We start from the raw sequence: 1079023 nt of genomic DNA, 5'->3' as shown, positions 1-1079023 counted from the left end.
TTCGCCAACCCTGCAATGTCGGGAACATGGTGCTCATCAGAACATGCGGGGCTGGCAAAATCTCGTAGGGCCACCAGCCCCTGCGCTTCTGCTTGGTCTCTTTCACAAAGGCAGGAGAGAACGGGTTATGCTCAAAAGCTGGCGACGGAAGCATGAGTAGGGGCTCATTGGGGCCACTTGGAGATAACACCATGGGTGACTCGGAGTAGTGAGGAAATGGGGACGTGGCGGGTGACGATTGCTCGCTGCCTGATGGGCTGGGTGCAGGGATGCGAAGCTGTAGGTTTTGCGGCCTGGCTCGAGGCGACACAGTCTCTACAGCATGCTCCTGGACAGCGAGATGGCCAGTGGAGTCTGTCTGAGGGGGTGCTAGCTTGCCTCCAACAGTCCGTACAGAAGGGCTTCGTGCATGATCCAGCTTCTTCGCGGGCTTGGGAGGGGCTTGGGTAAGGTCTTCGTCCAAGGAAGACGGGATTGCCCCCGATGAATGCGAGCGCGCCCTCGTCGTCGTCGTCGTCGTGGCGTCTGCGGGTGACAAGCCTTGCAGTGTGTGTGCGCTCCTGTCGGCCCTGGCCAGATCGTCACGACTCTCGGTGCGACGATGGACCGCCCAGTCCGTCGAATGGCTCCGAGTATACATGGAAGGGCGTACACTTTCACCCTCCTCAAAATTCGACAGGGCTGACCTGAACTCGAGGGCACCGATGAGACTTGGTCTGATCGGCGTGATGGTAGTGGTGGTTCGTCTGCCGCGGGGTCGCGAGACGCGCATTTCTGCCGCCATCTCGGCAGCGATATGCTGGGGGTCGTCGCTGCCCTCATCTTCATCAGGACTGTCGAAATCAACTCGGAGCCCGGCTTCCAATACGGCACCGTCGACACCAGCAGGCTTGTTGGCGGGATCCAGGTTGGCAGGGTCGTCGCGATAGGACTCCAGAATCCGGCTGCCGTGGCCAGTGCCAGTGCCGGCTCCGTCAAGCAAGAGGCCCTGGGAAGAGCCTGAACGTGACCTTCTTGCCGCTTTTCTTTTCGATACCGTATGCCAACTCACAACGACAATAACATAGAATATGTAATAGCCTATCATCGTGCAGCATTCCCACAGATGCAGGTGCCCGTCACGCAGGAAGCCGACGGAAAAGCTGACGGCAACAATGAAGAAGCATATGTCGCGGATGAAGGTCTTCTTGCTGACCTTGAACTCGCGGACCAGGGCCATGGAGCCGGCCACCACGGCCGTGATGAAGCCGGCTGCGCCGATGAGCTCGCCGACCGCCATGCTGCCGCTATTGGAGCTCATAGCCGCGAAGGTGCTGAAGACGTCTGGAGAGCCATTGCCGAATGCGAGGAAAGTGACGCCAGCTAGACTTTCGCTCAGACCCAGCACGGTAGCAATGGTGCTCAGATTGACACTGAAAAAGTCGCTGGCAGCGATGCCGATGGTGGTGAAGAGCAGGCCCAGCCAAGCGACCAGGACAACAAAGGCGACTGGCTGGACACGGCCCAGCGTGCAATAGTAGAGGGAGAGATACGAGATCAGACCAGCCTCGTCGTCCATGCAGTTGCGGAGGACGAAGGCACACTGGTCGGCAGCATGGTGGACGAGGCGGCAGTCCTCGCCGGCGCGTTTGACCAAGCTCGAGGGATGCTGGTGCGGAGGGGATGGAACGGGACCGCGCACAAAGAGGCTGTAGACAGCAAGAAGGGTGAGGATAAGAACGGTGGCATAGAAGGGGCGAGAAGTCGGCCGGGCAAACCTGGCCAGCCTGGAGCCGTTGCCCGACCAGAGTCTGGATCTACGCATTGCGGTATGCGAAGACATATCTAGCAAGGTTGGTGGCGCGCCATAGGTGAGGCGAAAGGAGCAGGATTGCTTAGGCCAATTGGGCTGGTGTTATCGGGGTTAAGATTATGGTTGTGCTTATTTATTGTATAGCGGGCATGACATCAGAGCGACAGCATGGATCGGTCATCAGAAGATTGGGAGAAGATTCGAAGCTGAGAGATGAGATGGCGAGGAAAGTCTATTCAAGGACCAAGCTGCAGGAACGTTATATTTGAGCTGAAGAAGAGAACAAACAGTCCGAATCAAGAGGGAATCGGAAGAGACGCGTTCCCGTAGCAAGTGATGGCACGAATGATTCAGCTCCCAGCCAAAGCAGATCGACGTGACGACGTCTTCAAGTAAGTAGCTACGGAAGTTAGGGATGGGAACCTTGGCATGGGCGACCTCCCGTTGAAACGGGTTTCAACCGGTTTCCCTCCTTTCCACTTTAAGCCAGGCTTCCCATAGGCCGTCCTCCAGTCGGTAATCTGATGGCGGTTTGAGGGATTCAGGAATTTGCGTACGCTAAGGTAGGCTGGCCGAGCTGCCACTGGGAGGCGGTCGATTAGGCGGTATGTCACCGTATGTTAGGCTCAGACGGCAAGTCAATCAAGTCAGGCTCTCGGCTGGTACCGGGAGTCGTCTGACTGTCGCTTCTGACTCGACGAGTCGGGACCAAGCCATAGCCGGCAAAAGACAAGGCGGGGGGGAGGGAGGGGGAAGGGAAAGGTAAAGCACGGCAAAGGCAAATTGGGATTGCCTGCGATGCAATTAATTGCGCTAGGCCAATCTCTGCGCCGCTGTCCAATGGATCGATGGGTCGTTTGGATCGACGGGAGGCACGGGAACGAAGGAAAACGAGCAAACGAAGGAACAAACAGACGGACGGACGGGCGACAGCCACACACGGACTACACGGACTGTTCACAGACTACGAGTACACGTGTCAGTGATGTGGCGTACGTCTAGACGTGCAGGCGTGCAGGCGTGTGTCCAGGCAGCCAGGCAATCAGCCCAACCTGTCGAACCCTGTCCAACCAGTTTGCGATAGGCAGCCCACTATCCTTAGGTTAGGCTACTGTAGGCAGGTACATAATGTAAAGTAAGTACGCTCTGGTAGGTATGGAACATTGATGCAAACCAGGAACGAGGGGGAGCGAGGGGTTGTTTGGTTGTTTGGTTGTGGCCGCGGTCGCCGGGTGGCCCCTACAGGCTACAGCCCGTACCGGTTTGTTTACTCTCGCCCAAAGCAAGCACCCGCAAACAACAAATGGGGGGAGGGGGGAGGAGTAACTGCTGCTGCATTTGGAATTTGGAACGCCGGACGGGGCTCCTGCTTTACCACACCCGCGCGCAACCCACACCGCACACATACACATCAGTAGAGACTTTGGTTTTTGGGCATAGATTGGCAATCGGTATTTTTTTTTTTTTCGATTTTTTTTCTCTCTTGCGCTTGCTGACCAGGGCAGCTGTGCATTTCAGTCATCGCCAATATGCCTCGCGTTGCTCAAGTGCCACGAGCAAACGCTGGTAGTAGGAATGCCTCTGGCTCCATCCAAACATCGCCTTTCAAGCAATCCCCCATCAAGCCTGCCGGCATCAAGTAAGTCTGCATGCACGCCCTCGATTTAGCTGCGCCAATTCCTCTGCGCCACGGCACCAAGCTTACCAGCATTGCGCGCCCTCCTCAGGATCCCCCTCAACGACGACAAACAGGAGAAGAGAGGCCGCCTGCACTCGCGACGGGACCTGCACGAGCGACAAATAAACGAAATAAAAGCCGCCGCGTCGACCCCGGCGCGAAAGGGAAGCCGCAGACTGGAGGACCCCGAGAATGCCTCGCCGGCGTCCGATCCCCGGACGCCTCGGCGCGGCCAGGTCGAAGACGATGAGGTCCTTTACGTCGGCGGCACCGGCGTCACCCCCATGAAGCGCGTCCCCATCCTCGCCAACTTTGAGGAGTGGATGAAAATGGCCACCGACAACAAGATTAACGCCACCAATTCCTGGAACTTCGCCCTCATCGACTACTTCCATGACATGTCCCTCCTCAAGGAGGGCGACGGCGTCAACTTCCAGCGCGCCAGTTGCACCCTCGACGGATGTGTCAAGATCTACACCAGCAGAGTCGACAGCGTCGCCACCGAGACTGGCAAATTACTCAGTGGCCTGGCCGACAGCAACAGCAAGAAGAAGGACAGAGACGAAGGAGATGGCGAGGAAAGCGAGGAAGAAGTGGACGAGGACGGCAATGTCATCAAGAAGAAGAAACAGAAGCGGGTAAGCGCATTACTAACCCACGCTCGCTTTCTTGCCAAAGACTGACTCGGGCGCGCCAGCAACGATCTTCCGAGGCCACACTCGCGCCCTCTTTCGCCTCCTTGCAGCTGAAGAAGTTCGAGCTCGAATTCGCGGTGGACCCTCTTTTCAAGAAGGCCTCGGCCGACTTTGACGAGGGTGGTGCCAAGGGTCTCCTGCTCAACCATCTGATGATAGATGGACAGGGCCGAATTGTTTTCGACAGTAGCGATGATGCCAACGACGCATCGAAAGATGGCCTGAAGCCCCGACGGAGAGAGGATGTCTCGGCTGAGGAGGAGGAGCTGGAAGAGGGAAACGAGCCTACCACCCTCACCGAGCACGAGCCCGAAGCAGAAGAAGAGGATGTCGAAATCGACATTGGCGCCCTGGGTGCCAAGTTCTTCCCGGACCTGGGGATCCTGGATGCCCAAGACGTGTGCCCGTCACTCAAGAACTTTGATCTCGGCGACCCCTCTGGTTCGCTGGACATCCCATTTCTGCGTGCCGCCGAAGACTGGAAAGACCAGGAAAACGACGACGACGACGAACTAGAAGGTGCCGGCAACAAATCTGGCATGTTCATTGACGACGACAACCCGATGGGCTTCGACGACATGACAGCCATGGGCGGCTTTGACGTTGCCTTTGGTGAGGGTGGCGAGGCGTGGGCTCGAGAAGCCGCGCTGGATCCCCAAATGCGCCCCTACAGCGTGCCGCTTGAGGACGGTATGGAAGGCGGAGACGGCGTCGACGGCATAGACAATGAAAATGGCGAGTACGTCATCTCCATGAACCATAGCAAGACTGGCGAAAAGGTACACGAGGATCTCCTCAGCTATTTCGACCAGGCTCTGCAGAAGAATTGGGCGGGCCCCGAGCATTGGAGAATCCGAAAGATCAAGGACGCCAGCAAGCCGGAAGCCTCCACGCGCCAGCGCAAAGAAAAGGAGCCATTCGAGATCGACTTCGCTTCGCCTCTTGATCCCAAACTAGGGAGCAGATTTACAACGCGGCCACTACTAACGCAGCTATATGCATGCCCAAGAAGGATTGGAAATCCAAGACCCGGAATCTTCTTCCTGACGACAAACATTTCAACTCGAAGCAGCTACTGAGCCTGTTCCTGAAGCCAAAGGCACGTCTGAGGGGTAACCGCCGCTTCGGAAGCAAGATCGGGATGTTTGGCAATGCTGGCCAGCAGGATAACGTGCCTGACGGTGACATGGATGAAGCATTCTGGGCTAATAAGGAGCCGCTCCCCACTGCTGGAGGGGATGAGACAGCTCTGCCGCAAGGAGATTACGATGCAAACTTCTTTGATGACGAGATGCCGCTGCCCGGCGGCGGCCTTCTTGATGACGATGATGACCTTGAGTTTGCGGACGCGAGAGACCACTTCTCGCCTGGTGCTGAAGCCCCCATGACAGAGAACCCAGGCTTCACCGCCATGCTGGATGGCGGTATGACCATGGGCGGATTCGGGACACAACTTGTCACTTCGACTCGCAGACTGCGGCCAGACTATGTACAGTACGCCAGAGTTGCCAAAAAGGTTGACGTGCGGCGACTCAAGGAGGAACTCTGGACGGGCATGTCTCTTGAAGGACTAGAGGTGAGCTTCCCCGCCCCCCACATGACTCGGGGGTGTCTTCGGAACTGCAATGGCATCAGCTGACACGAGTGGCACCAGGACCCGGACACCCGGACACCGACACCGCCAACGGACGGCGATGCAAGCGCAAGCGCGCCCAAGCCTGAGCCGACGTTGAAATTTACTAGTGTCATGAACAATCTCCAGGCGGTCTACCCCAAGCCGGTCATGGACGACATCTCCACAAGTTTCTGCTTCATCTGTCTGCTGCACTTGGCCAACGAGAAGGGCCTTATGATTGAGAATACGCCGGAACTGATGGAGCTGGATATTCGAAGAGATCCCAATGCTGAGATCACGGGCGAGGCCTAATCGTCCCTCAAGATTATACATGTATACCCCCAATTAGTGGAACTCCGTATTGGGAGATGATGTGCATACGATTGAACGACGGAAAATATACCTGCAGGATAGGTAGCGATAGTGCCGCCCCTGTGTCGGCGAGGCTGATTGGGTGGGTGCTCGCGGAGTCTGGGGGTTCATTCTTGTCCGTCTTCAATTCTACGACTTGATGAGTTCTGCAATATACAGCCACCTTGAATGACTGATTACGTGTTGAAATTCTTCTTTCTGTGGCCCCGTGAAGAAAATCAGTAATCGATCGTTAGGCGTCATCATCCCTTTTTGTATCCCAGATGCTTCCTTGGTCCAATTTCCGGGACCTAGGTGTCATGAGGCTGATTCTTCCTGCCGAAACGCCCAAGAGGAGAATGGAGTTAATTATTTGGTTGCTTTTATTTTCACTGGGCTCGGTATAGAAGGTAGCAGATACTTCAGGCACTGCTCTACACACACGTACACACACACATACGTTCTCCGGTGTGTCCAAGAGCTTGCATAATCCCATATCGCCTTTCCAACCCCAATGCCGACCAACCATGCGCCGTCAAAAAGGTAGGCGTTCCTGGAAAACTGGGAAATAGCGTCCCCCATAAGAAACCAGGTCGACCACGTGCGGGACGCAACTAAGTATGGCAGATCTTATATAAATAAAGTCCCCATGCATATCCCTTGTGGATGGAGAAGATGGCGGTTCTTCCAGGACCAAGATGACATGCAAGTTGCTCAATTCAGGAGCAACGCCGCGACAAACATGAGGATGGAAAAGAAAAAAGAAAAAGAAAAAGATACGCCTAGGGTAAAGGCCCCGAATGTGATTTTTGGTCCGCAAGGAGGCACGCCAATAAGATACCAGAAGAACGCCAGCCGTTTCCCCAAGTATAATAATACGCCCCCGAACTCCGATTCCACGCTGCTAGTAACGGTGGTATTTGCTGCACAAATCTGATAGTTTGTCATGCTCGCCGGGCGCGAGTGGTATTAAAACAGTAAAATGGTAAAAACTCTGTGACACTCGACGATTCGCTAGCCAATGCATAAGAGATTTGCAGGCTTATACAAGAGAAAGCAAACGGTTTCAGACATGGGCGCTAAGCTTCCGAGCGTCTGGCTGACGTATTCTTGCGCCGCAGAGCAACATGATGGAAACCGCGTGATAGATTCATCCAGCGTAGTTATAAGTTGCCTCGCCCCACAATGTCGCTTGCTCGCAGCAAAGCACTCATGCCATCAAGTCCAGCGTCGGCAGCAACGGATGGATTTGATGCCATGGGAGCCGATTGGGTCGTGGAGAGTCCCAGTGGTTGCTGGGATGTCATCATAGGAGGGAGATGGTTGAGTGGGCTAATGGGATAAGGTGCCATTGGTGGTTCGGCCTGATTTGGTGACATGCTGTTGGTATATGATCGCCCCGCAATGGGTGGCGGAGGCGGCGGCTGCGGTTGAAATTTAAGGTGAGGCTGCTGTTGCTGTTGCTGTTGCTGTTGCTGTTGCTGTTGCTGTTGCTGTTGCTGTTGCTGTTGCTGTTGCTGTTGCTGTTGCTGTTGCTGTTGCTGTTGCTGTTGCTGTTGCTGTTGCTGTTGCTGTTGATGTTGTTGAGGGGTTGGCAGTTGCTGGCCAGGGGGCGACCTGGGTGTTGTTGCATACTCGCTGATGGCCTGGCAGGTATCGAACTCTCGTATGGAAGAGAAGCCGGAAGTTGAGTGCTTGAGGGCATTTCGGGTTTGGAGGACAGCAGTGCATGGATAGGTAGAGATGCCTCACTTGGCGTCCGAGGTGTCGAGTAGGACGCAAGTGACGATATACTCCCCGAGGATGACTGATCCTTCCTCAACGACGGTGGCCGGGACCAATAACCCGGGCCACCAGAGCTATTGGAATGAGGAAGACTCGGCATGGAGAGGGGGGCGTTGGATTCAGGAGAGTGTGCGGCAGATGATGGTACCGCCTCCGAAAGGGGTGGCAATGTCGACGACGTTGGTGAGCTTTCGGGGATCTGTTGGCTTTCCGGTATTGTCGACTGTCGGCGCGGCGGCTTGACAGGCGCCTCGCGAAGACCCGGGCTGGAGATACCGCGTGGTCTGATACCGCCCAGCATATCATCTGCCGGTAGACCAAGAGGTGAATTTGATACATGGTCGGGCGAATGCTGCAGAGAATGCGTGTTTAGAACAGGAGACATACGGACTTCAGACTGAGATGCGATCGAGCTCATCCGCTGCTTGCGCGTCGGTGGTGGCTCGCTCCCAGGCTGACTCTCTGAACCACTCCCACCGGTTATGCCGTTGGATCCCATCGATATACTGGAGCTACTCCCGTGATAACCACTGTCCGCTTCCGTCTTAATCCTTTTCGAAGCGTCTTTATCTACGATAGGCGTTAGCAGTGGCGTATTAAGCAGCGACGCCATTATTAGACGAACCATGAGCTGCCTGCCGTTTGCGAAATTCCTGTAGGTAATCGCAATACGCCCTATACTCGGGCGTCTTCTTATACTCGGCCATCTCTCGATTGTAGCGCTCTTTTGCCTCTTGAGCTTGCGTTTCATACGGCTCTTTCTCATTCCGATCCAGATTTTGCCAATTTTCACCAACAAGCTTCGCAATTTCGGTGAACGTCAGGTTCTGGCCCTTCAGATCGTCGCGCATTTCTATATTCTCGGGTCAGCACTGTCACCAGTATGCCATATCGGGTCGGCCCAGCGCCGAGTTGGAATTACGTACTATTTGAGAACAGAACGTAAGCGGAAGGTGGTCGCTCAGGAGCATGCTCATCAGTCTATGGGCAACATTAGCAATCTGCTGAGGCGCGTGGCATAACTTTTGTTTTAGTAACGAACCTTGGGGTGCCGACGGTATTTGCGTTTTGTCGAGGTTGTGACATCTTTTGTCTCGGGCTGGGCTGGCTTGTTGCCGTTGGATGACGTATCTTCTATACTGGTGCGCGTCGGGGACACAAGCGTTGTAACCGGTACTTGCTGCCCGCGGTAGTTGGCAATCCGTCGCTGCAATTTCTTCTCGGAATGTCAGTATTGCATATTCATACGGGTAGGAGTGAACGGTATCATACCCTCCGGTGGCCCAACTTCACACCGAGTGCATCCCTTGTATCAGTTAGCCATGAGCCCTGGTCGCCATCCAAAATCGAGCGCCCAACACTTACAAATCCGATTCGGTTATGTCCAGGATGGTCTCCCACGTGTCGAACCCCTGATCAAGAAAAGTCTCGAGGTAGTGAGAGATACCCAGCTCGCCAAAGATTTGCTCGAGTTGATTCATATAGACGGCTTCAGCCTTGTAGGCCAGATGTGAGGGTGATAGCCCCAAGGTCCATGAACCTCGACCAAGATAGGATTGGCCTGTGGACGCGTCTCGGTAAACCCTGGTCTGTATTTGCCGAACAGGCAGGTTCGCAGGTTTGTCGGCGCTCCAATGTCTCCCCCCTGTGCTGTTAATCCAAGCGCGGCTCTTTCTCCTTCGATTGCTTGCTTGTCGTTTTCACTTGATCCTCCCTGCTTCAACGGGTCTAATAACCAGTTGGCTGTTGTTCGTGATCGTCGCAACGGGGACGTACGTAAAAGACTGTCGAGACGAAGGGCTGGAGTCGAAGGGCCAAGAACGAAGGACCGGTAGGTTCGTTGGCGGAGTTGTTTGCGAAAGTGTCCCAGTGGTCTGCTTGGGCAGGCCGAAGAAAGAGGTGGTTCCGGAGCACAGGCGGCTCGGCGTGGGTGACGGAGCAGGAGAATCGAGCCCTGGGCGGGTGCGGCGCCTTGGATATTCGGTGGTACAGCTGTTGGGATTGGTCGTCCGTGTTGGAGGATGGATGGGGAGGTGGCAGACTGGACGTGGCATAAAGCAAACGAAATGGGAAAGTGAAGAGGCCGAGGGAGGTCAATGGCAATGTTTAAGGGCAATCTGAAGAATTAGCATCATGGATGCAGAGCTGGCTCGAGGAACATTAAGTCATGGCGATCCCGACAGAAAATTCAGATCTCGATGCGAGGGAACACCAGGTGAGAATCGAAATACAGCAGGTCAAACGGAATTCGACTTCTGGATTACGGCAAGGCAGGCCTGCGACTGCGACTACTTGCCAGTACATGGCCCAAAGCAGGGCTAAAAGCGACGGCTCGCGAAGTACCAGACGGTAACAGGAGCGCTAATGGCCCTATCCACTGGGAGGAGAGCCTGAGAGGGGACTACTACTAGGCAGACACTAGCAAGGCTTGGGTGTGCCTGGGAACGCTCAATTGCAGCCGACGCTAGTGATTTAAATACTTACTTGCTCACTACTTACTTGAAGTGCGTGTGTGAGCAAGCGAGCAAGGGGAACCATCCCACGATCCATCAAATCAATTGATCAATTGATGGGTTGGCGGTACTTGGTGGTGTTGGCAGGTAGGTAGGTGGGGAGGCAGGTAGGTACGCAGCAGGCGGGCCCCAGGTCCCAAGTTATGTATGTAGTAGTAGTAGCCTGGAACACAGGACAACCCGCTTCTTCCTGCTCCTGTGCCCTCCAGATGACAACAAACCCAACGACCAACGAGACTGAGTAATGGGCCCTGCAGAGAGCGAGAGAGCGAGACAGAGACAGCGACTACTACGGGCATCCAACATTGAACCCGGTATCTCGCCCTGTTTCATTGGGAGTTCGATCACCCAGCCTGCCAGGAGAGACACGTATGTACTTGCATGCTTCGATGGAGAGGAACAGTGGAGGAATTGGTGCGCAGCCGCGGTCCTGCTTCGTTACTCGGCCATTCATTGTTGACTTGACGGGATGACCAGGAAGAAGACAGCCGAAACGGTAGCCTTGCGTCGAATACCGTCCAGCGACCCCCAGCCTATGAGGTCAGAGACGGCGCTCCAGCTTGTTGACGGCTTTGTGGCCCACCAATAGAGTGAAACCTGCTAGGCCGGTACCCTTCTGCACGCAGCTCGCATACATGGCCTGGGCCTGTCTGGCCGGAATACCTCCAGAAAAAACGTCGACAGAAACCACTACTAATTACTTATCGCCCATATCGATCGATTGGATTCCATCCAAATATGTATTTACTGATCATTTCCCTCCTCCCTGCCGTCCTGCGGAATGGGTACTTACTGGTAATGCATCTTTTTACGGTGGATGGGGGATCCAGTCGGACCAGTCCATCCAGGGCACCGGTAGCGCTCTGGATACCCAGGCCGGGCAGTCTGCCGGAATCCCAGGGCAGCGATCCGTTCTTTCGCATCGCGTTTCTGCTTTCGCATCGACGTCGAAGCCAGTCGTATGATGTAGTGGAAGGGAAAGGCGATGGGCATTGTACGCAGTCGGTCGAGGCAGACAGGCATTTTCCAATAACCTTTCTGCCCAGGAGCCGGATCATACGACGTGGGTGTGGTAGCGGATCGAGATCGCCGAGTGAACCTTGTACACACTTGTGTTGGGTTGGGGAAGAGGTGCAGCCTCTTTCTCCTTTTTCATCATCATCCGCGTCGCGTCTCCAGGCTGACCCAGCCGATGGGCGACCTGGCAGCTTATCAGGTGCTGGCATCGGATTGCCGATGTGGTTCTGTGCTTCGCACATTTATAAGGATGAGCTACCTGCCTGGCAGACAGTGTACTGGAATATGTAGGTGCATCGAGATGGTGCTCGAGTTCTCGCCTCCGACCATCTCGCACACGCACAGCCAACCGGCTAGTTTGGAAAGGTAGCTCGGCTCAGTCCTAGCGTTCTCGGTGACAGCCGTCAAGCACTCTCAGATCCTCGAGCTTTGGGGGATGACGCCGCGCTGCGTGGTTGCGCGCGCGGCTGCTGCCATGTTTGTTGTGCTTTACTATATGTTCCCTCCCCGTTCCATTGCCCGGGTCAGGTCTGACTTGCCAGGCTGCCTGCTCGAGAGTCGAGACGGTGCTTGATTGGCCGGGAGAGGGAGAAGGGAGCACTTCGATTGGCTCGGCCGGAGGTGGGTGGCCAGGCGTGCAGGTCGGAGCAGATCGACTATTGCTATGTGCGATCGATACTGCCACTGGTTTTCTTGCTTATTTATGTATTGTATATGCCCCAAAACCGTTTTGATCCCCACCCCGGGAGCAAAAGTCGCAGATGTACCCAGCCTGGCCTGCCTGCCAGGCCCGACAGTTGAGCACCACCTTTTCACGGTCCTGACACCGTAAATAGAGTGCCATCGTGATTCCAAATTTATGCATCGAGATGCTACCTAAGGCTACACAATGTCTCTGTGAGTTGTGTGTCATGCAAGCCACACCTACAGTCGCCCACCTGCCCAGCACGGTACCTCGTGTACAGTATTGGAAAGACTACCACAAAGAGGGTGCCGTACCGTTAGCGCCGCCGCCAGTAACGGAGCGACTTACGGAAAGGCCCAAACGCGAGGCCGTCAGCCAGTTTGCGGGATGCGGCAAATCTCCCTCTCTGTCTTAGCTGGACGAGAGGCATTTCTGTACAAGTATTTCGTGCCAAACTCTGATCGTCATCTCCTCGGTATGTGGCTGCAACCTGAATCAAAGATGGCCTGGTGCCAACAAGCACGTGCTCTCCCCCCCTGCGCCTGAGGGACACTGTGGGCGACCCATTGTTTGGATGAGGCCTTATCAACTGATGTTGGCAGTTAGGTGCTGAATGACTTCGTGTAGGCAGGGCTTTCTGCTGGTGGGTTCAACTCCACGCCGGCTAATAAGGCAGATAAAGGTCTGACCGAGTCAAGCCAGCGTCATGGGATGGGGAGTATAGGCGAGACGCGCCAGTTGGACGGCTGTCGCTCGTGTGTTGTGGAGTGGCATTGCCTGCTGAGTCGACTTATAGTGGTTACCTTTATAATTATAAGAGAGTTAGGCTTAAATTTTAATTATAGTTACACTTATATTAGCATTTAAAGGGGCACACGTGACCGTAGGTAAGTTTATTAAAATTATTTAGAATTATTATTAATTTAATGAATTAATTTTACTTTTATTTAATTTAATTTAAATTTAACGTAACGTGGTTTACTATTAAGTGGCCCGTATTATTAAGTGGTTCACCCTTACTACTTTTCGACCTTAATTAAACTTTAACGCGTAATAACTTTATAATTATAATGCTTAATTTAAATTAAAAAAAACCGGATCGGTTTAATTATTTAAGCGATACGAAAGCATTTAAATCTATTAAGTAAAAAAGATGCTGTAAAAATATACGACGTTTTTAAAACTATTTTACGTTACCGAATCTACGACCGAACTTTACAACGCGATATTCGATATTTACGGCATAAATTAAATACGAATAAAAAAGAGGTACTTTGTAAATATATAATTAATTTAAATACCCGCGGGATATTTCTTAAAATCGCTAGTGTAGAAAATATAATTAATCTTTTTACCGCGTTACGCGACGGCGAGTACGTTAATAAACACTAAATTAAACGCTTTATTAACCGGAACCCGGACTTTAAAACCCGAATAAACCGTCGGTACGATTATTAAAGGGCTTTTTATAAAAATTTAAACGTTATTTCCGGTTAATTTAAACTAGTCGCGAATATTAAGGCTAAATACGGCATCGTTAATAAAAATATATAGAATTTCGACGAAACCGGCTTTATAATAAATATAATCGGGTTAACCTTCGTCGTAATACGCGCCGATCGGCGTAAAAAGGTAAAATTAATTCAGCCTAGTAATTAAGAATAGTCGACGGCGATTAAATATATTAATTCGTAAAGTTAATATATCCCGTCGTTTTTAATCGTTTAAGGCTAATATTACTTAGCGAACTAGGCTACCGAATACGATTTACCGGGCGATTAAGTGATTAAACCGATTTTTAATAGATAAACCGATAATAAAACAAGTTTAAATTAAATTAAGCACTTTAATAAACATATTAAATCGTAAATAAAGGGTTACTACCGCCTTTTAATTCTCGACGGCCACGAGAGCTATATTTCGGCCGAATTCGAGGTATATTACTAAAATAACGATATTATTATAATTAATATACTTCCTTATTTATTATATTTATTTTAACTTTTCGATATAATACTTTATTCGTCTTTAAAGCGTATTTATTTGAAAGAAATCGAGTTATTTATTAAGGCCTTAATAAACTATATTACGAAGCTCGAGTTTTTTATCGCGTTTAAAGCTATATATTTCGCTATTTTTACGGAAACTAATATTAAATTTAAATTTAGCGTATCCGGCTTAATATTTTATAACCCGAACGAAGTAATTAATAAACTAAATATACGTTTCTGAACGCTTATACTTAGCCTATCCTGTCCGGGGACGGCTAATACTTACGATTTTTAAACGCCGTTTAACCTTTAATAAATAATTAAGCACTTTATTTATATTAAAAAGAGGGTGTTTACTTATTAAAGAAGCTTTTCGACGCCGATTTTAAATACGGTAAACTAAATAACGAAAGGTATAATTAAAATAGCTTATAAAATAACCTTTATATATAATCGGATACGTATTTTAAAAGAGGCTAATTTAGCCTTTTTAAAGCGCCGGAAAGCTAAAAAGTCGCGAGTTTAGCTTAAAGGAGCCCTTATAATTAAAGAATTTTAAAAGCTATAGGACAAAAAAGTAAAAAAGAAGCGGCCAGCGACTAATAAAGGCGAAAATAGTAGTTTATTAAAAAGGCGCGCGACGGGCGGCAGGCGCTGTAGGATTTACGGCGAAACAAGCTATAATACGCGAACATGTAAAAAATATATAAAATCGAGTAGCGAATTAAATAGCGAGTAAATTTAATTAATTTAAAGCGTCGTAATTAAAATAACTTTTATAAAAGTATCGAGAAATGGTAAAGGTGAACCATTTAATGATACGGGCCACTTAATAGTAAACCACGTTAATTTATTATTAAGTAGGCCGTATTATTAAAAAGCTTAATATTTCTATTTACCTCCTTTATTAAACTTTAATATATAATAATTTTATTAATATTATACCGATTTTATCTTAAGAAGATCGAATCGTTTTAACGATTTAAATAACACGTAAAAGCCGAAACTAAATTAATTAAAAACGCGCTATCGTTATATATAATATTCTATATAAAACGTTACGTAATCGAATTAATAGCCGAACCTTATAACGCGAAATCCGATACTTACGATATAAATTAAATATAATTAAAAAAGAGGTAACGTGGTTTACCACTACGCGACGTATATCACTTAGCGACGCACCTTAATTTAATTTTAATATAATTAAACTTTAACGCGTACTACCTTTATAATTATAATGCCTAATTAATTTTAAAAAGATCGGATAGTTTTAATAATTTAAGCGATACGAAACGGACCGAATTAAATAAGTTAAAAAGCAGTAGTAAAAGTTTATAATATACCCGAATTAATTTTACGTTATTAAATTTACGGCCGAATTTTAAAACGCGAAATCCGATCGAAACGATATAAAATAAATTTAATTAAAAAAGAGGCATTTCGTAAATATATAATTAATTTAAATATTCGAGGGATACCTCCCGATTTCGCTAATGTAAAAAATATAGCTAATTTTTTTACCGCGTTACGCGACGGCGACCGCGTCGGTAAATACTGGGTTAAGCGCTTTATTAACCGTAACCCGGATTTAAAGATTAAAATAAATTGTCGGTACGATTATTAAAGGGTTTTTTACGAAAATTTTAAAGTTATTTCTATTTAGTTTACGTTAATCGCGAATATAAAAGCGAAATACGGGATCGTTAACGAAAATATTTAGAATTTCGACGAGACCGGCTTTATAATAAATATAATTAGGTTAATACTCGTCGTAATACGCGCCGAGCGGCGTAAAAAAGCGAAGTTAATTTAGTTTAATAATCGGGAATAAATAACGGCGATTAAATATATTAATTCGTAGGGCTAATATATTCCGCCGTTTTTAATCGTTTAAAGTTAATATTACCTCGCGAATTAATCCCGCGAAACCGATTTACCGGGCGACTAGGTAATTAAGCCGATTTTTAATAGTTAAATTAATAACGAAATAAGTTTAAATTAGATTAAATATTTCGATAAATATACTAAATCGTAAACGAAAGGTTACTACCGTCTTTTAATTCTCGATAACTACGAGAGCTATATTTCGGCCGAATTCGAAGTATATTATTAAGATAACGATATTATTATTATTAATATACCTCCTTATTTATCGTACTTATTTTAACTTTTCGATATAGTACTTTATTCGCTTTTAAAACATACTTATTCGAAAAAATCGAGTTATTTATTAAGGCTTTTATAAATTATATTATTAAGCTCGAGTTCTTTATCGCTTTTAAAGCCGCGTATTTTACTGTTTTTACGGAAATTAATATTAAATTTAAATTTAACGTATTTAGTTTAATACCTTATAACCTTAACGAGGTAATTAATAAACTAAATATACGTTTCTAAACGTTTATACTTAACCTATTTTATTTAAGGATAGCTAATACCTACGACCTTTAAACGTCGTTTAACCCTTAATAAATAACTAAGCACTTTATTTATATTAAAAAGAGGGTATTTATTTATTAAAAAAGCTCTCCGACGCCGATTTTAAATACGGTAGACTAAATAGCGAAAAGTATAATTAAAATAGCCTATAAAATAACCCTTATATATAATAGGATATATATATTAAAGAAGGCTAATTTAGCACTTTTTAAACGCTAAAGAGCTAAAAAGTTACGAGTTTAGCTTAAAAAAGCCCTTATTATTAAAAAATCTTAATAACTATAGGACGAAAAGGTAAAAAAAGCGTTTAACGCTTAATAAAAATAAAAATAAAGGTTCGTTAAAACGGAGGGCGATCAATAAAAAGCGTTATAATATTTACGGCGAAACAGGTTATAATACGCGAATATATAAAAAAGGATATAAAATTAAGCGAAAAATCGGATAGCGAATAGTTTTAATTAATTTCAAGCGTTATAATTAAATTAATTTATATAAAAGGGTCGAGAAGTGGAAAAGGTGCGTCGCTAAGTGATATGCGTCGCGTAGTGGTAAACCACGTTATTTCGTAATTATATAATCGATTTAAATACCCGAAAATTACCTCTTAATATCGGTAACGTGGTTTATTACTACGTGATGTATATTACTTAACGACGTACCTTTTTTACTTTTTAACCTTTTTATATAAATTAATTTAATTATAACGCTTAAAATTATTTATAATTACTCGTTATTTAATTCCTCGCTTAATTTTATACTTTTTTTATATATTCGTGTATTATAACCTGTCTCGCCGTAAATATTATAGCGTTTTTTACCGGTCGCCCTCCGTTTTAACGAACCTTTATTTTTATTTTTATTAGGCGTTAAACGCTTCCTTTTTACCTTTTCGTCTTATAATTATTAAGATTCTTTAATAATAAGGGCTCTTTTAAACTAGACTCGCGATTTTTTAACTCTTCGGCGCTTAAAAAATATTAAATTAACTTCTCTTAATATATATATTTTATTACGTATAAAAGTTATTTTATAGGCTATTTTAATTATATTTTTCGCTATTTAGTTTATCGTATTTAAAATCGGCGTCGGAGAGCTTTTTTAATAGGTAAATACCCTCTTTTTAATATAAATAAAGTGCTTAATTATTTATTAAAGGTTAAACGGCGTTTAAGGGTCGTAAATACTAGCCGTCCTTAAATAGGATAGGTTAAATATAAACGTCCGAAGACGCATATTTAGCTTATTAATTATTTTATTAAGGTTATAAAGTATTAAACTAAATACGCTAAATTTAAATTTAATATTAACTTCCGTAAAAATAATAAAATACGCGGCTTTAGAAATAATAAAGAACTCGAGCTTAATAATATAGTTTATAAAAGCTTTAATAAATAGCTCGATCTTTTCGAATAAATACGCTTTAAAAGCGAATAAAGTATTATATCGAAAAATTAGAGTAAATATAATAAATAAAGAAGTATATTAATAATAATAATATTATTATTCTAATAATATACTTTAAATTCGGCCGAAATATAGTTTTTATAACCGTCGAGAATTAAGAGGCGGTAATAATTTTTCGTTTACGATTTAATATATTTATTAAAATACTTAATTTAATTTAAGCTTATTTCGTTATTAGTTTAATTATTAAAAGTCGGCTTAATTACCTAGTCGCCTAGTAAATCGGTTTCGCGAGACTAGTTTACGAGGTAATATTAGCCTTAAACGATTAAAAATAATAAAATATATTAACCTTACGAATTAATATATTTAATCGCCGTTGTTTATTTTCGATTATTAAACTAAACCGACTTCGTTTTTTTACGCCGCTTAATGCGTATTATAACGAGTATTAACCCGATTATATTTATTATAAAACCGGTTTTATTAAAATTTTAAATATTTTCGTTAATAATCTCGTATTTCGCCTTTATATTCGCGATTAACGTAAATTAAATAAAAATAACTTTAAAAATTTTCGTAAAAAGCCTTTTAATAATTATATTAACGATTTATTTTAATTTTTAAGTTCGGGTTACGGTTAATAAAGCGTTTAATTTAATATTTAGTAACATAGTACGTTGGCCTGTGCGCTGGTTAGTGTGGAGACCCTACACTAGCCCCACCACCTTATTATTAAAACCGATCTGCCGTATCGGCCCTAGCTCGATTTTCTTTTTCCTTTTCTCTTCGTCGTAAATTCCATTTATTTTAGGACCTATTTATAGCCCCGCCTTATAAAAACCTGATTACGTAACTATTTATAACCGCCCTTTTTATCGTTTAATAATACGATATTTTACTTAACTATTCGAATTAATTAATATTACTCTCGCCGCCTTGCGATAAGGAATAGGTATTAATTAATTAACGCTAAACCTTTTAATACTCGACGACCCATTTTAATATAAACGCGTTATAACGCGTAACGAAAATAACCGCGCCTTTTAAGTAAAGGTTAAGCGATATATACATTTTAATTAAAGCGCCTTCGTAAAGCTTATTAACGGACTTAAGGAATCCGATAAAAAATTAACTCGCTTTTCCCGCCGATTTTTAAACCGATATAACTTATTAATTAACCTAAAAATCGAATAAATATAAACCGCTTAAAATAACCCCGATAACGTAAGAAACGGATAGGGTTTTTATACCCTCGCCGACTTCGAATAACTATAAAAAAAGGCCTAGTCTTTATAATATAATACTATAATTAACGATTTAAACGGCGACAACTTTTAAACTCGGTTAAACGCTTTATTTAACCGATACACCCGCGACGGTAATAAAACTGCCTTCCCTTTTACCTCGTAAATTAAAATCGAAAAAGCTAAATAGCTTTTTAAAAGCGAACTTATCGCCCTTAACGAGTTTAAAAAAATATATAATAACCTAAACGAGTTGTTTTAAAAAGTACGCCTTGTATTTTTATTAAATTATGCTCGTATAATATAAATATTCGACTTTTACGTTAAAGCCCGCCGGGTAAACTTTTAGTTAAAATTAACTGCTATTTAAATTAAATATTTAGCTTCGCTCCCTTTTTTTAATTATTACGATATTTATAAAGGCGAGAACTTAATAGAAGAGTAGCTTAAAATTAACGGATTAAACGGTGAACTCGATTCGTTAAAAATTATTTTAAAGAAGTTAACTAAGGTTTATAACGAGGCCGTTGCTACCCGGGAATAAGTAAAGGTAATTATGAACGACTTAATCACTAATTTTATAAAGGTTAATATTAAATTAGCGGACTAATTAAAGTAATTATATAACGCTTAAGCCGCCGTTACTTAACTAATTATAAATAAACGTAATAGTACTTCTTTTACGATTATTAACGATAAAGGTATTCGTTATAAAAAAAGTCGTAAGGTTAAGGTTAACGATTTTTATAGCGATAAAAATAAGGATAAAGTTTTTTCGAAATCTAGTTTTATTAAATTAAAGATATATAAACTAAGAATACCGACTATTTTTTTTTAATAATTAAATATTTAACGCTATTCGTAACCACGTAAAAAGCGATACTGCTTATGAGCTTTTATTTTTCCTCCGAGATTACTACTTTAATCGTATTATTATTATTAACGAGCTTTTCGATTACTTTTAAAAGCGATATTTCGATTATACCTTTCGCGAAGAGGTAAAAAAGGAGTATAATTAGCTGGAGATAATTTTTTTAGCCGGCTATTAAAAGTTCCTTTTCGATTTCGTTAGATTAGCCGGAGAGAAAAAACTCCCCCGTATTTTTTAGAAAGAGAGCTTTTACGATAAACTTATGCTTCGCGTTATAATTATTATCGTTACGATATATTTCGACGAAACTATCGATTTTAACGTTTACGTTAAGCATTATAAGTAAATAGTTTAAAACTTTATAAACGCGAACGAAAAGAAAAAGCGATCTAATAAGCCTTTTTTTCGTAAACGGGTAAAAATAATTCTTATAATGAGAACGATAAGGCTGGCACTTTTAAAACCCTTGCCTTTACTAAGCCTACCCCGTAGGCAGGCATTTCCTCGATTAAAACCTACCCTCCTTTTACTACCGTTAAGGAGACTTAAAAGCTAGTAAAAAAAGAACGATATTTTAATTATTATTAGACTAGTTATCGGAAAATTAATTACCCCTTAGAGTAATATAATGCCGGAGGACGTAAACCTGCCGATATTAACGAGATTTATTAGAAATATAAAGGAGTATCGCTTAATCTCTTTTTTAATAACTATAAACTTAATTAAGCCTTCGCCGAGCCGGAGGGATTAAAAAATTAATCCTAGGGAATAAGGACTCCCTTTTAAAATAAATATTAATTACCGTTAAAGATAACTTAATAACGATATTAATCGATTTTTTATAAAAACTAATTAAAGGACTTTTTTTAACCTTTAAATATATTATAGGTAGTAATAGATTATCTTTATTTATTATTATAACGTTTATTAATACGGGAATATCCGGTTAAAGATTAGTAAGATTATATTTTATTAAAGCTATTAATCCGTTAACTCGCTTAGTACGCTATTAATCGAAAATCTTCTTATTAAAACAGTTTTAAAAGAAATGTCCGGTTTTTTTATAATTAAAACATACTCTTTTAATTAAAAGCTCTTTTATTTTAGCGGTAGGGATACGACGGGAAATATCGGTCTATTTAAACGATCCGGTAGCGGAGCCACCGGCGGAACTAGTTTTAAGGGCAGTACTCCGTCTAGTATTTTTTTCCGGTAATTCTAGCGTTATCTTTATTTTTTACGCTGTTACGCTAAACGTAATTATAATTTTATTAATAGTCGTATCGAAGGATAATAAAGTAGAATTTATTAAATAAAATATCGTCGTTATAATAATCGATAACCACTTTCTCGTTTAATTAGGCGGGTAATTTATTATTAAGTTCTCGTTTATAGTTATTTTTTTAACGTGGGCGTATCCGGTTAGCTTAACGAATTCGAATCGGAAAATTTAAAAGCTATTACTAGGCTTTATAATTAAGTCTTAAAAGGCTTTACGGGCCTTTTCGTAAACGTTAAGGTTATAATATTATTCGTATAAATAATTTAAGAGGTTTTTAAAAGTTTTAATTAAAAAGTCGTCTTACTCGTTAATAACGAAAGGGTATAAGTTTTTAACGGCTTTACCGTTAACCCGGCTAATAATATAAGTATACTTATCCTTATTAATAGGGTAATAGTTAATATTCGTTTTTAACTTACCTTTTAAGGTTATAAATTAATAATCGAACTTAATTTTAAAGTTTTTTTTATTAGTAAACAAGGGGGGGTCGAATATTTTAATATTTCGCTTAAAGCCACTAAGCGACGTAACGCCGGTACGGGTCGTCCTTTTTATTTAAACCGAAACTCCTCGGTTTTAAATTAAGAGATTAACGATATATTAATTTAATTATTAAATTTCCTCGTCTCTTTTTACGATAACCAGCATAAAGTCTTTCTCTCTCTCGGTAAGCTTACCGTTCTTATTTAGTCCTCTATCTTAATTATTTTTTTAATTAACGTCGTTATTTAAGTCTTTTTCGCCGAGAACGGTAATCTATATATAGTTTTTTTTAAGCTAATATTAAAGTTTTTAGAAATTTTTATTAAATTAAAGGCTTAGTTTTTAAAGCTTATTATAAGAAAGGTTCGCAGTTTAAACTCCTTTTAAATAACGGTCGGGTTTTTTTTATATATTTTATCGAAATATTTTTTAACGATTAAGCTTTTACGTTTAAGTTATTAGGTTTTCGCGGTCTCGATAAAAACTACGAAAAGCATCGTAAAAATATTATAATAAAAACTATATATAGTAGTTAATCGTTTAATTTTTTTTTTCAATATTTTCGTCTATAATATTAAAAAAGTTATCGAAAAAAAAACCGCTCGCAGCTTAAGTTTAGCCTCGACTTAGTATAATTAATAAAATAATTCGAAAGCGGTAATTTTTTATTCCAGGTCGCCTTTAATATTAAACAGTAAATCCTCGCCCTTACGCCCGGCAATAACGCTTCAATTACTTACGTCTATCGGGCTTACGCTAAGGTAAACGAAAAATACGCGTTTAATTAATAAAAAGTTTCGCGCGGCACGCTTTTTTAAGCTCGCGAAAGAGCGGTTAATATCGTCGATATTAAAACGCACCGATTTATAAGCCTATTTTACGCGCGCATCGCGTTTTTCTAAGCCGGCGGTTATTTTAATTAATTACCTTATTTAATCGAAATTAATCTAGGTTCTAGTTTCTAAAAGGGTAGGATATTCGTAAGGCCTTCTTAGGCTTAATAAATTAAATCTTTTTCGGTAATATTATAGTTATAATAATTCGAGGGGTAAAGCTATAAGTTATTGCTTTATTATAAAAAACCGAAAAAAATAGGGAAAGAAAGAAAAGGTTTAGCCTTGCCGAGATAATTTCCTTATTTAAATAAGTAAGGAAAGTTAGGTGGCGCTTAGGCTATTTCTCGTATGCCTTTGCCCTATTTTAATTAGTAAGGCCACTAAAGGCTTATTTTAAGGTGCGCCGTAATAGATTAATTAACTTTATACGTTAATACTATAAGCCTTAAATTACGGTAAGTAATTTTTTATTATAAATAAAGTAATTAAGCTTTAAACCTTAAAAGGATTCCGAGAAGTACTTAACTAGATATTATTCCCTATTATCTTATTCTTAAGAAAGGATATTAATAATAATAAAATCGAAAGAGTTAATTTTAAGCTTTATTTTCTTTTTATAGTTAAAATATATAAGGATTAATACTCGTAGTAAGGCGTCTTTTAATTTATTAAAAGCAACTTATTATTTAAGTCCTTAAATTTACGGTTAATTAGCTTTCGTTAATATCGTTAATAGTTTAATAATCCCACTATAATCCTTAATAAACTTATAATAAAAGTTATAAAATCCGAGGAATAATTATACCGCCTTTATATTTATCGATAGAGATTAATTTTTTACCGTAAAGATTTTATTAGGGTTTATAGTAACGCTATTAGTCCTAATAATAAAGCCGAGATATTTAATTTCCGTTATATTAAACTCGCACTTTTTAAGGTCGGCTTAAAGGTTAGCTTTTAATAATTTCTAGAGAACCTTTTTTACGTGCTCCTCGTGTTAAAAAGGGTTTTTAAAATAAATAAGAATATCGTCGATATAAGCGTAATAGAAGTTATTAAGGTATTCCCGTAATAAGTCGTTAATAAACCTTTAGAAAGTAAATAATCTATTAATTAGCCCGAACGGGAAGACTCTATATTTATATACTTTATAACGGGTTCGGAAAGTCGTTAAATTTTCGTCTTCCTCCTTTAAGCGGACTTTATAAAAAGTTTATCGGATATTAATTTTAATATAGATTTTAACTTTAATTATTTTATCGAGGGTTTCTTCGATTAATAATAACGGATATCGGTTTTTTTACGTAATAGTATTTAATTTTTTAAAGTTTACGTAAAAGCGAAGCCCGCTATCGCCTTTAAAAGCTATAAATATAGGGGCCGTTTAAAGGGCGTCGCTTAATATAATAAAGCTTTTTTAAAAGTTTTTTAAGATATATTTTCGGGCCGCGGTAAGCTCTTTAAGAAATATTTTATAAAGTGAGCTATAGTTTAAATCGTCCGGTTTTATATTATTTATTAGTTCGATTTTATAATTTATCGATCCGCGGTATTTAATTAGTTTATCGGATTATACTTTATTAAATATATAGTGTAAGTTTTTATATACCTTAAGCACTATCTCTTTCACCTTTCGGCGTAATTTATCCCTATCCTTAAGTAGGGAGTTATTTCGAAAGGTTTCCTTTTTTAAATAAACTTATTAATTTAATAGAAGATTACTTTATAGATTTAGCACGAATTATTTTTTTTATACTTTAATAAAAGCTTAGGGCGTTTAAGATTACTATATCGAGTACCTTTTAACGGTATTAATTAATTATATTACGAGCGAGGCGATAAAGGCCGCGTTTAATCTTTTAATTATAGTAGGGCGCACATTTCGGCGTCTATTCGCGATTATCGCTTAGTTATTTTAGTTACCGTAATTTATTATTAAGATTACACTATATTTTAGCTAATCCTTTATTTAATCGATAAATCGTACGCGGAAGGATTTTTAATAAATTTTCCTTCGTAGCCGGGGAATTAAGAATATTAAATAATTACGCGCCTTCCCTTTTCGTAAGGCGGGCTCTTAATTAAGAAAGTCGGTCGTTTTATTCCTATTTATTTTTCTTAATTTAGGTTTTTTAAAGCTTAGTTTTAAATATCCGTATTTTTTTAATAGCTCGGATATTTTAATAATATACTTACCCCGTTTATTAATATATTCGTATTTTTAGTAAGGTTTTAATCGTTAAGATAATCGAAATAGTAAGTTTTTAAATAAATAACGACGTTATATTCCTTAAACTATTTCCGCTTAATAATAAAGTTATATTTTATATGAATTATTATAAAAGGGACTAGCCCGGTACTCCGGTAATAAATTTATAGGTTAACGAATATTATTACGTCGAGGAGTTAAAAAGGTTTACCGTCGAAACCCTTAATTTCGTAAAACCGAGAAGCGATTATTCACCTTATATTTAATTATTTAATTACTTTATTAACGAAATTTACGCTTATAAATAAATAACCGATTACTCCCGTATCGGCGAGCACTATAATAGTAAATAACGATAATTTATTATTACTTATAATATATTTAAAAATTAAAACGGATCTTTTAATTAATTTCTATAGAAAATTAAATAATATCGTTATTAAATTATCCTTAATAACAGCTAATATTTATTTTAAAAGGGAATCCTTATTCCTTGGGATTACTTTTTTAATCCCTCCGGCTCGGTAAAGGCTTAATTAAGCTTACGATTAGTAAAGGGGAGGCTAGGTAAAGATTCTTTATACTTTTAATAAATCTTATTAATATCGATAGGTTTACGTTCTCCGGTATTATACTACTCTAGGGGATAATTAATCTTTCGGTAGCTAATCTAGTAATAATTAAAGCAACGTCCTTTCTTTATTAACTTTTAAATCTCCTTAACGATAGTAGAAGGAGAGTAAATCTTAATTAAGGAGTTACTTATTAATAAAATAGATTTCGTAAAGATAACGGTCTTAAAACCGCCGGCTTTATTGTTTTTATTGCTAGAATTATTCTTAACGTTTAATAAAGAGGTAGGTTTATTAGACCGCTTTTTCTTTTTATTCGCGTTTATAAAGCTTTAAACTATTTACTTATAATACTTAACGTAAGTATTAAAGTTAATAGTTTCGTTAAAGTATATTGTAATAATAATAGTTATAACGTAAAGTATAAGTTTATTATAGAAGCTTTCTTTTTAAAAAGTACGGGGGAGTTTTTTTTTTTAGCTAATTAAACGAAATCGGATAAGAACTTTTAATATCCGGCTAAGGAAGTTATTTCTAATTAATCGTATTCCTTTTTAATCTTCTCGCGAGAGGTATAATCGAAATAACGCTCCTATAAATAATCGAGGAGTTTATTAATAATAATAATATAATTAAGGTAATAATTCTAAAGGAAAGATAATAATTTATAGGCGGCCTCTTTTTTTTATATAATTATAAATAACGCTAAACACTTAACTATTAAAGGTAAAATAATCGGCGTTCTCGGTTCGTATATCCTTAATTTAATAAAATTAAACTTCGAAAAGAACTTTATCCTTATCTTTATTATTATAAAAATCGTCGACTTTTATTTTATAACTTTTTTTATAACGGGTACCTTTATCGTTAATTATAATAAAGGGAGTGCTATTATATTTATTTATAATTAATCGGGTAATAGCGGTTTAAATATTATATAGCTACTTTAATCGGTTCGTCGATTCGATATTAGCTTTTATAAAGTTAATAGTTAAATCGTTTACGGTCGCCTTTACGGACTCCCGGGCGGTAATAGCTTTATTATAAGCCTTAATTAATTCCTTTAAAGTGGACTTTAACGAATCGAGTTCATTATTTAATTTATTAATTTTAAACTATTTTTCTATTAGGTTCTCGCCTTTATTAATATCGTAGTAGTTAAATAAAAGGAGAAAAGCTAGGTATTTAACTTAAATAGTAATTATATTTAGTTAAGAGTCCACTCGACGGGCTTTAATATAAAAGTCGAACATTTATGCCGTGCGAGCGTGATTTAGTAAGAAAGCGAGGTGTATTTTTTTAGAATAACTCGTTCGGATTATTATATATATTTTTAAACTTATTAATAATTATAAGTTTATTTTTAAAGGGCTATTTAATTTCTTTAACTTTAATTTACAAAGCGAAAGGGAAAGTAATTTTATTATTATCGCGTATATATTAATCGGATAGGGCATTTAATCGAGTTTATAAATCTTCGCTATTTAAATTACTGATAATAATGTCGTATTATAAGGACTAGGCCTCTTTTTTATAATCGTTCGAAATCGATAAGGGTGTAAAAGCTTTATCCGTTTTTTACGTTATCGGGGTTATTTTAGGTAGTTTATATTAACTCGGTCTCCGGGTTAATTAATAAGTTATATCGGTTAAAAGAGTGGCGGGAAAAGTAAGTTAACTTTTTATCGGATTCTTTAAGTTCGTTAACGAGCTTTACGAAAGCACTTTAATTAAATTATATATATCGTTTAACCTCGGCTTAAAAGGTACGATTATTTTCGTTATATATTATAGCGTATTTATTTCAGGGTAGATTATTAAACGCTAAAAGTTTTTAACGTTAATTAATTAAGGTTTACTTCTTTATCACGTAACGGTAAAAGTAATATTAATTAATTCGAATAAATAAATAAAATATTATATTATTAAATAATAAACAAGGCGGTCGTAAATAGTTACGCTATTAAGTCTTAATAAAATAAAGCTATAAGTAAGTTTTAAAATAAATAGAATTTACAATAAAGAAGGAAAGGAAAAGAAAATCAAGCTAAGGCTAATACAGTAGGTTAATTTTAATAATAAAGTGATAAGGTTAGTGTAAGGTCTCCACATTAACTAGTGTATAGGCTAATATATTATATTACTCGTCGCGTAATAATAAACCACGTTATATAATAATTAAAATATAAGTTTTAACCCTTAATTACACTTTTATTAATATACTTAAAACCTTTATTTTAAGCCTTTATAAGTGTAATTTTCCGTTTATTAATTACAGTTTATAATATTATAATAAGCTATTAAAAATCGGCTGGCTCGAGAAATCGTTACAGTTTCTAACACATTAGCACTTTCTACTACTTACAGTTACAGGGGTAACTACTATATTCGCACGAGAAGGACCGGATTCTACCAGCAGCACACGCATAAGGCAACGGCATCATACTATTTACTACGTGCACTGATGATGCCGACCAAATAGAGGAGGTGGCATGCAAATACTACATACTGCCTACCTGGGTTGCCGGGTTGAACCCCGTCTCGTTGCCTTGCTTCGATACTTGAGGTGTAGTAAGTAGAGGTAGGCAGGGCAGGTATCATGTTACCTGTATTGAGTATTCCATGATCATCATCAATACTTATTACACCCCTCTTAGCCTGCCGAGATCAGCCCGTGCCCGTCCAATACGGAGTGTTAATCGATCTAGAATCTGCTCAAGCAATTAACTAGAAAGTGACAAGTGACGAGACGAAGAACGGCTTCTCTTATCGCACGTGTGCCAGCTTATCGCCGGCGCCGCGGACAAAATCAGAACCTCAGAACCCCCACCTCGCTCGACCTCACTCCTCTAGGCATTGGCAATACAATACCTACATGTTTGATGCCAGCTGCTGAGTCCAGTAGGCCCCCCTAAAACAACCTTAGCACCGAGACAAGTTCACCTGTCGGGTCCAGTAGGTACTAGTCGGTACCTACAGCCCCCCCTAGATTGGTCGATGAAGAGGCTGGACCACGACCACGCATCCTCTGAAATTGTTAGCCTTGTGGCAAAAGGTGTGTGCTGTTTTTGATTATCGGAAAAGAAAGCGACGACTCCAGATTCCGGAGATATCTCCTTCGCAACCTACCACCCCCTGGTCGAGCTTCACTGTTACCTTGAGCCGGAGAGGAAGCCGTGTCCGTGTCGGACCGCATTTCGTCGTTTCTTAGCATTTTTTCCATGCGTGCATTGAGCCAGCCGAGATTGCATGACGCCGTAAGAGAAGAAACCTTGCCCCTCCCAAGATACCATCACGCCCACGCCGCTTCGCCCATCCCCAAGATCGCATCGCCATGTCCGGAAGCAAGGAGCGAGACAGCAACGAAAACGCCGGCTCCCCCGGCGGCTCCACGCCTATGGCGGCATCGTCGTCTCAGGCCGAAATGGCACAGGTGAGTGAGGGAGGGGAGTCTGGAACATATGAACTGCATACTTGCGCGCTCTTATCCCCGCATTTTCACCCAGCGAGCGGCTGACACGGCCCCATAACCGTTCTAGGCCTTCAAAGACCTCGCCAGGTACGTCTCGCGACTCTCTCTAGTCTGGCATGGGAAACATCCCTCTTCCGCCCTGTTCAATTCCGACTTTCCCATAGCACAAACACCTTTGGCAAGAATGCGCCTCCCGAACACCCATGCGCTCTCCTGCATCCATGCAATCTAATCCATGCATGCCTGCCTCGTGTGTGCTGCGTGGCGTGGTGTACTTAGTTAGGTACCAGGCAGTCAGTGTCCCAAGTGGCCCGCTGGCTTGAACCATCACAGCTTTGCTGTCCTCCACTCGTGCCACTCTCCCTGGTACCGGTCGGTCTAGATCGCCAGCGATGCGTATTCTCCTGAGCACCTTCTTCTCCATGGCCTGGATGGGAAACCCTTGTCTCACTCGGCCAGAATGCCGTCCAATACTTGATGGCATTCTGCAGGCCCCGTCTTGTCGGATAGCTCCCGAGAAGAAAGTTCAAACACTCCGCAAGTGCGGCCAGCGTACCGCGTCAGGCGGTGGTGTTGCCGCTGGTCATCATGGCATTATCGAATCCCCCATTCCCCTCGTGGGCCACGCAATTCATAGACGCCACTTGGGGGTAGCTGGCTAATTTCGAATCGGCACAGGGGTGAGCAGCAGGCTGCCGCGATGGAGGCAAACCTTACGAAGCTTGAAGCCAAGCTTGATGAACTCTTGGCCCAGTACGAGACAACCGCCGCATCTGGGTCACCTGACTTGGACAAGGCCGGCAGTAAGGGCAACGAAGGCAAAGAAGAGAAGAAAAAGGACGCCTGAAGATCAAGGACTGTGGACATGGTACGGTGTAGTTCGGGGGTTTTGTAGGTATGCTTTAGAGCCCAACCAAATGAAAGGATTGCATGCTTACCCGTTTCCTCTATTCAGCTTCACCATCATTCCGGTATCAGAAGAAGCAAGTTGCTTGAAGGTAGAAAGGGGTTAAGCCACACCTCTATGTAGGACTTGTATTCCCCATTGGATGAGTGACATGTTGAACAACATCATTGCAATGAAGCACCTGGTGGCCGTCTGATTGAAGCTATGCTTTTGATGCTTTTCGTGGCCATCCGCCAGTCTTTGTTAGCCCAGGCCATCCATCTCCTAGTTACCAACCATCTGATTGAGTATTGCAGGGTCGCTTCTTGACGTTACATCTAGCAGCAGGCTTGGCCATACTGTATCAACAGATATGGTCTTTGTCCACTTGGTTCAGTCGGTCAAAAACGTATTGCTGTAATATGCCAAACTTGGTTCGATGCGTCTTTAGCATTCCCATTCACTATGTTACTGCGACAGGGGACGGGACCAAGCGGCTTCGACACATCTCATCGCCGAATACCTCAGATAGGCCCGAGCCACGGTCCCGGGGCTGCAAAGCGAGCATGGCAAATTGACCAACCCAACGCCGGGCCCCGGGTTGGGCTCATTCCTTACTCCAAGCTATGGGGACGGGGACCTATTTCCCATACCACCGCTTCCCCTCCCCCTTTCGGCCGTCCGCGCAGCCTGGGAGCCTGGCAGTCGTAGAGGCCGTACCCGGGTCGGAGCGCAAAGGTGTTGGACAACCTTTGTTGCACTACTCCGTGTGGTATGCCGCAGCACGCTCTACGGCCAGCAGGCCGCGGCGGAAGACGACAGGGTAACCTGGGCAGTAGAATATATCGACATGCTTCTTAGCCAGCCCCGTCGTGCGGCCCTGATCATGAATTTGTCGGCGGAAATGGGGAACCCACGGCCGGCTTGGACCGACGAAAGCTTGCGGTGTCAAGTGAGGCGGACTAGTCACTATGTATCGGGCTTTGTTGTGGATTACAGACACGTGCCCGTCAAGTCGTGGGGGTGTGCATACAGAGCTTCGCTTGCAGAGATGTAATATGGTACTGATATTTGTATTGAATGGGCTGTATTGTCAGACCTTTGGCCACACTACAAAGGGGCATACCCCCTTTATCCTATGATCCCCGACCAGACGCCACAGCACCCCTCGTGTTGCTGATTTGCTGCGAACATCAAGACACATATTGGTTGTCACAGTCAGCAGCTATGTAGGTGGCTTCGTAGAAGAACGAGCTCATGTTTGATCGTACAGGCGGGTCACGAGCGCCACTCAGCATTCAATATATGATATAAATAAACTCCACCCCCCCTCCCCCCATATAAGGGTCATCGTCCGACAGGCCTGGCTTGAAGAGCTGATTTAGTCTCGAAAACCCCTCCCATGTATTGGTAGCCGCTGGTGACTACGTCCTCGCAAAGTACTCCAAACAACATGCAGCTAGAACTGCGCAAAGCAACATGTGATCCTACGCCTTTCCAGTTCAAGTCCTGGGCAAATGCAGCAACGGACTCCACCGTCCTGCCAATATCATAAGGATAGTCGACAGATCGAGGCCGCAAAAGTGAGATACCCGTCCCGAGTGAATAAACGCCAAAGAGAGTCTCAAACAAGTAACTGTGTTTGATCCTGTTCGCACCCATCCAGGTTGTACTTGATCTCGACAACCCCTATCATATACTAATGCATGGCCTCAATGGGCAACCGTGCTTCATAAAACCTTTCCATCCAAGAGTCCTGAAACGAGAGTAATAAAAAACATAAAAACAGGAATATTTCGTAACGCAGACCGTGATAGAAAAATTGCCGCAATGCAGGAGATGTGACGGACAGAGGGTATCAAGCTGACTGATGCTGAATACATGCGAGAAGGACAGATTGCTAACTCGGACAGCGGCGTAGTATAGCACTGCGTTTTCTTGTCCAAAACAAGCGGGCTTTGGTGACAGAAACATCAGTTGCTATGCGCCCGTAGGAGATGCTAAACAACCGCAATGCAACGTTAGTTGGTTGCTAAACAGGTTTCAGAAAGACTCGCATTACGTGCCCTTGCTAGTGGATCATCCTGATCTGCTGTCACCAGGGTTGGACTGGTGATGCTGCCCAGCGGCTCTGTCGAGGTAATAGCCCGAGGTTCCAAACTGGGCCGGGGCACGTTTGCTCCGTTTTGGAGGTGCTGGTTGCCCTGTTCTGTTGAACGTGCTAACTCACGTTCGCGGTTCTTCTCCAGCAGTGCCCCGCCGAGGGTAGCACACTTTAGGATCGTCTGGATAAGGTGGTTCTGCTGCAGTGGCTTGGAGAGGTACTCGTCCATCTGCGCTTGTATGCACTTTTCGCGGTCACCCATCATGGCGTGCGCCGTCAAGGCAATAATGGGTGTCCGTTGGGCGCCGAGACTCCGTTCGTATTCTCGGATCTTGCCCGTCGCCTCAAAACCGCCCTGAAAGTATACACGTCAGCTACGAGGGGATCCAGGGGTTGCACAGAGAAAAAAGGGGGGTCATACCATTATGGGCATCTGGACGTCCATCAGGATCACGTCGAACTTCTTCTCTTTCACCTTCTCCACGGCCTCGAGGCCGTTTCCGACTACCGTCACCACATGGTGATATTTCTCCAAGATTTTGACGGCTAACCTCTGGTTCACACGGTTGTCTTCAGCAAGGAGAATCTCGAAAGACCTCGTGTTATCTGCAAGGGAAGGCGTAGCACGATTCTCCAGTGCCGGAACCATACCGTTCCCGAGATCGATAGGCTTGCAAGGTGTTGTCATGTACGACGTGATACCCAGATCCAAGCACGATTTCAGACTGACGTGCACAACAGGGGCCAGCAGGACGATAGGGAGATATTTGAAATCATCGATAGCTCGTAGGCGTCGGGCTGTCTCGATAGAGTCGACAATAATGACGTCGTATGGCGGCTCATCAGAACCAAGGTCTCGGCTAGGACCTTCTTGGGTAACAACCACAGGGACCAGGCCAAGACTCTGAAGGATAGACACAATTTCCTTGCCGAAACGCGTCCGTCCCCTATCAACAAAGAGTACTTGGTGTTCCTTATACGGCTTCAATTGTTTTTCAATCATGGACAAGTCGCCGTTGGCGAGCTTGACGACGCACGTGAAATAGAACGAACTGCCCTTTCCGAACTCGCTCTGAACCCATACGTCACCACCCATCAGGCTGACTAGCCTCTTGGAAATTGAAAGCCCCAGACCAGTACCGCCAAACTTCCGCGTCATCGAGCCGTCTGCTTGCTGGAATGTATCGAAGATCAAATCCAGCTTATCCTGCGGGATTCCTATTCCCGTATCGGAGACGACAAACTCGAGCGCGTACTCGTTGGGGTGCTTGACCGTAGCGTTTTCGGCCTTGCTGATGGTGAGACTGACCTCGCCGTGTTCAGTGAACTTGATGGCGTTGCCTACAAGGTTGAGGATGATCTGGCGTAGACGGAAAGAGTCTCCCACCACGTAGTCTGGCACCGAGTGGTCCACGCGGTAGGTGAGATCCAAGAATTTCTCGTTGGCCTTGACGGCAAGCGTCTTGAGAGCATTGAACACAGTTCCTCGCAGAGTATACGGGATCTCCTCAATCACCATGCGCCTGGCCTCAATCTTGGACAAGTCCAGAATGTCATCAATGATGGTCAACAGACTGTTAGCCAAGTTGTTCACAATGTTCAGCATTTCTCTCTGATATTGCGTCAGGTCCGTGTCCAACGTCAACTGCGTCATGCCGATGATGCCGTTCATGGGTGTTCGAATCTCGTGCGACATGTTGGCCAGGAATTCAGACTTGGTCTTATTCGCCTGTTCAGCAGCTTCTCTCGCTTGCGTGTTTCGCTGGATACTGTCGCGGAGATTGTACACCATCTGGTTGATCTTTCGCTTCAGCTCATCCATCTCACCCGAGGCTTCGACGTCGACGAGTTTGGTGAAATTTCCATCGGTAGCAGCATTAGTGATATCGCCGAATGCTCTCACTTGGGTAGTCAAGTTGGTGGCCATGGTATTCACGTCGGTCGTGATTTCCTTCCACCTTCCCTTTAGACCGCCGACGTCTGCTTGACCGCCCATCTTGCCATCGACACCCACGTCCTTGGCGACTCGCTGGACTTCGTTGCAGAAAATAGAAAGTCTGTCAACCATGTTGTTTATGGTCTCTTTCAACACCGCAACCTCGCCCTTTGCTGGAACGCGGATCTTTTGGCTCATATCGCCGTCGGCGATGGCTTGTGTAACCATTGAAATACCCCGAACCTGAGTTGTGAGGTTCGAGGCCATTGTATTGACATTTTCGGTGAGGTCTTTCCACTTTCCTTCCACGTCGTCGACACGCGCCTGACCACCGAGTGTGCCGTCTGTGCCTACCTCCCTGGCCACTTTGCTGACTTCGAAAGCAAATGTACTCAAACGGTCCACCATGGAGTTGATAGTGTTTTTCAGATCCAAAATCTCGCCCCTGACTTCGACGCCAATCTTCTTAGTAAGGTCGCCTTTAGCCACGGCTGTGGTAACCTTGGAGATCTCTCGCACTTGGGTGGTCAAGTTCATGGCCATGCCGTTGACGTTGTCGGTCAGATCACGCCAGGTGCCTTGCACGTCATTAACGATAGCTTGGCCTCCCAGCCGTCCCTCTGTACCGACCTCCCGGGCAATTTTGGTGACCTCGGATGCAAACTGCTGGAGCTGGCCAACCATAGAGTTGATGGTCGACTTCAGCTCGAAGATTTCGCCCCTACACTCGGCTTGGACCTTCTGCGTCAGGTCACCTCTCGCGACTGCTGTTGTGACTTTGGCTATATCTCGGACTTGGGTGGTGAGGTTGTCGGCCATAGCATTGACGTTGACAGTCAGCTCGTTCCACATGCCTTGTACTCCCATTACATCCGCTTGTCCACCGAGCATGCCCTCGGTTCCGACATCGCGCGCCACACGACTGACCTCCGAAGCAAAAGTGCGCAGTTGATCGACCATGGTGTTGATAGTTTGTTGAAGTTGGAGAATTTCGCCCTTGGCAGGTCTTTCGATTTTCTTGGTCAAATCACCATGTGCGACCGCTGTCGTTACAGAAGCGATCTCGCGTACTTGGTCGGTGAGATTTTGAGCCATCACGTTCACTAGTAGACATTATTAGCACAACACGAACGACAACGAAATGAAGCAATGTGGACAACTACTCACCGTTGTCAGTCAACTCTTTCCAGGTACCGTCAACACCTTCAATCATGGCTTGGCCACCCAGCATGCCGTCCGTGCCGACCTCACGGGCAACCCGAGAGACTTCGCTGGAAAAGACCTGAAGTTGGTCCATCATGGTGTTTATCGTCCGCTTGAAAGTTGTGATCTCAGGGTCCATTTCCACCGAGTTCATCCGTACTCGTTTGCTCAAGTCACCATGAGCTACAGCGGTGGTAATCTCGCCAATCTCCCGCAAAGCCTTCTGGAAAGCCTCGTTGGCCTTTTGGTGTTTCCATAGCTCGCGTTCGAGGGTGGCGACACGCTCTTCTTCTAGGAGACGAAGCGCCTTCTCTTGCAGGGCCTTCTGCTCGATCAGCTGGGCATTGACGTTGGTCAACTCCTGGCGCTGATTGTCGAGGAGTTTGGACTGGTCGTCGATATGTTCACGTAATCCCTCCAGAGCTTCGTCAGTCAGCGACACATAGGCCTTTGGGGGCCGATCTTCAGTGCCAACATGGCGAATACTTGGGATCGGTGATAACTTAGATCGCATGAGAGACTTGCCGGTAATGGACCTGGGCGAGGATGTCTCTTCGCTGAAAAGAGGCTCGACCGTTGTTTCATTGGGTGTGGCCGGGAATACGGGCGCGTTAGACATGCTGGCCTTGGCCTCCAGGTGCTGGACCCTGGCAGCCAGCGCCGACAGCTCTCTTTCGAGAGCATCCTTGGCCGGGCTGGCTGGCCCCGGCAGTCTTGTCGACGAAGAGGGGGTTACGGCAATGGGCTCTTTGGGGTCACCGGCGGCTATCGTCTTGACTATGGCAGCAGCCGCTGCCAAAGCCGAATCGTCGGCCATGATTCTCATGACACAGATACTCGGCGGTGGGCGAGGTGATTCGATTTGGATTAGGTTTTGGGCAGTAGGTAAGGAGCGAATAATCAGGCCTAGCAAAGGCACAAATAATGTCGTGAATCACCAATTCATTGGCAACTGGATCTTGCGAGGTGTAAAGAAAAGCTCCCTTTCGTAAAGAAAACCAGGAGAGAATGATTTTTTTTGTGTTTGGCGTATCCTTATTCCGTGAGGTCGAATTTCATGCCCGGTCCCAGCGATGCGGTCGTTAAGCGGTCGGCGAACGGCTAGCACCAGCGGGTAGCCAACGTGGAGGGTGACTGGATAACGACAATGGGACTTCCCGTGAGGAGGTGTGTCGGGAGGGTCGTGGGTCAGAAACGCAGCCGCTCTTTGTTTTGTCCGATTCAGTCAAGCATGTATTAAGCGAGTTGCGATGACAGCAAAAAATGGATGAGTCGCAGCTGAGGTTGTCAAGCGGTTGGTTGTGTGATAGTTTTGATGGTTAAGGGATAGGATGGGAACTTGAAAGTGGAGGTGCTGAGATTCGGGTCGGGATCCCAGATAACTCGAGTTAGGAGCTTGTGTGCCGCAACTGTGGTAGTAGTGCGTGCGTGCGTGAGTGCGTGCGTGTGTGTCTCCCAGTCTCTCTCGCTTTCTCTCTCTCTGGTGTGTGTGTGCGTGTGTGCGCAGAGAGGTAGGTGTGTGTGTGTGTGTGTGTGTGTGTGTGTGTGTGTGTTTCTGTGGTCTGGTGGTTGTGCGTTGTGGAGGGAGAGCAAAGGAGTGAGAGAGCGAGAGTACAGTGTACTTCTGATATTGCCGTCAAATGCAAAAAGGTGGGTGGTTCACTGCAGTTATTAGGTGGCTGCACCCAAGGCCAAGCGAAGATAAGGCCTAAGAAAACAGGGGCAGGACGAGAAAGCGGAACAGCAGACAAAGCCAGGCAGGCTAAAGATGAAAATATGTACTGTCGGCCGCCAGCCCAGTACAAGAGAGGAGGGTGAGGAAAAGGGCATGGACATTGTAATGGCATGTCTTTCTGGTACCGCTTTTGCCATTGCCAAAGGGGGTTTGTGCTCCCCCAAATATGGACCCCGAACTACCTAGCCGCTATCCCAGGATCTTCGAATCTGGGATGGCCGGCCCTCGTCGGCCTGCCTCATGGAGTGTGTGTGACCCTGACTCTGCTGGCTCCTGTGCTCCCTGGGCTGCTTGGGTTCCCTGGGCACCCTGGGCACCCTGGCTTTTCCTGGGTTCCTGTGCCCGCTCAGCATGGGCGGTGCAGCAACGGCAGGCAGGCGGGCAGGCGGGCAGGCGGGCAGGCATACGCTACATAAACGGCGGGAAGTCAAAATCTCTGTCTGGGCTTGTCTTGTTCTGTCAGTTGGATTAAGTTAGATGGGTTATACTACAGACTTTGTCACAACCTAAAACGTCTGATGGCGGGCAGGTATGTAGCCGCTGCGTGCATGCATTGGATTGAGCTACCTGTACCTCCCTACATCAAATAGAGGTAGGTAGGCTGTAGGTAGCTGCATACATCAGCCAATATGCTTGGACATTAGAGTTATTACTCGGTAGGAGCTACCGTGACCAGTCAAACCTGGCCAGTCCCCGCCGGAAGTGCAATGACTGTACGAATACTACTTGCTGCTGCTGCTGCCGCCGGCTACCAACAAGAGCCTCCAATATTACATACATACATATATACATACATACATACATACAGGTGAACTTTGAAGCAAGTAGGTTGATTCCAAGATTTGTGTCGGTGCTATGCACGCTTGCCGCATGTATGGCATACCATGCCATGTCACGGCCAGCACGAGAACTGGTGAGTGAGTGGGTGTCACCTCGACCATGGCCCAGGCTAGGTCTAAGCTAGGTGCCTTGGAGGGTGGGCATTCCGATTTGTTGCTACTGTACCGACCTACATGGTACGCACCCGAGTCACTATGCACTGTCCATACTCGAGCTAGCCTCGAGCGATGTTTCTCTTTTTTCTTTTATTGATTGATGCTGATGTTGTCGCATCAATCAATGGCCCTGTCCTCCTGTCCTCCTGTCCTCCTGTCCTACTCACCATGTATGTACATAATATACTCCGTATGCCCAATTCCCCGATTGCACACCTATTTGCACATGTATAACATATTACCATCTTTCGCAATGTTGTCTACATACATAAGTATGTACTTAGGTAGATCAAATTGGCTTCACGGCATATCAGCTTCCCCCTATTCCCCAGACTAAACCCTTTTTTACCCAAAAGAAAAGACCATCTCAATCACCTGCTGGTGGCTTCGCTGCTGAGGTTGAGATCGGCGAGAGTCCGAAACGGCTCAGCCGCTAGGTTAGCACATCTTTCAATAATAACAATCCCATTACTATCCCATTTCCAAGTGTTCCACCGTCGGGAGCAGTGACTGTGCATGGGCTGTGTGATGGTGCCTTGCTGCTTCGAGGCGACGCATTTGCTTCTGCTTTACTTCTTCTTCTGCTGCTATCGCCAGCTGATGCTGCTGCTTCTTTTCCCTCTTCTTCTGGGGTTTCGCCCGCCCGCCACACATACGCACACGCACACATCATCGTCCAGGAAGGCCACCAAGATTGCTGTTTGAACGCAAAAAGCTGACCAGTCAGTGAGCCGCTTCGGAATCTTATGGCCGTTCTGTGGGTCGACGGTTCCAGTCACTGCACGAAGAAAGTTGCTGGCTCGTGGCATCTTTGGCTGTTCAATGTTGTGTTCCACTCAGCGCATCTCGGCAAAGTCTAGTTCGCTGTCAGCGACCCCATTTTCGATAGAATACCCCATAATTCCCATTGGAGTCGAGTGCCAGAATGTGCCTGGTGCGTGCATAAGTACTACATAGGTGTGGTGTGTGTGTGTGTGTGTGTGTGTGTCAATGTGTGCGTACCGGTTAGGCGAGCCATAGTGCTGTATTGTACATGAAATATATAGCTATAGTTTTTTCTACAACTACCAGGTGTATGGGGAGTGGTCAGCTGCGTCTCTGTGCTCGTATGAAGACGTTGCACAAGCCATGTGTCTGGCTTGGTGTGATGATTTGGCTCCTCTGCCGTCGCCCGGCCGATACGACGTCGTCGAGAGCCGGGTGTCTTGACGACAAATTTCATTCACTGGGCCTACTACAAGTATGCAAAAATCCGGCATCAACATAAAACGAGAAACAGCCTGAAAAGTTCTGCCCCCATGCCAGCTTCTCTGGTCATGGTTGGATATCACATTGGCAAGCCACCTCCACATGCCCAGGTCCGCTTGCTTCTTTTGGGCAAGCCGGACCCATCCACACGTTCCCTGCCATGTATACTTCACTTCCATTCCGCCCTGCCTTCAGAGAGCAGTTTCTTCTGGGAGACAGCTGGAATGTGTGTACTGCGCTGGTGTAGGTACTTAGCATATGGTCTTTTTCTTCTTTTCTTCTTCTTTCCCTTTCTCGGTTTGTTCGTGCTTGATGGCCAATGGATCATGTCCTGTCCACAGTGGCCTTTCTACATACATAGAACAATTACTTGCCTTCGCAGGTCAAGAAATAATCGGTCACATACACACTTTTTACCACATCATTGCCCTGTCTGGGATCGGAATAGCTACCCATGTACATTCAATGAATGTTCTTAGGTACCTACTTGTACGTAAGGTAAGGTACATCTATTTTTTTTTAACTGGCACTCTGCAGGTGTACATAATTGGCCCCTGGTCTAGGTCCGCGGGCTATCGTCCCGAGGCCTGTCTGTAGTCCAAACCCTTGGGTAAAAAGCACTGTGCAAAGTCAATGGGAAGAAGGATGGGAATGGCCAATGGCGGGGGTCTAAGACAATGGATGATACGAATCTGTTGTCTGTTCTGATCAAATGGCCAGTGGTGGTGACCGTCGCCGTTGAAGGCGTAGGAGGAGTAGTAGGCGTAGGCACGAATTCGCTCCATGCCGCTTAACCGGTTCGTGGTCGCCAGTGGACACGGGAGCCCAAAGCGAAAATTCGGTCTTGCTGAAGCCACCGCAACCTCGTTCCGGCCGCGAGCGTTGCTACGGGATCGCAGCAAGCTCTGGCTTTATAGTCGGGCAGTATAGCTAAGCACGTCGCTGCCCAAGAGACGAGCAGGAAGGCCGACGGGTGAATGCACATGCAGGGAGACAACATATCAATTGGACTGGTCTCGAAGGGAAGTGGGAAGGGGAGGGGGTCTCGTGTGGCAAAGGCCCCCTCCGCCCATCCATCGAGCCATCCAGCAATTTAGGCCGTTGATCGACAGGATTGCAAAAGACATTCCCAAACACGGACTCCTTTTTTTTCTTGTCTCTCCCAGCTGCCGATCTATCTGGCCCTGCAGCAGTTATCTGGCCAGCTTTTGGGCCATCGATTATATTACAACCTTCACAGTTGTTTCATCTCAATAGACAGATCTCTTCCCCTAGCCCTTCAATCTCACCACAATCGTGACCCCAAGACCCTGAATCTGGGACCCCTCCACATGACGTCATCGCGCATACCTAAGCCAAGTGGTCCCGTCTCTGGCACCGTCCCAGCAATAATCCCAATATAACCCGACGCCTAATAGCAAGCACAAGAGCTCTCTCTGTCAACAAACGGCTCCTCGAGATATTGCGATCCAGTGGCCCATGCCACGCCATGCTATGCCACGCTGCTCCGTCGGTAAGACCAGGGAGGCAAGGCTAGGCTGAGGGAGTGCGAGGTGGGCAGTGGGTGCGGTGCAGAGCCGAGCTTTTCACTTTTCACTTGCTGCTGCTTACCTCTGCCACTCGCTCGCTCGTATTGCCCGGCCTCTCTGCCTGCCTGCCTGCCTGCCTGCCTGACATACACACTTCAGTACTGACCTGTCGTATCCACGTGCCGGAGGCTGCGAGCACAGGTCAGGGTCCATAAAAGCCGGAAAACTTCGCTGAACTCATTCTGGAAGGACCCTTATGAAACATGGCACAAGGATGGCCAAATGTGAACCTTCCTGGGCGGGTCCTTTTCCTTCATAAGCCTGAGCCAGTCCTTGGCCTAAGAGCTAGCGGTCAGCTATTATTGCCCGCCAACCCACGACAACTCGGAATGGACCTCGCACCTCGGTCCGTCTCTGGAGACGCGAGCGCCTTGTTCTTTCGATCAAGCCAACCCTTGGTTTATTATCATCATCCTTCGTAGCGGTGTTTTGGTTCATGTCAAGTACCGCCAGCCGCAGCCGTTGGCGGCGGTAACGGGCGGGCTCTCTCTAAATCAACCGGAATAAAGGGGCAAGGCAGGCCAAGAGGTCCGGAAGCCCGGCCTTCTGGCATCCCCGGATTAGTGACTGGCAACCTGAACCTCGCCCAATTTCCGATAACAAACAATTCGCTGATCGAAACGGCCTCGTTCTTTTGCCCGGCAGAGCAGCCGCAGCACGCATCCACGAAGAGCGGTGATCTCTGATGCTTTGCACGATCTGAGCCAAGAGAATGCTATATCGTCTTTTCCCTCCATGAAATCTGACGGGTGTGGCCAAACTGTCGTCTCACCGGCCGCGCCGCTGGAGAAGCACGAGGCACAAGGCACGAGGCACGCACTACACACATACTACGTACTACATAGTTCAAGGGATCGCAGACCGCCAAATTGTGGTCTGGTCCAGCAGTAAAAGGCAGCCCAAGGCCCCCGCTTCTTCTGTTAGCAAGGAGCCCGCAGCTGGACCTGCCCGCCATGCCGCTCGGGGCGGGCTCAAAAGTGCATCACGTAGAAGTGGCTCGCTCGCAGGCGCCAGCCAGTACCCGTCGCGGCGGCTGCGGCCAAGGCACAGAAAAGCGGCAGCAGCAGCAACCTGCTCGAGTGCCGATCTGGGTATGCACACACATACACTCGCACATACCACTACAAACACATACACCGGCCAGTGTTTCAGGCCGTCAAGGAGTAAACCGTATATGGCGATTCATCGACGCCCTCTTCGCGTGGTGAAGATGGGAAAAGCCGTGATTCGACTGGCTTTTGCCGACACTTGGGCTGGCTAGCCTGGTAGCTGGGGGTCGCTGTTGTCCACAACCCCTGCAACTCATCCCATGTTTTTTTTTCCCTCTCCCCCCTCGAGCATTTTCTGGGTCTTTGTCGATTTCCCAATCTCGAGATTGGAGTCAAGAGCCAGTCGAGGCCCAACGGCCATGCTCGCGCATCCCTACCTGTAACGACTTGCCTGGCGGGATGCGACCGTATGATGGCCCCTCGTCCTTGGGGCTTCCTTTGGGGCTTCCTTGGAGGAGGGCAGCCCCTCGTGCCTGGTGGCACCCAAGTGGGAGTCCCGGGTCGTTTGCATATGCCCCCTCGGTCTTAGCCGGAGCTCGACATACAGATGTGAAGATTCGGAACGCAGGCATCTCCAGTCTATACACACAGGCCTGTCAAACAAATGCCTTGGAAGTTGAACTGGGGAAACCAGGGTGCGAGCTAACGTAATTCCATGTTCGTGACTGATAAGCCAGATACAACGCGAGTCGAGGTCTCACGTTGCTCAAACTATAGACAGTCTACACCGCACTGCGTACGGCTGCTTGCTCATCAAGTAGCACCCCTTCCTTGGCGACATATGTCGCTCGACTGCGTTATCCCGCACGCGCCCGCAATACAACATTCTAGCAGCATGAACTATGTGACTGGCTATCGGCACGTGGTCCAGACGTGCAATACAAAGGAAACCAGGCAAAACGTTCTATGTAGGGATACACAATGGGACACAAGATCAACGATCGATCCAGAGAGTGCCTGACTGCCGGGTCCCAATTTTGGATATCTGTTCGCCACAGTCCCTTTAATCAGCCACCTCATGGCAGTCCCTGGCAGCCTTGCTCACCGTCGCCTCCTCCCTGTGCGGAGTGAGCGAACCGCGATACTACCGAACATTATTCATGCATGAGCTTGTTCCGGCGCACAGGTCGTAAGGCGGAAGCTGTGTTTCTGTGTGGTCCAAGTTCACCGTCCCACTGTAATCTTTCCTCATCTGCATGACCATGCGACAAAATAGCCTTCCGCATGTCAGGACCCGAGCAATTCTGCGAGTGAGGCCATCGCAGGGAAGATGATTCAGCTTGACTTGGGCATATTCCGGCCCATGACTATACGTAATTACAGACAACGGCACAAATCGACCCGAGATGACCCAGCCTGATTTTCCCCTTGGGGAAGTTGGAGGGAGTCGTGCTACATACAGATGGCTCGAATTCGTGTTTATGTGTTGGATTAATTACTGGAAAGGCCCAAAGGAAATCGCAGTCAACCAAATGTCTTGCCATCATGAGGGTATAGAATAACGACAAAGATGATGATGACGACGCCCGAATGAACCAGCTAAAAATAGCCGCATGGGGAAAAGGAAACACTAACGCCGTTACGCTTCGCTCCTCCCACACACCTCGTCTCCCCGTAACCCCCGTGGTGAGCCACTATGTAAACATTCTGCGGCTCGGGAAGGGGCCGATGCTTGGATGCAAAGTCACAGCTCGACGCTTCCCATCACTAGTGCTCCTGTCACTTCCCATATGACATGATAAAACCATGTTCGAACAACGTGAATCGGCGTCATGCCTGCCGGGCCACACCCTCATTCACAGCAGAGCTGGCAAGCATGTCCCGGTCTGTCGCCAAGCACAGGAAGTTTGGATGACTGTCCCGAGTCATGCTCCCGCAATGTGCCGCCCCGTCTGGCACCCACCGCCCATACCAGCGGTACTACAGTGATAATGTATACACGCCGTAAAGGGTATGCTGCTCGTCACAATGCCCGTGGAAGGAGGTTTCATCTTCTCGGTACGCCGCCACGGCCGAATCCCCCACTGCCGCCGCCATTCCAACCTTGTGCGACGCTCTGCTTCCAGATCATCTGCGCTGCGTTCTGTGCAGCCAGGCGCTCCTTCTGACGGTGCCGATGTTTCAGGTAGTCCGCAGCTTCCGGGCGCATGCGAAGGATCCGGAGAATCATGTCGTCGCTGGGGTCAGCCTGCGCTTCTTTGCGCTTCTCCTCCTTGGCCCGGCGCATGGTGCCTAGGTTACGGCTCATCATGATACTCTTGCCACGACGAATTGTTCCCATCGAGGCAAAGGCCGGGCCTGCGCCCACGCCCATGCTGCCAAAGGACGCGGGAGCAGAGAGACGGTTCGGGTTCGAGGTGAGCTGCTGCTGCATCGCCTGCTGCTGGCGCTGGGCTGTGGCTGCAGCCATGCGCTCTGATGTGTGAATCAACTGGTCGGTCTGTTCAAAGTAGAAGAAGTTCAGCGAGGCGAGCTCGTGATACTTAGGCGACTTGAGGACTTCGGCAGGGACGCCGAGAACCTCGCCGTCTTCATCTCTTGCATTGAAGAACTCGAAGAGCAACCCGAGCCACTTATACACCACCTCGCATTCCCGCTCGGTCAGTGGCTTCTGGTTCGATGGCTTATCAGACAGGGGGGGCACAAGAAGCGACTCGATCGCCATAAGCACCTCTTTCCAAAGACGTGTCATGACAGCAACCATGGTGGCTTCTGTAAGCGTCTGCTTCATAATGGCGAAATTGTCGTTGAAGTAGGTGAAAAGCGACTGGAGCGCGTTCTCGATATCAGCACTGGTGATAGTCGGCACGCGAGATTGACGCTTGAAGAAGATCTGAGCGGACTGCATAATGTTTCTGCCGAGTAGGTTGCGAAGATTCTCGTGGGATAAAGTCGAATTGATATGTGCCGTAAGCTTGACATCATGTTAGCGCGCATTCCCATTGATGATGGGCGTGGGTTTCCATACCTTGTCGGTGATTCCTCGAACCATGTCTCGCTCCGCCCGTTTGAGAAGTCTGAAGGCCTTGCCAAAGTAGAACTGGATGTCGTCTCGCTCGCCTTCCATGCTGACACGAAGAAGTATGCGTCCTTGCGTATCGAGTTCGAGCCAGAACTCTCTCGGCAGGTAGTCACTGAAATGTATTGGATCAAGCTTCAGCGACGTTCGCCCAACAAAGTCATGGTCCCCGAAAGTATCGTAATCCCATATTGTTGCAACGACATTCAGGGGACCAGTGACGGTGATATCGACAGACTCGTCCCACCGGGGATTCAAGCTTCTCATGACCACTCTGGTCTTGGCCAGGCGCTTTTGGTACTCGTCGCCCAGAACCACATAGGGATCACTAGTGCCATTCGCGTCACAAGCTTTCAAGTCCTCGGCTTCGACGATCTTGATCGTAAACACATATTTGTTCGGCCGCTTGGCTTGCTTTCTAAGTCCATCGGCTTTCTCCAACACAACAGCACAAGCGTCAACATTCATGGACTTCTCTAGTTTGTCCAGCTCTTGCATGGCATACTCGACGTTGTTGAGTTTGACAAGCGACTATAAGAATATCAATAAGGGTTTCGTTTGTGTGGTCTGGCTTGCTCGACTCACCTGGGAATAGAATTGGAATGGCTCGAACTTGTCTTTCGTATTCCACGCATCCTTTGCGTACTTCATGAACTTGCCCTGAGTTGTTTGCGCGGCCTCGGCCTCGGCCTCTTCGTTTGTCCTCGGGGTATTCATTTCTCTGAAAAACTCCGTGTCTACAATCTCGCAGTACTTGCATACACCATTAGCAAAGATCCTTGACAGAGATGTCATGAACCGCGCATGGTGAACATCGTTGTCCCAACCAAGCTGGAATATCTGGTCTGCAGTCTGGTTGAAGCTTCTGAACATATCAATAATCGAATTACTGTGCCGTTCAGAATCTAAAGTTATGTGTCCCTCTCCTTGTGACCGTACTTGGAAGTTGTCCAGTTTGATGGCTTCAGTGACAATTTGATCTGTCAATTGTTCGGCATTTTCGATCCATCGCCAGACGAAGCCGACCAGGACTTCCTCGATGTCAAAGGAGAACGGTTTATCCGGCAAAGACGAGTGGTGGATTTGACGTATCTCACAAAGTTCCCGGTAAAGCGCGAAGCCATCGTCGGACCCAAACTCGATGCCTTGGGCTTGTGCAACTTCAATGATTTGGATGATACATGATTCGGCATCCTGTTCGAATGACGGGAACATTGTTTCCACGAGGATGGTCAGAGGGTTGACCCCCATGATCTCTGGCTTAGATCGATACCGTTTCTTGATCCTTTCACATAGTTTAACCACACTCTTGCCCAGTTGGACGACGTGGTTAAAGTCCCATTCTTCTTTCTGCACTGGAAGAACATCCTCGAGGAACCCGCGGTAAACCGCTGCAGCCTTGGCCTGAAGACCCTCTCGTAATGTGTTCGTGTAATTCTCGTCCTCCTCAGGCCGTGTGGAGAAGCTGGGGTCACACTTGATGTGATTGTCAAGTACGTGCAAGGCTGGGCCAACCGAAGGGGGTTTAGTATCGTAACAATTCATGAAGGTGTCGTACAACTCGCGGAGGAGGGCCTCGTGAAGGGAATTCAGAGTGTGTTGATAGACAGCAAAGTCGTGTAGTGTCCATTTGCTCCTGTCTATGGTTGCCAGGCTTTCATTGAATAAGTATATGTGAGGCGGCTTCTTGGGCTCAGGTGGTGCCTCTTTTACCAGTTCGAACGCATTGTCCAGGTCCGGTACGGTAAATTGTGTATCTAGGAATCTGCCGGCTGCCACCTCCAGGAAGACGACTAAGCGCGTGAACTGAGGAATCCGCCATTGCACACATAGCTCTGTCAAGAGGTCCATGGAAACGTCCGAGAACGGGCCAGTCTGCTCCGAATCTTCACCATGGACAGCGTCGAATTCCATGGTATACTTGGCTATGGTTTTGAAGAAGGCACGAGGTTCTGGCGGAATGAACGTGTAGTGTGCCTCATCAACGCTCCTGATACTGCTGCTATCATCCAAGGTCATGGACCCGAGGTTGAGCTGGTCAAGGCTATACTCAGAGCCAGGGCTCGACAAGACTCTTCCGATGTCTGAATAGGCTTGGTCTTCGGCGGAAGATGAGCCTGGGCTCGAAGGCAAGGGCTTCTCCACCGCCGCAAAATACGTCGAAGTTCTGTTCAGACGTGGATTGGCTGTGAGAATATCCATCATCATCTGGGACAGATGAGGGGCCTCTGCTTTCTTCCACTCTTGGTATGCCTCGTCAACATCAAAGTCTCTACTCTGCAACGCCCCGGCCATACCAGAGTTCATGCGGTGCTGATATGATTTGAGATCCTTCAGTGCAGCCTCTTCGGTCCAGTTGGGCCTTTGTGCATCAATATGCTCCTGTACGTCCGAGTTGGAGACACCGAAGATCCTGGCGACTGATTGTACCATTGGCATGTCTTTCACATCATAGCTCAGAGGAACCGTGACTTCGACCGTGGTTCCCCCGTTCTGTCCGGTGTCGATAAAGAGGTTCTGATCGTTCGTGAGGAGCTTGTTCTCCAGAGTCTTTAGGCGGCTCATGAGTTCAGGCTTGTCTCGATCGCTTCCCATATCTCTCAAGATGGTGCTCACGAGCCGCACGAACATGGCCAGGTGCCTGTCGACGAGAGTCTTCCAATGGTCGTCACCTGGCTTATCTGTCGGGGCAGCGCGGCATGCCTTGGTCGCAGAGGAGAAGAATATCAAGATGAGAGGCTCCAGTTTTCGTTCCTTGTCAATGCTCTTTCGAAAGCTTTGGTCGGTAAAAGCAGTGTAGGCTTCGCCAAATGTTCTCTTGAGGGCGGCGTCATTGTATCCCGGGGCTCGTTCGGTTCCCATCAGCACACCCGTCATTCGCTTCTCCAGTGGGCTACGGAAGCCGTGGGGCAGCTTCACGCTCCCTGAATTTCCAGGTATGAACTCCTTGACGAGGTCCGCGACATTGGCAACACTAGAGGCGTGGGATCGTGTTGTAGGTTTCGGTGCAGGCACAAACTGCTTTCGCTTCTGCTTTGGTTGGAGGAGGTAGTGCAGGTAGGCAACCCTCAGCGCATATGTGTAGGCGTCATCGTGGCTCACGGTGAGCTGTCGGGCACTCGAGCTGGTCCGGCTGCGTCTGTCGCCTCTCTCGCCTCTCTGTACGCTGTCGAGTCGACGATTGAGCAACTGGAACGACTTCCTCGATCCCTGGGACATGGCGACGAAGGGTCTACACGTCGGGCGATGTGTCTTGCTGCGTGCGCCGGTGGTCGGTCAACTATGGGATGATGGTGTAGACGGTCATCACAGACTGACCGACTTTAGACCAATCAATCGAGCCTCGACGTAGCTGGAAATGGCGGCAATGGTAAGAGTGAGGAAGGGAGAGAAAGAGAGAAGAATCGGAGCAGAAATGGCGACACGGGCTCAAAAGTCGATGGAGGATCTTGTTGACCTGGCCTGTATCTCGGGTGGGTTTTGAGTTCAAGCGCTGGGGCTCGGGAAAGGTTAGGTTTAGATTTGGGACAACGTCATTGCCCAAGGCGACGCATGATACGATGGGAGAAGAACGAGGGGCTGGATTGTCCCAGGAAAGGAAATGCCGCTGAAGCAAATTGAATGCCCCTGACGCTATCGCTGTGTGTACCGACAGTACACATGCCCGAAATAGACGGAATATTGCTGCGGCGGCTAGTCCCTACCTAAACGTTCGAGCCTGCACGCTAACCTGGGGAGGTAGTGAGTGCCAGGTTCGTACAAGTAGTAGCACGAGGTGCTAGGGACTTTGGGACCTGTTGGGGCGCCTGGTTCATTGATTGATTGATTGATATTAAAGTCGGTGAGCTGGGCACAAACGACATTGATGGAAGTACCCCCAGGTGCATGTCGTCAGGTAATAGCGCCCCGTACCGCAACTGGCAACAGAGCATTGGATCAATGATGATGAGCCTCCAATTCAGATTGATCGATACTCTCTCCCTCTCTCTCTACTCTCTCCCTTCTCTCTCTATTGCTCCAAAGCAATCTCCCAGGCCCCCGGCTTCAAAAACACGCTGGCCAAAGAACTGTGAGAGCATCCGGATCGCCAAGTCAACAAACAAACGCCGTCGCTGTCATTGCACAGGTGACCTTAGCAGCCATGTAAGTACATGTATGTAGTTGACCCCCCGCCCCCTAGGTAGCATCCATCAATGCTCATCAAATGTATTGCGACCCTCGCATTCGCCAGTCACGGTAGGGCGCTACAGGCGGACGTCGTAGGGCAGGGCTTTCAATATCCTTCACCATGCGTCGGGAAAAGACGACGAGGACGGGGGCGCGTGCAGTACTCGTTCCGTCCGACCATGGAAGAAGATCAGGCCGTGAAGCAGGGCAACCTAAGCGCACGCGAGAGGAGAAGTGGGATATCTGCGATTCGCTCCAAAATGCCCGAATCGTGAGTCTATTTGTAGTACACACGAGATAGACTACTCCACCGGCCCCGTTGACAAACATGCCTCCAGGTCGAAAACTAGTCGCCTAGCCGTGTTGTATGGCGCACATAATCTGGTATTGTTCTTCAGGCCATCCACTTAGGCACAAGCAAGTGAGCGTGTTTCTCGATGTTATAACTGGGGGCATTAGCCATTCGTTGGATGCTGCTGGAGTCGAGTAACGCCCTGCAGAATAGTGCGATCGACTTGGTGGTGAAGCGGGGCCTGCTCAGCCTGAATAGCTTCGCGAGTGCATGCACATGAGTACGAGTAGTCAGAAAAACGACCGCGTGGTATGCCAGTAGCGTATCTAGTATAAAGCGAGGGCATCAAAGCACCAGGGCGCCTATAGAAGGAGAAAAACGATGTTGCAACCGCCCACTACATACCTAGGTACCTGCCAGTTATGTAGGTAATGGGCCGAGGATACATATGTACCTTCTGACATTGGCGGCAATCATTACCCCTGGCTCATACCGTCCTCCTCTGTCCTCCTGCTTCTTCCATTGTAGCCTAGAATACGAATGCATGGCGTTTTCAACGAGGCTTGTTCCTACCCATTACGTACGCGTCCATGGTACTCGTGCATCCTCGCCACTCCTGGTCGGATTCACAAACGACAAGCAGACGAATGAACACAAAATCCGTAAGCACAGCTTGTATGGCACTGGCGTTGTATAGGTATAGGTAGAGATATGGGTATACTCCGTACGGAGGACATGTAGTCGGTTGTATGTATGTATATAGCAAGCTGCCAGGAGACAGTCATACGCCGTCGCATACGCACATGGTCATACACGGATACGATATCGCGGCGCATTCTTTTCCTCGAGGAAGGGGTCATGTGCTTGGCTGCTTGCTCGGTTGACACATTCCAATAAAGCCAGGCGATTCACAAAGCAAGTAAGTGACCGGACAGCCAACAGAGGACGAGTTTCGACCTTTGGTTACTTACTTAAGGTAAGTACGTAATTCCAGTGCTGCTTGCAGCGTCTTGCAAGGGCCACACATAACAACAGCCTTGGTGATATGTTACGAAGTATGAAGGCAGAGTAGGTAGAGTACAGGTAGGTGCATGGTGACAGGTTCGTGGCCACCCCTCAAAACTTTAATACCTATAGAGGCGATGAGGGGGGCCGCAGACATCTAGATGCATTTGATAGACCTGGTTGTCTTTTATCTTTTTATCTTTTTCTCCTTCGTCTTCTTTTCTGTCACTGCTGGGAGTTGTGGTGGATTCCAGCCAAATACGTCCTGCTATAGGTACGTGCCAAGTCCACCTTACATGGTTCATATTGATAGGTGCTAAGGTTGTCGTTAACTCCGTAGTTAGGTACCTGGCTCGGCATCATTTCTTTGATGAATCAGGCAAGTCACTTCAAGTTAGTTCTTCCCTCTTCCCTCTTCCCTCGTCCCTCGTGCCGGGATGCTGGCTACGGACGAGATAAGAGACTGCCCTACAGGAGCATGCATCCAGTGCATTAACAAATGGCTACTTACAAGTACCTAGGTCCAGGTTCGTTGCAGCGTGGTCTCGGCATCGGTCTCGTCCCCTTAGCCAATCCGCCTCCAGTCTTCATGTATCAATCAAGTGGCTCTTCCCAGCTCACAGTCATTAGAAACAACAACCCCGCCAGCCCCCGTCACATTCAAACCTAAGCTTTTTGGAGCACCAGATTGGCCGGCCGACGTCGTAGCCCCCCCTCTGTCGCATATCTCCCACTGCAGTATACTGGGCTGCTACTGCTGCTACTGCTGCTGCTGCTGCTGCTGCTGCTGTCGCTGCTACTGCTGCTACCACCCTTACATACATACATACTGACATACATCAGTACCTCATACTCCCAGTTCGGCCAAACACCAAGTACACTACATCCATTGATTGCACCGCCTACCTTACTGTATCGACGGCATGATTTGCTTACAACCTTCGATTCCCTCGACTTCCCCAGCATTGAATTGACTCGCCCTGGCCATTCAACTTCCGCCCTTGCATTTCTATTTGCATCCAGTCCCCGTCCCCGTCCCCAGACGACGAAAGAATATCAGTACCGTTTTCGCGCGCGCTTTCCGGACTGTGAACACCACGTCGTGACTCGCGGCCAACTTACTGGCTGCAGCCTTCTGCAAACATGGGCATTGTCAGTAGCCGACTCGACGATGGCGCCGCCATCTACCTCAGAGATCAGAATCGATGTGAGTGCGCAGACTGCATCGCGTTGCATTTATGCGCCAGGAGTGCTGACCCTCTTTCTGTAGTATCGATATCTTCTCTAGTCATATCAAACCCTCGAAGGCGCTCCGCCGTCACCGTCGTCCCCAATGCTTTCCCAGCGACGCGAGCCACAGCCACACGAGCGCCGGGCGATACTGGTTCTGTAGAGTTTGTGCAGGTTCGTTGCATATGCGGAAATGCTGTTCTTTGCAGCAAGTCTGACTGCGTTTAAACTAGGACAACGAACCTTCTGCGACCCCAAACTTCTTACTGAAGCTCAGCAACGAAGACGAGCTCGTCTTCAATTTCACATTCATCGTGCGGCAAGAAGCCGGCGCCAGCCCGACGAATACGAACATCAACGGCCTTACCTACGTCTATGCATCCACGGCAAGGGAGGTGGAGAACCTCGTCACCAGGGAGTTTCATGCAGACCCCAACTTACACAAGAACTCCAATGTCGAGCTAGTAGGGGACTTCAGTACCGGCGGCAGTTCCTCGGTAAGCTTTGAGTGGTCTTGGAAATGGAAGCCGCCACGGCCCATCGAGGACAGGGGAGGCGGTTGGAGGAATACTTGCAGCGTATGTGTCATCGACAGTGGGAGGGGGAGAGATGGACGCCAGTTGCTGACATGCCGGTAGTTCGTCGAGTACGACCCAAGAGCCCACAAGCTCGTTACACTTGCCAGCTTCTCGTTTTGGGTTGCAAGTAAGCATCTGCCTGGAGTCGCGATAGAATTGCTGCCTGCGAGTCCTAACGAACCAACAGATGCCGGATTCGCTCCCAGCCATCCAAGCTCACCATCTCCAGTCTTCCAGCTAGCCGTTCCTCCCAAGATTCGCGTTGCCTCGGCCCAGTCGGTCGACTCACGCATTAGTGAGCAAGATGAGCCCGGGTCGCCCCTGAACTTGCACTATGACCTCTCACCTGCTGTGCCCACCATCTCCCAGTCCACGTATCAATCCGTCAAGGTTGACGTGGCTTGCCCCAGGCCCGGCGACGACATGACTGCGGGTGACGACGGCCCGGTCTTTCGCGCCACAATGAAAGCGCTCGAGCAAAAGACGGGCAATATGCGGGCACAGATGAAGAAGGTGCTGAAGAAGGCGGACCATGCTTATGTGGCCCAGCTCGAAGCCAACGATGCATTCACGAGCTTCATCGACGCGCTGCGGGAAGCCGCCTCGACTAATGCCAATGCTGTTCAGCCCGCACTGAATCACTACTTTGACCATATCGCCAAAGAAATCGCATCGTACGAACGGCAGAACGCAATAAACTTACAAAAGATCATTGTGGAGCCCGTCAGCAGGCTGTACACTTTCGACATTAAACAAGCAGAAAGCAAGAAGCGCGACTTTGAAGAAGAAAGCAAAGATTACTACAGCTACGTGTCACGTTATCTAGGCCAACGACAAGATTCGGTCAAAACCAAGAAGTTAGCCGACAGCGACACAAAGTACCAGACAAAGCGGCGCAACTTCGAGCTGAAACGTTTCGATTACTCTTCTTTCATGCAGGATCTGCATGGTGGTCGCAAGGAACAGGAAGTACTGTCTCATCTCACAAGATATGCCGACGCTCAAGCAAGGGGTTTCCTGAACACGGCCAAGAAGATAGATAACCTGTTGCCCCAGCTGGAAGCTCTCTCGACCGAGGTCCAAGAAGCCGACAAGGAGTTCCAGTATCAACGGCGGGAGAGAGAGGAGAAACGTCGCGTCTTAGAGAAGAGTAATCTCCAGTATAACGAACCGGAGGGTCTCATCTCTGCCCCCGGCATTGGCGTTGTGGGCGCTCTATCCAATGGCGTAGTGTCAACCTCGGAGGGGGACCTTGGCCGCGCTGATAGTACAGGCTCGCAATTAAGGGCTGTGCCAACCAGCAATTCGGGCTCAGCCACCGTGGGAAGCGAAATCACACGCTCGCCCGGCAGTCTGCACCAGACAGCCGGGAGCCCCGCGCAAAATGCCAAGTTCAAAGGGATTCGCGATCTTGAGGAACGAGACCTCAGCATGGTGGCCATTGCTGAAAAGAACTCGGCCCAACGCAAGGAAGGTCTCCTCTGGGCCCTGAACCGGCCCGGAAGCCATGTTGACCCCAGGGCGTTGACAAAGCAGCAAGGATGGCACAAGTGAGTATGGCGGCACCCGGGATGTTGATCAGCTAAACTAACTTGATTAGATTTTGGGTGGTGCTGGATCAAGGCAAACTATCCGAGTACAGTAACTGGAAGCAGAAGCTCGACCTTCACATGGACCCCATCGACCTGCGCATGGCATCTGTTCGGGAAGCGAGGAATGCAGAACGAAGGTTTTGCTTCGAAGTGATCACTCCGCAATATAAGCGCGTTTACCAGGCTACCTCGGACGAGGACATGAACAGCTGGATCGTAGCCATCAACAATGCCTTGCAGAGTGCGGTAGAAGGTCATGGGCTCAGAGAAAAGCCGTCTACGGCGTCTTCAGCTAGTGACACCCCGAGCCTGAAACGAGACATTGGCTCGATACTTACAGGCAAAAGTATTAGCCTGAACCATGGGCACAGCCAGAACGTGAGTGGTTCGGCGGTGCCCCCTCGCCGCACGACGGTTGGGGCTCGGCCAGGTCTCAGCCATAGGCCCTCGAGCAGTACATATGACGAAAGCCCTGATAAGCTCTTGCAATCGCTTCGCGACAACGATCAAGGCAACTGCTGGTGTGCAGATTGCGGCAGTGGATCCAAGGTGGAATGGGTTTCCATCAACCTGGCCATTATCCTGTGTATCGAGTGCAGTGGCATCCACCGGTCTCTTGGAACCCACATCAGCAAAGTCAGGTCGTTGACTCTTGACATCACCTCGTTCACGCCCGACATCATCGAATTGTTAATGCTGGTAGGAAATCGAGTCTCCAATATGGTGTGGGAATCCAGATTGGAGCCGAACGTCAGACCGGGACCACAGGCGACTCGTGAACAGCGCCTGAGGTTCATCACGGCAAAGTATGTGGACAGAGCGTTTGTCGAGCCCATCTCTGCCACACTGTCGAGGTATCCGTCAGCCGACGAGACACTGCTTGCAGCAATTAAGCGAAGCGAGATCCAGCAGGTCATATACGCCTTGGCCCTGAAAGCGAACCCAAACGTGCTGGATAAATCGCGGGGCACGCATCCAGTCTTTCTCGCCCTCGCTGCTGCCGACCCAGCATCGCCTTCCCCGACGATGACGAGCGCGGAGGGACGCTCCGAGCCCAATATACGAACAGTGCCCTTCCCAATCGCTGAGATGCTGGTCCAGAACGGAGCTGAAATCCCGAGCACTATGCCTGCGATCCCTCTCAGCCGTAGCGCGCAGCTCTACATAGAGCAGAAGAGAGGTCGCGCGGCTGCCATCGAAGGAACGGGCTCGTCTACGGGCGCCTCGAGTCTTAGTCCTAGCCCCAGCGAGCGACTCCCGCAGCGGGATAAGGACCGTCTGCAGAAGCGTATCAGTGCGGGAGGCCGCCTTGCTAGATCTCCTATAGCCGAGCGATAGAGACAGCTATGGCCATATGCTACGGGCTCCAGCACACCATCGACCGTGTCACTGCCATCATCACCGTTGTCGCCGTTGTCGCCGCCACCAACAAGCAAGTGGCTGTTTCGCGCGAAATCCTTTACTGGGTCGCCTACGTCCACGAGTCCTTCGGAGCGGAGCAGACGACGGTCGCGCTTGTCTGCCCCCTCGCTACAGAATTCGTGTGCAGCGACGCTCAGTGCGCTCTGTTTTCGCGGCACACAATCTACAGCGCAGATTTCACATATCCCAATGTCTCCTTGCGCGGGCGACACACTCGAAAGCCCCCATGCACGATATGACGTGTAAATCTGACGGACCAACCAACGATGCAAGGCTATATTCTCCTGTCTGGTCTAAGCTGTCAAAGACGGATCATCAGGCGGGGGCTTCTGGGGGGGCTATTGCTACGGCTCTACCTGCCCAGGGCGACTATCCGGCACAATTTGCCTAACCTTTCTTACAAGGTATCGTATGAAACCACATATCACGAATCGACGCCAGAAGGAATTTTATTTTGGCTCATATTAGCTCGGTACCGTTCACGAAGAGCTGCTACTCGAATAGAGTCTTCTGGGTTTATCATTTGAGGGAAGGATGTCTTTTTAGGTATATACCAAGCAGGTTTACGAATGGAATCCGTAAGCAGTAGTGTGGGTACCGAACAGGTCGCGAACCCCCACCCCTTTTGTCCTTTTTCATTTCTTTCTTGTTCTTATTGACGACAAACCGATATCCATGGCGAGAACGACGACGAGAGGGTCGTGGTCTGCTCTGAAATTACATTGCGACGCAAAGCTTCACTCGAGGAAAAAAAAGGAGGAGAAGCCGAGTGTGGGAAAGGATTGGCTATACATTGCATTATACGGACACGGGGGGAATATGGGCAAGTGAGAAAGGCAAAGAAACCTCTCGTGGACTGAGCGTTGCGACTGTGGTTGGATTACAATATCCACATCTTGGTCAGCTAGACCATAGTCTTGTGTGTGTATGGATAGGATAGTAATGGTAATGCCCATGTGTATGATGCCAAGGACCAACGAATAAAAGAGATTCTAGTTTCGCATTGCGGCTAGCTACGTATGCTTTACCCACTCGCCTGTATCGTCGACAAGACTATGCTGGCCCAGCGCAGCGACTCCGTGTTGTATTTCTGGATCGGATGCCCTGGAGCATCATTCCCAACAACAACAACAACCCGACATGCACCAGGGGAACTGGATAGTACAGATTCGAATATTTCAATTAAATCGGCTAGGCTAGGATCATCCCTCTCCGGGACGCCTCGAGCTCTTCTTAACCAGTCTCCAGTCTGGTCTGGGATCAACTCTGGCTCCATGTGATCAAGACAGCAAATACATCTTACGAGTACATACATGCAGAGAGCATAGTTAACAAACTAGTTGCGCACCCCGGGCATTCGAGCCGAAACCATCATCTGAACCATGGCCACTCACTTTTGAAATCCATATAACGCCAGTCAGTCCTAAGCCGAATGTAAAGATGAGGTAACCGAAAGAGATATTTACACGAAGAGTTGTAGTGCTTGCAAGGCCCAATTAGATTGCGAGGCTCTGTAGAAGCCAGCCAGGGTAGGACAGGGCGAACGTAGAAGTCGCCAAGCTGCGGCGAGTTGAAATGATAGCATCTAAGAGGATATAGACGGATCATAAGGGGGTTCCTTATTTTCCGCCTGCTTTCGCTTTGCCTTTATCCTTGGCTTTGGCATCGTCTTTGGCATGGTCTTCGGCTTTGCCGTTGGCGGCGGCGGCGGCTTCTTCCTTGGTATAATAGCTCTCGCCATCGTGACCAAATAACTCCTGGTCGCCTTTGCCTCCCATCTCCATGAACTCGCGAGCGTCGCGTTTGTCTGCCGGTCGCGCTTCCATGGGAGTGACGTTCGTCGGGCTGTGGGAGTGCTTGTTTTTGGCATAGACCTTGAGGGCCTGATCCTTCTGTTGCTTGGGGCCAAGAGGTACCTCATGCGCTACCGTGACCGAGTTGATGGATGAAAGCAGTGTTCGCTCGCGGGCCATCCCGCGACGTTTGACATCGAGGCCACCGATGCCAGCCACCAGTCCATCGGTACTGTCATTCACACCGGGCATCTGCTGGGTGATCCATGGGTGGGACAGGCACTGGTCGACGGTGAAACGCTTCTCCGGCTCCACAACCAGCATCGAATCAATAAGATCAAGAGCTGGATCGCCCACCGAGTCCCAGTACGGAGAAGGGTAATCGAATCTGCCACTTCGGATCTGTTGCGACAGGGTATATGGGAACTCCCGCGAGTACAGCTCGTCGGAAAAGGGAGGGAATCCACACAAACAGATATACAGCACAACTCCCAACGACCAAACGTCGACAGCTTTCGTGTATTTCCTATTCTTGCCCTCGGCGAGGATTTCTGGTGCGACATAACTGGGGGTACCACAGAGAGTGGTCGTAAAAGACTCCTCGCCGATGATCTTGGCTAGGCCAAAATCTGCCAGTTTGACATGGATTTCCTTGTCCACGACCAGAATGTTTTCTGGCTTGATATCCCGATGGACAATGTTGCGGTCATGCTATTTCCTTGTCAGTATGATACTCACTGGTAGAAAGCCAGTTGGTTGAAGAGCTTACCAAATACTTGATGCCTTGGAACAGTTGGATAAAAAGCTTCCGGCACTCGTCTTCTGTCAACTTCTGCTTCATAACAATGTGGTTGAACAATTCTCCTTCTGGGGCCAGTTCCAGCACCAGATAGACAGCATTCCTCTCGTTGAAGGTGTCCTTCAGGCATAGGACATTGGGGTGGCTGACCCCCATAAGTACGGCAATTTCCTGCTGTAGACCATCTGTCTTGGACCGCTCTTCCATGCCGGGCTGCTTTGTAAAGATCTTGACGGCATACCTAGTGCCTGTCGATTTCTCAACACAAAGGAAGACCTCGGCAAAATGGCCCTTGCCGAGCCGCTCAAGCAGGGTGTATTGCTGGAGAAAACGGCTCGACATGCGGCTGCGTGGGTATTTGAAAATGAAGCGCGTCTTATCATTGACGGCGATCTCGTCCGAGTCGTGGAGCTCCCGCCGTTGGTTGCGGCCCACCAGATCTTCATTAACAAAGGTGCCATTGCTGGACAGATCTTCCAGGACGGCGATGGCGTCGCTGCCCTTATTTTCGGTGAAAATCAACGTGTGCCGGTTGGAGACTATGGGCTCGTTGACCACGACGTCGCATTCCTGATGACGGCCAATCAGATAACCGCCTGCCGGAACGCCCTTGGACTTTTCCTTCTCATACGACTCCTCCTGCTCCAGTGCCCGGGTTTCCTTCTTCTCCCTTGACCTTCGGGGCCGCGCTTACAGCATCGGGCATCGGGCAGGCAGCTCGCTTCCGCAGGACCACGCACCTCCCATACTGGGTATCCAGAGGGAAGAGGTAACCCCAGACCCCTTCCTTGACTTCGTCTTCGACTTGGTCAGACAGGGCAACCTGCTGGTCGATGAGTTGTGAAGCGAAAGCCTGGGTATCCTGCGGAGGGGAGGAGAAGCCCTGGTTTTGCGAGTAAGTCTCTTCCGGCGAGCGTTGTGCTATTTGGCTGGGCGGGCCACCCGGAGGCGGCGGCGTTGCGCTTCGGTCTTTGGTTGCATCGTTGGAACTGTTGTTGTCGCCAAGCGCGGTCACGGGAGAAGGGAGCTGCTGTTGGTTCTTGGTCACGGGCGTCTTGAGATGCTCGCCGTTGTGGGATATCCGTTCCGACCTGCGCGGCTTCTTGGAGTCGGAAGTTTCGACGGGAGAGTCCTGCGCCATGGCCGGGTTAGTCTGTGTCCTTGTCGGCCAGAGGCCAGATGCAGAGCATATGTGCTTACCCGAGCACGCTTCAGTTGGCTTTTCTCTCGCGGAGCCATGATGGCAGCTTGTTGGGGTGTGGGTGCGGCGGCAGAAGAGGGCCAAGATAGGATGCTGGTGCCTACGAGTACCAGACAGGGTAGACTTGAGTCAACCGGTGTCGGCTGGGCGTGCAATTGATTATATAGGACGGGGGTGGCCCGCCTCGAGAGGATGATTCAGAGTGTGCTGGGATCGAATGCAGCGAGGGCTCCGACACGGTTGGTTATGCTGGTGCGAGATAGGTTTTGTTCAGCAGGATGTGTCGGTCGATAGGTTGGCCTAGCTCAGCCTAGATGTCGAGGATGGAGTTTATCCTGCATGTGCATGTCCTCTGGGAAGTGCTAGGTAGGTATGTAGGTATGCAGGTATGCAGTACTAAACGAGACGGGCAGACGGGCAGACGGGGGAGTGATGGATCAAATGGCCGATCGAGGCAGCGAGCTTCAGTCGGCAGGACGGGTCATTTGTCACTTGTACGAGCGATACAGTATGATAGCTAGAAAGGCAGTGGATAGTGGATTACCTAGCCTAGCCAGTCATCCATCATCACTGATCAGGCTTGCGGCCAGGACGGGCATGGTCTGACCAGAGGACCAGACGCCAGAAAGCGACAGGGCTGATTCGACCGATGATCCGTGGTCACTGCTCCCGCTTCCCTGCAGGCGGTAGCAGCACAGCAGCAGCACAGCAGCAGCGCACAGTAGCCGCAGCCAAAACTGGATACCTAGGCAAGAGGTAACATGGGACGTCAACGATGGGCTTTCTCTTTCTCGTTGCTCGTCTCTTGCCCATCCCCTGATCAATCATCGCAATCCAAGATGGCCAGGCCTGCCAGAGGCGCATAACCATCAGATGACGTCGCTCGTGCTCGCTGCTTTGCAATCGGGCCACCGCACCCTTCCACTTTTTTTCTCCCCCTTCTACTCTTTTCTCAGCGAGTGTTGTTTGTCGGTATGTACATGTATGTAGGTGTAGTCAGAACTTGCGCCCCGCCCCGCAGTCGATTTCAGTCCCATCAATCAAATTGATCCAGGCCCAGCTGAGATGAACATGGGAGCAAATGGCTCCCTCCCTACTCCCCTGCTGGAGTGTCTTGCGGCGACGACTCATCACAAGCCCAGATTATTGGCTTTCTTCACTTGACTGTGTATTCCCAGATTTCTTATGGATGGAATGGTCGCGATTGCACATCGATTTCTTTTATTTATTTATTTTATTTATCTATTTATTTTATTTATTTTATTTATTTTATTTATTTTATTTATTTTATTTATTTTATTTATTTTATTTATTTTATTTATTTTATTTATTTTATTTATTTTATTTATTTTATTTATTTTATTTATTTTATTTATTTTATTTATTTTATTTATTTTATTTATTTTATTTATTTTATTTATTTTATTTATTTTATTTATTTTATTTATTTTATTTATTTTATTTATTTTATTTATTTTATTTATTTTATTTATTTTATTTATTTTATTTATTTTATTTATTTTATTTATTTTATTTATTTTATTTATTTTATTTATTTTATTTATTTTATTTATTTTATTTATTTTATTTATTTTATTTATTTTTTATGCAAAGCCGTCCATTCATCGTCTTTGGCTTTAGGCTCCCTCTTTTTGTTCCTCGCTTGTGTGGGAGGGCGAAAGCAGACAAGCTCAAATTGTCATGTCTTCTTTCGCCTTCCTACACAAGCAAGTGCCGTGTGTTGGCTGTCATGACTTACACATACCTACAGGTTAGTCCAAGCATCATCGAGCATCAAGCTGCTTCTACACAGCATCTGGCAGGTCTGCCAAATACAACAATACTTGGATTTTTGGTTTTGGTCGGCCTAAGGCTGTATGTATTCTTTGCTAATTTCGTTTGCGGCGTTGTGGAATGTGTTTATGCTTTCCAAGCCGCCTACCGTAAGCCAGGAGCCTCTCGAAGGAGCGATATACTATATAGCATTGTAAAACTAGTACTTTTAGATACCAGCCATGAGTCTGCATAGTAAATGACGATATCACAAGCGATAGTGTTTGCTTTGAGTATACCACTACTGTGCCGTCTGTATTTCCATTTCTTGTAGTATTCCCTTGGGGGACTGTGCAATGCCAGATAGAGCGCTATGTTTGATCGGCTTGGTCCCATCTCCGCGGCTCGCTCTCTTTCTGTGGCAATCTCCCTTTTGTCTGTATACAATGCTGCTTTTTAAACCTTTAGTTACGCCGGAAGCATGTGGAACATAGGCGAGTCTTTCGTCTTTGTCGGTTGCGAAGCACCACCGCCTCCGACGGCGCGCAAGGTATCGAGATGACCAGGGATATCATGTCGACATACTCTATCCCCCAACGCAGAAGTACCACTGCGGAGCACGCTGTCTTCTAGAGTGATATGGAACACCGATTTGGGGAGCCGCAACAGTCGGACGGAGACCCTGGTCCAGGCCAAAGGCAACAGAGCCAGCGTCCTCCTGGGGGGGCCCCTTCCACCGGGGGACGTTACCGATTATGTAACAAGGCCACTCCCCAGGATTCCTCCCCCAAGGCCGTCATCAGCTTCCTCCTCGGACTATGAGTCCGCCAGCATTAGCTCGCGGGACGTCTCGCCAGCTCCGTCGGGAGCAGGGACGGTACCCGATGTCGAGTACTCGAGGATGGTCGAAGAATGCGGCGGCACTCCAGAAGGTTTCGCACAGAAACACCGTCCAAATTCGGATCAGAAGACTGCGTCTACGAAAAAGGACTTACCCCTAACGATCAAGACAGAATACGCCGACTACAACGACTACGATGTTGTCAGCCCGGTCTCGCCCGCAACCCCGACACAGTCCTATAAGCTACACGTCGTGTCCCCTCACCACCTGCCCCGGACCCCCGGAGGAAGCGTCGACATGCCGGAGCTGATCGAATCCTACAATCATAGCCCGCGTCGGGGAAACTTTGACCACGCTGCTACCAATAGAGCCTACGGCGCCAACGACGACGCCAGGCGAACGCAGCCACCACATTCGTACCAGGTTCCGTCCAGCCTGCGGGTGCCCAGGCCGCCTCCAAACAACAAGCCAGCCCACAGGCGCAGTGACCCAGGAAGCCCGTCAATAAAGGAGCCGTCAATCTCGGGCGACGCCGCCCAAGGCACTTGGCAGCAAAACAGCCCTCTCCGCCCGGGGCAAATAGGGGCCCCAGTCCACCGAGCGCGAAGCCACGATGAACAAAGAGTCACGCACTACGGCTCCGAGGTACCGGCACCCCCTTCGAACCCCGGTAGCCAATCGAGACTTGTCGGCACGTACAGCCCGGAGCAGAGCAGACCGCCGACCACAAAGGGGAAGAAGATATCCTTTGCCGGGCCCAGGGTGAACAGCTACTTGAACCGAGCTAGGGTCAGCAAGCAAACGCCGACGCCGCCCCCGTTGAAGCTTGCCAGCAGCAGCAGCAGCAACGGAACAACGGAAGGGCACATCAAGACGCCGTTCCCAGCCAGCTCCTTCGACTCGGACGAGTCGGACGACGAGGGCGAAAAGAAAGGCCGGAAGTTCCCAAGTCTGTCGGCCTTTGTGGGCCAGAGCCATGGCCAGAGCAAATCCCAGGCAGAGGGGTGCCGAGGGCTAGGAGGGCTCGTGTCACGAGTAACCCACCGCTTCTCGACCGAAGATCCGAAGAGAGACAAAAGAGGCACTACTGCCGCGGAGCAGGACCGGTATTTGCAGGCCGCCCGAGCAGTCCGGCAGCCTCCTCCGGGCGATGAACATAACTGGATCTAAGCTGGTGGCGGCATGGCGTCGTTGTCGGATGGACACGATCACCCACAATAGGATATGCGTAGATCTAGATGTAGAATACCAGCGCGCAGTGCCTACCAACTGCCATGTTGCCTTGGAGCTATGTTCACGTATGCTAGGTTTGGTGGTGCAATGTCAGACTCCTCCAGCCAATGTCCGAAGCCACCTGCAGTCCGCGGACCGAGCTTCCCTGTGGAAATACCCCGCGGTCCTTTATTAAAGCCGTTTGCTGCTCCACGTTCCAGATTTGGACGTCGCATATCTCCAAATCTGATCTTCATACCGTCCATACCCGGCAAGGTCTCCCCCCAAACAAGGTTCATTACGTATGGTCCATGTCGGCTGAAGTTGCAAGCTTACTTGCCTGTGTACCTACCTATTGACCTTGACAAGCGGGCTTATTACATATCTCTCCGTCCTTTCAACCCTCCCTCCGTGTATCATGAACAACACCACCACCAGTCAAGGGCTGGATACTAGCAGAGACAACAAACTGAGCCGCCCACAGCCTGACGTTGACATCAACATCGACATCCAGCGGGCGCTTGACCTCGATCTCACTTCGTACGAGGCGGCGCATTACTGGGATGCGTCGACCATGGCACCGCTCAATGAAACCTCGGCGGTCAGTACAATCTAAACCACTTTTCCGCTTTCACACGCATATACTTTTCTTATCGCAATACCTCGTTGCTTGCCCCAATATTCGCGGTTTGATGGGTCGGGTGGTTGTGCGTCTCCCTCTAAGTCGCCCCTACGTCATCATCCTTGTTGGTGAAAGAGAGAAAGAAAAAGCGAATTACGGAGAAGGGAGAGTAGTGAGGAGAGCGCGAGCGACAGAAAGAAAGAAAGAAAGAAAGAGACAAGGGACAAAATGCTGAGGAGCTCCAAGGCCGCCATCGCGCGCTTACGCGCCTATCGACCACCTCCGTTCCCGACATGGGACCGGCTGCCCGTAAGCCGGCGGGCCGCGGTACTCATATTATTGTTCGCCGACCGGCGCGGGGACTTGCGGGTAGTCATCACAATGCGGGCGGCGAGCTTGCGCAACTTCTCGGGTACGACCCCCCACCAACCTCCTTTGGCCACCTGCGGCCTGCGACAGACCACGAGATCGTACAATTGACCGCCGGAATTTGATACAGGGCACGCCGCTTTCCCGGGAGGCAAGGCAGATTCTGTAGAAGAGACGCCCTGTAAGCGTCTCCTCTCCCCCACACCCCTTCTCCCGGCCCTCTGAGACACATGGCGAGAAAGGGCACGAGATGCTGACCGCGCACCGCAAATAACCCAACAGACCAAATAGCCCGCCGCGAAGCCTGGGAAGAGATCGGGCTTCCCCTCGACGACGCCAAGATCCCCAAACCCTTCCACATCGAGCCGCTGTGCCAGCTGCCCTGCAGCCTCGCCAAGACGGAGCTCGCGGTGCGCCCCTGCGTCGCCTTCCTGCACGCCGACAACGTCCCCGGCAAGCCGAGCCTCGTGGTCGACAAGAGCATGATCCCGCAGCTGAACGCCAAGGAGGTCGCCGCCGTCTTCTCGGGCCCCTTCCACAATTTCCTCAAGCAGCGCGACGAGCGCCGCCGCGGCGATGGTCCGGACGCTGACGAGGAGAAGGAGGAGCTCCCCTTCCCCGATGGCGACTGGTACGACGGCCGCTGGACCGAGTGGCACGCCGAGCCTTGGCGCATCCATAACTTCTACGTGCCCATCAACAACCAGCGGGTCACGAAGCCGCCAGCCCGGGACGGCGGCCAGGCGGCGCTCGCCGACGAGCTCGAGGAGGACGAGGTGCAGCGGTTCCTGGTCTGGGGTCTCACAGGCCGCATGCTTGTGGACGCGGCGAGGATCGCCTACGCGGAGGAGCCCGAGTTCGAGCACAACGATCACTACGGGGACGAGGACATCATCGCGCGACTAGAAGCTGGCGGGATGCTGCCCGAAAAGAAAAGGAGGGAGGTGGGGCTTGACGCAGTTAAGGATGACCCCAAGGATGCTAAGATGTAAAAGACGCCGTATCATAGGCCTCCGTTTGAAACTAACTGGCGCATTTCGAAGAGCACTTAGACAGCATCAAATTTAGACGTGGGTACTGGGGTTGGCCATTGTGCCCGGCGCCCCATTTCATATGCAGTATTCGAATAAACATGGACTTTAGGACCTTACAAGTCGGGAATGACCATTCATGGTCGGCCTGGCTCTTCCAGATAGAGCCAGGATGCCAAGTGAGTGTCACCCCCATGATTCCTGGATCATGTACCTTCCCCGATTCACATATTCTATACGCGTTTAATTCCTACACCACGCTTGCCGTCTCTACTACCCCGGGCGTGACTTTCACATTTCGTAAATGATTCTCTAGTGGCAGGCAGTCTCCTTGGTTGCGCTTGTCGATTTGCCGAACACGAGGTATCCCAGGAAAGCCCCGACGGCGACGGCTACCATGATCCAACCATTATAAGTCATGAAAAGCAACCTGAATACCGGGGTCAGTCGGCTACAACCGCCTTCTTGCCTCGCGGGCAGCGGCGTGGTAGTGAACTCACATTATCATAAAAGCGTAGAAGGTCTGAACGGCGTACAGTGCGGCTTTGACGACATGCGAGCGCTTCTCGACAGTGACCTGGCGGAGTCCTGTGGGCCAGAGGAACGGCGTTGACTCAGTAACTTGTTCTTGGGCTTGATTCCGTCAAGCAGCCATGATAAATTAGAATCCAGTTCTATCATCTTTGCCCACGGACAATTTTCCTTTTCTTATTGGGGTGAAGAAGAAAAGGGGTATGTGTGGACGGATCGTGCGCATGCAATGGGTGTGTCTCCCCCTTCTCTCTCTCCCGTACGAGGGGCAAGAGAGGTCGAAAGGGCAAAGCTGCAAGGACGTAACGCTCCGTGAAGTGGCAATTTCTAGGCTGGGAGAAAGGCAAGGGCGGCTGGGATATAGGAGGCTCGTCTAACACGGTAGCCGCCAAGCCTCCTATACTGCATGTATGTAGATGTAGTAAGGGTTGGGGAGAACTCACTCGGAAGCTCCTCTGCCCTCCTCGCGGCCGAGGCTTCATAACGCCGGATGAGATCGCGCAAAAATTCGTAGCCGGCGCAGATAAGGACGACGGCCAGAAAGGAGAATATGAGCGAGACGGGCCCGCGGACATGCCATTGCCGGAACACGATGCAGAGGTTCGTTGTGTCCCACGTAAACAGCATCTAACAAGAAGTCAATCCGCCGCTGGAGGGAGTCTGTAGGTCGCATCAGCAGCAACTCACATTCATGTTGCACATGTCGCTCATTCCGCCGCCGCCGCCGCCGCCGCCGCCGCCGTGTCCCATGTCGCCGTGATCCATGTGAGAGTGGTCCATGTTCATATCTTTGAAGGGCTGCAGCCGGGCTACTTCGGTCGATCGAGTGGTCCGTCGGAGATCAAAAGTACAGCGTCTGGTCTGTCGGGGGTGAGGCGTGTTGGTTTGTTGTCAAGAGCGGGAATGGGACGCTTCTTATAAAGCTGTATGCCTCGGGTCCCTCGTTCCGCGGTACACGTTGCTGCGTTGTGTCGGGAGGCAGGCGCATTAATAGCAGGTCGGGATGGTCTGGAATACGGGAATATGGGAATATGGTACGGAGCAGTATCCTACTGCAAGTATACGATACATGAGCAGGAGCCAAGGCCCAACCTTGCGCAGATTAGGGAAATGGCGGCCGGATACGTTTTAGCTTGCTTGCACGCACCAAAACCCGCGCAAATGTGCTCAATCGTGCGGCGGGCGTCGACCGTCCACCGTTGGCAAAGGTTACGTGGGCTCGGTCGCAGCGCGTGGCATGTTTCGGGTCAGTTTAATGCACGTCGCTTATCGGATCAGCCTACTCCATTTCAATTGATGGGATGGGCGTCACACGTCTCAAGCCAGGCTTCTCCAAACCACGCCTCCCAGCCTCCGTCCGTTCGAGCAACCTGTGTCTGAGAGGGCTGACTGACTTTCAATACTTGCTCACCATCCTGCAATACTGCTTCATCACGCCTTAGGTCTTAGGTAGGTAGATAATACCCAAGCATACTTACATTTGATGTATAGAGCCTGGCAAGAAGTGTGTACTAAACATGTGAGGGAATATGTGAAGTGTATTTGTAAGATGTAAGCTAGGTACTTTAGGTAGGTATAGGTATGTGACTGCCGCCTACTCCGTACTTGCTGTACAAACATCCTAACGTTACTGTAAGTTGAGTGGAAGGTGCAACTGCAGCATATGGTGGGGAAGTGGGGGAGAGTTTACAGTGGTGCGGCAACTCGCGGATAGCGTCGACAGAAGGCAGACGACTGCTTATTCACAACCTCCCATGCATCTGAAGTCTGAACGTCCTTCTTGCCTCGTATATGCCAGTGGACAACCGGCCAGACCTACTATCCTATCACGAGCTACACAACACCCACGAGCTTGAGAAAAAAAGTACTCAGGCTCGACAGCAACCGCCTGAAGCGCCGACTCCATGTAAGTGCCACCACTCTCCACACCTCACACGACCCCGAGTCCCTGACTCGTACTACCACTCCGCCTGTACTGACCAGACGGGAAGCAGACCCGTGACAGTGACTCAAAGGATAGCTATCAATGATGCTTCCCGTACCAGTAAATCTGCCCAAGTGGTGAGTACCGTGAGACCTTCTCCAGGTAGATGAATGGAGACCTACTCACGCTTCGCACAGGCTGGAGGAGAACTCCCATCTCCTAAAGCCCCCGGTAAACAACTACTGCGTGTACAGTGATGGCTTCACCACAATGGCAAGCAACCCCTCCCCCCCTTTCCTTGTATATCGAAAAAAAGAGAAAAAAAAGGGAGGTAAGTAAGACAAAAGAGGAACGCAATCTCATCTTTTCTCCCATAAACAGATCGTAGGCGGCCCCAACGCGCGGACCGACTACCACATCAACGAGACGCCCGAGTGGTTCTACCAGTACCGAGGCGCCATGCTGCTCAAGGTCGTGGACCCGGAGACAAACGCCTTCAAGGACGTCGTCATCCGCGAAGGCGACATGTTCCTGCTGCCGGCCAACACGCCCCACAACCCCGTGCGCTTTACCGACACCGTCGGCATCGTCTTGGAGCAGCGCAGGCCCGAGACCAGCCTCGACCGCATGCGCTGGTACTGCCAGGCCGACGCCGGTACTGGTGGCGGCGACTGTGGCGCCATCGTCCACGAAGCCGCCTTCCACTGCACCGACCTCGGCACCCAGATCAAGGCCGCCATCGAGGAGTTCATGGCCAACAAGGAGAAGCGCAAGTGTCCCAAGTGCGGCGCGCTGGCGGACTCGGTGCCCAAATCCGGCTCAATTCAGGATCCTAATCTGGCCTAGGTGGGAGGAAGGATCGGCTGTGTTGTGCACTAAAAGCTGCTTTGTGCCCGCGTTCCTCGAGGAAATGCGAGACGGGCAAAGTTCCGAACTAGGAGATATTTGCTTGCACCGTCGAAAGCAGCACTGGATGCATGGATACCGAGTGATTCTTGATGTTTCATTATATTATGGGTGTAAGTAGTATGTATGAGTGCCAATACCCAGCAACTCATGTAGACGAAGCTCTATCCAGGAATGAAGCCCTTTTCCTCTTCCCCTTCCCCTGCTTCTTTTTCAAGTCGCCCTAGAATATGAAAAACGCCTAAGCTATGCAAAATGACAAATGTTTTCGCCGATCGACGACGGTCAATCGAATGATACAAATGGAATCTCATTCTCCCTTGAATTAATATAGCTGTTCCTTGGTCCTCTGCGCAGACTTCTTCCCTTGCCAGTTGACCCATTCACACCTGCAGCCGCCCGTGCCGCCGTCCACGCCGCCGAGCGAGAGGTCGGGCTGCTTCGAGAGGTCGTTGACGAGCGCGCCACCAAAGCCCCGGTTGACGAGGATGAGCTTGCTGTCGGTCCGGTTGACGCGCGACTGCTGGTCCATGCCGTAGTAGAAGGTCGCCTTGCGGAACGGGTTGCCGCCGTGCAGGTCCTCGGCGATGGTCACGGGGTACGGCATGGTGCCCGGCCGAGCGTGCACCGTGGTCCCCTCCTTGCCGGGGGCGGTGCCGTTGCCGATCAGCCGCGAGCTGTTGCCCATGCGCGTCCACATCTGCACGACGAAGCGCACCTCGGTCCAGGTGACGAGGAAGCGCGCGTCGGCCAGGCGGGCGCCGCCGCCGCGGTCCGTGGGCGTCGTCTCGGCCGTGTTGAAGAGGTACACCGTCTTGTTGAAGTACGTGTAGAAACCGTAGTGCTCCGTCGGCAGGCCGCGGTCGTACAGGCGCAGTGGCTGCTGCGTCGCGAGCGGATACAGGCGCGCCTTGGCGCCCGTGCCATCCGAGTTCGTCTCGGGCGGCGGCAGGACGTTGGTCAAGTTCCAGCCCGAGGTGCCGTTGATGGGCGCCGTGTCGATGCCGGAGCCCAAGTCCCGGCGGCCGTTGTTGCCGGCCGAGTCGTCTTGCGTCATGTTGGGGCCCACGGTCGCTTCGAGGGACGGCAGCAGGCTGATGTAGAAAGGCGTCGGCTCGCCGGCCTTGTTGTCCGACTGGATCTCGTCGGTCGTGTTGCCCAGGAACGACATCTCCCGCAGCGACGGCGGGGCCGGGTTCGGGTTGAAGCCAAAGTCGTATTTGCCGACGTCTCGTCGACCTATCGTTCCCGATCCTAGGTCAGTCTTCGGGGGCGGGATGTTGGGGCTGGCTTGCTTGCTGATTGGAAAATCTCTTGGTTTCCTTGCTGGGGTCCTTGGTTGTTGTCGCTCTTCCACAGCTGACGGCTGCTGTTATCGTACTGGATCTGGAAGATGAACTCAGGGACCTCGGAAGGGTTGGGGTTCCGAGGGTCTTGCTGGTCCTTGGGCACCGCACAGCTCCACGCAGTCGACGCAGTCAATTCCACACAACCGTCAGTGACGACCGGTGTGTCGGCCCCTGCCACAGTCAAGACTCCAGTTGGCATGGGTGGGAAGTCGGTCAGGTTGAGCCAAATTGACTGCTCTGGGCCAGACGGTGACCGCTTGCGAGTCAGAACCACGACCAGGACGATAATGAGAATGATGACGGCGAGTATGCCGCCACATATGCCCAAGTAGACTCTGCGTCGCTGTCTGCCTTCACGTCCGGTACGGCTACGGCCAAAGCAACCCTCGGCTGGTATGCAGCCGCGCCCTCCAGAATCCGCCGACTCTCCTGGCGACGATATCTTCTTTTTCATGGCGCCTCCTATTACGCTCGGTCTTGTGTCGCGTCCCAGATGCGTTCTGGAACTGATGGCCAGGCACAAAAGTGCCCACAGGGCGGTCTGGCAGCACGGCCGCTGGGACCATGCGTGGTGTGACTGGGATCTCGGACATATTTATCGCCCCCTGTGAAGACATAGTACCCGGTATGCCGGGGGAAAGCGGGCCGGGGGAGGGAATGGGCTGCGGGCTGTAGAATCCTTGAGGTGGTAGTATCGGGCCGTATTTGACCTGCTTATTGGTATTCGGGGGCGGGGAGTATGGGGGCGGCTGATCCGACGCGACCTGGTTCTCTTCGAAAAGGATTCTTGCCTTTTCCGAATGGGTCTCTTGGCGGTTGGAAGGGCCGGCCTCTGTTGGAGTCCCCGACTGTTGTCTCTGCGCAGTATACACAGTTTGCGCAGTGTCTTGCGGCCTTAAGAAGGCTGGGTGCGAGGCTACATTGCTGGCAGCCCCCGTGGCCGTTGCCTGCTGTCTCTTTTCGTCGACTCCCTGCCACCACTCCTGAGGAGAACTCGCCAGCGGGCTCGGGCCGGTGGGTTGAGTCCTGAAGGGGTTCGACTGAGCGTAAGGGGTGCCGACGTGATCCCACCAGCCGCTCACCTGGGTGTCGGCGCTCTGGGGCGTTGCCGCTACAGCCCTGGGCTTAAAGGACTTGCGAACCCCCATCGGACTACCATCTTCCTCGAATAGTGTGCAAGGTGTTCCGGTGTCGTCATCTTCGGGGTTGGCAACTGCCTGTGGCTGGGTCTGATTAAATCGGAGAGTTGCTGGAATAGCGGGTACGGGGGTACATTGGCAGTGCTATCATTGGGGTTCAAGCCAAAGTGGGAATATTGTGAGTATACACTTGAAGCAGCGCGAGGGCCTGCTGAATAGGGCGACTCGCTACATTCGGTGTCGGGTGACCATACGGAACGTAACTGTTCTGGTGACATCATGCTCCCGTTTCCGTTGTTGGCCTTCTTCGATGCGGCCTGGTTGATATAGTTCCGCATGTCAATGGGTGTTTCCACGAGAGCCGTCTGGGGGCTGACTTCGTGTGACGACAGGTCGCCTTCAGGCACAGAAAGGCCTATCACGATGGGCCGTGCTACAGGCGAGAGATCGGTTTCGGTGCCGCGAGAGGTCGTGGTGGTGGTCTTCTTGGCGGATTTGCTGTTGTTGCTGTTGTTGTTGTTGCTCTTTTGGCTTGCGGGCTTGGGTTTGAGCCAGGCAAAGCTTCCGATGGAGGCGGAATTGGGTGAGCCCTCGAGTGCTCGGAGTGCGGCCGAGTCCTGAAATCTGGTTGTGTTTGTCTGTTTTTTGGATGTGGTGGTCCGGCGGAACTTGGACATGTCCGTAACCAAGGTAATGCCAGCTTCTGCGTTCTGGGCTTTCTGGCGACGTCTCGATTTTAATCTTTCGAGTTGCCTCTTGGTGCCTTTGAAACCATTGTCTCCCGAATTTGTCAAAGACTCTCCTTCTTTGTCCAGGTCAGTCACTGGCTCTTCATCTTCCCAGGCTTCCCAGTCTTCCCGGTCCGTATCGTGGCTGGGGGTAAGGCGCTTTGGCGGCGCCGTATTTGACTTGGATGTATCCATTCTGGTTTTGTGTGCTGTCCACGCCTTTCTTGGGCGGTCACGGGATATTCAACAGAGTAAAATAAAAGTAAGGATGTCCTCAGTGAACCGGCAATGAGGAAATATTTGTGGGATTATTAGAGGATCTGAACTGAAAACACAGAATGGGTGCTTTAATATGAACAGGGACAGACTCGAAGGGATATGGTCATGTGAGTGAGTGTGTGGGGTGATGAATGTGCAGAGTGTCGATGGTTCGGAAACAGAGCCATTCACGGATTGACTGGTCTTGATGGATGGATGGATGGAAGAATAAGGGAAACACGTTGGAACAATGGGATAGATGCAAGAGAAGATTTTGGAAAAGTCACAATGACATTGTGAATTCAAAAGATTCATTGGGCCTTGGGCTTGGGGCAGCAATAAAGAGTCTGGGGGCCATGAACAGGACCACAGCAGCAACAATCAATGAATGGTTACCACGAGTCTCCCGCGAGTCTCCCACGAGCCTCCCTCTCGAAACCCACCGTTACCCGAGCCAGGGTAGACTGCTCAGCGCGGGCGGCCATACCAGTCGAGGCGCTCTCATTTCGACCAAATGGTCGCTTAACTCACGACAACTCGCGCTCTGAGTGGTTCCTCGAGCGTCAAACCGGGGGGGGAGGACCAGGGAGAGTGGACCATGGACCATGCCGTGTTTGCTGTCTGCAGGCCCCGATCGCCAAACAGGGCAGGATCCCAAGAGCCTCATAGTCGCAGTTTGAGAGGCTCGCGCCGCTTCTTGGACTTGGACATGCAGAGGCTGAAACTCGGGCTCTGAGTGGTGTGTGGTTGTGCAGGCGCATGTGCGTCCGGTATGAAATAGCCGCCGTTGTCGTTGCTTTTGGGCCTCTCATTGGTGGACGTCGGCCAGTGCCAAGCGTCACCACGCATCTGATTGGATCTCCTTCTCTGCCACCGCGGCTGCAGGCCCCCGACCCGCCCTTTTTGGTATTTACTCGCCCGGGCTAAAATTCCTTCGTCTTCGTCTTCGTCTGCGTCTGCGCTACTTGTATGCGGCTGGACTGCTTCAGGCCAAGAGGCCATCCAGTGCTGTTGAATGGTGAACCATATGGACAGGGGGAGCTATACCCTCCCCTTCGTTCCTTCGTCCCTTCGTCTTCCCTCCTTCTCTCCTTCCCTCTACTGCAGGCCCGTCTTGGCGCCTGGGGCAGGTCGCATCCGGGGCCAACCGATCTGGACGGATTCCCTACTGCAAACCTGTATCGCTCGACAACAACATTCGAAAAGGCACGTGTTATCGTGTTGGCGTGTTGGTCTCCCGTCAATGAGGCCACGGATACATCCTCTCACACCATCCGGTCACAGTTTAGCCATATCATGTCACTGCTTTTTGCTTTTTTGTTTTCCGTGACACAGAGGCAGCCTGAATCTAGTGTAACATGTCTGATCACCTAGGGCCGCGTTGGGGGCTAAATATACATGTCCTGCACCCCTCCAACACCAAGGAAGAGTATAGCGTGACGAAGAACTTTGCCTTGGGTTGTGGTGCGAGTAGAGTAGAGCCTGTGTTTTGTCTTTGACGCAGTCATCTCCTAGCAGTCCGGCTGAATACCTGTAGTCGGGGTGGGCATAAGGAAAGGGGAGTCTTGACGCAGCTACACACCTATTGGACGCCAGTAGACCAGATTTCAAGCCCTGCAAGTCACCTCCCTCAAACGCATAAGAAACAAAATGTTTTACGTGCGCATTCAATTTAATACATTGTGGCATTGGGTATATCTATATAAAACGCCTAAGAAATACAAAACCCCGTGTGCTTTTTACAGCTCATTATGGGTGGGCGGCACCCTCCCTCCGCCGGGCTGCAACATCGAGTACAGCTCCTGAGCCCACGATTCTTGCGGCCTGTCCTTGATGATACGCCCCAGATAGAGAACCCAACAGCTGTCGTCGAATTCACGGCCTTCGGTGTCGCAAACGTACACCTGGGTCGAGAATCGAGGTGGCCAAACGCCCGTCTTGGCACCCACATTCTCGTCCAGGAAGTTGTCCATGACAATCCTGGCCACTTTGGCACGCGCTGGTTCCCACTCGGGCCCCTTGGTCATCAGGATGCGCAGGAAGTCCTCCATGCCCTTGTTGTCGAGGAACTCGCCGCGGATCTTGTCGGATTTCAGCAGTTTCCCAACCACAGCGAGCAGGGCACGCATCCAGGTCGCTTCGTTCGAAGCATCAGCGGAGCCCTGCTCTGCTCTAGGCTTGAGTTGACCGTAGAAGGCATCCTTGAGGGATTGCCCGCCTGAGCTGGTCTGCCCAGCCATCAGAGAGTCCCAGACCTTCTCGACATCCTTCAGCGCCGGGGGGTTGTTCTGCAAAGCCGAAGAGAGGGTGATGGCCGCCAAGAAGTCCCGACGATCGGCATACGAGCGCTTTGTCACTTCTTCGGCATCTCGCTTGGTGACGAGATTGAAGAGAGCCCTCAAGATATCCTCATCTCCCGCGATCTGCTGTCCGTAGTACATGTCGTGTGAGAAGTCTTCCAGCTCTGCAAGGGCATCCTCTAGGACAGACGACTCGGCCGAGAATGCTGCGTTTCTATGCAGCTTGACCGAGTCCATAGCCTGGAAGAAGCCAGGGTTCTTCTCCTTGGGCTCCTTGACAACGCCAACAGGCTCGTAGACAGGCGCACCCGATGGAATGTTGGGCTTCGCCTCTGTCAGGTCCGGGTCCACGACCATGGCTGCCTGGTCCACGGGGAGGCCTTCGAGCGATGCATCTTCTGCGCCTGGGGTGTTTATCTTCGCTTCCTTCTGACCGGTCCAAATGTTCATTCGGACATGGAGCCCGGATGGGAGGTCCTGGTCATCGTGTACAACTTGAAACTCATCGGTTGGCGAGAAGACCTTGGGATAGCACTCGGCTGAGTTGTCAGTATGACATATCAGTTCGCCTTCTGCCGATGGAGATGGCGAGGCCGACACTGGAGATGATACAGTGGCGATGGAGGAAACAACGAATGATAATAGGAGGAATGCGATGCTTAGTCGAATGATTGAACGCATCCTCGAGGAAGCCATTTTCATGTCCGAAGAGGGATAAGGGGTTGGGGCTTATAGCAAGTGCAAGTGTAGGTGCTTATTAGAGGTCAACTCATGCGCATAAGCTCCGATAGCCAGGGCTACTTTTGTAGTGGTTAGTGGCGACAGGACAGTTTGCAAAGTGGAACAGGCCACGAAAACCAGACACATAAACCCAAGGTAAATAAATCGGTACGCAATTGCTTGGATGACTCGGCAGACAAGACAGAACTTGATGCCTAGAATAAGTACAAGTAGGGGGTGATCTGTACTCAAATTGCTGGAACCACCGCTCTGGAGGCTTCGAATGGATTCTTTTCTTATACCCAGCCCAAATTGAAGCTGTATCCTGGCTTCCAACCTTAGCGACTTCAATGAGTTCATGTCGGGAACGGCAGCATACCTATCGAATGATGGGCATATCAAACACAAGATGCTAAGCACTTGAACCCCGTTCCTAGTATTGCTGTCCCTCCAAATGCAGATTGTAACTTTGAGATTGATCTATTGAAAGATGCATCAATCAATGGCTGAGCTACCATGTAAAGAATTATCCCCAATGCCCATAAGGTCAAGCAGTTCCAACTTCCAAGCTCCGACCCGAAAGCAACATCCCCACACCCGTCCTCTCCTTGCTTCTGATTGGCTGTCCGGCTTAGTGCCTCAATTCAACATCACTTGCGACATTGCCGAAGAAACAGTCGAGAGCTCTCCTCCTCGAAAGTCAAGAAACGCCAATTGACACCACCACCCCGACTCGACCACCATGCAGGCCCTCAGGCAAAGAGCGGCTTGCGCTGCTCGACAGACCCGCCCGACCTCGGCCATCCGGAACGCCCGTGGTTACGCCTCTGGCCACGACCACCACCATGCCGCGCCCGAAGTGAAGGAAGGCCTCGGCGTACGTCTTCCTCTCTCTCTCTGTCCATCTCCTCTCCCTTTGCTCGCTCGCTCGCCCGCCACGGGGAACTCTGTGGCCTCGAGTGATAAGTCGCGTCAACTGCGCCCGAAGGCAGACTGTTGTTACTTTGCGGGAGGAAACACGGGGGAAGCGGAACATTCAGCTAACGGCGGATAACAGCCTGCTTTCTACGTCTTCGCCGGCCTCCTCCCCACGGCTGCCGTCTTCTACCAAATCTCGCGGCCGGGCGCCGACGGCGAGCCGTCGACCATCTCGAAGTACTTGAACCAATTCGAGGCCCTCAACAAGGATCATGTGGTCCGTAACGCATTGCGCACCGACGCCCTCGAACAGGCCGCCCACGACAAGCACCTCTTCCTAAACGCAGGACCCAAGAGCCCGCATGTTGAGCTCAAGACGCCTGAGTAGGTCTTCCCCTTCTCCAAAACGAGGGCTACCCCCCCCCTGCGATACGGAAGTATACTATATGCCAAGCAGAGGCGGCTGGGTGCCGACTGTGCATACAGGCCCAGGAATAGGGGAGGGAACAGAAGGAGGGAGAAAGGCGAAGATATGAACACAGAGTCTTGATAGTGGTTGTGAGGGGTCAGAAAAGGCCCATCTCAATCTACTATCACACCTTGAAGATGCAAATTGGGGACAAATCAGATTAGCTAACCTAGTACACGATGACAGACTCCTGAACTCCGGCTCGCCATGGAACGTCCCCGCTGGTCACTACGCCAACCTTGACCATGTGACGGAGCACTACCGGAAGGCGCATATCGCGGACGAGGAGCGCAAGGCCAAGAAACTGGCCGAGAAGGCGGCGGCGGCCCAGGCAGCAGCCCAGGTAGCACCCCAAGCCGAGGCTTAGTATGGTCAAAGTCCAAAGGATAGAGAGACAGGGAAGAGAGGACGCTCGGTGAGCGAGCCTGCCTCTATGTGTGTATCATAAAATCGTACATAGAAATTGGGGTGGCAAATCCAACAGACTAACAACAGTTCCTTGGGAGACCAAAGACTCTACCTACCTCCTGTCTGTGTTTACCAGATTACGAGCATTCTGTGAACTTGGCATAGGGCATGCAGCTTTTCGCATCCTTGATCGTTCAGTGTGGTAAAGAATCAACGCTGGCACTCATCCATAGACCTACCACGGAGGCCCAAGTCGATGGGCGAACTGCCACCTCAGTGGATGTATCGGTAGAATTCCTGCTGTAATTACCAGGTCCCCGTACAGGGTAGCATAGTTATCTCGTGTGTTCGTAGCAGGGAAACCGCCCGAAGCGCCGTCTGTCGAAGAGTACGGTTTAGAGAAATTGCCCTCCAAGAGTACTGACAATTACTATGCTGGAGGTTTGTGTATATACGGCATATGTAAGGTACTAGCCAGCTATTCAAACACCAGGCAGATGAATGTCCCACGGAGAAAATAACACCGAAATATTAAGATCCCCTGGGCATACATTCGTGCGCTTACTCTACTAGCAATATGCCTGTGGATGATAAGGCATCCAAGCACCCGAGTCGGAAAAAAAAAGACGATTCTGACGCTCTCTTTGAGTAATCATATAGTTATTATGCCCAAGTACATGCCTTCGTGTCGTCAGGGCTAACCTCCATTTGAGCACACAGTAAATCCTGCGTAAACAAGACAAATACAAGACACAAGATCAAAAGGATGCAGGTGTTCCACACCCTTGACTTTTGAAGAGCGAAGTAAGATATCAGGGTAAGTAAGTCTGGACCATGCAGAGCACATGCATCCTGAATATAACCTGCCGGCCGCGTAGGACTCTCTCCGTCCCTCCCTCCCTCTCTGCCTTTCTATAATTGGTATGGACCCAGCATTTACGTAGTGTGAACTGTGGATACTAGTAGAAGCGGTTCGTATAGAACGATCACCACAAAGATCATTTCAAGCTCAGTAGTCATGATAAGCGGGAGACGAATGACATGCGGCACCTCGGCCTGTTCTATAAGCGACCGGTTGGTCGGCGACGGGGTCGAGGGACACGGTCAAGGAACGCTGGTTGATTTAATTCATTTTGCCATCATTTCATTCGAGTACGAGCTATTGTAGCGACACCCATTGAAGTGGCATATCAAACCACGTTGATGGACCCAGATCGGCAGTTTGTTTGCCAGAGAAAGCGTTCGATGATATTTTATCTCATCTATCATGACGCATATGACATCGTGTGTAGGCCGGATTTCCTTCCTAGCCACACTTCCAAGCAAGAACCAATCCATTCGCCTTTTCCATGAATGCAAGGACCCCCAGAATACCCGCAACAGCCTACTTGAGAGGAATGAAACGAGAAGAGTGGGTGGCACCAATACCGGGACGACCGTGCTTGACGGGGTGGCTAACGAGATTGTCAGTTATTTGAGCACACGTCCATCGCGTGTTGCGGGGAGTGGAGGGGAGGGGACATACTATGAGATAGAAAATTCACCCAGGTAGTGGCCGACCATCTCAGGTCGGATTTCGACCTGGTTGAACTCCTTACCGGAGTAGATACCGATAACGCTGCCAATCATCTCGGGGACGACAATCATGTCACGGAGATGCGTCTTGACGAGGTCGGGCTTCTCGTTAGGCTTGGCCTCCTGCTTCGCCTTGCGGAGCTTCTTGATCAGACCCATGGGCTTGCGCTTGAGACCGCGGTTGATTCGGCGGCGGGCACGAGCGTGGACGACATCACGGAGCTGTTCGGAATCGAGGTCCAGGAGACTGTGCGGACACCATGTTAGTACCCGTTTCGTTTCTTGTTCATGGTTTGCGCTGGCATCGGGCGACTGGACTGAGATCTCGAGGGGGGTTCACGTACGCATCAAGGTCGATGCCTCGGTAAGAGAACTTGCGGAACTGTCTCTTCTTCTTAAGCTCGGCGGCCTCCTCAGCGTTCTGTATTCGGAAAAAGCCTTGTCAGTCCATCATTGTCCATCAATTTGTAGATTTTTTTTTTTGGAATGGATTGCTGGCCATGCGCTCCCACCCCCCAAACGCTGCCGGGTGGCGCGCGCGGAGGGGGAAAGACAGGGCGAATATCTGTTGAAGCACGTACGTAATCGGGATCGTCAGCCATGTTTGCGGTGATTGAGTGTTGCAGGAGATTCGCTTGTCGATGGAGGTTGGTCGAGGAGCGAATTCAAGGGAGGTTGTTGGATTCTGGTGTCGAGGTCCTATCGATCAAAATTGATGGAGCGGATCGAGCTGCTACCACAAGAACACAGCCTAGACTGCAACGAGCCGTCAACAATTTTTCCCGTAGGGTTTTGTGCCCTTTTCCTTTTAGGCCGGGGGAGTCTGGTGCAGTGGGTGGCAGGTGGAAATGGGGGCTGGCCACGGGCCCACTTTAAGCGGGACAAAGCTGGCCAATGGGCGTGCGGATGAACTTCGGCCTGCTGACATAATGAATTTTCGGTGCTGCAGGTGGTGGCCATTCAATCCAAATCCTGGAGGCAAAGTCATCAATCACCACCACCAGTGCATTCTACGTTTCGATGCTCATCGAAATGCTTGGCTCTGCATTTACTTACGTACATAATGTACGTGCATAAACCAACTGCACAAAGCCAAGGGTCTATTTCTTTACCTCCTTTCTTTTGGCATCGCCAACGGATACTTCAAAGAGGTACCTCCATCCACCATCACCGAGTCACTCATTTGCATGCATGTGTACGGGCCAGTGACAATATTGGGAGCGAACGCGTAGAACCTCTTTTGTCCTGCCACGAGGGCAATCTATCTGCAGCCTATATAATACACAAGGCCAGCGCTGGTAACTGTTGTCATGAGAACTATGATATGGTGTAGTGTTTGTCCCCTACGCCGTCCAAAGCGCAGCCGAAATGTGACACCGTGAGCCAAGCGCAAACGGCTTGAAAATAACAGAGAACGAAAGACCAAGAGCAAAATGCGAACCCGCCCAGTTCAAAGGAAATCAACTTTTGGGGAATATAAGGGTGATCACATCACAACCACCGTAACCCCTGAACGCCTCCTCCGCAGTGTCCCGGCAACCAAACCATTCGATGGGAACACACGATGGTGAAGAATTAAACCCCGGCCCCCATCCGATGCACAATACAACTAGAAATTCCTCTAACACAACGACAAAAGACAGTCGTAACCCGTGTAAGACCTTCGTCATACTAGAAGCATGCTGCTGTGCTGCCAATTCAGGAAGCTCCTCGGTCAGATGACAGTTTCGGGTGCCGGTGCTTCCTCCTTCATCTCCAGCTGTTTCCTCAAAGATACTACCTCATCCATCAGGTGTCCAAAGTCTTCCTTGTGGGTTTTCTCCGATTGCTCCAGTATACTGACCCGGGCGTTGGTTTCTGTGAGTCTTTCCTCCAAGCTATGGATGTATGCCCAGATCCCTTGGTCGGTCGCAAAGATGTTGTTACTTGTGCTGTCACCACTGCCGCCATTCTGACTCGGCGCAGTAGATGATGCAGCTTGGGCACCAGCAGAGGCAGTACCAATGTTGGACTGCCCAGTGGCCGCAGAGGCAGCCTGGGCGGAGGAGATAGCGCCAGGGGCGCTAGCTTGGCCAGCTGCCGCGTAATGGCCATCGCCAGAAGGAAACCCGGAAACTGATACGAGTTGAGCAACTAGAGCTTCAGGGTAGGACGGTAGTGACGACGAACCTGATGAAGTCTGACGGTCTGCCTGTTGGCGGCCAAACTGCTGCTGCTGGAATTGTGTCGTGAGACTCGGAGAACGCTGACGCGCAACACTGCCATCATGTGGCTGAAGACCGGGGCTGAGCGGCTTCGGGCTTTCCGTCATGCCGCTTTGCGCATACATAGAGTTCGGGCCACTCGAATGCATCGAGGATATGCTTGCGTTCGCCGCGTGCGGCGCATTCGAACCGCGCTCCACGTTGGGCGGGTACAATCGCCCGGTAGAGGTACCTGGAGGGGAATATGTTCGTAAATGATGCAAAGGTTCATGGGGTACAGCTTCATTACCTTGAACGTGTGGGGCCTTCATCCCAGACATGCTCAAACGCCGACGTTCCTCTTCTGTCATATCGGCCTCATGGGGGTTTTCATAGACGACACCTGTCATGGTGGAATCGTCTACATCAAGATGACTGTAATCCTCTGTCTCAAAACCGAGGCTGCCCCGGCGACTAACACAACCACCAGGACCCTTACTATGTCGTGCCAAAGCATCGCCACGTGCAAACTTGCGGTCGCACTTGGGGCACACGTGCGGCTTCTCGCCCGTGTGCAGCTTACCGTGACGCTTCAGATCGTGTAAACGCCGGAAGCGCATCTGACAAGTTGGACAAACAAAAGGCTTTTCTTGGCTATGCGTCAATAAGTGGCTCTTAAGGTTATGATGACGGGTGAACTCGGTTTCGCAGTAGGGGCACTTGTGCTTCTTTGAATTTGGCGATTTGGGGCCACCTGGTTGATTGGGCGTCATAGGCATGCTCATCGTGCGTGGAGGGGCGGGCATCGCAGCTGATGGAGGGACCATGCCAGGATACGACAAGGACGTAGGATTTGACTTGTCCTCCATCTGGGCCTGAGGCTGGGGCGCATATCCTGCTCGGTCGCCTCGTCCATCAATGTCCATCGGCCCTGGACTAGCAGTGACATGAGCTGCGTTGTTGCTCAGAGCAGCCAAATTTGCGGCCTGCTCGGCGGCAACATCGCTCCTGTGCTCCATGTGCTCTACATGATCTACATGCTCTACATGCCCAGGGTGCTCCGCATGCTCTGCGTGTCCCATGTGTTCTGTAGGCTCCGTATGCATCATGTGTTCAGCGTGTTCAGCGTGCTCAGGTTGCTCAGCGTGCTCAACATGCTCGGTGTGCTCGGGATGCTCCATGTGCTCTGCATGGCCTGCGTGGTCTGCCTGATCTGTATGATCTACATGCTCCTCCGCGAGCTCTGTGTGCTCATTGTGTTCGGTGTGTTCCGGAAGCACCGGTTGCTCAACATGGTCTGGCTGTTCGGCCTGCTCCGGTTGATCCATGTCGCCTCCTGTCTGAGGTGGAATCGCATCGTCACCTTGGTGATCGATTATCTGTTCGTCCGGGTGTGCATCATTAGTCACAGGCGCGTCCTGTGGCCGGCTCATGGCAAGCGCGCTGGCAGACATGAGCTCCGAGTGCACCCTGTAGGCTGGGTTTTCGCTGGCACCCGAGACCTGCTGTCTGTATTCCTCCTCGCGTCTTCGTTTCTCGTCTTCGAGGGCGGCAGCGCCGGTCAAAGGGGCTGGAGAATGTCTCGAAGTCAGACCAATCAGCCTAGCAGCTTTGGAAGGCGACAGGTCGGAACCAAGGTGAGAGGTGAAAACAGACGAGGGCGACGTGGGCGTGGTTTCCCGGGCGCGCTTCAAAGAAGCTGTCGCGCGAGTCGCGTCAGCCTGCAGCGACTCAACAGAGAAAGGATCGTGTGGGATGGCGGGTTCGGAGATGGTAGAAGCAGGAAGCGGCGGTGCTTCGGTCGCGACTGGACCCTTCTCCGACGCCATAGGAGCTTGGAGGGGGTTTGAAAGGCAGACCAGAAAGAGGCGATTGAGATCCTACAATTAAATCGGCAGCGCCGACGTCACAAAGTCCAGTTCAATGGGCCGGCGCATCAACGAAGCATCGTCGAACCCGGATAAGACAAGGCTGGGAAGCGTGTGGCTGAAGACCGTGGCTTTGTAAATGAGGTTGATGGTGGACGGAATTGTGGTGTGCCACGTCCAAGGTAGAGAGAGTGGTGGGTAGTTTCAGGGAGAAAACGGGAGGAAAAGGAGGGCAATGAGCAGAGAAGGCCGTGGATGCAGTGGCGATCGGGTTAAGCACGTCCAAAGGACAGTCTAGAGTGAGGAAAACAACCAGTATCTAGTCGGTGTTGCCTTCAACGACCATGGGTGGTGAATGGCGAGAGTGACGGGAACTGAGCCGCAGAAGGAACAGAGTGTGGTTGAGCAGGAAAAAAGTGCTTGGGGTGGGAAAGACAGGTGTGGTGGTGCAACGCAAAGGCCAAGGGCCCTCTTTTTTCCCTTCTCGTTCCCTGTGCCTCCAAGCTGGGCGCTGGGCCTGGCGTCCGTCCTCTGCTTTGGGTCAGGTCGAGCAAGCAGCGTCAGACTGGCAGGACTAAGACTGGCGGGAGGGTCTGACGGGTCCCAGGATGTGAGATGGGGAACAGAACAGGAGCAGGTACTTCTCAGAGGTAGTGTATCCGATGTACCTACTTACTTACTTACCTCCTACTCGATTGATCCCAGCAAGGTTGAGGCGAAGGCCGGCCGCTTCGTGGCGTTCGCTTACTTTTGGCCTGTCCTGTCGCCTGTCGTCCTTGGTGCCAACTACGGTACATATGAAGTATGCTAACCAATACCTGGTGTGATGTACTCAGCCGCTGAGTTGATGTATCAGCATTCACGAGCGGCCCTCCGTTTGTGGTGTGTGTTGTGTGTTGATTCCCGTCACCAGTTCTGATCAATACATGTCCTTGGGAGTACGCAGCTGGCCATATCATTCAAATGCCGGCCTCCCTACATACCTCCTACCCATATCAAGTACAGTCAACTGGTTTAATCGATATATTACCGAGTAGTAGTACTTACCTACGCACATCATCCAGCATTGATGCTTGCTGCGACAAAAGTCCATCAATCAAATGTATGTACATACTTACATACCTACTTAAGGGAGGTAATGTAGGTATTCGATGTCGAGAGAGCGAGCGAGCGTTTGCCAAGTAAAATGATGTCCTGCCAAAAACTTTGGCAAAGTTAGTGGATTGATCGATTCAATAGCGTGTGGCTCCCCTCGTCGCTGCTGCGAAACAAAAGGTACTTCATTGCCCGTAACGCACCCCCGGATGGATGCAAGCAAGAATTTCATGGGCAGGGGTGGCTAAGGCAAGTACTTGCTTGCTTGCACTCTTACCACCCCTACACGGCTTCAGGCGTTTCAAGCACCTACTGTAACCTTGTGTCAAGGATGAGGCCCTCTCTTGCGCTCTCTGTTTGTAGGTCTGTATCGGTAGGGACGGCGGTCAAGAACTGTCATCATGGCCCGTAGTCGGTCGGTCAGTTTAGTTGGTTGGTGCGAGCGACAAATTACCTGCGCTTACTTGCAGATGGGCGACCTGTGCAGCAAGTAGCAGCAACCCAGCTGCCAGCCTCGACATGGTGAATGCGTTCAAGACAGGTCGGCCCCAAGCAGTTGGCTAGGTTGCTGATAATGTATATGCGTATGGATTCCATGGCCTCAAAAGGAAGGCGAGTTTACCAAGACAGCGTTGACGTAGCAAGGTTGAGTGAGGTGAGAAGATCGGCGGCCCCCTCGTACAGAAGCTAATCGCAACTGCCCAACATCACAGCAGCAGCAGCCAGTGGACGCGAACGAGAGGAGAGCTGAGGTGGTGGGACGTGGCTGTGTAATTTTGGCTGCCCATTGCATTTCCTCTCGGGACTTTTGTCAAGTGATGAAACCAAGCAGACATGCCAAGAATGATGTGATGTTCACCGTAGAAGTTGCATCGCGGTAGCCGAGCGGCCTCGTAGGAGCTGGAGAGGGAGGCCCGGCTCTGCTGTGGCTGATGCCCATCGCCAATGACATCTTCAAGGTCAACCGGCCGGCTCCTGGGCGGCCGCTCTGGGGCTTAAGCCATAGCTGGTAGCTGGTAGCTGGTAGCCTTGTGGCTTCATTGCAAACACATCAATACGTGCCGCTTTGCAGCTAACCTACGAACCCCCAATACGTATATACGTCAAGTATTGCTGACTGGGCCCACTTATGAGAGATGGCCAGACATTTCATCAATAGCACTTCTTGACTGTTGATCATCTCCCCGGACAGAAAATGCGCCTTAGCTTCGATCGATCGGATATTGTACCTAGGCATGCAAGGCAGAAGAAGTGGTCGATGATGCGCAAGAGCTTCGACCAGTGTTGACCGCACAACGCCCATCGTCAGTGTGCCAAATCGCACGCCTACTGTGGAACCGGGAGGAGCCTGGCTACAGCTGTTCCTCCTCTGCACCATTGCGGCAGCCCTATCGTTGTTGTTTCTGTTGCCCGACGAGGATTCCAAGAATTCCAACATCTGGATACGGGATACCCGATAGAGCTTGTCCGTCCCTGGCCGCATACATCTAGGCAATAAACTTTGGTGACATCCGGTTTTTGTGCCATGAGAAGAGCGCCGGACGATGGCTACATACAGTAGGTACTGTGCAAGCCACTCGTAAACACCCAAGCCAATCAGAAGCACCGTTAGATTGCCCGACACCCCTGCCCGGCCTTGAGAAGCCTCGTCGCTGGTTGCTCAATCGCATCAATACTATGTCTAGAGCAGAAGCGAGGTTTCCTAGCCCTCAACCCCCAATGGGATCGTACGCTCCCGACGAACACTGGTGCTCATGCTCGATGAGGTCGTCGGATGGTGGTGTGACATGCGTCATCCCGCGCCATCTCGATCTGTCCAGTCTGTTGTTGTTGTTTTTTTCTGTCCTTTCTCCCTCCTATGTAGGTACAGTAAAAATCTCGCGCCATGTGCCGGATGCAGGCCCCCAGGATCCAAATGCTTGGGTAGAGGGGGGGGACATGGCCGTTTAAGAGCTATAGCGCCGCCGGCGTCTCCTTTTAGTATTAGGGCTCGGAATAATATCTAGTCGGTGGCATTGTCGCCAAGTGCACTGCACTGCCGAGGAAGGTCGGCCTTGCATGCTAACTGCCAGGTGGGCGACATAGCCAGGCTGTATTGTATGAGTTCTCTACCCAGGTGCGCATATGAAATTCCAGCAGACGTCGCCGGCTGACTTGCGGATGGATGGGTCGTCTCGAGGCTTCAATTGCATGTTTACCGTATGTTCATTCGCTATGGATATGGCCCGGTTCAGCTCAAAAGAAAAGATACAAGAAGTACGTATGCCGGGTAGGTCTCATTGTGCCACACACACGGCCGGAGGCTCAGCTCCCCGCCCAATGCAGAGCCACACTGCCGCCGAGGTTAGTGCATCACATTTGCCGACAGATGGTTTTTATCTGGTCGGTCATTGCCGGAGTCAACAGTCAGCGCACACCCGCTACTAAGTTGGTCTGAAAACGCCTGGGATCATGGTCTTTGTCGGTCGAGCGTACAGTCCGACGTCATCTTTACCTTTGCTCTGTATACGGGATACGCGATGAGGGTGTTCGTTACCTGCCCAGCCAGGCAAGCACAGCCACGGATGGCTGCGCAACCAGCCTTGAGGCTGATAGGATGTCATGCCCACATACCTCGCGACAGGCTGGGACCGTTCCTTTGACTCCAAGACTGCTGCCGTAGAGTGGACACAGTATTTGGTAAACTTGGTGTACCTCGACGCACTTATACATGTGGCTTGAGAAATGCGTCGGCGATGCTACGCATTCTTGACTGCGGTAGTCTGACGGGTAGTGGCTTCAGTGAGTCGCATTTACACCTCTCATGTACTGGAATAGCCACCATAATTATACAAAATGGCGATGCTTGACATAGGACATGATGGTTCTCTTCTTTATCCCCAGGTGGTGTTGGCAGTGTATGGTCTTTTCTGCTCCTGGCAAAATACAAGAAACCATCGTACGCGCCACAACAGATGTGCAGAGTGGCCAGCAATGGCAGGTTCCCCTTGCACTTAATACCTAGTTAGCATGATTGCGGCATCCTGTTGATTTAATAAGGTCATAGGCATGATGATTTGGGGCCATACAAACATCTTTCGATACACTGGCTGGCTTGGCCGTTCGACCCAAGCATCATAGGCAGTACTTCCGGAAACATACAATGTCATAGACAGCAATCCAGGCTTTGAACTACTTTGAAATTGGATAGAATTCATGACTCCCACCTCCCATTGCGTATACAAGATTTACAGCGGTCGCGCTTCTCTCCTCCTGATAATGATGTTGAGTTGTCCAGGCCTTTCGATGTTCTACGGTTCAGTACAGCATATGAAAGAGCTCCATCACAAACCAAAGAGGACTGCTTGTAATCGATAGCCGTCTTATGCCTCAGGACCTGATACCAGCCTGTATGTGTCTATCTGCTCTCATACCTGGAGAGTAGGCAAGTTAGATGACAACGGGCGTTGCGGCACCGGGGACCCAGGTTCATATCAAAGTGGTCATGCGTCCTAGTTTAGACCAGATGACGTATGCTCTGGGCAGTATTCCAACTTCGCCTTTCAGGGGCTCACTGGGGACCATGGGCTTTGCCACCTTGGAGCTCGGGTTCCTGGTTATGAGTGGTATCATATTGATTGCTGTTTTGCTAATATACCATCGACTGTTCCCTTTGTAGCGAAAGAGCCCGGAGTCATATCTTCCCCGAGGGAGCTATTTGATGGCCGCTCTATACCCAAGGGCGACTGTCCATGTGTAAATGTCCTGGTCACTGAAAGACGGCTTTGTTATACTTACATCTGCAATCAGCTAAAGTGTGAAGCACACAAGCCACCCTGGGCACTACATTCAGAAGGACTCCTCGTTCCGGCAAGTGGTCGTGAGTTCTACCTGGCTTCTTCATATAACGACTATTCAAGTACCATTCCGTCAAAACCCCCGGGCCAGATTTAAAACAACATAAACGAGCTTGATGGTCAGAAGACACGTTTCGCCGCCAGAAAAATTATCCCAGTTTACAAGTACTCTATACGCATGTAGTCATCATCTTGGATGACTTTGGACCTATGAGTGCCCGAGGCCGATTTCTTTTGGGCAGTGATTCGGTCGAAGCCATAGTAAGCACGGACAGACTTAGATTCACATGGACATGGTCTGACATCGATACCAACCGCGTCAGCTGTTCGGACATACACTAGGCAACCCACGTGATCGAGCGAGTATCGAATCACCTTACCACCTGGGTCACGATAGGATCTCAACAAAGGCGTTTCATACGGCCTGCCCATCTTCATGAGACTCTGAGATATGCTGCCTCCGGTTGAGTGCCGGACGCCAAGAACCCGGAATAGCCTCGCCCTTATTAGGAGCTACAGCTTCCATGATGCCGATATAAGGCCATTGCTCCTTAGTACAATACAGACATCGGAAAACGTCCCATGCTAGTGGGCGTGCGGCTACCCACTGTTCGTGGAGATATATCTCGCCACATTTGGTATACTACCAGGCGACGGCATCATCCCACTCAGCCAGCAATACTGTGCTGTTGTTGTCCGCCCGACATAAGTTGCATTCAATGTCCCATGCCCCACTCTCATTACCTGTGAACGCATATTACACCAAATGATACTTCAGTGTCGTCGTATTTTGATATGTCCAAGTCCCTTCGCAGGCTAGTTGGAGCGAGCAACGAATATAGTCCTCCCTAATTTGTGCTTATAACTCGCTATCTCGCATCTCAATAATATCAGGCAAGGTAATGAAAGGAGAAAAGTGCCCAGACATGCGAACTCCACACAGGAAAAGCCTCCCCATCTTCTAATTACTGAAAGATCCTGACAGCCCCACGCAACAGATCAGTGGCTAGACAGCCCCTTGGAGGGCACGAAGTACTCGTAGACGTGGCTTGGCCTCCGGTGGCGCTGAGATGGAGGCGGGCCGTTCGATGGGTGGAATGCGAGCAGTACAAGCCTAGAAGCAAGAATGTAACAAGCAGAAGCCATGAATATCCATGAAAAGGACACCCATCCAAGGATATCAAGTAAACTATGGGGCACACTCACATGGTTATAGATGTTGCTGCCACGTCCAGACAAGAGTGAGTATTGTGCCTCTTCAGTGGTAGGTAGACTCGGGCTAGGACTATCGCGATAACCTCGGAAATACCATTGTTAGTAGAAGGGCCTACATATACATCATGAACCCAACACAAACCCAGGCCCACAAGCAATCATGGCCGAGGAACCAACCCTACAACTCAAGGTAGACAGACTGTTAATCGGACATTAAGTGCAGGTAATAGTGTCACCAAGGCCGAGGGATGATGTCGTTCGGACAATCACTCTAGCCTTGGAGGCATCTATACAGGGCGGACGGGGCGGCAGGGTCCAATTCATACACCAGGACCAGGGCCAGCCGGGCGTGCTTGCTGGGCGATTTCCGGCGTCCTAAAGTCTGGTTGCTGAGCAGGTCGAGCCGAATGAGATAGCCGACATACATGGCGTGCGCGCGAGTCGCGACGCTACCCCAGCAACGGCCGGCCCAGATCGAAGAGTGCCAACCTCTAATAAAAATACCTAGACAGCCATAGTCAGAACCCCAGGACTTTGAATGTGTGTGGTGGGTGGTGGAGACTGTAGCACGCCGGCACGTCTGTTTGGACAAACACGACATGGACTCTAATGCATCCATCTTGGATGTTGTGCGGTGTGGAACCTGCGAATCTGCCTCGATGGTGCATGAAGGTCGAGACGGGGCCCGAACCAAGTTTTGACCAGGAGTTCTCCGCAGAACCGTAACAGATAACGGCCGGCGATCAGCGATGGGCACCCAGAAAGCACGGGGCGGGAGAGTAGTATCCATATCCCCTTGAACGCCATAGCGCTGCCCTTCACCAAAAGCTACCGTACTGTACGGATCAGGGATAATTTAGTGTTATCGGTGGTTCGTTTTACACGTCCGACGCTCTGGGTACAACTTTCAATTGGTTGGGTTCACCTGGTTCCGTCTCGCACGGCCGCGTCGATCACTAAATGGAAGTATTGTACGGAGGGCAGCGTTATGGCGTTCAAGGGGATATGTAAGATGTAAGTATGTTTGCTTGCTTCCCTGCACAGAGCGCCTGGCTGCCTGGCCCTGCCTCCGAGGAGGCAACAATGCTGAACGGACGAGGATGGCGACAAAATGAAGCTGACGTTGCCTTACCTGGGCTGACGGAGGGCTGACTATACAATACGCACACGTCTCTGTTAGGGCCGTGTGGCTTCACTGTCACCCTCACTCTCACGACAATGGGATCATGCCAGCTGTGGGGAACAAATTTGAAACATTGTCGCTACCGGACGAACCAAGCAAGGCACACAAATCACGAAAGCGGGAGAGTGGGAGTATAAGTATTTACATGCCAGGCATGCCGCATGAGCATGCATGTCCCTGTGTCCCCTCGAGTCTTGACCGCCCACAGCCAGGCGGGAAGTCTCCGATCGGGCCATTTTCACACTTTCGCAGTCCAAACGGGATTTTCATGAGCCCGAAGTTCTGACACAGTCGGGTCATGCGGCACGGCTGGTGGTGCTACAGATCAGTCACAGTCAGTCTATTGCTTGAGGTACTTGACTATACAGCAGTAGTATCCTGTTTAACCGCCGTCTAGGGAGAGGCACACGCACCGCTGGAATACATGCATTTCTTATAGTTTCAATCAATCAGGGCGTCCATAGGCCGCTGGCGGCTGGAACGAGAGATAGATGATGCGATATCACGGCAGGAATGGGGTTAATGACCGACAATTCCAGCCGAGAAACAACCAATCCCAGTCCAATCGTTCTACTGCGAAATAAAAGGGGGCAAGTCGAGATGCACCGGAGGCCTGCCGTTACCTGGCTGCGGCCCAGCAGATCTGGATGTCGGATGCCAAGGCCCAAATCATGACAACTTCGGGGCGTTTGAACGGGACTCTTCTAAACTTGGAGTCGTCTCCCGTGCTATAGTTGGCATGATTGATAGTACGGGACCTAAGTTGCTTGGCTTGCCCGTAGGCAAGAGAGGTGAATGAGCTACCCATTAGCTAGAGCGCGCCAGAAGCGCCCACGACGATAGTTGTTGGCGACCGGCTTGGCCACAATCTCGTTTGATATGGGCGACAGAAAAATGTGAGCGAGCGCTCGGAAAGACGATGCCGGTTGGTTTTGCTTCGCGTTGTTTTGCGACCGTAGTTGCCGGCTGGCTTTTGCTTCTTCGATTGACGTTCTTCTGTGCCACCACGATCTCGCATCAGAGAAAAGAAAGGATTGCCGATCGCACGATGGAAGAGATGGAGAGTCGATAGAGGCATGGAGGTGGAGAGACCAGGGCCAGGATTGGCACAGAATTGACCCAGAATTGGACGGGGCTCAGTCCACTGAACAAGGTGATGGCCCTCTCCTCCTCTTCTCCTCTCCTCCTCTCCTCCTCTCTCCTCTCCCGCCTCTTGGCTCCGATCAGCGTGGATGGTTTCTGGATGGTGTGCGCGTGCGGGCAATTATTCGAATTGAAATGAGTAATTTCGCCAGTTTCCCCTTTGAACCAGACCGCGACCGACGGCTCCCCGTTTCTGGACGCCCAAGCCCCAATCTGCTGGCGTAATGAGGCCTGGGCAGAACCTGGGATGGAGGGATTTCGAGCTAAAGGCGGTTGCTGTTCCTGCAGTAGCGCGCCATGCCATGCATGCCGCCTGCTGCATGCCAGTGTTCAAATGTTACTAATATCGACAACCCCCAAACAACATGCGTTCCTGCTCGCCACCCCTTCAATGTGGTGATGTGCCCACCCTTGCCTAAAGTAGCCTCCCTTGAATGAATATGGGCATGGGCATGGACATGGATGGACATGGACGGCACGGCCTGCTGCTGCTGCTGCTGCTGCTGCTTCTGCTTAGCTACTACAGCTATGACAACCACTCCTGCCACCTGCCGCTGCCTTCAATGCAATGGCCAACCAATCTCCTGCGAGAGGGGAACCCGGTGTAACGCAAGAGTGATAACTAATAACAGCATAATCAAAACGGCGAATGTCCCCCCCTCCTACCTACCTCCTACAATCCAATACCTAGGCCCCTCGCGTACCTGAATCCGTAGCACTGCAACATGAGCCCACCTCCAATCCCCGGGGCCAGATGAGAGAGATGCGCGCCGCGCACTGGCGCAGGCAACCATCGGACGGGGCCTTCCACTATTAGTGGTCGCTGGGCACTATGTACATGGAAGCAGAACAGGCATCGGTTGGCCGAAGCAAGGGTTGGTCGCAGGCCCTGGCACTGCTCTCTTGTCTCCAGATGGGATAGCCAGGCACTAGTCAGAGCAAGGTACTACTGTAGCAGACTAGCTTGGCTGGGCTAACCTACCTGCATAGTACCTAGGTAGGAAGGTAGGAAGGTAGGAAGGTAGGAAGGTAGGAAGGTAGGAAGGTAGGAAAGTAGGAAAGTAGGAGAGTAGGTAACCTACTGAGTACTACTGAGAGTACTGACTGCCAATCCCCATCCCACCTCATCCATGTTAGTGACGGACTACTAGACTATGCTGCCATCCAACTTCCCGCATCCTCTCCCCCTCCGCTTCCCTTTCTCCTCCCTCACGCTCCTTTCGACCCTATTCGCAGTATCGCGCCGCGTCATTTTTTTGTCCAGCCAACTGAGAGTCTCTTGACCTCTACCACATTCTTTTGGAAACCCAACTTGCGAAGTCGCTCGTTCTACCGCTGAATAAGCACCCGAATCAACAAACAACTATTCTAAAGTCTAATCTTGCAAACCCAATCCGTCGCATCCACCCAGTCGGTATAGTCCAGGTGAGTTCATTGTGTGTGTGTCTGTGGGAGAGAGACAAAGTATAGAGGCATACATCCAGTTTCTTCCTGCCTTGCCTCGTATCGCGAACAACGACGCCCATTCTCACGAATGCTTTGTTCTTTATATTGGACTCCCTTCAAAGATCGACTATGCGACCCGCCACTATTGCTACGACGGATCAACTAACCGTCCCAGCAGGAACAAGCGGCTTACACTGTATTGCTATAAATCGTCTTCCCAACTGTACCGTCTCAGCTTTGTCATTCTCAAAGTCGCAAATAGAGTCGCTATGAAGACCACCATTTTGAACCTCGCCCTTGCGGCGACCCTGGCTTCTGCTCAGCCTCACAACCACGGCCACGGCCGCTTCCACCAAAAGAGAGTCGGCGCATCCCCCGTCGAGGATGTTGCGAAGCGCGGCGATGTCGTTACCACCGTCGTGGCTGCCACCGAGACCGCCTATGTCATGGGCGACAAGGTAGTCACCCCCGAGGAGGCCAAGGCCGGCATTGACAAGGGTCTCTTCATTGTTGTCGGGGAGAGCACCCCTACTTTCGTCCCTCCTCCCCCGCCCTCGCCCACACCGACGACCGAGAAGAAGATTATGGCCCAGTTCTTCCAGAAGCCCGAGGCCACAACCACTTCTACCCCCCACCCCCGAGCCTTCCCCGACTTCATCGACCCCGCCGCCGCCTGCCAAGTCTAGCAGCAGCGGCTCCTCAGGCTCAGGTGGCAGTGGTCTGCATGCTGACTTCCCTGACGGAGAGCTTCCTTGCGAATGGGAGTCTCTGGAAAAGTACGGCGCCGTGTCCGTTCCCTGGGCCGGAATCAAGGGATTCACTGCCGTTCAGAAGGTCCCGACTTTCAAGGCCGGCGTGAAGATCGCCAACATCATTACCGCGATCAAGGGCGAGGGCTGTGAGGACGATTCCTTCTGCTCGTACGCCTGCCCCGCTGGATACGTCAAGACACAATGGCCCGTGGAGCAGGGTCTGACTGGCCAATCTGTCGGCGGTCTTCACTGCCTCAACGGAAAGCTCTACATGACCCAACCCGAGAAGAAGACTCTGTGCGAGGAGAATGCTGGATCCGTCACGATCAAGAACAGCCTCAGCAAGGGAGTTGCCACATGCCGTACTGACTACCCGGGAACCGAGAACATGATCGTTCCTACTTGGGCTGATGGAGGCGCAACCGCCATGCTGGCCAACATCAAGTCCGCCGACTACTACACTTGGGAGGGCAAGGACACCACGCTGCAGTATTATATCAACCCCTCGGGTGTTGCTGTCGAGGATGCTTGCGTCTGGACCAGCCCCACCAACCCCGATTCCGCCGGCAACTGGGCGCCCACCAACCTTGGTGTCGGCCAGTCTCGTGATGGCAACACCTACTTGTCTATCTTCCCCAACGCACCGACCTCGTTTGCCAAGTTGGACTTCAACATCAGGATTACCGGAGACGTCACCGAGAAGTGCGTGCTTGAGAACGGTGTTTACTACACCAACGGCAAGGAGACCAAGGATGGCTGCACCGTAAGTACCGCCCTCTATATTGTGTTCTCAAACGGACACGTGCTAACGCAGAAGATAGACGGCCTACAAGGAGGGCGCCAACGTCGTGGTTGAATACTACTAGAGGGATCTGCAGGAGAGATCCCAGTGGAAAATATATGGACGCCTTTCGCGTTACCCTTTCGGTTCTATATCTGACTTCTAATCAATATCTATTGACGTCTACCGCACGCGTCGACGCCACGTTACGAACGCCGGCTATGAGAGGAACGGCACGGCATACCTGGTCACTAATGCGGAGTAATGTCTATAGAAGAGGGCGGGATGATGGCCCTCGATATTGTACAAGGAGTTTGACGACGATTACGGTGGCCTCGATACGATCTGGAAGCCGGGTGAGGAGAACACGAGTTTGACGACGAAGAGGGTTGGGTAGTGGCTACCAGACGTGGACGGGAGGAAGGTCAAAATGCACTGCAATCCGAGTCTGCTTTCTTTTGTCGGTCGCGCTGTGTGAGTGAGGGGCTGCGGTCGATCTACTTGTTGTGTTTCGCAGATCAGGGCCCTTTGAAGCTATTTGTTGTATGTCTGCTGTTGAATAAGTTGGATTTCACCCTGGACCTTTCCTTGTGTCCGTCTAAGAATGTGATCAAGTATGTACGAGTAACGACGATGGCTGGCACTGATGAAATATCCTTATTTGGTTGATGCGCGGGTAACACCGAGGAGGGTCATCCGTTGATTGCGCTGTATCACATCGCCCACGATGAACCTGCATGTACGGTTTGTGTCACTGACTGGTTACAATGGATGCAGATAGGTAAGATTGCAGCGGTGTCAGTATGCGCGTGCGACTGCGGCAGCATTGAAGGATTCCCAGCCAGCCAGCCAACCAGCCAACCTTGTATGAGTCCGACTTGTCATGTGGCTTGATGGAGTCGCAAAATGCAACACCCAATTTTTGCCTTAACCGTCTTGCCTTGTTGGGTTCCGTTCCCTGCTGCATTTGCATTGCATCACCATGGATCGTTTTTTTTTTCCCTTCTTTCTTTCACGCCTCCGTCCACCGTGGAGCTGCACCTCCGGCTCGGCAGTCAGCCAAGCGGACGATGGAGGAGAGCACAAGGAAAAGGAAGATCCAGCCCTTTTCTGGCCGGACTTGGCTGACCATGGGTTTGAGGAAGCCGCGGAGGGATTGTCTTTTGGAAGAAGACTTCTCTCCGGAATTGGAACCTTCAGGCCAGCCAAACCAACTGGATAAAATAAGGTTGCCTGTCCTTTCTGCCACTTACCTAACCTTTAGTAACTATGTACCTCAGTCAAAAAAAAAAAAAAAAACGAGGGCTTCTTAAGAAACACCATCATCTCCAGACCTCGACCCCACGTTGACTTGAACAGCTTCCTTCCCCGGCAGGCGCCACGCCACTTTGGGTTAGGCCTGCAGACCAGACGAACTACGGTGCCAAAAGCAACGTCTCTCCCGATCCCAAGCGCTGAAACCATACCCGACACGTGAGATCCTCACGTCACTGTCGAACTAATCATCTGTGCATTAGTCTACCCCGCCAGCGCTCTCCAGCGCTCTCTCCCGAGCTGGTCCCCTTGGCGGTGGTATAAGACACCACGGGGTCCGGAGAGGTTTGCCTGTTGGCAAGTGGCGCACACGAACAAGAAAACAAGCGCCGTTTGTCGGACTTTTTTTTTCTTTCTCTTCTTGTTGTTGTTGTTGTCGTCGTCGTCGTCGTCGTCATCGTCATCGTTGTCGTCCTCTTCTATTTTCCTCTACTTCTTCTAGACCAGCGCATCACGCGCATCGCTTTCGCTTTGCGGCCCCCTTGCATCTTTTGTATGTATTATATCTACGACTCTACTTGTTGCAATGTCTCTGAACCGAGTCGCATCCCTCGAGACCTTCCTCAGCGTTTCGGCCGACGATGAGAGGCCGGTGCGCCCCCCGACCCCGACGGGACTCCGCCTCCTCCTACGCGGCGTCGTTGCGGGCCAGGAAGCTCAGCTTCAACCCCCTGCCGGAGGCCTGGGGCCCGGCCTTCGTTCGCGACGATGGCGTACCGAACCCAGCCGTTGGCGCCTTCGAAGTGCCACAGTGGCGGCGCATATGTAAGCACCTTATATCAAAATCACCCTGTCCTGATGGTAGCACAAACATGCGGAGGACTGACGATACAGCGTCTCAGTGCAGGTGGTCGCAACAGTGATATACTGCCTCTTTTCGGCTGGTGTTGTTTTCGGGTACGCTGCTCTGAAGCCAGTCTTAAAGCGTGAAGGTGCGTACCATGGTGTATGCAACGGCATAGACACCTGCGTGGAAATCCGCCTAAACCTTATGTTTACCACGGCGGCCGTGGCCACCAACGTGGCTGCATTACCCGTTGGTGCTATCCTGGACCATTTCGGCCCCCGAGTAAGCGGCTGCCTCGGGGCCGTGTTCCTGGCGCTTGGCGCCGTCGTCATGTCTTTTGCGAAGAGATTGCCCTTCGATGGGTTCCTGCTAGGGTACCTCCTCCTTGCCCTGGGCGGTCCCTTCACCTATATATCTTCATTCCAGCTGTCCAATGCCTTCCCGCGCCACTCGGGCTTCATTCTCGCGCTCCTGACGGGTGCCTTTGATGCTTCCAGTGCTTTGTTTCTTGTATACCGGATCATCTTTGAGAAGACTGGCGGTTCGTTTGGCCATGGCAAGTTTTTCTTGGCCTACCTGGTTGTCCCTGTTGTGATTATCATTTTGCAGTTCACCATACTGCCTGCGCAGTCGTACAAGACCGTGGGTGAGATGATTGAGGACATCGAGGGCCCTGATCCCGAAGAACTATATGTCCCAGACGAGGTTGCCATAGACGATCAGGTAGACGAGGAGACGGCCCTTCTGCGCGAAGAGCACCGCGAGCACCGCGAGATCGTGGTCCACGAAATCGAAGAGCTCCTCGGCTCGACGCCCGAAACCGACAAACAAGCCCATCGCGAGGGCATCAAGAAGGAGCGCAGTGGCGTCTGGGGCGTCATGCACGGCGTCAGCGCCTGGGTCCAGATCTGGTCGCTCTGGTTCTGGCTCATCTGCCTGTTCACCGTCGTGCAGATGACGCGTATCAACTACTTTGTCGCGACGATCCGGCCGCAGTACGAGGCCATCTTCCACTCGCGCGAAAAGGCCGTCGAGATCAACAATTTCTTCGACTTCGCCCTGCCGCTCGGCGGCATCGTCTCCATCCCTTTTATCGGCGGCATCCTCGACCACACCCGCACCGTCACCGTCCTCGCCACGCTCGTCTCCGTCGCCACCACCATCGGCATTCTCGGCGTCCTGCCCTACGCCTGGGCCGCCTACGCCAACATCCTGCTCCTCGTCCTCTACCGCCCCTTTTACTACACCGCCGTCTCCGACTACAGCGCAAAGGTCTTCGGCTTCCGCACCTTCGGAACCGTCTACGGCACCATCATCTGCCTCTCGGGCCTCTTCAACTTTGTTCAGAGCGGCCTCGACTTCCTCTTCCACGAGACCTTCCACGGCGACCCCGTGCCCGTCAACGTTATGCTCCTGCTGCTGGGCCTCGTCATCGGGGCCGCCCTCGTCGGCTTCGTCGGGTGGAAGGCTCGGATGATGAGGAAGAAGGCCCTGGCGGTCGGGGAGAGACTGGGTAGGGATTGAACCGAACATGTTTATTCAGCGTATCGTTTATCGTTCAACAAAGTTTCGGTAGGGTAAAATTGACTACTAGTTTCGGGTTAACGTTGGGGTTGTTGCATAGCCACACGATGAATGACACATACAAAACATCTACCATATGATCTTCTCATCTACTTATTTTTGTTCCTTCATTTAGTGAGTTCCAGAGCTAGATAAATATAGGTCGTCTCGCCGATTTTCTGTGGATAGCATTGTTCTGGCATTCCTGAAGTGCCTCTCGCAATATCTTTCCCTCCCAAGACTAAGACTGACAACAGGCGCTGGTTTGTTGCAAATCCGACTCCCGAACGAAGTAGTTGAGAGCAGCCCAACCATGCAATAATTGCATATTCAAGGCCAGCGCTGATCGTCCTCTACCGTTTCGTCTTTTCCGATACGATGAATGCCAAGGCCCAGACCGCCATACATATTCCAACCGCTGAAAACTCTTGAATCTTGAGCCACCGAAGAAAATCAACACTAACGGCCGCGAGTTTGCTGCAGATTACAACTCCATGGGCACACCCATAGCCTCCTCCCGTAGTTTGCGCGCATTGTCGTCGTGGATCTCGGCCTCCTCCTTGAGGCGCTGCTCGACCTCGTCGCGGATGGGGCCGAGGTCGGGCGGAATGACCTGGTATTGGACCGAGGGTGCGTGGCTGACAAACCGGAGCTGCTCGGTGACGTGCTGGACGATGTCCCGGAGCTTCTTCTCGGGGTTGCGGTTCTGGCGCGGTTCGCCGAGGATCTGCTCGATGGTGGGCAGCAGGGTGTCCTGGCGGAAGCGCTCGCGCCAGGGCGTGTGCTCGGGGATCTTGTGCGGGATGTTCTTGTCCTGGCCGATGGCTACAGCCGTTTCGTAGGCCCAGGCGCGTGCCACGTTGCGCGGCGTGTAGCCGCCGCCGCCGAACATGATGAGTGGGATGCCGAGCTTCTTGCAATACTCGACGCACGACGAGTGGCCCTCCACTAGCAGGTTGAACTTGCCCAGGCGGTCACCTGCCAGCGAGTCGGCGCCGCACTGGAGAGCAATAGCGCTGGGTCGGAACTTCTCAACACACCTAGAGATGACGCTCTCGAACAGCGAGGAGTACTGCTCATCCGTGATGCCGTCGTTGAGAGGGATGTTGAGGGCATGGTGTGCTCCGGGATTGTGCTCGCTCCTGGGGCCGTTGTCGTCCAGGGCACCCGTACCGGGGAAAAACGTGTTTGGGTCGTACTTGTGAAAGGATACCGTCATGACCCTGTCGGTGGAAAGAAAAGCTTCTTCGACACCATCGCCATGATGGACGTCTATGTCGATGTATAGAACACGAGGGTACACGCGTAAGAGCTGCAGAATAGCCAGGACAATGTCGTTGATATAACAGAAGCCCGAGGCCTCGGACTTTTTGGCGTGATGAAGACCACCGCCCCAGGCAATGGCGATATCGGCTTGCTTGGAACATATCTTCCTCGCCGCATCCAGCGAGGAGCCGGCTGACATGGAGCAGTAGTCGTAGAGGCCCTCAAACAGCGGGCAATCACTGCCTCCCAGATTGAACTTGAGATCTGGGTGCATGTTGTCCACGTCGAGGGGTGTAGGCTGGGGGGGCTACGGTAGCAAGAAAGTCTACATAGTCATTGGTGTGAAAGTTGGTCAGCTCCTCGTAGGTGGCGGTACGTGCGGTGTAGTTATCCATGGCAAAGTTCATGCCATAGGATGTGACGAGACTCTTGGTCAATGTTAGACGCCAGGGCTTCATGGGATGTGTCTGGCCGAAGTGGTGCCTCTCCATGTTGGGGTTGTAGTGGAAGGTGACATTGTAGCCCTTTGGTTTTGTGATGCCATACTCATGTGCCATACGCTTCACCTTGCTGAAGTAGTGAGAATTTTCAAACTCGCCCGGACGGTCCAGGGGCCTGTTGAGAGTCTCGACGATGGGCTCATCGGCGTCAACATTGTGCGGCAGGTAGTTGGGCTTAGGCACGCGGAACCTGTATGGCGATGCGGGATCCGGCTCCATGGCGGGAGCTGTCCCACTCACTCAGACCGGGGATGGAAGTGAGAGAGAGAGCCAAGCGACGTGCTGACCGGCCTTGAACGTGAAAAGCAACAGGCCACTGAGTGACGTAGCTTGACAATGCCCCAAGCCGTACGGATGATGTACTAGGAAGATGCAGACGGGAAAATAATAATAATAATAATAACAACAAAAAAAAGCGATGACAGCGCCGCCACAGGAGCACGGGATCCGGAGGTGGTGGTTGGTACACTCTCGGCTGGGCGTACAAGGGACCGGTCTCCAAGGGTGCTTCAAAGTAAGATTAGCGACGTGTCTGGTGTACGTCCTGGTTGTAAGTATGAAATGCAGGTATATTCCTCGTGGCAGTAATTATGCGCATGGCTGGCTCTCTGTTCGGGTTTCTTGAACGGAGGGTGCAAGCCGGAAAGCCAATGTATGGACGGGCCAGGCCAGAGCAAATTGATCTGAATTACCTAAGACGCTCGCTCCCCAAGTCGCCCAGGTCCACCCCGGCCGCCCAGCCCAGCTAAATCGGAATTCCTAAACGCCTAAGGACGGCTGAACAGAGGTAACACTGTAACAATGAGCTAAAATCAATGGGTTTTTGCTATTTTTCACTCCAACCACACCCTTTACACACCGATTTATACGCCCCCAAAAAGTAACAATGTACCCTCGTCGCCAACCATCGTCCGAGCCAGCCTTCGAGCCAGCTTTTGAGCCAAAATCGACATGCGCAGCATTCGAGCCATCGTCACCAAACCAAGCCACCGTCACCAAGCCATCGTCGTGGAAATGTGTTGATTGTGTACGATTAATGCCAATTCCTTCCGATCGACGCGAAGTCTAGGTCGCTCGTCGATTTTGGCCGGCTCGTCGATTTTAGCTGGCTCAAAGGCTGGCTCGAAAGCTGGCTGCGACGAGGGTTAACGATGAGGGTACATTGATCTTATCGATAGGGTGAAAAGCAGCTAAAATTAACCGTTGGGGGGTAGATCTAACTGGTTTTTAGCTCATTGTTACAGTGTCACCTCTGTTCAGCCGTCCTAAGGCTAGTAGGACCACCTGCAGTGGCTGCCTGCAGGCAGCAAACAAACAAACAGGCAGTCTGTCAGTTCCAATCGATCAGTCAATTGATTGAGAGAGGGTCAAACAGTAGCTAACCTGGGGCGCATGGATGGGTTGAATCTTTTGCGGACGTCCAACTCAGCCATCTCGCTTCTTTTCTTGAACCCTTCCATTTCTTTCTTACTTGCCCAAGTTATGTACTTCACTACCCATCAATCAATCCAGCAAATCCAACTCCACTCTCGAATCGCATCTACGCCGCGCCCCATCCTTCACTGAGAGAGAGAGAGAGAGAGAAAAAAGGACGGCTGATTGAGCAGACCAAACATCACATCACACCACACCATTTTACTTACTCCTTCATCTTTTCCCCTGCTCTGCCCTTTTGTCACCTTGCCAGACCAGACCAGACCAGGCCTTCAGCCCCAACGCGGAACGACCCTTGCGGAAACCCATCAACCGTCTCTTTTCCATCTTCTCTCTTTTCGTCTCTCGCCTAGTCACTCTCGCGTCTCTTCGTCAATAAATTCCCGAGGGCCTGGAAGGTGAGCCATTACTGCTCATACGTTGTCGTCTCGTTCCTTGCCTTGCTGCCTTCGTTTGGTCCAGTGCCCGTCGTACCCGCTTGCCTCCTATGCTATGCTATACCATACGCCCATGTAGATGTTTATGTCTATGTGCATGCGCAGTACTCAGCCCGGCCATTGCACATTAACACTACATACACTACATTACATACATCATACATAAATACCTGCCTAGCTTCGGCGCAACCTCTCTCTCTCTCTCCCTCTCGCTCCCTGAACTACCAAGTCCTCTGTACTCGTGCCCTCCCATAATACTTCTCAGCTCGTCAGACGATAGAACACTATTTCTGGTGCGAGAAACAAGCCTGACTCGCTTCCCATGCTCTTTGTTCTTGCCGCCTACAAGCCTGTCCATTGCTTTCAGCGACCCTGCCGGATAGGTCCAGGTTAACAGCCATGCCTAGAGACGACCTCTCGATCGACTTCGTCCACAAGATGGCCCCTTCGGTCGAGGCCCAAGACCCGGCCGTCATCCTCGACGACTGGGTCCACCGCACCTCCAACCTTCACGAAGAAATCCGCTTCCTGCAGGACGAGATACAGGACAAGGACCGAGTCTACCACGAATGCGTCAAGAACATCGAGGAGAGCGACAACAAGATACAGAAATTCATCCGCTCCCATTCCAGCGCTCAGCCGAACCCGCGCGAGGACTTCCTGCGCAGCACCATCCGCGAGAATTATGTCAAGGCCGATAAGCTGGCAACCGAGAAGATCGCTTTGGCCAGCAAGCTGCAAAACTTGATGGACAAGCACCTTCGCCACCTCGACGGTCAAATCAAACTCTTATACGATCGCGGCGAGCCAGGCTTCACGGATCCCGATGAGGTGCCATCGCTCCTGCGTCCGAGTGCGGCGAACCACAGCATTCCCAACACCAGATTCCCGTCTACCGCTGCCGCACAGCCATTAAACCCGGGCACCAACGGCGGGACACAGTCGGGGTCACGCGCGCCGAATATGCAGGTGCGGACGACTCAGTTGCAAGCACACGGCTCAAGTTCGGCTCCGGCCACGCCTGCTGCAAGCATCATTCTTAATAGGAAAGAGCGTGAGATGTCAGCTGGTCCGGGAAGCGGTGTTCCTAAGAGGGGACCCAGGACGAATAGCAGTCTCGGCAGCGCTCCTTCGGCGTCGAGCGGGTTGGCACGGCACTCTTCGCTGGGGCCGGGGACACCGAAGGCTGGCACACCCGGTACATCGAGCAGAGCAGGCAGCATAGGACCAAAGGCGCACAAGGCGAGCATCCGGAAGGGGACGCCCAGCGGCGCGGCAGGGCGTAAGAAGCCCGCCAGCGCCAAATCGGGCCTCAACCGCGTCAAGCAGGCGGGGCGCTCTAAGGGATCGCCCACCTCAACGGCAGACAGCGAGCTGTCCGATGCCGACTCGGTGCAGAGCTCGCGCGGCGCAGCCTCCAGGGCAGGCAGCGGCACGCCGGCGCCCGCGTCAGCCACCACAGCGCATGCGCCTGGCAAGCGCTCAAAGCACGCGCCGCCGGAGGCAGACGGAGACGAAGAGATGGCAGACCACGAGAGCGGTGACGAAGAGGCCAGCGGCGGCTCGGACGACGACGAGGACGACGAGGGCAAGAAATACTGTCTTTGCCAGCACGTGTCGTACGGCGACATGGTGGCTTGCGACAACCCCGACTGCCCTTACGAATGGTTCCATTGGACCTGCGTCGGCCTCAAGAGCGAGCCCCAGGGACGCTGGTTCTGCCCGGAATGCACCGAGGCTTTGCGTAAGAAAGGAAAGTGACGTGCGATTTCAGCTTGGGCACAGGCACACTGGTAGCTAGGACTGACCCGTTGTGTATATACATCATGCATGAGTTACGAAAATCAAGATACCCTTAGCTGAGAATTACAATGCTTGCAAAATTGCATCAAAATCAACGATACCTGCAGCATTTGACAACTAAAGTGGACGTGCTGATCATTACCAATGGAGACTCGATCAATTCATATTACATTTCATCATATTGAGTTGGCGGGTTTGTCACGTGAGGTAAGCAGCAAGGGCTCGGGAATCATTTGTGTATATAGGATATAGCCTATTGCTATTACTACTCTTGGGTGGTTATCGCCTATCCCATCGAGAGCCACGCCGCATCAGCTATCAGTTCAGCTCCCCCAGGAGAGAATGACGCTGCCAACCTCTCTAAGCCGTGGTCCCTAGCTTGGAGCAACGGCTCATCCCTGGGCGCGGTGTGGTTGTATGACTATTATTAAAATGCCAGTAAGGTCAAGAACAGGTGAGAAACGCGAGGGCCCAAAATGCTAGCCATCGAGCGTTTAATGCTCGAGCAGACGCAAGCTACCCTGGACGACCACGTTCTCGAGAATGGATCCCGGAGGAATATCAATTGTCGAGCCTTCGGTCGCGACGATGATGACAGTACCCTTGAGAACGACACCACGGCCAAGGTTGACATTACCAGTAATGGTAAGATGGTCGAGCTCGACAATCTTGGGGATGGAGGCGATACGCTTCTGGAAGTCAGACACCTTCTTGAAATCACCACCAAGCTTGATCAGAGGAGCATCGCCGAATCGGCTGGCGCTCATTTGGAGCTGACCATGCTTCAGGGCGTACAGATCCGACTTCACGAGCATGAGATCGGAGCAGGTCTTGACGGGCAGGAAACGACGACGGGGAACGTTGACACCGTGAGCGTTTCGGAAATGGCGGATGGCAGCACCAACAGCGGTCTCGAGCTGGATAACCGAGATATCGGACTCGCCCTTCTTGTCGCCGGGGATGGTCTTGCCGTTGGGGATGATCTCCATCTCAAGCTCATCGTTCTCAACGACACGCTTAATGGCCTTGACGTTCATCCAGATGTTGTTGGTGTTGAAGTACTTGAACTTCTTAATCGACTTGAACTCGTTGACGTGCTCCTTGGGAACCTGAGCAATTTCGAGCAGGCGGACGGAGCCCTCGTAGTCGATGATGGTACCACCCTTGACATCGGCCTTGGTCTTGTTGGTCAACTCCATGACGTACTCGGACTCGGACTCGATCATGTGCTGCAGAATGCGCAGATCGACAACGGCTCCCAGGTTGTCAACGTTGGACAGGAAAATGATCTCGATGCCGCGCTCAATGAGCTTCTCAAGAACGCCTGAGTTGTAGAGAGACTCGAAGACGTCACCGTGGCCAGGGGGTACCAGTCAGATACAGCAGAGTCGAAGCTCTTGGGGGGCAGGCAGGAGCGAGTCCTTGAGGATTCTGGGGTACCGAGACTGGTTGAATGTCATGATATCGACATTGTGACCCTCATACTTCTTGATAATGGCAGCTGTGTCATCGTTGGTGTTGAAAGAGTTCATCAGAATGAAGGGAACGTTGGTGTCGTAGGTTCGGTTCAGGTACTCGACCTGGCGGACGGAGAGATCCAAGAAGGACATGCCATCACGGACCTCGATGACGGACTTGGGGCCGACACAGCCCATGGAGGTACCCAGACCACCATTGAGCTTCAGGACAGCGAGCTTGTTCAGGAAGTTAACCGACTCGGAGTTCGCAAGATCCTCGTAGTCAACGACCTGGCCTTGGGCAGGGGGGGCAATGCGGTCCCAGTCGCTAGTAAAGCAGGCACAAATTAGCAGCTGGCTCTCACTTGGGTGCGGGGGATGGCATTCAAAGAGGGGTGGGCACGGCAATTAATACATACACAGCGTTGCCCTTGGACTTCTCGTTCAAGTAGCGGCGGAAGAGCGAGAAGAAGTTGTCCATTTCGGTCTCAAACAGCTTCTTCTCCTCGGGGTCCTTGACGGTCTCGGCAAGCTCCGTCAGGGAGTTGCGCATTTGCGCGGCGGCGATGTTGGTCGAGGCATTCTCGAAAGCCTTGCAACCAGTGTCAGTGTCTCGGTGGGACATTTTCAGGAAATTGACAGTAAAGCTTGGTAGAAAGGCCACGAGGTGAAGGTGCGGTGTGGTTTGCGATGGGGGTAAAGGGTCTAGTGCTGTAACAAAACAGCAGCAGTACACAGTTGTGCCTGGGCTAAGTGTGGTTTTATGGGCAAGGTCGAAGGGGTGGATATGTATGCAGGTTAAGCTGGTTGATTTCTGAACAATGACGGGAATGGGCTCGATGGGCTGATGGCGAATACAAGGAATGGTATAGGGGTGCCTATTGTCCAGTGTGAAGCGGACTGTGAGCTGAGGCAGGGGAGAATCGATCGTGACAGGCTGCGAGCCAGAAGCAACAGGAGTTGCCCCCGTGTTGCCCTGGGCTACAAAGCGGCTGGGTCGTGCTGGCTGGATCGTCAAGCTGTCCACCTCGAGGCAGTTGCACCGTGGCTACGACAGGAAGGGAACGAGAGCTCCTAGTAGCAGGAGGCCTTGTGTAGAGAACCCTCCGAGGGAAAGAAGCTAATCAGCAATTGAACTGAACTGAACTTACCATGTGAGATCGAGTCTTGCCATGGTGACGGCCACCAGCTTCGTCGTTGGCGTTGCCGGGCTTCAGGTGCGAAGGCAGTGCACTTTTGATAGCCGAGGCCATTGTGATGATGTAGTGGTCGAAGGAGGTATATAGACACGAGCGATTCCCAGAGTGAAGACGATGGCCTCTATAGATTCGGAGTGAGCAAGGAGGAAGTCGGTCGACAGAGAGTGAGGAAGGTACGAACGGGTCCAGAGTCGAGCTGGCGCAAGTTTTTGGCTTTTTGTTGTACAGAGAAGACGACGTCGGTCAAGGCCAGACAGGCCAGACAGGCCAGACAAGCCAGGCAGGGATGCAGGAGATGGCGGGGTAGAAAAGAGGGCACTCCCAAGCTTTAGGATTAGGAGCAAGGAGCAAAGACTCAAGGAGCAGGGAGCAGGGAGCTGCCTTCCTGGCCGCGCTGTTCGTTCGTTTCGCGTCTTTTCTGGGTACCTAGATTGACTCCCCAGTACGTCGTCAGTGCTGCTGCTGCTACTGCTGCTGCTGCTGCTGCTGCTGCTGCTGCCGTTCCAGGGCTGCTATATTTTTCCTGAGACCTGGAGGGCGGGAGGGGACGCGGGTTCATCTGCTCTTCTTAGAACAGGTTGACGTAATTCTGCGGCAAACAACAAGCAAATCCCATGCAGGGAGGGCCGCGGAAACCACCAATCATCTCACAAGCCGCTTGCTCGTCTTGCCCGATGTCCTGTAGTGGTATCGTCCTGCTCTGTGTCCCCCCATCTGGTGTCTGTCTGGCTCTCAACAACCGCCGGGCGTGTACCACACACACACACACACAACGCTTAAGGAGGGGAAAGGAAACGGCACTTGCTCTTGCACTTGCAGCGATCACCCACCCACCACCACCATCACCACTCAGAATAAGAGGAGAAAGCATCCAATAGCTAGGCACTCACCTTGTAAATCGTTCGACCAGAAGCACCCAGCTACCAAGCGATGACGAAATGGCAAATTCGGCAATGCGGGATGATGGAAGGGAGGAAGCAGAATTCACAGCACTGGAATGGACAGACTCGATAGGTACGCCAGGAGCTTCACTCCGTGCTGGCCTGTCCTTAAGTACTTCATTCAGCCTCTACTTGCCTGCCTGCCCGCCTGCCTGCCTGCCTACATTGGACGGTAACAGCCCTCGATGCATACTACTGAACTTTACACGCCTCAAGGGCTATCGAAGTACGGCCCGGCACCTTTCGGCCACCTCGCGCAGCAATATGCCGTTGCTCCAGGAGACTACGTGTAGGTATTCTATTGACACCTCTGAGCCTCATCCTCCCACAGGTCAAATTAATGTCCACCAGGCCGTGGTACCTGACAACCTGATTAACAGCCTGACCTGGATAGGCTCGGGCCAAATTTCCGGCCCTTGGAGGAGTCCAGATGTCATGAGAAAAACGCCTTTTGGTGGAATGCGCCCGAGAAGCTGTACGTACACGTCCAAGTACAGCGCTGTGGAGGAGGTCCAGCTACTTAGTATCGCAACTTGTGGCGTGGCACTGGCAGGGGTCCCTAGACCGCCATCGGCAGACTGTGCGTTCTAGAGCCTGGGCCAAGTAAGTCTCGTCTCTGACCACTGGTTGGTTGGTGGGACGGATGGAGGTAGAGATATCAATAAAGGTCGGAAATCCTGTGTAGGATTGGCCAGGTGGAGGACCGGAGGAGATGGCTTGCATCCCGCCTGCTTTCTCTCCTGCTGCTAATAGCTGCAGGTGAGGTCTATATACATTGAAAGTATAGAGGGGTACGTACCCGGCAGGGTCTACCTACTTTTACAAGTATCCCCTTAATGGCCGTAATACTGCCCCCTCCCTGGTTTTACGTACTCTACGGAGAGCCACAGATCAGCAGGGCCGTGCAAAGCGGGACAGGGCTGTTTTAACCAATCAATCAACGCGCTGAGAAAGTGGAACGTTTAAAACGGCTCTCCGATTGTGCTAAACCATCCTTGGTCCGTACACTACTTTGAGCTTGGAGGGGGCAGTATTACGGCCATTAAGGGGATACCTGCTACATAGTACCCTCGACAATTGAAGTCCATGCCAAGCTACGGAAGATTGCATGCCGCCCATCATCGATGGTGAGGACCGTAGCGGCGGGCGCAGGCGATTGAATACTGAAGCTGCAACACACAACACACACTGCCTACGGTTCCTTTCAATGTTGTTCCGAGCTGATGTTCTGGAAGCACCCGTCTATCTCTGTCGGTACGATGAAGACGTGCTTTGTCAACACATCTCATAGAGAGATCGGCAAATTAAACCCCATGTCCTGTCGCATTTGGCTTTGCGGCATTCAAAATGCAGAAATGCTAACGTAGGAGAAAAAAAAGCCCGCCAGCGGGAACTTGCGAGGCTGGATGGTGCCTGTCACTTTGAGCTTCAACATGGATCGTGGTACATGATGTCTCCACCAAATAATACCACTTGGGTGGCTTCCAAGTTAATGAAGCATACGTGGGCATCGTGGGCGAGCCCACTCCAGTACAACAAGCCAGCCCCTGGCTAACCTAGATGAGATGGTCAGCAAGTCACCGCCGGATCGGTGAACATGAATTATAGATCCACGCTGAGGCTCAAGCTGGATGCTGAAGCTGAGCTCAACTCCATATGCGACAACGTCAGGCCGACCCCTATTTACAAGCGAACCGAATGTGATGCTGTGGCATGGCAGCCTAGCCGTGTCTTTTCTTCTTCTTCGTCTTTATCGGTTTCCTTGATAAATATCTCTGAATCCTTGGATTTCGATACTTCGGCCGCAGCAAATAAACAGCGAGAAACACTGCCACGTGCAGTCGGGATGGCGATGGCGTAGAACAGCAGGACTGGGTGGGCGAGACACGATCTGACTCGTAACCTCCATGCAAATCGGCATATGTACCTACCTACCTCTTTTGTGTCTTGCTGTCTATTACTATGGGGGTGCCGGGCCCGACTTACAAAGTGAAACTATCCTGAACATTCATTCATTCTTGCTATCGGATTGTCTTTATGGTCTGGAAAATCCAGACCGAGCTAACTCGTACTTATTATTAGCTACAGGTAGAGTATGTGTAGCCGTCGCCGTAGCCGGAGCTGTAGCTACCTGCCAAAGCCCGAGTGCTGCTTGTTCTCTTGCTGTCTGCAGACAGGCCACCCCTCCCCCGTAATGGACCCCCACAGGTCCTCCTCTTGTGGCTTGATGGCTGCGGCTAACTCGCCTATCAATCGGCAGCATTTAGCAAGTGATGAGCTGTACTGTAGATACCTTGAGGTCGCCCAACTGAGACAGACCGGGACCTCATTTATACCCCCCACGCATTACAGCCGTCGTTTGGCTCAGAATTTGAATCTGCCCCCCCCTGTCTTGATTGGATACCCGAAACGGAACGCGAGCCGATAACCTAAGAAAGCCGAGGAGGCAAGGTTATTCCGAGATATAAGCCTTCCCTATCAACCAACCTACCTTAGGCACGAAAGGGAAGGGGGAAATGGGGAGCACAGAAACCACCTCGGTGCCCTACTGGCACGTCAACATCCCGGAGTCGGAGCGCGAACGGGACTGCCCCGAGTTCCTGCGCGACCTGAGCGCCAAGGACCGGGGCATCATCGGCACGCCCGACGACCAGTACCGCGACCTGACCTGGCCCCAGGTGCGGCACATTGTCGCCACGAACCGGCTGGGCAGCTTCCAGCGCAAGCCCTCGGACCTGCGGCGCTACCTGGCCTACAACTGGCAACTGCGGCGCGAGCACGGCAGCGTCATGAACTTTGTCCTCAACGAGCGCCTGCGCTGGACGATGCCCATCATGCCCAAGGGCCGGCCCTTCGAGTGCCCCGAACAGGACATCAAGACGCTCTGGAACGACTGGCCCTACGGCCTCGACAAGCGCATCGTGCACCTTGTTGTCTGGACAAAGTTCGACCTCGAGGAGGATCCCCAGACCTTGGATCTCACCAATGCGGCGAGGAAAGAGATTAATGACTACGTAGACAGAGTGTTTGGGTCACGTCTGCCAAGGGAGAATGTAAGTTATTCAACTGTTTGTTTCCTCTTTGTCTTTCTTTATGCCTGCACTTTTGTGTCTAATATCTGCCGCTGACTGTGATGGAACAGTACATATGGTTCAAGAACTGGAGCTCCTTAAAGTCCGTCCATGCCGTTGAGCATTTCCATGTCATGCTCTTTGACCCTGACCCAGCCTTTATTGATGAGATAACGAACGGAGATGTTCCCTTGTGTCGAAAAGTTTAGAGACTTCCGGCCTCTCTTTGCTATGCTGGGTTACAGAATGGACTGGCAGACAGGCTTCTAGACTAGCTTGCAGTTGGTGTGGTTATAGAATCTGCGAAGCGCCCGTTAGACAACAAGTGACCCTGCTGAGATATTTACTTCATTCCTTTGCAATTGTACAAGCAAGTAGCAAGCGTAAATGCTCAAGGCAATGCACCTCCTGCTTTGATCTCCACCGCTGGGCAGTCGGCAAATGGTACTGCAATGGGCTTGACCAGACTGATCTTGACTTGCCAGCCTCGCTCGCGGGCAGACTTGGGCTCGTCAACAATCTTGAACTCGTTTAGTATCTTGTCGGCCAGCAGCGTTCCTAGTGCCTCCAATGTTTCGAAAGAAGAACCCTCCATGACCTGGTTTGTAGAAGTGGATCAGTTACAAGTGTTCTGTTTTATCTCTCTCCAGGACGAGCCAACACTTACCTCGAAAACCAACTTCTCCACCTCGGGATGTATGTCCTTTGTCGTATCGAGCCGGTCGATCTCCACATCGGCCACGACCATCTGCTTGGCCTTCCGCTCGTTGGCGTTGACGCCGATGAGCGTGGGAATGTGCAGGCCGTGGATGCGGAGCGAGCGGGCGTACGACTGCAAGGGGTTGGTCTTCTCCTCGCCGAGGCCCGTCTTGAAGCAGGCCGTGACGGCGAGCGTGACGCCGGTGCCCAGCAGCGACGCCTTGGGCAGCTCCACGGTCAGTGTCAGCGACCGCAGCTTGCCGGCGTCGAGGAAGGGGACCTGGTCCAGCGGCAGGGCGCGGCGGCTGCCGTCGACGACGCGGCCCGTCAGGGTGACCCAGAGCATCTCGAAGGCGTCGGCGGCGCTGGGGCCCTCGCCCGCGTCCGCCTTGCGCACGGCGTCCGGGTTCGTGGGGGGCTGCGCCGAGGCCGAGAGCTGGTCCAGGCCCTCGCGCAGGCGCTTGCTCAGGTTGCCGTAGTGCGCCGTGTCGCCCGAGGCGACGTTGTCGGCGGCGGCGGCGGCGTGGAAGGGCTGCTGGAATGAGACCTCGGTCGACAGCAGCGCCGGCTGCGCCTTGTTGGCCCGGCCCCAGGCATCGCGGCCCACGGGCAGCGTCCCCTGCAGGTTGCGCACTCGGACCACGGCGACGGGCTCACCCGCGCCGGCGGCGACTTGCCAGTTGGTCAGCAGCGGCGCCGGGGGGTCGGCACTTTGTTGTTGGAATTGAGAAGGCTCCATGGTGATCCAACTCTTGAGGGATGATAGCATTGGCGGGAAGGAGGAGAAGGAAACTCTATGGCTCGTTGAGTTTGGGACGTTTATCGAGTGTCTCGGGCGTCGTAAGGCAGATGACGTCAGTTGCTTCGTAAGATGAGATGCGAACGCCAGCTCAACAGTAAACGCCAACAAGCATATACACTCAGTGCTTGGGATGTCTCGAACTGCTGTATTGGTGGCAAGTCTTGATGATCGGAATTCGGTAGCGAGAAGTGGATGCTGGAAGAGGTAAGGCCCAAAGTATTGGATGCCGCTATTGTAAGATGTACTACTACAGTACATAGTAGGAGGCCGAAATAACGACCCCCTTGTCAAGTACCGAGCACGAGCCAGATCTTTAAATAACGCGCATTATTCTAACATAACGTAAGCATAACAACCCTGTCACTACACGGTGGATAAGCACTTATTTACCCATCATACTTAGTAGGTATTCATCCGTCCGCAGCTTGCCTCAGCCCCACTATGATCAACATACGTACATCGACTCAGTCGGAACCAAATACAGCCAGCCCGTCTGTCATGCATCTTCCAATACCATGTCGCCTACGAAGTACGTAATCAGGCCCCTTTGGGATACCACATCATATTCCAGATCCTGTGCATGTCCTTTGCGCCCCATTGGCTTAGATCAGTCTCCAACAAGTCGACGTCTTGGAATCCGTTCCTCAGGTACAAACCGTGGCCATCCGGAGAAGCCTCCAGATATACAGGCAAGCCTAATTCTTGAGCCTGCTCCAGGGCCCATTGGATTAGCGTCGTCCCTGCTCCTCGGCCTTGCTGCGTCGGATGTGTCTGTAGCATGTGCAGGTCTTGAGGTCGAACTAATGTCAGCATTTCTGTGATGCAATGCATTGTGCGCCATGATCTGTTTCCTGTTTACACACTCGTTGCACTGTGCCTCTACTGCTACTTCCCAGCACGAAAAGTCGAGGTCACTCACAGACATGCGGCTTAGCGCCCACGAGTCGGGTTCTTTGGGCCAAGATGCCTCCCCATAGCTTCTCGCAGGCCTCGACATTGCTGCCGGGACCAAACACTCGGGGGCTCAGCTCAGGCGGTTCCTTGTAGACGTGCACCTTGGCCCAAGCGACCATCTGCTCGTTCTCGTCGTCCTCGATCTCCGTGTCGATAACTTTGACGTGTCGCGCCGTCTGATCCTGCTCGAGTGCCTTGATGAAATACTCGGACCGCATCTTCTTGGACTCCTCAGGGAAAGGGCCGGGGAACAGGAACGGCGTGAACGGATTAGGTGCGTAGGCAAGCTTCTCGATCTCCAGCCCGCGTGGGAGATCAGCTAAAGTAAACACCCGAAGTTCTAGCGGCATCTTGTCGTCGTTGTCTTCGACTGTGTGCCGCGACTCGCCAACGGGCCACTTCTACCCATACTGCTGCCTGTCTTGCTGTTCGGTATATATAGACAAAATCTGCCAGCTTCAGTTTCAGGCGACACAAGCGTGATGAGCACTAGCCCTTCTGTCAGCAGACGGCACCCGGCTGTATGAGTCACCCCGAGCACCATGTTATCTTACAGGCAAGTTGGGCTAGGGCCATTACCGAATGAGGAAGGAAGATATATCTGGGGTAATTGGGGTACGCATTCCATCTAGATCTGCGTCCTTTGCCGCTTGTGATGTCGATCGATGGCGTATCGGAATCTGAGGCTTCGATCCGGTCGTTCGGTCCATGCTTCCCCCAGAAAACAGGCGGGGCACAAAACTGCACCTGCCCATCAGCTCATGGCCGTCGGGCAACTTTCATCAATGCTTGATCTACTGGCGCCTACAATTGATGAAAATCAAATCAAGTAACAGCCCGCGCGCCGTTACTTGAGGAACAAGAACATCGAGGCGTAACCCGAGGGCCCCAGGTTCTGCACATTCACCACCCCACGCTACCCCCACCATCTCCGATTAGCATGCCCACCATTCCTCGCACCCTAAACCTTCACGGCACGCCGTCCTCCCCCGGCGGCCGTCACCTCCGCGCCGCCCAGCCCTTCAAGCCGGGCGACGCGATCGCCTACTTCGCGGAGCCCTGCATAGCGATCCCCGACGCCCCCCACCCAAGCGCTGGTGTGCAACTCCTGTCTACTTCCCTCTCCCGGCGCGCAGCCCCGGCTCTGCACCGGCTGCAAAGCCATCGCCTACTGCAGCGTCGCCTGCCAGAAGGCCGACTGGGCCCGCGTGCACAAGGAGGAATGCAAAGTGTTCCGGCGCGCTCAGACCGCGGCGGCGGGCCGGCCGCTCCCGACGCCCGTACGCGCGTTGGCGCAGATGCTGCTCCTGACCGAGAAGATGGAGTCGTCGACGGGGCTGAGGCTGGAGAGCCACGTCCAAGATTTTCGCCGGCATATTAATGGTGGCGACGGGGAACCCGAGAGGCTCGAGGGCCCGTCGTGGCGGGACTTGGAACTACAGGCCATGGGGGCTGTGCATTATCTCGGGCGCGAGGCCAGCCCTCAGAATGTCGCGAATGCTCTGGAAGCGGCTTGCAAGGTACGTACGCTGTCGGGCTGTCGGGTTTCTAAGAGAGAGATCAACAAGAATCTGTCATTTTTCTCTTTCTTCTGGCTGACAGGGTCATGCCCGCTCCCAGCTGCAAGTCAACTCATTCAGCCGTCTCGACCCGGATGCTGGACAGACTGGCCTGTATATGCACCCGGGTCTGGCCATGGCCAACCACTCATGCACGCCAAGTGCATTTGTGCAGTTCATCGGACGCAAGGCCGTACTTCGAGCGTACCGATCCATTCAAAAGGGCGAAGAAGTCACAATCTCATATATTGGTAAGTTGTCTGGAGTCTTATATGTCTTCCTCCATTGCTTACGCTGACACGCGTGTTCCAGCCTGCGAACTGCACCGCAGCCATCGGAAAAGGTCACTGAATGAGCGCTACCACTTCCAGTGCAGCTGTCCACGGTGCAAGGATGATCTAGACGTTTATGAGGTCTGCCAGGTCTATCCTCACCTGGGCCTGAACCGCCTCAGTCTGACGCCTGACCTGAACATATTCAGCAACTCCCCGACTAGCGGATCCTTCAGGGCCAATGGAGCACTACAGCACGTAGTGGATGAGATATTCTTGGAATGCTCCCAACCCCTGGCAGACATGGACTTTGCTGAGCGCTCGAAGCTGTTGGGTAACCGGTGGAAGAAATGCGAGCCCCTCCGCAAGGACAAGCTCTACGCCGTCGAGCCGCTGCCCCGGGTCCTGTCCGAGGCCAGCATATACTTTACAGAGCTCGGGAAATTCTCGCACTCCCTGGCCATCTCCTGCTTTCTAGCTCTGAATTGTGACCCCTTCCAATATCCTATGCCGTTCCACCCGTTCCGGGTTAAGGGGATGCTTGCTGTAGGAAAACTAATCAGTAACACGGGCCAAGGATACGCAACGGGCACCGCCCAGGGCAGCATCAATGAGCCTATGGAGAGCAGACTCAAGCAAGTATTTGATGTCACCGACTCGATAACAGTGGCGCAGGCGGCCCTGATGATGGGTGCGTGGTGGGGACCCAAGGCACACTCGGAGGAATGGCAACCCTACCAGGAAGCCGTCGAGGTGCTGAAAGACGTGGAGACCATCCCTGGCCGCAGTGATGAGAAGAAAATGCTGAGCCTCTGGGCGGAGGGTGGGCAGGATCTCGAGGCCGAGCTGTTCTTCAAACACGCTGTACTGAAGCCAGTCCAGGAGCTTGCCAGTCTTGCTTTGGTTATCATGGACACAGAGTTTGGTGACCAGCGGTCTCTTGTGAGGAGGAATTAGTCCACTTTTTCCGACCTCAAGAAGACATGTTGGCAGATATGGCAAAATATGCCATGAGCATCAATTTGAGCTTTACTGGATTTCATGGACACATAGGCGCATTGCCTCTGCTCTTTAGCACTTCGTGAATCCTGACATGCGTGAGTCCCTGCTGCGCGCTTGGGAAGATCCCTAAAGCCACTTTCTTGAGAGTGCTCCGGACGCACCCTTAAAATCTACTGTTTCATCCAATCTGTCAAGTGGTTTCTCTTCATGTTGTTATATGGCCATCGTTCCTCAGCCATATGTATGATCATAGGCTGATTCTGGCAGCAGGGGTAGTGTTAGCCTCCAAGCGCTGCACTCTGCTCTCGAGAAGCTGCAATTCCATCTGTAGTGTTTCGATCTGATTGGCCTGATTGCTTCCGAACTTGGTAAGATTAATCGTGAGGATGTCCAGTTCCTCCCGAGGTGTTACGCAACAGGCGGAAATCCAAGGGCCCCGGGACGCTTACTCTTGGAAGACACGGTTCAAAGGTGTGTCTAGACACCTGAAGCCAAGAATCGCTCTGCATAGCTGACAGGCGACGTCTTGGAGATGGCTAGATACGTCGGCATCAGTTAAAATAGGTGCATTTGCTTCCATGGCAGCAGCTCATACCATTGATCAACCAGGGTTGCGGCTTCCCCAACTCGAATAGAACCAGCAGCAACAAATGCCAAGTCCCAGTTTGAGACGACAACAGGGCTGACGGACGTTTTGCCTACTTTTACCCATGCGTTTGTAGTTGTTCCAATGAGCGCTTCACATTCATTGCAGCTCAGAGTGACGAGGTCCATGATGCGAATTCTCGGGGGATGCGTTTTCCCTTCTCAATTGGCATGTGATCGAGGATGGAAGAATATGAATTATCATCGTCGAGAGTGAGGAACGTGTGTGGGTTGCCACAAGCTTCCCTAACGATTTAAATCATGCAGTGATCTGACCGGAAGTAATGTTTTGCGCAAGGTAATGCGGATCCCATCAATTGATGCCATTGACATGGCATGTGGAAGTTTCCCAACATGAGTATTGATGTACGTTCTTCCTCTCACTTATAGTATATATCCCACGGCACCATAAGCACGGTTATATTCGAACACAACCATGCACCCCGTTTTGTACCGGTACCCTAACAAGATATTCTTATTGGAATATGACAATAAACAGATACAATTACCCAGAGATTGTCATGGTCATTGATCGAGTCCCTACTGTAGGGTCTCGGGCGTGGACGGGAATGACTTCAAGTTCAATCCGATTGTTGATCCGAAGTAAGTGGAAGGTACCTAACCTAACCTTAGGTAGGTACATTAAGTAAGGAGCCCCACCGTGATCAGCAGAGAGCCGCGAGCCGCTGTAAGTTAGCGTGGGACAGCTGTTTTTAGCGCTGTCCCCCCCCAGTGTCCACTGCCCACGCTCTAGTTGTCTAGAATTGTATGCAATTGTCGGCTGCTAGGCGTGCTAGGCTCAACCTAGACAGGCACCTAGTCCCTCACGATAATCCCTGTTTTGCGATACGGTCCAATAATTCTTTGCCTGGACCGCAAAACTCCATCATCTTTTTTGTATGTCCTGACATACCCATTCCGACCATCGCATTCCTTGTCGCGCGTCCCTTTGCCGCCGACTTCCCTGCGGCACACGCTCCTCAGTGCCCAAAATGGACGCTACTACTGCGGCCGAGGATATTGCGAACGCCCTTGCCATCGTCCAGGAGGCCGTCGCAAACAATCCCGACGCCGCTGTCGTCAACGGCAGCGTCGCACGTGCCGACATCTCGTCCGCTACCTTGTCCGGATCCGTCGAGGCCGAGCTGAAGCTCCAGACCGCGACGGCCACCCCTACCCCCGAATCCAACGGCCTCAAGCGTGCGAAGCCACACGACGAAACCGCCGACGGCGACGACGGCGAAGGATGGCAGCTGGTCCAAAAGAAAAGCCGGCCTTCTAAGAAAGCAAAGAAGATCCCGAAAGCCGACTCTTCCAACTACCCGTCCATCAAGTTCAACTACAATGCCAAGCTGCAAGCCAAGGTTTCCCTCGAGCAGCTGCGCAACCTGATCCTCTACATCTTCGCCGACGGCGTGGCCCCCAATGGGTTTCAGTCTCACAGCGGCCCCAGTTTCGCAAGATAGTCACGCTCATGGTGCCTGGCCTCGAGGAAGCCATGTTCAGACGGAATGTGGATTTTGCTACGTATAACGACAAGGACGCCAATGGTTCCGGCGACAGGCCTCGTGCTATTACCTCTCCTGACGACTACTATCCGCGCTTGTTAAAGAAGGACGAGCTCCCAGAGATATTACAGCCTTTTGCCGACATGTTTGAGCACCTCTGGCCCTTGAAGACGCCTGGCAACGAGAAGTACGGCAACTTGCGCTCACCGCTGGGCACGATGCTCACTGCGCCGATGGAGAAATCCCCGGAGGAGAAGGCCAAGAAGGGTGTGCAACCTGCCAAGGAACCAAGCAACTGGAAAGATGACAGAACCAGAATCACCGAGTTTCTGGCTATGCCGGAGGACTTTGTGCCCAACGGCTACACCCTACACCCGGCACTCATCGATGACGAGGAGCGCCGGAAAGAGTACCTGGACCAGGAAGGCTGGGTTCATACCCGAGTTCAGGATCTGTCAGAAGGCGACGTTCCGGAGTCGGAAATCCAGCAGGGTTCTATCACTGCTGGTCGCGAGGTGATCGCTTTGGATTGCGAGATGTGCATGACCGGGGAGAAAGAGTTTTCCCTCACCAGAATAAGTCTTGTGGATTGGAGCGGAAACGTTGTTTTAGACGAGCTTGTCAAGCCTGCCAAGCCTATCGTCGACTATGTCACACGGTTCTCTGGTATCACCAAGGAGATGATTGACCCCGTCACCACAACACTGCAAGACATACAAAAGAAACTACTGGATATCCTCCATCCTCGGACGATCCTCGTGGGCCATTCTCTCGAGTCCGATCTCAAGGCCTTACAAATCACCCATCCCTTCATCGTGGATACATCACTCCTCTACCCCCACAACCGAGGCCCCCGTTGAAGAACAGTCTTAAGTTCCTGTGCCAACGATTCCTTAAGCGGGAAATCCAAAAGGCGGCGCGGCGGGCCACGACTCGATCGAGGATGCCAAAGCCTGCCTTGACCTGGTGAAGCAGAAGTGCGAGAAGGGCAAAGCTTGGGGCAACCACGATCACCAGGGCGAAAACTTGTTCCGCCGCCTCAACCGAACTGGCACTAACTACAAAGCCAATGGTGGTGCGAATGCCACGGGCGGCGTGAAATCGGGCAAGTCGTCAACCATGATCGACTGGGGTGACCCAATGAAGGGCGCGGGGGCTGCCGCCACGTACCGCATTGGGTGCAAGTCAGACGAAGAGGTCGTCGCCGGCGTCCTCCGCGCCGTCCAAGGAGATCCCGTGGCGGAAGAAATCCCCTTCGGCGGCTCCGAATTTGTGTTCGCCCGCTTCCGCGAACTAGAAGCACTCCAAGGCTGGTGGAATACGAACAGAACCTCCGCGGCCGACGGGACCGCGTCCAGCAATTTCCTTGCGCCGCCCACAACAGTGACTCCGTCAGATGACGAAGCAGCGTCCTTGGCCGACGCTCTACAACGCCTCACCGCTCGCATCAAGCAGATCTACGACAGTTTACCACCCTGCACCGCCTTCTTCGTCTTCAGTGGCAGCGGCGACCCCCGCGAGATGAGCCGGCTGCAGACCATGCACAGCCAGTTCAAGCGGGAGTACAACACCCCCGGCAGCAAATGGGACGAGCTTAGCGTTAAGTGGACCGACGTCGAGGAACAGGCGCTGAAGAAGGCCGTGGGCAATGCGCGAAATGGAATCGGCTTTATCGGAGTCAAATGAGGGGGGTCTTACCAATAAGTTTCTCCCATAGCATGATTCCTTCTCACCAACTACTTCCTTGCGATGTGACAGCATCGTCCCCAAGACCGATATCCCTCTCTGTTTTGGGGGAAATCACAAGCATCTAGCGGCAGGGTAGCTCAGAAGAAGACTGGCACTACAACCAATGGCTTTTCCTTTTTACGAGACACATGCTGGACCTTGCATGCACAAACAGTGTACGGAAGAAATAAGATGGCCTGGGTTGTTGGCGTCGAGGTATATTATGTATATACAGTCTACATTCTTGTCGCCGGAGTGGTGCAAGAGAAAAGCAGACTGAAAAGGGATTTTATGATACCCCCCGTGTTGTTGCTGTTGCTATGCCTGTCATCGTCGGATGACGGACAAGATGGGAGGGGAAGGAGTGAACGGTGGGGGAAATACATGTAGTAATAGTTCCAGCGGATGATTGACTGCAAGATCGATCATAATCAACAACATCAAGAAGGCATGTTCTATGCCATACGTGTGCACTGCCCAGATTTGTTGCCCAGATGATGCTTGCATTTCCTCTGTACGTGTGAGCCTCTTGTTGCAACGAACGACATGGCATCAGTGCTGTGTTCGCGATGTCACTCAGACCCTTTCCGTCTCCCAGTCAGGGAAAGTATCTCACACTCAGGGGTCGCTTATCGGACAACTTGTTAAACGCCATTAATGTCCTAAAGTGGGAGTGGCATGTTTCCAGGGATGCGAGATAATGAATACTCCAGTGAGTGAACGCCGGTTGATGCTGCACTTTGCTCAAGTTTGCCTCTCGCTCTCCCATCCTCCCCCTAGGGGTACCCCCTAAAACCTACCCGGCTAATAATGTGTTTTCGAAAAGTAAGCCCCTCATGCCCTCCATCAATCATATAAACGCATCATCTCATGGCAAATTTTCCCTTTCACAGATGCAATCCGTCAATTCATTCTGCCAGAAGCCAGGCCAGTTCCAGTCGGGCTCTCCTAAAAGTCGATATCCCCGCGGAAGACAGATGGATCCATACCGGCGACCACCTTCTCGGCCAAATCGCGGCGGTTCATCTGCGTAAAGACGCGGCGCAGAGTATCGTAGAGGTTGGTGGACCGGTTCTGGGTCGTCATGGCATCGAGCTGCGAGTCCGAGACGCCGCCTCCCAGAATCTCACGGGCTTTCTCGCGCCCTTCCTTCTCGACACTCTTGTGCATCTCCAGAGCGGCGAGCAAGTGGCCGGCAGCCTCCTCGTGGCAGCCCATGTTGATGCAGCTGACTCCTAGGTTGTAGCGGGCACGCACAAAGTTGGGCCGCAAGGTGAGCGCCTTTTCGTAGGCAGCAATGGCGTCCTCGCTCTTGCCCGAGTTCGCAAGCGTAGCACCAAGTCGGTTCCAGAGCAGATGGACCTGCGAGCGCTGGTTCGAAGCACCTTGCTCGGCCGAGGCGAGGGCAGCGCTGAAGCAGTCGACGGCTTTGGCGTATTCCTCAGCCCCATAGAACAGGACACCCAGTCCGACCTGAACATCAGGATCCATACGCTCGCCGCCAGGGCTCAGATTGGCCGCCCGAATGAACAGCTTGGTGATCTTGTCATGGAGAATTTGGCGATCCGTAAACCCGAGGTCGGTCGCCTGTGACAGGTCGGCTGGAGAGATGATGGAAGGGTATTTGACCGACAGCCAACGCTCGAGCGTTCGGTAAGCCGTACTGTCGAAGCCCTCGTTCGTGTACGAAACTGCCAAGGTCATGAGAGCCGCCAGGTTGTTCGGGTCAAGCTTCTTAGCTTGCTCGAGAGCACGGATAGCTGCCGTCTCCTTCTCGTTCTGCGCCTGTGCAGTGCCCAGCTGTACCCAGGCTTCAACGTGGGATGGGTTCTTCTGAGCGGCGGCCTCGAACGCCAAAGCGGCCAGAGACAGGTTACCACCCTCGTCTATTATGCGCATACCCTCGTCAAAGGGGTTCGCCATGTCCTTGAAGAGGTTGTCTTCCTCAAAGAGATAGTTCTCGATCTGCGGGTCACCCACGAGCCTGCTGCTGTCGCCCCAGCCGTTGGCGAAGTTCCTTTGCCAGTCCTCCTCGTTGAACTTGCTCACCCACTCGTCTTCATCGAGGTTCTCCTTAGCCTGGGCTTTCTCAGCCTGGATACCCCGCCATATGGACTCGAAGTCACCAAACTCGTTGGTCTCCGACTCTAATATGCGCTCGTCCATCTGGTTGAGCTCGGCCTCGATGCCCTTGTTTTGTTCCTCCTCCTCCCTCGCCCGCTGATCCTCGAGGGCGATCTGTGCAAACTGCTCCTCCCACTGGCTGTCGTCGAGCTCGACCAGCTTCCCCTTACCTTTCGCGTCCTGCATGGCATGCTGGGGTTGGGGCTGTTGGAACTGTGGCCCGTAGGCGCCTTGCATGCCGTATGATGTACCCATGCCGCCCATCATGCCCATGCCGCCCATGCCCATGCCCATGCCCATGCCCATACCCATGCCCATACCGCCCATGCCCGTGGGTCGCTGGTAGCCCCCCATGGACTGTGGCATGGGGCTCGATCTTGACGAGTTCGCTTGTTGCATCATGTGTTGGAACTTTGTGTAATCTTCGGGCCCGAACTTGGTGCCCTGCGGCACCTTGAAGGCGGACTCCATGGCAGCTTGGGGGTTTTGTTGAAACTCGTTGGCCCATGCCGGCGACGTGGAGTTGGCTCGCAGGTGGACGCCCTGGGACGGATGGTCCAGGCGGATCTGGTTCATGCCCTCGATGGGCATGGCGGGTAGTTGGCCGTTCTGCTGGAGAAAGCCGTTCATCATCTAGACATTTGTCAGCGAAACCATGGTCTCTCGCTCTGTGCCGTACGGAGCCGACCGAACCTCATCTTGGGGCGCATGATTGGGCGTGCTTCGGAAGCCGCCCATGCTCCCTTGAGGGCCGCCATTGACAAGCCGGTCGCGTTGCAAGCTCTTGTCGTCCTGGGTGTGCTTTGCGAATTGGCTGAGCGGGTTGCCCGCGGTCGAGCATTCGGCTCCGCCTCCAAGGAAGGACATGGTTGGCAGGTATGGGAAGATGGAACTAAAAGAAGGATGATGCTACGCAGTAGAATAAGGTCTTTTAGGTGAGGGGAAGCGTCGTCAAGTGCGGTGTTGGAGAGAGATGAAGAGGAAGAAGGAGAGATAAAACAGAAGATAGAAAGCAAAAAAGACACGACAAAGAACACCGAGTAGATGGAGAATCAGATGTTTGATTCCAGCTGTCGCCCGCACTCTGATTTGCCGACGCGATGCGATGACTGGAAGGCAAGGTTGGCTAATAAAGTACGGAAACTGCTGGACTTTTAGGTGGGGTTGGCCAGGGACCTGCCGAGGGACGATGTCGGCTACATACCTACCGACCGTACCTAAAGACCTCCAGATGATCATCATTCTTCCCCCGGCCTTTCGCGCCAACATACAGTAGTAAGTATAAGTAGTACACACATACGCAAATCATTCTGCTTCCAACAGCCACGCCACAAACCAAAACCAAAATCAAAGTCAATCGAAGCACGAATAGAGTCCAAGTACGGGAGCAGATAGAGAGAGGGGAGGACATGAGACATTTGATTCGTAGAGCACCGTTGCGGGCGCTCCTAGACTACCATCTATCGTATTGTACACACAGTTTGTTGTTGTTGTTGTTGTTGTTGTTACATATACAGGCTACATACGACCCAACCGGGTTCGCATCCTGAGCCAGTCCATCTTGAGGGGCCTTTCCTTACTCCTCCTTCCACGAGCACATAATGGCCCTGTACCGAGTTTCCCATCTTCGTCTAGCTTCGTAAAAACGAGATACAGGCTCCAAAGGGCCAAGTCTCAGTTGCAGTCATTGCTTGTCTCAAGAAACGTCCTCGCTCTCGAGCCTGTCGCGTCAACATCATCCCCGAAAGGCAGGAAATTTAATCTCTCTTGCGGCCCTGGCCCTCACGGACTTCGGAGAAGTCAACACGAAGAGATCGGCCACCCAGTTGCATCTGGGAGATCTTCTCGTGGGCCTTGGTGGCGCTCTCGACGTCGGCGAAGTCGGCATGGGCGAACCCACGCGGCCAGCCCGTATTACGGTCGACGGCGACGCGGACATCAACAACGTTGTCAAGATCGCGGAACAATTTGTTGAGGTCAGCATCCGAAGTCTCGTAGGGGATGTTGCCGATGTACAACGCCCGGGTAGGTTCCGTCCTGCGCGTGGGCCTGGGAGTGGACCTCGTGTTGCCGCCAGCCTCGTTGCTGGATTTCCGGATCTCGACCCGGATGCGGCGTCCATGCCAGAAGGACTGGTTGCACTCCTCAACGGCGTTCGAGGCAGCTTCGGCCGAGTCGAAGGTAACGAAGCCGAAACTGTAAGGAATTGTAGTTAGCAACACAGATCTACGCAAGCGCACAAGAAGCTAGTAGAACATACCCTCTGCTCCGTCCGGTCTGATCGCGGCTGATCATGATATCTTCGATGTTGCCGAATTTGCTGAAGGCTTCGCGCAGGTGGTTCTCGCCAGCATCCCAAGTCATGTTGCTGATGTAGACAGCGTTGTTCTTGCCGGCAGAGCCAGCGGGCTGGCTTTGCTCCTCGCTCGCCTGAGCAAGTTTGGTGGCTTCATCAACAATGACCTTCTCGTCCTCGGCCAGGCGCACAGACTGGGAGAAGAAACGGGTCATGGGTGTGACAGCGGGCCGGACAGAGGCCCTGCTGGCTTGCATGGCCAGAGAGCTGAGTTGCAGCCTCGAGGTGTTGGCTGCTACCAGCGAGGAAGAGCTGGCAGCTCTGAAAGCTGCGCGACGAACAGCATGCCTACGAGGGTTGACTGTTAGTTACCAATGAAGCGCATTTTGCAGGAACGGGGAGTATCTTACATCTTGAGAGAGTGGAAGAGGCGGTTTGGGGACAATGAGGGTTGATCGTGGGGAACACAGGCAGAAAAGTTGATGATGGGAATGGAGAGTGGTGCTGATTAGAAAAAAATTTAGCTGACAAGCAGTTAGCCCGAAACAATACCAGAATGAGATCTTTAACCGGGTTAGCTGCATACATATGCATGTATCTTTGTACTTAGCCCAAGACCCGACTCATTGCAGTTCAGAGTCCCATAATACCTTGTCCAGTCACATTCGTCGGGAAATCCAGGGAGCAGTTGTAGGCATACATATGCCGTGCAAAGAGGATTGCTTCGTTATTTAGAGGACGCCGCCCTGGGGCTATGTTTTCATGTCTTCTTAGGCATTTTTGTTGCTGGAGAATGGTCCAATGCCTCATAGCCCGGGATGATTATAATTTCTAGGTAACACCGCCCACCGCATGCAGCGTGTAGGCATCATAACCAGCCTTCTGCAGTGCTTCCTCCACCTTGGGTCTTCAAATTACCCCAAGTTCACGATCATGTAAGTAGACGCTGAGAGAGAGAGAGAGAGGCGGAGGGAGAAAGAGAGAGAGGCGGAGGGAGAAAGAGGTGAGTGTAAAAAGATGGCTTTGTCTTCATCCTTTTTGCACGCAATGTGCATCTGCAGTTATGATATACTGTAGGCTTTGCGTCGTCTTCCCATACCTAGGCCCGTCCTTTACTGACGACTTCCTAATGAGTATCAGCAACAATCCTACCATCTGGATTTTCCCACGCTCATACCGCAATTATGTACACGCCCCGAATGTATTTCCTCTGCTCCCGTTCTGCGAAATAGCAAACTAGGAAGGGCTTGTAGTAGCCATTGGGCTTTCGAATGACCTCGGCCCCAAACATGGTGAGTATATACACATAGATGCACGCAAATACACACACTGCCCGAAACGAGACACTTCACCGAGTCTTGGTTGCCCTTCCGAGACCAAGCCACATCATCCGCACACTGCCCAAAGCGTCATATGCTGGCAACAGTTCTTGCTTCATCAGATAACGATTAATTCGCAGCCCAGTGCTCGACATGGCCGAGCACTCGCGAGCAGTCCGGCCCTCACGGTGCGCCATCACGGCGCTGCCCAGATCCGATATGCAGTTTCCCCGACTCCTGTAAGGTTACAAAATTGTAACAAATCCCATCGCTCCGGATAGCCCACCTCCATTACCGCTAATCAAATCAAATCAACCACAAGCCCCTCCAGATCTGATTTGCGATTCTTCTATTTCAATTCTTTGAAATTCCGCCCCAGCCCTTTTTTATGATGTGTGCTGACTGCACCGATGGAGATGTAGGAAGAAAGCAAGCAACGCAGTGTTGTTACTTGAAGATTGGACCGATATGATCGCCGCAAGGTATCAAACCAAGTGAATAGAACAATGGGGGTAGACAGGACGCGACCCCTGGTCGTTTAGAAGTGAGCAGGCTCGGGTCGGAACCCGTTTGGTCGCTGTCCCTCGTACTGGACTCCAGTCATAGAGTCCGGTCCGTTGGGCATGGTCGTGGCGAGCGTGCGCAAGGGTGGTAATTCAGGCCGCGAAGCCGCATACTGTGCCTGCTGTGCGTAAGGGTCGGCAGGGGGCGGTTGTGACGATACAGCGTGACTTGCTGAAGCTGGCCCGCCCTGTCCATTCGCTGCCCGTAGCTGTCCATTTTCGTGTTGCAAACGTTCTACTTCCCTGCGTAATAACTCGGATTCTTGGGCGGAGTTCTGGTAATGGGCCGTCAATTGTTTCAAGTGGTCTTGTTGTCGCTGGTGCTCCGCGATTGCTGGACGCAGGTTAGCCCCCTGCAACGATACGGGATCCCGGAAACAAACACGTACCTTTGGTTAAGATTTCCCATTTGGAAGCTTTGGACCCACGCTCTTGGGGCATCAGGTCCCTGAGCTGTTCAAACAGCTCTTTCATCTCGGTGCGACGCTTACGCTCCGCGAGTTTGTGGCTGACACGCAACTCTGGTGTACGGCTGTACGGCTGAGCACCAGAATGCGGACTGGATTCCTCGCTCTGGAGGTCTGATAGCTGCTTGTGCTGGAGAGAGTGATGATGCACCGCGGGGAAATCGGTCGAGGCGGTCGACAATCGCTGCTGGAAGTCGTTGCCGAGTCCATCATCTAAGCGTCGCTGTCCAGGAGGTAGGCGTGATTCGGTAGTGAATTGGCTGCTAGCGATGGACTCTGCGATACTGCTGCGCCGGGAGTCGTGAAGGTTGGTTAATGAGGGCATCCGTTGGATCTCTTCCTCGGGGAAGGCCCAAGCCTGACCTTTGGTAGGCTCAGCCGCTCTTGCAATGTTGCTTGTCGCAGGCCCAGTAATGGCCGGTGCCGTCCGGATTTTGGGGTGAGCCTCGGGAGGATTGCGGTCGGCGCTCGGTTGGTAGCCGTTGGATATTCGGTGCATGGACAGGTTCTCTATGCCTGCGCGAGGGTTGCGCTGCTGTGCCAAGCTCCCTTGTATCGAGGTAGTTGACTGGTTGTGGCTAGCATAAGGCGAGTTGCCGAGCTTCATATCCCCAAATCCTTGGTTGATCCTACTGTCGACACTTTCTCGGCGCGAGTCGGGGGCCCCGTTCAAAAGAAGCGATGCGCCATTCGGATTCACTTCGAGCGAGTGAGGCCGGGCGAAGCTTGCGCTGCCTGGCGTCGTCGGCGAGACCATCGACGTAATGCTCATGCTGCCAACAGGCGAGTGCAATGGTTGGGGGAGCATGTTCGTGGTGGTCGGAGAGGGGGTCTTGTCGGTCGAGTGATAGCCCGTGGATGTTGATGAAGGACTTAGAACATTGATTCCAACACCCGAGGCAGTGGACGTGTCTAAATCTAGTGTAAGAAATACGGTTGCATACCATGCATGCGCCCCTCCATCACCCCAATGATTTGTACATACGCTTGCTCGAGGCATCCGTGCATGAGAAATATGCAGAGTCGCGGTTCTCCTCTGGATTCAGAACGCCTGCCAGCCCCGCGGGCAGCTTCTGAGACGCGGGCCTTTGCTGCTCGTTGGCCATGTCGTCGACAAGAAAGCTAATGATTCCGACACACACTCTCTCGGGATGGAAGTGCAGAGTAGATAGAAACCCGAACAGCCGGGTGCAGGATGCGGCAGAAATACTTCAGCGCCACGCAAAGTATGAATTGGTGGTAGTACGTGCTTACAGTCGGCGGCGCTTTCGCATGACCCGATCGAGACAGAGGGCGAAGAATTAGAGTGCGATGCTGCTTGACATTGGATGCGGTCTCCTCCCTGGTTGCATGCAGGCGCAACTATGTATGTAGATAGCAGTCTCGGCCGATGGATGGAGAAGGAACAGGAAGAATAAAAAGAAAAAGGGTATAGGTGGTGGCAGCAGCCGTCTTCTGTGACGACGGTCGCTCTTCAAGTCTGGCAGCTTATTATGGAACGGACTGGGTAGGACGAGACGGCGGGAGGGTACACAAACAGCAAGTTACACTCGGAAACCCAGTCGTCAAATGGGGACGGGGGGCAGCAACGTTAAAAGAGGTTGAGGATATGCCAATTCTGTGCGCCCCGGTTTACCTGGTACTTTGGGCAAGACTTTGAGGGAGCGGAAGGGTAGGGCGGGGGGATCCCAGATCAGATCAGAAAATGAGCGAGGGAGGGAGTGAGAAAGTGACGGGGTCTTTAGCAAGGAATCCGTCGTCCAAACCGAGGCGAGGATGACCTGGGAAAGGCAAGCTAGGCCTATGTTTGAGCACCCCCAGAAAAAGAGCGCGCGAATTGGGTGTGCTGAACGGATAGTCAGTCGTTGACAGGGTAGGCTGTACTTATGCAGGTATTGTTCCCGTGGAGGATGTATGGATACACATCCCAAAAGTGCCCTTTCCTCTGACTTCTATCTGGTCCTCAATACAGCAGCTTACTTGCCGGGGCAGAGGAGGGAGGGAGAGAGCGCGCGTGCAAGGCAGACTGGAGCATAGAAGAGCAGATCAATATTATGGCCAGTGTCAACCTCACAGGTACGGTTGTAGACGAGCAGCAGCGACAGCCAGCGGCCAACAGCAGCAGCAGCAGCAGCACTATTCCCTTCACTGAAGCAAGCCGTCGCATGGCTTCAGGGTCAATTTAAACAAATGGACCGAAAGCTACCTGGCTAGTGGATATGGTGTTCTGCCGGGCCAAGGATTGTCCTCTAGCGCAGTCTGATGCACCCAATCAACCTGGCGGTACGCGCAGGAAGTACGGGTACTTCAGGCATGCAGTGTTGCGGGTGAACATGGACGAGGTGCCCATCCCATGGTGCTTGTTCGTTTTTCCCTCGTGGCGGCGCGCAAAGTACATGGCTCTGTCGACTCACTTAGCCCGAGATTCCCACGAGCAGCCCCTGTCGGTTGACTTTGCGCACGCGTGTGCGGAGACCCGCCCTGCAAGTTGCAACCACCACTACACTACCTAATGTACCTACTCGAGAGTACTTGGACAAGCCACTCACTCTCCTCTCCAGCTGCATGTGCATACATAATTTACAGCCCCCCTTGCACAACTCCCTCTGTGCCGTACTGTATGTACTCTACTCTACATACATAGTTTGTTTCTTAGCCGCCCCTCCCCAGTAGCTAAGGTCGCTGGTGGGTGATGGTGGTGTGTACCACAAATAGTAGTGGGAAGGGCAGTGATCGGTTTTTTTTCCGTTATTGTTGTTGTTGCCGTATAAGTCGGGAGGGATGGTAGAAAATCTGGGAATACGATACAATGTGTGTGTGCTGGCGACTGCTGTCTGTAGGTATCCAGTTGCTATGCCAGTAGGCACACTTTAAACACAAATTACTTGACGTATCTAAGTCACAGTTCAAGGAGTGGGAAGCGTTCAAGCCTCGACCCGGGCAGCATCTGAAACCCCTTCGACAGAAAAAAAAAAAAAGAAACGAGAGAGCAAGAGGAAACATTGCTTTTTGGATGGCTGGCTGGCTGGCTGGCTGGTCATCCAGCCATATATCAATGGATAACTACAAGCTAGATACAACCCAGTCCCAGTCAGCTCGTGAATCTGTCTGTTCCAGCGGCCAGGTAGGTTATTAATTGCCTGGTGAGATTCAAGCCTGTCCACATGATCTAACGGATCTGGCGAGTGGCGCTTGTGTTCATAGCAAAATGTACATGTAGGTAGCCAAGTGTGCCGTTGTACGTGGTAGTGCACACGTGGGTGACGGCCATCGGAGTCTACTGCGCTGACGTGACATGACAGGCACATCGAATGAAGCAAGGACTCATGCCAGTGAACCAAAGGGTACTAATCAATACATGCCTACATTATGTACTTACTTACTTGCTGTATGCTGTAGAATATTACTGGATGTCCGTGGCTATAAGCTGCAGTGTAAATCTCTGGCAGGGCATCACATCACATCACGCACCAGTACCAGCTGGTTCGTGACTCTCTATCTACATGTAAAGATTAAAATGGGATAAAAAACCGAAGGGGAGCCCCAGGACTTGACGATTCGGGCATGGGCCATGTCATACAAAGCAAATAACCTTCCCTTCCCGATCTCTAGGCTTTTGCTGAGCCCCAAGGTCTCAGTCCTTGCATTTGATGGGGAGGTAGGAAGGCGTTCGTGAGGCAACAAGGAGGCAGGAGTCGCTACCCCCGAGCACAGCCCCCGGTGCGGCTGTCTAAGTACATGCAGGTGTGTAGTCTGGGGTTTATGGCTGGAAAGTCCCGCCACTCCTCAACTGCGATACAGCGAGTAGAAAATCCCGGTCCAACCTGTTTACCAGACGGAAGCACGTTCGTTCGTACATGTAGGAGGTAGGCAAGTAATATTTGTGTAATGACATGTTGTAGCAGTGCCTCGCACACATTCAAGCAAAGCAGGCAGGCAACAATAGTAAGTAATAAGCCGAGGATTTTGTACCTTGCTGCTAGGTACTCGACCCGACTCACCACTAAGGAATAGGGACTGCAGAGGGTGTGGGTCCTGTAGCCGACTCGTGTTCCCCGGCTCGGCGGGGGTTTTCTCTCTTTTGGTCTTGGGGGCAGACGACTCCAGATCTTAAGCGTGCATGAACAAAACCGCAAGCTCTAACGGGGCGGGCGAGTCTGTCTACTTGTTTTTCTGTTGGCCGATTATACATTAAAAAAAGAAGGTTTTGCTTATTCTCATTCTCTCTGACCTCAAACCCGCCAGCCCGCGTGCATTGACAGCCAGTCTTGGGCCTACTCCAGAACTACGGAGCGACCGCTCGGTAGGAAGGTTCGTCCAGAGCTTGCATCCTTCCGAGACCAAAAAAACCATGTGGTTGAAGCCGCGTATGTCATCATAGTAAGTGCAGCAGTAGTCGACTCTGGTCATGGGTGGCATGTCTTGTATGCTGACAGTATAGCAACGACGGGATCATTCCTGTGGGAACGCATTTGCATGTTGCTTAAAATGGCAGGCGGCTGACCCCCTCCCCGATTGCCATCGCCGAGTTGGTGGGAGACAGACAGTGTGTTGAAGTGGCTGGCCGACAAAAGAGATACTGTATGTGCAATTCCATGTACATAATGTAGGAACTGCCAACGCCAACCAGCCCAACTCGCAAAACGATTTGGCCCGGGGCCCAAGTGGGATCTTCCCGCGCCACGTGAGAATCGAGTGCTGCCATGTGCGACTTGGCTGTATTGTGTGTATCTGGGCCTGGAAGGTGTCTAGCGCTACGCTCGTTTGGCTACCGGGACTGCACGAGGCATCTTACCGTACATGGGCTTGCTGTCGCTCGGTGGAGCTGGTACGTAGTTTTATGGGCAGACGGTCTGGCTGCTCCAATGCAACCCGTCAACCAGACTTGCAAACTCGGCCGCTGGAGGGTACCATGGTACGGTTCTCAGAAAAATTAGTTCCAGTTCGGCATCCTTTTCCTTTAGGGCAAGCGAGAGTAACCGGGATAGGGATCTCGCCCGACCCCTAGTGGGAAACACCCGCGGCGATCTCTGCCTGGCCGGCCGCGGATTGTTTGCAGCAACAAAGCCTGTCTGCCTGCCTGCCTGTCTGGCCAGTTCAGTACATCGTGACGATGCTACGTTGTACGAGCGATCAGGCCTACACTTTTTTTCTTTCCTCGCCATGTTACCTTTCGTGGTGATTACTCGGACTGGAAGCAATCACTCCCTCGTCATTCCCTCACCCGAGACAGCGCATCAAATCACAAGCCCGTGCCCCAGCCTTCAGGTAACGGCTCGAGTCAGTGCGGTGGATCAAGCGATCCTGCCCAGTTGTTTATGAGCCCTGTCTGCTCCATCTTAAGGTACATTTAGTATTCTGGGCAGCAGTGGGGGAGCGACGGATGGGGTTTGCTGAGACCAGACTGTTCCACTCATCTTGACAACCGGCGGGTGTGTACATGATCCGCGGGCCTCTGCGCGCCCGACAATGCTACCTCCTCGGCGAAGGCAACCTTGCACTCGACAGCTTCATTACCGAAGCGTGGGCGGCTTCGACAGGCTCGGCAGGCTCGACAGGACAGGACATGAAAAGAGACGGCACACGACCGGCCATCCTGTGTCGGTGACCATGAGCACATGCTGTTACTTGTGGTGGGTGCTATCTCGTCCAATGGCCCGCGTGTACCTGCTTGGCGCCCACGCGGTTACTGACAGGCTCCACTGTGCCGTTGCTGATGTGATGCTGCGTCGCGTTTAACAGAGATTTGCTGTTGTCCTTGTCGCTGCAACGTCGGTCGATTGAGCCGGAAAGGTATACAGTGTCACAGCGTTACTGATTACTATGTACAAGTCCGGGGTTGGCCAAAGTACTAGGTCCGTTCATACTTTGCATATCTCCTTTACACTCCTTTACACACATCTTTGGCCGGGGCATATTTGGGGGTTTCTTCTCTCCCTGTTATATGTAAGGTGTATGTAAGGTGTGCATGTACTCTGCTTTAATCAACCAACCAACAACCTTCTTGGCGGTGCCCAGGCCGACTATAGTCGTCATTGACGGAATTACACCAGACTCCATGCATATATTCCCGGCAGTATTGATTTCCAGCGAATCTGGTATCAAGTTGGTGTCGTACAAGCATGGGCAACTGGTTAGTGTTGAAGATATAGAGTACGCCATCGGGGTATCGACAAGCACGTTTGCTCGGGCTCCAGGCCATGAAGCGATCGCCGGCGAGGATGCATGGCTATGTATGGTATGCATCCCGCCAAAGTTGTCTGCTGAGGCCATCAAATTACCAGAGGCGAAATCTGCATATAATACAGGCAACCTCAGCCGGAGTAGAACCGCAGACAGGCAGATCTGTTCTCGCTCAGCCTTCCCACCCTGATTTGCCGAAGCAGGCAAGTTCCGGGAGCAGGGTCAGAAAAGATGCTCAACTTGGAAATGATCTCAGCTTACCTGTCAGCGTCGTCAAAGTTTAGGGACCCAACAAAGAGAAGACCACGACAACGACAACAACGTCTGATGTTGCTCCGTCTTCTTCCCCCCCCACGCCTGTACGCCTGTACGTCTCTCCTACTTCTTTCCCAGCCAACAAGCACGGGTCCTGGGTGCGTGTATGTGCGAGGGAATTACTGCAAGTGTCGGGCATGCCCCATGCCATCTCCTTCCGTGTGAATGAATGAATGAATGCATGCATGCATGCATGCAGTGAGATTAGCTAGTCTGATCTGGTTGATTATTGAATGGGATGGGATGGGATTGGATGGGATTGCAGGTTGGTCGGACCAGAGGGTAGCTCCCGTCCCCGTGCCCGTCCCCTCCATTCCAGTTCACACTGCACTCCGTGTATAACAACATCGTCATGTTGGCCAGTGTTCGTTGCATATTACTGTGACCATGACTATTATCCCATTATATTACATACTGCAGACGCCTGGACGCGTTGCCTTGCGTCGCCTTGCCTTACATAGGTATACATATGTTATATAAAGTACCTATTGTGACAGGCATCGCACGGTCGAATCTAATCGAATCGAACATGCAACCTTGGAATGTCGGGCCCGAGTATGTGCTTGGGATATCATTATTTCCACCAGAACATGTGCTTCACACGTTCCGGGAGAACATCCTGGTCGGGCTCTCTCCAGTCTCCCTGTCTCTCGGGGGAACTCAGAAGCAGTCTGTGTGGTTCGTTCAGTGATTCAAGGTGTACACGTAGATATGTACGTAGGTAGAGGAAGACAATCTAGACAAACAATCAAGCGATCTGACATGGGAGCCCAGCCTTTCTTTTCGTTCTTTTGACATTCGCCTAGTTCTTGTTCCTTTTTTTTTTTTTTTTTTTTTTTTGCTTCTTTTTACATGTCAATGCTAATGCTCTCCTGCCAGTTCAGTGGTTCTAATTTCGTCCACAACGCTAGGTAGACTTTCTTGCTGTTATACATATGCCTAAGCTAGTAAGTGCATACGCATCTTAGTACCCCAAGTACTGTGACCGCATGGGGATCAACATAGCGAGCGCTAAACCGCCGCTTCTCGGCCAAATGCAAATCTTGGTATGGAGCTTGAGATCTCGCAGGCTTAGGGCGTTGGGGAGAAGGCTGCGCCAATACTTCCCAGAAAGAAAGAGAAGAAGAAAAAAAAACCGATGCATCGAGTAAGGTTAGTGTCGGAACGGAAGATTCTATAGGATTCACGCCTAATCTAGGAGTTGACAACGTCACGCTCCTTCGTTTGAGAAGCAATATGCAGCATGGTATGTCTAGTCAGTCAGTCGACCACCGACCGGTCGGCACAATGGGAAGGGTGTAATATGGAATATGGATATTGCGATACTCTTGGCGCAGGTTTGCTGGTGGCACAAGGGCCACTGCCGCACTGCCGTCTTGAATTGCATACATCCTTGATGTTGTATTCACGGGGAGGCGTTGTACATTGCTCCGTCAACAAGCCAACAAACGGTGAGCTTCCCCGCATCTTCTGGTGGTATGCCTGGGGTTTATCATTCGTGGAATGGTCATCTGCATATGCAAATACTATATACTCGACGGCCGCCTCCTCTATACAGCTCCGAGAAAGAGAGAGAGCGAGAGAAAAGAAAGAGAGAAGAAAAAAAAAGACCTGGGGATCTAAGACTTTGGGTCTCGGAACGTAGAGTGATAGCTGTCAGTCACTCCTGCGATCTGTCTTCCTGCGTCTTCGAGATTAGTGATCTGACTGGTGGTGACACAGGCAGGAAAGAAGCAAGCAGATGCAGCACGGCGCCACGGGGTCCACAGACGAGTCCCTTCCCGTGATGCTGCATAGGTCCCATCGATGGGCGCCCGGTGAGATGTGATAGTTGACACGTCTGATCTACCAGAGGTGAAGTACAGTTGGGATGAAAGGCAGAAGCACCAGCACCAGCACCAGCACCAGCACCACGGGAGGGTCGACAGCAACGCCCAGTCGTTTGGGTCGTCATCTGATCTGATATCGGTTCTTGGATGAACGGCCCAAACCTTATCTGGCGTCGCCCAATTCATCGAGTCGCGAGCGTAGAAGCAGAAGCACGGAAGCGCAACCGCGCACAACTAAGCCACGCATTCCTCATTGGCTTTCGCCCAGCGCTGTGGCTTCAGACCATTGTCGCCGGATAGCCGGGATCCCCTTGCTACGCGCCATGACCGATGGAGTAGCGGTAACAGTTTGAGATGTCACAAAAAGAAGAAGAAATCAAAATGGGTGGGAACTGCCGGGCTGACAGGTCCACTCGCTGCCCCGATCGCGCCGCTCAGGGCTGACTGGTAACCACCGATCTCGTGGGCTCTCGTTACGTTTGGCGGCGGCTGCTAGATCCGGAGGGCATGGTAGTAGCGGTAGTAGTATACGACCCCCCGCCGTAGCGGTCCCTGGGGTGAGGTCCCACAGCTCGTTGCCCCTGAAGCCTTGAATTTCAGCAGCCGCAACTGTTGTCAAGTATGTACCTATACTACAGCTGCTATGTACGATGGCGCAACCATGGACAACTATGCTTGCGCCAGAAACGAACAAGAGGCCCAGGAGGCCAAGAAACATCCACGGCGCCTAGCCAGGCAGGGGGCTCCCGGTTCGCGACTTGACATATTTGTGATCGATCGGACCTGCGGAGAGCAAGCACGGCTTATCTCCTTACTGATAGACCCGATTTGTCAGGTTTCATGCCTGGCAGGTTGGACGCCCGGGTGAACGTCGTACCTTGCTCGAGAAAAGGAAGAAACATGATCGCTTCCGCACGTGTGAGTTACGCACTTTTGAAAAAAATGCTAGCTTGACAGGTGTCGCCCACGGTGTTTCACCATTTCCCCTCTCGATAGCCAATCGCGCGGAAGGCGAATAAAGGGACCCTCACAGAACCGGTCATTCTCGTTGCTGTCCTCTCTTTTTCGCCGAGCAAGTAAGTAGTACCTGCGTTCTGACGCCTATGTAGTGCCTCGTGTTGTGTGCAAGCCCCAAGCAAGGGATGAAGGGGAGGGGGAAAGTCTCCAATCTCGGATCTTTCCCTGGTTTGTGGTAGTCATCGTGTCCCCTGCGTGCTACCGATCGTAGGATCCTGCTTGCTGCATGCTGCGGGTCGTCCTTGAAATGAAGCAAGGGGAGACAGATGGAGGAAAGGGGGTATCACCAAAGGAAGTTTTCACCTGCAATCGCCGAGCTCGTCCTACGTACATCCATCCAGCCATCTATCTAGGCCTGAGGCTTCCCGCAAAGGACGAGGGCAGCGATAAAGGCAACAACACTCGAGGCAGCCAGCCGAGTCCAAGTACATACCCCAGGAAGTCCCTCGTATGGGGGCCAGCTGCCTAGATCTAACCCTCTCCCAGACATCGATGAGATCAGGCCACACGGGAATGCTCCCGACCATGTCGTGGAATCCCATCTTTCGTCGCTCTCGTGCCGCACACCTTTTCCCCTGCCTGCCCAGTTCCAGGCCTAAGACATGGTCTTGGACGTCGTGCAGCCCGTCGTGGAAAGTGGCACGGCGACTACTTGCATTCGTCTGACGCTCATTTTCCCACGTTTCTGGGTTGCAAGCAAAGAACGAAGAAGTAGTAGTGAAAGAAGAAAAGAAAAGAAAAAGAATTGGCTCCAATGTGAGCGGCTTTGTATGCGTGTCTGAGGCGAAATGTCTCGGCTCTGGTGTCACACATCAGTAAGGATGGCTGCCTGAGCCCGCCGCAGGATGCCGCCGATGGGTGAAGAAGGTAAGTGATATCTCGCTCCCTTTTCGCACCATGGGGATCGTGATTCGCTTACTTCGGTTTATTGGGTGCGCCCCTGATCGAGTGTCTGGCCCCTGATGCCTCGATACCTTCGGTCAAGGCAGAAGGTATGAACACGACCAAGTAGGGGAGAGGCCGGGCTGCTGAATCGGTATATGCGTGTGTCGTGTATAAGATGGGAGTCGGTTGGTCCCGCGGTGGCCGTTGGACCCCACACCCTCCGCGTCCCTCTCCTCTGCCGGGGGTGTGATTCCGCCGCAGCTTTGCAAGTTTGCTGGGTCTTTGGGGGCCGTAAGCTTACATGGGCATTGCATCGGCGCCTTCGTCGGTGGGATGGGTTTCCGGGCCACTTGCCTGATGGCCATACGCCGAAAGAGTCCATTCTCTTTGAAATTGACTCTAGTTGGCTGGTACAACGAGTGACCGAAGATACCAAGACGAGCAAGGAATTCGCGTTGGCGTCGAGGACTCGTGACGTGCGCCCAAGGACATCGCATCTTCAGTTTCGGTCTGGGTTTGGGTTTGTAGACACTATACGACGTGAAATTACTGTACAAAGGCCGGAACATGCATGACTTGCCACCCCTTAGAGAAGCACGGAAGTCAGAGACCGGAACTCGTTGCAGGCCCCCGCGCTCCCTATTTGGCCTTATCGACTCGACTTTTCGCCTGATCGGACGGAGCCAGTCCCCCCCCCAACAATCTGCGACATCGTATTCGCCCATTGAGACGACCCATTAGGTAGATGATATATATACACAAGTGAAGCTAGCGAACACATGTGATTCATTCGCATTTCCGCAAGTCAGTCAATGCACCCGCCCCACCGTCGTCCTTTTGCCAAAATAAAGCTTCCTCCATTTCTATCGTTTTCAGTCCTCTGAGCAAGGGATTCGGCCCCCTAGCGCCTTGGCGACCGCCGCCCCGACGGGCATGGTCGCGGAGGCGTTGTGGGCCGACAGGGCGGTCGCGAGCCACGGGATGGACTGGCCCTCGTTCTCGTCGGCCTTGCCCGAGAGCTGGAACGTCAGGTCGCCGTCGGGCGACTCGCAGACGGGCTTCTTGCCCAGCGCGGTCAGGACCGGGCCCTGGGCGATGTCGGCCCAGATGAAGAAGTCGTTGGACCCCGGGTGCATGGCCAGGTTCTGGATGTACGCGGTCCCGACGTTGGCGCCGCCGTCGAGGTAGTTGTTCCATGTGGTGTTGCCCTTTTTTTTTGTTGCAAGATACGACGTTAGTTTATCATGTGTGTGTATAAATTACTGTTATCGATATAGATATATCTCGCACATGATCAGCGGATAGGGGGTTATGTGTAAATACTCACGAGCTCGAAAGTGAAGACGGTGGGGTTAGGGATGTGGACTGTGCCGTTGAAGTTGTTGGCAGTGGCCAGCGTGACGTTGATGTTCGACACGCTCAGCCCCGCGAATCCGTTGAAGGCCTTGAGCTCCACTTCCTTGCGGAAGGTGACGGGGTAGTCGCGCGCGATGCCGGCCACGCGGATCTGGGTGTCGCCCTCGACGCGGACGCGGACGGACTCCTTGGCGAGCAGGGCTTCGTTGAAGGCGACGAGCGAATCCACGTCTTCGACCGCCACCTTCTGGCTGACGTTGACCACGACCGACGCCGCCGACGCGACCTCGGGGAACTGGAACTTGGCGAAGGCCATGGGTGCGGCGCCGCCGTTGTTGTCGGGCAGCAGCGACATGGTGCCCTCGAACGCCCGGATGGTGGCATGGACACCGTTGTCGGCAAGGATGGTCGAGTTGATGGCCATGTGGAACGAGTCCTTTTCAGCCCGCGAGATGACGATGGAGTCGATGTCCAGGCTGGCATTGTCGAGCCTGGACTGGGCCATATTTGGGACGGCGACGAGGATTCTGAGTAACTGGTGATTTAGTGCAAGCTCTCTCCCCCCTTGGCTGTCTGCCCTCCTGTGTCTTCCCACTTACACGCATGGAACCACAATCACCACGGTGACTATCAGCAGTAAGACATATATCCACCAGGACTTCTTGCAGTGCCCTTTGGCCCCCTTTGACTTTGGCCCAACGATACCAGCTCCGGATACCGAGCCATTGGGAGTGTCGTGGTGAGATACCTCGACCTTCTCCGCCATGGTTGTGACTTATTCTCCCAGGAGTTGTACAAGATGCGCGGCCTCTGGTCTCGCTCAGTCGCAGGCCAGTCGATTTTATGCAGTACACAACAATATCGAACCGATGGCACGTACGTGCTGTGGACGGACCGGCGAGGAGACGAGGACAGTGAGAGGGGGGTGACAGGGTCGATGACGAAAGAGACGGGGACCACGACGACAGACATCAGATGGATGCGAGATGCTGCCTATTATTCTCCAACTTGGAGAGCGGCCTCGACCGGGAAACGGATGGCAGATCGGAAGCATGGCCCTTGCGCGTCCCTCAAGGCGCCTTCTCATCTTCTGAGTTGTAGTCACATCTTAGGAGCCATTCGCTTGGGGGGGGGCGAGCCTGTGTAGCGAGCCTAGCATATGCCCTATGTACGGTATGCCAACGAGAACGAAGATCGCTCTCTTGCCCCCCTGCTCTTGATGGGGGAGGATCCCGTCGCTGTGAACTTCCCGGAGAACTACGGTGGCTGTCCAATCGCAAGGAAGCCAGGGGAGATGGAATCAGAGATCCTCGCTGTCCAAGGGGGCTCGACGGACCAATATGTTGGCGCCGTCGGCTGGCGGTAGAGCACACGCGAATTTGAGTTTGATTGATGCTACGTCTTATTACCATCAGGGACCTGCATTAGATGCAAAACGGGCAGGTGGGCAGCACATATCAAATGAAAAGGCAAGAAAGTCAAAACTAAAGTATGTATAACACTATCCATCATAGCCGTATAAAACCATATTCCTTTCAAGATTCCGGGCAAGGCTACCAAAACGGACTGGACCAGAAGCAAATGCTCCTTTTCTTTCCCCGCGTAATCTTGACAAGCTTCCAGGCTGTGGAGGTGGAACCGGCCAGAACAGCGTCAATCGAGGACATGCATACCGGTATATCCGTCCTTCTCGAAACAGCACAAGGGCCATCCCTACTTGAGGATCTGCTACTCAAATGCAATCTAACTTTCCAGTTCAAATACAGGCAATGCCATTCGTTCCCCTGATACGGCGACGGCAAGCTATACCAAGCTCCTTCTAGACAAGCTTCTCGGCGGCTTACGGCTGATTCGAAAACCGAGGCCTCAAAGGCTTGTGGACATGCAAACCGAACTTTCCATCCCCCTTTTCTGTCACACGTCCTCTCAAAGGGAATCGGATAGATGTCCGTGGGTGAATCGACCCAGTCTAACAATCCAGTATCTTATCCAATGCGGCTGTCTATGTCTACAGCTTGGATTTCGTCCAAAGCCCCATCTTATCCAACCCTGCGGCGCCATCGTAAATATCTCTCTCCACCATTCTGGTATTAATCTGCGGTAGTTTATCGGGTTAGCAAGCGTTCATCTCCAATATAACTTGTGATTTGGAGCAGGCAGAGGAGCACTCACATGTTGGGGACCGAGCGCTGATATGTCCTTGGCTCCTAAGAGCCTCATGCAAGTCTCCGTTTCGGCCTTGAGAACTGTCATCGTTGCCTATGTGTCAGTAGACAGAACAAGGGTACAGAGACGGGGTCAGAACGATACCGCCCTTCTTGACTTACTCTCGAATACGCGCTCCACGCCAGCCTGACCGCCGGCGCCCAGCCCGAAGAGGGCAGCTCTCCCGATTCCCACGGCCTTGGCTCCGAGGCATAGCGCCTTCACAATGTCGGTCCCGCGCTTGATGCCCCCATCCACCCATACTTCAATCTTGCTGAGCACCTCTGGACAGTACTTGCGGATTTCGAGAAGCGTGTGGATGGCGGGTGGTGCCGTATCCAGAGCGCGGCCCCCGTGGTTCGAAAGAATGATGGCTTTCACCTGGGGAGCGTATTGGGCGGCCAAGTAGGCGTCTTCATGCGTCTGGATGCCCTTCAGCACAATCGGCAGGCCCGTATGCTTCGCCAGCCAGGGCAGCGTGATTTTCCACGTAAGGTCCGCGGCGGTGCCCCAGAATAGCTGCTGGCCAACCCCGCCACCGCCCGGTCGGCTCGGTTCGCCTCCCGTCTTGGCCGCGGCCGCTACCGGGGCGGTGTTGACGAAACTGGACTTCTCGTCCAGCTCGCGCTTCCCGGGAACCGGAGCGTCCAACGTCAAGCAGATGAGCTTGAACTTGTCCGACATCTTGTTGATCCGAGCCAGCATGGCCTCGCTCTTGGCCCGGACATTCTGGACATACAGCTGCCAGCCGAACATCTGACCTGGTTTGGCGTCGGAGACGATCTGTTCTGGGGTCATGGAGGCATTGTTCGAGATGATCTGCAGCGCGCCGAACTTGCTGGCGGCCCGCGCAATTCCCTGCTCGCCGTCAGGATGGCCCAGCCTTGCCATCGCAGCAGGGGCTACGAACAACGGCAGGCCCACCTTGGTGCCGAGTAAGGTAGTGGATGAGTCGCACGACGTACAGTCGACGAAAACCCTTGGCCTCAATAGAATGTTGCGGTAGACATGGTTGTTGTTGGATTTGGACCACGTGTCGTCGCTGGATGAGTAGTAGTAGGCCCAGGCCCTTTTCGACATTTTCTTCGTGGCCAGCTCTTCGATCTCATTTAGGTTCAGCAGACTCTCTAGCGGAGGCTCTGCCTCGTCCTTCTTCTTCTCCTTGGCTGCCGGCTTCGTCGGGTTGACCAAGGTCTGAGGATCAATCTTGCCCAACTTGGCCTCTGGCTTCAGATTCTCCTCCAACGTCCCAGGCGGGTGGATAGGGTCGTATTCCTCCGTCGCATCTCTACCAGCCAGTTGCAAGATGACCTTGGAGCCTCCCGGATGCGAGGCCAGGAAGTCTGTCACATCGTACACATGACCATACAAGACAACCCAGCAGCTGTCGGGTGAGGTGTGCTTTGCCACTAGTATTCGGTTAGACAGGCCATCGTGTAAGTCTTTTCCTCCAGCACCCGCCAGGAACCCTCGAGACTTACCTTCTTCTGCACTGAAAGTCTTCATCTTGGCTGGCGATTCTTGATGAGAATCAGAGGAGATGTCATTGGTGTACACGGTGCAGGCGGCGCCCTTTTGGAATGCTGAGTGGGCCCCGTGGGGCCCTCGGCTAGCATTAACCCGCAACAGCAGAAAACCGGGGTATCGTACTTACCCCATACCTTTGTTCGTTGCGGGCACTTCACCGAGCAGTTGATGCGAAGATAAGAAATGCATGGATGCCATATCACAGCAGTTGAATTACTAGGAAGTCCAATTAATACGTAGCGCATGTCCCCTTCTGATTTTGCCTGCCTATGTGCGCGTCGATGACACCCGATGCTTTACCCCGGCGGGGGGTCAACAAGTGCAAACCATTCCCTGGGATCTGTCATGCCGTCCATTCAAGAGGGCTTATGGGTGCTAGACAAGGGCAAGATGGGAGGTGGGATGGGGGTTGTGGATTTCCCAAGCCACTCGGTGCAGGACCGTCTTCTCTGCTTCTTCCCCGAATTTGTTGACGAGATAGCATCCTCCTTCTGGCCAGTGTCGTCCTGTCCTTCAGCATCTTCGGGCGACTCGGACCGCGGGGCATAGCTGGTGAAAGAGCGTGGTGCAACAGGTCCCGGAGCTACAACATATGCCCGCTCCTGGCCGAGTTCTGCTTCGGGGATTGTCGGCGCCGTGACGGGGACAGCCGTTGGTGCACCCACAGAAGCTCTGCGCTTAAGACGTAACCATTTGTCTTGGACGGTTTCTCCCGCAGAAGATGATGGCTTCGTCTTGACATCTTCGGCTGCCGTGGTCCCATGGGTTCGCTCGAGGTCCTAGAGATAGGACTGGGCTACTGAGCGCAGCGCCTGTAGGGACTTGGCATCTATTCCGAGTGACTTGCTTGGAATCGCATGCTGTCCAGCATTCTCTTTCATTAGACGCTCGTCCAACAACTTCATGTGCTTTCGGCACCGCTTCTCCCACCGCTTCTGCTTTCTCGAACCTCTACTGCCAGAAGGGAGAGTTCTTTCCAGGTTATGTCCTCTGCTGATCAGATCCTGTGTCGTTCGTTTCAGGTCTTCATAGTAAACACTTGAGTTGTCTGGGGATGCTTCGGCTTGCTCTTCGTCGTCGCCGCCGCCGCCGCTAGACGTTCCGTGCTTGGGTTTCTTCTTGGAACGCTCCTCTGCACTGGTTTTGGTCGATCGCTTGTTGGTCCCAGCTCCGTTCTAGGAAGCTGCGTGTCCCTCAGCAACCTTGGTATGGCCTCGCTTTCGTTTCCCCATCATGCCAAGGATGGCCCCCTCCAGTAATGAGGCAGGAAGGGGTTCTTTCCAGCTGAGCAAGTGATTCTGCCGAGAAACACAGGCAGTCGCTTGAAAAGAAAAGCGACTGAAAGAACGGCCCATAAACTGGCTCAATTTCAATAGTCCGAAACCGAGGAAGAATTGATCCCCCCCACCAACAATCAAGGAATATCAAGTAAATCATAGGTAACTGTATATTCCCTACCTACACTACCATATTGCTTTCACTCAGTATCAACTTACTGTTTGCCTTGGCAGTGTGTAATACTAGGTGCCATACATTTCATTTGGGCCAAAGTGCTTACTATATAGTTTATTTGAGATCGTCTCTTCTATTTCGTGTCATCAATGAAAATGCATTTGACATCTGAGTAATCTGGTACTGAGGAGTTGGAGATAGAATATCTTGTTCATCGGGCCGGAGATATTGACCGACAGCTGTGTAAAGGAATAGTGGGATCGGACATTACATTAGACATGTCGGGCACTAATCGCAGGATGCTACCTTAGCAAATCTCAGAAACAACATGTGGATGCTCCATCGTGAATGCAGCGTGCAGGACACACCGCCGCTGCCGCCATCACCAAGCTATTGCTAAAGATCGACGGAGCGGAGTGAGCAGCTTGAGCGGGCTTGGCGGGAAGGCTCGGCAGCAGCCGGCACGCGGTCCGAATTAGAGGCTTCACTGCCAGAGACAGATAGGCAGAAGGTGGAAAGAGCCGAAGTATGACGGAATAGTCCCGTTGTCGGGGTTTTCTGTTTTCTTCTGTTTCTTCGTTCTCTCCCACTCGCAGCAGTCAATCCTTGGCCCTTAGCAATCAATTCAAGGCATGTGAAATTCCTGGTTGGCGGACTCGGCCCACTAACGGTGTAATACTTTGATTATTTGTTTATTGGAGTTGTTTCCAGACGCGGGCATCATCCAAACCTCCTGAAAACTGTATTCGATTGGTTTCCATCGCCATCCTTTTTCACGCCCACAGAACGGCCAATGACGCGAACTCTGCGCTGCTCAACAGCTGGACCCTGCAGCTCGAAAGCTCCGAGTAATTCCTGCCCGCCCAGCAACAACAACCTGGAGGGGGTTGGTTGGGTGGGCTGCTGCCCCCACGCCTGCGTTTAATACCTACCTTACAGATGGACAGTACCTGGCTACAATATGTCACGGGTGTTGAGGTTCAGCAACCGTTTGAAGTGCTATGCAGCAGTCATTTGTCGCGCAAATTTCTGCCTACAACAAGATCATTTAGAGCCTCAAAGGCAATCTCTGCCCTCTGGATAAGCTCCCTAAGTGCGTAGGAGTTGGGTAATCAAGTAGAAAAACGTGGAGCAAGATCCGGCCAAGCAGTGCAACCGCACTGAAGCTTAGTACTGGCCACCTACTAGTAGTAGCCTACTACAACTAGTATGAGGTAATATGCCATTTTTAGCTTATGATCCCAATGTTTCAAGGTCGTACGAATGTGGGCAAAACAGTCCTTTTGGGCCAATTGTTACTCATCGAACCTGCTACAAACCATTGAACCGAACCTTTGCGCCTCGCCTCGCCTCGTTACTGTTGGCTGTTTCCGGAGGCATATGTACGTATCTTAAAGTATGTACTTAAAATCACAGGTTCAACGAGCCGAGAAACCGGACCAAGGTATGCAAAGATAGATCCAAAGTCCGCCTCGGTTTTTGCAACCCCTCCACCCACCCACCCACACACACACACACACTTGCCACGGTCCACTTCGGGACCCATCGCGACGCTACATCGCTCCCACGTTTTTGTTGATATACCTCGACCACCTTATCAGCACCGTCGTCATTCTGCTGGTTAGTCCTCGACCTCACCGATTGATTGACCTGGCTTGGCCGTCTTGTTACGGTGCTTCGGTTGCATTCGCGTGTAGCGTAACGGCGAGCCCCGGACGGCTTGCTTACATGGTACGTGCCGGTGCCATGCTGTGCTGACGGACATAACATACGTACGGTCCAGAGTCGGTCGGTAGGTAACACTTGATTCGATCTCTCAGTGCTATCGATGCGCTTCCAAGTCGCTGTAGCCCGCCGTTATCGATAATCGTCGTGGGTCTTGCCTCGCAGCGTCGCAAGGAAGATAGCTCCAAAATATTAACGCTCGTCAGTCACCCCACCATCGTCACCACCACCGCAAGGCAATATCTCCCCAGCTCAAACGGCCGATCGAGACTCCATCACTCTTCTGCCCATTCTCCTTGTCGCAGTCCGACACCCCAAACCCGACTTGTTCAAAGAGGTCCCACGATACTTGCAAAAAGTCAGCGCATACCTTCCTGCCCACTACTTGCATTGGTGGAGCTCCGAGTCCCTTAAAATTCCTGCAAGCCCACGAAAGACCTAAAGTAAAAAAAAAAAAAAAAAAAATCTACACCTACTCACCTTCTACTTGCTCACCGTCCAACCTGTCCAACGCCCATCACCGCTGCGCTCAACACACATACACCACCACCCACCACCCACAATGCCCGGTAAACAACCCAGCCTGTTCGCCTTTCCCGGCCTGGATGAGCTGGCACCGGCTCTGCGCTCGTATGTCATATCTTGCCAGAACGCCGGCTTGACTCGCCACGGTGCCTTCAAGGTTGGCGTCTCCGGCGGCTCCCTGCCCAAAGTGCTCGCCAAGGCCTTGCTAGCACCAGCCACCTCCGAGGAAGACAAAGTCCAATTCGACAAATGGGAGATCTTCTTCGCCGACGAGCGCGCCGTCCCGCTGGACCACGACGACAGCAACTATTGTTTGCTGAAAAAGGAGCTGCTGGACAAGATCCCCGCCAACTTGGGCCAGCCTACCGTCCACCCTATCGACACGCAACATCTTAACGACACACAGGAGTTGGCCGACCAGTACGAGCAACTGCTTGTCCGCTCCTTTGCAAGCCGCGACTCCGTCAAGCTGCCCATCTTCGACCTGCTGCTCCTGGGCAGCGGACCCGACGGCCACACATGCAGTCTGTTCCCCGGCCACCCTCTTCTACGCGAGACGAGCGCGTGGGTCGCGCCAATTGAGGACTCACCCAAGCCGCCGCCAAAGCGCATCACCCTGACGCTGCCGGTTGTCACACATTCGGTCAAGGTCGCATTTGTCGCCACAGGCGGTGGCAAGAAGGAAATCATGAAGGAGATCTTTGAGAAAGGCAACGGTCTGCCATGCGCATTGGTGAACGAGGCCACCGGAGAGCGCTGCAGCTGGTTCGTCGATAACCCAGCCGTGGAGGGAGTCAGCTACCCTCGACGCGGATTCCTGTGAATCCATCGGAGCGCTCTCTAGTTTGTGTTACAGAACACTCGCCGCGTCTTCGCAAATGTTGCTTCTCGTTGATGCATATCAAAATCACGACGGTTGTTTCATTCGATCGTTGACGAAATCCATCTTTTTGGGGGTAGTGCAGACAACCCATGTGACATCACGCGTCAGCACATCTGCATCGGAGCAAATCCTCACTGTTGGGGTTGCTCTGGGCTGGCTAGCTTGCGCTCCGTATCGTTGCTCGAGGTAGTCGGCTTTCACACCCCCGCTGCATGAATTCTAGACTCTCTTTTGGTTCTCTCCAGTTGAGGATCTCGGCGATGGCTTTGGGTTTTTTTACTTTAGACGGGAAATCAGGACTCACCCGGCAATGGTCTGACTGATTGGTTTTACTTCGCATCTACGGAGACGTTGGCATGGCCTTACGAAATTATGATAGAAATAAAAGAGATTTACCCCCATTCAAATAATTTGGAATTGAGATCACCGAGCGTGACGTTGCAATGCCTGATACAATCTGATTTCTCTATCTTGAGAATATGAAGTTGTAGGGAAGGACCTCCCCATTGGTTTGAGATACTCTAGTTGCTACTATGAAACACATGATGTCCATATACATTCCGTTAACGATATGCTGAAAGAACCTGAAATCGCTCTCTAACAAGCAACGCTTCGCGTCGATAGCAATATACGGCACATTGGTTCCCGCTGACCAAGACCGGCAGACGCATTTCACCTGTCCAGCTTCTTCTCGCGAATGAAGGCGGTGGAAAGGAGGCACAGGCCCGCCAGCAGCGCGATGGGCAGGAACGCCCACATGGTCGCCACCGCGTAGCAGTCGCGGACGGTGCCGGCGACGTGCGGCGGCAGGGTGCGGATGTAGTCGAGGCTCTGGCGCACGTGCTCCTCGATCTCGGCGGCGCGCCCGCCGTCCTGGAGCCGCGCCGCCAGTTCCGTGCGCAGGACCTGCTGCAGCACCGCCGTCGACAGGCTGATGCCGATGGTGGTGCCGAGCGACCGGAAGAGGTAGGAGCAGGCCACGGCGATGGCCATGTCTTCCGGAGCGCAGTTGGCGATGATGGCGATGAGTGTGGTGGTTATGGCTGTGGCACAGGGGTTGGGGGTGTTAATATGTATTGCCTTTTTCTTTCCTCTTTTACTCTTGGCAAGAAACGGGAGAGACCCCTTGGGAGAGGACGAGGCCGTAGTAAGAGTGGGCTGGTGGTGACTTACATATACTTGCCCCGAGTGCAAGAAACGCTACCCCGATAACGACGCCGACCACAGACTTGGTGAGGGCCCCCGTAAATAGCACTAAAGGTACGACACTGAAGAGAAGGATCGTGTATCCGGTGAGTGTGAGCCCGTAGTACTTGCCGGTCTTCCTCATAACGAGCCCGCCGCCAAGAGAGCCAGTCAGCCCCAGCAGGGTGCTGGGGACGAACATGAGGCCGGACTGGGTGGCCGTGAGCGCCATGGCGGCCTGGTAGAAGATGGCGATGAAGAAGAAGACGCCCATCTGGGCCGCGACGCCGAAGAAGTTGGCTCCGTACGCGGCCAGCAGCGGGGGGTCTAGGATCACGTGCCCGGGCGCGAACGGCTCGGTCGCGACCTTGACCTCGATGAGGATGAAGGCGGCGAACAGGACGGGCGTCAGCGCGAGCGGCACGACGGTTATGGGCCGGCTCCACCCCTCGTTGGCGCCGTTGTCGAGGCCGAAGAGCAGCACGAAGGCGGCGGCGGACAGGGCAAAGCCCCCCAGGAAGTCGATGCGGAGGAGCTTCTGCCTCCAGTGCTGCTGCTGCCGCCGCTGCTTTGCATCGTCGTCGTCGTCGTCGCCGGCCGCCTCGGGCGACGGCAGCATCGTGAACACGGCCAGTCAAGCCAGGATGGCGATGGGGAACTGGCCCGCGAAAGCCCAGCGCCAGCCGATGGTGTCGGCCAGGAGCCCGCCGATGGGCGCGCCGGAGGCGATGCCGGCTCCGAAGACGATGTTGATGTAGCCCTGCCACACGCCGCGGTCGCGCAAGGAGACGAGGTCTGTCACGAGAATGGCGACGACGGCGTTCATGCCGCCGCCACCCATACCAGCCACCCCTCGGGCGATGCACTTGCAACGATCAGTCAGCTCTTTGGTTCGTTCATTCATGCGTAGTAAGTAGATCGTAACGGTGTAGCGTTCAGCAAACGGAACTGCTGCGCCTAGAATCCGTGATACGCCCTCAAACCAACTTACCAGTTGAACAATGTCTTGAGCAAGACCGCAGCCCAGGCACCCAATGCCAAAGACGGAGTAGGCGAATAACAAACACTCCTAGACGATACGTTGATGAGCAAATACACTTCCACATTGTGGCTGATGAGATGCCGGGCTGATGATCACCTTTCGGCCAAATATGTCACTCAGCCGACCGTATAGGGGCTGGAAGGTAGTGAGAGTAAGGAAGTAACTATATCATGGGTCAGTTCTGTGAATATGTCTTTGCCGTCCCAGTACGGATCTTTGATGCCTGTACACTCACGAAGTTGCGATCCAGCTTGTGTTGTTCAAAGCGTTCAAGTCACTTCCCATCTTGCCATATGTAGCGATGGTCAATGTCTGATCCATAGCCACGAGGAATATCTGCCAGTATACGTCTCAGCTTGTATCGTTTTCTATGGAAGATGGCCTGCTTTGGTGCTATTCCAATGTGGTTCGGTTCAGTCGCCAACTTACGCCTACAGCCAGGGCCGGAAGTAGTTGAGCCATGTTCACTTTGGTTTTCGGCTCATGGCCATTGGCGCCAATGATATCGCCATTGCCGTTGGTCGGCTCCGGATCCGCTGTGTCACGGCTGAATGTGCCATGGGCGCTGATGCCGTTGAACTTGGAGACTTGCGGTGCTACCGTGTCACCCTGTCCAGAAGCGGCCGGGCCCAACAAAGGTGCAGTCTCGGACACTATGCCGGCGGCTCCTCCTGCGCGAGGGGCATGTTCTTTGGCGGCCATGTTTGCTTCTGTAACACCAGAGGGGAGGTGGTCCTAACAGCGCGCCGGCGGACTCAATGGCAGAAATTGGCTGGCTACTGACTGACCTCGGTACCAATTGGCAGAATCCAGAACCGGCCTGGGAGGAGTGGTTGAGCCATTTCGCACAGCTCCGACTCCGGGGGTGGCATTTGAAGAGCGATTTCCCCGCCAAAAGCACATCATTGATAACGGTCACGGACACATGGGCCAGCATCCGACGGGTGCCTTGCGGTCTCGATCCGTATTGCTTCCCCCAACCCCAAAGCAAGGACTAGATTGCATGTGGATTAACACCGGCGGTTGTCAAGTACTATGCTTCAATTTGATGTGAGGTTTGGGCAGATGGTGATGGCTTCATTCTTTGCTTACGCGGATGCATTCAGAAGCCCGACTGCACCTCATAGGCCCATCTCAGCAGTATTGTAAGCAATATTGGCATGGCCAGTCCTGCTCGAGTTGGCCGTCATCCCATCTTATCATTGATATATCCTCTTCCTGTCCCATCCAATGAGAGGTACATGAGGCAATAAGATGAGGAAAAGAAAAGAAAAAAGAATGGACGAACCAATTACGGTGCAACGTTCCCGCCCGTGAACTCTGCTGTGCATCCCTGCATTCGTCCACGTTCTATTTTGTGCATTAGATATGCTTTTGTGGGCCATCAATGATGAAAGCCTCACGATGCCATCGTCCAAATATGCCTTTCTTCATTTACTGATAGTTCAAGATGCCCGGCGCCCACTGTAATTGAGACGCTCGATCCGAGCCGGAGTCACATCAGTCGGATGCTGCCCTGGCTTCTCGTAAGTTTCACATGCTTGCAGGTTAGGAGGTACCTGGTAAATACATAGACGCACATGCATCATTGCCCACATGGTGATTTCCGATCGTGCCGGCTTTTCGCATTGGTAAGCCACGCAGCTCCGCACCTGGCGCCCCCTCAGCCGATTGCATGTGTAGTGTTACAAGTAGTATGTCCAGAAGAATAGGCAGGAGATCAATATCCAGATAGCAACAGGCAAGAGGCCGACAGACAGACAGTCGGAGAAAATAAAGAGTATAAACCCCTTCCAGAGGACTAGAACGCGTCTGAAGATTCTTCCCAGTCTTCCATATGCGTTCTTTAGGGAGAACGAAACGACGGCTTCGGCACTACCTGGTAGACTCGCGACTACATGCCTTACATACGTAGACCAGGTGGAGCGGAAAACGGGTTTCTGCGCATGATATAGTCCACAACTTTGCAGGTTTCGCATCTGGCCCGGTGGACTGGGGCTTACTATCGCAATGTCCAGCTCTCAGGAGTTCCCCAGGGCTTAGGATCGAGGCTGTACAAACCACAGACCGAACATCCATCCAGCCAGCACCTGAGAGCCAGGACAAAAATAGGCGGGGACAGGGTCTTGGTGGACGCGCACACCGACGAGTCGTGTCGAGCCGTGACAGTGGCTTGCAAAGCGGAAGCGTCGAGCCCTTGGCAGTTTGGCAGCGTGGGCCACTGGTAGGCTGGCAGGGTCTGATGATCCCCAGGATCCTCGCTCGGGGACCAAACCAGCCCGTCAAAAGTGACGATGCATCGTCACCACTGCCCCCTGCAAACGTGCAATCGCAATTCCGCCTCTTCTCTGTCTCGGCCTCACTCTACGCCAGCCAGCCAGCAGGCTAGGAAAGAGAGAAGATAAAAAAGAAGAAGAAAGGAGAGATAAAGAAAAAGAAAAAAGAAAACACCCTTTGTGGCTGGCGCCCCCTACCGATGATACCGGTGACCGTTATTGTTATTGTCTCATTCCGGTAGCCTGGGAAGACTAAGATCTTCCCGCGGCGGAGGGACAATCTATTCTCTTCGAGGTGAGACGATGATTAGTGAATTATAATCGGAAAACAACAATAACAGCACAATGTAATAATACTGTAGCCGCTTTTTACCTGACTCGGGCTTATAGACGTAGTTCTTGGCAGATACAAGAAATCAACAGCTCCCGCAGCGCTTGGGGAAAAAGAGTCGAGAGTGAGTGGCTGCTGACGCGAACCCCCCTGGCCAGGGTCAATTTAGTAGACTCTGCCATCGGTCGCGTCTCTCGGTATATTCTAGGCTGTTTCAGATGGTCTAGGGGGGAGGAGCTTGGACTGGGCCGGAATTGCTTATGATGACGGTTACAACCACCTGAACGACCCATTCGCATATCTCGCAGGGCTCAGCATCCTTGCACTCGGCCTGGCCTGCGTGAGCAAGATTCTCCACCTCGCCTCCCACTTCGGGCCAGTCGAGGGCATCCAGTTTCTGATCCAGTCGTCGGTACCTGCATTAGCCCGGGCTTGTGGAGGGAGCCCAGGCAAGCCCAGGCAAGCACAGCAAAGCACAGCAAAGCACAGCAAAGCAAAACCTGTTTGGCCTGCAAGCAGGGCAGGGCAGGGCAGAATACAGGGTCCTGGCCCGCCGCGGGTGTGTGAGAGAACATGAACATCCAACGCCGGCCTACTACTCTATTTATTCTTTACAGCGGGACTGTGCTACGCATCTTCCTTCCTGCGGAGACGACATTGCAGGATCGGCATGAACGTCCAAGGGCCGGACCACGCAACCAACTTCGCCTCCTTCATGCCCATCCGTCTACTGTACTTCAGACGAACCCTCTATAATGGATACGGCTTCGCTGCAGACCCCTACGACGGGGCGCTCTCGCTTCTCCAAAGCCCTGCCAGCCCCTCCGCCCGGTTTGCACGACGGTTTACATAAAGGTATACCAAACACGGCCTCGCCACCAGGCCACTTCAAAATACCTCGCAAGCTGCCGTCGCTACCCCAACTACCGCCAACGCCAGCAACGACAACAACGACAACAACAGCCGCCGCTTTCCCGCCCCGAAAGAGCAGTGTAGGTGCCCGCCTCAACCTGACGAACGTCATCCCTCCGTTGCCGGCGCTTCCGCCTCTGCAGAAGGAGCTCCCAACTACCCCCAAGAAGATGAACGCCATTCCTCGGAAGGCTGTTGGCCAGCAGCCAGCAGCGACAACACCAGCGTCAGCAGTACCAGAGCTTGCACCGCAGGGAAAGGAGGCTTCCACCCCCAGAAAGCTAAAACGCATGTCGTCCATCTCGAGTATACTGTCTGCATACTCCAGCGCATCCAACGTATCACAGGACTCTGCGCACAGGTCGTCCCAGGGCAGTGTTGCAACAAAGGACAGCGAGCCGTCTCTTTCACCTGAACGTGATGTTGCGGCCGACCCCAGAGCTAAGCTCTTTGACACTCTGGGCGACTACACAGGGAACCCGCACCAAGATGAACTCCCTGATCCCAACGATCAAATGGAAATTGGACGCATGGAGAATGGACAACAAAAGTCACTGCCACCTGTTCCGGCCACGGGCACAAGGCGAGGTGGTAGTCCGACGCTGGGGCTGCCGGCTAATCCGCGCGGTGGCCTACCGGCGACCCCTCGCTCCGCTAAAGCTGTCGGTGGGGAAGCTCCATCGTCAACCACACCGGCGCCCGCCAATTCACGGAACACCCCGTTAACAGCACCAGCCACTCCTCGAAAGACTCCTCCTTTGCCAAAACCCGACCGTTTGGAAACTACTTCATCAACTCCATACGCACCCACCAGCTTGCAGAATACCCCTTCATCAACAAAACCCTACAACTTAGAAGCTGCATCATCGTCTCCGTCTGCACCCGTCAACGATACACAACCATTGTGGCAACGCCGGGCATCCAAGTCCGATGCTAGCATCAAGGTCCCGGACCTCACACTGACTGTCAGCCACGGCTCAACCGGACCACCCGTGCCTCCTAAGAGTGAAGCTTCTAGCAGCACGCGGCCTTCGCCTTTACCCCCGCCATCATCTTCAACTCTACCCGGACGTAATATCCGTCCAGCTCCACCACCCCCAACCAGGATACTTGCATCTAATAAACCGGACGAAGACGGAGAGATGAAAAGGCTCGCGGCTTCAGTGAAGGCCGTCGCTAAGCGGGTAACTGGCTCCGATGCGCCCAAGGAGGAAGCGAGCAAGGCGTCCGCACCCAGCCTGATCGCCGGCCCAAGCCCGAGCAGTGCGCCTGCGCATGATGGAAGCCTGCAGAAAGGAGGTCTTGTAGAGAAGGGGAGCCAAGATTTTGTGTCACCTCTGTCGTCGCCCGAGGTTCGTCCTGCGTCCCAACGTGGCCAGCAAGGAACCTCCCAGACCGCCGGACGTCCGAGCACTGCGCAAAACTCTGAAAACCGAGACCAAGCGAGTCAGCCCCAAATGCCCCGCGATGGACACTCAATGCCACATCAACAACGTGACATGTCCCGCTCCAACGAGCAGCAGCCGGCATCTTCTCCTATGGGTTCTAATGTCAGCCACCAACGATCGCATGAGCAGCTCGACCAGCAGTCCAAAGCGCCCGCAAAGGAGAATGCCTCTACGACAGTGGATGAGCTCTCGGCCACCTCTACCGGCCAGACCCCTCGCCGCCAGCTTGCCCCCAATGGAGCACCCGCGCCTCGCACCCGCCCTTCTCTCAGCATGGTGGGCGAGGAGGTCTTGTTTACCGAGCCCAGGCCGCTCACGGACGGGCAGCAGTCGGAGCTGATGAGTGCCATCATGCTGTTCCGCCGCCATGACAAGCCCATCGCGGACGCGCACCTCGTCATCAACGCGGCGCCCCTGCGGCCTTGCCACCTGAAGTGTCTGAACGAGCACCAGGGGTTTATCCGGACCAAGAATGCGTCGCATTCCATCGCGTGCGCCACGTGCCACGTCGAGGACCGGGAACCGCGGTTCGTCTGCACCACCTGCTCGGTGCGGGTGTGCTCGCGCTGCCGGGACCTGCTGGAGAGGCACAGGGACACGCACACGGTGCTGAGCCTGCTCCAAGAGAGCCAGGCTGGGGTCGGGTCCGGGGCCAGGGAAGCCGTGGAGGCATAAAGGAATAAGGGGGAAATGTATTATGAACGACGGCGTGGTTTTTTTTTTTGTTTATGTTTTTCCAAAGGACCATGGATACCAATTGGCTTCTTTTTTTTTGTTTAAATTCTAATGGAAAGAACATGACCAGAACTAAATTAATTTCCCATGAAAGTGATTCTCGATTTACAACTATCCTGCCAAGAAGGTGCAAGGGTCAAATGCAAGACTGCGAAACACTACGTCTCATATATCGACGAGACTGAGGGCAGGAGAGCGAGACACAGGTACCGGTGTTCGGGATCGTCCAAGCCAACTCCAGTCAGTATATATGTATATATATATATACATGGCTCTGTGCCTTCGAGTGTAGGATTGGACCTGTTTGAAGGATTGCCAATGTGGCCGAGAAAGGAAGCATCGGGAGGGCTATAGGTCCCGCACTGGGCCACGGAGTGAACTTGTGTACATGTGTGTATGTAGGTATATATCAGACATATATCATCATGTACATCAACGAGCAATGGCTATTCTATGGACCCCCGAAATATTACGTCATCGCCAGTTATCATGGCCAATGATCGATGATCAATGATCAATGATCGCGGGCCCTGCTTTGCTTTCCCTCTAGATCCCATTCAGTGTGGGATTTCTGCTCGGATGGCCATGCCCCCTACTCCCCTACTCCGTGGATTTGACCGCTATGTTGGACCTAGCGTTCAGGGCGGGTGGTACCTGAAGTGTGCTGCTTTTAGTGATTGATTGCCTAGGCGTAAGTCAGTCCAGTCCCACCTAACCAACTAACCAACTAACCTGAAAACCAGCCCCTTCAGGCCCCGGCACTTCAGTGGGGTAACGCCCGCCTCCCGCGTAAAGCCAAGTACATGGCACCCAAGCTACAGCGGAGATCGACGAGGCAGCAAGGGCCCTGGGCATTCGATCAATCCATTGATTGATTAGGTAGCCGATAGATTGATTGATCTTGTTCGATTTCCCGCATTTGGCACTTCAGTACTCAAGGTACGGCTTCTTCTTATCTTATGTCCACCATCCCGGCCCTTTGCCGCTCACCATGTCGTCGAACTCGGGTCTGAGCCGCGCGCGGTCACTACGCAAGCCTGCCGCCATCAATGCCGGCAGTGCGAATCAGAAAGAAAACACCAAGTTAGCGCCCTCGTCCTCCAACGACCCCGGTGGGATAGGCTCGCCCAGCCGACTACCACAGGTCAAACCCTTGACTCGAGCTGCCACGACAACTGCCACGACTTCGACAAGCACCCGCGCTCGGACAACGAACCCGACGAGGACGTCAACAAAATCAGCAGCAGCACCACCGCCCTCGACAATAGGAAGTACCAGGCCACTATCCGGTGTCCTCGGCAGCAGAAATGGCCTAGCCACGACGAGACGGGCGAGCCCAACCACGGCCGAGAACACGGCGGCGGCGGCGGCGAGGCCTTTGGGAAGGACACCCTCTACACGCCCTGCACCTTCCGCCCCTTCTGCATCCGCAAACATAAGGAGTGCCAGCAGAGAATCTTCGGCCTCGACCCAACGGCCGTCGAGCTCTGGAGGCGCCTCGTCCACATCTACGTTGACAAGGTCGAAAACGCTGGGGCTGGGCCACGCGCGAGCCAAGTCTACAGCGACAGGTCTCACCGCCGCCACTACCCTCAAACCACCCAGCTCTCGTGTCTCGACCGCTGCCTCGTCGACAGTCTCTGCGAAACCGCAAACCCGCTCCCAGACATTGCAGGCACGTGGCGCAACCCACCGAGCCTCTGCCTCGACATCTTCTGCCACTGCCACTGCCACTGCTGCCACCGCTGCAGCACCGCCTGCTGGTTCCCAAAGCCGCCCGGCATTCAACACCAACCAACAGCACTACTCGCCGCTGAAGTCGCACGCGCCAAAGCCCCTCACTTCGACCTTCCTGGCGCCGCCCTCGCCCTCGAAGCTCCCCGCTAATGTCGCCATCACAGCCGAGACGGCGCGCCTGCAAACGGAGCTCCTGCAGCTGTCCCTCCTGCACCGCGATGCCGGAGCCACGGCGGCCGAGTGGCACGAAAGTGCGCAGCGGAAGCTGGGCGCCCGGTTCGGGGAGCTGGCCCGCGCCGAGCAGGCCCTGGGCTGCCGCGAGCGAGACGGCGTAGAAGCGCGCAATGCCGCCGTGCTCTTGCGGTGGGGCGCCGCCCGCGCCAGCACCGAGGTCGTCGGCGGGCTCGAGGAGAAGGTCCAGATGCTGGACCAGGTCGTCAACGGCGTCTGGCGGTTCGGCGAGCCCGGCGGTCGCTACGCCCGGGTCGTCGAGGAGTTCGAGCACTGGGCCGGCCGCCTGCAGGGCATTATGGAGGCGCGCCGAAAGGGGGACGTAAACTCGCTGCTGGGAAATGGTCTAGATGACACGGACGAGGTTCTCTTCATCGGCGATCTGGAGAACCGCTGGAGAGACGAGTGTCCGGGTCTCGTGCGGAAACTGGAGGAGTGGCGCCGGATGCTGCGACACCTCGGCCCGGTGCCCGATCGTAGTGGTGATGCTCCTGCTGCTACGTCGACGGAGGATGGGGAGGGCGGTGGTGGCGGCCAGAAGTCGAGTCTGGCCAGAATACTCGAGGGCTGCACGAGCATGGTGGACGACATGCTGGCCGAGTTGGCCCTGATGGAGCAGATGGTGCGCGAGGCGGTCCGGGCCGAGGATGACTGGATCGAGGTTATGAACAAGGAACTGAACCTCGGCAAGGAGACGGATTCCCAGGGCGACAGGTCGGCGCCGCTTTGGAAGATGGTTGTGTGAAACAATACCAGCCCGATAGAGCAAGAGTAGCTGTCACAGAGTTATACCCATGTTCTTCTTGCCTTGTGGTTTTTGTTTTAGAGGCCTTCGTTCTCGCAGGCGTCATTAATCGGTCAAGCAGTGTTTGGTGGTACTCGGAAATCATGGGGGTTCTGGCAAAAAGCGTGTCTTCTACTCTCCGGCTGGGGCTGTTCTTCAGTTACAAGTGAGCCATTTACTTTGCGAGCGAGTATTGCTTTTTATAGAAAGGGACATCCATGTATTCTGTAGTATATAGAGGAAGGTTGTTGAGATAGGGATGAAGCACCCCCTATGACAAACTTGAGGTAGCAGCAGTACTTTAGGTGAATAATACGCTTCATTTATTTCCATTACTTCCTCTACTCTGGGCCCTCGCCCGATTATTATACCCAATAGCTAGCCCATGCTCAGGTCACCTCCCCGTTTAGACAAACCGTGGGTACAGGAGGGAGGGAACCCCAAGATCTGTGAGTATATTTGGTGGCCCCGGAGTACTAGTACCATAGATAAAATTCATGGAGAGGATGAAGCGGAAGACGCCTTTAGCCAAGCAGGTGGTGCGTGGCATCCTATTGTCGACGATGGCAGGGGCTTGGGACGTGCGACCCAGTGGCCGTGTTCGTCCGCGGCGGCATGGCCCCGTTGGACGCGGGCATAGCGGGCATAGTCGTCCGGAAGGCCCAGGGCGTCGCTGAGCTCGTCATAGTCGCAGCTGAGCTTGCCGACGTCGTCCACCCAGATGCGATCCCCGACGAGGACCTCGGGCCACCATTTGGGGTCGGCTTCTGCGGCGGCAGAGATCCCATCCTTCACGGTCGGCGGACCTGGGGTTCCACATACGCAAAGATGCGGACGGTCTCTGGGTATGTGCGGAGGAAGATTGGGAAAACTTGGAAAAGTGTCCATGGTTGCGGCCGGTGTCGCCAGATTCGCCGGGGCGATTGGGACTTCTTCGGCTTTTGCTTCTGTGCTGCTTCGGGGCTTCTTGTTATCTGCGTCTAGTAGTTTATCGCAGTAGCCGCTCATCTGAGTGCCAATCGGCTGTGGCGTCTATAACGGCTAAGATCACATGCTCTGCCTTCCCAGGGCAGGGTGAGCTGTCGAATTCTTCTGGCCATCCAGGCCCAGCGATAATTTGTTCGTCTTGCGCGTTCGCTCGGTCAATCTGTATAGCAATGCGGTGTGCATCGGGTAACTGAAACTAGATCGTACTTCCTACTTGCCTTTTGACCAACCCATCATCGTGTAAGCGCTGCGGTGCGTATCGCGCACGACAAGGCAAGAAGAACATGCAATCACGATACGGCTACTGTAGCAGGAAATATGTAAACCACGTGACTGTCAAATATGGTTGAAAGGTGTACTATAGACTATTTACCCTTTCGTATTGGCTCCAAGCCGAATAAATCTTCCGAAAGCACGGCGTTGCCCTTGGCGTCTAATGGCACCTCGCCAAATAGGAATGCGGTCCTCTCTCTATTCGCATTGGCCGATGGACGCTTACGGTGATTCCCGGAGGGAGATGCGGTCGAGGACGAAGGCTTTGGCTTCTGCGACCCAAATACATCTGGTTTGGAGGATGCTGATTGGTCTGGCTCAAGCATCCAAGAGAATGAGGATTGGGCTAAGGATGAACGTGTAGGAATAGGTGCCGGCGGTCGCTGGAGCACGGTTGCCTGGGTAGGCGTTGCTGTTCTCGAGGTCGAAGACAGAGGGTCGGTGTCCATCACGTCTGAATGGCCGTTACTGGTCATGCTATCTTTCGCGGGAGACACCGAAGCCGTATCGGGGGTCTGGTTGGAGTGCTGGGGGTTTGGGGAATCAACTACCATGTCGGGCGTGCTGATAACCATTGCTGCGACCGCATCTGTAGGAGGATCTGGTGATGCTGGGTTGGCTTCAGGTCCGGATTGACTTTGCGCTGGAGGAAAATACTCGTCCTCAGGCAGCGCTATGGTCGAATCCTCCAGGTATATCTTAACAAACTGAACTTTGGCGGCAGCTATTTCCAAGGCTTCTGATTGCTTCTGTTTATCATCCCAGTTTGATGTTGCCAAAGCCTTCAACGTAGTGATGGTCTCATCCAACAGCGACGTTAGATGTTTATTCCTCTGGTCCATAGTGGCCACGGCTTGCATGGCTGTGTTGTTAGGTCCCGGCTCGGAGAAAATCTCGCGTCCTGCCTTCATACTTGTCTTGGCTTCGCTAACATTGCGACGTATCTCGCCAAGAGCATCTCGCACAGCTTGGTTGATGCCGAGCTTCTCGCCCCTCTCAAGGACGCCCTTAGCCGCACCCTGGAATAAGGCTTCTACGCCACCCTGTTGCTGAATGAACCGTTGAGGTGACAGAGGCGACCGCAGTCCTAGAGCGTTCTGTCTTATACCTAAGCCCAAGGACCTAGGTGTGCTGGGTTGCGAGAAACCCTTGGGCGAGTCTGGTGGTTTACCAGTATACTTCAGGATTAGAGATGAGCCTCCAGCAGGAGTAAGATGATTTCGAAGATAAACGGCGTCATCTATGAATGTATGCGGTCCATAAGGAGCCTCAGGTGGCGGATACTTCAATAGTAGCTGTAGAGCGACAGAATAGTCCGCCTCAATGACTATGCAGTATGAGTCAGTACATAGTGCGTGGTGTGGCGGTTTAGTAGACGGTGAACCTACGAGCCCATCGAATTCTGACCATCATGGCAGTACAAACGAGATCTATCAGTTGCAACGAAGGGTCAACGGCAAAGAGGGTATCCCAAAGCACGAGCATCTGATCAAACGGAAATTCGCGGCTGAAAAGAAGTCGAATCCAACGGCTGGAGAGACGTCAGGTGAGCGCACGTCGGGGACGGGTCGGCGTGGACTCACATGAGGAAGATCTGAGGTAGGATCTCAATAGCCTTCAGGTGATTGGATAGCTCAGGGTCTACTTTATACAATAAGACTTCGTGGATGTGCTGGCTCTTTTCGACGATGCTCGACTGCCCTCCTTGAGCATCGTCAGCGATCTCGTAGAATGCCTTTGCGTGGTCCATGACTTTAGAGAACAGGGCAAAGGAATCATGCTCGGCAAAGGACGCATCCAGCATCTCAATCATAGTCAAGTCAGCTTGGCCGCCGGACGCCGTCTCGGCTGGAATAATGGCATCTCGTTCGACGACCAACAGAATAGGTGCGAGGAGCTCATGCATTCCCTGGCGATAGCCGCCAACACCAGGATTCAGCTTGCAGTAAATAAAGAGCACATCCAGAATCATGGTTTGGACACGGGGCTCGTGGTAGAAGGGCTCATCAGGCAAGCGTTGGACGTCTTGCAAGATCTCGGCCCGCAGGACCTCATCTTGCCTCAATGTATTCCACGGTGACTAAGACAACATCAGGACCAATGCTTCATGTTCGTGAGATTGCGGATGCTGAGTGAAAGGCCGTCACATGACTTACATCGGGGTCGTCGGCCAGAGGATCGGTATTGACAGTGGCCAAATACTCGGGATGGTTGATATACTTTAGGAAATGGTCTCTCAAGAACGCGTAGGTGCTCCTTGACTCCAGGAGCGCATGGGTCCAGCTGGTGGTACTGGAGCCATGGCCGAGCAAGAAGCTTTTCCAGCATATGGATCTGCAGCCTGAGATGCAGGGGCTGCTGGGGCCATTAAACCTGACAGCGCGCTGTAAGTCGGCCAGGCTGGAATGCTTCGCGGTTTCTTGCCATCGTTCGCTGGGGAAGAGTTCACAAGTCAGCCAAAAGATCCGACTCTATGGCCGGCTAGTCACCATGGTCGGTCGTATGGGACAAAATCTCACGTCGACTCGGCCAGAGATCGCATCCTGATGCGACGAGGCCAATCTCCACCAGCGAAGTCCAAGTCCGGATGAGGCGAGCGATGGGGCCGGGTTGCTTGGGCTGAGTCGCAATCGTGCCCAGAGTGCCTGCAGATGACTTAGGATGTTGTTGCGCCGAAGTCTAATGCGGCTGTACAGATAAGGTATCTAATTGGTCTTGAGGCTGCCTGCACTTAGACCGATTGCGAGCTGAGGACGGCGGCGGCCGGCAAGTAGAGCAAAGCCAGCTGCGAACTAGTGGCAGCCAGGTGTCAGCGAGGTGGCCGGCACATGACGTAGGCATCAGGATGGCTGCAACCCGGTGAAAACAAGAACGCGGGCATGTTTCCGTTGCAGCAAGACCCCGGATTGATACCCGATCAATCAAGATACCCAAGATAGAGATAAGGAACAATGCTAAGCACCCGCGAGTGCGACCTTTTGGTGCCCAGTGCCTAGTGCCTCGGCAACTCATGTCCCATTGATCTACCCAAGTGCCTACATAGTCGATTTGTCATCACAAATAAACCCACCAGAAGAGAGATCCGTCCCAATACCGAGACCCCCGATTCTGGGACCCTTCGGAGTTATCGTGATGGTCCACCTCTGCAGTGCCGTCCCAGTCTAGTCCTCTGAGAAATGGGCGACATCCATAGTATTCACACCTACCCATAGCAGAACCTGTCTTGGTTGCTTAGAATTACAGGAACACTTACTTGTTGCAGCACATATCCTCGCCTTCGACTAAAAGAGTTTTTGCTGTATTTTTTTTGTCGCTTCATATTCGTCTGCCTTCGAAGACGTCATCGGTGATAACACAATGACAGCACCGACCCCGGACCTGCCGAACCTCGCCGCCGACGACTCGATGTTGTCGCGAAAGTTCGGCCGCGAGACGGCCAACTACTTCTCGGGCAGCCCCTTGAACCGGGTCTCGTTCCTGCGGTCCGAGCACGCCTTCTTGGCGTCGGCCTTCTCGCACCCCACGGCCTCGTTCCTGCTCATGAACAACCTGTCCCCCACGATAAAGGACGCGGCCAACCTCGGCTTCGTCACCAAGGCCGACGTCGAGCCCCTGACCGGGGCCGAGCCCTTCCGGCAAACCGAGGAGGAATGGGTCAAGAGCTTCAACTCCAACGTCATCTCGCCCGTCATCCTGTTCCTGGGTCTGGATGAGAAGAAGACGACGGGCTTTGAGTATAAGGATTTCAAGGGTGCCCCGTACTTCGCTATCGATGTGACCCCGAAGGAAGGCCTCGCCGACAAGGCGAACAGTGTCATCGAGGCGGTCAAGGCCAAGGGACTGGACTTCTCCAAGGCTGCCAGGATGATGTCGTTGACCGCACCAGAAGGTGAGTGAGCAGAGGGCAGTAGTGGAGGAGGGCGGGAGACTACGAGAGAAGATAGGGAAGGACAGCTGACATTTCCTCATAGCCTCCATTTACGCACAAGCTAAATCTCTACTGGACTGGAACGCGCGGAACCCGTTCTGCGCCGGCTGCGGCGGGCGCACACTCTCCGTGAACAGCGGGCACAAGCGAAGGTGCCCTCCGACGGACTATGCGGGGGTTCCCGAGGGGAGTCCTCCCAAGGAGCGAGGCGACTGCCCGACGCGGCACGGCGTCTCGAACCTTTGCTTCCCGAGGACCGACCCGACCATCATCGTGGCCGTCGTCTCCGCCGACGGCACCAAGCTCCTGCTCGGGCGCAACAAGCGGTTCCCGCCCGACTGGTACAGCACCCTGGCCGGCTTCCTGGAGCCCGGCGAGTCGATCGAGGAGGCGGTCCGCCGCGAGGTGTGGGAGGAGAGCGGCGTGAAAGCTGGGCGCGTGGTCCTCCACAGCTCGCAACCGTGGCCGTATCCGGCCAACCTGATGATTGGCGCCATCGCGCAGGCTACGCCCGACGGCGAGACGATCGACTTGGGTAACGACCCGGAGTTGGAAGACGCCAAGTGGTTCACCATGGAGGAGGTCAGGGACGCTCTGACGACGGGCGTCAGCGACTTGGGCGGACCGGCGCCCTCCACTTACAAGGAAGGAGGTCTGAGACTGCCTCCCCAAACGGCGATTGCGAACCGGTTGATTGATTCAGTCTGTGGCGGATACCTTGCCGCGGCATCCAAGATGTAAGACAACGGGTTTGCCTTAGACTAGACTGGCGTTGCCCGCTTGTGAAGAGGTTAGATTTTGCTTTGGATGGATGAGACGCATTGGAGGTGTTCAGATAAGATACCTACACACCCAATAGACACAGCTTTACGGGCTCAACACGGGCAAGGGGTAGATTTTGCCATCAAACGCTAAGCGGCTATGAAACCCAAGAACTGTCGGATCATGCGTCGACTCTATCACCATTTCAAACCAAGCCCTCTTTTTCTAGCCGTGCCAACAACTCCGCCTCCTTTTGCTTATCTTCAGCCGTTTGGATAGACGGGTTTCCATTGGCGGTCCACCAGCGGCCCTGTCCATCGGCAGTAGGTGCATTCATGCAGACTTCGACGTCCTTGCCAAAGTCGTATTCGACATAATCTTCAAATCCCAGGTTCGCAATCGACAGGTTAGCAAACACGACCCCGGCACCGTCCCAAGGTACGCGCACGCGGTTATAGTCATGAACGCCAGCCAAGTGAGTCTCGCACCCTCCCGAAGGGTTGTCTTCGAAGCTGCAGCTGCGCTGCGCCACGATGCAATTTTTTGCCCGCGAGCCCTTCTTCGCCGACCACGAGATCCAGGCCCGGCACGATTGCGTTCGCGCTTTCTAGGTTCCAAACCGCCTCGACGAACGTCTCAATGGCTGAGAGACTCGCGCCGGCCCATGCATTCGAGATGGGCGGGCGAAGGTCGGGGTCGGTGACGGGAGACTCACCAGGCCCTTTGCCATGGGCCAGGGCCTTGAGGTCTTCGGGACTATCTGATAGGACAAGCTTGAGGCTCGTGGGGTAAGGAAACGTGCGCAGGTGTACGCGGGCCCGGTTCATGGCTTTTGCGTCTGCGCTAGGTGCGGTGATGAAGAGGAGGCCTGACATTGTAAGATATGGGGTATCCTGGAACAGTCAAATAGGCAGTGGTGATGATTTTATGGCTGAGTATGAGATATTGTCATTATGTTCCAGGTTTCTACCAACCTAGATGCTCAGAGCTTTGTAGCTGATGCATCTGTTTCGCCTTACTTAGCAGCACTGCTGCCTGGTGGTGTGTAAGTTGGTTCTTGCAGATCCTTAGTTGTGATGCAATGGAGCCGTCCAAGATCCAGAATCGGGGCATTCCAAGTTCTGCTGCCTGCCATCAAAAAAATAACACTGTCATGATTTTAGTTGCCATCACTGCACAATGTGATGCATAGGTGATCATAAGCTGCCAGAGTTGCCCCGACCTGACTTCTTTCTACCTTGAGACCGCGTACTTACTTTAGGTACCTTAGGCATGTTTGTTGACGCTGACCCAGCCACTAAAAGGCCACAGCACAGCCTGTCGCCCACCGCAGCTGCAGGGCACTGGCGGCTGATGGCGGGCGCCCCACCCAGCCGCCTCTGGAGGAGAATAAATACTCGCCTTCCCTCCCTCTTCTCTGACTTCTCTTTTCCTTTCCTTCTTTATCATCAGTGGAGGTTAGACTAATTACCGTCATGTAATTAATTTAATTTTTCATTTGAGGCTCCGCTAATGCGGCTTGCTGAGGGTTGATTTTATTCTCTATAATTTTCCTTCCGTTCCCGGCCTCATCAAGTAAAGGAGACGCTCTTCCTAATCAGCCGCCGACTCCAGCTCTTCCTGGTTCGCGACTGTGGGGTGTCTGCGACATTTCGATATATAGAACACGATTCAATGCTAATAGGTGAGATCTGGGCGAGATCGTGGCTCTAGTCGCCGTTGATCGTGAAATGCCTCCGCCCGCAATCTCCGGTCGCGTAGTACGCGCTTGTGCGTTTTGCCGAGTTTCATCGCGATGCCCAATTTGGTTCATGTACAGGACAATTATCTGGGTATCGCATACGTACGTCCCTCCGCCTCAGATTGCTATGCTACGTGCTACAAATCCCAGAACCGTGGAAATGGTGAAAATTGCCTTCGACTTTTCGCCGTGGCAAGATTTGCAGCGTCTGCGAAAAAGTTTCCATGCGTGAACTTCCGTCAATACGAAAAGCTGCTCCAAATTCTGCACTTTCCACCTCGCGTGTTGCCCTTAAACTGCCACGACTGATGTGCTATCTACGCCGGGCGCAAAGCATTGAGTTTCCTTGCAAGCACTTTGCTAGAAGCATGCTGTCGGACAATACACAGAATCTGCAGATGATCATAATATTTTCAAGAAACTGGCAGTTATTTGTTTGGCAAGAAGGTTCGTGTTGTCATTGGCTATCTATCTCATCTAGAACTGAATCCGATCCGATAGACGTGCTGTTCATTATCAGCGTCTTGAATATGGCAATACACTACTTCCTCCTACGACCCAGTGACATGCTTAGTACAGGCGGCGGGGAGGAGACATGGAAGCCTTGATGACCAGGCTTCCAACGTTCTGCCAGCCCTTCTTCAGCAGAGAGACGAGGTAGTTGATGGCCAACATGATGTTGGAGATGAGCTCCTCGGTCTCCATGCCGACGTTGCCGACGGCGACACCCATGCAGAGAACCTTCTTCAGCTGGAACTTGACGGTGGACTTGACCTCGGTGATCTTGCCGCTCAGGTCATCGGCGTGCGAGACGGGAGTGGGGAACTTGCCAGCCTTGGACAGACCGGGACCCAAGAGACGGGGGATCTGCTTGATCAAGGCCTCGGAGGCGATGAAGGCATCGTACTTGCGGGCAAGCTTCTTGATGAGCTTCTTGTTCTTGTTGAGCTTCTTCAAGTCATCGGCGGACATGGCATCGACACCACCGTGCTTGGCACGATCGATCTATTCATTGCGTCCAGGGTCAGTCTCCACGTTGTCTTTTCCCCCGGTCATCATCGGGTTGTGTCCGGCTCGGGGGGGGGTTGCTTACATCGTGCTGGTCACCGAGAATGCAGATGGCCATGTTGGGGCGGGGAACGCTGGGCAGCTTGACGGTGCCAGAGAAACGCTTATCACGCTGGGGATCGTAGTTCTTGAGACCGATCTGGAGCTCGACGGTCTCCAAGAAGTTGCGCTTCTTCTCATTGTTGGAGTAATCAAGGAGCTCCTGAACGTGCGTACGCACTCCGGCTGGAAGCGACAGTCATGTTAGAAATCTGATACCGTAGTATTCGCCTTACGGAGATGATGGCTGCTTACCGACTGTGATCTTCGACATCTTGACAGTCTTCCAGTAGATTCAATCTAATGGTGAGGAATACTGCGTTCGCGATGGTTGATGGTTGTGGATTAACAACTTTCAGAGGGGGAAATCCAGTCGAACTTTTTGGGATTTGTTAAGTTCTGGCAATAATTTCGGGTGGCGCTTGTGGGCGGAAGTGGAGCTTCACGAGCCACGGCCCAGCGGGCTATGTGGCTTAGGCGCCTTTACGATAGCCACTGCTTGCTGACTGCACTGATAGATAGCGGGGCGATGGCCAACCCAGATCTTGAACCGCCAGCGCTCCGGACTTGGATGTGCCAAAGGCGACTGCATCTCTTGTTGGATGGTGGTCCAAAACATACCTGTCTGCGGCGGGGTATTGGAATCTTCCTAGCAAGCCTGCAGCATGCTCGTGGGAAGAGAGCATCATCCGCCAAACGGTGCACCGTACGGATCTGGTTGACCTATTCCCTACCCGCTGAACACAACATGCCCCCGTGTTAGTGCAAACCCGCGGGTTACATTGCGATATACATAATGTACGGTTGGCAGTAGTTTCCATGCACTCGGCAACCATTTGGAATATGTCAAGGCCTGTCACGATCTCATAGCGTCCGGAAGCCTCCCGAGGTATTGCTCCAGGCGGCATGGCCCACTGTTGAAGCCCCGCGATAAGTTTATGTTCCGACAGACCACCCCGCAGCCGTTTGAAACTGGAAGCCCCCGTACCGAAATGCCTTATTACAACCCAGTTGATGGACCAGTCGCAACTTGTCATTTTATGGGGGAGACTGTTCCCATTCCTGTTGATACCTACTTAGGAGTCGCTTCCGCCAAGCGGTCCGGTGATACCTCATGTAATAAGGAGCATCGTTATGAGGAAACGGATTTGGTGTCCACCCCGTATGCAAGTGCTACTGCCACTTTAGGTTCAATGGACGATTTATGCCATGTATGCCTCAATACTAGGTAGGTTAAAGATTGATAAATATTCCTAACCGGCGACTCTGTGGACGGACGACGTGCATTAGGAGGGGGTTCTGGAGAGGGATCGGGAATGACGCCATTGGAGACGGCAATTGCTCGTCTCCTATCCGCCATGTATAACTCGAACCACAACTTGAGAGCCCGAGAGTTCATCGTCAGAGTTCATCGCACAAACCTCGAGTACACGACATTCGTACAGTAAAATAAAACAGGAGCGAAGTAGCTGCTCGTCTGTCTCGTTGATCGCCATGTCCACCACCACCGTGACTGACACCACGCCGGCCGCACCTGCTCCATCCGGTCAGCCAGACATCGCGTATGCACCAGATTACCAGAAATGGCAAGCACGGGCAGCATGGCGCCTGGCTTCTGATACTCTTCCCACGACGGTCCCCCAGGGCTTCCCCGGCCAGCTCTCGGGAGACCTCGTGTGGGAGGGGGACAAGCTAGCCGAGACGTACAGTATGACTGGACTTACGTGCTGAACGAGGACCAACTGGCAGAGATCGACCGGGCCGTCCGGCACTTCAAATGTTTGATCTCCCCCCTTGCTCACATGAGATGAGATAGGCGCATTTTCAACTAACAAAGCACGCTTTAGCCCTGGGTCTGTCATTGGGCCACCTCGCGCCCGAGACCTTCCCCCTCCCCGCCCTCGACGCCGAGCTCCGGCGCCTGTCCCGAGAGCTGCACACCGGCCACGGCTTCTTCGTGCTGCGGGGCCTGCGCGTCGACGACTACTCGCGCGAGGAGAACGCCATCATCTACGCCGGGGTGTCGTCGCACATCGCGCCGCAGCGCGGCCGCCAGGACCACAAGTTGGACGGCCAGCCCGCCGACGTGGTCCTGACGCACATCAAGGACCTCCGGGGCGACAAGATCGCCGCGGGGGGCGCCATCGGCAGCCCGGCCTACACGACGGACAAGCAGGTCTTCCACACGGACTCGGGCGACATCGTCTCGCTGTTCGCGCTCGAGAAGGCAGATAAGCAGTGGACGGAGAGGCCGTTGATGTTCCACTCGGAAGCGACGGACTCCGGTCCCGAGCGCATCGCCCTCCAGTACGCCCGCCGTTACTTCGTCGGGTTCGGGGCGCTGCCGCGCAGCCCCGACATCCCGCCTATCAGCGAGGCGCAGGCTGATGCACTGGATACGCTGCACTTCCTCGGGGACAAGTTCTGCGTCAAGACGGATTTCCAGAAGGGCGACATGCAGTATGTCAACAACCTGGCCGTATTCCATGCCCGCAATGGGTTCACCGATAGCCCCGGGAAGAAGTGAGTAGTGATTCCCGCCACGAACCCCCTCACCCCTTTTTTACAAGTGTGAGACTTTGCGCTAACATATTCAGGCGCCACCTTCTCCGGCTCTGGCTGCGCGACCCGGAAAATGCGTGGGAGACCCCGGAGGTGTTGAGGCCCCGGTGGGCACAGCTGTATGATGGCATTACTCCAGAGAGCCAGGTATTTCCCCTCGAGCCCTATATCCGCAGTGCCGGTAATAGGGGGCGATGAAGAGATCCTACTATATTGGGCTCATGGTCCCAATATTCTTTCACTCCAGGAGGTGAAAACCCCCAGTGGCAGCAAAGTCTTTGTGAACGAGGAGCAAGCCGTGCCAAACCCATCTGCAAATTTAGCTTGTTATATATGTGCCATTCTTGTCTATCTGATACTCCTCGTAATTGAGCCAAGGGTGACTTGCTGGATGAGTGAGCATTGGCTGAGTACATTACATGGCCTAGAGGGTCACCTCGCTCTTAAGTGAAAGAACGTACTTTATTAAACCCTATACGGAACCCCGTTGGATCCAGATCCCTGCGAAATCAATCCGATGACCAACCTGATAGAATGAGGGTCCCGTGGCCAACAGTAGCAACCGAACCGAGCCGCCTACGAATCCTCGGGGATGCCGACCTTGCGGACGATCTCGCGCGCTTCGGGGCCAAAGTCGAAGGCCTGGCCGCCGGCGAGGGCGCGGGCCTTGGGGTCCGTGGCGTTCTCGAGGATGATCTTCTGGGCCATGAAGCCGCGGGTCCAGGCGTCGCTGATCATCTCCCTGGCCTGCTTCTCTGGCAGCCTGGGGAAGGGGACCTCCTTCTCGTTCTCGTCGTCGCCGCCGCCGCCGCCCTTCTTGTCCCACATGGTCTGGCTCTCCGGGTCGTACTCCCAGGTGAAGGCGTACGAGGGGTCGGCGTAGGCCCAGGGGTTGGCGAGGGCGCGGCAGCGGCGGGTGGCGCCCGGGGGCAGGAAGGGGAGCACGTGCTTGATGTACGTCTTCTCGACGAAGTCGGTGACGAAGAACAGGCCCGGGTGCGTGTCGGCGGCGGGCTTCATCATCTCGGCCGTCGGCGTCCCGTCGAAGCGATAGGCCGGGTTGCCGTAGAGGGCCCGGAGCAGGGCGGCGTAGTTGCTCCCTAGCTCAAAGGCCTCGGCCGGGGTGGGGTGGGTGATGGGCTTGGTGGAGGCGCGGCTACAGGAAAACTCGCTTGTCCCCATCCCGATTGAAGAACCGACTTAAACACGTGTCATCTCAAGGCACTTGGGTCTTATGGTCTTGTGGTTTAGTGGTATAATTCTCGCTTAGGGCACATCCTGAGCATCATGCGAGAGGTCCCGGGGTACGTGACAAAAATATCATACGACCCCATCTGAATGACGACTAACAAATACGCAGTTCGATCCCCGGCAAGACCCCAACTATCTTTTTTTTCTCTTTTTTCTCGCTTCTTTTCTCTCTTTTTCTTTTTCATCTACCCATCCTGATTCCTACCTAGCTTGGTGACGGAACTTTTGGTCAGACAGAGAGCCAGAGAGAAAGAAAGCAACATCAAGCCTCGGCCTGAAGAGGTCTGACTGCGCATGCATGCAGTAATTGCAGTCTTTGGGCGGTCTGCTGCACGTACTTGAATGGCATGCAAGGATAGTACGTCGTATGCTACGTAACCTTTTCATCTACGTCAGTCTTGGCTGTACAGATTCAAATATGTTCCGAGATGTGCCAAGGTTGATAGATACTTACTATACGGCAATGGCTTTTCTTCGCGGGGTCACCCCCTCATACCTCACTCGACCTCCTGTCATAATCCTTACGAGCAAGCTCTTTACGAAAAGCCCTCTGCCTATGAAAGCACCACATCTCACACCGACCTGGAGAGAGAGGGAGCGAACGACGTACGAGATGAACGTTACATAGATTCGGGCCATACGCAGGTTGAGGTGCATCTCGAGAGCTGCTACGTTGATAGAGCGAATGCACGATGCTATTTTGAGACCAAATATCGAGATGCATATGCTAGAGACGCGGCTGTAGGTGGTGTTGTGGGCCATCTGTATTAGCCAAAAAAATAAGCCACCACTCGGAACGAGCCGCCATCCGTGAACGAACCCCTCGATCAGCATGTAGCTGTGATAGCTCCCTGCAGTCTGAGCAGTGCTGGACACTCGCAAGTAAGAAGTAGTACCTGCCTGACCTAGTAAGCCCTACTTACTAGAGACTGCAGATCATGGCTATAGCTGCCCGAGTATAAGTTAGAGGGCAATCCTGTCTTATATCGCCCTGGAAGTGACGCATTCGATTCACAGTCAACACAGTCAGCGAATAGCAAGATCGTCAGGATTACTTTAAATCCCTTCAGCAACGAAAATATGCTTCTCCCGCTAGTATTGGCGCTCGCAGCATCCTGCTCGGCCTTGTCCGTCCCCAGGGCAGTGGGGTTGCAGAAACGAGACAAGCATTCCTCATCCCTTTCGTCTACAGCTTCTCGCCAAGTGGACGACCAGGCGCCGGCAATTCCCCATATTGCCGACTTACTTGTAAGAAAGCCCTATAGCGAGCACCCCTGTGCTCCCCCCTCCCTTCCCCTGTGCTCCCAAGGTCCATGAGCTGACCGTGGTACATCGACACCGAAAAGTCAACGTGACCGACGCCGCCACCGACGACGATACCCAATGCAAGACCGAGTACGGTCCATGTGCATGGAGCGGCGAGCGGCCGCCCGAAGTACCTAAGCCGGACGCGCCCAAGCCGGCGGCTTGCAAGAACGAAGAGTTCAAGTTCTGGTTCAGCAAGTTCGACTCGATGCGAAACTTTAGCGTGGAGATCAGCCACACCTATCATGACAAAGACACGGGATCGGATGTCGTACATACAGGCGATAGCGGGTGGATCAACTACGATCTCACCTGGGAGAGGGGGTATTCCTTCGTCTGTGGGGGCAGTGGTGTATGCAGCATGGAGTTCCTTAACAAGACGGATCCTCTCGTGGCCAGTTTCATATGAAAGGGTAAGGGGGTTTGTTGATAGGGCGTAGGCTAACATGACTGCTGGGTATATATTATCCAAGGATGCAAATAGTCAGGGTGTCCGCCTCGGGGACGGAGGCAGTGAGGGCTATAATAGTTTCATCGAAATCAGACTTGTGTGACACTCATCAAGATGTCTGCATCTGCTCCAATTCATTGATGCCCCCTGGGGCTGTCTCGGCCAAGAAAGCGAGTATATGAAGCTAAGCAGCTTGGCCGTATGAAGCTCAATGCTAAGAAGGCGCCACCCATACGACAGGATCGTGATAGCGGAGTGGGTTGTAAGGCTCCCTCCCGGATATATCCCCGGACCACATGGGGGGACGAGGGCCGATTACGAACGATTGGGCCCGTTCAGTGTCATATCGTGGCCCTTTGTGATCGGCTTTTGGCGGCGCCACTTGCAGCCCGGGTGGGGAGCGCGGGAGGCGGATGGCAAAGAGACCACGAGGCCTGGCAGACTGGCGACGACCGATGGAGAATTCGTCAGTCGTAGCGACCATGGCATGGCAAGGTGATCTTCAGTACAGTGTCCACTTGTGTTGGCACTCTCCTCAGTTTCCCGGATGCAACCTTTTGTTTCACGGCTCGGAACCTGCAGTTGCTGCTGGACGTGACCCCTCGGTTTGTGACGATTCATTGCACACAGGCACAGGCAGGCGGGGGGTTATGGCAGAGCGAGATCCCGGCTGTAGATCAATCCAAGATGGCGATAAAGACGGAGGTGCTATGACTATGACGTCCGGGGCGAATCCTACCTCGCTACCTGAATGCTACCCCACGGACACTCAGACGTCAGCTCACCTGACAGGAGTGTTCGATTGTCGGTGCCGTGCGAACTCGCCCGGCAGTGGTTCGAGACCGTCGTCACTACCCGCCTGTGGTGTGTTTCTCTGCTACCCAGCCCGGCTCCGAACACCTTGTAGATCATGTATGTAGTTTCAATCGATGCCGGGTGTCGTCGCTGATCGTTGGGAGAGCAGTCCTGGCCTGGGGTAGGGCCACCAATGCCAAGCAAGAGAAAGAAGTAGAAGAAGAAGAAGCGAATTAGATCATGGCACGAGAACCAATCCCCAGGTAAGTAGGGACGAGCGCTAGCTTGGCTTACCTTGGCTTTCCAACATGCGTGCGCCGCCACGGCTGATGGCCCAATAGGCGGAAAAGGGATGAAGAGGGAGATTTATTTGCATTTCGAGTGCCATCACCGCAGCAGGCTGATAAGATGGCTATTCTGACACTTGTTGCTGGCTCCTAGCGTGGTTGCGTATTGGTGGCCCAAAGTCAATGCCTGGAGGAGGTTGAAACATGCCCCGCCATGGCCTGCCATGGCTTGCCTGGGTTGGCCGCAGGGGCATGCCATTGCCCAGTAGCCAATCGCAACCAGCCAGGATCACACACCCAACATCGTTGATGGGAAAACATTATTCTCACCACATCGCTTTCTGGCCTGCCGGGCTGCCAAGGTACTCTCTAGGGGTTCTGGGCTCGCCGTATCCTCCACAGCCACGCGATCACCCGTCTCCGGCCAGAGCACCGATCAGAACGATCCCTACCTGCGCACCTAGTCCGTTACACAGAGCAACCCCGGTGTTGCAGCAATGGCTATATCAGATTGTTTTGAAACCTGTGAGGCGCCTGCCGGCCCACGGTGGGCGACGGACTATGACCATGACTGTGACTGTGATATACTTATATGGCAGCCTCTGCCCGACTGACGATCGACCGTGTTTGGTTTTGGTATCGCCACTTCTTGCCGATCTACGAGTCAAGCTCGCCCATCTCTTCAGCTCGCCAACAACTCACTCGCCACCAATCTGATCCAATATCTACCCATCTGCCCATCTAATACTTACCTACAGCCCCCCGTCAGTTGCAGGCTTCATACCCTCTTCCATGCGGCCACCTGCAGCTTGTCATCTGTCTGCCACATAGAGAAGTTTACTGTGGCTGCTGCTCCATGGGGCTCTCACCCACGTGAAGCCGACACTGCTTGCTCAGCATGATCATACCTCCCCCCTCCGTCATCGCAAGCTGGCCCAAACCCGACTATGCCAACCCAGAGTCACAAGGGCCTGCCGGTGTCGGCATCGGAAGCACCTTTGTAGCACTCGTCACCATCATACTGCTGCTGCGCCTATATACTCGCCGGTGGATTTCCAAGGGGTTCGGCCTTGACGATATCCTCATCGTCGGCGCCTATGTACGAAAGACTTACCATACATGTTCGAGTGCAGGTTGCTGACTTCTGGTCACCAGGTCCCTGCATTAGCATTCACAATCATCGGCATCGTTGGTGAGCGGAAGCTGGGATGGGGAAGGCATGTGTGGGATGTTCCTCCTGAGGACACCGCCGCATCCCTCAAGACCAGGTACGCACCGCGTTCTACGGGCATAACAGGTAACCCTGTGGGTACGTTTACTGACCTTGGCCAGTCTCGCGACGTTGATACTCTTTGACGCAGCGACCAGTCTGACGAAGCTGTCCATGCTGGCCATGCTGTACAAGCTGACCACCGCCTCGGCGGACAAGAAAATGAACCATGTCATCTTGGGACTGTCCGCCTTGATCAGCCTAAATGCTTTCATCTTTGTCATCGTGGAATTGTTTCAATGCAGGTAGGTTCAAAGTCTGCATGTCTGGTGTACGTCGTTCCATCAGAATACTAACCTCACTGGAGGCCGATATCAGACTACTGGACACCGTCGGCAGGCCGCCAGAATTGTATAGACGAGGCAACACACCTGGAGGCCGCCGGCATCATCAACACGATAAGCGACTTCATATTGGTGTTCCTGCCGATCCGGACGGTGCTGGGCCTGAAGCTCCCGTGGAAGCAGCGACTCATCGTCCTCGCTCTTTTCAGCGCCGGCTTCTTGGCTAGCATCGCGGGTATCGTCCGAGTCTACTTTACCTCAATCACAGCCAACGACCCCAACTTCGACCGAACTTGGAACTCGTGGGCAAATTGGATTGCGAGCACAGTCGAGCTCGGCCTAGGAATTGTGAGTAGCCCTGGGAACTCAAACGTGGCCCGTGGATCTCTTAGGAAAACATGGTACTGACCTTGAATTTACCCCGTTGAAGATCTGCGCATCCATCCCAGCCATCAAGCCCTTCTTTGCCTACTATCTGCCCGTCGTAATCGAAACCACTCGACGACATTCACGCAGACAGACTGCGTGGGTCATCAAAGATGAACCCGAGCCTCAGGGTTCCACCTCGCGATGGTCATATGATAAGTCGTCGCCATTGCCCGCCCGGCTACTCCCTGCTTTCATCAAGCAACATACGCGCGGTGCATCCCTTCAGGAAGTCAAGGTCGAGACCGAGGATGAGCTACACCTCCGTACAAAATTCAACAGCAGCAACAACAAGCAGCAGCACAAGCGCAGCACATCTCTCCAGGACACACCTTCATCCTCCACAGTCCAGCCGGTCTCGACATTTGTGCACAACCGCGGCACGTCTCTCCAAAGCCCCCTTTCTTCACCTTTTTCTTCAACAACACCTATTCGACCGCGGCCGGCGGTGATCGGGCATAAGCGCGGCGCATCCCTTCAAGACAATAACGCCCGGCGGCCAAGCCTTGGAGGCGAACCAAAGACGCCGGTGGACGTCAACAAGCCCCTGCCCAGTGTTCGACGCAGTCGACCACTCTCCGATAGGCATCTGGGTCATTCCACCACAAGCACAGGCATAGTTGGGTATGATCCGACGGAAGAAGCCGTTATGCCTGCCCCTCTCACGCTCCGGCGAACCGACTATGATGGTCCATATACCAAAATGGCGGCCAACGCCCCCCAGAATTCCGCGATGCCAGACACACCGTCTCAACAGCGGGACGGCGTCCGCTACAGTGGAGAGGAGACGCGTCTTAGTTCGGGGCCGCGCGATGACCGGACCACGGTGTTGATAATGTTTAAGGGGGACAAGGAGCCGCAGCAGCCACCACACGTTCCGCTCATCTGAGCCATTGTCCGTGGATAGACGAGACACACAGCGGCATTGGTTCTCTTCCCTTTCTCCAAATTTCAAATCATATACTATTTTCGTAGCGGCTTGTTTTGTCCTTCTCTTTGCCTGTTTATCTTGGCCAGGCCTACTTGTATTCAAGGTGGAGTTCTGCATGGTGGGAAGGTTGGGGATTGTCTGGAAAATGCAAGGGAGCCATTCTGCTAGAATTCTCAAAGCGTATAATGAATGATGACATCAAACAAGGTATAACTTGTACACCATAATGGTGAAACGATGCAAATCGGGGAACAGAGTGTGTTAAAAAACAGTAAAGTGTGCTCGGGTCAAATTTCGTGATACTCAAGTTGAAGCAGACGCTACCAACGGATGTTGTGTACTATGTGGTTCTTCCCGTGGGATCGACGTAATAAGGCTAACGATATTTCATAACAGTATACAAAGGAGACGGGTGGTGTCGAGGTTGTAGTCTTGCGAGCCGAGAGTAAGTCGGCCAAATAAGGATACGTTTGGCGAAATCGATTTCTTTTCTTTTTTTTCTTCAGATATTCTTTCCTATTGCTGCATTTCTCTCTCTCTCTCTCTCTCTCTCTCTCTCTTCATGTTTACTTCCTCCCATTTGGAGAGCTGTTCCCTGTTTCTTCCTCAAGTGATAAAAGAGCGTCGACAGTAGCGATGACGGAATCTCATAATCCAAATCAAGCGTATAATAAAAAATCCAAAAACAATTGCAATCTGAAATAACAGGCAGGAGAAAACGACTGGTACGCTCCTCTCCAACAACCTCAAAACAACATCGCAACTCGAGCACAGGTGCCAGCAGCGAGCCTCAAGCTCGTTCAGCTTGGCTAATCCCTTCCAAACCACGGGTGTGGTGTTCCGGTACATGTATCTTCCTCGCGAGGGTGCCTCGCTCAATCTACCCAACTGACACCAGCTTTTGTGAGCGCTGGTGTCCACGTCCTTGGCATGCCTTTCAGGCTCATCAGATCCTGGGGAAAATCCGTTCCTTGGCTCGGGTAATCCTGGCAGATGGCCTAATTCCATGGGTTCTATTCCAGTCGGCGTATCCTAACCTGGGCGGCAACATTGGCCTTTCCACTGTGGCTTACGCGCTATAGAGCATGCGGAAGGTTCGTGAGGCTCGGGAATGAATCCAGAGGGAAATATGCACTTGCAAGCCCATGAGTGTCGTTAAATGAAAAACTTAATATCCAAGCTGCTGCAACTGAGTGTGAGTTTTATGTATCAAAAGAGTTGGAGCATGATCGTCTACTTACGTTCTTCATTTAGCCAGAGTGGTGGTGGTATGCGCGTCGGTGGGACTCGCGAGACTTCTTCAGCTTGCGAGAGATCTTCTCCATGGAACTGAAGTGCTCTCCGGCCTCGCCAGTTTGGTCCAGCAACTCAAAGGCAACTGGGTTATCGTAACGCTGCAGGTACTCCTGGAGGGCAGAGCGGTGCTCATACCATTGCTCAATCAGAGGCTGCTCAGCTGCTCGGGCGGCAGCGGCGGCATCGTCAGCGGCGGAGGTCTTGGAGACGGGCTTCCGACCGTGGCTTGACAGCTCGGTGGAGTCCTTGCTCTTGCGCTTTCGGCCCTTAGTCGAGTGGGATGTTGATCCCCGACCAGAGACAGAAGATGGGGCCCCAGAGCTCAGTGATTGACCGTTATCGTTGTGAACCCGTCTCATGTGGTCCCTCAGGTTCCAGTTGCGAGGGAATCCGCAGCCAGGGACAGCACGGTCACATCCTTCATAGGTGCAGAGGTAGGGCTTGTCTCCGTGGCCATGCATGGCGTGGGCCTCACGCTCATGTCGAAGAAGACAGGCAGTAGAAGAGAAGCGGGCATTCTCGCACGAATCAACCTTGCATCGGTACGGCTTCAGGTGGGAGTCCACGAATTTGCTAAAATACGGGTTAAAGAGGCGAAACCAAAAAAGAGGCCAGGGAGAACTTACTCGTAGTTGCACTTGAGCTTCTCGGCCTTGTGGTTGCAGGAGGAGTTGCCCTCCCAGGGGCAGTGGAAAAGTCCGTCGGCTTTGGGCATAGCATTCTTGTATAGGGGGTGGTCCCGGGCAGAAGACTCACCGTCGCCACTGGAACGACGGGTGAATGAGGGGGCAAGAAAGAATTGTCCATGAGGTCAGTTCCATAGGAATCCTCGGAGCCAATAAGTCCACGGTGAAGGCTGGTGACCGAAAGTGTTAGAAAACCAACTATTGCTTGATGCATCCATTTCATAACATACCTTGGGGATTGTCCGTCCATGACAGGTGAAGATGTGCCAGCATGCGGCGATGTGCCAAGGGGTGCATTGGTCCATGAGTCATCGGGGATTGTAGGAGATGACATTCGCGACTCCTCGCCAGGGCTGAATGACGACGCCCACGAAGCAGAGGGAGAGTTACCCAGGCTCGCCTCGAAGTCCAATTGCATGTGTGTAGGGTCCATGTGTTGCTGAGGCATTCCTGTGGCAATCACCTCCGGGGAATAGGGCATTCCGTCACTGGTCATCCCAACGCCCATGGGCAGAGAAGGATAGTACATCTGAGAGGACACTGAGTGGGCATCGGAATCAAGCAGGTATGCTTCCATGTGCCCGTTACCTGAAATGTCATAGCTTGACATGTGTGATCCATGTGACACACCAGACAGGATAGTCGGGCGGTTCTTCTGTTGTGAAGCAGCCTTCAGCGTCCTGTGCTTGTGACTGTGGCTGCCGGCAGAGCTGCGCGAGCTGATGCGACGCATGGGCTCCGAAACAACCGCGGGGGCTTCCTCTGCGGCAATCCATTTACTTGAGATGTCATCCACATCAATGTGATCCTGTCCATTTCCTCTGGGAGTAATGTGGCCGAAAGAGAATGGGAAATCCTCAGCATCTCCGTGGAAGTTCTGTGTACCTTCTGCTGTTGTCGTGTCCCATACTGAACCGTTCAGGTCTGATGGTACTGTTTGAGAATAAAGAAAAGGTCCGCTGGCAAAGTTTCCATGGGAGAATGTGCTGTAGTCACTAGAGGGTTGGTTAGTGTGTGCTGTTTACCACTACCCATGGCAGAACTGTATACGCCAAACATAATACAAAAGAAAGAGCAGCAGCTGGTCCAACTTTGTTCCTGTGTTGACATGGAGGTTAGTATGTACACTTCTACGGACAAATGAGGGCAATGTTGCACAAACCAAGCTGTAATGTGGCATCGCTGATGGTTGGTATCATCAACGAAGCCTTGGTCCATAACGGACAGTCCTCGAGAATTTTCCATGTGGGAGCAGGCTGTCCCATTTCGAAAGCATAAACGAGAGAGGGAAAAGAAAAAAGAATCCGTAGTCCGGCAAATATATCCGTGGGCGAAGTGTCCAGTGAGGAAAGAGAAAAACAGGAAGCAAAGCAAGAAGCGTACGCAATGGCCGAAATGAAGTCGATTGTGTCCAGTCATGGGATGTTTGTTGCAAGAGACAATGTCGGCATCGTCAGGTATCGAAAACTCATCCAGGTGGTAGCAGCTGATCCACGTCAGGGCGACGTATGTGCCGGGCTTTAGTCAAAGAGTGCATCCAGAAAACGATCCAAGGCAGGTTTGGTCAGTCGTAATCCTAATGGAATCCTGTTGGTTCTCCGGTTCTTGGTGGTTCGAAAGAAATGTCCTCTCTGGTGGGCAAAAACAAAGGCCTGAAACATTGTCGGTTGTGTGAAGAAACGCGATGACCTCTGGGCAGCGAGGAGTCCTGATTGAAAATGAATCCGGTCACAAGTCCTGGTTCGAAGAGTATTTGGCAATTGCCATCCAGATGTAGAAAGTTCCCACGGGTCGCAGTCCAGGAAGTTTTGTCCTTGTCCTTTTGGGTCCATACAGAAAGAAAATCCATGGAAACGTCAAGCTTCTAAATTTCTTGTCACATAAAAACTGTCGTGGGCGATACTTACCGTAGAGACGACGAGGTCTCCCGTGTTTTGATTTTCTGTTTTTTTGATCCGCTGAGAAGACGAAGGCTTATCTTAACTCAGGTATTGATGATTCCAGGGACTAATACGGTCCTGATCCGGGGCGATCCTTTGTGTGGCTTCCATGGTATCCTTTCCGGGCAATTGTAGTAGTAATGTCCTCTGGGTTTGAACAGTCCTCGGGTGAAACCAAGCGCTTGCTGGCGGTCGATTGAAGAGAAAAAGAAAATACATGACTGTACGCGCAACATGACTTTGTGGTAAAACATATCATAGCCAACCCCGGTAATGAATAGAAAGCATTGCAATATACCTCGCGGGAGTGTGGACAGAGTCCATGTCTAGAGATGAGCCGTAACTGGGCATTCTCTCCTGGTGAGAAATAACAGTGGCAGTCATTTGAGGGCCTGGCAGCAGTCCTGTGGTATGTTCCTCGAGACTGGAATCCTTGTGGGATGCAGTAGAAACGGCTCTCCGACGAGAGAGGCCGTGATCCTTGGGTGGTAGAGCTGGTGTTGACTATGCGTCGCACAGTGACGATCCTGGGAAGATACACTCAAGTGGTGAGGTGAGATGGCTTGAGTGTAGGTAGTGGGAAGCTGTTGTGTAATTCTAGAAGAAGTGGCGACAGTTGGGAGTTGATAAGACAGGAGACGGTGAGTTGGGTCGGCTCGGGCAGAAATGATCTTCAGGCTGAAAGAAGAAGTGGGAAAATTGTGGTGAGAAAGAGGGAAGTTGGGCATTCATCAGGTAACTGGGCATCGGGCGGGTTATATGGCACAAGAAATTCATGGGCTGGGCAGAAACCGGGGGCCTGTCCTTGTTTGAGGTGATGAGAACCCCGCTTCATTTCCCTGGTCGCGATGGACTCATTCGCTGACGACGGCAGACCGCTGCTTGTCGACCAACACCTGCCAAGGCTCCTTCTCCTCACCATTGGCCCATCGTGTGGTCTTCAATTTGGCCGTCACACTGGGCGCATGCTTTAGAGCTCTGCGCTGGCCCTCGGTGCTGCACTTACGATAGGCTCGCATGGCGCGACTTGTCAGACGTTGCGTCCGACTGGCCGCCGGCCATGGTTGGCGAGAGGTGAGGAGGGTCTCATGAGGGCTGGGGTGGAGCTGGGCGACGAGGCCCCTAGCCTATCAAGCTCGGAGCACCGCGCTCGCAATGTGACAGAGGACGAGCGGCTGCAGATGGGCGATGCAGCGACAACGCACTGGCACCGACAGGCCAGGAAGACACGGAAGAAGACTGAAAACACCACCCCCTCCATCACATCATTCACCCATCCGTCCATCCCTCTGCTCGTTGACAGCGCAGCAGACGCGATGGCATCCCTCACGAGCGTTGGCAATGTGATAGATATGTTTTGTCCCTCGCTGAAGCCGGGCGGCCTTGGACCGGTAGGTTCGGCGTTGAGCCACGCTGCCCTGCTGCTTGCGTTCCGTTGCGTTGCGTTGCGTTGCGTTGCGGCGCGCGCGGTGAAGCAAAATTAATTGCTTCTGGAAACGAAGCGAGATGCGTGCAGGTGTAGTAATCCTAGGAAGTGGGTGGTGCCAAGTGGAGAAGCCAGGACGCAAGCGTCGGCAAGCGCAGACTCGTCGCGGTCAGACATTTTGCTTCCAAGGCCAAGGCACCACCAGCCTTCTGCACTTCTGCTGCACCAGCCAAAGCCCGCGTCTGTCATCGACACTGCCTTGTCCCAGTGTCCATCAAAATTTCACCACGAGATGAGAACCAGAGCGGTGAAAAAGTTAAAGTCGACTAGGGACAGTAGTCAGTCAATGCAGAATTTTCCGGTGGGTTTTTTTTACCCCTCACGAACGATTTACGAACCCGAAAGGCTGGAACATCTCCCAGGTATGCTGTAGTAGTCCCACATTCAGACGGCCAGACAGCGAGCTGAAGGGGCCAAGGACAAACTTCAGCCGCTCACGATACTTTGCTACCACATGCCACGGGTCAGGGTATTCGAAGACGAACCGTACATCATAAATATCCATCTTATAGATCTTCTTCACCCGTATACCTATCGGATGCTGCCGAGCAACTGGCTCTGGAGTTTATATGTAGGTAGGGGAACAATCCATAGTGGACGGGGTCACCTATCAAATCCATCTATCCCTGGTTCTCATGCTTGCCTATGAGAGGGGGGGTATTCTTACTGCTTTAGCGCCATGGATCCCGAAGAGCTGCAATATGATGTATATAGAAATCATATGATACATTGATGGCCATGATTACGAGTTTACAATTGGTTGTTCACCAACCGACAAGCTGGGGGTCGATCGGGCTAAAGCTCATTACATCCTTAACGCTGCCACAGGATATGCCCGACCGACTCCTGTCCGCCCTCCATGTCGCTTCCTGCCAGAGGGCCTTGATTTCTTCTTCGCCGTCGAAGTCGTTCTGCCAGGCGAACAGCCTCAGCACCGACTTGGCCCCTTCCCATGTATTGATTCCCAGCACCTGGTTTGCCAGAACAATCTTGGCCATATACACATCCTTTACCGCCTGCATCTGCTCACTTTCCAAGCTCGACACCACTCGGGCAACGGAGACGGCACATGCGCCAAACATGACAGTCCAGAACCATAGAGGCTGCGAATACTGTCCCTTCTGCATCATCGCCTCGGTGCGGCATACGTCGGCTATCAGCTGTTCAATGAACCAGTTTAGGACAAAGGAGTCAACCCGCTCCTCGCGAAGGATGATGTAGAGATAGAAGTAGCATGCGATGAAGCCGGACCTGCTACAGTCCACCGAGCGCAATGGTGCGATCGGGCCGTTGTCGTTTGATTCGGGATGAGGTGAACGCCGTCCTAGGATTTCAGACAGAGGCTCAGCAGTATCGTCTGCGCCACTCAGCGTAGCGATGCTGTATATAGGCCGCAGAGCGACTCGAAGTAGCGATATTATCATTGATTGGTGGATGTAGTCGGTCCTGCTGATATCAAGGATATCCCAAATCGGTCGGCTGGATACACACTGGGCAGCCCTGCGAGGTATTAGTCAAGCCGGCACAACAGGTGACGCTCCGTATGAGACGTACATCAGAATCATGCGCTGGAGAAGCCCCGTGGTTTGTGGCGCTCCAGATCGATCTCGTATCTCCTTTATCCTGGCGAGGCCTTGGAGATGTGATGCTACAGCGTCGACCGTGCCCAACGAGTTCTACGGACAGTCAGTCAGTACCGTACTCACAACAAGCTGTGGCCCGGGTGATATTTACCTCCACTAGAGCAAGACTTGCTACGGCAGCAACAGTCCCATCGTTCACAGCCATCTCTGGGTCCGCTAGCTGTTCTTTCACGAAACGCATAGCCTGGAGCTTATGATATAAGTAAGGTATCCTGAACTGTTCCCCGTCCCCCGTGGTCCAAGCCCACTGCAAGGTTGTCATGAGCAGGGCTCCATGGAGGAAGCCAGGATGTGAAAGTGCCCTATGGACACTGAAGTTGCATGTCAGTACAGTCGGAGATGTTGGTCCTTGATTCGAAGTGTGCTTACACGAATGAGTTCTGGTCTCTTTGTACGGGCGTGTTATAATAAAATTTAGTGTTCATGACTTGCAGCAACCCGTGGTTAGTTTCAGCCGAGCAGACGTTCCCTGGCGTGCTACTCACAAAGCTGGAATAGAGATCTCGACTTATACGGCATGTCGATGCCAGTGCCGACGAAAGGGTCCTTAGGGGTGGCATCGTGCAATCCAAGATAGGCCAACGTATCCTCGGGTTCTTGCGATCCATCATGGGAGCTGCCGCCGGTACAAGAAGACGTGGAGTTCGGATTCTCCGCATAGCCGCATTCACCACCGTGCCGTAGACAATATGTGCTGTGCCACTGTCAGTAGGAAGGTCGGTCAAGGGAGTAGGTCGATGGAGATTTAGGGTGCCATGCCATCGGAACCGAGCACCGATGGATCGGGCCCTAGATCTGCACCCATCGTATGCGTCTTTGCGTATACGTATAGATGCATCGCCAATCTCCGATGGACTGGAGTCACGTATATATTGGACAACCTACCACAACGGTTTTCTTTCGTCGCAACGGATATGCTTCTGTTTGCACACGAAACAGCCTACAATACGTGCGCGCGTTATGCCGGCCGCCACAACGGGCGCCTCGAGCAACGCGCGACTCCGTCAGCGCTCGTACCAGACGTGTTCGGCTGCAGACACTACTCACCATTCCGGGACCTCCTATGGAACTTGCGCTGCCTTTGCCGCTGCAAAGCCGTGGTCTGGTCGTGCATGGTGAGTGAGATATAGGGAATTGCTTTTGCTTTTGCTTTTGCTTTTGCTTTTGCTAATGGGCTTGCCTTTGCCTAGGAGACTGGGGGAAATATTCTACGTTGCTGGTGCATTCGCTTCGAACTCCCCGCTTCCATTATATCTCGAATTGCCCCCTCAAGGCACCCGCATTTCTCACGGACAAGGGAATGATATAAGATGCATCGAACAGGTGTGGCAGCACCTGGAATGGAACCCAGAATGGCCGGGTAAGACTAGTGATCCTTCCCGCACCAACGACTGAAGCATCGCCTCCTTCCCTAGGTCAGACTGGCGGACGCAGATAACGTGCGGGCCCTGGCATCAAAGTACCTCGCGTATAAAGTGGCCAATTGCCAGAGCCATATGGTCCGGGACTTGCTATAGAAGGGAGCCCGCATGGCAGTAAATTGCAACTCGAACCCGCCGCCCTTCTCCAGGGGTTGCAGATTGCCCAGTCTAGCCTCCGGTAGAGACACTGAGACCGCCGAGCACCAAGCTTTGGATTGGAGACGCGTGATTGGTCAGCTTTACGACAAAGATGCTGATAATCAGCCCTACAAACACAAACGCTTGGAGGGTTTCCCTCTAGGTAAGGCGGGCGAGAGGGGGGTGAAACCAGACTATGTGATTTTCCAATTATAGGCCCGGGAGCAGACATGAGCAGCGGGGAATAAATGGAGAGCTGACAGGCGAAATGAGGAATGAGTTCAGCCATGTTATTGTGATGATACAATTATTAGAAACAAGGTGGCTTGCTGGCCCTCCAGGCATCCGAATAGAATTGACGCTAGCCGCGCTTTCGCTGGCAGCCGAAATAGTGCACGAATTAGGGCAGAAGGGAGGCGGCTTAGCGGGTAGGAGGAATCTGACGGGGCGTTTTGGTGCATCCACGTGGGAAACGAGACTCGCTCGGGGGTCAGCCTCTGAATACACGCTTTAAGGTTACTAAGAATTCGATCGTGGGGAGACTTCCAACGTACGACAGACAGCCTTGAGCTTCTCGGGGGCCTTCTCCCATTCACGGCTGACTCAAATGCTGGAGAAACGCGAAACTGAAAGACCGCATCTGTGCATTACATGAAATGGACGGGGACGTTGTCAGAGCTGTATGCAGTATGGCTTCCAGTTATTTTCTAACGAAGCGGGCCCGCCGGGCTTCGGCGCTGTCGGCGGCTTACTGCTGAATCTGCAACCGAGGCACCGGCATCGAGCTAATCCACTCCCACTGGAATATTTTGGTGTCGGCTTATTAGATTACTTAAGCTACGACTGGAAACTTGAGCTAGAATCAGGACGCCCAATTCCTAATCCACCAGGCCGGAGGTCCATCGAAGTAATGCATGTGCATGTTATCTATGCTCGACTCTACCTACCGGAGTACCTGCATCAGTATCAGTCAGATATCAGATATGGCTCATATCTCCAGCCGAATTCACTTGTTCCGGTTTTTTTTAAAAAAAATTTAAAATTAAAATAAAAAATTATTAATCAAGAGAATATCAGTGAGCTGGCTTTCGTCTCCTCTTGTTCTTGTGTTCTTCTGTTTCCTCAACTCCTCGTTTCTGATGCATACATTGATCGCTACATTGTGTACTGGAGGGAGGAGGAGTGCCTGCCAGCCCACCACAGCGCGACCCGTACAGTACTCTACCTATCCTTCAAAGTATTACTGTAACAACAAGACGTCTGGCTTGAGATGAGACTCGTGCCATTTTTTGCTCTTCTCGACAGTCGGAAGATCATCGCACAAGGTTGCCTGCCATCTACATCAATCTCGCATCGTGCTCCCTCACTCACCAGGGGCAACCTAACAGTGCACGCACCTGTTAGCTTTAATATATTCCCTCCAATCTCCCCTCTTCCTTGGCCAATTCTACTGTCTTCTTCTTCCTCGTTCGATCCGCCCGGCTCCTGGGGTTGTTGTATGCGAGGAAGAAGACGTCGGTGGTGAGATTGGTCCAAGTTGGGCGTGTGTTCTTGTGCAACCCCCCCTTGTTTTTGTGCCCAACTGTTTTGCTTAGACACCGCTCATTCGCTGGCCAGGCTGACCCTGCTATTGCCGTGTCTAACCAACCCACTGGTGCATCGCGTCTTTTGGCCCAAACCCGGCTCGGAGCTGCCCAATCGCTGCCTTATCGTCTTCACAACTAGCTGATGGGTGACAACGGTCTCCGCAAACTCGGGATGGCATAGTCCCCAAGCAGCATAGTCCCAGACTGATGTTGCAGCATGTCCCGGGATACACCTGGTAACAATGCCAGCAGCACTTGGTGGTCTGCATAGGCTTCATGTTCCTTCTTTTCGGGCGCATGGCCCAGCGTAGATTCGCATCCATTCTAGGCGCGCTTCTGCTGCCATATGCCTGCCAGCACTGAATCTTCTAGTCGCGGAGACGCAAATCGGGCTGCACGTCACCTGGCCAGAAGTTCCATTGCGCTCCAGTTCCGGGCAACGATCATCCTAGCCTGCTCTGCTCGCTTGCTCTACTGCTGACTTGGATACGGCCAGTATCTGAGTGGCGAAATCATGGCATTCTCGCTGCATTGAATCCACGGTGCGGACAGAACATAAAGCGCCAGCGTCTCGAAGAAATTTCTTTATAATATAATCGACCCCAGACCGAGCTCTTCCACTGCCGAAAAGGACACTGCTGGATCCTGACTGTCGAGTAAAGTCTAGTGACGCTCAACATTCATCCTCTACAGCTCCCCCAAGGACAACTTTTCCCGGAGAGCGCTGGTGATAGTCCCAAGGATTGTTCATCCATCTGGAGTCACGATACCTCACCGCTATAGGATCTATACCAGTATATCCCGGATAAAGACACACTTCGACCGTGGATCCTTGGTCTTCTGGACGTTCTAGCACGGATTTTTTTCGCTGTTAATTTTTTTTCCTTCTTGTCAGAGGGAAGCTCCAGGACCTAGCTTCCCGTCCAAGAGGAGTACTTCTTCAGCCCATCTGTGGAAGCGGACTTTGATGCCAGTTTATCTCTCGGACTAGGTTCGAGGTGGCGCAATTTGATATTCCCGGATTCAATTAGAGGAATGGCCAAAGCAGACGTGCTGTACCAGACAATGTCGAACGGATTTCGAACAGATTTATGGAATTCCTCCCGCAGGTGCGACCAGAAAATATTGCCTATATTGGAGTATATGTCAAGACTAACCGGTTCAAGTGTTGTCTATGATGACCCTTATATGAACGGTGGCTACCACAGATCAAGGTAAGGCTCTCGGCAGAGACACCCTCCATCGCTCCTTGGACTGCAGGAAGTAACCGTGCATCTTGAAGTGTCTCCTATCCTCCTCCCGCAACAGGTTCTTCGTATGGCGTACCTGCAGCTGTCAGTACAGCTGGCCCAATCGGACGCATCGAGTCTGCATATTCATCGTCGCCAACCTACAACTCACGGCCGATATCTGCGACCTATAGTAACTCGACGGCCACTTTCGGATCGTATGGCGGCCCAAGTCCCTCAGGGTGGGAGGCCCGAGGCAGCTATTCGCCACACGACTCCCTTGACGACCTTGTGGTGTCCCCCAACGGCCTAAATGGCGAGCTGGGAAGTTCGACGGCCGGCTCCTCGGCAAGGAACAGCGGAAAGGGACGTCCCCAGAGGCGGCCTTCCAACCGGGACGAGTTCGACGGGCCGCACCAGTTCCTGAAGCGACCGCATCCCGAGTACATCGCATCGCAGGAGCGAGAGCTGCCCCATCTCCCCACGCACCTTCTTGTGCAGGAGCAAGATCATATTCTCACACAGGTCAACGACCGGTTGTCCCAGTGTGCTTTTGACTTTGTCGCAAAGTATCAGTTTCCTATCCCTTTGACACAGGACGTCCGGCCTGTGGAGAGACCCTCGGACCGTAAGTTATGGTTTTCGGCTTCATCCCATCATAGCCCCCATGCAGCCCGATGTTTTATTCTTTCGGACCAGTCTCTTCTCTTGTTCGACAAAGAAGCTAACAGTAGGCGGCATAGGCGAATGGACCGAATGGGTCTACCTCCTGAAAAGACTGGCAACCAAACGAAGAATACCCGCCAGGGTCCTATACAACGGGCAGATCAAGCAGTTTGTGACCATTTTGGAAAACTCCCTAGAGATGAGGCATGCCGCGAAGCATCAGTCGCGCCCTCTGAAGGACGACCGAAACATCTTGCAACTGATCAGCGCAGGCATCCAAGTCGCCAAGATCCTTAAAGACGCCGCGGCCATGGACTTTTTGGACCACCTTTACGTTTCTACCCAACGTCAGATTGACGAGCGCAGTGCCGCTGCTCACGCGCGGTTCCGCTAAACATTGGACACATGGGCACCCAGGATCGTGAGATGCGTCTCATGATGATACCACAACGTTATTCCAATTGACGGAAATGAAGAATTATGATATTTTTTCACGAATTTCACAGATGCACAGAACACACAGCCAACGAGGCGTGGCAAATTATGGATGTGCGCAATGCAACATCTGATGATCGGATGGATGAATGGATGGATGGACGGATAGGACTGGGCGTTTGGGATGAAGCTTCTACGACCGTCTTTCAATTATTGTTTCTCACACTCTCGTCGAGTGTATGTTTATGTTTGGTTGGTTGGAGCGCGTTTACCCTCAAGGACAGAAGAAGCCAGGATTCGGATGGAACAGACTATATGGAGACCAGCACATGGGGTTGCCCGGCGCAATTCAACGATTTGCTACATCGTGGAGTAGGGGTACAGCCAATCACCCTCTCTCTCCAAGTGTCTCTCTTGGCTATGTGAACTACCTGCATAGCCAGCTGGAATGAGATGTTTATCAGGTAGCAAATGTACAACAACTTGTTTGTGCCATTGGGCGCTCACCATTCCGGATTCTCGAGGCGCATTCTTTCAGGCGTCAATATGTGCACTGGTAGGGTATGTATTTATGATCAAGTACCTTCTTCGCCCGACGACATACGCCGAGCGCTGGAGGGCCTGTCATTGGACCGGAGAGAGCACGTGCTTCACTCGACGCCTGGTACAAGCGACGACGGCCTTGCTGACAGCTGGAGCCTACCGGCGGGAGAGGTGCCGCCCGATGGACATGGTTGATCTCTCAAATGGAACGATCGACCGAATCCCGACTGAGTTTAGCGTGTTCTGCCACCCGCAACGTCGGTGATCCCTTCGAGTAAGGCGCATCATGGCGGAGTCTGCATCTCAGGAAGCCTTAAAGGTGAGCAGGCCCTCGTTCCCAGCTGTTCTAACACAGCATTGCGCTCATGGTTCTCTCTGGAGACTAGGATAAAGATCCCGTTGCAACAATCTAAATCAACCTAGTATATGAACTTCCTGGCCTTTCTGAAGTCTGTTTCACATCCCGACGACTGCAGGCTGATGATATATTCCAATTCCGGTGAAGCCATCAATTGATTCGCCCCCATAGCGCAGCGACTCTCTCTATCTCTCTCAGCAACGAACACCAGCGTACTACTTGTGTACCTATATCTATCCCAAACCACCTGATTGAGCCCTGGTTCCCGCCAGTCGCTCCGATCCGAAGCTCCTCTCATCTGGTAAGAAACAGAAAGAGAGATAGGAAAACAGCGACTTGTATTTGGTTGGATTGATACCTCCGTCCGTGGAGCAGAGTTTCCTGTCCTCCACGCCAACCAGGCCAGCCAACCATGGCCTCGGTCGCATCTGCGTCGCCGTCGGGGGGCAGCTTCCAACACCCTGACTCGGCGGACGAATCAGAATCATGGCAGTATATTGAGTCGAACCCTGGATCCGTTGCTTTCTTCCCTAGCCCCGCCAGCGGTAGTCTGAACAGCTGGGGTCTGGTGGGCTTCCCGGACCAGCTCGAGAACTCCTCGCCTGGGCCCGCCGCCGTCTCGCCGCTCCAGCTGAATGACCACCACGGGCAGCAACCGCAGCAGCAGCAACAAGTATTCTCCGGCTCATATACTGACCAGGCCAATGCTTCAATGATAGCATCCGCAGGCATGGAGGGACAGTTCCTCGCGAGCCTGACGAGCGACCCTCAGCTGGCAGCAGCAGCAGGCCAGGACTTCATGTTCAATGACCAATACAATCCTGACTTTGACCTGGCGGCGCCCTTCTACAATGCCTTCCCGAACAACAGCGTGGGGGACATGGCGGATCTAGGGGCACTCGACGGGATGGGAGAAACCATGGATGCACCCCAGCAACCCGTCGACCTGGGCATACCCCAGCAATTCCGCAACACCACCGATGTGCCGCCATGGGATCCGACAAACCTGAAGAACGACGAGAACACATTTGCCATGACCGGGTTCCATGCTTCGCCTGGCGCCTCTAGCTGCTCTCCGCAGACCTCGCCAGCTCCAAGCAGCAGCTCGCAGCTATCGCTCAGCCCACGGTGGGTTGACGTCAAGCCGGAGTCGGCCGCCGGCAAAGCGCCGATTCGCAGGACCAAAGGCGCGGGTAAGATCGAAAAGAAGAAACCAGAGCCGGTGAACAAATTTGTCATCATGACCCCCAACCTCATTAGTGCCTCGGCCGGGAAGCCGAACCCCTACGAGTGTTTCGACGCAATGCGGACGACGGCAAGGGGGAGAAAGGGGCCTCTGGCAAATGACACGAAGGAGAGCGCCCTTCAAGTGAGGAGACTAGGCGCCTGCTTCTGTTGCCACAGTCGAAAAGTAAAGGTATAAGTCTTGCATTCTTTTATCGGGTCCCTCTGAAAGTTGACGCGCTGATCGATCCCTGCCATGTCCAGTGCGATAAGGAGCGGCCCTGCAAGAGCTGCAAGAAGCTCACGCACCAGCTACCCCAGATCGTATGCTGGCAATTTCAGGACTTCCTTCCTGTTCTGTTTCCCGACTTCATCCGTGGCCACTTCAAAAAGGATCAGATGGCCAAGTTCATCAGCGAAAACGTGGATGGCTTCACCGTAGGCGGCTCGGAAAAGACATGCACCGTCGAGCTCTTCTCCGGCCAGCGCTTTCAGTCGACCCTCACCCTTCGGGCTTCGTTCTTCACGGCGAAAAGCCCCGAAGTCCTCCAGCATTGGCACATGAACGGTGGCGTCAACTCGCTCGAGCTCGAGTCGAGGGGTGCTGTACCGATCGGCATCGATCTCGACAACACGACGGTTCGGGAGGATGTGAGGCGGAAAGCCAGAGACTACGTCCAGTCTCTAATCTTCGAACCCCAATACGCCGAGCAGGTCACCGACTCGGTCCGCCACACGGAGCTACCGAGAAAGATCCTCAGGGCCGTCCAGGTATATGGTCAGCGATCCGATGTAAGTGACTGCGAGTACACTGGTTATAGTTCTTCTGACTCTTAGATACTGATACATATGCTTTCTTGACTCGGACAGTCTCCTATGGTTAAGAAGGCCCTGTCCATCTACGCCATGCACTACGTCCTGACGCGGCACCTGTGCCTTACGCACGCCTCCATGGCGGAACTCCAAAGCACCAACCTCGTGCCCCGCAACATCCCCTGGGTGACGCCGCGGCTGCTCAACCGGCAGGTCAAGGCGATGCTGGACGAGCACCTGCTCAAGGAGGTCACGACGCTGTTCGAGGGCTTCTCCAAGTCGCTGAAGCCCAAGTCGCGCGCCGAGTGGGCGCCGTGCCTGGCGGCATTCCTGGTGCTCTGCCTCTTCATGGAGTCGGTCGAGGCGGCGGCCGACGTCTTCGTCGTGTCGCAGAACGAGGTCGACCTGCGCAATAACAGCCGCACCGCGACCGGGACGGCGTCGCCTCTGTCGTCGTACAACCGCGCCTTCGCCCGTGCCGTCTGCCGCGAGATCGAGAACATGCCGTTCAAGCAGTTCGCCTACCAGTTCCATCAGATCTACCAGACGCACTCGCGCGACGCGTCCACCAAGCCCTTCAACCCGCTGGTCGACGACAGCTTCGCCGAGCTGGGCGAGCTGGACGCCGCGTCGTTGGAGCTGGTGATGACGTTGAGGGAACTGCTTCAGGGTGATTCATGTGAGTACTTCTTCCTTTTTTCCCTTTGCCACTTTGCCTAGACGATGCATGCAGAAGCTGATCAATCCCCCCCGAACAACCACAGACTACGAGTTGGATTTTCTGGTGGCGGACCCCATCTTGCCAAACGAGGACAGTCATCCGTACCCGCGGGGTTTATCGCTCAGTTATACGGGTCGGCTGGTGTCAAGATTTCTGCTCTCGTTCCTGGATGAAAAGTATCTGTTTGACGGCCAGTACTAGCGGCCGTGCTGATGTTTTATGAGTGGTTATGCACGATCTAGCACTGAGATCGGTATGTTATGAGACATGACGATACGACCAGCTTTGGATCTAGCAACATACATACGGGGGACGAGGAACACGACGAATTGTATCCAATAGTTGCTAACGTTCTATGTATATATTGAGATGTATGTCCGTATTAGTCCCGTTACCGCACTAAGCAATCTACGGCAGCAGGGTGGAATGGACCGGCTGTCTAGGCCGTGGCGTTTTTCTTCCACATGAACGATAACCTGTAAAACAGAAGTTTTGACACTCCAGCGCACCGAGAGTCGCGGAGGTAGGCATTTTGTGGGTTTGGTTTGGTTTGGTTTGTGTATCATGCGCAATCTCTCGTATCCAGACAAGATACTACTAGACCAGAGCACACACAGAGCCATGATATGACAGTGATGGGACACAAGAAAATGTAGATACTTAACCTTGGTAAAACAAACAAGAGCCATCAACGAGGTCTCCTTCACCTGCACGCTCGACGTCGTAGAGGCATCGAGGAGGTTTCTTCTACCTGAGCTCTGGATGTTTTTTGCGTGATGAGAAAGATAGGTTGGAAGGAAGAGGCTTACGGCGGGAAAAAGTTCGTAGATAAAGAAAACCCGGCACTGGATAAGCCACGTGATTGGGAAAAAGTCCCGGCTGGCGGGGCTGGGGACGGACAAAGCTGGACAAAACTCTGTGGCATGGCCGCGATGCCTCTTTTTCTTTTCCCTTTCTTTTTTTCTTTACACTTTCCGCACGATTAATCAATCGGTTTCGAATCGCCCACTTGCTACCGGTCATATTTGCGTGCCAGACTAAATCTTCTCGTGACCGTTGCCAATTATTACTTTTGCGCGATGCCTCCTCCCCGAGGCGCTGCGCAATGGTGGCACCCGTACATCTTTTCGTCGTTTTGTCTCGTGTATCTGTGCCCATGAGGGTCTGCATATTGGCCCAACTAAGCGGCAAAGCTGAGCCAGCCGACTGAGGGTGCTGAAAGCGTGGCGGCCGACTCTACTTGATACGCTGTCGCGGCTGCTTTGAGACCATCTAGCACATATTTCCTGTCTGTGTTCATAGCCCACACGTACTGCGTTGAAGCCAACCGTTGCCGGGAATCTGGGCCATTCTTTGACAGTCCTGTGCGACTTCCCATCATCCCTCACCTTGGGGATCTGGTGAGATATGGCGGGCAGCCTGAAGATGGGCTCGATCCATGAGTTTAAGGGATGCACAAGCAATTAGTTAAGCCTGCGCATCAGCTTCCCCGATACCTGCCAGTCGTCCATCGGGTATTGGCTTTGCTTGGCCAAGGGAATCTTCCGCCCCGCCCCTGTGCCATATATTCCAAATACTTCAAGGGGGCAGTCGACTGGACTGCTCGGTCAAATCTGAACAAGGTTGATTTTTCATTGACTCGGGTCAGGGCAGGCTAGAGGTCGCATATCACTAGTTGGCCTCTAAACTCGTAGCTCATTAAACAACATCGAACGGTTGCAACGATAGCCGGCTTTGCACAGAGTAGGTATGTATGTACCTACATGAAAGTTGGACGATGCCTGACCATCTGTTGGAATATTTGTCATGACAGTCAGCACTTCAGCGCTGGCATCCCAAGCATGCCAGCAGCGAATAGCGAATACCATGTACACAGCCGGAGTGTGTGTGGCATGTACGCAGCTGTAGCATCATAACAAACAAGCATAACTAACTGCACAATGGTATAGGTATACCTTCATATATTGATATGTATGCCTTCGTCGAATGACATACGAATGGCTTTCTCGTCCGTCGCATCCAATCTCGGATGAGAGCGCGTCCGGACACTGCAACTGCACACTGATGGGCGCGAAAGAAGACCCTTGTCTCACTATGGCTGTGGTTTCCTCCCAGCTAACCTACCCTGTCACTAAACATTCCCCCCGCATTCGTGTGAGGTGTCTGTCTGCCCACCTTCCTGCTGGGGCGATTTGAATGTAACCGGGAGAGCTTCGTCCCACGAGCGAGTGGCAAGCGATTGCGTCGTCTCTATTGATCCTTTGTTGGCGTGTAGTATACGGGTACTCTTCTCTCCTCTTTTCACACTTTCCTAGGCAGCGTCTGCGTAATTACCTGGCCTTTCTTTGTCTGCCCTTCCACGCTGTCGATTGAGCGTTTTGACCTCGATCATTTAGACTCGCGACCTCCAAATCCCGACTCGCGCCCGCCCGTCACCACCAACATATAAACCGAACCATGGTCACCACCCGTTCTGGCGCCGCCGCTGCCACGCCTCAACGATCCACTTCCTCCTCCTCGACGACCATGGCCCCGACCTCGAATGCTGCCGCGAACAACCCCGCCGCGGCCGGCGTCCGCTGGCTGCACGCCCCGGACCGCACCACCCTGTTCTGGTTCGCCGTCTCGCTGCCGCTGGTGATCTGGGACAGCATCTACGTGCTGGGGCGCCCGCACACGATGGAGGGCGGCTGGCTGCACTGGCCGCTCTGGGCGCCCTACAAGCTCTACGGCGAGGTTGACCACGTCTACGGCTGGAAGTCGTACAACGCCCGCAACGGCTTCACTGCCGCCCAGGGCGCCCTCAACGTCGTCGAGACCGCCATGTACCTCGCCTACCTCTGGCTCTGGCTCACGCGCGCCCGCGAGGTCAACGTCGCCGCCCGCGGCGGGGCCACCAAGGTCTTGAGCGGCCGTCCGGCCGCGACGGCGGTTTTGCTGGCGTTCACGGCTGCTGTCATGACTGTCAGCAAGACGGTGCTTTACTGTACGTCTGCTCTTATGATTTTCATTAGTTGTTTTATTCTTTAAAAATAAAAATAAAAAATCTTGGTTGTGGTTGTTGTTCGTGGAGGGGCGGGAGTGAGAGATTGCATTTTACACACATGAACTATGGCTTCTTCGAGAAGTCGCCAAGAGGAACAAGAAACCCAGATCGCTGTGCGGTGCTCGACTAACTTGGGTGCATAGGGCTGAACGAGTATTATTCGGGCTTTGACAACATTGGCCACAATTCAATCCAAGATCTGATTCCCTTGTGGATCATTCCCAAGTGAGTTCATCACCACTTGCCTCCAACCCGTTTGTGTGCCGCGTCGCATTCTCGAGACTAACAATGCATTTCCCTCCTTTCCCAGTGGCGCATGGCTCATCTTCCCGTCGTACATGATCTATGTGATGGGCAATGAGATCATCGAGGGGCTGACGGCAGCTTCAAGCGGAGGTGCTGCGATTAAGTCTGAATGAGGATAACCTGTCAATTGTGTGCATGATCAGGGGGCCGAAAGGAAGCACAGATAAGCAAGCAGCGTGTGGTGGCATGACGTGGGTAATACCATTATGCATGCTATACAAGACGTTGATGTGCGTGATTCCTTACATTCATCACCGTAAGACAATCAAACGCCTCGGACGGTGTATATAACGAGAGTCCTTTGTCTAAGTCTATCCAATCATAATCAGGCCGCTTTTGGTATTTGTTGGTACAGTCTGAGAAAATAAGTGCCCGACGAGGTCATGCCCGTCAAAGTCTAATGCCAGAACGTCCGCCAAACGTGTGATCCCGTGCCCTCATTCGATGATAGCCCAGCACTTCCCAGCGTCGGCTCCTCTTGGCGGCCTCAGCTCCCTTGGATGCCCTGCCACAACGAGTGAAGAAAAAGAATAATAGATAGAAGAGGACACTCTGGATAAATTAGCTACTAAGTGAGTGAGGTTTGGGTATCAAGATGTAAATGTGTAATAAAAGTAATAGGTTCGAGGGCGAAGGGTGGAAGTGTGTGATATGGCCCGGCATACTCTTAATCCAACGGGCCTGCCTGTTTGGTCGTTTCCTTCCACCTGACGTGGAGTTTCTTTTTCTCTCTTTTTTCTTCTTTTTGTTTTCTTATTCTCAGAACCGGGAACGAGGGTTGCGGTTACGAGGGAGATCAATACGATATTGCTCGCCCAGCCATCATCAAGGTTTTGGCTCCGTAAGTCCACCGAGACCGTACATGTCCCATTCCGGGAGGATGTCATCCCCGGTGCCGCTCGGAAATCCAAGCCTCGAGGCACGCACTTCCATGAGTGCCTTGATGTCATCCCAAACCGTGGGGCTTGAGGGCATCGGCATTTGCAGCTCATCGTCATCGCCGGAAGCAGCAGCAGCAGAAGCAGCAGAAGCAGAAGCAGAAGCAACAGTATTCGTGTTAATGGTAGCATCCGACCCCCCTGGGTTTCCAGCAGAGGCCGCGGGCGCGAGGCCCTGAGGATCGCATCGGTCTCTTCTCTTGACGTCTTGCGGATCTGGAGCGGCGGCGGCTCCATTGACTTGCGGTAGTCGTGATTGTTAACGCTGAGCGATCGCTGTTTGAGCAGCCCTGGCCTCGGAGGCAGCTGCATGTGACGCCGCAGGCGGGGTGGCGATTTTGCACATACAGTCAAAGATCGCGGCGGTGGGCTGACACTGTCGATGTTATCGACCCTAGACCGAGCCGAAATGCAGATGCTGCTCCGTCGACTGGCCCAGGAGAAGTGGTTATGGTTCGCCGGAGGCAAAGTAGGGGTCATGGGAGTCGGGCTCTTCGCATATGAGGAATCTGCGATTGAAGTGCCCTTCGTCGAGGTTGTACCATGCTCGGAATTAGTCCCGTCATTCGATCCACCCGTGTCGGACGCCGTGGATGATGTTCCTGTGGTATACATGTCTGACGCAATCTCTGCTACAGACGATGGCTTTGACGTAAATTCGACATCGTTCGTACCGTTCCCGTAGCCGTGGACGACAATCTCGTGGTACTGCACCGACTTTCGGTTGGCTTGTGGTGATGTAGCCTCGACCTGGGACGCCATGAAGAGGCCCAATGAACGACGTTTCTCACGCAAGCTCTTTGTAATTGACGACCTCTTCGTCGGCGTCCTTGGGTTTCCGGTGGCAAGTTTGGTGTCTGAAGCGTTCCTTTGACGACTCAGTGCGAAGTAATCGATATCTGGCTTGATCTCTGCTTTCATCACATCTGGACTATGGGGTGTTAGAGGAGGCGTCTGATACCCCGAAAAAGCACTCCAGCGCAAGGTCGAAATAGACGGGTTGCGCGTAATCTCGGTCAGGTGTATCTGGAGGTTGGGATGCACCGGCAGTTCGTCCTTCCAAGGCGGGATGTTGGCAGTCGATATGCAGAGGTGATAGGGGGTTTTGGATGTTTCTTTGATTTCCGGTGGCGACTGCATCACCTGCCTAAGACACTGGTGAACGGTGTATACCAATATCCATCGAACTTTGCGGGCATCTACTGGACTCAGATTCTCCATTCGGTCGGCCTTCATCGGGTTGCATATCGTGTCCTCCTCGAACTTCCGATAAGCTCTCACCAGGTCGTTTTCGAGCAACTCCACCTTGTTCTGATTAGTGGCCTTGAGCAAGGCAACGTGGGTGTTCGCCTTTTGTTGCGCTCCAGGTTTGACATAGATGCCGAACCATGACGTCCTTTTGGATACAGTGGTCGGCTGAAGCTGGGGCAATAGGGGGAACGGTTTCGGCAGGGTTGTGAACCGGTAGCGTGCATCGAATGCCTGCACGCTTTGAAGGGTACATATTCCTCCCTGTGACACGATAGGGATACCCTGAGTAGAGCCTAAATCCTCATTGACGAGATAGTTATAAAGTGCTTCAAAGTCGCGATTCATGACGCGGAATACGTCAAGCTCAAAGACCGTGGTCCGGGGGTCAATCGAAGGCGGTGGGTAGTACCCAAACTTTGCGGCATATACCCCTTGGAGAAGCGTTCGGAAGCGTTCAAGATGTGCTCTTGCGCCCGGGTTCAGCCCAAGGTGAGCTTCGGAGAGCTCATCCTGGAGAAAAGTCTTCAGCATGCTTCCGATCTGCCCGAGCCTCAACTCCATTTCCACCTTGGCGCGTCTTATCAAACGCCGCGTGACGGATGACACAAGCTGTGGGATATGTTAGCTGGGCTGCTGGTTGGCAGGGTAACGTGAACTGATATTTACCTGATACTCCGGTCCAAGAAACAACTGATCACTCATTCCACAACAATGGGCGAAGGCATTGATGTATAGATCTCGGATTTGGAGGACCTCGGCAAGGTGTAGTATAGCCAGCGCGTGTGATGGCTGGCTCTTCAGGTACAGATAGCCTTCTTCGTCCATATAACTCATGAGGTCCGCGAGATTATCCACATCATGCGTGCGAAATAGGTGCATAGTCTCAGCGAGGGTGATTAGTGCGCTCCCCAGATGTTCTCCTACCAAGGAGCGCCTGAAGAGAAAAGCAAAGAAATTCCGCGTCGCCAGATGGAACCGATATGCCTGCTTCTTGCCCAAGTTAGGAGGAGCAGGAATGTAAAGCTCGGTCCGGCAATGCCTGCGCCGTACATTCCGTGTGTTGTACTCGCAGCCTGCTGGGGCAGACGTAGCTGGATCGGCCACATCTTGCCAGATGTACTTTTCAACAAGCGGGTAGCAGTCTGCCTTGAGCAAGGCGGAAAATGGGATCTTGAAGGCCGGTCCTCTCTGCGACTGGCCTCTTCCGTAGAGATGCACATAGCAGTCGCCCTCCCGGTACCACAGTTCCGGGTCCTGAGTCGTTTGTAAGCTTGCATTCCACGAGCACACGGGTAAGTAGGCAAGGAGGAAAGAGGCCAGCCGATCAACTACCTACCCTTCGAAGGCTGTCCCAGGATGAACTCGATCGCGCCGCACCATCCCACCTCATGACTGCTGGATTGGTAGACATATGGGCCCCGATGTTCTTATCCGATTTCTTCGACTTCCACCCCCGTAGACGTTGAGAGACTCCATTGTATAGCGCTGAATCTCGGTGCAACGACATGTCCTTGGATTGTTGCGATGTCAACAATGGTACAGGAAGAGCGAGGCAGGCGGCCGAGAGCATGTGGCTGGCAGTACTTGGGTGTTTATCTGACGGTATTGAGAAGCACCAAGGTTCAGTCCGAAAGCAGTTGACCGAAGGTAAACTCGCAAGGAATGTTGGCTGGCGATCATCCAATGGGCTCTTCCAACACAAGTCGACCGGGATCCTGTTCAGCGGCGAGGTTCACTGCATCTGCCGGCCACCGACTGGCTCAAACAAGTTAACGAGCTGGGAGCCTCATCGGATTTGAGTTCTCGAGAAGGAAAAGGGTGAGTCAAAAAAGATCAGGTAGACGTTAGGCCTTGTCTACCAAAACTCCACCCCAAACTCTGGACGAACCAGTACATGTTGTCAGGGAGGCTTCCCAAGATATAGCGAACCAGACGTCAGCAAGCCCAATAATAAATAACACGGGGACACTGATCCCCGTATCGCTCGCTTGGGGAATAGCAAAGCGCGGGCTGGGTGTTCTCGACTCCCCGACGGAAGGCCCATACCAGGCACGCCATAGTGTCAGGCAGACGCTAACACCCAGGAGAAGTCGAGAGGAAAAAGTCGACGGTAACACCGATATGACCCGGGTGTGCTGGACTGGACTGGGCTGGGCCAGGCGTGAGGTACTGGCAAGACGCCCTCAGGCGCCACGGACTCTAGCTGCAGGCGACGATCCCTGCAAGACCCTGTTGGGGTTTTCGAGATAGTTTCCCCTTGGGGCTCTAAGGGCCTAAGGTCCATGGATTGTCCAAGCTGCACGAGAATCGGACGCATTAGTCTTTAGCGTGGTCGATAGTCCGGGCGTGCGCTGAGATCGCAGCTGAAAGCCCTGAGCCATGGTGCGGTTGCCCAAACGAGCGTTCCAGGCCAGGAAACTCTAGGTTGTTATTCAAATCTTCAGATACGGACGAAGTGAGGGTCGCCCAGAAGGACCCTTGGCCCCGGAAGTCTGTTTGGAGGAGCCTCTGGCATGTAGGTTGCTTTTCTTCTGCTGCTCTCCCGTTCCGATGGCAGCCTGTATGGAGTGGCGGTGGATGGAGCACAGCAGCATATGCGGCAAGGTTATGCATGTAGTCACATACCTACTTCCTAGGCAGGCAGTTGTTGTTAATGTTATGATGAGTGCAAGCCAAGACGCAGCAAGGATGCGGGTATGCATACTTGCACTGCACAAATACTGCCTGCATTCGGGACGGTCCTAGACCCCTACCCACTCTTCGGTTCTCGGAGTGATCAACATTGCCTACCCTACCTACATTACAGTAATGTACATGACATATCGACTGATGCAGCCCTCGGCGGATCGAAAGCATGCTTGGCCAATCAGATGCAGGCTGATGCTCGAATTGAGCATCTTTGCAGGGCCAGCTGGGCACTTGCCCAGTAGCGAAATTTCCGGCTTCTTGCTAGCAACAGTGTTTGTCTACTTAGGTAGTTCACCAGCCTAAGTAGGTAGCCTGGCCTGACGATCTTTCCGTCACGTCACAACACAGCATTATAATGCCTTGCTGTGACTATTCCGTCCCATGCAAATGCATGTGGACATGTAAAGTACGTATGTAGACAGCCAAGTCGGCGACAACGTCGTTAGCTTGCGCCATGAGAAGAGGATGCGGCTTGGGATTGTTGCATGCTCGGGTACATAGCAGATGCGGTGGTGGGACAAAGCGCCTGTGTGACACGCAATGATACGCCAGCCACTGATCCCGTGCGGTCGTCAGCATGGACGACTGAAGGAAGGGGGGCAGCATCTCCCTAGATCTAGGTACGCATTTCATCTGTGAGGATTTCGGGGCAGCATCGTGGCTTGGACGGCTTATAAGAAACTCAGCCCACCCCGTACATGTATGTTGGTGGATCAAGTTGCCCCAGATTCAGTTGGCCCTGACATGCTTGAACATGTATCAGTTGGGGCCGGGGGGTCGGCGTCAACCCGTTATCTCGCTGGTATGTGCCATTGATTCAGCACGATCTCACCACACGCATTGCATTGTGGAGGGTCCGTTGGTGATCTCGTGACGGGATCGGCCGGTGTGTGACTGTCTCGGAACGGATATCCGGGTATTGGGCAGCCAAGAATAAGACGGCTCATGGCAGTATACTTCTCCTTCGATGGTAGGAGAGGAGATATAGGATATGCAATGCCTTTTTGTCCATGATGCTTTTGGCGTGTAACGTGATAAAACTGAAAAAAAAAAATTGTCTAGGTTCGTTCGCTGAGATGATGGACTATCTAATGTCCATTGGGACATATACCTTGCTATCTTATCGATGGAGGTACTCAGAAGTAAGCACAAATCGTTGACCACGTATACACATTACCCGAATCCATTTTTTCATGTCCCTACGATCGTGATAATTCTAGACACTGTGGAGGAGGGACAGCCGGAGAAAAAGAGAGAAAAGGAAAAAACCCGAACCAGTCTTGTACTGTTACAACTAGCGTACCAGCAACTCGGATCTGAACTGGTTATTGTTAGTGCCATCTCTCTCCGAGGTACGCCCATTGATAGATAGATTGATTCTACGATAGTGGGACATCTCAGCAGGTAAGTACATGTAGATACATACATACATGTAGGTAGTAGCTGTGCAGTAGTGCCTGCTTCGTGGAAGTTCCAGCTGTGAGGAACAATAGCGTCTGGTCTTGCGTGGCGTCGCTGGAGATCTGTATTTCCTTTTCTTCGCTACATGCTAGATCGCTTCTGGTCAAATCCACTAAACGTGAGATGAGGCTGAGGAAAGTTTATTCAAGGGCGAGCCCATCTCGGTATCGCCTCTGCATTCGGTAGGTCTAGTCAGTCTAGGGATTTACATACCTGATTCAGCACTTGCTCATTTCAGTGCGGTATCCCGCACCTAGTGGGGTGGGGGGGGGGTGTGCTTTTTCAGGTACTGACTGCCAACCGCCATAGCTTCTGACGGCAGTTCGCACGTGATTTTGCAGTGTAACCTGAGGTACTTAGGTTAGGTTGGCTCACCCGAAGGCCCCCGAAACGAAACCGAACATTCAAGCAAGGTGACTTCGTCCAATTGACGTTGTCATTTCTGAGATTCGATGAAATGTCGGAATCGTGCCTGATAAACTCTACCTATGTAGGTAGGCACAAGGTGCGCGTACTTGCATAGGTCCGCAAATGATATGGGCATCCTATCCTACATACCCGGCTCACAACATTAGGCACTTATCTCTTATTGAAAGAAGTAGGTAGCGGGAGCTGTGCCTGCACCTAAGCTTCCAAGTCCAGTCCTGCCCGTAGCGTACGTGATTATCAACCTTCACTCTGCATACCTACCTACCTACCTACCTACCTACCTACCCAGAATTGAATTCAGTCTGCAACCTTACGCCGTTCCCGCCTCGCTGCTATGCGGCATTAGCTCGCCAGTGCGACATCTGATCAGATCCAATGGCGTCCTTCACACCCTACACGTACATCCAATGTCCTTGCTTCGACTTGTCCAACCAGACGCGCCACTCCGACGGCTCACCCTCCCCCCACCTCGCAGGACCTGCCCGAGGATGATGACGAAGACCACGCCTTCGACCCGCGCTCCCCACGCTCCAACTACAGCCTCTACCCTCTCGAATACCTGCTATACTGTGTCGATTGCCACCAGATACGTTGCCCCCGCTGTGTCTCGGAGGAGCTGGTCACCATCTACTGCCCGAGCTGTCTATTCGAGGTCGGCAGCAGCAGCGTCAAGACCGAGGGCAACAGGTGAGTCTGCCAAAAGCCCGTTCTGCCCACTTGCATGGGCGCACTGCATTGCGCTGGAGCTCCCGGTGGCCAGAATACCCCTCTCCGTGCCGCTGTGGCGTGCCAATGCCTTAGATTGACGCGTTTCCGGTCTGCAGGTGTACGCGCAGTTGTTTCCAGTGCCCTATCTGCGTCGGCCCTCTTGCCGTCCAGTCTCTCGAATCCGCGCCCGAAGCCTCGCTTCTCTCAGCCGATAATGCTTCCGCATCTGGTCCTACGGGCCCGTGGGCGCTGACTTGCTCCTACTGCAACTGGAGTTCTTCGGAAGTTGGCGTCAAATTCGACAAACCGCAGGGCATCTTTGCCCAACTGTCCAAGCTTCGCAATGGCAGCAATACCAGCGCAGATGTCCCTTTGACATCGGCCGGTGACATTTCTCCTACGAAACGCGATGCCAACATGCCCGAACCAGAGTCTACGCGCGCGCGCTTCTCCGCCTTACGGTCCTTTTATCAGTCACAGCTCGCAAACTCGAACACGGGATCTTCTATGGCGGGAGGCATGGGGGACTATGGATTCAGTTCGCCAGCCGCCCTGACCCGTATCATGAGCATATATTCGGGTAGCACGTCGAAGCCTAAGAATAAAGCGACCGTCATGCGTGAGGCAGACGTCCCCAGTGAAGGCTTTCGAACGAGTAACCTCGACGAATCGGAGGCTATATCGAAGCTTAGGGCCGAAGGATATGATGGAACGGTCACAATGGAACAGGCTGTGTCGCAAGTAGAGGAAGGCGCCCATTTTGCAGACGAGCTATGGCCGGTGGCGTCCCTACTTCGCACGAAGCGAGCCAAGCGGTGCCCCGCGTGCCGGCATATTCTCAGCAAGCCCGAGGCGAAAGTGAGCAACACGAGATGGCGTATACGGCTGGTTGCCGGCAACCACATCCCTTCTGTCACCATCAAGCCTCTACCAAATCCCGGCGCACCGCCTCCCTCCGCCCTCGCCCCGCTAAAACCCGCGCAATACCTCCTGACGTTCAAGAACCCCATGTTCGACAGCATCAAAGTCACACTCGCCACGCCGGCTACGACGCCCGGTAGGTTTTCCTCCAAAGTGACCATTCTGTGTCCGCAATTCACCGTCGGGGCCAACTCGGACGACTACGACTTGAATGAGGTCCTTAAGGCCGAAGACCGGGACCAGCGCGACGGGCGCCGAGAGGACGACGGATCCCACCAGGTCGAGGCAGGCAAGGTCTTTGAGCGCGGCCGGAACTGGGTTAGCATCGTAGTCGAGGTGATTCCCGCCTCTCTCCAGATCCAACCCACACCATCCATTTTGCAGAAGGCAGGCGAACCCGAACCGGACTTGGCCCCGCTGAGAGAGGATGAGGACATCCTCGAGATACCCATGTTTGTCCGGCTCGAGTGGGAGAGCGAGCCCTCGCAGGACCAGGTCGGCATTGCGTCCAGCGGCAAAGAGAAGGACGCCAAGGAGAAGAGAGAGCTGGCTTACTGGAGTGTCCTTGGCATTGGTCGGATCAGTCAGGAGTAGGGCGGGGGAAGAAAAGCAATGTTATGAAGCCATTTTACGAGATACCCCATAAGAAAAGAACTTGGCCATAGATAACTACGTAGTCTGGATGTTGATCCAATAAAGCTTGCTGACGCTATATGTATCTATTCAAGTTCCAAGCTCCCAGAGTCGGGCAGCATAGACAGGTGGCATGGAAGCATTGGTTTCTAGCAGGTTGACCCCTGAATGCCAACTTGAGCAAGGTAAAGCATATCACATGTATACAATTGAGAGAACGAAGTAGTTGGTGTGTCATCAAAGAACCGAGCTTGTCATTAACCTCATGTGGAATGTATCAAGCTATCTAGACGCCATACCCTTTTTGTGTGATCCGAATGTGGCCTGCCAGGAGGGAATCCCAAACCTTTCCGTCCATGCTTCTACCGGGAAAGCAAATGCAGGAAATTTCAGAACGACCACATTATCGTAATCATTGCATCCCTTCAACGTTCAACCCCAACTCCGGTCCTGCGCTTAACCCTAGTACTCGGGGGCACCAGACTGGGGGAACTCGAAGGTGACACCACGGCCTGTGAGGCGGCGGTAGACCTCGGAGTAGGTGTCCAGGCGGTAGTCAACACCACCACGCTCCTTCTCGTCAAGGATGACCTTGAGGACCTTGCTGCCGTCCTCCTTGGTGCGGAGACGCTTGCCAACAATCTCGACGGGGTAGACAAGATCGGTCAGGATGGCGTCGTGGACAGCAGTCAGAGTTCGCGAACGGGGGCGCTTCTGGGTCTGGGTGTTGCGAGAGCGAGCAGAGCGCTTGGGGCGGGGCAAGATGCGGCGCGAGGCCAGGATCAGGACGTGGCGGTCGGAGAACTTCTTCTCGAGCTCACGGGTGAGGCTGAAGAACAGAATTAGTACACATGCCGGCCAAAGAGCCTCTGGCGGGAATGGGTTGACTTACCGCTGCTGGACGCGGTGGAAGCCCTGCAGAAGAGGAACGGGGACAAAGATGGCAATAGCCTTCTTGCCGTGGCCGACTTCGATCTAATTTGAGACCCAAAGTCAGCAGGCGAGCTCCAGGATATACACGTAGTGTGCTTCCTTGGACCGCTTCCCGTCCTATTCCCACTATTTTGTATACAGCTGCTGCATGTAGTGTACGTGCGGTCTACGAAGATTGCTTCGGCCAATCGTTCGGCTCGACTTTTCCTTCAATCAATCCGTCCATGATCGAGCGATGTCCAAGCGAGCCGAAAGCGACCAGAGTCGGCAAGAGCAGGAATTGTGCGCCCAGAGGCCGGCAACAAATCTTGCTCAGGCGTCGTCGCACATGTGTAGCAGGCAGTGTGTCGAGAAGGAATAGGTACAGATGGCGGTCTGGTAGAAGGATCATCGCAGGTCAATGGCAAATCTCACCTCACGGGCAGAGACGAACTGCAGAGGTCGGAGAGCGACCTTGAGGTCGGCAGTGTTTGTCTCGAGATCGTACAGAGCACCAGCAATGCTGGTCTCCAACTCGGAGGGGTTTTGCCGCGAAGGGCTGTTGGGGGCGATCTTGTTCAGAGAGGCAGACATGCTGGGCGACGTGGTGAAGGGGACTGTCGACAGGAATTCGGACTGTTTCTCGATGGGCGGCACGAAGTAGAGGAAAGTCCTGGACGGGGTCGCGAATTTTGGGGTACAAGCCTGCGACTGCAATTCCACAAATTTCTGGCAGGGCAAGCAAAAATTGCCAAAACGAAAGTGTGGGAGAGAGTTTGGGGGTGGAAGGGTTTTGCCGGGGTTGAGCCTTGGGCCAGAATGCCCCGCCCTTGTGCCCGCCTTCCCGATTCGGTTGCTATTGGTCGAACAAGCACCCAACCACCGCCTACTCGGGAGCATTACCTAACCAACTTTGGCTACTCACGAACATGGCATTGGAAAGCCTTTAATGGATTGAATCTACAGTAGTATATCGAATGGCTTACTTGTACCTCGAGACTCGTACCGGTAGGTGTATTATCGCTGCCTTTTTGTATAGGCATTTTGGTGTGGTGGTTTGGTCGGAGGTCTTGCTATGCAACAGCTCGTTGGGTGTGCCGTCTTTACTTCCAAACTGTACAACCACGCCGATGCATTGCAACTCTGTCTAGACGAGGCTCAATCTATGTTGGAGGCGTTTGCCCAACGATACACTCTTGATATGAGATACCTAGGGAATGTGGGTGGTGAATAGAGCAAACCATGCATGTTTATTTCACGTCCAGTACTGAAAATATCCCACTTCCTGATCGGCCGGTCGGGGTCTGTCAGTTGCTAACCAATGAAATCACCGCCAACATCTGAAGGACCCCCTGGCATTAAGGTGACAGACAGTAAGTTGGTTTTAACCAGCAAACATCGGATGGTATCAACGATACTGCGAAGTGCAACGACACAACACAAGCCATTCCGGTGACGCCGAGTCCTGTTTTCAGGGTCATCAAGTACTTGCTTAGCTCCCAACCATCCCTTGCGACCATCTCTACGCCATGGCGAGAACCAAGTCCACCGCGGCTTTTACTCTCCCACTCCCCTACCGGCTCTTCTTCCTGGTGGTCGAGCCCATCTCAGCGCTCGTGGGCGCCTACTACGCACACTTCCACCAAGCGGTCTACTTGACGCTGACGCACGCGCCCACCGCACCGCCGGGAGACGCCATCCCCGCGGGCACCTCGATCGTGCTGTCCCAGCTCGCCAACCTCTACCTGCTCTTCGCCCTGAACGAGGCCCTGGTCCTGCGCGCCACATCCGACCTGTTCGTCTGGAAGACAGTCCTCTTCGTCCTGCTGCTGGCCGACCTCGGCCACCTGTACTCGGTCTCCGCGCTGGGGCTCAGGGTCTACTGGGACGTGGCATCCTGGAACGCCATCGACTGGGGCAATGTCCCCTTCGTCTACCTCGGGGCGTCGATGCGCCTCGCCTTCTTGCTTGGCGTGGGCATTGGCGGTGGGCGCCCGGTAAAGACGGCCACAGCTGTGAAGAAAAGCGCTTGAGCTTGGGCGCCGCCTCGTGTCTGGATTCATGCGCCACTCAAAACGGTGGACCTGTGTGCGGCAAGGGGTCCATCGTCAGCTTTCAGGTCCCTGAGGCTTGCTTTGCGGAAGGCGCCTCTTGGAATCTGACGAAGTATCATGCATCAAACAATTTGTTTGCTACGCATCCGCGGAAGCTGGATAAGTGTGTTCTACACACAACTTATCGTAGATGGGCTGTAGCACTTTGAAATCTACAATATCGGATACACGTACAAACCGAGCAAAAGCTCTTCGATAAGTCTATACAGAGTGATATCTGGCACCGTCCCACCCACAAGGATGCCAGACCGATGTACTCCGTTTCCTTCTTCCATGTTTTCTGACTGCACAAATGATCCGGCGGACGCCAAGGCTTCATACAGACGGCACAAATGGAAGCGCTTGAGTGGTGGAATTATCGGCAGCATTTGTCCGACTCATCGTCTACCCACGCCCGCAACCAGCAGTTGGTTCATCTTACATGCGTGGAGACTGGGGAAGTGAGTATGGAGTCATCCCGCATTTGCTGGGATCTGTTCATCGGCCCAAGGCCATTGACGTTGCTCATTGGCCCTGCCGGCTGATATCGCAATGGGGAAGTTGGAGAAGCCCCCTCGTGCCCCTCGTTTACCCTGGGCAGCATCGCTGGAGGACAAACACATGATGGTGGGGCTACTGTAGCATCGCATAGCTCATATCTGACCGGACTTCCCAATATCGGCGTATCCTGTCTTTGCGTGATTTGTCCTCTACAGTCTTCACTCCCATACAGAAATAAGAATAAGCAGCAGCCTTGGGCAGCTTCCCATTACAACGATGGCCAAGTACGACAAGTATGTTGGCTTCCAGGTCAACTCACCTGACTCCTACAAGTCATTCCACAAACAGGAGTTCGATGTGAAGCCGTTTGGAGACAACGACGTCGAGATCAAGATCGAAGCGTGTGGTGTATGCAGTTCCGACGTTCATACCATCTCTGGTGGCTGGGGTGACCAAAAGTTCCCTCTGGCCGTCGGCCACGGTGAGCAACATGGCATTCTTGCTTCTCATCCGTAAAAGTCACTAACACCTGGTCTCCGTGGCAAAGAAATCGTCGGCCGAGTCCTTCGCGTTGGCCCCAAGGTGACGCTCGCCAAGGAGGGGATGCGCGTTGGCGTGGGCGCTCAGTCCTGGTCCTGCCTGGAATGTAGACAGTGCAAGAACGACAACGAGACATACTGCCCCAAGCAGATGGACACATACGGTGCCGTCTGGCCCGACACGGGCATCGTCACCCAAGGTGGCTATTCGTCTCATGTCCGCACACACGAGTACTGGTAGGCAGCCTGAATGAGTCTAGCTTCGCATAGGATAAGAAGATGCTTATACAGAAATTCGGCGACAGGACTTACCCTATCCCGGAGGCGATCCCGAGCGCAAGCGCCGCGCCCATGCTCTGCGCCGGCATCACGACCTACTCCCCGCTCGTGCGCAACGGCTGCGGCCCGGGCAAGAAGGTGGCCATCGTGGGCCTCGGCGGCCTGGGCCACTTCGGCGTGCTCTGGGCCAAGGCGCTGGGGGCCGAGACGTGGGTGGTCTCGCGCTCGCACAGCAAGGAGGCGGACGCGAAGAAGATGGGGGCGGACGGCTTCCTCGCGACGCAGGACCCGGGCTGGAACGAGGCGCACAAGATGACGTTCGACCTCGTCGTCAGCACGGCCAACAGCTTCGGCGAGGGCTTCGACATGGCCGCCTACCTGGCGCTGCTCGACGTCCACGGCAAGTGGATCTCGGTCGGCCTGCCCGAGGAGGCCACGCTGCAGATCAAACCCCAGGACTTCATGGCCAACGGCTGCCTCATCGGCGCCTCCCACCTCGGCAGCCGCCGCGAGATGCTCGACATGCTCAAGCTGGCCGCGGAGAAGAAGATCGACTCCTGGGTCGAGTCCGTCCCCATCAGCGCCGAGAATTTGGCCAAGACGATTGAGAGGCTCGAGAAGAACGACGTTCGATACCGGTTTACTATGGTTGACTACGACAAGGAATTTGGAGCTTAGGTTCGTCTCTGTATTCAGTGACAAGTTTGGTAGTAACTCTCCACACGTCAAGCACAAATAATATAGCGACCAGCTTTTATTGAGATAGGGGTGATATGCATTCTATGGAATGACACACCGTTTTGTTTATTGCCTGGTGTATACTGTATCTATGAAACTGCAAACAAGTCTTCAACAGCGTGTACAGCAAATTCAATATCAGCACTATCGCGCGCTGGCGTGACCGTACGCCGGTTGGGCTATCATCCAAGAAAGCCGCTGTTGGTGGCTGCTCTTCGAGTCATGACGGGTTCAGCGATGACTGAGGACTTATTACCTCTCGTCGATCTATCAGCCTCCGCTCATAGAACTTTCTCTCTACTGGTTGGGAGATCCATTGCTGGGGTTGGTTGGAGGCGGTTGCGTGTATTCGGCATCCGCAAAATCGGGGAAACGACCTGGGTGGCGTTGAAAGACCGGATAGCCGTTGCCTTGGTAGCCGGGGACAAGCAACGGTCCAAAAGGACTACCCTGACCTGCTTGCTGAGCGACAGGTGGCGGTGTCAGGAAAGGATACGGCGCTCTATCGGGCAGCGGACGCTGCCAGAATGATGGACAGCCCAGTGGAGGATTTACCCCCGTAGCAAAAGCCAAGTGGCTTGGATCCGCGATGTCCCTCATCATCATAGCCTTTACTATGTCATCACGATGATTGGTATTGTCCAGGGGCGGCGTAATCTCGTTGGTGTAGAACGAAGAGGAGTACGCTTTCCAGATGGATTCAAAGAGCCATTCGTGGCTTGGCCGAACCTGGACGATGTAAGTCCCAGGGAAGATGTGTTTAATCGACATGGTGCTTGGGGGTGTTAGGAATGTGTGATTGGTGTATGTGTGTGTGTGTGTGTGTGTGGTTTAGTGTGTAGATTCGAGGACAGTTGAGCCGTGGAATTATATGTGCTTATATGAAAGCTAAGCAATGAAAGTACGGGGTTACATTGCTGCTTGCCTAGTTCAAGTGTAAGAAGCGTAAGTTGACCATGTTGTCAGTCAGGGGCTTCCACGCTGCGTCAAGACAAAATGTAATGGGTATATAACAAAGAGAGCATGTCGCCATCACCAATCAAGGCACATGCCGCAAGACAGGCGTATGTGTGTTGTAATTGCCAGTGCTGGGCCTCATGCGAAAACCCTACAACTGATTGAGTTGTCTGCCCTAATGGCATCCAGGACCTAAATTGGCAATTTCGTCCGGATTTGTACCTCCAAGCACCGGTATTCGGGCTGATGAGTCGGCTCTCAGCCAGTTTGCAAGGACAAAGGTGCCGCACTATAGGGGCTTAACGAACTACCTAGCCGACAACACTTTACACGTCACATCATACTTAAACCAGTAGACCATCCAAATGCATCGAGAAGCCGATATTATCGAAAGTCATGTCTATTCATGGTTGCTGCGACAAGGACAGCCTAGGTACAACAACTGGAAAAGAAACCAACAAGAGAATGTGTGCGGGTGCTGACCAGGTAGCACCTGAAAAAGTCTCCCCAAAACCCTTATCGCCAAAATCTGGTTCTAATGAATGTAACGAAACCAAATGTAACTTGGTATAGCCAGGTAGTTTTCGCCCTGAATATCCAACTGCCGCCAAACCGAGATCATAGCAATTCACTCTTGCCTAACCATCCCATGGCCTTTTGCCATCACCACAACGCGAGCGAACACAAGTAACCGGTTGTAGCTCAAGGTCCAGGCTGTAACGGACTCCGAAACTCGACCGCGGCGGGCTCTTTCGCACGCACCCCCTGACGCTTACTTTAGACAGCGAAAGGGCGTGGAGTTACTTCCATAGCCATGTATCGTTCGCGCTTATTTGGCAACCCAGGTCGAGGGCGCGGGGCGTTGGGCCAAGGCATTGGCTTCGGTGGTGGCGGAGCCGGATACGGCGGATAAGGCCGGGGATGGCGAGGATAAGCAGCTACCTGCGCGTAGGTACGCATGTCACGATTCCGCTTATAAGCCTCTGCGTCAGCAAGGTCTTTGACCTCCTGGAGTCCAGGAAGCTTAGAAGACCGCCTTCTGTGACGTCTGCCCGGAGCGGACTTCTGCTGCAGCTTCAAAGGAGAAGCGATGGGGCAATCAGGGTGAGGAGGCAGATCCGTCAGGAACTGTGCGAGGGCTTCCAGCTTGGAATCGGAGGAGTCTGAATTCTCAGCCTTTTTGGAGCGTTTTTCATGATCGCCGTCCTCTTCGTTCTGGTCGAGCTTCTTGGTGGCGATGATATAGGTTGGAAGCTCCCGGCTAGACGACAATGGGGATGTCGACGACGATGGAATGTCATTGAACTGGGGGGCATAATGCTTCCAAACAGCTTCAAAGAACGGAGCACGAGAAGGCGTGACCTCAACAACATAGACGCCGGTAGTATTAAGCTTGGTCAACGACATGATGAGTGTGTTTGAATTTGTATCCTGGTATGAGATTGTACTGAGTATTGAGGCGAGCGAGATCTTGATGAGTAGAAGTGTGTTGCTGAGTTACTCGTTCATGGAGTCAGAGAGGGAGCTCTTCATCTATATACTGTACAGAGGCATCTTGGTTGACCGTAGAGTCTTTGTTACCCTGGACTGCAGCATGCTGAGTTGACTAAGGATGTCGCAGATTGCTTGCATGTTGTCTGCCAGAGATGCTAGAAGCAGAATATATGACAACTGCCAACACATGCCAGGGAACTACATGAATGAAGCATGCCTATAATCTAGGGCTTCTGGTCACATGTTATGGCCTGAAGTCGGACTTTCTGTCGCACGCTGTTGTGCTTCAGGAGGCAAGCCTCTTTGGGCCTCTTGAGACACTGGCAATACTAGCAATAGTGTGGAATAGGGGGTGAGCCCATCTTCATGTCGTGTTTCGTGATAGCATTATCCAGTTAAACCAAGAAGACAATTTCGTCTATTTCTCTACATAATCCAACCCAAGATCACGCACACACTCACACTACCTAATTACCCCAAAGTACGAAGCAACTTTGTCGTCAAAGGAAGAAAGAAAGAAAGACACATGTCACTGCTCGTACCAACCAGATATCTTGAAACGATCGCCACATACCACACACTCAGCAGCCGGCGGCTGCCCTGCCGCTTGCCCACCCTTCAGATCCACGCCTGGAGCGGAGGCTGCAGCATCCCATGTAGTCGTGGACGAGGATACGCCAGACGACGAGGACGGGACCGATTCGGTCTCGAACGCGACCTCCACGGAGGTAGAGGACTGGGGAGACGTGCTGCGAGGTGCGCGAGGAGGCTCCGACGCGTTGGCAGCAACGCTGCGGTCCTTGGGGATGCACGGATGGGGCCGGGGCGGTGGTGACTGAGAGCGGTTATCGGGCGCCTGCTCTTCGTCCTCCTTGGGCACCATGAGAATGAAATGGCCACTGGAGTCTCGGAGCCCAGGCCCGGGCGGTGGCATGCTCTTGGGCTGGACCGCAGGCATCATGACGATGGTGTGACCTTTGGGTGTGCAGGGGTCAGGTCTTGCGGGCATAGGCCTTCCTCGGGGAGGCCCTCCGGCCCGCTGGGCGAAGGCATAGGTAAGACAAAGACCCGTACACTGGGTCGGTTCATGAGGGTGAGGGTTGCGGGTGCCTGTACTCGCACCGGGGTACCCGGGGTGGCGATCATCGGGATCCGTAGACGACTCTTGGGCCAGGGCACCACCGACATGCCCGGCTGGAAGGTGTTTCCACGTTTCGGTGAAGTTTTCGCACATGTCTTCGAAACAATACTCCATGGATGGAGGAATAGTGGCGATGTAGAAGCCGGGGCCTATCTTGCGAAGCGACATCTTCTGGCGTATGGTGACGTGAAATTTGATCTCTTTGCCTGGACCTTGCCTGTACTGTGTTGCTATAATTTCGTCAGAGAGTGTGGGATGAAATGCTTTATGCTTCTTTACAATGATGGAAAGGAGGAGTTTGGTACTCCCTCGTCATAGGGAGTCATTGCCAGCAGAACGATTGCCTTTGACTGTACGTGACTTGCAAAATATTGAATTATTGCCAGTCCATGCAGTTTCATCTACCCGGGTGAACAAACCCAGAGACGACATTCGAATGTACTTTCCTCAAAATGAGGTACGATTCGACGTAGCGAATTCACCGAGGTGTTACTCATGAAGCTGGGAGGTTAACGTAACCTCCGACTTTCCTCGTTCACTGGACAGCTTCTGGGGGGAGGGGTTTAGGAATTGCACGTTATACATAGGAAACACGGCACCGTTTTCAGCTATACCCTAAGTCTGTAGAGAAAGTCTACGTGGATATGAAGTAAGTGTTCACCCAACGTCCGGCCCAAACAAATAGCCAGTAGTAACCACATTCTCTAAACGCCAAACTCCAGTCGTATTACCCATAAGAGCTCCCGAACGCTGTATTGCATTAAACCCCCTCACCTGAAGGACGCTGAACGGGACAAGAAGACGGCTCGAACTGGCCCATCACCAAGCCCACAAGACCTTATGATGTAACACCCTCGCGCCCAACCTCTCATGCTCGAACGGCGTGATCCAACTGTCATTTGCCGGTAGTTTAGCAAACACACTAGCGCCTTTCCAGGTGACGACCTGCTCGTCCATATCACGAGCGCTGCGGGAAACCAGGATTCGATCAAACAGGTCTGGGCGGCGGGCCTTCAGCTTGTCCTCGAGCGTTTGAGTGAAAGCAGGAGTCTTGGAGCCGCCGCCAATTACCATGATCGAGCCAAGGTAGTCACGAAGCTTCTTATCATCGCCCTTGGCGGCATTCTGAATTGATGTAAGGATAGCAATGTCAAGAGGTGCAACAGGCAGCACGGCATCACGCTCAATGGCCAACGTTTTGGCACTGCGAGCCGTCGAATCGACAAACATTCCCGGTGGCGGTGGGGCAGGCGATAGACCACTATGCGCACCATTGGCACCGTTCGCGCCTGTTGCGCCACTGGGTGCCGGTGATGCCGTACCGTTGCCGTTAGCAGAGAAGAGGAAAGGTGCCGGTGCAGGGGTGGAGGTGCCTTCCGGGCCAGGTGAGGGAGCATTGGAGCCCATGGGAGTGCCGTTCTCACGAGATAAGAAGTTGAAGGATTGTGGCTTCTCTTTCATGGGGGTAGCCAGGTTCGGGTCCGAGGCAGAGGGCTGGAATCCATTGGCACTGGAAGCAACCGATGGTTGAACCAGGGCCAGGATGGCGAGCTGAGCTGCTGATTGCGGGTCATCAGGCACATCAACATCGTAGGAGTTGTACGAGCGGTCCATCAGCTTCCGGCGGCCGCGCAGTTTTGTGCTGTTGTCGAAGATGTTGGGCTCATAGAAACCCATAGGGGCCAGAATCACCTCGTCGTAGGTCTTGAACTGGTATTTATGGGTCGGTTGGTTTGGCGCTCGCAAGTGGAACTGATAGAGCTGTACGGATATGTCTGCTTGCTGCATGGTGCAGTGCTTGATCTTGAGCTCCTCGGCCAGCAGGAAGTCGTACCGCCGGCGGAGATTGATGTCCTGATAGGGAAAGTTGTCGTAGAGCATCATCCTAATGAAGGTGTCGGTAACGTCAAAACCGCCGTACTTCATGTTGATCCTCGAGTCTTCTACCATGAGACCGTCTTCAACACAGGCAACGGATGTCTTTTGCGCACCCACATCCACTACGCAAGCCTGTGTGTAGCCAGCACCAAATGCGGCAGCCATGCTCTCTTGGATGAAGCAGACCCTGTTGAACTCAAACCAGGACATGCAGGATTTCAGCACTTGCTCCACATACCGCTTGTCGTATAGATCCGGGATGACGAAGACGCAGCTATAGTTCCTCCAGGAACTGCTCTTGGTCAGTCCAAGCTCCTGTCGAATTGCTTTATCAAGCAAGGTCTCGAAGTCATCGCAGAGATGCTCTGCAGTCGTGTATTCGTCTTCGTTAAGCCACCCGTAATGCATAGGCCACCAGACTTTGAACTTGGGGTTTGAGTCGTCAGGCACTCGCAATGCAGCCTGACCGATGAAGCAAGACGCGGCTGAGTTGGGGTCTTCGAGGTTCTCGAGATCAGTCCATTCGACCTGCAACGGATCATTGTGCGTGGGGATCTTCTCGGCCTCCGTCCGACGGTTGTAATTCACCACCAGCTCCTTGGAATTGGGTAGAACCTTGCGCTTGTTGGCGCGCATGTCGACCTTGAGCTCGTTGCACATCTTCTGGTATTTCTTGGACCACTCCTCCCCGTACTGCTCGTCGGGGGTCTTGCCCTCGAACTTGCGGCGCGGCAGGGCCTCGTACATCTCGGATTCCGTCTGGGGAACTTGGTAGCGAGGGCTGTCGGTATCGTCCTGGGCAGCGCATCGCTGGCAAAGCCTATGCGCAGGTTCTGGCTGCCTGGGTGTATGACGATGATCTTGGACGGATCCAACTGGCCGTCGGCGGTCGCGGTGGTATCCTCGGCCCCTTGGAGGTCGGGTATGGGCAAGGGCACCTCGGCATGGCCGTTACGGGCGAGGGCTCGGTCGCGGTCCTTGGCAGTCTGGACCAGACGGTCTCGTGTGGCTTCGGCCTGGGGACGCAGGGCGAGGACCTGGTCATCGCGCTTCATGTAATCGGTATAGTAGTTCTTCTGGTTAATGGCGGGCACATCAGGCCAGTTGGTCTGCTTCATGCCATTATCGGTTCTTTCGAGCCCTGGATAGGAGCAGTACGCGTAAGCAGCCATTGCGCAGAGGGGAGAGGGGCGAGGGGAGAAGGGAGAGGAGACGGCAGTCACCATCGCGTAGCGACAGCGAAAGTGGCGATGATGGGATTGATCAATGGGACTTACCTTCCCGAAGGAGGACGCGCTCGCTAACTTTGCCGACCATGGTTGCAGAAGAATTGGATTGTGCGACGTCCACGGAGAAAAAATGGCTACAACATTACCGCCGAAAGGGTTTGAGCGACCTGACCTTTATTTCCAGGTTGAGAGGCCAGCATTCCGCGCCTTGCCTTGCATTGTTCGAGCTTCGCTTCATCCGACAACGCCAATCCACTCGCATGCCCCCGGACCGGCCCAATCGATAAGCGTCCAGTAGCTGACAAGGTTGGGGAATCGTGAATAATGCACTGGCCTACAGCGCCCCCTGCAACTTGCAATTGCCATCAGTCCAATTGATTGGCTTTCTCTCCCAATTATCTATCGTATCATGACTCTCATCACACTTCTTTCAATCCGGTCAACGTCCAAGTGCACTCAGTGCACGTTGTCCGACGTACTGTGAAATTGCACTATGCCTACAAACTTACACCCTGCATCAAGGCCCGAGAAGCTTTTGGATATATATCAGGGGTATAATAAGTGCTTCCAGTATTCTATAGATTCCATTTACCAACTCGCTAAAACAATACGTCGTGGTTGGCATCTTGAAGACGGCTGGTACACGCTTATCTACTTATTCAACCCGGCTGGAAGCTCTATTGGCGAGCGCCGCGGCGGATCTGCCTGGAGCTCGCTAGGTGATACCCAGCTCCCCATCTGTTTATTTTCTGTCTCTGTCTCAGCCCATCGTGGCTCTGCCAGCGTGGCCACAGTTGAGGATGTTTGGATCAGGATCGAGGAGCTTGGTAGTTGTGTTGCTGGAGTGCCCAAACTCGCCCCGGATGTCACCGGAACTGTTTCTGATTTCGAAGTAGCTGAAGCAGTTGTGACGACGGCGGCTTTCGGCGACAGCATGTAGTGGGCGGTGTTAGCCTCGGGTCCGCAATGCAAGTATTCGTACGTTTGATCCTGCCCAGCGGTGAGCACCGCCATGGAACAGAACCGTGACTGGGGATCTGATGGTGTGCTACATCAACCTCATGTTAGTCCATTAGTATGACTGCAGTATATATTGCATGGCATCTTCAGTTCACAGTTGCAAGGGGGCATACCATGTCCACGTCGTTATACTTGGGTTATCACTCAGGCTGCCACAACCATTTGTGCACGAGTTCGTGTCGAAGCAGTGGCCTCCAAGGCCGCAGTCCGACACTGCATGGTCGGGGTGAAGGGCCAAATGCTACCATGACTGGATTGGTCGTTGTCAATCGATGACAGGGGCTCTGCGATGCAGGCGCCCTTCCCGAGCACACGGTACTATGATAATTAAGCGCTGGACCGACTGCCTTGCCATGAAGCAACCAACTGCTTTTTTTCTTTTCCCTCGAATGGAAGCGTACCTAAGGCGCTTTCAAGCGACTCATTGCTCTTTGAATACCTACAGTATTGGCAAGGCACATAGTTCATACTCATATCAGTGATGATTGCCGCGCGAAGGTCTGTGAACTTGGCCAGTTGCCTCGTCTTTCTGGCCCTTGTGCTATACATTCTGTATCATCGACAAGGCGACTTCTCGCCTTCTGCCCACGATGAGCTCTATACAGGAGTTGAGACTGGGGCAACCCCCGAACCAGAGGAGCCAAAGGTACTTTCGCAGGCCGAAGTCACAGCCTATGCCGCGTCTATTCTTGACCCGAAGGACAGACATCTTCCTAGATTACAGTGTCCCTCCCCAGATCTAAGGAGATACAAACACCTGAAGACCAGGCGCACTCGGAAACCGCCAGTTCAATACCACTTTGCTTTGAACCTACGGCAGTGCCTGAAACTGTTGCCTCAGCTGCTGGGAAGCGTGGTGGACGCCATCCAATTCCTCGGCCCGGAGCAATGCGCCTTGTCCATCATTGAGGAAACTCGGAAGACGGGACGGCGGAGGTCCTGGCAGCCCTGCAAAGGGAACTGGACAAGCTCATGGGAGACCGCGTGCGTATTGTCCTAGGCGACAAGATCGACCCTGTTTCTTTGGGTTCGCCAGGAGGGGCAAGATTCAGCCGGCTCGCTGAGCTGCGCAATATGGCCCTCCAGCCACTTGTCCAGCACCCTGAGCGGTATGCAGACGACGCCACGGTCATCTTCATCAACGACGTCGCCATCTGCACGGATGACGTTCTGGGGCCGGTGCACCAGCGCCGCGCTCTGCGTGCCGACATGACGTGCGCGATGGACTGGGCGGTGGGCGATGACGGACGCTCCCTCTTCTACGACTCGTATATCGCCCGCGCCGCGAACGGTGATCTCTTCTTCGACATCCCGCCCGAGACCGGGAGCTTCGGGCACGGGGTGGACGGTCTGTTCTGGAACGAGCCCGTCGCCCGGGCCCGGCTCGGGGCGCACCTGCCCTTCCAGGTCTTCTCGTGCTGGAACGGCGCCGTGTCGTTTGCGGCCAGGCCGATCCTGGAGCGCAAGCTGGCTTTCCGCACTGCGCGGGAGGATCTGGGAGAATGCTACGGCGGCGAGCCGCAGCTCTTCTGCAAGGACATGGAGTTCCAGGGCTATGGCAAGATCGCGGTGGTGCCCAGCGTCAACTTGGAATACTCAATAGAGAAGGGGAGACACTGAAGGGGCTCAAGGGATTTGTGTCCTCCTTAGTTGAAGACGACGGCACGAAGGACTCTATTACCTGGCAACCGCCGCCGGATCAGGTCAAATGTATGCCGACATTCAATAACCAGTACTGGAGGCCCTGGAATGACACCTTAGCATGATGCAAGTCTTCCCAGTGCAGCTTACCAATGGAAGATGAAACTCTTTTGAATAATTGCTTGTAGTGTGATTTTCGCTCTTTTTGAACCTCCCCCACAACCCCCTAGAGGCTTTGGCTGAGTGAAACCGAACGAGTAGAATCGCCAAGGACAACACTCTTCTTCATTTCTGGTGATAACCTACGTGTGAGAACTAATGATGTGTTCTGTCCTAGTTGGCTTCGAACTTTGAGTGACAAACCATATACAATACCATGGCGGTTAAAACGGCATGGTGAGCATCGTGCGTGCGCGTGGCGCGGAGGGATATGGCCGCTTTGCAGTTTAAGCTGGACTCTCACCCACACGACCTAGTTGGTTGGGGGAAACCGTCGTAAAGTAGCGGTCTCTAGAGCGGATGGGCCCCCACCCCTTGATGCGTGTTGTTTGGTGATGCGATGACAAATAGCCAAATATAAAGCAGGCAGGCTATACGCAGATAGGGTGACGATAGACACCACCCGAGGATGGTGACATTTCCCACGGCATTCTGCTGATGTAGTCAGTCCAAATGAAGACGGCTGGTATGCAATATCAAGCTGGGAGGAGCAGTCGAGGAGCTTGTGACGAGTTAAGCATCAATGTGTGTTGCCATTGGCTATATAATTATACATGTGCCTGCTGCAGGACTGCAAGACAGGGGTTGCTTGGACGTGCAGAGGGACAACTCGGTAGGCCTGCGATTGGGTGGCCAGTGGAGTTGGAGTAGTGGTGATGCAGCCACCCAGCCATTTGGATCCCTCGTCTGTCTCCTGGAGGGGCGCCCGAGTGCAGACCGGTAGTTCGATTTCCCTGCAGTGGGAATGCACCCGCCCGTATTGCGGTCGGAGTGGTTTATGTAAGGGGTGTCAAGAATGTCTTGCATGCAACCAACCCACGGCCCTAGGGAGCGAATACTTGTGTAGTACATCAAATACATTCATTCCTTGGAAGGACGGAAAACTTCCGGAAAGGACTTGGTGTCTGGGGGAAATTTCAGAGTTGGAGATCAGGGGTCCAGCCAGCTCCCGGCCGCCAGCCTTCTACCCTGCATACAGTCCAAGTTTGAGCTTCTAACCCTCCACGAGTCAGTGTAGCCAGGTAGCCTAGGTAACTGAAAGTACCTGTCAGTGTCTTGTGTTGGTCCGGCTTTTGTCTGGACCGGGAGATCTCTATTATTTATTAGGTTAGCGAATCCGTAGCTTCGGGGCCGGCGGCTCCCCCTAATGGCCCAACTTGTCTGTTAGAACGGGCCCCTGTTTATTCTCTCACTCACTCACACACACACTCTCTCTCTCTCTTTGATGCACAAGTGTGATTTTGATGTAAGACGAGCAGGCGTGAGGAATCTGCGGTGAGACGGGATATAAAAAGATATGTACGCACGGGGCAGAAGGCAGCTGACCGCAAAATGTTTGGGTCTACCTATCGGATCGGCAGGTCTTTGTTGTGTTGACTGCTGGGGATGCGCCGGGGACGAGGGAGTTAGGTATGAGATCATCGCCAGAGGTAGGGATTTGGGGGGCGGGCTGGCAGGCTGGCAGGGGTTTCTTGGGGGCAGAACAGGGGTCTCTTGTCTCTCTTTTGCTTCTTTTGCTTGCGAAAGGCAGGATTGCGCTTGCCTGCTTGCGGTCGGTCCAGAGTCGGTCGGCTGCCATCAACATCTGCTGGAAATGGGTTGTGTGCATCACTTTATTTTCTGGTCCGAGATCCTGGCCACCGGGAATGAATTTCATTGCATGGCAGCGCAACGTCTCATTTTTTTTTTTTCAATCTTTTTTCCCACCATACATACATACATCACTGTCCCGTGTCTCGCTTCGCTCCACCAGGATCTGAGCCGCCTGTCTCTTTCGTCTGCGATGATACATGCCTCCAATGGACGGTTGATTGATTGATTGATTGATTGATTGATTGACTGATTGACTCTTAGTTTCCCGTCCCCGTTCCGTTCATTCCACCCACTCATATTGCGCCCTGTCGCTTATCTGGAAGTTGCTTGTTTCCGTCAGATCGAAAAATATCATCACAAAGAACACACGCGTAAGAGGGCTCGGCCAATCCGCAGATTAATTACTCTTGCTTGTCCGTTCCACAGTCATGGCCGTGTCTTGACTCAAGATCCATCTTCCTGTATGCCCTTGAATCGCTCGTTTCTCGCTCCCTCCGTTACCAGATCTTTGGACTTTCCACTCTTCACCGCCTCCCAGGCCAATCATCCCCCTTTGTCCGCCTTCTTTACCTGCAATCCTCTCCCAGCTTCCAGGTTAGGCCTGCTTAGTGCAAGGAACCAACTCTACTAGACGCCATAGTCGAAACTCTGGCTTGGGTGGCCAGCGGCCTGACCAACCCTCTAGCCCTCTCGCTGTTGGTTGTCCCTTAACTTCCCTCTGCCTGGACCCTGAACCAGCGCCCAGAAGAGCCGAGTCGAGCGACGCTTCTGAGCCCAGTTCTTGTGGGTTAAGCCGCCGCCTTTGCGATTTCCTGTGGAACCGTGGGACGTGCTATATCCACCGCAGCACGATTGCATGTGTGAATCGTCCCCATTATACTATAATATATTTCCCCAGTCTCCAATTCTTTCCCTAGCCCGCCCCTGGGCTGCTTGGTCTTCTTGGTCTTCCTGGTCCTTCTGGGGTGTCTTTTGCCCCTTGCCCGCCTTGCTAGAAGCAGAAGGATTGCAGTGGTGCGTATCGGTATGTATCCGTCTTCGTATCAACCCGTACCAACGTTTGTCCCCCTCGGCCGCCCCAAGACGCCACCGGCGCAGTCGGGCTTGCCTTGTGGAGAAAAGAAAAGTGTTTCAATACACGACTCGCTCTGTCAGCGCCTGTCAAAAAGATTGTCTGCCGCTGGCGCTTGAAGAGAGCTCATAGCCGGTTGCGCAGATCCGCTCGTTTTTGGCGTTACCGGTTACTCGCCCTGAAATACTAGATCGTGCGTCGCTGACTAGTTAGCAACAGCCACTGTTACAGATTCCCGCGCCCTTTGATTGTATCGCTTTGTTTCGCAAAAAGGGGGTTTGGCCGTTTATAACCCTCTCCGTCTCCCGGGCTTTACTTTGCGTCCCAGCAACCACGAGAGACCGATTCACTTGACCGTGAACTGATCAAAACGCTACACCGAACACCTGCTATAGTCGATTTGCGGCCGAGCGCAAAAGCAAGCTTTCGTGGCCATTGCGCCTTGAACACGTCCAAACACACTGGCGTAATGCCGAGTACAGCAACAGCTTCGGGGCAGGCATGTCTCCCGCCAACAACAGCCGCCGTCTATATCCACGACGGCCCTTCTACATCAAACGCTAGCGCTTTCTCATACGACACTGGAGCCGACGGAATGGAGAAAGAAACAGCGGTGGACCACTGTAGACCAACCACGGCAGCCCTATCTCGGCGCAAGCAGAGCCTTAGCTCGGCTGTAACATGGCGTCGACGACCGAAATCGCTAATGTTGGGCTTCGAGGGCGAGGCGAACGGCAACGACGAAGACACAAACCCGAACGATGTGCGGTTTCAGGCAATTCAAGAGACTGGCCCAAGCATGGACTTCGAACCGGGGCAAAAGCCAGGCACTTCACTTAAAGGCAGAATACGTCGGGCCTCAATGAGCCTTGTCAAGGGTATCGTGCAGCGTCGTGACCGCCGTTCATCGGAACCCAGCAACGTCCTCGAGTACCAGGAAGACCAGCAACTCCGGCCGACAACATCTCACTCTGCGTGGTACAAGTTGCGCCACGCTGCCAGTTTCCGACATCCGAAGTTTGCAACCAACAGCCGGGGGAACCTGGAGACCATCTATTCGCCCTTGGAGTCCGACTTCTCGAGTGTTCCTTTTCCTGGCCGCGGTCTTGAGCCTCCTATTATCCCTCGTCACACCGGCGCTGCTGCTAAAGCCTCTGCTGCCCTTCAGAACGAGTACCTGGCCTTTGCGCGCCAGCACGAGGATTGTTGGGTTGAACAGTCACAAAATGACCGCGAAAGCGGCATTGGCATCAACATGGGCTCTTCCACTGAGCTTGGCCTCGGCCAATTCAATGCCGCCCAGGACTCTGCTATCAGCAGGGTTGACTTTATTTCCCAATTGCCTTCGGAACTCGCAATCCAGGTACTGTCATATTTGGGCGCAACGCACCTCGCTGCCGCGTCCAGAGTGTGCAAGGCTTGGGGCGTGGTTGTCAAAGACCAGCAAATTTGGCGCGATTCGTTCTTGAGGGAGAAGACCACCACGTTTGCAACCGGTGCACCAGTTCCGGTTGGAATGGGATTGGGAGTGCCTCGAATCCAGCCGGGTAATGACTGGCAGAAGATCTATCGGGCCAAGCATGAGTTGGAGAAGAAGTGGAAGGAGGGCAACAAAGCTCGCCCCGTCTATCTAAATGGCCACTTCGACAGCATTTACTGCTTGCAGTTCGATGAGTGAGTTATACAAAAGTACATCGCCGCGTTGCCTGGCTAACTTGTTTCTAGATCTAAGATCATCACTGGCTCCCGGGACAAGACGATTCGCATTTGGGACATGCGGACTTTCGAGTGTCGGCTTGTGATTGGGCCTCCGGAGGTGGTGAACGATACCTCGGTTCTATTTGATGCGAATGGCAGACCAACCCATTACACATCTGGACCTGATGCCGAAAGAGCACACGAGTCATTCCCAGCAACTGTGTCGTTTCCAATCCACCACAAAGCGTCCATCCTATGTATGCAGTACGATGATGGCATCTTGGTCACGGGCTCGTCTGATTCTACTTGCATTATTTATAACATCAAGTCCGGTTACCGCCCGGTCCGCCGCCTTGAGCATCACACAGCCGCCGTATTAGACTTGGCATTCGACGATAAGCACATCGTCACCTGCTCCAAGGATATCACCATATGTGTTTGGGATCGTAACACTGGTGCGCTCCTGAAGCAGCTGAAAGGTCACACTGGACCGGTCAACGCTGTGCAGTTGCGTGGCAACACCATAGTCTCGTGCTCTGGCGACTTTCGTGTCAAGATGTGGAACATTGACAGCGGCAAGGTGATCCGGGAGTTTTCTGGTCATACCAAAGGACTTGCATGCAGTCAGTTCTCTGAAGATGGGCGATACATTGCGTCGGCTGGCAGCGACAAGGTCATCCGTATCTGGGATGCCAACACGGGAGAATGCATTCGTGAGATGCAGGCGCACGAGAGCCTCGTCAGAAGCCTGCACATTGACAGTATCAGCGGTCGTCTCATTAGCGGCAGCTATGACACGGACATGAAGGTGTTCGACATGGAGACTGGCGACCAACTCCTGGACTTTCCCCGATGGCACGCGAGCTGGGTCCTGAGCGCCAAGAGTGACTATCGCCGCATCGTCAGCACGGGACAGGATCCCAAGATCCTCATCATGGACTTTGGCGCGGACGTGAAGAACGTGAATCTGTTGGAGAGCGTCACAATGGAGGATGTGGCAAAGGGAGCAGGCTTCATCTGAACAATGTCTCCTTCCGAACTTCCCCGTGCTTTGCGCTGCTGGAGAAGCTCTGCTCGTTATCTTCACTATGTTTTCCTCGTTTACATTTGACTCTGGCCGTCCTGTTCTCAGACGGACTGACAACCCTTTGCATTGCATAACATAGCGGGATCAGGGGGCATGAAAGTTGAGACTTCGTCATATATGTGAGAGAGGTGTTATTAGCGCCCCTTATTTCCGAAGACGCCTCGTGCATTTATTTTGTGGCCGGTCTGGTTATGGTCCATGGACAGCGGAGTTCGTTAGATGCTGGGGCGTTTTGATTCTTGGGGCATTGCGAAGCGTTTGGTTTTTTATCTAATGTAATATCGACTGCATATAGATATGTTGATGCATCATAGACTTCAAGTTTTCTGCAGCGCCAGAGTTGCAGCACCCATTGGATTGTTCATCATGCCTTAGGAGACCAAATCTGTGATACGGGGATGGGCGGTGTCATGGACTACATTTTGAATAGAACAATCAAGGGGCCTTCTCACGTGCAAGATCGAGAATCCGTTCAAAGGCCTACTTACTCGGCATTGCAGTAGGGCCAGCATTGATATCGTCAGAGCTGTAAACGTTGTTGTCTGCATCGTTCAAATGAAAAGGCTCATGATGTTTCCCACTGGGATAGAAGGGGCCCAGGCTGAAAGAGGCAGTCTATTTTCGCCGAATATACCACGCCACTCATCTGATCTTTCATCGGCCCAGCAGCCGTACTTGTTATTCCCGCCCGTGGCTTGGTAATTTTCGCAATCGATTTCGATCCCCAGAGTCCCGGGGGTGTGCCGCTGCCGAATTGGGTGGTCGTCCATCTCTGGTAGCTCTTCTCATCTCTTGCTGCTTTGATGCTATCGTGGGTACGGCTCCACATACCAAGTCTGTTCGAGGCCCGTACGCTTTCAAGATATTTTTAGGCCAAGAGATGTTCATCTGTAGTATTCCAGCTGTCAACAGGGCCAGATTCGGACGGAATCGCTTAAGTATGGCTAGGCCCAGGTTTCGTGCAAGCTTTCGAAGGCTCGAAATCGAAGGGCTCGAGGTTAGCAGCAAGTCATGGACGGGGCGTTTGGGACGTCATTGATGATCAAGGACCTGCGGACCGAGCATCTTAGGTCTCGATTCGACTTGGCTTAGTCTCTGCCTGTCATTCACTCAGTTGACACGTCTGATAAAGGAGGTTGGCAGTCTCGAGCCGCAGGCGCTCAGGCCCGACTAAATAATCTTCCGAGCTCTAGATCATTCGTCAGCATCCGCGTCAGAGGGAAGGCCTAGCCGCCCAGGCTTTTGAGTTGGAATGGCCTCTGATTGATGGGCGGCCCGGCGCCAGGACCAAGAGATAGGGCGAGGGCTCTGGCCATCTCATGATGGGACGAACGTGCCTGTCCAAGAAAGAGAGAGAGAATTTGGAGAAGCTTAGAAAAGCTTCGACTTACTCGCTCGACACCGTGGCCTGCATAATCGACCTTCTCTTTGTTCTCTTCCGCGCGGGACGGGCTCAGGGCCTCAGCGCAAAGCAACCATCGTGCGATGAACATTGCAAGAGAAGGACGGCGACTGAAGAATCAGTAAATGTGCAGGAATCGGGAATGGAACGCGTGTTGGCATTGGCGAAGCATCTACGATCCCACCCACCGTCTGCGAACATATAAACCCGCTGGGTTCCTCGACTTCGCACTCGGTTTTCTTGCCTTTCCTTCATCAGCAGCACATGAACACTATCAGTGCCATCATACCCTGTCGACAAATTCCTACCTGATCACAGAGCCATCTTCTCCTCTTAGGGACCTTCTATTGTTGATATACTTGCACATCCAGTAGCATATCACAAACGATACGCCCCTCTAAACCAACAAGATGCAGAGCATTCTTGCAGTCGTCCTGCTCGCCATTGCCGCCCTTGAGGGCGTCGTCGCCGCGCCTCTTGCCTCCGCCGCTGCAATTGACGTCCGCACCAATGAGGCCCCCCAGGCTTCTCCCGCCTTCGACGGTGCTGAGGACATCTATGGTGAGGTTGTTCCTCTGGCGCACCCCTCACCCCGACCCTTCTCCAGTGTTGTTCGACGAGTGTACATGCATACCCCCGAGGGATTCGAGTTGACTCCGTGTCATAGGACGAGATCTCGCCGAAGACGATGAGAAGCAGAACCGTAGGTCCCCAACTCAAGACTCTTTCCGACCTCCTCCTTGTACATTGGTATAGGCCATGGTGATATGCCTGGTATTAACCAAGAATGAGTAGTGAGCCCAAGACAAGGCCCACCGGCACCCGCCTTCAGGGCCCCAGGCGCTCCTGGGGGTGCAGGTTTTCCAGGTGAGTTGACACTAGCATGATTCCCCCCCTTTTTTTTTCTATCAATATGCGTGCGTACCACCGCGAACTCTCTGGGTTTCTGGGAAAGCGTGTGCTTGGCGCTACCTGCTCCGGCAAACAGCTGAACTCTCTCGTCATTTCAGATGCTGACGGCGGCATGGGTGCCCCCGCTCCCGTAGCCGACCCGACCCCTATGGACGCGGCTCCAGACCTGTCGGGGGAGCCAGCTGCGCTGCCACCGAGATCCGCCAACATCGAAGAGAGAGACCTCGCCAGTGACTACGATGACCAGTTGGAGGCCCGTGATATCGACACGGAGGATAGCGGTGGCCTCGAGAAGAGAGTAGGTTTACCTCTACTTCCAACTCCTTGCGGTGACGTTCTCTGACTTGAATCTGATATAGCAACGACGTGGCGGCCGGGGAGGTGGTGAGTTTGTGGCCTGAGGGGCGGTTTTGCTTCGCGATGGGAAACGACTAACGCTGGGGACTGTAGGCCGTAGGGGTGGCCGTCGTGGCGGCGGTGGTGAGTTCACAATCTTGCTCCAAGTTGCCGTACAGTTGAAGAATACTGACACCGAGTGCTCAAGGACGAAGGGGTGGCCGAGGAGGTATGTTCAGATTCCTAGAGCAGACTGCTTTGATACAAAGAGATGCTAATACCGAACGCCAACAGGTCGACGAGGAGGTGAGTCCGCGGTCCCGGGAGGAACTTCCCCATTCGAGGAATACTAACGTTGGGTAATATAGGACGCAGGGGTGGCCGCCGAGGTACGGATAGTTTCCTTCTTGCCCTTTGCCCCTTTCGCCCCTTCTATCCCATGCACTCCCAAGCAACTTATACTAATAATATGTAACCACAGGCCGCGGAAGAAACTAATCGCAACACAAGAAAAGGGGTGGCGGTCGTATCGGAGACGATTATCGAACTCCGGTGAGATATTATACCCCGATGCGGAAACTTGCGGAAGAATTCAAGCTGACTGAGCATCAAGCGCATCAAAGGTACGAAGGATGAGCTAGGATTCCTATGTGAGAGGAGTCGCCTGTGGGCAGAACGGAAAAGGGGGCTTGCGTCTGAGAGTGTGATGGGCAAAACATCGATGTTTCTGGTCACTCCTTCATGCATGATATTAGGAATGAGTTACCGTGTCTTTCATTTCGGTTCTTTCTCGTCCCTGAGGGGTACTTATCTCAATTCTATTACTGTCTCTTACTTCCCTCATTTGGAACGTTATCTTCGCCTTGTTCCAAGTAATTGATCTGCGTCAAAGTGACGGACATTAGTCATGCACGATTGGGATGCGCCCATTGCCAAATCAGCGTACATGAATCCTCGGCTACCAAGCCACCCATGCACGGCGTCGGCCCCCTGGACCGCCAGACCATTCTCTCCCCATACTACGTGCCAACCTTCCCCATCCCCCTCAAGCGCGGCCCCCAGCACCACAGCACGACGACCGAGGGGAACCCCAGCGCCACGAAGACGAACGCCAGCAGGCCGTTGCCCCAGCCGTAGCCCAGCGGCCCGCTGTACAGCTGCGGCGTGAAGAGGGGGAAGACGAAGGCGAGCAGGTTGCTCAGCATGCGCGCCGCGGCATTGGCCGAGGCGGACTCGCCCGCGCCGAACTCGTCGAACAGGTACGCGTAGAGGCCCTGGCTCAGCATGAAGGAGGCGCAGCAGAAGACGCCGATGCCGACGTCGATCACGGGCCACGACAACTGACGCTCCACGGCCCAGCCGTAACAGAACAGGCCCGCGGGCATGACGAGGGTGGGGGTGACCAGGAAAGGGACGCGGTACTCGGGCACGGCCTCGTCCTCTTCGTCGTGCTCGTCGCCCATTGCTGCTGCTGTTGTTGTTTCGGCGGCTTCTGGGTTCGAGGGTTGCCCGGTTGGCGCTGTCAGCTGCTGCCTGTGTTTATCTCTTTGGAGCCTCCATAGCCAATCCATCAGGGGGCCACCGGTTTGTGTGCCTATGACGGCTCCCGCGGCGATGGCAACATAATTTAGAGAGCTTTCGGTCGGCGTTTGGCCACGGTCAATCCACATCTGCGCAAACGTTGATAGTACGAGGAAGTAAATACTGAAGTTCAGGGCAATATTTAGTGAGAGGAAGGTTACAATGGGCCGGTGGCGGAGGAGCATGAGAGGACGGAGCAGGGCGATCTGGATGGGGCAAAGGACGTTTCGAAGATAGGCCATTGTAAAAGGCCTTGGCTTCACCTGTGGCGATGATAACGATGCTGGCTGAGATATACGTTGGAGGAGGATCGTGCCATTGGTTTCTCTGAGCAATAGGAAACCTAGAACGGCGATGACGGCGCTCGTTGCCGACATGATCCAAAAGAGCAGCTGCCAACGTAGATGCTGAGAGACCAGGCCACCGACGATGGGACCCAGGGCCGGACCGAGATATGGGAGTAATGAGGCGATAGCAAGGGATCTATGGATTCGGGGGTTAGTATTGCCCTTTCAGGGGAACCAGACCGCACGCCTTGGGAGGAGTTTCATTATAAGTGGATCCGCCATGGGCTGCATATTCCACATAAACATCTGAATAGGAAGGAATGAACTCCGGCAGTCGCATACTTGCCACGATCCTTTGGCCCATACATATCCGCCAGGATCGGTCCCGTGAGCTTGAAAGGAGACGGACGTCAGTTCATACGCACACAACCATCTGTTGCCCCCCGACATCACATAACGCGGGCTCTAGACACACACACACACACACATACCGAAATGCCCACAGACGAAGCCGAGCCGGCCAGCAACCGACCCAGTATCATCATGCCCTGATTGCTGCCGACGGGACATAGCGAGTTCCACAGCACATACCACACATTGCAGGCAACCCATACGGGCTTCCTGCCGTAGAGTTCTGACAGGGGACCGATGATGAAGGGGCCGAAGGCCAAGCCAAGCGTATACACGGAGAAGGCGACCTGCATGACCGACTCGGACATGCGGAGATCCTCTGCAATGCGTCCCAATGCAGGCGCCACGATGCTCACGGACATGATGCCCACCAGATGACCCAAAGTGATGACCAGAGCGATGGTGAGTTTGCGGGAGGTGGGCCAGTTATAAGGGTTTCTTGGATCGTCGGGTTGCCAGCCTGCTTCCGTGGCCGTCGCGGGCTGTCGTTGGCAAACGGTCAGTTGGTAAGCCGGAATAGAAAGTGAGGGGAAGACTTTACCTGCTGCTTCTCCGATTCATTGCCTACCGCGGCTGGGACTGGTGGTACTTCACCGAGAGGCTCGCCTGGTGCATCATGTCTCTTTTGTTCAGGGTCAGACATTATTCCAGAATTGCGTTACATACATGATCAAGAAAGCCATTCGAGGGGATCACCAACGTCTGCCTGGTGGCTTGCTGCCTCTTTATGCTACAACGGCACGCATCCTGACTCCGGCCTTGGGCTGACCTACTCTGCCGTGCCGCAGTCGGACAGATCAGATAAGCCAGAGCCCGGATCTGATAAACATGACCGACAAGGGGGTCGCACATCTCCATTGGTCACGACGGGCTCGGCTAATGGCGTGTTTGCATGGCCAGGTAATAGCGTACGCGGCAACGTCGCATAGATGACTCACTGTCGACGGTGAAGTCACGGGGCTGGACGCGGAGTGGGTGAGTGTCCAAAACGAAGGATCTGCGTAATATCCCATCCGACCCGAGCCACCGTGCCCCTTTACATCCGGGCCCATGATGCATCTTGACCTGTTTGCTTGCCACTCCATGCTCTAGACTCATCTGGTGCCAAAACCGAGGCGCCCCTACCAAAGAGCGGCCGAAGGGGGCCGTTTCCTCTAGTGCTTACCTATGCGTTGAACTAGGTACATGTAGATAACAACCCATGCTAGGGGTACTACTCTTAGTCCTCCTCATCAGCGAAACGAAGGTTCAGGCTTCTAATATGAAAATTAAGTAAGTGATCGGAGACAAAGGCTTTTACTCTGCCACAGACACCAAGCCAGCCACTCACTGGCTCCATAGCGAGACGGCTCTTCTTGCCGACTTCATCCCTTTTCCTTGTGCAGGGCCACGAGGACAACGGCCCCCGAAGATGCTTGCTATTAATTGGAAACACCAAAAGCAATGTTCCGTGTCTCTTTTGGGATGTCTCTACGGTGAGCACCAGGCGTGCCGGATGAGATACCAACGAGGTAGTACGGTGGCTTATACCGCTCAGCCCTATAAACTGCCCGTCTTTGAGTTTCGCCGGCATGCCGCTGCGTAGGCTTCGCCTCCGCCTAGCTTGACTGTACATCCAAATTGGCAATCGACCAAGCCTGGAACCGCTGGTCCATCAGGAGTACCGAGCCCGTTTGGACAGTTAGGAATCGGGGTCTAGATCCAGGCCACCAGAAGCCACTATTCTGGGTGCTCCAGTATATAGGATGCGTGACGGTCCTCTCCTTCAGCCGATGGTGGCACTCCAGTGTGTACCGTCGGCGCACTCTTGCATCTGCAGCGTCGCCGTCATTGCCATATCATGCCTACTGGATCTGGTCTTGACTATGCCGGTGAGCGCCTCCGGCTCATTGCTTCGCGGATAGAGGACCCCAGAAACCCTTCCAACCACGCAGCTGATCATGGTCATGACGACCACACGGCCCATACGGCTTCGATACCGGCTGCACCAAATATGGACGTGCCCGCATTCAAAAAGGTATGTAACACTCAGGAGTTGGGCTTTGGAGGAGATAGCAATGACTTACTAGCAATCGACAGAGCCATGCCGCGTCCAATTTTGAGGTATGCAGGAATCCTCTCCTCCTCTCCTCCTCCTCTCCTCCTACGACTGCCGCACCTTGTCTCCTGGCTCTAATTCGGCCTTAGCTATTCTACGACCTGTGGTTCGTCGCAAACCTCAATGTGTTTGCTGCTGTAAGCCGCACCGAGCCGCGCTCCCCCCTGAAACTATATATGCCACGATTTGAGACTCACTAGCCCAGATCCACGGTATCACAGACGGTGCAGCTTTACGGTCCTTCATAGGCTTTCTGCTGTAGGGCTTCCCCTCCCCCGTTGTCGTTGCCGTCATCGGCAGGTGCAGGGCTGATCTCTCTCCAACAGGATGCTTTGGACGACCTGGCTCGTAACCAGCATCTACGACGTCCGGTACACCTCGGAGAGCATCCTCGAGCGCTGCTGCCGAGGCGCCCACCTCGGCGTCATGACCGGCTTCGCCGTCATCGCGACCAAGTTCAGCCCCGACGACCAGAACCCGGCCGTCTACCAAGTCATGTCGCTCTTCCTCGCCGTCTCGCGCCTCGTGCTGGCGCTCCAGTACGCCATGTCGGCGTGGCAGGCCCGAAAGTTCATGCACGGGCGGCGCCCGCTGCTCGCCACCGCGGCCTTCCACCTGGTCGCCGCCGGGGCCTACACCGTCATCGCCTACCGCTACGTGGTGCGCGACAGCAGCCGGGGCTACATCGCGTGGTACGTCATCGGCGTGGTCGAGATGGCGCTGCACCTCATCTGCTCGCAGTTCTCGCCCGTCTTGACCTTCATCGGCTCCCACTTCGGCGAGCGGCTCAACCTGCTGACTCTCATCGTCATGGGCGAGGGCGTCATCATCTTGGCCAAGAACATCACCCTGGTCGTAAAGGATACCTACTTGAAGGATAACACCGTGAAGGTGTGGAGTAAGTTTAAACCCCTTTCCTTATGTACACACCCTTGAGATGAATATGAAAGCTGACGTGATTCTCCAAAAAGGCCCTGCCCTGATTGGCATTGTAACCGCCGCGACGGCCCTGATCTACATCATCTTCCAGCTGTACTTTGACTGGATGCACGGGGAGGACGAGTCCATGTCCACGAGACACCAAGTCTTGTGGGCGGTGGTGCACCTCCCCTTCCATATTGCCATGGTCCTGCTCGTCGAGGGCAGCAACCAGTTCATCAGCTGGTGGCGCATATACGAGTCCATCGACAAAGCATCCGACACTCTCCTGAGTGTCCGCAACATGACCTCGACGTCCGCGGCGGTCGCCAAGGAGCTGGACAAGCGGGTCATGAAATGGCTCTCCAAATACCCGCCCCCAGATATCATCAATTCGTATAACGGGGTCAATGCGACGCTGAAAGATATCAAGGGGTTGCCCGACAGCTTTTGGGGCAGCCAGAACATATCCGACAACGATCCCATCATGATTCAATGGTCAGATGACGTTACCAGACTATTCCTGACCATGGTCAGTGGCATCTTCAACAACTTCAAAATCGAAGCACCGGATAGCAAGAAAGGCGGCGATAAGACCGACGATAAGACCGCTGCTGCTGCTGCTGCTGCGCACGAGTCGTATGACGTGCTACCCCAATCAGACATGATAGACGGCATTACTATGAGGTTCAAGCTCGTGGTAAGTTCTCGGATCCGCGGCAGTTGCATTACTGTGTGGTTGTTTGCAGACAGTCAGGATTCTGACTACTGACCGACGCCACCCCTAGTTCATCTACACCTTTCTCTGTGCCGGCAGCGTGCTATTTTTCCTGACCGTCATGCACTGCATCTCGAAACAGCACGGCTGGACGCCCTTCAACATTGCCCGGACCGGCGTCTGCGTCGCCCTCGCCCTCGGCCTGGCCCTCACCGCGGCCGTGGCCACCAACGAGGACGCCGCCGACACCTTCATGGGCAGCCCCTGGATGCTGCCGACCATCACGCTCAGCTACTTCGCCGCCCTGGTGCTCACGCACCTGCCGCACCCGCGCAAGTTCGGGCTCGGCCGGTTCGGGCGGGGCACGTACACGGAGGTCGACCACGAGCGGCAGCAGCACGACGGCGAGAGCGTGCCGCTCAAGCAGGTGGTGACCAGCATCGTCATCACGCGTCCCAGCCAGGACTACGACCCGTACGGAAGCAGAACTGGGGTCTTCATGTCCGCGGAGGGCGGTATGCCGCCGAGTCCCGGCCACAATACCAATATTGATGCGCATGATCCATTGCAGACCCCGCCATATAGCGTTATGCCAAGATGCATTTAGGTTCGGTGAGCGTCATGGTTCGGCAGAAAAGGAAATGGTGGAAGGTCGCAAGGGAAAGGGGCGAGGAATGAAAGTTTTGAAAATGGGTTGGGAGTTTTGTAAAGTTCTGCACTGTTCACGTGAACCTGTAATATGGCAATGAGTATTGGGTTGGCGGAAAGAACAAACACCTGCCGCTTCCTTATCAACCTGCTGGACCAATGTACATTGTACAGCTTCTAGTGATTCTCGTTTACTGTATCGAGTGGCAGCCACGTATATCAAGACGGCAGGTACATGTGGCAAGAACAGAATATGCATGGCGAGCAGCCAGAAATGGCATAAACAGCTATCCCACTTGATGCTTGGAAGCATATGGGTTAGGTCATCTGAGGCTGGGATAAAGTTTGATCGGAGTGACGTGCAAAGTCAAAAAGACTTCCAGTCCACCGCTTGTTCCCACGCATGAGCGGCCTTGAGTATCGTAGCCTCATCCCAGAACTTCCCCACGATCTGCAGGCTACAAGGCACCATGACGCCCGGGTCCGCCTCCGACGGCACCAAGCCAACCGGCACGGCCAACGCCGGGTGTCCCGTCCCGTTGAAGCTCGCCGTGTTCTCCGTCATGCCGCGGCCCGCCTCCATGTGCGCGACGGGGCTCGCGTCGACGGGCGGCAGCGGGAACGCGGCGCGCAGCGTCGTCGGCAGGACCAGCACGTCGTACTGCCGCAGCGCCGCGTCGTAGCCGTCCCGCAGCCGCCGCATCAGGTTGACGGCCTTCCCGTACACGAGCGGGTACTCCGACCAGCCGAGCTCGCCCGCCAGCAGACCCTCGTGGCTGAAGGCGCTCATCTTGCCCAGGGCCTCCTGCGTGTACGGCAGGCCCTTGCGCTCGGCCAGATCCGTCAGCATCACCTGGCGCCGCCCCGTCGCCCGTCCCAGCATCCCCATGTGGTTGCCCATCTTACTCATGACCGAGTAGATGGCGCGCGACGATGCATGCATAGGCACCGACACCTCCTCGACCACCGCGGCGCCGAGCTTCTCTGTGAACACCTTCGCGGCCGCGAGGAACTTGGCCTTGACGGCGTCATTCAGCGCCGCGCCCTCGAGGCCCTCCTTCAGGATCCCTATGCGCAACCCCTTGGCCCCGTCCGCTCCGCTAACCCTCAGCTCGTCCGCGTAGCGAGGGACCTGTCCCGGAAAGGGGCACCCGGCACCCTGACGATCATCGAGCCCGTCGGCGCCGGCCAGGACCTCGAGAAGCGTCGCGCACTCGAGACAAGTGCGGGTCATGGGCCCCACGAAGTCGACGCTCGCCTCGTTGCTGGCGATTCCCGTATATGCAACCAGACCATACGTGGGCTTGAAGCCGTACAGCCCGCACATGGCGGCTGGGATGCGCACGCTGCCCCCCTGGTCGCAACCGACACCGAGATCAACCGCGCCCGAGGCCACGAGCGCGGCCGTGCCCGAGCTGCTGCCACCCGCTGAGTAGCCCCGGGCGAAGGGATTGTGGACCGGGCCCGTCGCCGCCGTCACGGACACGGCCCCCCGCGACAGGTTCTCGCACACGGCCTTGCCCGTGATCTGAGCCCCGGCCTCGAGCACGCGCGTCGCGACGGCGGCGTCCGTCTGCGGCGTCCAGCCGGTGAAAGACTCGGTGCCCAGCAGGCAGGGGACTTGGGCCAGCGCGATATTGTCCTTGAGACACACCGTCTTGCCCTTCAGCGTCGTTGATGACGGGCTAGTGTGCGCGCAACTGCAGCGCCAGGCCCAGGCATTCAAGGGGTTTTCTGCCTTTTCTGGGAAGTGGACGTCGAGCCTGGGCGTGAGGTTGAAATCAGGTGTTGGCTGATAATCTTTGGAGTGAGACGTCAGCGGTTCAGTCATCGAGTGGCAATATTCAGATCTGAAGAAGAAGAAAAGTAAAACGCCTAAAGGAGATGGTGGACCGTAATACCATCCATTGCTGAGACCGTCTCAAACGTCTGTCGTGCCTTTTCGAGCAACGTGATAAAGTCGTCTACATCGTGCTCGGGTATTTTATAATTGACTGCAGTCGCGATCCTTCGCAAGCCTTCCTTAGTTACCGGCATGTCGCTTTTTCTAGAGATAGAGGATGGAGATTTGGATTGAGAATATTGTAGTTCCAAGTCGAATAACAACCAATAGCAAATCAGTTGTTCAGACCAACAAACCAAGGGTTACCTTCCTTCGTGACGTTGGCGATAGTTGGGGTATCGTTAACAAATATGCCCGCGTTCGGCATGCCTATTATCGGACCTTCACCGGGTGCTCCCGACTATTTCGGCATACATCCGATGCTAGGCACCCAGAGCCGTATATGCGTTTCTCCATACATATATGGACCTTCTTTACCCTAACTGATAGTCAACTCTTGCAGCAATCAGTTAATTTACGGTGCCACTCTCGCTGCCATGTGTTAGTCAAGAGCTATCATCACTCTTGGCGAAAATATCACTTTTATACCAGATAATTAAGGGAGCGTTTTGTGCCGTATTGCAAATCTTCGCATTTTCTGACCCAGAGCAGAAGCCTCTAATTAGAGCCCCAGTACTGCATTTACAGCAATGTCTACCGTGTGTCTGCCCGAGTCGCGAGACAAAGGCCGCTCTTCTTCCCCCAGCCTCCCTTGACAGCCAAGGCAGTTTTCTCCCCTACATGTCTCTGCTTACTGTCCTGTTTCATTTTCGTCAAGTGAATAGTAAACGAAAATGCTCCATGGGTATCTCAACGAAATATGAAAAGGAAGCCAATAACGCTGGTTTGCTTCCCTGCGAAGCAAACGCCGAACCAATGCCAAGTAGAACCGAAAGCATCCTGTGCTGCATGACCTGACCATCTCTTCCACATGCCAACATCCACATGGAAACACAGAGTAAAGCCCCGGACATGTGAAATCGCCTCTGCCAGTGGGGCACGCAATCGCCAAAAGAAGTCGCGAGAAGGGAGTGTGGCATCACTGGAAGGGGTTTTTGGCGTTGCGTTTTCTAGGAGCCGAGGATGATCCGTCCCTCTGCGAACTGGTTACCGTTTTGGCCCATGGTGGCAGCCTGCTGCTGATTTGCCCAATGCCGGTTTGCCCACTCTTTTGTGCCCTGAACTCTTCAAGAGCGATCTGGTCATTTTGCCGATGATTGTTTGCAGGTTGGCGGCTAGAAGAAGAAGAAGACCGCCCCTGTCCAGGATTGACCTAGTGATCGTGTGAGGTTAGCAAGTGTCGAAAGGAGTCGCTGCCTTCAGACTTGTGTTGTAGACCCGTACTGCAGGCCCGATTATTGAGACGTAGAAGAAGCAAACGAAAAAGTTGAATGGGGCTGTCCTACTGTGGTGTCGGTCTTGTGACGGTGAGCGGAAATCTCGTGATCCCATGATGCTTGCGGCAGGCTGTCCCAAGTTTTTCGTTTCGCCGCAATCTCGCCAGCCTCCATCTGAGCGAGCTTGATCGGTGGCAACAAGCCAGCCACTACAGCGTCGACGAACCTAGACGAAGCTGAAGACGAGTCCATAACTGCCCACTTTGCCTCACGGATGCCCTGCAACTGTCTCTGGTTCTGCTGCTGTTCAAATGCTGCCGCCACTGTATGGGCTACCGCACGACATCTTGCCGCATCGCCGCCGCTTCCTTTCGAGGAGAAGACTCTACCAAGCTCGCCCTTAAAGGCCTGGATATTATCCCAATACACATTTGCCTGTCGTAGCTGCGTACTGGCACCGGGAACAGGCCCGATAGATCCTCCTCCCGATGCCTGTTGCACAGCCGGTGCAGGCAAACGGGGTGATGCCGACTGGTGCACCAATTGACTGTGGGCCGGTGAATGAGAGGTGCCATTTGCTACAACACTTCGGCTAAATTCGACGGGTGCAGGAGCGGTGCTCCGGATACCACCAGGAAGGGCCTGAAATGAGTTCACCATAGTAAGACCTGCTGGCTGAGCACCTGGAGCGGCGAACGTGGAGACGAGCTGCGGTTGCCCATTGGCGGCAGCTAGAGATTCTGCAAAGCCAGGACCAATGGGCAAAGACCGGCCTTGACGTGCATGGAACTCGTTGATCAATCTTTGTGCTTCCACCTCTTCTTCTTGCGCCAGGGTCTCTTCTTCAAGGGCTTCTTCCTCGAAAGTGTCCGTCATCACAATCGATTTAACGTGCGATCCCAGTCCCGACTCGAGTATACCGTCAAGTACAGCATCCTTGCCCAGATGCTCCATCACCTCTCCAGGCTCCGGGTCGCTTGGCATGTTGAACAGCTCTGCCAGACGCTGTGCTTTGGGGATCGGCTTCTTTTCGTCAACAACGCGCTGAGCCAGTTGCATCTTGAAGATCTGCCTATGATGCAACTTCACCTCAAGGGTCCCACCGCAGACGAGACGGTAAACGAAGACGGGCTTGGTCTGACCGATACGGAACGCTCGGCCTACTGCCTGTTGCTCTTGCTGCGGATTCCATTTCGAATCCATAATCACCACCCGATTCGCACTGGTGATGTTCAGTCCCAGGCCCCCTGCCGTTGTTGAGATCAAGAACACCTCGTAAGTCGACTCCACTGCGTTGAAATCTCGTACCATGCCCGGGCGTTTGCTGGCTTGCGTTTTCCCATCGAGCCTTAAATAGTGCCGGCGCCTGGACCGCAGGATCTTCTCCAGGTAGTCAAGCGTTTTCATGGACTGAGAGAAGATGAGAACCTTATCGCCCTTGGCTTTGCTCTCATCGAGGATTCTATCAAGGAGCAGCATCTTCGACGAATACGATGCTTCCTTGAGGTCTCCGGCAGACATCATCTGCAGCAATTCGCTGACCAGCACAGGGGGCAGGTTGATTCGTTCTGCTTCGTCAGGTCCATCTTTGGCGGAACCGTGGTCCTTTTGCTCTTTCAATAAAGCCCTGAATGCATCTGGGTGGTTGCAAAGGACGGTCAGGGTGGTGGCACTGGCAAGCAGTTTCATTGATCCTTTGTCATCTGTTTGGTTGAACTTGATGTAGGTCTCATAGAGAGCACGTTGCAATTTGGTAAGCGGAACACTGATAACGAATTCCATCTTCGGTGGGACGTCGTGATGCAGAACTGCGATAGTTCGTCGATGCACCTTTGGCGCAACCGTCTGCTTGAGGGCTCGCAGTTTCGTCAGTGCTTTTCTCTTTTGGGCACGGCTGCTGTCCACAGACAAGCCCTCCTCAATCGGTCTAGCATAGTCGTGGTCAAACTCTTTCTTGCTGGAAAGATAACCAGGACAGACCCAATTCAGCATCGAGTGATACTCCTTGACGTTGTTGGCTAGGGGAGAACCGGTCAAAGCGATTCGGGTCCTGGTTCTGAATCTCACGGCTGCGTTATGCAACTGGGAAGTCTCGTTCTTCAGCATGTGAGCCTCATCAGCCACCACGATATTGGCCTCGTCGAATAAGTGACCAGCCAGCAGGGTATTCTGTGCGCAGGTCTTGAAAAGAGTATAACCTATAACCAAAATTCCGCCGAAATTTGCCCAGTCGACAATCTGATCATGCCGATCAAGAAGCGAGGTATCCGCATCGATTTTGTATAGGTTCTCCGACTGCTTCCCGAGTATCGGATGCCCATCTGGTATCCAAATCAGGAGTTCGTCGGCCCAGTTGTTTATGAGCCCTGGCGGCGCAAGGATTAATGTTCTGGATTCTTTCAACTCGTCTGGAATCTGACCGGAAATCGATGGGTCGTCAGACGCGGCCGCATCTGCAATCGTGACTAACAGAGTAATGATCTGCATCGTCTTGCCTAGGCCCATGGTGTGTGCTAGAAGACAGCCTTGGCGACTCTGAGAGTCTGCAACTAACTGGTTCCACATGAAACGGACTCCTTCGACCTGATGCTTCTTGATACGGCTCGCAATATTATCAGGGACGTAAATGAAGCCCTGGTCATCTTCCTTACTTTCATTGATGAGAAGATGTGAGTTCTGGCTAGCCTCCGAGTGTCCTTGGGCAGCCAGTTTGGCACGAAGTAATTCCCGTCGTTTCGCTTGCTCCTTAACGCGAGCCCTGTCACTGTCTCGCAGATTCTGGGCAGCACGATCCCTTTGGATTGGTCTGCGCTTCTTGGTTGGAGACACGACAGGTTCCTCCTCAGTCTCATCATCATCAGTGTCTTCCGAGATGACTTCTGGCTCCCCCAGCTGTTTGGGATCAGGTGCTTTTGACTTCGTGCTTGCAGAACGGTCAACGGGGGTGGATGATGGGGTGTTGTTGCCAGACGATGATCGCCTGAGTTCTTTGACCAGCTTGCAGTAAAAGTCCATGAACTCTCTGAACTGACGTTTTCTGGAGCACAGGTTTCTTTTCATCTCGTCGCTTACCTGCCAGTATTTCCTCAAGGGGGGTGCCTCCCCTTCCGTGTATATGTCAAATAGCCGTGCCATGTAGCAGGACACATAATAGTGTCTTTCGCTTTTGTGTCGGTCGTCATCTTTCTTTTCGTCCTTCTGGTCGAATGGAAGACTGGTCCATTGATGACCAAGATGGGGAATAATGTAATATTCCCAAAGGTCGAGCCCATCTCCTAGTCCATCCATATAGAGTTTGCAGATGCCGAAAATGGCCTCTCGGTATTCAGGGGGAAGCTCTTTCAGGGTGTTCTTCACTTGCTGCTCATAGTGGCCTCGCAGGGTTGGCGAGGAACTGGGGGATTCTTTGATTAACGCTTTACGAGCTAGAGACGACACCTTAAGGGTTGAAACCGGTTGTGATGATTGGCTTTGTTTCTTTAAGCTCGGTGACTGCTTTTCTGGTGTGACAAGGTCCACGACACCCGGGGGATAGGAAGAACACCTCGGTGTCTCAGGGGGTCTCGATATACTTGGTCGCAAGGACGCAGGTGACTGAGTCGCCTGAGTAAGGTCTGTAATTTCGTCCAAACCATCAGCATGCTTGCCCAGCACATCGAAGATGGAGGGAGTCGAACGACTAGGGTTTTCCACCTCGCTGTTGCCTACGACATGTGCTGGTACGTTATCTTGAACTGCAAGCTCTTTGTCATCTGACGGGGTAGATGATCTTGCGTTGCCAGAGGCGACAGAGGCGACAGATTCGGCACCAGCAAACTCAGGCGTTGGGGCGCTTAGATCGTTGCCGATTGCCTCATGCTCAAAGTCAATTGCCATCTCATCTTGTGGTGAGACTTCTTCCGGGAGAGGCGCGTAATCCTGCCCATCGTCTTCAACAATGAAATCATCTTCGGAGTCGCTCATTAGTAGTTCCCCTTCATCGTCGTTGACTTGAGGGCGAGGCCGCTGTTCACGTTTCTTTGCAGGCCTCCGAGTTACGTTCGAAACCCTTTTCGGTTCCGACGTTGACTTGAGGACATTAAGCATCCATAGCGCTGCTTGCAAGTCTTGCACTGTAGGTTCAAGATTTCCCATGCTGGACTTGATGTCAGCCTTGTTGCGCCACTCCTGGTCGGTTATTCTTGTGCGCAGAGCACCGAGGCGAGTTTGCAGATAATTTATTTTTTTCCGAGCACTGTCGAGTGCCACTTTCAGATTAGACCGTCTGGCCTTGTTCCACTCGATGTTCGCACCACGCTGCAAGTTGGGCAGTTTTCGCTCAGTCCAGGCTGCGATATATTCATTGGTGCCTTCGTCAAGAGCCAAATTAACATCATTCGCTGACAGCGCAGTGTTCACTTTTGCCATGGCCTCGACGCGCTCTTTCTCCTCGGCCTCGATCTCCGCCCATGTATCTGAATCGTACTCGTCGCCGCTATCAGACTCGCCAAGAAGAGGAAGCACTTCGCCATGATCAGGGTCGTTCGCCCCAAAAACAGTGTCAGCTTTTGCAGGTGGGCGGTCAGGTCTGGAACTTGGTAAGGGGGTAAGGCCTTGACGGAGGCGTTCAAGCTGAGCTTGGCGTTGGGTTTGTCGTTGAATTTGACGTTTGTAAAGTCGACTGACCTGCCGGCGCCGGCCAACAGGAACCTGTTCCCGAAGCACAAACGTCATATCCGCATCGGTTAAGCGAGAAGAATCGAAATCAATCATGTCGACACGAGTAAGAGAATCTTTACCAAGATACCAAGACTCGTCGTTTGTGAATTGACCACTTGCAAGCATGGCGAGATCCATGATAGGTGCTTGAAGGAAAGGGTTTTCTTTGAGATGACCCTTGCGCTTCGACTGCTCGATAACATCGGCCTGATTAGGTATGACCTGACTGGCCCGCCCCAGAGGATGACCAAGAACTTGTGAAGGTTGGACCCTTCTCTTCTTGCGACTCGAGGCGTCGTTAGATGATGTGCCGTTAGCATGACTGTTTTCCTTGGGACCATCAGAATCCGGGATAATAGCCGATGTGGCCACTGCTGCAGCTGCCCTTTCCGCCACGCGTGCTGGGGCTCGGACAGGGTCCAGCGGTAAGACTACCTGGTCTTCTGAAGCTTGTGACATCCGCTCAGCCTGGAGCTTTCGTTTTCTGGTTTCAATATCCTCAACCTCGTCGTCATCATTGTCTGACATGGCCTCATCCTCAACCTCGTCTTCTTGTTTCCGCTCGACTAGGTACTTTTTGTATATGCGGCTGCGACGCCGAAATTGTGAAATGGCATCACGCAACGTGCTTTTGTGTTTGTTTGCCTTGACACCGATATCCTTGAAGAAGCACTCGTGGTCGGAGTCCTTGAGAAGACTTATACCATTGATAAAGTTGTCCCGTAGTGCATTTTCAAGGCGGGCAGGGTCTGGTAGGATCGGAGGGTCCTCGAACGGTTTCCATGACCGCTTGCTAGTGCATAGTTCTTTTACAACTCGATCGGTATCCCAATCCCAGGGATCATTCCCCTGGGCTGCTGACGGGGCCATTGCTCCGACCCAACAGTCTCAAGTTGACACCAGGTATTCGCGTCCAGCCTAAGATAACATCAGTTCAGTAAGCTCTGCAAAGATATCAAAAGTTGGTGCTGGGGTGCAGATTGACGACCAGCATGGAAAAATATGTAGCTGGAAAGTAGGGAAGGTGGGATAGATTCAAGATGAGAAGTTCGGTGATTGTGAAGGGCCAGAAAGCCTGGAATGCGCTCCTCGCAAGCAGTGAAGTGTGTCTCCCCCAGGCGCTAGGAGACGTTGCTGCCGACATACCTTCTTTTTTTCCTTCGGTGAACAAGTGCAACGGTCCAAAGCATCACCGACAGACCCTGGGGCTCGACTCCAAGATCGCGACAAGGTAGACGACACTGGAATGGATGCCAAGCGTGCAGTACTGCGAGTGCTCAGAGGATGGCGTAAGCAAATCCTGATCCGATTGGCCTTGCTCGAGTAGGGCAGTCGCAAGACCAAGCAAGAATGAGGATGTTGTCTTGTGAACTGGCAGTGGGGGTTGTTGGCCCGGATAGGATGTATGTTGTCTGAGAGCACACAGGTGTACAGATGATTGAATGGATGTATCCCAGGGAAAGTGACGAGTGTTTGCATTGAATCACCTGGTGAATATATGCATCAATCGCCGATTGTGAACCGTGAGTGTAGCCGGTCGGGTCGAATCGCCAGGTGCTTTCGAATCGTGGTTGGAACAACAGGCGGGATCGTGGGTTTATCTGATTGTGAATTTCGACAGGTTCATCGCGTACGAAGTCGGACAATGCATTGTAGGGCAGTGAATACGATTGTTTCTGTTTTCACTGTCCGATCGCAACACATCTTCACAGTGAGTGGCGGGGGAGGCTCTGAACAATCAGTTGGCAGGCCGAAATAGTTGGACCACGGCGTGGGGAGAGGTAGATAAAAGGTATGTAAAGATGTAGGTAGGTAGGTCGTTCAATCGGTTCACGAATCTCAACTGGAACCAACAATACACGCGCCTGCGAATAAGGTGAGGCGCGACTTCCTCGAGACCATCCAAGACATGGGACTTGGGGTCGAAAGGCGCTAAGGGTGCAATTTAGTGGGAAGAGCCTGACCAGGCAGCAGGGGTCTCAGCAGTAGGTAGGTTAGGGCCTGGGTGAGGTGGGGGTGGGGCAGAGCGGCTTCTGCATTCAATTTGATGAATTGATTGATCAATTCTCCCAGCTCGATTCCCATCCACAGGCTTCCATGTGAGACAGCATTGACTGAGGAACTGAGACATGTGGTAAACCGTTGCTACCGTATCTCCTTGATTGCGAGAGCGCAGCTTTTCGTATTGACGATACTCCCCTTGAATGGTCGACAAGCCTGTTTGTCCAATTAGAACCATTAGGTCTGTCCGGTGGGATAAACGTTTGGAAACGTCATTCCAATAGAGGAATTAAACTGTCCCTGGTGCGTGCAGTACGACGTTAGCTGGCAATAGCAGCGCTTTCAGCATCAAGGGGGAAAGTACGTCTTAAGACGTGATTGTTCTACTTCCACACATTGATATATCAAATTATACAATCCTTCAAGAGAGGATATCTCCTCCGGTCTGAACTTCCGCGACTACTTCATGTTCCGACCACCCAGGACTACCTGCCGTGAACCCCACATAGATTCCATCTAAAGGCACAACTAAAGTCGCATAGCAGACCATGCCGTGGAAACCTTCCGTCATCATAGGAGGCAGGCGGGGTTGCTAAATCAGATTCGCATCCATCTCGTGAGAAATCCATCCCATTAATAAGCCACTCCGAAAGCTCCCCGGCATTCTCTCCCGAAGCTAGAAAATTAAGGAGTGTAGATTCTTTACAACTGCACTTTGAATAGCAAAAGCTTCGAGTTTTTTTCTTCTTCTTCATTCTCAACGCTCATTAATGATAGTGCAAGGTGAACAAGTCCCTTGATACTTCCTCCCGGCCCTCCAAAAGGATATTGTAGCCAGCCCCGCGGTCTGTTATATCTGTACACCCAATCACGCCTTACAAAGTCTTGGCGACTCAAGCAAGATGCCTTCAACCCTGCCTGCAAACTACCCGCCTGATCTCACGGCTTCGGAGAGCGAACGGCTGGTTGAGGTGGTCAAGGACTGGGCGGCTGCTCACGGACTTTCTGTTCGGCCACCGGCCACCGTCGTATCGGCCGAGGCCGACCCGGCCGGTATCCTGTCGACTGCCGTGCCGGTGACCATCTTCCCCAGCCCCTTTCCGCAGATCTGCTACGACCAAGGCAAGGTGGCCCAAAAGGCCTACAATGAGCTGTATGCGGCTATTAGCCAGGATGAGGAATTTCTGGCTCAGATTGTCAAGGAGTGGGTATACCCATGCCAAAAGAGGTTGAGATGCAAATCGCTAATGCTGTGTAGTATCGGCGACAGCGATGAATTCATCACAGAGCTGTGGAAGGTTCACCTAAAAGTTAAAGAGGAGGGTTATGCCCAGGTAAGCAGCATGGCAGGCCTTACTGGCTCGAGCTATATGTACTGACCGATTTCAGCATTTGTCCCTTGGTCTATTCCGTTCGGATTACATGGTCCACCAAACCACACCCGAAGAAGATCCTCAGATCAAGCAAGTCGAATTCAACACTATAGCGTCGTCTTTCGGAGGCCTCTCATCCCAGACATCGGCGTTGCATAAGTAAGAGTTTGCGCTTGCTTCTCCCGATGAGCAGCTTCACTGACCAGACCACAGGTACTTGGCCATAAACGAGTATGCGTTGCTGGAGCAGCCCATCTCACAGGGGCAGCTGACCCTCCCGACCAACTTGAGCGCGCGAGGCCTTGCTGCTGGTATCAAGCAGGCCTTCATCGCTTACGGTCATCATGTCACCCCGCACCCCAAGTGCGTTATTTTCCTGGTCCAGGATGGCGAGCGCAACGTCTTTGACCAGCGCCACCTCGAGTATGAAGTCCAGGCGCCGCCGAGCACCATCCCAGTGTTCCGGCTGCCCTTCTCCCAGATCAAGCAGCAAACTCACCTTGCCGAGGGCGGCGGCCGACAGCTTTTGTTCAGCCCGCCCCAGCTCCCGAAGCACACCTTTGAGGTTGCTGTCGTGTACATGCGCAGCGGCTACGGCCCAGGTGACTATCCGGATGCCTCGGCCTGGGAGGCCCGCTACCACATCGAGAGATCCGCCGCCATCAAGTGCCCCAGCATCCTGACGCAAGTTGCCGGCACCAAGAAGGTCCAACAGGTTCTCGCGACACCCCCAAGCGATCCCATGTCAGAGCCTTCCATCCTTCGCCGCTTCATCGGCTCAGATGACTGCCGCAACCCTCGGCGCATCCATCATGCCGACGACACTATCGCCGCGCTCCAGCGTACCTTCACCAATATCTACCCGCTGGACAACAGCCCCGCAGGCCAGAAAGCCCGCGCCATCGCCCTCGATGAAGACAAGTGCCAGTCGTACGTGCTGAAGCCGCAGCGAGAGGGTGGCGGCAACAATATCTACCGTTCGGCCATTCCGGGCTTCCTCAAGTCCATCCCCGAAGCCCACTGGGGCGCCTACATCCTCATGGAGCTCATTACGCCGCCCCCTGTGCACAACACAATCCTGCGCCTGGGCAAGCTGGAGCACGGCGGTGTCATCTGCGAACTCGGCATCTACGGAACCTGTCTCTGGGATCAGCGCGAGAAGCAGGGTCACGGCATTGTCATGAACGAGCAGTCTGGTTATTTGCTAAGAACCAAGGGTGACAAGAGTGAGGAAGGCGGTGTTGCGGCAGGCTTCGGTTGTATGGATAGCTGCGCATTGGTGGGCGGAGGACATGCCAAGAATAGCGGCGAACGACATAGTTAAAAGACCATGCCCGAACACCGGCACCGCCTTGGCGGTTGATGCATTATAGATAGCGAGGACGTTGGGTGAGAAATAAGGCAAGATAGAAATTACCCACAGGTCTCCTTCACTGGTATTTGTTCAAAACCATGTTAAGAAAGTGTCTTAGTGACAATCGCATTTGAAAGTGATCTATCTTGTAAAATAGGTTGTCTATTCATTGAGTAATGCAGGCAAAACTTTGCCTGTCAAGTCTTTCGAGTTGGTATCCTCGCGACGCACGGAGATGAGCAGGCTGTCTATCTACGTTCTTCATGATCAGAATGCATCTTTCCCCTAAACCGCAAAAACGCCGCTTGGATGATCCAGTTCATGTCGAGGAATTCGAGAGGAAAAAGTAATGCGAAGATGACGAGGGATCATCTATCAACTCCTTTCGTTCTTCTCATGTCCCCTTTCCGACCTTCACCAGTCTGTTGAAACCTGAAACTCCCATTGCCCTCTCTACCAGACCGATGAAGATCCACGTGAAATGCCCAAAACCTTTGCACAGATGTACAGCATACCCAACAGCACGACCAAGACACTTACAAGCTCACGCGGGAGGAGAACAACTGCAGCAACAAGAACAACACCCCATCGACGAAGACGAGCAATGCGGTGGTCGAAATCAGCATCGTTAGACATCGTCTCGTCAGGTGCACCTTTATGCCCGTGTTTCCATGGACGATCACCTTCCCAGTCGTCAGACTGGCTTTCTTCGGCAGTATCGTCGTTTTCCTCAGGCTGGGGTTGTCAGCCAAATTGGAAGCCTCCAGGGAAGCCACCAGGTCGGCGACCACCACCACCAGCTGAGAAGCGAGCGCCTCCGAAGCCCTCTCCACCGCCAAAACCGCCACCGCCGTTCATCATGCTGAAGAGGATCTCGGGGTCAATGCCACCCATGCCTCCACCCATGCCGCCCATTCCACCGCCTCCCGAGAACATGTCGGAAGGATCAACCAGATCTTCGCCGCTATCATAGCGAGCACGTTTTCTAAGCAGACGAGTTAGTGCCCAATATATCATAATCTAATAGCTCTCAAACTTACTGAGGATCGCTCAAGGTTTCATAGGCTTCGCCTATATCCTTAAAGCGCTCGGCGGCGGCGTCATCTCCGGGGTTCTTGTCGGGATGGTGGACAATAGCCAACTTTCGGTAGGCCTTCTTGATCTGGGTATCATCGGCGCTCTTTTCGACATTGAGAATCTTGTAGTAGTCTTTTCGTTGACTCTTCTTCAGCTCAAGCTCCGCCTTGCGAACCTCCTTGGGAATGGTTCTATCCTCGGGGTCCATCTCTTGAATGGACTTCCACTCGCGGACAGCATCCTCCCATCGGTCGGCTTGACCCAGAGCATTGGCCTTTGTCTTGCGTGCCTTGATATATTGGGGGTCGAGACTGACAGCTCGGTCGCAATCAGCCACCGCCTCATTGTACTGCCTCAGCTTCAATCGGCAAAGCGCCCGGTTCTGCAAGAGCTTGGCGTTTGTACCACGATTCGTAGGGTCCACCTCCAAGGCGGACGAATATTTGTCAAAGGCAGCCTGCCACCGGCCAGCTTTGTAATCGCTGTTGCCTTCTTCCTTCATGCGATCAAGCTTCTGCACAGTTCGGAGCCACTTGACGGCATCCCGGAAGTCAGGGTCGCAACTGAGGGCCTTACGGAAATGTTGGATCGCCTTTTCGTTGTCTCCCTGGCAATACAAAGCACGCCCACGCAGTACTAACGCTTCGGGATCCTGGCTGTTGAACCTGAGGAGGGACATGGCTACGTTCTGAGCCTCACCGAGAGAGTTGACACCGCCAATCTTGAGGTGGGCTGCACCTCTCATCAGCTGCCACTTACGAGGCTTCATCGCCCCGAGGCCTAGGAGCTTTTCGGCTTGGTCCAACGCATGCAGCACCATGGAACCAGAAGTGCCGTTGTGCAGAGCATCGTGGGCGGCCCTGACGTGCGACGACATTTCCTTGGCTTGTGCCATATCCTTGGCCGAGGCAGGGGGCTGGATGCGGCTGAAGGTTGTCAGGGCTTCTTCGGGCCGACCTAAGCTGGTATAGATACGAGCAAGCCGAAGCAGAAACTTGGCGTTGGTCGGATCAAGATCAACAGCTCGGGTGCAATCCCCAAGAGCAGCTTCATATTGCCCGTGGGACATGTAAGCTGCTGCACGGTTGCTCAAGAAAGTTGCCGAGTTAGGAATTAATTCCACGGCTGCGAGAGGAAATGTCAGTCAGCATTCAGTATTTTCTAATGGGGACCAAACGAAAAAATTGGTAGAAACCAGCAATTTGAAGCATACCTCTGGAGTACTGTATGATGGCATTCCGGTAATCCCTCTCTTTGAAGAACTTATTTCCAGCAGCCTTGTACGACTCAGCCTCGTCTTCTGTAGTGGGCACTGGGCTGGAGGGGTTGGACCGGTGAGGTGGGGGAGCTGGCCCTTCGTCATTTGTGGGCTCCTTGGTCCCGTTGGTGTTGGGCGGGATGCTTATGGGCACCGTGACCTTCTTCTTTGCAGGAGGCTGAGGCTTCGCCGGGGGGAAGATGGAGGGGCGGCCGAGGCCTCTCGGTCGACGTCCATTTTGTCGAAGGAACTGCGGTCGCTCATGGCGGATAAGGCCGACAAGCGCTTGTACTCGTCGGGGTGTAGGTTGAGAGGATGTGTGTTGGGGTCTGACTTATTGCGCCGCGACGAGAATGAAGTGCTACCGAATGAACGGGTGCTGCGAGACCTTGCAGATTGAGGGGGTACAGGAGGCAGGTCCTTCTGCGTGTTCTGCGTACTATGCGTAGTCTGCGTACTATGCGTAGTCTGCGTAGTCTGCGTGCTCTGCGTGGGCGGCGATGCGGACCGAACGGGCTTTCTCCCTATCGGCCTTGCTTGAGGGGCAGTCTTAATAGGCGACGTAGAACCAGACCGAGATCGATTGGCGTGTGGACTGTGATTCTCGTCGTTTTCCCCGGTCGCGTGCTTCTTGGTGGGCGAGGGAGAAGCAGAGGGTTTCTTGGGCGAAAAGAGACCCTTCATTTGGAGGAGGGAATAGAAGATTCTATACGTTACTTTATTAAACCCGATTCCAAAAAAAGTTCCCACACCACCTCGAATGGCAGGGCCAGGGACTCGGTTCTGTCCGCCCTAAGCACCTCCCCAAACTTTTTCAGAAGCCTTTGCAGCTGATTGTATGTATCCTAAACTTTCCGCCAAAGGAAAAGCCCCGATTAGGAAAACGGCCTTGGAATGTGTGTGTGTGTGTGTGTGTATGTGTGTGTGTTGAAGCCAGCTCATGCAAGCCCGTCCTCTTTGAATTTTTTTTCCCTGGTTGGTAGCCCGGTTTTTAATTCTGTGTCGCGGGTGGATGCTGTCCAGTGTTCACCGCAATGCGCGCAGGTACAAACGGTCGGTCGCCTTCTGGAGCGCTTGACTCAGCTGCAGGTCTGACGTCTTCAGGGAGTTAGGCTGTTGGCTTGCTGGCAGCTGGAAGCTGGAAGCAACTATAACACGAGTCGATATTATCGCTGGTGTGCTCGTTTTAGCACGGAACGCAACGCGCCTAATGCGATTTTAGAGCCGACTCGAAAATAGACACAAGGCAGGAGGTGTTGCAGCGTAGTGCAGCACAGCGTAATGCAGCCGCAAGAAGCTATGGCCTGAGACCTTGTACTAAGGGGAGGAAAGCCACTACTAGGTCGCGCGTTTTGGTACGGGCCAGGTGCTGAAGATGTGTGGAAAGTTGAGACAGGAGGTGCGCAGAGACAATGTGATATTGAGCTTGGGGAGAAGACCAAGAGAATGAGAGGTTCGAGAGAGACCAGAGTGAACTTCAGAGAGGGACGAGCTTCCTCAAGATTGGTTTTAAAAATGCGACAGACCAACGAGCCGCCCGCCCATGACACTACCTATGTATTTCCATCCGGCCAGAGGGACCATTGATGAACTCGGTTTATCAGCCTAGCACCGCCAAACCCCCAGTCGGATTGCACAAATTCCGTGGTGGCATGCCACTTTGTTCTCTGGTTCCTGACGGGATAAAAAAATCCTCGTCGCCAATCCGTCTCCTCTCCCCAGCCCGTCGATTTTTTTTGTGAAATTGGAGAAGCGAGAGCCACCCAAGTGCAGAATACCTTTTCCTCTGGCTATACCCACGCGATAGGCAACGGTATAGGGTACTCCAGAATAGGCCCCCACACTCGCAACCGCCGCCCGACGTTACCACAGCGAAAAGAGTGGTTCATCCAATAGACACAGCCAGACTCGGCAGTGTTGACCTCCAGATGCCACCTCCAGCGCATAACCGTCGTCCCAGTGGCCAATGGTGCAAGTGCTTGCAGATAAAATGAAGAGGTTGACCTCGGGGGTCGCTCTTGCTCACTACATGTACCTACTTCTATGGGGGTCTTTGAAGGTTTGCTCGGATATGGGCCCCGGGGGCCACGAGATGTGCTCGCTCGCTTCTCCTGGCTGGCTGGGACGAACATCCTTGTGCGCCCGCTTTGAACATCAATAATTAAGTTTTCATAACGGTCCTTACCTTTATCCACCAGGGGGTGCAAAAAGGGGCCCCTGCCAAAAAGCTAGGCACGTCCCGGCTGACTGTCTGCGCCAACCCAGCTCATCCAAAACTCGCTGATTCTCGAAGGTTCTGTGGAGGCGGCAACCTCGAAGACGAGGGCAAGGCTGATGGAAGCCGCATTGCCGCAGTCGGAGGCTGGCAGGCTGGGACGGCTGTAACACATAATATGGATTCGACCAGACTGCATGGGGGTCATGTGTCCAGGTACACTACTTGGCATATACGTCATCGCTTCCCTGCATCGACACATGAACGCATTCATCGCGATATCGCGAGCTTTGCTCCAAACAACAGCCATAGTAAGGTCTGCAACAGATCATCATTGAGGGCCACATTGATTTGAACGGCATGCTGTCATTTGAATGCATATCAATCAAAAACGCATAACTCGAGGGATGTTCAATTTATGTACGCAATTACATACATACATTTGTATCTAATGCGTGCTTATTATCTAGGCTGATGCTGTTGTTGCCGCCCCTTGCTGTTGAGCGAAAACTTGATTGAGACACGCACTTCACCCACCCTGCCACCCATAGCATGTTTTTGTTTCTACAGGTAGAGACATAAGCAAAGAAGAGCTGCTGTGTGGAATACAAACATGTGCGCGGTTTCATAAAAACATTAACCATTTTGGGTCATAGTGTAGAGCCAGCCCATCCTACCTCACGCCTCTGTGCATCCCGTGAATTATTGACTTTCAGAGCCTTCTTGAGAAGCAGCTTCCGAGTTGTTATTCCCTCCCACAATAGAGGTGACAAACTCCTGGTATCGGAACACCTCGCCCCTTTTCCCTCCTAGTCCACCTGTCATATTCTTGCTGAACGCTCTCCGCCCACTGAAGCCAGCCATGATCTTCTCTACTTCTGTCGCGGAAAGTGCGCGCTCGCCTGGCTCTGGAGCTGTATGTAGCAAAGCATCCCGCAGTTCTGCTAAATCTACCTGTCCACTATCGTCATCATCGAATGCCGAAAACGCCGACATCAGCTCGGCACTTGGAGACATCGAGGATAGCCCAGTTGCAATACTATTTAGGAAAGCGGCGAGTGTCATCGTTTGGGGTCCGCCAGGTGGGAAGTATTGGGAGAGGTCGGATGATCCAGAGGGGAGGCCTGTGTAGGGGGTGTCAGCTCTAAGGACTTGGTTTGTATCCATAAGTCTTGTTGCTTACCTAGCTGATTCAACATATCGACTATGTCCTCTCTGTTGACAACCCCATCGCTGTCCCTATCCAGGATCTGGAAGCCGTCTCTGAGGGTTCGTACCTGCGCAGGTTGAAGTTGTGATAAGGCATTACCATGTGCAGCGCGTGATGCCGGTTGCACTCGGGACGACATTTGCACCGGTGAGCCGAGAGGGTTCAAAGATGTGTCGTTGGTCTGTGTGTGTGACAGCGACTTTCTTATTTCGGATAGATCTACTGCAGAGGACGAGCTCGCAAATCGCGACGGTGTGGGCATACTGCCGGCCTTGGTAGCAGAGCCGGGGGGTGTCGATTGTCGTAGAGTCGATGGCGATGAAGGTGACTCTGGTCTACGGAAGGGAGAGCCTCTATTCGTGCCGCCGAAGCTGAGAGGCGAGGGTTTATAGCCGGCCTGCATCGCCTAACGTCGTAGATGTCAGTTGGGAATGCTCTGTACAACCAGCTCCACTTGACGATTCAATGTTTACCATGGATTGTAAAATGGAGAAGGCTGGTGATGTATGCAACTAAAAGTCTTGACTTTTATGCAGAAGCAAAGTTCAAGTCACGCAGATGCTGATGCTGGTGCTGGCGCTGATGCCGGATGTATGTAGGCGTCAACGGATCCTCGTACCGGTTCGATGTCGCTTGATTGTTTACAAGGGAAAGCAAGGGGAATATGGGAATGGCGTGTACCGCCAAAGGACCCTCAAAAAAAGCTGGGGATGGATTTCAGATGAATTCAATTGGGTAGGAGCCGCCAGGAACAGAAGATTATAGCGATTGATAGATACAACATGGACAACAATCGGATTCCGTGGAAGTCGCTACATTCCCATTGCCCATTTGCAACCAGATTTGGATGGCCAGTGATGGTCAACAAGTCGGCTGATTTGACCGGGCAACCAGCTGGAAAGCAACCTAGGATCCTGGTCTGGCTCTCTGGCACCCAAGTTGCTAAGGTAGCACCACAGCCCAGCCTACAGGTAGCACCACAACATTAATAAGAACTGGCCAAATGATGTGCCCGCGCTAGCATCGAATTGCACAGGCCGCCCTCCGGCTCTAATTCCGGGGAGCAGTAGCCGTCGGTGGTACCTGACTTACACGGGGCTTACTGCTTACTGTACGGAGTACGCCTGCATCGATAGTACCTACCAGACCCAGGTCCCAAGGTAGAAGAAATTGTGGCTTGTTATTCTCTTTGGCTCACTATTGGTGAGGCTTGCAATCTTGCCATACAATGGGTGCCGATTTGCGACACCCAACCGCCCGGGTCCCATTACAGTTTCCAATTTCAGGGTCCTCTGTTCCACCAGATACCTATGTACACCAGCGGCCGGCTAGGGCTATCTCCATGGAGAGAGGGTCACTTGCCCGTCCATACATGCTTCGATGTTGTAGCGGGATTGAATCAGCACATGGCAAGATGCGCCAGTTATGTAGTCTCCCCTATCGTGCGTGACCTACAACACTTGGCATTTTGTGACGAATCAGATATGACAGAAGTATTGCAATGGATGTCCGTGGTGCTGTCGCTCTCCCTTATTCCGGGGGGCCTATGGGTGGTACTTGTGAGGGTTGTGTTAAAAGGTATCTTGACTACATCCTATTGCTTCACATCATGTAGACCAAGAAGACCCCACCGGCCACATATCACCAGATCCATCCGACATTGTAAGTAGCATTAGCATTGTAAGAGATAGGTATCAGCGCCAGCTCAAACACCAACTCCAGTAGCCAAACGCTAGGCCGGAGGAACTAGGCTCTACCTACCTACATACAGACTCTAAGTAGGTGGGCATCGGGTTTGAGGATGATTGTTTGATGTAATGGAATTCATCAATGTCGACTTTAAGTATGCGCCTACTTTAACAATGAAGCCCGCTCATCAGTCCCTGGTTGCCCGTAGGTAGAGCCATACTCGTCTTCTCCCACCGAACCATTCATTCCGAGATCTTCACCCCAGGGGAACCGATGGGCGAGTTGAATACCGCTCTTTAACAGCGTTCGGGTGTCTCAAAAGCCGCCAAACTGTTACTTCGGCTCCACGAATGGCAGGGGCTGTTTGTCGATCAATTTCCAAACCCCCTTTTATCGTGCCCGCCCCCATCCAATTCCGAGCGAGCTGGACCGACCGCCAGGCAAGGTGAAGGACGACGGGCATTTTGGGAGAGCGCATCAATCATATCATTCCTGTCACGCGAAGTACCTACCAGACACCTAGGCATTGGCTTTTGCGGCAGTCGATCAACTGAAGCCGAGAGAGTTCAGCAGAGGCAGGACTAGCCCAGAGCTTACAACAAGCCGCGCGCATTCCCACCTACAGCTCCAGCCAGACAGCGAGTGCTACGTTGTTAGGTGCTGCACCGACGCACGCACGACGCACGCCCGCACGAGCTCGCACTTCTCGGTCCCACCCACCAAGAATACAGGCAGCGAGGGGGGCTTGAAGGGGAATTGATTGGAGCGAACGAACATGACTTCAATCCATGGCTCCTTGCCTCAACACACGCGGATCACAACGACTCAGTCTCACTCGAATGGTCAGCCCGGCGCGGCGAACCCGCGCGCATCTTTGTCCTCTTTTCCCCCTTCGCGATCCGCCTCGCAGATGTCGCACAGCTCTCGACCAGCCCGGTCACCGCAGCCGCCTATCGCGGCCGATACCGACCGCACGTCCGATCCTAGCTCCAAGTCCATCAAGAGGTCGTCAGCCGGCAGTCATACCGGCGCATCCTCCCAGCACTCCTCGCTCTCGGCCCCGAAGCGCTACAACCCCGATGCCCAATCACCGAGGCGGCTCCGGTCGCAATACCCGCGCGGCTCAATCGACAACCATGTCGAATATATCCTTGTGGCGTCCTTTGACATTGACCGTGGCCCGGTGATGGAACACCAGTACCCTGTGGCCATCACCGGAGACGAGCACATGCTGGCCGAGCTCATGCTGCCGGACCAGGCGCACGTGCGTAATCAGGATTGGACCATCTTCTTTCTGCACAAAGACACGAGCCAGGAGGAAGACGAGGAAGATGCCAAGGCAAAGGCAGAAAGGCGGAGAAGGCGAAAGCGCAGGAAGGACCGGGCAGCTGGACTGATCCCCGATGATGACGACGAAGAACCCGACGAGGACAGCGAAGAGGACGATGATAATGACGAGGACGAATGGGACGACGAATCGACCGACAGCGAACCCGAAGGCGGAGAAGGGCCCCCCTTGATTTACGTCCTGAACTTGGTCAACACGAAGCAGGACAAGACGGTAAAGAGAGGTGCGGTAGTGAAGGCCATGGCTATATGTACACGGCATCCATTCCTGCACATCTACAAGGTATGGCCCTTCAGCTTGTCCATATCTGCTCCTGCTTTCTTCTACTAATCTAAAATAGCCTCTCCTGCTGCTTGCCCTCGAAGAATACTTCAAATCACCTGTCCCTGAAACTCTGGCGATGCTTTACGATGCTGTTAATGGCATGGATCTCTCACTGATGCCAAAATTGAGTTTACTTGAAAGGCACCTTCTGCTGGCAAGCGACAACAAAGACCTTTTCGTTGAGAAGTTTGCGCAAATGATTGAGATGCGCATGGCCGAGGACCAGAAGGAGCTGCTGAGTCAGCCAATTGACTCGGGTAAGGGTACGCCGAAGGCGCAAGAAATATCTCGAGCAGGGACCAGAGCACATCTACAGGGCTCGCCCGGGTACTCGATCCCACGAGACACTCATGAGTTCGAAAGCAAAGTGCTATACAAAGGGATACCAATTCCTGTAAAGGTGCCAACTGCGGTCATGCCCGAGACCGTGGGTGACTTCTCCCTCATCAAGTTGATCCAGACCTTCTCGGACCCTCACGCCAAATCTCCTCAGCCGTTTCCGGTTCATCCTCATCTGACAACAAATGGTCCACATACGCATCCCGTTATCGTATTGGCCAATGCGCTTCTCACACAGAAGCGAATCATCTTCCTCGGCCACAACATGCCATCGGGAGATGTGGCCGAAGCAGTGCTTGCCGCCTGTGCCTTGGCCTCCGGTGGCCTCTTGCGTGGTTTCACGAGGCACGCATTCCCCTATACGGACCTCACCAAGATCGATGACCTCTTGAAAGTCCCCGGATTCATTGCCGGCGTGACGAACCCGACCTTTGAGAACCACCCCGAATGGTGGGACCTCTTATGTGATATCCCAAGCGGGCGGATGAAGATTAGTAGCAAAATCGAGAACACGCCCATCACCGAGGGCTTGATATATTTCCAGCAACAGAATCCGTCATTTGCCAATCTTTTGGGCGGGGCTAGCACTGCGAATACCGATCTGACGGGAGATATGATTTTCATGGGTGATATCCTGAAAAGCATTGTGGCGAGGCGCGGTGAACGAGCCATCAGAGCAAAGTGGCGAGACTGGGTTCTCAAGTTCACACGTATTGCAGCGGCCTTTGAGGAGAATGTATATGGAGCCAGCGCGTTGTACATAGGCGGCGACGAGTTTGAACATGTGGCAGGAGCAGGAGGCCATGGCTACGTGTGGGCGGACGACGCAGCTAAACAAAAGGAACTGGCGGGCAATGTTTGTCGGATCGAGGGCTGGAGAAACACCCGGAGCTACTATAGCTATATCCAGGTGGGTACCGAAAGATACCCTTATTCGTTGAAAGCATCGGCTAACCACTGCTGTAGGATCTGGCCCAGGTATACACCATTAGGCCTCTAAAAGGTCTTGACTTACATCACATGCATGATCGCCTAAGGACGCAAAAGCTCAATCCGACGCAAAGCCGGGAGGTCTATTTAGCATTTGCAAAGTATGTTCACTCGTACGACGAGATCTGCCTGCTCCTTACGGTGGCGCCCGAATCGCACGCCGGTCTGTTCTACCTTGCGCTCGGTCTTTTCCACAAGGATAGGGACGTAAGGGTCAAGACTACGCACCTCCTAGAGCAGGTCAGCGACCACATGGCAGGTCAGCACTGGTGGCGCGGGCTCAGTCGGTTTGAGAAACTCGCGTACCATCGCATCAAGAAAGAAGCGGAAGCTGAGATGAAGCTCAAGCTTGAGAAAGAGGGGTTGGGCCCCGAAGTCGAGAAGAGAGCCAGTTAGACAAGCCATGCCGGGCCATGATATATTTTGTTGGGAACGGGAAACGTCGTTTGGTGGGACTATTATTAGACGTCCCTCCTCATGCTTTTACATCTAGTTTCTCAAAGCGTGGGTGCTGCGAACGAGCGAGCTATTTATTCATCCGCATCGCTCTTCCTGTCATCTACGATGAAGAAAAGAGCACACACTACCTAACATAAGTATATATACTCGAGAGCCAATTTCATATCAAGATACCCATTACCTGGGCCTGTCTGGAACACACAAAAATGGCAAAACGACCTACTCCGGGCTGAGCTACGTTCCGCGTCGTTCCGGCCACCCTGCCGAGTCTCCAGCACCAATTCGTAAACTGGGCCAATAGTCTCTAGGATGCTCAGCTTGGTTGCCTGTACGGGTATGCAGTTTCCCATTGGATGGATAGTAACGATGCAGTCCAAGCCCTGCGTCTAGTGCTTAGTTCAGCTGCACGTTGACGACAGGCTCATGTCCCAGATGCCCGGACCGCGCGAGAGTTTCTGGATCAAATGACCAACCTCAGGTCAGATTGATGCGGATCAGAACCAAAACACGATGTGTCTAAGTAGTCTGCATCCCCCCTATTACGTAGCTTCCTCGTTGCTCACACCATTATTGGTGCTCACTTACAGAAACATGCTTCAATGAGTGATGGGTTTGATGCAGCTGGGATCAGCCTTCTTTGCCCAGCAATCAGCACTAGGCAGTATACAGGCATATTGCAAGACCGGCCTAGGCAGATGAACACATCAAATGGAAGGGAAGGAGAAAGAGGCTGGAAACATCCGGGATGCCGTTTCCCATGCTTGAAGATGACATATTGTTTCTAGGATGCAGCTTCCCGATAAACGGGCACCCCTTGTTAACAAACATCCATCATCAATGATTCTTGCAACCCAAATTTGACACTTTGTGGGAAAGCTGTCATGCCCCTGCCAGCTGATTTCTTGAGCATTTATAATACTTCGGTTCTGCCCTGTACTCAGAAGCGTAGAGAAATTCCGCTTTGCCTCGTCTTACAGCCGTACTCAGCAGTTCAACTCATCCCGTCCAGCCAAGCAAGGCAAAAGTAGTAGCCATGCAGTTCCCCACGATACTCGCCGCTCTTGTCGCTGCCGCCTCTTTCTCGTCAGCGGCCCCGACACAGCAGCTTGCCAAGAGAGAACTTGGAGGTGTAAGTTGGTTGTCTTTCGTACTTTAATACGGACAGAATCTTCGTATTTCCCTTCACGTTTCTGCCTTGAAGGGACTTGTTTGCTAATCATTTGCAGGTCTTGATCTGCCAGGGAGTCAACGCAACGGGCCCATGCCACTACGAGGTCTACTCGATGCAGGACTGCCACGACCTGCCCGATAACTTGTCGGGCAATGCAGCCACCTTTGCGCCTGATGGCGACAACTTCTACTGCTATCCGCGCGTGTAAGCTCTTAGCTGTCCTTTCTAGCAGGAGTGGTTCGTGAATTTTCTCGAGCCGACTATATACTGATATCTGCGTCCACAGTGGTCGCTGCTCGGACATCTGCACCAGTCCGACTGGTTGCACGTTTGGTGCCGTCAGCTTCTCGTCGCCTGTCAAATACGACTTGATGTCGATACAGTGGAACACTCTCATTCAGGCATTCCACTGCTACGACAACTCAACTTCTACAGCAGCATCGTGACGGCCGACAAAATCACAAAGGAGAGAAGAAGGTGGAGACTGCAAGGGATTCACGAAGAGAGTTGAACTAACGATAACGAACCCTGCCTACGGGGACGAGTAATATTAGGGGGCGGTCAGTGCTGCAACAACTGCCGGGGCTGCGATTGGCACTGCCGCTGGCGTCGGGAGTGGTTCGGCGTTTCGGGCTCTATGACGATGACGCCAGTGCGGTGTTGGAGCCAGGTCGGAGCTTGGGACGAGGAACGCGGGGAGCTACGATATCACTGATACGGGGCCAAGATGTGCCTATGACATGGACATGCAGAAACATACCTAATACTTCCAATGGGAATGAATATAATGATTAATGCACGACTGCGACTCATGATGGGTCCTAAACGTATTTACTAATGGAAAGCAATGGTTCAATGAGCTTCCAAGGCCCAGAGGGGGGTATTGATATGGCTTGGGTACGACTGATACCTACTGGTAACTGGCAAGACTGGAGGCGTTCGGTCAATAAACATTGACCGGGTGGGGGGGTTAACGTCTCCAAAGACAGTCACTTTTAGCGGCCATGGCGGGGTTACCAACACTTATCTACGACACACTTGTGACTTGAGTAAACAGGATATGTAAGTTGGTATTTGCCGTCGGCAGAAGCTGAAAGTCGGGCTCTCTTTGGGGTAAACCAAGACCATTGAATATCACTACACGTGGAATCAACAGCGACCCGACCTCTCACCATCCACATCGTCTTCTCTCATTGCATGCCATTCAGCCGACTCTTCACTGCTGCTACCACCGTTACCAGAAGATCATTCTGCACGATGGCGTCGGCATTCGAGACCAAGGCGACCATCGCCACATTCGGCGGCAAGCTGCTCAAGCTCTCCCACAGGTCCAATGCGACCCAGACGCCCATGGACGTGAACCTCTACCTGCCCCCGGCCTCCAACGACCGCAAGGTGCCCGTCCTCATCTTCCTCTCGGGCCTGACCTGCACGCCCAACAACTGCTCCGAGAAGGGCTTCTTCCACGCCGCCGCCAGCAAGGCCGGCCTGGCCGTGCTGTACCCGGACACGTCGCCGCGGGGCGCCGACCTGCCGGGCGAGAAGGACAGCTGGGACTTTGGCGAGGGCGCGGGCTTCTACGTCAACGCCACGGCCGAGCCGTGGAAGAAGCACTACAACATGGAGACGTACGTCACCCAAGAGCTGCCCGAGGCCGTCTTTGGCGCCTACGGCGACAAGCTCGACCGCTCCCGCGTCTCCATCACGGGCCACAGCATGGGCGGCCACGGCGCCCTGACCCTCTTCCTCAAGAACCCGGGCATGTACCGCAGCGTCAGCGCGCTCGCGCCCATCTGCAACCCGAGCCAGTGCCCCTGGGGCGAGAAGGCGTTCGGCGGCTACTTTGGCCAGGACGGCGACGGCAAGGCCCTCTGGGCCGGCAGCGACGCCACCGAGCTCGTCCGCGCCAAGCTCAAGAGCGGCGACAAGCTGCCCTGCCTCATCGACGTCGGCACCGGCGACAACTTTTACAACCAGAAGCAGCTGCTCCCCGAGAACTTCGAAAAGGCCGTCAAGGAGACGGGCGTCGAGGGCGTCACCGTACGCTACCAGCCTGACTACGACCATTCGTACTTCTTCATCTCAAGCTTCGCCGAGGATCACGTCCAGCACGCCGCGAAATACTTGCTCTAGGGGATGTAGTTAGCCTACATAGTACACTAAAGAAAAAAAATCAACGAAAGTAATCTAGAAGACACGATAAAGCCGTCCAGATTTCTGGGTACTTTGATGATAGCAGTGCCCGACACCGTTCGACAAACACGGTGCCATGGCTGATTGATAGGCCAAGCCGCAACGCGAATGTGAACCCCTATTGGAACCTACATACAGGTCGGTCGGTGTCTTATGCCGACTCATATTAAGCCTTGCTTAAGGTAGCCTTTCTCGTATTCAAGTCAAGTGCAGACAAATCCGCATCACTTTCATCATCTTCGACGACCTTTTGAGTTTATATACTGCATGGCACAGTATGGGCAACTCTTTGTGGCCGCCCATTACAGCCGCTACTATTCATCACAGCGTCATATCCGCCATGTTGAGGCAATGCAGTCAGTGGACAAGGGGTGGGATCTGAATTGGTATATTCCTGGAAAGCAGCCAAACAACGCCTCGCTAAAACCCCATTTTTCTTGTTTTTCTCTCTTCTCTATTCCCTATGCCGCCGTAGAACGTTGGGCAGACCAAAGTGATCTAATTATAGCAATTTTTCGTAGAAGCTGAGCTGGAGCTCGTAGCTTGACTTAAAGCACTTTTACTGCAGTAGCTCTTCGCATGTCCAATCCTCGTAGCTATGATAAGAGAGTCAGCACTGAAGAACGAAATCGGAGATCCTGCAGTCCACAAGGAACCCATCAAGATAACAGGATGAGTGAAAAGGGGGAGGGACACGAAAGACGTACTATCCATCCGGCATATACCTGCGCACAATGAGGGGAATCTTCTTCTCACGCAGCTCTTTAATAGCGATCTGGAGAGGGTCGGTCTCGCCCTCAAGGTCGACGAGGACAGGCGCGTTCATGCTGATCTGCAGGGCGCGCGTGCCGAGGATGCGCGCCTTCTCGTACTTGGTCATGTAAGGGGTGGTGGTGCGTTCCTCGGTAGGGATCTTCTTGTCCTTGTGCGCGAGCCTGTTCTCGCCGCCCTTCTTCCTAGCCTGCGCCGCGGCCGCCGATGGGTCGCCGCCAATCACGACGTTCTCCTCCTCCTCGGCACCCCGGCGTCCGTAGTCCTCGTCCTCGGGCACCTCGGCATCGAACTCCTCGACAGGCTCCTCGTCATCATCGAACATGGGCTCATCACTATTGCGTGGGTGAAGCGGTCAGTCATTGATTGCGAAACAAGTAAACGAGATTCCAGCAGGCAACGCGATACGAGAAATCCTCTTCCCGCCTCTTGTGCGCGAAGGCGCAATCGGGCGGACTGGGTGGTGGCGGGATGGCATTTGACCAAGGAAGAAATCCAGCAAAGGCAGAGAGGCAGAGGCAGAAGCAAGGAAACTTACCCACGGACAGGATCGTCCCGGTCATCGTCGCCAAAGTCAGACATTGTGCTTCGGATCGAGGTCAAAAGAAAGCTTGCTGGTCTCTGTTGGATGTCGTGCAAACTCGAGGAACGGGAGACTTGAGAGCGTCCGTGTGGGTTGGCGCAGCGCAGAAATGCAAACTACTTTGAACTTTGAGATGCAAAATTTATGCTGCAAGGCTGAAGATCCGAATGGACGAAGAAAGTTCCCGCTGTCGCTTTGGCGCTTGGCTTTTTTTCTGCTTGCGTCGAGGTAGCGCGTCGGATTTCTTTGCAGAGGTCCATGTGGCTTGGCTTGAGCTTATTCGCTGCTGTGGCTGCAGGTGTGGCTGTTATCCTTAAGCCGTTGGCTTTTCTTTTGGTGGCTGGCCCTTCTCTTTGTCCTACTTCTTTAGGTCCATCATATCATATCATAATGAATATGGTTTCTTGGGATATTCACACATGCTGGCTGGTTCTCTGCTTCTTCCATTCGCGGCGGTTTGTTGCAAAGTGCATTTAATGATCATGGGCGGCATCCACACATGAGTGCAGCTACAACACAAACGCAGCTTCGGCTGGTCAATTATGAGTGACGTAGCATCGTGAATATGGTCTGGGCTATGAACGAATAACCTCAAGCCAATGGGTGCTAGGACCGGCTATCCGCAATCAAATACTCCGTGACGGCCAAGCGCAGGTCTTCGTCGATATCCAGCGTCTGGAGCTGCCCCAGTTTGTCGACCGTCGATACCCTCGTCGCTGACACGACATCCCATACGGCATCCTTCACCTCGTACTCGTTTTGGGCCTCTGTCAAGATCGGCTCGATCAGAGACATTGGGTCATTGATCGCCAGCTGAGGATTCGAGCCTAACTCCACCACGATCTGGGACGCGGCAGGCACGTCGGAAACGCTGATCGTATCTCCGTTGAACGACCGCGTGTAGTCTTCCGTTAGCGACGCAGATATCACCATCACCCGTAAAGACATGTCTTTTATCGCCTTGAGCCCAGGGAACCGGAAAGACCAGCCACGGGTTTCGTTCTTGGCTTTCGAGCCTCTGGCGTCCGATGTCGATGCTACATGGATTCTGCCAATAGACTGAGTAAAGTTGATGGATGTTCTGCTCCACTCCGGGTATTGGTTCAAGTTGCTATTCGCCGCAGCAGAATCATCATTGTCCTCGACGAGCTCGAAGTAGCCATCGGCGCCAACCGCTATGACGACCTCAAACGCATCGGGCTTTTCACCGCCGTTCTTCGGGATCTCGTTCTGGTCTAAAGGAACAATGGAGCCCTCCTTCAACAGCACTGGATATTGCTCCAGGGGGCGGCTAAGCCACAGCTCTCTGTCTCCGTCGTACACGACTTCGCTGAAAAAGTCAACGTAGCGCCCTGGTGGTAGCCATGCTTTTACTTTCCCCAATCCCAGGCTGCTATTCTGGGGCGTTGTAATAGGGGCAACAATCATCTGGCTTCCGAAGTAGTACTGGTTGGGTACGTTATACGCGGCATCCACGTAAGGATACTCCCAGTACATCGGCTGGATGAGCGGCTCGCCCTGCACTGCTGCTCTGACGTTCATAGTGTGGAGGTAAGGAATCATCCTGTGCCGCACACGCATGAATGCAGTCACGATCTCTCTGGAGACAGCGGGTAGCTTCCATGCCTCCTTGGTCACCCACAAGCCTTTGGTTGAATGGAGTCGCATTATCGGCGAGAAGACACCGTACTGAATCCAGCGAGTAAGGAGGTCATAGTTCTTTACACCGTTCACTTTTGTTCTCTCGTGTTAGCTCACGCTGCTCCAAACGAAGGGGGGCGACTTACTGTGACCGCCTATATCATGGCTCCACCAGCCATAACCAATATTGGATGCCCTATTGGTAAATTCGGGCTGGAAGTTCAGACTATCCCAGGATACCACCGAGTCGCCGGAGAAACCAATGGGATACCTGTGACTGCCAGGCCCGGCGTAGCGGGAGAAGATGACCGGGCGGCCCTCGTGCATCTTGGCGTTGTGCACGAAATGATAGTGGTTCAACACCCAGAGTGGATCAACGCCCATCAGCGAGAACTCACCCTGCTGCCAGTCCACCCAAATGAAATCGGTGCCGTCTTCCTCCAGGGACTTGATGATGATGTTCATGTACGCATCCAGATACTTGCGGTTCGTGATGTCGAACGGCACTGGGTCGTTGTTTGACGTGTCATGTCCCACAGCCTGTGCGAATTCTTTATACAAGTCCTCGTAACTATGGATACCATCCGCTGGGTGGTCATTCAAGGTGACCTTGAGGTTTCGCTTGTGCAGTTCATTCAGGAAAGCTGGCGGGTCAGGGAACAACTCCTTATTCCAGGTATACCCCGTCCAGCCTGTCATGCCTTCGTCGATGATACGTGGGTCGTCCACCAAGTGCCAGTCCATATCGATGACTGCTGTGGAGAGCGGGATCCCGTTGTCGTGGAACTGATCCATGAGGGCCAAGTACGAATTCGCCGTATATTCATAGTATCGCGACCACCAGTTTCCGAGTGCCCAGCGCGGCAGGATGGGTGGCGGTCCGGAGATGGCGTAAAGCCCCTTGACTGCTTCTCGATAGTCGTGACCGTACGCAAAGAGGTAGCCATCGACACGTCCCTGCCCAGGCCGCCGAGGGGCTATAAAGCCATCCTCTCCGAAGAGCATGGTCGTCGCGTCGTCGATGGTAGCAAACCCCTTCTGTGACACCACGCCACGTCCGATCTCCGTTCTGCCATCCACGCCATCGAGTGTTCGCGCCGTGCCGCCCTCGTTCTCCTCGTCCTTCCCGTACCGCCACGTGCTGCGAGTATGGTTGGCCACTATGGCGAACAGGCCGTGCGGGCTGAACTCTTGCTTGTTGTACGTAAGGTGGAAGCGCGCCGTGATGATTTCCAGTAGGTTCTCGCTTTCTTTGATTCGGTGATCCGGGATCGTGCTCGCGCTCGAGCTGCTGCCATTGCGCGCGGCGGCAAAGGCAGATGGCCTGTCCTCGAAGATGCCGTCCGGCGCCCACTCATACCGCAGGAGTCCGTCCGTCAGGAGCGTGAAGCGGTATCTCGCGCCATCCCGCCCACCGATTATACGCGAATCTGCCTCTAGTGACATGGTACTTGTAGCAAGCCCAGAATGAAAGTGGCAGACTCCTAGGCGACTGTACGCAAGCCCAATAGGTCAGCAGCTACCTGCTTATACTTTGAGCTTCGTTCCGCAAGCCGGTATATAGATGCCAATGGTCATTACTCTCTCGAACTTGGTCTCTCTTGTGCAAAAAAACAGCCACGCCAGGAACGCGACTTGCCTCTGTACCACATTGAACGGAAAGTCAATTACCCTACCTAGACCCTAGACCTGTGTTCCTTTATATCCAGCGTGGTACTCTTACTTAAGCTTTCCCCGCATCTCCCCGCAATCCTATTCTGGGCAGTATCGGGATCTGCTCACCAATAGGAACGAAGCAAATGTCGACGAGCATGGGGAATACTAATCCCTCTTTGCCCGGCCGCCACTAGTACTGCGTTCGAGAAGCCAACTTCCCTGCGAAGCTTACATCCCTGCATATAATCCCATTGGTGGCGATGGTGAGTGAGGTGTAGCAAAGTTTAACGGCAAGCCTGGCGCTGTTGTTGCATGCAACCAGTTGCTTACATACTTACCGGGGCAAAATGTGAACTAACGGCTATGAAGAGCACAATGATTTTTGCTCGGTGCTACCGGAAAACCATGGGATGGTCATACCAGAGGATGGGACTCTCCCCGGTTTGTACTGACATGTTTCTTACACCACTTGGTGACCCCTTTTTTTGTATGCCAGAACCTGAAGTGTGTACCGCGGCCTAGCGAGGGAATTCTAGTTGTACGCAAAACAACGGGCTAGATCAGACGTCATGGCGAATGAGTTGAAATCTTCGACAGAGCATCATGGGGGAAGTACGATAACTGTCGCACCGGCCGCTGGAGCGGTACGTCTGGACGACGAGGTGCTGACCAAGATGATTGCGGGTGTCAGCAATTTGGGCGACATAGCGCACGATGCGCACAAGGCCACTAACTACGAACACGACATGACGCTGCGAGAAGCGCTGAGGCTGTACCCCAAGGCCATCGCCTTCTCCATGATCCTGTCAATGTCGCTCGTCATGGAGGGCTACGACACGGCGCTGCTGGGAGGCTTCTTCGCGCTGCCCACGTTCCGCAAGAAATTCGGCGAGCCCGTCAACGACGGCTCCGGCTCGTACCAGCTCACGGCGTCGTGGCAGTCCGCGCTTGGGGCCATGGTCCAGGTCGGCGAGATCATCGGTCTGTATCTGGCCGGCATCCTGGCGGAGAGGTACGGCTACAAGAAAACACTGCTGGGTAGCTTGGTCTTCATCATCCTCGTCATCTTCGTCATGTTCTTCGCCGGCAACATTGGCATGCTGATGGCTGGCGAACTCCTGTGCGGATTGCCTTGGGGGCGTGGCAGACACTGACTACGACGTATGCCGCTGAGATAGCGCCGATGGCTCTCCGCCCCTTTTTGACTACCTTTGTCAATTTGTGTGTAAGTCCAGCCGCAGTGAGCACGAAGGTGGCGACCATCTCCGGAACTCGCAATGCTAACCTCTAGACAGTGGGCTATAGGCCAACTGATCTCCCAGGGCGTCCTGCGCGGCTTTTTGCACAGACAAGACGACTGGGGCTGGCGCATTCCGTACGCAATCCAGTGGGTGTGGCCCCTTCCAATTATCGTCGGAGTCCTGTTGGCACCCGAGGTAAGTCGAGAACGCTGTTAGACACTTGGATTGATCCCTCCCTCTGGTGAAACGATGTGCTTTATCTAACATTGCATTGCAGTCCCCGTGGTGGCTGGTGCGGAACGGTCGTATTGATGATGCTAAGAAGGTGCTCCAATCCCTGGTATCGGCAAAGGACAGCGACTATAGTGTTGATCGAAACGTGGCCATGATGATCTATACGGATGCACAAGAGCGAGCTGTGGCCCAGGGCACCTCCTATATAGACTGCTTTAAAGGGATAGACCGCCGTCGCACGGAGATTGCCTGCTGTACCTGGTTGATCCAAATCGGATGCGGCATCTGGTTTGGGGGCAGTGTCACCTACTTCCTCCAGCAACTGGGCTTCGACGACGACCAGTCTTTCAATTTCGGCCTTGGGCGCAGTGCCCTCAATGTAGTCGGGACGATCTGCTCCTGGTGGGTGATGCAGCACGTTGGCCGCCGCTCGCTGTACCTCTGGGGCATAGTCATCATGCTCGTCCTTCTCCTTGCCGTCGGCTTCCTGGGGATCCCCAGCCGTCAGACGCCATTGTATACGCGTCAGGGATTCTGCTCATGCTGTTCCAGCTGACCTTTGGCGTCACGGTCGGCCCTATATGCTACTGCCTCGTCGCGGAGATGCCATCAACTCGACTTCGGATCAAGACGGTGGCGATCGCCCGCAACCTCTACAATGTCATGACCATAGCTGCCAACTTCCTGAACAACCCTATCCTCAACCCGACGGCGTGGAACCTCCGCGGCAAGGGAGGCTTCGTCTGGTGCGGGTTTAGTATTATTTCCTACGTGTGGGCGTATTACAGGCTACCGGAGCCGAAAGGGTTGAGTGCCGGCGAGATGGAGGTGCTGTTCCAGTACAAGGTGCCAGCCCGTCAGTTCACCAAGGTCAAGGCTGACCCGTTCCGGTCAGCTCATTACCAGGTCGAAACAAGTTCGGCCCCTGACATTCCATCGCAAGTAAAGGGTGAGGGGAAGGCGGTGGTATGTAATGGTAATGGGTGTCCCTGAACCCAACACACCCAAGGACGGGACAGCTTTGGTGCCTCGGTGCTGCTCCATGGTTCCATCGTTGGTATTCCCAAGTAAATGTGTATATATCCATACTTAATAAGTACGTATGCAGTTAATCATGAAACCCCTCGTACTCGTCCCATTTCCAGAAGCTTGGCTTTCTTCACTATGACGCTTGAGTTGTAGGCACCGACCAGCAACCGGCCCCTGTTGGTCCTCAGACTTGTTATAAAGGGCAACAGGGAGTTGGCGACGACTGGATAAGCTCCTGTACGCTGGAAGTAGATCAATGCATTGATGCCAGGCCTTGATTGCCCAATTGTATTGATCAGTTCGACTTCAGGCGCAATCAATCCTGCCACGATATGGATGCATGCACCTACTTCCTTACCTAAGTAGGCCTACACACACACTCTCTGCCTTCAACTCTTTGCCCTTGGATCAAATATCCACGATGGAACATTGAAAGTTCTTTCTCGGCGTGCGAGGGCTGATTGGCCCATAGCGACGCACCTACTGTTAATCTACTCCATGCGATTAAGGAAACTGCAAGGAACCTCGGCGCACAATTGCGTAGCGCCTGCTTGGAAAAAAATCGAATCAAAATGGAAGGCGAACTTTTTTAACCCCCCCTGCCGCTGATAAGATCCCTGCCCCACCAAAAATTTGCTTATCCGAACTTTTTTTCTGCGCCGCCCGCTTTCCTCCCAATAAGTTTTAGAGGGACGAAGATCGGGAAAGCACTGGCTGGATGCGACCTGCCCTCAATTCTTCACTTGCCATTGACACAAACCTCCGTCGAAACTGCCTGTGCCATTGCCCCGTATCACTGCTTGCTGCCTCATGTCTGGCTGCCGACTGTCCCCGTCGACTTCACTACCGTCACCATGAAGAGACTCGCTGATGCCGCCGACCTCGATGAGGAGGACTACCAGCCATCCACCAAGAGGGGTCGCGTTACCACGCCCTCTACTGCCGGCACCGACCACCATGACGGTTCCATGTTCGATGGCGAGTCCGACTACATGGACGAAAACGGTTCCATCCATGCGGCCGCCACCCCCATGACGTCCTTCTCCGGCGCCTCGCCGCCCGCCCGCAAGTTTCCATCCGATTACAAGACCATCAAGTGCACCTGGCCCAACTGCACAAAGTCTTTCAATAGACCAGCCAGGCTCACGGCTCACATGCGGTCTCACAACAATGAACGCCCATTCGCCTGCCCGTACGAAGATTGCGACAAGGACTACATTGAAGAGAAACACCTGAAGCAGCATATCAAGGGAACCCATACCAAGGAGCGTGACTTCACTTGCACCGAACCGGAATGCGGCAAGAGCTTCACCACCTCGACTCGGCTCAAACGACACCAAGCCGTTCATTTGGGCCAAGAAAAGTTCCGCTGCCGAGACTTCCCGCCCTGTAATCTGTCATTCCGCAAGCGCGAGACTCTGGAGCGACACATCCGTTCTGACCACGAGAACAAGCCAGCCTTTGCCTGCACCGAGCTTCACGCCGAGACGGGCCTGCCGTGCGTCGCCGCTTTCGATACCTCCAATGCCCTTAAGAGACATACCGAGCGGGAACATGGCGAGCCGCGCTTCTGGTGCGAGGAGTGTGGTAATAAGGAGGGCGGCGTCAATATCGGCTTTCCCACGATGGACCTGCTGCAGAGGCATATGCAGACTTCCCACATAGGTTGCACTTTCTGTGATCGCGTCTTCACGTCGAGAGAGAACCTGGACGCCCATGTCGAATTAGATCATACCAAGCGCTCCAAGGGTGGCAGAAAGGGCCAGGGTTCTGTTCCCTGCCCGCACCCGGGTTGTGGAAAGACTTTCTCCAAGAAGTCGAATCTGACAACACACTACAACAGCATCCACTTGGGCAAGCGCTGGATCTGTGGCGAGGTTGATTTCCCAAAGGTCGAATGGGACAAATCGAATGCGTGTAAACAGGGGTTCGTGACAAAGGGTAACCTTCTTGAACACGTCACTCACGTACATCTTCGCGTTCCTCGGCCCCCAACCAAGAAGGCAGTCTCCAAGAAACCCAATGATATGGTAGGAATGTTGGCGGGACACTCGGCGACGACCCGATATACCATTCCTTGTACTGTGTTAGGCTGCAGCTTTAAGTTCGCATCGCAAGGTGATCTTCAAACGCATTTACACATAGAGCATGGCAAGTCAGGCATCCGCACACCTAGTGAAACCGACTCGGGTGCCTTCCCATTCACTGGATTCAGCGGTGCTTCCACGCCTGCTTTATCTGTCTCAGACGAGCAGTCGCTTGCTGGGCAGTTTCCCGTCACTACAACATCGCAGACCATCCAGAGCCTGCCCGCCCCAGCCGGACAACAACTCTCGCCTACACACCCCATCGCCACGGCGCCTCAGTTTGACGCTTCAATTCCTGCTGCAGGCGAGCACCACTTTGGCACCGAGTTCCCAGTTATTTCTGATTCCCAGTTCAGTCACCAGTCTATCAACTCCGAGCATTTGCCCCCTCATACGAACAATTATTGGCCTCATCCATCACCTCATACAAGCAACCACTTCGATACCCCAGTGTTCGCTGCGCAGCAACCAGACGACCAGTGGCAACACGACGAAGTGGAGATGCGACAGCTCATTGGGTACACTGAACTCGATGGCTTCATCGACCCGGCCCTGAGGTAGTTGCAGGAGGCAATAAGTAATAGTGGATATCATTGCTGATTGCAAAAAGCGAGAGTGTTGATATTTTTCTTGGCACGGAGAAGGATACGGCTATGGACACCGGCGCTGTGGAGCGGCGCAATGGGCAGGCAGGCGAGCGGACAGGCTTGAGAGTTCCATCTCGCCCGTGCAATGATCTCGAGTTAGGGGCGCAACCAGGATCAGGATGTTTTTGCGATGCGTTTTTACGACATTATGATACCCTTTGCTTTTTTTTTTCTTCATCCGAGCGAACATCTATAGACATGGCGAGAAACTCAGATAAATGACGAGAGGAGGTGGGCATAACATTCCCACAGAGTGCATGTTCACGGAGTTTGGGAATCGAGGAGATGTACACCTCTGAGCTGCAGCTACTCTTGATAGGTGAACATAGTCGAATTGATGCAAAACGGCTGATCTGCCAACTCTTGGCGGCCTGCTGTCAATATGATTGAAAATACACCAGAATACAGTAAATACAGCACAACATGAACCAGTTGACATTCGCATTTGGATGATAAATTATGCATATCTAATGCTATATACCTTTTCCATCCGTTGGCTATGCAGAAAAGTTTGCTTTTAGGTCCCCCAATCTCTGATGTTATTTCCGGTTTAATGGCGACGCGAAGAAAAAGCTACCGCTTAAGGGTAGTCACCAAAGCTCGTGCTCAAAGGACTGCCACTTAGTCCTCGGTGATATCGCCGTACTCCCACATACCCATTCTGTCCTGCTTGGCTTGGGTTTCGACCTCGCGAAGCCTCTTGAGGATTTCGACGCTGGACGGGCCCCTTTCCCAAGTCTTCAGCTTCTTGGGGATCATGGCGTGGCCATTGGCGACAACCTCCTTATTGACCGAGTCGGTAAATGTGCCCTTGCCGGATGACTTGGAGTCGAACAGGGTGATGTAGCTCAAGCCTTCCTTGGTGTCCACGAAGTCAAAGCTGGCCACAAGGGTCTTACCATCAGTGGCGTCGGCGATAAAGTCAATGGCATCGCGGAAGTAGTCAGGCGCGGTGGGCAGCTGGATGTACGACAGGATCGCGTCAACTGCCTGGGCCTTCAGCTTCTGCGTGCTGAACTGGGGCTGGTTGAGAGGACGCAAGTTTGACCAAGAGATCTTCTCGGAATTGCCGTAATCAATGTAGACAACCTCAGCAACCTTTGCCGTGCGGTCGTTGGATCGGATCTTGGCACGGTACCACTGGCCATCAACCGAGAACTTGGCGGACACGAAGTCGCCAGCCTTGGGTGGGTTTTCGAGCGGTTTGTTGTTCTTGGAGTCGAAGTGGAATTTGTTGAACTCGTTCATCATAATCTCAAGAGCCGATGTACCCTTGCCGATTTCCTGAATCTTCAGCTTGCCGTTGCCGTCGATGTTAGTCACGACAACCTCACGGTAGTCGGCGGGCTTCTTGTCAGTTGCCGGAGCTGACTTGGTAGCAGTCTCGACTTGGGCCTCTGCCTCTTCGTCCTCTTCTTGCGAAGGGTCCCAGTCGTGCCACATGCCACGCCTGGCTTCCTTGGCACGCTTCTCGGCAGCATTCAGCTCATTTGAGTTTCCAGCCTTCTCGGCAGAGTATTGATGGACCGATGCGAATCCTTCTTCGACGAGGACCTTTGCGAAGCTCTCTCGGTTGATGTACAGGTCTCCAATGAAACCACCGACCTTGTCAATGTCGTGGATATCAACCTCAACATCTCGCTGGTTGCATCGTCGGTTTGCCAGGTCGAGAGCCTCTTGGCCGAACGGCTCGCCCTTTTCTTGAGGCAGTCGAGGAGCTCTGGGCGCACGGACACCGGCAAGTACCATAGTAAGCTTCACGCCCTCTCGGGGGATAATAACAGTAAATCTTGACCCGGCTTTGCAGAAGTCGACAATGCCCGGGACCTTCTTTTGCCGTTGCAGGGTGGAGAGCTGGATCTTGGCCTTTTGGACCGACTCGGACGCGTCCATGTAGTTCTTGACCTTGGGTGACTTTCCAGACCACATTCCCTTCTTCTGCTCCTTTGCGGTCTCCTGTGCGGCAAGAAGCTCGTCGTAGTTTTGGGCTCTGTCGGTGTCATCTTTGCGGTGGCGAATGACAGAACAGTAACCTTCTTGTACCAGTTGGAGGTTGACGTTCTTTCCCTTCTCGGTGATCGTAGCAACATCCCGGGCTTCGAATCCTTCGCTAGCAGGTCTGTGGCCATCAATGCTGACCTTCACATGCTTGCCGATGATACGTTTTCGCAACCATTCCTTGGCTTCGTCCCTGAAAGGGCCTTCAGAAGGTTCCTTCGCACGAGGTCCGCGAACACTGCTCAAGCTGACCTGTTTTTCCTCGCCAGACTTGGTTCGTACTATTATCATGTCGGCACCGATGATCTTGGACACAATCATGTCGGAAGTGCTGCTCTCGGTCTCTTTCACAGTGCTGTTCTTATGCAATCGCAGCTTGCCGATCTGCGCCTTCTTCTCAGCGGCGCGGAGGGGTGCCATCTTCTCACCGAGCATCGTCGAGTGGAAATCGTTGCATCGTGCCAAGCCGTCAGCCAGCAAGAACTCTGCGATACTTCCACGGGGGTGCAGAACGTGACCGACCAACTGACCCTGCGGGCTGACTCCGACCATAACGATCTTGACATCGCGCTGTAGAAGTCTCGTCTCGACATACCCACGGGCCTCATTACCGTATTCCTCGGCGGCCTGGGTCATGCCTGTGGATGGTGTGACCCTCTCAGTTGCGGGGGGTACGAATGCCGGCAACCAGAGTCATGAGCTGGAGATGCTTCTTGTCGTTCAACATCAGGCGGCACAGAAGACGATCACCGCTCAGCACCCGCTCAACGATGGCGGGAACTGTCTTTCCCTTCCACTGGTTGAAGAAATCGGGGGTTCCGAGATCGTTTTGGACCTCAATGATTCCGCCGGTGCCGGCATGTAAACCCTTTCCGGCGTCCCTTGCCTGTGACTCCAGGTTGCGCAAGGTCTCCAGCCGGTCCAGAATCTCTTCCGATTCCTCCTTGCGGCCTGCGTCCTCTCTGACCTTGACCCAACCGGCCTTCACAAGCTCATCGGGCAGCTGTGTACCGTCTTGAAGCTCGACGGTGCCGTACTCGCGACCAGAAGGAACAGAGTAGAGAATAGTACACTTGGCGGGCTTTCCGAGAATAAGGGCACGGAGGTACTCTCGAGACTGGAAAGCAAAAGGCTCATCGCCCTCCTTTCTCAGGTGAGGAGCATTGACGTAAGCCAACGACATGGTACGCTCAAGGGTTGGGTTGTTTGTCGAAGTCAAGATCAATGTGTCGCCGCTGAGTAGCGACTTCACATGCGCCATGAAAGTCTTGGGAGCCGCCATGATGAAGCTTGCCGAGATGATGACGTTCCACTATGATAAGTAGAGGTAGTCCGCGTTTTTGGCTGGGCTCCTGCACGTATTAGTAACTGCCTGTAACATGGGTCAAAAAGAGTGTGCACTTCCACAAGTAACAACGTAGTTGGAGGTGGATTGGATTTAGGGGAGGAGATGATGAACAGGGCAAAGATGTAAGAAGGGATGTGTGTCAAGATGGAATGTATGGACCCCAAGACCGCCTCATGAGCCATCAGATTTGGGTCACACTACAGTGCTGAATAAAGGCTCAATCTTGTACCCAAGATTGTGCTCCAGTGCCGGGCCTGTGAGGCGTTGGCATGTGGCTTTGTGCTGGCTATGATTGGAGAGGGTAGGATGGCACAAGGGGGACAGGCTCATGTTGAACACCCATTCTGCAACCTACTGCACATGGTTCCAATGGCTCTGGGGTACTTTAGGCATGTAGGTAAGGTAAGTAGGCAAGGTCTGTAGTGGGCTAGGTCGAGTTCCAATCCCAAAGGAGCGGATATACCTGTTGGAGCTAAAGGTGAAGCTGGCGGTCACTGGCATGGACCATGGACCATGGCCCCGAGCTTCCCTCGATTCATTCAAGGATGGCAAGAACAGGAACCGGAAACAGGATGGATGAATTCACTTACAATTGCACACAGCTGTCTGGAAGAGGAGGTACAGCAGGTAAAGCTGGGGTCGTGTAGGGTGGGTGTTTTAGCAAAGAGAGCTCAGAAAAGCAAGAGTCTCATAGACAGAAAGGAATAGACATACGGTGAAGTCTCGATAGGTTGGGATGCTTGCTCAGTCTGCGGTGAGGTTGCTCGGAATTGATGTCGTGTGCTTTAGAGCTTTTGTGGGGCGATAATAATAAGGGTCTCTGGGCCGAAACAGGCAATGGCTTATGTAATGAGGGGTAGGAGGGAGGCGACAAGTAGCGTCACAGAGCTGCCATGGCCTATTGGAACCTGGGAACCTGGGAGCTGCTGGAGCGCTGGGAGTGCTGGAGCTGCTGCTGGTCTGGATCTTTGGGGTAAGGTGGTGTAGGGCGGGATGTCGCGGAAAAGAAAGTGCAGATGGAAGCAGAAGAACACGTTGCCAATTGGATTGGGGCCGGCTCTATGTACCGATACTGCTGGTGATGATGATGCAGTCGTTTACTCTCCGATTCCAACTGAACTGATTGAATGCGAATTCAGTGTAGTAAAATTGAATGCATTTCATACTTACCTACCAACTGTGGCGGCGGCCTCCCGACTCGGCCGCGGATCCTGCCCCGACCAGGAGCTCCGTCATCTTTGCCTACGCACATTTGCCGAGGTTGGTCACAGACAGACTTGTATACTACGGCACAGAGACTTGAAAACTGATCAATTGGTTTGCTTGATAAATGTTGTCATTTTGGGCCTATTTAAGCAAACTTTTGGTCCAGATCATGGCCAGTTTCCATCAGGTTAAGACGGAAGGGGCCAATGTCAAAAGACGACCGCAACACATATGCGAGGTCAACCAATCTGCCACTGTTGTTTCAAATCGCGATTGGTAGCGGCGTGCAAGCTGCTTAGAAGATGCCCTCCTGAGCGGACGCAATGCCAATGACACCTAGGTAGCGTTAGAATTTGCACTGTAGACAGACTATAGTTGGCCCAAGACTTACCGCAAGCCGGGCGGGGACCAGCGTTACCAGTCTTGAGGGACTCCTCGTTGCCACCCTTACCGAGGTCATCGGTGCCGCCGTGCACAACGACGGTGCGCTAGAATGTGTCAGCAACTCCTATGTGCCTGTGGTTTTATGAGGGGTTTCGGATTGATCTTACGCCAATGACGGAGTGAGGTCCGATAAGCTTGATCAGTTTGTCCTTGACAGTGCCCTTGGCGTTGCCGTTGCCATCGACAGTGATGTTGCCGAGGTCACCGACGTGGCGCTTCTCGTCGCTCGGGGCACCGTGGGTCTGGCCGTGGGGGTTGACTGTAGTCATCGAGTCAGAAGTGATCAAACCGAGAGTCGTCGGGTGTTCCTGTCAGAAGACATACAGTGGGGACCAGCAGAGGTGCAGCCGTTGGTGTTATCGCCGAAGGCGTGGATGTGCATGCCGCGCTGAGAGTCCGCATCTTGGCCGGTAATGTCCCAGGAGATCTCGGTCTCGGCGTCCTCGGACTTTTGGCGGAACCAGACGGTGCCGGCGACCTTTGCGTCACCGCGGACCTTTGCAACTGTAGGGGGCGATGCTCAGTTAGCTGCGGGTTCGTTACGCGATAGGCCACGAATAAACAGTAGCATCATGCAGCTGTTCCGAGGGCACAGAGATGCTACATCATGATGGACGAAACGGAGTCCCAAGATGGCTTTGGAAGGGACGGGCCGCCTTGTCCATCAAGGTGACTGCACGCTCTGGTAACAGTCCATCAAGGTCCTGGGTACGCGACAATTCGTTGCGCAATGTTACCCGTGGAGGCCCCGAAAACCCGGAAAGCGGGGAAGACGACGGGAGGAGCTGGAAGAAGAAGCATCAAGTACAAGGACTTACCTGCCCAAACGCCGTCAGAAGCCATTGTGATTTAGGAGGAAGATTGGTGGGTTTTCGGTTGGTTTATGAAGTTGACGAGTATACTCAGATTGGAGAGACTGGTTGGAAAGGAGGAGTAGAAAGGTTTGGAAGATGTGGAAGAGGGAGGGGTCCTTGCTTGGTCAGTCAAGTAAATACATGTAGCACGCAGCACATAACCGTGCCCAAAGGTAAGATCCATCCATCCCAAGCTATTTCCGCCTTCCTTCCTCGGGTCCCGATTTGTTGGCGGTGGACTGCTACAAGCGGCGGCACATCTAGCGATGGAGGGGTTAAGTGGCAGCCGAAACCCCCACTTTCGTCGCTTGCTGGCTGCGTGCTTTGGAATAGCGTCATAAGCCGCAACAGCTCTCTGTTCATGCATGTGGATTGTGGATTGGCTGACAAACGATGAACAATGAATGATTTCACTATACTACTTTACGTACCACCTAACCTATATGTACTCGTATCCTATTGACAAGATCTGACTGACATCCTGAGCAAGTGTCAGGTGGCGTGCAACACGCACCATACACACCACATCTATCAATGGCACATGCTCGTGCAAATGTGCCTACCTACATGTGCATATCTATGCTGTAGGTCCAAGTTGGGATGTAGATTGCTGCTCGACATTGACACGCGAGAGGTTACTAGACTTCAATCGTATTGAAGCTAAATGCGCGGCGCTCTCGAGCTTGAGATGGCGCTACTACTAGGGGCTCTCTTGCCGTCTGATTTGGTTGGACGCTTTTCGCCAGATGCCAAACTCTCGGGTTTGTGGTGACTGTAGCCGAGATGTTACCACCATGATGTTGATATGACAGAATCAAGGGCGCGATTCTGCTTGCTCCTTTGCCAATATTCTACTCTCGTAGACCGAACCTGAGCCGAGCCATCTGAGCCACAGTTAGTCCGGCTCAATGGCAAACGCCTGTCATCTCTTACGGATTGCACCGATGCTTGGTTTCTACGCAGCATTCGAGACTTTACTTCTAAATCCGAGCCGGCGATCCGGTTTGGTACCTAAAGGCATAATTCTAGGTACTAGTAGGCACCTTAGTGTGCTGCTAACTGTAGCTTAAAGCGGGCAGTGCAAGTATACAATCTATTTCGGGTTGCACTATGTACCCGACCTTCCACTCGCATGGGCTTCGAAACCCTTCAAAGCTTCCAACGTCGAAGCGATTCCTGTCCCGCTCTCGCGACACGTGTGTTATAAGCATGGAGTGGTCGTTGACGAGTTACATACATCGAAATTTGTAGGAGCAGCCCAGGGTTTTTTGCCAAGGTTGCAAGGCCGGATGCCAATGGTCACACCGTACTGGATGACGACTCACTTGCTTCCAAGAATACCCCTATGTTTCAGCTGCACTGGACTATAGACACCCTGATTTTGTGTTTTGCTTTTTGCGACCTCCTGATCAGCATGTATGGGCTCCTTGGCCTACTGAAGCCCCGGCGTTGCATATTTCCAAAGCCCAAGTTGAAGCCAAACTCTGGCTATAGAAAAGCGACCAGCCTCTGGGGCACAAGTCCGAAAGTGGTTTGCCTGAGAATCCCTCCGCGGAGGAAACTGCCAGGAGGGCCAGAGTGTGCATACCTTGGTCAGAAAGTGTCGTCTCGCACATGTTGTGGGCAAAGTTATGAGCAGGTTTTCATACCAAAGTGCAAACAATCGGATTTCAACAGTGACGAGATGGCGGAATATACCAAACGACCTGTCATGGAGCTAGTCAAGGTCAACCAACTGCCATGAGTCGTGTGAGATGCGAGAGCCTTCGGACATTTTCCATGCTATGTCGTATGCTAGGTTAGGAGGTGATCGCATCCCAGTTTGACAAGCTAACTCCTCTCCAGAATCCTTTCAGAGCTAGAACTGCCAGATTGCAGTGACAGCAGCCAAATCCTTTCCAGTGTATGCCATTTGCTTGCCTGATCTGCATCGTTACAGTCCCGAAACGGCTCAAATGAGTTACCAAACCAAGCAAATTAGGGGCTGGTGGTTGCAAAGCCAGTGAGATGAGTGCAAGGACATGGAAACCATTGCTGAGTTTAGGGATGTGCGTAGAACTTTTGACTCCTCGCCTTGGATTTCCCGATGTTTTGCTTCGAGCACCTGCAGAGCTGATGAGGGAGTCGGGTCTCTTCAAACATTATTTGTCAGAACAGCCGTTCAATACTTGAAGGCAGGTAGTAGTTGCTACCTATCACATATCCGATTGAGGAAGTTCTTAGGTAGGTTATGTAGATACCTTATGTACATGCATGTAGGTACATGATATCCATGACATAGTGTCGCATACAATCAAGAGAATATGTAACACATTGATTGCATGCATGTAAGTGAAGAACCATCGTCATCCAGCCTTGAGGTTTTCCGGGTTTCAATGCCGTCAGTCACTTGCAGTAGGTATGTACTATACATAACATGCACCGTCGACAGCCCAAACAGCCCCAGACAACCCCTCCCCTCCACAAGACCAATAGGTAATCTAGACCAGTAATTGATTGCCATTTGCGCTCGCACGAACCTGGTATGAACACTGGTGCTTGGCGGAGTGCGACACCGTTGAGATCTGCCGTGGTTTTCTTCTTCTCTTTTTGAGATGGGTGAGTGAGCTTTGCACTGCCTGTTTGTTTTGTTCGGCTAGCATCTTTCTGTCGGGACTCGGGATGGCTTAGGGCTGGTGCTAGGAGGCATCGCATCGCGGTGGGGCTTAGGGAATCCAGCATGTGTTTGTGGACTTAATACTTACCTACATAAGGGAAGCACGGCACGCAGATGGGAGCCCTCATGAATCTGCTGGAAGGCCAGGCCTGCCGGTAGGTACTTTTCGCATGACCCAAGGCAAACAAACATACAACGAAGTCCTGGATTCTACCTGCCTACACGCTACAGGCTCAACTGCGGTGGAACTCGGACTCAAACCAATCCTCTGCCGCGGAATCGGCCCAAACACACCCACACAGGACCCTTCAAAGTCGTGGCATCCGTTGGGGACCTGGGATATCCATGATCGTCGGGCCACTGTCGTGCCGTGCTAGCCACCCGTACTGTACCTCCCTACGGTTCGGTGGACGAGGTCAGTGTCAGGCCAGGACTGTCTACACACGCACCTCCCAGAAAGCAACCCAGTAAACCCCAGGTTGGCAGATGCTGTTACATGCAGGGCAGGGTAGCTGCTTAGAAAAAAAAGCTGGGCAGACAACAAGAACAGTCGTTCAGCCCAACATTGAACCCAATTAGCGACACACATCAAATTGATAACCTACACTACACACCTAGGAGGTACTCACCTACTTGATAACCTGTGCACGGGGGAAACGAGTTCCATCGATGTTGTTTCCTTCCTTGTTTTCCCATGGTGATAAGACATACCCTAATGGCCTACATTCGACCCAGGGACGTCTGAACGATTTCCAAGGCGACTCTGCGGCCGACCCGACACCTAAAGCGCAGTGCAACCATATTTGCAAGCGTTGGAAGATTCCATTTGATCACCTTATTAATCCACTTATCCCGCCTAATAGCATTCTTCGTCCCATGGAGCCTTAGACCAACCTTGTGACCGATCCATACCTCTGTTGTAGCCTCGATAGGCCCTCTCCGTCTATACCAGCCGGGCCCTTTGGACCCCACGACTCGACTCGACTTGCTGCAGTCATCACCACCAACTGCTCCCTCCCACCTGCTCAACCTGACGTCGCGTCCGATTCCAGATTTGACATTTGGCCACCGGCGACTTGCGCCGTCCAGTGCGACTATCGGTGACGCATAACTATCTGTATTCTTTTCGGCCAGCATCTGCATTGCCGCGCTGTGTTTTATGATCGCCAACAAGTCACCCAGTGCGGGGCGACAAGATTGTCAACGGTCGGGTCAGAGCCGACTGCGCTGCTGCCACAAAAACAAACAACTCGATACCTACATACCTACGTGGTGACTGGCTCTTCCCGAGGCTGCTTTATTGGCAAGCAACGAAACCCTACGATCCCAGATCAATGCGACACGGCCGACTGCCTTAGAATAGACTTGTTTACGAAACCCGGCACACTGCTCGAGTCGAACTTGACTATACGGAGGAAGTGAAAGGACAACCGCGACCAGGACCAGGCGCCGTGCATTATCTTGTCCATTGACGAAAGGGCCTTTCTTCCACCGACGCGCCGCTGCGCGGCTTATTGTCCTTGTCTTAGTTGTTGAGCCAAAGCATTCCAAAAAAAGTCTTGGCTGAAAGCAATGTCTTTCCGAGGAGAACGCCGGTACGGCCATGTGCCCCCGGTTCAGTATCCTGTCGCAAACCAGGCGACCTCAGACCAGCCGCTCCCACTTCGACGGCAGAGTTTCAACAGCGGAGACGACTCGGCTCCATTCGAGACGACGGCCATCTCACGCCAGAGCTACCTGCCTCCGGTGAACACGAGAGGACTGGATGCAGACAATGAGCTCTTCATAACAAGCCCGACAGGAGCGAGCCGACCTGAGTATGGCTCAGCAGCCAACGTTGCCATGTCCGGATATCAACACCAATATGCTGCTCAAACACCGCCAACTCCATCGACGTATAACCCGCAAGCTTTTGTGGGACGTTCGCAATCGCAGAGCCTTGCGTACCATCCTCCCCCAGCATCGGCAACGCAGTACAGACCTCAGAGTGCCGCGCCCTACAGCCCGACAATGACCACGCCAACATATACACCGCAACCGTACAACCCTGCTGCTTATACAAATGCTCCATCTGTCACGTCTCCTCCTCCGCCTCCTCCGCAGAGGCAATCCGCCTATGGTGGGTATGCGAATTACCCCAGCCAGAGCTATGGATCGCCCTCCTCGGCGGTGAGCCAGTCGCCGTACTGGCAGGCGCAACCGACCTATGCTGCACCGACGGCCTCTGCCCAAGGGGCTACCACACCGACCTACCAATCCATGTATAACACGGCACCTACCAATACCTACGATGCTTCATATTCGCAGTACCCGGCACAAGCCACTTATGCCAACAGTACCAGCCCGCCCGCAACGACGCCTTACGCTCCAGGCAGCCCCTCGCAAGCTCCTTACCCGACCCATTCGCAGATTCCCGTCGGACCTAATTACTCAGCTAGTGATCCTCACTCGTTCTTGAACCGCCCCTCGAGATCAAGCTCTCAAGCATCGCTCCTTCCCTCTCCGTCCATACAGCAAGGCCAGACATCACCCGGGCTGCAAAGACACCCGACGAATGCGCCTTTGCCCAGCCGACCCATTGATGAAGCGTCAGAGAGTACGTCGTGGGGCGCGAATGGCCATTACTCTCGTCATGATTCGTCGGACCGCATTACCCAGGAGGACATCATGCAAGATATCGAAGCCGAACTAAGGGGCAGCCCTTCATCAAGACACCGACCCAGCCCCGTTGATCAGCGCGACGGCGCACTTCTTGAAAACGACCTGCGAGAACTCCGCCGCTTGACGTCTACTGCGAGTTATCACTCGACAGCGACTACCGTCAATAGCACTGACGATGTTTCGGGTGTCAACCGTTATTCCTCAAACGCATCGACGCTGAACCGAAACCGTTCCCAGAACCCATATACTATTCAAGAAAGTGGCGATGATGATGGTGATGAGAGCGACCCAGAGGCTGCCGCAGGCCTGTTGGCTATGCAGCAAGCCGAGGAGGATGATCGTCGTCTAAGCTCAGGCGTGGCGTTTCCTTACTTTAGCCAGCCTGAAGTCGCACTCCCGCAACTCCCTAACCTTGCCGAAGAGCCAAGTAGCGATAGCGACTATGCGACTCAAGGCCAAGACATTGGACTCTATGGCGGTGGCTACGCAGGCCATCTGGCATATGATGACAATCCTCAAGATGCCGAACCTGGCTACCCGAACGGCCAGTCCCTACCGACGCCCCGAAGCAACCACGCTTCGCAAAGGAGCCACGAGAGCAACAGGTTTCCCGCTTTCGAACAAGCTGAAACAGACTACAGCGGCACTGGTGGACTGCAGGCCCCTGTTGCGCACCGCCTAAGCTTCGACGAGGGTGATGAACGTGTTTCCCTTCATTCTCGGCAAAGCGGCAGTGAGTCACCGTACAAAGAAGATTATCCAGATATGTTCTATCACCCGGGTCTCTCGAGTCGGCCACTGCCAGCTATTCCGGCAGGCTCGGATAGCAGCTCAATGCTATCGCTCCAGTCTCCAAACCGGACTAATCATCAACATGGGTACTCGCTCAGCGTTGATGCTCGTCCTTACTCCGGGACTGACGCGCAGTATGGTCAGAATGTTCAACAGTTGCAAGTCGAGCGGTCCATCTCGTTGTCGAGTCACAGCACGTCACCTCAGGTGCAACCGCCAGCTAGATCTAGAACGGACGCCGAAAACCACAACAGACGGTTGAACAATGTTCGACAGCAACAACTAGCTGCTCAGCAGGGGCTCCCGTATGAGGGGTATGACACTGCGACGCCAAGTTCTGTTAATTACGACGTCATTACGTTGCCGAGTGGCAGGCGGAAGAAGTTTGTCCCCGAAAAGTTGACGGTCCTAGATACACAAACTTGCACCGAACCATGGGCTCTTACTGGCATATCAAAATGGATTCGTGAAGTGGCTGAAGGCGAACCCGACTTGAAGAGAAAGACGGTCGAGGACGGGCTCGTACGGTTGTTCTGCCTGAAGGTCCCGACAATGAATGTCGCGAACGCCGAGACGCTCAGTGCCAGCGTCGTCGATCGGATGATGGAAGCGGGAATCCTTATCCCCGAAGAAGAGTGGCTCAAGTTTGGTCAGGGCACTCTCACGGGTGTCCTCTGGCAATTGACTGGCGCCGGCTGCTACACGCCTAAGCTCCACGAGTTCGACTCTGAGGAAGAGACACACATTGTAACTTCCCGTTGTTACTCGTATTACTGTGGTCGTACGTTGAAGAAGGCCAACTTGGACGACATCTTCTCCGAAGGTGTCAAAAAGGTTGACTGGGCAACATATTACGGAATGACTTCTAAGAACACCGAAGGCAAGCACAAGAAGGAGATTGAGCGTCAAAATGTTCTTCATGAGCTTGTCACGAGCGAGGAGGAATACATGGACCAACTCGATGTGCTTCGTATGCTGTACCGGGACCAGCTTGTCTCGTCACAGCCACGCATCATCGCGGAGGGAAGAATCGACAAATTTGTCAATGCTGTCTTTGGCAAAGTTGATGGCATCATGCAGGTCAACAAAGAATATCTCCTTGCTCAGCTAAAGTACCGACAGAAGGAACAAGGGCCCTGGATCGTGGGGTACAGCGATATCTTTCGGGAATGGATTCGAAAGGCCAGGGCGGCGTACGTCGAGTACGCGCTTGCTTACCCCTATGCCCAATACCTGATCAGGAAAGAATCAGACAGGAACTTCATGTTCAGGCAGTTCTTGGATGCGAACCGCCAGAATCCTCGCTCGCGAAGACTAGATTGGGTCACTTTCTTGAAAGCTCCGATTACGCGGCTGCAAAGATACAACCTTCTGCTCAGCACGAGTCTGAAGAATATGCTGGGCGAAAGCGAGGAGAAGAATAACGTCATTGTAGCCATGGCCGAAATCAAAGCAGTCGCTTTGGAAGCCGACGCAAAGGTTGACGAGATGCAGAAAAAGGTAACAATGATTGAGCTAAATGCCATGCTCGTGCTGCGTCCTGGGTTCCATGCCGATCTGAACCTCGACCATCTCGGCCGAGAATTGATTTTCCAGGGCGATGTCCAGCGCATGGGCTCCAAAGGAGTGCGCTGGGTCGACACGCACGCTCTGCTCTTCGACCATTACCTCATTCTCTCCAAGCGTGTAACGTCCAAGGATGGACGCGGTGACCAGAAGTATGACGTTTCCAAAGAAGTAAGTATTTCCCCATGCGTCTGTTGAAAGCCCACAATTGCTAATAGGATCCAGCCGATTCCAATGCCCCTGCTGTTCCTCGAAAGCAGTCACGATGAGCCTATTTCGAAGCAAAAGGGAATCGCAACCCCGCTGACCAGGTCGACGAATTCGTCATCGGATGTTAAACTTAACAAAGTAGCGTCGAATGGTGAACGTCCCGACCTCCATCATGCTGCAACTACTGCCTCCCTTGGTTCGGCGGCTGCGGATGACAAGACTCTCTATCCCTTCAGAGTCAAGCACTTGGGCCATGATGTTTACACATTGTATGTCACTTCTGCAAAGAGTCGCTCAGACTGGTGTGACAAAATCATCGAAGCGAAGACCCGACACGCAAAAGCCTTACACGCACAGAATGCCGAGCCATTCCGTTTGCGAGTCATGGCCGACCGCGCTTTTGCATACGACGCAGTCTCCGGCATCGGCAAGTATGCCGGCGGCGTTCACATACGGGGTACGCCTCTGGACCGGGCAATACGTGAACTCGAGTCAACATTTGGACCTGGCCGAGGACCCCCACCGATCTCGCGGGCCGCTGTTCATTGTGCCACGGGCTTTTGGGCATATGGCAGGAATATGGTAGCAATCGGCACCGATGTGGGCGTGTGCGTGACAGAGGCCGGGGACCCCAGGAGTTGGTCAAAGGTAAGTAAGACCCCAAGGACATGTGACTCGTTGGATATTGTGCTAATGCCTTCTCCACAGACGGCCTCGATATCAAGGGTCACGCAAATTGCCGTGCTAGAAGAGTTCTCCGTCGTGCTGGTCTTGGCTGACCGCAACCTGATATCATATCCTTTGGATGTGATAGCGCCGCCTTCTAACTTCCCAGCGCCAGCAAATGACAACACGCGGCGCTCACCGCAACGACTGGCCAAGGATGTCTCGTTCTTTGCAACGGCCCGTATGAAGGATCGAATGCTGGTATTCTACAAGAAGAAAGAGGGCCTACACAGCACGTTCAAGGTGCTTGAGCCCGTCTTCCAGAAGTCGAGCGAGAAGAAGTCGCGTTTGTTTGGCGGGCGGAAAGCTGGCGGCTCTACAGAAACGTTCCGTGACTACGACGATTTCTACCTTCCGGTAGAATGCTATTCACTCAACATCTTCAACAACTACATTGCCATCTCGACCGCCAAGGGGTTCGAGCTCATGACGCTGGACAAGAAGGTGCCCATGAGCATTCCCGACGTCAAACAGCCGGCCATTGCGAACATTGCGAGTCGCATTCGAGACCAGCGGCCTCTGGGCATGTTCCGGCTGAACGACCAGGAGTACATCCTGGCGTTTGAAGACTGTGCCGTGTACATTGACAAGCACGGTGACGTTAGCCGCAGTGTCATTATGGAATACAGTGGAAAACAGAAGCGGGCTAAGGGCGCCACCATGTTTGGCCAATATCTAGTCCTGTTCAACGAAGACTACATCGAGGTGCGGAATGCCGAGAACGGCCGGCTACGGCAGATCATTGCTGGCCGCGACGTACGGGTGCTCGACTACGGAGTGCGGGGTCCCACGGGGGCTTCTACCACACGGCAGCCAACGGATACACGCCGCAAGGCGCTCCAGACAACGGGGTGGAATCGAAGGGCACGGTCAAGATCTGCATGGCCCATCCCGAGGTACCGGGTCAGCAGATCATACTGGAAATGCTCCTCAACAACGGGCACGCAGAGAAATGAGCAACGATGTGACGACTTTTCATGCCGGGTTCGCTGGGGACGAGACTACGGCGGATAGAGCACGCCATCAGGTAGTGGTACGAGAGGTTGGGTTGTAGGGAACAAGCGTAGGAAGCGAGTGAATGGATTCTTCGAATGCCATGACTGCCGGGATGACCGGACAAGACGGCTTTTTCTTCTTTTCTTTTCTTCTTCTTTTTCTTTCCTAGTCGTCGTGGATATCCGGCCCTACTGGCCACAATTGGTTTCTGTTAGGCTGTTCCATGGTAGATGGTTTGGACGGGCTGTCGCCATGATGATATAGAGCTGTCACGCACAGCCAGAGTGTTTCCGGGTTGAAGGAGGAGAGGGAACTCTTTGCCGGGTGTATAGGGAGTTGTGACATGCCCCATCCGGCTTGTCGTATGGGAATGACTGCAATGAGGTTGTCTCTGCCTATTCGTACATTATTGTTTACCGAGTACTACCAGATGTTCTGTGTCAATAGGAGCGTTCGGTCTCTTGATATCAAACATCATGTCGATAGCAACCAAGATCAGTCGTATCAGAAGTAGCGATGCCTTGTCCGTATGTTACAACATACATATACTGCCATGTCAGAGACTGGATATTTGTCGAGAAGATACATGAGCGTTGTCTATGAGCTACCGGATTTATAGAGTATCGAGTACCTATGCTGCACTGCACATCTGTATATTGGTTACCCAAGTAGGTATATGTAGCCACACATGGTGCCGTTAACCCCACCCCCGCAGAGTGATCCACTCCGTGTTTACATTCCCCTAGGTACTTTACTCATTGAATCTCGGGGAACCTGCACAGGTCCTCAGAAAAGCCGTCTATCGATCCCGTATCTCCCGCCGAAAGCAGCAACAGGTTCAAACCAGCCATGGCGAGTCTCTGGTCTTCGCTGTTGCGAGTCCTCCCACTCGTGACCCCACTCGCTTCTTCACCCCCGGCTGTCTCCCCGTCGGATGCCGCGACCGCGATAACCCACCCCCTCTCCTGGCTTCCCCATGGCGATCAACACCTGGGGCGGCCCCTTTACCATCGCCACCGACGCTGCCTATAAGTCCCTGCTTACTTCTTCTGTGACCAGCGGCAGCAGTGGCCGTAAGCCTACCAATAAGACGACGGCGGCCACACGCGCCACACGCGCCGTCGCCGCCCTCGACGCCGTGCAGCGAAGGCTGCGCCGCCTGCGAGGCCGCGCAGTGCGACGGCAGCGTGGGCTTCGGGGGCTCGCCCGACGAGCGGTGCGAGACGACGCTGGACGCGCTGCTGATGGACGGCGCCACGCTCAAGACGGGCGCCGTGGCGGCGCTGCGGCGGGTCCGCGACGCCGTCGGCGTCGCCCGCGCCGTCCTCGACCACACGTCGCACAGCCTGCTGGCGGGCGACCAGGCCACGGCCTTTGCGGTCGAGAACGGCTTCGTCGAGGAGGAGGGCGGCCTCGGCACCGCCGACTCGGCGCGGGCCTGTCGCGAGTGGCGCGAGCGCGATCGGTGCCAGCCCAACTACCGACTGGATGTCTCGCCTGACCCGAAGACGGCGTGCGGGCCGTATTCGCCTGCCTCCGGAGCGTCTGATGGAGAAGAGACGAAGAAGAGCAGTTTGCACCGCGATCAAGAGAACGGAAAAGTAGACAGCGCAGGCCCAAAAAATGAGCGGTACCAGGCAAGCCACGACACCATCTCCATGATCGCCCTCGACGGCGCAGGCGGCATGGCGGCCGGGACCTCGACCAACGGGGCGTCGCACAAGGTCCCCGGCCGAGTCGGCGACGGGCCGATCGCGGGCAGCGGGTCGTACGTGGACGGCGAGGTGGGCGGGTGCGGCGCGACGGGCGACGGCGACATCATGATGCGGTTCCTCCCCTGCTACCAGGCCGTCGAGAGCATGCGGCGGGGCCTGACGCCGGGCGAGGCGGCCGAAGACGCGGTCCGCCGCATGACGCGCCGCTATCCGGGGGTGGCGACGGGGCTCGTCGTCGTCAACGCCAAGGGCGAACACGCCGGGGCTGCCTCGGGCTGGACCTTCACCTATGCGTTTCGGGGCGGTGGCATGGAAGAAACGCAGGTCGTCACGGTGCCGCCCATCGATGGTGCTGAGGATTCTGTTGTGGAGATCTAAGGTTCCAAGGAAGCATATAGACACGGAGGTACTCTGGGCAAGTCGGGATATATTCTCTTAGAAACGGTATTGTCTTCTAGCCAACCGGACGCTTCGGTCTTCACAGCATAGCAATGGCCACGTGTATCTCTGCCCAGTAAGGGAGCAGACGACAAGACACAAAATCAGGACAAAGGGATCGGCCAGATTCAAGATGCCTTCTTGACCAAACAAATATCATCATTGAACTATCCTTCATCTCAGTGTCAAAAAAAGAAGTCCGATTTCCCACCGCAGACTACGACCGAAAGAGTCGGTGTCGTCCGGAGCATGTTCGCCAGGAATCCCCATCTCCGTTGATGGACAGTGCGGCCCGTGGCTTATCGTGAACACCATATATGTGTATTGTACATTAGCTTTTATGAATTTCATGCCTCCAACCACGTCAGGCCCGTGAAGAGAATTGTATATGCACATGAAGAGAGAAAAGAAAAAAAGTAGAGTAAAATAGGAGAGAAAAAGAGGCCGCCCCGGAAACTCCACACAGAAAACACATAAACGAAGCCTTGTGCGGTCGTACGTTCACCTTCTTTGGGGGATATCTGCTCGAACCAAGTAGAGAATCTCGCTCGTACATACCGCATCGATCGATCCCCGTGACCAAAGAAGCAGAATGTTGTCGTAAAATGTTGTCGGAGAAAAACAAAGTCCTCGCCATCAAAAGAGAGGGCATCAAGTATCATCATGATTGCTGCAATGTACCAAACAGTATGCAGGTGTCGTGCATCGTGTACGTACAAGCTCGTCGTCTTGTACACATGGCATTGCATCGACTTGTACAAAAGTCAAATTGATATCGCCATCTCGAAATTTTCAAAAAGCAATGGGAAGCCTCCCCCAAAAATTCGTCCTCATTCAACGTGCGTGTTCATCTTAGGAAGCGTGGTTTGCGCTGTTTGCGCCTCCTTGCTCTTCGGTGTCAAGACGCTTACGCCAGTCAGCCAGGCTGGCGCTGAGGCCGAGGCCGACCTCGTCGCTTTTCTTGGCAGGTGTCGTTTCGAAATCAAATGCATTAGACAACCGATAATTCTCGTTGGTCGCCTCCCATTTGGACCGCAGCTGGTCAAGCTCATCGGCCAAGTTGTCAAGAGCTGCGCTGTTTCGGGCATCTCCGAGACCACCGTACAAGCTCTCGGCCTCTGAGCTTTCCTGTCGAGAATGACCCAGCCCGTTCAGGTTCGGTGTATCCATAGGTACCTGCCGGCTTCGTCGACGATAGTTGTCCACCGAGTTCTCGACCTGGTCGAGCAGCAAACCGACCTTGTGTTCAGCATCCAGTGCACGCTTCTCGAGCTGCGCATATTCCTGCTGCACCTGCTCGAGATCCTTCTCCTTAGTCGTCAATCGTTCGACACTCTCGTCGGCCGTCCTCTTGGCCCTGTCGCGTTCCTGTTTGGTGCCCTCCAGTTCCCTTCGCACCTCCATAAGTTGCTGCTCAAGCTGTGCCGAGGACTGCTTGACTTGGCCTTCGAGCTGTTGGATCTTGGCCTCCAAAGCCGCACGCTGCGATTCCCAGTCTCCTGAGCCTGACCCCGAGCCTGCAGTTGCGTGGCCTTCCAGCGCCCTTTCTTCAAGTTCGATATTCTCCGTCTTGAGACGAGCGTTCTCCGTTTTGAATTTCGAGAGCTCCTCCTTCATGCGCTTCAGCATCTTCTCAGTGCCCTTCACATAGTGAACAGCTGACTGATAATCGCTCTCCAGTTGCTGTACCCTCTCGCGGTATGCAGTTTCGGCTTGCTGTGACTGAACCTCGAAGTTCTGCTTTGTCTCCTCGTGAGCAGCCCTAGCATCAGCCAGTTGTTGTTCCAGGCCTCTACTCGTCGGTGAATTATTCCGCGAGCTGAAGTTCTGTGCTCGGGCTACACCGGTAGGGCTGAGGCCTCGTTCGGCCAGAATATCCTTGAGAGTGCTATATTGTACCGTCATTGCGTTTGTTTCGAGCTGTTGGTTGGCCAGCTGGTGCTTGAGATCGGAGTTGTGAGCCTGTAGGGACTGCGTGTCCCTCATAGCAGCTTGAAGCTGTCTTCGGATGGTGACGCCTTCCCTGCTAGATTGCTCCTGGTAAGCCTCTAGACCGGCAATGCGCTCCTCAGCAGTACGAAGCTTGTCGGATGCGGCGTTGGCTTCCTGCTGGTACTTCCGTACCAGGTTGTTAGCAGCATTGATCTGCCCTTGAAGGGCGACGATGCGATCCGAGTCCGCTTGTTTCGACTTTGCACCGTCCTGCGAAACCTTATCCAGGCCAAAGATAACAGCTTCGCGGTGAACCTTGGCCTCCGCCGCATGTCGCTCCGCAAGCTCTTCGGCGTCACGAAGACGCTGAGTGATGGACACGAGCTCGCCTGTGCGGGCTTCGTGCTCAGCTTTGAGAGTGGTAAGTTTCGTCTCGAGCGCTTCCCGGTTTGCACGCTCTTCTTCAAGCTTTTTCTCGAAGTGGTTCCTCATATCGGCGGACGCTGTAAGTGCCTCGCGTAACGAATCGAGTGTGGATCCGCCTTCTTTGTCGCCGCTGGGGGAATCTTCAAACTTGGACTGCAAATCACTATGTTCAACACGCAACATTTCCATGGCCGCGACAGCCTCCGCTGCCGCAGTGGCTTGTTCTCGTGCCTCGCGTTGAGCATTGTGCAGTTCAGCCCGAAGGCTTCCCACTTCAAGCGACGTTTGCTGCTTATACGCCTCGAGATCTGTCATGCGCTTTTGTGCTGCGCCCGCAGTCTCGTCCGCAAGCTGTCGGGCTCTCTTTTCAGCCTCAAGGTCTGTGTTGGCTCGTTCAAGTTTGTTTTGCAGTCCTTTCTGAAGGTCAAGGGCTGCCGCAAGCTTCCGGCTCATTTCGGCATTTCGGTCACGAGAATCCGCATCGCGATCCTGATCCAGCTGTGGCGTGCTGGCTGTGCTGCCTGTTTGAGCCGCCACTCGTGCCTTCGCATAGACTGCTTCTTGTATAGCGGCGTCGCGCTGTCGCTCGGCCTCGGCAATCTGCTTGGCAGCGAGGATGGCTTGTTTGTCGACCGAGTTTTGGACGTTGGCAAGTTCCTGCTTCATCGCCAGAAGAGCCTCTATAAGTGGCCGGTCCTCCTCATCAAAGGTCTCGGCGCCACGCTTTTCTAGAGTGGGACTCATAGGGGTATTTGGGACGTAGCCAGACTTTCGAGCAAGCTCAAGCTCGGAGGCATACCAGGCATTGCGATTTCTCGTAACGTCAAGCTCCTTGAGTAAGGCCACCGTTTGAGAATTCCGGCCTGACGACCCTCTCCTAGACAGAGGGTTGCTCGTTTGACGCGTCGGCGGCGGAGGTGACGATGGCCTGGGCGCGGGCGCGGGTGCAGGTGCGGGTGCAGGTGCCTGGGTATTCTTAATGGTGGGTTCAGTGCTACTGTCTACTGAGCCCTGACCACGAGTCTGGCGGGTACTACCTGACCTGTTTCTACCAGCCTCAGTGACCGCGGTGCCAGGTTTGGAGGCTTGGCGATTTGGCTGTTGGTTGGGAGTACGTCGGCCGTTGGAAGCGACGGGGCTCTCTTCTGGGATGACATCACGTGAAATCGGCGACCCCGTCTGGTTGTTCGGTGATCCGGCAGCAGCTCTGATTGCATCTCGCTCGATGCGCTCAATGGAAGCATTTCTCGCACGACCACCAGACGACGTGGTGTTGACCGTGGGTCGGGGAGGTTGCCCTTGGGGAGGAGGTCCTTGTGGAGGCCCTCGATCGGGAGGTCCTGCAGCCCTGGGCAGTTTAGATGCGGCATTGGCTGCTGCTGCTGCCGCCGCCCCAGGCCCCATCGGTTGACCTCCATTGAAGCCTCTAGATGTCGGACTTCCGGGACCGTTCTCACGTGTGCGTCTTTCAACAGAAACCTCGCGTGATGTCGGAATTCGCGCAACGGCTTGAGGTGTTTCGCTGCCGCTAGGTCGTCGTGCTTGTTGCATCTTCTGCGTGTTGGATTGAATCTGGGCGTCGTTCGGGTAGCGAATTTTGGTGGTATCGAGGACATAAATAAGACTGAGATCATTCACAGCCGTCATCGTCGAGCTTGGCTCGCCTCCGACGACAACGATGCCCTTGCCCACGGTTGTCATGCTATGGCCCGATCGAGGTGAAGGCGAAGGGCCCATGTTTTGAAATGTATACCATCTTCGTGACGCAATGCGGAAAGCCGCCAAGTCGCCCAAATCAGCACCTTCCTCAGTCCGACCTCCGAAAACATACATAACGTCGTCGACCAGAGCTGCTGCGTGACCTTCGCGGGGGACAGGGATGTATCCAATGCAGTCCAATTGAGACCACTGATTGATTGCGGGATCGTAGCACCAGACGTCGTTGAACCATTGGAAACCATTTGTACCACCAAACAGGTATAGCTTATCGCCGTAAGTCACCATCGAGTGATTCGTCCTGGCAGGCGGGACCTTGCCTTTGGAAGGTGCAGTATCTGTATTCTCAATGAGCACCTCCCAGCGGTTGTTGGGAGCCTGTAGTTGGTTCAGGTCGAAAGCAGCGAGGTCGTTCATGAAGTAGCCCTCAACCTGGCCACCGAAGATGTAGATTTTCGATCCAAGGATATTCAGTGAATGACCGTAACGACCAGTAGGCCTGGGCCCTGCCGGCAAAGCCCTTGACCATTGCCTCGTTGCTTTTATATATGGTTAGCCCGATTCTATCAAACCCTTATGGGTCAAGAATTTATGTAGCACATGGAAACCTACAGGTGTTGAGAAGATAGAGAGTCTCATCCAGCAAGTCCGTTTCATCGACCTTGGTGTCTCCGCCATACACGATGAAGGCATTTCCGACTAGGAGAGATGCGTGTCCCACTCGAGGGCCTGGGCCCTCTGCCGTTGTCGCCAAGGGGTAGCATGAAAGGCTGCCCCCAGCCTCTATCAGCCACAAGTCACCCTTGACTGTAGAGCTGTTGATCAGGCCGCCCATCACATAGATGTCGCCTTCCTTCGAGGAGACCGAATTGACAGCGGCGCCATATCGTGGGAAAGGACTCGGTATCGAAGAGGTGAAGTTCATCCGCCGTTGGGACCAGGGGTACAGCGATGCATTGTTGCTAGGCGACGAGGGCGAATTGCGGAACTGGAAGAATTAGTCTGCGATTCGCAGGTTAAAGGCGACATTGGGCAAGGGGGTTCTTACGGGCAAATCGCTAGATTGTTGCGACGAGGGCGGCGATTGCGGTTGTTGTTCGGCGGCAGCACGACGAGCAGCATACTTTTCGGGGTCCTGCAATGGGCTGTTGTCGTTGTCGATCGAGTTCAAACTGCCGGTTGGGGTGGATCGCGCGGCCTTCTCGTCTTTGGCTACACGGCCTGCGGCGCTTTGCAGCGAAGAGGCTGAAGGCGGCCCATCTCGACTTTGAAGGGCTCTGTCCTGACTCTTCTTGGACTTGAATAGAAACGCCATGGCGAGTCAGAGGCAGGGCCTCCCAAGGCAACCGCTGACCTAGTGTGATTGACAGATCGATAGACTGCCAGATGTTGGGGGAGTTGGGATAGTTGCGACAGGAGGCAGGTCGACAAGAGTTCGGGAGGCCTGAGTGGATGAGGTTGCGATGGTGGACGTTGGGATCGCGAAGCCTCAGACGGGTTCCCCAGAAAGAATCGAACGTCTCACGACTCAAGGCCAACTTGATGATGGGCGCAAGAAACAAAGAAAAGATGCGATGAGGAGGTTGAACTGTCGTCGCGAGGTGGGTCGGGTGTCGAGATGGCTGGGAATTTCATTGAGGTTGGCTCATCAGTCGACCCTGGCCCCCATAAAAAAGTGCTGGAGCAACAGGAGAGAAGGAGACGAGGGATGCTAGCAAGTTGGTGGTGCTTTTGGGGGGGGGTTTACTTGAAAAAGCAGGTAGTCAGGGTGGGTGGGTTGATGAAGATGGCGAGCAAGGCGTCCTCTAGCCGTTTGGGCGAAACAGTCAGCTCGCTACTCGCGAGCAAGCAATGATGGCGGTGGTTCTTCTACTTCTCGTTATTTTCTTTTTTACTGATGAACCTGTTCCCTTGGTATATCCGACCGACAGTATTCAGAATGAAAAAGATCAGACGAAAGCAAAAAGATGAAGAAAAAAAAGGATAACGGTTGGCTGCCGCTCCGCAAAGGCAAGGCAAGGGACAGGACAGACGGGACAGGACAGGACAGGACAGGACAGGACAGGAGACCGCTCGCACAGGTAAAAGTACATAGGTAGGTAGTAGAATTCAGTTGGAAACAAGCCTGCCCAGGCCAGCGGGTAGTAGGGGTGACGGTGACTTGGGTAGTGGATGATTTGCGATTGCGCTGCTGCAGCGGCAGTATGACCCGGGTCGAAACGGGGAGGTTTAGTGTCCTCCTCCCAATACAAGTATCCTCACTTCCTGCAATTCAGGTATGAACATGGACGTGCACGGTACTATGTGGGTAAATTGCCGACACCCCCCAATATCCAAAATGGATCATATACACCATCATGACCACCATGACCACCACGGCCACCACGGCCACCACCAACATCCTGGAACTAAAAGAATTACCTGGTCAAATTTCTTCTTTTTCTTCTTTTCTCTCGCAAGTGCGAATGGGCCCTCTGGCAATGATGATCTGCGGCTGCTTGGTGCAATCTTCTGGCCTTTCCAGAAGCACGGCGCCCAGACTGCGCAGCAGCAAGGGGAGAAAACCTCGTGCTGGAGAGTTTCCGGGATGTTGGCATGATGTAATTTCACCTACTCGTCGCTGTTGGCTGTATGTGGTAGTTGCTACTATTACATATGTACGTACGTAGGTATGTAAGTATGTAGGCTCTTCCCTTTTTTCTTCTCATCGGCGTAGTGTACCTCGCCTCCATGGACAAGCCCAGGAGAGAACTCTTTGGACGGTAGGTAAGCAGCCAGGCGGAAGTTAAGCAAATTGGTGGGTGAGGCTTGACACTTCGCGATCTTCATCTTCCAGTCAATCACCGTTGACATGAACGATGGGGAGATTTGGATGAGGAAGGTTCACCCTTAGACCTCCAGGGCAAGGCGCCAAGTGGCTTCCAGGGGTTCTTCCCTTAGCACGCATTAGCTCTGTAAGGCACCCTGGTCGGCTAATAGGAAGGGCCTTCAGGCCAGTGAGAGAGCGGAGTGGAGCAGAGAGCAAATGGGGCTGCAGCTCTGTGATGCACGACACTGCACAGTCTGCACTGCCGGCGGCCAGCCGACCAGCCAGCGCGTTGTGTGTGTGTGTGTGTTCCGTTCCTATTTACCCCCTTCATCAAATCCCACCGTCCATCCAGCTACTATTATGGGAAAGTGGAGTATCTGGTCGGCCTCTCTGGACACATATCTCCCAAACACCAACACTACCTGCTGTTCTCTGAATAGAATAAGGATTATGTAGGTCGATGTAAAAAGGGGGTACTGAACCAATTGATGGACAAATATGCTTCTGCCCAGAATATCCATAGATACACCATCAATGTTTTTATATAAAACATATTTACTTGCCATACATACCTATGTACTCATCGCAAAGTAGATGGTAGGGAGGCAAGTAAGTCTGTACATAAGTACTTAGTAGGTAGACAGACAGCGCACCAGATGCACATGTCTAGCTGTGCTCATTCAGTTACGCTGTTAGTGGAGACACGTATGGATAGGAGTGTATCTGCCGTCTGCTTGAGAGCGGACCTAGGCGACCTCATTTTGGGCCAGGTACATGCACGCCTGCTGCAGGTAACGGTAGGTAATTAATTGATGCAGCAGCATCAGCATCAGCAGCAGCAGCAGCAGCAGCAGCAGCAGCAGCTGGCAATGAGGCGGCGGCTCGTGGCAAATGGGGATTATCGAAAGGTCGCTTGCAGGCGAAGAATTGACTTCGACAGCCTGGGGAGAAGAAAGCCAATCTGGCAGTTGTGAAACTAGGTGTTTTCCAGAACACACTTGACATTAGCAAAATGGGACTGTGCAGCTTGCGAAACCCACCTACGCATGCTGCTTTGACATGTGGTGTCTCGTTTGCGAAGCAGGCAGAAAGACGATATGCGAAGCAGAACCTAATGCAGGTTGGGAGGTATCAACTGTTTCTGCCAGCTCATGTCTGGTCTGTATTAATTAGGCCGCCCAAAAAGCAAAGACGAAATCGTGCAAACCCCTGGGCACATCAATGTCAGTATGATTCAGAAGAGAACGTGGCCGCCCTCTCCCACGTATGCAGGAACACCACAAGCAACGGAGAGCTGTGTTTCGCATGGGACCCGAACATGGGATTGATTGCCCATGGCTTGGTGTTGGTGTACTGTGGTTATGTACGTTCCCGGTTAGGGGACTCGGCAGCCGGGGCGCCATGCACGAATCAGGACTCGATCGAGCTGGTCACCATGACTAGGGCTCTAGGAGAATTTGGCCGCCGTCCACGCGCCGCCAGCTAAAGCATCCATCGCCTGATGACGCCGTTTTGGTGAACCCGGGATGTTGTGTTGCGCCCATCGGCTCGTTTCAAAAAGTCTATCTCCGACTGCTTCCCCGCCAATCAACACCGGCTTAGAGGAATACAGCCTTGCTTTGGCCTTCTCGTATTGTCTTTCCTGTCATTACGGGCGGCGGGGCCTCTGCCTCAAGCCATATGCGATCGCTCTCCACTCGAGACTTATTGGCCCTTGGTAAGACTACTGTACCATATTACAGCTATAACAAAGATTGGGCAATTCCATCCAAGAGATCTGAGACCCAGCCCGTCAGACTTTTTCTGCGATGCACGCCGGCATTTGCGGGGGCCCCCAAGACAGCACGGCAATAGCCTAGCCTAACCTAGCATTGGCCGTCCGAGAATCATGGTTTCCCTCGGTCCGCGCTTATGTTATGGCACGGCGCCAGACTTTGACGAAGCCTCACCGGCGAACAATTCGACACTCTTCAAGATGCTTCTTCCATGCCCACGCCGAAATGCAAGCCAGAGCCTACTCTCGCTAGGTAGGTCTCTGGCCAAAATATGCTTGTTGACGATCAGCTATCCCAGATCCGGCAGGCCTGTAGGACCTGCAGGGCCTGTGTCATCCGATCGAAGCCAGCCTTCATCTTGCCATATCGGTCATGATCCAGATGCGCCCAGCCGTGGTGCCGGTACCGCTCCGCGGCAATGCCACTCTACTCTCTGCACGTTGCCCTCCAAGCTATCTGTAATGTACGGAGTCTTGTGTTCAGGGCCACCGAAGCAACAGTTGGTCAAGTTGATGCCTTCCGTCCCACTCACAATCCGGGCCTTGGGGATGCCGTTCGTGCCCACCACGAAGACGGATCCCAGACTCGGATGGCAAATGAACAAGTTGCCCTCTTCATCCAAGGCCAACCCATCGGGCCCAGCGTTGCCGAAAGACTGGAAGAAGACGCCTGCTTTCGTCGTCGTGCCATTTGCGTGAAGCGGCAGACGCCAAATCTGGTTCGACCTCGTCATGGCCACAAACAAGAATTTCTCGTCCGGAGATAGGACGAGGTCGTTGGGCGAGATGCCGTTGTCGACAAGTGTGTCGAGCCTTCCGTCGGGTGAAAGCCGATAAACCTTTCCTGTTTGGTCGGTCATGCCAGTCTGTCCCTGATCCGTGAAGTATAGGTTTCCCTTTGAACCTACAACTAGATCGTTTGGGCCCTTGAAGCGCTCGAGGTTCTTCCACGTAAGGTGTGGTTTAATCTCTCTTGTCGCTGGATCGAATGAGAGAATGCCCTGATCGTAGTCATCTCAGCTCTGCCCAAATACGCACGCATGAGTACTGTTCAGATTACCAATTACCTGCTTATAGTCGGCCACAAGAAGCTTTCCGTCTGCTGCGTCGACAAGGCCGTTCGGTTCACCGTCCCATTTGCACATGACAGCGACATTGTTGTCCGTGTCGATGCATAGGATTCTTCCATGGGGAATATCAACCACATACAAGTTCCCATTCGAGTCCGCCACAGGTCCTTCCAGGAAGATATGCTGGAACTTACGAGCAAAGCCGCCCCGCCACTCAGTCTTGGTCGACGCATCGTATATTGTCTGGTATTCGCAAGTACAGCTCAGCCGTGATGACAGGGGGCACAGGGTAAACATTCATGATGCCTATGAACTTTTGCCGGATTACCCTCAGTGTTGTTTCTTCTTTCTTTTCCGGATTTCTCTTGCATGGAATATATACTTCATAGTCTATTACCGCGGCCCGATGCCGCCCTGTCCTTGGTAGGAGTCCCGGCATTTCCCACGATACCCGAATCCCCCAGAATTACGGGAAGCTAGTCAGTGAAACAAAAACATCGGACGAAGTAGCATTGCGGGGTCCCCGTCTTTCGATCGGACCTTGGCCGACTTGCAATCGCAATACTCGAGTCCACCCATTAACGTTATACAGTTAATTGATGCCTAGATTCCCCACACAACGACAACTCGGGCGGGGTTCGATTACTGGACATTGTGCAGGATCCAACTGGACATATTTGTATTCTCAGCTGCTGGTCATGTCATGTGTGTTTGTGCTCGCAAATACTCCAATACATCCTCATACGTTGTTGTTGCAGCTGCGGTTTCGCTTCATGTTGCCCGTCAGCAACATGTGTAAGCGGCTCACAAGCTCAGGATGCCGGAGGAAGGCAGTGTACACGCCCTCCTGCCCGCGTGCCAGCGGTGCAAGCTGCGGAAGATCAAGTGCGACCGCCAGGCCCCGAAGTGTTCGGGCTGCACCAAGTCGAAAGCTGCCTGCATCGTTGTTGACCCGGTGATCTCGGAGCGGTACCCCCGGGATTTCATTCATCGACTTGAGGTGCGTACGCAAGAACTGCAGGCCAAGGTCGCTGCTGCTGCCGCAGTGACCACGGCGACGACGTCTATATCCGAAGGTAGCCATACTGCAGGGGGCGCCGGAGACTCCAATACAGAAGAGCCGGGCCCGGTAGCTGCCGCCGAGCGGACGCCCAGCAACCAGGCGTTAGATTCTCCAGCTGCGTCTCGCGGCTTCGTTGGCGACGGAAGTGGGTTGAGGTGAAATAAAGCGACCACAATGAGATACACGGTGAACTGACACTGCCCTCTACAGTTCCTTACGCTTCATCTTTCAGGATTCACGATGGCGCGTCTACGAGCCCCAGATAATGCAACTGTTGGCGGAGAGGCCCCAGATACCGGAACTGACGATCTCCTTGAACACACAGCCAACGCTTGACGAGGCTACCGCACTCCTGGATAACTAGTAAGTCTACCCTGCTTCGTTGCACTATTGTTGAGAGTTCGGGCAGATTTGACGTTTAGAGAAATCAAGCTTTGCGCGGTTTCATATTCACCATACTTTCCTTCTTCGCCAGGATGTGTTGGGCATTTTCAACCGCATCTACAATGGGACACCCCCGCAACCGCCGTCAGCCCAAGATGTCTTCCCACTCTTCACGGTCTTTTCAATCAGCGCTGTTACACGCTATCGAAGGGTAGGTATTCCTTCTTGCACTTGCACGCTATCCCCGGCTGCTCCCGAGGCAAGCATCGGACGACTTAATGTTCATTCAAGTTTCACTGGCCCCCAGTCCACAGTGATTTAGTCATCTTGATCATTGGCTAACAGCTGCACAGGGAGATAGCTCTGAGCATCCTTACGGCTACTACCTGGCTGCCCAGGAGTACGTTGGTAATATCCCGCTGATTGGCAGTGCGGACGCTATCCAGATCCTTCTTTTGGTATGCCGTTTCGGCATGTACCACCACATCGGCACATCCCTTTAGGAGATCTCCCAGTTCTGTATGCGGCAATGCGTCGAGCAGAATCTTCATGCCCGGCCCCGGCTTGGGTCCAACCTGCTCAAGGAGCAACACCAGCGCCGCAGTTTCTGGGAATACTACGTTTCCGATCGCTATTCCTCAGGCGTCCTCGGCAGACAATTTGCTATATCGGAGAAGGACATCAGCGTTGAGCTGCCTATAGATGCCGCGGACGAAACTATCACGGATGCCATGCTGACAGGGACTGCTTTGTCTGACGTACCCCTTAATGCGGATGGAAGACCGACGGAGCTCTCGGTCTTCGTGTTCTGCATACGCCTCCGGAGAATCACCTCACGGATCCACTCAGCGTTTTATAGCGGACGCGGCCTGAGTCCCATCGACGGTGACGCGATCCCCTCTTCTCAGGTCTCGTCGGGTCACGTCTACGTGTTGCTCTACCAGTTCCTGGGCGAACTCGAGACATGGCGGCGGGACGCACCCACATTTCCGGAGCTCCGGTCGCTCTACGAGCGGACCGAGTGGTACGACTTCTCCTTGAGAAGGACAAGTTGCTCCACGTGCGCGGCGCCATCCATACCGCGCCACGCCGCCACCATGACCTGCCACCCGATGACCTGCTAGTCATGTGCCTCGGGTGCGCGACGCGCATCATCGAGCTGTACGATGGGATGGCGCGCAGCCGCTACATCACCTGGACGCGCGGGTACTTCCAGGTCATCTTCGCCGCGGGGCTGTCCATTATCTATTGCGTCTCGTTGGGCCTGCACCACCGGGGCGATGACGCGGCGGCAACCAAGACGCGGCGGACCCTGCAGCTTTGCAACGACATCTTGGTCGCGTTCAAGAAAGAAATGCCAGTTGCCGGACGGTTCGCTGTCGTCTTCAGCATCCTCAAGGACCACTTCTTGCGGGACCCGGGGTCTTCATTGGTCGGACCGGCCTCTGGAGCGGTTGGTGGTCCATCGCACGCGATCAATAACCATACAAGTAACTTGCAGCAGTTTCTAGTTAGCGGTGACGGTCCTATGACCAAGAACCCCTCCGTAGCTATACATGCTGAATTGGGAGTCTGAACGGTTGCATCAAGTTGGCAGCAGTAGCAAGGGGGTGATGGGTGTTCGTTCATGATGCCAGCGGGCCATAATGCCTTTGATCCTGTACGAGCGGATAGCATGGCATATGGCGAAGGCATCGGGTCCGGGGCAGATCGTGACCTGCTTGGGGCATGGCCAATTCTGATGGACGAGATGATGGAGCATCTCGAGGCTGGCTTGGGGGAGTTCGCTTGGGGAACTCATGGGATGGATGGATTTGTTTGGGATAATCTGTACTGAGGTACAAATGATCTGCTTAGCGGCAGCTATCTAAGATGCCAAATCTGACGAACCTTGCACATACGACCATATCCTGCTGAATGCTAGGGATCCCGTCCGCTCTCCCATATATAAGCAGCAGAGAGACTTCTTGTCTGTGGGATAGCGGACGCGCCGCGTGTTGGCGGGGGGCCGCGTACGGGCCTCGAGCCACCGAGACGGTGCCCGAACGGTGCTTCCGGGCTTCCGGGCCCCACGCCTGTAGATTGGTTGGTCATGTTTTTTGCAGTCATCGGGTTGGTAGCAATCAGCAGTGAATTTCGCGATGGGATTGCAACGGGATCAAGGATAATGCCAAGTGGTATAGATATCAGACTATGCAACGTTTGGCAGGGGCGCAGAAACGATTGACAAGTACGGAGTATACTCTACTGAATATATATTCAGTCAGGAATGAATACCCGAAATTTTGCGTTCACATTCGTCCCGTCCTACGGGCTCTTTCTCTATCACGACCTGATCGCCCAATGTCGGATGGAAAGACTTCCGAAAGGGGCAGGAAAAGGCTTTGGTGACGCTCGGGCTCTAGAAAATTGTCTACGAGCCAAGAGAGGTCATCCCGCTCGCGACTCCGGCCACGCCATCTAAATACAGGCTTAATGGGCAGCCCGGGTATTCTCGGGGCCGGCCGAATTCTCGCGGAAGCCGAGGTATTCATTCCACAAGAACTTTCGCTACTAGCCCCTGTAGAGATACCATGCTTTCCGTATCGTACTGGTAGGGAACAAGCCCGCTCCCAGCGTTCTCTGATTGCGCCTGGAGGATGATCCGAATGGATATACTGCTCACGCGTCACCAGATCTGGATACTCCTCTTGAGGAGTGGCAGTAAACGCTTGCCACATCCAGTCATTCGGTGTTCGGCACGCTCCTAGCTGATGATAGGTGACAACCTCGATTTTGCACGGTTCACATTCCGGATCGCGGAGGTACGCGTAGCATTTCGTCATCTTAAACGTCCAATCGGTTAGACATATTGGGCAGTGCCCCTTAGAGGTATACCCAATCGGTCTGTGTCCCCGAAACCACTCGTTACTGAGGAACTGAAGCTCAGGGAACTGCTGGGGGTAGGCTCTGGGTCCATGGTTTGGACGTGATTCGAAGTGGCGGCAGAACCGGAGACACCCCAGATCTTGCCAGATTTTCTTGCAGTTCTCTTGCATTGTACCAGTGAGTAAAAGGTGGTAACGAACGGATAAGAAGCACTGGTTGTCCAGTACAGCCATGGCGGGCTGCGTTTGCCAGGCATCTTCCCTTCGGCTCGATAGGGGGGGGTATGAACATGGGTTGATGGATTCCTCGACCTGCTCCAAATAAATGTTCGTTCATGATAAGTTGGAAATGGTGGAATCCAAAGTACCAAACTCCGATCCTGTCAAGATCACATCGATTCTGACATGGCGGAAGCTGAACTTCGTATAAAAAGGATTCAAAGCGCCACTTCTTGTTGTAGAGATGGCATTTGCCACAAGTGAAACAGTAGTAACAGCGTTCGCTGATATCCTTTTCGGACGAATGGCGAATAGCCCTCAGGTCGTCATCAAAGAGGTTCCTAGGTTTGAAAATAGCAAGCGCCCTCTCGCAAGTCAAGGATAGTGCGGCGGCTGTTTCTGGGGGTAGATGGGCCGATATGGCCAACAAAATGTGCAATGGCTGATTCAAGAATAATGATTTGGTTTGAGGGTCGATCTCTTTCGCGGAGTTTCGTTTCGCGACAGCTCGAAATATTCGGACGACGGTTCTTTTAAGTGACTGAATTGTTCTCGTAACCGTAGACATCTTATTGGCTTTCTACCTTGGCGGACTCGCTTCATACGTGCTGTCGCCATGAACAATCTTGACAATGAAGCCAGAACAGACCACCAGCGCTGATAGGAATTGAACCTGTGCCCGAAGATACTCTGGCCGTTTCGAGCACGGTTCGGCACCAACGATGGCACCTGGGAGTAATGGGCTGAAGCCTGCCGCTAAGGCGGCCACAAACGCAGTACACTCGACATCCGCGCCACAAGTCGGCTCTGAACCAAGAACATTACCTACATGTAGTCACCTAGGTCGGGATTTTCGTGTTAGGAGAGCAGGCAAACTAAACGCTATCTGTCAATACCGAATACTCGCGCATTTTTACAGAGTAGAGCCAGAGGTCCAAGGCCGGTGGAAAATATGGAGGACGAGGTGAATGGGATGAGCAGGACGAATTAGATCAGCTTCACTGGCAAGGAGGAATGGTATTCTCGACTACTCTCGCTTTCTTCGTTACTGCTGGTCCATAAGGCGAAGTATGTAATCGAAGTGAGGAAAACACCACAGTCATCAAGGAGCTCCGGCCCCGGGGGTGAACCACAAACGAGTACCCCGACACCAGACTAACTGATGTGCAATCCGCATCCCAATCTAGAGGAGAAGGCAGTGGCGCCGGAGGCCATTTCAGAAATATTTGACTAACTGTATGTACTAGTAATGAAACTGGTGCCTAGACCTTGGGAAACCTAGGTCTTGCCGTGTGAAGTGCAGTGCTCACTTGACCGTCTGAATTTCCAGCCGCGGGTGACTACCTACACTGCTACATCGAGCACAACCTTCCACCCAGCGGTGGACTCTTGCCGCCTCTATCGACAATGACATGACACTCCCAGGCCCCCTTGTCCCAGAAGGTACGGTGGGTAAGGAAGGGACGCCAGTGCCTGTTCCCACCCGCGCGAAAGATACCTAAGTACCTACTTAGGTACGCAGTGTTTATATGCAATGCCTGAGGCAATTGATATGTAGGTACGTAATGAGTACCTGCATCGTGCACCTGGCTGCCAGTGATGGGATTTCCATTGATTGGTTTATTCACCAATTGATACGTATATTTATACTTACGAAATATCTATTGATGTATAATGAATGCTTGAGACATTTAATAGTGAGTACATGTCAGCCCTAAAGGCCGTTCTATAGATGTTTTCAGAAGTGTGCCGTGATGATTCGCCATGCTACATATCATTGAATTGTACTGAATGCCATCAAAAATGGATGGCACGGGCAAAGCTACTTCTGAACAGACACAAGACGAAGACCCCATCTCAAGGTATATAATAGCAGGCACAGTTTCCGTCATTGCAAATATATCAAGTAGTGACGGCAAGAAAGTGTACTGGCGTTCATTTGGACACAGGGGGACAGAAGGTGCCTCCGGTCCGCACTGCAGGATCAGGTCAACAACTACATGGCTCGAGGCTTGGAGTCATTACATCACATGAGTCTATAAGCTAGATCCTAATAGGTGCCTTCTTGGAAGGTTTTCAAGAACCGAGCGTTGCAGACCGTTCACGTCTCTGAAGGCTGCTTGCCACCGGGGCTTCAGCAACCGGGTGTCCTCCTGATTTCCCGGTCCCACGTGAACCCTTTGGGGCACTCCGTGGGAGTTCTAGTGAGCCCGCCAGGGGACGTAGGGGCGGGTACTCCTAGGACACCCCAGCGTCGGGACTACACCTTGGCCGCGGTGCTGGGGCCGAGTGACCACCAAGTGGCACTTCTAAGATAGTCCCTCGCCCGTAGAATATGAGAAAAAGGTAAGCACAGTATTGAACGACTCCTATGCTATATTGGAAACCTTTGCTAACCTGTCGTCGCCACCAACACCAACCCCAACCTTGTGATCCAGCTACTCGCCCGACCACCCTCGACTGAGCACATCCCTCGCATCGCATTTGATTGAACAAGGGTTGAAGAGATCGGTGCTGGTGCTGGTGCGGGCACCGGCCTCGATGAGGATGTTGGTGTGGATGTTGGTATCAATACGAGCGTCTGAGTTGAGTTTCTGTCTCCTTGAATTGGTTCTTTGGCTTTCTGGATTCTTTCCTTGTCTCAATCTTCATTGATAGATATTCAACTCTGATGCCAAGTACAAAAATACCGACAAGTTTTTGGCCCCCGCAAATCTGTCGACAACATGGGGAATACCAATGTCATCAAAGCCACCAAGGCGGCCATCAAAGAATGCCCCAGTGAGATATTCAACTTCTACTTGATAGCATGCGTCTGCATCTGGAGCTTCTCAGGGGTGGCCAAGGGCTTTGACGAGGGTGTGTTCTGAAGCCTCTGCCACCACTGATACTGTACCTTCAATACCTAAACCCAAGTTTCTTTATTAACTATCCATACGGATGGACAGGAAACACCGCCTCTATTGTTGTGATGCCGTCGTTCAAGAAGAGGTTCGGCCTGGACCACTTGAGTGAAAAAGGCCTACGCCAACACCAAGGGCTGGATAGTCGCCATTGCCACAGCTGGCGCCGTCTGGGGCTGCCTTGCTTGCATCTAAATGACTCAGCGTTTAGGGCGAAAATTCACCTTCCAGATTCTTACATTGTTCTACATTGCTGGTGTTCTGGGCCAGACTTTCTCAGGCGGCAACCTTGCGGCGCTCTATGCCTCTAGGGTCATCACCGGCATGGGCATTGGTGCGACGACGGCGATTCCTTCCGTCTACATTGCTGAGGTAAGCCAAGAGAGACCAAATCAATCTTTACAGGTAGCGTCAGCCTTGAACTCAATTCAGCTTTGCCAATATACTCTTTGCATAGATTGCCCCGCAGTCCATCAGAGGCCTCCTGACCGTCCAGTACGCCTGCTGTCAGCAACTAGGAGTGGTATTCGGCTTCTTCATCAACTATGGAGTGACAAAGAGCTTTGCCGGAACACAGAAGCAGTGGATGCTGCCTACCGCCCTACAGCTCGTCCCTGCAGTGACCTGGCTCGTCGGATGCACTTTGACCCCTGAAACCCCACGATTCCTCCTTGCCCAGAACAAACGCACGGAAGTCCTCTCGACTCTGGTCAAGTTCCGACGTCTGCCAGAGGACCACCCGTACGTGAGAACCGAGTTTACCAACATGGAACACCAGTTGAACCTTGAGCTCGAAGTCAGGTCTGGCAGTAGCTTCTTTGACCTGGTCAAGGAGACCTTTGGCAACGTGGAGAACCGTCGTCGCTCCTTCCTCATGTTTTTCTGTCACATCTTCGGCCAGTGGTCGGGCGCCAACGGCATCACCCAGTACAGTCCGACCATCCTTGGCTATCTTGGCATATCCAACACGGAGACAAGCTTCCTGGCGACTGGGATCTACGCGATTGTCAAGTTCGTTTCGGTCTTGCTCTTCTCGCTGTTCATGATCGACTTCATCGGGCGCCGGCGGTCGCTCATGACGGGAATTTCCCTGCAAATTTTCACTCTTGCCTACATTGGCACGTATCTGGGCGTGACCAACGGGTGGAGCGCCGAAAGGATCGAGAACACCCCCTCCGCCGTGGCCGCCAGCCGGATGGCCATCGTGGCCATCTACTTTCACGCCATCGCCTGGAGCATCAGCTGGTTCTCCATCCCGTACCTGGTCTCGGCCGAGATCTTCCCGCTGCGGATCCGGTCGCTCAACGTGGCCGTCGGCATGGCAGTGCACTGGGCCAACTACTTTGGCTGCTCGCGGGCCATGCAGTCGCTGCTCGTCGGCACCGACCGCTACGGCGCCTTTGTGCTTTTCTGTAGTGTTTGTGCTGTCTCGCTCGTCTACGTCTTCTTCGCCATGCCCGAGACGGCCGGCCGCTCGCTCGAGAGCATGGAAAAGCTGTTTGAGAAGCCGTGGTACAAGGTCTACGAGATTGCGTATCCCAAGGTGGAGGACCTGAAGCAGGAGCTTCGCACCGAGAAGGAGATCGAGCTGGACGAGGAGAAGGTAGAAGAGTCTGCTGCCGGACGTGCCAAACACGTGGAATGAGTGGAATTACACGGGAATGGATCATCATAAGATGTCCTAAAGACCCCGACGGTTGGATTTTGCTAAATAGGACTTGGATGGAAACGGGACGACACCCAAGCCAGCAACATCATGTTTTATCATCGATCCATTATGAGACTACAGCTTGTCACTTAAATCTGAACGGTTTGATCACCATACCTATGTCCTCAGTATCACCAGTCAGCTAGCTCACAGTTAAATACGTACGAGAAGGGATGGTTTCTTGGACGAGGCTTAACTACGATGATATTGCTGTTTTATGGACAACTTCACATCATCACGATCCACCCTGTTTCTCTCACCAAAGCTAGGGTTACCGTCCAAGTGGATCTGTCGAGAAACGCCAATCTCCAAATCCGGGGTTCGGGCGACGTCCGATGTGGAGATTTCAGGGGTACGTGTACTTGGGAAGAAATTCCAGGCTCAGCCCCGCTTCCCCGGACAGAATACTAAACGACAATCCACCTCCATCCAGACCAAAACCCCATGATCCATGGCCCAATCAGTAACTGGGTTGCTGGAGATGCTTCTATTTGATCAGTCGGAGTGCCATGTGGGGCGTATATTATATCACGACGACGGTGAGGGCGATGGACCGGCCCTTTCCAAAGACAAACAGGTGCCAAGCGTTTGTCATTGCATCAATGGTATTGTTTTAAGTTAGGCATCGAAGGGTTTAGCTGGATTCACGACGAAAATGCCATTCCATTCATCCTCCGACAGCCAAGACTTCAGCACTCGCAACTCCTCCGCCGTATTGACTGGCAACGGAGGTGACGGCGTTTCGCCCGTCTGAGTGCTGTCGACATGGGGCCAATCACTACCCCAAACAATACCTCCAGCACCGCTCGCCGCCAACTTTTCCACCACGTTCTGCATGCGACGGATATCGTCCGGGGCACGGCGGTGCAGGGCGCCGATCTTGACGCTGACCCTGCCCGCCGCCAAGAGGCCCAAGAACGTCTCGAACTCGGGCGACGACGCGTCTTCGGGGGTCGCGCTGCCGTTGTGGTCGGCAATGATTCGCACTTCACGCAGCTCCTCGTCGTGCAGCAGGAAGTCGGCCAGCGCCGCCCACATGCGCGGCGAGAGCTGGCCCGAGAGGCTCCAGCCGTAACGCGCGACGCCCTCCAGCCGCGCGGCCCTCCTCGAGATTGTCGAGGAGGTGCCACGGGCCGTCTTCGATGCTGGCTTGGAACATCGTGATGCAGTCCGCGTAGGTGCTCGCGACCAGTGCGCTCAGGGGGGCGGCTTCGGGCGTGTAGGAACGGCTCGGCTTGAAAGTGTGCTTGGTTGGGTTGAAGCAGTGGACGTGGGAATCCCACGAGTCTGGTGGGGTGATCCTCCCAGCCATCCTCGCGGCGAAAGTGGTATCCTCCGCAGGTTGTGTCAAGATAGATGCGGTTGTTGATGAACTATGCGATACCATAGTTATTATAACAAGACAGGCGGAGTAGAACATGGCCGGTGAAGGATACATCGCGTTTCCATACTAGCACCAAAACCGATTGTGATAGATTGGTATGGCCCTTGGGTAGTATATGAAACAGCGTTCAATGGTTTTCTTACAATCACCATACTCCCCTTTACTGATTTTCTTTTCTTTTTGCCTCCATCCATGCGCAGGGGGAGGGGGGTTGGGTCACCCACACCCATAATCCAGCTCGTGGGAATCTCTGGGGTGTGGATCATGTGGAAAGAAACGAGTTCGCGGGGGATGCCCGATGGCTTTCCGGCCAGAATATCTTCCCCGCAATCAGCCAGATGGTTGCCACAAGTTGCCTCGGTATACTTGAATCTCGATGGGATCGTCTTCGGTACCGCTCTACTGGACCGGAATGGGATCCGTGACCACTAGCAGGAAATAGGGTTCCGGAGGCTCTCCGAGGCCGCTTCCTGGGCCATCGGAGGAAGGCATTCGTCCTCGAACAACTGTCTGCATTTAACTCGGGCAATTCCATATTGGTAGTTGCCGATACGCAGCTTTTACATATCGAACTATTCAAGTTTTCTGATTATCCTCACGACGCACTGTTGTGAAGCGCCTATTCATCTGAGATCGATCATAATGGCACCCATGATAGATGAGCATGAAACAGGGGCGGTCACCAGTAACGACAAGCCGACGGTCTAGGTTATCGACACTTTCCACCCCAAAGCTGTTGAGCACGCCAAATCATTATACAATGTGATTCTGAATACAGACAAGGAATTGGAATTCACCGGCTGGCAAAGAAAGGCCAAATCCATTCTAATACGGAGTTCTTACCTGAGAGCAGATGACATCGCAAAGTGCCCAAACCTGATAGCCGTCGGCAAGCACGGCGTCGGCATCGGCAAGATCGGCAAGGAAGCCTGCGACGCCCGCGGCCAAGATCGTCGCCTTCGACCCCTACCTACCCGCCGGCGCCTGGTCCGACATCCCGCACACGCGCGTCCCCGCGTACCGGGACCTGCTGGCCGACGCGGACGTCCTGACGCTGCACGTGCCCCTGACGGACGAGGCGCGCGGCATGATCGGCTACGCGGAACTGTGCACGATGAAGCGCACCGCCATCGTCGACGAGGAAGACCTCCGGCGCGCTCTCGAGGGCCGCACCTGGGGCGCCGGGCTCGACGCCCACGACCAGGAGCCCCCGACTGCCGACCGCTACGGCGCGCTGTGGAAGCTGCCCAATGTCGTCAGCATGCCGAATATCGGCGCGGCCACCGACGACGCGCAGCTCATGTCGGCGTTGGGCGCAGTCAACAACACGTACAATTACCTGAAGAGTCTAGAACAGTAACGGCTGTATATACACCTTGTATACTTTCAATACAATGTGTCGTCAATCCGCAATGCTCTTTAGCCAATGTACATAATGAACAGACGTAGAAATGAGGCTGGGTGTGTTATTCCACGCCTAATACTTCGTTATTATGAGAGGAAGCCGTACTGCGAGTATTATCATGCAGCTCATGGAATAGATGTTGTGCCGTTTTGCAGTCCAGTCCAATCTAGAAGGAGCCGTAACCCGCATAACTACCATTTCTTTTTGCGAGCGGATGGCCTGCGATATGACAGGGAAGAGCTTCGGGCATTGTCCGATTCTTGTCCCTCCTGACCGCACTAGGGGCTTTCCATAGGCCTTTCTCCGCATCATCACTATCCATGCGGAGGACCTTGGGGTTGTAATACCAGGAAACGGGAATGTGGGGGAGATAATCAGGGGGTAATATTGCTTGTTTTTGTGATTCAGTATATCAAGAGGTCTTGGCCCCCGGGGCCAAGCAGTGCTTGAATATTACTTGGTAGTAGATCCATTCTTCCAGCATCCGTTTCCCATCCCTCTCGACCTGAAGAAGTTCACGGTTCAAGATACGTGATTTTACCTTCTGCTATTTCGTTGTCTTGTCTACCATTGCCTGCTATGTCGACACGGGCCCGCGACCTGTCTGACGAACTAGACGGCAAGATCAATGCAGGCCATGTTGAGAACGAGGTCGGCGCTGGCACCGCCGTACCTTTGAAGGACGCTGACCCCAAAAGTTTCACGGACACCTACAGGTCCTGCACGCCCGAGTTCGCCAGAGAGACCGAAAGGGGCTTGGTACGCAAGATCGACTCCCGTCTGATGCCCTTCGTCGTCATCATCTACCTGTTCAACTACCTCGACCGGAACTCCATCACCCAGGCTCGCCTCTACGGCCTGCAGGAGGACATTCATGTCAAGGGTGCCATGTACCAGACCGCCATCAGCATATTCTCCGCCGGGTATATCTTCATGAAGCTGCCCGGTACGATAATGATGAGCATATTTCACGTTGGGTACTTCATCATCCCTGATTATCCAGGGACCACGAAGTGGCTCAGCGAAGAAGAGAAAGTTGCCGCACAGGGTCGTCTAGCTGCAGACGCCGGCAACGAAGATGGCACTGGCGAGGACGAGGTGACCATCTGGCAGGGCATCGCATGGGCTTTGAAAGACCACCGGGTTTGGCTCTTTGCGTGCCTTCAGATGGCCACGACGGCGTCCATCTCCTACTCTCACTTCTTCCCAACTCTGATCCAGCAGATCGGCTTCAAGAACAGCACTACTGTCCTCCTGTTGACCGCGCCTCTCTACCTGTTTTCGTTCTTCTGGGCCATTGGGCTTTGCATTCGACGCGGACAAGCGGCAGAAGCGATCACCGCATGCAATCGTCTCTGGAGCCGTGGCCATGGCAGCGACAGTGTGCCTCATAGCACTGGGCGAGCAGAAATGGGCGCGATATGCGCTGACCTTCTTCGTCTGTGCCGGCACGTTCGGGGTCTACTCCACGACATACACATGGATGTCTTCGACCATCGTTCAGCCGCGGCCATTGGCATTGCCAACACATGCGCCAACGTCGCCTCGCTCTTCGCCAGCTACTTCTGGCTGGACAAGTACGAGCCCTACTTCCGCGAGTCGTGGGCTTGTCTCCTGGCCTTTCAGGCTCTTGGCATGGCCTGCATCCTGACGCTACGGTACACGATGAAGCGTCGCAACAGACGCTTTGAAATGTTGGCCACCCAGGTCGACCCGAGCGATGCGGCGGCCATGTGCCGCCTCACGGAGGAGGAACAGCGGGCTGTCGCGAATGGGTACCGTTACATTATATAGCTTACCTACTTAGGAGGCTTGGCTGACAAGCCGATTTCTTAAGCTCATTCAGGAAGCCTAAATTGCACTCCAAGAAAACATGTTTCGTTTCACTATTGCAACCAAAAGTTGAAGGTATTCAAGGTGATACTTTGTATCGGCTGTCTGTTCTGTACTCGCATTAGATAGATTGATGAATGATGCTCACCCGAGTCGATAAGCCCCGCCCGTCGCATACCTGATGCCCTTATTGTAGGATGACGACTGGCATGCCGTGGTGCAGCGGTGGCACGAACCGCTGGTTGCTTCTTCTCGTGGGCCGGGGGTGAGACAAGGTCTTTCGAAGTGTCTCGTTTCAGACTACGAACCCAATTCGCTGACGACTCAGATATGATGTTTGCGGCTGAGGATTTGCGCGCACCACTCATCATCACATGACTATTGCGGCTGGGCCAAAGCTGTTGCGAGGCAGTATGTCTAGAGGCCGAATGACCCAGTTACTTAGACTGGCCTCCACAGCACTGCGCAGCATGATTGACACCTGAACTGTCAGCGGCCGCTTGACCATCAGCGCTATTCGACTCAACTAAAGATGGCCTTTTTAGGTCTAACTGGTGGAGCTCGCCCCAGAACGTCAAAACCTTTGACGTTGCCCAATACTGAATGACTGCAGCCGTTCCTTGTGTTCAATGGTTGTTGAGCATGAAATACTAAGTAAGGATGCCATCCAGACCTGGTTTTGTACGAACTTGCTCATCCGATTCTTGCTCGCCTAAGGTGGTCTGCGGCATCTACCCTATTTCTTTCGTTGAGGTACATGTAGCTAGCTATCACAGCATCCTTATCGTTGTGGAGTGGAACTGGCGGATAACTCAGCATGTGTGATCGGCTTGTGGACTAGGAAAGGAGGACGATGAAATGAATGTTGTAAAGTTGAATTATCAACCTACTATAAGTGCAAATAGAAAATGCAACACTTTCTGCTCCTGAGGCACTTGAACATGCATGTAGATACATTATGTACGGTCAACGATGATGCTGCTGGTTCGACTGGCTGGGTGCGGGGCTTTCCAAACCCGCGTTGGAGCATAAGCTGCTTAGAGCTAATTGAATAAATATATCGGCCAGTGACATGTTCCACGCACGGCCCTTGCGAAGCATCAGCGCCCAGAAGAGCCCAGAGCCTAGAGCCCAGCGGCCATCTGCTCATCACCCAAGCAGCAATCTGCGACTGACTTCTCTACTTCGGTACCAGGCAAGAGAACTGCCGTCCGTAGGTACTTCTTTGCAGCATCGTCGATGCTGTGCCATGCGCATCGATATTCTTCATTGCAGTAATATGCATTATGTCTGCCGTCGCACATAATGGGAGGGGATTGAACCACCAACAGCACCAGCACCAGCACCAGCTACATCATCCACCACCAGCCACTTCGTCGAACCCGCAATCTTCTCCATCACAGCACAACCGACGCGTTTCCAACCCGGGCGCTTCAGTATCCCGAGCAGCACGCTTTGGGCCTACACCAGTCGCTCCCTCTGCCAGCCAAAGCAACTCCGCCGCCATGCCGTCGCATCCCGGGTCGAGTAGCAGCGCATTTGCGCAATACCAGCAGCAGCCGCCGCCGCCGTCGCGGGCGTCCGATGTTGCAAATGGGCAACCCAACGGCGTCTACGAGGACGACACGGACCAGGATGGCGAACGCCGACCTTCCAGCGCCCCCGGAAACAAACCCCGGGTTTCAATCGCTACATCGTTTGACGACTCAGACCGCGAACAGCCGAGGCGCCGGCCAAAACCCCCCTGCTGCGTTCCAAGAGCGAGCACTTTCCCCGGCATGAAGAGGCAGATCTGTCAGATGAAGAGGTGTACGAATGGAGCGCGCGCCATGGTTTTGAAGACCATTACCAGTCAGAGGATATCATCTCTCAGCTGGCAAATGTGAGTAGCTCTTCGCCTCTGCTGGTGAATCCCAGCACCACCCGTCGTTCAAGTCGAAGAAGGAGATGGATCCCTTTTGGTGTTAATAACCTTTCACCACGTTGAGTGTTGCGTGGTTCAAACCCACCGTCTTGTGAGAGCGTGGACCTTGCTCTACGCTTTGGCTGATTTGGCTTGGGCTTCGCCAGCGCAACGCTCATCACCTCCTTCTGTCTACTCGAGAGCACTTGGTAGCCTGATTGGAACTGGATATACTGACATTGTTTTGACAGAATTGGTACATGTACTACACCGACAAACGCCACGAAACTACTGGCCATCCCAAATCGCCAGGATACACCATCGAGGATTGGCGCATGCGAGATCGCCTGAAGACCGTCTCCGCTGCCCTTGCAGTTTGCCTTAATATCGGTGTTGAACCGCCTGACCAGTTAAGAACGAACCCTGGCGCGAAACTAGAGGCATGGACCGATCCTTACGGCCAGAAGGCGCTCGAGAACATCGGCAAGGCTCTACAGAACCAATACGAAAATATTTCGGTCCGTACGAGATACAAACAGTACCTGGATCCTTCAGTGGAAGAAACGAAAAAGTTCTGCATCTCATTGAGGAGAAACGCCAAGGATGAGCGAGTCCTTCTGCACTACAACGGACATGGCGTTCCAAAGCCAACCAGCTCTGGAGAGATCTGGGTGTTTAATAAGAACTATACCCAATACATCCCGGTATCTCTCTATGACCTACAACATTGGCTCCAAGCCCCCACCATCTTTGTATGGGATTGCTCTGAAGCTGGCAACATATTAACTAATTACCATCGTTTCGTTGAGAAACACGAGGAAGAGGAAGAAACGGCGGCCGCTGCTGATCCAAGCTACGAGAAGGTCAAGTTCCGCTCGTACTTGCATTTGGCAGCTTGTGCCGCCAAAGAGAACTTGCCGACAAATCCTAAACTACCTGCCGATCTATTTACAGCTTGCTTAACTACACCCATAGAGATGGCATTGTGGTATTTCGTTCTGCAAAACCCGTTAAAGACGAGTCTCACACCAGAAAGAGCCAAGAAGTTGCCTGGCCGCCTTCAAGAGAGACGGACACCGCTTGGCGAGCTCAATTGGATATTCACTGCCATCACCGACACGATAGCTTGGACTTCTTTGCCCCGGCATCTGTTCCGCAAGTTCTTCAGACAAGACCTTATGGTGGCAGCTTTATTTCGCAATTTCATCCTGGCACAGCGTATTATGATGGTATACGGATGCCACCCCCAGTCATATCCTGAACTGCCTGATACACATCAGCACCCTCTCTGGGAGAGCTGGGATCTGGCCGTCGACCTCGCATTGGCTCAACTGCCGATGCTTGAACGAAAAGAACATGAAGGAATCGAGTACGAATACCAGAGCTCGACCTTCTTCACTGAACAGCTCACTGCCTTCGAAGTATATATTGCCCGAGGCAATGCAAACGCACAAAACCCACCAGAGCAACTACCAGTGGTGCTCCAAGTCCTTCTGAGCCAACAGCATCGAGTACGAGCTCTTATCTTGTTGAGCAGATTCCTAGACTTGGGTCCTTGGGCTGTTCAGCTTGCACTCAGCATCGGAATCTTCCCGTATGTGCTGAAGTTGCTTCAGTCAGCCGCAAATGAGTTGAAGCCCGTGATGGTTTATATTTGGACTAGGATACTGGCTGTTGACATTTCGTGTCAACCTGATCTCATTAAAGATAGTGGCTACGGCTACTTCTCTGCGATTATGAGGCCGTCAGAAGGCCTTGTCGTCGCCAACGATGAGCACAAGGCGATGTGTGCCTTCATCTTGGCGATGCTCTGCAAGGGATACAGGCCAGGACAGGTGGTTTGCAACCAGAGCAACAATTCTGAAAAGCCTGAGATCATGTCGTCGTGCTTGGCGCACCTCAGAAACGAGGAAAATCCACTTCTGAGGCAGTGGGCTTGCCTCTGCGTCAGTCAATTGTGGCAAGACTTCCCGGAGGCAAAGTGGAGAGGCATCAGAGAGAATGCCCCCTGAAATTGTCTACTTTAACCAAGGATCCTTGTTGCGAGGTCCGAGCCTCTGTCGTTCATGCCTTGACGACCTTTTTGGGCATTCCCGACTTGACCGACGAGGTTGCTCGCATTGAGGAGTCCATTGCCTGGACCCTGCTGGATATGGCCAATGATGGGAGTCCTTTGGTCCGCAAAGAGTTGGTAGTGTTTCTCTCACACTTCGTACCGCGGTATGATAGTAAGTTTATTGTTGCTGCCTACGAGCAACTTATGGAAGAAAAGGAATACCTTGTCCATCCACCTCAGAATGAGGGTTTGGACTACAAGCTAGGTCTTCATTACGCAAGACAAGAGAACCGCAATGCGGACGGCACCATCAACCCGGCAGTACAAGGGTTCTCGCACAATACGGTTTTCGCCGCTTGCTGGAAGCACGTCCTGATACTGGCCGTGGATCCTCATCCAGAAGTTCAAAGGGATGCCACCATCATCGTGGACTACGTCCACCAGGCCCTACTTGACTCTCCTGTCAGTGTTCAAGCCAAGAATTTGATGGACGATATCCAAAGGCGGGTACGGAAGACGAGAGGCCAAGGCCACAGGAAGCAGGCGTCCACCTCAAGAAACAGCATGATGCATTCGAACCCCGCGGATATACCGGCCCCGGAGCCTTCGCCTGGTCTCCTCAAGCGTACAGCAAGTCTTCTGTTCTCAGGCATCTGGGGCGCTGAAGATAGGCCTTATCCGTCCCCACCCCTGGCCTCTCCTGGTCTGGTCCGCAGTGGCTCTCAGAAGTTTCGTAGTGCTGCCGAGTGGATAGCACCCCAGGAGCAAAATGACCCTTCCACAATAGCGAGCCACTATCATGTGACCGAGGAGCCTGTTTCTGGTGGGTTTGAGGAACGCAGCGCGGTAGAACTGCCAACCTTACCATTGAAGAGCACGCTCCTGGACTGGTCTATTGAGTATTTCCGCGAACCGCAGATGAAGCCGACTGAGGCAGAAGAACCCGGCAGTACCGAATACAACGAGCGCCTGTGGAGAAGATCTCGGAACGAGAACATCCTCCGAGAAACTCAACCACAGAAGCATTACGCTGGCACTCACAAGTGGAACAACCAGCTTGCGATCATGAACAATGGCGCCCAGCCAGCAAAGATGACATTCCACCAGTTCGAAGATCACCTCGCCGTCGCCGATGATGGTAATACCGTCAACATCTGGGACTGGAAGAAACAGCACCGAATTGGCCGCTTTTCCAATGGAAATCCCGAGGGTTCCAAGATCAGCGATATGAAGTTCATCAACGAAGATGACACGGCATTCCTGATGACTGGTTCTTCGGATGGTGTCATACGTATCTACCGCCACTATGACTCGGAGAAGACTGAGCTTGCGGCCTCCTGGAGAGCACTCACACACATGGTCCCCAGCAACGTCAACTCGGGCATGGTATTCGACTGGCAGCAAGTCACCGGCAAGGTACTAGTGGCTGGCGATGTCCGTGTCATTCGGGTATGGGCGGCAGCATATGAGACTTGCATTGCGGATATTCCAGCACGGTCGGGCTCATGCGTCACATCCATCACTTCGGACCAGATGACGGGTAACATTTTCGTCGCTGGGTTTGGCGACGGTGCTGTACGAGTCTTCGACACGCGCCTTAAGTCTCAGGAGTCCATGGTCAAGAAGTGGAAAGACGACTCGGATAGGCAGTGGATTAAGAGTGTCCACATGCAGCGTGGTGGCCAGCGGGAGCTGCTCACTGCCAGTCGCAATGGCAAGGTTAAGCTCTGGGATATTCGCATGGATGCGCCTCTCAAAGTTGTGCAAACCACCAGGGATACCCTCCGCACGGCAAGTACTCACGAGCATCTGCCTGTGTTCTCTGTGTAAGTTGACGATCCCCTCCCTAATAACTCGTAATGTTCTCACACTAATCAATCTTGTAGCGGTACTTCTGCACATTGCGTCAAGGTTTTCAACTTTGATGGCCATGAACTGTCTCGCATGGAGCCCTATTCCAGCTTCTTGCAACAGAGTCGTGGCGCACCAATCTCCACTACCGCTTTCCATCCTCATCGCATGATTCTGGGTTGCGCCGCACGAGGCGACCACCACATTAACTTGTTCACGTGCGCCCAGGAGACGCCCCAAGCGTATCTCAACTCCCTTTGATAGCATTTGATTCATTGGCGATCATCCAACTGAACGCGGGTTCGGACATATATTTGACCCTGGCTGCCGACGCAGTTTCATCGTTGAAGGGGGGGACAAGCGTTGGGCTCCGAGAATCCCCCACACTCCTGGCGTTTGAGCATTTCCCGGGGTAGTTTGTTGACATCATGATGGGCATATTGACGAAGTTTATATTGATCCGTTCGGAGTTCAGGATCCTTTCGTTCGTGTATTTGGTTGATCAATTTCACCAGAGCGGTCCCGTTGCCTCATGGGTGGGCCTCCTTTTCACTTTTTTTCCCCCGGTGTTCTCGCGGAGGCTTTTGGTTTCGCATCCCCGAGTATAAACCCGAGATTTCTAGAGCTGAAGACAAGAAATTCATATACCAGCGTAATACTCATAATAAAAACAAAATTCTAATAAGCGTCCATTGACGAAAACTTTGCTTTATTGTTTTTGATACCCCGTGCCAGGTTGAGGATAGAGTATACTGATCTGCGTACTAACCCTACCCCATTCCCTGGCAGCAGGTCAGAAGTACTTCGAAAACAGTCCTTTCACATCGTTTCTTGTAGATGAGGAATCAGAGTCGCCTTGGGTAAGTATTCGCCCGCCATACTCCTTGTCTTTTGAGTTTCTAGGCCGCATTGTTGTTTTAAAGGACAATCCAGGATTCGCAAAAGAATAAGGGGCGCAGGTGGCGCAGACCCCCTATGTTACTCGGGCTAGCTATCATATATGTTACCCAGAAGATGATGCCGTAATAAGGTTATCAATAAGATTAAGACCAAAGAGTTGAGGCGTGGTATAGCTAAGCATGGAGGTTTCAGCCGAATAAACACAAATATCTCCACGTCATACCAGTAATATTGATCGTTTGAATAAAGCATGCTCAAATATCGAAAGTACCGAGTTACAGGACGTTAAGTCAAAACTGATACCTTACTAGATTGGGGCAGTATCTAGAGCCTCTGGGTCAAACTATATAGAGACGTTGGATGGGCAACACACTTTAAATGGAAACGAGTATAGAAAATGAGAATAGTAACGCATCTTATTTCGGCTAATCTAATTCTATAGGTAGGCGCGTTGATATCTGTTTGGTGCGCTTCTTGGGGCTCAGGGAAAGCTTTCTCTCTCTTCAAGTTGATTATTGGCTCACAAAAGTACAAATATGGTCTTGGGTACTATATGTAAGCGAGTAGAGCACTAAATGCTCTTTTCGCCAGATATCGAAGGGGGTAGAGCCGACAGATGATCATGCCTCGCTTCCAGCCCCGAAATTCGGCAAGCTGCTTGCAGGCCAGCCATTTTCTGGGGTGTACTCGACCAAAGCCGTAGTTCCATGCAGTACTTCATATCTGGTCATGTTGCCAGTGGAGTTTGTTTGGTTGTTCACCATCTGCACTACCTTCTCCCCAACAGCACGGCCCTCAAACCAGGCACCTATCGATCATGGGTGTTAGTATTGTTATCCCAGGAAATCATATGCACGTCTCAGATGTTATTGGGGAGATATGCAACCAATAGCATACAAACCCCGGAGAAGTGGCAAATAGGAGGATAGGAAGAGAGGAGCATCCGAAACCACTGACCTTGCAAGAAGCCGTAATATTGCGCCGAGGTAGCCTCCCCAGCAAAATATAGCCTGTTAACATTGGCACGCAGGTTCTGATGCCTTTCCAGCGTCATGCCTACTGGCCAGTTGGAATAGGAGCCGAATGCCATCCTTGGAAACTTAACGTTAGCGTTGTAATCATCTGCACCTGGAAAGCCAAGGGCATCGACCTACTCTTCAAAACTCCAGCGTGGGTAGTAAAACGCCACCGGTTCTGGCACTCGTTTGCCCGGGAACATTGAACGCAAGACAGCGAGACCCTCATCTTTTGTCTTTTCGTCCGGTTGCTGCTCTACCCTGTAGGCTTCGTTTCCGACGACTGTGACAAAAATGATATTGGAACTCTCCAAAAACCCCGGCCCGGTAAGTGACTGCCATACTGGATAGTAACCTCGAACCTTTGGGTCAGCATATAGAAAATACTGTGTATTGGGATCCCAGAAGGCCTCGTTGAACTGGTAGAAGATCTTCGTATAGGTGCCCATTTGGAACTGATCGATGGCCTCCCGCTTCCAACGCGGCAACGGAGGATCGAACGTGACCGCATCGTTCTGCAACACCCCTACAGAGAAAGTTGCGATGGCATAATCTGCTTTGATGCAACCATCCTGGGTCTTGACCGTGACTCCCTGGTCTGAATAAGCCAAGGATTTGACGGTAGTGTTGAGCAGAAGACGCTTGTCGTTAGCACTCAGGAATGTCTGACTTTCGCCAATGACGAAAGCGTTGTAGCCTCTTTGGTCCCAGACGTAGTTGTTCTCTTCAGAGAATTGATAGAACGTTAGGTTGTACCCCGTAATCCTCGAGGTTTTTTGTTAGCTGGGACACAAGAGGATATGGGCAAACTGAAAACCTACCCATAGAGAAAACCACTTTCCTCGGGGGTTTGCGCAGTTTCCAGATCCCAAGCCCACCACTCGGCTGCCTGCATTCTCATGTCCTTCTTTGGCTTCCAGCCCGCCGTGCTTAGACCGGCTCTCATGCTCGTATCTTGCAGGTTGCCCGTGAGGATATATCCCGCATCTTGCTCTACAACGCCGTAGACCTTCTCGTAGGCGCCAAGTACATCAGTGTAGTCTTCGTAACCGTTCTGGTCATAGGTCAAGATAGAGCTTTCGTTGGAAAATGTATTGTTGAGTCCGTATCTCTTGGCCAAGGTCCAGATTGGATTCTCGGGTCCTCCTTTGGACCCCAGGCCTTGGACCCAATTGGCTCCCATTTCCACTGTATATGGCACCTTGGTCTTGGGATTAACGCCGAATTGGGTGTGGCGGACACGGCCTCCGATGTAATCATTTCTCTCAACGATGAGAAAGTCTGTCACAGAGGCATTGGACAATGCTTGTGCCGCTGTGATGCCAGCGACGCCCGCACCCAGGATGGCGATTTTGGTTTTTCGGCATTCATCATCGCGGGGAATGGCAGCAGATCCTGCCGGTCGGAAGCAGTGAAGCAGAGAGAAAAGAGCCGAGACATGGACGGCCCAACGCATCTTGACGAGACTGCAGAGCTGTGAGGAAGAACGAGGGGGCAGGCAGTGCGACGACAAACCAAGGCAACGTCAGAAGTGAACAACATGCAGCAGTCGCAGCAGTCTTCGGTCTTTGGTCTATGAGATTGATACCAGAACTCTCGATCGACTACACAAGGTGGGAGGAGATGGGCAGCCGCAGTCTATATGTTCCACGCCATTCGTCTTGGACAAGCCGAGAGCCCTCCTCGAGTCGGCCGACCGAGCTTTCCAAGTGCCAAGGCTGCATCGCGTCGTAGCTTCCATCCGTGGGAGTGCATTGCGTATTTTCTGGCTGCGGATTGGAGAAGTCGCCGTTGCAGCTGCCGTTGTAGCTGCAGGTCATTACCTGCCTGGGGAGTTGGGATGATAACCTGAGGTTGCACCGGAGATGAGATAAGATTGCAACAACCAATCGCTTGGGCTCAGGTTGCACCCGATGCAAAGGGCAGCGGTCGAACATGCAATATTTACCTAGGTAATACCAATGATGCAGGCTGGAAGATTCTGGTTGGATGTCTTGTCATCCGACGTGCATATTTCGGTAGGCAAATCTATTCTAGTCTGGTCACCCAAAGGCAAAAGATTCATTGCATTCATTGCCTCGGGAGATTGCAGGGGTATTCCGAGATCGCTCCAACGCGTCGAGTAAGTACATGGACGTAGCAGCAGCAGATCGATACCAAGACCCATAGCTATTGCTATGGAGATCAGGGTGGGCAAGGGTGCGATAAGAGCGAGCGATATGCAGGGACCATAAGCTTCAGCCAATCGATAAGGGCTTCTGGAGATCATGTGCCTGCCGTATACTCGCTAAGTAGATAGATACCCGTAGTGTTATGCTTATAAGCATGGCCTACCCAGTGTACGTCATAGCACGGTCAGGTGCGCCCCGTTCTTGGAGCTGCCTTAGCTCGAAGCTTGTGACATACTTGCGCCTGGACGTCCTCGGCTCTCCATGACTCCTTTCCCAAGTTGCACTGTCGAGTCTCGAACGGTGTGGTGAGGAAGAACCTAAAATCATCACCAAATGGTAAGGCGTTTTGAGTTTGTTGGAAGCACACTTCCTGTGCACTATACCATCTATCCCTCTCCCGTACTACTGGCACTCTTGTTTGAAGCCGTTGACGATGCCGTGATCAGACTGGTCGCACGCGAGCAGATGGGCTAACCCTTGCTTGTGCCACAGGCTTCAGCGACGACTCCCCTCCTGGCGGACGACCGCCGCAACTCGACTGCCAGCTCCGAAAACGACGCTTCATCGAACCGATCAGGACCACGATGGGTCTTCCGACTGCGCGAGGTCCTGCTCTTCGCATGGGCTCTCCTGGCGACAGCCGGCGTGCTCATCATGGCCGTCTGGATGTCCCATAAATCCCAGACCGATTCCTCAAAGCCACCCGGCAAGCGCAACCTGATCTTCATGGTATCAGACGGTATGGGACCTGCGTCTTTGTCTATGACCAGGTCATTCCGGCAATACACTGAAGGCTTGGAATACGGCGACACCTTGACTCTAGACAAGCACTTCTGGGGAAGCAGCCGAACGCGGAGCGCAAGCTCCTTGATCACAGATAGCGCGGCTGGCGCGACAGCATTCAGCTGTGCGAAGAAGAGCTACAACGGAGCCATCTCGATGTTGCCCGACCACACCCCATGCGGCACCGTTCTGGAAGCTGCCAAGAGGGCCGGTTACATGACCGGCCTTGTCGTCACCACCGATGTCACGGATGCTACTCCTGCATGTTTCAGCAGCCATGTGGACGTACGCTCGCAGAATGACGAGATCGCTTTGCAGCAGGTCGGAGATGGCGCACTCGAGAGGGTTGTGGATCTTATGTTTGGTGGCGGAAGATGCCATTTCTTGCCCAATACCACCCAGGGTAGCTGCAGAGCCGATGACATCGATGTCGTCAGCATCGCAAAAGAGAAGTTCGGCTGGACCTACACCGACAACCGCGCTGGCTTCGATGATCTCTGGGAGGGGCGTTCGGAGGTCCCCTTGCCCATGTTGGGACTGTTCGCTTCTACCGATGTGCCATTTGAGCTTGATCGCCGTAACATGAACAATGTTTATCCCAGCCTGAGCGAGATGGCAAAGACTGCTTTAAAGGCGCTCGAAAAGGCTACTGAAGATAGCGACCAAGGGTTCTTCCTCATGATTGAGGGGAGCAGAATCGACCACGCTGGCCACTACAACGACCCAGCAGCCCAAGTGCACGAGGTTGTCGAGTACGACAAGACTTTCCAGGCTGTTCTGGACTTCCTGGACGAGTCCAAGACGGAGGGCGTACTGGTCGCAACGAGTGATCACGAGACGGGTGGTTTGTCTGTTGCAAAGCGTATGTTTACCAACCCGATTTTTCGTTCCCTCCGTCCATGAAACGATCACGGCTGACGATGAATTAGAACTTAATTCTGACTACCCCGAATACTTGTGGTACCCTGGCGTCCTTGCCAATGCCTCATCGTCGTCTGAGTACCTTGCTATCAAGCTTCACCAGCATATTGCATCCAGTGCCAAGAACGGAACCTCAAAGAAGGGCCTTAAGGCATATATCAACGAGGAGCTCGTGAAGGCAGGCTTGGGTGTCCGTGATGCTACTGATGCGGAATTGGCGGAGATTGTCAGCAACCCCGAGAAGGCTCAAGACTTGATGGCGAAGATCATTAGCCGACGTGCTGAGATTGGCTGGAGCTCTCATGGCCATTCTGCTGTTGACGTGAACATTTACAGCTCAGGCGGTTCTGGAACAGATGCTATCCGTGGTAATGTCGAGAACACCGAAGTTGGCGATTTCCTCCGAAACTACATCAGTGTTGATGTGGAGGGTGTCACAGAAGAACTCAGAAAGAAATACCGGAGGAGGTCAAAGATGGCGGCTACGAAGCTCGCTGCCACTGTCGAGTCGAGCAGTAGAGAGGATCATTGGGCTGCCCATGAAGATTTGGCAATGGGGCAAATGGATGGAAGTTACTGAGTCATATTTCGGTGTCCTTGTTTCGCATGTCTGGTAGGTAGCATCACGGGTCAATTTGGACAGCATTGTTTTTCTCATAGAGTTGCTGGGTAGGTAGTTTGGCTTGTCACCCAAGCAACAAACAGTAGTACCCCCTTTTCATAGATTACCCAAGCGAAATAACAGTGCTTGTTTTAGGAATGGCAAGCAAATTGCACGTTGGCATGTCCCCATGAAGGGGTCCAGCAGCAAACATCGGCCAGCCTCAGTGTTTGACGGAGATCTCTGACGGCATCTGGTGTATGATGCAAAGTCGTGATACATCGGGGCGGGTATGGTAGGTCTGGTCTGATTGCTGTCCCCTTTCCAACCACAGCTCCGGGCGGCATCTTGGTAAAACAGAACAAGGTATTGACTCCGACACGTTGTCCATGACCCCAAAGAATACTCTATTCGCAGAGCCATGGTATTAACCGAACCCCCTGCACCTGCACAACAGAAGAAGACACAGCCATTGGAATGCCGATGCGCATCGTGGTATCCATGGGCAAATATACTCCCCAACTTTACAAAGAGGTTGATGAACTCATCATGAGTCTGCGATTTCTTGCATATATTTATTTGCAGACGCCTTCTCGTCCCCAAAGAGAAATGTGGAAGTGGATTATGTGACTGCGCTGGTTTGCAAACTTGCCATCCTCAAGGGTGAGCTATTCAGGAGGAGACAAGTCAAGACATACAAGTTTGTGTGTTCCAAACCGAACTCCCCATCCGTAGTTGGCCACAAGTTAATTTGTTTCTAGGCAAGCTACATGATACATATATCACCGTCAGGCAACTTGGATATCAGTACTGTCTCGAAGAAACGAGGTACGATGGTTTACAACCTCTGTCTCTTATAATACGCGATGTAGTCATTGCAGTTGTGGGCAATATCTTTGCTCAAGCATCCCTAGCGGGCATCGCCCCCTCTGAACCAATATCATACCCTCATCCTTTGGCTCCGCAGCCATCACTGCCGCAGTTCAATTAGACACGCACTCGAACCCCCTTTTCGGTAGCGTTCCGTTCTGTACTATCGTACTCAGTCATAGACTTGGTGACATCTTGACGCATGCAGCAGGAGAGCTTGAGAAAGGAAATCCCATAGATCTCTTTGATATTTGCATGCCTGGGAATCTATCTCAATACTGAAGCGGTCCGAGGGTTCGTCGGCGATAGGGGTACATACAGAACTTGTACCAGGTAAACCGAACCAACTCTTGCCTGCCGTGACCAACTGTTCAAGGCAGCTTAAAAATTGGATTATCACGATAATTTGTCTTCTCATAGTCATTTCCACATTCCTCCCACGCAAGCCTTTAGAAGCTGTGCTATTTTTTCCCCCGCTGCTTCTCCCCAACACGCAGCCATCACGATAATACATACCATCATTGTCTCCCTTCACACCCGGCCCAGGAAGTAAAAGAGTCACGAAAGACAAAAAAGCGAATAGCAATCCATTCGGCTTCCGTCAAGTGCTCACACATTGTTATTTTTACCACCGGAAGACAACACACCAGCGCACCGCTCGCCACCAGCATGTGCTACTACGTACTACAACTGACCTTGTGCGGCCACTGCGAGCCTCAGATGTTCGCCGGTCCGAGCTGCGAACAGTTCCTGCATGAGCTCGACCGAATCAATCACCCGGCTGCATGGAAGAGCGCCGAGGACCCCGGCGCCGAGAGCACCATCCCCTTCGGTTGGCCGTACAGCTGCGAGCCAAGCCCTTACAATACCGTGCAATGCTTGATCTGGTGCGGTTGGGAGTGCCGAAATACCCATGATCCTTGTAAGTTTACAGGCTTTCTTTCTTTTTTTCTCCTCCCCGATACCTCTCCGGTGCCCAATACTGGTTCGTGAGGACCGGCGCAAGGTAGAGGCTGTGCGGAACACTCGGAATATTTTAGACAGGCTCATCGATCGAGTTCATTGCAGCCCCGTGGCCCATACCGGCCAAATGTACCACCCGGGCTTATACTCGCGGACCCGAACCCGAACCCGAACCTTGACCCTGACCCTGACCCTGACCCTGACCCTGACCCTGAACGCAACCCCCCTTTTGTTCTTGGCATATAATCAGCAGTCACTGTAATTGGTACTAACATCGTCTGTTGCAGGGGGCCTACAAGAGTGCTATGCGTTCCCGAACGGCATCAAGCAGCCTCACGAGCAGAAGGAGCCCATGGGCGAGCCTGGTGCAACTTTCGGTGCGCCTCGTCTTGGTGTTGGCTGGAGAGAAGAGGCCTGAACAGAACCAAAGGGCCGTCGATATGAGACTCTGGATAAAAGTCGTGGCCTCACATCCCTTTGCTCTCGACCAGGAAAGCTTTCTACAACGGACCCCTATCCTGACGAGTATCATTGGAACCGCCGGTACATTCAGATGCCGCTCTTTGCAACCACCGATTGGGTTGAAATACAAAGAATACAATACTTCGAGAGGCATGTAGCCAAGGCTTGGCTTTAGAAAAGTCTGGTAATTAGGGCCTTGGCTGGCAGTGAACAATAAAGGGCTTTCATTGGTATTCCGTCCACCTCTGGTAGACTACCCCTTGTGATCTGAACTCGAGTATTAAAGGAATTTCTTACGAAGAAAGTACTTCCATCGCCGAGGTAACTCTTACCAAACGAAATTCCGTCTCCGAAGAAAAGGCCAAGAGCCGCCGAAGAAAACGTGAAAATTGTCGATGAACTGGGTGTTTTTAAATAAAGAAAAAGGAAAAGAGAAAGACTTGGGATGCTCAGCCTGGTAGACTGGTAAATGACACACGCACTCCACTGTCACAATGGGGCAGGAGGCAAGTCTCTCACCATCAGATGGGAAGCAGCGAGATTGCCCTGAGCTATGCATTCATCTAAATATATCCTGCTATACGTCTCATTCCCGAAACAATGCACCCTAGAACGGTAATAGACTAGTCTGGGGATATTATTTGCTGACAGCTTCTGAGTAGGGCACTGCCTCTAGCGATCCAATCAACAACAATGGAGTCACCGCGGCTAAAGACATATCACATCATAAGTACGCAACAAATGAAGCCGGCAGGGGTGAAAGACGGTCTGCCACGCCGGACCATGTTAGTGGCCAAACCCCCAAGATTTATATGCAGGTAATAAATATCATCACAGTCAGCAAACATAGGATCATTCATGCAGTAAGAATGGCCAAGAAATCGAGAGCCCAAGAGAGTTTGTATGCTACGATGGGGCCTTCCGCGGGCAAATAGGCAGACGGGCCTTGAAGCCGGGCCGTACCCCATTTCTGCGGTTCATAAGGGTACATATAGCCCCCGAAGTAACCGGGGAGCTTCCAAACGAACAAAGCACGAAGTCAACATCTGGAGCACATCTGATTTGTTGTCATTGCCCGAACTAGCATCTACGATGCAGATTCTGTACCATGCGTCCACTTGCCTCGCCTTGGCAACAGCAGCAGCCGCAGCTAGCTCTGGCTGTGGTGCCGCACCTCCTATTCCTCTAGGCCAGCGGCGAAACGCCACCTTGTCTTCGGCGGACCCGGCGATCGACAACCGCACCTTTATGTACTGGCTCCCACCGTCGTACAATCCCAACAAACCGAACCCACTGATCCTCTCCTTCCACGGCGGTGGCGTCAACAGCGACCGACAGGCCGACCAAGACTTCTTCGCCGACGCCGCCTTCAACCCGGACCATATCGTCGTCTACCCGCAGGCCCTGCTCCTCGACGCGTGCAACGTCGCGCCTCCCACCACTGTGTGGCAGGGCCTCCGCCTCATCCCGCGCTACTGGGACGACGTGGCGTTCGTGGTCGCGCTGCTCGACCACCTGGAGCGGGAGCTGCTGTGCGTCGACCCCACGCGCGTCTACGCCGCGGGCAAGTCCATGGGCGGCGGCCTCGCCGACATCCTGGCCTGCGATGAGCGCAGCTCCGGGCGCGTCGCCGCCCTCGCGCCCGTCGCCGGCTCCTTCTGGGCCAACGTGGACCCGCGGCTGTGCGCGGGCCCTGCGGCAGAGCGGGTGCCTGTCCCGGCGTGCCCCGGCAAACGCGCCTGCCCGGTCCCCGTCATCGCGTTCCACGGCCGCAATGACACGACTGCGCCGTTCGGCGGTGGCGCGATCAACGGCTTGGACTGCGTGCCGCCGGTGCAGCGCTGGGTCGAGGAGTGGGCGGTTCGGGACGGGCTGGATCCGGCGAGCCCGACGCTTGAGAAGCTGCCTAGCGGGGATAACGCTACGGTGTACCGATATGGGAAAGCTGGCGGCGGCGGGGAGAACGCGGAGAAGGAAGACGGGCTGGTCACGTTCGTCATGGCCGGGGATCACGTCAACCACGACTGGCCGACCACGGTCGACTACGGCGGCACGTCCAGGGTCCTCGAGCCGGGGCAGGGGCCGGCCAACTTCAACGGGACGAGCATGATGATGGATTTCTTCAGGAAGTATAAAACCCCGTACGTCAAGCTTCCTACACATTTGCGCTGCTGCTCAGAGTACTAACACATCACTAGAACAACTGGGCTCTGTGATATCTACAGAGATTAAATCTTGGAAAACGGATGATGTCGTTAGTCGACAATTGTCGCGGAGGCGAGGGCCTGGCGTAGCAAATATTGTTGGCCGGTCACATACCTAGTGTGACAAATATTGCAGTAAAGATTAGCATACTGCTCTGTCGCTAGCCGGCTGGCCATCCAAGCGGCATTCCTCGTCCTTTACGCTTGGTTATACAATACAGTCACTAGCGGAAGGACCTGGAAAGGAAAGACTTCGGCAGAAATCCTTTGTAATCACGCTGGATACCCCCAATCCATCCACTGAATCGCGCATATACATACCTACCCACACCCCCTTCTTTTCAACAACGAGCGTACAGAGATACAATGGTTCTTAGCGTGGAGTTTGACCCCGGAAATGAAGAAATGTCGGGCCCCTTATGCCCATGTACGATCACCTCAGAGGATCTTGCTATCGGAGGATGTAATCGCAGGCAGTTCATTCGTAAGGGCCGACCCTAAGAATAAGAATGGAAGGAAGGAAGGGATGGCATGGGTCACAATTTGCCGCTGTATACCTCTATCCGTGGGGCCCCTTTCGAGCGCCTCTTCTGACTCGAAAATAAAACAGAACGAATCCCGGGGCACGGCCACAAGGCCGGTGTTTTTGACAGGGGGCCTTGCAAACTCCTCGAGGATGGCTGTATCACCGTCAGCTAGGTAGGGACCGCCATTATGGCCGTGGAAGACTGGGCAGTGGCTATCTCGCCTTTCTTTATGCTTGGTGGTCTGCAGATGCTGCCCATACGCAAGAACCTGTCGATTCAGATGATTTTTGGCCTTGGTATCTTCCACAATCTCCCCGGGCTCCTTTGGTCACCACTTTATCGCTCCTTCGACGTGAAGCAGTACCCCGAGTAGACTTGCTAGACCACCAAGACATAAGTCGTCCCTTTCTCGCAACTGGAGGGCGGCTTGGGAACCATTGTTGCTCGTGGTCTTGAGCCCAGCGGAGTTAATGCGGAGATAGTGGATAGTGGATCGTGGATAATGGATAGTGGATAAATGGGGAGCTACAGTGGGTTTGGCGTGTCGCACGGCACGGGCCAGTGGGCGCCAACCCAGCGCGAATCCACCTGTCACGAACTCTTGGCCAAAATGAATCAATTGAAGGAAGACCCCTAATGGCACTGTTTCGCGACAAAGGGCCGAAACCTCGTATTCATTCGCCAATGCCCCTTATCATCTCAAGGCTGTAATAAGTAGGTGCTACTCGAGCATTGCCTGACCAATTCATCGTCCTCGAACCGCGCTCTTGGCTAAACTTGGCCGATCGGAATACAGCAACACTTGGAATATTGCCTAGACTCTTGGCGCCCCAATCAACATCCGAACCTTGTCGACCCGAAGCCACTCTGCCACAGTGACAGAGGGCGCGACGTAGCGCCATGTCGCATTCCTCGTCCGAGGAGACGGCCACCGAGCCCTTTCCTACCGTCTCGGATCTTCCCGCGCCATCTCCTGGCACAACCCGAACCACCACGAGCGCGCCCATTCCAACGAGACCTCCTCCGACCATCACCAAGACGTCGGCGTCCGCCTCCTCCGCGAGACCACGAGTGCACTATGACCTCAACATTGACACGAACCTGCCTCCCGCCTCATCCCATCTGTCGCCACCGCCAAATTCGTCTAGTGCTACTGGTCTAGCCCGGAGCGACTCCGAACTGTCGCGCATCGGCGTAAGAAGGAGATTTACTAGATCGAATACCTTTCGCACTGTCAAGGAGTTCGAGGAGGGATGGCACCCGGGCGCGGAACCCGGGCTCGATACGACCAAACCCGATGGCGGCCAAGGCTCCGTGCCGGAGTTGCACGCTGACTGCCAGATCACCATTGTGGACTTCTCGCCGGAAGAAATCATGATTCATGAGCTCGACAACCAACAGATGATCGATTTTATCGAGTTGCCGCAGCCGAGCTGGGTCAAGTGCCGCTGGATCAACGTCAATGGCATCAGCTGGGATGTCATCCAATCACTCGGCAACCATAAAGGCCTCCATAGACTGGCTATCGAGGATTTGATGAATCCTCACAACCGTACCAAGGCCGATTGGTATGCTACTCATGCCTTCATGATCATGACCTGCCAAAAGCTCGTCCGGGTCACCGACGACGACGACAGCAGTGACGACGAAGGAGACGATGGCCATGAGCTGCATAGCGTCAAGAGCAATTCGTCATGGAAGGATATGAAAAGAGGTCTGAGGGCTTGGTGGGAATCAGTGCGCCAAGACGATTACGACTCTGCTAATAACAACATCTCACTGGAGAAAGGCGGCCCAAGGCCCCTAGGAGATACGTCACGAAGTGTCCGCCAGACTACTGGGCTATCCGATGTCTTCAACCCAAACACTCTGTGCACTCTGCAACGCTACCACGCCTCCTCCAACGATGCACGTACGGACTACATGGAACGCCACAGCGCCCTGGTGGCGCGCGGGCTCGCCGTCATGGCAGAACAAGTATCCTTGTTCATCACCGCCGATAACACCGTTATTGCATTCTTCGAGCAGTCGGCCGACGATGTCGAGAAACCCATCCTGGCGCGTTTGTCCAGTCCCGACACCATTTTGCGACAGTCATGTGACGCATCGATGGTGGGGCAAGCTATCATCGATGCCATCATTGACATGGCTATTCCTGTGGCCGCCTGCTACGCTGACGTGGTGGGAGATCTTGAGTTGGACGTCTTGACCAAGCCCAGCATCAAACACACCCGGGATCTATACATAATAACATCTGAGATCAACAAGATGGCCAGCTTCGTGAACCCCATCGCATCACTTATCTCGGCATTGCGCGATCACAAAACCCTGCTTCCGGAAGAGGTTGCCATACGAGAACTCCAAAACCCCGGACGGGGTGTTATCATTACTCCGATGACGTACACCTACCTCGGCGACGTGTACGATCACTGCGTACTGATCACGGACAACCTAAACCAGATTCGCAAGTCTGCCGATGACATGATCGACCTGATTTTCAACACGATCTCGGCCAACCAAAACGAGTCTATGAAGCAGCTCACAGTGGTCTCCGTCATCTTCCTCCCCCTCACCTTCTTGAGCGGGTACTTTGGGCAAAACTTTGAGGACTTCCCCCGAGCTGAAACATAGCCCGCTCTTCTTCTGGCAGATCGCCATACCCGTGTGCGTCTTCATCATCATACTGCTCATGCGCGAGATGATTTGGCAGTGGCTCGTGCGCTTCACGCAACGGAGGCAGATCGTCAGTGTGAGGAAGAGGAAGCGGAGAAATAGAAGGCAAAGCAACGCTGAAAGGCACCGTTGACACTGTTGACTGGCAACGGCAGCCTGTACCAAGGGTTGAGTGCCCAACGGGACGCGCAGCCGTCAGCAGTTACGCCACACATCATGAAAGATATCGAAAGAGTGATTTTCAGCTGGTGGTAGACAGACAGCGTTGCAGATCCCGAGTGGTTGCTCGTCCCATATCAGTTCAGGTAAGTCTGCTTTGCCTGTTACCAGAACTGTGTCGCTACAAGGGGTCGTCTGAGCACAAGCAAGCCCGTACTTGGTCTGTTATATATAGGTGAGTCTTCGGAGTTCAAAAGATGAAAAGTTATATATATTAGAAAGCCTCCTCGCACATTGCTCGGGCATTGTGAAAATAGGATATATATACCAGTGGTCGGTGTACCGATAGTGATAATGAACGGCCGTAATATGGTTACGTCTTGATACCGGTATGATCACGTGTGCTAAGCATGCGTGTGTATCCTTCTGCAAGTAAAAATAGAGATATAAATATCATCAAAACCTGCTTCGATGTATTGATGAAGGTGCCAGCCACATCAAGCGCCTGAGGCCTTTGTATAAGAGTACATCTGGGAGCTCCGGTACCCAACCCGTCTGATGTGCGACGAGTGCAGTGAGAGGGACATTAACGGTCATTTTGTGGTAGCTAAGTATGGCCAGGGCATGCGTTGCAGGCGACAGTGTATCGAGATTTATCTCGTGCCACCTCTCAGCTTCCATGTTCAGGAGCGAGCTATCATGTTACCATCGTGGTTATCCATCACATTTATCTCATATCGAGTTACCTTGTCGCCATCTGTCCTATTGCTAACAGTTACTGGGCACCGAAACTGTATCCTGTACACACCATATGTCGCCTAGTCCATGGCGAAGTTAGTGTCGGATGGCTAATATTCCCATACTGCGTTCTGGGGCAAGTAGAAATGGATTGTCCATGAAATTGTCTTGGTTCTGGAAGTCTAGGCGTCCTGTTTCTTTTGCCTTTGACTTTATCTCGATGCCGAGTCGCCCCAGCAGGTCAGACTTTCTATACTCGACGCACGGTCGTCGTATATACTCGTTTCATGCGAGTCAAGGGCAAGTTTTGAAAATAAAGCATCAATTTAACGTAGTTGCCAGATTATTTTAATCCTTCTATTCTTCTCATTGCATCAGCCAATCCTGGACGGCTCCTGTCAAGATCGTGTAAAACGCTTCTCGGCAAGTACATCAAACTAGTTTGCTTTCTGCACCCGCCTGCTGTGAATGCAACACACCGTCAACGAGACATTTACAAAAACTTATTTGTTTCAAAGCCAACTACAAAAATCGGACCGGAACGCTCTAAAGACAGGCACACAAACAACTGATTCCCATCTCACGATCCGACTTACAGATTGCATATTTCCTCAACACGCCGTCTACCCATAACCTCACTGGTTAACTGCCACATCGCTGCCCCGGGAGAAACCCCCAATCACAAGCAAGCTCTGCCACAACCTTTTTGTGCTTCTTACACGCATCAAATCATCTCAGAAGCCCGACCGGCCACTTTTATTGTTCCAGCTTAGGCAAAAATATCAGCAGCCCCTTTCGGCGTCTACAAACCGATTCCTGCCGAAACGTTGCGTCCCGTCTGGACCATCCACCTCCGGCTAAAGTATCCAGATCCGTCCGAAGCACTCGATTCCACCCGGAGTACCTAATATCCCACTCTCAACATGCCATTAAAAGACCGCCTTGCTCCCGACCAGCAGCCCATGGGGATACGCGAATTTGAGGTCCTGGGATACGCTTTTCTGTGTGTCGATGGGGAGTTCCCTCCGGTAAGCAACTAACTCTTGTCTCTGCCCTCTTCCCATGACCCATGCAAGAGAACCAAATTGCACCTGTGAGATTCGTTTTTATTCCGGGAAGCCTTCGCAGCTCGAGCCACGAAGCCCTGCTGCAGGTGACTCGAAAATAGCAGTGTAGTTGCCATCAAAGCTTGCTCGATTATCAGTTTTCTTTTTTTTTTTTTTTTTTTTCTCTATCGCGGAACCTTTATCGAACATAATTGATTCGCCGAGTTCTTACCCCAACTAACTCTCGACTCTACTTACCGTTGGTTCTACTTACCTAGGTGTGTACTAACATGATTAAATACGCAGGTGGACTGTCGCCTACTTGCTGGCCTCATCGGTCTCCAGTCCCCCTACGAGGCCGTAAACGAATGGACCGCCCTCAAGAGAAAGGTCAAAGGATTCCGTACTAGATCGGAGCTTCGCGACATCACGTTCCGCGAGCTCCAAATCGCCGGCTACGCCTGGCAATGTATCCCCATCGATAAGCTCCCCGAGGTCAGTAGTCTATGGATGGCCTTTGGCCCCTAGTATTCCGCTTCGTACGGCCCTGGACTAATCTAAGTATCGTCAGGTCAAGCCGAAACGGCTGGTCAAGTTGGGTCTCTACGAGACCCGGCGAAAGGCGGCCAGGGCCTGGAATATCATCATGAAGAAGCTCGTCATGTTAGCTCAGAATGGCGAGTTCGAGCATGGAAGAGCGACCTCCGCTGCGTCCGCTCCGTCTGTTGGCCCTGTGGCCCGTTCAACCCCCAACAAGCGCAGTGCTGGCCAGGAAGGGGATGGTGAAGCTGAAGGTTCCGTTTCCAAGCGTTGCCGCATCAGCGGTCGTGCCGGTGATGGAAGAGGATCGGAAGAGTAGGCTGTTGTTGCGGTGGATGATAGAGAATAGCGTTTCCGTTTCGTTGGTCGCGGATGGATTTCGTTACGGACATGTGAATTTCGGCCTTGTCTCTTTTTTTTTTTCACTTAATGAACAAAATGCTGCCTGGTTGCTTTACTGATTGCGATGCGATTCCTACTAAAGAAGATCGAGATACGGTGGGCTGTTTATACAAGCGTCTGGGGCTAGCTGCCGAGGTGCCGTGGAACGGTTAACGATATAGACAGGCCACCCCTGAGCCAACCAAGAAGCCCCATTGGCTGAAGCCGTTTCTGAAGCCGTTAGTGCGCCGTTTTAATGCAGGTCCCAGGCCGGATTGGGTGCCGGACATTGCATGACAACAATTTTAACCTCCGCAAATGCAATGCTACCGTTTCCAACTTTTCCTTGATTCCAGTGCCCAGGTGTCTCGACTCTCTCTCAAGCGAGGCGAGTGAGCCAGTGAGCGAGCGGCCAGCTTAAAATGAGGGGCCGCCCGTTCTGCGATGGGTCGGTGAGAGAGAGACGATCGATCGATCTTTGCGTCGTTCATGTGCAATTCTTACAAAACACCACCGGCAATGGGTAGACGTTCGAACTGATTGATTTTACGTTGAAATGCATGTTCGTTGGATTGCTGTCGCAGCTGCGAGCTCGTTTGGAGCTGCGGCACCTCTAGAATGCTTAAAGGATGAATGCTTTCGTGGTAAGTCTAGCATTCTGAATTGCGTTCGTTCCTGCATCAAAGTCAACTAGGCAGCTAGGCTAACTCTAAAAAAAGCGGTCGATCAAGTCTCGTCACGCATCAGAGCCTCAGACTGCCGGAGCCTTTTCGAGGTCACAGTAACGCCAGCAACCAGGTACGTTTCTCGAAAGAGGACATCCCAGGACAATGTATTGACGCGCGCGATACAGCACGGTATTGCGGACTGTGGTGGTTCAGACCACTGGCACCAAGACAAAGACCATTCTGTCAACAAACAAAGTCGCAGCAGCCACCGCGCCTTCTAAGCGATGGCAGGATCAGCGAGACGTCGCCGGCGCTCTGCTGCGTCGGTCTGAGACTGAGATCTCAACGTCTCCGCCACAGAAAACGCCAGACTACGCCGCCCCTTGTGGTTCGGTCAACGCGATGTCGTCCGTCTGCTCGTGCATGGGCTACGAGCAAGCCACGATTACCGTCCCGGCACCGGAGACCACGAGGATGGTCACGCTGCATGAGCCAGAAACTGTCACGGCCTTCAAGACCGTGAAGACGGGTCAAAAGTTCCCTGCACCTCTCAACAGCACATCGAATGTCTTTCGCAACTCAACGGCGGCGCGGTTCGGCAATTCGACAGCGAAAGCCGGGAACTTCACGTTCTCGGGGAGCGCATCACGTTCCGCCTCTGCCCCAAGCTCAATCTCATTGACGAGCTTGAGTGACTCTGCCCAAGCCTTTGCTTCGTCGGCAATGCCGGGTCGGACTAAGGCGTCGGGCACATCGCGAGCAATGGCAGCATCGGCCATGAGTACAACGACCGGCAGTGTCACGGGCTCCAGCGGTCGACCATTGCCCGCATCTCCTTCCAGCTCCCAACTACCCATAAGTACTGGCTCAAAAGCAATACTCTCCAGCATCACCAACAAGGCTGCATCGATAAAGACTACTGCAACTTCGGCCCCGCTCTTTGCCAACAACACAATCACCAGGTCGAACACAACTATATCGAACACATCCGTCAGCCTCACAGGTACCGGTCGATTTGCAAACACCACAAAGCCAGCAGTCCCATTCGGCGCCTCAAGCACGGCGTCTTTCTCGGATTCGTCGACAAGCGTGTCGGTTTTCCATGCGACGAGCACGGCAGCAAAGTTCAACTCGACGTCAGCACCAGTTCTAAATGCCACTACGCCAGCTCCTTTCTTGAATACAACCATCTTGCCATTCGCCAGTACCACTCTGCCGCCATTTGTGAATTCCACCGCACCGGGGATGCTCGCAAACTCGACCAGCATGCAATCGTCCAATGCGACAAAGCCACCTTTTGCATTTGCCAACGCCACTACTTCGGCACCGTTCCTCAACTCCACAATCGTACCCTTCTCCAATAACACGCGATTACCTTTCGCCAATGCGACAACGTCAGCGCCGTTTCTCAACTCGACGAGCATTCCCCGGTTCAACACGACCCGGGCACCATATGCCAATGCTACCACCTTCCGGGCATTGAACGCTACATCTGTACGGTTCAGCAACACGAGCGCGCCCACAGCAACGCCGACTAGGTCGGCCATGACGTGTGGAGAGACGGCATCTCCCTTCATGCTCAAGGTCTCCCAGCCATCCGGACTCTTCGATGGCTGGTTCGCCAAAGTCCTTGCCAATACCATCATATTCACATCGTCGGCGAACCACTCCAGCAAGTTTAGTGTTGAGTCATCCGGTTACCTCTGTGCCCTCGGGTACAAGGGGGAGGACGGCAACCCCGCCATAGCCATCGTCGAGGACAAGAAAGACCTCACAGGCAGTGCGGTGTACTTGGTCGATCAGAAGCGCATGGAGGATCTCAGTAAACAGGGCTACGGCACTCTGGACTGTGCCATGAACGGGGATTTGGCATGCCAAGGAGGCCAGGACTACAAGAACTGGGTGGGGTGTGGGTTGGGTCTTGATATCAGCAGCGACGATGGAGAAAACGTGGTGGTGGACGGCTGGAACTGCACGTCAGTGGCCCTGTCGGCAGTCTACGAATAATGGACATGATAATTGACTTCTCAAATACCTTTTCGGCTCATATATATACCTTTCACTCAAGGATCTCAAAAGGCATGGACTCTTAGTGATTAGTCAGATACCCCACTGTCAAACCGCCGGCGCTTGACGCGTAACCGGTCTCGTCCGTACATCCGTGAGGCTTTGGGGTTCATGCGCGTCAAGTATCTGGCTGTCGAATACGCGCATGCCATCCGACGGCCATCATCTTTTGGACCGCCGTTTAGTTTTTGGAAATTTCCATATCAAGGAGCTACCTGCTCGCAACAAGACGAGTCACTCCAATTGCTTTGAAATACGAGGTGCCTGACGTCGCACCCGAAAGGTGATAGCGCCAACTTAGTTGTGTCCGGGATCTGGGGGCCTTGGAGGTTCAGACGGGGTGAAATGGAGACACACAACACCGCCGTCGCCGCCATCTCGGCCCGGGTCCGCACCTTCGCCGAGAAGCAAGAGCAGTTCCGCGTCTACCATGGCTCGACCAACAGCACGCGCAAGTCGGAGCGCCGCGCCGACAACACCGTCGACACCAGCGGGCTGAACCACGTGCTGGAGGTCGACGACGCGCGCAAGACGGCCCTCGTCGAGCCCAACGTGCCCATGGACGCCCTAGTCGCGGCCACGTTCGCGCCGCAGGAGAAGCAGGGGCGCCGCCTGCTGCCCCTCGTCGTCATGGAGTTCCCCAACATCACCGTCGGCGGCGGCTTCTCCGGCAGCTCCGGCGAGAGCAGCTCCTTCCGCTACGGGCCTTTCGACTCCACCGTCAACTGGGTCGAGATCGTGCTGCCGAGCGGCGACGTCGTCCGGGCCGCGCAGACTGGCGAGCATGCTGATCTGTTCTGGGGCGCTGCGTCGGGGTTCGGCACGCTTGGCGTCGTCACGTTGCTCGAGGTGCAGCTGCGCGACGCGGCTGACTGTGTCGAGCTGACGTATCAGCCGTTTGCCAGTCTGGTCGAGGCCTCGGCCTTTATGGAGAAGCAGGTGCGGGAGCCCGCGGTCGACTTCATTGATGCCATTGCGTTCTCGCCCAAGTCGACCATTGTCTGTCTGGGCCGTCTAGTAAATGAGATGCCAAAAACTACATCAAGCCGGCCGTCTAGGTTTACCCGACGCAGTGATCCTTGGTTCTATCTCCACGTCGAGCAGCGGACGCGGAACGCCCGGGAGCCGACGGTCGATTACATACCGTTGATCGACTACTTGTTCCGATACGACCGAGGAGGCTTCTGGGTAGCCAAGTACGCCTACCGCTACTTCTTCACCCCCTTCAACCGCATCACCCGCTTTATCCTCGATCGCTACATGCACACCAAGGTCATGTACCATGCGCTGCACCAGAGCCGGCTAGCCGACGACTACATCGTGCAGGATGTCGGCGTGCCCTTTGGCAAGGTGGGCGCGCTGCACCAGTGGCTCGACGGCGAGCTGCCGACGTACCCGCTGTGGCTCTGCCCGCTGCGCGTGCGCCGCGACGGCCCGCCCGAGGAGGCGCGGCACGGCCTGCACGCCGAGTTCGCCGACCCGAGCAAGCCCGAGTACCTGATGAACTTTGGCGTCTGGCGCCCCGGGTCCCTGGACCACGGCGCGTTCGTCGAGCAGAACCGCGGGCTCGAGCGCAAGGTGCAGGAGCTCAGCGGCAAGAAGTGGCTCTACGCCCACGCGTACTACACCGAGGACGAGTTCTGGCAGTCGTACGACCGGGCTGCCTACGACGCCCTCCGCGCCAAGTACGGGGCTACGTACCTGCCGAGCGTCTATGACAAGGTCAAGGTCGCGGATGCGAATGGGAAGGTAAAGGGGGAGCCCAAGCCGATGGGTGGCGTGCGGCCTTTCCAAGGGCTGTATGGTGTGTACAAGGCATGGAGGGGCGGCGAATACCTGATGCCCGCAAAGAAGCCCAGATCATAGATTGCCAGCATGCCGAGTTGGTTTTTGTAGCGCTGCCCATGTCTTCTCGTGTGCTTCAGGTCCAGTTGACCAGCGTGGAGGACATAAAAAAAATAGTCCATGCCTTAATACCCTGTTTTTTAGTTGATACATAGTTATTTTACGCATATACCCAGGGTTGCTTTTTTATCCGACAAGCACGTCATCTAGGCGCATCTGGATGCAAGACGCCGATGACTCAATCGCAAGCATGTCGTGCTATTGAGTAGCTACCTACTGCAAAATCGATGCATCGATCTGCGTGGATTCCCCGCAGGCGATAAAGTCGCTGGTTGGTAGGGGTTACACACAGCAGGATATATGCAGCACCTATTTGGTTACCGATTGTCCCCAACACTACCACAGATCACAAGTCAGCCCAAGAGTTAGAAGCTACCACACAACATGGCCGGACTCACTGAGCCCGGTACAGCAGCATCCCGTCTGCCATGCCCCGGCGACGGCGAGGGTGAGGGTGGTGACGATGCCCAGGCCCACCCCCCCCGCGCCTTAAGCTACGATCATCAACTCGGATATGATCCCGTTCCAGAAGAGAGGCATGTACCAAGCCCTTCAGAATGGCGTTACGGGTTTCGGCTATATCTGCGGCGCATCCCTTGGCGGCGCCATCGCCGACACCATCTGCTGGCGCTGGTGCTTCATCCTCCAGGTCCCCATCTCAGTGTTCGCGTTCGTCGTCGGCTAGCTAGCTGTCGAGGATCCCAAGGTGAACCTGGCCATAGGCTCAAAGACGCTCAAAGAGACGTGGCACGTCGTGGACTTTTCGGGCGCCCTGCTCCTGGTCGCGGCGGTATCGGTGCAGCTTGTCGGGTTGAGCTTGGGCGGCAACGAGCTGCCCTGGAGCAGCCCCTGGGTCATCGGCGCTCTATTGGGGAGCCTCGTATTGTTTGCCCTCTTCATCCAGGTGGAGAAGCGCACCAAGGCGATTCCCATGATGCCGCTTCGGATGCTCAATGCCAGGCTGCCCATTCTGATACAAATCTCCAACGTCTGCGCCGGCGCCTCGGCTTTCGCGGTAAGCGATTCCAACTGAGATCCGTTCTTTGAAGTGTAGTGACCGGAAGTATTGACGCGCGCACCAGCTTCTACTTGTTCTCCCGCTGTTCTTTCAAGTCGTATTGCTTGACTCGGCCACCCAGACCGGAGCGCGGCTCATTATACCCTCCCTGGCGGTTCCCATTGGCGGTCTGATTGCAGGCATCGTCATGTCCCGATGGGGAAAGCTCCTTACCCTGGTCCGCGTCGGCGCGATCCTGATGGCCCTGTGGAACGGCCTCGTGGCATCTTTACGATTCGAAGACTCGCACTGGAAGTATTTCGTGTACAACTTCCCCGCCAACCTCGGGCAAGGCGTCGTCCTCAGTTGTTTGTGACTGCTGAACCCTCTGGTATATTCTCTCTTGTTTGTAGGATAAAGAGTATGCAGGCAGCTGTAGGCTGCAGGATTAGGTAGCATTGCAGGTAGAGCCTATATTAGGTAGGCTCCTTCCACAGTGGAAGATGAATATACCAGGCTTCCTATCCATCTTCAACTTCTTCCCCGCGATCCTGTTTACGTCTCTAGCTACGTTCGAACACTCCGGTATGCCCCCCTCTTCATCCACTCTTTTCGCCTCGCGTCCGAACAGTGATCGAGCGAACAGCAAGACCCAAACGCGGATTTTCTGACGTTGCACACATACAGATCACGCCGTATCAGCCTCGACCGTCTACCTCATCCGGTCTCTAGGGACCGTGTGGGGCGTATCGATCACCTCCGCCATCATCCAGACGACGCTCAGCGTCAGGCTCGCCGAAGCCCTTGGCGACGTGCCCAACAAATGGACAGTACGACCCTTTCATTTTGCCTCTTATTAACCTACCAAATCCCCCTTCCCCGTAACTTTTGAATGATACGTGCCTGACCTAATGAACCAAACCAACACAGGTAATCGACGATGTGCGACACTCGGTTGACGCTCTCCTGCGACTGCCTCCAGACGTGCAGCTCAAGGCACGCCATGTTTATTACGCTGGTTTGCACTACTCCTTTGCCGCCTCGTCTGCATGCGCTGTGGTGGCGCTCTGTGCCGCATTAGCTGCGCGCGCGAAGGGTCTCCGGAGAACTAGTTCTTGAAGTTGGTGGCGAGTCAAATCTTCATTCAACTCACCTTTTCGTCATAAGTGAAGCGGAGTTAGGCGAGGGTACACATCATGTGTAAAAGTCGGACAAAACAAGTGATTCAATTTGTTCTGGTTATTTCTTTCTCGATTTGTATACTTGATGAAGTCTCAAGGGCATCGGCATGATGCCATACATCCGCAAGAGTCCAATTTCATCAACGATCTCCTGGGGCAGCCCAAGTAGACTGGCGTCGGCACTACTTTGTTTTGCATCAGGTTGAGAACGGCGAACCTCCAGCGTTCTGAAAGAGGGGGGAGACCTTGCCTTGGTGGATTCGAAGCAGCGATAGCGCTGTCTTCAAATTTGACAGGACGCCTGTCAGGCCGTCTGAGGAGCTCAATCAGAGTTGGGCCATGGATGTGTGGAGGGAACTTGTCTCTGGTAATTTGGCCGAGATCCTCGCGCCTGTCGATATCGACAAGCTTCCAGTACTGTCCCATGATGCGCGGGTAGAGCGTTGTTGTTGTATCCCGATATAGAACAAAGATGTCGATGAGGAGAGCTGAAAGTGTTTGCTTCGAGGATGTGAAGCCTGGGAGTGCAGGAACCGTGTAGAAAGTAGGTTGATACATCAAACACTTCTGGAATAACCCCCCTCCCCCCCCACCTGAGATGGTCGCACTTGCTTCTTTGTTTGCATCTACTTTTGTATCTTTGTACCGTGGTTGTCTAGTCCGACAAACTTTTTTCACGAAACGAGGTAGCGTTCTTGTACCCAAAGCAACATGACATATTATCATTTCTCAGCAGAATAGGTCCAATGTTACAATCTTGTACCCTCCTCTGTGAAGTTACTGTATGTATGTTACGGTTGCCTATTGCAAGCCGGCCACCCCTACCACCAGTTGATTCTTGATATAAGACGACCTCGCCCTCACAAAACAGATCCCCGGCTCTGGGTGAACCTTTCCCCTATCGTCAGAGTCCCCGGAGTCGGGCCGCCATGAGTGACTTACTAGCCCAGCCAACCGCTGGCAGCATCATTGTTCCCATTGTGTCCTCTAGGGCGGCAACGAAGCCAGGGACAGCAACAGTACCCTCGTAGAAGCTGTTGCCGTGAGAAAACCGTTGGACAGCTTCGAGAATAAATATGCTATACGGAAATTGCCGCAGACTTTGACTCAACAGGACTCATAGGATTACAATTGATTTCTACAACTTAAAGAACTCATTCTGACAGGACTGGCAATATCGACTAGCGATATCAACGCCACGGAGAATTCCCACATCTCCATTGCAGTCGAGGGTCTTGCCTAACTCATGGGTTTGTGTCCACTCTTTATCATTTCTTGCTGATTATCGTCATGCCACTGGAGACTTCACTGTTGCATGTGTCGTCTTTGTGGCAGATAGTCTGCACGTCTACTCAGGCGTGCCATATTATTAGAAGGGCAAGGAGACAGGAGAAGCCAAGAAACTGGCGCGGCTATTGATAGTATTCTACAGTGCCATATTCTACACATGACTCGACTTCGGATATTACGTCCCACAAGCTCACAGCCACCGGCCAGGACGTCATACCTCGGCGTCAAGAACAGGCATTGCACGATCCAGGTGGCTGTTCCATAGCACACGATGCTCCGTTGGTCGGGTTCTTGGTAATTGGATACGACATCACTCCGCTGTGGGGGGTTGGTGACTTCTGACCCCGGATCGTCGCCGTCGATAGGCGCGCATAACACCTTACCCCAATTTTCCCCCAGAACCGGGCACGGGGTAACTGGCCTGGGGGAAGCGGCACTGTTGACCCCTGCTTGCCGTGACGAGAGCTTCAAGCCACCTCGTTCGATTGATCATTGTGATTGGTGGACTTGTCAGTCAGCCAAGCGTAAGGTGAGGGGAGGTCGGGCTTGGGTTCTGAGAAAGAAAAAGAAAGTTCAGGCTTGTTCCGTTTTTGTAACGACACCGGATGTCGTGGGTAAGGGTATATAAAGGCTACCTATGGTGCCATGCTAGGTGCCTAACCTAGTTCCCATGCCACTGCAGACTCGGCATCTCCGTTCGGCAAGATGGTTCGCTCACTCTTCTGGCCCCTCGCGGCCTTCTCTCTCGCCTCGCCCTTCTTCGCCAGCGCGGCCCCCACGGAGCTCACCAACGTCACCCTGTTCACGCCCCCGTCCGACTACACCGACCCGCGCGTCCTGTACGCCCGCGCCGTGCAGCTGCCCAACAACGACCTGCTCGCGACTTGGGAGAGCTACAGCCCGGAGCCGCCGCCGGTGTACTTCCCCATCTACCGCTCGACCGACAGCGGCGCCACCTGGGCCGAAATCGCCCGGGTCCAGGACGCGGCGCTCGGCGTGGGTTTGCGCTACCAGCCGCAGCTGTACGTGCTGCCCGAGGCCGTCGGCGACTTCGCGGCGGGGACGCTGCTGCTCGCGGGCTCCGCCATCCCCACCGACCTCTCGAGCACCATGCTGGAGCTGTACGCGTCCACGGACTCGGGCCGGACCTGGGAGTTCGTGAGCCACGTCGCGGCGGGCGGGCGCGCCGTGCCGGACAACGGCCTCACGCCCGTCTGGGAGCCGTTCCTGCTGGCGCGCGAGGGCCGCCTGGTCTACTACTACTCGGACCAGCGCGAGAACGCGACGTACGGGCAGAAGCTGGTGCACCAGACCACGGCGGACCTCCGGGCCTGGGACGACGCGCCCGTGGTCAACGACGTGGCCTACCCGACCTACACGGACCGGCCCGGCATGCCGACGGTGGCGCTGCTGCCCAACGGGCAGTACATCTACGTCTACGAGTACGGCGGCGGGCCGAACCCGACCACGACGGACGGGTCCTACTCGTTCCCCGTCTTCTACCGCATGTCGGCCGATCCCGAGGCCTTCATGCAGGCGGAGCACCACCCCCTCGTGACGACGGGCGGCGACGTGCCCACGGGGTCGCCGTACGTGGTCTGGACCCCTGCCGGCGGCGAGGACGGGACCATCATCGTTTCGTCGGGCTGCTGCTCCGAGGTCTATATGAACCGGGCCCTGGGCGCCGAAGATGCTTGGGAAAAGGTGGCCACATCGGCCGGCAGCTCGTACACGCGGTCCCTGGTGGTATTCCAAGAGAACCCGAGCTATGTCTTGATTGCTGGGGCTGGGAAGCTGCCACCAAGCACGACCAACTCTGTGCAAATCAGCGTCATCAAGGTTTAGACAAAGATTCTGGGCAACCCATTGTCCACATGAAATACAAAATAAAGTCTACATTCTACTGCAGTAAAGCCCCAAAACGCCTTCGTAGTGGTGTTGTTGCCACCGCCGTATATCCCCTAACTCCTTGCAATGTTTAACAGCTTGATTGTGGTCATAAATCACGAGATCCACGTCCTGTTGTTGACCGCGTTCTTTTCCAAGTACGAATAAACTTCGCTGTAGTCTTTACAAACGTGTTTCTAGGGATTTCAAGTCAGTATAAGCATGTACCGGTCCAAATACTCCAGGGATACTCACCGCGTCCCAGCCGTCACTACCATCGAACCCTTCGGGAAAAGTCGTCTGGTCCCCTTCCAGTGCCACATCGCCGGAGCACATGATGCTCTGTCGCAGGTAGTCGAAGCAGTGGTTCATATGCCACGTCTCCATCAGAACTTGGGTGTTGTTCGAGGTTATGGCGGCATAGGTCTCCGCGATAGCGTACTGCCGTCTAGTTAGATCTCACCCATCGCAACCAGCGTGCCAGTGCCACTCACAAGACAGTGCAGCTGGTGTGTCATAGACGTCGTGACGACAAAGTTCTCGCCATAGCCGACCAGTGGCTTGGGTAAGTCGTCATACTTCTCGGAGTTGTTGATTTTGAGATAACCCAGTCCCGCTGTGAGTTAGTTAGTACTAGGAACACCCAGGGCATGAACAGTGAACACTTACGAGGTACCAGGTCAAGCCACTTCTGTTTGACCTCTTTGGTAAAGAACGCCGACGTGTTGTCGGGCATGTAAAGAGGATCAGGGCTGAACGTCTTGATCTGTTGGGTGACTGTTGTGTGTGTGTGTGTGCCGCAGTCAGTCTCCATCCCGGTTCATATACGAATCCGGGATCTTGTCCGGGGATGTGGGCGGGCGGGCGAGCGAGCGAGCGCCGTCAACTCCGTATACTTACATCGCGGTGCGAATCCTGTCAAGTCCCCTGTTCCTTCATAGCGATGGTCTGGGGACTGGCCGCTGCCGGCTCCGGCGGCGCCCCGGTGGTGTCGCTCCACCAGCAGACCAATGACGGCGAGGACCAGGACTATGTCGACCAACCAGCGGTATGGTTGCTGTTGCAGCGCCGCGAGGAGCCTTTCGCGCCGGGGCTTGGGCTGCGGGAGGTAGTCCTTCTCGAAGACGTCCAAGTCGGACAAGGCATCGTCGTTGTCGTCTGCACGCAGACTGTCGTATTGCTTGGATGCTCTCTGATCTTTGGCCATGTTGTAAAAGTTTCTGCTTGCCAATACTTTTCACTCAGCAAACCATACCAATCAGAACTGAAGATTGAATGCTCCCAGTTGCAGACTGTCGCTGCCAAAAAGACATCCGGGTCCAAGATTTGAGGGCGCTTGTAGGGGATCAGAGTGCTCTTGGTGGAGCCGCTGATCCTGGCTCTGACGCTTAAGCCGTTCCTGCGACGTTTCGAGTCAGGGGTCAACATCGTGAAACTCCGAAACACGAGACGCTTGGCGGAGCGACAACCGCCAGCGCCCAGGGAAAAGAAATATAACAGGTCGATATAGCCTTGTTCGCGGATCCAACCTCGACCCATTTCAGCACCACATGGGACGAGCCCTATTTCAGCAGATGGCTTGAATCTGGCCACAATCTGCGCTTTTGCTCGGCGTGCCAGCCATGGAAAGCGATGCTGACCGGTGACACATTTTTGACTTCCCAAACATTCTGGAGCACTAGTCAAAAATGCACTGTCTAATGCCCTGGGACAATGGTTCGGGTATGAGCCGAGATATGTGTTGTCTGTTTATCCCCCAGACTACCACTGTCATGCATGGTTTCAATGTGATTACAATAAACCTGCCTGACGGGCCTTTTTTGCTGATCACGATGACAACCGACTAGAGAACACCTAAAGAGGGTATCTAGCCCGGAGGGGAGGCCGAAGCATATGAAACGGATCCGGCTTTCCTCTCAAGCAGACACATCTCCAGGCCAGTCATTTGTGCCATCCATTTGCAATTTTTGATCGATTCTTACGTGTTGCGCTACCCATGTTATTCGTGTTGTATGTTCAGCCAAGGCTTGGTTTTTTTTGTAGCCAAGAACGTGGTTGTTCCGTACTATTTGTGTTCCACTTCCTTCCTTTAGTTCACTCATCCTCCGTAGATGCATCGTTCCCTATAGCCCAACAAATAGTCTGGGAGCTACAGGTCGGCTGATATCCTTCTGTATGGCTTGTTATTCGGGGAGGCGAGGACAGCAACAGTGTTATTATGAAGGTCTTGAGCGAGGCGGTGCTATGCTACATGCAAAGAAAGTAGAGTGGCATCTCTGCTTTAAATATTTCCTGTGTTCTTATATAATATAACAAATCACCGAGGAAACCAAAGGCTGGGAGTTTATAACAGCGTGCGCGGTCAAAAAAAAAAGAGGACGCCATGGAAACGTCACGCTGAGGATGTACCTGATCACCTGCGTAGAGTATTGAACTGACATAGACCAAGCAATCCAAGTGGAGCGACGGCCGTCGTTCCATGGGGATGTTCTATTGAACTGTAAATTAAAGCTAGACCGAAGTGTTACGGGCGATTTTACTTCCATACATGTTGGCCGGAATAACTGCGGTTCCATCTGCCCCTGAGATAGGGGAACATTCGACCTGCCAACTTTCGATCTGTGTAGGATAGCTCTGGGTCTATAGAATCGTTTCTGCAGCTCATCATGGGAAAATCCAATGAGAATAGAGGGGGCAAAGTAACTACTGGCACATCAGCTAAAGATTTAGTCAAAGCCATCGCGGACCAGAATAGTTACATCCTGGTTGTTCAGGATCGGTATATAACTCACATACCTTCTTATTCACGATGCTTTTGTGTATCCAATAGTGCCAGCAGATAGTACCGCTATATAGATACAATTGTAGTCACGATAAAGGAAGAAGACAAGTTATTCCTTTATGTGCGTGCTTATAAGACAGATGTTCCGGTCCTGAATATGCTCTTATTCCTCGGCAATTAAACACCCAACAGTGATGCTAAGCTAACCAAGAGGCCGTTGAATTATGTCGTTGCATTTGTCTTGAGTTGCTAATGATCCTCAAGTGGACTGAAGAGAGTTCCTTTGTGTCAGTTTCTGTAATTAACATATGGTATGCTGACAACCAACCCCCTATTCTCACACAAACCACACTCTGCATTATTTCGTACCAGTCAAACTTATGGACGCTAGGTATGCCCAGCATCACCAATCCGTGATGAAGTAGTGTCCCTGGAACATGATAGTTTGTAGTAGTGTTCGCTGTCTGGTAGTACTTGCTGTCATCGTCGTCCGCCTTACAGGAGGAGCCGCCCCAGTAGCTCTCGCCCTTTGGTAGTTCTACTCTGAGCAGCAGCTTCCTGTATTAAGACTCAGCCTGTCTGGCACCCGCCTTCGATTGTACTTGTTGTTCTAGCTAAGTCGTATAGTCGCCGAGGTTTCGATTGTCCAGGCACGGCGCCGGACAATTGTTACTCTTTTACGTTCACATACGCGCCTCTGGTATTGAATGGACAGGGCCAGACACATCGAAATAATCGAGACAACCGAGTAATGACTCTACATGATTTAGCGGTTCAGTCAGCAATGAGTGCAAGTTCCAGTCATCTTCCCCAATGTGTCATGTTCATTGCTTCACCATGACACCTTTCCCCCAACAACAGTTCCTACCGGTTTTTCCTATCACATAAAATGCAGTTCGCCCTTCTTTTCTCCACTTGGCAGGACCCTTGCTTTCTTGACACTTTCGCTGAAAGACACCACCAAATGACTTTCGTGACACTGTCTCGTTCCCCCATTGGAAGTCATAGTGGCACCAGCAGACGGCCATCAAGGACTCGATGTTGTCCCACTGGTAGATATACCGGTTATACGACCGTTATTCCAGTGGTTATTCCAGCTGTTACCTTACTGTTGATCCGATTGGTTACCCGAGTGGTTATTCAAGACAGGTTCGTACATCACTTGACGAGCACCAGCTATTCCACGTCGGCTTCCACTATGGTGTCATGCTAACTATTCGTCGCCGCCGCTGTACCAGAACATCGACGACCACCATGCCAACGAACAAGAAGACGTACAAGATCTCCGCCGAGGTCGTTACCCTGGGCATCGTCATGACTGCCGCCGGCGCCGTCTTCCTGGCTGCGACCTGGGCCCTCGTGACCGGGGCCAAGAGATGCCAGGACCCGAGCAGTGCGGCGCTCTCGCCATACGACGTGAACCTGATGGACTTGAGGGAGCTACGGGGGAGGGTGTTTGGTTAAAGAGAGGGAGAGGGGGTGCATGGATACCGTCGTAGGTCGACACGTGGAAGAGAAGACGGCTTGGATGGAGCGAGGGCACGCGTGGGAATAGTAGGATGGGCAAGATCGGAATGACTACAGTACCAAACTACTGGTATCTTATGGAAACACCGCCAGTTTACATCACGTCTTGCCAAAACGCTGCCTGCTGAAATTGCAATTTGTGAACGATGCCGCTTAACAAAGTCAGTTCCGTATGCAAACGGGTGTCATGTGAAGAGAGCCATTCGGGAATAGGCACCGCATGCCAGATGTATCAAAAGGTAGCAGTGGAGGTTGGTTATCCTACCCGTCCATTACCTGCCCAAGCATGCCCGCCTCAATTGAGGCTGTGAGAGAGAAGTGGCGGTTAAGATGTGTCGCGTACCAAGGGTCGGCTCCTGGGCAGAAGGCAAAGGCCTCGACCGACCTGTTGCCATGTTTTGGGCAATGCTAGCCGTCTCTCAACACTGCCCTGACCATAGCTGTGCTCCAGCAACTAGCTTGCAAGCCACTGAGTGAATGGTGCCGGTGGCCTCTTTCAAGACACTAGAGATAGGCCTCGGAGAGACCTAACTGACGGAGACATGGTCTCGAGCAAAAGAGCCGTAGCGCCAGCCACTATATCGAAATTGGACCAAACATTGGGTCTCGTTCGAGAGCCCACACAAGCGGGCGGGAAGCGAGTCTAGGTACATAACCTATGTCTGTGGTTGACGGACCACTGGACGGGGAAGGAGGGTTGTTGTCATGAGAGCTTTGATGCGGAGGGGACGAAGGTCGAAGGCTTAGGGCTGAGGACTAGTACCGCAGGAGGTACTGCAGGATGTACGACAACACATCCAAAGCTTGGAAAATAAGCCTCACATCATCTGCCATAGCCTAATTTTGAAGGTACGGGTCATTAGGGCGGCGCTTGGCCTGTGGATGACCGGAATGGCATGCCTTGTCCGTGAGTCAGCTATACTGTACACCGCTAATTGCTGTCCTTTCTGATAGTAAAGTCATAGTCGTGATCGTCAATGCCCTACATGAGGTAGCATTGGCATTCGATAGACGGACAGGCGTATGGTCATTATGACAGCCCCAGTCAGATTCCGGTATATGCGGCATGGTTGGGCACTGGCGCAGGGACCTGATCACGACGCGATTGAGTTGCGGTAGCTGCTTAGGGACTGATGTGGATAAACTAAACTAGCAGGACTGGATTGGACCCTGAGGTTGCTATTCTACGCGCGCCAAACAAAGCCCGTCTCCAATGCCATTTTTGCAAGAATGCCATCCTGCCATCCTGCCTGCCCTGGCCAGACGGACCCGAGGGGAAATGAGTTAATGAGGAAAATAAAATACGTGTCTTCGCTTCTAATGCTGATACTGACGCCCAGCCATGCTAATGCTTTCCCCCTTGACGGGATTCAAATTCTTGTGCACCTGGAATCAATAACACCTTCCCAATGCCTGGAAGCAGAAACACCAAGCAGCCCCACAAACGCTGTAAGCAACAAGAAAAAGATCAAAAAAAGGTATTGTGGCCGTAAAAATACAGAGAGGCCATGCTTGAAAGTCTGGGGCTATATGCATGTGCTGTACCTGTGCTGTGGTGGATATATGGCGGGCTAAATAGGAAGTTGTGAATACAAACAGCAATTGTGCTGTCATGAGTAGGGGGGGAGATTGAGGGTTGTAGGTGTGTGGTGTGGAACCCAACGTTTTGCTGGTTGGGGGATGCGGAATGCCATGTGGATAGCGCGGTATGGTGCGGGCACCACATCAGGCCAGGCCCAGGCTATGGAGACTCTCTCACATGCTGACCATGGCCTGCAGCAGCCCGTGTGCCGCTTGAAACGCGAAGAAGCGTTTTCCCCGGTCGCACAAGAGGGAGAGAGGAAAAATAAACCCTGAAGTAGACAACACAACGCGAGCGATGGGACGACTGCCATGCAATGCATCGTGCCAGGCTGTTCTGTTCTACCCGCCACGTCAAGTGCTCACAGGATGCTTGCCACCGAAAAGAACAGGGCAATGCGGTTGCGTCTGGTGCTGGTGGTTCCAGCTGATTCCGTTCCGCTCACCGAGAGGCCAACTGGGGACTGCTGGGTTCGTGCGAGTTCGGAATTCCGCGCAGTCCTGCCACGCTCGTGAAGGTCTTCTAGAATGCTGCGCATATCCACCTGTCCGGTTCAAGTTCGCCGGCAGAGTGGAGCAATCTGTAGGCAATCATAACTTTCTTTGTTATGGAGGCCACGATCTCGGGACTTGCCAGGGGCTGCCCCACGGCTGCGACGCTGTGACGAAGGGGCGGGTCGCACCCGTTCCTGCCGTTTTCGCTGTGCGCCTTGCTTTTGGTTGTGTAATGGAATGAATGTCTGGGACCCGTCGGTGCAGACTTTTCTTTTCGCTCCGTGCTTTGGCTCCCATGCCAGTTTCACCGACACAATATGCCAACCCCTGTTGAGGCCACAGTGGGCGGTTTGGCATACAGAGCCCTCCGAGTCTCTCTGCCCCGCAACAAAACCGAACCCTTAATTCTTTGGGCTATGCGGCGCAACAAGGTGCGTAGAGCGAAGGCGATCTCAGGCTCGGAGCAAGCCTCGGAAGCGCTGTAGTGGCAAGAATGTTGTAAAAACAAGTAGCCTTTGCTCGACTTCAAATGCTGTCCTGCGAAATCGAAACCCATCTAACGGGGACTCCGTCGGATCCAATCTCGTAGACCTTTGAATTGAGCTGGCGGGGTGGTAATAACCACCGAGCATGCCCCTCTCGCTGGTCATCCAACTTGCCACGCTTGCGCATCAAATGCTCCATAACCGCAATGCGAATGAAGTCGGAATTCTCGCGGATCTCTCGCTGCCGCGGCCCGGGAGGCGTTGTCGAGCTTGTTGAGGCCTTCGGTGACTCTGGTGGAGATGGGATGGCTCCACGGCTGGTCGATGGGGAGGGATTCCTCGAACGTTGCACTTTGTAAGTCTGCATCTGGATCGAAGCAGTGTAGCTGCGCGTAGACGTCGCGCCTCCTGTCCGGACCTCAAGCCGGGCGCTGCTGGTGGGATTGAGATAACGACGCATCGCCTCGCTGGGTTCATCCTCCAATACCGGTGGCCGTTTCTCGTCCGTGAATGGCACAGTAGGGTCGACCGTTAGAAGTGACCGCACCAGCAAATCTTCAGGCGGGATTGATGAAGATGTAAATTGAGAGAGAGATTTGGCGGCGGATCGCAAAACTCGAATAGAGGCCGTCAAATTTGACTTGAGAGCTGTCTTGAACGGCAGGAAGACAGTGTTTTGTTGTTTGTCTGAACGGGCCGGCAGAGGATCAAACACCCCGAACTCTACCTGATCAACGTCGGCAGTAAGCTTAGAAGACAGGGGATGGTCCGGCTCTTCACCTGGTGGAGAGGGGAGAGGCTCAAGGGACCTGCGTGGTTGTCGAAACCTTTTGCTTCTTGGCGTGACCGGACTGTCAAACGAAGGCATCGTGCCAGTGCCCATGGAGTCGCCTAACGACGGGAGGCTTTCGAACGAGCCTGGCCGTGATGATAAAGTAGATGTGAAAACACTGTCCGAAATCGACGCGTCCTCCTCGCCTAGTTCATCTGGGGGGCTCAGCAGCACGTCCAACGGACTCCGACTAAAGGGGGACAGGCTCGAAGGCGTGAAGCATAGTTCCTGGCTCAGGTCTTTTTCGGATACTTGGGATCGAGGAACGATGGAGTCGACGGTCATGCGCGCTTCTTTTCGTTGACGCTGCTTCATACTCCCACGCCTATTAGGTGGCGGTATGTTCGTCCCAGCCAGAAGCGCAGCGACACTGGGAGGTACAGCATCCGGCGACCGGAGTTCCCGCCCTCGAGACCCTGCGCTCGACGATCGCCGGCTTGATTGATCATGATACCGGGTCTTCATGTTGTGCTTGTTGGCGACCTCCATCTTCGACTTCACGGGTATCTGCACGGCGCTCGATGGCGTCATTGGGCGAGCTGCCGCGTTGGCTGTCGATGCTGATTTCGGAGAGTTGCGACTGGGCGAGGCAGCCAGGCTATCCGGCTCCTTGCGTTTAGTCATTTTCTCGGTCGTGTATCCAGATAGCGAAGGTTGGGGGGAGGGTTGGTTAGAGATGTCCTTTGTTGTTGCCGAAGCATCTCTCCGCTGCAGGAAAGCAAATCGTGGCTTGGACGGGGTTGTCGGCGCTGTTGTTGGGGTGGAAGGGGGAGGAAGTTGGGACTGGCGGGAGTAGAAGAAGGACTTTGGTGTCATCATCATCCTGGTCTCGGTGATTGGAAGGCGGGCTCAACGGCCGCCCTTCCCAGAAGCCTTATAAAAGCTGTCGGGTATCCGTAACCTGAGGGCTGGGACTCGCTCCTGCACAAGGGTTCTGCTGTGGAGCATACTAACGCCGCAAGGCACCGTCGAATACAAAGCCAATTCCAGCAGTCTCTCAAGAGTCCAGTAAAGAGGGCAGGCGGACAGGCGGGCAGGCGACCGGTTGTCGGTACAAGCGAGTACCAGTTTTGGGGACCAGTCAATTGAGTCGTGATCGTGTGCCGCAGGCACAGGGGTGGGTTTTCAGTACGTAATGGCGCCCGCGCTGAAATGCAGGACCCGTACAGCAATGGTGTCGGTCGGGTGTGTGTCGATCTGTAATGTAACCAGGCAGAAAAAAAAATAAAGTAGGCAATTTTGCAGGTCTCGCTAGATGGGGGCTCGTGATGATGGCCCAGAAAGAATAGATTTCGCTGAAAGAAAGCGAAAGGCTTTGTCCTGGTTGGGAGTGTTGAGTGTGTTTATGGGCGGCGCCGATTCATCAGCAGGAATCCTTATCTCTGCTGGACTCTGAGACGGCGAACTTCGGAGGAGATGGGACTAAAGGCAGTCTAGTCGTCTTCGCGCGGATGCAACCCTATCGGCGCATACCTTCCAGGGCCCTCTGCAAGATATGTATATACTTAATACGACTGTGAGACTATAGCTAAAGGCTCTATCAGGAGGGGGAAATAATCGGGAAGAAGAGCTGAAATGAATGGGAAGCAGGAGTATGTAAAGAGGTAGGCAAGTAGGTTAAAGGCAGGGGGGCCCAGGAAGAGGAGAGTCGAGTAAGCTGTAGTACATGTATCCGTATTGAGCATGCGCTGGGTTAGATAGTTCGAATAGCAGATCCCTGCACCCGTCGAACCCGTTGGCAGTGGTGTTTGGTCGCCCAAGGCTCTGTTTGGGCAGGTAACAAAACAGCCCTGGCTGGCTGGAGGGGGGCTTGGGCTGGCGGTGTCTGCGGTACAAGTCGCTTGTACATGCGCTGGGATATGCCCTCGGCCTGCCTGATCAGGAGGTGTGGGATTCATAAGGGTCCAGTTGAGGCCGTACTATACCTTGGTTCACTTGCATACCTTACCATGGTGTGGGGGGCAGGCAGGGCAGGCTCAATCGAAGTTGCTTGTTTTCCAATCTACATGCGCCTAAGGTTGGCACTTCGATACCTGTTATAACGTGTCACATAATGACATAGCACCCGACAGACAGCCTGGCAGTCTTCGGATACGGACAAATCCAGCCTAAAGACCGCCCGACCCGACCCTGTGTGCGCAATCAAGTGGTGACAGGTACATGTTATGTATCCAACAAACAGCTATTTTGATTGACATGGGCGGCAGTTGGTTAGGAGACTCCCAACTCCCCCAACCCCCCATTGCCCTCCCAGGCGCGCGGAGTCCAGCCCAAAGCCCAAAGCAAGATAAGGTAAACTTTCTAGGCACTACCCGCAAACTCTCGGATCTTCAGCTCAGTTGGCTAATAGTCCGGTCGGGCTGCCCTTCCCCACGGCCTGTTATCTCCCGCCTACGTTGTCAAAACAGTGCATGACAGAAGTGCAACGTATGATAAGTGATGTCCACCTTTCCTTTGGGGCTATTTGATGGATAAGGTAACTAGCTCACCAACCCTCTCAGCCATCAGCATCTCAAATAATATAGGATTGAATCCAATGCGCGCCTCGCTTTTCTTCGCTCTGAAACGACTGCAGCTGCACCTGCAGTCTTCGGCAGTAATGGGCTATTGCTTTTTCTTCAGGCTCTATTCGGATGTGCTGCATCCATTGTTATTTCTGGACCGGCGAACCCGGGCCACTCGCGAGAACCACATTCATTCAGTCAATCCGCCAACTCACCCTGCATTGGATTGGACGTCATCCCGTACATAGGTTTGGCACATTCAACAATCAAAAACCCCGGGACTTCTACAATGACACTGGTTTCTGTTGACTCATACAGCACCGGCTTGGCCCGATGGCCCAGTTTCTTCAGTCAGTGATTGATTACCAAGTACTTACTTACTGACTGTGACCTGCACACAGCAGGCGGCGGGCGCCATTCAGCGAAACCCGAGGGTTCTGCCAGCCCCGAAACTACAATCGGCCCATTGGACATTGAATGATGTATTCAACCTTGCCCAGCTTCCAGTCACGCCGGGTACACGAGGTGATCTTTATTCCAGAAGCAGCGGCCGGAAAGATGGATAGAAGCACAAGGCACCACCCAGCCACCCTCCCCAGTGCCGGGCGAGATGGTTTCCATCACCCGGCCCCATCCTGATTGTTGATTGACCGCAACGTTCAACCCGCAGAGCCGAAAACGATTGGACTGCACTCTGCGGTCATGGTGTATTGGCCTGAGTCCTCTTGCCTGAGAATCCCCATGGGATCAAGTAAGCTGCAACTCGTCTTGGGCGTTTGACCAGAGCCCTTAAGAACATGGGCACACGCGGCGTCCCACCACGGCATCACAACCGCACAGTCTTTTTTCGCTTTGTCTATTGTGAATTTGTTACGCCATGGTTGATCTTACTATATCGTGCGAGCTTGGGTTTGACGGTTAACCTTGAACTGGGGCTGCAACAGCAGACCTTGACGTATGTATGCGTAGCACCAGGTCCAAGAACGCCCATTTGATCAATCATGAAATGTTCAGTGAATATGTGGTTTCCAGGCTGTTTGTTGGCTTGGATCAATGACATGGTGTTTTCTCATCAGGGAGTTCGCTGTATTAGGCAAGAGTACTCACCCCAGGCCAGCAACAGCAAGTGACGCCAGTAACGCCAGTAACGCCAGTAACGCCAGTAACGCCAGTAATGCCAGTAATGCCAGTAACGCCCTCAACGCCCTCGCAGCTTCAGTTGACCCCACACTGCTACTACTACCAAGTGCTACTGGGCACGCCCATGGGTCAAGCCGTAAACGAGAAAGACTCCCTTATCGCCATCTCATTATTGGCTCCTCCTGCTCGGTTGCTTCCCCGCGAACTGTTTTAGCCCCGAGCTGCTGTGGAATAGGCAAGCAGTCACACACACCATCAACCGCCCACCATCACCACAACACGTGTGCCTTTTCCCAGGGCGGCTTTGAGTGATGACATCTATCTCCCACCCGCGCTTGCGACCAACGAACGACATGTGAACAAGACAACGGCCAAGCGGCTTCGTGACGGGTGGGCGTGAAAGGCACGCGGTATGGTGGGCAATGCGCGAGACTGGTCCGAGGTTCCTCTGCTGCATCCTTATCTTTCGTACGACAGATTCAAAACCGACAAGACACCTAAACCCAATCAGACTTTATGTATCCATCACCGGCCAGTCGATCTTCCCAAGGACCCCGACCCCAAGCAGCAGCACACCAACTTCCTCCACAACTTACATAGTAAGTCAACACCAATCCTCAGGATCCTGATGGGCCATTTTGCGGGGTAGTACGTCGTAAGGCGTGGAACAGAAATCAAGCCCGCTGCCCAACCACCAACATACTAGTAGCCTGCGCTAAGATTAGGGATCTCCCGTGTGCATTCCCACCTGCTACTACAGGTAGCCTCCGATGCAGGTAGAGAGAGAGAGGCAAGGTAGGTCGAAAGATGATGACACCGTTCGTCACTATGCCCTAGCGGACTGCTCGCACACTTCCGCGGAGCGGACCAGGAAGTAAAAAAGCGTGCAAGACCAGCCTCTAGAAATGTCTCCAGTTTTATCCTTTGCTCCAGCCAGATGCCATCTATCCCAAAGCACACAATGAAGGGTTTGGGTATGCGGCGGTAGAGAACCCCATCGCTGGGGATCTGACGGGAACAACCAAGGTGCGAAAAAAGACAGGGACCACATGCAAGATTGAAACTAACGAGTTACGTACCAAAAAGACCGGCAAACCACCTGGCGTTCTTTTTCATTCCAATTACTTTGGGTTATCGTCGACAGTCCAAGACTCGGCATCCTGACGATGCGCTGATGGAGAAGAACAGAAAAGAGCGGGAAGAAAGCTGGAGAGGGCATGGGTACTTTCTTGAAACTTGACATGTGTAACGAGTCAGGAACCAGCGACACCTGACATGCAACGCCCGGGGTCGGACTTGAAGAGATATCTGCCAAGAAACCACAAACCTGCTCTTACCCTCTCGGGCAATGAAGTCATATTGAAAGAGCTACTGACGAGGTCGTATAGTCATGAATGTACTACATGTAGACTTAGTGCAAGATCGCCAGTACATGCAGTCGGAACAGCGCCTTATCGCCGTTCGCAAGCTGGCTTTCTGATCGAGATGCCAGTCACTGCTAGAGGGGGGTTATCAAGTTGCGAAGCAAGTCATTCATCCCATGCGGTGTAGTAATCATAAGTCGTAGCAAGCCATCAAGCCAACGAAAAAAAGGAACCGACACTAAGAACACCGACGCGCCTCCCATATGATAAGCCCTTCGTACAACGATAGTAAAGAGAGAAAGAAGCATGTAGACCGCAGAAGGGGCATTTCGTTCTCACGCGCCAAAATCAAGTGACTGAACGACGGATGGTACCTCCCACGCCACCCCCCTAGGGCCACCGTGATCAGACCCAGGCCTCCTTTCTAGCGCCTTTCTCCAGCCCGATGTTGACCACTTCTTCCTTATCGTGACGAGCCCCACCCTCTCCAGCGTCATAGCCGTCCTCGCCGCCCGGCGTGGGGTGGTGAGGCGGGTGATACTGCGCCACGAAGTCGGTCCGCGCAACAACTTCGCGCGCCGGCAGGATGAGGCTCTCGTCGTCGTCGCTGCGCCGCGATGACGCCGCCGCGCTCCGCAGCCGCCCGATGCGCGCGGCCGCCCCCGCGCCGAGCACCATCTTGTCCATCGCCGCCGAGACCGCCGCCGTGTCGCGACGTCCGCCTCCGCCTGGTTTAGACGAGGAGGAAGAAGGGAACCATGCGCGTAGCACGGGCCGCAAGGCCGGCGCCGAGGCCGTGATGATGGAGAAGTTGGCCTCGATGGCGATGATGACGGACGGGATGTTGGATGTCGGGTCTGGCTGGTCCAGCAGCACGTAGAGGCCCCGGACCAGGAGGACGAGGCGGGATATGCCTACTAACGTCGTTCTGTCGGCAAAAAGTGAGCATGCGTGTAAGTGAGCATGGGACAGTTAAGATGGCAGCGCAGATAGACAGACAGACAGACAGATAGGTACAGGAAATAAGCATATGACACGAAAGATCCGAGACCGTGACTGACAGGAATCCTAATAAAAAGACGAATATCAAGGCGATCTTCGTCCTCTTGGGTATTCGTAGCCCGATGAAGATGTGCAGAGGCAGCCCCAGTATCAAAAGGTCCAGCGCGATGTTGATGGCGCTCGCGGCCACGAGCAATATCCGCCGGTCTACGCAGAACCCTTCCAATCGAGGCTTCCATGCCTTCTGGAGAGGGAAGCACTGAAACACGATGGCGAAGAATATCGAAGCCAAACTGGCCAGGTTGATGGTGTTGACCCAGATGATGAACCGCCGCACTCCGGGCTTCTGCCCGAATAGACGGAGGAGCAGCATGAGAAGGGACGATTTGACGAGAGCCAGAATGGGATTGTACAGTATCTGCACAACGTAGTTCCACGCAGCCCCTTCTGTCGGGTCGTGCAAGGGGATGTCTGCAGCGCTCATGCCAATATAGTTCGTGATGACAACTTCGGGCGCGGTCAGTTCCAGTACCCGATGATCGCGAAGTTTTTCAGGAGGTTTGGTGAGTCCTGCTTACACTCATAGCTTGCAACAGCCTCTGCGATTGCCAATACCTACGCTCGCTGGTAAGCAATTGAACAGACAGTACAGGGCCGAATGCATGGGCTTCATACCATTGCTGCACACACTAAGCCATCGTCTTCTCGAGAGTGTCAGCCTAGCTCCTATATCATCCCGAAGTTAGCCAAGGCAACTTACCTAGACTGAACAGCCGCGTCGAAAGCTTGCCAGCAACCCTCACGGAGACCACCATTAGGGCCAGCGCTGGAAACGTTATCACTACCACTATCGCGAGGTTCTGGTGTTCCACTCGAGGGCTCGCTGCAGGGTTCACTAGTGAGCCTGTGTTGGGATAGGTGACCAGTGAGTCGTCAACCGAGGACATCGCGGAGGAAATATGGATATTAATCAAACACCTGTGATTTTAACAGGGAATAGAGCACGGGGAGTATTATACGACATAAGGTAAGCCGTTCTTCAGTAAAGTAGTCTTGATCGATACCGACTTGTCAGGCGGGCGGGATCTGGCCGTTGATATGGACAACAAGACCTGGATGGGAATACTCCCGAGATTCTTCTCCAACATGATCTTGCTTCAGTCTTCCGCACAGCTCTACAGAGGCAGATGATTCTCATCGTAGGATGTTTTGCCACAGATCCCATGGCATTTCATATATGGCACCATATAATTCAGCCTCCTGTCCCGCGTGTGTCAATCCTGGACGATCGCCGCTGGGTTGAATATGCATCCGGCTTATAATATAGATGCAAGTGGGTATTGGACGAACCAACCATTGCAACCATCTCGCCTCAAGCTTCTGACAAGTGCAAGGGTTCTGGAAGAATGGCAACCAAGTTGGTAACATGCAAGGATCATGTTACCCGATATGTTGATCGATATCTCTCGCCGTTTGACCACTATCATGATACTCTTAACAACACTAACACTCCCTTTGGGGCATAACGAACGGGAGAAAAGCCCAGACTGCAAGGCCTGGAACCTGATAAAGTAGATCCATTGGATTCTGGGTGAAGGATGTACCAGTATAGGTCAGAGAATGTCTATTGCTCCAGGCAAGCCCAGGCCAGGCCACCGACGTCAGCCGTGGATATGTCCCCTCATCCCGGATTATCACGGTGGTTGGGACATAAGGTTTGACAGGTGGAAATGCCTAATCACGGTGGATCAAACAAGAGGGTACGGCAGGATCGAAGAATCTCATGCAATCTATGTCTATATTACCGATTGAAAACCCATTGGCCCAGTTAGCCGGTCGTGTGACTTGGTGGACGTTGCGCGACTTTGATGAAACGACATCTGTAGGCAAGAAAAGGCCCGGGAGCAGCGATGCTTTCCAGCGCTCCAGCGTATAAACACCGACAAACGTTCCGATGGAGCAATTGGGGTGTTCGTTACTTGAGGACGTCGATGGAATAATGCGGCTCAATCGGTCAATGTTTTGCACACCGTCTCCCGGCCCGGTGAAGGTGGTACGGCTACTGCATTGATGGAGGTCGATCATTCGTCTCAACTCCCGGGGGTTTACAAGTCACAGAATGTTCGACACCTTATGCTGTAGGCTTCGGGCGATTTAGCCTGTAATACTACTATTCCATTCCGACACGGTCAATTTTGCTGTTATTCACATGCATTCTGGTCTTGTGCAAGATGCTCGGGTGGTCAATCATGTCTAGGGGGTCTTCGAATACTTGGATTCGAGAATCAGGGTTAGATCCAGAGAGTGGGCGAGTTAGTGGTCTATGTACGGTATGCAAGTTTATGCTGCCGTGTTTATAGGATTGCTCTTAAGTTTGCTCGGCATCTTCGGCGTCTTGGGAATCCTCGTCGTCATCGGCGACTGACAAGATGTTGATGCCTGCAGCTCCACCGACCGAGGTACTTCCATCAGACCCCTTTGTGATTCCAAGGTTCCCGCCCACGTTCTTGGTGTTTCCGTTCTTGTCCACGATGATGCCCAGGTTGTCCTTGAATTGCTCCCCTTCCTTGACGGCAGTGACATCTTCAGCGCTACCACCTTTGCCTTTCGCAGAAGCGGCAGCTTCGCCCTTGGCCGGCTGTGCCTTGTCCGCGCCAGCGGCTGGTTTAGCTGTTTTGTCGCCACGAGAACCGCCGGAGAGGATGCCTCCTAGAGTTAGGCCAGTTCCGGCGTTTGCAGTACCGTTGGCTCTTTGGCGGGCTCCCTTGAGCGCAGCCAGGTCCTCGGCTGTCTGGTTTCTCGCTGCACCTCCTGTCTGGCCTTTACCCGCCCCTGTCGTCTTCTTCTTCTCTTTTCCGCCCGAACCGCCCAGTTGAAGGCCACCGGCGCCTCCGACTTGAATTCCACCGTTCTCAAATTTGATTTGACGCTTGGTGAGGGGAGGAGCTTTGTAGGCCTTGGCAAGAGCAGAAGACAGAACCATTATATTGGCATGAGCCGCAGGCGAACCCTAACCAGCATTTGTCAGTCGGATCATTCGAGAAATGCAAGGTAAGGGAATGAATGTATAGACTTACGGTGAAGGTAATCTTCTCGCATATCCCTACATGGAGGAAAGAGACAGCCGCAACGACGACAGCAAGAGTAAAACGCATTATGACCATTAAGAAGAGAAGCCTGCTTCTCTTTACTCTTAACAAGTGCGATTAGAAGTAATTACGTATAAAGAACGACGACGAAGAAGAAGAAGAAGAAGAAAAAGATGAGATGAATAACTGTATAACCAGAAGACGCTTCAAGCAGCGCTGGAAGAAAGACACGAATGGTAATGGAAAAGATCTACAACGTCAGGCATGCACATCGACGAGAGAGGGGGAGGCAGCACATTAGTCTACTCAGGAGGATAGAGAGGCCTCGGTAGGTATGCATTGCCAACCCTTGCCAGTATCGCGAACTTCCGTATACAAACCCGTCAACAGCAATAGCGCAGGCATGCCACCGGAAGCCGTGCAGACCGTACGGGGCAGCAGTAAGCGATGCTGAAAACAACGCCTAAGCCTTGGTGTTTGTCGTGTTTGGAAACGGTTCTCCGGGTGCTGAGTGGTCCTTCTCCAGGCCCACCGAGGCCTACGATCGCAGAGGAAACTCCTTGGCGTTACAGGTGGCTGATTGATCGGACCCGAGTCAAGACTGCGCAAAGCCTACGACTAGATCCCGGCGCTGGATTGATGCAAGTTTACCCTGAGGTCCTTCAGCATTAGACTTTCTGTATCTCTTCGTCTTCCCATAATAGACGCTGGGCCTTGCTTCAACGTAGCGGGAACGGCTTGAAGCCAAGCCCTTGGAAGCAGGATAATGCCCATTTCTACCGTCCCGTTGGCCTCGGAGCCAGAGGGGTGGTGAGCAGAAAAGCTGCTAGCTTGGGTTTCAAGAGCGAAGAGGAAGGAAACAATAAACAATCTGGGGGAAGAGAGAGTAGTTCCCTTATACCATGAGCAGGCATGTTATACTTGTAGATATCACGATCTCGCTATTAATAACCTGCTCTAGATAGAATCAGCGTCGATCTTGACCATTCTCGGCCGCCGTGTGGCCGGCATTTTGCTTGCACTGTCGAACCCTGCAAGGTACCCGCCTGCCCGCCAAATCAATCCGGCAACGTCACGTCAAACGCGCTGGGTGGCCCAAACTACTGGCCAAACCATCCCATGTTCTCCCCAACAACCCCATCCTGGCAATAGTACCGAACAGTTGGAAGCTCAACCGCAGCCCAATTTTCCTTTCACATGCTCCAGGGTTTCCACGCCGATCAGACGACAGGAAGGGATTCTCGATTGAGTTGTCTGCCGTCTTGTCAGTGTCTGCTACCGAATTCTTAGAGCTGAATCCTTTCCTTCCATCCATCTGGGTTTCTTCCGTCGGTTCTGCGACACAGAAAAATGGCACAAGACGCTGCTGCGACAGCTCCTAAGAGGGCATCCTCCTCCCCCATTAAGACCGGCTACCTCATCCTCTACAATGCCGTGTCCGCCATTCTCTGGGCCACCGTCCTCGGCCGCACCGTCGGCGCCAACCTGCTGAGGGGCCCGGCGTTCGTCTACATTTCGACCGGCGACTTTGTGCTGTGGACGCAGACCCTGATGATCTTGGATGTGCTGCACGGTCTCTTCGGTAAGTCGATCGCAAACCACTCCCACGCCCTCCCACTTGTCCTGCTAGCTTGTTGGCCAACTTGTGGCCCCTAACCCTGGCCAATGCTTCTTTCTGGCCAGAGCTCTCGCCCTCCATGGGTTATGCATACGTCACGGCCAGTCCAGACTAGCTAGCTAATCCTCTCTGTGTGCCCGCGCAATGTAGGCATCGTCCGAACCGACCCCGTCACGGCCGCCGCCCAAGTCGCCTCCCGCTACGTCGCCGTCTGGGGCGTGCAGTTCCCGTTCCCGGCGCTCTGCGCCTCGCCCGTCTACTCGACCATGCTCTTCGCCTGGTCGGTGACCGAGGTGATCCGCTACACGTACCTGGCGGTCAAGCTGGGCGGCTACGAGCCCGCCGCCTTCACCTGGGTCCGCTACAGCTCCTACCTCGTCCTGTACCCGCTCGGCATCACGAGCGAGATGGTCCAGATGTGGCGCGCCCTCGGCCCCGCCGGCCGCAAGTTCGGCCCCCTCTACCAGCTGTTCCTCGGCGTCTCCCTGTTCGTCATCTGGCCCATCGGCGCCTACGTCCTCATCGGCCACATGAACAGGCAGCGCCGCAAGGTCCTGGCCGTTCAGAAGTCGGAGAACCTGAAGGCTACGCAGTAGTATCGTCCGGCTTCGGGTCTCTCTATCGTATAATTGCTGTATAGAGCTCGGGCGGGATGCGAAAGTCGGCGAGAGTTCAAGGTTAGGGGTTGGCGCCTGGCATTATTGTCTATCAAGGGATACATATACTATGGCGTATGAGAAATGGTGGCTTCAAAACGGTGTTGGCAATGAAGGGACGCATGAGACATGACATTATTACAGGAAAGAGAGAATTGGGGGGACCCTGGCAGGGTGCCAGACAATGATAGAAATGGGAAAAGAGGTTAGAATAATGCGTGTGGTATATATAAAAGCAGTGCCCTATAGAAACACGGGCAATGCTAGTAGAATTTGTTATACAGGATTGCATGCAAGCTTCAACACCGTCCTCGGGGTATCATTAAATCGTTAGGACGACACTAACATCTCCTTCCCCTATTCCAGCTCCCTGCTACTAGTCTCGTACCATTCGTTCTTCACCCATTTGACAATTGTGTTCTTGGCGTCGTCCGAAAGCTGGTAGTAGCCTGGATTCTCCTTGGGCTCGAACATGCCTATCATGCATCATCAGTATCTGTCGAGCATGGGCAAAGGAGAGGTGAATGGAGAAAGACATTGGCCGTGTGAAAGATGTATGTAGTACTTACCCATATGCGCGGAAATCTCGTCTGTGGCCTTGTCGTTGATGGCCTCCCTCCAGTCGCCCGCCGCCTGTCGCGCTGGCAAGTTGCAGAACGTCCGGTCCTTGCCCACGACCAGGCCGACGGTGCTGACCTGCTTCGAGCCGGCCCCCTTTCCGAGCCGGGTGTACAGGTTGGCGAAGCCGAGGTTGAGCTCCTGGGTCAGCTGGACCATCTTCCGCACGCGCGTCTTCATCTCCTCGCCCTTGGCCAGGCAGCCCAAGAACTCCAAGTGGCTCCCGACCCAGCCCCAGCCCGACGAGATCTGTTCCCGTTTCACGTAGGCAGCGGCGCCGCCGGCCACCACGGCTCCCGCGGCACCGGCGTACATGGCCATCTTGCCCCAGTTGCCCCAACCGCCGCCGCCGCCGCCGCCGCCGCCCGTGTTGCCGCCTTGCTTTTTATCTTGCGACGGCGGGGCTTCGAGGGCTTTCTGCGCCGGCTTCTGCCGCGAGGCGTCCTCGGCGGCCTTGGTCCCGCCCCATAGCGACGTCAATCCACTTAGTTGTGTGAGCGCCGAAGCAGCAGTCTGGTAGTGGCTCTCGGCGCCATGTGCGACGACGCCCGGCGCTATGCCGAGGTAGGGCGTGTCGAAAGCGAGGACGCCCTGTACGTACGGGAACATCATGGCATTGAGGCCTCCGGACTGCGGCGACGACGGCGCCGCCGTGGTGTCGCCCGTTCCTTCTTCTTCTTCTTGGTCGTCTTTGTGACTGCCGCCGTCGTCTTTTGCCGCCGTCTCGTGGGGCACGGGCTTGTCGCTGGTCAGGGCAATGAGGGTCTCGGCGGCGACGATGCCGCCCATCGAGTGGCCTATGAGGACGGTGTGGACGCCCGGGTCGACGGTGGGGCTGGGGGTGCCGGCGGCGACCTCGAGGTCGATGACCTTGTTCAGCAGCCAGTCGCGGAAGCGGGCGACGCACTCGTGCAGATCGCCGCGCGTTTCGAACTTGGGGTAGACGAGGGTGCGGATCTCGACCCGGGGCAGCTCGGCGCTCAGCAGGGCGGCGAGGTGCTCGGTGAACTCGCCGCCGGTGCCGAAGGTGTCCTCGCCGCCCTGGAAGCCGTGGATGAAGCACAGCAGCAGCGTCTTCTTCATGTTTTTCTTCTTGTTCGTCGTCGTCGTGGTGTTCCGTCGTAAAGGGCCGCGTCTTCCCAAAGTCTAGCAGTAGTCTCCATTGGAAGGAAAAGAGAAATACATTATGTCCAGAAATGGTAGGTTTGGCAGAGAGAGAGAGAGAGAGTTGAAACATGAGTAACACTCTCCATCTTAAGGCCTGTGACGTCTGCTGGGGCCGCTGACAGGTGGGGTCGGAAGCGCTCCCCGCCGCTGTATTTAGTGGATGACCAGCTAAGCGTCCAGGGACTGATAGCGCTACTGTATCACTCTGCTTTGAACAACGGTGACTCGAGAGGAGGCAGCAGACACAACTACAGAGTAGTTGAGTAGGTAGGCACTGTGGTCACACGCTCACCGAATGCTCCATGTACAACATGTATCTCATCACATTCATACTGGACTGCCTCGCTAGATCTTTTCAATCTGCTCAAGCGATCATACACTTACGGCTGCCAAGGTTGAGAAAGTTCAATAGGTTGCGGCCAGTCTCTGAACCAAGTAATCGCCACTGCTAATTCCTGCATACTTCTTGTCCGTCTCCGTCGCAAAGGTCCCCGGTATGGCTTCGATGTAGCTCTTGAAGTTCGGGTTGCAAAAGTATCTGTCGGTTGACATTGAGCAAAAGTCCACTGTGCATGCATGCTGTTCTCGGGATAGGCAAACTTACGCTATGCTATACCGGGCCGGGTATACGTCCCCATCACCACTCGGAGGCTCCACGACCCGGTGGATCGTGCTCTTGATGGTGTCGTTGCTCCACCTAGCCAGAAGGTCGCCTGCGTTCACCACGCAGGTATCCTCGATGGGGGTAGCGTCCACGAACACGCCGGTCGGGCTCTTGACCTGCAGCCCGCCCCTCTGGTCCTGGAAGAGCAGAGTGATACTGCCGTAGTCGCTGTGCGCGCCGGCGCGGACCTGTCCCGGGTTGATCTTGAAGACGTCTTTCCGGACTTCGGGGTAGTGAAGCAGACGCAGCGTGTTGTCGCCCACGTCGGTAAAGCCGTCGAAGAACTTCTCGTCCAGGTCCATAGCCACGGCGATGGCCCTCATCACTTCGGTGTGCATCTCCTTGCACTTGTCGTGGAAGTCCAGCATGATGGACTTGAAGTCGACGAGCTCGCCCGTCTCCTCGGGCCAGTGGTTGGGGAGGTCCGGCTCGCCTTCGCGGCCAATCTCCAGCGACTCCTTGATGTCGGGGTTTCCCTCCCGCAGCTTCTTGACGTCGTTGATGTCCGTCAATTGGGTCGTCTTCTCCCGGCCTGGCGCGGAATAGCCCCGGTTTGCCGCCGGGGTGGTCCAGCAGTGCTTCATCTTCTCCTCCGTCGGCAGGCGGAAGTACTTGGCAGAGGTCGCAAAGACTTGTTTCCGAGTCTCCGGGCTGATAGGGAGACCCTTCAGGTAAATGAATCCCGCCGTCTGGAATCCATGGAGAATGGCCTTGGCCGTCTCCTTCCGCTGCTCGGGGTTGCCATTCAGGAAAGCCGAGAAGTCGATGAGCTGATGTGATGTTTAGAGATTGCACTGTATAAACGGACAAAATGACAAGAGGCAAGACATAGACTCACTGGGATGACAAGTCCCTCGCTTTTGACAGCTGCTGATTCCATTTTAATGTATTCTCTGGATACGAAGCCAAGGGCACCAGAACAGGATGAGTTCTCACGTCAAGTTCCTGTGCGTCGACCCTCGATTTATAAATATTCTCCTCCCCGGATGTTGCTCGGCCTTTGGAAGCGAGTAATGTTGGTTGAAGATGATCAGATCAAATCGGATGGACGGTCAGATAAGGCCGCGAAAGGGTTAGGGTGGGCATTCGGCTGTGTCCGACACTTGGATAGGCAAGTAAGTAGACACAAGACCTAGATCGTTCCGGACCCCTCTGCCTGGTTGGGATCTGTATCTTCGTACCACTGTAGATCACTGCATGGCATAGCTTCTAGTTGTTATTGTTATGCAGTTACACGCAGCAAGAATAACATATATCCCTTTAGAAAGACAGCGACACTCGAACATCGCCAAAGGGTTCGTCACTGTCTTCAACTGATAAGAAGGTACTTATTGAGTGCCTTGTTCCTCGCCCGAAACCTTATAAGCCGGGTAGTCAAACTCAGTAATGCTCTTGATGCTACGGATGCCGGCCGATAGTGTTCGCTGCACACGTGAAGCCTTCCCTTTCAACTTCCATGGCTAGATAAGTGCATATAAGCCACTTGCTGCAGTGTCAGGTAAGATAAAGCCGTTCTCCCCTCCTGCAGATAAGGTCGGGGTAGAGTCGAGTTGCGGGGCATACAGCCGGGTCGAATGTGGGGTCGACTATGCCGACGACGAGGTTGCCCAGGGTGCAGTCCCTCGATAACCGCCGGGCGTAGTAGTCATGACTGTGCGACTTCTGTCAACTATCTCGAAGTCTCAGATAATGGTGCATCGTTCCTGGTTCTGATTCTACTCGAATAGGAGACAGTCGGAGAGTCTCCACTCTCTATAGTTCAACTACTACATCTTATGAGGCAAGCTGCCTCAGCCTATACTACCTTACTTACCGTCCCCGTCCCTCGACCCAATCATCTTTCCAAGTCACCAAACTCTATACACAAGTGATACATCTTAACATTGGCTTAAGCTGCAATATTGTAACAGTCAAAGATACGACTAACACAGAGGATGGCCTCCTCCGGATCCCGCGTTGTGGACGTCCACACGCACATGTACCCGCCTGCCTACGTCCAGCTCCTAGAGTCGCGGCAAACCATCCCCCTGATCCGCCGGTTCGCCGGCGCCAAAGACCCGCGCTACATCATCTTGCCCGCCGAGGCGGAGTCGCTGGAGAAGATCAGCCAGGCCGGAGAAGCGGCCACCGCCACTACCCAGCTGCCGGGCCGGCCGGTGACTTCGCACTATTCGTCGCTGCAGCAGAAGATCCACTTCATGGACACGCACAAGATCGACATTTCGGTCATCTCGCTGGCGAACCCCTGGCTCGACTTCGTGGCCGAGGCCGAGGCCGCCGAGACGGCCCGGTCCGTCAACCGCGAGTTCGAGTCCATGTGCCTCGAGCACCCGGGCCGGCTCTTCTTCTTCGCCACCCTGCCGCTCGGCGTGCCGGCTGAGGAGCTCCTGGCGGCCATTGGCTTTGTCCGGGGGCTCAGGCACTGCCGGGGTGTGATTTTGGGCACGTCGGGTTTGGGCCAGGGGCTTGATGACAAGAGGTTGATACCGGTCTTCAAAGCGCTTGCGAAGAATGGACTCATGATATTCCTGCATCCGGTGAGTAGGGGCTTATACAAATACGGGCGTTTGACCATGCACCTATTACAGCTACCTTGAGATGGCCACGCTGAAATACCCCCCTTGATATTGGTTACATTTCCTGGGCATTGCTGACCGGTGCATCTAGCATTACGGTCTTCCAAGCGAAGTATGGGGACCTCGGGCGACGGAAGAGTACGGGCACGTGCTGTCCCTCGCGCTCGGGTTCCCTCTCGAGACGACAATTGCGGTCGCGCGCATGTATCTCGCCGGCGTCTTCGACGAGGTGCCCGACCTCAAGATGCTCCTGGCCCACAGCGGCGGCACCCTGCCGTTCCTGGCCGGGAGGATAGAGAGCTGCATCGTCCACGATGGCCACCTAGTGCGGGAGGGCAAAGTCGGCCCGAACCGCAGGACCGTGTGGCAGGTGCTGAAGGAGCAGATCTACCTCGACGCCGTCGTCTATTCCGAGGTCGGGCTCAAGGCGGCCATCGACGCGAGCGGCGTGGACAGGCTGATGTTCGGGACCGATCACCCGTTCTTCCCGCCCCTGACGAGTGACGAACAGGGCGAGTGGGAAAGCATGACGTGGAATAAGGCAGCAGTGGAAAAGGCGCTGGGGGAGGGTAGCCAAGGGACCCTCGCGGTCATGGGCGGCAATGCTATCGAAGTATTACGACTGAAGGAAGACGCCTAGATAGTCTAGCATGTCGATCAACTTGAACCATCTCGACCTATGAATTGATGATTGGAGAGCCCATCCTCGTAATATCTTGATCGCATACAGTTGCAGACACCGCTAGGACTTACAGTAAGCAAAAAAGCCATCAATAACCAACATGTACACTACGATTGCCAATACATGCAAAGGAAATGCATGTTTGGTCCCGGCAAAGAGGATTCCGAATTCTTAGAGGCTGCCAACACATGAGGTGCAAGCGCTTGCTGCCATGCCAGGGGGCGGGCAGTGCTGACAGGGCCAGCTCCAGCACGACCCGTAAGCGCAGTTGCATAGCCACGAAACGCTGCAAGGAACCGCAAAATCAGGCGCGCGTGTTTCTTTCGGCAACTGACGTTCCGGGAGGCTATATTCATCTGTTTCTTTGTTTCGAAACATCTGCCAGCTCAATTTAGTACGGATGTGAAGCTATTCCGAACGGCCAACGGCCTATTCTCGAGGCGGCGGGCGAGCCAACTATGAATGGCCTGGACACTTGGATTGGCCCTCGCTATTCTTTTAGGAGGAGGCCTTCGAAGGAGAGATGTAAAATACTTATGTATAAGAAGGCAGTCAAGTCGCGAGCTTAGAGTGTGAGTTGAGCATCTAGAAACAGCATCATAAGACACAAGCATACAACTTACTTTACTATCAACTATCTTCCTCGTCTCGTTCGAATGCTTCAAGGCTTTCAAGCGTATTACTACTCCAAGCAATCAATCACCATCATGTTCACCATCGTGCCCTTCACCGCGGCCCTCGCCCTCCTTGCCTCAGGAGCCTACTCCATGCCCACAGGCACAACCTGCGACAAACCCTCCCAAGTCACCGCTCCGCCTACCGGCGTCACGCACAAGGTTCGCGCGGGCGCCAACGGGCAGCTGCGCTTCGAGCCCGAAAGCGTCGTCGCCGCCGTCGGCGACATCGTCGAGTTCCAGTTCCACCCCAAGAACCACAGCGTGGCGCAGTCGTCCTTCGCAGAGCCTTGCGCGCCTCTAGCCATACCGGCTGCTCTACCTCCGCCCGCCAACGCCACCGGCTACTCCTCCAACTCCCCTTACCCCCGTCGCTCGCATGCGGGAAGAGGCAGTGCAGCAGCTGATGCCTACCCCTTCTTCGCGGGCTTCGACTTCGCGACTGTGGAGGGGCCCGCCAACCACGCGTTCCAGGTCCTTGTCAAGGATACGAAGCCTATCTGGTTCTACTGTCCGCAGCCCACGGGCGCGCACTGCACCAACGGCATGAGCGGTGTTATTAACGAGCCTCGTGGCGGCCGCAGGACCCTCGCAGCCTACAAGAAGGCGGCCAAGGCCATGATGACCGTTGTGCCACCCAAGGTGCAGGGAGGGGAATAAAGTCGCTATGGTGGAGAAGAAGCCGGTTGCTTGAATTTGATGCGGTTTGCTAGGAGATACGCTGCAGGGGTAAACATGGGCGTGGGCATCATTACAGGCGCAGGGCATCTTGCACCAAATCCAAAATATCAACATCGATTATACCCGTAGCCCATGAGAAGAAGTCCACCGCCACCCCCAACAAAACGCATTTCTACATACTATGGCCTCAACATAGTATGCGTCCCGTGACACATGAACATATGCTAGTAACTGAATACTTACTTCATTATAAAAGAAGTAACTAGCGACACAAGAGTTTCGATTTCGTAAGAAAGGATAAAACCGTGATTTAGTATTATCAAGTAACCACAAAAAGAAGCGTAGTATCCCATCCGTGAACATCCTGTTTGTGCCTCGTTTCACCGGAGTTCTGTTACCACCTGCCGCCATTCTAGTCCCATCGTACAACGAAGGTCAAGTATGACCTCACAAAACCCCATTCCGAAGAGAGAGAGTCGTGGCTAGTCCCGCTCGTCTAGGCCCAGCGAGAGGATGACAGGCCCTTCAAGTCCTTCTTCGCCATGTAGGCCTCCTGCTCCTCTCTGTACGTCTCGTCGAATTCGCCTTCGACGAGGGCTTACCGCCAAGGACGGTGTCCTTTTGGCGGGGAGAGGAGTCGAGAGAAGTCGAGACGTTGGCCTCATGGGGTCCGAAGGCCGTCTCGACCAGCACCTTCTCAGAGGTCTCTGGGGTGACTATCGACTTGAGAAGGGTGGTCGACGGAGGGGGGTCAGCCTGGTCCATGGGCTCTCTCTTCTGGACTGGTTCGAGCGTGGTCAGAGCTGTTGAACAAACTGATGTTAGCTCGAATTTTTTTGGAGACCGCCGCAAGCAAGTCGAGAGAGGGAGTATGGGAATGGTGCCGTAAACGTACACTTGACCTCGAACCATCGTGGGAAGCCCACCTCCAACCATTCCTTCAGCTCTTTGCCATCCTTGGCTACGTGATGGCGTCAGTAAGAGCCAGTAAGGGGATAGATATAGATACATACCCTCCATGTTGGGACGGCCTGCTGCCTCCCAAGCCTCGTACTCGATCCGATTCTTGTCTGCTGGGACGTCAGTACACGATAATGCCAGACGACTTTATGGGAGTAACTTGCCGTCGGCAGCGATCTTCAGCTGCTCGAGGCTTTCCGCCTCTTGTTGCAACTTGGCGACAAGCGCCTCGGCGGTGTTGTACTTGGAAGCAACAGAATCCATTGCAACGTCGATGGTTATGCCAATGGGGGCAAGGGTGTCTGGCCCGTTAGGTAAGTGGAATAGTAGTGGTTATTCAAGTGGATGCAGTGGCCACGGTTCAAGAGTGCGACGGTGTTTACTCCAGCGGTGACGTTGGTTCCAGTGTCTGGCGGCTGGGAAGTGTGGCGTTTGATGGGAGTGGAATAATGAAGGAGGGAGAGGAAGCAGAGGCCACATGCAGTGGTTTGTTATTCATACCAGTCGAGTAGCAGGAGAAGTGGTGATGGCAACGGTTATTCGAGCCGAGGAACCAGACGCCGAGGGTGATTCGAGAAGAGTGAACATGCTGGCCAATGCAGCAGTGGTGCAGTGGTCTGTTGGCCGACTGTATTCACTCACTGTTGTGAGCTCATTCAAGTCACGCGTACCCAGCGTTGACGAGAGCGTCACTGCTCGATCAGATGGTGATTATGGATAGTGAATAGAGTGATGAAGGAATAGTCGGCGACGAATCAATCATCTCGCTTAGATGAAGACGGTCTTAAATTCATGCACAGTTTGTGTGATACTGAAAGAAAGAAAGGTCGGTAGAAGGTATTTGAAAAGTTGGTGACAGCTTATCTCGAGCAAGAAGCCAGCCTACAGGCACGAGATACAAGTTCTTATCGGATAATCGGCACAGTAGTCTACGTGATATGGCCTTGGCTATCAGGCAAGAGTCCATGCAATGGCCCAGGGGACCATCGTCGATAGAGGCAGTACGATTATTCTCTGGCTGCTTGAGCTGAATCGCAGACAGTATGCTATCAAAACTCCAGCTGCACTCGATCCTTGTATTTCAGTGAGGAGAGAGGTCAGACTAAACAGAGTATCCGATGGTTGTAAGACTGTTTGACTATGTTGTGGATGAAGGAGGAGGCTGAAATGGTAGACATGATGTGTGTACTATGAATTATCGAGTCCATAGATAGACAGACAATCGCACTGGGAAGTGTGGTATTGTGCTAAAGTTTGGATTTGTGACTCGGCGATTATAAATGTAGAAAGATCAGACGGTTGAGTCTGGACTGAAAGGGCGACTGTTCATGACATTCACGTACAGCTAGAAGCGACATCGCCAGTTGTTAGGGAAGGCAAGGCGGTATACTGCGATTGCTCTGTCAATGGCCAAGACAGAAAGCTGCGCAGTGAGAAATGATAGTAAGCAAACAATAAGTGAGATGGAAGTTTCTACCTTCGGAAGAGCTGTCTTCCCGGACCATCAAGATACATAGATGATCATAGTGACTCTACTTCGAGGCGCAAGTCAAGATTCCGTCGGGACAGCAGAAGACTGACGGGTAATGCACAGAAGCACACTGAGCCATATTTTTGGGGCTAGTGTTATAGTCAGAGAGATATGTCTAGTAGTGATGTTGTATGATACATATATATAAATCTATTCTGAATCCAAAACTACTTCTTCCAGGCCCAAATCCCCAGCGCCCGCGTCAGCTTCACCACCGGCACGTCCACGCCGCGGCAGAACACGTCGGCTACACAGAAGAGCACGAACGTGTTGGCCAGCGTGCCCCAGATGGCCGAGTCCACATACGAGGACCAGGACCGGTACAGCACCGCGTCCGCCGCGTCGCTCAGACCGGCATCGCGTCGGTCGAGGGCGACGGCCTCGGCGCTCAACCACGCGTACCACGCAGGGTTCAGGAAGCGCGTGCCGACCGTGTGGTTCACGGTACCGTGGGCCAGGTAGAGCGCGTACGAGATCCTGCCGAGGTACTGCGCAAAGGCCGTGGTGAAGGGGCGCTGCAGCAGGGGTTGGGTTCGCTGACGTTTCTCGGGTCTTTCGGGGTCGATCGACACCAAAACGGCACCCGAGGGCTCCCTGACGGTCACGGGCAGGGTGGGAATGTGCGGTGTGTTAGCAGTATCCTTGTCGCTGCAGCTGCAGCGACGAGAAAGGGGTGGCGAGTACATGAGTGCCAGAATGAAAAGAACAGAGCCCACGGAGTTCCAAAACCACTGCATCTGGTCTTCGCGACCTCTGTAGAACACAGGTACAGAGAACGAGAGGGTTCGGAAGCCTGGAGACTTATAGCCACCAGTTTCTGGGTAGCTAAGGAGATGCAAAGCGACGAGGAACATAGACAACGTCGCGACGTGCATATATGCCTTCCGTGAACGTCTCGGTCTATCGCTGGTAGTAGAGACCAGATTATCGGTCTGGCCACTCTTGCCTCCCGGAGGCAAAACAACAGATATTTCTGCCAATAGCATCCCTGAGCAGAAAAGGGCCATGTCAAGATCACCGAGCTGGACTAGCCAGCATGTGAACCCAAGTGCCATAGCCATGTACAGCCAGCGCTTGGCCTTCATAAAGGCGAGGAGCAAAACGAACACCAGTAGTGATCCCTTGAACTCTATGGGTATCGTCCACAGATGCCCATCGTACGGCGGGCTGTACAAGTTGGCCCGACCATCGATACTGCGGAACGGATTGACCATGTGCACCGTATGAGCCCACCAATGCCAGAGCTGCCTGCGCAGGGTAGCACCGCGCGGCGGCGACCCGGCGCCCGTGGGGTCCATCAGGAAGACGCCGCCGCAGCGCACGAGCGCCAGGTTGATGAGTGTCGCCACGACGATGGGCAGGTACAGGCGGAGGGGCCGGCGGAAGAGCGAGCCGGCGAGCGCGTCGATGGCGCGGTCGGGCTGGCCCCGGTGGATCATGGTGAGCGTCTTGATGGCGACGACGTAGCCCGAGACGACAAAGAAGACGGTGACGCTGGCGCGGCCCGAGTGCAGGACCCGCACGATGGGCCGCTGGAGGAAGAGGTCTGTCTGCGACACGTCGGCGGTGCTGTGCCAGCCCTGGCGCAGGAACGGGAACCACAGGTAGCCCCAGTGGAACACGTACACGACGAGTGCGGCGACGCCGCGAACCCCGTCCAGGTAGGCCGTCGGGCTCAGAGGCCGCTTGGGGGCTGCTGCTCTGCCACCGGCCGGGGAGCGTCGACGGGTATTCCCACAGACAGCACGCACAAGCGAAGTAACGAAAGAAGGGGCGAGCAGGGCGAGTAGGGAGACGGTATGCAGCAAGATGAGTCGCAGCACGCTTTGAATCGCCAATGAGACGCCGGGTGACGAGAACCCCCAGAGTCGTGCATATCCGGCCCACGTCCTCGAGCCCCGGCGAGATTGCCTCTTCTCGGATAGCCGACTCGAGCTCAGTCCTTCCTCTGCATCATTTCCATCTGGCACGAAGTACTGAGGGTCTGCCAGGTGCCCCCGCGCTTCGACGTCGACATATTCGGGACGGGCCTCCGACATATTTTCATTTCAGTCCTGTGACATCTGAAGAGATTGGAAGAAGAAGAAGAAGAAGAAGAAGAAAAAAGGCATGTATGTGGTGCCCTTTGCCCTCTGTTTATCTGTCAGCCATTTAACCTAGCAGAGCTTTGAGGCCTACCCAGCCGAAAATGCCACGAAGTAGTTTCAGTCGAACCAGCCAAAAGAAAGGCACCAGCTCAGGGATGATGTTAGCCCACATTCTCAGGGGCCGGCCGATGACAGGGACTTGCGACGCGACCAAGACCGCATTCTTTGCCCTTGAAGATCGGCCAAGCCAAGCCAGGGCTGGTTGCCGATGACTCCCTTCCAGCAGCCTAGGGATACACAAAAACAGTACTTGACACGTTGACTCGAGCTCGCGATTAGCAAAACGACACGACTTCCCTGCCTCTTTCTGGAAGGTATCCTGTGCCTAATCGTGTACGAGGAAATGGTTCAATGGGTGGGGCAGATCGGAGTGGCCTGGTGCCTGGGTGGATTAGATCCCTCGCGTGTCGGCCTAGTTGAACACACAGAGAGGGCCGGTATTGTGAGATAGGCACTGACTGGCTGGCTGTATCAGAGCCGTAACAGGCGTAACACGCGGTCGATATGTTGTGGCGAAATGGATGATTCTCTGCACCTGCTCATTGTACTTGGCCAGTAACCGAAGTGTCCTTTCTCCTGGCGTCACACTCCACTGCCGCATTGGACTGAATATCTCGGTGGTCCTCTGTCACACACACACACACATATATATATGTACTTACGAGTCTTGGTCCAAGCAGATCCAACACACGTCTTGTAGTGCATGTAAGTTTCAGTTTCGAGATGGTATAAACAAACACCGAATACCCTATAGCCTATCTTCACCAGTTCCCCTACCCTGTCCCTGCTTGTGAAACGCCTGGAGCCTCTGCTTTACTTGAGAAGGCTCCCTCCCCCTTTCGCACCATAATACATAATAACTCCGACCACGCAACTGGTCCCCAATTTGCTTTCAGTAGGTTTCCCCCTCTCCGTCCGTCTTTACGCTGTTCATCGCAAAAACCCGAGTCTTGCAGGACTCATAATCGCAACGTTTACTGGGCTCAAGCCTATTCTTAAGCCTTCGCGTATCTGTATTATGTACAATCCAACTATCTCCAAGCCAATACACGCTACATGCTGTTTGCCATCACTGCTCAACTCACCACGAGTAGTGCACTGGACAGCGTTCCTCCATCCCATTATAATCGTGCGAAAATATATCCGGTGGAACCAAGTATAGTTTCCTGCCTTTATCCACTGGTATCGTGAATCAAGTACCTTTCGCCAATCGTGCCTCAACCTTCTCACGGTGGGACCGGTTTTTGAGGTGGACCAGGAAGTTCTCCGCAGACATGTCCGGACCTGGCGTATACAGCTTGCCAGGGCAGTCCAGGCATCGTATCCGTGGCAGGAAATAGAAGCGAAGGTTGGGGGGACGGCAGCTCCTGGCTGTGGCATGGGAGCAGGACTCTCCGTGGTGTTGTCCACAGCGCTGTAGCGCATGGTTCCTTCGAACGAGTCGTTGGCGTAGGTGTCTGTTTCTTTGAATTTTTGGAGCGCATCTGTGAGCCACGCTGGGGGTGGGGGCTAGGAGGATGTGTAAGTAACCAGTGGGAGTTAAAGATATAACGGAATTAGAGGGAAATGTTACAGGTGGACACATCACAAGTCATACGTGTTGGACCAATGGGAGAAAAAACGATGGTTGGCATGGGAAGGGGGCAGAGGCACAGGAGTAAAAGGGGCAAAAGGTCTTACTGGATGGGGTTGGGCACCACCGGGTGCTGGCGGGGGAGGAGCAGCAACACGACCAATCTGACCAGGTGGTGCACTTCCAGGGGTTTTCGCGACTGCAGTCGCAGTTGCAGCATGTGACGAGTTCGGCGTCGAGGGGGGCGGCATCGATGTCTGGTGGGATACACTTGGGGCCCTGGCGTGTGATTGTGACGGGGTTTGGGATCCTGCAAGGGAAGTCTGCCTCGTCTTCAAGTCTCGGAAGAACCTCTTGAGCTTATCCTTGCCAACTCTCAGAGTCACCCAGTAGTGTTGCGGCTCTTCAGTGCCCTCTCGCGTAAGTTCACGCCCAAATTTCCTGGATACACGGGTCTCGTGGTGATGTATAGTGGCCTCAGGTGTCTCCGAGCGACCAAGGTTTGCCATACGTTGCTGTGCAGCAGACGCAGCTCCACGCATACCACGGGTCCTGGCTGTGCCGGCCAATTGCGAAGCCGCAGGAGAGTCGGGTGAAGAATCCTCGCTCGAGTCAGAATCCGAAATCTCACCATCGCGCGCACCTGGCCGCTTGCGCCCAGTGCCAGGCGCACCAGCGACTTTCTTGTAGAGCCTGCTGTCCTCTACGTCTGTCACAGCCCCTGGTAATGTAGAGGAGACAACCAATGTGCGTATGGTCCTTTGCCTCTCCTTCAGGTCGGGCAAAGACGGACCGCCTCTGCGGTTCACCGATCTCTTCTGTCTTCGCTGTTCCCTTTGGAAGATGACCTCGTTCCGTTCGAGCTCTGCCTCGCTGAGCTCGTACAGATACGGCGCGAACTCCTTGGCTTGTTGCTGGGGTCTGAAGACAGTCGGGAGCGGCGACGGTAAAAAGGCATTGACCAGGTCGGCATCCTCTATAGGCCTGCCATCGAACGGATGGCCGATACTGTACAAGCTGCGCGTAAACAGCTGGCTCTGCTCCCGGATGCAATGCGCAATCGCCGTGGCGAACTCCCCACTAAGAGAAAGTTCCTTGGCCATGCTGGCGGCGAATTCTTCGGGAGAGTTCATGGGGTTATTGATTTCCCACTCGAACTGATCCATCAAGGTATGTGCGCCGATTGTGATGTTCAATTTGATCAATATCCTCATCTCGTCGTTCTTCCAAGCCGAGTACGGTAGCTCGGGGTCCAGCGCATCTTCGTCAGAGAACACGAAAGGGTAGAAGTCATTCAGTTGCTCGTGCATTTGTTGCAGAACCTGCTCGTAAACGGGTTGCGCCGCCGGAGGCTTGAGTCCCAGGTCTTCGACCAACTGCATGGCGAATAACTCGGGGGCGGCCAGCCTCTCGTGGAGGTTCCATGTGAAAGTGTCGCGCAGCCTGATCTTGTCCCAATCCACGTCCAAACGTACAGGTACGAGCTCTTCGTGCTGTTCTGCTTGCTGCTTCATGTCCTTCCTCTTCCATTTGAACGCTGGCGTAGTGCGAGTGCCTGGACGAGGTTTCTGCGAGGGATATAATACCCTGGAGGTGCTGCCAATCTCTGTTCTTCCATTGCCGTATCCACTGTAACCTTCACCATACAACCTGCTGGGAGTGAACCAGGCGCGATATGTGTCCCTCACGAGTTTGTAGTCGCCAATCATGTTCTTCACATGTTTGATGTGCTTAGTCTGCTTCTCGATATCAGTCACCATGGCTGCGGCGTGTACATGATCTTTTGTGATGATGTTTGATATGGTGTAGTCGTTAAACGAGTCTTTGTCGCGAACTGGCACCGTCGCGGTGTTTTCGGAGTCGGGCGCATCGGGTCTCTCTTTTGGCGTCGAGGCAGACGAATGCTCTGACTTGGCTGTCGATGCTGAGGATGGAGCTACTGTCGAACCTGCGGGCGCATTGAATGCGGTCCCGGAGTCTTGTTTGGTGGCCATGCTGTAGTCGGTGGATGGATGGGACTGCTACATATGTCTAGCCGCCTCCAAGACCCAACCGCGCCTCAGCTGCGTGGCACGACAGCAGGAGTTGATGCGGACTTGGGCTTGACGCGTGAGGGAAGCGGACGGAGATGCCTGAAAGCGTTGCGGGCGTGAGGGTTGGAAGCGCGATTTCGAGAAGTCCGCCTTTGCTCAGCGAGATCGATTTGTCGCGACTGGGAACGGGATTGGAGGCGGACGCTACTTGAACTTTTTGGGAGAGGTTTCGGCCTGGGCTGGCGCAAAGGAGTAGCGACAAATCAAACACTAGGCAGGTTAGAGCTGACCTCAGCCTGGCCTAGGGGGAAGGAACGCGACCGCGAAGAGACGAGAACGACTGTGACCGTCCTCAAGCTGGGTTAGGCTCAACAGTACTTTCTGTTTGGCGGTAAACATGCCCTTACTGAGAAGTACATGAAAGGGGCCCGTGCATCATCCAAGATGTAGGTACGCAGAACTGCTTGTCACGCCTACTCTACTCACTCACATTGAATACTTCACGTAGCTCGGACTCAACGCCAACTGACCAACTTATATCCTATGTGGATGGAAAAAAACCCAAGTACATACAATTACATAAGTATCATCCCATTACACCCTGGAAGAAAGGAACTCTTCTGAAGAGCTGAAACATTGTATCGAATGGGTACGCCAGTTGCGATAACCAGAGAGTCTACGACGCTGCTTGGCCCTGAGTGCCATGTTTTCAAAGTGAAGCTTCAATTCACATCACAACAGCCTCCCCACCCACGGAAGCTTATAAAAGCGATCTCGGACTGAGAATGGTCAAAGACTATGTCGATGAACGGTAGCTGCCCGCCCCCTGGCCATATTCAATGGATTTATTGTGTATGCATACTCATGCAGGTGGCTTCCGGGCCAGGTGTACCAGTTTTGTTTACGTCGAGGGCACAGCTAGCATTCAATACCAGTCCAGAAAGCATTCTACGGAGTGCACTAGCAACCTAAGAGCTTACGCTGAAGGGAAGAGGAAGTGCCGTTGAGCTTGACTACAGCCTAAGGCTATTATTGCTTGCTCAAAGCCTAGCATAGTGGTTGCGAGTAGCTGGGGACTGATAGACTCCCAGAGTGGGCATGAATGACGTCTGTGAGAGCGCATAGCAACTGGATTCACAATGCACAAAATTGCATGGGATTGAACAAGGTGTGACGAAGATCCTCGTTCTGGTCTCTGAGCATGTGTGCGAAACCAGTCACACGCATACCTAAGGTAGGTGTTGACGGAGGCAGGAGTAATGTTCAAGTAGCGCATCATTGGAGCTCAGGTGCTTGCTATCTGCTTTGAGGATGGTGCCCTTCGGAGCTCCCATGTTTGTCTCCTGCCTTGAGGTTTAGGTAATTACGAGACAATTGATTCATGCAGGAGTTATTCCGCATGTCGTCACCAGTAGGATCCCTCCAAGTAGTGTGCCTTTTTTCTTTTTCTTCTTTTTTTCTTTTTTTTTTGCAGAGCTGCACGGCGGAAGACAAGGCGAGCAAGGTACATTCAAAGTACCGCACAAAGATGGACCCCGCAGCTTAGGAAATGCAAGGAAAAAGATTGAAAACCCTCCTCTCTTCCAGGCAGGGCCATACAACGGCAAACATCACCTACTCTTTTCCTGTCCTAGAGATCCGATCCTCACTACAAACCTCACCACAAATCACAAATCAGGAACAATGGCCGACAACAAGGACAACAAGGAAGAAGTCGGTTCGTGCATCCCCCCCTCCTCCCATCATTCCCTTGTTTCCTCCCCCACTTTGCCCTGCTCGCTTGCCGTCCAAGTCCAAATTACTGGAAACGGCTGCAGCTGGTCGCGAACTACCCCGCCATAGGTACTCGTCCGGCCATTCCCATTCCCATTCCCCTTCCCCTTTCGCCTTGGACTACCTGCCTACCTAGGATGGACACGCATTGAGACTCGAAGCACACCGTGACGCGAGAGGACTAACCTCATCTCTCCCCAGACTACTCGTTGAACAACCCGGCTACGGTCGACAAGTACAAGACAGCTGGTGCTATCTCGGAGAAGGTCCTCGCTGAGGTCTCCAAGCTTTGCGTCGCTGGCGAAAAGATTGTTACTATCTGCGAGAAGGGTGACAAGCTCCTTGCCGAGGAAGTCGCAAAGGTCTACGCCAAGCTCAAGAACAAGGGTCAGTTGGGAATCACGCGCTCGCCTTCTGGTCAGAGCTACTTGGTGCTTGGGCTGGCTCTAACCCGTATTCGCAGGCTTCGCTCACCCCACTACCGTCTCGCCGAGTGCTTTCGTGACGCCGTATACACCTCTCACCTCCGACGAGGCCGAATCAAAGGTCGAGCTTAAGGAGGGCGAGCATGTCAAGATCCAGCTGGGTGCCCAGATCGATGGCTTTGGCACCATTGTCTGCGACACCATTGTGGTCGGCGCCAAGGAGACTGTAGAAGGTCGATCTGCCGACCTGGTTCTTGCTACTCATTACGCCAACGAGCTGCTCCTGCGCTTGATGCTGCCCCCTGGAGTTCTTGCGTCCGGCACTGACGAGGAGAAGGCCAAGGCCGCTGCCGCAAAGGCCCCGACACAGGCCCGCATCACGCAGCTGTTGGAGAAGATCGCCAAGGCCTACGAGTGCAACTTGGTAGAGAGCACCACTTCGTGGATCTTCGACCGCAATGATATCGAGGGCAAGAAGAAGATTGTCATTGCACCCGGCGAGGGCAGCAAGGGCGACGGCACCCCTGAGATTGGCGAGGTGTGGGGTGTCGAGATGGGCATGAGTCTGGGCAGTGGAAAGGTCAAGAACATGGAGCAGAGGCCGACACTGCACCGCCTTATCAACGAGAACGGTCAAGCGAAGCGCTCCACCTCCAAGAAGCTGCTTTACGACGTCAAGAAGTCCTACCACAACTTCCCCTTCAGCATGAGGCAGCTGGAGAGTGAGCGAGATGCCAAGCTCGGTGTCCTCGAGTGTGTCCGAAACGGCATGCTTCGCCAGTACGAGGTTGTTGGTGATAAGGAAGGTGCTGCCGTCTCGAGGCTTCTGACCACTATCCGTAAGTTTTCACACCTTCCACATTTTCGGCCAATTGCTAAATGATGCGACAGTCATCACGAAGAACGGCGTCACCAAGCTGAGCGCTGCCCCGGCCCTGGATGTGAGCAAGTTCAAGACGGATAAGAAGATTGAGGATGAGGAGATTTTCAAGATCCTGGAGCAACCCTTGGCCAGGAACAAGGGCAAGCCCAAGCCCAAGAAGAAGGCTGCCAAGAAGAGCGACGAGTAAATATGCTCAATCGATCTTCATTCATGAGAGATCATTCCGTCGTGAGCAACCGAGATCGGATGGCGACCTGGTGGGCTATCAATGAGCCAAGCATGTACATTGATGAAGCAAATAACTGGGGAAATGGTGAGGCAAACAGTCATTGTCAAGCTCTCTCCTTGTTTACGGGAGCCATTGCAGTCCCACAAGCTTCTTAGGTTGTCAGTGGATCCGAAAGGTTCAAGGTTGCTATGTGGCCTAGTTCCACTGCGAAAGCAAACTGTACTGGATTAAGCTACGAAAATGAAAGCCTTTTTATGCGCATTGGGAAAATCCAGATGCCCTACGGTGAACAAGGTCATTCGCACCTGTGGTGTTGGTGAAAGAGTATGTAGTTACACGAGAGGATTCCATCTCAGGGCGTGGAAGGAGCCAACGATGCGTTGGTGCTCGCGTAAAGTGCAAGAGTGATGAAATAATGCCCGTTTTCCCGGCTCAGGGGTCATGGACATTCCTTACCCCTCAAAAAAGCCCAAGGGAGCGCGGGAGCCCTCGTAGAAGCAAATAACCCCCAAAATCGGGTTGATAGCATCTGAAATGCGAAGGACATTCTGGTTAGCTCATTCTGGACAAATTGCCGGCATCAAATGGACTTGACGACGGGTGATGGCATGATCAGGTGCCATTGAGGGAGGTCGTTTAAGGCAGCCTCTGGAGTCACGCGTAGTTGCCCCGTCCTCCGTCCTCCGACTGAACACGCTGAGCAGGAGGGTTAAGGGGGGGCCTGCCAAAGACACGGTCGCTAGGCTGCCCGGAACCAAAAGCTGCCTGTAAGCGACCAAGATAGAATCAGTTGTAACGGGCATCCGATTGCATGGGAAAATTGATGTGCTTTGTGTGGTGAAATTGACGGCAAATGCGAGAAGGTTGTGAGAAGGGGGTCTTGCTGCTGCTGCTGGTGGCCACCACGGGAGCGCGCCCTGGCCTTTGCCGGGGGCTTCGGAGCATTTTTTGACAGAGCAGAGTGCATCCTCCTTCTTTTCCCCATCCCCCCCAATCAACCACCACGAACAATCGCGTCGCCGTTTCAAACAAGCACGCGCCCTTTTCGACCTCGACTGACGCACCGAAAGCTCTGCACTGTAAGTAGTCCCGGTCGATTGTCTCAAGAACGTGGACTGATTGTGCGTGCAGCCCCGATTATCCGAGAGCAGCCTGTCGCAAGGTCCTGGCCTGGGGCAATAGCAATAGGGGCGCCGAGCGGCTGCTCCTGAAAAGAAAATGGCACCTACCACTTCCACCACCAAGCCCAGTGCTCGCACTTCCACGCGATTTTCGAGCCCACTCCAACTCGCGAGCTCTCCTTCCGGCCACAATAAGGGCGTGTCGACCGAGGGTCAGAGAAGTTTCATGCGGCATTGGCTGGAACCTCCTGTGGAACAAAAACCTTCATTTGCACAACAAGGTCTGATGCGAGGCGGCGTTCTGGAAGGCATGGCTCCCTTGGGTACTCTCCCCAAGGCCGCCATGCTGAAGAAGCCATCCGTATCTGCCGAGGGCACGCCGGCCCCGACGGTCAAGCGGATTGTGTTGAAAAAATCAACCAAGGCGGCAACACCGGTGGAGGAGACCAGCGCGATGCCCCAGATGTCGGCTGCAATGGCTGCGCCGGATGCCGAAATGGCGCTGGACTCGCTGGAGCCTTCGCGCTCGTCACCTACTCAGCCAATTTTCCCAGCGACTGGCTTGGATGATTCTGATGATGGCGATTATCGTCCCAACGCGTCGCGCACCCGACGTTCTTCGATACATTCTCATCACAACAGAAAATTAACCAAACGCCATTCTCGACCTGGCCGAAAAAGCTCTGCACGTGCCGCCAGCCCTGCCCCATCTGTGCATCCTGAGCCTGACATTCCTGAGCCGACTCCTGCAGTCGTCGAATTTCAACCACCACCGGCACTTCTTGGCCGCCCGCCTATTGACAAGGCTTTTGCTGACAAGGTGGTCGAGGCCGCAGTGGACGAGGCACTCCATCACTATCGCTACCCGACCGCCTGGGCTTTACGCACGCTCTACGACGAGCTGGGAGACAAAGAGCCCTGCTTTGTTCACATGATCGAGGACATTTTTCACCAAAGGGCCGATATTGACACCATCAAGGAGTTCAACAAACTCGTGCGCGATAGCAAAACGCGTGGTAAGCGCGATAACGAGGCCTGCAATTACTTTATCCCGCCCGACAATCGCACCACACCTCACAAGCCCAAGCCAGCACCCTACCACGATCTTCTGCAAATGGACTTCACGCCTGTCAAGCAAACAAGCCAAGACATGGATGGCCACATCAATAAGAAGGCCAAGCTGGAGCTGGACGAGCCCTTGGCAGCTGGCAGGGTGCGTAGCAGCAGCAGTGGCAGTGGCAATGACAGTCATAATCGCCGTGGGAGTCACAGTGGCAGTCATAGTGGCAGTGCCAATGGCGGCAATGTTGGCAATGGCAGCAGCAGCCGAGGCCGAAGTGGCAGCAGCAGCAGGCCTGTCAGCAAGCTGAATCTGAATGGCGCTAGTGGATTGAATGGGGCTCCTGCTCCTGCTCGCGTTAATGGATTCACCACCATCAACCAAAACCAAAACCAAAACCCAAGCCAGAGCCAGAGCCAAAGCCAGAAGCAATCGCCCGCAAAGCGCTCCTCGTCCAAGCAGTCGCCCTCCAAGGGCAAAAAGCACCGTCGGTCCAGCTCCGTCAGCAGCGACTCGTCCTTGTCGGAAGTCCCTGACGACGAGCCGGAGGATTACGAGGAGTTCCAAAAGAGGCTGGAGGACGAGATTTCGCGGCCAAGTACCGCCGAGCCAAATCATGCGCCAAAACCGGGAGACCTGGACCAGCCAATCAGCGACGAGAAGACGAAACCCACGTCTAAAAAGGCGCCCAAACCTGATGGCTCCCGGAACACATCAACTCATCCTTTCCACCCACACGACTCGGACATGGCCGCTGCTGCTGTCATCACCAACGGCGCGTCCCATCAACATAGCCATCGTGCAAGCACCCCGCTCAAGTTCCCCAGCAAGTACGGCGACGTCGGCATTCAGGATCAGCTTACTCTGCGCAAGCACGAGGCCAAGGCCGACACTCGCGGCGTCACTGAGGACGTCGTCTTGCCCAGCTTCACCCGGAAGCCCCTGGATGAAGACCTGTCCGCTGTCGACAACGCGCTGGCGCAGGCTCCGACCGAGCAGCCTCGTGCTCTCAGGACGCCCGCTGCAAACCTGAGAGCCACCAGGGCCTCGAGGCGCAACAATGAGGATGCGGAGAGCTCTCCCATCGCGCCCGAGATGGATATCCCGTCCACCAGGGGCTCTCGAGCTGCGACCCCATCCAACAACTTGCGGTCGACCAAGAAGCAAAAGACAGGTTTGCGAGTCAAGACTTCGTGAGTATTTCCATTCTCATCCTATCCTATCCTATCCTATCCTTTGAGTTACACAGCCTGGTGCCTTGTCGGTACCAGTCAAAGAAGGCACGAGCTGTACCGACTGTGCCGACCTCCATTTGCTATCGGACCACCTTGTCATTCAGTGGCATCGTGGTACCACACTCTTGGCCCCAACTACGGCATTCCCATCATTTTCTGGGAGATGCATACTACTTTTATGGTCTATTTTACATTGTTTCCGACTACGTCTGCTAACCCTCGTGTCGCACAGGCCCATGAAACGTAAGGGAACTGCAGCAGGCGTGCCTAGAGAAGCTCCTGTGAACAGCGGGCCTTCCTTCAACGACAAGGTAAGAAATCCAGAACCAGCCCCCTTTTTCTGGACGACGACGTGTTGCTTTTTGTTATGGCCACAAAGGCCATTTCGAATCCTCTGGCGATGGCACGCGACACTTTAACGATGAAACTGGCTGTTTCGGCTTATATGGAACGGTCGTGTTTTTCGTGTTGTGCTACGTGTCAAGGTCCAGAGGCGCACGGTGGCGAAGGTGCCCGCGGGTGCCCACCCGCTTTTGCCGAAAAGCCTGAGCGATCCCCATGTCAACCAGCCCATGCTGACTAGTTTCTTCCACAGGATCGGACTTCAAGCAATGATGATACGTGCTATACCTGTGGTGGCAATGGAGAAGTCATCTGTTGCGATGGTATGTCAAACCCCCCTCCCCCTTCTTCGTATTATTCAAAGTATCGGTGCTGACTGTACACAAGGTTGCAACTACTCTTTCCAGTAAGTCAAGATACATCAGTGATGCTGCATGCTCTTGCGTCCTGCAAGAGTCGATGCTTGGTAAACCAACCCCCTTGGGACCGATAGCTGACATGATGCCAAACAGCCCCCTTTGCGTCGATCCTCCTCTGCACGAAGATGACATCCCTCACATAGAGGACTTCTATTGTCATGAGTGTCAGCACGTTTTCTTCCCATCCCAGTTCACGGGAAATAGAGGCACCTTTGGATCCTTACTGGATAACCTCGACAAGACAAACTCCCGTGCCTTCGGCTTGCCGCAGGACATCCGGGACTACTTCGAGAATGTCAGAACGGGACCAGATGGTGAATACGAAGAGCTTCCGGCCGGTAAACCCGTCAAGTATGCAAATCCACCCTGCTTTGTTTTTGCTGTTTCTTACTTGCTGACGTCTCTCCTACAGGGTCAACAAGAAGGGCTACGATGAGCCTTTTGACTTTTACAAAGTTCGAGACGCCGATGGCAGGCCTGTTCTATGTCACCAGTGCCTCAAGGGTGCTTCCGACAACAGAGCTATCATCCCTTGTTCAGCCCCCAACTGCGGCCTTCAGTTCCACCTGGAGTGCCTCGACCCCCTATGACTATTCCGCCGGTACTACGAACGTGGCAATGCCCTTGCCATGCGGATCGGCCCCCTCTTGCCAGCCTGGCGCCTGCCCATCGTTACCGCAAGGTAAAGTCGGCGCCCATTATTGAGCAGGCATATACCCGTGGTATGACGAACAACGGGTTTATCGAGATTGAGGAGGACGACGATGAGTCGGAGGATGGTTTCAAGAGCCGCTATGACTATGGCCGAGTCTACCGCTTGTCTGAGAAGGGCATCAAGCTGGATTTCATCTCGGCGTAAGTGGACCCCCTTACTTGTCCAATATTCATTCAGAAATGCTAACAATGCTACAGAGTCGGTAAGAAGCGATCTCAGACGCGTCGTGCTAAGGCCAAGGCGCCAACCGCAGCTACCCATCGGCATAGCGTGGAGGAACAACAGGCAGCACTGAATCTTTCGCAGCTGGCCCGAGGCACCGACGGTATTGGACAATTAATCAATGCCATGGTGAGCGAAGCCAGCCCTGATGCTGTGGCATTGATGGCCCAAGGCGATGCGACTCGCATTGCCAATGCCAACCTAAACAGCTTCGATGTTAAAGCGCTCGAGGTGATGCTTGCTCAGGTCGAGGCTTTAAAGAAAAACCTTGCCCAAACCCTCGAGTCCTCTCGAGGCGACAGCACCAGTTCGGATCCCAAGGTGCCCAAAGTTGCCCAGAGCAATGGCACGGAGGATTCGATGCAGTTGGACTAGGCGTGGCCTCGTCTCCCACTCACAATTATCCTTTTTCTCAAGGACAAGAAGTGTACAATAGCGTTCATCCTTTGAAGCGTTCAGCTTTCGGGTGAAGATAGGCACTCGTTGTCGAGTCGAAAGACCTAAGGAATAACGGATCTGGACGAAACATCATCCGTAGAAAGAGATGGTGTCCAAACCGCTTACGCAGTTTCTCCTTGATTGTATGATATCGGCAGTGAAAAAGAAAGGTGCGGCGCACACATAGGGAGAGCAAGCGAGCGAAAACGGATGGATTTTGCTTGGTTGATTCAGTTCAGAGCGTTCAGAGCATACCGAGGCCATATTCCGCCCTCGTTCCCAGTTTCCTATTCTGCCTAGAAATGGCTCATTCTCACGATATGCACCCCGACTCTCGACCCCTGCATTTGCGAAATCTGCTTCTGCGATCTACTTGCGAATGGGTTTCTGGAGCGCGTTGCTCTTTTGGGGGGAGAATGTCTTCCCATGCGTTTTCATCATCAACAACATATGGTATAATTTCCCCGTCGATCGTCGTCATCTCCACCCCCGCGATGGAGCTGGATAAGAGCGCATGAGCCATGTGTTACGAAGGTTAGCGTGTTGAGCCTGGACGAAACGAAAGTGAGCGAGCGTACAAAAGGAGATCGCAACTTGAGTGCGGCAGTACTGATGATTCATTTCATTCGCGGACCTTTTTGTCGCCTCGGGAGAACGCTCGTCTTTCTCTTGCAGCCCTTGTGGGCAGTGCGGCCACAGACTCACCCACCTACACATACAACGTCTGTGTGGATGACACACATGAGCATCAGACAAACGGGAGACAGTCATTGCGGAATTTCCCATCCGTCGTCGTCTCTCTGTTTCGTTGTCGTGGTGTGCGGTGGGTCAGGCTACTCACAAGAAGGAGAGGAACAGAATGGTGGACGAAAGGCCATCATCTGAGAGATACTCCCTTGCGAGCACATTAAGCGAGGTGCTGCGGGTGACGATATGTTCACACAATTAGGTAGATACGAAGCGAGAATAAATAGCATTCTTCTGAGCCTCTTGAAAACCCAACAACCATTGCCTGTGTAGTTATAGTACATATGCCGACCAGCGTAGAGACATGATATTTGAATAGAGACCAGCAACCGCTGTCTCGAAGTTGGTTACTAAAACCGTAGTGTTGCAATGCTTGTAGACAGTCCATACGGTAGAGAACACGAAGGGGTAGGAAACCTAACACAGTAGCAAGAAAAAAAAGGATTTTTGGTTTCTGGTCATAAAATTGATTCTCCCTAACTCAATTGCGCTCTAAATATACACATACAACTACTACTGTTTTGAAGTGTGTGCTCTGGGAGTTTGCCCACTCTCCAGAGGACCTGGTTTTTTTTCCCAGCGTCTCATGCCAATATTGCAGACAGGAGCAGCTGCATCCGCAGCCGTTCACTGCCTGCCTTGTCTCCCCTTGATTTGTGTCTTTTCGCTCCTTCGCCTCTACCAGAAACAGCCTTTCCTCTTTGCTAGCTTCGTTTTGAAAGTCTTCTTTGTTCCCATTTTCAGGAGAAACACTCTCGAGCATGTCCGAAAATGGGAAACCTCTAGATACAATAACGTTGAAATGTCATAAAACTTGGGCCCTCCCAGTGAAGCTCTACAAAAGCAACACGAAGTACCAGGCGCAGCAGAGGCTAGAATCCAGAAGAAACCAAGCAAGAAGAAAAGTTGTGCTTAGGTGGTCGCCTGCCCTCCACAGCATGATAGAAGAATCGTAATCGTGCATCAAACCATGATCCGTGAACCGATCAATCAAAAAGCCCCTTTTGCAAGCGACCATGCCACACCATCAACGCCGTATCCCCGTAGACGTTAAGCGAATCATATCACCTCTTGGATACCCAAGAAAACATACGCAGGATGGGACTCATCTCTGCAAGTTGGCGTCAGCATCCTTGGTTCAGGGCTGCGGAGATCTGCGCGCACGGGGTTGACCTACGCGTCCACGTCTCGTGTTGACTGGTTGTTCTTGCATGTAGGGCATGCCGCCGTAGCCGTAGCCACCCATGCCACCCATGGGTATGTTAAACCCAGGCGGTGCGAACCCGGCAGGGGCACCAGGGGGTTGGATCGGGCTCCCGTTGGGCATGGGTTGGTTGCGGTATTGATCAACCGCAGGCCCGGGTGTGTTATACCCCCCGAAGCCAGCCTGCATGGCAGGTGGGAAGAAGTTGTTCATAGGCTGCGAGCCACGTTGGAGCATGTTCTGTTGGTATTGCAGCTGCTGCAGGTTGGGTACCATCGACGGGTTGTTTGCGTTGTACATCGGTCCCTGCTGCCCATATTGCGGGAAGGGAGGCATTGGCGGCTCAACACTCTCACTCCTAGGGACAGCGAAGCCCATGTCGTAGTTACCAGCAGCGCTTGCCGGGTTCAAGGGGTTCAGGTACTGGCCCCCGTATTGGGCATTCTGTTGCGCAGCGGCAGCATTGGCTTGAGCGTGGGCTGCTGCTTGGGCCTGAGCCTGAGCCTGTGCTTGGGCCTGGGCCTGTCGTGACGCAGGTCGCTGACGCTCGCTCGAGGCATTATTGGCAGAGTGGTCCCGAGAGGAACTGCCACCGCCGTTGCGTGTCGACAGACCAACCTCGTCCATCAGGCGCTTATAGCCTTGGTTTGGCTGGGCCTTGATGCGTACTAGGACATTTTTGACGTTCTCCACAACCTGGCTCCTGATGCTCTCATCGAAGAAGGGGGTGGTCAAGACCTTGAATATCAGGGTTGCACCACAGGCGTGGTCGCTCAGGATGGCTTCGAGAACTTGGTCCTTGGGAGTGAAGAAAAGAGCCTTCAAGATGGTGTCACGCGCATCTGCTTCTGCCTTTTGGTTGATAACCTTGAGGACTGTGAGGTACGCAACCTTGTGCGTGCACAAATGGATCAAGTACGGGACAAGCTGCGGCGCAAGGACACTGCGTCGTTGAGGGAACGTGCAGGTATCGAGGAACCAGGTGAGAAGCAAAGCCCCGTTGGCATTGGTGGCGAGCTGTACACTGTGCAATGCGATAGCAGCCGCCAACATGCGCTGCTGGTCTTTGCTAGCGTGATGGCTCTCGAGACAGGCCCGCATAGCACGAGCACCGTAACGGCCCTGAGCAACTTCCCACATTCTGCTCAGCATTGTCTCGAAGATGAAATCGTTAAAAGGCGTGCCAAATTTCAGACACCCTTGCAGGACGTAGTTGCCGTACTGATCCAAAAACAGCGGGATGGTGTATGCTCGGATATTCTCGACAATCAACTTCATCTGGTGGGGTGTCTTGCAGACATCGATGATCTTCTGCGCAGCCCAGGTACCGTTCTTGTGCACGCCAATCTCGGCCATGTGAGGGGCGATCGAGGCCAGCATCGAGTCCCGAACCTCGTCCGAGCAGTGCTCAAACAGCTTCTGTACCACCGTGTTGCCAAGGTAGTCAGAGGCAAGCTCTGCGATTTCGGGCAACATGTCAAGGGCAATCGTCTCGATCTCTTGCTGCGAAAGACTTTGGTTGTCGATACGCTTGCGGATGTCCCTAAGCTTCGGGGCATCGTGAACCCGAGTGTGCGTTGGCTCTCGAACCGGGGGAATCTCGTCGACGAAGGTTGTAAACTGGATAGCAGAGTTCAGGGTATGCGAGATCCGGAAGGCATCCTCCTCGGTGGCTCCGAAGGATTTGACAATCTGCAGGATATCACCCGTCATCTCGTGCAGCGGAGGAATAGTGGGTGTCGTATTGGCGGGGGTTGCCGCCGAAGTGCCATCGGCCGCGGTGGCTGTGGCACCAGAAGCACCTGCCTCAGTGCCAGCGGCAAATGGATCCGGGCTCGGCGACGGGAAAACACCATCATGGCCAGGAGTGTTTGAAGCCGAGGGTGGCTTAGCGAAGTTGATACGGATAGGGCCAGCGCCAGGGAATATCTCTTTGCCATTCATGCTCGCTTTCGCGTTCATTGCGCTGTCCACCCGCTCAAAATTCACGAAACCGCAGTTCTTGTGGGTCAAAACACGGGCTGACAGGATGGGGCCGTACTGCTTGAACATCTCCGTCAAAGTGGACGTGGTAGTCGAGGTAGGGATGCTGCCCAGCCACAAAGCACTTGTGGGACCTTCGAGGCCAGCTTCTTCGGCCGCAAGTAGACCATTGTTGCGGCTGTTGGTTCTGCCCAGATTCATAGCCGCAACGGCTTGCGGGAGGTCATCAAACTCCTTCTCGTCGGGTAACCTGATCTCCGCCGACGTCATGGAGTTATCGAGTCGCGAGGGTGTCGGGAAGAAGTTGCGCATTCCTCCCCTGGAGCCAGCGCCAGCCAAGTCCAGAACACCAGCGGTGCGCGCTCGGGGGCGGGTGATTGTCTGCCTGGCAAATGCCTGTAGCCCCTGGACGGCGAGGTTGTGACTGTGGATGGCAGCGTTCGTGGCAGCGAGCTGGTCCTGGAGCAGGGCGGCATATTGACTTTCGGCACCAATCGCATCATCATAGTCATCCTCATCTTCATCTGCGTACTTGTCTTTGTTGTTCACCGAGTAAGAACGGAACCTACTGGGTTGCTTGGTGAAATCGGGAAGAGGGGGGAGGTAGGTAGGAGCAGCCAGTTGAGCCCGGGCCGGCTGGGGCGTCTCTGCTAGACCAAGATAGTCAAGGGTTCGCATATGAACATCGTTGTCTCCAGTTCCCTCTTTCGAAAACGCCGACTGCGCGGGGGAGCTCGGGCCATTAGAGCCAACACTCGCGATACTAGCAAGAGTGTTGCCTCGCTCGCGGCCTGTAGGGTTCCAACTGCTGAATATGGAAGGGCCGAATGGAGAGCTAGTCCCGGGAAGGGCCGGTGCGTACGGGCTGCGTTGGGGCATAGAGCCGGCGCGCAGCCTTGACAAAAGGTTTGAAGACCGGGAGGGATCAGCTGCCGGAGGCTCTGACAAACCTGGCGAGGGTGTTTTGTTGAAGGGGCTCTGGGAAGGCGTTGGGCGCGTAGACTGCGAGTTCAAAGTGGGAATGCTCAGCAGACCGTTCCCGATAGGTGCGCCTGGGAATCGGGAAGGCACAGTGCCGGCACGAGCCCGTCTACCCGTTGACGGCAGACTGTCTGGGGTAGGCAGCTGGGCAAAATCGGGAAAGCCGTCGGTGGGTGACTCGGGAATGTTTTCACGGAGGGGAGTCGAGTTTCCGCTGGTAGGTGGACCACCCCAGGGGTTGAGAGGCAAGCCCTCCTGCGCCTGGATCTCTCTTGCTCTCTTGGAGTACAGCCTGGACGAGCCAGAACCTTGCTGGTCGTGAAGTGGGGAGCCTGCCCCCGATCGCGTAGCACCTGCCATTTTGCTGGAGGGGTTCATAGATCCAGACATGCCGAAAGGGGATCGGACAGCCGGGGTGGTGTCAATAGGAGATTGTGAAGAGGTGTTGGTGGTCGTAGGAGATGTCGAACGGCCTTGACTGGTGGCGTTCAGAGGTGGGAAGCCAAGAGTCATATGTTCAGATCTAGCACTTGACATTATCGATTATTCATCCGACCCTTCGTTACAGACAAAAGCGGCCCGGTAATAGGTTGGCTGCTCTCTGCGTATGGGCAGTATTGGTTGAATATTAACCCAGTGTCGTAATACTAGTGACAGTCTGGGTCGAAGAGAAGGTCGTATCGACTGGTTGGGCCAATTGTCAAACTGGCTGACGACGACGGAATTCTGGTATATCTTGGAAAGGGCGCCGTGTAGACACGTCTGGCAGTACCGGCGGCGATTGGTGCGACTCGAGCGGACGCTTATTATGTCGTCACCCGTGATCTTCCTTTTTGGCAAGATATGTCCAAAGGAGTGAAGCTGTCGAAGGTAGCAAACCCCGGAATTCGAAGAGGAACAACTGAGTGTTCTGGTCTGGGTTGTATTACAATTGACGACTGATCAGGACGCTATCTAGAGGTCAACTGATCTAACCGTGGCCGTTTGGGCGATGCTGTCTTCGAAAAGGAGGAAGCAGCCGAAGGGGGCGATGGGGAAAAACCGAAGTACCGGTCGTCGAATGATGCAAAGAGCGTCGATGCCAGAGATTGGGCAGTGTATCGAATGCGTCGTGGTGCGGTGAGGGCAGAAGTGGTCGGATAGACGGAATTGCGATGGTAGAATCGAGGTCGATTTCTCGTTCGGGTCAAGTCCGGTATTGTGTTCTTGTCCGTATGTAATTCTGATCTTTTCCCCTCCTGGTCTCCTCTCACGATTTTCAATTCGAGTCTCGAGTTCGTTTTTTTTTTTCTCTGCAAGCAGGAAACTTGGTGCCAGTGCTCCGCCCCAAATTCGGTCGATCAACAGTCGTTCTGAAACTCAACCCAACTTAGACTCCCTAGACCTGATCCGAGCCTGTGCAAGCAAGCAGGCAAGCGGGACCGCAGGCAAAACTATTGGAAGCTGAAGAAAAGGATGGTAAAAGTGTTAAGAAAGAAAGGAAGTAAGAGTAGTAGTAGTAGTTGTTGTCGTCCAGACAGGTAGGTTAGGCGGAGCTAAGAAAGACCCAGGAACCGATCGATCAAATATACAGGCCACATTAGTTGATCTCTAGTCGTTTCGTGTGATGAAATCCCCAAAGGTATGTATCAGAAGGCACAAGAATAGAGCCCGGTGGGTGAAGGAGATTAAGAAGAGGGCAGGGGAAGGGGGAAAGGGGGGGGTGGTGTCGTTTTGTGGGATTGGGGACAAGTGGTGAAATCGAGCAGGAATCAAGTGAAAGGCTGGCAAGGAGCAGGAAGAAAAAAAATAGAGGGTTGATTAGATGGCTGGTTTAGGCTTGCTTTGCTTTGCGGGTGCAGCGCTGTGTGCTGTAAGGTGCCAGGAGGTAGGTCAAGTTGTGGATAGATTCGACCAAAATCCACATCACACACACACAAGCACACACAAGCACACCGGACCAGACAAGGACGGACCAGCGAGACCTGTCCTGTCCTGTCCAGTCCGGTCCTGGCCTGACCGGACCTGCACAACCTCGAACCTGCTTGCAGCAAGCAGCAGCAGCAAGCAACGCAACAACCGCGGGTGGCCAGCACTTGACTGGGCCGACCCGACAAATCAAGCGACGGCCCAGTAGCTTGAGTGGAGGGATGTATACGTACATCCCCTCTACATTTACTTCCGAGTACCACCTTACCCGGCTTTCCACCAAGAAAACAAGCAAGCAAGGCGAGAGATGATGGACTTTCTCACTCGCTCTCTCCCATTCCCCTTCGCGCTAGCGCTAGGCAGCTGGCTAGTCTGGATCAATTGCCTAGGCCGGCTTGATCTTGAAGAATAAAACGTTAAATGTCCTTTTCGCCCTTTTCCTCCCTGCCGGTACATCCCAGGATGTATCTAAATTCGGGGGTCAGCCCAGTCGATTCCGTGACTGGGTGAGGGGCCTGAGAACATGATGCGAGCAAGGAACAAGAGAGGGGACCTGAGAGAGAGAGAGAGAGCGAGCGAGAAGGGGAAAAAAAAGATAGGCTAGGGTGGGGTCCATAAGTCAGTGGCTATTAGACCACTTTGGGGCCCGGTTAGCCCAGTTTGGAGGGTTAGAAGTAACGGGCACTGGCGTTTGAGCCTGGTCCGATTCGGCTATGTATGAAACCTGACGGGATCAAGCAACGCGGCTTTAGGGGGCTCGCCAAACACCTCGACCTTCTCTGCACACATACGTAAGTAGTAGGGCAGATAAAGCTAAAGTAAAGGACCTAGAAGACCTAGGTAAGCGGCTCGCTATCACTTGCGGGCCCCCCGATCCTTTGTCATGGAGCTTCGAATGCTGCATATGTTGCGATCCAACTGATGTTTTTAGTCCTCCACTCCTCTTTCCCCTCTTCCGTCCTGGCGGTCAGGCACATCACATCCCACCAAGGGAGAAGATAAAAAAAAGTGTGGAGGTCGTGTGCAAAGCAAAATCTCTGATTCGAGGCGGATGGGTGAGAGTTAGCTACAGTAAGTATAGTAAGTAGGCAAGTCGGAGTTGCCCTGCGCCATAGGGAATCCCGGAGTGTAGGGTCGTAGGTACATACTTTAGTCAGGTTGGCATAGCATAGTGCATTGAATGGGGGTACTTAATGTGACTGAACCTTAGCTCAACTGCCTAAAGTAGATGCTCAAGACAGCGAAAGAGGTACGAGTTCCAGGGCGTCCAGGACGTTCAGGCGACCAGGGCGAGCCTACCGCTAACCTTACCATATTACCTTACATTAGGCAGTTGCAAGCCCTGCACGCTACATGCGCACCTTCGTCTTAGCTACAGGACGACATGGGATGGCACATGCAACTTGGAAATGAAGAAGAAAAAAATTGCCTGGCCTGCCCGGTCCCTACGGCAGCATGCAGGTACCGCCAGTTCCTTCGCATTGGTCTCTATAGTCCGAATCTGTCACGAGAGATCTGTGTCGATGTTCATTTATAGAATCACGATGCTCCGCTTGCCAGGCATAAGAACCCACTTCGTGAGGTCATTGCTCCCAATATCTTGTTTATCTGTGATCAACCCGCGAGGCTCCTCCCGCAAAAAAGATTGACAACTTGGCTTTTGCCCATCCAACCCATCTTAGAGTTTGGGCATAAGGGGCCAGCAGATGTCAGTTGCCTCGGCTCAAACTGTCAACGTTCGCTAGATGCAGACGACTTGTCGCCATGGTTTAGGCCCATAACCATAAACAGTTCATCTGCCACGGAAAGGTTGTTTGTTGTCCCCCAGTGTCTGCCACCGACACTACGCAGTGTAGGGAGAAGGGAGTAGGGAGTAGGGAGTAGGGAGTAGGTGTGAGAGAGAAGGTGTAGATAGTTGCCCGCCACCTAATCTGGCAGCGCGACGTCAAGCTGTCAGGGCGAGGCGAAGATAGAGTTGCTGGGTGCCGAAGCTTGATCATGGACGTAACCCCATATTGAAGCGATGGCATCCTCAAAAGAAGCATCCAAGCTTGCCAGCCAAAGCCCGAGACTTTGGTACATCGTTCCGCGGTGGTAGGTTGCATGCAATCACTCTGCAGAGAATGCTACACAGCCTACGACCAAACAATCTACAAGTCAAGTACCTATATACCATCGACAGCGGAGCAAACTTGACAAAAGCCGCTCGATACCGTTTCTTTCCTTGCCTACGCACACGCCATTCTCCATATCTCGGATCTCATTCCGTGGTTAAGCACAGAGCTGGCACGATGTGTAATCTTCAAGCCACGGATCACTGCAGCTGTGTGAGACATGGTCACCTCCCACCCTCCCCAGGGCCATGACATTGAAGCGCAGAAGGCGTGCTGTTCCATGACCGGGAGAGTCTGCTCTCATCAGTTCCTGACTCAGGATCCTGACAGGAAACGGCCTCAGGCGAACTACTGCTACCATGAGCCCTGGTGCAAGGCAAGTTGAGACTGTCTGTGGAGTGGGTGCACATTGTGATGCGATGCGGCCGACCTGTGTGCAGCCATTCTTCGTAGGGCCTGCTGACTACCTACAGAGCGGGCGCCGTCTACCTGTCCAAGCAACGGCACCCCTCGGAGTAAGACTCAGGGGTAGAAGGGGAGGGTGGTGACGGTGTTTTAGCTTCTTCTGATGATTTGCAATTGCTGCGGGTTCGAAGTGGGAACCATCCTTCTCGAAGACTGCCGAGAATCGACTAGCCAATCCGGTTGGGGAGGGGCCAGGGCGGTTTGTTATTTTTGCTCTCCGTGCTATGATGATGATCCATAGCCCGTCCTCGATCCATTTTGATATCCCCGCAACAGACTTGTATCAGGGGAGTCCGAACGCGTCCAACAGAGAAAATGACATGAAAATCCCCGGCGACAACGCCAGATATGTTGTTGAAGCATGGGTTCCCCTCCTCCCCTCCTCCCTCCATCCCAGAAGCCCTGTGTGGATGGGCGATTGGCGGGCGCGCGTTAGGTTAGCAAAACGCCAGCCAGGTGACGAGTCAAGCAGGAGATGGTCTGAGGCGGGAATTACGACTGCTGCCAGCTCAGCTCTTCCGGCACCCGAAATGTCGAACTTCGCGCTCGCCCGCCCAACTGTGGTCAATATCGAGGATTGCCTCGTTAGGATTAGACCCCTGTCCCGTCGACGCGTTAAGATGTGTACTATGATTAATGCGAGGATGGTCTCTCGGCTTGCCGCCGACCAATTGCGGATTAGAGAGTGCTTAGACTAAAATCTGAAACGTCGTCTCAACTTTCCTCTAAGGGGGAGGGGGCTTGGAGTTGGAGGATGTTGCAGGGCCGAGGAGGCGGCTGGGTGACGCAATGTGCCTAGGGTGTTGTTCTTTCTGTATGTCGAAAATAGCCCTGCTACTCAGTTCCCTCGGCCGCTTATCGTGGACATGGGCATGAATTGAGCATCCTCTTCCCGATAGCCAATAAGGCCAGCAAGCCGATTCGCGAAACGTAGGACACTACAGCATAAGACCTAGGTAAACGAACAGCCAGTCGGAGACTCTAGGCCCCCTTTCCCATTTCCCACCCAATTGCTTTTTTTCTTCGTCAGGCACACAGCCTCACCCGTCGCCCGTTCGTTTCAAAGTCGACCTGACCAGAGCGACCTGCAAGGATCCTCTTCCAGCGTGGCTTAACCCGACAGCAGGTTCATGCAGGGGTTGAGTGGTCAGCACCTGGTTCTGTCCTTGGACGGACAGACAGGCAAGTATGTAAATCAGGAGCGACAACATCATCAACCCAACAACATGACAGTGAGGCCGCAGCTGACCGATCCTACGGCCCCCGCGGGCGATGCTAAAAATAAACATATGCCATCAACAACAACAACACGCATGCGCCTGTTTACATACAGTATCTTCTGGGCCAAGCTTACCACATGAGGACACTACTACTACTACTACTACTACTACTACTACTACTACTACTACTACTACTACTACTACTACTACTACTACTACTACTACTACTACTACTACTACTACTATACGTGTAACGATCACGGTATATGCCATGCCATCTTATCGCCAAGTCGCCCAAGTGCCTCAAGTCGCACTCGAAGGCCGGGGGGCCGAGACACTTCCAGTCCATTCCACGTTGCGTGGGCCGGGCCCATCCTTGCGTCCTCTTGTCCAATCGCCTATAGCACGGCAGGAAATCCTTTGTCCGATTGAACTCCCAACGTGACGGCCCCTTGCTCCGTACTATACGTCAGCCGAACACGTGGATATATTCATACTACCTCAGTATATTATCGGGGTAGTATACATAGTTGCTTAGTATAGGTATCGGTACATGGCCCATTTCAGGGCCAGCTCTACATTCGGGCTACCCGGAGGGGTCCGGGTTATCTGCTTGAGACGAGATAGACTTAACTTCAGACCACTGCTGAGCAGATATCCCATGCCCATTTAATCCGACTTGGGATGAATTCGCTTTTCTTTTGCCAAATACCAAGAAGGAGAAGTATCATTGTTATTCCAAATGGACCAGACAATATAACAATGGGACTTCCTTTGCTGGCTTAGAATGCGGAATCTCGAGCCGCTGAACAGTCTAGACCGTCGCATGTTCGTTCGCCTCGTACTGATCCGTTGCTGACGCCCATGTGCGACGACGAACATTCGGGAAGACAAACAAACCACCCATACCAAACCGCAGGCCAGCTTCATCTTCATCACCGTCTTCTTCTTTTTCGAGTCAGGTTCTGACGATTCTTGTTGGACGGCTTGGCTTCAGAGTTCCGACCCGTTCGTTTCGCCATCCACCCATCATACATGGTTAGATTAGAAGTCTCACGTTTTGTGGTTTCTTTTTCTGTTCATGGTTTCTTCTATCTCTATGAGTATTCTTCGTTTTTACAAGCGCCAAATGCATGAAGCCGGGCCTGTAATCAAACCACCGCTCCGTTTCAATCCGTAAAGAAGGCGGCGCCAGTGATCATGCCGATCTCGGGGCAGTACTGGAGTACCTCGTCCCTCTTCTCCTTGTTGAAGCGCATGGGCTGGTGGTAGCCGAGCGGGCGCTTGCCGTAGATGGTCTCGACGGCGAAGCGGCGGGCGGTGTCGACGTCGGGCAGGTGGGCGGCCGGGGCGCCGTCCGCGCGGGTCGGGAGCTCCCGCAGCTTCTTGTAGAACCACTGGTCCTCGTAGGGCGGCACCATGTCGTCCCGGAAGCTGTGCCGGTCCAGCACGTCCAGCACCATGGCCCGGTTCCGGATCGAGAGCCCGCCGTTGTAGCCTGCGCCCCACTGCTCGCCGATGGGCGCCCCGACCAGGTCGAACTCGATGAAGTCGTCGGCCCGGGCCTCGGACGCGCTGCAGATGATGCTGTCGCTCTGGAACATCAGCACCTTGGCGTATGGCGCCAAGTCCTCCCAGAGCCACCGCTCCGTCAGGAAGAGCGACACGGAGTGGTGCGTCTCGAAGGTATACTCCGCTGGCAGATGCCGGATGGTGATGCGCCCCTCCGCCACCGCGCGGGAGAACGGCGCCGACCTGTTGAGGGCCTCTGACGTGGTGGGCACCGTGTAAAATATCATGGGCCACTCCGGCCCAAGTACCGAATGGAAATGCAGCATCGTCGGCACCAGGTTCTGCAGGGGCCGGTTCTCGACGATCACCGCTACCCTATCCGTGTACTTTTCCGTCACCTTTGCCGGTGCAGCCCCTGCTTTCGTTTCCCCCGTGACGTCGTCCCAGGTGATATTATGCGCTGTTTGGTTCGCCAAACGAACCACATCAGAGTCGTACGACTCATAAACCTGGAGCGCAATGAGGTGTTAGTCGATATCTTCATCCATGGCGCGAAGTGGCCTGAAAACCGCTAAGCGGTCCCAACATGCATGAGTAAGTCTTACATGTGAGCGCGATAGGCCGGCGATGATCCAACACACCAGCAATAAACAGGTAGACTTCAGCACTGCCGGCTTTGTAACGGCTAGGGATAGCCAAGGCAGCGACTGGTTGCCGTGGGCATGGTGAGAAAGGGGAAGAGGGGACTTCGGCGAAGTGTCCACGAACATATTATAGATGGAAATATAGTAGTCAGCCAGAAGGCAGCAGAGCTGTATGCCAAGACTGATCGAGTGTGGCTAAGGGAGGCGGCAATAGGAACAAGACAGTAAACAAGTCTATAACGAAGCCAGACAACAGTGTACGGGATATTCGATATCAGTACATGGAAAGCAGCGGGATAAGGAGACCAGACACACCATCTGAACAGGAACCATGAACCATAAACACTGATCTCATGCCGCCGCGGACGGGGAGGTACAGACGCGTAGAAGAGAAACGGGAAGGGGGCTCCTCTCAGGGTGGTTCTCCTTCTCGTTTTGGTATTATCCATCTCCCAAGAGTCCCATTTGTGACAGCTCCATCGTCAGATGCTCCATGGCATGGACACCTGCTCCATAGGTTTAATAGTGGGCAGCACAGAAAGGATCGTCTTGGCCGAAAAAGCAGATCTAGAAAGATAAGCTCAGATCCCCTACTGCACACAAGGAACCACACAGCCGGGCCGAGACGAGCTCCAATCCGTAGCTCGTGCTGCTCCAGTCCGCGTGGGAAATTTCGAAGTGCGTTGTTGCCTGCTTTTTGGCAACAACTTGTGCTCACGAGGGGGTAACCATTAAGATGAGGTCTGGAGAAACGAGAAATTGTAAGGACCCGTCGGGTCTAAGATACAGTCTTGGCCTCGACGTTTATTTTCCTTTTCCTCTCATCGTGTCCTTGTCAAGGTTCGTCAGACGGGCACGTTGCATCTCGACATGTCTCAAGTCAGTTACCTCCTCCGCTAATCAGCAGGGGTTCCAGAGATTCTGCGGCGGACAAACCCACAATTATGATTGGAGAGCGGTTTTCACCCTGTCGAATGCCGCATAGCGTGCCATACCGACACAGCTGCGCCTCCTGTAGCAGTATGTGGTAGGTATGTATGTAGTCCAGTATCATATGTACAGTACAGTTCAGTTGCGTATGAGTAAGTAAATAACCAACGAGACCCTTGATTCCCTTTCCCTGAGCCTCACAACGCCCACTCGTTTCTGTTATCGTTGGGACCAACGAAAGGCTCGTCAATCCGCTTGATGGCGTACTCACTACATAGAATGCTGAGATAATAGTTAGCACAGCCCTTGGTACACGGCGTCATATAGTCTTAGAAACCAGTCCACAACTTACCAGGCGGAGGCAACCAATGCATCCAGCTCTGTCACCATGGCATCCTTCTCGGCACCGTTGACGAGGCCTTTGCTGATCTTCACCTGGCACTCTCGGATGCGCTTGCTCTTACCGACGCCAGCCTGCTCCAGCACCTTCCTGCCCAGACAATCCGAGTGGAAGGCGTGCTGACACGGGAACACGAAGAACTGCCGGCTCAGAAGCGGCAGGCTGCAGACATAGCACTTCTCCCCAGGTTCAACGATAGCATACCGGTGATCGAGTGCCGCAATGTCGACCTTGATGTTTGCTGCCGTCTGTGAACTCTCGTCCATCTCCTTCTTGAGCCCGTCGATGTTACGACTGTAGTCCTCGAGTGCGTTGCAAATCTCTTCCTTGAAGTCGTCGATAACGACAAAATCCGGGAAGAACGGGATCAGGTCCTCGATTTTGAGTAGGTCACAACGCTTGAGGAACTCAATGGCCGTCTTCATGCCGCTGGATTGTGAGATGACCTTCTTGGCCACTGCAAGCCAAAGCTTTTTCCGCAACGCCGGATTCCACATGGGACGGTCAGCAATGTCCGACGCGTTATCGATATCGTCGTGTGACAGTGCCAGATCAACCGCTTGAACATACTGCCCCATATTGGTGTAAATATGAACACATGACAGAGTCCGCTTGTGCTGGATGCAAAGACGAAGGGCAAAGTCTGGGTCGAACCCGGGTTCGTCTCCTTGCGCTTTGAGGTACTCTAGCAATTTCGACTCATCCTTACTCGGGTGGGAGGCATAGATCGAGACCAAGGTATTGTGAACCGCGGCATCAGTCGAGTTAAGTTGGTTGATGACGTATAGTAGGTACCGGACGGCCTGATTATGTGTTAACGGCCCTGAGAAGTTCTGGTTGTAGTCCAGAAGCGCCGGGATGATCTTCCGGGTATGTAGGTCAGGATGTCTCATCAGGACCTCGACCAGGTCGTGGCCTACGTGGGCCATCAAGACGCTACTGTATCTGTAGAAGACTTCTGGATCCGTCTGCTTCTTAAGAACATCCAGGGCATCGGCCCAGCGCTCTCGCTGAACCCAGTACGACAGGACATAGTTATAGTCGTTGACCGCGTTCGCATAGAAAAGGAGTTCCTCCTCGCGAGCATGACTACTAATCATGTCATACACTGTCTTCCGATCTAGATCTGACTTGTGTCTGCTGACAAACTCGTGAAACTCGTCTCGCACAGAGGTTAGTTGCTCTCGAGACTGATCGGTGTTAAGATGCTCGACCAGCTCAGCCTCTGTTTTGATGGTATCTTCGAGTGTGTTCAGCTTGGCCATGAATATCTCGACAAGCCAAGTAGCAATCATTATTCTCTGCATGGTCGACGATTTCTTGTAAGTGTTAAGTTTAGTGATCAAGTACTTCCGCAGGGCGTCGCTCTGATTGTTGTCGATGAACGTCAGAGCAACCTCCTCGAACGGTTTGCTGCTCTTTCCGTAAACACCAGCCGCCTCCACGAACAGCCCTTTGCTGGCCAAGTAGTCACCCGAAGCCATGGCCACCGCATCTTTCTGCGCCAGGGTGCCGGCATGCTGCAAAGCAAGGTCGAAATTCTGTCTCTCCAACATGATTCGCCAAATATCTCTGGCCTCATCACGGACCACGACTTCGAAGATCTCTTGAGCGGTGAAAAGCCAGAATGTGTTCTTTTGCTGGTCAACATAAAGGCCTAATGCCTTTTGGCCCTGTTCGAGGATCGTTTGGTCGTAAACAGTAGAGCCCGTAAGCCGGTTGTTTGCCACGACACGCCGTCCAACTAGACTGACCATATGCCATTGCGTCAGTATGGCTGCTTCAATGTACTCTGCCGAGGCTCTCTTCGACGAGACGATTTGGGATCTAGGTAGCAGCTTCGAGTCGGCAAGAACCTTGTTGCCTAGCTCAGAAGCAGCCGGCACGGTCAAAAGCTTGCCGTGGTATATGCCGTGCGATGAGAGCCAGGCGAACGCCCGATCCGGCGCTACATCATCGTATGACTTGACATCCGGCGAGTCGGGCGTGACGGCCAGAGCCGAAGGAGCGGCCGTCGGGCTCCGGGACAGCTCGTGGATGATGGGCTGCTCCGCGTCAAACAGTTTGGTGTAGATGGAGCCGCTGCCCTCATGGTGGCCCCGGCCGACCCTGCCGACGAGGTGGAACAGGCGAGTCTGCGTACTGATGACGACCCTCCTGACGTCAGACTTGCCGCCCAGATTGTCCACCCATAACCCAGTGACCGGGCCGTCGGGCAGCTTTTGCAGAACCTTGAGGTATTTTTCTTCCTTGCGATAGAACTCATTCGTGCTCTCGATGAAGGTCTCGTAGATATTTCCGTCCGAAGCCCCCAGCAGAATCTCGCGGGTCGAGGCGGTCGGCAGCGAAGGATTCCAAGCAATCGACTCAATCGAGACGCCGCGCAGCCTGCCGAGGGGCCTAGGCTGGCGCGACTGGGAATGCAGGTAGTAGTTGTCACCTAGAGAGGTGCATATGAGCAGATGCGAGGCGGTCGGGTCGAGGAACATGCGGCGGATGACGCCCACCTCGGAGGGCTTCTTGGGTAGATCGATATCGTCGATGTCCTCGGGTCGGTTGAGGTCGATGCGCAGGATGCGGCCGTTGGACAGGGCCAGAACCAGGACATTGTTGGCGACCTGGGCAGCAACGAAGTCGGCGGCGATGGAAAATTGGAGTTGGACCCTCTCGACCTCGAAGATGGGCAGACCAGCCTCACCGGTCAAGTCGGACAGCATGCCCGCGCCGTCGGGGGCAGCGAAGCCATTTGATCCGTCCAGCGCCATTGCGGCTTCACCTGATCATGTTGCAAGCCGCAAGTAAGCCGAAGCAGCGCCGTGACTGCTGGGCAATCAAGGTACGAAGAGACACGATGGGGGGGTAGTCGATTTCGCGTTGCACTGGATTGTTGTTGTCCCGGGATCGCTTGCGGTCAATCGCAGCCTTGCAGCTTGTATGTCGGGGGGTGGAGCCAGAGGAGTGTCGGTGACGTGCGCTCAGCTCCCGCATTGAACTGAAGTACCTAAAGCAGTAAGTACCTGACCCCAGCTAGCCACTAAGCTTAGGCAGTAACTACAGCATCTACCCACCTACCTAAGCTACAGCACAGCTACAACTAGCGATGCTATCTATGCACGGCAACACTGCCATTGAAGTTGTATATTCAGACTGACCAATCTTTGACTGACTTGGTCATCTACACCTACACATGCATCAGGTGTATAGTAGGAGTGAAGGGGTAAAGTACGGTGCGTGTTCTGTAAACACCCGTCCGGTTGTTTTGCGAGGTCCTAATTACATGCAAGTATATAAATGGAATCTCAAAATGGCCATTCCCCCATGAGCTGAGGTCAACAGATAGCTTCCCCCTATATACAAAGCAGCTGCTGCATGGACATGGCCAGAAACCAGAGCAATAAGATATAAGAAGTATATGGAGGCCCCCCCCTTTAATTATGATTAAACGGTCGTATTGTTGGCAGCCTTCAAGTGCTGAAATCGGCCCAAATGCTCGTATGCCAACTCCGGTGATACGGGTTGCCGAGACCGTGTAATCCAGCATATACGACCGGAGCATGCCATCGTTGTTCATTGGTAAGCCCAGCGAGGAGTAATCGCACAATTGAGATACAAGGTAACCCTTGCGCAACCCAAGCGATCGTCGCATGTGTCTCCCGGCTATGCAGGCACCTGGCTTCGTCGCATGCCCGTGGCGACCTCATCAAGCTGCCGGCTTTTCGAAAGAGCACAGATTCTAGCCTGTCCTTGGGCAGGTCTTCATGTTAGTATATAGCCACGCAAGACACAAGGCCGTCAGGTATAGGCTATTAGGGCTCATTCTATCGGTTGAACCTCTTCGTCGACCTCCAACGTCTGCGAATCCGGGGCGGCGGCCCAAGGGCTAGGCCGCGGCGTAGTCTCGGGTTTCCGAGCCGTGATAACCCTGATCTTTATGATGAAACCCTTCGCTTTCTCGTAGTTGTAGATAATCGACAGCATCTCGCTCCTGATCGCTTCCGAAACCCTCCGGACTTCCTCGGGCGTCCACCCCATTTGCCTCGTGAGAAGCCTCATGCTGGTGGGCTCGATGCCTTCGGCCACGCTGTGCAGACACAGGTAGCCGGTGGACATCTCGCGGGGGCTAAGCGGCAGGGCATGGTCGGTGACTCGGATGTCGACGAAGCCGGCATCGTACAGCAGTCTCGGCTCCAAGTGCGAAACGTTCCGCGGCCGGCCGGAAAGAAGAGAGCCCTGGAGGACATCCCTGGCGGCCCTATGAATTACCGACGCCGGCTCGAAATTCGAGAAGAAGTTGCCGAACCCGTCATACTCGTTCAGATCGAGTACTTCGATCCACCCGCCTGGCTTGACGACCCGGAAAGCTTGTTCGTACACGGCAGACCAGTCCCTGAATGCCCCCATCATGTTACGGAAATGCACGAGGTCATAATGATCATTTGGTCGTTCCCCTGTCTACGTCAGTGACTAAACTCTAGTCTTTCATCTCGAGAAAAAAGAGATGTATGGGGAAGGGGGCAGAGATGAGATACTAACAGTGCATCTCGGCATCGTCTATTTCAAAGAATACGTTGGGGTGAACCGATTTCGGGAAGACGTTGGCTATGTCTGTGCCCGTCACCTCGCAGTCCTTGTACAGGTCGGCCATATCCTCGACCCATTCGCCGGTGCCGGCGCCAACATCCAAAATGTGCGTCGGGTCGTCGAGGGGCGCGCTCGTGAGCTCACCGTCGAACATGCCCATGTAGACGGTGTGCAGCAGCAGGAGTCTCTCCTGCTCGGCGGGGTCGTTGGGCATATAGTACTCCCCGCAATAGCGCCGCCCATTTTCCCAGACGTAGTCGATATCCGCGGAGGCTATGGACCGGGTAGAGTTTCTTGAACGACGGCGTTTCAGTGATGCGCTTGGGTGGGCGGGCCAGTTCAAAGTGTTTACTCACAATGTCGCGCCATCCTCGTTATCCCCGTCATCGTCGTGAAATGTCCGTCGCGCCCCGTGGTAAATGGAATAGGCAGGAAAAGCTGCTGGCGCATGAAGCGAGACCAGGTCCATTGGCAGTCCGTACTCGGATGTCTCTTCGGCATCATCGTCTTCTGCTAAACTTCGAACCAGCTCATGGGCTTGGGAGCTGGCCGCGCCGCTGCTCAAAAGGTCGCTCGACCCGTCCTCGGAAGTTACGCTGCCCCCTTCCAAGTCAGGCAGGTCGCCATGGTCGGTGGCGGCGGAGTCGTCGGTGTCGGTGACAAGGGAGTCGATGATTTCTACGTGCGGCGGAGCGGCATCTCCAAGCGTCCCTTGCGATTCCATGCCTAACACTGTTGCGCGCTCGTGGGCACTACCTGCTTCTTCTGTTCTTCGCCCTCTTCCCCATGACAATCGACAATAGCCTGGTTCGCGATCCCTTGGTTGCGCGTTGGGGCAGAGACGGTGGCTATAAGAGCAGCTCGCGCATGGCGTCTGGGCACAATCGACTTGGGCTGTCTGGGTCTTTTGGCGGCTCCGGTGCGCTTGGGGTCGGGATGGGTCCGGGGCCGAGTAGCGCGACGTGGACGAGATTATGCAGGCACAGAGAGGCGCAGAGAGATGGAGGATGGTCGTGTTGGGAGGTGTCTACGTGTAGGCCATTTCAAAGAAGAAGGACAAGGACAAGGACAGGCAGGTGTAGGGACATGCTGGAAACCGGAAACCGGAAATTCTGGCGATATTGGATGGCTGTCTTTGCACGGGAGAGGGAGCAACTAGAAGGGGATTTGCTCGGTGTCACCCGCCTGGCTGCTTGTTAGGTAGTTTGACTTGACCACTCTAGCCAGGAACGAATCTGGCTGGGAGCGGGACAAGCGTTCCATGTAGCCGGGCCCTTGCCTGCAGGCATTCTGTAGGGCATACGTACGGAGTACATACTCAAATACTCCACCACCAGACCCAAGTTGGGTCTCTGTACGGAGCAAGTATGCCAACTTTTTTTTTTATCTACATATCGTATATACTTACGTGATCGAGTACTCTGTGTTTGTTCATGCCTGTAGCAAACAGGAAGCTTGGTAATTGCTGACAATGCCCAGAAGTAATGCCAAATCGCTTCTCTGTCCAGGAATCCCCAAACAAACCAATCGGGTCCCAGAGCCCAAAGGTCGACATGAATCGCACGATGCTCCCCGGAAACCTTAAGTGCTGTGCCGCTCTTGACTATGGTGGCTGTCTGCGCCAATCTTGGATGGGATTGTCCCGATGAGTGATGAGCGGGGGAGCGATTCTGCACGCACGCACGCAATATGGGATTCTGTTTTTACTGGTAGCTGCTTTGCTTCTCTGATAGATCTGCTCCCAGAGCCCCGGCATGGGGGAAAGGATTCGAGTCAACCAATCGCTCCAGAACCAGGCCCCTGACTCATATCCCAGCAGGTGACATTTGCTCGTCCCCATACTGCATCGTAGAATGTCAATGAACCATGTGATTCTGCAACTACGACTATCTTCCCGTTCGACTATGGACGTGCAGTCAACAGACGGACATCATGTTGCTGACAAATGCAGCAGCCAAACATCCAATCAAACGCATGTAACCCTCCCCAGACTGGCATGCTGGTCCGCAGAATCGATACTGAGCAGATTCACACTCTAAGGAGAGGGTTTTTGTCCCTTCCCAGCCAACGAGAGTTGCGATTGCGATGGGTTGTGTTGGGGAGAATACTCGGTTTCTATTCTTCTTGTCGCAGGCTACGGAGCTGTCTGTAATCTCTACTTGAGTAGATACGGATGCTACCACCCGCAACATGGTGGGCGGCTAAGGCCCCTGGGCCTGCAAGGCTGCCCTCTTAACTCCTAGCTACATACCGCAAATGCAATGGCCTAATGGTACACGCCTGAATTTTCATCAAGGAATCATGAGGGAAAGTCTATGAAGCGGCCTCCTCGACTTTTCTCTTTTTCGCCGACTGAGGCTCGTCGCAGATCTCCTCCTTGTCGGACACCACCTCGGTCTCGACAACAATCGGGAACGGGCTCAGAACCTTGCTGATATCGCCCCACCATTGCTCGCCGAATCGCTTGTACCAATCCACCGTGATCTTGAGACCTTCGGCGAATGGCGTCTTTTGGTCCCAGCCGAGCTGGCGGAGCTTGGTGCCGTCAACTGCGTATCGGTGATCATTGAATGGGCGATCGTGTGTGTACTTGACCCATTTGTCAAACTCAGCCTTATCCTCCGAGGGAATGCCCAGCTCTTTCAGGAGCATTCCGCATAGCTGAATGTTGGATATCTCATCGTAGGAGCCAACGTTATAGATGTGGCCCAGCGTGCCCTTGTGAAGAATGGTGTCAAACGCATCTGCTGCATCTCCGGCGAAGAGGTACCTTCGCGTGGGAGAGCCATCGCCGTGCAGGACTGTGGGCCGCTTACGGTTCAGCAAGCAGGTGAACTTGGGGATAATCTCTGTCTCTTGTTTAGCAAAAGGTTGCTCTCCAGGCTGCGATGGACCATATTAACTTACTCTCTGGGAACTGGTGAGGTCCGTACACGTTGTTGCTCCGTACAATGATGACGGGAAGCTTGAAGCTCTTCATGTACGAATTGACAAGCATCTCGGCGGCAGCCTTGCTGGCCGCATAGGGGTTGGTCGGGGCCAGAATGCTGGTCTCCAAGAGATCGTCGTCGTCATCCTTCACCTCGCCATACACCTCATCGGTGGATATGTGGATGAATCTCTTGATGCCGATCTTCTTGGCACTCTCAAGCATGACGTGGGTACCGTACACGTTGGTGTGAGTGAAGCCATAGGAGTTGCCGAAGCTCAGATCAACATGAGACTGTGCAGCAAAGTGGAAGACGGTGTCGATGTTGTGGCGCTCCATGCAATCCAGCACCTCCGACGGGTTTGTGATGTCGCCATGGTAGAAGGTGAAGTTGCGCTTGTCATTGAGCATGCGGGTATTGTTCAGTGACGAGCAGTAGTCCAGCTTGTCGAATGAGACAATGTTGTATGCATGAGGGTACGTCAGAGTGAGGTGACGGACGAGCCAGCAAGCACTGTTTGCTCAGTCAATTCGGCTGCACTGAAGGGTGGCATGGACGATTAAGGGCCAGCAAAACCACTTACATAAAACCGGCGCCGCCGGTGATCATAATATTCTTGGTGTCTGGAAGTGGCTCGAACTTGGTGCTACCTGTAAGGACAGGCGCGTCCTTCCAGACACCATAGTCCTCAAAGAACTGCTTTGTCGTCGGATTGGCTGAGGCCACGCGGGTGGTCAGCGAGAGCGCGAAAGGGAACACCCCCCAAAAAGTTGCTGGAAAACTTACCAGTTTGCCCGTTTGTTTGGCTGCCCGTCATGTTGTGTTGTGAGCGGGTATCTGTAGCTGGGGAGACCGAGTCTTGGGGAGGGTGCTTTGCAAGAGTGAGAAGACGGCTTCAATAAGGCAATCAAGGCTTGGGGAAGGAGGAGGGTGGTATGAAGGAGTCGGTTGGCAAGGTGAAGAAGGAGAGGAAATGTGGCGGTTGAAAAGGGACCCTCAATTCTACCGCGGACAGATATCCCATTGAATTGAATGCCAAGCTACTGCTGATCAAGGGAGGGAGTGACTGCAAAACCTGGCGAGGGCTGTGTCATACAACACAGGAGGTGATGTCTAGTGATATTCACTGAATGGTACCCATCCCCCACAGCGAGTGCTGGGTGGCTGGAGTGCTGGCTTAGGTGTACATATGTGATATGAATTGTGGTGGCATGGTGGGAAGGAGTACGTGAGGCTGTCTTACCAGTGGGTTTGGCTGAGCCCTGCGAACAACAAGGGTCGCGACTGGGGAGGGACGTCTGGTACGAGCAATGTCAATGTCAGATTATCACGAGTTGCGGTGGGCAGGTCGGTATAGGTATTCTTAGTAAGAACATACGAATGCATGTGTGGTTTCCAGGTAGGGGAGAAAAAAAACAATGTCCAGCATGAACGGGTCTCTCTTTTGTCTCGACTTACCTCGCTGAAAAGTTCCTTCTTTTTTTTCTCTTCTCTTTTTTCCCCCTTAACCCCCTTCGATTCTGAATTTTGGGGTTGGCGGGCTGGGCTGGGTTTGCAGCAACTGCAATCAATTACGAAGCCGGGAGAGGGTAGGTTTGACGACGCTAGGGTGGACCCTGGATCAGGCTGTTTACCACTTGACAGGAAGAGGCAAGTCAGGTACTGGAGCAATAGGCGCACCTAGGCACGGAACTTTGAGATGGGTACATGTAGTTGTTTATAGTCTAGGTAGGCCAGACCTAAACATGGGAGATTGGGAGTTATGTGTTATGTTCACCTGCTGAGTCAGGGACAGCAACCAACCAGGACCCCGTACGAAAAGGAGCAACGTTGTACGAACACACAATGTCTCGAATAGGCAAAGGCACCACCGCCTTCTTTCAGCTGTTGCACTGGAGGCTCGATCTTGCAATCTTACTTGTCGATTCCAGAACACATTCCGCCGGTTCCTAAGGTCACTAAGGTGACCTGCCGCTTGTACTGTGGTTTCGGTGCTGAAGAGGCTCCCTGGGACCCCTCTGGACCGTCGGGGCCAGGTCCAGCCACCCCACACGGGCGAGCCAGGAGGCGCGTGGGTATGTAGATGGGCTGGCCAAAGAAACCCGTCTGGCCTGTTGCCGTTCCATAACGCTATTTTTCAAGACTGCAGTACTAGAGCGTGTATAAGTGCAGTCGGCAGTATCCATCCTGCCATCCGCAAGCACGGGAGAGACACTACTGGCGACTAGTATCACCGGTCGCGACCTAACCATCGGCTATCGATATGCTCCAAGATCCTGCATCCCTGATGCGAGTAGGCTAACCAACATAGGTACAGAAGATGTACATGCCTCGGCCAATCACTAAAGTACCGGCACGCTTTATTCAATGGCATGTCGATTCCCCAAGCCCCTTGTGTCCCTCTGTTGCATCACCCTGTATAGTGTAATACTGATGTTGATCGACTCTTGAAGCGAACAAAGGCATGTCGATGTCTTGGCTGCCGATGCAATATCCACCCATGATGTATGCTGACGAGCGATGAGCTTGGCAAGGGGGTTCAAGAACAGAGACATTAGACCATGCCAAGCCAGCCTGATGGTAGGTGATGCTACGTGGGGGGCCAGCGACTCGGACAAGCGGTGCCGACTTCTACGGGGCTCTTTGCCTTCTGCACTATACGTGTACGGGAAGTATGGCGCGAGAAGGATGATCTCCCCTTTGGAGCGGGTTGGAGCGTATAGCCTATCTGGGATCTGACCGAGGTGGGCGAGAAGGAAAAGAAGAGAAACGTGCATGGACTAACGCTGGGCCGAGGGGGGACGATCCCAGGAGCTCAGCTGCATACAAGGCTTGAAGGCTAACCTGCGAGTTATTGAACGCGCCGACAGCTTGACACGGTGCTTCCTCCAATGAGCCCGCTCCGACTCCCCAGAAACGCCATTAGACCGCGCCGGCGGCGGCGGCGTTTCTGGGCTCGTGTAATCCCCTTTTTTCAGCTCTGACGTGAGAGGCTAAGAACCAGCGCAGTACATATCACGAGGCCAGATGTAGGTATTACTGTTGAAGTACAACACATGCAGACTGTGGGCAGAGCATGGTTCGGTGCGGACGCAGCAATTGGCGAGAATCAATGGTGTAAGTGTGTATCGTATTACTACTGCTGCCGAGGTAGCCTCTGTCCTATGATCCATCGTCGCTCCCGACACGAGACTCGTGTTTGGGTAGTGAGTGTTGTTCTCCCAAATGAAAACAATCTGTGACTTTGGGGCATTCCACAAAATCCCAATCTCCACGATTGATGCTCGGATTGCTCGGATTATACGTACGATTGCAGGGTATGTGCAAACGCCCATGCTGCAACACACATACCCTTTGTGGAGATGATGTTGGACGTGGAAAATGCACCGCCCAGCGGGGGTAGCACCAGCACCAGTACGCACCACCACAAAACCTTGGCGCGAAGGCGTATGCGTGGTGTTCACATCAAATATACAGTAAACCTACAGCCAACAAGACTGGTAGTTGTTGGTGACACAGTGTGTTGACGAGTACAATAAGTAGGTAGGCAGGTGGTGGCATGTAAGCTGCGCCAAGGTTCTCGCCATTAAACTATTAATAAACAGGCAGGCAATCGAAAGGACTCAATTCAATATACCCCACGTTGTAGCACCACAGTCTTCTTGTTCAATCCTGCGCATGCGTAGGCCTGCGTAGGCCGGCCCTGGCCCAGAAGCGCTAAATGAACAAGATTGAGTCTACGCAAGGGGGGGTATGAATAACATTGAACGTCTGCTCAACTTGTATGGCAAATGAGCTGGTTGAGTATGGGATGTCCATACCAGGGCTCCGGCAGCTGGCCTTCAATGTTTCTCCTGGCCATCCGAAGGCCACATGCCACCACATGGCATATGTATGTACGCACTATGATGAGTACAGGACGCAGATATACTTAATTGATTGACTTGCCCTCCCTGCTACGGAGTCCTTTCCAGCATTGCCCCCCCTTGCCCCTTGCCCCTTGTCGCCTGTCCCTTGCCCACATTACTTAGCCAAGCAGTCCCTGGAAACGTTTCTTGACGCAGCTTACTTCGCAGCGTCGTTTTCGTTGTGCCGTTTAACCCGTTCGTTCCTCTGCCAAGTTCCTCCAGGCTGTGATTGCCATTCCGGCAGAACTGCTGCATCGCAGGTCGAATTCCCATCGGGGCACCATCCGGACGGAGACACTCTTCGATTCCTTCTTCAGCGCCTTCCTTGCCCACCTACTTTGGACTTCGTCGGTACTTCTGCTTAGAGCCGACCCCACTAGTTAAGGCCAGGCACCGACAGACAACCCGCGTGCAGACCCTGCAACGCCTCCCCCCAACCCGACGGCTCAGCTTGCGTTCCTTCGATTCGTAGTACAAGTAGACTGGACAGGCGCATCACGAACCAGTCACCAAGAGCCAACCAAGCCTGGATGCCATTCGGAAATTACCTACCTACTTATTCTACCTCTTTATTGCTCGTACTCGGGCCACCTTTCTTCCCATTCATCGCTTACCAGTCCCCCCGTCCCATCTTAGCTTTAGCAGCCCAACTGATCCTCGGAATATCTCCTGCCGGCTCAGCAAGCATTCTTTTTTAACTTCATTTCGGCTCCCTGTGCTCTTGCCCACCCTGTCGCCCGTAACGTCACCAGACTCCATATACCCATCACCGGCGCAATACTGCTGTAAGCCTAGTGCATTGCTCCGTCTGGGAAGCTCCTTGGGCCTTCAAGGTTCTAAATCCGTATCTCACACCAAACCCGACAAACTGGCACTCCAGCGCGCGGCCCGCCGAGTCAATAACTACATCTGAACGGCCATACCCTCCTTTTTTACCTGCTGTTCCAGGCCAGCTTGCAACAACACCAATAAACGACAACCCAAAATGGCTCCAGGCAACGCCGCGGGGGCGGCATCTGCTGCCTCTTTATCGACTGAAAGCGACAATGAGAAATATCGCAGCTTTGACGGCGGCGATCAGGATCGCATATCTCAGCACACGGCCGTGGACGATGCAGAAGCCCAAAACAGCCGAGAAAACGACGGCCTGCTGGGCAAGAACGAAGACGACGGCGAGCAAACGCACCCCCAGGCGCCGGAAGCGCCGCCCAAGAAGAGCGGCGGTATGACGACGGCAATAATATGGATGATCGTGAACACTCTGGCCACCATTGGTATCGTCTTCACCAACAAGGCCATCTTCTCGGACCCCTCCCTGAAGCTCGTGCAACTCAGCTTCGCGGCATTCCACTTCTTCATCACCTTTCTTACGCTCTTCATCCTGTCGCGGCCGCAGCTGGCCTTTTTCGCGCCGCGCAGGACCACCATCCGCGAGATTCTTCCCCTCTGCGTCGCCATGGCATTGAACGTCATTCTGCCAAACTTGTCCCTGGCATTCTCCAGTGTCACTTTCTACCAGGTCGCACGGATCATGCTGACCCCTACCGTCGCGCTGATGAACTTTGTGCTCTACAAGGCCACTCTGCCTCGGAACGCCTTGTTCGCCCTGATACCCGCGTGTCTGGGTGTGGGCATGGTCTCCTACTACGACTCTCTTCCGACAAGCGATACCAATGTGAAGACCACGTCTGGCTTGGGCGTCATCTTCGCGTTCTGTGGTATTTTCGCCTCGTCGTTGTACACGGTCTGGATCGCGAGCTACCACCGAAAGCTGCAAATGACAAGCATGCAGCTGCTTTTCAACCAGGCCCCCGTAGCTGCCTTCCTCTTGCTCTACGTTATTCCCTTCGTCGACACCTTTCCCACCTGGACCGAGCTGCCGGTTAGCCGGTGGGTCATGATATTGATGGTAAGGCCTCTTGCAAACCCGCACTGCTCCTATACGCTTGACTAACAGCTAATCTAGTCCGGTGCCTTCGCCTCCCTCATCAACATCTCCCAATTCTTCATCATTGCAAAGACTGGTCCGGTTTCAAGTACCGTTGTTGGCCATCTCAAGACGTGCACGATTGTCGCGCTCGGCTGGGCTACTTCTGGTCGCGGCGTTGGCGACAAGTCGGTCATTGGTGTCATGATTGCCGTAGGAGGCATCGTTGCGTAAGTATCTTCTCCACAACCATTCTGAGCTACCAAGCTAATATTGCCAAGATACTCGTTCGTAATGCTTCAGCATAATGCTAAGGGAGGTGGCAAAGCCTAGAGGAAGGGGAAAGGAGGGTTTGGTTTCCAGGCGTGATACGGAGTTTAAGGGATGGTTCGGAGCATAGCGACCTATACTGCATTTCGGGCATCGAGTTCCATACATGCATGTATGGCGTGCAGGGGTGTATAACAATCACTTGGGAGTTCGGGTACATTACAGCAAGAAAGTTATAGAGGTCCTTCATCGGGCGACGGAAGAAAACCGTTGGTCTATAAACTACAGGAGATCGCGCCAGCTCTTGACTTGCAAGTCTGGCGTGACGGGCGTTTGGTCGGTCCAACCAAAAGAAAGGGTTCGCCCCGAAAATTTCCCTATTCAAACATTTCCACAAATCGCGAACATCTCGAAACCCAGAGTTTCTGATCTCCCAACGATCACCAGGGCGGATGCTCGAACGTGACCCGCCAATGACGGAGCGGAGCTGGCATGGGAGGCGGCAAGGCTCTGACATAATGCGACAAGGCAGTTTTGCCTTGACTGCCACCCACAGTTCAGGAGTCATCCGAGCAGGACGGGTGTGAAAGGGCTATGTATCTCAGATCCGGGTCCGATATAGATGAGTTTCTTGGTGGTCAAAAGTCCAACCCTGACCCTTTTTTTATCTCTCTACATACACGGCCTCGAGCCACGGCAAATGCATCTGATTATCCCCTTCTGGCGCCCTTGCAGATGAAGGACGTTAGATATTCTATACTATAGGTTTGCCAAGTGAAGCGAAGGGGACCACATACCCGTCCAGTCTCTGTCATGGCGTGTGTGGGAGGACCCGACGACACATGGTGGGGAGGACGATCATGAGTTTTCGGATAATGTATTAATTATTGCTTCATTTGCAAACTGCTGCCAGGGGGAGGGACTGGATGTGAAGCCGGTACAGATCTCATCTTGCCACGTTGCTACCGATTCACTGGTGAAACACTCACAACTTCGCAGCGTGGAATGCCTTTATAGATTATGGTATCTCAGAGGTATCGTGATCATCACCAGTAATCCCATCACGAGCTACCCCTTCGCCAGCCCGCATCCGATCCGCTACTACTTTGTTGTTAGTCACCACGTGCCTGGTCGTCCCAGCCCTATAACCTTATAGATGGCGGCGAAATCGTTGCTTTCGTCGCCGCCCCGGCCGCTGCTGGCGAGGAATGCGACGAGATGCGGTCTCCTCTGCGCCGTCTGCGCGGTAACTCTAATCCTGATACCAGCGCTGACTCTATACGGCAGCGCGTACTACTCCACCATCGCGGCGGCGGCGACCCGGCCAGCGTCCTCCGCGGCGAAGATAATACCGGACCATCGGTGTCACGCGCGACCGCCTCAGCCTGCACCACTACGCCGTCAAGAGCCGGCAGGAGTACGAGGAGAAGATTTTGCGGAGTAACGCCATGAGCGCGCCCAAGGGCGAAGGGTTCTGGAACCGTACGTCTCTTCTTGTTCGGGGGGAAACACCCATTTCCCGCCTGGAGAAGCAAAACTAGCACAGAGTGAGAGTCGCGACTAACCACTTCTTTTTGCAGATGTCGAGCATGATCTACCTCACGTAGAATGCAATGATATGTTACGCTGGATACGATGATCCATGTTGTAATCGAAGCAGACCCTACGAGAGCGTAGAAGACCATAATAGACAGGGTATGATCAGTTGTATTAAACTATCCTTCTCCCAAGAAGGACGTACAGTACTATAACACATCAGTGTAATGCGCGTCTCTGGAAACGCCATATCCATAAGGGCGCTTTCCAGGGCTACGCTTTGGTCGTGCCAAAACAACCTGTCCATTGGTGACATCATGCGAGACCCTCCACATAATCACCATCAAGTCTCCTCGATCTTTTGAATCTCAGCCCTGGCTTCCTCCCAGGCCTCTTTGTTCTTTCGTGCCCACTCGATCTGGCTTTTTGCATACGCAAGCTGTATGGAACATGTTAGGAATATGCATGTCAGAATGTAGGAGAATGTCGGTTAAACTCACCATGTATCGTCTCAGGTCCTCTTCCTTCTCGCCTTGGAATCTCTTAAGATCTTTCAGAATGCTTCCACTAGCATCCTTCACGTCCTGGGCAGCAACAACCTGGGCTTGTTCGAGGTGCTCAATACTCTCGTGGGTCTTTCCCATCGTGTCCCGTCTCGTTCGCTCGGGGTCCACATCCACAACACCCTGAACAGCATGTCGAATAGGACCAAAGATCTTGTTAGTAATGGAGTTGCTGCTGGGCATTTTCTTGTGGGTAGGCGGTGACCGCTCAGGGGCTCCGACTCGTGCCGAAGGCGCCGAGGAGAAATCGCCGTGCGTAGGTGGGAAGTCTGAGTCAATAGAAGCCGTATCCTCGCCACTGCTCTCTCTATGATGCTGTGACGTGGAGTTCTCCTTCATACTCGAGGATCTTCGGGGTGGCTGGTGCTGTTGTTGCGCGCTGCCAATTTGCTGACTGCTGCTGAGGTACTGCTCAATTCTCCGAGCCTCGGCCTCGCTTCGTTCAAGTTGGTCGAGGAGCATGCGCTTTTTGATCAGTTCGTCATTGGTCATCTCCTGCTGTACCCTCTTCAGGGTTCTATAGCGAAGAACGTTACGAATGACACCAGCAAACTGGGCATTTTCGCGCATGGGCTCAGCAAAGCTGGCGCCCAATGAACCGGCCAGCTCTTCTGTCGCAATGTACGAAGAGTCGGCAGCCTGACCAACACGCTCAATAGCTGCAGCGAGTGAAGAGTCCTGTTCCGAGAGGGCGAAAGCGTTGTACTTGGCGCCTAAATCAGACATATCCCCAGACAGCGCCGTTAGGTGGCTCAGTGTTCGACGGTTGACCTTCTCCATCGAGCCCATCAGGAGGTGCTCCATGTCTTTGATCGAGGCCTCGAAGCTATTGAAGTAGGGGGTCCAGTTCCTGTTCGGATAGATTATGGGTATCAGGTGGAAATCGCTGGAGGATCTGCGGTCCGGTCGTAGAGCTAGGGCTGTCAAAGGTCGAAGGAGGGCCAGCTGCCGATGTGCCCTTCAACTTGGAGGAAGTGGCAGGGATCGGAAGGTGAGAATGGCCGTCGCTTGGGTTGGCGGTATCCAGAGGAGGTGCCTTGAGAATTGACTTCGGGATAGAAGCCACAGGATGGGTTTGGAGAACCTCGTTCCAGCTGACGTTAGGATCCAGGAACTTCCACCAGACACCATCGCTCAGTACGTCGTCCATCTTTCGGCAGCGGTTTAGGAACACCGCCAACATGCGCTTTCTCAAGTCGATTATTTGCTGATCTTGTTTGGCATTGGTAGGGTTTGCGGCGTAATCCGCCATGGTGTGTTTCTCGGGTATCGGAGGAATGATGAGCGTCGGATGAAGTCTGGTGAGTGCGTCGCGTAGCGAAGCGAACTCGGAGTATCGGCGGCGAACTTCCAGGTCACCAGTCCGGATCGTGTAGACGATGTAGCGACCACCACTTTCCGCGCTCTTGCCGGCATCCGTGATCATGATGGGAAGCTCGGGGTTCTCGTAGATGATCTGCTCGATGCGACTGCTGTACCCACCGGTCTTCCGCCGGGGAACCTGGGCGCGGGCCTGCGCAGCATACTTCTCGTCACTATCGGCATCGCTTACATCCTGGCCGTAGGATCGCGGAGGGGGTGGCGCCTCCTCACTGGTGGTGGAGGGCGTCTGCGGCTCGGCGAAGCGTGGGTTGTCTGCAAATATCCATTCGAGATCAGCTTCGTTCGGCGGGGAGGGAGGGTCGTCCAGAGGAATGTCATCCCACTGGGAATCCTCTCGGGGGCTGTTCGCGTTGCCGGGCATGGCAGGTAGAGGGGCGCATCAGGCAACGAACAAGGTGCAGCTTGTTTCCAAGCAATGCCACAAGCCGGGACTTACAGTCGCGAGAGCTCGGGGAGGCAGCATTTACAGAAGACGAGGTGACCGAATCCCGCCTGTCAAAGCTGGTCCCATATGGGTTGTTATCCTCCTCGTCGTTCCACATCTTGTTGCTGCGCGGCGTTCACAAACAATGCGATTAATGAGTCGACAATCAGGATCAATCCAAGGCGTGACTCGGTTATCTGATTGTGACGATCGAATGAATTGACACTTGTTGTAGTTGCTATGGGCAGGATGACCTTATGTTTGAGGGCGACGACGACGGCGACAATCCCAAGAACAACAACAATGATGCCGCGGGCGACAGAAGGTGGGGGAGGCGGGAGGCGGGAGGCGGGAGGAGAGGGACGAATGATTGTGTCGCCTAACACAGAGCTTCACGGATCTAGTGAACGATATGCCTTGTTGTCATTGTCTTCCTGGGCGACAACAGACTATCTCATAGAACGGTAACGGGTCGTATCAATGAGGGAAGAAAGATGATGTGCGACAACGAAGGTGTAGATGCTGCTCATGGGGGGGGGGATTCGCTGCTACACTATCCTACGTACGGAAACCGGGTGCCTTGAATTGGGCCAGCCTTAGGTCAAGTCAAGTTAAGCCGTGCTTGGATGGCAAAGGCACCTGCTTTCAAGCGCAATTGATCGAGAACCGATGACGAAGCACCGACAGGTCCGTGCTCTTGCTTTTTGCTTCCATGTTGGAGGAACTGGACTTTACTGGCCTAGCCTAACTAACCTAAACAAGTGCTGGCGGCGGACGCTGGAACCAAGATCTGCAGGCTTCAGGCTCCTCTGGCTCCTCTGGCTCCTCAACTCAAAGTGCGGGACAGACATTGGAAGATGGGGCTGGATGGAGGCTTGACTTACTTACATCTACGTACCTACCTCCTCAGGTGACATAGAGCACATTCATTCTCCCACCTGCAGTATATTCCTATCGTGTGGCAGTCAAGGGGAAATATATATGTCAACTCGTACACATAGTAGGTCGAAATGCTTTTGCTTCAGAGATAAGTAAGTACCTATACTCCGCAACACACTGGCCTGCAGTGTTTTGGAAGATGGCGAATCAACTTCGGCCGGCTTCTGTTCCGTCACACGTTACAATGCATCGCAACCACCACGATACGCACCAACTGGAAGCGCAGCATCATCTTCGAGCTGAATGCACTTCAAGTGAGAGAATGGACTGCGGCTGCATATAAGCCAGCAATGGACCTCCGCTTTCAATGAACACTTTAACGCTGTCTCAAGCAGGCAGTTGAGTTGCAATAATGAGGCTCTTGAACTGCCGCACCCGGACTCTGGAGTACTTCCTGGAGGACCCCCTCAGTATGCCATCCTTTCGCACATGTGGGAAACAGACGAAGTCACCTTTGAACTCTTACACGACAAAGGCTATCAGCATGAGACCAAGGCAGGTTGGTACAAGATCCAGAAGTCGTGCGACCAGGCCCTCAGGGACGGCTGGGACTACCTGTGGGCCGACACCCTCTGCATTGACAAGTCTTCTTCGTCTGAGCTGTCCGAGTCTATAAACTCCATGTTCAAATGGTACCGCGACTCGGCCGTCTGCTATGCCTATCTCAGCGACGTTCTCCCAGATGGGGGAGATTTTGAGAAGAGCCGTTGGTTTTCTCGCGGTTGGACCCGTAAGCAAGACATTTTGATTGATTGAGACCTTTTCTGGAAGCCATGACGGGTGATGAAGATAGGTTGATATTACCAACTGTCACTAAAACTCCAATCACCACAGTCCAGGAACTCATCGCACCGGGCGAGCTAAAATTCTATGGACGGCATTGGGACTTCATAGGCCTCAAGTCTGCAATGCTTGACCAGCTGCATAGCATCACGGCCATCGACCCCACAGGCCTCCAAGGCGGCAGCTTGCGTCTCCTCAGTGTGGCCCAGAAGATGTCCTGGGCGTCGAGGCGGCAGACGACGCGCCCCGAAGACATGGCCTACTGCCTGCTGGGTATCTTCAATACCTCAATGCCCATGCTATATGGTGAAGGGTCGCGAGCCTTCGTCCGGCTTCAGGAGCAGAACGTGCGAGACTATGATGACCAGACCCTTTTCGCCTGGGTAAGCAGCGGTCATAGGGAGGGCGACCAGCCCACCGGCGTCTTCGCCACCTCGCCGGCCGCCTTTGCCTGCTCGGCCAAATTCTACCCTTGCCAGCCTCGCTGGTCGAACGAGAAGCAGTTCGATCCCATAACGGTCAGTAACCGCGGTGTGCAGTTCATGGTGCCGGCGCGCAAGCTCGACCCGAGGGACGCCGAACGCCTCGGTGCCGGCCACGGCTACGAGGTCTTCCACATGCAGCTGGCCTGTAAAGAGGTAGGATTTGACATGAAACCCCGCCTGCGCGCGGGTATCTATCTGACCAAGCGCTTCGGCACGGGGAACACTTGGTCGCGGATCCGGCCCACCCAACTGCCACCCTTTGAATCCTGGGAAAAGTACAAAGTAAAAGCCTTCTTCGCGCTCAAGGAGCGTAGCCCGCTCCAAGATCTGGTACTGCGGGGAAGCAGCAGCGACAGCAGCGCCGCTTTCTGGGCCCGGACGATGCCCACGGGAGCCTGGCCATACCGTCTAGCCTTTACGTACCCACCTCATTGCTGGGATGAAAAGAACAACATGTTCCGGGGGCAACATTTGGGCAAGCAAGAGCCATTTGTTCTGGGTTTTCGCAAGTCAGTGGCGTATGACACTGCAGGCGAGACGCAGAACGAGAAGTCGCCATCGTCTTACTTCCTAGTATTCTTTGGCATGAAAGAGCCAGAGCAACCACAGGCTGGTGAGTGGTCAAAGCAACATACTTGGTGCCAAGTCAAATACGTTGAACAGGCGGTGCTCACGGCTGAGAACGTGGACCTGGTGATACAGGACCTAGATAAAGAGGCGGTTGTGGCTATGAGTGAGAGGGGAGGAGACAAGCAGTTTCTGTGCGAAGGCGACGGCTGGCTTCTGAAGTGTTACGTCCAATTGGAGGTGGTATGGGGTCAACACCTCTTCTGTGCTGATATGCATTTGCGGGAGACCTAGAAATGCACGGTGGCCATCAACTTGTCAATGTCATATGGATCAGCTGGAAGTCGACATGTCTCATAGTTGAAACTCTGTGAGCACTGCGTGATCTTTGGGGAATTCGTTATTTTATTTATTGTTCTCTATTTCTGCCTTCGTCAGCAAGCCTTCTTCAACTTTCTCTTTCGGCAGGAACAGGCTTCTCTACTGTAACAGAAGACGGTTTTTTCAACCCAACTGGTTGCCGTCCAGTCTCTAGATCATTTATCTCGTATACCTGATCCACGCTGTCCGAAGTTGGCAGGCTAGAATACCCGCCCCAAGGAGCAGCCAGCATTCTACGCAGCCAGCTTATCATCCCCGGCTCGGGGTCTGATTCGGCTTCGGATTTGAGAGGCTCGGAACTTCCGGCACTGCCCTTTACCCACGTCTTGCAGATCTCGAAGTGGGCGTTGGTGGTGTCGGGGCCCATCGAGTAGTAGAACATGCCGACGAGCGCAATGCTGTACCCGAAAACTTGCATCAACGTGACGGGAGCGCCCCAGATGAGCATCGATGCCACGACGAGCAGGATGGCCTTCAAGATGCCTGTCAGATTCATGGCCAGAGCCGATGTTCTCCCGATCTGTAGCAGTGCGTTAGTTCTGTATACGTAATAGGGTCGAGTTGGTACTTTAAAGAAAGAACGCTCTCAACTTACCAGGAAGACGCTCGCTACATTGAGCATGAAGGCTATGAGACAATTCAAGCCCAGCGTCGGTGCTCCCACCCTCTCCAGGTCCACCCAGTTGAACCGCGGCACCTCGGTGAACAGCGACACGACCCCGTTGAGCACGGCGCAGACGGGGGCGTAGTAGTAGAGCCCGACCAGCGGGTCCATGCGGGCGCCGTCGCCGGCCTCGCGCTTGAGCAGGACCTCGATGAGGAGGAGCCGCATGCTCTCGGCGAGGGTGCCGCCGAGGGCGAACACGAAGCCGAGCCAGTTGAACTGCGTCTCGGCGAGGGGAGCTGACGAGCACGCCGAAGACGATGACGAGCACGTTGTAGAAGACGGTCATCTGCGGGGTCGTGATGCCCACGCCCCACGAGATGAGCAGCGTCGTGGCCGGGGCGAAGGCTTTGAGCATCTGCAGGAACGAGACCGAGAGGAAGAGGTACGACAGGTTCGAGAAGACCAGGGACGCCGTGTACAGCATGCCGATCGGCAGGATGGCGCGCAGGTAGATCCGGCCTGTGAGGGGGACGGCGTGCCTGGAGTTGAGCAGCGGCGTGAAGCGGGCTAACAGTTGTGTCAAGACGGTTGCTGTTATGAGATGCAGCGTCGTAAGGATGATGGCTAGGAGTTGTCGTTAGTGATGGAGTCTATGGCATTGCCTTGAATACCGAATCTTCAGAGCGGTATACTTACGGTAGCCTAATACTTTAGTCAGTTGTGGTATTTATGAACAATGTATATGGAGGTAACTTACGAAATCCGGCTGTGTCGAGTAGCCATTTGTTGAAGATGATAGTGAGGTTACTGAACAATATCCAACTCCTAGATGCGATGTCAGCAGTGGTCTCCTGGTGGTTATCGGCTCCTGGCTATGACCGAGACAGCCTCCATGCAGAGACTAGACTAGTCATACTCGACATCTAATGGACGGAGACACTTACGCAACGTAAAAAGCCGGATGAAGCTGCATGATCGTGTTATCCCAAGTCGCGGGAGCTGGGAGGCTCCCATCCTGAGGAGACTGCATCTCCGAGTTGCTTCTGAACGTATGAACGCTGTGATATCTTTTTGACTATTATAAGCAAGTTAGCCATCCGAATGCTCTCGATAACGAAGTATAAGCGCCTTGCAAACCAGAAATCACGGCGAATTTCATCCTTGATACAGGTGCTCCCCATGGGGGATTCCCGAGCCCTCACACTTCATAAATCACTTCTATACGTACTTTTCCAGGAATTGTTTGTTTCGGTTGAAACCCCTCTCCAGCAAACAGCAGCAGATATACCCTTTTCGGCACAAGAGCCTTGGGCGTAGGAAGGCTTATATTCCGACGCAAACTTCCGGGCTCTGGGGCTGCCGTAGGTAATCAATGCAAGTCGTACCCATAAAACCCAAGACGCAATGGTTCCAATAGGAATTATTCCAGGAAGCAAGATTTGGGAAGGAATAAATGTGGCGGAGGAATAGGCTCGTGATGCCGATCGTCGAAGTGGTGGGTGTGGTGGTGAGATTGGTCCAGAAAGATATACTAATAACAAACGAGCAAAGGGCAGGCAACCATTAACGTCAGTTCCGTTCCCTTTCTTGCCCTCCGTTTTCTATCCTTTCAATCCAGACTGGAAACAGTTGGAGCCTGTTTCTTGAAATTGGGTGAAGGGATGATATATGTTCTTCCCTATCTAGAAAGAGAACGCAGAAGGAGAGACACGGGGGTTCACTTTTTCTTCTTCTTTTCCCCTACTCCTTGAGCGAGAGGGTCGGCCTTGAGAGGGTGGAAGGACAAGGTCATCCATCCCCTGTCGTTTGTTAGGCGCAGCCAGTGCGTTCGTTGTGCTGGAACCCCGTTGTAATAGTGCGATAGGACGGCGATAGGACCCTTATTAAAAACAACAGAAAAATAAAGTCTCCGTGCATCCCGGCCCCCCCTCCTGCCCACTGTCAGCCAGCAGCATAGATGCCCATCTCCACTTCCTTACTCTGTTCAAGACTCGGAACACGAGCGTGGGTATCTTCAATAAACGGAGATATGTGGCTCTATCGCAAGGAGCAAAGCCTACGCCATACAGAAGAGTGGAAGAGCATCTCGTATCAGACTGCTGTTGCTTGTTGCAGTACCTAGCAACCTAGCAACCTGGGTAGGCAGTTAGCGATAGCCACTACAACATTGGATCCCGACTCCCTCCCTCCAACCTCCCATCCTAGCCATCCCTCGACAGGCCAGCCCAAAGCCAGGCTAAAGTAAAGCATTCCAGGCTTCCAGCCATCTGAACTGGGCGCAATCACGCATCTGCACATGCCTAACCGGCCTTGGCCAAGTCCTGTTCCTAATCCATCGATCGTCGTGGCGGAGCGACAGCGAAATTGCATCGTCGGCGCGCATGCACTGATTGTCTGCCGGCTATCCGTAATTGATCCGGGGAAGCGGAGACAACGCTTGAGCGGGCGCAAAGGGGACGTCAACTATTGAGTCGATCATGATCTGTGAGGCATTGCATCTCTCAAGATAGAAACTGGCATCTACTAGTCTGGCCGCTCTATACGGATGCCAAGCTACAGGCTTGTTTGTCACTGCTCGCCCTACCGAACATGTCAATGCGCATATCCCTGTCATGTAAGTAGGCAAGCACGCACCATGAATTCACCAGGACGGGATCTATATAGAAGATCAAAAGGGGCTGGAAATGATTGACTGTTATATATTTAACTTTCCAACGTTTTTCTTTCTTTCTTTGTATCTATCTGCCACGGCAAGTAGTCCTCCCGCTTTCTCCCCGCATACGTCGCCGTGGGCAAAATAATGAACATTAGGCATAAATCGCCCGCCTTGATGGCCCCTCATTCAGGAGGAACCGGCGGCCATCGGTACTTGGTACCAGCTCTCATGCGAATATATAGGGCAGGTAATATTCCACACCAAAATTTCCGGAATTAGGGAGTGTCCTCGACCAACTCTTGCCCCGGAACCCAAAACCCGTGAACGCCATGCGATGCTTGTGTAGATATATTTGTAGAAACAACGGAAGGAGGGGAATCGACCAATCGAATATGCAACGACGACAGGGATTGCCCAAAATCTGCTAGCCTAATAAAATGCGATGGAATGCAAGTGCAATGGCTTCATTCTCTTTTTCTTGGAAGGATTGTGTGGGTGGTCTTCTCATGGCGTTTTTGTTGGTTTTATTGTTATAACAGACGCAGGGCACCCAGGCCGAGCGAGAACATCAAACAGAGCAGCGCCGCCGACGGCACCGAGGGGCCGGAAGCAGCGTTCTTCTCCCGACCCAGACTGCCGGCCGAGTTGGAGGCCGAGATGCCCGAGGTGGCGGCTACGGGGTTCTGCACCATGGTGGCGCCCGGCACCGAAGACGTGCCGGTTCCGATCTCCTGCACGTCGGACTGCGTCGCGTTGAAGTTGGTCGGGGCCAGCGAGATCTGGTTGTTGGCGAGGTCGTAGACAACGTACGCCGACCGCAGGAAAGTGTCGCCGAGCACGTTGGTGCCCGCACCGGCGGGGGCGATGCCGAACAGGCAGGCCGGTACGCCGTTGGAAAAGGTCGGGCGCTTGCCGCTCGTCGTGATGAGGTCCAGCACCAGCTCGTCCATGCCGACCCGGATCGTAGGCCCCGAGAACGTGAAGTCGACGCTACTCTTGTTGTTCGCCACGGCGCACGGCACGTAGGCCGCGCCCTCGCTGGGGTCGTATTGGGCGCCGACTGCCCGGTAGATGTCGTCCACCATGGGGTCCGGCAGGTAAGTGAGCGACGAGCCCGAATCCAGGAGGACCGCAAGGGCCTGGTTGTTGGCCACCATGCTCCCGCCCAAGCTGAGGCTGGTCAGGGTAATCAGGAACTCGGAGAAGACGCCAGCGTTGGCCTGGATCGGGAGGGTCTGCAGCTGGCCCTCGTACTTGGCCTTGTCGACGCCGCCGAAGAGGATGCCGCCGGTACTCGCGTCGAGGTCATTTAGCCACAGGCTGTAGGCGCTGGACTGGATCTGGCCTTCGGCCACCAGCTTGGCCGGGAGGTTGTCGTAGGGGTCCATATTCGCACGACCGACCTGCACTTCGTTGACGGGATAGCCGATGCCCAGGATACCCTGTGCGGAACTGCTCTTGTAGCCGATTCCGAACTGCAAACTGCCGACCGATGTCTGCCCAATGGTTACCGTATCCGAGACGTAGTCGCCAGAAGCTCCGGATCCATCGACATAGGAAATGTTGAAGTAGCTGCCGATATACTTGTAAGTGGATGACGAATTCGCATTATAGCTCCCGGCAAACGTGCATGGTTTCGACGATTGCAAGCAGAGACTCGAGCCCGGCGTGTTCACCCATAAATCGCTGCTCCCAGTGTCGACGTGAAACCGCAGAGTCTGCGGCGGTGTCCCTATTGTGCCGTTGGCGAAGTATAGCGTTTCCTTTAGATACCATGTTAGTATATGTAAGGAAGAGCAGTGTGGACACTAGCGTCATACCTCGTTATCCAAGGCCGCCCGTGTTGTCCCCCTTCTCCGTAACCGGTCCCGCTGCATCGGGTTCGAGACCTTTCTCCTCTGCATGTCCATGCCGACAACCTTGGGCTGATTTGATTTCCGCTGGGGCACCGAGAGTGCCTGTGTGGGCGCGCAGAGCAGGCCGGCCATCAGGCCGGCGGCGACGGATACCTTCATCCTGGTTAAAAGATAGTCGTCCCCCCTTTTCTTCTGTCTTCCAATAGCGACTCTTGATTCTTCTCCAGATATCAATCACTCTAAATCCTGGGTCCCGCCGGTGTGTTTCGAGACGAAATAGACGATAAGAAAAAGAAAGAAAATATAAAGAGTATTAAATCGGGGTTATCGAAATGGCAGCATCGATCCGGCTGGCCCGAAGACGATTCTTTTCCTTCTATAAGCGTGTAGAGATCAACGGCCAAGCCCCGGGGCGACACGTCAGTGAAGGGCGAGGAAGAGAATCGTAAAGTCGTGACGCGGCCTGCCGAGCTAAGGAAAAGAACGAAAAGAAGAGTGGCGGGAGCTTAAACCAGAGCCAAACAGAAACCAGCCGCCGGTTAGCCTTGTGATAATGCAGAGAAGGAATAGAAAAAGAGAGTAAGGAATCAAGAACTGGTATTGTGACGACCAGAAAGAGGCAAAAAGAGACTTTACCTGGTTTGCATGAGGTACGGGGGAGAATCGAGAGAGTTCAGTTAAACGTGCATCCATGATCCATCGATGGGGCGGCTCCAGTTACAGGACTGCGGCCCCAAAATAGCAGAAACAAACAGCATAGGACGCCAAGTAACTCTGGCGTATTGCGTAACAACAGACCTGCCAAGCTGCCCTGCCTGGCTGCTCGCGAGTCTTGCGCACCCCAGAGAGCAGAGCCCATGGTTACATGTGCTTGCCATGGTGAGAAGGGGACGGTCTAAGCTAACATTGGGGTACGGTCGTATTCTAGTTCTCTTGGCTGAAGCTCTGGGTCTTGGGTCTTGGAGGGCTTGTCGGCATACCGTAGGATTGTCCCCTGGCAGCGATGACCCCGGTTTCGAGACCCGAGGCCCAGAGCGAGGCCACTCAGCGAGCGATAGACGCCGCGCGTTCAGGATGGTCAATCCCGCACCAGAAAAGGCGCGTTGGTTGTCGACTTATGCAACGAGGCGATGATGCTTGGCCGCCTGGCTGGATTGGCGCATACCGAGACGCATGCGCAGGCAGCCCTAAATGAAAGACGACCCAGCAGCCAGCAGATCGTGGAGGCATTCGGCAATGTTTGAAGGGCAGTGCAGGCAGGCCTGACAGGAACGTCTTGGTTCCGAAAGAGGACAAACCCGTCTGAAACGTTTCGTGTCCGGGCTGCGGAGTCTGGCGCTTGGCGTTGTCCAGAAAGATCGGACGGGGGTCTTTCCAGCGACCAGTTCTGACCAGGGGAGAGCCCCCGAACCCACCTACAGACTTACAGTACCTGCTTGGTCCAAGGCCTGAACGGCTCGAACGGCCAGGAAGCGAATCAATGCATTGCAGGACGTTACATAAGAAGCAGATGGCGCCGTCATGTCATTTCCAGTGTAGGTTGCGACTAGGCGCTGTCATCCTGCCATCTTTATCTTTTGCTTGCACGTTCGTCAGCCACATACGAAGAAGCATCGCGGCAAAGTCGGATGCTCGGCGCCGGACGGTGGCTAACAGTTGGCCGAGACACGCGCTTTTTGGTCGTTCCTGGGTCTAATAATAGCGCTGATCGGCCATTCTCTTTCTGAGGGAACCCATGGTCTCGTGTGGTAGACAATGGTAGACAATGTACATGATAGCAGCGTTCGTTGCTCCCGACCAGCTGCTGCACACGCCGTGCCAGGGTAGGTGTGTATACAGTTAATTTGCCTTTTCTGCCCAGCCGTGTTCTTGGGCGAGTCGCGTCACGGCGGTGCCAATCTCCAGAGTGTGGCATGCAGGCATCTCAACGGCCATAGACAGGTCGGGGAGTGGATCTCGAACCCAAGAAATCGGGTCGAGGGCGATTTAGGCTTTTGTCATTTCAGACAGTGCTGGGAACATGGAATCATGTCGCTCGCTCGTACAGTTCGTAGGATTCATGCTTGTTCGACTATCCGTCTTCGCGACTACGTCAACCAACGATCCTTTCGGCAATCCCTGGTTCTTGCATCATGTTCACGTCGCACTGAAGCGCTGCAATCACCGGCAAGCCGGACCCGATGACAAGATATAAGTCCGCTGCGTCCCTCGTCCACAGCCGTCTCTGCAAGGACATAGCTTCGTCAACGGAGGACTGGGAGGCAGATTCTGTTCAGTCAGCCACCATATACTGACTGCGCCTTACTTCAATACCAAGTGTCTATGGTCATGCAGGCACCGTATATCACCACACAGCGGGTCTTGGCGTCCGGTTGAAAGCCAGTAGTATACGGTTTAATATGTCTGCCTTGTGCAAGCCGTCAGCATCGCAGATAATGTCCTTGTCGGATCGCACCGTATATAAGCGGTGCTATAGCGTTCACGTAATCTAGACAATAGCTTGCCCTGGTATTAATTAGTCCTCACAGATCCATCAGCGCACCGATTGATCCGGCATTGGGATACAGATCTTATATCACTACCATGGACAACTATAACCCTGATCGCTGGTGAGCATTCCACTCTATACAGGCACCTGGGGTTGAGCGCAACTAACTACGTAGGTTGTAGCCCTGTCTATGCCGTACGTGGAGTGATATGACAGCCTTCTAGCCCATAAACGACATGGAGAGAAAAACTAACGATGTGGCACGCCAGTCCTTCTTCGGAGGCATGGGATGCGCCGCAGCCATTGTATTCACCGTCTTCGGTGCGGCCTATGGGACAGCCAAGTCAAGCGGCGCCGTCTTCTCGTCGGGCATCCTCCGCCCCGAACGAGTGATGCAGAACAACGTCAGTCTTCCCATGCGGCTGTTTATGCGATCTGTTGGCAACTCGAAGTGTGTGGATCGGAAAGGAGAGGAGGTATATCCGCTGACAAATGCCCATAGTCTCTGCGCTATCATGGCCCAGATTCTGTCCATCTACGGCTTTGTCGTGAGTGTCATCATCTCGGGCGACCTGAAAGAGATGATGTCGCTGCATAAGGGCTTCATGCAGGTCGGCGCAGGTGTCAGTGTAGGCCTCGGTGGCCTGGCGGCGGGCTTCGCCATTGGGATCGTTGGGGATGCCGGCGGTGAGTCCATCCTCTAGCAAGAGTTTCTCCGGGTTTGATGGCGCGCACAAATGCTGACCATGAGAACCACGGTGGCTGTCGATAGTGCGGGCCAGTTCTCAGCAGCCGCGGCTCTACGTCGGCATGGTACTTATCTTGATCTTTGCCGAGGTCCTGGGACTTTACGGCGTCATTGTTTCCATCTTGATGCTCACCAGAGCTAAGCAGGGGGTTACCGAGTGCCTATACTGAGCAGTGGCTTTCGGCCTTTACTGGGCGACCCATCTTGTTAAAACACGGTATGGATGGGAGGGTTCGAAAGAGAGAAGGTATGAGCTAGACTGAGCTAGATGTGCGGGTGGTGGTGCTTCTAGCGCTTGCTGGACGCTAATGATTTTGAATGTTGACTCGCTAGGGGCACGTGGCTTGAGTACACAGTTCAACATTGGGTACCTAAAGATGCACGTTACATAAGCTCACCCACCTTTCGAGCAGATGTTTTGGAGATAAACACTTGCACTACCTACCATAGAATGCATACATCCCTAGGTATGTAGGTAAGCAGGTGTTCCAAATGCCAAACTTTGAGGTGGAACACAATCACGGGTGGGAGATACCTGGACCCCGAGTTTGGTGATCTCCCGTCTGCCCGCGTGAGACCAAAGTCTAGTTGGTATGTCACTTTGAGATCCCACCCCGACACCCCGCAGGTGGCTGGCTGGCTGGCTGGCTGCGACATGCCGAAGATTCGTATACCTGTAGGTCTCAGGGAGGGTAGGATGGGGTGAAGAATGACCTGCGGAATTACAGGCTTTGAAGTTGTCAAGTGATACTAGCCCACCGAGAGCATTACCCAACAGCTGCATGAAGGAAGATCATATGCTTTGCTGCAGCGAGTGCGCAGTGCAGAGCCAGTGCCCATCATTTGATGAGAGTCACATGCTGCAAAGGAAGCGGGTTTGGTAGTTACAATGCACACGGGCTAGGTATAAGCTGCGGTTAGGTGCTTGGGAGGATGTGGTGGTTGGTGATGATTCTGGCAGTGCCAAGGCTAGTCAAAAATTGAAGCACTTTTGGATTAACTCGTCCTGGCCTTTTAAACCTTTAGACTCCTCAACAAATCAAGTGCCGCCGCCCGCGGTGTCGGTGAGAGAGTATGGCAACATCCGACCGATGCCTGTCTACCACCTGTTAGCCCGGATTTGGCACGGCACCACCATTTGAATAGACAGGCTTCGTAGACTCATACCTAGTGGCCTTTCTCGCTCTCCCGCCCTCTTTTCTCTCCTCATGTGCATAAGGTATCCTTCGTCTTTTGTTTCTTTTTTGTGCTGTGTGGCTGGCTTGGATGGATGGCTGATTCCCCCCCCCCCAGTCTGGTTTTAATCCGACAACTTCCCTAGACCCAAGCCCCTCTCCGTCTCTACTTGTCACAATTGGGCCATCGCCAATCAGAGCACCGTAAATCTGCCTACCTGCTCAGCTGCCCGCGAGCCCAACAAACCTTCAGCAAGCCTCCCGACGGCTACGTAGGGGACAAGTTCCAGGTGCGCTAAAGTCGCCCACACTCGCGCCCTGCCGCAAAACGGTTCATCTGAAGAAAATATATCGAAAAAGAGTTTCCGCACCACAACCCTCGACATGTCTTTCCTACTATACTTTGCCTGCTTCATTGTAGGCCAGGTCGCCCTCACCCTGGTCCTCTACATGGCCTCCTTCGTCGTGCCCAAGGCGGCCTTCGCCGCCCGCTCCCTCGCCGCCTACATGGCCCTCGTCGTCACCGCGTCCTGCGGCGTCATCATCTCCATCGCGATGCGCCTGGCCGGCAGCGGGCAGAGCGCGCAGTGGGCCACCGGCCGCGTCTTCAAGTTCCTCATGGCCGCCGCCACCGGCATCACCTTCGAGATCGAAGACCCCGACAAACACCTCGACACCGTGCGACCGGCCGTCTTTGTCGGCAACCACCAGACCGAGCTGGACGTGCTCATGCTCGGCTGCATGTTCCCCCAAATACTGCGCCGTCACGGCCAAGAAGTCGCTGAAGAGCTGGCCCTTCTTGGGCTGGTTCATGGCCCTCAGCGGCACCGTCTTCATCGACCGCAAGAACTCGACCGATGCCCGGGCAGCCATGGCCAAGGCCGCCACCGAGATGAAGCAACTGAAGCAGAGCGTGTACATGTTCCCCGAGGGCACGCGCAGCTACTCCAAGGAGCCCACGCTCCTTCCCTTCAAGAAGGGCGCATTCCATCTGGCCGTCCAGGCTGGTGTACCCATCGTCCCGGTCGTTGTCGCCAACTATTCGCACGTGCTCTACGTCAAGAGCTTCATTTTCAACTCGGGCAAGGTCCCCGTCAAGGGTAAGTTGGCCAAGCGAAGACGTCCATGACCTATTCACTGACCAAATTGACTAGTTCTGGACCCTATTCCTACCACCGGCCTGACTGCTGCCGACGTTGACGAGTTGACCCGCTCAACCAGAGAGGTGATGTTGCAGGAGCTGGTCGCACTCTCTTCCAAGGCGCAGAAACGGCCCATGCCAGTCCCGTCGTCCAACGGTGGCAACGGGGTGGTAAAGGCCAGCGGTGCTGAAGCCACGATCTCATGATCTCCAGGAGACATGTTGCCTGGAAAAGATGAGCATTTTGGCCAAGTGAAAGACTTGGTTGGACAGAGCCCCATGATCTCGCAGCGGCAGTGTCGAGACACTTCCTTTTTTTGACTACAGTACTGCGCATGCATTTGATACCCGTAGACTATTTTCCTTGGGGAAGGGGGTGTTCAGGAGGGACAGACGGCCCTTTCTGTGGGCGCGGAAAGGGGTCCGGCTCCTTGGGTTAGGTTCTTGGCATTGCTTCGACCGCCCAAGGTTTATTTGCTGCATTGCATACACGATCGGAGCTGCGAGCGACTTGCGAGCGACTACGCGAGGCGAAGCATACCACGGCATAGAGTAGAAAAGACCCCTAAAATACTCTTAGAGAGGGGGAGTGCGTGACCATGCACACGACAGTTGAGACGCAACAAAACAACGCACCTCGGCACATCCGCCAATTATAAGATAATTATTGCGGCATACATACTTTGATCGCATCTGCTGTAGCATTGAGCCATGGTATATCGAGTATAAAATAAATTGCAATCAGTCTACAGATACCATCCATAGGTATGGCCCATGTGTCCAGCAGTGAAGACGCTGACTGGCTGAATCAGAGATCTGAAAGTATGCGTTGCCCCTCCTTTTGCGATCTGACCCCTGTGCGATCTAGACGCCTTGACGTAAGCGGGGTAGGACGCAGGCAGTCCAGGTATCACTCTCCCTTCACTTACGCAAGAGGGAGTTGACTCTTCTATGGGTGGCTTTGCTGTGCCATGCAACAGGGAACTTGTGATACGTAGTATTGCGGCAAGTCAGTATGTAAATACCTTGTAGAATACATGTACGCGGCAGGGATGCCACTTCTAGAACCCTTGGCCAAGGCCAGCATTGAGTGCTTGCTCATTACCTTAAGCTTTGGCTGATGAAGCTGGGGTACCAGGCTGCGAGGTAGGATGTTCCAACTGCGACGCATCGCGATCTTGGATGACGCCACAGGTTTGTCCGTCTTTCGGGCATTCTGGCTGCTCTTGGGAAGGCAGCCAGAGAGAGAGAAGGGATGTTTTACTACTGCCTCTCGTATTGAGTTTCTATCAAAACCGGTATATTGCTTGAGACAAGCAAGCAAGGTTGCCGCCATGATTTGCGTACTGCCTGCACGTGCGGGCATCCCCGTTAGACCAACTGGTCGAACCTTTACTGTGTACCACTAGTCGCTACCGGCGAGACGACATAGCATCGTTCGGCTGGGTATGGTACACCCTGCCGCTTGTCAAATATCAACGTGCCACCACCACTGCTCCATGCTTTCTGCATGTCCCGTTCAAACAGGGATCCAAGAGGCATGCCAGCTCAGAGCTAGTCTGTCAACTCGACAGGGGGAGAATCGTGCCATGACGAGATGCTCACCCGCTCAGCCCGCTCCTGTGCAAGCTGAAGCTCTGTACTTCTGCGTAAAGTATATTCTGATGGCATCCCTCGTCCTCCCCCCCATGTCTCAAAAGCTGTAGCAATGGGGACATCAGGACCAGGGGCGGTTGGCGTATGTAATCGAGGGGACTTGCGATGACGACAGCTACTACATCGGTGTTACGTCTTTCCTAGGTACGGGTCTGGGCCCCCTGGAATGAGAGACACGACGCGCAAACCCGGGGGTATTCGCGAATCCCGAAGCAGGACGAGGCCTCGTTTAGCCGTAGGGGGGAACGAGGGTATGTCGAGTGACGTCGTCCTCTCCCTTTCTGCGCTTTCCCCTCCATCATCTACGGGAGGGGGCTGTGCGGGAGGCAGCTTGCTGAAGCTTGCTGCTGCCGTGATATATAAACCAGTGCCCTCCTCAGGTGCTTCCCAACTGGAAGAAAGTACGCCATCAAACCCTGCATTTATACAGACTTATCTACAAGTGAACTGAAAGCCCTACCTACCTATATACCCTAAACAAACCTCCAAATTTCAGCCTTAACAACTTAATCATCATGTCTTACAACGACAACAACGATGTAAGTTCACATGATATTCTGTTCTAACTGAGCCCAGTTGCTAACCACCACCTCAGAGCAGCTATGGCAATGATAGCTATGTGAGTCACAATAACACCTTGTCCCGCAACTACCTATTCTCCGTATTAGTCACTGACAGCATACACAGGGCTCTCGCCGAGAAGGCGCGGACACATATGGCTCCTCGGGCCGCGACAATGACAACACCTATGGCTCCACCGCCACCGGTCGCCGGGACGAGGACAGCTCCTACGGGTCCGGCACCGCCCGCACGCAGGACCCTTACGGCTCATCCGCCGGAAACACTGGCTCAGACACATACGGGTCCGGCCGTCGCGGTAATGACGACACATACGGATCCTCCACAACCGGCTCCGGCCTCGGTGACACCCACGGTTCTAGCCGCCGCGACAACGAAAACACGTACGGCTCTTCCACCACCGGTTCTGGCATCGGCGGCCGCCGCGGCGACGACGACGGATACAGCAGCGGCAACACGTACGGCTCCTCTACCACCACTGGCGCCACCAGCGGCTACGGTTCGTCCCGCCGCAACGAGGGCGACGACACCTACGGCTCATCCACCACCACCACGACCTCGACAGGCGGCGGCGCCTACGGCTCGTCCGACACCAGCCGCCGCACCAACGAGTTCGGCGACAACAGCTACGGCGGCAACAGCACCACGACCACGACGGGCGCCAACGACTTCGGCGCCGGCAACGCCTACGGCTCCACCGGCCGCCGCGGCCACAACGACCGCGACAACGACGACTACTCCTCGTCCGACCGCAAAGGCGGCGACAGCGGCCTCGGCAAGGTCATGGAGAAGGTCGGCCAGACCCTGGGCATGGGCGGCGTCCAGCAGAAGGGGCGCGAGAAGCGCGAGGGCGCTGGGTTCGACGATAACAATGACTACTAAGCATGTGTCTGCTCCTATCTATTCGCTGGTGGTTTCATCGGGAGCTGGATTGGATTGGTGGCCATATCTGTATCTTCATTCCGGAACTGAGTGCAGTTAGATAAATACCTGCTTCGTTATTTGATTCTGTTCTTATTTAACTGGCAAGGGTCATTTGGTGCTGCATCAGTCTGGTTGTAGTGTACACTAACTATCAGTTTGGCCCTGGAGATCAATTTCCTCAACTCACAAGATCTATTAGGAATAGAAACCCTCGAGCTGATGTATTACACATATAAAGCGTCACGTAGGCGAGAGCATTTTCGAGCTGCAGAGCCCGATGTCGTTTCTATGAACTGAATATTTATTTATATTGTCATTGCGATGAATCAAGTCTATTTTGTCACATGCCAATATAGGCAGCCCTGTCAGGGGTCTTATAACCGTATCCTCCCATCATTACCACCCCCAAACCACCTCCTGACATCTAGATTATTACTATTACTGCCGCTGCCGGCGCCGCTACTGCTCCCGGCCTGCGTGCCCTCTTCGTCCCCACCCAGCCACTTGGGCTTCTTGATCCCGTCGCCAATCTCCTGGAACCATTTGGGCGTCTCGATGGTATCGATGGTATTCTTCATGCGGTGGCCCAGCGAGGTGAAGAAGTTGTCGTCCTCGGCGTCCCCGTCGCTGTTGGCGATCCGCGACCGCGACTGCGCCGCCGCCGCCCTGCTGCTCGGCGGCGCCACGTTGTCCCGGTACGACGAGGGCGAGGTGGCGAACGGGGTCGTGGGGGCGCCCTCGCGCCGCGCGGCGGGCACCGAGAGGATAGGGCTCGACCGTGCGGCCGAGCCGCCGATGATGGCTTCGCGGCGCGAGAGCGAGGTCCCGTTGAGCTCGCGCTCGATGAGGGCGCGGCCTTCGCGCCACGACCCCGTGCCGTAGCCCGTCTCGTTCTCCTCCTCGTCGACCAGATCCATGTCGAAGCCGACCATGCGCTTGACCTTGCCGTACAGCCCGAACAGGGTCGCACAGACAGGGATGAGGACAAGAATGGGGAACAGGTTATCGAACCAGTTGCCGAGGGGTGTAAAATCGATGAGCTGCCCCAGGAAGTCGTAGAACAGCGTCTTCTTGAACACCGTCGGCGAAAGGAAGGTCATGAAGTTGTAGGATAGGGGCACACTAAGCCTTGCGACATAGCTTGCGTACCAGAAGCCGGACTCGTAGGCGGTGTTGCGCCGCACCAAGGCGCGCCCTCTCCAGACCTTGACTTCGGTCATCGAGGTCAGGGCCGCCGCGCACATGTACATGATCCAGAGCGCAGCGATCACTTGGCCAGCAAAACCCACCTGCCCCTTTTCGCCAGTCCAGTGATGGACTACGCTGAGTCGGATGACCGACAAGCTGGGCAAGGCTGTTCTGACCATCTCGGACCATATAATGCAAGCAGATCCTAGGGCCAGAAAGCCCGCGAACAAGACTCGAAGTGCCGGTAGGACATGGACATGATACACATATCGTGAGTAGGGGTTCAGAATAGTCGTTCTTTCGAGGAGCGAAGAACCAGGCGTGGCGCTGCCAAAGTCGAGCTTCTTGGATGCTGCAGAATCCAGGATTGCCTGCGTCCTCGAGGCATCCAGCAGCAGGAGGTTCCATTCGTCGACATAGCGAGATCTGGCATGGCGTGCTCGGTCGAGTTGGCGCGTCAAGTCAGCCATGTATTTCTCGGTAATGACGGTAGGCAGAATGCGACTCTCGGTTCCGATGCGCGGCATGGAGCTGCCGGGTCGTGACTCGGGCACATTGCACATGTCGGCCAACTCCTCGATCCATTCCTGGAAATTCCGGGCGGTACCCGTCTTGCGCTTGCTCAACTCGGACACCTGGACCTCCAATTCTTCAAGGTTCATGATCGCATCTTCCATTCTTTCGTAGAGCTTGGGCGCATGCGACTGTAGTCTCCGCAACCTGCCACTGATGCTCGCATTTCGAAACAGTGTTCGCGGTATCGTAACGAGTCCGTGTCCCATCAGGTAGATGGCCAGAAACAGGCCCCAGCAGTAGGCCAACGCCATAACCACGCCCTTGAGGAAAACCAAGTGGAAGCCGTAGGTGATGAAGTAATAGACCAGACCGAGAATGCCGGAGCCCAGAACGAGGGCTTGATACTGAGCGTTTTGTCGCAAAGAGTACATGACGCGGTCTCGTGGTTCCCGGTATCCGGCGTCGGAGTATTCGGCAAGGATGGGCAGGATGAACCATGTGAGCGCAAACGTCAGCCAGTACGTTATCCTCCAAGAAACCAGCAGTAGGCGCGGCGGGAACCAGATGCCGCGGGCGGCTACATCGTCGGTGGCGGCGCTCGAGGCGAGATCGATGGGGACGAGCAGCACGATAAAGGCCGGCAGCCAGAGGGCGAAGAAGATGGGGACGAGAACGTAGGCGGGCGTCGAGCGGAGCGGTAGGTAGTATCGCAGGATGAGCAGGACGACGAAGGAGAGGACGAGAAGGGCGATGGCGGCGAAGACTTCGGAGCCCACCGCAGATGCGGCACTCAATGTAGAGGCCATTGCGAACAACAGTTGTTAGACGATACACGCGCCCCCGTGCAAGAAAAAGGCGTATTCAATAAGAAAAGTGTCGGTATCACGACAAGACGAAATGATTAGTAAAACATGGGAAGGTTGTTGTTGTTTGGTAGGTGCAATATCTGAAGAATGAACATTGAATAGAAACCGACAGAAACGGTCGAGTAAGTTAATGAAAGCCGCGACTTGACAGGGGCCGGACGATCATAACTTGTGATACTGGGTTATGTAGCGCAACGGACGGACCCCTGGCACTTCTTCATCTTGTAACCTAAACCTTGGGACTCTGACGTCCGCACTGGCACTCGCCGACTCGTTGACAGCCCACCAGCCCACCTGCAGTCCATACTTGCCTGATCACGGGCAAGCACTTGAGGAGTGAGGGCACTTATGCACCTATTTTACGGGGCGGATGGTGACACACGGCCGAGCCGCAGACTAAAGCCCCCCGACAGGATGTACTCCGTAGCCCGATCGTACCCATTACCATGCGCTACGAAACATGTCGGTACAGTAGGTAGGCATCTTCACCTACTTACTCAGTTGGCATGTCCAACTCCAACTCTTATGCTATGCTGGAAGTCTATCCCAGTTCGTGCATCTGCCGCTTTGTTAAGGTGTGCCTCACCAGTTCTCTCAAGGTTTCTGCCCAATTCTTTCGCGACTCATTTGTAGGTAGGCATGTACCCAACGAGAATACGAATTGGTAAGGAAGTTGATGACTGGAAAATAGCGGTGCACTTCCGCCTACCGCCTACCGCCTACCCCGGATGGCCTTTACCAGATGACTGAGTTTGCCCGTGATTGGTATGAAGTATGAAACCGGGGCCGTTTACTGTCTTATCTGTACGAAACGGGCGCATTTCCCGCTTGAATCGTTACTTGTATTGGGATAATCAGCGACACGATATCTGGCAACGGAACCCAGAGGTCATTTCCAACATGAAGTAAGTAGTTGCTGCTGTAGTTTCTAACTCAAGAGGCGCCCACGAAAAAAAAAAACCGCATTTATCAACATTACCGTATGTTCGGAGTTGCGCTGCAAGTAAAGAAATACCAACCGAACGAGCTGGCGGAGATGCTGCTTGAGCTACTGTACCACGTTTTTTGCCAACCGAGTGAGTGCATGGACACAGCTAATACACCAAAAATGGAGTACGGCTGTCTATGATCTGCTGCGAGTTGTCAATAATTTCCATTGATTGATGTGTTGTTTGGAAAATCAATGTCCAGTGTTCGCAGTAGCAGGGTGGATAAAACGGTAGGAGCCAGGCTGGTTGCCCGGTGAACCGGCGATGGGGGAGTCTCAGCTCCTCAAAAAAACAAAGTGGACTGCTCCAGTCCTAACAAAGTACTTCAAAAGATGCCTTGCCCCCTACCATCCATCTGCACCCTATTGTTTCCCCACGAAAAGCACACAGCAGACATTCGACCTTTTTACACCCACGGCTTTTGGTCATCGGGCTTCATCATCGAGTCTCTTGTTCCCATACACAGGCCAACAAGACCAGGACCAGGATCAGGATCATGGCAACCAAAGCTCTCGAGGCCCAATTCGGGCGCATGTCCGTCAACGACGAGAACAGCAACTCAGGCGAGGGCACCAAGCTGTACAAAACCAAGGTATGCACCATCATCATCATCATCGCCATCATCATCCATAATCGTCCTATCTATCACGCCGATTTAGATGTGGACAAATCAAGCTCACTGTCTCATTATAGGCTGCTCCGTCCTCATCTCAGTTAGCAAATAGCTCGAGCAGGCCAGGCCTCTACAAGGTCGCCTTGCAGTCCCAGAGCGGCAACACCGTCACCTCCGTCACTCTTCCCTCCCAGGCAGCACAAAGGAAAGGACCGCCACCTCCTTCGCCAACGCGCAAGGCCCTCCCCAGCACAGGCTCAAGGACGTCCGACGAGTCCCAAGCGGAGAGAAAGTCCGTTGTGCTCGTGGAGCAGCCCACCATTAAGCAGTTCCACCTGGGCATGTTCGAGATTGGCCGCCCCTTGGGCAAAGGAAAATTCGGCCGTGTCTATCTGGCACGTGAACGCTCCAACGGTTTCATCTGTGCCCTGAAGGTGTTGCACAAGAACGAGTTGCAACAGGGTCGAGTGGAGAAGCAGGTCCGCCGCGAGATTGAGATCCAGAGCAACCTGCGCCACCCCAACGTCCTCCAGCTGTACGGCCACTTCCACGACAGCAAGCGCGTCTTCCTGATCCTCGAGTTTGCCGGCAAAGGTGAGCTTTACAAGCACCTGCGCAAAGAGAACCGGTTTCCCGAGTGGAAGGCGGCCCAGTACGTCGCACAGATGGCCAGCGCTCTGCGGTATCTGCACCGCAAGCATGTCATCCACAGAGATATCAAGCCGGAGAACATCTTGGTGGGCATCCACGGCGAGCTCAAGCTCTCGGATTTCGGCTGGAGTGTGCACGCACCCAACAACAGACGCCAGACCATGTGCGGTACGCTGGACTACCTGCCGCCGGAGATGATCAAGCCTGGAGGCTCCGATAACTTCTACAACGAGAAGGTTGATCTATGGTCACTCGGTGTGCTGGCTTATGAGTTTTTGGTGGGAGAGGCGCCGTTCGAGGACACGCCTGTGATGACACAACGGAGGATTGCCAGGGCCGATATGACGATCCCCTCCTTTGTCAGTCCCGAGGCACGAGACATCATTAAGAAGGTAAGCTCATCACCTTTGCAACCCTGCGACGGACGTAATACTAATACGATACTACTTAGCTCCTGGTCCTTGACCCCGACAAGAGGATACCTCTTGACCAGGTTCAGCAGCATCCTTGGATTCTCAAGCACTGTGTGAAGGGCGAGCGAGCTGCGAACCGCGAGAAGTCCAAGTCTGGACCGAGTCAATGATCCATCCTAATGAAGTAATGAAACGCATTGATTGTAATATAAGCTTAGGAGTAGGCGTTCAGGGCAGGGAGGGATTCAATTTTGACCTTGGGAAATCTTGCATTAAGGAGAGGGAGTACTGGTATTCGCAAATTCCTGATTATATACATATCATACAATATCCATTGTATCCTTAACTCCAGGCTCCGTCATTGCTGTTGTACAAGTCGTCGTTCTAACCTATTACCTGTATACTTCATCGAACGGCCGGGTATCTGAAAAGCAGGAGTCCCAGACTTGATTTACGGCCTTCACGGCTTGCACGTCGTCCTTGCACCGCGGTCTTGCGAGGACGGAAATCACGGCTCTTTTGCGTACGCAATCTTGAAATTGCTGTGTCAACGTCCAGTTTCCTCTGGTAAGGGATTCCCTCGTCCACCTGCACTCGCCACTCAACATGGATGCTCGGATCTGAACAGAAAAGTATTGTTAGTAAATAAGGATAGAATTCCCAGTCTACGGGCCCAGTGAATAAGCCTACCTCTGTGCACGCTGCGTGCTTCAGGTCCTTGTCGCCGGTCCAGTCCATCTTCCAGCGCAGGTGGTCCCAGGCGTGCACCATCTCGTGCGCCAGGGTGTCCTCGAGGTGGGACCTGTCGCGGACCTCGTTGGCGCAGATGAGGATACCGTGGTCGGGGCTGAAGCCTCCGCTCTGGCGGTGGATCTCGCCGTCCTCGGTGAGGCGGGCGGGACAGCGGCGGCAGATGACGTTGTCCTTGTCGAGGCGGCCGTTGAGGGTCTCGACCTTCTCGCGCAGGAAGCGCACCGTCGGGGAGTGCTGCAGCGCAAAGTCCCGCCAGTCCTCGCAGCGCTTGCAGTCGGCCGCCTCGTTGGCCGTCGTCCGCGACTCCCGGTAGTGGAACTGGCCCTCGGGCGTCATCTGCCCCGTCAGGATCTTGAAGTAGTTCACCCACCACTTGGTCTGCGGGTCGAAGCCCGTACGCGCGGGGTCGTTCTTGACGATCGGGGGCAGGTCGGTCGTCGGCGCGGCGGGGGCAGTGCTGGTACTTGCTGTTGCGGCACTACTGCTGCTGGGCGAGGCCGCTTCGGACACAGCGCCCGGCGATTGTGGCGGCGCCATTGTGGATGGGAGGCAGGGCGCAATTGGACTCTGGTGCTTCGCTTGTTTGAAAGGCAAGGCTCCTGTTGCGGAACCAGACAGTCAGAGACGAGGCGGGGCGTGATGTGTTATACAGACAGGACGGGAGTGATGCAGATCGCCCTCAAGTCTGATCCGTCAATAAGTAGTCTATCGTCAAAAGCGATAAGATTATCTGAACTGGATCGTTTAAAGCTCAATTGACGGGGAATGGGCCTCGAGCAGCATGGGTATAGGTACATCAGTACTTGTTCTTCCGGGCGGTGAGGTTTTATGCAGCGCTTGGAGGCCGACCAAAAGTTATGCACGTTTCATTAAATCCACTCGCCCATCGACTTTTTGCCAATGATGCGCTGGGCAGGCTCGCTTTCTGACCGACTTCGGAAAAGTCGCATGGGAATGTCTGCCGCCGAGTGGGCATTTCTTAGCAAATCCTTGGAAGACATTACGCATCTTTCCTGACGGTGGACCTTTCATAACCCAAGCAGCTCAGCAAGCCTCGCCAAGTAACACACAATGGCCGGCCTGTCGGGCGACAATGCGCCCTGTGAGTCCTCCGGCATGCTCATACATAATGCACGAACTATTATTCTCTGGGGCCTTTTTCAGCGTTACAATCTTCCATTTCCTCCTCCTCTTGGCCAGTCTGACTAACTTCGATCTGCCAATATGAAAGCCGCCAAGCCACTCACGGTCGTGATTAAACTCGGTAAGTGAGGGTTCCTTACCGAGACCAGGCCGGACTGTCCTGGGTGCTCTCTTCCTTGTAACTGAACGATATAGTGGGGCATGCGATACGGGAACTCTTCTAACAACGAGTCGGTCTAACCTACATACAGGAACTAGCTCTATAGTCGACGAGAAGACTCATGAGCCCCTGCTCCCCATCTTGACCCTCATCGTTTCGACGGCCGTAAAACTTCGTAAGGATGGGCACAAGGTCGTCATCGTATCGTCCGGTGCCATCGGCGTTGGCCTGCAACGGATGGACCAGGACAAACGTCCGAAGCACCTACACGAGTTGCAGGCCATGGCGGCTATCGGCCAGTGTCGTCTGATGAGTTTGTGGGATAGCTTCTTTGGCCACTACCGGCAACCTATCGCCCAGATACTCTTGACCAGAAATGATATCGCCGACGTACGTTGACTTCAGAGAGGAGTGGGCCTTACACCAACTTGCTAATACTCCACGGGCAGCGGACGAGATATCTTAATGCGCAAAACACCATGGTGGGCCTTCTCGACATGGGCGTAATTCCCATTGTCAATGAGAACGACACACTGGCCGTTGCTGAGATCAAGTTCGGCGACAATGACACGCTTTCTGCCATCACCGCCGGCATGGTCCATGCCGACTTCCTCTTCCTAATGACGGATGTCGACTGTCTATACGACAAGAATCCCCGGACGAACCCAGACGCCAAGGCCATCGAGGTTGTCGAGGACATCAATAGTGTACAAGCAGACGGTATATTATCACCACCGACCAAAAGATCACTCGCACGCAGTTAGGTACTAACAGGCTTCCAGTTTCGAGCGCTGGGTCATCCCTTGGGACTGGCGGCATGGCAACGAAGATAATTGCGGCTAAGCTCGCCACTTCGGCTGGCGTCATGACTGTCATTACACGTTCCTCGTGCCCCGGCAACATTACCCAGATTGTCCGCCATGTGCAGGCCACAAGCAGATCTTCGCAGCAAACTGAGAATTCGCTGTCTGAACCCACTGGGCCTTTGCCAGCCGATGACAGCGTGAAAGCCCCATTGCACACTCGATTCCTCCCGTCCCCCCAGCCTATTCGAGATCGTTACTTCTGGCTCCTTCACGGTCTCGCACCCCACGGTACTATATACATCGATGCCGGTGCACATCGAGCTCTGGCCCACAAGGCAGGGCTCTTGCCCGTCGGCGTGCTGGATGTCGAGGGATCCTTCGCGTCACACGAAGCAGTACGGATCGTCGTCGTGGAACGCAACTCGGAGCCTGGACCTGACGGCAAATTATGGCACGGCACCCCCGTTGAAGTCGGCCGGGCGCTGGTCAATTATGCTGATATTGAGATCCAACGGATCAAGGGGCGCAGAAGCAAGGAGATACAGAGTATCCTCGGTTACGCGGATAGCGACTATGTGGCAGACAGGGACAACGTGAGCCTCTTCCAGCGCGAAAGCCGACCTGTGACGCCGACATAGTCGGTATTCTGGGGTATGTTGCAAGACCAAGTATAGAACAAAGCTCCAATCGGGTGTTTCGGGATTGATGGTGAACGGCCAAAAGGGGGTTGGATATTAATTTATGGATAGAACCACTCGATGTTATAATCTTAGCGACACTGGGCCATTTATATCATTCAAGTTATGGAGAGTCTACAAGCGTGACTCTACGTTGTAATCCCTTTTCACAAATGCAACATTATTTGTGTGAGAGGTTGACGAAGACTTGCTGAAATTCGGGTGCCTTTGAGCCTCCTCGTGCTAATTAAACGACTAAAGAAGACCAATGACGCAGGATATCGCAGCCATGACCAAACCATGGCTGATATGATTTTGCCTCCAAAACACCGTAACTCCGCTGATCGATGCAGATAAGTGCGAGAGCGCTTCCTCCTCCCCTCCCCCTTTCTTTTGTCTGATAGCCATCCATCGGCGCCGCCCGCCTTGCTAACCAGAAGAGAACAGAGAGTCCTCGTCACGCAGGTACTCGCCGGCATCTGCCTGTCGGAAGACCACCATGCCGGTGGGAGCTAAACGTCTCGCCTCGGCGGTGGAGCGGGCTGTCACGCCGAAACCCAGCGGCCGGTCGTCCATGCTGAAAACGACGATTCCTGTGTGCTCTGGCGTATCCTCGGTCCAGCGTCCCACGTGCGCTTTAACAATGTTACCGCCGTAAAGGAAGGGCATTTCACCTGAGGGCTGTAGTGATTCAGGGTGTCAGCTCTCTGAGGTAGCATAACCAGGGGCTCGGGGGCTCGGAACATACCTTGATCCAAATCTTGTATCGGGAGTGCTCCGCTGTCCAAGAAGAATATTTAGTAAACTACTCGGGGGTGTCATTTTCAGATTGGGGGAACCATACCCAAAATCGGCAACGCGGTGATGTGGAGCTTGAACTTGCCCGTCTTGGTCATCTTTCCCAGACAGGTTCCCAAGCTCAGCAGGTTGTCGCGAGACACAGTGGTCGCCAGATTGGCCATAGAGAGAAGGACATAGTAGACACCTGTTTGAAGAGCGATTCCGAGGACGTTAGTACTTGTCATTTGCAGAGAGCGCATCGGACTGGGCGGTAGTGCGCAAGGCCGCACCCCTCAAAAAAGCACGCGCGCCAGGGGTATCAAAAGGCAGCCAGACGGAAAATCATGGAGTCTTACGGTCTTTTGCACTCGGAAAACATATCGGTCGGCGGTGGGCGAGTTGTCAAGGGGCGCAATAAGGTTCTTCAAGCTGTTGCCGCATATCGACGCAAGCTTCGCGAAGACCGTTTTGGTCTGTCGGGTTCAATGAGAGGCATTGGTTAGCCAACTGCTGTACGGGGAGAATCGTGTAAGTGGGCAATGGGACGTTGGGCTTACCTCTTCTTCTGTAAGAGGGCGCATTTTGACAGAGAGTACAGAGCGAACGTTATATGACTTCCTATCACCTACGATCGCGGGGTGGGATTGTCGACGGGGGATTGTCTCGTATTGCACTTTGTAGCATCCTCCAGAACTTTTTCTTATCGAAGGTTGCGATAAGCCATCTTATCTGGTCTTGGCGCCGCTTGAGTGGCTGGACAGGGATTAGGCGAGTGGGGCGACAGCGGAAAAGAAGGACCCTGGACTCAATTCTCTGGAAATTTTATGTTCATCTCAGTCTGGCCTTGGGCAGCAACTTGCAGGAAAAAAGGCATATATCCCAACAAAGCAAATGTCGCAAATAAATATGGCCTCCAGGCCGGCGAAAAAGAGGAAGCTCACTCCTCCTCCGTCAGACGACGATGGCCGGTCAAGTGCCAAGGTGCAGAAGGCCTTCTTCAAGAATGCCGCCAGTTGGGACCTTGAGCAGGACTATGAGACGAAGGCCCGGAAAGCCCAGGCCAAGGTGAAGGAGAGCACACGACTACCAATCAAGCTTGCCGATGGCCGCTTGCAACATGTGCAGGCCACGCAAGATGATGCGGGCTCAGTCGTAAGCGACGAGGACTGGTTAGACGCCTCCGATGCAAGCGGCGTCGAGGAGGAAGAGGAGAAACCGGAGGCGCCGAAGATCCCCGTGGCCCAGCAGATCCGGGAAGCCAAGGAGGAGTTAGCAAAGATTGCGACCCTGGTCCAAGAAGACCCGGAGGACAACGCTGGTGCCTTCAAAGCCCTGGCCAAGATTGGACAGTCACGGATTCCCGCCATACAGAAGCTGGCAATGGCCACCCAGCTTTCTGTATACAAGGATGTCATTCCGGGTTACCGGATAAGACCGCAGACTGAGGACGGTCCGAAGGAGCTGGTGTCAAAGGGGGTCCGGACTCTTAGGGGCTACGAACAGGCACTGGTTTCGGGATACCAGGGCTTCATCAAGGAGCTCACCAAACAAGCGAAACTAGGCCGAGGCGAAGCACCAGGAAAGGGCCAGACCGTTGCGAACGTCGCCATCACCTGTGCATGTACCTTGCTGAACAGTGTGCCCCACTTCAACTTCCGAACCGACTTGATCAAGATCTTGGTGGGCAAGCTGAGCACAAGGAGGGTTGATAGTGATTTCGAGAAGTGCGCGAACAGTCTCATCAGTCTATTCGAAGACGACGAGGAAGGCCGTCCAGCCTTTGAGGCCGTAGGTCTGCTGTCCAAGATGATGAGGGCAAGAGACTACATGGTTGACGAAAGTGTCTTGAACTTATTCCTCCATCTGCGGCTTCTGTCCGAATTCAGTGGTAAGGCCTCGAAAGACCATGTTGAGCATGCCGATGGACCGAGACCCAAGAAGCTCAAGAACAAGAAGGATATTCGCAGCAAGAAGCAGAAAAAGTTGGACAAGGAGCAGAAGGCGCTACAGAAGGATATGGACCAAGCCGACGCCATCGTCAGCCACGAGGAAAGGGAGCGTATGCAAAGCGAAACACTCAAGCTCGTCTTTGCCTCGTACTTCCGCATCCTGAAGGCCGGAGTACCGCACTTGATGGGTGCCACCCTGGAGGGTTTGGCGAAGTATGCGCACTTGATTAACCAAGATTTCTTTGGCGATCTCTTAGAGGCACTGAAGGATTTGATCCGAGAAGCGGATGCGGCAGAGAACGGCGATGAGGAAGAGGAAGAGGAACGGTTTGAGACAAAACCGCGCAATACGGCCCGCGAGGCCCTCCTGTGCACCGTGACCGCCTTCGCGCTGCTCGCAGGCCAAGACGCACACGACGCCCGGGGGGACCTGCATCTCGACCTCTCCTTCTTCACCGCCCACCTCTACAAGGCTCTTCTCCAACTCTCAACACACCCCGACCTGGAGCTTGGTGCCAAGTCCCTGCATCTCCCGGACCCCGACGCCCCGGCCACGGCAGCGCCCAAGTCCCGCAACAAAATCAACCTCCAGACCACGACCGTCCTGCTCATCCGTTCCTTGACCGCCATCCTCCTCCCGCCCTGGAACATCCGCTCCGTGCCGCCCCTGCGCCTCGCCGCCTTCACCAAGCAGCTCATGTCGGCTTCCTTGCACATGCCCGAGAAGTCGGCCCAGGCCGTCCTAGCCCTCTTGGCCGACGTGGGTGGTACACACGGCCGCAAAGTGGCTGCGCTCTGGGACACAGAGGAGAGGAAGGGCGATGGCGTCTTCAACCCTCTCAGCGAGAGCGTCGAGAGCTCCAACCCTTTCGCCACTACAGTGTGGGAGGGTGAGATCCTGAGACGGCACTACTGCCCCAAGGTGCGCGAGGGTGTTAAGATAGTTGAGAAGGCTATGCTCAAGGAGCGATAATGATTAACGGAAGTGATGGGGGGTCGGTGGTGGCTTGGTATTGGGTGTAGTGATAAAGATATAAGGGGGTAATCCGATCTACGGTACCACAATCTAGACAGCGCAATGAATATCATACCAAGCGTGCGCTGATGCATGCTTTAACTGCAATATTTGACACCATGCAAGTGGCATACAGCCAGTAGCATAACCGTGGGACGAATATTGGGGTTTTCGTGTATCATCATTACTACCTACTTAAAGATCGAGGTACCTATCGATCTTAATCTTGGTGTCCTTCTTGGCCAAGCACAAACTATCCTCACTCTATAGAAACAGGCAAATAGGGCGACACTGCCTGCCATACCAGTTCGTTCATGTGTATGCAATTTTCTCATCCCCATGCGTCGGTCTTCAGAAACAATACCTCCTCTGAGATGCTGCCTGCCTGCCTTAGCACTCGTCGCCGACGCTAATGGCTGTTGCTGCTGCTGCATGTCGTTTCATAAACCAGTGCATAGCGATGCAAGGAGAGTCGGCGTGGAATCGTTCTGGTACCAACAAGGAAAATTGTGCTAAGACTCTTTCCACCATCAATATTCGGAGAGTGGGCTGCATACGAGCGACGCCGAACCGAACGATATAAAAGTACAGGGGTAATCAGACAAACCAATGCGACTGCAGGGAGTGCAACGGCAGACGCAAGACAGCGTAGGATGTTACCACACACAAGTACAGTTGACGAGAAGCCACAATCTCGGTTCAACCCCCAAGTTTGTGATGCTGCGTGGCCACATCTATGCATAGCGCGAAGCACCCAGTCCGCCATAATTGTTGGCACCATTGGCAGATTGGCGCGAATTAGGCTTAGGCGTTTGCTCTCGTGATCTAAGCTGTGAAGTTTCACCGGTTATTTCTGCAAATTCGCGTATAGAAGTTGGGTTCTTGTACTTGGCTAGTGACCACGTAGCACCGGTTCGCCAATACTGTGTATCCGGTCAGTACTATAATTTGGCTAGGGTCTTCTTTGGGACTCTATACTTACAGGATGATTCTCTGTCAGAGAAGGAGTTGCAGGGCCGCTAGCACCAGGAGCGGACTCGGAAGATGCCCATCGAAATTGGTCAATACCACCGCGATCGGGGACCCCCAGAGGCTTATTACCCTCCCCAATCTTTCCGCCGAGGTCAACCATTTCGACGTCCGAGGTATTGGATATGCCTCGAATGTGGCTCAAGGGATGGGATTTGGCACCAACATTAGAAAGTGGACCAACCCCAAATCCATTGGCAGAAGTCAACGGTGGCATCGAAGTGTGGTGACTACTAATCTGGGGCAGAGCTTGGGATGCATCAGGAGACTGCAAGCCCGGACTAGCAAGACCATTCGCATCAGTGGTAACACGGATATGAGAATTGCCGTTAGACTGAGAAGACGAAGGTACAGTAGAGGATTCCTTGCTGGTGTCGGCGTAGCGGCTGCTGGCGAGTCCACCATGCACCTTGGGACGAGGTTCGGCCACCGAGGGGGAGCTAGGAGGTAAGGGCTGGTGAGTGTAGCCGGCCACTGTGTTATGGCCAGTACGTGCTGCATTGGCGGCAGCTCCGTTGTAGTCGTTGCTACCATGCTGCACGTTCGGTCCGGAATCAGTGACGCTGTTCCAGGATGCAGTCGGAACAGGCTGCGGAGCACGTGGTGTGCTCGGACCTCCATATGAGCTATAGCTGGGGCCGTGAATGGACTGTGAGTTATTATTGCCAGATGAAGAAGACGTTCCAACACGCTGGTGGGAGGTGAAAGAAGACGCCATCGATCCAGATCCACGGGCTGGAGCGAAACTTCCCCGGGATCCAGCACTGCTTGCGGGGCCAGTTGTGTAAGAACTCGGAGTCGATCTGTATGCGTTCGAACCAGTGTTCAGGCCACGGCTCGGGGCATTGCTGAAACCACTATTCGGAACAGTATACGAATTACGCCTGTTCTTGTTCTTCCCGCCTTTGCGCTGAGAGGGCTGTGTGGGCCGGAAGGAAGCACGCAGCTGCCGAGCATTGTTGAGTTGTTCATCGGTGTATTCCATCTTCACTGGATATAGATGCCCATGGAAAGTGGGACAAGCGTCTACGCGATAGTGTCAGTTCATGATCTGCGAGTCGGTGCGAGAAAGAAAGTGAGATGCGGGGCCTCGATTTCCATATATCTTGACGAGTACTAGAAATGATGGAAGCAACCCACCCAGATCGCGTCTTCAAGACTTGGCCTGAGAAGGGAACGAGTAAGTAAACAGTACTTATGTTTCCTCGCATACCACAAATGTCTTTTGAAAAGACAGCTGCAGCAGCACCATACCAGGTATGATCCACGATCGTGCGGGCTTAGGCAGGGAACTCTGGGAACGGTAGGTAGACGGTCGGAACAGCTTACCTACTACAAGGTGAACTTGATGCAACGAATTCTGGATGCCAACGCAAGTGGACGGATGTTGCTTAGAATGGTCAGCGTTGGGGTGGGTTTGGATTCTTGCACGCGAAGGAACAGTCCTCTCTCAACCGCAAGTGTCGACAAGGATGAGAATGATGTGGAGCTCCAGGTACAAGTTGAGATCAAGCTTGTATGCGAGGTCGATCAAATTATGTGCATGTAGGTAGGATGGGGCACGTGCTGGGAGGAGCTGGCCACCTGAAGTACACCTGCCACGGGAAGGGACTTCAAACAGCACGTGTAAGGTGTAAGTAAGTACTGAAGCAAGTAAGAGGGAAAGAGCGAGACTGAACTCGTCGCCGAACAAATGGCAGTTGCAAAGCAGTGTTTTGCTAGGTACATGTAGATAGCGTAGGCTGCTTCCGTTCCCAGTCCACCACAACAATCGTACAGCCTATCGCTTCAGGAAATCGGGCTTCCTCAAGCTTAAAGCATTGATGGAGACGTATGAGTATGTACCTACTGAAGCAGGTAATCACCTCAGTGCATACCGTATATGTACATGCAGGCAGGTGGTAAAGGAGGTGTGTCAAGACCTTTCGTTCTCTTTGCATGTATTGTAGTGGCGAGCCCATATAGGGGTTGAACGACCCACCACAAACACGGCTCGATCAGAGCATCAGAGCATCTCCTTCTCAAAGAGAGAGTCGACAGTTCTCATCGCCGCTAGGTGTCCCTATAAAACCCTGAAGTGCAAGACTGACTCCGCATACAGATTTGGACAATATTGATGAACAGGAATCCGCAAATTTTGGCCAATTTTTCAGCCCTGCCCTCGATCTCGACATACACTAGGCTTCGGCTTCTTCCGATCGATCTTCTCAAAAGTGTTGATCTGCGTTTCCTTGTAATCACCGCTCACAGCTTCCCTCAGCCATGCAACATCGATGGGGGTACTCGCTTGTGGATGAAGTCAAAAAGTGCCTTGGAGTTTGGAGCATCTTCCATTACTCCGATGCAGGAGACGCGGGGAATCCCCAGGGCGGATGTCAGATGTTGCTCGCAAGATCTAGAAAACCCCACGAGTCTGATGGGTGATTGCGGAGGTTGCAAACCAGACGCAGCAGCTACCATCTGGGGCAGATGGCTGTTGATGCCACTTGGCTGGCCAGAACGGGCCACGAAGATGACAGAATAGCGACGACACGGTTCTGTAGTATCATGGGTTCTGATCGATGGTTCCTGCAGATACCGAGTGACGGTTGTTAGACCGATGTCCACGTGTCGGCTGATGGCAGGCACCGAAGGGGTGAGTAGGCCCATGTCAGTCGAATCTGCTACATGACGCTTTCGTTTCTTCATTCGTTTCCCTTTGGACGGTTGCGCATGTTGCTTCCGGAAGGTTCCCAGAGGTGAGAGGAAGCTGGATGTCGTAGTCAGTACCAAGACACGCCAACGCAAACCAGGTACATGAACAGGGGCTTGGAGGTTGTTGACCGCAGCAAGTTGACAGACCGTCCAGTTGCAGTTTCTTCAAGTGGGACATGATGGCTTACTTGCATAGGAGCTCCAGGATAGCATCTTGGTCATCGGTTGAGATATCTGGCCTGGAAAAGGAAGATGTTAGTCCTCGTATGCTGGACAGCGGTTGCCATCAGGACAACATACCACGTGGCCGCAGAATAAGGAGTATCGAGTTGATGCAGATACTTCTTCTTCTCCATCTTGCCAAGTCGGCATGCAAGCAGAAAGCATCTATCGTCCAGTGCTCCAACTCGATGGCCAGAGGGTCAGGGTCTACAGTCCACCTCCAAGAACACGTGCTGATGCTTGCAGCGTTACCTGCAGGAAGTAGCGATTCTCGAAGGCCTGGTACAAGCAGCCGCTGACCACTGTCGGTTGGCAAGATAGCAACGATTTTTTATGCTGTCTTTGGAAGGCGACCGTTTGCTTTGCTTTGCTTGCCCTCTCCTGTCCTGATCGCTGGTCCCTGGTCTTCCATGGATTTACTCACTGATGTTATGGAAGCAGAAGATCCCCGAAGCTCAGTCTTAAACACGTCAATCGGATGGTAAGCGATCCACCTGCAGATTCAACATCGAATATTCCTATAAGGTCCACTAAAGAGGCATCAAGTGTCTCTCTTCCTACATGTAGGGAGGTACAGATTATGAGGCACGTGCGTTTGGCTCGTGCATGTTCTTGGCACATTGCGCTTTGTCAGTAGCCGCGCTAGTCTGGCTATGGTTAGCGCCGTCGAGAATTAGTTCCTACTGCTGTGTGAGGCTCCTGGGAGATGTCGGGGGAATCCGTACATCAGGACTTTCGAGCAGCAAGCAGTATCACGGTATGCCTGGAGCTCCCGCTAACCTGGAGTCAAATCAGCACCATATCATACATGCTCAGATCCTCAAGGTACATGATCCATTCACTCTGGACTGGCTCCAGCATGCGTCCCGTCTTTGTCCCCAAAGGCCTACGTCAGTGAAAGGACTCTGCTATACATGCCGCAAGCGATATTGAATACCGGCGTTCCGATACCACCCCTTACATAAATCACCATGAAACTCTCTGTAAGAGAGCGTTAGTATACCAGCCTGACCAGCCAGCATCCTCGATCTCAGCCATCCAGAAGGGGGTAGCGCCCATGCACCTCGGTATACCAATTGACGTTCCTTGGTTCTCTACTCCGTACGTACACACATCTGGCCAAGGCAGCACCTGTGAACCTGTAAACCTTGAGATCTTCCAAAGCTTATGATGCTTGGATTGCAATGTTGTCCAGCTAGACCTGGTGTTAACATCATATGCATATGCTACATTGAACAGAGAGCTTGCAAGTATAAATAATGGCAAGCGGCATTGCAGCTAGCCTCGATGGAACCTTGATAATGGGCCGTTATGACACTGGCCCCCAGACGAGGCTGCTTGCGATCCGCGAACAGTCAAGAGGAGCTGCAATGACCGTGCGCATGATCTGTACTTACGTTCGATAAGTAAATATGCCTACCTCTTTATGTGCTGACTGTTTCTGACTGAATTGGCTTTATATAAGCTGTGGAAAGAAGTGGATTTCGGTCACCTTGAAGGTTCAGAGTACTTCAAATCCATGTGGCAGATGAGCTGACGCGCTCGTGTTGCAGATACGCGTAAGTAGTAGGTGGGGGGCTCTATCTACTAGTAGAGTTGATTACCTACCTGCCTAAGTGAGGTACCTTCGATACTTGAGATGTAGCCAGGTAAATAAATGTGTTTGATTTGATGCATGTGTAATGTGTAAAACGACCTGCAGCCTGGTATCAATCAATCGAAGCTCTTCAAGCTACCTGGTCCAAGAAGGTGCGTTTGTAAGGCCCCCAAAGGCAAGGGTGGACGGATGGACGGGTGGATCCCCCGCAGCTTGTCGTTCTCTCTCGCTCCCTCTCGCTCCCTCTCGCTCGGCTTCTGTCGCGTTGGGTGCACACCTCAAGCTTCTGTTGCAGCTGCCTGCCGATCCAACATGATGGACATCCATCAATCCATTGAATGATTGGCCATTGAACTAACTCACACCTCTGTGTGATTACCCAGTTACCTAAATCCACTCACCCACTCCCTCACACCTCTTCTGTCATCCACCATCGAGGACCACTTCCCTCTCTAACCTAGGCCCTGCCAGAGCCCTGCCTTGCCTTGGCTGGATTTCCCGCTGTTGAGCCACCCGTGCGTTGATCTACCAAAGGGAGCACTTTCAGCACTTCTATCTGGCAGATCTCTCCCAAGACGACTGCGATTGACCAACCTATTCTGCTTGATACTACGCTACCAAACTCAACTGAAGCTCGGAAATGACATCTCTTTTCCATCGCACGGCTCCCAGGTGTTTTTCGACGATACCATAAGGCTGCCGGCGCCTGCAGAAAAGTCTCAGTCCGCTCCTGCTAAGGGGGCATCTTGATCCCCCACGGCTCCTGTATTTTCCTACTTACATACGCACATATCCAGCCAGGCTGGACTGCTGTCACAGGTATGTGAACTGGCTCTTTTAACCACGACCGTCTTGATTCAGTACACCGGATCCACTGCCCATCTCGCATTCCTGCCCCTGCAGAGCCCTCCTTGTTGTTCACCACTGTCCCCCCCTTAAGAATTTCATTGTTGAGCGACGGGACAGTTCACGTCTACTTCACCAGGTACCTACATCATCTTGGTGGGCAGCAGCCGACAGAAGCTCTGGTGCTCGCTAAGAAGTTGGGTGCTTGCGACTCCCAGAACCCCCCCTCCCACCCACCCTACAGCCACTAAGCCCGCCCCTCCCCCGCTCCTAGCGTGACGTGAGCCAAATCCATCGCTGCCAAAAGTCGAGCTGTCCCTCGAAGTTACCAGCAGCGATATCCACCGATCATCAAGAGCTCCTACCCATGTCCATCCCAATGCTATCTGCTTTATCCGCCTGTGCTGCTGCTTCCCTGCACTAGTCTCCATGTAAGGCGTTCAACTGAGGATTCACATTCGAGGTTGACCTTGGGGGATAATCGAGCTTGCCAGTACCACATTCCTGCGAACCCTTCAGGTGTGGTCTGGGATTGAGCCAGTTCTTTTTTCTTCTTTCCTTCTCAGTCTGGCGTTGAGCTTGCCCTCTGTTATCCCATCCCACTTTATCCACGTCCCCTTGTCCAGCATTCTCCCCCACGCGTGCATTCCAATCCACATGCTGATACAGACGAAGCCTGCAAGCCGCCGAGCCATCTCGTGCGAACGCCCCGAGCTTGGAGAGACGTACCTGGAGCTCCTTCATTTGCGTTTGCACCAACCAAATGGACCTGGATTCGAGAGCCTCGGCCGACTCGACAGACCGTGCTGTCTCCTCTGAGCCTTGCTCGACACGCCCCAATCCCTTCGGCGACAGTGATATTGCTGCCCGGAAGCGTCGTCGAACCTCACGTACCGGATCACGCAGTAGATCTCTCGAGTCCTCACTTTCGCGTGTGGACATGCCCGACGAAGCCGCCATAATGCGAGTCGACACGCCCGAGCCTACCGCACCCAGCACACCACCCTCGCAGTCACGGGGTGTAATCAGCGAACCTCACTCTAGCAAGGTGACAATCAACTTGCGGAACACCGACGGCCATGTTCCCGCCCCTTCGTCGCCCGACTCCCCTTCGACTGCTCGAACCAGAAAAGATTGCATCAAGCCCAGCGTGGAAGCATGCGAAATGGACATGGGCCCTGCACCTCAAGCGACTACAAGCAACCTTGGAGATATTGATGAGGAGTCGGATGACTCTGAGGTGCAGATTGTCGCTGTCAAGAATGGCAGAAAGGATGTCCATGACGAGCTGAGTTTCACAAACATACGGCCACCTGCCTTCGTTGAAGCGCACAACGCCCTGGATATGGACATGCTCATGTTTCAATTTCCATACCACTCTGCGGATGAAAGCTGCTACGATACTGTCGTTAGGCTTGTTCAGTTCCTACAGCAACGTAGGTCGCCACAGTGTCGGCACACTGGCGTCCAGAGGCTGATTGATCTAGAAAACGTGCAATTCGACGAAATACTAGGCAATTTGAAAGGCTGGTTTGACCAGTACCTAGTTACTGCGAGAAGTACGCCTGCAGCCGTTGTCCAATCTTTCGGCGAGAACAAAGCGTTCTGGACAAGTTTGCCTGATCTGTTCTATATATTCCATAGTAGAAGGTATGGCAGCCGTCTTTTGTTATTTATATCAGCTCACATTCTCACAGGCTTGCTCATGTGAAAACTAGAGAGCTCAGAGAGCTCGCTCGAGCCGTCTTTTCACAGCTTGCACAGATGACGGCATTCTTCCTCGTCCAAGACTGCCGGGCTTTGGAGGCTGCTACCTACAACGACGAAGAAGGTGAGCCAGACATGTTGTCTGCTTACTACCTTCCTTGTCTTGCCGCTGCCGGTCGACCCGAAGAGCAGAAGGGAAACCGCGAAGATCCGCCGATGTCGGTGATACTTGACTTATTTCACAGATGTTCAGGTGGAGCAATGTCGAAACTCAATGAGTTAGCTAGTTTACATCTGAACTTGCTGTCTCGGTTTCCGAGAAGAACCATGGATAACCTCCTGAATATCGCCAACCTTGCAACCACCATTCTGCAAGATATCCCTTGCCGAATTGACTATGTACAAACCTCGCCAGAGGCGCGTTACTTGCGGGCTCGGTCAGATTCAGTTTTGGGCCACCAACTGTTCAAAACAATTTCCGATGCAGTACGTATCGTGATTGATAAATTCCTGAACCATTTCGCCCATGATACTGCTAGCGGGATCATTCCCCATCTCACCACAATTCTGCGACTCAGCCTACAAGGAGACCATAGCCAGGCTGTGGATCTTGTGCGGGAACATCGGAAGGACCATCCGGAAATTGCGCCAGGATTCACAATTGACACTATATGCCATGAATGGCGATACAGCGTTCTTGTGCAGCTCATACGGTCACGTCAAATGCAGTTGAGGGTGGCTGCTGTCACAATGCTGTCCCAGGACCTTGTCAACTCCTGGAAAAGAATCAACGATTCTTCCGAGGATGGGGGTCATGGTTCGGCTTACTTGCACTACTTTGCAGACTATTTGGTCGACGCTGGACTGATCGACTACATCTTAGGGCCCACTTGCCACCCCGAGATCACACAAGAGAGTTCTAACATAATAGGCTTCCTGATTGTCACTGCTACCTTCACAGCCGCACAAGCGAACCTCTTCTGGGATACAGTGACGTCTACTCAAGACCCTCGTGTGGCCGAAGCACTCATACGTATGTTGGCCAGGATTACAACGCTCATGGGGCCTGAGCAGCAAAGCATTATGTGGCAACACATGCAAAACCTACCCCTGGAAGCCATGACGCACTACATGAGAGACCTTTGCGATGCGATGATAAAGGCTCCTACGAACAAACAACAGCCGAGTCCGTCTTCGACCCCATTGACGAACTTGCATTTCAACTTTATACTCAGACTAATGCGCGAATCGTCTGTCCTGGATTCCCAAGGCTCAATAGCTTTCCCCGAGGTACAGCACTTTGCCGTGATGAAATTCAAGGAACTACTCCATCATGGTATTTCGGTGGAGGTTCGTCAGGTACTTCTCCTTGAATGCATTACCGACATAGCGGCCAAGTCGCCGACAACATCTGGTAGCCTTACGGCCTTATCACTACTGGTTCACAAAACGGTGATGCCAAATTTGTCGGTGCTTATTTCCGATCATGACTTCGCTCGTCTAATCATAGATGAGCTTGAAGCCACGATATCTCGCGCCCGCCACATTGGCAATGTCATGGTGTATGGAAACACGGTGGAAGGCAATAGCATCAACAACGCGCGTCGAGAGCTCATCTGCTCACTTATACTAAACCACGGGTCGTCAATCACTCCTGCTGATGGTCGACGGCTTTGGGACCTACTGGTAGGTACAGGAGCCGTATGCCATGAGGACAGACGAGTTGCCTGGCAGAGTCTGAATACCCTTCGGAAGCATCCCCGACAGGAGCAGAATCCTTACCTGAGCTCATGTCTCCATGAGTACCTACCCACACTTCCGCCAGCGTGTTATTGCGAAGGTACACTGGAGTTTGTTCGGTCTAGCCTTCTCGGCTTGGTGAATGACCCAAACAGCGCTGTTTTCGACGAAGAGGGCCGACTGGAGACGGACATCGTCGAGCTTGTCTGGCACATTATCCTGACCGCGCCGAACCAAAGCATCGAGAAAGATGCCATTCAAACGCTTGTGAATGACGTTTACGTGGACAGCAGGTTGATCCTCTCTTTCCCTCTTCATCGAGCTCGCAAAGTCCACTTTGGTCTGGTGAACAGGTGCCTAGATCAGCTGGCAGTGGCCGCACAAGCACTCCAGTCATCCAACAATGACCCATCCAGCGGAGATGATGAACCAATGATCATCGAGGGCCCAGATAATCAGCAAAAGGAACAAGAACTGAAATTCGTCAGGTCCCTTCTTGTGTTGCGCACCTTCCAGAGAACCCTGCAGAGTAAATCACATTTTGCTGCCCCGGATCTGAGATCTCTCATGCTCCAAGCGCCGGGCACCGTGGAAGGAGAGTCTGCGGGACTCAAATACCAATCCTTCGATGGGCATGTACATACAGAGGTCAAGCCCCTTAGTATAGGACGGCAAAATACTGCAGCATCCTTGCTTGCCAGTCTCAGAGAAGCGACAGGGTTTGACAACTATCGCATCTTCTATCGTGGTGCACCGCTTGCACCGACCGAAGAACAGATCTGCAAATCGCTGGAGGAGCTTGATATCCATGACGGCCTGATTCTTGTCAAGAAAGAGACAGGCACGGTACTATCTCCTGTAAAAATCAAACCTGGTGCATCGCCTTTGGAGATTGAAATCATGAGCCATTTCAAGCAGATGTGGGAATATCTGAGCATGGAGGAGAGACTGGCTCAGGAGGTAATGCGTTCGATTCGGTTGTGTGAGTCATAAGCTAACATGATCACTAGATATATGCGTTCCTCGTGAAGTTGCCGGCAGATGAATCATTTCTGCAAGCGTTTGAAGATGGTACAGCAACGTCTGAAGACATATTTCCGCTTGGCCAACCGTTCAAGTGCCTATATGCGATCCACGCCTTACGCGAGTATCTGAGCACACGCCGACTGAAGGCTCAGGTATCGCAGGTCAGCGAACCAGACACTGACGCCCATAAACGAGTGGTGCTAGACCAAAATGAGGCTCTCCTGAAGGCTGCTTCGTTGGTTGTCACCGCCATTTGTAATACGGAAGTCATCGGGCGATGTGAAAATGAGACTATTCGTATTCTGCTCACGTTGCACCTGGTTGACAACCTAGTTCAACTGCTAAAAGGTCAGTTGTATAATGATGGAGTGCTCCTCCGGCGATGCCCCGCTAACAATGCCATAGAATCTAGCGCCGCGCCTTCCATTATCGGTTATCTTACTCCGGATCTATTGGAGCGCCTGTTGGCAATCTTGCGTTCCGCTACTACTGCGCCATCTGCTCAGAACAGTATAGAGCTGATCAACCGGAGCTTGGAGGCTATACTTGAATGCTGTGTCCGAAGCAACGCTTTTTGGGATACATTCAAGGAGAATCATGCTGTGAAAGAAGCTTTACAGAAGCTTCTTGTCGACGATGACAGGCAGTATGTGAGGAAGGGGGTTGTCAAGCTAATGACCGCCAAAAGCATCTACGACCACAGCCCATCAGGCACACCTGCCCTGGCCTTTGCCGAGTTCTTTTGGCCGATCACCCTTGAGTTGCTATCGCGTGCTGTCAAGAATCCAGGAAAGAGTGAGGAAGTCTTCAACCTCGCTATTGTACTCATCAAGAAGTTGGGTGAGGCAGACTCACCCGTTCTGAAGATACAGGAATGCCTTTTCCAATGCGGCGATCTCCTACTTCAACACAGCAGCATCGAAGACATTTCTCATCCGAAGCGTGTCGATGTAGTTTCACATGGGCTGCTTTCTATCCTGCATCATGGAGGTCGACTTCTACGTGCCAGAAATGAGTCGCTACATCTACCTCCAAACTTTCTCAGGCTTGCTTTCCGACGGCATTTATTTCCCGAGGAGAACGAAGAAGGGCCACTCGTACCGGAAGTCTTGTTGAATTCTTCTTCCAGGAACATGCTGTGCGACATTCTCGGCACCTTGGCCCGTGAGACACCCGGTCAATTAAGGGTTCTCCTGCGATGTCTCGAAGGGCTGACGAAGTATCGCCTCGACTCCCCGGATGAACCATACAGATACGAATTGCCTCACCTTTTCGAACGAGCCAAAGCCATTCGGTCATCTAGCGGATACCCAGGACTGCGAAATCTCTCCAACACATGCTATCTGAACTCTTTGTTCACTCAACTGTTCATGAACACTGGGTTCCGCCGCTTCATACTCGAGAGGCCCATTAAGGACACAGAGACGCGCCAGCTTCTTAGTGAGACGCAGGTCCTATTCGCAAACCTGCAGGGAAGCATTCGCAGGTTTGTTGACCCCCAATCCTGCGTGTCGTCTATAATGACGTACGATGAAACACCCATCGATATCCATAACCAAATGGACGTCGACGAGTTCTACAATCTGCTATTTGACCGATGGGAGGCACAACTCCCGGCGGAAAGCGACAAGAAGATACTGAAATCCATTTACGGAGGCCAGCTAGTTCAGCAAGTCAAGTCGAAAGAATGCGAGCACGTCTCTGAACGTATGGAGCCTTTCTCGGCCATACAATGCGACATCAAAGGCAAGGCTGGACTCGAGGCGAGTCTCCAGGCATACGTCGATGGCGAGATCATGGAAGGTGACAACAAGTACAAATGCGAAACTTGTGACCGGCATGTGGACGCGGTTAAGCGAGCCTGTCTCAAGGACATTCCAGATAACCTCATTTTCCATCTAAAGAGGTTCGATTTCAACCTGAGAACTCTCCAGCGAAGCAAGATCAACGATTACTTTCCCTTTCCGAGCAAGATCGACATGCAGCCTTACACTATTGAGCACCTCAGCAATCCATCAGACAAGGCCGAGCCCGACACCTTTGAACTGGTCGGCGTCCTAGTTCACTCAGGCACTGCTGAGTCTGGCCATTACTACTCGTATATTCGCGAGCGGCCTAGTACGAATACCGCACCTTGGGTGGAGTTCAACGACGACTTGGTAGATACATGGGACCCTTCATTGATGGCAAGCGCTTGCTTTGGCGGCCAAGACTATCGCTCACACTTCGACAATGGACACGTGTATGAAAAGAACTACAGTGCATACATGCTCTTCTATCAGAGATCTTCTTCGCTCAAGCGCGAACAGGCCGAGCTGGTCGCTTCTGGGGTTCCAGGTCCTCTCAAATTTCCCCTGCCTTCTGATCTGGAGCTCGCGATCAAAGAAGAAAATTGGGCCATCATACACAGACACTGCACCAACGATGCCACCCACATCCCCTTCGTCGTCAAGGTCCTTGCAAATGCATGGGAGGGCGACTGTGCCGAAGACCATGTGATTCAGGATAGTGCAATTAGAGTTGCACTCGGTCACCTCGATCAAGTGGCCTCGCGTACTAAAGAGACACCGGATTTCGAAGCTCTTTACCATGTCCTGGTAACCGTCTGCAGAAAATGCCCTCGGTGTTGCTTTTCGGTTTTCAATTACTTTCAGCTTCGTCCCGATGCTCTCCGCAACTTGATACAGCGCAACGCAGACCCGGCAATAAGAAACCAGATGGGAACTGTGTTCATCTTTGTACTCAGTGCCATCAAAGCACACTTTCCCGCCCATTACGGTATCGCGGATACAGATGAACCTGGACCAGACCAATCCAAATTGGCTGGTCCTTCGATTATGTTGGCTGGTGGTTTGTTCTCCAGACTTTGGGATAGCTTTCAGAGTGCAATCCGCGCCTGGCCCGAGTTCTTTGGGGTCATGGAAGATTTTGCACAGATGGGAAGACCCGAGGCGGCCGTTCTCCTACAGTGGAACTTTCTTGAAAAGCTCATCATGACGATTGCTGCCGATGTCGATTTCGAGGGAATCCCGTTACAATACTCGCGCCTCGTTGCTGTGGTTAACAGGCGAATGGCCACCAAGCCTCCCAATTATGAAAATGCCATCTCTTTGATCGACACTCTCATGGGTGTGATGGACACCACCATCAATGATGCATCAGACCTGGTGGAGTACACCGACGAACGCTTGGCCATGTCGCTTCGAGAACAGACCATCCCATATACTGCTGGAGAGATCGGGTTGCTCCATAGGACCTGGCCCGGCCATTCAGCCGGAATTTTTGTTGATAAGCTAATACAGATTGATCAGAATGCGGTTGCCACCGATTCCATTATCGGCCGGCTTATGGAACTGAGCGAGGGAATGGACACCAACGTGTTGAACACGTTACGCTACCGCATCACTGGCCAAATGGTCTCGCACGCTGTGGCCCCGTATCTACGAATGGCAGTCCTATACGTTCAGACCAGCAAGAATCCGGATGGCGTCGATACCCTCATTAATCACGTGAACTCGCAGGCGATGGCGCTACAAAACGCTGCCGAGGGTCTAAACTTCCTTGACTTCTTCAAGGAGACGTTTGATAGTTCTCGGGTCTCGCAAACGAGCCTAGACGATGTGGAGATTCAAGGGCTACGCAATCTGTCCCGCTGGGCTCCCGGCCTTATTGGATCGGTCGACCGAGCCGTGAGCTACTCGACCGAATTGTTCCTCCACGACGTCGTGTTTTCCCATGGTGCATCTCCCAGCTTTGGCGAGGACGAAGGTGGTGCCATTCGTTCTCAAGCTGTTACCCGGGCGGGTGCCGAGATTGCGATCGAGTGCCTGGCGTACCTTCGAGAGACCTACGTGGCCCGAGGGGCTCAGGCACCCCGAGACCCGGTCGGACGTTTGGAGTCGATTATCAACCTCTGCGAAGGATACTTCAATGAGGACCTTGGCATTGATGGTTTGAGGGAGCAGTACCAGGAGCTTCGGCAAGGTAAGTTTGATGCATGATGGCAAGGTAGCACTGGTACCTTGAGCTAACCTTGTGTTCTTCTTAGAGGTGTTAGAGCCAGTGAGACGCCTCACGGTCGATGAGATCGAGGAGGATGGATCTGGTATGTGGAGCGATTCCTCTTCCTCGGCCACCCTAGACGAGTTGAGCTGATTGAATGAAGACTGGGACAACTCGATTGCTTCATCGGAACAAATGGACAGCCTGGCCGACCTCAGCATGCAGGCCATGGGCGAGCTTCAGGATGCAGAGATGCAATGATAATGTTCGACCTCGGGGGGGCTAGGACTACTAATGCCCCCCAACTACGAATGAGACAGAGGCATGATACCTGGATTTATGAATGATGACGGACACAGGCGTCGGCACGACCCCCCCCCTTCGTGTCTTTTTTTCCCTTCTATTTCTTTTCCCCCAGCAATTTGCCATAGCCCTGACTAGGGTGTCTGGATGGCTGGAATGCATAGCACAGGAGTGTCAGGCGTCTCAAGGAAGGGAAGGATGATTACGGCCTCATGAATCCACCATGGTTCATCAGGCAGGTTTTAGAATGCCAAGGGATGGCCTAGTTGTGTACGAATTATGTTGATTGCATAGAATGCCGGAAGGGCGTCAGACTCATTCTGAGCAGCCCAGGATGTGCACCAGAAGAAGAAAGAGGCAAAGAACAGACATTTAGCGTCTTGGTGGCGAGCTTAGAGAAAGTAGCTCCTACATGGCATACCCATTTTCTTTGCATTGAATGAGAAAAACAATTACCCCCCAGGAACTATTGTTAGATGTGAAGACTGAGCTCAATAGGCATATTCTCGGTCGGGGCGCTTAGATGAGGTTAAGATCAGCAATGTAATTAGGCATAGGTCACGCACATTAGCTTGTGCAGTGGAGGGAGAGAGGGAGGAGGAAGGGGGAGGAGGTGGGAAAAGGGAAAAGGGGGGGCCGGTGATGGAGACGAAGGGCCGGAGCCGATTGCGACGCAACAACCAAAGTGATGAAGGCCGGCAGGTGGTATCGCTACATATAGATGTAGATGTTTCCATTATACCCACGCAGATCTTGGTTGGCAGGGGTTGGCAGGGGTCGGCAGCTATTTTTGGGCGAACGCTGGAGGGGAAACCTGGTGTGAATCCGGATTTGGCGGCTTGGCAATGCGGTCGTGGGGAGTTGGGGAATTCGACGTTCTATTTTAAGTCGCCTAAGCGCTGGCCCAGCATGCTAAAGATACTCGCCTGCAGCTAACAAGTCACAGATCACGGCAAAACAGCAAAAAGGTAAGTAGCAGCAGTGCGGGGTTGACGAAGGAAAGTAAGTCAACAAGACGAACGCACCGATTGATTGGACTGGGAGCCATCACGCAGGACTACATTTGTTATGTGTGCATATGTCTATATCCAGCACAAAACACTTGCGGTCTAAAATAAAAAATAAAAACGTGACGAACGACCACATCTCCAGGCCCACCCCGGTCCCGGTCCATGCCTGCAGCTGCACCTGCATTTGCACCAGCATACCAACCACATGTAAGCAGGTATACGTAAATAATCTGAAACTTAGCGTCCATGGCCCACCCCGGCCCATCACTCGCATCATTCAGCATGGCATGGAAATCCATCCTATCACGGTGGCCGTTCCGTTTCGACATGGCCCAGGATAGAAGACTCGCAGAAGCCAACCGACGACTCGCCCCGCGAACCATGCAGATCCCTTGTCTGTTTCATCTTCTGGGGGCACGGGGGGAGACTGGCGGGCTAGATGCGTCTCCCAATCGGCCAATCTACTTGCTGCTTGTTTCATGTTTCCAACTCTGTTTCCCGTTCTCAGATACATCAACCAAATGCGAACTTTTACTTCGACGTCTATCTACATCATCTCCTCCCACCCCGACTCGAGCATCAATCTATATCAGTTGCGCTTGCTCCCCCAAGGCGATATCGAAACTAGAGAATCTCCTCTCTGAACCACTTCGCCTATTCACTTCTCTAATCCACCCTGTTGGCCTGGTGCCGTCATCTCAAATAGTCTAATTCCGAGTTGGCCTGTACTCCAGGCATTGCCACTACCCCCATCCATCCGTAATCAGTCAGACGACTGGCTTCTCTGCCACCATGTCGCTGCTCAAGAAACGCATCTCCTCGCCCCTTGAGGCAGGCACTTCCATTCTCGACTCTCAGGGCATCCCTCCTTACTTCACCGACGCCCTCGAGTACATCTCCAAGCGACTGGCCCGCAAAGCTCTGCACGTCACTCTGATCGTCGTCCGCAAAGAGTACCAGGTGCCGTCGTCCTGTGTAACTCCTACCTCGCCCTCGACCTCCAGCCCGACGTCTTTTGAGTTCACCATGCCTGGCTCGCCCTCGCGCTTTGCATCGCCAGTAGCCGCCGGCTTGCGCCAGTTGGTCCGGCGAGGCACCAACAGCTCCCAAGCGTCGGTCTCATCTGTCACATCCGTCGACTCGGGCTATGGCAGCACCGTCTCGTCCGGCTACTCACCTTCAATGCTACCCTTACAAACACCCCGGAGATGGCCAGCTACTCCCGGAAGCCCGCCCCTGTGCACACCCATGACGCCCCACACGCCCTCCTTGGTCACGACAGCAACGTCGACCACGTCAAATGCCTCGGCTGGCGGGCCCAACCACTTCGGTATCCGCCTCCTGCACGCTACGCCATTGTCCGCCAAGGACGAGAAGACACTGCGCGCCACCTTCTACAAGGCAGAGCGCAAGTATCGTGCCGGGTCGGGTTGGCTACCGCCCGCCACCACGGCGGCTGCGTGCGGGCTGAGCGGCGACCTGATACGGCAGTCACTCCTGCAGGATGAGGTACTCTTCTCTGCTGAGGGCCTGACTCTCTTGGGCCTGGACCGTTTATACACATTCAAGGCCGCACTGTCAGCTTATGCCCGAACAACGCTGCCGGCTTCGTCGCTGACCAAGCCGTTGCTGCTGCCCGCCGATCGTATGATGGAAGACGCCGTCGATGAGCTGCGGCGGCTAGTTCTGGCCAACGGTGGGCGCCCTGTGACCAAGGCCGATCTACACCGCCGCTATGACTGGGTTGGTGTCAGTGCCAGCGCCCTCAGCGACGTTGAGCACATGTACCGGCGAGCGTACGGTGGCTGTGACCGGGTCGGCGCGTTCGAGGTCATGGCTGAGGATGTTGGCAGAGTCTTACTGGACCTTGCCCCTCCTTCCCCTCCTCAGCATACCGTATACTTTCCACATGTCTCACAAAATGTACCCATTGTCAAGATCGGTACACCGCCGAGTCCGAAAGGGCCGGTACTCAAACTGCAGACCAAGTTTGACGACAACAAATCTACGCTGGCGCACAAGCGCCTGAGTAATGTTAAGCAGCCCGGCATTGTCCGGCCTCAGCCACGGAAACAGTCCCGCCAAGGAGACCGGGACTTCGAGGACTTTGAGATCACGCTGGACGGCCTGGAAATCGCCAATAACGACGCCGACGAGGAAGACGGCGACGGAGATGTGACCGCGCGCCCGTTCACGACTGGGAGACCTTTCTGGAACAGCGCCGCGGCTGAGCCGTCATCGTCGATTGACGAAATGATAATGATGAGATCTCAGACGCATCTCAGCCCCATAACGGCTGCAGATGATCACAGGATATCTCGGCTCTCTGTATCGTCAGCGTCGAGGCATGACGGACCCACGACACCAAACGGGTACGACGACATCTCGCCCATTACGCGAGGGGAATGGGGTTTCCTGTTTGCGGGCGATGGATGGAGTCGACCTCGTCAAGGGGCTGTGGAGACTTGTTAAAAAGAAGATTCGAAAGAACCGCAACGATATAGAAAAACAAGACACGAGAAAAGCTTTGCGAGAAGCTGCTATGTTCACATGATGTATGAAACGATTAGACATGAGGCGTTTGGGACCAGGGGGCAAGCCACGGGTAATGGGTATTTCTTCTTCATCTTCTTCTACTTCTTGTATCATAGCCTTTATCCGCTGCTCGATTGCGGCGGAGTAGATAGACACTGCTGGGTATCCCAGGGATTGTGTGTTGACGTTTATAGACATTCTTCTTCATGATACTCGTCGATTTTGCTTTCCGTGGCCTTTGCCTACGAACGCCGCTTGCTATGCAATGTGCACAATGACATACTGCTTTTTCACACCCTCTTGCTTAATACAAAAAAAAACTTCCGTGATCACTCACCATTCTAAAGGGGAGCCGTAGAGCGTATTAGGGCTGATTGACGGCCACTTACCTGCCAGTTCCACAGGAGTATAGGAAAGTAAACTCTCGCAGATACAAGCAAATTGCTACCTCCAGCCGTATCGCGACCCAGCCTCGCGCTGATTGCTCTTGCCCTTGGCGAAGCTCTCCTCGAGCGCGTCGCGCTGGTTGTGGACCTGGGTGACGAGCTGGCGCAGGCTGTGCTTGCCGGGCGCGATGGCGCGGACGGGGTTGAAGGTCTGCTGTTCGCCCGATGCGCGCAGCTCCTCGTTGTGCGCGTACTCCTTGTCCGTGTTGAAGTCGATGACGCGCGACGACGAGGCGGACGAGGCGTCCGGCGGCGCGCCGCTGCGCCCGAAGAGCTCGCGCCTCGCGGCTTTGGACAGATTCATGCCCGCGGCGAGGTGGTCGAGCGAGGCGGTCGATGAGGCCGCGGCTGCGTCTGGGTGGTGCGAGGCGCCGTGTTGGGCGTCGTAGGCTGCGAAGGCCGCGGCGGATTCGGCCTCGGCTGGCTCTTCGGGCGTGGTGAACATGGGTTCATATGCGCCGGTGCTTGCTGGGGCCGCGTCGGCGGGTTCGTCCTGCGCGACGGAGAATAGTGATATTTTCTTCTTTTTCTTGGGAGGCTCGGCTGATTCTGGTGCGGGCTGAGATTCGGTCTGTGAGGGTGTTTCTGTGGCTAAGCTGGCTTTCGCGGTCGTCGTTGTTGTCGTCGCCGTTTTCGCGACCATGCCACTGTTCTTCTTCTTTGCAGGTTTCCGCGATACCGATAGCGGTTTGAACATCATGGGCTTCCCAACCAATTTGACTTCGTCTGCCGGCTTCTGTCCAGCCGGTATGGTAGGTTGCGCCTGCTGCTGTGACGTAGACCCCTCGCCATCCTCGTGGTCGTTCTGGTCTGCATCCCTGCTGAAGCCGGGCGCGGCGCCCGTCTTCAGGTTGACGCCAGGGCGGCGCGGTGCGCTCTTTGCGGCGCTGCTCGCGACGGTGACCGCCGCTTTGCCGGCGTTCTTGGGCGGCGGTAGGAACGAGGCGAAACCGCTGAAGGCACCGCCGCCACCTGTTCTGGCTCGCTTTGCGGACGGCTCATCGCCGTTGTCTGCTGCGGATGGTTTCGATTCGTTTGGCGTCGAAGCGCCGGGCAGGCTGACGACGATCTTGCGTGGGTTGGAGCGATCGACAACTTTCTGTACAGGCTGCTTTGCGGTAGTCGGCTGGGGAGGAGGAGTCGGTTTGGTAGCTGTTTCGGGCTCCGAATCAGAGTCTGAGTAGTCGACTAGAGCCATGCTGAGTGTGTCGTTGCTTCGCGACGGGAGAATGAGGAGTTTGCCAGGGGAGAACGAAGCGATGATGATGATGATGTCGATGGGCGCAGAAAAGATTGTGCTTGGTGAGGCTCCAAGCTCTTAAGGTTGGAGTGCATATGATTGTGGGGAAGGTGCCATGCGATGATCCCTGAAGGCAGCACTAAAGTGCGCTAAACGGCGGGTGTCCAGGGGGTTTAGGTACGTAGCGCTGGCGCTGGCGAGTGCGGGACAACTCGAGAATCGCCAATCGAATCGTCCGAGATATTGCTGAAACTCCTCCAGCCGTCAGAATCACAACCCCCCCATATCATAAGGCTGGTTCTCTGGTTCTCTCGATCTCGAAAGCCTACACCAACAGTGCGACAGGCTCGTCACAGGCTACTACTCTGCTCGGACGCCATTTCCATGCTGCTGCTAACGCTCATTGTATAACTTCAAAAACCAGTGCCTTCCTTCATTTCAATTCTTGCAGCTTGGTCTAGAATGCGGTTGGGGCTTTAGGTTCAGGACCGAATCGCGCTCTCTACATGCTAACCTTCCAAAACCACTCTCCTGCACCACGCACCACCGACTCTTTTCGGCTCTTGGACATCGGAATCGGTCGATAACACTTATACCAAGATCGCCCTCGGCTGAAGTCAAGTTATCACGACCTCTGTGCGGCTAGATTGGCTTTGTTGAAGTTGGGACCGTTCGGGGGGCCGTGACGCTTCTCCAACAACGGAAGCGACAGCATCGCGCACCTTCTCTGCATCTGAGAGACTATCACTGGTGCTTCCCCAGCATGTCGCTCATTCAAATTGAGGAGTATGGCTTCCGTCCTGGCTGGAGAAGACCATGGTCACTAATTGTATCCCTGCTCTAGTTTGGTTTCCTACCAGCTGCGAACTAGCTACCTCAGCGAGGTGGCCGACGGCGTTGGAGAACGGCTCATTACCCTCAACGATGGTTTCCTGAACACCGCCCCTTTCAAAGCCGCCGGGTGGCGCTCGAATCCCGCCCACATCAAGCGCACTCATTCCCCCGATATCCCGACCGCGATCGCGTCCGAGTACTTCCAAGCCGCCCCGCGCGCCATAGGCCTGACCCTCGAAGATGAAGCCGAGGAGGGAGGCATGCTGACGGGGGTCGGCGGCGACACCCCTGGTCCCGGGGCCGCTACGCGACGGCGGCGAGAACGGCGGAGGGAGCAGATGGAGGAAGACGACAGCAGCGACCTCAGCGACGAGAGCGACGACGAGTCAGACCAGCGGGCCGCTCAGCAGATACGGTTTGCGAAGATGCCCGTCCGCAACCGGTCCGGCTCCTCTCCGATTCAGTCATCCAACTTGAGGCAGGCAACTACCATGTCATCCCCAAGAGCTGCCCCGGGCGCCCGGCGAGGGTCGCAGTCAGCACTGGAGACGGTTAAGGAGAGGCACCGACGGGACACCGTGACGAGCAGTGAGGTTTCCTCAGAAAATGAGTTCGACGCGTCGGGATTCCATAAGCAGAGGGAAGCATCAAGAGCTGCCGCTCGAGCTGTTAAACTGCAAGCCAAGATCTCGGCAGACCCTATCCAGCCCGCCAGGAGAGTAGAAAGCGATCTCCTCGCCGAGGAGGAGGATTCGGACATGTCCGATGGGTCTTCTGCGTTCGCCGAGAGCGTCGATTCGGCCTCCATCCTTGCCGATGTAGAGGATCCCGTAGTGAATACCTCCCCCGGGCAGCAGGTAGTGGGCACACCACCGAAGCAGCTCATGCGCCAGTCTACCGTGCGGAAGCCCCCTACCCAGTCGACACCAGGGTCTTTACAGGCTCTTCCGCCCCCTAGGCCACTTAGCATCATCAGGCCATTGAGCATGATGCAGCCGCGGAGTCTGCTCTCCGATGCCTTTAAGGCGAAGAAAACGAAGCCCGCCATGCCCTTCGAGCAGTTTGCTACTCTATCCGGCCAGGGCGATCCGGATCCATTCCACCTGCGCATTTATGTCCCGTCCTGCAAGACACCATCGAAGCCTTTCGAAGTACTCATCCGGAAAAGCATACTGGAGGAAGACGGTTCGTTTAGGCCCGTAACAGTAGCCGAGTTGATAGGTCTTAGTCTCTGGAGATATCACGAAGAGAAACTAGAGCCCCCTATTCCAAGCGACAAGATGAGTGTCAATTGGTGGACATTACGTATGGTTGATGGAGACGAAGTCGACGACGACTTCCCTCCCCTTGAAAGAAAGAAACTTCTCAATGCGTTTACGACGGCAAACAACCGGGCGGGCAGGTCCAGGTCTAATTCCAAAGTCCACGACGATTTCGGGCTGGTGCTGGCATCAGAAGAGGAGTTTGAAGAAAACCAGGAGATGACGCCACAATACGATCAACAGGAAACTGCCGAAGAGGCTGAGGAGGAAGAGCCCACCCCTAAGAGCACCCCTCAGGTCCAGGCCTCGGAGTTTGTGCCAGCTATGCCTCGGCCTAACCCAATTATCAACACGACTTATCGGCATGACTCGGCAGACAAGCCAACACCGCCTACTATGTCGGCTACCCCTGCTGTCAGGGGCGAGAAGAGATTCCTACGGGTACACATACTCTCCCAGGATGCCGCCCCCGGCCAGATGCTCACCTTGGAAGTGACGACAGAAAGATATCTAGCTGAAGTCCTAGACGAGGTCTGCCTGAAGAGACGTCTGGACAAGAACACGCACGTTTTGAAACTGCCTGGCTCAGGTGCTGTGGTTATGCTGGACCGCACGGTCTCGTCCATCGGGAATGTGATAGATTTGGAGCTACACCGGCGGCGGTTCGCTACGGATGGTCTCACCCTCACCGGGTCCCCCAGTGGCTCTTCCCCCAAGGTCCATGTGTGGGACAATGCTATCGCACCGCAGAAGAAAAAGAAGGACAAGGTTGCGACACCTCATCCCCTGGCACAGGAAAGCATGATGCTCGACGAGGCTGGCAGTGGTTCGGTCAATTACAAGAAGTACATTGTCTGGCGAAAGCAGGCCATGCGGTTCGTCGGTCTCAACGAGCGCATCTTGCGGATCGACGGGGAGTATGTCACCATCCAGCCTTCTTCTGGGGGCAAGGTGACCCGAGAAGGTGGCAAAACTACCACGGTGCATTTTAGCAACGTCGTTGGGTGCAGTGTGTCGCGCAGGCACCCGATGAATTTCAAGGTAAGCCGAAATTGCCGAACTTGTCTGGCTGTATTTTGATCGCTGGCTAACCCAGTTCCCCTTTTCGTTTGTACTTGTAGTTGCTCGTTTTCAAAGAAGACGTGAGCAAGCGGTATGACTTTGAGACGAAAAGCGTCGACGAAGCGGCGGAAATTGTTCGCGAGCTGAAAAGGGGCGTTGCTCCTTACAACAAAGATATTTAGAGAAGCCGGGCGGACAGGCGGGCGTACAAAGCAAGCTGGGAAGGCAATCTTTGTACATCGAGTACCTAGGTAGTGTGTTTCAAGACGCAGTTTGCGGCGTCCCACGAATGAGGTTTGGCGATGTGGATCGAGGCTACGCACAGCTTTGCGGTAGTAGATTCATATGGCACACGTACAAGGCAGATACAAGCTTGTGATCTGGACGAACGTGATAGGTCAACGAGGGGAGACGCGTCGATGGGCACGGTAGACATATCGCCCAGAAATAGCAACGATGCAAGTCAGAGTCACTCTAGAAATTGCGCAATGCAGGTTTGCAGATGATTCAGGCTGGGCTGGGCTAGAACTGCTATGTTGGCCCCGTCGTCATGTATCTGGCCGGGACCATGCAGCAACCCAAGATTAGAAGGGCAGACAGTTGAATCATCAGGTCTACCGATCGGGCGGTCCATTCCAGCATTTGGCCAGAAGCGAGGCAGACAGGGAGTAGATGTGTGTATGAACTCATAAGGGAGAGGGGAGAAAAGAGGAAGCCTAATCCTGCTGTGTTGGTGCCTTCACACAAGATGATTACGAACCAGGCTAGGCCAGAGAATGAAACAAAACGTCGTTACACGCGAGAAGCAAGCCACTGGAGTTGAATTACGTCGATGACATGTGCTACATATGCGGTACAAGGTAGCGAATACATTGATTGTAGCAAACGGAGGGCAGACACACGGGTGGTTGCAGCAGGCGAGAGGGCGGGCCTTGGGCAACTTGGATAGGGGGGCGGGCGAGCCACGGCAGTGAGCGAGTGAAGCGTTGGCGATGGCCATCTGCCTCTTCGAAAGGCTGCCTGGTGAAGGGCGAGTGAGCGAGAGGTGTGTTGGTATGGGACTTAGGTGATATAAGAAGATATCGCCCCAGGCAACTACGTCCGCCGTCGGGTGGACTGATCTGATCGATGTCGATATCAACCAAGTACATGAGGGACATCAACACAAGTACTGGAATAATCGAAGCTGTAGTCACTGTTATAGATTGTTTGATCGGGTGGTTACCCAATCTGATTAATCTATTTGTTGCTCCGGTGCCCAGTTTTTCTGTTAATTCCAGTTCGGGGCCGTCGCTTCCCTATATCCCAATTTCCAGTGAAGGTGAATACAAACGCGAAGCATTGAATCACCACCACCCACAACAAACCCTTTCAAAACCCTCCCGCCCAAACCAAACAACATCTTTTTTTCCTTCCTTTCGTACTACTGCTCCTCACACCAACGGAAAAACCAAAACATCTCACTCGCCCTCCCACACCTATTCCTACAAAGGCCACCAACTTCTTTTCGTTCTCGAAAGTTGCCTCTGCCGTCTCTACCTCCCTAGGACCTAGGACAGCATCTCTAACCTTCGACAACAACATCCCACAAACCAACGCGTAACATCGCAAACACTTCATTCCTACTACAACCGTCCATCTTCACACTCGTGTTCAAGATGCAGTTCTTCAAGGTCACCGTCATCGCCTGCGTGGCTGCTGTCGGCATGGTGAGTTCATCTCTCTCTCCCTCCTGCTCCCTATCAAACAATTGTTTGCACACAAAACCCCTCCATCCCTCCGGAGGGATTGGCGAGTTTGCTCCTTACATTTCAACACCGCGCCGCTTCTATTTTTGATGTCGGTTTTTCTCTTGTTGCGTTGTGTTTCCCACTGTTTATGCAAACCAGCTTCACCACGCTTGTAAGAATGGCAGTCACTGACCACTAGAATTACTCCAGGCTGCCGTCGGCAACATCGAGGAGGACTGCGGTTGCAGTGTTACCGTCACTCAGACTGTCACTGGCACTCCCCCCGGTCCCTATGGCCAGTCCAGCAGCTCCAGTGTCACCACGACTACCGTCACCCCTGGAGTCAGCCCGTCTACTCCTACCTATGGAGCCACCTCGCTGACTGGCACCGCTCAAACCCCTACGCCCACTTCTGTCACCGGTACCGAGACCAGCGGCACCACTGACACTGCTGCTACTACTGGTCCCGGCTCTACCGCTACCAGTGGCACCGACACCGGTACTGGTACCACTGAGACCTCTCCTCCGGCCTCGTCGAGCCCCCCGGCCCCTCCCTCTTCTGCTGCCGCTGCTCACTTCGCTGGCATCATGGGCATCGCCGCCGCTCTCGGTGCTGCCGTTCTCATCGCCAACCTCTAAGCGGTGGAGCGGTTTGGTACGACATACTTCGATTCTCACTTGATTGTCACTGCGTTGTGGATATCGAGAGGAGGGTGCGAGGAACTACCTAATGCGTTGGTTTCTCTGGTTACATGGCTATGGCACTGGAGAAACCATCATGAAGAGGCGAGGTTGGGGATCCGAAATGGCGTTGTTGCTATGCAGTTGCCACATCACGAATGATGCCATGGCGAACATTGCATGGCCGGTATGGATCACATTGGACTTGAGAGTTTCTTATAGGACGGAAACAAGCCTCAGGTAGTAGCCCTAATAATGCATCAATCGTCACTGGGTATTGTCTATGTGTACACCATTTGTTTTCACTGTGCGTGTTTGATAACGTTGCGTCTGGTGATAATCCAGCAGCTTCCTGGGTACTTTGGGCTGCGCCGGGGTGTCTTTGGCATTGGCTTCCTACTCATCTCCTTCCATATAACGAGGCATCTAATAACTCGACAAGGTAAATAATTATAAGAGCCTCGACCATGTTTCCAGCCTTTATTTAGTACAATAATGCATGTCCATTTTACAATTTGGCCTTTATCTTCCTTGCTGTCGGTGCCGCACTATTGATGCGAGTGCCCTCGTCGTCCTGCTCCGCTACCGTCAGATCCGGCAGTTGCTTTGGCATGATCCGCCGCGGCGACGTTCCCGGCACCAAGGCGTACTGTGAGAAATCAGTCACGCTACCGCCGAGCTCGGAGCGCAGAAAGTCTTCGTCGAGGGCCAGCATGCCGTTGACCGAGGCCGCAGGCGCGCGAAGGACGGCCAGGACGGCGTCGCTGAAGATGGTGGGCTTGCGCAGGTCCCGCGCCGTGGCGGGGTCGGTCTGCTGCAGTTTGTGGGTGGCGGCGGACTCGATGGCCTGGTTGTTATATTTGTTGGTAAGTATTACGTTTACGTTGAATTGGGACTTCGACCAAGGGGTCTGGTCATCATGGGGGCGGTGAAGACCGCGTCTTTCTTTGTTCATGTGGTATACAAGGGCGATTGAGCGAAGACGAAGGAGATGGGACTTACGACGGCGGGCCAGAGGCTGGTGATGGACATGTTCTTGAGTCCCTGGCGTTCAAAGTCCATGGCGAGACCTTTGGTCAGGACGCTCATGCCTACTTTTCCCTGCGCGGCAATGTCATGTTAGTTTGCTGGTAGCGAAACGTCATCTCTCCCTCTCTCTCTCTCACTCCGGGTGTCGTACGTACCATTGCATATCCCGTCTTGCCCCGGAAGAACCGGCTGTAGATGGGCGGGCTGACGACGACGATGCGTCCCCCCTCCCCCTCCGCGCTCTTCTTCTTGAGCGGCGGCAGGGCGGCCTGGACGGCGCCGTACAGGCCCTCGACGTTGACCTGCTGCAGGAGCCGGAACCGCTTCACGGGCGTGTCCTCGACCGACGCCCACCACACGGCGCCCGCGTTGTATACGAGCGCGTCGAGGCGGCCGTAGACTTGGAGGGTCCGGGCCACGAGCGCCTCGATCGAGGCCAGGTCGCGCACGTCTACGGGGACGGCCGTGGCCTCGCCGCCGGCTTCGCGGATTTCACGCGCTACGGTCGTGATGGTGGAGGCGGAGGAGTGGGGGTCTGGGGGAAAGGAGTGGGGGTTGAGGCTGAGGGGACGGCAGCTGCAGCGTTGTTCTTGCTGCTGCCGCTGCTGTCGTCTGTCGTGGACTTTGCTGCCACGACGACTACCCGTGCGTTGACCGTGTTAGTTGAGCCGGACCTTCTGCGCCCGCTTGGGAGGCCCTGCTTACCGGCATACCCGTTCTTGGCTAGGTCTATGGCGATCTGCCGGCCGATACCTCTCGAGGCTCCCTGCGACGTACGCTACGGGTCAGCAGAAGCGACTGTGCGAAACGAAGTTGCTGGGTAGGCTGGGACGACTTACAACCACAAGTGCCACTTTCTGCGTACCCATTGTTTCCTTGTTACCGTCGAACTTTCGTGTCGCGACTTGACAGAATAAAGAAGAACAAAAAGAACTGGCGGCGTCTGAATGGGTGTTGGTTGCTAAGAGAAAGTCACATCATATATCTATATACATTCGAATGTGCCGTGTTGTCCGTTCTGTCGTTGTGATCAGTAATCGAGCGTCAAGATGACGCTCGGAGGCCCGTCCGAGTAAAGTGGAAACGAGTCGAGGCAATGCGACCTTGCGACCGGCTAGTAAAATAGACACTCCAAACTCGCCCAATGTACTTCATTCAACTCTGTACAGAGCCTCACAACTCCAAATTGTGCTGGTTTTCCATGACAGCCGAGTAGCGGCATCAATTTCCACAACAAATGGGCTGGCGATCATCTATGCCGGGGGTATTTGTACAGTTACATGTGTGTCACTGGGGATAGCATACATGGGGCCATTCGACATCACAAAATCACATTTGACACAGTCTTGTTTGTGACTTGAATTTCGTTTCGTTACTAAAGGAGGCGGCGCACTTCCCAGCACCCTGTATGTGTTGCTCTAGCGACACAGCCTCTGGTCCTGTCGGAATTCCACCGAGCAGGATGCCGTCCTGGTCGTGACAGATTGTAAGGTAGTTTGAAATAATCCCTTGATGAGACATATTTTCCCCTTTGCCTAGATGGCATCAAATCGAACGCTTTTGAAACCCGCCCCCCAATTAAGTACTTTGGGCGCGATAAAAAAAAATCAGTCCTTGAGGAGCTTGACCAGCTCGGCAACAATGGCGTCACCCGTCTCTTTGGTACCAGCCGAGCCGCCGAGGTCCTTGGTCCGGATACCGCCATCCACGACATTCTTGACGGCCTGCTCGATGGCAGAAGCCTCCTGAGGCAAGCCAAGCGAGTACCGGCACATCATGGCAACGGACAAGATGGTGCCGATGGGGTTCACAATACCCTGACCCGAGATATCGGGGGCAGAGCCTGGAAGAATCAGACGGTTAGTTGACAAGACAAACACTGGGTAGCGATACAGCAAGGGATGGGGAGAAATTATTAAATGACGTAGGCCCAAAACTTACCGTGAATGGGCTCGTAGATGCCGTTGCACCGGCTCTTGCCATCGGGAATACCGCTCAGACTGGCACTGGGCGACAGGCCGATGCTGCCGGGGATCGCGCTGGCCTCGTCGCTGATGATGTCGCCAAACAGGTTGCTGGTGACGACGATGCCGTTGAGCGAGCGGGGGTTCTTGACCATGAGCAGGGCGGCGCTGTCGATGAGCTGGTGGTTGACGGTGAGCTGGGGGAACTCCTCGGCCATGACGTCGGTGACGGTCTTGCGCCAGAGGCGGCTCGTGGCCATGACGTTGGCCTTGTCGAGGGACCAGACGGGCGCCGGGGGTCGCGGGCGAGGGCGAGGTGGGCGGCGAGGCGGGTCACGCGCTCGACCTCGGCGCGCGAGTAGGGCTCCGTGTCCATGGCCTTGCCATCACCGTCGTCCTCCTTGCGGTCGCCAAAGTAGATGCCGCCCGTCAGCTCGCGCACAATGGTAAAGTCGGTGTCGCGGCAGACGTCGGCCTTGAGGGGCGAGTAGTCCACCAGCGCGTCGGACGCGAAGCTGCACGGCCGCAGGTTGCCGTACGTGCCCATCTCCTTGCGCAGGCGCAGGAGACCCTGCTCCGGACGCACTGCGCCGGTGCCCCATTTGGGACCACCGATGGCGCCCAGCAGGACGGCATCAGCGTTCTTGGCGGCGGTGAGAGCCTCATCGGTCAGAGGCGAGCCAGTTGCGTCAATAGAGCACTGGGGGCTCGGTTAGCATCGGCAAAAGTCGGCACAGGGATGGGGGCGCTATCATGTCATGCTGGGGGGGTTACTAAATGGGAAGGAAATAATACGTACACCTCCCAGAAGATGATCTTGCAAGTTGAACTTGCCAGCTGATGGGCTATGCGACTCGAGAGCCTTGAGGACCTGCGGGGAAGAGAGATATTAGGACTTGACCAAACGCACCGTGTCGGGCGTCGGGTTGTTTGCGTCTCTTACCTTGACAGCTTCGGCTACGACCTGGTTATTTGTTTGCTGTGTTAGTGTGGCCCGACCAGTGAAAATACAGCAGCGACAATGACGAGTGCGTTCTCGCTCACCTCTGGGCCGCAGTGGTCACCACCGAAGACTACAATGTTGTGCGTCGCCATGGTTTTGGGATTGACACCTTCGGAAGCCTCTTGAGCGTATTGGAATGACTTGAGCAGGTCTACCGAGTCGGAAAGTGCAGAGAAATAATAATATAGGTTTGGGACAGGAACCGTAGCTTGAAGCTTCCTGCTCAAGTTAAGCCGGAGCTGCTACCGAAATTCGGAGCACAAAATGTGCCCCACGATCGGTTTGGGGATGCGAATGAACCCCACGTTGCCGACTATCGGATGGGCAGTTCAACTGGTTTATTCAACTCAGCTCAATGGACACGTCACATCATGATGTCCTTGAAGCAAGTACCAGCCTCGTTGTTTGGTCTTGCGTGCCATTGATGGAACGCATTCATATATATGACTTCATGTTACTTTGTCGTAAGATTAAGACTTCTTGTTGGGTTGTCGTATTGCTTGCTATTGCGGGGTGGACGGATGACCGGCCATGGACGCTTTACACTCTTCCATGAAACGACAGCGGCAGAACGGAGGAGTAACAACAGAACTCGTGTCCATCTGTCGTTTCATGCTACTCGGGCAGTCAAGGCCGACATCCTGCATGCATGCATCGACATAAAACCTTACTTGCCATGCCTTTCCCTTAAGAATCAAACCTTCGTTTCAACTGCACTCTCCCTGGCTACGTGTGTGCAATGAGGTGATCACAAGATCCGGTGCCACTAACAAGCGTTTGACGCAATACGCAAAGATTGCCCAATGCAATAATCCAAGGTGCTTCGTATATCATTTCTCATTGACATGTATCATTATCAGTTAGCAGATTAGGTAGATGGGGTATCATGTGTTGGTCGCAGTGCCCTCTAGTCCCGTAGTTGCCCATCCAAAAAAACAAATCCGGGCTGTTTAAATGCGTCTACAAGCAGATACCATGCATGCTGAAAAACAGGCTTCGTGGCAGTTCCCCCCATCGTGAGCTTTCGTAAAGTGGTAATATTCGGGCCAACATCAACGTCGGCATCACCTGAACGACCTAAATGACTTGTGAGCCAGTGGCGACGTGAGCGAGACCCGGCCCGGCGCCCCAGTGCCTTGGTTGCCCGTCTCGCGCGCACGAGCAACACCCCGGGCATTAGGCGTGTTGGCACAAAACCCGCAGATATAGACACTAGGCATCGTTCTGCGGGATATGTTGATGCACTTTCCATGAAGCCACATGTCGCAAGACTCGCTGTATTCTGTTAGCCCTGTTGATCACCGAAGCGGTTGTTCACTGGGAAAGATTTGAGGACGTACCATTGCACCATGAAGCCGTCACTGTTGGGTAGGCTTTCGGTACTTTTGCAGAGGCATCGAACTGTGCGGCCACAGCCGGATGACGGCGTAGGGAGGCTGACCTCACTAAGTGAAGCCCGAGAAAACGAGGAAGAGGCACTGTGAGACTCACTCGACGAGACGCGCTGGCCCTTCTTCATCGAGGCACGCTTTTGTCGTGTTTCGAGGACTTTACGGAGCTCACTGGCAGCGTCACCTTGGCGGCTTTCAGGCTCGTTCAGCACCGTCTCTGCCTCACTTTCTCCGTCGTTCTGGGGTGGGGCGGGCTCGTTGTTGTATATACCCAGACTACTGGCACTCCTTTCGCTGAAGCGTCGCTGAGATGTGTGGAAGGGATGCACAGTCGAGGGCTTCTTCGGGTCTGGAAGGGCAAACGAAGTATTTCGGCTCGGGATGATAATCGGTTCGTCGTCAGTCGAGGAATCGCTGTCTTCAGATGATGCCCAGCTGTTACGACCAATCCTGGTAGGGTGATGCTGCTTCCTTATGGCTCGAGGCGTAATGTCCTCATTATCGTCGTTACCGTCGACTATCAATGTCGTCTCGGCGCGAGCACGGCCCCGAGAATCTATAGTAAACTTGACCGAAGTCCTGGTCTTAGAAACCGGGCTTTCGGGGATTGAGCATAGACTTGACAGTCTGTGGGGGTTCTTCAGCGGAGAGGCCCTCCCATTTGACCGCGAGTTTCTGGATTCGGGGCCGGCCTCCTGCTGAGGCACTGGGCGAATGGCAGGCGCCAGAACAGGAAGGGCTGCGCTTTTGCTGGCCGGCTTCTTTCCCCGGTTCTCACTAAAGCTCCGTGACAAACCAACTCGGGCCCCTGATTTACCTGCTGGCCTTATAGCCCGCTTCCCTGCTACGGATGCTTCTTTGGTGCTTGCGGACCGTCTTATACTTGCTTGAGGTTGCAATTCCGTCGGCGACTGCAGAGGCTGTGGTTGCATCGGCGGCTGAAGTAGCGGCATCTGGGACATCGGGTCGAATGTCGCAGGGCCTATACTGGAAGGCGGCGGCCCGGAGAATAGAAGACCAGGATCTACGCCGCCATTGTGACCTACAATGCCGAACGGATCATCCGCTGTCCCGGTGAAAGACGTACCAAGCATGTTGGTGTCTTGGTCGTTGGCAGTATGGCTTTGCGCCGAAGGCTTTGGCGCCAGAGCCCGTTCCTTCTTTTGCGGTTGACCGTTTGTTGGGTTCTGGGTCTGGGTCTGGGTCTGGGCCTGAGTCTGGGTGTGGTTCTGCGGTGGAGCAATTCCGGAATCCTGGAACATCTCGTTTGTCCGGCCCCAATCGTCCGAGTTCATAGGACGGTGCAGACTTGTTTGGAACATGTCGGCGCCGGATGCCGAGAGGTCGAAGTCCATGCCACTCATGCTCGGGTCCGCCTCCCAGAACAGACGGGAGTCTGTGTAGAGAGGGGCCGTGGCCGGCGCAGACAACGGGTACCCAAACATATCGGTCGGTGTGGTGGCGAAGTTGGGCATGTTGTTGTGGTGTGGTGTGCCGGCCACAAAGTCGTATCCATATCCTTGATCATTCTGCATCTTGTCCGCTTGCAACTTGGGAGCAAGCCTTCTTTCCCCCTTCCGCCTGGACGGCGGCGGGGTTGCTGTCTGAGCCTGTGTTTCTTGTAAGGCCCCACCCAGCCGAACCTTCTTATGCGAAGGCTCTTGGGGATCGGACGACTGCTCGTTGTCTATGCGGCCGTGTCCGATGGCCAGGGGCCCGGGGAGGATTGAAGCCGCCGGGCGGGGTCGACGGGCGGCAAAGAGAGGCTCGGGTTCGGAGAAAAGTGATTGACATGGGATGCTATTTCGACGGCGAGATCATCGGCAGAGAGCGGCCTCTTGTGGCCTGCAAGCTGGTGGTAGGGAGGAGTGGTGACCGAGAAGTCGATAAATGGAGCCTGTGCACCTCCTCTCAGACTGCCGGGCGTGGCATGGAAGACCGGGTAGTCTTGGGCGAAGAGAGGGGTCCAATTCGATGACGACGAAACTTCGAAGGAAGGCTGGCTGGTCTTGGGTGTTTCAAAGACGGGACTTGGGAAAATGACAGTCGTCGGCGTTTGTTTCGGACTGGGACTGGGAGGGTGAGCGTTTGGATTACCAAAGCTGTGTGTCCAAAAGTGTGTGTGTTAGCACTAACAACTACGTACTGAGGAGTAAGAAAAGAGAGGCTGGAAACGGAGCCAGGGAGTGTCTTGCCTGGGCCTGGACGGGTCTCCACTCATAGCAAGACTTATCAGATGACTCAACAAGAATATGCTGACAAGCTCATCGCACACACACCACGATTCGACGGAATTGGATTTCGCCCCCGTAATCTTCGGCTTCCCAGATTCCCCAAATACTTTGTTTGTCGCAGATTGCAAAGCCCTGAATGTGCGAAAGTGGCGGGTGGCAGGTGGGGTGGTTGGTGGTGGTGTGTGTGATAGACAGGCGGCGGGACAGTTGGCTAGACACAGTAGTAGGGATGGGAAAGACACCTGAAAGACAGGCTGGTGGGATGGTAGTCCAAGGCGGTATCCAAGAAAGGCCGGAGACAGTCGTTGTCCTTTACGATACGGGATTCTGCGATTCATACAAAGCCTGCCCGGCGCGCGAAAAAGAGAGGGGGAGAAGAAAAAAAGAGAGAGAGCGAGAGTGAGGGCTGTATATCTGTCCCGTATCTGTGTATATGGTCAATCAAATTCGTGAAGCGCCCGAAGAGAGAAAAAAACGAGGGACTGGTGGTGGGAGTTAATATTTGATCAGATACACTGGAATGGAACTCAAACATCAGTTAGCGGTTCCTGCCATCCAGCGGAGAGTACAATCAAGCCCTTACAGGAGGCGCAAATGCTAACCGGGCCAATTCAGAAAAAAGGAAGAATGATCAGATCACATTAGGTCCCTCACGTAATAGCTTGTTCTCCCCTAATCGCCGTTCTTTTTCCAACAAGAGCCGCTTCAAGCAGCAGCAGCCCTTGTGTCGTCAGAAGGCCGGCGCCCAGCAGCCAATGGCTGATAGTCGCGAGGGCAAGACAAACGTTAACGTCGGACGGTTGCGAGTGCTGAGGATGTCTTCCGGTAGCTCTTCCCTCTGGACCCGCCAATGCCCTCTGGATCCCCACGGAAAAGGTTGGGGTTTGCAGTGCAGAGCTGATCGGCTGCAGGGAAGGCGAAGAATCAATATGGACAAGGCGCTGCTGTGGTGCTTTTGCTTTTGCTTTTCTCGTTCGTCGCAGAGGAGGGGTAGGCGTACACAAAATTAGGAATTATTAGCTCGACGATGGCTGGGTTTGACATATACTTGCATCGGGAAGAGCAGAAGAAGAGGAGGAGGAAGGGAAATCAAGTCACGAGCTGCATAAGGCTGCAAGACAGAGACAGGCAGGACAGGCTCCTCAGATAGACGGGAGACACATGTCAACCGAAGCTGGACAGGCGGCGCGTAGAGGTGAGATCAATTCAATTGACAATTACCCCATGCAATGCAATGCAATTCGGTCTTCACTGCAGCAGCAGCATTGGGCAAAGATACAAGGCAGGTACGTACCCGTATCTGGTCTTTGGTATCTACCTACATACTTAATACTTACTTACACACATACATATAGCCAGCTTGATTACCTATACTGCCCCCAGCACGCAAGGGTGGGCAGGCACCCTAACGCCGAACCGGGCACGTGAGCCCCCTGCCAACAGCCTGTTTGCCCAACTTCCAAGGCAGCCGAGCTCATGAGAGAGAAGAAGAAGAAAAAATTGAAGTTGCTGTTAGCAACCAAAAGAGTTCTTCATCCTAGAGAATCCTCCGGCATCGCCAGCGCCGTTTCTCTTGGTGTGCCCATCATACAAGGTATACCGCCGGCACTGTGAAGTGCGGGCCTCGATGGTCAACTGCTAGCACGTTCAGCCGTTAACCTAGCAGCCAGCAGTGGGAACAGCTGCTGCTACGCTTCCATTCCGCTTGCAGAGAGGGTCTCGCTGTAGGAGAGAGGGGGTAGAACATGGCTGCAGCAGCAAATGAAAAGAGCCGATCAATCGGCAGGCAAGGGGCCTCTGGTTCTTCCGGTGGTGTGGTGGCATGATGACCGGCCTTGTCCACGCTAATCAGAGCTCTCGCCGGATCTGCCGCTGCATATATGTCACATTGTAACAAAGTGAGGAAAAGGCGAGATCACTCTCATATATCAGCGGTCTCAGGCGCGGAAACCCAATTCAATGACTCAAATCGACATACGATGATGGCCCACTGATCCAGGAACGAGGTGGACTAGAACTAGATGCTGCCAGCTAATGTAAGGTCGTCGCTCTAGTCTCCCTTTCAGCCCCTCTGGTATCCAGTGAGAGATCGTGGTTGGGTACAACGCCGCACCGAATCCCGAGAACCCGGGAACGACTAACATAGCGGATCAGGATATGTCTAGAGGGCTCTCTTTCCTGGCCGAGGGAAAAGTCGACCTTGGCCACGGAAAGAATTGGAGAGTGGGCAAGTGCGGAATAGTATTCTACCTTTTCTCGGTTATGTTATCTTTCTTTCAATGTTGTATCATTCAATAGGAATTTTTTTTCTTCTTCTAGTACACCCCAGTCGCCTATTCCAGACGCTATGCACTATGCTTGATCCTATAAACAACAGTTGCATGTACGTACCTAAAGACATGGATGCCTTCGATAGACAGCCCCTGTTGACGTACAACCACGATGATGTTAGGTTGAAGAGCGGTAATTCTACTGGCCCAGGCTGTCTTGAATCTTTGACGTTCTTTTCCAGCGAATCGGTGCTGCGTAAATCGCTAGTTGGCTGCACCACCCGATGGAGGCTATGCAGGAGCAGCTGTGTGGAAGAAGAACACTTCCAATCAAGTATCTGATCCAATCGAGTCGATGAACTGTACCTTGCCTCCAGCTGCAGCTACCTACATAAAGCTGGAGCTGATCCCTCACACTCGCTCGCTTGGGGCCGTCTTCGCGCCAGTCACTTAAGTCCTGCGTCCTGCGTCCTGCATGCATGCGGCGGTTTTTTCCTTTCTCTGTGTGTTTTTTTTCTGCCTCAACAAGCGCTGGTCTGCTGCGAGCGAGTGGCTCTCGTCCGCTTCCATGCGCTCAATCTTCTCCGGCAGACCCGACGAGGAGCCACTTTCTGACGATGCATGTAGCAAAGCAGTGCTTGCGTTACCTACTACTGCCTACTACTAACATACTGCTACTGCTGCTGCTATGGAACCCGCGATCTTCTACTTACTTACGCAATACGACATGACTCAACGCCCAGCTAGGCGGCATATCGCAATCTCCAAGATGGCTCAGAGTTACACCATTTCTCCCTCTTTAACTCTTTGTCTTGAGCAGTATGCTGCACGCACCATACGATAAACATGTATGTTATCAGACATACATGCATCGTGATCCCTCTAGACGCTGGCCGCTGACTAGATATACGAGGAGGCAAACGACGCCTTCGAATGCTCACCACCAACCTTGGTCCTGGGGTTGTGCAGGTTTGGACACACGCACCTTGGAAGCTTGATCGGGTCGTTCGTTCGCAATCAATCGCCGAATCTGACATTGGCAAACGCACGTAGTAGGTATGTACTTACATAAGGTATGTATGTAGACGCATGGAAAAACGTGCAAACTACAATATAAGTCGAGCTGCTGAAGCGCCGCATACATGCGATGCACTTTTACTGCCCCTAGTGCGGGCGGCTTTTCCGTTCTGTACCCCCCTCAAATGGCGACATTCAACGCATTGATGCAACGTCGTCGTCGGCGCCCCAGAGGGATGGTGACGTCGATTTAGATGGGCCCTCATGTTACTGTATGTATTTGCTTCTGGGGTACCTCTCCATGTCGGCCTGCAGCCGCCCCTGCAGCAGCGGTCTCTCAGCCGTGTGTGGTCTTTTGGTGCCTGACGGCTATTTGCATGCAATACAAGCGCATCCTGGGTCAATCTAATTTCGGATGTTCTTCCCCTGCAACTGGTAGCCCACCCAGGCTTGCTTGCACCGCCGTGCCTGGGGCGCACGAGATATTTTTTTTTTTTCAAAAATGGCCGCGCTGTCTTGGATCTTCGAACTGACCGCCTTTACTGACTGGTTGAAAGCCCGGGTGCATGCCAGAAGAAAGCAGTAACAGCAGCCGCTTCAGCTTGGGCTTCCATGTTCGAACAGGCGGCAGAAGAGGAGGGCCATGGATGACGAGTACATGGGCGTTCCAAAAAAGGGGGTGAGAAGGTATCAATTGATTGAGAATGGGGTTGACGGGTTGGATCGATTGGCTGTCGAATTCCCAATCGGCAGAGGTCATTGGCCACTGTAAAGCCGCAGCATGGGCATGGATGGATGCAACTGTGCTTACAGCATTACAGCATTGCAGTATTGGTCATCTTCTTTCCCCATCCGAGCTTGCCCATTGGTTCGGTCCGTGGCCAGGAAGCCACTTGCAACGTTCCCCAAGGGGTCCTATTAAACCTCCGCATTCCTCGCCACTCGCCGCCGTTTGGTTCCGAGGGGCGAAAATGGCCAGGTCTGCTAGCAACCTCTCTAGAAGACGCTGACGCTGCCACCTTGTGCTGTCAATTAGAGTGCCTAAGGTATATGCGAAGACAACGGAGTTCTAGATCAATCAACCATTGATCTCGATTGCTTCGGCTGCTCGCCCCCGGACTGCGAAACCGCCATGGCGTGCCGAAGGGGTTGTGGCATAAGGGGCCGCTGGAGCGAACTACGAACCAACCCCCAAAGCCACCCAAAACGGCCACGTATCCATCAAATGACACAAGACGATATGTGCAGCCATCGAGTTGTCTGGTCGCCGAATCGCCTTTGATCCGTCGACCACCAATCAATATCATCAAAGGGTGGTTGGCGAGCTGGCCAAGTATGCATCTTGAACTCTCATAAATATAGGAAATTGCATTACCGTATAAGGATGTGTCCGTCTGACGGTGCTGCTGTGATAACGAACTCTCCACATCGCGCCATCCAAGTCCACCATGGAATGGCTATGGCTTGAGAATCCGAATGGTAACCCGGGTAGGGAGTATAGTCATTTGCTACGTATCACACGCCACACATGGCCGCCATACGTTGTCATCAAGCTGCGGCCGTCCGAGGCCCGGCAGAGCCACCACATCGACTTACACGGGCTTCGATTATTTCTGGAACTGTACCAGCGTAACTTTACTATGTCCAGCCACAATGAAATGAAACTTTGACAGTAATTCGAAGTCGTCGAGCTGCCTTTTCACCCCTAAAATATGGGTTGGTATTGGTGGGTTTCAGTGAGCTTCCGAGTAAATAGAAATCCCTAGTCCATGCCCCTATCGGCTCTACATTAGTATATCATATAAATAAGATGCGGCTCGGCATGCAGAAGCCAGGTAGTTATCAAAAAGTCACGTCTCTCAAGCCAGAGTTTAAAATGGGCAAGGCAAAAGTGGGCAGGCAGATCAAGTGTGCAAGCCTATGTCGTGCCCAAAAAGGGGGCGCATGTGCCTGCATCGAGATAATGAAATATATGAAGAAATAAACTTGCTAAATTGTTAATAATTTAAAGGAACTACACTCTAGTATCTTGTACACACCGTCGTCACGCCGGCTGTCGACCTGACGGAGTCCGACTCGGACGAGTTTTTCTTGTCGCTGCTCTTTGACATGTCTATACTGCTGAACCCGGCTGACGTCGGCGTTGACGCCGAGGCGAACGACACATTTCCATGGTCTTTTAATTGCTTGCCTCCTTCGCTGTCGTCGACGCGCTCCGTCTTGATGGAGACCTCGTGCTGTTGGTAGATCTTGAGCGGGATGGGCACATCGAGGCCGTCGTCGTGGAAAATCTGCTCCTGACTTTCGGAGCGCGTGATGATGCGGCGCTCGGTGCTCGAGATATGGCTGCGGCCGTTGCCGTATCCCGACCGTGTGAACCGGGAGTTCGCGGCCTCGCTCGTGCGTGCGCCCGACGATTTGCCGTGGAAGGAGCGGAGGTTGAAGACGCGGCGGCACAGGGTCCACGTCGAAGGCAGGTTGGTGACGATGATGGCGGTCGACGATTCGCGTATGTACCAGAACGTCCACTCGGAGCCGAATGGTTGGTGGAAACTGTAGAACTTATTAAGAACTGCAGCAAGTATCTGTCGGTCGCGAATTGTTAGCATATGCGGACTGGGCGCCCCTGAGTGAGTCGGAGAGTATTGGTGCCTGATCACTCACTGTGAAAGTGCCTAGAGCAAAGACGCCGCAGAGTATCGCCTTCTTCTTGATAGGTAGCTGGGCTTGTAACAAGATGGGCATGGGGATCAGAATTATCATCAGATCCGAAGAGATGTTGAGGGCCGCGTTGGTGATCAAGTGGTTGGTGGCAGCCGAACATTGGACATTATCCGGGGGTACGGCCCAGTACTGCTGGAATGGGCGACACCAGACTCCGAAATAGAGGATCTCCATCAAGACGAAGCCCAAAGAAGTATATACAGCGGCAATTTTTACGGCGATGTTCTGCTTTAAACTCATCCTGTTCGCATACTTTGTTAGAAGGGGCATCTAATGGCGTCAAGGGCAAGGGGCTACTAACGTGAGGCGGCTGTACATGATTAAGAGGCATGCTTTCATCAGCCAAATGGTTACGATCTGCATCTGCTCCACGACGAGAACCCTTGAAAGTCAAAGTCAGTATTTACATCAGAAGACCCTTGGCGGTGGCGGATAGGACGCATCATCTGCCTGCAATTAAATGCCAGGGGGCGGAAGGGGCAGTCATACATTTTCGATCCATATTCTCTCTCGACAATGCTTGCGGGCGTGAGAGGCGCGGTGTCATTCGGGTCGATGAGATTACTGCTGGTGTTCGCAACGATATTCATGGCGGCTATAAGTACGGTATCCGTCGCCTGTCGACACATTAGTACAGGGCGAAGCTTCTCCTACGCGTGTACGCGGCCAACCCAGCTGGAGATAGGAGACTCCTTACCATAGCTAAAAGCATGAGGCCATCGTCAACCTGGAGTTTTCTGAACGAGCCGTGAAGGTCCCGCCTCGAGACACTTCAAATCCCGGAGGTCAGCCACCGAATTTCTCATCAAGGGGCGGATTGCACCCCACGTAGGTGCAAAGGTTGCAGCAAACTTACATTCGGATGATGACAATTAGCCAGGTAATGGCATACCAAGTCCACGATTCAGCCGCCAGTGCGGTCAACATGTTTGCTGCTGTGCGGCTGGGTGCCGGTGCCGGTGTTTGCGTGCCTGTCCGAATTCCAGTTCCTGTTCCTGATCCCTGGCGGTGCCTGTCAGCCAACCCGAGCGAGGCTGGAGAGGTGCAATCGATGGACGGAGATCATCAGTCTCATACAGCAAGATGGATCTGTGTGTGTCTTCAGGAACCGGGGGAGGGGACCGCGTCGCTATGTATAAGGTTGGACCTCCCAGGTCACTGGTCTCAGCGGCAGCGGAATGTAGAGTGATGTGCTCGATAAGCTTGTGGGCGAATGGAAACGTCAAGCAAGTCAGGGTCTAGGCCTAATACTACTTTCAGGTCTGTTGTAGTAGGTTGGAGGAGGTAGTGGCAGTATTGGGGATGGCTACCTTCGCAAACAATATACGTCAACCCGAGTTGACGCATGGTGCCTGAAGGTTTGTCCCGATGAGGATAACCCTCATCTCATGCTCATTTTCCGACCCAATGATTGCGCTCTGACTGGCCGACGGGACCGACTGACAAGAGAATGCGCCCGCATTAGCAGACTCGATGCCACGACCGACTATGCCCGGAATAGACAATAGGCAACGCTCCACCTTAGCAGCATCGCAACTGATGGGTGCTGGATACTGCTAAGCGAATTGTCTCTAACGGCAGCGAGGCTAGCGGTAGTTGAGCTGAGGTCTGCTGCTCGGGCCAGAGACCGGTAATGGAGAGAGAAGCGTGGGCATCGGGAGCGAGGGGAAGAAACCCCTAGCTGCACACTCTAGAAAAAGAAGAGGTCCACCACAAAGCCGGTTGGATCTTCAGGGGGGTTCCGTCCGACCTTGGAGTACTGTACGTGTACCTACATGTACGTCGTAGGCAGTAAGTAGACTGTATGTACTGTAGGTAGGTAGTGGGCGATGATGGTGGTTGGTGCTCGTGGCATGGGAGATTGGAGAAATTGGAAAGTACGGATGCTTGATCTTGGTCCAAAATAGAGTTTGCTGGGATCAGATTTGTTGCAAAATGGAAGTCTGAGCGGACGGCGATTGCATCCCCAGATTTGGTTCCGCATTTCAGTCTTAGGCATCCACACCTTCTCTACGAATCAGCTGCCAATGCTGGCCACCAGACAGTTGAAGAGCTCGTACAAAGTATATTAGGTATGCAAGCATCTCTATCATCTCATCTTCTCGTCTCCTCATGCATGTAAGGGTCTGTAACCATCTGCAGAGGCTGGGCAATTGGCCGCATGCGAGTCTCGGGTGCTGCATTGCAACGCTCTGGATAGCCGCCGTTCCCCGTATGACTGTTGCGCCAAGCCCTCCTTACTGTATCTTCGGTTCCGGACGACGATGGATGGACGATCCGCGCTGTCAGCTCCGAGATGATGCCGGAGCATTCGCGGTAGCGCATGCAAAAACTGGGCCGCTAACGTTGGAGGGCGCACAGCATTACTCGCTTGTTCTGTCTTCTGCGTAGTAGTCCACGCGTTTCACTGGCTGAGAAGCTCTCACTTCACTTGCCTAGGTTAAGATGAGGCCTACCCAAGCAGGGGAGAGCCCAGCTGCCCAGCTGCCCAGCTGCCCAGCTGCCCAGCTGCCCAGCACCGCCGTTGCTAGCAGTAAAATGCGCGGCAAGAAGCATGCGACGGCCATGTATGCGTGGCTGTACTTCTCCTATACCATCCCGGAAGGGGTGTTCACTGCAATAATGAAGCCATGGAAGCTTTTGGCTCTGGATCTCGGCCCCACGAGAACGTCGGGAAGACAGGGCCGACTCGATCTCGTCGTCGACCGCCCGCCCTCCCACCTCCCAGCACTCGTGTCAGTAAAGGCCACACGTCCTGGCCCGTCCTCCTGTCTCTGGAGTTCCAGTCTGGTTCCGATGCTCAGCCCCCGCGAGCTGTTCTGGGGTCTGGACTGACCAGGAGTGGATCTCGACCCACGGAGGCTAGACGCGCCCGAGTCAATGGGAGTGTCCACCACTCGTTGTCCGGCGAGACGGTAACGAGTAAGGAGGAGAAGAATGTTGAGCCGGACAGCCCATGACGACAGAAAGGGGAGAAAAAAGACCGGAAGGGCATCCGATCGATAGTCATGGGCAAGCCAAGGTGTTATCACTAGCCGACACAACGGTCCGAATACACAACTTCATCATAATGAGGGACACCGGGCCTCTTCGTCGTGACCCTCAGTCGCCCACACGCCCACACAAAACCTTTGGGGTCAGACGGGGCATATCTGGGGGAGCCAACATGAATCCACTCGGCGAATATGAGTCCACTCAGTAAGGCGATGGCCTTTATGGCTCCTCATCGCAACGTGCATATGTTTCCGTACGACAGGCACGGCGACGAGCATTCAATATACGCGATAGTCCAAAGACCCGGGCCATCTGAGATCGGTCGGAATCTTTCTTTGAGGCTCTGTCTCAATATCCTTTGAAGCGACCATCAGGGCAGGCGAATCTAAGAAGCTTCAGTCAGCCACCGTATGAATGTCCCCATATGGTACAGCGATCTCGGAGGACCATTGGTGCGCCGGCCACTCAGGCCCAAGACCGCGGACAGCAGTGTCGAATCTCTTTTACGCCAAGACGGGGGGAACTCGCCATGGTTTCCTGATATATCCTAGCTATTATCGAGGGCCGGGCAGCGCAACCGATGGGCTATTTACGGTTATCGATCCTAGTTTGGCCCGCGCCAGGGCTAGATAACCGAGCAGCTCTTTGACAATATGGCGCAATAGTACTAGGACTGCCCTCTGAAATACCTTTCCCTGACATGCGTAGGCTCTAAAAGACGGCTAATACAGCACTAAAACTAGGCCTTCCCAGAACTCATGGGCTCCTCGATTTGCTATCGGTTTATTAAAATTGAATGATTATGGTTCGATTGTTATCGTTCGCGCCAGCCATCGAAGCCATGGTGTTCTCGAACTCCTATAGCCTGTAAAAGGCGGTTAGGTCAGGCTCAAAATACATGGCGGTCGTTCCTACTCAACATCACAAAGCCGGCATATGTCTTTTCCTCGCTGGGTACCGAAGCACTGCCTGGGGGCTTCCTTTGCTGTACACGACGACGCCTGGCGTGAATACGGGCTTTACTCTGCAAAGGCCGCGGAGCGAGGAGTGAACTGCACGTTGGATAAGTTGCGTGCCTCAGATATGAAGGAAGCTCTCCTAGCTACCCTGGTTACGACCTTTCGTACTTTGCGACAGAAAGGTACATGGGGTGCTGCTTGAAGCACAACCCCCATGCCAATCATCTTCGGTTCCTCGTCTTGGAACACTCACGGTCGGGAGCATTGAGGCAACTTGTGTTCCTTCCTCTTATGGACAGCTACAGGACAGCTTCTGGAAATTGCAAATGGGATTGACATATGTCAAGGTCCTATCAATCATTATCCCGGTGAACCAAGATAACAAGTCCAAGATACACCCGAGCCTACTACCACTACGAGCCCTTCAGCTAGTGGTCAATAGCGTCAGGAGACAACTCGACCCAGGAGTATGGGCGAGCCCGTCGAAGTAACCCGCAGTAGCCAGAAAGGGGACCGAAAACCGGCGCCATTGCCTCCAACCAATGGTGGCGTTTCGGTGCTGAGCCGAAGATATGCATTGGGCAACCGTTCCCTTTTGCGTGGCATTACCGCTGGCCCCTATCCTGTCTTTTCTTTTCTGTTTGACGCCTACTACTCCTCATCAGTGGCTTGTCTAGGCCAGGTACCGTGCTTCGGTGCCAGGTTCAACAAGTAATAGACTGTTCAAGTAGCATTCCGCCAGGTCCCCCGTCGGTCCCTCGATTGAACAGTCCACTCAACGCTCACTTTCATCGACGATATCGAGTAGGGCATCAAACCTCGCCATGGAGGCGAAGGGCATGCCGGACATGCACCACAGGCCCTCCAGGTTCGGGGACTGATCCGACGAGCAGAACAAGAAACGAACACATTCGATCGATCCCTGGCATGGTCTTCGGGAGAGCCCGAGTCTTTCCGAACCAAGACCCAAGAAGAGAGCGTAGCAGTAGGCATACCCGGGACGATGCAGGCATGGCGCACCTGGTGATGTCGGTACAGCCACAGGATCTTGCAGGCGGTAGCTGTCACGCGCCGGCGCCCGGTACCCGATAGCCCCTGAACCGCATACCGATAATGGAGAAACAAAAAAGGAGAATATACTTGTTAGAGCGATGTAGTGCGGTACAATACAGTGTTGCACGCAAGGTAGAATTGCATTGCTTGAACTCGAGAGGCAAGAGTTGCCAACCATCACCCATCGGCCCATCCAATTTAACAGATGTGCTGAACAGGACTTATGCGCGTAACCGCCCGTTCATGCGGATCGCTTGTCACTCGGGACGAACCATCATTAGCACGGGCGATCGATACGGCACGTATATGTTGTTATTAGGGGGGATAGGTCCAGGATTCGCGGTGCCGCGGTGCGCGTTCGTCACACTATTTGAACCATCGTCACCCGGTTCATATATAGGGCTGCATAACAGGAACTGGGGCTACTTTTCGGGCCCGGCGGAAACAGGCGCAGCACTTTCGGCCGTTCATCCGAGCTCGCTGCTGCTTGCTCATACGAGGCTTACTTTGATAACCATCTGCATGATGCCGGCATGCTCATTTAAAGCAAGCGGGTTCGCTATCGGTGCTCAACACCCTTTGGGGCCATGGAGGGATGGAAATACCGGTATGATATTACAGGTACGTCTTGCCTCGACAAGCAAAGCATCGGGGTTACATTTGGGGAGGGTGGTATTAAGGTGGCATGTGCACAGGTACGCTGTTGCAAGTATGTTGTACAACACCACCTTCAACTTTTCTTCCTTGCTCCTTTTTCGGTTGAACAGTCAAAATCCTTTTTCTCCTCCCCAAAGTACCTTTTTCTATATATATCGTATGGCTAAGCCTCCAACGCCCTGTTGCAAGGTACCACATTAGAGTTGCATTGCACGGGCATGCGTTTCTTGTCTTTCATGCATTACATCAGATACGGCAGAAACAGCGAGCCAGAAAGAAAGAAAGAAAGAAAGAAAAAAGAAGTGGAATGGCGGAACATTTCAAAACGTCCCACCCCTCACCACCCCTCCTCCAAAACCCCTGAGGCGCAGTTGGAGACTTACTCGAACCTCTCTGGTGATCATCGGCCTCACACCATACGCTCTTTAAGTCATGTAATAGGGGAGGGGGTGGGTGCAGCAACAGTAGAAGAAGAGGGCAGTTATGATATGGAGATAGTGTGAAGTATGGTCGCGACAATACAGCGGCCACATAGAGCCCCATTCAAAGGGGGGGTAAAAGCTGACAGCTGCGGATCTCGGGAGTTTCTTGTTTCGGAGGGTTTGCTGGCGGTTTCTCCTTATCGTCGTGACTGCATGATCGGCGCGGGGGTTGGAGACCAAGAGTCTGGTCGGTAGGAAACCATCGGCTCCCTCTCTCGCACATGTCCCAGGAGTCCCGCACTATATGGACCCTGATGCTTAGAGGCATCGGTCGAGTTCCGCTCACACGACGTGAACGACGCGTTTGCGCAGCCCAGTCGCCCAGCAAAAGCAAGACCAAATAGCCGGGGGTTTTTACCATCAGAAGCAGGCAGGCACAGACAGTGTAGGAAGTGTGTTTAGAGAACTGATAATTCATTCATCGTGATCTAAGTCAGACCGAGCTGCTTGATACCGCGAATTTGCTTAAACCCGTCATTTGTCCCATTCCCATGCGAATCCGTCCCATTCAGTCCTCAGCAGACCCAGTCTGGGACTGTTTCATATCGACCTTTCTTCGTTCCATCGCCAGCGGTTTCGTGTGGCATGGCCGGCCGAGCCCTTCGTTGGTTTCCTCCTCTTCCTCTCCTCCTTTTTTCCCCGCCAGCTCCCCCAAATCATCAAAAGGGGTATCAGGTATTTAACTATCTACGATTAAGAGAGAGAAAAACATTTGCGCGCTGTGCGTATATGAACAAGCGAAGAAGAAACGATCCAGAGTATAAGGAAAGAGAAAACGTGTAGGAAAGGGGAAAGGCTAAAAAGCAATGGGTGTTGTGTGATTCATACGTTTGTTGAATTTTTTTCTTTTCGAGGGCGGCTCGGCCTGATAGTCATCATAGTGAAGCCGGCCACATATTAGACATTCCTCCTCTTCCTCTTTGTCCGTCGGCTCCAGTGCCGGCTCCAGCCCGCGACTTCTGTATTGAGAAGATCGCCATCCACCAGGGGGTTCGCAAACAGTTCGCCATGGTATCGTATCCAACCCGTCCCGGTTTCGTGTGTTCGTATATGTGCGAGAGATGAAATAAAATGGAGTATATGAGATGAAATAGGGTATGTCTTGCAGTGTTGAAAAATTGTTGCTTGGGAGAGGTGAGCACGACGAGAATGCCACCGAGGTGGTTCCGTACGGCCAACGCAGCCCTCGAAAATGCCAGTCTATAGGTTTCTTCCCAGGGTCATCACATCGTTGAAGTAACTTTAAGGAAAAGAACTTCGTGAAGCATCTAATTTGCGGTAACGTAAATAGAAAATAGAAGATCGTGCGAAGAAAGTGCGGTCGTCTGATCCGGCTCGATTAGATCATATTCGACATGTCATCGAGCGGAGTGGCGGGTTGCATCATCGGCGTCGAGTGCTGCATACTCATTGGCACTGAAGTGGGTGGCATTGGAGTCGGCGTCTCTACACCAGTCGCGTTGTTCGCAGGGGTATGCGGCGTCCTCGGTGTTTGAGGCTCTACCTTGGGCTTCGCCATGTGCGATGCCGCAAGCGCTCGCGAGTGGCTGCTCTCGCGCCTTCGCTTCGGAGCGTCTTTGATCTTTGGGTGAGTGTGGCACTGTTCCCTAGTTAGTGGCGATTTATTGACGAAAAGAGTCTCCGGTGCTTACCTTGTATGCATGACGGAACCACGTTGTGCCCTTCTTCTTGCTGCTAACCAATGCTATCCAGTCATTGCAGCTGCCGCAAAGGCCTTCCCAGACATCAGGGTTTCCATCCATCCGTCTGGTCTCATGAGGCTCCTGGAAGGGGCTGCCGGTTGCTGCGCTGATGCCGTGAGTGAAACTCTTGTCGTACCAGAATGCGGAATTCTTCAGCACCAGCCAGCGTCCGGGCTTGCAGATGCCACACCATCCTTCACGCTTGTTGCCGTGGCCACGAACCCATCTGGGCGTGTATAGGTCGCCTTCAAACCTGAGCTCTTGCTCGTGGGGAACCATGTCTGGGTCCTCGGGGTTCATATCCTCCGGGGGAGGAGGAATTTGCTCCTCGTTCAGAGAGGCATACAGATCCGGCGGGTCAGAGAGGTCAGTGTAGTGGCCATGGAGCGAGTGAGGGTCAGCGTTGCTCTGAAGCATCCTGAACAGACCATGAGAAAGCAACGGGGGCGGGTTCTCAAAGACGTGCGCATCGGGATGGAAATGCTGAGAAGGCAGCTGGGAGGGCAATTGAGAGGGCAGAAGCATGCTGTTGCGGTAGGCCGGAGGAGGGCCGTGAGACATCAAGAAAGGATGTTGCTGTACGGCTTGAAGGTTTCCGAAATTCAAAGGCAGCGGCGGGTTCGAAATGGTAGGGGACGAATGCCTGGAAGAGACGCGATGACCGAAAGGATCGTGGGTATGCTGGTAGACGAATGGCGACGGTCGGCGGTTTGGAGTCGTACCGTAGGAGCCAGTCGACCATCTCTTGTTTCGTGCACTGCTGTCAACGGTATACGGCGCAGATCGTACGGTGCCAGGGCGCGGCGAAGGCGAAGCGCCACGGCCTCGGCTCTGGGTTCGAACCAACTCAGAGCGACTCTGAGGAGTCATGCGTGGCGAGGCTACGGGAGAGAGTTGTGTTGACGACATGAGCGAGTTTCTGTTGGAGGTGGGCGGGTAGTCCGATGTGAAAGAGGGCGCCTCCGACATGGCGGCGGAGAACTCTTCGTAGGATGGCATGTCAGACATACCACCCGAAGTCGACATGGTGAAGGAAGAGCCGGACATGCGTCGCTGGCCAAAACCGTTTTCGAACCCCATGTTTTCGTTCTCCATTTGCTGCCCAGCGTACCGCAAGTCGAGGATCGGAATGGCATCATCGGAGGTATAAGCCTGGCCAATCATATCTGCGTCAAGGCTGTGAACGTCCATATTGTCCTCGCACGGCTTCATTCCCCAAGGGTTGTGCTCCATGGTTGCCATAGGGTAGAACTCTTGTTGATGCATCGAAACCGGGCGGGACATGGTCTCACTTGGAGTGCTCTGCATATCCAAGCCGGAAGGGTCCCAGGCCTGTATGGTGTTGAAGCCTTCTCCAGAGCAGTATGAGAATCCTTCATGAATTGTCGCGGGCCGAGGCTTCATGCCTTGTGATGTGGGTGTTGCCCAAGGGCCGGCCGGTGTGCCCATTCCCTCCGTCGTAGCTGGCATCTCGTTCCCGCTCATTGTCATGATCGGGGGTGGAGGAGGTACGTGGACTTCTCTCCTGTTAGGGGTGTATGTGAAAGCAGGTGTTTGTAACTGCTGGTGCTGCTGCTGCCTAGAGGGTTGTGAGTTTTATGAAATGGCAGTAGTATATTGTTCAGTCAGGACGGGCATACAGATGAGAATGACTGGAGTCCATGGTCAAGCCGGGCCAGGGAGGGCAGCGTGACTTAAGCTATTGCACAATGGACGCTGAGACAGGAGGGAGTTAGCATTGATCTGGCTGGATACCATGCCTAGAACCCTCCGATACCAGAATAAACAGGCGTGGATCCGCAAGGCCCACGTAGTCCAGACGAGTCATGGGCATAGTTGACTTACATGGTAATAATAGCATGAGCTATGATCCGAGTTTGAAAACCTTCGTTTAATTTCCGGTAGGGATATCTGGTATATCGCCAAAGCACGTTGCTGTGCGCGACGGAGTTGATGTAAAGAGCGCGGCGGGCAAATCTGGGCCTCGACGGTGTGATAGTATGTACAGCTGTATCCTTGGAGTTGGTGGACGGCAGAAGAGAGCGTGGGTATGGCTGTAAGTGAGAGTCGTGGGTCAGGGCGGCCTCAGTATCAAGCACGCGCTGATAGTATAAAAGAATGTAGTGAGTTGTCCGGGGGGGGAGAAACTCGTTTGGTCAAGAGGTCTTGCAAACAGGCAGTTTGGCGCGTCCAGGTGGGAAAGAGAACCAGCTCTCAGTGTTATAGACCGGAGGGGTTTAATAATGTCTGTTCCGTGGGAGATACAGGGAAGAAAGGAGCGACTAGCAACTTGGATAGTGTTGGTGGCATACGAGGGGTGGACAAGGCGAAAGGGGAGCAACAGGAAGGATACGTGAGGGGCAGTGCAGGACCCCCGGTGATATAAAAGAAAGTACAGAGCTCGAATAGGCATCATCCATGATCTAGTGTGATAACCCAGTACGGCATGCTGGGTCTTGTTCGGAACGTCGGTAGGAGCTAAGCCGGCGTCCTTGATACAAACTTGGCCCTGGCCAGCAGACTCCAGAGGGGAGTCTGGTGTGCGAGAACAGGCTTGGCCTGCTGAAAAGAGCCAGACTGGATAACATGGGCCAGGGGCATATGCAAGGATTTGCACTACAAGGGCCACTCGGTAGGCTACATCTCTCCGTCGATGATGTGTCGAAAGAACAAGATGGTATGGGGTAAGCCGTCAGGTACAGGGCATCGCGTAGTCCCGAAGTGGCTAGGGGGGCTAATATAATGGCCGGGCCTGCCCCAGTTAAGGAACGAACATGGGTCGATTTCTTCTTCGGGATAATCCATACATGGACCCTTCGGGGGCCCTAACCACTGGCGAAAACGGCCCTAGGAGAATAACATTATTTGAATAGGGCATCTCAGATATCGAAGCTGCTGAGAGCCCAGCACTGGCTAGCGCAACAGAAGCGAGAGGAGTAGGAAACGGATTCTCGCGAGAACCGCGAATGATCGGCCGACCCATCCCATCTCGAGGTTTTTCTCGGGTGGGGTTAGAGATCCGAGGAGGTGGCTTGTCTCATATGTTATCCAACTCGCGAGCTCGACGAGGGTGGCAGGACGGGACGAGCGAGCGAGCAGACCAAGAAGACGACCGCTTGGCCGGAGGGGAAAGCAACTCTATGACGGAAGCAGCGGGCTCGTGAGGTCTGAAAATAGCAAGTCTAGAGCAGAGTTTTTTTTTTTCTTTCTTTCTTTCTTTCTTTCGGCACACAGCCTCGAGGGCCACCAGGGTAAGTTGGTCGGTGTCGTATGACACGACCACGACACAAGACATGGACCGGATAGGTCGATCTGGAGAAGGGGACAAGTTTCTTGTGCGGGTAGCATGTAGCAACTCGACGGGGACCTAGCCTGAAGCAGCCTGGCTGAGCAGGGGCCGGGCTGGCAGATGAATGCCGTCGACGAGGTTACGGTGTCAACAGACTGCCCGTTACGTTAGTAGAGCCGCACAACGGAGGCGGCATGCTCGCTGGGCTGGGCTGGGCAAGGTGGTACTAGGGGGAAACCTCGCAAGCAAGAGGGACAGCCGCAGCAGTCCTGACGTAGGGGCGGTCATATCCGAGCCAGCTAAAAGGAAGTCCCGAGTGTGCTCGAGTATATTAAAAAATCAGGGCACGTTTCCTTGACGCAGGTTGGAATAAGTAAGTCCTTGGTAATCAACGGAGACAGCCGGGCGTGCCAGGGCAAATGAATCACAGGCGTTAGTGAGAGCAGATTCAGTCGGGCACCAGATGGATTGGAGCGTGGGAACTTGGAGGCGCCCTGCCATCTGAGGTCGTTATGTGGTCCGGCGCGATGGCCGGGCTGGGCTGAACGGGCTGGAATCAATCCAATGCCAATCCGACGCAATACCATTGGATTTGGCTGATGTGTTTTGTGCTTCTCCCTCCCATCCAGGCATCGGTCGTCAATGGAACAACGAGAAAAAGAAGCTCTCTGTGCAACGAAATTTCCTGAAGTTGTGGTTGACAGGTTGTCTAGCGGAATCGGGCCTAGCGTGGCAGAACCGGCAGGGATGCCCGAGTTTCAGGATCGGGCTCTGAGACACGCGGTGGAACCCCTGCGTCCATCTCCCAGCCAGTCAGCCCATTTGCATCGCGAACCCCACAACTCAACCTCAAACGCGTCGTCGTCGTCGTCGGCTTGTTCTTCTACTTCTTCTTCTTCTGCTTCTTCTCCTCGCTTCTGCACAATGGATAAAGACAAAGCAACTACGCCTGTAACTGGCACGGGCGCGCTCCGTTTCTTACTGCAGCATATATAGCACCCATACCTGGAACGCGATAGGGCCCGATGCTGTCCACTAATAGGCCGGCTGTTAGGTGCCATCCATCTGCTGCCTCCCTACCATTCAATCCTCCCACTGTGCGAAAAGTGCGCAGTGTGGTGTGCGCGCAGGAGGGGTCAAAGCCAACAAGGCTAAGAATAAATATCATCGCAACCCTTCTGATATACCCTCCTTATACACTTGCTATTCGTCAGCCGTCCCTGCCAATGAGATCGCGAAGCCTGGGTTCTGCTCTGCAATGTTTCTCTCGATCGAAAAGTCAAACCTACTATCATGGCAGGGTATGTAGATATTGCTGCGTGTTCGGACCCCGAAACCGCCATATAGGTTAGTGATGGTAGCAGGTAATGGATGTGCTGTAGTGTAGGCCTACCTGCTAGCCACTCCGCCCTTTGATCCTTCCTCGCTTATTCCCAGCTGCTTTCGAACGGTCGCCGAGCTGACAGGTACCTAACCTGACCTCACCTCAGGCTAGCCCCTGGAAAGAAAGGCCGCTTCTCGCACAAGCTATGGTGTGTGGGCTGCTTCAGTTGCGTCAGCGCCCGATGGCTACATGGTAATCTATCCTGGAGCCTCAGCTGAACCGGCTAAAACCCACCCCGCAACCGTGCTTTTGTGCGTCTCTGCTAGAGAAGAGACCAAGAAACCAAGTTTGCGATTGATAATGGATCGGATAAGGCTTCTGCATACTCTAAAGAGTAACCGGACTCTGGCCAGGCGTGCGATTGGTGCCTCCACACGGCAGTACGCAGTATCCGCGATGTTGCGCTGTCGACTGCTAGCGGTAGTGTGTGCGCACACCTCACACTCTAGTACGGTAGTAGACACTCAGGCGCAAGTCCACATAGCCGGTGCCCATAGATGCTACACTGTGTGCTCTGGGATAAAGTAGGTGAGGCAGGGATAAGGCCCAGAACGTTTGACCATCACCCTGGCTGACCTAGATATCTCCCAGACTGGGAGACTGGCACTGGGTGCTGGGCAGAGGGAAAAAGACGGCAGCCGCCAACAGTTACAGGGCCCATGTTGTCAGACATGGTTTGGCGCTAGACACAGCAATCCATGATCACCATCCCATCTGGCCCACTGGGTTCAACACAACAGATGGCTCTCGGGGTGACAACTGCCCAAGGCAGACGAACATCGTTTGATCTAGCTGCTAGCATTTGCCTTATTGCCCAGAAAATGTTCCCTTGGAGACAAAAAGTTATGGGACGTTTAGTTTGGTAATCCGGAAACCGGATCAAAACGCCGTTGGAGACTCCCTCGCGCTCAAGTTGTTGCACTGTGCTGCTGCCGCTGCTGCTTTTTCTGCTGTCTGCTGCTTCTGCGCCGATCGAGGCCCCCCGTGTTGTTCGTTTTAAGCTTCTTCTACTGTACAATGGCCGATACCACCGTGTCATCGAGCCTGTGAAAACTTGACAGCCGCATCTTACCACCTTGTTTCAGTCAGCAACGAAGCGAGGCCGTCCCGGCCCTCTGCTTGGTTGTCAGGACCCAATGGCGCAGCTAACGGGGTGACTGCGCATCTGCAGAGGACACTCCTGCGAAATCTCTGACGGCAGCCACCGTCTGTCTCTGCTCTGTCTTCCCAACGTGACTCAATTGGCACTCCGATGTTGTTGTTTCGTATCCGCAGTGCATGGCTGGACGGGGTGCGCTCCATCTGGCTGCGAGGATATCCTCTGCAAGCCGGAGCCAGCTGTCAGTCTTTGCCACTGATCTGGGTAGGTGGCCCTGGTCACGATCCGACTCCGACTATAAGTGACGGCTATTAAGAGGATAAAGCTCGAGGATGGTTAGCGGTACATGAGCCTATTCGCTATCGGCTGGCCTCTCTATCGATAATGGGCAAGCATCCGTGCTTTGATATATGATGTGATAAGATGCGCGAGATATTAACCTAATAGCAGGCCTTTTCTGTCTGATTCTGCCTGTGTGTTACCCATCTGCACAAGCTAGGAAAGAGTTCGGGCGAGGATGGATGGCTTCCTGCAGGCCGCCACAATCGATCATCCGATGTGCTGGTAAAGGGCCGGAATTGGACAGATATTACATGTAATGCACTCGTCGCCTCTGAAGGGATCTCTGCTCAACTGGGTATGCGAGTCGTGCGGTTGTTACTTCCGCCAACTCCCGCGTCGTAGCGCCCAGACCGTGACATTGACATATCGATCGCATTGAGTGTACCTGCAGCTGCAGTTTTGTCAGCCGCCCGAGGCCCCGAATCCGAATCCTTGCAGCCATCGTTCTCCTGGCTGGCCTACCATCTGATGCTGCAGCCTGCAGGACGCGCACTTTGCGCATGTATGTCCATCTCGGTAGAAGGCCACATCCCAGCTTCCAACCGCTTAAGCCACCCGAACGAGCAGCAAGGAGTGCGAGAATCCTGGTCACAGGTTGCAGGCAGTTGGCAGCAGTCACCAGCACCCCATCTGCCCATTTCCCCCTTCCAACAATCCTAGGCTACGGGTCCAGAAGTCAAATATAGTAAGCATGGTGTAGTATATTGGGATATAGGAGACTGCCGAGGGCCACCTGCCGCCTTAGGAAGTGCCGGACGCGTCGAGGCGTTTGCCCGTGGTCCACTGGGGGCAGTAGTTCCCAGTGGCTTCAGAGCCTGATTCGGGCTCAAGGTCTCAGATACATGCCCGATTTCTTCCCAACACGAAGGGCTGCACGAGTCACGAACAGCGCTTGTGGTGCTCAAAACAGAAAGGCTCGGCCGTGCAGTCGTCAACTCCGTTAGATCCTTTTAGGCGGCAGCGGCTTTGGTTAGTGCGACCGAGCCTTGGTGGGCATCCAGCTTTTTCTCTGCCTCCCTTCCTTTTTTACCACCTACTATCCTTTCGTTCGAAACTTCGATGAGTTGTTCTGTGGGGGCTGCTAGAGGGGACCAAGGCGCAACGGCCCCGGCTGATAGTGTTGCATCTGGGAACTGGATATCTCGGCCTAGTGGGTGGAGGACACGGCACAGCCCAGAGCCCAGGGCGACCCCCAGGGCGACCGCCTCTCCCTGCTCCCCGACAGGGCAGGCAGGGCGCGCATGAAGTTTGCTGACGTTTTGGGAAATTATCGCAATGCTGTCGTGCGTGACCGGCATCGTCCCCATCCTCTTAAGACGACATCTTATGGAGATCTCCGACCAATGACGACGCAATCCCAGCTGCCCAGCCCGTGCCCAGGGGTCCCCTCGGAAGATCCTATCATGCATCACTCGCCTTCCCTCCCCCGATACCACCTCCATTACTTTGCTGACTGCAGCGAAAAAAAGGAACAAGCACAACATATCAATTTAAATTCTGGAGACTCGATGAATGATAAAAAAGAAGAAAAGACAAAAACAGAATGCACTGCCATGTATCGTACGAATCAAGGAATGCCCCTCGGGGACAATGGACCAAAATGGAAGAAGAAAACAGGTCCTCTTGATAGTCCACCGTACTATATAGTATTAACTGGCCTTGTGTTATTATGCCTATGCGATGCTTGCAAACTGAACCCACCTGAAGTTCCAACGAGAGAGTACGCCTCCTGTTTGTCAGATCTAGGTGGAACATTCTTCGGGTCGTTTTATCTCGGATCGATCTGTTTGGTATTTAGCTGCATCGAAAATAGCCTCAAAGCCAGAATGCCCACGTCTCTGCCTGAGATGCCTCCCTGCAAGCTCGGTTTCGAGGTGCGGGACAGACGACAACTGCACTATAATAACTTCCGTTGCTGGCACTATAGTTGAAGGGCAAGCAGCCTTTTGGGATGAACCTGCCTCATTCCCATATTCAGCACATTCGGCCGAACTGGAGGTGTGGTCCCGCTGCGGCGAAGTCGCCAGGTCGACCACGGATGAACCACACCCTACGGGCTGGGAATGACATCGCAATTTGTGAACATAGCCGACTCCATAACAGACCACATCACCTCAGGGCCTATGCGTTTTCCCCCCATCGCTGCTCTTAGTCCTTGTTGATGCGCTTCCAGACCTCGCTCTCCGCGGCGGCCAGCTTTTCTCCTGCTCCTGCGGCCCATTTCTTCGCTGCACCCCATACGCCCTCTTCCTCCGTGCCATCCTGCTGCCGGCGATCGGCGGACTCGTTCCGGGCTATAGCCTGCCTCTGGTACTGGTATTGGTCCAGTCCCACAGCATTAACGTTCTGGTGGTATCCCGGCGGGTGGTCCAGACTGTTCTGGGCGCCGTCCTGGCCGACGATCCCGGTAGGCGCCTGAGCGTAGGCCGAAGAGGGTGCAGGGGCCGTGGCGGTTCCCAGTTGTTGGGCTGGGTATGCCATGGTGGGTGGCGGGATCGCCATCTGTTGTGGGTAAGGTGCTGACGCAGCCTGTGAAGTGGTAGGTGGTGGTGGCGGGACATATTTCTCGCCCGCCTTTGGAGGGGGTGGCAGATGCCTCGTCGTCCCCGCCAGGGTCGGGACTGCACCAGGCTGAGGAGCCGGAGGACCTTGGGTTCCCAGCGGCTGAGTGGGTGTAGCCTGCAGAGGTGGTGCTTGCGCTTGGGGTGTCTGGGTCTGGATTGGAAGAGACGAAGCTGCTCCCGGTTGTGCCTGGGGGTATGACGCTTGGGACGTCGTCGTGGCTGCCGGGATAGTCTCTTTTTGCTTCCAGATGCATCAGGTGCCGCAGTCTGGGGCGTGACGCCGTCAGGCTTCGTAGCAACTGGGCTGTTTGTGTAGACTGGGATTGGTGCCATATTTGTTTGATACAGCAGCTTTCGTAGTGAGGAAGTAAGCTTGGTGGTAGTGCTTTGAGTATAGATGTGTGGTTCCAAAAGAGGCCTGATAGAATTAAGAGCTGCTGTTACAATCAACTAGCAGCGGTCCTCAGATTGATTCCGCGGGGCCGTAGATATTGATTCGTGATGGTTGATGATGAGTAGATGAATGTCGTGGTCTTGTTGTTGTTGGCTTCGTTGTTGTCAGGTGGCTGGCTAATCGACGGAATGAAGTGGCGACGTCATCTGTGTCACCTGACAGAGAACATTAAATGCATCAGATCGTTAGATAGGCTGCATTCAATAGGAGGAAACCAGCACATTAAGCAGGTAAGTACCTATGCACTTATTGTACTAAAAAAGGCAGCTACTGGACTTAAGGTGTTAATTCAAGATCTAATGGACCATGTATTAACATAAAGTTAGATAATAATGAGACTTGGTCATCTCAGCGATCCGTTGATTCAAAATCACTGGATATCAACGTGATCTCAATTCAATATATCGACATATCATGCAAAATACATGTCGGTGTTATTGGTGCCCTTGGCCTCTGGGAATGACATGAACTTTATTAGTACATGCAGCCTATTTGCGTAGAATGCCAATACAGTTCGTTCCTTCGTCCTGGCCTCGACCCTTTCGCCAGCATACCTGACGAATCTGAACCGCGAATACAGTTCTAGTCTGAATCGCCCGTAAAGTCACTCTCATGCGCCTCGTCTGGGTCTCGATCATAATTGATGTTTATGACTCCTTCCAGAACCGTGTTGAAGTACTCAGACAGCCATACTTGCTGCTCCTCGCTCAGCTTGAGTCCGCCAGACTGCATCAGAATGTCAACCCGCACACCCCGATGCCGGTCTGGATGTGCACCGAGCTGCAAGGCGAACCCCTTCAGTCCTTCGTAGGTGAAGTAGGACGTAGCATTGATGTCAAGGTCTTTCAAGTAGGAAAGGCCGGCCAAAGTGTCAAGGATTGTATCGTCCATGTTTTCGCCTCCAAATTTGAGGTCAACGAGAGCAGGAAGTGCCTTGACAAACTGACGGATCTCGTGCTGCTGTACCGAAGACTAGATGCGTATCAGGTTAGTACTCAACCCAGACAAGGATCTTTCATGCCCTGGTCTAGCAAGGTGGGAGGGCATACCTGTATTAAGTTCAAGGTCTTCAACTCTCGTAGAGTGCAAATCACACCTGCCAAAGGCGTAGTATCGTCAATAACCAGTCCATCCATGGTGCCATCTTGACCCCCGAGCGTAAGCGTCTCCAATGAAGTCTGATGGCCAAGGGCTTCCCAGGTGCTAGAGTCTTCGGCTTTGCCCTGCGAAGCGAAATTCTGCAGTGAAAGAGAATTGAGCTTGACGTTGTCTGTAAGAAGCACGTCTTTTACTATGGGCAAAGAATCCCTGACGTTTGAAAATGTTAAGGAAGTAAGATTCTTGCAACTTTGAATCCAGTTGGTGATCTCTTTCAGGAGACCGTCGCTAAAGGTGCGCAAGTCGATCTGATCGTGCCGGAGGTTCTCAATGCTCAGACTCTCTAGATATCTGCACCCGGGCAGCATGTTTAAGCACTTCATAGCTTCCGCCGATAGACTGCCAAGGTTTAGGTATCGTAGTGTCTCGGCATGCGCATTCAGAGCGGTGATGGCCTTTTCGCCCAGGCCATTCATGCTAATGACTTCGAACCGTTTCAGGCTGTTGGGTTTGAGAGTCTGGAGAAAGACAGCCATATCCTCATCTGCAGTTGGTTTGCTAAAGGATAGGCAAGTGAGCTCGGAGAAGTTTGGGCAACATTCGTGGATCGCGCTAGCTGCCTCGACCCCAAGTGCAGAACCATCTTGGATTCTCAAGGATGCTAGAGTCCCGAGTCTTGCAACCCAACTCGGTAGCAGGTCAACTGGGATGTAGCTGCTTTCGACATGTGCCAAGGCAACAGCCTTCTCGACCTCGTCCGCGACGTCCTTGATATACTTGGTGATGGCATCTCCACATTTCAATATGGTCTTTTGGAAGTCAATGTTGCCAATCAGCTTCCTCCTGAGAAACTTCTTGGTTCGTTGACCTTCACGAAGGACCAGGAACTCGTCCATCCCGACCTCAGCATCGAACAACCACCGGAGGGCATCTTCATCTCTGTTATAGTTGATGTCTTCCAGCAGCTGCCCGTAGTTACTCAACGACAAGGCCCGAACGAAGGCGCAGTATGGGTAGGCTGTCCGCCCCAGGCTGGACCGAATCAGGGACCTCCACAGGACTGCCCATCTCCTTCTGTTCGAGTATTGGCCCGTAAACACGGGAGAGTATTCATAGATGCTGGATTGTAAACGTCAGTGGCCTCTCTTCGTCTTGGAAAGAGACAAACGCGTACCTGTATAACTGCTCCAACGCGACGCTTGCAGTCCTGCGGCTGACGAGCGAAACTTGGAGCAGGGTTGGAAGATCATGCCGATGAGCCAGCTCTTCACACAGCAGTAGAATGATATCTTGGGGAAGCGCTGAGTGGGCCATGTTACATTGAGCCCTGAGGTTCGGTCTCAGGGAGTCCTGGGCTAGAGCTGGATTACAAACCCGTTCAATGTTGTAGAAAGATGAAGAGCAGAGCAAACACAGCAGGCCCTACCTGTATACAGGTACACTGTCCCACGCGGCTGGGTGGTGTTGATTCCGAGCAAGTACATCCAGTTGATGTCATAGCTGCATCCATACTGTGTGGACGCCCTAAACGTCCGCCATTCTAGAGCTATTTTGAGTTTCGATAGGCAGAGGTACAGTGTCAGCACTGTACCCCGCGACGCGTCGTACCCTTGTAAAGCGCGTCCCTGCTTAATTGATTGTGCTAGGCAACCGTAGCAGTGAAAAGTGCAAGCACGTATGCGCTCACCATCAGCGGCACGTGGGATTTGGTACCCAACGATCAACCAAGGAGGATGTAGAAACAGAAGACGACGAAAAATCTCTCGTGCCAGTACTTACAGCATAGCGCAACGCCCTCGTGTGAAGCATTGGTTCTACCTGTTGTGGACCGACACTACGCTACGATGGTGTTGCTTCGGTTCACGTTGAGCGAGGAAGGCGTGAACGCTCTTCGTGATGCACTGGCCTGCCTGAACAAATTCAGCGATGAAGTCTCACTCGAGGCCAAGAGGGATAAGGTGGGGTTGATCCAGAGTCACGTAGTTCGGTTGAGCCTCAAAAAAGCTGACTCGGAGTTCGTTGTAGTTGGTTTTTACTGCGCTGAACTCATCCAAGTCTGCGTACGCCGCCTTTTCTTTCGCCTCGAACAGGTTCTTTTCGAAATACCACTATGAAGGTATAGCCCAGAACCGCGAGAAGTTCTTCTGCAAGCTCTACAATAGGGTAAGATAAAATTGATTCTCCGTCTCTCAGCCAGCACTCTTGCATGGGCTCGGTTCTAAAATCTGATCCAGGCCTTGCTGTCCCTATTCCGTGCTCGTAGCGGAGACTCCCTACACGACCCGGAGAAGGGTGGCTCTGCCATCGAGAGATGCGATGTCGCTATTGAAGATGAAGCAGGAAAGAAAAGCAGATTCATCGTCAAGATTGCTTGCAGAAATGGTGAGATTCATGGCGGTGACTCGTCATGAGCACTGGCTTACAGCGGTTTTAGGCATGACGACAAAGTACCGACTGCCGTTCGAAGTGAGCCCGCCTGTTCATGCCAAGTTTGATAGGAATGAAGCATTCAATTCGTGGACCATTTCGTCACGAACCTTGCGACAACTCATGGACCACTTCGGACCCGGCATAGAATATTTGGATATTCACTCCGAAGATGACTCAACGGTCAACTTTACCTGTTTTACTGAGAAGGTGGCCAGCGGCGATGGTGAGTCCCTTGGACGACGACACCCCGGTACATCTTACTTATACCCCTCACAGAAGTGCTAAAGAAGCCCCTGCACACGTCCATTGCCGTTGAGAAGGACGAGTTTGATACTTTCGATGTTTCCGAAGACAAACTGCATATCGTCGTCAGTGTCAAGGATTTCCGTGCCATCACGCAGCATGCGGCATTTCTGGGGAGCGAGGTATCCGCTCAGTATTCTATGCCGTCGCGTCCAATGCAAATTCGCTACGACGGCGATGGAGTGAAGTGCGAATTTCTTCTCATGACAGTTGGAGAGCGGGGAGCGCCGGGCCAGCGAGCGAAGAAGACTCGAGCGGGAGCGAAGCCTGCACCCCGAGCCCAGCAACTCGAGGCTGCTGCTAGTAGAGCAGCCTCCAATGCACCCACACCCGCTCCTCGGCCAACGCCCGCAACAAGACGTGAGCCAATGCCGTCACTGCGGCCAACGGCACCTCGTCAAAGCCAGAGACCCCCTCCGGCCACTCTTGATCATGAGTCTCTTTTCGTACCTCAGGATGATGACTACCAGTGGGAGCCCGTCAGGATGAACGAGGACGAGGATGAAGAAGAGGCAGATGCCAGACTTGAATGGGATGCTAGTGATCGACCCGTAAGTACCGACTACGCTTGCCTACCGTTGATCTGGTCACTGACAAACTCAGAATCCGTCTGCAGTAAAGATGAGTTCGGTAATTGCCAACCAAACTGCACAACGCAGCGGCCCTGGCCCCGATAACGGCATGGACCAAGACCAATCCTTGTCGTATCTCGAACCAACTCAGCGTCTTTCACAAGCTCGGCAATTTGGCCTATTTAATGATTGAGCCATCATGTTGTCATCTGGGTTTGTACATTCGGATATTGTCTTGGCATTTGGTCTTCCCGCATCCGAAGAGAATTGACCGCCGTGCCCGTTCCCCCGATCATCTGGTTGAACAACTGTGCAACTACCTACGAGCTCTTCATGGCCCCAGCGAATTTTCAAGGTGTTATTGAGGACGGCCCTTGAACCTAGAGGTGCAAGCCCTCTGCGTGTATGTAAACCCAGCTAGTTGCACATCCTGCCCCAATAGCTGTAATTTGAGAACCTGCAGGGAGAAAATCCCCTGACGCAATGACATTCCACCGTCCTTTGACAACCCCCGATGGGCCATCTGTCTGCGGTCCGCAGTTCCCGTGTTCTCCCCAACCCCAAGAGATAACCTCATTGCTATCAGTTACGGCTACGGAGTGCTCGCTACCCGCGACAAATTTTGTAATTTCAGGCAGGTTTGGCGGAGGTAGTTGGCCGTGCTCATCACGCCCCCATGCTGTGAGAGTACCGTCTTTCCCGAGGACGAAAATATCACCCCAGCCCCCATCTACCGTTACCCATCCAGGGGCTGCCGACGGTGCCTTGGATTTCAAGCCCCATTTGTCTGGTCCTAAGACTAGAACTCTTCCCTCCGTAGATTCCCCGAAGAGACAGGTAGTGTATTGTCCACACACGGCATTGACGACTTTGAAGTCCACACCACTGCTGCTTCCGATTTTGCAAGGAGCACAGTTGATTATTGGTGCCGGTGGTGCTCCGTCTTCAAGCGCGACTGCTTGACCTAGTTGACCTTTCCGGCCGTTGCCCCACCCATATACGTCTCCGTTATCCAGCACAGCAACGATATGCGCCATGCCGCTGGCAAGATGCGTGACCTCTGTACCTTCAGGAGGAAAGTCCGGTATAAGCTTGGGCTCTACGATTCCTCTGGCCTCGAATCCCAGCTGCCCCTGCTCGCCGGTCCCGCAGCTGTACACTTTGCGGGCCTTTCCCTGCTCGTCTCTCACGACGCACGTGGTGCTGTCCCAGGCGCAGGCGATATGTGCAATAGGCCCAAGAGTTTCCGACTCGGCCAGGATGAGCTCCTCGAACTGGGCATTGTCCGCAGTTGATATGGTGGTGATCCCGCAGGCTCCTTTGGACGAGTCGCCGCTCCAGTAGGCCTTGCCAGACTCTGTCAGGATGACCGTGTGGTTTCCACCTGCGGCAATCTTGGTGATGGGGTCCGATGGCGGCTCACAATGGAAGAGGACTGGCTTCGGCACCGATACGTCCTCTTTGTGCCCAATACCCAACTGTCCGGACCCATTGGAGCCGAGAGCAAACAAGCCTGCCATGCTGCTTCGGGTCGAGTTCAATGTGGAGATTGGTGTCAGCAATAAAATAGTAGGGTTGAAGGACGCCCGAGGGTCTAGTCCAGAAAAGCTCTTTACCAGATCACGCTGCAGTGTATCAACGATGTAAACCCGTCTGGCATGGGGAGGTCTGGTATGTAAGAGGTACTTGGATGATGTACCTGTCGCCTACTGAATAACGGAGCTGGATGCCGCAATTCTTCCGGTTATTCGAGCCCCACCCAACCGATGAGTCCCGCCCAAGCTAGAATTTTTGGCCTTCAAAAAGGCTTGGAATTTTCTTCCAATCCTTCGCCTTCACCTCTTCTTTTCTCATCCCTCCTTCTCAAACACTTCTGAAAAGTGCCCGCCTTTGATACACCAGTGAGGTCGCGGCGCTTTAAAAGAATGTGAGATTCGATGCTTTAATCAAGAACTTGATTCTGATATTGCTGCATACGCTACGGCGACCTTCTTCGCACACCAACCAACGACTTCCCTCGACATCGTCTGAGAATGGCGACCACAACAACCGAGGTCCCGTCCGAGATGGCGGGCTTCACTGTGGGAATAATCGGCATGGGCGACATGGGGAAGATGTATGCTCGGAGGCTCAGTGACGCTGGCTGGAGGTAACGCTCACCCTACCCGTTATGGTGGTGATTCTCTGTTTTTCGGCGCAGCGGAAGGACCTCCGAGAAGCAAATTGGTAAGTCGACACAAACAGACCCTCTACCAACTCCCCTCCCCCATTGCAATGATGACTTGAGTGCATTTGGCTCGAGCATTGTCGGCAGCTGGGCGGATCAGCCATTCTGGCCCCGTCTAAGTTGTTGGCTTTCTATGATGTAAATTCTCAGCTACCTTAATTTTTTCTTGTCTGATGCAAACCAACACCACAAACTTCTGCTAGGAATGCTTTTCTGGCCCTTTTGCTAACGCGCATTCTCCTGCAGGCTAATCATCATACACTACCAACCAGAATCGTTGCGTGCGATAGAGAAGAGTTCTACGAGACGTTGAAGGAGGAGTTTGCCAGCAGGGTACATCATATCCAAATAGTAATATTATCTCAGAATTATGCTGAGAGACTGTCCAGAACAATGTCCAAATCTTGCGTAATGGCCATCTCGTATCCAGAACCAGCGACTACATAATTTACAGCGTAGAGGCTGCTGCCATTGATCGTGTCGTCGCCCAGTACGGCCCATGTAAGACAGCACCTTGTACTGCTCGCTCTATCCCACGACCCGTCCTAATGAGTAATGCCATGGCTAGCAACGAAGCTCGGTGCCATCGTAGGCGGCCAGACCTCTTGTAAAGACCCCGAGATCAAGGCATTCGAGGCCCACCTGCCGGAAGACGTCGACATCGTGTCCTGTCACTCGCTGCATGGCCCACGTCTCGATCCTCGGGATCAACCGCTAGTATGACCCCTGTACACCGCGTCCGTTTGCGTAGCTAAGCGTCGGCATCTCAACAGGTCATCATCAAACATCGAAGCTCGGCCGCCTCTGCCCAAAAGGTCGAAACCATTCTTAGTTGCCTCAAGAGTAAGATCGTCTACCTGACTGCCCACGAGCATGACCGCATCACGGCCGACACGCAGGCCGTTACGCACGCTGCCTTCCTGTCCATGGGTAAGGCTTGGCATGCGTCGCAAGAGTTCCCCTGGGAGGGTGCTCGGTACGTGGGTGGCATCGAGAACGTCAAGATCAACCTCATGCTGCGCATCTACAGCCAGAAGTGGCACGTCTACGCCGGCCTCGCCATCCTCAACCCGGAGGCGCGCAAGCAGATTGCCCAGTACGCCGAGAGCACCACGGACCTGTACAAGCTGATGCTGGGGGGGCCACCTCAAAGAGCTGCGCGCGCGCGTCTACAACGCGCGCGACCGCGTGTTCGGGCGGGCCGGGGAGGTGCGCTGGGAGGCGGAGCCGCTGCTGCGCGACGAGGTACTGGACCAGTTCAGCCTGGGCAAGATGCCCGAGTCGCTGCTGCCCAACAACCACCTGTCGCTGCTGGCCATGGTGGACTGCTGGTCGGCGCTGGGCATCGTGCCCTACGACCACATGATCTGCTCGACGCCGCTCTTCCGCCTCTGGCTCGGCGTGACCGAGACCCTCTTCCGCAACGAGCAGCGCCTCGACGAGGCCATCCGCGTCGCCATCGACGACAACACCTTCCGCAGCGACGACCTCGAGTTCACCTTTGCCGCCCGCGGCTGGGCCGAGTGCGTCTCGCTCGGCCACTTCGAGACGTGGCGCGAGCGCTTCCAGGCCACGGCCGCCTTCTTCGAGCCCCGCATCGCCGAGGCCATGGAGGTCGGCAATGCCATGGTCAAGGCGGTGCTGGAGAGCACGAAGAAATAAGCGCGGACTGCTACGTTGTGTTTGCATAGGTACTCACAACGATAAACGATCGCAGGAGTGAAACGAGATGTTGGGATGATGGCGAAGGGAGGAACAGCACCAAAAACACGGTCGACAGGTCTATTCAAAGGGCAAAGAAAGGGCTTCCCGGCACCCGGGTCCATCTGTAAAAAGACGTCGGAGTCACGCGGTTTGTCTTCAATCGGATTTGGTCAACTGCGTAGAATACGAAAGGTCAGGAATTGTTATTTCACAATTTATCTACTCACTCCCATCTCAGATATAAAACATAGAGGGGAACAAGATAAAAAAAAGGGAAATGTTGTATCACACAGGGGGCGAACCAAAAGCGCGCAGACCAAAAAGGGGTGTGTAGTGTATGTACGAGGGTAGAGAAGTGAAAATCTGTAAATCATGGGTAGTTGTTGGTTCCGTTTCCTCTTTCAATCGCAATCTCGATACATCGCAAGTGGTAATCAATGGTTCTGCCTAATTCCCTTTCCTGAACCAACTCTGGGATTTGGACTTGGCCTCTCTGCGACCACCTGCATTTGTATGTAGCGCTCGCCGATCACAGGGAGAGGTTCAAGTCGTTTTCATGACTCCCAACGTCTGTTCGTCCACCAGATACTCCGCCCGTCTAGTAGCGCTTTCCAGAAGGAACTACCGGGGCGCCCGTGGGAGTGGCTTTACCAGGCGGGGTGGCTTTGCCCGTAGGGATGACCGGCGGGGGCGCGGAAGCCTTGCTGTATAGGTTGTTTCACAGTGTCAGTAACCAGAAGGAACGCCTAGACGATGAAGCGAAATGCTTAAGGGTGATCAACTCACCCAGTCGGTACGGGTCCCTTGCCCTTCCCGGTCGGTGGTGGTGGTGGTGGGGGAGCTGAGCCCTTTCTGTATTGCCAGTGTAAGCTGTCTCATGCTTTTCAATACTGGACAAATCCAAGGATGCTTACCCAGTGGGCACTTGTCTCTTCTCCAGGGTGGTCTTGCCCTTGCCTGTAGGGGTGGCTTTGCCTTGTGGTTTCAAGTCAGCTGCTACTCTGTTGTGGACATATAGGTAAGAGAAGCTGAGAGAGAGATCTCGCAGAATCAATTATGCTTACCGGGAGGAGTTGCTTTGCCCTTGCCAGTTGGAACACCCTTCCCCTTACCTGTCGGGAAGCCTTTCCCCTTACCAGTTGGGATAACAACAGGTGGCAGAGGAAGAGAAAACGTGGGGATTGGAGGCACTGATGATACCGAGAACAGTCAGTTAGGATGATGAGAGTCACATCGGCTCGGGCAGGTGGCAGCTACTCACGGGTAGGGACGACGTCAGATGCGGCCGGCACAGCCAGACCGACCTGGAGCAGCGAAGCTGCGAGTACGACGTGCAGGAGACGAGTCATGGTTGCTTGATTGCGTGAGAGTGTTTTGAGGGAGGATTGTGTTCTTTCTGGTAGCACTTAAGAAGACGCGTGAGATGCAAGATCACGCCTGTCTATTCGGCGGCTGATACTACGACTTAAATATGTAGTCAGCGACGTCCTGTTTTCCCCTGTGTTTCTGACTCGTACTTTCCCGAGTAACACGAAACCAGAGCCCTTCTAGGATGCTCAGGACACCCCGAGTCATAACCTTGCCGTACAAAGTGGCCTGAAAAAGCACAGTATGTCTGTCCAGACAACCCGGTTCGTGAGTTGATCGTTGGTTTTCGGCTGCGGGACGCGACAGTCCGTGCTGTCACAGATATCTGCATGAGCTCTGGAAGGGATCTTGATTAATCTCAATCACGACCTGTCGACATACAGATGCTTGGCATGGGGGCTATAGTGCTTGCCTAGGTATGTACTGCAATATAATAATGTACCCGTCCCTACTTGCCGCCATGGTGTCCGAACCTTGGACGGGCCAGATCCCTGGTGGTATATATCACGCATAGTCCAGAAAGTCAGCCAGAGGGCCGAATTGCCGTAAAGGGTTTCTGTATATCAGCAACACAAATTACTCCGAACCGCTTATTAATAAGACCATACCTACCACAGCTGCTCTGGTTTGCCTCTAGATCCCTGGCAATGAAGCCAGGGATCGAGCCTACAGAAACCGACGGGGCCCTGCATTGGGTCTGGGGTAGAGTAGCCGGGAGGATGGGGAGTATTTCAGTCCACTAATGGCAGCGCCGAGATCTTTGGAGATGATGCAGGGGACGAACCAAGCTTTTGGCCATTGCGATTGGATGCGGGTATATCAATTGTGAAATTCCGGTATCCAATTGACGGGCAGCAGGGTTATTATTATTATTATGTATGAGCAACATAGAAAAATCGGACTATGGGTGCAACCAGCCTGGAAGCCAGACGAGTATGGCGTGACGTCTTCCGGCATTATTGCCAAGCCCAGAAAAGCCACTTTATCTATATATCTTGCATCCGCATGCACACATTGATGAACGCCACCGGCACTGCAATGTATCGCACGTACAATGACATGCTTGTGGGGTGATATTGTTACATTCCAGGCTATTTATCTCTAAACGCTCAAAGATCGACAGATAGTGGGCAGTGTGCCCGGAATGTTCATTCAACCTTCCGTCAGGCAATGAACGAGGTGGCTTGACACTCATAGCACGCCAATCTCCACCGGTGGCTTTTCCTGGAAGGAAGTCCTGACATTGGCCGCGCCTGGCATACATCTTCTAAGCGATTGGATGAGTTCCTGGCAAGAGCACGCCGCAGAGGCAACGGGTCGGTAGACCACCTCGGCTGTGTGTCTGTTTCTGCGCCCGTTCTTCTCTACTTGCTCCGGAAGGCGCTCTTCGTCGAGAGCCACTGCTCCATGGTCATCAGATCGGGATGCTCCTTGCGCCGCTCCTTGATGTCCGCCTTGTACCCGTCGGTCGCGAACCAGCCAATCATGAGCCGGAGCTCCGAGACCATGTAGGTGAGGACGCTGCCCATGAACCAGAAGGTGACGGGGGTGGTGTGCCCCGTCGCGTCGAGGAACGAGTTGTCCATCTCCCCGATGGTGAGCTCGTCCCCGGCGAGGCCGACGGCGCGCTGGTTCCACTGGGCCGGGTCGCTGAAGGCCTTGGCCGCGAAGACGCCGATGTCGTGCACGGCGACCCACTGGTTCGCCTTGTCCGCCTTCAGGTGGTTCCGCAGCGCCGCCATGAACACCTTGGTCGGGAACTCGGGCTTCAGGTTGTCCATGAAGGCGACGGGCCGCAGGACGGTCCAGCCCATCTTCTCGCCCTGCTTGCCGGGCGACGTGACGTCGCGCAGGTACCGCTCGATGCGGTACTTGCTCTGGAAGTGCAGGATCGGCGTCGGGTTCTCCCACGACGCCGCGTCGCCGCCGCGCTCCACGCTGCTGTAGACGAAGTGCTTGGCGCCGTTCCGGATGGCCTCGTCGACGACCGCCTTGCCCTGCGCCACCTCGCTCTCGAGGGTGGCGCCCTGGTCCAGCGACACCTGGACCGAGTAGACGCCCCAGACGGGCTCCGAGTGCACCCGCTTCGCCTCGGCGAAGAGCGCGGGCACGTCGTCGAGGTTGCCCTGGACGAGCTTGATGGCGCTGGACTTGTCGGTCAGCTTCTTGGCCGACGCGCCCTTGGTGTCGCGCGTGACGGCGAGGATGGTAATGTTGGACTGGTTCAGGGCCAGGAGGGCGTCCACCACGGCACCTCCCTGTCGCCCAGTCGCGCCAGTTACTAAAATAGGGTGAGACATGATGAAGCTCAGCTGGTGGTGTAGATGACGGCGGCGATTTTAGGAAATGGGTGGGTTGAGGGTTGAACAAGAGATGTGACCAAGCCAGACAGCCCTCTTGGCGGGCTATTAAGAAATACCTAGTCAGCCGCTGCAGCCTCCCTTCAGCATGATGATGACGATGAGGCTCCTACTTCTCGTCGGACTGGATTGGAGAAGGCCTCTTCGCTGCACGCACTTAATCAATAGTCTCACACAGGTTGAACTCTAACCTCCGGAGTGGGCTCAGTTGATTCAGAGCGACGATCCCGCCGCTTTGGTCACACGGCCCGGACCTCTAGTCTCCCTTTTCTTTTTGCTTGAGCTGATTAGCGTTACGGTGGAGGGGGTTGTCGTGTGCCAGACGAAGAAGAATACGAAGAAGCCCGACAGCCGGACTCTGGTATATGAAGCTCGGCCATCAAATCCCGAGCCTCAGAGCTGGCTCTGAGCCCGGCGGGCAAAGACCATAACAACAGGCTTGTGCGAGGAAGAGGAACTCGCCGCAGTAGCAAACCAACAGCCCATTCCATCCCCATCTTCCTGTTCCTACTCGTTGCATCCCTCAAACTATAACGCCGCCAAGACCAAAGGGCCAAGAGCGAGCAAATACCTGTTCCTGCTTGTCCGCCCTTCACGACAACTCAGCCATGGAGAATCCTTCCTCCACCTTCGCCCCGCCGTCGCAGCGCATCAAGACGGTCCACGACCTGCTGGACGGCTACCGCAGCCTCTCGGTCTCGACGCTGCTGGCGCCGCTGGCCGATGACTTCCGGCACCGGGCGCTGCCGGCGAGCCTGGAGATGCCGGAGCGGGACCGGGCGGCGTTCGCGCAGCACGCGGCGGGCGTCTTCGGCCTGTTCGACGCCTTCGAGATGGTGCCGCAGTCGGTGCACGAGGACGCGGCCACCAACGTCGTCGTCGTGCACGCCCTCATGAAGGGCGTCATGAAGATGCAGCAGCTCGACTGGCGCAACGAGTGCATCCTGCTCATCCGCCTGTCCGAGGACGGCGCCCGCGTCCGCGAGATTGCCGAGTTCGTCGACAGCGCAAAGGCCGTCGAGATGCGCCGCAAGCACGCCCCGGGCGTCTTTGGCAAGGCCGGCGGCGCCCTCGCGGGCGTGCGCCTCTCGACGCTGGTGGCGGGCTTCAGTCAGATCGTCGTGGTGTGCGCCACGTACCACGCGGTGGGCTTGGGCTTCTCGTGGTGGTTCAATTCTCGGTCGAGTTCAAGTTCGGTCGCTACGTCTCCTTCGCGGAAATAGTCCTTGTATCGATAACAAAGCTGTACTATATATATATGTCCCTAATAATCTAATGTATGCACATCCACTGAAGGTACCGTATATTCTATCGTTTTATGTATGCTGTGCACTCAAATATTATTTGTATAATTTCTTTTGGTCAAGTTGGAATCGCTCTATCACTCTCGGAATTTTGCCACGAATGATCAATTGATACTCAAACCGTGAAGTGTATTATGAGTCTCTATTATTTCTTTAGTATGCATACTGTAATGACCTTCTTTAGTACGTTTTGGAATTCGTTTTCATCTCGCAAGAAAGACGCGGTCCAATTTGTTCTCAAGCTTCCCCTTCCCCAAGCAAATCTTCGGCCATCCAGGAGACAGGAAGCACCATTTCCACTCTATTCCAGGCCATCTCATTCTCGAGAGCGACACAGACCATCTAAATGGCGACCCCCTTGAGCGTCTGCCACAGCGCCAAGCTGCCGGCGACGACAGGCGTGATCAGGCGGACAGTGTTGTAGCTGATCCACTTGCGCGCATTGCTCTCCGCGAGCCTGACGTCGCCGCCGCCGCTCTTGTCCTTGACGTCGACGGCGGAGAGGGCGTCGAGCTTCTCGTTGATGGGCTGCATGTTGACGGCCGAGTGCACGACGGTGACGAGGTGGCACGCGGCCGCCACGGCGTACCAGCGCCAGTCGCCCAGACGGCTCGACCCGGGAACCGACGCCCGCGCCGCCCACGACGTGTAGCCGTAGCCCAGGATGCCGAGGGTGCTGATGGGCCGGAAGAAGACGTTGCCCACGGCCCAGAAGACGGGCCACTGCCGGCCCAGCAGGCGCGCGCGCTCGGCATGGCCCGGGGCCGACGGCTTGGGGAAGTCGACGAGGAGGGCGGGCACGCCCATGAAGGACTGGGTGATGGCGTTGCCTGTTGGGTGGTTGGCCCCCCCGTTGGTTAGCTAACTGTTCTCTTGTCTGTGCTGCATGATTGTATGTTTGACAAGGGAAATGATGTCAGGCAGCCTTTTTTTTCCCTCATCTCGTAAACTCACCGAACAAGATGTACGAGAACGCGATGGTCGTGCCGACGACGGCTTCAGGGGATACGATGGGTGTCATGATGTCGAAGGAAGCCTATTCGTGACGTGATGCGAGTGACTGAAAGTAACAAGACGTGATGCTTGTAAGGCGTGACGAGGGAAAGAAATGCAAGCAGTCTGCAGTACTCGAGTCTTTTTTTCTCTCTCTCTCTTTCTCTCTCTTCCCTCTCAGTTCTATCGTCTCAAGTCGCTCTCTTCTTGCCCCGGCTGCCGCCCTCCTGCTGGCATGCGCAGCAAAAGAAAGCATATATATATGCCGGCGGTAAGGCCTTCCGCTGCCCCCCCCACCCCCTTCCCCCTTGTCTGCATCAACAGTGTGCTAAGGCACCCCGGACAAGACTCAGCGCGTGCCAGCACGGAAGAAAATGAGAGACACCATACAAGCAGAATCTCCGATTAAGCGGGGAATTGTTGAACGAGATGATTCCAGTCTGTTGTCTCGAAACGGCCGAGGGCACTGACTGGTAGAGCGGCAGGGAGCGTGCCCCCCCTTTGCGGAGCGCCGATGGGGGCTTGCAGATCCAACTGAGACATCCAGAGTCATCATTAAATGCACGCAAACTTAATCTGGTTCTCCAGGTCTCAGCACCACGCCGTGCTCCGCGTGCCTTGCAGTGCAAGCGTCATACAACATTTACCAATGTCGGTTGACCAGAAAGTTCCGAAGGCCGGAGATGTAGTGGATGGACGTTCAAGCAGGTTGCACAAGGCCGATAATTGTGATGACGGATGGTGTGATAACGATCGAATTGATTTTGTTCTACTACTGCATGCGAAGAAATGCCATGCTTCTGTATCTCCATATGATGTACCATGCAATATAACCATGCATACAATGTACTGAAACCAAAGATCGTAAGAAAGTCTCGCCAGCACAATCCTCCACAAAGCGCCCTGACGGCGCCATGTTTGCTCTGCATGAAATAACAATCGAGTAAGGACATAGGGATTACAGTTGGGGGGCAGGGGGGGATAGGTGGTATTCTGTTGTGGTGGGTGGGTATACAATAACTTCGCTAGTGTCGAAAAGGGGGGGAGACAAAGCAAACAACTTCTCAAGCCTGAGATGGGGCAAGGTAAGGCGCGAGTATTAACAGCCGGTTGGGATCTCCATAGTTCTGATCCAGTGCGAAACTTTGCCGGTGCCTCTCTCCTCAGACACCCTGATCAAGGGGATAGTCGGCTTCGTCTCGACGATAGGCACGGCAAGCTTGGCCTCCAGGTGCACCTGAGGAGGGGCTTGGCCCGTCCGCAAGTCGAACTCGGCTCGTTTCTGCGACTCATGTGCCTCCGACTCTTGCCAGTGCCGAAGAGCCTGTTGCTTGCGCTCCTCGCTGCGGGGCTCGAAGGCCATCTGGAAGGGGTCGGGCTTGATGATGAGGAGCGAGTTGGACTTGTCGAGTGGCACCGGCAGCTTTTGCCCAGTAAGCGGGTCGACCTTGGGCTTAAGGTTGAAACACCACATGAGGGCTCCGCAAGCAATGACGAGCTCATCTTGAGTCAAAGTCATGCCAAGGCATTGGCGCAGTCCCCATCCAAACGAGGTCAGTCCCTTGATGGTAGGGAACTGCGTCAAAGGCTCTTGGTAGGTAGGCCAGCCCGGCTGCAGCCAGCGTTCTGGCCGGAAGTTATCTGGATCGGGGTACTTGACGGGGTTGCGCAGGAATGCCCTAAGATCTGTTAAAAAGCCATCCAACATACTAGTATGCATGTATGGGGGGTCGCGGAGAACTCACCAGTCAAGGGGCAGTATGCGTGTTCCCTTGGGAATGAAATACCCCATATAGACATCGTCGGCTTCAGTCTCGTGAGCAACGCCTATCGTCGTGTCAGTATAGTATCTCCAACGGGGTCGATCGGTCGTGGCTTACCTGTAGGGACATTGGGCTTCCAGCGCATAGTCTCCTTGATGCACGCTCGAAGAATAGGTAGTCTGGGAGTATCATCCAGAACCGGAGGTCGTCCTCCGCAGACTTCGTCAATCTCCTGCTGTATGGCCGCCTGCCACTTGGGATGATGAACCATGGCGACCAGGAAGTAAGACAGTGGACCGGCCACAGTAAAGATTCCCACAAGAGCGATCATGCCAATCGCAGTGGCAGCTTCGCGATCACCAGAGAGCCTCGCAGACTTCTCGGATTGTTCCAGGTACTGTCGTGTCCAGCAGGGCCGCTGTTGGCCTCTTGCCATATTGTTGCGAACAGTGTTCAAGCGCTCGAGCCACCAGTTCAATTGCTCGTCGTGGCGCTTGTGTTCTGCCCTCTTCCAGGGGTTCATAAAGAGCGGTAGGTGCCATAATGGCGTCAAGACGTTCGTAATCGGACCGGCCGGAGACATCTGCGTCAAAAGGCCCCAAGCACTGGGCGTACAGTATTCACTGAGGCTCGGGTCATCCCAGGTGAGCTTACACATGACCTTGGCGGCCATGTCTTCGAGAGAGAAACCGAAGTCATCCGGGTTCTCAATGAGCCTTGCCATCCAGCGCTTGGCTTCATGAACCATGACGCCATGGTATTGGGCTTGACTGGCTTCGGTCAGGTATGAATGTGTGAGCTTGCGCTGGCGTGCCCAGAATTCTGCAATGGTTGGGTCAGCTGTGTCTCAAGGGACGGGTCGTCGTGGGCAGACTTACCGTTCTTCCCCATCAGCGGCAAATACTCTCTCTTGGAGTCGAAGAGGGACTTGACCATAGGCCGGTCGGAATTGTACTTGGCTCGCTTGACCAACAGCTCCTCCGCGATCTTCTCCTCCGAGACGATGAGGAACTTGGCGCCAAGCATTTCTGTCATGTAAAACCCACGGTCCTTGGCGTATAAGTCGGACCACTCCTTAAACTTGAGCCACATGAACTGGATAGGGAGATCGTGAATGCGGCCGATGAAAGGCATCTGCCGAGGCCCAATGGGCAGCCTGGCATCGTTGAGCTCCAGATAGGACTTGACGGTCTTGTAGATGGCAAAGCCCACAAGGGCCGCGCCTAGCGCTAGAATGGTGAATAGCTGCATTGTCGTCCAGGGAGCAGTATGGTTGGGTGTGGGAGTGCTAAGGGCGGACGCTTAGAGAGACCACGACACTGTTGATGGGCCAGGCGGGCGTATTCGTGTTATAGGGGTGGTCAGTCAGTCAAGGTTGACAGCTCTTCGGGATGGACAGGTGTAATCGTTGGGCGGCTACGCGGAATCCTGAATGACAGCTAACTCGAAAGCTACATGATAGTTGCAGGCATCTGCAGCAATGATAACCTGAGCTGTCAGATAGAGGACCGGCTTATCCAGATGGAAGACTCTTGGATGCGCAAAAGAGGCGAGACAGAGTTTGCTTGATCCTGGGCGAGTTCTTATGGCTAGGCAGACGAGGCAACATGCCAGTTCTCCTCAAACCTGGGATATAGTATGATGTGATGAGAAATGAGATTCACTTCAGGATTTGCTTTAGGGCATGTTGAAAGGAACGCAAAACAACAAGCCAGGGGCGAGATCGACCCAGTCCAATCCACAAGTTGGGGGACTGGACGGGTGAAAACTCCGACCCTCCCTCCGCACGTCCATTGGGGAGGGACTATCGAGAGTAGGTGCAGCCTCTCGCGTCGGGGATCTGCTCTGCACCATCGATTGACGGCCGATGTGGTCCATGGGGCGGAATGGTATGCCGCGCAGCTGTGCGACAAGAACCGGGTCGGCGAGGGACGAGGCCGTGGTTGGGGGGCGAGTGCGAGGTCGTGGGCGTGGGCGTGGGCGTGGACAGCGAAGCCAAGCACGCAAGTCAAGCATCCAGGCAGCTGCAAGCACAAGCAGCAGCAACAGCAGCAGGGTGACAATCTGTTGAGACTGACGGCGGGATTCTAGCACGCCAACCTTGTCTCGGTCTTGCTTTGGAGGCGATCAGACTGATACAGAGCAGAAGCTTAGCCAGGGCTCCCGCTCTCGCTCATAAGTCGCACTCAGAAGCGGGCGGCACCCCTGCTGGACGGCATGTACGTTTGATAGCACCGGAAAGACAAGCATATCTGGATCATGACGTTGGGTACAAGGGCCATCAGCACGCCCCGTCTGTCCCCGTCGTATCTGAGTTGCCTCCCCAGATGATGATTTACCGACTTACCAGTACTAGTAATGGTCCTTGTCCCCAGCCAAGACATGGCTTGCTTCTTCTTGGCGGGTGAGGCGAATCCTCCTCGGTCCCAGAGGGAACAGGAAACAATGTGATGGCTGACACTCGATTGGGCCTGGGTATTGGAGGATTCCTTTTCTGCAACGGTTGACCTTTGGACTTTGTTTGCCTGTTAGCACATTTCTTGCTGGTGCTGTCAGCTTGACGTGTCGTTTTATCTGTGACTTCGACGTTGGTAGAATGCATATGTGTATGTGTGTGTATCATATCATACATACCTGCATACCATATCGCCCCCCAACCATGGTCAGAGAGATATGCTGCTGCCGAGTGTGCGTCTGTCTGTCCGGCTAGGCGAGTACTTCGTTACATGTAGGTATCATACCACCACACCGGCCGCATGCACCTGCACCTGCACCTGCACTTGCTTGCTTCGCCAGGAACTTTCTTGTGGCGGTCCCACCGACGCGACGGCACTCGGGGATTTGACGCCTTTTGAGACATCGGAGTCGGTCCAGTCTCAGCTCAGCCAACCACGACGGGCCAAGCCAGATTCCGTAGACTTTCGTAATATCGAGCCAATAACGAACGGCCCGTCCCCAAAGGCTTAATCTTCCTAGGATCCTCCTCCTGCCATGGTGGCGAGGGAGATTTGGTGACCAAGAGCCCTTGGACACTTCCAGCTTCGACTTCATCAAGGTCTTACCCTCCCACACTTCCTTCTTCCTCTCCCTCCACTCCTCTAACTTCGACTGGTGAGTACACGTAATGAGTAATGCTGTAGCTACACCAAGTCCGTGGCCCGCCCCCACGGCACCGAGCTACCGGGCCATGGGCAGATCATCGACTGATGGTCCTGGCGGCCGATGGGGGCCGCCGTCTTATAGCCTTGATATATACAATGACGCCGGGTTGCTGGCAGAGAGCATTGCGGCTCGGGACTATCAATTGACAATTCTCCCAACCCATCTTCATAGCTTTCAACTCCATCTGTCCATCACCCAACAGAAAGAAGAAGAAAACGTATTTTCGTGATTGAAACGCAACATGGGTTCTATCGGAGTCAACGAGTCGAGGCCTGTAGGGTCATACCCTCCATCCGGCATAGACGTCCTCATCGTAGGCACTGGCCTTGCCGGCCTCACAGCCTCCATTGAGTGCGTACGGAAAGGCCATAATGTGCGAGTTCTTGAGCGCAATGCCACAATCAACACCGCAGGTAAGTCGGAGAGGTCCGCGTATGATTGTGTATGGAAGGGCTTGAAGAGTGACTAACGTTTCCACCCCCAGGTGACATGTACTTCATGGGCCTCAGCGCCACCAAGTTCTTCAAGCACTGGCCCGAGATGTCGGCCGAGTTTGACGAGATCTCCCTGCACAACGCCTGGATCGAGACCTTCAAGCACAGCGGCGAGCAGATGATCGCGCCGCTGCTGGTGTCGGACCGCCTGCGCGACGCCGGCCTCGACCCGGACACGCCGCCCGGCACCTTCCAGATGCGGCCCCTCGTCTACAAAATGTTTGTCAACCAGGTCCAGCGCCTCGGCGTCGAGGTCCAGTTCGGCAAGCGCGTCGTCGACTACTTCGAGGACGCCGAGAAGGGGAGGGCCGGCGTGGTCACGGACCAGGGCGAGCGCTACGAGGCGGATATCGTGATTGCTGCCGATGGTGAGAGAAAGCCCCCCGAACACCCCTGTAATATGATACCGAGTGAGTAAACCTTGTGCTGACCTGTGTCTCAACCCAAGGTGTCGGCTCCAAAAGCCAGAAGCTCGTCGGTGGCCAAGTCCGAGCCATGAGCTCCGGGCGCGCCATGTGGCGTGCCGCCTTCCCCCGGGAGCACATCCTCCAACATCCCGAAGTGAGCGAGTTCTTCAAGATGGCGGGCCCCAACAAGGATCAGCCTATCATCCGCACATGGCTCGGGTATGTCTTCCCTCTCCCCAGAAAGCTTCTGCCCGCGACAACCTGGACCGTGAGCTGACCATATGACCCACCCCGCCGCGCAGACCCGGTACCTACGCCATGACCCTCTCCCGCGCCGACACCATGATCTGGATCATGAACCACGACGTGACGGGGTCCGAGGAGGAGAACTGGAACCACACCGTCGAGGCCGACGAGGTGCTGACCAACATGGACAAGGGCGTGGGCCCGACACCCTGGGCGCCCATCTTCAAGGAGCTGATCAAGCTGACGCCCAAGGAGACCATCATCAACTTTGAGCTCTTCTGGCGCAACCCGCAGCCGTCGTGGGCGTCCCCGGGCGGCCGCGTCGTCGAGATCGGCGACGCCGCCCACTCCTTCCTGCCCGCGTCCGGCAACGGCGCCACCCAGGCCATCGAGGACGCCATCTCCATCGCCTCGTGCCTGCAGCTGTGCGGCGGCCGCGACAACATCGCCGAGGCCGTCCGCGCCCATGTCCGCTTCCGCTTCATCCGCAACTCGTGCGCCCAGAAACTCGGCTTCTCCAACGCCGAGCTGCTCCAGGATACCGACTGGTCCAAGGTCAAGCTCGACCCCCGCAAGGCCCAGCCCAAGCTGCCCAGCTGGGTCTGGGGTCACGACCCGGAGATTTACGCCCACGAGAACTACGCCAAGTGCGTCGCGAGCATCCGCGCCGGCGTGCCCTTCGACAAGGATGACAGCTTCCCGCCCAACTACCCTCCTGGCTACAAGTACGAGCCCTGGAGCATCGAGGCCATCATGGACGATGTTCGCGCCGGACGGCCCGTTCAGCTGGGATCGGGCAACTGGGACTAAATCCCCTTTCCCTCGGCATTTTAATACCATACAGGCCGGAAAGCAACGTTTATCAAGATTGTGTGTGTAGATAGATAAGTGGATAAACCACATATGTTGTAGCAAATGTTCAATTAGTATCTTGTTTTAATGCAGGTATCGTGCTCCTTGGCCTGTCGCTTGCTGCTCGCTTGCTACGTCAAAGAAATTGTGCGGCTTAATAATATATAAGAAAAATCAAATTGCGCAGGTCCTCTGTTCCGAACCCGATCCTATATCACACACGGAGAAAAAGTATGTACAAGTACAGAATCAGAATACCTGGTTGTCAACGTTCCCTTGAGAACGACCACTCCAGAGGGTATATTTAAAAGGCAAAGGCATACTTAGGTGAGCAGTGTGACCGTGGTCGTGGGGTTTATCGAGACTTGCGGGATCGGTTGGCCGGCAGGCGGCGCGGCAGCTGGCGCAGAGGGGGCGGGTGCAGCTGGCGCCTTAGCCTTGCCTGCACCAGCGCCGGCGCCTGCACTGCCTGTCGGTGCAGGTGCAGCTCCGTTGCCCGGGTTCAGCGTGACTGTACCCGAGGGACCAATCGAGACTTGGATCGGCTGGGCGCCGGCTGGAGCAGATGCAACGGGTGCGGACGGAGCAGGGGCAGCAGCCTTGCCGGAAGTCGGGGCCGCCTTGCCTGCACTGCTCGTTGCGGCGGGTGCAGCTCCGTTGCCAGGGTTCAGTGTAACCGTGGCCGAGGGACCGATGGAAACCTGAATTGGTTGACCAGCGGGAGCGGACGCAACTGGGGCAGACGAAGCAGGGATTTTTGCCTTGGCCGACGTCGATGAGGCCGCCTTGCCGGCGCCGGCGCCCACACTTGTTCGCGCAGGTGCTGCTCCAGCTCCGTTTCCAGGGTTCAATACCACCGTTGTCGTAGGGTTAATCGAAACTTGGGGAATGCCACCTGCGGCGCCCCCTGCGGGTGCAGATGCTGCTGGTGCCTCCTTGGCACCGGTCGGAGCGGGCTGAGCCCCAGCGCCATTTCCAGGGTTCAATACCACCGTTGTCGTAGGGTTAATCGATACCTGCGGGATGTTTCCAGGTTGGCCTTGGGCTGGGGCAGAAGGCGAGGCGTCTACCGTCACGAAGATCGTAGTCGTGGACGAGAAGCTGGGTTCCGCTGCTTCCGTTGGGCGCTGGGTAACGTAAACGAGTTCGGTCGTGGTGGTGGTATCGGGTCCGGCGTTGCGCTTCATTTTCAGCTCGCCGGCAGTGACTGTCACGGTTACAGAAGTGCGCGAGGCAGGTTGAGTAAGGGACGATGCAATCGGTGCAGCTCCAGTCGTCGAACGCGTTGCGGCACCAGCAAAGGTGAACTTTTGGCCGGTCTTTCCATCATCGCAAGCCGCAACATCGACTGTGCTGCCAGAAACCACCAAGCAGGATCCCTTACGACTGTCAGGAATGAGTGATAAAGGTCCGGCGGCGCCGTCGAATGCGAATAGTTGCGAGTTGGTGACCAATCCACCTAGACGGGTATGATTAGCTAAGCTGCCACGGGTCTACGAGAGGCGGCGTCACATACCGCCGTCTGCGCGACCGCCGCAGGAAAAGAGATTGACTTGAGAGCCAGCAGGGCGGCGAGGATCGAAGTTGAGACATGCTTGGGTCTATTCGAGGTTAGCCGAGATGCACCCGTGGACCGGGCCGGGGAGGCGACGACATACCAGGGTGTTGACAACCAACATGTTGCCGGCGACATTGTTGTGCTCGCCTTGGGTGATGATATCCCATCCTTGACCGTCGGTAGATCCGCATTCGGCCACTTGGACCGGAGTCAGGTTGGCGCGGAAGTCGCCAGAGAGCTTGTCGACAAACAGGCACTTTCCGTCCGATGTCTACACGTTGTCGCCATTAGTTTTGCTTTCGAAGAGGCCACTTTGCAGGCCAGCGATGGGAGGCCTTACTTTGATCGCCGTGTTCGAAAAAGCTCGAGTCGCCGTGTCGTCACGTTTTTGCGCCTCCTCGAAGGCAGCCTGGTTGAGCTCGGTCACGGCTCTTGGGTAATAAGAGACTGGGCCGGCGGCCACTAGAGTGGACATGGCAGCAAACGCTGCAGCAGAGTACTTGGCGACCATGTTGATTAGACTGTAGAGGATAAAGAGCAAAAAAAGCGAACGAGAGTGGAAGATTCGATAAGGATGCTAAGTATGTTAAAGAACGAATAGAATCAAGGCTACACAGCAAGAATACACATGTATTTCTGCTGCGCAACGGTATCAAAGGGTCTCAAAAGAATGGATAATCCCGCTCAGCAGGCTTGGATAGAAGCGAGAAAGAGGAGAGGGAGAAAAGAAGCTATTCCAAGAGAAAAGGAACGCGACGAAGACGGTGGCGGTTCAGCGATACAAGACCAGAATCATCATGGGAAAGGAAGGAAAGGAACGAGAGGCTCACTTGAGGCTCTAGTAGCACCCGGCAAATCGGTATATGCGAAAGAGGCTCAAACGCCAGAGGCCTGTCCGCCAAGCCGCCAACGACTCCTGAGCGTGTAGGGTAGGCCATGGGCCAGAGTTGCAGGGACTGCGGGGACTGCAGGTCCTGGGACTCTCGGAGGCTCGGGAGATGCAAGGGTGTGTGCTGTGTCCTCTTTTGGGGACCACGACGGCTCGCTGGATACCTAGGATACCTACATGCAATAGGGCGCGTTTCGTTTGTTCATTTCAGCAGCCCAGCCGCAGCCGCTTCTGCAACAACGGCAAACACACCGTAGGCCAACCGGCCGTCTCTGTCATACTGGGCCCTGAAGACAGTCGCAGGCCGCACAATGACTCGAATACGGGCCCAAAGATGCGACCAAATAGTGGTGGTAGGAGGAGGGGTGGTTTTGCGGTTGGGTTTTGTTTTAGGGACGCTGAATCCAACCGCTGAGCGGGGTCTGAAACGGGGCGCGTCTCAAGAGGCCGGCGATTAGTGGAGGAGAAGGGCCGGAGGAGAGCCAATGGAAACGCCAGGAGCGCCTAGAGGCCGCAACCCGCCCAAGTGCGACGAGATTGGAGAGAAGTTTCGAGGTTTCGCGATTTCGAGGTTTCGTCCGACGTGGAATGAACCTTTCCCCTTGACCGGGCCGGATCTGCGTCTATCTGCACAGGGTAGGAAGTAGGATCATTCTGCTTCTTGTTGCACAAGCAGCGCGATCATCAGTTCTGGGGGACGGAGGAGGAGCAGAGAGATCGTGGAAAAGGCTTAACCTAGCCCCCGGCCTAAAATCAAATAGTAGTGGCAGCTCCTGGTGGAGCCCCAAGCAGCCCGGGCAGTCTTTAATATGGAATCTCTGCCCAATGCTTTGACGCCAATGCCAACTGCTAATAAATTAACAAATCATGCTACTACCTCCATCGCCGTTGCCTTGGCAGAGACTAATCTAACTGAATGCTACATGACATATCTCTTCTCTCGGCCTTCTTGTGCGCCAGCCGGTCCCTCCGAGCTGAGTGAGCTGGATGAGGTGTGCAGTCCAAACAACCTCTTCTTGATCATGACTTTTTCTCTCCCGGCCTGGGGGGGGTTGGCCCGTTTATTGGAGCAGCCTGCTGCCAAACCTTGATGAACATGCTGCAAGCCGCCGGCCGCCAAGGAACAAGCGAATGAGATAGCTCCATCCTTACGCGCGATAGATTTCCTTGACGCGCCACTTGTTAGATCTTGGATCTGGGGGAGGACGGCTTTTAGGTTGGACACCGTGCCGCGCCAACATTTGCCTTCCTGCCAGATCGCGTTTACAGATCAGAAAATGTAGTCCGTCTTCTTCTGGAACCTATCCAATTCCACGAGATCCATACGCCAATATAAGTTGGTCTCGTCACTGTGGTAGTATGGTACTGGGTCTTCGAATAGGCCGCAGCTGCTGCGCTTCACATAGACCCCGTTTCAGCCACCTTCTGTGGCTATTACTGGTTACCTCAAGGTCTCGGCCACGGCGAACCAGCAGAGGGGCAGAGCTGACCTACTATTCGCTTGCCCGAGTCATTACAAAACAAAAGGAGAAACTCGAAGTCAACAAACAAGTTGGTGTTCGCCTTCACTCGCTTGGAGAGAACCTGGGGGCGGCTGGGTACATGAGTAGAGCCAAGTCAGCGCGTGTGAAGCCGCCCCAACAGCCTCTCCCTCTCCGACTCCATATATTACACATAACACTAGCTTCGACGATGCCTCGGTCCAGTAGCATGACACCAGAGGCCGATTGGCCCATGCAAACAGCTCGGGCGAACCTCCGGCCGTTGGGCCTTAAAAAACAAAGAGAGCGAGGAAGATCAGGTGAGTGCAAGTGGTATGTGCTGGGGGGGGTTACTGTTATACGACCAGGTTCTAGGCACTGTCTACTAGATGCCCCTGAAATCTGAATCCTATCCCTTCCGGAGGCAGTGGAGATCTGGACTCACAACGGCGGCGCACTCCACCCGCATCTTGATAACTCCGAGCCGCCCCTTCGCTTCTACATACATGCACGCGCTGCCGGGTTCCGAAGTCGAGTATCCTGAGACCTCACCGAACGACTCTGCGCTGTCACGATGGCAAGTATGTCCATTAACGTTGCACCTCAAGTCCACATTTCCCTAGGCTTTGATCGTGTATCATATCTGTCTACCTTGATGTCTTACCAAAGCCCATGCCAGCTGCAAGTCATGCAAATGCTGCAAGCGCCGCCCAGCATTGATGTTTCCCATCGCCTAGCAGCGGGTATGGGAAGGAGAATAAGGTATGCTCAGAGTCTATGCCTGACGGATGCCCGTTCCTCAAAGAGACGGTATCAAGGCTTGCATGCCTTGCCATATCTCAATACTACTGGGCCGGATGTGGCTTGCAGGCAGAACGAAGCCGCTCGATCCGCTTCCTCCGCCTCTGAGCTCGACAGCCCATGCGTATGTGGTTCCAGCGACATCCGTCATGTACTGCAACAGTCTGGTCAGCAGCTCCCTGTTTTTCTTTATTTTTTTCCCTTCTTTTTCTATCAAAGTACAAACGGGGAAAATCGCGATATCACTTACATCCGTGCTGCCCCCAGTCGCCGCATAGAGCGTCGAGCAGATTGGGCCGTAGGTGAATCTCTTGCCATAGGGCTTGGCAATGGCAGCTTGCAACGTCCCTGCCAGAGACTCCTGCTTGGCATCGTTGCTCGATCTCTTCGAGCAGGTGTAGCCGTACGGCAGAAGGATATACTGGCCATACGAATGGAAGTCGATGTAGAGCCTGATCCCCTTGCCGGCTGCAAGCTTATCGGTGAAGGCCTTGAGAACCTTGACCTCGGGGGTGTCACCAGCAGCCTGGCCTTTGTAGTCCTCGGCTGAAGGGTTGGTCGATGCACCACCGGAGACTTCCCACTTGTAAGGCCAGTTCCGGTTGATGTCTGTGCCCCTGGCCGAAGTGCTAGATCGAGGCATTCGGTTCTTCCGCCAGAGTCTGTCATTGCTCTGGGTGTAGGAGAAGCCTGTGGGGCTAGTAAGACGCAGGTTCTGCTAGATCGCGAGAGATATCAAATCAAATCAAATCAAACGCACCATCAGGGTTGACGACGGGGAAGAAATAGAAGTCATAGCTGTTCAAGAACCCCTTGATCGTGGCGTGGTTGCCGTATCCGGAGACAAGTTGGTAGGCAAAGTATTCGACAACCTGGGTTTCGGTCAGTGAGTCTCTGGTATACCTAATGGTTTGCTCGTGTCCAAAATCCATACCATGGTGGCGATCCATTCTCGGGCGTGAACGGTGCCATGGATGTAGATGGCCGGCTTTGAGCCACTCCCGCCGCTCCCCCACAGGTGAAGGCCAGTGATCTGACGCCCCTCGTACGAGGCTCCGATCTCGAGGATCTCCGAGTTCTGCGGAAGAGTCGACTGCAGATCTTTGAGGAATTGCAGATGATCGCTGTAAGGGTGGTAATTGTTGAACCACGAGTCACTGGGGAGAGCGTTGGCGCCGACCTCCGCAATGGCTGCCGAAAAAGACCGTCAGTATCTCCTCGAACTAATTCCAGTAAGACGTGCCGCACTCACAATTGAAGCTGACCAAGGGACCCTCGGCAGCAATGGAAGCACCCAAGTCCTCATCCAGAATGTCGCTGGGCAAATTCAAGGCCTCGAAAGCAGCCACGTCGCCGGGCGCGAGGGCAACGTCCATGTGGTCCGCATAGCTATGCAGCTCGAGCGTCTGCGCCAAGCTGGCAATCTTGCTCTTCAGTGACGGAAGTCCGTCGGTGGCATTGACCCGAACAACCTTGAAGCCATCGTAAACCACTTGCTCATCAGGGGCCGGAGTGACAGCCGCTGAAGCCAGAGAGGTTGCAGCCAGGACTACCTCGAGTAGTCTCATGTTGGATCAACTATGCAAGCGCGGCCGAGATCAAGTGGAAGTGCGAGCTACGATGCAAGAGAAAACCTAGCAAAGCGCCGGAAAGCCTGGTATTTATGTAGATTCGGTATCAACATTGCGTAAGGAGAAGTGAGACAGGACAGGAAGTTGGGCGCTTTGGGATGCGCTCTAATATGGATCGACCCCGGTATCATCACAGAAGGTGCATCCTAGCAAAGCAAGAATGAGGGAATGTAACGTAAAACAGGCCCAGGTCCAAGGGGGCAATAGCAGACGAATCCAATGGCAGGCGACATCTAGACGGTTCTCTTCTTGTGGGCTACATTGGGGTTCTTGGCCGCTCAGGGTGGGAAATAAAAAGGAGGTCTTCTGCATTTGCATGGCTTCCAAATGTGGCAGGACTTTCCGTCAAGAGTGATCGGTTGGTTGGTTGACATGATTACTTTAGATTAGGCCGAGTGAAGACGCATATGCTATCGTGAATACTACCTACTGTACTTGTTTGCCCTTTCTGTGTCAAATATACGACTTGCCAAAATGCATACACACGCAGATAGGTCTGTAAACGGTACGCAAACTCGAATGCATCGATGCAATGCAAAACCCCCGCGAACCGTCCCCTCGTTTACTGGTGGAAAATGGCAGACAAGGGAGGTGACTCGCCGATTATCCCCCCCAACCTGCCCCATATGGGTAATCGTTTAGACCCTAGATGCCTGCGCCTGATCATCGTTGGGGTATCTTGAGCCTTGGCTGCAACCCCAACGATAAGCAGCTTCCTAGCCGAGGAAGACCTCCGGTCATGCCAGTGAGCTTATTCAGGTTCGTTGGCCGTTGCTTCCAGGGCCTTGGCATTAGAAGAGCGGTATTGGTCCTTTATACATCGCACCTATTGTGGTGATCTATTGTTTGCGTTCCGGTATACCACATTTGCAGGTGTTTGACATGTACGTTGACCAGATGTTTGGATTCTTGTATGTTTAAGCCATGCTGGCTTCTTCAGGATCCGAGTGTCACCATTTACATACCTGTAATCAATATATAGTTCTACGGGTATCAAAAAGGGGGTCTGGCGCTCAGTTAGGGGGCATATGATATGATGGCTGGAATGAGCCGTTAATGACCTCACGCGCACTTCAAGAAAGGCCATTGGTTGCAGGTATCCCAACTTTCCGCACTTGTACCTGGCACCAACCCAGATAACATATTCTCTAAACCAAACGGAGTTCGGCATATGCTTCTGGATCACCCTTGCAATACAATGATCGTCAGGTACAGTAATCGTAACGCTTCACCACTATACCATCCTTACTTGGTCCTATCACAAGCATACCGTAGCCCGCTCGACTCGTTACTTCGTCCCAGTGAAGCATGCAGTAGGAACTACCTATGGAGAAACCCTCCTCATCATACGCGCCAACTACAACCTGGGCACGCTCTTCTCAGTGGCGGACTCAATAGCAGACCCAAGCTCTGGGTTGACCCGAGAGAACATTTGATAGGTGCGGCGACGGGTGTCAACATGGGCGTTGCACAAGTGTCCAGCCACGTTGTTGATGTAGTTCTCCTGCTGGCCAGGGGTTCTACCGAGAACCTTCCACAGCCTAGAAACCCGGTTAGTTAGGCCGCCCATAGTCGCACAACACCCAATGCAAAATGGCACTTACCCGTTCGCTTGTTCATAGTCATGGGGCTGCATGTCGTCAAAGAGTGCGGTGACGGCCTCGCCCGCCCACTTCTCGTGGGGGTTAGTCGGGCTGATAGGATTGTACGTCAAGGGTCGATAGCTGCTCGGATAGTTGGGGTTGGCCCCATAGTTTCCATTCACAGACATGGCACCGTCGCGCTGGTAGGGGTTGAACGCCTTCAGGGGCGCATTGACCGGGATCTGCTGGTAATTGACACCCAGCCGGTGTCGATGCGTGTCAGGGTAGGAGAAGAGGCGTGACTGGAGGACGGGGTCGGCCGACGGTTCCACACCCGGCACCAGGTGGCTCGGAGAGAAAGCAACCTGCTCGATCTCGGCAAAGTAGTTCTCAACGTTCCTGTTGAGAGTCATCTTGCCGAATCGGCGCAGAGGAACCTCGCCCTGGGGCCACACCTTGGTAAGGTCAAAGATGTTCCACTTGAACTTCTCGGCTTGCTCCGGGGTCAGGACCTGGACGTAGACGGTCCAGCTGGGGTGTTCACCCCGCTGAATGGCCTCGAAGAGGTCTTGGGTCGAGAAGTCTGGGTTCTCCGATGCCATTTTGCCAGCTTCCTCGTTCGTCATGGTCTTGCTGCCCTGGTCGGTCTTCAGGTGGATCTGGACGTACACGAAGGAGCCATCTGGCTTGACGAACTTATGGGTGTGCCCGCTGTAGCCGTTCATGAAACGATATGAGTACGGTGTGCCTCTATCCGAAAATAGGTGCATGACCTGGTGAATGGACTCAGGGTGGGTGCTGAGATAATCCCAGAACTAGCAGTATAGCTTGTCAGTGGGTGTATGTTGGAGGGATAGTTGGTGTTCACTCACCATGGTAGCATCCTTCAGGTTGGTCTGGGGGTTGCGCTTTTGGGTGTGGATGAACAGCGGGAAGTTGTTCGGGTCACGCAAGAAGAAAACGGGCGTGTTGTTGTAAACCCAATCCCAGTTCCCATCCTCGGTATAGAACTTGATTGCAAAACCTGTACCATCGCCAATCAGTTTCTTTGATGCCCCTAAGTACCTAACTTAAGACAGCGCCAGTTGGGTGAACTGGAGGTCGTGCATACCTCTGGGATCCCGCGCGCTGTCGGCCGAACCCTTCTCGCCGCCGACGGTCGAGAACCGCGCAACGCACGGCGTCTTCTTCCCAACGCCCGTCAGCATGTCAATAGAGCAGATGTCGCTGATGTCGTCAGTGACCTCGAACTCGCCGTAAGCGCCGGCGCCCTTGGCGTGGACGACTCGCTCGGGAATACGCTCCCGGTCGAAGTGGGCGAGAAGATCGATCAAGTGGAAGTCCTGCAGCAGCAGCGGACCCTGCGTGCCAACCCGCTGCCACTTGCTTGGGTTCTCGACGGGGCAGCCGTTGGAAGTGGTATAGACGGGCTGCTCATTGTACTTGAATGTAGAAGCGGGAGCACTGTTGGTGGCCATGATTACGGTAGCAGCACTGTGCAAGGGAGCCTTGGGTATGCCCAGTAAGTAAGTAGTTGGATGTGGCAGTGCGAGTAATTCTCTCTTCACAGACGTATCAATCCAATGGAGGATCTCAGTAGGATGCAGTTGTTGAGGTTCTTTCGGGTAAGGCCTCGTTCCTCCAAATCAGCAGGCAAATAAAGAGAATGAAATTGGTCAATACATGTAAGCAAGCAGCTGCCTGTACGCCATTGAAGTCATATGCCACCACCCAACGTATGTTGCCCCTCTTCCCTCTGTAGATAACCCTGGTGGCTGGCTATTCGGGTCGGATAGTGGGACAATGAGACAGCGGGACAGCAGGACAGCGGGGTATGGGGTATAGGGCATGATATCACAGGTAAGGGCTATGGCCAATCATGGAAAAGGTATTTGAGCGTGACTGTTGGAACAACTCGAAGAGGCTAAGGAGACTGGGTCCGGTGCATCGTTAGTACCCGAGCTCTTGCGAATGCCCTCCGTGGCTCGAGTTGCTGTCAGAACCGACCTCTTCTTGATGTACCAGGCTGTCCAATGTTATACAAAGCAGAATGGTATAAAGATACACACACTATGGAAGTTGTAGTCGTTCAGGCATAAATTATGTTGGAGATTCACAACCACCACCTGGAACTATTGGGGACGATAGCAATTGCATCCACATCTACCTTGATTACAGCAAGAGCAACCAGTACTCATTAGCTGAGTCAGGGACCAATTCAGACTAACATTGATCACTCCCAGGTAGAGATTACATAGGTAGGTAGGTACTTTATCAATTTTCTTTGGTCGATAAGAGAATCCAATTGGAAAGTTCCGTAGTTGCCATTACAGTCTGAAATCTCAATGTTCAATCTGGGCTAGTACCGTTCTCCCTGCTGCATAACCCTATTTCTTCAAGTCAAAGCGATCCAGGTTCATGACCTTGTCCCAAGCCGCCACGAAGTCCTTCACAAACTTCTCGCTTCCGTCCGAGCTGCCGTAGATTTCGGCAAGCGCGCGAAGCTCGGCATGCGATCCGAACACGAGATCGGCGCGGGTGCCGGTCCACTTCTTCTGCCCGGTCTTGCGGTCAATGCCCTCGTAGATTTCCTTGTCGCTTCCTGATGCCTTCCACGCCGTGTTCGTGTCGAGCAGATTGACAAAGAAGTCGTTCGTGAGTTGACCCGGGCGGGTGGTGAAGACGCCATGGGCCGAACCGTCGTAGTTCGTGTTCAGGGCTCGCATACCACCAATAAGCACCGTCATTTCAGGTGCAGTCAGCGTAAGCAGGTTGGCCCGGTCCACCAGGAACTCCTCGGTTCGAACCCGGGATACCGACTTTCCGTAGTTACGGAACCCGTCTGCATGGGGCTCCAGGTGGCCTACCGACGCGACATCAGTCTGCTCCTGCGAGGCGTCCATGCGGCCTGGCGCGAACGGGACCTTAATGTTGTGGCCGGCATCCTGCGCCGCCTTCTCTACGGCGGCACCACCTGCCAGTACAATCAAGTCGGCAAGAGAAATCTTTTTGCCGCTGCTGTTGAATTTACTTTGCACCCCTTCAAGCGCCTTGAGGACCTCGGCCAACTGTTGAGGGTTGTTGGCTTTCCAGTTGCGCTGCGGCTCAAGTCGGATACGAGCACCATTGGCACCTCCGCGCTTGTCACTTCCACGGAAGGTAGAAGCTGATGCCCAGGCAGTGGAGACAAACTTGGAAGGCTCGATGCCAGTGGCAAGGACTTCTTTCTTGAGGGCGGCAACGTCATTCTCGTCGACGAGCGGGTGGTCGACAGCAGGGATAGGATCTTGCCAGATCAAATCCTCCGAGGGGATCTCGGGACCGAGGTATCGGGAACGGGGACCCAGGTCTCGATGCAGCAGCTTGAACCATGCGCGAGCGAAGACGTCCGCCAATTGGTCCGGGTTCTCGTAGAATCGACGAGAAATCTTTTCGTAAGCCGGATCGAAGCGTAGCGACAGATCCGTTGTGAGCATGGTAGGCTTCAGTTTCTTGGAAGAGTCAAAAGCGTGGGGAACGACTTCACCAGCGTTCTTCGCAACCCACTGGTTGGCACCAGCTGGGCTCTTGGTCAGCTCCCACTCGTTCTCGAACAGACTCGTGAAGTATCCATTGCCCCATTTCGTGGGGGTAGTGGTCCACGTCACCTCGAGGCCACTGGTGATGGTATCGGGGCCCTTTCCAGAGTTGTAGCCGTTAGCCCATCCGAGACCTTGTTGCTCAATGGGGGCATCTTCCGGCTCCTTGCCGACATTGTCCGAGCTGGCGGCACCGTGGGTCTTGCCAAAGGTATGACCACCGGCAATGAGCGCCACTGTTTCCTCATCATCCATAGCCATGCGGCCGAATGTGGTTCGGATGTCATGGGCGGCCGCAATGGGGTCAGGGTTGCCATCCGGACCCTCCGGGTTTACATAGATGAGACCCATATGAGCGGCCGCTAGCGGATCCTCAAGCTGGCGAGGCTCGGAGTGTGACTTTGCCTTGCCTTCTGCTTTCATAGACTCGTCACCATCGACTACGCCAGAGCCTTCGACGCCCTTGACGCCATCGGCGTAGCGTGACTCGTTGCCGAGCCAAGTCATCTCGCGACCCCAGTAGACCGACTCATCGGCCTCAAAAGTGTCAGGGCGGCCACCGGCAAAGCCGAAGGTCTTGCAGCCCATAGACTCGAGGGCAACGTTGCCGGTCAGGAGCAGAAGGTCTGCCCAAGAAATCTTGTTGCCGTACTTCTGCTTGATGGGCCAGAGCAGTCGGCGTGCCTTGTCCAGACTGACGTTGTCGGGCCAGCTGTTGAGGGGCGCAAAGCGCTGCTGGCCGTGACCACCGCCGCCCCGGCCATCGTATACACGGTAGGTACCGGCGCTGTGCCATGCCATGCGGATGAAGAGACCGCCATAGTGACCGAAGTCAGCAGGCCACCAGTCCTGCGAGTCCGTCATCAAATCGTTCAGATCCTTCTTGACAGCGTTGTAGTCCAAGCTCTTGAAAGCCTCGGCATAGTCGAAGTCGGTGCCGAGGGGATCGGACTTTGAGGTGTTCTGGCGCAGGATGTTGAGCTTGAGCTGCTCGGGCCACCAGTCGCGGTTCTTGGTGCCGCCGCCGCCAACGTTGCTTTTAAGGGGGCACTGGCCAGACATGGTTTTGGAGGAGTATAACTTGATCGAATGGATTGGTTTCTGTAGGAGGCGTACCTTTGGGCGAGGTAGGTGGGAGGAAGGGAGGATTGCGGAGAGAAGGGGAGTGAGGGGAAGAGGAATGGGCTGGCGTCGGGGGGCCGAGACTAAATACATCTGGATGGTTCTACCTGCATGGAGGGAGCATTACGCAAGGCCAGTCGGGAGTTATGGCTGAAACAGCTAAAGAATACCCTTTCTGGCCAGAAAAGGAGTGTATCAAGTAATGTACGGGTCGGGTCGGGTATGGTATGGTATGGTCGTTGCGGGGTTGGTCCAACGCAAACATTAAGTGGCACGGTGACTGACTACATGTACATAACTTCATACGCCAATGAAGTGAAGTGAGAAGTGAGTGGCGGGATGCGGACGCGGGTTGATTCACTTTTACTACTAGAGCCGTTTCGTCACGCGGGGTCGGGCTGGCCTCTCGTTTCTGTCTTCGGTCGATTTTCGAGTAAGGTACAGGGTTTTTTTATTATTATCAATATTTTCTATCAACGACAGCTGTAGCTACATGTCAAGTACATGCGTAGTTCACCAAGCTCCAGCTGGGCAATGCATGTGGTTTGATACTCGTGGCAGTCTCAACTTGTTCACCAAAGCTTTGCATAACGGTAGGAGCGCTCATCACTCCGTGTATGTACCTAAGGTAGCCACCCAGCCACCCAGCCACCCAGCCACCCTGTAGTTCTGAGCCAGAGGAGGCAGTAGGAGGAGGGGCGGCCATTTCTGTTTGCTGGCCGAGCAAAAGCTTCCAACCATCCATTGATAATATCCCGAAGGCGAAGGCGAAGGGAGCTCTCTAGGCCAATGTTTGATACGGGGATACAATCACGAACGGTGGGGGGGGCGTCCAATTCCAACCAATGGGAATTACGATATTTCGAGCTCTCCACCTGGCCCATCTTGACCCCGCGGGATCTCTGGTGGAACTGGTGAAAATGGATCTCAGCATCTGGGCCCCGCACGGCCAATGCCCACATTTCTTTCCACGGCAGAAGGTACTGTAGCCCCAAGGGTCGCTTCGGCTTTTACGGAAACTCGTTCACACTGGACCTACCTACCAGTACACGGCTCGGCATCTATCAATGACAGATTTGAGGTATATACATGTGTGGATGCCATATATCAAGGGAGCAGATCACCGTGTACAGAGACTAGTTGTTGGGTGTTGAATCATCACAAGTAAAGAAGATGCGTATAGTCCCAGTTGACGGAGGACGAGGCGGGCGGCGGGCGTCGACTGATTCGTACCTAAGCAACACATGCACGCAACTTACGGCAGCGGTTTCGGCTGGTTTCACCAATTCAACAGTTGACGACTCGCTCGCGTGTCGTCAATGACATTGAGACGCCCAGAGGGATCAATTGGACAAGCCCGAGTTTAGCGCCACCTTCGTTGACAAATCCATCATGCACTCCTTGGAGCAGCGCCAAGGACAAGCAGCATTTCCCGCCGGTTTACGGCTGACTTTGTGGCAGCGTAGTTGATAGACTCGGACCGGTAAGATTCGACCAATCGGCATTTACACGTTTGTCACATTGGATACTTCATGGGCATATTGGTGTCCCTACATCTCGAACCCGTTTTATGATCCCGAGATTCGGCCGCTGCCTCTCAGAGGGGTGGAAAGGGTGCCTCTAGGCTCGGCATGGCTGCACTACCTTACAACGGTAGTTTATACCACACGCAATGGGGACAACCCATCAACTGCTTGTTACCCATGGGGGAGGGGCAAAGGATCAATATCCACTACTTTACTCTCACACTCCCGGAGAACCACCTGCTCCTCCCCACCCGTAATGTTGCACGTGATGGCCAGTCCCCTCTTTTGGTTGTAAGTGAGATTCGGAGCTGACTTTGCCCGCGGACATTCAGAGCGGTCTGGAAGCCTGATATACCTAAATCGCGAATCCCTCCTCAAAGAAAGGGGTTCTTCGACACGAAAAATAACATCCCACTAGAACACTCCATCACATCGCCAATCAACCACAAGGATTGAAGATACAGGTAAGAGTGATGTCCTCTGGAAACATATCTGGAGACACAGCCAAGCACGGCAGGCTGTGCATTTGGTTGCTGAACTTCGTTAAGTTTTCTTTTACTCAACCAGTCTCGACAGACGACGAGTGAGTCACGAGATCCAGACTCACTCGTGGGTTGGTCATTTCTTGGGATTCGCTAAACCGCATAAGCCAACCTTGAGTGTCAACGAACCCCAAGGGCGCGTAAGCCACAATATCACTCTTTCACTGTACTCAACAAGCTGTCAGTGGATGGCGCATATGTTTCGCAAAATGCCACTCTTGAGCTTCTCCGGACATCGTATGTGGCCTGTCTCAGTGAGCACAAAGGGCGTTTCAAGGAGATCACCAACTCCAAGAATGTCCTGTAAGCTTTCAAGGCCGACCCGAAAGCCGATAGTAGCGTTTTCTTTCCTTCATGCCCGTCAGACCCGTGGATAAGCATTGCGGCTCCCACCCGGGCAACGCGCTGTGGAAACAGTAAACGTGGTGTGTGAGAGCCATATCTGGTTTCTCGGGACTCACTCCAAGAAACCAGGTTGGTGATAGGTGAGATGCCACGCCCCTATCGAGAGAAAGCCGAACTGGACTGGGTCGAATGGACCCAGACTTCTGCCGGTTCAGATATTGTCGTAGGAAACACCATCGGGCAATGCCAGGCACATCTCGGCGGTGCTGGCAAACTTGAAGCGAGCATGGGTGGGTGGGCTTAACCTCTTGCGTACCACACGAGACCACTCTTGATACCTTCGGGGTCCGGTGCACTGTTCTCATCGCATGAAAAGCAAATCCGAGAAACTCTCGCAAGATATCAATATTACGCCCTATCCATGCTCATGTTTCGAGAAGCTTGGGGCCATCGAGCCGGTAATATTGATCACGACCACCTTTCTCCGGGGCTGGAGGGTCTTGGCTGTGATTTGACGCTCGGATCTGCCTTCGCATAGGTGGCTCTATGGTGCGAGCAGGTGTGGTATTCGAGGGCCCTTAGCCAAGGCAAAAAAACAAAGGCATGGGTCAAGGAATATCGATAATTCTAGGTGCTGACAGTGTCTTTTATCATAGCATTCTATCTCCTAATCTGAGGGGTCTTGCTTTGGCAGGCTTGTGGGCCGGTGTTATGCAAGAAACTTTCACTACGACCCTGATTGGCTGCCGGCCCCCGAACAGGCACCAGGATTAGAAGAGTCGAGACCTTGGGTTCGGTTCCTCCTGCGGGCCTGCGGGCGGCTACACCGCATTCATTCTTCGATACCTACTCGACACGCGTGCCGCACTCCCACCAGCCAGTCCCTCATCTCTGAACACAATCAGAGGGCAGTGGCGGGCTGCTTACCTTGTGTAGCCCTATCGGGATTTCTAGTTTCGAGTACAATATGCAGCCTGACAACCCAGTCCCCTTTCGTACCTTCTGCGTGTTGGCTCCCACGCCTGGCCCGTCCCGTTCACTCCCAGATGCGAGCCCGAGGATCTCGGACGTGTCCACCAAGTGGGAGCACTACGGCGAGGAAACTTGGCATGCCATGTACCCTCACATAAGAAGACTATACCTGGATGAGGATCGTAAGCTCGATGAGGTAATGAAGTATATGGAAGCCCATTTTAGTTTCAGACCAACGTATGTAACCATCTAACCCATATTCATTGCACAATGACCCTGTTCCGTATCAAGTCCCACCAGGTGCATACTCCGGGTTGACGAAGGCTGACATGATAGCTCAACTGCAGAAAGGCCATGTATAAAAAGAAGCTAGCAAGATGGAAGTATGGTCACCACCCCGGGCACATGACTACAGGTATGCACAATACCCACATGTATACAGGCCTAATGCCATTATTGCAGATTTCGAAAGTACAAGGTCCGCCAGGACCATAACAGAAGTGCGACACCGCGGGAGCAGCGGATACAACCCGGCTCGACTCCCGGCGCTACCAAGAGCTTGGTACTGCCGACCAAAAGCTATCCGATAGATCTTCCCGTGCTGCCAGCCCAACCTTCTTCATTGCCGTCCTACCAGGCCAACCTTCGTTACCTGACCAAGGTGCGGGACTGGGCCACATCATACTTCGACTATGGCCAACCAGCACAGGAGGCCTCCTTGGAACCACGTGCGCCGCACTTAGCAGCCGAATTCGTTAATACTTCCTTTAAGCTCGTAGACGAGCTTCTCCAAAGACACCACGGCCAGCTCGCCGGCCGAGTGGCGCGGCAAGCTTTCGCCCGGGCCGAGGATCTGTTCTGCGGCGAAACGCCGGTCTTGCTCATGAACCTCTCCGAGCTCATCTACACCATTGCGGCGAGAGAGCAGCTCCGGCTCTTTGAGTTGTTCGTCGACTATCTACTAAGTCTGGCCGAGGCCAAATATGGCTACGGGCACCCGCTCGTCCAGGTCATGGCCAGCCTCAAAAAAGCAGCCGCAGGAGAGGTCGACCTCTCCGCCTTGCTGGAGCAGGGCGCTTTGGTCGGTAGCAACATCATTTGTATCAAGGTGGATCCTCACGACAGAGTGCTCTTGTCGGGCGTCATCTGGGATTCGGGTTCGATCCAGTACCCGGCGCAGTTGATGATGCCAGCCATGACGGGCTTTGTCCGCACGCTCAGAGCCGACTCTACGGTCGACCCAGCCGACGCCTTGGTGGCTCTGTGGAAGGAAAAGGTACGCGATTACAAGACAAGCCCTGGGATATTGGACACACCGACGCTGCAACTGCTAGCCGAGACGGAAATCAACGACTCATATACCGCTCTTCGGGTTTCATCGCCCCTCCTTACCGGCGAAAGTCTGCTGCGATCATCGTCTTCCGGCACAGATAACCATGCCGAAGCAACGCAGCTGCATGCCCAGGGCGCGGCACACGCCAACGAGCTGGGAGCCTTGGCCGATGAACGGGAAGGGGCGCTCTATGTCGCCGTGGCCAAGACAGCACGTGCTGTCAAGCTCCGTGAATACGTACACGGTCGATACGCCATCAAGACGGTGCTTGGCATGTTCCGCCTGGCGAGAATACTTCGCCTTTCGGGAAGAGTTGAGGACGCAGCAAAAACGAGACGGGATGCCATACAGAGGATGCCGGGTCTTTTGGGAGACATTCCTAGCGAGGTTTGACAACGCCGCCGTTGCTCTCAAAACTGCACGACAAACGAGCATCGTTCGCTCGACCAGGAGGATTTTGTTACCGCCCTTCGTTGTACAAGGGGACGATATCGGTCTCGTCAGCGACCCGAATAAGGGAGGGCCCATAAAGAGCTGACTCGTAAACGAACCCTGCATCATATACCTGGGGCCAAAAGAACTCGATACCTGGGTTTGGATGTTCATACTACTACTGATATTTCAGCTAACCATCTTTCTCTGTCAATTTCCCCCATCTTCTATAAGACGACCGACAAGAGAACCTCAGGATGCATGTTGTACTCCCTGCGCCGAGCAACTTTGTATTATACATATTGATGAACCTGATGGATTTCCACCAGCGATCATAATCAAGTCGCGCCCCTGGAAAACAATTTTCTCAATTCCACCTGCAGACTGCTTCTTCTCTTCGTCTTCAGCTGCCTCCCACCACGGCCACTTGCTTCATCCTCTCGATCACCATCGTCTTGGGCGTCGAGGACCTGGCCACGGATCATGTGGTCGAACTCCTCCCGCTCCACCCTCCTCGCCCTCCTCCTGCCCGCGATGCTAATGCTTGGGCTGCCTTCCGTGACGTCAGCCCTAGCCCCAGGGCTTCGGGACCCGGCAGCCGTGGTCGGCCTGTAGAGGTCGAGGTATTCCTTGCTCTGGGGCGGCGGCGTGCGTGACCGGGATATGATGCGCTGGAGGCCTGAGATGACGGCCTCGGCGAGCGGTGAGGACGAGCGATGAAGCAATTCCCCGATAGGTGTACGCGAGCGGCTGGTGCTGCGTGGGCTGCCATTTTTGTCGCTGCTCCTCATGTCTGGCTCGGAGCTTGGGGTCTGAGGTCGCCTGGACGGGGGCGGAGCATGATAGTTCACGGCGGTGGTGTTGGGCCCGTTGGTTTTATGACTGGTATTACGACGCATCCGAGATATCTGCGAGGGGAGGAACAAGTCTGGGTAATGGTCGTTGGGGGTTTCTTGGTGAGAATAATAGGTGGAGGGTACTCCCTCAGATACGGTTTGTGCTACAACGCGGGACGATGGACGCTTTAGGGGCGGAGAAGTTACGAAAGAGGTGCCGTGCACCGGTACCGTAACAGATATATGGGGTATGTCTTCATGCACCGGGACCCGCGCTTTACTTGCCGAAGCTTGGTTATACGGAAGATGCGAGCGCCGGGGCGGAGTTCGAAGTCGGGGCGGAGGCGGAGATGGAGTCGTGGGACAGACAGTGTTGGGCGTTTCGGGAGGAGCGTGAGCTTTGGCAGGTGCTGATGTTACGTCCCGGAAGTGGTCGTCCAATACAGAGACCGGACGGGGCTCTACTTGGCGTCGCACACGATGCTGAGGCGATGATCGTTGCATCCACTTTGGGATGGGCTTTGTAGGGCTAGGCTTGAAGGCCGGTCCCCCCATTGGATCGAGGATCGAGATATAAATGGTCGAATCGAGCGGCACGACACAGTCGCCTTGGTCGCTGTCGGCCGAGCCGCCAGACGCAGCACCGTCGGCTGCATTGATCCTTTTGGAGCGCGGTCGTGTGCGGACACTCGTGGGCTCCTCGGAGACCCGGGCCATCTTGTTCGGCACCCTCTTGATCTGCCCCGTCACCGAGCGGCTGATGGTGCCCTCCTTCCTCTCCCACCTCTTCCGGTTCAGCCCCCCCGTCGATCTTGTCCGTCCGCCGCAGCGCCTTCTGCACGACCGTCTTGCGGTCGAGCGAGTCCAGCTCGACCTCGACGACGCAGTTGGCGCAGAGCGGGATCTCCAGGATCTCCTTCGCCCGGAAGTGCTCCACGTCCCAGACATCCCAGCCCTCCTCCCCCTCCTTTTCTACCTCGAAGTCGTCGTCAAGGAACAGCTCCTCGACCCGCGTGCCCTGCGTGACCCGCCGGCTCCCGCACAGTATACAGCCGTAGCAAGCGCGATGCCAGAAGCACTACCCGAGACTGACGCACTCGTCGCCGCGGCACACAACCTCGCCGCACACCCAGCAGATGGCCAGGTCGATGATGGCGTTGTAGCATGCCTCGCAGGTGAGGCGCGCCGCGCGGCCCAGGACGTGGGGCGGTCCCCGCGAGAGGTGCCAGCAAAACGTGCAGGTGAAGAGATGGGGATGGGGAGGAGCAAATTTTCGGGGCTGCGGCATTGCAGCTTGCCAGACCACACGATCCGGAAGTTGTGCTAGGTGGTTGGGGTACGTTTCCAGGGTTTTCCCCTCCGCTCGGAAACCCGAACAAGAAGAAAAGTCAAACGAGTGACGATAACGTAGTCCAGAGTAGCGATTGTAATTAATTATACTTTGTGGGCTGTGCAAATGATTGCTGAGATGATGGGATGCATATCTTACTGAAATATCAGGATTACGAAGGCGAATTTGTAGGTAGATGCAGGTGAGGATGGACTTTTACTTCAAGTTTGGTATACTTGACAAGAGCAACCTTGCAGAAAGTCAGGTACTGCGCACCTCAATTTTATTTGGTAGGAACGATCAGGCTGGCTAGCTCCCTAAATGTAAGGATATACACAAGCTGAAGAAGGTGCGCTATATTCCTCGCTCATCCACACTGAACGCAGTTCTTCACAGAGTCTGGCCACAGCATACCTACGCAGCAACACCCCTTTAGAGCTTGCCTTCTTGGAATGTGAGGTAGAGGAGCGGCTCAGTCGAGGGGCGGTAGCAGGCGAGATATGTAGTCACCACCCATTCAAAATGCGGGAAAACACGTTTTCTTTCTAGCTTTTCGTTGGTTCTTCTCGAGGACAATGCTATGCCGCTGCCATCTATCTCTAGCTCCAATGGCCGCTGCGCTGAATCTGCCAAGACAGGACTGGGAAAAATTGATCCGTCTTTCTCACAAGAACGAACCCAATGAATGTTGACACGTGAGTCTACCCCTGAAAATGAAGCACAAGAAAACCAGAAGACGCCTCGCCATGCGCATAAGCAGTACAGAACTGCCAGTAACAAGAAAAACTAAACGGATTAGGATCTTTGTTTTAGAAAGATCGGTCGATAGGTTACATGGCCCACGGGAGTGAAGGTAGGGGTATCATCATGAATCGTACATATGTAATATGTAGCATTAAAACAGTAAGAAGAAGGGTGAATAAAATCGGACGTGGGTGCGGACTGCGATTAGTTTCACTCACGGCTGGGCATCTCCAACATGACCAGCTGTGACGGCGGGTTCTGGTTCAGCCGGCAAACCAGACCGCGAGTTTGGTTGACTGGCCGTGACGGCAGGAGCAATCTCCGGATCGGGGATTTGGATGTCAAGCTTATACAGAGGTCAGTATCCGGCGAAAACGCAGCTGGCTGAGGACGAGAAAACCTACATTCATGTACCCAGTTCTCCGCAAAGGGACAATCTTGGGCGCCATTGCTGGATCTTCAATGCCAACGGCCTTTTCCATCTCATTGTTCCATTTCTCGATCCACAGTTCCAAAGTCTTAAGCCTGGATTTGGTATAGGTGAAGCCCAGATCGTCCCAGATCCAGCCAGTCACCAGGCCCATAACACCATCGACAATGTTACGCCAGTAATAAGGGTTGAATATAGGCACCAATTCGTTATTCAGTTTCTCAATGACACGACGGAATTCTTGTTCCGTAATACCGGCGGGATCCAGAATCTCGGGGTACAGGTTAGAAAACGTTGGGGCGAGGTCGCCTTCCAGTAGCCAATCCCTCCTGATCCGAATGACACGCGTGGCGGCATATTCGGGCGAGCCTATAGGAACATGAGGGTTCAGGTGAGGAAAGCAAGGATGCTGAGGTCCCCATTCTTCTCCCATGTCAGGCTGATCAGGGTCGCCCATAATGGATGAGTCAGTGGAAGAGATGGGCGACCCAAGCCCATCTGGCAACGAGACATTGTCATTGCTCCGGCGGGGGCTAGCGAATCCGGTCCTCGTTCTATGTCCTTGGAGAAGGAGCGTCCATATTCCTCAATGTCTGAGGACGCCATGATCGCTTTCCCTTTCCCTTTATCTGCCTTCCGAGGGTCTTCCTGCCAGTCCTGGCGAACCAAGCCGAAGCTGATGGCTCGGGCGCGAGATGTCACGCTTTGGCCGCGCTTCCGAAGCCCGCTAACCTTGGACTTACTGTCGGTTCGAGGCCGTTGCTTAGAAGGGCCTGCCTCGGCTTCTTGGGCAGGTGGCGACTGGAGCCCAGGCTTTCCGTCGTAGGAATGTCGCAGTGACCTGGGTAAGCTGATGCGATGATCGCCGCTGGCTCGTCCTTCAATCCGGAGGCTAGCGCGTGCCACAGCCGGGTGCTTATTCTGTCTCTGCTGCGGGAGAGTGAGCAGCGGATAGTCGCCTGCACCTGTGCCGATAGGGTCTCTTGGATCCGCACTTTCGTTTATCACGGGATGATCAAGTGGGACGTTCGGGGGCGGTGGAGTTGAGGCGCGTCGTCTTCGTGGTGATTGCTGTCGCGGCGGTGGTCTCGGAGTCGAATTCGTTGGATTCCAAAGACGCGCAGCAGCTGGCCGCCCAACAAATCGTTGTTGCTGGTGGCCGGGTTGAGTTGATGGGTCTGCAGAGTACAAGGAAGCCTGCTGCAAGAGGTTGTTTTCGGGACGAAAGGGTGTCCTTGCCAGAAGATTCCGGCGCGGGGGTTGGCGTGGAGAGACCGGTTGTGGTTGGCGTGGAGGGTCCTGGGTGGTGGTGGTGGTGGTGGTGGTTACAGCTTCCTCCTCGGCGAGAGTAGCATTAATCGGATCAGAAGATGGTTCAGTCTTGTCGGCGTCTCGGCGTGAATGTTGTTGCTGTTTCCGTACATCTAGGGCGGGCGGCGACAAACTCGTTGAAGGAAGGTCGACGTGTGAAGCCGTTTGGAAAAGCTAGCCGCAGCGGCCGGACGGGCGGCCAGGCGGTAAATCACGCGGACACGGCGGCGCCTTTGCTGGCCTGCGTGTCGGAGGTGGGAGTTGGGTTTACGCAATTGATGAAATGGAGATGGCGTTGATAAATCCTGGGCGACTGGGTTGGACGAGTTGTTGGGCAAGCCACACAGATGGCCGTTGGGGCTCCGCCTATTGCTGTCGGGGCACGGTGCCGGTATGAAGACCCAAGGCGTATTGTTGTTGTGTCGACGCGCGACCGGCGTTGTCGGTGTCGGTGTCGGGGTCGGGGTCGCGATCAGGTTGCAGGCCTGGGAGTGGTAGGAGAGGATTTGCGAGCAAATTGCTCTTCGTCGACCCGGTAGTCCTGGTTGGATGGTGGATTGAGAAGGTGTTGCAGTAGAGCCGGCAGTCAGGGGTCGTGAGATGCTCCTGCACCTGCTAGCCAAATGCAGCATAATGTTAGGCGCTGGGAAATTACCTAGTCGCTGTCCACGACCCAGCGAGGACCACTGCTTCTGCAGCCTCTGTTTTTGCTGGAATCCTTTAACTCTTTTGATCCATTCGTCCGGGGGCCCGGTTGATAACAGTCCGTCAATCAACAAGACAATCAATCAGGCAAGCCTTTGACAGAGTTAGGATGTATGTATGCAACCAAAGCATTCGAAGGGGCTTGATCGTGTCTGTGTCGTTCGGTTGGTCGGTTGGTTCTATTTTTCTCCCCCTTCTGAAGGTTCCGGTTGGTGTCCACAGTTTCAACCCAGACCACGATAGGGCTATCGGCTTTTCCAGCCTCACTAACAAAGCACTACCTCGTCCTACGGGCTAGGCAGAGTACGCACTTGACTGGAAGTGAGACCAAGAGGAGCCGTTGGCGTCGGCGGTGTGTGTTTCCTTCAGATTCTCCTCCCAGTCATACGAAGGGCCGTCGTTTCCTTCAATTGAGGTTTGGGGATGGTTGGCCTGATACACTTGCGTCACCCGGCCAGAGTCGTGTTCTCGTCCAACGGCTGGGCGTCCTCAAAGTGACACTGGGTCGGTCGTTTGTGGCTGTCGGGCTTGTTACTTACTTCTTATGATGATTGCCGATTGCCTCGCCTCGTAGGTAGCCGTAGCCGAACAAGGCAGCCAGCCTGCGAGTCTGTGGTCGTCTTGTTCCTCGATTCAGGGTTCAGTGTGGAAGTTACCTACCTAGGGTAGGTAAAGTAGGCATCGCCGAGGGTGTCAAACTGCCGGGTCCTTTCAGCTCTGCTCTTGCGCACACGTCTCGTATAAGTAGGTAAGTCTTGGTGTCTCCTCCAACGACTGCTCGCCGACCTAAGACATCATTCTCAGGCCCGGAAATGTCACCAAGAACAGGGCTTTAAATTGCATACTTGGTATTTATTGCCCCGTGGCAGGAATTTCCCCTGCCTTCCTTCTGCTCCCGCGGCCGCCCACCCGCGCTCTGCTCAGCTGCAGCGCCCAACCGTGAGCTGGCCAGGGGTTGGTCCCTGTCACTTCCCATGTTTGAGTGGTAGTAGCAGCCTGCTGGTGGATCGATATCAAAGAGGATCTCCTTCTTTCTTACCAGTCAACTGCGCTACAGACTCTAAGCACCACCCAAGAGACCCGAGTAAGTGGTTGGGAGAGATGCGACTTGGTCAGGAACCACCGGCTCACATCCACCTGCAAGGTACATCTCACGATTACTTAAGCCCGCATTGCGCATGCCAGTCAATCTATCGTCGTCATCCGTCACATTGAATTCCATGCAATGCCCAGTTGGTAAGAACCTCTTACGTATGTCCGTAGGTACCAAACATCTCTAATACGATCATTTGATCGAAGTTTATCAACCAGTGGTCGGCCGGGGTCAAATTGAAATGCATCTGCCCACGTACATCTAGACGAGTCTATCTCACTGCCTGATAGTCATGTAGTTGTTGGGCGAGCTGATTGATGCTCATGTTGGTCCATTCATACAACTACCCACTTTCGGTCATCTCCTATGCTTCAGCGTGTCTGTGCATCGACCGCATAAACCAGTAATCAAGGCATCCCATCGATCGTAAGTCGCTGCCGTTTCAATCTACCCACTGCATGCCGCTCTGTCCTCTTCTGCATTGCTGACGAGTTGGAACATCAGTGTTACGACTTTGAAGGGCGGCCCATTCGGATTCCAGGTCATTCGCGTGCCGTGGCTGGATATACGTATGCGTAAGTAGGTAAAGTCACCGAGCAAAGGTTTGTGCACACTCTTATATTTTACACCTACATGATATTTATTTAATTAATAGTTAAAAATAGAGTTAAAACGCTATTAAAATAATAAAAGATGTTTTACTTAAATCATTTATTAAAGTTTTATAAAATAATTTTTTCTAATAATTTATTCTTTTATTTTTAAAATATATTAACGTGGTTTACCACTACGCGACGCATATCACTTGGCGACGCACCTCAATTCAATTCCAATACAATTAAACTTCAACGCGTAATACCTCCACAACCATAATGCCTAATCAATCCCAAGAAGATCGGATAGTTTTAGCAATTCAAGCGACACGAAACGGACCGAATCAAATAAGCCAAAGAGCAGCAGCAAAAGCTTACAACATACCCGAATCAACTTTACGCCATCGAATCCACGGCCGAACTTCAGAACGCGAAATCCGACCGAAACGACGTAAAATAAATCCAACTGAAGAGGAGGTACTTCGCAAGCATATAATTGATCTGGATATCCGAGGGATGCCTCCCGATCTCGCTGGTGTAGAAGATATGGCTAATCTCCTTACCGCGTCGCGCGGCGGCGACCGCGTCGGCAAGCACTGGGTCAGGCGCTTTATCGACCGCAACCCGGACCTGAAGACCAAAATGAATCGTCGGTACGATTACCAGAGGGCTCTTTGCGAGGATTCTAAAGTTATTTCTGCCTGGTTTGCGCTGGTCGCGAATATAAAGGCGAAATACGGGATCGTCGACGAAGACATCTGGAATTTCGACGAGACCGGCTTCATGATGGGCATGATCGGGTCAACACTCGTCGTAACACGCGCCGAGCGGCGTGGAAAGGCGAAGTCGGTCCAGCCTGGTAATCGGGAATGGTCAACGGCGATTGAATGCATTAATTCGCAGGGCTGGTGCATTCCGCCGTTCTTGATCGTTCAAGGCCAATATCACCTCGCGAACTGGTCCCGCGAAACCGATTTACCGGGCGACTGGGTGATCAAGCCGACTTCCAATGGCTGGACCAACAACGAGACAGGCCTAGACTGGATCAAACACTTCGATAAACATACCAGATCGCAGACGAAGGGTCGCTACCGCCTCCTGATTCTCGACGGCCACGAGAGCCACATTTCGGCCGAATTCGAGGCATACTGCCAGGACAACGATATTATCACTATTAGTATGCCTCCCCATTCATCGCACTTGCTCCAACCTCTCGATATAGCACTTTATTCGCCTTTAAAACGTGCTTATTCGAAAGAAATCGAGCTATTTATCAAGGCTTCTATAAACCATATTACCAAGCTCGAGTTCTTTATCGCCTTTAAAGCCGCGCATTTTACTGTTTTTACGGAAGCCAACATCAAATCTGGATTCAGCGCATCTGGTTTAGTACCTCATAACCCTGACGAGGTAATTAGCAAGCTGAATGTGCGTCTCCGGACGCCTACACCTAACCCATCCCGTCCAGGGACGGCCAGTACCTACGACCCTCAAACGCCGTCCAACCCCCAACAAACAACTAAGCACTCTACTTATATCAAAAAGAGGGTGTCTACCCATCAAGGAAGCTCTCCGACGCCGATTTTAGATGCGGTAGACCAGATGGCGAAGGGTATGACCAAAATGGCCCATGAAATGACCCTTATGCGCGATAGGATGCATATGCTGGAGGAGGCTAATTTGGCACTTTCTAAGCGCCGGAGAGCCAAAAAGTCGCGAGTCCAGCTTGGAGGAGCCCTTACTATTGAGGAATCTCAGCAGCTACAGGACGAGAAGGCAAAAGGGAAGCGTTCAGCGCCCGATGAAGGTGAAAATGGGGGTTCGTCGAAGCGGAGGGCGACCGGTGGAAGGCGCTGTGGTGTTTGCGGCGAGACAGGTCATAATGCGCGAACATGTGAAAAGGATATAGAATCAAGCGAGGAATCGGATAGCGAGTAGTTTTAATTGATTTTAAGCGTTGTGGTTGAATTAATTTATGTAAAAGGGTCGAGAAGTGGAAAAGGTGCGTCGCCAAGTGATATGCGTCGCGTAGTGGTAAACCACGTTAAGGGTTAAAAATAAAAATAAATGTTTTAAAAAAAAGTACTTTTATTTTTTATATAATCACTAAGACGTTTAAGTATTAAATTTTTTGAAAATAAGGCTTTAATAAAATTAAATTATATTTTAAAATATCTATAAGTTATAAAAATATATTTTCTAAATATTTTTACTTTATTTAAAAAAGATTTAAATTAAAATAATAAGTTTTTTAATTTTTAAGTATTTCATTTAATGTGAAATTAATTTTATAAAATTACTTATTTAGGAGTAAATAGGTGAGAAAAATAAAGATATGCATAAACTTTTACTCGGTGACTTTACGTCCATATATTAACGGCATGAATCATGTCATGCCGCTGCGGTGTTCAATGCCGTGTGAATACCTATCTCTCGCTTGAGGTAAATCGAATAAGGGGCAAAATAAAGTCTGACTTGGCGTTGGGTACGGGTTGTAGTATATTTGCTCGTTCTATGAGAAGAAAAGGAAAAAAAAGGAAACAAGGAGCGGTTTAAGCCTTCGCGATCGAAACGAGCGATTGGCTCACTGTACTGTAGCAAGCATGCATCATGCTGCGGGAATTCTTCAAGCCTAACACACTCTGTACTCGCGATGCCTTCGTTTGCAGTATTCCGGTATCATGACAGCTTTTCGTTTGTCTTGTTATGTACTGGGCGAGTGCCCGGGGGGGTCTGGGCCATTGAACACAGGGAGCAGTGGCAACCTATTATAGTATGCGCACTTGGTACTACAGGCCTTGAAGCCTTATGTGCCATCAAAACGTCCGGTTCATCTGGTCTTGCGAAAGATTGAGGCTGTTTTGTAGAGAGAAACTTGAGACAACTCGTTGAGGCTCAATCTCCTCCTTGTGTACACCGGCGCAAAGCTTCCTCAACAATGTCGGACAAGCGGACTATCAAACGGTTGCCCCTGTACGTCGTACAAGTACATAAGGTAGCCCGCCCCTCAGATCCGGTCATTTGTATTGATTGATCAATCAGTCGAATATACTTTGCTGGCAAGCAAATAGTTTTAGTAAGTCCCTCCCTAGCCTGCACATGTTCACTGGCGTTTGAGTGATAGCAAAGAACGCCCTCTTCATTCTCGCAAGGGGATGAAGGCCTTCCCCACAGAGGAGGGGTCGTAATCAGCCCTGGGGCCTTGTGCCAGTGAGATTCACATAGCCACGAGGCGTCTGCTAACCGAGTACAGTATGTTTACATGTCCAGTGCCGTTGAACACCCTAAACTATCCGGACAAGTCCATACTGAAATGTTCTGGCCAAGTAGCAGGTATGTACCTACGTATACATGTACATACCTACGCAATACTGCGCACCTGGCAAGTTTTACTTATGATGTCTATCAAGGTGAAAGCAGTCTCAACCGACTGGGCCGTCTCTAGTGGTATATACGTAACAACCTAGGTACAGTACACGCCTGGTGGCGATTGCCATTTGGCTGGAAGCCGTGTAAGACAGCGGATCGAAATACGGCTTGACTGGGTTCACAGGCCGACAGGCAATCCCCATCGTGAGTTGCCGTTTTCTGGGGGTGCCCCGCTACAGGTCTCCGGCGCCGCTGTCATCACGCTGGTGGCTTGTGGGCGGTTGGTGGATCTTATGGGGGGAGGAGCCATGGAGTTTGAAAACCATTTGTCTGTAGATCATCCAATTGTGTGTTCTCATATACGCCTATATATGCACACATAACCAAGTACCAGGGTGCTTGCATCCTTGTTGGCGTGGCACTTGAAGCTGGAGGTTTGTAGGGATTGATTGATGTATGACCTAGGGGAGAACTGTGTGCACCAGACTCCAATACGTCTGGGTATGTAAGGCATGGAAGGTAGTGCACCCGGACCCGGGCCCGGACGTTAGGTAAGGCGCCAGGCGCATCTGATCTTTCTAATGGATGCCCCTCTATTCGCGGCTGGCAGAGTGCACTTTGTCTCTTACCTACGTAATAATTCGAGCATCGGTTTTTAAGCTGGCAGGTAGTGCGCCATGGGTGACTACATGTACGGCAAGTACGAAAATGAAGATTTCTTAGTCCTAAGGGAGGCAGGTAGTGCATCGTCCTAGTCTACTTATCCAAGGTGGCAGCTGAGAACCGGCTGGACCACAGCTAACTCTCTCATCAACTGCCTCTTGCCGCGCCCCCCGACATTCTGGCCATTCTTAACAAAACGCCTCCCGTCAAGGAGAAGGGACACTCTTCAGGCCATTGATCTTCTCTGTCCCGCTCTGTCCCGCATCCCGCTCATTCTTGGCTTGGCTGGAGCTGACCTCTTCCAATATATGCCACTTTGATATCCCGACTCGACCACTTCATTGCTAGATTCTCATGCACACGACTTCGATCTGACTTTGTGTTCATTGCGTCGGCCTGTCTCGCATTCATCTGCGAAGCCACCAACCAACCGGCTATGCGCTCGTGCGGTCTCTTCTTCACGTCGGCCATGGCAGATGACAACAACGGGCCAATGCCTGCGGCTGCACGTTCTGCAGGTCGTCCTCCGCATTCCCCCGACAGCGCACCACCTGGCTATGGAATAAGGCGGGCTGTGACTGTCGATGAGTCTGCCCACGTACGTCGCCGACCGACCTTGAACAGCCCTACGACAGATCCCTTTAGCGATGTCCGGCGGCGTAGCTCGAACTTTTCCGATTTCAGCCTGAACGATGCTAGGCATTCCTTTGGTCACAATGTTGAAGACGTATGGACCGCAGACAAGGAAAAGAAACAATCGGCAGAGCGTGCCCGGTATGCTATGATACCGCTCGTTCTGGCCCTGTTACCTGCCGTGGGCGGCATCCTCTTCCAAAACGGAAGTGCTTTCTTGACCGACGTCATACTGCTGGGTCTTGCTGCTATATTTCTACATTGGTCGGTCACGCAGCCTTGGGATTGGTATCATGCTGCGCAGGAGATACGACTTTTGAAGGATGCCGCCATGGCCGAGCATGTGTTCGAGTCCGACACTGAGATCGAACCTTCTGTCACGGACTCTGCAACCACCGCCCTAGAACATGTCCCGGAAGAAGACGAGAAGGACGGGGATACGGCCGAAGACCAACCCCCGGACCATCAATCTGCAGACACGGCACATATGCAGTGGAAGCCGCGTCGAGAGTCTGCCTCACGAGAGCTGTACACTCATGAAGTCCTGGCATTGACAGGATGCTTCGTGTTCCCCCTGTGGGGAGCCTTACTTTTGCATGCTATTCGATGTCAACTGACCCGGGGATCGGAAGGCCTAGTGTCTGACTACAATTTATGCATCTTCCTAATCGCAGCCGAGGTCCGCCCGGTGAGCCATCTGATCAAGCTGCTTCAGAATCGCACCCTACGCATGCAACGGCTGGTTGGTGCAAACCCTTATCTGGCCAAGACGCTGCGGGATCAACAGATCGAAAATCTCTACGGGCGAATTGATGAACTTGAATCGCGTGCAGCAGCAGCGGCGGCGGCGGCGGAGGTTTCTTCGGCCACCAGTGTGCACAGTGATACTTCAGACAACAACCGGGCCGTGGAAGCCATGGTTGCACGCTGCATGAGAGACAACACGCAGCCCGAGCTGGATGCCTTGAACCGCGCTGTTCGTCGGTACGAAAAGAAGCTGGCTCTCCTTGCGAATGCAACGGACCGCCGCGTGGAGTACCTCGAGCATAAGATGAACGATGCCATAGCTCTAGCCGCAGTTGCAGCCAAACACAGTGCTTCCCAAGCGGACTTGGGGCATTGGCTAGCGGAAAGAATGGTGGCCATGCTTGCGTTCCCCTTACAGACGGCGATAGCAGTTTGTGGGGCGCCCTTCCGGGCCTGGTCAACGTTGTTCGGACGGAAAGGCCGGTCGGCTGTGGAAAAGTCTCATAGGACGGGGCGAAGGCCTGGCTCGGCCAAAGTTAACGGCGATCGCGGATCCAGCAGGCCCAGACGATAAAACGGTGCTTGTGTGTCGGGTATGTCCAATTTACAAACAGTTTTGCTTTGTGTGAGGCGCAATGGGGGGCAGGGCTTTCAAGGGATATTGATACCAGGCAAGAAGCCATCATTACCGGCAGGCATCGAGACCAGGGAAGTAGCGGATAGGGAGGATATACGGTATGGCGTCCGTGTTGCTCTTCGGTGGAATATACACAAGCAAGGCATGACCCCAAGTTCACTTCGAATTTACACGGTCGAGACAGCGAGCGCTTTGTGGTTGGCAGATTGTCTCCAATCTTCAGCGGTCACCGCCGTGACAGTTGGGGGCTCGGATAGCAGGGATAGGGATATGGAAATAGAAACATCATGCTTTATTACCAACAATATTCGTTTTCTTTTATAGGTGAAACTTGAGCAAACTCTTTCTAATTCTACACGGACCGGCCTGACTCGTTTGCTCTACCTGGTGTCACCTATGAACACCATGGACGTGGGGGCGCCAACGCAATGTGCTTTCTTTACATACTTTGGGTACATTATGCAGGGAGGACCGAAGTCCTGGGATCATTCGAGTAAAACAGTATACATTATTTTCCTATCACGTTTTCTCCCAGCTTCTTCTTCAGCCTCTTCTTTGCCATCCATGATTTTATTTTGTTTTTGCGCCAGCGACACTTGCGAGATGGAGACGCAGGGATCCACACTGCCACAGTAGCTCAGGTACACGCTCCGGGATTCAGTTTGCCAAGCCTTTTAAGGCGCGGATCTCACTCGCGCTGGACCCAACCTGGTAGACCCACGATGCAATTCCGGGATGCCCCAACCCCATCTAACCATGTAGGAAATTGCATCCTACCACCGATTCTGGTACTGTGGTCGTGCCTTCGAAAGAACGCGACAAGTCCAGCCGAAGCGAGCTGTCTTCCACTCTTTTGTGCGGTTTTCCAGGTCCTGGTCACGCTATGTGGCAGCTTTTTCCCTCCGATTCCGATCCGAATAAGAGGGCCCCAGATCCCTGCAGCCTTTGCAAGACAGCAGTTTTAAACTGGTGGAGTTGGGATGGAACGAACGAGCATCAATGTGTGTCGTCTGGCTTCCTCCCTCTGCCCTTGCTTCTCCTATCCATCTTCACTTGTCCGCGGCCCAGCAAGGGAAAAGGGAGAAACAGGCAGGGCTGTGTTGCCGTCTGATCACCGGAGGGAGAGCTGGCCCAGTTGCCTTCTTCCTCTTCAGCCCCGAAGTGCACGTCGTAGATCTCCAGCCCGGTTGCTGCAAACGCTAACTAATATATTGGCTGGGCCATGGATGTGCTACGTCGTCGTCCCGCTGCCGTGACGCCCGAGAAATCATGCACTATTGGTGTGACAGGATCCTGCCCTTTCCCCTCTCCCACTAGGTAGCCCATTCTTTTCTCGCTGCAGGTGATCCCGAGGCTGCCATTCCCATCTGCAGAACCGAGCTCTTTCTGACAGAGTGGGCCAATGACGGCGTAGCGGGGCGCCGGCTGGATGGCCCAGGCAGGGGGTGGCCTGCCTGGGCCGCTGCACTTGGATGGAGTTGCAATTTCATTTCCAGAATCTTGACGCCAAAGCCAGCCGAAGCTCTCTCATCACAAACTGTGACGTTGACAGTGTCGACGGCAAACTTCGACAAGCAATTCGTGATGCCTTTGTGTGGCGGGTTATGCTTTGCCCAGGCCTGGTCGGCTCGGGGGAAAAGGCAGCGGAAACGACCAATGTTTTGTTATTCTGCCACGGGCGACCCCAATCGCCAATACCCATCCAGCAAAAAGTCCATGCTGGAGCGCTCAACCGTGTGTGCTGGCAAGCCTCAAACTGCAGTGCAACGCCTCAAGACGGAAACCAATACCAAGTGTACCCGTCGCCGTTGGGGCGGCCAGTGGCCAGACTGCTTGCTGCTTGCTGCCCGCTCGACGCGTCTGGGCATGGGTCCGTCAATAGTGCGTTCACGGTGGTTGTGTGTTTGCTGCCTACCTGCTTCACATGCATCCTACGTAACCGACTTACATACAGGCCTACTTACCTACTCTGGAGTCATACATACATACATACACGCACACATGGAAATGTGAGTTTAGGTACATTTTTGTTTGCCAGGGTCCCGCTACGAATGACACGACACGACAATCCGTGATGGTGCCATCAGAGAGACATCTTTATCAGCCCCCCTCCCGGTGGTATATGGTCACACGTTTCTTCTGTTGTTTCCAAAGCAAGCCGCGGCGCAGATCCCTTCTATATGCTCCCAGCCATGAAATGCAGCCACGAGGTGTAGACCGCTACCTCTGGAGACTCGCTACAGCTGAAGAAAGATACATGTGTTTTCAGTTAGGTAGGTATACTGCTCTGTTGTGTCGTCACGACCGGACACATCCCTCCGCAATGATCAAGTTCGCAATTCCGCCCAGAACTCTATACCTTGCCCACTTTATACGTGCAACGGGGGGGCTTGAAAAGCGTCATATTCCGCAGTGCACGCCAGCCAGCGGCGTTTGCACATGGGAAGGGGGCCCTTTGACGTTTGGCGCAAGGTACCATGGGGGCGGGGATGGGAGGCGCAGAGGGGCCACGCACTAACAAGATGGGATGGCTTTCTCCAAGCCTACCCGATGCGGACCAGACTTCAACCCTGGTCACAAAGCAAATTTGGGTCACGCCTCTGGTCGAATCGTCGCACCTCTGATCGGTCGCTGCCAATCTCCCACAGGCGAGCGGAGGGAATAGGCGCCTCTGATCGGGTGTTTCTTGTTGTCAGCCCTCGCTCGGCATCATGGCAGAGCCAGCCAGCCAGCCCTTCCCAAGTGGAGCAGCGATATACATACTACCGAGATGAGCAGCATCGCCATGGTACGGTACTTGCAGGACCTTGGCAGTAATAGGTTAGAGTACAGTCCAACCCACGATTGGGCCACGAGTCGGGCAGGTTGGATTGCCGTTGCTGAGTTTTTTCCTTCCCCTTCTCTTCGGCTGCGAATGACCCCAAACATTCCCATCCTCTCGTCATCGTTCCGTCTTCACGTCGTTCGCATGAAAGAAAGCCCCCACTGCCTTGTCCTGACGGCCCATGCGTGATATTGGACCTGGCTATAACCTGTTTGATCTACCTTGTGGCACCTCCACAAGCAAAGGCTATCCCCGGGCTGCCATCCGACTCATGTCGTGGGCACTGCCCAGTAGCATCCTTGTCACAACTTTTCCTTGCCCACCTCGAACCAGTCTGGCGGATCCAAGGCCCTCCAGCCGTGCTTCTTAAGAGCCCGTTGCCCGGAGTTTTCAGACCTACACGGTCTGCTCTGGAAGTTTCTGAGGCTTGTCAGGATATACACGCCAACCCTCCCTTCCAATGATGCCTCGTGACAGGTCTTGAACGTCGACAACCGGGTTACCACTGGAGACAACGTGGTGTGTCGGGAGACATAGGCCTGGAAGACCTCGCCACAGCTGCGCTTGCCTGTTCGAAGCAGAAGGCTGCCACGATGTTATCCGGGAATTTACGATCATGGGTGGTGGTGTGTTTGGCGGTGATGTCCAACGCAGCGACGGTTCAAGCGTTGGGTCCCGTTCGAAGACAGGACACCACAGCTGTGGCTACGACAGGGCCGCCTGGGGGTGAGACGCCAACCAGCACCGCAACACCAGCGGCCACGGAAACGGCGAAGACCACAGAAGTCAGCACGACCCGGACCTCGGACGCTCCAAGCACTACGGCTGTGCTGTCCCCAACAGCCGCCCCCTCGGCGCTGAATGGAAACAACACGCCAACCAACACGACAATTTCTAACGGTAAGCCAGTGAACTCCTCGAGTTCAGACGCCTGCAGTGAAGATTCTGACAATTGCCCTACAGCCACGGTGCCTGATGGCGAGCTTCCCCTGGCCCCAGTTGTTACACCAGGATGGGGTGTTGCCGGTGCTATCCTCATCGCGACAGGCGTGGTATACACCTTAATCGGCATCAAGAACACTTGGCTGAATGCGTTCGGCTCGACGGCTTACTTATCCAGTCTGTGTACTACGGTTCTGATTCTCTATGTCATGGTCTTGCCAGTCACCAACGGGATACAAGGCGCTTACGTGGTGGCGGTTGTATGTACTGGACTGTTACTTGGTGGCGGAGCAATCGTCTTCAGAGATCTGACAGAAAGTCTGGGCTGCTTGCTCGGCGGTTTCTGCTTCAGTATGTGGTTGCTATCGCTCCATGAAGGCGGTTTGTTGCAGGGTAATACCAGCGGCAAGGCCGTCTTCATTATCGTCTTCACGCTAGCAAGCTTTGCATTGTACTTCAGCCGATACACCAGAGCGTATGGTTTAATAGCTTTGATGTCGTTTACTGGCGCCACCGTGATAGTCCTGGGCATTGACTGTTTCAGTCGAGCAGGACTAAAGGAATTCTGGGCATGGATCTGGGATCTCAACTCCAACCTATTCCCTCTGGGCGCAACTACCTACCCGATTACCAAAGGAATGCGCGTTGAGCTTGCGCTCACTGTTCTGTTCTGTGCGATTGGAATAATATCACAACTCCGTCTCTGGAAAGTTATACAGGAGCGGCGGGCCAAGCGGGCTGAAGACCGCGCGGAAGCTCGCAGACAGATGGATGAGGAAGAAGCAAACCTTGGCCGCCAGGTGGAGGCTAAGAATGCTCGCGAGAGACGGGAATGGGAGGCTACATATGGCCAGAGAAATACGACGAGCCCTAGCATCTCGCAAGATTCCGGTGTTGGAGATGTGGGTGAAAAGCCCGGCCGGATCGACGACTACATTAGTAAGGAGACACCGGGCGAGACGGTCATTGAACTAGCCGAACTGCCGGAATCCTCTCCGGCACCTCCGCCACAACCTTCCGCAGACGGGCTCGTTACACCTGATCCAAAAGAGGAGAGCAGCGTTACAGTACGGGTGGCACAAGACGAAACTCCCGCCAATGACGATAGCTTGCCGGCAATGCCTGAACCGGCTCAACTCAACAGCGAAAAAGATACCAACGAACCTGCTCGGCCCGCCTCTCAAATTTCAGTTATGGCCGAGAACGCACCTGCGAAACCAGCTGCACCCGAGATTATTCCTCTTCCATTCCAAATCCCAGAGCATGCGGACCGAGACAGTGACGACGAAGATGACCGATCTTCGTTTGCAACGTTTGCCGACGAAGACCGGTCTGTCACTTTCGGTCAAAGAGATTCCCGGGGTTCCTTGGGCAATCGATTGTCGGTCGAGTCAGGAAACCTATTTAGAAAACTGTCCCACCGCTCGATCAAGTCGTCAGTCTCGAAGAGAAGATCCGGAGCGCTATCTCCGTCTCCCCTATCACCGACTGGGGGCGAAAGCCAAGAAGACCTTGTCACAGAACCAAGGAACGCTGGAGAAGACGGTAACGGGTCAGTTATCGCAACCGTTGACGATATGAGCGTCGAGGGCGACAAGACAGACGACGACGATGACGATCGAAAGACTGTCAAACTGTCAAGTCAGCTTCCGTCTATTGAAGTCAGCAATGGCCTGCTCAACAACCCGGCAACTATTGCCAGAAAACACGCACTCCGCAGGCTCGATAGCACGAAGAAACACATGCGGCCCGAGTCTACAGCAGAGACCGTTGCGACCGATATCCTGAACCCGTCGGTCATGGACGAAACTGTTGGTGCTAGGACAGCTCGAAATAGCGCTGTTCAGACTACGGCTGGAAACATCAAGCCTAAGGACCTTCCTGCGGAAAACCAGGATGTAATTGGCACTCCGAAAAGAGTGTCATCGGCCGCACCTTCGACAGACTCTACGCCTAATAGCTTGACCAAAGACCGCTTACCGTCTAGCCTTTCGCGAGTCGCTAAATCCTATCGAACCAACGAGTGGGCAAAGCACCTGGCTCTCGCAGATGCTCCTGAGCCGGAGGAGCTGAAGGTGGACGTACCACCGAACCCAGCCGAGGGCGCGGTTGACGAAGAAACCGCCGCTCCGGTAGATGTCCAGGGTCTTCAGCAGACTGCTGTTACTGCCGCTCTACCTCCCGCCGTGATGCCGATGCCTAGCGCCCCTTCAGAGCCCACCCCTATGTCGCGATCCAACTCCCGAGTCTCGGTCAATTCCGTCATGACAGCCGCGCAAGACTCAAGTCTCCGCCCAAGCCATAGCTTCAAGAGGCCGTCGTTTAACCAGCCGCACCGTATGTCGACTGACGTGGTCATGAGACAGCCCATCCCCGAAGAGGAGACTGGCGGTGAGCTCCACGCGAGTCCGCAGTCAGCATCGCCCGTGGGGTCGGCCAAAATCTCGCCTGTGTCCTCCAGGCGTGTGTCAATGGAGCAAACGGGCGAAACACGGCCGCCTGTAGCAGGAGTTGTGTCTTATTCTAGCCCTCAAACGCTGCTTGGGATGCGTGAGGTGCTCCTTCGAAGCAGATCCCAGGTCGACATGGTGCCAGAAATTGCAGGATACCCGGTTCAAGCCACCAGCGACGCTGAACCGGCTCGTCAATCGCCAGTACAAGATGCTGACGATCTTCCTTTAAGCCAAAGAAAAAAACTCATGCGCCAGCAGAGCCTGCAATACGCAGCCTCTCCGGTCGAGGCGAAGCAAAACCCGATGCAAGCCACCGTACGAGGGGCATCACGCTTGTCGTCCGCCCCAGCTGAGGCGATGCCGTTTGATTCACACCAACCCCAAAGGTACTCAACCCTACCATCGCAAGCGGCACGGGAAGCCAAAATGCAAAATTTCCGGCAATCTGTGGCGCAGGACCTCCGGGCGGGCACGCCCATAATACCTTCCGGCACGAACGGCACGAACGGCACGAACGGGAGCCAGAGCCTCATGGCCTCGGCATCCCAGAACCCCCTTGTTCTGGGCGCGGGCATCTTGAACCGCGATGGCGCAGCTCGGCAAAGCATCGATCAGGGACGCTTCAAGCTTCTGTCCCAGAAGGAGCAAGAAGCGCAGCGCAAACAAATATCGCTTTGGGAGAAGGAGCGCACGGATCGCCTCTTCGAAGAGCGCATGCGTCGAGGTGACTTGATGGACGCACATCGGGACGCCCTCCGAAGGATGCAGAGTTCGGTGAGAGATTCCTAGACGCCCAAGGGCTCTAGGAGAGAGACAAAGAATTAGAGACGAGAAGATGAGCTTGACCAGCTGCGAAGAGCTTTGGCCGACGACGTACACGACATGAACGGATGTATTATCTTTCGTTGGACGCGTTTTTTATTATCCTTACCACACACACCCTCCTTCTTCCCTTTTTACTACTACCACTACGAATGGATGGCTCTTGGCTAGAGACGGTTAAGGGAGAACATTCAGAGATACCCTTCTTTTTTCACTTCCTTTTATTATTGTCACCCTTGTCCTCCAGGACGTGAAGGTGTTCGGAATCTGCTTCTCGTGTTCCTTACCAGATACTATTCGACCTCCCACCCAATGGTCACCACTTCGTCGCCTCGCTCTTGTGGTTTCTCTTGATACAGAGGATACCCATTGGGGCCTGATAGAACCGATTTGCATACTGTTTACACTTCTGTTATGACAATTTCTCTTCATTTCTACTACATAATGGGTAACGGCGCACAGAAGCCGGACATGATCTAATCTTTGGCACTATGGAGTCGCTGTGATCGATTACACAAGGAAGCAAAATCTGGAATTCGTCGATTTCCGTACGTTCAAATAGCTGTTACTTACATCAAGCGCTACTTTACGCATATACCTAAATAGCTTTTTCGCAGTACAAGGGCATAACGACTTTATATGCCCAAGGGGGAATGTAAGAAAATGCAATGAACAAAATAACATTGAATACAAGCAAACTTTTAACATGCATAGTCAGATCCGACTTTCTATTCTCTTGTTATTTGCGGACATGTGCGATTCAATTCGACCAGGAGGTTTTCTTCAATGCAACTAGGTGATTCATGTTTCTTACTGTATAGTAAACTAAAAGAGAGAAGAAGAAAATCCTTTCTCTATTGCTTTTTCGATTTCCAAGGTTGTGCTGTGATATCCACCAGCTTAAGCGTCATCGCTCCCTGGTAAAGGAGAGGCAAATTGATCGACCAGATTCCCAATTTCACCACCAAAAACGGGGGTTGACCAGTCCAACAATTAACACATACAACAAAAGGTCGTGAGGTATAGATTCTTTCCTTTCCTCAGCGCTCATCTGAGAGTTCTAATACTTACCTCATATCTCGTGCTGCGCGCACGTTGGCAGCATTGAACTGCAATGGCTTTTCATGGCCCTAACCAACCGTGCTGAGCCACATACATGTAGTCTTACTGTAACATCGATCCAGTTGATAAGAGGATGGCCATCAACCAACCGCCACCTAGCTAGGTACTTACTGTACATCCCTCCATTGATAGAGGATGCGTCTTTTCATGCGACCGGCTAGTTACATAGATCCTAGGCAAGGTAGGTTTGTGCAAACATCTGAGATACTCAGCGTGACATCCAAACAGTAGAGCTGCTCAGGCCATTTGATGGGCAAATAACGGAAGACAAAGGGCAAGGCAAAGAGTCATACCGAATCTGTAGGTGCTGTAGGTAGATGGCCCCACCAATGGACCCTGGGATTGCTCGAGGGGTCAACTCAACTTGGTCAATCATTGAATGCAATGGGCGAATCCCCTCGCACAGCAGGCATCCGCGCACTAAAAATGGAATGGGCTTCTGCTTAAGTGCTCAAATGGCTCGGCTTGCCACAGGGATCATTGTTCACGGCCTACAAACCACCCACCACCAGACCCACTAAGCCGCCATAGCTGCCTTCTGCCTTCTAAACCTTACCAACAACCTGCCCTGAAGCGGCGTGATGACTGCCTAGACCGGCGCCCAAGGTAACAACATCTCGGTCAGGAACTTGATCGCTGCTGTCACCCCAACCCACCGTCAACAACAAAAAGCCGGCCATCGCCAGTCTGACTGATTCTGCTCTTTCGGTCTCTTTGTTTAATCATACCTACCTGCTACGTCCTTACCACTTCCCTTGTTTCATTCAGCAGCATTCAGCAACAACGACTCTCTCCCCTACCTGGTTGAAAGGAAAATAGAAACAGCGACTTAGTTGCCGGTTGTGAGAAGATGTAAGTTCGATTCGAGCCGACCTATTGTCACTTGTGACCCAAACACAGTCCACAGTGGGTGGTCCTGCACAGCAACACCTTTCTCCATCTCCTTGGGAAGGCTGACGGCTTCCTTCCACCGACCTACATATTTATTGGCCACCCCACCCCCATCCGACTGACTACACCTGCATTCACTTCCCAAATCAAATCCCAATCCACCGACTTAAGTATCCAACCTTTGCTTGCTTCACTTCTGACTGCATCTCAATAATCCCAGAACCAACACACATCTCTGCGACAAATCTTTTCCAGCAACAACAAAGCCAGCATTTGGCCATTGGTACAACGTCACCAACTGGCTATTACGACCGCAACTCTTTAAGGATACTCCGCAATCGTAACTTCACACACGATACCCAACATCAAAATGGCCACCTCCGAAACTACCATCGTCCGCCTCCAGTCCAACGATAACCAAGTCATGGACGTGGATAAGGCCGTTGCAGAGCGTTCTTTGTTGATCAAGAACATGCTGGAGGATCTTGGCGACGCCGCTGCTTCCGAGATCATCCCCATTCCCAACGTAAGTAACTACAACTCCGCATTTCGTCATGTCGCGCTTAGTCTGCATCCTGGATGCTCCTGTCGCTCTTCTAATGTTTGCATTCTACTAACGTAATTTTCACCTGTAGGTTACCGAGCCTGTGCTGCGCAAGGTCATCGATTGGTGCGAACACCACCGTGGTGATCCCCCCGCCTCGAACGAGGAGGAGTCTGATACTCGCAAGCGAACCACCGAGATCGAGGAGTGGGACCAGAAGTTCATGCAGGTCGACCAAGAGATGTTGTTTGAGATCATTCTTGCATCCAACTACCTCGACATCAAGCCCCTTCTTGACGTCGGCTGCAAGACCGTGGCCAACATGATCAAGGGCAAGTCCCCTGAGGAAATCCGAAAGACATTCAACATTACGAATGACTTCACACCTGAGGAGGAGGAGCAGATCCGCCGCGAGAACGAGTGGGCTGAGGACCGATAAGCGCTCCGCCGCATTCAAACATGCATGCTCGGCGTTCTCTTCCTGGTTCTGCACTTGACGACTTGATGATTGGGGCTCGGTGACGGTACGATATGGTTCTGGGTACAAGACCATATACCTTAGTAGCGAAATTGCTAGGAAACGGTCACGGCATGGACAGCCTCGCACTCGGTGCTTGGCTTTCATGCTAGTTAACACTTGGGTTCTGCTGATATCCTTACGTCCCCCCAAGCAATGACTGCTTATGATGGCCTAATGGTAGAGGTCCATAGTAATAAACATGCAGTCGATTCCCACCACGTGCGTTTGTCGTCTTGGTTTGCCATCTGTGTAGGAGGTCGTCGCCTCGTTTCTTTTTTTTTCCTTTTTTTCCTTCGGTATTTAAATCAAACTCAAAAGGCACTTGCAAGCCATGAAAGTAGGAAGCATAGTGATTTTGGACGATGAGCTGCGCTCGGTCACTGCATGTGTAGGTAGGTGAAAGGGCTTCATAACTGCAGGTGATCTGGTTGCAAGATGGTGGCGGTATAATATGCTGAGTCAGCAGCAGCTGGATGGGGCTTCAGGAGGTATCTTCGCGTTGCCAACCCCTTCGTCTGAGAGCCGTACATTAGCGGCGCAGGTCAGACTGCGAATGGTCGGGAGAGAAGGGGATATGATATGATGGGCAGCTTCAATAACATAGGACCGGGACCTGTCAGCTCCGTCCTGACTGGCTAGGACAAGATGGGAGGGCATCTGGGCCACTTCGTGTGACAGAAAGCCCACCTCTCATGTCACGTTTGTAAACGCTTTGAAGGCTAGAGGTTTCATATCGCAGTATCAGAGCAAATGACAAAAGCTTGGGTTGATATGTAGGTAGGTAACGTATAACACCCAGGGTAGGCTGGTAGGTAGGTTGGTACCTTAGGTAGGAGGCAGGCAATTGGGTCTATCTATGAGCTCTTCTGGGAAACAGATTGAAGGGCACGCATGCATGTGTGTCAATGTATTATATTGTATTTTTACAAAATTTCTGTAAGTGCAGGTGTATCTTGAGACTGCATGTGGCAAGCGGTCGTTGTTGCCTCCTCCATCTTGCGATTTTCAGGAGTGGTGCAACCCAAACGGCCGAACAGAGTGCTGCTTGGGCCCAAAGCTAAGGGACACTGACCACAACACACGCCATTGCCATCAGATCGAGCTTTCTTTGTTCGGGGGAGGAGAGCAGAACGAAGCAAAGGGGGAAACGTCAAGCACCCGATCTTTTGAACTTAGGTAGGTAGGTAGGTGATATATATGTACCTACCTATTTTGCGTACATCCCGCTGCCTTCCTGGGCATCCATCCCGACACTCTCTCCCCTCAAGTCGAAACCACACTCCAGCTTCCAGCTTCCATCCTCCAAAGCTTCAGTTGGGAAGAACAAAGTTGTTCGCCCTCGCCCTCCCGCGCCCAACCAGCGGCCCTGTACTTACTTAAAAGGCCGGTTCCTTGCCGCGCATGGTATGCACCTGCTTCATGTTGGGTAGGTAGCTTAAGTGTGACATATACCCTTCCCATTGGATCCCCATTGGAGCGAAGCGAGCTTTGTTCCAACCCGACCCAGTCGACGTACTGCTTGAGAAATTGATTGATTTGGCCTTGTTTCGAGAGAGAAAAAAGCCCCCGACTCGCTTAGGCGCTTCCAGACCGACTTACAGGACCCCCTCTCCCAGCTCCTGAGAAGGGCCCCCACCATCCACGGCGAGAAACCTCGCACAGTCGCCGACGCTCTTCGACATTACTGGCCTAGCCGACCATTGGAAGCCCACCCAGCTCCCGCGCTGGTGGATGTGTGTGTTACAGCAGGGAAAAAGGAAGCACTCACCTGCCATCATCGACAACATTATCAACACCAACGGGCCTTACTGCCACTCCTCCAGATTGGGCAGCTGCGCTTCTCACACAACATCTTCCTCATATCGCTGCTTGACCCGGTCCTTCTGGCCTGTCCAGACAGCCTGCCTCCCTTCCTCCCTACTTTGCCCGCATTTCGACTTGAGTCCCGCGGGGTAACATCGCTCGTTCGCCTTGGGTACGAGACAATTCCCTATCGCGCCCAACGTGCCGCCTAATCGAAGCGCCCCCTGGCCCTGTCAAGAGGACAGACACAGGTCGGCCATCTGCCGCCCATTGCTTCAGTCTTGCTCTCGGAATAGCTGCATGATTGCGCAAAGGCACTAAGGGCTTTTCTGCCGCAGATCCCACGCTCTAACCGTCGTCTGGTCTGGACACTATCCGAATCACCCTCCATCGACCGTCGCTACTCCGTCCGACATGGCCGATCCATTTGCACCGCGCTCTATGAAGCGCAAGAACGTCAAGGGTCTCGCCTTGACACCCGCCGCCCCGAAAGCGCCATCCAGCAACAACGACAACGCCGGGTCTGGCTGGGGAGCCGGCGGCTCTCGACATGAAGATGGCAACGAAGCCCAGCTGGAAATCGGCATCGAGTTCAACCTGGACCTGAGACAGGAGGATCTGGAAATAATAAAGGAGCTCGGCTCAGGCAATGGCGGTACCGTCAGCAAGATCAAGCATTTGCCCACGGGGACGACCATGGCTCGCAAGGTATGTATAGCATGCATGCTTTACCCAAACTGAAGACAGGGTGCTGATATGCCGGGTAATCAGATCATCCATGTGGAGGCCAAGAAGGAAATGAGGAAGCGAATCGTGCGCGAGCTCCAAATCATGCACAGCTGCAACTCCGAGTACATTGTCAACTTCTACGGAGCGTTCCTGAACGAACACAACGATGTCATCATGTGCATGGAATACATGGACGTTGGGTAAGTCGGGCGAGGGAAGCTACGCGACCATGGCAGGGCTAACGAGCTGACTACAGATCTCTGGACCGCGTGTCTCGTGTCTTTGGCCCCGTGCGAGTCGATGTGCTGGGCAAGATCGCAGAGGCTACCCTGGGCGGTCTGACTTATCTCTATGAGAAGCACCATATCATGCATCGCGACATCAAGCCGTCCAACATCTTGGTCAACTCTAGGGGCTCCATCAAATTGTGCGATTTCGGCGTGTCTGGAGAACTGATCAACTCTATTGCGGACACTTTCGTCGGCACCTCGACTTACATGGCACCCGAACGAATTCAGGGCGAGAGATATACTGTCAAATCCGACGTCTGGAGTTTTGGCCTCTCCATCATGGAGCTGGCCATCGGCAAGTTCCCCTTCGCTGCCAGTGAGCAGCTTTCGGATGGCGACGGAGCACCCGCCGGTATTCTGGACCTCTTGCAGCAGATTGTGCATGAGCCTGCGCCTAAACTTCCCAAGAGCGATGCATTCCCGGCCATCCTTGAGGACATGATTCAGAGATGCTTGTCCAAAACACCTGACGAGCGGCCAACCCCCCAGGAACTCTTTGTAAGAAATCGACGATGGGAGCGCATATGAACAAAGCTTTACTAACGTATCCTGACAGGAGCGCGATCCATTTGTCCAGGCGGCCAAGCGCACGCCTGTCGACTTGCGGGCTTGGGCAGTCGGCCTCATGGAGAAGGACAACCGGAAATCTCACTTGGCACCTCAGCTCTCACCATCTACACAGGACATGTTACGTACCAGCGATTCGCCAACATACCAAGGTGATGGTGGTTATACACCCACGTCCGGAGAAATCCCCATTGCGGGAGCCATTTCATCCCCACGGGACGCAGCCAGCCATTCGCAAAACCGGTCGCCAACGCGCAATGGTCTCGGCAGCCTCGGACGTACGGCTGGTGCAGCAGCTCATCCGGGTTTAGGCCAGCGATCGGCAACGTCTACATCAGTACCCAGATCAGGGACTCCTGACAAAAACCAACCGGCTAGCGCGAGCCAAGCAACTTTCACACTACCCGTAAGACCTAGTCCAGGAGGTGCTCTTCCTCCGCCGCCGCGCAAAGAGACGCCCGACGAGCAGAGGAAAGACAGCCGACGACAAGCCGCCTTCCTCCCGCCGTCGAACGGCGGATATGGCAGTGCGGGATACCCACCAAAATAGTTATTACCGTGGATTGGTACGCATTATGTCGACCGCAGTCACAACTAGATTTGCGCCTCCTCCCGTCACGGTTTACCCGTATCTCTTCGAGAGAGATTATCTGTTGGCACGTTGAACCATTTTGAGGGCAATGATCGTGTGGTAGCTATGCTCCAAGTATGTATACTCTGAGATCACATTACGTTGACTGTAAGCCGTGACGTCAAGGGGAGTTCAGGGGCCTAAAGCAATTTGGGGGTCTTTAGCTATGGATGTCTGGTCTTGATAGTCGTTATAGGCATCATCATGTTGCATGGAAAGGAGAGCACCTTGGTATGAGCATGTCATTTGTAGACATCCCAAACGCGCCGCAGCCACGAACAGAGCATGTCGCGAGGTCTGTGGACACGTCGTAACTATCACGCACTATGGACTACAGTTTTGAGAGAGTTTGCTTGACCCAAATCTCCGTGTTGACTCGAAACTTCTCCGGTTGTTACACAGCTATTAACTGCGACGAAACGGTACTTTGGAAACCAGAGCCTTTGTTTGACGTATGCGGAGCTGGCCGAACCTTGGATTTGTGTTTGTCGCCGATGGATGTTTGAGTTTGCCTATTCGAGAGAAGGTTCTCAACTATCTGCTATGTCGTGGCCAGCGAAGCCCCTTTCTAGCAGATGAACTAGCTCATCTAACTTTGTGATAACCATGTCCGTGTGCGCGTGTTCTGACAGGTGCTCGTTTACCTTGTTGACCAGCAGTACAGTTGCAGCTCCCGCCTTTCGGCCTGCCGTCATATCATCGATGCTATCCCCCACCATGATAAGCCCGCTCGCATCCCCCAATTCCTCTGCCGCATCCCCGCCCGCTGGCGGGTTCCCGTTGGGCGCGTCCTTGGGGCTGGGGCCGGGGCCGGCGGCGGCGGACCGCACGAGGCCCCAGCTCCGAGCGATGAAGAGGATGCCGGCGGGGTCCGGCTTGGGCGGGCGGAACTCGCGGGTGATGACGGGGTGGAAGACGGAGCCGGGCAGGAACTTGGTCAGCAGGTGGTTGACGGGGGCGTCGAAGTTGCGGGTGCAGATGGCCTTGGGGACGCCGCGGCGGTCGAGGTAGGCCATGAGCTCGGCGAGGCCCGGCTGGGGCATCTGGCGGGCCATCTCGCGGCGCTCGATGGCGCGGATGGACTCCATGGCCTCGTGCTGGGCCGAGGGCGGCGAGAGCGAGTAGACGTGCTCCAGGATGTCGACCGACTTGGGGATGCCGAGGACGCTGCGCATCTCGCTGAACATGTGGTTCTGGGGCTCGCTGTGGAGGGGATGGGTGTTAGTGAAGAGTGAATTGGTTCGGGGGGAGGAGGGTATGTATCGCATCGTGGTACGAATTGTAGCCTCTGATTTGGGCTAACATCCAAACACCATGTCATGTGTATAGCTGATGACTAAGATTATAAAGGCTCGGTGACGACTGATACCAGGACTGCTTGATGCCCGCAAGAAGAGAGACCTTTTATGAGGTTCTTGGGCAGTCCAAGCAGTCGTTCATAAAGTTTGGGGAAACAGGACTTCTTGCATCGGGCCCGTCACCTACAAGCTGAGGCTGACTTACACCACCCCCGGCAGGCAGGCTTGGCAAGCCAGGACAAGGATTATGATTTGGCCAGATCGATATTCGATGTGAAGACCATGTAAAGTGTAAAGAAAACGCAAGAAGAAAGAGAAGAGGAAACTTACCACAGCGTGCCATCGACATCGAAGACGATGCCTTTTAACTTGGGCAAGTTGCTCATCTGGTCGGCGGCGGCTATTCCATGCTGCAGGGGAGCGAACCGTCTCGGGCTCGCTTTCTGTGCCATAGTGCTGCTGATCAGCCTGCGCATAGAGGCTGGCGCGGGGTGTATGAGGATGATTTTCTGTCCTTTCCAGGAATTCCGGAAAGTTGTATCACTGTACGCCTGAGATTTGACTTCCGATCAATGTGAGGCACTCGACTTGCTCGAGATCAAGAAGTCATACCTGTGACTAGTGACGGCAGCAAGCAATGTGAGTGGTGGAAGGTGGTGTGGCTGGTGCGGCACATAGAGCCCGAAATGGGTAACCTAATAGGTGGTGCATTTGGCTGTTTGGGTAGGTGGTAGGTAGGCTGCAGCTACCTATAATAGATAGTCCCGTCGATATTAGGTAAGTGGGCAGGCAGGATGTACTTCGGTACTCCGTACGCCCAATCGACAGGTCAATTGTTGGTAGCTGTGGCCATGCTGTTCACGGAGGCTCCCAGTACGTAAGACGAGCAGCAACAGCAACAGCAACAGCAAGCGATTGCCCCATCCCCGCCCACGACAATTGAACTATCTCGAGTACGAATACTGCAAACACCCCCAGTCGCTTTCTCTGACACCATCCTGCGACAGTCACCATGGCCGACGACGCTGAGAAGGCTGAGAAGCTGGCCGCCGCCAAGAAGAGGGTAGGTACTGCACAGCTAACTGCACACTGCCCATTGCACCTCTACTAGGCGAACCACCCGGCTAACCGCTTCAATGCGCAAACCAGGTCGAGGCTCTGAAGAAGAAGAACGCAAAGAAGTCGGGCGGCTCCTCCAAGAAGGACAAGAAGGACAAGGAAGAGAAGGAGGAACCTACACCCGCCGCCAATGACGACCCGGAGGCCGAGCCTGAGGCCGAAGCTCCAGCCGACGACACCGCTGCGGCAGACGACACAAAAGAGAAGAAACTCTCAATCCCGCCCATCCCTCCGGCAATTCAAGGCCTCAAGCTCGAGAGCAACGCCGTCACCGGTGGCGAAGCTGGAACCCCAGATGTGACGTCACCCTCCGTCCAGTCCAAGATGCGGTCCGCCTCCTTCAAGGCAGGCGGCCCTCTCTCCCCTGGCTTTCCCTTCTCCACCCCCGACGGTGAGGTGGCAAGCGCTGCTGATATCTATCGGAAACAGGTTGCGCGCATCGAGGACCTGGAGAAGGAAAACAAGAGGCTCGCCAAAGAGGCTGCCGATGCCGAGAAGAGATGGCAGAAAGCCGAGGGGGAGCTCGACGACCTGCGCGAGACCGGCGGCGACGACAAGAAGGCCGACACCGGTGTGGGCGGCGAGGTCGAGAAGCTGGTGCGTACATCAATAACTATAGCCTATACGGGCTCATGCTAACAACTCCTCCCTACAGCAAGCAGAAATCGCTTCCCTCCAGCGCCAGAACAACCAATTGCAGTCGGCCGCCTCCCGTCGAGGCCATGGCTCCTCGCCATCGATCGCAGCATCATCTCCGCCCGCTGTTGAGCTCCAGGCCCAGCTTGACTCCAAATCTGCCACCATCGAGAACATGGAGCTGGAGCTCTCGCGCCTTCGTGCGCAGGCCGCTCGCCAAGAAGCCTCCGGCGGCACAGACAAGGACCAGATTGCCGCGCTGGAAGAGAAGCTGGCGCGCGCCGAGCAGGCTGCCTCCAAGGCCACCCGCGAGCTTGTGGATCTAAAGCGAAACCTCGAGCGCACGACCGAGAAAGCCGTGCGCGAGGGCAGCAGCCGGACCAGCGCCGAGACTCGCGTCAAGACGCTGGAGCAGGAGAACGCCACCCTGAACGAATCCCTCGCGGAGCTTCAGAAGAAGCACGACGCCCTGGACAAAAAAGTCCAGGCTCTCGGCAATTTGCACAAGGAAAACGACAGCCGAACGCAAGCTCTGCGACGCGAGAAGGAAGCTGCCGAGAAGGAGACGGCGGAGCTCAAGTCCAAGGTCGAACGGCTCGAGGCCGAGAACACCAAGCTCCGCAAGAAGGACGCGGCCGAAGGCGGAGGCGACGAGGACGGTATCGATGAGCTCGAGAACGAGGAACGCCAACGGCTCGAGAAGAAGATCCGTGACCTTGAAGCCGAGATCTACGACCTGCGCCGCGGCATCTGGCACCAGCGCCGGCGGGACATGGAAGCGGGCGCCGAAGGCGAAGAAGCTTCGCCCAGCGGCGACTTCACCAACATTGACCTTTCCGGACCACTGTCGCCGGCGAGCGCCGCGCGCAAGGCGTCGGGTCGGGGCACGGGCCTGGGCGACTTCTTCACGAACGGGCTCAACGCACTCACTGGGGCTTCGCCCGCGGGCGAGAAGGGAGGCGACGATGAGGGGCTCCTCGAGGACGATGACCTCGAGTTCGACGAGGACGCGTTCCGGCGCGCCCACGAGGAGGACGCCAAGAAGCGCCTGGAGCGCATCAAGGAGATCAAGCGCGGCCTCAAGAACTGGGAGGGCTGGCGTCTGGATCTTGTGGACACGCGGAGGGGCGGCGGCTACGGCGTTGGCGAGGTCTTTGAAATCTAAGTCGGGGACCGCGAGCGACCGCGCCATTTGCGACCGCGCCATTTGCGACATCGGTTGTCGCAGCAAAGGCATTCCATTGTGGTTTAGGCCAACAAGCAGACATGTATACGTTATGACGAGTGTATCGATGATAAGAATAGATTCAATATGGCTAACTGGGTTTCTGGATCCAACTTCTGCTTCTCAAGAGCATAAGAGATATATACCTCCAAGTATCGGAGCTAAACGACACTAAGGATGGTCTTTGATGATCAGATGCTCATGATTGAAATGTCAAGCCCTTAACTGTAGTGTATAATACGGTATGCTGGATGATCTGGACAGTATTGCAGTAAACTGTATTTTGCTAGAATCCATGATTAAAAAGGGAGTAGCTTATATATACATATGTATGAACAAGCAGCAGATATAACAACACCCAAACCCACACTCCAGGGGGCCATTTAACAAGCAGAAATACGGCCCTGTTGTCTATGTGTATTTTGGTGCCCCTTGTGCCATGCGTTCCGAATCCGTCCATGCGAGCTTCTAGGTCCTTCCTTGGCCGACCTCCAGAATGAACACTGACCCGAGATAGTTCCATGCTATAGAGAAGATAAAGAAAGGGAGAAGCAAAGAAGCAGCAATCTACCGCTATTTTTCTTGCCTCTTTATATTCGACACCATACGATATGGGCGTGCTCGGGCACCTGGGACATGTTTCCGGGTGATATTCTGGGCCATACCCATCACGCGGGCAAAACTATGGGACGACGGAGCTGTAGGTGTCATATACTTGCCTGTGCCTGCCTGTGTTACATGCAGCGTGAATAGAAAACTGACGTTAAGGGCACGCCAGGCATCCTAGCAAGCATTTGCGCGATGTACCGTATATAGTAGTAGCAGTGGGCCAGGAAGAGAGATTTAGTTTAGTCACTGCGCAGGTAGCTTGGTTAGCACGTACTTCTAGTAAAATAAAGGGGAGGGGGTGGAAAGGCGATTGGACTTACTAAATCTCCTTGGGTGCCAGTAGATCGGCTTGATAGAGCCAATGGTCACCCTTCTCTTCGCTCTCGAGCCAGTCGTACGGGAACTGAACTAGATGACCTTGGACCAAGTTGCACAGATCCTCGGCCTCGTTAACTCCAAGAACTTCATACGGGAAGACGGGTCCTCGTCGGCTACCCTTCGTCGTAGCGCGGCGGCGGCGGCGCGTTGAGCCCGACGCCGTCATGGGCGGGTTGCCACCACCTGACGACGAAGGCGGCTTGTCGGTCGAGGAGAATGTCGTTCGCCGGTCGCGTGTCTTTTGTGCTTGCGTCGTGCTATCGACCGTGCCCTCAAGAACAGGGAATGGTATCTCCCCCCAGACTGGATTGGGGACGGCGGTTCGGCCGTTGCTGGTCGTGCATTCAGATTATCCGGGTTGAAACTGATTTTCGGTTTGGCCGGCTGCTCCGCATCATGAGATTCGGATGCGGGGGCCTTTTCATTGAGGGCAGCATCTCCGCCAATGGAGGGTACTTCAATGTGCGGCCCTGATCCATGGTTGCCCTCGCTCTTCTCAGACAACTCTGCGCCGGTTGGACCGTTTTGGCCTGCTGGAAGCACCGCCACACCTATGCTGGAACCGCCAGCTTGCCCGTTCGGTCCCTTCATTTCAGACTCTTTGCTCTTCTTTTCGCCAGTCATGCTTTCGTGGAAACGCGTGGCATAGTCTTCGAAGTCCTGGTAATCTTTCCACGTGGTGACCTCGCTGTCCGGCATGCACCTAAAGACCCGACGGTAGAGCTTTGTGTTGTTAGCGGCCACACGATTCCAGATATCATCCCAGAACGCTGGGTCCAGTGGATCAAGCATGCAATCCTTATCGATGACTGCAGCCTGTATATCTGCTGCAAGCGGGTTGGGTTTGTCCGAGGGGCCACCGATATCTGTGTCGTTAGTCGTTGGCAGATTCGGAAGTTGAGTCAACCGTGGCAAGCCAAGCTCGGCTGTCGTTTGGCGATGAAACTCGGGAGGCGGCAGCTGGTCGTTACCCTTCCCAGTATTCTGCTCGACGGATTCTCGACTTGATACATGGGAGGTGGTAGTCGCTAAGTTGTGTTGGGGGTTCAGTAGAACCTCATGGCCGTTCACGATAGCAGTATCTCGGAGTCTATCGATACCCTTCTCTTTCGCTGCCTTCCAATGATCAGTATCAGCTCCTTCCAGAGCAGCATCGAGTTTAACTTTGTTTTGGGCCTCGTCCTGTCGTCTCCTATTGGTTTCCGATGAGGAGCTTTCGGATGATGTAAACCCGGGATCCTCAGTAGCAGTGGCGTCGTGGTTGAAGCTGTTACCATGCGACGGCGCCGGACGGAGCGAGCTAGGTCCTGCGGTAGGAGCAAGATGTTCCTCTTCCTGGCCCGGCTCCTGGCCCGGCTCCTGGTCCGGCTCCTGGTCCAGATCCTGCTCGTCGGTACCATAGATGTGGTCCATCTCCGATTCATACAAGGCTTCGTTTGCGGCTTCTTCCTCGGCTCTTTCATTTTCTGTGATTTCATCGACCGGTAGTCCGAGATGCTCACGCATGAGGCGCACACGAAGAGAGTGGGCATATCTGCCGACTTCGTACGGTTGACCTGCCATGGTAGACCAGAAGGTCTCAGTATCTCTGACAACAGCCGCAAGCTCGGAGTCTCTGTTGCCCAACATTGAACGTTCGTTAATGTTTGCAGAACCAATGAGAACGACCCGGTCATCGACGATGAGAGTCTTGGCATGGATATAAAGCTGTTCGGTCACCAGATGGGTGTTCCTCAGCTTTCCCCATTGTCTCAAGCTGTAGAACTGGATATACTCCTCCGGCTCGATTCCTGCTTCACGCAAGCGGCCGAAGATCGAGTTAGGACCTCGGCAGATGCTACGGTATTGGAATTGCATGATCAACCGGACGCTACTTCCCGAGTCTTGAGCCACCGTGTTCTGGAATCCTGGCATGAGAGGGATCATTATACATGCCTGCCAGTCCTCGCCGCGCTCGTGCGCTTTGATGATGCGTTCAACAAGCGCATCGCCGATTCGATTGTGTACTTTGGTGCCCAGAGTCTCTGTGCTTGTGATGAAAAACTGGTTCTCCATGTAGACAAAGTGATCGGAGCGTTCGATGAGCTCAACATACGCATTCTGTATGCTGTGCTCAACGAGATCCTTTGGATAACCCAACGACCAGTCGCCAGCAGACCTTAGGATTTGGACCTCACACGTACCAGAAAGCCCCAGCTGCTCAAGGTCGGCATGATTTGTATCCGGAGGGGGAGCAGAAATGGTATGGGCCGCGTGGGCTTCCGTTCTCTACGCAGGTAATTCCATCGCTGAATGAAGTGGCGGGTGAGGTCTCGCGCAGGCTGGCCAACAACTTGCATGGCAATATCATGCCAGGGCATTCTAGGGGTCCTGCTTCGGTCGTACATTTCCTCGTACGGCTCATTGAGCTTGAAGAAGTCGAGGACACGAGGGTTTGAGTAGTCCTTGCCAGGGTACATCTGACAGTGCTCGGAATCCTTCGGTACTTCCGAGTTAGGTTCGAAACCGGTGGGACGATCGTCGGTCAATGGATGCTGCGGACTATCCCAACGCCCGAAGCAAAGATCGATCCCGCCTAGGAATGCAATATCATGGTCGATAATGCAAAGTTTCTCGTGATGGGCGTAGAAGAACTGGTTTTTCTTCAGCTGGTTCGGAGATCTCTGCACCATGATGTTGGAATGGAGGTGAAGAAGCGAAGACTTGGTGTACTCCGAGTCAATAGGGATGGCTTGCTCGACGTTTCTGTAAACGATGACGAAGATCTTGACACCTTCTTGGGCCTTCTTCTGGAGCAGTCTGTCCAGTCGCCACTTGTGACTGATAGCGGCCGGCCGTCGCATGTATAACTCGGGGCTGAGCCACCAGTCGTGGATGTAGATCACATCCTGTGCCATGCTAATGGCACGCGATAGATTCCACATGTAGTCACGGCCGTCGACTAGCCATTGAGCAAACACACCGGTTCGAACGGGAGCAAAACTGTCAAATCTCTGGTGTTCATGCCATGGCGTGTTCTTCAGCATTTCGTTGACGGATTGGTCGAACTGCCGCATTAGATGGCCGTTACGCGAAAACAATTTAATTTTGCGTTCCGAAGTGTAGATCTTCACCGAATGGTGATTGCCTGAGACATCCTCATCCTCAGTAACCTCGTCGTCCTTGTCGTTTTGGACGAGACCTTCCTTTTCTTTGCCCTTCTGTTTCGACTTTCCTTTGAGCGACTTCAGCTTGTTCTGTTTTGCCACGATCCTGAATCGGGGATCGACAAGATAGACATCGTAGATATTCATGTTCGAAGGAGACTCGACCACGACGATATAGTTCTGCCGCACAAGAAACCATTTGCGAGTGTGCCTCGCGATAACTTTCGATGGAGTAAGGACTCTTCGAAAATCGATACCTTTCGACGATTGGATATGGAGGTAGCACTCCTTGCCATGATACGTTCCTTCAGCAGCAAGGCGAACTCCAAGTGCAGACAGTTCTAAGAAACGACACAAACGATTGCTGTCAGCTCGGAACATCAACCAATGCACCATTTCTTGCAGGTATTTCTCCAACAACGCCCGTTGTCGCTCCACAAATCTCTGCCTCTTCATCGCGGCTTCCAATTCGGCTTTCTGGGGATTCAGATTGGACCCTTCAAGTCCTTCTGCCATGCTGGACGACTGGCGTCTACCCAGTAAGCCCATGCGTGACTTCCTTCTCCTAGCCGTTGCGGGCCGGTCCGCCTCACTTGCTGTTCCCTCCGCGGCTGTCATTTCTCCTGCGGTAGCTTCAGCAACAGTCTCGTCTCCCCGTGCTTCCGGAGCTTTTTCATCCTCGTCGGAGTCATCAGCCCCGCGAGCACCTCGGAGGTACGGGAATGCTGAGTACGGGAAATGAGGTTGCTTCGGCTTCTTGCGCAAGGCCGCAGTCGGCAGGTATTGGTTGTTCAGCGAAAGCTTGTAGCGTGCGTGGAGGTTGATAATGTCGGTGATCGAGCGTTCCACAGTCCATGTCATTCGACTGGGACCGCTGCCGTACTCCAGGGCGAAGGTGAAAATCGAATGGCGTTCACGGCTGTTATCATCTTTATCGCTCTTGTCAGGCTTGCTGTCCAAGACCCTGATCTTAACCTGTTCAAGCAGGACTGGTATGCGCTTGTTGCCGTGCTCGTCTCTCTGCAGCATGCTGGCGAACATGACAACTGCTGGCGTTACAGCTCTGAGCTCGGCCATTAGCTCGGCCGATTTGTGTAAATCGAACTGATCCGTCTTCTTCTTGCCGCCAAGTAGTTTGAAGGTGTTCTTCACTTGCTTCCAGCGCTGGACACCAAAGGTTGTAGCTCTATCAGCCCCGAACAATGGTCTGCGAGGGCTCATCGCATCGCCCTCGGAGACGCCTCCTCCACCACCTCCACCAAACATCTCAGATATCCTACGCCTATGCATGCGAGCCGCTCGCGGGCTATCGGGTTCCTCGCCGGCAGTGTCATACCGAGGGTTCCCGACCCACGAAGCCCCACGGCCCCATGCCCTTCGCTGTGTGCCGGTCAGATGGTCTCGGCCCTCTCCCTCAGATAGACCACCTCGGTGATCAGTGGCGTCAGGCATGGTAGACCGCCTCACCATAGTCCTGAACCTACTAGGCCCAGGCGAGTCGATCTCATTACCAATCTTTGGAGTATTCTGGGTTGATCTAAGCTCAAGATTCTTAAGGCGCCGGCGCATCCTCTTGCGACGGGTCGCTTTTGGAGTTTGCTGTCCCATCCCGTCGCCGTCTGCCTCATCGCCACTCTCCTCCACATCGGCATCGCTCCCCTCTTCGTCCAAGGTATCGGGAATTCGGTTCGGTCGAGTTGCGACAGGGGAACTGGCCGTCGAAGGGAACCCGTCAGATAATCCAGGCGATTTGGGGCCTGGTGCTCCTCCGGTGGCGGCCAAGGATTTCAACCTGGACATGAACCGTTCACTGCGAGAGCGCCCGAACGCATCGGTCGAGTCTCCAGAGTCCTGTCGGATGTGTCCAAATTCGGGCGGTGCCTCGAGCACCTGGTCGTCTCTGGCAAACTGCACACTGCGTCGCCTCGAGGGCAAGGCATCAGGTAGTGATCCATCAAGATGGGCCGGTTGGCGGTTTACCCTAGGGATGCCCGACGGAGAAGCAGCAGTCGAGCCATCACGAGGCGAAGGGAGTTCATGAGGCAATCCGCCATTCAAGTAATCGGACGCTTCTCCGAGCCCTCTGCCTAGCCCATCATCCAAAGGGAGAAATTCACGATGAAGCGAGCTTGTCCCAGGAGGGCCGCTAGATGCCCGTGCTATCGTAGGTCGACGAGAGCTACCCGGGGATGGTGTCACATCCATGGGGGTTCCCGACATTGGGGAAGCAGAATCGTCTCGTTCGGTGCGTTGATTGGGATTCATTGTCGAGGAAGTTCGTTTAAAAGGTGCGTTGGTCGGCTGGTTTCGGTTCTATGTTAACGTCTTGAAGACAGCGGTGGAGTTGTCCGACCACTACCGGAATGTAATCCGTTACTTCACGACTTGGCTATCTGGAACTGCATGCCGGGATGGACTGTGAAAGACTGTACGTTGTCCAGGTAGTGTGCGAGTGCGCAATTAGTCGGAAACGGACTTCAAGCCCGTTCGCTATGTCTTCGCGACGATGGGCGTTACAACGGGAGCGACGATGGTGACGGTACAAACAGCTCGCGCGCGGTCAGTTGCCGGATTGTCGCTGGAGATGCTGTCAAGTAGCGAGAGAAAGAGAGGAGGAAGCGATCCGATTGTCGACAATTGCGCGGTTGAAATGCGTGGTGTATAGGAATGATAGTTGGGGATTATTGCCAGAACGATAATAAAGCGCTATCATGTCATTCATCATCCCTTTTCCAGATTCCACTTGGTTGTATGTAGCTTGCTGGGTCATGGGTCCAGGTCCAGACGGTTGGCTGCCAATGCGTTAGTACTGTACCAGACCCGACCTGCTGTATGTAGTCTGTACCTGGTTACCTACCTACAAGTACAACATGAACAGCAGCAAAAAGCAGCAAACTGGCAAAAGCACCACCGCGTTGCATCTCATAATCCGATGAGATCAGCTAGTGCGGTGCCGCACCAACGTTAAAGCTACAGCAGGGGGGCCAATAGGGACTGGGCACCCCTTCAGCAGCCAGGGTGTCCTTCATTAGCTATGGGGCATCCCGCTGGTCCTCACGGCTGGCAGCTGGCTTCCAGGGTGTGTGGTGTGTGGCTACCTGAGTTGATGGATGTAGACAAGGGTGCCACATGTGTGTCGAGTCTGGTAGTTGCAAATCACGGTGGTCTCTCGAGAGCCTTTTGGAGTTGCATTGCAACTTGCTCATGTCGCATTCTAGAGGGGCAATGCCCATTCCCATTCATTTATACGATATACGTGATGAAGGTGCCCAAGCTCTACAGATCCATACTATACGGACGATGTAGGCAGTCATGACATTGCCTCTTGAAGCTGCATGTTTTGGATGTCTATCTGATGGCAGAGGCTGACCACATTTGAATGTACTTACCTAGGAAGGTACTTGCTTGTAATGGAGGTTACGTAGGTACTACGTAGGGGTCTGTCTAGTAGACCCAAATTTTGGAGCCTCCAGGTGGGCTCGGTCGAAGCTTCCAATAATATACGCCTCAATCTCTCACCACGAACACACATCAAGTCAGTGTGATGCTAGGTAAAAAGACCGGGCAGTCTATGTACGCTGCTGATGTTTGTCGAAATAATGCGTTTTATTCTATGTCAATAGGTAAATTGTACTTTCCCGTTCTATTCTTTGAGTGTTGGATGGATGATTGCTGGTGGTTGTCGTCGAGTTGCGTGCATTTTTCCCAGCGAACCCTGAGATTGAATTAATTGATGGCCCATGCTTGCGAGTCATGTGACTGACGTGACTGCCTGATGGGCACTGCAGACTACGTCGCGTCTCCACGCCACTCCCTTGAACGCGTCACAACCAGCATATCGCCAACTCACCTGCACGTCTTCGCAACAGACACCAGAGGACGAGGGCATTTGCATTTCCGGAAGCATTTGGTGTTCATAGAATTTTCAATGCTAGTTCATCAGTGAGAGCTCGCTCCATCATGCCTGCGTAAGTACTTACCATATTCAATGACGCTGTTGCCTACAGATCTGCTAACATGGCCAACAGCCCGGGTGACCAGCATAACGTGGCTGCCAATCCCTTTGCGGAGGCAAAACCGCGCATCTCAGAGTACACAGCAACCGAGATTGCCACGCTTCAGTCAAGGCTTGAGAAGCAGCTTGGGCCTGAGTACCTCTCGGCCCGCAGTGGACCATCCGGGCAGAAGGTGCATTACATCGCGGCTGAGAAATGCATCGCACTCGCGAACGAAGTCTTTGGCTTCAACGGATGGTCTTCTAGCATCCAGAACATCCAAGTCGATTTCGTCGACGAGAACCCGCAGACCCTCAAGATCTCCCTTGGCTTATCTGTCGTGATCCGCGTGACACTGCGAGACGGCACTTACCATGAGGATATCGGCTATGGCCATATCGAGAACTGCAAGGGCAAGGCAGCGGCGTTCGAGAAGGCAAAGAAAGAAGGCACCACGGATGCTCTGAAGCGAGCCTTGAGAAACTTCGGCAACGTGCTCGGGAACTGCATTTACGACAAGGACTACCTCGCCAAAGTAACCAAGATGAAGGTCGGCGCAACAAAATTCAATGAGGAGAATCTGCATCGTCATGCCGATTTCGCCAAGAGGGAGGTTATCGTGAAGAGAGAGGTCGGCGGTGCTGTTGACAAGGGCCGGCCCAATCCAGCGCCCCAGCCGCCCCCAATTGGTGGGTTGGATTCCGATGACTTTGACTGGGTAGATACTGATGTCCTGGACCTGTAGATTCGACGGACTCACTTGACGATGACTTTGGGGACTTTGACATGGCAGATTTCGGGGTGACAGAAGACGGCCACCCAGACGAAGTAGTTTTACCTACGTCCCACGGCATTAATGAGAAACCCAACGCACCTTCATCTGGCCCTAATAGCGATCAGAGCAGGGCTTCTACGAATGGCACAGCTGGCCCGGCAAAGCCTATGCAGCCCCCCTGCAAGAGCTCAGGGACGCCCAGGACAAAATGGACCGCCTCCTAGGCCAAATCCCCAGACGCCCAACCAGGCTCCGCAGCGTCCTGGCACGATGTACAATGGACGGCCAAATCCCCAAATGCACGGAAAGCCAATGCCGGCTAACACAGGTGCTGCTCAGGTAGCTGCCGCCCAGCAAGCTGCGTCAAATGCTAGGATGAATACGCCTCCTCCAGCCAACGCAGAACCCACGGGCCCGGTCGGCTTTTTCTCCGCCCGTTCCGTCAATCAGCTACCGGAAGACGCCCCGCCTGGTACGGCCAGTGTTGCGCCGGATAAGGCCAGAGTCTTCGATCCCCATGCCGAGAGTCCCTCTATTCGGAAGACGCCTGGCATTGATCACAAGACATCCAAACCGGTCGCCAAAGACATAAAACACGTGCCACCGATGAAAAGGGACGAGGAGCCTCTGGTCAAGGGCAATGCTGTGAACAGTACCGGCCTGAATCCTGGTCCGGGTCAAGGCTTTGGAAGACCACCTGCGGGTCCTATGAATCCCTCGCTGGCAGGTACTCGCCAGATCGGTGCTCCTGGCGGAGGTATGAGCCCCATGGGTAACAGAGGCCAGTTCAGGCCACTAAGCGTGAAGCGACCTGCAGCCGATGGGGCAGGACGGCCAGCGTTGAACGAAGTTTCTACCAACAACAGCGTCAATGCGGCAGCAGATGGCAAGAGGCAGAAGACAGGCTGAAGGGCTGCTAGCCAACAAGCTTCACCAGGACATTACGACGAGCAACCAGCCCACACTGTGGTATTGACGTCTGGAACGGTTACTAATTTACGAGAATTTGCATTGCTTGAGGCGCAAGGCGTTTGATGGCTCAGGGAGGACTCTTTGTGGGAGTCGAACAGGGGGGCATTTGTACACATAGCTGGACTTTATACTTGCAGCAAACTGGTAATACACCGGTGGCATTCTTTCGATGAGCCCACGAATCAACAGTCAAGTCTCACGCGATGGGTAGTCTGATGTGTCATTCTTTGGTGAAGATGTATTGAATAAGTGCAAAATGACATGTTTCAACCTGGGGTATAAACACCTAACACCTTCAAGCCGACCCAGCATCGCCAGGTCATGTGCCGAAACGCCAGTCATTAGCCGCAAAAATGCAAGGCGGCACCGGTGCTAAATCCGGTATCCTACCATCCCGATCCGGATAACAGTTCCCTAAACGACCTGCCACCACTCCTAATAGCACGTGTGTGAGAGGGGGCTGACTATTCGCTTCGTGGTTGCTCTGCCTCCAGTCCCGTTTCCTGGCCGTATGCGTATGTGCATGTGCCTGTATATGTACATATGCGTCTGGGGATGCGCAAAGCACTCGCATATAAAAATAAGGTGAGTGGATGACATACTACACATCGTGTTCGTGTAGTAGTGGTGGTGGATGTAGCGAAGACCATATTTCCTCGGCCGTCGTTCGTATAAGTGGTTGATCTATTTCTCAAGCGCGCCGATCCCAATAGCGAATAGATGGAAAAGGGGGGAGGGCGACGAGATGGGACCCCTCCTCCCCCTTTTTTTATTGTCTCTCTCTGCCTTATCGGTTGCCCCAGCGCCAGCTAGAAGCTGACGAGGATCGCGACATGGGTGAAGAGGGGGACGACATGGAGTCGCTGCGGTCACTGTCCATGGAGCGCTTCTCGGGCGAGGGCGAGCGGCGCGACGGCAACGTCATGGTCGTTGTCGCGGGGGCGGGCTCGGGTCCCTGTCGCGCTTGGCGCCATGACGTGGTGATTTGTTTGCACAAGTGCGCGGACATTGTGTATGTGGGCGACATGGTGGTGGTATGTCGTTGTGTTTTGGTGGCGGGGCTATTGTTGTTGTAATACGTTGTTGTAGTGTAGCAGTAGAACTGGAAGTCGTACGATGTTTCGAAGGAGGATGTTTCCAGCTGTGTGGTTTTTCTTTGTGTTGCTTTTCTCTCTGTATCCCTACGGACTGGTGGAATGTAACAGAAGTGAAACTTGTTCAGGTTTGGTAGACAGAGAGAGGGGGGAAGAAATACTGGAAGCCAGGTCAAAGACGTGGTCAGGAGAAGAAGGTGGAAGAGGGATCGACGGTTTTAGCTGTCGTATGTCGTGTAAGTCCAATCGCAAGGAACCAGGCGTTGGACAGACGGAATGACAGAAAGAATGGGGAGTCGGGTGAGTTTTATTCCTTCCACGTACGATCAGGAGACACTACTTGCCGCCCGTTAATGACTCCTGGACCCTGCTGGCAAAGGGATTGGACTGATGCGCAATACCGTAGCCTACCTACCTAGAGCATTGATGGGGAGTTGTGTTCGTGCCCTGGCTCTTGTACCTGTACCCAAGCGCGCACGTTATTGATCAAGCGCCAGCACGTCTTCGGGTGCGCCCCGCCCATGACTCGGAGGGCTCTCCAGGGATGGCAGAGGGACGCTGGGCCAATGGCGAGGCGCACAATGCTGCTGACGCTGGTGTTTGATGCCAAATGCGACAGTGCAGCGCATTCCGCCGGAATTTATCGTACGACTCTTGGCCTGGCCGGAATGGAGAAGTGGGTGGGAGCCGGGCATTGTGGCCTCACTCTGGCCCCATTTTCCCTTTTCCCTTTGGGCCTTTGGCACTCCATCCTCAACTCTCTTTGGGCCCGAAGGTACGGTGTGGGCGGACTGGACTGGGCGCCTGGACGCGTTACTATTAGTAGGCCTACATAGGTAGTCAGTCGATTGCGCCAGTCTGGAATCAGACAAAGAGCGCATGCTCTGGTGCACCCAACTCCACCGAATCCGTCCCTATGGTCCGGCAGATATTTCTGTCGGGTTGGATAAATGCATACTTGTAGGTTAGGTAAGCTGTTCCGTGTTGTTGCTTTTGACGTCCACCGGTGGAAAATAGCAGGCCGCACGCACGTGGTGTAGAATATCCGGGGTATGTGCTACTAAAGGAGCAATCAATCAATTCACTGACAATCGGCTAAAGTTGCGTCAATGCGGCGGCCAAATGCTTCAAGTATTGGTACTTGTGCATTGGATGTTTGCGTCGGTCCCCGTTCGGATGCATATTGATTGATACGGCAAACGCCTGATGGGGCCAATATCAGCCCTGTTGTTCGGGTCGGGTCGGCTGGCCTAGGGGGTTTTCCTGCGGTATCCTTCGGGGAATGGGCCTGGAATCCGCCTGGAATCCGCGGGTTTGCTGCCCCGCTGCCCGGTTTGCTCAGCACGATCAACACGGCACTCAGCATGATCAACATACATGATGCAGCATTGTTTCGACCAGAAATTAGATTCAGGAATATTTCGGAATCTAGGTCCTCGATATAGCCTCTAGAAAGAAAGCTTGGTTAGGGAGCAGAGCCAGTGAGACCCTGGTTTTGACACAATGTTGCTAGGTCAACTCCAGCAGCTTCGAGGGTTTCTTTTCTCATAGCTGTCAGAAAGCCGTCTGACATTGTGGTTTTTGTACAATCTGGATGCATCCAACCATCCTGCGGGCAGCTCAACACGGCAGGTGGTCGCCTGCTTCTCATGGGGCTGATCCAATCCCAGCACCACGGACATGCACTTCGGAGGAAATATTCGGCTGTCATCCGGCCTCCCATCCTCTGCCACGAACAGGCATGTATAGATAAGTAGGTATGGGGTAATATCCACAAAGCAAAGCATGGTTTATGGCGTGTTGATGCTTATCTCCGTGGTTGACCTTACCTCCTGCGTGCTCTTCCTAACCACCATGGATGTGTCTTCCCCATATCTCGATCGCTGCTCCGGTCACGTACCTGGGCTGCCATCGTATTGAGGACCAAGCTATAATAAGGAGGTACCGACCGCATGTGACGTGGGGATAGCGGTATGTGGGGTAGGTGATACCGGGCATTTATACTAAAAATAGTCACCATATCCGGAAGCCCCTTGAATTAAGGCAGTGAGTGTTGTTGTGCTAGATCACACGCTTACGACCAGACGACCTTAAATCCGACGAGAGTGCGTCTGTCAGACTGCTGATCCCTGCTTTCGATCCAGGGCCCGGGCTCGTAATGGTTTATCAGAAGGGGACTTGGTGGGAGCCTACGAAGTATGATACCATAGCAGCTGCAAAAACGGAGATGGGTTCGGTATGTTATGTCATAACTTTACAACTCATTGGTCAAATCATGTTCGGGAACGACCATTGAGTTGTCGTCTCGAGTTACCGAGAAGAACGGCGTCGATGGCTCCCTCGGTGACTACCATGGAACGTCAGCCATGAGAGCTTGTCCTTACGGAGACGATGATGGGATCGAGGCTTTATATAGCGCATATCCCAATCACCTCGGGAGACTGCATCCAAATCGTCTCGAAGCCGTACAAAAGCACCTGTTGCTTGCTCAGCGCTAATTAACCTTCCTGCACCGCCGTACGGAAAGACTTGACTTCGGACTTGGCGATGATGTAAGTGCAGAAATGCTGATTAGCTGTGTGGCCAGTCTGAGTCTCGGTTGCGATTCCTCGCTAGCTGTTATAAGGATCTTTTTTGAGCAGATCGTTTCTCGGTTGGATCTCTTCACGCACCCTGTCCAATCACGTCTCGATCGCGAACCTGTGCCACAGCCGTTCTGATGATGTTGGATCAACGCCGTAACTGTCGATACGCGATTGGATGACTGTGTCCCAAATGACAACACTCGGTCGATTTCCAGAGGTAACCGATACAGCTCCATGCCGTCTCTGCCGTACTGTGACCAGACTGGCCGTGACGAGGTTAATGCCTGGAACAATAAAACCTGTATATATATATATATATGTACACACACCGTATCCCCTTTAAGTCGAGCTCGAGAAAGACCTGCATATTACACTGTTACTTACGAGCCCAAACTACGAGAGCCATCGCTCATTGTTCAACATGAGTATCGGAACGTTCTTCCACCACATTGGGACCTTTCTCCTGCTCGCCGCATTCGCGTTGCTCATCGTCCCCGACGTGACGGCTCCTTCAGCCCATCATCTCTCCTTATTCCGAACCACCAGCAACTATATTAGCACCAGTATTCTCAACTATGCATCCGGTAACCCCGTGATCGACTTCGGCAGCTTTGGCTACTGTGTGCGGATCATTCCCGAGCCTGGAAGCCCGTACGTACTAATACATACATCCCCCTACTCCCCCGCTCGTTATCTAGAAGTTAGGTAAAATTGATGAACTCGCTTCCCTCCTTCCCCCTCTAGCCGACTCCCAGCGCCCGAAATCTGCTACAACGACGGCGTCGGCTACTCCCCCGCCGACGCCATCAACGGCGTCTCCGGCTCACCCGGTCGCGGCGGATCTCCACCGACGCAGGCCGCGCCGCCGCGCGCCTGACCAAGACGTTCGTGCTGATCCCGCTCGCGACGGCGGCGGCCTTCATCGCCGCCCTGCTGGCGCTGCTGTCGTCGCTGCGCCCGAGCCGGTGGGCGTCGGTGCTGGCAGTGGGCGTCTCGGCCCTCGCGTTCTGCCTCGCGCTCGTGGCCTTTGTCTGCGGCATGGTCGCCGTCGCCGCCGTCCGGGCCGGGCTCCGGGACGCCGGGACCTCGGTGAGGGCGTACTACGGGGCCGGCATGTGGGCGCTGCTGGCGGCCCTGATCTGCTCCCTGCTGGGGTCGGGGCTCGTCTTCTTTACTTGCTGTAGTGGGCGTCGGCATAGGAGCCGGGATCTCAGTTTGCCAAGGCAGGATAGGTCCGATATTCGTGGTCTTCATGGGAAGCAGTGTGCAGCGGTTACAGGATTGAGATACGAGGGCCCAGTAGAGCAATTCATAATATCATGCAGTAGAGTGGCCAGACTTGCAAGAGAATATATTAGCTTAAAGTGATGCCCAGTAGTAGTCCTTTGTCCCTAGGTTGCCTGCAACTCTTATTATACACCCGTGTCTTACAATATACATGCTGGTAAAAGATTCATTTGGCTGTAAGATCGCAACTCCTGCTACTGAGCAATATAACGCATTCTATCTTTTTTTTTTCGGGGCATTGACTCTATGAAAACTAGCAGAGAGCTCCTTAAAAATCAGTACTATTCGATCGGTGATAAGTGGGTATATGCTTCCTAATAGCTTTTTGACGTCGCCACCCGTTCTACAAGAGAACGTCCAACCGGCTTAGTTACGTGCTGCAGCACTTATCACTACGCTTCGAACGCCAAAAAAGATACCAAACGGTATTGCCGGAATACTCAAAAAGAAACATTCAGGTCTGCCTGGGGGTCGAACCCAGAATCTCCTGATTAGAAGGGAACTCTTCCAGAGTCGAATCGTAGTCAGACGCCTTGCCATTGGGCCAACAGACCGATGCTGATCGGTGATGGTGATAACCTCACACATGCTTTGATGTTTGGAAGGTGGTTTAATTTGAATTATATTCATGGTAGGTAGTAGGTACGAGCTGTGCTCTGATTTAGCGTTACTCAACGAATGCTGCTGCCAAAGCCCTTTTGCTCGTCAGCGACCAAAGAGTGAGGTCCCGGAAACACAATGTGACGAGATCAGTCATGTGGGGATAGCCGAGGCGTCGATCTGCGGGGACGGCCGCTTCTTTGCTTGGGTCTCGTCGTTTTTCGTTGGATGAAGCGCCTCACGAGGTTGTTGACGGTCGCTGGCCGGGGCATGTCAAACGCGTCGGCAATGTCCTTCCTTGGTGTCCCCGCGATGTAAAGCGCGGTAATAGCCGCAACCGCCTCGGGAGAGAACTCGCCGTTTGGTTTTCGATTGGCGGTTAGAATGCGACCGAATTCGTGTAAATCCATGTTGATTTTGATAGAGTTGTGGTGGTTGGAAGTCGAGAGGCGAAGAATGTTGACTTGGTTGAGGTTCAGATGTTGGTGGTGCGTGCACAGAATTTTGGAAGGTCACTTTATCTACTAGCGAAGGAATATCATTGCCCTTTTTCGTGTACTTCATGGGCCTGGAGAAAGAAAGCAAGCTCGACCATCTCTATGCCTCTCCAGGCAGTTCCGATATGTGGCCCTTCTTAGTAGCCCCGCGAGACGGCAGCTCGGATCGCACAGTTGGATCGCCAGACAGTTCCGGTTTGTCCCACAGGCCCGCGCTGAGTTCGGGGGACTTGGTTTCTGTCCGGCCGATGCTCGCAGGCTCCGGCGAGATCTGCTGTGCTCGATCAGGGTCTCCGGCGTCCCCGAGGTCGGGCGATACCACCTGCGATCTGGGTTCTTGCTGTTCTTGATGCTGTGTTTCGTATTGCGGCGGCGGTGCACTCTTCTTCTGGCGCCGCAGCCTGTACACCATGAAGGCTATGACGGCCAACAGGAGAGCACCGCCAACCCCAACACCAACACCGATGCCGATTTGGGCCCCGTGGCTTAGGCCGGAGGAAGAGTCACCCGACGAACCAGCCGTGGACGAGGCGGTACCGCTCGTGCTGGAGGAAGCATTGCCCGCTCCACGGGTCGGGAGTGCGGTCGGGTTGAAGGAGATGCTGCCCATGATGGTTTGTGGAAGACTGGCAATGTTGTCGAAGCTGGTCTTTCCGTTCGGGTTTCGGATCAGGGGTGCAGAAGCTGTGCAATCACAGTCTTCTTTTTGTATCGTGGTCACGTTGGGATGTTTGGCGCACCCGCTCCATATGTCCACATCTGGCCCATCGCATCTCGCCATCGCTACCCACTGTTGGTCTGGGTAACCATTCTTCTGGATGCACTTGGAAGAACTGAACGAGGGATCCGTGCAACCGGCAACGTAGGTCACGATTGCTAGGAGACTTGCGTGAGTCTTGGGGCGGCGAGTTAATAGCCTATGGAGGGATTCGCTTACTGGTGTTGTCCCAGCACGTATTGCTCGAAAGACAGAAATCCCCTTCGTAGCAGCACGCTTGGGGTCCATTCACGACAGCATTTCCGCATGGGATGAAGTGTCGATTGGCGATCTGGCCCCGGTCGAAGTAGCATGTGCCATTAGACACGTATAAGTCACTGTCGCTCATCTTGATTCTGTTATAGCTTTGCGATAAGACGAGACTGCTCCGCACAAGTCCGGAAAGAGATGTGGACAGTCTGAGGGATAAAGGGATCCGTGGGACCGCCCTAGAAGAAAAAGGGGGGACCAAGGCCGGTGACACAGCTTGAGGCCTTCTCCGTCAGCTACCAGACTGGCAAGATCTGCAGAAAATATCGAGAAACATCCCATTACACCGAGTTGGCAGTGTGCCTCGGCATGTCATCGATAACAAATGAGACCGTCTCGCGAGTCACCCACTCTGGACGGTCTGTCGTCTTACAGCCTCAATCCTGCAGTAGTATATTGAATGTATTAACATAAGTAAGCCGCAGCAAACCAATCACCAGCTCTCTGTGCAGCTGACCCCGCACAGCAGGAGGCGGCCCATAGCCTAGCAGCTCATCTGGGTCGCGGACCGTCGGGTTGCAGAGCAGACGTCGATGACGCCCCGGGGTCCCGGAATACTGCCTACCCCATGAAGAAGGAGACTTGGCTCGGTAGGACAGCCAACGCCCCGCATCATGGAATCGTCGCCGGCGATATATATACAAACCACATATAGGCTTGTTGGCAGAGTGACAATATCGACGAGAACAATAACGCTGGCCAGTACCAGGAGCTACACACAGTTTCAGGAGACCGGACGGTTGTGCCATGGCGTCCAGTTCGACAACTTTATCGAGTGCGTTCCTTCCCGGCGTTCGGACGCGTCCCACCGATATCACCAAGCGCTGTGTATCACACCCTCCCACATCGTCCACGAGTCGGGGTGGCTAAAGCAACACAGTCCTGTTTGCCAAGAGAGAGCGGTCTTTCGACATCAAGAAGGACACGAGGTTCCTCGGGAATGCGGTCAGCACGACCCGCCTTGTCTTCTCCAGGTACGCCATTCCTCGCTATAGCCGCCTGCGCGACCCAGCTGCACCCGTATCCGACATTCGAGACTGGGCTTCCCCTGCAGTTTGCATCCGAGCACACCGCGGTCGCCCTTGACCTCTAGGCGCCGCTGCCTGTGTCGGGACCGCCGGCCGGAGTTGGTATGCGGCCTCTGCGCACACCTCAAATCGTACCACGGCGTCGTCGGGCACTGGACGCATCTTGTACAAAACCATCGCGACCGAAGCGCCGAGGACCAGGTGTGCCAAGTCCGGCGAGTGGCCCGCGTCTGGAAGGGACACCTCGTAGAGATTGACAGGGCTGGGGGCGGATGCGATGTGGCGACATGGGCGAAGCTGGAGCAGGTCGGAAACAATAAGGTTACCTGGCGGTGGTGGAGCAAAGGGGCCTTCGGTAGTCGTGCGCAGAAGTAAGGATGAGACACCCCGAACTTATCAAATCACAAGGGCTATGAAGTCCCGATAACAATGCCAGCTCTCGTTAAAAGACTTGGGCTGAAGAGAGAAGAAAACCCATTATATAAAAACACTAGGTGTACAACACCTCGTAAAGCAATCAACGAGGTCGTACATAACGGCTACAGCTAAGTAGACAGGGTACCGAAAGCAGTAATCCAACGCGTAGGAGATATATATAGCTAGCATAGTATCCCCTAGACTGCCAAGTACAGGCTTGAAAAGGGGCCGGATTCTATTATAGAAAGCGAATACACAGTGTTTGATTGACTGTATCACATAGTGAAAAGGGGTTTCCACTTCTTGAGCGGTATTTGGCAGTGTAGGGGATAAACTGTTCGGAGCCGTAGAGAAGCAGCCAGAGCACTAAATACACTGGAATAAGCTGGAATTATGAAATGGGGGGTGGCTTCCTGCATGTAGTGACATAGAAACCGTTGGTAGAATGTTTGGTGAGTAAAACCCCCACACAATGTTTTATGAGGTATAGTATTCTATTAACAATTGTTCGAACATCGTAACCAGGGGCGCTCTAAGCTTCCGTAGCGTAATGGTTAACGCGCCGTTCTTATAATAATTTGAGAGAATTGAATTAATATGACAGAAATGCGGAGATTGCGAGTTCGAGTCTCGCCGGAAGCAAGGAATTTTTGTTGACTTGATTTTTTTTCTCCACTCTTCCCTGTCACTATCTGTTTCTGTAGGGCTGGCTGTCTTGATTTTTCTTCTCCCCCCTTTCCGGACGCAGATGGTTGTCTTTTTCCCAGTGTCCTGTAAGATATTGTGTTTCTAGTTGTGCATCACAGCAGGCATCCACTTGACCTTTTTTGAGATGCAGGAAGTGGGCAAGCCGTGTTTGACTAGGCTCTTGAAGTATTCATTCATTGACCGCCACGCTGGTTTAGAGGTCCCCCAAGAGCCCCTGGACAACACTTGTACCGATTCGATTGACTGAAAGCCTCGGGATGTACCCCGCGAACTACCGTTCAGGCCTGCGCGGCTGGGGTTTTAGCTGCCAAACCACTCTAACTACCCCATCTCCCATAAACAAGCTCATTACATGAGATCCTGGTCGTCTGACAGGCACCCTGACTATTGGAAGACACTCGTTTCTCACTTTATACTCCGATAATCATTATTGCGTATCGCTACAGAGCCATGTCTGAAAACAACGATCTCCCCGCGAACGGGGAAAGTTCCACGAAACCCGATGTCGCATCACCCGCCGAGCATGTGACAGAGACCGCGCCGGCACCGACAGCGGCGGCGACGGCGACGGCGACGGCGACGGCAACCACAGCAGCTGACCCCGGCGACCCGGATGAAGACGACTTGGATGATCTTGACGACATGCTAGAAGAATTCTCGGCTGCTAAAATCGACCCTAAAAAGACTGGCGCATCTGTGCCTGGCCCAGCGAAGCCTGCGACAAACCCGGCAACGGCAGCCAAGACTGCGCCGACCATTCCCACGTTGGCTGGAGACGTGCCGGGGCCAGATCTGGACGACTTCTCCGAAGACGAGTTCCAGAAGCAGCTACAAGCCGGCATGGCGGAGTTGATGGGCGACCTAGACAAGAATGTAGGAGGGCAACTCACCATACCGGGCTTACGCAGGGACTGGTGCTAACTAGAACGCAGCCCGAGATGCAGGCCCAATTCGAGAAAATTTTCAAGGAGCTCGGCGCAGCCGCTGCGGAGGGCGGTGAAGCACCGCCCGCGCCGGCCGCCGCAGCTGCCTCGGCGTCTGCCCCCAAGCAACCCGCTGCGAGCGGCAGCAGTACGAAGAGCGCCGACAAGGTCGCCGCCGACCTGAGCGCCGACGCCAACTTCCAGGAGACGATCCGCCGCACCATGGCGCGCATGCAGGAGTCGGGCGACCAGGCCACGGCCGCGGCCGCCGCGGAGGGGTCCGAGGACGACTTCATGGCCGAGATGCTCAAGGCGATGAAGGACATGCCGGGCGGCGGCGCCGGCGGCGAGGGGTCCGAGGAGGAGTTCAGCAAGATGCTGATGGGCATGATGGAGCAGCTGACTAACAAGGAGATCCTCTACGAGCCCATGAAGGAGCTGAACGACAAGTACCCGGGCTGGCTCGAGAAGAACGGCGCGGGGCTTGGCGCGGACGACAAGAAGAAGTACGAGGAGCAGTGCCGGCTCGTGCGCGAGATGGTGCAGAAGTTCGAGGAGCCCTCGTACAAGGATGAGAACGTGGGGGATCGCGAATACATCGTCGAGCGCATGCAAAAGGTGAAATCCACCCCCGAGACTGCCATCATTCATTCAAGGGGTGTGCAACACTATGCTGACTTCCGAATACAGATGCAATCAAGTGGCTCACCGCCAGCCGACCTCGTTGGAGACATGCCCTCCGCTAAGGAGGTCCTCGACATGCCTGACGAATCATGCGCGCCTCAGTGAACCAAGGGAGACGCGAGCAGCAGTTGAGATATACTACGGCACCTGTTCATGCGACCAGGCCAAATAATGATACCATGTCCATGCCTCCTATAAATAATTTGCAACCATACCGTGCCTGGGTGATTGACAGTGAAAGGGGACGTACAGAACCTCATGACGCCATTCTACGGATACAGTTGCAGATTCAAAGCCATGGGACGAAAGTGCGACATGGATTGGTGGTATTCAATGTCCTTGAAATCTCACAGCCAAGGGGGCTTGATATAACCTGGCCTATAGTACTGCGTGCTCCTCATATCCCTCCAAAATGGCCTCCAAACAAAACCCAAAACACCATACAGAAACCGAAGACCGAAACGCCAGCCAATGCTTACTTCCTCGCAGGGTATTATAACAGAGTTTTGTACACGTCTTTCAGCTAACGTTTTTTTCATGACATGTCCATTTCGCCCGAAGAGGCAAAATCGTGTGATGAGGTGTTGAATTCTTGTTGTCGATCGGACAGCAAGTCCATGAAAATGTTGTCATAATCCTCATCATCGGACACAAATGCCGAGTCGGGCCTGGTGGGTGCCCCTTGTTGGTTTTGCTGTTGTTGCGGCTGAGTGGAAAGAGCCTCGGCTTCGTACATGGACAGCATCGCATCCTCGTCTTGCTCCATGGCATCCAGCATCATGTCGTCGATATCAACTCCGGGGGTATTGACCATCGCGGCAGGGTCTCTCGGTATGTCTTCATCGATCTCGTCGTCGAACACGAAGCCGTCAAGATCGGACTCCTTCTGCTGCCTCCGCCGGCGGTCGAGAAGTGACCATTCGAGCTTGAGGACCTCCTGGTCGCCGCCACGGCGCTCCCACTGGCGGTCGTCCTGGCGCTGCCGCACGTTCTTGAGAAAGAGGCTCCGCCGGCTCTCCTGGGCGTTCTCGCGGCTCTGCCGGAGCGGGTTCGGCTTTGCGGGCCGCGACGCGTATTTGAAGAGTTTCGGGGCGGGGATGGGTGACGACTGAAGCTGGAAGTTGCACCGATTCGAGTCGCGCGGAGAGAGGGGCGCGGAGGGAGAGGACTGGGAGGGGGAGGCCCGGATGGGTGAAGAAGATAGTGGCGAGGAGACGTTGGGCTTGTATGGTGACGTGAAGTCGAAGGTGGCGGTGGGATGAGGCATAGTCGCCAACATTGTGTCTCTTTTGCTAAAGCCAAGGGACCAATACAATATATCAAAAAAAAAGAAGAAAAAAAAGACAAAACCTGGCTTGTAGTAGGTATGCAAAATGCTGGTCGTCGGCGTACTTGGTGGGAGACAGACAATTCGACCAGACTGAGATGGACGACGAGGGAACGGGATTAATATGTAAGCTTCCTTTGAGCTTAATTGATTCGAATGCGTCGCGGGTCAACGCGTTTTGGGGTAGGTACAATAAAGAAGAGAGCGCTGTACTTGTACGGCCAGCACCTGCCCTTTGCCGTGCCGGGATCAATGGAAGCGCGACACTGGCAACCCCACCACGCGTTATCCTTGCAAGCAGGCACTCAACTCAACCATCAGCAGTACATTGTACTTTACCTACTTATTAGGTACACTGATCAACTTACGTACAAGTATGAGGGTGATCTGATCCGGGCCAAGAACGGTCATAAACTGATCTAGGTAGCTAGTCCTAGACTAGACTAACCCGGCTCTTCCCCTGTACGGCTCTGTCACCGCCTCACATGTCAATGCTGGAGAAAGTCGAAACAAGCCACAGTTCATGTTGACAGTCTACCTACTTATCCCTACAGTCTACAGTGCAGTGCAGTGCAGCAGCAGCAAGCAGCATGCAGCAGCAACATCAGAGTGATAAGGTACCTGCCAGTGACGATCGATCCCTGGACCCCCCTGTTTTTCCCGAAAGACGGTAGTAACTGGAGCCCCTATGACGGCGCCGCGCTGCCGCCGCTCTCTGATTATTTTTTTCTGGTTGGCCTTCCCCCAACGAAAACGAAAAGAACATACTGGCAGTATCGTGTTCGCCTTCAATGCCGCTGTCCGTTTCCACTTTTACATTGCAATCTACTGCTCCTTTAACAAAACGATTATCGTCCTGTTCCCGTCAGAAGAGTGCCCGGTCCGATAGTAATGGGTTTGGATTTATGACCGCCGTTCTTGTAATTCAACCACCCTAGTTTCGTTTTTGATTGTAATGCCGCAACGACCTTTTTCGCTTCCCTTGCAAATATGAGGGCCCCTCCGATCAATGCGCTGAGCCGCTTCGCAAACCCCAACACTGCTCGATGGACTTGCTCAAGCTGTCGCAACCAGCTCCTGCCTCGACTCCGCCCTGCACCGCGCTCCTACAGCCGACAATACTCTTCCGGCTATTCGTCCGGAGGCCACAGGCGCAGTTCTCGCAATGGCAAGGCGAAGGGGACTCTCTGGGCTGCCACCGCAACAGGCGCTGCCGGAGTCGGCGCCCTATCCTTTACTGACGATATTAAACATGGATACGAAGCAACAGAGCGAGCAGGCAGAGTCGCATCGGCCTTGTTCATCTGTATTAACGAGTGAGTGGCCCCTCCCTTGCCCAAAAGCGTGCGAGGCTTGTTTCCTTTGAAGTATACCCCGATCTAACTGCTCCCGCCTCCCAGCTATCGAACGACCCTCAAGAACCGCGATGCGATTGATGACGAAGACGAGAAGAGCAGATTGCTGAGCGAATGCCACAAGAGATGCTCTTCAAGAACATTTAAAGTACTGGAGAAGAATGGAGGCATATTCATCAAGCTGGGTCAGCACCTAAGCGCCATGACCTACCTGCTTCCAGTCGAATGGACCGATACCTTTATACCCTTGCAGGACAGGTGTCCGGTCTCCTCGTTTGAGTCGATCGCCAAGATGTTCCGAGACGACACGGGCGAGGATCTTGAGGACTACTTCTCCGAGTTCTCCACGGAACCCATAGGCGCAGCTTCGCTGGCGCAGGTGCATCTTGCTACTATAAAAGAAACTGGCCAAAAGGTCGCTGTCAAGGTGCAACACCCAACCCTGGCTCAGTGGGCCCCCTTAGACACAAGTCTGACCACGTTCACCTTCTCTACGTTGAAGAAGTGGTTCCCCGAATACGACCTGGAGTGGCTGGCCTCTGAGATGGAGGTATCTTTACCCCAGGAGCTCGACTTTCAACTCGAGGCCGCCAACGCTATGAAAACCAAAGAACATTTCGCAAACATTTCTGAGCTACCCCTCGTGATTCCCCAAGTCATTTGGGCCAAGCAGCGTATCCTGGTCATGGCGAATGAGTCTGGACGTCGTCTCGATGATCTCGAATACATGGACGCGAACGGAATCGACCGAGATGAGGTCTCAGCAACCCTGGCGCGCATCTTTAACGAAATGATCTTTGGTAAAAATGCACCGCTTCATTGCGATCCCCACGGGGGCAACATTGCCATCCGCAAGACGGCTCGTCGAGGTCCCGGCGGTGCCAATTTCGAAGTGGTTCTTTACGACCACGGCCTGTACCGCGATATCCCAGAAGTCCTGAGGCGCAACTACGCCAAAATGTGGTTGGCCGTCATTGATGGCGATATGGACCGCATGAAGCATTATGCGCATGAAGTGGCGGGGATTAACGAGGAACAGTTTCCTCTGTTCGCCAGTGCCATTACCGGCCGCGACTACAGCGTGATTTCGTCTTCAATCATGAAGCCCCGTTCCACCGGGGAGAAGAAGACAATGGGCGATGCCTTGCAGGACGGTCTCCTCACAGACCTGGTACAACTGCTGGGCCAGGTCCCTCGGATCATGCTTCTCATCCTCAAGACCAACGACTTGACGCGAAGTCTGGACGAGAACTTGCAAACCCGACAGGGCCCTATGCGCAACTTCATGATCTTGGCACGGTACTGCGCCCGCACCGTGTTGGAAGAGCAGATCGACGAGATCCGGGGACATAACGGCAGCCTATTGTGGCCCGGCAACGCTCTTCGGTTCCTGGCAGCCTATGTGGGTTTCTTACGCGTAGAGCTCAAGCTGGAGGTGTTTGAGATGTGGCTGACGCTCAAAAGAGTAGTAGGCATCCAAACAAACGTTGGGGCAGCTGTATTATAAGCGTTTGTTCGGTCTTTCCAGGCAGCGTGTTGTCTTAATTTAAGAATAAGTAGATACCTCATAGATTTGGTCTCGGAGTTGCATTAGACGGCAACGGCTCGTAACGCTTTGCACGCCAAGGGCCGGGTGTCAACAGATGTTTAATTATTACACAGTCCATATGTCTTTTTTCAAGTAACAACTTCCATGGCAAATGCTTGCCAGTTCGTTCTCTGGGCTGGCTGTGTGGGAGGGTTTCAGCCCTCGTGAACCCCTTATTCTTCATATATACCCCCCAAGAGACCCAAAGAACCCCCAATTTTAGCATTACTTCAACAACCAACTAACTCCATACCTAAATCATGTCCCCCATTTCTTTTTTATATATTTTTCTTTTTCTTGTCGTTGTCGATTCTTGTCCCCCTGAAAACAACCTCTTGTTCCTCATCTTTCTGTGTCACATATACCATGCAACATTCACTCCCTTTCCTCCCTACTTCTCGGCCGCTGTACCGTTCAGCCCGGCCGCGGCACCTGCCGAGGAGGCAGGAACTCTCGTGGTCGTGGTGAGGTTCAGCCCGGCGGGGGCTTGGAGGGCGATGATGTCTGCGCCGTGGGGCGAGGTGCTGTTGTCGGTGGTCAGGGTCGGCCCCTTGAGCGGCTCCTTGTAGATGGGGAAGTGGTCGATGGACTCGGCCTGCACGACGTCCTGCATCTGGACCTGGATCTTGAGGCTGGGGACTTTGGGGTTCGAGACGATGGTGCCGTTGGCCTGTTTTTGGGGGGGTTGCGTTAGTAGGGATCGGGTCTCGGTGGATTTATGGATATTGTGCATGTGCATAGCCTGGGAGGCGAGAGAGGGACGGAAAGGGGTTGGGACGTACCATTCTGATGGTGGCCTGCAGGATGGAAGTGAGCTTCGTGATGGCGGTGGGACCGTTGTCGTGGGCGATCTCGTCCGTCAGGCCCAGCTTGTCGATGGCGCGCTTCAGGGGGATCTGGCTGTGGGTCAGGCCGGTCGCGGGCATCGAGAGGACAGTCATCTGGCCGGCGGTCTGTGTTGCCGAATGAGGTGGCTGTATTAGCAGATCTTCTTTCCCATTGATTCACACAAAAACGGTAGAGGGTAGGGTGGAAAGAGCTTACCTGAGAGCCCAGGGCGAAGATAATGCTGCATGGAAGAGGTAGGTCTGATCGCTCCACCTGTACCGCGAGCGTGTACAGCGTGGTGGTAGCATTGGCCGTCGCTTGCGTGGTGGTGTTAGTGTCGGCAGTGGGCTGCACAGTCGTGTCGAGGGCATGGCTCTCGGTAGGGTAGGCGGCGGCCTCGCCGTAGCTTGCGGCGGCGTTGTTGACGGGCGAGGGGGCCGACTCGACGACGTCCTTCTTCCCGCACCCTTTGCGGCGGTGCAGTTTGGCGTGTTGTCCCGCGGCGGCTGCGCTGCCAGAGGTGCTGCGCTTTCCTCGCTTGCCCGTGGGTCCGCCCTTCGCGGCGGGAGGCGGTGCGGCGGCTTTGGCTGGGGGAGGGGGAGGGGCACTAGGGGGACCCGGCTGGAACATCTGCCATCCGCCCCAGCCCCAAGGCCAGCCCCAGGGCCAGCCGCTGGTGTTGCCGCCGCCGGAGCCGGAGCCAGGGCTGACGGCCGAGGTGGTGGGCTGCGCTGCCGGGGTGGTGGCCGCCGTCGTTGGCTGTTGGGCGGGGGTCGTGGCCGCTTGGCTTGTAGCGGCCTGCTGCTGAACGGGCGTGGAGGTCGGCTGGATGGATGTTGCCGCGGGGCTGCTGGTAGCCGTTGATGCTGATGGGGACGACGACACCGGGTTTCCGGCCAGCGACCCGTCGCCGTACAGGATGTTGACGGCGCGGATGACGGAGGTGCGCAGCTGGTCCTGGCTCATGGACCAGTCGTTGCTGATCTCGGGGTATGAGTAGCCGAAGTTCTTGGTCGTGGACGCGGTGCGTCCCGTGTGGAAGTTGTTGGCGTCCCGGTAGAACGGCTTCAGGTCGGTGTCGGCCGTGATCCGCGCGCCGGCGGCCGTGGCGAACAGACCGTTCGTCTGGTAGGATCCTGTCATGACCGTGTTGTTATAGTTGATGGCCTGCCAGAGCGCCACCAGGCGGTCGACTTGGGTGTGGTGCAGCCAGCTGCAGCTTGGGTCAGCCTGTGTATAAACTCCCACGGGATATGCTGCGATCATAACTCACAAGATGGGATCGAAGGCGGAGTAGTCGAGCGAGCTCATGATCGCATACATGCTGTTGTGGACATCGTTATGGGGGTCCTCGAAACTCGTGCCCGCAGTACCGGATGAGGCCATGGTGTTGAAATCCTTGACCGAAGACATGACAAGATACTAAGAATCGGGTTAGGCTCAGGCCGAGGCCTTTGGTGGAAGAGGTGTATAGCTTACAACTTGGTCCTTGAGGGGACTCGGGTCGGTGCTCAGCTGCTGGTTCACGATGGCGAGCTGATCAACCCCCTGTCTGTTGGGCTGACGGGTGGTCTGGGGCCAGCCCCAACAGTTGTAGTCGGTGTTGGTGGGGAAGTAGTTGTTCGCGTGGTTGAGCGGGAACTTCTGCCACTTGTAGCTGTAAAGGGGGTTGTTGATCGTGACTTGCCCAGTTGGTCCATTGACGGTGATGGTGGTGGTGGAAGCAGACGGCGGAAGTTGGGCATCGGCGGCCCAGTCCCAGTACGGCATTCTCCATTGCTCCGCGGCCGCTTGGTAGGTCGCGGCATTGCTTCCGGTGTACTGCGCCGCGATCTTGGTCACGAAGGTCCCGAGAACTTGCTGTTACACCTGTCAGTCCTCCGCTTGCTCTGAGCCGCAGAGTGTCTCGAGGTTGGAACCTTGGCGTGTACTTACCTCATACGCAGAAACATAAGGTCGGTGCCACGCGGGAAACATGATCTCCTGTAGTACGGTTAGAGATCCTCGCTCAGCATTTGGGTGCGAACCATGTCAACGTACACCGTGAGGGCAATAACCCCCGCCGCTACCTCCGGGGACAGCGTTCACGCCATTGAAGGGGATATAGGGCCGGCCGTGGATGCCTTGAGAGTCTTCAGCATATGTTCCCTGTCAGGGCCTATATATCAGTGGATTGTTTCGTGGTATACATACCTGCGATGCCAAAGTACGAGAGTTGGTCGCTCTCAGAAGCGGCTTGGAACGCCTGCAAACCAAGGATGAACAGATCCCTAGGGTAGACTTCGCATTAGACGCCGTAGGGTTGCTGGTTCTGGCGCGGTTGTAGCACTTACCATTGCGGTCCGGCGCTGGCCGAAAGAGTATTGACATTCTGTCTGACAGGTCTCTGGCCTGTGGCAGTGTTGACCCCCGAGGTGCGACCTGTTACAACGAGTCTGTCCGTTTGGCCCCAGACAGTTGACGCCGATAGCGATAGCACAACCGCCACCAGTCTCAGGCACTTGCTAAGCGGAGACATGGTGCCTGGTGCGAAGGGAGAGAAGCAACACCGGACTGGATAATAAGGAGTACTGAACGATTGACGGTGTAGTTCAACGAGTGTGGTTTCCAAACGAGAGTGCTGAAGACAAGAAGAGAGAGTGGAATGGTTGTAAAGATCGTGAGGTTCTTGGTTGTTGCTATTTCGAAAGAAGCACCATGCTGGATTGTGATATATACTTATACATATCCAGATTTGCCATGGCGTCCCATGTCCGCCGGCGAATGCGAATGGACAAATTTGCCCTCGGAAACTCTTATTCCCGCCATGACTTGGGTATTGAAATGACATTGCAGGAGATCGCCTGCTGAACGGTGGCAGTGTTTGTTGGCTAAGGCTCGCTAAGAGCCGAGCGAGCCGACATCGCGGCCCCTTGGAATCCGATAGGCATGTCCAGCAACAAGCTCCTCCGAAACAACAGGAATACATTGCTGGATCGTCCAAAATGAACTGTCGTCAGCGGCAGATGCTGCACGAACCTAAACACAAAAAGGGGGCCTCAGCTGTGGCGCACGCTTACCCAGTAGTCGGATCATCCGCGCACCAGCACATCAGCACACCGGGAAGGAGAACCGTCAGCTCTAGTCTGAATCATCCAAAGCCCTAAAAGGGGGCGACTGGATATTGCATTCAGCCTCTTCGTTGCAACACGGACCGTCCCCCTGGAATTTGGCAAAAACCTGTTAACGCTTACCGTGATATGTTGCGGCCAGACGATCAGCCTGGCGTCCGACCACTCGCCAAGCCTGTCACGACGATCGCTCGAAGAAACTTTGGAATTACACCCAAAGCCTCGCTTAGCTGAGCAGTAGAGTGATGGACATTGCCTGGAGTGTAGTGTCCTTCCCTGAAATCTCCACATCCGCCACCGCTTCTGTCAAGTATGGTCAGTAACAGCCTGACAAGAGCACAACCTTTTGCAATGCCCGCAGTCTGTAGCCCCTATTTCCTCGTCTGTGCCTTGGGTGAGCCCCCAGCCGGAGAAATGGGCAGCAACAGCTGTCGGGTTGGACGAGATCGATATACTCAGATCATATAGGGGCTCAACGACCTATATATGACCTGACTTCCCTCGCCTTGACTTTCTGTTTCTTCTCATCATCATCTGCATCTGTCTCAACTGGTTTTGTGCTGACCTCCCTGGTTTCTTATCTGGCTCCTGCGGTAACCTTCCATTCATTTCTTGCTTTCACCCACCCTTTCGTTCACCAGAGCAGATATCGATTTTCAGAGTCCCTCACTTTCAATAACGCCATCATGAGGAACAACGCTATTTACCTCTTCGCTCTCGTCCTCGGACCGATTGTCGTTTCGGCTAACCCATTGCCAGGCGGTGGCTACGGCTACGGCGGAGGATCTGGCGGCGGAGCGCCGGGTGGCCAAGCCCCTGGAGGTGCTTCACCCGGGGGTGCTCATCCAGCGGGTGGTCCCGGTGGTCCCGGTGGTCCTGGCGGTCCTGGCGGTCCTGGTGGCCCCGCCCCTGGGGGGTCCTTCGCCCGGGGGTGCTCACCCCGCGGGTGGCCCTGGTGGCCCAGGAGCTCCCGCCCCCGGAGGCAACGTATATTCTGGATATGTGCCTCATGCTGGGCCAGGAGCTCCGGCCAGCCCGGGCGCGCCTGCTGGGAACGGCGCTGTTAACTGCAACTATCCGAGTAACCAAAACCTCGCCATCTGTGGTGGAAGTGGTGCACCTGCCGGTCCTGGAGCACCTGCCGGCCCAAGCAGCCAGGGGGTAGCACCGGCGTTCCGACAACGACAAACACGAACACGGGCTCGAACCCATGCGCTTCTCTCGGAAAGGGCCCCGGTGGGCCTGGCAACATGGGTGGACCAAATGGCGTAAGTATTTCCTCGATATTTCCCGACTCGACCCCATGCGGAACGATGCTGACTCGGAGAACAACAGATCTGCGTTAACTGCGACTACCGTAAGTTGAATTGCGAGTGATACATTGAGCATCGCTGATCAACCCTTCCGTTATAGCTAGCAACAGTGGTCAGTTGGCCTGTCAGAGCAACAAGGGGTGGCAGCCGAACTGCAAGCTCTCCCAGAACGCAGGCCTGGCTATCTGTGGTGGTAGTTCCACGAGCCAATCGTCACCGGTTGCGTCGTCATCTTCAGGGTCTTGCGGAAACGTCAATCCGTGCTCGAGCATCGGAACTGGCCCCGGAACTGGCCCCGGCGGCCCAGGAAACTCGCTGACCGGGCCGAATGGCATCTGTGTTAACTGCGACTATCCGTCCAACAAGGGCCAATGGGCATGCCAGAATGGGTACAAAAGCTGGCAGCCCAACTGCAAGATGGATCAGCACAAGACCCTCGCAGCCTGTGGCGGCTCCTGCCCCTCAACTCCTACCCCGGCACTCATCCTTGCCACTTCCACGATCCTGTCTCCCGCGCCCACTCTCGCTGTCGACTGCAAGCTGCCAATGAACTGGCGCCAGTCTGCGTGCTCGTGCACCCTGCCTATGAACTCCGGCCTTCCTCAGTGTAAGCCCAAAGCTACTACTGTCCCCAGCAAGCCTGCCTACACCGCACCGGCCCACGTGGATTGCAGCAACGCAGTCAACTTTGTCATGGCCGAGTGTGCTTGCACGATCCCGATGTACAGTACTCTGGCTCGCTGCCATTACTCGACTAGCACAATCACCGTGATTCCTACACCAGCACCCGCTACCACTCCCCTCCCTGCGTCGACCCCCGAGTCGACCCCTGAGTCAGCTCCGGCGACGGCCGCGAGCAGTTCCCCCGCCGGAAGCACCCCTGAAGCCCCGATCCCGACCCCGAGCACGACTCCTGTGACCCCCGAGTCAGCTCCTGAAACGACTCCTGCGACCTCGAACAGCTCCCCCGAGACCGCCACCAACCAGGAGTCTTACGCAACTCCGACTCCCGAGGCCCCGCAGTCCACCCCCCGAGACCGTTGCCGCCACGACAGCCCCTGTGACGACCCAGGGCAGTTCTCCCGCGGCCACCACCCCTGCCTCCGCCCCTGGCCAAAGTTATGGTAGCAGCAACGGCAACGACTATGGCTACGGCTACGAGCAAGGCTATGGCTATGAGCATCGCCGACAGAAGCAGTACAACAACTGGTACTAAACCAAAGGCGCAAGGGAAGCCTGTACTACGACGAGAACATTGCAATGCATTCGAGGAGGGAGTGAGAGAGAGAGAGAGAGAGGTTTGGTTTCAAGGGGAGAGGTTGAGGGAGTTTGAGAACAATAAGAAAAGCCAAAATGGCAGTCGCTCGTTACAGGAACAAAGAAAACGCAGGTATGGGGACGGGGAGTTTTTGAGATTTACCAGTTGGCAGGGAACACCGGCTTGATGTACAATAAAACAGCATTGATTGCTGAGTTTATGTAGCTGGAAATATACTTCATGTTGCATACACTCCATGCGCACCCTCCAGCCTTAGGGGCTCGGTGTTTACCGTGTGCAATGAATGAATGAGCCTGTTCGGCAAACAGAGGACCATGGCAAGTGATATGCATTGCTTCATTTTATTGGGCGTTGAGAGCTGGATATGGAATGTGAAACGAATTAGACAAGGACAGCTATTTGAGGATCAACTGGTGTTTGTCTCCAGCATGGAGAGTGAGGTGAATTAAGTGTTGGTTAAGAAGCAGAGCGAGATACCGCCCCTCCGGAGGGGTAGGCGGTGTTAACGCCAAACTGAAACGAGAGCACACTCACTGATCACCTACTGTAGGCCAGGTGCTAGAGGATCAATGCACAAACAATTGGATTGGCAGGTACGCTGAAAGGGCAGGTGGTTGCCTTACCAGTCCCTGCATTCAATCAACCAATCCATATATTTATTAGGTTACTGAAGTACGGTACTAACCAGCTGTAAAAAAAACGCCCAGCCATCACGACTTCCTCCGCCTGCAGGCAACTCTTGGAGCCTTAATTATTTCCAAATCAATTGCGACGGCCCGCCTAATACTGCTCTTCACCAATAAAGAAAGGCATCGACGCGTTTTTAACAACTTCTCTTCTTCTTCCACCACCTCGTCACCCTCGCCTGCACTTCGCACTGGGCAACAGAGCTTACCCATCCATCATCAGCTCAACAGCCCTTGCACCCGAGCCAAGTCAGCGGCACTCATTTGACCCGGCTTGTCTCCATTCGCAACCTTACTCCATTCTCTCGGTTTTCTGCAGATCCCGGCTTTTTGCGACAACATCACCATCCACACAACTTCCACCAAACCTCCACCATGGCGCTGTGTCAGATGAGACTCCAGGAGGAGCGGTATGTTCTCTGTGCCGTTTGATCTATCTCAAGCAAATACAACGGCATCTTCGCAGTCGCTAACATGGAGGTTCGCTAGGAAGCAGTGGCGAAAGGATCATCCCTTCGGCTTTTGGGCCAGACCCGTCAAGAACAAGGATGGAGTCATGGACTTGAAGGTCTGGGAGTGTGGCATCCCGGGCAAGGACAAGACATTGTGGGAGGGCGGTTTGTTCAAGATGACCATGACATTTCCCGAAGGTATGTTGCAGGAACCGGGCGTCAAGGCCTTTGCGAAATCCCCTACTGACCTGCGGCGCATCTTCAGAGTACCCGACCAAGCCTCCTAAGTGTAAGTCAACGCTCTTCGATGCTGTTTTTCTACTGGTCCCCGTCGCATGGCAAAAATACTAATACGTGGGTGTCTGTGATACAGGCAAGTTTACACCGCCGCTTTTCCACCCGAACGTCTATCCTTCGGGCACGGTCTGCCTTTCCATCCTCAACGAAGAAGAAGGATGGAAACCTGCGATTACCGTAAAGCAGATTGCACTCGGCGTTCAAGATCTTCTCGACAACCCGAACCCCGAGTCTCCCGCGCAGGCTGAAGCGTACAACCTGTTCAAGAAGGATCGAACCGAATATGAGCGACGCGTGCGACGTGTGGTCAAGGAGAATGCTCCGGGATCTTGAAGTGCTGGCTGCTCCACCAACGTCCACTCACGACTAAAACGAGGGGCATGGCAAAATAAAAGAAGACGAGGGAGAAGGGAGAATGCGAGATTTCGAGACTCCGGATATTGGACTGGCGTTTAGGATGGCGATACCTGTGATGCATTGTTTGCTTTGGACTCGGGGAGTTACCCTGCCGAAATCCTTCGAAGGGAGAATTTGACGCATTTCAGCCTTTGGGTCAGCTATGGAAGAAGGGCGTCTGGCTTAGATAAGTTTCTCTAGCGTCACCGAGATGTTCTCACGATGGTTATGACTTTCACCTCATCTTTCTTACACCTCCCTCGCGATGCTGCTACGTCGTACATATATGCTGTCACGTACTTGGAGGAAAGTGGAGCTACCCGCTTCTTAGTGTTTGGATGTGCAAACCCAGTTCGGGCCAAAAAGCATTGAACATTGTAAAAGCCGACTGTCATAGTAGGTCCTTATCAAGACGGTTAGGTAATTCGTGGCTTGGCTGGACCGTGGTGGCCGTCAACCAGGTCGGTGCTAGCGATGCAGGCTGATAAGTCAATCCCGCCAGGCCGATTTCGGCGGCGAAGGCGACACGCTCCTGAGACACAGCGAACAGTGTAATCCTGGCGCTGGCAGGCTGGCAAGCTGGGTGGTAGCAGCTTGGCAACAGCCCGACGGGCGCTGGAAACCGATACTACGGGTCCAGCAGGGCAAGGGGGAAGTATCCAGCCGTTGCAGCAAGACTCACCTGCGGCGAGAAACGGCTTTTGGCTTTTTTATATGACTCTTGACCTTATCAGTCAGACCGGTGGCGTTCCTGGAACCCGGCTCTGGTCGCGTGGGGTCTGGCTCTGCTTATTATCCATTGTTAGGCCCTTGACTATCTCGCAGCAACTTAAGGACCGGGCCAATTCACACAGCTTTCGCTCTCGTTAGGACTCACACGTTTTCCTTCTCGACAACTTATTCTGGCGTAGAACACTTAGACACTCTTGTCCCTTTCCTCAGCTAGTCGGCCTATACGAATCCGCAAACGAGTCAAAATGTGTGGCATATTTGCGTGTCACAGGTGAGCCTACCACATCAACCAGCCTCTGATCACATGGAAGGAGGGGCAATTGCTACATTTCATCATCCCACCACGACCCCGCCAAATATTTCTGTCGCGAACGCCTGCTAACGCACACGGTCTTGCGCGCAGTCACCCTGAGGTGCAGAAGTTCAAGCCCACGGCTCTGCGGCTTGCGAAGCAGTAAGTCACCTTGTTCTGGTGTTCCGGGCGTCCAATTGACTCGTCATCTACAGAATCCGGCACAGAGGCCCCGATTGGAGTGAGTCACTTAGTATCATCATGCTATAGGGGCGGTTTGCACTAACCATGGCGCCCACCAGGTGGAAGCGTGATCTGCAACAACACAAGTATGGCCGGTCCTCCGCTCCATCCCTCGAATTCACACTGATCTGTCTTGTTTGCAGTTCTCTGCCATGAGCGTCTCAGTATTGTTGGCGTTGGTAAGTTGCCCTGTGCTTTCCCCATCCCCACGAACAAGAAACTCACAGATGGCAACCAGAGTCCGGCGCCCAGCCCCTTACCAACGAAGACGAGACCATCGTTCTCGCCGTCAACGGCGAGATCTACAACCACAGATTAATCCGAAAGAACCTGAAGACCCCCTATCCCTTCAAGACAACCTCGGATTGCGAAGTCATTATCCCCTTGTACTTGGAGTATGGCCTGGATGCGCCCAAATACTTGGACGGCATGTTCTCGTTCGTTCTGTACGACAAGAAGCTTGACCGTACCATCGCTGCACGAGACCCGATCGGCATCACCACCTTTTACCAAGGCTGGTCTTCGCAGCAGGACAACGCAACTTACTTCGCCTCCGAGCTGAAGTGCCTTCACTCGGTTTGCGACAAGGTCCGCTCTTTCCCTCCGGGTCACGTATTCGATACCAAGACTGGCGAGACTACCCGCTATTTCCAGCCCACGTGGTGGGACGGCGCCAAGGTCCCCGAGGCACCCCTGGATCTCAAGGCTATCCGGGAGAGCTTGGAAAAATCTGTACGCAAGCGTCTCATGGCTGAAGTCCCTTATGGTGTCTTGCTCTCCGGTGGCCTGGACTCCAGCTTGGTTGCTTCTATTGCTCAGCGCGAGACGCAGCGATTGAAGAAGCTGGCTCTGGCCAACGGCAACGCAGAAACAACCGAGGATGGCGAGGCACTGGTCGGTATCGACGACGAGAACAAGTTGACGACGCAGACATTCTTGCCCCAGCTCAACTCCTTCTCCATCGGCCTTCCTGGCTCGCCTGACAACGAGGCGGCACTCAAGGCGGCCAAGTTCCTTGGAACGAAGCATCACGTCATGACCTTCACCATCGAGGACGGCCTCAACGCACTTTCGGATGTCATCTACCATCTTGAGACGTATGATGTGACGACTATCCGCGCCTCGACGCCAATGTACCTGCTGTCGAGAAAGATCAAGGCCATGGGCATCAAGATGGTTCTCAGTGGCGAGGGAAGTGATGAAATCTTTGGCGGGTACCTGTACTTCCACGCTGCACCGGAAAAGAAGGCTTTCCACGAAGAGACTGTTCGTCGCGTGAAGAACCTCCACCTTGCAGACTGTCTCCGAGCCAACAAGTCAACATCGGCCTGGGGTCTGGAGGCCCGAGTTCCCTTCCTCGACAAGGAGGTTAGTCGCTTGCATTTGCTATTTAGCCTTGACGTTTGCTAACACTATTGCAGTTCCTTGAGCTCAGCATGAACATTGACCCCCAGGAGAAGATGATCACAAAGGAGCGCATAGAGAAGTACATCTTGCGAAAGGCATTCGACACCTCTGATGAGCCCGAGACGGAGCCCTACCTGCCCGATGAGATTCTCTGGAGACAAAAGGAGCAGTTCTCGGATGGTGTGGGCTACGGGTGGATCGACGCTCTGAAGGACAACGCCGCGCTACATGTAACGGACGAGATGATGAAGAACCCCAAGCCCGAGTGGGGTAACGACATCCCCGATACCAAGGAGGCGTAAGTCTTGGCTTTTTCTAGTCCATCACCCCCTGCGAGCATTACTAATCGAAGATGCAGATACTGGTACCGATGCATGTTTGACGAGCATTTCCCTCCTCACTGCGCAGAGACTGTCATGCGATGGACGCCTACTTGGTCGAAGCAGTCCGATCCTAGTGGACGGTAAGTAGATCCAGGAATTGAGGTTGCTGCAAGCATGTACAGAACTAATAGCATGCTACAGAGCCATCTCTACGCACAACGACAAATATGCCAACACTCAATAATTGCAGCAGTATAGCTGCCGGGCCAGACTGAAGACGATGTCGTCGTGAGACGCTGGACCTACCTCGTAGGGCAGGTTGCCAAGGCCCGTTCAACTCTTTGAGCAGCATATGGTAGTTATGCACTCACGGTGGATTTTCCGAATCATGGCCGAGAAAATGTAATGATTGGAGTTCTCGGGGCACCCCAAGGAAAGGAAAAAGCACTGGGCGATATAAAGTGAGCCTATGGCAGGCAATCCAAGTAGATACTGCGAGCACCCAGTCTCGCAGAGCAACCGCCATTGCCGATTATATCAAGTTGTATTTTACAATATACCTCCTATAGATGACTCGCGGTGTGTGTGTGTGTGTGTGTGTTCTTGGACTCGCTGATGAGCGCTTCAAGTCATGGTCATTCTTTGAGAGGTACATTATGTAGGTACTTATAGTTAAAGGTACCATGTATGCTCGCCGCGGACCAATCAGAAAAATGTTTCTTTTGCAGCGAATCAAAAGCCGGCTGGGCGGCCGAGGATCATCGCTGCAGGCTATCTGCGTATGTACTTACCAAAGCCTAACCGGGCAATTCGCTTGACCGACGACCCTTAGCCGCTAAACCCAATTCTGCGACCGAGGGCGATGTCATCGCGAAAAGTGACGGGCAGCTTGGTCGCATTCACAGCCCCGATTTGGCCTGCTCGGTGTCTCCCTCCCTCCCTCCCTCAGCCAGAAATGAAACCGTGGAGCCTCTTCGTCTTCCAGTGAAGTCGAACTGCAACTTGGCCAAAAGTGTGGCATCGCGGTCATGACTTGATCTCCCCCGCTTCCTTCCTTACTTCCTCCTTTCTGTCTGGGGGAAATGCGACAAGGTCCCGTCCCGGCGCAATGAGGTGACAACAAACAGCCTTGCGAAAGCGTCGCTCTTTTCCGATTTCCCACGACCGCTGCCTAGCTGTCTCTGAAGGCTGCATACAATACCTACATTGCTTCATCTGTTCGGCTCGCTTCCGGTTGACCGCCACCATGGGCGACCAGCAACCATATGTGACTCTGAGGACTAGGAGGCCTACGGATGGAAATAGCATGAGTAGCGGGGATTCTGCCGTACGTGGTGAAGTCATGCATAGTATTCAACGTCGGAATCGCTCAGCTCCACTCACCTCTACTCAGTATGGCTCAAGTGTTGGAGACGACCAGACGCCGTCGGCGACGCACGACATCAGTCGCGTCAGCTATCACGTCAAGCACCTGTCCGACTTTGCCAAATCGCTCGAGGATGTGCGTGCTTACCTGCTCCTGCACTATCCTGCCTTGTACAGTGCTGACGATAAACCAACCCCCAGTCTGCTGCGCGAGCATTCCCGAACCGCGGCAGGTCCCAGAGGTACAAGAAGGTGCAGGCGCTTCTTCTCCACTGGAGATCCGACGACTTATTCGTTTTGCCTGAACTCGAAGACCTCGAGCAGTGCCTCCGCGAAGACTACAGCTTCGATACGGACACGTTTGCGATCCCGTCCGACAACTCCCATCTGGAACTTATGATGAGGGTAGGATCCATGATCAAAGAGCACGAGTCTACTGACACCTTGTTTATTATATACTACGGTGGCCATGCTCGGATAGATGACTCGCGGCAGAGCACGTGGTGTGCGTAAGTCTATCTGGAAGAACCCCTTTACCTTCTGGGCCGCTTACTCACCTCCTTTCGCGGAATAGAGCTCGAAACCCGGATTCGCCGTGGCTACAGTACGTTCAAGTCTTCAAACCGCTTTGCCTAGCCGCTAACCGGCCGATAGATGGTCTGCTATCCAGACGCTGCTAGAGCGGTCGCTCTCGGACGTCCTCATCTTACTGGACTGCTGTGCTGGGGCTGCAAGTGCAACATTCCCCAATGGGAACAGCACTACCGAGACGATATCAGCCAGTAGCTGGGATGCTATTGCTCCAGATCCAGGGAGATATAGCTTCACCAACGCCTTGATCGAGGTTCTGCAAGAGTGGAAGCACAGGACTTACTCGGCAGCTATGCTACATGCGGAGGTGCTTGCGCGGCTAAAGCATCCTCGGCCTATCATGTTAAACGGAAAGCACTTCGAAGCCCGGTCGACACCGGTCCACTTCATGATGACTTCGAACCACAAAGCTCCCAGCATTGAGATGTCACGTATGCTCGGTGAAGATATGCGACCACCCTCGCCCCCGCATGAGCCCGAGGGAGATGTCCCGACACCCACCGGGAGATCCGGCGGCCCGCCGGAGCTCGTGCCGACAGAACCTACGGAGGATGTCCCCCACGTCATGATCTCACTCGCCCTCGAAGACAACCAGAGCTTAGACATAAATGCCTGGGAGAGTTGGCTTGCGGCGTTCCCAGCGATTGCCAAGTATGTCAAGGTGCAAGGGGTCTTCAAAAGCCATTCCACGCTCATGTTGTTGTCCTTGCCGGTGATGGTGTGGGACCTTCTACCAGAAAACCAAGCGACGAACTTCATCGCGTTCATACGGTCCAATAATCTGGCAATCCCCAAGGAAGGTGTGCCTCAAAGTGTCGAGACAGACGTACGAGTGCCGGGCTCGGAGACAGAATCCGGCTCGATCTTTTCAGGGACCACGATGATGACCGGGGCTCACAATCAAGGCAATGAGGTATTACAAGGTATTGTCGGGCCAAATCCACAAGATGCTGGGACTGTTGCGTTCACCAGAGCTCCAACTTCGTTCTCCGGGGGCTCAAGATTCCAAACAAGCCCACCGACATCCCCAAGTTCTCTCCGCAACGAGTGGCGGCCCAGCCCCTTCGGCCCTCCAGGGAGGCATTCCACAGCACCGGCAAGAACCTCAAATGACGCCATTTCGAGGACCATGATACTCAACCAAGCTCGTAGCTCACGAAGAACGTGCATAACGTCAGCTGACAATATCCCTGATCGCCCGCCCCTCGCTCCTCATATAGAGAGTCGCTTGGAGAATTACTTCCAAGACGACCCAGCTCCAACGGTCGCCGTTAAGGAGTTCTTGGCGTCGAACTTGGGCATCGAGACTACAGATATCGATGTAAGCACAGCACGATGGCGCGTACGCTGATGTCTACTAATTATGGTACAGATTTGGTTCTATCACCGCCGTGAGCAACAGCAGGTCGCTGTAAGATTACAGAGTCTAAGCATAGATAGCCAACCAAAGACCCAGACAAGCGATGGCGTTCATATGATACTACCTGGACATCTGAATCAGCTGCTCGATACCCTGTTGCCGAACCAGATGCTCATAGTCGACCTCCGGGCCCCGACAGAATACCAAAGGTCGCACATTCACGGGGCCATCAACTTCCGCGCACCCGCCTCATTCGTTCAGCAAGCAAGCTTTGATATGATTGAGCACGCGATTGCCGATGATGGCAGTCGAGACACTTTCCGCCGATGGTCAGAGTTCAGGTGTGTCGTCTTTTATGACAGACACATTGAATTCGCCTGGGAATGTCCCACCGCGGACGCTCTCATTCAACGTTTCAAGGCACAGGGCTGGAGTGGGCACGGCTTCATACCAAAGGGGCACTATCGCGAGTTCTCAGCCTCCTTCGACAAACACATTGGGGGCTCCAGGATGAGCGCCGAGGCTGCCAAGTATTTAGAGAGCTTGAGCGAACGGTCAATGGAGAAGCAGGTTTGTTCATTCACTGGCCCGGATCCGGACGAAGTCGAAGCTGACACATATTCACAGAAGGATAACGAACAAGACTACAGTGACTGGTTGAGGCTGGTCAAGGACGACGATCGAGCTGCATCTACAGAGCTGGTACCCGCTGTCAAGGTCGAGCGGATGGACGCCATGGCACAACACCAGAAGGATCTGGAGGACGAGTTTGAGAGACGGTTACCCTCTCTGTACAGGAAGGCCCTTGATCTCGGACTGGCGGCACAAGAGAATGGACCGGTCGAGAACTGGGACCGGAAAGCGCCCATGGTCGAGCATCTCTCGAGAGGCTTGGAGAAGATGCAGGAGGCCGGCGGTGGGACAGGATCGCCTGGCAACGGGGATGCCAGGCATGGTTTGCCGAGCTACCCCGAGAAGAGCCGGGATGCTCACTTTACTGCCGACGACTACGATGTGATCGACGCGGACCACGAACATCTGCCGAGCGACGCAGCCTATCAGCAGAAGGCTGCAGCGGCGGGAGTGGGTAAGGCGCCATCTTATTTGTCTGACGATCCTCCGGGATCTTCAGGTGATACGCAGCAGAAGAAGGGGGTCTCGACGGGCGGGCGAGGGAGGAACCTTTTCAAAATGTTACGAAGTGCGCGGTGAAAGAGGGGACAGAATGGGCCAGAGAGTAAAGCAAAGCTTGTTGGTGGGTGTCTGCTGACTCGAGCGAGCTAGCAAGAGGAGGCAAAGTTTTGACTGACGGATGTCATGTCAGACGAATGTTTGAATAGGCAAGGTCAGGTCCCTAAAAAGGCCGCACTGAAAAGGGCAGGGCCATGGCGGGAATAACACTCTAGCATTTGTCAGGTACCTGCATCATCTCTTACCCCGTTCCTCCACGAAGGGGACCCAACGACGCAACCTTTGCCGAAAACAGTCGATCTAGCGGCCGGGGCGTGACGATTCATCTGGTCTTGACATGTGTTTTGTTTAGGGGACCTGCTAGTCTGCTTCTTCTTCTCCTTCTTCTTCTAATCACTCAGCTCGATGTCACGTTTAAAGTTTGGGACTGGATATGTTTCGGGCCTCGTCCCGAGAAGCCGCATCAAGCAGATGTCGAAGGGGTTTAGTCGACTATAGTAGTACGGAGTACGAGTACCCTGGGGGAAAGAGAAGGGACGATGAAGATTATCGTTCGGTCGAGCGATGAGATTGGTCAAGGGATGCTTGTCTATCTTCCTACACTCATAGCCAGCGGCATACCATCAACATCCCCGGCAGGACCTGTCATGCAAAAGGCAGGAGGCGGCGTCGACGGCGGACTGTTAGTGTTAGGGCTTTGGATGGCAGCTTTGATTTGAGTGATTTGAGATGTCGGGAGCCAATACCAGACAAGTCAACCAAACAGCCAAGCTATTTACGTGCGTAGAAAGGCCAGGGAACCGATGTTATGATTCCCGCATCTCCTGGGAACAAGCTGCTCCCCCGAGCCATGCGCGGGCACGATGGAGTTCATCCTATGTGTGATATAATGCGTATACGTACGACATATGGCATTGCGCGGGTGCGAGGACCATGGCCCACGCCTTGTATCGATTATTCATATTTGTCATTCGCAGCCGGATCAACAGCAGGCAAGCATTTGGATATGGAAATGGGTTAGGGATGCGGCTACAGGGAGCCTGCCTGTTTCCTTTCTTCTTCCCTTACTCGCCAAAGGCAACAGTAGCAACAACTCATAAGTCATGTAAGATATGCGGTGGCTCTTGACTTGTTTGGCCATGTCAGTCGGTCGCCTTCTTTCTCCCTGCTATCTCCAACCCCGTTTCCGTTTCCGTTGCCAGGCATCCCTGACAGCAGAGACTGGTGACTGTGCCCGTGAATCAATCCAAACCCACCCATAAAATGAGATAAAAAACGCCGGGGCCCCCTTCTCCCCGAGAATGTGGCTGGCTTGTCATGTCACAGAAGAGCGTTCTCTCACAATGACCACCCCTGTTTGTCTGCTCGGCAGCCAGGCCGTTTCCCCCGTTTTGCCAAAGGTGAACTGACACACCACGACACACCAAAACACGGCCTAGGCGTGGCGAAGCCCACAAACCGCAAAAGAGGTCATCCGTCACGCAATTATCCATAATTTTAAGCTTAACAGATGGACGGGAAGAGACGGGCTAGGCGCAGGAGGCGCAGGAAGAGGAGAGGGCTTCTCCGACAAGGGACCGCCAGAGACATTGGAGCGAGAGGATCAGGAAAAAGCAAAGTACCTGATGAGCAGCTATTCTTGGTGGTGGTGGTGCAAGATACCTACTGCCATCATCAGTCGGGACTACCTGCCAGATGCATGCTGTATGTACATTGGGAATAAATGCTCATAAATGAATCCAATGGCCGGTTGGGTCTGCATAAGTATGTATGGGAGTCCCGAGTACCATGTTGTTGTTATATACGCACCCATGCAATAATCAACCACCCATGTACGTGGGGGCAGATCGAGTTCGTCACATATCGCTTTTACCCGTCGTCTTCGTCTTCGTCTTCTCTGGCATAACAAGCCCCGAATCCTACAGTGCTTGCACACCTCGGCTCAGATAGAGAGCGACGGGGAGGGGACAGGGAAGAAAGAGTATGCGAGAACATACGGGGAAAGCGGCAAGTGATACTATTGCCACACACACACACCCCCCTCTACCCCGAAATAGTCCAGCCCTTCTATAGTGCGATAGATATCTGCACGATGAAGGCCGGCCGTCGATCGTGGCCCCTCTATAATCCCGAAGATGACAGCAGCATGAAGTGTGTACATTGCCTTGCATCTGTGGACTACTGCTATTACTACTACGACTACTACTACTACTACTATGTAATGCCAGCACTTCGCTCAGGGGGCCATATGCAACTGTCAAGTTGCAAGTCCCGTGCTAACCTCGGAGCGCCGCGTTTCGCTGGTTCTGGTTCGTAGTAAGCCTCGGAGATGGGCAGGTCAGCATAAATGAGAAGGCCGGCTATGGCAGGAGAAGGCGATCTAGGCATCGTAGTACTGGAGTTAGTATAGTCGTAGTGGTAGTGGTAGCAGTAGTTCGTTCGTTAGTTAGACAGATTAGGTATGCAATGTGCTTGTTATGCATCTATGCATGTACTGTGTGTGCGTGTGTGTCAGGTTCCAGTTGTTGCCCGCCCACATGGTTGCGCGGGTGCTACATCGATAGACGACAGCTGCTGAAGAACTGACGACACCCTTTACTCGGTAAAGGTATGGCGCATCCAGGGCCTGCTGCTGCTGCTGCTGCTGGTTGTTGTTGTTGTTCCATGTTCCTTCTTCAACCCGTCTTTCAACCCGTTGGTCTTACCTTTGCCCTGCCCTGCCCTGCCCTGCCCTGCCCTGCCCTGCCCTGCCCTGCCCTGCCCTGTCTTGTCTCGACGCTGCGACGGCCCCCCTAGACGAAGACGACAGACAGCGGCTGGTTGGGGTTTGGGGGACGGGGAACGGGAGAGGGGGGGGGGGCGTGGCGCTACGTAGACAACCGGCTGACGGTCCCGTTTGATTTCCCTCTGTTTTGACAGCAGGTGTGGTGGTCATGCCAAGTTCCGGTCCACTCTCGCTCCCTTGATTTTCGATTGCCACCCCCCTCCCCCTTCCCCCTCCCCGCTGCCCGCCCCGATTTCCGATCTTGACAGTTTGATTGTCAATCGTTGCAAGATCGGTTCTAGAAGACCGCGACCGCGACCGCAACCACAACCACACATTGGGACATGGAAACAAAAGATGAAGAAGGCCAGTCGATTGATTGGCAGTGTTGGTAGCAGTGGGTTGAACTAGCACCTACTTACCTAAAGTAAATAGTCGTCGTCGTCTTCGACACAGATACACACACACATGAAAAATAAACGGCATAGGCAAAGCGGAGAGAGAGAGAGAGAGAGAGAGAGGACATAGCAGCTATCACCCAATCCACGAACGTATGCAGAAAAGAAAGAGGGAGTGGTGGTCGCGATAGCCAGATGCTGGTTCTTTTCGTGACAGCCGGCCTGACTCGGGACGTCAGCCCGTCCTGTGGTGAGACGGTTTCCGGCGCACGCACAGCCTCAACGGCGTCATGGTCCGTCATCAACATGATACCGGGCCACGAAAAATAAGGGAGGAGGGAGAGGGGGCGCGCGCACCTACCTACCTACCTACCTACCTACCTACCTACCGACTACAAAGCTACCAGGGAGGGGGGTGTGTAGAGCAAAAGAGCAAAAAGAAAAGAAAAGAAACTCGCTCGCTTGTCCTGTCTCCTGTCAATGGCTGCGAGTGTGAGATCTGACAGATACTCAGAAGCGCGAAATAGACAGAAAAAAAAAAAGAAGAAAAAAAGGAAAAAATGGAAAAGGGCTCGCCGAGAACGCAATATAAGCCCAGAAAAGCAAAGGCGGAGAAAGAAAGAAGAAAAAGACCAATCGCCGACGAGGAAACGACCCAAGGAAACAAATCCGGGCCCAAGGAAAAAAGAAAGTGATGACGATTCATTAGATAGTCGACTCGCATCACACGTGTCCCGAAGAGCGGCCTGACAAGGTGCGCCCCAAGAAAAAGGAAGCTTAACCCCATAGGGCAACTTATTCGCGGCATTGGTCGAGGCAAACCTGAACAGCGTCGCATTGAAGGGAACCCTTCCCCACTGCAACTGCAGCATGTCAAATACCAGTACGCGGGAGGATCTGATCTTGGTTTTGGGAGGGCAGCCAGGCAGGTCAGCCAGGCAAGGCCGACCAAGCAAGGCCAAAGGGGAGGGGAGGGGGTGGCTATAGGCATGGTGACATCGACAGATATGTATGTATCGATTACTATTAGTATACGGTGCGATGCGGCGCGATGCGGCGCGATGCGGCGCGATGCGGCGCGATGCGGTGCGGTGGGGAGAGAGGGTGGGGACGAGGACGAGGACGAGGACGAGGACGAGAATACTTACAAGTATGTATGAGCAGGGCAGGCATTCTGTAGGACAGACAACCCGCTGCCCGCGATAGGATCAACTGGACAAGTCAGGAATGCAATTCAGCAAGTAACAAGGGTCCATTACTACGGCGAACCGAACGGTGGGCTGTTTTATTCTTCTTGTTACCCACTGCCCACGCGTTTCTGGTTCTGTGGCACCGCCCAAGTCTCCCCTTTTTCCACTCCAGTCCACCCCCTTTCCCGTGATGCGATTCGACGAGGCAGCGTTGCAGGCAATGTGACGTGCTGGGATGCCTGGCTTCTTCGGCTTGTACAGTGGAGGCCCGGAGCAGCAGGCATGCTTGTCGCACATATAAAGAAAGACTCGCTGACAATTGACAGCCGCGCCGCTTGGACCTTTATCGGAGATCTTGACATGTTTCCATACAGTACATTTGGACAGTGTGGGCTGCCCATGCTGCCCATGCTGCCCATGCCGCCCATGCCGACAATACCAGGTTGCTTTGGTAGCAGGGTGGTATCATGGTCCAACATCATCAGCGATAGCTACTGGCAGCAGCCTGGCAACTCGAGGAAAGCAAAAGGGTCGGCCCACTGTCACTGCCACTGACAACTGACACTGGGGCCTGGGCAGAAGCACTGACTGCCCGGAAGTTTTTGACAAACCCCCCCCGCCCAACCAGGGCCGGCTGATCAGGATCGTCTATCGAGGCTTGGCAAAACTCGACTCAATCTGCGTTTCCAAAAGAACGTGCATGCATCGCACACATATCGTCACTGTCAAGATGGAGGCCACAGAAGACGTGCTCCCCCGTCACTGAGTCATTTCGTAGTATGCAATTCCGCGCTGCACACAAAGACTGCCGATTGAACACGCCAGGTCGTAGGGAGGCGTTTGTTTGTACTGATGCACACAATACTACCTGCCTGCTTGCTTGCTGCACACCCCCCCCTTCCCCATTCCAAGGCGAGAATGATTTGTGCCTAGGTTCAGCCGGCGAGCTGCCAATCTTGACCAAGAAGCGGTTCGGATATAGGCAGGGCTATCCTGTTATACCCTCACCCACCCGCCACGCGAGAGCCGACCTGACTGTCGAGTAAAGCAGCCGCTTGGCTTGCCCTTCGCTCGCAAGAGCCGTGTATTTTAGGGAAATTCACCCGGAATCATGGCGTACCATTATCACAAGGACACATGGCCGTTTGTTTAGCTGGCACAAGCAAGGGATACGATACCGGTCAATATCAGAGGTTAATGAATGCATCACCTTTACCCTCCCAAGCGCACAGCATGCCTGCCTTGTTATGGCGCAGTAGTTGATGGAGAACACACAAACAGACACAGACCCCCTCCTACCCTGGAGGCGGCCGTCAGTCCCTGGCCACGGCCGAGATCAACCCGACATGGGACCCCGTCGTGACGGAGGCGATGTGCACCCATTGACCAGCCTGACTAGTCCTGACCTGCTGGATCGGGGAACCAACGTACCTACCTGTGCACTGACAGATGTGCTTCGGTCCAATCTTCGGGTTTGCTCTGCTAAACAAAAACCGGGACAGGACTTATGCGCATACCCTGGGTGGGCAGGCTCTTCTGGGGCCTGATTCGCACCGGGGCAGGTGAGCTCGACATGGACTGGACTTGGACTGACTGGCGGGCTGGCTGCACGGAAGATGCCATGGCGAACCGGGCCTGCAGCGTGATTATGCATCCACTGCCCGAATCGCGACGTACATATTTTCATGCACGCTACGGCAGCCTCAGATCTCTCCGGCCACTTCCAGAGATCAAATATGACGAGTCGGATTCGTGCCCAGGACGGATGCGGTATAATAAGACACATGTCATGCGACAGAAAAAGGAAAGAGTGGCGTTTTCCATCACGAGGTGTTGCAAAGAAGCATGGCTGCGGTATGCATATGTGGATGCATGTCTGTCTCTAGGCTCCGTCTAGCGGCCGTTGCGAAAGGACCGGCGCTCCTACCGAGCAAAGGGAAGGAGGAGAAAGAAAGGATAGAGGGGGAAGAAACGAACGAAAGGGGGAGCGGCCAGCTTAACCGAACCCGAAGCCGCTGGCTGACTACTTACTTGATATGTACCGTCATCTTAACGCCATATTGCATCCCATATTGCAGCTAGGATGCCACCGCCCAAGCCATCGTTTTCAGAAGGGGGTGGCTGGCGGTTTTGATCGATGTGGTGTTGTTGTCGTCGTCGACTCCCACGGTCAGTGGACGCAGCGGCAGTCTGCTGTCATACCGGTTGCGGCTTGGCTTGGCTGGTGCTGGTGTGTTTCCAAACTTCTGAATCCGTAACATGTTCGGACGGATTAAGGCATCTGGTTGGCTAGAACCCGCGCCCCTTGATAGAAGAGACGACTGACAAGTTCTTTTTTCGCTACGGCGCACGACCTTTGCATACGGCTCGGTCCCAAGACATTATTGACGGCTGGCGTGATGGTGCCACTCACTGCAAGCAACAGCACTTGGTAGTCAGTTATATCGCATCTATATGATTAGATCTGTCGGGCCAGAAGACCTGACATATCTCGGGTGCTTGCCTTTGAGCAGCGAACAGCCCCGCTCGACAATGCGTGCCGCCGCCTATGCTGTTCCCATTGGTTCGTGGATGGGAGCTTCTTCTTTCAGCTGGTAGTGGATGGAATGAAATTCTGCATATCATCCGCAAGCAGCCGTGGGGATGCATGCCCGAATGGCCATGTCAAGTCGCATAGCACCGTGGCATGGTTAATGCTTTGGATGTGTTCTTGGGGAGCACAGCTGCCCGGTGCCCGGTGCCGCCAGGGATCCAGATCCGCTAGCTGTATGTGATGGGGCCCACGGTGGTTGCCTTGGTACGATGGGGCGTATATTTCCCTTCGGTTTCTTTTAACTGCAAGATGCGAATCAGGGCCTGCATCACACATCGCCCCTTCCGTACGGCGACATCCATACATAGGTACTGATTGACGACCCCGGAAACTGTGCCTACTCGTGTACGCAGTCATATCAGAACTCATGATTGCAAATCGGAACTCTGACAGGCCCTGTAATTCCGGGTTGTCCTGCGAGATTGGCGATGTGCGTGCGGTGTCAATCACTGCCCGTAGAATTGGTGCCTGTGTTCCCACACCTGGGTGCTGGTTGGATGCAAGGAGCTGGACTGGGCCAAAGCCCGTATTGGAACGGCTCCTCAATTTTCAGATCGCCCGCTGCAGGGGTTGTCGGTAGCATTGAGGATTACCGGATTAATAATAAACTAGATTGTTGCATTGCGTTGCGACCTTGAACGGCTGCGTCATCGCGTGTGTGTTGGACAAACAGCTCTCCTGGAAAGAAAGTTACTGTAGGGACTGGTTTTCTGGTGGTTAACTTGACGGCTACACCGCATCGCGTTAAGAGACAAAGCTGTGACCAGAAACGGCCATGCAGTGAAGAGCCCCTGGAACAATTGATTCGCGGATGAACGAAAGGAGACTGGATGGAGGCAGAGGCCAGTTCGCCGCCCCGAAGTGAGCAAGCAAACAAGGCCGGACCTGTTCCATCCGAAACGAGCTGAAAGAGCTAGCGAGGGAGCGGGGGAGAAAGCTGCGAGCTGTCAACGGATGATTCCAGGCCAACTCTATCTATGCTTACTTTGGCCGTAGGTAGCCCGAGTCGGATCCGACGATGAAAAAGAACACTGGGCATATGCTGTGCTAGCTCGAGCAAGCAAGCAGCGGCTTCCGGCTAATTGCCAGGGCAGCCACAGCGGGCAGCGGGCAGGCAATTGATCAATGGTACGGCAAGGCAAGGCAAGGCAAGGCAAGGCAAGGCAAGGCAAGGCAAGGCAAGGCAAGGCAAGGCGAGGCGAGGCAAGGCGAGGCGGACGTTGGATCTTGATGGTTAATGCTGGCGGTCCAAGGAGAAGAAGCGACGACGGGGTCACGGGGAGCGACGGGTGAGCCACCGCTTTACCGTTTTGAGCAATTGTCGCGAATGGCTGGGTGGTAGGTGCGTTCCAGCGTCGCCAGCAATGTCCACCGCGAAGACAAGGTTCCGGCCCAAGAAGGTGGATGAAGGGCCGTGGAAGTCGCACCATGATTGGAGGGAGGCGGATTTGGCTTGGCTGATGGGGCCATGTGCGTGGAGATGCGTGGAGGTGCGTGGATCTGACCGATGCGATGGATGGCAGCGGCAGCGGGTCGGGAACTCTCCTCTAGCGCATCAGCATCGCGCGCCCAGGAAGCCCGGGGCCGAAGGCGGCTCGTGCAGCGTGCTGGTCTTCGTTTTCTTTAATGTGTCGTGTGTTGTGATTGTTGTTGTTTTGATGCCGGGCTGCTGTCGATACGAGTATTAACCATAGGCTTATAGGCCACCCATTGCCTATACAGCAATAAGGTTGGGTTATATTGAGACGATGCCGGTCTGCATGGCCCTTTCTGAATATGCTCGAGCTTTTCACCGTACGTACGCGTCCGCCTGGGTAGGCAATTAATCTCCCTACCTGGTCTAGCTGTCCCCGTGCCTACCGCTGCTGCTGCTGCTGCTGCTGCTGTGCTGTTGTAGATTCGTACCACTCGATGCCTCCTCCCTAGATAGATTGGAGGTGGGGGGCTGATATCCGTAAAGAGGCCCTGTTGTAGTATGTAGTAGCATGTAGTGCGGCAATGACCAGTTTCGATGGCAAGGAACCAGCAAGTGACAAACAACCAGCCTAATGGGTGGGTGGTAGCGCATATGCAGCATCTTCCCAATATGCGGGATGAACAAACAGAGTAACAAGGGAGAGGCGTTGTGTGCTGTGCTGTGACGAGCTTGCTGGTGTGTTCCCATGAGATCACGCCAGCTTCGGGCTAGGATCTACAGCAGCAAGTACCAGACCACCCGCATTCGAAGGACCGGTAGCAGCACCTCGCTCCTGGCCCCAAGAAGATCGCGTGCCCGGTAGATTGGATGTTGATGCCGAGCCAGCATGCTAGGTTGTGTGTGGAGGGGGAGGGAGAGCCTAGGTTGGTAGTCTACAGCCAGGGGGAACCGGTGGGCCGGTATTGGGCTGACTAACAGCATGACACGCCCCAAAACCAGGTCCCTTTGGATGCCGATTTGATTTGCTTGGAATGCAGATACGACCACCTCCCCGGCCGAGAGACCCTGAGCCGGCGAGGGACGAAACCATGGTGCATCGCAGCGCGCCCATTAGATCACGATGGGCATAACTGTCGGGGGCTGTATTTCGTGCCGCTGGAGGAGGACAGGGCCGTATGAAATTTGCGCTGCATTATGTTCGGTGAGCCGAGGTACCTGAAACGCAGTGCATACTCCAGTGCTGACCTAGCTAGAGCCCTCAGTCCTGTCCTACCTACATGTACCTGGGCACAACGTATATTGGTCAATGACAGGACATCAGCTACACCAATAAACATTTGTACGCCAACTAATCGCGCTGTGGTGGTTCCGTTCCGTTCGGTTTGGGCTGCTCTGGTTCGACCCGATCTGCATCCGCGGCCCCATCAGTCCAATAGCAATGAAGGTAAAGTATCGGTTCAATGTCGTGGCAGAAGACACATCTTATCCGAAAGTACCGCGACTTGGGGGCCTTCCAGTACAGTACCGTCGGAGGCTGGCCAGGGTTCGGGACCGCCACCGTTCCGTAGCTTACATGCAGGCACATACCTGCATCCACACATCTTATTAGTATGGAAAACAATCGGTAACGCCACCGTGTGTAGCCTTCCAAAAGGAAGTTGACGGGAAGGGGATTGAATCGAACGTTGAAGTGGCTTTGAGACATGCATTTCGGTGGAAAGTTTGCAGTTGCATCTAGACAGACGCCCGGGATTTGTCCGACAACACCGGTGTGTTGATCCAAAATCCGTCCAGCCACCCAGCCACACAGCCGACTTCTGAGTTTCTGCTGCCTTTGGGTCTTCTATCACTACTGGACTGGCGCTGCTGGGCTGCGGGAGGATTGGATGGCTTGAAATGGAACAGCGGCTAGATCTCCCATCGAAGCCCCCACCCACCAATCATCCTGCCCTAGGGGAATATGTATTACCTACTCGGCTCCAAGATGTACATAGCACGTTATAGAAACGTGCCCATTTAGTCATTGTTACTCTTACTATAAAAAGAACTAGAACTAGGCACCCCGATGGCTCCTCCTCAAGTGCCACTCCGGCCGTCTAGAAGAAGGTCGTGCCCGCACCGATGCTGGCTGCCTGAAAGGAGGAAATGAATGACCTTAGGTACAGGTAGGCCGACCGACCGATCATAGCACCTCCAAAGGGGGCTAGGAATGAATATGTCGCAATCGCCAACGCAAAAGGGCTTGACAGGGTACATGACGTTTGCTGGCATGTCGAGAAACGCGGGCAGTGTCGGTGCCGACTTGATACGTACTCCGTTTTGCATCCGAGCGTTGACATGCCGCTGCTGCTGCTGCTGCTGCTAGAAACACTGCCTTGCTGACTCGGGATTTGTATGAGGACTGATTCTGTTCCCAGCCGGGTGGGAGACCAACGATAGAGGAACGACGCACTGTCATCTTACACAACTATAATTCCAGATGATCGGAGGGGGCAGGCTAGCAACCCGCGGTGCTACCTACCGGCGCACATATGTACCTAAGATACAGCGGGCCAAACAACGACTGTTTCCTACTCCGGACACCGCACTGGGTCATGGCCTGTAGGTCGTGGTGTGATCGCAGCCGTACCTGGGAAAGAAAGGGGAAAAGAGACGGCGATTGACTTCGCTTTGACATGCTTCACCTTCAGTCCTTCATCCGTTCTCGGAGAGGCTCCGTGTCCTTTAGGGTTTCCGTCGAAAAAGAAAGACGGTTCGAAATGGATGACAGGCCACCTCGCAGCCAATCGCAAGCCTCGACAGCCTCGGCGTTCCTGTTCTGATTTTCTCCAGGCTAATAAGCTAGCTAATCGGACCTGATCTGCGGCATCTGCCATCCAAGTGCTACATAGTAGAGTAGCTTCGAGCCAGCATGCATGATACCGCGATGGAACGCCGGTCCGATGATCGCCATTCGATGCTATATCAGCCGCCCTTCCAGAAATTATGAGCCGTGCTAAATCTATCTCATGTTGCGAGGCGGCGTCGTACTGATCACGATACATACGAGACCATCTCCTGGGGGGCGTTTCGTGGCACTCTCCCCACGACCGCCAGAAAGCGTCGAACCGTCAAGCGACACAGTTCATGGCGCTTTGTCTCATTGCGGTCCATGTGCCTGCCTGTCTTCGTAGCAGCAAGGCAAACAAACTGCTAACGGTTTAAGTAGTAGGCATAATATCGAATGGACTTCTGCACTGACTGCCTGCTGTTCTCTGTTCTCGGGTTGTGCCACAGCACCGGCAACCACTAAAACACGGCTTGGCCCTGCTTGTTTGTTTGTTTGTTTGTTCTATTCCCGAGAAACCAATCCTACCCTGTGTTTACTGCTGACCTGGACTTGGCTGATCACGGCATGCTGTCGTAAAGTAAAAAAGAAAAGAAAAGAAAGAACGGGAATGAGAGAAAAGAAGAAAAGAGTGTTGCCAAAATGTATAAATAACAACATTAAAGACAAGAGCCTGCAGACGGTTGGCCAAGTCCTGATTTAATCCAAGCAACGGGATAAGCAAAAGTCAATCGCTCCATGGTCAGCCAAGCTGCCTGCTGTCATGCAGTGGGCTCCAAGCCGCACCTATCAAATCCAACCGGAAGGATTGGAGGCCTGCAGGTGTTTTGCACCCAGTTCAATATTCGGTGCTTTGATGAGGCCAAGTGCGCATAGCGCAATCTAATCGTTCTTCTGAGGTAGACCCTGAATTTGGTCCGATAGCCGCAACGCTCTGATCAGGTTTTGATGCGTAGTGTGTGCGACGCCAAGTCATGAACGCGAACAAACGACCTCGTGTTGGAGCTACATGATCATTCATCTCCATACATCGTAACATACCGGACATTTCCCTTCCAACTGTATAGTCCGCTTCGACTCATATACCTCCCGTTTTGGTCTGCGTAGTAAGAAAGTAAGGGCCGGCTACGCTACCCAGGCTATCTAATAAACTAGAAGCCGCCCTGAAACATGGGAAAACGGCAGGGACCATCACCGAAACGTCACCCTCCGTCACCCTCCGTCAATTTGCACATTGCATTGCCGATATGTAGAAACGGCCTACGGTTGCAGGGCAAGGACATGACATTACGGGGATGCGAATCCCAAGTACCGTCCCCATTCTGAGTGGTGAACTTGCATGGATGGGAGGAAAACGGGCAGATACCGTGGCGACACTTTTAGGTAATTCCTTGGGGGCAATCGTCCATGTCTTAAATCTTGGGCATAAATATAGCCCGTGTGATGCGCGAGGCAGATAGGCATCTTGCTGCTTGGGCCATGGTCACAGGGAGAAAGATAGAGAGAGAGAGAGAGAGAGAGAGAGTGCCTAGAGAGAAGCTTCTTTCTTGTCCGATCCGTCCATGCCCTACCGTTGTACTGGCTGGGCCTGACGTAGTTGCACGCATCCCGCCTCGCCTCGACTTCTCGAAATGACGGGCAGAGACTGGCGCGCCTTGGGCGGCTGATCGGTGGCCGAGGTTGTCATTATACGTCTGCTTGGGACACATATAGCCGCTGGCTTTTAGCGTACACCGGCCGGTGGTAGAGCCGAAACATGCCACCGTCTCATTCGGTAGTCATGAGTACCGTTGTAATAATGCTCCTAATACGAATGGGATCTCCAACCTAAGGAACGGTGGCAGTACCTACCAGATAGCAGCTAGCTAGATCGGGTGCGTGTCAGGCGTTTGATTCCCGGCCCAAACCACAGGATGCTTCACGAATGCCAAATGTTTAAAGCAAGTCTGTGTTGTTTTGAGTGGAATTGTGCATACCTATATGGATTGCTCCAAGCGCAGCGCATACCTACTGGTAGAAGCGAGGCCGGCGTGTTGGGGGCGCGTGGTGGAATTCGGATTGATCAATATATGCGCCGGGGGTCAGGTACAGCCCGATCTCAAATCCGTGGTGATCAATCACGTCAAGGACGATCATCCTGTCTACAGCGAACAGGAATCTTCGTGTCGAGCGCCGGGGAGCCAGATGAACCAGCAGTGCGTGTGCCGTCTTCAGGCAGAGACAGCATCCAACTAGTTCGGCTGCGGCCTCTGAGACATTCTGCTATGTTGTTGCTGAAGAAGATTTGCTAGTGTAGATTCGGCACCGCATGGTGATCCTTTTTGCCCTTTTTGCCCTTTTTGCCCTGGCCGTGCAGGGCAACCGTAGCGACGTCCCAACAACAACAATAATAACAACGACGGTCAATCGACTCTCTCATACCAGCCCTCTCCAGCCAAACCTTGCTCTGGCTGCCAGAGAGGCACACCGCACACAGCACAACATCCCACCAGGCACGCACGCAGCCATGTTAGGTTGGCTCATCACGTCTCCTGCCGAGTCTATTTCTCGGGTAGCAGATGAACCAACAACGCCATTGCTGCCACCCACTCACCGAAAGAGGAAATGAATCTAGCACGCATCTTCCCATCTGCTGGTACCAATTGCCCGGTAGGTATCTTTTCATGGCTTACCCTGCGTTGCCGTAAAGTGTAGTGTGCATGCAAGTAATTGGAGGTGGGCAAAGCCGCAAAGCAGGCCAAGTAGCCAAGTAGCCATGTATGTAATGTCATGTAATGTCATGTACCTGGCCAATCGATCGCATCGCATTGCTTCGCTTCGCATCACCGAGGAAGCTGGCAAAACCAAACCTTCTTGTTGGGTTCGGCAGCCTGCAGTGAGTTGGAGTTCCTTTGTTCAATCGGGTTGTCGGTCCCGTAAGGATGGATTGCTTTTCCCAGCCCATCCCTACGTTCCCAGTCCAGCCCAGCCAGGTGAGGAGGTAATATACATCATGTAGTCATTCATTCCGTCAGTCGGTCCACGACCCTTGAGGATTCGTGCAACGGGAATAACACACACACACACACACACACATGCACACAGCATGATGGGACTATGCATCGCTGCTGCTTGCGCCTGACTAGCCTCTTTGCGCACTTGACTTGACGATGGTTGTGGTGCTGTAGCATTAGCAGCAGCAGCAGCAGCAAGCAGTCCAAGTAGTAAGTAGCAGGAGGTATTCTCGAGGTAACCTACCGCTTTTGGGCATGCCTTCGTCGTACCCAATCAGTCTTAGTGTTCTGCTATACCAACCGTCGGAAAAGCCTAGAACAGGTACACACACACACTCTCTCTCTCTCTCTCAGGCGTAGGCGCACGCACGCACACACACACACACACACACACACACAGCCATTGGGAATTCCACACTCGCATACACACCACTTTGCAGCTAAATAATGATTCAAGCCTAATAAGCAGAGTCCAGTCAGTCCAAGCCAAGCGTGTAGGAGAAAAGACGCATGCACCTCACACCCACTTCTCTTAGCCAGCCCACAAATGCGCTGACTAGGGTCGACCCCGGTAACTTCATCCTTCCATCGGGCAATTTCATCTGGATATCTGGATCAGAACAAGAACGGTCGCGGTCCGGGGTCCTACACCCCTGCTGCTGCATACTACACTTCTCTAGCGGCCCTTCGTGTCACTTCGTCCACTTCCATGCTGGCCGCTGGCTGCTGGTACCTAATCTACCGTACCTACCGTCCCTATGCTACGACCACGATCAGCCAGCTAGGCAGGTAGCGGCCGCCTCTCTGCCCTGTCTGTCCGTGTCTGTCTGTCTGTCTGTCTGCGTGCCTGCCAGTCTGCCAGTCTTTTCTGTCGGCACCCCCAGCGACGCACACGCACACCCCCCTCGTCTCGTACCCACCTAGCTCACTTCCACCTTTGTCTCTGTCTCTCGCTCACCCTACACACCCTACACCCTCCACCCTACACCCTGCAGTACCTCTCTCTCTCTCGATTTGGGCCCCATAATCATGCCCACGCTTGGGTATCTCGACTGCCCTAGCATATGCCTGGCAAGTCTCCACAGTCCGGTTGTCGTTGTCCACACAAAGGGAACGCCACAGGCATCAGGGGCCTTGGTCTGTGGGGATGCGGTTATTCATTGGCCTCGCTGGCTGGTACTTACTCTCGCCCTCACACGCACCACCACGACGCTCTCTCTTCCCTTCCCATCTGGAAGTACTGCACTTCCAGCAGATACAGCCTGTGGTAGCAGTCGAGGACGATCACTCTCTGGCCCTAGGTAGTCCTTACTCTCTCACTTCCTCTGAAGTCCAGTGTCATCCTTGTCCCATGCCTCGCATGGTCAGGCTCTTTACGGTTTAGTCCCTCCCCCCCGTCAAAACCGTCTCTCCACACCCGGAAGGGGGCTTTCTTTCCCAACTCCAACATTGAAAAGCCATCCCAAGCCTCTACTACTTGTTCAAGACGCCTCTTCGTTTCCGTTCACCTCAACCGTTCCTTGCCCAGATTCTAGCTGGCCACCTTTTACCGGACTCGTCTGAGGCTGCCTTTGTGTCAGTTCGTCTTGAGACTAGAAAATATTAAAATTTGGATCTCGAGCGTTGCTTGTTCCTTCCGTCTTCGAACTCTCTGTCGTTGCCTATTTGGGGCGGTCATCATCTGTGCGTCTGCGTGTTGATCCACAGCATCAAGACCGGCTCCAGAGGTCACAGCTCCTCTCGTTTTACAAAAAGACGCTCATCTGCAGCCGCTTCGAGTACTGGTGTTTGCTTATGCTTCTCACCTCCCTTGGAACAACTTCATCTTCCGTCTTTGCTTGGTTTCTCGACGACAAGGGCATCTCATTCGTTTTCGAAGCCCCCCCCGGGACTATACTACTATACACCAACACCCGAGTGATACTGTTTCTACTCGACACTCTCTTTCAGCTTGATATTGTTTGCCCCGTCTGGGACAAGACGCTGCACCAACTCGGCACCCCGTAACCTCGACTACTGGTTTTTGTTGTCTGCTTTCGGAAACAGTCGATGAACTGAACGCTGGGCAATCCCAAGTTTGCACCCACACGGTACCTCCGCCACTCGAGCCCCCTCCCCTCTTGCCGCCGCTTCAGGTCTGAGGTAAGAGCTCCTTTGTCGCCCGGGCACCCTTATAATACTGCCTCGGCCCATCTGGTTTACACGCACTCACCTTCCAAATAGGTATCGAGAGCCGCTTTCTAGGACTCTTGACTATCTAGGGGCATGGAATATACCCCACGACGACTCCCTGAGATACATAATTTGGATTCCTCGCCAACCACTTACAAAATGTCTACGCTCACTATGCCCGCCCCTCATCAGCACACCGGTTTCCATCGTGAGTTCGCGTGGCAGGAGACTCGCTCTGCTGAGCCCGTACACCAGTCAAGGAACAATATGGAGAAGATAGCACTACCATCTATTCGTCAGGTATGCTGCACCCTCATCCTTCTCTGGCAGGATAGCGTACGCTAACACACACTCAGGCTTTCCCCGAGCTCCAACTACGAGTCCAGCATGATGGGGCTGCCAGAACACCATCATCCACTACTTCGCCTGTGGCAGGGCCAGCCGGTGCCATGACGCCGCCAGAATACGTACACTCTCCCAACTGCAGCAGCAAGAGGCGAAGGCTTTCTTTTGAGGACGATAGAGAGGGTGAGCGGGCGAGTCAAGTTCCCCGGCTATACACCAACCCAGGAGCACCAATGGTCATGCACCAGTCCCCTCCGTCCCGCTCGATCCCGCGGCCTGCACAAGAATCCTGGCCTTCATCAACCAGGACGAGCCCGTATCTGCCGAGCGGAGCACTACCCTCGATGCAATCCCCAGCACCTATGGAAGTGCGGGAGCGGATGGAAGCACGCCCGACTCTTCCGAGCCTGCCACGTATTGATTTTGACCGAAACTCGACCCCGATGCACAGGGTTCATAGTCAATCCGGAGATGAATATATGCACGAGCCCATGAGACCCCGGGTCAATCACCCTAGCGGGCCCTCGATGGAGGCGCCGGCTCCCGTATACAGGGCACCGAGTTACAGCTACGGAGGTTACCACCCGTCCAGAGTACAGTCTTTGTCGGTTGGATCCATACACCCCTTTGACCGGGCGCCATTCTCGGCGGCAGCGTACGGTCACCACTTCCAGGATACGTTTATGAGGATGGGCGACTATGGCATGGGGATGGGTGGAGACAACAAACAGCGGAAACGCCGCGGGAATTTGCCCAAGGAAACAACCGACAAGCTGCGTGCTTGGTTCGTCGCACACCTGCACCACCCATACCCAACTGAGGACGAGAAGCAAAGCCTGATGCGCCAGACTGGTTTGCAGATGAGTAAGTTGATCCGAGCTGGGTTTTCGACGGTCGAAAGCTAATCTGGTCACCTGTTTAGACCAAATATCCAACTGGTTCATCAACGCACGTCGGCGTCAACTGCCGACGATGATCAACAACGCCCGTGCCGAATCAGATGCCATGTCTGGCCGAGGCGGTGATGGCAAGGTGCTGCCATCCACTGAGCGAGCCGACTACGACCATGGCGCTAAGCGCAACAGCGTCCCACTAAGTGACGGCGAAGCTAGTAACTTCGACGATGTCGAGATAGATGGCATGACCCGTCGAAGGGGTTCGAGCCATTTCAAGCGTGGAAGCATCTGACCGCCTCGATTCGCCTCGCCTCGCCGCACTTTCTTGTCTTCTACGGCATGTATTACTATTTACACAACACACACTTTATATTCTTTAGACGGCGAGGACGAAGAATCTCTCGCACATGTCGACCTGACGCCGGCAACGAACCGACGACTGTTATGTCTGGCTATTTTGAGCTATGTTCTTTATTTCATTTTGCAACGGATCAACAATGTATACGCAACCATCGAATGGGGTGGGCTAAAATAAGGGACATTTACATCATACGGAAGGGGATCGGGTGTAGAAGGGCGTTACCGCTCACAGCGAAGGACCTGAGGAGGTGTATTCTTTTAGAGAGGAACAACATGGCAACCAGCGGGCGAGTTCCCAGCGACTAGGCGAAGCCAGGGCTTATTCGGTAGTAGTATTATACCCCTAAACGATTCCATTAAGTGAATTCGAAAATCATTCGCAAATCTTCCGTCCATCCGCTGCCAGTTCGTGCCTGTTGCTCAGCCCAATCAATCGTAAGCCGATAACATCATGACCATCATACTACACCGGTTCCCAGGAGAAACCAACTGGAACCCATTATCCCTCCTCTACTCTGCCATGATGAACCTCTGGTCAAGATACAGCCCGAAACTACTCCGTTTACGACATGGTCACTGGTGGCGTCAACACGTTACTGTTCATACTCGGATTCATGTGGTGCGTCATTGGTAGCCAACTGAAGGATGGGCCGCTCCTAATGGTTCTCCATGGTCTCATAGCTGGGATGTCACTTTTCCGTGACGGATCGAGCGCTACTGCAGCTGTCGCAATAAGATTTGCGAGATTGGGTTTCTACCAAACATGTTTGACCTGTCTTGGAACCATCAGGCCGAATGGAGAAAGCAGGGAGAGACAGGCAGCAGAGTACGCGCAGGGACATGGCAACCCAGGGCAAGCTTTGCCTTATGGCCCATCGCACCGATGCATATAGATAGAACAGGTTAGGGCACATCTGCAGGTACGAGCGTAGAGACTTGCTGTTGGAGAGTCTCTTTCGTAAGTAGAGATGGTGTCATGGTCGTCCAGCCCTCCCTCGGCCAGTGTAAGTGTAACCAAGCTTTACCGCCAGAAATGCCATGCAGCATCGTCGTCATCATCAAAAAAAAAAAAAAAAAAACGACTCTAATGCCCTGCCCAGCCGCACTCAATAACCATCCCAATCCGGCCTTCAGCCCAGTCCGGACGCAGCCCAGCCCGTCCGTCCGTTTTTTTTTTCGGACAAACTGGTTTGGTGCTAACACCATCTTACTTCGTTTTAAACTTCCAAGGGTCTCACCTGGCTACACGAACGGGACAGCTCGAAAGGGCTTTGACAACCAAGTTGGGGTGTGTCAGGTGTCGGTTGGAACGGTGACGGGTTGAGGAGGGACCTCTTCCCAAATGAGCAGATGTTCATTCTGGGGCGCTGCTGCTTCGGTCGTTCGTGACTGTCTTAGCCTTTCGGCCAGCCCAAACTCTCCTGGCTGTCCTCACTCTCTCTTCTGCCTCCTGCAGATCACCAACAGGTCTCACACGCCTCTCATGAGCTGATCTAATGCACCACCGTTGCGGCGGCGTTACGGCTGCAGATGGGGAGGCTGGGATGGAAAATCATGGTGGTGGGTGGCGGTAAAAACCACGCCCACTTACTTAACTCACTCGCTCACGCACACTCATTTGCCCGCCTACTTGCATAGTAATGCTAGTACGTATATACTTGGTTGGGTGTAGTTTGATTCTTGGACATTGACTACTTACACATACTGTGTCACACACAACGAGAAGCTTCAGGGGGAAGAGAGGATTCCCATCAGCTGATTTCTAGACAGCAGACTAAGATGGGGTGAGCGTGTGTCTGTGTGTATACTTCCCGTCAAGCCGAAAAGAGGTGAGACCATCAGGTATAGGATGAAGTGGTATCGCTACATAGCCAGACAAAGTGACGCAGCTGGCACATCAACGAGGAGAGATCGCTATGAAGTCCTCTCCCACTTGTCGTTGTTGAGGAGGAGCCCTGACGTTGACTGCTTACATGTGTGGCGGGTATGGTATGGGAGGGAGATTGTCAATACCGGCCCTGCAAGATGCCAATTGAATTTATGACCGACACGGCTTGCAGAGCTAATACCCTGACAGCCCTCACCCTTTTGGGGGGTTTAAGTGCTATGCAGATGTGCAAGCATAATACCGCCGCCCCTCTCCACCGGGGATGTAAAGGGTGAGTGTCTCACAGCAAGATGACGTGAGGAGACGTATTTGAAAGGAGCTGTCAAGGGGACTGAAATACGGCGATAGATGATGGATGTCTTGGTTGACAAATGTGTCACGCACTCACTCAACTCAACTTACTTTGCACCCGCCCCAGGAGAGGAGATGGAGGGCGTGTTCGTATTGGTTTGGTTTCGTCCGTGTCTGTCCGCTCACTGACCCATCACCTAGTCCATCCATCCTTTCAGCAACATCAGCAAGCTCTCCTTTACCTCGGGGAAGCATACGGCTCGGCCTCCTGGCGGAGCCGCACTCAAAAGCATAATGGGGACGCGAGCACTTCTCTAACTTCTCACCTATCTCTCCTGGCTTGGCCCACCCTCCGCATGGAGACGGAGAGCTGGACGCATATTGGAATGCATTTAGATTTCAGCCGTCAGGTTGCGGCTGCTGCTACTGCTGCTGCTGCTGCTGCCGATGCTGTTTTGATCGGCGTAAAGGGGCCTAGCCATGTAGCTAGCCAATCTAACATGCCCCTTCTCCTTGCCCACGAAGATTGGTCCTGTCTTGCGAAACCTTGTACAGCTGCTCGGGACATATGCCGAACTTTGCTCCCTTCTGAGAGTTCAGGCCAACAGGTTCGCGGGTTCACCCAACGTTGATCGGCTTTGGGACGGCACCGTCAAGAAAAAGCCAACCTGGTGGTTTTGATAATACATGGTTACCCCCCTGCCCGAGCATCAGTACGCGCACTCTCAAGCAATGGATCTGGGTCACGATGGGGGGTGGTCTGACATCTCACATATGTATGCAGGCGATCCGACCCAATCTCTCTGGTTCCAGGGGAGGCAGAGAGCCACTCTTGGCAGCAGCCCGGAGTCGCAGGAGACGCACTTCGATCCAGAACTCATCTGTACGTAGGCTCGGGTATCTTACTTTCTTCGATGAGGGGCGGTGATGTGCGCAGATAGCGCGCAAAGCTCGCCAACTGGGTAGCTGCATGACGGGGCAGCAAACGCCTCATCTGAGCAGCAGCAGGCATGAACCCTGGAAGCCGAGGGGGCCAGCCTCTTTCTTGCCAGGGCAGGCATCGATCCGGAAAGGGAATAGGAGCCAGCCGGTCTCCTGAAGTACGACACTGACACTGGTCCATAGCACCCGTCGTCGAAAGAAAGCAAAACTTGACAAGAAAGAGGACCCCGTCCATAAAACGATCTCCCCTCAGGAATCATGCCCAAGCCCCCGATCACTTGCCCTGGCACCCTGTCGTCAAGAACGGAGACAGTGCAGTCACAAGGGTTAAATGCGATCCGCCATGTCCCTGTCGACGTTACTTGCTCTCTTATTCTTATTCTTCTTTCTCCTCTCCCTCTCCTCCCTCCTGATCCTGGGTGGAACACGAGGAGGAGAAGCAGTGAACGAATATTCGAGTAAGTCTAGCCATAGGGTCTAGACTCTGGGTAGGGGTGGCCCCGTTGGTCGAGTCTCTCCGCCCGTAACCAGCCCCTCATGCGTCTTGAAACGGACGTGTGCTAGTTATGGCGGGAATGCGCAGCCTACAGCCACACTTAGGTGCAGCAGGAACCATGTCGGCATTGCAACCTCAACCCGGTCATTTCTCTCTCTCTCTCTTTCTCTCTCTCTCTCGATCTGTTGCAGCAGCTGTCTGTCGCCCCCTCCCCCCTCCCAACGTGATCATAACGGTTGGGTAAGCTTGTATGCATATTGATTCTGATTTGTGATAGAAGTGAACGGATGCAACTCTGAATGCCGGGCCCCATTTAGGGATGGCGAGGCAGGGTTCACGTGTGGAGTACGTACTGTAACATTTCTTCGTTTTTCGTCTTCATGTTCACCTACTGTGTTGCTCAGGCCGGGATAGTGCCTGTATGAGCTTGACTGGCACCGGCATTGGCTCGAATAGGGATCTACATGTATTTGATGACATTTTCCCCCTTTCAAGCCTCTTACCTCGGTGGCCCGGAAGGCCCCTTTCAGTCTTGTCCCCTTTTCACTTTCCTTCTCCTCTTTCTCACCTGTCCAGGCCTTCGCGTCGACAACTGGCAGATGCGGGTGTAGTGGCAAGTAGTATGCATTGTACTGTATGTGGTTGCCCAATTGTAGAAAGGTCTACGTGCTATTGCTGCCAACTAGCAGTAGTGCATCGGCGGTATCCTCGGTGACGTCTACCCCTGCTCACCAGCCCGTCAGCCTAGGGCCGCAGTCTAGAAGAGGCGAGCCAACAAGCGTGACAGTTTCACCAAGATCACCCATCCCGGCCGCTAGATCAAGGCCAATTTTGAAGCCCCCTTCCCCCCTTCCAAGTCCCGGTCGGGCTGGCAGGCTGCCGAGCAGGGAGGTCTGTCGTCGGCCTGTACTCGCAGGCGCAGGGCCTGGCGTGCTGGGGAGGAGGACAACGACGGAAGGGAAGGCTGGTCGACAAGGACCGAACAAAAAGATATCTGGTCGTTCGTTCGGGACTGATTCCCCGTCTGGGTCCTTGGTCGAGTCTCGGGGGGGGGGGATGGACCGCCCAGCGAAACAACGGATAACCTTGTCATAAATACAGTAGCATCGATTGAAATTCTCCGAAGGTGACAGGTAAGAGAGATCGTGTACGGTCTTTTCCCGTTTGATTGGCCTACACCCCGTCGTGCACTTACATAGGTGCCCATTACCTGCCTACCTACAGTACCTACCTGCCTACAGTACCTACTTAATTCTTTTACAACCAACTGAGCAGGTACTGAGCCCTAGGCTGCTAGGATAACTGCCACCTATCACAACCACCCAATCCGATGAAATAACGACACTAAATAACTGCTGCAGGCCATCGCATTGCCGGCGGCGCCCTCACGCTCTCCGTCCAGCACGCACGCTTGCACTGGGCTGGCCCGACTTTGGGCAGTCATTGGACAGCCCAAGGTGGGATGCAATCTATACATAACAGACTAGGTACCCGTATCGCGCATGCGTCAGTCACCAACGGTGTGTGCCGGCAGGAGCGTGAACAATTGGGCAAGGGATCAATCCAATGATCGACATCCAATCAATTTCTCGGTACGCCTGCTAATATGATGGACTGTGGCCGAAGGAAGAAGAAATGAGACGGCCCTTTCAGTGCAGTGCAGTGCTTACTGTGCTGTACTAGTACCCAAGTCCCCAGTGTTGGGTTGGCCTACGGTAGTGCTGAACGGCAGTGGCATCGTGGGAACGCACCCGGGCCAGCGGGAGGGAAGGCCAGTCTGTGTTCACAGCTTGGGGCTGGTCCTTGTCAAGACTATGAGACCTGGAGACACAGGTAGTCGCCGAGAGTAGACTACTGCAGCGACCAATCAACAAGCAAGCCCGGCAGCCTGCTCCGGTTGATGAGTATGGGTATCTGCGCATGTTGCATACCTTCTCGTCATTTTGCACCTCGCTATCGGTCCTCAATGGTTGGCATCCGTGTAAACATATACAGAAACAAACATAGAAGTAGTAAGTGCATGAAGCCAACCTGATGACATCAAGCCGTCATCGATCGCTTCTCAGATTATCAGATGGTCGGTCGGCCTTCGGGCCAAAATCACGCCGTCTGAGCATTTCAATCTGTCCGAGGCCATTAGGTAAGCAGCCCAAGCCATTCAGGAGACAGTTGTTGCCTAACAGCACGAAAAAGTAAGCCACAGTAGCAGACGAGGTTGACAATGACAACGACAGCAATAGAGACACGACGTATCCATGTGAATGTGTGAAGCTGACTATTCTCGATTTTTTTTTTGTTTGATTCCCTTCGCTCTCCTCCCATGCGCTCCCTGGCCTCGAGGTTGAGCATCTGATATATCTACCTCGCCCTCCAAGCAACGTGCCCAGCCTGACTAAGCAATGCCTCCACCAATCGTTGTTGGTGATGACACCCCTGATTGCCATGAGCAAACAACCGAGGCCCTGGCTTGTGTCACTTGCCGTGCCCGCAAGCTCAAGTGCAATCGGGTGAAGCCGGCCTGCTCTCGCTGTGCCCGCGTCAAGGGGGAATGTGTATATCCCGAATCAAGGAGGAAGCCGGCCTTCAAGCGCCGGAATGTCAAAGAGCTAGAAGCTCGCCTGGGTAGGTGGACTGACTCCGGAGCCCGGAATCTCCCTGAATCAGGGCGTGGTTTAATACTCAAGCCCATCTGACAATATACATGCGAAACATAAAGCTCAGGTTGAGATTCTCCTCAGGGACGTTGGGACTGAAAAGACGTCAAGCCCAGAGAAAGCAGAGAAAGAGAAGCCCGACGAAGCTGCTGTTGAGTTCGGCTTTCCTAAAGCATCACAGTCGCAGTCCGACGATGTCTTCTTTCAGGGGATGGACTACAATATCCCCCCTGCTTCCACATCAGGAGATGCAAGCAACATGTACTCCTTCAACTTCTCTGCAGAGCCCTCTGGTGACTTCGGTACCGCCAGCGACTTCTTCGGAGGTGAACTCCTTGGCCTGGGTATTTCTGAGCCAACCCCCCTTTCGAGGTCATGGAAGAGCTGTAAGTTTCACTCCGAGCCTGGCCCGAAAGATGATTGTGCCCAACTCATCCGTTCACAGCCACCAGACCTTCTTCCAGCGCCAGTCTGAAACCATCCCTATTCTCAATCAACAGCGGTACTTGCAAGAGTTCTACTCGCCGCCTCATATGAAGCCGCCCATGTGTCTGCAGTATGCCATCTGGGCCATCGCCGCCATCGAGAATAATAAATACAGTGCCTCGCGCGATGTGTTCTACCAACGAGCGAGACAATACGCCGAGGCAGATGAGATGAAGGTCAGTCATGCCAACCAACTGCCTCATCGCCAGGTCCTGTGTACTGATTCCATATTAGGGGCATGGCGAACATTTCCTCACAGTGAGACATGCCCAGGCATGGGCTTGTATTGCAGTATGTGAAGCCAAAACCATGATGTTCACGAGGGCAGCCATGAGCATTGCTCGTGCAGTGCGACTTGCCGAGATGATGGGATTGCAACGACTTGATTGTGGCCCCGGCGAAATGCCACCAGCAAGTGAGTATCACCACGTACAAATTCACCCCTTTTTTCAAGTGTCATTGGATCCAGTGCATGAGTTACGCAAGAACCAAAAAACGCTCCACAGCTTCAAAGGCTACTGCAGCTGATCGCATGTGACTAATCCGCCCGTAACAGTTCTTCCACCCAGGGATTGGATAGACCTGGAAGAGAGAAGACGCACCTTCTGGGGAATCTTCTGTCTGGATAGTCACTGCAGTATATCGACCGGATGGCCTACCTTTGTAGACCCGAGCGAAGTAAGCTGCACAGTGCTGACGTTGCTGTCTTCCAAACTAACACAGAATACGCAGGTAACTACGCATCTTCCATGCTCTGAAGCAGCGTTCCGTAACGGCGAGGAGGCAGAATCTTGTACACTTAATGAGGCTCTCAAGGGGTACCCATACAGCAGCTTCGCCAGTTCGGTGGTCATATGCCACTTCTTCAACGAGATCCTCAAGCACGTCCACCGGCCAAGGCCGGACGACTTCCCAGAAAACTACGAGTTTGGAAGATACTGGACAAGGCATCGCGATCTGGACAGCACGCTTTCAAGTGCTTTCATGTTCCTTCCCGAGGGGTTCCGGCTTCCTGATAACTACTGTGATCGTACGGCCGTACACACCAATCTCAATCTTCATGCATCCATCATCTGCTTGCATCACGCGGCCATTGATAAGGTCGATAAACACAAGCTCCCAAATCACCTCAAGAAGGCCAGCCACACAAGACTTCTCACCGCAGCCCAAGAGATCGTCAACATCATGAAGACCATCAACACTACCAAATCGCACCCGGTAGGTGCACCCCTAGCCGAGTTCAGATGGTTCCCCCCTTGGCTACAGCCGCTGACGCTTTTAATCCAGAAAACACCCCTTGCCGCTCTGTCTTTGTACTCTGCAGCATCCGTGTACATATATCACTGCAAAGAGACGGGGGTGTCTGGGGCGGTAGATAATCTCAGTTACATCGTCTCGACTATGTCCGAACTGTCTCAGGATCACTACATCACCCGCGCATTCCTTAAGCAGGTGGCAGCAGATATCGAATGCAACAACCTCGAGAGCTATGTGAAGATCCCAAAGTTGGGTAATTTACCCTCTCATTTTGCCAATGGCGATTGCCACGTCCCCTTGCTGGTTCGTTCTTCAGTGTCCCGACACCACGGGACACCGCCGGTCCCTGGACAAATTCCACCCAGGAAACCGGCCGCGGGGATGATGGGCAAAAGCCCCGGCCTCTCGGGCGATTGTGGTGTCGCGTGTCTCAATGGAGGCGTCAGGGACGCCGTACGCGAGATAGTCCAGTCGATCCCGGGCGACCACTCGAGTCACAAGCGGAAACGTCAAGCTCCGGTCAGATCCCCGACGGAGGGGACATCAGACCTGGATGATGGAAGTCCTCTCTGGGCCCAGAGCGGATCCCTTGGGTACCCCGAGTCCTTCTCGTCGAACTCGACACCGCCCGACTCTAATATGAACAGTGCGGTGACAGAAAGCTGCCGACCCCAAGACCTTAACCTCGAAGCTCCTAGCCTACAGGGCAACGGCCCAAACTCGTGCACACAATCATTATTCCCGATGCCCTCGCTCCCGCACCGGACGAATTCACCATCTATGGCTGGTCCTATGCAAACAACACCTTCCTCCTCCGGGGCAAACAGTGGCGGCATAACCCTGGGCCCTACAGTTATCGGAAGCCGCCGGATGCCGAGTACACTTAACACCACAGGGCCAGAACATGGACCGACTCTGCCAGGGGGCGTTTCGACGTGGGAGATGGCAGGCCATTGCATGTACTCGCAGTTCCAGAACGGGGTGGCCCCTGGCGCTTCGACGACGGACGTGGGCTCGTGGAACTTTTTGGGGATGACGGACCAAATCGACTGGGGCACTGGGACCGGCGTCGCCGCCGATACTGCGAATGCCGCAGATTAGATGACGGGGGAGTGTTCGGTTTCATTGTGATTTTATATGCATGAGCGTGGCGTTTTGGAAAGGGGGTGGGGGCAAGCACGGTAGGAGACCGTTGAAGAGAAGTAGGTTAGTCGAATGATGGTAGAACTTGGTTCATTGCTTGTTTGCGTTATATGCATATGCCCCTTGATGGATGGCTGGGCCGGGAGCACACCGGGTGGATGATGCTTGCCTGCCCTTGTTCAAGGGACAGGAATACAACGCTTCTCAACTGCATCAATGTATAGATTCGGGAGGCTTCAGCTCCTATCCTATCATATTCTTCTCTTCTCTACCAGACTTTGTTACATGCATACAACAAGCAATACGGCGATACACGAAAAAGTTCTGGTAAGAGTAGCCCCGCGCAGACCTCCTAAGCCCAACCAGATGATTGTGAAGATAGAGCGTGGTGCTTTTCATCCTGTATGTCGTATGGCAGGGTGGATTAAGGTAGCAGAAGAACACATGGTCGATACACCCTTCTCTTTGTCTCACATTACACTCCAGTTATTTGACTTCACCATATCAGACCATCCAAGCCATGCCCAGCTATGGACAATATACAAAACACGGGACAAGTAAGCAGGGAAGGGCAATTTGTGCACGAACAATGCGATCTCAATTATGTATTACGAATTAATCGTGATTAAACGAGCCCGCATACGGGACCTGTGTCGAAAACAATTCGACACTTCGCTTCGTAGGACAACGTCAGGTTCCAGGTGATGGACGAGTCCAACCTCGAGGATACAAGTAACCACGCTTTTCGAACTCCCCCAAAAGGCGACGGCGACAGAGTGATGCTGCAGTCTGGTGCTTCTAGGCAGTACCCATATACTCGAATGATGGTCAGATGCCGCTAGAGCTTGCCTGCGTGTCTTGCTGTGCAGTGTCAAGCCAAACCAGACCATTACCGCGGTTGGAATTCGTTATTACGTGTGCCCGTGATGACATACTGGCCTGGTCCTGTAGACTCAAAACCGTCCGAATCCCGTCTGTTGACCTCGCCCGTCAAGAACAAGAAGGTCCCAGTGTGGCCTAGCAGCCATTGAGAGAGCCATTCCAATGCACACTCCAACCACGCATTTGCCAATCCTATGCAGTCGGATGGTGCATATGTCGCACCCATAAGGACAAATGCCATTATTATACAGCTCTCCGCAAAATGAGCTATGCCCGAAAAGGATACTGCTAATTCGACTTGCCGGGGTTCGCATCTGCCGAGCCTTCGTGTGCCTCGATGAGATCCTCCATCATGAGCCGCTCGCTGAAGCTTTTCGGGGTGCCGCTGGATTGTCCACGGGCCGGTCGATAGCTAGATGACTCGTCCAGACCACTGCGCCCGTCAACACTCCCGACAAAGGAGCTCATGTTGCCCAGCTCCGATGCTCTCCGAATTACTTCGCTGTCTTTGACGCTAGACATGCTGAACGGACGCCCTCTAAAAGAACCTATTGAGGCCGCCGAAGTTCGAGATGGCGTTGACGTTTGCGGGGTGGCAATGGAGTTAGGTTTCTGTATGGATACTGCGGGAGACGTTGCAAACAGAGTAACTGGAGATTTGTCATTCTCAGATTCTTCCATTGAAGTCGCTTCCTGTCCATTGACTTCCTCCTCTTCTTCCTCCTCCTCGAGGTACTTCTTCGGCTCCTGTACATTCCCGTTCCGTTTTGACTTGGACGTCGGTTCAGTTTCATCGGAGTCCCAGTCAAACATCTCTTCTTCCTCTGCGTGGCCATGGCTATTGCTGTGCAAAACTAGTGGCTCACTCGATGCGCTGTCCTGCCGGGTTATGGTTGGGGTTGGCGTCTGCGTCTTGGGGACGGTCTCTGAAAGTGGAGATGGCTGAAGTGGAGAGAACTTCTTCCTCCCCTTAAACGAGCTTAATGCAGGCATCGCGAGTACATCATCGTCCTCTTCTTCGTCGGTCTCCTCCCCTTGCCCTACAATCTGCTCTGTGGGTTCACCACCTCTATCCCCAAGCTTCGGTGGCTGTGATATGTGAGGTTGGTCCGCATACCCACCCGTTCCCACAGAGGTTGTCGTCTTATGTTGCGACTTGGCGGGTCTTGGCTTTAGTCCCCCCATGACCAACATATCGTCATCGTCGTCCGCATCCTGTGAATCACCAACCACGGCCCATTGAGAAGTATCTTCGTTCGACGTTCTTGCCAAAACCTTCAGTCGATCTGTACTGGATACTTTCTTTGGAAGACTCGGAGGTGAGCTGCCTAGTAGACTAACGCTGCTTTCATCTTCCTCAACGATGGTGCCCGAGTTATGCGCCTTATCGCCGGATTCTGGAATCCCCAGGGGGGACGGTAAGTGTTCCACAAAACGGGGTGACGTGGGCGGCGACATTGTGGGCAGAACCTCACCCCCTTCGACCTCAAACCGCACACGGCGGGGACTTTGCATTTTGTTGGTGGACGAACTTGAGGACCGGCGGAGGGCGCTCCTGCGGTTTCTCACGGAACTATCGTCAGATGTGTTCGAAGAGACGGTGTCCTGGGTAGGGCGCCGAGTTGGAGTAGGTCGAGTATCAATCACTGCAGGCAATGAGGGCTGCGAGTTTTGCTTGGCCTTGGTGGGTGAAGGCGTCGCTGACTCCTGGATCTGGGGGCTGTGCGGCAGCGCAGGCGGTGAAGTGGGTGGTGACAGAGTTTCTCGGCTGTTGGACTTCTCTGCGCCCAGCAAGGTCAGATAGCTGGGCGTAAAGAGCCCGTGGAACTCGCGTTCCCGGGCATGGGGGCTTCTAGGGCTCTCATCTGGAGCCGGGGTGCCGGATGTATGGGGTAGAATTGGCGGCGGGGAGCCTTTGTTGCGTTTCGAACGATCGGCGGTGGCAGCGGACTTGGAGTCGTGGGCGCGGCAAGTAATGTTGTTTTTGATGGGATTGGCCTGGTCAAAGGCAGGGCTAATGGCCGGGTAGTTGTGAAGGGAGTCCCTTATCGCATGCTCGACCTGGACCGAGACATGATCTGTCGCATTCTCCAAGAGCGAGCGGGAGTACCGCTGGAATTCGGTGGCCATTTCCTGGCGGTGGTCCTGGACCTTTTGCTCAAGGTCGCCGAGCTTGTGGAGGAGGTCCGAGGCGAGGGTGGTGGCATCGTCCATTGTCAATCCTTCTCTTTTTGTCCTGGGGTTCTCTGGGATGTTGGTTATATGTATGGGCGGCCCTTATTATGGGCGACCTTTCGCAGTGGCGCGCGCACACACACAAACCAAGCAAGCCAGCAACAACAAGAGCTAGTGTGGGTTTTGCCTTTACCCTATAAAAGTCGAAAACAGGCGCCAGTGGACAAAGGAGCCAAACCCATCGAGCATCACGGCGAATAACGTTGGGGCAGGCAGGTCTGATGCATGCACAACACACACTCACGCACACACGACTTTGACGTCTAGACCTCGCTCAAAAGAATTGGAGAAAATGTGGGTGTGGATGGGATTGATTAGGTTGTGGTGGCCACCGCTGGCCACTGTGGTGTGGTCTGTTGTGCAATGCGGGATCGGAGCGGGGAGGGACGAAATGGCCTGGGCGCAGTGGTCTGGCTGGGAGAGTCGTACGAGACTGGCAGACTGGGTGCTGGCTATCAGACGAAGAGGAGCAGCAGCAGCAGGTGGCAGGAGCCGCAGCAGGGCGTGGAGGGGGACAAGAAAGGAAAGGAAAAAAAAAAAAAGCGGCGCGTGATCACAATCAAGGGCGATGGGCTGGTGGTTGATTGCTGGATCTGCTAGGGTGCATCCATGCGGCTATCGCTAGATGGTACATGGTAGAGTGGTCCGACCAGGAATTTGGTGAAGAGGCCTATGTCGTACAGTAGCATCGGGGCCCAGGATCAGGAAGCCGACCGGGATCGTCGAAGCTTGAGCGGCCTTCCAGAACCCAATCTGCCAATCTCTCCCCCTCTCCGTCTCCGAACAGCTTCTAGAACTATACCTAATGTACAGTGTCAAGGGTGGTAAGGGAATACAACAAGTCAGAAATGCTCAATTGCTTGCTGATCTCTCTGCCCAGCTCGGCCAGCGCTGACTGCCTGCCTGCCAGCCAGCGCTGGCCCCTGGCACCTGGTGGGTGTCTCGGGTACTCAAGTGGTACTGTGGTTGTGGTGTGTGGTGGCAAAAGGCAAAAGGTGGTGTGCCCAGATTAGGTGCATAGTGGATCCAAGATAAGTCGGATACTACTTGTACTACATCCATTGGATCTTGCCGGGCATCCACCCGTTCGGGACGGTACAAGTACGGCGAGGGGGGCCGACGAATGAAGAAATGAGGCTGCCCTTGGAAACCAGCCAGCCTGTGGTGTCGGCTACCAACTCCGGCAACCTATGCGAACGCATCATGCATCATTACCGCCTGGTCAGGGGGAGAGTGCTCCTGGATTACACCCATTCAATATCACGCCGGCGCCTCCAACTATATCAGAGCCAGCCGCAGAGATGGCCTATCAAGTATGTACATGTATATACTACTATGCATCTAAGTCAGCACCAATCACATTCTCGAGTGCCACATGGTGAAAGTAGCGACAACTCTATCGACCTCGAACCCGCTACCCTAAGCCGGTAGTCCAGCCACTACATACCATACGCGTGTGAACACGTCCGGCATGTCAAACCAACATGATCTTAACAACTGCTGACGCATTGGCGTAACAGCTTTGTTTACCACAAGTCGTCACCAACGTCATAGCCGCGCCCCGGCTTTGTTTGTCTCGTATCGAGGGATACAGGTCAGCGGCCGAAAGACGCCATGTACGCATTCCTCATGAACTATCAGAGATATTTGCCCCCCCTCTTCCCCTCCTAACCCAGGCCACTGCACGTCACAACCATCTCCTATTGGTTCGCTAAAGACCAGCTCGACCCGGAGGCGGAAAGTTTGCCCTGGTAGCCTAGACGATGTCAATCCCCTGAAACTGCCCCTTTTGGGGAGGCGTAATCGCCTAACGTCTACTAGTCTATGCGTACATAATTCCGATAGCTTATTTTGGGAAGTCATATGTAGCGGCATTGGCAAAGCCTGGCTACATAGACATCTTCCACCGACTTGGTAACACGCACTCGAGGTGCAAGAGTTGGCGTACGAAGGGGTAGCCCATCAACTGATGCAATTGGTCATATTGTCCTGATGAATCTCAGCAATTGCCATTTTGACTTATGACTTCAATGTCACATCTCGTAGCGCAGACCTCTGTGGAGTTGCACCGAGAGCAAGCCGTCGTTCCTTGATACGGATCAAAGTGGTTTCGTGCGCCTCCGTCCGACGCCCTTCGCTCTTCACCCCTGCTTTGTAGATGGGTGACGCCCTTGGGGTCAGCACCGCCCTGCTATTTGAAACTCATGAGTTCAATTCTGCTGCGTAGAGGTATCGGTTGGTGCGTACCCTGTATCCCTTCTGACCGCCATCCCCAACCTCTCCATCAGTCTTGCTTTCAATCAATGTCGAGGAAGAACACTGTCGGGCTTATTTCTCTTATATGGTAAACAACTTTGAACATGCAGTAGTTGCAGACTAGACATTGACTCTATTAATCGTTATTTATACGGATAGAACTAAGCATTATCACAACACCTAACTCTGCCTCTATCTAGAAGTGCAAAAAGTGCTACGACTAGATCAGTAAGACCAAGTAGTTGCCCGAGCACTCAGCTCGAAGCGCAATATACTCCCTAGAACGTCGAATATCATATACTTGCCAACAGCAGAGGCATATAGCCTGGACTCTTAAAAGGCAAAGACCTGGTCGGCGAGCTTGCTAACAGGGCGAGCCTTTTCAAAGCCGAGACTCTGGCTTGCCTTCTTCAAGCCGCTGACCATGGGCGGAGGACCGCAAATCAGCAACTTGACATCCGGGGCAGCCTTGGGCAGCCATTTCTGCAGTAAGCTGTTAGTATTTCATCATTACGTGTTCCCATCACTCGTTTCACTCACCTCAAGCATCTCAGCGGTAACGTAACCGACACCACCAGTCCAGTCCGTAAGGGGCTTGTCCAGAACATAGTGAACTCTGAAGCCGCTGTCCTCTTTGGCCAATGAGTCCAGATCCTCCCTCAGGAGAATATCCGATTCCGTGACGTTTGCGTAAATCAAGTCGACCTGAGTCTTATCGCCAGCAGCTCGGCCTCGGATGATAGCTCGGATGACTTGGAGCATCGGGGTGATGCCAGTGCCGCCGGCTACCATGCCAAAGTGGCGGACCATGTTGGGAGTATAGACAAAGGCGCCCTTGGGGCCCCTCATGCGGATCGTCTGGCCAACAGCAAGCGAAGCCATGTACTTGGAGATGTTTCCGGTCGGGTAGGACTTGATCAAAAAGTCGACATAGCCAGGTTGGTGGTCGCCCGAGATGGGAGTGTAGGAACGGACAATCTCCTTGCTGCTGCCATCTTCCTGAGCAATGTTGGCTCCAATCGAGATGTGCTGACCGATGGGCAGGCCGATGATCGAGTTGGGGGCAGGGAGCTTGAATCGGTAGCTGTTCTTGGTTAGTTGACGCTTGGCATATCGCGAAACGGGGTTACACTGACATGGCGACATTGTGGGACACAATTGTCTTCTCCTTCAGCTCGAATTCCTGGAAGGCATCAGGCTTGAGGACCTTCTTAGGCTCTGCGCCACAGTTAGCGAAGGCCGGGAGGTTGGGATGGTGGCAGTAACACTTACGCTGGTCGATGAATTTCCATGCGCCCAGGGCAAGGGCCAGAAGAACAGCATACGGTACCCATTCCCTCTTGACGATGAAGGTACCGAACACCAACAAGCCTGCGGGGATGTAGATGCCGTTGATGTTACGGCTCGAGACCAAAGATTCGTCGCTCATGTTGAAAAAATCTGCGCCCAATTGGCCGTGAGAATTTTTCAAAGAGTGTGAAAAGGACAGAAGATCCTGAAGGCAAGTCAGGACGAAGGTGCGCAGTATATCGCACCGGCAAGACTCACGACCCTGGATTCTAGGGAGGATAGATTTACAATGGGACGGCCACGATGGATTTCCTCCACTCTCAAATGTCAGGGAAAAAAAGGCCGAAATCCCAATCTGTTGAGCGAGCGAGCGAGCAAGCAAGCAGCATGGAAAGCTCCGATGTGGGGACCGAGTGGACACTGGTCAGTACTTAGAAACAGTGAACACCGTCTGCCAGCCACGCCACTGGAGAACAACACCTGCCACCCGGTGAGATGGAAAGCTTCCCATGACGGCCAAACCTATTGCCGAGACGGCAGAACCCCCCAGAAACACCCTCAATCACCAATGGGATAGCATGTCGGATTAGAGTTTAGCGCGGGTGAGTCCCTAACCCACCAATTAATTTGCCTGGAAGAAGACGACAGGCACTCCCGGCTCTGGCCATCTGTTCCCTAGTGGGAGATCCGAAGTTCGGGGGCTGCTAGTCGCTAATTACGTGAGCCATATCAGGTCATCCCAACCACTGCCTCACTACTGTAGGCCGGGGCAACCCATCTCCAGCTGCCAACCTTCTAGACGAACTCTGGAGTAGGTTTGCTCATGCCAGGCGGGAGTCTATCTGACAGCTACCTGACTGCCGCTCTTTTTTACATTACAATCTAGCAGCTGTCGGATTTACCACGGGTCCTTGATACCCCGGAGCCCCACCCCCACCACCTGCCAAGAAACATCACCATACTCGGAAAGGTTGAGCGCGTGGAGTGGTTGGCCTGCGATATGGGCACCGTACCGGCTCAAGATGCGCCCTTTCCACTCACCGAGGTCGACAAGTGGGTTCTCTCCTTGACAGACGAGGAATATACGTATCATGACTGGGAGGATATGAAGAAAGTCATTGGTAAACGCCACATAGTTCGCCCAAGTCTTTATTCACTGCTGAGCGTCTATGTGTAGGTGAAAACAACTTGTCTGCATTGAAGCGCAAACCCTCGGACCTAAGAAGGTATATGACCTGGACGCAAGAAACTAAAGCTCGGTACGGTTCCATGACCAACTACCTCCTGGAGAACCGACTACCGAAGGCGTGGGGTTCACCTCCGTTCGTCTTTGCATCGCAAGTTCCCTTCCACAACCCCTCCGACTACCGAGTTCTGCTCAATGACTGGCCTTACGGCCTGACCGACGACATCAAACATATTGTAGTCTGGTCCAGGACTCCAATCACCACTGATCCCGAGACGGGCGACATGACACCCGAAAGCCGCGGCACGGTCGACAACTTTGTGAAGCGGTATTTTGTAAACCGACTTGGGCCGGGTGGCGAGAGCCGAGTGCTCTGGTTTAAGAACTGGGTTGCGCTCCAGAGTGTCAGGGCATTGGAACACATCCACGTCATGGTCAAGGACGTCGATAAGGAGACTCTGGAGGAATGGACCAAAGAACCGAGCTGTCATGAGCCAGTCATGAGTGACGTAGGAGAACCTAAGCACATTTAGGCGGCACGTCTCTGCTTCCTGTTGCCCAAAGCTGGCGCTGCTGCATCTGGCGGCTGCTGCTGCATGCCAGAGGCCATTCCCCGAGCAGCACCAAGGAGGCTATAGCCCTTGATGGCACCATAGATAGGTACAGCCAACCACAGTAGCCAGCCCCAGTTGCCAAAGAAAATGACAGACACAATGGCCCCCCATGTGACCCAAATTACATCAAACATGTACTCGGTGAGGCCAGGTGCGGATAGGTCCTCGCCAGCCGATCTCAGCGCCTTGGTTGCGGGATCAAACTTGGGCCGGCCGGTACGCTCGAGGACATACTCGCAGATGAAGCTGGGTATAGACAGTAAGATATAGGGGAGAAGAGCCCGCCGTCTAAAGAGGATGTTACTCAGGACGAATAATGAGTGGAGAATGAGAGTCCCCAAGTGCAGGTTCTTCAAGGCATCAGCGTTGGCCTTGGCAATGTGCTTCCGCGCCTTTTGTGCCATGACTGCGACTGTGATCGTAACAGTGACGTTGCTTTAGGACTTGGCGCTGTCTGTACCTATTTGATGGGCCAGACTTAGGTAAGTATCTGGCGTGAGAAGTTCCTGTAGTGGTGGAAAGAAGGGTTCCTGATCGAGATGATTGAGTTGTGCGGTGGTATGTGGTGACGGATCCAATTGAGACCGATTGTGGTACTTGTTAGGGGATGGTGCTACACACGAGGTGCTTATCTAACCTCGTCACATCAAATGCCAGAACATCAGGAGGTCGAATTATCGCTTCGAGAAAGCTCGACGTGGCTCAACGGGCGCAAATAGTCGCTGTGGGTAAGTTACCGTAGCACAGCGAATTGCCAGGCTGCCAGTGGCGTAAAATCTGCAAGTGGGCCTGCTAGTAAAGTAAGGTTAGGCTGGTTAGGCGCTCTGCTCTGCTCTGCTCTGCTCTGCTCTGCTCTGCTCTGCTCTGCTCTGCTTTGCTCTGCTCTGCTCCTGTTGCCATGCCACGGGCCTTTCCAAGACCTGCAAGGCCTGTAAAGCCGGCCATTTGGGGCGCAATCCAGCCAATGAAAGAGCCGCTCCCGTGGCTAACCACAACATCGCGAAGCTTGAGAAAGAAGCAGGTAACCAGGTAAAACGCCCTGTCATCATTCACCTTCAACAATCGTCATTTCACCACTGTACCACGGGGAAGGCGGTCTGGGTCTTTGGACGCGACTCGAGCAGCATAGGACCGACCGTTTCTTGGGCATCTCCTATTCTACCTGCATCAAATAACACTCTTTTCTCCCCTCCCCTTTTGCCTGTCCTCTGTACCGGAAAAGGTACATGCGACATGTGTCGACCTCCGCGAGCTTAAACCGACCCCCGTTCCGCTCTCATGGGCCCAACCTCGCCGCGCCGCCTCTTGAAATTCACATCGGCTCGACCTCAAACCAGATGCTCCTGCGCGGTTGCCACGCCCACTTCACGTACCTCACCACCCGAACCCACAACTCGCAGTCAAGCTGTGTTCGAAATCACGCCTTTCTCCTGAACTAGGCTACATACAATTGACCACCACGTTAATTCTTAATAATATCGACCGCGAGCTTCGAATTCGATTTCTTCGGCGTCCCGTTCAGTATCTGCCTGACAGTCCCGCGCCCATTTTCTATGCTGCGGAAAGTCTAAGGAATTTTCCCTTGACCCTGGCGCCGGATCTGTTTTCATACAAAGAACGAGGATATTCTTGCCATTGCCGCATGGTTGTTGAAAGAACATACCCCATGGCCTTCAGCAGATAGTACCAGCCTCGAGATTACGGGAAAGAGCTGCCGACTATGGCTCCTACAAGCACGGCCATTAGTGGCCAGCTCAGGCAGCTGGTCTATTACCACCTGGACAACTATTCGTACGACAATGCGCTATTCTATGCCGAACGACTGACTGCCCACGATCCACGCTCGAGCGAATCCATTTATCTGCTAGCCCTCAGCCATTTCCGCCTTGGTGACTACCGGACGGCGTGCGAGTACAGCAAGGCTGTGGCTTATAGAGGGAGCCACCTCGGCTGTGCTTTCGTCTTTGCGCAGGCATGTCTGACACTGGAGCGCTACAAGGACGGCATCACCGCACTGGAGAAGTCCAGAGGACTATGGACACACAAGACAAGTTTCGGGAGGCACTCGGCCACAAGCCGCGCCCCACACCCGGATGCGGCCACCGTTTTCTGTCTTCTTGGGAAGCTCTATCGTTTGTATGACGACAAAAAGAAAGCGATCATATGTTTCGAGGAGTCATTGAAGTCAAATCCATTCATGTGGGACGCTTTTACCGCGCTCTGCGACATGGGGGTCAATGTGAGGACACCAAACATCTTCAAATTGAACGACACGCTGCTTCAAGGTTTCGAAAACGACCTGGCCCCAGGTATCCTATCTGAACAGGGGGGGTGGGGGTGGTTTTGTAAACCCTCTGGAACCAGCTACGAAAAAGTCCTCTCTACGGACTGCAATATATGAAACTGCGGACCCCTTCGATGCGCATCGTGCGGCAAGCGGGAACGAAATGTTTCTGAGTAATAATATGTCTTCATTCGACACAGCAGAAAATGAGTTCATGGCGAAGATCAACGCTGCGCGCACTAGGATGGCGTCCGGTTCTCTTCGTATACCCGATGGCCTCGAAACTCCACCCACAAATATCCAGGATCATCCGAATGTCCCGAGACTGGGCTTGGCTCATGAACCTGCCCATGGCGCGCCAAAAGAAAACCCGAAATGCTCAAGCCGCCGACCCCTTAGACATACCGCCCAAGGTGAGCTACCGCCTAGGGGCGAGAAGGAATCAAAGGCCCCAAGACAAGGTGCAGGAAGAGTTCCCTCCGGAATCAGATTCGGTTTCGTTGAGACCGCCAACAACTGCAGTGCCGGGTTACGAAAGGAAGAGGACAGTATCTGGGCATCCTGTCCAGCCGAGGCAACAGTCGGAAGAACCAGGCGCTCCTCCGAGGCGGAGTACGAGAATCAACATGTTCCGCGGCGCCAACTCAAAAGCCAACTCGGGGGCTGCCACCGTTGGAGCAGCGGCCACGCGCGAACTGAAGAAGGCTAGGCCCCCTATCTCCAGAATTATGCGGCCAACGACATCCAGTGGCACAAGTGTCGGTCGCGCCGTGAGTGGGAATCGAAAGCCGATGGATGATAATGGCATGGACGTGGATCATGCCGAGGCCCCGAGGATCAAAGAACCACCACCACAAGCCCCCATGGTAAAACCTGCGGAACCAGAATCTGTCAAGGTCGAGGAAACCTTGAAATATCTACTGGACTTGCTGAAGAAATTCGGCGCCGGATATTTCGCCCTTTCGCAGTTTCAGTGCTCAGAGTCAATAGTTGCATTCAACTCGCTACCCAGGGTGCACCAGGAAACGCCATGGGTATTGTCGCACATGGGCCGCGCGTACTATGAGCAGGCAAATTACGGCGAAGCTGAGAAGCAATATAGGAGATTGCGGATCTTAGCCCCTACACGTTTAGAGGATATGGAAGTATACTCGACAATTCTGTGGTTTCTCAAGCGAGAAACCGACCTTTGCTTTCTTGCCCACGACCTGGTCGATTCCGCCTGGCACTCGCCCCAGGCGTGGTGTGCGCTCGGCAACGCCTGGTCACTAGCAAGGGATCATGAGCAAGCCCTACGATGCTTCAAGCGGGCAACGCAGCTGAACCCCTCGTTTGCCTACGCATTCACACTGCAAGGCCACGAGCATGTGGCAAACGAAGAGTACGAGAAGGCACTCACGGCTTACCGCCAGGCCATCTCAGCTGACCGTCGACACTATAACGCCTACTACGGTATTGGCCGTGTATACGAGAAGCTTGGCAACTATGACAAGGCTTATACCCATTTCCACACTGCCTCGGTAATCAATCCCACCAACGCTGTCTTGATCTGCTGTATTGGAAACGTGCTCGAACGGCAACGCCAGACGGTGCAGGCCCTACAGTACTTCAGCAAGGCCACGGAATTGGCCCCCAACGCCGCTCAAACACGGTACAAGAAGGCACGCGCCCTTCTGGCCTTGAATCAGTTGGACGCGGCCCAGAGGGAATTGGAAATATTGAAGCACCTTGCACCAGACGAAGCCACGGTTCACTTCTTGCTGGGCAAATTGTACAAGTCGCTGAACGACAAGAGCCAAGCCGTTCGCCACTTCACAATTGCATTGAACTTGGATCCCAAGGTATGTCCCGCGTTCTGTGCCGTGTTTTATTTGGTGATTCCAGCTAACCTCTACCCACAGGCGAGCCAGCAAATCAAGGAGGCCATTGAGAGCTTAGAGGAGGAGGATAGTTATGAGGATTCAATGATGGCATGAATACATACAAGAAAAAGACGAGCTGGTGTTTTAAGAGTGAAGCGACAACGACATAGACTGGCCGTGACGCATCCGCGAAGACGTGCGATTACGGCGAGTTGAGTTTTAGTATATCAAGGGTACGACGCAACGAGTTAAGAATACTTGGTTGCAGGGCATGCAACGGAGTATCATCACAACATGGCATTGGCGTTTGGGAGAAAAGAGGATCGAGGCGGCCTAGGCAGCATGCTTTTGGTGTCTTTGTTTAATGAAGGAACTGTTAGTGCCCCTGCTGATGCGGCGGCAGTTGTTCGTTTTTGTGTATAGGTAGCCATCATGCATAGGGTGTTGACAAGTGTACTACTACTATAGGATAGATCGATCGAGATCCCGCAATCGTCTGTTTCCCCCCAAATATTTTGAGCGAGTAAAGGCGATTCCGTCAAATCAACTATAACCGCCTATCTACCTAATCATTGATACATGTCGTGGTTGCCTCCTTGCGGGTGCCCATGTATTCATTATAGCTACCTCGTGTACTACTTTGTTGAGACTGCATCCCTCCAGTCGTGCTCTCTCTACGCGACGGACCACGTGAACTGAGGCTTAGCTTAGCTCAGCTTAGTTGCCTTGCTCCAGGTTCTGGGTCGCGAACCCGCCTGGAATAAAGGAGCTGTTAGCGGAAGGACATGGGTGCCTGGCCAAAGGAGAAAGGTTGCCGCAATACAAAGAGCACCTGAGCTGAGAAGAATGAGCGTGTGTGATGGCCGCGTTCACAGCCGATCAAAGCCTCGTGTGTAAACACAATTGAATGTTGTAGGAGTGTTCAAGGCGAGAGCTGAAGGAAAGCACGGACCTCGACGGGTGAAGGATGCACTACAAATAGGCAAGCGGGTCCCGAAACTGATTTGCCTTTCCCATTGGAGGGGCCAGCTAGTCAGTCCATGCAACAGTCCCTAGAGACCCAAAAACCACACCAGAATCTCAGGCACCTCCGGACCTTGTAAGCGCCCCGGAATTGGTCGAGAAAATCAACCCAAGCGTTTCCGTATCGAATTAATTATTTAATTCCTTGCCGCAAAAACGCAACAGCGCAGCTGCCCCCCAAATCCAAATCCAAATCAGCCAGACCATTCCCCACCCCACTTTACTGATTGCAATCAGCTCACCACAGCATATAAGCCAACCCACCCGCCCACCAATCTCTTTTCACCTGCTTTCTCTTTTCCGAAAAGACTCCATTCCCGATCCATCAACATCCATCACAACAACCACCTTGACCATCGCGTCAACCAGCATTCTCATCAACCAGCACCTTCACAAACACTAACCACCATCCAAGATGACTGGACGTAAGTGCACCTCTTTCCTACTTTCCAAGTTGTTGGCGCGCGTGTGGCGGTAGCGGCGACTCGTTTTCGGTGGTGTTGGCGTGTATCCCCCTCCATACAGACACCACGACGCGTCTCCACTATCCACTACACACGCGCCTACGCATAGGATATCGTTATTACTTGTCGTCATCTTGTACTAATATCGTTCTTCTATAGGCGGCAAGGGCGGCAAGGGCCTCGGAAAGGGCGGTGCCAAGCGTCACCGAAAGATTTTGCGTGACAACATCCAGGGTATCACCAAGCCCGCTATCCGTCGTCTAGCACGTCGTGGTGGTGTCAAGCGTATCTCTGCCAGTAAGTTTACCTGTCGCGTCCCGCATGATCTCCGCCAAGTACTAACGCGTTCCTTCTTCAGTGATCTACGAGGAGACCCGTGGTGTCCTCAAGTCCTTCCTCGAGGGCGTCATCCGTGACGCTGTTACGTACACCGAGCACGCCAAGCGCAAGACAGTCACGTCGCTCGATGTTGTCTACGCTCTGAAGCGACAGGGCCGCACCCTGTACGGTTTCGGTGGTTAAGCTGCCCTTCTGCTTTCGACTTGCCTGGATCTGTCTGTTGCACTGTTGATGGACGGCTCCTGGCCTTGTTGCATGCTGCAATAGCGGTATCAGCAGCACTATTTGCGTTTGGGTTACAGGGAATGGCATGATACACTCTGAATTCTTGTTGGCGTTGGAGGTTACTACTATGGACATGGATCTTTGCGATGAATTCCCGACTACAGGCCTCTGAATGGCAGATGAGCCTTGTTGCAGCTATATCGTACGCTGAATACACTTGAGCATTGCGAAAGCTCTGCTTCGATGAACAAAATTTAAACCCTTCTTCAGTGACTATTCGTGCATGCGTTCCTTTTTGTATGACTGGTTGCATGAGTGACACGGCGCAAAACATACCGAGCGAGATCCAAATTAGTTGTCTAATGCCGACGTCCATGGTCCTACATTTGTGTTCGTAATCCTTAGGCGTTTCGCGTTGGTATCTTTTAATCAATTACGCCTAACGCCACAACACCATCCCTTTTGTCTTGATTCACTGCAATATGTATCCGATTCTTTGCTTTTTACAAGTACTTCCGTCCCGCAGCAGCGACTCGCTGTCGGAATACAGGGCTGCGTACCTCCATGTTGACGCGATAGAATGGGTTCATGATGGTCTTGACCCAGTTTTCGTACACCTCAACAAAGAAGTTGCGGACAGCTTCCTCGGTTTGCGGGCTCGTGGGATTCGCGGCGATGGAGGTGGAAGATCGTGACGAGGCGGCCGCCGCCGAGTTGGGCGTCGTCGGTTGATGGAGCAGGAGGAACTTGATGTTGCCCGCTGTGATGTAGCACGATATGAAGTTGTTGAAGAACTTATCGACGTGTTTGAGATACCTGTTCAATAGCACAAGAAGAAGTAAATGTCAGTAATGCAGGTAGGTAGGCCTATTTACTTTACGAAGCAAGAACCCTGCCCCCCTGTGGTCAGAGTAAGAGGAATTGGTTGCTGGCGACATACATCTGACTGGTGCCCCATTGCACTTCCTCGACAATGTCCAGACTGCTGTGCAGGATAAATTGGTTCATGTGCCGCGCTGCCTCGTTGAAGCGCGACATGCCATCGCCGCCCTGCTTGGAGGTGCCGAACTCATGCTCGAAGAGCGGGTTGTCTTGGGTGCCGACGATAGCGAAGTAGTACGACATATTGCTGGTTTTGGGGTAATAGAGAAATTCCTTTACAGAGAGAGAGAGAGAGAGAGAGAGAGAGAGGGAAGCCGAGCAGAATCTGGCAGGCAAGTAAGCAAGGGGGCTTAAAGAGAGTCTCTTGGGTGTTACTCTTCTCTTTGGCGATCTAGGTACGGAGTAGCTTGCGACAGTCAATCAATTGCTGCGTTGCGGTGGCCGATGTGGGGCCTGCAGCGGGCTCTCTCTCCCAGCGGCGGACGAAAGCTTGGGAATGCAGGGATGTCGGGGGAGTGTGTGGCTCGTGCCGATTTGGAGGATGAAGCTGCGAACTTTTTGACCAGAGCCTCGCAAATCGGGTCCATAGCACGCAGCCAGCGCCAGGAACTGCCAAACCACCCACCCACCTCACCATGTTCGGCGCTTTTCGATTCACAAACCCCCTGTCGGGAGGTCTTCTATGGTACGTTGTACTGCGATTTTTCGGGAGCATTTGATTGCGGCGGCAGGTCTGCAGAGGAGGAGGGAGCAAGCGCTTCGGAGGCGCAACGACAGGGCTGCACTGCATCCCCATCCACCCAGCCCACCACCATCCCGACTACCGACTGACTGGATGATGGGAGCGCGGAGGATCATGACGACTTCGAAACACAAGCCGAAAGCAGGAATATATGCTAACCACTGGCGATTGTCACATTCGTAACAGGAAGACCCCCTGGCGACTGTCGCGCTTCCAGAAGACCCGGCAACGAAGGCGGCTCCGGGCCGTCGACTCGGTCGTCGCGACCATCGACGCCGCGCTCGCCAAGCAGGGCCAGACGCTCACCGCCCTCGAGACGTGGAAGGAGACGATGCCCACCGAGGCCGAGATGCTGCCCAAGGACAAGTATACCATCTTCGACCGCAAGGAGAAGCGATACCGGAAGGGCATTCACAGTATGTTTCCTCCCTTTTTTACTACATATTCTGTTTGTGTGTGTGTGTGGGCGGATACGAGGGTATCGGCATCCACCGCGCGAGAGGAAGAGAGAGGGAATGCGGGAGAAGATCATTATACGAGACTCGAGAGTACTGACGGAGAAACCTACTACAGAGCTGCCTAAGTGGACAAGAGTATCGCAACGACTGAACCCCCTGGATACTAAACGACCAAATGTGGGAGTGGCGGGGAAAAATAGTGCTTTGCATATCGTACAATCTTCAAGAGAGGAGGCAGATGCGAATGAATCAGCATGGGACCCAATGGGGGGTCTACCAAGGCGTTTGGGTGATTTTGTACAATACTGCAACTCCAGCTTCAGGCTTCTGTGACACGACCTTGTGCATGTATATCAGCACGGCAGGCAAAGAATAACGAAATAACTTCAACCATGGCACGGTTACTAAGCAAAAACAAATATTCATACCAATGCAGTTCCGTTTACTCCCTGAGCTCTGTGGAATTCACCATGTGTAGGTTTCAACCTCCTAAAAACAGAACCCTCCTCATGTACATCGCGGGGATCCCAAAACACATAATAGGCATCTGAAGTAGCTGGTCGAGGAAGAAACGACCCTGAGGGTATATCTTATCGTACAATACAACCGAATCCAAGTTCCTCCCAAACCTGCGAGCAACACGACCACGGCAGGCACTTACCGCAGGCGTCCGTAGTCCTCGCGCATTTCCTGCTCGCTGTCGCGGTTCTTCTCCGACTCGCGGAGGCGCTCCGTCTGTTGGATGGCGCGGCCGAGCCCGCCGCGGCCCTCGTCGAAGTCGTCGCGGTACTCGTCGCGGACCTGGCCGCCCGACTTGCCGCGGCCGTACTGGCGGCCCTCCTCGAAGCCCGGGTCCAGGTCGGTGCGGATGATGCGCTCGTCCAGCTTGGTGCCGCCGACGTACTTGAGGCAGTCCAGCGCGTCCTGGTGCGTGTAGTACTCGACGAAGCAGAAGCCGCACGGCGTCTTGTTGAAGCGGTCCAGGCCCATGATGAGGCGCTTGATCTCGCCGCACTTGGAGAAGAGGTCGTAGACCTGCTCTTCCGTTGTGTAGAATGAGCTGGAGAGCGTTGTCAGTGATTCTGAATTCCTTGCGGTACCCTTACAGGATCATGGAAATAGAAACAAAGGGACAAACGAGGTGAAACCCCTTTGGGAGAAGCGAACACGGAAAATACTGCTTACAGGTTGCCGACGTAAAGTGTGGTGGCATTTTTCAGGGGGTCCTCAGGTGGCTCCTCGGGTTGCTGGTTGTTGGCCATCTCCGTGTCGCCATCCTTCTCATCGCGGTTGTTGCGATCATTCCGTCTGCCCTTTTTGTTGTTCTGAGGTCCTCTGTTTGTCAGTCTCGCTTCTGGCAATCAAGCAGTCCGTGTCTTGCCTGCCAATTGCTGACCGCTCCCGCCTCGTTCTCATCAAGAAAGAAGGGGTGCTTTAGATGAGACTCACCCGGTTCAGATAGTACGCGCTGGGCCTGTCCAGCCTCTCGACTGTGTTCCTGAAACCGCCTCGCATCTTGAACTACACCGCAGTTTATGCTGTTTGGGGATAGAAGTGGCGGAATTAAACGGAAAGTATGTCGATTATGTACCTAGATATAGCGATCTGGCTATGAGAGAGGCTCCGATACGAAGTGAAGCTGGTTGATCAGTGATATTGAATGAATGAGGCTCAATTCAGGCTGGTGGAACCGCTTTTTGCTGGAGAAAAAGGTACCTGCTGCTGCGTTAGGCCCAAGGTCAGGTAGGCTGGTTGGCTGTAGGTCCTTTTCGTACCTTTTCCTGCCTGTCAGTCAGTACGGCCAGGTTACGGCGAGACGCGGTCGCGTGGCTGGAGCTTGCTCCCTAGCAATTATGGTACGCACTTACCTAAACTTCCACTTAGCTTAGCTCCACGACAGGGATCTTCCAGCCGACTGACTGGATTGACTGGACGACTAGAGAGCTGGCGCCCAAAAATTCCCAGATGCGTCCACTGCTGCTTGCATCGTCGTTGTTGCTGGCTCGTTGCTAAGGAATCCTACCTACCTTCCTCCTACCTCCTACCTACTTCCTCTTCTGCGAACTAACCACAACCCCTCAACTATTGCCTGAACTCAACCGCCCTGCACTCATTCTGCACCCAGATAATCCCGACAGAGGCGGCTCCATTGCGCACGGCATCCCGTCTCGAAATGTTTACTCGATAACTTGGACATCAACCAACCAGAAACATGCCCAAGGTGAAAGCTTACACTCCGGCCTGGCTGTCGCGGCCGTCTCCAGGCCACCAAGTCTTTGCCCCTTCAGCTGGGGAACCCAGGCCTTCTGCCTACTCCTCGTCGAGTTCCGATCTCAGCAAGACTGGCCCGCGCCGCACCATCGCCCAGTCCGGCTCTCAGGTTTTTGTCGCTGTTGGCAAGGAGATCCGATGGGTCGACCTAATTGAGCTCAAGGAGAAATGGCAAGAGAAGGACGTGAGGGGTCGGACAGACTTTCGCATCAAGCGCGAAGACTCCAATGGTTTCGACACGAATGAACTGCTAGATGCTGCAGAGAAAGAGGGCTACGCCGGCTTCAGGGTGAGCATCGCGCACTTGACGTCCATGTTTCTGTCATGTTACTAACTACTGCAAGACCCTCACAGTCAATGTCGCCGCCGAAATTCGACAGCTCGTCATCTCCCCCCACGAAGACTACCTCGCTGTCTTGACTACACATACAGTCCGCATTATTGCTGTGCCGGACTTATCCCACCTGACGTCACCCACGAATGAGATTATCAAGCCCAAGTCGTGGACTCTCGGGCCTACGACGCACGTCTTCGATCGTTCTGCTGTTGCCTCGGCTCTGTGGCATCCTCTGGGAGTTAACGGCTCTGCACTCGTGACAGTCACTACTGATGCCGTCGTGAGAGTATGGGAGTTATCCCCCAGCGATCGCTGGTCGTTCGACAAATCCACCTTGACCATCGACTTAAAGAAGCTCGCAGATGGTACATCATTGGACCAGAACTTCGCCCCCTCCAACGATGCTTCCGGAAGGAACTTCTCGGCTGACTCGTTCGAGATGGATGTGGCCTCGGCCGCTTTCGCAGGTCGAGGATCAGGGGGTTGGTCGCCAATGACCTTGTGGGTTGCAATGGGCCAGGGTGACGTTTATGCTCTTTGCCCCTTACTTCCATCTCGATGGGCACCTCCTCCTACCCTGATTCCCTCGCTTTCTGTCGGAATTGTTGGCAACCTAGCAGCCATCGAAGACGACCCGGACGTGTCCCCCGCGGCTAAACTGCTAGCGCAGCAACAACTTGACTGGATGTCCGATTTGGATAACCAGGATCCCGTGGTGGTTGACGGCCCTCTTGGGGAGCCCCCTGTCGAAGTTTATACCCGGCCATCGCGTCCCGGTGTTGTGCCTAAATTGCAAGGTCCCTTCGATTTGGAGCTTAGTGTGGACGCCGAAGACGATATGGACATAGAGCTGACGGATATTTTCGTCATTGGGCAAAAACTGGATACCGACGAGTTGATGATGGGAGAAGACGAGGAGCTAGAAGTCGACGATATCGATCAAGAAGGCTTGTCACTTAATGTGATATGTCTGCTTTCGTCAAGTGGACAACTGCGGATATGCCTCGATCTAGAAGGGGTTCAAGCTAAATGGTTGCCTCCTAAAAACCGAGTGAGAGAGATCACGCGATCTTCGGATGAAGAGAATGACTGCTCTCTGCTGACTTTCCAGACTCTCGACACCCTGAAGAGTATGGAAATGACAACCGATGGATGGCCCATGTTCAGCCCCGATGTTACCTCACGCTACGCCTTCTATGTCACCCACTCAACGAGTATCACATATTTGTCGCTTTCGCCATGGGTATTCCGACTCGAAAGCGAGTTGCGAGGCGAGTCGCAAAGTGGACTGGACTTCAGGATGGATGTGCTCGTCCGCGGGCAAACCTCAACTCGTGAGAGGCTTTACACGAATCCGAGCCAAGGTGATAATTATCTGCCATTAGCAGCGGCGGTGGCTATTCGCGATCCGGATCTTGGCTACTTCATATTATCTGCGACCCCATTCGAACCTATCGCGGTCGTGTTCGAGACTCCCGAGGACGAGTTTGAGACAATTCGCTCTGTTTCGCCCATCGTCCACCAAGAGGTCGACGTAAAGCCCTTAGACTTTTACGAGCCTCGCCCAACTTTCCAGCCACCTCATATCTTTGAGAGAAGCTCGGCGCTTCCGGACTTACTTGAGAAGCTTCGGACAAGCCGGCACAAAGCGATTGTGAACCAGGAAGTGCGCCTGTCACCTGTAACATTGCAAGTATTTACTGATGTACATCAACTCTTGAGCGAAGAGACACATGGACTGGGCGCTGCGACGTCTGAGCTGTTCCGTCGTTTGGAAAGCCTGCAACACGAATTAAGGCAACAAATCACCAAGGCACACGAGGTCAAGGCGAGGGTCGAGGCGATTACGGGCGAAGACAACGCGGGAGACGGGGCTTCCGAATCAAGCAAGGCGTCTGTTGAACGCCGCCTGGAAGCAGCTAAGCAAAGGAGCAGCGAGCTCAACCGCAGACTCGAGAAGATGAGGAAGACAATCAGCAAGGGGACTACTCGCGAGCTGAGCGATAAGGAGAAAGCCTGGGTCAACGAAGTGAACGCCCTGGACGCTAGTTTGTATGGATCGGATGCACCTACGGCAGATGGGCCAGCTCGCTTGAAGCACCTTGGCAAGAGGTACGATGAGGCGAAGGCGCTCAGGGATGATTTGGTTCCCAGGGCGGAAAAGCTTGCCAAGCCGGATGGCGAAGGGGAAGATGGCTCAAGCCCGTCGACGCCGGATCTCCGAATACCCTCCGAGCTCCGAAAGGCGAAGTTGAAGCAAGTACAAGGATTGCTCGAACGCGAGTCGGCTCTGGTCGATGCAGTCAAGTCAAGATTGGAGAGAATGTCGGTCTCGGGCTAATTGGCACGGAGGGGCGAGGGAAGGAGAGCGGTTACGCTAGCTCGTACCAAGCAAACATCTGTTGTAACAATGAGTGTAATAGTGACGATATTATGAGTTGGGGTAGAACATGTTGATTTTGTGTATTTTGACACAGGCAATTCGACCAGATCCAGTTGATCTGCAAGGCTCTTAGCCATGGGCAACTTGATCTCAGAATGACTGGATGTCTTGTTCTCAGTTGCAACTGGTTTCTTGGCACAAGCTGTAAAACAGTAGGGACTTGGGGAGTTGGTTGAGCAAGACAGGTGCATCAGACAGCGGGCTGTTGCGTCGATCACTTCCTGATTCCTGCGTCTCCTATTTATACCACGATGTGGGTAGGTACATGCTGTGGCGAGGTTGGGCCGGCACTACGGCGATCAGCCGCGCAAACGTGGTGGTCTGGACCGGGCTCGGGGGCGTCCAATATTGTCAGACAGACATGCAGCCTTGCGTGAGTTGGCCGAGTCTGGGGTCACACCCCCACAGAGCCGGTCGAGGACGAAGAGATGGTGTCGCAAAGTGGTGAAGGAGGCTTGGACGCCTGCGGTGAGCCAGCCAGCAGCCTAGAGCAATCGGCTTGCTTTCCTTCGCGATGGGCTGTCAGCCGATCGGCCATCTTTCTCCCATTTGCGAGTATGAGTACCTCAAGTATATAAGCTTGCCCCTTTCCCTCTGTCAGCAACGCTTTGGTGGTGCTCGCTTTTTGGGGCCTTTTTTTTCTTCTTCTTGCGATACCGAACCTTTGGGCCGTTTGTCTCACAGCACGGCACAGCAGCAGCGAACCTCTGATCGTCGGTTCAATGTCACACTCCCCAAGCCTTGTTTACAATTGCCTATAGGCCCTGGCTCTACGGCCCCCATCCGGCTGCAGTGCACACACCCATGTTGTTCCGTTCGCCTCACTCTCATCAATGGCTTGCCCCGGCAGTCCTCTCCAACCCTTGATGGTCGATGTCAGATGTGGTCTCGAACTCAATACAACCCAGCTGACAAGCTTGATAAAGCCCGATACAGCTGCTGCTATATGCTATGTCATTTAATGCCGATCCCTCTATTAAGTTGCCACCCGGTCTATAGCCCAATCTTTATACTTGGAGCGAGTATGCCTCGGCATCGGGCAACCATCACCAGGCCCAGGTTGATACAAATCGGCTGCCTTTCGACGGAAATGACGAGGCATTGGTTGATACGAGGTGAGGTGGTTGGTGTTACAACGGGCCAGGGAAACCCAATGTGATGGAGTAAGCGTGCTACCACCGTGCCTGTGATACACTCCCATCTCTCTTCGTCTGGACTCGCATGCAAGTGCCGCGGAGCTCCAATCAGAAAGTGTTCGTACCAGCGGAACATGCGCACGCAACCGTGATGCATGGTTGCTTTTGGGCCTTGTTCTGGACTCGGAGGGTTGCTGCGAGGGACATCCCTATCAATGGGTTAAGCCTCAGAGCACTACTCTATGGCGACATGCTTGCTTGTGTATATAAGCAGTCGTTCCGCTGCCAGCGTGCATACCTTCGTACATTACGATTCATCCGACATTGTTCATGTTGCTCGTCCCGGCAGTCTTCCTAAGTCACCGCTTTCGTCCTTGTCATTGCTCTCCTATTCCTATCATGGCGCCGGCCGATTTGCAGATGGTGCTTGTTGACTACAGGGGTCAAGTTATTGGTGCGTCCTTGCTTCCCTGGAGCACACGTTGAGTAAGTGCAGACAGACTGACTTAGGGCTGCTGTAGAGAACTGCGAGTTCCTCACTGCCAAAGATGAATTCATCTCCATCATCACGGCCAAAGAGCCGAGTGGCAAGATCAAGGCCATCGCCCTCCGTACTACTAAGAGCAGCGAGACGCGAGAGCCTCTGATCGCCTCTGACCCTTTCGACACGGTCCAAGAAGCCATTGCGTCCCTACACGCGAAGTCCTCGGAGGCCGTCCAGCTCTACATCATGACCAATGGCTACGCGGAACCTCGCGACCTCGATGAGACCAGGGACGATAAGCTTGGTGATGATGATGATGACGAGGACGAGGACGATGACGACGATGCATCTATCGTGTCCAGCGACTCGGCGGCGTCGAGTAACGCCCCGTCTATGTGGAGTGCGACCTCGGATACTGCCGCTGAGGTAATCACTCCTGCACCAACGACATCCACCTTCTCCTCCTCCCGAGGATGCCGGCCAGCTCCCTCTTCAGCTATCAAAAGCCCCAAGAAAAGCAGGGCTACCAATGGCCGTAAATGTCGCAAGCCCCCCTACTACTACTACGGCGGCTGCTCGGAAACCCCACGATGATTACTACAGTGAAGAAGAAGATGACGAGGATGACGCAGAGCCTCCTCGCGTGAGGGCCATCCACAACCCTGTAAGACAAACGGCAGCCCCTTCATTGGGGGCTGCAGGACGCCACGGGCTTCCTCGCCAACCACCACTGCCGCCAGCTTGGGCTGGGCCTGGCGCACCTCCTCCACCGCCACCCGCATTCCGGAGTGGCGTTGGTGGTGGTGGTGCTAGCGGTGGAAAATCGATGAACGGTTTTGGCTTCATCTCGCTCTCGCAACAGGGCCCTCCCCCTCCTCCCCCTAACATGGGCGCTCACCCGCAATATGTCCCAACCCAAGGGGCGATGCCCCCACCTCCGCCGCCGCAACCCCACGGTCAACCGTTGTCAGGCCCTGCTCCACCACCAGGGGCGGCACCGACACCGCCTCACATGGGCGGAAATGGCGGGGGCGCGAATCCCCGGCTTATACAGCTGGCACAGCAGCAGCAGCAGCTAGCCCATCGGCAGCAAGCCATGATAGCCAACAACGCCCATCATCATTACCACAACAATGCCAACGGCACGCCGCCCGCCGCAAAGCTGCACGACGTCCGCCTCACCATCACCTGGCTCCACCACTCCTCCGCCCGCGTCCTCGAGACGGTGCGCCCCTCGCTGCGCGCCCTGCAGGACGCCGCCCTCGCCTACGTCCGCGGCAACCCGCACGCCTTCGAGAACGTGACGGCCGCCGACCTCGCGAGCGCCCCGCTGACGCTGCCGCTGCCGCCCCCTCCTCAAGCTCTTCTCGCTCGGCCAAGAAGCGCCCCGTCGCTGCCCCCTGCTGCTCCCCCGCCGCCGGCGTCTGGGCGCTGCGGGCCGTCGTCAAGCGCGCCTGGTTCGGCGACGAGAGCTGGGACCTCGCGAGCTACCGCGGCGGCGACGACCTCACCAAGCTGTTCGCCTCGCTGGGGGGGCCAGGGCTCCATCCCCCGGCTCGAGGTCGAGGTGGACTACACGCATCCGTAAGCGTGGGGAAGCCGGACTTTACGTGCAGGTTTTCATCGTACGGTCGAGCTATTCCTTTCAGTGTTCTCTCCCCTTCCATCTCTCCGTACCTTTCCGGAAACGTCTTTCCCGTATTTCTCCGGCTTATCACTCCTCTTATAACGATCTAGAAACGACCCCATTCCGTTTCATATCTCTTCCTGCTTTTCATGGGCGTCTTTGGTGTAAGGGTGGGCAAATGGGGGGGGGTGTTCCGCCGCGGGTTATTAGCATGGGGGAGTGTGTAGCCACTGGCTTGTACATTTTCTAGGTCTGGGGGTTGAAAGTCACGAACACGTCAATTGTACACATAGGCGGACACGAAATACAGCACTGATTCTCTTTTCCCGGCGTTCGTGTTCTATTGCGGGTTGTGTTATCAGCCTGCCGAGCCATGCGCTCCCCCTTACGACTGCCCGGGGAAGCCCGCGCGATCAACCAGATGATTCAACATCGTCAGAAACTACAATTGAGTCCAGGGAGCTCAACAAGTCTACTATGGACAAGATTTTGTGCCAAGAAGAGGATACTTTGGGATCACTATCAGTTTCTGGGGGTGCGGCAGATTCTAACTTCGCCCCTTTTTCTTGGCGCCCCTTCATGGTACAATGAACGGTAGTTAAATACTATTCCAGACGGCGGTGGTTACTCCCTCTACGTACTCTGGTGCCATATCATTCCAGGCATTATTCAATTTAATCCAGTTTTTGTACGTGATGTTTACTCTAGTGGAAGCAACGATCCCAATCCAGCGTTGTGGAGGAAATCGGATGGAAATCGAGTATCGCCAACTTGGCTTGCATATGGGATCAAGCGGTCTACGACGGCTTATCCTGTGGAAGCGGTGAGGTGAGGTCGGCGAGGCTGAGAGAGAACCACACCGCTTTCCACATTCCACCCCCGTCGTTCGGAGACGCGAGCACGTAGAACTGGCCGAATAGCAAGCCACCTCGGGCACCATCACCGTCCTTCGGCATCAGCAGACCATGTCCATCCAAGCTCTGCAGGTCGAATTGGCCAATCAAGCCAAAGCCAACAAGGCGTACAAGCCATCTCCCTTACTTCTCCCAGGTTTTTTTTTTTTTTTTTTAGTTGCTTTCGCTGCGGCAACGTCGTATCGGAACAGGTCACTCGCAGCGAGTTCTGCACCGGAAGTTTGTTCGCCTCACTATTATTATAATTCGGACTAATTCGGGACGAGGTGCATGCCGCTGCATCCGGACTTGCACAGGGTTCACTTGACATCTTCCATTCTCTAGAGATATCTATCTAGAGAAGCCTATCATGTCGAGCTGCTTGGTGCAACACAAGAAGGTTTGTATCCTACGCACCTGTCTGAGACAAGTCCAAGTCACCTGCGTCATTCAAACCGGGCGACGACCATGCAATACCCGTTGAACCACGCTCTTAATTTGGCTGCAGTTTCCCAGGGTCAAAAAGAGTCCCAACCCCGAAAGACTGCACCCAAGGGGTGCCATGCGGGTACGCAAGCTTACTTGGCCGGATTCCGAATATCCGGGAGGCCGTTCGGCATTAGTTTCTTCTCGCATAGGCCTGTCCTCCCCAGCGCTGGTCTGGGCATCTTGCTGGCTCGCCATAGTAGTATGCGGAGGGAGTGCCCATACTGCCGCTTGGCTGCTGCTGAGCCGAACGCCAAGGGGGTGTCGACCCCTGGAGACGTCGCGGGGCCCATGGCGCCCCAAGCAACACCCGACTCTGCAGAACGAGGCGTGTAGTAGCCCCAACCAGGCGGCTGCTGCGTGGTGTTCGGATGTCCCCATGCTGGAGTTAGAGGCGGGTAATCGGCTGCTTGCTTGTTAGTATGACCCATATGGCAGTTGTTATCAAAGGCTTCTCACCATTCCCGGGCGTACGACTCGCAATATCGCGCGTCAGCAGTGCGTTGTTGCCTTGCGTATTCGTATTAATGGCTTGCTTTTCCGAGTTGCCGGTCTCCATCACTTGATTAGCAGTCTGGCCTGTCTCGGTTCTCATGCTTGGAGTCCAACGGTCGATTCGAGTGCCATCAGTGACCGTGTAGTGACTTCCCTTGGCTTTCTCGTCGAGGGCCGCCTGTCTGGCCTGCCGGGCCTGCATGACCTTCTCCCTGCGGCCACCCTCCCACTCGGCCAGGGTGCCATCAAAGCCCAAGTTGCGCTCGAAGACGCGTCTCTGGGTTCTGGTGATTCGGGAAGTGCCTTGACGCTCGATCTTGACAAACCTAGTCAGCGGAAGCAGGGCCTTTACTACACGTTGATGATTTCCACAAGTGGCCGACAGGAGGCTGCAAGTGAAGAGCAACAAGAGAAGGAAGAAATAAGAAAAGACGAAAAAAAAAAAAGGAAGCAACACTTACGAAAGCCAGAGCAGCCTTCTTGTTCTTCTCGATCTTTCCGAGGAGCTCCTCGATGTCCTCGATGTCGATGTCGTTTTCGTAGCTGCCGCTTCCATTGAGTGTCGTGTTCAGCTTGGTCGCGAAGCTCAGAGATCCCTTCAGGTGGGCGCCCTTGCACGCCAGGGCGCAGACGGCCTGGAGTTCGTACGCATTCCAGTAACGCGGAACGTCACGGTCATCATGATCATTGCCCTTGCGGGCATCGTCATCGTTGCGTGCCGTCGGTGAGGCCATGATGAGTGTGCTGCTGCGGTTGGGTTGCGGGAAAGAGAAGCGGAAAGCAGAGCAGTGTCGATTTTAATCAGGCCTTGATGCTGATGATGCTGGTGTCGACAGGCCACTCGTTACGGTCAAAACAGAGTGACGGCGTGTCGAATTCAGATTCGGGCTTGGACAATGTGATGAGATGGCTTGAGCCGCTCACTGCCTCGGGGTGAGTTGATGTGCAAATGGTCAAGGTGGGGAGCATATACCTCTGGACAAGGGCTATTTATTTACTGCCACCCCAAGAAAGTACAACCTCGACGATCAAGACAGTGGGAATGCTTCAATCATTAAAATGAGGTTCTGCAGTGGGCAGGTAGGTAGCTCTGGATCGGTCGAGTGTCCTTCGGCACACACACGCGCACACTTTCTTCACTAGACCTTCATACGCACAGAGAAAGAAAGATTGTTCAAAGGTGAGGTGACCATCGGTCACTCCCTCTGGTAGATTGGCGAACATGCATTTGATAGATTATGATATTCATGTGGTTATTGTCGTTGTCCATTTTCAGTACGATATTGTTCAGATTTCACCCACCTTATGCTTTCCTCACGCCGAAGGCATTTGCTGCTCCCATCCTTCAGTTACAGAGACTCCTGCTGTGTGAACCGACCCTTTCGTTCCCACCTCGAAACCCCCCGCAATTACAAGCCGACACACCTCCCAAGGACCGAGGTTGTCATATTCGATATCACACACGTAGCACCCTTCCGCGTCCGTTGTATATAGTATTAGGGGCAGCAGCGAATACAGAGAGCAGCAAGCAGTAAAGTTGGTATTGTACGGGTAAAATCAGTAAAGGTATGTATGTATATATAGATATTCACGGATCAGACTTTAGCTAGGCCATCACAGCCCACCAAAATCCAGTTCATTTCAACCCAACATGCCTTCTTCGGACGGAGAACTATCCTGTTCTACTCAGCCGCAAGTCTATAGCCTGACAACGCCGCCCAGATGCCATAGTGATCCTGCTGATGCTGCCACCCACCCTCCTGGCCCCCTTGTCTCAAACCAACCCGCTCGCTTGAGGCCGCTGTGATTCTCGAGTTTAATATATGCCCTGGGTTCGGTACTGGAAGGTATCGTAACTGCAATCACCAAATTAGTATGCTTACCCAAGCCGAGGTACGCTCGGGAAAAGAAAAGGCGGTAACTCACAGTCGGGTGTAGTAACTACCCAATGACTTTCCGACCAAATCCGTCTCCACAAAGTTTTCTGCCTCCTCGGCACTGAGGTGGAGCTGGAAGCGCTGCCTCAGCGTGTTGGTGACATGTGCGATGCCTACGGCAAAACAGGGCATCTTCGAGTCGCGACCCATCATGCTCACGAGATCGATGATTTTGTCCGCAGAACGACGTAACGCTATACACCCAAAACTGTCAGTATTCGAACCCCCCCCGGCTGGCCATATCCTGTTTTTCAACTCACCTTGAAACGCTTGCTTGCACAGCTTTTTGAAATCTTCAAAATCTTCCGAACCCACACCACCCAAGACTTCCACATATTCGTGAGTTAACTTGAAAGGGGCCGCTTCAAACCCAACCGAACCAGGAGAGTTGGACAGCATGAAGCCAAAATCAATGTGGATGATGTGCCCCTCGTTGTCGACGAGGACATTGCCGTTATGGCGGTCCTTGAGTTGGATAACGTAGGAGATGACACTGTAGGCAGCCAACGACCGCTTGAACGCATCGACCGCTGCCTTGTGGGCATCGCTTTCTATAGGCCCAAACGTCTTCACGAAATGATCCTTGAGCGTCGCTATGCGCCGTCGTGGGTTCGCTCCGGAATCAATGGTTGCCAAGGTCAAGCTTCGCTTTAAAGAATGCAACGACACGCCGTTTGTAATGGTCTCGACAAGACCAGAGGATTCGCCAGTGACTAATATTCGCATAAGCTTAACCCATACGGGAGTACCTGCTTCGACCCAGATTTTGTCGCACACCTGGATCAGCTGACAAGCGAATGCTTCTTGCCGTAGATCTGCCCCCGTCTTGACGATGACGCTCACCAGGTCCCAGCTCTTCATCCACCCGTAAGGAGACGACTTGCGAATGCGCTCTTTCTTCTGCTGCCAGGCTTCGCCGAAGACTGCGGCGCTAGGGTCATCCCTATCGCCTTTCCGCTGAACCCCTCCCGTCATGGCATCGTTCTCCATCCGCGCCTGGCCTGCACTTTCGATCAAAGCTGGCTCCAATTCAGGCTCGGGTTCGGGGTTCGGGTTCTCGGCGGCGGCGGCAGCGGCCGCATTTGCAGCGCTTGCTCGCGCAATGATCAAGTCGAACGTCGGGCCTTGGCCGTCGTCCACGTCGAAGTTCTGTTCCTCGAGGCTCTGCATGCTCGCAATGATCTTAGCTCGGATAGCAGCAACCTCGTTGCGTGGCCGTTTGCCGCTGGTGGCCTCCAGCTGAGCAAGCATTTGCGACGCGGTTCGCATGTGGGTTGCTAAAGCAGAAAAATCCGGCTGGTCTGCTGAATTGCTGTGCGGGTTGGTGATGGTCATTTTCCTCAGAGTTCCTGAAATTCCCGGGCTGCTAGATCGCGAGGTAGAAGTGGCCGAGGTTCTTGGTGTTGTTGTTGTCATGTCCGATACATTGGAGATTGTCGTAGTGCCGCTAGATAAACGCACCGGGTTTGCTGGCATCTTGCCGTTCTTCTTGTTCGCCGCGTCATCATCAAAAGGCTTTAGCATAGGGGAGCTACCAAGGTCACCGGAGGTAGGCTCGAATACGCTGTCAACGATCGGGTTAACCGACTCCCCGGCTCGTCCGCTCCCCGACATTCTCGGCGCATCGCTTAGGTCAAAAAGACGCTTCCGAGTACCCTGCTCGGCCAAGAGGGTTGCAATCAATCTCTGGTTGTCTGCCGAGTCGGGATCAAATGTGAAATCGTCTCTCAGTATCTCTACCATCAACAAGAACGGAACCTTCTCCGCACTATTCAACACTGTGGCCTCCGCCGGATTCACTCTCACAATTCGGTGGTGGCGACTTCTCGAAGGCGAACCGTCGACTAGCGTAGGAGGACATATTACGGGAATGTCCAGTTCAGCGGGCAGATCCCTCGCGATGAGCGCCAACTCTGCGCGCAGGGCGCTGAGGCGAGCTTGTTTCGGGACGATTACGAGACGATTCGAAATGTCTTCGAGTGCAGTCAGGAAAGCTGTCTGGCAGCGGAAGTAATTTTGGCGCAAAAGACGAGCTTTTTGTATCGAAGTCATTTCGGACTGATTCAGGAGCGTCTTGACATGGTGGGAATGTCTACGTGAAAGGTTGTCGCCTGGACGAGGGAAGACCGCTGACATGGGTGTCGCTGGTTGCGTGGCCCTGCCTGGAGTACGTATATCTGGCAGTGGGAGGGAAGACGAGCTCAGCCGCGCATCAAGTAGTTTTCTGTCGATATAAGCCGGCTTGCGCCCATTCTTGTGATCCGGCGCATCTTTCGGCGACGAGCTGGCCGATGGTGTACGCGTTAGTGCGGCAGGAGGCGACTTGGGTTCCGTCGGTGATTTGATCTCGTCGTTGTATAGCGAGCTCGTTGTTCGGTACGCCTCGCGGCGTCTCGTGGACTTCGTTGTTCCGGCGGTCACAGTTTGGCTTCTCGTCGGTTTAGGCGTAGGACTTGTTTCGGAGATGACGTCGCCATCCGGCTGAGTCCTCCTCGCTTGCGCGACAGCCAGAGGGCCAGCCCATTGCGGCAGCAGCGGCACTCCAACGCTGGCTAGCACGAAACTTGCCAGAACCGTAACGGGGAGGATGTTCTCCTTGATCTTCTCCTGCCTTACTGTATCCGAGTGACCGAATACAATGTGCTGTACCTTGTTGTACACCCTGCGGCAGGTTCTGAAAGCTTGTGCTTGGGGCGTCGAGGCGAGGTCGTGCAAGTACGTTTGAAACAGCCAGAATGTCTACACATCGTCTCAGTATTCCCGCTCGTTCGTTTTTCTTTCTGCCGTCAAGACAAGGACGGGGGTATCAAACCAGTAGAGCAGCAGTGACCGATTCCTCGCACAGGTCCAGCAGGAACTCCTCCAAGGCCATAGACTCATTGTCGACGCTGATTATAAGGTGGCATAGCTGGGGGAGGAAGAACTCGATGTCCTCGTAGGGGAACTGCCGGAGCTTGGAGCACAGAACATAATGGATGCCAACGTGATCTGCGTAACGTCTAGAGGGTGGGGGGAAGACGGGACAGCGATGGTGAGATGGGCGAACGTCCTAGAGCGGGTCGGGGGCCGGGGCTACTCACGAGAGATAGGAGACGGATAGAAAGGGATTCTGGTTGAAGACGTCGCTCTCGATGAATCGCTGCAGGAGCTTCCACGACATAGCGAATTGTCGTCACCGCACGCACAGCCGCTGGTTAAGAGAATGGGTCAGAGAGCGGGACGAGCGGCCTCATCGGATTTGTGCATTCAACCTGGGATAGAGCTCTGTCATGTCATGGCCCATGGGGGGATGGGGGAAGAGGGAGCGAGGCGAGGGCAGAATTGTTCTTTTATGAATCGGGGAAGGATTGAATTGAGTGATCCCGCGGTCCATTTGAGGTGAGGTACTGGTCCAAATGAATCTGTCCACCACGTCCTGGTCCCGGTCGAGGGCCAGTGTGCTGGTGCCAGTGCCAGTGCCAGGGGTGGGCTTCTGTGCTTGGCTGTAGCCTGTGCTTTGCTTGCGCTGTCCGTCCGTCCCCCTAGGTCCCCCTTCCCAGTCGGGACTACGGTTACTGCTTCTGCCACCTAAGCTCTAAGCTGCTACAGTAGGCACTGGGCACCCAGGCACAGCGATCCGCCAATGAGCAAATCCAGCGCTGCTAACGGCTCCTCGGCGCTGCGGGTCTTACTTTCATGCGTACCTGCTTCTGCTGCTAATTCCGTCTTAAGTAAGCCATCGTCAATCCCTCTTCCTCGGCCCTTCCTGGCCCAACCGAGACTCTCGAACTCTGCCAGGCCCGCCAAGCCGGCCGATGATTCGGCCTAGGCCAGTCTTGATCGATAGGGGGCCTGCAATTCTCGTACTGTATTAGGTTCAGGCAATTTAAGCTGGGGTGCCTACATTATGTCAGTGCCTGTCATCCGTGAGCTTGTACTGATCCATCGATTGATCGATTGATTGAAGGCAGACAGGTAGGTACCCCTGAACTGTATGTAGAAATCACGTGCTTACTGTGCAAATGCGATCTGCAATTGGAGGTATCTGTTAAAATCAACGCCAGAGCAGAATACAAGATATTTAAGAAGAAAGGTACCATACACGGCGTTATCTCGGATTGCTGAGCAGGTTTGTCTTTTGATGTACGCCTTGACGCGTTCTGTATCTTGTTTTTGATTCTTCTCCTTACCAGGGGAGTGAGTAGGTAGAGGACTTCAGATATCCATCCGTATTAGTTTGGAGGCTCCATCTTACCACGATATGATGGATACGCCGGTGAAACAGCGGCTTGTGCTGTTGCATTATAAGGCCCAAACTGTCTTTGCGCTGCAGGTTACCTTGACGAAGTGCCCAACTTACATCATGGCAGCTGCTCACTTGAACCATTCATCAAGATATCGCGAAATCGCTGTCCAGCCGAGTCAGGCTGCCAGAGGATCACGAGTGCGTATCGCGTACATTGGCGAGTGCATGGACAAGCAGCAATTTCGCATATCGCATAGGGACCATGCATTGCTGGATCAACGACCTGGAATTCGGTCATTTGTATTAGATTTGTGAACCACCAACTGACAACCCTTTCCGGAGGCCATGCTATGTGAAGAAGGCTCAGAATGCCACAAGTCAATTTTTGGAGCCACAATTCGCCCTGGGAATCCTCAACGCCGGAAGTGTATGCTTAACCTATCTGAACGCCGCCAGGTGACCCAACCGTCGCCCTCATAATTCATACCGTACGGACCGTAACCTCGTAAAGACGCAAGAAAGGACATGAGTAATGGTGGTGCGACGCGCGCGGCCCCGCCCCCTACGATTCCGACTTCTTCTTCCTGCCACCGCGTCGCTTCTTGGGCTGCGGCTCAACCTCCTCTTCGCTCTCCGTCTCGACCTTGGCCTTGCCGGCCCGTGACGTGTCCTCCTTCTCGCTGACCTTGGACACGATGTCTCGCAGGAAGTCCCACTCGTTATTTGAGTCTATAGCTTGCTTGAGCATCTGCGCCGAGATTCTCTTGGAGTTTCTCTCCTTGGCGACGTCGGCACTCTTCGTGACGATTTGCACCATGAAGAGTTCCAGGGCTTTGCCGACGGCGATAGGTGTTTGCTGAGCGACCTTACCGACCTCTTCGTCTGCCTGCATGATGCGCTTGATGCGCGCCGTCGGAAACTTCGTCTTGACGGGAGACGGGGCGATTTCCGCCTCCTCTTTCACCTGGGAAGCCTTGCGGGGTGGCATGGCGCTGATGGGTTCCGACCCCGCCGGGAATTCGTGTTTGATTGGTGGCCGCGACGCAGGCGACGGCGGCTCGAGTGCTGGTGCAGGTGCAGGTGCTGGCGCAGCAGGCGTATGTGCGGGCACAGGTGCAGGCGGCGGTGGTTGGTATTGGTTTATGTGGTGGTTTGCTTGGTATGCCGATGGGAAGTAGGGTTGTGGTTGCTGCTGCTGCTGCTGCTGTTGTTGTTGTTGGGGGTGGCTGCTCGGTGCCTGTTGTTGGTGGTACTGCGCCTGAGACTGTGGCTGCTGCGGCTGCAACTGCAAAGGCACCTGCTGCTGCGGCTGCGGCGGCGAGTATTGTTGTGGGAGATAGAAGGGCTGCTGCAGTGCGGCGTAGGAGGACGGGGGTGTTTGTCGCGGCTGCTGTTGGTGCTGGGGTTGTTGGCGGTGCTGGTGTAGGCCGTAGTGGTGCGTTTGCTGCTGCTGGAGAGGCGAAGAATGTTGCGGTTGCGGTGGTTGCGGAGGATAGTTCTGCGGGAAGCTGCGGTGGGGCTGCAGCGTCCTTAAGTGTGGCTGCAACGAGGAGCTGGCGTATTCCACAGGGATGCCGGAATGTGCATAGGTCGGCAGCGCAACTGGCTCTGGCCCACTCGTGAAAAACGAAGACAGGTCAGGACTCCTGGGTGCGTAGGAGGCTCCGTCGTTCTCGGCTCCGGTTGACATGCTTCTGGAAGGGGTCGGCTGCCTGTTTCCCTTTGAAACCTTGGGAGGGTGGAAGTTATGAACGCGTTGGAGGGAGTTGTGAAGGCAATTGTGTAAGTTTTGGTCAGATGGGCTGGGATGAGTAATAATGAGCACGAAGTCGAGGTCGAAGTCGAGGTCGAAGTCGCATCTGACCGAATGAGGGGCTGGCTAGCTGGCGGGCGGCGGGCGCAAAGGCAGCGACAGAGGCAGAGGCAGATTGGAAGATTGGCAGACAAGACAAGAGGTTGGTGCTGGGGGGGGCAGGTGCCGTTGGTGTGCTTGCACTGCACGGTCTCCGGTCTAAGTACCTGCGCTTGTTGGCTCTCTCTCACTCTCACACACACACTCTCTCTCTCAGACTCTCTGAATCGCAATGGGGTCGGGTCGAGCTGGGCTGAGAGTACCATTTAAATACAATGGTCAGGGGTCAGTTGAGTCCTTAGCGGAGAGAAGGCTTGCAGGGGTCCCCTACCCGCTACTTGTTCAGCATAGCCACCATTTCCCCGTCTGCTGGTAGTTCGCGTCTGGGTCTTTCTTTTCTTCAATGAGTCTACTACTGCAGGTTCCATCACCACCACCGCGACCCCGTCCTGATACAAGTGTAACTATTGTCCATCCTCCTCGTCCTCGTCATCGTCATCGCCATTTCTATCTTCATTTTCATTGCCATCCATTTCCCCTCTCATCTTTGCTTTCCCATACCCATCCTGACAATGCGGCACCCACCTCACCATCACCAGCATCAATCCTCCATATGGGACTCTGTATGGGCCGAACCGCCTAGCTGCTACAATAGCGCTCCAATGTTGTCTGCCAATAATGGCCGCCTGTGACTCGCGTCCTCACCTGAAAAAAATCTTAATAAGATAGCAACGCCAAGAACTTACCGGTTCCATGGATCTACTTGCGGAAGGACTAGAGAACCAGTCCCGGCTGAAAGTCAGCACAACTCCTCGGCTGCATACGGTCTTTACCGGCGGCGATGGAGTATATGAATGAAGGTTTGCATATCAACACCCTCAAGCGAGGCGTGTCTTTCTTCGCCCGTCATTTGTGTTTGTTTCACAATAACACCTGGAGTAAGCACCTCCCGCAGTGCAGCAGGGTGTCACTTACATACATGTACCTATAATGCAACCAACCAACGCCCGACCGGCGTGTGCCATGGGTGATGATGATCCAATCAGAGCTTTTTATTCGCGGAGACCTACTATCAAGGCAGAGCCCGAAGCCGCTTGCATCTGCTCTCAGGTTCCGCCTCTGCCTTGTGGTCGCTGAAGGTTTACTTGATCTAATCTGACATGGCACGGGTTCGCATTGGTTTGCATTGCATAGCCTGTCCAGGCTGCCAATCTAATTTGGCGTCTACCTACCCCTCTTTCTTCTCCTCTGCCTTCTCAGCATTGGCATTATACCGTGATGCTCTCGTTGATCCGTTCAACCAAGGCTTTCAGCCCTTTCTGTCTGTCTACTGCCGAAGTGCACAGGAATAGAGAGGCCACGGGCCATGCATGGATTCCTCCTTCCTCGGCTCGGCTGCTCGCTTTGACCCCGTGTGTCTCCCAAAATTGGACAAGTCTTCGACCTCGGAGGCGAATACTTCTTCTTTGCCATAGGCCACGTAAAGCCCGCCAGAGGGACAGGCTCTTTTCCACCACTTTGCGTCTCTGCAGTTGCCTGGTGATATCAGCGGGTCATCTGCCTCGACTTTGCCATTTGCGTAGTCCAGCGCATACTGGTGCAGCTTTTCTGCATCGAGATAGTCGCTCGGCGTGTTTCGGTGCCTCGGGGATATCAAGGTGGTCCAAGGCGATATGAAGGCGGCCATACGTGGTCGTTCCAGGCGCCAGTCACCCGTCTCGTTCACCTGGTTGTTTGCGTCATGTTTCATATTGGCCCGGTGCAGCAACAAACTCAGCATGATGGTACCACCGGCTGAGTCACCGCTCACACAGATCTTGGATGCATCTCGTACTGTTGTCAAGACATGCTGATACCCCGCAATGGCCTGATGCAACTGTGTGGGAAACGAATCGTCGGGAACCAAGGTGTATTCCAGCGCAAATATAGCAGGATTTCGATACCCGCTCTGGGCGAGTAGCGTTACCCAAGTGAGGAGGAATTCGAGATAGAAATAAGGAGATCCCATTGAAAACCCGCCGCCTGCATATTGACGCGTGAGCGAAGTGAGACGTTCTGGTCTACTGACTGACTGACTTACCATGGGCGTAATAAACACAGACATCAATTGGCCTGCTTGGATCTTTGATTAGCCATACACCCCGGCACCTGTCCTGTACCACAGTCAGCATTCGTTTACTCTTCTTGGCGAACCCGGGAGTGAGCGAGAGTTATCCTTACATCCTCGTATTCATGCCAGTGTACGGGAGATCTGACGATGCCATGGCGAAGCATTCTGAATCTCAGAAACGGCAGGGCGACATGTCTTGAGAAGAAGACCCGCCCGACCTTGGGAGGGATGTTGGCGAATGCATAACGAACGCAACGGACCACGAAGTCTTCAAAGGGTGCTGCTCCCTGCACGAATGGGGTTTGCTGGCTGCGATCGGTGAAGTAGCGCTCGTAGATGAAGCTCTTAGGCTGCTTATAGACTTGGGACTTGTGTTAGGACCACCCATCTAACCGAAACAGCATACATATATGGTATCTTTTATACTTTACTTCCTTCTTTCTCTCTTGTGTCCATGTGTGGAAAAGACAGGCAGGCAGCTAAAGCACTTGCACTTACCAAGAAAGGGAAGACATTGAAATACGACTCCGAGCGTCTCAACGAGTCCGACGTGGATGAGAAGCTGGGGTGCAAGGAAAACGCAGAAAACCAGACAGTCGAGGTATGAGACGGGCCCTAGGATCATGTTGGCGACGGCAGCGGTAACACCTCCCCCAAGAAGAATATACGGTTGGACTGTTCTCTCATTGATCAATATGTTTCGCTAGAAATTCTCCTGGAGTCCTATGTTAGGTATGTAGACTTGAGGTTCTGGAGTATGTGGCCTGAAGATAGATAGGCATGTTGACAACTAACCAAACAAACTCACAATCGCTTGGGGTGAGGACCTTGAAGGTTGTAGAGGCGTCCAAACTAGAGTACCTAAGTAATCAACTAATGACGTCGAGGACAAGGGTCGATGGCATGTTTTAGGCCGGCTACCGCCCCCCAAACTTAGCTTTCAGTTGGAAACAATTGTGTTTCGCAAGCCGATAGCTTTCGGAATATCCATCACAACGCACCCGTGCAGCTTCATCGATATTCGTTTTATGGAGGCGGACAGATAAGATTTAGTCTTAATGAGTGTTGATAAACATCTACCAATTCAATCTCGCATTCGCTTTCGAAAGACTCTATAATCTCTACTTGCCGTGAAGCCGGTTCTCAAATGCATCCTCATATCATGACCAATCTCGTGAGGAATAACAACCTGTTTGTTGACTCTAAAAAAAACCGTCTTCGTCTAAAAAGGAAACATCACATCGTAAGAATCTTTCAGTCTTTGTCTTTGTCTTGGGGGGGTTAGTTGTGGGCCACCTGTAGGATCTCCTGCTCCATCTTCTCAAACGCAGGCACGACCTTGCCGTACTGCTGGAAGATGCCGTCGCGGTAGCCGTCGTCGACCTTCTGGATGGCGCCTTCCTCCTGCCAGCGCTCCGCGATGAGCTCGTCGAAGGTCTCGCGATCGGTCCGGCGCTCGAGCGCCCAGACCGCCTTGTACGCGCCGCCCAGCGCGCACGCGTTGCCGCCCACGTCGAGCTTGTAGACGCCGTCGGTCCCGCCCAGCACGTCGCCCAGCACCCGCGAGATGGCCGGGTTCAGCGAGCCGCCGCCCACGAGGTAGATGCGCCGCGGCTGGGCGGGCAGGCCGGAGCCCGGCGGGCCGCTGCCCAGTAGGCTGTGCGAGCGCAGGCGCATCGAGAGGGCCTGCGACTCGACGATGATGCGCGCGTCCGTCTCAGTCTTCCACTCCTCCTGCGCCTTCTGCAGGTCGGACCCGTCCTCGGCCTTGCTGGTGTACCGCCAGGTCCCCGCCTTGATGTTGGGGACAATCTCCGGAAGCGGGAAGTACAGGCCCAGCTTGGCCCGGTCGCCCTCGGCCTGCACGTCCAGCGGCGGGGTGGCCATGACCGACTTGTTGAAGTTGGCCCAGGGGTCGGGCCCGTCGGGCTTGGGGAGCCTGTCGCGCACCTTCTCGCGCGCGAGCCCGCCGTTCTTGTAGCAGAGCATGAACATGTACTGGCCAGGGTTGCAGGGGTGGTTCATGAAGTGATACGACGGGTGAGGCTTGTATGTATGCGTGATCATCAGGAACGTGGAAGACGTGCCCAGTGACACGATGGCGTCCATAGGCCGAAGCGGCAGAGCGAGGATGGTTGCCGGGTTATCGCCCGTGAAGGGCACGACCTGGCAGTCGGGACTGAAGCCGTACTTGTCAACAAAGTATTGGCTGATGCCGCCCATGCTGCCGCCGCCGTCCAGGCGCACATCGCCGAGCTTCTTCCGCAGATCCGGAACACCGTCTTTGCCTCCGGCGCAAAGTTCGAGGAGCTCCTCGCTCCACTTGGCATTGCTGATGTCCCACAAATTCATACCGGTGACGTCACTGATGTCCATAGGAGCGATGGCACCGAGGAACACGGAGGCCAGGAACGAAGACACCAGTGAGATCCGAGCAGTCTTCTGGTAGACTTCGGGTCGGCGCCTTCGCATTCTCATGATCTGTGTCCCCGTGAAGCGCTAAGAAGAAAAAATTGTCAGCATTGAGGGCACCACAGGACAGATAGATGAACTGGTAAGACTCAGGCTGACGTACATGATGTGCGGCGCTGCCGGTGACGTCGGCCAATTTCTGTTTTGAACCCAGGTGCTGGTCGTAGAAATCGCATTCGGCCTGGGTGCTGTGGTCCTGCCAGTTGGGGCCGAATTCGTAGGCGAATGCGTCCTTGAGCTGCTCCTGCAGCGAGCCCTTATCCTTGCTCAGCGCCTTGAGCCCGGGGTCGCCAGGAGCAGCCCAGAAGACGCTGCCGTGCTGCTGGCACGAGCCGCTGATGCCCCTGATGTCGGCGACGGGGCACTTCTTCTCCACGAGGCGCGAGAGCACCAGGTCTACGGCCTCGAGCCACATGGCCACAGGCGCGAACACTTCGCCCTCCTCCTCGTTGGTCTTCACGCCCTTGGTGATGCCATACTTGGGCCCGAAGTCGGCGTCGAAGTCGACCTTGGCCTCCGAGACGACCTTGAGATCCGACGAGACCACAATGGCTACAAGTTGGGTGGTGAGTCGTAAGCGTCATGGAGGCGGGTGCGTGGAAAAGCATCTGAGGTTATTACTTACCCTTGAGTTGTTGGGTCGAGAGGTCGAACCCTATGTATAAGGGACCGGAGTTCATCTTGTCTGGGTATATTGGTTTGACGCCGACTAAAAGCAATGTTCTCGGGAGTGCTTATGTATGTAGAAAGCTAGTCTGTTCGACTTGAGGAACAACACAAGGGAATGGACAGAACAAGTGAACAGCCAAGAGAGAGATGCGTTGAAGTACTTAAAGGGGACGTAAGGGGATGAATGCCACGAAAACGTGTACCTCGTGAGCTGAAGGAAAATAAGGATAAAAGCAAACCACGACAGAAAATGGTGCCACAACCATCAGAGCAAGGTGGCTCCTCACGATGCGTATCCGGAGTCTTCTTGATGCAAGCTTGACGCGGGGTCCCCACTATGAGATCAGATTACCCAGAGTCCGAGAACCGTAGCCACTGTCGAGACAGGTTTTTGGTGGGGGAGGCACTTTCCGACCGTCAGCCTTCCACTGTGGCTCTGCTGTAGCCTTGCAGTATCACATTCAGCCTAAATCCGTCCATCGATCGATTCGTCTGGGTCCTATCCCGGTACGGGGGTTTCCTTACTACTGCGTGTGACCTGTCACCTGTTCATAGGCGGACGTTGAAACCATTGACTTACTACGTTACTGCCTGTGACCATTGGCGCAGTCCAGCATAAGTCAAGTATTCGAAGAAATTTGCGGACTTTTTGTTCTAGTATAGCTCAGTTTGATCTCGTAACGCAATGCGACTGAATCGATTCATCGATCTATCGTTGTAGAATGAGTTCAAGGCGTCTCTTCGCCCCTATGCAAATGTTGGATCCTTCCATCGTTCTCAACGCCTTCTGATGCTGCAAACCTACCTTCTCGAGGTGGTAGAATACATGTAATGAGACTTCTCTTAACGAAGTCGGTCCAGACTACTTCATATCCAGCTTGCTCCGTACTCTGAAGCAGATTCTTTTGGTATCATAGCCTTTTGTCCTCTTCCGAAGTGTGGTCAGGTATCCATCACTAACCTAAAACGCCGTATAAACGAAGAAAATAGGGTGAGACAACGGAGGTTGTGCATGGCCCTTTACTGGTGCTTGTGGTGGTGACCATTGCCATCATCGTGATCATGTTCCTCCTCGGGTTCCGGGCTGGCTCTCGGGCTCACGTCGCCAGGGATAAACTCGTCGAACTTGGGGGCGACCTGGGTCTCCCTGGGCACAAAACGTACCCGGACCTTGCGAACACCACGGACTTTGCCGCCCACGCGAGCTCTGACATTGTCCTCGACATCCCTCACATGCTCCACGGTCCAATCCTTGGGCACGGCGATCTCGAGGTCGACGAGGTAGTTTTGGCCAGATTTGACTCCAGTCACTTCACGAAGTTCAGTGACATGACCCTCGGGCACATCGGCAAGAGCATTGCGGGCCTGCTTTCCAACCGAACCCTTGATCTCATCGTCTATGCTGCGGTCGGCGAGTTCCATTACGGAAGCGATGGTGTTCTCTGCACCTGCCTTTATGACCATAAGCGAGATGATAAGGCCACCAACAGGGTCTAACCAAGCTGCATTCTGCACAAAGTTGGCACCAAGAATGACGGCGAGTGTGACGATGCCGGTAAGACTGTCGACTCGATGGTGGACGGCGTTGGATGCTAAGACCGAGGATTTGCGCTCACGTGCAACTTTTATAGCTGGGGTTGTCAGTCAGTAGCTGTTCCATCTCGGCGACGCCAGTGATTGATGATTAGGGGTGCCGCTTTAAACTTACTTGCGTGGTACAGCCATTCCTTCACTGCAACTGTTCCGGCAGCGAGCCAGGCAGCATGAAGACTTGGCGCACCATGTCCGTGATCATGTCCATGACTGTGGCCGTGGCTATGGGCATGGGCCATCATCTCTGCTGCAGCGGCCGGGTCGAGGAAGAAGTGGCTGTAGAGTGACAACACACTGCCCCAGCACATCCACATACCGCCAGCCAGGAGCATGCCAGATACGCCCAAAGAACCCAAGCTCTCAATCTTGCCAAATCCCACGGGAAACTTGTCTGTCGGCGGTCGCAGGCTCCAGGAGATGGTCGCAAGGGTCAGGATATCGGATGCGAGGTCGGTAACACTGTGAAAGGCATCGGCGACCATTGCTTTTGAGTTGAACATGTAGCCACCTACACCCTTGGCGACGGCCATGCCCAGGTTTGAAGCAAGGCCAATTCGGGTGATGCGCACGCCAGCATCATTCTTGTTCTTCGAGGTGAGATAGACATTGTCGTGATGGTGGTGGTGTCCGTGGCCGTGGCCATGGCCGCTGTGGCCTCGAGTCTGGGTGAGAGCTGCCATGGCTGGAAATGAACGGAGGAAGCGACGGGTGTGCGACGGGCGCAATAGTAAGGGAGTGGCGGGGGGCGATTTGGTCTGCGACTCGGTGGAAGCAGAAGAGGTTTGGAGGACACGGTAATGAAGGGACTTGTTATGGCGATGTGTCCTCAGGTGATCATGCTGTAATGATTGTGTTGTTGCGAGGGAAGGTGACGGAGCTGGGAGTAAGCCACTCCCATTCGCGCTCCAACAAGCTGCAAGGCGGCGGCTGCAGCTATTACTACCTCTACTTGGCCCAAGCCTCAGGGCTGCCGCCCATGGTCGACTCGACATTGCGGAGTCGGCAACATCAGTCGGCTCAGGGGCAAAGGAGAAGGGCCTGCGACATTAATAAACGTGCGCAGCCGATTTAGCCTTTTTGCTCAACAACGGAGGGGCGGGAGAAGGGAAGGGATATGCAGACTCGTCGACCTGTTCTGTGACCGATCATGCTTGTGCGCGGTGTGTGAGAGGCCGAACGGCAGCAGCACTCTTGTAAGTATGAAAAGTAAAGGTGTGTGTCAAATCTGGAACGCGCCGATTTGCGGATCCTTGAACCTGGAAGTCTACGCAACCACCGACAGGATGCCCGGAATCAGGCCACACTATTTCGGCCGGCTTGCCTTGGCTCTTTGCATTTGCATGCTGCCATGGAGGAGGAGGCAGTCTGTATCGGCCGATATCGAATCGGAGTTTACGATCCGATTCCGCGGGTATCATTGTCGACCGCCGCATTCACGTCAATTAGGTAGTGGAGGCGACGACTGAGAGGCAATCGGACAATCGCATGTCGTGCTTGGCACACACTGACACTAGAGCCAATGGCGATTGGAAACCAGCCATCAACGTACAGTCCTTTCGTATTTGCTGGCCGGTTTACTGTGGCCAGTGCAATGTGTACTCTGTACAGGACTTGGTTTTTATACTGCAGGACACCAAGCAGGCATACTATTGGGTTCCCTTTTCCTGTGTGGTATCACACTGTATACCGTTACCAACAGAGGTATACCCATTGTTAAGTAATCCCCTCTCTCAAGCAACTGCCACTGGACTACTCAAGGGCTCTTTGCCATTTTCTCCCACACATGTAAAGAATAGATGCAGAAATTCATGGAATATCAATTAATTAGGATTCAACTGATACGCCTCTATTCCAATGCCATCTATTTTTGACTGGTTTTGTTGTCAGAGAGGTAATAACTGACCTTGCCCTGGAAGACAAGTGAGACAGTGCGTAGTGGGGCAGCGAAGCTCCCCTACGTAGGTAGGTGCATGCACTTTACTTGCAGTGGTAGCGCTGAGCCTTGCTTACCTCTGAAGTAGTGACGCCTCGATTCGGATCCCAGATCATCCATATAGCCTCATCCCACTCACACTATACATCTTCCACATCAGGCATATGCAGTGTTATTTCTCTGCCAAAAGTAGTATCAACACTCGGAAGAGTTATTAACCAATTTCCACACCAATGCTGCGCAAACCATACATGAGGATTCCGTATACGGACGTGCTAGCTGCACCGACCATTACGCCCTCAAGTGCCAACACGTTCCAGGGCGCTGTGGCAGCACTGCAAGAATTTCTTACTGCGCCATCACCAAGAGGGATCCCGCCTTCCACCCTGGTACTTACCGGGGCTGGCCTGTCCGTTGCAAGCGGTCTTGCCGATTACCGCGGGACAAATGGAACGTATCGGGTGAACAAGAGTTACCGTCCTATCTACTATTCCGAGTTCTTGCAGAATCATGAGGCGAGAAAACGATATTGGGCTCGGAGTTTTCTGGGGTGGACATCATTGCATAAGGCCAGGCCTAATTCTGGACATTTCGCTATCAAACATCTTGGAGATCTGGGGCTGGTCCACAGTGTCATTACTCAGAATGTGGACTCGTTCCATCCCCAAGCCCATCCCTCTCTGCCCACTATAGAGCTACACGGCTATCTGAGATCGCTGATCTGTGTCTCGTGCCACGAGGAACTGCCACGCGATGCGTTCCAAGAAGAGCTGGCAAGACTAAACCCTGCCTGGGCTGCATTTCTGCAGGAGATCACCGCATCAAGGGCACTGGACACAGAAAACTTAGAGGAGCGCCGGCGTCGAGGAATGAGAACAAACCCAGATGGTGACGTGGATTTACCCGGCGCCCCGTACACTACCTTCAGATACCCAGCCTGCCCACGATGCCTGGCCAACCCGCCGTCCACACCAGATGGCGGTCGCGCTGCTGTCGAAGTTGATAGCGATGGCGCTTGGAGCGCACCAAGCACCGCAGGCATTTTAAAACCAGCCGTAACAATGTTCGGTGAGAATATCCGACCCCAGACCAAGATTGAGGCGGAGAAGGCGGTCGAGGAAGCCAGCAAGCTCCTTGTCCTTGGGACGTCACTCGCGACATACTCGGCTTGGAGACTGGCAAAGCACGCCAAGGACAGGGGGATCCCGATTGCCATCGCCAACCTGGGAGGAGTACGAGGCGAGGATGCGTTTTTCAACGACCTCGAGCCTAATCTTGATGGGACTCGAGGCGCAAGAGTGGAGATTTCGACAGATGCTTTGCTACCTGCCCTGGTCAAAGAACTGCGGGCGTCGTCCAGCATAAGTCATGTGGCCGAGCATCACGGCCACAAGGCGGAAGAGCACGGCGCTTCCGTTTTCAAGGACATGATGTCTTGATCCCGTTGAAACTATATTCGTGTACGTAGATAGCCGGGCATGTATGCGTATTAGAAGAAGCTAGAGTAATTTGTCGGTTTGCTGCCCGTTTTCACGGCGGCGGTATCTGGTGGCGCTGGAGTATCGCTCTTAGAGGTCGGTTTGGAGTTCGACTGTCGCGACTTCTCGCTCTTCTTCAGATTTCGTGCGACTTCGTCCTTTTCGAGCTCTTTCAGAACTGCAGGTCCGTCAGTGATTGTGGCGCAGCTAGATCGAATACAAGAAATGCGACAAACCTTCCTCCCATTCCTTTTCGCGCTCGGCATCGCCAGTTCCCAGCGCCTTTTCCACGTCGACCTTCTCTCCCCTTTGTAGCTTCTCTATTACTTCCCGCAGAACACCGATGCGAGTTTCGGCTCGCCTCGTGAAGGTGTTGAAGTCTCTTTTCAGCGCAATCATCTGAATCGACATGGACCCGATAAAGAGGAACATGATGATGAAGAAGGTGGCTGGATTCCATTCCTTTGACTTGGGTTTCTTCGGCACACCCCAAGCCACTGCCGGCTCTTTGCGACGGCGGAAGGGTTTTGGGACCAGCGACTTCCAGAATGACGCCTGCGCAATCGTCGGGGCAGAGCCGAGATTTCGCACGAAGCGAGGATGAACCGGATGTATCGCTCGGAGTGGTGAGCTTCTGACGCCCTTCGCGACCGTCAGCAGGCGCGAGGTTGCCCGGTACATTGCCCCCTCCATGGTGCCTTGCAATCCAATGGATAAAGCCTTAGGTAGAGGAGACTTTGTCGGCCAAAATGCTGCAATCAAGAGTGTAACCCAAGGTAAAGTTAGTTGCTGTCGAAAGCGGGACGGAGGTGCAGATGTGTAGGGTAGGTACATCTCCAAAGTACCTCTATATAAATCTTTCAATGCATGGCATTGGAATCTAAGCCAAACTTGTCCATCCTGCAGACGGATGTACTACGTATCCACCCGAAAAGCGCGGTTGCCGTGCCTACCACGCCTCTCTGGATTTGGCAAGTAGGTCCACATTGATGCTTTCCCGCACTAAGAGAGTTGTGATTTGGATCGTGAATCGTTTGCTGTGTGTACCTTACCACCTGTAGACCATTCTTCCATACACACTCACCTAACATAATATTCGAATTGCTAATAGCAGCTTTGCTTGCGTGCGCGTCTGGATTTCTTCACTGCCCGACTGGATACCCGACACCTCTTTTCGGCACATGACGACATGATTAGGAGTCTAGTCCTACAAATCTCATCAAACCTTACATGGCTTCCTTAACTACCCAAGCTGACGCCATCCGGAGCGCCATCACGTCTGTTCAGACCTGCACGCCGACTATATCTGCAACACTCAAGGAATTGCTCCAGGGGGCCGATTCCGAGGTTGCCGAACCCAAACCCGCGAAAGGAAGAGCCAAAACAGCTCCGCCCACCAGGGGCAAACCCGCAACTGCTGCCAAGAAATCAGGTCGCGCAACCAAGCAGGACGACGAGAGGAACAATGACGCCCTTCCGCCCAAGGAGAAGGCGCTCCTCGCCACACAAGTTATAAATGCGACACTTAAAGCCTTGGGAGAGGCTGCCAAATCCTCCCCAACATCGGTCGCGAACGCCCGAACAGCAGCCCCGGCGCAGCCAACCAAGGCCGAGCCTCGAAAAGGCCTGCGACGCTCCAATTCCATGCCAATGACACCACTTCAGCCTCGAACACTGAATCGCGTCTCGACGTCCCCGACTGCCGCCAAACCATGCCGGCCACAAACCGCAACACCGGCATCCAGCGGCTGCCTGGCCATGGTTGAATGTACTCGAGCCGCATTCGCGACATTGCGGACTCTTTCCACCTCTGGAAACATCACATTGCCCGAACTTCAGATCGAAACTGGCATGTCATCATTTGTCAACAGGCTCATAGCTCTGAGTCTTTTCGAGTACGCGGTAAAGGAGCTCCGATTGCTCAGGCGACGACTGGAGGGCGTTATTTCAAGGGGCAGCGTCAAGAAGACCAAGGGGCCAGTAGCGACTGAAGCGACGACAGCTGCGAGGACCCTTTCAGACTTGTTCGACTACCCGGTATTCGATGCAAGCGCGCCGGTGGCCCAGCTGGTTGTCACGTCCCAACTTCAAGCGTTACGCATATTATACGGCCTGAAAAAGTCCTCATACTTGGACACGGCACTGCCTTTCCTTCGACCTACACACCAAACCTCACCACTGGCCTTATTGATACCTGGCCCGAGCGAGACACCACAGAACCGCCTGAAGAGCGCTAGACAACTTGAGAGCCTGGCTCAGAGTCTGTTATCACTTACGCCAAGCGTCTCGGCTAACGATGACGGGGTAGCACTTGAGCCAAGACTCAGTCCATCTCCAGAAACGTCGCTGGAGATCCAATCAATCGCTCTCAAAGCCAGGTTGCATTCTTGGGGTTTATCGGGCCACAAGGGGGATCTCGACAAGGAGCTTCTCTCTCCATTATCGCGATGCCTAGCTGCATTCAACAGAAGGAGTACAGGCGAAGCTTCTTCCAAGTGTGCTGCTGCCAACTCGGCATTTGAGCAGGTCTGGCAGATGTTCGAGGCAATGGGGTTGCGGACATCGGACTCATCAAGGTTACTAATGGCAGCAATCTACCAGTCGCTTGGAACACTTTCGCGGGAAGCCGGCGACGTCAAGGATGCAATCAAGTGGATCACCAAACTGAGAGGCTTGACAAGCACTGAGGACGATTCAGCTGCCAGATGTCATGCTGTAACTGCTCAGATGCTAGCCCTTTGTTTGAAGCAGTCCTCAAACGTAGGCGAGAGCTTGATAAATCAGGTTCTGGATGGTCTACACGGTCCATTGAGCGGCAGTACAACAGAGCTGGACGACCTTTTAACCAGCATATGTCAAGTACGCAAGGCCACTGTGGGCATTGTACTTGGTGCGGGCCGATCGAACGCAAAGCCAAACCCGACGCGATCATTACTCGAAACATTACTTTTACAGCTCCCTCGATTTGCCTTGAGATGGCTTGGGAAACCCCCTGCTTCTGGTGGGCCAACCAAGGACTTTTTACGCTTCGAACAACGACGACAACTCCTTTCTAAATACATACACCACGTGCTGGATTCGGTCTTGATGCTTGTGAAGGCGCTTCTCGAAGAAGAGAACATGGCTTGGGACCTTATGGATTCTGTTTTCCAAGACTGCCTGGTACTTTTGGAGAACATGGGTGACTTGTCCGTCCTCTCAAGCAGCCCATCTGCTTCATACCATGTCAAGATATCGCATTTCTATTACCAGCAGCACATTTTATTGCGTAAGAAAGCCTCTAACCCGAAAGACTCTTTACGCGCATTGCGGCGTTCTATCGACGCAGTGAAACAGCAACCCGAATCCGAACAGACCAAGGCCCAGCTTTTAGCCAAACAAGAGCGTCTTGCCGATCTATGTAGGACGTCAGGGAGAAAAGACGATGCAGCCGATGCTCTCCGATCTATCAGGGATTCTATTGTCCGTGAAGATACAGTGTCACAGATTACCGCGGCGCTGGCTTCGACTCCAGCTTTGACGGCGTGGCAGCTGAGTGGAAAGATTCAATCGTTATCCAGGACAGTGTGCACTTTAGCAAAGCTGGACCCTATGCCGTGCGATTGGACATGGCTCCTAACCGGAAACGACAAAACAACGGCCCTTGAGCACGACTTTTACTTCATATATTCAACCGATGCCAAACTGCGCAAATCTCTCGAAGCTGGGGAGCCACTGGTCGAGAAATTACTACAGTCGTACCCTTCAGATGACTTCCCGATCAGGAGACTGCGAACTCTAGCTCAGCTTCTTACCGTCAACATTGAGTCCCGTGACTCTATACGGAGCTGGGTGGAGGAGGCCAGGGCCCTATCGAAGAGTCTGAAGATCGGGAACCTTGGTGAAGATGCCGGTTTGGCTCGATATATTCCCCATCTGAAGTCATTGACTGTATGTCTTGCAGCATTGTTTGAGCTTGAGGTTGATTGGAAGCCTGTGCAAGAAGCTGTCAGTTTCTGGAGTTCTGCTTTGACGAATACCCGATCCTTGGAAGATCTCTACGGCCAAATCGACAACCCAGCCCAACTACTCACGAACCTACAATCGCTTTCTGATTATGCAAGAATGAGAGGCATGGACTCGCTGCTTGAATCTATTCTGGAGTTGACATCTACGGTATCGAAGCTCCTGTCACAAGACGACCCCGCGTGTCTTGTAGCCCAAAACACCGCGCTATGCCTGCAGTATCTTACTGTAGGACACTCTACGAAGGCAGAGACTGTCCTGAGCACGAGCCAGCTTTTGCTTTCACGCCCAGAGGTACCCCATGAGATCGCGGCAAATTTCCACCTATGTTCAGCCGAGTACCAAATGGCAATAGGAAACTATGAAAAGGCGGAAAGGCATCTAGCTGATGCTCATGTATCAGGGGTTGCGTCCATGTCTGAGAAATCTCCTCGCAGCAGTAGAGCAACGAGGAAATTGTCAATCGCATACGCTTCTTTCCTGCAAGCACTGTTAGTTCTCGAGCGCGGTAACCCTGACGAAGCGCTTCGCTATGCCAAGGATGCCGTTCGTATCCTCTACCACGATTGGGCGAAGTTGGAAACAATGAAGATCTCGGCCGGAAGCCAAGGTGATGAGCCATCGCAAGTTGAGGCGTCAGAAGATGACTGCAGCTTCAATTCCTCGGTTTCGAGTGCCTCAGACGCCGTGCGCGCTCGGACAGGGCCTGAGTTCTGGGCCATGGTGTATCCCCTTTTCCGCTTCGTGTTGCGCCTATCTTCTGTCTACGCCCATATTGGAATGTTCCAAGAAACGATGTACTATGGTGAACAGGCATTGAAGATTGCGAGGAGCACCAATTCTGCCAACTATATCATGCAGTCCCAAGCTTGGCTAGCAGCAATCCACATGAAAGCAGGGTCGGCTGAGAAGGCCCTTGAGCTGGCATCGGAGATCAAGGAATCACTGGCTAAACTAGAACCGAACTTCGCAGCAATCAGATTGGCCTGCCAGCTAAGCCAAATCTATCGTGATACAGCGGACTATGCTGCGGAATCCGAATTGCTCAACCAAGCCGAGTCAATGATTGCCAGACTGGACAAGCAAGAAGCAAGCGGAGGAATGGACTTGGACAAACGGATGTCAAAACTGACCATTAAAGACAAAGCACCTCTCAAGACGACGCGGTTGCCGAGATCAAGAGTGACCAAGACAGTCAGCAAGGCCGCGCCGAAAAGGAAGACTACCACCGCTGCCGCCAAACCCTCAACTGAGAAGAAACCACTATCAGCTATAGAAGACAAGCAGCTCATGTTCATGCGTGCCTCCATTCTCCAACAACGGTCAGCTGCACTGCTCCGGGAGAAAGAGTGGTCAGCAGCGGTCGAGGCCTTACAGACCGCCGGGGAGTTGCCCCGTCTGTCAGCTGACATGACCCAAGATTCTCTCTTCATGGCCGTTGCACTCATCGGCCAGAGCCTCGAGTTGATGGGGAAAGACTCGGTCTACTCTGCCGTTTTAGACTCGACCCTATCGTTTCCGACCGTCGCAGGCTCTGCCAGGGACAAGACACTGGCCGAGAAGAACCAACCCACAAAGGCCTCCCCACCGAGGAAAGGGCGAGCAGCCTCACACGAAGGGCCACCGTTCCTCGAAACTCTACGACAGGCCCGCGATCATCTTCTTGATGCTCATGCCATTGCAATCATGAACGGCGATGGCGTACTCGTACAACGTGTAGCCACCTTGCTTCAAAATACCTTCATCCTGTTATCCACGACGAATCACTCGAAGGTCTCTGGGACAAGCCATCCTGCTTATGCGACATGCTCAGTTGAGATGGCACGTAACCTGGTATGGCGCCGTGAGCGAAAGACCTTGAAACTCGACTCCAACAAAGGGGCCAAATTGGAGTGGCCCATGCCAGTAGACGCGTCGGACTCCCGGCGGTCCAGCCTATCTCTGACAGTCGACATGAACAAGTTCCAAAAAGAGTACATCGACATCATCCCAAGCTCATGGAACGTCGTCTCGGTATCCTTGAGCGATAACAAACACGATCTTTGTATCACCAAGCTGCAAGCCGGCCATAGCCCTTTTGCTATTCGATTGCCTCTAGAGCGAGCCATGTCCAGAGACGCCGACAATGAAGTTTTTAACTTCCAACAGGGCCGAGCTGAGCTGCTCGATATTATCGACGTAGCTAACCGTACTTGCCATGATGCCCGGGATATGAGCGCTAAAGGTGCTAAATCTGCTTGGTGGTCCGAACGAGAGTCCCTTGACGAGCGAATGAAGAACATGTTGGAGAACATTGAGCACACTTGGCTTGGAGGCTTCAGAGGCATCTTTTCCCAACACCATCGCCGGTCCGACTTGCTTGCAAGGTTTCAAAAGAGCTTCCAGAACATCCTCGACAACAACCTTCCATCTCGGCGGCAAGTTCGCGGCAGACGCACAAAGGCACCGACGGCACCCAAAGTATCCCTTGATCCCCGGATCCTAGACCTGTTCATCGGACTAGGTGATGCCACCATGCCAGACTGTGATTTCGATGAGCCCTTGACCGATCTACTGTACTTTGTGGTGGACATTCTCCAGTTCCATGGCGAACGCAATGCCTATGACGAAATTGATCTCGACAGGATGGTAGTCGAGATTACCGATGCCTTGCATTCGTATCATGCTGAAGCTAAGAGCAGCAGGGAGAGCCAAGAGCAAACACATACGATTCTGGTGCTTGACAAATCTCTTCACATTGTCCCCTGGGAATCACTGCCCTGCATGCAAGGCATCGCTGTGTCCCGAGTGCCCTCGCTAGCTTGCCTCCGCCGTTCCATCCTCGAACAAAAGGCTTCCTCGGACTTTGGGGCGTCAACCTCTGAGAGCACAGAACAGGAAGCAGAGCAGCCTCGTGAAGGCCACCACATCTCACGCAAGTCGGGTACTTACATCTTGAACCCAGGCGCCGACCTCAAGAACACGCAGTCCGTCTTCGGCCAGCCTCTATCCGGCCTCCCACTCAGCTGGTCAGCAATTGAGGGCCGCGTCCCAACCGAATCCGAGTTCGAGTCCGCCTTGACCAAGTCGGATTTGTTGCTCTACTTCGGCCACGGGTCGGGCGCGCAGTATATCCGCGGCCGCACAATTCGCAAGATGGAAAAGTGCCGTGCTGTGGCGCTGCTCATGGGCTGCTCTTCGGCGTCGCTCACCGCCCCAGGCGACTTTGAGCCTCACGGCCCGGTCTGGAACTATATGCTCGCCGGGAGTCCTGCGGTCGTGGGTACTCTGTGGGACGTAACGGATCGTGATATCGATCGATACGCCGGTCGGCTGTTCGAAGAGTGGGGGCTGTTCGCCCGTGGCACATTCGCCGAGGAGGACACCAAGAAGAGCAGGAGCACCGGGAGCCAAAAGGGCAAGAAGAAAACCAAGGCGGCGGCATCGTCATCGGATCGAGGTGACGACGAGGGTAATGCCAGCACACCCGCCAGTCTCGTGGAAGCGGTCGCTAAGGCAAGGGATGCCTGCAAGTTTCGATATCTTACCGCTGCGGCGGTCTGTGTCTACGGCATCCCTGTTTATGTTGAAAAGTGAGTGGGATGAGGCACTTGAATGGTGATCAGTTGTCGAATATAGGGGTGGGGTTTTGGCATAAAGGAAAGGGGCTTGTACATGATGTTAGAGTATTGTAAGCATTGCGAGGGCGTTTCAGTGTTTGGTTTAGGGAATTAGAACTGCCATTCTTCAGGTTCCTGGTGCATAACTTGATACCCTTTCAGTTCAGTCCTTTATTGTCGCAAGAGAGAAGGATTTCCAATAGAACAGTTCTTGCGTTGCTACATGATGTTGGCTTTGTTTGTCCGAAAGGAGTGACGGCTATGGCTCCGGAGCGTCAGGGGGCAGTAGAGTCGTTTACTTTCAAAGGGTCGACCACCCACCGCGCTATAACCTAGGTACGTGCGAACCACGGAGGGTTCGCATGATTATGATCACTTCTATAGCCTAACGTATACAGTAGTTCAACAGAAGCAAAAATCGGCTGTTGAGTGGGCCAACCGGGGCTTGGCTCAGTCTGTTCTTCCTTGATTCATATCCACTTTACCCAGTTATCATGCGTGGGCGGGCCTATATCACCGTGTCTGGGATAGGATTCTAATGATGGTAAACCATGCACAATATGTTACCTGGCATATGGTGTTGTTGACTGGGTAGACCGGCAATAGCCAAGGCCATGCATGGCTGTTTAGGGTCTGCACATTATTTCCTCCGCGGTTTCTCTTAGCGGAATCCCGAGGCAGGCAACTTATTATCTATCCACAGACGTGCGCGCCCCTTTCGCAGACTATGTGCTTAAATCTCTCTCTCTCGCGTTGAGATACGAAGGGGAGACAGATACCTACCTACCTACCTACTTGCTTATCTGCAATAAGAGGACAGAGCGACTTTTGGTGCTACTTTGGGCCATAGCAGTCCAACGAAACACTGCCTTAGATACCAGGGCGATGGGATGTGATAAGTCACCGGCCAGGCGAGCAGAAAAAAAATAGCTTGTGGCTATGCGAGACCCGCAACTGGACTTTCTCTCGTCTGTTGTACCAGAAGGTTGTGCGGCCTTCGTCTACCCTTTAACAGCAGGCGTATCCCAGTTTGATGCATTCACTCATTTATGAGATTCTACTGGATCTAAAGTATGCATGTGGTGCTTTGTGAGGTAGATAGCGCTTATTTGGATTCCAAGTTCGTCGGCCCAGGGAGCAAAAAAAGCAAAACCAACTACATGGCTTGTTTCGATAGGAGAGAAGAAGAAGCGAAAGGTTTCTTCCCAACGATCTCAATATTATGGTAGAGACGAGAGCATATCACGGGTTCGCTCGCTCGTCTGACCCACCGCAACAGATTCTGGCGTGTGACAGAGATCTCTCCTCGCGCAAAGTCGTCATGATCTTGCAAAATGTGTTCGTTGGTCCTGTAGTATCGCGGGCTGTCCCTTGGCGGCATCGTAGATCTTGTAGGCCTGGGGAGGAGTGCTCAACAGGGGTGTACGATCTTACCTTGGCTTTTCAGACGAAGGCACACACACACACACACACACATACAGCTTATGGACTGGATTCGAACCACGAAGCCTGCTGTTTCCCCTGGAGGCATGGGAGTTAATGAATCGGATCTGTTGGGTCCTGGTAGGGCCTCGTGGAAGCATGCACAACTTTCCTAAAAGGGATAGACGGTAAAACCCCCTCGGCCCACGACCCGAAAGAGACACAAGGCACGAACATCAGCAGAATGGACCCGTCCTGTATGCTTATACGACACGCAGACAGAGTCCGCCATAGACAGCAACTCGCCTAATCAATACCGAGCATGTCGGTGTCTCTAGCCTCGGCTGCTATTCCCAGGACCAGGACGGACGAGCTTTTGACCTGGGGTTCCGGGGTCCGTCCAATTTGGATCGGCGGCAGAATGGGGGCGTTAGATAGAATCGTGGCACAACGACAGCTGTTTCGGGGAATTTTTCATGGATCGAACCTGTCTGCTCTCCGCAGTCTCGCTTCCTGAACGGGCCGAGTGGGGACGAATGTCTCGGCCTCTTGCGTGCGTGCTTATTGTGAGCTTATCGCCTTGGTAGCTTTCTTTCCTTTTCCTTCGTCCTCCGACACTGCAGTGACGATGGCCCATACCTGTTCGCTGCTTCTGTTTATTTTTCCCATACTATGCTGCGTAACTACAACACAAGCAGCTCGCTTTGATCTGGCCAAAGGCAGCACGTTTTAAACCGGCCCCCTTTTCCTCCCATCAGACTTACCAGCCACTCGGGCGACGAAAGCTGGGGGGATCAAGGAAGCCATGCTGTGGAATCCGATGGTTACACAAGTCATAATGCAGGGACGGTGACGGGTAGCGAGGAAAGCTGCTGCTGGCAACCCGCGATTCCCTGGCTCATGATTAAGCAATATTACCTACTTTACTGTACCTAGCTGGTGTATAGGTGCTGCACTGCATGGCCAGGAGGGATGGGGTGGAGGGAGGGAAGCTGCAATGTTGACAGACCAGGTTTCCTTCCTCATGCATGATGGCCTCACTCGATGTACTAATCCGACCCATTTGGCGGCTCGGAAGAAGCTTGGAGGGGTCTTCGCGCTTGCGGATGCAACGGCTGATGTTCGTTTTCCTGGGGTTGATCAAGCAGGCCCACTCCCCCCCAGAGGCATGAGGTCGAAGGCTTCGAGACTTCAGCCCGCCGAGATTGTCACTGCTTGGATAGATGACGGGCAGGGTAGGGTTCCTTGGAGGGGATGGATGGATCGAGACACTGCATCAATAGGTTCTGGAGTGTTACTACTGCCTAGTCGATTTAAGGCAAGCATTGCGTTGTTGAGAGAAAAGGACGAAAATCACATACGCAGGCACACACACACACACACCCCCTTATCTGTAAGCTACCTAATCAGCGTATTATATTACCGTACGAAATGTTTCGGAAGTAGCATCCATCCCAGTAGGCCTGCTGCTGCTGCTGCTGATGCTGATGTTGGCTGGCAACAGCAACTGTGCCTGACCCTGGACCTGAGACAAACCGTTGGAACCTGTACATGGATAGCACAGCAGTTTGCGATCTGTCGTCCTTGTCGGTAGTACCTACGGCCAGCCAGTCACTTATTGGAACACACAGCATGGTTTATTATTACATAGAACTCTCTCTTCCGGCCTTCCTTTTGGACAGGGGCCGCATGCCTCGTCCACTTATCTCGGCTTTTATCGAGTCCCCGGCCAATCACGAGGCGTCCTGTCGATGAAACATGGCCCTTCTGGGTAACGATCATCCCGTCCCAACAGTGAGTGCCAGAGAGTGCCTTTCCCACCGCCCGCCGTTTTCTATGTATCTTACTTAGATAATTGGAAACAACCCAGATCCATGCCCCATGCCCTTACTAGGTACAAGGTACATGGCCGTGTTTGTTCAACGAACCAGATTACTATTGGTATTGTAGTAATAGTTGCAGGCTGGATGGGAAGCGAGAACTAGAAACTGTATTTCGTAGCCAGCCAGCGTCCGTCCGGCGAACACGACCGGTCGCCCTGCAGATGCCATGCAATATCCCCAGTCATGCCTGCCTGCAGCCGGCGAGGCAGGCTGGGAATGGCGCTGTCCCCCTTCCCGCCACTTCGAGGTGGTGGTGGTGGTGTTGGAAGGATGGTGGATGGTGTGCACTATGTGGTAATGAACCATGCATGGCAATGACAGGTTGGTGTGTATCGGCCAGAAAAACGCCCGAGGATGGAAAGACGCTGTTGGGCCGTCGCCGAGTTGTTTGCAAGGTTCGATCCTGAGCTTCCCACTTTCTCTTGCAGCTGCTTGGTGGCGGCAAGGATCTTCTGCTGCTGCTGCTGCTGCGAAAGCCTTTTTTAGCCCTGTTCGAGCTTCGATGCTCATTCGCATGATCACCCGCGACCTACCTAGGTACCCATATCCTGGCCGATGGCAATATGATCCCTCATCAAAGGTGGGATTCTCGTCAGCTCTCATTATTACACGCCATCAAAACCTGCATTTCACATGGGCGTGCATGCCATTCACTATATGTAGGCACATTAGGTACTCCCTGCTGCCATGTAAGTAGGTATGTGTGTATATCTGATGTAAGTAAAGTCAGCCACGAAAAGTGTCCGCCCCCGCCGTTTATGTTCCCCTTCCCCTCGACCCTCGACTCCACCCCGGCTGCCAGCCGATCAGGTCTTTGTTGCATCCCTACCCCGGACCTTCAAGCTCCACCTCCGGCTTCTACCTGTACCGATGCCAGGTAAGATTTGATTGCGCCCTGCCTGCCATTGAACCTGCAGTACCAATCTGATATGTGCATATAGACATTGTGTTTTGCTGTTGAACTCGGGTCTGGCACCGGCCTGGTATGCTGTCTTAGTCTTGACCAAAGGTCTTCCCGGCGCAGCTGGCAAGGCAGCGCGATACACGAGGCAACACATTACGACACAGGTACGTTGCCATCGTGGTTGCCAGATTTTTCACTCGATCTACCTAGGTACTCACTCGGAACATACGGCCTTGGCCTTGTCTTGATCCGCTGCCTGCTGTCCGTATTCTTTGCAGCTAGCGTCCGCGGACTGATCTCTCAATGCAATACACCCCCCAGTCTCCAGAGCGTACAGCCAGCCAGACACACGCTTGCCTTTCCCTTGCACTTTTTTTTTCTTCTTTTTTTTCTTTTAATATCGAGCACGGTATGCGACACGCGACGTGTGTGCGCATGGCATCTAAACGCCTCATATACTACCGTACTACCGCAGGGCCATCACGAGTGGCAGCTCAGATATCGATGCATGTGGTGCACTGCTGCTGCTGCTGCTGCTGCTACTACTACTACTACTACTATTACTACTACTACTACTACTACTAGGTTACTACCTTTTGCCAACGAGATACAGATGCAATGCAATTGTCGATCGACCATAGACGTACAATCGGCCCGGCTATTCTTCAGTTATATCGAGAAGAGACGAAGCTTGAGAGTAAGACTGCCATACTGGCGTGACGTGACGTGACCTGTCGCGACTCATTCTCTCACCAGGCTGGTGGCATCGGACGGCTCTGACGGCTGCGTCAGTAACCATGGCGCCTCCATCCGAACAAAGATGGTTTCCCGGGCTGGGCCCAACCACATACTTTTCACAAGCAGTAGCGGCCGTGTGAAGCACACTCTCGGTCTGTACCTACTGTACTCGTAAACGCAGACAGAATGCATTGGTTCATTCGCAAGTTGGGCAAGTAGGTGAAATTCGTATGGATGGATGGATGGATGGATGAGGGACGGGCCTATCAGAAATGCGGGCTCGCTCAAATATATTCGGTGCTTGGGACCGGGCACTTTTAAACCGCCTTTCATCAATTAGCGGTTCCGTCCTGATCCCACCCCAACAACAGGTCGTCCCTCGCCACCACGACTAGGGATTCTGATAAGTGAGGTCTGCATGGTCGAGGTATGGTAGGCATGGTATGTATGTACGACTACGAGCAAGGAGTTGAACTTCTGGCTTACATGATTACATCCACACGAAGGTTTCCTACCCGGCTCGATCTGGAATGGGTCGTGTTTAATGATGGATGACATACAACCTTCTTCAAACCTTCCCCGCCCTGGCGGGATCCCTCAGCAGGGCCCGGACAGGGCGACGGGCGAGCACGCAGAAAGTGAAAGTGTCGGTCGGATGAGCCACGAGCCTCGTTGGAAGCCGTGAATAAGGGCGCCTCTACATAACCACTGTCCCCCTTTTCGGATATTTCCTGACGATCCGTCACCTGCCAGGTAGGTTGAGATATTTCTGCATGCCACTACCAGTACATTATCACTAGTACATATATACATACATGCATGCCTGAAATCTCAATCTCCCACCTGTATGTATGTTTTCAGGCATAGCATACATCACGGATTTATACCAATATCGATCAATGTATGTGCCAGCAATTGCAACAGCAATACAGACACACACACACACACACACACCTCTTTCTCGAGCGCGCTTATCGCTGCTGCCTGGTCTGGTAGGTAGTTGCTTGTGGCCTTGATCATCACCACGCATCCTCCTTCCCCAGGTCGACCGGTCATTGTTACTCGAGGCCTGTCTTGTCTTGCATTGACACCCTGAGCTTCCGAGACATTGTTAGGCGCTGTGTCTAGTGTGCTGCAGTCGGACGGGCAGTATACTACTATTGCTGCTGCTGCTACTGCTACAGAGGCATCATCACGTGGTGCATCGTCGAATTCGACCAGACAGTCCAGTCTGGACCGTCCTCTTTTCCCTGCTTCCAGACAGCAGGCTAACTTAGGAGGGACTGCTTGGGATGGATCGTTGATGAACGGGTCGCTGGATGACGACACTCGATTAGGCCCTGTTCGTCGTCGTCGTCCTCCTTGGCACTTGCTCGTTCTTCTTCTTCCTCCTCCTTCTCCTCCTCCTCCTGCTCCTCCACCACCTATTGATCGGTTCCATCCCCCCCTGCCCCCGCCCCTACTCCAGTTACTCCAGTAGGCTACCACGCTGCTTCTCCACAAAAACCAACCCGCCGAAAACGCTTCCCATCTCGCGTGGAGTGGATTCGCTGTCGTATGCAGGGATCAGAAACGCCATTGAGCCGGGGGGTCACCCCCGTCAAATTGCCAACCTTCTGAAGCCGCCGTCAGCAGCGATCGTCGCGAAACCCCCCCCCAAAACCTTAAACTGTACTTCACTTCACTTTCCCGATTCCTACATGTTTGCTGTCTCTGTCCTACGAAGAACCTCGTTGTTTCATGTCATGAGAGTCATTCTGCACGCCGCCGACGACGCTGTGGCTTCTGGCATCGCTTCCCGGACAGCCCGAGTAGCCTTCACCACCCCCAGCTGAGACAATTTCGACCGCGTGGGGCCGTAGATTCCCCAGGAATCCTTTCATTGGAGACTCGAGAAAGCATTACCACCACGTGAGGCTCCCGAGTTGGATTCAACCCAGGAATCTTCGCGCGATCTGATCTTGGGCCGGTTGACGCGCCCTCCTCGATCTCTGCTCTCCTTGGTCCCTGCCTCTCCCGGTTCAGCAATGTCACCCAGTCAGTCCCAGGCTCATAATCGCTCGTTATCCACAGCCAGGCCTGATGCCTCTCAAGCTTCTGCTGATGCCGGGAGCCCGGCCGTCCAGTCCGGCTCGGCCGACTTGAACGGGTTTTCCATCCATCCAAGTTGTGACGGCCTACCAGGCAACCCTTCGTCACACAGCTTGATAGAAGCCCCTGACTTCCAGGACTTCTCTTTTTCTTACCAGGAAATGCCTGAAGGGGCTCAGATGATGGGACTCGACGACCACACCACGGATCTGTTTGGGCCATCAGGCGGTGAGGCGTCTCTCGCATCGATAGGCGATGGCAAGGACTCGATCGCATCGGGTGCTCCCAGTGCAAATTTCACCACCGCCGGACACTCGGAGAGGCGGCAAAGCCACGACGGATCTGAAGACGAAAGCCCGGGTGGCACGCATGCGGGTGTCAACTCGCTGGAAGATGACATGTCGGACGAATTCGGTCTGTCCGCTGGCGCGCCGGGTGACGGAACAGACCTGGGGCGGAAGGACAGCAAGTCGGACATTACGCCGGCCTGGAGCGAGCTGAAGACCAAGGCAGGAAAAGAACGAAAGCGACTGCCGCTGGCCTGCATTGCGTGCCGGCGGAAGAAAATTCGGTGTTCCGGAGAGAAGCCGGCTTGCAAACATTGCATCCGCTCTCGCATCCCGTGCGTGTACAAGGTCACGACGCGCAAGGCAGCCCCGCGGACGGACTACATGACCATGTTGGATAAGCGACTAAAGCGAATGGAAGATAGGATCATCAAGATTGTACCAAAATCCGAACAAGACACCACGGCCGCCAACGTCACCCGTGCGAATCTCAAGCCTGGCATCATTGGCGCGCTGTCGGCCGGAAAGCAAGCCAAGAAGCGCGGTGCAGATGAGGCTTTCGGCACCGATCTGGAACACTGGTCCAGGACATCATCCAAGGCAAAAGCGGATGATTCTAGGCCAGCATCTCTGCAGGTGCAGGAACGAGAGGATGGCAAGCTTCTCACTGAAGGGCGTGAGGCTTTACCGCCCATGAACATACGTGAACACCTTGCTGAAGTGTTCTTTGAGAACATTTACGGTCAAGTCTACCACCTACTCCACAAACCTAGTTACATGAGGAAATTAAAGTATGTTTCCCGCGGTTGCCCGATTTTAGAGGCATTTCACTGACTAGCCTCTAGGGCCGACACATTACCACCGGTTTTGGTGCTCTCTGTTTGCGCCATCTCGGCTCGCTTCTCGACCCATCCTATGTTTGCGGCCATCCCGAACTTTCTCCGCGGCGAAGAATGGGCAGCACACGCCAGGGATATCGTTACCAGGCGATACGAATGGCCCAACATCACAGTCCTGACGTGTTTGCTCATACTAGGTCTGCATGAATTTGGCACATGCCATGGGGGGAGGAGCTGGTCTCTGGGTGGCCAGGCAATTCGGATGGCCTTCGCCCTCCAGCTGCACAAGGACTTGGAATTCGACCCCACGAGGTCCAACCCGAACGCACAACTCAGCTTCATCGACCGCGAGGTCAGGCGGAGGACGATGTGGGCCTGCTTCCTGATGGATCGGTTCAACTCCTCGGGGACCGACCGCCCCATGTTCATTAGAGAGGAGACAGTCAAGATCCAATTGCCGATCAAGGAGAAACTATTCCAACTGGATATGCCGGGGCCTACGGAAGACCTAGATGGGGAAGTACCCCATCCTGTACCCGTCGACGAAGGGCAGCTGTCCAATCCAAAAGACAACATGGGCGTTGCTGCTTACATGATCAGGACCATCTCTTTATGGGGGAAGATCATCAGCTTCTTGAACCAGGGAGGTAAAGACATCGACAACCACACCATGTGGGAGCCTGATTCAGACTACTCGAAAATGCTCAAGCAAGCCGAGGAGTTTGCCGGGGCTCTGCCAGAGGGACTAAAATACTCGGCCGAAAACCTGCGCTTGCATGATACTGAGGGCATGGCAAACCAGTTCCTTTTTCTTCATATATCGATACAGCAGAATATTCTTTTCATGAATCGATTTGCCGTGTCATCACCCGCGGGACTGTCAAATGTCGATGTACCCAAGAATTTCATCACAAAGGCCGGCGCCAAAGCCTTCGGCGCGGCCAACAGGATATCCGACTTACTCAGAGACGCCGAGTCTTTCTTCATTGCAGCACCCTTCGTGGGGTATTGCGCCTTTCTGTCTAGCACAGTGCACATATTTGGCATCTTCTCTGGAAATGTAGCGGTCGAGCAGTCGGCCAAGAAGAACCTGACGACCAACGTCAGGTTTCTGGGGAAGATGAAACGCTACTGGGGCATGTTCCACTTCATGTCCGAGAACCTTCGCGAGCAATATCGCGTTTGCGCGGACGCTCATCGTCAGGGAACACCTGCGACTGAAAATGCCACCGCTTCGCCCATATTTCAGTATGGTGACTGGTTTGACCGATACCCACATGGTGTATCGTCATCCGACTTCCTCGATCCTGCTGGGATTAAGAAGAAAGAGTCCGGGGATGACGCGGTGCTCGAACAGAAACCAGAGACGTATACGGTGGAAGAGCTGTTCGCTCAGTTGTCCTCGCCGCAAAGCGCCGAGACTCGGGAGGGTACGGCTAGTGGCGTACAGAGCCGTCCTCCTATACCAAAGAGGAAATCCGTTGCCAGCATCAGCACCCGAAAAGGCGGCATGCCACCGCGTGGCGGATCGCAGCACCTCGAGCCGCTACTTACCGACCTCAACCCAAACTCCCTTCCCGAACACGTCCAGCAGAGGTTGCACCACCAGCGCCAGCAATATGCCGCTCGGCTGGGTAACCAGCAACGTAAGTTCATCATCTCTCCTCGTTTGTAGTGGGTAGTCCGAAGCTGATCTCGACTCTGCAGGAAACGCAGCTGCCGGTAGCGTGGCAGCATATCATGCGCTTTCGCCCATCAGCCCGATTGGCGCTGGTCATGGGCACGGACACGGGCATGGACACCCTCACTTTGCTGCTGCGCATGGTCATCACGGACACGGCCATCCTGGCCTGTACAGCCACGATCTGATCTCACTCGGGTTGGCGAATAATTCGACAGGTATGATGCCACACCTCGACCGGCAACTTGTCTTTGGAGCATACGGTGGGGTAGATCCCACATCTATCAGCGGACAGGAAGCCATGATAAACTGGGATGCGCTGGCTGGTACAAACCATCATGCCGGAGGTAGTAACGGAGCTAACGTGAGCGGCGCGGGCGAGGGCACACCCAATGGCATGCCGTCCGGCTTCCACTCGGAGCCATCGTCAGCATGGTTCATGCCGTTCAACATGGAGGCTCCAGAGCTTGGACAAGATGTGGCGGCAGGTATGGCGAGCATGGAGGGCTTTGGCGGCATGTTTAGCCCTGGCGGGATGACGCCTGGAAGTGGGCTAGGACTGCGACGAAACAGCCATAGGTGATGACGAGCCCCTCGGGGGGAGGAGGAGAGGGATATCTTATGAAGGGTTGCTTGCTTCTTTGTTTCGGTTCAGATCAAGAGGGCAATATCCTTGTATTGTTTCGGTGGAATGCAAGGCGTTTTATATGGCATCTTGAAAGGAACGGGGCCTGGCGGATGGCTACACATCTTCGGGCGCAACCTCCATGTTGTTGTATACCTCTTTGTTGTATATATGAGACTCTTATTGGGGGTGTCGATGAAGATATACCCCCCACAGACCGGCTGTTCTGATCACCAGCAGGATGAGCTGGCAAATAAGTAAAAATGAGAAAGGAATGAAGAATTGAGAAGAAGGAACGACTTTGGTAGTGGCGTGAAGGGTCCGCTACCTGGCAACGTCCGCCGGCCCAGCCCCTCTGACGATGGCACTCCAGTATGAAGTAGCAACTCAGGGCGGCAGGCAGTTGGGCCAAAGTGCGGGAAATGCAACGAGGGTCGTACGATGGTGGCATGATAGGGCCCATTCTTTGCGTATAATTCACCCGGCACCTTCCAAGACGACGGGACTTGCTGTTGCCCTTCCAAAGACCTGGAAAGGAGGACTATACATCTAACTCAGTTCTGTGCATTTTACTTGATTAGGCCCAGTTGTGTTTCCAGAGGGTACCTAAGCGGGTTGCTGAATACTTGTAGACACGCAACATCATTGCAAGAGACCGACCGTCCGCCGCCAGTAGTACAAGGTAGTAGTGATAAATATTTATTACATCTTCGTAGTCATTTGCGTTAATCTGCATCCGCAGGATAGGGCTGATATCAAGATGAGGAATGTGAAGATTGCATTCCTCCTCGGTAGTGTCAGTCGGTTCTCAAGAGTACTACTAGGTAAGTTCAGGGCCAGTACTTATGTACTTTAGTTATGTCCCTTAACTCCGGCGCTGTCAGCCGTTGTCGGCTCCGACGGTTAGCCGGTGGATGTAGCCAATCTTGCCATCACCATGGAAATGTCACAACAATACCCGATCTCCTCAATGCCTGGGTATGCCAATGCCGGCCCTCTCATCAGATGAATGAATCCCCGCCCCGTCGTCTGATCTGAACGGAGCACGATACTTTCCGTGTTGTCTCGCTCAGTCGCTGCCCAGTCAGCCCGCCCCAGCCCGCCCATCATGTCCGACGCTGTAGCCGCGCCGACTCCGACCCCGACGCTCAGCCGCATCAAGCGAAACAGCGCCTGCACTTCGTGCCGGGATGCAAAAGTAAGTAGTATCATGGGAAGTGGAAATGGAACTAAACCGGACCAGTGTCCCCCACTATCAAAGACCATGTCGCTTATGGCCTTGTTCTCCTGCCACAGGTTCGGTGCAACCCGAGCAACCAGCCAAGCCAGCAATGCCAGCGCTGCGACAAACTGGGCTTGGAATGCGTGGACAGAACCCATAAGAGAGTCAGCAGGCGCAAGTGAGTAAATCCATGAAAAGAATACGGAAACTCGACCGAAGCAGCAGCATTCTGACGCTCGCCACCCTCTTGCAGCAAGATCGATGAGCTCGTTCAGGAAATCCGGACCATCAAGCAGACTGTGGGGTCCAGCCAGAATCCCACCGGCGGAATCGTCGCCGCCCCTTTTCCAAGAGATCCGCCGTTACCGCAGCCCGTCACCAACTCGCCAGATGCGATACGAGCCTCGACAACAGACAAGAGTGCTCCTTCCGGGCCCTCCTTCACAGAGACGCCGGCGACAACGCTCGTCGGTGATGTCCCCATTGAACCAAGTCTTCCCAGAGCCCTCGGCTCGCAACCCTTTTCTGGGGAGGATATTGACTACTACTTTAAAATGTAAGTAAACATCTCTGATAGCGGAACATACCTCTCTGTGTGCATGACTGAAGCCCTCCTAGGTACTTTGAGCATTTCCATCCGTATATGCCCATCGTGAGGCACCGGGATCCAAATAAATGCTACGAATCCGGGCCAGTGCTGTTCTGGACGATTCTCCTGGTGGCGTGTCGGCGTTACGCCAAGAATCCCCAAGTCCTGCCGTTCCTTGTGGACGCGATGAGGCGGGAGCTGTTCTCTGTCCTGTCAAGTTTGCCCACCAACATGCACACCATCAATGCCATGATCCTCGTCTGCACTTGGGTCTTTCCCGACGTGCGGTTCGTCAATGATCCGACCTGCATGTTCACGGGGGGTCATCATGAACGCCTCGCTGCTGCTGGGCATACAAGCCGGAAAAGGCTCAAACCCAGCATTCAGTTTCGGGGGCTTCCAAGGTAACTTTACAGACGAAGAGGCACATTATACTTGGGCGGGGTACAACATCGTGACGCAAAGGTACGATGATGCAAGCAGCTCGACCGCATGGAAATCTGACTGAACCGACTTTATAGGTCCTCGCACTACATGGACATACCACCGCTCGGCAGTCTTTTCAATCAGACGGTGCAGACCGTCATCGAAGGGAGGACGCCGTTCTATGTTCCTTCGTCTTTTCGAGTGCTCCTGGAATGCCAGAAATTCGCCCACCGGTTGAGCAAGACCATGGCTGCCTGCTTGGAAGAGTCCGAGGGGGTTTCTTCTTACATCGTCCAACAACTTGAGGACGATTACGACAACATCCGCGGACTCATCTGTTCGGAGCGAGCCGGTAGGTGTATGTAACACAACGACCTAACACTTGTAGTTATGTACTGACCAACCTCTGCAGATGATATGGACAAATTTAATGCCCTCCTGGTGCAGTTGGAGATCCAGACATACTATCTAATACCCTTACCGGGCTACAACCCCGAGGCTCTGAAACGCAATATCTTGAAGGCATATACCACGTCGCAGGCCGTGCTACGCGACGCTCTCAGCTTAGACGACCAGCATGGGTACTTGAAACACATGCCTCACTTTGCCTTCCGGTCCCTGCTGTCGGCCATGTGCATCATATACAAGGTATCTCGGTCCTCTTACAGGGAGATTCTGGACCAGCAGGGGGCCGAGCGCAGCGCCGCCAACTGCATGGAGGTGTGCCGCCGCTCAGTCATCCAGGAAGGCGACCTCGGGGCCCGGCTGACCATGCTCTTCGAGTCGTTCTGGAGCGTGGCCCAGTCGACGGCGGTCTGGCACGGCGAGCCCACGGTGACGGTCGGGACCCAGCGCATGGGAGCCGGTGTGTGCTTCGACTGCCTGAAGCTCTGGAAGAGCGACATGAACACGATGAGGCCGAAGGCGGCGGCGGATGGAGGAGGCGGTGGTATCGGCAACAACAATAACAACAGCAGCAGTAGCAGCAATGGGGACGCGGCGTTGGGGGCAACAGCGGCGACGGGATCGGCAGCTGCATTGGGGACGGGAATAGTGACGGCACCGGGAGGGCCTGACCCTTTGGCGAATATTGATTGGTCCTTTATGGACGAATTCGATTGGAACTTTGAGCCGAATCTATTGGTGCCTGTGGGTCTGGGGCCTTGACGATATACGGCGGTATATCTGGGCTGTCTGCACGATGATCAAGGGGTACGGGACTGGGGCATGCGCAGGTATTTGAGTTCAGCCACATCCAGAGTTCCAGAACACCAACAGCAGGCAACACTCTCGTCTTCCAGGGTTTATATATGCAAATGAGGCCTGATTCCCATGACCGGGTCGGTATAGCCTAACGGTAGTATCATTATATTATACTTAAAGGCAAGAGGGTTCAACTCCCTCTGCGGTCACTTCTTTTTCTTTCCTCTTTTTTCTTGTGTTGTTTGCTTTCTATCGATTTGTATATAGATCAGAGACTGGCCAGTCTTGGCAGGCCGTATTAGTCTGATGGATACAGGAAGGCGATATGGCGAGTACCTGGTACTGGCCTATCATATCGCTCCACAACACATAACCACGTAATAAAAGGCTTAGAGAGAAGAGAGAGAGAGAGACAGGAAAATAGGGTACGCTGCGCGAGTTGAAGTGTAAATAAATGCAGCGTGGTGATGGCTCCCCGGGGGCTCTGCTTATAGCTTATATCCTCTACTGAAGCCGGAGCCGATTCGGCCAAGACGCAAGTGGGAGGGGGCCCGCAGAAGCACGGATCGTCTGAAGCTCCCTTCCCCTTTCCCAGCGTCGCTCCCGTCCACGCACGGCTTTTCCCAGACAATTTTCGGTGTACTCCAGATCCAGACGCCACGAGCCGACCCGTTCCCGCCCAACTTCCCCCAACGGCAACAGAGAATAACAGACGAAAAAAAAAGGCATAACAAATTATACGTTTTAAGCCCGCAGCAGCACCACCTCCAAATTAATAATGTCCATGGTCCTTTTTGACTGGGTCTGGGGCGGCCACCACGACCGATCCCTCGCCTCGGGCACCATGACCGGCACCATGAGGGGAGCGCCGGCGCCACCGCCGATACCGTTACATCCCTACTACCCCCTCGGCGTCGCCATCCCCAACTACCAGGCCAACAGCGCCGGCGTCGCGGTCCTGCTCGTGTCGCTGGCCGGCATGCTGGCCAGCGTCCTGGTTCTCGCGAGCACCGTGGCCTTGCGTGTGAACCCCTCCCTGACCAAACCGAACCTGGCCGTGCTCTGCTGGTTCGTCCTGTGTAAGTCGGCAAAACGAAGGAGCGCCACTCTAATATACTGGGGATGTGTTGCTGATCTGACTCGGGCGGTTCTAGGTGGCTCGCTGCACTGCTTTTTCGAAGGTAAGAAGAGACTTTCTTTCGCCCCCCCCCTCTCTTCATTATGCCGAAACCCTCTCTCTCTCTCTCTCTCTCTCTCTCTATATATAATCGATAAAGCATCGTCGAGGCTGACTCCGGCGTATAGGCTACTTCGTCTTTAACCATGACACGGTGGCATCGTCTCAGAACCTCTTCGCGCAGCTGTGGAAGGAATACGCCCTGTCGGACTCCAGGTACTTGACGTCTGACCCGTTTATGCTCAGCGTCGAGAGCATCACCGTTGTAGGTTTTCCCTCTTCCCTTTCTTCTCAACTCCCCAACAAGCTACCGCTATCTTTCCCTTTGGAAAAGATAATCGTACTATACTGTCACGAGCCTGTGGCTGATCATGGACCTCCACCCCAAACCCGCAGTTCCTCTGGGGCCCTCTCTCCTTCGCCTGCGCGGCCAGCATCGTCCTGGACAGCTACCTCCGCCACCCGCTCCAGATCGTCATGTGCATCGCCCACCTGTACGGCGTGGCCCTGTACTACGCCACCAGCCTCGTCGAGACGCACTTCACCCACCTCGCCCACAGCCGGCCCGAGTTCCTGTACTTCTGGGTCTACTACGTCGGCTTCAACCTGCCCTGGGCGGTCGTGCCTGCCGGTAAGTTTCAACAGTATACTGTCACTTTGGTTAAAAGACAACCAAATCATATTATCCAAAACCTAGTACCTTAGATATCTGGCTCGCAGGCTGACATTGTACACCATCTGTTGTTCTTTTATTTAGCCCTGCTATTCGACAGCGTCAAGACGCTGAGGAGCGAGCTTCGGATCCTGGATAGCGTCCGGACCGGAGTTGCTGGCTTTCAGGCACACACCCCGCTGAACAGCGCCAAGGTGCCTGAGGAGAGCAAGGAGATCAAGGAGATCCAGAAGATCCAGGAGATTAAGGAGACTCAGGAGGTCCCGGAGATTAAGGGGATCCAGGAGATTATGGAGGCTCTGGAGCCCGAGGAAACCAAGGAGATTGAAGAAACCAAGGAGATTGAAGAAACCAAGGAGACCAAGGAGACTGACGACACTGACGATATCAACGAGGCTAACAAGACTGACGACACTTACGACACTGACGAGAATAACGACAAGAACGACATTAACGAGAATAACGACACTGACGAGACCAAGGACACTAAGGACACTAAGGACACCGAGGAGAATGAGGGCACCGAGGACACTGAGCTGAGTAAGAGGCTTGAGAGTCTCAAGGAGCCTGAGGACACCGAGGAGTTCGAGGAGGTGAAGAGGGAAGAGTAGGCGGCGTATGTTGGCATCCAAGTCCTACCAAAATTTTCAACCTGGAAAGAAGGATCAAGTTACGAAGATATGCCTGTATATAGATAAATAGATAGATAGATAGATAGATAGAATTATGTAGAAACGGTGCACACGAGCAAAGAATGACGAATAGACAGTATGATAGACTGCCATTGCTGGATTATATATAATAATATCACAGCAGACATTGTTGGTGTGGACCGCTATGGTCACGATATCTATTATACTGAACCCCCTCACCTCTTGAATCGACTCTTTTTGCTAGCTATACGTCGCGGTGTGCTCTTCCTGCTAAAGACTGCCTGTACATCCCGCTTTCCGCTGCTTAATCAATACTGGGTGTAATGACGGCCGTCTTGCCCCTTTTGAGGACTGAGGGTTTACGAAGGAGTCCAGTGGCCCAAGAATTCCGGCAATAGACCCCAAGAGCCATAACCAAAGCTTTGTAGCAGTCAATCATCAGGTGGTTCATTCTATGTGGGTATCTCTAAGTAAAGCGCAGCGGAGCGGCTCAGCGGACGTATTTGCCCATGAAACGCTTGTGGAAGTCAGATCGCAACAGATCCTACCAATGTATGTTAGCAATCTTTCCTCGTACGTTTCGACATGAGATGGGGAGCATGGTTGCTGGGCGGTGGACTTACGTTGACGAATTCCTTCTTCTTGCCCTTGTCCTCGGTCCCGCGCGCTTGGTTCTTGAAGACCACGTCGTCGTTCCATCGCCGCTTCATGCTGAAGTTCTGCTTGTTCAGCAAGGGGTTCCCGAGGGCAATGTCCCGCTCCCGCTCCTCCTCCTCGGCGGCTGCGCGTTCGGCCTCCTCCTTCTCGCGCCGCTCGGCCTTTTCCCGCCGGATCTTCTCCAGCTCCCGCTGCAGCTCCGCCTCGTCGTCGTCGTCGCTGTCTTCCTCGTCGCTGTCGTCATCATCGTCGTCGTCGTCGTCTTCGTCGTCGTCGTCTTCGTCGTCGTCCGCGTCTATGTCGCGCGACTCCTCTAATATGCGCCGCCGCTTGGCTTCCGGGTCCTCCCCATCCCCCTCGCCGTCGGCGTGCGAGGTGAGCGCCAGGGGGCGCTTGGTGCCGTTGGCGGCGGCGGCGTCCTCGGACTCGGAGGGGGGGCGCGGGCAGGGCGCCGCCGTTGGCCTTGGCGAAGTGGGCGGCTTCGGCGGCCAGGAGCTCGGCGCGCAGGTCGCGGACCTCGTTGTCGGCATCACCGCCTTGTCCGGGTTGCCTGCAGCGAATGTGAGTAATCTGGTCTGAGAAAGAGGCGAGAAGCAAGTTGGAGGACCTACCGGTATTTTAGTTGGGTGTGTGCGGGAAGGAGTCGTTGATGGTATGCAGGGCCGCGCAGAGCCTCCTTGCCGCGCGCGGGATCGAAGGTAGGTCTGTGGGCGGTAGTCATGGTGGCTTTGGCGGCTTATTTGTCGAGTCGTCGTCAGGTGTTGTTTGCCCGAGATTGGTAGTGCTGGTTTCCAAAGTGTACTTCGTATGACGTGCCCAGGTGGGTGTGGTTGAGGTTGGCCGAATGGGTGTAAGATGGCAAAGCACGAGAGAAAGTTGGTGGTCGGCGTTGCTGCATCGAAACCACCGACTTTTGGCCTTTGGGCAGGGGACCGACCGCGCCTGTTGGACAGGGAGTCGACGCGGAAGCTACTGAGCAACCTGCAACTGGGACGCTAAGATAGGATTTTGATGCCCCACCAGCGGATCTAGCAACAGCACTAAGTCGGCCAGCTGAGAGCACTGTATTAGTATTGGTCAGAGCAGGTGCTGGACATCCCACCTGGAAACTTCGCATCCATTGATTGAAAGCCGTCGTCTCTTTTTTTTCTGCCCTGCCCCTGCTCCAGCCCCGAATGCGACAAACAAGGAGAGGCTCAATCCCTTCCCCCCAACCACCGACCATGCCGCGCGAGGCCGAACCTTCCCAGAATGAGAAGGACTTCATCTTGAAAGCCGTGCGAGAGGGCCACCGTCTGGACGGGCGCGCCCTCGACCAGTTCCGCCAGCTCGATCTCCAGTTCGGCGAACAATATGGAGTCGCAGACGTCACCCTAGGCAAGACGAGGTAGGCCATTGTTCCCAGCACTTCCGAAGGGAAACAACATCTAATCAAGTTACACCTGCAGAATCCTTGCCAAGGTCACTGCGGAAGTCACGGTCCCGTACACCGACCGACCTTTCGATGGCATCTTCACCATCACCACCGAGCTCAGCCCCATGGCCTCGCCCGCGTTCGAGGTCAACCGCCCGACAGAAACAGAAGTCTTGCTGTCGAGACTACTAGAGAAGACCGTACGCCGCTCTAATTCCCTGGACACCGAATCTCTATGCCTGGTCGCAGGTCAAAAGTGCTGGTCCATCCGAGTGGATCTGCACGTCCTGTCCCACGACGGTAACCTGATCGATGCCTCGTGTTTGGCCGTCGTTGCAGCTCTGCGCCACTTTCGCAAACCCGACACAAGCATCGAGGGCGACACGTTGACCGTCTACACCCCCGCCGAACGAGAGCCCGTCCCTCTGAGCTGGCTGCACTCGCCTTTCTGCATCACATTCAGTTTCTTCGGGTCCATATCTGTCGGGGAAGACGGGGAGGAGAAGGATATCTGGCTTCTGGATACTACACTTTTGGAAGAGCAGCTGCGTGTGAGTAGCTGCACTATTAGCATGAACAAGCATGGGGAAATCTGCCAGGTCGCCAAGCCGGGTGGTGCCCCTGTCGAGGCTGTGACGGTAGTGCAGTGTTCCAGTTTGGCCCTGCAGAAAGTCAAGGATCTCTCAGACTTCGTGGACCAAAAACTGGCCGAGGACTCGAAGCACAGGAACAAGGGTGGGCTTCTGGCAGAGCTGTCTGCCGACAACGCGAGGTAGAGAAAGCCACGCTCTTCTATTATAAAAAAAGGCGCCCAAAAAAATAGACCAATGATACCCACCATCTTGAGGATACCCCCTTGAATCGCTGCTATATGATGATGTCGCAGGTCTGCGTAAACCGTTTCCCCCGTGACCTAACGCCGTCTGCATGCCGCTTGAGAAACGCCAACCCAGAGAAATGACCCCTTTCTTTCCGACACACACGAAGTAAAAATCTCTGCCGTTTCGTCTATCGCATAACGGGCGGCCTTGACTCCTTGTTCCACTTCACCCTGCTCCGTACCCAGTCGACGGCCTCGCTGACGCCTGTTCCCGTCAGAGCACTCACGGGCAGCACTCTGGAGTCGCGAATAGAGCTGGCCTTGTCGCCTTCGAACACCTTCTTGACTAGCCCCTCCTTGATCTTGACCACCTCGACGCAGTCCTCGCGATCCTGCTTGTTGGCTAGGATCAAGAGCGGCACGCCCTCGGTCTCGCTGTGCTGCAGCACATCCTCGAGCACCAGGCGGCACTCGTCCAGCCGGCCGAGGTGCTTGCTGCCGCTGCTCGAGTGGCCGTGGCCGCGGCTACTGGACGATCTCCGCTCGCTCCTGGTACCGGCGGTGGTCGCGACCGAGTCGGCGTCGTCGTTATCCTTGCTGCCTCTGCCGCCGCCGTCGCCGCCCTCGTCGTCGTCGTCGTCGTCGTCGTCGTCCTCGCCCGGGAGCAGCAGGCCGTCGCCGATGTCGGTACTGTCGATGATGAAGACGATGGCGTGGCACGAGGCGTAGTAGCTCTGCCACAGGCGGCGCAGGGACAGCTGGCCGCCGACGTCCCAGATCTTCAGGTACATGTCCGGCAGCGTGAGGGTGCTCACGTTCTGCCCCACCGTCGGGACCGTCCGCAGCTTCGGGTCCGGGTGCTCGGGCAGGAAGAGCGACTTGGCCTGCTCGTGGAAGGTCGTCTTGCCCGCATTGTCCAGGCCCAGGAGGATGACCGAGTACTCTGTTTTCGGGGGGTTGCGGTTGCGCGCGCAAGACGTTAGCTGGCTGTTGGCTGGCTGGCTGCTTGCTACTGCTAGTGGTGGGGGGGTCGGTTGGTTTGGAGAGGGAAGTGCGAGGTTGCGAAGTCACGGGCGTGGGTCGATGCCACATATGTATAATGAAGGAATGAACGAGCGAATGCTACTACTTGCGTAGTAAGTGTTATCTTACATACCTTCTTTGCTCGTCGCGAGCCGGTACAGGCCCTTGGCTAGATGGTACATGGCAGAGTCAAAGAAAGAAGAAGAAAAAAAAGAGAATCTACCGGAACTGATAGACTTGCGTGCCGCGTAAGTGTCTTTTGGTGGTTGGATGGGATCGGTTCTAGAGAAGCATTGGACGGGCTCCCCAGACGTTTTGCGACAACAGTGGGTGCGAAAGGTACGCAATCACAATTTCCATGTGCTCATTTGCGCAAGGGAATGTTTTGAAACAACACTTTTGGCTGCCCACTTTAGCGGGACACTTTGCTGGTAACGTTAGGTAGGTAGCCTGGGGTCTGGTTCGGCCCCCTGGAATGCCTGTAATTGGCCTGCTTGGCGACCCCTGTTGGGGCAATCTACAGTGCACCGAATAGCCCCCTCGCAGTCCTTTAACCGTTGACGACACCCACTGCCCGTGGGTTAAGAGGTATGTACTTGACACCACTTCTGGACTGTGAATGGCAATATATCAGCCATTACTTCCCCAACAAGTCGAGTCTGCCTTGTGAGGAAATGTTTCTGGGCCTACCATGAGAGATACTGCCCAGTGGCTTGCTTGGCTTACATTACACGAGCTGAATAGCCTCGGACGATCAACTAAGGGAGCTGACAGCTGCAAATGTATTGGTTGCGTCTTTGAGGCGCACCTGCAAGACTCGGCAGTGCAGTCGTCGAGGTGCTGGGTATACGTCATGGTGATCTCGGGCTCTTGGCCGTCAAGTCTGCCAAGTCCGGCAAGACCGTATACTGAATCTCGTCTAAGGAATGCACGTAATTCTCCAAGAAGCTTCACGGCTAGGAGTGGCCGGCCATCTGAAGTGACATAGTACGAAGTTGCCGGGCATAGTTGAACTCCCCCTACCAAGTACATTTTTGGGGAGGTAACAGAGTTAAACTTACCCATCCAGGGTAGTAAGTACGTAGTAGGTCCGTATAGGTGTACTTGGTATGTCCTATTTGGGTAACACGCCCATGCGTCTGATTAGTCCTCTGTACACCCCATATCCCTATACTAAGCACCAAGTGCATGCATAGCCATCAGCTAACGTGCTTACGAAACTTTCAGCTTCCGCGATGTCGAATATAAAAGCACAGGCGCTTCCATCGGTGGTTGCGAGGCTTAGTGTGTGGCACCGGACAGCATGTTCTCACCAGCGCACCACATCACTACCCGACACTTTCCACCATGCTCATTTCCTATTCCAAGACCGTTGCACTTGCTTCACTATGCCTTTCGGGCGTGTCTTCCAGGTTCCTAGGGCCCATGGACCCGGCTCCTGTTGACATAAGCGACAAAGACAGCATAGTAAGAGCAACTTGGGAGAATATTACCTCAATATTTGACAAGCACTTCAGTGGCAAAGAACGCTCCCCTCTCCTTGCTGGTTTGAACAACCATACCTTTTCACTCGGGTTGTTCTCGATCCACGACCCGGAAGCTGCTGGGCGCCTCCAGTACCACCACACCGGCCCGGATGTCAGGAATTCCTCAAATGGGGTACGCACGGTCAATGGCGACAGCATCTACCGCGTTGCCAGCCTGAGCAAGCTCTTCACGGTCTTTGCTGGTTTGCTCGAGCTCAAACTCCAGGACTGGAACTTGCCCCTGGATGAGGTCTTCCCGGAGATTGCCGGGTTGCCCAACGATGATCCTATTCGCCATATAGAATGGCACTCAGTCACCCCGCTTAACCTCGCTTCTCAAATATCCGGGGTCCCTCGAGATGGATTGCCATTTTCTCCAGGAGACTTCTGGTATACACTGATGGGCCTCACCGGAAAGCCACCAGTTGATCCTACAACATTAGGGCTTCCGCCCATTAGCGTTGAAGAAGCAAATGCCGCAGTGCCCTGCAAAGGTTACAACTGTTCAGTGGTAGATTATATCAAGGGGCTACAGGGCCCAACCTTTCTGCCCTGGCAGACGCCAGGATATGCGGACACCGGGTTTATCTTGCTGGGCCAGGCTATATCGCGGCTTACCAACATGACCCTTGAAGAATACTATCGCAAGGCCGTTCTCGACCCGCTGGGCATGGCCAAGACCACTGCTATCGCCCCGACCGAGAAGGGCTTCCCAGGTTACGTCGTGGTTGCGCCCCTCAAGGACTTTGCTCTCGATGGGGGTATCACACGTGCGTCTGGGGGCGTGTTCTCGACGACGAACGACCTTGCCAAACTGGGTATCGGCATCCTCAACTCAACACTCCTGCCCGCCGACCAGACTCGCAAGTGGATGAAACCTTCAGCTTTCACGGCGCACTCAGAGTTTGCGCAGGGGATGGGCTGGGAGATCTACCGGTACACCCACCGAGACACCGGTCACATCACGGACATGTACACCAAGCTCGGCGACGCCGGGAGCTACTCGAGCTACCTGGTCCTGATCCCCGACTACGACGCGGGCTTCAGCATAATCCAGGCAAGCGGGATAGCAGGTCCGGCTGCACGAAGCGCCGCCACGCAGCTCCTCGCCGATATTGTCAGCGAGGCGATCCTGCCCGCGCTCCAGACCCAGGCCGCCGTCGAAGCCAAGCGCAACTTCGCGGGGACGTACACGGACGGCAAGAATTCATCGTCGCTTACCCTAGCGTACAACGAGACGGCGAGCAACGGGGCCGGGTTGACCCTGGTTTCGTTCACCAGCGAAGGGCACGACGTGATGGCGCAACTGACGGCGGAGTTGGGTAGTATGTCGCTGGTCTTGCAGCCTGCCATTGCTGCCCCAAGGCCAGTGAGTCAGCTGTCTTTCCAGGCCACGCCGGTCGTGGACCCAGCGGACGAAGGGGCGGCCACGGGACTCTTCTCGAAGCAGTTTGCTGTCAACTCGGACTGGACCAGCAACAATGGCGCTGCCTACGGTGGGCAAGGATTCGGCACGTTCGTCTTCAATGTGTCTAGCCAGGGAGAGGCGACGGCGGTAACCGCAGCATTCCTCCGGAAAACCTACCGGAAACAGGACTGAGTGCTACCTAGATACTTAACTGTCGAAAAGTATTGGTATGTGTCTATTCTTATCCCTCAGCCGCAGCTCATTTAACCCACGACGGTTGCTTGCACGCTTGTATCATCAATATAAAACTGAAAGCTGATTTCGCATGGCCGAGAATGTAAATGTACTTCCAAATCAAGATGTATGGAGATAAACCGTTTATATGCATTGCATATTTTCCTCGCGTATCAAATGTGTAGGTACATGTAAAAGTACGTAGCCTTGTCGCCGAGAGCCTCCCTCACGTCATGACGCATGACGCATTAGGTTGGTTCGCGCTTCAGCTAGCTCCTGCCGTCCTGCCTGCCTGCCTCCCACGCGCCTGCCTTGTATGGACACTCGCACTTGCACTTGCTTGTGATTGCATGACAGCAGCATCAGCGCACGAACCGTGATAAGATTCTATGCGTGTCTTGCTGAATCAATCCAACCTCAGGAGCTCCATGTACTAAGAAAGCCTTCTTCTCACTACCTACCTACTTACACAACCAACACTAGGAAATGATCTAGAGATGGCTCCCGTCCCCAATCTCTATCCGCCGAGGTGCGTTTGGCTCGCCCGTATTCACTCGTCGACATTTGTTGAAGCTAACTGAGATTTCTTGGGGATTTCTAGCTATGCGCCGCTAGGCGTGGCTGTCGCTCACTTGAGCCTGGTCGTCTACTTGTCTTATGCCGTCGGCACCAGTCTGTACACATCATACAAGGCGCTGTCTCCGTCGCAACACACGCGACAGCGTCAATCAAGGCGAGTGGAATTAGTGCCCGTTTTTGTAGGGCTCGCTGCCACCGCGCTGTCCTTGGCGGCATACTCAACTGTTCGATATGCCGCTCTATCGTATAGAGTCTGGGCCGACCACAGGGGCTATGCGCTGCCTCAACGGTATGTCCACTGCATTCATACCAAGGAGATCGGTCTGCTGACGTCACTCACGCTCAGGGTCTTTGGCAATGAGGGCCTTCTCCCAAGCCCCAACAACTCGAGCGATCTATACCTTGCCCATTGGTTGAGTGACACTCCTGTCTACTTCGATGCTTTCGAGATCATCGCCGAAAAAGCACGTCGCTTCTGGTGGGGACAGCAGATTGACCTCGCCACTGTCGCCTGGAGCATGCTTTTGGCCATCGAAGGGCGCCGGAGACGAATTCCCATGTTGCCAGCGTTCATGGCACTCGCGCACCTGGTGAACCTGTCTTATGCACAGAACCTGTTCTACCTGGCGCTATTGCTTACACCCGCGCCTATCCCGTCAGGAGAAAACGACCCTAAGCTCCCAGTTGCCCCTGCTTCAATTTGGTCGAAACTGCACAACTATTTTTTCCCTCCGAAGCCCAACAACTGGTGCCCTCATCCAGTGATCTTCCTGACAGTGCTGGCAGTGAACCTTGCCGCCATCGGACTGCTCCCTCATGCCGCTGAAACCCCTTCGTTTGTGAAGGTCGCCATGATCGCTCGGTTGGCCACATTTTTGCCACTGCTTCTGCCGAAAGTGGTGCCCGATAGCTGGGGCACAGTCCATCTGCACCCTCACAACTCATATAGCTCGTTCACGACTCTATTCCGATTCCTTTCTGCAGCCAGCTTCTTCCTTCACGCCAAGGCTACGTTTTACGGACTGAGTTACAACCTACCGAATTCCCATTACCACCGCCACAGCCGCTTTATCCCCTGGGATGTGGAGGAACGATCCGCCTGGGAGCGTGGCTCTTCCTCTGTCGGTAAGGTTCTTGGCTCCATTTCCGACCACCCAGTTGTTGCGGCCGTCGGTTGGGACACTTTGATCTGTGCTGTGAGCCTAGGAGTCTGGGCCGCTGTTCGCGCGACAGATGTTCAGGCTATAATCAAGTCTGCAGTGCCATACTACGGCACCGATATTGCCGAAGCACTGCCCTCTAGGGAGGCTATCTTGGATAAGATGATCAAAACTGAGCCCGAAGACGACGAGAGTCCGGAACCAGAGTCTTACATGTCGAAGCAAAGCGGCCGAAGCAAAGGCAGGCTGGCAAGCATTGCGAGCTCCAGCGGACTGAGTGAGGATGTTGCAGCATCAACACCACGCAGGAGAGGTCAGGCAAATAGGCAGCTCGCAGAAGAAGAGAAAGCCTATGAGCCGACCGCTCAAGAGGCCCGAGAAATCGTTGAGGGTGACATTCTGCCTCCCGAGGAGTTGGACTGGGAAAGCGCTTCACTGTCCTGGGGGTTTGCCGCTCTTGGCGGGCTGGGTTGCGCTTGCGCTGGTGTCTTTGGGGGCGAGAACATCTCCAGATAGAGACTGGATTTTTGTGATCAATGGTGGTAATGACTGTACGCTTGGACTTAACTGGGAGTCACTTGTCAGGGAGAACGAACGACAAGGGGTTTTTCGGACGGGTATGCTTTGTTTTCACTGGCTCTTCGTCCACAGAGGGTTTTCGTTAGATATTCGACAATGTGTTTGTAGTTTCCTATTGGTATTTTGCCTTCTACTCTGAAAGCATGGATTATCATATCTGGGGCAGATATTGCATGGTTAGCCTAAATGGTTTACGCCCAGAAAAAGAGAAATAAAAGACAGAAAGAAAAGAACCACCCTGAAATTGGTGATGCTCCTTGAAACTATACATGAAACGACAAGTTACTCATCTGTACATCTAGTAACTAGAGTTTTGAGAAAATAAAAATGTGGGAAGGGTATGTGACTTCAATCTGGGATGCGTGGTGTTCAGGCCAGTCCGTTTTTAATAGGTCATGGCTACCTACATATAAAGAGAAGACAAGGAGGGAGGAACGACATCCTGTGGGATACCGAGGACGATGAACAACTCATGCCCTTGGAGCACGCTATACGGGATGAGCAGTGGCCCTGCGTGTTCCGCCTCCTGCACCACGGGGCCGACCCGAAATTCCTGGAGACGGCGTATGATGATCAATCGTATCAGCACTATGCCCTGCCCATAGTGAACGCGCTGAAAAGACAGATAAACCTTATCGGCGGCGGCGGCGACGACGACGGACAAGCCGCTGCTCGCGATACAGTCGTCGCCACCGAATACATGGAAACCATCGACGGGCTCGCGAGCCTCCTGCAGGAACGCATCGCAACGGGGGTGTACTCTTCTTCTTCCGGGGACCTCAAGCCCATCTTCTCGATACAGGAGTGCGACATCGAGGGCGATGTGTGCCTGTCGACCCAGCATCCGACGCACCTGCTGGCCCGGGATGTGCCCATGGCTCAGAAATGCGCCCTGCTGAGGCTGCTTACAGACGACGACGGCCGCCGCTTAGAGGGCATCATAGCCGGCTGTTTGAGACCCTCTGTGCTTTATAATGATACGTAATTACACGAGGGGGTTTCCGAGAGAGAGCCCCGAGAATTATACGAGATACCCCTATTCACTCGTCTGCTCGTCTGGACATTCTTGAGAAATAGGGGTAGCTCGTATAATTCTCGGACCACTTCTCCAATACCAAAATTACACTGTTGAATTCATTGTTGAAGACGAGCAGCCATCAGAAAACATCAAGCGAAGTGTTCAGAGGCAATTGAGTAATGTGACAGATGTCGAATATGTCGTCCGGCATGCCAATGGTGGTCGCCTGGCACCGCTCGATTCGCACAACCTGGACCGCATTCAAGAGGACTCTGTAGCCCGAACCCGGCAATTTGACTTTCCATGCGGAAGGGACCGACAGGTGTCAGTTGCCAGGCAAACTCACTTTTAAGCAGCAACGCTTATGGATATACCAGATGCCCAGTTTCGGTATAGGCAGGAGGCACGACAGAATACGCGAGCCTCGAATTGTTCCTACATCAATTGTCTACTGCAATTGCTCCCGCACAGGCCATGAATATAAATGCACGAGAAGTAGTAGAGGCCAGCTTATTCCCGAAATCAAACACAAAAGGTTGGGATATCAACATAGAGGAATCCCATTGTTCGGCGGCCTGAATAGGACCCCGTGAACCCGAGTCTCGGGTCGACGTAAAACTAGTACAACATAGGATGAACCTAACCCCCGAAAACGAGCATGGCCCGCTCGGTCGTATCTCGAAATAAGTACATGTGATGAATGTAATAGATAGTCTTTTGAGCGACCGTCGTTCAGTGTGCAGTAGATGCAATTCGATCTTGTGTTTTTGGAAACGCCTTGGGTAGGCTCCCTTTCCCAATCAGCCTCGTGGTAGGCCCTCCACCAATATCATGAAAGTCCTGGTGGCAAAATGATGATCCCCAACGCCTTGCGATGAAACCCAAGCACCCGTAATCAGTATTGTGCCCAAATGTGCCCGTGGACATGGCCGATATGTCCTTATCCGTTTCCGTAGCCCGACCGTGCCCAATAATACATGCGATCCTTCCGTTACCCTTCTAAAATCAAAACCGTCTTGCGTCTATAACCACTCGCGGGGTTCTTGCTTGGTGTGGTGTCCTGCTATCGATGCCGGTAACGATGTGACGGAATCTTGTGCCCTCCAATAGCGATCTTCCGCCATGGCGCTTTCGTTCCTCGTCATGATTGGCTCGCCGTAGATGGGCTTCGCATGGTGCTGAAAAACCAAGGGGATCGAGTTCGCTTCGATATCTCCGACGCCTTGCACCTGTCCTCCCTCTTGCCGGGCCTTCCTCTTCATTTGCTCCTCTCGGAGAGAAGCCTTGGCCGTCCTCATCCGCTTGTAAATAATAACACCGACGACAATGGTGACGGCAAAGGTGACGCCGAGCACAGCGTTTTGCACTTGGCTGCCTTCCTTTTCGGCCACCAGCAAGACGCCCAGGTAGACCAGGATGATCTGCTTGGGCAGAGTCAAGAAAGTTGCTATGGCGAAGTGCCAGAACTTGACGTCGCAAGTGGCGAACACGGCGGTGGAAAAGTGCGAGGGAATGATGGAGAAACGGATCCAGAATACAATCTATAGCCAGGTTAGAGGAATTGTCATGCTTCGGTCGTGAAAGGAGTGCACATACCCAGAATCCACCATCTCGTGTAAGCCGTGCGAGAGAGGCGTAGTTCAAGTTTGACCTCTCCATCTTGACGGCCTTTTTGCGCAGCAACGACTTGAACGCAAACCAGGTACCGACTGCAACGCGATTGGGGTCAGTAAGGCTGCTACTTTCGACTAGAGATGGTGAATTGGTGCCAATGGCTTGCTTACCTTCACCCAAGAAGGTGCCCGCCGCGACGACGGCGAAGCCGATCCACAGGCCATAGACCACTCCGCATAGTAGTGCGACGACTTCGTGTCCGAACAATGGAGGAAAAGAGATGATGATGAGAATGACAATAGGTATCAGCCAGCCAGCTGGTAGATCACGGACCTTTTCCGAGAAGGGCCTTAGGATCTATGGGCGCGGACGCAGATGTTAGTCGCTGGGCTGGTAGCAGCTTGCTGGGGCAGGTGGTGGAAGCCGTCACTAACCTCTACTACTTGGTCGTGATAGATGACCAGTAGACCTGTAAGTATTCCCACGATAAGGAAGAGAATATGCCATGCTGTTTACGAGTTAGTCAAGTGCGAGCCAAGGGCAGGTGGCTTGTGGCCGGCGCGGGCGCGGGCGCGGGCGCAAGCGTGGACACCCCAGACCAGCGACTAACACCCAAGCCAGGGAGGAAGAGGAGAGAGGGCGCGTACGTAAGTATTTGGGACTCAGGAAGAATCGCTTCCAATCGAAGGGCCTGAAGTCATATTCGGTATCTGATGGAGCGCCGTGCCCTGATTGCGGAGGAGAGGTGCCCATCTCGAGGTCCGGTCGTTGTGTTGTCTCCGGTTTGGAGGGCTGCGCGGCAGGATCCTGCATAACGGCGGCCGCTGGAGAAAGTAGAGGAAGTATAGGTGGGATAGGTGGTAGGATATACAGAACAAAGAAAAGAAGAAGAAAACAAGACAAGACACGACACAACTCGACACCACTACGGCAAGAGAATGAAAACAATGAACGAACAGGTTAGGACAGGACAGGACAGGACGGGAACAAACAAGGCCCCAAAAGGTTATTATCATTGAATGAGTTGGATTTAGCGACGACAAGACGGCAAGAAATGAACGAAAGAAAGGTTGAAACCATTAGGTTCGACAGTCGGCGGGGGGTGTTTGTGGGTAGGTTCGCCAGGGTTCCTTTCTTTGTCTGACCGGGCGTCAGCTTGGTAGGCGCATCTTGAGACTGCGACGATCTACACGCGTTTCAATAAACCCCTTAATCCCATCAAATCCATGCATCCTTTCCCACAGCTGGCCACAGCACAGCCTTCCTTGTGCCTTCCATACAGGCAAAGGCAAGGCAGGTTCCATGCGGTTCATACGGCCCCATACGGCGGCCCATTTGCCAACTTTGCACGCCCCAACTTGCGACATGGAGGATGGGACAACGGCAGAGCCCACACGCGGCCCGTGAGGGGGCCTTGATGAGAGGCCTTGAATGTTAAGTTCGATGGAAGGACCGTCGACCAACTTATCAGATTAAGCATTTGTCATGACATTCATGGCTTTCCCTGGTGGTTGAAATGCAATTTGCCATCTTCTCGGTCGCGGGCGAAAAGCGGCTGTGCTCCAATCGCCATTGATTGACAGGGCAGGCAGGACAGGTCTTCGAATCAATCGCATGGATCGTTGGAACCATGTATCTCACCTACATCTATTGAACCTTTAAAAAGGTTAGTAGGGCAGATTCGAGCTGGGTTTTATTAATTTGATTGGTCCAAGGCCGACTCGGTACTTACGCCATGTACCTACCTCCTAAGCAAGTACCTACATCTTACCTACCAATTGCTACTACCGAGACTCCTCAGGCGAAACACCAGCGCAGAAATAGCAGCGTCCTGCATCCTTACGTGGTGGCTGAGCAGCGTAGGCGGTCGTCACGCAAGTCTATTTAATGTGACATGTTCCCGGCTTAGCGGCTTGGGCAGACGGCCAGCCAGAAGGCCCCCCTCCAGTCAGTACTCCAGCGGCAAAGTTAAGCCTGTTGGGGAGCAGGCTAGCGGTCTAGTGCAACGCCCTCTCTGTTCTGACGCGCTTACTGACACTTCGTATCTGCTGCACTGCTGCTGCATTGAATGGAATTGAATGCTCGGCCCGCCCCCCTTCGCCTTCGCCTTCGCCTTCGCCTTCGCCTTCGCCCTGTTGTCGCGCACGACTCTCTCGACCAATACGGTGGTCATTCGCGTGTTGCATGTCGTCCGGACCCAAGTGCTGGGCAGTATTGCATTGCGACATACTTATATACCTATTTGATCGGGAATACAGGTGCATGGCGTACGGGGAACGAGCTGTCTGGCAGCCTGCAACTGCAAACCCGTTTTGCCATTTTACCATTCTATCATTTCACCATTGTACTGCACTGCATTGAAACCCTGACCTAGGCTGCCTAGGCTGACCTCATCCTCTGAAGATCTTGTTGCCAAGCAATTACCAAGGGGAGCGGCAGTGGAACGCCAGATACCCGTCGGCCGGCATTCGTCAGCCAGAATGCCGATCACTGGGGTAGGGCGGACCTGGTGTCAATTGGGATCATTATTTAATGACCGAAGACAGCGACACCAGGCGCATGTGATGAAGACTTGGCATATATCAATCTTGGAAATCCGAATCGGCCTCATCGATCAAAATGACCCAATTCAATTGCCTCTTTTCGCCGCGGCAGTGGTACCTGCATTTCTACACGCCTACATGCCCCTTGCGACTCCAGGAAACAACCCTACCGGCGACTGTCAACTGGTCTTCTGGCATGGCACCTGAAACAGCTCGGAGGATGTGATTCATGCTCATATCGCCGCCGCCGATATTCGCCGCCGGAAACACACCAAACCAGTTCGTCTTCATAACGTCCTGGACCTTGCGTTCGTTGATCATAGATCGGCCGGCTGGTTCCTGGCAACTGGGCTGCTGCTCGCAAAGTTTCCCATACTTTAGTAGTAGGCTCGCCTTGACTCTCGAGTCCGGCTGCCAAGCCCTCCGTCTTGGGCCCAGCAGCCAAGAGCGATGATGCATCTCAACGGCTGCCCCGGAACGTCAAGGGCCCGGACCCTCCTTTTCCCCTTCCTCTTCCATTAGCTCATCTCCTGTCGTACCTAATCTCGGCCGAAGACAAGAGTTTCCTCCTCGAATCCGAACCGCCAAGGTCGGGTAGGAGGAGAGTCGAGATGAACAGATCGTGTCTCACTGTCACAAATATCCCCTTGCACGCTTGTAGGTGATTTGATTACGGACAGTTTCTTCTCGTTCGGGCCGTGCCATGTTTACATGCACGCGCATGACTGGGGCTCTCGTCTGCCAAACACGACATTCCCAAACCGCTCTCTGAGCTTTACTCAATCGTATGCTGGGATGATTGTCTCATTAGTAAGGCAAGGCCCGCCTCGACACTATTTCGTGGATCCTGGAAGGGATGAACTGCATTACCGCGAGCTATCTACCAATGCTGCGTCTGGCAGATTCAACCCGACAGTCTCGTGTGGCCCGTAACCTACTTACTGAACGCTAGTGCATGTACCTGTTGATTAAGAAGGTGCTGCTTGGGGAAGAGTAGTGCACACTTCTCAGACACGCAGGCTGTCTGCTGCTACATTGGCGTTTGCCTAAGATATTTGTTCGCATGACAAATTCACGTATTCTGGCTGATTTCCTTTTGCTGACACACGACAATAGGTGTGCCCGAGGTTTCAGAATCCTCAAATGCTGCGTGGTTCTGAGCAACGCACAACGTTGACGACTCAATGCATAGCACCCTCGCAGGTCTTTCGACCCATCTTTGCCAATGAGTTGGACGGATTGGGATTTGACAAAGCCAATGACCATGCCATCGCTTGGCATATAGCAATCTCCAGTCTTTTGTACTATGGAGGTTGTCCGCATCCGGGTCTGCTCGTCATCTCTTTGTTCACTTATCTGCTACCGCCCTCCGAATGGAGGCGAGGACGAGACACTCGAGATGGCGATACGAGAAACTCCCTCAACAGACTTTTACTGAGCTCTCAGCTTGGAATTGCATCACCAATTCAGCGATTGGCATGATCTCGGCCACACCACTGTAATAGTGGCTTTAGAAACGACCAAAACGTTCCGTGGCCATTCCAGCTATAGAGAACCAGCACGTTATGGAAGACGCTCAGCATGACCGCGTCTCAGACGACGAAAAGCCAGATCGATTGACAGACGAAATTCGAACCCCGCCGTTCCCCTTCAACCTCGAGAGCACCTGGGTCCTCGCTATCGTCTGGCTTCTGCTGAGCGCCTCCAACTTATACGCCCAGCACCAGCTAGAGTCATACCTCGGGCTCGGTCATATCCTCCTGAAGGCCTCAACTACTTTGGCGTGCGCTGCGGCTGCGGCCATCGTCTATGATGGTGTGCTCACCTTCGTGAACGAAAAACGGGTATGGGCAACCCGCGAAATCGAGTTTACGCTGGCGTCGCTCGTGGCGCGGCACTGGCGAATCGTCCTCGACGAAGACGCAGCCCTCGAGGTACAAAAGAAGGCTCTGATGCAAGCCGGCACCCTGCAGGTGCCCCGAACGGTATTTGCTGTTACGAGCGAACTCGGCATTTGGGCTTTGGATTGTGCATTGGTGCTAGTCTACCATATATCCTTCTGGCAAGTATTAGCTGGACTGCTTTGGATATTGCGGGCACTCCGGGGGCTACCTGACGTTTTGGTAAATGCAGCTCTTCTCGCGGCATTGCTTATGTGTGGGCGCTTTCTACACCTCCGGAATACTTACGATAAAGTAGAGTTGACAATCGCCAGCAGCTTAAAGGGTTTCCTGGATTTCCTGAAGCTACCCGTGTCCCTGGATACTGCGAAGCAACTCACACGGCTACTATTCTCGGCTGTCCTGACTGCGACTTCCTGGGCGCTTCCAACCGACATCATTGTGCCCTTCACCGGCCAAGATGTGACCAAGTGGGCGGGTCACGTAGATGCCCTGAAGTCCTTCATCTATGGGAAAATGGGCACCCTATTCTCGCCAACGTTTGACGGGTCCTGGTCAAGCGCAGGCCAGCTCGGCGCTCAAATTTTACTGCAGCTCGGCTTGGCTGCTGTATGCTTCCTTTTCGTCCTCGGGTACCATTATCTTTGCCAAGAACAAATCGTCCGCACCTGGGACGAGGTGCAGCGGGGCGCAATGAACCCTCGCGACGTTGGCGATGATGAACGCTACGTAGCAGCCTTTTGGCGGGCAATCGCGCTGCATTTGATATCGTTCACCGCATATCAGATATTTGGGGCCATCGTATCTGCCTTCGAGCTCGAGCCTCTGTTTCGTCTCAAAGCATCGCCGACCCTGAACACGTGGGGTTATGTGCTACGCTCACGCCACACCCTGGCCGCAGCCGCCGTATGGGTTGTGTCTCGTGGGCTTGCCGCGCTGGCAACCGGCTTTTGCATCTACGCCATCCATTACATCCTGCGACAGATCACGTGGCTGTTCATCCGGATTCTGGCTGCGATGGTGATGTTCGAGGACACCGTCATGTGGTGTAGCAGCCTCACTCAGGCTGCTGTAGTCGACTGGAAGGGACATGTTCTGCATATTGCGAGTATGGACTTCAAGCTGAAAGACAAGGTCTTATTGACACAGGGAATGATGAATTTCCTGTTTGATATCAGGGCACCCTTGATCATCGTGCCACCCAATGTTGGAATTATGGCGCTCGATCCTGAGGTCTGGGCCGGATGAGGTGGGCCAGACTTTCCCCGTGTTAGCACGACTGTTATTGTAATATGTATATATGGGAGTTTATCATTGCACTGCTATTATTGTGCCATAGTAGCCACTGTGTTGTTGTGTGAGAGCTCAAGGAGCATCGTCGCGTGAACTCCAGGATATACGCCCTATCAACTTAACAACGCTACTTTCCGCAGCCTAGAACGATACACCTGCCAGGAGAGCTTTGAGGGAAGTCCGGGCATCCTCCCTCTCGAGGCCGAGGAGCTCGTTGGCGGGGGCCTGGAAGGCCTGGCCCGCGCCGTCGCGGAAGAGCAGGACGTGCAGGAAGTCCCCGAAGGCCGAGTAGTCCCCCTGGCCATCTTCTCGTTCCCGATCTCCTCGCACTTGGTCGCGGCCACGTTCTCCGTCGTCCAGTCCCCGCCCGTCTCCTCGCGGAGGATCGCGAGCAGCTGGTTCTGGGTCGTGACCGTGCCCGAGACGGCGAGGTACCGGTTGGCGGTCTTGTCGGGCGACGACAGGACGGCGACGACGGCCTTGGCGACGAAGCTGAGCGTGGCTACGTCGAAGGGCTCGTCGCCGGAGTCGATGATGGTGGCTTTCTTGGTCTTGAGGTCGAAGCCGAAGCCAGAGCCTCTCTTGATCGACTACATCCATGTCAGTAATCTCACATTAACAAGAGCCGATGAGAGAGGTGGCCTCAGTACGTACGTCAAAGAAGAAGCTGTTGCAGATGCCCGTCCACGTCAGGTTGGGGTTCTCCCTGCTCTTCTCCTGCAGGTAGTCCACGAGCTTGATCTTGGACTGGAGCATGGCCTTGAGCCCCGGGTGCGGCACGGTGCGCGTGTTGATGCCGAACTCGCTGGGAATGATGCGCCGGACGCCCGCCGCGATGGCGGCGTCGATAAAGGGGGTACTGCTCGCCCGTCGCCGTCGTGGTGATGACGGAAACCAGGGCGTCCTGCCCGGCCAGCGCGGCCTGGAGCGCCTCGGGGGACGCGTAGTCGACCTTCTTGACCTCGACGCCGGCCGGCGGGGTCGAGGGCGAGCCTGCGCGGCTGAGGGCCGTTACGTGGAAGCCAGCTTCTTGTAGCGCTTTTACCAGGGGTACGCCCAGGGTGCCGAAGGCCTATTTGGTGAAGATGGATGATTGGCGGTGTTTGTTGAGATTATAGGGTATTTGGGAACTTACTCCAACTACCGTGACATTCTTAATGGCGGACATTTCGGCGACTGGGGCGGGCTTCGTTTGAAGTCGAGAGAAATAAATATATTGGTTGCAGAGTGGTCTACGGTTAAAGGTCAAGTCTTGATGCTCTGGCTGGCTTATTGCTCTCCCTTGCCGGATGTTATAGTGGTGGTTGGTGATGAGCTCTCAACACTGACCAAGATGGGTTGGTCACGAAGGAGATATATCGCTCCCGGTTGCCTTCCGTTTTGGAGTGCCGAGCGGGGCAGTGAGGGTGCAACCCACATGGCGTCATTCCGGGGAAGAATCCTGTCTTGTCACGGCTTCTACATGTAACGTATAGAACATGTTCCGAGGTCAGGGCTTTGTATGTTACTGTCATGGGCATTCTTTACTTATACCAATGTATATTTTGATAAGACTATACTACTTGCCGCTCGCTCTAAGCAGTAACTATAAGCCTGCCGTACCTTGTTAGCGTAGCGTAGTGGAAGTTGCCGTAACCAGATGGCCATGCCAAGACCAAGGGCCTATCTACTATACTCATTTAAGGAATTACCTATAGTAAGCAATGGCTTAACCTACACAAAATGCGTGCAACAACTACCACCATATTCAACCCAAACTACCCTCACTCTATAAACCCCCGGTGGCTCAACTTGTATCTCTGGGTAGGGTTGACCTTACGATCCTTGGGGTGGCTTCATCATGTTCGCTTACAAGGTGTCTTGCCTTGTGGTCTGCCTAGACCGACAAAAAGAACCCTGGTTTTCGGTTTTGTCTCTCTTTCGTCCCAGTTTGTGTCAATGGGAGCTGAAAATAAAGGGGGGAGAGCGAAGGAAGGGGTTCCCCTGGGACCTGAACTGCAGCTGTGCCTGTGTGGCGCCCTATGAAAGAACAGCCCAAGCCCTGGATCTGATAATTACCTGCATTTATTAAATACGCCGGGACTCGTGTAGGTGTCATGCTAAGATATCCTGTGCCGCTTGGCTGAATTCTTACAGCATCTGGCGCCGACGGTGTCTCGTACATCCCTTGAGCAATGTGAGTCATCCTGGCCATTATTAATGCACACCAAAAGCTTGTTTCTTTGTTGTCTCCATCAACGTCCACCTCCACTGGCGGAGGAGGTCTGAATAAACGAGAGATAAGGCCTCCGAAACAGGACACGCCCGACGCTGCTGCTGCTGCTGCTGCTGCCCAAAAGGAAACCCCCCTCCCCCAGCGGCGGCGCCAATTCCGCGACGACCAGATGCAAGGCGCCACGCCACTATACGACTGGCCCAATAGCGAGACGAGGGCTGGGCAAGGGGAGTCGATAGCGCGGAAAATGGTATCAGGCAAGCCTTTTCAGCCCTTCCCATTCCGGTCTGCGGCTGAGGGCTGGGCAGCGCAGCTGAGTGGAGCACCAAGACATTCACTCCCTGGCGTTTTGTGCAGGCGGGTTTGTCCTTTGGCGCTTGCTGTTTAGAGGCTTGGTAGAATACGACGTCTTGCAGCAGCAGCAGCAGGCAGCGAGCGAGTATCATGGGCGAAGCTGCAGTCGGTACATGTAGCAGGTGCGCTGGCCCGCGATGTCGGTGAGGGAGAGGGTGAGGGGAGGGGCGGCTGAGAGGAAGTGCGGCTGGCCAGGTATGGTCTTATATACCGTGCCGTTCCCTCCTGAGACGTACCTCTGGGAAACCCGTTGGCGAACCAGTGTATACCTATATCTTTCTTCGAGTGCGGCACTCAAGGCGGTTCATCACCTACATCGTCCCAGAATACAATTGCAATATACCACAAAGCCAATCTCATAAGACGCAAACGACATAATGGACGTCAGAGCCAGGAAACACGGCTATGAAATTATACCTACCCCCGTCTGGGTGCTGGTGGTCCGCATATTCCAGATTGTGCTCTCCGTCCTCGCCGTCGGCATGGCGGGCTGGTGGATCCACGGCCTATATCTGAACGAGCTCGGCTTCGTCATCGCCTGTGTAAGTGCCCTCTTCACCACCGCCCGGTCCAAATAGACTCGCTCGCTAACCACACGAGAACCCAAAACGAACAGTGCGTCTTCAGCTGGATCGTCTCGCTCTACAACATCCTGTCCGAGAAGGCGGCCGGGTGCCGCGCCAGCTACAACACGTGGGCGACGCTGTCGCTCGACGGCCTGCTCCTCGTCTTCTGGCTGGCGGCCATGGGCGCGACGGCGAGCGCGCGCGCCTCGTTCAAGTACAGCGTGATGGCCTCGTGCACGAGCGACGGCAGCGCCGTCGACAGCGGCCACTGCGAGGTCCTGCGCCGGCGGTACGCGACCACGGTCGGCGTCGCCTCCTACGGCGCCCTCGACGTCCTGAGCGGCCTCGCCGGCGTCTGCGCCCTCGTCATGCTGCTCTTCGTCGCCTCCTTCGCCTACGTCTGCCACTTCTTCCGCCTGTCGTACACCGAGGCCAACGCCGTGCCCGACCCTGAGAAGCAGAAGAACGGCGGCGCCGCCGTCGCCCCGACTGCTGGTGCTCCCGCCGGCGCTGCTACCGCTCCTGGCTACCCCATGAATGCAGGGACGGAGATGCACCCTATTGCCCAGCAGGGTGCTCCGTATGGGTCGCCACAGCAGCAGCCGCAGTACCAATACCAAGCGCAGCACCAGCAACAACAACAACAACAGCAGCAGCAGCAGGCGCCGCTACAGCAAAACCCCATGATGCACCAGACTTCAAACGCAGGCTATACACAACAGACAGGATATGCACAGCCAACACCGGAGATGGGATACAGTCAACCCCAAACACCCGTTCCCTATACACCAAATAACAACCACATGCCAGGGACTGGTATGCACTCGCCGGGACAGGTTGGCCAGCAACAGTACCCTTATAACCCTAGTATGTCACCACAGGGGCCAGTCCAGTAAAGAGGGTTGTTAATTGGCGACGAGGGCATGTTTTCGGCTAGACTTTGATGGTCGTAGAGGTGGTAGAAGATTCATTCGTGACTATTAACCTGACAGGGGGTTGGTTCTCGCAGATCTGGATTTCTAGTCAGGCTAATCTGGATCTCGGGCGGTAATTGTCACTTGTAGCTTTATCGAATATAGCGGTGATTCTGTTATATTGGGACGGTATCACGTTTGAAGGAAGATGCCTCTATATGGTGCCTTGACCCCTCAAAGCCCGGGTTAAGGGTCTGTTTAGTGATGTAGAAGCTGGTTCCCGCGATGTTCTTGATTTCACGGCCATAGCCAATGCTCGCATTTAGCATCGAGTGAATCCATTCATTGGCCGTTTCGGCATCCATCAAGTTGCATGTTATCCCTACGGGGTTGCAGCGTGTGTAATAGTTCCGATTTTTCGATGCGATTGTGTTCCTCGAGCAAGATTGGAATGACAGTGAAGATGCCGAGAAGGAGCCCAAGGCACGGTCTGCCATTCAAGCAAACATTCGCTGCGTCGAGAACAGAGAAACAGAGGAAGCCACCAGCCACAGTGCTAGGATAGAATTAGAGCCAGCTCAAGCTCAATCGGCACCTTGTAAATAGTGTTTTACCTATATAGCATGTTAGTGGTTGCTGAACCTGCACGTACAGTCAGTCTCCTTCGTACTAACTAACCAAGAATACCATGTCATGTATAATGTCGATATAGTAGCTGACCATGTCGGTCGCTATGGCTAACCACTTTGCATCTATCACCACATTTGCTAAACTTGCCGCGAATTGGCCCTTGATTAATATTTTGTTGGTTCTTGTTGTTAATCCGCCCATCCGGAGCGATTTGATCAATATACACGGCAACTGAAAGCCTCCACGCTCCAGCCGGTTTTGTTCCCGCCACCCCAACCTGTCTGAGCGCAATATATGGTACATGTCTCCTGTCCGCAAAAAGTCGAGACGTAGTTAATAAGTTTGGTATCCAGCAAAGTTGCAACAATATTAGATTTGGCTGTGTCGGGGTCGTTTGCGCCCACTTCCCGGTGCAGGGTGCAATTTGGACTGGCTCTCGCGCTTGAGTTTCTCGTCCAGCACACGAGCTGTCTGATGTTAGCAGGAATCTTTGGATAGAGGGGGTGCAGCCAAGCGTACTGAGAACATCGTATCCGAATTGAGGGTATTCCAGGCAAAGAGAGCGGAACTCCTCTTCGGCCTCGGCTCGGAGAGTGTGGCTGCGAGTCGCCCAGAAGTTGGCAACAGGGGCGCGGATTGACGTGTCGTCCTTGTTGGTGTAGGCGTAGACGTAACGAGCGTATGCGATTTCGCCCTTGGCCGTGGAGTTGACGCAGTGGATCTTGCTGGTGGCCAGGCTCTTGAGTTTTTCTACGCCAAACTTTTCAGCCAGCGTGTAGACCCGCGCGTGCTTCAACAGCTGATCGCCCGACTCGTCAACAGAGGGCAAGGCAGGGTCGGTCTCGAGAATGCGCTGGCCAGGCAGCTTTTTGGGGAAGTAATCTCCTGTGTAAAGGTATTCGAGGAAGCAGCCAACAGAGTCGGTTTCGTCGCCGGCGAGCTCGATCTGGCGGGGCTATGGTGAACGGTCAGTTTGTTATAGCCAGCAGCCTCAGTGGGTGGGTGCGACGTACACTTCCGTCATCACTGAAGGCGGCGCAAGCGTCTGCGAAGTAGGGGCTCTGGGCAAGGAGAGCTTGATGTGCAGTAAGAATGGTTTCGTTGCCACCACTGCCAACGATCATAGTAACGACAGGACTCGTGAGGTAGCTAATGAAGCTCGTGCGCGGTTCGACATCACCGCCTTCAGCATAAGGCAGTTCGCTGCTGTTTGCATTGTCGCCGCCCTCTCCTCCTTCGGCTCCCTCGGTCATCTCGACGTCGGCAGCGGGCGCAGCAGGCTGCTCCTCAGCAGGGACATCGTCGGTAAACTCGGAGGCCATGGTGCTTGTGGCGGATTCGGTGGGACGGGTTCAACGGATGAAAACAACGGACGCGAATGCACTTAGGGTATATTACAGTATGTTTGAGATGAGGATCGCGCGCGTAAATGAAAAGCTCAATGAGATTGGATTAAAAGAATGAATGTTGACCAGGACTCTGTCTCAATTGTCGTGACTGTGGAATTCGCCGGAGGAGGGGCAATGCGATGCGATGGATGGCGACGATGAGGATGGTGCAGACGAGTCGGGTAACAGAGAGAAAGAGAGAGACAGAGAGACAGAGAGAGACAAAGAGACAGAGAGACAGAGAGGCTGGTGATTCCTTTGGAGCTGTACAGCATTGGAAGCTGCAAGCTTGGAGCTTTAGGTACGTACCTCTGTCACTGGTGGGTGCCGCCTGTACTGTACAATTGGAAGTGATGCGACTTGGTTGATGGGGAGAACGCCGAAGCTGGTAGACTATACTTAACCGGGCTTTAGTCCACTACCCGGGAAGCAAGCGGCGTGACTGTGCAGGGTACCCTTTTAATTATACAGGGTATGCTTAACTTAAATTAATAACTAGTTAATTAAGATTAATTATATATATTTTAAATGATACTTATATTTTAAATAATAAGATATAATTAATATAATTAATATTAATAATATAGTTTATTATTAAATTAATTATAATGTAATTTATTACTATATAACGTATATTACTTAACGACGCACTTAAATTTAATTCTAATATAATTAAACTTTAACGCGTAATACCTCTATAATTATAATACCTAATTAATCTTAAAAAGATCGAATAGTTTTAATAATTTAAGCGATATAAAATAAACCGAATTAAATAAATTAAAAAATAATAATAAAAGCTTATAATATACTTAAATTAACTTTACATTATCGAATTTACGGCCGAACTTTAAAACGCGAAATTTAATCGAAACGACGTAAAATAAATTTAATTAAAAAGGAGGTATTTCGTAAATATATAATTAATTTAAATATTTAAAAAATACCTCTTAATTTCGTTAATATAAGAAATATAGCTAATTTTTTTTACCGCGTCGCGCGGCGGCGACCGCGTTAATAAGTATTAAATTAAGCGCTTTATTAATTATAACTTAAACTTAAAAACTAAAATAAATCGTTAATATAATTATAAAAGGGCTTTTTAATCACGTAATTAGGTTTTCATAAGGCGGGGCTATAAATAGGTCTTAAAATAAATGGAATTTGCGACGAAGAGGAAAGGAAAGAGAAAATCGAGCTAGGGCCGATGCGGCAGATCGGTTTTAATAATAAGGTGGTGGGGCTAGTATAGGGTCTCTATATTAACCAGCGCACAGGCTAACGTATTATATTATTACCCCCCTCGTAAAAAAGCGGCGCTTCGACGGCTTTAAAAAGGATTTAAACGAAAATACTTTTTAATTAAAATAGGGATTTTTTATTATAATTTATTTAGTTTTTCGCCTCGCTAATCGGCGGATTTTTTTCGATATTAATAACTCGTCGTTTAAGTAATTTTTATCGAAACGATCCTTTTCGGCCGCGAGTTTTTATTACGTTAATCGTATCGAGGGGCCGGTTTTATCGAAGTTTTAACGATAAAAATCCTTTAATTTATCCGGAGCATTTTTAAAGTTAAAAACTAAGTATTAAGTATTATTATCCTTTTAATTAACTTAATCCGCCTTATATTATAATTTACGGTAATAAATTCGAAATACCTTAATTTTAAATATTTTATACTCCGGGCTCTTAGGTTCGTTAAGGTTTATAATCTTACTAGCCGAGCGCCCCGGAGCCTATCCGGGCAGCGAGTTATCGGGGTCTTTAAAAAATCGATTAATATAGTAAATCTTATTTCTTTATAAGTTAAAAATATCTAGTTCGTAAATATAATTATCGCGAAATAAAATATAAAAGGACTATTAAATATAAAAGAAAATTAACTTATCGCCGAGTTAATCCGTTCTTAAACCGGCAATTCTTTTAATATAAACCCGGTCGCCTATATTAAAATCCGTTTTTTTTTTTCGGTATTTATTTATTTACTCCCTTATCTTTTTTAAAAGGTTAATATCGCTCGCCGCGCGGTCTTAACGTACTCTTTAATAATTTATACGTTTTACTAGGCTTAAATTCGATTTAATTTTTCGTTAAGAGGAAATCCTTTTAAGTCTTAAGTTCTCTTTTCCTAATCGAAATAACTCTAAGGCTTAAAACCTCGTTTTACTTCGAAAAAAAATTCTTTTAAAAGAGTTATACGAGATCGTGGCCTAAGCATAATTTAAAATAAATAACGCATTAACTTAATTATTCTAATAATAGGTTAAAAATAATCGTAACCGCTAGTTTATATATTTATTTATAATTTCCACTTAGCCGATTATATCGTAATATACCGTGAAAGCGAACGTTTATTTAATACTTAATATCTAGTAAATCTCTTTTATAAAAAAAACCGTAAACTAAATGCTTTTATCGTTAACTATAATTCGTAGTAATTTAAACATTTAAAACGGCCCTTAATAATAAAACTAAGCGGCCTTTTTCGCGTCTACGTTTTTATTATAAAAGGAAGTTTAATTACATTTCGTTAAGCGATTAATAACCGTTATTACTATATCGTAGCCCGTTTTTTATTCGGGGGGTTTATAACCTTGAAGTTTATTACTACGTCCTGCTATAATTAATTAAGCACCGGGAATAATTAAAACTTCCCTGGTATTTTTATATGTAAAATTTTAACTAGCCTATATATATAATTAACGACGAACACGTTATAATCGTTTATTAATCCTAGCTATTAATAATTTTAAAAAACTAGTTTCTTAGTTTTAATTATTCCTAAATAGGTAATTATTACTCGGTAATAAATATCTTTAATAATCCTCGTTTAAAAGTTATCCTTTAATAAAACCGCTAACGTGGTTTACCACTACGCGACGCATATCACTTAGCGACGCACCTTTTTTACTTCTCGACCTTTTTATATAAATTAATTTAATCACAACGCTTAAAATTAATTAAAATTATTCGTTATCCGATTCCTCGCTTAATTTTATATCCTTTTTACATATTCGCGTATTATAATCTGTTTCGCCGTAAATACTACAGCGCTTTTTACCGGTCGCTTTCCGTTTCGACGAACCCCTATTTTTATTTTTATCGGGCGCTAAACGCTTCTTTTTTATTTTCTCGTCCTATAGCTGCTAAGATTTTTTAATAGTAAAAGCTTTTTTAAACTAAACTCGCGACTTTTTAGCTCTTCGACGCTTAAAAAATACTAAATTAGCCTTTTTTAATATATATATTTTATTACGTATAAGGGTTATTTTATAAGTTATTTTAATTATACTCTTCGCTATTTAGTTTATTGTATTTAAAATCGGTGTTAAAAAGCTTTTTTAATAAATAAACACCTTTTTTTTAATATAAATAGAGTACTTAGTTATTTATTAAGGGTTAAACGGCGTTTAAAAGTCGTAGGTATTAGCCGTCTTTAAACGGGATAGGTTAAGTATAAACGTCCGGAAACGTATATTTAGCTTATTAATTACTTCGTTAAAGTTATAAGGTACTAAATTAAATACGTTAAATTTAGATTTAATATTAACTTCTATAAAAATAATAAAATACGCGGTTTTAAAAGCGATAAAGAACTCGAGTTTAATAATATAGTTTATAAAAGTTTTAATAAATAGCTCGATTTTTTTCGAATAAGCACGCTTTAAAAACGAATAAAGTGCTATATTGAAAGGTTAAAGTAAATATAATAAATAGGGAGGCATATTAATAGTAATAATATCGTTATTTTAGTAATATACTTCGAATTCGGTCGAAATATAGTTCTCGTAGCCGTTAAGAATTAAAAGGCGGTAACGACCCTTCGTTTATAATCTAATATATTTATCGAAATACTTAATTTAGTTTAAGCTTATCTCGTTATTAATCCAGCTATTAGAAATCGGCTTAATTATTTAATCGCTTAATAAATCGGTTTCGCGGGACTAGTTCACGAGGTAATATTAGCTTTAAATAATTAAAAACGGCGAAATATATTAACCCTACGAATTAATATATTTAATCGCCGTTGTTTATTCCCGATTATTAAACTGGACCGATTTCGCTTTTTTACGCCGCTCGGCGCGTATTATAACGAGTATTAACCCGATTATATTTATTATAAAGCCGGTCTCGTCGAAATTCTAAATATCTTCGTTAACGATTCCGTATTTCGCCTTTATATTCGCGATTAGCGTAAACTAAATAGAAATAACTTTAAAATTTTCGCAAAAAACTTTTTAATAATCGTACTAACGATTTATTTTAATTTTTAAATTCGGGTTGCGGTCGATAAAACGCTTAACTTAATACTTACCGACGCGGTCGCCGCCGCGCGACGCGGTAAAAAAATTAACTATATTTTTTATACTAACGAAATTAAAAGGCATCCCTCGAATATTTAAATTAATTATATGTTTACGAAGTACCTCTTTTTAATTAAATTTATTTTACGTCGTTTCGGTCGGATTTCGCGTTTTAAAATTCGGCCGTAAATTTAATAGCGTAAAGTTAATTCGGGTATATTATAAGCTTTTATTATTACTCTTTAGCTTATTTAATTCGGTTCGTTTCGTATCGCTTAAATTATTAAAACTATCCGATTTTTTTAGGATTAATTAAGCATTATAATTATAAAGATATTACGCGTTAAAGTTTAATTATATTAGAATTAAATTAAGGTGCGTCGCTAAGTAATATACGTCGCGTAGTAGTAAACCACGTTAATTTTTTTATAAAGTAATAATCTATTAATTAATATAAAGTCCTCGTAATTTATACGCACTTTCTCGCGTAAAACCTTAAAATCTTCCGATTATCGATTAGCGTTAAATAAGGCATTTAAGAGGGATATCCCTAATAAATTAAGAGGCGGAATATTATTCCTTAGTAGTATAATTTTAGTATCGGCGGCCCTAAAACTAAATCTTAATAGCGGGCTTAAACGCTTAAAAACAGCCTAATATCTTTCGCTTTCTTTCTTAGCTTTAAAGGTTTTTAATTCCTCCGCCTTTCGAAATAACGCGTTCGTAACGGTATTATTTTTTCCGGGCCGATAAATAATAATAAAGTTATATTAGGTTAAAATTTTAGTCCAGCGGATTTATTAGGAATTAAAATACTATTTAATACCGAAATATTTAAACGCGCGATAATTAATAATAATAATAAATAGCTTAAAACGTTAAAACCTGATTAACTTCGCGCGTTAATAATATAAACCTCGAATTATAGCGAACAACTCTTTATCGTAAATAAGGTAATTAAACTTTAATTCTTAAAAAAATTCTAAAAAATACCCGATTAAATACTATTCCCTATTGTTTTACTTTTAAAAAAAACGTTAACAATAATATAATCGAACGAATCGATCTCGAACTTCGTTTCCTTCTCGTAATCGAAATATAAAAAAACTAATGCTTATAATAAAACGTTTTTTAGTTCGTTAAAAATAATTTACTACTCGGTTCCCTAAACCTATAATTAATTCGACTTCGTTAATATCGTTAACGGTTTAATAATCTTATTATAATCCTTAATAAACTTATAATAAAAATTATAAAATTTAAAGAACGATTATACCGCTTTTATATTCATCGATAGGGATTAATCCTTTACCGCGAAAATCTTATTAAAGTCCATAATAACGCTATTAATCTTAATAATAAAACCGAGGTACTTAATTTCTATTACGTTAAATTCGCACTTTTTAAAATCGGCCTAAAAACCGGCTTTTAACAGTTTTTAAAAAACCTTTCTCACGTACTCCTCGTATTAAAAAAAATCTTTAAAATAAATAAAAATATCGTCGATATAAACATAATAAAAATTATCGAAATATTCCCGTAATAAGTCGTTAATAAACCTTTAAAAGGTAAATAGTCTATTAATTAGCCCGAATAAAAAAACCTTATATTTATACGCTTCGTATTAAGTTCGAAAAGTCGTTAAATTTTCGTCTTCCTCCTTTAGGCGGACCTTATAAAAAGCCTGCCGGATATTAATCTTAATATAAATTTTTACCTTAACTATTTTATCGAAGGTCTCCTCGATTAATAATAACGGATATCGATCTTTTCGCGTAATAGCGTTTAGTTTCTAGAAATTTATATAAAAACGAAATCCGCCGTTGCCTTTAAAAGCTATAAATACCGGAGCCGCTTAAAGGGCATTGCTCGATATAATAAAGCTTTTTTAAAGGTTTTCCGAGATATATTTTCGGGCTACGGTAAACTTTTTTAGGGATATCTTATAAAATAAGTTATAGCTTAAATCGTTTAGTTTTATACCGTCCGTTAATTCGATTTTATAGTTTATCGATCCGCGGTATTTAACTAATTTATTAGATTATACCTTGCTAAATATATAATAAAAGTTTTTATATATTTTAAGTATTATTTCTTTTACCTTTTAACGCAGCTTATTTTCGTCCTCGGGTAAAAAGTTATCTCGGAAAGTCTCCTTTTTTTAAATAAACTTATTAATTTAATAAAGGGTAACTTTATAAATTTAATACGAGTCGTCTTTTTTTATACTTTAATAAAAGCTTAAAGCGTTTAGGATTACTATATTAAGCGTTTATTAACGGTATTAATTTATAGTATTACGGGCGAGGCGATAAAGTCCCCGCTTATCCTTTTAATTATAATAGGGCGCACGTTTTAACGTTCGTTCGCGATTATTACCGAGTTATTTTAATTCTTATAACTTATCGTTAAAATTACGCTGTATTTTAATTATTCTTTTATTTAGCCGGTAAATAATACGCGAACGGATTTTCGGGATTTAAATTTTTTCTTTTATAGCGAGGAAACTAGGAATACTAAATAACTGCGTACTTTCCTTTTACGTAAAGCGGGCTCTTAATTAAAAAAGTCGGCCGTTTCGTTCCCGTTTATCTTTTTTAATTTAAGCTTTTAAAGCTTTATTCTTAATATCCGTATTTTTTTAATAGTTCGAATATTATAATAGTATACTTATTTCGTTTACCGGTATATTCGTATCTTTAATAAAGTTTTAATTATTAAAGTAATTTAAATAGCGAGTTCTTAAACGAATAACGACGTCGTATTCCTCGAACCACTTCCGTTTAATAATAAAGTCATATTTTATATTAATTACTACGAAAAAAACCAGCCCGGTATTTCGGTAATAAATTCGTAGATTAACGAACACTACTACGTTAAAAAGTTAAAAAAGTTTACCGTTAAAACCCTTAATTTCGTAAAATCGAAAAGCGGTTATTCGCTTCGCACCTAATTATTTAATTATTTTACCCGCGAAATTTATATTTATAAATAAATAACTGGATATTCCCGTATTAATAAACGCTATAATAATAAATAATAATAATCTATTATTACTTATAATATATTTAAAAGTTAAAAAAAGTCCTCTAATTAATTTCTATAAAAAGTCGAATAATATCGTTATTAAATTATTTTTAACAATAATTAACACTTATCCTAAAAAAAAGTCCTTATTCCTTAGGATTAATTTTTTAATCCCTCCGGCTCGATAAAAGCCTAATTAAATTTATAATTATTAAAAAAGAGGTTAAGCGACGCTCCTCCGTACTTCTAATAAATTTCGTTAATATCGGCAGGCTTACGTCCTCCGGTATTATATTACTTTAAAAAGTAATTAATTTTTTAATAACTAGTCTAGTAATAATTAAAGCATCGTCCTTTTTTTACTAGCTTTTAAGTCTCTTTAACGGTAATAAAAAAAGGGTAAATCTTAATCGAAAAGATACCTGCTTATAGGGTAGGCTTAATAAAAATAAGGGTTTTAAAGGTATTAACCTTATCGTTTTCACTACGAGAATTATTCTTACCCGTTTACGAAAAAAAGGGCTTATCGGATCGCTTCTTCTTCTCGTCCGCGTTTATAAAACTTTAAACCATTTGCTTATAATACTTAATATAAGTGTTAAAATTAATAGTTTCGTCGAAATATATCGTAACGATAATAATTATAACGCGAAACATAAGTTTATTATAAAAACTCTCTTTTAAAAAACACGAGGGAATTCCTTTTCTCCGGCTAATTTAACGAAATCGGAAAGGAATTTTTAATAGCCGGCTAAAAAAATCATCTCTAATTAATCGTACTCCTTTTTTACCTTTTCGCGAAAAGTATAATCGAAATATCGCTCTTAAAAATAATCGAAGAGCTCGTTAATAATAATAACACGATTAAAATAATAATCCCGGAGGAAAGGTAAGAGCTTACGAGCAGTATCGTTTTTTACGTAGTTACGAATAGCGTTAAATACTTAGTTATCGAAAAAAAATAGTCGGCATTTTTAGTTCGTATATCCTTAATTTAATAAAATTAGACTTTAAAAAAAAACTTTATCCTTATTTTTATCGCTATAAAAATCGTTAACCTTAACTTTATAACTTTTTTTATAACGAATACCTCTATCGCTAATAGTCGTAAAGAAAGTACCATTATATTTATTTATAATTAATCGGGTAACGGCGGCCTAGGCGTTATATAATTACTTTAATCGGTTCGCCGACTCAATATTAACCTTTATAAGATTAATAATTAAATCGTTTATAATTACCTTTACTTATTCTCGGGTAATAACGGCCTCGTTATAAGCCTTAATTAATTTCTTTAAAGTAGTCTTTAACGAGTCGAGTTCACCGTTTAATCCGTTAATTTTAAACTACTCTTCTATTAAGTTTTCGCTTTTATAAACATCGTAATAATCGAAAAAAAGAGCAAAGCTAAATATTTAATTTAAATAGCGATTAATTTTAATTAAAAGTTTACCCGGCGGGCCTTAACGTAAAGGTCGGATATTTATACCGTACAAGTATAACTTAATAAAAATATAAAGCGTATTTTTTAAAACAATTTATTCGGGTTATTATACATTTTTTTAAACTCGTTAAGGGCGATAAGTCCGCTTTTAAAAAACTATTTAACTTCTTTAATCTTAATTTACAGGGCGAAAAGGAAAGCAGCTTTATTATCGTCGCGAGTATATCGATTAAATAAAGCGTTTAACCGAGCTTAAAGGTCGTCGCCGTTTAAATTATTAATTATAGTATTATATCGTAAGGATTAAGCCTCTTTTTATAGTCGTTCGAAATCGGCGAGAGTATAAAAACCCTGTTTATCTCTTACGTTATCGGGGTTATTTTAAGCGGTTTATATTTATTCGACTTTTAAATTAATTAATAAACTATATCGGTTTAAAGATCGGCGGGAAAAGCGAATTAATTTTTTATCGAGTTCCTTAGGTTCGCTAATAAGCTTTACAAAAACGCTTTAATTAAAACGTATATATCGCTTAGCTTTTATTTAAAAGGCGCGGTTATTTTTATTACGCGTTATAACGCGTTTATATTAAAATAGGTCGAGTATTAAAAAGTTTAACGTTAATTAATTAATACTTACTTTTTATTATATAGCGGCGAAAGTAATATTAATTAATTCGAATAATTAAGTAAAATATCGTACTATTAAACGATAAAAAGGGCGGTCGTAAATAATCACGTAATTAGGTCTTTATAAGGCGGGGCTGTAAATAAGTCTTAAAATAAATAGAATTTACGACAAAGAGGAAAGGAAAAAGAAAATCGAGCTAGGGCCGATACGGTAGATCGGTTTTAACAACAGGGTGGTGGGGCTAGTGTGGGGTCTCCACACTAACTAGCGCACAGGCTAACGCACTATATTATTATAATCGAGTTAACTCTCGTTATAATACGCGCCGATTAATATAAAAAAGCGAAGTCGATTTAACTTAATAATTAAGAATAATTAATAGTTATTAAATACATTAATTCGTAAGGCTAATATATCCCGCCGTTTTTAATCGTTTAAAGTTAATATTACCTCGCGAATTAAACTATTAAATATAACTTATTAAACGATTAAATAATTAAGCCGACTTTTAACGACTAAATTAATAATAAAGTAGACTTAAACTAGATTCGATACTTCGATAAATATATTAAATCGTAGGTAAAAGGCCTTTATCGCCTTTTAATTTTAAACGATTATAAGAACTATATTTTAACTAAATTTAAGGAATATTATAAAAATAATAATATTATTACGCTTAATATACCTCTTTACTCCTCTTACTTACTTTAACCTCTAAATATAGCACTTTATTCGCTATTAAAGTAAGTATATTTAAAGAAAATCGAGCTATTTATTAAAGTATCGATAAATTATATTATAAAGCTAGAGTTTTTTATTACCTTTAAAGCAACGTATTTTACTATTTTTATAGTAAATAACATTAAATTTAAATTTAAAGTAGCTAGTTTAATACTTTATTATTTAAATAAGGTAATTAATAAATTAAATATACGTCTTCGGACGCTTATACCTAGCCTATTACGCTTAGGGACGGCCGGTACTTATAACCCTTAAACGCCGTTTAACCCCTAATAAATAACTCGATATTTTACTTTTATTAAAAGTAGGGTCTTTATTTATTAAAAAAGCTCTTTAACGTTAATTTTAAATATTATAGATTAAATAACGAAAGGTATAAATATAATAACGTATTTAATAACGTGGTTTACCACTACGCGACGCATATTATTTAGCGACGCACTTTTTTTACTTCTCGACCTTCTTATAAAAATTAATTTAATTATAACGTTTAAAACTAATTAAAATTATTCGCTATTTAATTTCTCGCTTAATTTTATATTCTTTTTATATTTTCGCGTATTATAATTTATTTCGCCGTAAATACTATAACGTTTTTACCGGTCGCCTTCCGTTTCGATAAACCTTTATTTTCGTTTTTATTAAGCGTTAAACGCTTCTTTTTTACTTTTCCGTTTTATAGTTATTAAAAATTTTTAATAATAAAAACCCTTTTAAATTAAATTCGCGACTTTTATTAAATAAAAGTAGCGGTATATTACCCGCTCTTACCGATAAATAGCCGAACTAGCTTTATAAGTATAGATTTATATTAAAATAATTAAACTAAACTAAACACGTATAAGCTATAATAATATATAATTTTACGCGTTTAATAATTAAAAATCTTATATATTTAAAAAAGCGATTTAACGTATAATAAACGTATTTTATCGAAATAAACTATTATTTATTTTAATCTACTACGATAAACGTAATATTATATAATTATATTTACCTTTATTAATATTAAGGCTTAATTAAGCGCTCTTAAACATTAAAAGGCTTAAAACCACGACTTTTAAGCCTTAGCCACCTCTTTAAACGTATAGAAAAAAATTTAAGGATTTAACCGATAAATTAAACGCTTTAAAAAGCCTATAAAAACGATTATAAACGTTTTTATAATTAATAAAATAAACCCTTTTAATATATTTATTCGGCAATAGGTTTTTCTTTAATTAAAAATCCGTTATAACTCTTAATTAACGCTATAAACTATTCGAAATACTTAATATTAAAAGCTGAAATTATAATTTAATAACTTACCTCGAAACTATACTACCGTAATAAATAATATAGTTTAAAAAAATTAATTAATTAAAATACGATAAAATATAAAATAATAATAATTAATTTACGTAACTTTTATAATTATATTAACGTAGTTTACCACTACGCGACGCATATTACTTAGCGACGCATTTTAATTTAATTTTAATACAATTAAACTTTAACGCGTAATACTTTTATAACTATAATGCTTAATTAATCCTAAAAAAATCGGATAGTTTTAATAATTTAAACGATACGAAACGGACCGAATTAAATAAATTAAAGAGTAATAATAAAAGTTTATAATATACCCGAATTAATTTTACACTATCGAATTTACGGCCGAACTTTAAAACGTAAAATCCGATTAAAACGATATAAAATAAATCTAATTAAAAAAGAGGTACTTCGTAAATATATAATTAATTTAAATATCCGAGGAATGCCTCTCGATTTCGTTAATATAAAAAATATAGCTAATTTTTTTACCGCGTCGCGCGGCGGCGACCGCGTCGGTAAGTATTAAATTAAGCGTTTTATTAATCGTAACCCGGACTTAAAAACTAAAATAAATCGTCGGTACGATTATTAAAAGGCTTTTTACGAAGATTTTAAAGTTATTTCTACTTAGTTTACGTTAATCGCGAATATAAAAACAAAATACGGGATCGTTAATAAAAATATTTAGAATTTCGATAAAACCGGCTTTATAATAAACATAATCGGGTTAATACTCGTCGTAATACGCGCCGAGCGGCGTAAAAAAACGAAATCGGTTTAACCTAGTAATTAAAAATAAACAACGGCGATTAAATATATTAATTCGTAAAGCTAATATATTCCGCCGTTCTTAATCGTTTAAAATTAATATTACCTCGCGAACTAATCCCGCGAAACCGATTTACCGGGCAATTAAATAATTAAGCCGATTTCTAATAATTAAACTAATAACGAAACAAGTTTAAACTAAATTAAATACTTCGATAAATATATTAAATCGTAAACGAAGGGTCGCTACCGCCTCCTAATTTTCGACGGCTATAAAAGCTATATTTCGGCCGAATTCGAAATATATTACCAAAATAACGATATTATTATTAATAATATACCTCCCTATTTATTACACTTACTCTAACTTTTTAATATAATACTTTATTCGCTTTTAAAGCGTGCTTATTCGAAAAAAATCGAGCTATTTATTAAAGCTTTTATAAACTATATTATTAAGCTCGAGTTTTTTATCGCCTTTAAAGCCGCGCATTTTATTATTTTTACGGAAACTAATATTAAATCTAAATTTAACGTATTTAGTTTAATACCTTATAACCTTAACGAGGTAATTAATAAGCTAAATATACGTCTTTAAACGCTTACACTTAACCTATCCCGTTTAAAAACGGCTAATACCTACGACTTTTAAACGCCGTCTAACCCCTAATAAATAACTAAGCACTTTACTTATATTAAAAAAGGGTATTTACTTATTAAAAAAGCTCTCCGACGCCGATTTTAAATACGGTAAACTAAATAACGAAAAATATAACTAAAATAGCCCATAAAATAACCTTTATATATAATAAAATATATATACTAAAGGAGGCTAATTTAGTACTTTTTAAACGCCAGAGAACTAAAAAGTCGCGAGTTTAGTTTAAAAAAGCCTTTACTATTAAAAAATCTTAGCAACTATAAAACAAAAAAGTAAAAAGGAAACGTTTAGCGCCCGATAAAAATAAAAATAAAGGTTTATCGAAACGAAGGGCGACCGGTAAAAAGCGCTGTAATATTTACGGCGAGACAGGTTATAATGCGTAAATATATAAAAAAAAATATAAAATTAAGCGAGGAATCGAATAACGAGTAGTTTTAATTAATTTTAAGCGTTATAATTAAATTAATTTATATAAAAAGGTTAAGAAGTGGAAAAGGTGCGTCGTTAAATAATATGCGTCGCGTAGTAGTAAACCACGTTATAGTAATAAATAAAATAAAAAAAGCTACTTTTATTACTTTTAATAATAATAGCGACGAAAAATAAAATAATAAACCTAATAAAAATAAATAAATAAAAAAACCGACGAAGTTTATTTCGAGCCGAAAAGGTTTTTTTTATCGTAACACCGGTAAGGGGACTTCGTAAAGCCGAAAACGAAACCGAAAACTAATCGATAAATACGCGATCTATAAAAACGAGTAATATAATTAAAAAACTTACTACTATTTATTTTTAAAAATAATATTTAAATATTAAATTAACTAGCTAATAGTCACGTAGCTAGGCCCCGCTAAAGCCGATGCACGTGGATTAATTAATTACTCGATACAGTGCCCCACACATTACTACTTTACCCTTCGCACCGCATTAGAGCTGAGCTTCTTTCCTCCTTCCTTCTTTTCCTCTCTAGCTTAATATATTCTAATTTCACCTAACTGGCTAATTTCGCACATACTGCCGATAGCGCCATGTGACTCTAGCCTTAATTAAATTAATACTTTATATATTAAATAAGTATCCGAAAATCTAAAAGGAATATAATCGAATTAAAAAAGTTAAAAATTAAACATTTTAAAAAACGCCGGATTAATAGCGAAAATATTTATTATTATATTAGCTTTTTTCGTTATTATTAATTATATTTTTAAATCGTATATTATATTTAATTTAAAGTTAACTTTATATATATTTAATATAAAGAACCGTTTTATAGAATATAAATTAATAATAAAAGAAAGTATAATAATAACAGGTAATTATTACCTATTAATCCGTAATTAAAATATAATTAAAATCTTAATTACTATTAATTATAATATTTAATGCCCCTTTTAATTTAATAACGTAATATATATTGAAAACTTCGTAATTAACGTAGTATCGCTTTAATTATTATATTAACGTAATTATTATTAAGAGGCCTAATATTTTTATTTACCTCCTTTATTAAACTTTAACACGTAATAATTTTATTAATATTAACGTGGTTTACTACTACGTAACGTATATTACTTAGCGACGTATTTTTTCCCTTCTCGACCCTTTTATATAAATTAATTTAATTATAACATTTAAAATTAATTAAAATTATTCGCTATCCGATTCTTCGTTTAATTTTATATTTTTTTTATATATTCGCGTATTATAATTTATCTCGCCGTAAATATTATAGCGCTTTTTACCGATTGCTTTCCGTTTTAACGAACCCCTATTTTTATTTTTATTAAGCGTTAAACGCTTTTATTTTATTTTTTTATTTTATAGCTATTAAAACTTTTTAATAATAAAAGCTTTTTTAAACTAAACTCGCGAATTTTTTAATTTTTTAGCGTTTAAAAAGTGTTAAATTAACTTTTTTTAATATATATATTTTATTGCGTATAAAAGTTATTTTATAAGCTATTTTAATTATATCTTTCGTTATTTAGTTTATTATATTTAAAATCGGTATTAAAAAGCTTTTTTAATAGGTAAATACCCTTTTTTAATATAAATAGAGTGTTTAATTATTTATTAAAGGTTAAACGGCGTTTAAAGGTTATAAATACTAGCCGTCCCTAAACAGGATAGGTTAAATATAGGCGTTCGGAGACGTATATTTAATTTATTAATTACTTCGTTAGGGTTATAAGGTATTAAATTAAATATACTAAATTTAAATTTAATATTAATTTCTATAAAAATAATAAAATACGCGGCTTTAAAAGCGATAAAAAATTCGAGCTTAATAATATAATTTATAAAAGCCTTAATAAATAACTCGATTTCTTCTAAATAAACACGCTTTAAAAGCGAATAAAATACTATATTAAAAAGTTAAAGCAAATATAATAAATAGGGAGATATATTAATAGTAATAATATCGTTATCTTAGTAATATACCTTAAATTTAACCGAAATATAGCTCTCGTAGCTATTAAAAATTAAAAAACGGTAGTAACTTTTCGTTTACGATTTAATATATTTATCGAAGTACTTAATTTAATCTAGGCTTATTTCGTTATTAATCTAGCTATTAGAAGTCGGCTTAATTACTTAATTACCCGGTAAATCGGTTTCGTAGGATTAATTCGCGAGGTAATATTAGCTTTAAATAATTAAAAATAGCGGGATATACTAGCCTTATAAATTAATATATTTAATTACCGTTGTTTATTCCTAATTATTAAGTTAAATCGACTTCGCTTTTTTATACCGCTCGGCGTATATTATAATAAGTATTAACCCGATTATACCTATTATAAAGCTAGTTTCGTTAAAATTTTAAATATTTTTATTAACGATTCTATATTTTATTTTTATGTTCACGATTAATGTAAACTAAGTAGAAATAATTTTAAAATCCTTATAAAGAGCCCTTTAATAATCGTACTAACGATTTATTTTAATCTTTAAATCCGGGTTATAATTAATAAAGCGCTTAATTTAATCCTTACCGACGCGGTCGCCGCCGCGTAATATAATAAAGAGATTAATTATATTTTTTATATTAACGAGATCGAGAGGTATCCCTTAGATATTTAAATTAATTATATGCTTATAAAGTATTTTCTTTTTAATTAGATTTATTTTATATCGTTTTAATCGGATTTCGCGTTTTAAAGTTTAGCCGTGGATTTAATAATATAAAGTTAATTCGAGTATATTATAAGCTTTTATTATTACTTTTTAGTTTATTTAATTCGGTTCGTTTCGTGTCGCTTAAATCGTTAAAACTATCCGATCTTTTTAGGATTAATTAGGTATTATAGTTATAAAGGTATTACACGTTAAAGTTTAATTATATTAGAATTAAATTAAAGTGCGTCGCTAAGTAATATACGTCGTATAATAGTAAACCATGTTATTAATCTTTATATAAAAAAGTAACCTATTAAAAGGGGTGGCCTATTACACTATTAACCGGCTTACTTTTTTTTAAAAAAAATATCATTAACCGTTACTACTTTACGCGTAAGGCAGAAAGATATATAAGTATATACATATATATTCGCATCCGTCTCGTGAAATTCATGCCAAAGGGTGCCACAGAGTCTATTTCTCGTATAGTGCTACTCTGTATTATTGTCTAATCTAAGGGAGGCCGTGAATAAAAGTACCTTTCAACAATGCCCAGATGTCCTTCCATCCAACTCCGGTTACCGGCATCGTTGACTCATCATCAACTGTTCTTTTGTTTGGGAAGAAAAGAAAGATTCAATCACTCCCACGGCTTGTCATCGCACCGTAGCTCTATGACTGACCAGCCAGGTTGAAATGCATGATGGCGTCCCTAGACCAATCATCTTCAACCCCATGGCCTCCGGCAGGGTTCATCGGTTCGCGACCATCTACGCTGGGTAGCCGAATCTGTGGCGTACTTGCTGCAGGTTGTCGACCCGACAGCGGCGGATCACCACCGCGGGGATCAAAGCCGCCTAAATCATAGCCTTGCCCGCTCGGAGCTGCCGCTCTCGTATCGATAGGAGGCAGCGTACTGACCGGCCTGCTGCTCTTAGCTGACATTTCCGCCGGCGGCAGTTCGGCCATTTTGTTGATTTGGTGGTCGAACTCTTCCTGTTCTAGAATCTGCGGCGCATGTTCCATGTTCCTGAGCGAACTTGCCCCGGGGATGCCTGAGCTTCTCAGGCTTCCGACACTGGCGCGGTGAGCTTCAACCTGGGCATCGTTCTCCAGCCCGGACGCGTCTCCATCTCGAATGTTGAACTGCGCGACTGTCCGCATCTTGCGTGTCACCCAGCCGGCGAGAATCTTGCCACGCTGTTTCTCCGCCAGTCGACTTCGCGGGAAATCGCCCTTGTTCACAAAGGCGACAATATCAATGATAATCTGGTGTTCGCCGAGGATAGCGTTGACAATGACTGGCACAATCGATGCCAGGTACGCTTTGCGGGATACTTCAACCAAGACCACCACGAGACCGCCGGCCTGGAATACGGCGCTGTTCTAGAGTTAGCAGGGTTCAGCCGTGTTATCATCATGCGAGCCACTCACCAGCCGCTAGGAACAATGTTGCGATGGCATCGCTCCACCGATGCCTCTATGTCCATGGGGAAATGGCTGAGGCCGTTGATCTCAAACGTCTCGCCGATGTTGCCAAGCACAAACAGCACTTGCATGTCGACCTGCGCACCGCCAGGTCCGATAGGCCGACTGACGTTATGCAAGAAGCCGAGATCGCCAGTGCGTACATAGCTAATATTAGGGTCGCCATCAATGGTCCGCCCATCGAAGCGTTCGGCATCGAACGCATCTCTGGAGCCATAGAATGACTTGACGCAAGCTTCAGAGTCAACCCATATTTCACCATACTCACCATCATGACACAGCAACCGGCTTTCGGGATTGACAATGGCGATTTGTGTCGACACGGGCACCATGCCGGAATCCTGAACAAGGAGTGCCTTCGGGTCACTCTCCGGATCCACAGGCATGACCAAGCCCCTTCGCAACGCTCGCTGGTCAAGCCACAGTTCAATTGGCTCGATACACATGTAAGATCTCGATGCAATCATGGGATTAAGCACATGCGAGTAGACGGTGTTGATAGCCGTTCTATCGAGCCCAGTCGCTGCGAAATGAAGCCGCACTTTCTGGAACACGTCGACGCGTGGTCGTCCTTCCGCCGAAATCATCATGTTCTTCAGCTCATGCATCGTGAAGCCCTTACCAGGCATCACGTTCATGGCATGGTCCAGCATTTGGGGGGTGGCGTAGGTGTCCTTGATCTTATACCTGCTGAGCGTCAAGAATAGCGAAATGGGATTCTGAGCAAATTCGACAGGCGAGATTAGGTATGTCGGGGTGCCGATATAGATGCCCATAAGGCATGAATGAATAAAGCCTAGGCCTGTGGTGCTTCGGACGCATCCAAGAACTGGGCGTGAACTGGTCATCTGACACGTTTCCTTTTGGACTTTGCACATGCCTAGTATGGTATCATGACCAAGCTGGACAGCTATTCTGCGTTGATCGGGTGTCCAATACGTCCATATGATTGCAGGGTAGCCATGCTGAATCCAAGCTGGGTCCATGGTTATACCAAGGTCGCGGAGGCCGTTGTTTTGTTTTGGCGGCTTCGACGTGTTGTAGACGCTTGGTACCGCAATCTTGAGAACCTGTGCGGACTGCTTGATGTGCTGCGCAATCGGTTTTGTCTTGAGCAAGTGGTCCACTTCCTGATTGACCAAAACGGCCTTGACGCCATAGTCAGCAATCAAATGCAAGAATGCTGGCACATCCTCGTTAAGTCGTCGCTCATCCATGGGGGCAGCAGGGATGACGACTGCGCCTATATTCAGGCACGCGTGGACTGCGAATACGAAATCCTCAGAGTGTGTGTACATCAGGATGACGTGATCTCGAGGGCGTATCTTCACTTTGTTGCGAAGATACATGGCAACAGCCGCTACACGGGTGTCAAACTTCCTCCAGGTGATCCCTTTACCCTCTTTCCCGCGCCCGTCAATGGTGCACAACGCAAGCTCTTCAGGCTGCCTTGCTACCCGCCATTGGATAAGATCTGTGATGCAAGAGAAGTTGTTCAAAGGGGTTGAAGTCCTGTCATCGATGACAACCTCCCGTCTGTCGATACCAGAGTATTGCTTGTCTGCAGGGCCCAGTATATCCTCTCTCGAGTCCGACGCAATAGGGGACCAGATTCCACCCATGGGGTCTACGCCGACGGGCAGATTAAGCACAGCATGCTCAACGCCGAATTTCACATGGACGCAGGGCAGGTTGCCAAGGTCAAACTCCTTCCGACAGAGCATGTTGCCGATCTCCCTACGACCGTTCTTCACCACACGCGGAAGGGAGTTGGGCGCCGTGATCATGACACAGTACACTCTCAAGTGGTGTTCCTGCATTAAGACATCCATGCATTTCTCAGATATCGAATCCAACAATGCGGTGTCGAGCTGCCTAGGCGGGCCACCGGATGTCGTAGGAGCTGTGGATGCCGACGTGGACTCCAATACTACAATTGGCAGATGCTCGTCGTTGACATATACGTCGAAAGCGGAGCAGTCGTAGACTTGTTTCGAGAGATTTCGGAGGATGCTCACGACCAAGTGCTGGACAAAGAAGTAGCGATGCTCTGCGACCTCGTGGCCGTGCTCGACCCATTCCACCTTCTGTCTGATGCGGTCCTCGTATAGACCGAGCACAAAGATTTTGCCTTCAATGACCGTTCCGAGGAGGCCGGTTCTCAAAAACTCAGGCTCCACGGGGGTTGGTGTCGGGTCACCAGGCTCAAACTTGTACGGGCGTGCATGAAAGATCTGCTCCGTGTGTTTTGGCAACGCCCAAAACCCACCGGAGAGGGAAGGGGAATCTACCCAGATCTCGCCGACAGAATGAGGGGACGCTAGCAGGCCAGTCTCGGGATCTACGACACAAAGCGTAGCGTCCGGGATAGGGTACCCGAAAGCGCCCACGCGCACGGTACCTGGCTCTGTCGATGCCTTCTTCCTCGCTTCATCCCCAATAGCAACGACGACCACTTCGTTTGTCTTCAGAGCTTCCCGGTCAAGGAGAGCCTCGCCAAGTTCATTCTTAGCAACCTGTTCCTTTGTTGTAGTCGTACCCCCACCGAGAAGACTACCAAACCCATTTGATGGCGCAGACTTCTCTTCCTCCTTCTCCTTCTCCTCATCTCGGTCTGTATCGCTTTCAGATCCATCGCTCAGTTCAAGCTTTAACGGACAGCCCATACGTTCCTCTCCGCCGAGCCAGTCTCTTGTGCTAATGACCATGCCACCATGTTCAGGCAGACACAGCATTGGCGCCACAACCTCCCTAGCGCGACCATTCCGGAGTGGGCGTAGCCAGCGATCGGCCAATACTTCGTGGAACTCGCTGTCAACAGTAAGAGTGTCTATGAGACAGAGCTTTACTGATTGGAAATTTGGTTCCATGCCCTTCTTGAAGTTTCGCGTAGTCATTGGATCTTGCTGATAGTTGAAGGCAGCCAATCTGAGACCCGGATAGTCGGCGACCATCAGGGTCGCTTTGTATTTCGTGATGAGATGCGCATAGAGTCCAGGGACGCTGACCGCCTTATTTTCTAGCCATACCGTTGTATGGCCACTGTAGACATTGAGCAAGACACCGATGATCATGCCTATACCTTGACGAGGGTCCAAGTACGATAGGAGGATTTCGCTGCTGGCACCGCCGCCAATAAGGCGTCCGTTCTTGTCCCGCAAAGCACGATTGAATGTGTCTCCAGGCCCGCTGTTTGGCACAGCGGATGTTATAGCACTCATGCAAGCCATTTGGTGCATGATGGTGCGATGGCTCAAGACCACGCCCCTGAGGTCTCCGGTAGGCGCTCGGGAGAATTCAATATACGCGAGGTCCGGAACGGACAAGGGAGGCACATCGTCCTTCTTTTTAGGATGATAGCTGCCAAACTCGTTGGTCTTCCACCATTCGACGCCCTTGGGCCAATTCAGCTTCTGCGTAGTGATGTCGCGTTGAAAGGCTTTTAGATTGTTGTCGGTTGTGAGCGCAAGATGCGCTTGTGTAGATGTTAGTATAAGATTCAACTTCTGATAATCCTGTAAATCGTTGATGGGCACAGCAACAACACCGGCAATAAAGCAACCCAACAAGGCTATTGCGAAATCGATGACTTCAGAATCGCGATATATGAGCGCGACTCTGTCTCCACGATACAGTGAGCTCTTATCACGGATAACCTGCGCGACCTTTTCAGCGCGAGAGGCCAGTTTGTCCCACGTAATGGAGGCTATTTCTTTGCCCTTGGCATCTAGAACCCAGTAGGCCGGCAATTTCGCGGTTGTTCTCCCGCGGTGCCGCAGGACGGCAGCGATATTGTCGAATGCGGACATGGCTGTGCTCTCGTCATGGGGATCATGTATCGCAAAGGGCACTTCACGCGGTTCCAGAGGCAGCTGGTATTGGAGCGCCTCCGGGGGCGGCAAATCGTTCGCGGTAAGCATAGGAGGAGCCATAGCAGCTGTCGGGGAAAAGGCGTCACTGGACGAATATCTTTGCGCGCCTCCGCCATACTCAGCTCCGGGCGTCTGGTCACTGGCCTGCTGGCCAGTAAAGTCGGAGAAGTATCCCTGAGAGTCTAGCATGGTTCCTGTCCGGCTATCGTATTGGCCGGGAGGCTGCTGGCCGTAGCCCCCTGGAACTCGGGTCGAAAAGCATAGTCCCCAGACACCATGGTCCCGGAGCGTGTCGGAGGATCGGAGCCCATTGTGTACGACGGGCCAGGGTTGAGAAATAACGAGTCGCGGGCTGACAGGTCGGGTCGGTGCTCTGCCAGAGGGCCTCCTGGCCTCATTAGGCCTGCGGGATGATCGTAGCCATAGGAGTGACTTGAGGCAGGGGGGGCCTGATGACTGCGGTCGCCAATCTGCGTGGGACATATGACTCGGTGGCGCAAACGGAGCGCCGTGCTCGGGGGTATTGGAACTCAGGGCAGCCAGTGCAGCACCGCGGTGCCCATCGCTCGAAACATAAACATCATCGTCGGGCGAATGTATTCTCAGCCCGCCTGTTGGTTTCGCTATCTCTTCTCCAGGGACCATAAATTGCGAGAGGAGTTGTGTGCGACGCTTCTGAAATCTAAAGCAGGTTCAATAAGTTAGAGTGGCCCAATGAGACCCAAGCAGCCGGCCACTGGTGTTGCGTGGTGGCCTGGACAAAGTCGACGAACGTACCCTTTCTCCGTGATATCTCCCTCCTATGTACGATGATAGAGCATGTCAGCAACACATCACGCTTCGGTTGCATCGTGCTGTGACTTGAGCCAGTCATTTCGGGGGGAGAGCACACGGCTTTCGTTTCGACCTTACCCCGCTAAGCACAGGGAGGCATCAAGCCGGCGCCGACGGAGGGCACTGCAAGATAGGAAAGGAAATACTTACCTCGAGTTCCCTTTCGAGCTCGTCGAGCTTCTCCTGCAGGCTGGGATCGAATTGCGCCATGGTGTTGCGCGTGTGCGTTCCACAAGCAGCGCGCGCCGGTGTAGGTAGAGTTGATGGTGGGTTTTGGTGGACCTAAGAATTCATCCAAAGGGTTGCGGCGGCGCTGTGACGTAGCGGGTGATAGGCTCAAGTCAATTGAGGGAGAGCCGGCAGCAGCAACAAGCGACTCGAGGTTGGTCTCACACGGCAGCGCAGCAGGCGTCAGGTATCAAAGGGTATCATAATAAGAAAGAGGCAGCACTGCTTGGTCCTGGCCAAAGAGGGATCCAGGTTGCTTTGCAGTAGGAGTCAGGTCAATGGCGGGCCACATCGACTTATTATTCCCGCGCCGATAGAGTAATAATATGTAAATGAATGGACCTCACCGAGAGACAGAGAGAGAAGAGGGAGGGATACGGTACAGCTAGCGCCGGCGAGTTGAGAAGCAATCGGCCTGTCTTGCCTGTCTGGCCTGTCGGGCCTGTCTACTTACTGGTCAGTACTGGCCTGTCAGGGGACCCCCAATGGATAGCCCAATGGATTTGAGGCCCTAAACCCGATGGGTACTATGGCTCTGGGCGGAACAGCGGCTGCAGCCATTTGATTGGGCCGCTGCATGTACGGCACCTCGTGTTCGACACTGCAAAACCGGCTGGCCGCCTACATCCGTCACCTCAACCATGCAACATCTCCAGATCGCAGCAGGCGAAAACGAGACAGTTGTGTTTGCAATCGGCCACATGTAGGCCATTGGGGTAGGTAGTTATATATGCATAGTACTGTGTCCCGTTTGTGTCCAAGCAGAGTTGGCGGTTCACTTAATCGTACACTGCCTACTGTAAGGATCCAGATCCTGGGCCCTGTCGATAAGATTGAGGTGGGATGCAGCTCAGGAGTTGGACGGAACCTCTGGAACAAGCACAGACCCATTCCAAGCCCATTCCGTGTCCATTCCTACTTACTTACACACCATGCATTTTTCTCTTCTTGCTCTCTCCGCCCGGACTCAAATCTGGATGCCTACTTTTAAAAGGAGCAGGCAAACATCTTTGCCATCCACGGTGCTCAGCTCAAGAGGAAGAAAAATCCCAGAATCGTGCGTGCAATGTGAGGGGTAACGCACCCACATCCACGTTTTCCTTTCCTGTCGCCTCAAACGCCCAAAGCTCTGAAGCCCCTTTGTTGAAAAAATACATGGAGCCACCTCTACTGGCTGCCTGACTGACCCCAAAACCCTGCCTCATGTTTTCTATGCCCATGTAACCCGGCCTGTCGGCTTGTTTGTTCTACTTTGTTCTACTAACACAGATGCCAGGTACCTATCGCATCCCAGAGGATTGGCAAGGCTCGTAAACGGCTGTCAATATCAAAATGCAGCTTGTCTCATCCGAGGCCCTTGCAAACCCCAAACCCCCTGTTCTGGGTCAGAGTGTAGAGCAATAATTGAGGGTAGGGGTTAATCGAGCAAACAAAGCTCCCCGGCTGAAGCAGTTTAATGATGTCTTTGTGTTTGGTCTGCCCGCTTGGCCTACCCTGATGAAAGCTCTTGTTTAAAGGCTGCCATAGTGTAATGGGCTCCATTGTTGTTACGGAACAATTGCCATGTGGTGTGTTTGTTTCAAAAGCAGTATAGATAATGCTTCTTGGCCGGTCGGGCACTTGATGGCGGCTCTCGGATGACGAGTACATCGAGTCAATAAACACATTGCTTTGTCACACGACGGGACAGCCAGCGATCCGGCCATCCCAGCGGGACACTCTTCTCTCATTTACTGTGACTGGCCGCTGGAGACCAAGCTAGCGCCAACAGGAAATCACAGTGACGTGACGGAAGAGCAACTGGAAGAAACGAGAACCGCCCGGCGCTATGGCCTATTCTTCGGATTTTGACGTCGATCAGACCCAGGGGATGGCGGGTGCGGATTTCTTCGGTCTGGGCGATGACGTTCTCAACCAATACGATTTTGTCAATATCGAAGTACCTGATGTGAAGTTCGAGGTTGAACCAGCCGAGCCGTTGGGAGGGGTTTATTGCTCCAACGGCGACAATGGTCTCGGCACTGGTGAGCCGGGGCCGGATGTTCTGCCTGGCTCCGACCTTTGGCCACAGGCATCTGGTGACGAAGGGCTGTTCTCAGATGCGTTTGCCTTTGAGCAAGTAGATGTCAAGAATGAGTTTGCAGCGGATGGACAATATCAGCTGCAGGAGTTCCCAAGCTACATGGAAGCAGGCCCATTCAACGAACACCCTTGGGAGCAGTCTGGCATAACCCAAGATGCGCAGGAGTTCTCCATGGAGGCCCCAGTGGCCTTCAGCAACACCACCACGGCTCGCAGAAGCGCTCCAGCGCCGTTGGACATGGAAAAAGCATGGGCATATCAGCCAGACCCTGATTACGTGTATGGGGAGTCTGATAGCTCAGTGCCCGTTGGCGAGGAGCCGAAGCCGAAAAATAGCCCGTTGAATGGCCCAATCGAAACGCTCCCCATGAACAAGGGGCAACGCCATGCTCGCAGAAAGCGTGGCAGCACGGATCTCCGTGATGGCAAGATTAAACGCAACACGCGTCGGAAGAACGGCGACCAAGTGGACCCGAGACTTATGTCGGAGATGTACTATGGTGCTCAACCACCTCCAAGGAAAGCGTGGGGGCCCATCCAGAAGGGCAACAAGCCCCTGTTCTCGTATAACCGGTATGGCGAAGTTGCAAAAGGTAAGACTTTCGACTTGAAGGAGATGCGCTGGTACCTGTTCGACAACCCGTCGGAACACCAACTAGGTAAGGAATGGGCCAAGCGAGTCCCCGAGCCCGGTGAGCAACGTAGGAAACATGTACGTCGTTCGGGCTTGACCCTATGGATTGGCTGGACTCCTGCTCAAGCGAACGACCGCTACCCCAATAGCGACTCCAACAAGTGTAAGTTGCGCGATTGTGCGTTAGATTCTCGGACCATCAAGACTGGTGATCCCCGGGTTATCTTTGACGAGCGATGCAACGAAAGGGGAGACGCTATCGACCCTTACTACAATAGTGCGTACTGCCATCTGTACTGCTTTGAGAAGTATTTCAACCTGGTGCAGCTAGCTCACATTCTGGATCTGCGCTTGGATGACAGAAATTTCGACAAGGAAGAACAAAACTTATCGGCCTTGAAAGCAGATGAGTACGAGGCTTGTAGACGGTGGTTCCAGGACAAATGGCCGGGTTACTGTAAGTGGTATGCGGATGCGTATCAGCCCGCAAAAGAGCGCCGGGATGCGGCAAGGAAGTCTTCACCATCAGGACTTCCTGCTCAAGCGGTAGAGGAATTCCGGGACTGGCGCTATTCCCTGACAAGCACAATGATGGAGAAGAGCCTAGGACTCGAGTCAAAGGCAAAGGCCAAGCAGCGGGCACGCAGGCGAGCCGTGAAGCCGGACTCTTGCGATAGGGATACACACAAAGGCGATCTGGATTTCGCCCAAGCGTCAAGGAACAAAAAGCCCGTTGAAGCTGTCGGTCTTATGTGGAACAATTATCAACTGAAAAAGCACAACCGTCAGCAAGCGAAGTGGGAGGCGTCGTATTCCAAATCGAAGCCTGAGGATAGAATGGGCCCAGGACAGGAAGTGAACTCTCCTTGCCAGTTCAATCCGCCTGAATGGATGACTGCCAATCCAGCCAAAAGATCGCGTCCCTCCGACAAGTCAGAGCCTGCGGAAGAGATGTCGCATCCCACCAAACGACGGCGTCAGACACCAGTTGATGCGAGAGTGGGACCTCAAGCCAGCAATGGCGTGGCTCATATCGATGTGCAATCGCCGCATCTTTGGGGCCCGCAGCCACCGATCCATCCCGAGTTCGTGAAAGTTGCAGAGCCTTCTCGGTCCCTTTATGACATACCAGCCTGGGATCCGTCTGCAGCTATGAATCCGAGCCCGGGGGTCTCTGGAGACGCTGGGGTGTCAGATACGTTGGAATCTGACTTTGCGGTGCTGCAGGACATGGGCCCAGATACAATGAACGCCGTGATGGGCTATGATCCCCACATGCATTTCTACGACTTTACATCTCAAAATGACACCATTGTTGTCAAACAAGAAGAGGAAGCCTCTTCAGAGATTTACAAAGTCGCAGAGTACGATACTTCTGTTGAGGTGAATACCGAGGAGAAGGATTTTGATATCACCAACTTTGACAACCAAGAAAACAGTCAACCTAAGTCACCAGCGTCCTCATTTTCGCCAGCCAAGCGGAAGCGTGATGATGACGAGGAAGAAGACGGCAGCAATGGTGAACGATGCACCAAGAGGCGCTGCAGCGAGTCATCGAGGTAAGTCACACGTGCTTTGCATGCACGGGAAGTAGGTGAGTGCAGAAGGTGAGAGGCGGGTACCTACCCATGGCAAGGTAGGTATAGAAACGTCATATTTTGCCACGCACTGTTTCTCTGTTTTTTGTTTACCCAGAGTAATTGCTTCTGCATACTTGACATACTCCGAAAGGAACTGTTTCCAGTAGATTGGACAATGGAGAAGAAAACAAGAAAATAAATATAGGCTGAGTCAAAATCGCAAAGCCACCATTGTTGAAAATTGGACAAGAGCTAGTTCGTCTAAGTGATATATAAACAAAGGGTTGAAGATAGCATACCTTTAGTGGTGACTGTAAGGTTGCCCCTGTTCAATTACCCAGCTATTGCCTTGAGAATCCCCTATAGACCATGGCCGATAACTCGCTGTTAGACTCACAGCGCCAAGCCCTATGAAATACACCCGTCACTAAGAATAGAAACGCTCCCCCACCAACGGGCCACTAAAGCTGCCAGGTACAAGATTACATAAGTTAAGATAGAAACAAGGTTTCCCCCACTAATGGCCGATCAATTGATTGTTAGAAGTTGAAAATTATACACGTTTGATCTGGCACCTACCTACTCAGGACACTCTATGGTGGGACTCAGGCGGTGGTCTATGTGTATATCGTATAAGCATATAGATGTATATATCCTGCTTCGATCCCGGCCAGTGCCCAAATCCTTCAAGGACAATAATATGTTGCGAGGGCAAGGCAGCAGCATGTGTGGGACCACCAAGTATAACACCACAGTCAATATAAGCTTTCCCTTTCCCCCATTGTCTAGATGGAGAGGCTGTTGGGTTATATCTCTTCTCTCCTTCCCTATCTAGGTACATATTATCACCGAGTAGCAGCAATAGCAAAAGAGGAAAGATCCAGTTGCTGACTAGTTTCTCATCCAAATCCATTCATTGTCGAGGACACAGCAGTACTACTGTACACACACATAACTCAGGTACCAAGTCGTAGCGATGTGTGAACTGGCGTCACATTCGTGTCTGCCTCGCCACAGTTCTAGTCAAGCCGAATAGGGGATTGGACATGGGCAAGACGGGTGGCAGGTGGACGGTCAACGGAGAGCGAAGAAGAAACCCACCATTTACCCACTCCATAAGATCCGGATTCGGGCCGCAAACCATGTTCGCATATGTATACGTGTACAGAAGAGACGAGACAAATCGAGGTGTTTTCCTGGTCATGAGCATGTTGAATAGTGTCCGACGTAGGAACCAAAATTGAGGCAAAACGGGAGAAAAAAAAGAACCAGATAATGATACTGCCCAGGCCCACCATTATCGCTCCTTGACTGGCTGGCTGGAAGGCCACGTTGTTTGTATATCCTTGGCTCTCGATGAATTCAGTTCAGTTCGATTCGCATGAGCAGGATGAGAGAAACCATATTAGGTACGAAAACGAGCTCCTTCATGAGCAGGCGGTTGTTGATAGAAGAGCGCTCTCGCCGAAGTATCGGTTGAAACAGCGGATATATAAGAAAACTATGCGAGACAAAAAAAAAACACAGTAAGGGATGGAGCCAATTGCACACACTCTGCTCTAATTGAAGCTTACATGATATCGGACTATATTGGTTTTGAGTATGTATTAATAAACACCCCAAGCTGCAGCCGAATATATGAGATCAAAAATGAGAGGAAACGTACTTGCCTAGACCGATCTGGTGGCTGGCTGGCTGGCTGGGGTGGGTTGTTGCCTCTGCGCCAAAGATGCTCTGCTGGAAACAACGCCTGAGGAAAAGGTGGTGGTGGTAGGTGAAAATCAATATTGGTACAATCATATACAGGAAGTATCTAGACAATGGACACAGGATTTGATTGATGTGTACAGTAGCATTGTACCGTCGCATTTCAGCGCTGCATGCAATATGTGCCTGCATGGCCATACTACGTCGTACAGCGGGATCTAAGGTCTGTATCTGTACACTATCTGCGCTATCTGGCACTCCACAGCCGCCCGCAGGTCGACGTGGGGCACATTCTTGGGAGTTTTAGTCCCAAATGGCCCAGGAATGCAGCGGCAAGCCCGAGAAGCCTCACCCAGGAAAATGAACCTGCACCCTGGACTGGACAAGCTGCTCAATGATGGCCAAATGCGAGCAGAGCTGAGTGACTAGCACAGCCAGCCATACAAGGCATATGATGCCATAATGCAGCGGTAGCCTAGGCAAATAGACATATGATAAGTCCAATCCTCCAATTACTGTCGCTTTTCAACTCACACTAAGCACTCATTGCGGCCATTGCACAATCGAGGGGTGGAAAATAGGTAAGGTGGTTTTGGTAGTCCTACATTGGCTTTCGTCTAATAAATGCGCACGTCGGGTAAAGTACGCAACGCTCTTTGTGTTGTTTCAAGTACAACATCCCAAGTCGGTTCTTTTTAAGAAAAACATCCTGCTTCCAAAAATCCCGTCCAACAACTTGACAGGAGGGAGAAACGGGGCCCAAGGGAGGGAAGGAAGATCACGTGTAACCCAACTCCGCCTGGCTGAACTTCCGGACGGACCTAAAGCGAAAGAAAGCGGGCTGGGCTGGGCTCAGCACTCAGTTTGCTTGCACCAACGCGCGCGAGACAGCTGCTTATTAGTACATAGAGCTTGACCACACTCCCCCAAAAACCCACCCCAGCCGGGCCCGAAGTTCTCAGAGAAAGCTTGCGCGAACCTCATCAAGATGGACGAGGAGGAAAAGGGCTCGGCCCTGCAAGTTGTCATACTGGTAAGCGACTTTTCTCTTGTTTTATCCCGTATTCACTCTCGTTTGCCTTCTTCCTTCGGCCCTCGGGTTTGTCCCATTGCGCAGCGCGCGCCCGTCCACGAATCTGCGGCCGTCAATGCAGTCGCACTTTTGGTCCATGGCCTTTCCCGGACGGACGTCATGGCCCCAATTCCACCATTGGGGGTCATATACACGCGTACGCGCCTGGAGCTTTACTCGCGTCGAACTTCCAACAAAAAAACAGGCGGCCACCAGAAGTGCTTCATGGGAAACCGCATGGGACAGCTGCTGTGTGGATGCATTGCAATTGCATGCATTGCATTCACCAGATCAGAGGAGGTCCTGCCAGAGCATGCTCTTGCCCGGCCACACAAGGAGCTTCTTGCGCCATTGCGCACCCATGACTTGTACTTCCGTGGCGCCACTTAGTGGTGTGGGGTGGCCCTTGATGGAGTTACCGTCAGATCGATCGGCTCGAGCCAGATGCGCAAAGGACGACTGCTTTCATGCCTATTGTTGGCGAAAGAGAGACACGGGGGGGGAAGATGCTAGTCCTTCAAGCAGAAGACGAATGCCTTTGTTGGGGGGCTTTAAGACCCGAGGGGCATGGGACGTGTGGTAACGAGTGGAATGATAGTCGAGTAACCGTGCCACAGTGGGCGGGCCACCAAAAAAACAAGCGAGCCAGGTCATTGGGACGTGTCACGTGCACGAGCCTGTGATGGCCTCATCTCATCATTGTCTCCCACCAGCAAAGGGGGCCAAGGGCTGCTCGGGATTATATACTGCTGGAAGGCCCTATTGACTTCACAGGCCATATCTGTGGCATATGACCAGCAGTGTCATGTTCCGAGGCCCGATTATCCGTTGCATATGCAGCATGTTGCTGGCGATGTTCCATTGGCCCCCGGGGCTATTGCCGAGACAGCCCAGCTCCATCAGACTGTATGGCTTGCTAGATACACATATACTGACAATCATCTGTCTGCTTCTAGGGCTCCGGCGGTGGTCCGCAAGAGAACAATGTCACAGCTATGCTGGTACGATCAACCCATGCTGGGTGGGCCAGAGGGTCGGTAGTAGCCCTCGATGCTGGTGTCCACCTATCAGCCATAACGCGCATACTCGAAGACACACAACCGGAAGGCCTAGGGACGCGCATCGAGCTTCCACATATACTCCAGTCTGGCCCCTTTGCAGGCTTGGAGCTGAAATCAAAATCACCTTCGGCAAATGCCTCTCTCATCGCAAGGCAGCTCATTGACACCTATCTCATCACGCACCCCCACCTCGACCACATATGTGGCTTCGTCATCAATACAGCTGGCCTTCCCGGCTCACGTCCCAAACGGGTAGCCGGTCTCCCCTCGACAATATCTGCCCTGAAGACACATATCTTCAATAATGTAATATGGCCTAACCTTTCCGACGAGAACAACGGTGCAGGGCTTATCACGTACATGCGGCTCGTTGAAGGGGGCAGCCCTGCTCTCGGAGAGGGCGAAGGCAAAGGCTACCTCGAGATCTCAGACGGGCTGGCCGTCAAAGTCTTCGGGGTTAGTCACGGCCATTGCATTGAGCGCCACAGTCACCGTGGTTCGGCGTCATCATCCCGACTCGGCAGCACTGATGTGAGCATGATGTCGCCACGCGGTGTTCCTGGCAGTGGCGCAGCTTCGGGTCCCTCTGCACTCTTCCGCTCGACCAGCATGACTAGGATGTCCGGCAGTCAAGAACGGGAACACATGTGTGTTTACGACTCCAGCGCTTATTTCATCCGCGATGAACACACGGGACGCCAAGTTTTAATCTTCGGCGATGTGGAGCCAGACAGTATATCACTGTCCCCTCGCAATTCTGTGATCTGGCAGGAGGCGGCGCCCAAAATCGTCAGTGGACAGCTGGCAGCCATCTTTATCGAATGCAGCTACGACGACAGCCAGACGAATGATCGGCTGTTCGGCCACTTGTGTCCTCGGTTCATCATTGAGGAACTGCGAGCCTTGGTCAGCGAGGTCGAGCACGCACGTCAAGTTTCCTCCCGACTTGAATCGAATAAGAAACGCAAAAGAGATCTTGAGGAAGCCCTGGGACGTTCGCCCAAGGTTGTGGCCCGCTCTACTGGTGACGACCAACCAGTTTCACCCAAATCGACCAGACTCTCTCCCAATGGTGTGTCAATAGGACCTGGCCACGGTTCTATCTCAGATGAACAGCCGCCAGTGGACTCTCCACATATCGCCACACCAACCGCTGAGTTGACCCTCAAAGACCTCGACCCGACGATGAAGGCTGCCTTGCCGCCCCTTCCTACAGTGCACCCGTTGAAGGGACTGAAGATTGTCATTATTCATGTCAAAGACAACTTTAGTGACGGAGAGTCCACCGGAGAAATCATCTTGAGCGAGCTCCTGGAGTACGAGCAAGAGGTTCAACTCGGCTGCGAGTTTGTCGTTTCCAAACCCGGTCAAAGTTTCAAGTTTTGAAATTTTGTTACTAGCGTGTTCAGTCAGGGGCTTTTCTTTTCATTTCAGGATTGGCCAATCTGCGAGGCATCCTTCCACACTGTGTACGACTGGATGTTATGGATCAAGGGGGTTGTCGTTGTGTCTTGCTATATGCACGCCCTGGTACTATACCTGGCTTGGGCCACGGAGTTCTGGCTGTTGTGGAATAATTGCGACGGTTTGCTTGGTCTTCTCGGTGGCGTTAAGATGTGTCTGAATGGTTAGATAGCATGCGTGGTCCACTGGCCCAAAGCCTTGTTTGTGTCAATTTCAAGAGAACACATGAAGAGGAACAGAGTCTATTTTTGCGTTCGGCATCGCAACAAGATGTGTGTGTATGGATGCCTCCCGATTCCATTTCGCAAGCTATGAAATCTAGCAGTCTACTTGCATTCTCGAAAGAGTTTAATGAGGTCCTTGCAGGTTGACTCTCTACGCAGAGGAGTTGTTGCTCTTCAACTTCTCATAGCCCTCCATCCCACCGACGTCCTTCTCGAAGACCGGGCGCGGGATCTCGAGGCCCTCGGTCAAGCGACCATAGGTGATGCCGCCCAGCCTGCTCATCGGGCGCAGGACCTCGGGCGCCACGAGGTTCCGCTCCTCGTTGATGGCGTCCTCGCGGACCCAGAAGCGGACGCCCTCGAGGACGACGAGGACGCCCGTCTTCTTGCCGGGGGTGGCGCGGCTCTCGAACTCGCGGGCGCTCTCGAGCTTGCACTCGACGCTGAAGACGGCCTCGCCGACGCGCGCGGCCTTGACCTCGTGGCAGTCGCTGACGGGTGTGAGGCCGCTGACGTCCCACTCGCTGGCGCCGTAGGGGGCGTCGACGCTGGTGGCGTTGGCGGCCTCGACGAACTGCTCCGAGATGATGTTGACGACGCACTCCTTGCTCTCGACCAGGTTCTTGAGCGTGTCCTTGGGCCGCTCCAGGTTGCCCGCGAAGCCCAGCACGAACAGCGGCGGGTCGTGGTTCACCATGTTGAAGTAGCTGAAGGGCGCCAGGTTGGTGGCAGAGCCGTCGGGCGACCGCGTCGACACGAAGCCGATGGGCCGCGGCACGATGCTGCTGATCAGCAGCTTGTAGTTAAAGGGTGCCGGCCGCCCGGGCTCGTACGGGTCAATCGTGACGTGCTTCTTGGCCGCGTCTTCCGCGGCGTGCAGCTTGTTGGCGCCGCCGCCGAACTGCCAGGACGGGTCGGCCGTCTTGGTGTAGCGGAAGGCGGCCGAGGTGTCCCAGTCCGGCCGCGACTCCTCGACCTTCTTGAAATCCGGGTGCGGATTCCGCTGGATCAGCTTCTCTGACTCTGTGGAGATTGAGCCCGACATGTTTCTGGTGGTGAGGAGCTGAGGGGGAGGTGCTGAAGGACGGAGGCGAGTTGATAGTAGTGGGGGTTTGGGTATGCGAGTAGACGCAGTCTTGATGTTTGAAATCAGTCGGGTGAACACAAGAGGTCTTGACAGAGGCATCACATGAGAACAGGCTGAAGACAGTGGTGCGGAGTGAGTGACAATAGCTGAGTCAGCTTTTATTCATTCATCAATAAGACGCTGCTGGATATGGAGGAACCAGGGAAGTTATGGAGGATCGTTACAAATCCGGCTGTAAGTGGTTCCCTCCTGTTGGTTCCGCACTGGGACACGCCGTCATCAGGCGAACCCCGCCATCGCTTTGCTTTCCGCTCGGCCAGTCGGCGATTCATGCGCGTAATTGATTGATTGACCTGAGCTCAATTCCGTCGTCCATGTTGACGGGTATTCCCGGGCATTGGCGATCCCTGAAAACGAAACCAAGTGTCCCAAGATGGGATCCTTTTCTCATCTGTATTCTCATTGGTATTCTCGCTATACTGCGCGTACGACATAACTGTCACTTCTAAACTCTCTAGCTGGGGTTCACGGGTTTGCAGGTATGATGTAATCTCGGTATTTCTGCCCATTGGGTCATCTGATCAACCAATAAGATAGGCCGTCTGATCCCAATCGGTACATCATGATTGATCACGCATTGCTGCTGTGCATCATATGTCTGCCGTACTACTACATAAGTTTTCAATATATGCGAATGATTCCTCAACCAGTATTACTAGAAGCTGCCGTGTCTTGTTACTCTATAGACGGGACTTTACTCTGTCGGCCTCTTCATTCAGGAGTTGCCAGACATGGAGCCCCTCCTCCCATCGGTTATCAGCCCACACGTCTGTCTTACCGTCACTTCTCAGCCGTCTCGCCTCTTTGACTCCCTTAGTCCCCCATTCAACGTCATCGCCATGGACGAATGCTGCCAGAGCCTCGTTCCACGGCTTCAAGATCCGCTTGTCCTCGTCCGTCAAGCCAGGGTACCAGAACCAGATTGCCATGTCTGTCGCATGTGTCACGCCCCATTCCGGAGGGTATCCGCAACACTCGGCCCGCCACTCGATTCGATATCGTAGAAGATCTTTTCCAGGCTGTAGACCATGGTCTACCAAGGCTCTGTGGAAACCGCGCTCCAAGCAGTGGACCTGTAGGTTTGCGTATGCATGGCCGAAAAGGTCTTGCCAGTCCTTCATACCCGGAGGCAGAGTCTTGGAAGCTCCGCAGTAGTCTAAGAGTAGCTTTGATACAGCAATCTCGGGGTAGTCTGCGCAGAGGCGGGTGTACACGCCATCATATGAGTCCTTTGCTGTCCTCCACTGGCGATAGAGATTGTGCTCGTCTCGACATTCGCCATTCATCAACTTCATTCCTCGTCTCTTCATGCGGCGGGCGAAGTCGCCCGAGTTGATATGGGCTATCGTTTCTCGAGAGACGAAAGAATCATCCGTAGTTGCGCGGAACTCGGTGATGCTCATATCCTTCTGGCTATCAACAATCACCTTGGCGGGTGTCTCTCGTAGGCGCTTCAGTTTCTCTTCAGCCGACAGGCTCAAGGGTATGCCGAGGACTCTGAGCAACTCGTCAAATTGCTTTTGCTGTTCGACGATGCCTTTGGCCTGAACGCCGGGCCCGTTGCTCCACATGATGACTCGCTTGATGACTGCCTTTTCGTCAGGCACAAAGTACAGCTCATGTGCAAGTTGCTGGAAAGTGCTGTGGGAGCCGGCTGAGTAACCAGCGACGGTGATATTGCCCGGATCGCCACCGAAAGCTCGAATGTTGGAGTGCGTCCATTCCAGGGCTAAGCGTTGGTCCCAGAATCCCATGTTACCAGCCGCATGACCATCGCGGGCTGCTTCGTTGTGTAGCTCGGCGCTGGCAATGAAGCCGAAGGTGTTCAGACGATACGCCGGTTGCACAATGATGCACCGCAAAGCAGAATCATTCAAGAGATGTGTGATAGACTCGGGTGCCATGTTCGGGTTCCCCCATTGCAGAAAGCCTCCATGGATGTAGAAAAAGACAGGCCATCCGTTCTTGGGGGCCGAACCTGCGGGGATGTAGATGTTTAGATGCAGGCAGTCCTCATTCCAGCTTTCTTCGTTGCGTGAGTTCTGCCAAGCAGGTTGCGGACAGACAGCACAGTTGCCTGTGAAGTTTCCTGGATTTGATTTGGTACCATATCTGTAATGGAGCGGAAGTGGTCTTGGACGCCTGAATCGGAAGGCTCCGAGGGGCGGTAAAGCGTACGGGATGCCGCCAAAGGAGTGCCCGACGGGCTTCGACTTCTGACATAAAGTAAGACCGGTGACAGAGCCCAGCTGGTGGGTATCAAGCGTGTGAGGAGCAGTCGTATAGTTCATCTTGGAGTTCATATAGCCCGGAAAAAACAGAGTAGGTTTGAATCGAACCAAGAAGAACGAGAGAGAGGAGATAGGGGTGTTTTATCAAAGCACCTGCTTCATACCGCAACCCCGACGAGCCGCGGCCGGCAGATAAAAACGGCCGATCGTCTGAAACCCCCATGACATGGCCCGTAAAAGAACCCATGCCTGGAGCCATAGCTTGTAATGGCGGTATTGATAACGTCGATAAAATTATGGGTAGCTATTTCATGGAATGTTTGCTCTACTTGTCTCGGATACCACTATACGACTAATAATCCACCCCCCATCTCATCTCATCAGGGAATGTACCAACAGAGAGGTACGTACGATAAGAAAGATACGCCCTCTAAACTGGGCTGGGGTCTCCCCCACGTTACAGGGGACCTTAGCGTGGCCTTTGGCGCGCCGGGCGCATCGATAAGATAAGAATTTTGGATTTTTAGTGCAGGTACGCTACCCTCTCGCCGACAGAGTCATCTCATGCAGCATCCTGGCGCTGCAGCTTTGCGAGCCTACTACTTGGGTTGGATTTGTTTTTCTTTCTCCCTTTAACAAGAATGCGCAACGAGGCTTCATGAAGGTACCTCCCGCGACTCAGAAGGCGCTGAAGAGGACTCCAGCGCTGCACCCACGTGCCAAAGGCCCGCCCATACTTGTCACCCCGTCCACCCTACAGAAAACCCGAAAGGCGACTTCCCAACCACGAAAACGACATCGTGAACCCGGCGGCCCTTCCGCCTTGAGCCCCAAAGCCTTCCCCATGTCCGCCCAGAGGTCCTTTCTCCCACCTCGGCATCGCTTCCAATCCAACCAGAAATCAACGTTTGAGGGCGCTGAAATCCCCAACGGGCTGTTTGAGCCGAAAAAGGGAGCAACCCTTAAGATCATACCAGTCCCGGCAACTTTGCGCCTTGGGAAGAAGCAGCCGTTCTTCTTCTTGGTGGATGTTCCCGAAAGAGACCTCGAGGCCGAGAAAAAGGACGAGGCCGACAAGCGGGCACGAGCGTTCGGGGCCAAGATGTTGAACTGGATTCAGATCGTCACTACTCCCACTGCCGATACACCGGGTACAAGTCTAGTCCTTCACTTTGACGACCGGCGCTATGTGTTTGGTAACATCTCAGAGGGCACGCAACGGGCCATGGTACAGCGCAAGATCGCCTTAAACAAGACAGAGGATGTTTTCATCACCGGTCCTGTAGATTGGCACAGTGCTGGCGGCTTGCTAGGCATGGTCCTCACGCTTGCCGACGTGATTGCCAGCGCAAGGGAACATTTGGGTGCACAAAACGCCGAGCGACAGCGCAAGGGAAAATCCGCCGCCACCGACAAACTTCTATCGCGGTTGAGCATACACGGAGGCAGAAACCTATCCCAGTTCCTAGCTACTGCACGACGTTTCATCTTCCGGAAAGGCTTGCCGCTCAAGCCGCACGAGATTCGGAATGATCCGCGCGTATCCAACCAGGGTTCAAACGAACCCGACTGGCAAGACACAAACATCAAGGTCTGGTATGTGCCGTTAGAGCCCGCAGACAAGGCTCCCGTTGATGCGACTCGGAAGCGAAGCGCCGATGACTCGGAAGCACCGGACACTGTGAAAGGAGACAGCACCGAGGAAGAAGACTTCCAGGCCACTCAAAATGTCGTGACCCAGATGTTCAACTCTAACTGGAGAATGGACGCTTTGGTTGAGACGACTTTGCATGAGGCTAAGCTCCCGGCAAAGTTGTTTGTACGGGATGAGCATGGCCACATTCAGGTGTATGAAGGACCCTTACCAGGCAGGGACGGAGACGTCCCTAATATACCAGTTTTGATTCGCCAACCGTGGCCAGCCGCAATGGTACCGGTGCTCCCCCACACAGAACCGGCACGTCAGTCAATATGCTACATTGTCAAAAACCATGACCGCCGGGGCAAATTCGACCCAAAGAAGGCTGCACAGTTCGATATACAGAAAAAGGACTACAGCAGTCTTACCAGGGGTGAAAGCGTCACCGCCAAAGACGGTACCGTGGTCACCCCGGAAATGGTCTTGGGAGACACTGTTCTTGGAAAGGGCTTCGCCGTCGTGGATATACCTGACGTTTTTTACATCGAACCCCTGCTAAACCGGCCAGAATGGTCGAATGCAGAGATTATGGACAATGTCTGTGTGATGTTCTGGTTGCTTGGACCTGACGTCGCCACCGATGCCCGCTTGCAAAGCTTCATGAAAGATCAAGCCAAGGTCCGTCATATCGTCTGCTCTGGGGACACCGCTCCAAACATGATTGCCCTGGAATCCGTGGCGACACAAGCGTACAAACTACACAGCATCGACCCGGAAAGATTTCCCTTGCCGTATTTCAGTAACGCGCACACGCTTCACGGCCACCCAATCAACAAAGCTCCCGATGGGTACGAGGCTGGCCGAACAGGCAAAATGATACAGTTCTCTCCCCAATTTCTGCATCAGGATGACAAAATTGTGGGATTCCCAGACCTTGAAAAACTGGCGGGAAGCGAGCCTCAGTTCCCCGAGGTTACCGCGCTGGCCAATAAAGCAAGTGAGCGGTTGCAAGATACCGACTTCCTAGCGAAGATCGAGAAGGTAGAATCTGATATACCAAACCGCGATGCGGAGGTTATCACTCTTGGGACAGGGTCCGCGTTACCTTCCAAGTATCGTAACGTGTCTGCAACTCTTGTGAAAGTACCTGGGTACGGTAACTACCTATTTGACGCTGGCGAGAACACAATGGGTCAATTACGACGCGTGTTCGGGAAGGAATTGCCCACAGTGCTGCGCGAGCTCAAGGCGGTATGGATTAGCCATCTGCACGCTGACCATCACTTGGGAACCGCTGGTGTGATAGGGGCATGGAACAAGGAGACGAGCAAATCCAACCCGTCGGCAACATTGCATGTGGCGTCACATATGCACATGTTGGACTGGCTCCGCGAATATGCCCAGGTTGAAGAATTTGGCTACAACCGCCTGACGTTTACCGAGTTCAGAAACTACGATGCGGTTACGCGCATTGCCAATCCACGTATCTTCGGTACGGAGCAAACTGAAGCTCATGGCATTGAGCGCATTGACGCCTGCTTTGTTGACCATTGCCATGGGGCTTTGGCGACAGTATTTACTTGGCCTTCGGGTCTGAAGATCGCCTACTCGGGTGACTGTCGTCCCAGCGACAGTTTTGTCAAGATTGGCCAGGGTGTTACCTTGCTGATCCACGAGAGCACGTTCGACGACGAGCTTAAAGGAGACGCTGTCGCAAAGAAGCACTCCACCATGTCCGAAGCCATTGATGTTGGCCGTAGGATGGGCGCCAGGCGCATCCTGCTCACCCACTTCTCCCAGCGCTACCAGAAAGTGCCGGTGATTGAGGAGAACTTGGAGGTCAAGCCGGATGCGGATGGCAAAGACAAGGCAAGGCTCGACGAGATCATACTGGTGGCCTTTGATTACATGCGTGTCAAGCTTGGGGAATTCAGGAAAGCGCAGGCTTTCCTGCCAGCTATACAGAAGCTGTTCGACGATGTGACAGAGCAATAGACATGGGTATATACTACCCAAACCTGTGAATCAAGAACCCCAACTCATGTAATATGGACAGCCATGCCCATCCGTGAAATGTCTTGGCCCTTTGTTTTCGGCACTGTCCTGTACGGTCTGTCTACTGTGAAAGATATGGATGTTGCTGAGTCGACCTAGTTGAGGTTTCAACATCATGACTTCCAAACACCACTCTCGGTCACAAGTGAGCTACTATTTACTATACGCATAGCACCCTCTAATTGGTTTGAGGCTCGCCTTTGTTTACTAAGCGTCGTTTGTCCGACTCTACAGATATGATATCCATGGACTTTTGCGGCGTTCATGATGCAGCACAGACTATATAACAAGAAAGGAAAAGTCTCCGTCCGTCCCGCCCTCTCCCTCTCTACTCGTCGAACAAGGTATAGTTGGGCCCGTTACCGTCGCGCTCGCCCACGACGGCCCACCCCACGACGCCGGTCAGCTCGCCGGAGCGGACGTCGCGCGCGAAGACGACGACGCGGTTGTCGTCCTGCAGCGCCGAGGCGACGAGGGTGCCGGCCCGGTTGATGTTGAAGCCGCGCGGGTTGCGCCCGCCGGCCGGCGCCGTCTGCACGTGCGCCAGCGCGCCCGTCGCCCGGTCGATCCGGAAGCTGATGAGCGGGTCCGACGGCACCGCCGTGCTATTGCGCGGGTCCAGGTTCGGCATCATGAGGGAGTTCTCGCCGCGCGAGGAGGCGATGACGAAGCGCTGGTCGGGCTGTTCTCGGAAACGGACGTCAGTGTCAGGATCAGTACGCATGTAACACAGGAAGGGCAAAGCAGCGGCATGTGCGGATTGGTTAGGTAGGTACATATGCACTTACAGATATCTTCAGCTCCGCGGCCTTGGTGCCGGCCGGCACGCTGGCTCCGGGGCCATGGCTGCTAAAGTCAAAGAGCCGGTCCATCGTGAGCGCGCCCTTCGCGTACGTGACCTTGTATCCGGTGATGGTGTTGCTGAGCTCGTTGAGGACGTAGAAGAAGGTCTTGGTGCCGGCGGTGGCGAAGACGCCGTGGCGGGGGCCCGAGCCGGGTAGCGCCTTGACGGGGTCGATCTCGGCCCACTCGATGGACCCCTTCTGGAGCGCGTAGACGCGGAGCAGGTCGGCGCCCAGGTCCGGGACCACCAGGAACTTCTTGGTCGGGTCGAGGATCGTGTGGTGCAGGTGCGGCACGTCCTGGCGGTCCGGGACGGGGCCCGGGCCGGCCATGGTGTAGGTCTCGTTCTGGGACAGGGACAGGGACGACGTGTCTTTGACGTCGAAGGAGCTGAAGGTCGAGGTGTCGCTGATAAGTGAGATGGCTTGTCAGCATGTACTCAACCCACGTCACCAAATACGGTTGAAATTTAGCCAGTTGTGAGAGCAATGGCAGTCTTCTCCTATGCTCCAGAAGGGGTGGCACTCACTAATGAGCGACGGCCAAGCCGTTGTTATTCGGCCCATATAGCGAGGCACTGACGGGGCTCTTGAGAGTAGGCAGGATATCGAGAGTTTGGAGAGTGGCGTCGTCGTTAATTTTGTACGACGTCAACGAGCCCTCGCCGCCCCAACCCTCGTTCAGGCAGTACAAGGTCGACCTCCCCTTGTCCAGCGTCATCCAGGTCGGCTCGGATCCGCAGTCGAGCGATTTGGAAGTAACTGTGAGCCCTTTGCCCGCAAGGTTCAGAGTGTAGATCGCATGGTCGTTGTACGACGTGGCCCAGAGCTTGACGGCAGCGGTGGGAGACGCCAGCAGCAGCAGCAGGGACAGAAGCCCCTTGGGGAGTAACGTCGTTCAGCATATCGGCGTCGAAGTTGAATCTACTCTACGCAGGGCTGTTTTGCTACTGGAGAAGGGCGGCTGGCTGGCTGGCTGGTTGCCACATTGGTTTCGACAGCAGCTACTGCTAAGGTATTTATTCGGCTACGGGGCTGTCTTGCTCGGCTGTCATAACTGTTGCAGATCGCCTAACCAAGCACAACAAGCCAGGCGGGATGGTTGGTGTAATCATCCGCCGGCTGGAGGTTCCGAACCTGTTATTTCCCAGTTGGGTCACCTGCGAGGCATGCTCGGGTTGGGTCAGGTCATGCCGTGCAGTGCATGGCGGCTTGCCGTTCGTTCCACGAGTCAGTGTCTTGCCTTGCCCGAATCGGCCAGCACACACGCACCACGGAGAGCCGAGTGAGGGACACCAGCAAAACAGGTGACAGGGTGTCATGGACCAAGGCGCTCAGCGCGTTTCCGCCGCTATACACGACTTGTTCTCGACATGATCTCATACAGGGGTATCGCATCCTACGGTTCCTTCTCTCTCCCATTGGATGCCGCGTACAGGTAAAACCGGGTCGACTCACGCCTCTCTGGAACAGACGGGAAGCAATTCCTACGGACACAAGACTGTGTTGACGAGCACGTCTGCTTCCCCCGCACGAATCATGGCAGATTTGGGGTACCGGGACCCAGATTTCTTCATCGCCCAGGGGTCGGCCCCAAGGGTTCATCTTGGCAAAAGACGCGGCCGAAACCAATCAGAATCATGCACAACCCAATCGGGCGGCGGAGCATACCGAATCATGATCCTTTTCTGCAAAACGACCGACGGGCACTTCGACATTTATCGACGACTTTCCCGTTTCCCCCGTCAGCCCCCACCCATCTTAGGAGACAATAAGAATACTGATCAGACACTAACCCCATACTGGATAATAGACATGGCAAGCTTCTGAACTCTTGCGGCCCGATCATGATCTACTACAGCTGGGTTAGGTGCGTGTGATTAGTAAGAGTAGAACTCGGAGAATTACAAATGATACACGATCGATGGCTGGTCACTACAATACCCTTGTTGTGTCGTTGTCGATTTCCAGATAACTGCATGGAAAATGATGGGTTGGGGAGACTCGCCGTGACACTTAGCATGCATATAACCTTACCACGAGGGCAACAACAACCATAAACATAACGATGCATAAGAGTTTGCTAAAGGTCTCGCGTATCACTATGTCACTGTGAATTCTAGCCTCGAGTTATGCCAACCCCAATATCCAACCACTCCATTTTCTATATCCAAGATCAGAAGCTCAAGAGACAGCATGCTGATAACTCCCATAAAATACGAGAACCCAGTCCGATCGACCTGCCACCCGCCTCACATGCGCCCCTTCTTCATCATCTGCGACCAAGTCGTGACATCGCTCTTGGCCTCCGCGTTCGGAGGGGGTGCGACGCACGAGGCCGAGTCCTCGGCCAGCAAGTCCGGATCGGCACAGCGGCTCACCGAGAGATCCCGGCGCAGCTTGCTCTGCTCGTCCTGGTCTAGCCGCCGCCGACACGCCTCCTCGTGCTCCCTTGCCGGATAAATGGGTTCTTATCGGGATCGACCGTCTTCAACCCCCACGGGTTTGCGCGAGGTACCGCTTGTTGGGCGTCGTGGTGCTGGGTTTGCTGTTGTTGTCGTTGCTGCCATGCTGAGCACCGTTCATCCCGGTAACTTCCGACTCCGGGTACGACAGCTCGCGGCGATCAAACAACGGCGGGCGGGGGCCGCTTGTTTGGACCCGTCATCGGCCTTGTCCGGCTGGCGGGGCGGTGCCGCCTTCGGTTCGTCGACGCGGCTAACAAAGTGGTGTTCGGACTGCGTCCACGGGTTCTTGAACGTGCCCCGAGTCGGAGTCGAACAGCCCTCCGACGAGAGGGGGAGATACCGGCCGATAATCGTCCGGGTCCACACTCGACATATTCGTCAGCGTTGGTGAGCCTGGCGTGGACGGCACTGCCGTAGAGGACCCAGGTCGCGGTTCATCGACGTAGACAGAAGAAGAAGCCTTCTGTCCGATCCGCGACGGCACTCGGGGCACGGGTGGAGCGTTGGCGGCGGGCATGCCCTGTGGGAGCTCGGTGTGGACGGTGAGATCCGTCCATTCGGACTTGGGCGGAGGGGGAGGTGGTGGCGGGGGCTCGGAACCGCCAGATTTGGTCCAGCTGGTACGGGCAGGCGTGTACTCTTCTTCCTTTTCTTCTGCTATTTTGCCTTTCCGCAAAGGTGGTGGTACCGCCGACTTCACACTGAAATAACTCTTGGGTTGGCTCTTGGGTTGGCTGCTGTTCTCCTGGCGAAGCGCTGGGTGTAAGTCCTCGGGGTCGACTTCGCCGCCGCCGGTCTCCCGCAGGCACTGGCTGTACCACTCTGATACCCGCCGGTGGCTTCTGCGTGCACTGTAATCGGCACCGCGATCCTCGGGTTCCTGCTCGAGGTCGTTGGCGATCTCATCCTCGTGCTCGTAGCTATCGTCGTAACTGCTGCCCACTATCGGATACCGATTCGGATCATCCTCGTCCTCAATATCTCCCGGCAAGGGTGTCGGCCGCCCGAAGCCTTGCTCCTGTTCCTCGTAAGAACCCCCAGATGCATTGTTGGCGCTAGCAGGTGAGGGTACCGGCTTGAAAGCGGCCATATCGACTTGGTTGGCAATGCTGTCTTCCCGGTAGACGCTCTGTGCCACCGTGGGCGCCCGATAGAGTCTCCTCTGCTCCGAGGCCGCTGCGTGATCGACCTTGATCCTGGGCGTGATCGTGGCATGGCGCGAGTGGCGCTTGCTCCTACTACTGCGACCGTCCGCTTCCTTGCCTCCGCCCCCTCGCGCTTCCGGCGTTCTCGCCTTTTCCGCCTCTCCGCCTCCTGGTACTCTTGCCAAAACGTTCGGATTTTCAGGTGACCCGGCTGAATCTCGGCCAAGAGCTCCTCGACCCACCGACGAATGGTCTGCCTCTCCTCGCACCCCATCTGCCGGATCCAGCTGTCCACGAAGCGCATGAGGCGCGGCTTGTACTTCTTCCGCGCGTCGGCGGCGCAGTAGTCGTCCTGCCGCAGAACCAGCGCGGTGAACAGATCGGCCAGACAGCGGCCGTTGGCGCCGACCGCAGCCAATATGCAGGCTTCGCACTCGCTCGCGACCCGGACGAATCGGCTGTCGTGAGGGGCGCAGCCGAACATCTGGTGGAAGTGCGCCTTGCTTGTGAAGTAGGCCGTGACGGAGTCGAGCCGGGTGAGCCATGAGGCCATGGCGGTGCTCTTGTGCGGCCAGCGCCGTAGGCATTCCAGATACTCGCCCGTCTCGAGGCAGAGAAGCCAAAAGCACTCGCGCATGAGAAAGGGGTTGAGTCGGTCGTGGGACGAACAAAGGACCGCCTTCTCCGGCAGACGACGATGGCTCAGTTCCAGTTCCCCAAGTACCTTGCGCGCGTTGAATGACAGGCGCTTGACCGACCTCAGGAGGCGGTTTTTTGGTTCAAGCAGGATCTCGGGCAAACGGTCTACCTTTTCTTGCTGACGAGCGAGCCATTTCGGGGAAGGAATGGCGATGCCATAATTCGGCCGCCGCGAGAGAAGATTAGTAAGAGCATCGATCTCCTCATCTGTCAGTTTCCTCAAAGGCACTTCCATGACAAACAGTGCAAGCAATCTTTCTATGCGACATGTAATTGGTAGATTATATGGGGAGATAGCTACTGTACCGAACAGCAAAATGCAATTGCAGTATAGTATGAAAGAGGCCGAATCGTCGTGTAACCAGAAGACAGAAGCCGGCTATTTGTATAGCGATGACCTGGGGGCCTTTGTCTAGAATGAAGGGTCAAACATCCCGAACAGATGGGGAGAGAGAGCTTTGATCGGACAGGCCCGCGAACGTCAATGCTCGTTCGTGCTTTGTTGGCTTCTTTCATTTTCCACAGCCTTCACGACGCCATCTCGCCAACAAGGGCATTGTCCCGAGCGTGTACGAACATGGCGGGCATGTACCTGAGTACAAAGGATGACGCAGAAAATGCGAGCCTGTATGAGGTAGGTAGTAGCAGTCGCAAATCCAATTCGAGAACACCAGGCAAGAAGAGAATATCTAAAACTTACATGGTAGTGTGTCAACTGTCATGGGGGATTCTAGTGTGTCGGGTCATTGGTCGTGTAGGTGATGACTGCTGTGATGGATAGGGGGCAAAGACAGGGAGGGAAGTGACAGTGTAGCGTAGGTCAGCAGTCAACTCAACCGAGTGAGGATGGCCTGCATTTCCATTAAACCAGGGATATTTCCCAATGCAATCCTATATACTGTGGTGGAAGTATCGCCACACTCTCTGCGCCACGGTCGAGGGAGATTGTCTTCTCTATGCAGGGTACTTCCAATGCCATGCCATGTTATTGCACTACCTCCAAATCAACCACTTCAACGCCTGTCCCTGAATAAAAAACACAAAAGCATTCATGAAAAGCCTCGCGGAGAAAATATGACTAGACATGTGCATCGTAAGTATCGCTGCCCACCGTGGTATCAATGCTGGTAGTTATCCTTGTTTCATATTAATTATGAAGTGCTCGAAGGCGGTGCTCGGGAGTGAGCATACTCCGGGTCAGCCCTCAGGCGTTCCAGCCTGATTTTGGCCGCCTCTGTGCCATCATCGGCAATGGCTGCCTCCTTGAACCAAGGATGGTCAAGCGCTTGCCGTGCTGTGATGCGCCTCGCCGGATCATAAACAAAGATCTTTTCGAGGAGATCCAGGAACATCCTCAGGAAAGGACTGTGCGTAGGTATGATGTCCTAGATGGCCATTAGTACTTTTTTTCACCCCAGCTTGTAACATGCCAGCAATCAACTTACACTCAGACGTTTCATGTTCTTGACGAACCTCCGCGAGGCACGGGTTGTATCCGCAGTAGGGTAGTCCAGTCTCAGCCGTTTGAAGTATCTGGGTTCAGTTAGCCAACTGGGCATCTCGGCGAGAACATGTGTCACAAATACTTACTTGGCTGCAGCATTGCCGCTGGAGCTACTTGATCGGTTGCTCATTTTTGTGACCTGCTGTGCAAGGTGTGCATCGATCCGACGGTCACAAACATTCTCCATCATCGCCAGATGCTCGAGGTTATCGTGCGTCTGGAACAAAGCATCACCTGTAAAAAACTCGACAAGAATGCAACCGATACTCCAAATATCGCAGGGGAACGACCAGCCAAGCCCCAGGATGATTTCAGGGGCCCGGTAATGGCGAGTTGAGACCACAGAGGAGTGGTACTCATCCTCAAACGTTGCAGAGCCAAAGTCAATCAATCTGATCTCGGTGTCGAGCAGAACCTTCCGCTGGTTGGCCTGTCTAGGAGTACCAGCTGAGGACGAAGGTATTCTGCGGTTATACGTGAACGTCTGATAAGCGTTGTCACATAAAAGAATGTTCTCAGGCTTCAGATCGGTGTGGATCAGGTTGAGGTCATGAAGAACTTTAAGCGTGTGTCAGTATCCAACGACAAAGGGTTCGGGTTAGCTATGCCACTTACAAGCCACACTCGTTAACAGCTGACGAGCAAAACTCTGGATCTGGCTGTTGGGGAACGGGACGAAGTTGTTGCTCTTGAGAAAGTCGAAGACGCTAGAGCCAAGCAGGTCCATGACAATGCAGATGTGGCCTCGGAAATCAAAACAATCGCGCAGGTGAATGCATCGATTCCGGTTCTCCTCATCGTTCGCCTTGAGAGTCTGCAGAACCCGTAGTTCGATCCGGGAAGCATCTCGATACTTCTGGACGGATCGAATAATCTTGATGGCGACCAACTTGTTTCGTTTCCTGTCGCGAGCCTGTACGACCTTGCCAAAGGTTCCTTGGCCGAGAAGTTTGATGATTTGATCTAGTTGCCAGTCAGTACTCAGAATTGATAGATGATACCAATCTCCGGGTGTCTAAAATAAGAACGTACACTGCTGGGTGATATCAGCATCGGGCACTACTATGTAGTGACCATCTTCGTCGTCGACCTTCACATTCGAGTAGCGCTTGTTGGGTGTCAGTAAGGAACTCCTGAATCGTCTAGTGAGGGTGGTGGGTCTCACATCGGTGACCACTCGAACGGCTACTTCAGCTGACTTCTTAATTGGCTTTTGGGGCGGCTTGTAGCTGATGTAGGCATCACCAAGGGCCTCGATGTCTCTGCGTTTTGCCTCTTGAGCATGCTGTTGACGCGTTCGTTTCCGTTTTTGGCCCGTAGCCGAAGACGCCTCGTAGTCGTAATGACCATTGGAGGAGAGTGAGGCAAGGGACGTAGGGGCAGTGGTGTTCTGCGCGGATGTGGTTCGATCGGTCGATGAAGTCGCACTGTTGGGAGTAGCAATGTGCGATCCATTGACGACTCTACCGCCATTCGCATACCCGTCTTCCTTTCTCCTCTTCTTGGCTACATGTCGAGTACTAACACCAGCATCCGAGCCGATCCCGGTGCCATTCGTGTATGTTGTTGTAGAGTAGTTGGACGAGATGTCTTTGCCATCACCGTCAGGTTCTGGTGTGTCATCAATGATGATGACTTCCTTGGGCACCCCGTTCTTGTAAAACTCGGTCCAGTCGGGACCTTTAGATCGCCTTCGCTTCCGCGCAACATTCTGACTCGAGGATGGTATGGACATTGTGTCAAGATTTGCGTCTGATCGTGGCGTCGACGCCGACTCCGAGTCTGTTCCGAGATATTCGTGGGTCAATCTGGCCGCCGGTGCTCCTGTGGAAGCTACCGAGGCTGTGGCTCCATTGGCCGACCGTCTATGCGACGGCTGCAGAGGGCCACTGATGTAGGTTGAGTACGAGGCGGTAGAAGCAGGGCCGTGACGACTAGACGCGGTAGAACTGGATATCGTCGACGGAGGCGGCGGGACACCAGTGGGAGAAGGGAGAAGGTGGTTTGCCGGAATGGTTGAGGGTATCGCGCCGGCAGTTCGGTAGGAGGCAGGGTTTACGGGACTCTGCAACTGCGGGTAGGGCGGATAATGAGCGTGATGATGCGTGTGGTGATGACGATAATGATGGGGAGGAATAGTGGCCGTGGCAGTAGTCGGCGTTGACATTGTTGTGGAATGACAGCCGACGGCGCCTTTTGCAAGGACACTCGACTGATGAGGGTCCTCGGTTGTGGTGATATGAAAGGGAAGATTGAGGGAGTGTGTTTCGAAAGGGCCGCAGTTAGCAGGTGCCCACTCGAAATGGATGATGTCTGCCCTCTACGACCTGCTCCGCTGCCAACTGCGTGCGGGATTGCAAGTATGTATTGCCGCTGCGCTTGCGTCTCTCTTTACTTTGAATCGCAGCGCCAGTACCAAGGCCAGGTTGGGGGGCGCTGGGGCAGCCTTTTTCCGGGTCGGACGTCGGCAGGGTCTTCTTGCCTGTCTGACCTGAGTGGCTGACGTTCCACTGGAATGGATGGGGTCGAGTCCCAGTGGTTGCGAAGAGAGGAAAGAAAGAAAGCAAAAAATAAAATAAAAAATAACACCAGGTGCTATGCTGGGGAGGCACAGTTGCAGGGCCGCCAGCAGTTGAGATTTCAGGGCACTGGTCGCCCCAAAAGACCACTAACCTAAGGATAAGGCTTGCGGTTCTAGCGGATGAGCTCGCTAAAAAGGCAGTTGAAGGTCGCCCACCAAGTTCTAGGTGCTGGGTACTGGTATGGGATATGTCGGATGGCGAGTGTTGATTCTTCTTCTTTTTCGAGTCGGCAGTGATTCGAAAAGGTTGTCCTGCTAGAAAGAAGTTTATGTTTGTGCAATGTGTTCATCGGCTGGCTTGCAATTGTCCGTAGGCGTGAAGGTATGCTCAAGGCTGGTTTGTTGGTAGGACCAAGACACGCGCTTCCTCGATGGTGCACGGAAGAGGATCTGGACGTCCAGGCCGGTGTTGAGGCGCAATAGTCGCGATGAATTGAATATTTTCAATTTTCGAGCTCGGCAAATCCCCGACGATGGCAGTGGTGGGCAATGGAAAGCGTAGTCACCGTGCAATTGCCGGTGAACTCGACGGGTCGATGGTGGTAGTTGAGGAAGTAGGGTGCATGCACTGCAGTTGAGGTCGAACCAGCGCGGTACAGTGCAGTTAGCCAGCCAGTGCCTCCACGAAGATGGCACCCTCAGAGTAATAAGTGCATTACGTGGAGGAGCAAGAGGATGGCTTGGTAGAGAAAAGACGGGCTTGAACGGGGAGGAAACAGTTGCGAGTGCACATAGTTCATTCAATCTGGCAAAGATGGGAGGGAAACGAGTCGGTTGGAAAAGTGAATCGTCGACCGAGGGGAGGGGCGTAGCGTGTGCTGTGCTGTGCTGCGCTGCGCTGCGCGGTCTTCCTCTCACGCCGCCTCTGTCGTCAAACTAGAGCGAGTTGACATTGCAGCATGGTGTCTGGTTGCGAGCGGTACGGTAAGTAAAGCTGCTGCACCGCACTGTGCGGCCGACTGCACGGCCAAGTAGATCCGTGATGATGGCACACATACAACCCCAATTGCTTACTGGGTGGAGTCGGCTGTCCCTTGTGCACTCTAGTGCCCACTGCCGTTCGTCTGGTTAACGCTGAGCACGCGCTGTCTGCACACATTCCCTCTTGATTGATATCGTAACGTGTGCCCACGTATTTCCAGTATGTGTTTCCAGGTTGGCCTTCTCCGAGTGGCTTTTTTTTTTTTTTTTTTTTTTTAAAAAAAAAGAAAGAAACCAATAGGCTTTGCACATTTCAACATACAGGCGCCTGGTATGAACCTGGCTGGTTTCTGTTTCGGTTACTGGGCTATTTTTTACCCAGCACAAGATGGGGAGTGCCCATGTATAGCCGAATGCATACCAGGGAAAGAATACCACCGTGCTCAGAACCTTGGGTGCTCTGCTCTGCTTGCACAAACTCGCATGTATACATGGTATATAAGTAGGTAGGTTACATAGGACTGCAACAAGAATAAGGCGCCGATACGGTCCAGAAGAGTGATCTGCCCAGGATAGAACGCCACTATCTGCAACAGGTAGGTGTTGATTGATTCCAAAGATGAGTCAAGATGTAAGCATGTATGCGTATATGGACACGACCCATCTTGGCTTATAGAATACCTACTTCACATACGATGCTTATAAAGAGCAACTGCTGGAGTAGCAGCTAGTCTCATGCATGTCGGCAGCAGGATCTCTTATGGTGGTTGGAGAAAGTCTTCCCCTCCAGTCACTTACAAACAATTCATAGAGCATAGCGACTCTATGGTTGACCGTCAGCTTTCATAGATGGCATTACACCCCCTCGCCCATGGTGCAGAGACGCATTGCTGAAGTTGGGTGCAATACCCGAAGTATGTACCCGCATTCACCAAGTCAAAATCCAAGAGAGTTGCAAGTCCCTTTGACCACGGTACGGCACACAGTCCTCGGATTCGTTCTTCTTCTCGGGGGTTAGCTCTATCTGCAGCGAGTGTAGCCCTACTGCCTGTCGGTTCCTGTTAAACGACACCTATCGGAACATGTTCTGTCAGGGTTGTGGTATCATGGCAACCAAACTCGGTTACTGGGCTTCTCTGGCATGCTATGTAGGTAGGTATCCTGGACTTATTGATCATGCATGGTCTGTTTGTGTGCATGCTTTTCTGTCTCTCTGTCTCTCTCTCTCTCTCTCTCTTGCCATCTCACCATGCCAGCCAGAAGATGGGAGATAGAGAGAGATAAAAGGTTGTTGGTTCGATGTTGCCAGTCCGTTTCTATGACAATCCGGTATTGCCTTCACGCCAAACAAAGCAAAGCACCCACAGTCATGGTGGCCGACCCTGCACAGCACAACCAGTGAAAAATGCCAAGTCAGAACATGGAAGGCCCTCAGGGCCCCAGGTAACGGACAGAGAGTTGAAAGGGACATTTGCAATTTGTGTGTCTCTTTTCAGATGAGGTACATTGAACCTACCTGGCCTACTGCCTGCTTCTATGTACCTACCTACGTGCCTATGTTCCGTTGGGCCTCCAGGGTAAGCAAGCACACCTTCATTTCGACCTACTACCTAACCAGGCATGTTGGAAAACCACCGTCAAAGGCACACAAGTAATGTTCCTGGTTTTCCTTCTTCTAGAATGACAGCCCTCGCACCTCGTCAGGACCCCTGCCGCTGCTCTACTTTTCGTTTGGGTAAAGTTTACGGTTTGTTCCTTCGCCATGCACGCCCGAGAGAGCGTGAGAGCCCCTCTTTGCTCAGCCAAAGCGCCTGGCGGGCGTTTTGTGACGACCTGGTTGGCCGGCAACGACCACGCCCCAACAGCATGATATCACACGCATTCCACCGCAAAGACAAGGCATGGGCAGCGTGGGCAGCATGGGCATCCTCATGCTCTCTGAAATGGATCAGTTGCTCTTCCTATCACCCCCCCCCAAGAACCAACGTTGGTGGGTGACCGACCGACGCCAGTCGAGAAAAGGAACAAACAAGCAGAACAAAGTCTTGGCAGACTGGCTTACAGTACCTGGGCATCCCCAGTGGCTTGACATCGCCTATGCAGGTCTCGCAGTAGTGCCCACGGCCACTTCGCAGGACGGACCCTTGGCTTTGAATTTGTTAGTTGCGAGAGCGATTTGCTGGCCACGGCTTGTTTGCCCCTTCGCTTTCTCTCTGCCACACCAGGCAGGAGATTTGGAACGGGTCTGTCTCATTGAGGCTTTGGGAAGCTGACTCGGGGTCCTCAATGGTTCTACTACATTATGTACGTACATTGGGTATGATAAGAGTGAGTCCCTGCTCGTAAGAGTGAGTTGATTGCGGAGTCCGCGACGCCTTCTGGGCCATGTGTGTACTTATTGTACGCTGTACGTACGCGCCTTGGAACGAGACTAGTTCGCCCCAGGCAAACAAAGCATTGCTGCCCACTGGAGCCTTTTTGGCGGCTTCACAAGATCCCAGATCTAACACTGTCGACTTCAGATCTTTCCACCAGAATACTGTGAGGCTTGTGAGAAATATATTGTGATGTTTTGCACTCTCTTCGCTCCACCCTCCTCCTTTTACTTTCAGCTCTGACTTGGCCACTGATCAACCGGGCACAGCAAGGTCCTGCTTGCCTTTAAAAGACCACATACACTGTGCAATATTCTGGTTCGTGATTACCGGTAGATGGGCAGGCACAGGCACAGGCACAGGCACCCGCCCAGTGTCTCCGTGCTGGAGCTCTTCGAGCACACAGCCTTTTTTCCCCTTTGGCTAGCCAGGCCGCCCTTTATCGGTCGTTCAACCTTATTAATGGCAGTGTATCGAGGAAGGGAGCAAGGGGAGTAAGGCGGATTTTTAGAACACAGCCAATGCCTCCGGGTGCGACGCAGGATGACATGACCCCTGAAATCCCTCGCCTCCCCCCATCCCCACCCGCCCATTCATTCATTCATTAATTACCTACTTTGCCTCACGCAGAATGACCGGCTAGTCAACCCCAAGTGCCAATTCTTATTCGAGGATGGTGGGCGGCTCTCCTCCGTTATGGGTGGTGGATGGGTTTCCTCTGAGGTAAGTAGGTACTGTAAGCACTACCCAACTTGCCAACCTGATAATGTAAGGTGGAACGCAGTCGTAGGTTAGGCGGTCTGACGGCCAGTAATCAAGTCCGTCCAGCAATCAGTGACTTGAATCAATGGCACTTCTGTCGGCCATTTATCCGCTCGACAGTCGTCTCTTCCTGCTGCGATGGCGACGCATCCCATCCCATATCCCGTCCCATCCAGCCATTCGCCCTTTCCCCGCCGTTTGCCTTGCGAAAGTTGATCCACATGGCGTGAGAGAGAGAGAGAGAGAGAGAGAGAGACACGGGGAGGGAGAGAGTGTGAGAGCCCATCACAGCCAACGTCGTAATTGAATGGAGGGGCCCTTTTTTTTATTTTGTCAGCGGACCCCTTCTCTCCCACACAGATGTGCCAGGGTGTCGGGTACAGCAGATTAAGAAACCTACAGCGTCATCTCGGGCTGTTTTCTCTGGTCGGAGGAAAATGTTAGAGGGAGAGGGAAAATCTCCGGCTCTACTGTTACGAAATTCGACAATATCCTCCACGGAGATAACTCATCATTATCTTTTCGCTCATCTGCAACAGCGAACCTACTCTCAGGGGTTCGTCCCAACGACGTATGGATCTCAACGTGACATTGAACCCAAAAGGTTTCTTACTCTATACTTACTTACACACACATGTATGTACATGTAGTGTACTAATAGGCAGGCAATTTCTACAAACATTTGGCAGTGTTAGGTCTTAGATGAAAGGACCCAGCAGCCGGAGGGCCCTAACTCTTCCCCGCCCCGATCATCGCTGGCTAGTGCTACCGTTGAATGTTCCCTTTCCCACTGTCACGTCCACTGGGAGGTACGTGCACAGATAATAATATAACACGGCAACACGTCGATAGTTGCGCATGCCCATTGATAGAAGTGCACACAGGTCTTGTTGCTACAGAATTCCGCTTCTCTATTGGCATGACGCTCATCTCATGCAGTTACACACTTCCGGGTGACACGGAAGAACCGTGTATTGAGTTGCCCGCCCAGGCTCCCCCTTAAACACCGAGAGTGCTACTTGGTACACGCACGAGCACGACGGGAAACGTCAGAAGCAAGCCTGGCCCAAACAAGGAGTTTGTCGTTTTACCTCGACACTCTCCGCATCTTCAAACGGACGGGTGAGACAAGGGAAAACTGGATTTCGATGCCGAATCCGTTCTCACTGCTCATGACCTTCTACATAATTGAAACATGAGCCTTCATTCGCAACCAAGGTCCTGCCTGTTTGGAGTGAAAGAGACAGACGGAGAGAGAGAGAGAGAGAGAGAGAGAGAGAGGCGCGGCACCCAGCTCCTCTGACCGTACGAGTCTGTTTCCCTACTCGTCCTGATGGTGGGCGGGTCGAGTAGCCACTTTCCTCTCGGAACGGGGGACGGGGGACGGGGGACCTGGGCGCCCCCGGGTTTAAGGGTTCAAGTGATGCGCGTTTCACCTCATCTCGAACCGGATCGACGGGTGGAAAAGACGTCCTTAGACGGGTCCTGGCGATCAGGGATGCGTGTATCGAAACCAAACAAACGTCTTCGGATCCGGACTTGCTTTCGTTTATGGCATACTGTCGTCGGGCAGTTCCAATATACAACAAGGGCAATCCACCAGCGTAAGGAATAAATCAAATTCTATGCAGGTATTGCAACGATTCTATGGAAAGGATTCAGAGAACATAATACTCGCAAGGACCCCCGGCTCCCAACGCCATTTGATGCAGGTAGTTTGGGAATGCAGCCACTCCGCCATCCACATAGGACGATTTTTCTATGACATCCCTATCGGACCAGAAGATCAGATGCCTCTGTTGAACACAACCATGCCTCCTTCTCCACCCTTGCCGTGAAACTCCTCCTCGAGGCTGCTGGCACTGATGCGCTGCCTCGTGGGGAAGGCTGCCAGCGCAAACGGCAGCGCAAGATAGCTCATGCCCAGAATCAAAGCCAGGTTGATGGGGGTCGTATAGCGCGGGTTCTTCTTCAACCACTCGGTCCGTTGCAGCCGCACGAGGACCAGCGGTGGCACGACCATGATGGGGCTGCTGTTGAGGACGCGGCTCAGCGCCGTCTCACTAACCGCCAGCGTGGCCGCCTTCTTGCTCCTCCCAAGGCTGGCAACGTCGTTCTCGGCCTTGCCCTCCGCCGCCAGCTTGGCCTTGTCCTTTTCCGAAAGCACGGGGAATACATCGATACCCGTGCGCATCTCTTCGCCACGCATGAGGAACACGTTCAGGAAACCAGCAGATGCGACAGCGGCAAAGGGCACAAGTCGGCCGAGAACTGTCCGCGTGGCAGGCGATACTCGCTTGATACGAGGAACAATCGAGTTGAGGCCCACGGCGACGGAGCAGGATGCGCCAACGGCGAGGAAGTAGGACTGTGCGATTTTTCCATACGAAAGAGGGGTAGACTTGTTGGCGTTGGCGTTGTTGATGGCGACGTTCAGGGACTGATTAGCGACTTGCCATCCTATCGTTCCCGCCGTCTGTCATGGCGTTGGACGGTTAGCATAGCTACAGTACTTCCTAGCTGAGACCGAGGGGGGCGGCTTTCGTACCTGGAGCCCAGGGGTCAGCATACCGGCCGTGACCACCAGGTTAGACAATGCGAAGCAGGACATGCGGAACGGCAAGAGAACTGGCTCGCCAGTGTCTGCAACGATATCACAAGGTTAGCGCTGAGGACCTCGAGGGGGGCTCGGTTGTTTCCAATCGTCCTCCGTACCGGGATGGATCGTGGCGTCCACGATCTTCTTTGCCTTCCATAATTCCGGTGTCATGTTCTGGATTTCGCCCTGCTTGTATGCGACCACCAGCTTCTTCGCCTGCTCGAGACCATGTTTGCCGGCAAGTAGGGTCCTGCGATCATCATCCCAACCGATTAGCGACACGCCTTTAAAGTGGTAGCCATGGGCCTTTTCTCGGTCGGAGTGTCCAGCAAGCCGCATTCTTTTTTTTTTTTTTTCTTCGTGGGCTTGCCAAATCCCGCTTCCATAGCCCGCGATCTTGTTGGTGGCTTACCTGGGGTCTGTGATACCGGCTGTCTGCTTAACACGGCCCCAGTAGGTGCTGAGATCGTGCTGCGACTCAGGCAGCTCACGGTTGCCCGGAAGGGAGGACGACATGTTGTCTGTCTTGGCTTGGTCGCTGTCGATACGGGAAATTGTCTTGTCGTGGGTGTCCGTCCTCTGCAGCAGGCGCAAAGAAAAGAAGAAAAGATTGACGGATGCGACAAGCAGACGCTCTAAGAGAAAACACAACCCAAGCCGCCAGTAACGAATGCTTCTACTTCTTACCACTCGCTCTTTGCGACGTCGTGACTCCTGACTGTGCGAAGTGAATAATAATTTGTTCCCTGCGGTGGGCGGCCCGAGATCGGGGTCGGCGCTATCTCAAGAATGCCCCGCCCGCTATCGCGCTATCAGATCGCGGATCACTGCACTCACTCTAGACTGCACTCCAGACTGCACTCTAGACTGCACTCTAGCACGCACTCTAGCACGCACTCTAGCACTTGCGCCATGATCCTTGCTGGGATACCACGAGGCAATGTGCGTTGTTGGAGTATGCGATGCATGTAGATGTTGAGACAAGATGCCGGATCCTCCGTATAGGCTGCAGACGCATCATCTTGACGCCGGGCAGTTCTCTCTACCTGGGCCATTTCGTCCCGAGTATCCTATTTTGATACCGAGATTCCAAGAACACTTGCAGTCATCTTTTCTTGGCGTATAAAACTGATGCACTTGGCTTGAACCTTCTCAGTCATTGACTATAGAACGCCGGAGTTTATACTAAAATAGAACTACGCCAGCTACGAGAGACAGTGAGACAGTGAGACAGTGAGACAGTGAGACAGTGAGACGGTGAGAAGAGGGAAAAGGAAGGGTTAGGGGTGATAAGAATACGGGGAGAAACGACAGACAGAAATGATTCGTTTCGTCTAGAAGACGCATAGGTTCAAAGGAATCATTTATTCTCATGTGGCCGCATTAACACGATACCTCGGTCTTATAACGTACCAGTCGTCTTTGCATTGTTATTCCCGAAATGAAGAGCGATGGCGGTGAAGACCTACATACGAGAGAAGGAGAAGACGAGGCAAGATGATGTCACCTAGTGAGTGATCCCGCTAACCTAGCTCACCTAATTAGGACAGTTGAGGCCCAACACACACACACACACACACACACACACAAACCTGCAGCAATTTCCGTCGGTTGACGGATGATAAATCATTCTCGGTAGTACGCAACCCATGTATTATTGCTGCTGGTAATGCTGATGGTGGTGCGGCCACGTATAGAGGAGGAAAGCGGGCGAATCTCACCCACCCTAACTCCGTTATTGCTTCTTTGATGGCCATCTTGTGCCTGAGGAGACTTGGCAATAATATCGCACAAGGTCAAACAAAGAGAGCGAGTGCAAAGTTACAGTTGCGAACAGAACCGCAATAGTCTAGAAAAGGAATGGTGTCTGAAAATTGAATAAGGAGATTCGTGATGTTCGTATCGTGATTCCTATATCTCATGCCATCTTGCCAACGTAACGCTCGGTTCTCTAGCAACGGCTCCCAGCCTCCCAGCCTCCCCGCCTTCAACCTCTCGTATGTCATCATCTTGCAGCGGCTCCCGGTCTCCCGCGTGGAGAGGGGAGAACGACGTGCCGCCCACAAGCCCGATACGATGTCCTTTGTCTAATGTTCATAAAAAAGAAGGAACGTGAAAACCAATACCCATCCAACACATCATTCGTTGCCCTATATCCAGACCAGATAATCCCCAGCAAAGACAAACTTCACCGCCCAACCCCCCATGCACGTAAGTATCTACTTACTGCATGCATGCTCCGATCCCGTTCCATCCGTTCCAACCGCAGACTCCGTGTGGAACACCCACGCACGAGACTGGAAAATGGCCCTCATTCTTTTGCTCCCTCCCTGGCTTCGGTTCGCCGTATGATAGGTTCGATGCTCGGACATCGTCGCTTGCTCGTGCCGGGGCTAGATGCACGTCCGTTGATCGACCAGCTTCCACAATGATGACACCTGCAGCCGTAGGGTACGCACTTATAAATATACTGGGGTTTCCGTTGCGTTAATTTGAGCATTATTGCTTTCTTTCTCCCGTCAACTCATCCCTTCCCGCGCCGCATGCCGCTAGGTGACACAGCGTCATCGGTGCATCGAAAGGGAACGAGTTTACGCACGTCCTTATAGCATCAACCCCAGTAATCGTAGAGGTCCATACAAACCGGCAGTTGTCATCATCGTGAAGATCTGACCAGTACCATTGGAGTCAACAGCCCATCCCCACCACGCTTAGCGGTCGTGGTGGCGTCTGCGGCGCCCGTCTGTCACAAGATAAGTAAGATCAGTTGAGATTGCTCAGGTATAGATTGAATTCTTTGATGCTGGTTGGGGGAGTTAGAAACAAGGAAAATGGCATTCTATTTTCAGGAAGGTCGAAGAAGCATTCAACACAAGACACGCTGGCCGATTTTCGGTTCTCGAAATTCAAGCCAAGGCTTCAACATGAACCAAGTAACCAAAAACGCCAGCCCAGGGATGGTTTACAGAACCATCTTCGTCAATGTCGTAAAGTCGTGTATATCCTGGTAGCTCCATTCTTGCAGGCAGCTAGCCAAGGAGGGGAAAGGCAAGGGAAACGGGTGCAGGGCTAGAAGGTAAGAGCCGTGCATCCTTCATGACCAAGGCGTGGGAGTTCCTCAGTACCTCCTATCGTAGCCGACAGGAGGCGCGGGGAGAGTGGCAGCATACGGGTTCCCATCAGAATAACGGGGACCGTAGTCGTCGTCGTCGTACCGGCTCTCGCGCGGGGAAGCTGAAGAGCGCCAATCGTCGTCTCTGGATCTCCCATAATGGGAACCGTTGGCTCGCTTGAGCCGTTCCATGCGTCGTTCGTGTCGCCTCTGTTTCTCTCGGTTCCACTCCTTGACCTGTTGACCTTGCTCACGAGCCTCTTTCATTTCGGAAATGGCTCCCTTTATACCCATAGCTGCGATGCCAACAGATGCGGCATCTTGCATGATTGCTTTGGACTTGAGCTTTTTGGCCTCCATAGGAGTAAGCCTCCCTTCCTTGACCGCCTTGTGTCTTGCGTTGCGCTTCTCCATACTCTGATAGACATTGTGTGCGGCGTGAATCGTTGCCACGGTGGCTAAGCCCGTGGTAACCATTTGCTTACCTCTCATCTTCTTTGCCGTCTTCTCGTCATCATCCGAGTCTCCCAAATCACTGCTCGAGACTGAGCCGGACCGGCCACCCCGTGTATGCGATCGAGACCTGCTGCGGCGTCTGGCAGTGGACCTGTCGTCGTCATAGTAGTCGTCGGGACCTCGTCCTCCACGCATGTATCCCCTGGAGGTATAGTCGTCATCATAGGCGTCGGGGCTCCTCCTTCGGCTTCTCCGGGATCGTGTGTCGTCGAAGTCGTCCCGATCTTCAGCAGGAGCGCTTCCCAGACCAAGCTTGGCTAGACTGCGGCGCGCCCCGTCCACGACACTCCGACTACGGCTACGGCGTCTGTCCTTGGAGCCGGGGCGACTGTCATAACGGCTATCGAATGAATCGACGCTGCCACGGCGGCCTCGGGATCGAGACTCCCGAGAATCGTCTCCCTTGTCTAGCAGCTTCTTGGCACCCAGGGCCCCGAGACCGGCAGTAGCGAGAGCTGCGAGGCCATTTCCGCCGCCACCGCGGCTCTCAGAGCGGGCGCGCGACCGAGATCGGCTCCGGCCTGTCTTCCTGTCCTCCTCAATATCCTTCCTTGAGCCGTTCAGGACGCGGTTGCCAACAAGACCACCAATGACTGATTCAATGAGATGGCGCTTGCTATCATGGTCGGGGTTATGAGCAGCGTCAATGGTGGCAGCACCAGCGGCAGCAGTAACGATGCGCTTCATCTTCTCTCCCTTCCAGCCACCCGGCTCCCGGGCGACCCGGAAAGCTTCCGCGGCACCTGCAACGAGCGAGGCTTTGGCAGCCTTCTGCATGCGACCGGCAGCATCATTCCGGGACTTGTGCGAGTCCATGCTGCCTCGGCGGCTCCTCCCCTCTGAGCGGCGGTCGTCGTATTTGTCCTTGTCGCTGCCGCCGCCACCCGTGAGGGCCTTGATTGCGCTACCGAGACCGGCTGCGGAAAGAGCATTCTCGAGGAAGGACTTGTTGCCTTTCTTGCTCCTGTTATCGTCCTCGTCGTCGGAATAGTACTCGGAAACGCGCCCGTCGCGGCCCTTGTGAACCACGTAGGTTGATTTCTTCTCATCCTTCTCGGCGTACTTGTTGTAGACGTCAGCACCTTGGTAACCGGCAAATGCACCCGCGGCTCCTAGTGCAGCTGATGCGACCAAGTTGCGGTCGGGTTCATCACGGCCCTCCTGGTGAGCCTCGCGGCGATCCCAAACCTCCTTTGCGCCAGCAGCGAGAACGCCGCCTACAACGGCAGCGATGATCTTCTCCTGCTTGTTGAGGACGCGCTTGCGAGTTCTTTCCTCTTCCTCGTAGTAGACGCTGCCAGGCTTCCGGGCGCCACGGTGACCACCTCTTGCTGAGCGACCGTCGTAGCGAGGATCGTAGTAGTCATGATAGTAGCCTGGCTCTGCCGAGCGAGCGCGGCGGACATCCCGCGAAGCAGAATATCCGGGGGCGGGAAGTCTCGCCGGACTTCCTCGATGGAGAGGTCGCTATCCTCGCGTGCCCGAGGGACGAGGTCGGTACGGCTAGAAGGGTTTACTCTGAGGTATGTCTCTTGCGTGTCAACGTAGCGTGGCTCTCTGCCATCGCGGCGTTCTTCGCGGCGCTCTTCCTGGTAGTACCGCCTGGAATGGCCCCGCGAAGGGGGGTCATAAGGGTCGTAAGTCGACATGGTTTACACCTTTCTGGAGACGCCTATAGGGCAGATGAAAACCAGGCGCAAGTTGTATATGTGTATGTGTTTGTGTGTGTAAAGATACGATAGAGTAGACAGTTAAGTTTTGGCTGGTCTGAGGGGTAGAGCAGCGAAGTAAGTGATTGAGAGAGTTGCGCCCAGTCAGTGAGTGAGTGAGCTTAAGAGAAGGATGTGGGTGATTCGGTGGTGAAGCGGGGCAGGTAGCTGAGCGAGGAAGTAATGTAATAGTGTCTCAGTAAGTAACAAAGCAGGGAAAACTGGATATAGTCGCTGCCTTATGACTGGGGCAGATGACGTAGAGTAGAAGCTGGTCGCTTGGCGCCACAACTCGATATTGGTGTCGGGTGTATGTTCTTGAGTCGCAACAAACAATCTTTCGCTGGTCCGATAGCAAACCGGGTAGAGAATGAATCTGGGCTTGCTTCGAAAGAAGAAGAAGAAGAAGCGCAGCACAATTGGGGGTTTGCAAAGGGTTTGTGTAAGAGGTAGGTAGGCAGGATGGATGCCGGATGCTGATGGATCTGACGGCGGGGGATTGACCAACTACTACCACTACAGAACAGGGAAATAAAACTCGCTAGGACGCTTCTGGGACAGGCACGGGTAGAAATGGGTAGCGGCAGCAGGGCCTCTGTGTGCGTCTGAACTCAGAACAGCAGACCGACCTTTGCCTCTACGCCCAAGTCCTACCGACTCTTCGTTCCTTATTGGGCTGCCGCAGAAGAGCGAGATGCGAAATGCGCACTAGGTCGCTGCTAGGCCGAGCTGGCTCCCAGGAAGATGGCTGTGAGCAGAGGGCTGGAGGGGCAGACACCTGGACACTCCCCCGTCCATGGCCTATGGACATGGACGATGCATTGAGGCTGGGCACCCACGACTGGCCCAATCAGGCCTCGTACGGCCAGCCCAAAGGACCGAGGCGGTTGGCGGGGTTGTGTTTGTTTGCTTGCTGCGCAACATTCTATGGGCACACTGGACGGTGGACCGACGCCCGCCCACGAGGCAGTTGGTAACAATGAATTGCCGTTTGTTCAGGTGCTCGTTCTACATGTACCCGACCAGACGATGCGCGAGGCCGTCGATGAAACTTTATTCATGGCCGAACCTGCTGTCAAACATGAGTATTGCTGCGAGAAACTCAGTCCCGAGAGGCAGAGGCCGCCGCCTTGTCCTCGCCACTCAGGTACATGCATCTACATAAGCTCGGGCAAGAGAGAGTCTGCCTGCCGATGACGCACGTTGTGTCAGTGGCAGTGCTGCATCAAATGATGAGACAGAGAGAGAGAGGGAGGCGAGAGAGGCTGGGCTGATTTCCAGTCCAGCGCACCTGCAGGCTGCAGGTGAGATGGTGGGTTCTAGACTGACGGAGGTGGCCGGAAGAGGCGGTGCAACGATTTCTACTATTGCAGTCTCGTATCGTATAAGGTATTATGAGTTCCTAACAACCACATATGCATGCACTAGGTGGCTTTTGGACAGAGGCTTCTTTCGTTTTTCAGTGCCTGACCTAACCGTTCACATAGTAAGGAACTAAAGACTTTAGCCCCGCCTCCGCCGCCCGAATGGTTCTCGAAGACCCATCTCCATGTTGTGAGAAGCCAGATCAACAGATGATGTCATACTATAGCCAACCTGACTAGTTGACTCGTTCGGAAATTAAAATTTCTGGATATCTCGCCCACTGAATCACTTGTTCCGACCAAATGGCTTTGTCTCCATTGCGGCTGTGTCGGAAGATAGGATGCAGATTGAGATTGTGCGTGGCAGTGTACCTAGAAGATGGTGGAATATATTCGTTCCAATGCTAAACTGGAATCATTTACACCGGAAGGCAATAGCAATCCCTATATTATCGATTATTTATATGGTGAAAGTACCTACTATACTATAGAAATTTGTAAAGGTAGCGTGGTGGCCATTAAGGGGATACATGAGTTGTGGGGGATAGTATATATCGTCGATGGATGCAGCTTCTACCTATCTCGCATACACATTTTCAAAAAGCAGCAGCAAAACTATCCGCAACTCCGTCCCATGATCGCTACCAAGAAACAAAACTCCAAGCCCCCTATTTCCAATTTCGATATAGAGTCAAAACATCTCTGCACCCCTATCACTTATATGCCCCAAGTAATTGTTCTAGTGCTACAATCCGAGTAACCGCCCGCATCTGCCGCCTCCTCGACTCATCTTACAGAACTAGACTGGAACTATGGCTGGGTATCACGTGTTCGATAGCGTCCTCACCATTCCTCACCATGCCCCTGTTTGACAGGGGCATATTACTCCTTGGGAACATCAGCTTTCCCCATTGGCCAGACGACTATTCATAAACAGATCAAAGGTTTCAAGGTAGAGTTCGCTGGAGCTCGTCGTCGCCATGATATGCGGATTCCGCTCCAAAGCCTCTATCCACATGTGCCACCGTGTGCCCGGTATTGGATCGCTCCAGTGTCGGTGTTGGCTGAGCATCCGCGGCAAACGTAGAACGAAAGGTGCAAAGTGGATGTCTACCAAGCAAACATCGGCACCGAGAAAATAGGGTCCCTGTATAGTGTAAGCATCTGCAAACGGCAGGACTCCTGGCTACATCCGTACCCTTTCGTCGGCCGCCTGCACTAGCGCCCTGATTTCAATCTGCAAGCGATCTATGCCTTCCGATTGATTGGTTCTATCTGTCGCTCGTAAAAGGTTGAAGTACGAGGGAACGATCTTGGCATTGATCTGGACGGTATTAGATGGCTGAAGATCAAAGGGGGGGGGATGCTCGCAAAGCCAATAACCCTTTAACTCACATGATCAATCCACAACCTGCAGTTTGCCTTCAGTCGTGGATCCGTAGGAAGGAGAGGCACCTTGTGAGTTGCATCACGGTCACGGTCCTCGAGCTGTAATTGAATCATAAGGCATGGAACATCTCGGCAACTTTGTGGTATGAAAGGAACTCACATATTCGAGAATCACAGCACTTTCACCACTAGCCCAGTCCCCCTCACGTATGGCAGGAACCATACCACGTGGATTTGCCTCCAGCAAGTGAGTAGGTCGCTTGAAGGGATCGGTCTCACAATACTGATATTCCATTCCTTTGACCTCCAAAGCAATCCAGACTCTTTGCGAAAAGGGGCTACGCAATCAGTCAGCCCACGGCAATGCAAGATCTATCATCAGACTTACCAGAAACACGCAGCATAGAGCTTCAGCTCGTGGTCTGCTGAATGCTTTTGACAGTCAGCTGGGCCGCGCCAGTGGCTTTTCTTTGGGCAGGCTTCTGGATTTTCTTGGCCTCCTTTTCCTGTGCTTGGATGAAACGCTGGACAGTAGATTTCTTGATCTCGTCGCTTTTGGCCAAGGAATGCTTATGAGGACCAGCTACGCCATCTTGCTTTCCGTTCCCTCCGTTTCCATTAACCCTTTGGATCGTCCAGAACTTGTCGCCGACCAATGGGGCCTGGGTCCCATCTATGGTCATGCCGTCGTCGAGCTGTATGGTGGCACCGGCAAAGTATTCGGTGATCTTGATCTTGACGTCGCATAGATCCCTCTCGCGCGCATTCCGCTTCCTCTTCTTTTTGGACGGATCATCCGACTTCGGAGTGCCAGGCGGCCGCCCTTTCATGCGGCAATCCCAGTAATGCGATATGAAGGGCTTGCGCTTATACTTCTGGGTCGACCGATGGGAATAAACATTATCAATGTGAGGGAAATACGTTTCGAAGTCATCATTGGTCAAAATGATCATATCGTCAACATGAAACAGCTTCTGCCGCCACCCTTCGAGATCTGGCGGATTGGTAACGATCCTGTTAACCAGCTGCCCGTGAGGTCGATTCTCCAGGCTCTCGGGAGTTTGCGACGAGGAGGCACCCATCCCTGGCCCCATGTAGTCCTCCTCTTGCGGTAGTTGTGCGATAAGACCCGGGGTCAAGAGATTGAAGGGACCCTGGCTAACATGGACGCCATGGTTCGCCGGCGGGGGTGACTTGAGGGCGGCATTGGCGGCGGCGGTGGAGGCGGAGGAGGTGCACCAACCGTAACGGGTACGGGAGAGGCACTCAACGCATGGTGGTGTTGCTGGTGAAGGTGCTGCGCAGGAGGCGGCGGGGGTGGCTGCTGCTGAGGCCCATGTTGGAGGATGGGCACGGTAGTAGCTGTCTGTAGGCGCTGGAGATGCGCATGGGGGGTGGGTATGGTCGAGGTAGAAGGACGGATCGGGCCCGTCTAGCACAAGGCCTATATCGTTGTTCGATGATAAGGTCGACAGCGGGAAGTGCGGCGGTGGCGGGTCGTTGGGCGGTTGCGGGGGTGGAGAAGAGGCATGATGGTGGTGATGGTGGTGGTGGTGGTGGTGGGCGATGTGCGCAGGTTGGTGCTGCATGGGCGGCCCATGGTACTGCTGGTGCTGTTGTTGCTGTTGCTGTTGATGTTGCTGCTGTTGTTGCTGTTGTTGCTGTTGTTGCTGGTGCTGCTGGTGCTGCTGCTGGTGGTGTTGTTGATGGTGATGATGAAGGTGGGATTCGAGATCAGGCAGTCCATGATGGAGCGTATGGGCGGCAAGAGGGTGCGGGGTTGCGAAAGTGGTCGCCGAAGGGTCCATGTCCATATTGCGAGTTCAAGAGACGACTATTGCGCTGATCCTACTGTTAATTGCCGCTTCTTACACCATCTCGCAGCGGAGGGCGAGCTGTCGACACCAGTCCATTCTTCCGCGATTGTGTAGGAGTATATTGATCGTGTTCCTTTGTGGTTTTGTCGGGACTATAAGCAGGAACAACAGATGGGGATGGGGATGGGTGGATGGGCGAATATAGTGCTGGGTAGGTACCTGATTCGCAACGATGTGATAAGATGGAAGCTTCGAATTATAGACTGGATATTAAGAGGTACGTAAAACAGGTAGCTAAGCAGGAGTAGAGCGACGCTGGCCCGACGACGCCTGTATGGAGCAACAGACTCGGGGGACAACGTGGGGAGAGCGTCTTGTTGTGAGAACAACAGAAGCGAGTCTGCTGCTATCGCGAAAAAGAAATGGCCCCGCGTGATGCCTAGGTAGCGTCTGTGGTGTAGTGTTAGGTTAGGTAGGCAATAGTATGGTAGGTACAGCAGCCGACTGGGGGCGGGTGGCCTGGGTGGCCAGTCAAGAATGTACACATTAAGGAATCCAATCCGAAAGCGCACTTGCATCCATTTTGGCATTGGGCGCCGATCCCTGCAAGGGTTTCTTGGGCAAAAGACAGCAGCGCTTCCAGTCGTTGACATCTCCAGTCGTGGTAGCGGCTCGGGATTTTGGACTAGGGAGGGGTCGATCAGTCCCCGACGTTGCTCACTTATCGATAGGAGCCCAGCACGCCAGGTTGCAGGCCACCTCCCGCCCCCCCATCGCCAGGTCGCCAGCGAATCAGACGGCCCTGTCCGCCCCAGCTCTAGGCGCTCTGGGCAAGGGCAGCTCCAGACCGGCCGAGCGACAGCCAGAACCTAGAACCCTGGCGATCTCAGTTTGACCCCCACGGCAACGGCCGGCCTGCATCCATCCATGTCTCGGTCGCAACCGCAACATGGACATGGCAGATAACAACCCGTGTGTCCATAGGTTACCGTCGCCCGCCTCCCACTCGACCGGCATGAACAGCTGCACGATAGAGTGACTACATACATAAGCTAGGGACACAAGCGCATTGGCATGGGATGTACGACATCTCCTCGCTGACGTAGAGTGGGTATCAATAGATTGTTTTTCATGGCGTCATTTCTGTACCGGCCGCTATGTATCGTAACAGTAGAAAGTGAGGGCATCGCCTGCTCTTGTACATTCCAGTGTCCCATGATGCGTCGTAGTAGTATACATCCAGCAAGCCCGGCATTTGCCAAATACCAATCCCGTAAAACTCCAATCGCTATGCCCCAGTCATAATATATGTCTCTCATCTACCATCAGAGCAACGGGAAATTCTGCGCCGTATACCAAACCCAAGCCTCAATGCCCGGCACGGGTTCGTCCAGGGACTAGATGTCCGTGTGCATGGTCGCCTCCTTAAGCCCCGCTGTCCCATCCCAAGTCCATAGCATCCATTGGCGGCATATTCATAAGGTTCCGAAGGACGCCCTCCGCCACAGGTGTCATCTCCGGTTGGTCCTGTGTCTGGCCCCAGTTACTTGACATTGTGTAGTCGTTCCCCGTCATCTCCGGTATGATGAACCCGCGACCCGGTGTAATCCCCGATTCGCCCCCCGTCAGATCAAATCCGCTGGAAGATGTGAAGAATGCCGTGGCCGCGGCGTCCATCTCGGACTGCATCCCCATCGGCTCCTGAGGGCTGGCCTCGAAAGAGGTTCTGCCAGAGCCCGTCACACGCGCCGAACCACTGTTGGGTTGCTCTGAGGCGCCACTTGAATTGGGCGTCGGTCGGCTTGACAGGCTGTCGGGGTGAGGTGAGACGGACAGCTCATGCGAGCTGGCATCCTGGCTCTCAACGAACCCGCTCGCATTCAAAGAATTGTTACCCATGGAAAATGCGTTATGCAAAGGCATTCCCGGCAATGCTACATCTTCATTGTTGCGCCGTCCTGAGCTCGAATCCCGTCTCGGCATGGAGTCCCACGGTAGCATGTCGTAATTGACACGTGTTCTTCCGCCTGTTGCTGCGTTCTGGCCCTCTGGCTCAACTACCTCGGCTCGGCCAGCAGAACTCCCAGGATCACCTCCGGCTCCCGGGAAGGCGGGGTCGCCGTTGCAATTATTGGTTTTCATGCCGGCCTTTTCAAACTGCTGGTTTAGCCTTGCATGGTCTTTCATCTTGGCTTTCACTTGAGATGTCATGGGCTGAGTCAAGTTAGTTGATAGTTCGCAGGAATCACGGTCTCTACTGACGTACCGAGTCACTAGCCCGAGGGAAGGCAGATCTTAGCATTGGTATCCTCGCGCCCAGCGCTTCCAGATCTACGTCAAGCTGAACAAGGAATGATTCAGTCAGAGGGTTCTTGCGCTTGAGTGCATTCATGGCTGCCAGGAGAAATCTCAACGAGTCCGCTACCTGGCTATCGTCTGGCCGGCTCTTTAGATACTGAACAAATACACGGGCGGCCACGTATAAGCAAAACGAGAGAAAGGGGTTCATCTGCGACACCGCTGTTAGCATTACCAATCAGTTTAACAAAAAAAAAAAAAAAAAAAAAAAAATCGCACTCGTTGCGCTTGCCACTGCACCACTTACCACAGAAAGATCCATATGGGAGACCATTCTCATGATGCTCGCAATTTCATTTGCCGCGGTGATACACCGCACCTTGCTTTCGGCGCTTACCGATGACGGCAATTTGTATTTGTCGGCTTTAAAAATGGCTGCTTGGTGCAAGCAGATTGTCGAAGTGTGAATGTTCATGTTGGTGAAGATGATGTTGGGGTTGCTAAGCCCCGTTGGAAGTTTTAGCGAATTGGGAAGGCATAGGGACGTATTAAGGAGGATGTTATCCATGTTCCTGTGCCGCTTCCAGAACTCGCCATTGTGGTCGTGGTCGCGATCGTTCGGATCAGGCCGGTGCAGATGGACCAAGTTTCGGCCGAATAGACAGGCCATAAGCACGACGCTGGAGAACGGCTGGAGTTTTCCAGCGCCGGTCGGCGTCATGGATTCAGATAACGTTGACGTCTTCTCAGGACGGCTCATCTCAAACGCCTCCTCCGAAGCAGGCAGGTCGGTCATAATGTCCCTCTCGTCGAAGGTCATGGGCCATCCAGTGCCAATGCTGGCATACCGGTCTTGGCAGAATGCCATCCAGAACGTTCTTCGTCTCTCCTCTCTTTCAGTCCAGTCTCGAGGTGGTGGCAGGCACTGCTTGACATCCAGACCTGAGCCATCTAATCGATGTAGTCCGATCCTCGAAGGGTGTTAGCCTCTAATGCCAGTCTTTCTGATGGGAGGGCTAGATACTCACATCTGACTTAAACGGGCTGCAGAACCGGTGCTCATCCAAGCTCTGGGAAAATACATCATCTTGAACTCGTACGAAGCCAGCAAGATGTGGGTTTGCGCATGAGCGACCGAGATCATGTGTTCCCCGTAGCCTTTGATGTAGTCGGCCTCGACGTATTTTCGAGCTCTTTGATAGAACAAATCCATCATGCCCGCATACTTCTCAGCCACAGAACAAGCCAACGTCCACATTGCGTACCGCAGCGCAACAGGGGGGCGTTGGTTCGGTGCTCTAGCCCAAGATTAGTTCTCCTTTCATATAGAAACCCACAGCCGTCACTGGGCAATCATGCAGACCTACAGGTTCATCGCTGCCAGATATCTAAACTTATGCATCATTGGCAAAGACGGATGGACTTTATCGAAGTATATTTGATGCCTGGGAAAATTTGTCAGAAGGGGTTGAGCATCACTCGAACTGCACCTGGGTATACTTACAGCTCATCTATAGTTTCTTGTGGTGGAAGAGGCTCCTCTAAACCAAGCCCAATCATTTCCCAAGTAAAACTTGGATCTAGGTTCATACCCATGGGCATCGCAGTATTAAAGTTGAAGTCGTCGCCGGTCCCAGGCTGTGGCGAGTCGCCGTTGAAATGCCACCGGTCCATATCATTGTCACTGGCAATCGCAATGGCTGGGTTCGTGAAATTGAGGTTTGCCGTGGTAACAGGAGGCTGGTTTCGGGGCTCGACGGGGTTAGAGGAGGGTTTGGCAGGCTCCTTTGGCGCAGCGGTGGTGTTATTGGGATTGGCCGAGGATGATTCAGGCGTTTGCAACAGCGATTCGACCATTTCTATATTCCCATTAGTACATGGTTAACGTGCCATCCGCGAACAACGACAGTTCCGAGGATGCCGGGCGTTGCTCACTCAGTCGCTCTTCCAAGGCTTTCACGTAACCTCGTTTCGGGCCACTCTTCCTCCGCACTTCATCGTAGGCGCATGTGTGCCCCAGGCGTGTACAGGTGCTACAGCTCGGCTTGACCCCGTCGCATTTCAGTTTGCGCTTGCGGCAGATCATGCAGGCAAGTCTTTTCGGCTTGGGGACACTCGAATTGGCTGATGTTGCACCAGTCGGTTGAGCGGCATTATCGCCGTTGCCTTCGGTGACGGGGCTCTGGTCGCTTCCATTCCCTTCTTCGTCCCTCGATGCCGACCGACCAAGCGAGTAGTCTGGCCTGGATGAAGCCATGGCCACCACCGTTTGCGCCTTCCCGGTACGCAAGCGTCGTGTGTCCGAAGCGCGACAGACGGCCGTCGAGCTGTTCGGTCGCTCTGTGAGCTGACAAATGTTTCGTCGCCGGCGTCTTGTCCGCCTCAATCGAGGCTAGTCTCGAAGTTGTTTGGTAGTCAGTCTGGCAACGCAGGGCCCCGTGGATTCTGCGAAACGCGTTTGGAATACTGTGGAATAGACTCCGCGTCCTTCACTAGAGAATAGTCGTTCGTACGTTCGGGAGAACGTGGTGTTGAATCCGTCGTTCTTCCGAAACTGACTGCTATCGTTGAGGGTACAGTAAGACGCAGGGGCATTAGCGCATGATAGCAGACCCAGTTCGCTGGTACTTTTAGTAGACGGGGCTCAGAACCGGGGCAGTCAGCGGAGACTTGGGGTGACCATAGCAAGTAGGGCTGAAGCTGCTTGGCTCGCTCAGAGGCAGTCGAGATCTACAAAGAGGTAGAGTCAGGATTCATACTGTCGACAAAGAGGGCAAGACACAGAGCCTACACGGGCTGGGTACCTCTTACATACGCAGACAATATGACGGTTGTGTTTTATGTGGCTGAAGGCAGCAGTAGAACTGTCATGGTTGTACAGAATTCGATGGGCTGAAGGCTAGGTGGATAGCTTAGCCGACGTAGCCAGGGAGGTAACTCGATGTAGAGTGAGTCACGATCTAGGCCACTCGTCCGTCACAACACCACCAATCCCCCATAGCATTCTCAATTAAACTGCAAATATACTGCTACTGACAATACAATTGGCAACGACGAGAACCTCACCCCATGATCACGTATAAAAAGAGGAAGTATATTGTGCTTGAAATATCTAATATTGCCCCCATAATACTAGTATATACTCACTACTGTACGAGTCAGGCTATTAGTATTGATATACTGAACTATGAGGTACACTTCGCAATGCCTCCAGCTTCTTTCAAGTAGCGCTCTGCCCCGCCCAAGCTAGTATTATCTTAGGGAACCTTAGGAAGTTACTACTGACCAGCGGAACTGTTACCTGTAGTATCTGCCCTCTGGTTCACTTGGGCATGTTACCTGCAGGCAATTAGCAGAGTAGAAACGTCTACTGCTAATGTACATGGGTTTCAGGTTACCTCTTATCATACCGGAAGCCAGCCTAATCGGAGACTTCAATACGGCGCAAAAGGCTTGCGAGTCGGTCTTAAATTACCCCGTGCTGACAGGCATCGTCGTCCCCCTTAGTGTCGTAGCTGTGGTAGCAAGTTTCCTTCCCCATCCTGGCCTCCTTTATTTTCAAGTTAGTAACTATATGCAAAAAAGAACTAGTATAATTTGACTTGGTTTATGGTATAATGAACAGTACTTCTTGACGGTGGCTAGGCATCCCAGATGCCATAATTCCTTTCCTTGAGCACTGCCAATCTCCAGACTATGTTGTAACATTTGTTTCTCATCATCACCAAAGTGCACGCATGTCGGGGGTTGTGGCGAGGCTCTGCCTGAACCAGCATCGAAATAGTAAAGGATCTTGGCCAACAAGGGCATATAGTACTCGGGCTTTATCTGCGTACCCGGTAGTCCAGCTAAAGGTATCATATTTATGGAGTAACCTGGTGCCGAGGCGAACAATGGTCTATTTTGCCCCTGCACTGATAATGCGAAGGATCCCAAGGTCGCTGTAGGCGAGCGCATACCTATTCGGGGCCCATGCCACGACCGGACACGGCGATGCAGTCTTGAATGTGAACAAGTGCTCTCCTGTCTCGACATACGTGAACTCGAGCCCGTTGCCTTCGTCGCTCCCACCCACGATGTAGTTGCCGTCAAAGGAGAAGCCTATGCCTGTGGTGAGTACTAAACTTTTGACTGGGAGATATAACCACAACGGGAAACTCACTGATTGTTCGAACAGGACCAACCATCTTAGTGATGGTCCTTTCGCAATTCCACTCTGCCGTGTCCCACAAGGAGATCAACGAATCTGTGCCTCCTGTCGCCAAACATCTGTTGAAAGGGTGCAGCTCGGCAGAGATGCACGATGACGTGTGACCGCTTAGCATGAATTCTGCCTCTGCCTCAGGTTTGTAGTCGTAGCGGAATGCTGGCCCGAAACGTGGGAAATCGAGGATTCGAATACGGCCCTCGCCAGTGGTAGCGTATATCCTCTTCCCGCCCCAGCAGAACACTACCTGGTTCGTCGGTATATCCTGCTGGTGGGAAGCAACGGGCGTACTTTTTGTTGGCGAGAGCACGAACAGATTGTCCGCCTGATGAGATTGTTAGTACGACGTGGCCCGATGCTGTTAAAGGTGGGTTCGCATTACCTTGTTGCCCACGATAAGGTGTTCACCATCGGGTGCCCATGCCAGAGTAAAGGCCTCGCCGAGCCCCTTGACTTCATTTACAAGGGCCTTGGTCTTGATATCCCAGAATTTGACGGTGCCATCAATGCTGACACTGCAGAGTTCCAGCTCCTTGACAGGGTTGAATGCCACCTTTTCGATAGAGGCAGTATGTCCCTTCAGCTCAGTCGACTGACGGACATTGGGTTTGTCAACATTCCCTAACGTTCAATGCCATGTTAGCCGTTGCACTCGCTAATTGCCCCGACAAGAGCCCTCCTGGCGTGCTAGTTGCCTCCCATGTGTAGGACTCCCGGGGAACATGACGATAAATCGTCAACAGTCGTGTTTTCACGACACAGGAAACGTACAAACCCGAAGAGTTTTATCAGCGCATCCTGTCGCGACCCAAGTACCCAGGGGATTCCATGCTATGGAACGTAAGCTATAGATAGGTCAGTATAAGACTCGGCACTTGCCCACAGGGCCATAGGGGGCGCATCGATTTTCCGGGTGGAATAACGTACTTGTGAACGCCTCTGGCCGCATTGGTATCATTGTAGGTTGTGGGCTTCAGATTTGGAAACACCAACTTGAACTTCTCAGGCGGGACAGACACTTTGGGTTGTATGCGTGCCATTTTTGCAAAAGCCAGGTGCGTGAGAGCCCGATGAAGAAGGTTTCCTTCTAATGAAGTGTTGCGGTGTCCCACCACGAATTGAGGTTTGGGGGTTCACTACCACTAGCAGAGCATCACTTTCAAAAAAAGGTTTGCAAAGCCGAGGTGCTGGCAAATGGGATCAACCTCCTCTTCTTACGAGGGCTGGGCGTCTTTCCTGTTTGATGATCCAATGATCTAAATTCTGAAAGCGTCAATGGCATCTGCTGCGGTCTGCTACGTAGAATGCAAGTACATGCAGCAAATAGCCTGGCATAAATCACAAGCTGAAGTTCAAGCTCGGGCGCAGCGACGGGAAGTGGGGTGCAGGCTATTCAATTACTAGGTATGGGTACATACTTAAGTATCACTGTAGCCAGAGTTGGTAGATCAGGTACAGCGATTGTACCTGCTGGAGTAGGTACTGATTGGGTAATTGATTGATCCCCCGTCCGAGCTGGAGCTGCAGGAGCTACTGCTACTGCTGCTGCTGCTGCTGCTGCTGCTGCTGCTTGCTGCTTGCTGCTGCTGCTGGGCGCGGGCGGGCGTACGTGCGTACGTGCGTGCGTGCGTGCAGTGGGTGTGGGTGCGGTACAGTGAGTGCAACGTCAACCTCGACTCTGGGCCATCTTCCGATCTCACATCGTCCATGTTGCTGCTGTATGCCATGTTAGTATCACTACAACACAATTAGCATGTACCAATGAGCTGAAGTACACCAGCTCTCTGCTTCATACCTCCACGATCCTCTGGTTGGCATGCAGCAACGCTGATGCGGCCCCAATTGGCTTTCAGAAGCCATGTACTGGCCCATAGGAACGCCTCGGATCTATGCAACAAGCACCAACCCAGCTCCAGCGCAATCGAACCTCCTTCTCTCCCACGATGGCCTCGACCCGGGCGCCACCGCCAGCGCAGATAGTCGCTCTCTCCTGAGTGTAGACTCCGCTCTGTCCAAACCCACCGACGATGGCAGTCAAAGCGACGCGACCTCCGATGCACCTGCTGCTCTGCACCCGCCCCCGACTCCCTTTACCCCCAGGACACCTGCTGTGAACTCGGTCGAGCACGACGTCTTCCATGATTCCACAGCCCATCACTCCCAGGACCCCTCTCTGTCCATCCCATCGGGCGAGAAGGTGCTTGCGTTGAGGGTCTCAAAGACTGGTCATCTATTCGCCGTCCTGACCGGAACCACTATAACAATATGGCAGACCAAGGTATGCACTTGCTCTCGGAGGAACACTACGCTTCGTCGGACTGACCCGTTTTGCTTCAGCCAACTGTTATTCTTGCCGTGGTCGTCCGGTCCGAGGCTTCTTTGAGATCCTACGGTACCAATGTGACCATCTTATTGCGCCCCGACTCGGCCATCTTCGTCGTGCGCACCAGTTCCGACTTTCTCATCACGTACTCCCTGGCAACTGATACTGAGTCCCGTATCCTGAAACCACATTTCGCCGACCATACAAATATCGTCCGGCGGCGTCAGAGCCACTTTGGAGGGCCTGGCAACTCCGCCCCTGACCAGATCTTATTGGGACCCGGCGAAGGAGCAGGCGTTCGTGATATGAGCGTGCGGTTTAGGAGAGTCATTAAGGTGGATGCTGGCATCGAATGTGCACTGGCTCTCGAGGATGAGCTGGTCGTGGCGACTAGGAAACCCGCAGCCGTTCAGTGTATACGTTGGACCCCGGACAAGACAGGGAATCAAACCAGCACCGAGATCCTGAGCCGTATGACTTGGATCGAGAAGAAGACTTCTGTCAAGGAGATGACGCATGACCGACCAATGAATCTCTCGACATGGGTAACCAGCGACGGAAGAGCCTATGCCGTGCAGCGAATTTCAGCCGCGCAGGCTTCTCAGTCAAAAGACAATGGCGAGGTGGATCCAAAGAAGCTATTCAGGGGATATTGCTTCCATACGCCACAGGGGGAAGCCGATGGGGCAGTCAAGGCCATAATCAACGCAAGGTTCTCGCTCATTGCCGTCGGGTGTGCTGATGGGAGCATCTGCGTTTACTCAGTAAGAGATTATGCAGGTAACATACCAGCTTCTCACGTTCACAAGAACCCCGTAACGACCAGGACATCAGGTAGCTTAACAGTCTTGAGCTATACTCCAGACGGATATTGCCTTTTGCGGGCTACGAAAATGGCTGGGCATGCTGGAGTGTGTTTGGAAAGCCCACCAGCCAGAGTTTCGGTGCCAATCCTTCCGTGACATCCGCCAACAATGAAGAGTGGCTGAACGGAGTCAACGACGCATCATGGATCGGTGGTGCGTGTGAAATGCTTCTCGTTAGTCGACGAAGCGAATCAATATGGCTGTTGGAGATGGCCAGAAGCGCAGTAACAGGTTGCTATAGCCCTCCCAACTTATTCCGAACCGTCCTGCAGACGTCTTCTAGCGTCATGGTCTACAGGGGCTACGACCTCCCGGATCTCACTAGCATATCTGCAGAACCGTTCCTATGGCACACGGCTCGAATACCCGAAAACTATCTATTAAATCAGTGGCCCATCAAGTGCACAGTCGTCTCAGCTGATGGCCGATATGTAGCTGTGGCAGGTCGGCGTGGTCTTGCCCACTATAGCATCAACAGTGGCAGGTGGAAGACCTTCTCCAACGAGGCGGCAGAGAACGAGTTCCAGGTAAGAGGCGGTATGTGCTGGTATCAACACATCCTCGTTGCCGCCGTCGAGGCCAACAATCGGTCGTACGAGCTGCGTCTTTATTCCAGAGAGGCAGCACTGGAAAACTCTACTGTCATGTTCACGCAGCAGATGCCGGCTCCTATTGTGCTAATTACCCCTTCGGGCGAAGACTCGCTTCTGGTTTACACCTATGACAACCAACTCTATCATTTTGTGTTCGCCCCCGTAGGCGGTGCAATTCGCCCGATACAAGTCGGCCAGATTGCCTTTCATGGAATTGTCCGGTCTCCGGCCAGAGTCAGGGGTCTTAGTTGGATTTTGCCCGAGAACCAGCTCCTGGACGGGGACCCTTCGCAGGACGTTTCCGTGGCGTCGGTAGTATTTCTAGTTGATGGCAAGCTTGTGCTGCTCCAGCCGTCACTCAACGAGGGCCACCTCAAGTACGACATGCGTGTGATATCGCAAAGCGTGGAGTACTACATCAGCATGAAGGACCAGGCAGCCGTTCATCTATGGAACCATCAAAGTACACACTTTCCTACGGAGACCGAAGACGGCGGTCTTCGCAACTCGTTATGGGTGTTCGAGGGCAACGAGCTCAAGGTTTGGCCAGAGGTCCAAGAGGTTTTGCGGGCGGCCACAGATGCGAGCCAGGACCTCCCGCCGACGGTATCAATGCCGATGGATTTCTATCCTCTATCTACCTTGCTCTCAAAGGGCATCGTACTTGGGGTTGAGCCCGATCTGGTGCAAAGGAGAGACGTGAACTTCTCGTACTTCCGCTTCTCCATCCGGGTAAGTTGCAGCGCTCATGGCCCTATCTAGAAGCAGTGCTAACACAGGCAGACTCACCTCTTCCTCCCCGAGATACTACGCTTCCAGCTCGCAAACAAGAACTTGACGGCAGCTCTCAAGCTGGCACGGACTTACCAGGATTTAGAATATTTTGCGCACGCGCTCGAGATACTGCTTCACCATGTGCTGGATGAGGAAGTGGATTCGTCACCAGCGCCGGATGCAGCAGTGTTGCCACGAGTGCTCTCGTTGCTCTCGCATTTCCGGCAATATCATGACATTGTGGTTCAGTGCACACGCAAGACAGAGGTACGGTCATGGCGGACGTTGTTCGCGTACCTGCCGCCGCCGCAAGAACTATTCGAAGAGTCACTGCAGCAAGGGTCGCTCAAGACGGCAGGCGGCTACTTGTTGATTTTGCACACGTTTGACGAGCTGGCAACGGCGTCGGAGCAGTCGGTGCGGCTGTTCTCGCGGGCGATCCGGGAAGAGGACTGGGAACTGTGCAAGGAGTTAGCACGCTTCCTGGCGGCCCTGGACGAGAGCGGAGAGACGCTGCGGGAGGCGATGAACCTGGTGAACATGAGAGTCAAGGGGGACAGCGAGGACACGGACATTCTGACGAGACTAGAGGTGCCCACACACCGGTATCACAACGGCAGTGGAGGAGGCTCCAGACGGGACTCGGGCTCTGACGTTCAGTCGACGGCGAGTAGTGCCAGTGGGAGTAGTCGTAGTCTAGGGACGCACGAGTAAGCCGTAATTATGTACATGTAACTATGCATAGGATAAGAAGTTTTCATCTAACGCCCATTCTACGAAACATGGACATGTGGCCATTGTCCAACATTCCAATGTTGGAGTGTACCTGTAGGTCAGGTATCATAGACCAACCATTAGGTACGGAGGCTCCCTACCGCGCCTGTTCTAGTCCTTTTGACCAGGCCTGCAACCCCACCAAAAAGGTGCGCGCCCGCACACTGACCAGTGAGCCCGTCCACTGAGCACTGAGCACTGAGCACTGAGCACTGAGCACTGAGCACTGAGTCACTCACTGACTGCATTGCAGTCCAGGCAGGCAAGCAGGCAAGCAGGCAGGCCCAGGCGCGCGCAGTGCCTAACGCACGCTGAGTCCAGTCCAGGACCAGCCAATTTGCCCAATTTCGACCACTCGATCCGATCAATCAATCAATCACCACCCCGCCATTTTTCCATCTCTATCTATCTATCAATCCCAACTCTTCCGCCTCGCCTCGCCTCGCCTCGCCTCGCCTCCCCTGCCTTTGCGCTTGCCTTGCCTTATCTTCTCCTTGTCTTGTCTTGGGTCGGGTTGGGTTGCCTGGCACTTCAACTCCGACACGGCGCCGCATCACGTTGGACCAGGGAGGGGGAAAAGAAAAGCCTTGCCTGCCTCTATTCTATTGCCTTGTGTGTTACGTGATGGTTGCGCATTGGCATATCTGATACCAAAAACTCTATTCTCTCGCCCTCTCGCCCTCTCGCCCGCTCCAGCTCCCGCTCCCACCCGCCGCCACAACAGTTCTTTTCAGCAACCCATTATATAAGCCGCTGGCAGTGCTCGAAAGCTGCCAACGACCACTCTCAAGCCTTCCACCATGGACGAATTTGCCTCCGAGTCCGACAGTGACTACACCAGCTACTGGCGCGACTGGGTATGTAGGCACGCTGCCCCTCCACCCTCATCACAGACCAAGAAGACGCGGACCAGCAAAATACTAATCATTATGGCCACGTGCAGTTCATCTCCTCCCGCGGCAATGAGTACTTCTGCGAAATCGACGAAGATTATCTCACGGACCGCTTCAACCTGACGGGGCTCAACACCGAGGTCCAGTACTATCAATATGCTCTAGACTTAATCACCGACGTCTTCGACCTCGACTGCGACGATGACATGCGAGAGACCATTGAGAAGTCGGCCCGCCACCTGTACGGCCTCATCCATGCACGCTACGTTGTTACGACTAGAGGTCTAGCCAAGATGGTATGGCTCTCCCCACAGATCCCATTCCCATTGCGCTGTGCTAATCTATACACACCTCGTCTAGCTCGACAAGTACAAGAAGGCCGACTTCGGCAAATGCCCTCGCGTCTTCTGCCACTCGCACCCCTTATTACCCATGGGCCAGACCGATGTGCCCAACCAGAAGCCCGTCAAGCTCTACTGCGTGCGCTGCGAGGATGTTTACAACCCCAAGTCCTCTCGCCACGCTGCCATTGACGGCGCCTACTTTGGCACCTCGTTCCACAACATCATGTTCCAGGTCTACCCGGCCCTGGTCCCGCCCAAGAGCTCCGAGCGCTACATACCCCGCGTCTACGGCTTCCGCGTCCACTCGTCGGCCGCCCTGATCCGCTGGCAGAACATCCAACGGACCGACATGCTCCGCCGGTTACGGAAACTCGAGGTCGAGAGCGGGTTCAAGGGAAACCAGGGCGAGGAGGACCTCGACGACGAGGACGAAGAGGAGGACGAGATCGACGTCGAGGGCGACACCAACGTCGTCGGTTAGGATCATGATCGACGTAGGAGGAACATAATCCGCGACGGTGCTGGGTCAGCCCTACGAGAAGAGGTGGATGAGCATGACCTTCCGTGAGACACTGCACACACTATCTCTTCTCCGACTGGCCGTGCGTCCAGGGGGACTGTCCAGAGGCGAGCAAACAAAAAAAAAAAAAAAAAAGAGAAAGAAAAAAAGGCTTGCCTCCGCCTACGGCTTTGCACATCTCGGCGTTTCCAGAGAAAGGTTGGCTTGTTTCTGCGATGGCGTTTATTTTGAGTGATTCCCCAGGTCTCATTACGTGCTCCGGTGAGCATGTCAGAAGGAGCTAATGGTATTATGAAACGTTCTAGAACGAAGTTCGTCCCTAGCGAAGAAGGTGCTTGCTTGTGGGACTCTTGAAAAAAAGAAGAGGATGATGCTTGATCTTGCCGGCTTGGGCAACGAAAGAACCAGCGCAGTGCCACGTCGGGGCGTGGGACGGACTCGTATCGATCGCTCTATGCTAGGTCTTGTTTACTATAAACCATGAAATAAAGAAGACCTGAAATTGTTATGATGGCTCGTTGGATCCCGAAACTCGTAGGCTGAAAGGGGAAGGGCGACCAGTCACAATGGCCCGTAAGCCCTATATGTTCCTAATGAATACAGTATATACAGATGCTATACTGGTATGACCAACTCTGGTTTTGAGGAACATCAACCGCCCAATGAAATAAGCTTTGCTTGACTACCTGCCTACTTTACAAACTCAAGGTAACATCATATGCAGGTACATGTGTATAGATCCCCACTCAAAGCAAACATGGCTCTCCAGTGGTTGCATTTCCACACGAGCATCCCTGGGATACCTAATATGCACACATATCTATGTTGGGTGCCCATGGTACCGTCAACGAGTCCATGGAATCACATATCAGAGCAGAGCGCCACGGTTTAGCATCTCGACACTCCTCGCAACTTGCAAGAACTCAAAATCAATGGCCAGAAAAACAACAGTCCCTAATTCCGCTCCGCTTCGTCTCTATTGAGTAGTGTTATTTCTCTATTCGTGATAACTTCTACACTCATACTGCATCGTCATGTCGCTCATGTTCAAGTCTGCTGCCGTCAACAGGTGGCTATGCAGAGGAAGAAAGATGTTCTTGAAGCCTTTAAAGAGAATGTCCAACTTTTTGCCAGCCTCCAAGCCCCTTTTAGCCTCACTGCCGAAATCGTGGGAAGATCCAAGAGCAAATACGCCACCCTTGTCTGTAGTAAAGCAGAATCCCATCCTGGAACGCCATTACACACGTTTCGTGTTTCCCAGACTCGTACAAACTTGCCTACACATCCAACGCCGAATCCAAGGAAGATAGTTCTTAAAAGGCCTGGCCCTGTAACGTCTGATGATCCGTGTCCCTGGACCCACCGAGAGCCGAACTGCTTCCGATACGGTCGTTGTGCGCGTCGTATTCGGGCTTTCTGTTGCGTACACCCATCTCGATGTCGGTGGGCGCATGTCCGAACCCTTCGTCCTCATCCCCCGCTCTGACCCAGTCCTTCTTCTCGGTGGCATAGCTATACGACCCGATACCGGCCCAGAAGGCCTTGTCGTGGCTACGAGGGGCCCAGGCCCAACCAGCTCCGCGCGCAATGGGGAGATGGTAATAGCGGAACGCGAACCATGCCGTGATGGTGCCGATTATGAAACCGAAGAGGATATCGAAGCCGTGGTGACGGAAATCGAACCAGCGAGAACTAGCAATGAAAATTGCCAGGAAAAAGGGGACACAGGTGATGGCCAGCAGGTAGATAGGCGGTGCTGCTGCCTGGCGCCGAACGGCAAAGACTGCTTTGGTGTGAGAGGCCAGCTGCTTGGCCGTGGCTGGGTCGTTCGGGTTGCCAAGTTCTTCGGTGGCATTCGAAGAGGTGAGGCGCATGGCTTCGTCAGGATTGCCGCGGTTGTTGGCGAGGCGGGACGGAAACGACGACATGGCAGAAGCATCATCAGGGTAGCCCCCAGACGCCAGGAAGGGGATCGTAACGGAGAACTTGCTGGCCAGGAAGAAGGAAAGGTAAATCAGACCAGCGGCGGCCGAACTCGAGTGTCCCGAGGGATAGCTTCGGAAACCATCCTCGAGGAGTTTCGTGTCGGGGTTCTTGCAGATGTTGGCCGACACAAGCTGCCCGTTGCTTGACACGTTGGCTATGCCACCCACAATGTACTGCTGGAGGTTGGCAATATCTGGCTGACACCGGCTCAGCAAATCCGGTCGAGGTTTCCCGAAGAGGTTCTTCATGCCGCTGGTAATGAACCAGGCGCCAGTAAGAGACAATGCCAGGCCGAGCCATCCCGTATGAAGCTCCCACAGCTTGCGCTTCCAGATGAGCGATTTGGGCGTCCCTTTAGGGACGGTGTTGCCAGGAACAAAGACCAAGGCGACAAAAAGGATGACGGCAATGGGAATGACGGCATTGCAGATTAAAAGGAGCTTCGAGTTAACGGTTTCTTTCACCGTGAATGGGAATCTGTGCCTGAGGTCAACACGCGAATACGATACGCAAACCAGATGAGATGAGATGGGCTTGGCTGGGCCGTCGGTGGGTCGAGCCACATGGTAGTGAGTGGACGGTGCAGAATGGGAGAGGGACCTTGCTTGGACTTACGATATGTTGGGGTCCTCCAGGCTGAAGGGCCTCCTGTTGGGTGTGATGTTGCCCAAGACGAAGCCAACAGCGTCCGCAGCGATCAAGACAATCCAGTCTGTGGCATACGAGGCGACTAGGACCCACGAAGCATTGTGCTTTTTGCGACCAGCACTATTCCCCCGCACAGGAGGCGCACCGCTCAAATCCGACATCTTGCGGTATGCTTGATAGGTGGGAAAGGTCAAGAAAGACTGCGGCCTGGTTTTGGGTGGTGTTTGAGGGTAAGAGTAGTCCTCTTGCATTCTCTATTGTTCTGGAAGTCAACGGTCTAGAACTTTGGCCACCCGACAGCACCCAAAGAATAAGAAGCCGCCCGCGGAAACGACAATCAAAGTCAAGAAAACCAGATGGAGTGCAAGTGCCTCGCGACAAAGGAACGACAGTCCGACGTCAGGCAGCGGGAGCCGACAGGTGCAGTTATAGTTGGAGGGACTAGCGGTTGCCGGACGATCGAATTGAGCCCTGGGCGTTCCGTGCAAAGAAGTCAAAAGCCGAATGAGAGAGATTGGGCAGCGCAGAGCAGTCGCAAGCAGTTAGATCATCATTTAGTTGACTGCCTGCTTGGCTTGGTTGGTACAAGGTTCGATGATCGTTGATCTCCCAAGCAAATGCAAGTCCAAGTCCAAGTCCAGCCACCGGGCCAGGCAAAACAGAGAGACGCTTAAACGGAGCCCGAGTAGCCCGCCCTTTGTTGGTGGGCGTGTTACTGCCGCAGTTGCGTGCCTTGGCGGGTGCTTGGCGGTATAAGCCGTCGTTCTATTGCGCAATCCTTTCCAGGCAGTGCAGAGGCGCCAGAGGCAGGGTGACGGAAAAGAAGATAAATAGATCAAAAGACCATCAACCTGGCAAAGGACAATGAAACTCCGCCCTCAAATAAAACTTAGAGTTTGGTCCATGACAAGCAAGCGTCGAAAGGGTGATGAAGGCAGATGGAAAAGGGAGGGCGGCAATTAGGCCCCAGGAGGGTTTCTGAGGGGGGGGTGCATCGCGGAGACGCTGAGACGCTGAGACGCTGAGACAGAACCGGTTAAGGGTCTCGTGCCAGCCAGTCGTGGGCGTGGATCAGCCCCCCTACAGTAGCCCCCTAGCCCCCCTAGCCACCCCCTAGTCAGGCCCTTGGCATGCGTCCTAAGGACCCAAGGAGCCAAGAGCCAAGGACACGCTACACGCGCCTTCAGGAGCTCAGCCACTATGGCCGTTACGTGTACAGCGGTGCTTGATCACGATCAATACAATGCGCATCAATTGTAAGAAAATGTAAGAAATACATCTGTACTACCGCCCCAAGACAGGAAGTCAGGATCGAATAAGAACAAGGATAAGAATGGCATCTGATGAAATTGCATTCTGCAGCTGCATATCCATCTTTCTTTCTTCTCGAGGCAAACCCGGCAGCCGAGCCAAGGCAAATGGAGGTGCGCGTTGCCGTCGGGGGTCAGGCTGGCCGCTGGTGAGCTGTCAATCGCGCTCGCAAAGGCGAGGAAGGGTTCTTCCGGCCTGCCGACCTGCATCCTTGGGGCAATTGGTCTGAACTAAACCATCCGAACTCCGGGACGCCCATCCACCAAGCGGATACGAATTTGACGTTTCCCTTTGTCGCAGCTGTGAGATATAAGTAGGTAGGTAGGCCGTCTATCTGAGACCTTTTCCAGCGTTTTCCGCGGTCGCTTTTTGGCTGGCTGGCTTGGACGTGCCACCGGTAGGGCGGAGCAACATTCATGCCCCCAAAAGAGACCCAAAGGAACAAGCCGTGAGACCTGAGGAAAAACTGAATCGCCCCAAGCAGAAAGGAGTGAGGCAGTTAAATGAAGCGAAGGGAAGAGATGAGTGACCACCAACTTGTGCACGCACCGCCTCGATATATGTATAGAGAGAGAGAGAGAGAGAGAGAGAGAGAGAGCTAGCTAGGGGCTGGAGCAGCGAGTGATCTTCCAATGGGCAGTTATATCAGATATTTACCTAGCTGAGCTGCATTGAGTAGTAACCCCATCCCCCGATTAGGCTGACTTTGATGTTCAACCTGCCCGGAGACGGCCACTCGCCGGCAGCTTGGCGTGGGCCAGTTGCAGAGGGCGGAAACGGGGGTTTCAGACAGGAATATCCACCGTTCGCGGGTTCTTATTATTAGCCACCAGCAGCTCCCCGAGACAGTCAGCCTCTAGTTTTTGCTTACTAGGTTAGACGATATGGTTCAACATGGCAGGCGAAGCCGGCACACAGCAGCACAGGCAGACAGGATGATGATGACCTACCCGGTAGGCAGGGGTGGAGTGAGAGATGGTGGATTACTGTGCCCCTTCCCCAGGCGATCAACAATCTAGCCATAGTCAACCCTTTTTGCTCCGCGATCGCTGCACCGTTTCTGTGGTCGCCGTCTCAGGTGGCATCTCTTCCAAACGCTCGGCCGGAGTCTAGGCAAACCAACCGGCTACCGAAGAGGTCCGTCCCCGAGGGGAAGGGGAAGGGGAAGATCGCCCCCCTTCCCCTCGGCCAGATGCTAGTCGATCTAGATGGGTTGCGGGTCCCTCGATTTCTCCGGCAAAGCTTCAGCCATCGCGAACTACCAGATCACAAGCAAATGTGTTGTAGTCTCTTGTAGATCCTCCCATACCAATGCAGGAGATCGCGAGAAGCTCCAGAAGTGCAGCTGGTAGGCTGGCTCGTCCCATTCCCGCTCGAGAAACCGAGCTTAGTGGGCTCTGCGGCCGGGACCGTCACTAATCTAGCTCGGAAATCGACCGTCGTTTCGGGGTAGGGATCGGATCTTCTGCGGAACGAAGATTTTCGTTCTGATATCAGGCTATGCAGGTACCCGATGGACTACCTAATTCCCCTCCCCTTCCCGGGCCACTCTACTTGTAGACTCCCTACCTGCTGCGTATGAGGAGACTGCGCATGAGGAGTAATGTGGTCGTCGGTCTGCAAATCCTGGTGTGTTGTTCGTAACTGCAAGCCAACAACATGGGCAGCGATTGATACGAGGATCTGGCTTGGCGACGTACAGGTAACTGCCCATATACTCACCGCAGACCCTGGCAACGAACGATGAGTTGTTCCTTGGGAATAAGAAGGGGGCGTTATCACCATCGCTTGTTCGGCGTTCATTGCTGCGCTGTTAATAGCACCAAGAAGAAAACGAAGCAGAAAACAAACTCGTGCGCTGGCAGTTTCTTTTACGCGCATGTATATATCCCTTACTACTAGATGCTGCCGACCTAGGCACCTGGGCATCTGGGCATCTACGGGCGGGCTCACTGCTCGCCAATAGTAATCCCACGATGCTCGGATCCCTGGTCCATCCAGCTAGCATGTTAGCTGCCGCGTTGGATTTGCTTCTTGCAGCATCTGGCCCACCCACCATCTTTCTGCTTTGGGAAATCATCTCGAGTCTTGTATTGTATGGGTCCTTCGTATTGTTGGCGGCCCAGCGTTTCGTAAACATCACATTCTCTGGCGGCCAGCTTTGCTTTTTCCCAGCTTCTATGGGGCAGCAGATGCATCGGATGCCAAGGCCGCCAATATGAGATATGCAGACATCATGATCATGGGTCGTACACACCGTCATGCTCTCCATCCTCGTCTCTTATCCTTGTCCGCGTTCTCGTGGTGGCGGACGGGGGTTGTTGTTGTTGTTATTGTAAAGATCTGCGGCTGAAAAAAAAAGTAGCATCTTGGAACTAGATCCCTCGTGGTACTCGTCAAACAGCAAAAGGGGCATGTTTAGCTTGATACCATTACAGCTTACTACTATTTCGCCGTATGGGTGTTATATGGGCGGTCCTTCGCTGGATACATAATGGACGGCACGTCGCCCCAACAGTCTCCCGCGGATTCTCTCTTCCCATCCGCATCCGCCCCTTGCTCGTGGCACTACATTCGTTTACCTAGCTACCTTCACATTGGGTTATCACCACTTTCGTTAAGAATTTCGTGTTCAAGATGCGGGCTCCTTCTATCCTGTCTTATGCCCTCGCGAGCAGCGTCGTTGCTGCCTCTGCCTCGTCGCGTCTTCTGTTGAAGCGGGAGGTTTCTCCTGACATGACATGCGGAAACACCGAGGCCGGGACGAAGGGCTATACCTGCCCTGACAACCTGTGTTGTTCATCACAGTCAGTCGCGGTCCACCAAGCTCTCGAGTATGAAAGGGGTATGTACTGACACATACCTTAGCGGATATTGCGGTAGCACAAACGACTACTGCGGCGCCGATGTGGGTTGCCAACCAAATTTCGGTACCTGCGCGGCCGGCAGTGGTGGAAGTGGTGGTGGCAACGGACGATGCGGTCCTAATAACGGCAATGCCGTCTGTGGCTCCACGGAGTGTTGCTCGGCCGAGGGGTGAGTGTGCCTAGCGTGCCGGCTATTTCTTTCACATCATGACCTGCTAACAACGGCCGTCAGCTACTGTGGTACTACCCCTGAACACTGCAAGGCACCCGACTGCCTGTTCCAGTTCGGACCAGCCTGTGACGCCAACAAGGTGCCCTCCGGCACGAACACGACGACTCTCCCGAGATCCAAGCTCGGCAGCGTCGCCTACGGAGGTGCAGGTATCTACGCCTGCGAGAAGCAAGGTATGTTCAGACACTTTCTACCTTGCGCCACTTGTGAGGGGGGTCGCCGGTTTACTAACAAACGCCCTCTTCTCCCCTGATATAGGCACCGTGGCTCTGACCTACGACGACGGCCCCAGCGGCTACACCAACGACCTCCTCGACCTGCTGGCCAAGTACAACGCCAAAGCGACCTTCTTCATAACGGGCGTCAACAACAACAAGGGCCAGATCGACGACTCGGCGACGCCCTTCCCGGCCGTCATCAAGCGCCAGCACGCCGACGGCCACCAGATCGCGTCGCACACGTGGTCGCACGCGGACCTGTCCGCCATCACGTCGGCGCAGCGCCGCGACGAGATGGTCAAGCTCGAGATGGCGGTCCGCAACATCCTCGGCTTCGTGCCGACCTACATGCGGCCCCCTTACTCCTCCTGCACGGCCGAGAGCGGCTGCGAGACGGACATGGAGTCCCTCGGCTACCACGTCGTCTACTTCGACCTCGACACCCAGGACTACCTGCACACGGCGGCCGACCAGATCCAGACGTCCAAGGACATCGTGACCCAGTTCTTCGCCGGCAAGCAGAGCGCCGCCTTCGACGCCCTGTCCATCGGCCACGACATCCATTTCCAGACCGTCTACAACCTGACCGAGTTCATGCTGCAGACCGTCTCGAAGCAGGGCTACAAGTTCGTCACCGTCGGCGAGTGCCTCAACGACCCCGTCGAGAACTGGTACCGGTACGACAGCTCCGCCCCGGCCCCGATTTCGTCCGTCAAGGTGCCGGTTGCTTCATCATCCACCAGCTCGGTCTCGGTTAAGGCCAGCAGCACGACCATCAGCAGCGCCACGCGTCCGGCGACCACGCCCACCCCCACGACTACAGCCGGAGCCCCGTCGCCACCTCCTCCTCCTGCTGGACCTTCCGGCGGGCCTGCGCCTCCTAAGCCCAGCGCCCCGGCTCCCGGCCCGCCTTCGCCGCCCAGGTCCAAGACGCCGCAAGGTAGGTAATTTACTCTTCCCTCGTCCTTCGTGTGTGTACAGGGCTGACAAGCGTGCTTAGAAATGATCCAGGAATGGATTGACGAGCTCAAGTCTAGGTTTCCCGGGATGAAGGACAAGCTGGGCGATCTCAGCAACTACTGGCGCAACCACTAGTGCAGCAGCAACATGGGGGATGGATGGGAGACAGTGGAAATATTGTGTGCCCCGCTACCATGCGGGGGTGAAGCTGTATACTAACACGTACATATATACTGGATTCCTTGGGGTCTTGGATTGTCAGATATACGAATATATTTAATATGAATCTGTACCATTACGATATTCTGCTGCGAGACTCTGGAACCTGTGCATACACACCTACTACATATCATTTTGAAATATAAGTCCTTATATCCTATAGCTTACAGGTTACTTTCAATATACTACAGCCAATGATATAACTTCAGTTTCCGGTTTGAAGTATAGCGAACCCTTATACTGATCAGAGAAACAGTGTCATCATAAGAAGAGCACCGACGTCTATAAAGACTCTCTCTCTTTGCACTTGCCTCCTGACAAGATCGATCGCACGTTGACATGACACAAGACAACCGAGACGACCAATAAAAAAGCCTCCAACCGAGACAAATAAGCCGCGATCAGACTGGCAAAATCAGAAAAAGGTAATGTCCTGGGGGAGACTCGAACTCTCGACCTTTGGATATCTGAACTTTTAATTCAGTCATATTGAAATATGAGACCAACGCTCTAACCAACTGAGCCACCAAGACTTGTTTTGCTTGTTGTTGGAGACATCTTCCGTATCAGCCTATAGAATATTTCAATCCCCACCTCGCTATCTCACTTTCCAAAACTTCATATTTCCCCTTGGGTCTTGTATATACCTACTTGGATAATGTCGTCGGATCGTTCTTATTAGTCAGAAGCAAGATTGTTAGGAAGCACAGTTCATAGGCACTCCATTAAGGTATTGAGAGCAACCGCAATCGTTAAACTGATACTATAAAAGTGAATATCGCCGATAGGGTAGACTCATACGAAACCAGTCCCTAACTCGCCATCGCAACCTATACCTTGTACCGCGCAAGTTCAGCCTCAGTCCACTCCCACAGGCGCCTCGCCAACTCATCGTCTTTAGCGAATGCGCTCTGCGAACCCCCTTGCCAACGCCATTATAGTATTCGCCGCTCACGACATCCCTCGAGACCGACGCCCAAAGCTGGTTCCGTACACCGCGGTCCGGCGTCTGAAAAGGCGGTACGTAGGTAAGAAACGCCATCATCTTGGCCTGCACGGCCGGGCTCATCCACGAGTCCGCCATCGAGTGCCCCAGGTTGGTCGTCACGAACCCGGGGTGCACAGCCGCGGCCGTGATCTGCGGGAAGCGGCGCGCCAGCTCGCGCGCAAAGAGCGCGTTGGCGAGCTTGCTGACGCCGTACCGCCGCGCGGTGGAGACGTTCATGGTCTCGCTCTTGAGCAGGGCCAGGTCGATGCCCGCCTTCGGCAGGGCGAACTTGTGGCCCTCGGACGACATGACGACGACGCGGACGTCGGGCTTGCCCTCGAGCGCGGCCGTCTGCAGGAGCAGGGGAGCAGCAGCTTGGTGAGCAGGGCGTGGCCCATGTGGTTCGTGCCGAACTGCAGCTCGTAGCCGTCGGCGGTCAGGCCGGGCGGGTTGCACATGATGCCCGCGTTCAGCATGAGGATGTCCAGGCGCGGCGACTCTGCGCGCACGCGCTGCGCCGCCTTCTGCACCGAGGCGAGAGAGGCGAGGTCGAGCTCCAAGAACTCGATCGGCGTCCCGCCGCCCTTGTCGGGGCCCAGCTCCTTCTGGATATCCGCGATGGCGGCCTTTGCTTTCTCGGCGTTGCGGGCGGCGAGCCAGATCTTGGCTGGGCCGTGCCGCGCATAGTGCTTGACGCAGGCTTTCCCCAAGCCCACATTGGCGCCGGTGACGCAGATGACCTTTCCCTTGAGATCAGGGAGGTCCTTTTCCGGGTCAAACTTTGGACTGGGCATATTGTGTTGTCTGCAAGGTGCCCAGTGATGTTTGCTATGAGACCTCTTTGCGATGAATCAAGATATTAGCAGTGGGAATCTGCTGTTGCATTCACGACATGGTGACAGGTCCGGAACATCTTCGAGAGAAGATGAGCAGCATGGCCCAACGAGGTGGCATTTTGCCAAGACTCGACATGTCACTTACGACATTGGAAATTGCATACGGTTTTTATCAACTCCTTGCTTCGTGTAACCGCAGTCTTGCTAGATACCGTCTCCGGTAGCTCATGTCGGTTATGGAATGGAAGTAGTATTCACCAGATTAACATCCAGAAGCCACCATTTACCTAGTAGCAAAATACGCAGGGAAGAGCATGTCTAATTTTAGGTGATCTCAAGGGCTAAATAAAAGCCGGGGATCCGGGGTTCTGGCGGGCCCTCAAGCCCTGTAGGCGTCGAACGTCAACAGCCCGACAACGATACCTTGTATGGCTGGCTTTCGTGTACTTGATTATTGCTGGCCCGTTTGGGAAATAACAACTGTGGCTTGAGCCAATATCCCATGAAGACAAAGTTCCGGTATCCTCCTCAGATCTTATCAAAATCATTCATTGGTTTCAAAATGAGTGCATCAAAGTGATCTATTTGATGACCATTTCTGATAAGATAAGAATTGCGCCTAGGTCATAGCTTAATTGCGTAACCCGAGACGTCACAACCGCTTGTCTGTCCGTTATCGAATCCTCAAGTGGGAGTGCAACAAACCAAAGCCAACATCTGCGGTAATCACCACGGCCATTTTCATTATGTATAGCCCTACACCACCTCCCCCGATACCGCCGCCGAAGCCTAGCAGCCATGAAGCCAGCCGCCTGGGCACTCCCGCGACGACCCAGTCCCCGCGCCCACCGCCGATACCAGACAGCGGGAAGGATGGAAATCGGCGGTCTATGGTTACTGATTCGGCCGGTCTGATCCCCGCCGCGCGCCAGATCCAGCCTCCGGAGGAGATCCCAGACCCGGGCGAGCAGTGGCTGCCCAGGATCCTGGAAGACAAATCGTAAGTCCTATCTGACACCGCTGTTGGTGACGAGTTGCCATCACCGCTACGCTCCACATCAGGCCAAGTTCATCATCTAATCTACGTTGAACACCTATAGTAAACAAGACTTACATGACATCCTCTCCGACTCGAACCTCCTGAACGCCCTCACACACGCGCCCGAAGCGGCGCACCCTCCCCTCCTCGCCTCGCACGCGGGCCTGCAGTCCGCCCTGGCGGAGAACATAACGCTCGCGGCGCACCTCGTGGACCTCGAGGCGCGCGTCTCGCAGCAGCGGACGCAGGCGCAGGCGCAGCTGCTCTCGACGCACGCGCTGGAGCGCCAGTGGCGCCAGAAGGAGGCCGAGATGGACGCGGCGCTCTCGTCGTTCGCGCCCGCCGCCCTGTACGGCCGCCTGACCCAGGCGCTGGCCGAGCAGGAGCAGATCTGCGACGCGCTCGAGGAGAGCTTCCTGGACGGCGGCCGCGGCGCCCCGCCGCCGTCGCTGGCGATGCCGTACGGCGGGGACGACGACGCCGCGGGCGGCCTCGCGACGGAGCGCGAGGTCCTGGACTGGGTGCGCCGGTACCGCGAGGCCCGGAAGCTGTACTACCTGCGGCAGGAGCGCAAGGAGAGGTGGAACGAGCGCCGTGTTGGTGGGTGGAGGTGAGGAGTCGTCGTCCTTCTGCCGCCGGCCTCTCGATGGAAGCTTCTGTCTACGGTGATACTACTTTCTACACTGCGCTACGGATATGATTGGCTTACGGGACTTGCGGCACAGTCCGCGACAAGGGCTGAAGGCGGAGCGCCAGCAGCGCCCGCGTCTGGGGCCCTTATTGCTTCTTCGGGCGTGAGATGATGATTTGTGAGCTCCATCGGATCATATCATATGAAGGCATAAGCAAGCGATCCCAACAAATTCATTTCGAGGTGGATGGAGTCGTCGCTGTGTGTGGCAAGGAGATGCGCCGTCGCAATGCCGGTTTCAACTCTGACGCACATGGGTACATGTAGCTATATCAGACCACGTCGGTGTCAGCCCGGTGCATAATGCCGTAAAAGAAATGTCGATTAATAACCAGACACGGCTAACTGCCAACACATACCACCACATCTTGCTTTTCTTTCGCGGCAGCGACAGCCCACGGCAATCTTATTCTATTCGATATCTCACGCGTGTGCATTACATCCCGCGGCGTCATGGTGTTGCGATATGCTGTACCATATGCGCCAATGCCTGCTGCGCTGTTGTATTCGGTCCGATATCCTACGCGGTGCGTATGTACGAACGCTCGCTTCCGAGCACTGTGGCCCCTCCCACACCATCGCCATCCAAACACTTTTCATCGTTTCGCATCACAGAAAGAAAGACAGTTGCGTATTCCCGAAAACAGTAGGCCCAGGTGCGCCGGGGGGACTGCGTGTGTGCTGCCGGGCGGATCCCGAAGGAGAGCTTGCAGGCTGCAGATGGCCATGGCCTGGTTCGTGTTGTGTGAAGGTCGCAGATGATCATTGTCATCTCTCTCATATAGCCAGGCATCCGGTGCCGACTCGGCAGCAGGCCGATGCTTCCGCGCCTATAGTAACCAAAAGCCAGCATTACATCCAGCCAAAGTACGTGCCTTATGTACTTGTGAGATTGCGTGCCACATCTTGGCGAGCTTCATGAGTTTTATTGATACCACACCGGTCGATGACAAATCCATGGTAGTAGGTAGTCTATTACTACAGGTTGCCTATCACCTGAAACTAGTTTTGACACTTTTGGTATTTCCTCCTATGAGCGTTCTTCTCCAAACTGTCTGCCCACCGACTCGGCTTTTAAGGACACTGGAGTCGCAGTCGCAAAGCCAGGTCGGCCGTCGTATTGCAGAGCCGGCGTTCCTATACCGCGATTGTACGGCTGCATCTAGACAGACACACGAACGGCCGAAGCTGGTGCCTTCAGCATATCTTTGCTTTTTGTAATTTGTACCTTATCATCCATCCTTCCTGCTTGATGTATGCAAACATTGGCTTGCTTATAGCAAGCTGAAGGGGCTCTTCTTCATCTCCGGACTTCTTGGACTCATAGGCAGCATGAACAGCTCGTCCTCGGTTTCCTGACTTTTTGCGCCGGGCTCATCACCACTGACAATGGCGTTCAACGAAGCAACCGTGCCCGGCGTCCCCATTTTTGCCACCCCGGCGGCAAAGGCCGTTGTCGACGGAATCGCTATGTCCGAAGTATCGGGAGACAGTGAATATAAATGATGTTGTTGATGACCTAAAAAGAACCATGAGCAAAGAGCTTCTCCCCTCGTCGGAGCAAAAAGGTATAGGGAGAAGTAAACCAAGTCAGTGCTGTGCATGGGGCTGGGAGACTTACCAGGGGAGGAGGTGGTAAAATCGGATGCATTTGTGACCAACTTGAGGCCCCGCAACTTCTCACCGAGTCGGCCTCCCACCGGTGATCTTGGGCTTTGTGGGGTAGGCGGAATATGCCTCGTGTCAGGAGCTTGTCCAGCGGCGTCAGGGTTCGGCAGCCCAAAATGTTCGGCGATCCAGTCCCTCTCCTGCACCGCCATGACCAGAGCTATGCCTTCGCTGTTGTTGCCCATTTCGCGGCGGATTTCGTTCTGGAGCTGGGACATACGCTTTTTGGCCCTATATTTGATGCAAGGTCAGTGGCTATACGTCACATTTCAGGTTGGATGCTGCCGCCTGCTTCTCATCTAGGCAATGCCGCCCAACCTCGCAACTACTTGGTGCACTTGAGGTTCATGACGCATATACGGTCATGCTTAGGGGTTGTACGAACCATATTGTATGCAGCACACCCCTTTTTCCTACATCTTTTCTTGTGTCCACTCCAAGGGCCGGGGTATATATCGCGGGCATCGGTTTGGTGCTTAGTACGCGGCCACTTCGGAAGTGCGAAATTTGTATCACGGGCGGTACAGTGATGTCGGAGGGTATCAAGAAATATACTCGTTGTGTCTCGCTCCCATCTCTTTCGCTCTGGGCCGGGATCTTGGTTGTCTTGCCTTCCCACGACACCTCCCAGCCATCCTGCTCGCTACATACGGGAGCGTCCGGCCTGCCCGAATCGCCTGTTGCTGGGTTCCATTCGACCAGAAGTATTTTTGTCCCTTCGTTGCCTCTCCCGGTCTCGAACTCGAAGCGGGCTAGGGCATCCTGCGAAGACGGCGTGACGGGAGAGTCTACAGGGCCTGTATCCGCCGCGGGGATATCGGGTTCGGGGGCATCGATCGTGGAAGCCGCCATTTGTGCTGGCGAGCTAGTAATCTCTTGAAAGACAAGAGTGATTACGACAGGCCGACCTCTCTCAAGGTAACTCTGCGAAGACCCGACTACTTTAGCCGCAAAGCCCGGGTAGATGTAACCCTAGGCGACAGAGAAACAGAGCACTGGCTAAGCTGAGCGAAAGCAAGCAGCACACAAGCACCACTCACCGCGCCTGGTGGTGCGTGGGATTGATCAGCTGCGACGCGGGACCGACACCACCTATACGACCCCGTTGGAGATAAGAGCAATATCGGATGCTCGTTGGTGTGCGCCCGCAGGCCAGCAAGCACAGGTAGCTAGCTGTCTTGGAGTGACGCGTCGGCAAACAAATCCCACCTGTTCGATCGAACAGGGCTGATGAGGCCGGTGACAAACAAGACTCGTGAGGCGAAAACGGTCACAGGAGATCACGAGATAGAGAGAGAGGGGGAGGGAGAGGGAGAGGGAGCAAGTAAGGTCAAGTGATGATAGACAAATGCGGACTAGGCGGCCCGGAAGGCTAGGAAGCTATGATGGCCGGCGGCATTATTTGATCCTGAGAGGAAGAGCTCCTGCCGGATGTCGAGGGGATCTCAGTGTGCTTCTTTCGGAAGAACCGCCCACGCAGCAACAATATGCGGCGGGGGTAGATGAGCAGCCACGAGAAAGTCCATTTATTTGACTTGTCGTGGGCATGATTTTCCTGACTCAAAAAGGGATCCTTGACGCCTTGGCGGGCGAATGATTACGGTACGGCCAAGGGACAAGTCCGGGGTGGGTAATAGGGTCGCCTCTTCGCCCGAGGGTGATTGCGGTGTGCGGTGTGGTTGTCCCAGATGTCATGTAGCTCCAAGGTACCTTGCCTCTCCCGTCAGACAACAGCTATCCCCATCTGCAGTCGAATGAGCGTCGACGAGGCCAGGGCCCGGAGCGTGACGGAGAGCGCCAGAGAGAGCTCCTGCTATTAATAGAATGGCCTAAGCACACCCACGCGCAATGGCGGCATCAGAAAAAAAAAGAACTTGTGGACCGTTGTTGGCAGAGGGTGAGGGCGCTGGAGTGGAGTTCCCACGCGAGAATGAGGGGTCCTTGATCCTGTACATTTTGGGAAGGATGACTGGCGTCGATCTCCAACCAAACTGTCGGCGACGGCATCCAAACAGATTGATTAATCGCCCCTCCCCTCCCCTCCCCCCTGCCACACACAATCGCACATGCACGCACCTTTGAGAAATGTTCGGAGTTTTTTTTTTATTAGTCTTCTTTCTTCACATGTAATGACCAACGTGGAGAACTGTCGTGTCCTGGCGACAAATGACCAAAAAGAAGAAAAGAAAAGAAAACACGTCTCTCGAATGAAGTCGGTAGGGTGGCGATCGGTTGGTGGTGTTGGTTGTTTGAAGCTGAATGTTGGAAGAATATCTTTAACCTACTTAGCGATGGCGGCTGCCGGTGCTTAGCTAAGCTAACACCTTTTCCTGCTGCTGCCGTTTTTGTCCTCTGCCTGCAAAGATCGACTGGGCAATATGTACAGCTCGACTTCAGTCGATGCACTGGAGCGGCCCAAGACTGCCAGCGCGGGCCGTCTCAGGCGTCGAAGAATGGATGGATGCTATTGGGTTATTGAATGAGCGCCATTCTAGACGTCCGTCCTATGTTGATGAAGTGCGTAACGCCGATGAACTAGGCACGCAACGACAGTTCGTACTAGGTGGCGGCACAACAGTCACCCCCAGGCCGCAAATCTTTGCTTCATAGAGACGGGCAGACGGGCTATCAGTCGCCGCCAGCGTTTGAAACAATGGCACAGTACGGGGTAGTAGGCAGATCTCGTTGGCAAAGAGATTTGGGCACGTCATGGAGCAGCAAACCCTACTTTCGGCATTCGGATTGCATCGCATTGTTGCAGTCTAATTACCTCATCCAAGTCTTTCAGGAGTTGTCGCGACGAGCCGATCGAGCCGAGAGCGCAAACGAAAACCCCATCGTAGAGTGGAAAAGAAGTTGGGACACGGGGGGCGACACGGGAGCACACAGGAGTTGCCCGTTGCCTAGGGACGACAGCCTATTCAACGAGGTTCCAGGATACCGACAGTGAGAGGGAAAGGTAGACGCCCGATCAATTAGGTAGAACGATGCATGCAAGGTATTACTAGCAGTGCTTGAGGCAACGGGCGCCAGCAGCTTCCGAGACCGGCCAAAAAGAGCTGGAAAACAGACTTGCAGCCCAAGATTGAGTGAATCTTGTTTAAATGGCGACGACGGCGCCTTACAGCTGTACGTGTAGGGGGATAGATAAGCAGACCATGGATGTACCGCCAGTCATGCAGGGAGGCCAATGGCATACCTACAGTCACAGCAAGTTCCCCAGATTTGAGACTGCCCGGCATCTTACGGAAGGTCGGAGAGGGAAAGAAGAAGTTCTAGTGACTAGTAGTGCGACCCCCACATAGGTACGAAAGAACCCAGGTAAGGAAGGCATGGAAAGGTAAGGGGCAGGCTGCCAGGACTCCAGGAGGCGGTTCCGGTCCGAAGCCTTAACCCAGCAATGGCTTTCCGTGCCGGGATGGCTTCTTCACACGGCGTGGCTTGGGGACGTGCCCTCGCCTCATAAACGAACATTTTAGGCTGGCTTGGAGAAGGGACAGGGTCGTCGTGAAAGTATGACAGCAACCCCCCCCCAGGCAAAGCTCGAAGGAGGTGTTGTGATCAAGAGGTAGAATGGCTCGAGATGATATGATATGCAAAACAGACCCTCTGGGAATGCTGGAAGCGAGATGCCGATCCCTTCCGACTTGGAGCTGAGGTGTTGGGAAAACGCGGTGCTGTTTTACGACAACGCCCTCTATACCTGCAAGAGGTGATGCGAAAAGGAACCAAATTCAAAAGTTGACAGCGCACCTTGCTGCCCGGCTCAGTCACTCACCTTGACGACGATGACGACGGGTGGGCACAGAAACAAACGCAACCGTTAGACTGACCGATGGACGATCTCTCTCGCCCTGGTGATATCACCTGCCTATTTACTGTATGAACTGTATACCTTTACTACAGTTTTGCAGATGGGCACGACTTCCGACGAACGGGCAGACGGGGTCCTTCTATCCATCGACCATCTCCATCTGCAGTACCTACCTGTCGGTCGTATCTCGTGCTTCGTTCTGCTCTGTCTCTGTGCGATGATAAGGAGAGAGGGCGATGGGCAGGGTTGTTTAAGAGCGCCAATGAGATAAGCCGGAGTCAGTCTTAGCAATTTGCAGAATGGCCGGAGAAGGGCCGGTAAGAAATCGGTGGGACCCCTCTGTCCATCTTGTTGCGTCGCGGGGACTCCATCTCTTTCTAGTCGCACGCACTGTCTGCCAAGAACGAGTCGCCCTCTTCCCGCTTTCCCGGAGTCAAGTGACGAAGGGTGAGCCTGCAATCGGTCCGCGACGTGTCCTAGGAGTCTGCGTTCACGATAGTTTCGTGGATATCCGGACGGGCACGCGTGAAATTATGCCGAACTCAAACTTTTGGCATCGGCCAGATTATGTACAAGCAGCCAGCTCGGCTCAATCCAAGGTCGCGATCTGCATGGCCATTTTTACCTGACCTGGACATCCTACGACTACGTACGCCCCGTGGAGAGAGATTGACAGCACCTCGCACACTAGCTGCGGCTCATATCGCGCTGTCGCCATCGCCTCGTAAGCTTTCCGAGAAGCTTTGCATCCTCCAGGCTCCAGGACGGCTTGACCAGACAGACCAGGCCAGAAACTGCTGAGACAAGTGGGAAAAGGCTAGCCCTGAGAGAAGTGCCGAGTCGCGATGCAGATCGTTTGGTAATAGCATCCCAGCATCCAAGTATGCCAGCAGTCGTATGTACAAGTAGGTACTCATGGACCCATCGGGGTCACCCTCGTGACTTCGAATGCTGCCAATGTGCGTCTGTGGGAACGTTTCTTTTGCGATGATCCAACCTTGCGGTGGCCGAGAAGAGCAACAACTCACCACAGGTAAGCGGTTTGTGGTGTGTGATGCTTGTTTGACACCGCAACCGATCGGCCTGCTGCCCTCAAAAGCCAAGCGGCCATGGCCCGGCATGAGCTTAATAAAGGAGGCACCTTGGGCAAGGAAGCCATGGCGTGGTTTGGGACCAGGAATGCTCCCGCCCAACTCAGCCGAGTCAGACTGCCGGCTAAATGCAGACGCGAGCTCTAGACCAGACCGCAGAAGCAGGCCCAGGGCCTGCCAGATCGAGACCGGGGGCGGCTCTTCGACTGCTGGCCGCCCCTGGATTGCAATGTGTTGAAGCGATGTGGCAGCTTTTTGGGGGGGGTTCGAGATGACTCCCATATCTCCAGAGTGCGACCAGACAGCAGGCGTGTGTATGTACAGCCTGGGAAGAGCTAGCCTTGTCTATCGCTTGTGTATCTATCTATCTGTGTGTCATACGGAGGTGGACCGCCGTCATGGCCGATAATCGCCTTTTGATAAGGGTTCTTTCTGAAGGGCTCTACGGGCCGACTCGTATGGGTTTGACGACGACAAGTGACTTTCAAGGGCTCCGCTGGGGGACAGCAGACAGGTGTTACTCAGTACGATAGATATCTGCGTTTTGCGCCAAATCGTACGTATTAACGTCATGCTGGGAACCGACTGACTGATTCGCGCAAGGCTAAAAAGGGTAGCACCGCTGCTGATAGAAGGGATGTACTGGATTGTGCGTGTTGAAAGGGCTTTCCAGGCGGGAAGATCACTCGCTCGGGCGTGTTGTTGCACTCCACTATTTGGCCGGCCAAACCGCCGCAAGTAGTGCTCCGTGGACCCAGGCGTGACCACCGTCGGCCACTGGAGGTGGTAGCTGGTTACGTTTCTTCTGCTTTTGCCCACGAGAGTAGCCCCGAGACGGTAAAGAAGAGGGCGAAGAAGAGCAAAAAAGAAAAAAAAGAAAAAAAAGAGCCGTAGTGGATGTCTGCCGTGGGACCCAAGAAACGGTGCACAATCCCAAAAGTCTGAACACAACAAACAATAGCCACAACAACAGAGCTGGCACCGGCATGGTTGACGAAGAACCGGCGTACCTTGATGACTTGTATAGATCAAACCCTGTACCCAATCTGGGGCTTGTGTAAGCCGGCCAGACAGCCAGGCCAGACGCAAGCCCCTCAGCAACAAGTGTTGCAGTAGCCGCAAACTCTACAGGCTGGGGACCCTTTGTTTCTTCTTCTCGCCTACGACGTCGTGGGTACATAGCATACATATAGCACGCAATCACGCAAGAGAGAATGGAGTTTAATAAGAGACATTGCTGTCTGGTGGTCTGCCACGAGTGAAAGAAGACGTGCAAGCGCGTCGGTAACCCAATAGATGAGGAGGTACGTACAGCTCAGCGGTTACAGTCGCAGAGTATGTCGGTAGGAGGGAGCAGTAGGGGGAGCAGTAGGTAGTAATAATGTGATATCCATATGACTTGCAAAGATGGATGTGAGGTATCGTGTGTGCATCAAGACCATCAAACGTTGGATAGGTACCTAAGGTAGGTTTAGGTTGCACTTACAGCAAACAAGCAACGCATACACACACAGCACACAGCAGCACATCACACAATACGCATTGCAACTGCACCAGTTGCCAGTTAGGTGCATCAACGTACTTGTATTGATCGATCGGGTGGTGAGGTGAGGTGAGGTCCAACGGATGCGGATGCAGAGCAGCCAGCAGCGGCCATACCTGGCTGTCGTAACGCTCCAAGGAGAGAAGGCAAGAGAGTTCAGACCAGCAGAGACAGACTGTCCCACGAGCAATACCCGGCCAAAAGCCAGCCCAGAGCCAGCCAGCCAGCGCTCGCTCGCTCTCGCCAGTCCAGCGGGCCACACGCGGCGGTACCCACCGCTTGGCGAGCTTGGGCTTGGTAGTATTATGGTGAAATGTCGGCCAAAAGAGAAAGAATAGAAAGAAAAGAACTTCTCCACGCTCCGTAGCTCCCCGTCCGTCTCTTTTCGTTTCCGCCGTGTCCTGCTGAGTCTTGAGTCCTGCTGAGCCTAAGCCCAAGCCTGAGCCTGAGCCTGAGCCTGAGCCTGACATCCATCGTCGCTTGTCGCTTTGCCCAGACACGCCCCAGAATCTCCACCGGTTGCTTCCACACACACCCCTCCACCCCTTCCCCATTACCCATTACCCATTACCCATTACTCGGCCTCTTTTCCCATTCCGACCCCCAGTCTCTCCAGTAGTCTCTTGTCGCTTTTCTCCAGTTCCAAGAGATCCCCAAGAACCTGCCCTTCTGAGCCGCTCCAGCCCAGGCCGACTAGAAGAATACTACTTTTGCCTACCGTCGCTTTTTCCAGGTCTCCCGGTTTCAATTCTTATCCTCCCCCTCCCCTTGCGTCCAGTCTTATATCCTCTTGTTGGCCCCGACGCCCTCATTCCCTGCGCAGCTCAGCTCTGGTACTCGCCGGCTTATTAGCGATTCCCATCACTGCCACTAATACTACGTGGCGGCACATCCCAATTAAAGGAATCCCATCGCCAATCACCCCCCTTCAACCCACGCCTGGGCCCTGACTCGGCCTCCTCTGCGCTCAACTCTTTTCCGTGCGACACAGCCTAACGCTCTCGACGCCCTTTACTCAACAGCCCGTTTGTGACGGCCTCAGGACGATCTGCCTTCCTTGAAGGACGCCCCCTCCTTGGACGACTCGACGACTCTCCTAAACCCGGTATAGGATCCGTTCGCATTCCTCGCTTCTCGCCGAGACCCGACTAGCGACAGGCATTTTGGGCCTGGTCTGGACCACACGGTCTACCTTGCCAGCAGGCGAACAGACGGTGGAACTGGCACCCCGGGTGTGCAGGTTGGGCTGATTCGAGACTCGGAACGTTGGGTGCCCGTCGAACATTTTATATTCGCCCGCCCACTCGTTGCCGGTCGTATCGTTCCGCCGCGATTCGGCCGTCTATCTGAAGTTCCTACCGCCGCCTCAGACCGACTACTCGATGTCCCAATATGCTTGATTCGCGACCGACAACTGTCGCCCGTACCAGGTTCACTCCTTTGGCTCCCCCTGCCTTGTAAAGGATTAGCAAGTACTCAGTGCCTGCCTGTCCTTCGCTACGCATTGAAGTCCCTATACTATCGACAGACGATTGTTGTCACTACATACTCTCCGCCATGGATCCTCCTCACGTAACCGAGTTCGCTTCACAGCGATACTTTGATAAGCTCAAACAGCTTGCCGAAGCGAAAGACCGACAGCCGCCAAATGCCTCTCATCTTGACGGTTCGGTGGTTAGCCCAACCTCGACCTTCATCCTCCCCATTGGCGCCTCCAAGTTGCAAGAACAGACCGACGCCGAAGTCCTGAAGACAGCGGACAAGAAGCGGCTCAACTTCAAGTTTCGCTCTATAATACCGCTACGAAACTTAACCGAGCATGACCAGCGGCGCCTGCCCAACGAAAATGCTCACAAGAAGAGGTTTGTGGAACTCCAAGTCGGCCTGGGTTGATTGTCGTTTGTTAACTCGTGTTATGCAGGGCGGCTTTTGATCAGCTTTTTCTGGCGCTCCCTAATGAACTGAAAATCCAGATCATTGCATCATTGCCATTATCAGATATATTAAACCTACGACTCGCATCTCGGTCGTGGCACGCCATGATCTCTTTGAACGAGTTGCCGATCGTTCGTTATCACCTCAAACACCACATTCCGGCTTATGCGACGCGGCTATACCCGGTGCCGGAGGACAGAGCGGCTGTCAATATCCATTATCTTTGTGGGATATGGCATCGATTACATGTGGCGGCAAAACTCGCATTTCTGATTTGCGAGTGGATTACGAAGGAGCTATTTCTCCGGAGGACCGAAGAGCAACGGCGGGACTTCTCTGTGCAGCGTGAGCGAATGCGACGTCGCTTGATACCTCTGCTGTTCACTCTGTTTCATTTCTTCGAAACATATCGAACCCTTCACCTGCAGTATATCGAAGAGCACGGCCACGGTCTTATGAAGGAGCCTTATACGGTGAACCCTATTGAGGCTAAGATCATGAGTATGTACGACGACAAGACACTGCTGCATGTACACCAGGTTTTCCCCATGGTAGTGTCGTCATTCTGCCGGAGGCTACGACCCCCTTCATACGTCGGTCGTGTCGAAGGAGCTTTGCGTGGTTACATGCACGGGAAGCCCAGCGACGAGATTTATGTGACTGCGTTGTGTGTCGGGGGATTGCGACAGTGCGAGCGTTTCTGGGAAATAAAGGGCTACAACTCACGAAGAGGCACCGTCGACGCCTGGTACAACTCGGTTACCAAAAGCCCGGCCACGAAGACTCCGGCTGAGCTAGCAGGGAAGCCACGCCGGGGACTCCTAGGGTTGAGCCGTAAGAAGTCGTCCTACGGTGAGAAGGACGATTCTGGCCCGGGGTCCGAGCCGTTGCCAACTCTTTCAAATACACGTGCGCGCCGCACATCAGATGCCACGCGACGACCGAATGAGGCCACAGCACCACTATCCCAGGCCACGATGTTGGAAAGTCTGGTCTTCGACACCAGCATGTCAGCTGGGATGCCAATGGGCCCCTTAACACGCGAGCAACTGAAGCTCGTTTTACCGGATCTCCCCGTTCTGCAACAACTATGGATGCAGACCGCTGAGGCTCTCATTCTAGATCGCCAGATCGTTGAGCGACCGCAGGATATCAAGAGGAATGCCGCGGTGATGCTAGACCTCATCCAAGAGGATGGCGCAGCAGACCAGGACGAGTGGTGGTATGGCCGAGTCGCACCCGAGTCAGTCCGCCCACCGCTAGAATCGATTGACGAAGATCCGATCGAATAACGGCCAAGGATATGATTTCCATCCAATGTCACGAATATATCCTTACCGGACTACATTGTTTGACGCAACGTTTCCTACTTTACATCATCATCATCATCCTTATGATCATCATTATTATCATCATCTCTCTCTATCTCTCTATCTCTCTTGTTTATTTTATACCCACGAGAAGTCATTGGCATTTGCAGGCGTTCCGGTTCCGGTCAAGAGAGGCTTAGGTCGGAAAGCACAGCGGCCCTGGAAGCGGCGGCGTCCACGTTGGAGTTATTTTCTTTGTCATATGGATTGGACGGACAGATGGTCGAAATGAGGACTCTTTCGACACCATTTTTTGAGCTCTACATGCTGCACAGCTTCTGTGCATAGGCGCGGCGCCTTGGGGAGGGCTGGTGGCCAGGGGGCAAGGGAAGCCCAGATAAGGGGTTAGGTTGGCGGAGCGTACCAGATAGACGATACCAATCCTAAGGGAAGGCAACATTGCTGTGCCTCAATCGCAAACTCCCACTCTCCTCCATGACATGACGATGTTTTGCGTGCATGACTTGACGCCGAAGAGGGAATGTGGGCTGGTTGGTGCCCGAGTATAGTCAGACGGGACTCGATCGTACCACTCGCACGGGCTGTACCAAGCAAAGGAGACTTGACTGACGTCGAGCGACGAACGAGCAGCTCTGATTGACGCCTGGCCTTCCCGCCGCGACCTGCCGACCCCCCCAGGACAGGCCAGGACAGCCCAGGAGGTGGTACTGGCCCCATCTGGTTGAGCCAGGCGTCGTCCGATGGATTACCTACATATACCCACCGAATATATGGGGAACCTCGACACCAACGTCGTAGTACCCTGTTTTCTTGCCAGCTTTCCCACGGGGTCAGCGGCTCCCCATCGCTGTCTGTCGGAACACCTGCGTCTCGCTGCCCTTCCTTTCCTGTTTTCCTGGCTCGTCACGCACCATATTCGGCCCGTTGCCCACACAATCATCTCATTCAGGACCAGAGATTTGCCCGCCACCCAGTCCCCCATCGTGATCTGTACTAAGTTTTTCCCCTTTATGTTTCGTGGAGTTGTAGCGTCGGGCGTTCCCGCATACATCCGATTGCTTGTGTGAGCCTCTCTTGCACACGTCCCGTCTGCGCGCACTGTGTATACAGAGGACTGCCGACTACGGTTTCCGACGGTCAATCCGGCGTGGGCGCGCGCGCGCGTCGCTTCCGTCTTCCTTTTCTCTTTAATCAATCTGAGGCTGACGCCAGCGGGCTCTTGCTTCCCCCAGAAAACAAAGTACGAATACCGACGGGGGTTTTTTGGTGGCGGAGGCGAATAGGGCAGAGGAAGAAGAATAGAAGGTCGATGATACCACAACAGGAACTATAGCGTCGTCTCGCCACCCTGCCCTTACTTTTTCTAAATGCTGTGATTGCAGCATGTTGCTTGGTCGTCACTCAACCATGGTCTACTGAGCTGTGACCGGAGCGAATCAACTTTCCATCTACATACCTGTCTGTGACTACACTGAGCTTCCTTTTGCGCATTCGCTACGGTCTGGTAGATTCTTTCGATAAGCGAGAGCCGATCCCCCCGGGGAGAGTTCATATCCGGGCCAAGTAGCCGTATCTGTCCTTACTATACTGCTAGCACCTATAGTATTGACCTGGTATACTCCGTCCGGCCAGCCTCTGTTCCTTTTTGTTCCTTTGTCTACTAATCGGGTGGGATCTATGTGATTAACAAGACCAGCCTAACGACTTTCAGCCCTTACAGCCGATACGACAAAAGTAAAACTGTGGAGTCTAGCTCGCGTGTCCTTGCCCATGGGCCGTGGAGTCGGAATGGATCTCGATAGCGTGGCACCGTGAGGCCAGCTAGCGGGGAAAAGGAAGGGGGAGGCAAGAGAAAAAAAAAAGGCGGAAGGAAGAATAAGAAGAAACAGAAGAGAAACATGGCTACTTTCACTAGAGCCTCACCGGCCTGTTTCTCTAGCTAAACTTTAATCGATACCCTCCAACGACTACATATCATTAGTACAGCAATGCCTTTTTCTTGGAGACATTCAGCTAGAGAGAGATAAAGACCTCCGACCCGGGGTTGCTACGAACACGGCCCCTCGAGCGAAGAATGCGGCTTGCTAGATAAGGCACAGCAACAAAAACAACAACGCATACGCATTTGTGTCGTATGTATACACTAGATCAACCGATCTGTTTTACCTATCTGGGCACGAATTTCTACAAAGACAACGTGGCCGGTCGATCCAGCATGACGGCAATGACGATAAGTGGTGAGATCCCCCGGGGGTCTAGGCCTGCGTTGACATGTCACAACTAGTCTGCATACGCTCTTCTCCAGACACACTAACTAGGCTGGTTGCTAAAACTAAACCCCGGGGGGGTACGAGGACAAAAACAGCTGGAGAACAAGAACGGCGCCCCTCGGGGAGGAAGGGCCGGCGCCCGCGCGATGAGAAAAACCAAAGCGGAAAGGGAAGCAGGAAGAAGCTTGATTCAAACAGAAACAAGAGCGCGATAGGTTCGTTCTACTGCTACCTTAAGTGGGTAATTTGGCCGATATAACCCCATATCACCTACGGCGAATCGGCTACCAACGACTAGTCTCAGCTTTTTTTTTAGCTTTTTTTTTTCGAATCGGAATTGGCTGGCTGGAGCGCAATGGCACTTGAGGAAATTCATGGGCCTCGGCTCGGGGGCTTCTCATGACTCGGTCCATCGTGGACCGAGAGACAGGAAGCCGCCGCCTTGGCCTGCTACTAATAGTGTCCATCTGTTTTGTTCAGGGGGAGGAACATGGCAAAAGTCTGGGGAGACCAGACCCCGTGATCGTGAATATTCTTGATCGACACTAATACCCACACACATCATGTTATCCTAACGTAACCAAGTACGTTGGCAGTGACGAGCGGGAAAAGAAAGGGAGTCGGTGTGCATCTTCGGCCTCCACATAGAACACGGAACGATACGATCGATGAAGGCAGACTGCACGACTGCTCTGTTGCCATCCAGTTGGTTGCTCGAGAGTGGACTTTGCAAGAAGCCGGGATCTATGGCCAAGTGGGAAAAAATGCCTGCCTATACTCAACATCGCTCGTTATGTCTATTAATACAGGGGGGTAGTGGGGGAAATGGATGCGAAATCCGGCCACATGGCTACAGCAGTGATTCACCTCCATCCAAGGCTCTGCTCTGCCCGAACTCACTTCTCACACCAGGGCGCCTAGTGAAACCTGCAATGAACAAGATGTCGCAAAGAGAAGAATCGTAAGCAGCAGCATCGTGGAAGAGGAACCGACGTGGCCGATATTTGCCCAGATATTCCATTTATTCATCCTTCGTAGCGCAGTGAAACCCAAGTATAGGAGTCCAGGTGCGGCTGAAATTACGTCGAAACTGCAAAGGGAATCCCCCGAAATCGCCGCCCAAGAGGAAAACAAGATAGGAAAAGAAAAACGCCATTCATGATTCGTGGCTTCAAGGGTAGATAATAGCAGACAATATCAGGTAAAAAGGCTGAAAAAAAGCCCCTCGCAAAATGCAGACATAATCAAGCAAAACATGGTTTTTCGTCGTTACATCGTCAAGACCACCGGTTTCGGTAGCCCGTATTTATACCGCTTTTGTTTAGGCCGCTGGTGTCGTACCCGCCGTTCGTCATGGCACTGTTTGGATATGAAGTCGCACTTGAGCTACTGTTGGTGCGTTGGACGCTGCTGCCCAGAGCATATGTCCCTGGACCTCCCATGCTCATACTGCTATGAGCCGTGCTAGAGTCGAGCGCTCCCATGTCGAACAAGCTCGGATCAGAAAAGGAGGGAAATGAAGCTACACCACTGTGGGAGCTTGCGGGGGTTGGCCGTGATGTCCCGAAGTGTGGTGACTGTGTCGAAACCCCATGTGCAGCGTTACTGGCTGCCCGGTATGAATTTTCCATGGATGACGCCGAAGTTGTTCGTCGTGGGGCGGAAAAGGAAGCATTCGGGTGGACAGAACCGATCGATGGCGATGCACGAAATGAGTTCTCGGTCCCCATCAGGGGCGAGTTGTTCTGCGTCCCAAACTGCGGAGAATGGGTCACATGGGATACAAGTGTAGTTCCCGGGGAGTTGGTCGTCATGTTGTGTTGCTGGCGCGGATTCGATGAATAGGCGCCTTGTTGTACTGTGTAAGAGGGACTTTGGTTCTGCCCATAGTAATTCGGTGCGTTCGCCGCCGTCCGGTTACTTTGTTGGGAAGGCAAGCTGGTTCCCATCTGAGGTGGCTTGGAGATATGTGATGGGGTGGGAGACACCGTCTGTGCCGTCTGCTGCTGTTGACGCTGTTGCATCTGTTGCATGTGTGGGTGATTACTGCTGTTGCTCTGCGCGCTTTGCTGGCGGCTTTGCATAGATGCCGTGAACTGTTCATAGTGTGCGGCCAAGCCTTCAGCCGGTGCAGCAGGGATAGAATGCCTACTGGCTGCTGATGTCTGCTGCTGCTGTTGCTGCTGCTGTTGTTGCTGCTGCTGCTGTTGCTGTTGTGGCTGTTGCTGTTGTGGCTGCTGCTGCTGCCTCTGTTGGTGATTACCGTAGGCTTGGTAGTTTTGCTCGTTGCGCGCCTGGAGCGCACTGAGCTGGTCATACTCGGCATCGAGAGACTTATCCATAGGCTGACTTGGCATTACCGTCGACTGCTGCGACGCCTGATGTGGTAAGTCCGGAGATGCAATTGTGGAAGTCATTGCGTGTGCCATGGTCTCTGTAGCTGGTGCTGCTGCCACCGCAGTCCCCACGCTTTGTCGCTTTGCCGCAGCCGAGTTCGATTTTCGAGGACGTTTTGTAGGCGGACCAGACGTAACACTAGGTTCCACAGGCATGTTCTGTTGCCTGTTGACCCCCAAGATTGCATCGACTGCTGCAGTATCTGGTTGTTGAGACGAGAAAGTGGACTGAGCTGTTGTATCAAGCGTGCCATTCCCGTTTGTGGTTGTCTCGGCCCCTTTATTGGGCTGGCGCTTTCGTTTGGCACCGGAAATAGTCGATGCCTTCACTTGGGGAGTAACTGGTTGAGCATCTGGAGGCGGAACGGCGTTCGGGGCAGCAGCGTTCGGAGCAGCATTCTGAGGTGGCAGCTGCGTACGCTTGTTTTTGTTTCCACCGCCGTTGACTTGACTGGGAGCAACTGTGCTTACATTAGGTGTGGGCAGAGTTGGTGGTGGAATATACGAGGTACTGGTCTGCGGTGTAGGAACTGGTGTTTGCTGCAAGGTTTTGGATGCTTGGATCGATGAGTTGGTTGCTGCATTAGCTTTGCCCTTGGACCCCTTGGACCGCCCTGTGCTACTTTTGATCGGAGTCGAGCTCGCGGCCTCCTCCATGCCAGGCACAGCCTGGAAGTTACTAGGTCCAGCTGAGGATTGTGTTTGTTGCGGTGACTCCTGGGAGCCTGCTGCTTTGGGTCGGTTTTTAGAGCCTTTTGGCCGGCCTCTTCTTTTGGCAGATGATCCAGGCTCTCCAGAGTCATTGTTGATAGACGTGAACCCAGTCGCCGGGGTTACATTATCCGACCTGATATCAGAAACGCGTGGAGGTGTCAGGAGATCAAACACCCTCCCTCTCAACAATATCCCCATCTGGATCAGCTACAGCCGGCTCTTCATCCACATCCACCCAACTCTCGTCGTGGGCAGGTTCCGGCTCATTCCTCGCTTGCTGGGCAGGTTGCGAAGCCGGCGCAACCGCAGCAGCTTGGCCATTCGGTTTGGATCCCTTCTTCAACCCCTTGTCTCTCCGGACCTTGGTCGCCTTGCTGCCCTTTGGCCGGCCTCTTGGGCGTCTTGTCGGAGCAGCTGGGGCAGGTGGAGCGGCAGGGGGCCTAGGAGGCCGGGTGAGGTCCGGGAAGATCTCGGAAATCCAGCCGACGAAAAGGTTACCAGCACCATTGGCCTCGCCGCTTTCAGGGAATTTCCCATCGGCGGGAGGCGGTGCGTCGGGGATGCCACCAAAGAAAGCCAGTGCTTTGCAAACCTGGTCCACAACAGTTGCGTGCGGCAAGCTGCGGATCAGTGTGAGCAGGCGGGCTTGCTCCGCCTTGACTTCTGCCGCAGAAAGGGCTTGATGTGGTTCGGGGGCCGGTGTTGGCGTGGTTGCTGGAGCAGGAGCCGCCGGCGCAGCTGGAGCAGCTGGAGCAGTTGGAGCAGTCGCAGTCGCAGTCGCAGCCGCAGTCGTGTCCGTATCGGTGGGGGTTTTGGGCGGTCGTGGGCGCGCATAGTTGGCTCGTCGGTGATGGGATACATAATGGGGTGTTTCGGCAAGCTTTGCCTGCAGGGCGGTACTTTCGCTGTTGCGCTTCGCCGCCTCGTACCTGGCCTGACTCTCGTTGCGGTTTGCAAGTTCCATGTGCATTACATTGAAGTTTCCCTTCATCTGGTCTGTCTTGCCCTTCAGTTTGCTAGGGATCGGGTTTCGCACACGGCCGTCCGAGTGAGCGCCATTATAGGCTCGGTTGTCTATTCGGAGACCTGAATGGCTGAGGCCGGGCGTATCGGAGGCCGACTCATTTGGAGCAGCCGTGAGCTCGGCTTGGCTATCAGTACTGACAGACGAGGAAGCGGGAGCGGGTAGTTGTTGGGGAGAATCCAGGGCTGGTGACGCATTACTCGCGGCAGTGGCCATTGGATCCAGCAGCCGCGATCATGGCCGTCGAGGCGAATCTTGGCTATGAATCCCAAGCTGCAGAACGTATCTGTGTATTGCTGCCGGTCGTATCCTCTTGGCGTGCACCGATTATGGCCCTTGGAGATGGACGCTTTGCCGCAAATACGTGTCCCCACGTCCCTATCGGAGCATATTTCGTTCAAATGATTCCACGCTCGTTCCTATACTGCTATGGTCCGGCTCTCGGGGGCGCAGTGCCGGCTTCCTAAACTGTATGGTCGCGTCGCAGTAATCCAGATGTGGGATGTGCAAGCAGTGATAATACGTCGGCTTTATGACCAGCCTACTACCTGGAACGCTAACGAGCGCTGGAGTGCAGTGCCCGCCCAATCTCAATACGGAGCAATGCTAGTTGCACTGCGGACTCGACATAAAACGATCGTGGAAGATGCGATGGACGATGAGGGCGGCACAGATGACACGACCACAGCTGGTGGTGAAGAAGGAATTAGAAGGTATCGGATGATGGCTACAGAGACAATGGAGGCGATCCTGTACAACGCCGACGATGTGAGAAGGGGAGGGGAGTCGAGGATGAGTTCAGCTGCTCTGGAAGACGGGATCGATGATTGATTCCTGGGACCAGGTTCACCACGAATGGCGGGCTCGGTTGCTTGCTGAGCTAGCTAGAGTTGATTTAGTAGGTCGGTCGGCATGTAGGTAAGATGCATGTAGGTGTAGGTAGCATCCAGCATTCGGGTGGTGTTCACAGTAAGTGGTGCGGTCTCTTTGGTCACTTTGGTCACTTTGGTCTCCCAGGTTCAGTGTCCAAGTCCAACCCTTCCATTTGGGCACAGAGTCACCGTAAGTAAGATGCTAATTTTGGCCTAGTGTGGCTCAATCACTGATCGGCAACACGAGCAATGCTTTCAACAAGTCGGGTGGCTGGCGCATCAACTCAACTCAACCTGAACCTGAACCTGAACCGCCCGTAACTTCTGATACAAGCAGGTGCTCATTAGGTGGCAGACTTTGTACGCCCCGATACCCCTAATCCACCACCGGGTCGTCCAGTTTACTTACTCACTGGGCTGGGGGGGCATGGTGCTTGTTGTGCACTCGGAAGCGCACGAGGTTCTGGCGCGCAACTTGGGGAAATAAGTCAAAGGGTTTCGAAGTTTGAGTTGGCAGGGAGGTAAATCGATCAATTTGACTGGTGTAAAGTAGGAGGTAGGTTAGGGGGTTCAATGTAGGCCTACAGGTAGGCACATAAAGTATGTACTCTGAACCCTGCACGGTACAGCTTTTCGATCCATCTTTTTGGTAAGTATTTCACGTATCGATTGTATACCAACGTGACCGGTGTTGCTTCCACCACTTGGTTCTCATCACTCCGGATGCTTGCTTGATCAGCTCGGATCAGCTCTGACCAGCCAGAGGGATTCCGATGATGCACCTTCCTGCCTCCCTTGCCTCTTTACACACTTCCCGACTTACTGTACTTCCCACTTACCTACCTAAGGACCTAGGTACTGAAACATGCAGTTGATGTGCGCAAGTGCGTCTGGCTACATGGGTAAGGTACGGATAGACAGACCTACCTACCAGTAGGCATAGTTGCAGCCGCAGCAGACACTTGCTCATTCGAAGTTCCGAGTAGGTGCATGCGCATGGGGAGCGGGAGGTAAAACATTCGGTGCAATAGAGCGACTCAGTCGAGTAGTCGTAGATCGGACACATCAATGATCAATGCTGGTTGTGATCGTGGGGTAACATGTGTCTGCGTCTGCATCTATGTACCTACCTAGGAATCATTCTAGACGGGCTACTGTTAAGGTGTTCCCCGCCTATCAGAGCACCAAAGCACCCATCCAGTGGGCCTTGCTCGCCCAAGCCCAAACAGCCGACAGGGCCAGCCTGCTAATGTCCTCATCACCTAACCTGAACCAGGGAGCAGCTCCAACTACCTCCAGCGCGCTAGGTCCAATAACGTCAACCTCAATCAACCGCCCGACGCACATAGACATAGAGCTCGCAGCTGCCTCACTCAACCTCCAGCTTCACCAACGACACGCCCCTTTCCCCCAGCCGCGGTCGCGATATTGGATAGCGTCTCTTTATTCTGGAGCTGCAGGTCGGTCAGAATCCCACAAGCTGCTTGCTTGCTTCCTGCGCAGCAACACCAGGCCTCCTGCTGAGCAGTTATCCCGCCTAACAGCTCGGCACAGCATCGCTATCACGGCCAGCATCTTCTCGACATCCCTACGCCAAGATGAAGTACTGTCTAGTGTCCGTCCCGCTGGACGCCGTCGACTCTTCTGACGAGCCCATTGATGCGCTCAAAGGCATCATTGGCGATAGCGGAACTACCCTCCCCTTCGCCGTGCCGGACTTCAAGATCGGAACCCTGGATGCCCTTGTCCAGCAGGCCGATGACCTCGGCAAGCTCGAGGCCTCCTGCGACGGCCTGGTCGCCAAGGTTGCTGAGTCCCTCAAATCACTACTGGACGATCAGGACAAGGTCGACGAGCAGAAGCTTGTGAATGACAGTATGCATGCAGCCCACCCTGACCAGTAGCTAGGATGGCCATACTCACAAGCACCTCAGAGCCTACCGACAACTATCTACGCACATTCAACTGGAATAAGGTCCGATATCGAGCAGACAAGCCTATTGCTGAGCTGATCGACACGCTTCAAAAGGTAACACAAGCACGTACAATCATCCATGGCTTGCCGCAGCTGACTCGTGTTTTCCGCAGGAGCTCGTCACTGTCGACAACGACGTCAAAGGAAAGCTCAACCAGTACAACCAAGTCAAGACAAACTTCGCTGCGCTGCAGAGAAAGCAGACGTAAGTCTTCGCATTCCCTCGCTGCCCCAGGCTACTGCGGTGCGCTAATTAGGACTCAGGGGCAATCTCACGACCAAATCCCTCACGCCTATTGTCGATCCCTCTTTGCTCATCCAAGATTCCGAGTACCTTGAAACCCACCTCATCGTTGTCCCCGCGAACCTGAAGAAGGACTTTTTGAAAGGCTACGAGGGCCTCTCGCCCATGGTTGTGCCCAGGTCAGCCACGCAAGTCGCCCAAGACGAGGAGTTTATACTGTTCACAGCAACAACGTTTAAGAAGCACAGCGCCGAATTTCTGCAAAAATGCCGCGAGAACAAGTGGACTCCACGTCAGTACAAGTACGTGGAAGGCGGTAAAGAGGAGGAGCAGAAGGAGTTTGACCGTGTCGCAAGGGAAGAGAAGAAGGTTTGGGGTGAAGCGTTGCGACTCAGCCGCACCGGGTGGAGTGAGAGTGTCATGATATGGGCACATGTTCTGACACTTCGGGTATTCGTTGAAACTGTGCTACGGTACGGTCTGCCGCTCCAGTTTGTGTCTGCCTTGGTAGTCACAAACCCGAAGCTCGCTAAGAAGGTGAAGTCCAACATGGACTCGGCATTTTCACACCTGGGCGGCAATGCAGTTGGCCGCGACAAGAAGGGGAGGATTACCAAGGACGATGCGGCATTGACGTCTGAGATGGCGGCAGCAGGTCTGGGTCACGGAGAGAGCAATGAGTACACGGCCTACGTGTACTACGAGTTTGAACTTTAAATCTTCGTTTTATGAGACGATGAGCAGGAAGTAGTATCATTACGCAAATCAAGCAGGCGCCAGATTGAATGAAAGTTATCTTTCGCATTGTGACAATCGGAAAGGGGGGTCAGGGGTAGTGTTCATATGATGACGAGGCGTAGATGGTATCAAGGCAATGGTGGATGACAGGGTCGACGGGTGTTGCAAATTCGTTAATCAGATCTTATCTAACGTCGCTAGACCCGTCTCTCTATTCTCTATTTGCTCTTGAGCTCAATCAGGCCCTTGGCCTGCAGCCACTCGACGATCTGGGCAACGCACTCCTCGACGCTGCTCTCGTGGGTCTTGATGACAATCTCGGGGTGGTCGGGGGCCTCGTAGGGGGCGCTGATGCCGGTGAAGTCCTTGATCTCACCGGCGCGGGCCTTCTTGTAGAGGCCCTTGGGGTCGCGCTGCTCGGCCACGGCGATGGGGACGTCGACGTAGACCTCGATGAAGGGGATGGGCTCGTCGGTGCTGCCGGCGGCCGAGGCCGCGTGCAGCTCGCGCGCCGTCTGGCGGTCCGCCTTGTAGGGCGAGATGAAGGAGGTCAGGGCGATGGTGGACGAGTCGGCGAAGAGCTTGGCTACCTGTTTCGTTTGTTAGTCTCCCTCCATGTGGTAGGTAGTACTCCTCCTTGGCGAGGAGAAACGTACCTCGGCGATGCGTCGGATGTTCTCGTTGCGGTCCTTCTCGCTGAAGCCGAGGTCCTTGTTGAGGCCGAAGCGGACGTTGTCGCCGTCGAGGCGGTACGAGGCCAGGCCCAGGTGCAGCAGGTGCTGTTCGAGGGCGGTGGCGACAGTGGACTTGCCCGAGGCGGAGAGGCCGGTGAACCAGATGGTCATGCCCTTCTGGCCGCGGTACTCATTGCGCTCCTTGCGCGAGAGCGACGGGTGCCATGTGATGTTGCTGCATGCTTGATTTAGTACATTGCCGTGATTTACCTTTTGTCTTTCCTGAGGGCTGCGCGACGATCCCGATAATGGAGGGGTAGATTGATAAAGTTGGTGGGGTTGTAGACTTGAGTGTCTTGGAGGGGCAATAGGCAGAAAGGCTCAACGGCACATAGGAAGAGGGAATACTCACGATGCCATTTTGTGTTTTATAGTTCTTTTTGGACGGAACTTTTCAACTGAAAATAGGAACGAATGAAGGAGGAGTACTTGTAAGGTGGTATCACTTTTTTCCCCCAAGAAAACACCTCAAGCCAGGAACCTCTGCCCCCCAAAGTGCCGTTTCCCGCAAGAGTCTTACCAATGGAGAATATCCATACCAGATTTCCGGTTCCGCACCGGAACTGCAACTAGGTACACTAAAAGCCCTGGAGTATGACGTGATTTGCGTGAACGACCTGGAAGTAATTGGCGCGCCGCGATTCAAGCCGGTTGGGCAGTTTTACCTCAACTTCTATACTACCTACCTTGCATAAACTATTTGTTTTGACAATGTATTCAAGGAAAATGGGCTCGCCTATACAGATGGCGTAGTTCATTGCATAACACTATACTACTATACTACCTGCCTATGGTGACTTGATTGGTATCTTTTACTGAGTACTAAAACAGTTCTTACTATATTGTAGAGATGGTGGTGGTCGAATAGGCGAGACAGAGTCATACTTAGACATGCTTCACTTCGTTAGCCACAGACAGACTCGGCGCATAAGTTATTGAGTGGATAGGTAACTATACGAATAGGGGAAGCGGTAAATGGGATCGAGGTAGGTGCTTATAGCAACTAACATACAACGATAGGCCTGCAGCGTTACTCTCCAAGAGCTGCCGGTGTCTAGCGACCTGGGCTACCCTACCATTGGAAGTGTACTTAAGACATGGTGCCATTTTAGGATATATCATAAGTCAAATAATTCATTAAGTAGGGTCAGATGATTGCTATACTCAACATACTCGTCCTTATGTTTCTCCTACTCTCTTATCCCTGAGCAGGTCATATACCGGCAGACTTCCGAGGGTTTGTTTTCAGTATCTATTTCCTTCTCGCTCTCTCGACCTCCGGCCATATACACTTTCGTTACCCCAAGGCATCCCCGCCGCCGCCCTTGTTGTCGTTAAACCAGCCGAGCCCGCGCATTTCCCTCCTGGATTTTGCCTTCTTGAAAGATCCCGGGTCCTTGTTGACGGGCTTGACGTACCAGCCGCCTTCGTGCCGGGCAAAGCCAGGTGGTGGCTTTTGTATCTGCCATTTCGATTTGCGAGAGGAGAAGAGCTGCAAAACGAGCAACATGATCAGCAAGTCCGATTCCTGCTGTTCCCCAATTCGCTGAGAGGTAGGTGCTGTGGAACAGAGAAGGAACTTACACCGAAGAACCACTCCATGTTGCTCACAAGCAGGGTGTCACCATAACGTGGTTATATATAGAACCAAAAAGGTGGGTTTCTTGACGGAGGCAACGAGCAGAACAGGTGTAGTTGAATTAAATCACAGGCTGAACACGATGCACTGATGAGTTCATATGAACTGGGGATCGGCACAATAATAATGGTCTTATATAGATACCCTGCGATATAATCCCAGGGCTTCCGTGATGATATGGTTCTGACAACCGAGCAAGCCCAATGAAATACACCTTTGCACGAGTCGGCCCTTCTGATTGAAAAGCGCAATACGTTTACGGCGGACGTGCTTACCAACCTCGTTTATTGTCATATAGTAAGCTGGGGCGCAGCCTGTTCAGCTGCCGTCTGCTAACCCACCTTTCCATAATTAGGAACGACAGAATGGACACATCAGGGTGTATGTCCCAAGTAACGTACGTCCTCCGCTGATATTAGGACTCATGAATCTGTATCATTTAGCTGGTAGAAATTGACCATTCTAAAGTCTTGCGTTACTCTGAGTATGAGAAGGCTAGTACGCGCTTAAGTTGCGAGCCCCCATAGTTGTTATATGCGAGCTAAACGACTCGACTCTAATCCATTAACGCCTATATCGAACATCCAGTTCGAAACATGTCTCGGGCAGGCGCCGGGTTGGGGTAATGTGTCTTGTCCCGATTTGCCCATGGAACAGATAATATAGTGTACAATTCGGTTTATATACAAATCTAATGGCTTCGTATTTATAATAGAAGACGTCGCTGTCTAATGTCGCTTATTCGACCGGCATGACGTTCGCCATCATCTTTAATCCGCGGTTAGTATTGTGGTTGCAGGGGGGAGGGGGTGGCACTTACAGCAGCCTGTTTGGGGCTGATGAATAATCCCGTGGCCTCTGCAAGCACGACGGGGGTCTCTCCTTCGCCGACCAGCGTCTCGATCCGGCCTTCGACCCAGGCTTTGCGGCCCTCGACCTTGGTCGTCGTGCCTCTCAGGACAACGTATGTGCCTGCGGGCGTAGGTGCCCGGTAGTTGATGTTTAGGTTGGCCGTCATGGCGACGCCGTGAGGCAGAGCGCCTAAGCAGCAGCGGGCCAGTCCCTCGTCCAGCATGGTGGCCAAGAAGCCGCCGTGGACAATCTTGGGGTGCCCGCACAGCTCCGAACCCAGATACGAGATGGACACGATAGACTTGCCGCCGGCCTCAACCCAGGCGAACGGGGGAACCACAACCTTGCCGGGGCCGCGCAGAGTGCCGGCCGTCAGATTGTTGACTCGGAAGGGTTCCGGTATTTTCAGATGTGGGCGCGATTCGGAAAAGTTGGTCTTTGTCCGCATCTCCCGCGTTAACCAGTGGTTGGCTATGTATTCCTCGACCTCGATCTCCTGTTGGTCCTCCGGCGTGAACATGAGGAGCGTCTCCGCATCAGTAGCGGGCTTGAGGATCCCATTGAGGGCCGGCAGCGCAGGGGCGGCAGTCATGGCGAAACCGAGGGAGGTGAAGACGGCACCAATCGCTACAAAGTTGACTGCCCTTCGGACAAACGAGGGTCTGGCTTGTACTGCGGCGGCTGGTATGATAGCAAACGATTGTAAGTAAGTGAAGACCGTACGCAACAAGACAGTTCTTATATGATATAGCCAAGTGTGTAACTGACTCGACCAAGGGCCAATATAGTGGTGGTGATTAGGGAAGATGCGTTGGTAGGTAACGTACCGGACTGGGAATATGTTCTAGAAGCTTGTGCCTGCAAGAACGGCCTATGTGTACTTATGATCCGGCGCGCCGGCGCAGAGAAAGGAGAGCGAGCCGCTAGGGCGGTGCATCGGATTCGCATGGCGTCCATCTTTTGGTGTGCTGGGTTGCCCGCGGAAGGGCCCCGAGGTTGACGATGTGGAGGGCTTTTTTTTTTCTTCGATGCGCTCCGGAGATTATCTGTCGAGCAGCACGCGGAGCAGGGATGGTAGATGGACAACGTGGTAGACCGGTTAATGGGCCCCCTAGACGCCTAGGGGCTAGAGCTTCTAGGCGTTCTCAACGATTTCGGCATAAGATTTCCCTGCATGACACGTAAGGACGCTATTGTGTGAATATTCAGCAAAGGAAGAGGATCCAGAGGAGGAAGATGCCGAGGCATAGTCGGTGTCTGTCGGTGGGACGTTCGTCCGGCGGACCGATAGCTCAAATTGGGTAGAGCGATATGGCTTCAACATGTAAGCAGGATCGGAGTACATGTCAAGCAATATTCAAATCTATGTACATGCTAGAAGTGTCTTCTTTTCTGAAGCTAACATGGCTCATCCACATAGGTTATGTAAGTATGCACATGTAGATATCTCCATATGGCACCAAGCGCCCGGGATCGGTAGATGCGATGCGTTGGGTGTGCATCCTTGGGTCCTCCCACTGTAGGCACTGCAAGTAATTGCCCGGCTAGGCGGTGTACAACTGAAAGAGGCCTGCTGTCAGATGGAATCTGCCTACTGTAGGGGATCTAGGGGCCAGTTCCCACTCTACGTCATTTAAGGGTAGCACCCAACTTAGTGGGGCGCAGCAAGCAAACAACACTGGCGATTGCTCACTCTTGTTGATGCACCAGATTCCAGGGACAGGACATCGTTCATCGTTCCGCGTCTACTAATACCCTTGCTTGGGCCTGGCTGAAACTCAAAACAAACGTGGTCGTAACTAGTACGTGGCAGGCTGCCATCATGAATGAACCTTCCCGATTCGCAGATGGGCAAGCCAATGATCGACTGTTCCAAGCCCTGACTAACCCCTCACTGGGTACTCCTCAAACCTGCTTGCACTGCAACTTCATACGACGGTGTACGCATCTCGCTGGCATCATAATCATGCAGTGTGACCCTTGATGCTGTTCCTCCCTGGTGACATAAGTCATATATAGGTAATTAAAACGAAATATCGGGACAAAATAAACATTTCCATCTCCTACTACCCACCGTTCATCCTACCTGGACAATTATCATACCAATCTTGCTGCCAGCATTCACGCAGTTCAAGCAATACCCCTCCACCACCGATAACCATGGCCACCGCTGATACGGCTAAGCTCGGCGAGCCTCACACACCCAAAGAGGCATCGAGGAGCGCCTTCCTGGAATTCGAGAAGGACCTGAAGCATCTTCTCAAGCACGAACGCAGAGACAAGGAAAAGCACGAGTTGCCGTACTTCGACGCCGTCGCCCACCTGTCCGACGAGGACCTGACCTCTTTCACGGTCGACGACTTCGTGTCCGTCCGCCACGCAGAGGTCGCGTACGGCCACATCCTATTCGGCAAGCTACGCATTCCCACCATGCCCGAGACTGGCCCATGCTATATTCACTTCAGGGCCTTTGAGCCGGGCCCAGAAGAGGGCAAGACGGCGGAGGTCCATTCGCTTCACACCATCAGGGCGGAATTGCCAGACGGAGGCTTTTCCTACAAAGCGGTGTTCGCCAAGGACGACCCTCTGGAGTGGTTCGACACTTAGGAAGAAGGCTAGCGAAAAGTTCGGCAGCGCAAGTGGGCTGGACAGAAAATTTCCAGCGCTGGCGGGCGAGCTCAGGTTGGTTCGATGCAAGCGATGGTCACTTTCAGATATTTTGCAGTCTGCTAGCTATGTATGTAGGCGACGGGCAGATATCTCTACTTGAGCAGGGTTTTCAACAAGCATGATGTGTTAATGTGATATGTACGTTCAATCATTGCGACCCTTCCCACCTCACAGAGAAGCGCCGCACCCAAGATTGTGCGTTGGGATTTATTCTTCATTTCTTCGAGAACTTCAATGGTCTTGGGCCGCTGCCGGAAGCAGCTACCTCGCATCGAATATTTTTGTTGCTCGCGAATGTGATTTTTTGCGTTGTTCATTTATAATATGGAAAGAAAGGAAAAGGAAGAAACCTCGCAGGCGGTTTGCGAGAGTTTTATTCTCCCAAACCAGCCACTTTCGCTCTCCGGTGGGGCGGTGGCTGGAGTGGCTCTCGAGTGGCTTCTACTGGCCTTGGTGGCTACGGTGCTGCCGATTGTAGCCGTACCCACTTGTTAATTAAGCCCCTGTCTGCTGTCCACGATCATCCACCCGCCCCGTCCACTTGACGTTGACAGCAAGGCCCGAAACTCGCATGCTGTCTTCCATGCCGTTGTCGCTGATAACCCAATTGATTTGATTGTTTCACGTTCCAATACCACCCACTACCGCATCTTCTCCATATCGTCTCTTCTCTTTTGTTTTACGAATTCCTTACCCTCTCGATTCATGCCGACTATGGCAAACACTACTATGCACGCAGCGCAATCGCTTCCGAGGTTCTTATTGCCTCGTCTTAGCTGGCAAGGGCCAGCCGCGACTTCCAGGGGCTTTAAATCGGGCATTATACTCTCGCAACAGGTTCAAGCAGCATCTTTGCAGCCAGACCATGCCTCGGGCTCCAAGACAAGCTGGCGCGCTCTTCACTCGGAGACGAGGCCGCAACCTCAGCGCCCTTCCGCTATCCTCCGAAACCCGGCGTTCCGGCGGTCTTTCCACTCCACGGCTCCGCGCATGCGCGATCACCATTTCGATACCTTGAAGTTTGTCCAACGGCTGCAGAGCGAAGGGTTCACCGAGGATCAGTCGGCGGCCATGATGAAGGTCCTCAACGACGTCATCGAGGAGAGGTTTGTCTGGCCGATATCGCTTTTCCCAGAGGGGCCGCCTGCTAATACCCACTCCAAAGCATACAAAACCTGACCCGAACCATGGTCCTTCGCGAAGATGCGGCAAAGGCGACCTACACCCAAAAAGTAGACTTTGCCAAGCTGCGCTCCGAGCTGCTCTCGGCGGACAGCACCGAGTCGAGCACCACGCGCGTGGAGCACGAGCGCCTCACCAACGATATTACCAAGCTGAACAGCCGGTTACGCGACGAAATCGGCCGCACGCAGGCTTCTGTACGGCTTGATCTGAACCTGGAAAAGGGGCGCATACGAGAGGAGGCCGCAAACCAAGAGCTGAAGATCAAGGAGACAGAAACCAAGATCGAGCAAGAAGTCGCAACTCTGCGGGAGAAGCTGGAACAGGTCAAGTTCCAAACCCTGCAGTGGCTTATGGGTGTATGCACTGGTTTCGCTGCTCTGCTTCTTGGTGCCTGGAGACTCCTCATGTAAGACGAGTATCAGCAGATGGGCTATTGTTTCGAAACATCGGGGCACTATACTTATCTACCACAGTGGCGGTTATGTGTCCTCGAATACTGTGCCAATGTCTTCCATCAATTTCGGGTGAAAGATTAAACCCCAATCAAGCATACGACTGTATACAAGTTTTTATTATATCTTTACTGTATTCCAGCGAATACAATTCAATACTTAAATCACAATCTGTTGAGAAAGCAGGACGAAGAGGACGGTTAGAAAGTAATGCATGAGCCGTGTGGCCAGCTCCAGTTTATAAGCGAGTTTTATGCAGTTGATTTACATCTGCTTCTTACCTCGAAAGGAAACCATGTGCCTGGTCATGCATACTGGCAGGGCGATACTGGCGACACATCCTGCCGCATGGCCTGACTGAATTCTCTGAGATTTGAGATCTTTTGATCCATGCTTTTCTAAGGCCAGTTGCTATGGAAGATTCTAGGGCTGCCTACATCATTTCTGAGGAAAAGGGTCAATGCCGTTCAACTTGCCCTTCGTATCTGCCGGAGATGCTGTACAGATTCGTGCCACCGATAATCGGGCTGTCCGATCTCATGTAATGCAGGATACGAACAAGCGGCCAGGCTCGCGTCGTTCAATCGTGAAGCTAAGAGGCGCGGCACGATACCATCAATACAGCAACAGGAGTCAGGTACCGTTGAGGAAGCTCAAACTAAAACCCTCTTATCGTGCCAAACTATACTCACACATAAACAAACCCAAGGAGATAGCAGCCTCCTCCGTATACCAGCGCATGCCTTATTTGCCCACAGAGAACACTCACTCTTTTTCGCTGAGTCCATGCTGTCAGGTATACCGGGGTTCGAAATAGTATCAATAAAGAATCGAAAGTGCTCCTATCCAAGTGCTAGTTGTACCTCCAGTTAGGACCTCGACGGCATCCCCTTGCTGACTTGCCATATACTTCTCGTTCGAATACTCCAGAAACATAAAACAACTTATTCGGCCATGAATTCGGTTCAACGCGATAGACGACTACTTCGATTTCTCGTTGATCTTCTACAAAAGCGGCGATGGCTTAGCGACTAGGATAATGGGAAGGATTGTTACGCCAGGATCATGATGGACTACTCCAAAGGAGCAGCTCAAGATTATCCTATTGATCGATGGCATCCAACATAAGATCGGAAGAAGTGTCCTTCTGGGGTCCATGTCCAAAGAGATTGGTCGTTGAATACTCAAACTAAGCTTTTGATACCATCCTTAAGTACCTACTTACACATCAACCGCAGCGGTATTGTAACGAAGTCATTGACCAAGACCCAAGACCCAATATTCCGTTTCTATCATTAGCAAACAAACAGGGTCGTCTCGCCCCTTTTGGCTTGTGTCGACTTATATCTACTCAGGAGGGGTATACATCTCTTGGCATCGGAGCGCCGATGCCGCTAGAGCTGCATGATACACGATAGGTGCGCAAGAACAGGATTGTCTCATTGATAAGTCTCCAGTAGTTAGGCTCTGGTTACGTCGCATTTACCATGCAGATCCGGATCCCGACCCCGATTCTTGATGATGTCTTCTTGGTGCTACTCCTCATTGATATACTGTCCAGGCACTGGCTAGTTGTGTCCACCTATTATCAGACTTCTCATGTTATAAGCCCCAAGCCTTATGGTCAATTCCTAGTGTCATTATGAAGAAGCTAATTTTCCACCTCTTAACTTGGTTCCCTCTGGTAGCACATGCAGTGCCAACAGTAGACGTACTGAATGGAACCTACGAAGGACTTCACCTACCCGAGTTTCGGCAAGATGTATTTCTGGGCATTCCGTACGCGCAGGATACGAGCGGGCCTAACCGGTTCCGCGTACCCCAATCTCTGAATGAGACCTGGGATGGGGTCCGCCCAGCAAAGCAGTACGGACATGCATGCCCAGATGAGAATGTGAGCTCCGACAGTATCTATGGCATGGGCGAGGATTGCTTGAGTATCAACATTGTGCGGCCAGCGGGGGGCGATGACAGCTCAAAACTGCCAATCATGCTTTGGATACACGGTGGAAGGTATGTACAACCGGGTATTGTGATCAAACCTAATACTGGGTGGTCAAGCTGACTTGGAGCTGCGTCTACCATCGACAGCTACCAGGTCGGGACAACGGGCCTCCCAACTTACAACTTGACATTTCTCGTCCAGAGGTCAGTTGAAATTGGCATGCCGATCATCGGAGCCAGTATCAATTATAGGAAAGGAGGCTGGGGAATGATGTACTCTCGTGAGATTCAGGGTGCCGGCCAAACGAACTTGTCTCTACGAGATATGCGCAAGGCACTAGCTTGGATCCAGGAGAATGTGAAGGCCTTTGGCGGCGATCCCGAAAACGTCACAATCTGGGGAGAGTCTTCAGGCTCCTTTGCTGTGGTATGGTTGACACTTGGAAGAAGCTGAGGAGCCGAACCACTGACGTGATTAAAGGGCCAACTATTAATGACTTATGGAGGGCGTACGGATGGATTGTTTCACCGATCGATACAGGAAAGCGGCTCTGCAGCAACAGTAAGGGGTTAAATTTATTCACCAGGAGTCAAGCCGCTAATTTACGTCGCCAGGCTTGGTATAACGGATCTGATTGGTACCAAACCATATACGATAAGATCGTAAATCAAGTCAACTGTAGCGATGTTCCCGATACCTTGGCTTGTTTACGAACTGTCGACTATGACACTCTCTACCCCTTCATGGCATCGTCAAAAGTGGGCGGGCCTGGGTTCTACCCCACTGTGGTATGTCTCGAAGTGACGAAGTCCAGAAGAGTCTCCTAATACCGTCTTTCCGTCTACGCATGGTAAAAAGGAGTACTGGCTCGAGACGCTGATGGGAGTAGGACGGAGACATCATACCCAACTATCCAACTGAGCTCCTCCACTCCGGCCGCTTCGCGGACATCCCGCACCTCTATGGCACCAACTCGGACGAGGGCACCGACAACGCGCCGAAGGGTCCGATGAACACCGATGCCGACCTGCGCGACTACCTGGAGCACGGCGCGGGCTTCGGGTTCCCGGCCTCGGCCGTCGGGCGCATCCTGGAGCTCTACCCAGACGACCCGGCACAAGGGATCCCGCTCAACACCGGGGCCGAGCGCTTCGCGGACGCGGGTGGCTGGCAGTACAAGAGGGTCGCGGCCATCGTGGGCGACGTGTTCTATCACGCGCCACGGCTCGACGACGCACGGCACTACGCGCAGCACTCGCCCGATACCTACATCTACCGCTTCAACACGCGCGGGTATGTCGGCGGCGACAGCAATGTAACGGAAGGAGGCGGCGGGGAAGGAAGTTTGGCACCCGCCTACAAGGGCGTGGCGCACTACACCGAGGTGGCCTTCGTGTTCGGCAACCCGGCGTATGTCGGGCCTTGGCCCGGGTATAGAGCCTTAAGCGAGCAGATGAAGGACCAGTGGATCCGGTTCGCGCATCATGGGAACCCCAACGACGAGGGCCTGCCCGCATGGCCGCGGTACGGAGACGGGGATAAGGGGCTGAACTTGGTGCTGCAGACTCAGGGGCAGGGTGGATCATATGTGGAAGAAGATACGTATAGGCTGGCTGGCAGGGAGTACCTCACGCAATGGGCTCGCCGACGTCACGTCTGAAGAGACGGACGTTCGCTGTTATGCTGTATAAATGAACAGTGATCGGGGCGTGACGCTGAAGTTGGCGAAGATGATGGAAGGCACAATATCTTACATGACATGATATACATAGGTATTTAGGGGTATACTAGAGTTGCGACAACAGATTGTTGATATACACGGGCAGTTCATCGAATGCCACATCCTCCTTCACCTTCAGCCTCCTGCACTGAACCTCACACATCCGGTCCGAGAGCCACCTGCGGCCAAGCAAGACGATGATGGGGTGGCCCACGGTGTCTGCATCCTTCATCTTCCAAGGGAAAGACTCGACCCGGTCATCGAGGACAACATCGACTTCCTGCTTCTCACCAACGAGTTGATCATAGATCTCGTGTGCGTCCTCATCTTGGACGCCCCGGCCGGGGATGACGACGACCTCGAAGGGTGCGATCGCGCGCGGCCAGTTCAGACCCTTCTCATCGGCCAGGTGGTTTGCTACCGCGCCGATGATCCGCGAGACGCCGATGCCGTGGCAGCCCATCTGCACGGGGGCCATGACGTTCTCGCGCATCTGTACGTTTGCCCCGAGGGGCTTCGAGTAACGTGTGCCGAGATGGAATGTATGGCCCAACTCGACCGCTTTCTCCACCTTCAGCTTACCCGATTCGCAGTGGGCGCAGTTGTCGCCATCGCGGATACGGAGGGCATTGATAGACTGGCCGCTCTCGCTGCGGGTAATGGTTTCGATCTTGATTGACGAGATATCGAGGTTGGAGCCGGCAGGCAATAATTGCGGGTGGCTACTTCCTTTTATAGATTCGCTAATGGTAGGGCTCATTCTCCTATCGACGACGTTGACGAGCTTCAGCACCTTTTGGGATGACCCAGACTCCTTTGTTGAGTCTTGGGTCCAGAAGGCTATCGAGTCCTCCATGCTGGAGTCCAGTCCCGGTACGACTGTTTTGATTGCGTGAGTGTTGATATCGGACTCGGATAGCCCCGGTACGTTCGGGTACCAGACGTTGACTAGGAAAGTACGGTCTTTGGATACACCACGCCATACTCGCGCTTTGGCGGCACTTTGGTCTTGCGAAGGAGGCTTCGCCACAGCAAGTTCTTCATTCGCCACATAGGAGCAGCTGTTGCAGCTTATGACCATGTCCTCGCCCATCGATGAGGGTAGGTGGTACTCATGGCTCAAATCGCCGCCTATATCCCCGGAGCTAGCCTCAGCTACCACATACGGGATCTTGAGCTCGTCAAAGAGTCGAGAGTATGCGGCCCGAACTTCTTCATAGGACTGCAGCGCTGCATCGACACTGGAATCGAATGTGTAAAGGTCCTTCATGAGGAATTCTCTTGAACGGAGAACACCCTGACGCGGCCGAAGCTCATCGCGATATTTACGACCGATCTGGTATAAACGAAGCGGGAGATTTTTATAGGAGGTGACGAGTTTTGCCACCAGAGTTGTGATTTCCTCCTCATGAGTGGGAGCTAGTAGCAATGGCGCAGCTTTCCTGTCGTTGAGACGGAACAGTTCTGGGCCATAGGCCTCCAACCGTTTTGTCCTTTCCCATAGAGCCTGAGATGACAGAGACGAGAGGGACACCTTGGAGGCGCCGACCGAGAGCATGTGCTTGTCTATCAGTCTCTCGAGCTTCTCCTGCACTCGAAGGCCGAGTGGAAGCATGTGGAAGACACCGGGATGCGATTGCCGCAGATAACCAGCCCGGACCAGCTTTGAATGCCCGTCCTCCTTGTCAGCCTGTGCAAGACCGCCTGTGGGCAGCCATGTTTTCGACAAACAGGCCCTCTGGCGGGCTAGCGTACTGGCCTTACAAATGCTGGCCCTGAAAGGAAGTTGTCGTATGCTTGTCAAGGAGGCTCTGGTCAAAGCCGCCACCTGAGGTGAACATGTTTGGAACATCATGTCATTGCCCAACCCACCAAAGGCAAAAAAAAGTCCGAGTTTGAAGTAAGTTACCAAGACCAACGAAACGTACCTAGGTAATGTACAAGGTCACCTGTAGATATAACGAACAAGAAGCAACCACACAATACGTGTTTTAATTATTGATTGGCTCGAGAAGGCCCCTCAAGATGGATAGGCTTCGTCTTGAAAATGAGAACCGTCGATACAGCCTTGCATTGCTAGTGGGCGCAGAGTGGATCGACCGAGCTTTGCGCAAGGCCAGTGATTGGCCGAGCTTATCATCCGGTTGCTCCCACTATCGTCAGCCTTGCATTGCCCCGCTATAATTTTTCTTAATTCTTTTGGCGGTACCTTACTTAACTTGAGATAACTGACAAGTCCCGAGTCCCAATTCCAGAATTTTAGCAGGGACTGGATTCTTGTTGTCTTCCTCGAATTTCACCTGTCTTTGTTTGCACTTAGGCCCTGGGACCCCATAACAAATCCCGGATCGATCGCGACCTGATCGGCCTTACACGGAAGCACAATGTCCGCCTTCACGGATGCAGCTCTGTCGAGCTTGACAGCCAAGATCGACAAGAAGCTTTCGGAGCAGAAAGCTGGGAACAACCCCAAACCTGCAGACAATTCAAAGTCAGCCGGCAAGGCAAAGCCGGGGGGCAAGCAAAAACCAACGGACAAGCCCAAGTCGACAGACAAGCCCAAGCCAGCGGACAAGCCCAAGCCGTCTCAACCTGCGCAGCCACAAGCCAACCTGAAGAGAAAACGCCAAGAAGAGAAGACGGAACAGGCGAGCAACAAGAAGGACAAGAAAGACACCTCCTCAAAACCGTCGGGGAAGCAAAACAGGCCGAACAAGAGTGAGCAGAATGGCAAGCCACCAGCCCCGAAGAAGGGCCAAGGCCCCAATGCTCTTCTCGACGAAATCATGGCATTAGGAGGAGACGAGAAGGACCTGGAGCTCGTTGGAGACGTCGACTCCGAAGATGAGACCTACGGCGACCAGAAGGGTGGAGACAAGGACCTTCAAGCCGAATTGGCCAAGTTCGCTTCAGGGCTTGGCTTTGAGAAGGTGCAGCCCGAGGAGGCTGCCGAGGAGGAGGAAGAAGAAGAGGAGGACGAGGAGGAAGCCCCCCAACAAGATGAAGAATGGGAAGAAGCATCCTCCGAGGAGGACGAACCGGAGAGTAAAGACGAGCTCGCGTTGAAGGCAAAGCGGAAGACGGTCAGTAAGCCTCCCCGTACTTAGTTGTAGCTGCAAGGACTTCTCTCTGACTTTATACTCTTGACAGATATTCGAAGCTAGAGCCGACTGGCACGCTACAGAGCTGAGGGAATTGCCCGAGCCCAAATCTGACCATGTTGCTCCTTTCCTCCCTGCGATCAATAGTCTCAAGACTTACGCAGCGTCACTTCTCGAGGAAGACATGGCCGCCTACAGCAAGACCTTGTCTGCATCATCCTCGCACAAGTTCATGTCCACTATTATGTCCTCCGGTACCATTTCTGATAAAACGTCTGCATTGACTCTCGCCATCCAAGAGTCTCCTGTGCACAGCATCAAGCTCCTGGAGAACCTAATGGGTCTTGCCGCCAAGCGCAGTCGTGGGCAGGCTCTGGCAGCAGCAGCCGCCCTTGTCGATTTGCTCGGCCCCGGCAACATCCTTCCACCAAACCGCCGTTTGCGCCCGTTCACGGCTCAGACTGGTCTAACCGGTACCCTGCAAAAATTCAATACGAAATCATGGTCATCGAACCAACAGTTGCCTGGCAAGATCAACAAAGAGCATCTGATCTACTGGGCGTTCGAGGATTGGCTCAAGGATGCCTACTTCAAGATTATCCAGACTCTCGAAACCTGGTGTGACGACGAGGTTGAATACTCGCGTGTCAGATCTATTGACATGGTGTATGCTCTCCTGAAAGAAAAGCCGGAACAAGAGGCCAATTTGCTCAGGCTGTTGGTGAACAAGCTCGGAGATCGCGAGAGGAAGATTGCTTCCAGAGCGTCGTACCTGCTCTTGCAGTTGGTCAACCTTCACCCAGGCATGAAGGCTGTGGTGATTCGATCCGTGGAGCAGGAGATCATCTTCAAACCCGGCCAGAGCGTCCGTGCCAAATACTATGCAGTCAACACCCTGAACCAGACTATTCTGAGCAGCAAAGAACCTCAAATTGCAGACTCACTGCTCAAGATTTACTTTGGCATGTTCGTTTCTCTGCTCAAGACTGGAGCGCTCGCTGAGGTCGACTTCTCAGCCGCGGCGAAAGTTGAAAAGAAGAAAAAGAAGCAGCGGCGGTCTTCCGGCCCCCTAAGGAGTCCGATAAGGACGCCAACGTTGGACAAGGTGAACGGGAGGCTGCCGAGAAGCTCGTCTCCGCCATCTTGACCGGTATCAACCGCGCAGTACCCTTCTCGGAAACAGATTCTTCTACGTAAGTTCGGCCTCACCCAATATCACTTGACATTTCTGACCAACTTTAGTCTCGAATCGCATCTGGACACGTTGTTTAGGATTACCCACTCGTCCAACTTTAACACAAGCATACAGGCCTTGATGTTGATACAACAGCTTGTTGCTACCAAGCACCTTGCCACGGAGCGATTTTACCGAACTCTATACGAGTCGCTTCTGGATACCCGCCTCGCAACATCTTCGAAGCAGGCACTCTATCTTAACCTGCTGTACCGCAGTCTGAAGGCGGACGTGGATGTGCGTCGAGTGAAGGCTTTCGTCAAGAGAATGCTTCAGATATTACACTTGCAGCAGCCATCTTTCGTCTGTGGTATTCTGTACCTCACCATGGAGCTTTACGGGGTCTTCCCTGGCCTGAAGTCTCTGCTGACTGACCCAGAGGAGCACGATGACCTTCCCGATGCCTCTCCAGAGGATGACGCGGTCACTGATGGACTGAACTCGGCGATTCCAAAGGATGCTTATGATGGGCGTAAGCGAAACCCGGAGTACAGCAATGCTCATCTCAGCTGTCTCTGGGAATTGGTTCCTTTCCTGAATCATTATCATCCCTCTGTTGATGTTTATGCGAAGAGTCTCCTAAACGGCCTGAAGCCGGCCCAGAAGCCTGATTTGGCCAACCATACGTTGATTCATTTCCTGGACAAGTTTGTGTACCGCAACCCGAAGGCTTCAGATGGCATGAAGGGCAATTCGCTCATGCAGCCTGTGGCCGCCACTGGACAAAGCCAGATCTTGCTCTCCAGCAAGCCGACCCACAAGACTGGTGCACCGCTGAACTCGGCCTCTTTCTGGAACAAGAAGGCCGGCGATGTTGCGGTTGAGGATGTGTTCTTCCACGAATACTTCAACCAGATCGGCAAGCCAGCCCAGGCTGAGCGTGCCAAGAAGGCCAAGGTCAGCGCAGAAGAGGGCGCTGAGGCTGATGAGTCTGGCGATGAAGAGGAGATCTGGAACGCGCTTACAGCGTCGCGACCTGAGGTGGAGATCGACGATGAGAGTGATGTGGGATCTGATTTCGAAGACTTGATGAGTCTCGACGGCTCTGATGAAGAAGCCGGCGGCGATGCGGAAGAAGACATGGACGTGGACGGAATGTCTGAAGGCAGCGCGCCAGACTTCTCGGATGTGTCATCGCTTGGCTTCAGCGATGAGGACGATGAAGAAGGCGGAGCAGCTGTCGCAGAAGACAAGGAGGATGACAAGAAACCCCAGTCTGAGCGCACCAAGAGAAAGAAGATGCTCAGAAGCCTTCCGACATTTGCCACTGCCGATGACTACGCGGCAATGCTGGCCGAGGAGGATGAAGGGGATTATTAGTCAGTATGTGGTTTACCTAATGGATAGGTACATAATCTGCATATATTGTAGCATTAATACTTTTACTCATCGTGGTATGTGGATGAGCGTGGGAGAAGAAGACAGAAGGGCTGCTCGAATTGCTTCCCAATTGAGAAGCAAGATATCTATCAACCGCATAGCAACATGATTGCTTGATTCATACATGACCGTGATCGTATATTGTTGTGTCTGTTGTATGAGACAAGTGAGCCCCAGCTGTCTTGCGTGCTATCAAGAATTGCTTGTATAGCTCATGTATACCGACTGAGAGAGCATACCCCAGCTCAGGGGTTTATGTTCAGAGCTGCCATTATTTTTTTACGGAGCTGAACGTCTCCCCTCCAGTACCTGCATTGATTGACCTAATCTGTGACTTTAAACGGGGGCCTAAAATGTAAGGCTGGAACGCCAAGGCAAGCTTGCCAATTCAATTGCAGCCTGACGGGTAGGTAGCTACGGAAGGTAGGTAGACATCAATGTATGGAATCTTGCTCCCAGGCAAAGAAGAATTGAAATCCAGGGGAGCTGCGACCTACGCCTCCTATGCAACGCAAGCCTGGGGCCTGTAGCTGGCCCAAGCGTCCAATCACACAGCATTACGATACGTATGCACCACCCTTGTGCTGCTGGAGGCGGCCCACAGAAACCCATGCGCGCCTCCAATTGATTGGGCTTTGCTTGAGTTGCTGCTGCTGGCTGCTGCTGCTGCTACTGCTGCTGCGGCGCTGCTGCCACCTAGAGTCCAGAGTCCAGAGTCTAGAGTCCAGGCGCTACTGGCCCGTCTGCTGCTGCTGCTGCTGCTGCTGCGTTGATTGACGGAGAGGTCCAAGGTCCTTGCGAACAGGTAAGCGTAATGCCTCTCCTAAATTGAACGACCATCAAATTGATCTGGGAAAAAGGATCACACCTTTGCGTTTGCCTATTATTCCCACATCAACAATCTCTTTCTATTTCCTCTCTCCCCTCCCTCCCCCCCCACAAACAAACAAACACCACCTTACCTTCGCCCTCCCATCAGGCATTGTACAGTACTCTCATCGCGATTGCCGGGCCTCGCATCTCAGTGGTTGTTTTCCCTGAGGTTCTAGAGCGCGTGCTTCTCTCACGGTCTTTCTTTGCTTTGCCTTGAACTTGATGTAGACTTAGATCTACACGCCCACACTCTACATAATCACCACGGTCCCTGGAGGTTCTCTTTACCTTTTCTTGCGCCTAATCCGATCCTTCCTTCCCCAGTGGAACGCGAACACCGCCACCTCCAACACACGACTGCGAAGCTGCCACGAGCTTGCCAACTCGTCCAGGTGTCCTCAGATCCAGCCCATTGCGATCGGCCCAATTCGACTAAACATAGCAGCTTTCCATGTGAACAGCAACCATGGCGCCCCTTCCCATTAAGTTCACAGAGCTGTTGATGCTCAACACAGTCGGTGTCGACACCACCAGTATAAGCTTCAATTCTTGCGTACGTGGCCCATTGATCGTCCACTAGCTCGGCTCGCCGCCCTGGCTGGGATCTCTTTGCTGACACTGCCCGACAACAGACATTAGAGTCCGACTACTTCATCTGCATACGGGAGAAGAAGAGCGAGGCAGCACAACCCGAAGTCGTCATCGTCGATCTCAAGCAGGGCAACAATGTCACCCGGCGCCCCATCAAGGCCGACAGTGCCATTATGCACTGGACCAAGCAGATTATCGCCTTGCGTGCGCAGTCTAGAACGCTGCAGATCTTCGACCTGGAGAAGAAGCAGAAGCTCAAGTCGGCTACCATGAACGAAGACGTCGTCTTCTGGAAATGGGTCAGCGAATCAACACTCGGCCTGGTCACAGACACGGCCGTTTTCCACTGGGACGTCTACGACGCTACCCAAGCAGCTCCCGTTGAGGTCTTTAAGCGAAATGCCAACATGAATGTATGCGCACCAAAAACCATCTAGTGATCAATGCCCTGGATCTTGTACTGACCAAGCTTGCTAGGGCTGCCAAATCATCAACTACCGAATTAATAGCGACGGGAAGTGGATGGCGGTTGTTGGTATCTCACAACAGCAAGGTCGTGTCGTTGGTAGTCTCCAGCTTTACTCCAAGGATCGCGGCATCAGCCAGGCCATCGAGGGTCATGCCGCCAGCTTCGGCACTGTTCGACTCGAGGGTGCTCCGGCCGATACCAAGGTGTTCACCTTTGCTGTCCGGACCGCCACGGGTGCCAAGCTCCATATCGTCGAGATCGACAAGCCCGACGCGAACCCTGCTTTCGCAAAGAAGGCCGTCGACATTTACTTCCCACCCGAGGCGACAAACGATTTCCCGGTTGCTATGCAAGTCTCCCAGAAGTATGGCGTAATCTACATGGTCACCAAGTATGGTTTCATCCACCTCTACGACCTGGAGACTGGCGCTACCATCTTCATGAACCGTATCTCGAGCGAGACCATCTTCACCACTTGTTCCGATTCCGAATCGGCCGGTATTGTTGGCATCAACCGAAAGGGCCAGGTTCTGGCGGTTGCTGTCGACGAGAACAACATGGTCCAGTATCTGTTGCAAAATCCCGCTAATACTGAGATGGCAATCAAGATGGCCTCTAGGGCTGGTCTTCCTGGCGCTGATCAGCTCTACGGCCAGCAATTCGATTCGCTGTTCCAGCGAGGCGATTACGCGGGTGCTGCCAAGGTTGCCGCGAACTCGCCACGAGGCTTTCTCCGTACACCTGACACGATCAACCGGTTCAAGAACCTCCCCCAGGAGCCTGGAAAGATGTCGTATATTCTCCAGTACTTCGGGATGCTGCTCGACAAGACCACCCCTCTCAACGAGTTCGAGACATTGGAGCTCGCGGTACCCGTGCTCCAACAGGGCCGCAAACATCTTCTGGAGAAGTGGCTCAAGGAGGGCAAGCTGGATTTCTCGGAGAAGCTTGGTGATTTAATTAGACCTCACGACGTTAACATGGCCCTGGCGGTATATTTGAAGGGCAATGCCCCCCATAAGGTTGTCGCCGCTTTCGCCGAGACTGGCCAGTTTGAGAAGATCCTGCCCTATGTCAGCCAGACCGGATACCAGCCTGACTGGATTAGTCTACTCAACCACATCGTCCGCGCCAACTCTGAGAAGGGTGCCGAGTTTGCCAGTTCTCTCGTCAACAACGAGGGTGGCTCCCTTGTGGATATCGAGCGCGTTGTCGATGTCTTCCAGTCCCAGGGGATGATTCAGCAGGCAACCGCATTCTTGCTCGACGTCCTCAAGGATAATAGGCCCGACCAGGGGCACCTTCAAACGAGACTGCTGGAGATGAACCTGGCCCAGGCTCCTCAGGTCGCAGATGCTATCTTGAGCAACCAGATGTTCACTCAATTCGACAAGGCTAGAATTGCTTCACTCTGTGAGCAACAAGGGCTTGCTCAAAAGGCGCTGGAGCTTTACGAGGACCCGGCTGCCGTAAAGCGCGTCATTGTCAACATTGCTGCCACACCGAACTTCAGTATTGACTGGCTGGTCACCTTCTTCGGCCAAATGTCGGTTGAGCAGTCCCTTGATTGTCTAGACGCCATGATGAAGACAAACATCCGCCAGAATCTTCAGTCTGTGGTTCAGATTGCCACGAAGTACTCGGATCTTTTGGGCCCCACTCACCTGATTGATCTTTTCGAGAAATACAAGACCTTCGAGGGCTTGTTCTACTACCTTGGTAGTGTTGTCAACATGTCGGAAGAGCCCGACGTCCACTTCAAGTATATCGAGGCTGCTACCAAGATGGGCCAATCTGGCGAGGTCGAGAGGATCTGCCGCGACAGCCACCATTACAACCCTGAGAAGGTCAAGAACTTCCTGAAGGAGGCTCGCCTGCCCGAGCAGCTTCCCTTGATTATTGTGTGCGACCGCTTCGACTTCGTCCATGATTTGGTACTCTACCTGTACCAGAACCAGCAGTTCCAGTCGATCGAGACATATGTTCAACGCGTCAACCCCGGTAGAACGCCCCAGGTTATTGGCGGTCTACTGGACGTTGATTGCGATGAGTCAGTCATCAAGGGGCTTCTGAACTCTGTCGACCCGACCGCCATCCCTATCGATGCCCTGGTGTCCGAGGTTGAAAGCCGCAACAGACTCAAGTTGTTGCTTCCGTTCCTCGAAGCCACACTGGCTGCTGGCAACCAACAACAGGCCGTTTTCAATGCTCTCGCGAAGATCTACATCGACTCGAACAACAACCCCGAGAAGTTCCTGAAGGAGAACGACCAGTATGACACTCTGGGTGTCGGTAAGTACTGCGAGAAGCGAGATCCGAACTTGGCGTACATTGCCTACCAGAAGGGTCAGAACGACTTGGAACTGGTCAACATTACCAATGAGAACTCGATGTACCGAGCCCAAGCCCGGTACCTGCTTGAGCGAAGTGATCGCGAACTCTGGATGTTTGTCCTCAGCGAAAACAACATTCACCGCCGTTCAGTGATCGACCAGGTAGTGGCTACTGCTGTGCCTGAGTGCACCGACCCAGCCAAGGTTTCGGAAGCTGTCGCTTCTTTCTTGGCAGCCGATCTCCCGTCCGAGCTCATTGAGCTTCTGGAGAAGATCATGCTTGAGCCTTCGCCCTTCAACGACAACCCAAGTCTGCAGAACCTGCTCATCTTGACTGCTGCTCGTGCCGACAAGGGCAGAGTCGCTGATTATATCCAGCGTCTCGATGCGTATGATCCTGAAGAGTGCGCTCAGCTCTGTATCAACGTCGGTCTCCACGAAGAGGCCTTTGAGATTCACAAGAAGGCTGGCAACCCAACCGCAGCTGCAGCCGTCCTCGTCGAGCACGTTGTCAGCATTGACCGTGCTAGTACTTTTGCCGAAGATGTTGACCTGCCTGAGGTGTGGACCATAGTTGGTAAGGCTCAGCTGGATGGCCTGCGGGTCACTGATGCTATCGAGTCGTACATCAAGGCCGGCGATCCTCGCAACTACGAAGAGGTTATCGAGGTTGCCACCCATGCTGGCAAGGACGAGGACTTGGTCAAGTTCTTGCGTATGGCTCGCAAAACGATGAGAGAGCCTGCCATCGATACTGCGTTGGCCTTCTGCTTTGCCAGGCTTGAGCAGCTCGGCGAGCTCGAGGATTTCCTTCGGGGCACTAACGTTGCCAACATCGAAGAATCTGGTGATAAGGCATCGGCCGAGGGCTTCCATCAAGCTGCCAAGATCTTCTACACCAGCATCTCTAACTGGGCTAAACTCGCCACCACCCTCGTCCACCTCGAGGATTACCAAGCTGCTGTTGAATGCGCACGCAAAGCCAACAACATCCGAGTATGGCGCGAGGTACACGGGGCTTGCGTCAACAAGAAGGAGTTCCGCCTTGCAAAGATTTGCGGTCTCAACCTCATCGTCGATGCCGAACAGCTGCAAACCCTCGTCAAGCAGTACGAGCACGAAGGCTACTTTGATGAGCTCATCGACCTGCTCGAGCAGGGTCTTGGCCTTGAGCGCGCCCACATGGGCATGTTCACAGAACTTGGCATTGCCCTGTCCCGGTATCACCCGGAGAGGCTCATGGAGCACATCAAGCTCTTCTGGAGCCGAATGAACCTGCCCAAGCTCATCCGTGCCTGCGAGGAAGCCAACCTGTGGCCAGAGCTGGTCTTCTGCTATTATCACTATGACGAATTCGACAATGCAGCTTTGGCTGTCATGGAGCGTGCCGAGAACTCTTGGGAACACCAGCAATTCAAGGACATCGTGGTGAAGGTTGCCAACCTGGAGATCTATTACCGCGCCATCAACTTCTACCTGGAGCAGCACCCCTCGCTCATCACCGATCTTCTCCAGGCCTTGACCCCCCGTATTGATGTCAACAGAGTTGTGAAGATGTTCCAGAAGTCAGACAACCTGCCGTTGATCAAGCCTTTCCTCCTGAACGTGCAGACGCAGAACAAGCGTACGGTCAACGACGCCATCAACGACCTGTTGATTGAGGAGGAGGACTACAAGACCTTGAAGGACTCGGTCGAAAACTACGACAACTACGATGCCACGGATCTCGCTTCACGTCTTGAGAAGCACGACCTCGTCTTCTTCCGCCAAATTGCCGCTAACATTTACCGCAAGACGAAGAGATGGGAGAAGTCGATTGCCCTCTCGAAGCAAGACAAGCTTTTCAAGGATGCCATTGAGACCGCTGCCATTTCTGGCAAGTCTGATGTAGTTGAGGAGCTCCTCCGATACGTAAGTCGCCTCACTCTCTTCTCTCTTTCCCACGCTAACATAATCGCAGTTTGTCGATATTGGCAGCAAGGAGTGCTACGTGGGCATGCTCTACGCCTGCTATGACCTCATCCGTCCCGACCTCGTCTTGGAACTGTCGTGGCGCCATGGTCTCACTGACTTCGCCATGCCTTACATGATCAACATGCTTTGCCAACAGACCAAGGAGATTGCCACCCTGAAAGCCGACAGCGAGGCCCGAAAGGCCAAGGACAAGGCGCAAGAGAAGGACGAGACGGAGACCCCGATCCTTGGTGGAGGCCGGCTCATGATCACGGCCGGCCCTGGTGCTGCTCCCGGTGGCCGCGCATCTCCTGCGATGTTCGGACAAGCCAACGGCTTTGCGCCTCAGCCTACGGGCTTCGGGTTTTAGTTAGCACCGGCGCCTTCACTACCAGTGGCAGGCGTGCCTACGCTAGTACACTTAATGCCGCTGTATCCTCGAGCCAGTCCATCACCGCCACCGCCATACATGGACTCGACGCCTTTTGGAGGGCTACAGCACGGACAAGCGCCGTACTGTAATCGAGGATGGAAGTTTCCGCATTGAAGAAAAGTGTTTTCTTGAGACTTTTGGGGATATGAGCTAGAGGGTGGACGGGACACGTCAAGGGGAAGACGTTGTTCACATCTACCGTCAGGCAGGGGGGGTTTGGGAAATATTTTCAGGCCCCCTATTACCCAATATTGTGTGACATTTTTACAGTTTTGAGACTCAACCTGCGCTTAAGCAGCAGGGCTGTATGATAGTAAAATAAGGAGTCATCTATTTTCCGTTGAGTCATCTCTTGGATTCGTCTACATGGTTGTGTGATATGGGAGAGAAGAAGAAAAATGGTCTACAAAGGGACGATGTTGGTTCTGGTTGAGAAACTGATGGCCATCGAGTTGTGCAGACTCAATTGCTAATACCCATTGCCCGGGTAATAGGTTCAACGTATCTATCTCGCTTATCATGACGTACGTACATTGAGTGCTGAAGTGAGAAAATAAGGGATTATTACGACACGTGACTCAATTTTGTCAAGTCGGGTCCCCCCCCCAAAATTTTGCAAGCTGGGGAAGGATTGGGAAGCGCAGAGCCAAGCCCCGACCAACCAAGCCAGGATCAGGATTGGAGCAAACGGCGCCATTAGTTGGGGAAATTCAATTGAAGAAAGATCGTGCAGCAGCTTTTCAATTGACCTCCCGCGAATTCTTGTCCACGACCCTCGACCTCGACCCGTCCGTCCGTCCTCACACAACACCAATTTACAATGGCCGCCTTTTTCAAAGCCATCAATGCCAAGATCCGGTCCAACCCGACCGTGAGCTACTTCTGCTCGACCCGTACGTAACCAAAGCTACCTGTCTTCTGCTATATGATATCCCTTCGTATCCGGCCTTCGCTACGTCTGAAATCCGATGATGCCGTCAAGCCACGGCCGAGACGGCGCGTTTTGCTTCTGCAACAATATAAAGACCGCATTGGCTTCCGAGGCAAACATGCAAGAGTTGTGGCTAAGGCCGGCACCCACAAGCTGTCGTCTTGCGCTCGTCGCTGTTTGCTGGCGAGCCGTAAACCGGAGCCCCGGATCGAGCTCCGCCATTGGATTTCCCATGATCATATTGCCCGGGGGCAACTTACCATTGATGATACCTGGCGTTTACTAATAACTGCGCGCAACAGATTTCTGGGGTCCGGTCTCTAACTTTGGTATTCCCGTTGCCGCCGTCATGGACACCCAGAAGTCCCCCGACCTGTAAGCACCGCCTGAGCTGACGAGAGCTGCTACTTTCGCGCTTGCGACTCCCCTAAATGCGCTCTTTGTTCTAACGTCCTACCAGGATTTCGGGCCAGATGACCGCCGCTCTCTGCATCTACTCGGCAACCTTCATGCGCTACTCCCTCGCCGTCTCACCCAAGAACTACCTCCTCTTCGCGTGCCACTTCATCAACGAGGGCTCCCAGCTTACTCAAGGGTACCGATACCTCTCATGGCACAACTGGGGCGGCAAGGAGAAGGCCCAAGCCCAGGGTGCCGTAGAGGAGGCCAAGGCCAAGGTCGCTGCTGTTGGTGACAAGGTCAAGGATGTCGTCTCGAAATAGACGAGCCGATGAGGCTGGAAGAACTATGTGCGCTTGATTCAAGCCATACGAGGTCAATGGACTATCAATGGGCGAAAGGTTGACAAAAAGCCAGGCGGTGTGACGGACGACCAACACAAGAAGGGGTTTTCCCTCGTAATGCTGTCAATCCCTCCCAAGACGGGAGACCGCAGATGATATAGAGATGCAGAGTGCCGGGGAAGATAGACTATGGCCACCGGGGCGGATGGCTTTGTGGTCCTGTACATCAACTGTTCTATGAGCGAAGTCAATGAGTACCTACCTACCTTACTGGAATTCCATCCGCTTCTCTATGCCGAGGCGGATACCTATCCTGGCAATTCGAATATCGCGCATCTCGTAGCTATCTGGGGAAGCGTCTCACGAACTGGCTGTTGGCAACCTCATTCGTGGATCTGAGAAGCCCGGCATGGCAGAACAAGGAGCCAAGTCCCGCCCCTCGGCCGTTTTCTGGAGCCTCCCCACGCTGGTGCCGCAGACTGGAGGACGAAGCCGTTCAGGGCCGTGGCGTAGTGTTTGTATATATGCAGCAGTGAGTGGTTTCTCGGCGCGGTCTGTGAGCTATGCAGCTATACCTTGTAGGCCGGCTGGCCGACGGGCTCCTCCTCTTTGTGGTGCAGTCAGTATAGTAGATAATATGGACAATTCCGTCGCACTGATGTTTCGAAGCCAGCCAAGAGAAGGCACCCCCACTCCGTTATCTCTGTCTCCCGGCCAAAACGGCGAAGTGAAGCAAAATAGATCTCTGGGCGCGTTTCTGGGCGCATAGCATCCTGGGAAGAGATATGGGCATCTTGCGTGGAAAAAAGGGTGAACTTCTGGCAAGCATCTTCATCGGGAATGTGAAGACTGGGGCGCAGGGGATTAAAGAATTGAACTGGGTAATTGGCGTTGATGCATGGAGATGATTCGGAGACGGGCAGACGGGGGCCCGGGGAAGATATTACGAATCTCCCCCCGAGAAATAGCAGCTGCTAATTGGAAGAGATGAGGAGGTCATGGGGAGGGGGTTTAGATAGAACCTCACGTTGCAGTTTTTAGTCTACTTTTTACCGGCAGATTCCACAGCGCTTGGAGTGGACAGATAAGACAAAAGATGGTCCTCTTGGCCCTGTATGTCTGGCCGGCTGGCATGAGATAGTAACGTTGAAACCACCGAGGAGCGAGTCGTGTGTCGGTCGGTCAAAAACAGGTAACAACTGGGCCGACCTTGGCGGCATATGTAGAAAGACAGAAAGAAAGGAGAAAAAGAAAGAAAAGAGCCAAGATTACCAGGCGTTGTTTCCACTCACCTCTGGCAGATCAGAAACAAAGCATATCTTCATCAACAGTGGGCAGCCTGCAGCTGTATCTTGCCCTGAAGGAGAGCTGTATCTTCTTGGCTTTGGCAAGCCAAGGCCTCTCACATACACACGTGTGTAGGTTTGGTTCGGCCCATCCCATACATGATGCAGATATGTACCGATTTAGAAGGCTGGGCTGGTTGCTCGCTCGGGAGTGATCAACCATTGACCTTGGACTTTTTACTTTTGGGTTGCCGTGCTAATAGTGCAGGCTGGAAAGGGCCTACCCGCCTTCCGCATGCCCGACGTTGCTTGGCCAGGCGTGGGATGCGTGCCTATAGGCTATCGTCCATCGGGATTGGTGGTCATCCTGCAGATGCATATCTAGATATGCGTCCAATCTGGTTAATTCCCAGTCAGGGATCTGCGTAGCCGGCCAAGACGGATGCGCGCAGTGTCATCAGCGCATCAATGTTTGCATCTTTGGCAAGTCAGGGCTGGTTTGCAGGTAGTATCTTCCTTGCGTGTTTGAGACCCTTTCCCCCGCCGGCTCGGAGACCGATGGGTTTGGTCATTGTGGTGAGCAAAGCTCCATGATCGGAACTTGCCTTGAGCCGTGGCCGGCGTTACTCACTTACACAGTACTGCCTTCATCAGCCTTAACTGGACTGGTTCCGCCGCCCGAACCCCGAAGTCGGGCCTAAACATCGTCGGTCTTGAGGCATGATGGCTCCGTGAACAAAAACACTACCATCGACCCATCTGTGTACGATCTAGCCGAGAGGAGAGGGCACACATTGGGGTGGCCAAGAGGAGAAAACGGTGGGCGGTCAGACGGGCGAGCAGTTTTTTTTCTCACAAAGGGTATACGTATGTTGTTGACATGTTGTCCAGATTCGCAAGATAGGAGCGGCCGCGGCTGGATGCATTGGACGGTGCTTGGCAGAGCTTGCCAAGGTGAGATGCGAGTTTCGAGCCGCTCGAATGATGAAGCAGGCTGCTCCTAGCTTGTCGATGCCACTGAGATGGATCCATTCAGGACGAAGGTTTTTAAATAGCGCAGAAACAGGCATGGATGCTTACATGTAGAAACAAACGACGCCCGGAGCACATGGAAGCTCCCCACTGTTGTGTTTTGCCCGTCCAGCGTCCAGCGGCCACCGGCAGTGGAGGTGAGTTGCCAGGTGCTGTCCATATCATATGTGGTAACTGACAGTTCTGACACCGACAAAGGAGGTGACAATAGGGTAGTAACATGGCAACGGGCTGAACCAGCATGCACCGATTTGATACGTACACCGCCGGAGGGGGAAAGCCATGTAAGATCAACAAGCGAACCCTTGATCCGTTTGCTGGCCCGTTCTGTCCACTACCGAAACAGTCCCATGGCCACGGCATCGCTCGCTTGTTATCCGCGGCTTCAGGGTCGAATAAGGCCATGCAGAAGGCCATGGACCTGGTGACCATGGGTGAGTCAAGCTTGAGGTTCTTTTTTTTATTTTTTATTAAGCGCCTATCCCTGGTCGTCTGGTGAGGTACGTACTGTTGTATGTATGTATAGTCTGTCGGCCAAGCAGGCCAGGTAGTATCGAGAGGTATCCGCTTCGTCGACCAGGAACACGATCGCCCGCCAAGAAAGTTAGCTATGCCGAGGGCTGGCTCTTGGCTTGTTTAACAACTTCGTCTTGGCTGCCACTGGCTTGTGTTTCCTCGGCTGAATAGGAGTTGACCCCCATCAGAGGTTTGCGTCTCGGTCGCAGGCGATGGGTCCTTCGGTACTTACTTACTGTGTGTAGTAGGCCATTCATTATGGCAGAGCACAAAAAGGATTATGCAATGTTTATGCCAATGTCGTGTTGTTGCGTTTAGTCAAGTTGCAGAGCGGAGCGACTCGACCCCTCCACGGGCGAGGACGAGACCCGGTGTGGTGGATGGTTTCGATGAGTTGCCTACCATACCTACGGTAGTCCATAGCTAGCAGCAGCTGAGGTAGACCGAGTCTAGTTAGATGGGCAGTCCGAAGCGGAGGCGCGGGATTAGTTGCACATAATAGAGTCTCGTCACGGAGACATAAAAGCAACTACAACGTTTATCAGCACCTCGGCTGATTGGCTGGAGAGCAGACAGCAGAGTCAATCGCGGATACCAAGGGACTGGTAGGTTCCCCAATTATTCTGATTGCCTACTGCCTCTGGTGCAGCATGACGCGACTGCAGAAACGAATGCAGGCTCCGTCTGCTAAGCCCATTGGCCCCCCTACATAGGCACGTTGAAGAGACCAGTCAACCAGTCTGGTGTGTGTCTGGAGGGGAGGGAGGGACGGAGTTACGCACTGTCCGTGGGTGTCCAGCCAAGACCACCATGACGAAATGAGGTTTCTCGACTGTGTTTCTCTCCGAGCAGAATCCCGAGGACGACGGACAGAATAATGCTAGACAAGCAGGGGCAGAAAAAGATGCCAAGAGGGACCACAAACAGAAGGGAAGGGCCGGTGTTGCAATGAATCCAATGATCGACTCTGCTGTGGTCGTTCCTTGTTGCGCGAGCTGGCGAGCTGATGAGAGCGAGGGAGCGAACAACCCCGCCAAAGCATACATACTCAGGACTCAGGCCCAGAGAGACCCACCACAGCAATAATTGAGCAATAAGAGGCCCAGATCAAGGCAGGTCTAGAGTTGTGAAACCCCGCCATCTTGGAGCTCGGACAGGGTTTGTAGCCGTACATAGATAGCTATTTGACAGAACCGACAGCTCGAGGTTTAAGGTGAGCTGTGAGGTAATCCCTCAGCAAATCTGGTACTACGCTGGAGGCTAGCCGACGATATAATTGATCCTAAAGTCAATTCCCCGAGGACGGACGGGTACTAACCTCGTCTCACAACCTCCAACAACTGCTCTTCGTCGTCCACAAGAGTCAGATGTTGGAAGCTTGTATTCCGCACGTGCTTTCCGTAGGCAGCTGTGTTGTCCAGCCAGTGTACCAACCGTTATGAGGGGCAATCCTGAAGCAGCCATTTATAGCGGTGGAGCTGTCCGTGACCGGGAAGAACAAAATCATCGTAGGAAGTTGCTATTTATGTACGGTTAGATGCCTACCTGGGGTTCCAAGTGTGGAGAGCAGCAACGCAAGCTACAGCAGCAAGCAGCCTATGCACAGCAGATGGCGATAGAGACACCAGATGCGGCATGTTTCCTTCAATGGATGTTTGCGCAACTGTGTCAAGCAGGGATGGGAAGGGCCAGAAAAGGACAAAGGGAGCTCTGGAAGAAAGTCCCACCCCAGGCCCCCCATGCATTGCAGCGCAGTGCGCCACGCGCATCCCGCACCTTTGCTAACTTTGGTTGTGTCTGTAGGTTATCTAAGGTTAGAAGGTGTATAGTCAGGACTCAGCAGGTGGGAAACAGGGTCCCTACGTGCCTACATGGATGGGTCCATCCGTCTGTACTGTACTGTATCATGAATGGTGCAGAGGAGGGACTGGAGAACGGCGGCGGCGGAGAGGAGGGCGAGTCTACCTCTCGACTCGATGTGACTAGTATCGCCCTAGCTGTTAAGATTATAAGATCCCCTTCCCCCCTCCCCCCCAAAAGCTGTCTTTCGTTCGCTCCTCTCTTGCTTCAAGTATTCCACTCGGGTCTTTCTCTTTCTTGCGTAATACCTACCAAGTCCCACAAGACAAGAGACGACGACGCTTCCTTCCGCTCACACCCAGGAAAGAAGAAATTACCCTCTGTCTTGGTGAGACAACACCACAGGGCCAGAAGGACTTGCGTGACCCCACGTTTCTTCCCTCCTTGGCGAAGCAGCTACGCACCCTGACTAGCTAGTGCTCAGCCATTCACCTCGACGCAAACCGCATACCGTCAGCTACCAACCAACGAGCTCGAGACGCTCTGACTGACACCCCCCACCAACAACAAACCCTACGGCTGGCCGTTGAGACCTCAACAACACGACGACACCTCAGGTATTTTATTCTATATTCACTTATCTATTTCCTTTCCCACTCGGTCATTCCGAAGGGTCTGTCTGTCTGTTCAAGGCTCTCCATCCTACTCCGCGGGCTTTGCCTTCTAACATCTTCTTCTTCCTCCCTACGTAGTTCGCTCGCTTTCCTCCAGCCTCATCCAAATCGCCTCTCTGGGAGACAAGATGGCCGAGCTCCCGGACCTCAAGGACTTGAAGGCCGGCGGCCCTGAAGGTGCTGTTGACGAAGATGTCTTCGAGGAGGGCATGGCGCCTAAGGAAGCCCAGACAGTGCACCACATTCGCGCCAACAGCTCCATCATGCAGCTCAAGAAGCTCCTGGTGGCTAACCGAGGCGAAATCCCCATCCGTATCTTCCGAACCGCCCACGAGCTGTCTCTTCACACAATCGCAGTCTTCAGTTATGAAGACAGACTGAGCATGCATCGGCAAAGTAAGTGTTGCTGCCATCGCCAACTAGCATGCCAACCGGACGGCGCTAATTTGTTATCTTCCACACAGAGGCCGACGAAGCCTACGTCATTGGCAAGCGCGGACAGTACACCCCGGTCGGTGCTTATCTGGCCGGCGACGAGATCATCAAGATCGCTCTGGAGCATGGTGCTCAAATGATTCACCCGGGTAAGTAGACTGCATTTACCAAGGCAATTTTTGGGGGCTCTTCTTGTGATATGCCGCTAACTTTTGATCCGAGGTTATGGTTTCTTGTCCGAGAACGCCGAGTTTGCCCGCAACGTCGAGAAAAACGGTCTGATCGTAAGTTTGGAGAACCCTTGCCTTCTTCTGGCTGGGCATTACTGATTGCCTCGCTTGCGTTCTACAGTTCGTCGGGCCTTCTCCCGATGTCATTGACTCCCTCGGCGACAAGGTTTCGGCACGCACACTGGCTCTCAAGGCCAATGTCCCCGTTGTCCCCGGTACCGAAGGCGCTGTGGCCACTTTCGAGGAGGTCAAGAGCTTCACGGATGAATATGGTTTCCCCATCATCATCAAGGCCGCTTACGGCGGTGGTGGCCGTGGAATGCGAGTAGTTCGAGACCAGGCTAGCCTGAAGGAGTCGTTCGAGCGCGCTGTTTCCGAGGCAAAATCGTCCTTCGGTAACGGCACTGTCTTCGTCGAACGGTTCCTGGACAAGCCCAAGCACATTGAGGTCCAGCTTCTCGGAGATAACCATGGAAACATTGTGCATCTGTTCGAGCGTGACTGCTCTGTTCAACGTCGCCACCAGAAAGTCGTCGAGATTGCACCCGCCAAGGACCTTCCTGCTGCAACCCGCGATGCCATCTTGAACGATGCTGTCAAGCTGGCCAAGTCGGTCAACTACCGAAATGCCGGTACTGCTGAGTTCTTGGTCGACCAGCAAAACCGCTACTACTTCATTGAGATCAACCCTCGTATTCAGGTCGAGCACACAATCACCGAGGAGATCACTGGTATCGATATCGTTGCCGCTCAGATCCAAATCGCCGCTGGCGCCACACTCCAACAACTTGGATTGACTCAAGACAGAATCTCCACGCGAGGTTTTGCGATTCAGTGCCGAATCACAACAGAAGATCCCGCAAAGCAATTCCAGCCCGACACTGGAAAGATTGAAGTCTACCGATCTGCCGGCGGCAATGGTGTCCGTCTTGATGGTGGTAATGGATTTGCCGGTGCTGTCATCACCCCCTACTACGACTCTATGTTGGTCAAGTGCACATGCTTGGGTTCTACATACGAGATCGCCCGCCGGAAGATCCTTCGAGCTCTCGTTGAGTTCCGTATCCGTGGCGTGAAGACCAACATTCCCTTCCTGGCCTCTCTGCTTACCCACCCTACCTTCATTGACGGCAACTGTTGGACCACTTTCATCGACGATACCCCGCAGCTGTTTGATCTCATTGGCAGCCAGAACCGAGCCCAGAAGTTGCTGGCATACCTCGGCGACCTCGCTGTCAATGGAAGCAGCATCAAGGGCCAAGTCGGCGAGCCCAAGCTCAAGAGTGATATTATCATCCCTGAGCTGTTCAACGATGACGGTTCCAAGCTCGATGTCTCGCAGCCTTGCCAGAAGGGTTGGAGAAACATCCTCCTGGAGCAAGGCCCTAAGGCGTTTGCCAAGGCTGTGCGCGACTACAAGGGCACTCTGCTGATGGACACAACCTGGCGTGATGCACACCAGTCGCTCCTGGCTACTCGTGTGCGAACAGTTGATCTGCTTGGCATTGCGAGGGAGACCAGCCATGCTCTATCAAACCTGTACAGTCTGGAATGCTGGGGTGGTGCTACCTTTGATGTCGCCATGCGCTTCCTCTACGAAGATCCTTGGGACCGACTTCGCAAGATGCGCAAGCTCGTACCTAACATTCCCTTCCAGATGCTGCTGCGTGGAGCCAATGGTGTGGCGTACGCCTCGCTGCCTGACAACGCTATCGACCATTTCGTCAAGCAAGCAAAGGACAACGGTGTCGATATCTTCCGAGTATTCGATGCTCTAAACGACGTTGAGCAGCTACGTGTTGGCATTTTAGCAGTGAAGAAGGCTGGTGGGGTGGCTGAAGGTACTGTGTGTTACAGCGGTGACATGTTGAATCCCAAGAAGAAGTACAACTTGGAGTACTACATGAACCTCATTGAGAAGCTCGTCGAGATGGACATCGATATACTTTCTCTTAAAGACATGGCCGGCCAGTAATCCTCTCATCCTTTGGACGTCGTCCAGACTAACATTTCTCCAGGCGTCCTCAAACCGCGAGCTGCAACTCTTCTTGTTGGTGCCATCCGCAAGAAGTACCCAGACCTTCCCATTCACGTCCACACTCATGATTCCGCCGGCACGGGCGTAGCGGCGATGGTAGCATGTGCCCAGGCAGGCGCCGATGTCGTGGACGCAGCCACGGACAGCTTGAGCGGCATGACTTCCCAACCTAGCATCAATGCCATCATCGCATCTTTGGAGGGCAGTGACTTCGAATCTGGCCTCAACCCCGCCCACGTTCGAGCCCTCGACGCCTACTGGGCTCAACTGCGCCTTCTTTACTCACCCTTTGAGGCGCATCTTGCTGGTCCTGACCCAGAGGTCTACGAGCATGAAATCCCTGGCGGCCAACTCACCAATATGATGTTCCAAGCTCAGCAGCTCGGTCTTGGTTCGCAATGGGCCGAAACCAAGAAGGCCTACGAGCATGCCAACGAACTTCTTGGTGACATTGTCAAGGTCACACCTACCTCCAAGGTTGTTGGTGACCTCGCACAATTCATGGTCTCCAACAAGCTGTCTTCCCAGGATGTCATCGACCGCGCAGAGGAACTTGATTTCCCTGGCTCTGTTCTCGAGTTCCTTGAGGGTATGATGGGTCAGCCCTACGGCGGATTCCCTGAGCCTCTTCGCTCCAAGGCTCTTCGCAACCGTCGCAAGTTCGACAAGCGACCCGGTCTCTACCTTGACCCTGTCGACTTCAAGAAGGTTCGCACTGAGATTGGCCAGAAGTGGGGAACCGTGACGGAGTGCGATGTGGCATCTCACGTGATGTACCCCAAAGTATTCGAGGACTACAAGAAGTTCATCCAGAAGTACGGTGATCTTTCTGTTCTGCCCACCAAGTACTTCCTCACTGCCCCTAAGATTGGCGAGGAGTTCCATGTCGAACTTGAGAAGGGCAAGGTCCTGATCCTCAAGCTCCTTGCTGTAGGGCCCTTGTCTGAGAACACTGGTCAGAGAGAGGTCTTCTATGAAGTTAATGGAGAAGTAAGTTATACCTTGAGACCAGTAACGTGTTGGTTAGATGCTAACTCAATAACTTAGGTTCGTCAGGTGTCAGTGGTCGACAACAAGTCCAGTGTCGAGAATGTCAGCCGACCCAAGGCAGACCCGGCTGATAGCAGCCAAGTACCCGCGCCTATGTCAGGCGTGTTGGTTGAGATGCGTGTCAAGGAAGGTTCCGATGTTATGAAGGGAGACCCGATCGCCGTCTTGTCTGCCATGAAGATGGAGATGGTTATCTCCGCTCCTCACAATGGCAAGGTTACCGGCCTGGAGGTCAAGGAGGGAGATAGTGTGGATGGCAGCGATCTTGTGTGCAAGATCACAAAGGCCTAAGGTGTTTGACGAATTATGCCCTTTGATTTCATAGTTATTACTAGCCTACCTTACGAACAAGGACAGTAGACATTACTTCAGACCATTCAATGCAATAGCCAGTGACTATTTTACTTTTTCGGAATTGATATACCTGGTTGTGAACTCAGGTCTAGACAGTAGATATAACGCCAGAGCTTCTTCGTACATCACCAGTCTCCAGATTGTACGCATGTCTTGCCTAAAGGGCTAAGAGGATCGAAGCCGTGTATGTTTACAACGCTCCTAAATTGTAGACTATTAAGCTGAGTTTTAGACCCCTGAGCTGAGTTCTAAACCTCTAAAAAGGAGACCTCTGAGAAGGAGAACTCTGATAGCAAGACCTCTGAGATTAAAGCCCCTGAGTTTTGAACCCCCGAGTTCCGAAACCCCGAGTTCTGAAACCCTGAGCTTTAACCCCAGCGCCGACCTCCGACTTTTTCGAATTAATAATTTCGAATTATAAAAACTTGATTCAGCTTCGGTAAAATTAGGATAAAACGAATTCGAGTTTTTCAAGAAGCATAACGAACATACCAAGAATTTCGAAGTTATTATATTTTATATTTAAAAGATCAACGAAAAGACCTTGCAAGGGCTTATCTAGAGCGAGAGGTCGTGACAGCCAAAAAGTCGAGCCTCGTCAGACCTCGATTAAAGCGGTGCCTGAGGGAGTTCCCCACGAAGCAGGAGTTTACCCACGATACACTGATCAACCTAAAGCACCCCTCTGAGTACCAAGATGCAGACATGCAGTTGGACTGCTACAGAGGACCAGGATACAATTTGGGGCGTCCTTTGCCTGGCTCGTGACGTAGGCAAGCTCATGTATGCATTCTCGGTGCTCGTTGAGCGCATGTTACAGGCCTCTGGCACCCGTTGTCTCCGGACAGTGCGAAAAGGCCAGTGGCTCGCTAGATTCAAAGACTCGCGACGGGATTTTACACCCGGTTTGGCCCATGGTCCGAGCCTCATCGCAGAGCCAAAGCCATGAAAGATCTGGAGGTTGGTCAAAAAGGACCTGTTCTGCAGATCGACGATCTAGGCCCAAGCATGAAGCACGAAGTCTTGGCCTGTATCATGGAGCATCTGGACGATGGCAAGGGGGGTACGACGCCCATTTGGAAGGCCTTCGTATACCCCGTAGACATGGGGTACACGTCTGACAGGCCCATGGATTGCAAGCATACGCGAGAGGCTGGATGGTTTTGGAGAGATGGCATTGGCCGATTTACCCTATGGCGGCCTGGCAACGGACAATTTTGACTGCTTATCGCCATAACAGATTTCAGCTTGACGAAAACAGGGAAAGACTAAATTTCAGATAGTGGCTTTCTAATACGATCATGGGGCGTAATTATTACGAAAATATCGCGGGAATATTATTATACACAGCCGTGACTATCAAAATAATATATTAGCTTGAGTCTATATCGGATGTACCATATATATGCCCTATAGAAAGCGCCAAAGGTGTTATATATATAATATAGGCTACACATGCATATAGGCAGCCTTGTTACCAAAGCAATATTGGGTAAATAAAACATTAGGACATGTTGTGATATCATTTCATTCATTTGGTAGACTGAGAACTAATCCCGGCAATGCGGGCGGCGCATTGACAATGCAGCTCGATACACTTTTCTTCGTACCTGCAACCTGAACGCCGGTGGTATCTGTTTTGTCCTTGATTACAGGACCAATTCAACTCTTTGAGGTGGCCAACTCCCCACGTCAGAATCATCGTCGTCCAGGGGGTTGAAACCTGGCGGGGGAGCGCCCGCACCACCAGGGAAGCCAGGGGGTGGCTGGAAGCCAGTATTCGGGGGAATCCTGCGGGAGGGAAGCCGCCAGGGGGAAGCCAGGAGCCGGGGCTGTAAGTTGTTAGCTATGCGTTCAATCAGGGTTACTAGCGTACTAGCGGGGAGGACTCACGACCGCCTCTGCCCGGGCCGAAACCGGGGGCACCAGGGAACTGAGGAGGGAATGCAGGCGCACCAGCACCAACACCGGCAGCAGGTCCCGCAAGAGATGTAGGGGCAGCACCTCGGCCAGCCGGACGTGCTACACCGGGGCCTGAAGTAAGAGCGGTAGGGAGGCCGGTTGCGGCAGCCTTTCCGAGACGTGTGCTGGGATCGGCGGGGGGTGCAGACTCGACCGACAGTGAGACAATCTGGGCACCTCGCACAATGGTCAGACCAAGTGTGCGCTTCTCTTCGGATTCGATGGTCTGTGTCGCTGAGCCGGATGCGCCAGGGGCTGCGGGCTTGTTCTGCTTTCGCTTCACGCGTCGAAACTCTTCGGTATCGGCAAGGACGAGGTTCATGTGCTAAAGGTCCGGTTAGTGGCTGTACTGAGAGAGCGCTGTTGGAGGTTGAAGAAGAGGTACCTTATCGAAAGCAAGCATCTGTCCAGTCATTTGGCGGCCGTCCATCAACGTGACTCTCATCCGGTAGTTGATCTGTAGCAGCTGTCAGTACTGATTGCTTGATAAGGGTCGCGAAAAGACGCGTTATTGGACGCGAATTCGATACTGGGAGAGGGTACGTACGTAACCGGCCTAAAATAACACGTCTGGTCAGCCTGCGATGTCAACGTCGAAGCCTTGAAGCGCTGGAGGGGAGCAGCTCACCATCTTGCCCTGTTTGTTCGACATGCTTGCGACGAGTTGCCCCGGGGGACTTCTCTGGCTTTGCAAAAAATTGGTATGTGTGTTTTGCGAAGCCGTGCTTGACTTCTGCGAGATCTCGGGCTGCGTTGGCAGGCACTTTGGAGAGATCGCGACTTTTGGGTGGTATGAAGAGGCCGAGATAAAATATTGGGACGAGGCAAGGCCAGGCACACGACGACTAAGGTTCGAGCAAGCAAGGCTGAAAAAGGGTCCGCTTGCAATTGGCCAGGCAGGTCCTTGCTCCAAGCTCCAGCTCGAGCTCCTGTCTAGGCTAGCCGTTTCAAGACTAGCGTATCTAGCTCTCGTCGCCCACCGCTTGCATTCAATTCAATGCTCACTGCTGCTCCAGATCTGCAAAGCCACCTTTCTAAGCCACAGGGCAGAGAAGCCCTTCTTCACCCAAGAAATTTCGCTGGATCCCGAAACTGCAACTTTTCGATCTCTGGAACTTTTCGTTAAGGCCGACCGACCGGACAGACAGCACCGCCAAACACCACATCACCAGAATTTCCGCTCGTCAACCACTAACACAACAGCCAAAATGGTACGTACATGCCAATTGAAAACCGGCAGTCGAACCAGCATGCTAATTCGATGATGCTGCAGTCTGAGAAGGCCCAGAACCCCATGCGCGAGCTTCGCATCCAGAAGCTCGTTCTCAACATCTCCGTTGGCGAGTCTGGTGATAGACTCACTCGTGCCGCCAAGGTGCTCGAGCAGCTGAGCGGTCAGACCCCTGTCTACAGTACGTTACCCTCATCGCGCCTCTTGCCATGAAACCCTTTTCGCATATTGACCGTTCTCTCTCCCTTTCCAGGCAAGGCCCGCTACACCGTCCGAACCTTCGGTATCCGACGTAACGAGAAGATCGCTGTCCACGTTACCGTCCGTGGCCCCAAGGCCGAGGAGATTCTCGAGCGTGGCCTCAAGGTCAAGGAGTACGAGCTGCGCAAGCGCAACTTCAGCGAGACCGGCAACTTCGGTTTCGGTATCTCCGAGCACATCGATCTCGGTATCAAGTACGACCCCGCCATCGGTATCTACGGCATGGACTTCTACTGCTGCATGACCCGCCCCGGTGAGCGCGTCACCCGCCGCCGCCGCTGCAAGAGCAGAATCGGTGCCTCTCACCGCATCAACCGTGACGAGACCGTCAAGTGGTTCAAGTCTCGCTTCGATGGTATTGTCCGATAAATCATCCGCCCTGGCATGGGAAGATGTGGTGGACGAACAAGAAAGAAAAAATGATTGAACGCGGAGGCTCATGGCGTTGGCTGGATTTGTTACCTTTGATGCACCCGGATTTTGGGGACACTATTGCATTCTCGTGTACATCGCGATCTATCGGCGAGTTCATCTCGCCAACCCAGCAGACTTTAATCGAGTCAGCAACGGCCTCAGAGACCGACCGGCATCATGCCGGCTTTTCCTACATGTTTCTTTCTCCGTTTGTGAATCAATTGACATTCTGTGACTCCCGCTTTTGAGAGTTATGCAAGCCTCTTCTTGACACCCACTGGGAACTGCTGCGTTTCTGTCGCTTGTTAATATGTGCCTATCTAGTAAACGATGGGTTACGGCTGCGCTGGATATTTGATACAGGCAATGACCACACGCGGTTCAGACGTCTGAATAAGTGATTCCAAGCACGACGGCAACACAGAAGATGGCGTCGGGTGGTTATGATCAGAGCGATTGCCCCTTTCTTGCAAGCTATATGTCGTGGCGCCTGGCAAACTCATCTCCTTCACAGGTATTGCGTATAAGCTCCGCTTCTTATGTATTGGCTTAGTGGCATACGTAGTTCAATCCTACATACGAAACTGATTAAGTCAGTCGATCAAAATGCAACTGTGAATTGTCCCAAGTGGCATATGCCTCCTTCTGGCCAACAAAGTTGGAAGGAGCGAGTTGGAGGTAGGCAATTGCCTACCTAACCTGGAAGCAGTACAATCAATGCGAGAAGGTGCCTTCCATTGATACCACTTGGCAGTGTGCCTTCAATGTTCTTTCCGTCATTTCCATTTGAGCATAAGTCGGCTCAATTGGCGAACTTGATTCCAGCCTGGCATCTCTGCTTCACATCATCCCACTGTCGAACTACGCTTGTTCCAGACTGGAGGCCTTTCCGAGAATTCTGATCCTTCATCCGCGATTCGGCAATCGTTCCTCCTTTCCAACCTTTTCAATTAGTTCATAATTGTCATATGAGTGCACCTGCTTGTGGTTTCTGCCGTCACTGCACTGCTGTATCTGTCACTCCTAGCTAAGGCACGGGGACTGTTTTCGTGGCCCCTTCCCTGGCGTGAACGGCTTGCCTCGCCAACATCATTCAATCAAGTCTGCACAAAAGGCTGGATGGTTGGTACCTCTTGAACTCGAGTACCAGAGCAACACTAGTCTGTATTTGCAATTAGAGGCAGCTGCCCAAGACCTTACATCGGTGCAAGATCGGATTCTGCAACTGAGCAGGTCGACATTCTTACCTGTGCATTGAGTCTGTGAGTAATCCCTGATCGGACCCTTTTCTTCTTGTTCTCTCTCTCTCTCTCTCTCTCTCTCTCTCTCTCTCTCTCTCTCTCCCTCTCTCTCTCTCTCTCTCTCTGGGTGACCTCACCTGGTAGAGACGTTTGTCACTTCCGTGAAGCAACATATTGACTGATTACTTCCTTAGGTGGCGATTGCTGTTTCTACTGTCACAGTATGCCTGGCGGCAAAACCAAGCATGTTCTGGGGGCGAATGGCCTTTTCAGTTCACAACCCAAGGCTGCGGGAAACAGCAGTCGAGCGAGCAGTGCTGTATCAGACGAAGACGAAGCCATTATGGGGTACGCTGAGGATGACCCGGCATCTCAAAACTCACAATGGCGTCCTGAAGCGGTATCAAGTCCTCGAAGCGCTTCGTGTAGGTCTAATGCGAACAGGACCAAGGACCAACTCCCCACAGAGCAAGTAATCCAAGAAGAAGATTTCTCGGATGACGCAGGTGCTACAATCACGTCGGGAAAGACACCGAATGCTCCACATCAGACTCGCGGACAAGACCAATCCTTGGCGGACGCAAGTGAGTCGGATGTACATAAGAATTTGGTCGAGTCCGAGGAGCTAGACTTCAGTGACGATATCGATGGCACGAAGAGTGAAGAATCGGCCAAAAGTTTTGGTGATGAAGAATATATACCATCACAACGTTCAGCTGGCACGCGTTCCCAAAAGGCGCTAGGAGGCCCTGCTCGAGGTGTGAAGCAGAACTCAGTGCGGACTGGGAGTGTTCACGTTTCCAAAGACGGAGACCATGCGTCGGCTGAAAGAGTAACCACAGGCGAATCAGAGATGTTTCAGGCTACGTCAGCTGGTAGAACAACACGGGTCATGCCTTCCAAAAGACGAGTTGCGAAGAGACCATTCCCATCAGACAATGACGATGGAAACGACGCCTCCCCGAGCAAGGCACACACAGCAATCTCAGCCACCACAGGTTCCAAGGTCGGCGTCAAAGACAAGAACGTCCCAGAGGCCCAAACTCGCCGCATTAAACAGAAGGGGTCGAATTTTGTCAATCCAGATGATCCCTTCGGAATTGAGGGTTCTCCTGAGCCTGACACCAAGCAGGCCCCTCCAGCCGGACGCTCACGCAAGACAACTAATCCAAGAGCGAACAGTAACAGTCAAGGGGTACGCAGATTTCCCCAAAGCCAGCATGCAGCTCCTAGAGCAGAAAACGTCCGAAAAGGCAAGCCGACCGTGAAAAGTTCGCGGGAAATCATGTCCGATGATGTTGAAGACGACGACGAGCCTCCTTTGTCTCTCAACGCACCAGTAACCAAACCGAACTCGAAGAAGAGACGGAGCTCCCCACAGGGCTACGGGTCACGGCCCAAGAAGCCCAAAGGCCCAGAATCCAACTTCCTCTTCGGGGACAGAGATAGCATTACTGTACAACCCAATTCCAAAGCACGTACAGACCCGAAACAGTTCTCCCCGGGCCAAAATGTGGACCATATAGAAATTTCATCAGATGCACCAAGCTCGGATGAAGCTGTAGAGCATTTGCAACTTGAGGATGCCAACAGCGCCGAACCTGCTGCGCAGCAGAAAAAGCAGCAGTTGACCGCCAATGATTCGTTCACAGTCAACAATTCCCTCGAAGCCCCGACCAGGAAACCGAAGGAAGCCAACACATCTTCGTATACATTGCCTGTTTCTCCCCCACATCAGCTGAACGCGCCATCACATCCCGGCAATGATGGCTTCATAGGGAACGCAGCCAATTATGACTCTATCGTGAAGGCTCCATCGCGACTTAGAGTGGTACCAACGGTACACGGAACAGGAGGCAGAAACAAGGATGCAAAAGCACAACAGAACCATTCACTGGTTCGGAGTGGCAAAGATGCAATTCGTGTACCAGAGAATGAGGATAGTAGCACCCTGCTTTCTGTTCCGCTGTCAAGAGACAAGACCTCCAACGACCTTGACCCCTTTGCTGATCCTCGCAACTCCGAAGAAGACAAGGGGGCTCCAAATCGACTTCCACCCTCACAATCGGTGAGAGACACCATATCATATGGTCCACGGCCTCAGAAAGCAGCCACAGCGGTTGTGGTCCAGGCCGATCCTTCCAACGATAACTATGCTGCTGCCAACTGTTGGGACTCGCGGGCTACTCAGAGCGCAGCTGCTCGGCCAACACATCTGCCCTCGACATACCCTCAACCGAGAAGCGACCATGTGGCTCATCAATATGGCTACAACCCTTTGGGGCAGCGTATACAGCGACAACATGAGACCATAAATGCTGGAAATGTCCATGCCCGGTTCTCACAGCCAGAGTCACAACAAGACTTTTCGGCTCAGTTGAATCCAAAGACCCAAGAGTACAGCCATAGGTTCGCGGCTATGCAATCCCTTCGTCGTGGCAATACCCAAACCCAACCTTTCATGCCATCCCCTCGGCGAGAGAACTCTCCTGGCCGCCTCAACGTTACATCAACGGAGTTCATATCACCCGAAATTCAGGATCAGCTTGGCCGTCGAAGTCGACAAAACAACCAAGGCTATGAGAACAATGCTGATGGCATACAGCCAAGAACCTCTACAGAGAAAATTAGAAACCGGTGTGACGATCTTGTAGATGGCGCCAGTGAAGGAATAGCAGCAGTGTTGCATGATGTTGTGACTGTAAGTTATACGTATCAATTTGACTCGACGGCTTCTAATTCTGCCTATAGGCTATCCACCGCCAGCTTGCCCCAAAACAAGACATTATACAAGACGTTGTCCGAGAGTATGATCGTGGTGGCAGCAAGATTACAGCGACTCTTCTGAAACGTCAACGAGGAGAGTTCGAGCCTACAGTCAACACGTTCCATGGGAGCTTTCAAACCATGTCGAAGACGTTTGCCAGAGCCGCTCAAGGTATTGAAGCAGAAGAGAAAGCTGCTACTGGGAAGACGGAAGCCTTCGAAAACAGCTACAAGAAACGAAAGCAGCATATGTGCAAACTTCGAGAAGCCATCCGAGAAAACCTGGTTAAGCCAGGTACGGTCTGAGCCAGCGAGAGGCTGTTAGACGTCCAAAACTAGTCGACCGTGTAATTGCACAGAAATTACAGGCCTAACTTGCTCTGATACATCATGTCTTCTTCCTCGAGAAGACTGAGTATTCGGTTGTGTGGAGGGAACGAAGCTGGGGCAATGTGGAAGGGAAGTCGGCTCGGTACTTGTCCAAGCTGTATTACTATTCTACAATGTTTATTGGTGGAGGTTATATTGCTATTGCTTGGTGGAAGTATTTCTTTGCTTGGGTGGTGAGCAACTGCGGAGGTATGTCAAGTAATTTTCCTAGAGCTGCACATGTCCTGTATCGCTAGTCACTTTCACCAATGAAATACCACGAGAAGCCTGCCAACTCTACTTAGTGAGTTCCGATGCCTTTCAGTCCCTTAGCTTACGCCTTAATCAAACCCGAATGGACGACTGGGGCAGCTGACGATACACTGCTTAAGCCACAGTTGGATTGGTTGGAGATGGACCGGGCTACCCATGATAGCTAGCAGCACGTTTGCAAAGGGTGTCATGATTGTCCAATCGCTGAGGAAGCTCACAGAAGATCGTGTTACCCCCTTGGCACGGCCCAGTCCGCCCGGTATCAACCACTTTGCCCCCTCTCAAGGCCTGCATGGGTGTCGTATAATATAGTAAAGAGTAGCATGTCATAACACATCACCCCTCGGGTGTCCAGATGTATCCTATGTCTCTTTTCTGCCTGTCATGAAGAGCATTACTCCCAAGCCTTTCCAAGGCGAGGTCAGTTTATGACAACGCTCATCGCAGCTGGGCTTTCGCTTTGCTCACATGCCTCAGCAACCACGGCGGCGGCAGCAGTCTGTCGTCAGCAGCGTCGTAAGCAGGCTGGGTTTCGCCCTCATGCACGGCCTCACCCTGCCCTACTACCGCTTCTTCCGGCAGAACACGCTGCTGCCCATCCTGGCTATCGCCAAGGCCATCGACGTGCGCAGGGATGAGGAGGAGATCCGCTCCATGGTGGCCCGGTGGCGGGCGAGGAAGCTCTATGAACTGCACTACATCCAGATTGCGGTGAGATTCCTCCTATACATCTGTCCAGCTAGCAAGGAAAGCAAAATGGCTGATTTGAACTTTTTTGATAGGGAACAAACACTCCTGTCCGGCGCAGTCATAGGATGTTTCTCATGGGCACCCCGTGACCATGAGCATTGGGTAAGTGTATCCAGAAATATCCAGACTGTCGCTGCGCTTTCATCCACTATGGTGAAGAGAGAAGATGAACACTTCGAGCACGTGACTGACTGGAGTACTTTCCTATCGGTCCATTCAGCTAGGACCGGCCGCCTGGTACTCCTGCCTCATCCTATCCCTCTTCGCCATCTCGCTCTCGTCTTCCGAGGCCTTCACCCTCACCAACTTCAGAGCGCCAGGGCCAATATTGGTGGAGCAGCCGCCGCTCTCATCCAACCTCCACGCAGAAGTGTCGATGATCATCCGCCTCGAGCAAGGCCTAGGGGACGGGGAGCAGGACCAGAGGCAACGCACGGCGGCCGCATCTCCCGACGACAGGGAGAAGGACAAAGCCGCCTCGCCGCCGCCGCCGCCACCGCCGGCACGGGCGCTCGTGCGCTGGAACATGGTCTTCACGTGGCAGGCGCCCATGGCTGCTGTCCTACTCCGTCGTCGTGTTCCCGACGGGCGTGACTGTCTACGTCTGCACACCCTTGTACGCCGACGACGGCTCCTTGGGCGGAAGAGCGGTACGTATACCAAGTTCGCTGCCCCGTCTTCCCTCAGATCTGCACTTTTCCCTCAACCTCTACTGCTTTCTTCAATGCCTCCATGATCGAATTGCTAATGCGTGGTTCCAAGGCGGCATATTTTTACCTGTCGTGGTTCTCCGTGGCGGCAGCAGTCTTCGTGTGGTGCTCTTTCTGGGCCTACAAGTTTGTGGACCTCGATCATGTATGATTTTGTTGGAAGAAAGCAAGTAAAGGTCAGCATCAAGTGATCATACGGCATTGTTGTTTTGAGTGCTCAACCGGCGTTCAATCGGGATGACCAAGCTACCCCCAACTGTTTGAAGTCGGAGTAGTCTGTATATTTCAGGGGACGGTCGTGGGTGTACCCTTTGGGGGGAATCAGACAAGCAGGAGCTAGGACGACTCAAACTGATAGTTGAAACGAGAATATATCTACCCGCTTTTGATGCGATGAGGATTGCATATATTATATGTTACGTCCGCAGCCAAAAGTAGGTAGCGGAGGTATCAGAAGCAGCAGCGACATAAGAGATTCGTGTCATAGACCTTTTTGAAAGGCAATAGCAAATGATAAAAGAGAATCAAACCGCGAAAAATCAAACAGTACCTAGTTACAAAAGACCAGCCATTAGAACTCCGTCCATCCATGATATCCCACCCTCCCCATCCATTCCTTTTGGGGCCCAACTCCCGGCGCTTATTATAATAGTAATCGTTTTCTTGGCTAGCATTTAATCGAGCCCATGCGACTTGACCAGCCCCATCTGCTTCATCCGGGCACCCTCTCCGGGCGAGCTGGCGCTACTCGGAGGTCCACGCTGGCGCAACTAGCTGGGCGTGGTCTCGCGACCGGGCCTGGTCTCCTTCTTGGAGAGAAAGCTGCGCCTCATCGTGTTCCCACCGCGCGGGCTATCGCTGCTTGTCGTCGGTCGAGGCTGGTTCTCCGTGAACGAGCTCTTGATGACGACGGCTCCAGTCCCGACCTTGATCTCCTTCTCTCCGCCTGACTGTGTGTCGTCGACAAAGTACAACGCCTCGCCCAGGTCGTCGTCGCTGCCGAACGTGTGATGACCCTTGACCTCAAGGCGGAACTGAGTGTCTGCCGTGCACGTGTGCTTGAAAGTCTCGTCGTACTGGATTTGACTTGTGGCCGACTCGTGGTGCTTGGTCTTTCCAACGACCTTCTCCTTGGGTGCCAGCTGCCGAATTATCACGTAAGCATCTGCCGACGGCGGGAAACCTGTCGCAGAGACCACGGTGAAGGTAGCAGTGCCTGCTCCCGCAGCACCTGGTGCCATACTATGCACGGACATGCCACCCATGCTTGTGGTGCGTTGATGGTGGTTGCTGTGCGAGGACGAGGGCGGGGTCTCGGGCGACTCATTGCCATCGAGGCGGGGCCCAGTAGACCGCCTCAGGCCCGGGGCAGGCGCAGAAGCTTCTCCCCCGTTGGTTACGATGGATGGGACGTCGATGTTGTTGGGTGGCATCAGGGCACCGTTGCTGTCCTCCTCCTTCTTTCCACGGAATCCCCGTCGAAGGAACGAGGCACCCTTGCCGACACCGTGTCCGACCACGCCAGCCACCGCAGCGCCTCCCTTGATGGGAGCACCTGCCACTCCGGTAACGATCCTGCCAGGCGCTCCGAACGTTCCAGAGAAGGTGCCCGTGCCCATGCGTGTGCGTGTGACGTAGTCAGGTCGGAAAAGTAGTCGGATGCGGATTGAACCAGACTTTCCGTCGAGGAGGAGCTTCATTTCCTTTGCCTTGAAAGGATCAAGTTGCTCCAGGTTGATGTCTGCTCCACCGAGGAAGTCGGGCTTGTCCGCGAAGTCATAGTCGTACACATTGACATGGAATTTGGCGGCAGTACGGGATGGTACGGCTATTTCAAAGAACTCATTCCAGACCGGGTCAAGCGTCTTCTTTTGCGTCTTCGTCTTGTAGATATCTTGGCCGTTGAGTTCGAATCGGGCGTACGGGTCACTCTTGCCGTTGGAATCGGCAGCAGGCAGTCCAGCCGCGTCTAGAACGTCGACGCGGAGGTTGCCCATATTGTTGATACTTTCGCTGGGATCGAGTTCCATCCGCACAGGGATGTACTTCAGGCTGACCTTGATCCAAGTTCCTCGATTCTCGTCGTCTTTGAACTTCAATATAGTAGGGTTGTTCTGGCATGGATTAGTAACGGTGCAACAGATACGGGGACGATCATTCGACTTACCAAGCATTGCTTGAGAGTATCCAGAGTGTTTCCGGTGAGACGTGCAATCGTATGGTCCTCATCACGCTCTTCTCCGGGCTTTTCCTTCTTTTCTCGGACCTTGAGCGTCAATCTGGAGAAGTCGAGCTCGCGGATGAAGCAATCACCAATCTCATCAAACTTGTGTGCTTTGTGCTTGGCTGAACCAGATACGTACGAAGGGAACAGCATGTCGTCCACGTAGACCTCAACATGAGAACCACCCTTGGGCATTTCAGCCTCCATAAAATGGAAGATGAGGAAGCCCGACTCGTACTTGAGTAGTTCCTCGGGTGTAAGTCGGATCTTCGGGACTTGTCTGGCTGCATCGCGAGATTTGCGATCCGAGAATGTTGGAGACGTTGGCGTTATCGGCTGCATGGCCGGTGACAGGGGTGCGCCTTGGCCATTCTGCGTTGGTTTCCTCTCCAGCGCAGTAATCTTTCCGGCATCCGCGGAGCGAGTGTGCTCGAGATCGTTCTTCGATTCTTCGGCTGCTGCTGCCGCTGCCGCTGCCGCTGCCGCTGCGGCCGCCTCTTCCTCCTCCTCATCCTCGGGATCAGCGACATTCAAGCAAGGGTAGAACGATGCGGTATAGCAAAGGACACCTTTAGCGATGCCCTTTCCATGCAAGCGGAGGCCATCCTCGAGAAGTGGCTTTCTATCGTTGACAAGGTATTCACCATTTTCGTCTTGATGGATATAGTCACTGGCCATTAGCTCGACGAGACCCAGGCTGCGATCCTTGCCCATTTTCTCGGAGTCCATAACTTCCAAAGTGAGGCGATCCCGCGACGAGTGCATCGGGACGTATACAACTTCGTCGAACTCGGGGCTGAGCGTGTTGCGATGCGTCACAGTCCGGCCCTTTTCAATGCCAGATAGTACCACGCGAACATAAGGATCCGATTTACCCATAGTCTCGAAGTTCCGAAGCTCGCGAGCGTTCTTGAAATGCAAACGCATAACACCGATAGGCGTCTGATAGCCACCAGTGCCGACCAAGTCGCCTGTCACGGCAACGGGCTTCCATTGCGCAGTAACCTTGATACGTCCAGAGCTGACGCCCGATAGGTTGTACCAGTCCTTGCCCTGCTCCATCATCTCAAGCAGGTCTTCCAGCTTGATCTGATAGGTACCGACAAGCTGGTCACCAGCGAGTTCTCGGTCATCCTTGATCGCGATTCCCAACTTGGCATTCTTTCTGTCGGAGATGAGGATCTCCTTGTAGCCATCATCCCAGATGGGGTTATTGGTGCGCTTGAGCTTCTTGGTGTGGTGAATCTCCTTGCCGTTGAGAAGCAGAGCAGCATAGGGGTTCAGGAGTCCAACCATGCTCTTGCTGGCGTCAAGGTCCTTGGCTTGGTGAAGCGTGAAGCGGAGAATACCAGTGTTGGTCTCAGGGGGGTGGCTCCACCTTACCGTCAGGCAACGTAGTTTCCTCCAGAACTGGGAAAAAGCGAACATCGGCGGAGACTACACCACGAGCCTTTCCGTTGGACATGACCTCGAGGCGCTCGTTCTCGAATACGTTAAACTCTTCCAGTTGGTCCAGCTGGAAAGAAGCGATTCCAAGCTCCTTGTCCTTTCGGATATCATTGTAGTCGAAAATCTCCAGGTCGAGACTGTCATGGAACGAGCTGATAATGACGTACTTGGTTTCGTTCCAACGAGGATTGGATGTATCTTTGATCGTCTTGGTCCGGGCGAGCTCTCCACGTCGGCTCAGCGAGACGATGACGTACGGGTCTACAGTGCCAGCAAAGTTATCGGGGTTCTTCAGGCCTTGGGCGCCATGAAGCGTAACCGCAACGACACCGATTGCTTGGTCGACCGGCGTTCCAGCCAGCATCTTGGCGACTTCGATGGGGAACACGTTGGGGTGGTACATCATCGGCTGCAAGTTTCCGTGGATCTGTTCAAGGATGAAGCTCTCAAGACCAGGGATGAAGTTGATATCAAAACCAAACGTCTCTCCGCCCAGAGGCTTGCATACATAGTCAATCTCAGGCCGTCCCATGAAGCACATCTCTACCTTCTCGATGTGAGGGAAGGGGAATTGCAACTTGAGCTTGAGGCGCATAATGCCGGAAAATGCCATATCCTCGACGATAACATCGAGGCCTTTGCTTATCATGGCCTTTCCAACTCGAATTTCCAAGACAACCTTGGGATTGACCTTGTTCTTGATTTGCTTGGCGGTCATGTCAGCGGTATCATTAGGAGTAAAGCTGAACTTCCAATCCATGATAACCATGTCATCCTCGGCCTGCAGAGTCTTGACATGTTCCATACGCGGGGGCTTCGAGCCCAGAGTGAAAGTTTTCAGCTTCAGGCTGTCGAGAAAGGCCGGGGTTGCCGAGCTCAGGACTTGGTCGACCGAGTTGATGATGGTCTCAGCAAGTACTGGCTGGTAGATGGGCCAGAATTTAAGCATGAAAGCGTTGATCCATTCCAAGGACTCGGCATCCATATCCGTCTTCTTCATGAGCGACACCTCCCTCGTCACATCGTCTCGGAAATTGCGGCGAACCCTCCTGATGGACGTGCGGTAGTAGGTCGAACAGATTGCCATCACGATAAAGACCCAGGCTAAACCACCGCCTAGGACGGCCACCACCCAAGATGCCAGACAGGCGAAGATGATGACACCAGCATTGTGGTACCACTCTCCGTACATGTGGTCAGGTACCTTGCCCTCCAGCCAAGTCTGGTGGTCGAGCAAACTGTCGCCGGTCATGGGACTCTCGTGGGGCCAGCCGTACCGCTGCTGCCACCCTACGCGGGCAGCGATGTCTTCGGGCCTCTCCTCCTCGCTTGCGTCGTCTGTAAAGAGGTTTCCCTCCTTATCTTTCGGGACGTCGAGAGCATCAGCTCGGGAGGGCGAGGGCAGTTCGTAGTCGGCTTTGCTTCCGTCGTCGGCGTCAGTGACCACAGCCACAGCCTTGTGTTTTCGTCGCAGCTCGTCCGGCACAGCCTGGAGGTGGGGGAAAGATGAAGTCAGTAAACTTGGTTCGCGGTCGTGGGAAGGGCTGGGAGACTTACAGCTTTCGCTTGACGGCGCTTCTCCTCCGGACTGGCATCCGGGTCAAAGGTGTAAGCAGCCACGCCGGCATTCTTGCTCTCTTCCACCATCTTTTTCTGGGCATCTTCGGCGGTCACGTCGGACTCCGGGTTTTCGGCCGCCTCAATGGCGCCCTGCTGCTTGAGCTCGGCGGCTGATTGTTCCGTCGCCATTGCGACAGTGTGAGCGTGTGCAAGCAGAAAGCGCTTCGAAGGCACTGACTGGGCTGCTGTTCGGAACGTTGCTGGATCGATTGGGAGTGGAAGTTGGCAGTGGCTCAAGCCATATACCGGGTGTTGCTCCTTGTAAGCTTGGGCAGTAGTGTAGGGCTAGTGGTAAGCTTATTTCGATATGCTGCGAGGCGTCTGCAAATTGCCCTGCGGTCGTCCTGATTGAGGCCAATGGTTATATTCACCCTGGCAGCAGCTGGAGCAGGCCTTCTCGTAGTCTTTCGAAAGAGAAGGAGAGCAACAGACGGGGTGAAACGAGTTGCGCGGGTTGCCACGGTAGCTTTGACGGGACAGCACGTAAAGAAGGGGAGGGCGGAAGCAGAGGCGAGGAAAGGAAGAAGAAGAGGGGTTGGTAAACGAGAGGCGTAGAGGTTGGCGATAGCTGCAGAAGTAGGGAAAGAGTCAAAACAGAAGGGAGAAAAACAAAACAGGTTCTGCGAGTCAATGAGAGGTTTCGAAATGGCCAACCTCCGACTTGCTTGGTGGTAAGCGAACAGAAGCTGTCCTTTTCCAAGATCGAAAGCAAGGCAAGACGGCACACAGCCCCCCCCCGTGGCCAATTACCACGACACGGAGGTACCCAGGTAGTAAGTAGTACGACGCAACACTGCACAGCACAGCACAGCACAGCACTACACAATCCAACTCATTACCACATAGCACCACGCAGAGGTCTCGGCTACTTCATTGGGAAGTGCCCAGATTCAGATCGTGGCCTCCAAGCCCCGAACTACGTAATGCTTGCCGGGGGTGGACTTGGACGTGCGTCGTGCAGCTCCCAGCCAGCAGCGGGACCGGGACCGCTGATAATACTTGTAGTGCTCTCTCTCTCTCTCAGTTCCCATGCGCACGCAGCAGCAGCAGCAGCTTGGCTTGCTAGTTTCCGCCCAAAGCCCTATTTTGCACCAATCACGGCGGAAGAATACCACGAAACAGGGAGGCAGGCCATATCTCCAGGGGACAATGTATCAACTGAACCTACTACCTATGTCTTCTCCTTAGTGGGCTAGGCTGGCAGGCTGGCTAGTATGTACCGGGTCGCTAGCCCACTCCATACCTACCACATGCAGCGAGTGGACATTAATTGTGTAGGTGTGTACAAGGATGCCTGCCTTCTTCTCGATGCACATCTTCCCAGTATTCTGGACGGGCTAGGCAAAATCCGATGGCAGCGAGCAACTTGAGCAGCAGCAACAAGCAAAACCCCGACCCAACAGCTTGGTCCAGGTATAAGCAAGCATTGTCGTGAGTGGCCCATTCTTGCTGGATACCAGTATCTTGCAATTATTTAATCATTCTCACGACTTCCAAGGAAACCGGCACATTGATCACACTGATAGCGACACACGCTGCGGCACCATAGCCCCATAGCCAATGGTACGCGACGGCGTCATTGGCACTATTCCAGGGTATTGGTATTGGCTCCCACGAGCCCACGTCCGCCGGCGGCCTTGTTTCGATGGTGATTGCCTCTTATCCATTCTCGAAGGAAGAAAAAGGTCGGTTCTATTAGGTTCAATTCGACATGTAACATTCCGGGGTTATCGTCCCAGAGGCCGGCTGATTGCGTACCCAGCGAGCGCCCCGGGACACGGCACTTCAAGACGTTCCAAACTTACGACTCTTATCCGCTTGCTTCTGTGCCTGTGGATCGCCGGAAAGTGATCCAATTTCCAAGTCGACAGAAAAGATGATCTGAGCCAAATCTCAACCGAACCAGAACCAAAAAAAGAAGCCGGTAGCATCAGTCGATCGTCGCCCCTCCAAGCACATCTCACACAAGTATGTACGTCGGTGTAGACTCCGTATATACGCCTCCTTTCCTGTTTCCTGGCGTTCCTTCCCAACCCAAACCCCAACCCAAATCCATCGAACAACACCCCTGCCGCACATCGTTTTGTTTCGTCGCCGCACACTTGATGCCTGCCACCAACAGCCGACTATTGATGTGTAGCTTCCCTCATACATTGCATCGCGTGGAATGCAGTTGAGCAGCTCAGCTGGACATTCCGCGCCCGCTTGCGATTCCTCTGCGCAATCCCAAGATAGGACGACGGCTATTGTTATTTCAGTCCAGTGCACTGCACAGGCTGCCTCTCCTTTCTCAGCTCCACATGTAAATTAGGACCTGACAGAGCCGGTCCTGAGGGACCCAACTTGCGCCGAACTAGACCTGCACTACGCATTCACCCCGCCGGCAATCGGGTTCCATCAGTACAAGTGTAGCCCAGTATCTGTCCCGAGCGTCTCAGGATCAGACTGTCTATGTGCCACTCACCACCCCGTTCACCATTCTCACTTTGCGGTGTGGCTGGAAATGCAATGCAGGGTCGTGGGGGAAAGGACCTCGACCGTACGGCAGTACACACGTGCAGAAAAATACTGCCGAGAGCACTACCTACAACACTGCCCTGGTGGATCTTTGGGTCTTTAGAGTCAAAGGAGGGCTTATCGGTATTCGCGACATCCATCCATTCTCCTATTTCAAGGCCTCCTGATCGTGAGACGTCTCGTTTTGCTGTGTAGCACGAACACCACCCGCGCAGCTGGGACGCATCAGACAGACTGAGCACGTTTGAATGAAGCCTCTCTCTCTCTCTCTCAGTAGCGTGCATTTGCGTACAAACCAAAGCCACGCAGTGCGATGCTTTCGCGTGTGTGATACGCAGTACCAGAGCAGTGAACTGGGAAGTCGCCTGCACTTGCTACGGCACTGTTTCCCGAGCAGAAGAGTCGTCGTCTGACGGTCACGGCGTTCGGCGATCGTGGGGCTCGGTTCGGCAACCGTACTGGCTGGCCGCTGCTACCAAGCAACCACCTCGTACTCACAACTCATGAAGAATACCCATCATTGATACTTCGAGGAAGCAGTTAATATCAAAAGACCAGTTGAGAGATCATGTGGCTGTCGGAGCTCCCACAGCTATTGATAGACTAGTCGTTGACGCCATTGGTCCACCCCAGCTAACAAGGTTCATTTCCAAGCTAGCTCTGTTTGCCTTGACTTAGAACTAGACAAAGACAAAGGCTGCGGAGAGGGAGGTCACGTGAGACCCTAGAGGATATACTGTGTAGTCAGGTCACAGAAATTGCAGATATCTCTTTCTCTGATCTCTTATGTATCACTAGTTACTTTAACCTTCTTTGTTGCCCTTTACCGATTGGGAATCAACTCAAATTTTGGTGTAATGACGGTACTATTTAAAGTCTAGCATAGAATCAAGACCCAGGCGTATATACAAGAGCCAGAGGCGTTCTGCTCACCAGTACCTGAGGTCCTCAGAGACAGAGCATGGAGAGGCTCAAAAAGCGCAAGCCGATATGTTGCTCTTACCCTTGCACATTTAGTCAAATGCATCCTTTCGTAAAATGCCTATCTTGCTAGCAGGTGCCATGCGCCATGGCAGATCGGCTCGAGGGTTAAGATGCTGCCAGTCCCAACAAGAAGCAAAGGAAACATGTCCTATAGCTTCAGTTGACTCAAGTGCAATGGTTATAAATCCTTGGATGGTGAGGGTGGAGAGACGAACTGACCGAGATATATGCATGGCCGAACAGCCCAAGGCACCCCCCTTTTTTTTATCTCGATATAAAATGTGCTCTGCCTGGGCACATTTGATGCTAGACTCTCTTAGTATCTAAATCTGATAGTCTAAATACAAATAATTACTCAAAGGCCCTCTACGCCGACTTTCTTGTATAACTTATTGGATCCGTCTGAGCCTGGAAAAATAGTCGACACTGGTTGCGCCTTGGAATATCGCTCAAGTGCTTCGACCACGTCTTTCCTAGACGATTCCCGTTCACTGGCCTATATGTCAAGTACCAAGTTGCTCACAATAAAACAATACCCTGCTAACATTAACATATAACAACGCTGGCCAGCCTGGGTATACGGGTAATAAATGTAGAATTTCGCCCCAACGTTGCTGGTGGTCCAAGTATCAACTTCAGGGAACCAAACGAGCTATCGATGTATTCGGAGATTCTAGCATGCCGAAGTCAAGCCTAGAATTACAACAACATTAGTTTGAACTGGAAAACTGCTCTATTCTCGCCTAGAGGATATCTCGGACGGTGAACGCTGTCTACCTTAACACAGGATCACAAGGGGCAGGCAACTGCCATTCATATCTAGCCACGGCCAGGCTATGAATCACGAATCCCGTATAATTACTCTTACAACTACAAGACTATCGATATTGCTTCCCACGCATATTAAGCAAGCCTGGGCACGTCAGCAAGCGGTAAGGGGCACCCACACCCAAGAAGCCCTTCGAACACGAACACTAAGCAAATCGTCTACTCGTCGTATTCTTCCGAAAGCTATGAAACAAAACCCACCAACAATTTTTGATGTCGCACGCCGTCCCTCGGAAGAAAAGGTTGCAGTACAGGAGGGAGCTATCTCGGCTCTTTTTTATTGCCCTCGCGATATCATTCAAACTTCTGGGTATAACCGCCTTGCTAAATGACCGCTCTACAAGAACGACCATGATCTTGTATCTGCTTGTATGCACATTAAATAGGATCTCGTCTTCCCCCCTGAATATATTTATCTATGCTATCCAGTCTGATGCTATGTTAGTAGTCTACTTTGGTGTAGAACTGAAAATAGTCGTCACTTCACGAAATACGATAATTACAGATCTGACAAATCTCGGTAGTAGAAAAGAAGATAGTTAACTGGTCAACTATGTACAAGTAAGTGCATCTGCCTAAGATGTGAACTCCCATTCGCCCGGAACAGACCATGGCTTGCCTCCGCCCCTGAATAAGAATAACCAAGGCATTCCGCAGTATCTCGTCTAGATGCTCGAGACACCGGCCCGTAACCACTTTCCGCTTAAGGATGCTGTCGTATTAGTACTCAGTGAGAGCCATATTCCTCTCCTCCGCATCATCCGTGCCCCCTCAATGAAGAGCCCCATCATGATTTTGCATGGCCTCGTCCTCTGAAGTTGCCCACACCACCACAACTGCCTTAATTTCTCATATTTTTCCAACTCATTCTTGCGGTCTCGTTCTCTCAAAATTTCATCAGCTTCGTCCCACGCCTCTAGATGCCTCCGAACAAGGACACCCCACAAAAGCTGCAGGGTATTTAACAAACACCCCCTGAACGCCAGGCAAGAAAAAAAAAAGCATAACCCAATTTGCGCAGCACATTACAGATAACAGCTTGATACTGGTATATAGATGTGGAACCAGAATCAAGCTAGCGGGTGGGATCGCCCAGGTCTGATAATCGGCCCAGCAATAGGAGCGGCGCGGCTATGGCGTGTGCCATAAAAAGAGATCGTCGCCAATTACTGGATGATTTTCGAGCACAAAAGGCATTTGATGGGCTCTGTCCATGATTTTTCACCACCAGAAACGTCTTGCCGGAGGTCTGTGATCTCCACTACCGGCGGAGATAAGTCGTTTCTGATGACGCCCCTCGAAGAGACCTTCGTAGGGCTTGGATGCGCTCAACTCAGCAGCGTCTGATTTTCGTGGACGACCCCTCTTCTTGGGCTCGTTCTTATTGCTGGAAGCCACGGGTATGGTGGTGTTGTCCTTCCCGTCAACATCCATGTTCTCGGCGTTGTTCTCGACATCGGCAAGCTTGATGGTCTTCTGGTCTTCTGGCTTTACGTCAATTGAATGCTGGGTTGTTTGGGCAGCACCGGACTCGCTCGGACTAAGAGGTCGCTTGGGTCCCTCACCATCCACGTCCTCTTCCTTAACAGGCTTCGATCTGTGGGACTTGTCGGTACCGAGGCGTTCGTAGGTAGCCATCAGGGCCTCGCGGAGTATACAGTCGTCATGTAGCCAGCTTGAACAGCCTTCACTGTTGCAGCCAATCAAAGTCTTATCGGGGTTTTCGGGCTGATGGCAGCGGCAGCGAGGCTCCACAGACTGTAATCGAGAAGGTTAGTAGGTGCTCCGTTGGGTGTTGCCAGCTGCGAACTCACTGATAGCTCCATTGTTCGCACATCTATAGCCTGTCGCCAGTACAGAGCTGACTGGATCTCCTCTTCGTTTTGCTCGTCCCATTGGTTCACCGTGGCTGAGGCTGTGACACTGACAACGTTGATGACGTCCACTATTGGTTTGTTAGAAGACTGCTACCAGAATGTATACTTAAGAAGAACGTACTGTGGTTGGAAGCAATAAGCTCGTTACGCCCATGGTATGGCTGCCTGCCTTGAACGTACTTCTTCCCATCCTGGGTGCCCGAGGGCAGCTCATCGGGCCAATACATCCAGTATACTCTTGCGTATACGTGATGCTCGTCGCTAGCACGAATCTCGAGAATTCGAGCAACCCAATCATCATCCGATCGCTTCCTTGGCTGCATCGCTTCGTCTGGGTTCTTCTGGCGCTGAATGGTCGAGCTGTTGGCGACAAAGATGAAGCCTTCGCTGTAGTATTTGATTCCGTTCACTATGAAAAGTAGTCAGTCGCGTTAGTCCAGAGGCTGCGAAAACGCGCAAAGAAGCTGCCTGATAACGTACAAACAAAGCTATTGTATCTAGTCATGCCGACCCAGTCCTCGTTCGGCTTGACAGAGAAGTGGCGGTCCATTGTGTTGTTAGGATCCTTGAACTTGCCCGTAGGCGCAAAGGGCGACACCTGCAGTGGGATCTTTTGCGGCTGTTGAGGGGTCTGGTCTTCTGAGTCCTGGCGCCTCCTCTTCTTTTGTTTCTGCTTCTTGTCCTTGTCGCCCGGAGTCGGGTGCTCTACCTTAAAGGGGCATTCCGCCCAGCTCTCGTCCTTTTCAGCCCGTGGTCGCTTGCGTGCGGTCGCCATGGTCTGAAAGCTCTGAAGCTCTGTGCAGCAGGCGCGCTTGGAGGAAAAGGTAGTATTAGGCGACGAGGGTCGGTTCGGCAAGTGACAGCAGGCAACGGTTGCTTGTCCTCAAGATGAAAGAATGGCGCGTTCTGCGAGGTCGAGGCGCAGGTGCAATGAAAATTCTAGTGGAGGCGCCCGAGGCGAGGGAAACAGTTTGTCGCAAACCCAGCCGGTCGGTGGATGTAATCCCTTGAGCGCGTGTGCGCAGTGGTTTGATCGCGAGAAGTAATCTCCAATGCAACGCAACACGACTTGACTCGAACAGGTACAAGAATGATAAAGCAAAAGAAGTGGTGTTGGACAGTATAAAGTTTTGATGGATTTGTAAGTTGCGCGCCTAGTGGAGAGAAGAGTGGTGATATCGATCGAAACCCGCCGGTCGCTCAATGGAGAATTCGGTGGCGGGGGAAGGGCATCACCAGTCCAAATCAGTCACAGCCAGCAAAAAGAGAGCCGAGACAGCTAGAAAGCTAGCTGTCTTTTTTGCTGACAGGGAACGCAAGTGATATGGGGGGATGGTGAGGATGTCAGATTCGGGGGGTGTGTTTTGGAGACCGACAGCAGCTCTGACAAGACGCGACCAATACTTTGGGGAAAACGGATGTTGGGTTCCAATTGCCGAGCCGGTGGAGAGAGTGCAAGAGACGAGCAATGGGATGCGATGGTGAAGGTTGTGATGCGATGGAGAAGATGGATGCGCACGGCGGAAGGATGGGACTGCCAACCTCGCTCAATCCCCGTCTGCCTGATAGGTAGGTACAGTCCAGCACAGTAGGCGCGGTAGCGGTAATGGTAGTGGTAGTGGTATTAGCAGAGGACGATCAATTGGGCGCTGTCGTATCGGTCGGTCGGGGTCGGTCTTCGCGATCGCGTATTGCTGACAGAGCTGGACAGTCAATGAGTGGACTGACTGACTGGCTGGACTACCTCCCAAGTTGCTAGCCACCTGCTTTTTTTAAAACCTCTAAATCGTTATTAGATGGAGCCCGGGAGAGGAACAGGGAAGGGAAGGAGAGAAAAAAAAAAAAAAATGCTGCCGGACAAGCACCAGCACGTGATTTGGAGACGCCAGACAGAGGCCAGCTCCAGGCATTGGCTGCTGATTGGGCTGGGGACGAGGGAACTAGCGAGTAGCACGGTACTGTAGGTAGCGACTACCTTAGGTACTGACTGTCACTACTACCTCTCTCGGATCCTGGCTCGGAATCATTTCGAGTAGTAAATGTGGCTCTAACGGCTGAGGACGCCGATGTGCTTCTCTTGTCCTGGCCTTACCACCGATCAACTATAGCCCCCAATGTCATGCAATGTATCCTGTGGGTTTGGTGAGCTGCATATCTTCATCATGTCTTTCATCTGCCGATACTAGAGCCTCGAATGCCTAGGCAGGAACCAATTACCAGTAGACCTCAAGTGCTATGTACCTGGCTCTTCACCCCGTATAAGCCAATAGGCTTTGTAAGTGCACACCAACATAGCGATGTACATCTCGACAGCTACAATTCTACATAACGATAGAGGTAGCTCCCATGCTGATCGAATAAAACATGCCACTCCATGCGTGTAACGCATTCCACAGTTTTACTACACACATGCACGTCGCACAAAAAGGACCGACACTACGCGTATTGGCAGTAACCTAGGCAGTACAATCTGCCGTGGCAGTGACTTTTCCAAGCAGTTCGGCCCCCAACGCACGCAAACCAATGACGTTGGTTCAATGCTATGAATGCTAAGGCTTTAACCGCGGCATAACTGCTTCGCATGCCTCGCCAGTTCCGACCTGCCTAGGGAGCTGGCTGTTGGGTTTGCCAGGGCGCATCTGGTCAGCCACGGATGCTATGTTGGTTGTAACTGATTGCTGCTCTCGACTTGTTTCGCCTATGATCGACATGCAAGGGAATATGCGTTCTTATTTACTTGAGTATGTAAGATAGTCTTGAAAACCAACACCGCCGCTACGCGAATGTTCAAAAGGGGCAGTCGAAGGTTCTTCATTCGGAAATACGCGGTTGCTCAGAGCATCATCAAGTCCTTCTACCATCATCACCATCACCGTTGTATGATGCAAGCATTCCGTGCGACTCGTCGTCCGCGTGGGAAAGATTAGATGAGTCTTCCTGGCTCTTAAACCCTTCGATCACCTCAGCCAACTTCTCGCCCTCAATCTTGCCCCTTTCCACATTCACAAAGTAGATGAGGGGCGCCGGGAGACCGACCAGCGCCGCGAGGAACCAGAAAGCCGGTCGGATCTCTCCAGAGGCGTCAATGATGGCACCAACAATGGCTGGGCCAAAAACGCTGGAACCCTTGTCAGTGATGGCATAGAGCGCGTAAAATGCGGTTTCCGATCCCGGAGGAATGAGCTCGCCATATAACGAACGGCAGTATGCCCCGAGCCCGCCCAACACCAACCCGTAAATGGCAGCCAAGGGATACATCTCCCATGGCTGTTGAAGTCCGACGACTCCCCATTGTTTTACAAACGGTAAGTAGCCCAGCAGGCCATAAATGGGGATGATCTCAAATAGCGCTATACACGCCAGTATTGTATGGTGAGGCGCGAGTTTGAAATATCGCGAGACGAATGACCAGGAGAATGCGCCTAGTACGCCCGTTGTCGTTGAAATGACATTGATCATCCCTAGCGCCCATGGTTTCATGCCCAATGCCGTTTTCGCATATAAAATTGCTGTAGTAGATGTTGTGGCAACGGCATCTGATAGCAAAAACCAAGCTGCCAAGAAGAGCACGATGTCGCGAAGGCGCCTGGCAAGTTTGATAGTGCGGTAAAGGTTCTTCCAGGCGTACCCGATATATGATAGCCATGCCCAGCGGCCATTTCCGTTTGTCTTTGGCAGTGGAGGCCCAGGCCGGGGTCTCAGCCACATCGCAGCAGGTATGGTGAAGATAGCCCACCAAGAGCCGATGGCCAAGAGGACCACACGTTGTGACCATGTCGAGCTCCCCATTGCAATGAGTATGAGAATCGACATGCACTGGACAAATAAGCCAGCACCGTACCCGATCCCTATACCCTTGGCTGATATCTGCGTCGAAAGTTGCAATTCGATAGATGTGAGTTCAGAATGCGTGGGGGTCCTAACCAATTCACTGTAATCAGACGCGGCATCGTCTTGCGGCAACAACGCTGTGGTTGAGTTGTTGAGTGGCTGTTCGCCCGTGGTCCAGCGACCATGCTGCAGCGATTCGGCTTCCGTCCCATGACGGTCGTCGGGTGTGACGACATCGGTGACCGCCGCCTCTTGAACCTTGGGATGATGACGGACCAGAAGGGGAAGAAACGAGTTCAAAAGGACGAACGATGCGCCGAACGACACGTTGGAAACGATGGCGAGCAGAGCGCCAAGGACGTAGATCTCCTTGAAGACGAAGATAAAGGCCATGACGCAAATACTGCCGACCCAGCCAAACGTCAGGAGCAGCCGCTTCCTGTAATTTCCGTGGTCGGCCGCACAGCTGATGCTGACAACAAGAAGGGCCTGGAGCAACACGCTGATGCTGAAAGTGTACATGGTGAAACTAGCCGTGTTGATTTCGACACCGAGCACGTTGACGATACATTGCGATTCCTCCCCTTTAGCGTGCTTGGTGTCGCTGCTCGGGCATGGCGTCTTTCGATCGGATAATAGGACGCCATTATCTCTTGCAAGACTTTCGAGTAGGATTGGTATAAATGATGCTGTAGGAGTTGGGTGTTAGTCGCCACAGGATTCGGGGCTGCGCATATATTGTCGTATGCGTGCGTGCACCGCGGCTAGGCTTACAAATGGCTGTTGCATTGGCGTTAAAGTTAGCTATCTGTACCACCAACGACACGGGAGTCGCAACAGCACTGGAGAATGGACTTACCACATATCATGTAAGTTTCGGCGGCAAAGGCGTACATGTACCTTTTTTGGACCTCGGGGTTAGCATTTCCGACGCTCAAAAGCCATGGTGTTTTGTTGCGCTTACCACCCAGCGAGCTCCTTGCCGGTGGTAGGGCGCGTATCTTCGCCCGGATAGCGACCGCCGTCGCGTTCCCCATTCTCCGTACTCGGGCGGGGACTCATGGTGTCGGATTCGGAAGTCGATCGTTCATCGTCGGCTTCAAAGGAAGATGTATAAGATCTAAAAGATTTGGCGAAGGATGGTATTGACAAGAAGGGAGGCCGTGGAGGTAAGCGCTCTTCATTTCGAGGGACCATATTGGGTTCCGTGCCAGCAAGCGAGCCGTCGCACACACCACTAAACACCACCAATAGTTCCGTCTCTAGCTCACTGCACACCACCTGTCTGTACCCATACACCGCCACGCACACACACACACACACCACCTGAACTCTGCGTAGGTACTTTAACCAGGACGTATGTATGCAAGGCAAAGCAAAGCAGAGCGAAGCAAAACAAAGCAACAACAGCCTCAGCGTCAGACTCCCGTCATCTGCTAGCTCGAGATGGTATTACTATTATTAGTATTTGTTAGCCGACCAAAACCTCCCACCACTGGTCGACAGGCGCAGAACCGCAGCGCGGAAGACGGATGAAGCAGCTCCTTGGTTGCTTGTTGGTCTGGTTTACTGAGTTGCTGAGGTGCGATGCGCTGCTTTCGTATGCAGCAGTATCCAGAATTGCGCGTTAATCGGTTCAATACGTCTGTCTGGTGCAAGCGGGTGGGGGTGTCTTAGGAGGTTAGGTATGCTTTGACATTCGATGGACAAGAACTGCATGTGCTGGCTGGCTGCGATCAATAGCAGTACGAACAAAAGGATCACCACGAGGGGGTTTCCCACAACACAGTTATTCGACAATGGAGGACGGAAAAAGCTGTGACGGGTCGAGGTTGGCAGAAAATGACCCGAGGGGACGCATTCCCTACCGGGCTTTGCGAGTTAGTAGTGATTCTCGGCGCCTATGGTATCGACTAAAAAGTAGATTTCCCACAGGCGACGCACCCGCCGCAATGTATTTGTGGCACGCACTCATCACTACGATCGTCGTTTTCCTAGGCGTGGTATTCTTGAAACCTCTGGCGAATGCCTAATGTGGATGATGGGCCGCAACGTCGAAACCCTCGTAAGATGCAATCAAGTATTTCCTTCACCTCCTTCACTGGGGCACTTTAGCGTAGCCCCTTAAACCGCGAGACCCTGGAGAGGATGAGGGCTGGCAGGGGCTGGCCAACGCCCGTTGAAGCTCTCTCCCCCCCGCAGCGAGCGTTGAGACGCGGCAATCCCGCGCTGGGATCAGGGAGCTTTGGAGCTTGAAGCTTGGCTTTGCTGCGACGACTCCACTCCAGAGGCGAGAACGCGGGGTTATGCACTCAGGTGGCTCCCGAACAGTCATCCCACGCCTAGACCGAGTCGTGAACATCGCATTGCTGTTAGGGCTATCGAGTTGCTTGTGCTTGTGCTTGTGCTTGAGCTTGTTCTCATGGAACCTTAATACGACAAGCTCGTGGCTTCGGGTGGCCGTGGATCTTCAGCTACTTACTTCCTAATGCTATCTTGTTAGATGGGACTTGATCACAATCGGACGGTTCTTGCTCGCAGGTTGATCCATCCGGATGCAACTTTCGACAGCCAGTCACAGGATGGGACTGATGAATCCATCAGACTCAGCTCTATACCTTTTACGTAACAAGCGCCCAGCCTGTCACAAAGCTTGTGTCCCTCTCCCTCTCATCACAGTCTCTACTTCTACTTGTACTTCTTCATACCTGAAGAGAGCTTGGCTTGAATGAGACTCACTGCCTACCGTACACCAACATCACCTCGAATGGCTAGCTCGATGAGGCGGCTGTCTGTGCCAACGATATCAACAAGGCCAGTAACAACGGCAATACCAGCGTCCTCTAATATGCGACATCGTAACACCCTGCAATTTACGAGCAATATGGAAACGAATCCTGGTTGGCCTGTGATTGACCGTTGCGGCTGCCGGGAGTTCCTTCACCGGTGTTCGATATTGGGAGAATGGAAATACACAGCAGATCGGTCCACACCAGGTCCAGGGTCGCTTAGGAGAGATGATGTAGTTCTGTTCGTTGGAAGTGTTTCGCGCCTTGAATCGCACCGGAGCAAGTAGAAGCGTCAGACAGACCCATACTTGACTCGACTTTGGGTCCCTCTTATCATGCGAGTCAGTTCAAATAATGGAATTCGTGGAATATACCAGATCCGGTAACCAAAATGCCCTGGAAGTCGATATAAGCTCCTTTCATCCGTACAAGACGACTCAACCGGCATTGGCACATGGTCTGTATATCTGGATGCTGACGATGATGTTGTTTACGGTGACCGCCATTGGGGTCACCGATGCCAAGGCCGACACCCTGTCGTCGATCATTCTGGGGTGCTTGTTTTCTATCTACCCTTTTCAACTACCGTATGTGCTGCTATCTTGGCACCTGATCCGAATGCTATTCTTTCAGGCTATTGTCTTCACCCACAGTTGACTTGTTTCTGGGTTCCATATATCCCAAGATTCGCCTAGTCAACCCAGATCCGATTCGTGGATCTGTAGGCCCATTTTCCCCATTGGGTGCTGTTGCCAACCGCCCCGATGCTTCCCCATGCTGTTGGACAAATAAGCCTCTCCTCGGGCCAGGAAGGGCTCAGGGGTAAGCTCTCGGCCCCGCACATTGCTTAATGGGAACTTCGTCTTCGCCCCTATAGCGGCTTGAGTCCGATTCCATGCACAGGGCCGAGCAAGCGCTATGGTTTGCGACGATATGGCCATGTCTGGTTCGGGCATGATCTTCCGTACTGGCTGGCTGCCGTACAGCTATAAAGCCCATGCCCAGAGCCGTCCTTTTATCATTACGCTCACCAGAAGCAACTGCACTCCCCCACTGTCTACATAGCTCGGCGATCAAACTGGTCCATCAAGATGAAGTCCGCACTCGTTTTGCTCCTGGCTCCCCTGACAGCTCTTGCGGCCCCAGCTGAGCTGGTCGAACGCCAGTCCCATCCGAGTATCGACCAGCTGATCAAAGCCAAGGGGAAGCTCTACTTCGGGACGTGCGCCGACCAGCGCACTTTGTCCAACTCCCAGAATGCCGGCGTGATCAAGCCCGACTTTGGCCAGCTCACCCCCGAGAACTCCATGAAGTGGGACGCCACCGAGCCCTCGCGAGGCTCCATGAGCTACGGCGGTGCTGACTACCTCGTCAACTGGGCCCAGGAGAACAACAAGACGGTCCGCGGCCACACCCTCGTTTGGCACTCGCAGCTTCCTGGCTGGGTGAGCAACATTCGAGACAAGGCGACCCTGACCACCGTCATTCAGAACCGTTAGTTTTTATCGTGTAGCTTCCACTCGATAAAAATCGCATACGTCTCGTACGAGCAATTGCTAACTTCACACGGAAAAGACGTGACGAACCTCGTCACTCGTTACAAGGGAAAGATCCGAGCCTGGGTAGGTTTCTCAACACGACCCCTTTCTTCGGAAACATCGCGAAATACTAAGATCACCAACAGGACGTCGTGAACGAGATCTTTGACGAGAATGGCGGCCTGCGGGGCTCCGTCTTCTCGCAGGTCCTGGGCGAGGATTTCGTCCGCATCGCCTTCGAGGCCGCGCGCAAGGCCGACCCGGACGCCATCCTCTACATCAACGACTACAACCTCGACAGTCCCAACTACGCGAAGCTGACCAACGGCATGGTCGCGCACGTCAAGAAGTGGCTCGCCGCCGGCGTGCCCATCGACGGCATCGGCTCGCAGGGCCACCTGCAGGCCGGCCAGGGGTCGGCCAATGCCCAGGCCCTCGCCGCGCTCGCCGCCACCGGCGTCAAGGAGGTCGCCATCACCGAGCTCGACATTGTCAATGCTGGCAGCAACGACTACGTCGCCGTGGTCAACGGGTGCTTGAACTTGAAGGCCTGTGTCGGCGTGACCGTCTGGGGTGTCCGCGATCCTGTACGTTTGTTTGGGCTTTCCTATTGGTTTCGTCTTCTTCTCCCTCATCGTCTCCCTTGAATCGGAAGCATGTTCATCAAGTTCATCGTATATACTAACGACTCATGGCCTCAGGATTCGTGGAGAGCCCAGAATAGCCCTCTTCTGTTCAACTCCCAGTACCAGCCCAAGGCTGCGTACACTGCTGTCGCCAATGCTTTGAAATAAGCATCACGACAGGGGGCTAGCTGATGAGGCACGGCATAGCTCGTCCTGTAACTTGTTGATGTTCAAAGACATACTGACTAGGTGAAAATGATGAGTAGCTCACGTGAAGGGGAGTCACTTTTGAAACTGAATAGCGAAAAAAACTGTATCAAACAAGTGTTACTTCAAGATATCATCCATAACCTAAAGCATGGATGAACCAGATCCAAGCTCCATCGCGGATCTGAAGCGCATCAACTGTGTGAACAAACCGCCCGACTTAGAGAAACGATGATCATATTCGCGATATTTGGTCTTCGTTGAAAACTGATATGAAAAAAAAACTAAAAAAAACTGTGTAAAGTCTAGATAGACACCTAACTCTCCACAGAAAGGCTAGTAAGGGTATTATTTTCAGAAAGCGACCAACCAATCGTCCACCGCAGCAGCAGCGCCACCTCATAGTACTTACTTCCCAGCGCCGAAGTTGAAAATATCTGGCATGAAGTTCAAACCCCATCCCAAATCATCATGAAGCAAAGCAACATTAAGCATGCCTCTTCCTCTTCTGTTCCTCTCTCTCTCTTTCTCTCTCACTTCTTGAACATGCCAAAGATCTTGTGCTTGAGCTTGTCGGCGGTGCTGGTCTGCGGCTCGGCGGCCGACAGCGACGAGTCGGCCACCTTCTTCTTCTTGCTCGCCTCGTCGTCGTCGGTCAGGTGCACGTTGGCGGCGCCCCCCGCGGCCCGTGTGGAAGGGCTCCTCCTCGGACTTGCGCGTGGCCGCGGCGGGGACCACGTCCTTGTCGGTCCGTAGGCCTGGATCCTTGCCCGGCTCGCCTATGTTGCCGCCGCCTGTATAACGTGAAGAGAAGGGAGGGTCAGAAGCAGCTCATGTGTAGAAAAATATAGGGAGATCTTGTAAAAGAGCGGATGGCGTGGTGGGTGCTTCAACAGAGGGGGAGTGGGCAATTGAATGAGTAAGTTGAAGCTTGGGGGCTTTCAGATCGGAAGCTCGATACTCGAGAGCTTCCTTTCCTAGGCGCTCCGTTACGCAATTGAATGATGGCGCGTAGGAGACCAATGGAGATCACAGCACTTTGGCTTACCTCCGCGACCCGTCGAGTACGGCCCGGCGTTCTGGCTGCCTTCTTCGCCCTGACGAGTGATCTCTCCATCGACATATGGAGTAGAGTCGGGATTGATGTTACCGGCACCTCCACGGCCGTGCGATACTTCGGGGGCGGACATGATTGCCGGGTGCGGATAAAAAGGGAGTCTCTCTGGGCAGAATGGATATCGATTAGACACAGGTCGGGCAAGTCTCAACAAAACAGCCAGTATGCAGCTTTGACAGGAGCTTCTTCGCGAAAAGCAAAGTCAGTCAAGTCCGGCGACCGGCGTGCGTGTGGTGTGACTTTATCTACAAGACCCTTGTCGAACCTCCTGCATCATGTCATTGGGGAAAAGAGCTGAGCCTGAAGCGGCGCAGGTGACAAGGGAAGGGAACCCCCCAAGGGCGCGGCAACCCACCAACCCCATGCCGGCGGGCGAATCAACAGCACGTACCTGATATTACGCGAGTAATACTGTAATAAGATGCAGCAGGCAATAAACAAAATGGCAATATCAGGCGACTTTCTCAATTAGGCTGCCTGGCTGCCAATAATCTCTCTTCCTTCGGGATGTCCTTTTCCTTGCTCAGCCGTATCATCCCAAGATTGCGGACGAACTCCCGTCGCCTTATATGCGTGCTACGTAACCGTAGTGTTCGTAGCTCTATCCTTGTACGTCTGTCAGGTCCACCGGCTCATGATAAGAACGCAAGCAGGTACACAGCACATGCACTCAATAACTGTGTATGGAGGGTATTGGCTTTCCGTCCACCTGCAAGTACTGTGCCCGTAAAGGTTAAGATCAGCTTAGCAGGCAGGCCAAACTATCCATTTGGCCAAGGCGGTCTTCGTCGCAGAGCTCTCGGAAGCTGATGCCGTGACGTAATTTGGCTGCTCATCCCATGATAAGATAGCGAGCTGTCACTGGTGGGCGCGCGCCTGCCAAGGAACGGTGGCTGTCGGCAGCTTCGATGGCCTGAATCGGACATACACTGCCTTCTATTAGACAGACAGGCTTCGGTTTACGTAGCAGCAGTCACTTCCCCCGGCATCTAACCGAATATTCCAACGTCAGAGTGCATTTTGCGCTCGACCTAGTGAATGTGTACATATGCTACATACCATCTTTCTTACATATACCCAATGAGACATTCCTGTTGTGGCAATTTCTATGCAGAAACCGCTGGCCACGGACTGAGCAACACAACGAGCACTGGCAAGGCGCACAGCACAACGGGGTATTGAGAGAATCTGCCTGCCAGCTGGGCAGCCAGACCTCTTTAAGTTTGTGGTGCGCCAATCCTTCGCTCTACGACCTTCTCTTCTTCTTCTTCGCGTATCGCTATCCCGCCAAGTCAAATCGCCAGATCTGGATGTTCTTCTCGAAGGAAGGGAGAATCGATGCCATTTGTGTCCCGTATGGCCCGAAGAAAGGTGGGTGGCTATCCATGAACTCGCGCCATTGGATGCGATCGCGCATCACCAGCCGCCGATGAAGTGCAGTGATGTCCTCGGGGTCGTCGATGCCCCATTTGAACGCCGACCCGCTGGACCGCAGCGCTTTGATGAACGTCGTGAGGTTCACCGAGAGGCTGCCTAGCGAGTCGAAAATCAGCTGCCCGCCGTGCTCGCTGCCTCCGAAGTACTCCGCCAGGTCCCGTATCATGGCCTTGCCATCCTTCGGCTCGAGATAGGGCGTCAGGCCCTCGGCGATGACGAGGGTCGGCCGGTCGGCTGGAATGTCCCGGTACCAGCCCGGCGCCGACACGTCCAGCGTCCGCAGCTTGTAGTCGCCCTCGGGCTGTGGCATCAGCCGTGACCGCAGGTCTACTACCAAGGGCTGGTCTATGTCGATCCATCGCACGCGCGGACTCTTGGCCACACGGAAGAAGCGGCAGTCGAGACCGCAGGCTAGGTGCACGACAGTGACAGGTTCCGAATGGGCATCCAGAAACTCCTGGCACCACTGATCGAGCCGTCTGGCGCGGTTGGCGATCCAAGTCACATATCGCTGGTCCGTTGTGAACTTGAAATGGCTTGCATCCATATCGACGTCGCACCTTTCCAGCAGCTGCCTGGCATACGGGTCGGCGAGTATGGGGTTGGAGCTCTGGGCATCCCGAAGTTTGAACATGACCATCGGCAGCAGTGTTTGCTCTGATCCCGCGAGAATGACCTTTTCTTTGGGCAGACTCGGTGTGACGTTGATGTTGATTTCGCTGTTGGCGCAGCTCCCAGTGTTGCTCCTCGTGGGTCTGGGTCTGTCCTCTAGCGGCTGCGAATCCATCGTGGCTGTGGATTTTCGCGACGCAAACGTACGAAATGTCTCGGTACTACGCCTTTTGCTTCCTCGGCGAGTCAAAGGCATGATTACTAGGTAGTGTTCAGGACGTTCAGGTGCTTTGAAAATTTTGGGCTGATGTAAAAATTACTTCTGAATGAGTTAACTTGATACAGAAATCTACAGATTCAAGAGAGGAGGAGCGAGGCCATGGTCGCTATTATCTCCCTCGCGACCCCGTCGCAGTGACGGGCGGCGGTGCTCGCGCTCGACCAAACAATGCTGAACTGCATGACCGGGAACCATGGCGAGGTGGGAAAACTCGCCGGCGCCAGTCGCTTATGCTGTTTCGATTCCCCGGTGAGGTCCATAGTTCCACCAGGGTAAGCAAGCCGGGCGGCCAATGATGCCATTGTTGGCAATGGTGGTTTTAGCAAGCCGCGGTCTGCCTCGGGACCTAGCCATAACAGAAGCGCTATTCCTCGCCCTAATGGTTTCCATCTCCGTGCAGTCTCAACGGCAGTGGTTTCTCGTTCGTGTCGACCGGCTCAAAACTCAGCCCTGCTTGGGCTTGGGCATGCCGACGGATCGGTCAGGGTTCATTTGTGGGTTTCGCCCTGTCGGTGTTTATTTTTCAAGCGAGTGGGTATCTTCCGGAGCCATCCAATGGGGGGGCCGCTGTGGCCCTAGAAGCTCTTGTCTACGGTCGTCACATGAGACTACCTGCGCGTACCATCGTCAGTGTCGAGGCTTATCGAGACTCGAATGCTGATGAAGCCTACTTCCACTCCTTTCCTACAACTCGAGTTACGCCTGGTGGAGCAATCACATTTGAACATCCAACTGGACTGGTGTTCGGTCGGTCTCGTGTTGGGCCTGCACCTTCGGGAAGAGAAAGCAAAACAACATCACGTTTCCACAATAATTCAGACCCGATCGATGGGATTAGATCAGTCCGTGAAACAAGGGTCAATCCATCCTTTAACCTCGGCGCAAGTGCCATCTCTACACGGGGCAGATACCCATTTCTTGTCATTGGAGCTCGCGTGCCCAAGGTGCCTTAGGATCAATTTCTTCTCTTCCCAGATCTCAAGTGGTCCATGTTTCGAGGGAATAGGATTCACTGCCGGATTTCCGAGTGGGCATGTAACAGAGCCATTCTCCATTGCAAGAACTTGGCTTATGGTGAGATTGTTAAGACCAGACGCAATCCAGGGTTCGACCATCACTCGGAATGCCAGCGTGTATCCATCATGGAAATAAGGCAGCTGTCGCGCGCTAGCCTGGCACTGCCATCCTCATTTGGGCACGAACGGTCTAGCAAGGCCTGCCATGCCGCTGGCGGTTTATGGAATATTTTATTTAATAAGCACCTGTCATGAATGTAGGCTGCAGATCAGGCAACCCACTACGTCAACACAGCGGATCAGGCATGCACTGTCTCCATAGTATTTTAGCAGCTCATGCTGCTCTAGTGCTCTGAACAGGGGTTGACTTGTCATTGAGCCGGATTTAGCGCACAGGCGCTGTCCTAAATACAGACAAATGTTGTTCGGGTACAGGAATAGTACCACCTAGGGAAAGCTCTGCCTCAGGGTCTTGAACTTGGTTCGCTTATGTTCAGTCTCAAAGGGAACTTCTACCTACATGCAATCTTCGAATCAGTGTGAAACTTCACATGCTATTTCCATATAGCCGTTGCAGCACCTTCTCTCAATCGCTCGAAGCCAGAAATAGCTATCTTGGCCTCCTTGGCAGTCTCTAATAAACCAGGATTGTAAAACACGCCACAGCAAGGCGATGTCTCCGCCTTGGAAACTCCTGAGTTTGCAGCGCATATGGAAAGATGGTTGGGAGGCAGCTGGTCTGACTAAGCTTGACCAGGTTAGGGCAAGAACAGACAGTGATAAAGGAGATATCTGGGAGTTTGCCCCAGTGACAGGAAATCACAACATGCTCCCTTTATGCGCGTGCCTGGCTTGAAAAAGCTAGCATAACACAAATAGACAGTATAAGGATATAACCCCAACCCCAACCCCAACCGTAACCGTAACCATATCCAGGATACAAAAGGGGGCTGGCTGGTCGACAGACATGAGGTCTTATGACCAGACCGCTGTGCATTTTCTATGATTCTGCTTTTCTTGTCTTCATGTCTGTTGAGAATGCAACCTCTACAGACTCCATGCGTACGATGATAGAGACCACTAGCCGACGTCACAGCAACGTGGCATGCAGGCTCTAGCCTCAAGGCGGAAGGGCAGAGCTCCGTCTCACCTTGATACACGTTGTGATAGCCTCATTCAACCACAGTATCTTCAAACCATATTGCCAAAAACTCCCAGTCAACTCCGTCTACAGCCCATCCAGCTGCCGTGGGCACTCAAACAATATAGTCAAAGACAACTCTTCCATATCCATTCTGGGCTGCACTTTGTGACATTGCAAACCAGCTACCGGCGTCCACAACTCTGAGCTTGGATTGCAGAGATGCAGCTACGCTACCTGGTTGCCAGTTAGTTCTATCATACGTTGTAACGACGGTGTTTTGTTTGTATGGATGAAAAGTAGAAGATTGGTTAATTACCTTTGCGCACTCCTCCAACTCCCCAACCAAGACGGCTCAGGGTTGGACCCCAGACCACCAGCGGTGCAAACATCAGCCCCGTCATGTACAATAACCAAGCTGCATAGAAAGTTGCGTCGACAAGTGCCTGTGCTGTATCGTCCTGGAAGCCCTTATTTTTCTGTCGCAACCACCGCGCAACTGCTCGCAGCAGCTGCTCTGGGATTTTGCAAAGGTCACCAAATGTGCAAAAAGGCTCCATCTCCACCGTAAGATGAGCGCCTAAGCGTTCCAGTAGCTTTGCGGTGTCTTCTGTAGCCTCAAGGCGGCTTTGCAGCAACTCAGATAGCCTTTTTTTGTTGCCCTGGGGATAAGCTTCTGAAGGCACGTCGCATTTGGTTCGCGCCAGATCGTCGAGCTATGGCTTTGATCGATCTCAAGAACTCCTGTACTTCCTTGAAAGCCACTGCAAGTAACTTGCCCTCTTTCTTCATGCAACTGAGCAACTTGACAATCCAGTCATAGAAGTCTTTCGATTTAGTATCGTTACTGGCTTTGGGCTCCGGGGCTTCATTGTATTGTGTGACCATGTCATAGAGGAGCGGGAAATGTCGAACAACGTCAGTTACCCATCCCAAAAGACATTGGCTAAGAATGGCAAAAAATATGAACAAAATAAACGGAAGCTTCATTTTGTCTTGATTCTGTGATGTCCGGCGCTGTTAACTAATTGCTGATTTGTTGACGGAGAGAGAGAGAGAGAGAGAGAGAGAGAGAAAGTGTGCGAAAAACGGTGGGAGAGAGTGCGTATTAGAGAAACAGCAAACGACCAAGCAAACGCCCACTTGAAACTGTGTAACAGCCTTCCAAAAACTGATTGCTGGACATAACAATATCCGTGTATTGTTTCGTGTGCAGGCCATAACACCTAGGCGTCCATTGTGTCCGTCAAACCCGAAAAAGGCACCAATGCGGATAGTTGCATGTATCAAAAAAGGGGTCAACACCAATACCCCAAACAACTCTAACGCGACTCGATAATCACTTTGAGGCCTGAAGTTTGTCCTCCTTCTGAGTTGTAAGCCCTGTAAATCGATACAGTTGATTCTCTAGATTCCCCTTCCGTACACTGGTGGGTCAGCCTTGTTGGGGATGGAAAAGCACTTATCCCCGTACCAGCATGGCTTCAGGTAGTTATGACTTTCGTCAGCTGCGTTGTATCTATTAGAGGCCTCTGCGAAGTCCCCTTCCGTTGAGTAGTAGGCATAGCATGTACGCGGCTTAAAAAAACAAGAGTATGATTCACACCTGCATTGCTCAAAGACCAACGGCTACGTAGCGACTCTGGATGAGTTGTTGCCTGTCGATTTCATTGCATCCGTATGCCAGTGGTCCTTAAAGGTGTCTCATGGGAGCGACAGAAAAGCAAACGGGGTCGGCGAAGGCAAACACATGGTTGCGATGAGTGTAGACGCCGATGCATGCCTTCCTACCCGGCAATCGGCCGCATAAAGATGTATCATCTCGCTGGAGCACCTTGACATATCCAACGCATGGCCATATGCAACTATGGGGTGGATCAGGGGTTTCTCTGCATGTTGCTACTCTAAGGTGCATGCACTTAACTGCAAAGGGACAGTTCACCGACCACTCGCAATGTAGGATTGGACAAGAAAGCGGGGAATCTACTTCCGTTGTAGGTACAAGTATGTATTCGTCGACTCTGTGCAATCACTCACTAGAATCGAACTGTATGTCCATGTGTGCTGCTAAGCCAACAACTCTGGGTTCATGACAGGGCGCAAATCGACTTTCCCCCGGGTTGGAGCAATGATCGCCTTGACACGATCTCTGTTGATGAGTTCAGCCAAATACCGGAGGAAGTGGGCTTACCCAACTGCTTTATGATATCACACCCGCCCATTCGAAACTCGCTTTTTGCTAACTATGCCCCCAGGAGCGAGCGGCGCTGAAGCAGGCTGTTCGGAGGCATGTTTTCTCTCCACAGTATGCAAAGCTGCAGAAGCTCAACCAGGCCTCGGCATCGGCCAACGCAAGACCAGCCACGCCGCCGTCGTATGTGCCCCCCGGTTGGACCACCGAACAAGCAAGAAGCCTTGGTGGGACGCTCGTGAGCCAATTGTCCGAAGAGGTATGCGGTTTGCTGATTTGTCATCGTATGTTGGTACCATACTAACATTGGATGCTCGAACAGGAGCAGAGGCTTTGGTTCGCTGGCCGATGTGCGGATACGGCTCGCCAGGATCGCAAGGCCGGCAAGGAGGAAACAGACCCTCCGTCATGCATCCCCAGCGGGTGGTCCACCGAGCAAGCTGTATCCCCAACCTTCGACCTGTTGCCACAACTTTCACTGCAGGTAAAATACTAGCTATTGTTTTTATCATCCCCACAAGGCTATTCGCTCAGCTCACTCAGCTACCATTAGGAGCTCACGAGGTATATGGAAGCTCGGAATGAGCAGAAACTATATAAGATGCGCTCCCAGGACACTACCGAAACGGGGCCAAGTAGAAGACTTCATCAACCACCGTCGCCTCTCATCCAGACCCTGCAGATGAGAGGGTACCCCGCGTGGGGCTTTGTGGTAGTACGGACTTACTATGCGTCCGAGGAGCAATGGCAGGCTTTCCGAAAGAGGCTGAATGTGTTGTGTAACGCCCAGATCGACGAGGAGACAGGCGAGGGTCTATAGTGCGCTAAAGACACGCTGGAGTTCAAGATGATCGAGGATCCGAGACTGGAGGGAGCCAGTCACACCGAGGCTAGGAAGTGAGTTATCTCCCATATTGGCCAAATACTGCAAGTGAAGCTAACCATGACTAGACATTTCCATGGAGCCCGTGCTATGGGTGACGTTGCAGCTGGACTGGACTTGGAATTAACGATCCTTGTCGATGAAAACATTATCAAATCATTTCTTGCTAATGGAGCCCAGCCATCTTCAGGAACATCCCCACCATACTTGGTTGCGGTGGATGTCACTGAACCATTATCGGGAGGGACGTCTAAAGGGTATCCTGGATTCTTCAGAGCGTCGATGGACGCACTGCTCTCGGAATTGTATACAAAACTCTGTATGGGGCTACCAGCTAAGGAACTATGGGCTATGCTTGGGGACGGGCGGGTCCTATGGATTGGGGACGATGAATGAACTATGTGCAATATCTTCAACTAACAAGTATGACCAGAACCACTATCAAGGCAGCCAAATGTCTTAATATGGAGTATTTCAATAACGGAAAACCCCTTAGCAATATCTTGGTTACTTGTTCACTTGTGACAAGTATCTCCTACTGGCGCAGGGTTCTATACTCGAAATTTGTTACACGAGCCCCTTTTCAGACTGATTAAGGCTTTCCTATTTGTGCATACGAGAAGGTTTTATACATGTTTATGGTTTCATTTTCCATACACCTACTGAATATCGCGCTTTCTATTACGATTCTAACCTCAATCTTGAACACTTCGTGATGATGAAGATTATATGAAGAAGATCCAGCCCCGAAAAAATGCAACGGGAACCCGTCGTTGTCGTTGATCTTCGAATAGACCGAGGGCCCAAACTGAGCAGGTTTTAAACGCAACTAAAGCCAAGCAAGTGTTTCTTTACTTGCAAAGCAAAACACACAACTTTCGAAACAGGAGAACCTCATACTGAACAACAAACTCAAATACACAAACTATCGTCCAGCCCCCACTATACTACAAGCTTCACCGTCCAGAAGAGGCGCTCGACTAAAACGCATATGCAGAGCCGGACTGATCCTTGATCTTCCCACCGTCCGAAACCGTGTACTCCGTAGTGATAGTAATCTGCGTCGAGCTCGGCTTCCGCTGCCGGGGGTCAACGGGCCTCCTTTGGCTACTCGATCGCTTGGCCGACGTCTGATAGCCTCCTTTCCCTGCCTCCGAGTCCCACACCTGGGTCCGGTAAGCACGTCCAGCGGCGTCCCCTGCCTCCAGCTCCTCCTGTTTGGACTTACCCTGCGAGCCGTCGTCCTCTTCACCCGTGCCACGGCCTCTTGGCCGTGGGTGCTCAAGAGTGCCGACGCAGATGTTCTCCTTGGAGTCGAACGTGATGTCCTCGTTGGGGACCGTGTGCGGACCCCGACTGCGATTGTTCTTGCTCTTGCGCGGGTAGCTGCTCAGCTGGTACGAGTTTTCCGTCGACTTGCCGGTCGTCGACCCGGTCTTGCCGGGCAGCTGGTTCGAGTACTCGCGGAAGAGCGGGTACACCATGGGCAGGTTGGTGAGCACGAAGGAGACGAAGGACTCGCGGATCGACCAGTACCCGGACTCGGCTGGATTGGTGTCGCCATCCTGCCAAGGTCGGTGTGGATTAGTAATGGGGAAAAGGGGGCTTGTCACTTCTTTATGATTTGTGGTGTGGACTGACTTTGAGAATGGCGACGGCGCGGAGGATGCCGAATATCATCTCCAGGATGGCACCGCTGAACATTAATATGATCATGAGCTTCTTCTTGAGCGGGAGCTTGGACTTCCAGATCATCTAGAGCCGGGGTTGTGAGTATGAGAAATGATTCGCTCAGGGGCGCGGAAGGGAGGCTGTGTGGGACTTACTGGGACTGGAATCGCCATGAGATAGAAGTCCGTCACCGTGTTCATCACCATGACGAAGATAGTCTGCAGAGGGGAGATCGCGGGCATGCAGTTCACGCCCGGATTGGGGAACACCTGCCAATGGTGGTCGAAAGGCACGCATTTGAGGAAGGCGACGAGCAGACACCCAATGTAGGTAGCCGGCAAGACGATAATCGAGCATTTGGTCAGTAATCGGCGGTTCCGCACACCGTCGCTGAAGGGGGGAGATTATTGCCTTGGGTCAGTAGAGCAGCCTTCGGATCGGCTCGAAAATCAGGATATGCATCACTTACGTCAGTCGGTTGTAGTAGAATGCCCAACATCCTTTGAGCAGCCACATGAGGGTGGTGTACATGAGGAGGCCTAGAACGTGGTTCTTGGACCCCCTATCCGTAACCGCATCTCTTCGGCTGCTGCCCCGTTGGGGTCGAGTCGTGCTTGTTGCGCGAGCGTGGCTCGGTCTGGGTCGGAGATGGCGTTGTTGGCGAAGCCCTTCCACCAGGCCACCACCATATATCCCGCCATGGACTCGATCGACATGACGACCTGGTCATATAAGATGTTAAAGGCTGTGGCCGCCCTCTTGTCCAAGCGAGATACACAGGCCGGGTAAACTTACAGTGGCCGGAAACATCAGGTAGTCATCCGCAGTAAGCCCCTTGAAGCCCACGGCTTTCAGACGCGCGTAGTACCGCAGGATAACGAAGACGATGGCTGTTCCAGTCAAGCCCCATACTTCCTGAATGAAGAGGTCTCCTTCCCGCTCCTTCGCGGCGGCCATTGCAGCAGCTGACGCTGGGTTCATCTTGACAACTCAGCGCAAATAAGAAGTTGAAGGGAAAAGGCGGAGACGAGTTATGAGAGAGAAAGCGAGAAAGATCGGTCTTCTAAAATACTGACGAGAATTGGGTTACAGGATGGGTGGCCAAAGACGAACTTTTCTTATCCTTTGCAACGCATATGGCTCGGAGCTGTATGATTTAGTGCTACGAGTCATCTCAAGATGCCGTGGAAGGTCAGTGGGTGTACATATCAGTCATTATTTATTTGACCGGTATAGTACGATTTGATAATAAAGGCAAGACCTCTAGCTTATTCTGAGATTCCTGCAAGTCTCCGTCTCGCGAAGCATCCAAAATATCACAGGCAAAACTGAAAGGGACTCCCAGCACTAGATCATATGGTTATCGGCATATTACGTAGTAATATTAAATAGAACCATGTTATAGGCCTTCTAGTAGGGAATGTAGAGATGAGACCTTACATGGCACATTTCTCTGTACCGGTATCAGAAGCTTAATGGCTCAGGAGGTTTTCAGATGTGAGATATCATATGTGCTTCGGCTTCATCCACGTATGAGAGCTCCTAGAGAAGAATATGACCTGATATTTGACGTTCACTCATGCCTGCGAGATCGACACGCGGGGGAGACATAGGCAAGGGACAGAGTCGCATCATATGGAAAACTTTCCTCGCTAGCAAAGTAGCTCGTTATGGCCACTCAGGTGGAAATGCGGTTGCATTGGATAATACCAAGAAGACTATATTGCTTTTCCTGGCCCGTTGACCTTTTTTTTTTTTTTTTTTTTTTTTTTTTTTTGGTTCTTTTGCTCTGCGGAACAGCGTTACACACCACATCCTGGCAACGCAACAGTAATGCATTGTACGTGTACCTACGCTTAGACCGAGAGCTGTTGAAATAGGCCACACCAATCCATCAAAAAGCGAAGTCGTTCTTACCGTGGGCTTGCTCCTCCTACCTTGATGAACGCGCGTGCAAGGAGTACTATTAAGAAAGTAGCCAAGCAGCGAACTAGGAAGCTATATCTACAGGGATGCCCGATACACTCTAATAATACAGACAGATCATAATCAGATCCCACAAAGCGCAACTGGGTAGTAATCACTATGTCCACTAGATAAATCTGACCAATCGGAAGATTTATGCTGCGGGCGACGGCTCCGTGCCCTGACTTACCCTGTGATACGCGATGCTGGGATGGGAGCTGGACCCTAGAGGCTTTGTCTCGGCTAGGATAGAATCAGAAGGAGTAATCCAATTCATTGGCTTTCACTGGACTCCTGCGAGGCAGGATTGGCTTAAGTAAGGATACAAGGGGCAATCAGTAACATTAATATGGGATGAAACTAGTATCGTGTCCACACTCAGTAAGTTAGTAGAGTTTGTAGGATTTCATGCCGTGTCCTCTTGCAGTTCAAATGCCATTCGTGAAGGGTCGACGGATTACATAAGGCATCCTCATTTGGCACTGTACATACTAGGTATGTCTCAGATACCCTGAGAGCCCTATTTTGATCAGCAGAGCTGTCAGAACTGTCAAAGAACTTCTCTACTTTGCTTTATGTAGGTCCCCGCCCCATCGCAACGGCCGCGCCCTGTCTCAGTCAGCCCAGCCAAAACCACCGCATGCTGGGGGCCCGAGAACGCTTGTCGAACCTCGCTTCTCTCCAGCGGCGTTTTGTGGCGTCTCTGCCACCTTCGATGCCCAGGCCAATAGGCCCAACCATCAGACGAGGAGTAGCCGAGGATTAGCATGGCTGCTTGCCGCCTTTCCCCGCACCCAGAAAGAGAGGCCAAGTCTCGAAAAGAATGGCCGAAATGACCCCCCACGGAATAGCGTAGCATTACCTAGTTGGTTATAATGGCTGCTACCCGATGCTACGATACGGCTCCGGGGGGACGAGGGACACCCGCAGATACCTGGATTGAAACACAGTCTTGGTTCCGCTACCCTCCCTGTCCCTGTCTGCCCCAAAGACTTCGGTACTTTGGCTGGCAATTGCCAGTAGCTCAAGGGCACATAAGGGTAAAGCGATGCATTGATCGCTGTGTCTGCCCTTTCATCAGGACGTATCATTTCGTCCTGAATCCATCCCAGACGCTCGTGTATTTGCGACAATAGCAGTGCCGGTCTATCAGTCTGCGCATGCGAATCCTCGGTGGGCATTGGTATGACAACCCAAGTTCTTTGCACTATCCGGGCCCCGAAACTAAATTAGCTTGGATGGCAAAGGCGTTCCTCGTCTCTAAGGCCCCGACTGGACCTTATGCCGCATTCGTATGAACGACTGCTCGATTCGCAAGATAGTCCCTTTTCCGGGCTCGGATGTCGCACACGTTCTTACTGGCTGACTCAGTCCGTATACGTATACAAGAGGTGTGTATGAGCCAGGTTGCTACTGGTCCGTTGCTCATAGCATCCGGGCCATCGCCCACAACACAAGCCCTCCACTGCACCAACCATGTGTCCTGGATGCATGGTGAAATATATGTGTTTGCAAGGCCTCACTAGCAACGCGAGCCTCCAATATAGGCAGCATTGAGGGAGGGGGTTGCACTGCATCTCTCTTGGCCGTGTGGGCATGCATACCACGTTGATGACCACCTCTTCCGACTTGTAGTTGCCATCATCTCCAACTAACGGCTCCTCGGACTCCTCCTTTCTTATACACTCCGCAACACCTTGACAACTTTGGAAACTCAACCTTCTGAGTGAAAGAAACACCATTCATAGCAGCCATGGCAACGACCGGTACCTCCGCTACGGGCGGGATGAACGGTGGCCAACCTGAATCCAATGTAGACGTGTGAGTACACCCAATAAACGGGCAGAGCTGGTCTGGTGCTGACATTATCCTAGCCTAATTATCGGCGCAGGGCCTGCGGGGTAAGACTCTGTGGCCTAGAATATGACGAGTTGTAGTTTCTAACTGCGTGAAGTATCATGGCTGCCGCCTGGATGGCTCGCATGGGCCTCAAGGCTCGTATCATCGATAAGAGGAGCACCAAGGTAAGGGTTTGAAGGACCCTTTTGCCGTTGTGGACGACGCTGCCACGGCTCCTCGTTCTACAGGGCGTATGATTAGTGCTCTCCACTGGCTTGATTCTATAAGTCCCTGGCATTGATCTGTGTCATGTCAATTATGTGGAGAGGATGACTGACGATCGATGCCGACAAGGTCTTCTGCGGTCAAGCAGATGGGTTGAACGCGCGCAGTCTTGAGATGCTCGATAGTCTCGGCTTTGGCGACAGAGCCTGGAAAGAGGCTAATCACATGATCGAGGTATGTGTCGAACTGAATCCTCTTCCACAGACAATCGGGTAACACTTGCTGATGCTGATACACATAGATATGTTTATGGGTAAGATCGAGCCCATTTATAACTTTATTACGACCGTAGCGCACCGGTGCTGACTTGCTCCTTAGAACCCCGACGAGAACGGCATCATTAGACGTTCGGACCGTGTACCTGATACCCCTGTTGGTCTCTCACGGCTACAACAGAGCACGCTACACCAAGGTCGCATTGAACGCTTCTTCCTCGACAACATCAAGAAGTATTCCAATGGCACCATCCAAGTCGAGCGAGGTGTTCTCCCAGAATCTCTCGAGATCGAACAGAGCAAAGTCGAAGACCAGGGTGCTTACCCCGTCACGGTCAAGCTGCGATTCTTGACAGAAGAAGAGGCAGCCCCTAAGCAACTTGGGGGAAGCAAGGTTTCCGATGGTCTCTTCCGAAGCAATCTGTTTCAAGAGGCCGACGAAGATGCCCTCATAAAGCAGACATACGAGAGAGCTGGAGCCGGCGAGACAGTCCACGCCAAGTATGTGATCGGGTGCGACGGCGCGCGTAGTTGGACTCGGACCACGCTTGGCTTTGAGCTGGAAGGTGAAGCCACTGACATGATCTGGGGCGTCATGGACGTCATCCCCTTTACCGACTTCCGTAAGTAGGCCAAGCCTGGAGCAAAGGAGCAACTACTGACATGCGACTCCAATAAGCCGATATTCGATGCCGGTGTGCTATCCACTCCGCCACTCACGGCAGTCTCATGAGCATCCCGCGTGAGAACAACCTGGTGCGGCTGTACATACAACTTGTGGAGGTCAAGCCAGACGCCTCGGGGCGCGCGGACCGATCGAAGATCACGCCTGAATTGATCTTCAACGCGGCTAAGAGGATCCTCGACCCGTACAAGATCGACTACGAGGTCTGCGATTGGTGGACGGCATACCAGATCGGGCAGCGCGTAGGCACGAACTTCGACGCTCATCAACGCGTGTTCCTCGCTGGCGACGCCGTGCACACGCATTCACCCAAGGCCGGCCAAGGCATGAACATCTCGATGCAGGACTGCTATAACCTCGGATGGAAACTCGGCCTGGTCTGTCGGGGGATCGCCAAGCCTAGTATTCTCAAGACGTATCAAAGCGAGCGTCGACGTATCGCTCGGGACCTTATCGAGTTCGACAACCGCTTCGCCCGTCTTTTCTCCGGGCGGCCGGCAAAGGACATACTCGTAAGAAGGCGCTTTTCGCTCGGCCACCCATACACCCAGACCCGCAAAAATTAGAGTATCCACTAACTTACTCCCGTTTACAGGACGCTGAGGGTGTCTCCATGGATGAGTTCAAGGAGGCTTTTGTCCAGGGTAATATGTTCGCCTGCGGCCTCTCAGTGAACTATGGGCCTAGCAACCTCGTTCTCAAGCCTGGTGATGCCGGGGAGCAGGGTGACGGCAGCGCAGTAGCGCCACCCGCGGTGACCATGTCGGAGGCGGATTTCGATCGGAAGCAGGCACTGGCGACGGGCATTCCCGTGGGCATGTGCTTCAACAGCTTTCAGGTTCTGAACCAATCGGACGGGCGGCCGTGGCAATTCCAGAAGCGGCTTCCGGCCGACGGACGGTTCCGCGTCGTGCTGTTCGCGGGCAACATCCACAACACACAGCAGAAGAAGCGCGTCGAAGCCTTCTGCGCCAAGCTCGATGCGCCGAGTAGTTTCCTGCATCGTGTGGTGGGGAACGACGGCCGCGACGGCCTTCACAGCGTAGTGGAGATCTTGACCATCCACTCGGCCAAGCGCTGGGACACGGAGCTGCTGCGGGACTTCCCCGAGGTGCTCCGCCCGTTCCGCAGGGCCACGGGCTGGAGCTACGACAAGGTCTACGTGGACGACGTCAGCTACCACGAGGGCTTTGGCGACGCGTACACAAACTATGGCGTCGACAAGAAACGAGGCTGCGTCGTCATCGTCCGGCCGGATCAGTATGTTGCGTGGGTCGGTGACCTGGAGGACTTCGACGAGGTGCAGGCGTATTTTGAAGGATGTCTCGTGCTCAAGGAGTATACAACTGGGCTACATCCGTATGTTGCTGCTGATGTCCCCGAGGGCGCGGCTACCACTGATGGCATATCCATTGCTGTGCGATGAACTCGCATCGAGGTCATTCTCCCTCGTAAGTTTGGGCCTTGTTGCGACAAGAACCCGCCCACCACAGATGCCGCCGAAGATGCCTCCGAAGGACGCCGTTGAGAGGTGTAGAACTTGGTATCATCGCTTCTGGTCTTACGACGGGCGAAAGCAATACATATAGTAATACCAGTGCCTGGGGTCACAATGGAGGGGCTACATTCTTTCCATACTTGAAATCTCCTGACGTTCATCCAGGATGGGTGGATGTGAATGCATTTGAAGGTCTTGCTTGAAGGATCATTTTTGACTGTCCGCTGACAGCGTTAGTGGCCTCGTTTTTAGCGTCCGCGGTGCAACGCTTGTGTATGTTATTCTGCCAGTACAGCGCTGCAGTTGCCTGTAAGTACAGTAGTGAGATTGTATGGCGTGGCTTGATTGGATAGTCGTCAAGATTGTGGGGCATCTGGGGATATCCACTTCATATTACTCCCGGGAACAGGCAACAGCACTCGCCAAACCTACCACTGTCCTTTGACTTGACACATTCATCAATCTTTTAGTCGCCGGGCCATTCCATAACAAAACAGGAAGATATGGCGGAGCCTACAAGCGACGCTACGACGACTTCGGCGTATGATCGTGCCGCTGCCTACCTGGCGAATGAACGCTTTCACCAACAATTGACGTTGCCAGCGACGACTGACCACGATGCCCTCGTGGTGAGCTACACCGATGCAGGGCGCGATGCTGGTGACGACCCCAAATCGGTGCCGACCATGCTGTACATACCTGGCATGTTTTCCTCGCGCCTCTTCGCAGTCTTTCCTCTCCATGCTATGGGCCAGAAGCTAGGGGTGCGTGTTCTGGCTATTGACCGGTACGTCTGCTGAGCCTGTGGCGAGTCTGATCTCCCATAGTCTATTTGAAATCTAACGGCTATGTCGCCATCCAATAGCCCTGGCATGGGCCATTCTACCAACGTGCCACTTTCCCAGAGACTTGCTGTGTGGCTCGAGACAGTGCCTGCACTATTAAAGCACCTTGGCATCGACCACGTCTCCCTCGTGTCACACAGTGCTGGAACACTCTACAGTTTGAACCTCTTGTACCACTTTCGTGATATCTTGAGTCCCAACAAACCATTCGTCGCGTTATTTGGTAGGTTTTGGTCGGCGTCCACTGGCCTTCCCCTCTATACCTCATTCAGGGTCCAACCTGAAAGAACAATGAGCTGCCCGGCACTCATCGTCCATATGTGCTAATAACATATAGCACCATTCGTGCACCCTACACACTCTGGGCTCGTATCTCTGAAGATGGCCCAGTGGTTACCAGTCCGAGCTTTCAGTGCCTGGCATCATATCCCACGACTGGTTGTCACCAAGGCGCAGCCTGCCTTTGCGTCCAGCGGAGCGGTGCTCAGCAAAGCCACAAATGCCATTCTTGGGAAAGCAGACATCACCAATGATGAGGGTCATTCATCATCTCGGAGGTTAGCGAAGAAGTATGGGATGGATGGCGGTCTCCAAGAAGAGCTGGACGAACTCATACCTAAAACCATGTTTGAGGGGCAAACAGTAGGCGCAGATAGCGAAGTATTGCAGTGTTTGAAGAAAGGGGCCAGCGGGACGTGGGGGAAGTGTGACGATTATCCAACCTTCATTCGAGATTTGGCCGAGTTGGAGAGAAGCAGGGGTCTCGGAGAGGGCAGGCCAAGGATCAAGATACGCGTGTACTTCGCCGAGACCGATGCGTTGATTGGAAAAAGAGGCCAGTCTTACTTTGAAGAGTGCTGGGCAGGAAAGGACGGCGAATTCGAGGATTGTATCGATTTCGCGGCCGAGTCCGTCGACAAGACTGATCATGATAGCGTGCCCCGCAAGCTAAGAATCTTGGAAGCCATCTTCCATGAAGCGGGTGGGAAAAAAACACGCCACTCCGGCGCCACCTCAGCCGAAGGGGGGACTCAGGTGGGATCAGGAGAATGAATCATTCGTTCGGGATATTCAGCAGTCGGATGTTCCCTGCCGCCTTGGTATGTCGCAAACAATCCGGGGGCGAGCGTACGGTCATGATATGATACCTTGGGGGTTATTCGAAGACGTCGAAAAGCATTCGCTTCCCGCCGGCTTGCGGAGGTACCGGCCATGCGCATTGATGTATACATATAAGAGGTACTATTTGACCCAACGATTCGTTGCAAATCCCCGAGTGATCCGGGCGAGATGGTCCGGTAGATATGCAGATAAGTTGTGGTGCCTTCTTGGACGGAGAGTAAGGCTAGCTAGGTAGTCTCGTCGATCTCACTCCATACTGGGACACTTGGGCTGCCCCGAAGGCCGACAAGTCATCGCTAGGTATGCTTCATGTTAGTTCGTACATGTTGTAAGCAAGGTGTGGTGGTTACACCAGGCACGCTTATGAGCATGCAAGTACTCGGCTGCGTGTCATGGGTCGATACATGTCCCTGTAGTTACGCCAGTGTCGGGGGCACGCATCTCAAGTTGTGGCAGCTTGCAGGAGGCCATCTCAGATTAGACGCCGTCGCCCCAGTTTCCGTACCCATGAACAGTACCTACATAAGCGGGATGCCGTCCACCACGTGGTTTTCTCCCATCCTTCTCGGCCTAAGGTGCGAGTCAGGTTGCTCTCTGCGCCGGCTGAGCTAAGCCAAGAAAGCCTACATGCTCAGGCCCGTATTGGATGGCACTTACTGCGGACCCTGGTCTTATGTGTTGAAACAGCTTCCTTCGAAGCTTATTTCGACAACACATGGCCCTATGGGGGTCAACCGCGATCCTCGGAATTGATGTAAGCCAATACTTGTCGCGGACCGAAGGCCGAGGCAGCCTCGTCTCTCTACCAAGAACATATCTATGGTTTATAATGTAACTTGACATTGAGCAGCCGTGCTCATGAGACGACACTCTCCCCAAGCCTGTTCCGACTTCCGACTATCATTTCGGTGCCCCGGGCATAGTCCGCTCTCGTTTAGTATACACCCACACCTCACATATGTGCTGGAAATGCAAATGGCCTGGTTTGGTGGCGGGCCTGTTGTTGTTGTTGTTTCAAGGCCCACCGAAGCTTGAAAGTAGCGACGAGCCGACAACGTCCGACCGTGAAGGTTATCCTGTACATCGCAGGCGTTGAAAGTTTCTTTTGACTGACTAATGACCAGACGAGAGAGAGACAAACTTGGGGTGTCCGGAGCTCGGCCGGGCCTGGAGTAAAAAAAAAAAAAAAAAAAAAAAAAAAAAGCGAAAGGGATCTTGGAAAAAACCTGCTTGAAATCCTTAGAGGAAAATGGGTGCCTGCAGTGCAGATCCGCAGTGTCAAGGGACCTAGGGACCCAAGGAGGGGCAGGGATGATGAAGTGGCACGACAACACCAAGATCGGGCCCCATGTTTCTTGTCCGTTCTTGACTTCCAATCTCATCTGCAACCACTGGACGCGTTGCCTTCTTTTTTGCCATGTGGATTGGCTGTGCATTCTTCTCCTCCGCCCTCAGTGACGGCATCGCCATTGAATGTGACACCCAATCCGGGGCAGCCGCATTTAACGCATGGGGCCTTTGAACAACTGCTGCTGCTGTTGCTGCGTCCTGACCAGACCATGGAATGTTGAAGCTCTGCTCGAATAACGCCCTTCCACATCCAACCAGACCAGACACGTACAACCCCCAGAACTTCCCAACAAACTTGGCCCGTTCGATCGTCTTTATCGACTTGCATTGGGTGATTCTCCAGGAAACGCATGAGGCGTACCGAACTTGCAACGAACTGACCGATGCTTCGTTTCAATGCTGAGCCTTCCATCCCGCTTCTATTAGTCACCAAGGCCCCACGGTGGAAAACAGGAAACAGCAAACCGACGGGAGTCACCGGCTGTCTGTCCCTGTGATTCCATTCCATTGCATTGATCCAATCCGACTTTGTTACTTCGCGTTTCCCGGTCCTGCCGGGTAAGAATACGAAGAGAGAAGAGAGAGAGAGAATATCCCGTCGATTGAACCCTACAAGGCTTTGCCCTGTCTTTTGTACGTGATCTATATTTGATGTGCTGTACATGACGTTTCACATACGGTGTATTTAAAATAAGAGCTCGAGTGTCTCCTCCTGTGCCCATCATATCATTTTTTATCGGGCACCGCGACTTCCATTCGTAAGCAAGCGGTCCCGCAACATCCGAGTCACGAAGAAGTCCAGGACATCCATCCATCCATCCATCCCAGGCCTTGCCTAAGGCCGATCAATTTATATGACATAACCTGCACTTACAACTTCCGTGACCGGGCCTTCCCTTGTTTGGATTTCCTTCTGACGATCGGTTTATTGTTAAACGTAAAAACCTAGTTTTCCTGCACATCGTCCTGTCCCTTCTCAGTTCTAGGTAACACCGCATCACCAGTCACCACGCATCCCACCCAATCTCTCGCTCTCGTTGCTCTCCCGCCTGCACACGCCATCTCGACCTCCCTCCTCTTCCCTCTCCCCCTTTCGGCCTCCAGCACCAGGTAACATGGCCGCAGTCACATCCACGCGACCACAGCAGTTGCCTCCTTTAGATGCCGCCACCAAATCCAGCAGCGAGAGTCCCAGGTCCAGCAGCACCAGCAACGAGAAGGTCGATGCGTTAGCACCCAACCTCGGCGTTGCGCCGTCCAACAAGAAGTCTGCTCCTGTAGATCGTTCTGCATCGACGAAAAGATGGAAGACCTTCCGCGCTTCGTTCAAGCATCTCTGGTACTTGACTCCCAAGGAAGTCGACGATTTCATGGATTCTTACGTCATTTATAACCTCGATTGGGAAAATGAGAAAGAAATGATCGATGCCTTGGGCCCAGATTACCAACAACGTGTAGGCACCTGTCTCAAATCCTATTATGGAATTATGAACCATCTGTGAGTCCCCTCTTACTCGGCGCTCATTGCGGCCTGCTGGATGCGGTGCGTTGGACGCAGGGTTTCGGTGAGTAACGCGAGCGAGATCCCAGTTATTAACATCAATATCTCAGGTGCGCCCTTGGCGACGTAGAAAAGATGTACATCCCACCGCAAATGGACAAGAATGCATCCGTCTTGGACAATCAGTTGCTGTTTGAGGAGTCCACTGCCAGAGAACTGGGTCTGAAGGCGGGCGACCGGGTTTTGGACCTGGGATGTGGCCGTGGTCGTGTTGCGGCACATATGGCCAAGTACTCTGGAGCCCAGGTGACGGGGTTGAACATCGACCCCAACCAGATTGCACAAGCCACCAGCTTCAATCAGGAACTCGGGCTGAACAACGAATTCGTGGAACACGATCTGAACGATCTACCGCTGCCCTTTGCCGATGCGTCGTTCGACGCATTCTACGAGATCCAAGCCCTGAGTCTGTGCAAAGACCCGCGAGCACTCTTCCAGGAAATCTTCAGAATCCTGAAGCCGGGTGCCAAGTTCGTCCTTTGCGACTGGGTCAGTCTGCCGGCATATGACCCCCAGAACGCCGAGCATGCCGAGCTCATGCGCCGGGTGAAGCCGTTGATTGGCGCTGTCGGCACCCCAACCCCTACCAGTTTCGAAGCAGCCCTACGGAATGCCGGGTTTAGCGTGTCGCGCTCCGACAATCCCAGCATTGACGACCTCCAGGCTCCACTGATCGACAAGGTGGATATCTACTTTCGAGCCATGCGGCAGGCGATTCTGGCCGGCGTAAAGCTCCACCTGGTGCCGGCGCACTTCAAGACTCTGATCAACCGACTCTGTCTTGACGGTCAAGCCTTCGTAAAGATGGACAACATGCGCTTATCGACAACTACATACCGCATCGTGGCGGAGAGGCCATAGATCAGCGAACACGCTCCTGGAAGGCCCTATCAACCCTGGGCCATCTCGGAACGTCAGTTCCAGTGTCACGGACTTTGTCTTATTTTAATGCGCCGAGGAAGACTCCTTTTTCCACTCTGATCTTCCTCTTACTTTCTCCTTTCGAAGTCATCAGCTCGGCGTCTGGATCAATTATTACCAATATCTCTTGCTAATGCGCCGCACATTCATGATGCGCTTGTCATTCAGTCGGGCTATCTCCTGGTGGCACTTTATCCTGTGGCAAAAGCCAACGACTTTTACCAGATAGGCTCACCAAAACCCGCCAGCTCTTAGCGGACGGTCAGTATTGTGAGCAACGATCCTACGTCGCCCTGGAAGGATCGGGAGATATGTCACATCTGTAGGTGTCTCCCATGGATGACTACATGTATTTGCGCACCCTTCCAGATCACCTAGACAAAGCCTCCGTAGGTAGTCAAAATAAAATTCAAACCTCAATCCACTACACTGGCTTCTCTGCTTTGTCTTGTTTGATTGGTGCTGATGCATCCGACCGCTTGCAGACAACATCTTTGTTCACTTCTGCCACGATAATGCGGTCTGGTCCAATCTGCTGCTGATGCTGAATCGCCCGAATTCTACTGCATCCGTATGCTTGTTCGATGTAATTAACCTTTGACAATGTCTCGGGCTTCGCTTCACCATCGCTGGAACCTCCGCCATGGAACATGCGCATCCAATAAGTAACACGGCAAGGTATCCCAAATCAAAGGAAGGAAACGGGAGCGACTCTATAGGTCCAAATAGAAGGGTCGATGATTCAGCCTTGTCACCAGCATCGAAGTTGCCGGATGAGGTAGCCAGGCATATTGAGCCTACCACCGCTTGGCCGGGAGTCCAAACGCTTTCGGATCCTAGTTCCCCCAAGTATGACCTAGAGGCATGGGGAGAGCGGTACAGCCACCAAATGAAAGCGAATCGGGAAAGGCTTCATCGACAGTCCACGATTGCTGCATCTTCCGAAAGAGCGAGTTCGCTGATGTCCAGATCCAGAAGCCGGAGTACCCCGGACAGCAGATTTCGCGAGAGTTGGGATGACGACCCAAAGGGGCAGGAAGAGGATAAGGGCATTCCATACTACCCCATCTTTGGTAAGTGGCTTTCAAGTCTGGGTCGCTCTGGTGCGCCTCGGGAGACGCGATGTGCTCCAGAGTAAGACCAGTGCTAATTATTACTGAGACTGGATAGGTGATATTCGTCCAGATTCGTCAACCGCGGAACACCCCTATCCCCACGAGAAGGCCCACGACATCTGGAGGCGGGCCTGCGGTCATCCCGAATGCCCATCGGGGCAGTGCATCTGCAGTCGACCGGATGCACTGAAGCGTGCCACGGCCGAGTGGCTGCGCGACTCAAACCCGGGCCGCCGCGCCTTCGGGCAGGGCCACGAGCCGTGCGTCGTGTGCCACGCCGACCCGGCGGACCTCGCCGGCACGGTGCTGGTGCCCGGGATCGGCTTCAGCAGCAGCCTGACGCTGCAGTACAACGACCTCGAGAACTACGCCTGGGCGCTCGGCCGCCGGTACGTCGTCCGTGAGCGCCTCGACTGGGACCTGCACCCGGAGCGGCTGCCGGCCGAGGTCGAGGCGGCGCGTTTGCTGCGGTGTTGGCCGGAGACGGCGGCTGGAAGGGTGCCCGTCCCCGAGGTCGTGGCGGCGTGGAAGGAGGGTCATGTTGCTATCACCATCATGGAACGGGCCCGCGGCCGGACCCTGGCTGAGGTCTGGCATACGCTGGAGCAAAAGCACCGCGAGCGATATGCGCGACAGGTCGGCAGTTACGCTAGGCGGTGGCGGACGCTGATGTCGCCGAGCATGGAGGGGATCGATGGGGGGACCATCTTCAAGTGGGCCCACGTCCCGGGAGGCGGTGACTTCGGGAAGAGCCCCATGCGGTTCGACACCGTCGTGGAGTACAAGGATATTGTGCGGAAGGAGCTGATGACACTCGGGGCCGGATTGAAAGAGCAGGTGCGAGAGGCCCTCGAACACATGCCGGACCCGGGGCCCTTCACCCTAACGCACGGGTACCTGGACCTGGACCACATCTTCGTCGACGACAAGAACGTGGCCGCCATCGTGGGCTGGAGCCGCGCCGCGTACCTCCCAGTCTGGGCCGAGCACCTGGGCCTCTGCATCGGCTACGACTCGCCGCCGCATCGGGAGTGGAAGGAGTTGCTTCTGAGGAACATGCCTGGCGGCTCTTACTACGGGAAGGCGCCGCTTGATATTTTCAAGGGGGTATCTGGATCTGCGGGGACATAACAGGGAGGCGCAGCTGAAAAGGGAAGAGGAAGCCTTGGCCAGGCAGTGTGAAGAAGGATGTGACTCGATGGTCGAAGAGAGGGAGAAGAAGGACCTGGTTAGAGAACCGGGCAAGAGGAGGGAGTCGTCAGCACATCGAGCGAGATTGCTCGAGGAGAAGAGGCAGACGGCTCTAGAGAAAGGGGCGGAAGAATTAGAACGTGCCAAGAAAGAAAAGGAGAAACAGGTGACGAGGGCAAAGCCGGATGCAGGAATATCAATAACAACAGCGGATGGCGATGAAGAAATGAGAGAAGAGAAGAAGCCCGTGGAGGATCCCACCGAAAACTTGACGGCCTCCATGTTCTTTCTCAATGTGGAAGAAGAGCGGACCAGGGCCAAGAAGTCGAAAGAGGACTACCTAAACGTCTTTGCACTGAAGCCTCCCGACAGAGGAGGAGCAGGAGCAGGAGGAGGAGGAGGTAGCAGCAGCGGCGGTCACAGACGCGTAGTCTCGGCATTCCCATCCTTTTCGAACAATCGAAGTCGAAGTCGAAGTCGCAGTCCACTAGGGTACAAGCCTCAGGACAAGGATGTGCAAGCGAGACGTCCTAGCGAGCTGGAGTCTCGGAAAGATGTCGACCCTCCGAAAGGTATAGAGTTGTCGAAGACTACGAAGTCTCGGCGGGTACAGGAGGCGATAAGAAAAATGGGCTTGGAATAGGGGTCACTGTAAAGTAAGGATAGAGGTATTGGTATAAATACCACTAAGGGGTTGTTGTGAAGCTTACCACTTTGATGTGCACTTGTGAATTCGATCCCTTTCAATGAGGAAATCTAGATACGAGGGGTAGAAACAATTCTATTGTCTTACGAGAAGAGCACAAGTAAGCAACCGGGTTGCCGGCAGTTGGCCTCTGATGTCCACTTTATATCATTTCATGGTCAGCCACTCACTCCTTTCCCCGTTTACGAGAGATTGGTAATGGAGAAGTCCGCATCGCCCTTGTAGGCCTGCGTCGTCCCATCGGACGTCTCCTCTATGGGAAACACGCTCGCCTGCCACTCCTTGAACCCCCCAACGCGCCGGCCTGTCTGGGCGTCGGCCTGGTACGTTACGACCAGCAGATAAGGTCCGCTGCTGCCCGGGCGCGAGGGCTCGTACCGGAACTGCCACTGGAAGGCCGCGTCGTCACAGCCGCGCCAGGCGACGTCGGGCAAGAGGCCACCGTCAGCTGAGGGGCCGTCGAAAGAGCACGTGGTGCTGGCTTCGCCGCCGCTCACGTTGAAGGTGAAGCTATCGTTCGGAAAGTTCATCAGTAAAGAAAGGGAAAATAATCGGGTGTAGTGGGAGGGTAGAAGAAGCTTCTTACTGTGCGGCCGGATCTACAGATTCGGTGGAAGCAGTGAATCCGGCAATGGCTAGCTCGGACGGGATGTTGGCTCGTGGGTACGGCACGGCGGCCGAGAAAGAGATGCTGCTGCTGAGAACAGCGGCCATGGATGTGAGGACCCTCATCTTGCTGGACACTGGGGTATTGAAGATATACAATACGAGTCTGAGTATGATAATGGAGGAGATGCAGGTGGTATGCAGTGTTTTGATTAAGGTTTTCGTTGGAGACGTTTGCGAGCAATGAATCGCAAGTGACGGAAGAACTGTATGTCAATGAAGTTGGGGTTCAGTCGTTTCATTTTGGGCAGGCTTGATGTCTTTTTTATACACGGCGCTCTCTTCGTGATTTCTCTTGGCCAGACGAGACATCGTATAGCATGTTTCTAGTCATTCCGCCTCTAGTCCCTCCGGTGGGGGCGCGGTTGCATGTAGGGAGGGAAGTCTTGACGCGGCCTCGACGGCCGCAGCTGGGCTGTCAAGTGAGAGAGCGATGGCGGTGGCTGCTGACATGGCGCATGCCAGCGATGCCAGCCTGGACGTCGGGTTGTCAGGCACGACCATGTAACGTTTCCCTATACCGGAGCATTTGGGGCCAATCGGGATGTCTCCCTACGATTTTCACGGCATCCGGCAGGCAGCTGACTTTCAGCTCCGCCTTATCCGTCAGACTCGGCCGTCTCCCTGATGATGGCCCAAAACCATGAGATGTCACCTCATCGGCGAAAGGTGATCTGGTACGTGCCTAAAATCTCGGGATTCTCGTGTCGTCTTACCGTTGGCTTTCCTTTGAGGAAAGGCTTCGCATCGTTAGAGGGGGTATGCCGCCCGAACTCCTCTTCTCTCTCCCTTATTGTGAGACCAAGCGTTCATGGAAACGAGTCTGCGGCTACGGGGCCAACTGGCTGCATTGTCGAAATGCGCCTGTGGCCACGGCCAAGCCTGGAATCCCGAAGATCGGAGGTTCATGGCAATTGCCATCTGTGGCGGCACCGGGCAGAAACGGGTTGGCCCTTCGACCGACCCCCAAGAAGAATTCGACGTCATGAGATGACAAATCCAGAGTCTAAAAGCGAAGTTTCATACGATTACGGTGGAAATATTGTTTGTTTTGATAAGATTGACAAGAAACGGACTTCTCTAGTTCCTGCAGATCGGCAGCGAAATGGGTTTGCTGGCTGCAGGGCCGAACGTTGATTGAAGGCAGGCACCGAAAGAGAGTTAAAGCAATACCGGCTCATAATACTTACGCACCATCATCAATGGTGGAAGGAGCAGGCCGCTGGAGATCTGGGCCTTCAGTCCCAGCTCTTTCTTCTATTGATTGATATTCCAAAGCACGCAAACACGAATACTGGAAGTCATCTGGCCAGGATGGCTGGCTCGGCTCGGCCGACACGCGTTCCCTCAGCAAAACGCAACTACCGGCAGAAATACTCATATTAACCGACATTCACTACCGCCTCCCGAGGTAGGTAAGCACCATTCACCCTTGCACTCGCTAGGGACGGCCTATCATCAAGACAGTTCCCTGGGACTCGACTGAGGCCACACTTCCCCGCAGTTCGTGCAGTAGGGTATCGGCTCCGGCTCGTTCTTCTGCCACTGATTGGGTGATGGTGCGAGCTCAGGGGTTTTTGATTTGAGAGCTTCACGCCATACATATCTTCCATAAAGTATCCGTCTGGAAGGTGACACCAAAGTCCAACACCCACGGGACCAGATGCAGCCCCCCACCAGAATTGGCGGTCAATGTCTATTCTCAGGGTTTTGGCCAGGGGCAGTTCTCCGCGCCATCACAAACTGGGGGGATCTGGGGAAGTAGGGCATATTTTGATAAGGCATGCATGTTGTGTTGCATAGAGCTAAAAGCTTACATGAACATCGCAAAGACTATTTGAAGACTGCCATAGTCGCTCCCTTCCGTCCCCAGATCCCCAGGACTCTGATGCCTAGTCCTCCTCGGTTAAGCAAACCTTGATTTCTATCTGACACACAGAGCGCCTGGCAGAAGAAGACACCATGTCAGACAGTGGGGAGAAGAGCGAAGCTGCTGGACATCATGTCGAGGGGGGTCATCGCAAACGTGTAAGTAAAGGTGATGGTCGGGGAACCTCAAGGTAAACTAATCTAGAAACAGATCGCCGTCAGCAACATCCTGGCCTCCAACGAAGCGGAGCGCAAACTACTCTGGAGGCAGGACAAGCGCATCATCCCGCTCTCGGCCGGTATCTACTTCCTCTGCTACCTCGACAGATCCAACATTGGCAACGCCAAGATTTTGAACAATACCAGCCATGATGACATGCAGTCCCAGAATGGCATGTCGAACTATCAATTTAACGTGGCCTTGATGATATTCCTCATTGGATACTTCGTAAGTTCTCACCAAATTTCATTATTAAGGATAGGGATAATAGCGCAAGCACTTCTTCTAGAAGCAAGTCAGCAATCCTTTCTAACAACCCGTCTCATTCTATGTCAGCTTTTCGAGGTGCCCTCCAACATCATGCTCAAGAAGCTTCGCCCGTCGCGCTGGCTGGCCACCATCATGTTCCTCTGGGGCGCCATAACCATCGGCCTGGGCGGCACCAAGACGTACGCCGAAGTGACGGTGGTGCGGTTCCTGCTGGGCGCCGCCGAAGCCGGCCTGTTCCCAGGCCTGGTGTACTATCTGACCTTCTGGTACAAGAGCGACGAGCGCAGCGTGCGTGTGGCCATCATTCTCGCGAGCGCGACGTTGGCGGGCGCCTTCGGCGGCGCCATTGCCTACGGCATAGGCCATATGAATGGCATCGCCGGCCATGCGGCCTGGCGCTGGCTCTTCTGGTTAGAGGGCATACCCTCGTGCCTCTCCGCCGTCGCCGTGTTCTTCTTTCTACCCGATTTTCCGGAGCGCGCCCATTGGCTTTCCGAGGCCGAGAAGGACCTCGCTGTCCAGCGACTGCACCTCGAGGGCAGCAAGGGCGAGGGCAAGGGCGTCACCTGGGAAGACGCCAAGGCCACACTCATGGACTGGCGGCTGTACGGGCATTACGCCATCTACTTCGCCGTCTCCCTGCCTTTTAGCTCCTTGTCGCTTTTCGTGCCATCGATTACGCAAGGATTGGGGTTCAAGGACCTCGAGGCTCAGTTAATGTCTGTGCCGCCTTATGCAGTCAGTGTCAAATCTCAGTCCAGCCAAGACATCATGAGGTACTAACCATTATTTCCAAAAGGCAGCTTACGGTAACCATATTCCGCCGACGAAGCTTTACTGATGCGACACTGACAGAAGGAAACACAGTCTCGCAGATCCTCGTCTCGTGGTCCGCCGACCACTTCAACCAACGTGGCTACCACTGCGCAGGCGCTGCTTTCGTTGGCGCCATAGCATTCCTGGTATCCGCGGTGCTACCGCCAGACAACTGGGGCGGCCGTTATGCCACCCTCGTTATCGGTTCTGCCGGGGCCTTTGCGTGTGTCCCACCGATGTTGGGCTGGCTCTCGTCCAACATCTGGACCACGGCCTCGACGGGACTCGCCATCGCCATCAACGTAAGTATCGGCGCAGGACTGGGTCAGATACCCGGAGTTTGGATCTACAAGGCAGATGAAGCTACAAAAGGTTACCCAACAGGGCACGGCGTGAACTGTGCTATGCTGTTTGTAGTGGCCATCGGAGCTATTGGGCTGGTCATCTTCTACAAGCGGAAGAACAGAGACATCCAGAGTGTGGCAATTGAGGGCGATGAGGTAAGACTGTACAAGCTCTAAGTGCCCCCTCGCAGGTGGTACTATACGCGGGTATAGACATGTGCCTTGACTCGCGGCAGCTCATTTGCCAGAAGCCAGTGTGTAACCGAAATAACGTAAAATACTAAACATATAGAAACAGATGGTAATGGATACAGGAGATCATTCGGATCGTTCGTTTGCCATACCACTCACTTATCCCTGAACCAATGTATTGCGTCTCATGTGACCAGAAATAGGACTACCACGCTTGTGCGAAACCGAAAGACTGGATTCACATCCTCGAGTATCTTGCGGCCTTGGGTGATGGACCCTGCATCGGTTTCTCGTTCTGGGGTTCCTGCGGGGGAAGCAAGGGAAGCAATGGAAATCGGCATGCCGTGGTCATCAAGTCCAAGTGCTGACGCTGGCAACCGATTTACCCGGGGCAAATGCAGCCCATCTGTCCGTGTGCGGCAAAAGCAGCGGCAAATCAGCAATATCTGACCGCTGGTTACAATTCTGTGTAATCTCGATGTTGGTGTCGGTCGACTTCTGGCCCGATTATGCACGAACCCGACGGTACCAACTTTTGCTATAAAGAGTCAATATATTGCCACAAGCCAACAAATTGTGTGATTCGGTTCCGTTCCCGAGATATTGGGAATGACCCACCCCCTATAAACCTTGGAGCACTGGTTCGTAAAGGGCTATAGTTGAAACATCTTGATATTGCCCTTATTGATCGTCGCTTTGACGACATCGTTATCATGGCGAGAAACGCCTGGTCGGCGCGACTCCTCATTTGGGCCGCTGTCGTGCCGATCCTGGTGACAGCCTTCGGGCGCCGTGATGTGCCTCCGGCCTGCGACGACCACAGCTTTATGCACGTACTTCCGCCCAATGTCTCGATAGAGAAGGTAGATTTCGTCGAGAGCGGTAACACGTACGGCGAAGGATCGCGCAATCTCAACTACCCGGTTCAGCCCACCAACCTACCGGAACTGTGTGCCGTGACCATTTTCGTCAAGTCGTCGTCTAAATCCGCCTACCGCTTCGGCCTCTTCCTGCCGGTGGACTGGAACAACAGGACCCTCGCCTACGGCAATGGCGGGTTCGGCGGCGGCATCAATTGGCTGGATATGGGGGCCGGGGTCAAGTACGGGTTCGCCGTCCTCTCGACGGACACGGGCCACAACTCCACGTCGGGCGACATCTCGTGGGCGCTGAACAATCCCGAGACCAAGACTGACTGGGGTTGGCGCGCCGTCCATGGATCCGTCGAGATCGGGAAGAAGGTCGTCGAGGAGTACTACAAGAAGAAGATCGACTACTCGTACTACAGCGGCTGCTCCACGGGCGGGCGCCAGGGCCTGAAGGAGGTCCAGATCTCCCCGGACAGCTTCGACGGCGTGCTCGTCGGGTCGGCGGCCTGGTACACAAGTCATCTCAACACGTGGGTCTCCAAAGTCGGCACGTACAACCTGCCGCTCACGGCGCCCAACCACATCAACGCGAGCATGTTCCCCGCCATGGCGAAGGAGGTGGTCCGCCAGTGCGACCGCCTCGATGGCGTCGAGGACGGCATCATCAGCGCGCCCGACGAATGCACGCCCGACTACACCGTCATGGCGTGCAACCGTCCGGGGGTCAACCAGTCGGCGTGCCTGACGGCGGCGCAGATCGAGACGACCAAGAAGGCATACGGCGACTACCGCGCCGCGGACGGGACGCTGCTGTACCCGGGCCTGTCGCCCGGGTGCGAGAACCAGTGGTCCCTGGTGCTGAGCCAGAACATGACGAGCCTGTACGGGCTCAACTACGCGCGGTATTTCCTGTACGACGACCCGGACTGGCAGTGGCAGGACTACAACGACAGCGCGCCCGAGTACGCGGCGCGCAAGGACCCGGGCAATGCGACGGCCGACGGCTACGACCTCGCGCCGTTCCGCGACCGCGGGGGCAAGATGATCATGTACCACGGCCTCGCCGACGGCCTGGTGCCGGCCAAGGGGTCGGACCTGTACTGGGACCGCGTCGTGCGCACCACGAGCGGCGGCAACGCGACGGCCACGCAGGCCTTCTTCCGCTACTTCACGGTGCCCGGGATGGGCCACTGCGGTGGCACGGCCGTGGACGCGCCCTGGAACTTCGCGGCGCCCTTCCAGGCCAGCTCGCTCGGCAACGACAGCTGGTCCGTCCCCGGGCACCGCGACGCGCGGCACGACGTGCTGCTCGCGCTCATGGGGTGGGTCGAGAACGGGACCGTCGTCGAGGACGTCGTGGCGACGACGTGGGATATGTCCAACGATTCGGCGACGCCGGTGCTGAAGCAGCGGCCGCTTTGTCCGTACCCGGCGACGGCGCGGTGGGATGGGAGAGGGGAGGTTGATGCGGAAGGGAGTTGGGGGTGCGAGTAAGTATCTGTTCCTATTATGTGCATGATGAAGTGAAACCGATGTCTAGATCTTGATCCTGGGACTGATACTCGAAAATAGGGGTCATGCTTCCCCCGCGCCTGAAGTCCCGAGAAGCATGGCTGCCAAGTCTGCCGGGTACTGTTGGGCCATCGCAGGAGCAGCAGGGTTTATGGCGTTCTCAATTGGTTTCCATTGAGGGATCTATAAGCTGGCATGATATCCGACGTGGGAGAATTTCGGTATTATGCCCATGTAGGGGTGTACTTGGATGTAGTAGATCCGTCGTCTCGCAAAATCCCGCCCATGGTCCCGCCACAGTGGTTGACCCCGAACCTTGTAACATGGCACATATATACATGTATCCAAGCTCCGTCGATATTGACCAGTGCCTCGGAAGAAACCATGCGCATCCATGTCCCCGCTTCCGCTGCCAAGGGTTTGCTTACTCCTTTTATGTACTGCAGCCGAACAGCCTCTGTTCGGTAAATGTTTCCTACCTTGCGGGAAGAGTAACGAATAGAGCAACATCTATGCCTTCATAGAAGATAGACAGAATCGAGTGTCGTCGGAAAGGGACAGCGGGATAGGCCACAAATACCTAGAAACTAACCATGGGTCCGTGTGGGAACGCCAGCTAAAGGCACTCTCACAGGGCGTCGAATCTACAGGCGGTAGCGCCACCAACCAGCCACGACCGGGAGAGTTTCGGTCGGTGGCAGTTCAAGCCAAAAGGTCAGCGGAAGGATAGCAATCCGAGGCTGGCGCCCGTCTATTGATGGAGATCGATTCCTTTTTGGCATGCTGCTAGCCAATCCTAGTCAGGGCAGGCATGCATCGTGGCATCTAACATCTTGTCCTGGGGGAGCTAGCGTTGGTGTGTGAACGTAGTCTGGGATTTGGGCAGGAGACCGGGGTGAACTTAAGTACATAACCACTACCGACGAAACGCTCTAACCCAGGCCGCTGCTGATATTTCGGGCCTTTCGACACTCAGGAAGAGACTGGCAAACCTCACGGGTGTGGAGATATGTGATGTGTCGCTTCTGTAGAAGATGATTGCAAGCAGCGCAACTGGATACTGGCTGGCAGGCATACATATGTGTGGACCTCGTCTTGAATGAGAGATGATGCTTGCGATTGATATATAAATAGGTTAGGTTAGTCACTGCGCCCACCCGATGCAATGCGACAGTCCACTCACACTGGAGCTGGAATTGCTGTGTCATTCGCACGGGCTGCGGCACCGATCGATCTTTGGCTGGGACCCCGAACCAGAAAACCGACCTCATACCTTTTCTATGGGAAACATGAAGGATGCGCTTACTATGAATGCTGACATTTCCGACAGTCTGATGCAAAGGGTTAGGGACGACATGACAACCCGTTATGGTCTCTTCTCTGCATCTGCAGCCTGCAGCTAGCTTCCAAGCCCTGCGCTGCACATCTCGTATCTAATTTCGACGGACCCAGGCACCAACTATATATAATACTCACCTGCAATCGCTCAGGTAGCAGGACCCCAATACTGCAAATTTCCGTATGCCATACCTACATACAGGGAGATGATGACAGGAAAAAAAAAAAAAAAAAAAGCAGGGGGACGGTGAATTAACAAGCATCTCGAAGACGGGAACCAGCCAATGACTGGTTACACCTGGAATTGAAGCGCATAATCTGCTGGGTCTCGGTCTCGATCAACGGTAAGCACTTGCAAGGGTGAGATGCATATTGTGGCCGGGCTTGTTGCAGAAGAATCGAATCAGCGCTCTACAGGGCCCGCCCACAGCCCCATAACAAGCCCAACTGGGAGATGGAGAGATGGCACTTTGTCTGCAGGGAGGTGCTAAAGAATGAGATAGGATAGGACTTACAGGGCTGCGGCGGCCGACTAGTGATAGTAAGTAAGAACGGGCATGGAGAAAAACGAACGAAGCACTCTGGCTAAGGCGTTAGGCACCTTTTTTTCCCACTTTCCCCGTCTCTTGTTCATACCTACACACACTCCTTCACCATCTTTTTCGCTCTTGGCAAGTACGGAAGTCATACTATACTTACGTACCGACGACCGCATTCGCTCCTTCGAAACAGACGCCAAGTCAAGAGAGCGCACCTCGACAGAAAGGATAGGCGCCATGGCCTTTATACACGATGATCAACCCGGCTTGGAGGTGAAGCCGGCCATGCAGCCGGGCCTCGAAGTGGTACCCGAACCGGAGGCGCCCCAGGTCGTGTCAGGGCCGATGTCACAGAAACCATGGGACCAGCGGTCACCAAACTCGCTACCGTATCAGCAGCACCAACAGTACCAGCAGTACCAGGCCACTTCGCCAGTTCATGAGTACCATGACCAATCGCCATACTCGCAATACCCACCACAACCGCCGTCTAGCCACCCGGGGGCCATGTCGGACTGGAACGGGACCGTTGGCCCGTCGCCGCCCGAGAGGGCAGCGCGTGAACCGACCATCATGGGGATACGCAGGAAGAAGTTTTGGCTCATCGTCGGGCCCCTTATCGCCGTGTTCGTCATCGGCGTGGCGGTTGGCTTGGGCGTTGGCTTGGGATCACAACATGACAGCAATGACTCCCCAAGGTTCGTCAGGCACTCGAGAGACAATCTCCCACCTGAGTACATACTAACATACCACCCCCCGGATAGTGCGACACCATCGCCGTCGGTCGTCACGTCTATAGTATGCCCGGCCAACAATGGATCGTTCTACGAATCGAATGATAAAACCAAGCGCTTCCAGGTCGCCTGCAACCTCGACTACCACAGAGGAGGCGGGACGCAGGATATGGTCGATTTCCAGACGGCCACTTTCGAAGACTGTCTGAATGGGTGCGCGGCAAACGACGCTTGTGTAGGCGCCGGATGGGGTGTATACAACGGGGCTACAAGGTGCTGGCTGAAGTCGCACCTGGGATCCAACCAGATGGCGCCGAATTGGGTCTTCGGTGTGCGGCAATGAGAAGCGGACTGCTGAGCTTGAGAGATGGGAGGGATTCTCACATATATCTAATGGTCGATACATCTGATCTGATACCCGAATTTCCTGTACATACTTTGAAAGATATCTTCGCGGAGATAAAAGATTAACAAATGTCGAACAGACGATATTGCTCTACGAGGCGCGCCGGATGCGAAGCAATACCCAGGCTGGCGAGACCCTGAGGTTCGTATGTGCTGCGATTGCGTCGTCAAGCTACGCAGCCGTTCATGCGCCCGATCGCAAAACAAGGCTCGTGGAGCTGAACAATAACAACAGGCCTAACAGCGGCCATGCCGTCCGGGTAACGGGCCTGCAGCATGTAGCCAAGGGCCCAGAACGAAAAGACCAAGGGATCGCCCACACCATCGCCGTGGCCACCCGCCCCCAAGTCTGGGTAATGTGCAGTGGCAACTCAACAGATGCAGTCATGCATGCTTACGGTGGCATCCATGATTGGGCGCTTGCTCGTAACGTTCATTGCTGACAGATCCTATCTCCCAGCATGATATCATGGGTATGAGCCCGTTGGAAGGCCAGATTTAACGGATGCTGTCGGGTGGAAATGACCAAAATGCTTACTAGATGGCACGCACTTCGATGATGTCAATAGGAAGCGCACCCGGGCCCCTGTTGATGGGGAATAGGATAAAGTAGGATCCTATTCCTCGACGATGCATACACTAGGCAGCATCACTGTATACGTCAGCAATGTTTGGGCATATGCGCATTGTCTTCATATTCCGAGGAAATCATGCTGGAGACCGTCGCATGCCACTAGCATCGCATGCCCTTGGGTGGCTCACGAATTGAGAATTATCGTAGCATCCATCATCACATCATTGGAAGTGAAAATGAATGATGAGTGTTGACATATTGTTTTCGGGATGGAACGGCTCCAATACAGTGAATACACGCTGCGGGCGTCTAAGTCCACTAAATAAATGAGCCTCGGTCGGCACATTAATGTTGCGACCAGCCGATGACGCTTGGGTAGTTGTACCTAGCACCCAGGATAGCAGGGGTTCAGCGCAAACCGTCTAGAGCTTCCTCCGATTCGTAACGACTCCCCTTCCAGTGCAACAACACGTCAATAGCACTGTCGCGCATCGCAAGGGCCAATTCAAGATGTCAACCGAAGGCGAACCCGTGAAGGGTAGCAAGGCCAGCCAGGGAGCCAAGGACGGCAAGGACCCTTGGAGCAAGGAGAACAAGAACAAGTTCCAGAAGTGAGCCTCCAATTCTTTTTTTCCCCTTTTTCTTCGCATTGCCGTTCCCTCGCAGCTCCAAGGCCTTTCTAACCCGCTTCTCCCGCCACAGCAAGTCCAGAAGCGAATACTTCGATCCCTGCCAAGAAGCCGCCGAACGAAGCATACGATGTCTTAACCGAAACGGAGGCGACCGGAAGATGTGTTCAGACTATTTCGAGTGAGTCTCGGGAGCTACGGGCTGAGGCGCAATGCATTCCCGCTCTCCCTTGGGCCCCAGATCGAACATGAAAATCGGAGACTAACGGCGGGACAGGGCCTACCGAAACTGCAAGAAGGAATGGGTGAGTTACGAGATCATGAGAATACATGATAATCCTCTGCTTGAGGGCATCGCAGGCTGACAAACCCCCAGACTGAGAGGCGAAAGAAAGAAAAGACCGGCATCTTCTGGTAGTCATCATCATGCACCAAGACACGCCCAGTGGGCGGGCCGCCGATATTGCCATGACGAAAGCAATCCAGTCTTCTAAAGTCACTAAAAACAGCCCTGGCTATGGCCTCACAGCCAGTTGTAGAATATTGTACATGCAGAAATAATGAATCACGAGAGCGCACTACCGATGCGATCATCCAATACTGTTTCGATATCGAGTCCAATTCATCAGAAAGATGCATTTAGATACTCTCTACTTGCCTACAAACTCCAGTCGGTAGCCGGTGTCCAGCTGTAGACCTGGTCACCGCCTACCAAGTGCGGCTGGCTTAAAGGTGTACAACCGATATATGGGCCGGCCAGCTGAACTCCGCCCATCGCTCATTATAGTTCAACCTACGGCCGCCCTGCAGGGGGTTAACAACGGGTGGCAGAAAGAGAATAACCCCACCAAATGTGTCGAGGGGCAGGTCCATGTGGCCGCACAGCTGTAAACATGCGATAGGCACGAAGTAGCAGAGATTCTAGAAGAATGAGACGCTGTAGAAAACTCACGATGCGCCGATGAGAAGCCTCGCCGATATTTTCAAGCTTCGGCCACCTCGTAAACTGATTTTTATCTCATTTGTGTGTGTGTGACTCGACGACCTGGTTTTGAATTTTCCACTTGCCATGAACCCCCACCGAGGTTCTTGTCAAACCCCGTCTCACCCAACAACATCATCACCACACCTGGCGGCGTCCAACATTCCGCAACACCGCCGCCCATCATGAATGGCTACAGGGCCCATCGGCCTACGCTTCGGGATGACTGCGGCATGCAGCTCCAACGTGCTTGGCAAGATGGACTGTGGGCCAATATCATCAACATGGCCAGGTCAAAGGCAAAGACCAGCAAGGATTCCTACTTCGAGGTAAGCTATATCTGCTTTGTTTATTTCCCCCTCATCTACCGACGTCATTTTCAACACACTGGAAAACCATGTGTTTGCTGGTTCACCTCTGGTGAGGTATGCATGCGAGTCTTGCAGGCTTTGCAGGTCTCAAAAGGACTCTTGTGTTAGTCGCCGAGACTCTGCGTAGACTTTGGTTAGAAAGCTGCATGGTCGCGGTACAGCTCTCGTACATTACCACATGATACCCCCCTCAACCATCCACCAGAATCCACTTCATTTCAAGGCTGCCTCAGAGTGCTGTGGTCTGCTTGCTAGACGTGTACTGTGAAGCAGTATTCCATTCGGACTTGCACCATGGGCGACCTCGAGGGCTCTCAGATCACGACAGTCATGAGATGTGGATTGACCTCCCGGCGTACAATGGACTGCCTGGTACATGTTCAAAAACGACGATCGTCTTACCTTCGCTGTTTTGTTTTCACTTCGAGAGGGTGGGATTCATCAGTGCTGGTAACCAACCTGCTGACTGGGTATAGGCCCTGGAACTTGCTGCTCGCTCACAACTAGACACGCCCCTTGACCGACAGGCTGCCTGGCAAGCTGTTGACAAGATCATCAACGACAAAGTGGTTGTCAAAGACCCTGCAACCGCAGACCTGTACGACTGGGCGCTCGTCAGCACTGGCATGACCAGTGACCAGTATCCTAAGTACATCGGTGCGATGCGCGTTAATGTGGTCAAGGCAAACCCGAAAGCAAAGGAAATCGCAAAGACGAGCTTCTTTTCCTGCGTTGCTAACTCTGATTGGGAGCATGCTCAACAGGTATGATTCCGATTATTATAGCCTCTCTTTCACCCCTTTCGACTAACTCCCCTGGCAGATTGCTGCCGTCATGGACAAGAGCTTCCCAGCTGAGCGAAGCTTCCACTTCCGCAACGTGATTACTACTTATATCTACGCAGTAAGGATACAACTCGGCCAATTGTTCACTCGCGTGCTACTTCTTACTTACATTGGGCATAGGCTTCGCTCGATGACAATGATGTCAAGAAATCCATGTTCCGAACTTTGGCTTTGCGGCAAATCGAGAAAGCCAAAACTTCCCGCCCTCAGGTACTTGAAGGATCACATTTTGAGAGTGCCCGGATAGTATGCTAATATACCATAACATAGGAGTCTAGCTCTGAGCCTTTGCCGCCTCGTGTCATCGCGACCCAAGACGAGATGTTGCTCTGGCTCAACATGGTCATAAAGGAGACAAAGGGAGATGACCTAGTCAAGTGCCTTACAGATCCCAGTTACAATGCTCTCAGTGCCCTCAAAGATGGATTTGAGACCGTTTGCTCCACAATGATGGATCAGCTGAAGGAGCTGGGCGCCTGGGATGAGTTCTATACCATCTGTAAGACAATCTTCGAGAATGGCGTTGCATTCTGGCTTGTGGAAGATCATGAAGCCAAAGAAAAGGCCAAACGGGACGCACAGCCAAAGCAAGAGAAATCACTCGAACAGAAAGCAGCGGAACTGATGGCGGCTATGGACCGCCTGAACATCACGTCGCCTCAAGATCTTCTCAAGGCCAAACGGGCAGCTGAGTCTATCGCCACACGTACCATTGTTAAGGACTGGAAAATGTGGGAGAATTTCATCATTGCTGCGAGCAAGCAACCGAACGCCAGAAAGTGAGTAACACTAATGTTTCATGTTTCCCCTAAAAGCCATACTAAACTCGTCATAGGGCCCTGGAGGAGGTGGAGGGGTTCTTAACGACAATAACCGAATTTGGCGCTCAGCATCCCATCTACCGCACTCAACTGGACATGGCAAAACTGATTATCGCCTTCGAGACGCCCAGCGAGCCAGAGAATGACATTACGAACCTATCAGCCCGTGTTGATGGTCTCATGAGGTACATTGAGTCGCATTACCGTGACATGAGCTGCTTTGATAATCTCAGGCGCTTCTTCGGTTTGCTTTCTACCGACGAGGTCACGTCTCTGGTGAGCCGTTTGCCCAGTTTGTATTCACAGGTAAGTCTGGTGGCTGATTTGAAATTCATAGTCGGGGACAACTCAAAGCTGACCAAATCAGTCCGAAGAGTCGCAGTTCCGGAAGATCATGTTGCAGACTTTCCACCTTCGATTGCGGTATTTCTTCACCACTTCCTCGAAGTGTTACAAACCGTCTTCAACCTACCGCGGCGCTACTTGTGGGATCTGTCATTCCGACTCCGTTCCCGAAAGGTGCGATCCTTGTTTGAAGGAAATCGCGAAAGAGTGCATTTGGACTTGGAAAGCGGGCCTGGAGAATGAAGCCCTCCTGGAGCAGCTGAAAGGCGTAGGCGCCAGCCCTTATACGGACTTGACGATCATTGGATCAGTGTGCTTGCTGAAGCTCGCTGGACTTGATGGTCTTTGGGGGCGCCACGACAATTCTCCCTTGGCGTGGGCCGATGGCAAGCGCGTGATGCAGGCGATCCTCTGGATGGATACGCAGCACCATTCGCAGTCTATCAAGCGACAGGACCTTTCTGTCTTACTTGTCAAGCTGTATGTCCTCATTGGAGCAGCATCGCATGCCAAACCTATCTGGGACTCCCTTGAAGTCAAGAACGTGACGCTCAACTGCCTGGGGCCCCTTTTTGCAGATCGCCTTGGCACCATGGCTCCTGGACTTTGGCAAAATCATGTCCACGGTAACACGCCTACATCGCAGTACTTGTATTATTACAGAAGTGCGATCAACAAAAACATTCCCAATAGCCTGCGCTTGTCTTTCGACAACGGCAGCTATGCAAGTATCTTAGGCAATCTTGCTACCAAAGCGAAGCACAAGCAGAGCTGTACCTTGGTAATGGCTCTGGCCGACCATTACAGAGGAATCAGATCGGTTGATGGCGAAGTCATGCAGGGAACCTGGCAGGACGAGCTTGCTCGTAAGTACACTTGTTTCATTCGCGAAAGGCAAATCCACTAATTGTGATTAGAGCACATCAAGCCGGGCATGCGCCTTTATGATACTACGGACTATGGCCCCTTCCCTAACATCGAGGCAAACCCGGTTCGCCCTATTCAAGACTTCCTTAGTATCGGCCCTGGTCTATCGGTATGTTGCACGAGCCCGAGATCAAGCCCGGCTATTCCTGACAACTAACCCGGCCAATAGGAGGATCGAGCCCACCTGTCGCTCCTTTCGGAGCGATTCCTCAGTCTCATCGCATACAAAGAGCCGAAAGACTACAGGCCCGGCAATGCGGCTCTGGCTAAGGACCGTGACCGTAACGTCGTAACCCCGGCTTGCCAAGATATGGCGGAGTGGATGGCCACGCTCTTGAATGGAGCTGACATTCGGGATAAGCTGACTCTCCCGGAAGTCGAGTACTACAGCGTGGTACAAGCATTAGCTACCTACGTCGGCCTGTCCTTGACGGCTTCAAAGGGTGATGGGCTTGACAGATTTGTGGAGTCTATCCGCTGCCAACTCATCAACCAGGTCACACGACTCACGGAGCGCAGAAAGACGGCCTCGGAAGCAGACGTCACCAGAGTCGATGTATTACATGACGTCTCTGCGTTGCACGCTAATGGAATGCTGCGCGAGTCTGCACTGGCGACTGTACATACGATCCGCTACCTCGAGCGTGCACGTGGCGCCGATCCCAAGAGCCCGATGCCCAAGTGGATGAAAGAACATCTCAGCGTCTTGCGAGAGGCTGCCTCGACTGCCAACCGCCGCCTGAAGGAGTATATTGAGAGACTCTCGACGACGGTCAACCCGGCTGGCTGGGCCGACCGGATCGCCGAGTGGGCCTTTGGCGACCTGGCCAACGGCTCCCGCGCCGTCTCTGACGACGCCGACGAGACGTACGAGAACAGCGATACCGACATGCTGTTATACAAGGCCATCGGCCCCAAGCGCAACTTCACGATGGCGATCGACCTTATTGTGCATTCGTGGGCGGAGGCCGCCCGGGGTTGGAGCAAAGTCAAGCTCGTTGAATAAATGCCAATGCGATGACCGCCTTGGTTCTTGTTGCCGCTCTGCTCCCTGCTTGGGGTGGACTAGCTGAGCTGGTTGCTGTGGTGCTCTCGAAAACGGTCGAATATTCAAGCGTATCCAAGGGATTGCAAGGGGTTCAAAGCGTAATGGTCAACAGACTGCTGCGCTCGAACCATGGCGGTCTTGACTTGCTGTGAACCGGAGATTGGAATGACAATATATAGGGTCTCCCAAGAGATGTCTCCAGCTCGTCCAATTCTTGCAAACTGTTCAAGATGACAGCAAGGATGTCTTTTACATACTCAGGCTAGTCCGAACCTGTCCCATCTCCGGGGCGAGGTTTGCAGCTACTTGTACTAGATATCCCAAAAACAATCCAGAAAAGGAAGCAGAAAAGAACAAAAATAAGATAGCCACCCATGGTGAAAGCCATGCAAATCAAGATGATTGACTGAATGTAAGACCAGGGGTACTGTGATCCTATTCGCACCAAATCCAAGATGTCGGCATATGACAAAACAAAAAGGGGCATCATCCGTTTGCCACCCTTAGCAGCGGCCCATCATTGCACTTCCATCTCCTGCGATGCTCCTGTATATTCCCAAGTCAAGAACATCACTCATCCAACACTAGGTACTTCCTGAAAAGCTCAACTGAAATGGCGCCTCTGTGCTCTCGCTTTTCTCGATATATCCCAGGTCGTATTCATGCACTCTAATCCATTCCACTGTTCTCCGTTTGTACCAGCCGCAAATGATGTTCAATTCTAGCTACAGATCTAGATCTTACTCAGACCACCTCCTTTCTTAATCACCCGCGAATTGGATTTCCTCTTCCTTTATGATTCGGTGTGACCCCGTCTCTCTCTTCTTCTACATGTGACGGTCGCCCCCGGAGCTGTTGCGCCTCCGCTTCTTGACCTGGAGCGCGCGGGCCTCCTCGCGCAGGGTGACCCAGACCCAGAACCAGCTGAGCATCTCCATGAAAGCCAAGGTGAAGACGACGCGGTTGCGCAGGCCGTCCCAACCGCCGCCGCTGCCCGTGCCGGCCACGGCGACGGGCCGCGACATGATGACGCTCGCGCCGGGGCGCCGGGTGCCCGTGGGCGTGGTGAACCAGGTCGTCGCGAGGACGACGGCGAAGAAGAGGAAGCGCAGGGGCGCTTGGGCGCCCCAGTGGTGGACTAGCCAGATCTCTTCGGACAGGGAGAGCGAGAGGATGTCGGAGAGGCCGACGAGGAGGAGGATCATGGCCAGGAGGGAGGTTACGGGGGGTGGGGAGGTTGAATTTGGTCGTCATGGGCTAGATGGAGTGAAACGCACGTTCGGGTCAGCGATCGGGCTTGCTGGAGGGAGGGAAAAGGGGGCAGGCAGGCTGAACCGGCGGGCTGGGAAGAGGGAGTTGGGGGCGCGCTTACCATGCCCATGGCTTCACCCAGCATGTAGACCAGGGCTTGGTCTGCGATGGTCTCCGGGTTGGTGAAGAAGAAGTAGGCCAGGGTGACGTGGAAGAGCGACAGCGAGGTCAGGATCGTCTTGGCGGATATGAGCGCCATGGTTGCGGTATTCCGGTTGTTCTCGGGACGCGCAGATTATGGCAGGTAACTATCGTCGTGAGAGTGATCGTGATCGTGGGGGTGCACCCGTCTCCGTCTGAGGTGGTGAAGAGGGTTGTTGATGATGATGGGAAGAGTTGTGGTTCATCGGTCAGCGCAATCTAGGTTGGGCGTATAGATGGTGTAGTGTGTGAGTATACGTGGACGCCTGTCCGTGGATGGCGTCGACAGGAAGGATTGACTGGTTGTTGCCTTCTGGGCAGTGCTGGGTTGGCCGTGTCTCAAAAATATTGATGGATACGTATGTCCATCGCGAGCCCTTCCTTGCAGGCTCAGCTTGGGCGTTGGCGCTGTTCCAGTTTTTGGGGGGCCTGCATTAGCTGATCGTTGCGCTATGATGATGAGTTGCTTCAGCTCAACCTTGCTTATCGTTTATCGCGGGTAGCGGGAGAGCTAGAAGCCTGAATGCTAAGCTTCTAGCATGGTCCCTCCAAGTTGAAGCTTGGCCGTGATACTTCCAATGTACCTACCCATCCTCCACTCCAATACCTGTCCTGACCATACGCAGCTATTTTTATCGCCTTCAGTTGTGTCAAACTTCTAAAATTAGCTGGAATTCAAGCAGGAATAAGGCATCATGGCCTTTCCTGATTTGTCTTTTTATCATGATCCTACTTCCATCTAATACTCCCCGGTCTGGCACGGAAAGCTACGTGAGAAGGGTGGAAGGGTACTTGATGTAGATGATATTGTGTACTGCGGGGTCCTTCCTTCAAAGTCCAACGCAATGGCTGCTGCCGAAGAGCTGAAGTTCATCTGAGCCCAAAAGGTGGGGGTTTCGCAAACAATTGACTTCCAGCGATCGGTTGCTGCTACTCGAGGAAACAACAAAGACATTCGCGAACCGAGTCGTGTTAGGACCAGAACCTGCTGAAGTCTAGATTGCCCCCCGGCCATGCTCTGAGCGAAACTTACCTCTTCCTCCTCTTGTTGTACGACCTCGTCCTGCCCAAAATGGAGCTCCAGAAAGCAAGACACGTGCAGTATTTCCAGCGCTGTTACACCACAGTCCTGCCATCCGTCTACACGACTATGGACAGCAACCGCCTGCTGCTAGGCTACTTCACCCTCGCCGGGCTCGACCTTCTTTCTTCGCCTTCTTCCGCCTCAGCGTCAGCCAAGGACGACAGCGCATCCGTAGCTTCCAAGTCTCTGGTACCCGCCGCGGATCGGCAACGACTGCGCGACTGGGTCCTTGCGCAACAACACCGGAATGGGGGCTTCTGCGGCAGCCCCGGCCATGTCCAGCCCGATACTGTAAAGAGAGGTTGGAACGAAGCAGTGTCTTACCCGGCGGTGAACGACACCGAGAACGTGAGCCTACCCGGAACATACTTTGCCCTGCTCACCTTGGGGCTACTGGCCAATGAGGAAGAAACCAGCGTCCCAACAGCGTTTCGGGGCGTGAACAGGATAGGAACGTTACGATGGATCAAGCGACTACAAAGACCGGACGGCAGCTTCGGCGAGGTCGTCAATGCGGACGGCTCCATCTCTGGCGGTCGGGATATGCGATACTGCTATATGGCCGCGACAATACGATGGGTATTACGCGGCAACGAAGTGGGAAAGGACTTGGACATTGATGTCGATGGCATGGTGCGGCACATCCGAAAGAGCCAGGCTTACGACGGAGGATTTGCTGAGAGCCACATGGGCGAGAGCCAGGCAGGCTATGCCTACTGCGCCGTTGCCGCGCTATCCATATTAGACCTTACAGCAGCAAATGCGGACGAGCCAAATCGCTATCTGAAGGCCGGAATACCCAACATAGCCGCCATGGTCCGCTGGCTCGTATCTCGACAGATTGTCTTCACGGACAACGATGAAAGTGATAGCGAAGAAGAAGTGGGGGAGGAGCAAGGCAACATCATTACGGTGCCGACCTCGGAAATGGCATCGTTGAATGTCACGGGCACGGTGCTGGGCGGGTTCAACGGCCGACCGAACAAGGTTGCAGATACATGCTACGCCTGGTGGGTAGCCGGTGCCCTGCATGTATTGAACGATGCTCTACCTGAAGCCGCAAGTTTGGACGGAGCGTCTGGCCGTGAGTTCCTGCTGCAGAAGACGCAGAATGCCTACGGTGGCTTCGGGAAAGATGCAGGGTCCCCGCCAGACCTGTTCCACTCGTATCTAGGACTAGCAGCCCTCGCTACGATGGCTGGGGACAAGACTGAAGAGGGTTTAGGCCAGTTCGATGTGCGACTCTGCATTGGAAAGGAGGCGGCCTCCAGGTTAGACAGGGCAAGGCAATTCTGGGCTCCAGCATCGACAAATGACACAATAGACGCCTAGAATAGAACCAAGAGAAAATATATGTTAAGGGGGCGGCGTGTTCTTCCCAGGTTACATCCATGGAAACTAGCTCAAGGCGTCCATGGACTGGATAAGCTTTGCCAACGGAGACGCCTCGTTAGATGCGACAGAGGCTGGGTGCACAAGCATACATGGATTCGGACCTTTATTCAGCTATGGCGACCACTTGGTTGTCTTCACGTCCTGCACTTTCTGTTCCGACATGAGGGCTAGGCGTTGCCAATCATAAGCGGGACACCATGACCGAAGCCTCGTGGAAGATGGATTAGAGTTAAGGGGGTAATGGTAGGTTTTCATATCCAAGGGAGACTATGCCCGGCACATCTACGATCTATCTCCGTTGTGCCTTCGTTTTCCAGGTTCTTAGAAGAAATAATAAGTCCTCCCCGAGAATCCGACCTTGTGAGATAAGATTGACATTCCTAACCAGAAACAATCCCCTGAGACACTGTGTATCCAACACGACCATCATGTCATCGCTATTTCCCTACTTCCCTCGGCCGAGATGGACTTCGCCAAGAAGGCCCTGGGCTGGTTCGACATGCCTGGCGAAATAAGGAACAAGATATACCGAGACTTATTCATTCGCCTCAACACATTCGAGATTGTCGGCACTGGGCTCGTCGGAAACCGCCTCTACCCTCTACTTGTTGGGCTAAAGGTGACAAAGGCCTCTCTGTCTCGCTGCTTCGGACAAACAAACGCATCTACGCAGAGGCAGTCGGCATTCTCTACGGGGCAAACACCTTTCCGTTCCCCTGCCCCCCGGAATACCTCCAGGGCTTCTTCGAGACCATCAACAAGGCCAACGCGAGGCTTATGACTCGTGTTGTCTTCCCAGCGGAACACGCGGCGAGCTACTTCGCCTCTCCCCGCATCGGGCCAGAGCACCCCATCTTCATCCTCGTGAAGCGCTGCCAAGGGCTGAGGGAGCTCGTCTTCGACACCATCATCACCCATCAGCCCTGGCGCAAAGACAGAGTGCCGAACTGGAACCCTTACACTCCCCGACACTGGCCTATTTTGTTCAGGCACCTTGAGGCGATTTCTACGCTGGAAAGAACAGTTGTGCGGATTTCCCATATAGACTATCGGATCTATAAGAGTATGTACCAAAGGATTTCCTGGAATGGCCAAGAAGTGGTGCACGAACCCATACCTCAACTCGGAACGGGCCTGGCCAAGCTTTTGAGTGCGATGCATCTGTATACTGAGTATATGGAGGAGAAGAACTGGGCCTGGGAGATGTACTAGCCGAAGCTGAGCCGGAGCCGGAGCCACCCCTTTTTCAGAGAATGGCCAACAAAAGAGCATTGGATGAATTGGTTGGAAATCACATTTGATACTACCAAGAGCGCTGTAAAGTATCGATTCATACTTACTTTAAGTATAATTTATTAACTAATGTTGCGAAATACTTAGTTAATACCTTCAGATGGCCAGACGAGAAAAAAAAAACCCTTTTAAGCCCTTAGTGTTATAAGGATGGCTAATCAATCAAAGCGAATTTACGAAAACATCCATGTGCTCTTAACATCTAACCTGTCCAACTTTTAGTGATCTGCATCGTAGTGAAAGAATATTGCTGTCGTTTTTGGATACATGTGCCAGCAGCACCATCATCACGATGGGGCTCAGATGCGTGGCCAGCGAGAATGGTAGGGTATCATCGAGGAGAAAGAAGACGGCGGAGATCTTCCAACTTTTGAGTTACACTCCTTTTCCTGTAGGTCGTTTACGGCAATGGTGAGTGCCAGCTTTTGATACACGCAGATAGCTGGAGAATGACTACAGGATGGGCGGTTATGTCAAACGTCTAATGTGCCTCGCCGACTATCTCATCCATGATCTAGCCCATGATTCACCATGGATTAACATGATCAAAGACACGTCCAACAGAACGGTAAATGTTATACAGAGCCATAACAAGAAGTACAGTTACTCGTCTAATAATGGTAGAGCACCACGGTCCTATAAAACTTAAACAGAGATAAATGTAATGTCAAATTGTTATAAGCTGGACAATGAAATCTGCACCCTCTTGATAGTCGCCGACTATACAATTGTTCTTGAGACTCACCGACTATACAACCGGTAATGGGATGCTTATCCGACCCTGCTCTGCGCTCTCCGTCAACCTGGCCACGATCGACCGCGCAAACCTCAATTCACCTCTGTACCCTTCTGCTCCTTCCAGTCATATTGCAGATACTTTCACCGACTTGCATCTCACTTGAGCTATTATTGCTGCATTGTTCCCCTTTGCAGGCAAATCGAAGCTCACTTGTCGAACAATCCGCCCCCTTTCGGCGATGGCAGAGGCCAAGAAACCACTGGGATGGTTTGACCTCCCTCCCGAGGTCAGAAACCAGATCGTAAGTAATTCCCCATGGACAATGATCGACAGAAGCCTGTTTGAATGGCAGGATATCCTGTTTCCCATTTAAGAAGGCGCCATGCCCTCCCCGGCAATGCGTTTATTCCACCTCCCGAGCCCTGACTGACCTCGTTTTTCTCACACAGTACAAAGAGGTGCTCATCACGCCGTTCAACCACCCCGGCTGGTCTCGCTCCGTTGCCATGTCCGAGGAGACCTCGTCCAACCACCAAGAGGAAACCTCCCCCGAACAAGAAGACACCTCCCCCGAACAGCAAGAAGAAGAGCTTCCGTCCGATGGCCAAGAAGAGAGCTGGCCCGAGGAGCCAGAGTACGACGAGATGCCCCTCAGCGTCCAGATCCTCCGAACCAGCAAGCGCGTCTACAACGAAGCCGTCGGCTTCCTCTACAGCGAGAGCGCCCTGTGCGTCAGCCACCCCTGGACCTGACCGAGACCATCCTCCCGAACATCGGCGCCAGGAACCTAAGCTTCGTCCGACGCGTCTGGCTCCCCTGGCCCGAGTGGAACGAGTACCACCCCTACCCCGACGGCGGCGCCGACGGCGAGGGTGAGAGCGGCAGCTTCGGCCTCGTCGCACTGCTGGTCCAGCACTGCCCGCACATCCAGGAGATCGAGTTCGACGACCTCGGGCTCCGCGGTACCAACTTGGCCGCCACGGGCGGGGTCGAGCACGTCTTGAACGCCGTCCAGGTGCTCGACTCGTACCTCCGGACCATCCCGTCCCTGAAGAAGGTCACGGTGTGGGGGAACCCATGCTATCATTTCGATGTCTGGGATCTATTTCGGGAGAGTCGGGACGTCTACTGGGAGCCCGAACGCCGACTGGAGGACGCGGTGGAAAACGCCGGCTGGGTCTTGATGCGCAGAGATTGCTACCGTTGGTGAGAGAGCATCAAGCTGCCAGGCGCCTGGGAAGTAGGATACAGCCAACCAGGAATAGTGGTAGAGCGGAGGAGGAGGGTTTTAGGATGAGCCGCCGTGTGTCGACAACCCCCTATAAGAATGATATAGGAAAATGGATACAGCTGACTGTAATGAAGGACGCGGCTGGCTTCACATGCCAAACGACCCATATTCTCCCGTGATACAACACTGGCACCCATGATTCCACAAGACGCCTATTTGTGCATCCATTCGCCCACTTGCCATCTTCGGAAACGCTGCTTTTCTCCATCGCCGACGCTCCAGTACCAACGGTCTAAGAGCTTGACGAAAAGCTGGTAGAGAAGCTATGAAACCGTAATCGACATGTAAAGAGCAAAAGAAGATCGTAATAGGAAGTATTTGCCATGATATGGTAGTTCGATCGAGTATCTCGCGACTCCTCTGACACCTACCGTTGCTACTTAACGTATTCTGTGGGGCACAGTTGCACACCCCTCTCGGACGATCCCACGCTTCAGTCACACTATGTGGAGGACTTTCCCCGGCTTGGCTACTCGGATCCTGAGGGGCAAAAGTGGGAAAACACGACGCATATAAGACGGCAGCCGAGCATCCTGCAGTCAGCCCACGCTCGAAGCTCGCTTATTCTTCGAATCCCCCATTGCCATTCACGCCTCTGCAGCAGCTAGCTACGACGACGGCCTTAAAGATTCACGGTATTTTTCAGGACTCCATATCCGAGAACCCAATCCAGGAGATCTTACTGATGTTAGACTAGGGTGTATTAGATCCGAACGCTGCAGAATACACATACAGTATGGCCCCTCTTCCCAAGCCCGAGGTGATCGACGCCATCATTCGCAAGAAGGCGCGGTACGGCTACTATGCCGACACAAAACAATGGCACCGCTACGCCGGCGACGTGTACCCACCGGGCCAGGAGCAACTCTCGCTGCGCTACCTGGACCACGAGGGCGCGCCCATCCGGCTGGGGCCCAAGGGACCCCCCTCGTCTTCGAAGGCCCCAAGCCGTGGATCGGCTTCTTCCAGCCCTTTTTCGCGCCGCTGCAGACGCTGCACAACATCGGCATCGGCCACTTCGAGCAGGTGGCCGACGACGAGGTGCACGCCCGCTTCGGCTTCGAGGACCAGCTTCTGTTCCCGCAGCTGCCCTGGGGGCTCGCCGAGATCCGCGGCGGCGGGTTTTATGATGAGCGATACCGCCTCATCGATGGGGAGTGGTATATCGTGGAGCTCGAGATGCGGCGGACGTATCAGAAGATATCATTTCCCCTTTGGGCGATAATGAGGGTTCAGCAATGGACGGGTATCTCGCTTCTGTAGTGACGTGACTTCCTGTCTGAAGGTGAGGAAAGGGGAAAGGGGGTCTTCGAGGGGGTAATTCGGTCGTTTTGAACGGTTGGCGGGGGAATTGTTATCCCACGAGGGTAAATAACCATGATATATAACGATTATAAGAAAACTTTCCCATTTTTTCGCAGTGGAAGTTTCCACACGACATTCTTGGGCGCGATGGCAATGCTGGTACTCAAATCTCGACCACGATCGGTGGGTTGCACAGCTCGTTCTGCTGACCCGCTACAACGGCGGCATTGACGAACGTTGTCATCTTCTGCTCTCCCTGGGACAGAAATTTGCTTAGATAGTAGCTAATTCTGCCGCAAGCCACGGAGATGGCCATCCAAGCCAGCATACCCCAGCCAGACCAACCCGTCATAACTTCGCCGTACGCTCGCTGTACGCCGTCCAAGACGAGATCTTCGCGACCGTAAGCCGCATGGATGTGGCCGAACACCACCAGGCGGGGCCGCAATCGATGAACCATTTCTGCTAAGTAGGGGCACCCCGCTCGGTGGAAGTCCCGCTGATCAAGGTAATGGCGCGGCGGACCATGTGTGACGAGTATGTCTGGAGGCTGCTTCATGAGAGCCATCTTCTCCTCCCAGTGATCGAGAGCGTCGGGTCGATATTGAAAGGCGGAGACGCCATACTGGGGGTCCAGGGGCTACCGAAAACGGTGAGTTTCCTTTCCTTGTTTCCATTGATAGCACCGCTTTGGCCATTAGCTTCAATGGGGGGGATATCGAGAGTGACACTTGAATCCTGTAGGTAGATTACATCTCCCCAGTCAAGGTCTGCTTTGGTTTTGGTCTGACCATAACGCCTCTCGGGATATCTGGCGAGGAAGTTTTGGTCTAGAAGGACATCATGGTTTCCGGCGACATAGATCTTGTGCTTGTGAGGTTGGGAAGAGAGCCATGCCAGACCAGCCTGCATTTCATCAAAAGAGCCCAATTCCGTCAAGTCACCTGCGTGAATGAGGACATCGCCGGGCGGCAAGGAGGGCTGCTTGTTGTGTGTGTCGGAGATGCATACTACCCGGACCGGTGCTGAAGGAGATGATGATTTGGTCGATATGCTTTGACTCTTGTGGTGGGATGTCAAAAGTGCCTGGGCGACCTGTCGTTTGCGCTGGCCCCGGGTTTTGATGCTTGTAAGTGGTACCGACGTAGGCATCGAGAATGAGCTTGTGCCAAAACCGATGGCCGAGAAGAAAAGAATTCGCCACGGACTTAGGTGGAGGCGAGCAGCTGAGGCTATCTAATATTGCAAATACATACCATACTCGAGGATGGATGGGGTTGTCAATTGGTAGATGTTGGGTGTTGCGTACCGATCAAGAAACATGCCTGTCAAACATGCACACCCCGCCTCAGCCACCCAAAGCTCTGGGCCAACATCAGGTCTCCTTACGTGTAAGTACCCCCTATATTTGGACCGAGCTTTTCTCAGACAGCCAACGAGGCAATTTCACTGGCCGCTATTCTCATCCTTCCCATCCTGAGGCCCTTCTCAGGACCTTCACGCAATGGCGTTTCAAGGAAGCCAACCTAGGTTGGCGCTGCCTTTTCTCATTCACCAGAGACTGCCATATAAATGCGCGCGCCTAATTGATGATATCAATCAGCCCAACGTGGTGATGGCCTCGGTGGCCACGTCTAACGTATAGCTGCTTATAGGGATAGCACGCACTGAGCGCAAGCCTGCCTTGAGTTTCTTCTTATGTATATATACTATAGGAATAGAATGGTTTGTTAGAGGATAGTGTTGCCCCGAATCTTGCTTCTATTCGCAAAGTGACCTAGCGATTGTATTACCACTCCGATCCTGTCTATTTGAAGCATATAGTCATAGATCATCTCGGCTCCTGACAGCATCATGGGCTGTGGAGGATCCAAGCAAGCGAGGACCAGCCCTGGAGCCGGTCCAAGACCAACGCCCCGTCCCCAGCAACAGCCCGGGGCTCGTCTCAACATCGGATCACCACAGCAAGTCATGATCCACGTCCCGCGGAACCGGGTGGACCAGCACGGCGAGCTCCTCCAACAAGTCTCCCACGACATCGGCCGGGATGAGCTCGCCGCCGCCCTCGCGTACGTCGCACAGTACATTCGCCAGCGGCGCTCGCGGATCACCGTCGTGGCCGTCGGCGGCGCCGTCAACACGCTGTACCTACGGTCGCGCGGGAGCACGCAAGACATCGACATCTTCGGCGCCGACTTCAACAACGACGCCCGCGTGCTGCTGGACCGGGCCATGCACGCGGCCCAGCAGCGGTTCCCGGCGCTCGGGACCGACTGGCTCAACACCGAGACCCAGATGTGGATGCCGGGCCCCTTGCACAGCGAACTGACCCGCGTCGCCAAGGTCCAGAACGTCAAGATCTTCGAGAGGCCGGGCTTGACCATCTACGCCGCCCCGTGGCACTATGCCTTCACCGCCAAGATCAGCCGCATTCTCACTGGGGGAGACCAGGCTAGGTCTTATGATATGGACGATGCTTTGACGTACATACACGAGTACATTCGTGCACATGGCAACAGGCCGGTCCCCATAAATACCGCTCTCCAATGGGCCAGGCAGTTCCACCATGAAGTCACGGCGAACGTTCTGCGGGACCGTGTTAACCGGTTGTATCGATCTCGATACGGCACAGCTGCCTTTGTCTAAGTTGACCGATATATTGCCACATGACGAGTACTCCTGGAAGACCCAAGGCTTTGTGGGATGGGCTGTCTGAGGCCTCGTGTCATGTCGAGGCTGGAATGGTGTCTTGTACATTGGGGGGGAAGCCGTAAGGACATAAAATCCTCGTAGTGCGTATTCTGTATGATACGTGTACCAATATCAGGCTGTTGCGCTCGCTGGCCGAGCGTCTCAAATAGAACGAATAGTAAAACTTGCTTCATTCTCGGCGGTCAAACCCCTGTATATGCTATCAAGTGAAGAATATATGAGGAGTCCAGAGCAATATGTTCTTTGCCAAGAAGTCGGGGTCCGCCCGTGTATCCTGCTTGCTCTCCAGCAGTTCTCCGTCGTGGGTTGGTAGCACGTAAGTCTGGCTCAACGGTGGTACATCTTTTGCCCATTGTGGCACCTCCTCCCATTGCCGTAGATGCTCTGGGACGTTCCGGGCAGCCTCAGCTTCCTCCGGGATCAACAGGGCAGGCATATTGCGGCTGAGACCCAGATTTACCCTCTGATTGAAAGACCGCGCCATGAGGAATGTGCAACCGGCGAGGAACGCGTACCTTTCCGGGTCATCGTCTGCCGGGTCGGCTATCTCACTAACGGGCCAGTCACGCTTCCGCCAGAAGGCCTCGAGGCAATTCCGGTAGTCGAGCACACGGTCCAGGACGATGAATTCGTAAAGACGGTAAAGAGCAAATAGAGGGCTGTCCTTGAGAAAACCTCGAGGTGCCGCAAACTTGCGAATGGAAATGACCGACAAGTATTGCGCAGCATCCTCGAGAATCATCCGTGGCGGCGGTGGCGGGAACACAGGGTAGTCATCGTCACAAGGCACGAACATGTCTTCGGTCCCATCCTCATCCTCACCGAGCGTAGGTCTGGTGTTTGGGCTGGCGTTTTGTTTCTGCCTTCGCAATGTAGTGGAACACCACGAGGCAAGCTGGAGGCGCATAGCATGCATGGTATGACCCTCGGTTTTTCGAAGGCAGACGGTCGGTAAGGGTGTGTAAATGCCTACTCCGAGTGAAGCTGCTGCAAGGTAAGTTGAGTCGGACCGGATCACCTTGTACCATGTGGCTGTGAAGGATCGATCAACCCAGGATGGCAGGTCAAGAACGCATTTGGGGTCAATCGGGTTGAAAATGCAACGCATGGTAAGCATCACGTGTTTTTAGTAGTGTATCCTTTTACTGACCGGATAGGCATCAAGTGTGAGTGTTCCATACCAACCGACCTGTTTGTAACAATGCAATGCGCCAACCAATGGAGTGTGAAGATAACATGCCGGTAGCTGTAATGATGTGATGCTTGCCATATAATCCCCCGTACGCGCTGTGGTGGGTACCCTTTCAGTGGTTGGGGCCACTGGCTCAACGGCGGTGCCCTTCTGCTAGGGCTGGCTTGGGACAGCTGGACAGCGGGTTTGACGCCTCCAACGACCCAACTCTCCGAGAGCAGCCTGGCTTCAACTTGTTGTAGCGCCCGCCCAGGCGGCCGCATCTTGGCGTATCCCGAATAGACACGAATGAATACTTGCTGTGGCTAAACGTGGGGGCATGTCTCATCAGTAACAGTCAACTGCCAGGTGCCGTCACTTCTGGTACAGGTGGTCATTTGCGTACCTTGGCAGAAACCACAGACCGATAATCCCGGCCAGCAGTAAGCCCAATGACGCTACTTCCTTCTAAATTTAGGTCTTGGGCTACAGGGTTTCTTTCAATCCTTACCCGCGCGTGTCTGTCTGTCTTGCCGCCAACCGCCCACGAACACAGACAAAGGCCACGAGTTATCAATCACGACGCCATTGTTGTTCCTGGAGGATCATTCGGCCCCCCCCTGATGCTAAGCCCTTTTTTGAGCGTAACAATCGGAGCAGATGAGCCTGATCCAGTCCCTGAAACAAGACCCCCTGGCCTGCTGATCTGCGTTTGCTTCTCCCGCAGCTAGCTCCCATTGTTATTCACTACAGAACTCGAGCCGCGCTGATCACTCACAGGACGGAACGACATGTCGGAAGAACGCCTTTGTCTCTCCATGCTACAAGTGGGACCGCGGCTGCAGTGCTGGACTTGCTTTCCATATCAAAGGCTCTCGGTTTATATTTGGACTCAAGATCTTAGGGATCGGCATTGAGGTTTCCAAGTCCAACCCTCCTTGGGGCCAACCTGTCCCTGCACCTTTCTCGTGGCCCTTGGCCTAACACGTAGAACGCCCGGAGCTGGCCCCCAATGTTGGAGATTGAGTGCCTCCGAGGCTCACTACGTGATGGTCCAACATCTCACACCTGACGTAGCGGTCCCCTTTGTCATACAGGGTAACGATGACCGCGCTGACCCTGGACATGTGTGCCGCCAGCGATGATGAAAGAGACAGGCACATAGCCGATAAGGGAATAGGTGTACTATTACTGATCAGCCTAACCACTTCGTCGCAAGTCAAATCTATCTATATAATCTTCATCTCCAGGCCCGATGTAAGACCCCCTCTTCTTATTCGGCACAGTGATCTCAAGCCCCTGATCCTCAGATATATACTAGCTTGTTGACCAGTCACTGCCGTGATACATATACTATCTTCACATCTCCATATACACTTGAAAGCCCATCACCACCACACACAGACGCATCCCACCACCATGCATGCCCTCCTCAGCATCATAACCCTCTCCCTCCTCAGCGGCCTATCCCCAGCCGCCCCCACCACCATTGAGCCCCGAGGAACCACCCCTAACAACGCCGGCCCCAAAGTCGGCCTCGCCGTCTCCGACAAGTACCTCCAGGACCTCCGAGACCTCGTCACCGGTCAAACGCGCGTGAGCTGGTACTACACCTGGGAGCTCAAAGAGAGCCCCGTGATCCAGGCCGCGAACCCCAAGGCCGAGTTCCTGCCCCAGATCGGCCCGCACGACCTGGAGCAGAAAGACTCGGACAAGCCGGTCCTGGCGACCGACTCGGCCGAGAAGCTCCGCAGCCTGCAGAAGAGCGGCTCGAAGCGGCTGCTCTGCTTCAACGAGCCCAACATCCAGGTCGCCGACGGCGGCACCTGGATGGTGCCCGACGTCGTGGCCAAGTACTACAAGCACGCCATCATGCCCCTCCAAAAAGAAGGCTGGCAGATCAGCCACCCCGTCGTCTCAGCCGGCCAGCCAGGCCTCGACTGGCTAGGCCAGTTCCTGACAGCCTGCAAAAACCTAAACGGCGGCGCCGACTGCCCCGCCGACTTCGTCTCGGCGCACTGGTACGGCCCCGCCGCCGGCCTCGAGGACTGGACCGACAAGCTGCACGGCTTCTACCAGCAGCAGGCCTCCTTCGGCGGCGGCGGCGACCGCCTCAAGTTCTGGTTCACCGAGTTGGGCGACCCCGAGGCCGGCCAGCAGGGCAGGGGCACCGACGCCGACAATCAGAAGCTGCTCGAGACGGCCCGCACCGTCTTCAGCAGCAAGCCCTACGTCGAGGCGTACGCTTGGTGAGTAATACCCACCCCCTTTCCCACAGCGACTGCTACCGCCAGGAGGTCATGCTGACGTGACATTCGGTTAGGTTTGGTGCCACCCGGCGCAGTAAGGCAAACGTCTACACAGGCCCCGGCGTTTCTCTGTTTGAAAATAGTGGTAAACTGACCACCCTCGGTAACATGTTGAAATCTGGCTGAAGGGATCTTTCATTTTTACCTTGTGTTTTATTTCTTACTTTTTCTTTTCTCTTCACTGTTAGCGACGGCGTCCCCCTTGGCTTGAACGGCGTATGATAGAAGAGCAGGAAAAGCGGGTGTCATTTTCATTGTTGTCTTGCTTATAGCTATGTCAACCACAACTATACTTCTTCTATCCTGCAAGCCTGTCTCCCTTGATGATATTCTTGCCTTAAGCCACTACTCGCTCTGCCAAGCCCCTCCGCATCGTCTCGAGCACCAGCGGGCCACCGCCGGGGCCACTGGCATCGAGACTCAGAGTAACCCTTTCCCGGTCGGCGATGACCCTGACCGTCTCACCAAGATTCCTGTGATCGATCTCGCAAGGCTCTCCGCCTGGCCCGTCCACCGGTGTAAGAGCACCGCTACCGCCCGCTTCACCTGGCACCGATTTGACCTCCCTGATGTCGATGGTAGGATACGGCAGCCATCCTTCACGTTGCGGGATCAGGAGCAATGGGATATCCGCTTCGGTGGAATCTGCACTGCTGAGCTCGTCCTCGTTGGTGGGCGCCGGAATGACGAAATGCCCCTTGCGACGGCCGCCAACAAGCCATGAATCGCCTGGTGCCAGGACCTCGTAACTGAACTCCATATCTGACATGTTTGTCATAGGGGTAGCAATGTCCCATATGCGTGTCCACTTCAGATGCAGGGTAGCCGGGACCAGCTGGTTGGTCACAACAGCAGCAACCTCTGACCTAGGTCCTTGGCGGAGCTCTGGTGCGGCGTCATTCGGCTGTAGGGTAATGTCTGCAGTGTGCACGATGGTGACCGGTGGAATATCCACAGGAATCAGAATCGATCGATGTTCTGCCGGGACCTCTTGGGGAAGAGCCAGTGAAGGGTGCGTCGACTGCCACTCGTGGAGGCACCTCGCTAGAGTCCCGGAGAGATCTTTCCCCTCGGGGTCTTTTCCTAAGCCCGTAAAGGATCTTACCCAACTGACGTCACGAAGGAAGTCCGTGGGAATAGTCCCAGTGAGTGTAGCCCGTTCTAGAGTCTGAGCGTCCAGTGCATTCCGCACACGTGGTGTAACAGTGTCGCAAAGAAGGAGACTGTAAGGCTCTGAAGGAGAATTCGCCAGGGATTTGGTGATCGACTCCCTTACAACATTGACAACCTCGTCATGGATGACGCTGTACTGGAGCTTCAAGTACATTGTCTTTGCCGTCTTGTTCGTTATTTTTACGCCCGTCTTCCGGGTCACTTTGTAGAGTAGACTGGCGGGCTGTTTGGGGAAGACCATGACTGCCTCGTCCAGCGGCAACCCAAAGTGCGACTCGAAGATATCGGAGTTGACGAGCTCGCTCTTGAACAGCCTCAATGGGCTGTGGCTGGCAGTAGACACCGTGAAGCGAGAAAATAGGGCTTTGTGCTTGAAAACGTCTTGAACGTTGACGCCCAGAGCCAATGAGATGGGAATACTAGGTGTTACTGAAAACAGGTAGGTCCCGTGCTCGGTGGTGTAAGTGACCTCGATCCTGACGGACACGTTCATAACCTCCTGTTCCACAGTAAACGGAAACCGGATCTTGAATGAGGCATGCTTCGGTAGCGCATCAAACTTGAATAGGCCAGCCTCGGGTTTCTGGGCGAATTTGTAATCCGTCTCATCCGTCCTCTGTATGCATTTTCCTTCGGCAGTCAGAAGGCGCAGACCACTCGTTGCAGCTTTGACGCGAACTTCGGCTTTGATAAGCTCGTTCCAACCCGAATCAAACTCGACATCAACTCTGTTATTGCGATCCAGCTGTACGGTGCTGGCTGCGGAAAGGCGTGCATCGAGTGTATTAGATCGATGGTAAATTGTGATCTTGGGTGATCTCAAAAAGCCACCGCTCGTCAGGGGCTGGCTGATGTCTCGCTCGTAGTGAAGGCATAGTTTGCTGGCGTTGAAGTCGACCTTATCAACTTCGTATGTGCCAGGAATGACGACCTGGTACCTCATCAGTGATGCTGTTTTTGCTCAGTGCGATATATAAGCTTACCTTGCTATCAAGCTTGAGCTTGTTCCGCCCTTGTTTGATGACGACAGGGTCAGCCAGCTCCAGCCAGATCTCCCTCTGTGTGCCGCCCACATGGCCAATCATTCGCATCTTGGCCTTCTCGATCGGCATCTCATCTACTAGCAGACTAGTAGCTTTGAGGACAACGGAGAAGCTGTCTCGGCCATCGTGATACTCAGGTGTTGAATCAATCTCGATGTCATAGAAGAAGTTCGCAAGCGGTACGCGGGCCTCGTTGGTTATGCCTTTCGTTTCGGTTAGGAGCTGACTAACAAACCCCTTGATGGCATCATTGTCGGGGTAGTTGGCCGTTTTCTCTTCTTCTTTTTCTTCCTTCTTTCCAATCCGGAATACGGACCGTTGGCGCTTCCTCTCTTTCTCAGCTGAAGCTGCTTTGGACAGAAGCTTCAACACGACTTTGACATACTCGTCTTTCCTCTGCAACTGCTTCAGGCAATCCGAGTACATCACGAGCATTGATAACTCGAGAAGACTCCAACCGCTCTCTCCAAAGAAGGGAGTGGTCCTATAGAAGAACGCCGCCGCTGCTGCATAATCGCCCATGTGGTACTTTAGCACAGCCAGATCGGCCATGCTGGCTTGAACGGAGTGCGTGTGGTTGGACACAGTGTAATGCCTCAACGCCTTGTCTGTTAGAGACTCATAAAGCCGGTAGAAATCGTCACTGTTATCCAAAGCCGCCCGCAAAAGCTTGCTCTCAATACCTGCAAGCGATATCACTGCTTCTGTCGCTGCTTTTTGATCTTCTGATACTGATGGCGAATCATCGTCGAGATTGATCTCGACCATGTCTACAAGTGACGACTGTCCGACGACAGGCACATATGCCCAGCCGTCACTCCATGCTCTCTTCTTTCCACACTCCTCCAAGATATTTCGAGACAGGATATGAAGCTCGGCTCTCCTAGCAGCCAGCTCTTCCAGCCCTACTTTCAAGAAGGCATTGTGTTTCGCTGTTTCGTGATCCGTTTGGGCCTTCCCTGCTCCTGGCCCAGGGAAAAAGGCCGGGCTCGGGGGCGGGCGTCCACCGGCAGCACCACTAGTACTTATCCTCAAAGACGATTCCCGGGCTGGGTGCATCATCGTCTTCGGTTCTGGTATAGTTGCCTTTTGCTCAGGGCCGTCAGGCGTAGCCAAGGTCGAGGGAGGAATTGGGAGTGCCTTGGTTGATGTCTGCGCAAGAACCTGCTGTGCAATAGAGAAGGCATACGAGGCGACAAGATTATCGATAACTTCCGTTGTCGCGGTATCTATAGATGGCGCTTCCTGGGAACCTTCTTCAGGTATGCTGTCTTTTGTCTCTTTTGTCAAAGCTGCTAACACGTCGCTTCGCATAACCTGCGATACAGAGGGGATGAACTCCAGCGTCCGCCTGCATATCTCTGCCAGCATGGATAGGTTTTCGCTTTCGTTTTCGGTGTGTTTGGGCGGCAGTGCTCGCGGCGCCACGCCTTGAATGACCGAGTCTTGTTGCTCCTTGAGCTTCGCCAGCAGCTCCTCTCTCGTAGACCACGCATTGCCGAGACGCAGCAGAAGGGCAATTTGTCGCGCAAAGATGTAGCATCTAAAGTCAAACACCGACACGTTGTTTTCAAGAATGAGATCACGATAGGGCTTCTTCGATGCGTTGATCGGGATCTCGTCGAAGGTGTCGTCTCCGTGGCCGGCCTTGGCCCCTGCAGATTGCATATCCACAACCTCATCATCTTCTTGTTGAGCTTGAGCGATGATCTTTTGAGCTTTAAGTGCGCTTTGTTTGAGCTCGTCTGTGAAACTCAGCAACGCGCTAGCTGTCGTGCCTAGGTTGCCCCCCGTTCTTTGGTCCTTGATAATCATGTCAAGCCCGACACTCAACTCATCATATCCAACCAAAGCATCCTCGACCAAGCCCACGCTCTCGAATCCTCGAGCTAGTCCTTCTTTAAGGATGAAGAAGGTGCAAAAGTTCCAGCCGGGCAAGCTCCGCTGATTGTCTTTTTCTTTGATATCGTCTTCATATTGAGTGACACGCATATCGAAGCTCGACAGAATCAGGCTCCGCATCTTCACCATAAGATCTTCCCAGGCGGCTTCGTTGTCTTCGGCAGTCTCCTTGTATCCGCTCGGTACGGCAGGCACGACACGTGGCAAGCTGTCGTAGGGGACATCGTTGATTCCAATACGGATCTGGGCAATGTGGTCGACAGCACCCTTGCTGCCCGAGTTGAAGTCGCTTCGTAGCTTTTCCAAAAGAGTGCTAGAGCCTGGCCTCCATTTAGAGACTGCAGATGGCTTCTCGGTGGTCCCCGCTTCGCCCTTTCCGGTGACAGGAGGTTGAGTTGCGGCCACGGTGTTCGGTATGACGACGTGGAGGACAAGCCATTCGAAGGCGTCATGATTCTCGGCGGTATTTGTCTTCTTGGCGCTCGTCCCGGGTGTATGCGTCTTGATCCATTCCCGAACTTCTTGGCGCACTTTGTTTTTGTAGGCGTCGTTGTCGTCGCAGCGTACGATCAAGACCTTGAGATAGGGGTTCGTCGCAGGCCAGGAATCTGATGTCGGCGGGCAGGCTTGTTAGTCCGGTGGCCGGCCGTCTTCTCGAGCGAGGCGTCTATTGACGGGAGAGCCCCTCCGTTGCCAATCTGCGTCTGGAAGCCATCGTCGCGGGCAGCAGCGCTCTCCGAGCGCGAGCGGGTCGGGAAAAAGGGGTCGGGGGAGAAGAGAGGACGCGGGTCGACCGAGCCTTCGGGCGCAAGCTCGACGTGCAGAGTATCGATGGAGCGAAGCGGTCCGGCATGGGATTGCCAGTGCAGGTTGCGTAGTGGAAGTCGAGGGATCAAGCCAGGTGCCAGCAGCTTGTAGACGCCATGGGGGTCAAAGTACTCGACTGCCGCGTGCTTTAGTATAGATGCGCCAGGGTGGACGTGGGCGCGATGCAGAGGGCATACCGGTTACTTTGGACGTAGAATAGGGCTGTTCCATGGTGAACAGCGTTACATATGGATCATGACTTCATTATTAGACTGGATGATAGGCAATGGTCTACGGCGTGTAGATAGCTTCGTAGCGGCAAGCGGGAAATCAATCGGTCTTGCTACGTTGCGTGCTCGAATGAAGGGTCGGGCGGCGGGCCTTTGATCTCATGGATCCCTGTGCTCGTTGGCTAGGCCGGTCGGTAACTTCGTCAGGTACGTACCAAAAGCTTAGACAGCTCGATGGAACACTTTAGAGGCAGGCGGTGAGACGCCACGCCTGTAATCGATTGGTTTCAAGCGAGTCATCTTCGGGCCTGTCGCCATTGAGTTAGGTAATCAATGATCGATGGCGGGGTCCCGGCAAAATCAGAAAGGAAGCTCCCCTGCTAAAGGTGGGATACTGGCAACGGCTAACAGATGGGTAAATATATATTTTTAGAGATAGTTGGGCATTAAAAAAGCGCTGTTGTTTATTCATCCTTTTCTTCGCTTCTGCTCGTTTCCGCTGAGCGACAGTGAATTTGTGACAGACCAGAGAACAGAAAATGGCTTCTTTACAAGCTATCCGTTACACGCGGGGCTCCCTACAAGTCCTGGACCAGCTCCGTCTCCCGCACGAGCACCACTATGACCCGGTGACCACATCCGAGGAGGGCTTTGACTGCATCCGCTCGATGCGCGTGCGCGGCGCCCCCGCCATCGCCATCGTCGCTGCCCTGGCGCACGCCGTCGAGCTGCAGAACGCCGCGGCGGGCGCCTCCTCGTCGGCCGAGGAGACCATTGCCTACATCGACTCGAGGCTGGACTATCTGTACGAGTCGCGGCCCACGGCCGTGGACCTGGGCAACGCCATCACGCACCTGAAGAAGGTCGTGCGGGCCGTCGACGTCGCCAGCCTGGACCAGGATGCCGCGCGCGCCGCCATCGTGAACGCGTACATCGAGGCCGCCGAGGAGATCTTCCGCAAGGACACCGAGACCAACCTGAAGATCGGCTCGCACGGCGCCGAGTGGCTCCTCGAGAACGCGCCGATCAAGTCGGCCGAGGACAAGGTCGCGGTCCTCACGCACTGCAACACGGGCTCCCTGGCCACGTCCGGGCACGGCACCGCTCTCGGCATAGTCCGGTCGCTCCACTCGCAGGGCTCTCTGTCCCATGCCTTCTGCACCGAGACCCGGCCCTACAACCAAGGCAGCCGGCTGACTGCCTTCGAGCTGTCGTTCGAGAAGATCCCCTCCACCCTGATCACGGACTCGATGGCCGGTGCGCTCTTCGCCACTCGAAAGCAGAGCGACTCCATCGCAGCCGTCATCGTTGGCGCCGATCGCGTGGTCCGTAACGGCGACACGGCCAACAAGATCGGTACCTACGCTTTGGCCGTCTTAGCCCAGCACCATGGCATCAAGTTCATGGTCGCTGCGCCTACGACTTCGATCGACTTGGTTACCGAAAGCGGTACCGGCATCAAGATCGAGGAGCGCAAGCCGGAGGAGCTGACCCAGATCAGCGGTGCCGTTGTGGGTGCTGACGGCAAGGTGGACGCCAGCAAGTCGGCCAGAGTGGCCACGGCTGATCAGACCATTGGTGTCTGGAACCCGGCGTTCGATGTGACTCCTGCCGAGCTGATCGATGCCATCGTCACTGAGCGTGGCGTCGTGACAAAGGGTGCCGTTGGTCGGTTCAACTTCAAGGAGATCATGCCCGAGAGATGGGCCGAGGTTGTTGGAAACTAAGGAACGGCGGACTATTTGGGCTACGGGGACACATAAAAGGGCCAGCATTCTGGCTGGGCAGGGGTAGGGGAATTCAGGACTGCATAGCGCGGGTTATTGACATTGAATTAGTGGTTCATGGGTATATACCGAGTATACAAATGTACAAAGACTCTCAATCTGCGTTGAGCCATGATCCGAGGTTTCAGTTGTCCAAAACGTGAAGCACGAGCTTCTTGTAGTCCTCGACAGCTTGCTCCAGTTCCTTCACCTTGATCGCCTCATCGGGGCCATGGGCTACCAAGATCGAGCCAGGTCCGTAGAGGTACCGGGTATGGTCTCCCTTCAAGTTCGGGACGTCCGTGCCGTAGTTGACGGTGATGTTCTCGAAGCCGGGGACCTCGCAGTCGCAATCGACGGCTCCGTACGGCTTGTGGCACGTCATCTCGAACGCCTCCTCGTCGACGCTCTTCAGGGTCTCCCACAGCCGCTCCTTGACGACCATGCCGCCTCCGTCCTCACCGTCTTGGGGTCCGATGGCCACGCGCAAGGCGATCTTGGCCTGGGCCTTCTCGGGGATCACGTTGGCGGCGACACCGCCCTCGATGTGGCCGATGTTGACGGTGGTATTGCCGAAGCGCTCAGAGCTGCCGAGGTCCGTGTCCAGGACCTTGACAAGGCCGCGCATGAGCACCTCGGTGGCGCTCTTGCCGAGCCACGGGTAGCCGCTGTGGCCGGCGTGGCCGTGGGCGACAATGTCGCAGCCCAGGAAGCCCTTGTGGCCGCACGCCAGCTTGCCCTCGGTCGGCTCGCCGAAGATGGCGGCCTCGAAGCGGGGCGGCGGCTCCAGCTCGTCGAGCGTCGCGCTGAAGTACCGCATGCCGTCGCCGCCGACCTCCTCGCCCACCACGTACAGCAGCATCACGTCCTCGGCCTTCACCTTCTCGGCCTCCAGCAGCTCGAGCACCGCGATGACCTGCGCCGCGACCGCGGCCTTGGCATCGACGCTACCGCGCCCGCTTATCACCGTGTTGGAATTCGGGTCGGCATCGGACGAGTAGTACGGGATGAAAGGCGGGACGGTGTCGATGTGGCTGGACACGAGCAGCTTGGGCTTGGGGCTGCGGGTCTTGCCCGGCCAGGCCAGCACATTGAAGCGTGGCTTCGAGGCATCGGCACCGACATCGGCTGGCGGCGTAGAAGAGGAGGAGTTGAAGGACGGGGGGATGAACTCGAGCTGAGCTTGGAAGTTGCGCTCCGTCAGGTAGTCGACCAGGAAAGTGCCGACAGCATTCTCATCGCCGCTCACCGAGGAGATCTCGATAAGCTGCTTGTGGAGGGCCAGGAGGGCATCGCGGTAGCTTGGTGCCCCCTTAGCTTCCGAAGAGGTGCGGGCAGGTCGATTGTCGGCGGGCAAACCGTCGCTCAATGGCTTCTGCAGCGAGCTGGCGAAGGCTGCGGAGCCCCCAAGCAGATATGCGGAGAGGAGCGGTAGCTTCATGGCGAAGGATTGACAGAAGAGTACGCCCAGCAGGCCGTCAATTGGGCTTTACGAATGTCAAGCAGTCTCACCCGGGCCAGGATAACGCAATTGGCACCTGGAATGGGCTCTGCTGTCGTTTCTTTGCTCCAACTTTGCAATACTTGAGAGTATTGAGTCTGGGATGAAGACATGCATGTTGGTTGACCTAAGTCTTGAAGAATGACGCGGGCGGCGGCCGCTTAGTGGGCCCGTGGGCCCTCCTTAGGTCGGTGGCCCCCCGAAGCGATCCACCGTAGCTGCTGCGACAACCGGCTGGTCTTATCTCCCCCTGGTTTGGTTTGCCAAATGCCGTACGTAATGTTAGCTACAGGTAGGGCAATTAGCTACAAAGGCCCCCTAGCTGCGAACTCCCGATGCTAGCTAGCTTCAAGTGAGCATAAGTCAGGTATTCTCCGATCTACTACATACAGTAACCTACATATTTGATTTGCCGGCGTGTGCTAAGCTAGGTAGATGCACCTGTAACTCCTCGAGTCGATAGATGAAAGGGACGTCACGTACAAGTTCGAATGAGCGCCAGCAAATAGCCAGCCAGTATGAGGCCTCTGTGGAATGAATGGCAGAGTCATCGCGACTGGGAATGGAATCGACCGAGCAAGCGTCGCAACTGAAGCGAAATCCGCTTCGTCCCCTTTCTCGTGGACTCCTGCTGATCAACAACACCGCCCCGATCACGACCAGAATCACCAGAGTTCTTTACCTCCGACTCAGCCGGCCTGGCGACCCCCATAGTCGCGACAGGTTCTCCATCCGTAGCCTTCTTCTCCGGGACGACCTCTTCGTTCGGGAGGAGTTCCTTGGCCACTTCTTCAACCGGAATCAGTGCGCTTGTGACGTTTCCATCCGGTCCACCACCACCAACTTGCCCTATACTGAGCCCACCCTGACACTCTTCGGTTACCTTCTTGTGAACAAAGGCAGCCTTGGGCATCACGGTGTCCCCGTCAAGGACCTGATACATCCACCAGCCTGATAGCGACTGCATGGTGTCACGATCAGTCGTTGCCGAGTTTGTATTCCCCTGCGGTGATGCCACTGCTGCAGCACTTCCCATTCCTGCAGATGGGCGAAAAGTGGTGTTTTGAAACCCTCGCGCGTCCGTGACAGCAATACCGACAGATCCCGCCACCAAATGGGTCTCGACTTGTTTATCGTTGCCTAGCACAGTGACGGGCACCAACACCCAACCGGCAGGCATTTCTGCCACCTTGATATCGTGGTAGTACACATCATCCAGTTCGCTTGAAAGCGACTTGGGCAGCGTACTATGGACCGTTTTCAGGTAGTTGCTATGATGTCCATATCCGGGCATGTCGCGAACCATAAGCCTGCCGTCCTCCTATCGACTCTCGGCGTTAGCATTACTTTCGATCACGAAATAAAGTCACATACCTCCACAGGGAATGTAACTAACTCAGAAACCTGGAGAACCAGGCACTTTTTTGGTGGAGAGGATTGAACACATGAATAGAGATAGGTGGAACTTCGGAATAGAGAGTGAGGTTTGTCCCCAAAACCACTTACATCCCAAAAGCAGAAGGCCATCATCCATCCCGTCAAGGTGTCGTCTCCGCTCCCGCTGTCATACCGAACGATGCGATTCCAGAAGTCAATAATGACCGGGTCATCTGCCGGGCCTTCAAACGTCGCGATCATGTACCTGAGCACGGGTCGAAGCAATTTATACCACCGCGCCGGCTGCTCCCCGTACTCCTTGAGCTTCTCGAGGCGCCCGAGGATGTCTTCGTAGTCCGACTTCTCGCCCAGGAGCGTCACCGAAGGGATCCCGCAAGTGGTGGGGTCAAACATGTACAGAAAGTACTTCTGCAAGGTGCCCATCATCAAGATGGCCGCCACCGTCTCGTCGGTGAGCGTGGTCGTCGTGAACGACGGCAAGACCCAGGCCCGGAGCTTGGGGTCCACGATGTTCTGCTCAATGAGCTTCGTCATATTGCGGCACATCGACCCGAAATCGACCTCGTCGTTGAGCTCTTGTTCTAACAGGAGAGCCCGTTTCCCTTCAAAGGAAACGAACTTGTCGCGCAGTTTCTCGGAGTTTGCATTGACATAGAAGCTGGACTGGGTCAGTATGGCAAACCAAACGTCCTCGGGTCGGATTACGAGGTTGTGATGATTTGAGTAAGCCTTCCAAGCAGACTCTACAAACCCGTTGGTGGAAGGTGTGACATGACCACGAGCCAGAATTTCATCGGGTAAGGAGGTCTGAACGATGGGGCCCATCTCGGACACCTTCCTAGGTGCTGCTCTCTCCAAGAGCGTTCGAGACCCGATACGGGACCCGCCAGCCCCTCTTGCGCCATGCTTTGCGACTTTGATGGTGACAGGCATGCTGTTAAGCTGAAGGGGAGATATGGGTAGCGGTGGTAATGACTGTGTATCAGAGGATGAACGACCTGCCATCCAAGTGGGGGGAACAGGTTATCTTTGAGCGTCCTGCCCGTGGTGTGGAGGTGAGTTGAAGATCAATCTGAATGATTAATTATATTTACAATTATTCCAGGGCAAGGGAGGCATGCGGGGAAGCACTTATGAAGGAATCGACGCCAGGCAACCATATTTCGTTCAGCAGATCAGCAAACACCATTGGATCCTTAGCCGAGCCGAACCGCATATGAATTCTGCAGTTGGTTCTGTAGTTATCAAGGCGCAGAACATCCCTTCCCCCTTAATGTACGCAGCAAAGTTTGATAAAACGATTGCTTACGGCATAGGCCATTAGGGACTTTTACTGTGAGTCTCTGCCCCCTCCCCTGCCTTAGTAAAATAACAGTTCCTTCTCCCATGTTACTGTAAGCGGCCCCGAGTCCTCTCATAGTCCTCCACCATAGCCCTCCGCCGCTCCTCACTCCGCGGCACAAACCCCACCTCGAACTCTTCAGACCCCAGGACGAGCCCCCCATGAAACCCGCTCTCCACGCTCAGATCCAGGGGGTGCTCCCGTATTGGTTTAAACTCGAACCCCCAGACCAGCTTGGCCGCCACCATCATGACACTGCTGACCGCGAACAGGTCCCCCGGGCACTGCCTCCGGCCGCTGCCGAATGCGTAGTTGGGCTTGCGGCCCTCGGCGCGGCACCGGGCTTTGGCGCTGGGCTTGACACCGTAGACATTACCGATATACCGTTCGGGGTTAAACTCGTCGGGGTCGCTGTAGAGTTCCGGGTCTCGCTCGATGGCCCACGTGTTCTGCAGCACTACGGTCCCTTTGGGCAGGTGGTAGCCGCCGACGGTGTCGTCTGCGTCGAGGACGTGCGGGAGGTTGTTGGGGGCGGGCGGTCTCCAGCGAAGAATCTGTGACGGAAAGTGAGTTGAGATTACTGTGTCAATGTATCATTATCGGAGGAAAGAAGAAAATCCAACGGGACTCACTTCTGAATAGCAAGCGCGAAGATATGGCAGCTTGTTAACATCCTTAGGCTGCGGGGGTCCGTCGTCCGACCCGCAGACGCTTTCGATCTCGGCCTGTGCCTTCTTCATGATCTCCGGCCGCGCCGCCAGGATTTTCACAAACGTCAGCGCCGTCGAGTAGGTGGTGTCCACCGCGGCATCCAGGAGACCACCCCCCGAGATACGCCAGTTGGTAATCGTCGAACTCGGCCTTGCCGCTTTCCTCCTGCGCTCGCAGTATCCTCGCCATTAGAGACTCGTACCTGAGCGGCGCCTCTTCCGACGATAGCGAGGCCGCTCTCCTCAGTCTACGCTCCTCCTTCGCAGACTCCAGCATCATGCCATAGAACCCTTGCTGGTTCCTGCGCAAGTCCCGCGCCGTGCGCTTCCACTTGGCCAGGAACGTCGGCACCCACTTGAGCACCGGGAACATCTCGACCGGGGGTGCCACCCCGGGCGTGAGCAGGGTGAGCCAGTTGTCCTGGTTGCCGTAGAACAGATCGACGAGCGCGGCCTCCTTCTGCTCGCCGCGGTGGCCGCAGATGGCCAGCAGCGGGGTCGCCAAGGCCCAGTTCCGGAAGTGGTCGGCGAACCGGGCCGGGTCCGCGGCGAGCCGGTACGCGAGATGGGCCGCCATGGCCTCGAGGACGGGCAGCACCTGCTCGACGCCCGTGGGGCCGAGGAGGTGCCGGACCACGGCGGTGCGCCACTGCTTGAGGTAGCCGTCGTAGGGGAGGAAGAGGATGTGCTGGGCGCCGAAGACGATGTGGTTCCGGACGACGTAGTCGCTGGGCCGGCCCGAGTAGATCGAGCCCCGCTTGTCCAGCAGGTCGCGAACCAGCCGGGCGCTGTTCAGCACGACGAGGTTGCCGGGGCCTATTTTAAGGCCAATGATGTCTCCGTACTTGGCTCGCCATTCCGCGAATTTGAGAAATGGCTTAGGCGCCGCGAAGTGGTGGACGTTGCCAATGAAAGGAAGAGCGGGAGGTCCCGGCGGGTAGTTTCGAGGCCGTAAGGATTTCAAGGAGAAGCGCACAAGGGTAACGAGCAACGCTACAAGGATGCTGAGGCAGGCCCAAGAAAGATACTCAAAAGTTACCTCCATCGTCAAGAATCGCGTATCTCATAGCCTGCCAAACCCAAGTAACTTGGAAGATAATTTGCAAGTGAAGAAATCCACACATTCGGCGTTGGGTACTTATACAGTCATACGACTCGTTGAGTCCTGGGACATGCAATGCGACCCATTGACGCCCCCATTTCCCACCAGTAAGATACAAGCCGAGTTGGAGTTGGAGGTCCTTTTACCGTGATAGGGAAACCATCGCCATAACGTCTCATGCAGCTTACCCCTATACGCATACGCATACGAATTGTGCTGTTCGGGTTAGCCTACACACGCAAAGTACTACCCGAGAAATTCCAAATACTCGAGCCATCGATTTATCACGTTCTGTATCCTCAGAAAAGGGGGAAATAGGACGGCCAGGTGTTCATTTGCGTTTGACGACGTAGACAAATATCTCGGCCTCAGTAGCAAGTCGCAGCATAACCCTTTTGCTAGTTGCATCGTACCAGCCATGACAGCCGATATTCGTTGCACACCCAAATTGCTATTGCCTTGGCCTCGAGACTAAGTAGCGAAACGCAGCACAACTCAGAGCTCTATATGGCTAGGTCCCGAAATAAGACCAGTCCAGGCTTTGAACTGATTTTGAGCAATAGGGAGTGCATAGTGTCCACCAAAGGAACCTTGCCCACCAGACGCTCCGCCTCCCGAGAACCCAATACCGCCCGGTCCTTTTCCGTATCCGGCTTGGCCACTTCCGGTTCCGGTACCGCTACCCCCATCGCCTCCCGTGGAACTCGTCTCTGCGGCCGGCGACGACGACAATGCGGGCCCGTACGTAGACCCTGCTTTCTTGTACCCCATGGTCGTTCTTCTGGAGCTAAGGACCCTGGATGTAGGGTAATGAGGCTGGTTGGCGTCGAGGCCTGGGTACGATGTGCCTTCCATCACTGTGAGATCCGGGTTCATGTTTGCCTCGTTGAAGATGAAGCCCCAGCTTTGGGTTGGGAGCAGTCAGTCAGCATGGCCAAAAGAGAAAGGAGGCTGGCAAAGAAGCAGACTTACCGTTCACCCGTCGGGCCTGGAGCACCGGGCGTTGGCGGGCGAGCTACGCGAGCAGTAACGACACCGATATAGATTGGATGGCCGTGCACCAGTTGGAACAAGACACGGTCGGGGCCAGGCGATCGGTTTACATTGCTGGGGTCGCTGGGGTCCGGGTAGGGGTAGTAGCCGCCCATGATCAAGGGCCACTGGTATATCCTGCTAGTCCTATGTTCAAATGGCTCATTCATTGATCTGCGCTGGGGATCCCACATTCCATAGCCTATGCGGACCAGTGGCGTTGGGTTTCGAATTTCGTATGTCCCAGGGAAGCTTCCTCCATTCCAGTGCACCTGGTAACTAGCTCGATTGCCTGGGTCTTGCTCCATGTAAATCATCCTGATGGCGCTGTTTCTGAAGCTTATATAGATCTCTTCGTCGGTGTAGGATACAGCATCTTGCCCATCAGGGCTCTCGCCTTCCTCGACCGCGGGCGTGCACATGATACGGGGCGGTACCTTGTTGTATGTGCCAGCAAATACGTCGCAGTTGTACCAGTCTGGCCGAGTTGTATCTGCGTCTGGATCTCGGGAACCGTCCGGTAACTTGGGGGGGTTGTACGGCCAGATATCATCGAATGCCTTTATGGACGGAGAAAAAGGGCGATTGACGAGACCAGGCGAGCTGCTGTTGCTGAAGGCGTCGGTAGGAAGGGATGAAGCTTGGTCGACGACATGGGCTGTTGCTTCCAGGCTGGCTGAAGATCCGACGGGCAGGCTGGCGCAGAAAGGCGCCAGGAAGGTGATGAACAACACCAACAGCTTGAAAAGGAAAATCAGTCCCCGATCACTCCATGGTATGGTCAGAACAACGTTACCATCGTGATGCCTTCGCTCCCCCAGGCTGTGCCCCTCGTAGGCGGTTGGGTGGTTTCTGCTGGTTGACTGAGGTCGTATCGATGGATGGTCGATGGAGCAGGGATACGCAGCAATTGGGAAAATGCAATGCAAGCTCGATGATTGAGGAAGACGCAAACCCCTTTGAGAAGATCCTCAACCGGATTATAAAGGCTGCAGAATGGTTGTGCGTTGAATCTAAACAGGTCACTGCTCATTGAAGTGACGGGAGATCGAACGATAATTGAATGGCGCTATATGTTACCTCGGATAACAAGGTCTATAACATTGGTGGAGTGAGTGAATGTAGTACATGCTCCAGAAATACTGGCATGGTTCGTCGAGGGACTACTTAAAGTTCTCGGAAGATTGCATTCAATGGAAACAGGGCATGGATAGAAATATCGCCAAGGGTCAAATAAAGGGAGTCGTGGGGGAACGGCAGGCATGCACCAGCACGCCTAGTATAGCGAATCTTTTATCTCGCGCCAGACTATGTACAGAAGCAAAATAACAGATGGATATCTTATTGTAAAAGAGTAAAAGGAAAATTGTTCTTTAAAGCACCTTGCGCCAAGCTGATCAGAAACCTCAGAAACTGTGCGGTCTGGATGATAGACACGCACGCAAATGGCCTGCCCAGTGGGCAAGGCGCAAAACACCGACAAAGCGTCCACATCAAATAGCCGTGGGAGTAATGGTTGAGGGCGTTGCAGTCTCCCGAAGCTTCTGTGGCTCGCTTGCTGGTGTTGAGAAGTAATCAACTGCACCATCTCCAGCTCCATCTTCTTCGTAGATTTCCTCAACACTTTCGCCTGGTATGCTGATAATAGGGCTGAACTGCTCTACCTCCTCGATGCTTTCTTCATCCATCTCCCGGTGCTCCCCGTCTCCCTTGCTTTGCAAGTCGGCCTCTACATCGGCCTCTTCATCCTCCTCCTGTATAGCCATCTCGCCACTGCGTCGTCCGAGGCCATTAGCGCTAGCATTGCGACTGTGGCTCGTCTCTCGGCTGCGACTTCCACCACCTTGGTTACCGAGAGAGAGCATTGGCCCCTTGAAGATGTTCTTCTTTCTTTTCGCGAATAGTATGTTCTGGCCCGCGAAAGGGTTCGGGCTCCCAAGTGGCTGGTTCTGGCTGCCAGACGGCATACCCTCATTAAAGTTGAGAGACAGAGCAGGACCCCTGACTAACCGGATATTTGATGGAAAGGCTGAACCGGTTGGTGTAGCAGGCAACACTTTGACTGAATGATGCGGCGATCGTCCAGTTGCTAGCGGAGTCTTCGTGGTCGACATGGACGCAGTAGAAGAAGTCGAGCTGGCTTTCGAGTGAGTATGCTGATGACGGGGCATGGTATGTATGGAGCTCAGTGACGACGAAGTGGACTTTCGGCCGCGAAGACCGCCTGAGGGCCGGCGTACTGTGCGAGGCGTAACGGGACCGGGAGATAGCGAGTGTCGCTTGTACGAGGATGCCGAAGACGGCATACGTGGCCTCATTTGCCCCGAGTTCGTGTGGGTGTGAGTTAACGACGTGGGCGTAGTGACATTGCCGCCGCCACCCCGAATGTTACCAGTGCCCCCTCTCGTCACATGGCCATTGGTTTGTGCTGTTTCGGTTGCGGTCTCAGCTTGGCCGTTCCCAGAGGTGGTGTGTTTACTAGTATGGGGTCGCGGGCTGACATCTTTGGGGTTCTTGCTGCCGTTTTTCCCGTTCAGGTTCGGAGTTGACTGGCTTGGCCGTTTGCTGGGCGTATGACGTCGAGTGGTGTCCACAATCCAGTGCTTCCATGTCTTCCAGTGCTGTATGATTGCTTGCGACGGCTTCTTACGCATTTTCTGTTGAGGCTCTTGCTGCGACTTGTCATTGTTGTTTTCGTGGTTAACCCCAAGCACGTCCGGAGTGGTTACCAGGTGCAGAGTCGAGCCTCTAGATCTTGCACTGCGGATAATTCCCTCCTTTGGTGGCGGAACTGGTCGGCGCTGTAACGAGGTACTGGTTGACCGGATAGAGTCCTTCTCCAAAGGCGGCGGGGGCACATCGCTATCAGGGCTGAAGTTGCCTTTGGCATACACCTCCGGGAGGTTAGGGAGCTCTGTGATGTTGAGATCGGTGTAATGGGCACTTCTCCTCTCTCTGCTCGCCCCCGACCTCGTGGTAGTGGGGGCTCCCCAAGTTTGAAGACACCATCTTCGTCCATAATTGGCGTCATGCGCTCGAGCTTGCTTGATGCCGCCGAGAACCGGCGCGAGTTCCTGTTTTCAGCCTCCTTCTCCTTACGTCTTCTCTCTCTTCTCTTGGCCTTCCGCTCCTCCTTTTCCAAAAGCAGAGTCCACCAGCCCGCCAACGCGTCGCATCTTTGTGACAGTACGCTTTCAATGACTTGGTCTATATCAACTCCGGCGCCTCTCATTCGGTGGAGACACTCCTTCTCCAAGTTCGTAGTGAAGGGGGCAGGCTGGTGTAGCTTCAGAATGGCTTGTTGCTGTGGCGCATGCTCCAACAAAAACGGATGTTGCAGAATGTCGGGAAGCGTCGGCCTAAGCAACGGCCGTTTTGAGAGCAGGACTTTGATAAGTGACACCGCATCAGCAGACAAGTGATCGGGATACTTGGGCTCCTCTGTAAGGATCTGTCTCCTCGTTACATTGTCGTCGTCATCGTCGAAAGGCAGCTCGCCGCAGAGCAACGCGTACAAGATGACGCCCAAACTCCACACGTCGACCTTCTCGCCAGCATACTTTTCCCCTTCAGCATTTCGGGTGCCGAGTAGCAAATCGTCCCGCAGAAGGTCTGCAGGTAATTCGATTTGCCTTCATACTCGCGTGTAAAACCAAAGTCGACCAGTTTGACGTTCTCGTGCTTGTCCAATAGGATGTTCTCGAGCTTGAGGTCCCGGTGTACGCATGATTGCTGATGCACATAACATACCGCACCTACCAGCTGGGTAAACGTCTTCTGGACTTTCTCGACTGACAATGGGCCGTGCTTCAGGAGGTAATTGTACAATTCGTCGCCTATCGCACATTAGATCTGAGGCAGTTAAAATCACGCCAGCCGGTCTTACCTGGGCAATACTCCAACACCAACCAGACCAGGGATTCCGTGACTATCACCTCGTAAAGCCTTGCGATGTGTGGATGAACGAACTGCCGGTGATGGTGGATTTCGCGAGCCAAGTTGGAGTCATCCTTCTTGGCCGACTTGAGCACGACCTGATACAAACACCAAGTCAGTAAGTATCATCGGACCCTGTTGATAGCGATAGCAAACATACCTTGGAGCCATTGGTGAGCTTGTGCGTCGCAAGGTAAACCTTGCCAAAGGAACCCTTTCCTATCAGTTTCCCGAGTCCGTAGTTGCCCACGTTTTTCAAATCGGCATTGGAGAATTCGCTGTCGGGCAAGATGTTAGCATCCAGAATGTCACAGTGCTAAGAGCGAGGATGCTTACTCGAGAAGTTCCTGGTACGAGTTGGCAAGCTGGAGTTTGCATGAACGTTAGTTTTCCGTGGAAAAAGAAAAACAAGATTTGAGCTGCGGCCTAGACTGCGAAGCCAACTGCAGGCGGATCGTGAACTGACCTTGGCCTTTCGTCCCAGCGCCTCGGCCCGGGCTTTGCTTGTCTGCATGTCCTATTTTGCCTCAGCCACTGCGACCACTTCTTCCAGCCGCGCCCAAATTGCCACGAAGTTCAATCAAACGCAGCGAATAGCTTCGACTACAAGATTTCGAGGATATTGAGGTGCCACGACTCTTTTCCTCGGCGTCCGCTTCGTGCTTGGCGACGGGTGTTCTCGAGGAACGTCGAGGTCGTGCAGGAGTTGCTGTGCCAGTTTTTCGAAACGGTTAATTCAGGCCTTGCGATCTGTAGTGTTGTAATAGAGAGCGTATGGGGTTTTCCAACTCGGATGTGCCTGGTTGCTGCAACGGCCCCCTATTCCGTGTCGCGAAGCAGCTACGGTCTATGTCGTGCGCAGATTCGGACTCGTGTCGTCGCCCTGGTGAGCGCGTTTGTAGGGAAAGCAGCTGCCAGATAGGGCCGGGCCACACAGCTAATAACACTGGATGATATGATGCTCCAACCACTCTCGAATCATATGGTCGCTCAGCGGGAAACCGAAAGTTTTCGGATATAGAGGATTCGAAGAGAAGCTTTGGAGCTTTCGGAAGGGAATCGGTGGGACACAAGGAATTGAGTAAGTAGACTCGACGCTCGCAGGCCTGCTATGGTGGAAATTGCAAGAATTAATGGTAGAAGACTAAAAACGACATGGTGATAGGAAAACGACAAGGGACGGATAGGGAGAAAAAGAAAACATGTCATACTGGACGTGACACCAAGACAAGTCCGAATTCATGGCAATTGTTCCTTGGGAAAGACCAAATGGATCATGGTCCCACGAAATGCGACCAGAGCGGGAGGACAGGGGTCAAGGGGCCGTGAAAGTAGGAGCCTGCACTGACTACGGACTGCATCAACCGGATATTGAAGGCGGGACAGTAGGGTACAGTGTGCCGCACACCGTACGTGCTTCGGCTTGTACCTAACAAACATCATCCAACAATCGATAATTATTGCACCTCCTCCAGCCTCCCCGTCCTGGCCAGTTGGACTTCTGGTTGGAGGTACGGAGCAGGTTAGGTTAGGTTAGGTTTGTTTGTTACGTGGAGGGTACCTAATGTGCTCTCGCCTCTACTCTGCCTCACCTGACCCTGACCCTGACTCTCCCCTTCCTCGTCCATCAATACCAGACAGACGTATGTATGATATGTATGTAATATGCTTGAACATTACATCGAACGTGCGGCCGATGATATCGAGAAACATTCGCGGGGAGGATGACTGCAGATGCAACTAACTGCCTCACATAGATTGCCTACCTACTGACCGATGCGACTGCAATAAAAGCCTGCCCCAGACCCAGGACAACGTCTGGATAAGATTATTACTTGCCAATACGACTATTGGACGTCGATATATGCGCGCAACCCCGTACCAATCTGACATAATAAATGAGGTAAGTACGCCGGGTGCTGATCCTCAGGCGTTTGTTTTTTTCTCGCAAATTGCGGGTGGTTGGCCTGGGTCGTTACGCTACGCAGCTGCACTGTACAGACTAGCCGATTGAACCTGGCAACTAAACAGTAGCCCTGGAGCTATGCAGCTTAGTGGATGTCGACCTAGCTTCCATAGGCGCCTCAGAAGGAAAATATCCTTTCGCGAGCTCGGATGGCTGGCAACGACGAACACCGGCAATCTCGTAGTGTTTGACGGTTTGGGTGGTATTGTGATTTTTCCATCTCAACCTACCTCCTCCAGCCTGGTTTCCCGGGCCGCAAAGTAGGTGAGGTGATATACATCCTACTATTAAAGTACATAGGTAGGTATGCAACCGAAACAGCGGCAGTGGTGAGGACTTCTTCCTTGATTGACGGTATCGAAAAAGTGAGACAAGACAGACGGCGTGACAAGCTGCTACATAGCTGCCTCCTGCCCGCGTAATGAGCGTGTGCCGTACCGAACGTTCCTGGACGCTCGAAACATGTACCTACCAGGACTCCAGGAGGCTTGCTGAGCCAAAATGAATGAATGGACCGTTGCGCCAGGTGGGACAGCCGGGAAGTTCCAAGGGTCTGTGCATCTCATAACTTTCTCGACTCTTTAATCAGTCCGTCACCTCATCTCTCTTCTCAAGCCCCCTGCACTGCCAGACTGCACCGCGTTTGATGTTTGGTTTTGCCCAGAATACCCCCTTTTCACTTCTTCTACAATCATTCTCCTGCCCTTTTCTCGAAAGCTTCTGAACCCAAATCTCACCCCTGAGTCATGAGCGCCGGCATAGGCACTGGGAACTAGGACGGATGCGGTAGGTTGTCATGAAGATTGAATAAGGAGTTGTGGGTCGTGAGGCACAAGCCGAGTACTTGTAGATATATCGGGGGTTTTACATAACGTCATGTTCCGGCGACGCACCCGCTGGAACAATGTCCTCACGAATGGGTCGACAGGCCGGTACAAGGCGTGTGTTGCGCATCGAAGCGGATGACGACACGCTGCCCTGCCCTGAACAGCCGCGTAGAACTTTGCTGAAACAGCTCAACTAGTGGTAGTTACCTATGTAACAGGCAGCCCTCATTGGGGCGGCGGCGGCCCACGGCCAATGCTACGTAGTCGAAGCTTGACCCTTTTCTTTGCCTTTTCTCGTCCTCGTCGGCTCCGTACCAACAGAAACAGGCACGCCAGAGAAGACGACCAGCCACAGCGTCTTCGCACTCCAGTCGAGCGTGATGATGCTCTCCGCGGCGCTGACCTCCACGTCCGCGATCCACTCCTCCAGGGCCGACATCTGCCCCTGGGCGCCGCCCTTCCTGTGCTCGCGGGCGAGGTCCGCCATGCGGCCGTGGCTGAGGCCGACCGCCTCGGCCAGCTCCTCCGAGTCCAACAGGCGCGCGTCGAGCCCGCGGCCGTGGAACCACTTGCCGTTGGCCGCCGCCACGTAGGCCGCCGCCCGCTCGCGCGGCGTCTTGGGCTTCGCGGCGACGCTGCCCAGCATGGCGAACGGCAGAGCGGTGGCCGCCCCCACGATGCGCAGCGCCGTCCCGACCGGCAGCGCGATGGAGCCGCCGAGGGCGCCCATGCCTGCCGCGACGTAGTTGCCCTTCTTGGCCTGGTCGCTGACGTCGCGGCGGATCTGCTTGGCCTGCGCCACGGTTTCCTTGCTGTACCGCTTCGGCAGGTCACTGATCCTGCGTCCCATGTCCGCGGCATGCTGGATAGCCTGGTCACCCACCTTGGCTGTCAGGAAAGCGTTGGTGGTTTTCACAAAGGACGCCCACGTGCTGTTAGGAATCGCATAGCTCGAAAGCGACGGTGGGTATGCCTGTAGAAAAGGGGCTGCTTTATCCGAAGAAGATTGCGGTATGGCGATGGGTCGCTGGCCGCCTGAGAGGGTTGGTGGACTGTACGACGGTGGTAATGTGTCGCTCCTGGGGAAATTGAAAGGTTCCGATGGTGTAGGGCCTTGGGCACCACCATGCGACGCCGGCACCGTCGAACCATGGAGTTCCGCGGCACCTGAAGAAGAAGCTTGGGCGGATGAGGATGCACGAACTTGGTCGTCGTTGTATGCAGGCAGTTCTGCTGCCCCTGAAAAGGCCTGAGCGTATGAGGGTGCACGATCGCTATATGCAGGAAGTTCTGCTGCCCCCGCAGAGACCTGGGCAGAAGAAGAGACGCGAGCTCGGTCGCTTACCGATGAAGGCCCGGCGACGGCCTCGTAGACTGGCAAGGCTTCCTCGGCGGTCTCCGCTTTCGAATTTGTACCGGATGATGCCATTGGAAATACGGAGCAGGATAGCGAAGTTAATCAATACGAAACTGTAAGTTTAAGCTTCAGATATGTCGGGCAGAAGACAGGATATAAGCTCTACTCTTACCGGCATGGAATTTCCCCCTTTGCTTCCCTCCGTACTTACGTAGGCGGGCGGCGTAGCAGGCAATGCTTGGTGGCTGAGCCGAGCTGAGCATCGTCCCGTTAGTGTCATTTCACGGAGGGCCTAACTGGGCCGCAAGGGTGGCTTTGCTTACAACAAGTAGGCGTACCTATCACAATAAGCCTAGCCTAGTGAGTATTGTACACGTCCTAGTCATCAAGTAGAGAGTATGGTGGATAGATTCCCTCGACCCTTTGATAGTGCGACACAGTAAGCAACTGACATCAGACCCCGGTTTTATTCAATCTTCCATTTGATACAGGGGAGCAAAGGCTGCTTCCCAATAATATACAAGTGCACATCAAGAACTTGAAACCTCTTCCTAGATAATCAATGTGTTCCTGGCATCATTTTGTCAATGGCCCTCTTGATCTTGGACCCGGACTTGGTAGCACTGGTCTGAGACGATTCCTGTTGGTTCGTCGTTAGCCCTCCGCACTGGGCCGGCCACTTTCCAGCCTTGTCGGGATATCAAGGCCGTCCGAGAAGGACTTACTGATGCGCGTCTCTCTACGCCCTGCATGAACTCTCGGTCAGCATCAATGGCCTCGTCAGGCAGGCCAAGTTTCGCAGCCGCGTCACGTTCGTGCTGCTCCTGTTCGAAGTGATGCATCCCGTCGTGGGCGGCCTTGATGGCGGGGTCGGGGAGACCGTGGCTCTCTGGAGACGACATGGTCAATGGTGCTGCAAGTTTTCTTACTGGTAGAAGGAGTTCTCTGATTTGGGAAAAGTGGTATATCACTTAAGAGAAGAACAGTCACAAAGAGTGCGGAGCTCGGCAGCGTACTTCACGCGACTATATATTCCAACGAGACTCCTTCTTGGTAGGACCTGTTCGGCCGTTTCCATAGTTCTCCTACGTCAACTTAATTTGGATTTGCATCGTGAGTAGTGGTATCGCCCGTGGTCTGATGTTCCAATTCGTCGATGGGGTGAGCCAACTGCTCATCCAGACGTCATGCGGTGTTGATCCCGTTGGAGTCTTGGAGAAGGTCAGAGGAGACCGAGTGTGAAGAGAGGATCGCTCGAACCCAGGCCAACAATAGCCTAGAGCTGTACCACCTGACTGCTTACCAACCGGTGTTACAGCTCATGTCTCTGCAATATTCATTGGTACGCTGGGCGCAATCACCTCATCAAGACGTGAAGGGGGTGACATGAAGGTTCCAGCCATTTTAATGCCGTGATGGCAGGTTGCCCGATTACCTAGCCAAGTCCGTAGTAGATATACCGATACTACGTAGGTAGCGATGTATAAAACGCGTATACATGTGCGTTTTATATTAATCGCGGTAAACCCCGGAATATTGCGTTACGTTATATAAATAGGTGTTTTTTATGTATATTTAAATAGTGTAACGTAAAGCCGGTCGGTTAATGCGTTGATTTTATTATATAATAACGTTCGAGATGCCGTTTTATTATAAGCCGATGTCCTTTAGTTTTTTCTTTCTCTTTTTTTACTTACTTGCTCGATAGGAGGCTGTAAAAACTTGAAAACCTGGGGTTAGTTTAACGTTTTATCGAAAGGGACGGCGTATACGAGAGGTGTTAAAGTAGAGTGTAAATATTGCAAGTATCGTTTATATACCGCATTTAAATCGTCACGGATAAGGTTTCACTTAGAAAAATATATTAAGTATTTATATACGTAATATAACGGTGTTATTCGTAATATTTTTAATAATAATAATAATAATAATAGTAATAAAGTTAATAAACTTATACCCCGGGAATTAATAACGGCCCTATAAAAAATACTCGTAAACGCTATCCTCGAAAATAGTTAGTTTTTTAATAACTTATATAGTAAAGTAAGTAATTAAATCTATAATAATACATTTAATATAAAAAAATACCTAATAAACGCTTAATCGGCGGTATATACTTAACGGACCTATATAATATAATTAAAAAAAATTATAAATATTATTTATTAATTATATTATATTAACGTTACTATTACGACCTAGCCCGATCTCGCGGCTTAGACCTACCTTACGGAACGGCACTATAATGCCCCGCGGCGCTTACTAATTCGACCAAGCCTAACAGTCACTTCGGACTTACCAGGATTAGTATTATAAGCAATAATCAGCTAAGGCACCTACTGCGATACTAAATTTAAAGGTAGGAAGGATGGATACGTACGATCGTATCAAAAGACCGCGACGGACAGCTGCATCACGTGACCAGCTTACTGGATCACCGGCTCAGTCAGGAATAATCCACTGAGCCAGTAAGCTTATAGCTTAAAAGATTACTAACGAGGAAGAAAGCGAGCTATTAAGCTAGGCAATCGGTAAAGAAGAGATTAGATATATAATAATAAACCTTTCTTATATGTTTCATATAAACACTCTTTATTTTAGCGATTAATCTAAGTATTAGTTTAATATATTAGTAAGGCACTTTACCTTAATAAACCTATTACACCTTTAATTAAGTTTTATAATTAGTTTCGAGATATTACCTATTATATTAAACGGACGCACTCGTCTACACGTTTAAGTACTCTCTCGTTTTAATTAATATAAACCCCAGCACGTCTACGAGGTTTCTTTTAAACCCTAATAGCCGTTCGTTATATTTTAATCGCTTTTATTTTTACGAATTATTATTTAAACTTTTAAACAATATCTTTACAAGAATATTATAGCACCTTAAAATCCTAATAATAACGGAACCCTTAGTCAAGGCGGAATAAGTAACCTAACCGGAAGACTTAACGTTCTTAGGTTAATCCAGCAATTTTAAAACCGGATTAAAAAGCTTACTACCGATAACAAGCAACTTACAGATTAAGTTGCGTCTCTTCCTATCGAAAGACACCGACGCCCTAAGCACAAGCTAACACCTCCCCAAACCTACGATAGGAAAAAAAAGACCGTCCACGGATTTCTAACCTAAATAAAAGCGTACCTACGATTTTACGCCGAGGAATTCGAATCCGAATCCGACCGAATTTTATACGCCGCTAATTACCTTAAAAAAAACGCCCTTATATAATTTAAACCTATTATGCGAGACTTCCTCGATAACCCCTTTAAAGAGAAATAAAACGACACCACGCGCACCATCTTTTATTATTACACTAGTTTCGAAGAAAAGCTCAAGGCTACCTTCAGGAATCTTAATAAAGCTCGGACTGCCGAAAAACAACTTATACAGTTTAAACAGAAAAGATCGGCTTTAGCCTACGCTATTAAATTTAAATAGATCTCTTTATAAACTAAATAGCATAATAACGATACCTTAATAATACTCTTTTACGCCGGATTACGAAAAAACGTAAAGGACGAAGTTAATCGAGAAAACCGTCCCGATAATTTCGATAAGTACGTAAAAAAAGTGGTTAAAATCGATAATCGTTTATATAAACAACGCCTCGAAAAATTAAGCGGCCGCGCTTCGCGACCAAATAATAAACCTCGGGCTAATAACGAACGACCTATCCAGCGTACTTAAAAAAAAATATCCTACGGATCGCATAATAAACCTATAAACCTCGACGTTACCTAACGAAATGGTAAGAACGAGCGTAAAAAAAACGTCACTTACTATAATTACGGAAAAAACGGGCACTTCGCTTAGAACTATAAAAGTTCTAAAAAGACGTTCCAACGCGTCCCCAACGAACGACAGGTTAACGCCACCAGTATAAAAAAACCTAGCAATTATTAAAAAAAATAACGCCCACAGTACGCTTAACGTATCACACGGTAGCCTATCCTAAACAACCTATTATAACGATAGGTGTTCCACCCACCTAGCAAATAAAGAAAAAACTAACTAGTTCCTTAAAGCACTTAGGAAACACGCGACGATTTAAACTGTCGCCATACTCCGGCGAACCAGCGTTAACGATAATAACGATTCGGACAGCACTATCAAATCGATTACACCTAATAAAAAACGGGTTGCACGAAAACGACGATATTAACCCGAGGAAATCGGTCGGTTACTAATTACCGAAATAATACCCGCGGTAGCCTAGTAATCCCGATAATTTTATAAAAATAAATGAATAACTATCCCTAGAATCTCTATACTTATAAGCCAATAAAGTATAAAGAATTTACTTAACACCTTATTTCGAAACATAGAAAACAACTATTAAGTAAGCGACGACGTAAAAATTAACCCTATAAACACCGAGCACTACCTTTTATTATAGACCTCGTGCATCCACGACGCCTATATTAAACACCTAAGCGATAAAATAACGCACCATTAATTTCCGCGACGAATCGGCCGAAACCCTATATTTATAATATACTATTACTACGATATTATACGCGTTAAAACTATATATCCCGCCGCACGGGCTCCTTATTTATTAATAAAAGAGAACCCCGAATAACTATATAAATATTTAAACGGAAAAATTAATTAACTAAAATATTAAACGGACGAATATCTTCTCTATACACCGAAAAAAGCCAGGATATACCGACTACTTAAAACTAGCACTACCGCCTAAAACCTATCGCAAATAATAAAAAGAACCATCGTATTAACCACAGTATAAGTATATCGAACTACACAGCCCCTACTAAAATAGGAGGATATCACTAAAATTTAAACAATAGTTACTACGAAAAGAACTATTGTCGCAATACCCCTTAATAATAAATAGCTACTTAATAAGAATAATACATTACGAACAGTATAATAGCACAATAATTATAACTAAAAATTCTAAAAGTTTAAATACGAGCCTAAAAAAAATCGATATACCCTACGAAAACCTACGACACCGGTCGAGAAACGGATTCCGCCGATTATAAAGGAATAATATCTAACGGGATAAAACAGGTCCCTATACCTTACAACGGGTAAACGAAACATTTACGAACACATTATAATAATAGTAAACATTAAAAAGGTTACTATTAAAGCGTTACTCGATAACGGAACGTAAAAAAACTATATCTCACTACGAATCGTTAATAGCTTAAAATTAAACTAGTAAAAAAAAAACGCCCCATACCGACTTAAAACTATTAATAAAAAACTTATAACCTACGAAAATAAAGAAATACGAAAGGAAGTCGCGAACCTTTCGGTTAACATCGGAAAACGTTATAAACGAATCACGTGTAACATTACGGAAATATTAGGGTATAATATAATATTAAGGATACCCTAGTTACGGGTAAATAATCCCAGAGTTAATTAAAGAATAGGCTAACTTTAGTAGGATACACTAAGAAGAGGTTTAACCGCTAGGCAGCGTTTTAAAAGAGAACCCCCAAGTAAGCTTAAAATACTTCGAGCATATATTATTATTAAGGAACCTAAGCCGAACGTTATAACAATTATACTAGAGAAGTACCGGTAATTTAAAAACTTTTTTAATAAAAAGTTAAAAACGGGTTTACCGTTTTACATACGGTAGGATTATAAAATACCCCTTAAAAAAAAGAAAGAACTATAATTTATATCGATATATAAACTTAATTAAAAATATAAGTAAATATTTAAGGAATACATTACCGAAAACCTCGAAAAAAGCGTAATACGATTATTTACCTCGTTAATAAAATACCCTATTCTATTCGTCTTTAAAAAAAGTAAGAATAAAACGAAAAAATAAAGGTTATACGTCGACTATCGGAAACTTAACGAAATTACTATTAAGAACCGATACCCACTCCTTTTAATTAGCGACCTACGTAATAAACTCTATAAGGCAGTCATTTTCACAGTACTCGACCTTTTTAACGCGTATAACCTGATTCGTATTAAAAGAGGAAAAAAGTGGAAAACAGTATTTCGAACTAAGTATAAATATTTTAAGTATTAAGTTATACTTTTTAAACTTATTAACGCGCCTACAAGTTTTCAAAGCATAATTAACTATATTTTACGAAAATACCTCGATAAGTTCGTAGTAGTCTACTTAAACGATATCCTTATTTACTCGGAGAGTAAAGAACAGCACAAAGAACACGTTAAGATAATACTTTAAAAATTATAAAATACGGGACTTCTAGTTAACCTAAAAAAAGTAAGTTTCACAAAAAATTAGTCATTTTTATAGGATACGTAGTATCCCTAGGAAAAATCCGGATAGAACCCTTTAAAATATTAGTAGTATAAGAATAGCTTAAACTTATAAACGCTACAGAAATTAAATCCTTCTTAGGACTAATTAACTATTACCAGATCTTTATCCCCGGGTTTAATAAAATAGCGACATCTCTTACGCACCTAACACGAAAGAACGAGCTATTCCAATAAACCGACAAGAAAAATCGGCTTTCTAAGCTATTAAGGATAAGATCCTTAGCAAACCAGTATTTCGCGTGGCAAATCTTAATAAACCTTTCAAAATAGAAACCGACGCATTAAATTATGCGATCAAAAAATAATTAAATTAACGGAACGATAGCGAGAAATTACACCCCGTCGTATTTTTCTCGAAAAAACTAAATAAACTAAAGCTTAATTATTAGATCTATAATAAAAAGTTAATAGCCATTATTAAAACATTTAAAAAATGGAGATATTATTTAAGTAATATAAAAGAACTAGTAAAAGTTTATATAGATTATAAAAACCTTACTATGTTCACTACTAGTAAAAAGTTAAATAAACGATAAGTGCGATAATTAGAATTTTTGTTAAAATTTAACTTCGTTATTATTTATCGTAAAGGTAGTGATAACGGCAAGGCCGACGCCCTAAACCAAAGGTTAGACCATTAATAGGATATACTACCCGAAACACGCACGATTTTTACACACAATAAGGATAGAAACCTAATACTATTATAATATATTTAAACTACCTATAAAATATAATTCTACGAGAAATAAACCAAAAAGTTTAAAGAATATACTCTAGGAGTAATCGATTTTATAAATTGGGCTAAAGATAAACTCGATATTCGGGATAAACTCTTATACCGCTACGATAAAATTAACATCCCTAAATAGTATTAAAACGAATTTATTAAGGAATTTTACGCATACCCGGCCTACGGACACTAAAGAATCTTTAAAACCTAAAAAAGGATTACCAGGCAATTTAATTACGAAAACTTTAAAAATAAAGTCGTATAGGTTATTAACGACTATAACCTTTATAATAAAATTAAAACCGCACGCTACTAGCTATATAGAGAACTATAACTTATACCACTACTAAACAGAGTTTAAAAAACGATCGTACTAGATTTTATTATTAAACTATTATTATTCAAGGAATTATTAATTAAAGTTAAATACGATAATATACTAATCATTACTAATAAACTTATAAAGTATAACGTGGTTTACCACTACGCGACGCATATCACTTGGCGACGCACCTCAATTCAATTCCAATACAATTAAACTTCAACGCGTAATACCTCCACAACCATAATGCCTAATCAATCCCAAGAAGATCGGATAGTTTTAGCAATTCAAGCGACACGAAACGGACCGAATCAAATAAGCCAAAGAGCAGCAGCAAAAGCTTACAACATACCCGAATCAACTTTACGCCATCGAATCCACGGCCGAACTTCAGAACGCGAAATCCGACCGAAACGACGTAAAATAAATCCAACTGAAGAGGAGGTACTTCGCAAGCATATAATTGATCTGGATATCCGAGGGATGCCTCCCGATCTCGCTGGTGTAGAAGATATGGCTAATCTCCTTACCGCGTCGCGCGGCGGCGACCGCGTCGGCAAGCACTGGGTCAGGCGCTTTATCGACCGCAACCCGGACCTGAAGACCAAAATGAATCGTCGGTACGATTACCAGAGGGCTCTTTGCGAGGATTCTAAAGTTATTTCTGCCTGGTTTGCGCTGGTCGCGAATATAAAGGCGAAATACGGGATCGTCGACGAAGACATCTGGAATTTCGACGAGACCGGCTTCATGATGGGCATGATCGGGTCAACACTCGTCGTAACACGCGCCGAGCGGCGTGGAAAGGCGAAGTCGGTCCAGCCTGGTAATCGGGAATGGTCAACGGCGATTGAATGCATTAATTCGCAGGGCTGGTGCATTCCGCCGTTCTTGATCGTTCAAGGCCAATATCACCTCGCGAACTGGTCCCGCGAAACCGATTTACCGGGCGACTGGGTGATCAAGCCGACTTCCAATGGCTGGACCAACAACGAGACAGGCCTAGACTGGATCAAACACTTCGATAAACATACCAGATCGCAGACGAAGGGTCGCTACCGCCTCCTGATTCTCGACGGCCACGAGAGCCACATTTCGGCCGAATTCGAGGCATACTGCCAGGACAACGATATTATCACTATTAGTATGCCTCCCCATTCATCGCACTTGCTCCAACCTCTCGATATAGCACTTTATTCGCCTTTAAAACGTGCTTATTCGAAAGAAATCGAGCTATTTATCAAGGCTTCTATAAACCATATTACCAAGCTCGAGTTCTTTATCGCCTTTAAAGCCGCGCATTTTACTGTTTTTACGGAAGCCAACATCAAATCTGGATTCAGCGCATCTGGTTTAGTACCTCATAACCCTGACGAGGTAATTAGCAAGCTGAATGTGCGTCTCCGGACGCCTACACCTAACCCATCCCGTCCAGGGACGGCCAGTACCTACGACCCTCAAACGCCGTCCAACCCCCAACAAACAACTAAGCACTCTACTTATATCAAAAAGAGGGTGTCTACCCATCAAGGAAGCTCTCCGACGCCGATTTTAGATGCGGTAGACCAGATGGCGAAGGGTATGACCAAAATGGCCCATGAAATGACCCTTATGCGCGATAGGATGCATATGCTGGAGGAGGCTAATTTGGCACTTTCTAAGCGCCGGAGAGCCAAAAAGTCGCGAGTCCAGCTTGGAGGAGCCCTTACTATTGAGGAATCTCAGCAGCTACAGGACGAGAAGGCAAAAGGGAAGCGTTCAGCGCCCGATGAAGGTGAAAATGGGGGTTCGTCGAAGCGGAGGGCGACCGGTGGAAGGCGCTGTGGTGTTTGCGGCGAGACAGGTCATAATGCGCGAACATGTGAAAAGGATATAGAATCAAGCGAGGAATCGGATAGCGAGTAGTTTTAATTGATTTTAAGCGTTGTGGTTGAATTAATTTATGTAAAAGGGTCGAGAAGTGGAAAAGGTGCGTCGCCAAGTGATATGCGTCGCGTAGTGGTAAACCACGTTACCTATTTTATACCGTATAAAAAAGCTAGTAACACGAACGACTTAGCGTATACCTTCTTTAAAACCATTGTTAGTTAATATAGATTACCGGAAACGATTATTTCCGACCGAGACAAGTTATTTACCGCTAAATTCTAGAAATCTCTCATGGCATAACTTAGAGTTAAACATAAAGCTGTCCACAGCCTACCACCCGCAGACCGACGGATAAACCGAGCGTATAAACTAGACGCTTAAATAATATCTACGATACTACGTTAACTATAAATAAAATAATTAAATATAACTATTACTTATAGCACAGTTCGCGTATAATAGTGTAAATAACGGAACTACGCACATATTACCCTTTAAAACGAACTACGGGTTCGATCCCGACATTATTCGAACACCGTTAAAAGGAGAGTTAGCACCGATAGCGACTATTTAAATCGAAAAACTAAAAAAATTTTAAATATCGTTGTAGGAAGACTTTATCTTTTTCAGGATTAAATAAAGAAATACGCCGATAAGAAAAAGATAGAGAGACTTATTTTAAAAAAGGGAGGAAAAGTTTACCTTTTACGGCGAAATATTAAAACTAAACGACTTAGTAATAAATTAAACTTTAAAAAAATTAGACCGTTTAAAATTGTAAAAGTTATTTTAAAAACTAACTATCGATTATCGCTACCTAAAATAATACGGATACACCTTATTTTTTATATCGCGTTACTTAAACTAGTATTAGTAAACATAAAAATCGACACGTAATTAAAAATCGAAACGGATTAGTATAAATACGAAGTTAAAACAATTTTCGACAGGAAACGAGTCGAACGAGGATAGAAATATTTCGTTAAATAAAAAGGATACCTACCGAAAAATAATATTTAAAAACCTAAGAAATATTTAAAAAACGCCGTTAAAAAATTTTAAAAGTTTAAAGAGCGGGCGGAAGGGAAAAATCGACGTCCGTTTTAAACTAATTAATTACTTCGAAACTATTAAAATTATAAATATCGGTTACGGTTTCGGACTTCGCGCGCTTTTATATCTTTAATTTATTTAAAAAGTGTAGGCCTTAACGGGCTATCTCTACGCCTCGAATTACTAAAGACTTTCGCTAGACTTTAATTTTCTCTAAACAAAAAAAAAGCTTTTTAAGCCGCCCGATAAGCTTATTTTAAAGCCGCGCTAGCCTAACGGAGCGAGTCGCTCGCCTCCTGCTCGGTAAAACGAAGGGCTCGAAATTCGTTTACGATACGCGATATCGCAGAAATTAACGTTCCCGAATTATCGCAGGATACGCTTAAATGAACGTATTCCCGATAGCGATTAAAACTTTCTATTATTTTATACGTTTATTTTCGTGGAGCGTATATAGAGTAAAGTATAACTTTGACTTTAAACTCGTTAATAAACACTATAAAATTATGGCGTTATTTTATTTTTTTCGATTTAAAACGTTAGGTAAAAAACTTCTTAACACGACTTAATATAATAAGCATACATTATAATAAAAGCAAGGAAAAAGGGAATTTATTAAACTAAAAACGGGAAGTAAGCAAGGGTACTTATAATAATTAACGCTTTAAAAACAAAGTAAACAGGAGGGAGGAGATAATATTACGACCTAGCCCGATCTCGCGGCCTAAACCTACCTTACGAAACGGCACCATAATACCCCGCGGCGTTTACCAACTCGACCAAGCTTAATAATTACTTCGGACTTATTAAGATTAATACTATAAGCAATAACCAGCTAAGGCACCTATTACGATATTAAATCTAAAAGCAGAAAGGATGGATACGTACGATCGCATCGAAAAACCGCGACGGACAGCTACATTACGTAATTAGTTTATTAAATCACCGGCTTAATTAAAAATAATCTACTGAACTAGTAAGCCTATAGCTTAAAAAATTACTAACGAAGAAAAAGGCGAGCTACTAAACTAGGTAATTAGTAAAAAAAAAATTAGATATATAACGATAAACCTTTCCTATATATTTTATATAAACACTCTCTATTTCAGCGATTAATTTAAGCATTAATTTAATACATTAATAAGGCACCTTACCTTAACGAACCTATTATACCTTTAGCCAAATTTTATAATTAGTTTCGGGATATTGCCCATTATATTAGACGGACGCACTCGTTTACACGTTTAAATACTCTCTCGTCTTAGCCAATATAAACCCCAGCACGTCTACGAGGTTTCTTTTAAACCCCGATAGCCGTTCGTTACAGTTACTTTTAATAAAACCGATAATTTCGTAAAACACTAAATTACTAATATTTCTTTTTAGTATAATTAGTAATATACGTTTTATTAAAAAAATATCGATGTTAATAATTTAGAGATAAATGCTGGTAATAAATTTAAAGTGATAAAGCTTTACCTATTAAAAATCTCCGATAATAACTTGAAATGTATTAACTCGATTTATATTAATACCTACTCGATAATAAAAATAGTTTATCGTTAATTCTATTAAAATTTAAACCTTTCTTACGTTTTTATTATTCTTTACGACTCTTACGGCCTTTAATTATTAGTGAAAAACGTTATCGATATAACGTGGTTTACCACTACGCGACGCATATTATTTAGCGACGCACCTTTTCCACTTCTCGACCTTTTTATATAAATTAATTTAATTATAACGCTTAAAATTAATTAAAACTACTCGTTATCCGATTCCTTATTTAATTTTATATCTTTTTTATATGTTCGTGTATTATAACCTGTCTCGCCGTAAATATTACAGCGTTTTTTACTGGTTACCCTTCGTTTCGACGAACCCTTATTTTTATTTTTATCGGGCGCTGAACGTTTCTTTTTTGCTTTTTCGTTTTATAGTTACTAAGATTTTTTAATAATAAAGGCTTTTTTAAGCTGAACTCGCGACTTTTTAGCTCTCCGGCGCTTAAAAAGTATTAAATTAGCCTTTTTTAATATATATATTTTATTACGTATAAGGGTTATTTTATGGGCTATTTTAGTTATACCTTTCGCTATTTAGTCTACCGTATTTAAAATCGGCGTCGAAAAGCTTTTTTAATAAGTAAACACCCTCTTTTTAATATAAATAAAGTGCTTAGTTATTTATTAAGGGTTGGACGGCGTTTAAGGGTCGTAAGTACTGGCCGTCCCTAAACAAAATAAGTTAAGTATAGGCGTCCGGAGACGTATATTTAGCTTATTAATTACTTTATTAAGGTTATAAGGTATTAAACTAAATGCGCTGAATTTAAATTTAATGTTAGCTTCCGTAAAAACAGTAAAATACGCGGCTTTAAAAGCGATAAAAAACTCGAGTTTAATAATATAGTTTATAAAAGTTTTAATAAATAGCTCGATTTTTTCGAATAAGCACGTTTTAAAGGCGAATAAAGTATTATATCGAAAAGTTAAAGCAAGTGCAATAAATAAGGAGGTATACTAATAATAATAATATTATTATCCTGGCAGTATACTTCGAATTTAGCCGAAATATAGCTCTCGTAGCCGTTGAGAATTAAAAGGCGATAACGACCCTTCGTTTACGATTTAATATATTTATCGAAGTGTTTAATTTAATTTAGGCTTATCTCGTTATTAATTTAGCTATTAAAAATCGGCTTAATTATTTAATTACCCGGTAAATCGGTTTCGCGAGATTAGTTCACGAAGTAATATTAACTTTAAACGATTAAAAACGACGGAATATACTAGCCTTACGAATTAATATATTTAATCGCCGTTACTTATTCCTAATTACTAGGCTGGATTAATTTCGCTTTTTTACGCCGCTCGGCGCGTATTACGATAAGTGTTAACCCGATTATACTTATTATAAAATTAATCTCGTCGAAATTTTAGATATTTTCGTTAATAATCCCGTATTTCGCTTTTATATTCGCGATTAACGTAAATTAAGTAGAAATAACTTTAGAATTTTCGTAAAGAGCCCTTTAATAATCGTATTAACGATTTATTTTAGTTTTTAAATCCGGGTTACGGTTAATAAAACGCTTAACCTAATATTTACCGACGCGGTTACCGCCGCGCGACGCGGTAAAAAGATTAGCTATATTTTTTATACTAGCGAAATCGGGAGGCATCCCTTAGATATCCAAATTAATTATATATTTACGAAGTACCTCCTTTTTAATTAAATTTATTTTACGTCGTTTCGGTCGGATTTCGCGTTCTAAAGTTCGGCCGTGGATTCGATAACGTAAAATTAATTCGGGTATATTATAAGCTTTTACTGCTACTCTTTAGCTTATTTAATTCGGTCCGTTTCGTATCGCTTAAATTGCTAAAACTATCCGATCTTTTTAAGATTAATTAAGTATTATAATTATAGAAATATTACGCGTTAAAGTTTAATTATATTAGAATTAAATTAAGGTGCGTCGCTAAGTAATATACGTCGCGTAGTGGTAAACCACGTTATATAAATATAGTAATCTTTTAATTACCCTAGCTCTTCGGTTTTATAATACTCTTTTAATAAAAATACTTTCTAAGCGAGCTTTTTTATAATAAACTTTATTAAAAGCTGTTTTAAAAATAGACTTTCGAGTGAAAAAATAAATATAGAGGCTTTTATTTATATTAATATACATGTGTTAATATATATACGTATAGGTATATATTCGTTAAAATTTAATAACCTTTTAAGTCATTAATATAAAAGCCCTTAAGAAAGATTTATATAATAGTAGGCGTTTTATATTATAACTATATTAAAATTAATAAAAAAGAATATCTCCTTTTTAAAATTAACGTATTAACCTCCTTAGTCTAATGTAGAGTGGCTTGAGCGCTGTTTTCTACGCAAAAACGTAAAATGCACATACTGCAATATGCGCATATTGCGTTACGCAAAACGCATTCGTACATCGCTATACGTAGGTAGTGTTGTAGGACAGATCGAGGCAAGTTCCTACCAGAACAAGTCATTGATTGACTGCAAAGCCGCGTCGCATACAATTCGATGGGATTCCGCGAGCTCGGAAAGCTGACTTCCCCGAGGGCGATTCTGGAGGTCTTGAAGCAGGGTTCCGCGCCCTACTAACTACCTAATCATACCGGAGTAGGGCAATGCTATGTACGTACTCGCGAGGTTATCATAAGATGTCAGGAGCCCTCCATGTCTTTCGGTGTTTGCTGGTGAGGAGTGGACTGCGGATATGTAGCTTTACCTAGAATGCGGGGAGCTTTGGCCATTAATGCATCAGCACTTGCACTGGCGGGGCTCAGCCACACAAGTGGATTTGCCGGAGTTAACTCCTTCCAGGGACGAGCCACCGAGAGACCAATGGAAGTGTCTTGGATAGATGGCTGATAAATAAAGCGAACAGCGCGACAGTTTCGAAGTCGGGGCCGATGACAGGCCGCTCATCAACTTCGCCGGTACAACATGTCGACCCTGTGCGCCGCCATCTGATTCTCTCATTCAACCCACACCCGTTTATAATCGTCGACTGCGCAGTTACGACCTCGCTGGCTCGAGGCAGCTAGCGTTTTATAATCATGCAGCACTCGCGCCCATCCTCGAGGGGCCATTTGCTCTCCTTGTTGGCCCTTCAACTTCTCTTCGCTCTTACGATCGCCTACCAGACGCTCTCTGACGACTTTCTGCGAAACCTGACACTGGCCGAATCCGATTTCGACATCCACAACCAAGAGGGCCTCCTCGCGCCTATCCTAATACCCCGAGTCCCCGGCACACCCGGCCAGGCCAAGACGCAGCAGCACTTTGTGAACTTCTTTCGCAAGGAGCTGCCGGATTGGACCTTGCTGTGGCAGAACTCAACAGGGACGACGCCAGTGACAGGCAGTAGGCAGATCCCCTTCTCGAACCTGATCGTCCGAAAGGAGCCGCCGTGGACGAAGCCGGGGCAGGCCAACTACCTGACATTGGTCGCGCATTACGACAGCAAGTTCAAGCCCGACGACTTCATCGGCGCGATCGATAGCGCGGTGCCATGTGCTATTCTCATGCACATTGCGAGGTTTGTGGACAAGTACATGAAGCAGATGCATGAGGAAATGGTCGCCCTTGGCGAGCTGGGAGGCACGGTGCCAATGGATATGGGGCTGCAGATCCTCCTCCTTGACGGAGAAGAAGCGTTCGGCTCGGCATGGACGTCGACCGACTCGCTTTACGGATCCAGGGCTCTTGCTGAGGAGTGGGAGCACACCATGAACCCGGCCTTGTCCAACTACCGTGATCCTTTGAGCCAGATCAGCCTCTTCGTGCTGCTCGATCTCTTGGGGTCTGCGAACCCCCGGATCCCCTCCTATTTCCTCCCCACGCACTGGGCCTATAAAAACATGGCGAGCGTCGAGGATCGAATGCGGAAGCTGGGTCTGCTCGAGACGGGGCCGAAACGGCCATTTCTCTACGAGGCGGGCAAAACGCCTGCTCAATTCAACCCAAGCTTTGTCGGGGATGACCACGAACCATTCATGAAACGGGGTGTTCCCATCCTACATCTCATTCCCTCAAGCTTCCCCGATGTCTGGCATACTCTCCAGGATGATGGCGAGCACTTAGACATGCCAACGGTGAGGGATTGGTGCAAAATAGTAACGGCCTTTACGTTGGAATGGTTAGATATGATGGAAATAGTGCCAGAGCCAGAGCAGTCATGAGTCAGCTGTGTTTTACGTTGCTCTACCTTTGATATGATACCATGAAATTCTAGTTCGACCCACGAGCATTCCACTCCCGTTCCTTCGCAATTCGTGATTATACTGATCTCCCCAACATGACGCTACGATGGTTTACAGAGGTGGTTACCGTATGTCGATTAGGTTATCGTTTACGCAAAGGTCCGGGGACAACACCAGCTGCCACATATTTGCACCGAGCCGGCAGTTAGGGGTGGATTACTCGCCAGAAACACTCCTGGAAGATGCTCATTTTGGTCAGGTACACGTTGATCTTCAGTTCAGGCAAGTGGCAGCCATCTCCTGAGCTAAGCTCAAGAGCCGGCTGTAGACATGAGAATGAATGCCTTTTCTATCACCACTCGACATTCCAGGCAACTAGCAGCTTCTCATCACAGTGTCCTCCCTGAGCCCAAGGTCGTACAGTCATCCCAGCGCTTATTCAGAAACGCATGTGGCATTCGTGCCATGTTCTCTCCGGGCAGGCCGACATCCAATGCCCTTTGGTCGGTCATCTCTGGGTGGTCGACGTCGGTTCCATCAGTTGATGATCATTTTCGATTCTCTAAATGACCGTTAGCAAGTTACCATTCTCAACAACCATGCTCACTTACTCGTCCTTCTGATCATCTTCATGAGGGCCCTCAGCAGACACGTCTTCCATCTCTTCGCCCGAAGTTGCCTGCGAGTCTTCCTGCTTCAAGTCCAGGGACTCGACGGTCTCCTGCTTCTTGTGGTCCGGGCTGTCGATGACCTCGATCCAACCCTGGACCCAGGCGCTCAACAATGATCCCTTAGGAAGGTACAGCGATTCTCGAAGGAAGCGTCGGCGCGACTCGACAAGGAGGTCAACCGTTGCCATGATGGCCTCAACCTCCACATCGACACGTCGGGCCCAGTCCAGCGACTGCTTGATGGCGAGCCAGAACTCCGGCTCGCTCTTGCAAGTTCTCCATTGGTCCTTTCGCTGCATCGCCGCCTTGAACAACTCGACACAGCACTCGGTGAACTTCTCAAACTTGTTCAGTCGCATCGATGGCTTCACTTGGTTCTTAACCTCGCAACCGGACTCCATGACTGCGTTCATGATCGCCTGCTCGTCGCTCCATTGCTCGAGCAAGGCACCGTTGAACTGGGCCTCTTCTGGTTGCTCAATGATGAAGCCATCCCTGTCGATCATGCGAGCTAGCCCGATCTTCTTCTGGTTGCCCATGTTTGCAAGTGTGGCCTGGAGCGAGGAGTCAGCATCAAACGATCCGGCAAACAAAGGCAGCAAGCAGGTGAGAGTCGGGCTATAAATGCGTGCTTGAACAAGCCCTTCACGGTAGTAGTTTACTACAGGAAGGTAACCTTTACTTACCTTGAGTAGTTGGGAGGTGTTGTTGTTTCTTGTCTTTATAAATGTTGTGTTGTGCAGCAAGTGTGAGTGATGTCACAAAGGTTGACCTAGATAAGTAGACATGGAGGATTGTCAGTCGTCATGTCGGCACGCCATTGCTTCAGAGAGGGGTGATAAGATGTACCACCCCGTCTGTTCATTATCTGACCTTATAGTCAATGCCTTACTGTATTCAATTTTCTTCCATTCAATGCGGTCCTAGCACAGTCTCAACCTGATCATGAGCTGCCCTTCTTGCTCAACTGTTCACCATGTCCTTTTTCACAACACGCACAAATCCAATCGGATTCCCAGAGAAACCCCATCAATTTATAGAAGACCAACACAGTGACTTGGCAATTTATTCTCTCTTTTTACGTCGAGGCCATCACACGTCGTGACCCAGACTACCCACTGCCACTTAGCAACCACCTGCGTTATTGCTTTGGCTAACCACCATCCGACAGCAGAGCCAATGGAAGGGAATCGTAAAGCCGTTCCGCAGAAGCGGAAACGGCAGACTGCTGATGAAGACAAACAGGACGTTACCATTCAGATGGCCTTGCCTCCGCACCTCCAGCAAGCCGTTAACGCAAACCGAGCCAGAACGCATCAGCAGCTTCGGGAGGAGGTCCGAAAGCTCAAGGAGAAGAACCGAGAGCTCAATGAGGAAAGCCGACAGGCCAAGAACGCCAATGAGGGTACCCTACGGGCCGTAGTGCAGCAGAAGTTCGGGGGATACACGGATCACATGCGCCAGATCAAAGAGCAGCTGGCGGCAAAGGACGCACAACTGAAGGACACAGCTGCAGAAATGGAGGGCCTGTTTGACCAGAACGCCAAACTTCGTCTGCAAGTCCAGGTTAAAGACGACGAGATGAGCAAGCAAGCTGAGAAGATGGCGCAGCAATCAAGTGATCTAAAGGGATTAATCAGCAAGAACCAGGACCAAATTCACCTCATTCAGCAATTTGAGGACACAGTCACCCGGCAAGCGGACGAGCTTGAGCGGGCAAATGCCACCATCCAACAACTTGTCCATGGCAAATCAAGTCTCCAATCTGACAACAAAAGATTGAGAGACTTGTTCAACGAGGAGGTCCTGGGTCGGCTTAGCCAGACGCTTGCTACTATCGTATCGCCAAAGTCCACCACAAACGACAGCTCAAATTCCCAGCCTGAGTGTGCAGATTCAGCTCTGTTCACGATGGCACAGCTTCATCAAGTCATAGCACGGATTGACAGCATGGAGAAAGATTACAACGAGGTGAAAAGCAGATGCACTAGAGTAGAGCGCAAGTGCAGCGCTCTCAAGGATCCGGAAGACGAGCAAGCCTGATTGGGTGATCTATACAGTGTTTTTTGGTGCGGGTTCTGATGAACACAGGAATGTAAGTCTGAATCGATGTCTTTCCAGCCACAATGGCAGCCTCGAACTCAAGATATGAAGCTACTACAGAGAACTAATTCCCAATGATGGCAGATGTCCCCAACTACTGCACCTACGCTCTCAACCTTTGGATACGCCAGCCCTATATGGATCCTTCTACTTGGTGTTTTCGTCAACAGACCCAAATTTCATTATATTCTCTAGTTTGGACTGTATGGCGTTGGGCGCTATGAATCTCCTTGGGTAGTCCAATTTGCCGTCGCTCTGGATCTACCAAATTTCTTTTTCGGGATGGACTAGGCTCCTATCAGGCTCCTGACCCCTGTATATATGTTAAGACGGAAACTACATACAGTGCAAAATAATACAGATTCAGCTCGCAGAATTGAAGAGTCTGTGAAACGACATGGTGTTTCGATAGGAAAGCTGCGTTCTAATATCCGAGTTTGTGTGCTGAGCATTTTAGAGCCTCTCGACAACTGGGGTGGCGCTCCTCATAGTCGTTGTAACAATCAAATATGAAAGTCTGGCTATCATGGTGTTCTTTCATGTTACCAAGGCCGATGGACCTCATGCAAAGCAATCTTACCCCCCTCAGCAATAGTATTTCTCTATCAAGTGTTCTTTTCCGATTTCTTTCAAGTGTTTTTTTAAACGCGTGTTTTCCTTGTCCCCACCCCCCTTTTACCCCTTTTGAATATGAATTGATGCCATACCAGACCCCCTGAGTAATGTTATTGACAGGATGCATAGCAACAAGTTGGCCTTTATTAGTATTGTCTCAGAAAGGTAGATAATATAGCGCTAGTACCCAATGGGTGCCTTTCCAGCACTGTCCGGTATTATATTAGTAACGAACACAGGAGAGTGACCATGTGAAACTTGCTCATCTGAAAGGGGTCATACCCTCATGGAATGGAGACACTTCTGCCATATGTACCCAATTATACGGTTTGAAATAGTACAGTAGACTGAAACAAAATAATGCGTAGGCATGTTACTCTCTTAGGGGTGCCAATGTAGTAGCTGTAAATACTATGTGCATACCCATGATCCCTGGCAACCCTTTCTCCCTCCTTTACTCTATATCCTTTCCTTTGGTCTGATTGTGGTTGTGAGTTTGGTGGTTACTTAGATAAACATCGGGTAATATTCTCAGGTGACCAGATGAGGAAAGTCGAGCCCCTCTAAAAGATACCAGGTGGCTGCTGTAATAGATACGATTCGCTCTGGGCATGCTATACAAGAAACGATAAGGGCGGTTGCATACCCCACGTCACGCGGTCGTCTCCGCAGCCAATAGTAGGTCGAGGGGTAAATGCCGAGCGTCGTATTACCCCAGTGACATGCATAGTCCGTGAGGAGAAATTCCACCAAGGGGGAAATCTGGGGTAATTAAGCCGGGGTAAGAGCATAGAAATATGCCCGACCCGAACATCGACTGAATGCTTGCGTCTGGGACTCATGTTCATTTTTGTTTTCTTGAGGACAGTATACTGGAAGAGAACCGGCAGGCTACAATGCTGTTTGACAAACTGTTCGATTACCTAGGCAGTGGCTCGGTGACAGTTTCACCGAAAGCCGGTCATGATCTGGCCCATTACGCTGTTGGTGCCATTCTGCTGGCGTTTTTTGGCATCTTTGTGGACTATGGGCATATGCTATGGCTACGATCGAAGCTGGTGAGTTAAACAACCATGAGAACGGCTATCATGCATGCGCTGACATGTAGAAGCCCCCGGGCCCACGGCCATGGCCCATTGTAGGCAACACTTTTATGCTGCCCGACACCAAGCCGTGGTTCTGGTTTGAAGAGCTTTCGAAGAAGTACGATGCACCATTGATTACCATATGGATAGGAAGGTATGTGATGAAGCGGACTCCCGAGCCTGACTCCTGAGCTGGTCCGATAATGGGGACTGATATTTGGCGCATGGTACCAGAAACCCCACCATCTGGGTATGTGACGCCTGGGCCGCCTCGGACCTTTTCGAGAAGAAAGCAGGCATCTACTCCTCGCGCCCCCGGATGGTCGTCTTCGCCGAGCTAGGCGCAGGCCAGAGCAACTTCTTGAACATGTACACGACGACCCCCGCGCAGCGCGAGCGATGGCGTGCGCACCGCAAACTGATGCACCAGGGCGTGGGCGTGCAGGCGGTGCGCCGGTACCGCGCCTTCCAGAACAACGAGAGCCGGGTCGTGGCGCTGGACCTGCTGCGCCGGCCGGCCGAGTACGTCGCGCACTTTGAGCGGTACGCGACGAGCGTCGTGTCCATCATCGCGTTCGGCCGCCGCGTCGAGACGAGCGCGGACCCCATCATCACCGAGGTTATCGCGGCCATGCACGTCGCCGCCGACCTCAACGTGCCGGGAAAGACCTTCCCCATGCTCATGGAGACCTTCCCGGCGCTGGCGCGGGTCCCCAACGCCGTCGCGCCCTGGAAGCACGGGCTCGGCCGCAAGCGCGGCCGCTTCTTCTTCTACGCGCTCGCGGCCGAGGCGGGCGAGCAGGAGGGGCACGAGGACTCCTTCGTCAAGCACATCTTCGCCGAGAGCGAGAAGCAGGGCCTCGGCGTCGAGGAGATCGCGTCGCTCACCGGCAACCTGTTCGGCGCGGGCTCGGACACGAGCAGCAGTACGCTCATCACCTTTATCCTCGCGTGCTGCGCCTTTCCCGAAACGCTGGGTCCGGCGTGGGAGGAGCTGGACCGCGTCGTCGGGCCGTACCGGAGCCCGACCTGGGAGGACGAAGAGAACCTGCCGTACGTGAAGGCATTTGTGAAGGAAGTCTTCCGCTGGCGCTCGGTGGCCATCATCGGGGGTCAGCCCCACGCGCCTACGCAGGACGACTACTACAAAGGGTGGCTGATCCCCAAGGGCTCCTGGATCCAGGGCAACGTGTGGGCCATCCACCACAACGAGCGCGAGTTCCCCGAGCCCGATCGGTTCAACCCCAAGCGGTTCCTGGCCGACAGCCCCGACAGTCGCCCCTTTCCCGGGGAGCGAGGGTACATGACGTTCGGCTGGGGCCGCAGAGTCTGCTCGGGGCAGGCCCTGGCCGAGCAGGGCACTTGGATCACCATTGCGCGCATCCTCTGGGGCTTCCGGGTCCAGAAGGCGAAAGGTCCAGACGGCAGTGTAATCGAAGTGGACATCAACGACTACACGTAAGTTTTACGGATGACCGAGATACCAGAGTGTTGCCGTAGCAGCTGACTACACATACTGACCAAACCATAGGAACGGACTTAACTGGCGCCCGCAACCGTTCGAATGCAGCATCACGCCTCGCTCTGCTGAGGTCGAGGAGACTATCAAGCGTGAGGGCCGACAAGCCCTAGAGGAGTTGGAGCAGTATAGGGGCGAATCGAAGTACCGCATGTCGACATTTTACAAGTGAGGAGATCAGAAATAAGCCCCTAGTGATACGAGTCCCAATTCTGGTTCGGTGTGACCACTATGAGATGCGGTTCGGAGCTTGGATTGGGCTTGCTAGGCCCAGGTTTCAGGGGCTTAATTCAAAATCCGATTTGGCCAATGCGAAGTTCCAATAGAGATAGTATCTCCTGCTGTTCTCGTAACTTTCGTAAAGCCAATAGAAACATGATCGCGTCTATCACACGTGAGAAAACAGAGGACGCTAAAGCGCGTTCAATAGCTTGCGGCGTTTGCCTAGCCCCCTGGCTTGGCGCACTCCTGCCCGTCTATAAATATCGTGACCGGTAGGAACTTCGGGACCCATTGTTCAGATTCAATAATCTTTTCGTTGCCTTCCGCCGAAAAAACACCTATCGTGGGTACCAACATGGTGGGTGGTGTGATGATGGGTTTCATGACGGATTGTACCGCCGACCAGTTCACAATGAATGCTTGTTGCTGAGGCAGACTTAATAAGCGTGTTAGTTAGCAGAAGCGTTGCTAGTTCGCGCCCCCCGGTTATGGGATTGTTCCTCGATGAAGTTTTGGGAACCCTAGACGGGGCGGTGGAGTCGGAGAAAACTGTTAGTCTAATAAAGTTAGCAGGCAGCTAGGCGTTACGCGGGTGGGCCGAGCGAGGTATACGAGGTTCTTCACCATCAAATGGCATCGTGGAGTGGCTGTGGTCGTGATGGCCGACTGATGCCGGTTGCCACAACATCCAAGTGTATGTATGTAATCATGACGAATGGGCCGGAGTTGGAAGCAGCCGCAGAAGCAAGTGCACCGAGAAAAGAAGCAGAGAAAACTAACCTAATGCCAGGTACCGCGCAGTACCTAGTGGCAGCTTGGCCGGGCTACTGGCCGCTCCTCCGAACAGTCAGGGTTATTTATCCTTCAGGGAGAAGGTGCACGTCTTTCAGCCAATCAAGATGCTTGCCCGAGGCAGATTGTGCTGACACCCACTCCCACGCAATCTCACACACATCTCTCTCCTGTGTCGTGCATGCATGGTCGATAGATTCCCTGCACGAAATGCATCGAAATTCCGAAATCCCCCATGCCGCTCTGGAAAGGATTGAGCCGAGCCCGCAATGTCGTGACGGTTGCGGATCAAGAGCTGATCTGAACAAAGGCATTGCACTTTCTGTAAAGCAAATGCACAAAGGGATCTTCATCTTTCCCAATGGGAAACCCCCGACGATATCGACCCACTGCTCAATGCTACCATACTGCAACTCCACCTTCTTCCTCTTACGGGTTGCAACGCCAGCAGTCTGACAACCTACCTAATCGAGCGGCCTACTTCCGGCACGGCGGCACGGCAACGTCGCAACGCGAGAAAGGCCGTTCGTTGTGTTGAGGGTTGGGGGATTCGCCCAATTGGGTGTCCGTGAGTTGGGGCGATTAGGTAGTCCAACTAGCGGCATTTTCCCTTCTCTTCTCACGCGATGGAAGGATTTTATTTTAAATAGTAGGTGGATCTGGGGTTCGATACGAGGCCAGGTGCTGTAGGGCCAACTAAACCGACTTCTTCTGCGGCTCCTATCAACCGATGACTTTCCCCCAATGCGAAAGTGGTAAACAGCCCGAGATCGACAAAGGCAACTATTCCCTAAGGCGACTGGCCGAGGGTTCGAGAACGGACGGGTTGGCCAGCGGGGACTGGCTGTTTACAGCTGGTCGACTCGACCTACACTGGTAAACGAGCGTGTCTCGTGGTGCTCACCGGCGGCGGTATGCCCGGATCCGACCTTGCATACCGTCCGCTTAGCATGCGCCGGGAAGGGGAGAAGCCGGGGTTTGTCAGTCGACCAACGGGTCTGGCTTATCGTTCACGAAATCCCCACCGGCGGGCGTGCCAGAAATGAGCGAGGTCCACTCCCGTACAGGTTGCAGCGATGACCCCTGAAGCACTATGCCATCTTGGCCTGTCAGGCCGTCTTACTGGCCGGCGTTACTGGCCGTATCAACAGTCATGAAAAGGGCCGTGTTCCTCGGGTCGCCGTCCTGATGACCTTTTCCTACTCCAGCAGCAGCAGTCAGTATCTTGCCACTGTTCTCGGTTCGGTCCAGTGAATACGAGAGTGTCGTTAGTTTATATACTATCTAATACTTTGGTTTTCTCCATTTTCGACCCTCATCTTCACTTACATACGGTCCAACCATCAAGTCATTCGTTTACATATATACCCACGCGTTGACCAGCCCTACCAAACAACCACACTCGCTGTTTCACTTACAACAACTTGTACTTACTTAATCATCAACCCACTACTTTAATATAATGCCTTCCACCACATCAGTCCTGCGCGCCGCCGTCCTGGCCGGTGTCGCCAGCGCCGCGAGCGTGCCTTTGGCCGCCCGCCAGCAGACCACCACCACCTGCGCCGAGACGCACATCTTCCTCGGCAAGGGCAACAACGAGCCGTACCCGGGCCGGCAGGGCAAGCTGGTGACGGCCATCTGCAACGGCCTGTCCTCGTGCGACTACGAGGACATCCAGATGCAGAACATGCTTGAGGACGAGTACTGCGGCGCCGTGCAGGAAGGGTCCACCAACGGCGTGAACCAGATCATCGCTTACAACAAGCGCTGCCCCAGCACCAAGCTCGTCGTCAGCGGCTACTCGCAGGGCGCCCACGTCGTCGGCGACATCTTCGGCGGCGGCGGCGGCACCTACTTCAACGGCTGCGTCGAGCAGCCGACGCCCAACCTCGACATCAACAGCCCCGCCGGCAAGCAGATCGCCGCCATCCTGACCTTTGGCGACGTCCGCCACACCGCGTACCAGCCCTACAACTACCTCGACGGCGCCGACAAGTGGGGGCTGTACCCGCGCAACAGCCAGCAGCTGGCCAACGCCGCCAACTATGCCTCGGTCTGGCGCGACTACTGCGCCGGCGACGAGCCCATCTGCGCTGGCGGTAACAACGTCGAAAACCACCTCAACTACTTCGACCTCTACACCAATGAGGCGGCCGAGTACGTCCAGGCCAAGATCCGGGACCACCAGGGCAGCGGCAGCAGCAAGCCCAGCAGCACCGGCGCCAGCAGCACCACATCAACCTCGGCGCCCTTCCCCGCCTCCTCCACCGTCAAGTCCGTCGTCACGACCGTGACCATGACCAGCGGCACCTCGACCAAGGTCGTCACCACCACCTCGTCCACCGAGGAGGCCGTCAGCAGCAGCGCCCCCTCCACCGCCCCCTCCAGCGCCGCCAGCTCCGTCGGCACCGCCTACCCAGCCTCGTCGTACGTCGCCAACCCGACGACCGTCAGCATCCCCGCCAACTACCACACCAACTCGCACTACCACACCGCGCCCCTGCCCGAGGCCACCGCGCCCACCACCGAGGTCCTGTCCTCGATCCCCGCCAACACGGCCACGGCCACCATCCCCGCGTCCTACACTGCTTCGGCCACGTCCTCGGGGTCGATCCCCTCTGGTTACCCTACCGACCTGCCCACGAGCGGTGCTAACTCGGCGGGCGCCAAGCTCGGCTTGGCCATTGCTGGTCTTGCCGCTTTCATCATGTTCTAAGATGCTGAGGAGGCAGAGGGAGGAAGAGAGCGGGAAGGTTACGAATAGAAGATGGACTCGGTTTATGTGTTATGCGTATATAATTATCACCGCCGGTAGAACTAGAATGCCTACTATACCGGACGAAAATATCATATTTTCTTGAAACACTCCGTGCACGCATCAATGCCTATTTCTGTGAGTGAGATATACAAATGCATAGGTCTGCGCCTAATGCCATGTCTTCCCATGAAAGCGGCTGAAAAGAGGCTAGCTTGAATGACGCCAGTCGCACTGAAGGAACATGGGGGCTGTTGATTGTTGTTGTGGGTTGACTTGGCAGTTTTTCAGCGAGATTGTCGTGTTTCTGCTATGCTGACCTGCATACTGTAGAAACGCTAGTACATGTATGGGGTGGGTTGAGTGTGTTGCATGCAGTTAGTTAGTGAACAGATGAAGACGAGTAGAATACCGGGTAACTTGGGTGACGATCAGCTCGTAATACAATCTCGCCTAATTGCAGAGTGTAAGTCGATTTCTGCATTCTGCCATTCCAATAATGGCTCTGTCAGGGTACTTGTACAGGGACCAGGATCTGTTCTGATCTGAGGCCCAATTGAAAGGTTCAGAGGCCAGATTCCAGTGTGCGGCCCCTGCCCCTGTCCGTCCACTGCAACTGGAACTCGGGGTTGATGTAACCTCCAGCTGAGCACGTGCAATGCCCATCCCCCAGCGGAAGGGAAGTCCCTCCGTCGCATTTCTAAAGTGTGTTCGATCAACAGGAGAACAAGGCGCAAGGGCACAGACGGCAGAAGGCGCGAAACCTCATAGAGGACCCTGAATTCGGCATCAACCGACTTCGTCTCCAGCACACGCGTGCCCGGAATAGATGCGTGCGAGTCAGTAGCCGAAAGAATATTCTAAAGAAATGCCCTTCGAGAACATGGTAGGAAACGGGGGCGGGTCATGATGCCCTCGTATTGCTCTTTTGGGGGTTCTGTAGGACCCATTGCTTGCAAAATCCGAACCCTTGGAACTCACTCCGCTGAGCCCTCGGCCGTATTCAAATCCAGACAGGGGCCAAGATAACGGCACTGGAACCCCCATTGGTAATGCTATCGAGGTGCATTCCGAGAGTCAGTACCGGCTCAGGCCAATCATCCTCGAGTATTATTGAAGATGTTTTCCGAAAAGTCCGTCGAGAACATGACCCCAAACATGCCCTCGAAAACGCCCAAATCTCCCGGGAAAGTAAGATTATCGAGCTGCGAGTCTTCCCCTGTTGCATAGGTGAAAGGAGGCGTCATGTCCGAACCCGATGGCATCAAGCCCGCCGCTGGTAGAGCTGTAGAACCCCCTGCTGTTGCCGATGCAGTTCCCAGTTGTCCCGCCGAGCTGTCCTGGCCTCGCCTCTTCAACTCCGTCTGCCGCTGCATCTCCCTCACGTACCGGGCTTTAGCCATCATTGTCCGGATAGGCCGCCAAAGCGTGCCCTTCTGCGCTCGCTTGTCGAGCTTCCAGATATCGTAGACCCTCTGGACGCTCTCCCACGCGCAATCGCACTCGGCCGAAGGTGCGCGTCCGCACAGCTCCGAAAGCACGAGCGCGACGGCGGACCACTGGATGTACGTGTGGGAATGCCAATGCCACGGCGACAGCAGCGGGTCCAAGAGCAGGCGGCCCGACAGCTCCAAGATCTCGACCGAAGTGAGAAAGAGCTGGTCTCGCATCTGCGCTTTATCCGGACTAGAAGGTGCCGCCTGCGGTTGTTGACTGCTTGTGCTCTTCCCCTTGACAGCGGTGCGTGGGACATGTATCTGCAACCAGAATCGCTTGAGGATCAACTCCAAAGCCAGCGACACGATCAGCTGGGAAGGGATAGAGGGGTCGCAGTGGCGCAAGTATTTGCCCTGCATTTTCTCCTCGAGCTCCTTCAACATTGTCTCTCGTTGCTCGTGCGACAGCACATCCTCGGCTGCGTTCTCCTTGGTCTCTGACGCGGCGCCAGACTTTCGGGACATCTTCCATGTCGCCTCCATCAATTCGACTCGGATCAGGCAAAAGGTCATCTCGGTGAATCCGGTTCGCTCAGCCGGGAAGTCCGGCATGCTTGGGTTGATGTCACTGTCGTTGATATTCAAAGGTGGTTTCGTGTCGAAAGCCAGATCATCCACAAATGGTTTGATGCCGTGATACTCCGAGGACCGGTTGTCTAACAGGCAAATGTGCCACTGTGACATCCTACGTTAGCACACAACGATCACCACCCTGCAAGAGTCGACGGGGTTACTTATGAGAACAACTTACCCACAATCGGCGGCGCATTTCGGTTTCAAATGGTTCGAGCCCAAACCGGGTCCCATCGCGTTGCAAGCCCATTGTCTGCGCAGTATGGTATACGAGAGAGGCCAGCGACCAAGGCGTGCGCGAGTCATCCTCATTGCGCAACACCAATATGAAGCACGTTGCAGCCTGAAGCAAAGTCATGCTCTGTGTGTTGAGAAGGTTGGCCCGGGCCAGGGACTGCTCGACCGCGAATCGAAACTGTGTAAGGGCCTGTTCCCGCGGTATGCCCAAGATCTCCATGCACTTTTGGGGAGAAAGGCTTATGGCCGCCGTGTAGTAGACCGTAAAGAGGACAGCCTCGGTTTCCTTGCTGACGGAGTCGAGAGAGGCAAGGGCGTCCCAATAGTCTCTCGAGAGGGTTGGCAGATGGAAGATCCGCACCATGGGCGCTACATTCTCCGTGAACACTCTGAACAGCGCCACTGCCTGGGCCAGCAGAGGGTGCAGCGACTGTAGAGAATGGGCCGTCGAGCGATACCCAAAGATTGCCGCATTCATCCCCGATGACGTAGACGTCAGGCTCGAGCCCCCAAAAGCGGGCGAATCCAGGCTTTCGTCCTCCGAGCCCGGATCTAGCAGCATCTCGCGGAGCTCTTCGACCTGTAATGGTGTTTGTTATCAGCAAGTCTGATAGCTTGACCGGCAATATTGCTAGGAATACCAACCTCGTCGGCCAGATTGCCCCATAGAGCATTGTCATTCACGTAGTAACTCGTCTGCTCTCGAACCATGAGCCGACTGAACCGTTCGTCGGCGGGCTGATCCGCGTTCGCCTGAACTTGGCCTAAGCCGGACGCTGCCGAGATCCGGGCTTTGATAGGATTGCTGCCTCCGGCTACCGGGCCTCTGGCGTGGGAGCGACTGTCCAACTTCCGGATGACGGCCTCGAGATGCGATAGTCTGTCCGCCACGTAGCTGTCCGTCACCTTCCGAGGCCTCTTGGGCGCCCTGCCCCGGCCAGAAGGGTAAACGCAGTCTGCATCGACTCTGGCGCAATTCGAGCATGGCTGCTGACGATCACATTTGATTTTGCGTGCCCGGCATGACTGGCAACTGCGAAGGTTCCGACCACCAGAGGCATTTGCTGGAGCTCTCGGTATTGTATCACTGCCGGTGACCAGACCCGGCTCGACCATCATCGCGAGTGTGGTCTTATTGGGGTGACTATGCGACATGCGAAGATGAAACAGGACGAGAGAGCTGGAAACGGATAAAGGACGGAGAAATTACCATACAACAATACTATCTAACATATTTAAAGGACTGCATAGCATGAACCATGGATATGGCCATAATCTATGGAAGCACACATCTCCCTGTCCAACCTATGTGATGTCAAACAACGCCATCCGCGAACAAGCTTCCCCGGATAAGCTTATGCGAGGCCGAGCTTACTTACTTACTATGGCGACCGCACCCGACACGACTAAAAAGAGAGAGGCCCCACACTTGTCTTATTCTAAGGCGTTTATAATGAAGGAGCTTGATCCCATAAAAGAAACACTTAATCATCTTTGACTAGGAACCGCTGACAATTGAGATCACTACAGAAAAATGTCAAAAAGTGCAAAAGAAGGGTCTTGCCGGGGATCGAACCCGGGACCTCTCGCATGAAGCATCAGGGTGAACCCTAAGCGAGAATTATACCACTAAACCACAAGACCGAAACCCTCGAATCAGCTAGGCTGATTTGTTGTTGACGATCGGTTACATAGCAGGGTATAAATATCCCAATCAATATCTCAATCAGTGTCATCAATCGTTAAGGATTATGGGCTTTTGAACTTTCAACTCGGCCGTTCGCGAATGATCGGAATTTGAAAAAGGTTAACTTGATGATTTGATTGATGCGACAAAGCCACCGCCACCACCTAAGATAGACAGAAAAGGAAGGACCAGTCTTCGACATTTGGTTAACACAATGAAGTCCTTCCATACAACCAAAAGGCTTCAATCGCACTTCGCCTCAATGAATGCCTATGCAGAAGAGAAGGCCAGTTCAACCCTCAGACCATATCTACCATGTTTTCAACTTCTGTGGTGTTGTGCATGTGAGCGTAACAACCGAAATAATCCTAGACAATGCCCATGTATGTACACCTCGTAATCTTCAACTAGTGATCTGTTAATTCTATGTTGGCATCAAGAAGCCCAGCTAGACCTGCCAATGGGATGCTGGGTGTTGAAAACAGGGCATCTTGCTGGTATGAACCGGGCATTGCAAGTGCGTTTAGTTTGTCATTTCCTCCCCAAAGCCCACTCTGACCTGGGGCGTACTGTGAGGTTCGTTTTGGTCAGCGTTGGATCCGGTTGGAGTCAAGTGCCTGGTCCGTTTGGCCCCCTTGCCGCTGCCTGGCAGGTTAACATCACTACTGTCGCCCATACTCGTGGGCGTGCCAACCTCCAGGTTAGTATGGGCAAGACCAGTGGTGCCGTTCAACTTCTGAGTGAGGTCACCGGCCGAACCGGAAAGCTGGCTAAAGACCCCCGAGAAAGTGCGTGAGCTCGGTTGAGGCGAAACGCCAGAGCTTGCTTCGCGACTGCTGCTCTCCTTGTTTTCAAACAACAGGCCCGGGGTGAAGTTGTCCGACGAATCACCAAAAGCAGCTTGCGAGACCTTACGCATATCCAGATGATCAAGGAGACTTGGCGTGTTGAAGCCTAGTTGAGTAGGTCCTAGCCGGGTTTCCTTCCGAGATTTGATCTCGGAAGCGGGCGCTGTCATTGGAGTGCCTGCTTGGGTGGGGATTGGGCAGGGCTGATTCAATAATGAATGGGTTAGAGGCATCCCCAGCTCCGGTGGAAAACGACTTGTCTTGGTCATGTTGGCAAACAGATCATGGTGAGGCGACTTTTTTGATACCTCTGCGATCAAATCTCCGACAAGATTCTGCCCAGTTAGCGAATTCGGCGTATTGCTTGGCGCTTTCGGATGATGCAGGGCATTCTCAGGATCTCCGTTGACCTTGTTGACGTTCGAGTTGTGGCCGTGAGACCCTGTCTGCTGCAGCTCTGCCGCATGCTGGGACGTACTGCCTGGATTGCTTATATAGTCAGGCATACTGGCATCTGAGCTTGTAAGCTTTCGACGGCTTCTGGACGCTTTCTGCCCTCCGGGCTGCCGAGAACTCAATAAAGGCTGTTGAATGTTGCCGAAGTTAGAAAACGTCCAATCACTGAGGTGCGACGATGATTCCCCATACGGTTGGTAGAAATCATCCATGGAGTTGATGCTGCTGTTAAACAATCCCTTGGATCCACGCTGCAGCAAAGATTGCGTGTGAGGCATGCTTCCGAGGAAGCTGCTTGCCTGTGCGGCTGTCCATCCGGGCATGTAGGCTTCATGGCTTGAAGATGCCGACTTGCAGTTACCATGTTCATTGGCACGGCGTGGGGAATGTATATGAGCCTCCGAACCATCCTTGTGATGTTGTGTCGGGACGGGCATCGACTGGCTCTGAATAGGACTGCGGGACCACATGCTTGGGTTTGGCCAGGCTATTCCTGAAGATTCGAGGATGTCTAGTAACGGAATATTTATTAGTGCAAAGCGCTTGATACTGGAATCTCGACTCGATTTTGTCCCGACTCACCCATGGGGGCGTGTTGGAAAGAGAATGCGATGATGTTCTTCACACGCTCAACTGGAACTGTAAGTGAGTCGCGTGGAAACCCCTCGCTGATGATGATCTTGATGCGTCCAACTTCGTCCGAAGGGTTCCAGTAGTTCTGTTGGAGGAGTTCTTCCTTGAAGCGAGGGAACCGGAGAGGCTCAAGCTCTCCATTCTTGGTGAACTCGAAGCTTCGACTCATGATTTGGGGCCATGATGCCTCTTGAGAGAAAGAAGATGATCTGACCAAATGCCAACTGGTTAGTCCAGAATGGACTCAGCACATACTCGTGATGACTTACGCAACGAGCCGTCCGTCAATGGTCACACGTGCCTCCCATTTGACGAGGTCTAGATGCTGGCTGTAGCTCTTGGTGTATTGGCTAATCTCGGGCTTTCGCCAGTTGTGAAGAGATATGAGGAATGGAGTGCCGAGAGCGAGACCAGGTACGAAACAGGTCAGGATGGGCAGGCCATAGGATCCAGAGGCGAAGGCGAACTCTGGAACGACGGCGTATTAGTATGGATTACATGGCATCCTCGACGTGTTTCACACACTTGCCTGGGTCATGGACGACATGGCATTGCGTCTTGAACTCCTTAAGAGGAATCTTGGACGAGTCCTGGGGGAAGATGAGAATATCCCAATCCTCGTAACGCATCGTGCTCAATGGGTTCAACTGCGTACCAAAATACAGGGCGAAACAAACAAAATAAGAAGCTGGATGACAGAACGAGGGTATGGTGACCCGGAAAGCTTGACGAAAACGTGTCTCGAGGAGTCTGGATGCTGCACCTTGGGTTTGGCAGAAATAGCAGTATGGTACATACATGATGGAACGAAGCTCTCTGTCAAGTGCAAAGTCCTCTTTCCCACGGGAGACGCATGACGGCTGTTGATGGCAGCCACGGATTTTCTGGGTCCCGCCCCTATCAGTCGTGGCTGCCTCTTCTAGATCCCGTTCATATTTGTGCATTTGACATATACATATATACAACAAACACCCAGGTAACCATCAGGGCATTTGGGTTCCTGAACAGTACCTATGCTATTGGTAATCATACGACTTATAGGCCAATAAGGGAAACCGACCCATCTTCGCTATGTCCTGCCGTTGAGGCTTTTGAGCACCCATGGTGAAGGACGTGGAATGGGGATCCGGAATGGCACTCCTGCTTTGACTAAAAGCACGACACCGAGCACGCATGATCAGCCCAATTCCAACGGCCCCTGCTTCATTGATTTGTTTGAATTGATGCCATCATGTCTTGTTTACGCGGTTTTCTACATATTTGACCATGAGGCTGGCGAATACCAGTCGCGATGCGGCATCTTTTCTATATTTCACATAGGGAAGGGGCTGTCTCTAAACGTATACTACATGTAGATCACGCGTGACTCGGGCCATTGATTGCATCCCACGAGCAAATACCCATCTACTGAGACGTCTCAGCAGCTTAATGTTGATGTTTTTCTGTCTAATTCCGTTGTGACTGCACCCAACTCGGTAAATATGTACAACTTAGGCCTCCTCAGCAACCTGGTAGGGCTCGGGGTCTCCAGGAGCTCTCGCCTATGTTTACAGTTAGCATCAGGAATTCAAGGATTGGTGCATTGCCGATCTTACCCTGACGGCGCCCTTGCCACCCAGCTCTCGCTCCAATCCGCCCTCGTACTCGCGAGGATACGACTGCTTGTCGGGATAGACTCGCGATACCATCCAGCAAACACCGAGGAAGACAGCCACGAAGGCACCGAACTGGACAGCACCCTTCGCGGGCGAGACCCAAGTGTATTCGTAAGGGCTGAACATGCCGAGCACGTCGTGATCCTCGTGCACGGGCTCGCCGAAGTTTCGTCGCTCCTGCTTGTCCCACCAGTCGGCATGGGGGTCGCGGAATTGCCTCTTGATCCGGGGAGGGTTAATGAAGCCGCCGTTCTGCCCATTCAAGTCAGTTTCCCGCCGACACGCAACCATGCGGGCGCGCTGTGGACCGCATCACTGACCATGTTGGGATCCTCAGCGTCAGTCAGCTGAGGCGGGTCGGGGTATTTCTCCTCGATGATTGACTTGTCGTTTATCGAGTTGGGGAGAAAGCATCGTCGCTGGATCATGGGTAGTCGTCGGCAAGCCTGTGCTGCAGATCGCAGGGCCGGGGCCTGCGCAATTCGACGAGGGAGCATCTGTGCGACACGAGTTTAGTATGCGGAATCGGCTTCGAAATCCAATTGGGGCGTACCGTGGCCATTTTCGAGCCTCAATGCCTGCCAAGTTGCGTTGAGGTTGGTTATGCTGTTCAACAGGTTGAGGTCATTCAATTGAGTGGTTCAAGCTTTGGTTCGGTTCGATGCGAGCTCTCTTGTGGCCTCAGGCATCCATTTTCCTTCGGGCTGGCTCTCTTTGGCTGTCTCCCCCCCGGCTTTCTGAGGTCGTGCATGCCGTTTTGTGGGCCAGTCAGTACATACGGTCCCCAACTTTGAATTCCCATAGGTTAGGCCCAAGCTTCCACTCTCAAGCCAATTGCAGCGACTGACAGCCCGCCCAGCACAGAACCCAGCAGGTGCTATTGGTACAGCACTCAGGCAAGTACCTACCTAGCAGTAGCCTGGGCCATCTGGGCCTGCTTCTAGTCCAGCACCACTTTACACCCAAAGACGTGTCTGGCAACTCGGCCTGCCTTTTCTCTGCTCTTCTAACCCGCGCGACAAGGCAGCAAGCGCAAAATTTCTAGAGCAACGGGGTCACTCATCAAAACTTTTAGCTGGAGAGTAGCATTTGCAACACATTCGCCATCGTGTCTAACGACACCGTTCCCTGAGCATGTCCAGACTTTGCAGTGATAATCTCTCGGCTCTTCTCTATTCGTAGACCTATTTTTTGTCTCCCCAAATGCCACATTCGTCGAGTTCGAGACCCTCTTGTCCCTCCGAGACCCTGGGCACCACCGCGTCATGGCCGATGCTTCTCCAACTGCTGCCAATGCGCCTGCTCCGGCACACGACCTCGATGCAACTTCGGATTCCAACCACCACGACACCGATTCCGCTGCAGTAAAGAACGAGAGGCTGCAAATCGATACCTCCATCATAGCGCCCAAAGCTCAGAATCCGCCTGGCGATAGCAGTGACTCCGATCTGACTCCAATAAAGTCCGACGATGAATTCGAAGAAAACCCTTTCGCCGAGCCCTCATTGTCACAGGCCACACCAAATGGTCTAAACCACGAAGCAAACGGTGAGCCCGAGGAGGACGAAAGACCATCCAAGCGGCGTAGAGTGTCGACGCCACCTCCGAATTCTCAACAGCGCAAACCCAATCCCGTGTCACCGCCCTGGAAGAAATTCGAGGCTGAGGGCCCGACTAGGATCCTTGACAATGGCAAACGAAGATCTGGCCGCGTCAACATTCTACCTTCAGGCCCGCCGCCTTCAGCGACCAAGTCGCGGCTCACTAGAGGTGCTCAGCAGGACCAGAAGGCCACACCACCAGCCAAGACCAAGCAAGCAAACACCCCCAGGACAAATGGCCACTTGCATGGGGCTCTAAGGTCCGCCTCCGGCAGCAGAGCCGCAGCCTCCAAGACTCCAATCTCTGCCAACAAAAGTGCTTCGAAGAAGCCAGTTACGAGTAATGCCCGATCTGTGCCAAAAACGTCGAGCCGTCGGAGGTTATCCCCGTCACCACCTCATACCACATCCAGACGTACCTCAGCCAGGACACGGCGAAGCTCCCGAACCCGACGCGACAGCTTGGAGGTGCCTATTTACGATGACGAAGATAGTTCGAATGCGCGCCAGACAAAGATTCGGCTACGCGTCAAGTCCGCATTTATACCCATCGTTCACCCCGCCCAAGTCAATGTGCTGCCAGGCCAGACTGTAGCTCGACCCAAATTGGGGGAAGATTTCGCCGATTTTCTGCAGAAGGCGCCAACCATAGACGTCCACGAAGGCGGGTGGCAGGACTTGGGCGACGATGGACCGTCTTATACCGATGAGCAGGCCGAGAGAGATGCCAAGTTACTTGCGCGCGTGGAAGAGGAGGCTAGACCTGGTGGACTGCTTGATGAAGTCACCTGCGCTGCATTCGTTCCGGAAGCGGCTGAAGAACCTCCCCGACAATGGGCACATATGGACCACTTGCTCAAGGCTACGACCAACTTCAGAAAGCTTATGCTGATTGAGCACCACCGACACAGAACGACAGCGCGGAAATTGGCGGAGGCTTGTCGAGATGAATGGCTCCGGAGACAACCCAAAACAGCCGAACAAATCGAAGCCGAGGCAAGAGAGGCTTGGGCAGCACGATACAAGACTGTGGTAAAAGTACTCTTTGGTACCTGGGAAAATGTGCGAGTCGAAATCAACCGCAGACGTTTGGAAGAGTGGGAGGCCGCTGAACAGAAACGCGTGAAGGCGGCTCTGAACGAAGCCGTCAATATGTCGGAGCTCAAGCTTCAAGCTCGCCGGGCCCATTTTGACTCTGAACTTGTGTCTGATGAGGACGACGATGAAGGCGACGATGCTACAGATGAGGATGACGAGGACAACGAGGATGAAGAAGACCTTGGAGACGAAGAGGATGCCACAGCAGCTGACATTGGTGATGACTTGCAATCAGATAATGAGTCCGAAACTCAAGGGACCTTTGGTCGCGACGAAGACAACATGACCTCATCGGACGATGAAGACGACGCGAAGTCCGACATATCAGATGCTCAATTGACTCAAGAGCAGCTGATAGCAAAGTACGCCAACGTACCTGATCTACCACGTGATGAGCGAGATGCTGAGGAGGATCGAGTCGACGAGGCGACACGCGCTGGAGTTGCCGACGAAGACGAAACAAGTGATGAATCTGTCGATATGGACGATGATCTTGGCTCAAGCGATGATAATTCAGAAACCGATGTCAACGATGGGTCGGAGGATGACGAAGATGAAGACGAGGAGGAGGAACCCGCAGGTCTTCTCGGATTACTTTTCGGCAAGTCTGAGTTGAAGAAACTAAAGACCGATGCCGACGGCGAACGATTAGACCCGCCTACCGACGACGTTGAAATGGGAGACGCGCCGCCGCCAAACCACAACGAGGCTGATGAGCAACCCAATGGGATCGAGGCTGCTGACGAGACATTGGGCGATGCGTCTCTTGCACTGCAACCAGGTCATGACGACACAATAGTTGAAGCGGAGGATATGGGATTGACCTCCCATCAGACGACGGAAGCTGAGACGTCACAGCTGCAGTCAATGCAAATTGACCCGCCCAGTAATCCGTACCAAGCCAACACGCCTAATGCCATGGCTACGATACCAGGACCCCTCAATGCTCAGACTGTCGGTGATGAGATTGTTGACGCGGTCAAACATGGACAACCGGAAAACGATGTTGACTTGACTATGATCGGAACCGGTGACGAGCCGCTAGTTATTCGCAGTGTCGAAGCTCCCACCACTTCTGTCGCTGCGAATGTCAGCCCCGGCACAGATGTAGTAACCAACATTGAAAGTCGGGACCCTAGCCAGTCCCCCAGAACCTCGGAGACGAAGGTCACAGATGCCGACACGGCTTCATCTGTAGTCAAGTCTGGTCTTAGTAGGTCTTCATCGCCAACGGGCCGCACACCCAAGACCGAAGTACCTTTCTTGCTCAGAGGGACACTTCGCGAGTATCAACATTATGGCCTGGACTGGCTCGCGGGCCTTTATCGTAACAAGACGAACGGCATTCTCGCTGATGAAATGGGTCTCGGCAAAACGATTCAGACAATTGCACTGCTGGCGCACTTGGCTTGCCACCACGAAGTTTGGGGCCCTCACTTGGTGGTTGTTCCAACGAGTGTGATGCTAAACTGGGAAATGGAATTCAAAAAATGGTGCCCTGGCTTCAAGGTCCTCTCTTATTACGGCAGTATAGAGGAGCGGAAAAGGAAACGTCAAGGATGGAAGACAGACGACATGTGGAATGTCTGCATCACATCGTATCAGATTGTCCTTCAGGATCAGCAAGTCTTCAAGCGTCGAAGATGGCACTACATGATTCTCGACGAGGCTCACAACATCAAAAACTTCAAGTCCAAACGATGGCAGACATTGTTGACATTCAACACACAAGCCCGCCTTTTGCTGACCGGAACGCCCCTCCAAAACAACTTGACGGAGCTTTGGTCCTTGCTATTCTTCTTGATGCCTTCGGAGAATGGGGTCGGAGGGTTCGCGGATCTTGCCGAATTTCAAGACTGGTTCCATAAACCGGAGTCCCAGATTCTAGAGAGTGGCAGGGAGCAGATGGACGACGAGGCTCGAGCCATTATTGCTAAGCTTCACAAGGTCCTCCGGCCTTACCTGCTTCGTCGTCTGAAGGCCGATGTTGAAAAGCAAATGCCTGCCAAGTATGAACATGTCGAGTTCTGTCGGTTGTCGCGAAGACAACGCGAGTTGTACGACGGGTTTCTTGCCCGAACCGACACGCGAGAAGCGCTGGCGTCAGGCAACTACATATCCGTCATCAACTGTCTGATGCAACTTCGAAAAGTCTGTAACCACCCGGATTTGTTTGTCGAACGACCGATTATGACATCCTTCCGGCAGCGCGGGTCTGTGGCTGCTAACTTTGAGTTCACCAATCGTCTGGTGAAAGACAAGCTCTTGGCAGAAAAGCCGATGAGTCTCGTGAGCCTGAGTTTCCTCAACTTGTTGCCATCCCATTCTGAGAACCTCTCTGGTGCTGTTTGCGACCGAGTTTCCCAGTTAAGCTCCCATCGCTCGCTTATGGATCTAAGAGAGGCTCAAAAGACACGAGCTCAGTCTGCTTATTCGAATCTTGACCCTTCTGCTGTTGAGTCCAACATTGTTTACCTCGAGAGCGCAGCTCGCTGGGGCAGGTTCGAGGAACTGCAACATTGCGTTTACATCAACGCTCTTCGCCGGCAGCAGAGGCCAATATACGGCAAAAACCTGCGGGACTTCCTAACAATCGGCATTGACAAACGGCCACACAAGCCCCGCCCCAGAGTCCCGGCCAAGATCATGGGTTGGTTCGAGGAAGAGTCGCCCATTCTGCGCTCCATGGTGTTGGATCTTGACCAACGTGCGGCGAGCATGAAGACAACTATCTCCACCTTCGCGTGCATCACGCCCGCAGTCATCACGCGAGATGCTGACCAGTTCATCCTGGGCTCCAAGGGCGTCCAGGTATTTGACGAGGAGAACCTTCGACTCGCCGCCCCGGTTCGGCATGCGCCTTTCATGCCCAAGGAAGCGCCCATTGACCCATGGCATGAGGCCCGCATGCGCTTAAGCATCCAATTCCCTGACAAGCGGTTGTTACAATACGACTGCGGCAAATTACAGGCATTAGACCGTCTTCTGCGCAAACTTCAATCTGGCGGGCATCGGGCCCTAATCTTCACGCAAATGACAAAGGTGCTGGATATCCTGGAGCAGTTTCTCAACATACACGGCCACAAGTATCTTCGTCTGGATGGTGCTACCAAGGTTGAGCAACGACAAATCTTGACTGATCGGTTCAATAACGACAACCGCATCCTTGCTTTCATCCTGTCTACTCGATCGGGAGGACTAGGCATCAACTTGACTGGTGCTGATACTGTTATTTTCTACGACCAAGACTGGAACCCAGCCATGGACAAGCAGTGCCAGGATCGATGCCATCGTATTGGTCAAACCCGCGACGTGCACATCTATCGTCTGATTTCAGAACACACCATCGAGGCCAACATCCTACGCAAAGCCTCACAGAAGCAAATGCTGGACGACGTGGTCATCCAAGAAGGCGGATTTACTACTGATTATTTTAACAAAATGACGGTGCAAGACGTCATGAAGGATGTTGTGGATGATGCTGTAGAGGATGTCGTTGGAGATGCCATGGATCGCGTGTTGGGAGGCGCCGAAACAGGAGGCGAACGTGCTGTTGGCCGAGTTCTCGAACAAGCGGAAGACCGTGAAGATGTCGCAGCCGCCCACGAAGCCGAAAAGGAGATACAGGAGGACGAGGCCGACTTTGACGACAAGGCTCCCACTACTAGCGCTTCAGGAACATCAAGCACGAGACAGGGTACACCAGCTACCAGGGACGCGTCGACTGCCCCGGGTGTCGGACGCTCGAATCTTGGATTGTACGAGCAATCTGCCGACGCCGTGGAAGCTGAGCTCAACGCATGGGGCGAGCAGATGCGGAATATCGACGATTTCATGCTCGGGACGATGGGGCGCATGTTAGCAGGCACACCTCTGGAGCTGCCGAAAGACAAGAAAAAGGGGAAGGCCAAAAAGGGGAAAGACACGAGGAAACGGTAACGGCAGCCAGTGAGCCAAGGTATTACGATAACTGTATTATACGAGTGTGAGAAGCGTGGGTTATTGTCTTTTTTTTTTTTTTTTTTTTTAATTAATTAACTGTGCCTCATCATTAACCGCAAGCGGCGGTGCTTGCCTTAGATGGGCGGGCTTTCTTTCGGGGAAAAACGGAATGGAAGGGTGCTCCCTCTGAAAAGGGGTCAGAGAATCGAGCCCTAGACTAAACCAGCATTGGGAACAGGTGTTCGGGAGCGTGTGTTTGGCATGGCCCAAAATCATCCATGGGGCGTATAACAAAATGGAGAACTGTACTGTACATAGCACACCAAAAATGACAATGAGGCAGCTCATGCGACCTATCTACTCATACAACGACTCTTCCACTTCTGCTGGCTTGTTTTACCCAAGTTATCTTTGCCCTGCACTGCCGTGTAAACCGAATATCATTTCACGCACGCAGTCCTTTTGCGAATAGGACTTCCCACATGATCTGAGCGATGCATATGGTCGTCGGCAATCATGAAGCAGCGGGAGGGGGAGTGATTACGACAGTTGTGGACGCAGGGTATCATCGGTACGATTTTCAGGCCCTTGCTGTGCAGCTCCCTGTTTGCTGTCCATGCAGATAAAAACATGGACCCCACCCTCTCTGCCCCTAAACTGTTACAGAGCTTCCGGTTAAGTTGGCCTTTTCATTCCCACGAAAGGGATGTTAACCCGAATCACAAAAACTACCGGTCCTCGATACCATTCTGTGCTGACTCTCAACGGTAACCCGCGAGCTCTTAAGCAAAGAGACTGGTAGAACGATGGATACTGCCCAAGCTTCTAAGAGAAAGCGAGAGCTGGTGGATGGTGATGCCGATGACGGCAATGCAAGCGACGTGCAGACCCACGAGAGGGCGTCGGGGAAGCGTGCTTGCCGTGTAATCAAAGAGGAGCCAGACGAAGTCCGAGGTGTATTACTGTCCCGACCGGAGCATCCCCAAGACAACTCTCCCGTCAAGGAGAAAGATTCTGTCAAGAAAGAAGAGGAACCCGAAACGGGCCGCAATAGCCTCGTCACCCCACCACCGTCCCAGCCCGAGTCACCGCCGTCGCCGCCGCCAAAATACTGGCACCCCGCCTTCCCCGACCGGGCCGTGCGATGCCGGTACTGCCAGCGCACCGACAAGGTGCTCCGCGTGCCGGCGGCGCGCTCCAACACGTTCAACGGTGGCCGCGTCCAGTTCACCTGCACGGTGGGCCAGTGCTCTTTTTACTCTGGGACCGACGTGAAGTTGGCGGACAAGGCTGATCTTGAACTTGCGGTTAGCCGAATGGTGATTAGGGGTTCCATTTAGCGTGCAGTGTCCTTATGTGCGGTTGTTGCATGTGTGTGTTTGTCTAAATAGAAGTTACCCAACTTGCTGACTCGTGGTTGCGCCAATTGGTGCTGGCAGAACACGGGGCGATTGCGAAACCGGCCCCAAAACCATGTCCGGCGGCAGCGAAACGAACATCCCCCTCCGACACTTGGCGGCCTACTTCACCTGATAGCGTTTGGCTCGGGCTCAGCATAGCCAAGAGAGGGACGTTTCTACAAAAGTTTTGGGAGTTTATCCATTGGACATTTGATCACTTCCTCATAAACAAACCAACCCCGATTCTGGTGGTGACATCACCCCGCGGCGGTGCTACTTGGGCCTGTGTGGGGGAGAAATCGTCGAAAGATTGAACATGGCGGCCCACCATGTAACAACCCCGGCAACTGTAACCTGGCCCACCATCTCCAAGGCCCCTACGAGTCTCCGACCCCGCCATGCCGAAGGAGAAAGCCGTGATCGAACCACCACCTCGGAGCCGATATTGAGGCCAATCATGAGTAGAGTTTTCTTTTTCTGTCTTGACAGCCAGTGACTGCCAGTGGTCCGTGTCTCCTTTTCCCGCACCTTCTAACATCTCCTCAAGCTAGTTCCTACAAAGCGGGGACTTGAGTCAACATCATCATGGCGCCGCCTGGCCAAGAAGAACTCGTCGCAGAGTCACAGACCTTCCGGGAATACCTCCCAGACCTCACCACTCCCCGGTTCACCCGCATAGCAGAGTGCGATGCCTACTCTCATGCCGCCGAACTGGTTGACCACCAGCGACCCCCCATGGCTGTATGCTCTGTACCAGCACTGGCTGAAGCTCCTCAAGGAGCCATTTCGCGGCGTGACCAATGACGGTATCTTTGGACCCTTCTCCCTGACTGTTACCAAGAATAACGCGATGACTGATGCTTCGAAACAGGCAGTGTTCGCCCTGGGCTTTTCCAGCCCCGCGATGAGGGTGTCCCCATCGCGGACATTGTCAAGGCCACAAACAAGGTGCTGGAGCAGCTGACAGACGCCCAACGGCAAAAGACGCTGTTCCACATCGACTCGCCGCAGTGGCGCACCTGGTCGAACCCGGAGTTCCTCCTGTCCGACAAGGGCGTCCGCCTGGACCAGCTGTCCGATGCGCTGCGGACCGACGTCCTGTCCGTGCTCGAGGCCGCCCTGAGCCCCGAAGGCTACGCCAAGGCCGTCTCCGCCATGCGTGTGAACCACTTCCTCGGCGCCCTGGTCGGCGCCCCCGCCGTCATGAACGAGTTCTCGTACAACTTCTGTGTCTTCGGCGAGCCCGACACGCAGGAACCCTGGGGCTTCAGCTTCTACGGCCACCATCTGTGCCTGTCCGTCTTCCTGCGCGGCGCCCAGATCGTCGTGAGCCCCTGGTTCACGGGCGCCGAGCCCAACCTCATCGACGACGGGCCCTACAAGGGCACCCGCATCCTGCACGAGGAGGAGCGGCTGGGCCTGCAGCTGATGCAGAGCCTGGCGCCGGAGCAGCAGGCCGCGGCCCGCACCTACGAGCACATGAAGGACGACAAGATGCCCAAGGGCCGCTGGAACCACGACGACCAGCGCCACCTGCTGGGCGCGTACCGCGACAACCGCGTCGTGCCCTACGAGGGCATCGTCGTCGGCTCGCTGCCCTCGGCGCAGCAGGAGACCGTGTCCCAGATCCTGGAGCAGTACCTCCTGTACCTGCCGGTCCGCGCGCGGGAGCTCAAGCTCGCGGACTGCCGCGCCTGGTACCACGAGACGTACTTCTCGTGGATCGGCGGTCACGGCGCCGGGGACCCGTTCTACTTCCGCATCCAGAGCCCCGTCGTCGTCGTCGAGTTCGATCACCACTCGGGCGTCTTCCTCACCAACCAGGAGCCCAAGCGCTTCCACATCCACACGCTGCTGCGTACGCCCAATGCGGGCGATTACGGGATTGCGCTCCGGGGGTTGAAGAGGGAGGGGGAGGTCAAGCAGGAGTTTATTTGGGAGGGTTAAAGGGGCGAACAGCCCATTGGGCCAGGTCAACTTGCGTTGGATTGGATCAAATACTAATACTAGGTGATTGCCCACATGTACTGGAAATGGGTATCTTATTGTATATAGGACGCTTTGATATCAAATGGAATCCGTCAAATATCGTGCAGTGTTACCACCCTGCAACCCCGGCACCAAGGAGCAAGTGGTCCAACGTTTCGCCAGCTTGTGTAAGTGTAAGACTTATAGCCCCTGTAACCTGTTGATGCACGTCATACGACCCCTTGCAGAACCGGAACCCAGATCTCGTGTCATCCGTCGTTGTCAAGTTCACAGTCGCCGTTACAATCTTGGGGGCCAGCGTCAGGGGCTGTTCTATGGGGGCTGCCACCTGAACCACCAACACCTCTTCCTCGAGACCGCTATCGGCGGCGCTGGCGACGGTAAAGGAGGCTGAGATCCCCGTCGCGGATGACATACTGGGCACGAAGAAGGGCCGTCCTGCACGGCTGATCGGGAAAGTCTGCGCTGTCATATTGTCGCCGGATACAGCGAATGACGTAGCATCCCCGATTGCACTGCTTGGGATCGAGAACGGGTAGAAGTAGGTATTGCTCATCCCATAGGCAGTGCACCCCTTCTCGGGCTCCGGGCGGAGGGACGTCACGAAATTTCCGGAAGAGAGCGTAACCACCTTTGGAATTGTAGGCGCGCCCCAGAGGACCTTGAGGTGTAAGTAAGCGTTGGGCTAAGATTGCAAGCCGACAGAGAAGCGAAAAGACCAACCCTGATGCTTCCAGACAGCACGAGCCCATCAGCCTCCCCCATCAAAGTCCCACGTCACATTGATAGGCTTGATGGCCATCGGCGTGATGGTATCCCGCAGCTGCACACCCGACGGCACGGTATCGATCATGCGCCCGAGGAGCTCGGCGCAGGTGTCTTGGAACGCCTCGGTGGTCATGTCGTATAAGCTGCGCATGGTCTGGTTCCCGTCGCTCTCGTACAGCCGCAGGTCGGAGCGCGCGGTCTCGTTGAAGCTCGTGACGAGCGGCCCGCCCCGGCTGCCGGTCGAGTCGATGTACTCGTGGACGACGAGGGGGTCGAAGGCGCCGCGCGTGCTGTCGAAGTTGGAGCCGCCGTTGGTGTTGGTCGGGGTTACGGCTCCTGGGCCTACTACCTGTTTGAGTTACAGTCAGCGCGCAGTGAGGTGGGTAGACGATGTCGACGTCTGAAAAGGGGGCAACAGTCAACACGTACCTCTGGGAATCCACCATGATGTACCGAGCCCAGGCTGTGTCCGCAAGCTGTCAGTGCAATGAAATCCTGTTTATTGAACCCGGCTCTGCCGAACTCCTCTAGCGTCTCGTCGACGCCGGTCTCGGGCTCCGGCACACCGGTCGTCGGGTCTGCGTGCAGAGCATCGATGCGCCCAGGCCGGTAGGGAATAGCCTTTCCACCACACAGGTGAACCGACATGACGGTTCCCAAAGCGATGAGATCCGACACTAAGGCAGAGACGTGAGTTAAATGCAGAATGTGGAGATGAAACGAAGACAGCTACTCATTCATCGTCCCCTTACACGGCTGTTGTTTTGCTTGAGGTACTAGGAACATCATGTAGACAGACTCACTAGAAACGTACTCATTCACAAACGGCCGCCAAAACGTAAAACTACCATCAAACGCACTCCCCTTATTCTCAGCACGCGCAGTCTCGAAGCCGATGGACGCATCGATACCGCCGGTAATGGCCCCGGCCTCCCTGACTTGGTATCGGCAGTGACGAAGTCATGGAACGCGACGCGGAGCCACTGCGCAGCCGTGGTACGGCCCGAGTTCCGCGACGGCTCGCCGACCTCGGTCACGTAGTTGGTGCAGGGGCTGACGGCGGCCGAGAAGTTGGCGGCGCGGGCGCCGCCGTGGTCGATCAGGAGGTGCTCGAGCAGCGCGGCCTGCGGGCTCGGGTAGAAGAACATGGCCCCGCCGCCGTTGCCGCCCAGCAGTAACGGCAGCAGAAGCAGGAGAATGGAGGATCGGAGGGGCATTTTTTCCCCCCGCTGGGAGTCTTTACAGAAGCGCGTATACATCTACGAGGACTACGAAGTGCTGCTAAGTCGAGGGGACACAGAACGAACACTGGCTTTTCTATTCAGAATTATCAGCACCTTTTAGTCTAATACTGTCCACCTATATAACCCCCAGATATATGTGTCATCTGGAGCGAAAGGTCGCAAAAACATGATACGTTAGGGTGTTCTCGCTGAGTAACGATCAAGACGATGTGGCAACTAACAAGCACCAATCGACGACATTCTCCATGCATTGGGTCGCAGTAGTACGCACCTTCTTTCAATGCACCTACCTTCCTAATTGGGCACAGTTTCTGCAGAGTCCCGATCATGTTATATTGCTGCAGATGCTGACTGAAGCTCTAGGGCTCGCTTATCAGCCAGCGAACCAAGACCCCTCTTCATCCACAGTCTGGACCATGATGGCCGCGATGACTGTTGCTTCAACTATGAGCACGTTCATTAGTAGAGTGGATGGGTCCCTTGCTATCCCAGAGGCTGTGTCGTATGCGACGATCATTGTGTATATAAGGATTCCATACAGCACTAGTGTCAAGCTTGTGATGGCTTCACATCATTCCAGTCGCTAATATGGCTCGTTAGAAATCGGGAGCTCGTTCGTAGAAAAGTCACGTTGGAGCTTACTGTAAAGTATCGTGTGTAATACAAAAGTGCAGTAGATCAATTGATCGCTTGCTTGCCGCCCCCGTTCTGAGTGTCATGTCTGAGTTGTTTCGCCTCGCACGCTTGTTCCGTCCATCTTGGCGCTTCCAAGAACGACGCTCTGCGGTCGACCAGTCTCCTCACCAACCTTCGACCGAAGCTCCTCCATCAGACGTTCCATATGCTCCCCGGATGATGCGCGCCGTGGAAGGGTGATGCCGTTTTTCTGCTAGGTCTAGTGCGATATTCTCATACCTATCCTCAGCCAAAACGTCGGCACCGTGGGACAGCAGGAGCTCCACGCATTTGTCGCGTCCCCACCAAGCGGCAAGATGCAGTGGTGTGTTCCGACTTCGATCGAATATGTCCACAGCAACTCTTCTCTTGAGTAGCGCCGCCACTGCATCCACGTGCCCCTTTTCCGCAGCATAGTGCAGCGCTGTACGGCGTTTCTCGAGGTACCGGCCATGGATGTCCCAGCTTGCTTCGATCAGTTTCAGAGCCGAGGTCTCAGCACCGAAAAAGATCTGCTCCACGACAGCAAACGGGTCCTTTTGCGCGTTATGCTCTTGAAGGATCGACACCAAATCGCGGTAGTCATTCGTCACTGCCACGACAAAGACATCTGAAAGTCTCTCCAGGCCTATTCATTTCTCTAAAAGGAGTTTAGAAGTATCGACATGATGGCCGGAAATAGCGAGTGAGAGGGCTGGCCCTCCTGGCTCAGTTTGGCATCCATGCTCGAGGAGAAACTGCACGCCAACAGTGCTTCCGGAACTGCAAGCTTTCAGTAACCCTCGGTATCCAACTGACTGGATGTCAGTCCCCTTTTGCAGAAACATTTCCAGGAGTTCCACGTCTCCATCAGCTGCTGCTTTACCGAAAGCCTCAGCTAAAGTGTCGGTGCTGCCATACCCGTTGTCCAGCAAAAGTACGACGAGCTCCGTTTTCTTTAGGGACGTTGCGCGATATAGGGGCGACGTCACCGATGTTTCTTCCTGATGGCGACTTCCAACCTGAAGGCTTGCCGGCAGCTCTGAACGACAAGAAATCAAACCCTGGACTAGTTCATTGTGCCCTGCTGTTACCGCGTAGAGCAAAGGGGTCATAATCAATTCGCCCCCATGAAGTCCGTATTTCTCCGCATGTTTAATTTCGTGATGACATTCCATATCTTCATAGTTCGCTTCATGAAGATCGTCAACGAGTTCCGGCCAATTGTATATGCAGATCAGCCATAGTGGCGTTGGGGGCACATCGACAGGATCCCACAAATCGGGGTAGTCGGGTTTATCCTCCACATGTATCAAGAGACGACACCAAATGGTGAATCCAGGCGCGACAGTCCTTTCTGCGCTATCAACTAGGAATAGCTTTGAAAGCTGTCGGAGATGAGGCTCTGATCTCAACTTGTTGCTGGCCGTCATGTGATATGGCCAGAAGGTTACTGCATATCGGGTGGCCAGGACCATTGGCGACTCAAACACATCGTCGCCAATCGCCTCACCACCTTTTACAATGGCTTGATCTTCGGCACTTGTTGTAATTAGCACCTCATCGCTTGTATCTCTATCCCGTGGGTCTTCATCCGATGACGGCTCTTCATCGCTGTGGTCGCCTGCAAGAGGGTGGTCCAGAATCCACCGTCCTGCATCGTCCATCGCCACCTCTTCGGGCGTTGAAGGGGCACGGTCGATTGGTTTTTGGGGGTTGACCAGATCTCGACATCTTTGAGTTCGATCAAGACCTAATCTTGTCGCCACTGAAGCGATTGCTTGCAGCTGTAGAAGGGACGCTCTGGCAAGGGCGGCATGCCCGTCCCCAGCCATCATGGTGGTTACCTGTCGCTTCTGGAGGTGTTCCAGGAACTCGCGGACTGAGAGGTGTGCAAACTGGAACGAGTCGCTGCGACTTACAATGAGGTTCGAACACACATCCACGATCTCGTGGCTGTCATAGATGATGCCTGGATCGTCCGAGAGTGCTATAGAGGCAAACCTGGAAAAGGACTCGAGCGGAATCGTCTGCTGCGCATAGAGGAGCCATTGGAAAGTGAAGATTGCAAGCTTGGCTGCGTTTTCCCCAGATGCAAGAATTTGCTGGTATACTTCCCAGTACGCACCCTCTAATGTTTCCGGTAGGTGCCCGAGTCGAGCTTTGATGTCCGCAGCGACTTTGAGCTTGCGCAAAGACTGAATCTGGAGCTCAACCCAGCGAAACCTGCACAGTCATTAATGCTGGTCTGTTCAGTAGTGGTTCAAATACGTCTTGGAGTACTTACATGCCTTTGGCCCCTGATAGTAGTGTGTCGGAGATCTTCTTGCGAAGAGTAGCGGGTAGCTTCCCGCGCAAAAGCTTCGCTTTTTCCAACTGATCTATACTGCGATGCTGTCAATAAACTTGTCATCAGAGGGCTTTATTCCAGCAGCTTTCTTACATGAACGCCTCGATATCTATTGCATTGTCATCTGCCTCAATGTAGACATTTGGGGATCCCTGCAACGACAAAGCTATGTCGGCATTATCTCTACTGGAGATGAAGATCTTCACCAGACTGGTAGACTCCTGGATTAGCTCGCCGAGTGCGTCCATGAGCTCTTGTCGATCCTCTCCATCGACTTCATCAAGGGCATCAACGACGATTGTGACAGCCGGGTATTCGTTTGATAGCTCTGTCAGCACTCTGCGACAGTCGTCGACAGTCCATGATTGATCCTCGAATCCGATGTAGTCATCAAGTGCATCCTGATACTGGCTTACTACAGGAGGCAACAGTGGTTTGCTGGGGTCGACACTTGCTAGCTGACGGACCAAGCTTGCTAGGATCGGTTGGCAAAGGGTTCGAAATGGCTCTGAAGGATTCCGCATGCAGTAGAAGAAGGCGATATGCTCTGAAGCCTTCAAGTCGTCAACCACCAAAGTTGCTAATTTCGTTTTGCCAGAGCCAGGGATGCCGTGTAACCAAAGGACCGACGAGCTGCTGGACGCTCTCCAAGAAGTATACACTTCCTTGTTCAACAACCACTGCCTAGAACCTGGAAGACGGCCTTGGGAGGCCACTTTGTGGTGCGTGGCATATGGAATTGTTGATATTGCTCGAAGAATTTTGACCCGGGACTCACGGTCTAGTTTATCTTGAATCTGCCCAAGCTGTGCACTGATCCGGGATATTGGTCGCTCAAACTCTTGCAGGATTCCCGAAGCTCGACAAATCGCGAGGCGTTGTTCTCATCCAATTTCGACTGCTTTTCCTCCATATTGGCTATAGGGAGTGCCACGGCCTCCGACTTTTGAGCTTCTGCAAGTTGGGCGAGGCGGAGTGTCTCGACCTGGGCCTCTTCCAGACGGCGAAACTCGCCCTCCAGGTCTGCCTTAGTCTTTGCAGTACTCTTGAGGAAGCGAATCACGGTCCCTGTGCGGTAATAGCGCATGACTCCTGCCAGGTACTGGAGAATGGTGGCATACAGTCTGATCACAGATGCCGAAAGCTGATAAACCACGGATTCCGGGCTTATGGCACTGTGCGATCGAGATCAATTGGTTGCTCGCTATTCAAGACAAACAAACTACCTTTGCTGATTCAGATATAGTTGCTCAAATATCTGAGAGCGACCAATGATGTTTGTGATTTTCTCCAACGCTGTCAGCGTGTACGCGAAGATCTCAACATCGTTAACCGCAGCTTGCATGAACAGTTTGATCGCAGCCCAGGGCAGAGCAGCGCCTGTCGGGTCATATTGAAGTGCTAGGCTGCCAATTGCCTTGAGGTTGCGTCTTAATTAGTAATTAGAAGAACGAACACGGTAATGCAGGCTGGTACTTGCCATGAACTTGTTAACCCAGAGTGTCATTTTCTCCAACACATCGCGGATGATGATGGTACGGCCCTTGACTGTGACCTTCCACCGCTTGTTCAATGGCTCTTCTTTCTTCGCCTCTGTTGCTGCGAGGACATCTTCAAGTATGCCGAGAGGGTCTTGTCCGGATGATGGCTGCGCTATGCCAAACTGCTCGCGATCATCATCGCTCAGGCTTTGGACAGCCTGGGCCCATTTGCTGTTGCTGATGGCATCGCGAATCTGTATGTGAGTGGCCCGAGGCTCCTCACTGCCGTTCTCGGACTCTAATGCTGCGGTCATGGCCTCCATATGACTATTTCGAAGGTATAGCAACCGTGTATGATCGTATTGGGCGTCCCGACAGGTGCCTGAATAGAGCTGATAGTTGCTGCGGGGTTTTGCAGCACCCTCTCGATTTAATTGGATCACTCAACCCCAAGTCATTGACCAACCAACAGAAAGGATCGTTGCAATGGGGATATGTGTATCCTCTGACGAGACACTCATCGCTGACTGCGCCGTACGCCTGACCCAGGTCAAAACAAGCGGGTCTTCAGTCTTTTCAATTCCCATGGGAAGAAAGGGCAGCGAATTGGAGATGACTTTGTTGACCCAACCGCTGTACCCATGAGTGTTCGAACCGCCGTGTTTAGATCTGTCGAGCAGGCAATATCGTTACCTGTTACCATCACAAGCATACAATCCGCCCAAGATTTTGAGCATCATGGCATGGTAGCACATAGCGTCGCTAAGATGGCAACTCTTGTGGACAAGACTAAGACATGGAGACGGTACAAGTCAATGCCGTACGTCATATCCTGCAGTTCAACAGCTACAACACTCAAACACTGTGGTGATAACATGGCTGTAATAAGCTCAACAATCAGGCTAGTTAGTACCTTCGAACGGATGAACACCAACCTACCATAATAATCCTAAAGCTCATGGTAATTAACACACACATAATCAGGGAGGCACACGGGGAAGGAATGTTGACGACAATCAATGTTAGTCTCACAGACACATGGCAAACCCGCATCGACGCCCTCAGAGCTGCTTGCCACTGCTGCGTAGTCTCCACTACGTTGAAGCCATTTCGTTATCTATGGGAAGAATAGCAAGTTCTGTTGTAGCTCAAGCCAAGAAGGGAGGGGGGGCTTAAGAAACCAGGGGCTATGTAAAACATTAGTTGAGTACTGGCCGCTTGCGTATATCTTTTCCCGTAGCGATGCATCTCTCCGGTATGCCCGATACATATTGAACGGGCCCTATTTCGAGTTTGGTAGGAAATGAGGGGGAACATGATTCGATCTTCTGCTCGAGAGCGATTGCATTTTTATCTTATACTGGCATATCTCCTCAATTGTAGTGCTTTACCCTTCAAATTGGCTCATCCCGGGGCTCAATCAGAACTTCGTTGACAGAAACATGCTCCGGTTGTTTTAACGCAAACACGATCGCATTGGCCACATTCTCAGGCTCCAGAACCTTGGCGCCAGATGGTTCGCCGAATTGCTTCAGAGCCTCCGCATCGGTCGACATGCCCAAGAGGTCTGTCGCGACATTGCCAGGTTGGATGCTGCTGACTCGTAGACCGGTACCGGCCGTCTCCAATCGAAGACTTTGCAGTGTTGCTTCCACAAAGAATTTGCTAGCAGAATAGACACCGAGGCCAGGGAAGACTTTTCGGCCCGCGTCTGACGAGATTGCGACTATGTGGCCTTTGCCTCTTGACAGCATTGTTGGCACAGTGGAGGACAGGCAGTGAAGGAGGCCCTTGCAGTTGACATCAACCGTGCGCTCCCACTCGTCGGTCTGGACGTTCTTCATCATCGTGAAGTACATGACGCCAGCGCAGCTAACGAGGATGTCGATAGGGCCTAATTCCTCGGAAGCAGTACGCATAAGTGACTCGACTTGCGCCTTGTCCGTCACATCTGTCTTATGCACGAGAACTTTGCCGCCTACACCGGAAAGCTTGGCCTTCAATGTTTCCAAAGCCTCTGCACGGCGTGCGGCTATAGCTACATGCGCACCTTCCCTGGCCAGAGCTGTTGCAACTGCAGCGCCGATGCCAGAGCTAGCTCCGGTCACAACCGCAACACGGCCAGCAAGAGGGCCCTTGGACTTTGCTTGGACTAACGCGCCGCCCTGACGAGGCGCATGAGACAACCAACCGCGAGCATACCAGTCTCGACAATAAGTCTCGAGAAGCGCACAGTCGATCTTTGGTCTCTGGAGTTCATAGATATCAAGGACCTTTTGGGTCTTTGCATCATTCAAAACTGTGACGGCCTCCAAGAAGTCGACGGTCGGCATACCACGACGTAAAATACCCGCTGTAAATGAGTCATCGCCGCTGGTACCAGGGGCGCCTCTCTTTTCATTCCAGAGTGCGAGCCATTCGTCCCACCCAAGCAGATCTGTGGGATAGCCGAGTTGGGCAAGGTCGGCAAGAAGAGCAGTAGCTGTCACGGGCTTAGGGTCTCCGATATGGAAGATGCGCTGGTCTGTATCGACATGGTTGGCCAATGTGACGACCGCCTGCGTGACAAAGTCGACAGGCGTCATCTCTGCCAGCCAGCCTGGAATTTCGGGAGCGTAGCCGACATGAATTGACTCGACAAACAAGGCAGTGAGCAGGTCATAAGTGTTTGTGGAACCCAAGACACTGTGGCCACTGATGGTACCGGGCCTGTAGATTCTGACAGGCAACCCACGCTGGCCTGCCTCCAGAACGAGCTGTTCGGCTACCCACTTTGTCTGGCCATAACCGTCGACAAGCTTCTCGGGGACAGAGTCCGCATCAATTATCGTGTCTTCACTCCAGCCTTCGGATGATGGGGGCAGGACGCCATTCGTAGAGATATAATGCACAGTTGCGCCGCTTCGGCCCGCTAGGCGAAGGATCTCCTTCGTGCCACCCACGTTAGCTCCACGCATGGCAGCATACGGATAGACAAGGTTGACTGTAGCGCCCGAATGGACAATAACATCGAGTTGTGAAGTCAAACTCTCAAAATCCTCCTCTGAAAGACCCAGCCGCTTTCGGCCAAGGTTGCCAGGCACGACGTCAATCCGATCCAAAATAGACGGTTCCCATATTCCCAAGTCTAAAAGGTTCTTGCGAATTCGTGCCATTCCGGCAGAGCGAGAGGTGGATTGCGCTGGCTGGGTAAAACGCACCAGACAAAGGATGCGTGCCGAAGTTGACTTAATAAGCTCCGTCAACAAGAAGGCACCGAGGTAGCCAGTCACGCCTGTAAGTAGGATCGTCTTGGCGTCCTTCAGCGAACACATTGAAGTGTTCTTGGGATTGATGTCGTCAGGAAGTGCAGAGTCTGCGCGCAATACGGCGGGAAGGTCAGCCTGCACTTTCGCAGTGTGGCCGTCGCGTGCATTACGCACGACTTCCAGATGCCCCTCAAGAGTTGGGTTCCCAGCTAAACGTGCCAAAGGCACTGGGAAGCCAAAGTTGTCGGTCAAACGACGAGCCAGATCAGCAAGGGCCAGAGAGTGACCTCCAAGGTCGAAGAAGTCATGCTCCTGTGTGATAACGTTCATCGGAAGACTCAAGGAAGTAGCCCATGCCTTGGTGATGGCCTCTATCTTGATCTCTCTGTCCTTTTCCGTCTGTTGACCGTTTCCGTTAGGTGACTTGGTGCCGGTAGGGCCAGGTAATCTCTTCAAGTCAACCTTGCCGGACACTTGATGGGTAGGAAGCTCACTAAGCTCAACCCACAAGGCTGGAATCATGTAATGAGCAAGGTACGCTGACAGAGTCTTCCGAGCTACCGGGCTGTAGCCAGACTCTTCCACCACAGGGACGACTCGGTCTCCTGGCTCCTCCTTGTCTCTAACGAAGTACGCAACGAGCTGACGTCGTAGGCCTTCACCATATGAAACGACCGCACAGTGGCGAACAGCTAACTGTCTCATGACGATACTTTCAACTGCGCCGGGCTGCACGCTGTAGCCACGAACCTTGATCATGGCGCCGACACGACCGGTGATCTCCATAAGACCAGACGGGAGCATTCTTGCCAGATCACCAGTTCTGTACATACGTGCACCTGGCGTTTTGTCGAAGGTATCGGCGAGGAAGGATTTGGCCGTTGTTTCGGGGAGGTTGAGATACTCGCGAGCTAGTAAACTACCGCCGAGAAATAACTCGCCGCTCGAGCCAACTTCGATCTTGTTGAAGTTTTCATCGAGAATGTAGGTATGCTCAGGATCCATGGGAGGTCCCACGGGACAGATTGTTGACTCATCAGTGAGCATTTCCTTGATATCGCCACAGGCAATTTCATGAGTCTCACTTGCACTGTAGCAGTTGAGCAACCGGGTGTTTGGCAGGGCGTTAAGGGCTCTCTTGGCAAGGTCGGCGGTGACGACTTCGCCGTTTAGCCAAAGTCTGCGCAAGTCCGGCAATCGATCGCCGAGTTTTGAGTGTCTTGACAAAACCGTTGCTAGAAGTGTCGGAGTCATGAGAGTCTCTGTAATCTTTTGGGAAGCGAGCAAGTCAACAAGAGCTTCCGGGTCATAGCTGGTCTCGTCAGGGACAGCAACAACCGTCGCACCTCTGAGTAGCGGGCGCAAGATCTCCCAAATAAAGAACACATTGCACGCGACGCGGTCCCCAGGTTGCAGATCGCTCAGGTGGAAACGCTGGTCATAAGACTGGACCGAGGCTCTATGAGGATTCGCGATCCCCTTGGGACGGCCCGTAGTGCCGGACGTATAACACACGAAAGCAAGGCGATCAAGGTCATCGTCAGAGGGCAGCGGCGGAAGCTCTTTAGCTTGTCCATCGGGCTCGGCAGTGCCATTTGTATGAGCCTTAGCCTCGTCCAGGAGAATGAGCGGGATCTCAGGCTTGATTGAGCCAGCATAGGCTCTGTGAGTAACCACGACAGTAGGGCTGGCATCGTCGATTACGTCAGCAAGGAGTCCAGGAGGGTATGCCAGCTCCAAGACAAGGAAAGCTCCGCCCGCACGCAAAGCCGCCAGGCAGGCGATAACATAGTCTGCACTGCGGCCCAGGAGCACACCAACAAGGTCATCGCGGCCGACTCCCAGATGGCGTAGACGGTCAGCCAGAATACTCGTCTCACGCTCCAGCTCGGCATAAGTCCATTTCGTGGTCTCATCCTCCAGCGCGAGAGCGTCAGGGGTAGCAGCTGCCTGTTGGCGAAACAGCGCCGATAGGTCTTTGGTGATATCGAGGATAGGCATGGTTCCTCCGGAAGGAAGATTGAGAAACGAAAGTTTCAAATCCGGTAGCAGGATTGTCCGAAGGGAGGGATTAGACTCTGTTGTCGCGCGGACCGATTTGGGACGCCGTGTCTGAATCCCACGATATCCCACGTGGCTTGCTAAGGTTACGGTAGACCTCAAAGCCGTGACAAGTTCGAAGCCAATAGGTTGAGTAAACAACAACGACGAATGGATGGCTAAGTCGAAAAGTGTTTCTCCGAGTTAGAAGAGTAATATCGTACTCGGGCAGGTAGACAAGAAGGGACGATTGAAGAAGACGGACGGCAGGCACACCGCGTGGTTGTGTCCTGAGATTCTTTGAGGTTCTTCGCTGGCCGCTAGTACAACTTGGGGAAACCGAGCCTTCCAGCAGCTGGAGGCTCAACTTTCAAGGAACGCAAGGGAACCGGAACCCTCTTAAATTTAGCCGGGGTATGTAGGTCGCGACCGGAGGCACGTCAAGTATTGCTAGTACTGGGGCTTTGACGTCAGTAGCCAGATTTCTATACTATACATCCGTTTGTTGGCAGGCATGACTAGTGCTCGGGTTTTGGGCAGGTACGATGTGTTACACATAGGGATGTCTAGTATCACTTCACCAACTGATGTGCAATGCAACTATGGTTGGCCTGTCCAGCATCAACTTGAACCTAGTGACGTTGACAAGCAAGAATCTGGGGAAACTTGCGCCATTCCCCCGGCGAGGCATTTCGAAGTGTCCCATGCGATGTGGGCTAGGGCAGCTCCAACCATTCGTGTAACTTGAACTTCCATGTCTAAGCGAAGCCCACGATCAAGTAGGAGCATCCGTTCTCCCAACAACTGGGTCCGCCGACGGACGGAGCGGGTTGGGTTCCATTTGTGGGTGCCGCAAACGTAAGCTAACCGCTTGGCGTGGCTCGTAGGGCAGTGAGCAACTCAGGTGCGCTGCTGGGGCCTGCATCGGCATCTAGATGATGCCCATCCTTCCGTCCTGGTGTCATCATTCCAGCAACATTCCCCATCTACGGGCGGTAGAGGGTGTGGAAAGCGAGAGGTATTGCTGTGATTGGAAGATAGGAGGATCCGAAGTACGTAAGGTGCGAGAAATTCTAAGAACATCGTAGCATAGGAGGCTGATTTCCGACGATGTTTATTGGTCCCGGCCCTACAGTAGGTGTAGTACTATCGACTGATGGCCAGATTGATCGGACTGATCTTTTAACCCCTCCAAAGCACATGATCCGTCAAGTCAGTCCTGCCAATTATTGCCCCACGTCACAGTGGCCTCCCTTATCTCTTAGGTATTACATTATGTACATAGCACCAGACTTGACTTTGATATATTGATCAAGGATCATCGTCGATTCAGGATGGAGATAAAAGCAGCGTTCCGTACCGAACGAATCAAACTGGCCAGTGCTTGCCCTCAAAGAGCTTTCAGGTAAACCCAATCAATCTGGTGAAGTGTGCCGAGCCAGAACCCCGTCTTGCCTGCTTTCCTGTAGCCAAGACGCTCATATAACCTGTGCGCCTGCAAATTCTCCTCCCACACAGTCAACCAGATCTCTTTGAAGCCCTCGGTGCGGGCTTTTTCCTCAAGGGCACCAATGAGCCTGGTTCCGACACCCTTTCCATGTACGTGAGGGTCGACATAGAGCCTTTGCAAGCAGCACTTCTCTGCTGCGTCTCCCCGCAAGCACGCATCAGTCTGCTTGCGCACGAGCTGGACGATGCCCACGATGGCTTCGTCGTCCTGAGCTCGAGCGATGAGAGTAAGCTTATCTGGGTCCTGGATCTCTGCTGCCATGGCAGTGGCCGAGTAGTTCGCAGCCATGAAGACCTCGAGGTCAGCATCAGGCACCGATTGACCCGCCATACTGTCGAAAGATCGCGCGCCTACATCCGCCATAACGTTTGCGTCCTTGGATGACGCGATTTCGACCTTGATATTGTACGGCAGCCTTGCGGTGGTATTTGACTGTACGACAGTTCCGGTAGAACGACTCGTGTCGACGGCCTCTTCTAACGACACCGTCATAGCAGTTGATGGAGCTAGTGCAAAGAGATGAGGGCCGGATGCTCCTTATTGAAGTCTCTTCTTAGATAGTTGTGTAGATATACGCAATATTCAACAGATGTTGCATAAGTGTCACAGATGTATTTGATATATCCAGGCGTAACTGTACGTTCTGAGCGATCCAACGGGTTGGGGGGCTTCACCATTTGCAGAGGACCAACTGGCTAATTAATACTCATGTGTATGTCTGTGGTTTCACACATCACGCCCTGTCGCGCCCTACGTATGTCGTAGATTTCTTTACCTGAACTGGTTTAGCTTGGCAATAGGTATCCATCAACTCGAAGATGCGAGTCATGGTCTGGCTTCCAGAAGGCCGACGATATGCAAGCCAAGCCCATATACCGATAGCTCTGGGACGACCGTATTGCCAATACCTATTGAGAGTATTTGATTTTAGATACCGACATGTGTAGAGATAGGGACCAAAAACAAGCGACCAAAAGGGCGTTGCGGGGAAGCCAGTCCACCCCGCCTACTACAGAAGGCCTCAGTCATGTCATTTCTCTCCAGTGCCATCAACCCACAGCTGCACCCGCTAGCATCGAGTTTCTCGCAAACACAACATATTTCATCCATTTTCCCCTCGCAAGAAGATTGATTGGCCATATACGTAAAGTCCCAATGGACCGCAGACACCTCCATTGTCGTCAATTTGCCCCGGAGCCAGTTAGTGGTATAGCCAACTGGACGTAGGTGTTCTGGGTCAACACCTAAGCTAAAGCAGTATTCATTCAACAAAAGGCGGAGCATCATATATGCTTTATTGACTAGAGACGTTCTTTCTACGCTGAACATGTCATTGCTTGATAGCCATGAGTATCTCTCGTTCATATCATTCTTCTTGTGGCCCAGCATATGACAAACACCGACGCAAATCGCAAGTAATGCTAGACTGGCCTCTCCTCGCGAATTCCCGGTTTCTAGGAGGTCGTGCATTGCTGTTGGTCAGTGGGAGGACCACCACAAGCGCAGGTGCAGTCGGGCAAGCCAGGGTTGTGGGCATCGCTTGCTGCACCAGAATCGCAGATAGCTACGACCAACCAAGGAGCTATATACAGTTTTGTTAGCCGAAATATGCGCGTGGCATCGTGAGAGAACGTACCATCGTAATCCTCGCACATCTTCATGGCGAGAATGTCCCACTTTCGCGACGAGATCTCCTCTTCGGCAATCATATTGTCGGTGCTGGCAGTGCAGTCTCTCAAGATCATGGCATCCCAGGGGTGGATGGAGCAGGTATCGAGTGGGCCACGGAAGATGCGCACATTCTCTGCTCTGGTTGACAAGAAACCCCAGCCGACTCCGTAACCACATGGAGTAGTAATGTTGACATTCACTATCAATCATTCTTGTCAGCAAGTATGGAGTGGTCAACAGGTGCCGACGTACTTACCCAGAGTGAAGGTCAAATCGTTGACAGCACCGTCTGCTGCACCAGACTCGAATCCGACGACATTGCCACCCATCTGGGCAACAATGTCCATGCACTTCTGATTGTTCTCGACGGTCCAGTTTGACTGATTCGCAGTTAGAGAAGTCGGTTGAAGATGATGTTAGATGTCAGCTAGGATTAGACCACTTTACCTCGTAGAACCTCTCATCGCCAGCCTTTCGGTAGTACTGTAGAATATAGAGATGAGCTTGGAAACGGCAATAAGGCTCGATACAACGTACCAGCTTCCGAACATAGCTCGTGTGGCCGTAGCTGACGAAGGGGGCGGGGTTGGCATTGATGAGTTGCAGGTCCCGCACATCGATGGGGCCATGGCGAAGCCAGTCCAAGGGCCGGACTCGCATCATGCAGAGTGCAGCCTCATGCTTCTTGGATGGAACATGGATACCACTAGACATCTTGAATGTGAACGGCTCGACCTCGAGGTCAATGTAGAGTGTTTGTTGTCTTGCTTGGTGTGTCTCGAAATGGCAGACTCGGAGTGAAGTTTGAGGTGTAAGCAGATAATACCACGCAGGAGGGAGACTTTGGGTGAGAAGATCGAACTTGATGGATGGAAAGCGAGGAAGGTAGGTTGGATAAATTTTTCACTTGCAGCTGAGACCAAATGATGGATGTCTACAGGAGATTGACTAATCCATGGCGGTCAGGTAACAGTTCTGTTGATGCCTGATGTTTTGCCGTTTGCATCCTTCTTCTTCGGTCACAGTTGGTACACCACTAGGTACTGATCGTTGCTTCCTAAACTTGACTGTTCACGTACCGGAAGCTGGGGTCTTGGTGAGTCACATGAACTGCCATGATGTCTAACAATTATGTGTGCAGCTATGGCTATGATCGTTCCTTCCTAATACTTCGAGGCTTTCAAATCCTTGAAGCCTTACTGAATGCCAACCTTATGTACATACATAACACAACCTGTAGACACCACATGCAGGGAGACATTTATTTAGTTACAGAAGAGGCAGATGTGTATATAATCTAGATAAATTACTCCCAGAATAAAAGCGTTGATTTGAGGAGCCTCAGCAAAGAAGGAAAATCTTATGATTTCAAAAATGTGAAAAGGATGACTTACGAATTCCATATGGTCTACCTTGGGTGTTTTCTCGCTACCTACAAATGTCCATTTTTCAATGTTGTTTGCTCATGTGTGACGTAATTAGAAGTGGCATTCCTCCCTCCCTTACCCGGCCTGTTGCAAACAGAAGCCCTTAGGTAGTAATGCTGCTCCATCACGGGTCAAATTCGCGTATGGCATGACATGGATTTCAGCCTAGGGAAGGCCCAGTGCAGTTACAGATGACCGGCAGCTTCTAGCCCTCGCTTTTTCCTTCCCACTTAATAATACCTAATGGCAGCCAACTTGCCACGACTTCCCTTTCCTAACTGCCACTGCTGGAGCAAAGCCAACAAAGTATCATGAGTCACCACACAGAAGATGCCTCTGGAAAAGGAGTAGATAAACCAATACTCCGGGTCAGGAAAGTCTGACATGATACTCCTCACCAATGTCGTTCAGAAAATTGGCAGGAGAAATGGGCACAAGAAGTGTTCATCCCTTGTGTTAATATTTATGAATGACTCGCACATTCGAGATATCGTGTTACAAATAGAGTATGAATCCGGGATCTGAATACATGTATACACGAGTCGGCCCGTAATATAAAATGAAGCCGATACTCCGGCCCGGGTGGTGCAGTTTCTAGGTGTAAAGCTAGATCGTCCGGCATTGATTGCGATATCGGAAACGGGCTGTGCTATCCATGTCAAGCAATTGGCTCCCTTTGAGGAAGGTCGATATGCGGCTTGGGAAACGGTAGCAAATCGGGGATATGCTTGCTTGGTACTCCATCTCCACCCACCTCACTAGGGGCAAGAAGCGGAGATGGTCTGATGACTCCAACTCGTGGTCGACTACTTCAATGCTCTTGATACCAACAAGACAAATGAATTATTAGAGCCAGTGCCATAGATCATAATTTCACAGCGACTACACACCATGGAGCAGATTCAAGAAGCATATGATGCGTTGGCGAGTGAGTTTGCTGCAGGCAACCCCAAGAGCAAAGCCGCATACGATGTTGCGACCAAGAGCCTCCCTGGAGGAAACACTCGCACAGTGCTCTTCTACGAGCCGTTCCCACTCTACACTGACAGGGCAGAGGGCTGCCACCTGTGGGATGTCGATGGCCACAAATATGTCGACCTGCTGGGAGAATACACAGCAGGACTATACGGGCACTCCAACCCAGTCATCTTGGAGGCGATACAGGCAGCTCTGAAGCGCGGCCTGAGTTTTGGAAGCCACCATGCCGACGAGGCACGCCTTGCCCAGCTCATAAGGGATCGCTTCTCTGGCATTGAGCTGGTCCGATTCACCAACTCTGGCACGGAGGCGACGTTGATGGCCCTGGCCGCCGCCAAAATATTCACGGACAGGTCAAAGATCATGGTGTTCGAAGGGGGGTACCATGGGGGAGGCTTCTTGTTCAAATCCGGTCCACATCCTGTCAACGTGCCGCACCAGTACTTGATGGCACAGTACAACGATACAGCTTCTGTCGATGAGTTGATAGCAGCAAACGGGAAAGGCATAGCTGCTATTATTGTCGAGCCCATGATCGGGTCAGGGGGTTGCATCCCCGGAGCGCCCGAGTTTCTGGCTCACCTTCGAGAGAAGGCCACCGAGATAGGGGCTGTCCTCATTTTCGATGAGGTCATGACTTCACGACTCTACTCGGGAGGTGGTGTCCAGTCGGAGCTTGGCATCACCCCTGATATCACCACTCTCGGCAAGTACATCGGTGGGGGCATGTCTTTTGGCGCTTTTGGCGGAAAAGCCGACATCATGTCGACATACGACCCCCGGGCGGCCAGCACTGCGAGAAAGGGGGCTTCTGTTCCCCATGCCGGCACATTCAACAACAACGTCCTCACCATGGCTGCCGGCTCAGCCGGGTTGGAAAAAGTCTTCTCTCCCTGACGTAGCACGAACCCTGCATGGCCGTGGTGACGATTTACGAAACAAGCTCAAGGCTATCGCCAAAGGCACCATCCTGAAAGTCACAGGATGCGGCTCCATAATGAATATTCGTTTCATCGCCACGCCTCCTGAGGATATACACAACGTTCGAGATCTTGAGGGCCAAAACACTTTGCTGCTTGATATACTGCACCTGTATATGCTAGGTCAGGGTTTTTACATGGCCCGTCGTGGATTCATTGCTCTTTCGTTGGAACTAACTGCTAAAGAGCTTGACGGCTTTGTAGAGGCTGTACAGGGGTTTCTTCGCAAGTATGCCACCCTTGTATCCGGATAGGGTGCTTTGAGAGTATCGTTGTACGATTCATGAGACGGAGCATCGTATATGTTGATATCCAACTTTCAAATAATGTTCACGGAAAACTTTGGGCTTTGGAGTCTTTACTGAAGATCACTATGCTTGTGTTCAATATCAAATGCTCGACATCGCTGAAGAAGGAAACTCGAGAGGGCTGTTATGTGGATGGCAAACTCTCGACGGTTTTATGCAGACGATCACACAGTGCAACGACATGTTTGTATCAACAATATGGTGTTCTAGGACTCGGCTAAATCAGCAAGTCCGTCCCTGTTCTACGATTTTTCTCAAACGTGAGTTTCTTAAGAGATAGTAATTAGATATTGGGTATCAGTTTCGTTGTACAAAGAAGACCAGAAAATATGCAACACATCCCATCGCCCCCTTCATTGGGCACAACCATAATGTGACTGGTTGAAGATAATAAAGGGGCACCCACGTGGCAGAATAAATGTTCATCCTCCTCCAAGCAACCCAAGCACAACCCAGCCCCCCATCAGCGTCCACCACACCGCTCCACACGACCGGCTACGACTCTGTACCCGCAGGCTTTCACCACCACCCGACGTCGACGTCGCAGTCGGGCCCAGCTGGCGCGCAAACTCAGGGCAAGCGAACTGTACGCTACCGATGCTCTGCCCCTTGAGCTGCGTGCAAGTCCCCGTGATGTTCACCCCAGCGAAACCCTCTGTTCCCGTAGCAGCATCAGCTTGCGCAGCTACAGCATTCGAGCCCTGGGCGAAGGTGGGAGGAGGGTGATACCAAGGCGCACTGGTATACTCGCCACCGCTTTGGCCAACGCCCTCGCTGCTGCTTCCGCCACTCCCCTCCTCTCCCTCGTTGCCACTCCCGCTGGTACTCGAGCTATTGTGGCCTTCAGATGAGCCCCCACCACCACCGCTGTAAGTGCCGCCTCCGCTTCCACCTCCGCTGCCGCTGCCGCTACCCGACGTCTCTGTGGGAAAGGCACAGCCTTTATTCGACGATATGAAAAGTGTCGGCAGTCCATTATTGGGGCATCCAGGCAACGTGCCCACCAAAATGGAGCCGGCTTCTACCGGTACATCGAGACAGGTGCCTGCCCTTGTTAGCGAGCGTGCCTCCCGAGCCAACTTAGGGGTGAGTGAGTAATGAGAGTGGTACGGGAACAGTCTTACCAAGCGAAAGATACGTTGGCTGGTTGGGCGAAGGACGGCCACATTCTGCGTCGCGGAAAAGGACAAAAGACATTATTACTATTATCACGTATGATTATGTCGGGAACATTTTTTCGACTCACACATGTGGTTTTAATGTCCCGGGGGTGGGAATTATTTACCCGCCATTTCATTTCTGGGGTGATGGACGATCTGACCGTTGGGCTAGACTTGGTGACAGTGCGATCTCGACGTTGCGTGCTTTGAGTTTGATAGAGGCATGAGCGTTGAAACTGCCCGTGCGAAGAGTTGAGAATGTCTCGTAATCTCAAGAACGACCTGTCGATTCTTTCATGCAACGTATAGTAGATATATGTTTCTAAAAAATAGCATCTAGCGTGTTTGTCCTCACTATATCACCTGGACCAAAGCAATATTAAGCCTAGCAGAAAGAAAAAGCAAGTATCGCACAGCCTACGTTTTGTATACTAGCAGAGGCAGAAATCGGCGACAATGCCGAAGCAGTATGTCATATTCTTGGCGACAAATCGCGCCATATAAGAATCGAGTCCTGGCAAGACAGTGTCTCACATTTCACGGCCATATGCAACACCGAGGGAATACGTAGATCAGCGATACGTGGCTTTGAGATTTGGTGTTATTCACTTTGGATCTACCTATGTAGTTTGCTTGCACGCCGGGAACACCGGCCCGCTGCTAATGGGGGCTGTCAAGAGCATCAAACGTGAAGCCTGAACGCTGAGCTACAAGGCGGACTTGCCTTAGCCACTATCAGCCATTCTGGAAGACTTCTGCTCCTTGTCCATGATACTTTTTGATCCCCGACTCAGGTGTACGCTGAGTCGACACGTCAAGAGCTGCGTAAGCCAATCTGTGCAATGCATGACTCCGGTTTTTCCTGCAGAGTCCTGATACACTTTGTTATGTGAAAGATCCAAAATACCTTTGAAACCAGCCACAGGACTTGTCCCTTCAAGCTAGGCTGCACATCGATATCGAGACAAGGAGGTTGTTATTTGAGTGTTTATCATTACATGTCGTTTTGCTATTGATGCTATTGATACAACTTTTCGACCACGTACGTCTATTTTGACTTTTCGGAATCTTCGGCGTTCGTGGCGTCGGCAATGTGTACCTTCCCATCCGGGCCAACACTTGCGACATTGACCTTGACCGTGGGCTCGACCCTTTTAGGCATCGTCGTAGTATCCGTCTTGGGCTTGGTGGCAAGATCGACGGCAGCAGGGATGGCACCCGCCGGGGAGTCGGCAATCTCGTTCACGTCATCCTTGGTGAGCACGTCGCTAATCCTGGCGCCTCGGCTCGACATGAGGATCGTCATGGGGCCCTTGAACTGCAAGAACAGCCGATCGCCCCAGATCGTTCGTCGGGCCGTCGTGCGCATACTGAAGAGTACCCGCGACATCAGCTTGTACCAATCCGTTTGCCGCATTGTGCGGAAGAACTTGGTGTTACCCAGCCAGTTGGTGACAGAGGGTATCTGGAACGTGATGCCGGTGCTCTTGAACCGGAACGGAAGCGGTGGGTTGCGGGTGATCGTATAAGCCACCACGTTCGAAGGATGTGCGACGAACTCCTCGCCCTCCGCCAAGGTGAGCTGGTACGTGTGGCCCGGCGCTGACAGCGCCGCCAGACCTCGACCCGTCAGTTCCGACGAGCCCCAGTTTGCGAGGGGAAGTCTGTATTGAATGCGCGGCGTAACTTGAAGAGTGTGGCCAGTCCATGCCAACAGCGCCGATCGCTGCGCTACCATCCAGTCTGTCGTTCCATCGAGATGCAGGACGGTGAAAGTCGTGGTCGGCGATTTAGTCGCGATGAGGGCCGTTATAGGCGACGTAGAGGTAATGCGTTGGTAAAGGAATGGCACACCCGTGGCGGCGCGGCTTAGAGGCGAGAGCAGGGACAGCATTGATTGCGCCTGGTACGATCAAAACGTCAGTCCCGAGGAGCGATATGTTATGTACGCATGGTACTTGTGCGATGTGTGTCCTACATTCTGTGCCTTGCCCGAGACGGCCACCAGAGTCCCCCTTCGTGTGTAAAGTCGTTGCGAGGCGGCCAGTGAGACGGACAAAAGAGAATAGGGCGTGCCGAGGACCTCGAAGCGGGCATCGGCGACGTCTCTCGAGGTGTCGAGCGAGGCGCCGAAGGCATCCCCGCCAAGCCGGGGCGAGTCGGTCGTGGGCGACGAGCTGATCTGGATTGCCCTACATTGCCGGCAGATGTGGCTGCTCTGACCGGCCAATTGGCTTGCCCGACCTCTCCTGATCAAAGTAGAGGCAGTGCGCATGGCGGCGAGTCGGCAGTGTCAAGGGCGCGAGTGGCCGCAGGGTTGAAGTCGAAGTCGAGTACGGTCCAGAAAACTAGAATTGGAGCTTCAACTGGATTCCATCCCAACTGCCAGACTTATTTTGATGAGGTCAGTTCGTTCGGGCCCAAGCTCCCGCTTAGGTACAATTTTCTGGGCGCTACGAAAATGGCAGCATGCCCGGGCTAAACCTCGGAAACTTCTGGCTCGTCCATGAGTATCAACGAGACAGTTGAGTACCTGGCCAAAGATGATTCCAACAACATAGACATACGTAAATTGTAATTACTTTATTAGGTTTTTCTAAGAAACCAGGTTTTGCTTTGCACCAGTTGATTCCGTTCCATGCCGACTATTTTGATTGGGCCTCGACCTATGCTGTCAAGTATGGCGGAGGAGCTGCCACGATAGGTGACGATCCCCTACTAATGTCTTCCAACCTGGCCATCGACAACGCTTCGTTCCCAGCGATCTCGAGGTATATCGCTGCCCTCGCCATGCGCAAACACTCTTTGGAGGTCCTCAAAGCCTCAGCACATACCTTGAGCGCCGCCTCGGCCTCCTCGTGTTGCGTTCTGGCCACACCCAGATTTCGCTTGAGCACTGCATGACACACCTCAAGCTCTTTCCTTGACACCCGAATCCTGTCGCGCCAGATGATCGTGCTGTAGGGTCCATCCCACTGACAACCCCTTTGGGACCGGGAAGCTATGCGTACATCATCGAGGGCTCCTAACGACTCTTGGTCGCACTTAGCTTGCCTCAAGAGGCATTGTGCCGCGTCCACGTGGCTTTGAGCCTTTTGCAAGAGGCTGGTCTCGGCTCCATCGCCGCTCAGCTGCCCCTGGGCGAGTGCCTTCTTCACTTTTTCGAAGGCGGCTGCGACCCGGCTTAGTGAGCCGGCCAGCGCCTCCACAATGGTGCCCGACTCCTCGCATCGCTCTTGCGCCTGACGGTGGGTTTCCTGCGCCGAAGCCACCTTCTGCTGCAGCGCCCTCTGGTGTTGGTACTTGGAAGTGCAACGGGAGAAAACCCGCTCCCAGAGACGGTCGAGCTCCGCCTGGGCTTTGTGATGTTGTGAGGCGACGTGCTCGAGGCTTTCGAGTAACGCCACGGCGTCCTCGTACTGTCTCTCGAGCGCGCATTTCTTCTCCTTGGCCCGGTATTCTTGCTGAAGTACTTCGTAGTATTCCGCTGTTACCGATGCAGCCTTGGCTTGGTATTTGTTGTGTTTCCATGCTGCTCGGTAGGCGAGGCGTCGGACGATGCTGTCTCGGTATCGCTGGTGATACATCAAAGCCGTGCCCCTGTCTTGGTCGAGTGACTTGATCTGGGCCGTCACATTGTCTAAGGCTTCGCTCAACTCGACGACTCGGCGTTTCTGCTGTCCCAAAGCTGACGGCGCATAGTCGGTTTGGGCAATCTGTATCCAGAGCTCGCTGGTACGGGTGGCGGTGTCCCGAATCGCCTGTTGTAGCGATGCCATCTTGACTTGGATCGGGGTATGGCGTCGATATCGTTAGGACTGGGCACTATCAAGAATAGCCCAGTCTGTCGCAGAGGCTAATTGCCACATTATATATATAATACCTACATATACCGTTGCTGACTGCTGTCATGCTCCGAATAATCCGTGCCGGGTTGGTTACCTAGGCAGCAGACGCCTACGCAAAACTCATTGGTCCGTTTTGGCAACCCACGCCGCCAAGATCTGTGAGCTTTGCCGGGTGACTCAACTACACCACAGCCAATTGCGGCATACGAGATTACGCATGACCACCCATGTCAGATCATGAACAATGCGATTGGAAATGTACTTCTCTAGCCTTGCATCGTAACGAGGCGTGTCGCAGGGCCATCAGTTCTGCCTCCCCCGCTTGGTCTGACGCAAGAACTGGTGTTTTCCATCTCAAGGCAGCTGGATCAGAGCTCCTGGGCGATTTCGATAATATAGGTATATCTACATATGTGATGTCGTGCAAGTATTCCGAGCTACAACCATTGAAATTTCTACTCTGGATGGATAGGCAGGCAACGATCAGTATCATTTGAAGGTGAGACTCGATTCGAGGTATCTCCTGCAAAGACGGAGCCCTTTCCGTATCTTGCCCACCACACGGTTTGATTTAGTGATGGCGACTTTTCGGAGTCAGCAATCTCGCAAGGGCCGATCCGGTTCCGGCATTGAACTTATGCTGACACTTTTCGGGGCGTATCAGGCAAGGGCGCCACATGGTTTCCTGTCGACGAAGGGGTCTTGTGTACGCTTGATCTTCGATCCAAGTCTCACCTTGGGGTTGCTTACATACATGGATGTTGAGCTTCCTCTCCTTTCCAGTGAGTCGGTCAGCCCGCTGAGAATCTTCATTCACAGGCGACCCAGCGTGGTGGTACGGTGCCATGAGGAACTGGGAGCCTGGATTGGAAGACTGCCTTCACTGCAGAGCCCACTGCTGGGCCCCCATGTGATTTTGAATCTCCGATGCACCTTAGCGCCACCCGCTTCAGGGGTGAATAGCACCCACAAAGCGCCCAATTTCACGCCGCATGATGCGGAATGGGTGCGCTAGCATCAAAGACAGCGCGAGCGCTGCTGGCACGGGTGTGGGCTAATATTGGTAGCAGGCAGGCGTGAAACGAGCCAAGAGGATCTTTCCGGCTTTTGTGCTTGATCGTTTACCAGATCGTGAGCTTCTATTTAGTCTATTTAAGTAGCAGGATACGCTCGTCTGTCAATTCCGAAAATACCTTCAACGCAGTCTCTCGTTTGACAAGTCACCACTTACGCTCGTTTAATAATATCAGTATTGCTCTTCCGCTCTTTTAGCCAGGCTATCCCGCCTATTACTATTATTATTACTATTCTTAGTACTCAGCGACTAGAAGAAGATAACCAATAGACATCGCTATGTCTTCCATCAAAGCTCTAATGCTCCTCTCGGCCGCGGGCCTCGCGACGGCCCAGACCACCGTCATGGACATGTTCCTCCCCGGCTCCGAGGGCGAGAACTTCGAGGCCTCCGTTGTCTCCGCCATGACCAAGCCCCCCAAGATCGAGTACTTCGTCACGTGTGCCCCGAACGCCGAGGAGTGCGGCCTGGGCCCCGGCGCCACCGTCATCATGGCCCCCGGCTCGTACGCCTTTGGACTCAACGAGCCGCCTGCATTGTAGGAAACTGCCTCTTCTGTATTTCTTCTTTCATTCGCTTTGCCCGGTGCTTCTCTTCATAAATGAGACGGGTTTATCCTGCCGCCCCAAACCCCTTGCCCTAAGCCCAACCAAACCACAAGCTAACCCTCCCGCCTCAGCACCATGAGCGTCAACTGCGAGGTCGAGCACTCCACCGGTGTCTGCACCAAGATGGTAGGCGGCTCCGAGGCCAACGACCCGGGCACCGAGACGGAGACCATGACGGACTTCAAGTCGGAGGACTTCTTCATGCCCGTCACCGTCACGGGCGGCCTCGAGAAGCTCGCCGCTTTCACCGATGGCAGCGCCGCTTTCCAGCCCGCCCCGACGGCGGCAGCGTCGTCCCCCTCCTCTGGATCTGGATCCTCCGGCGCTGCTTCCGCGGCGGCCTCGCCCAGCAGCGGCGGAGCAGCGCCGACTAGCTCTAGCACGGGCGAGGCCACGCTGCCGCAGATCACGCAGCACGCCGTCTTGGCCGGCGTTGCTGCGCTGGTCGGTGGCGCCATGGCTCTCTAGAGAGGAAACCAACATGACTGGAGTGCTGGATAGTAGCCTACTTGGATGTCCATAGACAACGGACGTAGCAACACAAGGCAGCTACAGCCCGACAATCGCACAACCTATTCTACTGCTGCTAGAGTAAGACCCAAAGTGCTCGTTCAGGTGACTTTCCTTCCGTGTCGGTTTAGAGCTGGGATAAAGCCAGGGACGAGATAGCTGGCAGGGAGATAGCTGGCTGGCAACGGAATAGATAGACGGCCAATTTTGCATAGTAGAAAGAATCAGAATTTAAGAATACTCGGAATCTTTTCATTTTTCATACAATTTACGTACAGCGCACTCTGGGTTGGTATGGTACACGGGCTCAACGTCAACTCCTTGCTTTCCATTAAAATCAGGGGTTTGCCAGAAAATAACACCAAACCAACGAGAACCACCGCAGGCATTTCCCATTTAGCATAACGAGAATGCTTTTCTCAAGAACTCCACATGCATCGACAGTCGTCGCGCGAACTCAGAATGCTTTTGAAGAAGTCACCGGTGGTACGCCACGTCAACAACAGACGAAACTCAATGCGCACCACCCAAAGCCAATGTAGAAAGGCACCCAAACACCCGGTCCCTCTATCGCGTTTTCGCCGACTCCGAACTGGAAGCAATATATGGATTGTAAATGCTTTGCGTAAAGATGACCAGAAAACAAAAAGGTATGGGGGCGTCAAACTGAAAAGAAAAGAGGCGTTTTTGCTTGAATAGAAAGAAGGAAAAACAAAGATTAGACTCCAATGTTGGATATGGTATCTTCGAGGGTCTTCAGGCGGACAGGTTTCGTCATGAACACGTCGATGCCGCTCGCATAGGCCTCGCGCTGCACATCTTCACTTGCCAGGCCTGTCAGCGCAATGACTGTGGCCGGACGATGCGCTTTGGTGTGCTCGAATTCCCTGATGCGACGAGTCGATTCCAGACCATCCATGATGGGCATTGATATATCTACTCGCAAAAGTGGGTCAGAGAGTAGTTATTTGGGCAAGACAAACCGAAGGGGAAGAGAAAGAGTGGAAAGGGGAGGACATCGGTGCTGCGCAAAGAAGTGCTTACCCATCAATACGCATCGGTAGTCGCCAGGGCTGGCCATGTATTTTTCTAGCGCCTCCAGCCCGTTGTTGGCTGTTGCGTAAGGCTTTTTGAGCTTCTTCAGGAAGGAGACCAGGATCTAGAGGTGAGGGTTAGCGATGGTGGGATATCGGTTTCGAGCACCAAGTTTACTGACCTGCAAGTTTATCTTATTGTCATCGACAAGCAGGTACTTTATATTTTGCGCACTGGGCTGAGAATCATTCTGGTCATTTATCGGGGATCCGTTGCTGGACGTTCGACTGATCTCGAGTTCAGTGAGGACCTCGAGCTGCTGCGGTCCCCTGCAGAAACGGCGTTCTTCGGAGAAAGACGCGGTTCGCGAAAGCTGGGCTGAAGGGCTAGAGTATAGAAGGCTACCACGACGACTTCCCAAATCAGACCAAGAAGCAGAATCTGGTGGAGTAATGGGCAGGTCGTGTTTCGAAGGCGAAGTGGCATTCCATCTACTCAATGCAAGGACGAGGGCTTGAGCCACCTTGCGAGGACCCGCTCTGCTGTAGGTTAGTACCAAACTCGCGGAGAGCTTCGTGAGGGAAGATGACTTACGGCTGTGACATGAACTCGAGGACATTCTTTTCCTTGCCCTTTCTTTGGACGATCGCATGTTGGTGGGCAGCCAGTGAGTCACGGCAGACGACAACCACAGGAGGGAGAGTGGCCGTGGCGCCCTCGATGGCAAGCTCGTTCAGAGACTGATCTGTACACATGATGATATCCGGCCGGACATCTCGCAAATCGGGCTTCACAACATCCAGATGTAACCAATGACGGCATAGCGCCTCCATCAAGTACATCTCCGAAGGTGGCGTCCGACCGGGTAACCCGACGGTCTCCGCGGTATCTTTGAAGCCACAGAGACTAACTCGAAGACCCCTTATTTTCTCAACCCGTTCCCTGAATACCGAGTCCCTGTCTACTGTACCATATGGCAACAGGAGAGGTAGCGTGACAGACACAGCTGTTCCTCGGGACACCTGGCTCTCGACATGGATAGAGCCACCCAAGACCTTGGTGATTTGCTGCACCAGCTTAAGGCCTAAACCAGTGCCAGGATTCAAGGCATCTTCCTGCGAGAACGCGCTGAACAGGTGGTGATGGAGAAAGTCATCGCTTATCCCCTTGCCCGAGTCAGCGACAACCAACAGCACGTGGTTTGGGTCTTGCTTCCTCAAAGAAACATAAATGTATCCACTAGTTGTGTATTTCAGAGAATTTCCGAGCAGGTTCATGACAATTCGCCGAAGCGCTCCTGCTTCAGTGCGACACGCGATCTCATGTATCGGGTCGAGGTCAAGATACACTGATGGTGTGTCGCTACCAATGTCCATCGGGTTCGCAAATTTGGATTGTTGACCAAATGCTTCAATATGGCTAGTTCCAGTCGGGACAGACATCTTCTGAAAGTTGTGGCCAGACATGATACTTTCGATGGTTTGTTCGGTGAGAAGACTGAGGTCAATGTCTGTAGACAAGTTGGTCATCTTGGAGCTGAAAGACAAACTTTTCTTGCGGCTCATGGTCTCGAACGACTCTTGAATCCCATTCTTCATTCTCGGTAGTTGGGCGCCCTTCTTATGCTGGTCCTTGGAGTCCTTCATGAACTTGTTGATTTTACTGTAGTCCAGTAAATGGTCCATGACATCAAGCAAAGTGCGCCCACAACATTCCATTGAGTGCAAAACTTCGCCCTGGAAGGCATCCAAGTCAGTACCGTCTAGCAGCTCAACTGCAGCGACGATACCATGAAGCGGAGACCTCAATTCGTGGCTCAGGGAGTTGAGGACGTCAGACTTGGCTTTCTCAGCCATCATCGTGTCGACACGTGCAAGGCCTGACATGATCGTCATCCCACAGGCACGTAGATAACTGAGCTCAGCATCCACCGTGAAGACTCGGGCAGGATCCTTCGTCCAGACGAAACAGCCTGAAGACCATCTTTCCCTGCCAGAGTCCCAGAGTGGAATGAATGCAACGCTCCTGGCCCCTGTAAATATGGTGGAGAGGGCTTTGCCTTCATATTGCTGCGAATGAGCGCCGTGCGACGACCTTTCCAAGGGAGAGGGGAAGGCTACTGAGTCGCGCCTTGCATACCAGGCCCATTCCCCGTCGGACGAATCGGCGACATGGACAGAACCGTCTTCTTCGAGATTAAATATTTTACCGCTAGCATATCTCTTCAAAAGTGTCTTAAGGAATCGTTCTGGAATGTCGATCCGATGATCACCGGCCGACACCTTGTCGCCCGTGCGGTCATCTGAAGTTGATGAGCCCAGGACCTTACAACACTGGCCCTCGTAGTTCTCTAATATCTTCCAGAACCCTTCTTCGCCAGGGGTAGTGACGGTCGAGTCGATAGACGAGTGTGTAGAATGTTGCTTTCCACCGGGGACAAGACCAGCAAATGACCCGATGACTGCATCAAGGAAGACCACTCCTTCTACCTCAAGGGCGTCTCGTATTGTTGACGCAGCCTCAGCAAAGACATCCTTGACTTCTAAAGTGTGGCTATCGTCAGCTGGTGCTTTGGCCATTGGGCTCGACACAAGAACGTTCGACTTCGTCTTGGTAATCGTGGCCGGTGCACCCAACGATGCACTAGACGTAATCGAATCATCGGATTTCGCAGAATCGAACGGGCCGCCTGGAAAACTCGGTTGCAACGGCGACGGGTGCGGTCGCGGCGGTGCAGTTTCGCGAGTATGGGGGCTAACATCGCTGCCGCGTCGCTTTTGCGGTTGCCGAACTGTAACGGGGGCGCCAGTGTCAGGGGTAGGTCCTGTGTTCGCCCCCAACCACCACTTTGATATTGTGGATTTTCCATCGACAAAACTACCGATTCCTCGTACCATGCGATCGCTGCGCTTCAGATTCTCATCAGACCTCCTGGACTCGAGGTAGCCCGATATGGTTTGTGACACATCCCGCAGAAACTGGGCCTGCGCATCGTCCAACAAGCCACGAGGCTGGTCACTATAAACACTGTAGACACCTATGTTGATGTTCTTTGGTGATTTGATCGGCACGCCAGCGTAGAATCGATTGTACGGCGTATTCTCGACATGTGAGAGGTTCTTCAATCGGGGATCGGCCTGCAGATCAGGTATACATAGAATAGGCAGATCGCTGCTGGTCTCTCCGGCGTCGGAATCCGGTACTAATACATGCTGACACACACCTTGTTCCCTCGGAATCGCAATGCCCCCTAACCACAGGTTCTGGCCTCTGTTTCCAGGCGCGAGAGCAGAATTGGATGTAGCCTCGGCAACAACATGCTGGTGTGTCCTGTCGAAAATTGATATCAAGCAGCGGGTGGCGTCTAACCGGAGAGCGCCAAGCTGAGCAAGTCCTGTCAAGACGGGATCTGCGCACGTAGTCGGGAGCGGTTCACAAGGAGGGTCAGTTGCCAGCTGCGGTTTATGTGCAATCTCATAGCTTTTGACTGTTAGTTGTACAACATCGAGGTTGGAGGGGAGGTGGCGCATATCAAGCAGACAACGCTCTAAGAAAGGAAGGGAAACGAAATGACCGAAAAGAGCAAATAGAAAGAGAAAGGATAACGAGATATCGTACGTACAGATGCGAAGCATATCTGACAACCTCCCGCTCGCGGGCCACCTCGGACAGCCTACCCATTGTCTGAGGCGAAGCGCCAGCGGCTCAGGAACAAAAGCAGGTGGCCTACTCGCTCGTACCAGGCGAAAGGCTTTGGGCAGAGGGAAAGAAAGCGAACTGGGTCGAGATAGTGACGGATACTAGCTCGGAGCAGTGGATGAAATACGGTCCATGACACCTGGGCCTATACCCCAAGTAAGAGGCAGATCAAGATAGGCAGGGGCACAGATTCTCACGGGGACGAGAACCAAGTGTAGGGGAAATGTATGATTATGAAGCATTGTGCGGTAACGTAACATAAGGATATATCGAGAAGGACCGGGGCAGGGACATGGGCGATTCAGTGCGAGATAGAATACCTAGCAGGCAGATAGCGTCTTTCTGTCACCGGGCAGCCAGAACGCTGGCGGATTCGCTCCGAATTTCCGTGATCAAGTGATTTCATGTAAGGACATCGACACCCTCACGCAGACCTAGGTAAGTGGGTTTCGGTGGGGGGTGGAGAGGCCGCGATGGTGGTTTTGGGTGGTTTTGGCGACCAAGGAGCGCTAGAGAGAGGACCCCTCCTTGAATCGAGTGACCTAGAATACATAGGTGCCAGGTGCCCAGCTAGCCCAGGTGCTACCCCCCAAGCCCCGTCCGCTGCGGCCAGTACCCATCGACCCCATAGAGGGGTGGGATACCCGCAAGCCAGCCACTAAATCCTTTAAACCCTCGCAGTCCCAGCGGTTCCAGCGCCCTTAGGGGCCCGCTACCATGGACTAGCCTGCACTGGCCAGTTCTTAAAAGTCCACCATGCGCCGTACGCAACCAGCTCCCAAGCCCATCTCAGCCTCTAGCTTAGAGCCGAAGTATGGGAGCATGGAAGCTAAACTAGAGCATCTGAGCATTGGCTGAGCGGCCGAGTCTGTCGTCTCCTTCCCTTTCCTTAGCTACAGTAACCTCACCTGGCTCACACCTAAGCCAACTCGACACGGCTTTGTTCATGCATGCACCTTTCGATAATGGCACCGGCTAGAGGGCCTGTTTGCGGTCTTCAGATGGATCATGGCGGCGACGCGTACCAGGTTAGCCAGCGTCGTTTCTTTTTGCGTTGCCTGCAAATTGACACTGTTCAACTCCAGACGGGCTCGTCCCGTCCATTGACACATCAGCTTGGCGAAACAATCTACCACAATCTACCTGCGGCTCAATGCCATACACGGCCATTTCGATGTCGTCTCGTCCACAGCCCACTTTGCTATTCCCATTTTATTCGCTATCTAAAATCGGCATCGACACCAGGATTATCGCTCTAGCCTCTAGGTCCCCAAGTCCCCCCAACGGGTGCATTAGGCAGCCAAGCAAGATTTGCCCGCTACCCATGCGATGGCCTGGCCCGCATCTCAACTTCGTCTCGGCGCCCTGCGGCCGCGTGTGGGCAAAACTCTATAGCCTGCTGATAGCCGGAACCAGAGGAAACAAGACTCAGACACCCAGCAGCTTCGGATATTGCCACTCTTCTCGGCCTCCGGCCCGTACCAGCAAAGGATCCCCCTTCGCTAGGGCCATGGCAAAGAAAGGGAAGAAATACACACAAATGACGGGAAGGTGGAGCTAGGTAGCTTGCCACCGTCCCTCGTGATGGCTTACTGACAGCCATGATCCTGGTCTGGTCCGACCTGCCCACGGCCTTTGCACGGCTTTGGAGCAAAGTTTGGCCATTTAGCCCCCCGCGAGTCGGTTGCAAGACAACGGCAAATCAAGGCTTCATAGCCCTATGGCCCGACCTGGAGGAGGGCCTCAAACTGATCCAATACGTGGTCTGTGTCAATACCTTCAGCTACGCATATCAACAACCTCGCCGGTGTTATCCTTGCTTGCAAAGTGGGAAAAGGCGATTGCACGATACCACCTCTCATATGGGCCTTGGTCGGGAAAACACGGCAGTCCACGCGGCTGACTCTACCAGGCATTCGGCTCCCGTTGCCTGAGTAAGGTGCCATCCAAGGAAACGTAGGCATCCTGGATTCCTGGGCCAGCTCGGTCAACTCTAATTCAATCGTTTCAGGGGCCCTTGTCAAATTCCCATAACACCAGATCTGTATAAACTCCAGAAACACAGCCTCGGAATCATTGATCCCTCGACTCACATTCGCTAACACTGCGAGAGCGGGCACCCGCGCATCTCGATGGGTTTATTAAACATTCGGTATGGCCGTTCCAAATCCAAGGGCAAACCTTCATCTAAAATCGGTCTTGAAACGTCACTCCCTTTTTGGATCTACTCATGCTTGGCACAAACCCCAACCCGCGCCAAGACCCAATCACGACGACCAACGCGCGACTTATCGACCCGAACAGGCCTCCTATCGTCGGAGCATTCTTTCGGCTCGTGACAGAAAACCCGGGGTAACTCGCACGGAGCTGAACACATACATATGCGGTGATGACTTTGATGAAGCGGAGACGCATCAGCTTTCGACTGAGCCTCACTGGATTTGACCTATCTTATCGAACCTCATTGACCCAATTTGATACCATGGGAGACCATGGATATTCCTAGTTATTGAAGCCATAGACGATGCAGGATCCATCCACTCGGTATGCATTCGAAACGTGCACCCATGACAAAGAATTGGTTATTTCGAATTTGAAGCACCTTCACGCTCCCGCGACTAGCGATACCACGCCTCTAAGAAAAAGCATAACCCACTGGCCGCTTCGAAATTTCCTTCTTACTTGAAATGATGTTACTTGGCCGAACCCATGATCATTGTGCCAAACAAGCAACGTGTCACAAGGAGCTGATGACTACACATCGACAATGTTGCGGCAACTGACGCTGTCCTGGCTCTTGATACATTGAGCAAATATTTCTCGTCTGCTCTGACGCAAGATCGGTTTGCAGAGATCGCGCCGTTGGAGAAATTCTCTTCACGGAATGATGGTACCTGCTTCATGTGGAAAGATGCCACAATTCCTCCACGCTGGTGGAATCGTTCAAACAACAGAGTTCTGCGGTGCAGCGCGATCCACCGAAAATGTTACATTACGTATCTAAAATATGGGTTCTCTTTGTCCGTCAAGTCCTGGAATGCAAGCCTAGCCCTCTCGCTCATGTCTTCCTCGCACTTCATCTCTTTGCTGCGGTTTGCTCGCAGTAGTACAGCATACAGCGCGATGGCAGACACAATAGTAATACAGTAACTGGTGGAGTGTCAGTATAGACCGAGTTCGAGGAGGCATTTTCAACCTACCAGATGATAAGACCGAGCCAGAGCTCCGGATAATGGGCTGGCTTCGTCTGTGACTTGATCAATTGCGGTCCAATAATGTTCCCTGTGCGGCAAGTCAGCTGTGAGAATTCGGAAACGTCTGATTTCGATCTTTTGGGGGCTACCACTGACCGACGCAGTAAGCAACGAAAATGGTCGCGGCTGTGAAGCTCTTCTTCGTGTGTCCCGCCACGTTTGACATACCCAGGGTGATGATCAGACTGACCACCGCCCCGAAGGTACCTGTGATGGAATACCCAACCACGGGTGCGGCAGCATGGTGGCTCCATTCACTCCGCCAGATCAATGCGCATCCGGCAATCACCGGCAGACAACACACAATCAGCATCGGGATTCTGATGTTGGGGTATCGCGAACCAAGCCAACCAGTCAAGAGGATGGCCATGAGGCAGAGACCGCCTAGGGAAATTGGAAGAGGATGGACTCGAGAGTGCTCCATCCGAACGTTGATACGATTAAGGGGCCGAAACCGCTGACTGCGCCATTGACGGTATATGCAGAAGCCATCATGATGAAAATCAGCCAGATCTTTACGTCAAACAGTGCCTCCTTGAGCTGGGACCGCTTGAATTGAGTGCACCGCACTCCGGTCTGACCAAAACGCAACCTTTCCACAGCCGCAAGTCTTTCGTCCCTAGAGAGAAACCAAGCAGACACTGGCGAGCTGGGCACAGCGAAGCAGCACAGACCGAATAGAAAGGTCAGAGAGCCAGCGAGGAGATAGATGTACTGCCATCTATGAAGCCCGCCCCCAGTGATCTGGGCGAAGCCATAGTTGAGCCCGCCACCAATAATGGTCCATATTCCCGTCGAGGAGAACCACCAGCTCTGCCTGAGCGACTGCTCCTGCTGGGTGTAGTATCCGGTGATGATGGTCATGAATGCAGTCGGAATGACGCTCTCAATGAAACCGAGGCAGAAACGCTGTGCGTAGAGGCCCTCGTAGGATGTCACGGCAGCCGTGAGCATACAGATCAAAGCCCAAAGGCATACGATGATGCCAAGGACCCTGCCCACGTCGAACCGCTGCAGCGCGAACGACATGGGGTAAAGCCCGGCCAGCATGCCAAAGTAGAAAAGCGAAGTGGCCCATGAGAGGCGGCTAGTATCGACAACCGAGGGTCTTTGCGGATCGGGGACGCTCAGCTTCAAGTCCGAGGTCATGCCAAACAGTACTGCCGAGCCGAGGATGGCCTGTATTCCGGTCGTCAGTCTCTTCCACGGACCAGCATATTGACAGGTGGCCGGGCTCATACCTTATCATAATAAACCAAGCCATACTGTAAACTCGTGTTAGTGAGATGGACATTACTGTATTCTCTTCGGTTTACTCTTCTCTTTGCAGATGCGGATACTCACACCAACTGTCATGGCCGGGATGAGGAACCAGTCAATCTTCCGAACCGCTTTTGCTGCCACAGTGGGGTCGGTTGGGCAGACTTGTTCGCCAACCATTTCAATGGCTACATCCTTCTCAGCAGAAGGTTCTGCTACCGGGGTCGCCATCGTTGCGCTATCGTGTACGGAGGACTATACTGTCCCCCAAATGTCGAGTTCTTGCCACATTAACTGAGGCAACCTTGCCGAAACAAACAGGGTACAAGAAAATAGAAAAGAGGAAAGATAAGCAGAGGGATTTTCTCTTTTCACTTGTCGTCAAGATCAATGTCTTCGCGCTCCAACAAAAATCAAAAGCTCGATGGTACGCTGCTAACTGGGCATGAGCTAGCCACTTTCTTTCCCGGAGCTCTTCGCCAGCACTAATAAACGCGCCCCTGCGTAGTAGTAGCCCTACTGCTTGGCGCGTGTGAGCAATAGGGTAGCTTTCCAGCTTGCCAACTGGCGATCATGATACGGCGCTTTTCGCGGCTTCGCGGGCGAGTTGCAGTGAATTTACTCCACTGCTTACCAGGCTAACTATAAACGACAGCCGAGCTAGGTTTGGCGATCCCCCCACGGCGAATAGAAATCGCGCCAGGGTCGACTGATGAACCTGGGCCTTGACGTTCTCGACTTTTGATCTATCGAGATCGGAATAGATTGAAATGGGGTTTTTGCTAGCCAAGAAAGAAAGATGTTACCGACTATAACCACAACTATCAGGCTGGGTGCTGCCCGAAACCGGGGTTTCTCTAGTGGGCTCCCAGGGCAGGATCTGAATGCAGAGCTGTCCAGGCTAGTCGTTATTCTGGTCGTCTGCCTAGCCGCAGAAGCTCAAGTAAGTGCTTGCAGCGCCCTGAAATCGGCTGGAAATCAAGAGCTGATGAGCAAGGAACTCCCCTTTCAGCTCGTCTCTCAAACGGGTCATCCCGTCAGTGGTGTTGATCTAGCTGGTCTAGACTGCGTTCCGAATCTGGAGGTGATTTGCACAGCGCGAGTCAATCGGGCGTTTCAATCGGATGTTTGGCAGATAGCTTGTAAGTGCCAATCACCACCAATGGGCTGGGCTGGGGTCTCAACTATCAATCGGCCCCTTTAGCGCACCCGTCACCTTCCGCAGAGGTGGGAATCAGACGGCGGATCACCAATGACGGAGCCTTCGTGATCATCTCACTTCCCCAAGCAACGAGAACCCGGTTTCTCGAGTAGATAGCCGGCCAGATCCAGTGGCTCCCCGACCCGGTGCTCCTGCGTGTCTGGCTCCGTCCACTCATGGTAGCGCTGGAACCCCAGCTTCTCCAGCACCCTGCAGCTGCCCACGTTGCTGGGCTCGGCATTGGCATACACGTGCTCTGCGACCTCCACCGCCGCATTTTCCTCGCCACCACCCGGGATATCGACATCACCATTCGTCGCCACCGCCACCGCCCGCCTGTTCACCCGCATCTCCACGGTGCCCCGCGGCAGCCCCCACCAGGCCCCCCAGCACGGCGTCCAGGAACTCGGTCGCGTAGCCCCGGCCCCAATACTCCTTCCGGAACTTGTACCCGATCTCGGGCCAGCCCGAGGCCTCGGCCGCGTCCGAGACCAGTGAATGCACGCCGCCCTCGCCGATCAGCAGCTCCTCCTCCCTCCTCCTCCTCCTCCCCCTCCCCTCCTTGCCGTCCGTCGTCGTCGATGACCGTGGCAGAAAGGCACCCCAAAGGTAAGGGGGCTCGCCGGTGCCGGCAACCCCGTTCCGGAAGAAGTCCAGCTCCACCTGCGTCTCGGCCAGGTCCCGGTCCGGGCGGCCCAGGCGTGTCCCCGTCATGGCTTCAGGCTGTGATCGCAGCGCGTGCAAGCCTGCGAGGTCCGACTGCTGCAGCGGGCGCACCAGCAGGCGGGCGGTGTGGATGTGGAGCCGCGTGTCATTGGCCGGGAGCGGGACGCTGGGGAACGTGGTGCGGACGAGGACGGTGCCGTCCTTGTCATCACCACCGTTATGAGCAGCGGTGCTGTTCGTGTTTTTATCGGCTTCTGCTGTCATGGCTGTCTCGTTGGGGCCGGTACGTTGTATGAACAGGGGAACAGGGTGAGAATCCGTGAGAGTCGCGCGTTTGCGGGACAGACAGACTATTTCTGCACTGACCACAGGACGCTCAATTACATTCTTCTAAACTATGGGTAGGTATTTATACCAAGCAGTTCACTCGAGAATCTGCGATGGCTTCAATTCTCCACGTCGGAGAGTGACTCAAGCCGGAAATGACAATGGGGAGCCACTAGTGCTGCAACGGGGGCATGGGGTTTCTCAGCCGCTCAGCTCTGTGACTCCCACGGTCAGAATACACATCACATAGAACGCCTTTTCAATGTTGTGCGAGCTGAACCATTGCTCACAGTGGACCTGTAATACAGGACTGACGCATCGGTTCATTCGCGACATGGTCAATGGTCACTCGCTGAAAGATGCAGCATAGAAAAATCCAAATCGCCAGGTCGCCAATAGCGCATTAACCATTAGTATCGAATCGCACGCAATATATCCAGCGGGCGGGCTCGTCCGCGAATCCAACACCGCCCATCACGACCTCAAATATGCCAAGATGCTCTTACCCCAGCGTACGCCCCCTTTCTACATTGGACGATCACATCAGTCAGAGCACACAATCGAGCATGGATGAAAGCCAAAAAAAAAAAAAAAAAAAAAAAAAAAAAAAAAAACAGATCGAGGGTGCCAATCCACCCACCACCAGGTGAGATCTGACGAACGAGAAGTGACTTACGTATTTCCACATCCCGGGCGCATTTCCCTTGGGTAGCCCCTCAATGGCGTCTGCGACCTCGGGGCCTAGTCCCTCGGCCTTGATGTCGGTTACGGGGTATAGGTACGTCTTGAACGAGAAGAGGATCGCTTGCGTCTTGGGGAGTCGTGTCAGGGTCTGGAGCTCCACGCGGATTTGTGCCTGTCATGGAGGTTTGTTGCACCGGTGTTAGTGACTCGACGACACAATGACAGCGGCTTAGGTGTCGTAAGAGCTGCGCGCATGCTAACCTTGGAGATGTCCACGTCCATGTCCTCCTCGTAGACATCGGTCTCATATATATGGTTTCCGGAGACATTGTAAAGCTCCGGTGCCGTATTGATAGACCACTGGAAGAAGGACATTATGCAGTCAGCAAACCTCCCCAGTAACAACGGCTTGGCAGGCAGGAACACGAGACATGGCAAGGGGGGCTTTACGAAAGGGATTGCCGGCTCCACGTACATTGTTACGGACCACACTCTTGCCGACCTCGAGCCGGCTGAAGAAGCGTTCCATGCTCGCGCCAATCTTGTTGTACGACGGGACGGGCCCGTGGATGTCCTTGAGCACCTTGCCGAGCTTCTCGGCCGGGTCGAAGCCCGAGGGGAAGCAGCACAGGAACGCGACGCACAGGTGGCCCTCGGGCGTCGCGCGGAGCAGGAACAGGTCGTCCTCGACCATGGCGCCCATCAGCTTGAGCGCCGCGACCGGGTCCTCGTCCGCGGGCAACTCCCGGGGCAGGGACCGCTGCGTCACGTGGTTGCGGAACAGGCCCTTCTCGGCCTCCCGCGAGAAGAGCGTCGGGTACCGCGACAGTAGGAAGTCCTGCAGGTACGTGTACGTCTCGCGCACGGCGTCGGCGCCGGACGGGAGGCTGCCTACGACGTGGTCGGCGTGGTCGCGGATGAGGTCCTGGCGCAGCTGGATTCGGGAGAAGTAGTTGCTGTCCATAGCGATCAGGTCGGAAGGGGTGCTTGACCGCAGGGCTAACAGTCACGGGGCGCGCATGTCAGCCGTATTGGTACAGGGCACAGAGCGTAGTGATAAGGAGTCACGTGTGGTGTGTTACCCATGGTTATGTAGTAGATAGGCTTAAACGGCCGGAACTTGTGAGGTTCGGTCGTCTCCCAGTTGAAGCCATCCGCAACAGGGTTGACTGTGAGCGCCGTTTCTTTGACTGCGCCGGATCGCTTTTCAGAAACGACATCTCGAAACTGGGGAGCAGAGGAACATCAGTATCTGGCACCCGCGTACTAAGGCGAACCATACTCACCGTAACACGCCTTCCCCTCTTCTGAAAGACGATATGCAGTGCCCATCCTATTCCGCAGCACAGAGCAAGGGCCAAGAGCAGAATTGAGGGCAACATCTCGAGACAGCCTATTGAGAGTTTCGAGTATGAAGTGGTTCAAGTCATAATGAGGATTCCAATATCATTTCTAAGCCTTATCTCGGTCGCAACAGATGCACTTCTCTTGTCTTGTGACTTAGCCTAAAGGCGGCCCCCCCCAACTGGGGATGATGCCGATCGCGGATTGTTGTTCGTGGTAGCGGTGCGGCCTCGGGGCCGGTCGGTTGCTAGCTGGGGGGCTACCATTACCCCGATAGGCAACTCGTGGCGTTAGTACATCGACAAGCACGCTGCTAATACGTCAGGCCTATCATCCTCATCCGATTCGTTACTCGGCTTCTTATATTTAAACCCGGCCAGCTTCGAGTCTACATTTTCAATACAGAAAATGAGACTTCCCAAGATGAAATTCAAGAGTGATTAACGCCTATAACGATGATGATGGCAAGATGTCATGTATCAAAAAACACGGACAGTGACTAGTTTTGTTCTTAATCACATGCCAGATGGTTGTGATAGATTTAGAGCTCGACATCCTGCGCCAGAGACGGACCTTGCGCGTTCTTGGACCGCGGGACCGATACGGCTTGGCCGTCTCTGGCGGTCGACAGCCAACACGTCACCAGAAACGCGCCGGCCTCTTTCTGGTGCCCGACGGCTTCGTGTCCCGCATCGTCAAAGGTCGCAAAGGCCAGCTTGTCGACGGCCTTGAACTCGCCTCCCTTGTGGGCCGCCCCAGACTTGTCGGGCCACTCCCAGTCGACGTACCTCTCCAGGCGGAACGAGGCCTGATGGGACCATGGGAGCGCATCGTAGACTCTTTTATTGCCCTCGGTAGTTCTGGTGACAGTTGTGTTAGCCTGGACCGCGCAGTCGTAGCTTCACAAGGTGGTGTGTGCACTTACACGGAAATATCGTTATTACCGTTGATTACCAACACGCTGGTCTCCGTCTCGTCGAGAATATAGCTCATCTCGCGGGTAGAAGGCGTAAAGCTGTCTCCGCTCGCTTCCCAGCGCATATTGAGGTCCATGTTGACCGACGTGAAGTTCCAGCCCTCGTCCAGGCCCAGCGCCGCCTGGAGGTGCGGCCGGTTCAAGTAGTCGGCGTAGGAGTCGGCGCCGCACAGGGGCAGCGTCCCGTTCTCGTAGAGCACGCGGTCGTCGTAAGGGACGCGCCCACCGACGCGCACATCGAGGTAGACGCCGATATGCTCGTCGCAGAACGCAAATGGCCGCGCGGCAGACGTCGAGGTTGTACGTCGCCACGCACTGGCGGCCGAGAGCCGCGCACCGCGGCACAGCTTCTTCGATGATGCGGCAGGTCGTCGCGTTGAGCCCGAGCTTCAGCCTGTTTCTGCCGTCGCGGCCGAACTTGCACATGTGGTCGTACACGCCGATGTAGCTGGAGCTGGTCATGTCGACGACGGCGTTGACGAGGACGATGGATGCGATGGGGATCTGGAACACACCGGGGACGCCCAGCTTCTGCCGCTGGCTGATGTGGTTTACAAAGAAGGGCACGTAGACGCCTCCCGAAGGACTCGCCGGCGATGTGGAAAGGGAGGTGCGAGTATTGCGGGAAGATATCGGTGAAGGAGATGGACAGGAACTTGTCGAAACCTTCAGAGGCTTCTGCGATGTTGTCCGGTCCTCCTTCCGTCCCTCCGCTCACTGAAGAGAAGCCCACGCCGGCGGGCTGACTGGCGGCTGATGTTAACAGGATTCCACTGTGGGTAGGTGAAGACCACTTACTTACTCTATGAAGAGGACATTTGCAAAGTTGCTCCAGCTGTGTTCGTTGCGAATCGTCTCATTACCTCCCCTTTACTGTCAGGCACTAACCTACCCCTTAGCCATTCATCTTTTCATTCAGTGCGGCCTGGGCCAGGCATCATCACTCACCGGTCCGATCTCTGAGAACAGGCCCATCATGGATGGACCGCCAGGACCGCTATTGAGAAATCAGCATTCAACCCGCCGTTTCGAAAGAGCTGCATTGCGTACCCGTTCAACCAAACCATAACTGGGCCATCCTGTGGCGCAGATCGGCTCTCGAAGAACCCTGGTGGGAAGTCACTGATCTCAGCCTTGGTACACTACGTCAAACGTTAGGATGCGGTCACTTACAGAAGAAGAGCCTCTTCTCTTCAGACACGTTGATCCAACCAGTCCATTGTCGACTCCCAGCATCGCAAGCCTGGCTGTTCTGCTCTCGTAAGGTATACGGCAGGCCGCTTCCTAGATCGGCTGAGGAAAGAGGCCGCTGCGACGCATCTTGGACTCGAGACTGGCGAGGCGAGTGCTGCTGGCATGAAGCCACCTAGAGAGGCCACCACGGCGAGCGTGCTGTTCAACAGCATACTGAGAACAGTTCAGTGAAAGCAGATTGCGTGTCTCAGCGCGGGCTACCAATGGTATCAAAAAGGCACGTGTGTGCTGTTCAGGGAAGATCTATCCCGCTTACACGCTGAATCGAGACAATTCGCAGTTATCAGGCACGGCGCAGTTTCCTGGCGCATATAAAAGACCGCCCCCCGCAGCCTACAGGGGTTGCAGGCCTGTTGGAGAGGTTGCTTTTCACCGCATAACGCCGATTCCGAACTCCGAATACACCTTGTCAGTGCGGTTTGTCTCCTATAATGAGCAAAGTCACGGCGCGCACATCTAAGCATACTAGAAGCGAAGGAGTCAACTGAATGCGAGCGGCTATAGTCGCATCTCTTTGATCTAGACTACTATCGCAGGCTGCTGGCCAGTTATTCCGGACGCATTTGATTCGCCTTTCTAAGGCACTGGTCTATCACACGACCCGCTGCGACAAGCTCCTCGTCCTGGTAGCTTCGAGCGACCACTTGGATGGCCGTCGGAGCGCCGTCGACCACTTCGCTGTGGTCTTTCCCAGGTTTTCGGCCTTGTTAGTATTCAGCAGTTCCGATGAGGACGGTGAAGCTTACATGGTCTAGGACTCGCCGACGGCGCAAGATCGTTCCGGTCGATGTCCTTCATGACTCGACCCACGGGCAATATGACGGCCGGATACTGCCAGGGAGTATTAGACAACTTGGCGCTCTTACAACGACTGGAAGAGGATAACTAGATGTCAAGGAAACCACGAACCTCAGTTAAACTCCATGGAACAGTATATGGCGGCGTTCCCCAAGTATCATGAGGCACAGCCGTCTTTTCCGCTCCCGGACAGATCAAGACGTCGAGTCTATGCTGTGTAAACACCATGTTCCAGCCAGCCTTGTACTGGAGACAGGCAGCTCCAAACGCAAAGATCTCATCGACGGTGTAGCCGCCCTTCTCGACCTTGCGGGTCACCAGGGGCGTGTTTTCCACCAGGGACGCGACGAGGGGCTCGCCCGACACGTCGATGTGCCGCTTCCACTCGACCGTGTTGTCGAGCGAGAACGAGTCCAGGCACAGGTCCAGGGCCGTCTCCAGCGAGGGTCAGTGGAGCGGGATGATCTCGTGTCCGGCTTGGGCGAGGGCCTGGGCCGACGACTCCATCGTGCGGCGTACTGGCGGGTGGACAGGGTACTTTGGGTCTTCCAACATGAACCCGATGCGCAGTCTTCTAGGGGCTGAAGTAGCCACCGCGGAACGCCAGGGGGATCGCGAGCGCAGTCGGGTCGCGGTTCCATGGCTGGGACCCAATGACAGCTTGCAGGAAGAGCGTCACGTCGTCGAACGAGCAAGTGAGGGGACCCGCTACCGGTGGGGGCCAGGGGGATCCCATACGATGACAGAAAGTCGAGCCGAAGAAAGGGATGCGCCAGGTTGATGGCTTGAAGCCGTACGTTCCGTTGCACAGGGCTGGAATTCGTATGCTACCGGCCATGTCTGTTCCCACGCCGAGTATGGAACCCCTGAGAGCGACCAGGGCTCCCTCGCCTCCGCTGCTGCCACCGGCGGTGAGAGAGCTTGTGGGGGTTCAATGTACGGCCAAAGACGTTGTTATGGGAGTCCGAGGACATCAGGGCCTGTGAAGGTTGGTCTTGCAGTATAGGATGGCACCAAGATCTTAGAGTATGGCCGCAGCGTGCCATGCTCTTGGGCACAGGGTGCCTCAAGTACGACACGATGCCCATCGTCGACTGTACACCGGCACAGTCGAAAGAATCCTTCAGGCTGATGGGGACTCCATGAAGTGGCTCCAGGGGCATTGTAGTTCGATGTACTCGTCCAGGTACTCTCCCGTTTGATGGCATCGTCGAACATCGTCTCCGTCAGACAGCTGGTCAGTTGCTGGGCGACGCAGCTCGCTTGCAGAATGCAGTGGCCAACGGTTTTCGGCCTCCTGATGGTGTCAAGCTGTACGGCCTTGGCCAGGGAGACGGCGTCAAAGTCTTGGGTGATGCGGAAGCTCTTCGGCGCTGAGGATTCCACACTTGACAGGTATTTCCATGACGCCATGTGCGGAAGTCTCATCGCCCACGAGATACTTCGGACGGGAGACGCCATGCTTGTGGGATCTTGGGAAAGCTATGCCGCTTGCTCTCGGCTACCAAGGGTTTGACAAGTCTGGTAGGAGCTCATTATGACGACTTCTGCTTGTTGGTCTTGTTTATTTCACCCAGAGTGGGGAGGAACGAGGCCTTGGATATTTGTAGACCAAGAAGCCTCACGACCTTTAATTCAAGGGTGTTAGGGGTGAGACGCATATTATCTCTGGGGGAGGAACATGGGGATCTCCGTATTACGTGCAGTGGTGTATTCACGTCGTAGGGCAGTGACAGATGCTCCCAATTAACTGAGATACGCCGTATCGATCGGTCAAGAGAACGAGGATTCGA

At 53.0% G+C, this 1079023-nt stretch overlaps 345 protein-coding genes across 345 annotated transcripts in view; 165 read left to right on the top strand and 180 right to left on the bottom strand.

The window, feature by feature from the left end:
- Positions 1-1804, bottom strand: part of PG986_013448 (sodium/calcium exchanger protein) — a gene marked incomplete at both ends in the record, with an annotated part of 3003 nt that extends 1199 nt beyond the window's left edge. Inside the window, one exon of the mRNA XM_066849670.1 lies at positions 1-1804. This exon is cut by the window's left edge and continues 814 nt beyond it. Within this exon, the coding sequence (XP_066693813.1) occupies positions 1-1804 (1804 nt within the window).
- Positions 1805-3321: 1517 nt separating this feature from the next.
- On the top strand, positions 3322-6092 carry PG986_013447 (Condensin complex subunit 2; the record flags this gene model as incomplete). Its single annotated transcript, XM_066849669.1, has 5 exons — positions 3322-3431; positions 3520-4108; positions 4168-5097; positions 5175-5741; positions 5820-6092. The coding sequence occupies 5 exons, from the start codon at positions 3322-3324 to the stop codon at positions 6090-6092; spliced, it is 2469 nt and encodes an 822-aa protein (XP_066693812.1).
- A 1345-nt stretch (positions 6093-7437) lies between these two features.
- PG986_013446 (uncharacterized protein) lies at positions 7438-9397 on the bottom strand (the record flags this gene model as incomplete). The annotated part of the gene is made up of 6 exons (XM_066849668.1): positions 7438-8486; positions 8542-8769; positions 8843-8897; positions 8959-9123; positions 9189-9222; positions 9282-9397. 6 exons carry the CDS (start codon positions 9395-9397, stop codon positions 7438-7440), a joined length of 1647 nt encoding a protein of 548 aa, XP_066693811.1.
- Positions 9398-28805: 19408 nt separating this feature from the next.
- On the top strand, positions 28806-29790 carry PG986_013445 (uncharacterized protein; the record flags this gene model as incomplete). Its single annotated transcript, XM_066849667.1, has 3 exons — positions 28806-28904; positions 29011-29030; positions 29622-29790. The coding sequence occupies 3 exons, from the start codon at positions 28806-28808 to the stop codon at positions 29788-29790; spliced, it is 288 nt and encodes a 95-aa protein (XP_066693810.1).
- Positions 29791-31850: 2060 nt separating this feature from the next.
- PG986_013444 (uncharacterized protein) lies at positions 31851-35889 on the bottom strand (the record flags this gene model as incomplete). The annotated part of the gene is made up of 3 exons (XM_066849666.1): positions 31851-32288; positions 32355-34972; positions 35037-35889. The coding sequence occupies 3 exons, from the start codon at positions 35887-35889 to the stop codon at positions 31851-31853; spliced, it is 3909 nt and encodes a 1302-aa protein (XP_066693809.1).
- Positions 35890-43675: 7786 nt separating this feature from the next.
- On the bottom strand, positions 43676-47926 carry PG986_013443 (uncharacterized protein; the record flags this gene model as incomplete). The annotated part of the gene is made up of 3 exons (XM_066849665.1): positions 43676-44602; positions 44657-45238; positions 45293-47926. 3 exons carry the CDS (start codon positions 47924-47926, stop codon positions 43676-43678), a joined length of 4143 nt encoding a protein of 1380 aa, XP_066693808.1.
- Positions 47927-51314: 3388 nt separating this feature from the next.
- PG986_013442 (uncharacterized protein) lies at positions 51315-54909 on the top strand (the record flags this gene model as incomplete). The annotated part of the gene is made up of 5 exons (XM_066849664.1): positions 51315-51378; positions 51442-51575; positions 51635-51979; positions 52040-53529; positions 53580-54909. 5 exons carry the CDS (start codon positions 51315-51317, stop codon positions 54907-54909), a joined length of 3363 nt encoding a protein of 1120 aa, XP_066693807.1.
- Positions 54910-54917: 8 nt separating this feature from the next.
- Positions 54918-55232, top strand: PG986_013441 (uncharacterized protein; the record flags this gene model as incomplete). The annotated part of the gene is made up of 1 exon (XM_066849663.1): positions 54918-55232. The coding sequence occupies one exon, from the start codon at positions 54918-54920 to the stop codon at positions 55230-55232; it is 315 nt and encodes a 104-aa protein (XP_066693806.1).
- A 1380-nt stretch (positions 55233-56612) lies between these two features.
- On the bottom strand, positions 56613-58824 carry PG986_013440 (uncharacterized protein; the record flags this gene model as incomplete). Its single annotated transcript, XM_066849662.1, has 4 exons — positions 56613-57497; positions 57556-58245; positions 58280-58717; positions 58786-58824. The coding sequence occupies 4 exons, from the start codon at positions 58822-58824 to the stop codon at positions 56613-56615; spliced, it is 2052 nt and encodes a 683-aa protein (XP_066693805.1).
- A 2636-nt stretch (positions 58825-61460) lies between these two features.
- Positions 61461-62570, top strand: PG986_013439 (uncharacterized protein; the record flags this gene model as incomplete). The annotated part of the gene is made up of 1 exon (XM_066849661.1): positions 61461-62570. The coding sequence occupies one exon, from the start codon at positions 61461-61463 to the stop codon at positions 62568-62570; it is 1110 nt and encodes a 369-aa protein (XP_066693804.1).
- A 460-nt stretch (positions 62571-63030) lies between these two features.
- Positions 63031-64595, top strand: PG986_013438 (NUDIX hydrolase domain-like protein; the record flags this gene model as incomplete). The annotated part of the gene is made up of 4 exons (XM_066849660.1): positions 63031-63213; positions 63481-63646; positions 63734-63784; positions 63886-64595. 4 exons carry the CDS (start codon positions 63031-63033, stop codon positions 64593-64595), a joined length of 1110 nt encoding a protein of 369 aa, XP_066693803.1.
- Positions 64596-64946: 351 nt separating this feature from the next.
- On the bottom strand, positions 64947-65945 carry PG986_013437 (uncharacterized protein; the record flags this gene model as incomplete). The annotated part of the gene is made up of 4 exons (XM_066849659.1): positions 64947-65064; positions 65135-65267; positions 65609-65792; positions 65853-65945. 4 exons carry the CDS (start codon positions 65943-65945, stop codon positions 64947-64949), a joined length of 528 nt encoding a protein of 175 aa, XP_066693802.1.
- Positions 65946-67194: 1249 nt separating this feature from the next.
- On the top strand, positions 67195-67935 carry PG986_013436 (3-hydroxyanthranilate -dioxygenase protein; the record flags this gene model as incomplete). The annotated part of the gene is made up of 3 exons (XM_066849658.1): positions 67195-67226; positions 67287-67420; positions 67478-67935. The coding sequence occupies 3 exons, from the start codon at positions 67195-67197 to the stop codon at positions 67933-67935; spliced, it is 624 nt and encodes a 207-aa protein (XP_066693801.1).
- A 385-nt stretch (positions 67936-68320) lies between these two features.
- Positions 68321-71406, bottom strand: PG986_013435 (glycoprotease family protein; the record flags this gene model as incomplete). Its single annotated transcript, XM_066849657.1, has 4 exons — positions 68321-69234; positions 69360-69687; positions 69770-70557; positions 70743-71406. The coding sequence occupies 4 exons, from the start codon at positions 71404-71406 to the stop codon at positions 68321-68323; spliced, it is 2694 nt and encodes an 897-aa protein (XP_066693800.1).
- A 1802-nt stretch (positions 71407-73208) lies between these two features.
- PG986_013434 (uncharacterized protein) lies at positions 73209-74465 on the bottom strand (the record flags this gene model as incomplete). The annotated part of the gene is made up of 1 exon (XM_066849656.1): positions 73209-74465. One exon carries the CDS (start codon positions 74463-74465, stop codon positions 73209-73211), a length of 1257 nt encoding a protein of 418 aa, XP_066693799.1.
- Positions 74466-75231: 766 nt separating this feature from the next.
- Positions 75232-76243, top strand: PG986_013433 (uncharacterized protein; the record flags this gene model as incomplete). The annotated part of the gene is made up of 3 exons (XM_066849655.1): positions 75232-75366; positions 75547-75791; positions 76063-76243. 3 exons carry the CDS (start codon positions 75232-75234, stop codon positions 76241-76243), a joined length of 561 nt encoding a protein of 186 aa, XP_066693798.1.
- Positions 76244-77668: 1425 nt separating this feature from the next.
- Positions 77669-78461, bottom strand: PG986_013432 (40S ribosomal protein uS19; the record flags this gene model as incomplete). Its single annotated transcript, XM_066849654.1, has 4 exons — positions 77669-77738; positions 77810-78106; positions 78204-78280; positions 78441-78461. 4 exons carry the CDS (start codon positions 78459-78461, stop codon positions 77669-77671), a joined length of 465 nt encoding a protein of 154 aa, XP_066693797.1.
- A 1112-nt stretch (positions 78462-79573) lies between these two features.
- PG986_013431 (uncharacterized protein) lies at positions 79574-81871 on the bottom strand (the record flags this gene model as incomplete). The annotated part of the gene is made up of 1 exon (XM_066849653.1): positions 79574-81871. One exon carries the CDS (start codon positions 81869-81871, stop codon positions 79574-79576), a length of 2298 nt encoding a protein of 765 aa, XP_066693796.1.
- Positions 81872-87840: 5969 nt separating this feature from the next.
- PG986_013430 (uncharacterized protein) lies at positions 87841-88483 on the bottom strand (the record flags this gene model as incomplete). Its single annotated transcript, XM_066849652.1, has 2 exons — positions 87841-87955; positions 88383-88483. The coding sequence occupies 2 exons, from the start codon at positions 88481-88483 to the stop codon at positions 87841-87843; spliced, it is 216 nt and encodes a 71-aa protein (XP_066693795.1).
- A 3614-nt stretch (positions 88484-92097) lies between these two features.
- PG986_013429 (SUN-domain-containing protein) lies at positions 92098-93446 on the top strand (the record flags this gene model as incomplete). The annotated part of the gene is made up of 3 exons (XM_066849651.1): positions 92098-92420; positions 92515-93343; positions 93402-93446. 3 exons carry the CDS (start codon positions 92098-92100, stop codon positions 93444-93446), a joined length of 1197 nt encoding a protein of 398 aa, XP_066693794.1.
- Positions 93447-95201: 1755 nt separating this feature from the next.
- PG986_013428 (Protein FMP42) lies at positions 95202-96986 on the top strand (the record flags this gene model as incomplete). Its single annotated transcript, XM_066849650.1, has 2 exons — positions 95202-95440; positions 95510-96986. The coding sequence occupies 2 exons, from the start codon at positions 95202-95204 to the stop codon at positions 96984-96986; spliced, it is 1716 nt and encodes a 571-aa protein (XP_066693793.1).
- Positions 96987-97509: 523 nt separating this feature from the next.
- PG986_013427 (Histone deacetylase) lies at positions 97510-99010 on the bottom strand (the record flags this gene model as incomplete). Its single annotated transcript, XM_066849649.1, has 2 exons — positions 97510-98589; positions 98621-99010. The coding sequence occupies 2 exons, from the start codon at positions 99008-99010 to the stop codon at positions 97510-97512; spliced, it is 1470 nt and encodes a 489-aa protein (XP_066693792.1).
- Positions 99011-101061: 2051 nt separating this feature from the next.
- On the top strand, positions 101062-102423 carry PG986_013426 (PHD-finger domain-containing protein; the record flags this gene model as incomplete). The annotated part of the gene is made up of 1 exon (XM_066849648.1): positions 101062-102423. The coding sequence occupies one exon, from the start codon at positions 101062-101064 to the stop codon at positions 102421-102423; it is 1362 nt and encodes a 453-aa protein (XP_066693791.1).
- A 536-nt stretch (positions 102424-102959) lies between these two features.
- PG986_013425 (UTP-glucose-1-phosphate uridylyltransferase) lies at positions 102960-105175 on the bottom strand (the record flags this gene model as incomplete). The annotated part of the gene is made up of 4 exons (XM_066849647.1): positions 102960-103789; positions 103847-104250; positions 104342-104514; positions 105074-105175. The coding sequence occupies 4 exons, from the start codon at positions 105173-105175 to the stop codon at positions 102960-102962; spliced, it is 1509 nt and encodes a 502-aa protein (XP_066693790.1).
- A 3403-nt stretch (positions 105176-108578) lies between these two features.
- Positions 108579-109342, top strand: PG986_013424 (uncharacterized protein; the record flags this gene model as incomplete). The annotated part of the gene is made up of 2 exons (XM_066849646.1): positions 108579-109115; positions 109205-109342. 2 exons carry the CDS (start codon positions 108579-108581, stop codon positions 109340-109342), a joined length of 675 nt encoding a protein of 224 aa, XP_066693789.1.
- Positions 109343-109524: 182 nt separating this feature from the next.
- On the bottom strand, positions 109525-110571 carry PG986_013423 (uncharacterized protein; the record flags this gene model as incomplete). The annotated part of the gene is made up of 2 exons (XM_066849645.1): positions 109525-109731; positions 109801-110571. The coding sequence occupies 2 exons, from the start codon at positions 110569-110571 to the stop codon at positions 109525-109527; spliced, it is 978 nt and encodes a 325-aa protein (XP_066693788.1).
- A 600-nt stretch (positions 110572-111171) lies between these two features.
- Positions 111172-111938, bottom strand: PG986_013422 (acyl-CoA N-acyltransferase; the record flags this gene model as incomplete). The annotated part of the gene is made up of 2 exons (XM_066849644.1): positions 111172-111422; positions 111554-111938. 2 exons carry the CDS (start codon positions 111936-111938, stop codon positions 111172-111174), a joined length of 636 nt encoding a protein of 211 aa, XP_066693787.1.
- Positions 111939-112528: 590 nt separating this feature from the next.
- Positions 112529-114376, top strand: PG986_013421 (uncharacterized protein; the record flags this gene model as incomplete). Its single annotated transcript, XM_066849643.1, has 4 exons — positions 112529-112687; positions 112725-113108; positions 113191-113398; positions 113460-114376. The coding sequence occupies 4 exons, from the start codon at positions 112529-112531 to the stop codon at positions 114374-114376; spliced, it is 1668 nt and encodes a 555-aa protein (XP_066693786.1).
- A 1682-nt stretch (positions 114377-116058) lies between these two features.
- Positions 116059-118260, top strand: PG986_013420 (RNA exonuclease; the record flags this gene model as incomplete). The annotated part of the gene is made up of 3 exons (XM_066849642.1): positions 116059-116481; positions 116520-117429; positions 117488-118260. The coding sequence occupies 3 exons, from the start codon at positions 116059-116061 to the stop codon at positions 118258-118260; spliced, it is 2106 nt and encodes a 701-aa protein (XP_066693785.1).
- Positions 118261-119250: 990 nt separating this feature from the next.
- PG986_013419 (tetratricopeptide) lies at positions 119251-121293 on the bottom strand (the record flags this gene model as incomplete). The annotated part of the gene is made up of 2 exons (XM_066849641.1): positions 119251-121059; positions 121120-121293. 2 exons carry the CDS (start codon positions 121291-121293, stop codon positions 119251-119253), a joined length of 1983 nt encoding a protein of 660 aa, XP_066693784.1.
- Positions 121294-122183: 890 nt separating this feature from the next.
- On the bottom strand, positions 122184-122979 carry PG986_013418 (uncharacterized protein; the record flags this gene model as incomplete). The annotated part of the gene is made up of 2 exons (XM_066849640.1): positions 122184-122622; positions 122687-122979. The coding sequence occupies 2 exons, from the start codon at positions 122977-122979 to the stop codon at positions 122184-122186; spliced, it is 732 nt and encodes a 243-aa protein (XP_066693783.1).
- Positions 122980-124579: 1600 nt separating this feature from the next.
- Positions 124580-126177, bottom strand: PG986_013417 (uncharacterized protein; the record flags this gene model as incomplete). Its single annotated transcript, XM_066849639.1, has 3 exons — positions 124580-124938; positions 124994-125983; positions 126057-126177. 3 exons carry the CDS (start codon positions 126175-126177, stop codon positions 124580-124582), a joined length of 1470 nt encoding a protein of 489 aa, XP_066693782.1.
- A 9995-nt stretch (positions 126178-136172) lies between these two features.
- Positions 136173-137422, bottom strand: PG986_013416 (uncharacterized protein; the record flags this gene model as incomplete). The annotated part of the gene is made up of 3 exons (XM_066849638.1): positions 136173-136508; positions 136628-137183; positions 137256-137422. The coding sequence occupies 3 exons, from the start codon at positions 137420-137422 to the stop codon at positions 136173-136175; spliced, it is 1059 nt and encodes a 352-aa protein (XP_066693781.1).
- Positions 137423-138664: 1242 nt separating this feature from the next.
- Positions 138665-140367, bottom strand: PG986_013415 (uncharacterized protein; the record flags this gene model as incomplete). The annotated part of the gene is made up of 4 exons (XM_066849637.1): positions 138665-138751; positions 138829-138902; positions 138984-140270; positions 140343-140367. 4 exons carry the CDS (start codon positions 140365-140367, stop codon positions 138665-138667), a joined length of 1473 nt encoding a protein of 490 aa, XP_066693780.1.
- A 377-nt stretch (positions 140368-140744) lies between these two features.
- PG986_013414 (uncharacterized protein) lies at positions 140745-141858 on the bottom strand (the record flags this gene model as incomplete). Its single annotated transcript, XM_066849636.1, has 3 exons — positions 140745-141122; positions 141189-141525; positions 141851-141858. 3 exons carry the CDS (start codon positions 141856-141858, stop codon positions 140745-140747), a joined length of 723 nt encoding a protein of 240 aa, XP_066693779.1.
- A 2269-nt stretch (positions 141859-144127) lies between these two features.
- PG986_013413 (uncharacterized protein) lies at positions 144128-144913 on the top strand (the record flags this gene model as incomplete). Its single annotated transcript, XM_066849635.1, has 1 exon — positions 144128-144913. The coding sequence occupies one exon, from the start codon at positions 144128-144130 to the stop codon at positions 144911-144913; it is 786 nt and encodes a 261-aa protein (XP_066693778.1).
- A 732-nt stretch (positions 144914-145645) lies between these two features.
- Positions 145646-147902, bottom strand: PG986_013412 (uncharacterized protein; the record flags this gene model as incomplete). Its single annotated transcript, XM_066849634.1, has 7 exons — positions 145646-146016; positions 146147-146759; positions 146799-147023; positions 147150-147227; positions 147297-147363; positions 147436-147536; positions 147630-147902. The coding sequence occupies 7 exons, from the start codon at positions 147900-147902 to the stop codon at positions 145646-145648; spliced, it is 1728 nt and encodes a 575-aa protein (XP_066693777.1).
- A 2660-nt stretch (positions 147903-150562) lies between these two features.
- PG986_013411 (uncharacterized protein) lies at positions 150563-152842 on the top strand (the record flags this gene model as incomplete). The annotated part of the gene is made up of 1 exon (XM_066849633.1): positions 150563-152842. One exon carries the CDS (start codon positions 150563-150565, stop codon positions 152840-152842), a length of 2280 nt encoding a protein of 759 aa, XP_066693776.1.
- A 1051-nt stretch (positions 152843-153893) lies between these two features.
- Positions 153894-155615, top strand: PG986_013410 (uncharacterized protein; the record flags this gene model as incomplete). Its single annotated transcript, XM_066849632.1, has 1 exon — positions 153894-155615. The coding sequence occupies one exon, from the start codon at positions 153894-153896 to the stop codon at positions 155613-155615; it is 1722 nt and encodes a 573-aa protein (XP_066693775.1).
- Positions 155616-156149: 534 nt separating this feature from the next.
- PG986_013409 (uncharacterized protein) lies at positions 156150-156542 on the bottom strand (the record flags this gene model as incomplete). Its single annotated transcript, XM_066849631.1, has 2 exons — positions 156150-156460; positions 156527-156542. The coding sequence occupies 2 exons, from the start codon at positions 156540-156542 to the stop codon at positions 156150-156152; spliced, it is 327 nt and encodes a 108-aa protein (XP_066693774.1).
- A 464-nt stretch (positions 156543-157006) lies between these two features.
- PG986_013408 (uncharacterized protein) lies at positions 157007-159456 on the bottom strand (the record flags this gene model as incomplete). Its single annotated transcript, XM_066849630.1, has 5 exons — positions 157007-158241; positions 158303-158445; positions 158498-158994; positions 159071-159347; positions 159434-159456. 5 exons carry the CDS (start codon positions 159454-159456, stop codon positions 157007-157009), a joined length of 2175 nt encoding a protein of 724 aa, XP_066693773.1.
- Positions 159457-160271: 815 nt separating this feature from the next.
- PG986_013407 (uncharacterized protein) lies at positions 160272-161583 on the top strand (the record flags this gene model as incomplete). The annotated part of the gene is made up of 2 exons (XM_066849629.1): positions 160272-160803; positions 160886-161583. The coding sequence occupies 2 exons, from the start codon at positions 160272-160274 to the stop codon at positions 161581-161583; spliced, it is 1230 nt and encodes a 409-aa protein (XP_066693772.1).
- A 479-nt stretch (positions 161584-162062) lies between these two features.
- On the bottom strand, positions 162063-162479 carry PG986_013406 (uncharacterized protein; the record flags this gene model as incomplete). Its single annotated transcript, XM_066849628.1, has 1 exon — positions 162063-162479. One exon carries the CDS (start codon positions 162477-162479, stop codon positions 162063-162065), a length of 417 nt encoding a protein of 138 aa, XP_066693771.1.
- Positions 162480-163915: 1436 nt separating this feature from the next.
- On the bottom strand, positions 163916-164726 carry PG986_013405 (60S ribosomal protein uL1; the record flags this gene model as incomplete). Its single annotated transcript, XM_066849627.1, has 3 exons — positions 163916-164350; positions 164439-164638; positions 164708-164726. 3 exons carry the CDS (start codon positions 164724-164726, stop codon positions 163916-163918), a joined length of 654 nt encoding a protein of 217 aa, XP_066693770.1.
- A 1220-nt stretch (positions 164727-165946) lies between these two features.
- PG986_013404 (Clavaminate synthase-like protein) lies at positions 165947-167212 on the top strand (the record flags this gene model as incomplete). The annotated part of the gene is made up of 3 exons (XM_066849626.1): positions 165947-166160; positions 166300-166975; positions 167050-167212. 3 exons carry the CDS (start codon positions 165947-165949, stop codon positions 167210-167212), a joined length of 1053 nt encoding a protein of 350 aa, XP_066693769.1.
- A 378-nt stretch (positions 167213-167590) lies between these two features.
- On the bottom strand, positions 167591-168196 carry PG986_013403 (uncharacterized protein; the record flags this gene model as incomplete). Its single annotated transcript, XM_066849625.1, has 1 exon — positions 167591-168196. One exon carries the CDS (start codon positions 168194-168196, stop codon positions 167591-167593), a length of 606 nt encoding a protein of 201 aa, XP_066693768.1.
- A 1149-nt stretch (positions 168197-169345) lies between these two features.
- On the top strand, positions 169346-169979 carry PG986_013402 (uncharacterized protein; the record flags this gene model as incomplete). Its single annotated transcript, XM_066849624.1, has 2 exons — positions 169346-169392; positions 169523-169979. 2 exons carry the CDS (start codon positions 169346-169348, stop codon positions 169977-169979), a joined length of 504 nt encoding a protein of 167 aa, XP_066693767.1.
- Positions 169980-172001: 2022 nt separating this feature from the next.
- On the top strand, positions 172002-173972 carry PG986_013401 (uncharacterized protein; the record flags this gene model as incomplete). The annotated part of the gene is made up of 4 exons (XM_066849623.1): positions 172002-172202; positions 172401-172618; positions 172681-173005; positions 173178-173972. 4 exons carry the CDS (start codon positions 172002-172004, stop codon positions 173970-173972), a joined length of 1539 nt encoding a protein of 512 aa, XP_066693766.1.
- Positions 173973-175264: 1292 nt separating this feature from the next.
- Positions 175265-177241, bottom strand: PG986_013400 (C2H2 transcription factor; the record flags this gene model as incomplete). Its single annotated transcript, XM_066849622.1, has 4 exons — positions 175265-175883; positions 175937-176074; positions 176227-176991; positions 177159-177241. 4 exons carry the CDS (start codon positions 177239-177241, stop codon positions 175265-175267), a joined length of 1605 nt encoding a protein of 534 aa, XP_066693765.1.
- A 1549-nt stretch (positions 177242-178790) lies between these two features.
- On the bottom strand, positions 178791-178998 carry PG986_013399 (uncharacterized protein; the record flags this gene model as incomplete). The annotated part of the gene is given in 2 exon segments (XM_066849621.1): positions 178791-178932; positions 178943-178998. The coding sequence occupies 2 exon segments, from the start codon at positions 178996-178998 to the stop codon at positions 178791-178793; spliced, it is 198 nt and encodes a 65-aa protein (XP_066693764.1).
- Positions 178999-179024: 26 nt separating this feature from the next.
- On the top strand, positions 179025-179692 carry PG986_013398 (uncharacterized protein; the record flags this gene model as incomplete). The annotated part of the gene is made up of 2 exons (XM_066849620.1): positions 179025-179327; positions 179468-179692. 2 exons carry the CDS (start codon positions 179025-179027, stop codon positions 179690-179692), a joined length of 528 nt encoding a protein of 175 aa, XP_066693763.1.
- A 494-nt stretch (positions 179693-180186) lies between these two features.
- On the bottom strand, positions 180187-182179 carry PG986_013397 (uncharacterized protein; the record flags this gene model as incomplete). The annotated part of the gene is made up of 6 exons (XM_066849619.1): positions 180187-180922; positions 180977-181098; positions 181157-181367; positions 181435-181492; positions 181551-181759; positions 182136-182179. 6 exons carry the CDS (start codon positions 182177-182179, stop codon positions 180187-180189), a joined length of 1380 nt encoding a protein of 459 aa, XP_066693762.1.
- Positions 182180-185245: 3066 nt separating this feature from the next.
- On the top strand, positions 185246-186499 carry PG986_013396 (uncharacterized protein; the record flags this gene model as incomplete). Its single annotated transcript, XM_066849618.1, has 3 exons — positions 185246-185424; positions 185493-186067; positions 186183-186499. The coding sequence occupies 3 exons, from the start codon at positions 185246-185248 to the stop codon at positions 186497-186499; spliced, it is 1071 nt and encodes a 356-aa protein (XP_066693761.1).
- Positions 186500-187853: 1354 nt separating this feature from the next.
- On the top strand, positions 187854-190400 carry PG986_013395 (uncharacterized protein; the record flags this gene model as incomplete). The annotated part of the gene is made up of 4 exons (XM_066849617.1): positions 187854-188858; positions 188930-189457; positions 189536-190157; positions 190243-190400. The coding sequence occupies 4 exons, from the start codon at positions 187854-187856 to the stop codon at positions 190398-190400; spliced, it is 2313 nt and encodes a 770-aa protein (XP_066693760.1).
- A 2256-nt stretch (positions 190401-192656) lies between these two features.
- On the top strand, positions 192657-193664 carry PG986_013394 (C6 transcription factor; the record flags this gene model as incomplete). The annotated part of the gene is made up of 3 exons (XM_066849616.1): positions 192657-193185; positions 193389-193470; positions 193556-193664. 3 exons carry the CDS (start codon positions 192657-192659, stop codon positions 193662-193664), a joined length of 720 nt encoding a protein of 239 aa, XP_066693759.1.
- A 712-nt stretch (positions 193665-194376) lies between these two features.
- On the bottom strand, positions 194377-197310 carry PG986_013393 (uncharacterized protein; the record flags this gene model as incomplete). The annotated part of the gene is made up of 4 exons (XM_066849615.1): positions 194377-194664; positions 194838-196349; positions 196407-196994; positions 197077-197310. The coding sequence occupies 4 exons, from the start codon at positions 197308-197310 to the stop codon at positions 194377-194379; spliced, it is 2622 nt and encodes an 873-aa protein (XP_066693758.1).
- A 3036-nt stretch (positions 197311-200346) lies between these two features.
- PG986_013392 (uncharacterized protein) lies at positions 200347-202541 on the top strand (the record flags this gene model as incomplete). The annotated part of the gene is made up of 3 exons (XM_066849614.1): positions 200347-200379; positions 200794-201005; positions 201143-202541. The coding sequence occupies 3 exons, from the start codon at positions 200347-200349 to the stop codon at positions 202539-202541; spliced, it is 1644 nt and encodes a 547-aa protein (XP_066693757.1).
- A 501-nt stretch (positions 202542-203042) lies between these two features.
- PG986_013391 (40S ribosomal protein eS7) lies at positions 203043-204174 on the bottom strand (the record flags this gene model as incomplete). Its single annotated transcript, XM_066849613.1, has 3 exons — positions 203928-204174; positions 203473-203555; positions 203043-203409 (listed from the first exon to the last, which is right to left on the bottom strand). The coding sequence occupies exons 1-3, from the start codon at positions 204084-204086 to the stop codon at positions 203043-203045; spliced, it is 609 nt and encodes a 202-aa protein (XP_066693756.1). The 5' UTR covers positions 204087-204174.
- An 847-nt stretch (positions 204175-205021) lies between these two features.
- Positions 205022-205525, top strand: PG986_013390 (uncharacterized protein; the record flags this gene model as incomplete). The annotated part of the gene is made up of 1 exon (XM_066849612.1): positions 205022-205525. The coding sequence occupies one exon, from the start codon at positions 205022-205024 to the stop codon at positions 205523-205525; it is 504 nt and encodes a 167-aa protein (XP_066693755.1).
- An 837-nt stretch (positions 205526-206362) lies between these two features.
- Positions 206363-207582, top strand: PG986_013389 (NADP-dependent alcohol dehydrogenase 6; the record flags this gene model as incomplete). The annotated part of the gene is made up of 3 exons (XM_066849611.1): positions 206363-206567; positions 206634-206862; positions 206931-207582. 3 exons carry the CDS (start codon positions 206363-206365, stop codon positions 207580-207582), a joined length of 1086 nt encoding a protein of 361 aa, XP_066693754.1.
- A 357-nt stretch (positions 207583-207939) lies between these two features.
- Positions 207940-208413, bottom strand: PG986_013388 (uncharacterized protein; the record flags this gene model as incomplete). Its single annotated transcript, XM_066849610.1, has 1 exon — positions 207940-208413. The coding sequence occupies one exon, from the start codon at positions 208411-208413 to the stop codon at positions 207940-207942; it is 474 nt and encodes a 157-aa protein (XP_066693753.1).
- Positions 208414-209376: 963 nt separating this feature from the next.
- PG986_013387 (uncharacterized protein) lies at positions 209377-210006 on the bottom strand (the record flags this gene model as incomplete). The annotated part of the gene is made up of 1 exon (XM_066849609.1): positions 209377-210006. One exon carries the CDS (start codon positions 210004-210006, stop codon positions 209377-209379), a length of 630 nt encoding a protein of 209 aa, XP_066693752.1.
- Positions 210007-210622: 616 nt separating this feature from the next.
- PG986_013386 (uncharacterized protein) lies at positions 210623-211402 on the bottom strand (the record flags this gene model as incomplete). The annotated part of the gene is made up of 1 exon (XM_066849608.1): positions 210623-211402. One exon carries the CDS (start codon positions 211400-211402, stop codon positions 210623-210625), a length of 780 nt encoding a protein of 259 aa, XP_066693751.1.
- Positions 211403-212053: 651 nt separating this feature from the next.
- PG986_013385 (uncharacterized protein) lies at positions 212054-214284 on the bottom strand (the record flags this gene model as incomplete). The annotated part of the gene is made up of 2 exons (XM_066849607.1): positions 212054-213871; positions 213967-214284. The coding sequence occupies 2 exons, from the start codon at positions 214282-214284 to the stop codon at positions 212054-212056; spliced, it is 2136 nt and encodes a 711-aa protein (XP_066693750.1).
- Positions 214285-214834: 550 nt separating this feature from the next.
- Positions 214835-215281, top strand: PG986_013384 (uncharacterized protein; the record flags this gene model as incomplete). Its single annotated transcript, XM_066849606.1, has 1 exon — positions 214835-215281. One exon carries the CDS (start codon positions 214835-214837, stop codon positions 215279-215281), a length of 447 nt encoding a protein of 148 aa, XP_066693749.1.
- Positions 215282-215842: 561 nt separating this feature from the next.
- On the top strand, positions 215843-216981 carry PG986_013383 (glycosyltransferase family 69 protein; the record flags this gene model as incomplete). The annotated part of the gene is made up of 2 exons (XM_066849605.1): positions 215843-216297; positions 216318-216981. The coding sequence occupies 2 exons, from the start codon at positions 215843-215845 to the stop codon at positions 216979-216981; spliced, it is 1119 nt and encodes a 372-aa protein (XP_066693748.1).
- A 3374-nt stretch (positions 216982-220355) lies between these two features.
- On the top strand, positions 220356-222605 carry PG986_013382 (WD repeat domain-containing protein; the record flags this gene model as incomplete). The annotated part of the gene is made up of 2 exons (XM_066849604.1): positions 220356-221560; positions 221612-222605. The coding sequence occupies 2 exons, from the start codon at positions 220356-220358 to the stop codon at positions 222603-222605; spliced, it is 2199 nt and encodes a 732-aa protein (XP_066693747.1).
- A 1292-nt stretch (positions 222606-223897) lies between these two features.
- PG986_013381 (uncharacterized protein) lies at positions 223898-224164 on the bottom strand (the record flags this gene model as incomplete). Its single annotated transcript, XM_066849603.1, has 2 exons — positions 223898-224008; positions 224063-224164. 2 exons carry the CDS (start codon positions 224162-224164, stop codon positions 223898-223900), a joined length of 213 nt encoding a protein of 70 aa, XP_066693746.1.
- A 319-nt stretch (positions 224165-224483) lies between these two features.
- On the top strand, positions 224484-224765 carry PG986_013380 (uncharacterized protein; the record flags this gene model as incomplete). The annotated part of the gene is made up of 1 exon (XM_066849602.1): positions 224484-224765. One exon carries the CDS (start codon positions 224484-224486, stop codon positions 224763-224765), a length of 282 nt encoding a protein of 93 aa, XP_066693745.1.
- Positions 224766-224986: 221 nt separating this feature from the next.
- Positions 224987-225684, top strand: PG986_013379 (uncharacterized protein; the record flags this gene model as incomplete). Its single annotated transcript, XM_066849601.1, has 3 exons — positions 224987-225283; positions 225436-225465; positions 225616-225684. The coding sequence occupies 3 exons, from the start codon at positions 224987-224989 to the stop codon at positions 225682-225684; spliced, it is 396 nt and encodes a 131-aa protein (XP_066693744.1).
- A 656-nt stretch (positions 225685-226340) lies between these two features.
- PG986_013378 (florfenicol exporter) lies at positions 226341-228148 on the bottom strand (the record flags this gene model as incomplete). Its single annotated transcript, XM_066849600.1, has 3 exons — positions 226341-227385; positions 227532-227581; positions 227681-228148. Coding segments are annotated over 3 exons (1563 nt in total), but the record flags the coding sequence as incomplete, so codon positions are not given.
- Positions 228149-229440: 1292 nt separating this feature from the next.
- On the top strand, positions 229441-231941 carry PG986_013377 (uncharacterized protein; the record flags this gene model as incomplete). The annotated part of the gene is made up of 7 exons (XM_066849599.1): positions 229441-229617; positions 229680-229703; positions 229788-229835; positions 229904-229956; positions 230025-230596; positions 230649-231316; positions 231405-231941. The coding sequence occupies 7 exons, from the start codon at positions 229441-229443 to the stop codon at positions 231939-231941; spliced, it is 2079 nt and encodes a 692-aa protein (XP_066693742.1).
- Positions 231942-232349: 408 nt separating this feature from the next.
- On the bottom strand, positions 232350-234019 carry PG986_013376 (uncharacterized protein; the record flags this gene model as incomplete). Its single annotated transcript, XM_066849598.1, has 2 exons — positions 232350-233782; positions 233884-234019. 2 exons carry the CDS (start codon positions 234017-234019, stop codon positions 232350-232352), a joined length of 1569 nt encoding a protein of 522 aa, XP_066693741.1.
- A 915-nt stretch (positions 234020-234934) lies between these two features.
- PG986_013375 (snf2 family helicase) lies at positions 234935-240769 on the bottom strand (the record flags this gene model as incomplete). The annotated part of the gene is made up of 2 exons (XM_066849597.1): positions 234935-235042; positions 235271-240769. 2 exons carry the CDS (start codon positions 240767-240769, stop codon positions 234935-234937), a joined length of 5607 nt encoding a protein of 1868 aa, XP_066693740.1.
- Positions 240770-242802: 2033 nt separating this feature from the next.
- On the top strand, positions 242803-244597 carry PG986_013374 (glutathione synthetase; the record flags this gene model as incomplete). The annotated part of the gene is made up of 4 exons (XM_066849596.1): positions 242803-243104; positions 243159-243234; positions 243290-243432; positions 243487-244597. 4 exons carry the CDS (start codon positions 242803-242805, stop codon positions 244595-244597), a joined length of 1632 nt encoding a protein of 543 aa, XP_066693739.1.
- Positions 244598-245371: 774 nt separating this feature from the next.
- Positions 245372-247646, bottom strand: PG986_013373 (dnaJ domain containing protein; the record flags this gene model as incomplete). The annotated part of the gene is made up of 5 exons (XM_066849595.1): positions 245372-245612; positions 245668-246436; positions 246464-246829; positions 246918-247183; positions 247243-247646. The coding sequence occupies 5 exons, from the start codon at positions 247644-247646 to the stop codon at positions 245372-245374; spliced, it is 2046 nt and encodes a 681-aa protein (XP_066693738.1).
- Positions 247647-249879: 2233 nt separating this feature from the next.
- On the bottom strand, positions 249880-250793 carry PG986_013372 (myosin regulatory light chain 1; the record flags this gene model as incomplete). The annotated part of the gene is made up of 2 exons (XM_066849594.1): positions 249880-250301; positions 250361-250793. Coding segments are annotated over 2 exons (855 nt in total), but the record flags the coding sequence as incomplete, so codon positions are not given.
- A 2058-nt stretch (positions 250794-252851) lies between these two features.
- Positions 252852-255473, top strand: PG986_013371 (MesA; the record flags this gene model as incomplete). Its single annotated transcript, XM_066849593.1, has 3 exons — positions 252852-253706; positions 253765-254997; positions 255054-255473. 3 exons carry the CDS (start codon positions 252852-252854, stop codon positions 255471-255473), a joined length of 2508 nt encoding a protein of 835 aa, XP_066693736.1.
- Positions 255474-256569: 1096 nt separating this feature from the next.
- Positions 256570-257153, top strand: PG986_013370 (uncharacterized protein; the record flags this gene model as incomplete). Its single annotated transcript, XM_066849592.1, has 3 exons — positions 256570-256665; positions 256763-256911; positions 256994-257153. The coding sequence occupies 3 exons, from the start codon at positions 256570-256572 to the stop codon at positions 257151-257153; spliced, it is 405 nt and encodes a 134-aa protein (XP_066693735.1).
- Positions 257154-257964: 811 nt separating this feature from the next.
- PG986_013369 (esterase D) lies at positions 257965-258840 on the top strand (the record flags this gene model as incomplete). Its single annotated transcript, XM_066849591.1, has 1 exon — positions 257965-258840. The coding sequence occupies one exon, from the start codon at positions 257965-257967 to the stop codon at positions 258838-258840; it is 876 nt and encodes a 291-aa protein (XP_066693734.1).
- Positions 258841-259459: 619 nt separating this feature from the next.
- Positions 259460-260253, bottom strand: PG986_013368 (DNA-directed RNA polymerase- subunit K/RPABC2; the record flags this gene model as incomplete). The annotated part of the gene is made up of 3 exons (XM_066849590.1): positions 259460-259496; positions 259608-260006; positions 260210-260253. The coding sequence occupies 3 exons, from the start codon at positions 260251-260253 to the stop codon at positions 259460-259462; spliced, it is 480 nt and encodes a 159-aa protein (XP_066693733.1).
- Positions 260254-260860: 607 nt separating this feature from the next.
- PG986_013367 (uncharacterized protein) lies at positions 260861-263341 on the bottom strand (the record flags this gene model as incomplete). Its single annotated transcript, XM_066849589.1, has 2 exons — positions 260861-261987; positions 262042-263341. The coding sequence occupies 2 exons, from the start codon at positions 263339-263341 to the stop codon at positions 260861-260863; spliced, it is 2427 nt and encodes an 808-aa protein (XP_066693732.1).
- A 779-nt stretch (positions 263342-264120) lies between these two features.
- On the top strand, positions 264121-265972 carry PG986_013366 (uncharacterized protein; the record flags this gene model as incomplete). The annotated part of the gene is made up of 6 exons (XM_066849588.1): positions 264121-264691; positions 264730-264776; positions 264847-264987; positions 265070-265504; positions 265579-265932; positions 265970-265972. 6 exons carry the CDS (start codon positions 264121-264123, stop codon positions 265970-265972), a joined length of 1551 nt encoding a protein of 516 aa, XP_066693731.1.
- Positions 265973-266909: 937 nt separating this feature from the next.
- PG986_013365 (c2h2 transcription factor protein) lies at positions 266910-268703 on the top strand (the record flags this gene model as incomplete). The annotated part of the gene is made up of 1 exon (XM_066849587.1): positions 266910-268703. One exon carries the CDS (start codon positions 266910-266912, stop codon positions 268701-268703), a length of 1794 nt encoding a protein of 597 aa, XP_066693730.1.
- Positions 268704-269410: 707 nt separating this feature from the next.
- On the bottom strand, positions 269411-272069 carry PG986_013364 (transcription factor; the record flags this gene model as incomplete). The annotated part of the gene is made up of 2 exons (XM_066849586.1): positions 269411-271425; positions 271463-272069. The coding sequence occupies 2 exons, from the start codon at positions 272067-272069 to the stop codon at positions 269411-269413; spliced, it is 2622 nt and encodes an 873-aa protein (XP_066693729.1).
- Positions 272070-273636: 1567 nt separating this feature from the next.
- On the bottom strand, positions 273637-274628 carry PG986_013363 (superoxide dismutase; the record flags this gene model as incomplete). The annotated part of the gene is made up of 5 exons (XM_066849585.1): positions 273637-273677; positions 273733-273829; positions 273893-274044; positions 274110-274289; positions 274604-274628. The coding sequence occupies 5 exons, from the start codon at positions 274626-274628 to the stop codon at positions 273637-273639; spliced, it is 495 nt and encodes a 164-aa protein (XP_066693728.1).
- Positions 274629-278867: 4239 nt separating this feature from the next.
- On the top strand, positions 278868-284206 carry PG986_013362 (uncharacterized protein; the record flags this gene model as incomplete). The annotated part of the gene is made up of 4 exons (XM_066849584.1): positions 278868-282485; positions 282540-283172; positions 283233-284034; positions 284064-284206. 4 exons carry the CDS (start codon positions 278868-278870, stop codon positions 284204-284206), a joined length of 5196 nt encoding a protein of 1731 aa, XP_066693727.1.
- A 1016-nt stretch (positions 284207-285222) lies between these two features.
- Positions 285223-286339, top strand: PG986_013361 (uncharacterized protein; the record flags this gene model as incomplete). Its single annotated transcript, XM_066849583.1, has 2 exons — positions 285223-285319; positions 285396-286339. The coding sequence occupies 2 exons, from the start codon at positions 285223-285225 to the stop codon at positions 286337-286339; spliced, it is 1041 nt and encodes a 346-aa protein (XP_066693726.1).
- A 912-nt stretch (positions 286340-287251) lies between these two features.
- PG986_013360 (kelch domain-containing protein) lies at positions 287252-291788 on the bottom strand (the record flags this gene model as incomplete). The annotated part of the gene is made up of 3 exons (XM_066849582.1): positions 287252-291012; positions 291086-291461; positions 291522-291788. 3 exons carry the CDS (start codon positions 291786-291788, stop codon positions 287252-287254), a joined length of 4404 nt encoding a protein of 1467 aa, XP_066693725.1.
- Positions 291789-295427: 3639 nt separating this feature from the next.
- On the bottom strand, positions 295428-296901 carry PG986_013359 (calcium-dependent phosphotriesterase; the record flags this gene model as incomplete). The annotated part of the gene is made up of 3 exons (XM_066849581.1): positions 295428-296057; positions 296124-296369; positions 296872-296901. The coding sequence occupies 3 exons, from the start codon at positions 296899-296901 to the stop codon at positions 295428-295430; spliced, it is 906 nt and encodes a 301-aa protein (XP_066693724.1).
- Positions 296902-296943: 42 nt separating this feature from the next.
- Positions 296944-299149, top strand: PG986_013358 (uncharacterized protein; the record flags this gene model as incomplete). Its single annotated transcript, XM_066849580.1, has 6 exons — positions 296944-297344; positions 297400-297552; positions 297622-297784; positions 297927-298031; positions 298077-298458; positions 298518-299149. The coding sequence occupies 6 exons, from the start codon at positions 296944-296946 to the stop codon at positions 299147-299149; spliced, it is 1836 nt and encodes a 611-aa protein (XP_066693723.1).
- A 4236-nt stretch (positions 299150-303385) lies between these two features.
- Positions 303386-305207, top strand: PG986_013357 (quinate permease; the record flags this gene model as incomplete). The annotated part of the gene is made up of 3 exons (XM_066849579.1): positions 303386-303518; positions 303774-303934; positions 304020-305207. 3 exons carry the CDS (start codon positions 303386-303388, stop codon positions 305205-305207), a joined length of 1482 nt encoding a protein of 493 aa, XP_066693722.1.
- Positions 305208-305888: 681 nt separating this feature from the next.
- Positions 305889-306582, bottom strand: PG986_013356 (uncharacterized protein; the record flags this gene model as incomplete). Its single annotated transcript, XM_066849578.1, has 2 exons — positions 305889-306375; positions 306401-306582. 2 exons carry the CDS (start codon positions 306580-306582, stop codon positions 305889-305891), a joined length of 669 nt encoding a protein of 222 aa, XP_066693721.1.
- A 714-nt stretch (positions 306583-307296) lies between these two features.
- Positions 307297-308014, top strand: PG986_013355 (uncharacterized protein; the record flags this gene model as incomplete). The annotated part of the gene is made up of 2 exons (XM_066849577.1): positions 307297-307356; positions 307538-308014. The coding sequence occupies 2 exons, from the start codon at positions 307297-307299 to the stop codon at positions 308012-308014; spliced, it is 537 nt and encodes a 178-aa protein (XP_066693720.1).
- Positions 308015-308638: 624 nt separating this feature from the next.
- On the top strand, positions 308639-309853 carry PG986_013354 (pectin lyase A; the record flags this gene model as incomplete). The annotated part of the gene is made up of 1 exon (XM_066849576.1): positions 308639-309853. One exon carries the CDS (start codon positions 308639-308641, stop codon positions 309851-309853), a length of 1215 nt encoding a protein of 404 aa, XP_066693719.1.
- A 1544-nt stretch (positions 309854-311397) lies between these two features.
- PG986_013353 (uncharacterized protein) lies at positions 311398-315963 on the top strand (the record flags this gene model as incomplete). The annotated part of the gene is made up of 5 exons (XM_066849575.1): positions 311398-311686; positions 311734-311774; positions 312047-313741; positions 313828-315677; positions 315738-315963. The coding sequence occupies 5 exons, from the start codon at positions 311398-311400 to the stop codon at positions 315961-315963; spliced, it is 4101 nt and encodes a 1366-aa protein (XP_066693718.1).
- A 1259-nt stretch (positions 315964-317222) lies between these two features.
- PG986_013352 (uncharacterized protein) lies at positions 317223-319074 on the bottom strand (the record flags this gene model as incomplete). The annotated part of the gene is made up of 4 exons (XM_066849574.1): positions 317223-317410; positions 317560-317693; positions 317757-318383; positions 318440-319074. The coding sequence occupies 4 exons, from the start codon at positions 319072-319074 to the stop codon at positions 317223-317225; spliced, it is 1584 nt and encodes a 527-aa protein (XP_066693717.1).
- Positions 319075-320122: 1048 nt separating this feature from the next.
- Positions 320123-322073, top strand: PG986_013351 (putative PHO8-repressible alkaline phosphatase vacuolar; the record flags this gene model as incomplete). The annotated part of the gene is made up of 3 exons (XM_066849573.1): positions 320123-320125; positions 320282-321434; positions 321502-322073. The coding sequence occupies 3 exons, from the start codon at positions 320123-320125 to the stop codon at positions 322071-322073; spliced, it is 1728 nt and encodes a 575-aa protein (XP_066693716.1).
- A 1560-nt stretch (positions 322074-323633) lies between these two features.
- PG986_013350 (uncharacterized protein) lies at positions 323634-324345 on the top strand (the record flags this gene model as incomplete). The annotated part of the gene is made up of 2 exons (XM_066849572.1): positions 323634-323886; positions 324215-324345. 2 exons carry the CDS (start codon positions 323634-323636, stop codon positions 324343-324345), a joined length of 384 nt encoding a protein of 127 aa, XP_066693715.1.
- Positions 324346-325481: 1136 nt separating this feature from the next.
- On the top strand, positions 325482-326576 carry PG986_013349 (uncharacterized protein; the record flags this gene model as incomplete). Its single annotated transcript, XM_066849571.1, has 1 exon — positions 325482-326576. The coding sequence occupies one exon, from the start codon at positions 325482-325484 to the stop codon at positions 326574-326576; it is 1095 nt and encodes a 364-aa protein (XP_066693714.1).
- A 731-nt stretch (positions 326577-327307) lies between these two features.
- On the top strand, positions 327308-327493 carry PG986_013348 (Integral membrane protein; the record flags this gene model as incomplete). The annotated part of the gene is made up of 1 exon (XM_066849570.1): positions 327308-327493. One exon carries the CDS (start codon positions 327308-327310, stop codon positions 327491-327493), a length of 186 nt encoding a protein of 61 aa, XP_066693713.1.
- A 527-nt stretch (positions 327494-328020) lies between these two features.
- PG986_013347 (uncharacterized protein) lies at positions 328021-329751 on the top strand (the record flags this gene model as incomplete). Its single annotated transcript, XM_066849569.1, has 1 exon — positions 328021-329751. One exon carries the CDS (start codon positions 328021-328023, stop codon positions 329749-329751), a length of 1731 nt encoding a protein of 576 aa, XP_066693712.1.
- Positions 329752-331613: 1862 nt separating this feature from the next.
- PG986_013346 (uncharacterized protein) lies at positions 331614-332595 on the top strand (the record flags this gene model as incomplete). The annotated part of the gene is made up of 3 exons (XM_066849568.1): positions 331614-331718; positions 332043-332231; positions 332308-332595. The coding sequence occupies 3 exons, from the start codon at positions 331614-331616 to the stop codon at positions 332593-332595; spliced, it is 582 nt and encodes a 193-aa protein (XP_066693711.1).
- Positions 332596-333286: 691 nt separating this feature from the next.
- On the top strand, positions 333287-335332 carry PG986_013345 (uncharacterized protein; the record flags this gene model as incomplete). The annotated part of the gene is made up of 2 exons (XM_066849567.1): positions 333287-333301; positions 333539-335332. 2 exons carry the CDS (start codon positions 333287-333289, stop codon positions 335330-335332), a joined length of 1809 nt encoding a protein of 602 aa, XP_066693710.1.
- Positions 335333-335737: 405 nt separating this feature from the next.
- On the top strand, positions 335738-337258 carry PG986_013344 (uncharacterized protein; the record flags this gene model as incomplete). The annotated part of the gene is made up of 1 exon (XM_066849566.1): positions 335738-337258. One exon carries the CDS (start codon positions 335738-335740, stop codon positions 337256-337258), a length of 1521 nt encoding a protein of 506 aa, XP_066693709.1.
- Positions 337259-337681: 423 nt separating this feature from the next.
- On the top strand, positions 337682-339413 carry PG986_013343 (transporter; the record flags this gene model as incomplete). Its single annotated transcript, XM_066849565.1, has 5 exons — positions 337682-337837; positions 337983-338312; positions 338380-338662; positions 338982-339124; positions 339225-339413. The coding sequence occupies 5 exons, from the start codon at positions 337682-337684 to the stop codon at positions 339411-339413; spliced, it is 1101 nt and encodes a 366-aa protein (XP_066693708.1).
- A 155-nt stretch (positions 339414-339568) lies between these two features.
- PG986_013342 (uncharacterized protein) lies at positions 339569-341258 on the bottom strand (the record flags this gene model as incomplete). The annotated part of the gene is made up of 3 exons (XM_066849564.1): positions 339569-339993; positions 340418-340554; positions 341149-341258. 3 exons carry the CDS (start codon positions 341256-341258, stop codon positions 339569-339571), a joined length of 672 nt encoding a protein of 223 aa, XP_066693707.1.
- Positions 341259-341470: 212 nt separating this feature from the next.
- Positions 341471-342610, top strand: PG986_013341 (BNR/Asp-box repeat domain protein; the record flags this gene model as incomplete). Its single annotated transcript, XM_066849563.1, has 1 exon — positions 341471-342610. One exon carries the CDS (start codon positions 341471-341473, stop codon positions 342608-342610), a length of 1140 nt encoding a protein of 379 aa, XP_066693706.1.
- Positions 342611-342768: 158 nt separating this feature from the next.
- Positions 342769-343859, bottom strand: PG986_013340 (uncharacterized protein; the record flags this gene model as incomplete). The annotated part of the gene is made up of 5 exons (XM_066849562.1): positions 342769-342849; positions 342908-343093; positions 343147-343268; positions 343322-343429; positions 343553-343859. 5 exons carry the CDS (start codon positions 343857-343859, stop codon positions 342769-342771), a joined length of 804 nt encoding a protein of 267 aa, XP_066693705.1.
- Positions 343860-346688: 2829 nt separating this feature from the next.
- On the top strand, positions 346689-346898 carry PG986_013339 (uncharacterized protein; the record flags this gene model as incomplete). Its single annotated transcript, XM_066849561.1, has 1 exon — positions 346689-346898. One exon carries the CDS (start codon positions 346689-346691, stop codon positions 346896-346898), a length of 210 nt encoding a protein of 69 aa, XP_066693704.1.
- Positions 346899-349562: 2664 nt separating this feature from the next.
- On the bottom strand, positions 349563-351176 carry PG986_013338 (uncharacterized protein; the record flags this gene model as incomplete). Its single annotated transcript, XM_066849560.1, has 1 exon — positions 349563-351176. One exon carries the CDS (start codon positions 351174-351176, stop codon positions 349563-349565), a length of 1614 nt encoding a protein of 537 aa, XP_066693703.1.
- Positions 351177-355767: 4591 nt separating this feature from the next.
- Positions 355768-357311, bottom strand: PG986_013337 (uncharacterized protein; the record flags this gene model as incomplete). Its single annotated transcript, XM_066849559.1, has 3 exons — positions 355768-356290; positions 356424-356871; positions 357125-357311. The coding sequence occupies 3 exons, from the start codon at positions 357309-357311 to the stop codon at positions 355768-355770; spliced, it is 1158 nt and encodes a 385-aa protein (XP_066693702.1).
- Positions 357312-358732: 1421 nt separating this feature from the next.
- On the bottom strand, positions 358733-359519 carry PG986_013336 (uncharacterized protein; the record flags this gene model as incomplete). Its single annotated transcript, XM_066849558.1, has 2 exons — positions 358733-359374; positions 359442-359519. The coding sequence occupies 2 exons, from the start codon at positions 359517-359519 to the stop codon at positions 358733-358735; spliced, it is 720 nt and encodes a 239-aa protein (XP_066693701.1).
- A 1284-nt stretch (positions 359520-360803) lies between these two features.
- On the top strand, positions 360804-361667 carry PG986_013335 (protein tyrosine phosphatase; the record flags this gene model as incomplete). The annotated part of the gene is made up of 2 exons (XM_066849557.1): positions 360804-361035; positions 361222-361667. The coding sequence occupies 2 exons, from the start codon at positions 360804-360806 to the stop codon at positions 361665-361667; spliced, it is 678 nt and encodes a 225-aa protein (XP_066693700.1).
- A 633-nt stretch (positions 361668-362300) lies between these two features.
- PG986_013334 (uncharacterized protein) lies at positions 362301-362816 on the top strand (the record flags this gene model as incomplete). Its single annotated transcript, XM_066849556.1, has 1 exon — positions 362301-362816. The coding sequence occupies one exon, from the start codon at positions 362301-362303 to the stop codon at positions 362814-362816; it is 516 nt and encodes a 171-aa protein (XP_066693699.1).
- A 1101-nt stretch (positions 362817-363917) lies between these two features.
- PG986_013333 (thymine dioxygenase) lies at positions 363918-365056 on the bottom strand (the record flags this gene model as incomplete). Its single annotated transcript, XM_066849555.1, has 3 exons — positions 363918-364050; positions 364117-364946; positions 365015-365056. The coding sequence occupies 3 exons, from the start codon at positions 365054-365056 to the stop codon at positions 363918-363920; spliced, it is 1005 nt and encodes a 334-aa protein (XP_066693698.1).
- Positions 365057-366110: 1054 nt separating this feature from the next.
- On the top strand, positions 366111-367392 carry PG986_013332 (uncharacterized protein; the record flags this gene model as incomplete). The annotated part of the gene is made up of 2 exons (XM_066849554.1): positions 366111-366713; positions 366844-367392. 2 exons carry the CDS (start codon positions 366111-366113, stop codon positions 367390-367392), a joined length of 1152 nt encoding a protein of 383 aa, XP_066693697.1.
- Positions 367393-368141: 749 nt separating this feature from the next.
- Positions 368142-368768, top strand: PG986_013331 (uncharacterized protein; the record flags this gene model as incomplete). Its single annotated transcript, XM_066849553.1, has 1 exon — positions 368142-368768. The coding sequence occupies one exon, from the start codon at positions 368142-368144 to the stop codon at positions 368766-368768; it is 627 nt and encodes a 208-aa protein (XP_066693696.1).
- Positions 368769-369314: 546 nt separating this feature from the next.
- On the bottom strand, positions 369315-369809 carry PG986_013330 (uncharacterized protein; the record flags this gene model as incomplete). The annotated part of the gene is made up of 3 exons (XM_066849552.1): positions 369315-369592; positions 369685-369750; positions 369803-369809. 3 exons carry the CDS (start codon positions 369807-369809, stop codon positions 369315-369317), a joined length of 351 nt encoding a protein of 116 aa, XP_066693695.1.
- Positions 369810-369896: 87 nt separating this feature from the next.
- On the bottom strand, positions 369897-370337 carry PG986_013329 (uncharacterized protein; the record flags this gene model as incomplete). The annotated part of the gene is made up of 3 exons (XM_066849551.1): positions 369897-370051; positions 370108-370165; positions 370251-370337. 3 exons carry the CDS (start codon positions 370335-370337, stop codon positions 369897-369899), a joined length of 300 nt encoding a protein of 99 aa, XP_066693694.1.
- Positions 370338-371447: 1110 nt separating this feature from the next.
- On the bottom strand, positions 371448-373319 carry PG986_013328 (uncharacterized protein; the record flags this gene model as incomplete). The annotated part of the gene is made up of 1 exon (XM_066849550.1): positions 371448-373319. One exon carries the CDS (start codon positions 373317-373319, stop codon positions 371448-371450), a length of 1872 nt encoding a protein of 623 aa, XP_066693693.1.
- Positions 373320-374619: 1300 nt separating this feature from the next.
- PG986_013327 (snf5/smarcb1/ini1) lies at positions 374620-376994 on the bottom strand (the record flags this gene model as incomplete). The annotated part of the gene is made up of 3 exons (XM_066849549.1): positions 374620-374724; positions 374787-374936; positions 375108-376994. 3 exons carry the CDS (start codon positions 376992-376994, stop codon positions 374620-374622), a joined length of 2142 nt encoding a protein of 713 aa, XP_066693692.1.
- Positions 376995-378716: 1722 nt separating this feature from the next.
- On the top strand, positions 378717-380301 carry PG986_013326 (uncharacterized protein; the record flags this gene model as incomplete). The annotated part of the gene is made up of 4 exons (XM_066849548.1): positions 378717-378750; positions 379008-379193; positions 379270-380070; positions 380123-380301. The coding sequence occupies 4 exons, from the start codon at positions 378717-378719 to the stop codon at positions 380299-380301; spliced, it is 1200 nt and encodes a 399-aa protein (XP_066693691.1).
- Positions 380302-381561: 1260 nt separating this feature from the next.
- On the top strand, positions 381562-385110 carry PG986_013325 (uncharacterized protein; the record flags this gene model as incomplete). Its single annotated transcript, XM_066849547.1, has 4 exons — positions 381562-383717; positions 383992-384070; positions 384711-384871; positions 384933-385110. The coding sequence occupies 4 exons, from the start codon at positions 381562-381564 to the stop codon at positions 385108-385110; spliced, it is 2574 nt and encodes an 857-aa protein (XP_066693690.1).
- A 134-nt stretch (positions 385111-385244) lies between these two features.
- Positions 385245-385832, top strand: PG986_013324 (uncharacterized protein; the record flags this gene model as incomplete). Its single annotated transcript, XM_066849546.1, has 2 exons — positions 385245-385375; positions 385433-385832. The coding sequence occupies 2 exons, from the start codon at positions 385245-385247 to the stop codon at positions 385830-385832; spliced, it is 531 nt and encodes a 176-aa protein (XP_066693689.1).
- Positions 385833-387780: 1948 nt separating this feature from the next.
- PG986_013323 (Pumilio domain-containing protein) lies at positions 387781-391347 on the bottom strand (the record flags this gene model as incomplete). Its single annotated transcript, XM_066849545.1, has 1 exon — positions 387781-391347. The coding sequence occupies one exon, from the start codon at positions 391345-391347 to the stop codon at positions 387781-387783; it is 3567 nt and encodes a 1188-aa protein (XP_066693688.1).
- A 6339-nt stretch (positions 391348-397686) lies between these two features.
- On the bottom strand, positions 397687-398799 carry PG986_013322 (uncharacterized protein; the record flags this gene model as incomplete). Its single annotated transcript, XM_066849544.1, has 2 exons — positions 397687-398538; positions 398635-398799. The coding sequence occupies 2 exons, from the start codon at positions 398797-398799 to the stop codon at positions 397687-397689; spliced, it is 1017 nt and encodes a 338-aa protein (XP_066693687.1).
- A 1001-nt stretch (positions 398800-399800) lies between these two features.
- Positions 399801-402768, bottom strand: PG986_013321 (Vacuolar protein sorting-associated protein 18-like; the record flags this gene model as incomplete). Its single annotated transcript, XM_066849543.1, has 2 exons — positions 399801-399885; positions 399956-402768. The coding sequence occupies 2 exons, from the start codon at positions 402766-402768 to the stop codon at positions 399801-399803; spliced, it is 2898 nt and encodes a 965-aa protein (XP_066693686.1).
- A 1048-nt stretch (positions 402769-403816) lies between these two features.
- PG986_013320 (S-adenosyl-L-methionine-dependent methyltransferase) lies at positions 403817-405308 on the bottom strand (the record flags this gene model as incomplete). The annotated part of the gene is made up of 3 exons (XM_066849542.1): positions 403817-404451; positions 404537-404877; positions 404941-405308. The coding sequence occupies 3 exons, from the start codon at positions 405306-405308 to the stop codon at positions 403817-403819; spliced, it is 1344 nt and encodes a 447-aa protein (XP_066693685.1).
- Positions 405309-406897: 1589 nt separating this feature from the next.
- On the bottom strand, positions 406898-408331 carry PG986_013319 (uncharacterized protein; the record flags this gene model as incomplete). Its single annotated transcript, XM_066849541.1, has 4 exons — positions 406898-407433; positions 407492-408027; positions 408098-408230; positions 408301-408331. 4 exons carry the CDS (start codon positions 408329-408331, stop codon positions 406898-406900), a joined length of 1236 nt encoding a protein of 411 aa, XP_066693684.1.
- Positions 408332-412407: 4076 nt separating this feature from the next.
- On the top strand, positions 412408-413682 carry PG986_013318 (solute carrier family 35- member E3; the record flags this gene model as incomplete). Its single annotated transcript, XM_066849540.1, has 3 exons — positions 412408-413331; positions 413389-413579; positions 413631-413682. The coding sequence occupies 3 exons, from the start codon at positions 412408-412410 to the stop codon at positions 413680-413682; spliced, it is 1167 nt and encodes a 388-aa protein (XP_066693683.1).
- Positions 413683-414775: 1093 nt separating this feature from the next.
- On the top strand, positions 414776-415226 carry PG986_013317 (uncharacterized protein; the record flags this gene model as incomplete). The annotated part of the gene is made up of 3 exons (XM_066849539.1): positions 414776-414981; positions 415004-415115; positions 415200-415226. The coding sequence occupies 3 exons, from the start codon at positions 414776-414778 to the stop codon at positions 415224-415226; spliced, it is 345 nt and encodes a 114-aa protein (XP_066693682.1).
- Positions 415227-415498: 272 nt separating this feature from the next.
- Positions 415499-417462, bottom strand: PG986_013316 (Autophagy-related protein 20; the record flags this gene model as incomplete). Its single annotated transcript, XM_066849538.1, has 3 exons — positions 415499-415594; positions 415656-416568; positions 416684-417462. The coding sequence occupies 3 exons, from the start codon at positions 417460-417462 to the stop codon at positions 415499-415501; spliced, it is 1788 nt and encodes a 595-aa protein (XP_066693681.1).
- Positions 417463-418816: 1354 nt separating this feature from the next.
- PG986_013315 (uncharacterized protein) lies at positions 418817-420593 on the top strand (the record flags this gene model as incomplete). The annotated part of the gene is made up of 3 exons (XM_066849537.1): positions 418817-418874; positions 418940-419194; positions 419299-420593. 3 exons carry the CDS (start codon positions 418817-418819, stop codon positions 420591-420593), a joined length of 1608 nt encoding a protein of 535 aa, XP_066693680.1.
- A 125-nt stretch (positions 420594-420718) lies between these two features.
- PG986_013314 (uncharacterized protein) lies at positions 420719-422260 on the bottom strand (the record flags this gene model as incomplete). The annotated part of the gene is made up of 7 exons (XM_066849536.1): positions 420719-420724; positions 420853-421200; positions 421276-421569; positions 421595-421911; positions 421984-421989; positions 422045-422112; positions 422232-422260. 7 exons carry the CDS (start codon positions 422258-422260, stop codon positions 420719-420721), a joined length of 1068 nt encoding a protein of 355 aa, XP_066693679.1.
- Positions 422261-424473: 2213 nt separating this feature from the next.
- PG986_013313 (candidapepsin-3) lies at positions 424474-425958 on the bottom strand (the record flags this gene model as incomplete). The annotated part of the gene is made up of 2 exons (XM_066849535.1): positions 424474-425706; positions 425764-425958. 2 exons carry the CDS (start codon positions 425956-425958, stop codon positions 424474-424476), a joined length of 1428 nt encoding a protein of 475 aa, XP_066693678.1.
- Positions 425959-428523: 2565 nt separating this feature from the next.
- PG986_013312 (uncharacterized protein) lies at positions 428524-429205 on the top strand (the record flags this gene model as incomplete). Its single annotated transcript, XM_066849534.1, has 2 exons — positions 428524-428974; positions 429060-429205. 2 exons carry the CDS (start codon positions 428524-428526, stop codon positions 429203-429205), a joined length of 597 nt encoding a protein of 198 aa, XP_066693677.1.
- Positions 429206-430594: 1389 nt separating this feature from the next.
- PG986_013311 (acyltransferase) lies at positions 430595-431558 on the top strand (the record flags this gene model as incomplete). Its single annotated transcript, XM_066849533.1, has 3 exons — positions 430595-430933; positions 430986-431310; positions 431365-431558. 3 exons carry the CDS (start codon positions 430595-430597, stop codon positions 431556-431558), a joined length of 858 nt encoding a protein of 285 aa, XP_066693676.1.
- Positions 431559-433522: 1964 nt separating this feature from the next.
- PG986_013310 (uncharacterized protein) lies at positions 433523-434468 on the top strand (the record flags this gene model as incomplete). Its single annotated transcript, XM_066849532.1, has 3 exons — positions 433523-433546; positions 433603-433626; positions 433695-434468. 3 exons carry the CDS (start codon positions 433523-433525, stop codon positions 434466-434468), a joined length of 822 nt encoding a protein of 273 aa, XP_066693675.1.
- A 416-nt stretch (positions 434469-434884) lies between these two features.
- PG986_013309 (LMBR1 domain-containing protein) lies at positions 434885-437020 on the bottom strand (the record flags this gene model as incomplete). Its single annotated transcript, XM_066849531.1, has 1 exon — positions 434885-437020. The coding sequence occupies one exon, from the start codon at positions 437018-437020 to the stop codon at positions 434885-434887; it is 2136 nt and encodes a 711-aa protein (XP_066693674.1).
- Positions 437021-438565: 1545 nt separating this feature from the next.
- On the top strand, positions 438566-439916 carry PG986_013308 (serine/threonine-protein kinase; the record flags this gene model as incomplete). The annotated part of the gene is made up of 3 exons (XM_066849530.1): positions 438566-438661; positions 438763-439725; positions 439785-439916. 3 exons carry the CDS (start codon positions 438566-438568, stop codon positions 439914-439916), a joined length of 1191 nt encoding a protein of 396 aa, XP_066693673.1.
- Positions 439917-440254: 338 nt separating this feature from the next.
- PG986_013307 (peptidase M76- ATP23) lies at positions 440255-441036 on the bottom strand (the record flags this gene model as incomplete). Its single annotated transcript, XM_066849529.1, has 2 exons — positions 440255-440278; positions 440437-441036. The coding sequence occupies 2 exons, from the start codon at positions 441034-441036 to the stop codon at positions 440255-440257; spliced, it is 624 nt and encodes a 207-aa protein (XP_066693672.1).
- Positions 441037-441723: 687 nt separating this feature from the next.
- On the top strand, positions 441724-443246 carry PG986_013306 (glutamate 5-kinase; the record flags this gene model as incomplete). Its single annotated transcript, XM_066849528.1, has 4 exons — positions 441724-441763; positions 441894-442192; positions 442252-442522; positions 442585-443246. 4 exons carry the CDS (start codon positions 441724-441726, stop codon positions 443244-443246), a joined length of 1272 nt encoding a protein of 423 aa, XP_066693671.1.
- Positions 443247-443714: 468 nt separating this feature from the next.
- Positions 443715-444646, bottom strand: PG986_013305 (60S ribosome subunit biogenesis protein NIP7; the record flags this gene model as incomplete). The annotated part of the gene is made up of 5 exons (XM_066849527.1): positions 443715-443966; positions 444034-444065; positions 444130-444329; positions 444402-444538; positions 444623-444646. 5 exons carry the CDS (start codon positions 444644-444646, stop codon positions 443715-443717), a joined length of 645 nt encoding a protein of 214 aa, XP_066693670.1.
- Positions 444647-444971: 325 nt separating this feature from the next.
- Positions 444972-446987, top strand: PG986_013304 (Nucleolar complex-associated protein; the record flags this gene model as incomplete). The annotated part of the gene is made up of 1 exon (XM_066849526.1): positions 444972-446987. One exon carries the CDS (start codon positions 444972-444974, stop codon positions 446985-446987), a length of 2016 nt encoding a protein of 671 aa, XP_066693669.1.
- A 776-nt stretch (positions 446988-447763) lies between these two features.
- PG986_013303 (uncharacterized protein) lies at positions 447764-449043 on the bottom strand (the record flags this gene model as incomplete). The annotated part of the gene is made up of 2 exons (XM_066849525.1): positions 447764-447952; positions 448012-449043. The coding sequence occupies 2 exons, from the start codon at positions 449041-449043 to the stop codon at positions 447764-447766; spliced, it is 1221 nt and encodes a 406-aa protein (XP_066693668.1).
- Positions 449044-450314: 1271 nt separating this feature from the next.
- PG986_013302 (uncharacterized protein) lies at positions 450315-451108 on the bottom strand (the record flags this gene model as incomplete). The annotated part of the gene is made up of 3 exons (XM_066849524.1): positions 450315-450807; positions 450941-450991; positions 451053-451108. 3 exons carry the CDS (start codon positions 451106-451108, stop codon positions 450315-450317), a joined length of 600 nt encoding a protein of 199 aa, XP_066693667.1.
- Positions 451109-454180: 3072 nt separating this feature from the next.
- PG986_013301 (ubiquitin c-terminal hydrolase) lies at positions 454181-462153 on the top strand (the record flags this gene model as incomplete). The annotated part of the gene is made up of 7 exons (XM_066849523.1): positions 454181-454853; positions 454905-455067; positions 455115-457824; positions 457875-458238; positions 458296-461874; positions 461939-461995; positions 462056-462153. 7 exons carry the CDS (start codon positions 454181-454183, stop codon positions 462151-462153), a joined length of 7644 nt encoding a protein of 2547 aa, XP_066693666.1.
- Positions 462154-463997: 1844 nt separating this feature from the next.
- On the top strand, positions 463998-465677 carry PG986_013300 (uncharacterized protein; the record flags this gene model as incomplete). The annotated part of the gene is made up of 1 exon (XM_066849522.1): positions 463998-465677. The coding sequence occupies one exon, from the start codon at positions 463998-464000 to the stop codon at positions 465675-465677; it is 1680 nt and encodes a 559-aa protein (XP_066693665.1).
- A 507-nt stretch (positions 465678-466184) lies between these two features.
- On the bottom strand, positions 466185-467384 carry PG986_013299 (uncharacterized protein; the record flags this gene model as incomplete). Its single annotated transcript, XM_066849521.1, has 1 exon — positions 466185-467384. The coding sequence occupies one exon, from the start codon at positions 467382-467384 to the stop codon at positions 466185-466187; it is 1200 nt and encodes a 399-aa protein (XP_066693664.1).
- An 805-nt stretch (positions 467385-468189) lies between these two features.
- On the top strand, positions 468190-470766 carry PG986_013298 (uncharacterized protein; the record flags this gene model as incomplete). The annotated part of the gene is made up of 3 exons (XM_066849520.1): positions 468190-468212; positions 468271-470563; positions 470644-470766. 3 exons carry the CDS (start codon positions 468190-468192, stop codon positions 470764-470766), a joined length of 2439 nt encoding a protein of 812 aa, XP_066693663.1.
- Positions 470767-472242: 1476 nt separating this feature from the next.
- On the top strand, positions 472243-472953 carry PG986_013297 (uncharacterized protein; the record flags this gene model as incomplete). Its single annotated transcript, XM_066849519.1, has 2 exons — positions 472243-472293; positions 472525-472953. 2 exons carry the CDS (start codon positions 472243-472245, stop codon positions 472951-472953), a joined length of 480 nt encoding a protein of 159 aa, XP_066693662.1.
- A 550-nt stretch (positions 472954-473503) lies between these two features.
- Positions 473504-474893, bottom strand: PG986_013296 (uncharacterized protein; the record flags this gene model as incomplete). Its single annotated transcript, XM_066849518.1, has 6 exons — positions 473504-473842; positions 473998-474096; positions 474180-474585; positions 474648-474663; positions 474730-474790; positions 474864-474893. The coding sequence occupies 6 exons, from the start codon at positions 474891-474893 to the stop codon at positions 473504-473506; spliced, it is 951 nt and encodes a 316-aa protein (XP_066693661.1).
- Positions 474894-475631: 738 nt separating this feature from the next.
- PG986_013295 (uncharacterized protein) lies at positions 475632-477083 on the bottom strand (the record flags this gene model as incomplete). Its single annotated transcript, XM_066849517.1, has 5 exons — positions 475632-475867; positions 475966-476257; positions 476326-476688; positions 476788-476859; positions 477000-477083. The coding sequence occupies 5 exons, from the start codon at positions 477081-477083 to the stop codon at positions 475632-475634; spliced, it is 1047 nt and encodes a 348-aa protein (XP_066693660.1).
- A 972-nt stretch (positions 477084-478055) lies between these two features.
- PG986_013294 (uncharacterized protein) lies at positions 478056-479917 on the bottom strand (the record flags this gene model as incomplete). The annotated part of the gene is made up of 2 exons (XM_066849516.1): positions 478056-478266; positions 478332-479917. The coding sequence occupies 2 exons, from the start codon at positions 479915-479917 to the stop codon at positions 478056-478058; spliced, it is 1797 nt and encodes a 598-aa protein (XP_066693659.1).
- A 6007-nt stretch (positions 479918-485924) lies between these two features.
- PG986_013293 (uncharacterized protein) lies at positions 485925-487554 on the bottom strand (the record flags this gene model as incomplete). Its single annotated transcript, XM_066849515.1, has 6 exons — positions 485925-486488; positions 486568-486868; positions 486929-487009; positions 487117-487244; positions 487325-487397; positions 487484-487554. 6 exons carry the CDS (start codon positions 487552-487554, stop codon positions 485925-485927), a joined length of 1218 nt encoding a protein of 405 aa, XP_066693658.1.
- Positions 487555-489072: 1518 nt separating this feature from the next.
- Positions 489073-489462, top strand: PG986_013292 (uncharacterized protein; the record flags this gene model as incomplete). Its single annotated transcript, XM_066849514.1, has 1 exon — positions 489073-489462. One exon carries the CDS (start codon positions 489073-489075, stop codon positions 489460-489462), a length of 390 nt encoding a protein of 129 aa, XP_066693657.1.
- A 4649-nt stretch (positions 489463-494111) lies between these two features.
- On the bottom strand, positions 494112-496138 carry PG986_013291 (uncharacterized protein; the record flags this gene model as incomplete). The annotated part of the gene is made up of 3 exons (XM_066849513.1): positions 494112-494372; positions 494425-496054; positions 496116-496138. 3 exons carry the CDS (start codon positions 496136-496138, stop codon positions 494112-494114), a joined length of 1914 nt encoding a protein of 637 aa, XP_066693656.1.
- A 6599-nt stretch (positions 496139-502737) lies between these two features.
- On the bottom strand, positions 502738-503486 carry PG986_013290 (uncharacterized protein; the record flags this gene model as incomplete). The annotated part of the gene is made up of 2 exons (XM_066849512.1): positions 502738-503163; positions 503217-503486. 2 exons carry the CDS (start codon positions 503484-503486, stop codon positions 502738-502740), a joined length of 696 nt encoding a protein of 231 aa, XP_066693655.1.
- A 703-nt stretch (positions 503487-504189) lies between these two features.
- PG986_013289 (uncharacterized protein) lies at positions 504190-506019 on the bottom strand (the record flags this gene model as incomplete). Its single annotated transcript, XM_066849511.1, has 3 exons — positions 504190-504579; positions 504657-505824; positions 505880-506019. The coding sequence occupies 3 exons, from the start codon at positions 506017-506019 to the stop codon at positions 504190-504192; spliced, it is 1698 nt and encodes a 565-aa protein (XP_066693654.1).
- Positions 506020-506549: 530 nt separating this feature from the next.
- PG986_013288 (rad9 domain-containing protein) lies at positions 506550-508203 on the top strand (the record flags this gene model as incomplete). The annotated part of the gene is made up of 6 exons (XM_066849510.1): positions 506550-506663; positions 506731-506868; positions 506940-507087; positions 507140-507358; positions 507412-507989; positions 508042-508203. 6 exons carry the CDS (start codon positions 506550-506552, stop codon positions 508201-508203), a joined length of 1359 nt encoding a protein of 452 aa, XP_066693653.1.
- Positions 508204-508390: 187 nt separating this feature from the next.
- Positions 508391-509530, bottom strand: PG986_013287 (uncharacterized protein; the record flags this gene model as incomplete). The annotated part of the gene is made up of 1 exon (XM_066849509.1): positions 508391-509530. The coding sequence occupies one exon, from the start codon at positions 509528-509530 to the stop codon at positions 508391-508393; it is 1140 nt and encodes a 379-aa protein (XP_066693652.1).
- A 513-nt stretch (positions 509531-510043) lies between these two features.
- On the top strand, positions 510044-511899 carry PG986_013286 (prephenate dehydrogenase; the record flags this gene model as incomplete). The annotated part of the gene is given in 6 exon segments (XM_066849508.1): positions 510044-510159; positions 510510-510570; positions 510627-510738; positions 510806-510954; positions 511011-511427; positions 511447-511899. The coding sequence occupies 6 exon segments, from the start codon at positions 510044-510046 to the stop codon at positions 511897-511899; spliced, it is 1308 nt and encodes a 435-aa protein (XP_066693651.1).
- A 640-nt stretch (positions 511900-512539) lies between these two features.
- PG986_013285 (uncharacterized protein) lies at positions 512540-513290 on the bottom strand (the record flags this gene model as incomplete). The annotated part of the gene is made up of 5 exons (XM_066849507.1): positions 512540-512645; positions 512728-512793; positions 512856-512916; positions 513006-513131; positions 513203-513290. 5 exons carry the CDS (start codon positions 513288-513290, stop codon positions 512540-512542), a joined length of 447 nt encoding a protein of 148 aa, XP_066693650.1.
- A 1383-nt stretch (positions 513291-514673) lies between these two features.
- On the bottom strand, positions 514674-515609 carry PG986_013284 (uncharacterized protein; the record flags this gene model as incomplete). Its single annotated transcript, XM_066849506.1, has 1 exon — positions 514674-515609. One exon carries the CDS (start codon positions 515607-515609, stop codon positions 514674-514676), a length of 936 nt encoding a protein of 311 aa, XP_066693649.1.
- Positions 515610-516277: 668 nt separating this feature from the next.
- Positions 516278-516892, top strand: PG986_013283 (uncharacterized protein; the record flags this gene model as incomplete). Its single annotated transcript, XM_066849505.1, has 1 exon — positions 516278-516892. One exon carries the CDS (start codon positions 516278-516280, stop codon positions 516890-516892), a length of 615 nt encoding a protein of 204 aa, XP_066693648.1.
- Positions 516893-517315: 423 nt separating this feature from the next.
- Positions 517316-517994, bottom strand: PG986_013282 (uncharacterized protein; the record flags this gene model as incomplete). Its single annotated transcript, XM_066849504.1, has 2 exons — positions 517316-517803; positions 517928-517994. The coding sequence occupies 2 exons, from the start codon at positions 517992-517994 to the stop codon at positions 517316-517318; spliced, it is 555 nt and encodes a 184-aa protein (XP_066693647.1).
- Positions 517995-519065: 1071 nt separating this feature from the next.
- PG986_013281 (uncharacterized protein) lies at positions 519066-520980 on the bottom strand (the record flags this gene model as incomplete). Its single annotated transcript, XM_066849503.1, has 4 exons — positions 519066-519645; positions 519712-519793; positions 519847-520551; positions 520608-520980. 4 exons carry the CDS (start codon positions 520978-520980, stop codon positions 519066-519068), a joined length of 1740 nt encoding a protein of 579 aa, XP_066693646.1.
- Positions 520981-523132: 2152 nt separating this feature from the next.
- PG986_013280 (uncharacterized protein) lies at positions 523133-524848 on the top strand (the record flags this gene model as incomplete). The annotated part of the gene is made up of 4 exons (XM_066849502.1): positions 523133-523304; positions 523376-523753; positions 523834-524011; positions 524095-524848. 4 exons carry the CDS (start codon positions 523133-523135, stop codon positions 524846-524848), a joined length of 1482 nt encoding a protein of 493 aa, XP_066693645.1.
- Positions 524849-525213: 365 nt separating this feature from the next.
- PG986_013279 (uncharacterized protein) lies at positions 525214-526959 on the bottom strand (the record flags this gene model as incomplete). Its single annotated transcript, XM_066849501.1, has 4 exons — positions 525214-526349; positions 526407-526491; positions 526549-526719; positions 526789-526959. The coding sequence occupies 4 exons, from the start codon at positions 526957-526959 to the stop codon at positions 525214-525216; spliced, it is 1563 nt and encodes a 520-aa protein (XP_066693644.1).
- A 2658-nt stretch (positions 526960-529617) lies between these two features.
- On the bottom strand, positions 529618-531187 carry PG986_013278 (uncharacterized protein; the record flags this gene model as incomplete). Its single annotated transcript, XM_066849500.1, has 5 exons — positions 529618-529773; positions 529870-530309; positions 530380-530491; positions 530554-530810; positions 530872-531187. The coding sequence occupies 5 exons, from the start codon at positions 531185-531187 to the stop codon at positions 529618-529620; spliced, it is 1281 nt and encodes a 426-aa protein (XP_066693643.1).
- A 1420-nt stretch (positions 531188-532607) lies between these two features.
- On the bottom strand, positions 532608-534311 carry PG986_013277 (Catalase; the record flags this gene model as incomplete). The annotated part of the gene is made up of 4 exons (XM_066849499.1): positions 532608-532791; positions 532855-533648; positions 533706-533857; positions 533945-534311. 4 exons carry the CDS (start codon positions 534309-534311, stop codon positions 532608-532610), a joined length of 1497 nt encoding a protein of 498 aa, XP_066693642.1.
- Positions 534312-535220: 909 nt separating this feature from the next.
- Positions 535221-537473, bottom strand: PG986_013276 (bifunctional catalase-peroxidase cat2; the record flags this gene model as incomplete). Its single annotated transcript, XM_066849498.1, has 1 exon — positions 535221-537473. The coding sequence occupies one exon, from the start codon at positions 537471-537473 to the stop codon at positions 535221-535223; it is 2253 nt and encodes a 750-aa protein (XP_066693641.1).
- A 3440-nt stretch (positions 537474-540913) lies between these two features.
- Positions 540914-542644, top strand: PG986_013275 (uncharacterized protein; the record flags this gene model as incomplete). The annotated part of the gene is made up of 2 exons (XM_066849497.1): positions 540914-541155; positions 541381-542644. The coding sequence occupies 2 exons, from the start codon at positions 540914-540916 to the stop codon at positions 542642-542644; spliced, it is 1506 nt and encodes a 501-aa protein (XP_066693640.1).
- Positions 542645-543021: 377 nt separating this feature from the next.
- Positions 543022-544807, bottom strand: PG986_013274 (uncharacterized protein; the record flags this gene model as incomplete). Its single annotated transcript, XM_066849496.1, has 3 exons — positions 543022-544257; positions 544304-544553; positions 544617-544807. 3 exons carry the CDS (start codon positions 544805-544807, stop codon positions 543022-543024), a joined length of 1677 nt encoding a protein of 558 aa, XP_066693639.1.
- Positions 544808-545807: 1000 nt separating this feature from the next.
- PG986_013273 (uncharacterized protein) lies at positions 545808-549015 on the bottom strand (the record flags this gene model as incomplete). The annotated part of the gene is made up of 9 exons (XM_066849495.1): positions 545808-545939; positions 545998-546584; positions 546767-547223; positions 547469-547940; positions 547990-548044; positions 548351-548518; positions 548579-548649; positions 548700-548825; positions 548885-549015. 9 exons carry the CDS (start codon positions 549013-549015, stop codon positions 545808-545810), a joined length of 2199 nt encoding a protein of 732 aa, XP_066693638.1.
- A 5211-nt stretch (positions 549016-554226) lies between these two features.
- PG986_013272 (uncharacterized protein) lies at positions 554227-555711 on the top strand (the record flags this gene model as incomplete). Its single annotated transcript, XM_066849494.1, has 1 exon — positions 554227-555711. One exon carries the CDS (start codon positions 554227-554229, stop codon positions 555709-555711), a length of 1485 nt encoding a protein of 494 aa, XP_066693637.1.
- Positions 555712-559239: 3528 nt separating this feature from the next.
- On the top strand, positions 559240-562782 carry PG986_013271 (uncharacterized protein; the record flags this gene model as incomplete). Its single annotated transcript, XM_066849493.1, has 2 exons — positions 559240-559498; positions 559562-562782. The coding sequence occupies 2 exons, from the start codon at positions 559240-559242 to the stop codon at positions 562780-562782; spliced, it is 3480 nt and encodes a 1159-aa protein (XP_066693636.1).
- Positions 562783-565198: 2416 nt separating this feature from the next.
- PG986_013270 (Skp1 family- dimerization domain-containing protein) lies at positions 565199-565811 on the top strand (the record flags this gene model as incomplete). The annotated part of the gene is made up of 2 exons (XM_066849492.1): positions 565199-565354; positions 565464-565811. 2 exons carry the CDS (start codon positions 565199-565201, stop codon positions 565809-565811), a joined length of 504 nt encoding a protein of 167 aa, XP_066693635.1.
- A 2298-nt stretch (positions 565812-568109) lies between these two features.
- PG986_013269 (dual specificity protein kinase FUZ7) lies at positions 568110-569831 on the top strand (the record flags this gene model as incomplete). Its single annotated transcript, XM_066849491.1, has 4 exons — positions 568110-568403; positions 568467-568624; positions 568681-569212; positions 569271-569831. 4 exons carry the CDS (start codon positions 568110-568112, stop codon positions 569829-569831), a joined length of 1545 nt encoding a protein of 514 aa, XP_066693634.1.
- A 611-nt stretch (positions 569832-570442) lies between these two features.
- On the bottom strand, positions 570443-571180 carry PG986_013268 (uncharacterized protein; the record flags this gene model as incomplete). The annotated part of the gene is made up of 1 exon (XM_066849490.1): positions 570443-571180. One exon carries the CDS (start codon positions 571178-571180, stop codon positions 570443-570445), a length of 738 nt encoding a protein of 245 aa, XP_066693633.1.
- A 1042-nt stretch (positions 571181-572222) lies between these two features.
- On the top strand, positions 572223-574130 carry PG986_013267 (uncharacterized protein; the record flags this gene model as incomplete). Its single annotated transcript, XM_066849489.1, has 3 exons — positions 572223-572273; positions 572360-572926; positions 572985-574130. 3 exons carry the CDS (start codon positions 572223-572225, stop codon positions 574128-574130), a joined length of 1764 nt encoding a protein of 587 aa, XP_066693632.1.
- Positions 574131-575118: 988 nt separating this feature from the next.
- Positions 575119-580528, bottom strand: PG986_013266 (uncharacterized protein; the record flags this gene model as incomplete). The annotated part of the gene is made up of 3 exons (XM_066849488.1): positions 575119-575480; positions 575543-577301; positions 577361-580528. The coding sequence occupies 3 exons, from the start codon at positions 580526-580528 to the stop codon at positions 575119-575121; spliced, it is 5289 nt and encodes a 1762-aa protein (XP_066693631.1).
- A 1755-nt stretch (positions 580529-582283) lies between these two features.
- PG986_013265 (DNA repair protein rad52) lies at positions 582284-584002 on the top strand (the record flags this gene model as incomplete). Its single annotated transcript, XM_066849487.1, has 3 exons — positions 582284-582291; positions 582331-583036; positions 583244-584002. 3 exons carry the CDS (start codon positions 582284-582286, stop codon positions 584000-584002), a joined length of 1473 nt encoding a protein of 490 aa, XP_066693630.1.
- An 850-nt stretch (positions 584003-584852) lies between these two features.
- PG986_013264 (uncharacterized protein) lies at positions 584853-585092 on the bottom strand (the record flags this gene model as incomplete). The annotated part of the gene is made up of 1 exon (XM_066849486.1): positions 584853-585092. The coding sequence occupies one exon, from the start codon at positions 585090-585092 to the stop codon at positions 584853-584855; it is 240 nt and encodes a 79-aa protein (XP_066693629.1).
- A 3073-nt stretch (positions 585093-588165) lies between these two features.
- PG986_013263 (uncharacterized protein) lies at positions 588166-588976 on the top strand (the record flags this gene model as incomplete). The annotated part of the gene is made up of 4 exons (XM_066849485.1): positions 588166-588395; positions 588489-588574; positions 588601-588908; positions 588944-588976. 4 exons carry the CDS (start codon positions 588166-588168, stop codon positions 588974-588976), a joined length of 657 nt encoding a protein of 218 aa, XP_066693628.1.
- Positions 588977-589784: 808 nt separating this feature from the next.
- Positions 589785-590041, bottom strand: PG986_013262 (uncharacterized protein; the record flags this gene model as incomplete). The annotated part of the gene is made up of 2 exons (XM_066849484.1): positions 589785-589811; positions 589874-590041. The coding sequence occupies 2 exons, from the start codon at positions 590039-590041 to the stop codon at positions 589785-589787; spliced, it is 195 nt and encodes a 64-aa protein (XP_066693627.1).
- Positions 590042-590228: 187 nt separating this feature from the next.
- On the bottom strand, positions 590229-591234 carry PG986_013261 (uncharacterized protein; the record flags this gene model as incomplete). The annotated part of the gene is made up of 2 exons (XM_066849483.1): positions 590229-591004; positions 591066-591234. 2 exons carry the CDS (start codon positions 591232-591234, stop codon positions 590229-590231), a joined length of 945 nt encoding a protein of 314 aa, XP_066693626.1.
- Positions 591235-591723: 489 nt separating this feature from the next.
- PG986_013260 (uncharacterized protein) lies at positions 591724-592558 on the top strand (the record flags this gene model as incomplete). The annotated part of the gene is made up of 3 exons (XM_066849482.1): positions 591724-591745; positions 592036-592129; positions 592210-592558. 3 exons carry the CDS (start codon positions 591724-591726, stop codon positions 592556-592558), a joined length of 465 nt encoding a protein of 154 aa, XP_066693625.1.
- Positions 592559-593758: 1200 nt separating this feature from the next.
- PG986_013259 (peroxin) lies at positions 593759-595020 on the top strand (the record flags this gene model as incomplete). Its single annotated transcript, XM_066849481.1, has 2 exons — positions 593759-594181; positions 594241-595020. The coding sequence occupies 2 exons, from the start codon at positions 593759-593761 to the stop codon at positions 595018-595020; spliced, it is 1203 nt and encodes a 400-aa protein (XP_066693624.1).
- Positions 595021-595450: 430 nt separating this feature from the next.
- On the bottom strand, positions 595451-596194 carry PG986_013258 (uncharacterized protein; the record flags this gene model as incomplete). Its single annotated transcript, XM_066849480.1, has 1 exon — positions 595451-596194. The coding sequence occupies one exon, from the start codon at positions 596192-596194 to the stop codon at positions 595451-595453; it is 744 nt and encodes a 247-aa protein (XP_066693623.1).
- Positions 596195-597232: 1038 nt separating this feature from the next.
- Positions 597233-599104, top strand: PG986_013257 (aarF domain-containing kinase; the record flags this gene model as incomplete). Its single annotated transcript, XM_066849479.1, has 2 exons — positions 597233-597558; positions 597643-599104. The coding sequence occupies 2 exons, from the start codon at positions 597233-597235 to the stop codon at positions 599102-599104; spliced, it is 1788 nt and encodes a 595-aa protein (XP_066693622.1).
- A 472-nt stretch (positions 599105-599576) lies between these two features.
- Positions 599577-602531, bottom strand: PG986_013256 (Di-copper centre-containing; the record flags this gene model as incomplete). The annotated part of the gene is made up of 9 exons (XM_066849478.1): positions 599577-599855; positions 599968-600138; positions 600230-601226; positions 601287-601435; positions 601493-601873; positions 601949-601996; positions 602054-602136; positions 602207-602283; positions 602347-602531. The coding sequence occupies 9 exons, from the start codon at positions 602529-602531 to the stop codon at positions 599577-599579; spliced, it is 2370 nt and encodes a 789-aa protein (XP_066693621.1).
- Positions 602532-603867: 1336 nt separating this feature from the next.
- On the bottom strand, positions 603868-604134 carry PG986_013255 (uncharacterized protein; the record flags this gene model as incomplete). Its single annotated transcript, XM_066849477.1, has 1 exon — positions 603868-604134. One exon carries the CDS (start codon positions 604132-604134, stop codon positions 603868-603870), a length of 267 nt encoding a protein of 88 aa, XP_066693620.1.
- A 239-nt stretch (positions 604135-604373) lies between these two features.
- Positions 604374-605564, top strand: PG986_013254 (uncharacterized protein; the record flags this gene model as incomplete). Its single annotated transcript, XM_066849476.1, has 3 exons — positions 604374-604391; positions 604459-604480; positions 604537-605564. 3 exons carry the CDS (start codon positions 604374-604376, stop codon positions 605562-605564), a joined length of 1068 nt encoding a protein of 355 aa, XP_066693619.1.
- A 1212-nt stretch (positions 605565-606776) lies between these two features.
- Positions 606777-607483, top strand: PG986_013253 (ubiquitin-conjugating enzyme; the record flags this gene model as incomplete). Its single annotated transcript, XM_066849475.1, has 4 exons — positions 606777-606811; positions 606891-607051; positions 607119-607142; positions 607227-607483. The coding sequence occupies 4 exons, from the start codon at positions 606777-606779 to the stop codon at positions 607481-607483; spliced, it is 477 nt and encodes a 158-aa protein (XP_066693618.1).
- Positions 607484-608523: 1040 nt separating this feature from the next.
- Positions 608524-610787, top strand: PG986_013252 (asparagine synthetase; the record flags this gene model as incomplete). The annotated part of the gene is made up of 9 exons (XM_066849474.1): positions 608524-608549; positions 608682-608732; positions 608786-608811; positions 608873-608899; positions 608957-608992; positions 609052-610181; positions 610235-610518; positions 610579-610683; positions 610745-610787. The coding sequence occupies 9 exons, from the start codon at positions 608524-608526 to the stop codon at positions 610785-610787; spliced, it is 1728 nt and encodes a 575-aa protein (XP_066693617.1).
- Positions 610788-611789: 1002 nt separating this feature from the next.
- On the top strand, positions 611790-615071 carry PG986_013251 (uncharacterized protein; the record flags this gene model as incomplete). The annotated part of the gene is made up of 5 exons (XM_066849473.1): positions 611790-612044; positions 612110-612417; positions 612483-612512; positions 612563-613820; positions 613872-615071. The coding sequence occupies 5 exons, from the start codon at positions 611790-611792 to the stop codon at positions 615069-615071; spliced, it is 3051 nt and encodes a 1016-aa protein (XP_066693616.1).
- Positions 615072-631563: 16492 nt separating this feature from the next.
- On the top strand, positions 631564-632937 carry PG986_013250 (uncharacterized protein; the record flags this gene model as incomplete). The annotated part of the gene is made up of 3 exons (XM_066849472.1): positions 631564-631704; positions 631761-632613; positions 632672-632937. 3 exons carry the CDS (start codon positions 631564-631566, stop codon positions 632935-632937), a joined length of 1260 nt encoding a protein of 419 aa, XP_066693615.1.
- A 6084-nt stretch (positions 632938-639021) lies between these two features.
- On the top strand, positions 639022-642120 carry PG986_013249 (binuclear zinc transcription factor; the record flags this gene model as incomplete). Its single annotated transcript, XM_066849471.1, has 6 exons — positions 639022-639244; positions 639339-639666; positions 639722-639938; positions 639997-640177; positions 640319-640440; positions 640495-642120. 6 exons carry the CDS (start codon positions 639022-639024, stop codon positions 642118-642120), a joined length of 2697 nt encoding a protein of 898 aa, XP_066693614.1.
- Positions 642121-643332: 1212 nt separating this feature from the next.
- Positions 643333-645258, bottom strand: PG986_013248 (uncharacterized protein; the record flags this gene model as incomplete). The annotated part of the gene is made up of 1 exon (XM_066849470.1): positions 643333-645258. One exon carries the CDS (start codon positions 645256-645258, stop codon positions 643333-643335), a length of 1926 nt encoding a protein of 641 aa, XP_066693613.1.
- Positions 645259-647868: 2610 nt separating this feature from the next.
- On the bottom strand, positions 647869-648964 carry PG986_013247 (uncharacterized protein; the record flags this gene model as incomplete). Its single annotated transcript, XM_066849469.1, has 4 exons — positions 647869-648018; positions 648076-648619; positions 648672-648753; positions 648808-648964. The coding sequence occupies 4 exons, from the start codon at positions 648962-648964 to the stop codon at positions 647869-647871; spliced, it is 933 nt and encodes a 310-aa protein (XP_066693612.1).
- An 861-nt stretch (positions 648965-649825) lies between these two features.
- On the top strand, positions 649826-650544 carry PG986_013246 (uncharacterized protein; the record flags this gene model as incomplete). Its single annotated transcript, XM_066849468.1, has 2 exons — positions 649826-649946; positions 650003-650544. 2 exons carry the CDS (start codon positions 649826-649828, stop codon positions 650542-650544), a joined length of 663 nt encoding a protein of 220 aa, XP_066693611.1.
- Positions 650541-651029, bottom strand: PG986_013245 (uncharacterized protein; the record flags this gene model as incomplete). Its single annotated transcript, XM_066849467.1, has 1 exon — positions 650541-651029. The coding sequence occupies one exon, from the start codon at positions 651027-651029 to the stop codon at positions 650541-650543; it is 489 nt and encodes a 162-aa protein (XP_066693610.1).
- Positions 651030-651417: 388 nt separating this feature from the next.
- PG986_013244 (uncharacterized protein) lies at positions 651418-651752 on the bottom strand (the record flags this gene model as incomplete). Its single annotated transcript, XM_066849466.1, has 2 exons — positions 651418-651630; positions 651708-651752. The coding sequence occupies 2 exons, from the start codon at positions 651750-651752 to the stop codon at positions 651418-651420; spliced, it is 258 nt and encodes an 85-aa protein (XP_066693609.1).
- Positions 651753-652345: 593 nt separating this feature from the next.
- Positions 652346-654885, top strand: PG986_013243 (uncharacterized protein; the record flags this gene model as incomplete). The annotated part of the gene is made up of 3 exons (XM_066849465.1): positions 652346-652934; positions 653153-654750; positions 654811-654885. The coding sequence occupies 3 exons, from the start codon at positions 652346-652348 to the stop codon at positions 654883-654885; spliced, it is 2262 nt and encodes a 753-aa protein (XP_066693608.1).
- A 1324-nt stretch (positions 654886-656209) lies between these two features.
- Positions 656210-656780, top strand: PG986_013242 (Histone H4; the record flags this gene model as incomplete). The annotated part of the gene is made up of 3 exons (XM_066849464.1): positions 656210-656219; positions 656418-656555; positions 656617-656780. 3 exons carry the CDS (start codon positions 656210-656212, stop codon positions 656778-656780), a joined length of 312 nt encoding a protein of 103 aa, XP_066693607.1.
- A 545-nt stretch (positions 656781-657325) lies between these two features.
- Positions 657326-657947, bottom strand: PG986_013241 (uncharacterized protein; the record flags this gene model as incomplete). The annotated part of the gene is made up of 2 exons (XM_066849463.1): positions 657326-657638; positions 657763-657947. 2 exons carry the CDS (start codon positions 657945-657947, stop codon positions 657326-657328), a joined length of 498 nt encoding a protein of 165 aa, XP_066693606.1.
- A 392-nt stretch (positions 657948-658339) lies between these two features.
- On the top strand, positions 658340-659237 carry PG986_013240 (mitochondrial 54S ribosomal mL60 domain-containing protein; the record flags this gene model as incomplete). Its single annotated transcript, XM_066849462.1, has 3 exons — positions 658340-658389; positions 658633-658862; positions 659020-659237. 3 exons carry the CDS (start codon positions 658340-658342, stop codon positions 659235-659237), a joined length of 498 nt encoding a protein of 165 aa, XP_066693605.1.
- A 324-nt stretch (positions 659238-659561) lies between these two features.
- Positions 659562-660419, bottom strand: PG986_013239 (RNA recognition motif domain protein; the record flags this gene model as incomplete). Its single annotated transcript, XM_066849461.1, has 3 exons — positions 659562-659964; positions 660090-660229; positions 660354-660419. The coding sequence occupies 3 exons, from the start codon at positions 660417-660419 to the stop codon at positions 659562-659564; spliced, it is 609 nt and encodes a 202-aa protein (XP_066693604.1).
- Positions 660420-661116: 697 nt separating this feature from the next.
- PG986_013238 (nucleoporin NUP82) lies at positions 661117-663853 on the top strand (the record flags this gene model as incomplete). The annotated part of the gene is made up of 2 exons (XM_066849460.1): positions 661117-661464; positions 661520-663853. 2 exons carry the CDS (start codon positions 661117-661119, stop codon positions 663851-663853), a joined length of 2682 nt encoding a protein of 893 aa, XP_066693603.1.
- Positions 663854-665490: 1637 nt separating this feature from the next.
- Positions 665491-666169, top strand: PG986_013237 (uncharacterized protein; the record flags this gene model as incomplete). The annotated part of the gene is made up of 2 exons (XM_066849459.1): positions 665491-665545; positions 665613-666169. The coding sequence occupies 2 exons, from the start codon at positions 665491-665493 to the stop codon at positions 666167-666169; spliced, it is 612 nt and encodes a 203-aa protein (XP_066693602.1).
- A 292-nt stretch (positions 666170-666461) lies between these two features.
- Positions 666462-667163, top strand: PG986_013236 (uncharacterized protein; the record flags this gene model as incomplete). Its single annotated transcript, XM_066849458.1, has 1 exon — positions 666462-667163. One exon carries the CDS (start codon positions 666462-666464, stop codon positions 667161-667163), a length of 702 nt encoding a protein of 233 aa, XP_066693601.1.
- Positions 667164-668673: 1510 nt separating this feature from the next.
- Positions 668674-669810, bottom strand: PG986_013235 (uncharacterized protein; the record flags this gene model as incomplete). Its single annotated transcript, XM_066849457.1, has 3 exons — positions 668674-668897; positions 669056-669392; positions 669538-669810. The coding sequence occupies 3 exons, from the start codon at positions 669808-669810 to the stop codon at positions 668674-668676; spliced, it is 834 nt and encodes a 277-aa protein (XP_066693600.1).
- Positions 669811-670892: 1082 nt separating this feature from the next.
- On the bottom strand, positions 670893-674173 carry PG986_013234 (uncharacterized protein; the record flags this gene model as incomplete). Its single annotated transcript, XM_066849456.1, has 5 exons — positions 670893-670932; positions 671003-671207; positions 671274-673752; positions 673826-674012; positions 674094-674173. 5 exons carry the CDS (start codon positions 674171-674173, stop codon positions 670893-670895), a joined length of 2991 nt encoding a protein of 996 aa, XP_066693599.1.
- Positions 674174-675800: 1627 nt separating this feature from the next.
- On the bottom strand, positions 675801-676928 carry PG986_013233 (DNA polymerase epsilon subunit C; the record flags this gene model as incomplete). The annotated part of the gene is made up of 1 exon (XM_066849455.1): positions 675801-676928. The coding sequence occupies one exon, from the start codon at positions 676926-676928 to the stop codon at positions 675801-675803; it is 1128 nt and encodes a 375-aa protein (XP_066693598.1).
- Positions 676929-678417: 1489 nt separating this feature from the next.
- On the bottom strand, positions 678418-679825 carry PG986_013232 (uncharacterized protein; the record flags this gene model as incomplete). Its single annotated transcript, XM_066849454.1, has 4 exons — positions 678418-679112; positions 679171-679243; positions 679311-679561; positions 679699-679825. The coding sequence occupies 4 exons, from the start codon at positions 679823-679825 to the stop codon at positions 678418-678420; spliced, it is 1146 nt and encodes a 381-aa protein (XP_066693597.1).
- Positions 679826-680481: 656 nt separating this feature from the next.
- On the bottom strand, positions 680482-682352 carry PG986_013231 (D-xylulose kinase; the record flags this gene model as incomplete). Its single annotated transcript, XM_066849453.1, has 3 exons — positions 680482-681699; positions 681776-682224; positions 682298-682352. The coding sequence occupies 3 exons, from the start codon at positions 682350-682352 to the stop codon at positions 680482-680484; spliced, it is 1722 nt and encodes a 573-aa protein (XP_066693596.1).
- A 1009-nt stretch (positions 682353-683361) lies between these two features.
- PG986_013230 (Mitochondrial metal transporter 2) lies at positions 683362-684614 on the bottom strand (the record flags this gene model as incomplete). Its single annotated transcript, XM_066849452.1, has 2 exons — positions 683362-683972; positions 684050-684614. The coding sequence occupies 2 exons, from the start codon at positions 684612-684614 to the stop codon at positions 683362-683364; spliced, it is 1176 nt and encodes a 391-aa protein (XP_066693595.1).
- A 1486-nt stretch (positions 684615-686100) lies between these two features.
- Positions 686101-687306, top strand: PG986_013229 (Sir2 family protein; the record flags this gene model as incomplete). Its single annotated transcript, XM_066849451.1, has 1 exon — positions 686101-687306. The coding sequence occupies one exon, from the start codon at positions 686101-686103 to the stop codon at positions 687304-687306; it is 1206 nt and encodes a 401-aa protein (XP_066693594.1).
- A 50-nt stretch (positions 687307-687356) lies between these two features.
- PG986_013228 (uncharacterized protein) lies at positions 687357-688026 on the bottom strand (the record flags this gene model as incomplete). Its single annotated transcript, XM_066849450.1, has 2 exons — positions 687357-687523; positions 687582-688026. 2 exons carry the CDS (start codon positions 688024-688026, stop codon positions 687357-687359), a joined length of 612 nt encoding a protein of 203 aa, XP_066693593.1.
- Positions 688027-688575: 549 nt separating this feature from the next.
- On the top strand, positions 688576-694926 carry PG986_013227 (peptidase family C50; the record flags this gene model as incomplete). The annotated part of the gene is made up of 1 exon (XM_066849449.1): positions 688576-694926. One exon carries the CDS (start codon positions 688576-688578, stop codon positions 694924-694926), a length of 6351 nt encoding a protein of 2116 aa, XP_066693592.1.
- Positions 694927-701923: 6997 nt separating this feature from the next.
- PG986_013226 (uncharacterized protein) lies at positions 701924-705377 on the top strand (the record flags this gene model as incomplete). Its single annotated transcript, XM_066849448.1, has 3 exons — positions 701924-703065; positions 703120-704759; positions 704821-705377. 3 exons carry the CDS (start codon positions 701924-701926, stop codon positions 705375-705377), a joined length of 3339 nt encoding a protein of 1112 aa, XP_066693591.1.
- A 1150-nt stretch (positions 705378-706527) lies between these two features.
- Positions 706528-708823, top strand: PG986_013225 (c6 zinc finger domain containing protein; the record flags this gene model as incomplete). The annotated part of the gene is made up of 7 exons (XM_066849447.1): positions 706528-706617; positions 706716-706819; positions 706895-707197; positions 707260-707517; positions 707618-707695; positions 707752-708008; positions 708069-708823. 7 exons carry the CDS (start codon positions 706528-706530, stop codon positions 708821-708823), a joined length of 1845 nt encoding a protein of 614 aa, XP_066693590.1.
- An 814-nt stretch (positions 708824-709637) lies between these two features.
- PG986_013224 (uncharacterized protein) lies at positions 709638-711320 on the top strand (the record flags this gene model as incomplete). The annotated part of the gene is made up of 5 exons (XM_066849446.1): positions 709638-709938; positions 710014-710040; positions 710165-710301; positions 710433-710667; positions 710794-711320. The coding sequence occupies 5 exons, from the start codon at positions 709638-709640 to the stop codon at positions 711318-711320; spliced, it is 1227 nt and encodes a 408-aa protein (XP_066693589.1).
- Positions 711321-711666: 346 nt separating this feature from the next.
- Positions 711667-712740, bottom strand: PG986_013223 (complexed with cef1p; the record flags this gene model as incomplete). The annotated part of the gene is made up of 5 exons (XM_066849445.1): positions 711667-711828; positions 711862-711906; positions 711986-712444; positions 712536-712569; positions 712631-712740. The coding sequence occupies 5 exons, from the start codon at positions 712738-712740 to the stop codon at positions 711667-711669; spliced, it is 810 nt and encodes a 269-aa protein (XP_066693588.1).
- Positions 712741-713242: 502 nt separating this feature from the next.
- PG986_013222 (uncharacterized protein) lies at positions 713243-714209 on the top strand (the record flags this gene model as incomplete). Its single annotated transcript, XM_066849444.1, has 2 exons — positions 713243-713406; positions 713468-714209. 2 exons carry the CDS (start codon positions 713243-713245, stop codon positions 714207-714209), a joined length of 906 nt encoding a protein of 301 aa, XP_066693587.1.
- A 232-nt stretch (positions 714210-714441) lies between these two features.
- Positions 714442-715458, bottom strand: PG986_013221 (ADP-ribosylation factor family protein- variant; the record flags this gene model as incomplete). Its single annotated transcript, XM_066849443.1, has 2 exons — positions 714442-715196; positions 715410-715458. The coding sequence occupies 2 exons, from the start codon at positions 715456-715458 to the stop codon at positions 714442-714444; spliced, it is 804 nt and encodes a 267-aa protein (XP_066693586.1).
- Positions 715459-716623: 1165 nt separating this feature from the next.
- PG986_013220 (uncharacterized protein) lies at positions 716624-718402 on the top strand (the record flags this gene model as incomplete). The annotated part of the gene is made up of 1 exon (XM_066849442.1): positions 716624-718402. One exon carries the CDS (start codon positions 716624-716626, stop codon positions 718400-718402), a length of 1779 nt encoding a protein of 592 aa, XP_066693585.1.
- A 539-nt stretch (positions 718403-718941) lies between these two features.
- Positions 718942-720699, top strand: PG986_013219 (uncharacterized protein; the record flags this gene model as incomplete). The annotated part of the gene is made up of 2 exons (XM_066849441.1): positions 718942-718973; positions 719046-720699. 2 exons carry the CDS (start codon positions 718942-718944, stop codon positions 720697-720699), a joined length of 1686 nt encoding a protein of 561 aa, XP_066693584.1.
- Positions 720700-721234: 535 nt separating this feature from the next.
- PG986_013218 (uncharacterized protein) lies at positions 721235-721747 on the top strand (the record flags this gene model as incomplete). The annotated part of the gene is made up of 1 exon (XM_066849440.1): positions 721235-721747. The coding sequence occupies one exon, from the start codon at positions 721235-721237 to the stop codon at positions 721745-721747; it is 513 nt and encodes a 170-aa protein (XP_066693583.1).
- Positions 721748-722802: 1055 nt separating this feature from the next.
- PG986_013217 (uncharacterized protein) lies at positions 722803-724207 on the bottom strand (the record flags this gene model as incomplete). The annotated part of the gene is made up of 5 exons (XM_066849439.1): positions 722803-723321; positions 723377-723489; positions 723565-723751; positions 723829-723902; positions 724042-724207. 5 exons carry the CDS (start codon positions 724205-724207, stop codon positions 722803-722805), a joined length of 1059 nt encoding a protein of 352 aa, XP_066693582.1.
- Positions 724208-727502: 3295 nt separating this feature from the next.
- PG986_013216 (uncharacterized protein) lies at positions 727503-729086 on the top strand (the record flags this gene model as incomplete). Its single annotated transcript, XM_066849438.1, has 1 exon — positions 727503-729086. The coding sequence occupies one exon, from the start codon at positions 727503-727505 to the stop codon at positions 729084-729086; it is 1584 nt and encodes a 527-aa protein (XP_066693581.1).
- A 158-nt stretch (positions 729087-729244) lies between these two features.
- Positions 729245-730299, bottom strand: PG986_013215 (NmrA-like protein; the record flags this gene model as incomplete). Its single annotated transcript, XM_066849437.1, has 4 exons — positions 729245-729721; positions 729786-729936; positions 729992-730203; positions 730267-730299. The coding sequence occupies 4 exons, from the start codon at positions 730297-730299 to the stop codon at positions 729245-729247; spliced, it is 873 nt and encodes a 290-aa protein (XP_066693580.1).
- Positions 730300-732077: 1778 nt separating this feature from the next.
- Positions 732078-733132, top strand: PG986_013214 (uncharacterized protein; the record flags this gene model as incomplete). Its single annotated transcript, XM_066849436.1, has 2 exons — positions 732078-732242; positions 732317-733132. Coding segments are annotated over 2 exons (981 nt in total), but the record flags the coding sequence as incomplete, so codon positions are not given.
- A 1047-nt stretch (positions 733133-734179) lies between these two features.
- Positions 734180-735132, bottom strand: PG986_013213 (Btb poz-like protein; the record flags this gene model as incomplete). The annotated part of the gene is made up of 3 exons (XM_066849435.1): positions 734180-734277; positions 734330-734765; positions 734824-735132. 3 exons carry the CDS (start codon positions 735130-735132, stop codon positions 734180-734182), a joined length of 843 nt encoding a protein of 280 aa, XP_066693578.1.
- A 16756-nt stretch (positions 735133-751888) lies between these two features.
- On the bottom strand, positions 751889-757620 carry PG986_013212 (acyl-CoA ligase; the record flags this gene model as incomplete). Its single annotated transcript, XM_066849434.1, has 4 exons — positions 751889-752597; positions 752651-757258; positions 757354-757376; positions 757561-757620. The coding sequence occupies 4 exons, from the start codon at positions 757618-757620 to the stop codon at positions 751889-751891; spliced, it is 5400 nt and encodes a 1799-aa protein (XP_066693577.1).
- Positions 757621-759466: 1846 nt separating this feature from the next.
- PG986_013211 (uncharacterized protein) lies at positions 759467-761917 on the top strand (the record flags this gene model as incomplete). Its single annotated transcript, XM_066849433.1, has 1 exon — positions 759467-761917. One exon carries the CDS (start codon positions 759467-759469, stop codon positions 761915-761917), a length of 2451 nt encoding a protein of 816 aa, XP_066693576.1.
- A 2712-nt stretch (positions 761918-764629) lies between these two features.
- PG986_013210 (uncharacterized protein) lies at positions 764630-767160 on the top strand (the record flags this gene model as incomplete). Its single annotated transcript, XM_066849432.1, has 2 exons — positions 764630-764674; positions 765670-767160. The coding sequence occupies 2 exons, from the start codon at positions 764630-764632 to the stop codon at positions 767158-767160; spliced, it is 1536 nt and encodes a 511-aa protein (XP_066693575.1).
- Positions 767161-767613: 453 nt separating this feature from the next.
- PG986_013209 (uncharacterized protein) lies at positions 767614-768507 on the bottom strand (the record flags this gene model as incomplete). Its single annotated transcript, XM_066849431.1, has 1 exon — positions 767614-768507. One exon carries the CDS (start codon positions 768505-768507, stop codon positions 767614-767616), a length of 894 nt encoding a protein of 297 aa, XP_066693574.1.
- A 782-nt stretch (positions 768508-769289) lies between these two features.
- PG986_013208 (uncharacterized protein) lies at positions 769290-770900 on the bottom strand (the record flags this gene model as incomplete). The annotated part of the gene is made up of 1 exon (XM_066849430.1): positions 769290-770900. The coding sequence occupies one exon, from the start codon at positions 770898-770900 to the stop codon at positions 769290-769292; it is 1611 nt and encodes a 536-aa protein (XP_066693573.1).
- Positions 770901-771498: 598 nt separating this feature from the next.
- Positions 771499-774474, top strand: PG986_013207 (uncharacterized protein; the record flags this gene model as incomplete). Its single annotated transcript, XM_066849429.1, has 1 exon — positions 771499-774474. One exon carries the CDS (start codon positions 771499-771501, stop codon positions 774472-774474), a length of 2976 nt encoding a protein of 991 aa, XP_066693572.1.
- Positions 774475-774862: 388 nt separating this feature from the next.
- On the bottom strand, positions 774863-776281 carry PG986_013206 (uncharacterized protein; the record flags this gene model as incomplete). Its single annotated transcript, XM_066849428.1, is given in 4 exon segments — positions 774863-775216; positions 775323-775785; positions 775907-776256; positions 776270-776281. 4 exon segments carry the CDS (start codon positions 776279-776281, stop codon positions 774863-774865), a joined length of 1179 nt encoding a protein of 392 aa, XP_066693571.1.
- Positions 776282-777628: 1347 nt separating this feature from the next.
- Positions 777629-777962, bottom strand: PG986_013205 (uncharacterized protein; the record flags this gene model as incomplete). Its single annotated transcript, XM_066849427.1, has 2 exons — positions 777629-777827; positions 777895-777962. 2 exons carry the CDS (start codon positions 777960-777962, stop codon positions 777629-777631), a joined length of 267 nt encoding a protein of 88 aa, XP_066693570.1.
- Positions 777963-778094: 132 nt separating this feature from the next.
- On the bottom strand, positions 778095-779923 carry PG986_013204 (uncharacterized protein; the record flags this gene model as incomplete). Its single annotated transcript, XM_066849426.1, is given in 2 exon segments — positions 778095-779072; positions 779084-779923. The coding sequence occupies 2 exon segments, from the start codon at positions 779921-779923 to the stop codon at positions 778095-778097; spliced, it is 1818 nt and encodes a 605-aa protein (XP_066693569.1).
- A 916-nt stretch (positions 779924-780839) lies between these two features.
- On the bottom strand, positions 780840-783359 carry PG986_013203 (uncharacterized protein; the record flags this gene model as incomplete). The annotated part of the gene is made up of 5 exons (XM_066849425.1): positions 780840-781073; positions 781134-781221; positions 781279-781750; positions 781808-782155; positions 782225-783359. 5 exons carry the CDS (start codon positions 783357-783359, stop codon positions 780840-780842), a joined length of 2277 nt encoding a protein of 758 aa, XP_066693568.1.
- Positions 783360-789617: 6258 nt separating this feature from the next.
- Positions 789618-790946, bottom strand: PG986_013202 (mitochondrial cation transporter; the record flags this gene model as incomplete). The annotated part of the gene is made up of 4 exons (XM_066849424.1): positions 789618-790307; positions 790380-790474; positions 790547-790680; positions 790843-790946. 4 exons carry the CDS (start codon positions 790944-790946, stop codon positions 789618-789620), a joined length of 1023 nt encoding a protein of 340 aa, XP_066693567.1.
- Positions 790947-793459: 2513 nt separating this feature from the next.
- On the bottom strand, positions 793460-795707 carry PG986_013201 (uncharacterized protein; the record flags this gene model as incomplete). The annotated part of the gene is made up of 3 exons (XM_066849423.1): positions 793460-793499; positions 793556-795525; positions 795576-795707. The coding sequence occupies 3 exons, from the start codon at positions 795705-795707 to the stop codon at positions 793460-793462; spliced, it is 2142 nt and encodes a 713-aa protein (XP_066693566.1).
- Positions 795708-798029: 2322 nt separating this feature from the next.
- Positions 798030-798815, bottom strand: PG986_013200 (Glutathione S-transferase zeta class; the record flags this gene model as incomplete). The annotated part of the gene is made up of 4 exons (XM_066849422.1): positions 798030-798278; positions 798330-798455; positions 798527-798619; positions 798681-798815. The coding sequence occupies 4 exons, from the start codon at positions 798813-798815 to the stop codon at positions 798030-798032; spliced, it is 603 nt and encodes a 200-aa protein (XP_066693565.1).
- Positions 798816-798930: 115 nt separating this feature from the next.
- Positions 798931-800109, bottom strand: PG986_013199 (glutathione S-transferase omega-1; the record flags this gene model as incomplete). The annotated part of the gene is made up of 1 exon (XM_066849421.1): positions 798931-800109. The coding sequence occupies one exon, from the start codon at positions 800107-800109 to the stop codon at positions 798931-798933; it is 1179 nt and encodes a 392-aa protein (XP_066693564.1).
- A 1653-nt stretch (positions 800110-801762) lies between these two features.
- PG986_013198 (citrinin biosynthesis transcriptional activator ctnR) lies at positions 801763-804892 on the bottom strand (the record flags this gene model as incomplete). The annotated part of the gene is made up of 7 exons (XM_066849420.1): positions 801763-802551; positions 802604-802846; positions 802943-803606; positions 803664-803933; positions 804003-804080; positions 804140-804494; positions 804571-804892. The coding sequence occupies 7 exons, from the start codon at positions 804890-804892 to the stop codon at positions 801763-801765; spliced, it is 2721 nt and encodes a 906-aa protein (XP_066693563.1).
- Positions 804893-806533: 1641 nt separating this feature from the next.
- Positions 806534-807882, bottom strand: PG986_013197 (uncharacterized protein; the record flags this gene model as incomplete). Its single annotated transcript, XM_066849419.1, has 5 exons — positions 806534-806736; positions 806798-807167; positions 807225-807463; positions 807614-807687; positions 807770-807882. 5 exons carry the CDS (start codon positions 807880-807882, stop codon positions 806534-806536), a joined length of 999 nt encoding a protein of 332 aa, XP_066693562.1.
- An 818-nt stretch (positions 807883-808700) lies between these two features.
- On the top strand, positions 808701-812106 carry PG986_013196 (uncharacterized protein; the record flags this gene model as incomplete). Its single annotated transcript, XM_066849418.1, has 4 exons — positions 808701-809120; positions 809180-809929; positions 810004-811356; positions 811408-812106. Coding segments are annotated over 4 exons (3222 nt in total), but the record flags the coding sequence as incomplete, so codon positions are not given.
- An 866-nt stretch (positions 812107-812972) lies between these two features.
- On the top strand, positions 812973-813890 carry PG986_013195 (casein kinase II regulatory subunit domain-containing protein; the record flags this gene model as incomplete). Its single annotated transcript, XM_066849417.1, has 3 exons — positions 812973-813033; positions 813066-813361; positions 813426-813890. The coding sequence occupies 3 exons, from the start codon at positions 812973-812975 to the stop codon at positions 813888-813890; spliced, it is 822 nt and encodes a 273-aa protein (XP_066693560.1).
- A 1352-nt stretch (positions 813891-815242) lies between these two features.
- PG986_013194 (lipid phosphate phosphatase 3) lies at positions 815243-816724 on the bottom strand (the record flags this gene model as incomplete). Its single annotated transcript, XM_066849416.1, has 2 exons — positions 815243-816392; positions 816531-816724. The coding sequence occupies 2 exons, from the start codon at positions 816722-816724 to the stop codon at positions 815243-815245; spliced, it is 1344 nt and encodes a 447-aa protein (XP_066693559.1).
- A 3787-nt stretch (positions 816725-820511) lies between these two features.
- On the top strand, positions 820512-822286 carry PG986_013193 (Chitin deacetylase; the record flags this gene model as incomplete). Its single annotated transcript, XM_066849415.1, has 5 exons — positions 820512-820681; positions 820743-820910; positions 820974-821146; positions 821232-822131; positions 822192-822286. The coding sequence occupies 5 exons, from the start codon at positions 820512-820514 to the stop codon at positions 822284-822286; spliced, it is 1506 nt and encodes a 501-aa protein (XP_066693558.1).
- Positions 822287-823200: 914 nt separating this feature from the next.
- On the bottom strand, positions 823201-824152 carry PG986_013192 (short-chain dehydrogenase/reductase; the record flags this gene model as incomplete). The annotated part of the gene is made up of 3 exons (XM_066849414.1): positions 823201-823206; positions 823290-823709; positions 823748-824152. The coding sequence occupies 3 exons, from the start codon at positions 824150-824152 to the stop codon at positions 823201-823203; spliced, it is 831 nt and encodes a 276-aa protein (XP_066693557.1).
- A 788-nt stretch (positions 824153-824940) lies between these two features.
- Positions 824941-825847, top strand: PG986_013191 (uncharacterized protein; the record flags this gene model as incomplete). Its single annotated transcript, XM_066849413.1, has 2 exons — positions 824941-825194; positions 825295-825847. 2 exons carry the CDS (start codon positions 824941-824943, stop codon positions 825845-825847), a joined length of 807 nt encoding a protein of 268 aa, XP_066693556.1.
- A 1351-nt stretch (positions 825848-827198) lies between these two features.
- Positions 827199-828444, bottom strand: PG986_013190 (uncharacterized protein; the record flags this gene model as incomplete). Its single annotated transcript, XM_066849412.1, has 2 exons — positions 827199-827823; positions 827978-828444. 2 exons carry the CDS (start codon positions 828442-828444, stop codon positions 827199-827201), a joined length of 1092 nt encoding a protein of 363 aa, XP_066693555.1.
- Positions 828445-832104: 3660 nt separating this feature from the next.
- PG986_013189 (uncharacterized protein) lies at positions 832105-832779 on the bottom strand (the record flags this gene model as incomplete). Its single annotated transcript, XM_066849411.1, has 2 exons — positions 832105-832371; positions 832435-832779. The coding sequence occupies 2 exons, from the start codon at positions 832777-832779 to the stop codon at positions 832105-832107; spliced, it is 612 nt and encodes a 203-aa protein (XP_066693554.1).
- A 2818-nt stretch (positions 832780-835597) lies between these two features.
- On the top strand, positions 835598-837267 carry PG986_013188 (uncharacterized protein; the record flags this gene model as incomplete). Its single annotated transcript, XM_066849410.1, has 2 exons — positions 835598-835902; positions 835962-837267. 2 exons carry the CDS (start codon positions 835598-835600, stop codon positions 837265-837267), a joined length of 1611 nt encoding a protein of 536 aa, XP_066693553.1.
- A 3586-nt stretch (positions 837268-840853) lies between these two features.
- PG986_013187 (uncharacterized protein) lies at positions 840854-842629 on the bottom strand (the record flags this gene model as incomplete). Its single annotated transcript, XM_066849409.1, has 1 exon — positions 840854-842629. One exon carries the CDS (start codon positions 842627-842629, stop codon positions 840854-840856), a length of 1776 nt encoding a protein of 591 aa, XP_066693552.1.
- A 223-nt stretch (positions 842630-842852) lies between these two features.
- Positions 842853-843926, bottom strand: PG986_013186 (uncharacterized protein; the record flags this gene model as incomplete). Its single annotated transcript, XM_066849408.1, has 1 exon — positions 842853-843926. One exon carries the CDS (start codon positions 843924-843926, stop codon positions 842853-842855), a length of 1074 nt encoding a protein of 357 aa, XP_066693551.1.
- A 2200-nt stretch (positions 843927-846126) lies between these two features.
- Positions 846127-847518, top strand: PG986_013185 (ATPase- V1 complex- subunit C; the record flags this gene model as incomplete). Its single annotated transcript, XM_066849407.1, has 4 exons — positions 846127-846457; positions 846517-846611; positions 846671-846762; positions 846822-847518. Coding segments are annotated over 4 exons (1215 nt in total), but the record flags the coding sequence as incomplete, so codon positions are not given.
- A 239-nt stretch (positions 847519-847757) lies between these two features.
- On the bottom strand, positions 847758-848633 carry PG986_013184 (uncharacterized protein; the record flags this gene model as incomplete). Its single annotated transcript, XM_066849406.1, has 3 exons — positions 847758-848129; positions 848196-848448; positions 848626-848633. The coding sequence occupies 3 exons, from the start codon at positions 848631-848633 to the stop codon at positions 847758-847760; spliced, it is 633 nt and encodes a 210-aa protein (XP_066693549.1).
- A 937-nt stretch (positions 848634-849570) lies between these two features.
- Positions 849571-849875, bottom strand: PG986_013183 (uncharacterized protein; the record flags this gene model as incomplete). The annotated part of the gene is made up of 2 exons (XM_066849405.1): positions 849571-849819; positions 849858-849875. The coding sequence occupies 2 exons, from the start codon at positions 849873-849875 to the stop codon at positions 849571-849573; spliced, it is 267 nt and encodes an 88-aa protein (XP_066693548.1).
- A 775-nt stretch (positions 849876-850650) lies between these two features.
- Positions 850651-851356, bottom strand: PG986_013182 (uncharacterized protein; the record flags this gene model as incomplete). The annotated part of the gene is made up of 2 exons (XM_066849404.1): positions 850651-850680; positions 850733-851356. 2 exons carry the CDS (start codon positions 851354-851356, stop codon positions 850651-850653), a joined length of 654 nt encoding a protein of 217 aa, XP_066693547.1.
- A 1568-nt stretch (positions 851357-852924) lies between these two features.
- PG986_013181 (uncharacterized protein) lies at positions 852925-853371 on the top strand (the record flags this gene model as incomplete). Its single annotated transcript, XM_066849403.1, has 1 exon — positions 852925-853371. One exon carries the CDS (start codon positions 852925-852927, stop codon positions 853369-853371), a length of 447 nt encoding a protein of 148 aa, XP_066693546.1.
- Positions 853372-854148: 777 nt separating this feature from the next.
- Positions 854149-855029, top strand: PG986_013180 (uncharacterized protein; the record flags this gene model as incomplete). Its single annotated transcript, XM_066849402.1, has 2 exons — positions 854149-854540; positions 854600-855029. 2 exons carry the CDS (start codon positions 854149-854151, stop codon positions 855027-855029), a joined length of 822 nt encoding a protein of 273 aa, XP_066693545.1.
- A 1684-nt stretch (positions 855030-856713) lies between these two features.
- On the top strand, positions 856714-858676 carry PG986_013179 (alpha/beta-hydrolase; the record flags this gene model as incomplete). Its single annotated transcript, XM_066849401.1, has 4 exons — positions 856714-857084; positions 857163-857442; positions 857583-857804; positions 857906-858676. The coding sequence occupies 4 exons, from the start codon at positions 856714-856716 to the stop codon at positions 858674-858676; spliced, it is 1644 nt and encodes a 547-aa protein (XP_066693544.1).
- Positions 858677-858803: 127 nt separating this feature from the next.
- On the bottom strand, positions 858804-860588 carry PG986_013178 (prolyl-tRNA synthetase; the record flags this gene model as incomplete). The annotated part of the gene is made up of 1 exon (XM_066849400.1): positions 858804-860588. One exon carries the CDS (start codon positions 860586-860588, stop codon positions 858804-858806), a length of 1785 nt encoding a protein of 594 aa, XP_066693543.1.
- A 532-nt stretch (positions 860589-861120) lies between these two features.
- On the top strand, positions 861121-864391 carry PG986_013177 (uncharacterized protein; the record flags this gene model as incomplete). Its single annotated transcript, XM_066849399.1, has 4 exons — positions 861121-861819; positions 861887-862840; positions 862912-863030; positions 863080-864391. The coding sequence occupies 4 exons, from the start codon at positions 861121-861123 to the stop codon at positions 864389-864391; spliced, it is 3084 nt and encodes a 1027-aa protein (XP_066693542.1).
- A 1399-nt stretch (positions 864392-865790) lies between these two features.
- Positions 865791-871040, top strand: PG986_013176 (uncharacterized protein; the record flags this gene model as incomplete). Its single annotated transcript, XM_066849398.1, has 4 exons — positions 865791-865877; positions 865957-866328; positions 866393-870628; positions 870678-871040. The coding sequence occupies 4 exons, from the start codon at positions 865791-865793 to the stop codon at positions 871038-871040; spliced, it is 5058 nt and encodes a 1685-aa protein (XP_066693541.1).
- An 883-nt stretch (positions 871041-871923) lies between these two features.
- On the top strand, positions 871924-872756 carry PG986_013175 (UPF0041 domain-containing protein; the record flags this gene model as incomplete). The annotated part of the gene is made up of 3 exons (XM_066849397.1): positions 871924-871996; positions 872337-872409; positions 872495-872756. The coding sequence occupies 3 exons, from the start codon at positions 871924-871926 to the stop codon at positions 872754-872756; spliced, it is 408 nt and encodes a 135-aa protein (XP_066693540.1).
- A 5457-nt stretch (positions 872757-878213) lies between these two features.
- PG986_013174 (pyruvate carboxylase) lies at positions 878214-882129 on the top strand (the record flags this gene model as incomplete). The annotated part of the gene is made up of 6 exons (XM_066849396.1): positions 878214-878481; positions 878550-878669; positions 878743-878804; positions 878872-880717; positions 880769-881778; positions 881836-882129. The coding sequence occupies 6 exons, from the start codon at positions 878214-878216 to the stop codon at positions 882127-882129; spliced, it is 3600 nt and encodes a 1199-aa protein (XP_066693539.1).
- A 1712-nt stretch (positions 882130-883841) lies between these two features.
- PG986_013173 (uncharacterized protein) lies at positions 883842-884806 on the bottom strand (the record flags this gene model as incomplete). The annotated part of the gene is made up of 4 exons (XM_066849395.1): positions 883842-883958; positions 884069-884479; positions 884540-884611; positions 884783-884806. The coding sequence occupies 4 exons, from the start codon at positions 884804-884806 to the stop codon at positions 883842-883844; spliced, it is 624 nt and encodes a 207-aa protein (XP_066693538.1).
- Positions 884807-885362: 556 nt separating this feature from the next.
- Positions 885363-886015, top strand: PG986_013172 (60S ribosomal protein uL5; the record flags this gene model as incomplete). Its single annotated transcript, XM_066849394.1, has 3 exons — positions 885363-885365; positions 885428-885566; positions 885639-886015. The coding sequence occupies 3 exons, from the start codon at positions 885363-885365 to the stop codon at positions 886013-886015; spliced, it is 519 nt and encodes a 172-aa protein (XP_066693537.1).
- A 2571-nt stretch (positions 886016-888586) lies between these two features.
- Positions 888587-890373, top strand: PG986_013171 (uncharacterized protein; the record flags this gene model as incomplete). The annotated part of the gene is made up of 2 exons (XM_066849393.1): positions 888587-889129; positions 890053-890373. The coding sequence occupies 2 exons, from the start codon at positions 888587-888589 to the stop codon at positions 890371-890373; spliced, it is 864 nt and encodes a 287-aa protein (XP_066693536.1).
- Positions 890374-891177: 804 nt separating this feature from the next.
- On the top strand, positions 891178-892320 carry PG986_013170 (uncharacterized protein; the record flags this gene model as incomplete). The annotated part of the gene is made up of 3 exons (XM_066849392.1): positions 891178-891420; positions 891680-892109; positions 892262-892320. 3 exons carry the CDS (start codon positions 891178-891180, stop codon positions 892318-892320), a joined length of 732 nt encoding a protein of 243 aa, XP_066693535.1.
- Positions 892321-892939: 619 nt separating this feature from the next.
- On the bottom strand, positions 892940-897591 carry PG986_013169 (C2 domain-containing protein; the record flags this gene model as incomplete). The annotated part of the gene is made up of 4 exons (XM_066849391.1): positions 892940-894283; positions 894337-895752; positions 895820-897331; positions 897400-897591. The coding sequence occupies 4 exons, from the start codon at positions 897589-897591 to the stop codon at positions 892940-892942; spliced, it is 4464 nt and encodes a 1487-aa protein (XP_066693534.1).
- A 5421-nt stretch (positions 897592-903012) lies between these two features.
- On the bottom strand, positions 903013-904443 carry PG986_013168 (uncharacterized protein; the record flags this gene model as incomplete). Its single annotated transcript, XM_066849390.1, has 4 exons — positions 903013-903549; positions 903606-903736; positions 903790-904077; positions 904149-904443. 4 exons carry the CDS (start codon positions 904441-904443, stop codon positions 903013-903015), a joined length of 1251 nt encoding a protein of 416 aa, XP_066693533.1.
- A 2069-nt stretch (positions 904444-906512) lies between these two features.
- Positions 906513-908696, bottom strand: PG986_013167 (autophagy protein Atg22; the record flags this gene model as incomplete). Its single annotated transcript, XM_066849389.1, has 3 exons — positions 906513-908188; positions 908359-908399; positions 908464-908696. The coding sequence occupies 3 exons, from the start codon at positions 908694-908696 to the stop codon at positions 906513-906515; spliced, it is 1950 nt and encodes a 649-aa protein (XP_066693532.1).
- A 2683-nt stretch (positions 908697-911379) lies between these two features.
- On the top strand, positions 911380-912620 carry PG986_013166 (endo-1-4-beta-xylanase C; the record flags this gene model as incomplete). Its single annotated transcript, XM_066849388.1, has 4 exons — positions 911380-911782; positions 911864-911910; positions 911973-912413; positions 912528-912620. The coding sequence occupies 4 exons, from the start codon at positions 911380-911382 to the stop codon at positions 912618-912620; spliced, it is 984 nt and encodes a 327-aa protein (XP_066693531.1).
- Positions 912621-913067: 447 nt separating this feature from the next.
- On the bottom strand, positions 913068-913849 carry PG986_013165 (uncharacterized protein; the record flags this gene model as incomplete). Its single annotated transcript, XM_066849387.1, has 2 exons — positions 913068-913453; positions 913708-913849. The coding sequence occupies 2 exons, from the start codon at positions 913847-913849 to the stop codon at positions 913068-913070; spliced, it is 528 nt and encodes a 175-aa protein (XP_066693530.1).
- Positions 913850-915055: 1206 nt separating this feature from the next.
- On the bottom strand, positions 915056-916000 carry PG986_013164 (uncharacterized protein; the record flags this gene model as incomplete). Its single annotated transcript, XM_066849386.1, has 1 exon — positions 915056-916000. One exon carries the CDS (start codon positions 915998-916000, stop codon positions 915056-915058), a length of 945 nt encoding a protein of 314 aa, XP_066693529.1.
- A 4507-nt stretch (positions 916001-920507) lies between these two features.
- PG986_013163 (uncharacterized protein) lies at positions 920508-921273 on the top strand (the record flags this gene model as incomplete). Its single annotated transcript, XM_066849385.1, has 2 exons — positions 920508-921017; positions 921067-921273. The coding sequence occupies 2 exons, from the start codon at positions 920508-920510 to the stop codon at positions 921271-921273; spliced, it is 717 nt and encodes a 238-aa protein (XP_066693528.1).
- A 27-nt stretch (positions 921274-921300) lies between these two features.
- On the top strand, positions 921301-921732 carry PG986_013162 (uncharacterized protein; the record flags this gene model as incomplete). Its single annotated transcript, XM_066849384.1, has 2 exons — positions 921301-921350; positions 921405-921732. 2 exons carry the CDS (start codon positions 921301-921303, stop codon positions 921730-921732), a joined length of 378 nt encoding a protein of 125 aa, XP_066693527.1.
- A 584-nt stretch (positions 921733-922316) lies between these two features.
- On the bottom strand, positions 922317-923988 carry PG986_013161 (uncharacterized protein; the record flags this gene model as incomplete). Its single annotated transcript, XM_066849383.1, has 5 exons — positions 922317-922901; positions 922978-923091; positions 923163-923397; positions 923581-923729; positions 923803-923988. 5 exons carry the CDS (start codon positions 923986-923988, stop codon positions 922317-922319), a joined length of 1269 nt encoding a protein of 422 aa, XP_066693526.1.
- A 2737-nt stretch (positions 923989-926725) lies between these two features.
- PG986_013160 (uncharacterized protein) lies at positions 926726-929422 on the top strand (the record flags this gene model as incomplete). Its single annotated transcript, XM_066849382.1, has 8 exons — positions 926726-926793; positions 926847-926873; positions 926927-926996; positions 927166-927270; positions 927338-927349; positions 927415-927934; positions 927991-928508; positions 928592-929422. The coding sequence occupies 8 exons, from the start codon at positions 926726-926728 to the stop codon at positions 929420-929422; spliced, it is 2151 nt and encodes a 716-aa protein (XP_066693525.1).
- Positions 929423-929997: 575 nt separating this feature from the next.
- PG986_013159 (uncharacterized protein) lies at positions 929998-931392 on the top strand (the record flags this gene model as incomplete). Its single annotated transcript, XM_066849381.1, has 3 exons — positions 929998-930281; positions 930360-930562; positions 930677-931392. The coding sequence occupies 3 exons, from the start codon at positions 929998-930000 to the stop codon at positions 931390-931392; spliced, it is 1203 nt and encodes a 400-aa protein (XP_066693524.1).
- A 2534-nt stretch (positions 931393-933926) lies between these two features.
- Positions 933927-935233, top strand: PG986_013158 (uncharacterized protein; the record flags this gene model as incomplete). Its single annotated transcript, XM_066849380.1, has 2 exons — positions 933927-934309; positions 934423-935233. 2 exons carry the CDS (start codon positions 933927-933929, stop codon positions 935231-935233), a joined length of 1194 nt encoding a protein of 397 aa, XP_066693523.1.
- A 663-nt stretch (positions 935234-935896) lies between these two features.
- Positions 935897-938242, top strand: PG986_013157 (Protein kinase-like domain; the record flags this gene model as incomplete). Its single annotated transcript, XM_066849379.1, has 4 exons — positions 935897-935958; positions 936023-936366; positions 936464-937515; positions 937568-938242. The coding sequence occupies 4 exons, from the start codon at positions 935897-935899 to the stop codon at positions 938240-938242; spliced, it is 2133 nt and encodes a 710-aa protein (XP_066693522.1).
- A 245-nt stretch (positions 938243-938487) lies between these two features.
- Positions 938488-939037, bottom strand: PG986_013156 (uncharacterized protein; the record flags this gene model as incomplete). Its single annotated transcript, XM_066849378.1, has 2 exons — positions 938488-938815; positions 938892-939037. The coding sequence occupies 2 exons, from the start codon at positions 939035-939037 to the stop codon at positions 938488-938490; spliced, it is 474 nt and encodes a 157-aa protein (XP_066693521.1).
- A 1896-nt stretch (positions 939038-940933) lies between these two features.
- Positions 940934-942667, top strand: PG986_013155 (uncharacterized protein; the record flags this gene model as incomplete). Its single annotated transcript, XM_066849377.1, has 4 exons — positions 940934-940999; positions 941052-941288; positions 941397-942106; positions 942163-942667. 4 exons carry the CDS (start codon positions 940934-940936, stop codon positions 942665-942667), a joined length of 1518 nt encoding a protein of 505 aa, XP_066693520.1.
- A 728-nt stretch (positions 942668-943395) lies between these two features.
- On the top strand, positions 943396-945045 carry PG986_013154 (uncharacterized protein; the record flags this gene model as incomplete). The annotated part of the gene is made up of 1 exon (XM_066849376.1): positions 943396-945045. One exon carries the CDS (start codon positions 943396-943398, stop codon positions 945043-945045), a length of 1650 nt encoding a protein of 549 aa, XP_066693519.1.
- Positions 945046-947177: 2132 nt separating this feature from the next.
- PG986_013153 (uncharacterized protein) lies at positions 947178-948017 on the top strand (the record flags this gene model as incomplete). The annotated part of the gene is made up of 1 exon (XM_066849375.1): positions 947178-948017. One exon carries the CDS (start codon positions 947178-947180, stop codon positions 948015-948017), a length of 840 nt encoding a protein of 279 aa, XP_066693518.1.
- A 1146-nt stretch (positions 948018-949163) lies between these two features.
- Positions 949164-949700, top strand: PG986_013152 (Mitochondrial copper homeostasis protein; the record flags this gene model as incomplete). Its single annotated transcript, XM_066849374.1, has 4 exons — positions 949164-949264; positions 949320-949463; positions 949560-949587; positions 949659-949700. 4 exons carry the CDS (start codon positions 949164-949166, stop codon positions 949698-949700), a joined length of 315 nt encoding a protein of 104 aa, XP_066693517.1.
- A 749-nt stretch (positions 949701-950449) lies between these two features.
- Positions 950450-954579, top strand: PG986_013151 (cytoskeleton organization protein; the record flags this gene model as incomplete). The annotated part of the gene is made up of 10 exons (XM_066849373.1): positions 950450-950593; positions 951112-951399; positions 951458-951538; positions 951601-951690; positions 951751-952259; positions 952316-952486; positions 952535-952607; positions 952669-953512; positions 953564-953682; positions 953743-954579. 10 exons carry the CDS (start codon positions 950450-950452, stop codon positions 954577-954579), a joined length of 3156 nt encoding a protein of 1051 aa, XP_066693516.1.
- An 869-nt stretch (positions 954580-955448) lies between these two features.
- Positions 955449-956131, bottom strand: PG986_013150 (uncharacterized protein; the record flags this gene model as incomplete). Its single annotated transcript, XM_066849372.1, has 2 exons — positions 955449-955769; positions 955994-956131. 2 exons carry the CDS (start codon positions 956129-956131, stop codon positions 955449-955451), a joined length of 459 nt encoding a protein of 152 aa, XP_066693515.1.
- Positions 956132-957145: 1014 nt separating this feature from the next.
- On the top strand, positions 957146-958489 carry PG986_013149 (prenyltransferase and squalene oxidase; the record flags this gene model as incomplete). The annotated part of the gene is made up of 1 exon (XM_066849371.1): positions 957146-958489. One exon carries the CDS (start codon positions 957146-957148, stop codon positions 958487-958489), a length of 1344 nt encoding a protein of 447 aa, XP_066693514.1.
- A 526-nt stretch (positions 958490-959015) lies between these two features.
- PG986_013148 (uncharacterized protein) lies at positions 959016-959764 on the top strand (the record flags this gene model as incomplete). Its single annotated transcript, XM_066849370.1, has 2 exons — positions 959016-959171; positions 959228-959764. 2 exons carry the CDS (start codon positions 959016-959018, stop codon positions 959762-959764), a joined length of 693 nt encoding a protein of 230 aa, XP_066693513.1.
- A 1058-nt stretch (positions 959765-960822) lies between these two features.
- On the top strand, positions 960823-961794 carry PG986_013147 (uncharacterized protein; the record flags this gene model as incomplete). Its single annotated transcript, XM_066849369.1, has 3 exons — positions 960823-960885; positions 961034-961311; positions 961368-961794. 3 exons carry the CDS (start codon positions 960823-960825, stop codon positions 961792-961794), a joined length of 768 nt encoding a protein of 255 aa, XP_066693512.1.
- An 817-nt stretch (positions 961795-962611) lies between these two features.
- On the top strand, positions 962612-963138 carry PG986_013146 (uncharacterized protein; the record flags this gene model as incomplete). The annotated part of the gene is made up of 2 exons (XM_066849368.1): positions 962612-962768; positions 962795-963138. 2 exons carry the CDS (start codon positions 962612-962614, stop codon positions 963136-963138), a joined length of 501 nt encoding a protein of 166 aa, XP_066693511.1.
- A 205-nt stretch (positions 963139-963343) lies between these two features.
- Positions 963344-964332, bottom strand: PG986_013145 (uncharacterized protein; the record flags this gene model as incomplete). The annotated part of the gene is made up of 2 exons (XM_066849367.1): positions 963344-963820; positions 963934-964332. The coding sequence occupies 2 exons, from the start codon at positions 964330-964332 to the stop codon at positions 963344-963346; spliced, it is 876 nt and encodes a 291-aa protein (XP_066693510.1).
- A 702-nt stretch (positions 964333-965034) lies between these two features.
- On the top strand, positions 965035-965826 carry PG986_013144 (uncharacterized protein; the record flags this gene model as incomplete). The annotated part of the gene is made up of 1 exon (XM_066849366.1): positions 965035-965826. One exon carries the CDS (start codon positions 965035-965037, stop codon positions 965824-965826), a length of 792 nt encoding a protein of 263 aa, XP_066693509.1.
- Positions 965827-966094: 268 nt separating this feature from the next.
- PG986_013143 (DNA-binding protein) lies at positions 966095-966808 on the bottom strand (the record flags this gene model as incomplete). Its single annotated transcript, XM_066849365.1, has 1 exon — positions 966095-966808. The coding sequence occupies one exon, from the start codon at positions 966806-966808 to the stop codon at positions 966095-966097; it is 714 nt and encodes a 237-aa protein (XP_066693508.1).
- Positions 966809-968482: 1674 nt separating this feature from the next.
- PG986_013142 (uncharacterized protein) lies at positions 968483-969498 on the top strand (the record flags this gene model as incomplete). Its single annotated transcript, XM_066849364.1, has 2 exons — positions 968483-969312; positions 969387-969498. The coding sequence occupies 2 exons, from the start codon at positions 968483-968485 to the stop codon at positions 969496-969498; spliced, it is 942 nt and encodes a 313-aa protein (XP_066693507.1).
- A 211-nt stretch (positions 969499-969709) lies between these two features.
- Positions 969710-974528, bottom strand: PG986_013141 (tmem1 family protein; the record flags this gene model as incomplete). The annotated part of the gene is made up of 4 exons (XM_066849363.1): positions 969710-971476; positions 971529-973971; positions 974067-974433; positions 974495-974528. The coding sequence occupies 4 exons, from the start codon at positions 974526-974528 to the stop codon at positions 969710-969712; spliced, it is 4611 nt and encodes a 1536-aa protein (XP_066693506.1).
- Positions 974529-975066: 538 nt separating this feature from the next.
- PG986_013140 (S-methyl-5-thioribose-1-phosphate isomerase) lies at positions 975067-976254 on the top strand (the record flags this gene model as incomplete). The annotated part of the gene is made up of 1 exon (XM_066849362.1): positions 975067-976254. The coding sequence occupies one exon, from the start codon at positions 975067-975069 to the stop codon at positions 976252-976254; it is 1188 nt and encodes a 395-aa protein (XP_066693505.1).
- A 184-nt stretch (positions 976255-976438) lies between these two features.
- On the bottom strand, positions 976439-977734 carry PG986_013139 (uncharacterized protein; the record flags this gene model as incomplete). Its single annotated transcript, XM_066849361.1, has 1 exon — positions 976439-977734. The coding sequence occupies one exon, from the start codon at positions 977732-977734 to the stop codon at positions 976439-976441; it is 1296 nt and encodes a 431-aa protein (XP_066693504.1).
- Positions 977735-978341: 607 nt separating this feature from the next.
- Positions 978342-980125, bottom strand: PG986_013138 (uncharacterized protein; the record flags this gene model as incomplete). Its single annotated transcript, XM_066849360.1, has 2 exons — positions 978342-979115; positions 979301-980125. 2 exons carry the CDS (start codon positions 980123-980125, stop codon positions 978342-978344), a joined length of 1599 nt encoding a protein of 532 aa, XP_066693503.1.
- Positions 980126-980581: 456 nt separating this feature from the next.
- PG986_013137 (cytochrome P450) lies at positions 980582-982289 on the bottom strand (the record flags this gene model as incomplete). Its single annotated transcript, XM_066849359.1, has 3 exons — positions 980582-981088; positions 981167-981410; positions 981448-982289. The coding sequence occupies 3 exons, from the start codon at positions 982287-982289 to the stop codon at positions 980582-980584; spliced, it is 1593 nt and encodes a 530-aa protein (XP_066693502.1).
- A 552-nt stretch (positions 982290-982841) lies between these two features.
- PG986_013136 (uncharacterized protein) lies at positions 982842-984177 on the bottom strand (the record flags this gene model as incomplete). The annotated part of the gene is made up of 3 exons (XM_066849358.1): positions 982842-983250; positions 983319-984118; positions 984175-984177. 3 exons carry the CDS (start codon positions 984175-984177, stop codon positions 982842-982844), a joined length of 1212 nt encoding a protein of 403 aa, XP_066693501.1.
- A 694-nt stretch (positions 984178-984871) lies between these two features.
- PG986_013135 (MAP/microtubule affinity-regulating kinase) lies at positions 984872-987828 on the bottom strand (the record flags this gene model as incomplete). Its single annotated transcript, XM_066849357.1, has 8 exons — positions 984872-986292; positions 986349-986990; positions 987032-987083; positions 987129-987214; positions 987265-987412; positions 987475-987592; positions 987651-987661; positions 987781-987828. 8 exons carry the CDS (start codon positions 987826-987828, stop codon positions 984872-984874), a joined length of 2526 nt encoding a protein of 841 aa, XP_066693500.1.
- A 2535-nt stretch (positions 987829-990363) lies between these two features.
- On the bottom strand, positions 990364-991536 carry PG986_013134 (uncharacterized protein; the record flags this gene model as incomplete). Its single annotated transcript, XM_066849356.1, has 1 exon — positions 990364-991536. The coding sequence occupies one exon, from the start codon at positions 991534-991536 to the stop codon at positions 990364-990366; it is 1173 nt and encodes a 390-aa protein (XP_066693499.1).
- A 487-nt stretch (positions 991537-992023) lies between these two features.
- On the bottom strand, positions 992024-992366 carry PG986_013133 (uncharacterized protein; the record flags this gene model as incomplete). The annotated part of the gene is made up of 2 exons (XM_066849355.1): positions 992024-992104; positions 992190-992366. 2 exons carry the CDS (start codon positions 992364-992366, stop codon positions 992024-992026), a joined length of 258 nt encoding a protein of 85 aa, XP_066693498.1.
- A 13980-nt stretch (positions 992367-1006346) lies between these two features.
- Positions 1006347-1007471, top strand: PG986_013132 (peptidase family M28; the record flags this gene model as incomplete). Its single annotated transcript, XM_066849354.1, has 1 exon — positions 1006347-1007471. One exon carries the CDS (start codon positions 1006347-1006349, stop codon positions 1007469-1007471), a length of 1125 nt encoding a protein of 374 aa, XP_066693497.1.
- A 628-nt stretch (positions 1007472-1008099) lies between these two features.
- Positions 1008100-1008702, bottom strand: PG986_013131 (uncharacterized protein; the record flags this gene model as incomplete). Its single annotated transcript, XM_066849353.1, has 1 exon — positions 1008100-1008702. One exon carries the CDS (start codon positions 1008700-1008702, stop codon positions 1008100-1008102), a length of 603 nt encoding a protein of 200 aa, XP_066693496.1.
- A 640-nt stretch (positions 1008703-1009342) lies between these two features.
- On the top strand, positions 1009343-1010206 carry PG986_013130 (uncharacterized protein; the record flags this gene model as incomplete). Its single annotated transcript, XM_066849352.1, has 1 exon — positions 1009343-1010206. One exon carries the CDS (start codon positions 1009343-1009345, stop codon positions 1010204-1010206), a length of 864 nt encoding a protein of 287 aa, XP_066693495.1.
- A 1571-nt stretch (positions 1010207-1011777) lies between these two features.
- Positions 1011778-1013657, top strand: PG986_013129 (uncharacterized protein; the record flags this gene model as incomplete). The annotated part of the gene is made up of 4 exons (XM_066849351.1): positions 1011778-1011939; positions 1011990-1012120; positions 1012201-1013424; positions 1013498-1013657. The coding sequence occupies 4 exons, from the start codon at positions 1011778-1011780 to the stop codon at positions 1013655-1013657; spliced, it is 1677 nt and encodes a 558-aa protein (XP_066693494.1).
- A 2304-nt stretch (positions 1013658-1015961) lies between these two features.
- On the top strand, positions 1015962-1017218 carry PG986_013128 (Alpha/Beta hydrolase protein; the record flags this gene model as incomplete). The annotated part of the gene is made up of 1 exon (XM_066849350.1): positions 1015962-1017218. One exon carries the CDS (start codon positions 1015962-1015964, stop codon positions 1017216-1017218), a length of 1257 nt encoding a protein of 418 aa, XP_066693493.1.
- Positions 1017219-1018354: 1136 nt separating this feature from the next.
- PG986_013127 (uncharacterized protein) lies at positions 1018355-1020682 on the bottom strand (the record flags this gene model as incomplete). The annotated part of the gene is made up of 3 exons (XM_066849349.1): positions 1018355-1019428; positions 1019505-1020143; positions 1020209-1020682. 3 exons carry the CDS (start codon positions 1020680-1020682, stop codon positions 1018355-1018357), a joined length of 2187 nt encoding a protein of 728 aa, XP_066693492.1.
- Positions 1020683-1021773: 1091 nt separating this feature from the next.
- Positions 1021774-1023816, bottom strand: PG986_013126 (NADH dehydrogenase -like protein; the record flags this gene model as incomplete). Its single annotated transcript, XM_066849348.1, has 4 exons — positions 1021774-1023065; positions 1023137-1023396; positions 1023457-1023653; positions 1023730-1023816. The coding sequence occupies 4 exons, from the start codon at positions 1023814-1023816 to the stop codon at positions 1021774-1021776; spliced, it is 1836 nt and encodes a 611-aa protein (XP_066693491.1).
- An 861-nt stretch (positions 1023817-1024677) lies between these two features.
- On the bottom strand, positions 1024678-1025404 carry PG986_013125 (NADH:ubiquinone oxidoreductase 20.1kD subunit; the record flags this gene model as incomplete). Its single annotated transcript, XM_066849347.1, has 4 exons — positions 1024678-1024728; positions 1024783-1025094; positions 1025163-1025339; positions 1025396-1025404. 4 exons carry the CDS (start codon positions 1025402-1025404, stop codon positions 1024678-1024680), a joined length of 549 nt encoding a protein of 182 aa, XP_066693490.1.
- Positions 1025405-1026107: 703 nt separating this feature from the next.
- On the top strand, positions 1026108-1031480 carry PG986_013124 (putative SWR1-DEAH-box protein RNA helicase; the record flags this gene model as incomplete). The annotated part of the gene is made up of 1 exon (XM_066849346.1): positions 1026108-1031480. The coding sequence occupies one exon, from the start codon at positions 1026108-1026110 to the stop codon at positions 1031478-1031480; it is 5373 nt and encodes a 1790-aa protein (XP_066693489.1).
- Positions 1031481-1032289: 809 nt separating this feature from the next.
- PG986_013123 (uncharacterized protein) lies at positions 1032290-1032823 on the top strand (the record flags this gene model as incomplete). Its single annotated transcript, XM_066849345.1, has 1 exon — positions 1032290-1032823. One exon carries the CDS (start codon positions 1032290-1032292, stop codon positions 1032821-1032823), a length of 534 nt encoding a protein of 177 aa, XP_066693488.1.
- A 645-nt stretch (positions 1032824-1033468) lies between these two features.
- Positions 1033469-1034830, top strand: PG986_013122 (uncharacterized protein; the record flags this gene model as incomplete). Its single annotated transcript, XM_066849344.1, has 2 exons — positions 1033469-1033624; positions 1033781-1034830. The coding sequence occupies 2 exons, from the start codon at positions 1033469-1033471 to the stop codon at positions 1034828-1034830; spliced, it is 1206 nt and encodes a 401-aa protein (XP_066693487.1).
- Positions 1034831-1034981: 151 nt separating this feature from the next.
- PG986_013121 (uncharacterized protein) lies at positions 1034982-1036857 on the bottom strand (the record flags this gene model as incomplete). Its single annotated transcript, XM_066849343.1, has 5 exons — positions 1034982-1035533; positions 1035654-1035989; positions 1036070-1036317; positions 1036444-1036574; positions 1036610-1036857. 5 exons carry the CDS (start codon positions 1036855-1036857, stop codon positions 1034982-1034984), a joined length of 1515 nt encoding a protein of 504 aa, XP_066693486.1.
- A 400-nt stretch (positions 1036858-1037257) lies between these two features.
- On the bottom strand, positions 1037258-1041683 carry PG986_013120 (uncharacterized protein; the record flags this gene model as incomplete). Its single annotated transcript, XM_066849342.1, has 8 exons — positions 1037258-1037328; positions 1037693-1038187; positions 1038425-1039764; positions 1039826-1039924; positions 1039982-1040678; positions 1040729-1041063; positions 1041115-1041318; positions 1041376-1041683. 8 exons carry the CDS (start codon positions 1041681-1041683, stop codon positions 1037258-1037260), a joined length of 3549 nt encoding a protein of 1182 aa, XP_066693485.1.
- A 1080-nt stretch (positions 1041684-1042763) lies between these two features.
- Positions 1042764-1046618, bottom strand: PG986_013119 (Linear gramicidin synthase subunit D; the record flags this gene model as incomplete). The annotated part of the gene is made up of 1 exon (XM_066849341.1): positions 1042764-1046618. One exon carries the CDS (start codon positions 1046616-1046618, stop codon positions 1042764-1042766), a length of 3855 nt encoding a protein of 1284 aa, XP_066693484.1.
- A 1429-nt stretch (positions 1046619-1048047) lies between these two features.
- PG986_013118 (acyl-CoA N-acyltransferase) lies at positions 1048048-1048659 on the bottom strand (the record flags this gene model as incomplete). Its single annotated transcript, XM_066849340.1, has 1 exon — positions 1048048-1048659. One exon carries the CDS (start codon positions 1048657-1048659, stop codon positions 1048048-1048050), a length of 612 nt encoding a protein of 203 aa, XP_066693483.1.
- Positions 1048660-1049621: 962 nt separating this feature from the next.
- Positions 1049622-1050552, bottom strand: PG986_013117 (uncharacterized protein; the record flags this gene model as incomplete). Its single annotated transcript, XM_066849339.1, has 5 exons — positions 1049622-1049749; positions 1049804-1050001; positions 1050095-1050218; positions 1050286-1050321; positions 1050376-1050552. The coding sequence occupies 5 exons, from the start codon at positions 1050550-1050552 to the stop codon at positions 1049622-1049624; spliced, it is 663 nt and encodes a 220-aa protein (XP_066693482.1).
- Positions 1050553-1052156: 1604 nt separating this feature from the next.
- PG986_013116 (uncharacterized protein) lies at positions 1052157-1053140 on the top strand (the record flags this gene model as incomplete). Its single annotated transcript, XM_066849338.1, has 1 exon — positions 1052157-1053140. The coding sequence occupies one exon, from the start codon at positions 1052157-1052159 to the stop codon at positions 1053138-1053140; it is 984 nt and encodes a 327-aa protein (XP_066693481.1).
- An 813-nt stretch (positions 1053141-1053953) lies between these two features.
- On the bottom strand, positions 1053954-1054728 carry PG986_013115 (uncharacterized protein; the record flags this gene model as incomplete). Its single annotated transcript, XM_066849337.1, has 2 exons — positions 1053954-1054576; positions 1054656-1054728. 2 exons carry the CDS (start codon positions 1054726-1054728, stop codon positions 1053954-1053956), a joined length of 696 nt encoding a protein of 231 aa, XP_066693480.1.
- Positions 1054729-1055739: 1011 nt separating this feature from the next.
- On the bottom strand, positions 1055740-1056966 carry PG986_013114 (altered inheritance 24; the record flags this gene model as incomplete). The annotated part of the gene is made up of 2 exons (XM_066849336.1): positions 1055740-1056594; positions 1056670-1056966. 2 exons carry the CDS (start codon positions 1056964-1056966, stop codon positions 1055740-1055742), a joined length of 1152 nt encoding a protein of 383 aa, XP_066693479.1.
- Positions 1056967-1057357: 391 nt separating this feature from the next.
- PG986_013113 (uncharacterized protein) lies at positions 1057358-1058470 on the bottom strand (the record flags this gene model as incomplete). The annotated part of the gene is made up of 1 exon (XM_066849335.1): positions 1057358-1058470. The coding sequence occupies one exon, from the start codon at positions 1058468-1058470 to the stop codon at positions 1057358-1057360; it is 1113 nt and encodes a 370-aa protein (XP_066693478.1).
- A 1422-nt stretch (positions 1058471-1059892) lies between these two features.
- On the top strand, positions 1059893-1060690 carry PG986_013112 (uncharacterized protein; the record flags this gene model as incomplete). The annotated part of the gene is made up of 2 exons (XM_066849334.1): positions 1059893-1060152; positions 1060294-1060690. 2 exons carry the CDS (start codon positions 1059893-1059895, stop codon positions 1060688-1060690), a joined length of 657 nt encoding a protein of 218 aa, XP_066693477.1.
- Positions 1060691-1061450: 760 nt separating this feature from the next.
- Positions 1061451-1065448, bottom strand: PG986_013111 (Hsp90-like protein; the record flags this gene model as incomplete). The annotated part of the gene is made up of 5 exons (XM_066849333.1): positions 1061451-1061668; positions 1061777-1061891; positions 1061949-1062306; positions 1062362-1065247; positions 1065390-1065448. The coding sequence occupies 5 exons, from the start codon at positions 1065446-1065448 to the stop codon at positions 1061451-1061453; spliced, it is 3636 nt and encodes a 1211-aa protein (XP_066693476.1).
- Positions 1065449-1068453: 3005 nt separating this feature from the next.
- On the bottom strand, positions 1068454-1069090 carry PG986_013110 (major facilitator superfamily transporter; the record flags this gene model as incomplete). The annotated part of the gene is made up of 3 exons (XM_066849332.1): positions 1068454-1068616; positions 1068667-1068713; positions 1068950-1069090. 3 exons carry the CDS (start codon positions 1069088-1069090, stop codon positions 1068454-1068456), a joined length of 351 nt encoding a protein of 116 aa, XP_066693475.1.
- Positions 1069091-1069104: 14 nt separating this feature from the next.
- PG986_013109 (uncharacterized protein) lies at positions 1069105-1070211 on the bottom strand (the record flags this gene model as incomplete). Its single annotated transcript, XM_066849331.1, has 3 exons — positions 1069105-1069899; positions 1069962-1069985; positions 1070065-1070211. The coding sequence occupies 3 exons, from the start codon at positions 1070209-1070211 to the stop codon at positions 1069105-1069107; spliced, it is 966 nt and encodes a 321-aa protein (XP_066693474.1).
- A 1276-nt stretch (positions 1070212-1071487) lies between these two features.
- Positions 1071488-1072111, bottom strand: PG986_013108 (GNAT domain-containing protein; the record flags this gene model as incomplete). Its single annotated transcript, XM_066849330.1, has 1 exon — positions 1071488-1072111. One exon carries the CDS (start codon positions 1072109-1072111, stop codon positions 1071488-1071490), a length of 624 nt encoding a protein of 207 aa, XP_066693473.1.
- A 537-nt stretch (positions 1072112-1072648) lies between these two features.
- Positions 1072649-1074240, bottom strand: PG986_013107 (uncharacterized protein; the record flags this gene model as incomplete). Its single annotated transcript, XM_066849329.1, has 6 exons — positions 1072649-1072699; positions 1072815-1073030; positions 1073120-1073218; positions 1073334-1073857; positions 1073941-1074085; positions 1074145-1074240. The coding sequence occupies 6 exons, from the start codon at positions 1074238-1074240 to the stop codon at positions 1072649-1072651; spliced, it is 1131 nt and encodes a 376-aa protein (XP_066693472.1).
- A 503-nt stretch (positions 1074241-1074743) lies between these two features.
- PG986_013106 (alpha/beta-hydrolase) lies at positions 1074744-1076544 on the bottom strand (the record flags this gene model as incomplete). Its single annotated transcript, XM_066849328.1, has 8 exons — positions 1074744-1075062; positions 1075128-1075565; positions 1075615-1075719; positions 1075766-1075924; positions 1075981-1076033; positions 1076127-1076175; positions 1076229-1076286; positions 1076352-1076544. Coding segments are annotated over 8 exons (1374 nt in total), but the record flags the coding sequence as incomplete, so codon positions are not given.
- Positions 1076545-1077024: 480 nt separating this feature from the next.
- PG986_013105 (uncharacterized protein) lies at positions 1077025-1077785 on the bottom strand (the record flags this gene model as incomplete). Its single annotated transcript, XM_066849327.1, has 4 exons — positions 1077025-1077110; positions 1077179-1077263; positions 1077342-1077665; positions 1077750-1077785. 4 exons carry the CDS (start codon positions 1077783-1077785, stop codon positions 1077025-1077027), a joined length of 531 nt encoding a protein of 176 aa, XP_066693470.1.
- Positions 1077786-1077804: 19 nt separating this feature from the next.
- PG986_013104 (amidase) lies at positions 1077805-1078691 on the bottom strand (the record flags this gene model as incomplete). The annotated part of the gene is given in 3 exon segments (XM_066849326.1): positions 1077805-1078126; positions 1078137-1078368; positions 1078409-1078691. 3 exon segments carry the CDS (start codon positions 1078689-1078691, stop codon positions 1077805-1077807), a joined length of 837 nt encoding a protein of 278 aa, XP_066693469.1.
- Between the last annotated feature and the right edge of the window lie 332 nt (positions 1078692-1079023).

This window comes from Apiospora aurea, assembly GCF_038362705.1.
Source record: "Apiospora aurea strain CBS 24483 chromosome Unknown utg000009l_segment0_segment0, whole genome shotgun sequence".
Lineage (NCBI taxonomy): Eukaryota > Fungi > Ascomycota > Sordariomycetes > Amphisphaeriales > Apiosporaceae > Apiospora > Apiospora aurea.
The sequence above is the reverse complement of the archived record's forward strand: the minus strand, read 5'-3'. Positions and strand labels throughout refer to the sequence as shown.